General features: G+C 44.4%; 47 protein-coding genes and 2 long non-coding RNA genes across 82 annotated transcripts; 27 read left to right on the top strand and 22 right to left on the bottom strand.

The window, feature by feature from the left end:
- The first annotated feature begins 87624 nt into the window (after positions 1-87624).
- Positions 87625-95603, top strand: lhx1a (LIM homeobox 1a). The gene is made up of 5 exons (XM_084674427.1): positions 87625-87794; positions 89127-89350; positions 89849-90126; positions 92187-92352; positions 93781-95603. Exons 1-5 carry the CDS (start codon positions 87625-87627, stop codon positions 94158-94160), a joined length of 1218 nt encoding a protein of 405 aa, XP_084530553.1. The 3' UTR covers positions 94161-95603.
- A 79420-nt stretch (positions 95604-175023) lies between these two features.
- Positions 175024-236632, top strand: brip1 (BRCA1 interacting helicase 1). 12 transcript variants are annotated; one of them, XM_084673662.1, is made up of 28 exons: positions 175030-175174; positions 175534-175658; positions 175942-176053; positions 176339-176539; positions 176778-176902; positions 177034-177177; positions 180385-180681; positions 182577-182798; positions 183018-183217; positions 183442-183574; positions 183823-183977; positions 184195-184375; positions 184799-184939; positions 185339-185500; positions 191779-191941; positions 192113-192234; positions 196156-196268; positions 196629-196711; positions 196926-197258; positions 198286-199140; positions 200862-201314; positions 201464-201531; positions 201656-201734; positions 201992-202201; positions 202704-202846; positions 224271-224325; positions 224455-224567; positions 235665-235796. In XM_084673662.1, the coding sequence occupies exons 2-27, from the start codon at positions 175566-175568 to the stop codon at positions 224514-224516; spliced, it is 4905 nt and encodes a 1634-aa protein (XP_084529788.1). In that variant the 5' UTR covers positions 175030-175174; positions 175534-175565; the 3' UTR covers positions 224517-224567; positions 235665-235796. The 12 variants fall into 12 exon arrangements, with proteins under 12 accessions (XP_084529786.1, XP_084529788.1, XP_084529791.1 ...); XM_084673665.1 differs by lacking the exon at positions 235665-235796 and adding an exon at positions 221449-224126 and having other exon boundaries at positions 224455-224538; XM_084673668.1 differs by lacking the exons at positions 224271-224325; positions 224455-224567; positions 235665-235796 and adding exons at positions 210867-210963; positions 211093-211195.
- On the bottom strand, positions 224733-245019 carry tbx4 (T-box transcription factor 4). Of its 2 annotated transcripts, none has more exons than XM_084673673.1 (9): positions 243965-245019; positions 238533-238678; positions 238268-238362; positions 233178-233297; positions 231237-231384; positions 227533-227685; positions 227171-227259; positions 226689-226924; positions 224733-226488 (listed from the first exon to the last, which is right to left on the bottom strand). In XM_084673673.1, the coding sequence occupies exons 2-9, from the start codon at positions 238674-238676 to the stop codon at positions 225830-225832; spliced, it is 1644 nt and encodes a 547-aa protein (XP_084529799.1). In that variant the 5' UTR covers positions 238677-238678; positions 243965-245019; the 3' UTR covers positions 224733-225829. The 2 variants fall into 2 exon arrangements, with proteins under 2 accessions (XP_084529799.1, XP_084529798.1); XM_084673672.1 differs by lacking the exon at positions 243965-245019 and adding an exon at positions 241833-242038 and having other exon boundaries at positions 224734-226488.
- Positions 245020-253857: 8838 nt separating this feature from the next.
- On the bottom strand, positions 253858-262204 carry tbx2b (T-box transcription factor 2b). The gene is given in 8 exon segments (XM_084673588.1): positions 253858-255060; positions 255062-255468; positions 255710-256311; positions 257051-257220; positions 257436-257512; positions 258863-259009; positions 260169-260436; positions 261320-262204. Coding segments are annotated over 8 exon segments (2061 nt in total). The 5' UTR covers positions 261682-262204; the 3' UTR covers positions 253858-255032.
- Positions 262205-262344: 140 nt separating this feature from the next.
- LOC146257446 (uncharacterized) lies at positions 262345-269727 on the top strand. 2 transcript variants are annotated; one of them, XR_014729883.1, is made up of 4 exons: positions 262364-262408; positions 262593-263030; positions 266832-266962; positions 269201-269727. It is a non-coding gene; the product is annotated as an uncharacterized LOC146257446 (long non-coding RNA). The 2 variants fall into 2 exon arrangements; XR_014729882.1 differs by having other exon boundaries at positions 262345-263030.
- Positions 269728-270224: 497 nt separating this feature from the next.
- bcas3 (BCAS3 microtubule associated cell migration factor) lies at positions 270225-466494 on the bottom strand. Of its 4 annotated transcripts, none has more exons than XM_084673585.1 (24): positions 466346-466493; positions 465227-465312; positions 464796-464850; positions 464527-464602; positions 463731-463837; positions 459110-459191; positions 455723-455795; positions 445297-445404; positions 444943-445019; positions 442559-442635; positions 441867-441950; positions 439669-439839; positions 437160-437253; positions 425157-425290; positions 419107-419407; positions 406316-406466; positions 394117-394241; positions 393597-393762; positions 392933-393033; positions 387444-387544; positions 384037-384233; positions 383780-383877; positions 283480-283647; positions 270225-271337 (listed from the first exon to the last, which is right to left on the bottom strand). In XM_084673585.1, the coding sequence occupies exons 2-24, from the start codon at positions 465295-465297 to the stop codon at positions 271189-271191; spliced, it is 2766 nt and encodes a 921-aa protein (XP_084529711.1). In that variant the 5' UTR covers positions 465298-465312; positions 466346-466493; the 3' UTR covers positions 270225-271188. The 4 variants fall into 4 exon arrangements, with proteins under 4 accessions (XP_084529711.1, XP_084529710.1, XP_084529713.1 ...); XM_084673584.1 differs by having other exon boundaries at positions 465227-465309; positions 466346-466492; XM_084673587.1 differs by lacking the exons at positions 270225-271337; positions 283480-283647 and adding an exon at positions 348706-349866 and having other exon boundaries at positions 465227-465309; positions 466346-466494.
- A 1129-nt stretch (positions 466495-467623) lies between these two features.
- Positions 467624-472529, bottom strand: LOC146257444 (protein phosphatase 1D-like). Its single transcript, XM_084675076.1, has 6 exons — positions 471837-472529; positions 470850-471078; positions 470388-470512; positions 470022-470203; positions 469708-469932; positions 467624-469434 (listed from the first exon to the last, which is right to left on the bottom strand). Exons 1-6 carry the CDS (start codon positions 472378-472380, stop codon positions 469042-469044), a joined length of 1698 nt encoding a protein of 565 aa, XP_084531202.1. The 5' UTR covers positions 472381-472529; the 3' UTR covers positions 467624-469041.
- A 3228-nt stretch (positions 472530-475757) lies between these two features.
- Positions 475758-486270, top strand: appbp2 (amyloid beta precursor protein (cytoplasmic tail) binding protein 2). Its single transcript, XM_084674821.1, has 13 exons — positions 475758-476148; positions 477369-477457; positions 478466-478617; positions 478809-478932; positions 479214-479382; positions 479492-479581; positions 479854-479921; positions 480016-480121; positions 480235-480359; positions 480882-480967; positions 482826-483016; positions 483407-483572; positions 483864-486270. The coding sequence occupies exons 1-13, from the start codon at positions 476011-476013 to the stop codon at positions 484124-484126; spliced, it is 1767 nt and encodes a 588-aa protein (XP_084530947.1). The 5' UTR covers positions 475758-476010; the 3' UTR covers positions 484127-486270.
- A 608-nt stretch (positions 486271-486878) lies between these two features.
- LOC146257442 (uncharacterized) lies at positions 486879-489080 on the bottom strand. Of its 2 annotated transcripts, XM_084674562.1 has the most exons (6): positions 488845-489080; positions 488384-488479; positions 488143-488255; positions 487918-488041; positions 487634-487806; positions 486879-487485 (listed from the first exon to the last, which is right to left on the bottom strand). In XM_084674562.1, exons 1-6 carry the CDS (start codon positions 488882-488884, stop codon positions 487420-487422), a joined length of 612 nt encoding a protein of 203 aa, XP_084530688.1. In that variant the 5' UTR covers positions 488885-489080; the 3' UTR covers positions 486879-487419. The 2 variants fall into 2 exon arrangements, with proteins under 2 accessions (XP_084530688.1, XP_084530687.1); XM_084674561.1 differs by having other exon boundaries at positions 486879-487806.
- Positions 489081-489729: 649 nt separating this feature from the next.
- usp32 (ubiquitin specific peptidase 32) lies at positions 489730-527341 on the top strand. 3 transcript variants are annotated; one of them, XM_084674073.1, is made up of 34 exons: positions 489730-489928; positions 495469-495596; positions 502061-502166; positions 502593-502711; positions 503964-504123; positions 508060-508191; positions 508543-508650; positions 509019-509134; positions 509867-509929; positions 510075-510158; positions 510305-510366; positions 510466-510568; positions 510951-511143; positions 511351-511529; positions 512209-512349; positions 512454-512613; positions 514555-514712; positions 515414-515495; positions 515689-515763; positions 516416-516554; positions 516662-516767; positions 516957-517130; positions 517669-517843; positions 518033-518184; positions 518361-518472; positions 518695-518891; positions 519093-519277; positions 519565-519651; positions 519876-519996; positions 521920-522111; positions 522278-522503; positions 522950-523434; positions 523644-523736; positions 524014-527341. In XM_084674073.1, exons 1-34 carry the CDS (start codon positions 489871-489873, stop codon positions 524185-524187), a joined length of 4845 nt encoding a protein of 1614 aa, XP_084530199.1. In that variant the 5' UTR covers positions 489730-489870; the 3' UTR covers positions 524188-527341. The 3 variants fall into 3 exon arrangements, with proteins under 3 accessions (XP_084530199.1, XP_084530201.1, XP_084530200.1); XM_084674075.1 differs by having other exon boundaries at positions 514525-514712; XM_084674074.1 differs by having other exon boundaries at positions 489731-489928; positions 512454-512571.
- Positions 527342-528506: 1165 nt separating this feature from the next.
- LOC146257440 (fibroblast growth factor receptor homolog 1) lies at positions 528507-532549 on the top strand. The gene is made up of 11 exons (XM_084674849.1): positions 528507-528543; positions 528640-528766; positions 529019-529229; positions 529875-530013; positions 530208-530306; positions 530476-530636; positions 530787-530924; positions 531099-531210; positions 531313-531412; positions 531648-531747; positions 531899-532549. Exons 1-11 carry the CDS (start codon positions 528507-528509, stop codon positions 531992-531994), a joined length of 1320 nt encoding a protein of 439 aa, XP_084530975.1. The 3' UTR covers positions 531995-532549.
- An 84-nt stretch (positions 532550-532633) lies between these two features.
- tmem97 (transmembrane protein 97) lies at positions 532634-534133 on the top strand. The gene is made up of 3 exons (XM_084674587.1): positions 532634-532793; positions 532976-533120; positions 533623-534133. Exons 1-3 carry the CDS (start codon positions 532680-532682, stop codon positions 533895-533897), a joined length of 534 nt encoding a protein of 177 aa, XP_084530713.1. The 5' UTR covers positions 532634-532679; the 3' UTR covers positions 533898-534133.
- Positions 534134-535139: 1006 nt separating this feature from the next.
- ulk2 (unc-51 like autophagy activating kinase 2) lies at positions 535140-567586 on the top strand. 3 transcript variants are annotated; one of them, XM_084673511.1, is made up of 28 exons: positions 535140-536087; positions 536197-536399; positions 539056-539148; positions 539345-539386; positions 548015-548047; positions 549493-549529; positions 551177-551350; positions 551654-551727; positions 551932-552033; positions 552132-552190; positions 552338-552420; positions 552530-552580; positions 552722-552918; positions 553515-553683; positions 554230-554290; positions 557330-557479; positions 558766-558911; positions 559050-559133; positions 560255-560526; positions 561089-561270; positions 561376-561485; positions 561868-562005; positions 562632-562861; positions 563007-563185; positions 563577-563695; positions 563787-563944; positions 564266-564401; positions 564938-567586. In XM_084673511.1, the coding sequence occupies exons 2-28, from the start codon at positions 536310-536312 to the stop codon at positions 565000-565002; spliced, it is 3234 nt and encodes a 1077-aa protein (XP_084529637.1). In that variant the 5' UTR covers positions 535140-536087; positions 536197-536309; the 3' UTR covers positions 565003-567586. The 3 variants fall into 3 exon arrangements, with proteins under 3 accessions (XP_084529637.1, XP_084529636.1, XP_084529638.1); XM_084673510.1 differs by having other exon boundaries at positions 535140-536399; XM_084673512.1 differs by lacking the exon at positions 561868-562005 and having other exon boundaries at positions 535140-536399.
- A 363-nt stretch (positions 567587-567949) lies between these two features.
- On the top strand, positions 567950-573217 carry LOC146257437 (aldehyde dehydrogenase family 3 member A2-like). The gene is given in 12 exon segments (XM_084674896.1): positions 567950-568045; positions 568245-568406; positions 568705-568936; positions 569096-569181; positions 569383-569530; positions 569533-569590; positions 569875-569992; positions 570104-570245; positions 570402-570568; positions 570836-570935; positions 571160-571398; positions 572885-573217. Coding segments are annotated over 11 exon segments (1473 nt in total). The 5' UTR covers positions 567950-568045; the 3' UTR covers positions 572906-573217.
- A 520-nt stretch (positions 573218-573737) lies between these two features.
- Positions 573738-579568, top strand: LOC146257436 (aldehyde dehydrogenase family 3 member A2-like). Its single transcript, XM_084674988.1, has 10 exons — positions 573738-573900; positions 574317-574498; positions 574681-574912; positions 575312-575397; positions 575745-575953; positions 576227-576344; positions 576558-576699; positions 577064-577230; positions 577325-577424; positions 577933-579568. The coding sequence occupies exons 2-10, from the start codon at positions 574343-574345 to the stop codon at positions 578259-578261; spliced, it is 1539 nt and encodes a 512-aa protein (XP_084531114.1). The 5' UTR covers positions 573738-573900; positions 574317-574342; the 3' UTR covers positions 578262-579568.
- A 14095-nt stretch (positions 579569-593663) lies between these two features.
- Positions 593664-624559, top strand: tpst1 (tyrosylprotein sulfotransferase 1). 4 transcript variants are annotated; one of them, XR_014729990.1, is made up of 7 exons: positions 593664-593882; positions 602391-603462; positions 611725-611923; positions 622329-622379; positions 623074-623143; positions 623723-623770; positions 623988-624559. XR_014729990.1 is itself a non-coding variant. In XM_084675072.1 (6 exons), exons 2-5 carry the CDS (start codon positions 602591-602593, stop codon positions 623107-623109), a joined length of 1158 nt encoding a protein of 385 aa, XP_084531198.1. In that variant the 5' UTR covers positions 593664-593882; positions 602391-602590; the 3' UTR covers positions 623110-623143; positions 623988-624559. The 4 variants fall into 4 exon arrangements, 2 of the variants coding, with proteins under 2 accessions (XP_084531198.1, XP_084531199.1); XR_014729991.1 differs by lacking the exon at positions 622329-622379; XM_084675072.1 differs by lacking the exon at positions 623723-623770.
- A 555-nt stretch (positions 624560-625114) lies between these two features.
- On the bottom strand, positions 625115-671008 carry sgsm2 (small G protein signaling modulator 2). Its single transcript, XM_084674868.1, is given in 25 exon segments — positions 625115-627821; positions 627931-628098; positions 628280-628376; positions 628643-628752; positions 629418-629500; positions 630090-630214; positions 630396-630415; positions 630418-630787; positions 631026-631208; positions 631417-631545; positions 632051-632196; positions 632537-632601; positions 632756-632915; positions 636144-636278; positions 636755-636887; positions 637305-637468; positions 637960-638027; positions 638143-638267; positions 640163-640297; positions 640398-640546; positions 640763-640830; positions 641264-641431; positions 644987-645155; positions 663284-663359; positions 670766-671008. Coding segments are annotated over 25 exon segments (3195 nt in total). The 5' UTR covers positions 670826-671008; the 3' UTR covers positions 625115-627732.
- Positions 671009-672589: 1581 nt separating this feature from the next.
- On the bottom strand, positions 672590-676804 carry tnfaip1 (tumor necrosis factor, alpha-induced protein 1 (endothelial)). The gene is made up of 7 exons (XM_084675065.1): positions 676387-676804; positions 675732-676090; positions 675248-675417; positions 674270-674353; positions 674078-674130; positions 673687-673882; positions 672590-673456 (listed from the first exon to the last, which is right to left on the bottom strand). Exons 2-7 carry the CDS (start codon positions 675976-675978, stop codon positions 673217-673219), a joined length of 990 nt encoding a protein of 329 aa, XP_084531191.1. The 5' UTR covers positions 675979-676090; positions 676387-676804; the 3' UTR covers positions 672590-673216.
- A 198-nt stretch (positions 676805-677002) lies between these two features.
- ift20 (intraflagellar transport 20 homolog (Chlamydomonas)) lies at positions 677003-679182 on the top strand. The gene is made up of 5 exons (XM_084673582.1): positions 677003-677106; positions 677647-677812; positions 678002-678087; positions 678170-678273; positions 678369-679182. Exons 2-5 carry the CDS (start codon positions 677686-677688, stop codon positions 678448-678450), a joined length of 399 nt encoding a protein of 132 aa, XP_084529708.1. The 5' UTR covers positions 677003-677106; positions 677647-677685; the 3' UTR covers positions 678451-679182.
- Positions 679183-680065: 883 nt separating this feature from the next.
- On the bottom strand, positions 680066-682982 carry LOC146257431 (arsenite methyltransferase). The gene is given in 11 exon segments (XM_084673581.1): positions 680066-680267; positions 680269-680331; positions 680577-680699; positions 680901-681043; positions 681145-681276; positions 681693-681776; positions 681887-681954; positions 682064-682200; positions 682280-682430; positions 682615-682745; positions 682827-682982. Coding segments are annotated over 11 exon segments (1128 nt in total). The 5' UTR covers positions 682857-682982; the 3' UTR covers positions 680066-680201.
- Positions 682983-683110: 128 nt separating this feature from the next.
- prpf8 (pre-mRNA processing factor 8) lies at positions 683111-698021 on the top strand. The gene is made up of 43 exons (XM_084673580.1): positions 683111-683261; positions 683756-683876; positions 683972-684140; positions 684246-684410; positions 684560-684778; positions 684896-685108; positions 685245-685370; positions 685468-685573; positions 685914-686104; positions 686282-686401; positions 686512-686701; positions 686838-686957; positions 687074-687208; positions 687400-687529; positions 687680-687876; positions 688016-688222; positions 688304-688467; positions 688558-688684; positions 688865-689057; positions 689256-689443; positions 689677-689915; positions 690069-690215; positions 690339-690549; positions 690668-690784; positions 690879-691126; positions 691345-691524; positions 691647-691782; positions 691939-692108; positions 692312-692441; positions 692603-692749; positions 692861-693021; positions 693255-693446; positions 693799-694036; positions 694265-694393; positions 694531-694644; positions 694767-694940; positions 695151-695344; positions 695585-695824; positions 695938-696079; positions 696189-696329; positions 696450-696589; positions 696867-697069; positions 697342-698021. The coding sequence occupies exons 2-43, from the start codon at positions 683768-683770 to the stop codon at positions 697494-697496; spliced, it is 7017 nt and encodes a 2338-aa protein (XP_084529706.1). The 5' UTR covers positions 683111-683261; positions 683756-683767; the 3' UTR covers positions 697497-698021.
- Positions 698022-698398: 377 nt separating this feature from the next.
- On the top strand, positions 698399-706360 carry rilp (Rab interacting lysosomal protein). Its single transcript, XM_084674984.1, has 8 exons — positions 698399-699138; positions 700140-700263; positions 701655-701776; positions 702614-702808; positions 703546-703715; positions 703824-703946; positions 704087-704185; positions 704878-706360. The coding sequence occupies exons 1-8, from the start codon at positions 698794-698796 to the stop codon at positions 704996-704998; spliced, it is 1299 nt and encodes a 432-aa protein (XP_084531110.1). The 5' UTR covers positions 698399-698793; the 3' UTR covers positions 704999-706360.
- A 292-nt stretch (positions 706361-706652) lies between these two features.
- On the top strand, positions 706653-712272 carry scarf1 (scavenger receptor class F, member 1). Its single transcript, XM_084674440.1, has 12 exons — positions 706653-706674; positions 706809-706962; positions 707105-707166; positions 707316-707417; positions 707720-708257; positions 708482-708700; positions 708867-708995; positions 709269-709375; positions 709578-709689; positions 709774-709898; positions 710117-710254; positions 710522-712272. Exons 2-12 carry the CDS (start codon positions 706865-706867, stop codon positions 711634-711636), a joined length of 2745 nt encoding a protein of 914 aa, XP_084530566.1. The 5' UTR covers positions 706653-706674; positions 706809-706864; the 3' UTR covers positions 711637-712272.
- On the bottom strand, positions 712093-715900 carry vtna (vitronectin a). The gene is made up of 8 exons (XM_084674441.1): positions 715802-715900; positions 715407-715526; positions 714767-715294; positions 714405-714544; positions 713963-714119; positions 713549-713701; positions 712767-713405; positions 712093-712391 (listed from the first exon to the last, which is right to left on the bottom strand). Exons 1-8 carry the CDS (start codon positions 715857-715859, stop codon positions 712270-712272), a joined length of 1917 nt encoding a protein of 638 aa, XP_084530567.1. The 5' UTR covers positions 715860-715900; the 3' UTR covers positions 712093-712269.
- Positions 715901-716874: 974 nt separating this feature from the next.
- sarm1 (sterile alpha and TIR motif containing 1) lies at positions 716875-720986 on the top strand. Its single transcript, XM_084673954.1, has 8 exons — positions 716875-718017; positions 718232-718850; positions 719008-719220; positions 719448-719539; positions 719711-720037; positions 720200-720389; positions 720505-720626; positions 720861-720986. Exons 1-8 carry the CDS (start codon positions 717560-717562, stop codon positions 720976-720978), a joined length of 2139 nt encoding a protein of 712 aa, XP_084530080.1. The 5' UTR covers positions 716875-717559; the 3' UTR covers positions 720979-720986.
- A 723-nt stretch (positions 720987-721709) lies between these two features.
- Positions 721710-726858, bottom strand: slc46a1 (solute carrier family 46 member 1). 2 transcript variants are annotated; one of them, XR_014729921.1, is made up of 6 exons: positions 726179-726858; positions 725562-725953; positions 724950-725355; positions 724467-724550; positions 724002-724158; positions 721710-723841 (listed from the first exon to the last, which is right to left on the bottom strand). XR_014729921.1 is itself a non-coding variant. In XM_084673956.1 (6 exons), exons 1-6 carry the CDS (start codon positions 726485-726487, stop codon positions 723784-723786), a joined length of 1479 nt encoding a protein of 492 aa, XP_084530082.1. In that variant the 5' UTR covers positions 726488-726803; the 3' UTR covers positions 721710-723783. The 2 variants fall into 2 exon arrangements, 1 of the variants encoding a protein (XP_084530082.1); XM_084673956.1 differs by having other exon boundaries at positions 724877-725355; positions 726179-726803.
- A 1318-nt stretch (positions 726859-728176) lies between these two features.
- On the top strand, positions 728177-734035 carry LOC146257424 (solute carrier family 13 member 2-like). The gene is made up of 12 exons (XM_084674739.1): positions 728177-728284; positions 728674-728802; positions 728888-729024; positions 729235-729500; positions 729896-730067; positions 730310-730432; positions 730632-730853; positions 731235-731332; positions 732327-732442; positions 732814-732975; positions 733103-733240; positions 733526-734035. The coding sequence occupies exons 1-12, from the start codon at positions 728183-728185 to the stop codon at positions 733652-733654; spliced, it is 1794 nt and encodes a 597-aa protein (XP_084530865.1). The 5' UTR covers positions 728177-728182; the 3' UTR covers positions 733655-734035.
- Positions 734036-738936: 4901 nt separating this feature from the next.
- Positions 738937-745220, top strand: foxn1 (forkhead box N1). The gene is made up of 8 exons (XM_084673955.1): positions 738937-739059; positions 739927-740262; positions 740743-740847; positions 741689-741819; positions 742437-742533; positions 743455-743662; positions 743952-744413; positions 744553-745220. Exons 1-8 carry the CDS (start codon positions 738937-738939, stop codon positions 744855-744857), a joined length of 1767 nt encoding a protein of 588 aa, XP_084530081.1. The 3' UTR covers positions 744858-745220.
- A 1392-nt stretch (positions 745221-746612) lies between these two features.
- unc119a1 (unc-119 lipid binding chaperone a1) lies at positions 746613-761187 on the bottom strand. The gene is made up of 5 exons (XM_084674190.1): positions 760592-761187; positions 749193-749306; positions 748179-748272; positions 747371-747543; positions 746613-746942 (listed from the first exon to the last, which is right to left on the bottom strand). Exons 1-5 carry the CDS (start codon positions 760878-760880, stop codon positions 746830-746832), a joined length of 783 nt encoding a protein of 260 aa, XP_084530316.1. The 5' UTR covers positions 760881-761187; the 3' UTR covers positions 746613-746829.
- Positions 761188-762454: 1267 nt separating this feature from the next.
- On the bottom strand, positions 762455-763984 carry crybb1l3 (crystallin, beta B1, like 3). The gene is made up of 5 exons (XM_084673559.1): positions 763919-763984; positions 763689-763807; positions 763233-763365; positions 762893-763035; positions 762455-762671 (listed from the first exon to the last, which is right to left on the bottom strand). The coding sequence occupies exons 1-5, from the start codon at positions 763982-763984 to the stop codon at positions 762503-762505; spliced, it is 630 nt and encodes a 209-aa protein (XP_084529685.1). The 3' UTR covers positions 762455-762502.
- Positions 763985-767623: 3639 nt separating this feature from the next.
- cryba1a (crystallin, beta A1a) lies at positions 767624-769400 on the top strand. The gene is made up of 5 exons (XM_084673560.1): positions 767624-767662; positions 768081-768199; positions 768504-768645; positions 768915-769057; positions 769253-769400. Exons 1-5 carry the CDS (start codon positions 767624-767626, stop codon positions 769398-769400), a joined length of 591 nt encoding a protein of 196 aa, XP_084529686.1.
- Positions 769401-771187: 1787 nt separating this feature from the next.
- cpda (carboxypeptidase D, a) lies at positions 771188-791503 on the top strand. The gene is made up of 21 exons (XM_084674014.1): positions 771188-771977; positions 772524-772771; positions 777123-777265; positions 777489-777658; positions 779067-779497; positions 779768-779959; positions 780226-780393; positions 780734-780843; positions 781001-781103; positions 781245-781387; positions 781511-781680; positions 781869-782171; positions 782724-782919; positions 786902-787037; positions 787210-787356; positions 787628-787726; positions 787861-787925; positions 788089-788220; positions 788387-788572; positions 788733-788835; positions 788998-791503. The coding sequence occupies exons 1-21, from the start codon at positions 771310-771312 to the stop codon at positions 789222-789224; spliced, it is 4140 nt and encodes a 1379-aa protein (XP_084530140.1). The 5' UTR covers positions 771188-771309; the 3' UTR covers positions 789225-791503.
- A 402-nt stretch (positions 791504-791905) lies between these two features.
- Positions 791906-812950, top strand: gosr1 (golgi SNAP receptor complex member 1). The gene is given in 10 exon segments (XM_084674192.1): positions 791906-792003; positions 792648-792759; positions 793002-793092; positions 793259-793366; positions 793581-793621; positions 793623-793670; positions 797051-797125; positions 808254-808283; positions 811533-811615; positions 812213-812950. Coding segments are annotated over 10 exon segments (744 nt in total). The 5' UTR covers positions 791906-791972; the 3' UTR covers positions 812338-812950.
- A 3077-nt stretch (positions 812951-816027) lies between these two features.
- trarg1a (trafficking regulator of GLUT4 (SLC2A4) 1a) lies at positions 816028-825672 on the bottom strand. Its single transcript, XM_084674671.1, has 3 exons — positions 824679-825672; positions 817515-817641; positions 816028-817055 (listed from the first exon to the last, which is right to left on the bottom strand). The coding sequence occupies exons 1-3, from the start codon at positions 825084-825086 to the stop codon at positions 817042-817044; spliced, it is 549 nt and encodes a 182-aa protein (XP_084530797.1). The 5' UTR covers positions 825087-825672; the 3' UTR covers positions 816028-817041.
- Positions 825673-826561: 889 nt separating this feature from the next.
- aipl1 (aryl hydrocarbon receptor interacting protein-like 1) lies at positions 826562-831227 on the bottom strand. The gene is made up of 6 exons (XM_084674910.1): positions 831129-831227; positions 830442-830621; positions 827966-828154; positions 827534-827710; positions 827299-827440; positions 826562-827193 (listed from the first exon to the last, which is right to left on the bottom strand). Exons 1-6 carry the CDS (start codon positions 831210-831212, stop codon positions 826994-826996), a joined length of 972 nt encoding a protein of 323 aa, XP_084531036.1. The 5' UTR covers positions 831213-831227; the 3' UTR covers positions 826562-826993.
- A 10863-nt stretch (positions 831228-842090) lies between these two features.
- LOC146257415 (uncharacterized) lies at positions 842091-859972 on the bottom strand. The gene is made up of 3 exons (XR_014729851.1): positions 858370-859972; positions 853776-853826; positions 842091-842717 (listed from the first exon to the last, which is right to left on the bottom strand). It is a non-coding gene; the product is annotated as an uncharacterized LOC146257415 (long non-coding RNA).
- Positions 859973-873808: 13836 nt separating this feature from the next.
- abhd15a (abhydrolase domain containing 15a) lies at positions 873809-880512 on the bottom strand. Its single transcript, XM_084675175.1, has 3 exons — positions 879364-880512; positions 875747-876099; positions 873809-875420 (listed from the first exon to the last, which is right to left on the bottom strand). The coding sequence occupies exons 1-3, from the start codon at positions 879916-879918 to the stop codon at positions 874778-874780; spliced, it is 1551 nt and encodes a 516-aa protein (XP_084531301.1). The 5' UTR covers positions 879919-880512; the 3' UTR covers positions 873809-874777.
- A 14543-nt stretch (positions 880513-895055) lies between these two features.
- exo5 (exonuclease 5) lies at positions 895056-898035 on the bottom strand. Its single transcript, XM_084674786.1, has 6 exons — positions 897812-898035; positions 897082-897163; positions 896732-896958; positions 896402-896509; positions 896146-896318; positions 895056-896020 (listed from the first exon to the last, which is right to left on the bottom strand). Exons 1-6 carry the CDS (start codon positions 897906-897908, stop codon positions 895523-895525), a joined length of 1185 nt encoding a protein of 394 aa, XP_084530912.1. The 5' UTR covers positions 897909-898035; the 3' UTR covers positions 895056-895522.
- A 1454-nt stretch (positions 898036-899489) lies between these two features.
- On the bottom strand, positions 899490-902363 carry rflnb (refilin B). 2 transcript variants are annotated; one of them, XM_084673808.1, is made up of 4 exons: positions 902000-902363; positions 901474-901673; positions 901051-901145; positions 899490-900744 (listed from the first exon to the last, which is right to left on the bottom strand). In XM_084673808.1, the coding sequence occupies exons 2-4, from the start codon at positions 901669-901671 to the stop codon at positions 900426-900428; spliced, it is 612 nt and encodes a 203-aa protein (XP_084529934.1). In that variant the 5' UTR covers positions 901672-901673; positions 902000-902363; the 3' UTR covers positions 899490-900425. The 2 variants fall into 2 exon arrangements, with proteins under 2 accessions (XP_084529934.1, XP_084529933.1); XM_084673807.1 differs by lacking the exon at positions 902000-902363 and having other exon boundaries at positions 901474-901992.
- Positions 902364-902453: 90 nt separating this feature from the next.
- Positions 902454-923582, bottom strand: vps53 (VPS53 subunit of GARP complex). Of its 2 annotated transcripts, none has more exons than XM_084673803.1 (22): positions 923361-923582; positions 922826-922906; positions 922506-922555; positions 922339-922405; positions 917183-917269; positions 916416-916531; positions 916138-916257; positions 914517-914595; positions 912821-912964; positions 912538-912680; positions 912120-912261; positions 911752-911850; positions 911505-911599; positions 910346-910588; positions 909323-909470; positions 908657-908739; positions 908483-908561; positions 908105-908253; positions 907944-908013; positions 907650-907787; positions 904413-904517; positions 902454-904076 (listed from the first exon to the last, which is right to left on the bottom strand). In XM_084673803.1, the coding sequence occupies exons 1-22, from the start codon at positions 923445-923447 to the stop codon at positions 903906-903908; spliced, it is 2496 nt and encodes an 831-aa protein (XP_084529929.1). In that variant the 5' UTR covers positions 923448-923582; the 3' UTR covers positions 902454-903905. The 2 variants fall into 2 exon arrangements, with proteins under 2 accessions (XP_084529929.1, XP_084529930.1); XM_084673804.1 differs by having other exon boundaries at positions 911752-911847.
- Positions 923583-923713: 131 nt separating this feature from the next.
- On the bottom strand, positions 923714-929738 carry aifm4 (apoptosis inducing factor mitochondria associated 4). 2 transcript variants are annotated; one of them, XM_084673806.1, is made up of 20 exons: positions 929470-929738; positions 929165-929342; positions 928733-928829; positions 928511-928620; positions 928103-928212; positions 927944-927988; positions 927739-927820; positions 927463-927575; positions 927129-927215; positions 926904-926995; positions 926611-926741; positions 926355-926470; positions 926147-926218; positions 925950-926013; positions 925720-925796; positions 925442-925559; positions 925215-925313; positions 925050-925125; positions 924799-924903; positions 923714-924653 (listed from the first exon to the last, which is right to left on the bottom strand). In XM_084673806.1, the coding sequence occupies exons 2-20, from the start codon at positions 929268-929270 to the stop codon at positions 924623-924625; spliced, it is 1731 nt and encodes a 576-aa protein (XP_084529932.1). In that variant the 5' UTR covers positions 929271-929342; positions 929470-929738; the 3' UTR covers positions 923714-924622. The 2 variants fall into 2 exon arrangements, with proteins under 2 accessions (XP_084529932.1, XP_084529931.1); XM_084673805.1 differs by having other exon boundaries at positions 923715-924653; positions 929165-929738.
- Positions 929739-930225: 487 nt separating this feature from the next.
- tlcd2 (TLC domain containing 2) lies at positions 930226-947778 on the top strand. The gene is made up of 4 exons (XM_084674878.1): positions 930226-930794; positions 931118-931200; positions 933148-933230; positions 944389-947778. Exons 1-4 carry the CDS (start codon positions 930616-930618, stop codon positions 944767-944769), a joined length of 726 nt encoding a protein of 241 aa, XP_084531004.1. The 5' UTR covers positions 930226-930615; the 3' UTR covers positions 944770-947778.
- A 1719-nt stretch (positions 947779-949497) lies between these two features.
- ccdc92ba (coiled-coil domain containing 92Ba) lies at positions 949498-953774 on the top strand. Its single transcript, XM_084675081.1, has 3 exons — positions 949498-949651; positions 950731-950778; positions 953039-953774. The coding sequence occupies exons 1-3, from the start codon at positions 949522-949524 to the stop codon at positions 953761-953763; spliced, it is 903 nt and encodes a 300-aa protein (XP_084531207.1). The 5' UTR covers positions 949498-949521; the 3' UTR covers positions 953764-953774.
- A 3800-nt stretch (positions 953775-957574) lies between these two features.
- Positions 957575-976223, top strand: cluha (CLUH binding protein of NUMT mRNA a). 4 transcript variants are annotated; one of them, XM_084674275.1, is made up of 27 exons: positions 957575-957870; positions 962882-963069; positions 963163-963334; positions 963844-963987; positions 964219-964346; positions 964684-964838; positions 965167-965292; positions 965431-965578; positions 965700-965792; positions 965968-966402; positions 966573-966832; positions 966947-967311; positions 968029-968130; positions 968528-968628; positions 968749-968901; positions 969030-969092; positions 969219-969463; positions 969748-969832; positions 969940-970093; positions 970185-970324; positions 970550-970630; positions 971393-971518; positions 971718-971839; positions 971956-972049; positions 972168-972302; positions 972489-972562; positions 972805-976223. In XM_084674275.1, the coding sequence occupies exons 1-27, from the start codon at positions 957741-957743 to the stop codon at positions 972932-972934; spliced, it is 4149 nt and encodes a 1382-aa protein (XP_084530401.1). In that variant the 5' UTR covers positions 957575-957740; the 3' UTR covers positions 972935-976223. The 4 variants fall into 4 exon arrangements, 3 of the variants coding, with proteins under 3 accessions (XP_084530401.1, XP_084530399.1, XP_084530400.1); XM_084674273.1 differs by having other exon boundaries at positions 966947-967398; XM_084674274.1 differs by lacking the exon at positions 957575-957870 and adding an exon at positions 958822-958959 and having other exon boundaries at positions 966947-967398.
- Positions 976224-976697: 474 nt separating this feature from the next.
- pafah1b1a (platelet-activating factor acetylhydrolase 1b, regulatory subunit 1a) lies at positions 976698-1009091 on the top strand. The gene is made up of 11 exons (XM_084674238.1): positions 976698-976861; positions 982999-983347; positions 993284-993368; positions 995815-995889; positions 996186-996392; positions 999244-999412; positions 1001302-1001404; positions 1001593-1001821; positions 1003483-1003584; positions 1003701-1003857; positions 1005383-1009091. The coding sequence occupies exons 2-11, from the start codon at positions 983316-983318 to the stop codon at positions 1005454-1005456; spliced, it is 1233 nt and encodes a 410-aa protein (XP_084530364.1). The 5' UTR covers positions 976698-976861; positions 982999-983315; the 3' UTR covers positions 1005457-1009091.
- A 418-nt stretch (positions 1009092-1009509) lies between these two features.
- Positions 1009510-1027626, top strand: mettl16 (methyltransferase 16, N6-methyladenosine). Its single transcript, XM_084674494.1, is given in 11 exon segments — positions 1009510-1009658; positions 1010147-1010279; positions 1016690-1016877; positions 1018215-1018355; positions 1018482-1018597; positions 1018832-1018865; positions 1018868-1018973; positions 1021332-1021401; positions 1022649-1022738; positions 1026387-1026560; positions 1026739-1027626. Coding segments are annotated over 10 exon segments (1746 nt in total). The 5' UTR covers positions 1009510-1009658; positions 1010147-1010151; the 3' UTR covers positions 1027438-1027626.
- A 2014-nt stretch (positions 1027627-1029640) lies between these two features.
- mnta (MAX network transcriptional repressor a) lies at positions 1029641-1043613 on the top strand. 2 transcript variants are annotated; one of them, XM_084673451.1, is made up of 6 exons: positions 1029641-1029884; positions 1033233-1033827; positions 1034212-1034253; positions 1034660-1034771; positions 1040684-1040876; positions 1040999-1043613. In XM_084673451.1, exons 1-6 carry the CDS (start codon positions 1029812-1029814, stop codon positions 1041745-1041747), a joined length of 1764 nt encoding a protein of 587 aa, XP_084529577.1. In that variant the 5' UTR covers positions 1029641-1029811; the 3' UTR covers positions 1041748-1043613. The 2 variants fall into 2 exon arrangements, with proteins under 2 accessions (XP_084529577.1, XP_084529578.1); XM_084673452.1 differs by lacking the exon at positions 1034212-1034253.
- A 245-nt stretch (positions 1043614-1043858) lies between these two features.
- On the bottom strand, positions 1043859-1049370 carry LOC146257403 (solute carrier family 13 member 2-like). The gene is given in 13 exon segments (XM_084674736.1): positions 1043859-1044081; positions 1044355-1044492; positions 1044622-1044783; positions 1045030-1045145; positions 1045399-1045490; positions 1045887-1046093; positions 1046213-1046335; positions 1046549-1046666; positions 1046669-1046713; positions 1047315-1047580; positions 1047790-1047926; positions 1048175-1048303; positions 1049269-1049370. Coding segments are annotated over 13 exon segments (1785 nt in total). The 3' UTR covers positions 1043859-1043931.
- Positions 1049371-1049557: 187 nt separating this feature from the next.
- Positions 1049558-1065011, bottom strand: septin4b (septin 4b). Of its 2 annotated transcripts, none has more exons than XM_084673454.1 (12): positions 1059270-1059389; positions 1057679-1057987; positions 1056950-1057046; positions 1056772-1056858; positions 1056556-1056679; positions 1056113-1056247; positions 1055280-1055397; positions 1054213-1054314; positions 1053490-1053586; positions 1053137-1053299; positions 1052879-1052978; positions 1049558-1051505 (listed from the first exon to the last, which is right to left on the bottom strand). In XM_084673454.1, the coding sequence occupies exons 1-12, from the start codon at positions 1059363-1059365 to the stop codon at positions 1051437-1051439; spliced, it is 1497 nt and encodes a 498-aa protein (XP_084529580.1). In that variant the 5' UTR covers positions 1059366-1059389; the 3' UTR covers positions 1049558-1051436. The 2 variants fall into 2 exon arrangements, with proteins under 2 accessions (XP_084529580.1, XP_084529579.1); XM_084673453.1 differs by lacking the exon at positions 1049558-1051505 and adding an exon at positions 1064857-1065011 and having other exon boundaries at positions 1052153-1052978; positions 1059270-1059395.
- Between the last annotated feature and the right edge of the window lie 25327 nt (positions 1065012-1090338).

Raw genomic sequence — 1090338 nt, 5'->3', positions numbered from 1 at the left:
TCTCTCTTCCTTTCTGTCAGATTCATCTCCACACCAACACACTCACACGCATGCCACACACACAAACACAAACACACACAAACACACACACAAGGCACCTGTCAGCCTTTAAACCTTTGATACTTGACACAACACCGTCCTTGGACTATGGCTTATTACTTTCACATAAAGCAGTGGTAGGTGCTAAATATACATTTCATCTCTAATCATGAAGCGTATCTCAAGCGGTCTAATTGTGTGTAACAGAGGGTCTTATTGGAATAGACTGTATACTGCAGTTTAGCAGGAAACATGTTGTCTTGCTATGCATTTATTGGAAGTCTGAAGGATTGCTTCAAGTCACAGCACGAGGAACATGGGTCCACTATATACAGCACTTGTGCTATTCCATTGACCAGACAGGTATGAGGTGGTCAAGGTGAGTGTGTGTATGAATGTGTGTTTGTGTGCAGCTCTTGTGGATGGCAGGCTATGAATTTTATTACATCTCTAAAATGGGCCCCGGTCTCAAAGCTGAATTCACTGCACATCTTCAATTTCAAGGCAGTTGAGAGCAGAGAGAGAGAGAGAGAAAGAAAGGGAGAGAGAGGAAAAGGAGGACTAAGAAAGAGAGCCAGCATGGCCTAGAAGTACGGTGGGAGTGGGTGGATGGTGAAGGAGGGTTGGGGGGTGAGAAAGAAAAGCGATTCAATCTTCAAGCACCTTACAAATGTTTGCGTCAGGTTTCTTTTTTAAAAAGGAGAAGTTACTGCAAAAGAGAAGGGAGGGGGGGGGCGAGAACTAATGTCCATTGCTGTCCTCTTCTCTCTCTCTCTCTCTCTCTCTCTCTCTCTCTCTCTCTCTCTCTCTCTCTCTCTCTCTCTCTCTCTCTCTCTCTCCCTCCCCCAAACGTTTTTTTTTCTTTCATTTTTTTCAGAACTGTAGTGAAAAGATTAAATTGTTTACGAGCACCGAGCGCGGCTGGCTGGAGCGGATGAGCCGAAAGCGACAGAGATAGACATTCTAATTCGCAGCTGTACTTAGCGCCCTGGTCCCTCTGTGCAACCACTAATTCTTTTATCTGGCTGCAACACTCCGGGCTTCAGCCACATTCATAAGGAAAAAGAAGGAAGGGGAGAGAAGAAGAGAGAAAAAAACGAAGTGAAAGAGGCAAAAATGACTGTTTTATACGCTGTACAACTGATAAAAAATATCTCAACTTGAATACTTGATTTCTTTTTTTTTTTTTTTACCCCCCTCTTTCCTCCTTTTTCTCTCCCTCTCCTTTTCTCCCTCCGTCTTACAAAGAAGGGCTGTCCGACTGTAGACTTAACCCTTTATCTTGACTGAGCAGAAAGATGTTTCCAGCATCTCCTGCACTAAGGATTCTATGGGGTATGTGTATGCTAAAGGGGCCAGGCAGGGAGGGGGGTGTAGGGGCATAGGATGTTTATGTGTGTGTTTGTGCGTTTATGTGTGTATTTGTGCATATGTGTGCACACATTTTAAGACTGGAGCATGGGAAGGCTGTGGTGTGTGTGTGTGTGTGAGTGGATGTGTGCGGGGTGGGGGGGGGATACAGCATGGAGAAGAATTACTGTTATCTCCCTGGCAGAAGAGGGGGGAGATAAGAAACGGCAGTAGTCTGGGCAGGAGAAAGAGGGAGGGAGAGAGAGGGGGAGTGAGGGAGAGTGGGAGAGAGGATCAGGCGTGCGAGAAGTCATGTTTTGAGGGGGCCGCGCTTGTAAATTCTCTGGATATTCAGAGCAAGTCGGGACTGCTTGTCTCCCTCCCTCCCTCCTTCCCTTTCTGCCTCCCTCCCTCCATCTCTCTGCCTCTGTCTCTTTCTCCCTCATCCTATCTCTCTAACTCACTCTATCTCTCTATCTTTCTTGCTTATGGTCACACACACTCTCTATTTTTTACGTTCTCTCTCTCTCTCTCTCTCTCTCTCTCTCTCTCTCTCTCTCTCTCTCTCTCTCTCTCTCTCTCTCTCTCTCCCTCTCTCTCTCTCTCTCCCTCTCCCTCTCCCTCTCTCTCTCTCTCTCTCTCTCTCCCTCTCCCTCTCCCTTTTTCTAGAGGTCTGTTAGCCTGATAGGGGCATTGTGCGAGCTGCACACTATATGGAAAGCTCATCAGTACTGGTTGCCCATTGGGTGTTATCGGCGGTCGGTGAGGTAACTGCCCGCTTATAGACTGTGCGCAGATAATGGGGAGGGGGGGTGGGGGGGCAGAAGAAAAGAGATAAAGGGGGGGGGACCTCTTCTCATTAACAGCTATCTACAGCACTGCAGACACTGTCTGTATTGAGTGGTTAGTATGGTGGGCATAAATTAAAAAGCACCCACGGAGAGAGGGGGTGGGAGGGTATGACAGGAGGGGTGTGTGTGTTGGGGGGGTCAAATGAAAAAGGGATGGATTGGTGAATGATGGCATGAAGGGGGATAAAGTGCCGTCATACACACACTTATTGCAGGTAGACACACACTCTTTTTTTACCACTATCTATCTCTTATTCACTATCTCTCTTTTCGTCTTCTGTATTGTTGACTGTACAATAGAGATCAATTTATTATTTGGCAAATGATCTTTCTGTTTAATAGGAAAACAAACAGGGTGTAGGTTGTAAAGCAGATATGACTTCTGTGAATTGGAACTAGACATGTATTTTTACGGGAATGCTGTCAGAAGGTTTTTTTCAGCAGATAGCTTTATTGTCCCCAGACTTTACAAGCCCAAACAGGTTTTGATGAGGTTGCCAAAGTTGACTGCAAAAGATTGTGGGTGTAGAAGTCTTGGAATATCTTGTTTTTTTAATATTACATAACACACTGTATGTGTGGTGTACGTTGTAAAAATGGCACTATATATTTTTTTTTACACTGAAATACAACAAAAGGACCAAAGTTATCACTTTATAAAATGTTTTTAAATTTTGAAGCTCATCAATAGACTGTCCTTTGGTTGTGCTCATGGCTTGACTCCCTCTCAGACAGGTCAGCTGAAGGGGGAGGCAGTTCAATCTCCCTCAAGGACTGGATTGTGTTGAGCCTAACAGCCTCTGTCTGCATACAGAATGCTGCTGCAGCACTTTTAGAGTCATTTTACAGCTACACTGATTCTGTCAACCTCCCTTGCTCTCTCTCTCTCTCTCTCTCTCTCTCTCTCTCTCTCTCTGTCTTTCCCCCTTTTCTGTCATTCTCTCTCTCTTTCCCCCTTTCTTTCTCTACTTTCTCTCCCTCTCTTTCTGACACACACCATTCAACAGCATCGTCAACAGAGGGAAAAAACCCACCCAACCTTGAAAAGAGCTAAACAAAACACCCCTCCCTCCCTCCTTCTCTCCCTTCTTTTCTCTCTCTCCTCTCCAGCCATCCATCCATCCATTCTTTCCCACAACAGCAACCGCACAAGCACACGCACATACAATAAAGATGCAAAAGTCACAGCAGCAATCTTCTTGTGTGACAGTTGTTTGGCTGTTTAGCTATTTGTGTGTCTGGATATGTGCATGTACAAATGTATGTGTGCAAGTGTGTGTTTGCAAGGTGGTGTGTCTCCCTGTGCACGCGTCAGTATGGTGGGTCACTATTAAGCAACAGTGAACCACTGAAGATCAAGTGTCATGTGGTTGTTGCCTTCTTCAATGTCTTCATCCCCGCCCATCCCTCCTTCTGCCTGTGTGCGTGTATGTGTGTGTGCGGCTGTGTGTGAGTAATTGTGTGTGTGGGGCTGTGTGTGCATGTGCGGGCAAGACAATCCTCAGCTGCACTCAGACATCCTCCTGATAAACCACTGCCCCCCCCTTCATGCCTCCCTCTGTCCTTCTCTCTCTCTCTCTCTCTCTCTCTCTCTCTCTCTCTCTCTCTCTCTCTCTCTCTCTCCCTCACTCTATCACCTTTTTCCCTCTCTCCCCTCCCTCCCTCCCTCCCTCTCTCCCCTCCCTGCCCTCTCCCCCCCCCCTCGCCCCCCTCACAGTAGAGCCATGGCCGCCCGCCTGCCTTCATTTGCATGACACAATTGGCTCTCCGCTGCTGCTGATGTGTTGTGGCTAGACAAGTGTAGCATTACGAGGGGGAACAAGTTACCACGGGGAAGGTTAATATAGACAATAAGAGAGCCAGATAATGGGAATTGGGTTCCTGTTTTTCAGGCCCCTTATCGGGAGTCCAGACGAGAGAAAGCGGGCCCCTGCTTTGAATAAAAGGGGAGGACGGCCTTTAAAGGGCCGGCGCTGACAGGGGGGCTGTCATGTTGGTACATACGCGGGTACACGTTCAGATACATATTCATGGGCGGTTGTGTGTGGAGATATGCGTGTGGACGCTTCTGCTCTCTTACACACACACGCACACACGCACACACCAACCCAAACAAAGACATGCATGTGCGTAGCGACAGCCACGGCGTGCTAGACATCGTGAGTTAAGTCATTCCTTTCGTACCATCATTGTTTTGGTTTGTTGACTGTCCTGGAGAGCTATAGATATTCAGGGTGGAATTGGAATGTCTTGTGTGTATCTTCCTACCAGTGCAGCGTTCGAAGGTCTGGGTTTGTCCATCAGCTTTGGTGGAGTGGGGGGGGGCGAACACCACCCCCCCAAAATCCCCCCCCAAGCTAAACCAGCCAATTAACATCCTTGTAACCCCGATGGGCGTAGCTCCTTACCCTCTGAATACTTTGGGGGGCGGAGAGAGGAGGAAGGGGGAGAGGGGGGAGAGGGGGGGCTCCTGTCGAGAACAAGAAGGGGCAGAGCCCCGGGCGGAAGGGAGACGTGGAGGGGGGCGGGGGGTGAGTGTGTCAGGGGGTAGTGGGGGTCTAGGGGGGTGGTGGGGGTGTAGGGGGGTGGTGGGGTTGTAGGGGGGTGGTGGGGGTGTAGGGAGGTGGTGGGGGTGTAGGGGGGTGGTGGGGTTGTAGGGGGGTGGTGGGGGTGTAGGGGGGTGGTGGGGGTGTAGGGGGGTGGTGGGGGTGTAGGGGGGTCGTGGGGGTGTAGGGGTGTGGTGGGGGTGTAGGGGGGTGGTGGGGGTGTAGGTGGGGGTTGTGGGGGTGTAGGGGGGTGGTGGGGGTGTAGAGGGGTGGTGAGGGTGTCGTGAAGATGGGGGAGGACACGGAACTCCTGCGGGGGGGGTCTCCCACCGTGTCCCCAGATGGGAGCGGCGGGTGGAGCGGGTGGAGGAGGCAGTTAAAGAGGGGACGATGGAGTGCCTTACGCTCTGAGGGAAGTTTGAACCCCGGGGTGTCTGGGCTCCTCCGAGAAGGTGGGGGTGGAGAGGGGGGAGGAAGGAGTGAGAGGGAGTGATAGAGAGAAAGAGAGAGGTAAAAATGAGAGAGAGACAGAAAGAAAGAAAGAAAGAAAGAAAGAAAGAAAGAAGAGAGAGAGAGAAAGAGAATCTAAATCACCCAAGCTGTGGGCTTTGGTCCTTTGTCAAGTGGCTCCCATCATCATGACATTTAAACCATTCATTAATTACCCGACCGCGTGATGAGTTTTCTCTGCCGCTTACACCCCCCCCCCCTCACTCGCTGTAGAAATAAATAAATAATAGAGACGATAGATGTCACCCCCCTGCTTCACCCCCCCCCCCCCCACACACACACACACACACACACATCCCACCCTGTCTCTCATCATTTTGAGGAAGCAGCCATTATAACCTTTATGGCACATGGAAGGGATTGTTGGCATAATGCAGGCTTTCTTGTGGAATTATGGCAGGCGCAATCGTAAATGTGATCCGCACTGTGTGTCCCGCTCCACCCATACCCCTGTCACTCTCTCCTTCCGTCTCCTTCCGCCGCCATCCTGACTTCGTCAGACACCTTGTCGACACTTCATGGCACTCTGTCTAGACCTCCATCTTTGAGAAATGACTTTTGGGAGGTTACACCAGGGTAAGCTGAGTCAGGAAGTCATGTCACTCTTCTCACTGCAACACTATGGGACAACTCATTTGAAAGCTCTGTACTCCAAAAACACATAATGTTTTTATGCAAGTTACTCATTTGTATTTAGCAAATTTTGATTTTTTTTTTGTCAAGGAAGACTTTTAATACTGACACCGTAAAGTGCCCTATATTGTTTTGCTTCACAAATTACAGAAAGCTGTAACTGTGTGTTTACTTCCGTGTGTGCAACACAAACACATGCGTGCGCATGCACACAGACACACAGACACACGTGCACGTAAACACACACGTCCACCCAGCACCTGGAATTGATGACTAAAAATAGAAAGGGGATGGATTTCCTCCTGGGGGGATGACACCCCATTTGTTTTCATTTTGCAGATGGTCCCCCCCCCAAACAACACACCAACACCCCCCCCCCCCCCCCCAACCACTGAGATGACATGCTCACCCCTCCAACTCTAACCCCCCCCCCCCCCTCTCAACCACTGAGATGACATGCTCACCCCTCCATCCCCCACCTCGCACCCCTCGGGTTGGTGTCTCATCTGCAAAAAACGTATCCCCCCCCACCCCTTCCATCTACTAATGCATCACCTATTATTCCCTAATGGATGTGTGTGGGTGGGTGGGGGGCATGGGGGCGACAAAAACAATGACCTACTAAAGAGGAGACAGAGAATATACCTGTGATTTATCTATTCACTTCCCCTCACAAACCACCATGGTTGCCTTGTCCCTTTGAACAGGGCCGGTCAGAAGAGGTGCTTCCTCTTTCTCCATTTCTCTCTTTCTCTTTCCTTTCTCCCTATGTCTAATGTAAAAGGGAAGACTTGATTGTGTTATATTGATATGGGTCAAATATGTATTCGAACAATCCTTTCACTGCACTGATGGTTCAAATATTTTGATATTTTTTTTGTGCATCTTCAGTATTGGCAAATTGCAATAATGTTACTTGCCAAATGCTTTCTGAACATTTCGTACATTTCGATTATTGCTTCGGACAGAAAAGACACAATGTTCTGCGCAATAATCGTCTTTTTGTCAGACACATTCCCTTTTCCAACCTCTTTTGAGCTTCTAATCACTGTAAGAGTTTGGCCATCCAGTTTATTCTTTTCCAGTAAGCTCCTGGCGCTCTGCACCCCGTCATCTCTCCACCCCCCAATTCTCTTAGCTCCTGTCTCTTTCCCGTGTCCTCTGAGCGTGGCGGAAGGGAGTACGTTATGATTAGAAAAGTTCAACGCCTTTGCATCACCTTTAAGGTCAGCACCATTGTGATCCAGGGAGAATCGGGACGCCGCCCATGTCAAGTGGCTGGCGCTTTCACACGGGGTCAGAATTCCCTGAGATGCTGTTTAGTACTGGCGACGATGGCAAGACAGAAAGAGAGAGAGAGAGCGAGAGAGAGAGAGAGAGAGAGAGAGAGAGAGAGAGAGAGAGAGAGAGAGAGAGAGAGAGAGAGAGAGAGAGAGAGAGAGAGAGAGAGAGAGAGAGAGAGAGAGAAAGAGAGAGAGTCCCCCCTAACCGTCCTTTAAGAAAACGCTGATGTCTATTAAGGATAACGTGTGAAGACTCTTTAAAATTGGAAGCAATTTAATTAAAAATGGCTGGAAAGTGCAGGAGGGAAGGGTGAGATATGAAAGTGCGAGCAAATGGATTCCTCAAACTCACTTGGAAGGGGAAAGCCCACCGGTCAACCAATAAGTAAAGCTAAAACAATTCTGGCCCCAGACATTGCGCTCAAATGTATTATTTATCCCGAGGTCCTTTATTAATTTTTGCTCATGCTTGTTTTGCTCCACCCTGTGTGGCATTAGAAGAAATTGCCTGGTTAAAGATTGATAAGAGTCGGGCCTTGCGAAAGCACACTTTCCTGAGTGTGTGTGTGTGTGAGCAAATGTGTGTGTCAGCAAACCGGTGTGCCTTTCTGTGTTCGGGGCCCAGCGTTTGTGTGTATGCATCTGCACTCACGTGTGAGTGCCCATGTGCGCGCGTGTATGCATGTGTGTGTGGGTGTGTGTGTGGTTGTGATTTTGACTGATTGTGTAGCGGTGGCGAGCGGCTTGGATCCGGTGTGCTCAGTGACACGGCTCTCCTAGAGGCCCAGGCCTGGTATCGATCGTCTGGGCCGGTGCAGGTGTCTGCCCTGGGAGCGAGGATGGAGGCAGCCATGCGGAGCCAAAGAGTGAGAGAGGGAGGAAGGGGAAAGAGGACGCGGAGGAGGGGAGGGGAAGGTAGAGAGGAGAGGAGGAGGATACGGCCAGCGAGCTTGACCCCGGAGAAGAAGCAACGTGGAGAAGCTGGGAACTAAAGGAGAGAGGATCCAAGGAGAGAGAGGATGAGAGGAGAGAGAGGATGAGAGGAGAGAGAGGATGAGAGGAGAGAGAGGATGAGAGGAGAGAGAGGATGAGAGGAGAGAGAGGATGAGAAGAGAGAGAAAACGGAGCCTGAGAAAAATAGGAGGGGTAGAGAACGAATGAGATTGTCTTGAGAGTCAAATATAGAGCAACTGTTTTTGTGGTTTGAGGAACGGTGTTCATATGATGATTATATATGTTTTTACACTTTCTTCCGACTCTCCCATGTAAGCCCCTTCCATAGAAGTCTGCCATGTATCTATTACTGCGGTGCTGGGTCGGTTTTATACCAGAGCTATTCTTGGAAAGCTAGTGTGCTGTAGGTGTTCGCTGCGACCGCATTCACATCTAACTGGATTCAGCTTATCACCCAGCTAATTATTAGAACCAGGTGTGCTAAATTATGGTAGGATTTGAGCCATGACCTACCAAAAAGTGGTGCTGCATGGTGTGTCAGTGTACTGATGAAAACATTGAAAGTAGATGGCATAAATAGTAGTAGATTAGTAGCCTAGTCCGCTGCCTCAAATATAGTTTGCCCAAAAATGGACTAACCTAGATTACCTATATGTTAATGGATCAGGTGTTTTATGGAATGGGACATGCTAAGACGTCCAACCAGTTATCACTTGAAGTCACTAAGGAGTTGGCAGCGGACTTAGGTAAGTTATATATTGCTTTATCTACATAGGGTTCATAGTGTTAACGTAACGATGTATGTCCCGTTTATGATGATCTGTCTTTCAATCTGTTTACCAAACTCATCCCATTTTGATGCCTGTAGAGTCCCAGACAGGCTGGTAACAGTGTGCATGTGATGTCTATCCTTTAGGGTCGTACACAAACTGTCCTTCATCAAATCCCCCCCCCCCCTCCCACCAAAATGGCAATTATTGACCCTTAAGCAGTCAATTAAAGTGTTTCCCACTCAAGGAGTGTCCCGCCCCCCATTACATGATGATAGGGCCAAGCTTGGATTTATGTCATGTGCTCATTTTCCTGTGTTTTTTATGTGCGCTGTAAACCTTTAAGAGGCTAATGCATTACCAATATCCACTTTTATAAAATTCCAGTCACCCATAAACAAGTACTGCCCCCCCGACCCAACATCCTTCCCTTAAAAGTAATTGAGACCCCCCCCACCCCCCCCACTACCATCACACACACTCAGTCCCTTTCTTGTGTCTCAGTCCTATTTATATAACCCCTCCCACCTTCGTGTGGCATTTAAGGCCCATGGTTTAAGGACTGCTTTATCTATAACTCATCAGGCTTGTGTTGGTCTCGGTGTTTTGCAACAGCAATAGCCCCTTTTGTATGGGGACTCGTAACGTAGTGGAGAGTGTGCGTGTGGTGAGGGAGATGTTCTAGGTGGCTGTCCTGCTGCTGTGTGGGGCGGAGGGGGGGGGGGGGGTAAATGGTGGAGTGTATGTGGGGTGGACCTCACTTTGTATCACTCCACTTGTTTGAATGTACTGTTGGGGGAATGGGGTTTGTACACACTTTGAAACACTGTGGCATCATCACTCGACAGAATGAAAAGGCATCGTTTCAGAGTCCCAAGACCCCCTCTCTCCTGAATACAGCTTATAGATTGCACTATCTTTCTCTCTCTCTCTCACTCGCGCACACACACACACACACACACACACACACACTGGTGATGGCGGGTTGTACTTGCAGTAGGAGGCCAAACGTCCCTGCCACCCCCAGGGCTGATCCTCTGTTTTACAAACCGCGACCTGGTTTACACACCCCAACCCCCCCACCCCCACCCCACCGGCAACATTTCCTGCAATTAGATTTGTAAATCAAAACCCAATATATAACATGCAAGAATTAATCTGTTCTTACATTCCTTGGTTACATTTTTTGGGGAGAACACATTTGTAAGATTTAGAAGGTATTTGCGCCTGCTGCTTGCAGCCATTATACGCATCACTTCATACATCTATTTGCGCAGCTATAAAACAGGCATTGACTACCCATGTAAATTGTGTTCCCCACAATAAATTATATGCATACTTGCAAAAAAAAGACATAACTGCTGTCGCTCTCTCCCGCCATGTTGCCAGGAATGCTAATATCAGCGCGACGGGAGGCCGGTGATGCTGCTTCCATTATATTCCCATTTAGCTGTAATTTGGGAAGAAGTTAGGGTTTGCGGAATTGCTTCCCCTCTCCCCTATACCCATGATTCTGCCCTGCCAACCCCCACTCCCACTACCTGTCTCTCTGTTTCTCTATCTATAGCTATTAAGGAGGGGTTGGGTTCTTGCACATGTGGCTGCTCTGGTGTCCTCCCGCTGTGATGTGGAGCTTCTGGACACATGATGCCAGTCATGTTCCTGTCCACTGCCAAATGATACCCCATAGTCATCACAGTGCTGAAATACTTTTTAACGGTTCTGTAACTGTCGTTCATGTGTGCATGTGGTGATTGTGGTTAATCTGAGTCAAGGCTTGGTCCTTACTGCGGGTCAGTGTGACTTGTGCTGATGTTTAAATGGTTGGCTGGTAAGTCAGAAAGGGGAAAAGATTCACGAGCCCTCTCATTACACACACACACACACACACACACATGCACAGAAATGCACAAACCCACTACCTCCAACCCGCCAACCCACAGGCACACATCCACCTTAGCCGGAAACCAATAAAATTGCAAATTTCTCTGTATTTTCACAACATCCTAAATAAACAGGAGCCTAGCACACATCATCCTCTATCCTCAGCCCCCCTCTCTCTCTCTCTCTCTCTCTCTACCACACACCCCAGCTTTAAATATTAATCTGTACGTGGTCCGGGTAACTCTGCACGGAGACATGTCGGCATTGGGAAGCGATGCCCCCCTCCCCCTTTTTAGGTAAACAGTAGAAAGATTGCTATTCGCCATTTCTCTCTGCCTCCCCTTCCCTCCCCATCGCTGCCTCCCACTGTAATACACCCAGGAAGGCAGGCAGGCAGGCTGGAGAGCATGACTAATTCTCCTCCTAATTATGAGAATCCGCTCTGTGTGTGCTCTCTCCCTCCAGCGGTGTGGACTCCAACCCTGTGCCCACTCCAGCTAACATACCCCCCTCTACCTCTCAGGATTAGGCCTACCCTGAATAGTCTAACACCCCTATGGGCCGGCTCATTATGTGAGAATGGGGGTTGGTGGTGGTGGTGGGGGGGACTTGTAAAGTGGGATGTCTCAAGGACGAAAGTGGGGAGGAAATGGTGGGATCGGTTGGGGTCTTGTCCATGGGAGTGTTGGTCATGGGGGTGACCCTTATTAACGGGTTAGTTCACCAACTTATAAATGATCCCTACTGTAGTGATGCTTTTCAAATGAATTCCAGGTCAATAGAATCTACATTTGAGGTGTGGAGGATTCTGAGTTTGTGTTTGGCGCGTGCAACAGACTGAGACGGTGAGAAAACAGGGTTATGGATGAAATCTCATAGAAATAGTGGACATCACAAAGACTTCCTCTCTTCCAGTCCCCCTGCTTTACATGTTCACTCTCCTTCCTGTGCACCGGGCAGCAACACTGTGTCTTCCAGCTCTCCAGTGAGGATCACACATCCTCTGGGTTCCCTCTTTCATAGAGGAATTCCCCCACTCTCTGTCTGCGTTTTCAAAAAAATATATTTGGAAGACTGTCTCTGCTTTTGTACCTGCTACAAAACATATAACTTAAAACACAATATCACTTTGCTGTCTAAATGGACACAAATCTGCTTGTCACTCTTGAAAGCTACCATAGGGGGCAGTAGAGTTCACATAATTGTTGCAGATACAAACAGGTGGGTTCAGCTCTCTTTTTAAAATGGGGTCTCATGAAATTGGACTGAAATAAGGGGTAAACAATAATATAGTGTAGTGTTCAGGACTGGGGTTCTGCTGTACTGTAGTGCGTTTGATCCCCTCAGGCCCTCTTCCTTCTCCTCCTCTATGTTGGAAGCTCATCTAAAGTGGTTCTAGCAGATGTTTACAAGATGCTCAGATGTTCATGTTTACACATGTCTAATGTACAGTCTCACATGTCTACTGCACATGTATCTTACACATGTCTACTGCACACTACTGTCTCTTACGTTCTGTGGCTTTACAGGATCCTGTGGGTTGTAAGTCCAGTTGAGTTGGTCTCTTGGCATTCCATCCTGTGTCGTTGGACTGGCAACCCACATTCTCAATGAGCTCTTGCTGCAACATGTGTCCACGCATGCATACATGCATGTCAACATGCATACAAAGACGCGCAGACACCTGTGGTCTCCCTGCACTGTGCCCCCTCCTGCGACAGTACACACCTCCCAGCAAGCAAACAGACTGTGCACACCTGTCACATCCACTCTGAGCATGCCTGCTCTGAGGAGTGTCACAGCAGCTCAGCACCGGATCAGGATTAATCTGCCATATTACAAAACAACAGTCAGTCATTAGTCATTAGCATTAGGTGTGTGTGTGTGTGTGTGTGTGAGAGTGTGTGGCATTAAAGTGTGTGTGTGTGCACGTTACTGTGTGGCTTTGAACTGTGTGTGCGTGTGGCAAAGTGTGTGTGTGTGTACAGTACAGTGATACAGTTGCTCACGCCCACACGAGTGAGTTGGTGTTTTGGGAGTGCAATTAGAAATGAAGAGACCTACTGGAACCATGGGAAGCATAAGAGCCTCTTCATGGAAGCTCTCCAAGTACAGTCAGTGTAAAGTGCAAAGTCACCCTCATGACAAGTAGCTAATGTCCCTCTCTTGTAAATTATCATTTTATAGGTGTGGAGCATGCATGTCATATGGACAATTGTAGACTTTGCAGCGAGTATAGAGTGGGCCCTGCAAAGATACTGTACTGGTGTGTATGAATCCCATTATTCATGGGTCAAGTGTAGTTCTAAGTAGGTTGATTTGATGCAGTATGTGGATGGTTTACAAGATAGTTTGTCGACTAACATGTATCTGTGAGCCAGGAAGTGAATTAATGGTTGGAGCTAGTCATTATTTTGTAGCATCAATTAAGACGGGGTAGCTTTCGACCTGGATGCCTGACTCGTATTTGTTTTGTTGGCTAAATTAGTACTACTTAAAAGTGGTTTATATGCAAGTAATTCACACATGTTGGGTAAGCGGTAATTGCTTAAAATAAAGTGACACCGAAATTGCATGTGAAGTGCTGAGCTTCACAAATAATAAACTAATATCTATCCGACTTTATTAAATTAAAACTAGTTGATGAAAATATATTGTGAGTTTTCTGACAGTTAAATTACTTCCTCCCTCATCTCCTTTACTTCCTTTCAGTGTGTCGCTTGACACAATGTCATTTCCCTTCCTCTCCATTTGCTTCCCTCCATCCCTTCCTCACCCTCCAAAAACCCTAGCTACCTTGGTCACCTTTCTCCTTTCTCTCGCTCTGTGTGGTTGTCAAACAGGCACACCACATGACACCCCATGGGGGCCTCACCCCCCCCCCCTTACCCCCCACCCCGAGGCCTGCTCCTCTCCTCCTCCCACCACTGATTTACTGGGATTGGCTGCCTCTGTCACAGTGTGTGATTGCGACCTCCGTTTGACCCGCCTGGGATATATATCGTCCCCGCGTTATCTACATAATACACAGAGAGAGGTTGAGAAACCCATCAGAGAGAGAGTGAGAGAGACAGAAGAGAGGGGACGATTGAGGGGCAGAAGTGAAAAGAAAGCGAACGGGAGAGCAAGGAAGAAAGGAAGGGAGACATGGAGGGAGGGAAGGCGAAAAGGATGGAGCCCCATTAGGTAGACAATAGTGTTGGCTAAATGACTGCAGCAGAGGCCTGTTGTTTATTGGGGGCCAGAGAAAGGCCATTGCTGGTGATGTGCCTGCATGAGTGTTCTGTGTGTGTGGTACAGTAAATATTGTATTGGTTTCTCTTTCTATATATGTCAGTCACTAGTGTGGGTGGAAGTATCCTTTAGCCTGTATGTGTGTATGGGGGAGGGGGGGTAGTGTGGGTGTGTGTATGGGGGTGTGGGTGGGTATTGGTCAGCTTGTCTCTTCCTGTGTCTACATACGTTTTTGGTTACGATTTGGTCTGTATGAACGCAGACTTTCAGTACTAGACACAAAATCAAATGATCATCAGAACACAGTATGTATATCTAACAATTATATTTAAAAAAATACAAGAAAGTTGACAAGTGTGCATCAGTCTGTCTCTGATGCGATCTTCAAGAGTGTTATGCACCTGTTCAGCTTTGATGGTGAATGCAGCCCTGAGCACCAGCTAACAGCCCCTGTCCCACTGATCACCTTCCATTGCACAATGATATGGAATCTCTCTATCCCCCCCTTCATAGCCATCATGACGGCTAGCAGCCAGGCCGGCAAATCAAAGCAGGCGAAAGGGAGCGGTAAACAGATGAACGCCACACGCATCCCTCGTTTTTAAGAAGTGGCCCATTATGACCCATTCTCCCTCGCACCCTCTTTTTTACGATAGTGAACGATCAATTATCCAGATGGCGAGGAGAAATGTTGGTGTTTTAGGCAGGCACGTACACACGCACGCACGGACGCACACACACGGACACAAACATCCGTGTGCACACTTATGCACACATTTACAAATATATTCTCTTCCTCTCCGACACACTTATACATGTATCCACACAGCACACACACACACACGTACACATCCTTTCCAAACGCAACAATAAACAGCTGTTGTCTTGGTTTGTGTTAGTGTGTGCATCCTGTCCACAGATGAGGACTACAGCTGTTTGACGGGAGCCGGTGAGAGGCTACTGCATTGTGATAGATAGACTGAGACTCTTCCAATTGACAGTTGGTGGGAAAACAGACTGTTTATTTCTTGGTGTGTCACATTCATTTAATTTGTTCAACTCCAAACAGGATTTTTTTTTTTTTTGCGTAAGCTTTCTTCGGTTAGAGTGATACCCAGAGAGTTGTATGTGTTTGTTGTTTATTGTGGAACATAACTAAGACAGTGTCTCTCTTTGTTGAAGAGCTTTCATCTCTATTGCGCTGACCTGTCATGATAAGAGTTGAGTGAAATATAAAACAATTGGAAGATTCAAGGGATGGTCTAACTTTGAGGCAAGGCTAGCTAGAGATGTATCAGTACTTTGAGAACGGATTGTACAATAGTCAAGTGTATATCTTTATAACTTCTTTTACCTGTCAACAATGTGTCAAAGTTTACATAACTTGAGTAGTGGCAGAGCATACAAAGTGAATTATTTGGGTGTTAAAGCCAGGTTAAGGTAGATGAGTTTTGACATGAATCCTGACAACCGTGCCACACCTGAAGAGAGCCACCAATGGTGTGATATCTATGTTTTGATCCCACAAAACATTAGTATAAAAAAAAAAAAAAATTCCCAGCAAGGGCAAAGTAAACAGTTCCAAAATGGCTATTCTAACTTTTATTAACTGAGCAATTATGCTTCGAGCAAAAAAGAGGATCGTTCCGTCCGTTGATTCACTGGGGACTAGGCTACTTATTTTAAAAGAGGAAATATGGTTTGATTTTCCGTCTGTTCATTGCAGTTTAAACCTGGATGTGGAGGAAACACTTTGCCTTGCGAGAGGGGGTTTGCTGCTAACGCATCATGCGTGTGTCGTTTGAGGGAAAAGAGTGCATTTGGAAGAAGCAGGTTGTGAAAATGGCACCTGATATGACCTCCATTTTAGAGAATGGTTACAGGGATAATGGAACGCCCTAGGAGGTAAAGAGGCCTGCAGGCGAACCCTTTCCTACACACACAAACACAAACACACAGGCGCGCACACACACAAACACACACACACACAGTGTAGTGCACACATATGTATGCGCATGAGTGACATGACTAGAAGTTCGATTTTCCACACATACTTTTGTGAAGGGTGAATTCTAATGTTCCCCCAAACCAAAAAACGACTCGGCGCTCGTCAGCTACATCCGCAAAAGCCACCGTCTAATTTTTTGTTTTGCTCTTGACTACCTCTTCATATCTGAATCTAAGTAGGCTCCATCCTCCTCCACCTCTTGTGGTGCTGCCTCCCTTCCCCATCCCTGTGGGAGCGGGCCCACATGGAGTCATCTCAGGGCCCCAGGGCCCTCCAGTGTCACATCATTCTGTGGCCCCCTGCTTGGCGAGCAGACATGGGCTTTATATTATTGACTGTCTGGGGTCTGTCGTCCTCAACAGAACTGTGGCACACAGCACAGATCACTCGTGCCGGCTACACCGTTCTGCAATGATTCCAGTGTTTTTTCTTCTTCTTTGTGTTTCTCTATCTGTGCCTGTCTGTGTGCTCTGTCTCTCTCTCCTCCTCTCTCTCTCCTTCTCTCTCTTTCTCTTTCCGTCTTCTCTTGTCCTTAAGGGTTTTATTGTCGTGTGTATTAAAAAGGCCCCAGCTTAAGAACCCTCTTACGGCTGCAGTCCTTTGTGCTGGCACTCTTAGGCCAGCTGCCTATTCACACAGTCCAGCCAATTAGGACCCCATTCAGAGGAAGCCAGAGAGGACACAACACCAAGGGCTGTGAGGAGATCTGTTGCTCTATAGGACCTTGTCTTGCTTCCTAGTGTGCACTCATCGCCCCGAGCCTTGCTTCTCTATCTTCTTCTTTCCCTCATCTTCAGCATTTCTCTTTTTTTTTTGGGGGGGGGGGGGGGCGACGACGACGACTTCCCTCTGCTGTATATGCCTCCTGGGAATCGTGACCCTATATCTCATTTTCACTTTGCTCATCTCTTTCTTGCACTTCTCTGCCATCCACAGTGAGTCCTACTATCCTGGCCCCCACTAACTAAGCCTGGACTGACTCTTTTGCCCACCACATAGTTTCCCCGCCCGTATAGATATTCTGAAAGTTAAATTTACTTTACAATTGAATTTGAGATACATTAGCCTATTACCTGCCCATTTACTATTTCTGTAAGAAAGACCTTTTCCTTATTGTTCCCATTACTGTTCTCCCGTAAGCACCTGTTGAAGGTGCTGTGTGTCCACAGGGAGGAGAAAGGGAATGAGACCCTGTGAGCAGTACTTCATATTAGCCCATCTCTCGCACGCACGCACACACACACACACACACACACACACACACACACACACACACACACACACACATCCACGCTCGCACACGTTCCTCAACTCATGCACAGTCCCAAGACATTCATCCTCTAATCTAGTGCCGGCCAACACAGTAGTCATTACAGCGCTGGCTCCATTGTGGCCAGGAAGGCCCGGGATGGAGTGAAAGAGGGAGGGGTGGAGGGGAGGAAAGGAGTGAATAGTAATGGATACTGTGACCAGTAATTAGGCTCCAATGCTCTGGTAAAATGTCGCGACTTTGGGTGAGCCGTTTAGGACGACTAATGAGTCTCCCAACAGTTTATTGATGGCTCCCCCCCCCTCCCCCCTCTACTTCTCTCACACATCCCCACCCTCAGGGAGTAGCTGCACAGCCATCGTTGCTAATTAATTGAAATTAGGGCAAATCAAATGCATTTCAACTTCAACTATTTTCCCTCATATGAGAAAGAGGGAGAGAGAGCTACCTGAGGGAATTACATTTCCAATTTAAGAAAGTTTAGGGATTTCTGCTCCGGCCTTTTTTTAAACAGTGTTAAATTAGTGCTCTTAATACTACTAAAGCCTGGTGCTAATGTGGAGGGGTAATGGACTCTAATCTAAGGACCATCATGGTCTATTGTCATTGTTGATTCATTCAAGTTTTCTCTAGCATTCGCCAGACCTGGCTCTGAGCTTCAGGCCTGATTGGTTGGCCTGAGGTTAGTTTTTTAGCATCCTTTGCTAATTGGGTTCTGTCTATCAAAGTGGGGAGTTAAAACTTCTGATTGTGTTTTTATGGAAGCACTCTCTAGTCTTTCTCTCTCGCTGCACTTTTCAGGAAACTGCAACTGAGGATGGGGCCTACTGTTTTCATTTGGATTGGAGCTCTGACCTTCACAATCTTCCTCTCTCTTCTCTTGCCACCTATATAGATGTCAGTTACTCTATGCTTTCTCGTTCTTTCTCTACCTCTCTCTTTTTGCTTCCTAGGTACTGCTATTCTATCCCTTGCCCCCCCCCCCCCAAACCCACCCCCACCTCCTTCCTATCCGGGAGACCATGCAAACTTGTCATGAGATGCACAGCTTTTTACAATGTGCCCACATCAGGTCATGTACAGAAACTGCAGGAGCTGTATTGGTGGGCATCTTACCAACAGGGCCACAGTCTGCATAGGGAGAGCAGGGGACACTGAGGCAAGAAAACGAACTGGCCCATCGTGGGGGAGGAACACCAGGGTTGTACATCTTCTTTAAAAGTCAATCGCTCCCTCTTGTGTCCTGATTAAGAGGCCTTATTGGCATCTACATCTGTATTAACACACTGGCCTGTGACCCAGCATGTGTCCAGTGGGGGGGGGGGGGTTAGGGGGAAACTACGAGGAGGCCGCGGGAGATTGATTTACAAAAGGAGGGGAGCGCTTCACGCTTGTCACATCAGGGACCCTGAGGGAAGGGGGCCACAGAGGAAAGGGGTGGGGGGCAAGCCTTAGGGGAGGGACCCTGAGGGAAGGGGGCCACAGAGGAAAGGGGTGGGGGGCAAGCCTTAGGGGAGGGACCCTGAGGGAAGTTGTAGCGTGGAGCCTGACATGCACACACCAGAGACCAGCCCCAATAATCAGACTAAGCAGAGCTGCAGTCTCCAACCTTCTTGTGTGCCCACACACACACACACACACACACACACACACACACACCACAGGGACAGGGATTAACCCCTGAGAGTTCCACAATAGGCACACATGTCCCTTTGGCCGGGCTGTGTCCATTCAGGTCTCCAGTTATACTTACACCCTAATAAGGATTAAGCTTAATGAAGTGGAAGCAGTTAACAATAACCGAATCAAGCCTTTTAGACTGGGCCCTGATTCCATTTTGTGTCCTGATGCCGTCTCCCCCAACCCTGCCACTCCTTTCTGTGCGGCCTCTATTTGAACACAAGGTGTAATCCACTTGACTATCAAAGGTGGGGGAGAGCATATGAATTTAGACTCGCTCCCCCCCCCCTCCATCCACCACTCCTCCTGCGCTGGGGAAGGATCAGTTCAACTCCCCCAAATGAGGGGTGACTGAGGATGATGCAGCCCACTGATACCATCTGCTCCTGGGCTGCTCCCTATCAATACTGAGTCAATACCAATAGGAGTCACTGTGTATGGAGACCCATCAACAGAAAAACATACTCCCCCCCTATTTACACACACTCATTTACATGGAAACGTGATTATGGCGTTGCACATGTTTCATTAGTAGGCCCGTCATTAGGCCTCGATGTACGTTCGCGCAATCACTTGCGTTTCGTGTGTGCTCCCGTTCACATGAACACACTTTCAAGGTAAGACACACTGACGTACAACAATTATATCTCATTTATTTCACCTATTTTCCTCCCTGTGCTAATTACGCCATTTCAGTGCACTGCATTCAGAGACGCTCTTAAAGTACTGCATTTTGAATTACATTTTTTATGAAAAAATACAGTATACATTAAGCGCCTTAGCCTTCAGGCTGAAATGTAATATGTTTGTTGTTCATTTAATTTCTCAACAGTGCATTTCAAAGATATACATGCTTCATTTTCTTTGTAATTACTGTCAGCAGTTCAACTGCTGTCTCAATTTACTTTTAGTATTATTTGAAAAAAATAAGTATTTTGTTTTGATTGTAATTTGTTCAGGTCGTCCAAAATGGGGTGTGTGTTTTTGTTTGTGTGCTTTCCTGCTGGTGTGTGTCATCAATTGTTTGTATTGACTTGTCTCTCCGAGGAATATCTGCACTTCCCTCTTCCCTGCCCATGTTTTTTTAATTGGAGAGGCAGGGGTAAGACGCACTGCTTAGAGAAGCACACACACACACGCGGAGAGAGTGGAAAAGAAAGGAGAGGATGAGAAGAAACAGGGATGAGAACAAGGATGACCGTGAGAGCTGACCAGTAACATGTCATTGCACGTGCTGTAACCAGAACATTCAGTACGTCCATGTAGTCAAGATGCCTCACCTGTAAGCTAAGGCATGATTCTGTTTCCTGGGGCTGTAGAAGCACTTGAACAGCTGCCGCTCTTGTCTCTTCCTCTCTCTGTACTGTTCTTTGTGTCAGGCCAGAGATTGGTCATTAGTGGAAAAGCTGGAATGAGGAGCAGGATGACAGTGTACAGAACAACTTGAGCATGCGTACAGGCTTCATGTTAACTGTGCTGAAATGAAGAGGGCTAGGTTGAAGGCACTGGACAGATGTGATTTGATGAGAGGTTGCAGCCCACTCAGTGTGTAGACTTGTCATTGGCAGATTGGATGTTGACCTGTGAGAACGGTATGAGCGCGTGCACACTAGCGAGCCTAGTTCTGCCAGTGATTTTAGATGTCTGTCAGGTTGCAGTCAGTCAGACCAGAGCACATTTTCTTTACCTTCCCAGGCTCTCTACTCTTAGCAGGGGTTAGCCTCGTAAGTGTCGGCAATTCCAGAAGCAATCGTGTCTAAACTAACACGTGTGTCTCGGGAAGCGGGCAGGCAGGGCCACGCTGGGTTCAGCCCCTGTCTCTCACCTCCTCTGACATCCAGAGTGACCCCCCCACCCAAACCCCTCGCTGCGGGGTCAGCCATAATCACTCTGCGTGCTGACCAGGCCTGACTCTGACAGCTCTCACCTCCATGGAATCTACTGCTGCAGAGTGCGTACTGACACACACACACACACACACGTACAGAGACTGAATACACACAGCCCTCACACACACACACACACACACACAAACATCTACTGGAACAACACACACACACTCTCTATGGAAGAGGTAATGCCTTTTGGATTGCTCATTGCTTCCTCTCCTCAGATTCAGTTTGAAAGTGTCCAGTTTTTGGAACTACAGATGCTGTAGTTATCACAGTTGATTTCTTAAATGTACCCAGTCTGAACATACAGTACACAGAAGGAGTGGCACAGATGTGTTTTAGGGAAACTCTGGATTTGAGATTCATCTGAAGTGAATTTTTAGGCCATCATTGAGGCTTCTGATTCACTGATTTATTTTTTCACCTGGCCAAGAGTGGCAAAAATCAGTTTGATTATACTGTATGCAGTCACGACAGACATGTAATGAGAAACACACACACTTACAACAACTACCTTCCAGTATCATGTTTTTTAAAGATACATTTCTAAAATACATTGACTGGAAATGTCAAATTGTGAATCAAGTCTACGTTTAGAAAAATCCTCCCTTGCGCGCCTACCGTGGACAAAACATCAATTTCTGTTTAATCAATACAGGAGCGTGTTACACCAATGACTCTGCTCAATTCCAAATCAATCACCCCTCAGAGACTACAGATTGACAGTGGGATCACTTCTTGAATCAGCTGAGGCCCATCATTTGACTTGTCGCTCTGATGGGAACCTTTCTGACTGAAAACAGGCACTGGAATATGAATGAAGGAAAAACATAGGATGGCCAAAGTTTTTCAGAGGCTTTCTGCAAGTTTCCTGACAGTATGTTTTTGTGTGTATGTCTGTCAAATGTGCAGATTGCGTCCCTGCCGTCGCCGTGGCGATGCCGACATCCTCTGACGGGTCCTTGATGTCAGAGGTGGTCCAGACACTTATTTGGCGGGCGTCTCCGAGGACGGCGTGCGGTCAAATCAATCCGGAGCTGTCATCGCCCTTGACAAGGCAGGTGCGAGGGAGGCGTGGGGGAGAGGAGGGGCCACATTTACATTTATATGTGTATGTAGATGCACGCTGTGCGCTCGCTGGCGACATGTAAAGACGTTGACGCGCTAATCACAGGGCTAGAGGGATGCCACCTGTCCAGGGAGGTGACAGAAAGAGGCAAGCCTGGACATGGTAGACACACATACACACAGTGTCCCCCCCCCCCCCAGATAACTACCTGCGCCAGCCGTCACACAACTGCCAACACACACAATATTATGTTAATGGAAGTCTGTGTGATGGCTGCACTGCTCTTCGCGTCACAAACACACAGGCTAACTGACTGCCGATCCGCACGCAAACATTCCCCGCACATCTCTTCCCATCAGTCGCTCTTTCACTGGCTGTCCTGCTCTCTAGCCGTCTGTGTCCGTCACTCTCTCTTTCCTTCTCTGCTCTGCCTCTTGTTTTTTTAGTTTTCGCTCCCAGTATTCTCCAAAGAAATCCCTTTTGTCTCTATATAATCCAATTATTTGTGTGTATATATACATATAACCCATTCATCCTTGTATATTTGCTGCACAGTAATGAATTTGCTGTATGAATCTTAATAACTAAACCACATGCTGGTGTCTCCGGGCAGACACTGTCTCTGCTCCTTATCTCAGCTTCTCCTGTTTGTTCACTGGCGACTCTTTGACCCTCTCCTCTAACCATGCCCGAAGCTCCAGCCTGGCTAAGCTGTCGGCCAGTCGGCCCAACCCGACACCTGGCCCTGGCTGACACACTGCCTGTGCACCAGACTGATAAGAAATGCCCTCGTTCTCACCTTTGACCTTTTGGACTCTCGGATGACCTCCACACACCAGCAGCCAGTCAAAACAATCACATCAATTAGCCCTTCCATGGCCCACAAATGTCTAATTTTGATAACACCGTGGAATGAGATTGGATCGAGCAAGTGGGTGCAGGAATGGGAGTCAGACAGTGTGTTAAGATTACAGTTTAAGGTTGTGTGTGTGTGTGTGTGCGCTGCAATACTGTCTGTGCTGCAGAACAACAACCTCAGTGCTGCAGAACTCCACGTCCCCCTGCTGAACCATGCCCACAGACAGACAAGCCAAGTACGCTGCCGCGATTTACATCTGTCCCCCAAGCAGGCCCCGGAAAGAAAGTCAAGTCAATTTCATTCATTTCTATTTCCACATTTGCCCTTCCTCATCCTCCCTGGCCCGGCGAAAAGAGCATTTAAGGCTCACTTATTAAACATAATCTAGTGAAGTTATTAAAACAAGCCAGCTTACCGAGGGCCCTGGCGCAATTCAATTACCTGTGTAGCTGGAGGGGGGAACCGGGCTAAAGAGAGCGACAAGTCTTTCTGCTTTTAAAGAGTAGGAGGGATGGGGGGGGGGTCGTTAGTGTGGCTTCAATTAACACAATGGGGCTTGGCCGGTAATTAGCTCGTCAGGAACTGGCAAAAGAGGGTTGGCTGCAACCCGCTGTCGGCACTGAGGTCACATGCCGCTGAATTCAGGGCAGAGGACTGTCGCTTTGTAAATGTCAGCTACAGTACGTAGATCTGTAAGGAACATGTGCTCTCTCCGAATGGGTTTGTATGTATAGTTTGTCAATACAGAAATATAGAACAGAAACTCATCACAACGTGGGATGTGGGACAAAACGTGCATCTTTTTCTGACTGCGTGCCTTTAACCTTTTGTCAGCGTGCACGTGTCATCTCTGTGCATGCGTGTGTCCGTGTGCATGTGCGTGACCTGTGCTTGGCAGGGTACGTCATGAACGGGCATGTGTTGGCGCCTGTGTCTCCGCTTGGTTTGCGTGTACATGTTTACCTCAACTCGTCCCGGCTCAGTGTGTCTCCTCCAGCACGCCGGGGTCTGTTGGGTTATCAGTGTAATTGGATCACCTCCCTGTCGTCTTGTCCCTGTGTTTGTTGATAGCCTCTGTTTTAATTTGGCCTTTGTTTCTAATCTGCGGTAGCCTGGCCCCCACTGCAGTAATCCCTCAGATAAGTGGCAGACGGATTTGGTATCCGAGGAGCTGCAGCCAAACGCCTCGGCCTTGTTTGTAAGCCTTTGTAAATATGAAGGGAGGTGGGGGAGTGGTATTTAATAGGCAAAGCAGACAGGGAATGAAATGGAGGGGGAGGGAGCCCAAAAAGGAAGGAAGAGAGGGGTCTGTGTTTTCGTGTGTGTGTGTTTGTGTAATTGGATGAGCCTGTGTCCGAATGTGGGACTTTGTGTGGCACACCTCCAGACCAGAGGTCAAAGTGAGGTCAAGAGCAGGTCAGGCTAGGTATCAGCCTGGGTGTTTGAGGTCAGTTCTTGTGAGGTTTTCTCCCTGGGGGTTGAACTGTGAAACTCATGACCACAGTGACTACATCTCTGGCCAAAACCAAGACAAATCCATTTTATTTTAACAATGTCAGGTCATTTAAGATGTGTGATGCTTCAATGTTCTCTTCATTAAACAAATATAGCAATTTGTATTCAAATAAAACTATTGATATACAGTTAGTCAGTCTTATGCACAGTATTGTTTGTTCCTTGAGGGTTTAGGTTGGTTGAGGGGCAGTTCTATGGGCGTATGTGAAGCCCTCTGTGACATGCTTGCGTGTAAAAAGGGCTATACAAATAAATTTGATTTGATTTGATTTGATTATTGTTCTAAATGCCCTACTCTCTGGTATAGCTGCCAGAAACCAGACTAAACTGTAATAATCATCTCAGAATTGTTGCATGCCCTTGCATGTCCCCCCTCCCCCAAAACACCATCCCGCAAGCCTCAGACATGACATCATCCCCATCACTATAACAGACCTGGGGACAGCTGCCTCTGATTGGCCAATAATTCCCCTTGTTCTTTGTCGTTCCCTATGAAGTCATTCAGTCCTGATGCTTATCCGTGTCTTAGCGTGCAGAGTGGTGTTGGGGTGGGTGTGTGTATGGGACAGAGAGAAAAGGGTTTCAACTTTCCACACCTTGGGTACAGCGCCCCATACTCATCCGCCTCTTCATGGATGTAAAAGAAGAAGCACCAAAAAAAATTCCTGGTCCCAGGGTGCTCTGGGAAAAAGCCTAATTGAATTAGAGGGGAATGAGACCATCGAGAGTGATTTCACATGCTCGGCGAATGCCTTGAGATCCCATACTTAATCTTGGCAGGATACCGTGCTGTTTTAAGCCAAGACATTAAAACCATTGAGTGCACTGAGAATTGACAGCCCTCGGACGTGGGACTGCCCTCGTCTCCCTCCTTTTTCGGCCGGGCAGCCATGGTCCCTTTTGTGTTCAGATCTCTGGGATTTATTTGCTGTAGAAGGACACCCTATTTTGTGTAAACAGCTTGTTTTGTCTGTGAATTTCATTTCCAACTTTGACCCTCTTTCTTTTTTGTCTTTTTTTTTTGTCTGTGTTTTTCTTGTAGAATATTGCTGTTTTTGTCAGCAAGTACGTTTTTCTTGCACCATGATGCTACCCACAGCAGACACTCAGTCTTCTGGCGTTAGTTGCGTCTGAAACTGACTTTGACCCTGAGTAACTGCTGATATCCTTTCACACTCTCTAGCACAGACCTCATTGTCGGACTCGCCTCTCTGTTCATGACTCGGCGACTCAGCAAAGCGTTTCAGCGCTTTCTCCCTGACCCTCTGTGTGACTTAGAGCCTTCGCTGGGCTCTCGGTCGTGACTCGACGCCGCCGTGCTGTGCAGAGTACAGTCTGGTGCTGCGGCTGTCTGGAGGCCTCCCACTGCGTCTGGCCTGTTGGCCCTATCCTCCTCGACAGCGGGACTCACTCCCCTGTTTGTTTTAATCAGTGAGCTGTTTGCCAAAGAGCTTACCTCAGGAGATGGGAGTCCTTGTGTGTTCTAATGGGACGCCGAGAGGAAAAAGAGAGGGCATGGTGAAAGGGTGTGGGTGCTGAACCAAGACTACCTCAGAATATGAGTTTCATGTTTTGCCTTCTGTGAATTAAAACAAAATGGTGGCAAGCTGGTGGGTAAAGTTCCAATCTGTTCTCATTCTTGTGTCATTGCATGCAGTGGTCCCAAGTACTATGATGTATCTCAGCACAAATTTCCATTTGCAGTTGCGTTGCTCTTCTGAAGAATGCCACGTTGCCTTTACACGGTACACACCTTCTCCCGTTCTCTGACATTCACATCCACCCTTCCTCCCCTCCCTCCATCTCTCTCGGTTTGTTTGCTCTCCATTGCCCCCCCCCCCCCCCGTCTGCCAGTCAGATTATCACCATCCCTTCTTCCCCTTGTCCTCTGGCAGAGACCCATCCAACACGATGGCTTTGTCCCCTCCGTCGGGCGCTTGTGAATGGTGTCGGCTCAAGCCCTGCGCCCATCTCACGCCCCTCCTTTGTCAACTCCACAAAGTTTATCTATTTACCCGCCACCCGCCTGATCTTTTTCACAAACAACAAGACGAAAGGGGAAAAGCTGAAGATGTGATCCCGGCCAAGCAGCCAGACAACATTTTTTTTTTCTCCTTCTCGTCCATCTGCTGCTAAGCAGCATTAGATGTAATATCTAATTCAATCCCTTCCTCAACCTTCCAGAAAGCTTTTAGCCACATTTTAGCACACAAAAGCTATGGCTCCTGCCTTTGTACCCATCAGCTTCTATTTAAGAAGGAGGATGGGGGGAAATCAATATGGTGTCCTGCTCTCAATCTTCCTGGCCTGCTCTGAAGGTGCAAGTCTTTTTTTTTCAGGGGGGGGGGTGGGTTTTTTTGGAAGGTAGGTAGGAGGAGGGTGGGGGTGTTTTTGTCATTCATAAGCTTCACTGAAAAATCCTTGACATCATTTGGCGGATTGTATCGATAACTCCTTCCAATGGCCTGAAGAGGACAAATAGAAATAATGTATCTGTCTGTGTCAGGGGTGGGGGGGGGGGGTGCAGGATGGGTCACACATAGCAAGCAAAAAGGGGGGAGAGGTTCGAAGACAAAGATCCCACTGCCAACCGGGCCGTGACATTGGCAGCTGAAGATATTAGTACAGCGGTTGAGGTTAGGGGTCGGGGGGGGGGGGGGGCACATTCAGGTTGTGGGGGGAGACTCTCACACTAGACAGAGGCCAGACAGCTGTTGTTCCTTCAGGCTGGACATTGAACCGGCTGACGGCTGGGATCAGGTGCCCAAGTTGTCTAAAGCCGGGTTTAGACACCACAGCCCCAAGACAGTTTTATCCAGCAGATTTGCAGAATCATTTCCTGGTTCAAAACTACCTTCATTGAATGTAAAAATTTAAGGATTATGTGATATCATATGGGAGTGATGTTGTCATATAATCACATGCATAAACAAAATATGCAAGCAGAAATAACCACAAACTGACCTACAATATGTCGGTGCACACTACTAAGTTCTCATAAAACAGGAGGGGTGTTCTGCCAAGTAAGTCTGAGGAGGAGGAAGGTGGAGGAGGAAGGTGGAGGAGGAAGGTGGAAGAGAAAGGTGGAGGAAGGGGAAAGAGAGAGCCGGGATATGAAAAGAAAAAGCGTAGCTTTTCCCGACTGCTGTTATGACAGTTGTGGGTCTGAGAGGGGGGACGCCAAATCTCCTAATCTGCCCTTATTAAGAAGAAAAACACAGGATCTTCTGTTTCTTTCTCACAAACTTCCCTCAGTCGTCCACCTCTGTCGTGCATCTGAACTGGAGCAAAGGAGAAGTTCCGCAGACAGACAGACAGAGAGGGGGAGAGACACTAACACAGTCAGAGGGTGATAGATGCTTGACAGGCAGATGCCGTTCCCGTCTAGCCATGCCGCCAAAGCCTGGTGTTTTTGTTGGTGCAGGGCCTAAGTGTGTTTCTGTATTGGGAGTGTGGATGAGACAGTGTTAATCGCATGTGTGTCTGTCTGTGGATGGACAGGGAGTTATTATTAAAGTCCTGGAGCTCTGTTGGGTGTTAGAACGGTGATAGACAGACTAGTCTAATTATTTTGATCCGCTGTGAAACTGTCTCAAAAGGTCAAAAGTTGTGGGTGCCTAGGGGGATGTCTCCTGACCTCTGTCTATCTCTCATTCGTTTTGTAACATTGCCACCCATCTCTTCTCTGTATCCTTTTTATCTGCCTCTATTTGGAATATTTTCTTACTTGAGCAACTGTGTTATTGTCACACACTCTGGAATGGTCATCTGTTGTTGCTGTACAGTTGTACAATATGATTTCTTAATAGCCCTACTTTCCTAAGCGTTAGTACTACTGACATGTAAGAAATTGGATATCTCTGCTCAAAGCCTACAAATAAACATCCCAAAAACAGCATCTTTTCTACATCACAGGTTTTTTTGTTTTCCTTCATGTTCTTAATTTTCCACTCTTAATCCTTGCGAGGAAGCTTAAAAAATGGAAAATGGTTTGGGAGGGGAGGTGGGACGCACAGATTTCTTCAAGCCCGCCTTTAGCCCCCACCTGCCGGTTTCCGTTACAAGCCCGCAGCACAGACTTACCTGTCAACAACTGCTGCCACCACCGGCGCCACCTCCTTGATTACACGTGCACAGAGCCCTCTCGCTCGCTCCGAGCTAGCACGCTAAAGCGCTCCGGGCGGAGCCGGGGCCCCATCAGTGCGCCTGCCGTCTAACTCGAGGGAGGAGGGGAGTCGGCAGGGAGAGGAAGATCTGTCAACATGGCTGTCAGAGAACAGAGCCAGATCCTGTCCCTAATTAGACGTGATTAACAATGGGAGCTGTCTGCACCTCGGCTGTGGATGGGATATCTCTTTGTTTCCTCTACAGTGTAATTCACACCAACTACTCTGTTTGACACCCTGCCAGTACATTATTCATATTGACCCGTGCCTCAGTTCACATCTTACCAAATTCAGTAGTCGGAACAAGATTAGGATTCTGGCGAACAGAAAGACAAGATAGCTGCTTTAAGGCCCATTTGTATGTTGTATTTTCAATCAAAATGATGTCCAACAGTTGCTTCCTGGGTCCAAACTGTTGAGTCTGTGTGGCACACAATTTGTATTCCTCCTGCATAAATGTGTTTAGATGATGTCATAGTTCTCAAGTGGTGGGTTTGATGATAGGAAGCTCCTGAAACTTTCAAGGAACACACTTGGTTAGCGTTGTTTGGATGCGGAGGAGAGGGGGAAGTGAGGGAAGGACAGACAGCCCAAGGTTAGTCCTGTGCTCACAGAGAAGGCATAGAGCACCGGGGTACAGCCCTTTTATTCCCCCGTGAACGTTGTTGTGGCCCTATCCTCTCGTGCATCCTGCATTTCCACTTCAATTTTTGTCAACCTTCTGCTCGGCTCTCAAGGAGATAGGATTCAAGCCTTGACACGAATTAGCCCCCAGATTGACTTGATACTGCTGCGCCCAAGGGAGTCTGTGTTTCCCCAAAGTTTTTTTTAAATGTCTTCCTATTTTGCCTTTCTCCTGTCCTCTCAGTCCTTCCTCCAACTTTTCACTCTCTCCGTCTCCCCCACCTTTGCATCATCCTCTCCCTTTCTCTTTCTCTTTTTTTCCTCGACCCCCTCTCCTCTCCTCCTCATCTTGTTTTCCCCCTAGTGTGCCTCCTTGTCATTCACCTGTCTCTGCGACATCCTCCTCCCCTTCAGCTTGATGGACAGGCGCCGCCGGGTTCTGACGGAGTAATTTGCTCCGAATTTACAAAAACCGAGCCAGCATCAAAGATGGCAGCCGCTGCCGTGGCCAAGTGATTGCATTAAGAGAGGAGAGGAGAGCTGGTCCATTTCCATTCATCACTGTGGACTGACAGACGGTCCACAAGATAGCCCCCCCCCCCCCCCTCCCTGTAATTTTTTCTAACTTTTTGGTGAAGTGTCTTTTTTTGACACGAGGAGAGTCATCTCTGGAGCCCAGGCCAGAGGATACACATAGAATATACCTAAAGGTGCCCCCCCCCCCCCCCCCACACACACACACACACATAATAAAAAGACTTCAAGGTTTACTGTGAGTTTAGCTCTCCTGTGTGCTCTCTGCTTCATCTCAAGTAAGAGGAGGTCTCTGTGCAAAAGGATGATATAGAACCTCTACCCTAACCCCCCCCCCCACACACACACACGCACACAACTGAAATGCCTCTTTGCCAGAATCCAAAAACACCTTTAAATTCCATGCAGAAGGTTAGTTTCAAACAGGTGCTTCAGTTCTTATTCAAGGGCAGGGTATGTCACTGGCTTTGTGTGTGGTGCACACACATTTTTTACCATCCAGATTCTAGACCACCAAAAGGCTTTGGGGACAGCAACCCACAAGTGCTGACCCAATAATGAAACACCCAGCAGAGCAGGGGCATCAGGGGTTGGGGCAGAGGGGGTTGGGGCAGAGGGGGGATGGATCCATAGTGGATCTGGATCGATGGAGAAGCTCCCTGCTCATCTTTCGCTGTCTGCCGTTTGGCGATTCCTCACCGATATTATTGATCTCCGGCACGTATCTCATTCATTACAGGCTGACCAGCAGCAGATGAGCTGTACCATTATTGCTGAGCAGTGACATCCCCCCCCACCAGCCCCCACACCCCCCCGTAATACCACATGGGTCAATCCTGGTACCTTTGCATACATAAACTCCAGGAAGTACAGCTTACTCAGCGTTCTTACGTAATGACAACTTGGTAGACATGAATGCAGGTTGGTGCTGTTAGTCATGGCACAATTGAAAATGTGCTGTTAAGTGAAATGTGGAAAAGATTTATGGGATTAGCAAAACATTGCCCACATTTTGTGATGTTTAACATACTTCTTATTTACTTACTTATTTTTCCATAAACTACAGATATATCACTGGAATGTCATGATGATAACCTGATGCTTACCTTTCATCCATACTGGACCAGGTGTTTCAGCTGGTACACATTACTACCTTATTCTTTATATGAATATGTTTTTATATTTTTCAGTGCCTCAGTGTAGGAGATCCTGTTGTGTGTTGTCTATTTCTCCAGGCTGCTACTTAGAATCTTTTCCCGGTAGTGCACTTAAATCTAAATGCTGATAAATGTACATGAGTGTGTGCAGGGATGTGTGTGTGTGTGTGTGGCCTCAGGTTGTCTATACTGTACATAATACATTCCTCGTGATTGCAGGGTGTACAAATCTCCTTGATGCTTGTCCATGGACCCCAATCCCCCTGCCCAAGCCCCCAACCCCCTTCCCTTCCAGTGTGACCCCTGTAGGGACCCCTCCCCCCCCCCCCACACTCACACACTCAGGTGTATTTCCCCAGAGACTCTGTCACATTCCACCCAGCACAGTGCACACGCTGCCATTTCTGAAGGGGTCCCCAGAGTACCTCCCACCCCTCTGTTGGCCCTGTAACAACCCAACTCATCACACACACAAGCTCACACACACACACACACACACAGGCACAACATAATTATATCTGCAACCAAACACACACAAGTGGGTGCTTACCACCTGGTCAAAAGCTCCAGAGCTTCTACTGCCACCACCAACACCATAAACCAATCTAGCCCTTCAGAAGGTTCATTTCCTCCTTCCTTCTTTTCTTTCTTTCTGTCTCTCTTCCATAGCTGCCTGGGTAAGAAAGAATGACTCCTGCTTAACGATAAAATAATGAATGTCATTTTTTGAAGCGGGAGTGAGGGGGTAGTGGGGTGTGTGGGGCGAGGGAGGAGGGGAGAGATGAAGAGTGGGTGGGGGGGGGGGTTGGGGGGGGGTCAGGGGTAGCGAGTGCATTACCGTGCCGGCGGGGGAAAAATTTGCCCTCGTGCCAGGGAGTAAATTTGAGTGAAGCCGTGCGATGTGACATCATTTACTCAGAAATCCCTAATTTGTCAGCATTAATATTTCAACCCGAGCATTGCCTGTCATAGTGTGCCAGAGATGACTGATCAATCTATAAAGCGGCCGGGGCTAATTTATTGAATATTTATGTGCAATGTCATGTGCGGAGTGCAGGCGAAAATTTATTTCGGTGGGCCCCGCTCAGCTCTCTGGGTGGAGAACTTTCCCGGCTAATCTTTTTTAGCTTTTCAGAGGGGAAATGTGATATGTTAGTGATGGTGCTGTTTAACACACACGCGTGCACACACACACACACACACACACACACACACACACACACACACACTGTAGACTGAAACACCTGTTTGTAATCATTATGCATATCAATGCACTTACAACTGTTGTCTAAATGTGCAAGCACAGACACACACACACACACACACACCATTATATGTTAACAACTAGTGGTTGTCAACAGCTTTGCAGATTTCCACACGTGTCAGCATCATCACTATAGCTTGTGTGTAACGGTGATCGGGCCTACTGCAATTGACTTTCAGTGATTCACTCAGCCACAATGTGTGCACCCTGCCTCTCACAGTTCCACAGTACTCTGCTTTTTATGTGCGTATGTTCTGTGATTTGACGTGTGTGTGTGTGTGTGTGTAACCTCAAATCTGTGTAATTATTTACTGCAGCGTCGTGGAAAACGTGTCCGTTTTGCGGCTTTTGTAAGCAGCAGCCACATTCACACAATGGGGATCTAGCCTGGACAGCATAATTATGACAGCCTAGCCGAGGGGAAAGTGCAAGGACAGCACGGAAGCAACAAGACCTCAAACGCCCGTCCTTTGAATGCAGCCCATGAAGATTGTAGTGAATGAGAATGGGTGCGACGCTAACAAGAGAGCATTTGTCTACCGTCTCCTGTGTGTAGCGTGTTGTCGGGACCAGGGGAAAGGTCGGAGTTTCAATGTTTTAACCGGGACTTTCGTGTGAGTTGTAGGCTCCATGAACTTGCAGCGTTACCGGTAATATCCGGTGTTTTCCGATGGCGGGTCGACGTCTTTTCCCGCCAGCTTGCTGACCGGTCCCTGCCGTTTTACAGTACAATGAGCAAATCTATTCCTCCACCACAGTCCGTATTAGCCCCTCCGATACCCTCATTATACCAGCGCTAATTACAAATTCTTAAGTCAGTGCCAGGCATTAGAATAAGACAGTGAGGCAGTGAGCATATGGCATAATATCCTATTAATGAACACTCTAAATTCAAACTCAGGTCAGCTGCCTCGCACAGAGCGTACGTGTCACCCATCCAACCAGGGGAAGAAGAGAAAGAAAAAAAAGGAGTATGACCTTCTTTTAAAATGCACAGAGTGATTTTGGTTGGTGGTGGGATAGGGGCTTGGAGTGAGACTGCCCCCGGCAAACTCATTGTTTTACTTGTTTAATTTGTCCAGCAATTATTGATATAATATTGTGCCGGCGTTAGCGGAACGGGGAAGTAAAGGCGGATAATTTCTTTCTTCTTCCTTTGCCTTTTCCTTTAGCCTGGCCGAGTCTTCTCATCCTGAGTGTTCTTTTTTTGTGCATCTTCTCTGTCTGTCTCCTTTACTCGCTTCCCCTCTCTAGGGGAAAGTCAGGCTATTTGCATTTGCTGTCACAACAATGTTGGAAACACGTTGCGCCTGTCCTGGATCCCTTGCGCACACTCTCTCTCTCTCTCTCTCTCTCTCTCTCTCTCTCTCTCTCTCTCTCTCTCTCTCTCTCTCTCTCTCTCTCTCTCTCTCTCTCTCTCTCTCTCTCTCTCTCTCTCTCTCTCTCTCTCTCTCTCTCTCTCTCTCTCTCTCTCTCTCTCTCTCTCTCTCTCTCTCTCTCTCTCTCTCTCTCTCTCTCTCTCTCTCTCTCTCTCTCTCTCTCTCTCTCTCTCTCTCTCTCTCTCTCTCTCTCTCTCTCTCTCTCTCTCTCTCTCTCTCTCTCTCTCTCTCTCTCTCTCTCTCTCTCTCTCTCTCTCTCTCTCTCTCTCTCTCTCTCTCTCTCTCTCTCTCTCTCTCTCTCTCTCCACGCTTGGCGTTTTAATGTGGACTGTCAAACATGAGAGAGATGGATTCTCTGGTTTTTTCGCTGTCCCTCTTTAAAAGGTGGGGGGGATGCAAATAGACCCATTTAGCGTGATTGTGTCTGCGAGTGATAGATGCTCCCTGTGGCACATTCGTTTGGATCTTGTTCGCTGAGTTAATCTGTAGAGATGACCCCCGTCCAGAGTGATGGAGACGGACGGACAGACGAAGGAAGGAAGGAGGGGTTAGGATTAAGAAATGCGGGGATTTCCTTCACCTTTTCTCATCAGTGATGTAGTCTGTTTTTCGGCCTTCTGTTTTCAAGTTGAATTAGTTTATTTCTCTTGGAGTCTGGGTCAGTTAAATAGAGTTCAAGGTTAAGAACACAGCACTTTCTCTCAGCCAGAAGCCTATGATTTTCCGAACTAAAGTGCCAAACATTATATCATCTTACAAGTGAAATGAAGGTAATTTGACATTTTCCTGTTTTGGTCATTTTTTCTTACTTTAGCCAAGAAGTCCAGAATCCTTTAAACGGCAATGATCACAGTGCAGTAAACAGATGATTTAAACATCTTGCAAATATATTTTGTCAAATAAAATTAAACAAACTATGAATCACCAAAAGCCTCTTTCTCCCCTTCCCCCCTGGGTCGCATCCCTGAGCCTCTGGGAACCCTGGCTTGTGAGGAGCTCTATGGGGTCTGGGGGTGGGAGGCCGGGGACTGAGTTTGTTTTATCAGGCGTAATCCCCCCCAGAACAGCTGTGTGATATCAGCTCTCAGATCAGCGCTGAGGGAGCCGGGGCGGGGGTGGGTGGGGACCAAGGGGGTTGGAGGAGGGAGAGGGAGGGAGGGGTAGGGGGTGCAGGTGCAGACTCGAGTGCAGATGGGGAGGTGTCTCTTTCGCATAAGCAGCAGGGCCAAGTCTACATTCGGAAGGTCTTACAATCAATGTCAGGTATCCTGGGAGCAGTTTGTTGAGGTTGGAGTCCATACACACCCACACACGTACAGGTTTTATTTGGGAGAGTCCATTTGTGAGTGTGTAATCGTGTGTGGCGGGGATAGGGTGTTAACGCTCCTCATAGCGAGTGCTTTTTAAGTGGTGTAATTATAGATTTTTTATTTATTTATAAAACCTATAAGCAAAGTGAAGTAAGATGGTGGTGTTTGTGCCTGACCGTGAGCATGTTTCCCTGTATAGAAACCCTACCTTGTATTTACTCTTACTTTGACAACAGCGGAGGAATGGAAGCAAAACATCTGAGGCGGAGAAGAGGGCTGGAGTGGATACAACGTGGAACAGCTTGATTAGAGAATAAAAGGTCATCCTTGTCCCGGAGTAAGCGGAATTTATGGTCGCCCAGGCGACCACGGAGCACAGATAAAAACGACCTCCATAAAACAGCACTGGCTATGCAATATGCAAATGATTCCATAAAGGATGGATGGATGGATGGGTGGGTGGAGGGGGAGAGGGTGAGTAGCTGGGGGCCGGAGGGGGGGGATAGTGGGGAGGGGAAATAGGCAGGGGGAAACGCAGCGCTCCCCCCCCCCAGACCATCACTCTTCATGCCAGCGCTCTTTTATGTACCTGCCCGACACCCCTCCAATGCCCCGGCCTGTCTTTGATGCCCTCTCTGCCATCCTGATTAGAGGAAGGGCAGTGCTACCTGTGTGTGTGTTATGGTGGATGGGAGTGGGAGGGGTGACGTGCCTGAGGGTCACCCTGTTGGAAACCCCCACCACCTTAACAACCTTCACGGCTCTTGGAAAATTGTCTGGGTTGGGGGTGGGGCATGCTATCTTGTAATGCCTACAACCTATTGTTCCCACTGCACCTTGTATTTTAATGTGCTCTGGTGTTTTAACATGGCATTCACTACACTCTTAAACTTGGTACGAAATTGGAGGATAAACCCGCTCTTGTGTCATACTAAATAGAGCTGCTGTTTAAGCCTCTACAATAACTTGGTCTGAAACTCAACGAAATGAGTTTCCAGGTGCAGATCATTCCTAAAACTAAAAACCATTCAAAGACTTCCCATTATCGTGTTTTCCTGCTTCCTCAACCCATCTATGACATGTTTTGCCTCATGGGAATTCTATTGAAAAGGGGACTCTAGACCGCTGAAAGAAACAGTTGTAAAGACTGAAGCCTGAACGACAGAGAAAAGCAGCGGAAAAACGTTGAGCCATGCTGGCAGACACCGGCATCCTCGGTTGGCAAGCGGGCATGCCAAGTTGTAGGATTTTACCTCAGAGCCCCTCCGGGCCCTAGCCGTGAAAAGACTATATCGACTGGAGTGGCCCCGTGGCTGTCCGCAGCTTGGGCCCCATTGTCCTCCTCTGTGGAGAGGGGCACATACTGGATGAATGGGGAAGACAGAGGGAGTGGAAGAGAGGAGGCGTGGAGGAGGGAAAGAGGGAGATGAGCGAGCCAAGCTGAGTAGGGAGAGAGGAGGATGGAAGAGGGATAGACAGAGGAGGATGTGATGTGGCTGTGGGCCTGAAGAAGTGTTCTGCTTCTTGCTCCTAACAACAGTATGTTAGTCAGTTTTGCTGTTACGTTAAGTATTATTAATATAGTATTTCCTAGATAATGGTGAATATCGCAAAACATATCCATAGCCGTATTTTGTGTGCGTGTGTTTGCTCTCTGCGTCTGTGTGTGCGGTCACAAGTGCGAGTGTGTATATGCATGTGTGTTTGCATCTGCGTCTGAGCTTCCTCCTTCCCTCTCTGTGTGTTTGTGTGCGTGAGGAACGTAGCCTTGTCACCTGTTTATTTTTTTTGCTTAGTGTTTGTGTTTTGCGCTTCAATGTGTGTGTGACCGTACTCTGGCGCAGTAGGCGTGCTACAGCGGCTTGATAGTTGATCATAGCGGGACCTGCAGGTGTCTACAGGGCTTGTGGTCGGCCATGAATGAGAGAACATCCTCTAGGGCATGGTGGCACATGATCAAGAGGTCAACAAATGAAAATGGAAAGTTGCTGTCGTTTATTCAGCCTATTGTAGGAGATGTTGGCGGTCAAGGTGGCCAGTTCAGTAGGTGCCCCACATCCTTGTTGGTATTACCAAAACATTAATAAATACCACGGCAAAAACAACCCACGTTCTCCTGTTCTTTTCCATAACCGAATGAACGGACCGAGCACTCACTGGGGGGAGGAAGAAAAAAAAAGAACAAGAAAATTGCAGCTGTACAAAATTGCCTTTGTAGCAAGGATTTTTGTTTACCCGTTTTGCAATCGAGTTTAATCATGTTTGGAAGTGGAGTGGCATTTTTGAATGCAAAATGAAATGTGAGGTGAAAAGAGCTGTCTGCTGATAAATAGACTATGAGGAAGAGAAGGGTAGGGCCGAATTTAACACGGGTGCTAATTCTGTATAATCTATTTGAAAGCGTCAATCCTTAAGATCCAAAGAGCACATTGGTTCAAATCTTGTACAAATTTCAAATGAGAAAACGCCTTTGAAAGCTGAATTATTTTGGTCCAAGATTACAGTAGTCTTAGAACTATATCATTCAGGTAAACCAGTAAATCTAAAACTGGGGCAATTTTTAAGAACATCTAGCCCATAATAGCTCTTCCTTATTGTGCAGTATGAACTTGTGGTTTTACATCTCTATAGATTGCATCTATTAAAGCACGTTGCATCATTTGCTGCAAATACTGTGAAATGTGTGAATACATAAGCAAATATGGTCCAATGTAAATTTAATGAAAACAAATCACTTATGTGGAAATCTAGATATACTTGTGTGTTCAGTGCAAACACAAACACACACATAGAAGATAAGAGGATTCAGTGCCTAATAACATACATTTGCCACCTCATTTCCAAGCCTTGTCAGCTGTGGCCATGCAGGAACCTCTGACACATTTAATACATTTATATTGTATATTCAAATGTACTGTATATAATGGCTGTACACACTGTAGAAGCGAACCGTCTGCTTACATTCAACTCGGTACAGCACACAACATGGAAGTTGTAAAATACATTTAATAATTATCAGTAATCGTCTTTGACTTGACTGTGATCTAAACCAGAAACGCAAAGTACTTGTAATACTATATCATCACAACAACACATTCATTAACAGGAAGGTATGATTCAAATTTGGTCCTCAGCTATTTATTATATATTTATATAAACAATTATAATATTAGTTTTACAATCAGACAGGCTTAGTCTAATGGTGTTGATTTAGATGTTCTGAATTCCATCATTGTTTGTGTTCGTGCCTTGGTAGTAATGTGGTGCCTGAGCAGAATCATGTCTTCAATATTGATTCTAATTTCAAATGATTTTCAGAAGAGTCGTAGGCATTGTGTTTCTGTTCCAACTCAAATGCTCCAAATGGTGCTGTCAGCAGTGTATGTCACCACAGAGCTTCAATTAGTTTTTGGCTTCCGAAAATCTCACTCTAAACGTTGAAAACTGTTATTTATTTTTTTACAGCCGCAGAGGTAGGGCAGAATGAAAGAAGATATTTTTAAGGACATGGTTCTGTCAATCATCCAGCCCTTTAGTCAGCATTTTTGCTTTGCCGGCCAGACCCCAACATGAATTTAGGGATCATGCTATGCTGTGCTCTTTACCTGTAGGTGAGGAGGGAGGGCACGGGGAGTTATGTTTGCCCCTTCTGTCAGCATTACTGTGACCTCATGTACTCCATGCCCATCAACCCTATTCCTACCCCCCCCCCCTCCCATTGGGTATTTGAAAACAAACAAGCTCAACACCTCTGAGCATGCATCTGAAAAACAAACAACCTTATTTAATGTTTATTTCAGGCGCAATGGCCCATACACGAATACAGCGTCTTAGTACAAGTACATCTTTAGTTGTTTACGGAAACAGATTTTTTTCCTTATCTAGTTTTTTAGAACTTCTATCCTACAGAGGGGCTTCCCCTTCTCCACTTTTGTGTAATCCATTCCCTCATTTTCTTTCATTCTCGCATACTTTTTTTTCCCCTCTCCCTCCTCTGAATACCTGCCATAAATAAGAGTGAATTAGCGATGAATTGTGCGGTGGCATTACCGAGGCATCAATCCTTCCACATGGACTCTGCCATCGGCTGCTCTACCAAAGATTGTCACAGTTAAAGGAAATTGTGTGGAACATGTGTTGAATTGTACAAGATAAAGGATTGGTAACCTAAAGCATGACAAAGAATTGTGACTTTATCCTCATGTGTATACACAGAGAAATGTATCGTGCTCCTAACTTATCCCTGTTTTAAGGGATACTCCTCACTTATCCCTGGCAATTATTTTTGGTGGAGGACAAACAACTTTTACTGACAGTAGGTCATTTAACTATGTCATGTTATTGCGGCTACTAAGCAGGTCTTGGTAATGATTCAGTTGTGTCCTTTTCTCACCCTGAGCTTCCAGTCAGGACAGGATAGGAAGTATTCCCTTGACCCAGCCTCCATTTTGTCACACAATCCAATTCTCAACCATCCCCTTCCCTTACATGTGATACATAAGACCTCGAAATAGCCAAATATCAAATTATTTGAAAGATGGAAACCCGACAATACTTGATTACCTGGGGTCCATGGAGTTCTTAAAACTTGATTACCAGGGTCTTTTCAAGGCGGCTGAAGCAGGCTGAGCTGTGTCACCCAGGGCAGGGGCAGGGCAGCCCTCTCCAACAGCTCACGATGGGAGCCTCTTTAGGGGGGAATATTGATGATGGTTAGGGAGGAAAGGCCTTGCTAAATGAGCCTCAGCGATGAGCAGCAAAATGACTAATGTTCCCGGGTGAAGCCAGAGTGGCCTGTGCAGCTCAGGTGGGACTCGTTCTCCTCTGCTCTCTAACATTGCTGGAGACTGGCAGAGGGGTGGTATGTTTTGTTTGTGTGTTTGCGTATGTGGAAGAGTCCTATCTCAAGGGTACTGAAAATATGCATACTCCCTGAAATAATAAGCTGTATCTATACTATATAGTTCATTTCTAAAACTAGTTCAGTTTTGGACTTTCTTCTACATCTAACCATACTTAAATATTTGTGTTTTTTGTGTTTGGGTTATTTGTAGTTGAAATTTCCATCTTGTGTCACCTCTTGCACCTATACGTTTTAGCATCATGTATTTAATTAAATACTTGTTGTATTTGCATGTGCATGTTTTCCTCTATATTCGGCTGAAAAAGAGACAGTAATTCGCCTGGAGAAACCTGAGGATAAAAATACACAAGACAGTTGATTTCACACTCCAAGAGACAGTAGAAGAAAACTTTTGTCAAATCTATCATGTCACTTCACGAAGGAAACCTGGTAGACTTCTTTTTTTTTCTCTCTTTTGGTGGGAAAGACGTCCTACTCCATTGTCCATGCCATGGGGTGAAGAAGTTCATGCTCTCCCACTGAAGTTCCATCCCACCACTCCTCCTCCGTCTTTTTCTCCTTCTCTCTTCCTCCTCTCAGCCACTATTAGAGCCTTAATACTCCAGAGGGCAAACAAACTTTCGAAAAATTCTCCATAACCCGTCGAGCGGAACCTATTTTCCTCTCCATGCAATTAACTCCACCAACATTTACAATAATATGATTACAGACACTTTGGCGAAGTCGTGGGGGGAAAGCGGGGCATATTAGGTATCAGCAAGGGGTTGATCGTAATGGCTGCATTTTCCCAGTGACTCGCATTTTCTTTCCAGCAAATAGCAAGAGCCACTAAATTCTCCTTAGGCTGTAAAACCCAATGTAGTGGAACCATAATAACAAACACAAGCACAACCGCTTTTCTCTCTTGTCTTTCCTCCCTCTTGTTTTTTTTCCCCTCCCAATCTATTTATCTTTTTTCCACTTTTTTATTTATTTACTACTTTTTTTTCCTCTCTCCTACCACTTCTTCTTTCATTGGCCCCCCAATTAATTAAGTATTTTACGGGCATGTAATTAGTAACATTAGCAAGTCATAAACTTGCCACAAGTCTTTAAATTATGTGCAGGCCCTCAGCAATTTGTTTGTAATTTTCTATTTCGGGTAGACAACGACTCTGTAGGGTACTATAGATCTTTCTTGGTGCCCATTGTGTGTGTGTTTGACTGTGTGTGTGCACTAGGCTGTCTGGGTAGGAGGGGCCATTGTTGAATGCTGTTGGCCCCATAATGCCCAACTCCATTAACCCAGGAGTAGTGGTGCCGGAGTGTTCAAGTTAAGATTGGGGTGGGATCGACAAGATTGTGGGTGGAAGTATAATATAAGTCCAATGATTCTTTTATCAATTATATAAATGTTGTCCCGTGCCAAATGTCTTAAGAAACAAAAAGGAGAAGGCCCTGAAGGAGAAACTGTCATGCCAGATGTCTCCATCGTGTGAATTAAATAGATCAGTGTTTAATGAATCAAGTAGTTACCCATGCAGTTGTGTATAGAAATACTGTGATGAAGGTTGGGAAACCCTCAGTTTGATGTGTTATCTTTGTCCTACTAAGGATGTGTGAGACTGGTCTGGGTGATCAAACCCTTTCCCCCTGCTCCATTTCTCCTACACGTCCTCTCTTGTCATGCATGTACAAAATCTTGAGGAAAAAAGTTTATATTTCTCTTTTCAGGTACTTATGTATTCATCTCTGTTTGAGTGTCTGTACTCATACAGTTTGCATCATGGCCTCCAGTTTTCCACTCCCGAACAGAAAGGGTTAAAAAGCATTGAACAATGCAAAACCTCTGCCTTCCAGGGCCGAATCCTACCTGAGCAGTCCGTCATCAAACCTCTATTCTCTCCTTTCCCTTGACCCTAACCTCCAAATAACCATACACCATTGTTTTCTGTTTACTGTTTGCCAGAGATGGAAAGAGTGTGAGAAAAAAGGAAAGACTATCGATCGGCTTTCCCATGTATTGAAACCAGATATTGATTTCCTTTCTTTTTTTTCCAAATGGGAAAAAGTGCATTGTCCGAGCGAAGGAGATTTCTATGGGGATTTGGGGGGAAAGAGGAGTCGAAATGAGCATCCGGTCCAGTCTTGTCTCCAGTGGGATTCTCAATAGAACTGTGGTAATTGAATTTAGCGAATAGGGCTTCACCAATACGCCCCTTTTCAGGGGTTCTATTGGAGTAAGAAAAGGTTCTCCTGCAGATCTGATCAAACGTTCTTGTATTTGACCTGGATTAGGGTCAACAGTCTGAAAATAGTGTCCAGTGCAATTAAGTTTGTGATGGAGCACTTGAACTTTTTGAACCGATTGGAAAATATTCACACTTTATACTTTGTACGGTTATGTGAAAACCTTTGGTATGTAACTTTTACGAAGGAATATTACTGAAGATTCATGTTTGAAGATCATCGTTATGATGATGTGGACATTTGATGCAGAGATACAGACCTTTAGATTCCTGACGGTACAATCGACTGTTTTTCTGAACGTGTTTATCAATCATGGGCTAAGCGCACACACACCAAAGCTTGCAGTGTAAGGGCTTGGGGTGTATTTGTTGACTATGGTTGTCACTTGAACTCTGCTCCACTAGTCTCGGCACAATTCCTCACCCTCTCCTCTCCTCCTCTCATCCTTCTCTCCTCTCCTCCTCCTCTCCCTGTCACTGTCATTGCATCTGAATGAGTCCCTGTCACATCCAGCAGCCTGGCCCGACTCCCTGTTTCTCATTCAGGGGGCGTCTGTGTGGCTCTCCCACTCAATTTGCAATTAAGACCAAATTTAGACCACTGAAGCCTGAAGGCAGGTGGGTGTCCGCGCAAAGAACCCGTTGCCTAGCAACAAGGGGGACAGAGGGGAGGCCACGCCTGCACCTGAGCGGCAGGGGGCAGTGTGGGGAGACATGGTGTGTGTGTGTGCGTACTTGGTTGTTGTTTGTATTTGTTAACAGGTTAAGGTTGAAATGTATTTAGTGATTTGTGTGTTTGTTTGTGTACTCATGCGTGTGCAATGGAACATATAGCTGGTATTATAGTGCAGGAGACCTGTGAAAAGAGGTCCAGACAGGGCTTCTGTTCAAATCCGAATCTCCCCCACCGGATTTGACACCACTCTCAGTCTGGCCTTGATCTGTACAAAGGCCCCCTTCCTGCACTTTACTCCAAGAGGCGTATCACATATAGAGGGTATGATATGTATTGTGTCTTGCCCTCTGTCAGTTGTTCATTCTTTTGTGCTTTGGCGTGTGTGTCTACGCATCCACGCACATCCACGGGGTGAATGATATGATCTGGAGTCGAGGTGTGATTCAGAGTTGGAGGGGGGACTCCCAGTGGGATAGCCTGAGCTTATCACAAAACCCTCCCCAGATCCCCAGAGAGACAGGAAGGGGCCACAGACTCTGACCCCCCCCTTATCTAGGGATTCTAGGGCTGCAGGGTTGATGGTTGATGACTTGGGAGTGATTCTCTGAATTGGCTCCCAGTTTGACCCATTGTGTTGGCTGGCATTGTGTTCAACCTATGTCTACCACAACACCTGAACAGAATACTTAATGTCAGATATTATCAGATGGATTTGAGATCGCACTCGTGGAATATGGTAGACGAGTGTAGTCATACACAATCAACATTTGAGCAAACAAAGGTCAAGATTAGCAAGACTGGACTAGGTTTGAGGACATTGCTCTGCCGTGACATTAGAAAGCATTTCACACTTTCATAGAGTTCACTTAGAGCTATGACTAGTTCTCCCCTTGAACTATTGGCAACAATATTTTTATATAATACTTTTCTTCTTGACCAGAGTGCCCAAGTGATTCACAGCATCCTTTTCAGAGAGGAACCCAGCAGTAATCTTATCGGTTATTGGGACATAACTTTCCTTCAACATGTCTGTATTTCATTTGGCTTTCCCATGTGGATGTATTTCTACACCCCCCAGCAGGAGGTCAGGTAACAGGCCACTGCATCCTCATTTCCTGTCCATCCTGGAGTGTTGGCTCCTCTAAGGACATCTCCTTTACGGACCAACGCAGACACACTTATTTGAGCTCTCTGTAACACCTTGTTATTGTGCAGTGTCTGTACCGTTTGTCTGTAGCTTATCTGTAAATTGGAGTATGCCAGACATTTCCAGTATGACAATTTCTCATTTCCCTATAAAATAATGAAACTAGTTTGACAAGTTTCAATCAGGCATGGTTGTAACCGGCAAAACCCTATTTTTTTAGCCGGCTCACATGCACACCAATATTAACTTGGGTATGATTTTACCAACCAGCAAAACACCATGAGCGTTTCAAACTGGAAAAACAGCTGGCTTCCTGTTAGATTGGTGCCACAATTCTCGCAAGTGGCGTCGTCCACGATATCTGCATGTGTTTGGGATGCTGAGAGTAGCAAATTGACTGAGCAAATAGCCATATTACTGCACAGTGGGAGAAGAGACAAGTTGCACATGGCAAACAAAGCGAAATATCAACGATGGCTCCCACACTGAGCAAATTGTCTGCTCTCAGACTAGGAACCCGGCTCATGAGATGTAAGCAGACGAACACCATCAGACACAGAGAATAACACAACGTGCAGGGGCTACAGCAGCCTTTGTAGAATGGCGGAGGGGCAGGTATGTGTGTGTGTTGGGGGGTGGGTGGGGGTGAGTGGAGGGGAGCTTGTTCTGCTGTTGGGGTTGTAGTCCAGAAAGTGCAAGGAATCACTTCCTGTTTCAACAGCCCCCCCCCCCCCCCCCCAACACACACACACACAAAACCCCCACCTAAACAAACTAACAGACTCTCACTCGATGGGTCAAAGTCTTTACAGACATCGTCCAGACCTTCCTTTAACCTCCCCATCTCACTAGCATGAGAACCATCCCCCTCCTCCTGTGTGCCCACTCATCCGCCCCTAAGCACATGTGGTCAATGCGTAAATCTAAAAAGTGCCGAGGGAGGAAGATATTTTCAGCTGGACTAAGGACAATGACAGAGCAGAAGTCATCGTTGATTATGATACAATTCCTCTTAGAATGCACCTCGGCAGACTCCCGTGTCTATCTCTCTTTCTGTCTTTCTCTGTCCCTCACCACAGGGGCCAGCCGGGGCCACAGCCTGTGTATTAGAAAGTCCTCAATTTCACACATGCTTACTCTTGAGTGAGTTTGGCATAAAGGGATTAGGGAGCAGGGGGTGTGGGGGCAGGGGGGCTAGAGGGGGAGCAGTACAGAGGAGGACGTGGTTGGGGGGGCAGGGGTGCTGAGGGGGAGCAGTACAGGGCAGGACGTGGTTGGGGGGGTAGGAATGGGATGTTCGACACCCTGTTTAATGGCGTGACAGTACGGGCCCCGGTCCAGTGTCCGCTCTATTTCCTCCCTCGTCTCTCTCTCTCTCGCTCTCTCTCTGTTCTAGGCCAGCCTTGCTCCGGTGAACCCACCAACATCTAATCCTGCAGGCTGCTCACTCACCTGTGGTGGACATCCTGGTTGGGGAAGAGGGAGCTAGTGTGTGTGTGTGTGTGTGTGTGTGTGTGTGTGTGTGTGTGTGTGTTTGGGTAAGCTTGGCTAAAGTAACACTTAACTCATTTCACCTCTCTTTTACAGTCACACCCCAAAATTAACCAAGATAAGATAGATGAGAATTTCTGAGACAGGATTGTTTTGAGTGGAAACTGACAGGGTTCAGAAATGTATTTAGTTTGACAGCAAAGCTTTTAATCCATTTTGTTTAAGAGCAAGAAATGAAAATGAAAATGAGGAAAGGATGAGGGTGAGCGATGGTGGCAGGAAGGAGGGAAGGAGGGAGGGAAGGAGGGAGGGACAGACGTGGTGAGGAAGTGAGGGAGGAAGCATTGAGGTGAATCAGTGAGGGATCTGATGGATGGCTCTCTATCCACTGAGCACTGTGAGCTGTGGGAACTTCCCAGTGCATCATGGGATAGGGAGGTGTGGAGGCCCAGACCATACGACCCCTCCTTAAACCTAACCCCCCCCAAACCACCACCCTGCCGGAACTTGTCTCCTCCCTGGCATGGAGGAAGGGCTGCCTCAGGGGCTGTTGTCCCTGGGAAAGGTTCCACTTGAGGGGTCAAGATGTGGAGGGAAAGATGGAGGAGTTGGGAGGGGGGCTGCGAAGTGACCTGCAAAAAAGTGCAGACATGGCAATGTGTTTGACACTGGATTAGTTGTCCATAGCGGTGCAAATCAGCTGGTTACGTTTTGTGATTTGGGGAGGAAATGTTTGTGTTTGTATACCTGCCTGGCAGGTTTGGGTGTTAAGCAGTGACTAGTGTATCCCTGTACTGTCTCCACTAAGCTACCTCATGCACAGATAAGCCACAATCTGAATGTGTGGTCCTTTATCTCTACCTGCTCGCTATCTGTACACATCAGCAAGAGAGCGCCGCCCAATTTCACACCCCTTAACAGCCTGCCACACACGAGCACATGCAAACCTACATCCAATCACATACACACATTTTTGCATATATTGACTGCACTAATTGACTGCACTGTCACAAAAGTTCATGCTACAATGCTGTGAAAGGAGCCTGTTCCTTGTGGCAATCTCAAACCTGTTTTGTGCGTGCCCTCTGTGAGGTTAGATAGACATAGATTGGGATATTTGATCTCAGATATGTACCGGCAATTTTTCCACTATTCTTACCATCACTCCTGACTCTAGGATTAGCACTCTGATGGCCCAGAAATAGATTCAATTAACAAACAATCATCCATATTTAATTAAGGTTCTAATAATTGTCAATGAGCACTTGTTAACTTTTAATAAGTACTGTCCGTAGCAAGATAATTTACTTGTTGGGTAATTATCTTTTTCTATTAGATCACTTTGTATGGGTTTGGAACAGTCATTTTTAAGCAATTTGCTCTATATTTTATGTAAGTATCTTGCAATGTGGTAATTAACATAATTTGTAATCTGATAATTGGTCTTAATTAAAAATCTGTTAACTTGATAAATGCCAATTAACATTGACGGAAGGTTCCTTTAAAAGTTTGCAAAGAGTGGATGGATCCTGTGACATCTTGTGAAAAGGGCAGCAAAAACACAGAGAACGTCCTCAAACACGATGCCTTGTCACAACGCATCCTCCTGTTAAGAATGCAAGATGCCTAGATAAGATAGGGCCCTGAGATAAGATAAGGCCAGTCTTTCAAAGGGATTTTTCACGCGTTTTACGCACTGTATTCAATTTAGATGGCAAGATATGCATGATAATAAATTGGATCTGGAAGGGGTGAATATAATACGTTGTCTATAAACCTATGCTATTTTGAGAGCAATTTGCATGCATCAGATTGGAAAGTATGTTTATTGTAGCATTGCTGAACACACCACCATTATGGTAGCCTGTGCAAATTGCTAAATTAGTCACTGGTATATTGGAGTTTATTCAGATGGTCAAGTGGAAATTACCTATACCAAAGGTTCCTTAGATGAACTTGTCCACATTATGTGATTAGGAACAAATGTGTATAACAGTCTTTGACTAGGAGTATGTAACACATCCAGTACTCTCACACCCAGACCTGATGAAGAACTCCAGCTGGCAGGATAGACGGACTTCTCTCGGACAGTGGGGATTTTTCATCCAGTAATGTGGGCATGGGTCATTAATTGCGTCTTGCCATGGGACCAGTGGGCTTGTCATTTGAGTATAGCACATCTATACATCTCTCTCTCTCCCTTTCTTTCTCCCTCCCTCTTGTCTGTCCTTCCCTTCCTCCCCCCTTTTTCCTGGGGGCATGTCGGGGTGTGAGGAGGGGCTGGGTGGTCTGTTTCATTACTAAAGACCACCGCCAGAATGGTCTGACCCTCGTCCAGTTGCAATGTAATCATTGGAGGTATCAGGCAAATAAGTAGTTCTTGGTTGGACTAAATCCTGGCAATACCAGGTCATCCTTGGCATAAGGAATTCAAGTCCTTCCAGTCCAGGTGTGTGTATCCAGGTGTATGTATTGGGAATACGTTTGTGTATGTGTGTGCATGCATGGGTGGGTGGTTGTCAACACTAGAGTACTGTAGGTGGTCCAGCTCTGCTCTATAGTGAGAGACAGAAGAGGTGGAGGAAAGGACACAGCCTTTTGCTCTCTCCTCTCCTCTTCTCTCCCTTCTCTCTCTCCTCTCTCCATCTCTCCTCCAGGGAGTGATGTGTTTTGTCAGAAGCATCTGCTTGGTCGCAGGGCGTGAGGTAATCCTCGACCTTGAGCGTGTGGGTGGGGACTGAACGCCGTGCTCAGCTGCGGGCCCTGCGTGGGGCCTATTAACACCTCTCACACTCTGACCAGCAGCCACCTCCACCAACGCCACAGTCAGCGTGCTGACTGGCTGACGCACCGGTGAGACAGCATTTTCACACCCTGCAGAGACTTGCTTTCTCTCTTCTCTTTTCCAACTCTCTCTCTTTCTCTGTCTGTCTCTCTCTTTGATTGTGCACTAATCGGTCTCTATTTCATTGGATCTCTGTTTTCTGTTTCACTTTCTCCTTAGTTGATCTGTTTGTCGTAGCTCTCCCTCATTGGTCTCTGCTCCAGCTCTGCTCCTTTGTGCTCTTCTAGGGCCCATGTAGGGACCCAAGCACGAACTACTGTACAGTATATTCCTAACACTTGGCATCTCCACTAAACATGTACAAAAATGGATGAATTGTATTTTTTTTCTTTTCTCTCTGTCTCTCTCTCTGTCTCTCTCTCTGTCTCTCTACAGTAGTGGACAGTGATCGTCAACTATAGTTTATCTTTTTCTTTCGCCTTTCCTCATATGTGGAGCAACTATCCAGCCACACTGGTGACACCTCTCACATGCTGTTTTAAACACTTGGCATCTATACTGACAGCTTATCACAACTTCCCAGCACAACCCAAAACCACTTTTTTTTTTGCAAGCTGAAAGAACAAAGAGATAAAGGAGGTTCTTGGTTCCCGGGCCTTAGGGAAGGAGACAAAAAGATTGAGGAGAAACTGCAGAGGGAGACCTCAGTGAACAGTTTCAGCCTTATTTATTGGTTGTGTTAGATTTCCATGGTTAATTTGTTGTGAACGTGCAGAGATAATTTCCCCCAACAAAACCTCCAGTAATTAGTGTGTGGCAAAGTCCCCCAGCCTTTCCCAACACACACCCTCCGCTGGAGTCCTCTGGCCGTTAAACGGATCTGTCACCCAATCAGAAGCCTGCTTCTACCACGTCTCTGCGTCCGCCTTGCATCCAGATGTCCCGGACGTCTCTCTGTTCTGTCTACTGTCTTCTCTTTCATCGTTTTATCGTCGTCCTGACTTGCGCCACTCATTTAGTTTTTATTTTTGGTACCTATTTTATTTTCTTTTTTTCTCTTTTACCTCAACCAACTGTATCCGGCTGGAAAAAAAAAGGTCAGGCAGCATGTATTAGGTCAGTTCAGGGGATATAAAAGGGTGGCGGGTGGCAGAAGGATGCCAGTAGCAGTGGAGGGGAGTCTTGGTGAAGGTCTGCATGCCTCCTTGGCACGGACGTCCTTCTTCTCCTGATGCCATGAGTCGTCCATCCCTACTGCGGCCAATTAAGCAAATCACAGTGAAAATAAGAGCATTTTATCTGTATTTGCCCGTGGCCATGACAGCACATTGCTATCAATTCTTTCTTCAGGCCTGCTGGAAAACAAATTGGCGCATTAACCGTTGAATGGCTAAAGAGGCACTCAGGCTGGGCCCTCCAGGGCTGGCCTGGGGGACTGAAGAGCCTGCCGGTTGGGAGCCAATCTGTCTGCTTTATCATTCAGCGAGACGGCGTTGGGGCTGGAGAGCAGGGCTCAGACGAGTGAGGGCCAGGAGCCAACCGTCAACCGTCGGCTACTTTCTCTCTATCTCTTTTTCCTTCCTTCTTTCCTTCTTTCTTTCTTTATTTCTTACTATCTTTTTTCTTTCTTAACATCTTTCTTTCTTGATATGTTTCTTTCTTTCTTACTATCTTACTATCCTGACCAACTGATTTATCTTGCTCTCTTTCGCAAACATACATCTCATAGCAGTTACGCACGCACACATACACACACACACACTACACACACATTCTCTCTCTCTCTATCTCTCTCTCTCTCTCTCTCTCTCTCTCTCTCTCTCTCTCTCTCTCTCTCTCTCTCTCTCTCCCCTTTGGCAGGCCCAAGCTGTTTGCCTTTGTGGCCTGATGGCTCCTCTCTATTTATCTGTTATTACACTGGAATTGGCAGATCCAGAAAGCAGGAGGGGTCCCCCCGATCTGTGCCAGCGACGTTGGCTGTGTTACCTAGTCTCTATTCCCTCTCTTCTCCTCCTCCCATCCCCCCATTTTGCCGCCTATTTTTTCTCCCTCAAAACGTTTGTCTTCGACTCAGCTCTTCTCAAGACGTCTCAAAACGTTTTTAACCATGCTCTGTTTTATGGCAATGTTAGTCTTTTTTCCTCTCTCTTGGTCTTTGGTTGGCCCCCCGTTCTCTCCCCACCTCCTCCCATCTTATCTCGATCACTCTCGGTCATCAGGCAGTACAACGTCACTCACATGGTGTGCATGTGTGCGTATGTCTGCATGTGTGCACGGACAGTGTGTGTTTGTGGGTGTGCTTTCTCCCCTTGACTCTGGCCCATCAGCTCAAGTGATTGCTGACTGTCTAGCTCCTGCCTGTGTGGCTGCTCAACCCCCACCAGCAGACCTCCCCTGCCACCCCTAAACCACCACCACCACTACCACCACATCAGAGGAGCTTTCAATGCTGCCTAATGAGGATTAGCGTGTTTGTGTTGTTTGTATGTGTCTCGCCGTAATCCCTTTTCAGTAATAAGCCATTTGCGGGAAGTGGCAGTAATGGCAGTAATTTATGCATGCCTCTGGTTTGCGTCGGATTGTACCGTCTAAATGGGTGGAGCGGTTGGAATGGCCATTCCGATAGAGGGATGTATTTCTTGTGTGGCCTTTCGTGTTAGCATTGAAAATTACACCAAGCTGCAATGGTGTCTCCCTATGGTATGAATAACTAACTGTAGCCATTCAGCCTGTTTCTGTTCCTCAGGGAATGTATGTGGAATCAAGTCGACCTCTCTGGAGGGTCTGCTAAGTGTGTGAACAGAAAAAAGAAGAATCCCATTGGGAGATGGATTCTGGAATGGCTGGCCCCTGTATCGAGTCCCTGCGCTTCAGCTGTTGGGATTCCAAAAAAAAAGGATCAAGTGTGAAAATGGGTTCTATAGAAGTGGACAGGAGCCCGAGGGATTGTATCCCAGGCTGAGTTGGTTGGGCCTCAAGGCCTCAGGCTAATTCTGGCCTGGGGCTGGGTGGCCGGAGGTTTTCTGCTGGCTGTTGGCGGGAGCTTAGAGGGAGGGGCTCCAGGCCTAGGCTCACAGCCCTGCCAGTGTCAGGCCCTGTCACTCAACATGCTGCTGCTACCACTGCTCTCTTCTTCTGCTCTACTCTCCAGCCACGCCAGCAATGAAGGGGATTTTCCACACCGGCGTGCCAGCCTGGGAGGCTTGCAGCCAGGGACAGGTGGGAGGTCGGAGTGGGAGGTGGTTGGGTGTGTGTGTGGGGGGGGGGGGGGGATTGGTCATAGGGGAAGGACTGGGGATAGTGAAAATATTCCTGCCCTTATACACAGGTGTGTGTGCGTGTGTGTGTGTGTGTGTGTGTGTGTGTGTGTGTGTACGTAGGGCATCGTCCAGCCTAGTCCTATTAATAAATAGGTGACATACGGATTGGTAGTGAATGTACACACATAGGCTAGCTGGAGATGTCAGCAACATATCAATAGCAGGCTGCCAAATATGGAAGGGCAGTCTGGTCGTTAGGGTTTTATATGATCTTTTCATTTATTTTCTGGCACTCTAATATCAATACGACATAAAAACAACATGGAGGCAATGTACTTCATGAATCAGTTTAACAACATGCTATTTCAGCCACCACAGTGTACACGATTGCCATATAAAATCCATAAGTGTTAGTCCATAGTTGTTCAATAGAATTCAAAGCAATTCCATGTCTGTCTGGAGCATCTGGTTGGTGCATAGACAGTTGAACAGTGTCACACTGTGGTATCACCCCACTGCTGCCCATTCTCTTTGCAGTCCGGTATCTTCACAGTCTGTCAGGCCCCTTCTTTTTATTTTATTTTAAACTTCCCCCGTCGGCTCCGTTTTACGGGGGTGCAAATGAGTTCCCAACAAAATCTATAGTGCATCTTTAAAAAGAGATAACTCTCCTGGTAGGGCCATGACATTGACCCCCATAGCGGGGCAGTTCTGGTTCAATACCCAGGCCTCTCTCTTTCTCTCTCTCTCCCTCACACACAGACACTCTCTCACACGCGCACACACACACACACACGGACGGACCCCAGGTGCACAGAGGCGAGCAGTTAAATTTCATCATTACCCCTTCTTCTCTGTGTTGGGCCTTTTTATAGGGCCTTTTTATGGCCCGGCTCCAAAGGTGCCACTCAGGTCCCAATGGTGCACAGGAGAGAGATAGATAGATAGATAGATAGAGAGCACGATGGAGAAGAAGGGGAGGTGGGGATGGATGGAAAAGGTGGGGGCGTTGGCGTGGAGAATAAGGGATGGTGTGCCGGAGAGAGAGAGAGACAGAGAGAAAGACAGGGAGGGAGAGCAAGACGGGTTGGAGGATGGCGAGAGCAGGAGAAGGACACGGCAATCTGGGGAAAGGGAGCGGGGGGGGGGGGGAAGAATGGAAGAGGGTGGAAGGGAGCAGGAGAGAAAGGCAAAGGGAGAAGAAAGACTGGAAGAGAACAAGAGACGGCTGAACAGCAGTGCGAGTGGACAGAAACAGACCAACATATCGAAATGTGTGACGGGGGTGGGGGGGGCGGTTAGAGGGACTAGTAAATATAGAGAGGGAAACAGGAGGGAGGGAGGAGGGGAGAGGGAGACGGGGCCATCACTTGTCAGGTTGACTGCTGGCTGATATAAAAACAGTGGCGAGGGCGGAGGATAAGGCAGATGATGAATGGGCCGGCGACGTTCATCCATCCCACTGAAGGATTTGCAGCGGAGGAATTGTGTACAGACACATCTGAGAGAGGAAAAGGACAGTGGGGGTGGGGGGGGAGGGGGATGTGTATGTTTCAGGGCGGGAGTGATGACTGAGAGATGGGGTGATCAGACGAGGGAGAAAATAAGAGGCTTTCAACTTGCGTGCGTGTGTGTGTGGACGGGCGCTAGTGTGTCGGTGTCTCCTCAAGGTGTGTGTCTGTGTACGTTCCTCTGTGTGTGTGTGTGTGTGTGTGTGTGTGTGTGTGTGTGTGTACAGTATAGGAGTCCGTATCTGGATGCTCACTCCTCACACCCCGGTGACAGCTCAACAGTGCCTCTCCCCGTGGAGATCAATGACACTGTTTCAGTGTGTGCCTTTTACAGACCCATCCATACACCTCTCTACTATCTGTACAGCCCCAACATTGCTATATAGCCCCACCGTCTCCGACACTGACAGCATGGGACACAGCTCGCTGGAGCAGATGGATGAGTGGACACACACATCTGGACGCTTGCACGTCATTACCCTGAAAAGTGTTGACTACTGATGTTGAATTCATTACATTTTGGCCCAAAATGGCACGGTACTAGGACCTGAAGTCACTTTATTGTACCACATCAATCAAAACATTTGAATTTAAAATCTCCAATCAGTCTAATAAGATGTTTATAATTGTACTGCACTGAGAACACGATCAACTCACATTCCAATTGGGCATTTCCATTGAGCATTCCCATTGAGGGATCCAATCAGATGAGCAAATAATGCCTCTGTGAATGTTGGATTACAAGACAATGAAGTTCAGTGTCAGACATTACTGTACACTCAGTCAGAATAAAGAACCTTTTCAAACTATTTCCTACAATATCACTATGTCAAACATAAAACACCTAATATCACTTTGCGGATGTTGATCTAAGAATTTGCGTATTTTTTCTTTTGCATTGCTTTATAACTGTGTAATGCAACCTTTATACATTTGTCATACAATCCGTATGTAGGTAGCCTTCAAATCTATTGCTATCCCGGAGTTGAAAATGTTTGCTTCAGTATATCGACAACAATGAACCAGATTCAACAGTCCAACAAATACACTTGTCAGAGAGAAATCCAACATGTCTCAAATACTTTGAAAGCATCTAATGTCCAGCCTGTTTGGTACAGGTCTGTATTTCACACGAACATCTGCTGAGCACAACTCAGATCCCACGTGGGGTGTCCCGTACGCTGACAAGAAGCCAAAAGACACCTCAAAACGCGGCATGCCAAGGACTTTCTAATGTTTCTGGGTGATATCGAGTTGTTCTACAATAATAGTTTAGCGCATTTGAAGCGTTTCTCCTAAAGTGACAGAGTAGGAGGTGTCCGATCCCCTTTAGAGTGTGTCCTGTGGCTTGTCACAGCGCTGAGGGTTTGAGGAGGGACGGCCACACTTGTACCCTTGCCGTCCGTGCCAACGCTGTCCGCCTGTGCCAGTCTCGCCGGGCGCCAGTCCTCGGCTCGCGCCCCATGCCCCGAGTCTTCGCAAACTCCCCTCCCGTGCACATGCTCCGTATGGTCCGGCTGACTCCGCCAATTTTCCACCATCTGCCCACAGGCCGGCACTTGCGTGCGTCCGCGATGCCGCCTTTAGACCCTGACTGCAGCCGCTCACCTTGTAGGAGAGGAGACATTTCAAAAATGCTACCGTTAAAAGAGTCCAGAGCGAGGCATTCGCGCCAGGGAAACCGCCACCACGTTGGACGCCAAATCTCCTCGCTTTGAGGGGCTGGTGTGAATACGCCTCTCCATACGCCTTTCTCTCTCATTCTCTCATTCCCCCTCTCTCACACACACACACACACACACACATGCTCTCTCTCCCTCTCTCTCACTCTCTTTCTCTCTCGCTCTCTGCTGGCTCTCGTCTGCTCCCTCTCTCTGTCTTGCAAATGGCTGCCCGCCAACGGTTTGTCTGAGGAGAAAAGGGACTGGAGCAAAGAATGGAGACAAAAGGGAGAACAAAGCAGCAGTAAAAGGCGCTAAACACAAAGAGACGCCTGGTGGAGAGGCTGTGTGCGTGTGTGTGTGCGTGTGCGTGTGTGTGTGTGTCTGTCCGTGCGTGTGTGTGTGTGTGTCTGTCCGTGTGTGTGTGTGTGTGTTCAGAGGCCTACTGTACAATGGGCGGCAGTCCAAGACGGAGGGTAATCCTTTACCAAAGCTTTACTGGTGGGAGTCGTAGAAACAAGTCAATCATGATGAGGCATGCATTATGCTGACAACACACGCGTTATGGAGAGAATATCAGGAGCCTGCAGATGTGCCAGACCCCTGCTTTGGCACTATCAGGGTGCCATTTTGTGATGATTGGCGATGCACACACACACACACACACACCATGTGAGCTATAGAGGCAATGCCAGATAAGCAGATTATTTGAAGGAGGCATTATTCTTTATGTGAATGCAATAATTGGTTTCATTATTTGGTGGGAAATTTTGAAACACTAAACAGGGCATTAGATAGTGTTTTGTTCCTAAGCGTGCTGGAGTTTTGTGTTTTGCTCTCCCATGCTGATTTGTTTGTGTGTGTCCGTGTTTTGTTTTTTGTTGCTTTCTCTGTATTAGGCCCTTATCTCAAATCACAGGGAATTAGGCTGTTTCATTTTGTGTTTCAGAGAAGACTTTCCTATAAAGATGATGCAGTGTTTTAACACCTTTGGTTCCTGTGTGTGTTTTGTGTCTGTGAAGACACAAACGCGCGTGGTGGGCGGACCGGAGGGAGGGTTGGGCTGTTTTAACGGTCTTTTGAAAGAGATAAATGGCTTACAGATGGCCCAATCAATATATTCAAATGAGACATGGGCAACAGCAGAGTGACCGGAGAGACTCAGGCAAGGACTGAGACATGTTAAACCTGTCTGACTCAGGGCGCCCCTTAAACTATCATCACATGAGCAGAAATCAACCTCTCCGCAACCAAGCTGTAGCCAAAACGCATCCTCAGATCTATTGGTAAAGACACCTGAGACTCTGATGGTATCTGATCCCCGTAAACACAAGACATTTACGCAAATGTCACCATTGACCATTAACCACACATCCCACATCGGTGTTTAAAAATGATCACTGTTAGGTTAACGTTAAAAACACAATGTACCCTTGCATATGATGAAATATAAGTTGGGAAGTTATTACCAATACAAGTTCCAGAACTGTTCAGTTTTACTGAAAAACAAGGATTTCATTTACTTACGCGAGCCAACTTTTGTCATTTTTACACCTGTGATGTTTATCAACATTTGATCTATTTACCAGACTCTCAGAGAATCATGGTCTTGTAGTAGGTGATACGCATCACTATTCCCAGTAGAATGGTCCCACCCAAAGATGGTAAAATATGATATAGAGTAGTGCAATAGAAATACCCCAAACTCAATAGATAAATTTGTTTTTTTTAGGATAGCGAATGGTTGAAAAATAGTTGAAAAATGGTCCAGGGTCGGACCGGGGATGAACAGAACGTATGTGGGGGGGGGGGGGGGGGTCATGGGCCTAGTATAGCCTGAGAGTCCTGGGGGAAAAACATGGCTTCCCAGACAGGAGATAACATCCCAACCTCCTTGGAGAAACGTATGAAATCCACCAAGACATTACCAAGGTATTTTATCATCGCCTATCAGATCCCATTCTCCTCTTATCGCTCTTTACACACACTTAAACACGGATCCTCGTTTCTCTGTGCATTTCTCACATTCAAATACATGAGGAAGAAGGAGGGGGAAAAGCTCATTTTCTCATGACAAACGATGGTCTCCATTTTGATTCATTTTGTATTTTTCCCTCAGCCAGTGCAGAGCTCACAGTTTTACTACAGAGGAGAAGTAGCGACGCCGTTGTAGCTATTTAGAGTAATGCTTCATCCCAGGAGGCAAGGCAAAACCTCTTCCCAGGGCATGTTGTTCTTCTTCTCCATTTCAGGTTATGTCCTCTTTTGAGGGTGGACATGAAATGAAATTGAATTAAAATGACAACTCAAGGTATTTTCACATTCCTTATTGTGTTCATCCCGAATGGAAAGACTGCCCTTGTCAACACAGGAAGAACAGAGTTGATTTTGTGAGCGGAGCGTGCGTGTCTGTGTTTGGATGTGGGAGTTTATGTTCACTCTCCTTGTAACCCAGTAACAGGGTCCTTGGCCTATTAATTGCCCTGACAGTGACAAAGGAAAGAGAAGGGGATGCTATTTATCTTTAATACAGCCAAGCGCATATTACCCCAAAGACAAATGGAAACTGTTTCACCAAATGAGCTGCTCCAATTTTTTAAAACCCCTTTCAGGGTTTGTGTTTGTGTGTGTGTGTGTGTGTGTGTGATAAACGGTAAGCTATACGGTAAGCTTGAGTAGTGACTGAAGGCAGTGAAAAGGTTTCGGGAAAGGGCAGGTGTTGAATAAGCCTTGTCACTCGTGCCTTCACCTCAGTCGGCACCTGTTTGTACCTGGGGTGAAAGATCAAGAAGAGGTCAGGCGTGGTTGAGGGGAGCTGGGGTGAGATGGGGGGGGGGGGACAGGAAGGTTAGGGCCAAGGGCCAAGAGAGGCCTCTTTTTCCCGCAGAATGACTATTGTTAATCCTGCCTACGACACGTGGCACAGTGACACACACATACACACAACCCTCTCCACGCCACACAAGCCGCTCTATACCCCCACCGCACACACACACACAAAGAGTCCTATTCAGCTGCTGACCTTGGCTCCCTCCTGCAACACAAAAGATCTAGAGATGGATGCCTCTTCAGTGGGCTCTAGATGTCATTATGGGAACCTACGCTTACACACACACACACACACACACTCACACACACACTTTCTCCACTGACCTCGGGGACCACAGAGCTCCTTTCTTATGTTTTAATTTCCCTCTTTTCCACACCTCCCCGTTCATCCTTCTAACCCTTTTCACGGTTGTAGAAATAACAGATCCAACAAGGTCGGATGGACTGAAGCAAGGCACAATGGCTTCATCCTCTTCCATCACATCACATACAAATCAACAATGAGCTCAGTGATGAAGAATACACCCCCGACTCCCATTGAAGAGGCAGGACTGGGGCTAAGAAGTAGCCCATTTGCCCCCAACCCCCCACCTCCCTTACACAAACACACACACACACACGCAGGTGAATGTCACAGGAGGATGATCTGAAGGGCATCTATAACGCGGGGTGGGGATGTGGATGTTCTGACCCTTGACCCATGCAAACCCACACGAAAAAAAGACATGCTCCAACACACAGCTTCACCCACATTCACTGTTAAATAGATGCACATACAGTAGTCAACACTAAATGTAAGAATCTAAAGCGATTTCACCGTGATACAATCATTTTGTGTAGATATTATGACTCTCCTTGAGTGCTCTGTGGATGGTTCATCTTGCATTCTATACAGGAAGAATTAGTCGTTGAAATTGTAAACTGAAATGGAGATGGGAAACAAAATATATGTCCTTAGTTGCATGAAGTATGCCTAGTTTAGGAGTCCGTTTCTGATATCTCTTGTATCTTCTCTTGCAGGTACTGGATACCGTGCTTATGTTTAATGAGAACCGACACAAAGGTATGTCTACAATCTTTTTGACTTTGTGCTTGAACATCGTCCCTCCTTGTATCAGTGTATGTGTGTGTGTGTCTGTGTGTGTGTCTGTGTGTGTGTCTGTGTGTGTGTGTCTGCAGCTTTCTAGCAAGTAAGACAGACTCTTTGGGGTAAACATAAAGGGCGTGTTTTGTTGTATGATAAAGTCATGTATCCTGTACTGTCCCATATACAGAACTCCTCTCTTTATCTCTCTCTGTCCCACTCCCTCTTCCTCTGACACACACATGTGCACCCACACACCTTTGTTAACACATTCAAATGAGTCCGATATTCAATCAATGAAGATTAACTTGCCCAAGGTAAGGCCTGCACTTTCAATACTCACTCTTCCCTCACACATTCTAGAGGAGGAAGCCAAATACGATTATGCATACGAGGAAATTATGTGGAGATGAGTAGAGTTTAATATATGGTAATTATTTGACAGGATATACTTACACAGCGATTAGCATATCTTGAAGACCAGACAGAGATAGAGATAGAGAGCGATGGTGAACGAGAGAGAGATCGAGCGAGAGAGAGAGAGAGCGAAATAGGGACAGAAAGGAAGACAGAAAGAAAGGAGGTGGGTAGACAGACGGTGAAGGACAGAGAGCGAGAGAGGGAGAGAGGGAGAGAGGGAGAGAGGGAGAGAGGGAGAGAGGGAGAAGGAGCTATGGACGAAGGGAGCAGTATGATAAGGTTTCTTTCTCTAGCTTTCCTCCACATAGAAGGGTGGAGAAGGTTGGTGTGAGACTTTGTGAGCATGCTGATGGTTGACTGGAAAGATAAACCATTGCTACCTTTAACTGGGAAAGCTTGTGCTAAACAAGGCTAAAAAGTGTGACGTACCTATTTACAATATTGAGGCTTAGCTTAGAGATAGACTTGACAGTAGATGACCAGCTTCCCATAAAACACATAAATCGTATGAGCAAGCACACGCACTGTAGATGTGCAACCCATAGGTGTGCCTTTGCAAATGAGCATACATCCGTTTTTTGTATAGATCTTGAAACACACACACACACTTCCTGCCAGAGGACATGGATGGAGCATGTTTGATGAACACTGGTGTGATAGGTAGAGCTGAGTGTGTGTGACAGGGCTGGCTTGTGTTGATGAGTTTGGTGTGCGGCATGTGCTCTCACAGAGAAACATAAGATTTGCAAAACTCCCACTCACCCCATCTCAGACTCTCCCTGGCCCACACTTTCACAGTCCAAAGCACAGATGGATATTCGCTGAGGCATCTGATAAAGAGACACACATTGAGGCATTAGTGTGTGTTTTTTTCTTCTCGAGACGCTTCCTTCTTGTATCCTCCACTATGTAGTCCATACATCTTCCTGTCTGAGGTTCATGTCCTGTGGGCCTTCTCTGTCGATATTCCCACTGCGGAGTGTTCCTCGCTAATGCATACAGCCTGGGTGCTTATACTACTGCTGCTGCTGTTGTCTTATTGATTTGGAGAATCTACGATCATTACATTGCATCACTGAAGCACACTGAACTGGCTCAAGCGTTTTTGTTTTTTACTCGTTCTTTGCTATGCAAGTGTGCATGGACCTGTGATATGTCCAGGCATATACTTGTTTTGTTGCTGTGTGTGTGTTTGTGTGTGTGTGTGCGTGCGCGTGTGCGTGTGTGTGTGCGTGTGTGTGTGTGTGTGTGCATGTCTTAAACTCTTGAGGATTCCAGTTTTCCTTTGGAACCAAAGTTCTCATATCTGTCCTTGCATCCCAAGATGGGTGTGTTGGATTGTCTTCATCCTAACTGGGTACTGTTGCCTTCATAAGACCACTTTAGCCCAGCTTGCAGGCCAACTGTGATCAGGAAATCATAAAATAGATGTGTTGCCAGACAGTAATGGACCATAGAGATATTGTAGAGTATATTATAGTGTATGGTGATCATTTACATGTGACATGCACACATCCGTTGTTTGTTTATTATCTTGACAGTGCAGGGTACCAAGTCAAGTTTTTTTTTTTGTCATCTTCCTACTCAGCTACTCTGTGTGTGAGCCTCACTACTGAAGAACAGCCATCCCTTATAAATTAATCACGTCTCTCCTTTGTCATGATTGAAGTATTTATTGGCTTATTTATTCTTAATCACAGACAGCCTCTTGTCTGTCTCCACTCACGCACATGCACACACACACTTGCACACACACACACGTACACATGCTCACTCATTGTACCCTCCCAGCTGAACCCGTACCCCCCCCCCCACACACACACACACACACAACAACAACCCCCATTGTCTTGGCATTCTCTCACTCAGTAACCCCCCCACACACACACACACACAGACACACACACACACACCACACACTGACCCAAGCCCATCCCCACGGTTGCCCGGCAGTGCTCAAATCCATCAAGTCTCCATGATTTCCCTGACTGGGACAACGATTGAGGGGGGGAGCTTACGTAGCTAGCTAGCTACCTCCAATATGGCCCCAGAGGGCCACTAAGCAACAACACATGAGCCTATCATTCTCTTAGCCCTCCGCGTGCGCACATCCCATAATGATCCGGGAGAAATTACTTTCTAACTACCCTCTCCTGTCGCTCTCTCTCATTTATTGGCGCTTTCTCTCTCCCTTTTTTCTTCTCATGCCCGCTGAACTAATTGAATCACCATAGAGTCAGTGTTTCTATCAATTCTAACTTTGGTATTCAGGATTTAATCAGGCATGCAGGAGACCAGCTTGCTGAGGTGAGGGGTCCTTTTGTGAGGAGCCCATCTGTTGGTGACACAAGGCCCCCAGTCTGGGGTTGGCTCTGGTGGGCCAGGCCAAAAACGAACACACACCCACACACACAAAACCGAGGGGGGAGCTGGTGGGTGGGTTTTTCACTGCTGCCCTCAGTCGAGAATGTCTGTCTGGGTCTTCGTTAGTCACACACACACACACCACTGTAGACTGAGCAAATAACCCCTCTTCAGCACACAGTCCATGAAGAGAAACCTTTAGCTTGGGTGTCTCATATCATTTAGTTTTAATCAGCTACTGGCTTCATGTCGTCTGCTGTAGTGTAGTATGTCAAGCTGACAAGCTTTGTGTACTGTGATGTGGATATATCTGACAGCAAATTACAGAAAAGAACACAAGGTGCTTCAGAGAATGGATTTTGAAGCCCAACCAACCCTCCGCCCCCCAGGACCTGGCTGTGATAGTCCACAAGTGCGACATACATAAGGCTTCATATTTCGTTATCATGCATCACACCAGCACATACATAGTTTGGAGGGAGGGGGGACTTGATGGTTATGTTTTAAGGGTGATAAGCTCCAACACACACAAACACACTTATACACACACCCATATATATATATATATATATATATATATATATATATATATATATATATATATACACACACATACATGCACACATACACATGATGGTAACAGGGAATGAAAGTGGGGTTGATGGCATCGTTGAGAGGCTCGAACACACACACAGACAGACACACACACACACACACACACACGGCTCAGGTGGAGTGAGGGGGGAGTTGATGGGCTCAAGCTCAGCATTCACATCGCTCAGTCAGGGTCATGACCTCTCTGTAAACGGACTGATGACAGGGAGCAGGGTGTGGGGGTGTGTGTGTGTGTGTTTGATAGGGGATATTGCTTGACATGTGTGTGTGTGTGTGCGTCTGTGTTGATGGGAAAGTGTGTGTATTGGTTAGTGTGTGTGTGTGTGCAGGTAGGGGGAGGGTTGATGTCATTTCACCTTAGCGATTGTTGCTCCCTGAATCTAAAAGAACAGCAGGGTGCAGCTGTGTGGAATGGAATCTCCGAGCCAATGACGTGACAGAGCAGTCATTGACATGGGGTTGATGATGATGATGCCATTTGTTTAACCTTGATATTCACATCACAGGCTAGTTGGGATAGCACTAATTAGCTTTATATAGTCATCAATTCATCCATTGTTCTATTCATCCATCCATCCATCCACTCATTCACCAATGTACCTATCCACCCATCCATCCATGCATCTTTCTATATAAGCTACCAGAATACTCTTCCCAGCATGCATTCTCCTTCCCATCCATCTTCCACTCTCTCTTTCTATCCACCCCCCCCACTCCACTCCCTTTTTTGTGAGCATCTTTCATCTTTCCCTTCGTCACTGAATGCACAAATTAGCACAATGCACGAGCAGAGTGTCTCAGCTGGCCTCCACACCCCACTTGACACGGGCGTGACCTCTGGGGTGTGTGCGTGCATGTGTGCGTGTGTCTGCCTCCTCCGGCTGGCTGGGCGGAGTTGGGGGGGGGGGCTGTCACTCCCGTCAGTCCTCGCTGCCAACAACCCACCAGCCAGGAGGGAGGGATGGAGGGAAGAAGGGAGAGGAAGAAGGGAAGAGAGTGACTCGGGACAGAGAGGGTGTGTGGAGGAGAACGGATAAAGGGAGCGTGTGAGGAGAAGATTCGACGTGAGTGACGGTGGAGGCGAGGGAGAGAAGGCAAAAGACTCAGAAGGGAGAGGGACAGAGACAAAATAGAAATGGATTAGAAGTGGGATGACGGAGGCGGGAGAAAGGGAGTAAACGGAGGAGAAACTGTCATAGATGATGAGGGGAGAGGAGGGTGGAGGTCGAGGGGGTGACACCGGGAGGGGGATAGGGGGGATGGGGGGGTTTACTAGGGTCGCCTGGTCAATTATATTCACATTGAGGATAAATGATTTGCAAATGATATACAAACAAGGAAATGTCAGGAACTTGAGAAGCTATCAAAGGCTACTTGCTCATGGCCTGCTGAGGCACTGCGTCCTCGGGGGCCACAGTCGTATGTCTAATGAGTTGGATCCACAACCAGTCTGACTGATAACATTGAGCTGATTTTTCACTGTTTATCTGTCGTTGATAATGGTTTGGTCTTAGTGCACTCTATAATTAGCAAGTGACTAGAGGCCAGGTGCTGAGGTACCAAAACAATTGTACATTTTCTACATGGTCTTTTTCATTATAGTAGTCGGTGTGATGCAGCCGTTCATTTTAGCCACTTGCAAAAGGCTGAATGCGTCCCTCTCGACAATAGGGCGTACACTTTGGTGTGCGTGCATGTGGGTGGGTGTGTGAGTGAGTGAAAGGCGTGTAACAGGCCCCCTCTGCCCCTCCCCTCAGGGGATGATGATACTAAAGACACTAAGCAGGGCCCCGGCTGTGACCAGGACTGGGGGGAGGTGGTGCCCCCCCCCGCTCCCCCTGCCCCCCTCTCACCTCCTTCAACCATTCTGTTCTCTTTACAACTTTACAAAATAGGCTTTTAATTTTGCCGGGCGGCTGGGGCGTGTGGGCCCTGCCTGCATCAATCATCATCATGATGCTGCAGGCTGGGACCACTCCCTGGGGTCCTTTCGCCCGTCAGGATGTCCTCAAACACACTCACTCAGACACACTCACTCACACACACACACACACACACACACTCACTCACATGACTGGGTAAAGCAGGCAGATGCACACGTAGACAGAAGGCTGGAGGCAGACACACATTAAAGCGTTCATACACATCACAGACACACATGTGTTAGCCTATTACTATCACACAGTCCCCAGCCCATGGCCTCAAGGCTCTGGGGGATGACACCAGGCTGGGGCAGACTCGAAGGGAGGGGGGGGGGCGGGGGAGTCGGAAGGATGAAGGTGGCCCAGCTATAGTGCCTCTCCTGGATTATATGTGGAACTGGTGTGGCACCGACAGTGAATTGCAAACTCAATTGAAGTTCTGATGTGACTCAATTCTGACCTCATCGGTCTTTCTACACTTTACTCTTCTTGTTTTTTTTTGTTTGTTTTTTTTTAAACTTTTTTAGGAATAACTTTTATCATGTTTAAATGTTCCCTTGTGGTTTCCAATTTTTGGAATGAGAGGATATACATGACAAATGGCTAAAAGTACTAATAGTCATTGTGATTGCAACCATGAACTATACAACCTTTCAACTGTCCAATCCTCCATGTTTAGAAAGTCCTCGGAAAGTGATGAAGTGCCTCTACCTCTTTATCATCTAAATAATAACACAGTCGTTTTTGAATGTCCAGTAATATAGACGCATCATTGTAAAACAGAATGTGCTTGTTGTGGGCCGGTATGGCAACTTGACTTTGTGAGCAGGGAGAGGATGTTGCCAAAGAGGGTCTATCCCACCTTGCCTATCCTTCTTCCTTGTCTTTGTCACCCTCCCGGCTTCTCCACCACCCTCCATCTCTCTCTCCCTCTACCTCCCGTCTGTTTCCCTCCCCTTTCTCTCTCTTTCTTCCTCTCCTCACTTCCTCCATCTTCATCTCTCTCACCGTGTTGGGCGGTCCTGTAATCTGATAAACCCAAGCAGAAAAGAGAGAGAAGCCGAGAGAGAGAGAGAGAGAGAGAGAGAGAGAGAGAGAGAGAGATAGGTGTATGTGTGATAAGGAATAGGCCCCCTGGAGCGCTGTGTCGCTTCCCTCCTTTCCCACTCCTCCCTTCAGTGCCCCCCCCCCACACACACACACCCCCTCCGATCTCGCCGGCGGGCCCCGGTGGTGGTGTGTGTTTAGTATGCATAGAGCTTGGCTATCTGCTCTGCTGCACCCTGACTCCCCCTCCTCTCAAGCCCCTCGTCAACCCCCCCCCCCCTCCCCCCGAAGGTTGTGCGCCATGAAGTACTGTAAGGTAAAGTGGCCTGCCCCAGTCAAACACAATGGCAGGGGCCTTTTTCACGTGTCAAAACACTGAACGTCTCCTCTTTCACCACGCATTGTAGATGTGCACCCTCGGCAACACAATAAGCACTGCTGCCCCTCACTACTTTGGCTGTCTCTTCCTCCTCCTCCTCCCCTCCACTGCCCTGTCCTCCTCTGTTGGATTTGTGTGTTTATCTCTTTCTTTCTCTTTTCTCCCCTACTGTCTCTCTGTCGTCGTCGTCGTACCCCCCCCCCCCAGACACACACACACACACACACACTCTCACTCTTTCTGATAATGGAGCAGGGAGAGCTGGAGGCTGCTATCTACTGGCCGTGCCGTTTAAATGGGATTTGGCCTGTGTGTGTGTGTGTGTGTGTGTGTGTGTAGGTGTGTATGTGTGTGTAAGACTCAATATCCCTGTGGCAGTATACTCTATCTGTGTGTGCATACACACAGACGTGTGTGTGTGTGTATATTCAACTACATATGCCAGGCATTACTGTATCTGTGTGTGTGTTCTTACATACCAGGGAGGAAACAGGACTGGATTAGGAGGGCTGACGTAGAAAGAGAGAGAGGGAAGGAGGTGACGAGAGACAGCAGAGAGACAGCCACTGGGAGCGTGTGTGTTAGCGTTCCCTGCTAACAATGGGAGATAAGACAAAGCAGGGGTGTTTGCTGTCCCTCTCCGCATGGTCGGCCATTAAAGCTGCTCTGCTATCTGATGGGAGGTGAGGATGCTGGCTGGAATCACCTGCTCCCAGACGGCCAGCGTCTCGGCCCCTGCGGCCCTTCTCGTCCCCTTTTGATGACCTCATCCGTGCCTCCTGTAGTCAGGCCGTGTATCTGCCTATCCATCTGTTGGTGTTTGGTCTGACCGACTTGAGTGTATTTGGTAATATCTCGTGTGTGTGTGTGTGCGCGTGCGTCGATGTGGAGAGGCGGCTCGTCCCCTGTCAGATTGCCTTGTTTAGCGCCTGGTGAGTCTGTAGCTGTTCTGGGCTCGTGGTCCCGTTGGAGTGCTCTTCTCTTCCCTATTTCCCTTCCTTCTAAAGGTTCCATCTGGTTTCCAGTCATACATTGATCAACATTCTGGGGCTAGGCCTTCTCATCCTCCTCCTCCTCCTCCCCTTGTGTTATCAGTTCACATAGGATGAGAGCACCAGCCAGAGAGATGGAGAGGTGGGGGGGGGTGTTAACTCAGACTTGCAGGGAATGTGTGAGCCTGTGTTTGTGCGCATGTGAGACTGAGAGAGAACAATGCAAAGAATGGGATGCATGCATGTGTTTTGTTGTTTTTCCCTGGTGTGTGTATGTGAGAGAGTCTGTGTCTGTGTGTGTGTGTGTGTGTGTGTGTGTGTGTGTGTGTGTGACAGAAAGAGGATTTGATGTTTTTTCCCTGATGTGTGTGTGTGTGTGTGAGAGACAGAGAGTCTGTGTGTGTGACAGAGAGAGAGAGAGAATGAGATGCATGCGTGTTTGTTGTTTTTCCTGTTGTGTGTTTAAGTATGTACCCTATTCTGTCCCATGGCTGCAGTCTAATTAGATGTTTCAACCATAAGTCTTAGACTGTGCGTAGACCTTTTATTTAGTCTCTCTGAACTTTACCCCTCATCCCTGCAGTAAACTGTCCACCACATTCATACACATGGCATCTTGACATATTTCTTTTACAGTTTTGGGACCTTTTTGTTTGGTACCAGATACTCTCACTGATCCTGGTTATTAGAGAGTACCTGGAAATGGTGAACCCTTGGAGAGCTAGATCCTGGTATTTGGTTTTTGGCAGACCCGAATAGTCGCACCAGAGAAAGGGAGCAGACAGCAGGAATGGGAACAGCTGCGTTGTGGCCTCTGTCTCGGGCTGCGACTCGCTGGTCTGAGAAAGAGCTGCTTACAGGGCAGGGCTGAGCTCAGTGACAGCAAGACTATCTGTGTTTTTGTGTGTGTGTGTGTGTGAGAGAGAGAGAGTTAGGCTACATTGAGACAGGTGGGGGTGCACACACACACACACACACACACACACACACACACACAGGTGTAGGACAACCCTATTTACTGTACAGGACAAAAGAGTACACAGACACACACAACATATCCTCCATTATGCGCACACACATGGACACACATGAATCCGATGTACAATACACACTGGCACACACACTCGTGACCCAACACAACTCCTGAGCCTACCTTTTTTCTTGCTGGTGTGGCCGGTACACAAGTGTGCCGTAGTCCGCCTCATCTCAGCACACGGCGCCCCCTCTCCCACCGTGAACGCCTCCATCCAAAACGCAATGTTTCATTTCACACTTGCTTTGCGCAGACCAGTGCCTGTTGATTTGACAGCCGCACGCCAACAGATTGAATTAACTCTATTGACGTCGCGGTTTCACAACGCCTCTTTAAATGTGTTTGTTTGTTGGTTTTTAATGCGCCCCCACACACACACACAGACACACACACACACACACACACACACACTGACACACACACTTTTTTGAGTTGTCTCGGTCCGAACATTGGGAATAATTAGCATGGTATTGAAAAGTAATAATGGTATGGATTAATGTGGGAGTGGTGGAGTGAAGCACATCATTGAGTGAGACAAATCCATGCTTGGAATTGGCAGACAAAGCAAGAGGCAGTCAATACGGATTATGGCTAAGCTGCCCCACTTTGGCAGGGGAGGCTCTTTGGACTGGCATCGATAGGCCTCTCGCAGGTCCCCTTGCCATCTCTTGTAAACTCCCCACCGACACACGCACACACACAAGCCGGCAAAGACAAATGTACAAGCAAGCCGAGGGCAGTATTACCTGAGAAGACACGCTTTGAATAAAAGCACACACACACACACCCACAACAGACACGCAGACGATGACAGACGCACAGACAGACAAACCGGTGGAGGAGAAGGAGAGAGGAGCAGACATGGCAGGAGTAAGGGAGAGGTGGGGGAGGGGGTGAGGCAGCAGAGGGAAGCTGGGCATCATGCCACGGCTATCCCTCCTTCCTACCTCCCTGACACCCCCACCCCTCCAGGCCCTCGATCCCCCCTGCTCCCCCGGGGTGGCTCCTTGGCACTGCCATGCCGAGTCCGCTGCCAGCTGGGCAAACACTCAAGTCGTTGACAGAATAAACAGCAAATAGAGGCAGAGACGAGACCAAAGCCCGACACTAGACTGCATACAACCAGATCAGTAGATTCCTCCCTGTGTCTCACGCACACGCAACAGGGATGGACAGAGCAGAAGGAGCCTTCGTCGGTGCCTTGAAGGAGTCCCATCTGAGGTTTTTCATTTTTGTTTAGGGTCTTTGTGTGGTGTGTTGTCTCCTGTTGCTAGGCCACTTTAGACACCCAAGGTGGTCTTCACGTGTGTTAATCTTCTGTTTGTTTCAGCAAAGACAAGAGGCAGGGTTTTTTATAGATTGTTTATCAGTTTTTTTTTATTTAAGTTGAACTAATGTGAGTGTTGGTTGTTGTATAACCGTGTGTGTGTGTGTGTGTGGGGGGGGGGGGGGGTGAATACATTGAACACATTAGATGAGCGTTTGGTGTTTGATTTTATGTTTATCTATGTTTAGTTCCCTGCTTATGATATTGTGTTTTCACCTCCGTGTGTGTGTGTTTGTGTGTGTGTGTGTGTGTGTGTGTGTGTGTGTGTGTGTGTGTAGGAGCACAGTAGTGTTCCTGTGCTCCCCAAGCTCCTGATAAACTGGTTAATAAATCTTGTCACGCCCTCCTTCTCTAACAGCCATCTTCAACATAGCCCCAATACCCTCAGCCCAGACACACACATACACAGACACACTGACCAGACGCACACACTTTATCAGTAAGACCTCAGCCAGTTGCCTGTAAAATCCAACCCCCTTTCCCCCCAAAAAACAGTTTTTATCTCCGAGCACGCACTGCTAAAGCAGGAAAGCATACAAACAGCCCCCCCCCCATCGCCTAAGTCAGCAGTAAACATATGTTTAGGCCCGAATCTAAACAAATAATCCTATAAGCAAAGAATCGTCCAATCCCATCCGTACTTTTAAATATAGAGAGAGAAATAGAGTGGGGGTGGGAGGGTTTTCTGTATTTGATTTCATTCACTCATTTTCATTTTCTTTTTTTTTTCTCTTTTCAATTCAAGCGCTCATTTTCTCCCCAAATAATTCTTTAATTTTTATGTTAATGGCAGCGCAGGGGCCTGAGCTCCAGTGAGCGACCGCCACTGACTGTTTTTTTTGATGACATATCTCCAGTGGAGATCCTCGGACGGCTTAGGCGGCCCGTCCAAAAATAGCGTCGAAATCCGGCGGGAATAATAGGCAGAGAGAAAAGAGGGTGGGTGGGAGGTTGGTGGGGGTGGGTGGGATGGGGGAGTGAAGGGGGTGGTAGGGATTTGGTGCAGCTGAGGTTTAGCATTCAAATGGGAGTGGGGAGGGGGGGGGGGCAGCAGAGGAGGGAGTCGGGGTGGGGGGTGGGGGGGGGGCGTCTCGACAGAGGGCCCCGGCACACAGAGCTTTATCGTGTCCCTACAGCCAGGCCTGCTTGTTTATGAATACCAAACGTGGCACAGGACCAGATGAGTGAGTTGTCTTTGTTTTGTCAAGTGTGTCGCTACAGAATGTCTCTCCCCTGCTTCGGGGCGGGGGTGGTGGGGTGCTTGGGTTGCTCTGGGGAGTGTAGAGGGCAAGCTAAGAACCCATGTCGACCCTCATACCTGATGCACTGTTGCCATGGGAATGGTTGTCCCCCCTGATGATCGTGAACTCGTTACATGCAAGCGCACACAAACCCCTATGACACAATCACAGGACCAGAGACTGGGTGCACACACACTCACACAGACCCTGACACACAGTCCTTAGAGCAGAGACCGGGCACACAACCATGCACACACACACACACGCACAAATACCATTCCTTTATCTCCTTCTCACTCCAACAAGTTCTGTTGAATATTCATGAGGTGTGTCTACAGGAAGGTCCCTCTCGCGCGCGCTCTCTCTCTCTCTCTCTTCCTCTCTTGTTCGCTCTCTCTCTTTTTCTAACTATTTCTCTCAGTTTAATTCTCTCTCCCTCTCTCTCTCTTTTCTTCCCCTATATCCCTCTCTCTCTTCCACTCTCTCCATAGGTCTTTGATGGCCTTTGTCTTGACTCCTGTCTTGCCTTTAAAGCAGTGGCTGGTCTGTGAAGTCAGTCAGCCTTTGAAGGATTTATTCAAGCCCTACTGGTTGTCTTCTATGGACAGACCCTGTAGTGGGCTTGTCATCTCTGCCGTGTGTAACCCTCTCCCTGCTGGACACACACACTCAAACACACACAGATACACACCCCCTTTTGATTATTCTCACTCAAACGCACACATAAATGTACAACTCCTACTAATGCACACACACACACAAACACACAAGTCACATTTTGCCAGAGGGGAGAGAGATCACACACTCTGTCGCACTGTTAGTGGCCCAGCAGGACTTAACTCATTCTGCTGCTAGGCCTACAGACTGATAGGACAATAATTCACACACCATCCACTAAGGCCATACTTTATTCAAGGACTTAACAGCCTTATCCACTGCTGGTATTCTGTAGGTACTTTAATGCTGTTTGTTGATGAGAACCGAAATGTTTACACTTTAGACCAGTATGTAGTGAAGTGTTTGGAAATGTATTCACTCCTCAGACTACTGTGGTGCAATGGAGCATCACCAGAGCTTCAGTCTTCTCAGCAGTTGTTTCAGCATGTCCACAGGCCATGTGCTCACCCAGCGATATGTGTGTGTGTGTGTCTTCATGCTAAGATTATTAGCAGGCTGACTGAGCAAGAGCTGTCTGCTGTGTGTGTGTGTGTGTGTGTGTGTGTGTACGTGCGCGCATGTGTATGTGCGAGAGAGATACCATGCTGAGAGGTGAGCGGTGGAGGTAGAGGTGGGCTACCATCAGTGTCGGCCCAGGAGGGACCTTGTGGCATTCTCCATCTCTCAATCTCTCTCTCTCGCTCTCTCGCTCTCGCTCTCTCGCTCTCTCTCTCTCTTTGGGTGGGGACATGGGCACAGGCTGCCCACCATGCCACTCTGCCCGCTGCCAGCCTGCCCACTGAACCATCTGACACACATTCACACCTCGCCCTGGCAGGCACCGCCAGCCTCTGCCACCATGCTTAGCTGCATGTGAAGTGCAGCACCCACCCACACTGCAGTGCCAGGCTTTTATGTGTTTCTGGTTAAGGATGTACACACATATTCACTATGCATAAGTACCAGTGCAGTACCCCTTATGCATATCATTGTTATTAAATGTTGTGTGTTTATGCAACAAAATCAGTTCTGGTGGTTGGATGTGAAGAGACAAACTGAAAAATGACAATCACCTCTGGTTTTTCTCCTGATCGTCTTTTTTACCTCCTTTTTTTCCATCCCTCTCTCCCTTCTTCTATCTCTTTCTTTCCAGCGCTCGTTCTCTCGCTCGACTGAGAATTACTGTTGTCGCTGACGTTGTCCTCCCCTCTCCAACAGTCTGTTTGTCCATATGCCCAAAGCCTGACACCAGAATATGGCTCGCCGTATGTGTGTCTTTGTTAGCTATTTGCTAGCTGTTTAAATGTGCCTAATGACATGCAGCAACAGAGCTGGGTCAGCTGCTCCCTCCCTGTCTCTATTCGCTCGCAGTCTCTCACTCTCTCAATGCCCTTTTTCAGCCTTTTCTTTCCGTTTGCTGGGTGGCGTGTGTGAGGTTTAACTTTTCCTCTTTCTTTCTCTCTCTTTGTATTATCTAGTCTTTCCTCTTGTTCTCGTCACGTCTTTCTCTCTTTTCTTTGTAACTTTGAGCCTTCTTTCCCCTCTCTCTTTCTCTGCTCTCCACCTCAAGCGTTTCTCTCCCGTTCTCTTTTTGCTGTCCATCTTCTCTTTCGTCCTCTCTACCTCCTTCCCTTCATTTATTCATTCATCTCTATCTCTAAACCCCTCCTTTATCCCTCCTCCTCCATGGATCTTTCCTTTCTCATACTCCCCTCTGCCGTTCTCTTGCTCCCCCCCTTCCCTTTATCCCTCCATCCCTCCCTATCTCCCTTCCTTGCTCTGGCTCCCCTACTCCCTCCCTCCCTCCCTCCCCCGTCCCTCTGCCCTCTCTCTCAGTGGTAAGCCATCTAATCTCTTCTGCTCAGACTGCGTGGCACACAGCGGCCTTTTGCGGCACACAGATGCCCTCTGTCCGGGGGCACTTCCTGCGCGCAGGTGTGCCATGGGGTGGGCCAGCGCAGGGATCAGTCGACGCCGGCGGGCACGGATCAGGAGGTCCGGCAGGCAACGGCTCTCGCACCCAATCGTTTCCCGGGCGGACATCGGCAGCCAGGCAGATGTCGCTTGATATTACCAACTCCCTCCCACCTCTTCCCCAACATTCTCCACAACACGTGTCATCCTGCTGACTTGTCAGGTTTTTTTTTTTTTCTTAGATAGTTTGTTCTTTTTCGCCGTCACTGGCATCTCTTAATCATTGTTAATTGGCTTCTAATTAGCATATGTTAATTAATGATATTTACTACAAATTAAAGGTATGAATGGTCCCAGAGGGTTTCCTGTTCATCTAATTAGAACCAATTAGCTGCAATTAACACGTGTAAATGAGACGCTACTGAGTCCAAAACAAACAGTGTGCAGGCTGCTGCCCACTTTCCCATGCAGTTTAACCTAGACTGGCTGTGTGTGTGTGTGTGCGTGTGGGTGTGTGTGTGTGTGTGTGTGTGTGTGCGTGTGGGTGTGATTGTGATTGTTTGTGTTTGGAAGACACTTCAAAAACAATAAGCTCACACATCTCCTCATGACTCAAAACACCTGCATTAAAAGCCACTTCAATTCACTTATGGCTTGACTGATTCATAGAATCATTGTCAATGTGTTTCAATATTGTTTACTATGCATAACATCTTTGTATTATTATTACAACTACATTGGTTAGTATTCATGGATTTGTAAAGCGACTGTTATAACATGTCTTAGTATGGCATGGCCTGGAGTATGGGGATGCTTAAAAAATCACTGAGGTTTATTAATTGAAATTCAGTCATCAATATGTCTTGTTGTGGGCGACGGACCCACCAGCCGTGTGGAGTATGGAGAATAATCCCACGAAGAGAAAATTGCCAAGGACTGAGATGATGTAAACAAAGAAAAAGGAACAATAAACAAATAAACACAACCCGATAAATCATCTATTGCACAACCATACAATTTTAAAATGGTCTGCTTGGTTTGGTTTGAAGGCAATTATTTCAGGAGAGATGTGAAGGAGGCTTTGAGTGAATGTCCTCACACTACTTTACTGATGCTGTGGAAGGCACCTGATACCCAGAACCCTGATGGAAGTTGCATGACAACCCCCTCAACTCTCCTACAAACATTCACACTTGAAAGACACAAACATGTGGACAGATGCATGTCCTCAGAGCATGTCACAGATACGTCTACAGGTACCAATCTATATAGAGCATAAAAACTCCCCAAAAACCTCAAATGTCCTCAAAGCCTTTCTCTGAGGTATCATTAGGCACGCAAACTTGACAATAACTTTCCACTCCATGCTGATATGGATGCAAGACTATTATTCATTTCGGTATTTACTATTTTCCTCCATAAAATTGTTATAAATAAAAATATCACCCACTCATAAGGTTGATTGAAGCCTCGAGGATGAGAGGAGGAGGGTGAGTCTTTCTTAGAAATTCAGAGTGAGGCCTTATCTGAGTTTGGGGTATTGTGCCCAGAGAACATTTGACAGGTATCTGTCTAGGTGTAGCGTTACTGAGACTGTAGCCTTAGTCCTCAGGTTTAACAGCTGCAACCGCAGGAACGCCTGGCGTACTTACCTCTGTAACAATCGGAGGGTTTGCGGGAGCTTTGCAGCTGAGAAGCCTTTGCCGTCGTCTTTGTTGGCAGATAAGAGGGAGGTTGGGGTGGTGAAGGGGGGGTAAAACACACGCACATAAGGAGAGCTCCTTGGTGCTGAACAAATCTGAGAGCTGCATTATGGGATGGTAAACACGGTTGCCGTAAGAGCCTCCGGATTTGCTGTTTTTTGGGAGGGATCGTGTGTGTGTTTTGTGTTTGTGGTGGGGGGTTGGCATGGCCTGCAGTTGGAGTGGAACACAGTGGGGAGATGCAAGAGGTGTGTGTATGCCGGTGGGGTGGGGGGGGGGTTGTAAAACGAAGGGTTGCCCAGGAATGAAACTGGAAAAGAGAGGTTTGAAAGACAAAGGAATATTATAAGAGCACAAGACTATTAGATTTAAAGGAAGTTTTGCTTTTTCATAAACCTTCAAATGTTCCTTCTGAACTCTAAACACTCCACACACCTTCCAAGTTGCTTTTCCCCTTCTGGAAATAACATGCAGCATACAGGCATTTTAACTCATATTTCCAGGCTTGTAGTTGATTGTGACAGGGTGAAATAAACCCCTGTGGTACTTCTAAAACTTGGTGAATTCCTTTTTTCTTGCTACACCTCCCTCTAAAATATGTTACACAGTAATACGTGGAATGTCTTGACTTGAGAGACTTCACAAACAGGAGAGTCAGGTTGGCTGTCACTTGGACTGTCTCCCCTCTCTCTGTTTGCTCTCCGGGTCTGACGGATTAGCCCCCGACTAAGGGTCCGGGGCAGGGCCACCGTCGCTACGCAAAGCCGCCTTCCTTTCGGATGTTCTCCGCACCTACCCAGTTTATGGGAGAAGCAAACCGTCAGCCCTTCCCTCCGCTGCCTGGTCGAGATAAAAGTTTCCAGGCGTTTCTTTCCTCCCGCCCCCCCCCCCTCCCTTCCCTTTTCGTTTCTCCCACCCCCGCTTCCCCCTCCATCTCCCCCCTCCCTCCCCTCCCCTCCCCACACCCCACACCCATTCCTACCACCGTATCTGAGAATTACACGGGGGACTCTGTCGATAACGGAGCCCCAATCAGGCTCTCCACAGTGAATAACGTGTTCTCCTTTCAGGGCTGTCACGGTGGAAAGACAATGGAGCGCACCTGTAGTGTCCACCGAAGGGGCGCCCTTCCATCTCTTTGTCGACATGCCTCTGTGGGATAGAGGCATCTAGCTGCAGATGCCTCCCACATGGTACTGCAGAAAGGAATGCAGTCTGCAGACGTTTGTCTATCGACAGGTATAGGCTCATGAACATGGTGTAGTCAGTTAGGGAATATGTTGGGAACTGTATCATTTTACCAGAGTATCTTGCAAAGCTTGACTAAGAACAAAGACGGCTTCAGTAGTGTGAGACGAGTCAAAGGCCATGTAAAGGAAATCATAACATGCAAATATCCACAGAACTTCAGTTTGTAATAAGGCACATCGGTCAGCCAAAGTGGTTGGGCTTAAATGCCTCAGGTGGGATGGACTGTTGAGAAGCAGCTCCAACATCAGGTCATTATGCTGGTCAAGGCCTTTACAGTTTGTTCAAAAGTTAGTTTGTTTACAATAATTATCCAGAGAATTTCTTAATGATCACGATTTTGAGTCGATCCTGCTGTTTTGTCGGACAGTGCTGTGAAGAGTAACCTGCGCCGTTAAGTGGGCCTCAGAAGTTCTGTTGGGAAGTTGTTTGTCATGTTTGCAAATGACTGATAAGTCTCTGTCTATGGCATTACATTTGGCTCCTCAGGGATAACCTTGAACAGACTTAAGAAACGTTGATATATTTAGATATTATTTACTTCAGAGTAACAAGTACCATATCATTTACCACCATGTTTATTTTTACTGGTGGTGGGGCATTATCTTTGACGGTTTTCCAGTTTAAAACTGTTCAGTAAAAATTACACCCGCAAACACAATATACTTTGTGCGCTTTTATGGCATCAATGTTTTGGTCAAAGGCCTTTTTATAGAGACCTATTTTTCATTCCTGGTGTGTTCACTGTATGGTGCTCTCATCTCATTTTTCTTTCGTCTTTTCTTTTATCTTGCTCTAAATGGATTTCATCTTTTCTTTCCGCCTTATAATCATTCCCAGAAATTCTGCAAGTTGTGAACTTGAAGAATTCATCGCACCACCCAACCACCCCCTCAACCCAAAAAAGCGTAGGGATTCTACACATTCACAGACTGATGATTCCGATAATCCAAGTTCAAATACAACTCCTGGAAGATGGGATTTGAAACATATTATGTGGAATTTAAGTTCACATCTAGAGCAACTACACCCCCCCTCCCATCTCATTCTAATTATGCCCCCCCTTTCCTCAGAGAAATTCTGCCACACTTTATTCAGCTCCCCTTTGTTAATTATCTTCGAATACTAACTCGCATATTCTTTACGAATACAATGCATGTATTACAATACAAAGTAACCCAGAAACTGCTATGTATTCCCATTGATGGTACCCTAGTGGATTGCCTACTGTTTGATTCATAGTGGTCCACAGCATCCATGCAAGAATAGAGAAACTACAGTATATCTTCCCAGCCAGCTACTTACCTGTACCCAATGCATAATAACGTGTGTGTGTGTGTGTGTGTGTATGCATGGAAGGAAACGACAAATACACAAACCCGGCTATAAAGATGTGGTTATGGGCAACAAATGGCCTGTTCCCATGGTTTCCCAACTAATAACGGTCAATTGGTATTTCTGAAGACTCCTTTACTGTGGGTTTGTCTGTGTGATCACCCACCAATGGCTCTGATAAGAGGATCCCTAATGCTGATTAGATCTAGCCCCATGTTTGTCTTCCAGTATAAGAGATTACATGATTTATTAGTGAACAAGGGGGGCTTGTCGACTGTGAGTGTTAACTCCCCGCCCACACCCAAAGGAAAAAACATTCCAGCAAACTCCATGCATACTAAGCTGGGATATCTTTGTACTTAGGAAACTGTTAATTGGCCCCAGTGGCTACAGAACATATCCTACACAACACATATCTGATTGTCTATTACCTCAGCAGAAAGACCATAGGATGTCTAAAACATCTACTGATGTTGTTGAGCCTAATTACAGCATGTCATCAATGAAGAGACTTGTTATTCTGGATGAGATTTAATAAAATACACAGAAATAGTGAAATGGGGGTTTAAAGAGTTCTACCGGTAGCCTTTTCTTCAGAGGGTTCGTCTATCTTGTATTGTAATGGTTCTGCATAGCATAAGAATAGTAAATACTATTGGCTTTCACTGATGTCTTAAATCAAGCTCAACTACGCTGTATATGCAGACAAACCTGGGCTGGGTGTTTAGGCTGGACAGCACTAAGGCAGATCCCTCTTTCTCCCAGTTGGGCTCAGCTGGGGATGTAAGCGGGTTCAAGGTGGGTTGCCGTTCCCAGAGAGCACCCTGACCGCCAGCATGCCAAGTCTGCTAATTTACAGCTATCCCTCTCCCCTGCTCCTCCTTTCTCCTTCAATACACTGCTCCACTCCTCTCCGCCCTGCCCCCTGCAACTCAAGGGTGTGAACATGCCAGCGGCACGCTCCAGCGATGACAAATCAGCCCTGTCCTTTCGGTCGTAAAACACCCCCGGAAGGTCGCGACCTCCTCACCTTTTCAACTCATCGGTAGGCAGAGCAGGCTCCCACCCATGTTGAGCTCAGTGCACTGGAATATCACCAACATCTGCACCCAACAATGGTCCCAAACCCATAGAAAAATACTAAGTCAGGAAGGGTTGTTTGTTTATCACCAAAACTCTATCACACCTCACCTTATTTCCACTAGATGACCATATAAGGACAGTCTTTCAAGGTCCATAACTTAATTTATACCGAACAAATTAACTAATACCACTCACACTAATAAATAAAAAAATCACCCCAACTTACCGCAAAAAAAAATCTTGTTCCTAAAAAAATCAGCCATTCAGCGACCTCCTTAGACCCCCATCCTAAATCTCTCTGGACTCCCCAAGCTTTTTCCAATCAATTCCCTTTTACCTCTTCAAATTACCCTGCATATGTACCTCTTTGATGGACTTCCCCAAATGATCTCCTGACAACCCAAACCTCCCAAACCAGCCACTCACTCCCTTTTCCTGTCCTCCAGCAGCTCAAGATGTCAGTTTCTTCCTGAAGCCCCCCTGACCCCTCCAACCTCACTTCCCCACCCCACTCTCTATCCTTGCTCCCTTTCCCATTACTCCATAACTCCACCCTATTAAGCCCCCATCTCTCTCCCCAAACTTCTTAAATCTACCCCTGCAGCCCTCCCACACATCCACATACATACACACACCAATTGCAATGTCTCGTTGTTCTCATCATCCAGGAACCACACAGTGAACAAATCTGCTCTCCAAAGGGACAGGTTCTTGGTCTCATCCCTGGAGACCTCGGAGCAGAAAGAAACAATTTAGTCTCCCTCCTACTGTCTTCACTCTGGGGACTCAGCAGGGGAGAGGCAGTGGGGCTTTTGTAAGAAAGGGAACTTTCAGTCAATGAATAAGAAGGTCCATATACTATATTCATGCAGTCATTATTGTGTCATGCCTGTCCAAATATATTCCCAGAAAGCAGAGAGAATTATCAGAATGGGTCCATTCTGAATGGAGCCTGATTGTGGTCTATGAATGTCAACTGTCTTGCTTCAAGTGAATGGATTTTTCTCCCTGTTTTGTTTTTTTCTTTATGTTGTGTATCTTTTCATCACTATCTCTCCATTTCCCTGCCTTCCACTGCAGACAGTGTTGATGCTTCCATCGTGGTTTACCTTGTCTAATGTTTTGAATATGACTGCGGACAAACCCCATAGCCGTTGAGACTTCTGACACAGGGGGATGGGATAAGACAAAGGCAATCGGGGTCATGTCGCGAAATGGTTAATGTGAATCTTAACAGAGGCTGCAATGTCATTATCTCCAAATCCGCCTGAGCCCTCTCGACCGGGGGTCGCGCCTCTGACGGCCACTTTACATCCCTAGCCCGGCAGGCCCAGGGAGACCTGTGCATGACTGCCAATCCCATCCCAGGGATTTGTGTCCTCCTTGACGAAATTCGGTAAGCGCATGCAGACGGGGGAAAGGTGCTTTAGAATTGAAGAATTTGTCTGGAAGTCATTGCCAAAGTCAATGTCGCTGTCTGAGATGAGGTGGGTGCTGGAGGCCTTGGCAACATACCACCATGTGCACCAAAAGCTTTCTGCTTCACGCGTGCGTGTGTGAACGTGGTCGTCGGAATAAACAAGGTTGTATCGTCTTAAATTACGTGGATGTTGAAGAATTACTGACTGGTGTAGTTTCAACCACCGCCGATAATCCTTTCCCGGAAATAAATTGTCCCATTAAGATGAAATGTGGCCCATATAGGTTTAATAAATTGAAAACGCTTGTTTGAATCCTTCGTAATTTGGACAGAATCCCAAGCACGTCGCAAGCCTTGTGCAAAATAAGATTATTTGCCACGTATTATAATGTATGCACCAGTTTTATACAACCAAACAGTCTCAGTGAACCCCCCAATGAAATGTGTGCTTATTTATATGCAGTTATTCAGGTATGCAGTAAATTCCAATTACTTCTTTAGATTTCTATTTAACATGGGTAAAATATGACAGGGAGGCTCTGTTTTGGAGCAGCAATGTAAATCTCGTTAACTCTTTATCTGCCGCACAGCCTACTAGCAAAATAAACTGAATTCATACGATGAAGTAGACTACTAAAGCAATCTCCTATTTTAAAGAGTGTAACATGTAGCCTAGGCCTACGGGGAAAGTACGAAGTCTCTCTTCCTGTCTGTCTATATTTGAATGTGTAGCTTTTGTGTGTGTGGTTTGCGCGTGTACACGTGAATGTGAGGGGACCAAATACATTTATATTCCCAGCACTCAATCCCATGCTCGGCTCCCACCGGCCCTAAATCCCGGCGCTCTCCCCCTGCGAGGACCCGCTGACGTGCAGCATGCCGAGCCGAGCGCGTTTTGCCTATGCATTAGCCATCCATTTCCTGTGGCTGACACCTCTCCAACATAAAACCGTAAGGCAGAGGTAAAATATCTCTCTCCTGGCGAAAATAAAGCTTTGTCTCCCTCCTGATCTATAGGATATAAAATAAGCCACGCGGCTTTGATGCTGGCTTTACCTTATGCACGGGTTGCTTTTTCTGCACACAAAAGGCAATGAAGATGAATAGTGCAGGGTTGCCTGCTGTGCATCTCCTGCGGTCCAGCAAGACCCCCCCTCCCCCCTCAAGTTTGGAAGGGAGGCTTTATTATTGATCAGTGAATATTGATAGTGATGCTGTACTTCCACAATGTCATCAGATTTAGGAATGCTGAGTAAAAAAAATATTGATGGTCAGTCCTTCTAAGTTATTTTCCTATCTAGCCTTTGTTTGATAGAAGAATGTGACTGTTCAAAACTACCATCTTGCAAATGTTAAGATGTCTAGGCTACAGGACTTATGTTGGCATTGGTCTATGTTTTTAATAAAGACTTTTGTGCTATAGTGGAGATGCAGGCTGTTCGTCAGTGCAAATGGAGAAAAGGCCTTCTTGTTCAATTTTGGCTATACGGCCATGTACAGTTATGCTGGGCTTATGCACGATCTCTATTTCTTCTAAAAGACGCCATTGTGTCCTAAAAATCACCTTAAACTCATAGGATGTGTAAAAAAAAAATGTTTGATGTTTAAAACAGACGATGTGCCTATATAGCCTAATACAAGTCCATATACAGGACTATGGGCTGTATCCTTTGTGTGCCATTTTTTTTTCCTTCAGAAAAAAGGAAGGACAAAAATAAATCACGGACAGCGCAAAATAAATCTCCCGGCTATCGTACATTCGTCCCTGTATATTAATTCAACCCGGGGCACTTGATATCAGAGCCGGTCAGGGCTGCGCATGCTTGCGGGGTTATAGCGCCAAAATCTGCTGCCATGCTATCTGCCTGTTTTCAGCCTCGCAGGCCGTCCCTAGAGCATTCCCTACTGCGAGATAATATCGCAAAGGGAGTGGTTATCACCACACATTATATTATAATCATTAGTGATCCTGGCCCTTTCACCCGTATTGCAGAATAAGCGTGAGGAACCATTAATCTGAACTACAACAATACAGGCCCTCAAAAGACTAGACCCCATTTCACTGTCCTCGGAGGCGTAAATACTTTTTCCTTTGGTTTCTGATTGGTTGTCGCCACTTTTTCATTGGGCTAAGAGTCTTTCCGTTTTAATAGTTTTCATCAAGTGGATAGGCATTCACACCTACATTCCCGTTGTTATTTTGATAGTTATGTTATTAAATAGGTTTGTTAGATATGCCCTATTTCTACTGCTAAGACTGGAAGTTCAATTTCAAGCACAGGGCTATTCTTTGAATAACAAATGCTGATGCGACAGGAAACAAACACGAGTATAGAGAGAACTCCCGTCATAAGTGCATCAGCCCACAACAATAAACCAACCCATAAGTTGTGCTCTATCTGGATGGAATTCGCCCCCTAGTGTTAAAGTCAATGACTGTAATGTGAGAATGTAAGTGAGGTGGGGATTTCTGCTCCAGTGCAGGCCTACAACTGAGCAAAACTGGATATCATAATCAATTAACCATTCAAGGCTAAGAATAATATTATCGCTCATTCTTAAGTATAGGTGAAGTTGCAGACATTTAATGGTGAGGCGGTAAGGGCAATTTGCATGGGAGAAGCTCTGTCGTGTCAGCGTTTGATTATCGAGTTAGGGGAGAGGCAACAGCTGTTCCAGAGATGGGACGGGAGCAGGGATCTATAGGTTTCATCGAATTTCTCTCTCCATGCTGCGTTGGAGTTGGAAAGTCAGGAAAATGTTTATATAGTTTCTGGTCAGTGCTCCGGGAGGTCAAAATTGGCATATGTTTGAGGAGCTTCCAAGAACTCCAAGTTTTATAGATAGCATGGGCCATATGTTGTCGACTTGTAGGCTATTTTGTAGCCTATGCCTATTTATAAATGTCGTTGGGCTCTTCGTTTTATGTGCATTCTTAAACGTAGCTCGCATGAACATGAAAGTATGGTCATGCATGGTCCAGATTTTTTATACGGAGAAAAGGTGGGTGTTTTTTTTGCTGTATTGTATCACTGTGGTCTCTCAAGCGGCCTCTTCCTTCAGCGTAATACGTTTTGGCACGCTGACCGCGGCTGTGCACAGCCTCTCACCCCAACTCAAGCACCGTGGCACACGCTCGCAATGTTTGGATCGTGGTTAGTGACAGCGCACTCTCCCGTGCTTTGTGCCCGCCTTCCTCACTTGTACGTTGATAAAATAAAGTCATTTTATGAATAAGATCAAATCACATGCTTGATGGTGAACCTTGCGCCCTATTCCAATCATCCCGCCCTGCTCTTTAGAGTAAATCAGGGGTCCTCAACCTTTCCTGCTGCACACGTCCACAACAACAGTATTTGTGATAGGCACAAAGGAAGTTTGAAACATAAGATATCATCGTATGACTTTCCCTCATAAAAAGCATATGCTGCCGTATTTCGTCAATAGTTTAGAGAAGAATTTCCAAACCTTTGATTATTATTTTCTTTCCCTCTATAGTCATTTTGCAGTGTGTGGTTTTTGCATAGTTTGAAACGAAGAGTTATATTTTAAGATAGCCTTAATTATTATTATATATCATTAAAATGCAAGATTAACGTGGTTGGTTAGGAGCCTATACTTAAGGTTATTCTGACTAACATTTTCTAAAGCGCGTAGCTTCATCTTCATGAAGTTCACATTAATTGTCTACTAGCCTATAACCTACAATCCATATTGTACCATTGAATTAGACTGTATTTAAGCTTTGTGTTTTTAAACGTTGACGACTAAAGATGAACTCTCTCTGGGTCTTTCTTATTATGGAGCCCTTCAAATGATGATCCAAACGAATTACACAGGTGTAAAACAAACACATGAATAGGCTATCTGGGAAATCAATATTGTGTTCATGACGTGTATGAGTCCACCTGTGAAATTAGAACTAAGGCTTCACACCCCAGTAAACAGGGGTGCACTGGCTGCGGCGCGCGGTGGGGTGGGGAGAGGCCCGTGGTTCCTAACTCCCCCCACCGACAGTGCTCTCGGCGGTCCCGGTGCGCTCAGCTGATCAAAGCCCCAGTCAGAGGTAATATTTCTCACTTTATTACTGGAGTCACGGCGTGTCTGCACGGCCAACGATCACAGAGTCCACTGCCCACACTCTCCACTTTTCCTCGCTTGGGTTAAGGTCATATATAGCAACACACACACAGTGTGAAAGCTATATGCAAAGAGAAACTCAAAATAGATAAATCTTTTATTTGAGAGATTAATATTTACATTATGTAATATTTATAGAGATGGCAACGTTTTTATCCATATCTTAGTATGGATACGTATTTCATAACTTCTAGGGTCAATAAAGGGCGTTGCGTAATTATTTTGACTGCTTTTTAAATGAAGTGTTAACGTCACTAAAATGTTCTGAAGCATGTGCACATCATGTTATAATAATACTCTGTCTGTTATAAATATAGGCAGTAGGCCTACCTTTAGGGTGCACACAATTATCTTTCAATTTGAGCTCTGCGATAGGCTTACCTGCAGGACGCAAACCAACTTAATGATTATAATTAATGATGGCATGCATCTTCACAGACTCATTCATTATCTCAGATGTCAGATTAATTATCTAATGATCTACCTGTTCACTTGAGTCTTCAGTCTTTGAACACAAATTCTCCTGAGCGTTTTGCAAAAACACACAAAAAAACAAAAATTGCTAAGCGAAGGCGAGATGAATGTATGCCACAGTTCTTGTTTGTTCCATGCAGATATGTATTTCACCAGAAACTATTTATGGTCTCTCACACTTATGTTACAGGCCTACCCACTTACTTAAGGACTAATCTATCCCACTGACAAGACAAAACATCGAAATGTTTGAAACAGCCCAAATAAATAAGAGCTATAATTTTTGCGTGTATAGAAATCGGCTTTAAGATTACAACTGCTAAATTTATCAAAACATGAACTAAACCAAAATAGGCCTGTGTCTTTGATCTACGAATATATATTCCACGCCCATACATGAGACATAGTATAACACTTAGTGTATATGCCGACAATGCCCATTACAGGCTCAGTCTTTTTGATTAGAGAAGAAAAGGTGGCAAGGGACGCATCTGAAGCTCAGTGATTCCACCTATAGCCCCCTCTAGCCTCACCAAATACAGTCTACTCCTCGTGCAGCAGGAAAGCTAGCAGTCACCATGAAGTGTAAAACTGAATCGAGATATTACACAACGGGGAACACTGTCAGGTTAATGCAAGGAGATAAATTACAAGGACCTGTCTTTTCAGTCGATGTGGGCCTAGTGGGTATTTGAATATGTTAAAGTTTTGGAAAGTGAGAGCTTTACAACTGCGCATCAAAATGTAGCCCACAGTAGCCTACATTTTCGTTATGTAAATAAAATGGTAAATTATCTATCACTTTTGGTTAAGAAACGAAAATAAGTGGATCTGGAGGTAAAAATATAGCACGTAACAGATTACGTAGTGGTGAGGTTAAACTCCTTCGTATTTAATCACGTCCTTGCCTCGCAGAACATAGCCTAATATGTATTTGAATTTTTCACGGATTAATTCCTTTTTACAGGTTATGGTTCAAGATTTTTTTTTTTTTTTGGTAAAAGATTATCCCCAGTGACATATCGAATTATCTTTTATTGTCAAACTGGAAATACCATTTGGTTGTAACCGATGTAGGAGCCTGGTGTTTGTGTATTCCTAGTCTCTTTCAAGGCCTGATGTTGTAACACTTCTTTGGGGTTACAGCTATAGGCCTAGGCTATAGAGTATCCCAAATAATATAATTTGCATGAATTACCTATGTTACCTTATCTTTTGCCGTGTTGAAAGTTGCAAAAGTAAAAAAGAGGACCTAACTGTCAAAACACTGCATCTCCAGGCCCATCTTTGTCTTTCTTTCTTTCTCTTTCTTTCACAGTGATGATGGAAATAGGCTACAGCCAGATGCTCAGCAAATGAATTAAAGGCTCTCACGAGCACACTTCACAAACAGAGCCACGCGGGCTCTTGCAGGGGAGGGGTGCGATGTGGAAACCTGGTCGGACAAAAACATTGTGTGTGTGTCTGTGTTTCTCTGTGTGTGTTCATCTCTTATCTGTTATTCTCCCCATAACAACGCGTGTCATCGAAAGGGTGCTGCAGTGAAAAGAAGCACTCCCCCGACGCTCAGAGGCAGCTGTCATATTGCGTTGTGTAGGGCCGATCGCGGCCTTGTCCAGCCCGGCCTCCGTTTTGCATGAGAAGTAGCCCATATGCATGAGGAGGGGGCATGCTATTGATTCTAGATATCAGACTGGAACGTTTACACAAAAATACGTCGGACGAATATAATTAGCGGTCCGCAGTGGCATGTGCCAATCGGAGGTGCGCGCGCATTGTTTGATGTAGTTAAGGAGAAGTGGTGGGTGATGTGAAATCAGATTCCCTGTTGAGGTGCGACTCCATGATAAGTGCGGACTTCCACCTTTGGATGTGATTGTATTTTGTTTAACTTTTCATATCACCCCCCCCCCCCCCCTTCCTCAAGATATACAGTTACACCATGTCATCACTCCTTGGCGTTTTCCAACAAAGCAAACTACAACTTCTTCATTGTTTAAATTACATTTATTATGCTGTCATACATTTTACAGTTGATTGCCCTGTGAGAGCCATTGCTTGCTTCCCAGTACCGTGTAAAATTAGGCGTACAGTCGCTATTGCTGAATTTGAAATGATTTCCATAGATATAACTGCTGTCTCTTTATTAGCATATAAAACATTAACATGTAAGCTACATATAGTCCTACAATAATCACCTCTGTGCTTTATCAAGCTTCAATAATGTTCATAACTTGGTAAGTGAATGTGCCGGTCCTATCCTGAGGTGTTTGAGCGATCAACAATCGTCAGAATAATCTAACAATTTATCAACTTTGGAGCCTTTTCGTCTCATACGTCCACTTTTGATCCACCCAAGACCAAAGAGAACACTCAAGACTTGCTGCTGACATTGGAATGGTACTACAATTACATTATTAGAAGACTACTAGGCCATAGGTGACATGTTTTGTCACATTATAGGTGGCAGGAGTATCCAATAGTAAAATTACAACAAAATAGCCTAGTCAGCGGCAAATTATTCCTATATATAAGTATTGGCTATATAAAAACAAGTTACTACTACCATGCCACTAACCTGCATTATGTTTAGGAAACGTTCACACAGTTCTCCTTATTCGGCACTATCAAGTTGAACCTCGCCATGTGCTAAAGCAGGTTTGGAAGATGCAGCGTCTTTAGTTTAAGCTTAGCCAAAACTCATATCAAGCTCAGATTCGTTTCTGATGAAAATACGTTATTCTGTTGACGGGTATTCTTGGTAATAGCATAGAAAAACAAAATAGCTGAAGTCTCTAGATGAGATTAATATTAAATGAACAAATAAACATGGAAAAACAGCCTATAACATCTACAGTCAGGTAATACTTTGCCAATGCCTATCACCATGACAAGCTTCATCTTCGACAAGATGCGCATATCTACCTTGGAAAACGATTCATGCTGTCCATTTTCCAGAAGACGGTGGATCAACGGACGAAACACTCTTTACCCAAACGGTCGCCGTGATTCTGCTCACCATCCACATTCACAACCATATGACAGTTTCAGGCAAATTTTGACAATTGGTATCTTCAGTTCCCAATAAGCAGTAGAGTGCACCGGCGCAGCTTTGTAGGGATAGCTAATGGTTACTTGCATGGAGAGGTGCTGATTGGTTTCGCCTCAGCCTGACGTCACGAGTCCGTGAATAAGGCTGGCTCGTGTGCTTTCAGAAACATGCAGAGTACTGGAGACTGAACGAAGAGAGTCAATCCTGCAAAGAGACTTATGCTTCCATCACTAGAATCTTTGACCAAAAAAAAGAAAACAGGACCAACGGAGCCGGAGGAGAGACACTTTTTCTTGAGATATTTGGGGTTTATCGTTTTGTTTCTTGCCGGGCGCTCGTCGGTGGATAAGCGGCCATGTCAAAGTACATTGAATTATTTATAGGCACGCGTGTCTTGCTGTGTGACAGTATTGCTCTGAAACCAGTTTATTAGATGCGTCTTCGAGTCCTGAGTGGCACACGTCTCTTTTTTCGTCCAATGCTTCACTTTGAACACCACGGAGACTTGCAGACAGGCTATGGTTCTCGCCATTTAGTTAATATTTAGAAGGGGGCTGATATTTTGTCATTTGATTGGCTCAACACAGGTGTGTGTTCTGTGTGTGGAAGTGGATTCAAAGGACTGAATCTCGAGGAGCCAAAGGTATTGGTTCTACCTCACACCTAAGAGGACGTCTTGGCAACGGTCGCCATCCTGCGTTTGGACCCCATACCTCCGTGCTGGCCTCTTAAGCATACAGGGAGAAACGCCTAAGGCGACCGATCGACTGTTCCTTAAAACACATTGACCCGGGACCTCCGACCGACTAAGGAACAAAACACCCAACGAAAGCAGTCGATGTTCGGTCTGGGGTGTTGATTTGTTTATCTAGTCGAGTTAAAGGACCTGAAGCTCGGGCTGTAAAGACCACGGTATCATTGTGGGTGCACATCCAAAGACGATGGTACACTGTGCAGGGTGCGAGAGACCTATTTTGGACAGGTTTCTCCTAAATGTTTTGGACAGAGCATGGCACGTGAAGTGCGTTCAGTGCTGCGAGTGTAAATGCAATTTAACAGAGAAATGTTTTTCGCGAGAGGGGAAACTATACTGCAAAAACGACTTCTTCAGGTGAGATGTGCTTTAAAACCTCACATTTATCATTGTTTCATGTTGTACAAGGGTTGAGCGTATTACTGTTGATTCTGTATGCAGCGTCATATGTTAGTCTTAGATGTAGATAGAAAGAAAAACATAGGTCTAATTCTAATCCAAAACAAAGGTGCACTTTGCAATAGTACATTTTTATTAATGTAACCTATACTCTTACATTATGACCGTGTTGGGAAAGGAAGATTATGTTAGGGTATACAAACTAGACATCAAACCCTTTTGCTAGTCTTTCTGAGGATAGTTTTAATTTGTTGCGCAAAAAGTTGCTTAGGATATAATTAATTAATTAAAGGTTACAACAAGGCTACGCTTAAAAACCGGCAGTTGGGCCTACTTGGTGTTTACATAATGGAGTGTAGGCCTAGTATTTCCACAAAACTAGGCTACCAAATACATTTCGTTCGGTGCCAAAGGTGTGAATTAGGTCCGTGTGGTGAGTGATCAGAAGCTTTGATTAGGGCACAGTAATTAACGGCTTGTTAATTTGTATTTCAATGCTAAGCGAAGGACAGCGGCATTAACTGTGTGTACTCGTTCCCGGTAGGGGTTCGAAGGAAATCACACTTTGTTTACAAGATATAGACGGCCAGAAAAGCCGCTAGAATCAACTTCACTGGGATTCCGTGTTGGAAGTGCAGCTCACATGGTGGTAAAGCTGTCTGGACAGATCCATGTGTTTGCACAGCTCGAGTGAAGGATACGTGATAAATTGATTTAAATAATAAACCAGTGTAAAAGATCAAACCCGCAGACAGTGGAATCACAGACTGGCAATCAACAATTAGTGTACAGAATCTCAATACACATTAGGCCAATGACTTAAAAGAAATAAAACTTGGATAATCTCTCGTATTATCAATCATTGTGTATTGCTGTGAATGTAGCCTATATGTGCCTCATATGAGTCTGTCAAATAAGAGAAGCAAATCAATTAGGAAAATTACTTTCAAAGCATGCTATATTTTCTTTATATAAATATAGGATCTATCCAAAAATATGCTACATGTATATTGGCCTATTTTACAATTTTCTCAACGATACTAAAATAGACTCGCTCTTTATGACACACAATTCGGTCGGATAATTCAACAGTTAAGATAAGCCTAAATAAAAGTAAGTAGTTTTAATAAGCTTTCATTCATGCTATTTGTTATTACAAAATATTTAGGCTATTTCCAAAATATTGTCTGCAGTCGTAACTTTTTGCATTTGACCTTGCGGCCTATAGTAAACAAAAGTCTTAATATCCTAATGCTTTTTAATAACAGACTTCCTATTTTCTCCTAACAGGCGGTTCGGTACGAAGTGTGCAGGTTGTTCACAAGGCATCTCTCCGAATGACTTGGTACGGAGGGCGAGGAGTAAAGTGTTTCACCTCAACTGCTTCACGTGCATGATGTGCAATAAGCAGCTTTCAACCGGAGAGGAGCTATACATCATTGACGAAAACAAATTCGTCTGCAAAGAAGATTACCTAAACAACAGCAATGCAAAAGACACAAACCTTCTCTCAGGTACGACGAACGGCTTCATAATATGGCGGGTTTCACCTAAATTGTGATGAATGTGATGCTTTCAGCCAACGCTTTGAAGTCGAATGATCATGCATCATTTCAGTGACTGGAGGTATATCAGATGTGGCCTAATAGCCCATTCACAGATGCCTATTTATAATATCATATAGCTAAATGGTTTCGATAACAAAAAACGTTGCTCAAAATAGCAATTTGATGTTTTATAACATTTCAAACATTTTCTTGAAATAGCCCATCCGTGTCATCTAAGTTAAAATATGCTAAACGTTGATTTGGGACTTGAAGGCCTATGTTATTCCATTGATAATAACAATAATAATAATAAAGGCATGTTTTAATGGATACAATTGCCCTTCATTGAAAATGATTACCCTTAAGTTGAAAGCCAATTGCAATATAGCACAATAATGTATTATGCACTGTTCAATTTAATTGTGTACGCCTTCTAATATTCGCTCCTTTTTCTCTCTCTCACAGTAACAGCATGTAGTGATCCGAGTTTATCACCGGATTCTCAAGACCAGTTACAGGACGACGTAAAGGATTCTGAAATAGCCAATTTATCGGACAAAGAGACTGGTAACAACGAGAATGACGACCAGAACCTCGGTGGTAAACGACGTGGACCTCGAACCACCATCAAAGCAAAGCAGCTGGAGACTTTGAAAGCAGCGTTTGCAGCGACCCCAAAACCCACAAGACACATCAGAGAGCAGCTCGCACAGGAAACGGGGCTGAACATGCGAGTTATTCAGGTAGCCACATTATATTACGGCAGATAATACTGAATTCACACGTTTGCAATTCTTTTTTCTTAAAGCCACTGGAATATTTTTTATTTTAGCTCTTCGAAAGAAGCAGCTAGGTGAGTCTCGAAGAACGGGTGGTGGGGGAACTCACCTTGTTCGTTTTCAGGGTTACGCGCTCATTAAAATGTGTGAGAAAGCAGTTTATATTTTATGGAGAGTATCTCCCTAAGCGCCTGAGCTAAAACGGGGGAGGGGTACTCGGAATGGGGTCTTTGTTGGCACTTGCATCATTGCTGGGCGCGATGTCAATAGTTCGCCACAAACAGAGGCCTCATCAGATTCACGCCGATCCTTTCTCATTTTCCTTCCCTTAAAGAGATGGGCTTTTCTCGAAATTGCCCATGTCACATTGGGATTCAGTGAGCAAAACATTGGCTGTCATCGAGGATTATTTGGAAAGGGTAATTTATATGGGTATTTTTGATACTTGGCTACCAAGACAAGTAAATACGCCAACTGGCTCAAGACTGGTGAGAGCGATTGGGAGTCTTGGCAGCACTGTGTCATCACGTTTTGCGACCACATTTAGCCATGCTGTGACCATTTTCAGTCAAGTGTAAACGCAGAAATCAGTTTTACGAGACTTCCGAATGCCCCTTTATCCCTTTAATCTAATATGGAGTTTTTCATTAGGTATTACATTTTGTTCTCAAGCAGCCTAGAATTGTTATACTGAAACACAAGATTATTCAGAATATTATTTTTCAACTTGCTGCCAATTGCAGTATTACCAAATTATTATAAAAATAATGTTAATTCATAATAAAATATTACAGAAAATAATCGAGATAGGCTATGTATCAAGTTTAATTTGAGCCAACTTATCATATGCCTATATATCATACTGTCGGTAAACGTATTATTCTATTTGTGTTCTATTCATTTAACTTGTAAGTAGGCAACTTATTCATCCTTAAACCGAAATATAAGGCATTTTAGTCCAGCTTTTATAATATTAAACTGAAAAGGCTTTCACGATTTAAGCGTGCATGTTTGAGCTTGGCCTTGTAGAACCAAGGATAATGTCAAAAAACATTTTCCAACGCCTCAATTGTTGGTCAGCAGGAGTAGGTTGTTTTTTCGTGTCGAACATAGGGGCCGGCAAATCTACATCCACAATAAATGAATAATAACATCCACTTAAATCACTGTCTAACATTAATGTGCTGCGGGGTTGTGCTTTCATACCTATTAATTCGAAATTGGACGACAAATCTAGAAAGAAAAAAATGGTTTACAAGATTAATAAAGAGGCGAAGTTGGATATTTAAGAGCACCAAGGAAGAGGTGTAATTAGCAGTAAGAATTCAAGGGTGGGTACATAGATTACGAAATAATAACCCAGGCAGAGCATGTTAATATATCTGTAACAACCCTCCTATTAAGTATTAATTTGAGATTTTAAGGCCCTGCTGCTGCCCCCCTCGGTTGGGGTAAATGGGGGGTTAAAAGATCATTAAAAGAGGTTTGATTCCAGACTCTTCAAGAGACGATAATTAGGAATAATCGTGTCACTGCAATACAAATTTGCTCCATCACGTCACCATCACGTAATCTTGACCGTCAGGCAGGAAAAGCACAAAATTCATGCCTATGTGCTATACCTTGACTTCGCTTAATAACAAAACAATAAACGTATTCGTTAAAAAATGGTTTGTTTTATGCATGATTACTCAGACGAAAGAGACGTGTTTCATGCCAAACATGTAGCCTATTTTAAATGAAGTGTGGGAAATTATAAAAGTTATGCTTAGTAAGCTTAGGTTTAAAAGCATTCCCAGGTATTAGGTAAGACTAGGGTAATTTTTGCCTTTTGTTGTCAATAATGTGTTCCCTACAGTTAATATTTACATTATAGGATTATAGGCTGCTATTTTGATCACAAGCATTGCTGTGTTTGAGCTTTTTAAATGAAATATTTAATTACAGAAATGCGTTTTTGTCACGTAGGCCTATATATCACATTGTATTAACCATAGCCTATACTTGCCCGTTGTGCTTCCTAGGTATGGTTTCAGAACCGGCGGTCCAAAGAGCGTCGTATGAAGCAATTGAGCGCTCTGGGCGCAAGAAGGCACGCGTTTTTCCGCAGCCCGAGGAGAATGAGAACGCTAGTGGACCGGCTCGAACCTGGGGAATTAATTCCAAACGGCCCTTTTTCTTACTATGGAGGTAAGAACGATGATGAAAGGCTTACGTGTCTCAGAGGGGTTTATCTATTTTCACGTTTGTTTGAAATGTGGAAGAATTTTACATGTGTCTGCCAAGCGCTGTTTCCATTTGTCGCGCTACCCTAGGACGCCTTTGATGACTATCGTGGCTTATCTGATGGGCGTACAGATGTTGAAATAGTCTAGAAGCTACAATAAGAGTGCTGTTTTAAAATGCTTGTAGAAGAACATTACCAAGCAAGGTTTTAGTCAGATTTTTCTTAAAACGATCCTACCACCTGTCGGCTTTACATGAGTAATGTCACATTTACAGAAATTAAATAGGCCTATGTGTTTTTGTTTGTTTTTTGTTGTTGTTTTTTTTTACCGTACATGATAGCTTTAGGGACTAGGCGATATTATGTTGACACTGATAATATTTTGAAGGAAGCCAAAAGCGAAAAAATAGGGAGGAAATTAAGATATACATTTGATAAAAATTACAGTTGTATAATGTGCAATAATAATAAATACATTTGGCCTCAATTGCACATTTACTATGAATCTGAATAGTATGAAACTTCTTAAATATTTTGTTCTTCTCTGTGAGATATTTACTATATCAGTACCTCATTACCAAATTCCTGCTGTCTTTGGTCTTTGTGTTCAGAGCAGTTTTGTTAATATGTAACTTATACATATCATTATGAGGTCAATAGGTGAATGTGGGCTTCAAGTAACCATACTCTCACTGGCTAATCTCATGAACCCCTCTCTAATGTAGGCGTACTTTTGAAATGTTTTCCAACAAAATTCATCTTTCAATTGGAGAAACTTGATTTTTATAGGAGGGATACTGTAATAATACACTTTTCCCAAGTGTGCAGGTGTTATGTTATTTAGACATTTTAGCAAACAAAGGAACTGACATTTGCGTTTAATGCAGGTCCATAGTTTTAAGTTGTTTGGTTGATTGAAATTCTCATTTTAATTGATGAAACTTATTTATTATTATGTGTATCTTAAAATATGTTACAATGCCGATGCCATTAGTAATGTATTCTCAGAAATAGTAGCGTTTCTGTGACTGTAAAAAAATCCTCATAGTCTTACATTTTTTTGTTGTGATGTGAGGATTTCAAAAGTGCTTGGGCTTTTGTCCTTTGTGGTAGGCTTCCCATGTCTAATAATATTCTGCCTAAATAAGAAATAGGTCTCTGTGTATAAAATTGCTGATGAAATGACCCATATAAAAAACAAATTCTCCCCACCAATTGAAGCTTTGATTTAAGTGTAATGTGTTCTCTGACTAATGTGGCACAACGAGGGTTTCTCTGTCACACAACTACAGGCGACGTATATTCAATGGATTTCCCACAACATCTCTGACAATTAGTTTCTCGCACTCATTCCTCACACGTCTGATCTTGATTTTCTTGTCAATCCGCAGATTATCAAAGCGAGTACTATGGCCCAGGAGGGAACTATGACTTCTTTCCTCAGGGGCCTCCCTCATCGCAGGCGCAGACCCCTGTAGACCTCCCCTTCGTGCCCTCTTCAGGCCCTACGGGCACCCCGCTTGGCGGCATGGATCATCCTATGCCAGGGCACCACCCCTCCAGTGAGGTGCAGCGTTTCTCTGACATCATGTCCCACCACCCAGGGGACTCGCCCAGCCCAGAGCCCGGGATCCCAGGACCCCTGCACAGCATGTCCTCGGAGGTGTTCGGCCCCAGTCCGCCCTTTACCTCACTGTCCCTCAATGGCAGCGGATATAACAACCACCTGTCCCACCAACCCTCGGAAATGAACGAGGGCACTGTATGGTAGCTCCAATGAGCATACTGTACAATAGGGGAATGGTAGGGCCAAGGTTAGAGACACCTGTTGAATCTTTTTTTTGGTCTGTTACATTTATATATTTTCCCCATATGATTTGTTTTGCAAGAAAGATATATGGTGAAAAAAACACGGCGTGGACAATGTAGTTGTAAACATTTACCTTGGTATTGTGTTGATGTTTTGATTGCTTCTTTTTCCAAAACCGAACAAGGACTTTGGGCGCACAAAAGACTGTGTGTGTGTGAGACTGTTGAACCGAAGGCCTCGGGCCCCTGCCCTCCATGACTGTGACCCCTTCTGACTCCTGTCAGTGGCCTAGCACAGTGACAAACCTCCAAACATACATCACTGGGAAAAAACACAATTTCCAAAACAAGTAATATATCCCCAACAAAAGAAATATCATTAGCTACTGTCAAAGACTCAACAGCTTTACAGAGGAAAAAGGAAAGGCCGGTTAGTCGAACGGTAACCCGAGCCACTGGCACCAAGAAGGCTGAATGACGTTGGACTCTATTTATGACACTCGATATGTCTCTTGTATTTATTCAAAAGCTCCTCAGACCTCTTTGCCTCTCAAGGCTCTGCCATATTGACACTTAAACAACCTTTTCAACACTAAATATGTTTCTCAAGGCCAGGGGAAATACCTTTTTTCTTCCATCTGGACTAGTTACTTTTCTTGGTTCGAGAATTCCACCAAATCTGAAAGTTGGCCTTCAAAAGGCAGTCACTAAAACAATATATGGATTGTAAAACCCTTTATTTGAATGGAAGAGAACTTGAAATGATAATGAATTCTACCTTCTAAGAATCTTTTAATGGGGGCCTGAAAGGGACTTAGAACAGTCAACTGTTTACGTAATATATTTAATTCAGGAGTTAAAAAGTATCAAACCATGTTTTAGAACCTCTTGATCCATATAAAAATGTTCCAAGCAACCAACCAAACTTTTGTATTGATTTTATTTATATTGTATGAAGACAAACACGTTTGCTGGGGTTGTGTTTCACTGTGCTAGTTTGTACAAGATGTTGTTTACAAAAAATTTAAAAAGATTTACAAAAAAACACAAGTAGACAGTTGCCAAATAAAAAATAGCACAATACTGTAAAAGTGCTTTGCACCATCATCTGCAGAACGTGTTGAGACAAAGTGTAAGTGTTAAAAAACATGCTGAGAAGTAATTTACTTCTTAATTTTTTAGTCTGCTGAACAGCATTCATAAAATTGTTAATATGACATACTTAGACAGGTTTTATTTTTGTGTCTTTAAAGGAAAATCCAAACTATTAAAATTGATGGTCAAATATGCAGCAACCAGCTGCTACTTTCTTTGAATATCAAACCCTCATGGTATGTCTTTTATTGTTCCAATAAACCTAAGCTTATGTGACCTCCAGTGCATATTAGACCATTCACTGTATAAATACGACATGTTGGAAAAAAATGTGTTTCTAATAAAACTAGAAAATATACAATTTGAATGAAAATATATTTGTATTAATTGATGGTCTAATAGCAACTTTATAATATTTGACCCTATGCGTTTAGTTTTGGGGTATGAACCCTTTCCCGATCTTACCTATTTATCCTCTTAGGTTGAGTATTGTTTGCTTGCATTGTGAGGGGACAATGGTATTCGGTATACTCCTTATCTAAGAATAGTAGTGATTAAATGGAATCAGTGAGGTTCCATTGACAGATCTCAACATAAAATCATAAAATTCTTGGTGAAGACTGGAATTCTGGCATTATACACAATTATTACATTCAATAGGTTTTTGCATCGGTCAGAACCCACTACAAAATGTATTAAATTCCAAAAAGTTTACAGTCAAACATATACAGCGGTGCCTTGAAATGTAAATATTTTCGTCCTCCTTGAGTAACGTTAGTTTCACTCCATTGTCGCACAATAGAGCATGAAATACTTTGGCTGCAATTTCAACTGTATATCTGTGAACAAGTCATATGGCGTACTGCTGGGATATGAATAACAAGGAAATCTTGCTGACTTGCTGGCCGAGTGACTGCAGCCAAACACAAGAGGGAGTCCCTCTTTAATTCTCGAAACTGAATTCATAACTAATGCTGATATCGTTTTTTTCCCCACAGTCCTGACAGATTCTTTTTATTTATTAAAATATGTCATTTATTACATTGCTTGAGGTTGTGGAGGATTTATTTCAAGCAGTTGTTACAGTGTTCTCGGTCAGGACTGAATTGTTTTTTGTTGTTGTTTTTTTACCTTTAGTTCTAAAGTTTTGAGTTGTTGCTATGGGGCAGTCATTCTTGTGGGAGGAGATGAACCATTCCTTGTGTGTTTTTGTACACAGCAAAGTGACAGGAATTAATCCACTTAGTACCACCACACACACACATAATTAGAATAACAGTATATATCTAGTACTCAGATATTAGTAGCTCACAGAAACCAGAGCACAGAAATTCCTAGCTCAAAATTCTTACACACATTGTGTCAGTCAGAAAGGATTGAAATAGGCCAAATAGTGTTTATTCAAATTAATAAATGACCAGGTGTTTATTGGCAGGGTAATGTAAAATTATTCATAGGTTCCAGTTGGAGCAGTGTGGGCATGGGATTGTGGCCTGTATCTGGGGAAAGTAGCCCTTATCTCTCACTAACCTTCATGCTGCTAGACCCCCTCCACCCCTACCCCCCAGTCCGTAATCCACCATGAATTAATCATGGCCCTGAGAGGTAACCGGGCCTGAGGAGTGCAGGCGAGATGGTGGGAGGGTGGGGTTGCTGGGGGCTAACGGGGGGGGGGGGGGGTATAAGACTCCGCTGAACCCCTCGGCTTAGCCAAGACGTTAACGCAACACGCCACCACCCAAGGCCTGCAGTGGGGGAGGGGGTTAAGACCATGGCTCTTTAAATTCAAATCTCCTATTGATTGGGCATCGGCTATTGGTTCTAAACCGACCTTGTCGTAGCAGTTGAAAAAAAATTAACACACTTTAACTGTATCGAGTGATTTTAAATGACGGTTTAAATTCTTGAGCGTAGTCATGTGACTAGCCTACGTCCTCTGTGGATAGGTTGGACGGGAAGAGGGAAAGGAGGGGGGGCTTTTACAGGACTATCATACCATCATACCTGTTGGCTCTGCAGCCCAACATAGTTTGAGAACCCCTCTCCACTATGTCGAGTTCTGCAGCTGTAAATACACAAAAACAGGGCACGCATCTTCATTGCTTTGCAATCAAATGAAACACGTCTGGGAACAATCTTGACCAAACATGAGAAAGCCAATCAATTTCATAGGCTGGCTGAGAAAGCCTTTTTTCTAGTTTGTCTTTCTTTGAGTCGGTGATGGTGTGTCTAGACATGCAGTTCACTCACTAACTGTAAAGCTATATTATTTTTGTGCTGACTTGCAGATAAACGGGTATGGGGGAGCCACCTGTCTCACTGGCCAATTTGGTGTGAGCTGTACTTGTCTGAGAGACAGGTGAACCTGTCACAGCATTTCCAAAAGGCAGGGATAAACGGTCCTCATAACTCATACTATTTCCTTATGGCTGTTTACAATGTACGATACAGTGCAGGAACCAATATTTGAGTCATTAACTTCATGTGAATATACAGGAACACCGGTGACCTTGGACAGTGTAATACAAGGCGGCCATTTGGTTTCACATTGGCATCTGCACAGGAAGATGTCCTTGGAGGGAGAATCTACTTGGAGAATTTCTCAGAGGGCAGAAATCTGTGTGATGGCATCTGCGAGCCCAGCTCATTCACAGTCGACCAGACTTCAATAACATTTAAAAAAGAATAGGTGTTCGGTAGCAATGTTGGAGGCTTTACAAATGCGTTGTTAAACATAGTTCTCTATCTGCTGAAATTAAGTAATGTTTAAGGTTAGAGATGCAATTTGGTTTGCGGCTATTGTTACGTTATAACTCCAAGATATAGGATATAACTCAAATTAGAGTTTTAGGGTTATGGTTAGGTCTAAGGATTTAGAGGTATAAGAAGTTAGATTGAATTGAAACAAAAGTTTTAGAGAAAGTTTTTTGGTTTTTAATGTGAGATTCATGGATTGTCAGTCAAGTGTTGTTCCCCTGTTCCATCTCTGAGCCTTCTTAATGTGATTTCTATGAGGTCCCCTGACCTGTCCTCTAAAGCGTAACATCCATAATGGGGCCTCCTAGTGGTGGGACGAACACCAACAATATTAGCAGACTGAATTTATTATGGGGAAAAAAAACAGTTGTCGAGTTTGTAAGCAAATATTAGAACAAGTAAGCCCCTTTACCTAACCTCATTTAATTATTGTGCAGAGTTCATAAAAAAAATAATTGGTAAGTAAATAGACTGTCAGGTTTTGGGTCGAGGCAGGGAGGGGCTGGAAGGGGAGCGGGGGGTTAAGCCTTTTTCACTAAAGAGTGGAATCCAGTGCAGCATCACACTAAGTGCATTTGTACAACCAGCTAACAGCACAGCTGCAAGGCGGCCCTTATCACCCTGCCATGTTGTAACAGAAGCTCCAGGTGTCTGTTGGCGTGTTACTGTACGTCGGCACACACTGCCGTTGTTAATTAACGCAATCCCCTGCTTATCCAAAGAGGGAAATACCTGGATTAGGGAGAGATTTGTGACTAAAACCTGAGACATTGCTAATCAATTTAAAGCCATTAGACAATTAATTTACTTTGGTAAGGGTGGATGTTGCGCGTACTAATACCGTATTCTGATGAGTATTGAATATATCCTGTTGACAGGATTGAGTTAGCAACCTGAATGTACTGGAGAGGCGTAAACAAGGCCAATAATGTGTCATTGTGTAAGTGTCCACAGCATCCCTGCAAGAATAGAGACACTACAGTGTATCTTCCCAGTTGGCTACTTACCTGTAACCAATGCAAAATAACCTGTGTGTGTGTGTGTGTGTGTGTGTGTGTGTGTGTGTTTGTGTGTGTGTGTGTGTGCATGTGAATAGAGAGGGACATACTATACTGAAAAGATGGTTGAAGGTATAAGCACGGGTTGTGTAGGCCTGTAGAGTGCTACATTGCTGATGTTGACTGAACCATTGTGGAATGTGAAAACTGTTATTCTGTTTCGTAAGTCACATTTGAGGATGAGGGCGCAGAACATAAAAAAGCACCCCAGATAGTTTTCAATGTTTGGTTATAGCATCTTGATCAGTTAAGAAAACCAAACTTTCTGAAGACTTCCTATATCCAAGAATAAACATGAGCTACCTGGTATCCAACAATAGTCATGACAGCTATAAGTACACGTCCATCGTCTAAGGGTAATGTCTTGGCCCACAACATATCGAGGGCCAAATACTGTCCTTTAGCCTAGAAAAATCCGGCTGGAATATTTTTCCCTTTAAAAAAAACATTCATTCCAATTAAAGAAGGCCCGTGTGAATGCAGCCAAGCAGCTCTGTTATTCAATTCCATTAGAATGAACGAGGCAGCCGCATGCAACCATGCAGTTAACAGGAATTAAAACCATAGGCAAGATGACGGATTACATCGGAAATTGAGGTGTGTGTGTATGTGTTTGTGTGTGTGAGTGTATGTGTGTGTGCTACCAGTTGTGGGTTTTTACTGTATGAGTTTCTTATAGCATTTTGTGTTTTGCTTTTATGTGCATACTTTGCATTGACACAAAGTTCAGTGTATACATTTTGTAGTCTAGGCATGGTTTTGGGTGCACTTGTCATTTCGGCGTTTGCCAGATGTGGTTGTGTGTGATATATGATTTCACTTGTGATGCATACATGACAGTTGGCACCATTAATCATAGTTAGAACATACGTAGTCTGTGAAGTGACCCTTATTGTGCTTTTTGTAAAGTCAAAATAAGTTTAGCATATTATTTACTTGCAGACAGGCTGAAACGTCATGTGGACGGGTATTGTAGTGGAGGAAAGCATGGGGTGGCATGTTTCCTGGAAGAGGTGTGTCAGTTATGGGCTCAGTGGGTGTGTCTAAATTGGTAAGACCATATAATTCCGACACACCCCTTTGCAGCTTGAGCAACACCTTTGCATAGTAGCTTAGCCATGCAGTTAATTAGAAACAAAAGCTGGAAAATAATTAATTAGGACTGCAATTCCTTTTCTTTCTTTTTTTTTTACCCCTGCCAAACTTTATAATGGAGTAGACTGGCTTATAGAATTACATGGAAGTGTAATTCATTAAAGCTGGAAGACAGGGGAGACCAGAAAGATGAATGGTTATGTTTCCACCTCAGTTTTCCCAACCTTCACTGGAGGTGTTCTGAACATGATGAGTTTTGTGTTGGTCGTCTTTTTTTGTTTAGTTTTTCCATCTTTTTTCGATATTGAGTGAATAAGCGGCAATTTAAATTAGTTGATTTCGGTAAGTCACCTAAACATGTTGCTTTGAGACACACTTTGCCCATGTGCTTTCCTTTTGGAAACAGAACAAAACACTCCGATCTCATGCAAGCAAAAGAAAAATAGACAGGATCTCGTGCTGTAGTACCTCCCATTCACCACAACTACTCTGTGGCGCCATCTACTATGGAGCCTTCATCACAGGGATATTTATGAGCTTTTTCCAGAGGGTAAGGACAAGGTCCTCTCCAGTGTTATTTCACAATGGCCATACAGAGAAAAAAAACCTGGTGATTGTGAAGCCTGCACGCCAGCACTAACATGGACAGCACGCTCTTGAGCTGAGATATGCATGATTTGCAGGGGCCAGCGTGTTATTTTGAATCAGCCCTTGTTTGTTTATTTCAATTACATGCATTATATGTGGGCCGAACCACTCAAGCCTGTGATCACATCTAGATGCAGATGCTTTTTCTACCCCCCCCCTCTCTGATTAGAGTGGAGTGGTCCAGGAGTGGTTCCCTCACATGCACTTGGAGCCTCTGTGGGATCAGCCTGGATAACACACGACACCAGGGGCTGTTCTCTTACTCTACCCAGGATGGGAGTCATCATATTGGGCATGGTTTATGAGGAGGTTTGGGGGTCAGGGGTTTTGAGGTATGGGGAAGCCATCATGTAGAATTAGTGTTAGTCCTCTTTACTGTGACCCTAGGATGAGTTCCCCAGGCACTCAAATGTACCATTTATCATAGTACTGACACCCTTAAGGGCCATGCTGTTGAAGATGTGAAGAGAAAACATAGTAGTGGTGTAATTTCTGTGAATATGTATTTGAATCAACAATTACGTGTGTGTCTGTTTGTTGATAATGGCTTGAAATGGATTGCAGGTAAAAAAAGAGGTAATCATGTAGCCGACAAGGCTGTGTAATCTCTCTTTGTCAATACAACTGGAAAGAAAACATCTTTCAACAAAAAAAGAGCACCTTTGTATGACACAATTAGTATTGCAAGTCCCTACCCTGGACAAAACGCTGTAAACACCGATTTAATGTACTTAATGAGTTGTTGAGCCATGGCTTTGAATGGGCCCACTCAGTCACTGTCTTGTCCACTGAGTGCTTCAGTCACATTCAAATTGCCCCGAGTCCAGCAACATTGATGAAGGAGCCTCTGTGCACGGCATGGGGAAGGCAGTTGAGTCACTGTCAATCTTTGTCCCCTGTATTTGCATTGGCCTCAGCGCCCAATCAATGCTGGACCAAAGTGAGCTTTCTACCCCTGTTAGAAACTGCCCTCCATCATTCACTGTAGCCACCGATAATGCCCTGTTTAAACTGTGTGTGTGTGTTCCTGCAGACCCTGTTTGCGTTATCGCGATGTTTGAGGGAAGTCATTAGAGCGGTGTTTCCACTGCAGGAACCAGGTCTAAATTGAGTCCCAGGGAACAAAAATCAGGAACCAATAAGTCCCTGTTCTGGTGGTACTACCTTTACAAAACACAGGACCTTTGGGGGAGGGGCTTGCACTGCTGAACCTTTCTGATTGGTCAAGTACTTGCTGCAGCATACAAGTATTTCAAAAGTTATTTTAACCACTATTTGTTTTATTCTGCGGCCACAATAACGCATCAACATGGAGAATAAAAGAACACACGATAGATGGCCCAACGGTGAAGTCCTCCTTCAGCATTTATGTTATCTAGCGGCAATTGGAATTGGCAACCCTCAATGACTTTGTGTATTCTAAAGTCGTTGGCATGTTAAGCAAGCTGAACATTTTTCACACAACAGTGTCGGAGAAGCTTGTTTTTTTTGTTTGTTGCAAGATTATAAGAAAATTAACGATCACAATAACAGAAGTGGCTCTGGCCATTGGACCAGCAAGAGGTTTGAAGTACGGTGTATATGTCAGGGTGCTAATTTGGATAATACTCTGGGGAAAGTTCCTGTGGTGGAAACGTGGCTAACAATGGGCTGAAGGAACCTTCAAGTTCCTTGAAATGTAGTTATGGGGAATACAAGTTCCAGGAAACGGCTTTGTGTGATCAGGATCTTTTGTCACATGTTCCCAGGCCTTGGTTCCTATTCTTTCAACATGAGACATTGCTTTCAAACTGCATTCTCCCTTCCTTGAGAAAATATGTGGTCTAAATCAACTGGATGGGTGAAAGACAGCTCCTCCAAACAGCACACGTCAATCCAGTCATGTGACATTAGTGATTTCCTGACAAAGAAGATGAAGTCAGAAAAAAGGACTCTCTTTTTGAGTTGGTGAACTGTAGCAATATTTTTGTTAACAGATTTTAGAAACAGGCGCTATTTTTGGGAATTGACCCTTAAACAGAAATAACTGTTCTTTTTCTGGAAGTACCTGCTTATAGGTTGTGAGGTCAGCAGAAGCCTGAATACAAATCCCAAAAGCATATATTAATCATGGATATCTGCTGGACTCTATATTAAAGAAAGGAACAGTCTTATGCAGTCAAACCCATTTTTGTATTCATCATGCATTTTTAGACCCATTATTTTTGGCTCCATCCACCCACAACAGCTCACGTGCGTGCATTTAGCATGAGAAGCTTTACCAACTAGTTCTGGTTAATGATTTACTGCAAAATTGCTTATAAATTGAGGACAAAAATGTTTTGCAGACCTGGCAGCTTTCAATTCCTGCTCCCATTTGTCACCCGGCATTCCCTTTTGTGTACTGCACAGGAATTAATTAGCCCACACGGTGGGAAATGTTTATGGCCATAATTTATGGGAGATGGACAGTGGCCATCTTGGACAGTTTTTTTCTTTATTTTTCCTCAGGAAAATACACTATATACAGTATTCATATATAACATGACTGTCCAATAAGTGATAAGGTATGCTGTTGTATCTGAGGAGATGGTGATGAGCTGGAACTTATGGGCATTCCTGTGGTCCTCCACTCTCACTCTGGGATAGGTTCATTCTCATGTTTTTGTGTATTGGTTCCCTACTGTACACAAAACACCTAAAGACTGATACTTAAAGCACAATAAGCTTATTGCTTGTCTGATTGTTTACACTGTTGTCATTGGCCTATTGGCAGTCTTGAGTGCTTGGCAAGCCCCAACTGAAATGTCTGCCTGCAGACAAAGCAAATTAGGATTAATTACTCATGCAGAGTACTGTGGTTTACTGGCATTGAATATTTGTCAGGTTGGGTTTTGGGTGTGTGCGTGTGCATGAGAGAGATAGACAGGGGAAGTAGATTCTACAGCTTCTACAAGGACAAATTAGATGTCATGTAGCACACACTCACTAGCTTTTGAATACACACACACACACACAAACCCACTCACACACATACACACTCTCCTCATGTGACCCAGCAGAAAGGGTTCACCTTAACCTTGAGACAGTCATCCATCCCTGGTGAATTAGCATGTGGATGCGCCCAAGTGGGTCGACGGTGCCTCTCCCTGCTCATTGGTGTTCCCTGAGCCATAGTGGGAGGTGTTTGGGATCAATGCTGGATAATTGGGTCTCCACGCGACATAATCTCACATTAGCAGAGCCAGCTGTGTAGCGAGCTTGAACCGCCACCATATTTATGATGGGATTGTGTGTGTGTACACTTTTCAGGTATAGGACATAAACACACATAAACACACTTCTCATTTACATTCACATTGTGTGTGTGTGTATGGGAAGTCAACCTGGACAGTTGGCACTAACACACACACATCTCACCTGGAGAAGTTCACATAATGTAGCCAGAAGGATGTTTCATGATTCCCCATTCCTTAGGCAACCTCCATTTCCCAATCGGCCAACCCTACCCCCAAACATACACACGCACACACACACACACGTACCCCTCACACCAACACTCACAACGCTTTTGTAATCAATGCCCAGAGAAATGGGATTTCTCCGGCCGCGGCCGCTGGCAATTAATACATTTGTGTCCTTTTTTAACACTAGTGAGCCGAGCTTGAAATTACCAGTGACTGGCTTTTGTCTCATTTGCATATTTATTGCAGCGGTGGGGGGGGGGCGCTAGATGGTGGCGGGGGGGGGGGGGGGGTGAGGGGGGGGGTAGGCGACTGGGGCGAATGATTGATGTGAAGCTCGCCTCCTGCATTCCAAACAGCCCATTATTACAGAAGGAGCAAGAGAGAGAGACAGAGAGACAGAGAGACAAAGGGGGAGGGATGGGGAGTAAAGGAAGGGGGGGCGTGCGGCCTTGCGTACAGTTGATTAAAGTTGAAGACAGTGGGATCGGCCTGCATACCGGAGGTTTTTGTTTCCTCTTTTCTCTCCCTTCCACCCGCTCTTCCTTCCTTCATCCCTTCATTCTTCCTCCTCTCTCATTCTCTGTCCATATTTTGTTAAGATGGACCAGACAGGAGAATTAAAGGGCTGTATTAATGGATGTTGACAAGGAGTGAACCAACAAAAAGCCTAAGCGGTGGATTTGCTTGAAAAGATTCAATCAGACATGTTTTGCTGGGATTAATTGCGAGACGAGGGGCGGAGGAGAGAGAGGCGAAGGGGTGCAGGGATGGAGGGATGCGTCGGTGTAGAGGTGTGAATGAGTGTGATTGTTTCGGGGGGTCACCCCCAGTGCTTCCCTCTGTCAATTTGAGCGATAGTTTGGAAATGTCCTTTGAATGATGCAAAATAGCAAGGCCCCCCCATGCCCCGTCCTTCCCCCTCCCCTCAAATTATGAGTATTATTTCTAGTAAGGGTGCTGGGGGGGAGTGGTGGCAGGCAGGCAATAGGACAAGTCTACACTGGTTTGATTGGATGTGATCCCCCCCCCTCTCTCCCTCCTTTGCACCCCCTGTCCCTCCTGGCACATACAGGATGGGAATAGACACTGATGACACGTGTGTGTGTGTGTCATATATGGCTCATGCACGTCAGAGTTCTGAACCTCCTTGGTACCCCCCTCCGCCCCCCCCCCTCCCACACACACACACCTATTCACCAACCCTCCCCAGCCGTACCAACTGTATTTCAAATATGATTAGGACTGACACGTTTGGGGAAATTCCATTTGGAAGGCAGTGCCTTTAGGAATCTTCCCTTGCAATGTACTGTGTTGTCTCACTTGTGTCTTCACCCGTAAGCCATTTGAGGTGGTCGATGCCAACAGTATTGGGTAGGAAGAGGGGGAGAGCGGCTGTGTGTCTACAAGTGGAGAAGGGGGTGGAGGGGGGTCTGTGATGTCGTCCGCGACATCGACTCCTCCCTTGTACGCGACAAGTCCACCTCCACTCTCTTCCTCCCTTCGATCCAAACTTCAACTTCCCCACACCCAGAAGTAAGACGCAAAGTCGGCTTTCGCTGCAGAATTGGGTTGGAGGTGAATGGAGGGGAGGGAGTGCATATGCAGCAAATTGGCAGCTCTAGTCAAATTATGCCGGCATTAGGGGAGGTCGGTGTGGCATAATCCGCCCGCCAAAGCCCGCCCCTCCCCCCTGCCCCTTGCCTCCCCCCCGCCCCTTGCCTCCCCCCCCATCTTACATCGTGTAACTTTTTGTCAATGCAAACGGCACATTTCATGCTTTGCCATTAATCTGTCGGATTACAGGACGATGGCAGTCTGGGAGATGAAGGGAGGGAGGGAAGGAAGGAAAGAAATAAGGAAGGACGGGGTTGAGATTTTATGAATATTTCGCTCTAACTTGGCTTAGCTCTCGTGGGCTGCAGGAAGGGGGAGGAAGAAGAAGGCTTTGGGGTCTAAGTGCAGGCTAAGACCTGTGTTTGTGCTATCCTAAACTAGTGCTGTACCTTAGTGCTGTACTATCTCTTAGAATAAAGCCCTGTGGTCAGAGGGAGCGAGGGTCCTGAGGGTCTTACTCTGCTGGGGAGGGAAGGGGGGTCACTCTCTCACTGTCTCTGTCATTCCATCTGTATCTTCATCTCTCTCTGTTGGGGGCCTTTAGGTGGTTCAGTTCAGACATGAGGGTTCTCTCTCTCTCTCTCTCTCTGTCTAGGGGGATTGGGGGGACTATCACAGGGGGACATTGGTCTCCCTCCAGGGGGGGTTGAGAGGCTGTCACACCAGGGGACCAGGCTCCATCTCAGGGGCTTGGAGAGGCTTTCACAGAGGGGGGGGGGGGGCTGGTCCCTCTCTCCCTCACTGGGATGAGATGGGCGGCTGTGAGACGCTGTCATGCTGGGAGAGCAGTCTCACTCCCCCCAGGGCCTGGAGAGGCTGGCATGAAGGAGAGCAGCTTGTCTTGGAAGGCAGGTCCTTTGGAAGAGTCTGCACAGGAGAAACAAGAGAGAACAGTTGTGTGTGTGTGTGTGTTTCTTTCACTCTCTCTCTCTCTCTCTCTCTCTCTCTCTCTCTCTCTCTCTCTCTCTCTCTCTCTCTCTCTCTCTCTCTCTCTCTCTCTCTCTCTCTCTCTCTCTCTCTCTCTCTCTCTCTCTCTCTCTCTCTCTCTCTCTCACACCCACACACATACAGGCTCACACCTAGGGAGGGACTTGTCTTTCTCCCGTGAGCTTTGTATTTTTCTGTGGTGCCTCTTGAGGGGAGCTGTCACACAGGGGGAGCGGCGTCTCTCCCCGTGAGGCTGACGTCTCTTCATATCCCCGCGTCCCCGACGCTGCCACCCTCGCAGCCTCGCTGGCTCTCGCTCTCATGGATAAATTGAATTTCTCTGAGACGACTGTTTGTAAAACAAGACAAATAATGAATTATTGTCTCCCTCGACTCCCTCCCCTGTTCCTGTTCTCTCTGCGTCTCTCACATGTCTTGCTTTCTTACCAATCTGTGTTTGTCTGATATTCCTTTTCCCCCCGTCGCCTCGATCATTCTCTCTCCTTCGGTCTCAATCTCTCCTGTTGCTCTTTCTCTCCTGGTTTCTTACTATGTGCTTTTGTGGGGGTGTGGGTAAGTGAGTGTGCAAGACGGTGTGGGCAGGGCTGTGTGTCTGTTTTCTGGTGATTCTGTACTTCTGCTGGATGTTGTGTCCATAGAGTAACTGTATATATTCTCTGTCTAGCAGGATCCTAAAGCTTGTAAAGCTTGTTGTACTCAACAGTGTGTGAACTAAAATCCTTTTTTTTCTTTCAACTATGGTTTGGATCATGTTTGACAAAGGCCCTGCTACTTAATATCAAATAGAAATGTCCTTTTTTTGCAAACTCTGTGCAAGAGTTAAACCATGGGAAGAAAGATGCCATACCTCCTCGTCTTTTGGTTTTCAATCTATCACACACAACTGATTCTGATGAAATTGTACTGTCCTTGGCCTTTCATCTTCTCATTACAGCACTAATAGCTACGTATACACACTCACTGTACCGACAGAGACCGATCGATGCCTCTTTCATTTGAACACAATCATCAAAATTGTCCTTCAATATTTTGCTCAACTTTGTTGCTGTGGCCAACCACTGCTAAGCCCAACTGCTTTCACGACTTGGTCTTCTAGGAGTTCCAGGCTGGCTGTGATTGGTGCCCACGTGAGCCCAGCGACTCTCCCCCGAAGCCCCTTTGCCCTTCACACAGATATCAACACGGAGAGGAAAGTAGCACTGGGGGGAGGCTGCTAGTTGGATTTGCATGGAACAAGTCTTGACGACTTAAATCCCCTTTGATCTTCTGTTTCCTGGAGAGGGGATTGTCTGCCGCGTCCTGTGGTAGCACACTTTCGTATGAGTCAGTGCTCCCCGCGTCACTCCCGCTCCCCCCACCTCCCAACATCCGTGAAGGAAGTCTTGATTTGCCTTTTTCACATCTCCTGTTTATCTTTCTCTCTCTCGTGGCCCTCCTTCTATCTCTCTCTCTCTCTCTCTCTCTCTCTCTCTCTCTCTCTCTCTCTCTCTCTCTCTCTCTCTCTCTCTCTCTCTCTCTCTCTCTCTCTCTCTCTCTCGCACGCTCTCTCTCTCTCGCGTGCTCTCTCTCTTTTCCCTAACACTGCCTCTCACTCTTTTTTCTCTTTCTCTTCATCTGTCCTTTCTCTCTATCTTTCCCTCACCCTTCTTCCTCCCTTCATCTCCCCTTTTCTCCCCTCCCCTACCCCATCTCACCTGACACCTCATCCTCTGTTTTCTCTCACCCTCTCGCCTCATCACCCTCTCTTCATCTCTCTGTCCCTCTCTTCCCTGTTTTCCCTTTGACTTCTCCAGCCTCTAATTCCCTTTCTTCAAGGACAAGCATCTCGCAGCATATCATCAGACTAAGACTTTGAGTCTCATCTTCCCTCCCTGGGTTTTACTCCTCAGAGTCCCTCTCCAGATCCCCTTTAATGTTCTAAGACCAACCCGGAGCTGTCAGTAAATATTAACGTCCAAGGGAGAGACAGAGACTCTGGTCCCTGTGTCTGTTCTCATCTGCTCACCCTGCACGGGTCTGGGGGGGTGAGATGGGGGGGGGGGGAGCTTTGAATCGAGATTACTGCAGTATCGGTGACCTCTGAATAACAAAGCCTGCCTGGTGGTGGTGGAGCAGTTTGTTTTCAAACCCTGACCCGAAGAAGCATTAGGGTATTGGGGTACTGAAAACAGGTTGGTGTTACAGAGGAAGGAATGAACAAATAGAGCTTTAGAACAGTCTGAGGCATGTGTCTGTGTGGTTTCCGTGTGAGCACTGGGACTTCCCATCTTGCTTGCTCGCTTGGTTGTATGTGTACCGGCCACACTCGCAGTCCTCAGCTCTCCTCCAAGCCCAGCCTCAGCAATATCACTGAACTGGATTGCCAGGCTCTGTCCCTGTCCCTGACTCCCAGCTCCTGCCCTGAGCCCAGATTCATTACAGCCCAGTCGCCGGGGTATTAAGATACGACCGCATTAACAAAGTTGTCCCGGTATCTTAATTGAATCTACCCCCCGCCAGAGCACAATCTGGATTATGTTTACCTGAAATATAAGCGGCTCGGGCTGGCGGTACATGGCCCGGCTGATAAAACACAGGGTTATTCCCCATGCCCAGTCCTAATCCCCGCTGTAATTTGTTCCCCCCGATGGATGTGGCCCTGCGATGGAAGCCTCTGATTGGGATTCCAGGGAACTGTGGGAAGGCTTTTGCAGGTATAACTTATACTGTATAAAAAAAGTGGAGGTGTGGATGTGTGGGTGGATGGAGGGTGAGTAGAAGGGAGGTGTTTGTGTGTTGGGTGGTGGAGTGTTGGGGTGTGTTGGTGTGGATTGAGTGTGTCTATCATCAGGGTGTTCTGGCAGTCAATGATAATGTGGTCCTTAGCGAGACAAGCTCGGATTTAAATCGGTTGCGATATCGCTCTTCAGATCAAGCCAAAAGTGGTTGGCTCTTGCACACATTTTCCTTCCTGTCCTTGTCTTACGCCGTTCCTTCAATGATGCAATGTTAATGGCGTCCACCGTAGTGACCATTTGTTTGAAAACACAATCTCATCCACTGCCATCATTATTTTAGTTGGATTCCACTGGTAAAAGCCAAAGACCCTCTTTAAAACGAGGGCTCTTGAAGGGCAGAAAAACCTATGGTAGGACATAGTTTAGCCAAGGCACCTTGTTCAAGGGCAAAGCCCACTACGGCCATGCCCACCCCTAAACCCCCGAACACACACACACACATGCAGACACACAGCAGCCCCACACCTCTGGTCCTGTCCCCAGTCAGACCCAGTGTGGACAGGTCCATGGTGGGGGGGGGGGGCAAACACTGGAGGTTGGGCGGTCCAACATGAGGGATGGCTTTGTGTGGGGGACTACGCAAGGGGTGGTTGGGGGGGCGGTGACAAAGGGCCCCTTTGCCCTTCATAGGACCCAGTGTTGGGGCCTCCCTTAATGTTGGCGCTGATGCAACGCTTTTGTTATTTAGCATGCTTGGCACACGCATACACACGCCATGGCAGTTGATGCTCATAAGGAAGGAGGGGGTTGTGGGGGATGGTGTTCATTTTTTCCTTTGCTTTGCATCCTTGGGAAGGTTTCAGTCAGCAAGTCGTCTACACGCGTGTCATAAATCACGCCTCGGTGCTGGGGGGCCGACCCTGAGGTGTTTCGACAGTACACACGTGTGTTCCTACAGTACACACTTCCCTCCACTCTAATCCCACACACGTCACCATAGACACACAATCCACAATTTAAGCCCAGGTTCACACTCATTTAAATTAAAATGTCTATGCACAATCTATATTAAATCTTTGTATGGCCATCTCCATAGCATCTTGTATTAGTTTGTATTATCCCGCACATCTTAATTGCCTCAGGGATGGTTCAAGCCGTCTTATGCTATAGTACATACTGTATATACAGACCCATTGTTAATTGACTGACCCGGATAAGTAAAGGTTACCAAAGCAAAACCTATCCTCGAAAGAGTAAAGCCTTATCCTTCACACCTCAGCATCAAACCACTAAGACACAAATGCAAACAAACCCCAAACATCCAGACAGGCTAAACACAAACACCTCACCATCTGTAACAGACTAATAGCTAAAACACTTTGCGGGGGGAGGTGAGGGCTGGGGGGGCTACGTTGACAGCTTTCTTAGCAAATCCCCCCTAGGCTCGGAAACAGGTGCTGCAGAGGGGGCCACACACACACATACACACACACTTATCTTAAGTAGGATGGCTTAAGATATAAACCACTGTATAATTATTTGCTTCCTCTCCTTCTCCTCCGCCCGTCCTCTTCCCTCCCTCCTGTCTTGCCATAGCGAACAGCCGCCCGGAGAGCCCAGCACAGTCAGTATGGACTCAGTGTGATGCTGCCGCCTGTACACCTTCAGAGAAAACACAGTCATCTCCTCTCTCTCTCTCTCTCTGTCCCTCTGTCTCCCTCATCTCTCTCTCTCTCTCTCTCTCTCTCTCTCTCTCTCTCTCTCTCTCTCTCTCTCTCTCTCTCTCTCTCTCTCTCTCTCTCTCTCTGTCTCTCTCTCTCTCCCCCCCCATGTACCTTGTATTTTCTTCCTTTTCCCCACCACTCTTCTCATCCAGGAACAGATACCAGGAGTGCATCGGGGGCGCTCGGCAAGGGGGGTGGGGGTTAATTGGGGTAGTAGTGGGGGTTAATTTAAATTAAAATTTCAACTAATGGAGGTCAGGGAAGCGTCTGCAAATACCTGATTAAAACAAATGGTCCTGCCCGTCAAAACTTCATCTTGGTCAACCCCCCCAGTGTCCTGGAACGAAGGGAACGCCAGGGAGAGGGGAGAGAGGAGAGAAGAGGAGAGAGGGAGGAAGAGGGGGACGGGCAATAATGGGGGACACTTGTTAGCGTGGCATCTGGGGGGGGTGGGGGGCGGGGTCAAAGAGTAGGGGGAGGTGGGGGTGCAGGCAGGTGGGGGAAAGAGAAAGAGGGGAGTGGGGAGTGGGGGAAAGAGGGGGGTAGGGATGAGGAGGGAGAGGAGAGGAGGATAGAGGAGATGTTATCCACACAGTGCTTAGTCTCGCTGTGCCACCCTGCTGCCACCCTGCTCCTCCAGGCGTGCCACGGCGGCTCAGCAACATCTGGCGCCGGCCCTCCGGGAGGGAGCCCAGGGCCCGGCGCCCCGCCGACGCTAAATATGGCGCAGGGTTACGCCGCCGCGTCCCTAATCACTTAGCCGCTGTCTGGCAAGCAGCAGCGGCAGCCTCCAACCATGCCGCCACCACTGCCGCCGCCACCACGGCCTCGTACATCACCGCTAGACATCTGCCGGCCTGCCAGGCATGGCTCCGTTCCTGCTCCCTCCCTCTCTCTCTCTCTCTCTCTCTCCCTCCCTCTCTCTCTCTCTCTCTCTCTCTCTCTCTCTCTCTCTCTCTCTCTCTCTCTCTCTCTCTCTCTCTCTCTCTCTCTCTCTCCCCCTCCCCCTCCCCCTCTCCCTCTCCCTCTCCCTCCCTCCCTCCCTCCCTCCCTCCCTCTCCCCCTCCCCTTCTCCCTCTCGCTCGCTCGCTCATCCTCTCCCTCTCTATCGCTCTCGATCGGTGTCTTTCTCGGTCTCACTCTACCAACCTTCCCTCCGTCGCTCTTTCTCCATCTCTCTTTCTATCTCTGCCCTGTGTTTTCTCCCGCCATTCTGTCCTCCTTGCTCAGTGCTGCTTGTCCTGGGTTTGTCTGCCACCCTTCCTCCTCCCCGCTTAACTACAATCCCTCCACTCTGCTTTGGCATATGCACACCTCTCCTTCTTTTCCCTCATCCATCTCTCCTTTTTTCTTCTGCTTCTTTTCCTCAGTCTGCTGCCTGCTTTCTCCGATCTATCTCTCTGCTCTTCATCTCATCTCTCCCCCCTCCCTTTTCATCAGCGTATCCTCTGAGAGAGGGAATTGGAGTGTTCGGTACACCAGAAATGGTTTTATGTCAGCTTCTGAGGTACTGAACCCAAGTGCAGCTGTGGACTGGTCGTTGTTTACAAATCTGAAAGGAACCGCAGTGACGGTTCAGTGATGGCCCGTCCATCTTAAACATTACACATGGTCAAGCCCTTGTGCTCTAATGCATTATGTGAGAGAGGGCTCCATATTGACATGCGACAGTATGTAAGCACTGATCCATATATCAAGTGTCAGGGTGTGGAAGTGGATGTGAGCCTGACAGCCCACGTGTCGCCGCATGCTCCCTGTAATGTACATGAGCTTCTCAGTGGGAAGCAGCAGCTTACTGGCGCTTGGCCTCAGGCGTTCCTGTTTACCCAACACTCACACCTCCTCATCACGGCTTTCGCATCCGTGCAGACGTATTTTGTGTGTGTGTGTTTCTGACTGTGTGTGTGTGTGCATATACTGTAAGGGTTTGTAAGAGTCGATGCATGTGTGTGTGTTTGCGCGTCTGTGTGTGTGTGTGTGTGTGTTTGTGCATGCAGTGGTAGGATTTGGGGGAAGGCTTGTAGTTAGCTGCCAAGAGTGACTGTGATGAAGTAGCCGTGATAAACTGACAGATTGGCTGCCAGGGCTATTTTAGAAGGAGCGGGAGGGGGGGGGAGGAGGGGGGTGTTGTCGGACAAACATGGCAGTGGGAAAAGGTGCGCTGTGTTCTGGTGATAATAAACTTGTCGTTCTTCGACGGGCACATTTGGGAGGGGGGGGGGGTAGAGAAGGCGGGGGAGAGAGAGATGTGAGAGAGAACAGGAATTAAACCTACAAAGGTAAGGAGAAAGATAGGGAGTGTTAAAAGAGAGAGAGAGAGAGAGAGAGAGAGAGAGAGAGAGAGAGAGAGAGAGAGAGAGAGAGAGAGAGAGAGAGAGAGAGAGAGAGAGAGAGAGAGAGAGAGAGAGAGAGAGAGAGAGAGAGAGAGAGAGAGAGAGAGAGACTGCAAGACCCGCGCCAAGACTGATGTTATTTCAGATCGCTGGCCCACCAACCATTAGCCAGTGTCATAGCTGTAAAGTTGATATGAGGAGTAGGCTCGCACTACCACACACCCCCACAGGAGAGAGAAGGAGAGGAAAAGAGGGAAAGAGAAAGAAAGAGATGAGGGAGAGGCAGACTGCAAAATACGATGTTCTCCACTTACTGTAATTTTAGCATTTACTACTTTTGAATCCCAATTGAAGCACGCATACCAATTAAATCACTTCTAAATTAAGTGGTTTGATGAGCTTCTCATTCATCCTGTTTTGGCTGATATGCACCACCAGGACAACATACCAACACCCGCACCTGGCACTCCAAGCATGCCATGAACTCCCCATGCATCCCCCCAGCCTGGCTCGCCCTCATCCCCTAACCCTGGGCACCATCCTGGGTCTCTCCTGCCTCCACCCCTTCAGCCCCCTTCACCAGATTCCAAGCCCAGAGAGTGGTGGAGCTAATCCTGGCCTAGATTGCTCCTGTGCATCCACGCACACTTCACACATCCACACGGACAGAATGGAGATGATGAGCCTCAAATCTGCTCTCTGTGGAGAAAGGATTTCATGCTGTGTGTGTGTGTGTGTGCACGCGTGCGGGGATTTGTGTCTGTGTGCATGCATGTGTGTAGGTGTCATAGTTTTTGCACATGCTAGTAAAATGTTCATGGATTGCTGTATGTGCATATCTACAATACGTGTGTGTGCATGTGTGTGGTGTTTGGTAGGGGGGGTAGCTAGGAGCATGTGTTAACAAGCCTATCTGCCTATCGGAGTGTTAATCTCCGAGATGTCAGCTGATAGGGTGGGTAAGAGGGGGCAACACGGTCTCCATGCCTACCTGCTCGCTTGTGCCAGTCTGTCTTTGCCCCTCGGTGTCTCCATGCGGTGGCACAGGTGGCGCTGGCTGTGTGTGTGTGTGACTGTGCGCAGACATCTCTGCTCCTACTGACACTGAGACTGTGTGTGGTTCTGTGTGTGTGTGTGTTGTCACCCTCAACTCCTCATGGTGAGGCACAGATAATCTCTCTCCATCCTGGCAGGTGACTGTGTGTGTGTGTGTGTGTGTGTCTGTCCTCACAGGTGGTGATCTGTCCATTGGATGGCCATGTCTGATTGGCTGAGACTGAAGTAGAGAGAGGCTCAAGGTGCGCATAAGAAAGTGATGTTTGTGTGAGAGAGTGTGATTCTGTGCATGCTGTGTGTGTTTATGTCAGTGACAGTTTATGTGTTTGTGAGTCCATGTGCAACGTGCATGTGTGTGTATTAATGCACTCATTAGCCAATGTGTACGTTGTGTGGATGTATGGGTGACATTAGTGTGTGTGTGTGTGTGTGCTAGCTGTTCTGTGTCAGGTGGCTCCCATCCACATACACTCTCACACACTCTCACACACTCTCTCACACACACACACACCAGTGTGCCGTGTTCAGTGCAGCCCAGCCTGGCCATCTGCCACTGTGGGCCCCAGACTGAGAGGAGGGGGGCCCCATGCAGGGAGGGGGGCCCCATGCAGGGAGGGGGGCTGTGAGCAAGCGGGAGGGGGGCCTTGGACCCCCTGGCAGTCTGGTGACTCTCAACACACAGTTGGTGTTAACCCCTGCTGGGCCGTATGTGGAACAGTGTATAGATTCCGGTAACATGCATGACAACAAACACTGGAATACAAACACTACTTCACTGTTGCACAAGAACAAGCACAGGCGTGAAGGCAGACAGGGTGAGTATGCACTCCTTGAGAGTTACTCTACTGCACACCATCTCACTGGATGGTGTGAACGAATTAATACAAATTTACATTCCCACGCAGCTAAAAACCATTCAGTGGAAATCTTTGGATGTTAAAGTACTGTGGCTGAACAAGCAGCACACGCAGACACAATCAACACCTAAATGTCACTTTCCCACAAACTGTGTGTGTGTGTGCACGAGTGAGGAAATATTCACGTCCATTTTAGAGGCGAAAGTGTCCAAGGAGAAACTCCTTCTTCGCAAAGTAGCTTTCCCCATGAGCAAGAGCTGCTCTTTGAATGTCCCTTATTGAAAGGTCACAGTCAATGTTCATGCTCTTTTTGTTAATTGATTCTTTAAATGCAGGTGGGTCTGCAGGGCTGCATGCTTGTTTCATGTCATTCTCACCATTCTTTCACTCTACTGTTCCAATGTTGCAGCACTGAAACCTATCTCTCTCTCTCTCTCTCTCTCTCTCTCTCTCTCTCTCTCTCTCTCTCTCTCTCTCTCTCTCTCTCTGATGATCTACCGAGCAGTTTTGAGGGAAAGCTCCCTTTCCCTTTGTAGTACTGCAAACAGCCTCTGTCCCCATCTGCTTGCAGTCTACCAAATGTCTGTGGATGGTAATGGCAATTCATTTAGCTTTTTACTGCGTCTCTGAGTATGAGGGAAGCATCTGGAACATTCAGTCACACCAATAAAACTGGAGGTAGACAATCCGGACCTCAAATATCGCCATAAAGCTGTTTACTCTTAACAGGCATCCAGCTAGTGGTGGAATTCCATACAGACAAATTGAGAGGAGTTAGCAGTGAAACAACTGTCTGTGGCCGTCTGTCAAGCATTACGGATTCACTTTTTTGGGACAATCTTTTATGAAAACATGGCCATTTGTTTGTCCAGGACAGAAAAGTTGGACTGTTGGCAGGGAGGACGGCATTGTACTTCCCTACTGGCACACTCTCTCGTCCCTGCTCTTTATCTCCCTTTATCCACTCTAAACCTTCCTTTCTTCCTCTTTACTCACCTTCTCCACCTTGGTTTTCGTCCTATGGTGGAGTGTGTGTGGTGAGTTCCAGCAGACCTATTGACCAAGGCTCTCTTTTGAATGATGACGCATGCCTCCCGCTAGATTAATAACCTTCATCAAATGCTCTCTGCCTCCACTCGCACACACACACACATACACACACACACACACACACACATACACACACATGCGCGCAGTGGTATTGACCCGTTCTTCAACCCTCCCCTTGCCCCCGCCCCCTTGCCCCCGCCCCCCCTCCATCTCCTCTTATCAGATCACCATTTGTCACTGTGTCGCGCAAACTGCCACGCTCCCCTCACATTGCACCTCCTGATCTGGTGCAACCTCACTATATCCACACACACACACACACACACACACACACACACACACACACACACACACACACACACACACACTGTGTGAGTGTAATTACTGTCCTTTAGATGGGCTCTCTCCAGACACACGCACAATACATTCTCTGGCACGTGCACACGCACACACACATATGCACACGCACACATATGCACACACACACCTGAACCCACCATCCACTTCTCTCCTTATCCCACATCCACCTGACCCACAACCTCTCTCCCTCTGCAACGGCTGATTACTATCAAGTGACACTCTGTGGGGGTGGGGGGGGGGTACTCTGTCTGCATCCCTCAGATGTGTGCTGCCTCACATCCTGCATTAGTGTGCATCTATGTGTGTGTTTATTCCAGAGTAAATGCTAAATTGAATGTTTAACAGGCCCAACATACAGCCCCACTCATTGTCTATCTTCTATCTCATTGTCTCTCTTTTGTTTCCACTATTTTTCAAATTGTAAACTTTTGATTGCAAACTTTGATCACAGCAACATAGAAAATTAGAAATCATTTTTCTTTAGAATTGACAGAAGTAATGAATTAGAACAAAACATAACAACCCCCATATTGCTCCTCCAATATCTCTAGTCTTCGTTTCACCAGCACACAGTGTATGTAAACTTCCATTAGTCTCTGTGATTGTGCTCTTAGAGTCTCTTGCTACAACAAGCCCTATTACGCCCTTTTTGCTTTGATATCCCTCCCCAGCGCGACGGCAGTTCGTCTGGCTCTATCTTTCTCTGAAGCGGTTCCACTATCTTCCCCCCTGCAACAGTATCCGTCCTTCGAGACGGCCAATAGACTCCACGGGGGAAGTCTCCTCAACAAATATGATCTATTGCATACAAATGAAGCCTGTAATATATTCATAAATCATGCCGGCGGATAGCAGCAAGGGCCCCCGTTTTTTAATTGTCTTTGATTAACAGTGACATGTGCTGGAGATAGGCTTGGCTTTTTGAGGTCTCCCTTTGTCTTGAATGGCACAGAGAGAGAGAGGGTTTCCAGGGAAATCTAAGTATGAGGTATGTTGGTGTGGGTTCAGGGGTAGAGGCTGTCGTAAATATTGCATACTGTACGTGAGATGCACTCTCTTTTCCAATACACACAGTGAAGACTGAATACAAACACAAACATACACACACACAGACACGTGTGAACGCAATCGCGCACACACCACTCTGAACATGCGCCCTGAACGTGCACTTTTCTGTGCACAAACACCCCAATACGGAGGTACACACACAGGCTGCAACTGCAACCACGCCTCTGAGAACACCTGAAGCTCTCCACAACACTACAAGAGAAGAGTGCACTTAACCATTAACGGTACATATACCAACTCTTGGGCACGGCCAGGCACATTCATGTCCCCACTCAGAAATAAGATCACATAACAATACTATGAAAATCCACATCCCGGCTCCACACTCAAACAAATAAGCTGTTGTGCAAACCAACGACCGGACTCTCAAGTGCACCTTTGTCTCTGGAGCACCACTCATTACTCTTTCAGCTCCATTCAGAGTGGGAGTGCATTGTGTCTGTGTGTCTGTGTGTGTGTGTGCGTACATTCATAAGTCCATCACATCAAAGCCGATGAAGGCCATGAAGGGGGGCAGATGCAATACGCATCTATTGATTGAGTTGTGTATTTCTGTGTCTGTGTGTGTCTGTGTGTGTGTTTGTTTGTGTGTGTGTGTGTTCGGTCACACGTCTCTGCGTTGGTGGCACAACACCATTTCCACTCGAAATATGATGCTGAATAGGATGTAAGTAGAGGTGCATTAAGTACTTATGCAGTGTAGCTTGGTAAAATGGGATTATTGTCATTTGGCTAAACCTTCACCCATAAGCAGACTGCAGTTGTATGTGCTTCAACATCCATACTTCCTCCAGCTTCCAGGAGACTCAAGATAGACTTTCTTCAGTCAAGCCCATAAAAGCACGTAGAATGTGACTTTTCCACGTTAGAATCTTAAGGGGATTGAAAATTCCTGTCTGTATCGGGAGGTCAGATGGCTGAGTGGTTAGGGAACCGGGCTATACTCATAAGGTTGCTGGTTCGATGCCCCGCTGTGCCAAATGATGCTGTGTCCTTGGGCAAGGCACTTCACACTACTTGCCTAAGGGTTAATGTCCCTGTACTTACTGTCAGTCGCTTTGGATAAGAGCGTCTGCTAAATGTAAATGTGTATCATAACCAGGAACTTCAAAAACGTTATTTATCTTTCAAAGTCCAAAAAACACCAGACGTTCATCACATAGTATTATCGACTTTTTGTTTTGCATACACAGATTTTTTACGTGAGAGAGATATACTGTAATATTTTTATTTGAACTAGCTAAGAAAAATATCTGTGAATGACTACTGAGTAGTGTGTTTCTACCACTGGCTGTTCAAGTTCAGGATGTCTTATATGCTGAGCTGAGCAGAACTTTAAACCTAACCATCCATAGGTTAAGCCCTGATTAAGTGAGAAACTTCCACCTTTATCGTATCGTGATAATATTTTAGTTGGTGGCTTAGTTTAACTGCCTTGTTAAGACTTTTATTGGAGGGCGGTTCAGTTTATACTGGATTTCCTCTGGTTGGCCTTGTGACTGTGTGGCTAAAGAAACAGACAGACACACGCACACACTCACACACACACTCACACACTCACACTCACACTCACACTCACACTCACACACACACACACACACACACACATGCAGACACAATCCCCGTCATGCCAATCTCAGGAAATGGTGTCACTGAGTAAGGGACAGGCATACATCATCATTAGAAAGCCACTTTCTCTTCCCATCTCTCATTCTCTCTCTCATTCTCTCTCTCTCTCTCTCTTTCTCTCTCTCTCTCTCTCTCTCTCTCTCTCTCTCTCTCTCTCTCTCTCTCTCTCTCTCTCTCTCTCTCTCTATCTCTGTCTCTCTCTCTCTCTCTATTGCTGTCTCTTTTTCTCTTTGACTCAGTATGTCGCTATCTCTCTAATTGGTATAAAGGACAAACGATGGTCGTCCAGGTAAAAAGCTGTCCTCTTTAAATGTCTGCCCAAGTCACCTCTGGGTCAAAAATAGTGGATGATTTTGAGGTTTGACTTTGGTTCAACCGCTTGGCATGGAAATGTCTAAAGATGGCATATTAGTACAGGTGGCGAAGGTTGGCATCTCAGAGTGTGGGTGATTGATGTGGGCACACAGGCGTGTGGTGACACGTCTAACACCGTGCCCCTCTCGGACTGTAGCCACGGCAACCGGCAAGAACAGGAAGTGAGTTGACCCCAGAGTCATGGTGACAAAATGCTCGACAACGGCCGCAAAGCTCTCCGGGTCATGGGTCAGGGTCATCAGTGTGAGCACAGCTGAGAGGCTCCGTCCAACGCTTTCTTTTTCGTACGGCCAAGTTCCGTTTTCATGCTCCCTTTGAAGGACAAGTTCAAAAAGTTTTAAATGGAACGTTTCAATTGACTTTGTAGAGATAACCACCAGACACTAAAAAGAGGGGGAAAAACAAGTGATCCTCAAGGGTCAGCTGTCTGTCAGACCTTTATGTATTTGCATGTAAACGTGCATGCTTCTCTGTGTTGGTGTGTGCCAGTGTACATATTCTTCTGATCAGGGTTCAGCATGCCAAACAGCAGCCCATATCTGACTTGAAGGGGGGGACCTAACCCTGAGCCTAACCCCAGCCCCAGTCAACCATGCTCTGGACCCAGGGCCTCATCTCCATAGGGATCAATAGACTACAGTAATAACGGTGATGTATGGCTCCCACATCAAAGAAGCCAGTGACCTTTTGGGGAGGGAAGAGCCGTGACCACTGACCTTTGGGTGTGTGTGTTCAGAATAAATGTTTTGCCTGAGGACAATCACCATGCACACACTCACCCACAAATTGACACGTAAACGCACACAAACACATATGTCACACACGGAGCTTCCCCACACACGTGCAAATACACACAGTTAGACACACAAATGCCAACACACACACACACACACAAACACATACATATTCTCCCATTACATTTAGCCGCTAGGCCCTTCAGCTTCCACCACCCCTCCCCCAGTGTCCCCACAGCTCTGCCCCAGAGTAGGCCTCTCTCTCTGGGGTCTTTATGGGCTCTGACATGCCCCGCTGGCTCCATGAATGTTAATGCCCAACGGAGAGAGCCAGGGGACTGGAGGAGCCTATGGCACACCACACATGCACACACATGAGCACACACACACATAGGTGCACATTAAAACACACAAATGATGCGTCCACACACACTCATGCAATTACATACGCACGCTCCTTTTTTTATGGAGTGTCTCCCAGTAGCGTCCCCTACTACCCACATATACTCATCCACAAATACACGTAGTCTCTCTCTTACACACACACACACGCACACACACAGTTGTATCACATCCAAAATCTTCCTGATGGGGGTGTGAGATAGCCCTGTCCATGTTCCTTGCCCAGAAAGCACTGCACCCTAGGGCTCTGGACAGATGCACAGTCAGATAGTAGGATGGAATGAAGGAGGAGGAGAGCAGGGAAGAGACTGAGACGGAGGATATCAAGAAGTCTCCCTCCATCCCTAACCTGTGAATGCAGTCTTCTGGCCCTTCTAGCTCCCATTCTCCGGCTTCTCATCCTGCTTTCTCCAGTCCCTGTTTCTTGGGAGTGTTTTCATCCATCTCTTTTGTTTTCCTTGTTTCATATTCCTCACCGACTCATCACTTCCTCTGCTGTGTCTTCTCCTCTTCCTTCAGACTGTCACACTACGACAACAAGCCAGCCCATCCTTTGGTACACTTCCTCTTCCCCTTTTCATATTGTATTGTTTTAATTTGAGGATGTCGCATTAAAGAGCCTCAAAAGTCAATGTTTCCCATTTCTATACTCTCTCCCCCCCATCTCTGTCTGTCTCCTTCACTTTCCCCCTCTCTCTCTCTCTCTCTCTCTCTCTCTCTCTCTCTCTCTCTCTCTCTCTCTCTCTCTCTCTCTCTCTCTCTCTCTCTCTCTCTCTCTCTCTCTCTCTTTCTCTCTCTCTCGCTCTCTCTCTATCTCGCTCTTTTTCTCTCACTCTCCCCCTCCTCTTTCTGGTTGGGTATTCTGGAGTGTGGGTGGCAAGCCATGGTGCTGCATTGGAATAAGAATACATGCATTATTTGATAATCAGAATTTATTGTAATCCTTGACCCTGGCCCTGCATTTCAAACGGGGATTGAGGATTAGGCTGGTTAGTGTGTGTGTGTGTGTGCGTGTGTCTATGTGTGCGTGTGTATGTGTGCCGGTTCTGATGACACAACATCCACTGAAATGTAATAGGGGAAAGGCTATCCAGTGCGCATGTTGGGATGGTAGATGGAGATGATCATGTGTGTGTGTGTGTGTGTGAGTGTAGTTGTGTGTAAAATTCTGGCCCACAGCTGACCCTTGATGATGCAGTGAGTGTGTGTGTGAGAGAATAAAACAAAAGACAGAACAATGGACAAAAAGAAAGAAAGCTTGAGGAAAACAGTGACAAACCCCTGAGTACCCATTATGTCCATAGAGCACCCAGTAAAATGAACATGTAGATTCAGTCATGCGAAAGACAACCTACCTCTCGCCATAAAACACCCTATTGACGGCTATAACAACTAATCCAAGCCCATTTTTATCAGTCTCTAGACCAATCTAGCTTTCCCAATATCTTTGACAGCTTTCCATTGAAGTGTGCAGAGAACGAGAAAAAAGACAGGAGAGAGGGAGCTAGGGTTGCTATTACCAACAACACCTCGCTTTGTCACACCAAAAAGTGCAACAACAAACCAATTGAGGGAAAGAAAAATCACGTCTACACGCTTATTGGCAGGCAACGGAAATCTCTGCCCCCCCACCCCCCCACCCCCACCGCCCCTTTGTGGACTCCCAAACCCACTGACTGGCTTTTAATAAATGACTGAAGTGCTTAACGAGGGCAGTATTCTCTAGAGGCAACCCTTCCTCTTCTTTTCCTGTCTCTAATATTCTTCTCCTTTTTTCATCCTTGCATATATATTAGTGTGGTGTCAAATGGGGAGTATTTATTTCACGTTGTATTTCTTTGTATGTAAAACATGAAGTCCAAGTGGAGGATGTTGTTGCTGCTCTTCAAACTGTACAGCTGACAGTGAGAGGTGTGTCATTCCATCAGTATCAATCAGGGAAGTAAAAGGGGCTTTAGGTCAGTTGAACACAAATTATGGTTTGTGAAAAGGAAAGAAAGTAAATGACTACCACAACCTAACTCAACTGGTGCACAAATAAAGCTGCATGTTGGCAGGCTGACTGGCCGGCAGCATCCTCCCATTCAACAAGGCCCCAACTGATGAAAACACGTTTCTTCTGGAAAATAGGTAACCTGGTTAAAAACAAATCAGGCAGGCAGCGAATATCATTCTGCAGTAGCTGTCTATTGATGTTAGCTAGCGAGTTGGTGGAGTATTGACATCTATGAGTTCATTAGAGTTGGCTTGTCATTCTGAGATGCTGTTGTAGTAGTGGCAGCTAGCTAACCTAGTCAAGGCAGCTTCACTATTCCATTAGTTGTAACAGTCATTAAAATCCCAATCCCATTCATTAAGATTATTCTAGCATGGTTAGCAAATTACTTCACCACTTTAATTTTGGGACATTTGGAGTTATGTGGAAAAAAATAACAATTAAAACATTGAGTTACTTCTAAACTAGCTGCTGCACTGGTACCCAATATTACCCACAGCTAATCCTTTGATGTGATAGCAGTCCATGTTACTGAATTAGCTGCAGTCATGTGAAAAATAGAGCAAGAAGCTAAATATTTTAAGGAATGTTTACCTCGAAAGTTGTCATTTCAGCCAGTTGTGGATATTCTCAATGTGAGCTGAACGATGTGGCAGACATTTGGGGGGGTATTTAGAATATAAGTGTCGGACAAACCATAACTATCGACAAGGCGGTAGTTTTGTCAAGAAGCAAGATAGGTCACATCAGTGCTTATGCATTCATACAGTGTGTGGATCTTATAATGTACCATATGTGATGTCTACATACTAGGCTATGTGCCTGTGCGGAATATGCACTGCAGTTCTCTCACTATCTGGACACCTGCACCTGCTCTGGTGAGCAGTACCGTTGCTTCACACTTGCTATTGTAGGCAATGGAGGACTTCCTATCATTCACACATATCTAAGACTGCCATCTAGTGGTACATTTGATGGCTGGACTTGCCTGACCAAAATGAGGACTGACTGAGTAAACAGGACTGAATTGTGAACACAGACACACATTTTCATTTAAGAATTCAAGTCAATTTACCGTGTGTTTACATTTGCTATAGAATGCAAGGCTGGTCTGCTCACTGGACTGTGTTTTAAGGACCTGGATCCAACATGTCAATCAAACCGTTCGTAGTCTTTTGTTGCTGTTGCAGTTTTTAAATCAAGTATCCATGGCAGTTTGAGCTAGGTCATGCAGGAGTCCATCTGTAAAACAGTCAGTCACTATGTGGGAGTACACTGAGGTGGGATATGGTGGGGTGTGGTGGGGTGTGGTGGGGTGTGGTGGGGTGTGGTGTGGTGTGGTGTGGTGGGATGTGAGGAGATGTGGTGGGGTGTGGTGGGGTGTGGTGGGATGTGGTGTGGTGTGGTGTGGTGGGATGTGAGGAGATGTGGTGGGGTGTGGTGGGATGTGAGAAGATGTGTGGTGTGGTGGGATGTGGTGGGGTGTGGTGGGGTGTGGTGGGATGTGGTGGGGTGTGATGTGATGGGGTGTGGTGGGGTGAGGTGGGGTGAGGTGGGGTGTGGTGGGATGTGGCGGGATGTGAGGAGATGTGGTGGGGTGTGGTGGGGTGTGATGTGTTGGGGTGTGATGTGGTGGGGTGTGGTGGGATGTGGTGGGATGTGATGAGATGTGGTGGGGTGTGGTGGGGTGTGGTGGGGTGTGGTGTGGTGTGGTGTGGTGGGATATGGTGTCGGAGTGGGAGTCTGGAAGGGCTGATGAGGCTCACTGGCTAGAAAGAGTGGGAGAAGGAAAAGAGAGAGAAAACATAAAGGAAAGATGAAGGGATGGGACTGTGTCCAAATGCCATTGGCAGCAGATGCCATTTAAACACGGCCAGATTGATGAACTGTCTGTTGAACAAGGGGTTGGCGCTCTGTTGCACTTTGCCAATATAGTTTATATTTCCATCCATTCACTTTGTCCATAAGTTTCATAGGGTGCTGCCTTTTCACAAACATAATATTGTTATGTGAGTGTATCACTGTCCTGTGAGCAATTTGGGGGTTTTCAAAAAATGTGTTATGTTTTTTGTTTAATTCATTTGAACAGTTTACAGCTATTGGATTGATAGTTTTTTTTCAATACTGCTGTTGACATGAATAGGGACTTACCATTTAACCCTGCTTCTCTCTTACATTCTGTCTCTCTTTCTCCCTCTGTCTTTCTGTCTGTCTTTCTGGCTCTCTAATACTCTCTCTTTCTCTTTATGTCTCTCCCTCTCTTTATCTCTCTCTCCCTCACTCTCTCTCCCTCTCTCTCTCTCTTTCTCTCTCTCTCCTCTCTCTCTCTCTCTCTCTTTCTCTCTCTCTCTCACACACAGTCGTGGTATTTGGTATTTCCCTCATATTTAAAGGGCACAGAAGATCAAGCTTTGGAGAGACACTTTAATTTACTTCCTGGCCTTTCCAAAGCACCTCCGATTTGATTTGGTCGTTGTAATACAGTTAATGGTGTATATCTGTTAAATGGCAAGCGTACACTGGCGTATCGATCATCTCCAACAGAGACCCTGACAGCACTTAAAGGACATTATCCTTTTTGTCAGAGGGAGCTTGACACTCCTAAAGTAAGTTTGGCGTTGTCTAAAGGCATGTTTCAGGATTATTTGATATGTTATGCGATACTGTGGTGACATGGAGGGGCCTTCATTATGACACATGTAAAACCAGACAGAAATATGGAGGAGGAAATCCTTTAGAGTCCCAGTTTGTCACTGTCCCAACGAGAAAAGGAAGCATTTGTATAATGTTTAAAGAGTGATCGATTAGACTAAATGGCAGCTTTGTAAGGGCCGTAGGTAAGACTTGAGTGGTGACAAGACAAACAAGAACATGGATATCAACCTTTAGCTGCAATTTAAATGTCTACAAACCATACAGAGCACAGACCAGGATTTCTAGTGTGGAAGCAAATCTAAATGAATATTCATCATGATAATCATCATCCATGTACTGTGGTATCAGTAATCTGTAGTGTAAAGTGTGTCCCAATGACACAAGCCCAGCATTGATTACACTAGTATTGATTTCTAGGTTGAAATACAAGCCATCTCTAACTGAGTACACCAAAAATAGAGGCTCAGAGAATGTTTGGTTGAATGTTTCTATCTGGTTCATAGTGAAAACTGGAAGAGTGCAAGGTACAGTAGCCTACATGCCCTTAAATATTAGGAAAGGGGGGGTTAAGATAATGTCTGTGTAATTAATAAATAGCCCCTCTGCAGACCGACAGACGCTAAACAGAACGACTGACGCTCTAGATATGTTGCTGCGATCCCTGCAATGTCTTATCTGCCTCCCCTATTCACCCTGCCGATCCACCAGGCATACACACACACGCATATACACACACACACACACATATATACACACACACATATATACCCACACACACTTTCGTCTTTATCACAGCCCGACACTTGTGCTCTGCTGGTAATCAGAGAAGCTCTGGCCCAGTCCGCGGAGGCAGCCGCATTCTAATCTCAACTGTTGCATATCTAATACTAATTGGAATCCTGCAACTGGGTCACTGTCATTGTTTTTCAAGTACTGTCAAGTCGGGGGAAACATATGAAACTGAAATTATACCCCTCCCTACCCCCCTCGCCAGCAGAGTCGTCTTGATTGGATCCTCTCTCTCTTGTGTCTGTGAGTGTGTGTGAGTGTGTGTCAGTGTGTGTGCGCCTTTTCTCTCTCTAGTGTGCACATACTGATATGTTCTCTCCCTCTGCCTGTCACCCTCTCCTTCCATCTTCCCCTTTCTCTGTCTCTCCCCACTGACAAATAGAGATATTCAATCTGCCTTCTGATGGATTGAAAAACCCAAGATGGGAAAGGACAGATGCGCCCAAAAAACCTGTATACTGTGTGTGTGCCTTGTCTGCAGCTGTGCTGCTACCCTTGATTCCCCATATACAGGACAAGCCATTACTTATTACAGTTGTCCATCTGAGCGGAAATAGACAGTTTTGGGTTGCAATATCATTTACATACTTTTTTAAGTACGGGACCATCCCTGCGACTTCCCAAGTCTTTCTGAAAGCAATCAGATTACGCTATATTTCCAGATTCCGCCAGAATGCCAACGCCACGGCACAACACGGCAGATCCATATGTTCAAATGGGAGTGTCACCGACCCCGTCTGTTTGACATCGCTAAGCTAATGCTAATGCGGTAGCGGAACGGCGTCTCAAAGGAGGGGAGGACCGGAGATGCCGTCCACTGTTAATGTGCACCCGCTCCCCGATGAGATGCTGAGAGGATAAATAGAGATAGGGAAGTGGGGATTAGTTGGCGCCGAGGACGGGATTCCAAATTGGGGCTCGCTCAATCACGCAGACGCCAAAATCTCTCCTTGCTCATTTGTTTAACTGATGGGCGCTTTCTGCGCATCTTCAATGTACGAGGTTTTCTTGATTGGCAGGGAAATTTCTGATGTGGCGGCCTGGTCAATTCGGACACTAATTCTTGCTTCAACACTTAGACCAGCACTGATGTCCTCCCTCTCTCCCTCTGTCAGATTATTCAGGAATACTTCATTTAAATATTTATATAAAATGCAATCATTTTCATCAATGTATTCATTTGGACTCCACGAAGTGTTTAAGTGTGGGGCGTTTGTGAAGTTTAATGTAAATATAAATTTGTAATTTGCTATCTTTGTGTCCTTGAATGTGCAAGAATGATTATTGTATGTTACATTGTACATCTTTCATATTCACAAAATGTATTAACCAGAAGATTTGTGTGAGTATTTGAACAGCAATCTATTGTATGTAGTTTGATTGTATATTGTGTATACTGTATACTTACATGCAAGAAGGTTGAAGATTATTTTATGTAATTCAAAGCAAGTTAATCATACAAAGATGGGGACAAACTGCTGAATGACAAGTTAAGCAACAGTCATTTGAAAGTAGTTAATTTTGTGTGTGTTAAAGTTGATATTGTAAATATCAATTCACAAATAAATAGCTTGATTGATGATTGATTTGATTGTGATTTCAAAACTCATACCTGACTTCAAGATGACCATTCTAAAGACACTAAGGACCTGATCTATTATTACGAAAGGGGGACTGTAACCACAAATGTATCAGTTCTGTTGTTTGACTCCTATATGTAGAGCTTTGCAATATGTATATATGTTTATCAAAAGATGGTAATGACTGATAATGTCCCATGTTTTGCAAATAATTATACCTAGAGGGGTCTGAGACAACAGTCCCAGCAAGAGTATATTACATGTAGATGTAGTTCAGGGGAAGTTTGTGTTTTCATAAAATGTTTATGGTCCAATCCCTCTGTAAATTCCTTGAAATACACTTCTGCTCATCCAAATGGACCACCACAAGTCTACACTGTGTCACTCTCCACCAAGTCTACACTGTGTCACTCTCCACCAAGTCTACACTGTCACTCTCCACCAAGTCTTAATTGTGTCACTCTCTACCAAGTCTACACTGTGTCACTCTCCACCAAGTCTTAACTGTGTCACTCTCCACCAAGTCTTAACTGTGTCAATCTCCACCAAGTCTTAACTGTGTCACTCTCCACCAAGTCTACACTGTGTCACTCTCCACCAAGTCTTAACTGTGTCACTCTCCACCAAGTCTTAACTGTGTCACTCTCCACCAAGTCTACACTGTCACTCTCCACCAAGTCTACACTGTGTCACTCTCCACCAAGTCTACACTGTCACTCTCCACCAAGTCTTAACTGTGTCACTCTCCACCAAGTCTACACTGTCACTCTCCACCAAGTCTACACTGTGTCACTCTCCACCAAGTCTACACTGTCACTCTCCACCAAGTCTTAACTGTGTCACTCTCCACCAAGTCTTAACTGTGTCACTCTCCACCAAGTCTTAACTGTGTCACTCTCCACCAAGTCTACACTGTCACTCTCCACCAAGTCTTAACTGTGTCACTCTCCACCAAGTCTACACTGTCACTCTCCACCAAGTCTTAACTGTGTCACTCTCCACCAAGTCTTAACTGTGTCACTCTCCACCAAGTCTTAACTGTGTCACTCTCCACCAAGTCTACACTGTCACTCTCCACCAAGTCTTAACTGTGTCACTCTCCACCAAGTCTACACTGTCACTCTCCACCAAGTCTACACTGTGTCACTCTCCACCAAGTCTACACTGTCACTCTCCACCAAGTCTTAACTGTGTCAATCTCCACCAAGTCTTAACTGTGTCACTCTCCACCAAGTCTTAACTGTGTCACTCTCCACCAAGTCTACACTGTGTCACTCTCCACCAAGTCTTAACTGTGTCACTCTCCACCAAGTCTACACTGTCACTCTCCACCAAGTCTTAACTGTGTCACTCTCCACCAAGTCTTAACTGTGTCACTCTCCACCAAGTCTTAACTGTGTCACTCTCCACCAAGTCTACACTGTGTCAATCTCCACCAAGTCTACACTGTCACTCTCCACCAAGTCTACACTGTGTCACTCTCCACCAAGTCTACACTGTCACTCTCCACCAAGTCTACACTGTGTCACTCTCCACCAAGTCTACACTGTGTCACTCTCCACCAAGTCTTAACTGTGTCAATCTCCACCAAGTCTACACTGTCACTCTCCACCAAGTCTACACTGTGTCACTCTCCACCAAGTCTTAACTGTGTCACTCTCCACCAAGTCTACACTGTCACTCTCCACCAAGTCTTAACTGTGTCACTCTCCACCAAGTCAACACTGTGTCACTCCACCAAGTCTTAACTGTCTTACGCCACTGGATTTTCCTGTGTTGGTTCAGCCCTTTTGAAATTGAACCCCCTAACAGATATTATGAAAAAAATCTTTTGAAATAAAAAAATCACAACAACAGACATTGGAAAATAAAATGACCACATACTTTCAACAGAATTTATAGCTTTTCTCTTTTTATCCATCTCAGCTCAATTCTCTGTTATTCTTCTAACCCGCAACCAAAAATGGTATTTGGGAGACAAACAACTTCATTCTGCTGTGCGTCAGTAATTAGCTGTGGAATTAGCGGGCTTGACGTGCCTCCACAGATCAGCCGGGCCCTCCAGGGAGGCCTGCAGGTCCAGGCGAGCCGCATTTCCAATTATTGTGTTGAATTGCTAATTTAGTTATTGTGCCTGGCGTAATTGTGATGGGTATTGGGTGTGCGATTCAATTTGTTTTAAATATTTGTGGACCGGCGGATCGGTAATAGAGCTGACCTATCTAGCGGCCTAGCTCGAGGAGTGGAGGAGACGACAAAAACAAAGGGAAGAGACTACAAAGATGTTGATGCTTCTTTCTTCTTTTATTTTACCCCTCCTCACTGTCATTCCGTCTCTGTCTGTTTCTCTCTTTCTGCTTTCTGTCTCTCCCTCTGTCTCTCTCATCGTCTTAGTTTGATCTGCCTCATCCCTCTTAAGACTGTTGAAGTTAAAAAGCTTGTAATTTAGAAAAATAGTACTTTGATCATCTTCAGGGTGCAAGGCACAGTGTATTAGATGGGGTGGAACATTGAGGACTTTTAATTATACATGATAAGCAGGGGAAATGTTGTTCTCTTTCACCCCCAAAAATAAATGTAGGAGGGGTACTGTGTAAAAGTTGAAGGTGTCCATTTTCATTCTCATTCCAACCATTCTCCGATGTCATTCATGTGAAAAAATGTTTTTTTACATGTTTGTGTTCAGGAAGAACCATACCTACAATAATTGACAGTAAAAGGTTACTGTACTGTAACAACCATAAAGTTTGAACTTTTGAAAAAAGAGAAAAAAACTTTTGTGCACTTGTTTTTTTTTATAGACCTGTGTTTTTTATAAATATACAAATGAATAGAGACAGATTTGGAAAACACTATTTCCTTTTTGTTTTGAGTTGTGTTGAAGTCCCAGTGTGATACCTTCCCAGTGATGTAATTGACAGCATGAATACAAGGGGCCATGTCAATCTGATGGACACGTCTTCACTTTCCCATAATAAGGAACACGTCGTGTTGTCATGTTACGTACATTAGAATGGGCATGCTGTGGCCCTTGTCTGTCTGGCTGCTTCTACAAGAAGTCATCCTAATGTGACATCTGAATTCATTGTGTTTTAGACAGATGGTTCATGTTTTATATGTATATACTGCATTATAATTTTTAAGTCCCCTAAAGACAGACAAAATTGTAAACTGCAGTGAACATTTATTTCCAAAAATATACATTTTAGTTTTGAATGGTACATATCTTTGAAACGATCCTACGATGCACCTGAAGCACTCAGTTATTACTGGAACACGTTCAGGGTGTGTGTTGATAATGTTGTCTCAGTCAGTTATCAAATGAATACATTGGATGAGTTTGAGGGTCTTGTTGTCAGATGAAGGGGGTGTTTATGAGTGTGTGGTGGTTGGATGTGAATTGTGGGCCAGTTTGGAGAGCACATTGTGATTCGGTGCGGTGTGTCCATGTGAGTGCATCTGTTGTCTCAGCTTTCATCTAGGATTGTGTGTGTGGTCAACATGAAAGCCTCCGTTTTGAATAGGACCTCTTGAGCTCTTTGAAATCCTCCTCTTTTCTCACTCTAGCCTGGCCCGTGTGCATCACACACACGTACACGCACACACATACAAGCAATTGGCAAACAAACTCATGCATCTAGATACACAAACTAGTACATACAACCATACCATGAATGGATGCCTCATAAATATTCCTCACATGCACAAGCATGCATGCAGAGAAAAGTTGTGAAATTGCACGCACCCATCTAAGATTTTAAACACCCATCTAGGCTCACACACAGACACCAAAACAAACACACACACAGCAAAAACATCTATTTACACCTGCCGGGCGTTTGATCATCAATTAAGTGCTTCTTTTCTGGGTGTTTAATCTCTCACATGTTTGGTACTGCCCCCTCCATCAGGCCGCCTCACTACCTCACAGCCAGACTTCTGTCACATCTTGAACTGACATCAGCGCCTTCAAAACGGACACAAAGTACACACACTCCTTTATGATGGATAGATATACACAGTCTATTTATGAGTCAAAGACACATTGTTCTGATAAAATGTATCTGATATAAAGTCAACTTCTCTTGCAATTCAGATCATTTAGATATGGAAAAGTAAAGTTTTAAACATGGGAAATCATTTTAATATACAGTTTACTGTGACACCCCCCCCACACACACACACACACACACACACAAAATGCCCCATTGAAAGCATAACTTGTCTCTTAGCAATAATACTTGTCAATTTGCACCTACAACGAAATGGCTCCACAACTGGCAGGACAAGGGTACACATCACATCTCTACGTCACCATCCCATTGGTCCCTATGCTCAGTCGAGTGCGTGCATCGACCAACCATCAGATGACACACGCCCACTGCAGGAAAGAGGGCTATCTGAGAGCCGCCAACTAAGCAAACAAAACCAGTAAACAAACAAACTCTCTCAAATAAACAAAAAACGCACAAACATCAACCTCTTATCTTCCCAAGGCTGCCAACGACTCTGTGATTTCAACCTGGGGCTTCATTCGTTCCTAAGACAAACTGGGATAGATAGGGATCTAGCCATTAGAGGCAGAAGCCTTGTGGGCTGAAATGAGAGAGGTGGAGTGAAAATGAGAGAACATGAAAGAGAGAGTGAGGGATAGAAAAGGGAGTGAGAGAGTAAAAGAGAGGAGAGAGATATAGAAAGAGAGTGAGAAATTGTGAAGGCCAAAGACGAAGAGAGAAAAAAGAGGCAAGAGAGAGATGAAAAAAAAAGGTGAGGTGAGAACTGACAGAAAATTAAAGAGAGCAGTGAGAGAGAGAACGATAGAAAAGTGGGGAGAGGATGGCGAGGGGAGGGGCAGGTGTAGTCAGCAAGCAGAGGCAAATGAAATCAATTTGAAGAGCATCGTGGGTAATTGGTTTCCAAACAGTATTCTGTCCTGGCCGCCTGGTACCTGTTTCCATGCCCTGCAACACCGCACCCCCCAGTAGCAAAGAATAAGTCAATTTCTCACACTGACAACGACATCACCTTCATCCTTTAGCACAGCGGGTGTGGGTCTGTGAATGTGTGTGTTAGCATATCTGCATACCTTCTTCATATGTTTTGAACAAAGTGTTTGAGTATGGTGGGAGTGGTGGTGTGTGTGTGTGTGTGTGTGTGTTGGTGTGTGTGTGTGCGACAGGGGAGGGGTGGTAGGTGTGTTTACAACCCTGTAATTCTGTTCTGACATGATATTCAGTCACCATCATACTCAATAAACTGTAGCTCAATCTCAGACATTCCCAAACAGCTCTTAAACATACAAAGACCACAACAACAGAATAGCCCTCTTTACATTACAATGGAGCCAACAGCTGTTGTAGAAAACCAATGTGGTTTCCAAATTGTGATTCTGCCAAATGTACTGTATCTAATCTTACAGTTAAAATACAGTAATCGGGTTGATAATTGGCGTTTTTAAAATAGCAGTTATTAAATTAGCCGAAAAAAAGGCTCATATGGTCAATTACAACACACTTGGACTTGGCACACAGAGCTTTGGAGAGAAGCCATAAGGGTTTAAATTACATAGAACTGGAAGGCCCAATTATAGTTCTACTAAATGCAGGAGCAGTGTGGTAATTGTAGCGGCCATGTTTCTTTAGAGTCCCTTGTTGTTATATTTCTATAGCACTTGGCTAGGATTCAGAAGTTGACACTTGTGTGTTATGTTCCAAGAGATCACTGGTGTCTATTTTGTTAACACACACATGCACCGAAATCACACCCAAATGATTAAAAAACAATCTCCAAGAATATTAAATGCGTACAGACTTAAAAGGACATGTCCTACACACATACACACAAACATTCACCTCTCATCACCCAACACCCACTGGCACCTGGGAAGGAACAGGTTAACACACTGACCGCTGTAACAAAGCCATGAAATGTCGCTAATAAAAAAAGAGAAAAAAAGTCAACAAGTTTCACAGCAACCCCCCCCCCCCCCCATACACACACACATACACTCACCACCACCACACCACCGTGATTCGCCTTTTGGTCTCGCCTCGATAGCGGCGAAATGAATATTCATGAAGTAAGCAACTTCTGATCCCAAACAAAGTAAAGCTCTGGCTTAGGGAGATTGGGCCGAGTGTTAATGGCTTCTTCGTTTTAAGCCCGCATAAGAAAGCCCCCCCGATTTCCCTGCGCTTGTAGTCCATGAGAATATTTAATACCGTTATTAATCATTTTTAATCCGTTTGCTTTTAATTAAGAAACAGCATGTTGCTGTCCTATCAGCCAGTGCCAGTGAGCAGATTAATTGTAGCTTAAGATAGCTTGCCGTGATTGGTGTAATGTATTAGCTAACAAGACGCCCGGCTTCTAAAGATACTTGTACACTACCTTGGGAACTTGGCACCACTCCAGGGTTCCCCTTTCTCTCTCTCTCTCTCTCTCTCTCTCTCTCTCTCTCTCTCTCTCTCTCTCTCTCTCTCTCTCTCTCTCTCTCTCTCTATCTCTCTCTTTCTCTCTCTCTCTCTCTCTCTCTTTCTCTCTCTCTCTCTCTCTCGCTCTCTCTCTCTCTCTCTCTCTCTCTCTCTCTCTCTCTCTCTCTCTCTCTCTCTCTCTCTCTCTCTCTCTCTCTCTCTCTCTCTCTCTCTCTCTCTCTCTCTCCTGCTCTCTCCTCCCATGTGTGTCTGTCACTCCTGTTTGAAGCTGCTGTCCTGGAGTCTTTGGGACACCTCCTCTCTCATCTCAGCTCAGCGGTGTGGGACACCTCCTCTCTCATCTCAGCTCAGCGGTGTGGGACACCTCCTCTCTCATCTCAGCCCAGCGGTGTGTGTTTGGAGCGATGTTTTGATGCCAGCGGTGTGCTGTTCTAGATGAGGGACGAAGGAGGACTCAGCTTCTACCCTGACAGGCCCAAGGTGCTGCGTTGTAACTCAGACCAGCAGCAGCCCTGGCATGGCATGGCGTGGCATGGAACAGCACGCTTTTTGCACAGTTTGGCATGGTTCAGCTCAGCACCAGTTGGCCTTTCGCTTAAGGGTGTTAGGGATAGGGACATTTTTTGGGCACACGAGAGTCTGGTCGGAACCTGGTTCATCTTGAGCTCGCCTGGTCATATGTATTCAGTGCCAACTGTATTCAGTACTTCAGTATTAAGTTACACTATGGGGGGGGGGGGGGGGAGATGTATGGCAGAAAGTATGCCACAAACAGAGGAGATGAGCACAGCGGCATAGGGAGGACAAGTGGGATCGAGTGAAGAGGTATATGGTTGTAGCCAGCAACCACATGGTGACACTGGGGCCGGCATTGATGACGTCATCATTGGCATTGCAGGCAGTGTCTCTGAGAACAGCTTCTGTGGGGCTGGTAAAGAGGTGGGAGCCCTCGGGAAGACAGGACTGAGGAAGGAGGCATGCAGGCCCTCTCTGACGGTGGTGTCCCTCAGGAAAGCCACACTCTGAGTCCTGGAGCAGGCATGTGGAGAGACGGGCGAGCCCAGTGAAGAGCAAACAACAGGGGGTGCTCAGGCCTGATGGCATGCTGTGTTGAAGGGCTTCAATGGCTTCACATGGGAGCATGACTGCAATTAGAGCTCATTGTCTGTGAAAAGATGTTTAACTGGGACTAATTGCGGCATTTTACTGTACATATACATTCTGTCTGATGGCTATATGTTTGTCTTTTGCCCGCTGCAATGTATAGTAGTTTAGGGTACCTGGATTTCAATCATGTCAAATTACGAAATGGCTGTGTGTGCATGTATGCAAATGAATATATGTTTATTTGCTCATCCTTTTCTGTGCATAATGTTTTCTTGTCTACATGAGTTGTCCAAAGTTTGGCCCATAACAGCAACAGCACTCAGTGTCGTAATGGAGTGTGTCACTGTATTGCTGTGTGTGTGGTGAGTCGTTGGTAATTTAGTGTATGAATGAATAAATAGATAGCTGTTTCCAGCGTTAATCTCGGCATCTGCCTCAAAGGGGTTTCTCTCTCTTTCTCTCTCGCGCTCTCTTGCTCATGCTCTCCCCTATTCTTCTTCCTTCTCTCTTTCCCCTCTCTTTCTCTTTCTCTCGCTCTCGCTTTCACTTTCTCTCTCTCTCATTCTCGCCCTCGTTTTCCCTTTCTCACCCATATTCTCTCTCGGTCTCATTCTCTCTCTATCCTCCCTCGTTCTCCCTCTCTCTGCTGTGAAGAGGTGCCTATTGTGTGTGATGAGACTTAGATTGGATAGCTCCCCAGGGGCTGCTCTCCATTAGCTAAGGTGATCTAACAGGTAATCAGGAGATAATTAAAAGGCTTCACTTTCTGCCAGGTTCTCTGCTGGGAGGGGCGAGAGGGGAAGGAGGTGTGTGTGTGTGTGTGCGCGCGCGCATGCGTGTGTGTGTGCGTGTGCGTACGCTTGCATGTGCGTGTGTCTGTGTGTGTGAGAGTACGCATGCGTGTGTGTGCTCGCGTGCATGTCTGTGAGACAGTTTGTGTGCTGGATGTGTACATTCATATGTGTGGTGTGACATGTGTGGGGTTGGTGTGGAGCGTGTGTGGTGTAGTGTGATGGTAAGTCTGACACGTGTGCCTATTGTGCTTATTGTGTATAGGCACATCAATCAAATGATGTAGAGACCACAGCCAATGGGTTTGCCTACAAATCTGTGACACTGTATTGTAATGTAAAAAGCACAGTATGCATTACTATTTTGTATGAAACATTTTGAGGTATATTATCAAGCTGAATCCATTTTGACAGACACAGACACAAACACACACACACACATACATATAGGTGCACTTAAATGAAAAAGGTGAGTTCCATAAGTATTCTGCTGAGGGCGTCCTTGATCTGAACACCCAGCCTGCCTGATGGGCCGTCCAGCGATTAGGCTGATATTAACAAATAGGTCAATGTCTATTTTCTGCTCAATTTAAAGCTTGACTGCGATAAAGATTGCCCAGTCTTCCCCCAGAGTACTCACAATACAAACACAGAAAAATGGAAGATGGGAGAAAGAGAGAAGATGTGTGTGTGTGTGTGTGTGTGTGAGAGAGAGAGAGAGAGAGAGAGAGAGAGAGAGAGAGAGAGAGAGAGAGAGAGAGAGAGAGAGAGAGAGAGAGAGAGAGAGAGAGAGAGAGAGAGAGAGAGAGAGAGAGAGAGAGAGAGAGAGAGAGAGAGAGAGAGAGAGAGAGAGAGAGAGAGAGAGAGAAGGCAGCAGCACTTGTGAAAAGGCAGCAGAGAAAAAGAAAGAGATATGGGGGTTCACGTGCACACTTTTGTCCAAATGTGTTTCTGTGTGTGTGCGTGTGTGTGTGTGTGTGTATGAGCATGTGTATGTGTGTTTCTGATGGAGGTTGGGGTGGATCGATTCTTATCTGTGATGGGCTGATTGGAGGTAAGGGTCTGGATGGATACACATGCAACTGAGCCCCCCCCCCCACACACACACACACACACACAAACACACAAGGTATATTTCTCTCACTTTCTTCTTCCTTTCCACTTCCCCAAACATCCAGGTACACGAGGCCAGGAAGCCATGTGAAAGATTTGAGACGCACCCTAAACCCAACAGCACACTGCCTTTGTTCCAACCTAGTTTGGGCCGAGCTCTAAACCCTTCCTTCCCTTCGGGCTTTGCTGGCACACTTTCTGATCCTAAATGCCCTTTAAGCGTTTAATAGGCTCAGTAATTACCGTGACGACCTCAGGACGCGGGATCACTCGGCGTAATTATGAATCGGCAGAAAAAGAGAGAGGAGTGTATCAGTTTGAGGACGGGGGAAATCAGGCTGGAGAGTCTCTCTTGTAGACCAGAAGGGGTGGGGGGGAAGCTGCGGTGTGGGTTTCAAAGATATGTATGCTAGTGTGTCTGCGAGCGAGTGTGCGCATGCCTGTGTGTTAGTGTGTGTGTTTGTGTGTGTGAGTTGCCCCCCCTCCCCACAAGCCAGAGCTGCCTCTCCTTCTCCCCAGACCCCCACGCTCATCAGCCAGGAGATTGATCCCTGTCAAAACCAATCTGTCAGACAGGGCTGACACCAGCCGTGCCTATAACCGCACCCCCAGGCGTAATTCCAGCCCCAGCCCCAGCACTGCCAAGCCCCCGCCCCCCACCTCCAACCCACCCACAAGTAGCTGCAACCTCCCTCCATCCATCCCACCCCCAGCTCCATCCTCCCTCCATCCTACCCAGCCCTCTCTTAACCCTCAGACCCATCCACCCTCTGCCCTAACCCTGTCCTCACCTTCTCACAGCCCCATCACCCGGGCCCTCATATCCATTCCCCATAGCACAGACGCAATCAGAGCCCTAAAACACAGAGCTCCAGTCCCAGGCATATTGCCAACAGATGCCTATTTTCAGATGCGCATCAAATCAATTGGTGGTGAAGTGAAAGGCATCATCAGACTGGGATTGATCTGTGGGTGCTGCGATTGACACACATCCCCAGGGGATGGAACTGAAAGGGTTACCCCACACAGCATGGAGATATGCAATCATGCAGGCATAGGCACACACACACACACACACTCTAATGCTGACATGCGCACGCTTACCTATACACGGCGTGGTAGGTCCCGCACACAGACACACGCACTTGCAGTTCCATGCTGAGAGACGGTAGGATTCAACCTCCTGCTGCATTTAAGCTGTGTGTGCTATGGCAACCTTGTCTACTCCACTAAGACCTCAGTGAAAACAGTGTCTGATAACTATTCATAGCCTGGTGATGGGGCATCCACAGTGTTTGCAGGCTATGCTGTAATGTAACATTCTGTAAAGCTACAGAGCGGCACAATTGACTTTGGGATTGCAGGAAGCATATTCTATGGCCAAATGTAAAGCTTTTACCTCCATGGGGGAGATGTGAAGAATTCTTCCGCTTTTTTGCGTGTGTGTGGAGTTTGTGTGTGTGTGTGTGTGTGGTGTTTGAGCGAGAGATTGAGAGTATGTCTGAGAAAAAGAGAGGGCGTGAAATTGTGTCTGTGTTTGTGTGTTCCTCTGTGTAGACAGGACGTACTGTTGAGTTAATGATGGCTGGGAAAAACCTGTTTCTGGTACTTGTGCATGTTGATGTGCAAGCATGCTATGGATGATTGGTTTGCGTGTGCACACCGCGCACACATGCATGGCTACCATACGTGTGTTTCCAGAGTATGTTTGTACAGCATGTGTGTGTGTCTGTGTGTGGGTTTGCCTGCGTGTGTGTTTATGTTCGCGCTGCGGCCGGAGACGCGGGGGTTAACCTGGCACGGGCCCCTGTAATGAGTAAGCATTCAGTTCGGCGGGGCAAGATAAATGGCGAGGGCCCGGCACTAGTGCAACAGTCAGCAGGAAGCAGGGCCCGCAGGCTTGTTTGTGCCAAATGGAGCTCGCAAAATATCAAAGGCCAGCCATCCAGAAGACGCAGGCGTTTGACAAATTTTAAATTAGCCAGAAAGCGAGGGAGAGAGGGGGAGGGATGGCAGGATGGGGTGGGGGGTGGGGGGGGGCGAGGGAAGTAGGGAGATAAGGAAGAGAGGGAGGGATGGGGAGAGATGGAGAAGGGGAACATGTAAGAGAGAAGGGTGGATGAGGGAAAGGGGAGAAGAGAAGAGAGGGAGGAAGATGGGTAGAGAGATGACAGAGACACAGGAGGGAGAAGTGAGAGAGGGGTGGGGGGGGGGCGCAAGAGCAAAGTGAACAAGGGAGAGAAGAAAGAGGGAAAAGATGGGCTAAATTATGCAATCCTTTGTCATCCAGCACAGTGAAATCCATACTTGCTCCATTCCTCTATCGCTTTCTCTTTTTTCAGCTCTCGTAATCGTGGTGCCATTATCGTCATTAGCTAGCGAAGCTGTTATTATTCCGAATGCATAGTTCCAGGAATTGCTTGGGAGGGGAAAAAAAGGGGAGTCACTGTCTGGTTTAACCCATTCCCTTTGGTGTGTGTGTGTGTGTGTGTGTGTCTGGCCTAATTGGAGTTGTAACTGGAAACACTGGTGGTAATGGAGTCAAAAAGGGAATGTGTTGTATCACACATACACACACACTCTCACAAACACAACCTGTCCAGTGTCCAGTAATAATGGAGCCTGTCTAAAACGAATAAAGAATCCATGCTAAACAGTCTTGATGCTGATAATGTTGGAGCATACATACACCAGTGATGCATGATACACATGATTTCTCTCCCAGTGAACAGAGGCCACATCCACACCAGGCCTTTTAACCCCCGCCGTGCCACAGCACCGACCTGAACAGTTCATTAGCTTGAGGTAGGAAATAAAACGCTGCCCCTGTAGAGAGCCACAAGTAGTTTTTACAGCTAGGTCATTTGGGTCATTAAAATCTACTCATTCCCAGTAACACACTCAGGTGAAAAGAGGTATGTAATTCAGCTGTCAATATAAGGGTTCACTTTAATGAATTTGTTTTTTACATTTTCAATTCTAAATGTATGATAGAGTATAGAGTATAATATATAAGTATGATATAATCTTTGTTTTTATTGATGACATTTTTAACTATACATACATATGTACATTTGAGAAATGATTTGCTGCAAAGTGCATGCACCACTACTCTGCTGACTGGACTTTGCCAGGCATGAAGAGAAGAGATCCTAGCTCCACTGGGCAAAGAAAAATGGGAAACATTTTTCACAGTCACTCACTCACGGATACCTTAACTTTTCCTCTAAACTCAATCCCCCACCCCTTTAAAATCAATTGTACATTATTCAGTGCAACTTTGTGCTTAGGTAAAACTTACCTCACTCAACCCCCTCAGAGATGCAACTCCAGAAAACCAAACCTGATCTATTTCTCCCCTGTATAAGAGTGCTGGGCCCCGCTTGTAAAATAGTTTTCTTTTACTAATGTCAATTTACGGCCTAGCAAGAGCTCCCTCTAATCGTTTCCTACTCATTACACACAATTTCCAAGTCGTTTGGCCGTGTTGCCGATTGGCTCCTTGCGGTGTGTGCACTGAGGGGTGCCCTGATTGTTTATTATTTATTTATTTATTTACACCGCAGAGGTCCCCTCCTTCTGCCTCCCACCCACCCACGCCCCCACCCCACAATTCTGTTTATCCCCTTCTTCCTTTCTCCCCGAATCCCTCGTCTGCATTTTCAATGAATAATCAAAGTGGTACTAAGGCGGCCGGATCTACTTTCTTTCTAACACATGCTGACACACAAACAAGCAGACCCACATTTACGAAACAAATGCACACATGGAGCATCGTTTTACATGTGCCCATCACAGCACAAAGCGTTGTAATATCACGTACAGTATGTGCTCTGAGTTTCTGGGGAACATTTCATGAAATGATCCCGTGGTGTAGGCTCAACATGTAGATGGTCATTTTTCAATCCAACATCCATGTTCAATGTGATTTTGAATGATGTAATGTCTGTTCATCAACTGGAATGTGAATCCACCTTGGTGCTGCTGCTACACATTGTTGACATTGTTGGGAAACTGCCAACACATACATGCATATACACCATGTGTGTGGAGAGATGTACAGACCAATCGAGCCCTTGTGCCACAAACACAGAGAGGCGGTGAGGTTAAGATAAGCTTGCTCTCCACTGATCGTATCCTCATCTACAACAGAGATATCACTGAACTCATCTGGGGCCAGTCCCTTCAAAGATCGTTCATCTTCACACCTGTAAAGGGATGGGAGGGAGGGAGGGAGGGAGGGAGGGAGGGAGGGAGGGAGGGAGGGAGGGAGGGAGGGAGGGAGGGAGGGAGGGAGGGAGGGAGGGAGGGAGGGAGGGAGGGAGGGAGGAGGGAGGGAGGGAGGGAGGGAGGGAGGGAGGGAGGGAGGGAGGGAGGGAGGGAGGGAGGGAGGGAGGGAGGGAGGGAGGGAGGGAGGGAGGGAGGGAGGGAGGGAGGGAGGGAGGGAGGGAGGGAGGGAGGGAGGGAGGGAGGGAGGGAGGGAGGGAGGGAGGGAGGGGGAGTTCATGGCCCATCTGACGCACACGGGGGGATGTGGGGGAGTTTGGGGCAATCCCAGGGTGCATCGCTCCACCCCCATTGCCCCACCCCGTTTTTGTCTCCCCAGACAACGGGGATGTGGATGCCCAGTGGCCCATGACTATCAAAAGCGGCGAGCAGGATAAACAAAATTAATTAAAACGCTGGATGTGTTTGACACCTAGCTGTCTCCCATTTTAAAAAGCTATTAAGGCAGGAGCCACAACGCCATCAACCTGACACTCTCACACACACTCTCACACACACACACACCGCTGCACATCCATGATGACATGCACACACACACCTGCATTTGAATTGGAAAATGAATGCACACACATATTAATTGTTCACTCTATACATGCACACACACAACACACACACACAATTATCATTTGCAAATCCAACTGATGTACAAGGAGCAAGGAATGATGAGAACATAAGAATACTACATTTAATCTCAAATCTAACTTCTAATCTCAACCCAGACTTCTAATCTTATCATTTAGCAGACCTCAAGTTTTGAGATAATCTGTCTGTAGCTCCCATTTTCATTGTTGGTTTGCAGACATGATTGTTCAAATGCATACTTAACCACATTTTTTTTTGCCTTCCTAATATATAACCATGTATAAGCTAATATAACCTAATATATTACCATCATAATAACCATGATTTCAAAGGTTATTTTGAAATGACAGACTGGACTTTTCAATCCACAGATTTGTGGAGACATTTCGGGTGAGGGAAAGGCTGCTGAATTGGTTTGTTAAATTGTGTGAATTCTTGAGGCCGTTGGTCAGGGAAGGGAATCGAAGCAGATACAATGCACTGAAAACGTTTTTTTGTAACCAAAATATAATATTGGAATGTTGGAAGAGATGCTGAGGGAGGGAACGCTCAATATGTGCTTTGTGAGATGAGAGGGTTAAGGTTTTTGGGAAGGTGGGGGGCGGATGTTTTGAGTTTAAAATAGCCCTGTTAACGTGAGAGAATCGCATTTCTCTACTAAAGAGATAAAGGATAAGTGAATGGACAGCGGGAGGGTTAAGGCCACAGGGTCACTTTAAGGGCAGTGTATTTGTCTATTGGCTACATTTAGAAAGTGTGTGTGGACAATGCAGTGGATCCTATCACAGAGAAAGACAGCTCTTTAAGTATTGAACAGATTTTGAATCATCACTGTCACTAGTACTTCACACACACACACACATACTCTCATACACACATCCTCTCACACACACACACACACACACACATCTCAGTTTTCTCCCTGGACAGGTGCACTCACATAAACTATCACCCACGCATTTGCACACCCTTACTTCCCTGTTGATGACTCTTTCAGCCAACAAAGATCTCCAGTGAGATTTGCAGAACTACAATGCTTTATTACAGTCTGTTCATTACCCTCAGTGGGGCCTTTGTCGATTCTCTCACTGCCCCATGTCCATAATGACATATCTCCAATTCCAATAGCATTCTCCACGGCCATTACGACCTCACAGCACCCATCAGTGTCATTGAGCTTTCATAATGCCAGGGGCCTTTTTGAACCGTGAGACAGACAGAGAGATACAGACGGACAGACAGGCAGGCAGGCAGGGGGTGGACAGAACGACCGACTGACGTTCTGACTTCATATTCGTGCAGAGATTACTGTGGTGAGGGACAGGCAAAGAGTTGCGGGTAATTGTGGTGTTTTTTCATTAGCTTCTAAATGAGGATCCGGAGATGAGAGAGGAAATGGCCTCATCATCAGTGTGGGTGTGCGCATATGTGTATGTGTGTGTGTGTGTGTGCAAAGGAGCCCAGAACGAAGACTATCCCGTTCACACAACGGGAACAAATTGTCCCGTCTCATCAAACTGCATGCTCACTCTGTTCAGCCATTACCTCTGAATGTAGGACCAAAAAACCTTCCCAAACAACAAGCCCAAAGATTACAAAGAAAGAGAGATGGATAAAAAGGAGGGAGGGAGAGGAAGAGAAAGAGAGGGAGAGATAGAGAGGAAGAGGAGGACAAAAGTAAGACAAGAAATGATGAGAAATGAAAATGAAAAGAAACTAGCTGCCAAATTGCAATGAAACTCCAATACTCCAGCCCGCATGTGAGTGGAAAATTTGAGTGAGGCACAATATGAATAGACTGAGAGGAAGGGAGGGGGAGAGTGAGTGAGGGAGAGGGAGAGGGAGAGGGAGAGGGAGAGGGAGAGGGAGAGGGAGAGGGAGAGGGAGAGGGAGAGGGAGAGAGGGAGAGGGAGAGGGAGAGGGAGGGCGAGGGCGAGGGCGAGGGCGAGGGCGAGGGCGGGAGAGGGAGAGGGAGAGGGAGAGGGAGAGGGAGAGGGAGAGAGAGAGAGAGAGAGAGAGAGAGAGAGAGAGAGAGAGAGAGAGAGAGAGAGAGAGAGGGAGAGGGAGAGGGGGAGGGGGAGGGGGAGGGGGAGGGGGAGGGGGAGGGGGAGGGGGAGCGGGAGCGGGAGCGGGAGCGAGAGCGAGAGAGAGATGGACAGAGAATGTGCCCAGTATTGAATGCTATTGAATGGTGTTTGTCATAGGCCGGGCCCGGGGGTCTGACTGAAGCTGACCAGTGAAGCGGAAAGGTGACAGGTCACAGGAGTCTCAGGCAGTGTGTGTGTGTGTGTACTGGCTTCATACAGACAAATGTGTTTTGTGTGTGTGTTGTTTTGTGCCTTCAGAGGGTGTACTGCATGCACATGGGTGCATTTGTTCATGTTGTGTGTGTGTGGGGGGGGGGGGGTATACGTGTGCCTTTAGACACTTAAAACGGTGTGATTTCTCCCACTTGGGCTCTGCCTATCCAGATTCTGAGTGTAGGAGACCCTGATGTTCTCATGTAGATAAAGAAGATTCAGTCAATAAGACAGTCTGAACCATGTAGATTCAGTTAGTAAGACAGTCTGAACCACGTAGATTCAGTCCGTAAGACAGTCTGAACCACGTAGATTCAGTCAGTAAGACACAGTCTGAACCATGTAGATTCAGTCAGTAAGACAGTCTGAACCACGTAGATTCAGTCAGTAAGACACAGTCTGAACCACATAGATTCAGTCAGTAAGACACAGTCTGAACCACGTAGATTCAGTCAGTAAGACACAGTCTGAACCATGTAGATTCAGTCAGTAAGACACAGTCTGAACCATGTAGATTCAATCAGTAAGACACAGTCTGAACCATGTAGATTCAATCAGTAAGACAGTCTGAACCAAGTAGATTTAGGAGAAGCAGTTTCAGGTGGTAGTCTGTTAAAGCAGAGGACGGACTGTGTCACTAGAGCACAACACTAGAGTTTGCAAGTTTGTACACTGATGAGAAAAAAGGCTTTTGGGGCAAAAATATCTTATTTTTTAGTTTTACTAATAGTATATTCCCTTTTGTTATACTTTTAGTACATTTTAAGCATTGGTGGTTGTGTGTGTGCGTGTGTGTGTGTGTGTGTCTGTGTGAGGGAGGGAGGGAGGGAGGGAGGCTTTATCTCATACAGGGGTCAGGGCGGATGAGACAGCAACTGACGAGCGCACAAAAGGCCCCCTCAGCAGTTTTCTTCTCTCCTCCTCACTGCCCATCTCCCTCCCTCCCTCTCTCCATCTCTCCCTCCTTCCATCCCCCCATCTCTCCATCCTCCATCTCTCCATCTCTCTGCAGTGTTAGCACAACAGTTCCAGAGGTTACCATTCAATTAAGCCTGGATGTTCATCTCTGGGCTAGACAAAGGCTCTTCACCTCCCTCCCTCCCTCTCTCCCCTTTATCAACCCCCCCATCCCCCATCCCTCCCCCTTTTTTCTCTTGCTCTCTCTCTCTTTCTTTCCTTCCCCAAACTTGTAATTACAATGTTGGACACAGTGCACTGGTGTGACCCACTGTAAAATATGACCATCAATTTGGCCCTTATCCCTTCATCAGGGCTTTCTCGCCCGATGGTCTGGCGATCCCCCCCCCCCCCCCCCCTTTCCTCGGCGAAGCGCCGGGCGTCAAGATGAGGAACATCGCAGCACCCTATCTCCCCGTAATGAATTACTTTCACATTTAACCTCCCCCGATATCCGCTTGAACTTATCATCGCAAATCATTCGGGATTTTCCCCTCCCTCCTCTCTCCTCCTTTCCAACCTACCTCTGCTCTTAACTGCATACACTAAATTAAAATATGAAGTCACTCTATTTCCAAGTTGCTGCTGCAAGCATTTGTGTGCTGGGAGGGGCGATAAACCCTTGGGGTTAAAGTGGGAGGGGGCGGGGTGGGTGTTGGGGGGAGGTGGTGAAAAAATGACCTGGATTCAAGAAAAAAACTAGAGAAGGATGATTAAAAAAGACAAATATATATATCCTTTTAAAAACACTAAAAACTGTATGGGCAGTTAATATGGCTGGACTGTCTGTGACCAAAGAGAATATAAATCACAAGCTCTGTGTGTGTACGTACGTGTGTGTGTGTGTGTGTGTGTGTGTATGTGTGTATGTGTTTATATGCTGGTGTATGGCAGTGCATTCTGTTGTTTTCGCAGAAGTACATGTTTGTTCTATTTAAATTAATATTAGTTTTTGACTCGAATGCTTAACTGCCTTTGTTACATTAGCCAGGAGATCTTGCCAGAGTTTAAAACCTCTCTCCATGCAGGGTCTCTCTCCATGCTGGGTCTCTCTCCATGCTGGGTCTCTCTCCATGCTGGGTCTCTCTCCGTGCTGGGTCTCTCTCCGTGCTGGGTCTCTCTCTGTGCTGGGTCTCTCTCCGTGCTGGGTCTCTCTCCATGCTGGGTCTCTCTCCATGCTGGGTCTCTCTCCGTGCTGGGTCTCTCTCCGTGCTGGGTCTCTCTCCGTGCTGGGTCTCTCTCCGTGCTGGGTCTCTCTCTGTGCTGGGTCTCTCTCTGTGCTGGGTCTCTCTCCGTGCTGGGTCTCTCTCCGTGCTGGGTCTCTCTCCGTGCTGGGTCTCTCTCTGTGCTGGGTCTCTCTCCGTGCTGGGTCTCTCTCTGTGCTGGGTCTCTCTCTGTGCTGGGTCTCTCTCCGTGCTGGGTCTCTCTCCGTGCTGGGTCTCTCTCTGTGCTGGGTCTCTCTCTGTGCTGGGTCTCTCTCCGTGCTGGGTCTCTCTCCGTGCTGGGTCTCTCTCCATGTTGGGTCTCTCTCCGTGCTGGGTCTCTCTCCGTGCTGGGTCTCTCTCCGTGCTGGGTCTCTCTCTGTGCTGGGTCTCTCTCCGTGCTGGGTCTCTCTCCGTGCTGGGTCTCTCTCCATGCTGGGTCTCTCTCTGTGCTGGGTCTCTCTCTGTGCTGGATCTCTCTCCGTGCTGGATCTCTCTCCATGCTGGGTCTCTCTCCATGCAGGGTCTCTCTCCATGCTGGGTCTCTCTCTGTGCTGGGTCTCTCTCTGTGCTGGATCTCTCTCCATGCTGGATCTCTCTCCATGCTGGATCTCTCTCCATGCAGGGTCTCTCTCCATGCTGGGTCTCTCTCCATGCTGGGTCTCTCTCCAGTACTATTCTGCTACCCAAGAACGTAGTTCATGTCTTTATGAACTGGTTTGTGAGTAAAATAAATCCCAAAACACAGATGCCTTGAATGTATGCCAGTTTTATTTACGTGTGTGTCTGTGGTGTGTGTGTTTGTGCATATGTGAGAAATAACAGAGTGTGTGTGTGGGGGGAGATATAGTCCTGAATACCCAATTTTCTGGCATTGGTTTCATAGGAGCTCTTTGGTAGGCATACTTTACTGCAGAGCATCCAATCAATAGGGGTGCTTTGGATTGGTGCTGGTATACAAGGACACACACACACACACAAACACTCAAAGTCCGAGTCTATCATCTCTGTTCAGCTGTACACTGTACCCCCTGTCTGATTACAACTCTGCCAGTCTGATGATACCAATTCACTTTGGCTTGTTGACATTTACTGTGTACAGCAGTTGTATGATAGCTGGCTGGCTCCATCTGGAGCCCTCACAGACGGTGTGTGTGGTATCACATGAAAATATAGAACTTGTGAAAGACGGAGCCACACAACGGGACAACATCCTCGACAGGATACTCCACAGCGTACACACACACACACACACAAACACAGTCCGGCCACTGTGCCGACGCAGCTGTCTCGGACGTGCAGGCTCCATATGTCCCGGACAGTAGGGAAGCGATAGTCCTCCAAGGCCAGCTAATCAATCACAGAGCCCCCTGTCCTGCAGGGGTCAGCCCAGCACCACAGGCCACAGTGCAGAGCCCAGAGCAACGCGCCAAACACTGCCACCATTTCAGCTGAGGCCGGGAGAATTCTCCCACATCACAACTTCATAGGTCAAAGTAGAAGGATTGTGCTTGGCACTGGCTTTAGTTAATCAACTTTGCCTTTAAATCCTACTGGACTTGTGATGTATCAAGTGTCATGTTGAATTGGTCTTTCTTGTAGAGGGGCTGTCTTTATGGTGTTTATCGTGTTCTCCGGACTTGAAGCATCCCAGATGTTTTCACCTTAGATTACACACACACACACAGTTATTTGCTGAGAATCCACCACTGACATTGATCAGTACACTGTCCGCTCCCTGGCCTGGGTGGCGTAATAGGATCCTAATGTCCTCATTATGGGTCAAAGATGAGGGACGTGTCACCAGAGGGAGTCGTTGTCCCAAGACACCCCCCCCCCCTCCACCCACCCAGATCAATACCGCTCTGCTCCTCTGGGGACCTGCGCACCCTGGGGGAGGGGACGTCAATACTGTCGATTGGGTTTTAAAGAGCAGTCCGTCAGGCTCGCTGTCACTATCTGGGGTCCAGGGTGGTCTGAAGAGTCTGGATATGTGTGTGGGTGTGGGAGCTGAAGGGGGCTTTGTTGCTGGGGTTCCAGGGGGACTTTGTAACCCCCAGTGTGTATTAACCCCCCCCACCCCCGAACCTCGGGGAGGTGTTCAGGGTGACAGGCCATCTCTCCCGATTATCGACAGGTCAGGTGACAAAGAGCCCTTCGCCGCACCTCCGTGGCGTCTGCAAGTGGGGAAGACGAGAGCGATGCTGGAGCCTCGCGGCCGCAGACTGGCTGCTTTACTCTCTCGCCCTCCGTCTGCGTCTTGCTCTCCCTCCCTTTCCGCTCTTCTTTTCTCCCCGCCTGTCCTCTCTCACGCTCTGTTTCATTTTCCTCTCTCTATCTTTTATAATCCTCTGGCTCTCAGCACACATCAGTGGACAGTATTGTATTGTCTCAGACATGACACACAGTTCAATATTCTACTTTGTATCTTGTACAGTTAACATACATACTTGTGTTTAGAGGGTGAATGTTTATGCTTTAGTTTTTTTGGGACTGATTTAGTATCCAAATTGATGTAAAAAAGGTCCCTTCTTCAGCCCTTTGTCTGTTCTCACCCCCCCCCCCCCCCCCAAGGCTAAGCCATGCCCGCTGCTTGGGATGCCCGCTGCCACTATGCCTGTACACCCCCTGCATGGACACCACCATCTGTTCCCTGGCACTGCCCTCTGCTCTCCTGTAGGGCACTGCCCATAGTGCTGACACCCTTGCACTATCATGCCCCCAAGCCGGGCAGGAAGCATGTACTGTAAACACACACACACACAAACACGCACACACACACACCACTCTCCAGTATCATGAGAGTAGTGGCATATTCAACTTATGCAACTAGAAAGAAAACGCATACCAACAATATCCAAATGATATACCAAAAGATTGTGTGTTTTTAGAGAAGTGAGGATCCCGACATTGTATGTGTATGTGTGTATTAGTTACAATTCCTGTCACAGAGAACACTGTGCAGCCAAGCATACAAAGGTTGTCAAGTGTATGTGTGTGTTCGTGTATGTCTCGGTGTGTGTACACGCGCAAGGACGTGTCCATGTGCATGTAAGTGCATCTGTGTCCAGAGGCGAGAGTGGCCACATGAAGGATAGAGCCGGGGCCAGTGAACTCATTTTCCCTTCTCCCACTCTTCCCCTGAACTCTGACCCCTAGGTCTCATTTAACCCCTCCTTCTCTCTCCCCCCTTCCCATCATGCCTGGTGGGGGGAGGCAGGAAGAGGATGGGGGGAGGGTGGACAGGAGGCTCTTTGGCTGAGGCCAAGGCTAGCTTGCCTCGGCTTGCTGCCGTCATTCACCTTGCTTTTGTTTTAACCTTTTTACCCATCATCTCTGAGTTTTATGGGGGTTTGTGGGTTAGAGGCGCTGGGGATACAAATCTCAGGCACACCCCTAAAGCTGTCATCCCTGCCTTGGGACTGGGACAGCCTACGCAGTCACCTTGGATTGGGAGCAGCACAGCACGGGGACAATATGTATGCACACACAGACTCGTGCTCAGGGACACATTCATGCTGGCAAAAATGTAAAAAAATATATATAATAAATGACTAACTACAGTTTCTGTCTGAACATGATTCCCTAGGCACCAGTTATGGCAACATAAGGTCCAGGGATATCTTTTGTTAGGCTGGAAAAAAGATGTGAGGAGGAATGGTTATGTTTTTTTTTCCCCCTTTCTGTTTATTTGCTAACATTGGATCAAGATGTCTGCCTTGCCACTAATGAACTCGATGTTTCCGTGGTGTGTTAATGGTTGCCCGCTCACTGTGAGTAGCCCTGTGAGGTGTCTTTAGTGCAGGGCTGAGCTGGAGGGTGCAGGTTGGGGCGAGTGGACACAGGGAGGGGGGGCCACTTCTCTGTTTGGGTCGACCCCCTGCTCGCTGGCAGCTGTTTGTTGGTGATGCCCCCTTCATGGGCCGAGCAGTGTGTGTGTGTGTGTGTGTGTGTGTGTGATCAAGGCAGCACTGAGTGCCGTTGGCAAATTATTACAGTGAAGGGCACTGTATCTCATATACAAGAGAAGGTGAACGTTTTTTCTTCACGTTAAAATAACAGACAGAGAAGAGTTGAAGTCAATATATGAAGTCTCAAATCCAGGCTGAGTGGTCATGCTCACACATGCTACTTCATGGCCAGCTCTTTGTCATCCACAATGCATTGCACTAAAGTCGCTGATGGAATATTGATTTGGTTCCCATTGTTGGCAACTTTGCTTCTCTTGACCTTGGAAGGAAATGTGTCTCTGCACACGCACAGTTGTTATTGTGTTGCTTTCAAGGGAGTTCCTGAGTGTAACTGTATCAGTCTGGTGGAGAGCTGAGGCCGAGAGTGGGTTTGTCTGGGAGGAATTCTCACCTTGTCCTTTCTCCCTCTTCCGCTCTGACCTCACTGCCTCTCTCTCTCTCTCTCTCTCGCGCGTGCGCTCTCACTCACTCTCTCTACAATCTCTGTCTCCCACTGTCTCTCTCTCCCTCTCCCACTCTCCTCCCCCTCATTGTTTTTCTGGTATCTCCCTCTGCCCTTTCTCTCCCCCATGCTGTGCTGGTCGGCAGGGGGGGCATGGGCTAGATGGCAACAGTGGGCACTGTCTGTGCCAGCAGGTCAGAGGTAGAGCTGGCACACTCCCTGGTGCCACGCTGCACGCCCTGTCCAACCACATCACCGGAGCGGGCGCTCAAAGCACCAGCCTCGAGCCTGTGCCAGCCTGGCGCCAAGCGAATGCCACGTCGCTGCATCGTGCCACGCAGTGCCACGCCAAGCAACCACAGCGGCAAAAGTCACACCCACTCAGCCAAGGGCAGTGGAGGAGGGAAGAGGGGGAGTTAAAGGGGGGAGGAGGACAGGAGAGGGAGAGAATGAGGGAGTGAGGGAGGGAGAGGGAGGGTGGGAGAGGGAGGGTGGGGGAGTGAGGGAGGGAGGTAGTGCTGCAATGCGTTTCTGCATACTTGTGAATACGCATGCACACATGGAGGTTCACATCCCAGCAGACACACACACACATACACACACATATACAAATACACACACACTCTAGTATGCAGATCACTCAGGCATCAGCAAATAGAGATTGGCATACAGCGGCACACACGCAGACTGTTACTCTGTCACACATTCATACACCGACAGACACCCACCCACAAATACATGTCTCCTCACGTCTTCCCTTTTTGGAAAACTTGGTGAGAATGTGACAGGACAGTACTAGGACTGTCACACAGCGTGTTTGGAAATGTGCATGTGTGTGCCCATGCATTTGTGCAATCATTGACGTCACAAAGCACTGTTGGATATATGTCTTTCAGATGAATGATCATACACTATTCCTGTTCATGGTGTTTAAGCAGGCTTCCCAACAGAACAGCAACCGCCATTCATCCTTTGAAACAAGTGGTATTTAGCGAATATGAAGGATGGAGCATATTCATTTTATGAAACAGACTATGCCTATGACCCTATCTACAGGACTTGTTTCTATATACTATACTATCATTCAAAGGCCTGTTTGATTCTGCGGATTCTTTTTTTTCTTCTTATTGACATGTCGACGCATAGAGCACCACAGTCACAATTTGCGGCATGTCATCTAATTTCCAAATGCCTTGCACTAATCCACAGAGAGAGAGAGAGAGAGAGAGAGAGAGAGAGAGAAAGGGAGAGAGAGAAAGGGAGAGAGAAAGGGAGAGAGAAAGGGAAAGAGAAATCAGAGAAAAATAGAATGAGTCGTGGGTGAAGAGAGGAAGCAGGGTAAGGGGGGGTGGGGGGGGGGGTGGTAAGAAGAAGGCAGGGGGTGGAAGGGGGGGGGGGTGACGGGGTTCGAAATCTCTGTCTCAGCAAAAGTTTTCATTAAAATTTTGAGACAAATGATCTCTGTGTCCTTCTCCCATGTTGCCTGGGGCGTCGTGCTATTTCTATGCAAATAACAAACCTCACGCCTTCCTCTCTGTTATTTCTACTGGAGCTACTGCGACATGACCCGGGAGAGAGGAAGGGAAGGAGGGAGAGAGGAGGAGAAGGAGGCAGGGAGAGACAGATGAGGGGAGAGAAAAAGGGGAGTGACAGACATGAGAGTGAAATAGAGAGAGAGAGAGAGAGAGTGAGATAGAGAGAGAGAGAGAGAGACAGAGAGAGAGAGAGAGAGAGAGAGACAGAGAGAGAGAGAGAGAGAGAGAGAGGGGGAGAGAGAGAGAGAGAGAGAGAGAGAGAGAGAGAGAGAGAGAGAGAGAGAGAGAGAGAGAGAGAGAGAGAGAGAGAGAGAGAGAGAGAGAGAGAGAGAGAGAGATGACAAGAGAGTGTGTGTGGTGTGGGATGTGCTCAGTGAGGTGTGAAAATATATAACGTGGAGTGTGTGTGAGACAGAGAGAGACGGAGGGATAGAGAGAGAGAGAGAGAGAGAGAGAGAGAGAGAGAGAGAGAGAGAGAGAGAGAGAAAGAGAGAGAGAGAGAGAGAGAGAGAGAGAGAGAGAGAGAGGCAAGAACAACACAAAGACACCACCATAATTTGTTTCTAGGCTGCCTCCCAGTTAATATATGACACCTCCTCCAGTCGTGTGCTGGTTCACGGGCTGCTGCTGTTCAAGTCTGTAGCACTTACAACCCCATCAAAGCCACAGCATCTCTTTCTGTTTCTCCCTCTCTTTTCCCTCTTTCTCTCACACACACACACACATACACACCTTGAACAGTGTGTGTATTACAGGCGTGCAGGCCACTAGATTACTTTTCTGGAGTCTATCTGTATGTTCTGTATATTCCCCCTAAACAAGTGACATTTGTTGTGGGTTGTCAGCTACCCAGCAGCACCATATACAGACTGCAAATATATATTTGAATATTCGTATTTGTATGCAAAATCTAGAGTAAACATTTAACCAAAACTCAAACACGCCACTATTTACCTAATATGTGTCATCAAACACAGTCATACACTGAATATTAATAAATGGCACCACAGCAGTAAAACATAAAACTGACAAATAAAACCCCCTGGTTCTAAATGTGATGGGGAGGGGGGCTGCTTTGTGAAAATACATACCTCAACCTTTTCAAAGTAAACAGTTTCAATGTACATGTAAATGTAAGGTGTGGGGTTGACCAGTAGAGAAGGTGTGTGTGTCGTGGCATTTAGAAGCACAGGGAGTTTATGGTTTGGAGTGGAAAGCATTTCTCTGTTCCCTGCAGAGAGATACTGAGCTGCTAGATGACTCCTCTAGCCCATAAACCATACAGAATTAATGCAACCGAGTACAACGCTGAAGAGATTCGCTTTTTATGGCTTTTCCCTCTCTTTCTCTCTCTCCCTATCCCTGTCTCTTTCACTCGCTCTATTTTTCTTTCTACAGTGCATCTGTCGTTCCCTTTGCTGTCTGCATTTCTCTCCCTCTTTCATTCCTTCTCTCTATCTTCTCTTTCTTCTCTCCCTTCCCATCCCTATCTCTCTCTCTCTTCCTCTCTCTGTCTCTCTCTTTCTCTCTCTCTCTGTCTCTCTCTCTTTTAGTATTCACCCACAGCAGCAGAGCTCTGAATGACAGCCACATATCCACTCAGTCAGCTGAACCGATCGATTTGCTCCTGTGTCGTTATCGGGCGAGCGAGGGGACAGGAAGCAGACTGTGTGTGCGCGTGTGCATGTGTGTGCTTGCATGTGAGTGTCTGGGTCTATCAGTGCGTGTGTGTGTGCATGTGCGTGTCAGGGTCTGTTAGTGTGTGTGTGTGTGTGTGTGTGTGTGTGTGGAGCCTTTACCTCTCCACCTTCACAGAGCCCTGTGGACAGAACTCACCTGCAGCACTGAGGGAAAGGGAAGGAGGGAGGAGGAAAGGGAGGGGGATAGCTTGAGGCAGCGGTGGCGCTTACCCAAACAAGTAGTGAACTGTACAACAACTGCAGTCAAAACACAGAGCCGATTGGTCGCTAATTGCATCTAGCACCATATGGTGGAGCCTGACCCTGAAATGCCAAAATATCTGTGTGTGTCTGTGGGCAGTGTGTGACTTTGGTGGTTGACTTGTCTATGTGTGTGTCGCTGTGTGTGTGCACCTGTGTGTGTGTGACAGTGAGTCCAGAGTTGGCAAAACAAATCTGAGCCATACATGAGCGAAGATAAATCTCAGCCATTATTAACAGTGAAACGGGGGTCCACTGAGACAACCTGCGAATTACTCTTGGCGCCTCTTCTGCCCTCCCAGCCTCTCTCCCTCCATCTCCACCTCCCAAAGCACCAAACCCACAGCCTACCTCGCTCAGCGCACCGCAGTTGTACAGCTGCAGTTGCCTACCCCCCACCCCCTCATCTCATCAGCCCAAACATTGATTGCCCCTTCTGCCCCTTTTGCCCTAATACACACAAGCGCACACACACACACACACATACACACACCCTTTAAGATTCAGCCGGTGTGTGAGGGGAAGGAGAGGGACCAGGGAAGGCTCTCAATCCATCTGCTCCACATTGTCGTTTGCATTTCATGCCTCCCGGCTTTTTTTTGAAGTGGCAATACTTTGATGCAGTCAGTGGGACACATTATCATTATTTCAATTTCCATGCTAAGGTGTTGTGGAAGGAAAAGGGAGAGACGAGAAAGAAAGAGAGGTAGAACGAGGGGGAAGAGAGAGAGAGAGAGAGAGAGAGAGAGAGAGAGACAGAGAGAGAGAGAGAGAGAGAGAGAGAGAGAGAGAGAGAGAGAGAGAGAGAGAGAGAGAGAAAGAGAGAAAGAGAGAAAAAGAGAACAAAATTGAGAAAAAAAACGAGAAAAAATAGAGGAACAGAGACTATAGGTTTTGCCAGTTGGATATTCTGTGTGTTGCAGCCTGCTGTATTTGGAGGCAGAAACAGAAAAGAATGGAGTAGAAAAGAAAGTTGAATTCAGAGAGTAGGGACGTAGAGGAGTAGGCCAGAGTGCAGATAAGAGAAAAACTGGTTGAGGAAAGAGGAGAAGAAAGATGAAAATTCTGAATTCCGAGACAGCCGTCTATAAGCCTCTCCTACAGCTATATGCTTTGTGCTCCTTTAGAACCTTTCCTCCTTTCTGTCGCTCTCCCTTTCTCCCTTTCTCTCTTTCTCTCTCTCTCTCTCTCTCTCTCTCTCTCTCTCTCTGTCTCTCTCTCTCTCACCCTTTCTCTCAATTCCTGAACAGTACCTCTGCCAAGCTAACACTGCAGTGACACGCCTCCAGCACAACATCCTATCCTACATCTCTATTTTTCTCGCTATCTCTCTCTTTTGCTCTCTCTCTCTCTTCCCCCTCCCCAGGACTAAAAACCTTGTTAAACAGAGATATTCAACTCCTTGCTTTTAACACACAGGAATCATGATCCGGTTTCATCCTCAGAGGCCGCCAGCCACAGGACTCCCAAAGCAGTGCAGAGAGACAGACAGCATTTCCTATTTTCATAGACGATCATAATACATGTAGAACTCCCAGATACAGTCCGAAGAGTTTGTTGCATTGGTTGATGTCTTGATTAGTTGGTGGGCTGGCTGGCTGGCTGGCTGGCTGGCTGGTTGGTTGGATTGTTGATTGGTTTCATTTATACGGTTGAATAGATGGTTGTTGTAATGTAAATGTTGGTTTATTTATTGGCTGCAGGATAAGAACACTTATCCAGTAAATGTCTACTATATTAAAATAATACGTTAGTAATAATGTTTGTCAATGAATGACAATAGGTAACTAAAAGAACAAGAAAACGTATACGTTCAAACCCCTTTCAATCCCATTTCAAACCCATTCCAAAAGACAGAGAGGAGAGCCGGAGAATGAAGAAGCAATAGAAAGACAGGAAAAGACTAGTAAAGCAGTCCAGCAAATACTGCAAAAGAAGCAGATCTGTGTTCAGCACAGACTCTCTATCTCTCTCACACACACACACACACACTAGGATTCATTATGGGGAGATGTGATCACCCCTGTTCTTCCCCAACCCTGGTCACCTCCTTTCAGACAAGACGACGATTGGTTGGCACACGTGCACACGTGCACACAGGTACTTGAACTCACACATAATCACAATGTCACCATGTAATGTCACCATGTGCTAGCGCGCGTACTGTACACAGAAGTGTATAGCCACACACACACACACACACACACACACACAGACAAACACACACAGACATACAGCACCCTGCTGGCCTCGTCTCTCAGCCTAATTTTAAATCTACCCAGTAGGGAGCCAGTGGAGTGAGGAGTAGCTGAGGAAAGCTTCTCTTTCTTTCTTTCTTTCTTTCTTTCTTTCTTTCTTTCTTTCTTTCTTTCTTTCTCTCTCTCTCTCTCTCTCTCTCTCTCTCTCTCTCTCTCTCTCTCTCTCTCTCTCTCTCTCTCTCTCTCTCTCTCTCTCTCTCTCTCTCTCTCTCTCTCTCTCTCTCTCTCACACACACACATACACACACACACACACGCACCCACATACCTTCACTATCTCTTTCTCCCTCTTTTTCTTTCGGTCTCTTTCAAACACATACGCACTGCCCACCACTGAGTGAGGATGCCCTTCCTCATGTCCCAGTCTTTAATATAGACCCAGGAGGGAGTCGATCGAGCGAGAGAGAGAGAGAGATACAGACAGAGAGACGGAGAGAGAACTCTTATCTGGATGGAGGAGTGGAGAAAAGAAGGAGGAGTTGGAGAGTCAGTGAGATGAGTTGGCCCATGTGTGGGGTCTTTTTAGTCAGGTCAGTGTGCACCAGGGCCACACTAATGATGGAGTCACCATCCCCTTGATCCTGTGGACATGGCTTGGGCTATCTTAAAATCTGAATTGGTGAATAGGCTGCAGTATTGTGAATAGGGTTTTACTCACTATGTGTATGATGAAGTGGATTCTGAAGAGGCCTTGGTTGAAGCAGCAGCACATTTGCTGTCTCTGAAATTTCAGTGTGCACATTTTCGATGATGCAGAGATGAAAATACCTTTTTCATTTTTTGAGGGCTGAGCCGTAGCTTGAACATGCAATATCTCCAGTAGGATCTACACCACAGCTTATCTTCATAGGAGATGGTCTGAGCATTGCTCTCTCTCTCTCTCTCTCTCTCTCTCTCTCTCTCTCTCTCTCTCTCTTGCTCTCGCTCTCTCTTTCTCTCTTTCTCTCTTTCTCTCGTTTTCCTTTTGGGTCAGTGTTTAAAGTAAAGCAATAGTGTTACCTGTTGGTTTATATTCCATGCATTGACATGTTGCCAGGTTTTTGTAGCCTATTAATAACATGCAAAACTCTCTTTCCTAAACAAATACCTGCAATCACAAGGTCACAAAGTCACAAGGACTCACACACTGTGAATGTTTTATCACATAGTTAAGGTTTAGGACCAGTCTCACAACACACTTGACATTCAAATAGAACATCTAACCGACAGACGCATTCAAGGTGGAGTATTGTACAGATGAATTTAGCAGACACTTTTATCTAAAGCAACGTACTGTACAAGGAAGATTTGAACTTGCAACCTCTTGATCTGTAGTCAAATGCTCTGCAACTGAACTATACCTATCCTACCATGTTTTAGTCAAAACTGTATTACAACCGGACCCCCCGTTATATCTTAGAACATTGGTACGTCCCGGAGGAGCTGGCAGACGACAGCGTTGTTATTTACTGAAGGGTCCGATCCATTAAAGTGCTGGGATTAACCCGACCCCGCCTTCAACTCTCGCTTTCTGGGGGTTAATGTTAATGGCGGCCATAAAGCGCCACCACGCTCAATTTTACATTACTTCTCCATGGGTCAGAGCCATCCATACGGAATACATTAGAATAACTATGTGTGTTGGCGCTCTGGGTGGACAGACAGAGGCCGGACAAGAGCAATCACCATCAGAGAGCGAAGGAGTGATCGTGTTTGTGTGTGTGTGTGGGGGGGGGGGGGGAGATTAAGAACCCCTCTCTTGTCGCTCAGCAACATACAGCTCAAGCACCTTGCCTAAAAATATCAGCATTATACACCAACACTATAATACACCTGTGCAAGGAAACATTGGCAGCGGCAGCAATTTGCTGGGGAAATGAAAGGGACCCCCGCATCAGTGGGTAGATTGAAAGAAAAGCACCAGAGATTGGCCTCAAGCAAAGAGGTAGCTGCTGGCATGTTGTTGTTTGTGTGCAGATCAAACCCCCATCAAATCCTGCCTTCTGAAGAGCTATGGGATGGCGAGCTGTGGGCTACAGGGGCTTGCTTCAAGTTCAGAGGTAGCCACAAGGCCAGACTCAGGTCTACAACCACGCAAGTTGTCAACATGCACATAGACATTCATACGCACTCACACACAGACTTCACTTGGGCATTCTCACCATGGCTCAAGTGAAGAGTTTCATTTCAAGGCAGCGGATCAGCCACCAGCGTCCGTCAAGGGATTCCTGAAGAAAAAGAGGGACACCTATTGGTGAGAGTAAAGTACTACAGTGATAAATCATTTCTGTCAGGAAATGTTTTATAATCGCCTCAGTTGAGCTGTGCTCATTGTCACAATAGGCCCGTTGGTACTGAACAGAGCCAAACATCAGAATGCAGGGATAAAACTGTACTGCGCAGGGATTGACACAAAACTAAAACGTATGTTTCAAAATGCTTACACTTTTCCTTATAGTGGCTAAACTGAAGTCAATTTCAACTGCTAACCTGCGCTTAGTTCATGATTTCCTATGATTTCATTCATAGGTTAGCCGTGAGGGATCATGTAGGTCTAAGCCTTAGCAATGTTAGACGTTTTTCATTCAGGCCCCCAATCACGACACAGACACACACATACGCACACACACCATGTGTTACACCCTGGAACACACACCTAAACAAGAATAAATGACAGTGTCTTTTCAAGCCCAAGATACGAGGGTTGCGTTTGTCCATTCAGCATGTCAAACTTGCCTCTGACGCCGGTAACAAAAGCTTGCCTGTCCATGTGTTCGTGTATGATAGCGTAGAGGACATCCTGCTCTAGCACAAGGGCCACACACACACACACACACACACACACACACACACACACATGAATGCACATACAGGCCAGACCAACACACACACACAATTCACATGCATGAACAGAAGGTGACATGGACAACAATGATACTCTTCAGCTGTTTTGCCCCCAAACCTGACCCATCCATAACCTCTTCTCATAAGACAACAATGCCTAACCCATCCATAACCTCTTCTCATAAGACAACAATGCCTAACCCATCCATAACCTCTTCTCATAAGACAACAATGCCTAACCCATTCATAATCTCTTCTCATAAGACAACAATGCCAGCAAAAATCATTCAACCTCTTCCAAAAAATCTTTAGCTCATAATGTCATCTTTAATGTCAACTAATGAGATGGTTCTCCTACCTCAGTAAGATAAGAATGAGTGAATATAAGGCATTTACAACTCATGTACAGTAGATCCTAATTGAGGGCTGTCTGGAAACTTCATACAAAAAATAATCATTATTACTCTGCAAGGCATGCGGTCAAATATGAAAATGAGAAATTGTAAAAATTAATTAAAAGTTTTTTGTATTTAATACAGCAATTCTTTTTTGTACTTATCGTATGAGCACTTTTCAGTTGATCCCAATCTTTCAAAACTTGGATTGCATCGCTTCATTAAGAAAGAGTACAGAAAAACAAATGCTAAATGTTTATTTCATAAACCAAGCAAGGATTGTATTTTATTGTATTAATTCAACATTATTTTAGAGCAATTACAACAACAATGCTTAATACAGTACAAACAAGCCTAACCATATTTCTATGTAATTACGTTCAAACATTGCAGCAATTTAACTGAGCAATATAATCAAACCCTTATGCTCTCATTTCATTAAAAATTGAATCAACAAACCCCTGAGAGATTATAATGAACAGATGGAAAATAACTCTAAAAAAGATTTAACAGCTTGACAGCTTTTGTAGTTTCCTTTAGTCAGTTGCAGATATTAGCTCTCTCACTTTGAAGGGTGTACCATGCTTAGTGCCCTATTGAGGTGGGCTAAACCAACTGTGATTACTGCGATACACTATTGTGTGCATACAGTGTTAACATTACTACTGGTTGTACATATTTCAAATATAAAGTTCACACTAGTTTCACAGTCAGTAGTGGTGTATTGGCACGTATTAATTACACACAATGAGTCAACCTGTTGTCCTGCCATGTTAAATGAAATACCTCTCACACGGAAGTACTCTTGGTGAAGAATGGACAAGAACTACAAGAACAAGCAACTGGCTTAGTGGAAAAGTAGTCAAGATCCTTTTTGGCACTCTGACGCATAGGACAGCTTCAGTGTAATTAATTTTTGCATATGGTACATTTTTATGTTAGCTGAGGAGAGTCAGAGTAGCTAGAGCAAAGCCCGACCTAGCGCTTTTAAAGTAGCTCTTTTCCTCTCAATTGTGCTCCCAGACCAAATGTTTTCCACTAACCTCTCTTTAGCCATGTCTGTATGACAAAAAGAGAAGGCTATCAACTACTTGAGGGATAGGCAAGTTTATTGAGATAGAAAATGGCCGCCAGTTAGCGGCCTGTGCTAAGTAAATGATATAAAAGGCAATCACAGCCCCTAAATGGGTGCCATTCCTCTCTGAGAGGGTGAAAGTAATTATAAAGTTCATTACAGTAATGAGCCGGGCAGTCCTCACTGGGCAGGCTAAAACACAGTGCCACCGTAGATCATGGCATCAGGACAGCCGAGGAGTGGAGACATGGTGCTCAAACTACAGTTAGTTAGTTGAATATATCACAAATTCATGCTATTGGCTAAACAGGCAACCATGGTAAGGTAACGTGATGTCATGGCAGACGAGATGCCCCACTTCCTTTAAAAGTATTTTAAACTTCAGAATCAAAAACGTAACTCCGTAACGACTTTACTCATTTACAACTTTTGAATCATTCTGTCTGTATTCTCAAAAAAGAATTTAATGATATTCCACAATAGCACAGTGTAAAAATCTGGATTTTCCCCCAAGCTCTGACACATTGCTGTGCCCACACTTTAACAATGTTTTCAGTCTCAGACCTAGCCATATGCTATCTCTTTGTCTGAAAAACCTGACGTGAGGTTTTATTTTCTGCTCCTCAGGAATACCAACTGCCATTCACTGCTCTGGAGTGGCCTTCTTCACGTCTCTTTCACTTGCGAGGCCGCAGCAAATGATGGTTCTGCATCGAGTTTCTTGAGTACTCTGGCCGTGGTGAGAGACCGGTCTATACAAACACGCCGCTCGCCTGTTATTCCAACCAGACGCCTCCAGCGCGAGGAAGAGGGCAGGAGAATCGATCCACTGCCGTCTGACATGCAAAGCAGCCGTCTGAAGGAGACAGTAGATAGACAGTAGAGAGAACAAGAGAGGGGAGAAATGAGCGACTGAGTGCATAAGAAAGAAAGATTGAGGGAAGGAGGGAACTCGAGTTTAAAGAACACATTCAAGATGCCAGGGAACACAAAAGCAGCACTGATATTAAAAAAATCCGTTATTCTATTCATTAAGTTCCCTTAAACATTCTAATACAGATGCTAATTAGGTCAAACACGCTAGACCCTTTTTTTTTCTTTCTGCATTGCATCAAATCAGATGGGGAGAATATGAAATAAGGCCCGGGGACTTTCAGTCTTGTGTGCCCATGCAGTAGGCTCCTACTGAGCCATAATCTGAGCAGCATTTTGAAAACAATCCCCCATAATGCCCTTGAATTAGCCTGACGAGGACTCCCGCTGGCCACAAGATTGTTGTGTGATCGTACCGAGGCCCTGGCCTAATGACTCAGCTAACTACCAGGCAAGGCTAGGAAATTGGGTGTCTAAAGGCTTACTTTGAGTAGAGTGGTAATGGTAAATGTGAGGTAATTATACAAATTGTACAGTACAGACTGTTAGTTGTCAAACACAGAACTGCATTCAACTTGCTGCTGAACTTGTCTGCTGAACATGTCTGTGGAAGAGGTTGTGAAATTGCGAGAAAGTTATGTGACAAGGCTCTTGATTTGGTTTTTCCTAAACACAGGCCTGGACCTGTATATTTTGAATACTTTTCATGTCTGAGATGGAACACATCAAGGTTGATGCAAAGGAGTACTCAAAATGCTCTCAAAAGTCTTAAGTGTGCCCTCCTGGTGCACAAATCATGGCCAAGTGCTTAGTTGATGACAGCATTCTAAATGTAATTCCTACATACTTTGAAAGTGCAGTGCAGGACCCAGTCAGTCCTCAATGTTCCAGTTCATATACATGGAATAGATACCTTTCACAATGCACTGTGTGTGAACTATTATTATCATAACATTGTATATGCTTACATCTGAACATACAATTGTCCAGAGGGAACTTCTGGACGTGTTTATAACTTAAGACAACAGTTAGCAATCACAAATCCATCATGGGCCACCTGTTGGATGAATAAAACATTCGCAGTTGATGGCGTAATCAAAATCGAGACTTTGAGATCCTCACAACGTCAAAGGTCACTGTGGAATGGAAGACCTTTGACTGGATTCTGACCATGTTGGCGCCCAATCAGCACACCGAAACAATAGTCATTTAGATTGATAGAACTACAAATTGCTACTAGGGCTAAAATCATGTCGCTTATTACTGCAATGCCGCAATTGAGAAGACATATAAACACAATTCAATGACTATCCAGGCACTTTTGGCACTGCAGCTAAAACGCTGTGATTTGGCAGAGCCCATAGTCACCGGTAGCAACACTGTAATTTTCATTACTTGAGGGCCGGCTGTAGTTTTTACACCATTGCACCCAGCAATTTGTTTTTGTTTCATCCAAGTGTGTGCTTGTGTGTTTGTTTGTGTGTCTATGTGAAAAGGAATGAGTCTTTTTTTTTTTTTGCTTAACCATTTCACACAGCAATGTAGACAACATAGATGTTTCAGCCAGTTAATTGTATGTGTGCTTATGTGTATGACGAATAGGAATTTAACAATTTATGTGTGCACATACACTACTATACTTTTTACAAATTTGTCTGTATTTCAGGCTCATTTGAACCTGCACAGGTGTGCTATGTGCCACATAAACACACATGCAAACACACACATCCTTTCTCAGTTTGTCTGGAAAAGACACACATGGCTCAAGTGACTCTCAATCCACTTTTCCCTTTTTGGTAGAAGCATAAGGGTGGCAGATTCATTAAGACACAAAAAATACAAACTATAATGCTGGGGAAAGCAAGGTGTGATTTAATAGGATTTCGTTCATTTAGGGCGGAAGGGCGGAAGGCTGTACAGGCATGCAATTCACCTACAGGATGTGTGTGTCTTTAGAGGTTTAGATTACCACCTAGAGCCAGACAGCTAATATGATTGTGTACAATAAAGGGCCTGCCTTGTCTAATCCAGTGACAGCTGTTGGCACTAATACTGGCATTTGAGCATGAGGCATGGTGCTTCATGCTCATAGAGAGTAGATTCACTACTGGCTGGCTGATGGCGGTTCAAATCATATAGATAGAAATCACACATATACACGTCTTCTATCAAAAAAGGAAAGACACAGATGCAACATAAGGCCAAAATATCAAATACATAATTTTTTGACAAATGCTACAGATTATATAGTGTCATTCCATTGTAGTGCCTAATGCCCAAATGTTTTTGTAAGGATGCTTACCTGCATGTTTTTATTTGATGTGTGTTTTGCCACACGGTGAAGGGCCTGTGCTTACTGTAACTTGTGTCTGACAGAGAGAAATAGGGACAGGAATGGAGAATGAGAGGAGCTAGCAGGAGAGGATGAGTGAAAGCAAGGCCCTGATGCCCCTCTCCACTTCTCCATTCATAGTTCACAGTCAGACGGGGCCAATCAGCCTCTGAGTGTCAGATAATGAGGGTCGCTAGGGCGCCATCACTCCCACTGTTATCATCCAGCCGCCGAATCAGCCTGTGTGAAGCAGGGTTATTATGGTCTGGATTAGGTCATCCGTTACCTGCCCTACCTACCTACCAACCTCCACTATACCCCACCGCTGACAACCTATTCAGCCATTCAGGCACTGAGAAAGATATGATCCTAATTTCCACACAGGAACGCCAACAGAACGTTGGGGGACACCTCATGAGACCTGGCGTCTGAGCCCGCTCTCCTTCATGCCACGCGCTCCTCTCCTCGGCCCATCAGGCGTAGCAACGAGGACTTCAGCCCGGCGACATGTCGTTTTCTTCATTATCATATTTTACTTCCACCTTCCACTCCCCCTGAGTGGCCTACTTTCTCAAGCCAAGTACACTTGAAGAGGAGTTTACAAGCTGAATCAGCGCTGGACACAGACATCAAATACAGCCTGGATGTCTGGTGTCGGCCCAGACAATGCTCCCTGGACTAGTGAGGGGGGAAGTAAATCTTCTTTACTCGGCCTATAAATATACAACAGCGCAGACATAATCGCAATCAAAGTGCTCTACAGACAGATACAGTTCCTGGTGTATCGTAAACTCCAACACAGGCTCTTACAAGCGAAGGGGATTCAGAGTCAGTCAGAAGGCAGTTTTCTCTGAGATCACAGCATTTGAATAATGCGAGTTGAAGGCACCTTTCTCACCAGCGGAGGAGATTAAAAATTGTGAAACGTGTAAACGTCTTTAAGAAGCTGAGGCTGGGCGATAGTGTGATGTGTGCCTCAGGGGAGGGAGGGAGGCGGGCGAGGCGAGCACGAGGAAACACATGGACTTGGGCAAATGTGGTCTCTACAGGATGTTCAGGGCTGGGTTATACCTTCACTTTGACTGCTCGCCTTTTTTCGTCGGCTGGTAAGCCTTCAATTAAATGACGGCTACCTTTTTCATGTCGATAATCCTCTTAGCTAAAAGCCCTACCCTTTGCCATGAGTAAAAACCAACGTCTGGCAAAGAAGAAAAATTCCCAGAACTGAGTGATTCCTCTCTTCTCCCTCCTTTTTACATTGTGGTACCTTCAAAAGTTCATCATAGGGCTTCAAGTCACAGGCCAAGATGAAGCTGGGCTGTAAAATTTCCTTTCCAATGAGTATGTGCTCCAACTTGAGTGTGGCTAAGCAAAGAGCACTCCTGTCGTGGGAAATGCATCAGAGTCATACGGCACCAAGGACCATCTTAGCAGCTTAACACAATCAAGTGATACACAGGAGACCCAGGTGCAGAAAGTTAACATGCAAACCATGTCATAACAGGGTTCTGCTAAGAAAATGGGGGGATAATGTTCTTCAGTCAAATGTAACTGCATTCAGCGTTTCCTCACAGTCCTCCCACCAGTCTGATGTTCAGTACCATGAATCATAGTGTTTCACAAGATAGAGATGGTAAAGATCAAAGATATAGGGTCAGGTTCAACTCTTCTATTTCTGCTGCCCTCTTCCTACCCAACACATCTTGGTTTTTGGTTCTGTCCTTTCACCTAAAAAGCATTTCCAAAGAACATTGTAGTTTATATTTAACAATGCTGAGCAATTTATGTTATTTTTTTGTCCGCAAAGTGTAATGAATTTGCAAGTAGGAAATGGGCTCGGAAGACACCCCCCAAAAAAAGAAAGCAAGATGGAACATTTAACAATGGTAATTTCCCAGTTTCCAAATTGGTTAAATTGCAGAGGGGTTGAAATTGTGGGCAGGCAATTTTAGGAGGAGGACAGAGTGCAGTGTAGAGCAGGTCTCAACCTCTCATCATGCAGACTAGCGCTTCTCTTATTATGCATGCTAGAGTGTGGGGTAGGAAGACTGGGGGTCTTAGTGGACCAGAAATGGTGTGAGAGGGTGTGAGACACCTATCAGTCACTTTGGTTCGACCTGAGATCAATAAATTCAATGATGTCCACCTGAAACTCTTTAAAATGACATGCAAAATGTCTTCTTTTCTTACAATGCATGGTCATTTTTGGATTAGGTTTTCTGTTTGGTTAGATTCCACTGCACCTTAACTGAATTTCACCAAATCCATAATCTATGCAGTTGGACATAAAAAAGGACACCCACCACAGCATTAATACGTTCCAGACATGGACATGTTTACATTTTGAACTCCTAACCTACTTACATGCTGACTCATTGACTAGCCATATAGAGCTGCCTCTCAGAGTCAGTATTGATTGGTGCACAAAGCTCTTTAAGAGCCAGGGTGTCCCCTATATAATCAGACAACATTCAGTATTGATTGGCTTGTGGCAGGCAAGCAAATAGGGGAGGACACAGTCACAGAGTCATGGGCAATTAATGATAGTGGCTTTATAATACTGGCACGGTCTGTCTTTTCTCTTTTGCACATACATATACACACAGTTGCATAGACACACACACACACAGACAAACACATTCCTTTCTCTCAGGCAATTAAACCCTATTCAATCTGGCTTATTGACATGGTAAATATGTATCTACACTTCCAAAGCATGGAGGACCATGCATATTAGCAAACGGACAATGCGAAGGACTGTTAGGAGGAGCAAAGCAGTCCTAAACAAGCGTACCATAAACAGTAATGCATTCCCTGTTGTTGCTACCAGTTGACAAAATGAGACACACACACAGGCGTGCTGTGTGGTGACTTAGACACACCTGACCACACACACACACACACACACACAGTATACACTGCGTAAAATAAGATAACCCAAAGAAATCATGTCTGGCGGTTCCAAACAAGACAATGCAAATAGGACGATAATGACCAATCATAGCAAATAGAAAAACCATTATCTGTCAGTATTGCGGCACCCGTCTCAAAATGGCAAGCTTGGCTAGAACACAATGATTTGCTGTCCAATTTTCATCGGCTTCTGTATCCGTTTCAATCAAATCTCCAATATTAACACCAGGCAATCATTTATTCTTCTGCTTTATATCCAATGCAACCCCTCCTATTCGACAAATCAAGCCAAAAAAGCTAAAATAATTCACAGTGGAAATCAAGCATATTTTATACCGTCAGAATTACAATCGGAATGAGTCATTACTTTAGGTTTATGTTCCTTCGTGCAAATCAACAGAAAGAGAGAGAGAGAGAGAGAGAGAGAGAGAGAGAGAGAGAGAGAGAGAGAGTGAGAGTGAGAGTGAGAGTGAGAGTGAGAGTGAGAGAGAGAGAGAGAGAGAGAGAGAGAGAGAGTTGTAAAGAGAGTGAAATTTCACTATGAGCCATCACTGTGCTCATAGAAGTTCAATTTTGGTGTTCAGAAGTTAATCCACCAACTACATAACTGCATAAAAGTTAGGCTAATAAACAGTGCAGGACACAGTTACAGTGATATACCTTTATTTTTGTTCTTACAATAATTAGGAAGATACAACCTAGCTTAGTTGTATCCAAAACACTATATTGGTGTTTCCATTTTAATACTTGATAAATGAGTACAATATTGATGATCACTTATTTAATCAAGGGCAACCCTTAATTGAAAATATTTGTGTATTCTGAATGGCTTTTGTATGGCCTACATTAAGGTTCTAGCCCTCTGTAAAGTAGACTGTATTTTGCACTTCAATTTATCCACCTCCTCCTCTCATTAAAACAGAGAAACTGCGTACACTCCAAAGCGCTGCTGTAACAATTAACAGCAATTAACACTGGCCCACAGTGCACCTGCGCATTGTGTTCAGCGCTAGCATCTGGGGCGTATTAGCGAGAGTGTGTGGCGCAACACCGAGTGGCCCCAGTGGGCCATCGCTAAGGTCCCAGGTGGTCCTCGTTTCAGTCTGTCTCTCTCTTGGGTTGGTGCCAAAAGAGAGTTAGGCCAATCCAAGCTTTGCTGAGAACTACTGTACTGAGGTTTTGAGACTTGAAGAGGGAAAACATTTCCAACACAAGTCCAGCTGTCCATGGCTCAAACCGACGATTGCTTTCATAGTCTTTTCCCACCTGCTGTACACAAAGTCATTCTCTTCTCTCCATCTTTCAGCAAGCCACAGTCAGTCAGACGGCATTTCTTCAGACAGGGAGAAGCACAGGACCAAGGAAAAGGGCAGATGAAGGGTCTAGGAGGGAGGGAGAGCAGGAGGCGGGGAGTGGTGGGAAGAGGGGGAGGGCTGGCACGACTCGATGAAAGAAACAGCTGTATACAAATGACAGACATCCCCCCCGTCCCTGTCAACCCCCCCCCCCCCCCCCCGTCCCCACCAACACCACCCACCTCCCCTGTCGTGAAGTGCCCCTGTGCGGTCATCGAGCAGCTTCAAAGAGGCAGGCGAGGCGAACGCCACCGAATCCTCAAAGAGCCAGGCACACTCCCCCCCCCCCCCCCGCCCCCCACACACTTCCCCCCACCACACACTCTCACTGCTGCATCCTCCACTGCTGCTCACTGCCCCGAACACGCGGTCGCAATCTCCCCCGCACACTCACACACACTCACACACACTCACACACACTCACACACACTCACACACACTCACACCCCTGCTGCATGTGGAGGGCTGGGGAAACGAGATGGAGGGAAAGAAGGAGAGAGATGGTGTGACTCCTGAAACTACTGTTGCCGTATAAGAAGGCCATATTCAAAGTCAAGGCCAGAAAAATGAACCGGATAGACTGACTAGTGTGTGTGTGAGTATGTGTGTTCAGCTAGCTGGCTACTCATACATCATCTTTCTGCCATTCTACCCACACTCGGACTTGCACTCACATAACCCCCCACACACTAACTCTGGCCAGATTGATCATGACTGGCAAGGTGAGAGCAAAGGCCTAATGTCTCGAGACAAGACCTGTCATCAATATTACTTTTCTTCTTCCAAAATATCAAGTGGACAAAAAACAAGGCCAGTCCGAAGCCAAACCAACCCTATTTTGGGAAACATTCTATCTACCCCCCAGCTCTCTCTCACTCCCCAAGCCACCTGCACCTCTTCTCTCTGGGTGCAAGCGGTGATATTTTGATTTGGGCAGTCATAATTGAGAAGTGAAGTTGGCTGAATATGGCCTGCCCCTCTCCCTCTCCCCCTATCACTTCTCCCCCTCCCCCCCCCCCTCACCCGTCTGGGCTGGTAAATAAGGTCGGGTGTGTGAGAATCTCATTACCGCGACACAAAGCAGCATTTCCTCCGAGGATTGGCCAATGTGTGTGTGTGTGTCTGTGAGTGTGTGAGCGAGTTGTGGGTGTGTAGGTGCATATGTGTGTGTGCGACAATGTGAGCACATGAGGCTGAGTGTGTGTTAGAGTGTGTAAATGTATGTGTCTATATGAGCCCAGTAAGTGAGTAAGAGTGTCTGTGTATGTGGGAAAAGAGTGTATGTGTGTGTGTGTGTGTTAGCCAGGTTCAATCACCAGTGCGCTGATGGGGAGGGAGAGGGAGGCAGCTGGGGCCTCCTGCCCAGCGCTTCAATTTCCCTCCCAGTCCAGCCACTCGAGTGTGTAATTACTATGGGTCTGGGTCTGAGGCTGGAGGTGTGATGCCTGAGCCTGGTAACACTTATCCCCCCCAACCCCCCTCCCTTAAGCCCCCTACCTTCTACTGCCCTCCTCCATTCTACACACACCCCACCAACACCACTGCCCCTACAGCCTACACCCTCCCACACACACACGCACGCACACACACACACAGTCATCAGTCCCCGAAAGCACCCATCGTCCCTTCCCACCCGACACACACACAGCCTGTCATCACTCCTCCTCCCACCCCCTCAGTTCATCCTCTGGACCCCGTGTGCCCTAGGGGTGGGTGAGCATCCATGATCCACAACCGGGACTCCTGCTGTGAGGCTTCCGTCAGTCCTCAACTCATGCACACACGGCATCACAAGCCTTCCCCTCTCCCCCCTCTCCCCCCTCCCCCCTCTCCCCCCTCTCCCCCCTCTCCCCCCCCTCCCCCCTCTCCCCCCTCTCCCCCTCTCCCTGTGTTGGGTGTTCACAGTGCTCCATTGATACACTCCAGGCTGACTATGTCAGATGGTGCTTCTTGCTTCCACATTGGGCCTTGCCGGAATAGCAATTCCAGGATTTCATTGGCACGGCTGTGACATCGTGTTGGTGGGTCATCATTTGTGTTAAATGTTTCATTGGTTGCACACATGTTTTTGTGTCTCTCCTTCATGCTAATTCAGGATGGTCAGAATGGGTCGCACATGTTTTTCTTTCTTCTGGTCTGAATGATTCTAAAGCTAGCAGGAGGCCTTTCATGTGGCTGCTTGATGTGATTGGGATTGTATGCATGTGAGTGCATGTTAGTTTGAGACCACTGACTGTGTATTGTGTTTATGTGTAAGAAGGTGTGACAAAAAACCTGTGTGTGTGTGTACGCGTGCTCGTACGACTGAGCATGTCCTGGCACAATCTCTGCTCAGCATGGTGCGACAACTTCCTCTCAGTGACCAGTGTGTGTATGTGTCCGTGTGTGTGTGTCCGTGTGTGTGTGCAGGAGAGAGGAACACGATGTAGCCAAGCACAACGGTCCTGAGTCGCCCTTGTCCTCCTCAGCACAGCTTGAACACACACTCGCCGCTGAGCCCCAGGACAGCCACACAATTAAACACGTCAGCGTGGGGTAACCTCGCCAGACCTGCAGGGGGCGACAGCCGCACAGCTGGTGACATGAGGACAGGCGAGAAGAGAAACACCTCCAACGGAAACACACCTTTTATGTCAAGCAACTCTATACACACAGGTACACGCCACATACACCTTTTCTGTCTCACGCAAACGTTTACAGTATATGCAGGCACACACACACACAATTGGGCATGATGATTGTTAAAGAGTTCTGCAATTCTATATATAAGTGTTCTTTTCTCTCATTTCAAGAACAAAAGCAGTCCATTGACATTCTTGCATAAAAACTGGTAAAACTGTGACAATGTCTCATACTGTTAAATAGGTGGGAAACATTTGAGAATCCTTCCATTTCTCTTTTACATTCTGAGGTACAGGTCAGTTGTAGCAGTATTGTACAAAATACTAAAGAAAACCAGTTTCTTGACAGCGGCTGAACTAAAGCAGCAGCTTGTCAGTGGGACTTGACTGAAGTCTGTCTGTGTTTGCGTGGCAACCAATCACCCAGGGAATGCTATTCTTGTTTGCTTTTGCAGCAGAGGCAGAATTACCTTGATTATGTACAAAAAAGTCAATTAAATTAACTGTGAAAGGCTATTTATTTTAACCTGAGGACATGTTATTTTTTTGTCTTCTTTCAGAGACATTAGAGAGAAAAAACCCCGGTACAAAAATTGGCAAGAGAACAAAGGAGGTGGCTGCAGTGGGGGTCAGAGTTGAGTCATACTGCCATCATGTGGTCAAATTAAAGAACTGCATGATCGCATGCACTAGTTCAGAATGCAGATCCTACACTCAATCTATTATTTTCTTGAAATACAATGCTATGTATTCCATGTTTAGTGTTGCATGAGGGGCTGATTAGCCTCATTGCTTGGACACAAATTACAGAGTAGAAAATAGGCTTTTTCAGTCTAAAGCTGCACTCACCTCAGTTACTGTTTCACTGAAAATATACTCTACATATTTAGCAAAACAATGGATCCATTGGTGAAATGTAAATACACATCGAAAACATAACATACTTACACACTAATGATTTAAATCGACAAACAAATGCTCACACACGTACTGTATGCAAAACATACTCATAGACAAACAAAAATCACACAAACTAGGATCACTTATGTAAAACAGTGGTGTGTGTGTGCGTGTGTGACAACAGGAAAATGAATGAGTGTGACAGTGATACGACAAACGATGAATGAGATGGAAATAAACTGCAACGTTATTCTCTTTTATAGACCGTGGGACTCTTTCCGGCTCATTGGGTTTGAATAATTTTCTCACATCAAATGAAAAGTAATTACCACCCAGCACCTTATGTAGAATGGTTGTTTCCTGCAGGGATGATAATACATGTTCACTGAATATGCAGACACAAACAAGAATTTAGGGTACGGTACATTAGAACGTAATGACATGGATTGCCAGTATCAGTTTTGAGACCACAGAAAATTCAATCTTGCAGATTTTGACTTTGATAACTGAATTGCTATTTTCATAAAGTTTACCTATAACTTTTAAAGTAATTCTGTATCCAACAATTGCTAAAACGCCCCATCTGATGACTGAAAACTCTCTGTCTCCATTGATAGGTATGTGCAATCTCCAACACAGGTGATTCAAACGAGAGGAAGCCAGGAATACTGGCATTCAATTGGTCCCTGGGCCAAGATCTTGTCTTGTACTGATCCAGGGAGTGATGACAGGGCTGTGGGAATTGTAGTTTATTTTACATGTTTGAGACAAGCAGCCATGTTTTTTTAAATGAGTGACACAGTGACACAAATGGTAAAACTACATCATGCCTCGTATTTGAAGCAAGGATGTTGTTAAACAATTACATAAGTTAATAATTTCAATTAGCAATAGAGATATTCGTTATGATTAACAGCACCTGAAGAAAATCAACATGTTGACAACAAAGTATTAGTATTCATATCAATAAAAAAAAATCCAACTGAGATATCAATATAATCAATATTCATTGTCTCCAAGAGACAGACAGTGTGGCAACATGTACACAAAGTATGTGAGAGCGCATCAAGGAAAATAACAACAGTCTTTGTATTGCCAAGTACATCACATATTTACTAAATGAACTAAGACTTGGGCAAAATGCCACACTCTATAATGGTCTTCGTCAGGGCTATGGAAATGAGGTTTACTCCACTTCAAGCATGTTAATGCCACTAATCCCCAGATTACGGGCCCATTTTCAAGGTGCAATTACATCACAGAGTGTGGGGATCTCCATAATAATGGCGCCTCGGTGGCATTTCCGGCTAATCCTGTCGCATTCATTATCAAACCAGGTGGGATGCGGCCCTCGCAGCTGATCTGAAATGATGCGAGCATTAGGTGCTTTTGTCCTTGGTACAAAAGGGTTGATCAAAGACTCTACAGGAAGAGGGGTGCTTTTCCACAGCCCCATCTACCTTAAAGGGGCACACAAGATGCTGACATGGAATAAAAAAGTAATATTATAATGATAAAAAACATGATATGGAGCGATAAACATCGTATCATGACCTGCCTTTGACATCGGTAGTTGGGTCTGATTCATACGGTGGGCAGGGTATTCAGAAGTATGTAGACCCCTGCTCATTATATGGACACCTGCTTGTTGAACGTCTCATTCTGAAATGATGAACATTCGTATGGAGTTGATCCCCACTTTGCTGCTCTAACTGCCTACCTTTCTGGGAAGGCTTTTCTACAGATCTTGGAACCTTGATGCTGCATACATTTTAACAATATTTTCATTCAGCAAGTGCATTAGTGAGGTCAGGCCCTGATGTTGGGCAATTAGGGCAGGCTTGCAGGTGGCTTTTGAGTTAATTCAAAAAGGTGTATGACAGGGTTGAGGTCAGGGCTTTTCAGACCAATTCAGTTATTTGACCAAACATGGGACATGGAATTTGTTATTTGATATATTATATTCACATCATAAATATGATTCTAACATTTTGATAAGTTAAAATATTGTATCTGGTGTTGTTATTTATGGACTTTTAAAGTAATTTGGCATTTGCTACTGTTGTTTTGTGGAGCCTCCACTTAATATATTCAATTTAGCATTGAACTGAATAGAAGACTAAAGTATTCTAAATAAGATAAATCAATTATTTTTAGATTTTATGAATCAAGTGCCACATTAAGCTATACTGAATTCTTATTTTATACAATGCCACAATATTGTTAGGGTACCATATTTAATTTCATAATACATAATTCTATTTTCCAAATTATGTATTTCTTCTAGCACATTTTTTTTTGTGACTTCATGTGATTTCTGTCCATTTCTTTACCGTATTGTCATAATTATTTGCATATTAACACGATCGATATGTGAATCACTGGAAGGTACCACTGCAAGGTAGGTCATTGTTTAAAAACATTTAAAGGCTTAATGAGCCTCAGCGGAAGGTCTTTTCATAGTCCAGAAGAAGACTGTTCGGTTCTTTAACTCTTCTTTTTCCATTTAATTTCATTTTCAATGGCTCTGGTTTTAGTCTTGAGGGGTTGCTGGGCTGCGACTGGTTCTCTCCTCCCTACTCCTATTGTACATAATAGTGATTGGATACGTACACGTCACGTGATTGTGTGACACACCCCTGACATGGCGGGAATTTCAGACGTTAGCTAGCTAACACAATACCCAGCTCTCTGTTTACATATACGACCTAGGTCAATTGTCAGAAAGTGGAACAGGACAGCTACAAGGTGTGCTCAACTTTCAAGTTTATGAGGGTACCTAAGGTAATATTATTTAATCGCCCTTACGTGACATTAGTAGTCGAGTGTCCATGACACAATCTAGCTAACTAGCTTGTGAGAATAGCTTATTTGCGAGCTTGTTTTCACGCCGGCAAGCTGACTAGCTACATCCTCCATTTAGATTCTACATTGTCTGGTCCACGACTAGAAGAATATGCATTCACCGACATCGTTTATGAAAGTGTATGGCACATGTGATCATCAGGCCAGCCATCGTTAGAACCATAGTAATTTATCAGCGTGTTACCCAGGTTACAGAAACAACCAACCAAAAGGTGCCCAACGTCGACAAGCGTGTACAGTAGCCAACAAGCTACTTTACAACTCTCTCTTGTCCTCAGTTGCTTCTTGACCGACAAGTTATTCAGCCAATATGCCTCCACCCACCGTGGAATACACCATAGGAGGGGTGAAGATACAATTTCCCTGCAAGGCTTATCCATCCCAACTGGCTATGATGAATTCAGTAAGTTATTTTGCATACAGTCCCATATAGCAACGTTTACTAAAACATACAGTGGACAGCATAACATCAAACAGTGAGGTATTGATTGTAATAAAGCATAATGTTAGGTAGTGTTAACAGTCAAATATTGATTTTAAAAAGTTTACATCAAGTTTAATGCTTAACAATCATCCATTGGTGATGTATTATTTCTTAGAAAAGAGCTTCCCTTGACTACACCTATAGAGCTTTATTGGTCTTTCAGTGGTGGCAGTGTCTGACCGCTGTTTGGTTGTTTCCACAGATCGTTCGAGGGTTGAACCACAGTCAGCACTGTCTTCTGGAGAGCCCTACTGGCAGTGGGAAGAGCCTTGCCCTGCTGTGTTCGGCTCTGGCCTGGCAGCAGGCACACCTTGGTAGGACTGCTGAGTGGCATTTGTTGGCGACTCTAAGATATGCATTTGTTTTTCCTTTCTTGTGAATCAAGCTGTGCAACTGCACTGTAAATGTGTTTCATTGGGAGTGAAGCACTTCATTTGATGGATGGTATTTCAACAAGGGATACATGCGTGGTTATCAATGATCAGAGTTGCCAGACCGCTTGAACATCCACAATAATAGTCCTACTGTAGTAATGACTGTCTGACAAGTCATTAACATTGAGGATGAGGTAACATCAACATGTCATCTGTTTTGAGCAGCTAAGCTTGAAGAAGGAGCCAACACACAGGAGGGGAAAAGCCAAACTGAGGCCAAACAAACAGACGTTAACACACCCTGCCAGTGTACATGCCACAGCAAGGCCACCTGTGTCCCCACGACGCCCAAGCCAGCCATGGTGGACCTGACTGTCCTACACACAAATATGGGGGCACAGAACACATCTCCTTCTGCAGACAAGGGTAAGACTTCTCATTAGAAACCATCAATTAGATACTCATGTGTATTGTTATTCAAATCTGGCAAAGATACAACCAAATAAGCTGACAGCGTTACTGCTTGACAGTGAGGTACCCTTTGTCATCTTAAATGTTAACACTAGCAGTGAGACCACTTTTCTGGAAACGGCTTGGTTGATTTGCACTTGTATTCATTTCACTGCCAGTTGTTTTACCTGGTGTATATCCGTGTCTCTGCCAGAGTTCAAACCCAAGAGTCAGTCATTGGCCTCTCGTCTGTCTGAAAAGATGCAAAGCTCCTCAGACAAGGACGACGACTTTCAGCCTGACAGAAAACGCCTTCGCACCCCATTGGTCGACCAGAAGGTAGGCCTGCTAACCCCACTTTCACTTCACTGTCCGTTGTATCCTTTTTGTGACCTGGTCCCTGCTGTGTACGTTTTATCTACGCAAGATCCTCCCCGATCAGATCGATTCCAACTCTGTTGTCCTGTCAGGGTCGTAAGAGGAGATGTCTTGAGAAAGGGGTGGTGTTCATAGACGACGAACCAGAGGAGGAGAGGCCAAGCGTGTCTGTGAAGACCTGGTCCATGGAGCTGAGTGGCCAGGCCCAGGGCATGGAGCTGCCCTCCGCCTGCTGTGTGAGTATGCTGCCTTGACACGCGTCATCAGCCATGGTGGCTCCAAGGTCAAATGTGCTTGGTCAAGGAGGCCTATTTTTAGGGTCAATGCTCATTCTCCTGCATCAGAACAACCACAATACCTGCAGCTATCTATCAAGATTCTCAGCTGTTTTGGAAAGGCACCTGACTACTTTTCTGTCAATGCTACATTGTTGCCATTAGGTGGCAGCATAGCCCACCTAATGACGACAGCAGGTGTGATGGCCCATCGTATCGTTTCACCAAAGGGCTCTTCATGAGGTGTGGTGTGCTAAATGAAACACAATGAAACTGAAATATGACACTTTTTGACAGTTTAAATATGACCATTGCATTGACTGCTAGTCTGAGTTTTGTTTAATTGCTGAGTAACCATTGACGTGAACCTCGGCATTGCACCAGTAGAGAGAGATTTATTTGGGTTTGGATTAGACAGGATAGATTAAGGTGTATGGTTTTATATTCAAGGGCTTGCTTTGTGAGGACTCCAGAGATGTTTGTGCCTAACTTGTGCTCCTCATTGACTGCTAACCAACTGGGGACTCAAACACTAAGCGTGTTAGGGAGCCACTGTGTTAGGGAGCGCCCCCTCACAAGCAGCCATCGCCGCCCGCAGGTCACTGGTACCCAAATGAGGAAAGCTCTCACACTACCGCTCTGGAGCTCTGGTGAACTCTCACAACCGTGTCCAACGTCAGCACACAGGTGTGCGGGTCGCTTCTGAGGGCTCATCGGATGGCTGGAGGTGGAAAAAAGGATGGATGCAGGGTGAAAAAAACCGCAGAGGAGAGTAAGTCTGGTCTCGGGTTTCCCCTGCGGCCACCCGACCCCGGAGCTCCTGTCGGTGGAGCGCTGACTGACGTCCTGAATGGGGCCCTTTGAAGCGAGCTCCAGTTTTAATTAAGAGGTTTGGCCTCGCCTGGGCCACTGATCTGTGAAAGCCACTGGGATAAATATTGAATGGGGTTCACCCGCTGGTTACTGCGCCCTAGGGATAAACAGGTGCTTTTTGGAGGGCGGATATTTGGGAGGCCCCGGTCTACCGATGCAGCAGCCTGCCGCAGTGGCGAGGAGGAGGGGGTTGAGGGGGGGAGGTGTCCCGTGTCTCCAGAGGTATTGGGTATTGGAGCCCACCCTTATTGGAATGCATTCCAAGACCGTGAGGAATGAGGACTGAGGAATGAGGAGCAAATTGGCCTTCAGGTAGCGGCGCCAGACACGGCCGATCACTGCCTTCTCAACACGGCCTGTCAAGGGTGTGACGTTCTCAGGCCTCGGGGGGGTTAGCAGAGCAGTGGTGACATGGCGTGGTGGGCCAGGTTGGGGGACACTGAGGAAATAAACCCTGAGCACAGAATGTGTCAAAAGAAGCACAGCTCCTTTTGTGGTGGGCAGTGAGTTTTAACAGGAAACGGTCCAAGATTGGTGTGCTGCTGAAGCAGTGACAAACGCGATGAACAAATCCATCAGTGTAGAATAAAGCACTGGGTGTCTGAGGGGCAGCCTCTGTGGGGCTTATCCCTCACACCTTGTTCCACCCAGGACGCCACAGCAACACTGGAATAGTCCCGCGTTGAGCTGAATGAGCCAGTGTGTGAGTGTGCGGTCCAACAGTGTGCCCCTGGCCCTCCCCTGGCCTCCCCTGTTATCTGCATTCCATTCCAGGGGGTGTCTGCCCACGGCTACGGGGCCAAACCAAGCCTGAAACCGTGTCGGCCCCAGCATCTCAGGAGGCAGGCGCGTAAACAGATACCCTTGTCAGCTGTTTCCTGCTGCTGCCTCCTAACAAGGGCCCCCATTCACCGGTGGGTGCCTGCAAGGCCCCCCCTCTCCACCTCCCCGGGCCCTCTGTCCCCCAACCTGCCGATGAATAAGTCCGTTTTGGCCATCTCCGGGCAGGATATTTGGATGGGCCTATTGAATGTGGCAGCAGCAGGTAAGACGATCGGGCCCTGAGAATCAGAGAGCCGAGCCGCCAAGCGGAGCCGTCCCAACGAAGAGGCGTAATCGGAGACGGTTTCAAGAGGAGGAGGAGGGGGTGTGCCTCTGAGTGTTTCTCACATGGCCTCTCAGACTCCCATGTCCCTCTTAACGCTGAGGGACAGCTCACCCAGGCCGCTGGCGCCCTGCGCTCCGTCACCAGCCACATCAGAAGAGCAGGGGGTCACACCACATGCATGGCACCAGAGCACAGGTGCTGATTTAGACAGTGGTGATGAGGAGGAGATGCAGGTGAATCGTACGCACGGCCAATCCATGTCTCAAATAGAACATGTATTGGGGTGGGGGGGATCATGTATAGGGGGGGTCAAATGGCTGAGTGGTTAGGGAGACGGGCTATTAATCAGAAGGTTGCCGGTTCGATTCCTGCCCCGCAAAATGACTTTTTGTCCTTGGGGAAGGCACTTAACCCTACTTGCCTCGGAGGGAATGTCCCTGTACTTACTGTAAGTCGCTCTGGATAAGAGCGTCTGCTAAATGACTAAAATGTAAATGTAATGTATCCTCCATCCTGGTTTAAGATTCCTGGGAATGCTTACGTTGTGCCCAGCAAAGCATTAGTACACACGATTGAATCGCTACAGAACCAGGTGATTGTTGATGCAGTGGTCTTCAGCCAAAAATCATATTTGGCCGTAAGTTCCTGCCTGATGGAGCTGGGCTCGACGTCAATCAGTGTTGGTGAATGGGTGTATTGTGTGGCACTTTAAACAGCTCATCTCCTAATAGAGATCTATTACATTGTTGCTGCCAGCTACACTTCACCTGTGTACAATAGAGTATGGGATGCCATATGTCTATGGCGGCGTGCCATTGACAGTCAGGTCCATTTTCTGGACTTCAACATCATTGGCCTATCGGCTTTCAGAGAGGTCATCTCAAGTTGACAGGCAGCTGCCTTTCTGTATGGAGAGAACTCGACCCCTTTGGGAATCTATATGTTTACCAGAGCGGAGAGGCCCAATGGAAATCAAACCTGGACTAACTTACAGTACGTCAGTTGTGACATAAAAACAGCAAGTCTCGATACAGATGTTTTTGTTTGTTGATCTTTCAAGGACGACCGTCTCGTAATGTACTGTGTGCCGTACCGACCTTTAGCAGTAGGTGCTGTGCCAAGTTTGATCCAGCCTCCTGATCTAGTAAACCTTTCTCTTTCTGTCTGTTCTCTGTGTGTGACCTCAGTCTCCAGTGGCCTGCTCCCTCTGCCCGTGTGCCTCGCCCAAAGGAGGGCTCACGGGCCCAGGCGGCAAGTCGTCAAAGGACAAAGAGAAAGATGGCAAAAAGAAGGTCCCCAAAATCTTCTTTGGCACGCGCACCCACAAGCAGATCACACAGATCTCCCACGAGCTCAAGCGCACCCTCTACTCCAGCGTGCCCATGACCATCCTGTCCAGCCGAGACCACACCTGCGTCCACCCAGAGGTGGTGCCGCACTCGAACCGCAACGAGCGCTGCAAGGAGCTGCTCGAGGCCAAGAATGTGAGTAGACTCAGTCACTCGCTCAGTAATGCTCACACGCACGGCTACACACTCATTCTATCCTAGCTCCTATACAGTGGCCCGAGCCTGCTGTTTCCTCACTGACTATTTACATTTACATTAAGTTATTTAGTTATTTAGCACAGCTCTTATCCAGAGCGACTTACAGTAAGTACAGGGACATTCCCCCCAAGACAAATAGGGTCAAGTGCCTTGCCCAAGGACACAACCTCATTTGGTGTGGCAGGGAATCGAACTGGCGATTACTAGCCTGATTCCCTAACCGCTCAGCCACCTGACTTCCTATATGGAATGAAGGACAGGACCTTTTGAACGTGTTCCACTTCTGGACCAGTTCAACTGCTCTAGTCGGTACACCTGCTTACCTCTCCATAACACGTGATGCCTTTTCTGGGTGGGGTGAATTGGTGTTTACTGAACTGGGATTGACCCCAGTGTAGCTGTGAAAACCAACACCTATTCTGAGGCATACACACACACCTCCAGTCAGTTTACAGGATAAGGGGCGTCACTAATCCCCTGATCCGCACCCATGACATTGTAAAAAGTGTAAAGACTCTGGACTTTGTGGGAAGCCCGTAACACAAACCCCACAGTTGAAGACCCGGGCCAGACGGGCCCTTTGGCGCCAATTACTGTCCATACTATCCCCGATCTCTCTGACACGCTTGTCAAGACGCGTCAAAGATCCCAGTGGGACGGCCTCTGCCGCAGCCCACGAGGTGCCCTCAGCCTTGTACTGTCCCCAGCCCCTATTCACTGGGGAGGTGAGACGCCTTGTGTCATGACGACCCCCAATTACGCTGTCATCGGAGGTGGCCGCCTCAGAGGCCTCCCTGTCACGCCGCGGCCCCCCGCCTGAATGGGCGGCCCTGCCGCGACCTCCGCCGGGAGAATGGGCGTCCATCACGACGCGCCCAGCGTCACTTCAGGCCTGCTACAGTCAGGGTCCCATTACAATACTTACAATACCCCCCCCCCCCCCTACCTTTTCTCCCAGCACTCACAAACACACAACAGAGGCTTTACCTTACAGTAGCTCAATAGGTTAAGACTTCACTGCTTTCCCACCCCCCTTCCTCAGCTTGACTCAGGGGCTAAGCTGTCATTGCCCCACCAAAGAGTGTCTGAGTGGAGGCTAATCCTCCCTCCCTCCCTCACACCAAACAGCTAGGGTGTCCTCTAAGTGTGGGCTTAGTGCTGATACGTCACAGAAAGACGGGACACCGGCCGATGCCACCGCCTGCGCTTTGATCCCCCCGCTCGCCTCCCGTCCCTGTCACCGAGGGCCAGCGCAGAGGCACCTCTGTGTGTCTGTGGGCGTGCGTGCTCGCCGGGCACCCATTCACGCGGGGTGTGGTGGGTGACAGTGGCGACCGGAGAAGGCACCTCTGCTGACAGGGTAATTGGGCCCTGTTCCAGGGGGGTCTCCCCCCCGGAGCTGTGTGTACAGTAGGCTGTCGGGAGACGGGGAGGATTACTGTGGCGTCGACCAGCAGATGGAATTCACCTCCTGAAGGAAGGATCCCGAGACGGCATGGGAACACACTGGAAGGCCCCCCCCCCCTCCCTCCACTAATACATACATGTGTGTTGTGCATGGTATTCAGAGGTCAAAGATAACATGTTTCTTTATTAGAGTTGGTATGTTTGGACATAACTGTGGGGATTGATGTCAGGTTTTTTTGCGTTTTGTGCGTGTGTGTAGCACATATCTCAACCACTTAAACCAACCGAGTCCCTCCCTCCCTCCCTCCCTCCCTCCCTCCCTCCCTCCCTCCCTCCCTCCCTCCCTCCCTCCCTCCCTCCCTCCCTCCCTCCCTCCCTCCCTCCCTCCCTCCCTCCCTCCCTCCCTCCCTCCCTCCCTCCCTCAGGGCTACTCGTGCCGCTACTACCACGGTGTGCACAAGATGCGTGAGCAGAGCACTCTGCAGTGGGTCCACGGGCTGCACCAGGCGTGGGACATCGAGGACCTGGTCCGACTGGGCGGTCGCCTGCGCTCCTGCTCCTACTACGCGGCCCGCGAGCTCATGCAGGACGCCCTCATCATCTTCTGCCCCTACAACTACCTGCTGGACCCCCTCATCAGAGAGAGTGTGAGTGGGGGGGTGGCCTTGGTGTCATGAGATGCAGGCACACTGTGTTTACGTCTGGCCACATTACTGAACGAGTGGGCATGGTGGTTTAGCACAAAGAATTGTACACAAAGTGACTATGGCCTAATTCACAAGCATACCCATGAGCTAGAGGTCAATGACAGGCCCTAAAGATTCCTGTTACCACCCTTCACCCTCTCTCCCCTTCCCTCCATGCAGTTGGAGATCAACCTGAAGGGGCAGATCGTGGTGCTGGACGAGGCCCACAACATGGAGGACTGCGCCCGCGAGAGCGCCAGCTACACGCTGAGCGAGGCCCAGCTGCTGGGGGTGCGGGAGGAGCTGGACGGCATGGTCAACCACAATATCCGGCGCTCCCACCATGAGCCCCTGCGAGCGTTCTGCTGCAGCCTCCTCAAGTGAGAGCCCCCCTGGGCAGTGATGCGGCCTGACCTCCACCTGGAGGGAAGCCCCCAGCACCTGACACCGCCAGCTCCAATGTCTCACACATCCTTTATATTCAAGATCATTATCATGGCTTTTATTTCCAAGACGTGTTTACGTGACCAGACCTATTTTTGCCTGTCTATGGTATTTGACAAAAAGCTCTTTGGAATAGTGCTGGTGTCTCTCCCCTGTGTAGCTGGATCAAGGAGAGCTGCAGTCTGCTGGCAGAGAGGGAGTATGAGGTGTCATGCAAGGTGTGGCCTGGGAAGGAGGTCCTGGGGCTGCTGCATGTCATGGGCATCACCCCTGACACCTTTGCCTTGCTGCAGGTAGACCTTATTCAGTTCTCTTTTTTTTCACCTCCAATTCCCATTAGCTCCGTCTTCGGTTCTTCCCGATTGCACCCAAGTATACCTGATTGTATCGATTCTCCTGTTCGTCCCCGTTTATCAACTCCAACCAAAAAGGGCTAACGTGTCAACGTGTACGTAAGGGCTATGTTACTCCCCTAACATGCGCACGCAGTCCTCCTCACTCAGCCCTCACGTCCCGTCCCCCCCCTTCCCCCCCTGTGTAGAAGCACCTGGTGTCAGCGCTGGAGAAGGAGGAGCGGGCGGGGGTGGTGAACGGGAAGGAGGACGTGGTGGAGATCCCCACCATCAGCTCCGTGTCCTCCTCCGTCCTCAAGAGCCTGTTCATGGTGCTGGACTACCTGTACAGGGGCAACAGCAGGTCAGAGCCTTGTCCCCCTCCACAATGCACCCCCCTCTCTCTTGACGAGTCCAGGCCGGCATAGGAGGTTCTCAGACACTTATGATCCGTGACCTAGAGGGAGCGATGTGACAAGTCACGAACGCTGCGTCCGCACTGAACCTTCTTCGAATGGCTTCCCACCCCCTCCGGCAGCGATCCCCGTCTTCATCCAGACGTCCCTCTGTGTCCCCTCCAGGTTTGCGGAGGACTACCGCGTGGCCCTGCAGCAGACCTATGTGTGGAGTGCCCCGCCAGACGTCCCGGACGCCCAGGGCTTCTTCGCCCGGCCCCAGCGCAGGGGCCGACGCCAGGGCGGGGCCCAGCGCACCAAGACCCTGGTCCACACGCTCAGCTTCTGGTGCCTCAACCCCGCCGTGGTGAGGGGGGGCGGGGGGGGGGCTTCTTCATGCCCCAGGAGAAGGGTTGGTTCGAGATTTGGACCCAAGTCATATCAGGATGATCCGGTTTCTCTGACTTGATCACACGTTTAGCAGCTTTAATGTTCCAGGAGGTGAAGGGTCAACCATTTTTGGAGAAGTATTCATGCAGCATTTGTATATTTTGTAGCCTTGCTGTAGACAATTCCTCAGCTTCATTTTTAACACATTCCGTAGTCAGTCTCTGTGTCGGTATTCAGTCTGTCTGTGTGTGTCCCAGGGTTGAGCCATCCTGTGTGTGTGTGTGTGTGTGTGTGTGTGTGTGTGTGTGTGTGTGTGTGTGTGTGTGTGTGTGTGTGTGTGTGTGTGTGTGTGTGTGTGTGTGTGTGTGTGTGTGTGTGTGTGTGTGTGTGTGTGTGATAGGCCTTCTCAGACCTGAGTGACTGTGTGCGCACCATCGTCCTGACCTCCGGCACGCTGTCGCCCATGAGCTCCTTCTCCTCCGAGCTGGGAGTTAAGTTCTCCATCCAGCTGGAGGCCAGCCACGTCATCAGCCAGTCCCAGGTCTGTAACAGGCAGCTCTCAGCTGGGCTCGTCACAGCAGGTCTGTAACAGGCAGCTCTCAGCTGGGCTCGTCACAGCAGGTCTGTAACAGGCAGCTCTCAGCTGGGCTCGTCACAGCAGGTCTGTAACAGGCAGCTCTCAGCTGGGCTTGTCACAGCAGGTCTGTAACAGGCAGCTCTCAGCTGGGCTCCTCACAGCTGGTCTGTAACAGGCAGCTCTCAGCTGGGCTCGTCACAGCAGGTCTGTAACAGGCAGCTCTCAGCTGGGCTTGTCACAGCAGGTCTGTAACAGGCAGCTCTCAGCTGGACCCGTAGGAGAAGGAAGCAAGAAAATAAAGACATTTACTTGTTTGCAGTATTTTTGGCCCACTATGCCTCATTCCCCCCCCTTCTCTTCCAGGTGTGGGTGGGCACGATTGGCTCAGGGCCGCAGGGGCGCAAGCTGTGCGCCACCTTCCAACACGCGGAGACCTACGCCTTCCAGGACGAGGTGGGCGCCCTGCTGCTGCGTGTGTGCCAGGCCGTGGGCAGGGGCGTGCTCTGCTTCCTGCCCTCCTACAAGGTACGCTCAGCGCTCTGCGCACGCCCCCTCACTGACAAATGAATACATGTCAATGTGCTCAGCGCACACCCCGCGCACACCCTGAGGGAGCTTGGGACAGTAGCTTGTTCTCTATTGACAGTTGCCACTTTTGGCCACCAGGAGGTACTGTAGACCGTGAGTTGACGAGGGCTGGTGTTTTTCGCAAATGATTTTACCGAGCCACTTGACGCCAGCTGTGTCACCGCAGCGAAGCAATACGTGGTGCAGTTTGACAGCTGTGATCTATTGGTGTTTAGGAAGTGCTCGACGTCTTGGGAATAATGGCTTACTTTGAGCCTTGTGTCGGCTTTCATGGAATGGGACTACTTTTAAGGGCCCGTTGATAAATACATTGTCCGCCTTTGTTTGTTCAGAGTTTTTTGGCGATGAATAATTGATTTCCATTCCAGCTCTGTTGTCACACCAGCTCACTCGGGGACCAGCTGGCATTCTCAAATGTCCCTGGGTGTAAACGCCTGCGTGCCACGTTCCTTCACTTGCGCATGATGGTGTTGGTCTACCTGCAGAAGCGGGTAGGCTTTGACTGTAGAGTGTGTGTGTGTGTGTGTGTGTGTGTGTGAGAGAGAGAGAGAGAGAGAGAGAGAGAGAGAGAGAGAGAGAGAGAGAGAGAGAGAAAGAGAGAGATTAAGAGAGTGTCTGGGTAAGCACATATTGGCAGACAGACACTTCATTTCAGGGGGAAAAAAAGAAAGAAATGGGTGCAAATTGATTCGGGATCTTTGGTTGCAACATAAATCAGAGTGACCTTTCCCCAAAGGCACATCAAACTTTGGAGGAAAGCTAAAACTCCTCTGTTGAGAGGCCCTCCTCTCGTCTTCCCCCTTCCTCTGTCAGCCGGCGACGCCAGCCATAGCATAATCCATGTACCACGGGATATTTTTCATTATTGATGGCCGTGTTGGAGCTCTCTATGCTGATGCATTAATATTTAATCTTTCAGTCAGCTCTTAAAGATGAGGAGATGAGGGGATACGAGGGGTTGGGGTATTAATTGGAGCCTGTGGAGGCCTGTTGGTGCCAGACTGTCCCGTCTTTTCCCTCAATGCGCACGTGTGTGTGTGTGTGTGTGTGTGTAAGCGCCCTTCAAGTGTGTGTGTGTGCCTGACAAGAGGATGGGTCGTCTCCAGACGCCCTTCTTCGCTGTGTCTGGGCGATGCCTATCAGCCCCCCCCCCCCCGGCCTGAGAGAGATGCAGCACTGAGAGCAGGCGGCTGGGCCAGCAGGGTCGGAGAGAGAGAGGCGTCCCCCCCAGGCCCTGTCTGCCGCCCCTCTGACAGCTACGCACACACACTCCTGTTACACACACACACCTGTCACACACACAGCCGTGCCATACAGGCCGCAACAGTCCAAGGGCACAGATGAGAAGACCCCGAAAAAATCAAGCGGACAGACTCGTTGAAGGTACATGTTCACCTGACGCTGGCGAGCCTGAAACGCGCAGGCGGGACTAGCGTTTGGAGGGTTTGCGAGCGCATGTTTTCTCAAACACACACACACACGGGACGCGCAATGTCCCAGAGAAACCCACCGTCGCTGTGGTTTTGTAGCACTTTGGCCTCAACAGCCCCCCAGTTAAAGCCCATAAAAGCCCACGGCGGCCCTCGCCGTCTGGTCCCACCGCAAGAGGACGGGACAAACCACCCCGCGGGGGGGGGGGGGGGACAGGGGAATGTTCTACAGAGAGAGAGAGAGAGAGAGAGAGAGAGAGAGAGAGAGAGAGAGAGAGAGAGAGAGAGAGAGAGAGAGAGAGAGAGAGAGAGAGAGAGAGAGAGAGAGAGAGAGAGAGAGAGAGAGAGAGAGAGAGAGAGAGAGAGAGAGAGAGAGAGAGAGAGAGAGAGAGAGAGAGAGAGAGAGAGAGAGAGAGAGAGAGAGAGAGAGAGAGAGAGAGAGAGAGAGAGAGAGAGAGAGAGAGAGAGAGAGAGAGAGAGAGAGAGAGAGAGAGAGAGAGAGAGAGAGAGAGAGAGAGAGAGAGAGAGAGAGAGAGAGAGAGAGAGAGAGAGAGAGAGAGAGAGAGAGAGAGAGAGAGAGAGAGAGAGAGAGAGAGAGAGAGAGAGAGAGAGAGAGAGAGAGAGAGAGAGAGAGAGAGAGAGAGAGAGAAGGGGAAAAAATAAAAAAGAGTGAAGGGTTATTGCCGAGGTGAAAAGATCTCAGGGAAAGGCAAGATGCTTTTAAAGCAGATGAAGATAAGGGCCATTAGGGGTGATGTCGCCTTGCTGTCTGTTTGAAGACGCGTCCTCTCCGGCGCCTGGGGCTGTGGGGAGGGAAGGGGAGGCAGGGGGGGAGCTGAGGTACCCTTGCAGCGCGGGTCATATCCAAGTCTGAGTGGTCTGTGTATACGTGATGTTGGGGGTAGGGGGGTGTAAATACACACGTCCTCAAGCCCCTGTCATGGATAGGACCACGTTTGTCATCTCTGGTGAGTGTGTGTGTGTGTGGGTCACTTGCTTAGACAGGCGCATAACTGGCTTTGTTGGTGGCCCCGTGTCGCACTGTGGTGTTCCACTGCTAAACCTGAGCTTTGAGGCGTCGATGACACACTGTTCCCAAACTCACTGTTTTACAGGAGCTCTCAAGACCGTCTTAGACTTCACCCCAATCCGTTGAGATGCCAACGACTTGATGCCGTTGGTGTGCTCTGTGCTGCGTTATGTTACTCACTACTGCTCTGAAAACAACAATAGTGAGTAACACTTGCCACCAGTCTGCCTGTGAGGCTCCAGGCCCCCAGGCCACCTGGCGTGTGCCTTGCTGTGACACGGTCAGCCTCCCTCAGAGGCCGGGCCCCGGGGAGCGAGGGGCACGCCCAGCCGGGCTGAGTGAAGGTGCCGCCCGCCCGCCACAGCCCTTGGCGTGATGCGCGCTGTGATATTCGCCCACTGAATAATGGAAGGAAGTGCGACACGTCTCCCCTTGCTGCGGCCAATCGGGGGACGCCGGAATGTTTCATTAATGGCACCACCACGAGACCCCCCCTCCATAATTCAAGAAGCACGACGTGTCGCCTCGCAACCCGACAACACCAGGAACAGGAACAGCGAGATAAAGAACGGGTGGAAGAGGGGGGGGGGGGGGGGAATGGGTTGAAAGATGATTGGGGAAGAGGGGGGGGGGGATAAAGGGATGAAAGGAGGAAAGGCTACAAGAAAAGAGGTCACAGTTCAGTGCTTCCGAATGGCGTAGGAGCCAGCTCGCCCCAGTGACTGAGAGATCCTGTCTCTCTCCTAACCCAGGGACAGGCTGAACAACACAGCTGCCCAGAAAGGGACATTTATTATTTATCGTTTTGTTGTGCCCTTTTGCAAGTGTGCTAAACAGTTTTGTAATCTATTACGTGGCGCTAACAACTTTCGTGTGTCACTTGAGTCCGTTTTAAAACACCCCCCAAAATGTGGGCTTTGCGTGAGGTTTATGGTTGTAGAATGTCACTGGTAAGTACCTGTTCCTGGGGGGGGGAAAACCTTTTGTTTGAATACATTATTGAATGGGGAGGGAGTTTATTTCAAATAGGAGAAATAAAATACAAGGAGGCCTAGCTGTTCTGTGGTTGTGATAACTGTGGGGGTTAGGGTTTTTTAGGGCTTGTGGGGCTTTGAGTTTTCCGGACGCCTTTCATCTCACCTGGGACAGTCTTAGGCCGTTGCTTTTGTTTTGACCTTCACAACACCGTAACGTAATGTCTGCTTAGACCCAAGTAACTTGTGAGCTTTTGGCTCTGCCTGAACTGAAAACAAGTAAAAGCTCTCTGAATAAGTCATGAGGCTGGGCTCCACGCTCTCTCAAGGTGTGTGTTCCTGCATGCTCACACTATCAAATCTGACACATGCATGCATTGTGTAGGACTGTAGCTTTCATGGGAACTGTTTCTTGAATTTAATTAGATAATGTATGCCAGCACATAAGTGTGTGGGTGGGTGGGGGTGGTGTTGGTGGGTGGTGCTGCAGTGCCGCGCCGCTAGGTCGCTCCTGTCATGTTTGTGCACCTGAGCACCACTGGAGTGTGCAGATTGACATTTTCCACTGCGCTCCAGTGTGCTCGCGTGGGCCCTGTGGAAACACCAGCGCCCGTCACATAATGCCCCTAAATTAGTCATGAAGGCTGTGTGCTCATCCTACCCCCTCTACACACACACACACACATTAAATCATGGGCACACACTCCCCTTAGTGCATAGACAAGTGCATATATAGTACGTTTAGCTTGTAAGGACAGCACGTGTTCCGTTGTTTTATCTCCGAGCAAAAGTTTTCTTTCCTTAATATGGTCAAAGTAAGAAAACCGATCATTACTGAATGTCTTTGTGCGTGTTTAGACTGTATGGTCAGATGAGAGGTCAGCGTGAGCTGCCTGACTGAGGAAGGAAGGGCTTGATGAGCGTTTGGGAGGCGGGCCGGGCAGGGGGGGCGGGGGGGGGGGGGCGGTTCTGTCGCCTCGCCGGCCCGTCTCTCTCCATCTTCCAGGCAGGCGGTTGAACAGGCCCGTCTCTCCGCCCGACTCGCAGCTTTGAACCGCGCTCCACTGTCAAGATGAAGGATACGGAAAATGTGCACGTAATGAAATGGCTGCGCTGGGGGGCAGACGCGGGCCAATGTTTACTCCCAGCGTCTGAGAGATAAAAGCATTAGGGACCATTACCCCGCTGCAAGCTGAGGGCGCTCCTGGTGTGGCACAGGATCGGGTTCCCACCCCCCCATCACCACCACTACTGCTTTTATAAGGCTTTACAAATGACAGCTCAGGTAATATAAACAACAAGCTTGGGCAAGGATTCTTTGTGCTTGCATGCATCCTGGTCTTATAAGGGCCTTGGTGTTTTATGAGTGGATTACGCTCCGGTTCTCATGGGGTTACCCGCCGTTCTCAGGCTGACATGAAGAACGTCTGGCCTCTTGAGGAGCGTCCAAGTTGCTGACTAAAGGGACATCCATTTCTCGAGGCAGGCTGAAGTTCTTCAGCAGTGTGTCCGCAACGATTTATTAATTACCCTTTCTCTCTCCCTCTTGCTTCCCCGCTCACCCTTAAAGAATTGCCTTCTTCCCAAGTGCAGTCTGGCAGATAATGGCTATTTTGTTTAGCAGCAGATCTGCCGTATGTATATAACATGAATAATTCACCCATCCAGTCAGTCGGATTGGAAAGCAATCGTGGGGACAAACAGTTTGTTGGGTCATTGGCGAGCGTGGGGGTGGGGGGTGGGGGTGGCGGTGGGGGGTGGGGGGTGGGCGTCGATGTAACACTGCGCCTTTTGTAAAAGTGTCATGTTTTATTGATGGAAACTTCCCCAGCCTGGTATTTCCAGGAGGCGCCAACCTGCTAAAATCCGTCTTTTGCTTCAGTTCACAATCAGGGGCAGTTACCTCGGTGTGTCTGGAACCACCCACTCTTTTGTAGTGTTTCATTTCCCTATTGTTTTCCTGTGGGCTGCAACTACCCCTATCTGAGGTCATTTGTTTATAGGGGAATATACACACTCCCAAACTCATTTTTGTAAAAAAAAAAAAAAAATACAGTATTTGGAGTTCAGGCAAGTACGGTTGAATCTTGACCAACGACAGGGTTCTTCAAAGTTCACAGTCTGGGTTTTTGGCAGACCAAACTCCTAGCCCAGGCTTTCCAGGCTGACACACACTTCCCTGTTTTGAGAAGTTTCTTGCTGTCTACAAGAACTTCTACTTGACCCCTACAACACATTTCCGTGCCAGTGAAGATGCTCTTTGATTGTGAAGCCATGCCAAGTCAAGGGGATAATCTCCACGGTAGAGACATGAGTGGAGCTCCGCGAGGGAGTGGGCTTTTAGATCAATGTTCCTCCCCAGAGAGTTGCTGACTTTTGGCACTAACAATGGCACAGCAACAGTTTATTTTATATATATATATATATATATATATATATATATATATATATATATATAATTTTTTTTTTTTTTTTTTTTATTATTGGGGTCAGTAGTTTTAAATTATTTGATCTTTTCAACCAAGTGACCAAAAAAATGAATGACCGCAGAAGGCGAAGGAGCGTCCATGTTTGCATCTTTATCCGGGCACTGCCATCTGAGCCTTATTAAGACTGTTGCTTTTGACTGTCCGTAGAACAGTATTAGCACTACATAGCCAAAAGAATCAACCGTCACTACAAAGGATTGATCATTGATACCCGAGCCACATGGATAATTCCTTTATTTTTCTTACTGTAATTCTTCTTGCCCTCTTGTGATGTGCTGGTTTGTGTTCCTAGATGCTGGACAAGCTGCGTGACCGTTGGACCAACACAGGCCTCTGGGACAAGCTGCAGGAGAGGAAGACTGTGATCACAGAGCCTCGGGGGGGGGCCAAGGGAGACTTTGAGCAGCTGCTGCAGACCTACTATGACGCCATCAAGTGCTGCGGGGGGGAGAGAGGTGGGAGTGGCCCTCAGACCTGGACCTCCTGGTTCTAGCTCACCTGCAGGGCCCAAACAACGCATGGCGACAGACCCACAGCTGTTTGAACATGTGAAATGAATGAGAGTGGTGGTGTTGGAGATGACGTTGGTGCAGGTGCTGTACGTGATTGGCTTTTGCTTCCCCCAGATGGAGCACTGCTCATGGCCGTGTGCAGGGGCAAGGTGAGTGAAGGGCTTGACTTCACGGACGACAACGCCAGGGCTGTGGTCACCATTGGGATCCCCTTCCCAAACATCAAAGACCTGCAGGTAGGATTGTGTCTCTCTCTCCCTTTCCCTCTCGCTCTGTGTGTCTGTCTGTCGAACAGCTTGGTTTGGAACAACCCCCTTTTTTTGTGGAAAACAAAACAACAACAAAAAGCAATCCCAAAGTGATTGTGTTTGTTCTGTCCTTAGCAGGTCAATGTGACCTTTAAGTCTCCCCCACCATACTTGCCTTTCAGGACACGTTCAAACCTCAAAACTGCCTCTGTCACCGTAGGGATACGTGCCGATGACTGACTCTTTCCGGACCCCTTCAGTTTAGTGGCTGTGTGGGTGGGTGTAGCGTTTGATTTAGATTTCATTTAGCATGTCAGCTCCGCGGGTGACTCCTTGGCTCCCATGTGTTCTGAAGGCATGTCTCCGTGCCACAGCGTCAAGTCCACTCTCCCTCCCTCCCTCCCGTAGAAGAAGACTAGGTTGGCTGCTGGGTAAACTTGTTCTAGGATGGATCGATGGATGGATTCCATGTCAGACTGTCAATGTCCCAAATCTCAAACTTTTTTGCTCATCTGTTCACGTTTACCCCAGTCTTCTCCCTCACCAACGCCTGTCTTCATATCACATCTTTATCTGTCTTTTCTGGAGAGAGAGAGGCAGTAAGGTCAGGTGTTTGCTGCCCTCAGCCCTTGGAGGAGCCCTGGGGGTGTGGCAGTGAGCGGACCCCATTAGCCCTCCAGAGGGACAGGGACACTGATGACTGAGGTGACTTGTCCTAGGGTGTCCTCAGGTACAGCAGGGTCACACCTGACTGTCACAAACCTTTCTAGTCTCTTACCAGCATAGACATCCAGGCTTCACGCAGGTCGTGTCCAGGCTTCATGTAGGTCGTGTCCAGGCTTCACGCAGGTCGTGTCCAGGCTTCATGTAGGTCGTGTCCAGGCTTCACGCAGGTCGTGTCCAGGCTTCACGCAGGTCGTGTCCATGCTTCACGCAGGTTGTGTCCAGGCTTCACGCAGGTCGTGTCCAGGGCTCCAAATCAGCGGCGTCCCGTCCTCTCGGCATGATGACAGATATGTCGTTTTTGGACCTCTGTATTTTTTCAAACCCTGCATACACCCATGACCACAGCCACTGCCAACATGACAAGACCTGTAGACATTCACGTAAATTCATACATCAAGGTAATGACAAATACCGAGCTAGCTTGCTGACTTAATGACTGATTCACATTTGAGCCCCACAACTGATGGATTGCTTAAATAGAATATAATATATAGTTGCAAAAACCCCTAGACCAATGTCAAAATGCAAAAACACACAATTTACATTTTGGCACAAGTCACTTCAGTTTGGGACGTTTAATTTTGCAATTCAGTGCAGTTTTGTCTTGATTGCACATCTCCACGCAGGGCTAAATCCTTCCATCCAGCTTCACTACCTTCTCTCACGCGCCAGCTCTCATCGCACTCAACTCTTTAGATCATGACACATGTTCTAAAGATTGACCCCCCCCACACATGACCCGTGCTTCTGATGATGCGGCGCTGGCATATCGTCCTCTCCCTGCTTGGATCAGGGGGCCATTAGTGTGGACGCCTGGCCGGCCCTCCTCTCCCAGACAGGCCAACCTCTTAAAACCTTCAACCCCCCCCCCCCCCCAAAGCACAGAGCCCGTCGGTTACTGGCCTGTAATCGTGACTCGAGATCAAAGGTTGAGCTTTACACAGTCCTCCACAGCGAAAAGCATCGCTAAGCTGGCATCGCACAACCATGTCGACTTCTCTCCGAAAGGCATGTTTGACGGTAAGCAGCAGTGTGGTGCGTGAGGGAGGCTTTAACGGGCAGTAAAAGGACACTTACAGCTGATACTGCATCTCTGTTGGCTTAATTAGGGCCACAGCAGACCTTTTAAGACACCGAATAGACCCTTTTATAGTGAGCGTGTGTCTGTGCAGGGCTGCTTTATGGAGGTGTACAAGAGGGTTTATTTCTCGTGTTGTAGCCTGCGTGGAAGGCCGATGCTTGGGCTATGTGATTCCATGTCTGGAACCTGATTATGAGATGCAGTAGCTTGGAGAAGCTGTTTGTTTTACTGTACTTTAAAACGTCCTGGACCTCCTCCTACACACTGAACTGCTGTTGCACTGTTCAGTGAGACAGCTGATCTATCTAGGTGTACCCATCTTCGCATATGTTTACTCAGGAGACAAGAAAATAAATAGTGCAGTAAAAGCACAGCTTTTAATACTGTACATTATAGACGGTAGACTCAAGTCTCCACTTGCTTTGGGATAAGCTGGTGTCCTGGGTCGCGACAGTATTTGGAATGTGCTAGTTATGTCCTCACGTGAGATTGTGTGTGTGTGTACACACATATGGACACACACTAAGAAGGCGCTCAGCTGTCAGCAACATGAGGCAGACAAGCTGCTCTGCAATCTTAGTGACAGGCACAAGATGGCCAGGACTGCCAGGGGCTCCCACAAACACACACCGTCTCATACACTGTCATGCACACACAAACATACACACACACACACACACACACCTCAAACAGAGGCGCTCAGCCACAAAGCATGCCTGGTGGTCAAATGTAGCTCAAATGTTTTTAAGGATGAACAGGTAGTGGTAGATGCCCAGGCCAGAGCGAGCGATCTCTTGACATTTGAACTAATCCCTTCTAGCTTGTGGTTTTCTTGCACATTTACAAGATTCGCTAGCAGCGAGAATTGGCTTTTTCACATATGCAACCTGTCATGTCGGATTGAGTGTTGACCTCGCACGATGACGCAAAGGGTGGGATGCTGAAACAGACTCTGATGGGATTCAGATGACAACGCTGGCTCGGGGCTACTGGCCTTTCCGTCTCATCAGCAGATACTTTAACCCCTCTGGTGTCTCATAGGCAGGGACGGTAACCCTCCACCCAGCCCCACAGTTCTCCTGAAAGGAATATATGTTTATTTGGCCTCCAAACTAAATGTCAATGCCTCTTGTCAATTTTTGACAGTTTTTTTTTTTGTTGCCATTTTGGCAAAAATAATCAACTCATGTTCTTTCAAAGAAAGATTTGAAACGGTCTTGTGAAGCTCAGCAGGTCCTGGGGATTTGTATGTGTTCAGACATGACGACTGTGTGTGTGTGTGTGTGTGTGTGTGTGTACTGTTGTGGCAATACGTGACACTGAACGACTCTCATACGACAGAAAGCGGAAGGGGACAGTCTGTACCTGGCCCTCCCCATGGGTTAGGGCGCTCTGGGCAAACACATGGTACCTGTCAGAAGAAGTTACAGGCCAACTCACCAACCTGTCCTGCATGGCAGGCCATCAGACGCCAGCTGAACTTTTCACTTGTCAATTCCAAAAGGTTAGCGCTAAAATCAGCAGCGATGGAAGCAAATGGTTGGTTGCCTTCATGCCATCTTTGTGTGTGTGTGTGTGTGTGAGTGTGTGTGGTGCTATGGCTCGTGTTGACTAGACCACCCTCGCTCCCTGTGCTTTAACCCTCCCCCACACTAACCTGCTGCCTTTTTGGAACAGGTTTGTCATCGAGGGCAAGCAATGACAAACCACTTCAGGCCTTAGGTGTTTTTGACTGGAGTTTGGCTTTGCTCCCCTCCGCACGCCTCCGCACGCCCCCGGACGCCTCCGGAAGCCTCCGCACCTTCTCACCTCAGAGCCCCTGATTTAATCCAATTAGTTCTTTCTCGATAGTCATGCGTGAGCACTCCCAACCCCATCTGGGCTAAATTTGATATTTTATAATGTCAGGTACTTTAAGTGATGTGGTTGATTTCAAGTTGGCAACATAACTACCACGTCCTTGAGACGAGAACTATTGTTAACCGTTCATGGAGTGTAAACGGTGCGTCTAAAAATGCTGTTCTGTTTTTTTCTTTTTTTCTTCCTCGTTGCAATTGTCAACTGTCAGAACTTTTCATTTTTCTGTTCCATTATTGATCCAGGTGGAGCTGAAAATGAAGTATAATGATCAGCACTGCAAAGCCAGGGGGCTTCTACCTGGCAGTCGCTGGTATGAGATCCAGGCTTACCGAGCCCTGAACCAGGCTCTGGGGAGGTGAGCCTACTGCTGACTCTGAGAGAAACACACTATCTTCACCATAATAAGCTGGCATGTACCTTACATTTACATTTAGTCATTTGGCAGAGGCTCTTATCCAGAGCGACTTACAGTAAGTACAGGGACATTCCCCCTGGGGCAAGTAGGGTGAAGTGCCTTGGACTGGAAGTGCCTTGGATGTTGTGCCAAGGACACAACATCATTTGGCTTGGCCGGGAATCAAACTGGCAACCTTCAGATTACTAGCCCGATTCCCTAACCACTCAGCCACCTGACCCCTCCTTGCGTGGTGCCATGTTGTCTGGACTTACATTTTAGATGGGAAGCTCCTATACTTTAGCCATTGTTCCTTCACAGGTGTATCCGGCACAAGAATGACTGGGGCGCCCTGATTTTGGTGGATGACCGTTTCCGGAACAACCCTAACAAGTACATTACAGGTATTTACGCATGTAAAAGACACTGGATGAGACCTAATCAAGTTTTGTGTCTATTTTTGTCACTAGATGGCGATGCTAGTCCATCACAAAAAGGGATTGAAGGGTCTGTGTCCCTTTGTATAAGATAGTGTAATTGTACAAAGTGCGTTATATTTGAGGTACAAAAAGCACTTACTCGACAGTTGCAATGACAAAGCTTTTCTACGTATTGCAGGTCTGTCCAAGTGGGTGCGTCAGCTGGTGAAGCACCACGACACCTTTAACGGGGCCATGCAGTCTCTCACCAACTTCTCCCAGTGCCAGCAGGAGGCAGTGGAGGGCCACGCCGGAAGCCCAAGCCTGAATGGCCCAGTCTCATCACATGCTAGCCCATCTTTAATGACTCTGGAACAGCCGCAATCTGACAGCATGGTGGGCTCTCTCCCCGGAGCCCCAGTACTTCAGGCATGCCCAGAGGGGCCTAAAGTGTGCCATCAGACCAACAGCTCCAGGGTTCTCTCAGGAGTTTCCGAGCCCCCGGTTGTCCCCGGGTGTAGTGATAACGCAGGTGAGGCCCATCTTTGGGACACTTAAAGAAGAACATTTAAACAAGTTACAATTCAAAGCTCTCCATATTACGTTTTTACTATTTTTATTAAAAAAAACGATATATGTTTTTTTGAAGGTAGTAGAGCAGGCCTCTCAGTCCATCCCAACATGTGTTCCTTCATTTTATTTGATTAATTTAGGGATGATATTTCGACAGTCTTGGCCTAGTAAATGGACAAGGCCCCAGGGAGCGGCAAAAGGCCAATCTGTGGCATTTCATTTATTCATCAGAGATCTGTCCCAAAAAGCATTGCAAAGCTGTGTGGCTTGTCCCAGAGGAGACCTGCTGTCTCCGCCCTGCAGGGGCTCCTCCTCTGGGTGCCCTGCTTTTCACCATCTGATTCTCCAGCATTGATAGTAGGCTATCTGCTGAATATCACCACGATCAGGTGTCATCAAACTGGCCCATTGAGTCCGACCCCACTCCTCTTAGCTGTCAGTCTGTACCTGGTGACAAGGCTAAGCTGTTTGCTCAATTGAGTTTTTGTGGGGTGGATGGGAGTGGGCAGTGGATGGAGCTGTGTTGGGGGAAATGTGCGTGCAGGGGTGAGGGGATGTGGAGGTGGGGGCCGATGGGGGCGCAGTGCGAGCCAAGCGGGCTGTCTCATTATAACAGGGCGCTCAGCTCGCTTGAGTGGTGCTCGAGCGAGCCGATGAACAGATGTCGGACTGTTGCTTTTAATTATATCCCCTTGACCATTGTTTGTGTTTTATTGAGCGTGATTTTGTCGTCTCGCTATGTCTACTTTGAATAGTGAATGAAAATTGATATTGGACCTTTTAATTAACTTGCCTAGTAGTAAAAGCTAAACTGAGGTATTCTTTAAAAATAAATAAATACCAATGACACAAACTAGGAAGTGACATCCGTATGCACTCAAAATATAATCTGTGCATGCAAGATTTGATGGGAAACTATCAAATGGGAAACTGCAAAATATAATTTTGGCATTATTGTAATGTCTCATTCAATTGTTTTGGTCCAGATGGCAGAGCAGCAGAGCTGAGTCCAGCGATGCCCTTCACCCCTCAGAGCAGTTATGCCAAAACACCAAGTCGACCCTTGTATGACCTCTTCACGTCCACCCCAACTAGAAACCGCTTCAAGAAACCAATCTTTCTGGCAAGAGACTCTGGCAGGTGTACTAATCACTTTGCAAAATCAACCTTAACAGAAAACAAGGAGAACCAGCAGGATGTTACCTGTCAGATCGAAGAAAGGCAACAACTTTCCCAGGGACAAGGTGTTTGCAAAGAGACTAATAGCGCAGAGGCCGTGCAATCTTGTCAAGGGTTGGACCTCTCCCCTCTGCAAGTTCCTCTGAGCTGTGAACCAAGACGGACTGCTGTGGATGATGACCCCTTCCTGCAAGAGGGGGAGGAAGAGGAGGAAGATGAGACTATCTTTTTCACTCCAGAGCTTTTTGAGGATAATGAGGATGAAAGTAGCCCTCAGAAAGAGAGAGGGCCCATGTCTCCTCCCAAGACAGGTTGTGGGGCAGGTCTGGAAGGCATGGTTGTGGACAACCATCGGACAGACCAGGAGTCTGAAAACATGTTAGCACTAGGACAAGGACAAAACTTGAAAACCCTCATTGAATGTGATACTCAGAGTGGCAGGTGTCCCTCAGACAGTACACGGTTGGAACCTGCTATGTGGCAGGACAGATGTAGAGCAAGAAGTGACGATCAAGCTAAACTGCAAGTACAGGAACAAATTCAAGGGTCAGTGAAAGTTCAGGGACAAGAGCAGAAGAATCAGGGGCAGAACAGGCAGGGAAACAGCAGGACACGCAGACTGTCCAGGTCCAGACAAAAAGATCCCTCCACCTTATCCTCAGGTAAACTAACTGATTATATCATTGTTGCCCCCAAGGCAAGTATTAACCCCCAGGTTATAATCATTGACGATTAGGCCGTAGAATATCTCTACGCAAAGGTTGGTGTCAGAAGTGTCTGTTATGTAGTCTGACAGTGTGGCTGCACTTGCCTTGTTTGGTTGTCGTCATGGGCTGTAAAGGGTGTAAATAATGAATGTTGCTCAAATTGCAACAGTGATCTAATTTATTTTATTTTCTCCAAATCATTGAAATGCAAGAAACAAATGGGTCTATAGCTTTCCTCAAAATGCGACGATGCGTCGTTCGTTACTGAGATTTAATGAGCTCTGTGAGAATCGGGACTACTTTGGCCATGCATGGGTTCACTCGACAAAAATATATCTGACATTTTTCACCACTACTACATATCCTTTTTAAAATGTTAACTATATAGTGCTATATAAATAAAAATTCATTTTTCATTTTTCGTGCCCGGATGCAAGTTTAACCTTGCCATTGTACAGACACAACTAGCACCATTAATTTAGGTTTAACCAGGAGCTTTCTTTTAAGTGCAGTTTGAAACTAAATACTATAATTATGCAATTTTATCTAGGATATCATTGCAATTGTATGTAAAACTAACCCGAGTTAGTGTGTAGTGGTGTGTGTAAAGCTGATTATATGGGAAGGAGAGCTGACTTTATTGAAGCTCAAAAATTCTCATGGTGTGAAGAAACTCCCGTGATGTGAAGGGTATCCCCTTTCATGTGTATCGCACTGCAGAGGGGGATGTGAATGATGTCTACTGGACTAGGTGTCATTCGTTTTTGTTCCACGAACTCAGAAGGGATTTCGGCTATATAGTGTAAAAAAAATTGCTTCAATTTCAAGCATTGTGGGGAAAATATATTCTGAACTGATGGAATGAAAATGGAATTGACCCTGACCCCAGTGGCATCTGTACTTTTCATGCTAATAATGGAGGTCAGAATCTTTTTCTACTGTAATATACAAGTGCCTACTTTATTTAAAAAAAAAGTTGTGTAAAAATGCACTATTGAGTTTTGCACCAGTAAACATTGGAATAAGAAATGTTCATTGCTTTTGTGTTTTACCTCTCATTATTGGAGTCTATATTCTGTTCTCGGTCTACTCCATTAATTAAAAAGACACATGTCAATTTCAGCTCCTGAAGCGAGGAAAGCAGCTTAGCATAGAATGTGTGATTATATTTTTGGGGGTCCTATCATGTATAGGGAGTCCCCAGTTACCCAACCATGCTGAACCATGATGGGGGACAGGGAAATTAACCAACATTAGCTTGACAGGATTTTTCTCATTAGGTCAGAAAGCTCACTGTTGGTAATTGTGCAGAGAAGCCAAATGGACTTTTCAATTATAGCATGACCCTGCTCGACCCTGCATGGCTTAATGTGGTCTTTTAATATCAGTAACAATGAGCATGGATTAGTATGAGGCAAATCAATGTGTCCTAAATGCATAGTAGTGAAAAGTAATGCACTGTTTCTAGAATGTCCACTAGCTGTGAGTGTCCTCTTATCTTATTAGCCCCTGCTTTTGTCCCTTCAAATATAGTAGCAAAACAATTGCGTGCTTAAGTGACTCAAGTTGCAATCATTTGTATTTTGTTGTTTGCCTTAGCTAGTTAGCTATTCTACATATTGTAGTATGAATATTTAAGTATTGGAGAACTTACTTTATTCCTTTGCTTAAATCAGTAGAAAATGGTGCCAAATCTTGTGAGGATGGACAGTTTCAATCTGGGAAACATCCTCTAACAAAGACTCAGGCCCAGGCCAGGTGCCGCCAGCGTGGAAAAGCCAGGGTCAGAATAGGGCTGCTCACCTCTCCCTCTCGGCTTGCTCCAGCTCAGACCACAAATAAGGTGACCGATGTCGGAACAACCAAGGAGCGGTCTGCTAATGTGACCTGTCTGCAGACTGAGGAGGCAGGAGGAGAGAAGACTGTGTCATCAGCAAACAACCTGATATCTCCATTGCTAGGTGGTATGGGTCAGGACAGTAGCTGCAAGACTGGAGTATTCTGTAGACAGTACCAGCTAGCTCTCAGACCTACGTGGAGACGTACAGGAAAGAAAGAACAGAAGGATTTGGGCACTTCTGAGACCATTAACAAAGTGCAGTTTGACATTGTCACACCGGAGCAGGAAGGTAGTGTACACCTATTCTCAGAGTCCTGATTTGACATATTAGAGAGTATGCTAATAGTTTGTTCTGAAAGACACTCAAACTTGAAATATACTCTTTAATCAACTAATTTCAGAAGTAATTTTGTCTTCTCTTGTCAACTCTTTGGTAAGGTATAAATATACAGAGGTCATGTAAGCGGAAGCGGAAAAGAGCTAATATGGCATCTGAAAGAAGAAAGGTGAGTTTGTTTTGTGTGCATTGGCCAAACTTCCACTTAACCCTAAAAGTTGATTGCATTGTTGTAGATTTTACTAGTTCAAATTGACAGAATGGTGATTAATGTCCTGTTTTTGCCACTTCAGAGAGCTTCTGACCAGACACCTTGTACTACAGGACTCTACTGTACGAAGTGTGGCCTGGAACTACTGCCAGTGGCAGAGGGTAATAACTAAAGGACTGACCTCAACCTACTGAGTATAGCACCTTATCCTTGTACGGCACCTTTTATTGCAACATGGTTTTTCAGATTACCGTTGCTAAATCTTAGATAATTTACATTTACATTTATTCATTTAGATGATGGGAATAAAGATGTTTCCATATTACTTTACAATGGAAGACACTTTTCCATGACTTTTCCATGTTTAAAAAAGGGTTCAGTTTGGTGTTAATTTGTTTTGATTCACGTTGCTCTTCAGGTGTGCTGCGCAGTGCCAAATGTGAGCCTGAACGTTTGCCCATTTTTGGGGACCACATATCCTGCGACGTCAATTCCAAAGTTCGGTGTCGGTGCACACCACCCAGCCCCACACAACCGTGCGACTCTGCTGCCCTGCTTATGGTTCAGAACCTCCAAGCCTTGCAGAGCTTAAGGAAATCTCTCCAGCCCTATTGTGAAAACTCAACAGGTGAGCTTAAGTGACATTGTGTTATCGCAGGGAGATGCAACAGTCAGCAGTCACGTTGTATACAGGAAGGTGTGCACATCGAATTTGAGGGTGAACGGACTACCATGTGTGTCAATTTCAAAGGCACTCTGGCCTATCTCCAAGTCAAAGACGCCCAAGTTTAGTGTGAGTAAAAGGAGGAATGACCTATTACTTTCTCCTTTGATCCCCTTGTTAAATTGTGCACTGCAAACCCTTGTCATTCTGAATTCACATTGAATGCATTTACCAGATAAATGATACATGTTGTCACTGTCTAGTTGTGAAGGCAGTTCATAGGTCAAGGTGTTTTTCCTCGTTTATTTGGTGAGGGGCTCAATATGGGAGAAAAGCTTTTTTTTCTTTTTTTCTTCACTATCTTGTGATTACTATGTGTATGGGTAAACGTAGGTTTACTTATTCAGTGTTGTCTTCCCCACTGCATTCCCTGACTTGCATATCAAATGTTCTCTTCCTTATAAAGCATACAACGCCATCTGGGACCCTGCTGAATGCTCAGTTACCAGGCTCCTGCACTGCACAGGCTGTGCGTCTCAAGACCCCTCCTCACCTGCAAGTGTTATGGCATTTGAAATCCATCACCCACGGGATTCTGCACTGGACCAGGTAAGCTGCCACCTCTTAGAGAGACACTGTAGCTGGATGTACAGTTCTGCATTTAGTCCATTTTATTGATGAAGGATGGCTAGATAAAGGCCTAAAGCAGGGGTGGGAAACCTTTTTTCTGCCAAGGGCCATTTGGATATTTATAAAATCATTCGGGGGTCTTACAGAATTATCAACGTAAAAATGTGCCTGTTATATTTGGTCAAACATTTAATTAAATCACGCCTAATGTGATGGCTGGAATTGCTTCTCTTTGGTGAGGTTTGTGATGTTAGCTGCCACGGATGCAGCCTGTTTTGACTAGGGGTGCATTGAACATTTCATGATTACGGAAAGGGATTGTATTATTTTTTATACTGCTACCATTTTTTAGACTGCTTATCGATCTGAGTGTTAATCAGGCGCGGAGCCATACGTTGTAAACATCCGAGGCTTAGCCTAAACCAACAACGTATTCTGGGTTTGATTTGCTAGAAAGGAATTTCACACTTAATGCGAGCACGCACCGCGCCCGAGATAATTTTTTTGGTACGCAGCGCTGTGCGCCTCCACTGTCCTTTTCCACATATTAAAATTGTGCTGCTGCCAACCAATGATGCACCTAATAATATGGTTCCTGCAATGCCATGGCGGGCCGGACCAAATGATTACGGCCCGCGGGGCGGACGTTCCCCACCCCTGGCCTAAAGTTAGTAGTGTGGCAGTTTTGGGATTCAGTTTCCCAAAAATCTTAATAAACCAGAGACAATGTGTCTCACCGCAAGAAATTTCCTGTGCAAACCCATCCTATTACAAGCATCCTTCTACAAGCACTCAAAAACCCAAATCTTTGGGTGACTTTGTCTGACTGGTATACTATACCATTTCCCAGATTTGTATCTAACTCGGTGTCCCCAGTGAAGGTGAGTGGAGGTTTAGCTGTCGATCCACAAGCTCCCAGCAGAGGCACTATAGGCAGCATTTTACAAGATTACATTTAGTAATCGATAATACAATTTATTGTGGTCTTTAACTTTACACGATTGAACTTGTTTGTTAAAGTTGTTATAAACATATCAGTTTGATTAATATGTGTACACAATTAAAAAGGTTTTTTATTCATCAAACTAGCGTTTTGTAAATGTTTTGAATGGAAGTAATGCAATATTGCATTATGATACATTCATTATGCCATAATGAATCATAATAAGTCAAGATATATTATAAAGATAAATAGGAAAGACTAATAGATTCATTTTCAACATATGTGGAAATGTTCCTCTGGCAATTGTAATATTTCACACACAGAAATGGAGAGAATATAATGAAACGCAACAGCAAAAACGTGTTATTATTTTATTTCTTTAAGAGACAAATATTTAGCCAATATTAAAGTTATGTGGCATAGACATATGTACCCAAACGTTAAGATGTATTTTATACAACAAAGCAAATGTTCAATATTTTTTTATACAATAGATATTCTTTTGGTTTTCAGTTGATGGTTATAACACATAACCCCCCCCCCCTCCCCCGTCCTGCAGTGTCCTTATGCTGTGGCTGTGGCCGGGGGCCAAGCGTAGGTAGTGGCGAGACACTTTGGGAAATTAATCAATAAAAGGGTACGTTAAAGGTTAATATTTATTAATCTGTCTGACAGAAGTGATTGGGTCCAATTTACACAATGTAAGTCTATTGATTTCTAAGTCCTAAGCTGCTTGTTCATCTTGACTACTACTTGCTGGAAGAAGTAGTCTTCAAAAACAATATGTAAATTTTTTTTTTTTAAACCTTGACGTAAGGGGAATTGTGTCTTAAATAGCAACGGCACCTCAGTCTTTAGTAGTTTTGAATGGTTACACGTTTTTTCTTCAGTTTTCTCAAAAAGCTTAACCTGAGTCGACCATTTAATCAGTTCATCAAGATAATCTTTTGCATAGAATGTAAGTGACTAATGTAGGTTGAGAGGATTGATTGTCCTTAAACAGTGGAAAGTTGAAAATGCATAACTAAAGATCTCATTGTTTTGAATGAAATATATGGTCTATTTGCTGTCTTGGTGTGAATTAATCTTCATTTATTACACTACTGCAACTATGTAATGCAATTCTCATTGCAAGTTATTTTAGTAAGAATTGGGTTATGCTGGTGAGTCAAAGACATCAGGAATACTTAATTAAGCAGTGTTCAGTAGTGTGCATACTAACCAAGGAAAACTATAGTTTTGTCTTTTTTATGTTCATGAATGTGAGGACGAAACTATTCAATCAGTTTTGAATTAAGGTATAATTCATTACTATATTTTAGCATTATATCATTTTATAAATTTAGCTTGTAAATGCAACGTTTGCATAAAGAATCTTGTAGATTATGTATAGGCGCAACAATTGATTTTGCATGATTTTACATGATATATTTTGTTTTACTTTAAAATAATGGATGGTAGCCAGGTATAACTGTAATGTGACACCGTACTGCACTCACATCCTTGTAGTTTCATTGGGTAGGATAACTAACTCAAGAGTTTCCCATTATGTCTGAAATCCAATTAATTGACTTCAATCATTGGCCAGAGCTATGCAACAGTGATGTAGGTTCTCCATGTATTAGAAACCACTGCCAATTGCCAACGTACATCTTTTGGCTGTGTTTCTTCGGTTTCTCTGATCCATTGTTATCATCTTCAGTTGATACACGTTTTCAAGCCTCCTTAAACCTACCTCCCTCATACCCCAGCCACACCCTTACATCCAAAAGGGCAGCGTTAGGGGATAGCTGTTGTGGCGTAAATGACTCATGTCCAGATAATGACAAGCGGGCAGACGCCATGTGTGTTTTTAATGGGCTTTGTTACAGCAGAGAGGAGAGATTTGCAGCCTGCAAATTCCAATTCAGGATAATGTTGAATATAAAAGGTCTCCCTCATGCACTAGTGGATATTAAATTTGATCATTTTCATCTGAATGCTTTCTTGTGTTGTACAATAGAATATGTCCATCTGAATGCCTTTATATGGGGTGACAAACTTTGGGACTGTATGTGATGATTAGGTATTTAAGTTTTGTATGTAATGGTACCATTATATTACTTCATGACTTAATACACTTGATTATTCACTAAGGTGAAATCATTTTGCTTTGCCCATCATAAGGCTTGTTATTAGATTAGAGTAAAATAACTATGTAATATTTGCTGTTATAACCTTATACAATACATTATACAATCATAAATGTGAATTCACAAACAAATCAGTGACAATTTGTATTGTAACTTGTATTCACCCACTGCAGTTAGTCAGTGCATGATGATGATGATTGTACCATGCATAAGCATTCATAAACATTTGGTTTGCTTGTAACCATGTCAGATGTCTGTGTTGGGGTTTAGAGACTCAGTCTGGCTTCCCTTTAGAGACCTTTACACTCCTGCACCAACCAGGGTTAAAGGGTGAACATGCAATCATGGAGGTACCTGCTGTTGCTATAGATAGCTGTTTTATGTTGATTTAGTAGTTGTAGTGTAGCAGATATGGAATAATCTCTTAGGGTTACATTTTTAACAGTACAAAGTACCAAAGGATTGGATAAAATACTTAAGGGAATTACAATAGAAGTTTGCTTGTAGCAAGTATCCGAAGCAACGGTACAAGTACATTTTCATGTATGTTACTCATTGTTTATTTGAACGGAAGAAAAAAAACAATGAAAAATAATGCAATTATTACATCTTTTCTCTATTAGAACAGTTTCTTAATTTAAGCATGTGTTGCCTAATCAGGATGGCATTATGTGATTATCTGTAAATTGTAGAGGGCCTTTTTCATTCTGTCTGCTTAGACAGCTGCTAGATCTTGGCTTGAGTCATAGATTTGGAGCTCCATGGCCAATAAAACCAGATTTCTTTCGGAGGTTAAATGGAATTAGACACCTAATCTGCCTATGTGATTTCATAAGTAGACTGATCTTGCTATAGACATCCTCTATTTGGGCTCATCATTTAGTGTTTGTGCTCTTAGCTGGCTAATACGATATGGCGATTATGTTGACCATTTGTCACGGGAGAGGGGAGCTAAAGCCTGGATAGGACTTTGGGTGTTTTAACCAAGACTGGGTCTCAGCAGGATAGCAGTAAGCACTGGCAGGTTGCCACTTCTACCACCTCCCACTGTATGTTAGGGGCACTCAGACAAGACTGTGATCCAATAAACAGCTTAACTGCAAGACTTTGTTTGTTTTACTAAGAGATTCTATGTAGGATTTTATGTACCCTCACTTAGTAGGTTCTACTATTGTTCTAATTCTATATTCTATTATGTCTATTTATTCAAATTGCTAAGATGTTACAATTTTGGGAAACACATGACACACAATTAGATTTCATTAAAATTGTTAATGTAACACCTATATAAATATGGTCACCTCGAGTTAGAATTTGGGGAATGACTGAATGAATAATATATTTATAGTCAAATGGAAAAATATGAATAAACTAGTGCTGTCAAACGATTAAAATATTTAATTGCGATTAATCGCATTGTCATAGTTAACTTGCGATTATTCGCAATTAATCGCACATTTTTATCTATTCTAAATGTCCCTTTTTTGAATGAACGACAAAACACACAGATCACTTTGGTCTTGTCAATGGAACCATTTGGCAACTTTTTTAAAGCAAACTTTCCATTCAGAATCTTATTGGCATCCATTTTGGCGTCTCACGCTCGCCATCCACTCAAAACGTAACGTTAGCCTACTACTCTTTAGCCTACTCGCAAGCCCAAACAAGTGTGTGCGGCGTGCCTGTTGTTCTGTTTCCGTTCTAGCTAGATCTGGTGTGGTTATAGTTTTTCTAATAGCATGTGAAAAAAAACTACAAAGTTAGCTATGCCAGAAAGAACGTTAACCTTGCAATAAAAACATTTACGCAGTAGTCTTTCAATGCAAATAAACTGCTCCTAGTTGTGAAAGTTATTTGATTTAGCTCAATTCACTCAAGCGGTAAATCTTTCTTGAAAGGTTTTGAATTTTAGATATGTTAAGTATATACAGTACATAACATCACCTGCACTATATTACTTGCATCCTTCCCAATTCTGTGAGAAGTCTTAATATCCCATGTAATTTAAGGTTTTAAGGCGTTTGCTTTTCTTTAAATAGATCAGAGTTTTCTTAAGTGAGCAGTCTGGACATTTATGTCCTTCATAGCTACTCTGGTTTCATCCTAGTACCAGGTAAATTGGGCAGGGCCCACTTTAACATCAGAATGGAGTGTCCGTTTCTAGGATCCACAGAAATCAGCAGCAATCCCAGACTAAGCCTCAACTGACTGCTGTTAGAGGGAGGACGGAGAGGGGGGGGGATCAAGCATGTTACTTTGATGGCTTCCCCTCCCTGCTCTGAGGTGGTAAATGATTGGGAGCCAGATGGTCTGGCTCTGTGTGAATATGGCAAGAGTCCCGGCAGGTATCACAGGAGAATGTATGTTCTCGGTTCCAGGAGATCCCAGGACTGAGCATGTCTGTAAATCAGACCATTACATACCAGGCTCTTGGGACAGTGAAACGTTTCAGTTGATTTGCTGATACCTAACTGCTGTGGACAGTTAAGCAGGAGCTGTGTTTCAGTGCTCTGGCACCCACCATAACATCACTTGCAGTTCATGCACTGTTTAACTCCCTTCCACCCTGTGCACACTTTATATCCTCTTTCCTTACTTATTCCTAAATGTTTAAAATGTTAAACTCATCACAACTGGGGCTGGGATCTTAATGTATCATTGGTTGAAAATGCTGAGGAGATTGTTGCAATGAATATACCTTTCTTGAGCCAAACCTAATTAGTGTCTGTTCTGCAATAAATACATATGTCCTTCGTGGTATATGGGGTTTGGACTTACTGGATTATCTAATCTATACCTAATGTGAAGCACCCATGTAGGTAATGCCGAGCTGTCAATAGGCACTTAAAGGTCTTAGGTTCAAATTGGCTTTGGATGAAAGCTTCTGCTAAATGAATATATTATTATTATTATATTATTAAATCAGTCATGTGTCACCATTTTTGTGGAATCAGTTATGGATGTCATAATCATGCTCATCATTAAATCTCAGCAATAATTTAAAACTTAGCTAATATGTAAGGCGACCTGGAAGTGGGATGAGGGAAGGCACTGTTGGTGGTCTTGGATGTGTAAATATTGGAAGTGCCAAATTGCAGTGTGTCAAAACACTCCACAGCTTCAAGAGGTCAGTGAATAATGTCCACATGTGAAGTGCCCACAGGTGTTTGTTTAAAGGGGAAATGAAGTTGAGAAATACGATGGAGTCTGTGGGGTTTTATAAGTTATATTTTAATGTACAATAATACTCAATGATAACCACAGCTAAATAATGTTACTTTGCAAAATAGTCATGAGGATAGAAAACAAAATTATAGCAATTTTCCACTCACTCATGGGTCTAGGCTAAGTTGGCCTTTATAAAATAAGAGCTATTTAGACTTGACTCATTATGGTCAACATTTTTAGTTTAGAAGTTAGAGATTACTGACACACAGTGGAGCCTGCACACAAACAGTGCAAACCCTCTCATAAGAGGTGGTGTACTGTATGTGTTAGGGTTAGAACAGTATAAGAACTCACATCTCCTACATTCTTCTCACACTCCCACAAAGCCCTTGTTCTGTGAATCTCTCTCAAGCACACATTTCATAGCTCAGGGGGGAAACTGGGCAGAGTGATGATTAGGGGGAAACTCTTTTGTTCCAGCCTCTTAGAACGAGCCCTGAGCGCTGACAGACAGACCGTAGTTAAGACCTGATGATGAGAAAATTAAACATTGACGCTCACACACACAGACCTACACCATAGTATATATGGAGAGTCGGCCCTGACTCATCACAGCCTCAAAGTGGGTGGACACGCCTCGTCATGAAGAAGACCGTTCACCCATGACTGTTTGAACAGGTTGATTCTGCTGGGGTTGTGTCTCCCATTGTATAGTAAGCAGCTTTCTCTTTTGATAATGAATATTGGCATCACTCGCTGGCCCAAACTTCAAAGAGGGATTCTAAGTCATACGATACTATACAGTATAATTATTTAACAAATGTCTATGCCATAACACTCGACTTAATGTGTGAGAATTGAAATATGTGATGTGATTTTACTTACAGTATTAGCTGCATGTAGGCGTGTCAGCAAATAAGCACTCAGATGAGTTGTCCTAGGCTTTCGGGCGCTACACAAGCTCACAGTAGATGTGGATGGACAGGCCTGTCAGGTTCTTTGTCGCTGTGTGGAACTCTCTTATTATTTTTGAATGTGTTGACTCAAAGATGATAAAACACACGTCTCATCCTACCATTGGCTTGTGGATAATATCAGTGTCTAGAAGGGAGAGTATTGGGTAATGTGGGGAAATCTACCTGTATAGAACATGAGCCATTTACAGAAATCAGACGTAGAGAGGAATCTGTGCAGTCTCCTCCTGTTGTGATTCTCGTATTCTCCACCCGCATCCTGTGATACATCTTGTAAATCCTCAGATATAACGTGCCTGTAGATGTAGGTGATTTGTAGGCTAAGGACAGTTGATGGCATGCATGAAAAGTGATGCAAAAATGTCTCTGTGAAACCCTTTTTATTTAGTAAATGTATTTGACAATGCAGGGACAATGCAGTTCAACATAGCTACAGAGCAAAGTTCGCAGCTGATGTGATGCACATAGAGTTTACAGCAAGTGCGCATTTTCAACTCCCGCCCCTGGATGGGCCTTTCTACAATAACACATAATAAAAAATAAAAAAATACAATTTTAAAAATACAAAATAAGAAAAACACACAGTGCTATTTACATATTCAGAAAACACTCATTCAAAAAACTAATCTGAAAAGTACACAATGCTATTGTACTGATTTAAAACTCACTCATTCACGCTCAGACATTTACAAATGGGTACAGTTTTGGTTTGTTTTCAGCCATGCCTTAAGCTTAGAGGTGAACATTTTAAACGCTTAAATGTTCCTCATCTCTGTGGGCAGTGAGTTCCACAGTTTACAAGCCCTGTAAGAAGAGGCTGATGAGCTTGTTTCCGATGCCACACAAGGGAACCTTAGAACGGCCGCAGTTGGATGCTTGGTAGGTGTGTGTATTGACAGTGCTGGTGTCATTCTTAAGAAAACCTCACCCCATGGCAACTGCCCAACAGAGATTTCTACTCACGCATCGGTGCCCTCCCTCCCTCCCTCCCCCGTTTTGTGTCAGCAGACAATAACCCTGGGCGTCCCTACCATGTACAGCCGCTGTTGCAACCGGGAGAACACCTCCAAAGCAAACATTGCCACCCGCTCTTGACAAAAGCAGCAAAAGGATTTGCCTTTGTCCTTCCACTTCCCTCCATTCCTTGTCTTGTCCTGCACTCAGGGGCTGCACAAAGACTTGTGCTCTGCGGCAGGTGTCACATCAAGGTGCTCGTCAGATCCATTGTTGGCCTCAGTTCCGTGCCCAGCTTCGTATTTGCATTCTCTGCAGCCGTTGTGTTGTTAATGTGACCAGAGAAACGGGGCCCTTGGACTTTGTGTGACACCTTGAACGCAAGGCCCACAATCGCGTGTGTTGGTGTATGCCTGTTTTACGTACTATAGTGGCAACTGTCGAGAATTTTGATTGTGTATGAAAACACTTGCAAACGGATTTGTGATTTGAATATATCCCTGTCAAGTGAAATTGTTTTACATTCTCAAACAATTTCATTTGTCAAGTACAGAATGTTGATTCCAGTTAGATTAAACAATAATATGAAGATAAAAAAAAATATATATATATATATATATATATATATATATTAAATTGGCAACACACCTCAGTTTGGTTTGTTTTTTTGATATCAAGTTTGTGAAGTTGCTTTAGATGTTGGCCAGCAGAGGTCAGTCTCTCCCTGTAGTTGCAGTTCCATTTTACGACGATGTTTTCTGACAATAAATACAAATGTTATATTGCACTCTTTTATTATATATATTTTTTGTTTTCCGCTGATTTTTATTGCTTGCTTAACAACTCTGTGTCAATGTGTATTGCATACCCAATCCCCAGTTAAGTCTCTCCTTCTGGATTTGTATCCCTGTCTTTGTTGGCCTGCTTAGTTGCTACTAAAGAACTGAATGTTATTTTATAGGGTGAGGAGAAAAGGACTATGGGCTATGAGTTTTGCCATTTGCTGGATATAGAGAGCTTAGGCCTAGGCTTCATTTGGGAGCATGATAGAGACCCTTGTGTTCTCACACCTTCTTTCTCCTCGTCACACACAATCACATCTGGCCTGTCAGTTTCTCTGCCTGCTCATCCATCTTGTGATGTAAATGCGTGCGAATAAAGCTCTCTGTCCTTTAGACATTTATTGGCTCTCCATCCGCTCAATTTGTCCTCAGTACGCATCAGATTAAACTGTTATGCTTTTTATATGCGCCAAAGTGTCAGAATGCATTCTAAGCAGAGAAACTGTCATGAAACTGTAACCTCCCCCACCCCATGACATCCAAAGTGTGAGGGGTAGTGCAGATGATGGTGTTCTTTAGTCTTAGAAGTGAGGTGGTGGGGGCAAGGGGCAATGGCCAAAATGGGCAGTGCAGACTTGGGCCTGTAGCATATCTAGCCCTCCATCCCCCATTCCACACACTTTCTGTTTTCTCTCTGCTTCTTTATGTCAATGTTTGCTTTAGTGCAGTTAAACTTTGAAAAAAAGAAAAAAAAGAGGGCAGAGGAGAAGTGTCCACAAGAACAGAAAACATGTCTGTAACTGCTGTGGCACTGATCCCTGAGCGGCAGTGGAGTCATTCATCAGCTGCTAGTGTGAGCCGTGGCAGTGGACTAGCACAGAGCAGCAGTTAAAGCCTGGGGCTAATGACAAGGTAAACATGATTATTGACAGCAACACAAAGACGGGTTTAAGGGAGTCTTGCACGGCATATATATTGTGCAGGAGTATAAAACACACTCAGAACAGTGGGGACTGGCGATGCTTCCCAGCAGTGCTTTTAGAAGGGTCTCTATCTTCACTCTGCACACAAACTGGGAACCTGTTGTCACTTGGACTGCGCACGCCTCAACCCTACCAGGTCTTTTTGCTGTGAAACACCCAATGTGAAACTGCCTTCCAGTGCCTCAGTATCATAAATGATTATTTAAAACATTTCTCTCAAACAAACGGATGGCTCAAAATTGCAATATATCTAACTGCTTTGGGGTCATGTGCGCCTACTGTTTTCACTTGTTTTGACTTGAATAAAGTACAATACAATTACACTATCCGTGTTTACTGGACAGTTTTAGGGTCATTGTTTTCTTGTCCCATTGGCTTTCAGTCGTGACCTAGATTTTGGGCTGCCAAAGCCCCACAAAGCCCTGCTGTGCTCCTAACAGTTATTTGTCCAATTAGCAGCTCAGACCAGAGGGTCGTGGCTGCGTGTTTTTGTGCAAGTGTGTGCAAGTGTATATGGGCCTATGCATGCGCTGATTAGGAGTCAGCCTAATTATTGTCCTTCTACAAGGCTACGGTGTCACAGACACATCCTTAGCACCACGGTGCGCTTCGCTGCGTCTCATTAACCTAGTTCGGCAGTTTGATACCACACCCGACGTTGTCCCTCCCCTTCACAGACAGTGTAGGGCGCTCTTGCCTCACATTCTCCACCTCCGTCCTCGTACTGTGATACTCTCCAGTCTCTCTAGACCCACGATGTCTCACAATGTGATCGTTTGAACAGGGCTTTCTTCCTCCACGACAATGAAGAGACAGCTGTTTCTTTTCTAACTTCACTTCAACAAAGCTGCTCAAATTGAAGAGCCGCTTATGCTTTCACAGAGATTTGAGAGGCAAACATGGACTGAACCATTCTTCTTTTTATTAAATGTTGTGTTTTACTAACTTATTTGCCCTGCACCCTCTGAATCTGAATGGGGATGAATTTTGCTAGTGTTGAAGTGGTTGGAGACTGTTGAAACAGGCTAATAAGATGGCCAGAGCGGAGTCTCTAAGCGTACACAGCTAACATGGACATAGGGGGGCACTGGAGTCTCGAGGAGGTCCAGAAACAACTCTTCCGGGGGAAGGAAAAAACATCACCATGGGAACACATACTCCTCCTCAAAGTGTGCTGATTCATGGGCAAACGCAGCTCTGGCTAAGTCTAATGTTGCCCCTCACGAGTAACTATCGAAGCTGTAAAGTTTTCCCATCAGGAAAACTTTGCTGTTCTAAGGGATGTAGCCCAGATTAGCCAGGTTTGCTCAGGGTGCCACCCGAGTGACAAGCAGCCATGAGAGTTTATTTTGATAAGTGCCAGTGGTGACATCGGTAGCGCTGTGTCTCCTTCACACTCTAAGTGGTGTTTGCTCGGCTTTGATTTCTATCATCTGGTCCTCGTTCCTGTTTGCTTAAGTGACAAAAGAGAATTCCTAATGATAGTTTGTCACGCTAGGAGTGAGTCATAAAGGCACTTCCTCCTTGGTGTGTCAGTACTGCTGGTTGGTCTAACTTTGACAAAACCAAACAAGGAACCACATTTTGTATTGGTCCTCAAAGGTGTTTTAATTTTACTAAATTTATTATAGTTTGTTTTTTTATTATTCATACCCCGGTATCACATACCAGCGGTTACAGACATGGCACACAAGGGTGTTATTTGCCGTAGTGCTTTAACTGAAATGACATGTTTTTTATGTCTAACTTTCCAATTCTATTATGGGTCTCAACCCCTGAAGCATGCATAGAGAGAAAGGACAGGGATTCCCTCAGAATACACAGACTGTCACTCCAACAAAGGAGAGCTGCACTCTTACACCCATTTGGCATACATTCTCACACAAATAGTGGTGAAACAAACATGGACTGGGGCAGAGAATAATCTGCAGAGCAAACATGGGAGGGGAGAGGCAGGTTGTTCAGGCTGCAGCCTCTGTACACGCAGCTCATGGAGAGCTTTCTCTCCCTCTCCAGAGATCTGCCCACCCACCGTCCCTCCGGCCCCGTGTGTCAAGCTGGGCTCTGCGGCTTGTGTTTGTGATGGATACATGGTTAATGTGTGCTCTGTCGACCTGCTCGTCAGGTGCCTTTCATCTAACCCCATCCCAGGTTCTTTTGACAACCACTTGGCCCCCGCCGTAAATGGGAAAGTAAGCATGGTAAGGTGTGGCTGTTGCTTTACGCGTTACAAAAACACATTCATTAAGGACTAGCCCTTCAGTAATAAGAAATGTATGGTCATGCTTCACTGTCCCAATTCATTCTGTCAGTTTGATTTAGGTGCAACACACATTTGTGTACCCATTGTAAAATAGTGATACATTTTTTGCTGGCTGGAAATTGGATTCCTTTAAATGTGCACCATAGGAGCTGTGTTTCACTTGGAGATTTTGGACCATACAGACACACGTTTCAGCAAACACATTTTTGCCTTTGTTTAGATTTGTATGTTCCGTATGTGTCCTGTGTGACTCCTTTGGTTATCCGCTGTGTCGTCTCCTCCCCCAGGCAGACAGCTATCAGTGCACTTGAAGAGGCGGCTCAGAGGCTGGCACCTCCGGGAACCCCCATGAAATTGGTCTGTCCGCCCCCAATCTCATCTGGTCAACTCACACACAAAAACGTACAAAAACACAACATGCAGTATACATCATGAGCACCAGTCCACCTACTTGTCCGCCCACTTACTGCAACAGGCATGCTGTCTTAATTTCCCAAATCCATAATGATATCAGGAAGTTGTTTGTGCCATCAGAGATTTGCAGTCATTGTCTGGTTCGTGTGAGATGAGTGGTTGTGATATGGACATCTGGCTGCGTAGGAGCGCTATCTCGGCAATCAAAGATTAGAGCCTTGCTACTGTATCCTCACAGACACACACACAAAGATGTACACCCTTAGATGTGCATGCACTCCAAAGAAGATCCTCAGTGTCTCACACAAACATTTATATTTGTTAACAAGACATATTTTTTGCCATACAGCCATTCCTTTTTACAGTTTTACATAAAGCTGTTGTTAACCTGAGCTTTGAAGTAAGATAAGGGTTTTTAGTGCCATGGTCATGTAAATCTTATGGTTGTTGCTGCTAGTCTGTAAGCGTGATGCTATTGCTGGCAACCGGATGTTTTCCTAAAGTTAGAAGGAAGCTTGAGATGCTATCCCACCCATTAGCTGTAATTGTGCAAATTAGAGGCAATATTTTGGGAGGAGTGGGGCCTGTAGGGAATAGGTAGAGGAAGGGGAGGTGTCATCTTTTTCACATCAGACACGAGTGTATCGTGGCAAGGGCAGAATGCGGGGGCAGGATTCACATTATTGATATGCCAACTGCCCACCCTTCTAGGGCTTGGTTAATTGTAATCACCCATTTTATTTTGCTTTTGCTCAAGAAGCCCATGGTTAAATGATGCCATGAACTTCAGCTGGAGGATCAGACACCGGGGGCTGTTTATCATGTTCTCAAGAGGTCACTCGGGTTTAGGACAGACCATCAGCACATATTGAGATCTGAACGAACCCACCTGTCCACTTATTACTTGCACTAGTAATACGTGTACTTACACTGGTAATGCGTGACAGACATGCATACTCAATCATTCACATGGACACTAGCACACGTGCACTGGGCTTCTAGCCTGTTCGCATTCAGCACATTCCTCACGACGCCTGGTAGTGGAGATAAGACGTCTGATCACTTGATCGCCACTGCACAAGGTGCCGCTCTGGTCCATGTGAGCACCATGTGAATGCTCTTCAAAGTGTCATCTGTACCACTCCTTCCCGAGGCATGAAGCAGGGACTCTTATCTGCAACTACGCTCCATCTTTCAACACATACCACGTGTAGGTGGCAAGTATAACACATACACACATGGATAGCATCTTATCTGCTTGTTTTAGACCCAAGGCAAAGATAAGGTTGCCTGGTAACTCATGAAATGTTAGATCCGTCTGTTTTTGACAGATACAAGTAACTATTAGCACCTCTGCATGCTGTCCCTTGAGATGGCCTGGCCAGGCAAAGTTAAACACACAACCTGATTTTACGTGAGGGGTGATCAGGGGGTCATTGCAGGACTTCTCAGCCTGAGCCACAAAGGGATGAGCTGCAAATCACCTGATAAGACTCTTTGAAGCCTGAGCTGACGACCTAAATCCGCAAGTTTGCCTTCCTACCTGGACTTAGAGCACTCATTGTGAGGTAGCTTGGCAGAGTTACTCACATACTCAGTTCTTGGAAAAGCCACCCACTCATTCTTGTCACATCTGGTTCAAGGACACACATTTTTATTAATTGCGACTTGACTGTTATAACAACTTTGTGGTTCATCTAATGGTCTGGAGAATGTTCCACTGTGTGGTGCAAGCGACTTCTAGACCAATGTGCATTCAGGTTTTAATTTCACAAGTTATGTTAGTAACAACATTGTGGTTTCAAACTGTATAGGCAGCAGTTCCTATGTAGTTGTATGTCATTATAGTTTAGCTGTGTGTGTTGCACACCAATGGAATAAAGGACAAGGGAGAGGTGGCTGTCCAGGGGTTAGGGATTTTTAGAATAAATATTGGAGCAGTATATTCATATTAACCACCTATTTCTGGAGATGTTGCCAGAGGTACGACCCACAGTTTATTTGCTACGTTGAAAATGTATTTTAGCGATGACCTGAAAAAGATTTGTTCGAGTCTGACCTCACTATCCCTTTAGTCAGTAACGCAATTCTTCCAGAACATAAGCTGTTGTTGCGTGAGTAGGTTCAAAGATCTTGTGAGTTACCACGCACCCTAACAAGTAGACGTGGTTGTTGCAAAGCTTATCCTCTCTGTCTTTGTCTTACTTCTATTTGTTCTAATTGGCATTATGGGCCGTGTGCGACTTACGCGTGCATTATGACAAACTCTGCTGCAATGTGAGCTTCTCCTTGCCTTTCTTTAGGCACATAATCACCTCTGGGAGGATTGTGTCTCCTTGGCTAACCTGTCAATCACAGGTAGACGATCCCCCTGCTTAAGCCGTATTTGTCGAACTAAACACTTGATCTGGACGGGGGGCACCGCACCGGCCGGAGGTGAAGCTCTAAGGAGCCAGCTCAGGAGGCTCATTCAGACTTAAAAGAGGACAAACATCTTAGCAGGAGATTTGCAAACGCTTCCCTGGAGGTAATCCGATAGATATTTCCTTAAGTCCAAGATGTCCCGCTCGGCCGAAGACTTGGGCATACTGTACTGTAGTCAATATGGCTTTAGGGGTGTCCTTGCTTCTGACATGACTAGTCAGTTACTGGACCTGCTGGGGCCTAACCCAGAGCTGGATGTGAAGGGCAACGCTAAAAGGATCACTTCATTTCTTGAATTTCGTTTCCATGTTCCAAGCTGTGGAAATGCCGTCTTTTACATTCAAGTAATACTGAAGGGCTTTGATATAAATAATCCAAATCAGAAAAGTGTTCTGCAAACCAGGTCCTTGTCAGCAAAGGGGATGGGAAAGGTGATTGGTGTTTAAACAAGACACAGTTGTTGAGTAATCTGACCTCAAGAATTGTCCCTCATTATGTTTAGCAATTTTTTCTCTCTTATGACTGTTATCATCTCCCTATTATTTCTGGGCATGTTTTACTGTAAATGTGATGGTGGCAAGGTTTGTGAGGTTTGTAATTGTAATACATCAGAAGCATGGAATGTGACGAGACATGAACAAACTGCTTTCAGCCTGCAATTGCATTCTCTCTCCAGAAGATGGAACGAGCACTCCAGACTGTCTATGCAGCTCATGAGGCTTATTGGCTCAGTCACTGTGCTGTCCATATACCTAACATGCATGTGTTCGCTGATGTCACCCCTCATCACAACACAGCCGCGAGCGCCAATGTAGGCCATTTTGAGCTGTCCCTCTTCCCTCCCCCCGAGCCCAGTGCATCAGCTGGTGCCCGTTCATTTGTCACTGCATTAAATAAACAGAGCCCGGGCACGTTTGTGATGGATCTATCTCCTGCACACAGGTCAGCATCAACACAGGACCTACAGAACCCAACGCATAATCCCTTTAAAGGGATGGTGGTATTGTTCCACAGAACAAGAAGGCTGTCTCAGGAATTTCACTGTTGCCTCTAAAAAGTGTCTCACACAGCACGTAAAGGGAATCTTGTCACTGGGCTGCAGTGAACCTGAAGAAGTAGTGACGAGGGGGTGGGAGGAGAAGGGGGGCTGGGGTTAGGGTTGTGGAGGGAGGGGCTATCTGTTAAAGGCACTCTGTGCTGTGCAAGATTTTGTAACCATCTGTATATACTATTTCCACCTCTGTCGTTGTTACTTTGCGGTCTTCCAAGCCAAATTAAGTGCACCCGATTTGACAGCCTTAAGTTTCTTATGTTGCCGCCAGCTTGTTTGTTTTGTCAAAGGGGTATGTGTATGTCAGTGGGTTTGTCTGTGTCTTGTCTTTTTCAGTGTCTGTGCGTGAGAGAGAGACATACCAGCTCTGACACTGAATGAGTCATTTTCGTAGCGTTCCTTGTCGGCATGAACACTGTTGTTATCACGGCTCGAGCTAAGAGAAGGAAGGGGTTGGCCGCTGGAGACGGCAACAGTCGCTGATTGGATGAGTGGCCAGGAGTTTGAGAGGCAGAGGAAAAGGACACTTGAAACGCCTCTGCAAAATAATGAATGTTTTCACCACACCCTTTCAGTGCTGTGTATATATATATATTCATATATATATATATATATATATATATATATATATATATATATATATATATATATATATATATATATATATATATATATATATATATATACTTTTTTTTTAATGTAACTAACATACAGTAAATATTTTTAGTATACTTATACTGTATATATTCACAAAGAAAATACAGTTAACTCCATTCTGGCTTTAATCAGAGTTACGAATACTAACATGAAGTCATTTGCAGACCATGCATCTGGAGTCATCAAAAGATCCAGCATTTCTACCACAACAGCCTCTGTAATGAGACCCTGTTTTCCCCGAAAACATGTGCATATTTCACTGAGGTATGGATTTGGATGGGAAGTCCCTTCTTTCACGTTACATTTGCTGTGCTCTGATTGGTTTGAAGGCCAATTTAAGGCACAATGCTGGAGCATTATGGGTTTTTTGTTCTTTTTGTGCTTGTTTGTTGGCTTGTGTTCCGTTGCCTTCAGTGTACGTTATTCATCAATCCCTTAGACCCGACTTAATCTGACAGATAAAATGTTTTAATCCATCCAGAAATGTCTTCCAAATGGGATTTACTAAGGAGTTCTTGTAATATAATTATTAATTTTTACAGATGCTTTTATCCAAAGCCATTTAATGTGGGAGCCCAGTTTTATAACAGGGTTTACATTTTTTTTTTTTTTTTTTAACTAGAGCCAACCAGATGTACCTTTGATCAAGGGACACCGCCACAGTTAAGTGTCCCACCACCAGAGAGTTGAACCCACAACCCCCCCCCCCCCCTGGCCTGACTCCTGAACCCCCTTCACAGCCTTTCTCTCACAGCCTGACCCACCTCTTTGGGGAGTCCAGAGTTCTCTTGCCTCCTTCCAATTCTGCTGCACTTCCTGTGGCCCCTGGCAGAGGTCAGTCAGCTGGGATTCTGTTGAATTTAAACAGTGGTTGGTGAAGAAGAAGAGGATATGGGATCCTACTCTGCCACTTCTCTGATCCACCTACCTAACTTGTGGTTCAGTATCACCCATCCATGGGGTGACAGATATGTAACACCCTAAAACACGCTAGCCCACCAACCAACCCTTCTTTGCACTTTTATCTCTTTTGCAACGGATCTTGCCGCATGTGGATCAAATCAGAATCATCCACTAATTGACTATTTACAGGGCTCCAGAAAAGCCCTAATGGACTTGATATTAAATCCCTCTTCAAGTATTTAAAGTGTGTTTTCTGAGTGCCTGGGTGAGGGAGAGGACCCAGCCACTTTTTTTTTTTTTTTTTTACAAGGCGGCCCAGTTAAGCCCGTCAAGAGGGGGCCGGAGTAGATCCGCCCACTCCGGGCGGCTCTCAGACGGGATTATGGGACGACTTCGGGACGGGCTGTGTAGTGCAGGGGAAAGAGGCACGGTCAGAGCTCTCTCCAATGAGTTCCAGATGGACCTGGGCCCCCAGTTCTCACAGATAGATACGGCCACAGATACACTGTACTCCGCAAGGGGCTCAGACCAGGATTCTCTATAAGGGAGATACACTGTGTTTTATGTGGAAAGTTAGATGGCATAAATTTGGATATGTCTGCTGGAGTTTTTTTATTAAGGCTAGCTAGAGCCAAAGGTAATCTGCATGAAAAAAAAAAAAAATGAAATAGGCAAATGAACTTTTGCCCCTCAAAGGTTAAGTTCTTTGGAATGTCTCTTTAGGGTGTATTTTATGAAACAATACATACATAGAACTTTAGTGTTCATAATTGTATTATATTTTAAATTGTTTTCTTACTTTACAAGAAAGTCGGTTAACCTCAATCACAATTGATTATTTGACTAAACTAAATCTGGTCATATGGTATACATAAGTCTGGTCTCATTGAATATTGAAATATGACACTTTTTTGTATCTTTTTTTGCTTATAGATCTGGTTGGCACCTGCTGCAGTTCAATTCTGCTCCCTTATCCAAACCCACAATTCTGCGTAGCTAAATCCAAAATATCAGACATACACCATGACTATATAGAGGGGCCTTTCAGACACCAGAGTTTTGGTCTGAGTACAACACTACACAAGCATTGCTTGCTGCTACTTTAATTTGCAGTACAAAGGCATGTATACAATGTTTTATAGCTAATGCTGGCTGGTTAATTAGGTAGTTTTTGTTAAGATGTTTCAGTGAAATGTTGTACCCATATGTATCCTATGTTGGTAATTTAAATAATGATTTAAATTAAATTAATATTACTAATTGTAATAATGTTGTACATGTGCAGTCTGTAGAATTTTTGTCACAACAGTGGAACTATATTTGGATGCCTTGCTTGCTCACCGGGTAAGTACGCATACTACATAGGGTAAGGCCTTACCACAGGGGCCTGGGTTTGATTCCGGCGGGGGCTGTTTCTGGAATGTCTTTCCATCTCTCTCTTCCTGCTTTTATGTCTGTCTCTATTGACAATGAAAATGACAATAACAATGGAACTGGACTGCATTTTTTTTTGTATAAGTTGCACATCCGATACTTCAGTAACATATTTGTATGTATTTAAGCTTTCTTTATCACTGTCAAAAATATATATATAATCCCCATGGTCATGATTTCAGTGCATGAAGTCTTCAGTCTACATAGTAACTTGGCATTTAATGCAGTTTTGAAGGTTCTAGATCCCTGACCATTGATTTGTTGCACTGGTAGCTCCCTGGACAGAGATGCCTTTCCCCCCCACAACAGACTAGAGAGGCAGAGAAGGAAAGAAGAAAAGGGAGAAAGGAGGTGCTGACAAGAGCCAGGGCCCGACCATCACCATAACTCAGGACCTAATGAGTGCTGTGTGAGAGAGAAAGCAGAGGGCCAGCTAGACCGTATGCTCTCACACCCTGCCATTCACAAACATACCGGACTGCAATTTGCACATATGTAATACTATGAAACAATCTATTTAAAATATATGACAGGAAAATAATTTTAGATTACTTCTTTAGATGCATTCCTTGTTTTGATTGATATATCAGTGTACAAATGTGTTCAAATTAGTTGGTACCACCTCCACAAAAAAAAGAATGCACAATTTCCTATGAAATAACTTGAACGTGACAAAAGTAATTGGCATTCACCTTTCATATTTAATAGAAATTAAACTTTACAATGTTATGTTGTAAAACAAAATTAAAAGTAATCAAGAGAGGGTACAATTTCTGTGGAATTTGTGAGGTGTGCAGCTGGGGCATTTTATCATCACCAAACCTACTGTTAACTAATATCAAATGTCCAGATATTTGGAGAAATACAAGAGTTTTCATGGTGTACTTACATGGTAGGCTACAATTATTATTTTTATATATTTTTAATATAGTTATTTTTGAAGATTGCATAGATTTAAATGCACACCAAAGTGAAAGTATAGAATGAAACTGGGTTCTCTTCCTGCGTGCAAGAGCTTTAGCTACACAGATGTGGCTCACATGGTTGAAACAGTTCCATCAAAACAACGAAACTGGGCAATCCTGTGTAAAAATGTTCACAAACTATATTATGATTTCAACTAACCAATTTGTAACTTTCTGGTGTTAAGCATTTGTCATATTGCATTTCATTCATAAAGAAACCCTTTAGAAACAAGCTGTTTCAAACAGCGTTAACGTGGCACTATCTTGGCATTGTGATTCAAACAGTAGGCTACCATATGCTAACTGGAAGTGTGTCCAGTGTTGCCAATCTAATCTAAGCGACCTTTCCCCTCTAGCGACAAGTCTGGCGACTTTTTGCAACATCGGAAATATCCGTTTTCGTTGTTGAGGAGTAACAAAATAGCAGGTACTTCCGTGATGTCATACCAAGTCGCCAGTCTCCCCCGAGCTGAGCGGGGTGTGGATGACGGGCCCAATTTGGCTAATATAGCTAAATTTGCTGAAAATGCGGGTTGAGTTTCCAATTTAATTGTTTAATAACAATTCGTAACAATTGTTTAATAACATCCAACTACATGTTCGCAGGTAGACTGCCTACTACAGTAGCGAAAAGTGGCCTAAACTTTCCTTTTAACTTTTTAACTTGGGTTACTAAGCAAGGCCAGGCTTGCGGTCTGTCGCTATTAGCTGGAATAAATCGTTTGGATACTATAACTTCCGTTATAAATAGACTACTTGTCAGCTAGATATTGAAGCTAGCTATGGTCGGATACACATGTTGCTGCTTCAACTGTAACTAACCAACAGCCACTGTGTGGCTTTGGAGAGGAGAGTTTAGGCCACTTTTCGCTAGGGTCCCACAACGTTTCTTAATCGGCCAAACGTCACAGTTAGCCTACTTTCCTCTTTTTAAATTGGCAGAATGACAGATTACAAGATTGGAGACATGTGATACCAATTAAAGAAACTAATTGGTTTGAAAAATCACTAGCTTTCGTAAGGGGTACCAGGAAACGTGCCCAGACCATTTAAGAAAATATTTGTAAAATGATCAATAATTAACCTCTTCACATCTTCTCTTTGTTCTATGACATACCAAAGGCATGCAAGTATATCATGTCATCACTTTTTAGGAGGGACGAAGCATTATTTCAATGAGCTGTAAGGTTGCCAACCAATTTTATCACGTCAGTAAGTCTGTGTTAGTGTACAGAATTAATTCATAACTTTCAAATGGGTGCATCTTTTTATATGCTTTTCGAATTAAGGGATTACGTTTTATTGACCTTCCATGCAGCAAATTACTATTGGTGTCATATATCTTTGTAAACTTAGGTCTTCCCTCAACTTCTGATCCTGCATCTCAACCCATTTTCCTGGTGTAACTCAGGTGAGTGCTCAAGTATATTAAACCCTTTGAGTTGTTTCACTAATATTGGTCTGTTTTTTATTAAATGTGCCTGTTGTTGGGTTTATTACTTGTCTTTCTCTTGTATCACATCCTCCTTCCTTTCTCCAGTCTTAAAAGACAGATTCACAGTGAGCGATAGAGATGCCGTCTTGGATAGTTCTGTAGAATGACAGACTTGACGTTTTATTGGGCCTCAGGATGAAGCAATCTCTAATGATGAGGTATGTGTTGTAGGAGTACACCACAAATCAACCATGTACAGACCTCTCAACTTGTCATCAGGCACTTATCATGTTTTGACTATAACATTTAATATCAAATCTAAATTACTCTCTGTACTTTACTAAGTATATGCACCCAGAAACAAACAAAAAAAGTAGAGTAAACATAACTGGAAACATCATTGGGAGGCATGAAAATATTTATTCATTAGGTGTGCAAAAAGTTTGAAATATGAAAAAAAGTTATATTAAGTTAAAAACATGAATGAAATGGATTTGTATGGGGTCAAATTAAAACGATCACACAGACCATCACCCAGTCCATTGTACCACATTGTATACTGCTTACGCTTGTATCCAGTGACATAAATTCCACAAGATAATGTGGTATTCACTTGTCAATACTTGGAGTTAGACAGTGCTGAATGTTACTCCGTAGACTACTTCAGCACAGTTTTCCATGTGGCTCCTTGCCCACTTGGGCTGTTTTACATTTGCAGTCTTGTAAGGATTTTTCCAACTCAGTCATTTGGGTCTGGGATTTGTGCAGCACTCTCTGTTCCTTTCCTTGCTTTGGCTTAACGACGGCTCCTTAAGCTCCCATCTGCTCAGTTTGGGACCTCTCTGATGTCCCACTTCACCAAGATCATCGTTTTGGACTCTGGTTAAAGGAGCCAAGTGCTAACCGCTGTTTTGTGGTTCAAAGACTTTGGCTTAATGCTAACGGTCTTTAGAAGATGGTTTCGTGCTAATCAAAGTCACGATATAGTGTGGCTTGCATCATTTTATGTGATGGGATGAAACCTGCACACTCTTGGCTGTACTGATGAGGACAGTATGGGTGGGCTTGTTGTCCACCTATAGTCTATTTGTTTTCAACAGTAAAACACATTTAATACTTTTAACACACTATTAAAAGTCTGCTAAGCACATCTCCTTTTGGCACTGCATAACATTTATAATTTCTTTCTGAATAATAACTCATGGCACTCTTCTGCATAAATACATGGAGGGGGGGCCCATCCTATGGAATTATAATCAAAGCATGTGGAAAGCACTGCGTTGGTTTGAAGCTGCAGTATTCTGGTAAATCTTTTACTCATGTTTGGCCACCCTGCTTTGTCTGTAGCTTAACTTCTATGGCTTCAGTGTGCAACATGGCTATGTTAATTACATGCTTCACAGCCAGCGTGGCTGCTTAGGGACCTTGGCTGGCTGGGTGGGCTGAGTGGACAACACCACTGTCTTTGGGGTGTGACTCATTAGCTCTCTGTCCAGTGGGCCCCAACAGTGCTCAGTCCCATCTGATACTGATAGGAGGGGTCACGGATGGATGGACCAGTCTGTGTCTGGAAAGTCGAGAAATCCCTGTGAGGCCGGAGAGGTGACCCTGGCTTTCTGTGGTAGAGAGGTGGATGGGCCACCCTGTCCCTGGAGCCTGCAACAAGTGGAGAGGAAGATGAAGAGGAGGACGAAGAGGGTATGGCGGTGAGGCCTCGCTGGGCTGAGGCTGGGCTGTAGAGCCCTAAGTCAGACTGAGGGCGTGGAGCCATAGAGGCGGAGTGGTGTGGCACCACAGAAGTGGCGGTGGCAGTGCTGGTGAAATGGGCGGTGAAAGGCTGGTATGGCACAGCGTCCACTGTTTGCATACTGTAGCGAGGATAAGGCTGCACTGATGCCCACATATTCAGTGGTGGGGGAGTCAGGTCTTCCGCTCCTCCTGCCCCAGCACCTGTTTCCCCTTCCATGCTGCCATACATGCAGGCCTCCCTAGTGCTTAATGTCTCACCGCAGTAGGGGTGAGATAGCAATGGTGGCTCATAGGAAGGAGGGGATCGGAAGTAGTGGTCTTCAGGGGCTGCGGGTGCTGCTGTCTCCAAGTATGGACGTTTACATCCCAGTTCCAAGTGCCTGGCATTATCTGTCAAATAAATACATAGGACTTATTCCATCAAGATCTACACACCTCTGCCCATGCCTGCTACCCTTTGCTTCTTATACTGTACCTAGCCTCAAGCAATGCCAGCACCCTAACTCATAAGTGAAGGCAAGCTAAACATTACACCTAAAAGCCCTTTTCTGCAACTGACAAGTTAAGATCGGTAGTGTTCCTGAACTCACCTCTGTGTTTAAAGCAATGATAGAGCAGCCCAGGTTCTCTGCTCGGAGGGAAGGGGTTGGAGAGGTGATCCTGGTGGTCTGAGTTGGACAGGGGGACTCCACTTTCATACTGATAATGGGACAGGACTTGGGGATGCCCTGTCAGAACGCCAGCTCCCAACTTTCCTGCCAGGTGACTGTGTGAAGATATGAGCCTCTGACGTACCATGTTCTTAGAAATCACTGGGTAGTCTTTCCTAAAAAGGCAATATAAGCACACCAATTAGCTAAGCATGTCAGAAACATTAAGCTTTCTTGAGAGGGACTTTTTGAGAGGCACACTTATTCCTTTCACAGTTGCTTGGCACAAAAAACAAGTATTGAAGCAATGGAGGAAAGAGAGTTGGTTCCAAAGAACAATTCACAGTGCCAAAACTATCGTTTCCGCCATCACTTCAGTATTTCATTGAGACATTACGAGTGACAGGTTCTCTGAAACATACCCCTGGAGTCTTGAGACACGCAGGTCCCCTTCATCACTGCCACGGAAACCCTTGGCAAATGGATTGTTCTCAATCTTCAACTGAGTGATCTAATCATAAATAAAATTACGTTTTATGACATGTCTGACAGTATGACATGAAATAATAACAAATATGACTACTGTAACTGTGGTTCAGGGGGACTGCTACTGGTACTATTCTGATTTTTCAGTTAATTGTTTCCATAATATAATAAATCAAATGTACATTGTCAGTGCAGAATCAAATCCTGTAAATGGTAGTCAGTGCTCTGTGCACCCAGATTGTTTCTCACATTATTTATGTCATGAGAACCCAGTACTCACTGAAGTACAGTGTGTTACCTTATGATTCTGGTAGGATGTGACTGAGATAAAGGCAGTCTCGTGAAAGACGTGAGTACAGTAGGCCGTGTTCTTTGAACCAAATGCGTTGTTCTCATCCGCCTTGACAATGTGCAGTCTGGGTTGGTACTTGTGCATAGAGTTGAGGATGATCTGTAAGAGAAAGAAAAAAAGTAAGACCATTTCAGGACATGATTTGACTAAAGCAGAAAGTCCAAAATGTACATTTCTGAAGTTTAATGTATTCTATAGGAAGTAGATACTGGCAACCCTGTAATGCAGAGTGATCATTTATATCATGATCATTTATATTGATTTGAATAGAGCCATAGTGTGAATGGATAGATTTAGTTGCTCAGGTTTTCCACACTCAGTGCTTTCGCAGGTACTTGCAGCTGTTTTAACAGTTATGGTGTATAGGCATCAATTATGGGCTCTCCTTTTCAACGGTCAGGGTGGGTTATGGATGGGTCATGAGATGGATATCAATTCACAGCAAAAAAAAAACACAAAAAAACACTGGTTTCTACCTGAATATATAGATATCTTAAGCTTATACTTTATGAGTATAGTATAGATAAATATTTCTTAGATTATTCTATGGAAAATATATTTAAGCAGGCACATGTAATAAGAATACATTACAATACAACCATTTAAAAAAAATAAATGATCTGATCAGGCATGCTGCCTCTTTTTAATAGCGTTGAAAAAGTTGCAGGCACATTTTCATTTCTCTTATTCCAATTCATGTTTAGCAGTAAACATGCTCTCTGAAGCACATCATTGTCACACTTGGGTTGACTGCAGTTCGATTGTTCAGTGCACCAGTCAGCACATGTGTTAACTATGATCAGTGTTTAGCTTTGTTTGGGCAGGTCAGCACACCGGCACCAGTCTGTTCAGAACAGACCTAGCTGTGTGTTCAACGAAGCGTTCATATTTGTGGGGCAGGGTCATCTCCAGCTCAGTTCTGTCGAAGGCGATGATCATCAAGCTCTCCATCCCCCCCCCACCACCACCTTCTAGACACACTGCCTACAAGCAGGGCTAAGCCTGAAGGAGTCTGCTCCACCATGGGGCTCCTACAGAGCAGTGAAGACCAGCGAGGCACAGGGGCTAGACGTAGGACCAACCCTCCACAGCCCAATACTCACATGCTCTTGTTTTGGGGGTAGGGTAGAGAGGAAGATAAGCTATTGATAGGTCGGCTGGAGAATCCCCCGTGATGTTTTTCTACTCTTTCTAGTTGGTGTCTGGAGGTAGTCTGGCTTACCGCTGTCTAATTGCATTGATCAAGGTAGGACCCTCAGAAAAATGTAGAATTCAAGCAAGCACCCTTTTAATAACCTTTTAACGTTTTGTATTCACCAGTACAGTACATTGAAATCCTTGGCATCCTTTACACTGGTTATATTGGTAATCAGCAGGGACTTAAATCTCAACCATTTGCAGTTTGAACATGACAATTAATTTCAAATGTAATGGTAATGTTCCACAAAAGTGGAAAATGATATAGGTCACTTAGATAACACACATTTAGTCATTGTTTCCTAAATGGACAGTATATTTAATATTGTTTGAGAAGGGGGGGGGGCGGGCAAGTATCATAACACTAAAAAAAGTCAAATCTGTATTTAAAATCACTATCAAGGGTCATCACTTGACCAACAGTAGCAGGGGAGCCCAGATCAGTGGGGGTTTTGCTTATTCTGCTGATGTTGAGCATCTCTGGGGTAGAGGGTGAGGTTACGGCAGTTTTGGGTTAGACTGTCAAGATCTAATATAGCAGGGTGACAGTCATACGGACGTTGAGTCCGATGATTTCTCCATATTAATCGAATTCATCTAATCGTCGTCTAAAACAGCAACAACAGATATTGTTGTCTACCTACAGGCTGTTTTAATTTCAGTTGTGAGATTTTAACAGGAGTGATTTCTCACTCTGCTCAAGTGTGAGTGAGCCTAGGGAAGGCTCCATTGGAACACAGTGAAATGGTGGTTCCCTTGTGCCCCTGCTGGTGTGGGCGTCAGCCGTACGTAGCCAGGCCTTCCTCTCTCTCAGTTTTCGTTACTCGCCCTTATCACTGGCCAGGCGCTCGACTCAACCTGACAGCAGGCCCCGGCGTTGACCCGAGAGGTTATGAACCTAATGAGCTCCTCTGCTGACAGGATGGTTTTGGACAAGCTATCCCAGAGTCCCTCTGGGCTGCACTGCCACGGTCACACTTTTCACCTCCCTCAGCGCCAAGACGCTCGATTCTTCTCTCTGTTTCTTGTGTCAGACTGCCTCCCTTTCTTTCTTGCGCCCGCTACCTCTTTCACACTGCATCTTTTCCCCTCCCCTCAATTCTGAAACCTTTGACCTTTTTTAGGTTTCCTTCAACCTACCAGCCAGTTGTCATTGAAACTCATTACCTTCCCAGATTGGCGATTGTCCCCTTCTTTTGAACCGTCCGTAACATTTCTAATTGAACAAGATCAAATTGACATCCCTTTTAGCCCTCAAGCTGTTTATCGCTCTGCTGATGACACTGATTTGACCGGTTATGGACTTTGTTGATTGGCAATGGACTGGAAGGACCAGTGTTGGGGTAGTTACTCAGAAAAAGTAACTAGTTACCTTACTAGTTCTGGCATTTGAAAAGTAACCTCGTCACTAGTTACTTTACTTTCAATTTTTTTAAGCATATGTCCAATTTTACCGCAAAGATACATGGACAAACATCATGGCCTTTTCATCACTTTATTTTTCAATTTTCAATAAAGTGCATCTCTTAGCCTTTCCACATAGTTTATTGTAATTATAAACATGTAAAACAATATGGCATATAAAACTCAGCCATTCACTTGAACGAATATTAAGCCTGTCCACACTATCAGACCAAAGAAATATGCTTCACTTTAAAATCTCATTGAGTTTACAGCAGTTGAAAGACACCTCTCGCCTGGACATAGAGTGCATTTTACTGTAATATTTTTGTCCTTTAGAGCAACAAACTTAAACTAATGAAAATATCGCCACTGGCTGAACCCTCCTGTCTCCATCTCTCCATTTCCCAGCTTCCCTCCTTCTACGCCAACCTAGTATCATGTGATACTGGGTTGTCAATAGGTGCGTTCAACTTCATGCAGCGGCCTGCAGCCGGCTGCGGCGGTGCATGAAGTCAGCCCGTGTCGAACGCGCCTAATGTCTACGCACCAGCAGCTCAAATCACTCAAATCGGTCTCTGTGGCAATGGTGCCCAGACAAGCAAACACACAGGCAAGCATGCAAGCGCCACTAAAAGAGAACTTTTTGGACCGGCAAAAATGGCATGGGTAACGCAGGAAAGCATGTTCCTGAGGACTATTAAAGTAGTGCAGTTACCAATATTTTGAGTGTAATGCTTACTTTACTTTGTTACCTATAAAAGTAATATCGTTACTGTAATCCGTTACTTTGTAACTCGTTACCCCCAACACTGGGAAGGACGTAGTATATGCCAACTGAAAACGGGACTATGGTGCTCTGATTGGTTAACCGAAGGTGTCCGGACCGGGGCTCAGAAGTGGACTTTTTCCCAACTTTTACCTGACCTGTCACTGGGTTGCCATTTTAAATATAAACGGAATCATGCATACATACTGATTTAAACACATCTGACAGTACTCTAGTCAAAAGTGTTAGGAATATACTTTAGGTAGACAATAAGGTGACTCACATGGCCAAAGGGGTCCAGGTGATTGTTGGTAAGCTTTAGCTTCTGGAATGACACCAGCTGTCTCATCCAGTGAGCTCCTGTAGCAGGGGAGTCTGGGTGAACGTATAGTCTACCTGGCATTGCAGGCTCTGCCTTACCAGCTACCATCCTGTGGAAGTAAAAACATTGGGAGTAGGAAAGGGAGAGAGAGGGTGATGGATTAGTCATTTCATATCATCTGCCTCTGGGAAATTCATAGCAAACTGCAAGAGTAAAAGATTCCTCAGTCTTTCCACCCTGATTCATCAACCCCTGCCACTGGATGACAGCTCTCACGCAACTGTTTTCTGGCTCAGTGATGAGCCAGAAATATAGTAATGATGCAAAATACTAGTGGTTTCAATGCCCACACCATGGGAACCTTTCATATATATATATATTTTTTTTTTGACTAGAGGGGCTTGCTTTAACCTAACATCACTGCTAATTATGCTCTTCCAAGGTGTCGCTGAGTAACTCCAGAACCCACACTGGCAAATACTAAAATTCCAGGCCATCCCACAAGATCTGGAAGAAATGCCTGTAAAAATGTCAGGGTTCTGAAGAAAGCTTGCATCTTTACAGCGGTTCTCTTGGCATAACCTTTGTTTTCGGTCCACCCTTGGATACAGTTGTTTTGGCAGTCGCGCATTGCCAGCCTTGATGTTGCTTTAGGGGGCGGAGTCAATGGCGGTGATATCGCCCCCAGGCGTAGGGTCAATCGGAGGACAGTGGGTACAGCCCAACTGTTTTTAGCCCGCTGGTTTTGACAGGCGGCTTGCCAGTGCCCTGCGGTAATAAACTGTGTGCTAATGACAATCCACAGCCACCGTGAGCATAGTGACAGCAGCCTGTTCTGCTGTAACACTGAAGTATTTGAAATCAACAAAGCACCACAAATGCTATTAAACATGGCCTTTTCAATCTCAGAGACACATTCACAGACTTATCACTTCACAAGAAGTTTGACATCTGACAGCTGGTTAGCTGTGAAGCATGTTATGCAAAATGGTGGCATTTTTTGTTGGATTAAAAAATTCATTCTCCATGAGCAGAAAGGATTATCCTTGTCCTTTTTAGAATACTGATTATGAAAATGACAGAAACCAGTTGTTTCCCCCCATTATTCCACCACATCAGCTAAATCGGTCCCATAGCTGGAGGCTTCAAGTGGGAGGACTCGCGCTCCATCTCTCCATCCCAAACAGATGAAGCGGGTTGGAGAAGAGCAGCACTTACTGTTCTCTTTGGTAGACAGCAAATGCCGGAAGTAATACACCAACAGCATGTCTGAAAGTAAGGGTGAGCAGCTGTATTCGAATGCAATACCTTGTATAGTGGTTGTAGGAATTCTGAAGATGCCAGCGTCCAGGAAGTGTGTACAGTTGGAATTTGTGGGAGGTATTATCTTGAGCATTTTAAACTGTCTCGGAATGATAATGTATCCCTCTTTTTTGCACTCCAATGATATACTCAGTAATGATTTTGCTTTGGTGAAGAGAAAACAGGTAGGGTAAAGGGGAACCAGAGATCCATATATATATTTTTTTAGGCTCATCCTCTCATTTGTCTATACCCTCCATCTCTTTCATTGTGTTTAAACTGGCTTGCCTTATGCAGACTTGTGTCCAAAGCAATAAAGCGTCAAATTAACCTACTGTGACAATGCAAATAAACCGTTACAGTAATAGATATGAGAAGCATATGAATGTGACTGTCGATTGACGTAACTCTACAGTCTGACGCTGGATTAAAACTGTTTTTCCATGCTGTCAAACTACAATTTTGTGAATCCAAGTGCTCTGGGCTTCACAGTAAGACACCAAGCTTGTCATACATGCCAGTGATGATGATTCACATGCAGAACTCTGGGAATGCACATGAACAAAAGATACCTGAAGAACCACTCGGCTAATGACTCACCATTTGTTGTCACAGAACTTGTAGCGATGGTCATCGGCTGGTACAATATCTGTCAGGAGGATGTACTTGGTCTTTGGGTTCATCCCTGTTACCTTGACCTTGTAGCTTGGGAACATTCTCCTGTAAGGAGCAAAATACAGAACGGATCGGATTTTTTTTTTTTTTCTCACTTATTTCACACTTTAACTGGATCTCCTGAGTTATACTTTAGCCCGGAGAGATGAAATTGGTGGTTTACCTGCTTTTAGCCTTTTCTTAATGTCAGTATGTGTGTCAGTGACACATGAATGTACATTTTCAGTAAGTGTCAAGAAACGATGACAGTGATGCCACTTCATCTCTGCTATCTAACAGCTTGTTAGGACTAGGATGAGGTTTGATGGATAATAAGGACCTATTAAAAGCATTAGGTAAAGCCTAACCCTTGTTTCTTCTACATTAAAGCTGTTCAAGAACAAAAGCGACAAGGAGCTTGTAGAATTGTTTTAAGCACTGTTAAGCACCTACCAGTAAAATTACCAACATAACTTCCAGCCTGAATATTAATTCACACAAAGGTGGCTATTTCTGGGCTCAGCATCCCGGATGAGAGTAGAACAGTAGCACTTTCTGAGGGCTTTAACCAGCCCTAATTATAATTGTGAAAGTGAAGACATTAGCCCACTGAGAGTAGCTAAACAAGGTCTTCAAAAGGGATCAACCAATATTAGTGTAGAATTGTTTTAAATTGTTGGAAATAATTTTCTCCATTGAAGTTTCTCAGTTTTCTCCATTCCTATGCATAATGAAAGACATTTTCCGATACAAGTGTGGTACCATACTGCATCTTTCATCCTCTAGAGTACTGCAGAACTGGAAGAGAGAGTATGCTAATATGGCTGAATAGGCCATAAAACACATGAATAGCGCTACCTTCTGTGACCTCTTCCCTGAAAACGGCTCTTTTTCATCTCCATCTGCGTCAAAGCAAAAGTTGCAAAGGGAGTCAGCGCCCCTTATAAACCCCTAAGTGCTTTTTAATGGCAGCTCGAGTCCGACAACAGTTTGGACAGCTGACTCGTCACTGCCCCCAGCGACTGCGGTCAAAGGGCCTTATCTGTTGCTGCTACCCCCAGCAACAGGTTGAAATAGTGGGACACACTTGTGAAAGTCTGACATATTCTCTGAATGGATTACTTTGGGGGCAGTTCTCCTTAGCCCAAGCGAATGGCTCTTTGCTGTAAACGCATAACTTCAAAGGCCCATAGCACCTGACACTGGAACCCGAAAGCTTGGCCTTGGGTCACATTACTGTAAATACTCCCACAGTAAGAGAGCAGGGATTGTAGGCAGGTAATCTCTACTCTCTCTCAGGCTCTGAATTAGTGGGGATCAGGGAGATCAGTCCTGGGCTGAAACAGTTTAATCATAGGGGAACATCCGAAACAGACACCCTCACATCCCTAAGTCATGGAATGTCATATACTTCTTTGGTCAACAGTGGTCTCAATTTATGAATCTCGATATGAAAACCTTCCAATACTATTGACAATTAACTTTAACTAAGAATTACTGAAAGCTATTGTGTTATCTTACTCTGAAAATATATTCAGTTCCCCAATATTCCCCCTAATAATAGTCCACTGAAAAACTGTGAAAAAGTGTTCATCTTGTTCCTGAATTAGAAGCATCCAGTTCTTGAATCAGGTTATGGAATTTGTGCGCAAAATAATTAACCTAAATACAGATATTTTTTGCAGACAATTGTGTACGACCTGATGAGGTATTAATGCACTGTTAGAATTATTGAATTATTGATTTATTTAAGTAGTCATTTATTTCCAGTTTCTCACTATAGTATAGTTCTACCAGTCAGTGTTTTATTCAACCCATCAGTTTACCCAAGTGTGTCATGAAAGGGGAGCAGATAAAGATGGGAAATGCCACGCTGAACCTAATTCATGGCGCTACAGTGGAATGCTATTCTTTCCCCGTGGGCCACCACTGACAGAGCTCCAACAAGGGGGCCACACTGGATCACATGGCATATCTAATGACTAATGCCTGGATATATCAGTTGTAATGGGGAGTGCCTGGATAGCCCAGCCATCTCAGTCCTGAGTTTCCTTGGTGACAGACAATGTTGTTTCCATGGCAAAGCATCCAGGTGTGATGGGGAAATGATAAATGTACAGGCTTTACAGTTCCTTTTTCTTTAAGTGAAGACCACTCTACAAGCACGCCTTTGTTTATAAATATATAAAAAGTGTTTGACAAAATGTATAAAATCAATGAAGAACAAGCTGATTATCAAGGGCTGCTTTTTACAGCACATGTGCGCTGGTGTGCAAGTGAGAACGCCTGAGAACGCCTGTTTGTGTGTCAAGAGGAGAGGATGAGAAATGGACGTAGAAAGTGTGTATGATATCAGTGTCAGGGTGTGTGTGTGTTTGTGTGGCCTGCCAGCTGTTTCTCTCAGCCATTCACTTGTATGCCTGGGCCCTCCAGTTAACCATCCCCTCTCTGGGAACCTACGGTGCCGGGGAGGAGATCAAAAGGAGCAGCGGAGGGATGATGGAGCGCCCAGCCCCAGCTAGACGCTGTCGATCGCGGGCGCCGGGCTCCTCTTATCACCCAGCCGTCGCTCCCCCTGACGGACTGTGTACAGAGAGAGAGAGAGCGAGGAGAGGGAGCACCAGGCGCTTTGAAGAGGGAGGATTAAGGCCGGGACTGTGACACTCACAATAACAAGCCGTCCATGTTCAAGTTAAGGTGCTGGCTGTGAGTTCACGGCACGGCTAGAGGCTGAAGGGTTGAGCTGGAAGAGTATTTCCACCCAGCACAGACAAAGGGGGTAGGCCGATGCCCAATCTTGGGGATAGCTACCCCTGGAGCTACTCCAACCAGGAAGTTGGACAGTTCAGCTAAAGACAAACTGACCTTTTTCTTACCCCTTGCTTATGAACATGTGCACCTGTTTGATATCTAACTTAACGTAGATAAAGTAAAGACGTTACCCTTTCATTCCATGGTCAACATTGGGCTTAAAAGCCTCCTAAGGGATGAGGGTCCCCATACAATGTACAAACATCACTTCCTGGCTGCTAAATATGCATCCCCTATAGTTTCAGACCTCTTCCTGAGCAGTACTCTTAAGGGAGTAGACCTCACACTGTTATATTCCAGATATCGTCAGAGTGTCCATCCCCTGACATCGCTATCCTTGAAAGAGCGCTGATCTTTTACTCTGCCCTCTCCCTGTGGATTAGATATCTATGTTTCCCATCTTTTATCCTAAGGATAGAAACCACTCACTGGCCACCCGTTAGAGATTGCCATTCTCTCATTTTCATCCCTCCTACATTTATTTGTCATTAAAACCTATTATAAGGTTGCATACTAATATTACATGTTGGCACATTGTATGAATATTGTGTAATATTTTATAGCTTGGAATTTACAAATGTGCAGGTCCATCCTGGTTTTTATATTTACTTTTTATCATGTTTTTAATAATAAAATTAAAAAAACATGATCTGCTCTTTTTAATTTCAAATAACTGAAACTCAAGAAACTTTGTACTTGACATATGCTCCATACACTTACTCAAATTAGAGTTAGGGTTATCCTCTTGTTTTTTTGACTGTGCACAATGAGCATGGTCTACTACAAAAATTTTGGTCAACTAATTTTAATGGCCAGTATGCCAACAGTGTGTTTATGTTTAGCACGCAGCTAAATTTATCACCTCCAAGCTTCATTCCTTAAAAATGTCGCTGCCATTAGCTTGGCATTCCCATTGCTTTAGCACACCCAACTACACAAAGCTTTGTCTGTTAAAACTTTTTGAGCAAGGTGTCTAGCTACAACTTTTGTACCAGAGTAACATTTAATATTTTGGATACAGATGAAAAAGGTAAAAACATCAAGATAAACCTTCAAACCCTTTGATAAACTGTGTTTTAAACGGTCATTTCACACAAATGATTTCCACCATTTTAGTTAAGGATTTAACATATTAACGTTATGAGCTTAACATACTGTTCACGACTTGGAACTATAAAGCCTTGTCGTTGTGTAGATTTTGGTATAGGATAACATACTTAATCTGATTTGTATTTTAACAAATATTATACATATTAGCTGCCACTTTTTCCCCATAGAGTTGACCAACACTAACTGTACTTTTAACATGTAGTAAGTGCCTACCAAGCATTATTCATCACTGTAATTTCTGTTGCTCTTAAGAGATTTTATTTTCAATGTTGTAACTTTGAATGATAGACACATAGCTTCTCCATGACTAAGCAACATAAACATACTCTTTTGCTGTAGAGCTGACTGAAAGTAAGCCTATTCAGGTTTTCCAGCACAGCTGTGTAGTTAAGCGCTGCCTAGGCCTTCAAAGGCTTTAAGGATTCTAAGCGCACTTTATCAGCTGGACAAGGGAAAGCCCATCTTTCACAGTGATGCGGCATTAAAGAAAAATGTGGCGACCTTTTCCATTTTGGACTACAAAAAAAAAAAGCCCCATGAGAAATGAGAGGTGGAGGTCGGTAGAGAGTGTCGACTCATCTTCTGGTTAATGTCTTAAGGTTACAATCTAATCCATGGGGCACATTAAATTTAACATACAGACCAGACAGTCGTTTGGGTCTTCAATTACATATTCACTGGTATATGAATTTTGCCCCTGCACTACCTCGGGGGCAGGGCCTTAATAGCTGTTACACAGTGTGTTGTGATTGGAACTTACCAGTTGGTCCTGGCAAATGCTAAAATTCAGGTAGCACAAATAATTAATTAGGTATGGAATTCAGCTTTCCATAAACTGGCAGTGGTAGTATTGGCAAAACCTTCAAACACTGTTGGTAAACAATATTGAGCACATTTTGAATTCAAAAATATTTTTCTAAATGCATTAGGCTGTAAATCAAACAAGGACACATTCATCCTTTAAGTTGGATAACTATCCTATAGGCTTTGCATGAACCGGTTGCTGCATGAAAGTCTTAACAGGAATACACACATAAAGACAATCCCATCTACAAGTACATTGAGTAATGTACCCCATGCATTCACTGTGGTGTATATTTACTGCTTGGACTCACCTGCCTGCTTTAGTTATGATCATTTCTGTACCAGCCTCATGAAACTTCTTCCATAACTCCCTCTCATGTAGAAGTACCTTGATACTCTCAATATTCTACAGGAATGTTCAAACAGAAAAGAAAACTGTTAGCAAATTGCTGCACGATACGTAATTGTTTAAGCTGAGACAATACATCTAAACAATTAAAAAATCTACTTAGGTCAAAAACCAGTTTGTGGACATTTACATTTAATCTAAAGCTAGCAGTCTGCTTTGACTTTTACCTGGTTAGGTTCATTTCCCTGAGGAATGCTGGGAGTTGTAGGCAGTGCCAGATGTGAAGGGTTGGGGACAAGTTCTTGGGGCCCTTCGGTCTGGGCCCCAGTCACACTGTCATCCGTCACAACTGAGGCCTTCTCCTGGAGCATCTCTATATCGGAGCAAAGAAGAGAATATTTTCAATAATTACCCACTCCCTCGTGTGAATCAATACATTACTTATAATTCAAGCAGTTACGCACAAGCTGACAGTTGTAATAGTACTGTACACATTTGTACTTTATTAACAAGTAAAATATTTTGTTTTGACTAATCTAATTGCAATCATTTAGTGTAAGGCTGTAATTAATCATTTGTTTTTAACAATAATATTACAATTATTGGACATCTGTGATGTCTGCCAAGTAATAAACCGTCCATGACATGTTTGGCCTTTATCAAACTTAGTAAACAGATCACACATACACAAGTATGAAGCCTATATTTTGTTCCACAAAAATACATAAAACATAAATAAATGTCAGCAAATTTGAAGTTTGATGGTTGCTAAGCGTGGACATTTTTGGTCTACTGGAAACAAGGGCATTGGTTTTGGTTGAACTGGGCCCTAAGCTAGTTATTGTTCAAAAACACCGCAGAAGTTAGTGACTTTAGAATTACATCGGTAGGCAAAGTTATTTCAAAGTTATTGCTGATTTCATCAGAAATTTACTAATTTTGTGTTATTAAAAGTCAGTTTGCAATTGGTTTTAAAAAGTTATTAACTCTTTAGTTTATTCAGGATTCTTTGCTTATTTTCATTGCCTTTAGATGGTGAAACAGTATTTCCATTTCCTTGTTGAGCACTGGATTGATTATAATTACCAATTTGCAAGGTAGTCTTGAGAAACGTGAGGCATCACCTCATTTCTCAACCCAGACTGCTGAGACCCCTTCCACAGGGTCAAGATCCATTTGTTCTTAAGAATTGTTTGATTAAATATTTACACTCCTAGCATTGCAGTGGCTCAGTTTTATGTAACAGGGCTAAACACTGTTCATTCCATTAGCCGAGGTCATCCAGCTGAGTTTCCCTCTCTCACGGCTCTCAGGGCCCTGAAACAAACATCACAAAAGAGCCAGCAGAAACTGAGTGGGAGCTCTACTCCACACAGTTTGCTGCTGGTTCCTGTGAAACAGTTTCCTGGTTTTCCCAGCTCACGCAGAACGACTTGTTCGTTCCTGCAGTTTGCACCCGACCCTTAATCTCAGGCGTGTAAACAATGTGAGTGCACACTCTTGAGGATAAAAGGCAAGAAGCGGCTCCAAGTGTAAACCTGCGTAGACATTTGCAAAACCTAATAAAGATAAGGTCTGACAGGCATGGCTAGGCCTTCCGCAAATTGGGCACTGGGTTGTTTTACAGTGTGAATCGGGGCCTTTCACTTACCCTGTTTAACTAAGCACGGTGAGCGGGCGCTCTGTTTATATCTGTGTCAATCTGTGACATATAATCCGCTAAACTTTTCATGGCATATACTCCTCTGTTTAGTCAGTTAGCTTTTCTCACTTCCCACCGTAGTCAATCTGATATGCTGATGGTTATCCATAAAGTAATGTCTTTCAGTCAAATCTGTGATTATGGATTATTATAAATTTTGATGAAAAGTGTTTAGGTATTTTTTTTTGTCTAGTATTTTGAAGAAGATTATACTTTCATTACAAATGATCTAGTATTGTGTCTTCATTGGCATCAGCATGTAGCATAACACGTGTGTACCCATACAACACGTGGTTTGACAATAGGTTTATCAGTTGTACAGTGTGTGCATGCAAGTGCGCTTTTGTATGTGCCTGTCTACACTGGTGCATGTGCATGTACATGTGACTGTATATGGGTGTTTTAGTTCCGCTTTAAATGTATAGATATGATGCATGTTAGAGACAGCTGCCATAAATTTCAGTGTGACCTGCCATTTTGTCGTAAAGTTTTGTTGTCAAGTCTGAATCCTATCGTGTATTGTACAGAGAGAATAAGGCCCGAACCTCAGCAAGTCCAAGCAGCAGCATTTTCATTACCCCTGTACACAGGACCTGTCTTGTTACTTGCAACTAAATCTTATAGCTTGTCATAAAAATGTGGTATTCTGGTACGTTTCATTGCGAAAACCATGAAGAATTCAATCTGTTTGACGCCAATCACTCTTAACACAATAATCAATTCTAAACTTAGGGTAGATCAAGCACCAACAATCAACCCTAGCTTTGTCTCAAAGATGTGTCCCTTCACAGACAAGTTAGTGCCACCAAAACCAATGGGATTTGACTCACTGGAAAAGCCTCAAACTTGCCTGGATTACAGGTACCCCATACATGTCTTCCACTTAATTTAAAACATTACATGTTCAGATTCTAAAAGACGTTTGTAGATGAACACTATAACTGATGATTTGTTAGAAACTTACAACAGACCAATGTTTATTTATGTATCATCGATTTTAGACATTGAATCAAGTGTTAGGGTTACGCATATGTTGGATTAACATATAGGTAACCATTACAGAACAATATATTAAAATGATTTAGAATATTGAATCATCGTAGGTTATTAATTATACGTGTTATTATATATTTTGTTTTGTTTATTATTAGTTGTAGCATAACTGTATCTGAGACTAATGGGGATTTAAAGATGGGGGATTTAAAATGGGGATCTAAAAAATATAGACAGATATTGCTATTTTTTATTATCTTATGTTTACGATTATATTTATTGGATCATATCATCTACTGAATTGTTTTCTTGTTCAAGCAATATATGGTATTTGATAGACTTCACTCACATAAAAAAAACAAAAACAATGTATCATCTCCTTTTGAAATGTTAATGCAGAAAATTAGGTTACTACCTACATTTGCAAGATAATTTACTGCTATTTGGCCATTGTATTTTCTATTAGTGAATGTGTTTACATTCTGAAAACATCAAATTACATTTATATGCTCCATAGCTAGTCCATACCATGAATATATGGTGGATATTCAGTCAGTATTCTGTTATCTTTGACCATAGGAAGCACTTTTTTCAATGATGCATCATAAACTGTTGCACATCCATTTAACGAAGTCGAATTTCATAACCTTCCATCCTTGTTTACATTTACCTAACCTAATCACTTTCTCCACTCACTTATTCAATAGGCAGATAATGCGTGAGAAAAAACGACCTAATCTAATCTCATTATTGCTCAGCCAAACGACTGCTACTTTGTTCTGGCTACACAAGCATGCTGATACTGAAGATAAGCAGCTGTAGTACACTTTACCTCATGAAATATTACGAGCTGAAATCCATCTCTTTCCAAAAGAAAATGTTCTGCACAAACGAAACTTCGAGGAGTTATGCTCCTTTGAGACGTAGACTACAATTGTTGCAGGTCCTCTGGCATCGCATGTTAATTGATCTGCTTATCTTTTCGATATAACGGTAAGTATAAACTCCTGGTCACGCGTGAACGCTCGTGTTAACCGTTCCGTTATATGCATCTGCGCTCGTGTACCCTCTGCGCGTGTGCAGTGCGATTTAAGCTTAGGCGGAATTTACTTGACTACGTGATGTTTTCTTAGAATCACACAAAACATTTTTTTTTTTTTATTGCTCGACCCCTTGCTTTGGTAAAACATTTGTTGGATCGAATTATTTGGCTCATTCATTAACCCACTCCCTCCCTCTCGCCGTTGCAGCCCTGACGTTGCTGAAAGTGCCATGCACCACTTGTGAGGACTCTACTCCACCAAAGAGGTCTATTGGAGAAATAATTACTGTTGAAGATATCAGAACAACCCCTCTCGTTTCGCAACACTTTCCAAGGTCTTCCTAGATTTTCAACAATGAAAATCCAATTATTCTGTTAAAATGCCAAGAACGTCCAAATCGTTTAGCCTTAAGTATTTTCATGTCACTGATGACATTTTCTTCCTTTTTGTTGTAGTCAATAGGTTCCATTTCAACTAACGATGCAGCCTATAACCAACCGTTTTGTCAGCAAATCCATCAATAGCTCATAGAACCACGAAGACGTGCCAATTGTGGTGGCACATTCAACAATTTGAGTAGAGTAGATGCGGCCCTACCTGTGAGGTGAGCCGTGGTCAAATCAAGTTTATCGTGTCAAGCAGTCCATTTTAAAGAACGCAGATGAGATTAGACGCTAGTGAAGACCATTGTTAAGTGGACTATTCTGTGAAGCTCTAGCCTAGAAGGTCTATTACCTAGAGCGTTCTCCGGCCATGCTTGTTTTCATCTAAAGCGACGCAGTCATGGCTGTATGACGCCAAAACTTTCTTACATTTTCTGGTGAAATATGGTTGTGGTTTTAGAGTAAATGGGTTGAAGCTAAGGCTGAAAGACTATAAATCACGTTAGAAGCTGGTGAGTCGGTGGGAGTTTGACTTATATTTGTTGGTGACATGACCAAATGAACGAGAACAGCCCAAAATCCTCCCGGTGACCGTTTGTCATTTTTCTTAAGATGTTTGCATAATATTTGTCACCCAGTATTGCTGACTTAACAATCATCCCACAGCAGTGTCTTCGATTAAGTTTTGATAGCCTTATCATTTTTGTTGCAGGTTTGTTTTCCTTTTTTATTTAGCCTACTTTTGTAATGGCAAATAGGCCTATATCCATACCGTTTGGTGTCTATGTTTGTTGAAAACGTAGGGTAGCCTAAATGGTAGGCTATTTCATACAGGCCTGGCTATCTCTGCATCGGATTTCAACCGTGCTTTTGAGAGTTTTGATGAGTCGAATAGGCTAGGCCTACTCGTTCATCTGACATTTGGTTTAAAATAGAATAGGGCCTACAATTTTACATGAGAGAAACTAATATGAAAATATAAATGTTAGGACTGTTAGTTGCGTGTAGTCACTCATAGCCTACTCAATAAGAATAATACGGATTTTTGTATTTAGCGTGTCTTATTCTAACGGTTAGTGGAATGAAATAATGCTTTATTTCTGTTGTTTGATCTTGCTATGTCAAATCTCTTGTTGAAGTAAAGCAGAAAGGGTAGACTACAAGTAGCCTAGTGTGGCGCGAAAAGGCCAAAGCCTTCACATGAAGGCCTGCTGATCATGCGGGACAACGTCAATAGCCTACCATAAAAAATAATAATTTAACGTTATTTTGCCTATACATTTACTGCATTGGCTGATTTTATTCAAATTAAGCCGTATATAGGCTGAAATGTTAATCAACTTGAATTAGCCTATCATGTTGAAGTCTATAATAAAACCTATGTTCAGTTACATGCCCGTTCATCATGTTAAAATAACAAACAGGAGTTAAAGCCTAGGTGAACATTTTGTTATTATTAGTCTAACATGGAAATCACATACGAAAATATGTCTCACTGTGGCATAATCTCCACAGATAAATATATATCAAGTTTTTACCTCGATGTGATCGCAGGGCCCGTCTGGCGAACTTGACCTCTGTAGCCTATAGTCCGTGAATGTCCTATTCTTGGGGGAATCTCAAGCCGTCTTACAAACCCCAGCCGTGGTATATAGGTTGCTGCTATAAAATGGTTGATTTTTTTATAGGGGCTGATTTGAGCTGCCTCTCTGAAAGGGAATTTAAACTTCATTCACTCCCACTGTCACGTGGTGTTAAAATTAGGAACAGCAGTAGACTGAAGGCTGGTTGTGGTAGACTTGGAGCTGTTTATGTTACCGGGAATGGTGTTGAACATAGTTCAAACATTTAATATCACGTTTACTCATCCATAGTTTGTAACGAGTCAAACCTTTTCGTTTTCTTCATTTGATATTTTTTAAATGTCTGTTCATGATATGGATATTGTCCATGGAGGGACATTTCTGTACCCAATAGGAAAGTTTCCTATTTTTTCGACTGTTTGTGGATTTCTTTGACAGAAGCGTTTTGAAATGGCCACCATTCAAACAAGATACAAACATTTCTTGTTCCTTTGAAATGTGTTTCATTAAGTTTACATGAAGAGAGGAACCTGCATGCCACGTTAATGATATAGACTAAATATCAAATGCATTGATAGAAGGGTTACGAAGTTTGAATTAAAAGTATTAAGCAAATTCAATCAACTACAACGATTTTAAACGAACTGACCTGACTTCCATTAATTATGCAATGGATATACACAACACTCTCCTTCAGAAATTCTACACAAATTCTGCCTTTCTACAATGTCCTAATTTTGTAAAAGACCAAGTTTGAGTCAACTTGTGACGAAATTGGTGGTATTTAGTTTGAACAATTTAGGTAATTTGTATGGATTTGTAGTGTACACACTGTACTGCAAATACTGCATGTCTTTGTTGTAATAGGTGACGGATTTCTTTTGGTTTTGATTTATTATCTAGCAAGCTACATGAACTGAATACTTTTCAACTCTGTTTTTCATTCAACTCTCTCGCTTTATCAAGTTGTTTACATTGAATTAGTTGCCTCTTTTCACCTCCAACTCTGGCACATGCATACAATTGTATTAAAATGACTGTGATTTCACAAAACTGTTATTAACTTTACATTTGTAATCTTTTGTTACCTTTCCTGCTTATATATTTATTTATGTATTGTCTTGTAGAGTAGACATTTGAGAAACAAGAACAGTGTCACTGGAGAATAAATTGTCCATCGACTGATTTACAGCAATGGGAGTCTAGGTTTTTCTTTCCTTGGGAAAACATTTTGCTATGTAATTGGCAGCGGGGGATGGTGGGGTCACTGCTAATACACAATAAAAGAGGGCTGATGTGGTTCCTCAGTGCCTTGCTGTTTCACCTCTTAGCTTTTTCTTTATTCTCTTGAAGTGGAACTGTCTCTAAGACCATGGTCATTTTTCCAGTCCAAATTTATTAAATTGTGGTTAAACACACCTCTAGTTCCTCTAGATGATTATTAGTTTAGCACACTTCTTTATGCACAGAAGCTATTTCTCCCCCAACCCACTTTGGTGTGAGGCCCACCATTGCATAAACTCAATGGCACTAAGTGGTTGTTTAATCTCATTTGGCCAATGGCTGCCTAGATTTGGCCACTGCTTGTCACAGATTGGTGGTGCAGTCTGTTTTTGTAGATTGCGCTGGTGCTCTGCTGTTGTCGGCTCCAGGCGGCCCTTTGTATCCGTAGAGCATCATGGGAAACTGCAAATCGTCCTCTATGCCGCCTGTTTATTATAACAGATTAACTGCGGCAGGGTAGTGCTACTATGTTAACAAATAATTATAGATGTAATTTATATTATTATGTTGGCTCTTACATATTTATTGGATTCAGTTGTGTGTAATTCGGTTTGCTTTATGCCTAAATTGTGTTGTAGGTTGTGTAAAATTAGATCTATTGCAGTGTTGTCTCTCAAAGGGAAAGTCTGCCAGGGTTTTTTTCATTAATTAGATTGAATTCAAGTTAGTGATTAAAGGTAAATAAATGTTTTCCAGGTGCAGACATCAGTCCCATATTTTTGACTGTAATTGCAGTAGGAACACCAAGAGACTGAACTTCATGCGATTGAGTGGTACTCTTGATTTAAGAAACAGTTTGCTGCTATGTCTATTGAACAGTGGCTTTTATCCAAATATCTCCAGATCTTGGCTGGTGATTTTGGCTAGAAATTTTGTTGGGCGACTATACAGTGAAACTCTTGGCACCATTGGAATTCAGAATCTTATCCCTCAAAAACTAAATGGGGGATTCAGTCACACCCAGGGGCGCCGTATAGGGGGGAAAAGTTAGGACGATTCTAAGAGCCCCTGACTGACAGGGGCCCCAAAAAATAGAAAAACCAATAGAAATGATAAAAAAATATAAATATATATTTTCTTTTTCATAGGGCCCAACATTCCTGGTGGCGCCCCTGGTCACACCACTGCTTACTGTATTTTCTGAAAGGGCTTGTTTCTATTTCCCCCCCTCATAACTCAATCTTTGTTGTTTATTTCAATTTTAAGTAACATTGTACTGTTGCGTTGTTTTGAAATATGTCAGAAAGTAAGTATGCTTAATTTGGAAAGCAAAAATATATAGACCAAGTTGCTGTGTGGTCGAATTGAATCTCCACCCTCTAATCATTTGGGGTCAATTACTTAAAAATGTGGTTTGTTGGGCAAATTTGGATGGGAAATGCATTTGAGTTGACTCAATGTTTGTCAAACAAATAATTTTCCAAAGTTCATCATTTTGAATCGGAATTCTATATTTCCATACATCCTGCAGTGTTCATAGGACAGTATAAATCCTAAGACATTAGTCCCATGTAAGTTACAACTTAGGTCTGACTAAACCTTTGTAAACGCCTAATTAGATGTTAACATATGCTCCACAATTTTTTTTGTTTATATGTACAAGCAAAATATTGTATTTGGTCAAGTCATGGATAATGTTTTTGCTAATGAATTTGTATTCATATTTTATAGTCTAGCAATCTGGTATACCAGTTACTGTGATATGAACTAATATGTCATTTTTCTTCTTTGCACTGTATGGTACAGATTAATATTAATAACATTGTTTAATCCTGGGTGGATTTTAATTTATTCCCATATTAAACATGCATGCAAATGCAGACATTGTCATCAGAAGACAAGCAAACCAAAATACATTTGTAACATTATTGTTTAATAAAAGTAGCCACAATAGTTATTTGTTGATTTCTGTTGACCTATAAAAGCAACAACAACAAAAATGACCTGGAGAATAAGTTCATGCTAGGCTAAATTTAAATGCTCAGTACAGAGTTTTGTGGCCTTCAATACAATGTACCTTTAGTTCTGCTGATGTAGATTGGCTATGCTAATAAACAAAACTAAATGCAAACAAACATAAACCATCAATGGCTGACCCCTAAGGTATGGGAAAACATTTTGACTATAGAGTCTCGCCCATACCATAATGTGGCCCTCTTGGGGGTAGAGCTAACTCAAGCTCCCTTGACATCGTCTGGCTTTTCATCAAGGCGAATAGACAGTTTATAGACATGATTCAGGATTGTCAAGAACAAATGCAACTTTGGACCCAGCCTGTCAAGTAGTTAAGGGTGTCTTGGTACAAATCTCAACAAAAAACCACATGGTTGTTTAGCCTCTGACTAGCCACAGGGGGAAAGACAGACTCACATTCCTTTCTGAGTGTGTAGGTACTGATGGGTTTGGTTCAAGTATCTCCACACGAAAGTTAGGGCTGAAGAGATACTGGATAATAAGACGTCTTATATGGCTTGTAAGGTTGTTACACTGTTTTTTTCTCTTTGTGTTCTCTATGTGCACTTGTTGGTCATGTGCAGGGCACCAGCTTTACAATAAATGTATTTGTGCATCATAAAACAAACTTGCATACTTGATAGCTAAGATAGCTCTAGACATAGTGACTAAGCATTATTGTTGGACAAGTGTCATGCTCTGGGCTGGATCTCTTGGCGATAATAAGCCCTCCAGATCTTTGAAGTTGAGCCGTGTTTGCATTGTTACCATTTAGTTCATAGCAGTGCTTGATGATATTAGTGTCAGGGTCAATTGTTGTACTTGGTCGACTTAGGTATCACTCTTGTTGAGGGATAAGTAGGCATCATGTGCTATGTGGTTTAGGATCCAGTCAAAGCTTTTCTCTGTGCACACACAAACAATCTTTCCTGGCTTACACTCATTTACCCACTCACACACACAAATACTCGCACACACACACACTGTAGTCTCACATACGCATACATACTCTTGTCTGCACACACACGTACACACTCATTATTATAGTTTTGTTATACTCACTCAGACACAGACACACCATAGACTTGTCTACACACACACACACACCTCTACTCCTGTTCACCGCATCTGATCCCTAATCATGTGACACGACAGACATGGGACACGGTTTAGCCGTCCAACATCACAGAGCTCTCCAGCCCAAGCCCAAGCCCTCACCATGGCGCTCAGACCTCCCAACGAGCGGCCAGGCTCCTTCTAAACCATATTTCCCTCTTCCTGTGTATCCTCTTTTTAACACCCATGCATCTTAACACACCTTATCATCTGCAAAAACACCAAACCACAGAGAGAGGAGGAGGGGAGGGGGTGTCACCAAATGAACAGGATGTGTTAGAACGTAGACTTTGATTTTCCTAATTCTGTTGTGACCTTTTATGTGGGTTTTCTTTTTGTGTTATGTCAAAAGGTCTAGTGGGGCTGCCTTTTCTTCACACAAGATTCCAAGGTCACAATGATAGAGGGCGTCATACACCAATGTGTGTATATACATGCATTAAAAAATGGCCTAGGATGCACAACCAAACTGGTTCTGAACCAGTGGGACATGTTGTCTTGAGTACAGTGGGTGGACATCTTTTGAGTGTTTTTGTTTCAAATTTGCTTAGAAACCTGGGCTGCATTTTATTCACATATTTTTTTTGGGTTCTTATTATGGAATTCTATCTCTAGTACTTGACAAGTTTCTCAGCCACTCCAATAGACCAGGGTCTCCAAAACTCCCCCTGTTGTCCAGCTATTGCCATTGTAGCACTATCCGACTGTAAAACGACTGTTTTGAAAACAAAGAGTTTGTGCCTGTGGGGGAAAAAATGTACTCGACTTTATTTACTGTTTTAGTAAGGTAAATGAAGGTTTTGTGGTTCTGATGGGACTTGTAGAACTCTTGTGGGATTGTAGAAATGCATTTCCAACTGATACTGCTTGCTTCTCCTGAGTTTTATCTTGCAAGCCTGCTTGTCTGTGTGTCAAAAGCAGGAAAGCTGTTTGTCATGTGACACTTCACTTTTTCCCCGTTTTTATTAAGTGCTATTGACTTGTCAGTGTTCATCTGACAATGCTTTTCAAACGACTTTCCAAAGGTATTTTGTTTTTAACAGAAGAGATACTTTTGTGTCATAGATGAATAGAAACGATTGGACTGAGAACTACTAGACAGTTATGTGGCACCGTGCATCACACAAACGGAGCACTGATTACCCAGGTATATGTTACTCATTGTGTTTTTTTCTTTCCATTTACATGTGACATTGTGGCAGTGTACAGTACTGACCATGTCTGTATGCGCTTTGCATGAATATGTGTACTGATAACCCTATATAGACGTGTGTGTGTGTACACACATTTGGAGTTTTAAAGTATGAGCCATATCCACCGGTCACAAGTGTGTGTCACTAACACTAAACTCCAGGATGTGTGAGAGGATTGTATGTTTTTAGAAGAGCCGGCTGGTTTAGTCTCTGGCCTGGCTAAGCCCAGCGCTTCGTTCATCATGACACAGACACTGTTAGTCTTTGTTAATCTCCTGTGTCAATCTCTGTCAAGCATGTGTGTGTGTCTAAGTATGTGCGTGTAAGTGCAGAGTCTGTCTGTATAAGGGTCTGCATGCTAGGAGCACAATTATTTCTCAAGGGTCAGCAATAGAAATCCTTCACTGATCCTCTGTGTTTTTTTTTCAGGTGGTCTTCAACACTTCCCCCTGTATTCTACAGATGAATAGAACCCCTCAGGTCTACACACCAGTTAAGATGCATGTACAACCCGTAAGTCAGTTTCATCAGCATGTCTTGTTCAGTCTTGAGTTTGATACTGGACAGGAGTGGGGGAACCACCATTCCATGCAATGTCACCATTTCTTTTGCTAGGAAGAATGAGAAGCTCTAGGCCTACTATGACAATCCTTCCAAACATGTCATATCTATTGTAGCATTGCCTTTTCTGTGATATACAGTTTTTCCATTTGAGGGTTTTTAGTTCATACATATTTAAGTCTTTGGAGATGTTGAAGAGGTCAATGTACATCCAAATGTCTCAAGTCTTTGAATTTGTCTATTTCATAGTGTATATTCAAAGTACTAATAGTTGCAAGCAAACTTATGACAACAAATGGGATGTTTGTCAGTTGAACTATTATGCTTCTTTTTCCCAATCAGACTAGTTGAATAAATAATGTACACTACAGCTTGTAACTTTCCCAACATGTGCATATCTTTAAAACATGGCATGGCCTACAAGTCAACTGCATTGTTGGGGAGTTTATTACTGTTGAAGAAAGCTAGAAACAAGCGATGATGAAATGTTTTCCCTCAAATTACAAGTTTATCCTGAAAAGCAAGTAGTTGGGACATCTAGTGGTTGGGTTTAGTTACTACAGCTGTGCAAGAAGATGGTTGGTATGGAGGGAATAGCAAGAATAGGTTGCAGCAGCACACTGTAAATACAACTTGTGTGTCAATTCAGTTAACCCCAAATTTACCCTGACGTCTTTACTCGACTATAGATTCAGGAGCATTTGATTTGTGCTAGAGGGAGATGTGCCAGTGGTCCGTAATTCATACAAATGTGTGGACAATGCATGCTTTTTATGGAAACCTTTGCAGTATGATGCAGGGCAGTATGACGCAGGACAGTATACCACTGTTTTAATTATCACTTACTTGATATCTTCATATTCATATATTTTTTTACATGCAATGTTAGAGTTTCACAGATGCCTATAGATCTAGCATCTATTTGGTCCATTTGGTTTACTCGCTGCACTACAATTTTACTATTCACAGTTCTTGTCCTGTATACTTGCTTTAAATGAAACCGTTTTAAATAGTCACGGAGGGGGCGGAATGTCCAGGAGGGGGCGATGGGTTGTATTCAGGGTGCCAAATTAGCTGAGAGTTTGATCTAGCCTAGCAGTAGAGCTGAAGAGCCAAGTCATGTTTGCCAACCTGGAAACGCACAGACAGCTGTCTGTAGCAAAACAGAGCCTGTCAAACATTGATCGATGATCAACAAACAACTCTGTCCTCGCTCCCTCGTTTTACCTGTGTGGCAGTCATGGACACATTCCAAAAAAATGGATCTAAATAGACTGTAAAATAATGGATTTAGGGATCAGTTGCGATAGGTCTGTGTTTTGAAATTTGGCACTTGTGTCTGAAGATTGTTTGTTAGAAGTTGTAACACCTTTTTGTGACTCAGAATCCACTTGTAATGTTGAAATAACACTCGGTTTCTTCAAGGCGCAAAAGTGAGACGTCCCAATGAAGCTATTTGGTCAACATGAGGCGCGCGCTCACAGAGGCCAGGCTTTTCGTAGTCTATTCCTGTCTGCATATCTGCTTCCTTGCTTGGTTATCTCGACGAGGAGATCTGTCTCCAGTCGAGTACTGACTTGTCCGTGTTCTCCGTTTTTTTTCTTCTCGAGATAGTCCTGTCGCTAAGATAATTACGAGCTGGAATACACACGAATTACTTGCAATGATTGGCACTACTGTAGACCCAATGTAGTTGAAGGTTGCTGTATCGCACGTAGACTAAATCAATCACTTGTCTGTACAGTCTCCCAATTTTCGTGTGTGTGTGTGTCAAAGAATTAGATACAGATAGGCTACTGAAAGGCTTTTTGCGTACTTTTCTATAATTACTACAGATTATTAAGACGCTGTGTTGCCATTATCCAAATATGCTAAACGCTATATATATTCATCGGGGATAGACAGGTTGTTATTCGATTTAGGTCTCTAGTGTCCCTGGTGTTGCCCATAGATAGGCTACGTTATATAACGTGTCTGCTTATTATCAGCCCATTCAACAGGTCACAAACATCTGCCAAAGGCGCAATATTAACACTTAATTTCGCAACATTATTACCAACCTATTCATATGTCCTTTTACGGTCAGACAGGTGAAGGGTTGAATCAGGTAAATGAATATATGCGCAAACTGAGATGTTATGGCTATATAGACCCTTATGTAGGGTTACGCACTTTGTTTATCTTATTCTTGTTTGACACTTTGAATGTACTTGATTTATGTTTGTCCTTCAGTAGCCGATGGTATGGATTTGCAGGCCTGTATTAGTTGTACTACAAAAGAAAATAGCGGCACACACTGATCATTTAACAAAGTTGTGAATAGTCTTGGCCTTTTTACCCCGGACCGTCACCTAACATTAGTTGCGAGCCGCGAGGCCGCCACAGGAGCCTATTGATCAGTCATTGACTGATTACTTTAGACAAATAGTTTTTTATCCGAGAGTGCGAGGTCGAGTAGCTCGCTCTGTTAATTGAAGATAACAGAGTGGTAACAATGGCCCAGTAATATAATGAAAGTTTTGTGATTATCGCTGCAGAAAGAAAGGAAAAGAAACAAGAAGGGGCTCTCTAATTAGGAACTACGGCTCTCGGGATCTCCCCCCTGCTTTTGTGTGCGGGTGTGGGTAGGCTGTGTGGCCGGCAGGCAGGCGACAGGCGCCGGTTGCTGGACAAAGGCCTGTCTGCTGCCAAAGTGGTTAGGCGTCCAAGCGCCCCATCCTCCAAAACTTCCCAGCCTCAGTGCTTTAACCCCTTCAACGTGATACGGGAAGGTTTCCTGCAAGCAACCCACTTGCACCCGGTACACCTTACATTTTGACATAGGTACCCTCGTCCAGGCTAGTGGATGTGTGGGTGCGTTGTAACGAGTCTGGCCTTCGATTTTACCTTATTGTTTCATTAAAACATTGCGTTTGTAATTTGTAGACATTGTTTTAATCAGCTTTTTTGTTCATACATTAAGCTAATGGGCAATGTGAAAATAAATACTGGACTTCATTTAAACTGGGTTATTTGGCAAGGTTTCCTTAATTTGTGTGAAAAGTTTGTCTATTTTTCTGACAGTGCCTACTCGAAAGGTTAACTGCAGGGCTGCTAATGTCACTGAAAGTTTAAAGGATGTGTGTCATTTGCCAAAGAAGGAGAATGAACTTCCGTCTCTTGCCTTCCTAAAAATACACTAGCATTACGATTCAATTTCTATAAATAGACAAATGCAGACAATACTACAGGAAAAGATGATTGAAGCAGTGTTTATAAAGGGGACGCCTATTGCCATTATGTTGCCAGGTGTGTCTATTTTAAGACTATACAGCAATATTAATGATAATGAATTACGCCTATTAGTCTGTTATATTTCATTTCATTTAGGGTATTCCCAATTCGCTGATCACATTTCAGTTTGTAGTAAATAAATGAACATCTCCTAATCTCAAATGTAAACTCATTGTGGATAAGCAATTGGACTGTTGAACACATGGAAACATATGTTTTTACCTTAATTATTTACCGACAGAGGGCGCACAAGACTGATGAGCTGAAGTACTTAGGTCGAATTTCTGTATGTGTGTGTTTGTGACCGAAGGAGGGAGAGAGAGATTAACCTATAGCCTACTGCACAAGTGGGAAACATTCTGAAATACATAGCATACTAATAATATCGAAGCTTAAGTTGGCTGTAACAGTTGAGCAGTGAGGCAAATTGCAAGGTCAACCTAGAGCAAAGAACACGAGGAATCATCATAATATTCACATAATAAACACATCGATTTTTATTGAAACTGTGAAAGAATTCAACAAAAAAGTTACCCGGACAACCAGCATAAACGAGATAGCCTACCTTTCAATTTTAAATATTATTTATATAGCAAGGTCGATATGCGTTGTGTCCATTTGAGGAGAAATGTTATCTTCCCCGATGTTGGAGTGAATACCTGAGGTTTTCTTATGTCTGTCTTTTGCAGATTATACAGTCAGGTAAATGGACAATTAGGAGCGCTTTCTATTAGGCTATTATTAGTGTTTGCAGCAACTAAACATGGCACACATGTTTCTTTCACGTGTCACAGGTAGGGCAAAATATCACAGATAGAAACATTCACTGTTTCAAACCAACAAGCGCTAAATAGCTTTCATTACAGTATAAGTTGATGTAAAAGGAAAAAAAGCAATGAGTTAAACTCTAAATATTATATACACGCCAATGTACAGCTGAATAAATTAATACCAATTGCATATTCTTGGATCCTTATAGCTTATGTACAGAATTTTCTTTTAATTACATAAATAATTCGGAAACAGTTGTCTGGCAGAAATGACAAGTTCTTATCAATTCATTAAACGGAACGTTCATTTCCCCTCCCTTTTGAAATATATATAGCCTAGTATTTATTTTTGGATGTAGCTTGTTTTCCTCTGTACACGTAGGCCTATCACCTTCAGCTGTCTATATGGGCTAAACTCACACCAATTGTCAATAGTAATGCAGTGCTCTTTAAAAAATAAAACAACAAAACAAAGTAGCCTAAGTCTATTGATTACATTAATAAAGATGTCTTTCTCAAGTTCTAAGACATTGCCACGATTTTGTAACTGGCGTTTTAATACGAACATGCTGTGTTACCGTTAGTAGGCATATGCTGTTGGTATTTTCCTTCGTTTGTCCAAGTTTTAGCCATTACGCTTGAAACTCCATCGCATTTTGGCTTCTTCTATTTTTGAATTTTGACAGTTGTCTGTCTGTTAAACAAAGGGTGGGCTACCCCAAAACATTTGACCTAGAAGTGAGGGTTACTCTCTCCTAAGGCCGGAAGCAAAACTAAAGAGGAATAAAAGCCATTTGGTGTAATGTCCTGGACCTACAAAACGAAAAGTGATATTTCAAGCAAAGTCTGGTGGAATTAAAATTCCAACTCAAATTACTTCGGAGAGTTTCTCGAAGGAGATCTCTCTCTGGCTCTCCAAGCCGCTTACTAGTCTCTGTATGTTCTGGAGTTCGTTGATGGAGTCCTTCAGGGCTGCTTTGGGGGAGCCGTTCCTCACACTCGATCCTGCTTTGTGGTTATGGTGTTCAGGCGCGGGACTTGTTTCCCTGCTGCCGGATTTCGATGACTCGGAGCCTGGGTTTAGGCCACCTGGCAAGCCAGTGGTGAGTAGGTTAGTACTCTGAGGAATGGACACGGGGATCTGGTACGGGTTGAATCGGAGACGAGGACGCGAGTTGCTCAGGAAAGGATTCCTTGAGAGTGAGCTAGCGGTGCTAGTGGCGGGAAGGGCAGATGCCGCGGCTGCTGCGGCCGCCATGTAGGTGTATGGATAAGGAAACAGGCCACCGAAAGTCGGCATTGGAATGCCCTAAAATCGGAAGAGATTGTAGTTAGTACATTGTCTGAAAAGCTTGCGAAACCTTTAAAACATGCAGATGTTTAGCTTGCTAGCAGAGATTTGATTCTGTTAGACGCACTTATTTTGTGAATTACGCACCTAGCTAAATCACATCGGCTATTCTACAGTAAGATCAGGCTGTTGCATGTTTAAGTATAACAGTACCCTTCTACGCCACTGTCATTCAGAAAATAATCTGATGGTCTCTTACCTGAGAGGCCAGCATATGCTGAGATAGATGGAAAGGAAATGGGTTCGGGGTACCCCCTGCACCGGCGGAGAGGTTGCCATTTTCCAAACCACTTGTTCCCGATACCGAGGCCAAAAGATGCCCCATGCCCATTGCAGAAAATGCTCCCGGGCCCATGGCAAACTGTCCGGGGTGAAACAACAGTGGTGATCCGGTGTTTAAAGGGTTAAAAAACTGCTGACTGTGCAAGCCAGACAGAGCGAGGCTTTGTAAATGGCTTGCAGTGAAGTGTGAAGGGCTCTCCGTTTGGACCATCAGTGGGGAGAACCCTTCTTTGCTCGCGCTTATGCCACCGATATCCGAGTCCTTTTTGGACAAATCAGTGGCGTCTTTCCTGTGCCTGCTCTCCGTTTTGTCTTTCTCGAGGTTCCTTATGCTGAATATAGAGTCATTGTGCTTCCTGGCGTCCGAATATTCGTCCTTCTTTTCATGATTAGGCCTATCCCTAATTCGGTCCTCGCATCTCGAGTTGAATGGGGATGGCGGCTCTGGTCCCGGGCTGTTCGATCCAGTACACCGCTCAGGGTCAAGTTCTTGCTCACTGTCAGTGCCCGTTTTTTCATCTGATGACATAATAATATAAACACAATAGAAAGTAAGGCAATAGATAATATATCAAAGATTGAGAAGTGGCAAATCTCACCGAGTTGTGAATATTACAAATAAAATAAGGATTTCTGGCCTATTGTCTTCATTGGCTGATTGGGAAAAAAGCACTTGAAAATATTGAAATGAGAACGCTATTCTCAAACGCACCATTTAAGTATAACAATGTTGTGTCATGATTTAGTGTTAACATGCCCTGTTGGACCATTTCCTTCCCACATGTCAACACGTCGTGTTTTATTTTTAGCAAAGGTTGTGGCAAAGAGTCATGTGTCAAATTATGAATACACAATTAAATTTGCAAACACTATTTTGAAGTCTATGGGAATTATTTTGCAGCTAAAATAGTTGTGTCCTACCTGGAGTGTTCTCATTCATAAACTTAGTGCAAACTTTAGGATTTTTTCTCCCTATGTTAGCCGTTAGCCTTGTCAGAGGTTGGATACCTAATTCCAGTTAGCCTGCAGGTTAATTTAACCTTTTCTTATTAATCTGAAAAGTTTTTGGGGTCGAAAACCAAAGCTTATGAAATATTATGGCGGAGTAATACATAACATTACCAATACAGTTTATATTAGGCTATTTGAGTGTGCTTAATTTACCCTTCACTATTTAAAAAAACACAAGGCTACACATTGCTTACAGTCCCATTTCTGGCCTACATAGGCCCACCTATTTGAGGATAAATGTTCTTACCTCGACTGGTTCGACTTAATCTTAGTGGGCTAGACACAGGTCCTGAGGGTGAGTGGACAGTGTCTCTGCCGGCTGTTGGCTCACTCGAGGAGGCGTCGGAATCACCTCCATCTCGGTCCGCTTTGCATTGATCGTCATACATGCGAAGTGATGGAAGGGTCAACTGCTTCCTATAATTGAGTTGAAGTTTTTAGTTAAAGTATTAAGAAAATCTTCAATAATCAAATTCAGGAGATCATGTGCAAGCCATGGCTAAAGTCGTTTGGCATTCTGCCTCATATTTTAATTGTCATAATTTCCTCAAAGTGGTGTTGAGACTAAATTAAATTACGAAATTGAAACTATTATCTAATTCTGGAAATATTGTAGTGTATATGTGCTATACCTTTTCTCTCTCCTTCCATTTCCAGTATCTCTGAATCCTTTGGCAAAAGGATTGTTGTCTATCTTCAGCTGTGTTATCTAGAGAGAGAGAGGGGAAGGGGGAGAAAGAAAGACAACAAAATGTTACAATAAAAAAAAAGACGTGATAAAAGTGAATATATGATGAATAAAGTAGCCAATTGACGTATAGGTAATGTCATAGGTTGGCAATCTTGGCCTATGGATCATGTGACTTAATTTATTCTGAAATTCTCTCACCAATGCGGTCCGTTAAACAACCCTAACCCTAACCCGAACATAGCCTACTCGTTGTAAATGAAGACACGGTATATTTTGAATTATTGATAAGCTTGATGGCGAGACATTATTCTCAGGAGCCCCATAAAAATCGGCGACTTAATATTTCTCCATAGAAAGCCTAACTTTCAGCCAGAAAGGGAAAGTGGATAACTTCAACAGATGACTGTTTTATCAATAATTAATAATGTGGTTTGGATCACTACTGCTAGAACAGTAGGCAGGTAGTATAGTAGGCAGCCAGTTACACTGTTGCAGCAATGTAGGCCCTACATCGCCTATACCCGAATTTTGCTTACCGAATTGGATAAACTCGAGAGACCCGTTTTTTCCTCTCTTCACCTTGTATGGAACTCTTGAGGAATTCGTGAATTGACCAATCACGGAGCCCACAGGTTTCTTGTCTTGCGTTTACCATCTGTCACGCTTTGATTGCACAGCCTCAGATACTGTGTAGCTCGCGGACAAACTGACGGGCCTAAGTGCCTTCTAATCGATTGTGACTCTTTGCCATAAATTTTACGATAGCAACAAGACCACCAATGCACCCCGAACACAATCACCAAGTGGCTTAACTAGAAAATCAGTCCAGTATAATAATATTGCCATCAAATATATTACTGTCACGATTTAGGAAACCCCAGAATCACACTTTTAATCAATTTATTACTATATTTGTTTTGAATAGCCTACACTATTGGTAAAGTATGGATGTACAATTGACATGGTGTTGCTATAGAGACAACGTAATGGATTTTGATAGTTTGCACATAAATTGTGTCAAAGTACAAGCTTGAACATTTTGACAAAGGCAAGTAAAATTTTAAGAATGGGAAGACCACAATTAAAGACAGATCGAGTGACATCTAAATCAAACACCGATTTGACTTTGCCTACTTGACCTGATGACTGCTCATGAGCATATGTATAGGACTAGACGTACTAAAAGTAAAGGTTTCTCAATTAATCTTACAAATTAGCTAAGCATACTGGAACAAAGCAAAAAAACAGCAAACAGAACAAAATGGCTCCTAATTTTAACCCCTTGTAGGGATAAATACAAAGATACTGTGCAAAGTAATGTTTGGTTTAGTTGGGACTCAAACGTTAACTGTTACTATGTGTGCTTACCTTGTCGTTTTGATAAGCTGTGACAGCAACAAAGTCAGTCTCAGGAAATACATATGTCCTGAAAGTGCTGTAAGGGAGTTTCAAGATGTCGTTGGCTCTCACGATGTGGAATCTTGGTTGGTATTTGTGCATGGAGTTCAAAATCGTCTGAGGAAAGCAAATACACATTTCAATGCAACGGACTTTACTAGGCCTATAGATTTATTTACTGTTCAACTACAATGCATTTTAAGTTTGGGCCTTTCATCACACCTGTTGTTATATGCATTGAGGAGTTAGGCCAATAAGTTTAGCTTGATATGTAGATTTGGTGGTTTTATTGTAGACTATGCTTATCAAGCAGTAAACGAAACAATGATCTGTAGCGTAGAGTATTTAGTTACAGAATGTTTTTTGTCGACTCTAATGTAGTTTACTTAGTTATCGTGCCCTATGTGAATTATAAGACTGGACATTGTCATTCTCGACAAATCAGGCCTAGGCTGAATATTTCTAAATAATGTCAGCAACATAGGCTATTGCATATGCTTCATCTGGCATGTACATGGTTAGATTTGTTTTAAATCGGTTTGTTTGCGCACAGGAGAGTTGAAGACGCACTTTAACGATGGCTTCTATGTATTTACTTTCTTAGCATTAATCATTTCCCTTCACGGACTAGCCTATTTTTATAGTCTGAAAATACAGCATATCAGGTTGGCGATACGGCGGCGAAACGTGCAGAGACCACCGAGTGCATCCACACATTGTTTTTGTTACACACTCAGTCAAGATAAGTTGAAATAAAGATATCAACCCAGACGTCAAAATGTGCTCTGTACGCAGGCTCGCTTATCCATGCCTGCTCCGTCTCCGTGACCCGATTTCTGATGCTTTATCCAACCATGCATTCATGACTCCTGATCGTCTCGAATAATGCTTGAATAGCGACTACATGGAGACTACGTAATGCATGAAACATATAAACAGTAGCCTATGTCAAGAATATGTCGCACTTCATGACCCGTCAGACTTATAATATTCTACAGGAGTATTTGAAAACATATATAGGCCTCAGTAAGCAGTTGCAATAAAAATGGAAGTGTCACATTGTCAGAATCTTCGGTAAATATCCAGTTAACCATATTAAGTGAAAATAGTATGCTTCCATATCATTATGCATAAATCATTAACATCACATTATCATAATCTAGCTTCTAATATTAACTCGTATTGCATATTACATAGCTAATATTTTAATTAGGTTACTCATGAATTGAGCAAACGAGATTCGTGCGTAAATGGACGTATAAAGTCGAGTACTTACAAATCCATGCTTGTCAGATATATTATTTGTCAGCTTCAGTTTATGAAAAGCAACAGGCTTGGCCATCCACTGTTCTCCCGTTGCTGGACTATCCGGGTGAATGTACATTCGCTTGGGCATCTCAGGGTCGGCTTTCCCAGCTACCATCCAGCGCGAGTTGTGGAACTTGTAGCGGCAGTCATCGGCAGCGACTATGTCCATCAAGAGAATATACTTCGCTTTTTTATCAAGACCATTGATTCTCACTTTAAAAGGGGGGAACATTCTCCTGAAAGAGAAATATGTCAGCGTGGAATTAGCTCAGTGGTTCATAAACAATGTGTTTCAAAGTAATATAGGCTACCTAGCCTACACAAAACATTGATGACAACAAATAAATCATGTTTTTGTAAATTCCATGTAGCCTACATTGCCAGAAGATAGAAAACATTTAATATCCTACATTAATTACATTTTCAGCAAATGATTAGCAATACCCCAAACAAAGTATGCCAGTTCTATATTAAATGTATGGTGTGCTTAACAATTTCAATGTGAATGTCATTAGGATACGTCTGATTTCAGCTAAATGTCATGCCACTATTAGCCCCACTTGATCAGAATCCCAATCCACTTTTTCAAGTGACAGTCTGTTTACAAATCCAGAAGCTCAACTGTCATGACAGATTATTTTATTTATTTATTTATTTAGCATATTTTCTTTAAATACATGTTTGCAATAGGCTATGTTATGCACCACTTACCAATTGCCTACACTTTTGATGATCGACCATTTCTTAAAAGGTGCAATTGATAGCCTATTTTACGGAGAATCAATAAGCTATTGTTTAACACACCGATAACAGACTACAAGCTACTTTTTTTACCGTAGCATATAGCCAAAACAAATATAGTAGCCTTTTAAAACAATATTCTTTGATTTAACACTATGTAGATGATTAATAAACTCGATTTTCATTGGTAAACGAGGTCACAAAAACATGCGTCGAGTTGGTGGGTTTAGGCCCTGAACTGAATTACGTTTCTTTTGTCAACCACTCATCTGTTAGATATTTTGTGAAACAAAATGCGAAGCTTTTACCAGGAATACTTGGGTACGTTATATGTACTACATGTACGTAATATGTCACATATTTGGGTCATACTCTTACCTTCCAGATTTGGTTATAACCATCTCTGTTCCTATTTTGTGAAACTGATCCCATAGATCCTTGGCTTCCAGTGTGACTTTTGGATCGTCATCTACCTCTTCATCGGGTTCTAGGCTCTTAAGACTGCGGAGGTGAGCCGCCTGATGGTGGTGGCTCAAAGCCGGATGGAGCCCTGCTTCCGCGGCTCCAGCAAGAGCGTGGTCCGAAATCGGCTTTGTGAGTGCCCCTGGAGGCAAAGTGAGCGCCGGGAAGAAGGAAGGCTGCGCGGCCGCTAGGAAAGCTGACATAGGGAAGTCGGTCGGCCGGTGAGCGTGGAAAGGGTGATAAGCCATGGCAGTCCCTGTAAAAACTGGATCTCTCATCGGTGCATCCAAAAATAATAGTGAAATAATATACAGTGGTACAAAACCCCAGCAAGAAATCTGTAGGTCCGTCTCCAGATAAATGTATTTTGCAATAAATAGCCTACAGAAGTAATTCTGAATTGTGAAGGCAATCAGGGCGTATTTAAGTAAAAACCGGAATGGTAGTCTTAAACTACTGCGTAAACTCCCCGTTGCTGGTACTTCCACAGAGTCCCGCAATATTATCAGTTAAAGTGAAAAGGCTATAACGAAGCTATGAGAGCGGAATCGGCTTCCCTGTCTCTCCACCGGTCGCTCTCTGAAAAATAAGATGTCTCTCTCGAAAAGCTAAAGCAATCATTCCACGCGGACGCGGAGTTGAAATGGTGAGATGTTGCCCCGTTCACTGTAGAACTGTGACTATCTCACATGTCCTTCCTGCCTCGATCCCAACACTAATGAACCAAGCCCCTTTGATTGCTGATTTTACGCTTTCTGGACCAATTGTGGGCCTCTATAGGCGTGGTTTTGACAGCTCAAGGCAGACTCGAGGAGAAGGGGGTGGACAAGAAGGTGTCGGAAGCATTAGCAGTAAGAAAACATGTCAACAGAATAAAATATTAACCAATGACAGGAAAGATCGGGAAATCCCACCCCCATCTCCAAGCCAAACACCGGGTCAGCCCTCAATTCTTGCCGGTGGAGACATCACCTCGGTCGGTTTGCGCTTTATAATCCCGATGAGGTACTCCTACCTTGTCCGCAGCAACTTACATTCCCGAAAGAGTACCCGAGTGGCATTTAACGTTTATAGCTTTACATTTGCTGTAATTATGTGGATAAATGTTATGTGTAGGCTACCGTGTATTTTATATTTTCATTGAGCCTGGGCTACAGCCTAGCTAAAACCTTTTTTTCTTTTTTTTCAGATTCGCTGCTTGATTGTGAAAAGTGTTTTGTTTTGTGTTAGTCAATCCTCCCATAGGCTATGCCATTTCGATTCTTTATCCAGCCTATTGTTGAAAAATTATAGCCTAGGCTTCTCGGTGTGTGTATATAGCCTATATTTAGCCTTAATTGTAGCTAAATCTTCACTCAGATGACTTGCCTTTATGCTGTTGCTAAGGTAAGGAATTCTATATTTCCCTGCTCCTAAAGGTTAGATATTGGAATTAAGTCATAACATTTCAGAATATTACATTTCCGCGACTCGCTGCCGTCATGAACAACTTCACGGGAGAGACAGACGCTAATAAACCGGACATTGCCTCTTTAAAGAAAGCCCCGGGTCATTCGAAAAGCGCACTTTCTGCGTCGAGGAAGAAAACGATGAATGAATTGCCAGACAAAAAGGGACAGTAAATGTGGTGAGTGCTTACTTAGATGCATTCAAAACGATGTATTTGCCCTTGAGCCTAGTTTGTGGGTGCAAAGTCTTCAAGGAATACAGACTATACATAGGCTACTATTCATATTTGTTTTGCAAATTTTTGCAAACATTTTATTATTAGTTTGAGCTTCAGAAGAATAACATCTATAAATGGTTAGTCATATTTCTTGCGTCTCGGTAAACTATTTATTGCATAGTCAGGAGGAGTCAGGAGTCATGTGCAAGGGCACATCAGCGTCCTGACTCGCATGGACAGATTGTTGGTCAAACCACATACAGCAAGCTACATAGCACACTAAAGACTGCTGCTCGACCCCCAAGAAGACCGGCTTGGTCTGAGCGCTGTTGTGTGCGCCTTTAAGAAATCCATTCTTGGGCCCCTTGATCAACTTCGGTTCAGTTTGTTAAAGAACCGCTTGGCGCCAGTCGGCTGACGTACCACAATAAGAGCAGTCTCTTGTCACTTCATATTTACTCTAAAATCCTTTAGCAGCGCTTTCCAATCCCCTCACCATTCACGCCAAAGCTGAGGCTTATGCTCGAGTTTTAGGCTGAGAATGCTCTCGCCGTGATTATTACTTCGCGTCAAAATGTGAGAATTTGGATAAACAGGGTTTCTGTCTAGATCTGATCCGGGGAGACATGCTTTGATCTCCGCCGTAGACTTTATAGTTTTGGCTCTACTCCCTCAATCCAAAACATCGTCACTTCGACATAAAAACTGAAACAAAAACTGATAATCCCTCCGAATGAATCTGTCAGAGACAAACGGCACATTTCCGATTAACCCCTTAAACGTCAGCATTTTGTATAGCCTGTGTCTGTTTTCCTTTTGTTTAAACAGAAAACATTCATCAAAGTTATAAACTATGCATAATTTATTATATATATATATATATATATATATATATATATATATATATATATATATATATATATATATATATATATGTGTGTGTATATATATATATATATATATATATATATATATATATATATATATATATATATCAGAAATGGTTAGACCTACATATCCCTGCGTATATAGCCTATATATATTTAGAGTGTGCACTCGTTGTGACTATAGGCTAATGCACATTGTACTTTATACTTACAAGTTGCATCGTGGTTATAAATGTGTTTCAAAATAGTTATTCACGAATGGAAAACTAACGTCTTCGGATGATCTAGCTAGGGTTTGTAAGGCACTTGTTGCTTTACTGATGGTGGTAGAGCTGGCACCATAATCATGTTGTGAGATGTTATTTAGGCTACAATAAAATAAATACACTTTATGTAAATGTAGCTATCCAAAATATATGTTTATGCCTTGTTCCCGCTTTTTGGAGCACAGATGAAATGATCACAGGTGCACAGAAAGTCATTTTCGTTGTAGGCTACCATTGTAAAAAAACAAAAAAACATAGTGAACACATTTCACTATGGTTCTGAACTTCTATGGGTCGTTTGCTATATTTGACACTCCTGAGTCAATCGATGAGAGCAGGTCCTTAATATAGTTCACAGTTTTCAAATCATTATTTTAATTTGACTTTTTATTTTCAAACCTATAGTTTTAGCCTATCTCATCCTGAAACTCAGAGGGTGTAGATATCTGTGAACACGTTCAAGTCACAGGTGCACACAAATGAAATAAACTTGCTTGGAATAAACAAGTATCCTAAAGCAGCACACTTCCTTATCCACGCACATTAAATAGCCTACATTTGAATAAGGAAATATCTTGCTGCATACTTGGCTTCAGGTCATTGAAGTGAGACATTCTCTATCCAAACAGATGCTTCTGTCAGACTTCGGAGCCACATTCTGAGTGGGAAAAAAGATTAGCAACACACAGAATGTTAATGGGTTTCGATGTATATACTTAAGGAATTGATTACATCAACAATGGTTTTGCAATTACGCTCCATTTGTTTGCTCTGTGTATCCTCAATGTACACATTTAAATAGACAATTATGCAATCAACCGACGCGAGGTTCTTCCAGATGACTAAAACCTCGTCCCTGCTCAGTTAAGTAAAATGTTGCTTATGTACCCAACACTGAACTCAATGGTTGCCTCGACACCTATAAGGCAATCTGACTAATACGAAGTTTTATGAAGAATATTTCAAATAATTCTGGAACCGGAATATAATGTAGTTGGTCTACAGCTTACAACCTTTGTCCTTAGCTCAATCGAATTGCCAACGTTAGGTAAAAATGCACGGAAAAGAATATGCGGCGCCACGGGATCATTCGGAGACCCGTGTTATTGATACGCTGCAGACTCTCTAATTAGGAAATAACGGGGCACTGTACGCCTTATTTGTCTATAACACGGTATTGTTCTTTTTTTCACCCTCTACATTGTTACTCTTCACTTTCATCTTTTCATTTTCTCTTCCCATCTCGCTGCATCATCTCTTCTGCTATATTTAGCCGGTAGACTGAGGCCTTGGCGCCAGACCGTTTAAGACCTGTCAAAGTCCCTCATATTTCCCCTTGTCACATGTATACCCAGCGCCTCCTCTAGCTACCACCAACCCCCTCTCCTCTTTCTTCCCCATCGCTCTTTCATTCTCTCATTCTCGCTTTACTCCCCTTCTCCGACTCTCTCTCTTCCTTTCACTCGTGCACCCTCTCCCTCCTTCTGTCTCTCTCTCTCTCTCTCTCTCTCTCTCTCTCTCTCTCTCTCTCTCTCTCTCACTCTCTCACATACACACACACACACACACACACACATATGCCTGTTTACGTTTTTCTCCATTTCTTTTTTTCTAATTAAAGCCGTGGATTTAATCACTTTCTCTCGGCCTCTGCGAACTCGTAATTTGCTAGTGTCCGTGCTGGCCTTGTCTCATTGACCCGTGTCAGCGGGACTGCCTGTCCGCTGTCCTGTTCGCTCGACCAAATTACGACAGATTGATGGAAAATGACAAGTCTCAGTAGCAGTATCCCCCCACAGCCCCTCAGCGCACGCCATTCCCCTGGTGTTATGCACCATTCGAAATAAAGCTCGCTACCTTCCACACCAGAAAATGCATAGACAGATTTTGCAGAGCTTTACACTTCTTGGTAAAATGATCCTTCAAAAAAGTTAGCTAATATCGGATAATCAGTGTCATTACGATGAATGCCTAACCGATTGGTGCCTGATCATCCAATACGACACCCCGATCAGCTCAATCCAGGAGTATATGACTATTGTAGTTCATTTTTTTCCGCCTACGATTGGTCTGTTTACCCGACGTGCTCATTAGTTGAAAAGCACTCGCCTTGAGAAAGAGCACCTATCTCAGGTAACAGGTGGGGGCGCTAAAATTACCCATGGGAATCCAGGAACACCTCTCTCCCATTAAGACTCACAGAAAACATTCAATTTCGGTAGCCTATCTACACTATACAGTACACCAAATTAGGTTGACACCCTTACAACCCCGAACCTCTTTAGCCATTGTTTAGAAGTTTATGAAGTGTAATCAATGCTTTTGGTTGAGAGAAGGTTGTTCCTGTCTTATGTAAACGTTTTAGTTTTTAACGTCACGCCCTTTTGTTGGCACAGACAAAGCCTATTGAAACCATTTAAAGTTCTTGTATTTTATTGTATTTTTTATAAATTCTTGGTCGAGGCTATCAGCTGGATTTCTAACTCGTGAAAATCACAATGGAAAACGAAATGTGACGGAGTAGCTAGTCCTGTTTCCCAATGGCTATGGTTTTGGTTAGGCTATATGAATTTTTAAAAGTTGATATGCTTTCATGTCTTTTTTGACAGGCAAGTCCTGGCAACACGTTGAAGGTGTGGAAATCTCCAAAACTTTAGGGACATTCCCAGCACTTCCTGCATGTGGCCATCCCTCTCCTCCCGGCTCCCACACTTCTGGTTGCGCCTCTTCTGTGCTGCCGGTGGGTTGCGTATTCAATTAGAGTCTGAGTCACGACACTGGTATAATTACCATAACTCCTCTTTGGTCAATTAAAGTGATAATAAAAGGAAAATATGGCAGAGTACAGAAAATGTTTTTCGAATGTGACCATAAAGCGTATAGCCTAAAAGCACCCGCTAGTATATATCTAGGCTATATATAATCTGTTATAAAATCAATTAGCCTATGACGCACTGGAGAGTTGAGTGACAAGTGCTAGGCCTACCTGTTTGATTCCGTTGATAAAGAGTTTCCCGTGCTTAGAATATAATGTGTGTGTTGGAATGCATATTCAAAATAGATCGGCAAAGGTTAATGACGAGCCATGTAAACACTAAACCGGCCAATAAATAAAACACCACTATTTGGTCTATAATTATGCAACATTTTGAGTGATAGTTCATGCAGACATGGCGTATGAGTAAAATCATGTCAAAATGTAGGAAACATATTAGTTTTAATTTGGAATGATTCTTACACCTGAAGCTTATTAGGTGTAGATAACCTGTAGTTTCATTATCTTATTGGTCTACCGTTAAACAAGTGTTTATCGCTGATTCATGGAATTTTGATGTCTGAGAAGAATTTCACACTTCAGCTGCAGCCTATCATGCCCTTTATCGTCGTCAAGATAAGGTGATCTAATCGAAGTCTTCAGTAACAGACGCATTACGGTCCTTTACTATTGAAACCTTTCTGACAATGATTTACGCTGTCTGTGCTGCAGAAGTAAATAGCCTGCAGACTTAGTTGTTGCGTTGATTTTCTTTCTCATTCCTTTCTTCCATCATCCTTGCCTTGGTGATCTGGATAAAGTTGGTAGTTTAACTTTAGTCCCTCGGCGTTACTAATTTGAATCTAGACAATTGTCTATTTACTTAGTAGTAGTGTAGCCTATTTAAAGGATAGCACAAATACTGGTGATCTGGATAAAGTTAGTAGTTTAACTTTAGTCCCTCGGCATTACTAATTTGAATCTAGACAATTGTCTAGTTACTCAGTAGTAGGCTAGTGTAGCCTAGTTTAAGGATAGCAACAATGCCAATGGAATACAGAAGCCAGTGCTATGTAAACCTTGAAGATGTGCTATGTGTATTTAAATAATCAGTTGGTTTTCCGAGATTTACGTAACATTACTCAAACGAAACGTAAAAGCCCATGCAACATTGATTTGAGGTTAACACGTTACTCGTTAAAATGGTGGATTGTTCAGAATTTGATTTCCAACTTGACGGCAACATTTAATCGTATTAAAGGCGATGCAAAATTACATGAGGTCCGGGGGAAATTATGTTATTCATATCATACTTCTATTTAATGAGAGAAAAAGCACGGCTGCGTGTTGGATTTAGAACTGCCTCTCACATGATATTCTATCATTGAATTAGAAATAAGTGTACACATAGCCTGAACATAATCTTGTTCAAAATAACGCGATTATAGCTGTCCATATGCGCCTATTTATGACAACGTTCTCAACTCAGCATTGGCAAATATTTTCACCTTATTTCAGCACTTTCACCTCAACACATTTCACCACTTACCTATTTTAAAGTAATCATTGTTAAATTAAGTTATGGAAAACGACGGTGTGTTCGTGTGAAACATGCTAGACAAGAATGCAAACACCCCGAAGACATTCTGTATACTGTTTAGGGTGTAACATTATAATTAAACAAAGCGCCAATATCCATCAAATGTCTGCTACAAGCATTACATTTATATAATTTTTTTCTGCATAATCCTTGCCCTCCAACGACAAAAATAATATGGTCCCTGATTGATTTCAAATGTCAAACGACTGCCACTAATGAAGTTACCAAAGTCATACATCAGTTCAAATATCCAGTTTTAGACTCAAATAACCAGTTGCATGGGAGTTTGCAGACTAATTTACACACCCGTAAAATGTGTTTCAGCCTATGTAAATTTATTTAGACGTGGGGAAAAAGTGTTAATGAACAGACATCAGTATCATTTTTGTTGTTTTGAGAAAGGTTGATGTTGTATTTTATTATCTAATTGCGAGCAAATAAGGCTTTATTGAGAATTTCAAAAAATCTCTAGATTTGCCAAAAACGGTGTAAGTCATTGTATTTCAGTAGCCTACTACGTTTGATAAAGCCATGCTGATTTCTTCAAAAAGTTATACATCTGTGGCACCACACTCCATCATAGCTTCCTCTTCATGTACCCTCTCTGGCCTCTTCATTCACAGGGTGGGCAGAGAATGGCCATCAGGGAGAGAGGGTGAGACCTGTTGGCGCTGCCAGCCTGGGCATTGGGCCTTCTGGGAGCCATTGGCATGCAGGGCAGCATGTTTCTGTGAAGTGCAACAGGGCTCCAGTGTCCACACAGGTCAGGGGAGAGTGCCAGGGCTCGCTGGCATGGCTCATTTTGCTAAAACCCATTCATACACACCCATAGTTTCAGAGTCATGGCTCATTTTGCTAAAACCCATTCATACACACCCATAGTTTCAGAGTCATGGCGGATTTGGCTCATCTCAAAGTAAGTGCCCACTGAAACACAGGAGGCTTGCTCGGATGCACAAACACATGTAGCAGCTTGCGGGGTGGACCACCTTCTCACTTGCTATTCCTGCTTATGCTATTACAGTATGTTGACATTCATTTTTCAGAGAAAAAGACACAACCTTAGCAAGCTCTGTGTATAAGTACATGCTGGTAAGTATGAAATGCATTGTACTCACTGGGATTGGTACACAATAAATGACTGTTTGGATAAGAGCACACTGGTGGTGTCAGCTTTTGTCACTGATAACGGCATATTTTCTTGGTACAGGTTGGGCTGTTCACTTGAATGTTGTGAATGCTGAAGGATGTAATTTAATCACAATTGGCTCGTTCATTTTAGGTTAAATAATACAGTATTTCCAATACCAAACTGAACATTGTCATAATATGTAAACACAATTATCCAGTAACAGTGGTGACAACACAATTGGTTTCATGTTTTAAGAACTATAAACACATTTCCCTAGTCTTATTTTACTTTAATTAATGTTAAGCAAATAATGACTTAGTATTTTACAAAGCATTACAGTCAATATCAAGCATGTTCTGCATTACCGTGAATAAAGTCATGCCCTTTTCTGTAACATGCATCATTATGACAACGGTGGCACATAGTTGTTCTGATGAGAGAAAGGGATATATAATTTAACTTTATACAATTCTCTTTAAATGAAAACAAACCAGCACAAAGAACATTTTCAGAACCCGTTTTTGTTAGCTAATGTGCCTTTTATTTTCAATAGTGCATCAGGCATTGATCAAGTCATATGTGGTATGCTCAAGTATAGCGCAAACTCATTTAGACTGTTAGAAAAGCAAGCTGGCAAATAGTGGGTTTAGGTTCAACGACAGATGACATTTTCTACAGCACATGCCTCCGGCTACATCGTAATCCAAAATGATGACATCAGAGGAAGATAGTGACACCAAAGGTTACCCACAGAAACCACGGTGACTTACAAAATACATTCTAATCATATTAATGAAAAAAAGGAATTGGTCACAATTTTCAAATATAGCAAGCAGCTACACTTTTCTCAGACGGTTAGCAACTACAGGTAACTGAGTCCAATTAATAATCTAAAGTGAGCTATGGGAAATATGTTAGATTATGTAAACTAAAATTAAAGCCCATCTAAATGCAAAAAGCAAAAATATTTTCACTGGTTTCATTCACACGTACACACAGATGGAAGGGGGCGTGGTCAGAAATAAAATAATTTGCTACACACAGGTACAACGTTAACAACAGATCATCAGACACGCTAACTCAAACACACACACTCAGATCAGCCGGCAGGCCAGAACACTGTCTAGCTGCCCTGCAGACTGTACACACACACACACCAGGCCAGGTAGGACCACGAGCCACTCTGCGGGGGGAGAAGAGAGAGAGAGGACCATGGCAACATCATTTACCAGGTCATCATCACAAACATGGAGTGGTCAGACACTCACAGAGGCTTATCATTTGAAATGAGGTCACTGTCTACAACACAAAGGGGCCTTTTAACGGAAGTGCGCAAGTTTGAAATGTTGCCAACAACACATTGCTATCTGAATATAACGAGGTGGTCTGTGTGCCCCCTGGATTGTCTTGTGTAGTCGTGGAGGGGCAGGCAGGGTTGCAGGGAGTAGGGCTGCTGTCTAGGGGAAGCAGGACTGCTGTCTAGGGGAAGCCGGTAGGGAACAGGCTGAGTGGCTGGTTCTCATTGGTGGGCAGGGGCGAGCGGTAGCCCTCAAAGTTCCGGGGGATGCTGCCGCTGGTGGAGCCGGAGCTGTTGCTGAGCGTCTCAATGCTGCCCTCCCTCTGGAGCTCTGTGGAGGGAGGGAGAGAAGAAGAGAGGGAGAGAGGGAGAGAGAGGAGAGGGGATAGAGAGGGAGGATGACATCAGGTAACAATTATGCGTTGTGAGCACATTAATAATGCCACACAAATTTATTATTTTCAGGGTTTGTAAGCCCACATTCGGAAAGAAAGACAAATGCTCGAGTGTGATTAGCTCATCAGCGCTTCTCCTTGAACACCATTTTCTCGTCTCCACTCTCTCCTTGTTTGGTTTGAGGAAGGCCATACAGTAAATCAGAGGTCCTTGCTCCCCTAAGAGAGAGGAGGCCTGCACATGTGCCCGACACAGCCCAGGACAACACGCTCTCCCGAACACCTATGAGTCATCTCCGCTGTCGAGCATCCCGGACATCCATCAGAAGATGTATCTGATCCCAGTGAACACACAACCCCCCCCCCCCCCCCCCCCCTCTGACCCACTATGCTGGGGGAGGAGGGGCTCTGACAGTGTATGCCAGCTCCCTCCACCACCATACCTCACCCCACCCCTTACTATTATTGGAAACGTCCGTGGCCATACGGAACATATTACAGATATTACATGCCGTAAAACATGTCTGTCGATATATGTATGCGTGGAATGGTATGTGCGGCAGTGGAGAATAGTTGGTGATGTATGTGGTGCATTTTGACATAGATCAGACATATACCTGTCATGTTGTCAGCGTCGTATTTTATCTGTTATTGCGGCTCTCCCACTAAACGATGGTGGGCAAACGGTATGGGTGCGTGCCGGTGAAACAACATACTGTACGCACCCACAAACAAGCTAAAAATACACACGTCGGCCAGTTTACACAGGGTGCGCGTCACATGGAGAGAGTCCAACAGTCCAACATAACACAAGTGGTTTGACACCTGTGCAAAATTTAGGGCCCATAGATCTGTACACGGACGGATGGAGGGATCCAGATACACACACAGTGTCAGTGTCTCTGTTCTCCTACAGGATGAATGGGAAGTCCTGGTAAAGGCTGCTGACCTCATATCCAAGCTGTCAGTGGGGTACAGGACGGATGTGTGTGTTGTAGGAGGGGTGCGGCTAACATACCCCTGCGACAGGAGCCTATAAATCCAAGCGTGGAGACTGGAGGGAGAGTAAAGCACACCAGACAACGATGGCCTCTGCTAGGGCTGGCACACAGCATAGGCCCAGAGACGGCCCACAATCCAACTCAACACTACCCAGTACTCCATATACACCCTCAGCTCATCACTGCAATGTGTCATTCAGAATCACTTTAATCCAACCAGTGTGATAAATGAAATATGTTCTCAGCTGAGGTAACGTTCAGGGTTGGTGGGAATATGAATGAACACACAGATCCTTCACAAAGGTCATCCAATCAGGTGCCCTCTTCTCCGTGATCAAGCAGGACATCTCCCTTATCAGTTCGACCCCAGAGTGTTAAACCAGCACGTAGTAAACCACAGCGATTAGGTCGGCCAGAACGCAAATCTGTCGACTTGGCATCCCGGCCTGGGGTTATCCAACCTGCTCTGGGCCGAGCGCTGCCCTTCCTAGCATGTCTTCCCACCTCCTGAGCACTTTCTAATTTGCCACAGTACATGCAGAGAAAAACACCAGCACAGCTGAAGCTGCCCAGAGTAATCCCAGGGGTTGGTGACTGCAGTTCCACACACACACACACACACACACACACACACACACACACACACACACACGCGCACACAGAGAGAGAGAGAAAGAGAGAGAGTGGTGGGGATTTATCAGTAAGCAGATCCCAGTCAACTGTAATGATATCACTTTCCTGGGTCTTGAGGCATGCAGAGGTGGTGGCGGCACCCAGACTGAGCCCAGCAAACACCTCTCCCCCTGCCTCCCTCCCTGGCTGCCTTCACCTCAGCCTCATTCCTGCCTCCAACATAGCCTCTGCACTGCCTTTGACAGCCTGGCTCCAACTCCGCCTGCCTGCCTCCAATACAGCCTCCTTCCTCCTCCAGCCTGCCTCAGACCCAGAATGCCTGACCTTAACCCCTAACCTTTATGCTAACTCCTAGCCTAGTGCAGACTATCTCCAGTGTAAGCAGTGTTATTGTAGACGTTGCAAGCTGCTGAACACCCTGTGTAAAGCCCCCGAGGTGTCACTAGTGCGGCCCTAATCCACCTCATTGGGAGACTGCTAGGAGCCATTCAGTGAGAGGCGTTGGTCTTAACCTTTCACGCCCCTCACACAATCCCACAGAGCTCTCATGTTGGCCATCTTTTGTTCAAGGGGGAGTGAAGTCACTGTGTAACACAATACGGTCATTAAGCTGGAACTTTCCTCCAATGGGACTTAAATGTCCATTAAATGCACATTCGGTACAGAGGCCCATGAGGGAATTGAACCTGTGATTATTCAGCTGCACCCCAGCACACTGAGCCACTGGACTATATGGTTCTGCAGAGAGTTGTATCTTCAATGTGGGCGAGCCTAATTCTTAGATAAGGATGTAGAAGCACTGAGAGAAAGCCTTTGATGATAAAAGATTGAGCTATTTCAGAGCTAGTGTCTCAATCCAGCAGGGATGGAGTTAAGCTCAATGGCAACTAGCAATAACACTGCGCCCCCGCCCTCACAGTAAATACCTCATTACCAAGTGGACTGTGGAAATGTCCAGAAATGGTCCAGCCTCAGCTGGGAATGGTCTTAATCCTCTTACATTCCCCTCTTCTCACTTCAGCCCGACACACACACAAGTACACGCACACGCACACACACACACACGATGTACACACACAAATACAATAAATGAAAAAGCCTTTTAAAGGGAAACATACTAAATATATACCCCCCGCCCACCACACACACACACACACACAAACAAACACACACACAAACAACATACACAAACACCATACACAAACACCCCCACCCCCATTGGGAGCCTGTTAGTGGCGTGCATGTCTGTTTGCGGTGGTGGGACTGTATTGAGTTGAGCGTTACGGGCAAGGGGGGGTGGTGGTGGAGGAGAGAGGCGGAGATCAAAGAGAAAACAAAGGGGCTCTTAATCAGTGGGTCTCTGCCAGTGTAGAAGGGAGAGAGGGCATAGAGAGCCAGGCTTGAGCAGGCCCAATGTGTGCCTCCCTCCCTCTCTCAGGGTCTGGGATGAGGGCAGTAACCCACACCGATACTATACTTATCCTGGCTGATTGTTTTTGTGTTTTAACTTTAATCTCACCGTTGGCCCCAGCTGGCACTGGTTAGAGCTCTCACGTCAGACTCCCACTTCCCCCTCCATGCGTGTGCACACACACACACACACACGATAGACACACAGACAAAGCAAAAGCAGACATGAGCACACACACTCTCTCTCTGTGCTTCATCTCTAATCAGGCCTCATTACACAGAATGTCTGCTACAGTACTACAATCACTTCTCTCAGACCCCCCCCCCCTTCTCTCCAATGTGCTTTATCTGTCACTGCCCTAATATAGCCATGTGTCAGATTAGAGGGGTATGATGTCACCGAGGTCCCCCTTTGCTGTCATCCATATATCCTGGTGTGTGTGGGCGTGTCACCACCCTCTGTCACCAGCTGTCGATGGCCCCGCCCAGCATCAACACATATACTGTCACTGCATACGTATGGGCACCTGGGGTGTAGCGGTACACATGAGACATGGTTGTGTACGTCCCCTGGTTTTGGGGTCATGGTCGATACGGATTAGGTACAACAGGAGAAAGCAACAAAGAGCAACAAAGAGATGTCATTGTAGGCTCCGTGATCCAGCTCACAGATGGAAAGCTGAACTTAACCAATCATTGTCTGGAAGGGATGATGAACATGTACATCACCTCAACCTTGAGCTCCATAATGTGGCGATTGTGATAGTAGGTCCACAGGTATGTAGGTTGAACTTAACCATAACCATGACCATTCCACATGTGGTTCACCCTCATTAGGGCACCAACAAAACACCAACAGGGCCACTTTGAATTAGCAGCTAATGAAGAGTAAGGGCAGACCAGCTTCAGACCTGCCTCCCCCCACATCTATGACCAGATCCTCACATACAACTGCTCAGGTGTTAAGGTGCTAAGGCCTTGCATTGGAGATTCAGACATTTAGCTAGCAGCGCTTTCACACAGCTCATGCTAACGAAGCTTACGGCAGTTTCAAGTCTCCTACCTGGAGGAGAAGTCTTTCTACTTGAAGGCAGGACTGCTGTATAGTCAGCCTACTCTGCTATATACTGCAACCCACATGCCTCAGGCAGAGACAGTGTTTTCCAAAGGGGCACAACCTTTCTGTTCCAAAGGGACAGCGTTTAGGCACTTCTACACATGGAAGTGCTCTGCAAAGCAAAGGCAGATGTGGGACAATGGAGACGGAGAGAAATGGGGACAGGTTCAGAGTAAATGTGCAGGGCAAACGCAAACCAACCGAGCTCCCCCGGCGATGGCGTGCGAGGTACGCCAACCGGGCACTAGACGCCATCAGCCATCGTTCCTATTGGCTGGCAGAGGATGACAGCGTTGGTGGGAGCCAGGGGTCTGGAGAGCAGATAGGGGTCAGGACAGCAGACAGACAGAGGTCAAGAGGAATGTGTGGAGCAACATGTTTTCTGTATGAAGACACAGAGAAAGCCCCGCAGAATAGCACTCTGTAGTACAGAAGAGAGTCCAGGGGCTGTATCCAGTCTCTTACAAGAGCATCCATTTCAATAAGATTGCCATTATATACACAATAATGGATTATATGTATGCAGCTGAATTTTGCTAACTTCTACAGTCAGAAGAGCTTATAGAAATAAGTTGTTGAATCAGTTCAAAAGGACAGCTTTTGACTGAGGATTTGACCCTGATAACAAAAGTTGATTTTTCCTTATTCTTCAATGCTTTGCCTGTTAGACTATGAATAGGTGAATCGTTTCACAAATCCAAAATAGCAACACGGAACTACCCTTGAGAGTAAGTTTCTTCACATGAGACAAAGCTCCGTGGTTCACAAATGTTCATCTAAACTCCAGCCTTCGGCTAACATTTTCAGACTGGAACTAACAAAGTACCGAATAGTAGATGGACATAAAGCAATGGTCCCCGTCACAACCCTCTTAGATACTTGAGATGTCTGTTTACGGATTGAGAAAGCTCTTAGGATCTCAGGTATAATTGGACAACAAGCTGCTTTCTCAGATGAAGGGAGGAGGATGGATACTGCTACTTATTACCTTGCCATTTACTAATTCACCAACTCATTTACTAATTATAAAATTAGTTTATTCCATAGTCCATTAGCCTGTTTGTTGTAACAGGTTATATCTAATTCCAGGAGGCTGACATACAGCCTGAGTGGTGGGGTAGAAGGACTTTGGGGAATGAGCATACTTGGTGGACAAAGAGGAGCGTGGAGTATGACAGGAAGGACACATGATGTAGGTTCATAAGATCGGTTCATCCCGAGGGAGTGTGTGTGTGTGTCTATGTGTGTGTGCTGGGGGGTCGGGAGTTGGGTGGATGAACATGAGCTCCAGAGCATAAACAATCACTGCAGGACAGAAAGGTATTTGATGCTGGCAAGTTATTGGATGTAGTTGTTTTCATGTAACCATTCATGCTAATTACTGTTGCGCTTTCATCTTGGAGATAGTAGGCTATGGGAGCATTCAAGGACCCTGTTATGAATGCCGATAATGATGGTTAATTATTCTTTGCATTCAGGCTGTATCAAATTGGTTCCCTTGTTAACTTCCCTCCTGTGTTTACACTCTATTCACTTCCTTTCTGACCCATCTCTCTTTCCCCGAGCCTCCTCCTCCCTCCATCTGATCCACTACTTCTCCTCCCTCCCTCCCTCCCTCCCTCCCTCCCTCCCTCCCTCCCTCCCTCCCTCCCTCCCTCCCTCCCTCCCTCCCTCCCTCCCTCCCTCCCTCCCTCCCTCCCTCCCTCCCTCCCTCCCTCCCTCCCTCCCTCCCTCCCTCCCTCCCTCCCTCCCTCCCTCCCTCCCTCCCTCCCTCCCTCCCTCCCCATTCTATTTCTACAGTACACTCCCCTCTTCCTCTCAGTCCCTCTGCTCCTCTCCTCCTCCTGTTTTAACCCCTCACCCCTTCCCACCACCCGTCCTCATTCCCCTCCCTCTTCTGTCTCTATCTCCCGTGTTCCTGGAAAGAGATGTGTCGAGGCGTGCGCACACACAGATCGGATCTCTGTAGAAGCGACCGGGCCAGCTGTGAGCACGGAGGGAACACTATTCCAACCGCACTGCCTCGCAATCTGTCCATTATGTTCTCCATCTCTTATTCATATCAACATATTTTATTGATACACACCCCTTATATACGTGTGTCTGTGTGCGTGTGTGAGAGTGAGACAGAAAGAGAGAGATAAATAATAATTGATCTATGTATGTTTGAGATAGAGAATATATAATTATTGAGAATAATACAAATATTTCCAGCGATAATATACGTGTTTGCATGTGGCAGTTTAAGTGTTGTGCTTCATATCCAACACGTGAAGATGTATTGAATGTAACTCCTGTATTATTCATTTAGTCCAGGGCAATGTAAACACACAAGGGCCAGGATTAAGGGCTGATGTTCCTGACTGGTATTGGGGCTGGCTGTGTAAAGAGAGGCGGAACACCAAGACGCTGGGCCACAACTTCATTTCAGGAGTGTTCATAGGCCTCCTGGTCCTTCTTAAAGGCTGCTTCCATCGTCTTGTCTAGACAACCCAAAACAGACCAGGAACATCGCACACACATTTTTCAAAAGTGCTTTTCCCACTCTACCCCAACCCCCATCCCAGCCTCCAGTCGCCCTACTTCCCCACTCTCTCTTTCTCTCTCCTATGCCCTCTTCTTCCATCTCTCGCCCTCCTTTTCTGCAAACTCTCACAAGCCTATGTGTCTCTCCCTTGAGCGAGCTGTTAAGTGCAGGCTCCAAAAAAAGTCCACAAAAAGCCCATTTGCGGTAGGCCGAGCCCGCCGTGCCCGCTCGCCTGCCTGTGCACACACACACACACACACACTTTCTTTCACACTCTCCTTCACGCTCCCCTCTGGGTGAGCGAGCGGGGCAGAGTGGCAGAGAGGGGCGAAGGCCGGGATAAATGATACAATGACATCCAGGCCTGACGTGTCAGGGGAGGAGAGGAGAGGGAGAAGAGACAGGGGAGAGATAGAGAGAGAGAGAGAGAGAGAGAGAGAGAGAGAGAGAGAGAGAGAGAGAGAGAGGAGGAGGGGAGGAGAGAGAGGCCGTGGCGGCTTTGAATACAGGAATTATTCCTCATAGTCTCACACTGTCGCGGCGCATTACACTCCAGCTCGAGGCTGGCTCGAGATGGAGGGAGAAAGAGAGAGCGAGAGACCGGCCAGTGAATGAAGGAGTGCTGGGGGGCAGATATAATGACTGTACTCTTCTTTCACACTCCTCCTCCATCTCTTCTCAAGGCACCATACTCTTCAGCCTCGAATACTGTCACATCCCCCCTGTCCTGTCTTTCACAGCTCTCCCTTCTTCTTTCTCTTCTCCTTGTCGGAGCTTTTACTGAGTGTCTCTCCGGCGGAGTGCACTCGTCTCTCTCTCTCTCTCTCTCTCTCTCTCTCTCTCTCTCTCTCTCTCTCTCTCTGTGTCTTTCTCTCTCTCTCTGTGTGTGTGTGTGTTAAAGTGGCGGAACAGGGGCCTAAGGGGATGTGACAAAGTGATCAACTAATATTTTTCAGCAAAGAATCCCAGTGATGTGATGGGGTGAGTTAAGGGGTGTGTGTGTGTGTGTGTCTCTGTGATAGGGAAGCCCCACACACTAACGCCATACAGTACACAGAGAGGACACACTGATGGAAAATGTCACACAATCCAGTCAGGCGTAAACTTGAGACGACTGATGTAAAAACACTTGACTAGCCCTCTCCGCACCCCCCCCCCCCCCCCCCCCATATAACCGACATCCCTTCTCACTGACGCACGTAGGCAAAACAAAAGCCAGGAAGAAAGATCCGGCAACATGGTGGGTATGTGTGTCTAAAGCTAGTTGTTGTTACATTTCTACCCTAGAGCATTACCTCTGTCCCCCCTCCAAATCCATCACTTACACTGCATAGACAAGCAGAATAACATGTTTCAGTCGTTCTCATAGGTTCTAATGTGTGTTTGTGTGTGTTCCTAGTTTGGGACAATCAGCTAGCGTTCACACCCTGTACTTCCCAGTGGACAGCCTGTGGAGCAACGTGGTTTGCTCAGGAGGAGAGGCCCTGTAAAGCACTTCTGGCTTCAGGTCTCATTCACATACATCGTGAGAGGTTTAGACAAATGTGTACATTTGTGTGTGTATCCCTGCACGGATGTGTTTATCCGCTGCTCTGTGTCTGTGTGTGTGTGTGTTTGTACGTGTGACCAACAGCGTGTGTATGTGCACGTACAGCAAAGAGCCAGAGGGAGGTCATGATTGATGGGGAAAGTGGGACCTCCGGACCCGACTCACCTCGTTGCCACGGTGCTCTCATGGTCTCATGGTCTATCGTACATGTTGTTGGTGTTCAGATGGATATCTGTGTGTCAAAACAAGCTCAAGTACAAAAGAGGGCAGTCAGTCAGATAATAGCTCTGGTCTGGCTGAACGGGGTCCTGGTCACATGGGCCAATTCAAACACTGAGTATAGGAGTGGTACGGGCCCAACCGGGAAAACAATCCAGGGTTCTATCCTGTGAATGGGGGGGCCGGGGCCCAAGCATCCACGCGCCTTGACGGCTCAATTCATATCATTAAGGTTGCATTACAGAGCGCTTTTATGAAATGATTCTCAACTGCTGCGGGCTTCGGCTCTAGTAACGGTACACCCCAATCACATTAGGCTAACATGCAATGCAGTCCTTACTGTTCGAGCGCTGTAAGAATGGCGTTGAGTTTAGATTGAAAAAAGCGACACATAAAGCAATGCTATGATAAGGTCAGGTGTGGTCCTCCTCCTGTGGTTAGCACAGTGCTGTATCTAGATACATTGATTGATACTAGATACATATACTACAAATATACTAGTATCTACTGTATGTAGTTAACTACTGAAGAGTTAAGCACAGTGGCTAGTGAGGAGAATGTAGAACCCAATGCCTTTGCAAGGGCACACACATGCAGAAGTACATATACACACACACACACACATGCGCACGCGCACATGCACACACACACACGCACACGCACACACAGCTCTCTGGCAGGGAGGAAATCCTCAATCCACACTAACAGATTACATCAACAGCGTGCCCTTTTTCTGTAACTACACACACGAAAACATACACACATATGCACTCGCACACACAGGCAAACACACAAAAGGCAGTGTTTTCAGTTGCACGATAACATCAGACATGCGGTGGAAGACTTCCAAAAATTACATCGACGGCCCTAGAATCAACCCACCAATAGCTATGCTTCGATGGCGAATGGCAGTTGGAGTAATTAAGTCAATCATAAGCCTATTTGGGCGGGCGTCTGACAAGTTCATAAATAATTGGGACTTCATAAGGACTTGATGTGTATACAGAGTCTACTGGTGAGTGACATACTTCCTGCTGTTTTAGAGGGTCACACACCCACACAGAAATCTAAGCACGCAGACTCACTAACATATCACATGTACACACACGTGTGTATACTAACAAACACACACACACACAAAATACACTGAAGAATGGCAGTACTTTCTGGACGCTGATAAGGGCACCTTAAATATTTGTGTTAAAACAGAGCCTACACATGTAAAGGGATGTTGAGTGAACCAGTTGAGTGCAATGGCGTTTTCAGGTCTTGGGCATATTGTTCCTCGTTTGCGTGAAAACATGCACCAGCATCAACAGACTGACTGGCTGTGTGTGGCCTCAGATCTCCCCCTAGTCTCTCTGCTCATTCATTAAAAAGCTGAAGAGCATTAGCAGTCAGAACAGGCCTCACCTAGGCCTGTGACCTGGTGGTATATCACTGCTTCCATGCGACAGACATTGAAAGAAAACAAAAGGGCAACAATGGGCGTGTGCGTAAGGGTCAGTGAGTCGGACATCAGCTGGCCTAGCTTGGCTTGTCTCAGCTCTGCAAGGTAACAGGGACCCAATCATCCCCATGGCTTCAATGGAATTTATGTTGGGTTGGCACCAATAAGACAAATTCAGTTTGCAACATTATGTTACATGGCCAAATCTAATTTCAGCAGGAGTGTGTTTTAGCAGTCAGCTCATGGGCCCCTTCTCTCCCTCCCCCTTCTCTCTCTGTCTGTCTCTCCTCCTCCCTCCCCCTTCTATCTTTGTCTGTCTCCCCTCCTCCCTCCCCCTTCTCTCTCTGTCTGTCTGTCGGTCTCTCCTCCTCCCTCCCCCTTCTCTCTGTCTGTCTCTCCTCCTGCTTCCCCCTTCTCTGTCTGTCTCTCCTCCTCCTTCCCCCTTGTCTGTCTGTCTGTCTGTCTGTCTGTCTGTCTGTCTGTCTGCCTGTCTCTCCTCCTCCCTTCCCCTTCTCTCTCTGTCTGTCTCCCCTCCTCCCTCCCCCTTCTCTCTCTGTCTGTCTGTCTGTCGGTCTCTCCTCCTCCCTCCCCCTTCTCTCTGTCTGTCTCCCCTCCTCCCTCCCCCTTCTCTCTCCATCTCTGGATCTCTGGATCTGTGTGTCACCTGCTCCTGGCCTTGGCGACAGTAGGTCTCAGGCTGTGCGTGAGAGCTCCATCTCACTGAGTAGGGGCTTTGTTTTCAGTGTGAATGTGTGTGTATACGAGCGGTGTGTGTGAGTGTGTGTATAAGTGACCGAGTGTGTTGGAGGAATGTCAGGGATGGTGATTTGTTATATCATAAGGCATTCCAACTCTGCCTCAGTGTGTGTGTGTGTGTGTCTTTCTGAACCTACTATTCCACCCTGGAGACATCACACTCTGAATGCCATCTGAAGCACAGGCACTCTCTTACAAACTCCAACACCAGCAGCCACACACACACGTGCACGCACACTCTTTCTTCACCCAACGTCCGGCACATTCACATAAACACACACATATTTCCAATGGATTACACTCTCCTGGTCCCAATTAGATTAGCCTCCATTACCTCCCTGTTACTCCCTTCTTAAGTCTGGTGCCAGAGGGACACAAAGCCACAGTCAGTCCAGGATGGATGAGCATGTCTGAGTCCAGGCTCCAGTCCCCCTTCCCCCCTCCCCCGGACACACACACACACAGTGACCGAGTGGCCCCTCTCCCTTGCTGTGGAAAGGGTTAAGCTACTGTCTTGTGTGGGACGGGAGAGCCAGAGGCGGAGAGACCTGGTGGTGGGGGGGGGGGGCTGAGTGTAATGTGATCAGTAATGAATTTTGCGTTGCATTAGGGGCCGTGGCGATGGAGGAACAAGCGCAGACTACAAGTGTCCGGGAGTCTGCTCTAATCTAATGACGGGCCGGGAGAGAGACAGGGCCAATTACTGAGACAGAGAGAAGGAGTTGGAAAGAGAGGGAGAGGCGGAGAGAAACAGGGGATTCTACAGCAGAGGGGACAGTAAATGAATAGGTTCAAATGTGGTTAGGCCCTAATAGCTGCGACGCAAGAGAGCCTGTGTGCTGGAGAGGACGGCGGGAGGGGAAGAGCGAGCCAGCCAGCCAGCGAGACATAAGGCTGGAGGGGCGGCTGTGGTGGAGATGGGCCAGGTCACAGAATGAGCATGGGGGGAGAAAGTCAATGCTAAACACATTTTGGCCTTGTGACCCTCGGGTCGTTCCCTTCTCACACATGCCCTCCATGTTGCCCCCCCCCCCCCCCCTTCATGTTCACTTAAGGACAAGATGAGAGGGTTGCCGCTTCCTAAATTAGTTTAACATTCGGACTGTCAGAAAGGATCGCACGCGCGCACACACTCTCGACCGGGCGTGCCAACACACAACGCATACACAATTGTGTATTCCACCAGTTCATGGACAAAAATTTGTGCATCTTCATGAGCAGTGTGCAAGAAATGCCCCTGGCTCTCTTTTATGGTGTGACTGACAGCCACACACAAGAAGGCGCTTCCGTTAGTGTGTACGTGTGTGTGTGTGTGTGGTTTTACACACAATCTCATCTGTTTTCTCATAACCACTTGGCCTATACGAATGAATGTGTTAATACATGGGTGTGTGTGTGTGTGTGCGTGTCACCCACCTGTAGCACAGCCCAGTATGTCTCTGGACGGCGACTCAGACATGGCGTCGGCGAGCCGTTCCCGAAGCCCCTCCTCCGTGGTGTCCACAGAGGTCATGTGACGCAGCCCAAAGCTCTCTGGCCAGCTGCCGCACACCTCCAGCAGGGTCACGCTGCGGTCAAATGTTCCTGGAACACACACACACACCCGTCCCCGTTAAGGATGAGGGGCTTCCAGTCCAAACCGAGTACAGAGTCGAAACAATGGATCCGCTCCGTAGCCAAAACCACGGTACGTTGAAATATTCGTCCCGTCAAAGTCAAAACGAGGTTTGGAAGTTGAGGACACTTAGTTCAGAATCTGCTCTGTGGCCCAAAACATGTCATTGACCTGACACATTCTCAGTACAGAGGAACAACACGACGAGGGGAACCAAGCACGGTCCAGTTGCGGCCTATTTTAACACGGAACCCATTTAGATACAGGCCCGCTCTTCAGACCTGACCACACGCTCAACAAGCTGGAGCGTACACAAGTTCCCACAGGCTAACTCCAGACATGAGCTCACAGACGACAGACGGTCAGGCCCGGCCTCCAGTCACACCTCCAGGTCTTGATCTGTTTACTGCTGGAGCAAACTGTTGTTAGGGAGCCTCACTGTCTCCCAAAGCTGTTTCTGTCTTCAGCGCTCGGGGGCTGGAGACAACTCACTGTCTGCCTCTATGGGAGGTGATCACTCTGAGAATCAGGCGACTAAGTGTCCAAGCACTGATGTACCCTTAGCTGAACGAATGATGGGCTCCTCTTCACTAGAAATGAGTGGCTGTAAATAACGCCTGGACTTTCTACAGCCTGCCGGCCCTCATGGTTCATTTACGTGGTCGCCGTGGTAGCAGTTATGTTGCATTCATTTGTTGTTACTACAAAAAAACGGTATTGTTGCGTACCAGTTTGGAAAATGATACAGTATTATACACCAAATTTCACTGCCCCAAAAATACACCTCAAAAGGTATACCTAGAATCACCCATCCTTATGTACTTAGATGGAAGTCCGTTGCCGAAGAGAAGAAATAGTGTGTTGCGTAGCAGTCAGAGGGGGACTGTGTTTAGCGGTCTGTGTTCACAGAACTGTCACTTAGTGCCGTTCATCTTGTCCACCACAGCAGAGCTCTTTGCACAAGGCTGTAGAACATACAAAATGGTACTCTGGATTCAGTCAGGTACCAACACACACACAGGCAGGCACGCACACACACACAGACAGGCACACACACACACACACACAGACAGGCACACACACACACAGAGACAAGCACGCACACACACACACACAGATAAACAGTATGAGTGTTTCTGTGGGCAGGCGAAGAGCCCGGTGCTTTTTAGGATACCACAGGGTATATACTCTATCAGCTGAACACACAGCCTCGCAGACAGAGTGGAGCACATCAAAGGAGAGCTCCTCTCTTCCCCCAAAGTTACACGCCAAACAGCAACTGGACTGATAAACAGAGCGGAAGGAGAAAGGAAGAGAGTGAGAGTGAGAGCCGCAGAGATAGAAAGGGTGAGGAAGGGAAGGAGGGAGAGAAAGAGAAGGAGAGGGACAGAGAAGGAGACGTAGAGATAAGGTGGTGGGATTGAGGGACAGGCGTCCTGTGCTGTACACATTGATGCGTGCCTCAGTTCTTTATCTAGACTCATAGTAGAACCTTCCTAGTTCCAAACGGGGTTATCAGCACAACCCTGGTACCCTTTGATCTGGAAGGTTCAGTGGCTATCTTGGCCCGTGTGTGTGTGTGTTCCAGGCCTGGGCTGCGTCAGGCACACTCTGACCCACTGACAGGTGCTAATGCAGAGGCCAGAGTGTGCACAGCCTGCCCCTGGTCTCCACCGTGATAGCATCACACACACACACACAAACACAAGAACGACTGATAACTTCTCAGCGTTTTATGGAGGGGGCTGTGTGCCCCCCCCTCCACCCCCCCCCCCCCCACACACACACACACCCCCCTTAAGCCAGCAGGCCCACCTTCAAAGGGCCAAGAGCCTGCAGGGTGTTTGAGCATGTGTGTGTGTGTGTGGGTGTGTGTGTGTGTGTGTGTCGGTGAGAGACACAGAATGCCCTGTGTGCTGTCAGGCCATGCTAAACCTCTCTGAGGTGACATGATGTTGGGATGTTATTATGTTATTTCCTAGGTTGTTGGATTGAGTGTAGAGAACAGTGTACACCACAACTGACTTGTCTGGATTAAATGTTTCAGGATTTATTGGGAGAGTTCTCATAGGAGCAGTGGTGTGTGCTGGTTTGTGTGTGAGGTTTTACAGTGAAGTACATTTGTTTACATGGAACCACTTGCCCTATATGTATTAATCTGTCGAATAAGGGTTGAATAGTTTGTTTGTTTGTTTGTTTGTGTCTATAATAATCCCAGCAGCAGGGTTTGTGTGATTATGAGTGTGTGCGTTAGGGTTATTTAGCAGTTGGTAGAGTTGTAACCTGGCAGGTCTGTGTGTGTGTGTGTGTGTGTGTGTGTGTGAGAGGGGGTGGTGGGGTGTTGTAACACGAGGCTTGACCTAGCGTGTTTCACTTCTAATCTGAAACCCTGTAGCAAAGCGCTGAGCAAAGAACATACCGACCAAAATCACACAACTCTTCAAAAACGCTCGCTCACAGTCTCATACAGGAGCATTGTCTATATAAGGGAAAACCACTGGCTTCAATGTCAAGCTGGGGTCATCTCCACCACAGCAAACAGCCTCATCTTCTCATCTCCCCGGCTCCAGGAGCGCCGGCGAGGTGAGAGGCAACATGGAGACCTCCTACTGGGGCTCTGCTCACACCTGTCATCTCCACTAACATCAACCCAGAAGAAGAGATGGAGTCGAGGAGGAGAAGGAAAAAAGAGGGAGGTGAGAAGAATGGCCCTACTTGACAGTTGAGGTGCGCCCAGGGAGTGGGGTGACACGGACAGTGTGGTTGTGTGTGTGTGTGTGTGTGTGTGTGTGTGGTTGTGTGCGTATGCCATACACGGATGTCAAGGTTGAGCTGCTTCCCGCTCTTTCTCCCATCCTGCCTAGTAATGCACCTCACCCTCCATGTCACCCGTCCTTCCACTACTCCACTCTGACGGCCCCTCTCCTTCTGCCTCCACCGTCACCGCAGCTGTCAGTGTGAGGACGGCCCAACCAAATCACACCCAGCCCTCTGTGAGGAAGACATGGGAAGATTACCTTAACCCACATAACTCTCTCTCTTCAAAAAATGTGACAAGCAGGCCAAAAAGAGTTTTAGCTCACGAGGGTGAGAGGGACAGCGAAATTAAATAAAAATCAAGAAACATGCTTTGGGTGTTTTTTTTTCATCATGGTAAAACCCTGATGGATTAGTTATTCCCCAGCTGTTGGCCTCCTACTTATCTCTCCCGCCAGTGCTAGTTTCCTTGAAGATTTAATCAATGTGTGTATGTGTGTGCATGCGTGCATGTGTGTGTTCACCTTTACAATGAGGGCTCAGGAGGGCACAGCTGGGCACACATGCACACACACACCAGCCAAACACACACGCACTGTACACCGGACAAGCACGCGAAGCTTGGGATAAATGCCATGGTCTCTGAGCTACCTGGTGGTTGACAACACTAACGATGGCGGCAAGCTTCGCTAGCGCTAATTCAATTAACCTTTACTGCGATGGGGGGCTAGGATTCAGGTTGAGCTAATGGTGGTTTACTGCACCTTAATGGAGGTCGGTGGTTTTGTGGCTGTGAGGTCATTTGGGTTGGGAAAACAGACACCTTCTGGTTTGGGATGCATTTCTGTGTAAATTAGCGATGCTACTCTAAAAACAACCCCTAAAGTTGTCACATCATTGCAGAAACAATCTTTTTCCACCAAAGCCAGTCTCATATTGGTTTACAGGACCGTTTAATAGTTAAACATTAAGAGTGTGGTCTGTGCCATTTCCACTGTGTCTCGTTGCGTATGAATAAGGTTCTGGCCCTGAATGGAACATTTGTCAGTCTTCCCGACTGGAGTGGTTAGGCAAGCTTCGCTAGGCAAGCTTGTGCATTTGTTGGTTTGAGGAATGGATTAGAAAAGAGTGTGCATTGCAGTCCAGGACAGGGGGGGCTGGGGTTGGAGGTGGCAGACTTGGCTGAAGGTTGGGACTCTCTCAGGGCACCGACGTGCACACACAGCTTTCATTTCCTCTCTTTAGGCCCCTCAGCACCTACATCTCAGTCGCTCATACATACACTAAAGATCAGTATAGTCTGTATGTGTACAGACACTAAAGATCAGTATAGTCTGTATGTGTACAGACACTAAAGATCAGTATAGTCTGTATGTGTACAGACACTAAAGATCAGTATAGTCTGTATGTGTACAGACACTAAAGATCAGTATAGTCTGTATGTGTACAGACACTAAAGATCAGTATAGTCTGTATGTGTACAGACACTAAAGATCAGTATAGTCTGTATGTGTACAGACACAAAAGGCGTTGGAACACTCTCCTCACACAAACAATCTCCCCGTATTGAGTTCACAAAACAATCTAGAATTACACAGACACACACCATTGGCCTGTGCTATGAACCCAGACTGCTATCCCCTGTGTGTGTGTGTGTGAGTGTGTTTGTGTGTGGCCACTGAAACACAGTGTGTGTGTGTTGTGTGTATGAGAGAGAGAGAGTGCTGCCGGTGTCGTTTGGAGCAGGCGGTGTGAGTGTTAATGGAGCTGTAAGCTCCCTGGATTAACGCCTGGTGATAGGTAGCTCAGGGGAAGTGTGTCAGCTCCTTCATGCTAAAACCCTTCCTTTCATTACATTAGACCTGCTTTTAAATCATTTACTCCCCTTCCCACCCTCTCCTGGGTCTGGCCCTGAGTGTTGGTAATCCCAGTCAATACCAGGGGCCTGCCCTGGGCGCTTTAGTCACCACCGACGTGTGTTCTGTCTCAGTCACACACACACACACAGAGACAGACACACACACTTTCAGAGAAAGACGCAGAAACACACTCGCACACCCAGAGAAAGACAGACACACGCACTCCACCTCACTTTTCACCCTGCACTTAAAATCTTGTTCCAGAAGCGTCGGGGAGGAAAACACTGAGACTGGTCTTAAAGCCTCCATAGCAGGAGTGAGGCTGTGTCTCTTTGGGCCTGTGAGTGGCACGCCTGCTCCACTTCATTGGCAAAGAGACACAGCCTAGAGAGACACACACTGACGCCAGCGCACACACACACACACACACTTTCAGACAAATACATGGGACACTATTTCACCTAAGCTAATAGAAGCTAACTTTAAAAAAAATCCCAAGGTAGCTAAACAGCCTGGGAAACATTTGCCACAGATTTGCAATCAATGCCATTTAATGTACAGAGAAGAACAGGTGAGCTGACGTAGAGAAAGCTGGTGAAAACACTGAGATTAAAGCAGGGATGGGAAACCAGTTTGCCCACAACACAGTCAATACAGGGGGGAGGGAACATGACAAGGCCATTGAGATCTAACAGATAATCAGGATGTGTGTGTGTGTGTGTTCAGAGTGATGACTCAACCTACTTCCTTTGTAATCAAGAGGCTGGAACCTTTATTACTACTAAGTGCAGAGATGCTTAGAGGGTTGAACAGATTGTGGCATGAAATAATTAACTATTGTGTGTGTGTGTGTGTGTGTGTGGCTGTGCTATATTGTCATGTGCTGACATATGGGTCATGTGCTGGCGTGCCACGACCCTGAGCCAGAGGACTACACATCCATGTTCTGTGTTTGGACAAGGACTGTTTCAACATACAGGGCACAGGCTGTGCTCTGAACGTGTGTGTGTGTGTGTGTGTGTGAGAGAGAGTTTGTGTGTGTGTGTCAGATGAGTCTGTGTATTCCTGAGTTTATATTATGCAGGCTTGCCAAATTGAGTGGTGTGTACACACACTCATACGAACACACACACAGTTATGCGGGCACCTGAGAGGAGCCAGACTGGTTATTGAGAGTCCTTGTGGGCAAACATGCGTACACACTCACACACGCACGCACAGATAAAACAGAGGAGCACAATCAAAGGAGGAAGTGGTCTGGGGTGGGGGGAGCAACATGAGACACAACAACATGATGGCAGACACAACCCTAGCCGCGCTGTCCCCCATGTAGCATGTGTATCATACAGGATCCTGGAGTGCATATTTGCAGTGGTACAAGGTGCCAGGATCAGTTAGCCGAGCCCAAATCTTAGGTAGGCAGGGAGGACGAAGAGGCGTCTGTAAGAGTCCACTTTCCAAGACAGAGAGTTGGGGTGGGACGCAAAAAGGAAATGAATGTGGCCTTGCGAGGGGACATTTCTCTTTCTCCCTCCCTTCTCATTTTCATGTTCCCTCTTTCTTTCCTGGGGGCCTAAGGGCAGTCATAAACGGGTGAAGGGGGCACCCTGGTCATGATTAGAGGGGAGCGCTACGTTTGACACGGAGCAGACCACGAAAGAGTGTGTTTGCTGACAAATGGCGAGTCCTCTGACAGCTAGGGCATGTGTGCGTGTGTGTGTATGCTCTAGTGCTCTGGGGGTCATGCACAGGGTAAAAGAACCACGCCTCAACGCACCCCCAAATACTGGGAAATAAGTGCCAAGTCTTTGAAGGGTTTCTCAAGTCATTTATAGAAACTTCTGTATATGTGTGTGTGTCTTTGTGTGTTGACCATACGAGCCAGGAATCACCACAGCTCATTTATTTCTCAGCCAACTCTAGTTTGGGGCCACTCGGTTTACCAGAGCTGCAAGGTGCACCAAAACAGAGTGTACCCAGGATAGATCAGAGCCCGGCCACAGGGCTGAACTTCAGCTTTCACACTTCACGGTAAGTGAAGTTGGGAGGACAGCTAAATTGATTGGAGGGTGGGTTGTGTCAATGTGTGGGTGTGGGTGGGGGGGGGGGGATAAGGTGATGATGATGCAGTGAAGGTCACCATGGCGATACGTTTCACAGTGACCTGTAGACAACATGTTTACAATAGACGTGTATGTGTGTGTGTGTGTGAGGTCCCAAGGTCCGGCCTGTTTCTCAGTAGTGTTTCTCACTCTTTAAGTTCTGAGAGCACGGTTACCCATCAGGTATTGAACCTTTACTTAATCCAAAACACTCAACATGGCAGGCCTCTGTAACAACACTCAACCTTGACCCATAGACTAGAATAACACATTTCACCTGCGGCACAAGAACTAGGAAGTCCTACAAACCATGTACCTCACAAAATACAAATACACAGTATTAGTGAATGCTCCATCCAAACTTCAGGCAACAAACAAAGCGAGACTTGTCCTTCCAAATCTCAATTGGAGAGAAAGAAAGAACACATGGGAAAGAAAGAGAGATTAGTTGTGGCTCGAAGGACCACGGAACAACCGGAGGACACCAACTGATAGGTTACTGACGGTAACATCCTTGGATCCACTTTCCTCTTTTTCAGGATCTTTTTTCTTTGAATCCATTTCTTGTACCCTCCAACCCCTAATCATAATCGTCTTTCCCCAATCTCTCTCTCTCTCTCTCTCTCTCTCTCTCTCTCTCTCTCTCTCTCTCTCTCTCTCTCTCTCTCTCTCTCTCTCTCTCTCTCTCTCTCTCTCCAGTCATCCTTCCTGCTCTCTCTCTGTCCTTGTCCAGTACTTAGTCCACATGGTACAAAGTCCGAACCCATGATTCTGTTGACAGTTGGTCTAACACACTGCTAATAAACACTGTGTGGACTATGTAGCCAGCCAAATCAACAGAAAAAAGTCACGGGATGTAGTCCCAGACCCAGAGGAGTGTTTGTGTGGGTGGGTTTAAGCTAACTGTGTTTAATCTGGTCTCATCTCTCCCACTGGCATGGAGAGAAAAATAGGGTGGTGGTGGTGGTGGTTGGGGAGGGGGGGTGGGTGGAGAAAGTAAGAGTGTAAGTGAGAGGGGGGAGAGAGAGTACCAGAGAGTGCCAAAAAGAGAGAGTGCCAGAGAGAGTGTGGGGGAGAGAGTGCGATAATGAGAGCGAGAGAGCAAGAGACAGACAGAGAGACAGAAGAGAGAGAGAGAGAGAGAGAGAGAGAGAGAGAGAGAGAGAGAGAGAGAGAGAGAGAGAGAGAGAGAGAGAGAGAGAGAGAGAGAGAGAGAGAGAGAGAGAAAGAGAGAGAGAGAAAGAGAGAGAACTGTGAAACCAGAGGCCTCAGCTGGCGGACAGGGTAGAGGAGGGGTGAGGTCCACACACACACACACACACACACACAGAGTGGTGCAGGGGTCCTGGCCCTGTCAGACAGAGTTATCCATCAGCTGGGTGATGGCTGCCATGGAGTAGCGCCACAGGAGAGAAACAGATCTGATGGATTGGAGCTGTGGCTCCACCTGACTACAGTCTGCTCTGCTCCTCACACACACACACACACACACACACACACTCATTCTGACACTTTAGTATCTACAGTTGTGAAGGTCTACCCTTTGCAAAAAAGCCTTGGAAACTGACGTGCATGCCATACATACATGCATACACAGCTATACTCCCAGAGCAACCTCTCTGATCCTAGCAGGACCACAATGTCCCCCCCCCCCCCCCCATCCTTCCACCCACTCCCCAGGGGTCACGGCAAAGGTCACGCAAGAGGATTCTGGGAGTCTACTTTGCGATAGAAATCTGCACCAATCCCATTTGGTAATGACTCCCCGTCGCCTGATGTGTCTCTAAGCTAAAGACCTGGGATTATTACAGCCATGGAAAGATAGAGGAAGTGAAAGGAGGAGGGAGTGAAAGAAGAGAGGGGGATGATTGTCAAAAGACAGGAGAAAGGTGAGAAGGGGTCAAGGGAAAGTGATGAGGAGGGAGGAGCAGAAAGGCAGATTCAGAGGGTCAGACACAGCAGGGAAAAGGACAGGAAGAGACAGTCTTGAGAGGTTACAGGAGGGCACAAAAAATAGAGAGATGGACAAACGACTGGCCGGAGCCTACGCTGCCCTTAATGCCAGTCATCTTCCTGAGGGAAACAAGTTCTCCGTTTGAAGCCCTGGTACAGGAGGAGGATTTAAAAGGGCTTTACTTTGCCGAAATGGGATGGAGCCCAAAGCCAAGGTCCACCTGGGAATAAGGCTCCTCCTCTAGCCTCATCCTTTCTCTCATCCACTCGTTTTCTCCTCTCCAAAGCTGCTTAGAAGGTTGCGAGCTGAACCCCTCTATCCAGGGACGGCTGTGGGTCCAGCCCCTCATCCTCCCTCCACCCACCCACCTCTGCCTGACACCAGCCTCCATCTAAGTGAACAGCATTAGCCTGACACAGAGTCATCTATAAAGGAGGTCAAATGGGGAGTTTTTAACTCCAACGACCATGTTATCAACTTATGCTGATAATGTGGCCGACATGGTTTCTCTTTTATTTTAATGAAATCAAAAAGAGAAAAATGTTTCCTTATTATTAGCGTGGTGTTTCACAGTCCTGCGGAGGGTCTGATGCGGGGACATTATGGAAAGCTCCTCGGTTGGGAATGTGTGTGTGTTAGTGTGTATGTACATGTGTGTGTGTGTGTGTGTGTGTGTGTATGTATATGTGTGCGTTAATGTGTGTGTACATGTGTGTGTGTGTTAGAGCGTGTGTGTGTCAGACGCTGGTCCAGTCAGACAGCCTCTGGCCTCCAAACAAGCCCCATAAATCCTCTCTCCATTTACCTGCAGTAAAAGTGTCAGGGGCTGCGCTTTTATTAGGCCACACACACACACGTTACAAACATCCCCAGCCATTTAGGCTTGTAGGACTCCATTGCTATTGACAGACAGTGACTGGCAGAGATGTAATGATATGATACTAATGACATTAGTTACATGGAGCCAGACTCTCCCTCACTAAGTCACTACTCTGAGTCTGCCTTGACAGCTGAAGAGGCTGAGAGAGAGGGCCCGAGGAGGAGAAGACAGGACACAAGGACACAAGGACAAACTACACAGGGCAGAATGAGAGCAAAGACACTCATACAAGGTCATGCTTCAATGATTCACACTAATCTAGAGCAATCAGTTTCAGGTGTCAATATTCAACTTTCCAAGCACAACTGTTTCAGTATTAGGCTAAACTGTGCTCCATTTAGGCTAGATTTGCACTCCTTGAGTGGTCTGCATGAGGATGCACCAAAAGTGTATTCATGAATTAATGTTACATCGATTAAACAAGGAAAGGTTCAAAGTCAAACACAAAGTAAAATAACCGATATGCGACAAAATACTGTTTTTCCAAGACTCAGTGTGTTTAAAGGAGGGGGGGGGGGGTTGCTGTCAAAGTATAAAGAGCCAAAAGACAGTAGGTATCCAGACCCCCGCCTCCTTTCAAACACACACACACACACACACACACACACTAAAGAGCAGGGCAGTGAGCGCTGATGTGTGTGTGTGACATCTGGGAGTGTAATCAGCAGGCCTCTTTCAAGACCTGCCAAAGCAAACGCGGCAATACCAAATCCACTTTACAGATCATCGATCTAGCCCGGCCGGGTCCAACACAAACACACACACACACTTGCACTACAAGGAAAGCAAAAAAGATCTTCCAAAACTGAACTTGGATGTCGTATCTGCTTTTGGAGTATTTTTGCTTACTGTAAACAAAAACAAAGCACCGGAAAGTTCACTTCTCTTAAAGTCTGTAAACAAACATGCACGCACGGAATCACATGTAAGAGCACTAGGATAGAGTCAACTGTCCCCAGGGTCCAAGGAGAAGGAAGGAGGAAGTGATGGAGAAAAAGCATCAGGTGACTGCTGCCATGACAGAAGCTGCAGAGGAGATGAAAGCTGACTGAGTACAGGACCTTCAGAATGGGCCAACCCCACGGGCCTCCCAGGGTGGAGGGAACTACACTTAGGCTGAGGGGGCCGCCAGGGCCCAGGTTTGAATCCAGCCCGGGCCTTTTCCTACATGTCATCCAGTTTCTCCCCCTGCCTATCCTGTCACGATTTCGCTGTCAAAGACATGAAATCGAAAAAGACCCACAAATGTAAAAACTAAAAACTATTGGGCCAAGAGAGACAGTAGTGTTTACTGGAGCATGTGGGTGCGCATGCACACATGCATACAATCATAACCATAATACATATTGTACAGAGCTAGCTGCAGACAATAGAACACACAGAAACACAAACAAATCATATCATGTTTCTGTAGCAATTTTCTGCAGGTAATTCGCAGCTAGCTGGCCTAACGTTTTCCTGGCCAGACAGAAAACAGAAAGAAACGAAACAAATAAACAAAGGAATATTGTTTTTGGTAGGAGCGCGGATTTTCAAAAGGCCTAGATCTGGACTTAAATGGATCCAGATGAATTTGGACAGTTGGTGTAAAAAAAAAAGAAAAAAAAAAAAAAGCGTCACGTCATCGATTTTCTTTGGGCAACAGAATTTTAAAACAATAAGAGCGAAGTGAAACGAACACACACACACCGACACATGCTCGTGGCCACGCACACAGCGAGTGTGTTTGTTCACGTGCACCGGATGAGATGAAGCAGAAAACGGAGATCGCTAAGGCTGATTTCAAACTGCATAGAGCAAGAGCCAAGACAGACTGAAACGCAGTTGTGTGAGCGATTGTGTGTGTCTGTGTGTTTGTTAGGTGTAAGTGTATAAACACACATCCATAGACAAGTTGCCAAGTGCAGGAGACAGCCTCCATTGAGAGGCCCAATGAGCTGTGCCTCTCTTGAGACATTCTCTCCACACACACACACACACACACACACTTCACAATGAAATTGCTCGTCCTATCTATCTCGGGGAGGGCCTGGGTCTTTTTATGTGATGTTAAGTAATACTTATCAAATGGAAGCATTTTTGCCAAAACTCTGAAGCATCAACTAAGTCCAGGCAAGTACTGTTTACTGGTCCCTATGGAGATTAATAGACGCTTGCTTGTGTAGTAGTTGTTGCTGCTATCTGGCTCCGTCTGATAAGAGTGTGAGTGTGTGTGTGTGTTACACTAGCATGCTACAGCATCAGTCTTTGGCTGCAGATCTACCAGTTTCCCAAATACAGTTCCCCCAGACCGACACACACACACGCACGCATCTGCACGCGACCAAACCTGAATATTTATAGTCTAAACATCGTTGAGTGCTTAAATGTGAGGATTAGACCTTCCTTCTGCTGGGGGAGTACAGGTCAACAAAGGACTGATGTCACATCCTCCCAGAGACAGGCAGAGAGAGAGTGATAGAGACAGAGAAGACAAAGGAAGGAGAGAGAGAGACAGCGAGAGAGAGAGAGAGAGAGAGATAGAGAGAGGGGACACAGAGAGGAGTAGGCCAGACAACCAGGATGAAGTAACCATCCCCAGATGAACAGGGTGTGTGTGTGTGTGTGTGTGTGGGTGTGTGTGTGTGTGTGTGTGTGTGTGTGTGTCCCAAGCAGCTGCAGGAAGGATCACACTGAGAGAGAGCAGGACGCCTTGTCATGCGCCGCAGCCACAGGAGGGGGCTGGAGCGAGGGGGCTGGAGCGAGGGGGCTGGAGCGAGGGGGCTGGAGCGAGGGGGCTTGAGCGAGGGGGCTGGAGCGAGGGGGCTGGAGCGAGGGGGCTGGAGCGAGGGGGACAGGGGGACAGACGGATGGAAAGAAGGAGTCTGCGGGAAGCACACACACACACACACACATCAAAGGATGTGTGGCCAGGACCAGTTCCAGAGCTGTGGCCGTGTGGGGAAAACAACAACAACATCACACACACACACACATAGGCACGCACATTCTCACACACACACACACACACACACACACACACACACACACACACATAAGCATGCACATTCACTCGCACACACACACAAAACATACAAAGCCCACATAATGGGCCGTTTCAGCACCAGGACCACAGCTAATACAGTAAATGACAGGGCAGGGCTGGGAGACAGCCCAAGCTAAATGTGACAGTGATTCTCTGTGGGGGTGTATGTCTTAGTATGTGTGTTTGCAAATGAGTGTGTGTCTTTTTGTGAGTATGTATGGAAATGACTGTGTGAGAAGAACACATGTGTCTCTGTGTGTGTGTGTGTGTGTTGTGCGTGTTTATAGCCCTGACACTAGAAGTCCCAAACTGGATCCCAGATGGCTGTGTGGTACAGGCTCAGGGTCCAGAAGTCCTGGACCACAAGTGCTTGATGAAACCGTTTGGGCCCAGACCTGCTCTTAAGGCTCTGCACACATCACACACTCTTTCAGACACACACACACACACACACACACAGCAGCACAATGTTTCAGATACATACACACTCTGGCCAAAACCCTGATTAAAGCAGGATCCAGGTCTAGCAACCCAATTCCATTGGGGTGATGTTGAAAAGGGCGTGTGCACACACACACCACACACAAATACCCACACGCTCCTCTCAAACCAAAGAAAGACAGCTTAATATGAAGCCAAATTTAAAAAAAACGATAAACACCACAACACTCTTTCAAACAAAAACACTTTGTTGTTCTTCCACTGTGCACGGTGCCTCACCCTGCAGCCCAGTGGTAGATATGCCTCCAGCAACAAGCATGTGATTTTCACCCAGCTCAGCATGTTTTCACATTTGAGGGATTGATCATATTTAATCTGGGATCCCGGATTTATGAGCAAGCATAAAACTGAGCGTATAATAGCCATCACATGGCCAAATCTCTCTTCGTGGCTGCACTGGGCAGCTATGGATTAGGAATGTGTGTATGTGTGTTATATGAGAATGCGTCACCTGAGAATAATGATGTCTGTGTGTGATGTTTGAGGAGTGTCCTCACAGCCGTGTGTATGACGAGTGAGTGTGTGTGTGTGTGTCTCAGAATGTGTGTCAGAGAAGCTGTGGTGTCCCTCCTCCTCCTTGTCACCAGACTCTGGGTCCATATATCAAATCTCCCGCCGTGAATGTGTCTCCTCCCCCGCTGTGCAAATTTGTCCAATTAGCCACGGCCCCACGGGGTGCTCGGAACGCACGCACACACGCGCACACACAAACACGCACACACGCACACACACACGCACACACAAACACGCACACACGCACACACACACACGCACACACACACGCACGCACGCACACAGGAGAAAGAGCCCCCACAGGGTCAGAATACAACGTGAAACAGGGGCTGCCACTGTGTGTGGATTAGGCAACAATAAAGTACATTTCACAGACATGCTCGTTTAGCGGGCCGGCTCTCTATCTCCCCCGGCCAAAACACAGTGGGGCCCCACCCCTAATCCCCCCCCAGCCCCCAACCACCTAATCCCCCCGCCCCCCTCCCCTCTCCCCAAGCCAGAGAGTTCAAACTGTGACCTCTTTGACACTCAGCATTCACACAGGGCTCACCTTCATCTCAGCACCAAAGTCCACCAGGCTTCACTGAGAATGAATGAAGAGTATGCGGCTCCACCAATGGACATTCTGTATAGACCCCAACCAGCCGGTAAACCAACCGTCTGACCAGTCTACCAGCCAAGCCCCTTATCCCCTCCAACCAATCCACTAACCCTGGAATCAATTAGAACATTAAATACCCCTAACCCCTGACACCCTCATCTAGTCTCCAATCTATACCCATCCCCTGGATGCTAAACCCCAGTGTGCCGCTTTACTGCAGTAAGCCCCCTACACATACAGTGTGCACATGCACTCTGTCCCCCCAGACACACACACACACATCCTACTCTACCCCCCTTTTGTCCTGATAGGCTCATAGTCGGCGGGGTGTCGTGATCCGGTCCTCTTCGCACCTCGCCCTGATCCTCCTCACACCCTCGGGCCTTGATGGAGCCCCCCCCCACCCGCGGCACGTTGCCACGGCGCACGATTATCCCACAGTAAGAGCCTTACCCCTGGGCTGCGGAGGGGGCCAGGTGCCAGTTTCAATGGAATTACAGTCTGCCAATCCTTCTACCCCCCCAACACTGGGCTCACACACAGACCAGGGACACACACAGACCAGGGACACACACAGACCAGTGACACACACACACAGACCAGTGACACACACAGACCAGTGACACACACAGACCAGTGACACACACAGACCAGTGACACACACACAGACCAGTGACACACACACAGACCAGTGACACACACAGACCAGTGACACACACAGACCAGGGACACACACAGACCAGGGACACACACAGACCAGTGACACACACAGACCAGTGACACACACAGACCAGGGACACACACAGACCAGGGACACACACAGACCAGTGACACACACAGACCAGGGACACACACTCACAATTTGTCCTCAGAGGAGGTGATCAACACACAGCATAGAGGGCATTTGTATTAAGCTGTGTTAATGAACACACGCACGCATCCGGATGGGATTGAAATAAAGCCCTGATCAGCCACATGTGTACTGATGCTACTGGCCTTTTGGAAAAGGTGACAGTGGATACACACCTACACACCTAAGATATACACAAAGTGTGCTTCGCTTTGGGTAAAAGCAACCTCTAAAACGCAGCAAACGTAAATGTTAGTGTAAATCGATTCAAACGGGTATACAAGCGGCATGTGTTGACATTGACGTTTGAGTCACAAAGCAAACGAGTGATCAAGCGCTGTTTCTGTTTCCTGAACGCGCCATGACGATGAACCAGACAGACAGACAGACAAACAGAAAGGACCATGTCTCGGGCAACGTGGCGTGTGAACATGTGTGCGTGTGTGTTTTGTTGATGTGTGTTTAGTGTACAGTGTGAGTGAGCGTGAGTGGGCGTGTGTTCTGGTGTGAGGTGACCAGATGCTCTAATCAGTTTGTCACGTAAACAAATCACTCTGTAGTCTACACAGTTTAGACTGCTACCTCGCACCAACCTCCAGGATCCCTCCCCCTGCTGTCACACACAACACATCTGTGTGTGTGTAAATGGGTGTGTGTGAGGGAGAGAGACGTCTACGGTATTGTCACGGCGTGTGGGTTATGTGGATGTGTGTTTAGTGTACAGTCTGGTCGTGTGTATATGTGTGTGTGTGTGTTATAACCGGACAATCAGTCTAAAGGAGGAGGGGAAACTGGGTCATTTGGTCTCATTAGACAACCAGCAAAACAACTTTGCCCAAATGTTGTCAGCATCAGAGATTACGTGGGGCGTGAGGATGGGGAATCCAGAAGATTCTCTACAATTCTGCGTAATCTTGACAACTGCTTGAATGGGCCTAACGGATAGGAGGAGGAGAAGTGAGGGAGGAGAGGAAGAGCGATAGGAGGATAGGAGGAGGAGAAGTGAGGGAGGAGAGGAAGAGCGATAGGAGGATAGGAGGAGGAGAAGTGAGGTAGGAGAGGAAGAGCGATAGGAGGATAGGAGGAGGAGGAGGAGAAGTGAGGGAGGAGAGGAAGAGCGATAGGAGGATAGGAGGAGGAGGAGGAGAAGTGAGGTAGGAGAGGAAGAGCGATAGGAGGATAGGAGGAGGAGGAGGAGAAGTGAGGGAGGAGAGGAAGAGCGATAGGAGGATAGGAGGAGGAGAAGTGAGGTAGGAGAGGAAGAGCGATAGGAGGATAGGAGGAGGAGGAGGAGAAGTGAGGGAGGAGAGGAAGAGCGATAGGAGGATAGGAGGAGGAGAAGTGAGGGAGGAGAGGAAGAGCGATAGGAGGATAGGAGGAGGAGGAGAAGTGAGGGAGGAGAGGAAGAGCGATAGGAGGATAGGAGGAGGAGAAGTGAGGGAGGAGAGGAAGAGCGATAGGAGGATAGGAGGAGGAGGAGGAGAAGTGAGGGAGGAGAGGAAGAGCGATAGGAGGATAGGAGGAGGAGGAGAAGTGAGGGAGGAGAGGAAGAGCGATAGGAGGATAGGAGGAGGAGAAGTGAGGGAGGAGAGGAAGAGCGACAGGAGGATAGGAGGAGGAGGAGGAGGAGAAGTGAGGGAGGAGAGGAAGAGCGATAGGAGGATAGGAGGAGGAGGAGGAGAAGTGAGGGAGGAGAGGAAGAGCGATAGGAGGATAGGAGGAGGAGGAGGAGAAGTGAGGGAGGAGAGGAAGAGCGATAGGAGGATAGGAGGAGGAGAAGTGAGGGAGGAGAGGAAGAGCGATAGGAGGATAGGAGAAGGAGGAGGAGGAGAAGTGAGGGAGGAGAGGAAGAACGATAGGAGGATAGGAGGAGGAGGAGGAGAAGTGAGGGAGGAGAGGAAGAGCGATAGGAGGATAGGAGGAGGAGGAGGAGAAGTAAGGGAGGAGAGGAAGAGCGATAGGAGGATAGGAGGAGGAGGAGGAGAAGTGAGGGAGGAGAGGAAGAGCGATAGGAGGATAGGAGGAGGAGAAGTGAGGGAGGAGAGGAAGAGCGATAGGAGGAGAGGAAGAGCGATAGGAGGAGGAGGAGGAGAAGTGAGGGAGGAGAGGAAGAGCGATAGGAGGATAGGAGGAGGAGAAGTGAGGGAGGAGAGGAAGAGCGATAGGAGGATAGGAGGAGGAGGAGGAGAAGTGAGGGAGGAGAGGAAGAGCGATAGGAGGATAGGAGGAGGAGAAGTGAGGTAGGAGAGGAAGAGCGATAGGAGGATAGGAGGAGGAGAAGTGAGGGAGGAGAGGAAGAGCGATAGGAGGATAGGAGGAGGAGGAGGAGAAGTGAGGGAGGGAGGAGAGGAAGAGCGATAGGAGGATAGGAGGAGGAGGAGGAGAAGTGAGGGAGGAGAGGAAGAGCGATAGGAGGATAGGAGGAGGAGACTCCCTCTCTGTATCTCTAACTCTGTTTTCTGGCTTTGGTGGGATGGCGTGTTTGAGTGAATGTGTGTGTGTGTATCGTATGACATGTACTGCATGTCAGAGAGCGGTGACATGGCTAGGCAGTGTGTGCGTGTGAGGAGAGGGTGTGTTTTGATGGATCTGGACGTGTTGTCAAGGGGGGTAAATCCGCCTAAACCTGGTGCTAATGTCTTGGTGGGGGCGTGGGGTGGGGGATGGGGGGTGGGAGAGGGTTGGGGGTGAGAGAGATTAATAAGAAATCACTCCAAAAAAGGCTTTAGCAAACGCTAAGAATCTTAACCCGTTGAATCTATTTTTGGGGGGCGGACGATAAATTGAAAATATCGTCTGGCTTCCTTACCAACACTTCCATCTCTGTTTTATTATTGTCGGTTTGGGCTTTTTGTCTGTTGGGTTAGGATGTTAGGACAGCGAGTTTAAATAAATATGATTAGACTAGAACTATATGACATGGTTTAGGTTGGATTTCTAGAAATATGTGATGCTTGATGTACAACCAATATAACTTAGAAGGATTGCATAGCAAGTAAACCACGGCAACTAGTGAACATTAATTAATAAACGGCTCTTTGAACTGATCAAATGTAAAATAGTATGCACAATAGTGTATACAGACCATGCTAATGTGTGGATTTATGTCCAAAAACTATTGAACAGTGGCTCATCAAGGAACCAAACTTGGTGACTGGTGCAGACAAAGTTTGATAATAATTTTTTCAAAACAAATAAAATATTCATTATATAAAACAAATATTTTTGTTTGCCACTCAGAGGGAGGGAGGGATGATGGGTAATCTCTCTCTCTCTCTCTCTCTCTCTCTCTCTCTCTCTCTCTCTCTCTCTCTCTCTCTCTCTCTCTCTCTCTCTCTCTCTCTCTCTCTCTCTCTCTCTCTCTCTCTCTCTCTCTCTCTCTCTCTCTCTCTCTCTCTCTCTCTCTCTCTCTCTCTCTCTCTCTCTCTCTCTCTCTCTCTCTCTCTCTCTCTCTCTCTCTCTCTCTCTCTCTCTCTCTCTCTCTCTCTCTCTCTCTCTCTCTCTCTCTCTCTCTCTCCCTCCCTCCCTTCTGTCTTTGTAGCCTTCTTCTCCAGGCTATTTCTCTCCCTCACCCCCCAGCCCTACACCCCTCTCTTTCTCCCCCTCTGTCTGTGGCAGTGGTGGTGTAGAAGTGTCTGAAGTGGCCTGTGTGTTTTAGTGTCCCCTAATGAGACATCAAAGAATGGCCCGACCCTTATGGAGGGGCCATGAGACACAAGGACACTTAAATCATGAAGCTGATGAGATGGACCACCTTCCCCCTGCGAGAGGGCTACAGGAGAGGACTACAGGAGAGGGCTACAGGAGAGGGTTACAGGAGAGAGTTACAGGAGAGGGTTACAGGAGAGGGTTACAGGAGAGGGCTACAGGAGAGGGCTACAGGAGAGGGTTACAGGAGAGGGTTACAGGAGAGAGTTACAGGAAAGGGTTACAGGAGAGGGCTATGGGAGAGGACTACAGGAGAGGGTTACAGGAGAGGGCTACAGGAGAGGGCTATGGGAGAGGGTTACAGGAGAGGGTTACAGGAGAGGGTTACAGGAGAGGGTTACAGGAGAGGGCTACGGGAGAGGGCTACAGGAGAGGGCTACAGGAGAGGGTTACAGGAGAGGGCTACAGGAGAGGGCTACAGGAGAGGGTTACAGGAGAGGGCTACAGGAGAGGGCTATGGGAGAGGGTTACAGGAGAGGGTTACAGGAGAGGGTTACAGGAGAGGGTTACAGGAGAGGGCTACGGGAGAGGGCTACAGGAGAGGGCTACAGGAGAGGGTTACAGGAGAGGGCTACAGGAGAGGGCTACAGGAGAGGGTTACAGGAGAGGGCTACAGGAGAGGGTTACAGGAGAGGGCTACAGGAGAGGGCTACAGGAGAGGGTTACAGGAGAGGGCTACAGGAGAGGGTTACAGGAGAGGGCTACAGGAGAGGGCTATGGGAGAGGGTTACAGGAGAGGGTTACAGGAGAGGGTTACAGGAGAGGGTTACAGGAGAGGGCTACGGGAGAGGGCTACAGGAGAGGGCTACAGGAGAGGGTTACAGGAGAGGGCTACAGGAGAGGGCTATGGGAGAGGGTTACAGGAGAGGGTTACAGGAGAGGGTTACAGGAGAGGGTTACAGGAGAGGGCTACGGGAGAGGGCTACAGGAGAGGGCTACAGGAGAGGGTTACAGGAGAGGGCTACAGGAGAGGGTTACAGGAGAGGGTTACAGGAGAGGGCTACAGGAGAGGGCTACAGGAGAGGGCTGCAGGAGAGGGCAGGGGTTATGAGAGACGTACGAGCAGACACACACACAGGCAACACATTCAGCAAACTCAGCATCCACTTTCAACAAGAACTCAAGAGAGACACACTCCAGTCACACACTCAACCGTAAAAAGCACTCGAACTCCCTCTGCCACACAGTTTGAGATCTGGACGTGTACTTCATAATCCAGGTTGATTGTGCCTTACGTCAAAGGTGACTACAATGTCTGTTCACAATGACCATCAATGCATGAAACGCGATGAACCAAACCGTTAAAGTAAAGGCAGAATGTGTCTTGCACAGATGCTAACTGGTATGGAGGAGCCCATAAAGAAGGCAGAGATATCAATTGCATGATATCATGCATACTGTATATCATCCCAACTATCACTTTCTCAATAAGAAATCAATACATCCCCCTGCACTTAGAGACAGGAGAGAGGCTCAGTATTGTGAAGGGGCTGTCCACAGTCTGACAACACCGGAGCTAAACACACAGAATTAGTCACAGCTACACACACACACACAAGGGCCACTGGAGCTTTTGCGATGTATCAAACACGCATGCACTAGTGACGCACACAAACAGTTCACTGTACACGCACACACACACACACACACACATTTGACATGTAAATGCATCAGCTCTCGTATGATCCTGGCTTGGTGAAGTGTAGTGTTTCCTTAATGTAATGGAGTTTGATGGAGGGTGTCGTGTGTCCAACAGGACTGCTGTTTTATTAGCACAAAGAGCACTCTGGGGGTCTCAGGTTCACGAGGGCTGGACCCTCTCTCTCAAAACGTACACACACACACACACACACACACACACACACACACACAGGAGATTCCGTCCTGTCAGTGGCTTCACAGACACACACACACACGTCCAGTTAACTCGTCTGTAACATCCAATAACCACAGTGGAATCTTCAGACACTCCTGCAAAATGATCCACCTTGTGTGTGTGTTTCTGAAGCCACTGATGGGACTGAATATCCTCATTGCCAGCACTGATGCCACAACTCAGCCCTCCACCCTGTCACACTCCATCCCACAAACCACCGCTCCGTCCAGCTTGGTATTCATTAAGTACCATCATCCTTAGCTTCTCTGCTGAAAAAAAACATAACCAAAGCTAACTTGGAATTAATTTTTTGGGGGAAAAACAGAATGTTTGGTTGAAGCATTACTTAACCATTAGCACTGCACCGTTTGTTAGCATTTGCCAAATTCCAATGTGAATAACAATTGCAAATATTAGTAAAGAAAACTGTGGATGAAGGTGAAACAGCATTGATTATTTAACAAGATATGCCATATGGTCTAAAATCATCGATACTGGATCTACTTCCACTGCCCGATGGGTAAGTTAGCTAGTCTAATTCCCTTGGATGCATCTAAGGGCAAAAAAAAAAAGTCAATGTGAAATTTGAACAACTTCATATGAGTATCCAGGCTTGTTTTCCCCCAATATCGATGTGGATGTCTAGAACGCTTCCTATGGAGTCTGTTGAGGAAAACACTGTCTAGGGAGCAACAGCACAACAAGGTCTCAGCAGGAAAAAAAAGGGGGGCTTGATAGTGCCTAGAAGAGCTTTGCCCATATCGTGTTCCCGGTTCTTGATGATGCAGTCTTCAACACGTATCATGTTCACACGATATGCTAGCATGTGGTGTGGGAATGGTCTGGTCAGCCAAGACATGGCAGATACATGCATCGCACACGCTTTCTTATATGCTATATAAATAAAGTCTTACTAACTTACTTTCTTTCCATTAACTGCATTCAAACTATGATAGTAGTAGCACCTTAACTTATACCTAACCATTTTTGTTGAAATCTGTTGAAATGTATTGAACACTTTTGTCATCTGTTCATCTTTTAGCTCAGCAACAACATATATACTTTAAAAGCAAAACAAATTCATCTAAACCCTGTTTTCGCCCACACGCATGAGTGACAGTTGGGAAATGTATGAGTGAGGACGTCATGTCAGAACGTTTTATGAAGAACAAAAGAAAGACTGAGTCATTTCTGTGTTGGGTACGGACACAGTAAGTTAGAGTCATCCCACTGACGTAGAGATATGAAGTCAGAGTTGGTGTGGAGGGCTGTGTTGATAGGCCGGCATCCCAGACAGAGTCTTCCCAGTGTGGGGGAAGGAGAGGTGACTCAGCAGCCTCTTCCTGGAACCTGAGCTCAGTGGAAAATATCAGGAGTGACCCGGGTACAACAGGAGCGCCCAGAGAGATGCCGCATCCATAAGGCTCCCCCCATACCCCCTCTGGGCACACAACGTTTCCCAGACACAACATACTCCACAACCCCTGGCCAAAAACAAAACACCCTCCCCTCTCCCCCACCGTGATGGATTAGCCCATGTCCATAGAGGTCAACCGGGGCTGGGATGGCTCAAATGCTACTGAAGGGGGAGTACAGCTCATCATGCCCCACCTCTAATGCCCTTTGGGCGGTCTGTGACTGAGAGGTTAATCATGAAGAGAGCAATCTAAGCCTTGGTGAAGGTAATGAATGTGTGTGTGTGTTTGTGCTGACATCGCCTGAGAAACATGTGTTCCGAATGAATCAGCTACGGCACCGTACCCGTCACCCTTCAGGGTTGGGGTGGGGGTGGTTGGGGTGGGGGTGGTTGGGGTGGGGGTGGTTGGGGTGGGGGTGGTTAGGGTGGGGGTGGTTGGGGTGGTTGGGGTGGGGGTGGTTGGGGTGGGGGTGGTTGGGGTGGGTTCTGGTAATCAACATACTTCACTACGAGGGATGGGGGGGTGGCATATAGCGGGCTACCTGAACCTGCCGCCACCTGCCCTTCACCCCCACACGTCCATCCTACCCAGCACCAGCCCCGCCCACCACAGGCTAGCTCTCCTCAACACTTCAGACTGATTGGGTCAGCAACTGCAACAGCTGGCTGGAGATTAAGCTGTCCGACAAGCAGGGTAGTGTGTGTGTGCATGTGAGAGAGTGAGTGTGTGTGTATGTGTGGCACCTGTCTGCCAAACCAATCCTCGCTCGCACCCAGTCTGTCTAAGCTGGGGAAGAGTGGGCAAATACTGGCCGAAATGTCCCCAATCTGCACCCTAAACACAGCCACAGCCTGTTTTGGAAAGGTTGTTGGGGGTGCACGCGAACACGCATACAACACGGACACGGTAACCTCTCATACACCCCCCCTCACACACACACACATTTTGTTCATGGTACCAGACGCTCTCCCGGATCAGTGTGCTATTAATGGTACTTATCAACACATGTGGGTGCAAAAGGTCTGACGATTTTACGCCCTGATCCGATGGCCATTCCGCCCCACCCCCTGCCCAGCCTTGTGGATATCTGACGCCTGCTAGCGAAGCAGGGTCCTGACAGTGCTCTCAGCACCCAGCCCTGCTCCACCCTGACAAGTAGATCAACCTGAATCCACACAGACTGGACTTAGCGTTAAGGCCTGCTATACCCTTTAAACCCGTTAAAGTAGTGAGATTCACTGGTGGTATTAAGTGATGATTTGTTGATATGCATTTTTAAGATAAGTTAATTTAATACTAAATCATGCTATAAAAAGAGTGCCATATTAAAACAATTATAATGTTTTTATACATGCTTAATTTTGCATTGCATTGTATCCTGCATTGATCTGCTTTTATAAGTAATTAATGCTGTGATTTTATATGATGTCCTTGTTTTGGGTTTATTTTAACCATGTACAACAACTTTGAAAAGCGCTACATAAATAAATCGATAACAATAATAATTATTATTATTATCCTATTACATTATACTGTATGCTATAAGCTGTGTTATGTTGCATGGAATCACTCTATCATGCTACTGTGTGGTAGTGCTACATACACAGCATCACGCTGGAGCGATATGGACTGTTAGTGAGGTGTGTTGATCTGGCTAGGCCTGTGAGGCTTGTCCCTGTGGGCTGCCTGAAGGCTCTGGGCCTGCCCAGCTCCCTGTGATGGAAAACAGCTCTGGGTTCTGGTTCTACTCACCCAGAGCTTACAGCATCCCAGAACCAGAGAAATCACACACACACACACACACACCCCAACAATCCTTACACACTACACACCTTCCTCCATACATACACACACACACACACACTCCAGACCTGTCAGGCTCTTTTACCAAGGTTAGATTACATTACACCTCAGGAAAAAAAAATCACTTTTAACACAGTGTCTGGCCGCCATGTCCAGAGGAATAGTCATTAAGTGAAAAAGGATAAGTCGGAAAAGATAAAACATTCCCACGTCTGGGAACACAACACACTCCCCTGGCATTCTCCCAGGAATTTCATAAGATCCGCAGGAGTGCTAGCCGAAGCCGTAAAACAAAAACAAGACTTTTCAAAGAGGGCTACTCTTTCTCTGTTTGACCACAGAAGAGTCAACCGGTACAATAATGTCAGGCTGAAGCTATAAATGTCACAAGTTACATTTTCAGCACAGCTCTCCAGAAGAACGTTAGCTTGCGGTAATATTAGCTGTAGTAAATTGCAGACGGGGCTGAAAAAACATGAAATGTCCATCCATGAATCATGTAAGTTGGATAAGGAAGTGTGTTTGGAAGCGTTTGGCTTTTTTCCATCCTTAGATATGCCCACGGCCATGATTATACCAATTACATATGGTAAAAACTGAAAACTCTAGTCAAAAAGAAAGGGGCTATTTTACATAACAATCCTAATAATTCACTTGTCAGACTTCAAAAGAAAAAGTTTTCTCCCATATTGTGGTGGAGGGGAATCACTCCCTTCTGGGCTTAGCGGTACTAAGATCAGCATTTTGATAAGAGTCTAAATTAAATCGGATTCAAAGCTGACTCCTTAACCTAAAAAAAAGTTTGCACTAAAGGCAAATGATTTATGATGCCAAGTCCTCCCGTAGATTTGATCTGGGGGGCCATTTTGTATTTTACAGACGCCATTACAGCTACTGCTGCCAAACAATGTGGAACTCTCAAAACTATCCTTTTGGATTGTAACATAGCTATGTACTGGTTCAGTTTTCTGTTTTCTTCTGCGTGGTTGCCTTTCAAAGCTTGGGAAGATGACGCAACAAAAAGACATTAAATGGGGTATTAATTTCAGCATGAGAAAAAAACAACAACCGTTGGAAGACACAGAAAGCAATAATTCAACAAAGAAGGCCCAGGGTTAGCTGTTGAGTGGTTTTCCCATAAGAGACTTGGAAAAAATCCTGAAATCCTGTCAGATTTCTCACTTTAAAAACTATTAGCCAGTTTGCACCTCATCTTTCAAGGAGAAACATCCCAGTGTCTCAGCTCCCTCCCACACAGAGAACACCTAATGGCTCCAGTGTGGCGGTATACACACACACACACAAGGAGGAAAAGTGCCCCAGACTTCAGACTCTTCTCCATCTCCTTCACTCAGGCAGACAAAGAGAGTGAGGGATGGAGAAAAGAGGAGGGAGGAATATTTGAAGAGGAGGAATCTCTCCTGACTCCTCTCTCACACTAAGTAAAGTGGATCAACGCCTCCAACGCTGAAGTCTTCTGAGTGCATCCTCGAGTGTGTGGGCGTCTGCACAGGGTCCACGCTGGCTAGCCTGAGTCAAAGGAGGGTTTTAGCACACACACGCACACACACACTCACTCACCCCCCCCCCCCCCCACCCACAGAGACACACACACTTAGGCCTTGCTGTACTCAGGAGGGGGGTTAACTAACTCCGGTAGCTAGCGTCAGCACTAAGCAAACAGAGGGAGTTGATGACGTGTCAGATATACGACTGTTATTCTAAAGCTGTGTGTGTGCATGCAAGCCTGTGTGTTTCCCGACGGGGGCTCGCTTGTCTAAACCCCCGACTCCTTCACCTTTGTTTCCTCAAACCTCAATCTCTCCCTCACTCTCTCCCTCACTGTCCCTCTCCTCTTCATCATGGAGTGACTCTCCTCCCTCTCCTCCTGACTGATCAATGAGCAGTGAGTCATGTCTTCCCTTCTTTGTCACTAAGCACAACTTGAGTGTTATTTCACACAGTAGATCAAAACATATATAAGCAGCAATGGCTCATTTTGCTGGCGAATTCCTATTACTATTATATATAGAAGTATGAAAATACATAAATGCAGCATACAGTATACTTTTAAGTACAGGGTCCAGTGTCCTGATTGAACCTCCAGGTAATCCCTCTGCAGTGCTAAGGCAGTGCTCAGACTGAAGTACTGTTCCATTACAGGACTGTGCTAGCTGTCCAGATGTAATGGGGAACTTGTGTATTGCTAGGTTTGTTTTCCTAGTGTTATGTCAGTAGTCTAGGTGACTGTTCTGTCTCGGTGTCAGTCATGCTGATGCCCCTTAGACACTCCTGGTTGGCAGTCTGCTGGAAGTCCACTGCTTGTTTTCAATCGCTTGGAAGAGAATGGGCCCCATACACACCTCACACTAACAATGTTGGCTCTACCTCTGGGTGGTCTTTCTCTCTCTCTCCACACGGACATGCACACACACACACACACACGCACACACAAATCACAGCCTAATTAGCCTTACACTCCACGTGGTGACAGTTTCACTCTGTAGGCGGTGAGGGACAGAGGTGCAGAGCGAGTGCACAGGTGAGGAGGTTAGTGCCTGTGTGTGTGTGTGTACGGCACTCAGGTGTCAAAGCTCTCGTAGCCACCTCATCACCCCTGGACCTGATGGGAGCTTACAGGGTGGGAATGAAAAGACATGTCTTAGGCTTGGGCGGGGGGTGGGAGGTGTTAGTTGTAAGTAGTGCTAGCAGGCTACATGTACTGTTCACGACGACATCTAACGATTTAAGATAACACATCTTTAAAGTTGTGAAGTTAACCATCTGCTGTTCATTCAACAACTTCCAAAAAGACTCCAATTCCCTGGAGAGCTCGAAACTACCAGGAAGTTTTGCTTCCGATTGCCAGACTAATGAGAAATGGGGCCTTGCCACCCTCTGTGGAACCAAGATGGCCGCGTTTCAGGGTGACAGAGTCCTACAAGACTAGCCAGACCACCTAGAACTAGGGAGCCACTGCTCGCTGGGAGCACTTTGATTATTATGCCTGTACTGCCTGCCAGGGCTAAATTTAAGCGTTCCCATAAAGTCCAGCAGAAATAAAGACTGGGAAAGGCCTGGCCTCTGTGTGTGTGAGAGAGGGGGTGCGTGTCTGTGGATGTTTGTGTGTGTGTGTGTGTGTGTTTATAAGTAGGAAGTGGTGTTTCGGAACCCAGACAGCTTAGAGTTTGTGTGAATATGGTTGTGTATGTGCGTCTGCGTGTGTGTGTGTTTAAGGTCTTCTCTGGTCAGAGCTGTCGCACAGTCCAGGGTTAATAATAGGACGGCGTTAGGCACAGTCAGGCTAAAGACAGACTTCCCACGTTTCCGTGCTGGTGACACTTGTATCATTTTTAAACTCCCTCCCCATCCTTCTCCTCCTCCTCCCATCCTTCTCTCCCTGGAGGACTCACAGGACTCGTAAGCAAAAATATAAATACAAATACAAAAACACAACCCTAAAAAACGATGACACGACTCGTAGTGCACCGATCTCCCAGGGAAACTGCACATTCCTAGTTTATCTCTGATTAAAAATAACTTTTGGGAAAATGGGGATCAATACTTTCCCTACCATGAAAAACGAGGGGAAAAGACCAAAAGAAAGATGAGGAGGAGGGGACAAAAAATAAAGAAAAAAAGAAAGCGTGAGAATTTTGATGACATTTGGCACAGCTGTTTGTCAGGACTCAGCGTGTCATTCCCATGGCCTCTCATTCAGAAGCCCACTTCTCAGGGCTGATGTTCTGCTGTTTTAACACTGACAGAGTCCGAGCCAGAGGTTGCACCACACACTTACAAAAGAACCTGGAACTGGGGAACTGGGGAACTCCAAAGGACAACAGTAAAGGTTACACAGAAAACCACCAGAAAAAGCTCCATACAGAACGGGAACGTCAGACTCGGGGGGGGTCAGACTCGGTGGGTCAGACTCGGGGGGTCAGACTCGATGGGTCAGACTCGGTGGGTCAGACTCGGTGGGTCAGACTCGTGGGTCAGACTCGGTGGTTCAGACTTGGGGGGTCAGACTCGTGGGTCAGACTCGTGGGTCAGACTCGTGGGTCAGACTCGTGGGTCAGACTCGGTGGGTCAGACTCGGGGGGTCAGACTCGTGGGTCAGACTCGTGGGTCAGACTCGTGGGTCAGACTCGTGGGTCAGACTCGGTGGGTCAGACTCGGGGGGTCAGACTCGTGGGTCAGACTCGTGGGTCAGACTCGTGGGTCAGACTCGGTGGGTCAGACTCGGTGGGTCAGACTCGGTGGGTCAGACTCGATGGGTCAGACTCGGTGGGTCAGACTCGATGGGTCAGACTCGGTGGGTCAGACTCGGGGGGGGTCAGACTCGGGGGGGGTCAGACTCGGGGGGGGGTCAGACTCGGGGGGTCAGACTCGGGGGGGGTCAGACTCGGGGGGGGTCAGACTCGGGGGGGGTCAGACTCGTGGGTCAGACTCGTGGGTCAGACTCGGTGGGTCAGACTCGGTGGGTCAGACTCGGTGGGTCAGACTCGGTGGGTCAGACTCGGTGGGTCAGACTCGATGGGTCAGACTCGGTGGGTCAGACTCGATGGGTCAGACTCGGTGGGTCAGACTCGGGGGGGGTCAGACTCGGGGGGGGTCAGACTCGGGGGGGGTCAGACTCGGGGGGTCAGACTCGGGGGGGTGAGACTTGGGGGGGTCACACGTGAATTTGAGGGACGGCTATCCAGCGCCTCAATCTCCCACAACCAAGGACCTGCTAACAGCAAGGGGAGAGTTAGGTCACCAATCCTTCTTGCTTGCTTTGGCTTCCTTCTCCCTTTTCAAAGGATTTCCTCATGGTTTGTGTCAAAGACGAACGGCTATTTTTCACCCCATTAAGAACTATCATTACAACCGAACAGAGAAGCTATGATTGGCCAGCAATGGAAAAAGTTGTCAAAACACAATTATGTTCAAAAATACGAACAGGGATAGGGAGAACGAAAGGCAGAGAGAGAAAGAGAGGAAATTGGAAAGCCATACCATAATATCACCATCTCTCTTTGGCCCAAAATAGAAAAGAATAACACGAAAACTATCACTTTGTGTCAGAGGACTTTGAGGGAAAATTATGCGAGTGGTTGACCCCTCTCTACGCAACTTGAGGGATACTGAAAACATAACAAATAAATCGCTCTACTCGTGGATGAAGAATGAGCATATCAAAAGTCTCAGACTCAGATTCTTGTGAGACTGAGTCTTGGTTTAGGAAATGCTTTGTGTGAAAACTAGAAGCAATTCATCATTGAACATATTGGAAGGAAATTATTTGGTATCACTGGTAGTTCAAGTGAAAATGAGCTTTTAGCCATCTAAATGCAATGCAATTTTGGTGAACTGGACTTTGCATTGTTTGCACAAATACCAAAATACTCCACATCTCTTGACTGTTCCGCTGTTGTTATGTTCTGTTAGGTCGTCCATGTTGTTAAAGCCCTTCACAATGCTGCTAATACTGAATATTGTTATTGTTACTGTTACATGTATTGTTTGTGTTAAGGTTTACACAAGGGTTATTTATGGGAAGTTTATTGGAGGGATATTTTTGTATTACACTTTTATGTCAAACTATGCAGTGTTTGAATGCTCTAAACAGAATTATGTTGTTTTCTATGACAATGACAAATAAATATTTAATTGAAATGAACTGACTCCCATTGCTGTGAACACATTGAGAAATGTGCTTCAGCCATGACAGTTGGTTTGGATTTGGTTAGTCATTGTGTGTGAGTGTGTGTGTGTACATGAGTGGGGTATAAGTATTCTATAAAAGGAGAAACATTCTTTCTACATAATACTAGATGCAGAGCTTGACGCTGTGACAACAGATACCCCATAAAAACGTGTCTGTCGGTCTTTACTCTGTTACTGGAAATATCATCACCACCCTCCCTCTCCCGTCTTTATTTAATGGCGTATCTAATAAAGAGGAGGGCTTGTACGAGGGGAAAAGGAGGCTGTTAAAACGATTGGTGTTACTGGGGGCCAGGGAATAGTGATGGGACAGGGGACTGGGAGTGTTTGCCTGTTGCAGAATACCTTCAGTAATTACAAGACTGGATCTGCACAAGGATTTGGAGTCGGGACTAGAGGACGACCTCTAGGGTACGGGGGGTGAGGCTGGGCCCCGGGCTGGTGTCTGAGGGCTGGTGTCTGAGGGCTGGTGTCTGAGGGCTGGTGCCAGGCCTGGTTAGAAAGGGCTTGGTGTGTATGGCTGGCCCGGGCCGGAACGGTGACACTAAGCAGAGGAGGCTGCCATGCAGTGGGCCCTTGCTCTCCCCCTCTCTAATCTGTTCTGATTTATAGTCCCCCTCTCTTCCTGCCTCCACCGCTGGCCAGGGCCTCTGAGACTGGAGACAGGCTGGCGTCCTCCTGCTACACGCACACAAACACACACACACACACACACCAACACTGTACATACAGACACACAAAAGCACACGCTAGTTGACGTGTAACTTGCAGCATGCAGCCCAGCAGTACAGTCCCGATGGTGCTCAGTATAAGACTACAAGCAGATGTCCGTTACAGGCAACAATGACACACACCCACCCACACTCGTACACCCCCACATGGAGGAAACCTTCATCCATCATTGCAATGTTGTGAAATAGAATAAACGTGAGCAGCCCGTCCCCCCCGCCCCCCTTATCTCCGCTGTGGGATTCATTGAGACACGGCCAGATAGGCGGACCCTATCAACGCGCTCAGGCCTTAGTCTATCAGTGAAGGAAAATGTGGTTCTTGTAGCCTTGTTCAGCACTGTTCAGTGTTAGCCCTGAGATAATCCCGACGCGATAAAGCCCAGCATGCACTGACACGTTCATTAATGAATGTACCTTGGTGCTGTACATCTCACACGCGCTGGTGACTGTGTCACATGGAGGCGATTAGGGTGTTATCACGTTAGATTGATCGTCTGAACAGGAATGAGTATTAGTGTTTACATGGACTAATGGGATGCCTGTGGGGCTGTAATAGGAATAGTAAGGACCAGGGCATTCTCACTCAGGGCTCAGCTCCTCTCTCACACGCAGACACGCATGCACACGCCGACACAAACACACACTAACAGAAGAACACTAACCCTCGGACACACACGAAAGGAGTCACTGTGGATGAGGGGCCAGAGTCTTGAGGCAGCGCCAGTTTGAAGACCAGTCTGTACTCTGAGGGTGTTTACAGTAGAGCCAGTTATCAGTCTCTCTTAGACTCAGCAGCCATTATGTACATGGACCTGGGTAAACACGCACATGTATAAACAGTCAGAAAAAGAGAGGGGGAGAAAGGGAGCCAGGGGGAACAGAGCAGACACACAGTCCACCTAGGGTCATCCCAGCCGGTGCAACGCAAGACAGCTACACCCACCACCACAGAGTAGGACATCCTCTACCAAAGGATGAGATCATGTGAGGTGGATCTGATGGAATGTTAGGATATTCTGATCACCCTGATCCTCCCTAATCTAATGGGTTACATAGACTCAAGATATAGCCAGACTCAACGCTGGGCCTCTGTTGGTGAGCAGGCCAGGCAGATGCTGGGCAGGACATTCAACGTTCCCTGATACCATGACTCAAGGACATCCTTCCCACGCGCAGGGGGCCAAGTTCAATCCAGTTTAGGAAAACACTAACTACCGGCCCAACCCCCCCTTCCCCTCCTTGGCTCTCTAGTGAAGACAGTAACTGATGTTGAAACACCTCCCCTTGCGGACCCTGAGCTGGGGTCAAGTTCAACATTTCCGGCCCAGTGTAGGAGGTGAGGGTTACGGGAACATGTGTGCTGATCCAGGGATCAGAGTTCGCTAAACTGTATTTAAGGCGAAACATATTGTACCTGCATGATAGTGTGCTGGGGGGGGGGGGGGGGGGAGGGAGGGAGGGGTAGAAGTAAAAGGAGTGGTAAGTGATGGAGGGCCTGATATTGTTGTTGTAACCTCCGGATGGGGTGTCTGGACCAGGGTTAGGGTTAGTGTATGATGCACCAGGGGCATTCACAAGGACAGACTCCCGCTGGCTTTTAATTGGCTGTCGGGGGGGGGGGGGGCGGGGGGGTAGAGTGAGGGGTATGATTCAGCCTCCTCAAATGAAATTTGGCAACATCATAAAAGCAGACATGGGAGGTTCAGGGAGAGTTCAGACCTTGGGCCAGACACTAATACACACACACATACGCACACGCACACACACCAACGCCCACATGGCCCTCATTGTAAGGCATTTACACACACATTCATACAAACATACACAAACACACATATAAACGCAGGCAGACAGGCAGACAGCACACCCCCTCAACTGTATTGTTTCTCTGCAAAGGAGTCAAATTGTAGGAACCTGGAACAGAGTGTCATCATCTTTAAGCACTCCAGACAGACAAAGCCTTTAAACAAGCCATCTCTCGTTCCCTCCCTCCAATTTCGATCCCCCCCCTTTCCAACTCTCCCACTCCCATTGTACCCAGTACGAGAGCCAAAATGGCTTCCTAGTATCTCTGGAAGGGAAGAGTTAGTGTGTGAACGTGAACTCTGCTCTGGGTCTATTTGCATTCACAGGAACACTGAGATGGAGGGATGGATGATGGGTTTGGGAGATCTGGGAGGGCGGCCGCCAGAGTTCAGACCGAGCCCTCATTTTAACATCCATCGCTTTCACTCTCTCACTCTCTCTCAGAGGAGCAGGGATCCTAATCGGTGGGAAGCTGTAGAAGCAGGGTTGACCTGAGGCAGGAAGAGTGTGTGTGTGTGTGTGTGTCCAGGGGGTCCCGGGAGAGGGCAGTACCCTGGCAGGACTTTGGGGATTGCGTTCCCACCCTTAGGCTCTCTTCTCCTCCTCCTCTCTCTCTGTCGCTCCCTCTCTTTTTATCGCCCCACTTGACCGGGAGGCTTTTCCCAGGGCTATGCCCCGCTTCCCACAATGCCCCTCTTTGGCTCAGTCTCGCGGCTCACTCAACCCTCGGCTGAAACCGTCACTGTTGACCGACTCAGTGTCCTCTCTCTCCACTCTTCACTCCATCTCTCTATCTTTCCAAACCTTTCCCTCTCACCGTCCAGTCAAACAGCTCCAGCCGTCACCTCCATATCCATGACCCATCCTTCCATCCAGCTGATCTGTATTGGTTGTCTGTGGTGCTGGGTAGACTGCACTCCGCCACACACTGGAAGAGTGGCACTCTTCCTCGCACGCACCTCCGACGCCAGGGTTGAAAGCCCACACGCGCGCACACACACTACAAACCCCCTGCGACTCCAATCAGTCTACTCCTATCAACACACATGCTTGCAAGTGTGTGGGCGGGGGGGGGGGGGGGGGGGGAGAGGAAACTGTGTGTCGTCAAAAGCATGAGCCTCGGTGGTAGCCTACATGAATGCTAGTCTTGATGTGTGTGCATTCTGTGTGTATATGAGTGTGTGTGTGTGTGTGTGGTTGGGTGGGCGAGTGTGCTAGTTAATTGTGATGTGTGCCAAGCTAGGTGTTGGGGGCTGTCCATGACAGTACCAGGGTAGTCAGTGTGTGTGTGTGTGTGTTGAGGTGTGAGAAGTGGAGGAGACAGCAAGGGCAGGCCTGCCACGCCACCCAAGTCCAGAAGTGTCACAAACACTGTCTGTCCTTTAATAAGGGAGCTGTGCTCACGCCGGAAAGAGGCTAGACTGCCTCGGAATCACACACACACACACACAATGGGAGGTGAATGTGTGTCAGTGTCTGCATGTGTGTGTTAGGTCCAGGCCATGGGGTTCCATGTGAAAAGGTGAGGATAAACAAGCACAATCGTGTGCATGTCTGTTTGTGCCATCAATGACTGTGTGAATACAGCAAGTAATTAAAGATTTAGCCTATTTAGTGGAAATCTATAACATGCACTATTTGTTTTATTTTCTTTACACCTGAATAGTCCTGTACGTATTTTCTCTCTCTCTTGGATTGCCTACATCAGAATGCGATGGGCTGGGTGGAGTGATTGGGGGCGGTGTGTGCTTTGAGATACCCCCTCCTTTCTCACTGTGAAAAATGGCCCCCGGTGGCCACCGTAGGCCATGGGGAGTGCTTTCACTGTGGCACAGTGACCAGCAATAATGTTTGGTTCCCATGCTAGCCGGTGTTTACCCAAGGCTATTTCTGGGGGCCATTTCTGTTGCCCCACGTCCCCCCACGGTTCTTGTCATGCCGCCCCCTCCCTACTTTGCAACTTCTCATCCTTCATCCCCTGTTTCCCCCCCACTCCTCTCTTCTTCTCATCCCCTCAGTCCCCCCAGAGCCCTCTGGGTTATGTGAACGGCCAGAGAGGGGGAGTGAGAAAAAGAGGAGGAGCAAGAGAAAGAGTGAGATAGAGAAGAGGAGTGTGTGAAAGAGGAAGCGAGGGCCGGCACCACATTTAGCCTTAGAGAAGGTCCCTCGGTTGGGGTCCAAGGTCCTCATATACTGTTAACAGGTATTATACTGTCCTGTGTGTGGGGTAAACTCATGGTGTGTAGATGTGGGACTGTGGTGTGAGTTTGCGTGTCCATGTGTGTGTCAAGTTGAGGGCCAAGGTTTACACTTGTGCTTCCTGGTCTGGCAGGCCTTCACAGAGAGCCTTCTAAGTGCTACTTCCTATGCACCCTCGGCTTCACATAACAATCTGACCACATCGCCTTCCTCCGCAATCTTCCAGGCGGTGATGCCTGCCTCCCGCTCCTCACTGCAGAGCCCACCTCCCCCACGGACATCCCCTCTGACATCCACTCTCTCTCCCTCCCCTCTCTGGTGCTATCTGTCTCTGTCCACCCTCCTCGGTTCAGCTCTTTGGGAATTTATCTCTCCATCCATCTTTCTTCCTCAGTTTTTTCTCCCTTCTTCTCCCCTCCTTCTCTACCACAGTGGTGGTAGGGTCACTTTATCCCACTCCTAGCACCTACCCTCCAAGATTCTCTCTCTGACTCTCTTCTGACTCTCTTCTGACTCTCTTCTCACCCACCCACCCACCCTCCCTCCCTCCCTCCCTCCCTAATCTGTGTGGCCTGTATGTGACTCTCATCAGTAACTGAAGCCATAAACAAACCCTGGCTAATGTGTTGTAATCTCAACCCCGAAGCCAAAACATGAAAGGGGCGACGTTTCATCGTAACAGTGCACTCAGGAATAAGAAAAAAAAACAACATCTTAAAAAGCCTCCCCTCCCAAATGGGACTTTTAGTACCGGTGTTCTAAAGTCGTCAGTCCTCAACTAGGGGCCAGATAGTGAAGACGCAGAGATATCTTGAGGAGTTCCATATTGCCCGGGTGTTCAAAGCGTTCCTGTCTTTGGGGCTAATTGTGAGATTATCTCAAGAGTGTTTTTTGAAGACATCTCAGCTTTATGGGGCTGCTGTTTAATGTGGGTGATGATCAAGCGGCTCCTCTGGTTTTGCGATGGTCAAAATCCCTCGGCAGAGATCAGGTTGCCTGTACCGGTCTCTTAGAACTGTCAAACTATCTTGGAATGTCCAGAAAGGCAGTGAAATGAAAATGTGTGTACATACACACAACCATACACACTTTGAAGAGGCAGATAGACAGCAGTGAGACAGGGGACAGCAGTGAGTCAGGGAGCCACAGTGAGACAGGGAACAGTAGTGAGACAGGGAGCCGCAGTGAGACAGGGAACAGTAGTGAGACAGGGAGCCGCAGTGAGACAGGGAACAGCTGTGAGACAGGGAGCCGCAGTGAGACAGGGAACAGCAGTGAGACAGGGAGCCGCAGTGAGACAGGCTGTGGGCCAAACAACTAGTCAGAGTCCCACAACACGTCCCCTCCTAAAGAAACTGCCTCATCTTGGTACTGCTCTGCTCCAAAGCCAATGGGATTTACACACACACACACAAACACACACAGACACACGCCCACATGTCCGACAACACACTTCTTCCTATGGGCAAACAGAGGGATTTCCACACATACTAACACAGAAACACGCATCTGTGGTCAACTAAGCGGGTCATGAGTAGTTCGGAAAACACTTTCTTGCACAAAGACAGACTTTCAGACAAGTCCTTGACTACACACATACACACACCCTCAGCTGATCCAGAGGATGTGGTTGGGTGAGAAGGAAAAAGGGGGGGGGGGGGGGGGGGGTGTATGGTCGGCGTCGGATCCAGGCAATTATTGAAGTGTCCAAACCAAATTCAGACAGCCATGCTGGAGCCAGTCAGAGCTGCACACAGACAGACAGAGAGAAACACACCCTTGCACACACACTTACACATTATTGCCACAATGCTATGACCACTGGGACTTGTCATGGTAATTCACCTATGCCATAGAGAAGGGCTTTAAATGGTGAAATCCTCATTCTGATCCTACGGTAACAACCAAACTACCAGCTGGCCCTTGGCCTCCGGTTGAAAAGTAAAAAGCTTGATTCTGGACCTGAATGGTCTCTCCAAGTCCATCTAATACCAACATAATAAGGCTAGCATAGGGACAATGTCGGTGGCTAATCTTCGCTCTTTACATGCTCTTTGTTAGGCACTTGTTCCGCCTGTGTGCAGGTAAGGCTTTTGTCAAAGGTTAAGCCCCGAGACTCAGACAGCCAGACAAGTTAATTAAAGTTTGTCTAGGGAGAGGGCGCTTCCTGAACAGAGGGCAGAGACAACTTTATAACATGGCCAAAGCTTTGTCAGAGAACGGAATGTGGAAGCTTCAAAAGTTCTGTGATCCGATTCTAACGAAGACTTGATTTGACGACTTGGTAGTAAGACTTGTGATTCCGGTTAAGAAAAAGTGTGAAATCAGCTTAGTAACCACTCGGGCTATCTTCCAGCTCAAATCCGCTTATTGGTATCAGGACAATGTTTTGACAGTAACGCAGTATCAAAAACAAAAGGTAAACCTGACTTCATAGGCATTATATATATAGAGGGCATATATCCCCTTGGGTATATATATATATATATATATATATATATATATATATATATATATATATATATATATATATATATATATACTTATAATGTGATTTGAGTAGCCACTAACTGGGAATTTTTGGGAATGTACATCTTTACGCTGTGATGTTATAGGTAAGACAAAATGCTAATTGTATGGTAGTTATTTCAAAAACAGGCATTATCCTATTTTAGCATTTTCCTCTTTCCTCAGTCAAACATGCTAGAGGTTGTTGAGCTCGATAAAGGCCAGACACGCTGAGCTCATGCTCCACTACATGAACTGGGTGGCGAGCGTGAGCGAGTGGGGGAGCTCAGTGGACACAGCGAGCCGTATGAGCTTTGAAAAGGTGGTAAAAAAACAAACGACTGAACGAAGGAGCAGATAGCAGACGTGTTCTGAAAAGGGGGACAATCCCCTCGGGTGGATGGATGGATGGACGAATGAGAGAGAAAAAGAAAGAGAGAGGAGGAAGAGGAAGGAACAGACAAGAGTAAGTCTTATGTGTTGGTCTCTCCCTCTCTCCCTGGGCTGTGGTAATGTTCTGCACAGACCCGTTCTCCAAGGTCATCCTACAGCACTGTGTCCAGCTGTTTTCATATTTAGTTTTACCCTGGTTTTTTTTCCCCTCTCTTCTCTTCTTTTTTTTTTTTTTTTTTTTAAATCTGTGACACTCGGGCAGATTATCACCAGGGGCAACAGATAAACCACAGAAAAAGACAGAAAAAAAATAATTGTGTGCAGTGTGCCAAGATTCTAATCCTGCACAGGCACACACATGTACACACACACACGTACACACACATGTACACACACACACATGTACACACACACACATGTACACACACACACACAGCCTACTATCACCTCATGGTCTCTCTCCCACCTCACAAATCCACTGGAACACACGCACACCATGTGTCAGTAGCTCATGTATTGGGCCGTGATACAATCAGGGATGGACAGGGATTCATGTTCCTCTCCAGGGTGTCACTGTGAGGCTGCAAGGGCTTCTTAGGGGTGGGGGGGGGGGGCTCAGCCCAGATCTTCCCCCAGCTTAGGGTGCACAGAGGTGGGCTAGCAGGTCGGGTTACTGGTCAGTTGGGCTCTGTTATGAAGAGTTAGCCTTTAGCCTCAGCCCCTGGCTTTGGACAGGCTTATCACAGACGGGTTAATGAGGATTCATGTAGCCTAGCAGGAGGTGCTAGTAGGGGGGTAGCAGGAGGGCTAGCCTGGCAGTCTGCCTTGTAGGAAGGTCCAGAGGAAGGCTTATTGGGTCTCACAGGAAAAGCTACTGCCACTACCTATTCTATGAGGGAGTATGAATGCTACAGTGCATGGCATATGTGGTACTATACATGTGCATGTCCTATGACTAGCTGGTATTTCCAGGAATGCTTTCAATTTCAATACAAGTTCAATGGCAGTGGGGTCTTCATGTAGTCTTGGTAAAAAACAGCAACCTAAAAAAACATGACGTTATTTGCTAAAGTTCAATCATAAAAATGTTACCCATGGAGTGTTGTCTATGACGCAGGGTTGACCATGCGCCTCGCCATCTGCTGTTGCCAGGCTACATACAACGGGGCTCGCCATTGACTCATTCCACATGCCGCAGCGAGACATATGCCCCCTCGACTCTGTCCATCGTTTCACCACCTTCCCCTGCGCTCCAGACACCATGTCCCATACCTCTCAATCATCCTCCTCTTCCCCCTCCTCTCATCCTCCTCTCATCCCCCTCTCTGCTCCCTCAGGAGGCATATGGTGTGTGATGATGGGGTAGATATCGCAACACACACACACACACACACACACACACACACAAACACGCCCAGACACACACACACAGGTGCATATGGTCATTGATGACAGGAGAGATAACAGCAAATTCTCTCACAAATTGCTCCAGAGGCTCTCCGAAAGAAAGAAATGTCACACACACACACACACACAGAGAGAAAGAAAGACACACACACACACACGCGCACACACACGGAGACACACAAAACGATGAGAGAGAAAACAGCCCACAGACACATGTCAGGAGAGGGCATGACACACACACACCCTTTCACACACACACACACACACACCCTTGCCCCATCCTTTGACCGGCGTCTGACCCTTGTAGGCCAGCAGCTGTTGGTCGTTTGAAGTCTCACTCTGAGGATCGCCTTTCACTTCCAGCCTCTTCAGCCAATATTATTTAAAGGAGAAAGAGACAGAGAGAGAGGGAGGGAAGGAAGGAGAGAAAGATAGAGAGACTCCAGCTGAATAACTCCCCTCTCCTTTCTCATCCTTCCCTCACGGCCTCTCCTTTGCCAAGGCACAGCATGACGCCGCCCGACCAAATCTCACCAGGAAACCCCCTGCTATATTTGTAAGAGTATGTCTCTTCAAGTACAGGTATTCACAAGGACTCCTTGCACTTTTGCACCTCCATGCATGACACACTCTTTAAATCAGACATGACACTAACAAGATTAAACATAGTTACACTTTCTCAGACTGGCACACTGACACTCTTCAAACACACACACACACCTAAACAACACACACTGTAATGGGTTTGGAAAGAGTAGGGATCTTGTTTGGAGGTGAAAAGGTGAGGTGTTGAGTGTGTGTGTGTGTGTGTGTGTGTGAGTGAGGCAGATGGAGGCAGACTGGTGAGCTTAAGGGGACACAGTAGAACTTCCACCCCTCAGTCTGATAAATGAAGCCATCACATGACAGGGGTGCTTGGCCACAGGCTGTCCTGAGGCGCTAAGTTACACACGTGCAAACACAAACTTGCAACACACACTTTGATTCTACGCACTCATACATACACACACACACACACACACCAAAAAACACTCAGCTCACCCTCTTGACTGAGTGACAGATAGACAGAAGGCATCTTGTCAACCCCCCCCACCTCTCTCCCCAGTCCTTTAGTGGTGCAGAGCTCTTAAAGCCACTGCCTCCAGTGTGTGTGGTCACTGAAGTGATAATAAGAGAGAGACAGAGAGACTGCCCTGGGCCAGCTTAGTCACTTAGAGAAGACACACATGCACGCACGTCCACACAATGGGCTGCAGAGAGTCCCAAACAAACCTCTTCTCTAGGAATAAAGGGGACAAGTCTTGCCCTGCTGTCACATGTGGCTGACCACCTATGACCCCCGGACCCCACAACACACAAACACTCTCCACGACTCACACATTGTTTCAGCCATGTCTGTGCAGCGCGTGCTTCCGTGTCGTGGGATGATCAGCTGTTTCTCTGGACATGGTGGAAGCAGGGTGGTGGACATGGCCACACTGCTCTCCAACAGACGTGAGTGGGACACACACAATACACACACACACACACACACGTTGAGCTCTCCCTGGGAGGTGTAGTGGCACACATGAACATCTCCAGTGACCCGCCAGGTCTGTTGTTGCTGAGGGGTTTTCATCCATAAGTTCAAGTGGAGTTGAAAGGTGAGGAGGGGTCGAGGGTGGCGGAGGCGATGTGGGGAGAGAGGGGGGCGGTGACTGGATGTGTGTGTGTGTGTGTGTGTGTGAGCGTACTAGGTTGTGTGACGAACTACAATGTGTCTGTCCTCTTGTGGATGATTGTGTTCGAAAACATGGAATGACAACGTTAGCCATTAGCATTTTTTGTTCTTCCATTTAGCAAACTCTTTGATCCAACGCGACATTCAAACTTTACAGGGGCAGGACGTGAGCATGTCCTGACACCAACACGCACACACACACTCTCTCTCTCTCTCTCTCTCTCTAGCAGTGTGCTCTGATGGTCTGGCTTCCTCCACTCAACACCCCTATAAAGATGACAAGGCCCTGGGATCAAAGTGCCCCCCCCCGCCCCCCCGCCCGGTTCTCCTGGGGTCACAGCCCGCCTGGGAGTGGGAGCCAGGGACTGACCCCCACAGCAGTCCTGGGCCTGTTAAAACCCACTCCAGCTACACATTCTTCCCCATCAAAGGTACAAAGAAAATCTGCTTTTAACAAACACAAGGTCACCTTTCAGGACCCTGTGCGCTATTCTAAACACGTGACCAACAATAACGCAAAACTAAACTTATAGGTGGCTGGTGGGCAAGGTTTAAAAAAAAGAAATACAAAGGGCGTCCGTATCCGTCACGTAAAATGATCTTGAAACTCTTTGGTTATACAACTTTTACAAGCTAACCGACGGTCTGTTGACACCAATGGTGGGGTTAACCTTGGTTCAGACAGGTTCATGAAGCTCTATGGGGATGTGACTTGGTGAGTCAAGATGGAGGATTGAAGACGGGGACAACAGCTTGGCTCTTTGGGAGCGGAAGGGTGAAAAACGATGAGAAGCGCAATGAGACTTTGGCACTTGAGGAGCGACATGGTCTAATGGAGAAGACATGCTACCTGAGTGGTATCCTCCTGCCAAAGCCATTAGCTCCCAACCACACTGCTCCCTGTCAAGCCATTTCCAGCTTTGCGTGCGAGAGTGTGTGACTGTGTGAGCGCTTTTACAGTTGTGGTATGAGAAAATCTCGTGTTTGTGCGTCCCTGAAGGGCAAGAGGGTGTGACTTTTCTGACACGGCCGACCCCTGAACTTGAACTTTTGAACCTTCAGTTTTGGAGCAGTTGTGAGGGACTATTTGTAGTGTTTTGATCTATGTACAGCATTTTTCTTTTTTTACTTTCTACAATTCAAGTCAAAAGTCAGACAACAACAAATCAATACAGATAGACCTTTTTTGAAGAAGAAGAATTTGTCTTGTGTTGCTTGGGAAATCTCATCAAAACAGTATAAATGTCATTTTGCAACTGTGCAAACTCTTATCTTACTCAAAAAATCAAAAGACCCATTGCTCAAAGTTGCATTCCTGGACACAACAATGATAAATTAGCCAATGGCGATGGGTGTGTAGTCGCCAGAGCATCACTCTGTAGTGACACAATCAAGTTGTGAAATCAAATTAGGGGCGAGAGAGTAATAAAAGAAATGTGTCTGAGGTGGTGTCAGGTCTGTCTGGGGGTGTGAGATGAGACCTCTCCTGTCCACACACACACACACACACACACACACACACACACACACACACACACACACACACACACACACACACACACACACACACAAACGCAGACATACACAAAGCCATGCGAGCATGAAACACAAAGATGAGTACACGCACACACGCGCGTACACACAGAGAGTCTGAGTCATGGCCACCCTGACAGGTTGCGGACAGGTCCAGGGGCACCTCAGAGGGTGCAAGTCTCCCAAACACCTTTACGTTCTGAGAGAGAGAGAGAGAGAGAGAGAGAGAGAGAGAGAGACGGAGAGACGGAGAGTGTGAGGGGGGAGGATGCCATGGAGCTAAGTGCCTAGGTGTTACCTCAGCGCCTGAGGACAGGCGCTAGCACTCTGAGCCCTGACGAGTGCAGCGCCGAGTGCTTCTGACACAAGATGGCCGCCTAGGCACAGACCTGCCACTGTAAATGTGGGGGCAGAAAACTGGTCAGTATTCTCATTCCCTCACACAGACCACCACTACTTTTAACGGCACTCAGTGGTCAACAGGACCTTCTGGTGAGCAGTTGGACTGGTTGCAAACTGTTTCTCAAATTGAAGGGGAAAAAGCAACAGATTTTGATACATGACATCTGGCTCTTAATGCTGGGGGGGGTTTAGGTCCAGCTAGCAATAAAGTAAAGTGGGTGGCAATACATTCTGTTTGTCATTCAGTTTGTCATGACACTTCCTCTGATAAAGCCATTTGTATGAATCTAGTATGCATCATGATAACTGTTTATGGGTCTTATCTTAGACTGCAGCTCTTCACTCTCCCAGTGATCTAATGCTCTGGCTACGTCCATTAGCTCACTGGCGCTAATGCTCCAGATTAGAGGGGGATCATAGTCACAGGGTGTTGAGTGGGTTAGGACCCACCGCACGCACACACACACAAACACACAAACACACTCTACCTCACCCACCTTTTACTCTAACACCAAGCATGTTTCTCTCTCTCTTTCTCTCTCTTTCACAAACAAACTAATTCCAATTCTCTCCCTCTCTCCCTCTCTCCCTCCCTGAATAACATGTACACTTTCCTTTCATAATCCAGTCAACAAGGTCTGTGTAATCTGCTCCTTTGCCTCAGAAGTGTTGGGTGGACCCTCCAATCCCATAAACGTGGCCACCAGGGAGCTAATGACCACCTCGTAAAACATGAAGGCAGGAGGTCAGGGGTCCTGGTGAGACGCGTGACGCACTCAATGAGAAGCATGTGAGACAGGGTTAGACACAGGGTTAGAGACAGGGTTAGACACAGGGTTAGAGACAGGGTTAGACACAGGGTTAGAAACAGGGTTAGAGACAGGGTTAGACACAGGGTTAGAGACAGGGTTAGAGAGAAGGTTAGAGACAGGGTGAGACACAGGGTTAGAGACAGGGTTAGAGAGAAAGTTAGAGACAGGGTTAGACACAGGGTTAAAGAGAAGGTTAGAGACAGGGTTAGACACAGGGTTAGACACAGGGTTAGACACAGGGTTAGACACAGGGTTAGAGACAGGGTTAGACACAGGGTTAGAGACAGGGTTAGACACAGGGTTAGACACAGGGTTAGAGACAGGGTTAGAGACAGGGTTAGACACAGGGTTAGAGACAGGGTTAGAGACAGGGTTAGAGACAGGGTTAGACACAGGGTTAGACACAGGGTTAGACACAGGGTTAGAGACAGGGTTAGAGACAGGGTTAGACACAGGGTTAGACACAGGGCTAGACACAGGGTTAGACACAGGGTTAGACACAGGGTTAGAGACAGGGTTAGAGACAGGGTTAGACACAGGGTTAGACACAGGGCTAGACACAGGGTTAGACACAGGGTTAGACACAGGGTTAGAGACAGGGTTAGAGACAGGGTTAGAGACAGGGTTAGACACAGGGTTAGAGAGAGGGTTAGAGAGAGGCTGAGAAAGAGAGGGTGAGAGAGAAGGGTGTGTATATGTGTGTGTGGGGGGGGGGGGCATAGAGATATAGATCTGAGAAAGAGAGACAAGTTGGGAGAGGCAGGCCGGGTGGGGGAATCCACACCAGGAGGGTTTGACTCAAACATGGAGGGAAAGATAGGAAGGGCAAAGGGGAGAGAGAAGGGGATGAGGAAGGAGGGAGGATAGAGGAAGGGGTTGGGAGGATTAAGAGCCTAGGAGAGAAAAAGGGACAAAGTGGACAGGAAGTGGGCAACTTCAATAGAAAAATAATTGTTGAGACCATAAACCATGCATTGAGCATATTGGGGAATATATACACTCTCCAATGTGAGCAGTTGTCTAATTGCACCAAGCGTCCTGTGGACTGACTCCCAGGTCACAGGTCACGGGGCCAGCGAGAGGGGGTCAGGGGTCTTTCGGGCAGAGTCACCCGTGCGTACGCACTCACAGACTTAAGCAGAGGAACAACATGTTCTAGTCGTGCTCGCTGAAACAAGGGCATGCAGGGAATTATGTAATTACCCAACACATCTCTGGACCGTGGTGCATTTGAGGGTGGAGAGCGGGAAAAGACGGTATGTGTGTGAGCGTGTTTGTGTGTTGATTGGGGATGACCTGGCCTCCAGACTGACGCCACTTAGGGAGGAGGTGAGGAGAGGGAGGGAGGGGAGAGGGAGGGGAGAGCAGAGGGAGGGAGGGAGGGAGGGAGGGAGGGAGGGAGGGAGGAGTAGGGGATGAGTGTAGAGAGCAGGACGAGAGGCCAGGAAGGGAAGGATGTGTAATTAACTCAATCAGCTTGATGAGGGGGAAAAAGAGATGACCCTAACCCGAGAGAAGATTGGGGTGTGTGGGGCTGCATCAAATACCCTCTTAGGTATGTTAAATTGCTGCACTAGTCCACACTTGACCGGTGGGGATCTCATTCTATTACGACTGTAACTGTTAGCTGCTCCTGGCATTCTCTAATCCCTGTTCTCCTCTCTGTCCCCCCCACACATCCCCTGTGGTGTGGGGGGTCTGAGCTGTCAGGACCTGCCTGGTCGTCGGTCTACCAACGCTGGACCAGGTCGTCAACCGGAAACCAGTCTCCATGACAAGTTTCCAGGTCCCATCCAATGTCTATAAAGCCGGACGAATGGATTTTGGTGTTTCAAAACCCATTGACATTGTATGACTATGTTTAGCTTGTGTTCTGCTCCCCTCTCTTACCAACCGTCTCTGGAGGAGGGAATCCCTCTCTGAATTGCTCCTCCCAAGGTTTCTTCCATTTTTTCTCCCGTTGGGAGTTTTTCGGGGAGTTTTTCCATGTCTTCCTTGGGGGTTTAGGTTGGTTGAGGGGCAGTTCTATGGGCGTATGTGAAGCCCTCTGTGACATGCTTGCGTGTAAAAAGGGCTATACAAATACATTTGATTTGATCCTCTATCTCACACACACACAAATATAAAACACACCCTCTATCCTTGCCCCTTGCACTTTCTGTAGACACCCATTTGACACAACAACCTTCACATAAAAACTTACATTTATGTCGGCTTACCAGCAGTTGGACACCCAACATGACCTACTAGTTATTTTCTCTCTCTGTGATATGGGCTTTCTAAAGACAACACCCCTAGGACCTTGCTTAGCCATACTGGGTCAGAAACAAGCCCAGCTCGCACACTGTGGCACACTCTGCTTCTAAACCAGCCGACATGACACAACACTACTCAGTTTAAAGAGGGCCTGCTTGGGACATGAAAGACACATCTGTAACACTCACCCAGGAGAGCACACACACACACGGAAACGGCATGCATTTACAAAGACACACGCACACACACACAAGATAAGTCATACAGACACACACAAACAAACATGATAACCCCCACACACCCCCCCCCACACACACACACTGAAAAGGCTGAGCACAGATACCGCTGGCGTTGATCAAAGGCAGGAATGTGATAGTGAGAGATAAGGAGAGATAGTGCGACGGGGGCCAACTTTCAAAGCTGCCTCACCTCCCATGGATCCCTCCCCTCAAGCTGCCCAAAACACCAACATGGGCAAACTGGGAGTGAGAGAGACACACACACATACTTTAAAACTGACATAGGAACTCGAATACAAATGTTCCTATTAAACCTTCCCTCGACAGCAACATTAAACAAACACACACACGCACACACGGGCCTGGATGACTTAAAACTCCTATCCCCTGGTGCCCTGGAAGCACACTGATTGCTTTCATTCCTAATCAGCGGATGATGAATTTTCTTAAAAGGCCCAAGCCGTGGACGGGGGCAAATTGGAGCTGATCAGTCCCATCCGGTCTGGGCCGGCCTCTGGAGGAGGCAGCCTGCCGCTGGGAGGATGCAGCACATGTGACAGTCATCAAACTGTGAAGGTGGTACGGCGACAGCAGGCGGAACCAGGAACGAGTCAGGGGCTTGATGTCAGAGCTTAGCTGTTGTCGGGTTCGCTGTCATGTTAGGAGATTTGTGGGTGTGTTTTTGTGTTTTTAACTTGTTTGCGTTTGTGTGAAGCTTTGTGAGCATGGGTGAGTGGGTCGGGGGCGAAACGCATGACCTCATTTGATGGGTAGTTTGGACAGTCTGGTGTGATCTTACACACACAGACAAACACACACACACACGCCTCTGAGGAAAGCAGTTGATTTGGCTGTTGGTGGGGAGAGAGGAGGGGGGTTTGGGGTGGAGGGAGGGTGGGAGGCGTCAGTGTGGAGCCAGACCTTGGGCCAACCTCAGGGGTCTATGGAAGGAGGGGAGGGGGGGCCAGACCTTGGGCCTACCTCAGGGGTCTATGGAAGGAGGGGAGGGGGGGGGCAGAGCCATTGTGTGGCAACAAGCTGACCCATTCATGGCGCCTGTGTGTGGCTAAACTCTGCTAATGAGTGTTCCCCTGACTGGTCCTGCTACTGCTGCTACCACATCACAGGACAGGCTCATTCACACTCACCCAACACAATGACAGAGACAGACAGAGAGAGAGCATGAGCATGAGAGAGAAAGAGAGAGAGAGTGGGAGAGAGAGAGAGAGAGAGAGAGAGAGAGAGAGAGAGAGAGAGAGAGAGAGAGAGAGAGAGAGAGAGAAAGAGAGAAAGAGAGAAAGAGAGAAAGAGAGAGAGAGAGAGAGAGAGAGAGAGAGAGAGAGAGAGAGAGAGAGAGAGAGAAAGAAGGCAGAAGGGAATATAGAGAGGGAGGGACAAGGATCTGTATCTCCCAAAGTTACTGACATCACACATGTCCACAACAACACACAAACTTGCGCAACTTAGAAAATATACATAGTGACACTCATAAACACACAATGCATTACGATGTTAATTTCCTCACTAAGAGAAAATAAGTGTGACAAAACTACACATGTCTGAGCATGTTTCTGTGTGTGTGTGTGTGTGTGTAGTGGGGGTACAGAGTGTGAAAGTCAGGTCACATGAGCAAGGGGGAACGTGTGTGTGTATGTGTGGAGGGGGGGGGGAGCATGTCATCGTCCATCAGGCCACATCTTTTTTCCCCTCCACCTCTCACACTCATGTCCTTTTCACAGGCCAGCTATTTCCAAGCGCTAGCTGAGGGAGAGCAGCCATGTGGGTGGGGGGAGGTGTCCATTAAAACCCTGTTAAAACATTTCTGATGTTGTCAGCCAATGTAGAGAGAAGAGAGAGAGGTGAGAGCGGAGAGGGGGGGGGGGAGGAGGAATGGGGCGCTATCTGGGCCTGCAGCAGTTCACTGCCCTGCTGTCGATACTATGAGCGGGAAGGTGCAAGATGAACAACAACCTAATTTCACCATTAAACTTTCATGGGGCTCCTCAGGCAAAAGAGAGAGGGAGAAGAAGAGATGTGGCAAGTAAGGAGAAGGGGAAGGGAGAGAGAGAGAGAGAGAGAGAGAGAGAGAGAGAGAGAGAGAGAGAGAGAGAGAGACAGAGAGAAAGAAAGAAAGAAAGAAAGAGAGAGAGGAAGGGAGAGAGAGAGAGAAAGATAGAGAGGGAGGGAGGGAGAGAAAGATAGAGGAAGAGGGAGGAAGGGGGAGAGAGAGAGAGACAGAGAGAGAGAGAGAGAGAGAGAGAGAGGGAGAGAGAGTAGGCCGCTGTTCACTCTCTCCGGTCCCACCACATGACCTTCACTCCCTCAAACCTTTTAAAACCCTTTAAAAACTCACCCACTTTTACACACTCTCACACATGCGCCACAAACGTAAAGTCGCACTTTGGATGTTCTGTCCTCAGGGTGGAATTACATTTGTGGCGTTTTTACCTCGGTATAATAGCGACCCTTTCAGCACGCGCCTCTCTCTCTCCGGCCCCCTGGAAGCTTTCTACTCCATCCGACGAGTTTTACTTATTTAATATGGCCTCGGAGCAGGAGTACATCACCAGCTTGAGGAACCGCTTCAAGAGACCACCTTTTAATGGTTTTTAACACGTCGGCCGGTGTGGGAGAGAAAACACCTAAGGAGTGGGGAATGGTGTAGTCCTGCATGTTGCAGAGAGGTGAGCTCAGTGTGTGTGTGCGCGTGCGTGTGTGTGTGTGTGTGTTTTTGTATGTGGACGTGTGTGTGTGTGTGTGTGTGAATTTTGTCTCCAGTGCATTAACAAGTAAACAGGGAACAAGTAAACCTGAAATTGTGGAGTGTTCAATTCCAACTCTCACTTTACTGCAAAGACAGGTGGTGTGGCTGAATCTAAGAAGTAACATTTAAGGAGTACTGACCAAAAACAGTGGGAAGGAAGAGGAGAGAGGGTGAAAAGAAAGTTTCAGAGCCAGGAATGACCGTGACACTCTGTGGTCTTGGTGACAGCTCTCTCGCCTGATGGTGACAGTGCTGTCACAGAGGGTGTGTGTGTGTGTGTGTGTGTGTCTGCTAGTTGGAGCAGGGTGAAGGGCCACTCTGCCCTGAGGGTCTGCGGGGGCCACCAGGGACTGACCATCAGCAGGTTGAACAGTGATAACACCAGTGAGTCGCCTGGCCCATTCACTGCCTAGCTGCAGGGGATGGCAACACTCGCACGCAGTGTGTGTGTGTGTGAGTGTGTGTGAGCGTGTGTAACAGAGAGAGAGGGAAAGAGTGAGAGGGTGGGTGGGTGCCACTGAGAGAGAAGGAGAAGTGAGAGTGGCACTGCCCCCTCTAGGTGACAATAGCAATGTATAACACACACACACACCCTGCCTGAAAATAAAATAATAATTCTATGTGAAGAGGTGCAACATTGGCCAGATTTTGCCAGAATCTTTGCGTCTTCACAGCCTTCTTCACGTTATTCTTACTTCTACTGAAAAGACAGAATACTAGAACAACTGAGGCAGTTTTGGGGGCCAGCAAACTCTTCCAACGGCATCGGTGGAGTTTGGTGGGAAGTGTGACAGGGAACGAGGACTGAGGCAAACTAACAGAGTAGAAGGTTTGGAAGATAGCCTCTCCCTCCTCTGGGAGCCGCAGCTGGAAGGCCTGACTGATCCCCGGACTGACTTTGAACAGCAAGAGTGTTTTCATGGTCATGAGGAGGGAGGGTTTAAGAGAGAGAAAGGTAAGAAGAGAGGGGGAAAGAGAAGGAAATAAAGAGAGAGGGAGAGATGGATATAAAGGCAGAGAGACAATGAGAAAGAGGAAGATAGAGAAATGAAGAGAGAGAGAGAGGGACAGCAACAGCCTGAATGGCATATTTTCACTGATGCGGGCAGATGAGCAGGTGAAGTGCTAACGACTGTGGTGATGACCCCAGTGAGCCTGAACACAGCATTCCAGTCCAGTACTCACTGGACAACAGTACAGTCCTGGGAAAGGAGGGAGAGAAAGGAACAGGGAGAGAGGCAGAGGCATGAATAAGTAAAAAAAGACGACCGTTGGGCCACAGAGTCCGTTGGTTGACGTTTCTGCTTCAGTGCGTTTTAACACATTAAGTGAAGCTCAGCCTCATCTCCAGTAATGAGGGTCGAGGGGGGGTAGAGGGAAATGAAACGTGTGTGTGTGTGTGGGGCTAGGGGTGTTGGTTGGGGGAGGGGGGGGGGGGTCCATGTTACCCTAAAGACAAAGGAGACTTTGCACTAATTAAACCGCCTCACTCTCCACATAACTCAAATTGAGTTGCTGTTTTCTAACAAATTGCCAACAATTAAAAGTGGGTCACAAAGTGAGTGTTCAAGAAAGACACCAAAATTAACTTGTCAGACGAGAAAACACCAAACAACTTATGTGTGAGTGAGCGCTTGAAGTTAAGGTAATTAAATGTCAAGGTCGTCTCAATTTTTTTTTCAACTCTTTGAAAAAGGGAGTGTGTGTGTGTGTGTGTTTTGCTCAAAGAATGTGCCCATGAAAGAAAGAATGTGTGTGTGTGTGTGTGTGTGTCTGTGGTGTACCAGTGTTCTCTCCCCAGTTATGACTGACTGTGCTCTCCCAGCCGGTCTCCACACACAAACACACACACACACACACACACACCCCACCCCCCCACTGTGTCAGAGTTTATTCACAGGAAATGCGAGGGGAGCCTCACGCCTCACTGGCTGATGCAAACTGACATGGCGTCTCCAGCGAGCGGGGAAGTTAGCATGTCGGGCAGGTCAGCACAGGGCAAGCAGACAGTCAATAAAATATTCAATACAGCACTCTGCGATCATGGATCTAATACCTGCAAAGAGAACTCCTCCCTGCCATAGCTCTATAAAACAACAAGATAACACCCCACCCAATTCACATGTGGTCTGAGCTGGTCTGTGAGGTGGAGGGGGCCAAAGGTGCTCGTCAATGAAGATCTAATTGACTCTAACGGCAGCGCCTAGCTGAGAGCCCTTTGCAGGGATCTTGGTATGGATTTTCCTCTCATCCAATCAGAAGGCAGGTCTCATCAGAATGAAAGTTCAAAAGTGCACGGTGACCTTTTCCAGCCCGGGAGTTGATGGTACCTCCACACAATAAAGGACGAGCTTTTGTCCTTTCCTTTTTCTCTCCATTTCACGATCTTTGTCATGTTTGCCCCCACTCACATCTCCTCCGGCTAGATCTTTCCTGTCTTCGTTTCTGTTGGTTTTCTTCCCTTTCCTCGTCTGTCCCAGAGTCCTCCCTGAACCCTTGAGGCAGGAGAAGAGCATACGGCTGAGTCTGACAGCCTGCAAGTCTCACAGGGGTGCCTGTGCGGCCCGCATCACTTTAGCGCGTCAGGCGCTAATCTCAATTAGCATCACTCACCCCGGCACTCTTTGCATCACATCCACTCTGCTCCCCCACCCGCCCAAGACAGGCACCCTCTATAGACTTGGTGGCGTCGGGGAGGAGGAGGAGAAGAACCAACACAAAAAAAAACACACCAGCTGCTAACGGGCCGTTTCTCTGATTAACCTCGACAGCAAGATGTCGACGCTGCCACTTTCTCTCTAGAACTCTCCGCCTGCTCCGCAGTAGCACCCGACCCCTCCCATCCAGTACGGTCCTTTACATTTTTAACAAGCTCCCCCGCTCGGCCTCCATCTCCTTTACTGTGTCGTCTGAGTGTGCAGGATTTTATTACTTACACCACATAGATTGGTTCAGTACAGTGGATCAGTGTTACACACGCAAATGGTTTTCCTTTCTCCCCTCTGAATAATTAATGCCGGTGGATGGTTAAGGACAAAGAGAGTGAAGGCTCCATTAGTAACATGATGTTTGGAGGTGCTGACTTCATCATCTGAGTTGTTAAGTGTCTGCGTGGTCGTCCTGTGCAGAGAACACAGCGTATCACAGGAAGATGGCTGGAGTGAACCTTCACAGAGAAGCGAGTGTATTATATAATAGCGAGGAAAGAGGGGAGAGTGTATGAGAGCAACTTCCGACTCCGAGTTGTGTGGTTTTGCCTTGTTCAGATCATGTACAACACAGGCTCTTGGCAGATACACTTTCACGAGACACCTGCCTTGAGTTTCTGGTTCCAAAAGCCCTAGGAACTCTGCTGGAAGCAGCACAGACACAAAGGACATTGCTTTTATGGTTAACAATGAGAAGCTAAAGAAAGTGGTAAAAATACTGGCATCTTGTTTTATTTTATTTTTTTCAGTTTTGTTCCGGACGGACCTCATAACCCATCCCACAGTCCTTGGGCTTTCAGATACCTATAAATAAATGATTTTCTCTCCTATGACTTGGCATCACTTCTCTCTCAACCACACATACTGGAGTCAAGTAAATGCTCCTGTGATAAAAAAAACACCAGTGACGCTGTGAAAAGAGGAGTAGCTCTTAGAATTACCTTTTTCTTGCGCCATTTCCACTCTAGGGCATGGGACAAGGAGCGGGGGCGAGCATCTAACCGAAGGGTGAGTTTGTTTTGTTTGAGATGGAGTCTCGCTAAGTCACGTGGGATGTTCGTGCATGCATGGGAGGGGCTTAGAAAATAAACAAGACAAACAGCCGCCCCCTCCTCCACTCCCCCCCTCCACTCCCCCCCCCTCCCTCCTTATTATCAGTGGCGGGTGGCACTACCGAGAAGGATGCTCAGGATGCCACATGGCACACAGAATACACTTACTACGGGTAGCTGTGAGGGACAGCAAAAAAAGATTATTGTGAACATAATTTTTTTTAAGGCAAATAAGCTGACAATTGGGAACAAATCCTAGGTAAGGTATTGCAAGGGGGTGTGGTCAAACTTCAGGAATGCTGCTGGTTCAGAGTAGTATATGAAGACAACCTTCTGGGACAATGGAGCGTATTTGACGTGATGCTGGGAGTTGTCAGCACGTGCGTCCACTGTGACAAAGGCCCACTTCTCCAAGCCCGTGAGAAAGGCATGTTAGTTCGGCTCTTTGACACAGGGCACTCAGTTTCTGTAACCGCCATTCATTAACATGGAACACAGCGGAATCTCAATGGCCGGGGAGATGTCCACATAGCCCGGCCTCCTACGCTCCCTCAGAGCGGGGCTTCACAAGCACCAACAATCAGGTTCTTTATCTCACCTTGCTCCAGGACCTCGTCATAGCTGGGGATGGGAAACCACTACAGATCCGGATCAAAACAACTGGGCTCAAGATTACTGAGCTAAACATTTACAGCATTTACAGAGCTGGGATTGGTTTTCAATGGTAAAGTGCATGGTTAGTAAAGTTCTGGCTGTTGCTTGGACAGAGATCAGGATTGAGACCGGTGGAAAGACTATCTAGGACTAGGTCAAGATCCAGACTAGAGGGTTAGAGTGTTTAGTGCTGGAGCAGAACCTCAAGCTGGGCCAGGGCTTTGGCTGAGCATCGAAAGGAAATCATGGGAAGACATCCACATTTGCTTCCACTTATGTTACGTGATCTTTAAGAGGCTAATTTGAACAAATCCCTCTCTTCGACCGCACACTGTACTTTCCAAGAGGTCTCTTACATGTGCGCCCTGGGTGCTAATGTTGTGTAAAAGTAAATAGTGGGACAGCAAAAGAAGGCAAATCTATTTTGGCCTCCAAGGTACCTCAACTCTCTTATTATAAAACCAAATGTAAGAAAGAGAGAGAAAAAGAACAACAAAGGTCGACCAGACCCTGTCATTTAAGGGTGCGCAACCTTTCGCTGGTTGAGCCTGTAAAACCGTATATTTTTTCTATCCTCACACGCATGTGCTCAGCACTCAAAAGGCGCACGTCATTAAAGGCAAAGTGCGAAGGATGGTGTGAGCGAGGGAAGAAAAGAGTGAGAGACGGCGTCTAAAAGTGGAGAAGTGCCCGGGGGCCGAGCAGGAGGCCCGAGGCTGCTCTCCCAAGTGGAGGCTGCCCTTTTCCTGCCGCCGTGATACCCTTGCTTCTTCCCTCCCTCCTTTCTCTCGCTCTCTCTTTCTGACTGCGATCTGTGAGGATGTGCCTCAGGCCGACTGCTCCTCCACCAGCACGTTGAGAGCTTACTCCGCCCCCTTGGGACGGCTGGGGCGAGAGAGAGCAAGAGAGAGAGAGAGAGAGAGAGAGGCGGAGAACGGAGAGAGCGAGGAGGCGCTGGTGAAATCTTAATGTCCTGCTCCACGTCTGTATGTCTTCAGCTCAGAGAGAACGATGAGGCCGTTTCCATGCCACTGTGCAAAAACGGAGCAGCGGGGAAACTTCCAGGCAGAGCACACAAACACACACACACACACACGTCCCTTCACACACACAAAACATAAACATTTCATGCTGTGTAAGATTCCACGCGAGAGGAATCCACATCGGCATGTCGTGTTTTCCTCGTCTACTTGTTTGTCTGTTTCAGCGTCCCCATTCATCCTCCTTGGATCCTAACCTCTCACCCTCCCACCCCCACCCCCCTTTATCCCCAGTTCCAATGCCCCTTCAGGCCACTCACAAGGTCCAGAAAGTCCTCTAAACTGGGATGGGGTGGGGGTGGGGGGTTTGGGAAGTGGGGTTAGGATGCACCATGTTGTTATTGTGCGCCTGGACTACAAAGGTCAGTGTAAGCTCCACAGGAAGGAACGATGGCCGGAGGAGAGAAGAGAAGTGGAGGAGGAGGAGGGTTAATGTCTGGCAGATGACAGATCCCCAAATTCCTTCCTCGCGCCTACGAGGCAGCGACGGCGGCGGCTTTAGTGGCGTCCAGACCTCAGAACACTTACAGCTTTATCCCAGTTCCCGTCCTCAGGCTGGCCCTGCTCATTACAATACTGGCAGAAAAGACAGAAAAGAAAGAAAGAATGAAGACGAAATAAGGCCGGCTATTCACGAGGACTGCCCCAGGGTCCTAATCTGAAATCATATTTCGCAGCCGTTGCACACGGACGAAACAAAGGGGGTCCCAGTTATCCAGGGTCGTCTTTTTGTCACCCTGACTCGCAACCCCCTCCCAGAACCCCCCTCCCTACCTCTCCCAGATTGACAACCATATGGATAATGGCGACCATAAACCATACTGAGACACATTTTAAAACACACTTCTCGCCACCGTCGTGACATGGCCACACAAACAGAGGACGCTCTCAACACTTTAATGACATTCCCTGGGGAGCCACAGTGCTGTGTGTGTTCCCAGTCTGACCGCCTACACTGGCCCACGCCTGGTGACCTGACTTTCTGACATTAAGTGTTGGGCGGGGTATTTGATGGCGTGGGGAGTGGGGTGGGGGGTGGGGGAATAGGAATGGGTAGGCAGGATAGGGGATGGGGTAGGGAGGGGAGGTGAGGGGGTGGTTAAGAGAAAAGGGCAGTTACAAAACTCAATTGTCCCCATAATGGTGGTAATTGTATTTTATTAAAATAATGACCGGTGTCTGGGTGGAATTAAATCCCTCCCATTAACAGGAGGTAGAGAGAGAGTGTGAGGGGTCTTGTGAGGCCTCTTACTGCCTGAGCTCATTAAGCGTACAGACACACACACACACACACACAGGCCAGGATAGGTCCACTCTGTCCAGTCCTGCTGACCCACGGCTAAGTCCTGAGCCAAGCCTGGGCCAGGCCTGGGCCAGGCCTGGACCAGAGTAAAGTGCTGTATGTGAACACAGGGCTCCATGCTGAGAGGATTCCACCCGGCTTTACTACCCGTGACCCATACAAACCCTCACAGCACAAAACAGCTTTTGCTTTTGAAGTGTGGTGGGGGGGGGGGGGGGGATGAGAAAACGAGAGAGATGAGAGGCTTTTAGGAGTGCCCGACGAGTACAAAGTGAGTCTAGCTCCCGTTTTTAAAAACCACTGCTTGGGGTGAGAGACATAGAGAGAGAGAAAGAGAAAGAAAAGTGTCATAAGCCCGCAGAATAGCATAGCTGGCGGGGATGGCAGTGGGGGCCACAAAACACGCCGGCTAAGCCCGGCTCAGACACTCATCTCCGCGCTTCGCTCTGTTCCCAGCGCCCCTCTTTATCCTTTACACCTCCACAGGAAGTTCAGACGAGCCCTGGAGGGCCTGCTGCCGCCCCCTCTTTCCTGACTCATCGCTCCAAAGGGCCACGGTTCACGCAAGAAGGCAACAGTCAGAGAAAGGGTGGGTGGAAGGACATGGGGGTATGGAGAGAGGTCAACAAGATGTCATTTAGTTTCTCCAAATGAAATTCTGTCCAGTAGACGTGTGTGTGTGTACACGTGTGTGTGTACATGTGTGTGTGTCCACATGTGTGTGTACATGTGTGTGTGTCCACGTGTGTGTGTGTGTACACGTGTGTGTGTGTCATGTATTCTTCCACAGGATACAGGCTTGTTTACGCCCCGCATGTCCATCCGATTGTCCATCCGTGTGTGTGTGTGTGTGTGGCTGCCGGCACAGTTTGTATCCACAACCTCTCTTCTCTCTTTCCCAACCAAGGACAGCCAGGAGTTGAAGGGCCTTCTAACTGCAAGCAGCGCCTCCCCTCAAGTATGCCTCTCCAAATATTTACTCTCCTCGGAGCCTGGAGGGTCGAGAGCGTCGTTACGAGCTCATTGTGTATCCGTTCAAATGCTCTGGGGGTTTGGTAATACATAACCCCGCTGCTCCAATTTTGTCTGGGGACAATGTATCTGAAAAACACTGAAAATTGACAACCTCAAGCCCTGATGCTGGGTTCACTGGTTCTTTAAGACTATGATTGAATGGATGCATCACTCACAGAAATAAGACATCAAAAATGTGACAGGTTCTTAAAGGCTATGCCTGCATGACTTACTTATTGAAATGCAATGCTTTTTATTGTTATTATATATAACATGCATCCTTCTTTTTATATTTATAATTGGATTAAGTAAATTATACTTGCTCATGTTAAGACCTTTGACATGCAAACAACCTTATATGCAAAGTTTGCTCTCCAAGCAACGAGGGAGGAATTAGGCTGGGTTATTGTCAATAATAATAAATACATAAAAAAAAAAAAAAAAAAAAACTAAATACAAATGTTTGTGTTTTCTTCAGCACAGCATTACATCAATAGTTCATGTACAGTTTAAACATCTACGAAGTGGCTGAGCAGACAACTGAGCAGTTGCTCATCTGGAGTGATGGATGATGGATCTATGTTCTTAAGTCAAAACTAAGCTTCCCGGGCCTGAATTCAGATGTAGCGAGCGAGGACAGCATGGGTGAGAGTCTCCTGTTTGGCCTGGAGACACATTGTGCTCCCCAGACAGGGCAGGCTGCCAGGACAAGCTCATCAAACTCCAACTTGCTCTGGAAACGTCCTCACTTTAATATAAGTCAGCTCAGTGGGCATTACACATTTTTCACATACCTCGTGATCAAGGAAAAGGGCCACTGTTTGTAGTCAACTGTAGTCTCTCTCTTTGTCTCCCTCACTGTACCATTCCCTCTCTCTCATTCATTCTATTCGAAGAACTTTTGCGGAGACCCAAAGTCACCTTAAATGGCAAAAAAACTTAGCAGTCCCCTAAACAAACTTGACAACAAAGACATACTCTGTCTGGAGATATGCTGTGGGGGGCCAACAGACCGTCTTAAAACCAAAACATGCACACCCGAAACAAGCCTTGGGAGTACATCAAACCGTCCCAAAGCAGATTCTTTTTTATGGCCAGACCCCTAATTTTAAGTACAGGGACTTGGGGGTGAGTGAAGCAGCGCGGGGCAGCAGAGGCAGGCTGTAATTTGCGCCGTGCTGGTGGCTTGTGAGGGCTCAGGGCCTGGGGAGCGTGTTGGCAGAGATGATAAAGACAGACTTGTTTAAGAGTGATGAGCTGATGAGGGGAGGGAAAGAGAGGGAGAGAGAGAGAGAGGGGGGGGGGAGAGAGAGGGGAGAGAGAGAGAGAGAGAGAGAGAGAGGAGGAGAGAGAGAGGGAGAGAGAGGGAGAGAGAGAGAGAGAGAGAGAGAGGGAGGAGGAGAGAGAGAGGGAGAGAGAGAGAGAGGGAGGAGGAGAGAGAGAGGAGAGAGAGAGAGAGAGGGGGGGAGAGAGAGAGGGGGAGAGAGAGAGAAAGAGAGAGAGGGGGGAGAGAGAGAACCACATGCAAGGCATTAACAGTTCCCCTCCATCAATAATTAGAGACGGAGGGACAGAGAGGACAGATCTGATTTATGCACTTAGGTCCAGCTGTTGCACTTCCTATGGCGTCTGGGGCAAGGGTGGTTGTGTACAGTATGTGTGTTTCTGTTTGTGTCTGTTTACAATCATCAATATGTGTTTGGATCTGCCAACGACATGTGCAACACAACGCGACGAGCATACCAACATTACATTACTTCAGTTCGACCCATAAAACACCTTTAAGGGACCGACCTATATTTTTGACTCGAATAAAAGAGTGTGAGACAAGTGAACTGGGCTTGAACCTGTGACCTGTACAGTACTTCCTCTTTAAGCGAGCTCTGTGGACAGAACACTCGAGCGATAAAGTTTTAGAGAGTTTGGAGTGATTTCCTGGCAAGTCCTCACGAGACGCCACAACCTCCTTTAGGAAGAAAACATTTGGAAGTGAGGAACTCACAGCTATCTCTATTTGTGTAATTTACTCTCCCCTCCTGTTTACATTCTCCCCAGGCATATTCGGACTGCCATTCTTTCGGAAATTCGCCCCCAGATTCTCGTTAGATTAGGGCTGCAATAAATCCTTGTAGCGTTGTTGTTCTGCACAAATAAACCGGCTCGAGTGTTGATGTAGAAATACCAAAAGAAAAAAAAAACACGGTTTGGAGGTGAAGAGAGGCACTCTCTCCTTCCTGCGAATGTTTCCGTAAAGCCAGTAAACATGGCAGTGTCTCGTGGGGGGAACTGGGGAGGACAGAGATAAAATGACAGAAGGAGAGAGAGTGTGTGTCTGTGTGTAGTCATGCAGATCTATGTTTATGGGTGTTTGCGTATGTGTGGTCTTGTACAGTAGATTAGCGTGCCTGATGGACTGTGTGTGTGTGTGCGTGTGTGTGTTTGTGTGGTGGGGTCAGTAGTTCTTGTAACCAAGTGCCCAGCTGCTGATAGGTGTCTGTTTACAGTGAGTCAGTGAGTTCTGAATACTAACACAAAACACACACAGTCCTCTCAATCTCACATAATCCACAAGAACAAATCCTGTTTTTATACTGTTATCAAAAACTTAACTGAGATAAATTGTTTAAAAAAATCAATTAAACAACTTTCGCTCACTGCACACACTAACTCTATTCACTTACACAAAAGCAGAGAGAATGTTTGTGTGTGCGAAGTAATTACATTTCTTGCTAGCCGGTTTTATGCTAAATGCTTTAAACAATTATTTAATCATGTCACTTCAAACAATTACAGAGGAGCTCCCTAGTTATTTCCTGGTAATTAGGAAACTCTTCAAATTAATTACCACAACATCCACCACTCAACTTTTGACCAATATCAGCACCCAGCCCCTCCAATAACCTCCATTACCCTCCCCCACCAATCAAGTTCCCATGGGAAACTTTTAACAAAAATCACTTGATATCCTTCTCCCATGAATCTACATCTGGACCTTTTGACTCCAGTTAACTTTTTTTTTGTACTTGAGTACAGGACTTTTTTCACTCACTTAGCCGCATAAAAAAAATTCTGACAGGAGTTTTGTCAAAATGAGGTATTCAACATGAGTTTGTAAACATGAGTTTGTAGAGCTAGACAACGTGTCAATAAGAAGGAGTTGAAAACAGGTACTTGGATGGGGCGTTGTCCCAAGGAGTTTGTTTTTGGCAGTTCACAACTAAGTTCATGAGTAAGTTCTCAAGAGCCTACTGAAGACTGTATACCCAGGGCCCTGTCAAATAATCAGGACTACGCAGCAAAAAGCATTAAAATGGTGGGTAAGTGAACAGCAGATTCACTGTCAGATCAGGGTGCATGAAAACCTCCAAGTCCGCCATTGTTTTCTAACTCAATAAGGCTGGGGCTAATGAACTGGCAAGGCCAGGGCTGTTTTCTTTCATTAAAGGTGAGACCTTGTCTTTTAGTTACACATGTAAATACGTAAGGGGATTGGGGAGAGACTGCTAGGCTTAAGGAGAGACTTCCTGGACCCTGAAAGGTAATGTTACATGCGTGGTGTGTGTGTGTGTGGAGCTCGGCCTGGGTTCACAAAGCCTGGTTAGACCTAATACGAAGTGATGGCCAAATTGCCACGTATGTTTCTGTGGAGAGCTCCGGTGTTGGGGGCAGGATTGTTGATTGCCCGGAGTTAGCTTAGGATGCCCGTAGCAGCTGGAGACTGGTAAATGAAACGCTTGTTTGGTAAGACGATGAATATTTACAAAAATGATGTCATACAAATGTATATATGATTCAGTATGAAGGATGTCATGATTTTAATACACCTTGTGACCTTTCCAATGTGTCTCACAAGGAGTCAAAGCCAAATGAAATGTCAGAGCCCCGCCTAACCCAAACACACGCTCCAGCCCTGTGAGTGTCCTGGGCTGGGTGGTGGGGGAGACACACACCTCCTCTCCTGCCCCAGCCTCACCCTTCACCCCTCACCCCCCTCAGGTCCATCTTAATTACTTCACAATTAGGACCTACAAATGGTGTCCCAGGGTGTGCATGTGTGTGTGTGTGTGTGTGTGTGTGCAGGGACCGTGTTTTCAATTTCCTCCCCTAATGGGCTTGTAATGTCTGTAGGAGGGGCAGTCGGAATCGTTCCGGGAGAAAAACAGAGCCCCAGGACAGTGACCTCACCAGGTCACAGGGCTTGTGACCTTTAACCTTTTGGGAGCAGTGAGCATTGAGCAGCAGGCCCAGAGGGGATGGTGGGTCATGGCTGCAGGTAGCGTTAGATTACCGCTGGGTGCTATCAGGAGACACAGGCACCACGCATGCACACACACACACACACACGTACAAGACAAACAATGCTAGCACAGACCGGGTGTGATGTCAGAGAGACAGACACACAGTGTTGGCTGGAAGGGGAAATCTAGCTGTATGTTCTCGATGACCACTCACAAAGGACCATTGAAAACAACAAGACAGGCAACAGCAGCACAAGCTTGTGAAAGAAGTGCTCCATTGTCATTCAAAGATCAGCTCTCATGCACTGCCTTTTATAACACCCCTAACCTATAAACGTCAATAGGAACATCCCTAACATAACATAACATGAAACACATGCCATTTCATCCACCTTAAATAAAACACTTTATAAAAGAATAATATGATGTCGACATTTGAACAAAATTGACATCCGATTTGGCAACAAAAACGTTCTCATTGTTGCATCGCTCCACTATTAAATGTGGGTTATGGTATCATTCCTACCCCAGACCACAACATCAATTCCTTTTCCCTTTTCAAAACAGCCACACATATGATTTCTACATTAGGATAAGCCAAGGAGTATTTATTCTTGGCCTTTCATATTCCTATTAAAAAGTTAAAAACTGCCCTAGTCTTCACTCATCCGCTTGTATAGGAAGTGAAGGAGGTTTTGGCTTCGAAATATTCATACCTCTCCCACACACTGTTTGTTATTTCAATACGGTCACATTGTAGAATCATAGCCGAGGTCCCATCCAAATAACAAGCATAAGGGCTGACACTAATATGTCCAACACACAGCCCGTATCACCCGTTAAAGGGCTCTCTCAACATGGATCAAGTAACGACTTTCGAGCATGGGTTGCCAGATTTCCCCTCCAAAAAAACCCTTATTACCAAATGCTATGGGGGACTTTCATTTCAAGTAGATCGAATAACTGTGTTAGGGCCAGGTTGCCAGGTTCAGCAACCCTGAGTCAATCTCTCTGTTCTGTGTTCGATGGGCTTCTCTTCTGGCACCATCCCGCATAAGATCTGCATTAGGGTTGCCTGTCAGTTCCCGGCATATTTCGCCTCCATTTTTCCACTTAAGGCCACTTCTGAACAGCCTCAGTGAGCTCCTTAAAGACGCAATTTCAACTTTTTTTTTTAAGACTAAAAGTAACTAGTGGTAATACAATACTCGCAGCAGGCCACAACGTGTGAGTGCTGTATGTGTGTGTGTGTGTACGTGTATGTGTGCATTTGATCAACGCTATGCGGAGAGAGAAGGTCATCAATTCTTGTTTAAGGCCCGTTCCGCACAGTCATATAATTTCACATGATGGCCCCTTATTACAATAAATTGACCTGTGTTTGCCATTCACTCACAAAACAGATGTAAGGTTTTCACTTAATTTCCCAGTGGCTCAATTTAAGAGAATATAACTATTACAGAAGGGGGGGATGGGGGCAATGTTTGGACACATCCAGTGACTGCAGACACATGTGTCCCTAAAAAAGGCTACTAAATTCCTCAGTATCGAAAAAAAAGAAAAAGTGTTTTGAAAATAAATAAGGAGGGGTGGAGATGGGAAAGGGGGGTCGGATGAGGAGGAGGGCGTAAATATCAATAAACACAACTCTCTGTCTCGGAAGCTTCCTGCTTTATTTGATTAAGGAGATGAGGAGTAGGAGAAGGAGAAGAGACTGGGGTAGGGTGTGTGTATTGTGTGTGTGTGTGTGGGGGGGGGGACAACGACGGGGGGACGACAGAGTAGTCATGCTCCTTTGCTTTTCTTCCTCTTCCCTCCTTCCTCCGCAATCTTTGGGTACCCTTAATGGGAATCGGAAGTGGAAGTGGAGCGGGGCCTAGCCCCAGCCTAACCTCCCCCATCTGGAGGGGAGCTGGCCTGCCAGCCTCAGGGCGACTCCCAACCCTTCCCAGCTGTTGAGTTTCGGGGGGCTTTTTTGTTTTCGTGGGCTTGAGAAAGCATATTTTTATAAATGATTGCCATATCCTCCGCCAGCTGCTGACCCCCGGCTCCCGTCCCTGAACCAAGCGAGGCATGGTTCTCATTTAGGTCTCCCCGGGCTGGGGCGATTCGCTAAAGGGTGGCTGACCCCACCACTGTTAGCACGCTAGCTCTTAGCCGGTTTGTTGCAATACTGTCTGGAAGAGCAACAGTTAGCCATTAGCACAAAGACATGTTGGTGTTCGATGATCATAGTTGAGTTAGCTATTTGAAAATACATCTTATATTTTTTGACATTTTACAATGTGTTTATATACTGTGTTTGTGTATATAAATACTTATTTATATGTTTCAGGCCTTGTTAAAATGTAATTGCAAAGATGCATTATAAATATATCGGCTTGAAAATGTGTTGGCAAACCAAAAATGTGTGTTTGACTTGACAGTAAGTCACTTTATATGGACTTGTGTTTAAAAGCACCTTTATTCATGTGCCATTTGGGAGACACAACTTTCAAAAGACACACAAAAAGCTAAGGCAAACAGAAAGAACCCACAAAACCGACACAGTCCCGTGTTTAAAGTTTTAAACCCCAAGACAACCTTCTGTCCTGAAATCTTCGTCCCCCTGCATGTGTGAAGCGGCTGGTGTTGATGAAAAATGGATCTGGGTGTTGTTAGTGCGGAGGCGGGCGCCAACGTGTGGCGCCATGTTTGTGCCCATGCAGTATGTATGAGGTCCTGGGTGTTGGATTATTCAGCAGACAAGAGGCTCCTCAGGTGAGGGCGACACAGCCTGCAGCCAAACACGCCTGTTCCGGTGAGTGTGTGTCTGTGTGTGTGTGTGTCATCACTGAGGAGCGACTGGCCTTTGTTTTACAGCTGGCTGGTGAACGCATACACACACGTGGAGCTCCAAGTCGCTCACGCTATCAGAGGTGCTTACCAGTAGACAGGATGAGAAACTCATATGCATTGTTGAACACGAAAATAAATAAAATACACATAAAATACACAAACCAGCGCTCACGTTCCCTGTGGTGGCATGGGCCTCACCACGTAAGAACCAGACTTGTCAACGTGCCCCAGTCACTTCCTTCACTCTAACAAGCAAAACACTGGCACCATGCTCAAATGGAGATGCTACACAGTTGGTAACGTAACGCACGCATGCACACAAACACAAAAACACACTTCTGCCAACGCGTTCTCTCCTACCTAACCTCTACAGAGAGCCAGTCTGAGTCCTGCACACTCCCTCAACCTCTACGTTTTACTGGTCGTCGCGGTAATTGCACGGTAATACTTCATTATGGCAGCACTGTAATTTAGGGAAACAGGCACTTCAAAGGGCAGCTGCAGCCGCTGAACAGGGTCCTACTTAGTTAAAGTAAGTCTGCTCTCAGCCAGGTTCTGCTCTCAGCCAGGTTCTGCTCGAACTGAGCTATTGTGTTTGGCTAACAGGAGCCCTCCAAAATACACACGTACGCAATCACAGAGCGTCTTTAGGAGTTATAATTGTTGGAGCTGATTACAAAGTAGAGGGATAATGGCTGAAATTGGGAAGGCCCGGAGAGCCAAAGAGAACAAGGGGGACATGTGAAGAAGAGGAACTGCTCCAAGCTAAACCAGGGAGTTGATAGTTGTGGGTCTCAGCGGGTCTGGGGTGCGTTCAAAAGGGGAAATGTTCATGCTCAGATACGACACTTTTGCATGATCAGGGATAATATCCTCAACAGTAGCGTCAAAAGGCACAGGTCCGAGTAATGTGTAGGAGAGGTTGACAGATAAGACAGGCAGATAAAGAGACAGGCAGGCAGGTAGATAAGACAAGCAGACTCCTCCAGCAGCCAATGGAGCAGCAGAGGACAGGAGTCACATGCTGATCATGGGAGGTGCTGGACTTCTCCTCACTTGTCCGGAACAGGAAACTATGTTCACCCATTCCCACTGACTGTGTCCTCCTGTTTGTAACGTGCATAGAAATGGGTTCAATTATTTGATTGCAAAATCTTCACAAAATATCCCGGACACTTTCCCAACCATAATTAGAATGATTTATTTCTTGAGTTAATGGAGTGGACCAAGTTAAACTGGGTGGCAAGGGGCTGTAAAAATGATATTGTACCTTTAAATGAGAAAGCAATTATTTAAAGTAAGTATTTAACGGTATGTTCCAGTATTTGTTTGTGTGTGTGAGGGTGAGAGTAGAGAAAGTACCGAACACACAAGTATTGACCTTAGAGCCGGTGACTCCATAGATAATTTAAGTGTTTAAACAAAGCAAGTCACCTTCTCTTCTTCCCCATGTATAATTAATAAAAACCCACACACTGCACTCATGGCTCTCGTTGTGATGCTGATTATAAACACATGGTCGCACACACAGAGCCAGGGGCCTACATGATGTGAGGATGTTGTCTCTCACCCATGAACACACACACACACACACACACACACACACAAGTACACATGCGTACATACACACACGTACAATATGGCGTTAGGGTGTAATGCTCTCAGCTCAAATGAGCTAGTATTCTGGTTGCTGGTCAACAACCTCAACATGAGTGGAGAATCTGAGTTTGTATTTGTGTATAACCAATGTATAAATATATGATAAATATGCATGCACATTGTATTTTAGAAGTGTGTAACCATGTGTGTGTAAATGGAGCAAAAATGTGACTATTACCAGATGTTGCCCATTTCAATTTAATGTTCTCAATATACTCAGAATTAGAAAGTGCATCAACAACATTTATGTCCATATATACTAGTGTACTTGTGTCACAATGCAACAATACAGATACAGGGTCAAGGTGCTAACAGCACAACACAGTATGGATCAGACAAAATACCACAGATCCACACAAACACATTGGATCTTAAAAATGACCCAAAATATCATGAATGTGTCAACATGAACCGTCTCTGGCATAAACACTCACACAGGTCTATCCTTTAACCCTACAAGTAAGACAGGAACAATGTGAGCAGATGAGGTATCCTTATGGCCACGTAGGGGAAGGGTCATGAAGGGGACTTTTATTTTGAAAGAGAGAACTACTCTCATAAACAAGTTCATATTCATAAAAGCTCTGCCCTCTGTATGCACTGGCCCACCCCATTGTCCAACCCTCACCCCAACCCCCTACGACACATATACTTTCCAGCCATAAGACACACTGTATATGTACAATATGTGCCTTGTGCTGTGGCTTGGGGCAAATGCTGTGTGTGTGTGTGTCTGCCATATAACACTTGAACACTTGGGCTACACAATAAGAGACAGCTGGGGCCACTTCAACTGTCTCCCTCTCGCTTTCTCTCTCTCTCAGCTTACAGCTGTGGCCTGGGGGGAACCCTGACACTGCTATGACGTGCTGGCGGCCATTTTGGGGCCATGTGTTGACATCAAGCCTGGTTTCTCCATGTAGTTGGCTTGTGTTTCACTGGCAATGTGAGTTTTGATTTAATTTTGGTTCACAAAGTGTTTGGTCGAGGTCGAATTATGAAGTTCCAAAAAAGAAAATGTCCAACCAACTTTTTTTCTGCTTCTAAATGTGTTGTTTGAATGACCTTATAATGACACTTAGACTTTGGTCACAAGTGGGAGCAGAGAACCGCAAATGTACAGAAAATAGTATTGGTCTGGTCCAGCCTGTGTGCTATGTTTGAGTTAGCATAGTAAGCATAACTTCACTCCTTTTTCCAGTTCAGGAGCACGTCTCTCCTAGCAGTCCTAACCTGGATGAGAGAAAGGCGGGGAGACTGAAGTCCTTCTTTCAACTAGGGCCCCCTGTGCTTGGCCTGTGGTGCTCCTTCATTCCACTCCTCCTCCTCGCCTGTCCTCTTCTCTCTCTTACACTGAAGGCAAACCAATGAGGGGGAGGTGGTGGGGTGGGAGTGAGGGAGGGAGGGAAGGAAGGAGGGAAATGGTGGAATGGTAATGCATGCTGTGCGAGAAACAAAGGAGGCGAAACAAAAACCAACTGAAATGATCAAATGGGCAGAGCTGGCCTTCCTTTAGGGTATACCTGCAGAAGAAAAAAACAAAAAACAAAAAAAAACAAAAAAAAAACAGTTGTGTTTTAAATTTTGGTGATGAGGCCTTGGTCTCCCTCAGCATGCAAAGCCTTTTCAATCAACCCTGGTGTAAACATGGTGGAGTGAGTGACCGCCGGACATGCAGCCTTTCTGAAGCATCAATCGGGGAATGGGGCCAGATGTTTATGTTACCAGAATTTTTAAAAATCCAAATGGGTGAAGCTACTTGAATGCAAATGTATTTACTTATTCATTTATATACACAAATATTGATATGTGTGTATGTGAAATAAATATAATAATACAAATAAAGTGTTTTCTTTTACAAAAGTATTTGTATATACGTGTGCATCTGTTGTGTGTGCACTGTACGTGTGCATCTGTTGTGTGTGCACTGTACGTGTGCGTGTGTGTGTGTGCGTGTACTCTGGCCTGTGTGGGTAATGAGTGCCGTGTGCTGCTCTGCTCTTATTTGCCCATCTTAACTCAATTAAAAGGAAATAAGGCAGCTCTGACCGCCACATGAACCAGCTCCCTCAGCTGAGAGCATGTCTGCACACAGGGGGGAGGGATTTGATCATGCTCCAAAACTGGCAACCCACCACCACCCCATGCACCGCAGCGTGAGAAAGAGTCTCTTTGAGAGTGTGTGGGTGTGTGTGTGTGTGTCTATGAGACATATTGTTGGTATGGCATGTCTGGCAAGGCTTCAAACACACACCGTTAATGGTCATATTATGCACCATCGCAGATACAAACACAAATACATGTGTGAGTGTGTCAGCGTGTGTCTAAGTGTGTTTGTGTACACATTCTGTCCACCAAGTTTACTAGTGTACACTATGTAAGCGCAGACGTTCCACAACACAATGTGCCGTTCTCAGCAGTTGCTTTTTTGACCCTAAATTTTGCTTAATAGCTGACAGCCACACATCTGCCCTGTGTGTGTGTGTGTGTGTGTGAGTGTGTGTGTGTGTGCTAGGTTGAAAGAGGAGACACACAGGAAGACAGGCGGTCACAACGTGCTCTGACCATTAAGACAGGAAGAGAAGGTGTGTACTGTACATGTGTGTGTGCTACAAACCCCTTAAACCGTGGTTATAAATATCCACTTGTTTAACATGCACCAGCATGTCACAGGAAAAGGGAGAGTTGAGCTGGGGTGACCACAGGAAACAAAGTCTGTCTGTGTGTGAGTCCGGAAAGTGTGAAATCTGGAGGCTCCTGCTGTGAGGAGAGACTTCAATTATGTGTGAGGCCCTTTCCTGTGCCCTTGCAAAGCTAGTTCACACATATGCTAGCACTGGACTGTGTAGAAAATGTCAGTGTGGTAACGGACAGAGAGCATTGGTAGATCACTGTCAGGCTGCATCTGTACTAAGTCCTGGTCAGCCTGTAGCCACAGGCCTTGTTCGGATTGTAGCCGAACCCACACAGCTGATCTTCAGTAAATAAATACAAATAAATTAATAGACATTTTAAATTAAGAGCTAGGAATAAAAGAGGAGCCACAGCCTAGGAGAGACTAACAACTGGGTTTAAGAGGGTGATAAATTAAACATAATTAATCTGTAGTCCTTATCCTATCACATAATAAACATAAAACAATCTATTTTACTGTGTATTGACGTTAGGGTTAAGTCCCCAGCATATTGTGTTTGCGTGTGTGTGCTTGTGTGCATGGGTGTGTGTGTGTCTAGACAAAGGGAGGATCTCATCCATTTAGAATACAACAGCTGTTTGTGGCGGCAAATTTTCCGCTAATTTGCCAAACCAGATTTTTTTTAAGGAGCACCACAGCTCATTTGCATAACATTTGAAAAAGTGGGGACCCACACACACAAACACAATGAGTTTACCCTTGCACACACAATTGTATGTTTTATTTAACCAGGCAGCTCAATTAAGAGCAAATCTGTATTTACAGTGGTGGCAGCCTGGAGGAAAATAGCCTCCACATAAATACAGAAAGACTGGTAGTCAATTCTTTACTTCCACACTATGCTCTGAATACAAATGAAAAGTGCTAGGCTACCTCCTGTTTCTTCCACCTCCTGCTCTTTAATTGAATCATAACTAGGGAGCAACTGGTAACAACCAAGGCCCTACATGTTAGGCGCTGAGCACCCTCGCAGAGTAGCAAACGCTAATGGACGTGACTGCCTATATTACGGCAGCAGACATTACCGACGCTCGCTAAGCTCATGTTTATGGAGACCGCGCTGGATCTGTAAGACCCATTAGTGTCAATATGCTCACTTCGCCCCAAGTAACGTTGGCCATTTGGCCTGAAAAAGCCAGAAGAATGCGATTAGCGCTAGCGTCTTCGAGAGGCTTCGGATAACATTCGGTGACTCTTAAATCGAGTCAGTGTCTCGGCCTCTTGTGGTTGTTTACAGATGAATGAGCGGGGACGAGTGGCTCTAAGGTTTCGAAGGGGGGAGGGAAGAACAACGCTGATGAATCATTTATTAACATTTCTACTGAGTCTCCTGGAAAGACAAAAGCTGCTATGTGTGCTCTGCTATGCTTCTTGTTCTAAAGAGGTCGGCGCTACCATGCATGTTAGAAAGAGCGGGAACCCAACAAACTCAAATATGCTACCGTGGAGAAGTTGGCTAACTCCCACCCGCTATGGACTCGAGTAAGCAATGAGGCCATCAGAGAATGGGTGGGAGATTAGCATTAGTAGGTTGGCAGGAAGAGAGCAGGTGGATAATGCACATAGAAATAAATAATATGCATAGCAAGAGATAAGCTATGCTACCACAATACAAGCATGAACAGGGAACTAACACCAACAGGGTAAATTAGGGACCTAACAGAATTAAATATGTCTTTGCTTTCACAAGTAGGCTACAGAAGAAGGGGTAGTAGGCTGCAACAAAGCAGAGGTTGAAAAGGCAACAATGGGCATCGTGGTGGTGTTGCTGTGTTTCTTTCTACCTTCAGTCACCTCCTCACCCCAGATCTGTCGCTCCCTGGCTCTCTGCATCATCACTCAGTCTGCACTGCTAATCCCAGCGGTGACGCTTTCACACCACACCCTACATTATCTATGAGGATGTGGTCTCACTCTACCACAACTTCATCATCATCACACCAAGGGGGAAAAGACAGAGCAATGTCAGAAGGGATGTGTGATGTGGAATTGCGCTTCAATTATCATAGTGACACAATCTGCTGCCGCAGACGAACACAGACTATAATGGAATCTGACAAGTGCAATGACATATGTCATTGGTCAGACTATATCAAATAGTCTCTGTGCATAATCTGTGCTTGATTTGAGTCCATACACACACTCACACAACTCCGCACATACACAAGATCATCTTGTCAAGAACACCAACAACCGCACATACACCCACACACACTTTCAGTGTTTCGAGCCTGACTTGCTGTCTTCAGCTCCTCCATGCCCAGCCCCCCTGGGCATGGCCAGATGCCCTGAGCTTGCCCCATTGCCCAATGCCACATTAGCCTTGCATGACAGCTAGCCATTCCTCTATCCTACTAGAAACACACAGACGGCCTGTGCACACACACACACACACACACACACACACACAGAACCAGACAGATGGGTGAAAAGGTGGGCCATGTCATGTGTGAGCTGAGCAGAGGGAAGGCGAGTGTTAACGATTAAAGCAAAGCAGACAGAGTGTATGCTGTGTGTGTGTATGTGTGTGTGTGTGTGTGTCTGGGTTACTTATAAGGGTGCACCTCTTGGCCAAATCTAATGAACCAAGAACAACCTTGATCAACAACAGAGTAAGGAACATGAGAGTGCCCCATCTCGTCTCCTCTCCCTCCCTCCCTCACCCTCACATTCATCAAGTGTTTGTGTTTGATCTCTCAGCCACATCACACATGTGCCCTCCAATCAAGCACCAGTGCCTCTAGGGGCCCTATTGGCCTGTGTGTACACACACACACACACACACACACATATACAAAAGAGGGAACCTCCCACACACATAACCATTAGGCTTTTGATTAAATTTGAGTGCTGAGGCCATGACCAGGACAGCTTCATTGGCAGAGAGAGAGAGAGAGAGAGAGAGAGAGAGAGAGAGAGAGAGAGAGAGAGAGAGAGAGAGAGAAGAGGGAGAAACAGAAAGACAAATGAAAATGAGAGAAAGAATGAACCTTTCCCCCTTTCCCTTAACCTTTCTAATATGGCTCCTAACCGCTGCCAAGGGAAGTAAAAACTAAAAAGGGTTCTCGTAACACTTCATAACTCCAGTTTAAATGAAACAACTAGGACTGGAGCCATTAGAAAGGCAGACAGAGTACGGCAGGGTTTGGTGTCCCGCCCCTCTGTTCTGTCTTCCACCGTTGGCATGGCGATGGGGGTCATTAGGTGCACTTACAGCACTTCGGTCAAAAAGTGATTTTGGCCACCAAGCGGGGAGGGGGGCAGATCTGCCTGGTGACATTCAGGTTAGTGGGAGACAAACAAGACTGGGATAGAATGCTTGCTAGATTACTGGACTACTTTCCCTGGTGCATCTGTTTTCACGTGTGGTTGTGTGTGTATAGTGTGTGTATTAATGTGTGTGTGTGTGTGTATAGTGTGTGTATTAATGTGCGTGTGTGTGCAAACATGAAAGTATGGATAATTGTTTTTTCGTGGTCTCCAGTGTGCAGCTAGACAATTTCTCTCACTCATTTATTTTAAAGCTCCTTCTCTGCCACTTTCTCTGTAAATCTCTCATTTCTAATCATATCTCCAACCCAGATCCAGTCCTCTGTCTGAGCTATACCCACTTTAAATCTCCTCAGCAAATCTGTTCTTGCTGTCTCAATACAACATGCTCTCTCCCTAGCTCTCTTCACCATCAGCCACACTTCTCCACCTCTTCTTCTCTAATTTCCTAAGACACTAACATGGCAGATTCAACTCTGAAACATCAGGCAGCACTTCAATCACAGTACTGTAGGACAATTTGTATAATATAACTTGATAATGTATCCTTTTACTTGATTAGTCTTTTATATGAACAAGCGTAGAAGCAGCTGTCTCCAAAAAAAGCTAAAGTCTCCTGAGAAAAATGAATGATGTTTTACCTTGTTTCATGTGGTTTGAAGTGTAATAACATAATTGTGTCTTTTTTGTTTTTTAATCGTCCGATAACAGGTGTGTGTGCGTATTTTTTGGAGTCTAGAAAGTATTTCTGCATTTTCTTTTCTTCTTTACTAGGGGTCAAAAAGGCAAGTTAATCAAAGTGTTGTTGAAAAGCTGGGTTATTAATGACTCAAAACGGAGAAAGATGGTGACTAGACTCGGTTTAGGAATGTGATCACTTTGTTTTGGCATCGTTTTCGGTTGGGTGAGGTGTGTACACACACAAATTCTGATCAGAATAGGGAGGTAACATTAAACAGATAATAATAGATCGGCACTAACGATCAACACTTAAATCAATGATTATGGGAATGCTGAAAAAAAGGTTTGAATGTATGTCAGAATCCAGCCACCTAGCAGCCTAACAGAGGTTAGCATGTCCAGAGTCTGAGATGAAGGGCGGGGGAGGGGGAAGGGGGGCCTTGCCAGAATGCATAAACAAAAGTGTCTTTCTCTCCGTCTCTAAAGTGTCTGCCAAGGCACAGGAGTGTCCTCCATCTGGCATCACTCTCAAACTGGAGATTTAGAGAGGGGAAATTGCAACTCTTGAAGAGGCCGGGGACATAGAAGACCCCCAAGGACAAGAGGAAGACGGAGCAGGAGGGCAGAAGCACATATCTGCAGAGAGACAGACGAGAGCTGAACCGGCCGGGCGTTTCCCAATCCCTCTGAACGGGACAATCTGCAAGTGTCCGCAGTGAAGGATCATATTAAAACAGGAAGACGAACAGAGGAACCGAGGGCCCAATTAAGTCTATCAAGGTCAAAGGGAAGGAGGTAGCCAGTGAAACACGGAATACAGCTGGGAGGGAAGGAGGGAGGGGGAAGGAGGGAGGAGTCAATGCCTGGTCCACAGAATGGGACAGATAAAGAAGAGAGAGAAAGAGAGCGAGAGGGAGACAGAGACAGGCCGCTGGAGCTGAGAGACAGGAATAGCAGCAGAGAATGAAAGGGAAGCCGGGGCTCTTCGCTGGAGCATCGAGGGAGTTGTCTGGGGGGGGGGGGGGGGGGGGGGGAACAGTGTCCGTTTGTGGTCCGGCGATAATACTTTCCATTCAGGCAGGGGGCTCATTGCCGGGGCCCGTTCCTCCCTGAGTCTGTGTGTGTGTGTGTGTGTGTGTGTGATTGCAGGCTGGCGCCCCGCTGGCGAGCCCCGCACGCTGAAATTAAATCCACTCTGTTCAGTTATAAATTATAATGCTCTACAAACAACACCCCCACTGGGCAGCAGGGAGAGAGAGAGGGGGAGGAGATAGAGAGAGGTGAAGGATGAGAATAAGGGAGGGATGTGGGGAGTGAGGGAGGAGAGAGCAGCCAGGAGAAGGAATGACAGGAGAAAAAAATCACAGGAGAGGGGTGGGGCCTAAGATGGGACTCAGAGAGGGAGGCGATTGGTGAAGTGAGAAAGGGGCTGCACAGTCATCTTCCACTGATGGAGTGGAGAGAGAGACAGAGAGAGAGCAGGAGAGTGAGAGTCTCGTCAGACTCTGACTGTCACTGTCAGTGAGGGGGAAAAAAAGGTAAATGAGGAGGTGAGAGGGAAAGGCTGACCTAGACAGACCAACCGATGAGAGAGAGAGAGAGAGAGAGAGAGAGAGAGAGAGAGAGAGAGAGAGAGCGAGAGAGATTAGTTCAGAGCCAGGGAGGGAAGGCAGTGTGAAGCTTCATGGTTGAGAGCCTGAGCTAAGTGGACCTGGTGCTGGTCGTAAAGGGACAGTGATGCTCTTCCCCTGGACCTCTTCCAGAGTCACTCCGTCCAGAGTCACTCCGTCCAGAGTCACTCCCCAGCACTGATCTCATGCGCCTGCCCGGTGCACACAGCCCATGCCCTCCCGGTGCAAATACACAGAATCCAAATGCTGGAGGGGCCTTCCCTTGCCTACTGGCCTATAGCTCTATCCAGCTGTGTGTATGTGAGTGTGGTCTGTCTGAATGTGTTTCTTGTGACCCAGATATCTAAATGTCTGTGTTCTACCCCCTGTGTGTGTGTGTGTTAATGTGTCTATGTCATGACCCAGACAAGCCCACCCTGCTGACGTGAAAGTTGTTTTAGGATCAACAGCGTATTCCTCTGGCCCACCAAGGGGCCCTGTCTCGCACCGCTGTGCTCTTTGTCCCTGACCGAATCAGGTCTGGGACTGACCCCACACACCACACACACACACACACACACGGCCGGGTGGAAGGGTTTTGACAGGGGCATCTCACCTCCGTTACCAACACACACAAACACCAGCGCTGCGGCTGTGAGGCCAACCGGTGACACGGAACGGAGCCATTGGCCGTCGTCAAGAGCGAGCTGTCAAGGGTTGGCTGAATGAGACCGGGGTAACGGGGGGGAGGGAAAACATCGCCACGCACATCTGCCGCCGTCAACGTCAACGAGCTAATTGGGATAGACGGGTGGAGAAGGTGTGGAGTTAAATTAAGGCACTTAAATTGCCAGGGAGGGACTGCTGAGGGAATGCTGCCCACTCCTAAATTATGTCATGGCTCAGTCTGTGCACGACAAAGACTATGGAAGTCAAAACGCAGATTATTTCAAGGTTGCGGTGGACGCCAAGACAATGTTCCATAGACCATGAGGCTTCTTCCTGAACTTGCTTACAGGTGGGGAAAAACTGTTTACCCTTGTGTGTCACACACAGTACAATTGGTCATCTGTTTGGCATTCGATTTGAGGAGCAAAAAAAATAAGCAGTGTTGCAAAAAAAACGGGCAGACACAGAATCCTCCACAGCAGGTGGAGGAGATGGAGCAGGAGTGACAGGTGGCCAGGTAAGAGCGTTCCAGAACCCGTGGATCTTGCAGCCTCAGCGCCTGGCATTCAGGCGCAGGATCCATGCCGGTGTTCATCGTGACAAGCTGACGATGTCGCTGGTCGACCCAGAGCGAAGATGACAACTGGGGTGGGGCATCTCTGGGGTCACATGACTGTTTGACCTGACGGAACACGGGGGTGGGGGGGTTGCCGAAAAAAAAAGACAAGACATGTGCAGCCCATGCCATGGATGCAGACTAAACAACGATGCTTCGGCGGGGGATGAAATCAATCCTGACAGTACCGTGTATGCTAGCAAGTTCTGGGGCTCTAGGGGAGGGGTGGAGAAGTGGAGTTGGGGGGGGGGGGGGAAATGCTAAGTTGAAAAGCGAAGGTTGGTGCAGAGAGTGGACACAAACACATGAATCCCCAGTCTGTGGAGCTACAGGTAGGTGCTGTTATCCCGTTTCCTACACTGCCTGTTCCTGTTGTCGAGGAGACAGTGGACTGTCATACGTTATTGTGCACCGTGGCAAGAGGGTGAAAAAAGACTTGTCATCTCTTTACCGGCGGAAAGACATAGAGAGGGGCAGAGAAAGAGAGAGAGAGAGGCCTTATTGTGAAGGTTTGTTGATGACTAGCCCGTGTTCAAAAATAGCAACGGTAGCCGGTCCAACTGTCCAATCGGAAGGCTTCTGTTCCCCTTCCCACCCAATTACGGTGCGATGGGAGCTGAGCAAACAAAGCTGGCTGGTTTAAGTATGGCTCTTATCTTGAGGAGTTTTCATTTGGTTTTCCCTAAGCACACACACGCACACACACACATCTGCAAACACCTGATAGGCTCACAGGCACACGGTTCCCCCTGCAGCAGTCACTGTTGATCGGGTTAAATTGTTACCACCTTTCCCTAAGTCCATGTCTGACAATTAACTCTGCAGGCCGCTCACTTCAAAGAGCCCCGAGGCCATAGGGGTTTAACCCCGCTGCTCTGGGAGATTTGTTTTAGATTTTCATGAGATCCCCCCCAATGGACACTTTCATCTCACACCTTTCCTTGTCCTTCTCTCAGGGTCCCACAGGGGCAAGGCGAGGGCAACGAAGTCACGGAAGATTTGGGCAAATTCAGTGTGATATTGCAGACAAATTTTACAATTTTCAACGCTTTCGTCCCACAATAACAATCCCCGAAAGTGAATGTCCTTTGCTGAGAAAAATAAGGTGCCGGGTGGAGAGGGAGGTAGGGATAATAAACCTCCATGATCGCACGACTGTTGTCCCACCGCGTCCATGCGCAATAAGACAAGACCAAGGCGGCAAGTGTTAGGAGTCGTTCTGCGTGTGTAAATATTTGATCATTCTGGTGCACTTCCGTTGATGTTTTTGTAAATGAGTGTGCTTGGTTTCAGCTCTGGAGAGCGCGTGTTTTCCCTGCAATTAGTTTTACAGCTCTGTGACTGCCTCCCGGTAGGGCAGGGCAGGGGGTCAGGGGAATCTTAGAAAAAAAGGAATGTGCAATTTAGCTGAAAAAGGAGGAAAAAGACAATTGGGGTAGGAAGAGAGAGAGAGAGAGAGAGAGAGAGAGAGAGAGAGAGAGAGAGAGAGAGAGAGAGAGAGAGAGAGAGAGAGAGAGAGAGAGAGAGAGAGAGAGAGAGAGAGAGAGAGAGAGAGAGAGAGAGAGAGAGAGAGAGAGAGAGAGAGAGAGAGAGAGAGAGAGAGAGAGAGAGAGAGAGAGAGAGAGAGAGAGAGAGAGAGAGAGAGAGAGAGAGAGAGAGAGAGAGAGAGAGGGGGATAGGTTCGGGGACAAGTGCTTTCTTCACCTCGCACACCTCACCTCCTGTGAAGCAATGAGCACGCTGATGCACCCTTCACCCAGACTGAGCCACCTCTTCTTCCCCCACATTCCTCAGCTCCTCTCCTGATATACCCAGAGTGTCTCTCCTGCTGTGGCCAGGGTGTGTCTCCTGCTGTGCCCAGGGTGTGTCTCCTGCTGTGTGCAGGGTGTGTCTCCTGCTGTGCCCAGGGTGTGTCTCCTGCTGTGTGCAGGGTGTGTCTCCTGCTGTGGCCAGGGTGTGTCTCTCCTGCTGTGCCCAGGGTGTCTCTCCTGCTGTGCCCTGGGTGTGTCTCCTGCTGTGCCCAGAGTGTGTCTCTCCTGCTGTGCCCAGGGTGTGTCTCTCCTGCTGTGCCCAGGGTGTGTCTCCTGCTGTGCCCAGGGTGTGTCTCCTGCTGTGCCCAGGGTGTCTCTCCTGCTGTGCCCAGGGTGTCTCTCCTGCTGTGCCCAGGGTGTGTCTCCTGCTGTGCCCAGGGTGTGTCTCTCCTGCTGTGCCCAGAGTGTGTCTCCTGCTGTGGCCAGGGTGTGTCTCTCCTGCTGTGCCCAGAGTGTGTCTCCTGCTGTGGCCAGGGTGTGTCTCTCCTGCTGTGCCCAGGGTGTGTCTCTCCTGCTGTGGCCAGGGTGTGTCTCTCCTGCTGTGCCCAGGGTGTGTCTCCTGCTGTGCCCAGAGTGTGTCTCCTGCTGTGCCCAGGGTGTGTCTCCTGCTGTGCCCAGGGTGTGTCTCCTGCTGTGCCCAGAGTGTGTCTCCTGCTGTGCCCAGGGTGTGTCTGCTGGCTCTCTTGGCAGAGCTGCACCTGGCTGTACCAGCCTGCTCTGTCCCTGTCCTTTGGCTAACTGAACCGTGGGGTCAGTTAGCCAAAGTTTGGCTGTCTCTCCGTGGGGCCGTCCTGTGCACACGTGTGTTGAGTGGGTCTTGTTCGAGTTTGTGTTGACCCCCTCACCCCCCCCCCCACACACACACACACACACCACCCAGACACACAGTCCCCCCTCCCCCAGCATCCTGCTGCCCTTCCCCACAGTCAGCCCCGCAGCAGCCCGGCAGGAACTGGAGCAAATGCGTTTAGGAATTAAGACAGGGGAATGGCCCGGGGTGTGTGTGTGTGCGTGTGTGTGCGTGTGTGTGCGTGTGTGTGCGTGTGTGCGTATGCCTGGACAATAGGTGTGCATGAGAGCATGTTTATGCCTGTGTGTGGGTGCTTGTTGGCGTTCGCGTCTGTGTGCCGTGTCACACTTGTGTGTGTGTGTGTTGCTCTTTTGCAGCAAGCCAGCCCCTGCTAGCCGCCCCAGGATGTGGCCTGTCACATCACATAGCTGGTGATGAGCCACAGGACCGTCAGGAAAGGTGAAGAAGGCAGAACACACAGGGGAGAGAGAGAGAGAGAGAGAGAGAGAGAGAGAGAGAGAAGGAGAGAAGGAGAGAGAGAGAGAGAGAGAGAGAGAGAGAGAGAGAGAAGGAGAAAAGGAGAAAAGGAGAATGACATCACACAAGGCGGAGAGCTCACTCCACACCCAGGCAACCAAGTGAGGGAGGCACACACACGCGTGAACACACAGACACACACAAACCCTTCAGGAATGCAGACAAAAAGCATCCCCTACCTCATACATTCTGAACCTAAATCTCAGCTCGAGCAGGAATCAAACTGCGGTTCCACTATTAAAGGCTTGATCCTCTGCTTGGTTGTGATCTTATATGGCAGAAAGTTCCCATGTGTAGCTTCTCTCACCAGCCGGGCTCAAACTCAACCTTCTGATCCTGGATTGACCTCAAGTCTCACTTCCAAGCTACCGTAGCCCTTCCAACAAAGGATGACCATGTACACGTCGCATTAAGCACATCACTACTTCTGACTGGATCACTAATTATATGTGTTTTCATAGTATGTCATTCATAGGCAGCAGAGAAAGGTAAACTCAAACTTTGGGCTATTCTGTTTGGTAGTGAACTATTTTCTGCAACTCTTTTAAGCCAACTGAATAGGAAAACCAACTAAAAACATCTTCATGTTACTGATGAAAGCTTTACACCGAAAGTAGAAACAGGCCGGGCACCCACCTGCATCTTATTTGCACCCCTAACTCACAGTCAACCCAATGCCCTTGACACACACTGATTGCTATTAAGAGAATTGACTGCACACAATCCCTTTTATCTGGACTTGATTTGACTCTGAAATCAAAGACGTGACTCGCGACAGGCCTCCCTTACATCATAGCTCGCTTCTCCTCCTTTCCTCTCATCCTCCTCCTCTCCCCTTCTCCCCTCACTCCTCCCCAGGATCCACTTCCGTCCCTCCTCCCCCCTGCTCCCCCTACTCCTCCTCTACCCCCTCCCTTCTAGCCCTCTCTCTCCTGCCCTCCTTGCCTCGCCGCTATTGAACAGGGTTACGTGTTAAGTGTGGTGGAGGACGCCGTGGCGGGGGAAGGGGGGTGGAGGGGCGGGGTGGAGGGGGGGGGGGTGGAGGGGGGAACAGCAGAGAGCCTTTGGCGCTGCACAGATCCATTCAATCTGGGGGTCAGGGAGTGGCGTCAGACTAGCGCTGGCTAGATAGGCTCCATATGCCAGCACTCACTACTGTGGAGACACACACACACACAGAGACACACACACACGTTCATACGTACACATAACCCCCATGCAAACAAACACACAGACATTTTCAGATGCACATACATACACTCACACACACACACCTCAGTTACACTGATGCAGATTTAGACTGCCATGGCTATATTTCAACCTTATGAGACCCGCCGTTCGAAAAGCAAAGAAAAAAAAGCCCAGAAAAAGGTCTTCTGTTTTCAATCACGGAACCCGCAATTGAAACATAGATCAGTCGCTGTCGTCGTGGGCAACAACCTTCACGCACGCACTCCCATCCACAGATCTGGATGCATGCTCACAGCACAGTTGCCGATGACACGTCAGCCCATCTCAGCCCCCTTCTGTTTGGAGATCGAGGGACGAGGTCATTTCCTGACAAGTCCCAGCAGCACACGCACACAGAACAGCTTGACCTTTGAAGTGATCTTGAAGTCTTGTGTAAGGAGAAACCAGGCAGCCCCCAAACCAACCGGGGTTGAAGAATCTCCCACACACTCACGCCTTCAAAGCCCTGTCTCTAATCGGAACCTTCCCTGCAATCTGAAAGACACAGGGACTCGTCTGACTCTGGCGCAGCGGCCATTTTTGAATTTGTTGGGTCCAGGGAGCGGCCTGGTGAATGGCCGCAGTGCTATCTGTTTTGATCTGGGGCTGAGAGATTAAGTCAGACTTCGACACACCCACTGACCGACACACACACAAACACACGTAATGTACGCGCATTGTGACAACGTCCCAGGCATGGATTAGGACATCTCTCTCTCGCTCTTTCCCATCCTCTCCTCTGCCTATCTCTCCCCACCCTCTCTCTCTTCCCCTCACAAACACACACACACACACACACCCTCAATTAAGCCCACAGTGAACTGGGACTGTCGGCATGCCTGCATCATCAGACGATTATCGGAAATGCTCTCGGCTTGCTAAGCTGTTTGGAAGACAATACTGTGAAGCGGCTTTGTAATCTGGGGGTGGGATTTGGCGAGAGAGCATAGCACTGGTAGGCCATCACCTCGGCCTATTATCACAGGGACTAAAAGCTGCCATCAATCTGAACAGGAGCAACGTTCAGATGTATCTCGGTTTGCGTTATCGTGCGCCACTTGCAAAAGCACCAGATAGGGAAGTGGATCGTGGGGGGTGGGAGGGATTTCTCCTCTGCTGACACACACAGGGGTTACCGTAACTACGACCAGGGTAACGTCATAAGCGCGGCGCAAAGTACATCTGGAGCACCAATGACTAATGATTAATGTGACATCAGTAAGACCTCAACGCAGGATGTGGTCTAATGGACAGACTTGAGTGTGAGACACGTGTATGCAAACAAGATCCATGGCACACATGCCTACGCTACACATGTAAGACTTAATCCTCTCACGCTTGTATGCTGTATCTTCATACAGGCTGTGTCTTTGGGCCGGTCGGGCTGTGCCGTTCATAGTCTGGGTCATTTGTTCAGGAAAGGCGTTGTGTCGCCAGCCTGTTCTGAGGCTGAAGCCCATCTTATTCTTCCTCCTGGTGTAGGTGTGTGTTGTTGTGGGGGAGGGGACATAACAAACATGACCGGAACATGAGGGGGAGGAGGAGACATATTGGGGTCAGCCTCACGTTACGACTACAGGTCAGAATATCAGCTCTACAGCAACAGGACTTCCAGCTGCTGCTACACGCAAATCAAAGACTGTCCCTTTAAGACGTGAGGTAGGTCAAATACATCCCGCTTCCCTCCATGCCCCTGGAACGACATAGGGCTGCGCTGGAACCCTGGGAAAGTCCCTCCCATGCAAACAAACAACAACTTCTGCCTTTTATTGAAACTCCAATTACCGAAGGCCAGGTACTTGGCACTGGAGTGGAACAATAAAACACACACACGCTCAAACTTTTCACCCCTGCGTACACTCATAGCACAACATTAAAATACTGACTCACTGTATTCCGAGGCGGGCATTTGGGGGGCTCCGTTTCAGAGTGAGTGAGGCTCAGACTAGAACGAGGGCAGGGCATGGGGGGTGTGGTGGAGGAGGACTCGGCATAGGTCTAAAACAACAGTCTGGCGTAGCGGGCTGAAGCGACATGTGGTTCAGGTTAGTCGCTACATCCTTGAGGAGAGCGGAGGGGCAGCGGGCCGGCGGGCAGGACGCGGGCCAGGGTGCCGGAGTCAGCTCCGGGTTAGAGCCAGAGGAGGGAGGGAGAGCACATAGAGGAAGACTGCCAGCTGTGAGGAGCGGGTACGGACGGGACTGTGTGGAGGGATCCAGGCGGAGAGGAGGAAAGGGAAGGAGAGAAAACCGAGAGGGATGGAAAGACGAAGCGAGAGGTAGATACAGGCAAAGCGAGAGAAGGGGAGAGTGTGGGGGAGTAAGAGAAAGCGAAGGAAGAGGGAGTCCTGTTCCTCTTTGCTAATGTTTAAATGAGCACTAAACTTCTGTCTGAGGGAAACCAAAGCAACACTGCACTCCATCTGAACCAATGTCTCTCAAATCTATATCTACACTGTTAACTATCCTATCTCGTACATCAAGAGAGAAGCACTTAGAAAAGACTGGAAGAGACAATGTGCCCATACTTCAATGCCTTGATACACTGTAATGTGTGCGTGATTAAGTCTAGCACATCCAGGGGGATGTGTATTGTACATTACTCCTGATACGATAATGCTAATGACACAGTCAGTGGTCCAGCAGAACACCAGTTTTATGCTGAGAGGAGTGAATCATTGATTAGCATTAGCAGCGTTAGCCAAAATAGGCCACACTATTTGATAAGTGGGTGGGAGAGATGCAGTTCTGAGCTAATGCATAAATGAGAGAGACACAGAGTGATTAGCATTAGCCCGAGGACTTCATCAGACGCTACGATAAGCTACCACTAGCCAAGTGTCACTACCTAGCAATGGCAATGAGGGGTGAGTCACTGATTAGTACTAGCAATGCGTCCGAATGAGGAAGTGGAAATAATGCTACGCCCCTGCCAGCATGCTAGCCAAGGAAATCAGTGGTTGAGTCACTGAGTAGCATTAGCGATGCGTATGAATAAGCAGGTGGGTGAGAAGCTCCTGTGGGCTTGACAAAGCTAAGCTAATGCTTCATTACCATGATCATCGGTTGGAAGTCATGCCAACCTGAACTGGTGGAATGGGGGTGAAAAGAGGGCCATAATACTAGGCATATTATGGCTCCTTGGGGTTCAGACACATGGACGGAGACATTCTTTTCCAGGAAAAGAGAGATGGAGACTAAGCGAGGGGAGAGAAAGAGTCTGAGACAATGGCGAGTGAAGGAGAAAGAGAGGAAGGTGAGGAGAATCAGACTGGAGCGAGGCGGAGAGACGTCATGTTGATGTACCCCCGGTTCTCATCTGCCAACAAGCCATTCAGACACTCTCCTTCTCTTTCTATTGCTCTCTCTCCCTCTCTTTCTGAATCACAGTGGCAGAGGTGTCACTGTAGTGTGAAGCATGAAATTCAACAGTACTGTAATTGACTCCCTCACCCAGACATAAGTGCAATGGATTTTGATCCTCAATAGCTACTGTCTATCTTCTGTAACTTACAGCTGTCTAGGAACTACCTGGTTCTGGTTGGATGAAAATCTATTTGAATGGGAGGGTGGGCAGAGCCATCTGACAGAGCAATATAAAAACTAAATATAAATGACCATCACAACCCAAAGGTTTATACTATACTTGCTTTGGTTGATGGACAATTCAATTCAATGCCGTAAATGACTCATAAGAGGAGACTGCATCTAGTCTGAATGAAGGGTGAAATGCACACACAGCCAATAACAGTGATATGCTAATAAACCGCTAACCAACCTGTCTGATTGTGTTAATTTGCTAGTGCGTGTGGGTGTGTGTGTGTCTGTGGGTATTTAGTGACATTTACCTAATGCAGCAGTAAATCTTTTCCTCATTAGCAGACCACTGACAGTGATGTGGCCAGACGAGAGCTCAAACTCCCGCTCCTGAGCTGGTGCTTACACACACACACACACAGTAACTTGGAGCTGCATGTGTCCTGGGCTTATATCCAAAGCGTCGGTGCTCTTAGGCCTTTGTGTGTGTGTGTGGTGTGTGTGTGTGTGTGGTGTGTGTCCATCTAGACACATGCTCCAGTAAGCTGTTCCACCATGGTAGTTCTGATGGCTTTGCGCCTCACTACACTGTCCTCTCCCACGCTAATGCCAACTCACACCATCCAGAGACTGTTCATCCCTCCCTCCCTCCCTCCCTCCCTCCCTCCCTCCCTCCCTCCCTCCCTCCCTCCCTCCCTCCCTCCCTCCCTCCCTCCCTCCCTCCCTCCCTCCCTCCCTCCCTCCCTCCCTCCCTCCCTCCCTCCCTCCCTCCCTCCCTCCCTCCCTCCCTCCCTCCCTCCCTCCCTCCCTCCCTCCCTCCCTCCCTCCCTCCCTCCCTCCCTCCCTCCCTCCCTCCCTCCCTCCCTCTCTCCCTCAGTCCGTCTGTCTTCTTTGTGCATCTCCCCATCTTGTTTCTCCTTCTCTTTCTCTCTGTCTGTCTCTGTTCATGTCCTGCAATGTGCGATGCATTAAACACGCTCCACATGTCTCTGTTGAAAGACTCCAGAGCACACGCTGTGCTGAGTGGAGCGCCCAGTGTCTTACATGTCAGTGTTGGCGTGGACGGGGAGGGCTGTATTGTCCATCTGACCCGACTGGGCGTCTTTTCATGCCCAACACGTGCGCACGCACACACACACACACAGACTCTATTGGGGCGTTGATTGTGACAGTGCTGGGAATGCCAGAAGGCCTTTAGCCAAAAGGTCAGAGAGCACGTACAAAAGGGAAAATAGAAATGTGTGTAAGTGTGTGTATTACATGTGTGTACGGGTGAGTGTGTGTGTTGTGACTGCATGTGTGTTTATGTATGGGCACGCATGTGTGTATCTGAGTATATGTATGTCTGTGTGAGTGTGTGAGTGTGTGTGTGTGTGTGTGTGCATGCTGTCCAACACTGGCCATCATCTACACCATGGATGTGGGTTCCTTCAGAACACATACAAGTTCTAAGTGAACGGACCAACTCAATTCAGTGGCTTGAAGAAAGCATCTCCCAGCGCCTCTGCACGTGTCTGGAACCCCAAAGCCTTACGTGTGTGGGTCTGTGTGTGTCTGTGTGTGTGTTTGTTACAGACTACCAAGGACCAAAGGTGTACTAATAAACCCTTGTAGCAGTATGTGTGACCAGAGAGGGTGTTAGGGGTTCATTGGTTTTCTGTGTTAACTGCTGTTAACGAGCTAGACCAGGGAACACACAGCATGGAAGGAGGCACAGTAACCTTCCACACACACACACACACACACACACAGTTAGTGTGTGCTAGCTAAGTGGCCCTGCCTGCCAACCTCCAGCCACACTGGTGGGCAGACGAGAAAAAAGAGGATGACAACAATGTAAGACAAAAAAAAAGATGGGTGGAGGGAGGGAGGGAGGGAGGGGTGGGGGGGAGACAGAAAGCAGAGCAGCCAAAAAGGCCCACTAATATTGGGGATCAGGGGTTGGGGGGGGGGGGGGGGACTATAGCCTGAGGGTGCTCTAGATGTTATAATGACCACTCTCTAATGGTCTCACCCCCCACGGCCATTGGTGTGTGTGTGTCACTCTCCCCAAAACAATGGCTGCCACCCAGACACCACTCCCCCTGAGGAAGTGTGACTGAGAGTGTGTGTGTGTGTGTGTGTGCACTAGTGTGTGGCTGCTGTATTTCTGTCCTGCCTCCATCACGTCATGCACATTGCGGGTCAGGCACTTTGGCATTTGCTCCGCAGACTAACTGGTGCTTTCTGACCCCAGTGGACAGGAGAGCCAGCTTGAAGGCAGGTTAGGCTTCTGGCCTGCTTCTAGTACCCCCTCACATAACTCCACACACACACCTTTTGCATTGGCTTTTATACACTGTTCCCATTCAGCTACAAACACAGACAATTTTGTGTAGAAAATGTGGCACAAGTGACAGGCGCGCCACACACACACAAACACACACACACATAAATGTGCAAGCGTGGAGGCTGTGGACAGGCTGTTGGAGCAGATTACCCAGCTCTCTCGGCTGTGCGTCTCTGTGAGCGACACGCCGTCACTTTGCCACGGGAACACACCCGCTGCAGAGCGCGAGGTGTTTCCTGCAAGTGACAAGGCTGGGTTCTCATTCATACACACACACACACACAGCTAAACATGCACCAAATCACATTTATGACACCACATACCAAAACATAAATACAAAGAATTAACAGTGTGTGACAAAGTGTTCCCACTTCAGAACACATGTCCCTTAAACACTGCTGTATCTGAGCTGATCATTAGTCCACTTTCAGTCCCCGAGGTGTGAACATGCTCGTTCAGTGAGCTAATGCCAGCACACTCTAGGACTGCACCTGTGTTACACACACAAACATACAGCTGACCCAGTTTCACCAGTGTGAAATTGTTGGCTGAGAAGAGATAACGTACCAGGCTAGCCCACCGGTGTCAGAGGGAGAGTTAGAGTTAGAGAGAGAGAGAGAGAGAGAGAGAGAGAGAGCGAGAGAGAGAGGGAAGAGAGAGAGAGAGAGAGAGAGAGAGAGGGAAGAGAGAGAGAGAGAGAGAGAGAGAGAGAGAGAGGGGAAGAGAGAGAGGGGTGGGTTAAATAGTGCAGAATAAAGAGCAAAGGGAGTATGGCTCCAAATAGGTATCAAAGCGTGATAAAACATGTAACAAAACACACACACGCACACAGGTGTGTGATCCATACATTGGTAGATCCGTGCATGGTGCTGGCGCCCAGAAGGAGAGTCCTGCATGTCCTCTACCACGACACGCCGCAGGCTGGCATGGCTGGGCCAACCTTGACATGCCAGGCTAAGCTGGGCACGAGATACGGAACATGCACTGGGGCTGTTAAAGGGATACTTCAACATTTTAGGACGTTCCTTTCAAAAGGTTTTTGAAAATGGGTTGAACGTCTTGAGCCTGGATGGTCTTTTCACCTCTTACTCCAACTGTCAATCTCCTCATCCTCTCAATCTCTCCATCTTTCATTCTCTTATCCCTCTCTCTCTTATTTCCTTCCTGGCCCTTTCCACCTCTGGCCACATATTTAGGAGCCTCCTTCCATCCTTACCCTCCTTCCCTCGCTCCGGTTCTCTCTCTTGCTGTGCTAAACTAAATGATCTTTTCATTTCCTGCCGGTCGGCCAAGCCCTAAGGTGTGTGTGTATGCGTGTGTGTAGGAGGGAGGGTCTGTGTTTGTGTGTCTATGGGTGTATGTCCGTCTAAGTGTGTGTGTGTGTGTGTGTGTAACTCTGAGGCCACAGTTGCATGCAAGGTTCACAGGTCTGCTGATCTTCTACCATAACAAAGCTCAGAGATGTGCATCCTGTCTCGGCTGGGATATTTGCAAGGATGTGTATGTGTGTGTGTGTTTCATCCTTGACTAGGTTGAAGCTGAGAACAGCAACTCAATTTACCACCACATTATCCCGTGAACATCATCTAAAAAGAATCCACACAAACACACCACTGGAACGTTGCACTTTTGTACTTTCTTGGCACACACATGCGTGCACACAAACACACACACACAGTCCTATCCGTGTTTGGAGATCCACTGAGACCTGACTCCGGAAAGCACTGAGGAAGTGGTCTACTGGTTGTCAAATGTTTCTGTGGGCCCCCTACTCTGCTGTAAACATGTGTTTAGAGCACACAGTATCAGCAATCACCACTTGACCCCTTGGAAGAGAGAGAGCCTGCATGCCTCCACACACACACACACACAAGTGCAACTGACACATGCACACACAAGCGTGCACACTTGCACACACACACAAATGCCTATACACACACACAACATAAACACACATGCATGTAGACACACACAAACACGCACGTATACTAAAGCTCCCACGCAGACACACATGCACACTTTTACCAGATAATATAATCAAGTCAAAGCACAGAGGCTTTCAACTACAAACATGCCTGTTTCCAGATGTTTGACAGAGTGTGAGGAGGAGTGGAGAGAGAGAGAGAGACAGAGAGAGAGAGAGACACAGAGAGAGACACAGAGAGAGAGAGAGAGAGAGAGAGAGAGAGAGAGAGAGAGAGAGAGAGAGAGAGAGAGAGAGAGAGAGAGAGAGACAGAGAGAGAGAGAGAGAGAGAGAGAGAGAGAGAGAGAGAGAGAGAGAGAGAGAGAGAGAGAGAGAGAGAGAGAGAGAGAGAGAGAGAGAGAGAGAGAGAGAGAGAGAAAGACAGAAAGAGAGAGATGGGAGAAAAAACCTTTAGAATAGGAGATAGGCTTTTCCAAGGTCTGGGTCCTGGAGAAAGAGTATACACAGTCACACAAACAGGCAGCATGACACAAACTAAGATACACACCTACACGCATATATTTACAAAGACGCACAGACACGGCAGGCACTCGTCGACATACGGTACACAAACACACAGCCTCACGCGACACGCCGGCTCAACCCAGCTGGCAAACGTTTCAAAGCCAGGAGGGCAGGAAAGGGAGAGAGGAGGAGGAAAAGAAAGGAAAAGAGAGAGAACAAATGACTTGTTTTGCCTGCGTCTGAAGACGTGATGTGCGAACGAGCTGTTAAAAGAAAACAAAAGCTGAGTCATCCCTCGCCCCATTCCCACGACCCCCCTCCCTCCCTCGCTCCAGCTCTCCGTTCCGTAGCTGCTACAGTAAGTGACCCAACACCTAGCGCTGCTTCTCCTGGGAGTAGTTACAACAGATGAATGAGAGGGAGAGAGAGAGCAGAGAGCCCTGGCCTGGCGCTCTGCACACAACAACACTTAGCCCTGCTCGAACCTTGTACAGTATAAAGTATCTCCAATAGTACTAGGAGGCAGTATGTCAGGATGAGGGGGCTGTGTGTCTACGACTGAGAGGGTGTACTCGATATGTAGGACTAGGAGGCTGTACTACTGCCAGGGCTGTACTACTGCCAGGGCTGTACTACTGCCAGGGCTGTACTACTGCCAGGGCTGTACTACTGCCAGGGCTACGAGGCCCGGGTGCTGATGTTTAAGACTAGGGGGTTGTGTATCTAGGACGAGACGGCTGCAAAAAAAGCAAAAGATTCCGTACTATAATTGATTATATTCTGCAATCAACATTACTTCCTAAGTTCCTATAATTTGGGAGGAACAGGAAAAAGTCACCAGACCAGACGAGTACAAAGTTGGTCCACTCTCAAATACTGACGTGGAACAAATCGCATCCAAATAATCGTTCCCGTTTCCCTGTTCCTTCTCTTCTTCTACATATCTCGGTACCTGGCAGGGGAACTTGTGGTCTGGAACCACAACTGCATTGGCTGGCAGTTTTGGGGAGATGACAATGGGGGGGCTCGGAGGAAAGGGGGCTCTCGTGTTACCTAGCCGGCCACATTAAAATACCAGAGGGCTGTGTGTGTATGTGTGTGTGGGGGGGGGGGGGGGGGCAAGGGGGAGTCAATTTGCCTAGGAGACGCCAATGTAAAAGAATTAGCAGGAGCTGTGTGTTTACATCAGCGGGTATGAGGTTGTGTGTATGTGTGTGTGTGTGTGTGTGTGTGTGTGTGTGTGTGTGTGAGTGATTGTGTGTGTGCATGAGAGTTCCATTACATGCTTACCACCCGACGTACCCCCTCTGCAGACTGCGTTTTACAACTAAAGCTCAACTTTTACAAGAAGTCTCCCTGAAAAAGACCCCAGAGCTGCCAAATAGGAAGCTGAGACTGATCAGTGCCAAACACTTCCTACCTACAGTTGAACTAATGATGGAAAAGAAGTACAATCTCCCCCTTCACTCCTCTTTCTATCTCTCTCCAACATTACAATAATCCCTCATTTGGAGGGGGGAGAAGGGGGGAAAACAGGGAGAGAGGGCGCTATGTAAACATTTTCCCGGACGCAATTTTCTTCCTAGGTCCCTTATGGTTTTCCCAGGGAGGACGGAGTGTGGTGGCAGAGAGGAAACAGTTTAGTCTCCATAAGTGCCAAATTGCATCCTGTTTTTTTCTCCCTCTTCCTGGTCTGCTCTGGCCAGGCCCAGAGGCTAAGGATGGGTGCTGGGGCTAGGACCAGGGGCTGGGGCTGGGAAGAGAGGCTGGGGCTGGGGCCCGGAGCAGGGGCCCGGCCTGGACCTGTTTCCTTGGGGAGGGCTGGTGTTGGCCGGGGGAACGATGAAGTGTCTGGGGCTGTGCGGCTGTGTAAACGCTGTCTAAACACCAGGCCGACAGAGGAGGATGTGAACCCCTGTGTGGGCTACACTTCAGACTTGACTTACAGCTGGGACTGGGACGGGGCGAGAGAGGAGGGGAGAGATGGTGAGAGAGGAGGCAGAGAAGGGGAGCGAGAGATAAAGAGAGGCAGAGATAAAGGGGAAATGGAGAGAACGAGGAAAGGAGAAGATGAAAGAAACGAGTAGAAGGCTTAATGGGGAGGTCTTGGATCTCAGGGTAAAAAATGACTCAGACTAAAAGTGGGAGAGGAGGGGAGTCAATAAAAGGATGGAGAGATAAGAATTAAAGAAAAAGAGAGAGAGAGATCTTGGCTCTCGTTACACAGTAAGAAACGTCCCTTCCTCTTTCAAGTATCTAATGAGGGGTCTGTGTCTATGTCCGGCCTTGTGTTGACTCTGAGTGTGCCTGGGACCTGGCGTGTGTGTATGCGTCTACGCACATGTTATCCAGTGTGTGTGTGCGTGTGTGCCCACATAAAGGAAGTATTTGAAAAATGTGTTCCAACGTTTGGAGAAGGGCTTGAAATGCTTGTTGCTGGGTTAGTATCAGTTTGCGCGTTGCAAGTTACTGTTGCTGGACACAGATGTGTTGGGGGTGGTTGCTGCAAGACGAGTGTTCCACCAAGCCCTGGCCACAGCAGGTTGGTACCCTGGCCCAGCCCTGGCCACAGCAGGTTGGTACCCTGGCCCAGCCCTGGCCACAGCAGGTTGGTACCCTGGCCCAGCCCTGGCCACAGCAGGTTGGTACCCTGGCCCAGCCCTGGCCACAGCAGGTTGGGGCGTGGCTCAGATCTCGGACCCAACAACAGAGGAACACCACCAGATTCACCCAATCCGAGATAGTCCTTTTGAGTTCTAAGGCTTCACACAGCAAATCTCAGCACTCGTATTCCATTGACGTTGTGATTTAATTCTTCAATTCTATGAACTGTTAATTAGCATAAATAACAGCTATGGGCACGCTCATTCTTCTTATACACACGCAGCGCGGATTCCCAGTTTGTGACACTTGCCCCCAACACCCCCCTCATTTACTGGATTATGTAGCTTTGACCAGTGGAGCTACAGTGGTCTGGACCCTACGTGGTTCAAGGCTACAGTGCCATGCTTAGTTAGCCACAGCGCTAGGCTAACCTCCTACTCCCAGGGGCTCTGGGGCACCTAAGGGTAAATGGCAAGTCCCTTAGGAGAGACTGGGTGCTTGTTAAGCGAGCCGAGGTGCTGCGATAAGCCCCTTGCGGGAGTCTTGGGGCTAGGGCACCCTCATTAAGATGGGAAGACCCAATTATAGCAAGGGGACAAGAGGGAAGGGGCTGGCATAGTTGAAGCCAGGCATGGAAATGCCAGAACTTGCTGCCAGTGACAATGGGCCCCTTCACACACACACACACACACACACACACACACGTACACACAGTTATGCTAGACAGATAATCAATCTCACACAAAGCCACATACTCACTTGGACTGTATGTTCTTATGAAACCAAAAACACACAAGCAAGCACACACAGACACACAAGCAAACACACAAGCACACACACAAGCACACACAGACACACAAGCATACACACACAGTCTGGCGCCTCTAGTCTCTGACACTCTGGATAATTGTATTCAGTTTGTGTTGCCCTGATGGTGGAGCACAGAACCTCACGCACACATGCAGGTAGATCAAAGGGTCAGGTTTTAATAGGAGAGAGCCTAGATAGAGCAGGGCTAGTGTTGACTGGAAACACCACTGAGGACCAGCACTGGGGCTGAGTGACACGAAGCACCACACCGTTACACACAACCTCAGGAACCTCCCACACACACACACACAACACACTAAGCCAGACACTAAATACAACTACACACACATGTATGTGCACATACACAAACTTAACATGCGGACACACACACACATCCCCACACCGCCTTCTTCTTCCTCCATCTTAGTGTTTTGGAATGAATATGACAAGTATGTGTAAGACTGTGTACATTACTTCATATGGCTGACTGGCTCTCCCATGCTTTACAGTGAAGGCTTCATTGAAAACATATGTTCTCAGGAGGGAGTGTGTGTGTGTGTGTGTGTGTGTGACTTGCCATGTAATGTGTGTGTATCCTGTGCCAGTTCCATAAAGCTCCCTGGTTTTATTTTGGGAATATTGCAGCGCTGTTTACCGGTGTACTTGGCCTGGGGAGACATGAACTTATGAATTCATTTAGACGGTGTTACGCATGGGTGTGTGTGTCTGTGTGTGTGTGTGTGTGTGCGTGTGTGAGTGTGCGTACACATCACCCTCGCTCATGCTTATGGAAAACACCCGCATCTAACCACTACTAAAGCACTTCCATATCCATGTATTCACACAAAAGCATGTTGAATCACAAAGGAGGAAAGTCAACTGCAAACATACACCACACACACGCACACACACAACTGCTATGTGAAGCAAAATGATGTTTTCCAGCCCCCTTAGTCCAGACAATAAGGCCTAAATTATAGTGATAAGAATCTGGGAAACGGGGTTCAAATCAGAAAGAGGGAGCTGGCGATGGGCGAGGAGAGAAGAGTTTCACATCTCATCCTGCGCTCCTGTCGTCAAACTAATGGATCTCACTTAAGCTGTTCGGCAGGAATGTGATAACTTGAGCTTCCTGTAACACTGATAAGGAGGGGGAGGGGCTAAAGAGAAAGATAGAAGGAGAGGGAGATAAACAGAGTGAAAAGAGGGTGAGAGAGTGAGACGAAGGATAGGAAGAAGAAGAAAAAAATGAAGGAGAACGACGACGGGTAAAAGCAACAAAGGACGTGCGCTTTGCTCGCTGACAAACACGTTGGCACAAGGCAGCACCGAGGCGTAGGCCGCGCCTCAGCCTGCATCCTCAGCAGACAGACAGAGAGAGAGAGAGAGAGGAGGGCGCGCTCACACGCACACACCTGACTCAAGGCTTTCTAGATACCCCCCCCCCCCCCCCCACGAAAAAAAAAAAAAAAAAAAAACGAAAAAGGCATCGGGGGAAAAAAGAGCAGAAAAAGAACGCAGAAAACAGCTCACTCGAAGAAAACTGTCGGTTTGGTTTTGGAAGCCTGTGAGGAAGCTGAGATCCACAGCTGAGCAGAGGAATAGCGTGCCAGCGCTGCCACAACCTGTGTGTGTCACACAGTGTCACACAGTGTCCGAGGTGTGGACATTATGCTGCTCACTCCATTTTTCTTTTCTTTCTTTTTTTTTGCGAGAGGTGATCTTGTGGAACATCTCTCTTTTATATGGATCAGACTATTTCTCTTTGTCTCTATTGTAAAAGGTAAGTCTGATAAAAAAAAATACATAAATACATCCAAATAAATAAGACACGATAGGTAGGATCAAGTGCTCACACACACACACACACACACAAACACACAAAGTTGGTTGGAATCCTGGGTTCCAGTCGAGCAGACATTTCTCGCGTTCCATCAGCGAATCGAAACACACTCCGGTAAAACGGCTGCAGGATGTAATTTTCAGGTGAGGAAAGAAAGGCAGTCACCTTTTTCCTCTCTCTTCTTCCATGTCTGCATCCCTTTCTCTCTCTCTTTCTTTCTCTCGCACACACTAGTTGGCTGTTGTCACCTGGGTCTGTTAGCAGGCAGCTAAGCAGGAAGGTGGCTGGGCTAGGCTGAGGGGGTCAGCCCTCACCCACTGCTGCTGCATGAATAAACAAAGACACTCTCTGTGGCTGGACTGGGCCAGGTGAGCAGATATCATCTATCCTCACACACACACACACCAACACACACACACACACACACCAACACACAGGAAATGACCTGCAGCACCTCCACACCTGGACAAGGGGACTGGGCCCTGAGGCTGGCCAAAGGACAGGAGAGGAGGAGAGAAGAAGGAAAGAGAGAAAGAAAAACAGAGACAGCAGAGATGAGAAAGCAGCGAGGGAGGGAGCGAGGGAGGGAGGGAGCGAAGGAGGGAGCGAGGGAGGGAGGGCTCTAAATAGGGGGATAAAACTGAATAGGAGAATGAAGGAGAAGAATGGGACCATGGGAGGAGGTGGTGAGGGGAAGATGGAGAAGGGGATAGGGAGAGGGGGATAGGGAGAGGGGGAGAGGGAGAGGGGGTAGGGAGAGGGGGATAGGGAGAGGGGGAGAGGGAGAGGGGGAGAGGGAGAGGGGGTAGGGAGAGGGGGATAGGGAGAGGGGGAGAGGGAGAGGGGGTAGGGAGAGGGGGATAGGGATAGGGGGATAGGGAGAGGGGGAGAGGGAGAGGGGGAGAGGGAGAGGGGGTAGGGAGAGGGGGATAGGGAGAGGGGGAGAGGGAGAGGGGGAGAGGGAGAGGGGGTAGGGAGAGGGGGATAGGGAGAGGGGGAGAGGGAGAGGGGGTAGGGAGAGGGGGATAGGGATAGGGGGATAGGGAGAGGGGGATAGGGAGAGGGGGATAGGGAGAGGGGGAGAGGGGGATAGGGAGAGGGGGATAGGGAGAGGGGGATAGGGAGAGGGGGATAGGGAGAGGGGGATAGGGAGAGGGGGAGAGGGAGGTAGGGAAAGGGGGGTAGGGAGAGGGGGATAGGGAGAGGCGGAGAGGGAGAGGTAGACAGGCTCCATGTGGACAGGGACTCCACTAGCTGCTAGACTGCACCTGAGCCTGTCTGCAACTCATGCCACCCTCACGCCATCGGAAACCGTGATGACCCCGCTCTATGTGGGCCGTCACTCAGCAGTTTGTCATTAGTAGCCAACCTTCACAGGGACGGAAGCTCCAACACACCGGGAGAGCGGCTTAGTCACCTAAACCAGCTCTGTAGTCCTTTACCTGAATCAACTTCGACCAAAAGAGCACCTGAGCTCAAATGATCACTTCCTAGCACTGCAAGCAGGCCTGGGGAGCTGGTCTGAATGAAACTCAGTTCCGCTGCTCGATTGGCTAGGACGGCGGGCGGTGATAGCCCAAGTGTCTCCGGCACACCTCGGCATCGCGCGGGAAGACTGGGATGAGTGAAGCAGAGTTCATTCCTCCCTCCCTCTCTCCTCAGCCCGTGAGTGCTTTCTCATTTTCCATCCCGTATTCATTTTTAACCACTCTTGTCAGCGACGCCCTTCCCACCCACCCCCCCCACTCCACGGTCGCTCTTATCTCCAACTCCCGTAATGACTGGGCGAGCCGAGGGGCGAGTGGAGAGGCGTGCATTAGGCGTTTCCTGCACCGAGGTGTAAAAAATACCATCACAGCAGACGGATCGATCCATTACCGGGGGCCGGGGGGACATGCTTTAACACCCCGCGGAGGTGGATTAGTCCGCGCCGCGTTGGAGACACTGTCAGCCGCTGTTAATGTCAAAAAGAGGAGGGGAGACGTGAGCGAGGGCAGAGCGAGAGAAACACAGGAGAGAGGAGACGGAGGGAGACAGGATAGAGAGCAGAGAACGTGCAGGAAGACAGGCGTTGGAGAGGGAAGGGTATGTCGCCAAGGGATGGAGGGAAGGATGATGGGAAAGAGGGACACCAAGTCACGACGCACTAAACACAAAAGAAGAGAATGAAGGAGAAAGGGAGGTACACGAGGGAGGTGTACATAGCAGAGAGAGAGAGAGAGAGAGAGAGAGAGAGAGACAGAGAGAGAGAGAGAGAGACAGGAGAAAAGACAGTTAGAGGGGAAAATGCAAGAGGGAGAAGGAGGGAGAGAGACAGGTTGCAAACCTTAGTGCTGGTTCGTGTCTCCCAGTTGATCTGTCAGTGCTGATGACGGTGATTCTCTTTTCCCGTCAGTCAGGTGGGACAGACGGTTGGAGGGGGAGAGGGCGAGGAGAGGGAGCCACTTAACTCCATGGATGAGAGGCGGGAGATTAAGTGAGAGAGGCAGAGGGAGGAGAAGAGGAGAGCCTTCTGGGATCCACTCTGGAACTGGGGCACACAATGGTTCTGGGATCATTCTGTCGTGCCTTTCAGCAACAACAGTAGGGTTGGGTGTGCGTGGTGTTGGTGTGCGTGTGGATGTGGTGTGTGTGTGGTGAGTGTGGTGCATGTGCTGTGTGAGCCCCCCCCCCCCGCCCCAATCTGGATCACAGCAGTGTCTTTGCTCCCCATTGTTTCAATAATACAATAAAGAGATGTGTAAGCACAGAAACCTGCGAGTGCGTGTGCGCAAGTGTCTGTGTGTGTCTGTGTGTTTGCAAGTGTGTGTGTGAGCGAGGGTGAGCCTGACCAGCTATTCTGTTCCATTAGTTCCTCTCGACAACCCAAACCGCTGGTGTGACTGGACCAGCTTACTGTCGCTCGAGGGTGGCGCAGTGCCAACGCTGGATTGAGGTCAGGTGAAGAAAGGGTTGGCAGTGCCCCCAAACTGACACCGCGTCCCCTACGTGACACCGTGCACCCCCCCCCACCCCCACGCCATTTTAAGCCTATCATGCCACCTCGTCAAACATCACACAAAGACCAGGGTGTTGGTCCCCACCTTCCCGCGCCCCACAAGTAGCAGCTGGACACAAAGCCCCAGTAGAAGGAGCGCTGTGGGGGGGGTGGGGGTGTCGTTAAATGACATGCTTGTGCCCATGGATGTGGCGAGCCCTGGTGAACCCACGACCCTCCCCAACACCCCCCCCCCCCAGCCTGGCTCTGGCGGGACGTGAGGCAGCGGAAGCACAGCCGGCGCTCCTACTCCAGCAGGCCTGGTGGAGGGTGGAGGAGGGGAGAGCCGGGCAGATGCCCCGCACATTGGTGTCCATTCAGTCGCTAAGAAGAGCAGCTGCTCTACCCCCTCTGCCCTCTGGCACTGCCCTGCGTGAGCCACGCTGCCCGAGTGCTGCTCACACACACACACACACACACACACACACACACACCCATACGACGCCTCATATGCTGGAGGGTGTTCCTTCTAACATGTACTCTGCACACATGTTCAGATCACCCAGCTTGGTTCTCGCACCGAAACCACAGACACATTTGAAACTGAAATATGTAACACACACACACACATACAGACACGAGCAGCAAAGCACAAACAGATCCTAATCCTCACTATCCAAGAAAAGTATTCCATCAATACACACACAAACTTTACATCACCATACAATCTCATCAATAAATACTAATCAATGTCTATCTCTCTTTCTCTCTTTCTCTCTCCCTCCCTCTCTCTCTCTCCCTCTCTCTCTCTCACACACACACACACACACTTCCATGGTGCGTGGCATCTCAGTCACGCACAGCCTCACCATAAATCCTTACATGTGGTCAAACCATTCTCACTCCATCTCCCCTAAGTCTTAAAAGAAGGACCATACACTACAAACACACACACCCCTTACGCACACACACACACACACATTCATCTCCCTAAAGTCTTAAAACAGCGTCCACAACAATAAATCCAGGCAGCTGCCAAAACGTGCTGAACGCATTTACTGTCATCTTCTCAGAAAAAGAGAGAGGGAGAGGGGAGATGAAACGAGAGGGAAGATAGAAACATTTAAACAGGGGGGTGGGGGAAGGATGGAGAAGATGATAGTGGCGGATATAGGAAAGACAGGCCTCTTTATTTCTCTTCCTTCTTCCCTTCCCTTGGTTCCTCAGGAGCACCGGTGTCGTGACAAGAAAGGCACATCTCTCACTGTCTGATTACGGTGGTGGGATGACATAAACAGACCCCCTTTCCCCCCCGCCCAATCCAGACCCCCAACCAGAAACCCCCACATACCTCCGCCCCAAGCAGACACCCCCAGACCCCCCTCCTCACATCCTTCACCACCCTCCAGTTAAAATGCCATGTCTACAATAGCACCTTGCCTCACTGTGCTTACCAATAGGGAGGGGGGGGGGGAGACAGGTTGCCAGATAGGAGACAGGTAGGTGAAAAGGGATCCATTGATGGGGGTATGGGCATGTGTGTGTGTGGGGGGGGGGGGGGGGTGTTGGTAGAGGAAGGAAGCAAAGAGGAGGGAGGGAAATGAAGGACAAAGATATTGGGCCTTCTTCTTTTAAGGAGGATATCGTGTGGCGTGGCGTAGCGGCCGACCCCCCCCCCCTTCCTCCCTGGCCCAGCCAAGTTGTGAATGTGACCACTATCTGAAGTCAGAGCAAAAACACTGGGGGTCTTTATCTTTATGAGCTGGCTCGGTAATTGTAGGGTTAGGGTCAGGGATCAGTTACTGTGTGTGTAGAATTTGTAGTGTGTGTGTGTGTGTGTCCCAGGGAAAACACCTGAGCACAGGTGGCCAGACCCTCTACTTTTGGGTTCACAGGGCCACTGAGGTATGAAGGGAGTGGAGAGAGAGGACGTCCACCCCCTTATCCTCCTCTTCATGGATCCATTCATCCTCTATTCCTACCCCCCCCCCCCCCTCCAAACCCCCACCTCACAATACAATGACAGGTAGCGGTAGTGGTGGGGGAATCCCCCTCTCGCCTCCGGGGCGACCCAACACAGAGACCGTACTGTTCAGGTGAGAGTCAATCACACACACACACACACACACACACACACTACACTGTAGGGTAGTGTGGCAAGGCTCCACAAGAGTGTGATCGATATCACTCAGATGAGCTGGGGCCATGACCTGTGATGAAGTGCAGGTGGCTAATGGTGGCTAGTTGCTGATCCAACACTGATTCACACCACAGCACAGGATGCCACAGCACCTGCTGTTGCCTTTTAATGGGCCTTCCCACACGCACAAACAAACACCTTACAGTAAGGAAGAAAAACACACACGCACACACATCTCTTTTACAAGCATTCACATGCACGCACACCTCACAGCGTCAGGGTGGTGTGCATTAAGAGGCTCCATTCCCCTGCGCTATCAGGAGCAGGTTTCTTTATCCCAGTGGCGGACGGCATGATAACAAACTCACAACATGCCTGCATCCACCGCCCCCCCGCCCCCCCACACTGTCTGTCGCCAGCTCCTCCGTGATATCTAGATCCCAGGTCCGTGATAAAATGCACACCGCAGCACCACAGGGAAGGCCACAACAACAACAACAAAAACACAATCAAAACGGCCACCTTGCCAAGCACGTGTGTGTGTGTGTGTTTTGGCCCGGTCCGGGAAAGAAACGGGAGGGTTGTGTTCTTTGCCGAGTCATAACAAAAGACAACTTTGGAAAAAGGACCTGGGGCGATGGAGGATCAGAGCACAGGTGAGATTAAGCACATTTTCCTACTGTCTCTCAACAGTATCTCTCTGTTCTTTATTTACTGACTTGATTTCGTCTCCCTTGGCCACCAAATGCCAGTGTGTTGTCTGGCACTGGTGTAATCTACACACATGCACGCACACACGCCAAGCCACACTCCCTGAGACACAGACACACACACACACACTGAGAGAGACACAGAGACACCGCGCCCCCCCAAGGCGACACTCAGGGACCAGATGTTCTGTATTGATAATGGTGGCTGGCTGGCTGCACGTCACATTGATTTTGTTTTTGTGAGGCCCGGAAGTGAGACAGGGACCCCCACATGGGTGTGCTGAGTCAACCAGACTGGAGCTGCTGGAGATCTGGACGCTGTGTGTGTGAGCGCGTCTTCTCCGGAGATGTGGAGCTGGCAGACTGTGTTTGTGTCTGTGTATCCGGCATAACCAGAGCTCTATGCAGACGCAGCACCCAGGGGGAGTGACGTCTAAACAGGGTGTTTAGGACACAGCACTCCAAGATAGCATCTCTTAGACCCTGTGGAGACCGGCTCAGTGTCTCACAAGAACTGCACTGGAAAGTCTTAGGTCTGAATGTCTGGTGGACGGTGGTCCTGCCACTGAATGTCTGCGGTCAACTTCGCTTGAGGACTTGATGTTCATTTCACACTGGTTCATTTTGTGGAACTTGTCTATTGTTGGAGTGATACATTTCACAAAAATGTAAAGAGAAATCTGTATATTAATTTAGGAATGTCTTCATAAGTATAGGAAAACGCATACACACAACACACACACACACTATGTCTTACACACAGTATGAGCACAAATGCATACACACACAAACACAGAAGTTACACAGAGAAGTGTTTTTTGATGAGAACTGGTCAAGGACTATGAATCTGTGACACACACACACACACACACACACAAAGGGCGAGCGTGCGTCCTTCTGAAGGCGAAGGAAGACAAAAGTGATGGGTGGATGATAAGAGGAGGCGCCACAGTGGTGGCAGGCCCCAGCGCTGAGCCGTCCCCACAGACTGATAAGCATCACACTCCTCCTCCCTCCCTCCTGTCTCTCTCTCTCTCTCTCTCTCTCTCTCTCTCTCTCTCTCTCGTCCACCAGACAGCAGGGCGAGAGAGGTGTGGGGGGGAAACTTCCTGGTTCAAATGAGGTCAGGATGTACAGTATTGATTGCCTTTGGTCAATCAAGATGTCAAGGGGGGGGTTTGTGCCCAAATAACCTTTAAAACCACAACTACTGGGCTCACACCCACACAAAAACCTTGTCTAAATGCACCAATGCTCCTAAACACTTTTTCCTCAAAAACTAAAGATCACACTAATTGATAACAACAACAATAAACAGACACAGTGCGTTTGCGCTTGCCACACGATTTGAGTGGGGATGATCTGATTTAAAACCATATGCGCACACCTGTGCCGATCTCGACTTGAATGGATTAGTCTAGCCTCGTGACAGGATGAACGGCTTGCGATGAAAACGGAGACACCAAATCACAATCTCTTTATAACCAGATCAATGCCCGGGTCGTTTCAGAGATCACGCTGGTGTTTCCTATCAATGATGAGACAAGCAATATGAGCAGAACTATTTTTAGGGATATAGTGAATAATGGTCTGAGCTGGTCAAGGTTGAGACGGTTGTGTTTGTCAGAGCTGGAGGAGAGCAGGGTACTGGATGGGAACAGAGGCCTGAGGCCTGAGGCCTGGCCTCTGATGCTCCCCACCAGGAGAACCTCTCCCCACGACACGCCTCGCTCCAAGTAGGAACCCTGTCTTGCAGTGTCACCCAGGTATCGCCAAGAGACTGATTTAACGACCCTCGTGGTGCACGGGAACACAGCGGCAGTTGTTCCGTCAGACCTCACTGGCTCTGACGACCACAGGAGGTTGAGGTTGAACCCAAACTGAACCACTGCTCGGAACCCAGATCTGGTCCATCCAGTCAAAGAGCCGACTTCCTTGTCATAAAGTACAGTAGATATACTAGAGTACATGTATCCTACCTGATCCCGTATCGATGGCGTTGGACTGTCCTCGACGCTCAGCAACGATCCTTGAGGCGCCGGGCATGCTCACTGGCTCAGAACGCACTGGCTGGATCCTACACACACACACGCACGCACACACACACACACACACACACACACGCTCTCAATTCTGCATCTCAATCTAATGTTGAAGGATCCGCGCGTGAGGTGGTCCTAATCACCTGGGAATCCCCAAGTCCTCCACCATGTAGGATGTGTCAGCGGGGGCTTACCTAAGGCTGTGCAGGTCCAGGTCGTCCGTGTCAAAGTCCAGCAGGGGCTGCTGGGTGTCAGTGGGGCCGTGGGACTGGAGGACGGAGGAGGAGGAGGAGATGACCGTGGTCTGGCCGGATGGGTGGATGGTCTTGAACTGGAACTGGGGACCCATCCAGAGGCGGCGGTGAGGCCCCGTGTGGGTCACGATCTCCACCTGAACAGGAGAGATGAGGGCGAGGTGGGATTAGCATTAGCATGCTGGCTCTTCTCAGGCGGTCATTGGAGCAGCATGCATTCCGATGTGAGGCATGCAGAGTTCCTTTTTAAAGATATTCTTTGATGTCTTTATCTTTAATGACCATAAAATAATTGGTCGCAGCAAAACTGCCTGTTTCACCGTGGGGCAGTAGCCTGGGAAAGCTAATTCACGTGAGCGCTTCAGTGCACGACTGTAGTGGCTAGCGTCCTCATAAGCTCCCGAGTCAATGTCAGGACACAGCCCCATGCTCTTTATCCCCGGAGGACGTAAGCAGGGGACACGAGAGGGGACACGCCGCCATGTTTGTGTTGACGGTATCAGTGTCAACGACCACCCTGGTTACACTACAGTCCAGGGATCAACCCAGGCTCGCGGGCCAGTCACTTGGTGCCAAGACAACGGATCGGAGGAAGAGGAGGAGAAGAGGAGGAGACGGGGGAAATACAAAGAAATGAAAAGAGGATTTCCTGTGACAAGAGGATTAATGGGTGAGCCAGAGTCAATGTGACATTAGCGCCATATTTCGCAGAAATGGCACCAACGCCATTAGAGTCTGTTTAAGCTCCAAGGGACTTGAGGGGTTGGGGGGGGGGGGGGGGGGGGGGGCAGTAATGTTGAATGACAGTAACAAAATTAATAAATAAATAAATCACCCAACAGTGGAGGGGGGTGGGTGGAGGAAGGCGGAGGGACAGGGCTGGAAAATGATCACGACGAGACTGCGTCCTTCCCACTGGATATCTCCAGTTCCTGCCTCATCTGTCTCACTACCACGACTAATCACTTCCACTCCGCCGCCCCTTCCCTCCTCTTCCTCCTCCCGTTCTCCCTTCCCAAACTCCCTCCTGCACTTAACACGGCTCTCGATGGCTCCCTGTTCACCTTGCCTTACATTATTTCACACACACTCACTGACGTCCCCTCCCCTCTCTCTCCCCTCGTCGCTTCTTCTCTGTGTCTCCTTCTCTTCCCCCCGCCCTTCCTCCCTAGCCTTTTTAGCTGTGAGGCATCAGCATCCAAGTCCAGGGTGACAGCTTATGGTCTCTTAATACAGTTGTGTGTGTGTGTGTGTGTGTGTGTGTGTGTGTGTGTGTGTGTGTCAGTGTTTGTGTGTGTGTGTGTGTGTGTGTGTGTGTGTCTGTGTGTGCGTGTGTCGTCCATCCCAGGACGTCTGGGTGAATTAGACCCAGATATTATTTTTTATTTTATACAGGCTTGTCACATGCTCGTGTGTATGTCTGCATGTACTCTAGCTTGAGGATGCATGTGATTGTGTGCATGTAAACATCCTGGGGTGTGTGTGAGTGTGTGTGTGTGTGTGTGTGTGTGTGTGTGCCCTTCGCCGGTTGACACCATCGGTGTGGCGCCCAGCCCCAGAGATGAACAGATGCCAGCGAGCTCTCTAGCGGCAGGGTCCAGGGGCCAGATGTTTGCCTCTCCTCTGCCCTCCTGTCGCGCTGGGCTCGGGACATACTGCGCTCTCTTCACACTGACAGCACTCATTACCCACGGTGCACGGCTCGCACAGGCGCTAGGGGGACGGGCTTTTCCCCGCGACGCATCGCCCCACAATGACACTGAAACTCGGGGCTATATCAGAGAGAGACAGTGGTCCCGCAAAAAAAAAGGCGCTTTCGGATGAGTCTGTGGCATGAAAGGGATTGGGGTCCAGACGTGGTAAGAGGAGCAGAGTCACATGCCCTCCGCAGACCGACCTGCAGTGACCTGTCTAAAGTGCAGGGCGTCAGGAGGCACAGTTGACAGGGCCAATGACAGATGCAGCGTACGGGGGGCTGGTGGGGGTACAGGGAGACGCGCTGTTAGGCACCAACATCGCCTCCGTAACGGTTCAGGGCCAAAAGGCCGCTTGGAAAACACGTCCTGAAGGTCACAAACATGAATGTGATTACGAGGCTGATCAATCCGGCTCGCCCCACAGCGAATAGCCCCCGATAATCTAATGAAGAGATAGCCCCAGTGACATGATATAATGACATCCACAAGGCTGTGCTGTCTGCTAATTCAATCTAGCCATTATCATCGTATACATATTTAGTATTTATCTAGCAGACTATTGTGCGGGAGACTGGAGGAACGGAGGGGATGACCTGGAACAAGGCGTGTATCTGTAATGGATTAAGAAACCGCTGCTCTATGTTTAGTGTCTGAGTCTGGTGTTTTTCATTCGAATGGCAACAGGATGGGCTGAGAACAGGGGGTCATGTCAATGTGAGGTGGAACTCCAATTAATCAAAGGCAGTCATTTTCTGACAAGTCGAAACAATCAACATTCCTCCAGCTTTCAGACTCTAGTACTGTACAATAACCGAGTGCTAGGGTAAACAGTTTAAGGACAGCATCATTCATAGCACATCTACATCACATGTTTTCTAGGAGACAGATGCACAAACAAGGTATTTCCAGAACACAGCTATTACAGCTGTTCCAACACTGTGGTTATGTTGGTCCTTGTTATATCGGTAGTTAAGGTTGCGGTGATCACTGGAACATACAGTTGATAGTATAAAGTCAAATGTGTTGCAATCAAAAGGGTACTTTCTAAAAGTACTTCCAGGCAAGCTTTACTAGTTTTGGTGAAATGGACAGTATTGCTCCCGGCTAAAGTATCATGGTGAGGACCAACCACAGCATTCTCCTCCTAAGTGGACCACATTTTGACCGATCAATTATGTATGCCAAGAAATTATTAATGGTTAAAAGTGTGACTGTTACTGGCAGACTTCAGACTTGAGAGACATGAAAGTTAACCCATATGAAGATGGAAGCTTCCAACATCTCTTTCTATATCAAATCTTGCCATTCAATCTAGAATTTGTATATTAGATCAATTGAAATGTAATTTCAAGTGGCCACCGTAGTGTTGCTGAAGACAGAGTCAAACAGTGAATAAGCACTTACGTAACACTATATAATACAATACAATATAAATCATGTAAATATAAAAAAATTGGGACCAACAAGGTTTCTTAGGATGAGAGAAAAAAGAGTAAAGTGATAACAAGAAATGTGTTGATCAGATAACGCTGGCTGAAGTCAGTGAAAGGTCCCAAATGAAACAGCGTGGGTGCAACTCTCCAGTTGCCCTGCCCCAGGGTGATGTCCCAGAGAGGGGGAGTGAGGCCAGTGGGGCAGTGCCAGCCTCACCTGAGAGAGCCACTCCTCATCCTCCTGCCCGCTGTGGTCTGACGACAGGCTGTCGTAGGACTCGTGGCGTGTGATTGGCCCAGGGCTTCCGGGGGGAACCACTGCGGACACAAACACAGAGCAGGGACAGTGAATGTACAGGTGGTGTTTGCCTCATTGAGGGTGAGGTCTTTTGGCAGGGTGGAGAAGGTTCAGAAAGAGAATGAGGGGGGGAGAGCAAAGGAGCTTGAATGTGTATCTTTTACTTTTGCACTCGCACGGCCGAGTGAGAGGGGGGAAAGCGAGGCAAAAGCCCATGTGGGCATATGCGTGCCTGGGTGTGTGTGAAAGAGCATGTGTAAGTGTGAGTGAGAGAGAACATGTGTGTGTGCGCCCGTGTGTGTGAGGCCCGTCAGCGGCACAGTCAGAGAGAAACAGAGAGAGAGAGAAAGAGAGAGAGAAAGACAGAGAGCAGCAACGTCCAGACAGATGGAGCACTTGCAGGCTTGAATAAGCAAGCGTGGAGAATGAGGCCTAATGTGCAGAATCAGTCCTTTTCTGCTGCCACCTCGGGGGCTTCTCGCCGTGCCTCTGCGGTGGATTAGTTTAACGCGGGAATGGCTAATAAAGTTGTCAAGTTCTCATCTGGAGCGCACAAGGCACTGCTGTCTGTTCCCCCCCCCCTCTCTCTCTCTCAATCTCTCTCTCTCTCTCTCTCTCTCTCTCTCTCTCTCTCTCTCACTCTATCGCTCTCTCTCTCTCTATCTCTCTCGCTTCCCCTCCTGCTCCATTTCCCCCTGGTGTTTACCTCCGGTGTTTTATCCATCTCTCCTCTTGATATCTTTAATGCTCTTTCTCTAGAGTGCAAACCAGGTGTTCAGACACTCTAAGAAGGCATGGTGTCAGTTGGGCAGGACACAAACACGTCTGACACTCCGCAACTGGAATTCACTTCCCACCTTCCTCCTCTTTTGGATATCCTAATCACAGTGTGCACACCTGCTCTAGTGTGTGAGAGTGTGTATGTGTGTGCGTATCTGTGTTCTATCGCGGACACAGTAAGAGAAGGTGGGGGCGGGGGATAGGTTCCTAGGCAGCCCCTTTGATACCCTCATGTTGCTCTCTAATGGGGAGAAGAACAAAGCAGGCTTGTGTTACTTATTAAACAAAATCACAACTCCACCCCCCGCCCCCCCCCTCCTTCCTCCTCCTCCTGTACTCCCTCTCTTCTCCACTCTTGCTCTCTGACCCTTGGGGCCAATAGCTGTTCCCTAATTAATTATTGATGCTTTCGAGCAGTTGCTGGCTCGCTGGATCGAGTTTCCGTAGGGCTGGGGAAGAGGATGGGAGGAGGAGGGCGGTGGGGGCGTGGGGTTGGGTGATAGTTCATTGGCCTGGGAGTGAGAGCTGGACTGGCCGAGGAGGAGGGGGGGAGGCAGTGGTCATCCCCAAGGGTCAAGCAGAGACAGGCCAGTGTGGGTAGTGTATGTGCGTGGTGGGGAGGAAGTTACAGTGTGTGTGTGTGTGTGTGTTTGTTTGTCTGTGTGTGTGTACACCTTTATATGTGTCCGGATGGACAGCCACTGTCTAGCCTGCTTTTACAGCGGTCATTACTGACTCTCTAAAAGGACATAAGTCAACTTCATGTGATCACAGGGGTCAGGGAATCTTAGAGGGGCTCATATATGAGTAAGCTAACGTTTCACTTTCTTTGAAAACAGAGCAAATATATAGCTCCAACATGAGTGAAAAACAGCACACTCAAATTATGAACATATTTTCTGTCTAGTGGCGACGCAAAAATAAACACTCCCTAATCAACCTGAGATGACTTAATTGCATAAGTGATGGTTGACGGCAAAGATTACCATCTACAATAAATCAGGCGTAATTCTCCTACTAGCCCCTTCTCATATACAACAACCCTCCTTGTTGACACGGGACACAAATCTGATTGGTGTTTGTCTTTTGAGTCCCACCCTGATCTGCTAACATGGCTTAAATCAACATTCAGGAAACAGTCGGTGGCACTGTCTGCATCAATGAGCATCTGTTCATGAGCTCCAATAGGAAGTGCTTGTTTTGTTTCTTTTTCCCTGTCAGTGGACCAGGACACCATGCAGGGCTCCGGGCCAGGGAGAGAACAGACTGCACTCCAGGTGCAGCAAGTGGAACAAGAACAAAGCATGGCCGGCCGGCCAGGTATTGATTGGGACTGACCTCACCCCCTGGTCAGGAGGATGATCTCCTGGGAGAGATAAGGGTTAACGATCTGAACGAGACCGGGAGGGGGGTGGGGGGGGCTGGGGGGGCTGGGGGGGGGTGGGGGGGGGCTGCCTTATTGTCTGGCCTGTCCCTTCCGTTCCACCTCCATCTCCCCCGCTCTCTTTTCATCTTCCTTGAGTGGCAGCAGACAGGTGTGCGGCGTACATCGCCATGGTAACTTGATTGACGGCTTCCCTCGTTCAGACAATGCTCCTCTTCTTCATCCTCGGCGCTCTCCTTAGGAGCAGACCTAGCCATGGCGCCAAGGTTTCTCTTCACCAAACACCCATTGGTCCGAGCCTCCTGGCCTCGGCCCCTCTCAGGCAATTAGAGCTATTGACGAGCCAATGGCGCGCCGTCAAGGGGCAGAAACCTCAAGAGACAGGCCAGTCAGCCTTCACAATTAGTACATTCTGAAGGGTAAGGGGAGAGACGAGGGCCAAAATGCACCTCTGTCACCGCCACGGCAGCTCAATGGAGCCAGCCAGAGAGCCGGGCGGTAAATTATTCACTGCTTGTTTACCTCGGCAAAATGTTGCGGCAGAGGAAGGAGGTGTCTGAATACATATTGCGGACGGCTTCGCAAACATTGCCACCAGGCTTTCAGAAGAAAATATGAAATGTGGAAAAACAAGCCGCATGTTTTAAGAATGAAATATGGAGCAAATTAGGTTAATAAAAAAACAACCTCACATTCCTCAAAAAGTTTACATGTGTTATTCTAAGGAACAAACTGCTGTTTGAAATTGAAGTCCAACACCTCCGGCTTTATGAAATGGCGCCATTCATTCTATTTTCGACTCCTGCGCAATTTCAGGAAGAAAAAAAGGAGTTCTTTCTCTTCACTGGCTGATCACCCCATGGTTAATAAGGATTCCCTGAGCACTCAAAGCTGGACTGAAACAGTGTTTATGAAGCCAGCTTCTCTCTTATCTCCTCTACATCTGTGTGTGTTTGTCCTTGTCCTTATGCTTCCTGTGTGTGTGTGTGTGTGTGTGTGTGTGTGTGTGTGTGTGTGTGTGTGTGTGTGTGTGTGTGTGTGTGTGTGTGTGTGTGTGTGAGTGTGTGTGTGTGTGTGTGTGTGTGTGTGTGTGTGTGTGTGTGTGTGTGTGAGTGTGTGTGTGGACCTCTGCATTTGTGTGTGTGCATGTCTACTCCAGTGTGTGCCTGTCCCTGTGTCTCTTCTTTGTGTGTATGTGTGTGTGGACCTCTTATCATCCTCAGCAGTGCTGGAGCAGTGGTGTGTTTTCCCCCGGTCTGAGCGGTGCCAGGGCCCAGGGCAGATGGACAGGTGGAGATAGTGACCATGAAGTGGCGCCACGGCTGCTTTTATCACCCGCCCTGAAGGCTCCGGCTGGCCTGACCCCACGCTCCCCGCATGCTGCATATTTAATCAGCCGGGTCATCAAATATAGAGCCGCGAGACTGGCCGCCCGTCAATCACCTCTCAACTCAGCCTCCCCTGCATATCCTTGGAGAAAGTTGTGCCACGGCGGAAGACGTAGGCAAAGGCCGAGAGAAGGGGCCTGGAAGGGTAGACGATGTGAACAGGATAATGATTGGTGTTGCGAGGCGCACCGATCCTCTCTGTGCGTCTCGTCCTCGCTCTGCTTTGGCGTTATCTGGAGGCACTTTCACCTTCTCCATTTCCCTCCTTGTCTTTCGGTTTTCCCTTTCTCCTTTTCCCATCCGTCACACTCTCCCTCCCTCGTTGTTGACGCCGGGGTCATATCAGCTATGTAAACGAGACCCTGATAACGTGGTGTGTTTTGTGGGTGCGGAGGGAGGGGGGGGGGGGGGGGGGGGGTGAGGGGGAGGAGGAACGAGGGGGAAGGGTCCGTCTTCTCATCCTCCATAGCGCCCTGCTCTTTATGCTTCATCGGAGCCCAAGAACATAGGTCCGTGTTGTGGCGTAAATCGTCCCTCGGGTGGAATAATTTCCCTGCCTGGATCGCCTCTCCCTCCTCTTCCTCCTCGGCTCAGCCCGCCCTGGAAACTGGATGACCTGTCCCCTGTTGTGAAACAGGATGTTGGAAATCGCCCGCTCGGGTGCAGAGATGGAAGGTGGCATGACTCGGCGAGCTGTGGTGTGCAGGAAGGAGCAGTGGGCCCGCGGGGGTGATGGCACGAGGACAAGTAGCGAGATGCGTGTTTACAGAGCCGGACAATTATGCGCATATCCTTGTGACCTCAAAATGGATTGGAGGGGTTGGTACCACTCGGGTGAGATAATAGGGACAATATTTCACTTATTGTTAATTGGATATAAATGTTAACGCAATGAATCTCTCATTACGCTCCCTCCTCTGCCCCTATCGCTGATACGAGTCACACAAAATCAAGTGCCCGTGCCCGTCACACCAACGTGCCTTCATCGCTCTGACACTAGAAAGGCTATTAGAACTCATTGGAGGGAAATCTCCTACCCGTTAGGCCGCGAGGGGTCGGGGAAGGGAGCGGATGTGAGTGGAAACACAACCAGGGGTCACCCCGGAGCCCGTCAGGAGCTCATTATTCTCTTAATGTTTGTGATTATCCAGCTAGCGCAACAACGCCGACTTATTTCAGGGGATGGGTGGCATGTGTGGCCATCCGTGTGCACTCTGTGTCATCGTCCGCCCCCCCCCCCCCCTCCCTCAGGAGTGGCCTTTTCGGATGTCAACCTGAAGTGCTTTCTGCTCTTTGTACTCTGTTATCTAATTAGAGCTTCCGCTAATTGGCGAGGCCTGAATGGCCGAGGCGGCGTCGCGTCGTGCTAAAGTGTCCAGGAGGGGGCACAGACATGGAGGCAGAGGGGCTCGGCGGGGGGAGGGGGGGGGGGGGCGTGCTGAACGGAAGAGCCGATAGTTGCGTCTGATAGGGGGGGGGGGGTCTGAGGGCCTCACTTCAAATGCACCGAGATGGCTTATCTTTCTCGGGGGACCTTAAAAGGGAGAAGGAAGTAGTGGCCGCTGACTGAAAGCATCCCTGCTCAGCATGTGGCACCAATAAGAGGGTGAAGACAATCTCCCACTGAGAGTAAACACCATAAATCAAACAGGGCATGCTCGAGCGCCCCTGGGCTGTAATGGTACACACACGTAAAGAGTACATGTATACACGCGCACGCTCGGAACACGCGCACAGCACAGGACCCGGCACGCACACACACACACGGGCAGGCACATACATCCATATCTATGGCGTCTCTCTCTCTTTCTTACGCACGCACACACACACATGCGCGAGTGTTGGTGAGCACTTACGTCCAGCCAGGAGGTACTGATAGTACTGCACCAGGTCTGAGGCCTGCACCAAGGGGTGGTTGGTATTGAACGGTGGCTGGAGCTCGTTCCACTGCGGCGTCCTGCCCCAAACAAACGCACAAGTCAATTTGTGGAGAAGCGAACATCAGACGCTCCAGATGTATGGAACATGTCCCCCTGCTGGGCTCAAATGGACCCCCCCCCTCCTCCTCCCCCCCCCCTCCCCCTACAGATAGGCCACAGCAGTTCATGTATGTAATGTGTCTCTGCAGTGCATACTGAGCACCATGTGTGCTGTCCTACAGTACATCACGTTTGATCACAGGGAAATATGTTGTGGCATCGCTTCATTGGATCTTTTCCTTTGGCTTCCGTGGAAATGTCCGGTATCCTAAATAATTACCATTGCATTGCTGCAAACTATTTAAGACATTATGTCAATGTCAGGGGAATATGCCGCACATAATAGTACTGCAGACAAACTCACCCTCATGCAATGTACAATGAGTAGTCGTATATGCTTTCTATAGATTTATTAACATTGAAGTAAATGTCAAATTGAACTTCCAGGAACTAGCGTATTGAAAAGTAAATACAGCGAGTTGGCTAGCACGTTGTAGACCTTTAGGGCGAACAGGAGGTGTGTGTGCAGTGAGCTCTGTACCTTGCTAACGTCCAGCAGGCGCGTGGACAGGTGTTGAGCTCCAGAGGTGTGTCGTCACTGATCTTCTGCGCCGTGCTGATTGGCCGGGGCTCCAGGACATGCTCCACCAGGTTGCCGTAACAACTAAGGATGTAGAGGGAGTCGACCACTGACTGCCTGGATTGGTCTGTTGACGGGGGTCAAAGGGTCAACGTTCACAGGTTTCAAGGTTAGTCCAATTCTTAAAAACAACACTTGATGTTGCAAAGGAAAACACGACCTCTGTTCTTTTCAGAGAAACATGGGGGATAATTCAGCAAGGAACAACAGAACTGCGGAAGGAATCCAGTGTGGCTCTTTATAAAGGCAGTAAAACATTAACAGAGGTCGTGTCCCCACCATTGAGCATGTCGTTATGACTTAACCCTGGTGTTTTGACTGGTTGAGAGCTTGGCTATCTTGTAATGACCTTTATGTTGCGTCTACTCAGGGGGCCTGAGACGGAGTAAACACACTGTTGCAACCCCAAACACACACACACCTTTCTCCCTTTTCATGTTGGGGTTGGTGATGAACCAGGAGCGAGAGGAGGCGAATATAGCGGCTACGCAGAACTCCCCTCCGCTGGACTTGCTAGGAGAGATCTGAGGTGGAGGCTTGGCTTTGCTTTAAAGAGAAACAGAAAAGAGGGGAAGAGAGTGGCTGAGTATAAAAGCCTAGAGAAGACAGACCAGAGGGCGGCTTGGTGAATAAGAACAAGCTGTGGCTGACAGTTGGCTGAGTTGAGGATGTATTTCACAAGACTGATGTCAATTATTTGGACCCAACTTTTTTTCAAAATGAACACCACGACATCTGTTTACAAAAAACGAGCAAACGTTCACACAATTACATCTCATGCAAATTAGCAACAGAAGCGGGGGAAAAAATAATATATATATATTTTAAAACAAATACAACTTGACAACCTCCAAAAATATCTCAAATCTCCCTATTTCTGGTTTAGACCCATGATTTATGTGTAATATTTAGCTGATAACCAAAACCAGACAGCTACAAACTTTAATCCTCTGAAAACGTCTCAGATTTAATTCGGAGCAATACACTTTATAACCTTCATCATCCTTTACCATGTAGGAATCTGAAAGAGATGATTTGGACTGTGTGCATATGGGTAAGTGATCATCATCCGTGATCACAGTCACACAGGCCTGGAGTGCAGTTGAAGAGGATGTCGATGTGGCATTGTAAAGCCTGTCTAGCATATGCCCCGAGTTGATTACATCCTTCCTTTTCTCATACACACAAAACCACAACGGGGTGGGATTTGATGTACTGTGCTGTATTAAGTGAGTGTGTATTATTTTCACGAGTGTCTGTGTGCATACATGTAATAAGTATGAAAAGACAAACCAAGAACACGAAACACGCCAAATTAAACCAATCCAAATGTCAGTGAATGAGGATGACATCATGATTATCACTTGCTCCAACATGTGCCTTTACTGCTAGCCCTGCAGCTGCTTTACCCAAGCCTCACTTTCAGTTAGCAGTTTGAGAGAATTTATTGGTAGTTATTGGATTATTCAGCATGTCAGGACCGTTTGAATGAAAGTGAACGCAGAAATGGCGCTCTGCTGTGATAGCAGGCTCCCATATGGAACTGATCAGAAAACAGTAGCTAAAATCTGGTATTATTGTCCAGCATCGTAACCGACCTGGACAGTAAAACGCAGGCCCAAGCGCTCAGCCAGCACAGAGGGTCTGAGTGAGGTAGTTCCACACGGTCCCAAAGGGCTGGTTAACCTTGACCCAGGGAAACCTCCCAAATATATAGGGCTGCACGCACTCACGCAAGCCCTTGTGCGCGTGTGCATGCATTTAGACAAAGAAAAGGCCTCTCATTCATAAGCAGACAAATGGAGAAAGAAACAGACATCGATGATGCGAGGATATGAAAAAACGAATCATACAAAAAGAAAGAGGATATTATATTTAGAGTATAGTCATTATGTCGGTGTTCTCTACAGCTTCTCTCTCGTGCCAAGGGGCTCTGTGGACTGTCCAGTAGTTGAACTGTGCCTAGCAGCCCCTGCCTGACACACTAATAGGTGTTGAATGACCTGGTGCCGGCATGAACTCTCACTCCTTCGCTTCCCTTCAAACTGTCAGCAGCTCGTAAATTACTCCCAGGACGCAGGAAGATGTTGATATCTTTGTTTAGCTGACACTATGCGAACAAGGGATGAGGTAGGGGAAAAGAAAGGCCCCAGACAAGGTCTGGGACGTGTATTTATTAGTGTTGGACGTGGGGTAGGGGTGAAGGGAAGGGGGGACTGAATGACCAAATATCTACAGTAAGCTGTGCCCGTGGAAGGAGATGGAGTGAGAGATAGGCAATGGTCAGGATATTGCCTTGGCCAACGCCAGGGCGCTTCTTTCTCCCACTCCTTCCCTCCTCCCCTTCTTCCTCGGGTCTGTTTGTCTGTCAGCGTCTCCAGGAGATACACTTCTAGACAAACACAGAGGATATCCAGAGGTCAGGCAGCGCGGAGGACCACTGCCGTTCTCACTCCTTTTCTTTCCTTTCAATCGTTCCCTTCTCTCCAGCTCCTTCCTGCATGTATCTCTCGTGTCCCAAATATAACATCCATTCTTCAGGGTATTACTGATGTGGTGAAGATAGAAAAGTAAAAAAAATATATACATAAAAAAGAAAAAGAAAAAAAAAAAGATCTAGTTTAAAGGTGGTGAATGGTGGGGGATTGGGGGACTGTGGTAACTGGGAGCCACAAGTCATCATGTAACCCCACTTCACTGCCCTTGAGAGTCTGTGGCTGTTTTGGGTGGGTGGAGGACTGAGCGAGGAGATGGAACCATATTCTCATTTGGGCCGAGGGGGAGTGCCACAAAGTCTGGGGTATTCTTTGGTGAGGTGTTTGATCCCTCTAAGTCTCCCGGTGTTCTCTCTCCGTTGCTAGAAAACATGTGAAATCCTCAAAGCTGTGTGGTCAAGCCGGTTTCAATAACCCAGGAAACACAAATCCTGTTCCAGAGTGAGCTGACGTCGGTTCTTCGTGGGGTAAAATCTCCGGCTGACAAATTTGCCACACGGCAATGTGTGCGGTGGAACGGAAGATATTTTATCCCTCTGCTACCCTGTGTTGTCTTTGGACAGAGTCTGGGCTCGAATAATAAATCTAGGAATAACAATGTTTAAAAAGGACATGTTTTCATATAACAGTAGTGAAGGTCCAATGACAAATTAGAATGTAAACGTCTCTTCTGGCAATTTGGCCAATGGGGAAAGGCATATATGAAGCCATGCAATAGGTCTGACCTTGTTACTAATGCTGTATATAGTACACACAAGTTCAAACTAACACCATTACACACACACACACACACACACACACACACCCTTGTGTGCACACCACACACACCATAGTGTGTGACAAGATCCTTTAATGGACTTCCCTCACTGTGGTCTCTGGGCTGATCAGCTTGGCCTGGAAATAGCTGAAGGGGCCTGGGTTACTGCTGTCTGCCAATAGGAGTCAGATCCCAGCTCGGATCTCTCCTTCTTCTGAGCAGAATGACCACAGAAGTTTATTCATCTGCGTTTTAAATCATTCTTTTCCTCTCAGTCTCACTTGAAGTGGACTGGAAGTGTTGAGGCTTTCTGCCCCTGCGACGGAGGCAAGACTGCAGCAGACGAGGCCCTAATTCTGGACACCATATGGAGAAGAGGAGCTTCCAGTGAGTGGGGGGAGAAAATAAATTGGCAACGGACAGTAACTTACAAAAAATGTAACCCAATATCAATAAATTATGAAACATAAATATACCGAATAGGATGAGAGAGGGGAGATGGATGTCACTAAACAGAAGCCAAATCTCTTTTTTTCCCCCTTGTCTCTTCTCCCACTGGATTTCCCTTTTGTACTATTGCCTCTTACAAGGGGTAGAGAGGTTTCTGTGTAACTTTAATTCACTGAAAAGACTACGCGCATGTCATTTCCACTTTTAATTTAACAAATGAGGACTCTTGACTGAGCTAATAGCTTTTCCTCAAGGGCATAATTCAATCTGCGACGTCCACCATCAAAGTCCCTTTGCATTACAGCGCAGGGGCCAAACATGAGGCGCCATCGGGGGGAGGGGGATCTGGTGAGGTGGGTGGGGTCGGGGGGTTGAGTCCAGCAGTGGCGGCGTCCATTTATTTTCAGGGCTCTTGCAGTAAACAAATACGATCAGGCTCACTTTAGTCAGTGAGTCTAGCAGCAAAGAGAAGTGGGATCCCAGCGTACTCTGAGCAGGGAAGGGGGATGGAGGGTGGGGGCGAGGGGGTAAGGGGACGAGGCGCGGACCAAGCCGGGCCATATGGTTAATATATATCAGGGAGGCGGCAGGAGCCTGCATCAAGACGGCTGATCAGAGAGAGAGAGAGAGAGAGCAAAAGAGAGAGAGAGAGAGAGAGAGAGAGAGCAAAAGAGAGAGAGAGAGAGAGAGAGAGAGAGAGAGAGAGAGAGAGAGAGAGAGAGAGCAAAAGAGAGAGAGAGAGAGAGAGAGAGGACTTTGGGCAGCCATGTGGAGGACACATCCTTCAACGTCACATTTATTATTTTACAGCAGCCCTTCCAAAACAGGGGCGGCCTTGGGGCTGGAAGCTAACAGACGGCACTAATGACGGCCATTTGGGACTTGACTTCTTTGGTAAACAATGTAGATGCAGCATCAAACAGAAATTGGGAACTTTTACCTCTTAATTTTTCATGTTCCACCTCATCACGCTACCACTAAGAAAAAGATTTGATTAGCTAATGATCCTAGGTTCGGACACACCCAGTGTAGCCTTAGATGGAGGTTCCATGTGGCGCGGCAGGGGCTATATTTAACAGCTAGCTTGGTGTGAGCTCATGTAATTGGACGACAGTGGTCTGGCCACACTGTTCCGTCCCGCTCTGTTCTAAAAGGATGCAGGAACAGGAACATTAGGGTTCACAGAGAACAGTTATTCAAGTAGACATGCTCCTGTACATGTCAGGATGTGAGGGGAAATAAAGAGCTTTTGTTTCTCTTGTGCTTGCCTCAAATGTATCCATTCCGCTGCATTTCAAAACACATTTATTAGTATAAAGAAGGGGGGGGAGGGAAAAAAAAGAATGACAAAAATTGACAAATTAACTGTCATGGCTTTCGTTCCGGGGGCATATACCATTACAAAGATGATGCAGCTTTAACTAGCTAGACTTCAAGCAGCAAGGCACTTATTGTGGGGGCCATGATTTCCAATGCTAATGATGTACCTTTGAAAAGCATACTCTCTGAAATCACTAAGGGCCTAAAGACTGCTAGGAAGAAAGGGTGGGGGGGGAGCGAAAAAAAAAGCTTCAATTAAAAAGTATGAGTGACTGCCCACAACAAAAGAGGAAACCCAAGACTCGGGGAAGGCACCACATGCTATTCATTTTCTAAAGTGAATCGAGTCGACAGGGAGGAACTCAAGAGGAGCGAGTCGGGGAGGGAAAAAGTTCACTGAGCTGAGCCACTCAATCATCTGTCCATAAGTGACTCTGTCATAAAGGGGCTTCTTTTAAAAGCTTGTAAGCATCTGATTTCACGAGATGGCGTTGACAAGAGACTCTGCTTCAGCCCCCGTGAGCACTGGGAGAGGGCCGCAGTTGAGCATCGCACCGCTTCCAGAAAACAGCGTGTCCAAGGAGGTCCGCTCCAGACACGGTCAACTGACTCACTTTTTGTGACACTCATAAACCCATAAACCCCTATTCTGGGATGTATTGCTGTGCAACGTATGTTGAGCAATGCTAGCCGTGGAACTGGGTAAAACGGTATTACAATATTCTAACATATTGTTGCTGTTAGGATATATTACTGTTCAATGTTTTGTTTTTAAACACCCAGTTCCTGTATCTAATGGCCTTTTCAGTTGAACAAAGCTTGAACCCACGAAGAATATTTCACCTATAAATCAACAGTCGTGTTTTCATGTTGACAACAATGATCTCCTCCAGTATATCCACACTGAAACATGAATGTGCTCATCAAGTTTTCCCAGAAAAAGGCAAATAACTCATTATAACATTAACCACTAACTAATGTCATTGGGTAATAAAGAGTAAAGCATCCAGCTTGCCATAGCCACATAAGACACTTCTCACAATGGCAAGGCTGTGTGCAAATGTGACTCCACTGCATGCATGCACACATCCGATTGTTCGACGAGGAAGAGGCAGTAAAAATTAAATTGGAAAAACATGAGCTAGACAAAAAGGCGTTATTCTTAGGTAAATATAATGCATGCCAGTTATGCTGTGAGAGAGAGAGAGAGAGAGAGAGACAGAGAGAGAGACAGAGAGAGAGAGACAGAGAGAGAGAGACAGAGAGAGAGAGAGAGAGAGAGAGAGAGAGAGAGAGAGAGAGAGAGAGAGAGAGACAGAGACAGAGACAGAGACAGAGACAGACAGAGACAGACAGAGAGAGAAAGAGAGAGAGAGAGAGAGAGAGAGAGAGAGAGATAGAGAGAGAGAGAGAGAGAGAGAGAGAGAGAGAGAGAGAGAGAGTAGAGTGGGACTGAGGGCACACTGAGGAAACAAGGCAGCCCAACAGGAATAGTTCAGAGTATTCTGAAGCTCTCGAAGACTTTACACCAACATCAACTGTATATTCCTTGATCCTACCTACAATATTGTTTTACACTGCATCATCATGTGATAGAAGATGTTCTCTAACACACAGCTGATATATTACCAAAATGTCCCTGTATGGATATACATTTAAGTGCTATCTTATCTCAAAAAAAGACCCAGGATGGTAAATTACATGACTGTATTTTAAAGAATCGTCACAGGCTGTTAATATCCCCAACAAAAGACAAGCATCAGGCTAAACAATGAGAATAAGAAGAATCAACGCGAAACAAAGAAAGAAAGAAGAAAGGAGTTAACTCCATTGGCTTTTCCTCTGGGATGACAGAACACACTGACCAAAAACTGTGTAAAAAAAAAAAAAGTACTCGCAGACAAATGAAAAAAGGTATGGAATGCTGTCTGGTGGATGCCGTAGCCTGGATACAGAAAAGCATGCTGGGTAGTTTTAGGAGGAAACTCACCATGGAGTTTTAATGGCAAAACATCCTGCCCCAAAGAGGTAGGGTCTTCATGGGTGGGGGGGAGGAAGGGGGAAAATACACAGACATAAGATGGAAAAACCATTATTAAAGCAGTCCTCTGCAGCAACCAGTTTTCAAATCACACTTTTGAAACCGTGTCGATAGAGAAAAGGTCAGGTAAGTGTTTGAATGGCAGTGACACCTAGGGGAAGACTCAACCATTAAACCCCAGAAACTATTCTGCACAGTGGGATTTGGCAGATGCATTAGATCTGAATTCCTTTTTCTTTAGCAGCCATCAATGTATTCATTATTTTTGATCCAAAGGAGGTGGTTGGTTACATGAGACAGAAATATGAACACAACAAAAAATACCAGTATACTCTCCAGAAATTAAAAAATGTAGGAAGAAGGAAACACTATTTTTTTTTGTATATTTTCATGTTTCTTTTTTTTTTTACATGAGGTGCGAAAGACAATGGGTTTATTGTTGACACAATGTTGTGTGCCTGCATGTGACGTGTACTGGTTGAGTGACTATTTCCGTTTATACATTGTCTTGTGACTATTTCGATGTGTTTACAAGCAAGTGAGGGTGTGGATAAGTGCGTGTAACATCTTTTTCACGAGTGTGTGTATACAGCCCATCTATCAGTGTGCTGTCTTTTTGAGTGAGCGACTTAGTCTGTGTATCTTTGTGTGTCGGTGCCTGTGTGTCCCCGATGTTTACGAACCATTAGGAGTGGGAGTGTGTTCCTGTGTTTATCCTGTGTGTTCAGAGATAGTGACAGAGCTCCATAAACAGTTTATAGTAAATAGGCCTTTTCCCAACAGCAATAATGGCCAGATGAGACTGAACTCTGTCCCTCCAAACTCACCATCAGTCATGAAAACAGGATCCGAAGCCAATCAAAGCACTGCACGCCACCCCTTTATTTGATCGGTTATTTGGCGCATTCGTCTGGATCCCTAAAGACCCAGCAATGATCTCAAGTTTGAGTCTGTACAATGATATGAGGACCAAGGTTACTCAAGAGAACCAAAATACTGAGCAGGACAAAATCCTATTAGCCTAGGTGGCCAAATCTACCCTCAGACTGTATATACTGTAGGCCTGACCTTGTTGTCCAATGTTGAACTTTGGACAAAATGTGTAAGGCCCAGCGTGATAAGGGCTTATTGTTGTTGCATTACCACTGGCCTCTTGGCTCCACTGGCTCTGGAGGTGGGGGCACAGCTTGTGTACTCTACCCTCCTGTGAGGCACTTAACCTGCAGGGCCTTCACTGGTGTCCAGCTGGGTAAATGGATGAATGCCAATGAGAGACAAATGGATCAAGTGTGCGTGTGTTGATGGAGAGGAGGAACAAGGCCCTGGTTTACAATGTGTCCTCATTTTACTGAGTTTGCCGGGTGTGGGTAGTCTACAGAGACATTTTAAATAGCTCAAGTCACACAGACAAACAGTTAAAGTACCAAATAATTGATGTTACTATTGATCTCTAATTATTACTTCAGTAAAATACAATTAAATAAAAAGGTCAACTTGGGTTCATATCCCTACAGAAAAAGATCAGATAAAAAACAACACAATGATCCCATGACGGTTTGCACCCTGAAACCATCACAAAGCTTTGCACTTTTACACATAATAAACATCTGCATTAAAACCAATTCCTCAATATTTTCCTCTAAACACTCCCACGTTGATACCACACAGTAGTGCTAAGAATCAAAGCCGGGAGTGGGCAGGCGGAAGAGGATCGAGAGCGCAAACGGAGTACAAGGGCACCGACCCCACTCCCGCCTAGTAATCGTTCACACATTCATCTCTTAACCCGTCGGCCCTAATAGCTGCTACGACAGGGCCATTAAAGAGGGGGGTTGGGGGGGTAGATGATTTGTGCAAATGGTTTAGCTAGCGCATAACATTTTCCATACAAGGAGATGGGGGGATTCGCGCAAGCTAACCCAAGGGCTCTTAAAGCGCATTTCCGTCCTTGTCTCATTAGAGCTCTATGAGACAATGGGCTGGCAGGCGGCTGGTTCCGACACAAAGTATTACAGTAATCTGCCGGCCCATCTGTAAGAGGTCAGGCCGGGTCTTTCTATCTCTCTCCCTGTTGCTATCTTGGCTGGCATTAAGCTTGGGGATACCGTCAGCAGGGATTCAGCTGAGGGTGAAATCCGGTCAAAATTATCTCACTTTCATCTGATGCCTTTTCTATTGTCGTTTTGGATTTGGACACGTGTCTGAGGGATCTGAGTGTGTGTCACAGCTTTAGCGACAGCTAGCAACACACACACACACACACACACACACACACATAGCCCACAGAGCAGCCATGTCAGGGTCCCAAGTCACATGTCATAGACATTCATGAAGTCAAAACCCGCTTCTGACAGGTTACACTGACCACATTTCCTCCTCATTTCCTCTCCAACTGCCAAGAATTGGCACTCAGGACCAGGCCTGGGCAAAAGATGGCTGACAGGAAACTGTAGGTCATCTCAAGGTCACTTCCTCCTCCACCCTTTCTGTCAGTGCTGTAGCGTCCATACACACCACTCCTCAGCAGGAGGGTGACGTTGAGGACTAGCAGTGCTTGGCTACAACCCTGCGTCTCCGCTCCCTTGGCTTGCCCTCGTTGGTGCAGGTTATCTAGCGGATGCTGTGGATCACAGGGCTACGTCCATCCCGCCGGAACCAACATGAAGATATTTTTGGTCCGAGTCAGTCTCATATCGCTTGTTCTGAAGCCAGAAGTGTGTGGAGACAGCCAACACTGTTGGCAAGTTGCGTCCGCTCGGAGTACAAGGGCCAGTGTGAATGAGGTGGAAGGATATGTTCAAACCCCACCCAGGATGGAACCGTAGAGTTGGGGGCTTCCTCGAGAAAAACCCAAGAGGATTAAGACATTGTGTGTGTGTGCGTATGTGTGTGTGTGTGTGTGAGTGTAGACAGACGGCCCAGGAGAGAATGTAGGTTAAGCAGCTGGTGTGCTCCTCTGTTGCCCTGCCAACAGGGATCTGCTCATACAGGTGTAAATACAGATGCTGGACGCTTCCCTCACACACACACACACACACACACACACTCCACCGGCTGCACAGACAGACAGATGGTGCCTGTGTGCTTCTGCGCAAAGGCGTATGATATCACCCCCCAGTCCGGGGGCCCAACCTGCAGTGTGTGTGGAAAGTGTGTATGTGTGTGTGTGTGTGTGTGTGTGTAGGGTGAGTGGTGCCTGTGCAGCTGTGTGCATGCAGGGGGTCTGGAGCATGGTAGGAGCCGGCCGCCCAGCTGCACGTCCTGATGCATTAGCTCTGATGCCAGTCTCTCCTGAGGCAGACACACGGACAGAGGTCCAGGGTGGGCTCAGACCATTCTCAGATCCCCCCCTCACCCCCTCCATAATCCCGGTTGACAATCAGGGTTTCCCATGAACCCGTCTTCAACATGAAACCACTGGAGCGGTGGGGGGTGGCATTGTACCTGGGCGCAAAACTTGATTGAACTGTATTGACAACATTTCTATCCTTAACCATGCAAATATATCAAGATTGACCACCTGTCTCACATCATGAACTGTCCGTAATCAAGTTCACCTGTCAGCCAACTGACACCTTTCAGCACCTTTCTACAGCTGATGATGGAGCTGTGCTTTCCCCCCATGGCACCCTGACACCATGTTTCATGGGAGAATTGTTTATCCTTCCACTTGTATCAAAGCAGGATGGTTGTACAGGCTCTTAACTCTTCCAGCACATTTGGGCAATAATGTACTAACAGGGAAAGAATGCAATTTGAGGGAGATTAGAAAATGTCTTAGAATTTTCTATTAGTTAATCCCAAACATTTGCATCAAACAACATGTTTGTACAGTACGTGCCCTGGGCAATAAAAATGAATTGATGGGGTAAAGTAAACAAGAGTGGCTGTCAAGATTTTGCTTGTCTGTTCTAAAGAGACTTTCTGAGACAAAGCTACTGTGTTTAACACATTGAAAAAGTGAGGACAAGCGTTTAAAGACATGTCTTTCAAAGTATTGTACAAACCTGTCAGCTCAGTAACCCTCACTGCTGGAGAGCTGGTTTTAATTACAAATGGATCAATATGCAAAACGACCTCATGTAAAATAGCCTGTAATGGTGACTCTAATGATGTTGAGTTTGGCTTGAATGTTGCATGCAAATATACAGTCTCCAGACACTATCATCCTCATTAGAAGATCAGTTATCATTGGAAAATCTCAGCAACTTGGTTATAATTACAGCATTTCCCATTCAAACTGGACAGGAAAATGACATTTAAATCGAAATATTAAAATCTGGCCATATTTCTGATGCCACCTGTATGTAAATGTGTTTTTTTGCAAGGAGCTCATCGTTGCTAGGGTGACTCACTGGACCTTAAAAATACACGGTTTCAGGGCGTCACGAACATTAGTGTGAAGAGACGAGAGGTGCGTCAGTTCATCAGGGGTTGGGTGACAGTGTCTGCTCCTTCGCACACGCGACAACCAACCACAATGTGCATGGCACACTGTGCTCTCCTTTCCCCATCACGCTCAGGACGCAGGCGGCCATGAGCGACATGTTTTGGTCTCATCGTTACAGCCTCATGACCAGCTCATTATTCAAAACAGATCCTCGTATAGGAGAGTCTGATGAGCCTGTGTCCCTCTGCAAACAAACAAGTCTGTGCTACATCACTGTCTGCCCCACATCACTGTCTGCCCCACATCACTGTCTGCCCCACATCACTGTCTGCCCCACATCACTGTCTGCCCCACATCACTGTCTGCCCCACATCACTGTCTGCCCCACATCACTGTCTGCCCCACATCACTGTCTGCCCCACATCACTGTCTGCCCCACATCACTGTCTGCCCCACATCACTGTCTGCCCCACATCACTGTCTGCCCCACATCACTGTCTGCCCCACATCACTGTCTGCCCCACATCACTGTCTGCCCCACATCACTGTCTGCCCCACATCACTGTCTGCCCCACATCACTGTCTGCCCCACATCACTGTCTGCCCCACATCACTGTCTGCCCCACATCACTGTCTGCCCCACATCACTGTCTGCCCCACATCACTGTCTGCCCCACATCACTGTCTGCCCCACATCACTGTCTGCCCCACATCACTGTCTGCCCCACATCACTGTCTGCCCCACATCACTGTCTGCCCCACATCACTGTCTGCCCCACATCACTGTCTGCCCCACATCACTGTCTGCCCCACATCACTGTCTGCCCCACATCACTGTCTGCCCCACATCACCATCTGCCCCACATCACCGTCTGCCCCACATCACCGTCTGCCCCATGCCAAGAATGAACATGGGGGGGAAAGAACTCATCATGTCAAAAACTAGGATTTGGTTTGAAACAGCAGGTGATTGAAGGAGACTTCCTTGTTCTGTGTAATCGTGTGTTCCCAGTTCATATGCCTATAAACAACATTGAACTTGACTGAAGGTAACACTGACTATCAGAGGGGAAGAAACATTGTTCTACGTCGTCCAGGTGGACTAAATGCCACAGTAGGACGTCACCAGCGTGGATATTGGGTCACTGTGGGTAGGAGGAGACTCACCCAGTCCGCTTGGTAATGGTGCCCAGGGTCATGGGCTGCTTGATCTGTGCCAAGGGGAGCACCATGGTGAGGCTGGGGAGAGGGGAGAGACGAGGGTTGCCCATGTTGTTGTTGGTGAAGTTGTTGAACGATTCCTGGCTGGTAAGTTTGACTGCAAAGATAGAGAGAGAGAGAGAGAGAGAGAGAGAGAGAGAGAGAGAGAGAGAGAGAGAGAAAGAGAGAGAGAGAGATAACCCAATATTTACATTAGAAATATGCATTTCAAAAAAATATATTGCTTTCATTTAGGCCTATGCCAAGTGTGATTGTGAAAACTTTCACTAGCCCTAACCCATTTCTCTCTCATTTGTTAAACATCAGATTTTTTTTTTTTTTTTTGTCAGGGAGTGAAGCCCAACCAAAACATAACCATCATACACTCCTCCATGTCACACAAACACACAAAAGGTCCGAGACCTTCCCTCCAGCCGTGGGCCTGATTGGAGGTAACTAGCTCAAGATGCTGTGTTATGAAGCCCACTACAGCCCAGCAGTCTGTTAATCAAGGCCAATCAACAGCCTCTTTCCACTACCTTTAGAGTAAACCCCCACTCCAAAACACACACACACACCTGATCATACCAAACACATCTCATGTCACATCCCCCAAGGGCCAGAGCCAAACACAATCAAGCCAAGTCAAAGGGCTCCTAGGAAGCCTAATGGCCTTAAAGAAGAGATCAGAGAAAGAGAAAGAAAGAGAGAGAGAGAGAGAGAGAGAGAGAAGCAGGGGGGGAGAGGAGAGAGAGAGCTAACAGTTGCAAATAATGAGTGCCAAAATTGTGTGGCCTAATGCCTAATATAACGAACCCATGCAGACTCTATGCTACAGGCATACATGACGTTGAGGCAGACGTTAATGCAGGCTGGGCTGTATCATAACAGGGTTGCGCTTTGAAAAACACAATACATTCTAATAGGCATCTCTGCTTACCCATTTGAGGACCTACAGAAGCTTTAAGGACCTAGAATAACAGAAGAGGTAATGCTCAACCTCTCTCATAAGCGGAGAGGAAACACTATTCGTACATAGAATCTATGGAACATTTGAAGTGCAGGGCCTTAAACATGTTTTCTGTATTAGTGAAGGCCCATCGTTGGCCAGGATGAGATCCATGCACTGTTTTAAACATCTGTCTGGTAACGAAAAACATTTTAGATTTTTACGGCCCATACGATAAGTAGACAGTTGTTAACCACAGAGCACTGTGGGTCACCTGAGGTAAAGACTGAAACACTATGTATTTTTCAACGTAATAAACTAGCCATTTAATAACATATGAAACAAGCCATTTACTCTCAAACAGTACACTTTAGGGCAAATAGGATTGGTAAAATAGCATTTTCCATAAGCATCTTTAATACAATAAGCACTACTACCTATATGCTCAAGATCATTGTCTACATCCTTGTACAAATCCAAGTGCAAAAACTTGTGAATGAAGTACAACACAACCTTCACGTCCAACCTCATCATGCAGACTTTGTTCATTTTCTTTTTGTTGGATTAAGACAGCCATTAAGCATGAACGTGAAGGAGATCGGGAGGTAAAAACAGTCTGAAAGTAAAGAAAAACCTCAAAAATGTACAATGAAAAGGAGATTGGGTTGTGATTATTGGGTGTGTGGTTGTGTGCGTGTCTGCGTAATCAAAGCGGAAGGCGGGCAGAGTTGGGAGGGGGGGCTGAGACTATGGAGATGGGGTTTTAGATCATTAACCCGTTTCTCAGTGTTTCATTAGCTCTGCCAAAACGTCCGCTTTGTGCCTTGCCGAAGAGCCGGCGTTCACAGCTCCCGACCCACAATGCCGCTTGGGGGCCCTTCGGAGACCGAATGTTACACAAACCACTCTGGCCTTCTCTTTCTCTCTGTCCAACAAACAAGAGTCTCCCGGGCAGCTCTTGAGGGCCCTTCACATTTCAAAAGAGCTACACCCCCCCAGTGCAGCCACCCTTTTGTTCAGAGGAGCAGGCAGCAAAGAAAAGGAATTTGAACAGGAAGCAGCCTGAAAAGCCATAATGGTGCTTCAACAGGGGCCTAAAACGCAAGGAGAGAGGAGGAAGAAAAATCTTAATGAATTTAGCATCCTTTTCCAAAAGGACACTTCACCTTCACTTGCTCCGTCCACGGAGCATGGCTTAACCCCCTCGCCACCCCCCGGCCCCCACCCTCCTACCAAGAGTGGCGTTGACCGAGCGGGAACAGGTGTTGTTGACGCCGGGACGGGAGCGATGACGGATGTTGACGTGGCCTTCATACCGGCCTGTCACTCGGGGAGCAGGGGTGCCATCCTTCAGAGCGCGGGCCAGTGAGAACAGGCATGACTGGAAAAGTGGCAAAGAACACGCGCGGAGAAGAAGATATCTAAACGTCTGGGATTCTGATGGATGGAGGGAGACGAACAGAATGCAGGAAAATAAATCGGGCAAGCTGGTGGGCGAGGCAGACAGAGAGAGGCAGACAGAGAGAGCCCCAGAAACAGAGAGAGCGAAGGAGAGAGAGGCAGAGAGAAAGACAGAGAATCCAAACAAAAGCGAGGGAGGAAAAGAGAGAGAGAGCGAAAGAAGAAGAGGAGCGTCTGGCCTACAGATAGCTCGCTAGCGTCGGGCCCTGATTTGATTAATGACTAGGGCGTGATGTGTCTGAGCACTGATACATGACAGCCCCATGGAAAGAAGATCCATCAATGCAAATCCGGCCCTGGTCCGTCGTCTAGGGCCTCAGGTCTCGCCAAGAGGTCACACCGTCACCTGACCCCCACTTTTACTCTCTCGATCCATCCCTCCCTCCTTCCCTCTCTCCCTCTGGCTCAGCAATATTTGCATCTTCTCCTCGCAGCATGTCTTTCTCTCTCACGCTTGTCTTTCTGTCTCTCACTATTGCCAGTCCCCGTCATGGATATCTTGCGTTTTTCTCGCTCCCGAGTCGTCCGATTTGCATTCAATACAAGAGCTCCACTGGAAGGAGGAGGAGGGGGGGGGGGGGCGGAGAACGTAAGAGATGTTGAATTTGCAGCTGTTGACAAACATTTTCATGTGGTATTTGATTAATGCGTGTGAGTGTTTTCTTGCTAGTGTGCTCTGTCTGCTTCTGTCTGTGAGAGGAGCGGGGAGGAGAGAGAGGCCTGCTGGCTGAGACAGGTTTAAAGGGTGAAACGCTGAGTGATGGCTGGGGAATTAGAGCAGACCTTGAGACGGTCAGACGGTGCTGCAGCTGCCAGAGACCAGCATACAGGAGGAGAGAGAGAGGAGGGGTGGGGGGGGGGGGGGGTCAAAGTCTCTGGTCAGCAGGGGAATACTTTGATATATACGGTTTCATCCATGTCTTTTTTTGCTTGTCCAAGTTTCCCAGACATGTTATAGTAAAGAGAAGAGGGAAGACAGGAGGGAAGAGGGAGGGGGGGGGGGCATGGGGATTAAGGTGAAGGAGAGAGAAGAGGAATGAGGAGTGTGAGGTGGATGAGAGAGAGGAGACAGAGGGAGAGAGACAGAGAGAGACAGAGAAAGAGAGAGAGACAGTGTTGGAGAGAGGATTACAACAATAGGTAATCTGCTGGGCAAAGGAGAAAGAGCACTGTCTTGTCAAGGCCCACAATTCCCCAAACTCTCATTGTTAAAACACTCACTTTAAGGAGAGAGAGAGAGAGAACGAGCAAAGGGGAGAAAGGGAGGTGCCTGCTGGAAGTGCCGGACGGAGGAGGAAGGCCCGGGGATTCCCGATGGACAAAGTGAAAACAAATTAAAGGAACCCTTATAAAACACAGATGCTGCACAGAAAATAAACTTCACAAGATTTACTGTTTTCCTAAGAAATCGGAAGACATTTGTGGAAAAGCCATCAGCCCGAGCGACTCCCAGGTAGCGTCACAATCCAGGTCAAGGCTTCTCCTGATGCCAGTTTTTCTTCCCTTTCTCCCCCTTTTGGGTTTTACAGTATCTGCTCTGCTATTTTCAGTCAGTGAGCCGGGGTCAAGCCAGCCTGTGTGAAAATGGCCGCTGGCCAATCCCTTTTCCCGAAACACAAGTGAATGGGAGTCTTTATTTTTTAAGAGACCCAGAATTGGGAAATACTTTCAAAGTTTGCAGTCAACGTTGTTGGCCGTGTGAGCCTTTGCAAAAAAAGCAGGCACTCATTTTTTGCAGAGTCAATCTGATCGACAATACAAAGTGCACAAGGCCCAACAACACAAGTGCATGCTCAAACATACCCACACTGAAATCAGATCCCAGAGTTTACAGCACGTCAGTATTTACAACGCCTCATCAGACAGAGTGAGCTGGCGACTGGGGGGGGGGGGGGACACACATCTTCAGTGGGTCGGATGACACGGATACACAAACCATATGTGAGACTGAGCTGTCTGTGAGGGGTGGGCTCTGGTCTGTGAGGGGTGGGCTCTGGTCTGTGAGGGGTGGGCTCTGGTCTGTGAGGGGTGGGCTCTGGTCTGTGAGGGGTGGGCAGCTAGCCGTGTGTGTGTGTGTGGGGGGGGGGGGGGGTGTATTTGAGGGGAAAACAGGCGAGGAAGAAAATGGCAGACAGAGAGAGTGATTGGCATAAGGTCCTGAACAGAGAGAAAGAGACAGCGAGAGAGATTGAGAGAGAGACAGAAACGAGTCCAGGGACAGAAACGGACTTAGACGGAAGGAGAGAGGCGGAGAGAAGCCCAGTGGAAGGGAGAGGGAGCGAGAGGGAGCCTCCAGTCTATCTGCAGGGCTGATCAATGGGGTTGCTCAGCATGTGGCTCTGATAAGGGGCCTGTAATCTGATCATGTCAATGTACTTAAGAGCTAAGTGGGGGCCAGGGTCCCCTGCTCCCCCCGTCTTTGGATCAGCAGCAACATCACAAAACATCTAGTATTCTCTTGACATCACTGGCCACGGGGGCTGAAGAGCCGCTAGCTCACATCTGAGCCTTTACAATCAAAGCCTGCCAAGCAGTGTTTTAATTAGGTGTGTTTTAGTAAGTACGCATTCAAGTGTAAGTGGCCTAGTACAGTGAAACATGAATGCTAGTGCTTCAGTTACAGATGTTAGTATGTACAACAGTATACGTTAGGTATTCAAGTAGTAAAGAAAGGGCACCGCATGCTCCGAGTTACTACGAGTTAGAGTACTCCACAGGAAATTTGTAACAGCATACAGTAACTATGTATGTGTTGGAGGACATTTAGCAAGCTGCCTCTCACGTCATGTCACTTCCTGCACATGGCTTCAAATTCAAATGTTCTCTGTGACCCAGTCATTTTACTAAACCAGAGTTGAGCAACAGTGTCGGGACAGACTGAGGAGTCTGTGAGGAATATTAAAAATGGTTACTGTATGTGTGTTTGCTTACAGGAGACAACAAGATAATCTTTCGTGTGTGTGTGTTTGTCCATGTGATTGTAAACAGAGCGGTCCACCCAACCCGGATGCCACTCCCACGCCAGATAGACGGAAGAGTCTTCTCCCCTCCCCGCCCCCCCCCCCGCCCCCCTCCCGGAAAGGAGTGGGAACGAGTGCATGGTCTGTGTCTGATGCTACAACATGACCCCGGAGCTAGACAGAAAGGAAGCAAGCAAGACTACACTCTGGGAGAGGGAAGGGGAGGTGTGTGTGTGTGTGTGTGTGTTTGTGTGTGGTGGTGGGGGGGTTAATGCATGTATTCTTTTTATGAGGCATTGGGGAGGGGGGGGGGGGGGGGCTATGTTTGGAATGTTGAATACGGAAGAGGAGTAGGAGCAAATTCGGTCTGAAATTAACCATGCAGTCATTTAGAACAACATATTTTACGCCTGGCATAAAACACTTCACACTAGGCTTTCATATTCACACACACATCACCATAATGCATATGTGCATCACTACTGACAATGTGACAAAACGAGTAAAAAGAGGAACTGACCACGCATAAGATATTTTTACATTACATGTTTTATTGCTTTAAAATGACAAGAGGCACTGAGTGCTAGTAAATCTCCAGGTATTATATAGTGTTCTGTGTGAAATAAAATAATAACACCTTACTTGCATTGTAGGAAACTTGCATTTTTTTTGGAAGAAGAAACTGGCTAGGAGTGTTTCCTTTAATCAGTTACCAGTGTTAAGAGCCACATGTCTGAAACATCTCGCAAATCTATCAAACATCAAAGTACTCGTTCCCCGTTACCCGTTTCAAACACACCACTTCTCAACAACAGACTCTCTGGCTCTGGGTTTTGTGCATTTTTTAAATAAAATATTTAGGATCAAAAGATGATATGGTAATCATTTTTGTGATTATAATTCAATTACAACAGTGGGAACATTTAAAGAACTGGTACAGACCACAAGCTCAATTTGATCTAAACTTCATTGACCCGATTTAGCAAGCTCCCAAATCAAAATAAACAACATGTCAAATATTCCTAAAAGACAATGTATTTAAATACTTGGAAATATCAACGCCACCTCAAAGGTCAACATGTAAATATCTATGTCGTGTTAATATAATGCCTTGACCACAGTCTGAGTATATAAATACACATTCAGCAGGACATGTAAATATATAGTACCTTTGTACATCCACGTTAAGTTCACACAAGGAAAGTACAAACTTCCACTCAACCTCAACTTTTATGAATAATCTACTGTAGGTACTGTGGTTGCAGGTAACAAAATAATGTCTTCTTTTTTTATTGAACATAAAATTAATATGAGCGTGTGTGGTGGTGTGGTGACTCCCTGGTCCTCCAGGGACTCGGGTCGTGAGAAGTGTCAAAAATGTGTTTCTTCATCATGGGGGGAAAAGGGGGGGAAAAGAAATGTTTGAGCAAAACCTACGCTGCCCAGTAAAGAAACGTCAGCTTAGTGTATGAGCTCCAAGGAGAAGGAGGAAGACTAAATACTAATTAAGAATTGCAGCTTCTATGTACGCACCAGAGCTGGTATGAAACGCAAAAAGCTTTGAATGTAATGGCCTAAATGATGTGCATTTACTGTACTCTCTGTACACTTACAAATACAAAGAGCAAGACAATAACTTACAAACAATGAAGGCACAAAGTAATGATGATATGTAGTAGTATGGGATTTTCCTTTGAGTTCCACACCAGTCAAGGTGAATGTACCTTCTGGAAGGCTAGAGTTTCGAGATGAACGTTTTTCAGTTTTATTGCCATATTCCAATTTTTACATTTCAATAACCATGACTGACTTTGTAAACTGCCAGTAACAAGGCGTTTAGTGGTTCTGGCAAAATATTAAGCAACTAATAAGAATGTTAAACAAATGTGGGTTGACAGTCTACCACTGCCACAGATTCATATTCCCCCTTACAAATGTGCATGAGGGTTTGCTGAAAAACCCAACAAGTACAGGGAAGGCTAATTCTTAGAGTAAACTGCTGGTTCTTTTGCTGTGTGGTTTTTCTACAACTTCCTTACTGACTCAAAAGGAGGCAATAATCTGACTACCACAAAGAAAAAATAAAATACTGCTCAGTCTGCCACACATGCAGTCATACGGTGGCTAAAGTGAAAAAATAAATCTAAAAAATTCGACAGGCTTCAAGAAAAAATCTGATTATACCAAAATACTGAAAGTACCAATTGAATACATTGAAATACAATATTTAATTTCCTGCACTTTTCTAAATAATCTTGATTTTGTTAATGTTGTCTCAACTCATCAATTTTGTGTACAGGAACATCTCAAAATAATAAATAATTTTCCATTAGTTAAAATTGTTATTATATTAGCATGTTTTATGCTAATAAAACCAAGTTTGGTCTGTTTGTTGAAATACACAATTTATTATTTTACATTTGTGGCAACAACCATCATGACGAAGAACTTCTTAGTTCAATAATGTAATGTTTTTATTTGTGTGTATTTCCAAGAGAACACCTGAGTAAATGCCACAGTGCAAGTCCTAAAATATTAGCTTGGGGTCAAATCCAAAGCACCATTTCAAAACATAAATACAGCCTCTTAAAAATACTAGTGAAGCGGGACCCGAGTTTTTTTGGTCCATTCATAAAAAGGGCAGGAGAAATTACCAAGCCCTCCCAGCCCCGCTCTCTGTTATGTTAGATTTGTATCGAGGCAAAACTTTGTAGCAGAAGTCAAGCTTTACAAGTCTTTTCCTCTCTCCCTCAATGGAGCGGAATAGGGCTTGACTGGCACTCTGGAACTGAGGCTTGCTTGCAGCCAAGAGAAATACTGGGAACACAGCGCCACACTGAGGCTGCCACTGAAATCTGGAGCATGTGGAGGTTTTCTATAGGAAACGGTGTTAAACAACGAAATACAACAAGAAAAGTGTGACAAGATCTACACTGTAGCATGATGAAGAGTGCAACACTTTTTATTTATTCATCTGCTCTCAATTAATATAAATCAAATTAAGATCCCACTCAGGGTCTAGCTGGCTTTGCTTTTTGCTTTCCAGTAAACCACAAACATATCTGCCAAGAGGGACAAGAAAACGACAGCACAGATGGCAGAAGACCAAAAAATCAATTTACAATATTGCCATCGGTGAGTCAATGAACCAGATTTTATGTCAAACATCTGAACACCGCTACGGGTCACGTGTGTGTGTGTGTGTGTGTGGATGTTTGCAAATGTACCATCACCAGTCTCAATCACTCAGTCTCACCAGAGTATGTCCAGGTATTTAGTGAGTCTGTATGCGTTTCAAGAACGCATGGAGGCCATCTGAGATGAGAGACAAGGAGCACGTGTGGCACTGCTCCACAACATCAGATCTGTCCCTGTTTTAGCACAACCAGGCCCCTCCTGGAGGTCCCACACTCCCACAGCCAGCCTCTCTCTGGCACAGTCGATGGGACAGACGTCTCACTGGATCCAACGGGAGAATTTCCAAAGGCTAATGCCACATGGCCTCAACAGAGAGCAAAAAGTCCTATTAATCCCCTAGATAGCAAATGACACAACTGAAATAAAACTACAGTTTTTGATAGGTAGTGGGATATACTGTAGGTTTGGATAAGGTTCTAACCTAAACTATTCAATGAACTAACTAAATCCTATGGATTTAGTTTAGTTAGCCCTTTTTGTAATACAATTTATGTTGATCTGATTGACCTGTATGGGGATTGATCAGTGATGCTTACTCTAGGTTCAAAGACACCCAATCAGAACTACACATCTATTTACGTCACAGCACACAAAATAAGTGAGCCTTTAAAAAGCGCTAATTTTAGGAGCGACTCGGACAAGCCCAGGGGTCGAGAGGTCAGGTCGTAAACACGTGTCACGGCTCGCTGCCGTGACGTTATGAGGTCATGGTAAAACCCTCGGCCACAAGACGGTGACGGACAGAAAGGGGCATGTGGGGGGGATTAAAAGAGGTTGAAAACCCAAACAAGCGTCTTGTTGGCTCTAATGGTACAGAGGAAGTATCTCTTTATCAACAGCGAATTAACAGTTTCCTGTCACACCTTGTTTCCCCCCCCCCCCTCAACCCCGGCCTGTGAACATGCGCCCGAATCCAGATGGCTTTGTACCGACCACCAAAGCTTTTGTACGCTGAGTAGAGAAATCTGTTCACTGACGAATAGCTGTGTTGATGTTGCTGGGTTGAATGTACGACCCCACTTGGACACAAGAACAAGCTGTTTCATACACGCACACATAGGAAAACAAGGTCACACACACACACAAGCAAAATGCTTTGATCTTTTTCTCTCCTCCTTTCTTCCATCATCTTCCTCCTGTCCTCCTACTAGAGGAGCATGCTGAAAGAGCAACAACAGGAATGTAGATCTAGCAGTCTAGACACATTTCGGACAGAATAGCATCCGACAGTGAGAGCAGACCAGTTGAGTCCAGTCCATACCAGTCCAGATGGCTAACCAGTCCAGTCCTTGAATCCAGTTCAGTTTCTGCCAGTCGAGTCAAGTCCTTTACCGTACAGACAGTCAGCTGTTGGCATCTGAAATCCTTGACTCAGTCTGTGATTTACCAACACCTCAGGCTATCTTTGTGTTCCGTACAATGTCCTGCAGTATCTACTGCATAGCAGGTGGACCTCAGAATGGCACCCATCCCATATTGAACAATGTACTTAAAGAGATATGAATGCCTGGAGGAACTTTTGGAAATACCGTATATTACATTTTGGGGTCATCAACTCTAATGATAATGCGCTGATCCAGAAACTCTGTAACCTAAATAGCAACATTCCATATTTAAACAGAGTGAGAAAAGAGTCCCAATTGTAGCTTCTATTTTTAACGCTCCGGACTGGCAGCTTTTGAAGGATGTGTACTTTTCCGAGTTCCTTCCCTAAAATCAACGTGTTGTCCTAGGCGACAATCACAGGGCAGCTGTTGTGGCTACGTCGCAGTGCCTGAGACGCCTCACCCCAATCCATCAGGAGAACAGGCCTTCGCTCACGGGCCAACATTCACAACCTCCTAGCAAAAACAGGCGGAAAGCAAACACAAAGCAAATTGTGATAATCTGAGTTCAGTCCACAAAAACGGGATAAATGATCTGTTTTCATCGTTTGTTGAGGGAGGGGAGGGGGGTCTACAATTATAGAAACTGTGTTGTGAAAGGAAGACAACAGGATGCTGTTGTGCCAACTTATTCCTAAATCAAGTCACTAATCTGACATGTTGTGTCAAGCTATAGCCATTTGTTAAGCGCTGTAGCACAGAAACCTCAACAACCACCTCCCCCCTCCTGTTTGATTGACTATAGGTATTGTTTGCAGTAATACACATGGCTCACATTAACACCAAGAAATACCTCGGTTCTCAGGGCACCAAACCTGTCAACAATTTATTTACATAGGGTAGATGTTGAACACTGTCATACAGAAATGAGATTCCTGAATAAGTAACAAACCAATTCAATTCAACACTGCAGGAACTCAGTAAGTCTGGTTTTCTGACAGTACGAGACTAAAAGGTGGATGTGTTTTAGATGGTACAATCAATCATATTGAGTGTGTGAAAGATGCTACAGCCAATTATGAGCCACCTGACTTATTCAGTTTGGGCAGTTTTAGCTAGTTTTGTTAATTTAGACGAAACAGTCTGAATTAAAACTTGAGATTGACTTTTGGACAAGGATAATAACCTTAAAACAGCAGGTTTAACACCCATTTAGCGGAAAGAAAACACAATGAGAAAACACAATTTCCCGATACCATGACTGCATCACCATAATTAAAACGCCTACTTCCTAATTCCCTAAAGGTAGACCCCCCCAATTATTGGTTTAAACTATCAAAGACCAGAAAGCCAAAGCCAATTGATATTCCAGAAATGTTCAAGTATTAAAAACAATTCAACTCACCCTAAAATCCTCACTTTTATTTTTTTTTACTGTAATAATTTCACTGTCAGTTTCCCTGTGGCCTACCCTGCTTCTGCACACACACATACACACATTCATAAACACACACACAGACTAATTGTTGACAGGTGGCCCTAAAGCCCTCCTTTGAAAAGAAAGTGTGATTTACGAGCTAGCCCCTTTTGACCGGGACTTTCATCGCTAATGCTACCAGAGCCCCTCTCTGTCTCTGTCTCTCTCTCTGTCTCTCTCTCTGTCTCTCTCTCTGTCTCTCTCTCTGTCTCTCTCTCTCTGTCTCTCTCTCTCTGTCTCTCTCTCTCTCTCTTTCTCTCTCTCTCTGTCTCTCTCTCTCTCTGTCTCTCTCTCTCGCTCTGTCTCTCTCTCTCTCGCTCTGTCTCTCTCTCTCTCGCTCTGTCTCTCTCTGTCTCTCTCTCTCTCTCTCTCTCTCTCTCTCTCTGTGTCTCTCTCTCTCTGTCCCTCTTTTCTGTCTCTCTCTCTCTCTGTCTCTCTCTCTCTCCACCACTTTCTTGAGCTCCCTGTCATTTTGTTTCCATATTTCTCTCTTTCTCTCTTTCCCTCCTCGGCTCCTTCTCCCCTTCCAGGAAGCAGCACAGAGCATTCCCGGGGCCTGATGTCAGCCTCTGGGTCTGACTGCATGGCTGATCCAGTGCTCGGGGACTGAACAGTAGTCATTAATAAACAGTGAGCAGGGAGGATGGGGGAAAGGCCACACAAACCGAGGGTGAGGGTGACAAGGGCCAGGGGAAGAGGTCTCGGCCTGGTGAGACACTGAAGGGCAGGAAGGGGAGGGAGGGGAAGAGAAGGCGCCGTGGCAGCAGAGCCAGAGAGAAGGGGACAGGGGAGATGGATGAGTGTGGGGGGATATGACAGTGAGGGGTGGGGGGGTTCTCTTAGACTAACTCAGAGGTTACGGTACATGAGCCGACTCACCCCTGACACTGGTAGCCGTCTGAACTCTTATCTGAAGTCATAGACTCAACACACACACAGTACACAAACAGAGACACACGTCGCAAAAACACACAAGAACACACACATACACACAACACACATTTGAGAGTCCATGTACACGCTTAACGCTGAGTGAGTTTGCTAATGCGTCGGTGGATGTGTTTGTGTAAATGGGGTCTACGTGCTGATGCATGGGGTGTGTTTGTGTGTGGTACCAGCCAGGCCAGGTGACTAGGACACACATCTCTTTGGCAGCCAAGGGTGGTGTTTGACAAACATGGGCCAAGGCTGTGACAGCCAGGCCGCTGTCCCCAGGCACAAGGTCTACTTGGGTGACTGAACTTTGTCACCCTGTAAGGGAACTGAAGCTGTGGCTGCTAGGCCTTATAGGTAAAGGGGGGAGATGTAGACGGTAAAAGAGGGCGGTGGGAGTGAATATTACAAATGTTTGTGCAGTGTGTGTGTGTGTGTGTGTGTGTGGTACTCACCGTGTAGCGGGGACCCCGAGGGGCTGCTGGAGAGCCCAGGGATGGGGCTGCAGCGGCCCCCGACCCCGCCTCCGCCTAGTCCTCCTCCCGCTCCCGCCTGCTTGCTGCTCAGCTCCTGCTCCATCTCCTCCAGGCCGGCGCTCTTCTGGAAGCGCGACATGCGGTTGACCACCCGCGGCGACATGTGTGTGCGGGCGCAGGGCCCCCCGCCGTAGGGGTTGATGGGGAAGACGTGAGAGGTGCCGCGCAGCGTGCTGATCACCACCCAACGGCTGTCCTGGCTGAAGCACATGTCCTGGACCTGGGAGGGGAGGGAGAGCAGGAACCAAAAAAAAATCAAGAAAACATTTAGCTTCACATTTACACATTTAGCCTCAAACGGGCAACCAAGCTTTGAATATGAGTAGCCAGGAACGCTGCTGTCGACAGGCTGAAGAAGGCCTGACTCATTCCTGGAACCGTGATTGTTAATCTCAGTAGCGGAAAAGGGTACACAGCGACACACTTTTGTGGTGTTTGTTTTGTCTGGGATTAGGAGGCCTTGGAGTTCAACAACCCCAAACACAACCAAGGTGGCAGCAGAACCTCGTATGTCATGTAAGGTCAGGTAGAAGTACCACATGGGAGGTGAACAGTGTCAAAGGTCAGCTAGAGATGAGCACACACATGCCACTTCCAAGATCCCTGGAAGATGCAAAGAAGCAACAGAGGGATTTCACACTGAGTCATCCGTGATTGGGCACACTTGGAGGGCAACAGGGTGCCTGGAAAGCCCAGAGGGACCCTCGAACCTCCACGGCAGCTTTGGTCATATTATTCTCAAAAAAGGTGGGATTGTGTAAGCGGGTCTTGAGGATAAAGTAAGGTATTCTAGAGTGTGTTCTTGTATTTGTAGTATGTTTGTAGGATAAGTCATCTGAAATATACTAGTTAAGTTGTCAAATGGATGGTGTGTGTGTGTGTTAGGGGGAGGGGGGAGGCGGTTAAGAGTAGGGGGAGGACAGAAGGAGCCACTGTGACAGCTGCCCTCATAGGTTGAACTGCAGGGAGAGGGGTCAGTTACAACATAAAGCATGGGTTATTATGGACTGTTTTTTGTCAATGAACAACTAACATGATGTTTTTTTTGACTCACAAGTGGTGTCAAAATGCTTGGAAACCGTGTTACTGCATAGGTACAGTTATGATGGGTTGTGGAACTCATTTGAATTCCCAAACTTAAAAGCTTAACTCGAGCCCAACGTAACCGTAACTCAGAATTGACGATCGAAAAGAAGGTAAGGAAATAGGTTTCGGGGGATGTGTCGAAGTCGAACAATCCCAGACACCACATCTTGAAGCGAGAGGTTCAAATTCCCCTCCCATTTCAGACTGAGACGGCCTTGCGGTGCGTCTGCAGCTCTGGCCCCACTTCAGGAGATAACATCACCCTGAGCATCTCAGACACGCAGCAGATACCAGCAGAGAAACCCAGGCCGAGAGACAGAGACAGAGAGAGACAGAGAGAGAGACAGAGAGAGAGAGAAACGGGGAAAGAGAGTGCAGCGCAATTCAAAGAGTGGTTGAGTGAGGAGAAGAGGTCGGCATAGAGAATGAATGGAGTCACTATCATCTTAATAGCCCTGTTTGATGGGGGTGCATATTATGAGATGTCTGCCTCCTCTTTAGCCAGTCAGCTATGTGTACCTGATGGCCTCCTTTATCTCCAGTGAGGTTGGGATGGGATGGGCCATAATTGTGCAGCACAATAACATTTAATGGGCGATCCTTTCGCATTCCAGTGGGCGGGTAACTTTACCTGACCTCTGTTTAAAGGTGGTTTAAAGCCTATTTGGAGTAGGATGGATAGATGGAGGGATGGATGGATGGAGAGATACCGAAAGTCTGAGAAGTCAGATACACAAACCAGAGGCATTTCGGTTTGAGTGGGCTGACTAACAATGTGGGCATCACGGCACCTATAAAGGTGTGTGTGAGTCTATTGTTGTGGAGTTGATGGTTTTTAGAGATTAGATATCTTAAAGGCAGCAGACTGCCTTTACTGGTTTATTGGGACAGTTTGCCACATAATTGCAAACAGACAACACACAGGTCTCAGAAGCAATCACTAACACAAAACAGGTACACACAAAAGGTGTCACGCACACGCACACACCAGACAACAACCCAGATGACCGCTCCCTTGCGTCTCCAGGTCAGACAGCAGACAAGGTGGAGGTGATGTCAGACACATCATGCTTCAGGTGTTCAAAGTGTCTCTCGTCTTTATCAGGAACGCTGATTAGGCTGATTACGGCGTCCGTTCACCGAGCAGGGACTACAACTGGAATGGCAGGAATGCTCTCGAAGGATGAGCGGAAGACGGAAAGAATGACAGCAAGTGATAAACCGATAACTCAAACGAGATGAATAGTGGAGAGAGTGAGAGACGAGGAAAGAGACTGAAATAGAGAGTGTAAGGAGACACTTATCCTCTGAAGAAAAGAAGAAAAGGAAAAAAAGAAAGGGAAAAAAGAGACAGGCAGAAACACCATGACCTTTACTGTCATCAAACTCCAGTTCACACTCTGGTTCCTAACGGCACCGCGTCCTCTACAGTACGAGGAAAACCACATCAGAGCTCTGTTTACCCCGGCCGGCCACGGGTCATCGGTAGCGAGCGATGTTCAGTGAGTCGGAGCGAGCCGGAGAGCTGAGGGGAGATAAGGGGCTGTGCCGGCCCACCTAGCCAGCGAACTTTATCACTCTCCAGTGTGTTTGTTCTGCTGTAAAGGTGATAACCCTGGGGGCCTCTGTGCGTCTGTACTCTGATGGTTGTGCTGTGTGTACACCCCCCCCCCCACACACACACACACACACACACACACACATACACAGAGACACACACACCCTCCCCGGATCAAAGCCTGAGAGGTTGGGCGGGCAGCAGGTCTTCTGTTAGGGGGGGTGACTTATTAACTACCAAGGGTAGGTGGTTGATCTGAAAGGATGATATGAAGGCTGTGTGTGTGTAGTCGATATCCTAGAAGCCTGGGGGGCGTTTTTGTTGACTAACCACTTCTCACCCATACCGCAATGCCTTCCGTGTGGTGCCAGGCTGCATGGGGCGCCAGGGGTGGAGCACAAAGTGCAGACTGGTCATGTGTGCTCGGCCCTCTACCATCGGTGACATGCAGACTGCGAATTATACAATGACAATCGGGGGGGTCAACTTCTTCTTCAGGGCGTGTATCGACCCCCCCAACCTGTTGTTTTTACCTCTTTTAGGGGGGTCCAAGAGAAAGTCAAGCACTCTGTGACATCAAAAAAAAGCTCCTTGCAAAATTGCGCAAAACCTGATGAGCTCAGCCTGATTTGACAAACTTGTGGAGTCCATGCCAGTTTGAGTACACACTGTCATTAAAGTACCAAGAAAATACCCAGAATACCCAATACTAAGAAAGTCATGTACATTTTTCAACTTTTCACTCAAATTGCTACACTGATTCAGATTTTTGGAGCATATGTATATCCTACATATGCGGTATGAGTATATTGCATTTCCTATTTATATGATACTGTATGTTGTAGCATACAGATACAAACACCTGCACACACAACATGTCCAGCCATTCATAACTTAATAGAGCACCTTAACTGCTCTCTAAGAAAGTGACCAGTCTCAGTCTCAGTGGTAATGCATATGTCTTGCCTGGCAGGAGAGAGCAGTTTTAATACCCACACTTCAAGTGACCGGAGAGGAAAGCTGAACTCTCCTGTGGCTCCAGTGCTTTTAAGGCCCCGGCAGCTGTTCCCCCTGGCGTGTCATGTGAGACTAGAGGATGCAGGCCGCATGCTCCAGCACTAAGTGGGGAGTTTGGCTTTCCCTGCTGTGACACGGCGGGGGATACGTTCTTTTGGACGGGCGCTCTCTGTTGGAATTTGACTTCCCATCTTTCTTCTCTCTCTCTCCTTTCCTGCCTCTCTTCATCTATCACTACTGGCTTTTACCCTCAACTCAAGCTCCTACTTCCTTGCATCTACAGTGCCGGTGACAGAACCAAGACCAGGACCAGGACCTGACAAAGACCAGGACCAGGACCTAACAAGGACCAGGACCAGGACCTGACCAGGACCAGGACCTGACAAAGACCAGGACCTGACAAGGACCAGGACCAGGACCTGACAAGGACCAGGACCTGGACCTGACAAGGACCAGGACCTGGACCTGACAAGGACCAGGACCTGACCAGGACCTGACAAGGACCAGGACCTGACAAGGACCAGGACCAGGACCTGACAAGGACCAGGACCAGGACCTGACCAGGACCAGGACCTGACAAGGACCAGGACCTGACAAGGACCAGGACCTGACAAGGACCAGGACCAGGACCTGACCAGGACCAGGACCTGACAAGGAACATGACCACCATGTGTAAAAGAATACTGATTAAAAAAGAGGAACATGATGAGCCCACAGCCATAAACCTGTGCCTTTTTCGTGAGCAGTAAATCCATACTACACAGACCAACCCCTGTCAATCAGCCTTTAGCGTATAGGAACTCTTTGCTATGGAAGTGAGTTGTAAGGCATTGTAGGGCAGATTAAGAGATACAGCTCAGCCATGTTTTTGCTTGTCCAGTTTGTGAGTTTGTCTCCTCAGGGGAGGAAGACAGGAAGAGTCTCGTCTAGGGTGCAACAAATCTCCTCTTGCTCCATGCATTGGGTGTGTGTATGTCAGACAAAGAGAAAAAAGGGTGTGCGTGTGTATGTGTGTGTAAGCATGTAAGTGAGATGCCTCCTGTGATAACAGAAACATTGGTCCACAACTTCAGAGAGAACCTGAATGGTGGACGTTGCTCAAAAGTAGGCTTGAGTTTACCTCAAAATGTACTTAATTTAATGAAACTAGAAAGAGAGAGAGAGAGAGAGAGAGAGAGAGAGAAGAGAGAGAATGAGGGGGCCATCCCTCCTTGTAACACTGTTAAGATCAGGTCTGTATTACAGATAGAAGCTGAGAGAGGGAGAGAAGCGGGTGAATGAGTCTGTAGAGTGGATATTTTCAGGGAAGGAGGGTGAGACACAGACAGAAAGAAAGCGAGAGAAAAAAAAAAAGAAGAGAGAGAGAGAGAGAGAGAGAGAGAGAGAGAGAGAGAGAGAGAGAGAGAGAGAGAGAGAGAGAGAGAGAGAGAGAGAGAGAGAGAGAGAGAGTGAGAGTGAGAAACTGCCTGTGCAACTACTGTGCGAGGAAAACACACAGGCCATTTAACTGAATGAGAGAGTGAATGTTGTTTGAAACTCGCCATGCCCTATTTCTCTTACAAATTGTCTCTGCTCTTTAAAAAGTGTTTTCTTTGGACCCCTATGAATCGATTTGGGGTGGGGGGTAGAGGGGAGGCTGCCATTGGACAGCTGTGAGGAATTGAGCTTTGCAGCTGAGTGAGAATGTAACGAGGCTGTCCGTGGCTGCTAAATCATCCTTCAGATCAATTAGAGAGTGTAAACCCAGGTCACACCCCATCCTGTTTGTGTTCTCGTCTCCCTAACATCAACTGTACTTACACCCAGTGGTATAAACACACACACACAGTAGAGGATCACACACCCTGGCACATTGTGTTTGATTGTATGCGTGTGTGTGTGCGCGTGTGTGTGTGTGTGCGTGCAGTCTAATCCACGGCCTCAGAGGAGCCATGCTCCTACGCCTCACACATAGTGGCACGCAGTAGTCTTCATGTTGAGCAGAGAAGCTCGGGATGGGATGAGCCACAGGGCTCCTCTGCTCTGTAAAGCATTACCCTATTGAAGCTCTCCAGGGTTGTCTCAATGACAAGGTTTAGAAACAAAACAGGCTGCAGCCATGATCAAAGAGCCGCTTAAGATGCATGTCTAGAGCTCTAATGATACACAGGCAATGCAGGCGCGGGTGGCCCGACTCCACATGCAGGATTTCAAATATAACAAACTCTAAGTTCCATCGGGAGAAATAAACAAAATACGGTTTCCTACGGGTGTGTGCTCAAAAGCCTGTAGCACTGGAGTGTGGAGGTGAACGTGTGCGAGTCTTTACCTTTGCCTCCGTCTCCCCACGGTGCAGAGTGTAGAGGTGATGCACGGCGCTCTGGGACGAGGCCCAGGGGTGCGTGAGGACCTGGAAGACGTGGAAGTCGTGGCCCAGCGTGTCGGCCGTCACCAGCAGCATGCCTGGGGAGAGAGGGAGCGCTGGTCAGCTGGGACACGCACTGTGCACCTGAACTGGGGCTCAGCAGGCTGACCTATCACAAGCCAGCCACAGACACTGGGATCTCCCAATTCATGCAAAAGATCCTTCCACAGGATACTAATGATTAATAATACTATCTTGAGGAGATTTTCTTGACCTAGCACTGTCACAGTGTCTGTTCTGGGCATGAATGGTAAAACATACACAACACAATATAGCCCAAAAGTTATGTTTTTTGCAATGGCATGGTTTATCTTTTGAATTATATGAAGGATCATTTCAGATACGCGCCTATGTCAACGCAGTGGTAACAAAACAATTTAATTCACCAATCCTACATTTACAGTATTTAGGCTAATGGATATAAATCTAAAACCTCGCCCACAACTGAAGCCATTTACTTGAGAAAAAGGGTCAATGGAATGCAGTTAATAATAAAACCACTGGACCATGCAAAAACAGACTAATCCAACAAAGTTGGACGTATCAGCGCCACCATGCCTTTAAACAAACAAACCACCCCTTTAAAATAGGCAAGCTATCGTTTGTTGTAGTCGTAAAACGCAACGTTATCCCTAACATCATAATTTGTTCCCCGGTTGAAAGTATAACCCATGCCGTCCTCTTCTTGGAAGGGCTGGGAGGTGTGTGTGTGTGTGTGTGTCCCTGTTTCATCACACGACCACAGTGCAGCTCAAGTGCAACCTCCGCTGACAGGACCATTCATTTCTGGCCAGTTTTATTTGAAGTTCGTCAAACTCCAGAAAGTATAGGCCTTTACTGTAAACAACACACTCAACAAACCACACCAGAACAAACCCAAAATCTAAACGGGCTGTCTATGCACTGCAGAGTTCGACAGAGCCCTAAAAACTCCAAAAGCTGAAACCTTTATACTCCGCCAGCAGCACAGCCCTCCAGGCCTCGGCCCACAGACTCACTCGACAGGAAAGTAATTAGTCATTTTCATATTTTTTTCCGTTGTATCTTTTAGATTGCAGCAGGTTTTCATTAGTGGGAAGACGTTATTCGATGGCATCTCGAATGCGGAGGAGGGTTGGAATTGCATGGGATTAGAGGACCTCAAAAGCACGTGCGTGCAGGATAGAACAGACTTCCCACCCCCCAGGGAGAAGAACATGGGACAAAACGATCAACACAATCCACTCCAACATTTCTAGGTGTATCCAAAAATGTTCACCAGCCGCTGTATTTTAGGTGTGGAGATGGCCTTAAGGTGGAGGAAGGAGGCATGAGTGGAGGACGGAGGGCACTCAGAAGAGGGAGTCACGCAGATATTGAACGGGCGACCAAGACGATGAAAGGAGAGGGGAAGAAGAAGAAAAAAGGCAGCGGGCCGAAGCATTAGACGGCGGTTAGCTATTCATGCTGTATCAGAACGACCAAAAACCCAAGCATAGGCCCTGGCCCATAAACTGGAGGGGGAAAAAAACCACGCCCCAAATGAGGTGCCAAGCCACAAGAAGCATTTGCGTCAACTGGGACTACATGGAAAAGACTGGGCCCTTCTAATTATAGAGGCTGGAAACGGAAGCGGGGTGATTAGGAGTTGAGGCGCTGCGGTCTGTTTATCTGGGAGCTTCCTCTCTCCCTCTCTCCCTCTCTCCCACCCACCCTTCTTTCTTTCTTCCTCCCTCTCTGGTCATCAGTCCATCCCGCCCACTGCGCCAACATGTGACTGGCTGGAGTCTTTGACAGATAAGGCTTGGGCCCAGGCTTCTGCTGATGGTATGCTCTTTGCTCCAAAAAAGCAATTCTGGGCCGAGCGCTATGAGCTACGAGTGCCCCGGGCTGGGGCTTTTGTGGCCTTGTTGAAATACAGAGGCCCTCATCGAGAGGCGTCAGTCGGTTAGCCCGCGGGAAGCCCAAATTAAAAAGGAGGCTTGCTGGTCGGCGGGCGAGCCATGGCCGCTGTAAAAGATCTTTTGGGGAAACGTGAAGCCGTAGACGCACCGGCTGACACATCCTATTTATAACACCTTGTCCCCGAGGGTGAAGTGTTATTTACAACGTTTTCGTATGAAAACGGGCTGGCACGCACACAAACACACGAGGCCGAAGCTAAGTGAGAACCTCTAATTTGCCATGTGTGTGAGACATGCGTCCACAAACGTGCAGGCCAGTGATATAATCATTTCCATGAATCCAAAGTCTCCTTCTCTCTCTTTCTGGACCACTAAAGGACTTCTTTCTTGTTTTGTTTTGCTACAGCCTTTCTGTCACGTCCCTAACCGTGCAAACACAAAACATCTGTTCAGTCCCATTAATAGTGAGAGGATGTTTCATTTCCATAGTAGCCGGGTCTGCATTTTTTCAGAGAAAGAGAGAGAGAAATTGTGTGGATATGTGACAGAAAGAGAGATAGAGAAATAGCGTGTGTGTGTGTGACAGAGAGAGAGATGGATAGAGCGAGCAGGAAAGAGAGAGAGATAAAAGAGGGAAAGGGGTCGAGAATTGAAGCGGGCGATGAGGTCTCCCACTTGGCAAAACAGAGGGCAGCAGCAAAACAAGTGCCCTTTCCAATTAACAACACTTCAGCTCCAGAAAGCTTTCAAAAAAAAGGGGAAATCTCAAATTATAACCATGTGTAAACCTTAAAGGGGAGGGCACTGGGGAATCAGAGAGCTCTGGTGTCAAGTGCTGCATAGACTTCTGAACAAATGAGAGCAACTCACTCGCAGTGGAGTATCCATCTCTGTGGCTGTTTCATCTGTAGGGTTAGCTGTTGGGAGTGCTTGTTTCTGTGTTGCCGATTCTGGAGAGAGAGTGCATACTGTGTGTGTATACGAGTGTGTGTGTGTGTATGCGAGTGGGTGTGTGTATGGCTGTCTCTGTTGACTGCGTCCGTGCTGGGCTTATCGAGGTGTTTATGACAGCGGGCGGAAAGCCCTCACACGGGTGTAGTAAAGTGGGCTCTGGCCTTACATCAAAGCTGCCCACTCGTCCCAGACCAAGCTAAGTTCACTGGGTCTCAAGGCCTCCCTCCCTCTCTCTCTCTCCCTCTCTCCCTCTCTCCCTCCCTCTCTCTCCCTCCCTCTCTCTCCCTCCCTCCCTCTCTCTCTCTCTCTCTCTCTCTCTCTCTCTCTCTCCCTCCCTCTCTCCCTCCCTCCCTCCCTCCCTCCCTCCCTCTCCGCCCCTGTTTTTACCTCACCACCCCAAAAATCCAGATAACCAGAAGAGAGGGAAGGGACCCCACAGGCAGGGACACACATGTACACACACGTTACGCAAATGGTCGATATGCTGTTGGTCTTTTACGAGGAAAGTCCTGAAGCTTCACCTGCTTTGTTTAGAAAGGGGATTGTTTGTTGTTGATCAGAATGCTTCTACAAACTCATCTTAAATGAGGTGGAAAAGAAGATTGGATGGAAGGATAGAGAAAAGGAGAGGGGATGAGGGATAGAGGAAGCAAGGGCGCATGGTCAAAAGGTTTTTTTTTATTTATTTTTTTTAAATCTCTCTCTTTTGGTCTTTTCTTGACTGTCGTGATGACCGCTACAGATTCCATGATGGTTGATGGTGGGTGTAGAGGCCGGGTACTGTGTGGGCACCTTGTCCTGACACTCACCACCACCTCTTCACAGCCATCATCCAGTGGAGAAGCTTTATTTGCACTTGGCACCAAGGGCCTGGCAAGAGCGGGCACAGCTGGCACGAGCGGGGCACAGCTGGCATGGAGCCTTTAGCATGGCACAGCAGCGCTAGACTGCGACCGCTCTGGCTTGGACTGGGACTTGCTCAAGCACTCTTAACTCCCCAAACCACATCCACAATTCACTCTGGGAGCGTTTGTAGGGAGAGAGAGAATGAACGAGGGAGGTTGGGGGTGAAGGAGGGAGGTAAGGAGTGAAGGAGGGAGGGAGGGGAAAAGGTGCTTACGGTTCATTTGATCTACAGTGGGGTGAAACCGAGGAGTGTGTTTTTCTAACTGCATCACAGCCAGACCACCAGTGAGCTGAGCTCATATATTAATAGATTTTGTGTATGTGTGTGTGTGTGTGTGTGTGTATATAAATATATAAGTGTGTGTGTGTGTGTGTGTGTGTGTGTGTGTGTGTGGTGTGTGACTGTGTATGCATGTGTGTGTGTACGTGGTGCTTTATCTGTGCGTGTGTATCTGTGTGTGTGTGTGGTGTGTGACTGTGTATGCGTGTGTGTATACGTGGTCTGTGCATCTGTGCGTGTGTATCTGTGCGTGTGTATCTGTGCGTGTGTATCTGTGCGTGTGTGTGTGCGTGTGTGTGTGTGTGGTGGTGCGACCTCGCCGAGGGGCTGCCATTAGTTGAATATTAAGATGTTGGTGAAAGCCACTAACAAGGCAAAACCTGTCTGCCCTTTCAAGTCACGCCTCCTTACTGGCCAAGCAGGGCCTGTGGGTGCCAGCCAAACTGATGGAGCGTGGCTGAAAGTGAGGCGCTCAGTACTAGATTATCTCGGTAGATTTTAAGTGGCGAGCTACACTTAAATCCGTCATCTGTGCATGGAACGCTTGTGTGTGTTTGCACTGCTCTGCGTTCCTTACCTCGCCACCACAAAATCGACTGGCCCCGCCCTCTTTGTTGTCGAGAATGAGAGTCCAAGAGGCACAATCCAAATCAGTCATCCTAACCCACACATCACTTTACACTTATTGTATACTGTGTGTTTGATGTGTGTAGTGTACATTCTGTGCATGTGTACACTGTGTATGTGTGCATGCTGTAATGTGGGTGTGTGTGTGCGTTTCTTTTCTCTTTTTTTTCTCTTTTTTTGGAAATCTGAACAAACACGTTCTCACAGTAGATTAGGCAAACCCCTTTTGTTTCCATGTTTAAAAGCTCCCGAAACTAATTTGTGGCGAACCACAATCTCCAGATAAAGAGCTGGGACTGCAGAGGCGAGCAGCGACCGATGATAAAAAGCTTTAATCCTTTTCTCTGCAAACAGACAGTCGCCCCTCCTGTAATCTCCTTCCCTTTAAATTTGCCTTTATTTCTGAGAGTGTTCTGTTAACTAATGAATCCTCTCAAATGTTCGCCTCCACGGATCCAATTTCACAGTGCCCTCCCTGCGGTGCCGTTGGATTCAGAAGAGGTGTGTGGGGGACAAGCTGTTTTGTAAAATTGTGTGTGTGTTGATAGGGTTGGTATTCATTTACACTACTGGGAAAGACACTGTCACAAACTAGCCAGCAAAACAAATGTTAGACACGCTCACACACACACACAGTCTCCCCCCCTTTCAAAAACAATCAGACATTGTGAGTTGTTCTGTGTGGGCTGTAAATGACGACGACAGTGCTGGAGTGTCTAGTGTGTGTGTAGTGTGTGTGTGTGTCAGGTGGAGGTCTGGAATTAAGGGAGTAGGTTGTGTGGGTGATTCAGGAGGTTTGGTATGGGTTGATGTTTCCACGAAGACCTTGAGCGTGGTCACTGGCCCAGTCTCACTATCCCTCCCTCCCTCCCTCCCCCCCCCCTCCATCCCTCCCTCTCTCTCTGATCTCCATGTGGTTTTACAGGCCTCAGGTCTGAGGCCCCTGACTCCCCAGCACGCTGCTGCACGCTGCTGCACCAGTTTAACCAGCTCGGCATGGAAACACCATCAAACTAGCCAGGGCCAGCAGCAGCTTTTACAGCCTCAGACAGTGGGAGAGTGTGTCTTCATACCAGCGCCACTCAGAGGGCTCAGTCCGTTAGATGGCTCAACAGGTCACCTCAGGGATGGTAGTCATGTAGTACGATTGATATGACCTCAAACTAAATACTAATAACTTTTACTGTTTGCGGGGAACCTGGCAAAAGAAACAACTGTTTGGTCAAAATATTAATAATCTTCTCATAACAGGAATAAACGGCAGAGATGTTACTTTCTTCTTCTTCAGTTCTACTTTCACTGTTTTAAGAGACAAAGGCACACACACACAAACAACAATAAATAGCAGTCACAAACAAGTTGAAGGCAATTGAGCTGTGGGCGGGCGGAAGGCCAAGAAAATTATTCTTTTGGCTTTGAGCACGAGAAAAAGAAAGAAAAAGAAGCAAAGACGACAGGCTGAAAGAGTGAGAACAGATCACATGAGCGGAAAGCTCCGGGCCAACTGGCTTTCTCCGGCTGGGGCTGACGCTGGGCAGACAGAGAGGCAGCCCCCGAGAGGCAGCCCCAGCCGCCCTCAGCATCACAACAGGAACCAAAACAATCATCACGGGAGATTTGAACAGCTCAGAAACTGCGGCCTATGCGTAGCGGGTGAAATAAAGAGAGAACAAATGAGAGTGAGTGAGAGAGTGAGAGTGAGAGTGAGAGTGAGAGTGAGAGAGAGAGTGAGAGAGAGAGAGAGAGAGAGAGAGAGAGAGCATTACATAGATTATGACAGACCTCTCTAGGGGGAACTATATAGATCATCAGCTTTGGTTAATGCCATTATGAAATGGAGCTTATGCGGAGCCAGAGGCGCTTCGCTAATGCCCGTGTTCGCCCCTTGGTGAGTCGTGGGCAGGAAGGGAAAGGGCACAGACTCCTGGCCCCCACCCTGGGACTGGGGGATGGGAGGGGGGGGGGGTGCTCGCTCCCTAATCCAGACTGATTGGGTCACAGTGGACAGCCCCACAGCTGGGCAGAACTGCACACACGCACACACACACACGCAACCACACCCTGGGTTAGGAGGGAAGGCAGTAAAAAGCGCCCAGACGGCATGTGCACCAACACAGAGCTGTCTGGACACTTGCAGGCACAAACACAAGCACACACAGAATAGAGAAGACACCAACATGGCGGCCTGATCATCGTCTGAGGCATGTTTTCAGGCGTAAATCACAGAGGCGGGGGAGCCGCGAGAGCTAATTACTAGCTCTGTGCGAAGACACAACTCGTTTCATGCCGAATGAGCGGGGCTGGTGTGCGTGTGTGCAGCCGCTGGTGAGCACGGGGTGTCTTCCCTCGTGTTCAGCATGTGTGTGTGGGATCTGGGGCTTTGGGCCGGGGGCCGCTCCCTCTCACACATCAGTGGGACGCAGGGACAGAGTTATGACACCGCAGAGAATCTTCGTCACGGCACAGCTGCTCCGCTGCTTTCCGCAGTCACGGCCCATTCCACAGGCTAGTCATTACAGCGCTGTGTTGCTAAACACGGGCCGGGGGTTTGGTGGGACGTGGCAGCGTGGCATGACATGTGCTCAGGCCTCATGTGACATCCTTTGAAGAGATTCCAAAACTTCCCGTCTTGAAGCTCAATTAGAAAGTCTTGGTTGGAGTGCTGTAGTAAGGTGTGGGGGATTCAATGTCAGATAGGTTTGAACAGTGCACTGTACAAGAGAGTGTGCACGAGAAGCTGTGTGTGTGTGTGTCTGTGTGTGTGAGAAAGGCAAAGAAAAGAGGGAAAAAAGGAGGGGGTTACATAAGACTGTATGGACGAGGAGGTTGCCTAGTGTACATGAGTGATATCAATCGATTCAACAGAAAGAGAGATGAATGAGAAAGACAGTAGGAGAGACAGCAGGAGACATGGAGAGTGAGAGAGAGAGATACATGTAGCCTCTCTAAGAGCGGTTCTATTCTCTGAGGTAAATGGAGGTGCAGCCTCGGGGGAGGGGGGGGAGGGGAGAGAGAGAGAGATGACAAGAGAGAGAGAGAGAGAGATGACAAGAGAGAGAGAGAGAGAGAGAGAGAGAGAGAGAGAGAGAGAGAGAGAGAGAGAGAGAGAGAGAGAGAGAGAGAGAGAGAGAGAGAGAGAGAGAGAGAGAGAAAAAGAAGCAAGGGAGGAGAGGTGAAGCGTGGAGGGACATTGTGTGTTGCTTCTTAATCATCGCCATACAGCAGTCTGATACTATTCTCTGATCAATTCCCTTTTCAGACACACAAGCATTCTCTTTCACACAGACACACACACACAGTGCTATCTGACCCGCGACTCGAGCCGATGACCAAAGTCAAGGAGCGTGGGCGTGAGGAGGTGAAAAACACTCACAGCTCACACACAACACACTGCAGCTGTTCAGAGGAACGCTCCACGACCGCCTTCAACGCCGTCCTCTAATTACACCACTAGGAATAGAAAGCAGAGACGCCACAGTGACAGAGCGCCAGCCGCCCCAAAACTGCACCGTCCGCGGCCTGGCTGCGCCACCTCCCCACCACCACCACCATCCCCCCCCCTCTCTGTTGTGAGTCCAACATACACAGGCCTTTGGGGTTTGTTACATAACAGCCCCAGAGCAGGCTCTGGACTTTCCAGACGCATCCAGTCATGGCATTGTTTCATGCTGGGGCTTTAGACGTTATAGGGGGGTGGTGTCCTCCACTTGACCACAGTGGAGGGAGCCACATACAGGCCCAGATCACAGAGGTAACACTCCCTTGCCCCCAGCACACACACACACACACACATTTACACAGACACGTAGGCACCCACATAAAAATACACTTTTTTTCTGAGCTTCTGGAATAGTTCATCTTGGGCCAGTCGGGGCAGCTTGAAGGCAACCAGGGTTTCAGGACAACTCCAGACTCCTTTTCTGGCCGTCCTGGAAACGAGCAGTACTTAAGACAACAATGCCAGAGACATTTTTGATCATGCGGACGGCTTAATGATTAAAGAGTCCCAAATGATAGCATGCTAGTAAGGACCTCTTGCGGCAAGCATTCGTCCTGATCTCATTAACGGACCAAAATGAGGGCCGCTTGTTTGTTTTCCAGGGGTGCTCCTCTGGTGCCTGACCGATGTAATCATTCAAAACACTTATGAGGGGTTCTGCAATTAAGCGGTAACGGGCACATTATTTGGGAGTTAGATCAAGACAGGTGCGGGTGTGTGTGTGTGTGTGTGTGCGTGGGGGGGTTGACAGCACCCCCTCAGCTATCTAAAAACACACAGCTGGGGCAGAGTAATGGAACGGGCGCTGGGGGGCTGTTGGCTTGTTGACTTGAGGGTTGTCTAGAGACGGGTGTGTGTGTGGGGGGGTCGTTTTCTTTGGTGAGACAGGGACTACAACGTTGGTTTCTTTGAACATTACGTTGTGGGTTCTTCTGGAACAGATACGTGTAACTTTAGGTCCCTTTTACTGAACGCCCACCCCATCTCCCACAGCCAGCAAAACGTTTTGACGGCATTCTTACCTAATTAAAAGTTGGCCCCCGAAGCTTTCCTGGAGTTAAAGACCCAATATGTTGTGAATGGAGGTGGGATAGTGTGTTGAGGTCCGTTTTACAGTGAAGGCTTTCTCTCTGAACCTTGGTCATAAAGATGAAAGCCGGTCACGGTTGACCGTAGCTGTGCGGTTGACCAGAGCGCTGGCACCATGATCTTTATCTCCTGTTCAATCCGGCTCCACACACAGTTATGGGGCAAAGGTTGACGCAAGGGAACCTCGGTGAACCATGTGCGCCCCCTTGAGGTGTTTGTGCCAGGTCACAAAGGGGCAGACAAGAAGCCCTTCACCATGCAGCTTCTCAACTTGTATTATGTATTATCTATGTATTCATGGTGGTTATTCAGTCTCTAGTTTTGTGAGGTTTGGTATCACAGATCTGGTATGATGTCTCAAACCAATTCCTCTGTTCAATTCAGTAGGCCTTGGACATTGGAGGCAAACCGTATATGGACTGCAGATCCAGATGAGCACTTCTCCAACCAGGAGAAAACCTCAAGCCCAGACATTGAGCACACGGGAGTATGCATGCGTTGTTTCTCCATTGTTTTACTGTTGCTGCTAAATCTCAAGAGTAGCATACTGAAATGCTGGTCTACATCAAGCAAGTCTAATTCCTGTATCCATCACCAGCAAGGTACGATCTAAAATCTTTGGCATTTTGAAATACCATAAATGTCAGGCCCGCTCATAAAACCCTGCGTTCAGAGCCTGATTCATCAACCTTGAGTCTGACAGAGTTTAAGCCCTGTCCTTCTAGTTTTAATCGGGTGTTTACCAGGGAACAGCGTGCTATGGATGTGTGGGTCATTGTCTGAGAAACTATGACTCATACGCCGAGAGCTCTTATTGATATCGGTAGTGTGGGTACTAGTACTTTGTGTGTTGTGTGCCTTTGTGTGTAAATGAGAATAAAGAAGGAGGGAGGGAGGGAGGGAGGGAGGGAGGGAGGGAGGGAGGGAGGGAGGGAGGGAGGGAGGGAGGGAGGGAGGGAGGGAGGGAGGGAGGGAGGGAGGGAGGGAGGGAGGGAGGGAGGGAGGGAGGGAGGGAGGGAGGGAGGGAGGGAGGGAGGGAGGGAGGGAGGGAGGGAGGGAGGGAGGGAGGGAGGGAGGGAGGGAGGGAGGGAGGGAGGGAGGGAGGGAGGGAGGGAGGGAGGGAGGGAGGGAGGGAGGGAGGGAGGGAGGGAGGGAGGGAGGGAGGGTAAAGAGATGGTGGGAGGGAGGGAAGGTGAAGAGAGTAGAAACATTTTGTCTCATCTTCACCTCCACATAGCACAGTCTGAAAACATTCTCTGATCAATTCTCACTTCACTCACACACACAATTTGGTGCTCCCCTGGGGAACAGCCTGCAATGGATGCCAGGGTCATTGTCTTGGATACTATGACTCATGAGCCAAGAGCTCATAGATAGAATATCAGTGTAAGTATGAGAACTTAGTAAGTGTGTGTAGTGTGTGCTGGAGTGTGTAAGTACAATGTTGTTTTGTATAAGTACAGTGCTAACGTGTGTGTGAGGACACTGGTGCCTCTGTCTTCAATATGAGCCTTTTCCTTGGAGGAGCACCATTCAGTCTGTAGCCTAAGCATGTGAAGAATTCCAGTGGAACTGGAGGTCACAGTGAGCGCCATCTTTCAGCAGCTTTTTTATTACATGCACTTCCAGCAGGCCCTCAGACAAACACACACACACACACACACACACAAAAGAAGCCAGGACACAGCATGGTGTAGAGTGAAGCAGGTTTAAGACACTCTGGCTCAAACTGAAGACCGACTGAAGGGAGGGGAACAATAAAGAGAAAGAAAATCAAAGAGCGAAAGAAAGGCAAAGAGGGAAAAGAGAGAAAAGAAGAGAGGACTAGGAAAGAGAGAGAGTGGCGGTGGAGAATGGCATGGATGGTTTACATTGTGTTTTAACCAGCTGAGACCGTGTTGTGACACAGACGACAGGATGTCAAATGAATTATGGGGGCTGACCCCAGACACAGACACTCCAGACTCAAGATAGCCCTCTTATGAGTGAGAAGATGAGCGGAACCCAATACTTCATACACCCAGGGCGGCTCTTAAGGGTGTCGGCTAGACATCAAGGCCAGTCAAAAAGTGTGTATGAGTAAGTGAAAGGGCTGTGTCCCTAGCCAGTGGTGTGTGTGTGTGTATGTGAGTAAATGAATGGTCTGTGTTCATAGTTGTTTCGTGTGTGTATGTGTGGCGAGAGAGAGAGAGAGAGAGAGAGAGAGAGAGAGAGAGAGAGAGAGAGAGAGAGAGAGAGAGAGAGAGAGACAGGTGCCTGGGGCTGGGCTCACCTGCAGCCTTTACACAATGGAGGCCACTCGGTCAACCAAGTCCTGCAGTAACAGTGACACTTCACTCCACAGTGGGAGAATGACAAACGTTCAACAAGTAACACACACATCAGACACACTTCTCCACATCACAGGCCCAGTCACACCCTACCCTGGAGTCCCGCAAGGGTTACCACGGGGACAGCAGCGCCACATAAGAGACACAGAACTTCACACACTCCCCAAAAATGTATTTTCAAGGCTCAATTCCTCTAAATCGTTCACTTGCCTTGGAACTGCCAAACGAGCCCTTAAACTTCCTGAAGTAACCTTCAGATTGGTACTCTCGGTCCAAAATAAACACTTGTGTTTTGACATGCACTTGTGTGTGTGTGTTGCAAGTGCTCTGTGTACTCACCACTGGGGTTGAACTGCATGCAGGATATGGGCTTATCGTGGGCTGGGAAGTGGGCCACAACTCCTTCTCCATCAGAATCATCACTCACCAGGACCTGAAAGGTGAACACCACACACATGGTCATGCACCACAGCCAAAACATTCCCACTATGGGACTTTCCAAGATCTCCAAAGTTCCATATTAATACTCTATCTAGCCACTAAACATATTCTGTTTCTTCCCCCCTAGACACACTGCTTACCAGAAGATGACAGACAAAAAGTCCAGTGTGATGACTTTGGTGCCTACAGCACCATCTACATACTATGCTGATTCATCCAAAGGTCTGTGTGCAGAAAAACTAACTACAAAATCACACTGATAATGAGTATTGCCCCCTTGTGGATAGACAATATCCTCTTATGAAAGAACAATTCACCCACTTGGTTTACACATTGGTTCACCAGAAAATGAATTTTCTCTGTACATCTTAGTAAAGGGACACCGCCTGAAACTCAAGTGTGTGTCTCCCAGTGTCTGTGTATGTGATATAAACTTAGGTCATGAAAAGAGATTAGAACTAAGCCCATACATGAGGCAAGGAGGAAAGGAGAGGGAGAAAGGAATACAGAGAAGGAACAAGCATGAAAGAGAAGGAAAATAGGAAAAAGAAAGCGGCGTAGAAAAAGAGATGGAGAGGGACAAGACAAAAAGAGACAGAAAGAGACAGAGAGAGACAGAAAGAAAGAGAGACAGAGATAGAGACAAAGAAAGACAGAGAATGAAAGAGAGACAGAAAGAAAAAGAGACAGAAAGCGGTGTCAAATCTGGCCCCAGTGCTGCAGGAAGGACTAGTGGGGTTGAAATGTTTTAATAAGAGCTGGTCCAAACAGAAAACAGCCAGCAGAAACGAAGGCCTTCATTTTACACCAGAGGGAAAGAGAGAAAAAAGAACAAGGGGAGGAGAAAAAGAAAGAAACGGCTGGGTGACATAAACCAGATCCCTTTTATTATGGCGCAGGCAGACAATGTTGTTCTGTGAGGGAATCCTGCTGGAGCCCTTTGAAAAGAGAATTAGTGTCGGACCAGGGCTGGCTCTGGTGGGTAAGCCTATTACACAGGAGTAAGGGGAGGTGTGTGTGTGTGTGTGTGTGTGAGAGAGAACAACAGTTAACAAGATGTTTCCCCCACACAAGAGGTGGACAAACAACAAGACTGAGGCTGCTCCAATGTTACAGCGACCGGGTTAAAAAAACAATCATATCATGACTTCATCCCGAGCCATTGGACACAACCATTTGCTGAAGTCACAATGAAATACAAATTTTTCCTCCTCCTCCTTCTCCTTGTGTGTTTGCTCTGTCTCTCCCCTGCTCCTGGTGAGTGTAGAGTTACTGCAAAACGTCTGGTGACACAGTGCAGGCGTGCCTCTGAGGGATTGTGGGTCCAGGCTTCCAGGAGCACCGTGCGTGCGTGTTTGTGCGTGTGTGTGTGTGTGTAGGGGGCACGATGAGCACCAGGGGTGGATAGGCTTGAACGGACAGCCCCATGTGCACAGTGGGACGGATGGTGGCAATAATATTCCCTCCTCCTTTCAAGTAAGTGCTAGTGGGATTTAAAATGTAGGCTAAATGCTGCAATTCTGATGAGGTTTCTGCTTCTCACACTTGGTTTTCTGGTTGTAGATCAGAATCAAGGAGTTCAAACTGTGACGCGTAGGTGTTAAAAGTACTAAGATTTAGTCCAGAAAATGTATCGTACTGTTTACTCTGTCCCTGTTCAGTTTCTTGGAGGAAGCTGAGAGACGGTGAGAAAAGGGCAGTGCTCTCATGACAGGAAGCTGACAAGTACAAGTACCTTTTAACGTCTTGTGAGGTTGCTGTTGGTGTGCTTCGCAAGTCATTCATTCATACAACCCCCCCCCCCTCACCACCACCACACACACACACACACACACACACACACACATACACAAACAGCAACGTATTTACCTAGTTTCCCTCCTTCCCCTAACCCACTGCTAAAAACAGACAGGACCATGGTAGCAAAAACCCAAAGCTGTGAAAACGTGTACGCAAGCAAATCCAATCACACCTTTGAATGTGTCTGTGAGGTGTGAGGTGGGCTGCCACATTTGCACACGGGTGGCAGAAAAAGGTTTGGCCTGGAAGGTTTTCTTCCCCTTTCCCAGCGATCCGCAGAATAACCCGGGAGGTGTGTTTATTGAGGTTGAACTTGACGAAGGTGGGAAAATATGAACTGCTAAAAAGTACACCGATTTAACCTTTGCTGTGTCTGTGTGTGTTTGTCTAAACCAAGGGATGGGGTTTGGCCACCTGGCAGCCGTTTCCGGGCAGCCACAGTGGTTTAGAAGCAAGGCTCTAACTGCAATTGAAAAGTTATTTTAGATTAAAGGTAAGGTGAAGGGAAAAATAGACGTTCATTAGTTGACCAAAAACAAATAGATTTAGTCAAGGGACAAACTGACAGTTATGCCATTGCCTAAAGCAGTCAAACACACTACCATACCTGTCCTTCTCCAACGGTGTGCGTGTCAATGACGGTGACGACTCCGGGGGCGTGAGGGCTGCGCCGTGTGGCGCTGTGCGGTGCCCCCTCCTCATCTGGGGTGCCCGCTGGCAGGGTGCCAGCCAGCTGAGTCACAACTTTGCCCACCATAGTTAGACCTGTCTTTAGAGTCTGTTGAAAGCGAGAAATGAGAGAGAGAAAAGAGAAAATATAATAAATAGGAGAGTGAAGAGACAGATCAGTACACTGTTGTTTTGTGTTTGACAGTAATGTTGGACAAAGTCCAGTTCAAACAAGTCCAGTTCAAACATGCATTGTCACTGACAGATAACATGAGGTTGAGGTCTGCATGGGAGACCTTTCCTGTAAAGGGGCCACCTCAGCCTGTGTTGTGCGATGGATTTTAGCATTGAGGGAGACAGTACTGGAGTGTTGGTCAATATAGACGGCTGGGTGAGAGCTACATTGATGGTCAATAGACAACTACCAGTCACTCCGTCTGGGTGCTTGTGTGTGTGACTATGTATGTGTGTGTGACTGTGTGTGTGTATGTGTGTGTGTGTCAAAGTGCCTGTTTGCTCAGTGCTATCCAGCCAGCTGATGATGACGGGGAGTGCTGAAACAGCAGGAGCCGTGTGTGTGTGTGTGTCTGTCTTTGTGTCTGCCACCAGTCCCCCACAACCCCACCCGGAATCTCTGCACAGATCAATGGCTCCTGTTTGGACTAGCACTAAGAACTCCACCTGCAGTGATTAGAAAACACATTAGTGTTGATCAATTAGGAGCCAAACGCCTCGCTTAATAATTGATGGGGCTCCCAGCAATTTACACACACGCGCGCAGGCAGACAGTCTGTTAGTGGGCATGGCGGAGTCGCAGAGCGAGAGGAGGGAGTGGTGTGTGTGATCCACAAATCCGACAAACACGAGGCGCCACGCCGTATTGACAGTGCTGCCTGGCCTGAATGCCTGATTAGGCTCTCTGGGGCCCTTTGCGCTGACACACACACATAGAGACACACAGAACCACAGCTGACTCCATTAGTTCAGTACAGTGTAGAGGGGGAGATAGACTCCACTTAAGTAGCATTATCCATTTCCTTCAGCGGGGCCACAGAGGTGTGTTTGAGTCAGACACCCTGGCTAGGACCTGAGAGGACACAGGAGTCTCCAGAAGAGCACACACACAAACACGCACACACACACAGACAGAAAAACAAATTCCTTTGTGCTTCGAGTGTTTAAAACTGAGGCCATGCAGAGCTTATCATATTTCCACCTAAAGGTGTATGAAATGAAAAGTTAAAACCAGTTAAAGTATAAAGTTACATCAATTCTGAAAAATAACAGTTGATACATGAGCAAGAATAAAGCAGCCTACAGTTGGATACAGTAGCAGGTTTAAAAAAGCTTATGTTCTGGTCCATATTTGACTTATTCTCTTCTCCCTGGTCTCCTTTTAGAAACCTTCCACAACCCCCGACCCAACTTGACGGTCTGGGTAGCAGCTATACCTTAAGTTGTAGCCAGAAGGTCGCTACACGGACCAGAGGAGAGGCCGTGACACGTGTATTGAGATATATGGTTGTAGGCCGTCCATGGTTACAGCAGACAAGATGTCTGGATTTCAGGACCCCTTAACCTTGTTTACCTCCGCTAGGCAATCCCTTTAGCAACGTAGCTCTTTTTGATGTATGCGACCATTAGCTCGCTAATGGGGCTTCTCTCACGCTAGCCGTTAGAGCTCATTAAGGAGAATGGAGGGCACGGAACAAGGGAATAAGTTGTTCAGTCTTCATAAATCAATTTGCTTCTCTTATGGGAGACGGGGTGGATATGAGAAGAGACTGAAACCATATGAGGAGTCGCTACGCTAGCGCAAAATAGCGACCGGCTACATAAATTTCGCTTGGTATCAAAGGGCTGTTAGCAGTTAGCGACTTAGCCCAAGCAGTGCTCTCCAGCAGAGAAGTAATGCAAACCTATTGAGGGATGGATTACTGTGTGAAAGCTCCTTTAGACAAGCAGGGTTGATGGAGTGCCTCATAACTGTGTCTCCCTCACCAGGAAAGCAAGGTGGATCTAATAACAGCTCGTATGAAAGCTTAGATGTTGGTAATCACATAACCATTCAAAAGAGACCACGATAGATGTTTTTCACCTAGGACCTATGTGTGTGCTGCTTGTACATCAACTCACTTTAGCAGCACTGATGACCGTGGCTGTGTAGGACTGGGCATTGTCACCGCAGGCGCCTCCTCGCGACTGGTGAGAGCGGATCAGCTATATGGAAACGAAGGATAGGAAGTGATCGATTGTGAGATGAAGAACCTGACGTGGGAAAAAGCTCCGGCAGAGGATCATTAACAACTTGAATTAAATAACTTCAGAATCAGGTGCGAAGCTGAAGGTGCACAGATTACAACTATCGTCAATAGTCCATATGAAATGTTATTCCCAGTAGGAATCCCCACGTCCCAGAGAGACATACAAAACAGTTTTCCTTTATAATCGGAAATATATTTGGTACATTTTCTAGAACGTTTTCCAGACCAAAAACAGGCGGTTACACAAACACTGACCCCATCTGTCAATTACTTTGAGTGGCCCAACGTTATCAGAAAACTACCAGACTCAATTATCCATGAAACATATTGCAGACTTGCTTTTTATATGGGCCACAACTGCAAAAATCCCATTAAATAACCCCAAAAAGAACTTTACATCTGTTGATTTTCAAATGCTATCATTTCTAGTGGACTCTTCCTGGAATGAATTGTGTATTTCAGCAGATTAGAGAAGGGGAAATTGGGGGGGGATTGTAAATATGCTCTTGTAGTGATAAGCACATCTGCATTCGGGTGCATAAAAGTGTGTGCAGTATCCCCTACCTTGTTCTCTGCATAGGCTAGCCAGCGGCCTCCGAGGGCAATCGGGTTTAGGTTGGGACCAGGACATGGGTAGCAGCCTGGAAATACAAAAGGTTGACTTTGTTCATTAATGAACTTGAATGAGAAACATTTTTATCTTCTGAAAATGTACTTTCTGAGGCATGCACTGGGAAAGACTAATAGATGTCCCTTGCTTTAAGTATGTCAGATTTAGTTATCAGTGATTTCTGCTAATGTGGTAGCCATTTTCTTTGGGGCCCCATGTCCCCTGAGTATATGACTGTCTGTCTGAGTCTCTCTTAAGCCATTAATGTGTTAGTAAGGAGTATCCTGCTTGAGAAGATTAATGACAGGGTAACGAGGGAATGACCCAGAAGGTTGTGTGTGTCTGTGTGTGGGTGTGTGTGTTTGCGTGGGTGTGTGTGCATGTGTCTTTTTCCTTTTCACTTGAGCCGCATGACCTAATGGAGTCTGTGGCACCCAATAAAGTGAGCATGGCTCCTGTACTGACTGACTGGCAGACACACTGATCCATGAGGGAGCAGTGAGCATACATATACAAACACACATACACACGCATGCACACACACGTGCACATACATGCATCTTTGCAGTTACACTAATGGCAACAAACAACACATATTTATTGATAAATACATACATTTCCTAACAGATGAACTATGAGGGGAAAAACTGCTGTCAATGTAAACTGTCATGCACAGCAGTCACAAGGAATAGTACTAGTTTAAATACAAGTAGAAGTGTAGGAAATAAATTAGCATAAATCAAACAGTCACCACAACATATAAACATGTGCAAGTAAACAGAGCTGTAGACATGATGGATATTGCCATAAATGCCTGCAGATAGAGACATGGACAAATCCTAACCCATTGAACATACTGTATATACACATCCAAACTGACACACGTACACACCATACATTAAAAAATAGACACATGACATACAATTAAGCACAACATACATACACACACACACACACACACACAAGACACACGTACACCCACAAGGTCATGTGAGTGCATGTGGCATAGAGTGTAGGGGGAAGAGAACAGCCTGACAGTAATTTAGTGCTCAGGGTGCAGATGAGATGGAGGCAGACAGTAATTTAGTGTGCCGAGCCTGGGCCTGGGCCTGGGCCGGGGCTGGGGCCGGGGAGGCGGGGAGTATGGGGCTTGAGGTAAGCCACAAGGCACAGTAGTAATGCTAAAGCCCTTTTGTGCCTCTCCAAGGCCAAAGGGAGCCCAGGCAGTGAGATAACATGTGTCTGACACATCCTGTGTGGGGAGAGGGGAGAGGAGGGAAGGAAGAGGGGAGGAGAGGTGAAGAGAGGAGGAACAGAGGATAAGAAAGAGGGGAGGGAGGGGAGGAGGAGAAACTGAGCAAAGGGGAATGAACAAAGTCTAAATGTCTGTGAAAGTTCCCAAAGAAATGTTTATGAAATTATTATAGAAAGCACTAGTAAATCCAAAGTGAAAATATTAGATGAAAGATAAACAATAGCTCAGGATCATGGAATACATTTGAAAACAAAAATGAAAAATCAGTGAAGCAAAGGAGGGTCCTCAAAATATTATTATCCTGCAAACAATTACATTTTAGGGGCATCTCCATGGTCTATATCATTCAAGAGAGTCTGGAGGAACGTTAAAACATCTGCCCTGAACACTCAAAAACATGTGCCCCCATCTCCTCCCTGAAGAACAACACTGTACAGAGACACGCCACCTCATCAAATCAGGACCCACATCACAGGATGCTATCGTGCTTGCCCCTCTTCCGCCCCAAAAGACGTGTCTCTATGTTACAATCCGGAAGCCTCATTCAATAGAACATTTAATAACTATTGAGTATGTTTGGTTTCCTGTGGCCCAGACCGACAGGGAAGGCAGGCAGACAAAGACAAGACACATTAAAGCCGGTTCTAATGGCAGTTTACTGCAGTCAATGAGTTAAGTGGACAGCAATGGTCTTCTGATGTGTTTTGGTCTTTGATTTGTTTTCCTATTATTATAGGGACAATAGCATCAGTAGAGGGGTTGGGAAGTAAAAATATATATTTTGAAATATCAATAAAAACAGTTTGAGAATGCCTTCATCTATATAAACGTATTGCATGTCTCTTTTTAGTAAGTGTAAATTGCTTTCAGCAATTTATAAAACTGCTTGGCTAAAATGTCTGTGTATTTGTGTTACAAGTGTGCTGCACGCTGATAAGAAGTACAATGTGTGAAGTTAATCAGAGGGGAATTCCTGCTTTTAGCTTGTTATGGATGAAAGTGACAAAGAAAATAAACTTGTTCTGGTGTTAAACGACACATAAAAAGTCCCTTGTAGATGTCGCAGAGTTCACAGTGGCTTACTTGTAACAAAGAATTTTTTGGTGAAGGTACAGCTATCAAATGCAGCTATCTTCTCCTGCAGGACAACAACCAGAATCCTGAAAGAATAAAAAAAGAAAATGTTTAGGATATCTGCAAAAATACACAAACAAAAGAAACACATGAAAACCAGTGCATTTCTTATCAAGCAACATGATCTAATACATATTCAAATCTTGCTGATGCCAGAATGGCATTAGTTCATGTTGGACTTGACGGTCTTTCTCCACACAGCTTTTAATACATAATTTTAATACACTACAATTCATTAAACTAGTCCTACCAATGAGCTCAGCATTGTGTAGTAAAAGTGGGAAACAGAAAGATTGCACATACTCTTTGTTGCAGTGTAGGTCGTAGATGGGTGTCTTGAACTGAATAGACTTGACCATCTCCCCTGTCCGTAGAGAGTACAGGTCCACACAGCAGTACGGGGGACTTGTTCTTTAAGCACAAACATTTTACACATCAAAGATCAATTTGGAACAATGATCTTCAGCGGGCAATATTATTTGATGCATGACTTCATGTTCTTTTGCCAAGCGTAAACTCTTGACACACACAGCCTTTGTGTGGCTGCAAGAAGCATCTCTTCCTTTCCTCTCCAAAGTCTCTAGAGGTTTCACACAGTATATGTTTCCATTCCAGAAGGCTCTTTCTGGACTGCTTGCACAAAAATACCAACAATGAAAGGGAGGAGAAACACAAGAAGGGAAACGCTTTGTCATGTAATGCACACATTTCCTGGACACTTCTCTATCAACAGATAGAGAGGGAATATTGGAGGGGCTATCTAACACCAGTGGCTGCTGGCAGAGGGAAATTCTAACATAAATTCTCATCAAGCCTCTTTCCCTTGTCTCTAACTTTCGATCCCCACTGGCAAAGCTTGTGGTGCCTCATTGGCCAGCACTCTCGAGAGATACGAGGCTGAGATGTAGAAATTGGTTTTGTTTCAAAAGACATGGGGCTATTGGCTTTCAGAAGCCTATTTACTCCTCTGGTTCATATTCAATCCAATTGTAATCCACATCAATCTCTGCCTGAGGCTCTGCCGAACATTTGAGATGCAAAAATAAATTGGCTCCGAAACGCTTGACTTTATAACATGCTGGTTTAGAAATTGCTTGATTTGAACTCTTTCCCATTGAATAGTAATAATGGTCTGTCATCACAGGCAATGTAAAACCTAATAAACTTTGAAGTGGTTGCATAAGGTACTATCCTAGACTCCCGACATATTGATTTGTGATGGTTACGAGATTAGTCAATAGGGAAGGAAGTCAATTGATGACTTGATCAATGTGGATCTTCTCTTACGGTCCAACAACCACATATGTCATCCCAACGAGCCTAAATAATGACAGGGGATTGACAATTTATGGACAGGTTCCCCTAAGGCATTTGCCATGAGTAACAAGTTATTAGGCTCCACCTCCTTCATGCGCAACAGCTGTGTAAGCTTAGGACAGAAGTCATAATACATATCACCATGCGAATTCAGTGACCAAATCGTCTCTTGTGGTCGCATTACAGATGTAGTGTCCGTCTGCCTTCTCAAGCACCACCACTCTTTGTCTTTTAATGGCGGAAGAGGATCTGCTAATCCCATTCAGACCTCTTGACAGACACAAACAGTGGATGAAATACTGCGGACGAGCCATTGAAAAAAAATCCCTTTTTTTAAATTTGCACATATCAGGGCATCACAAAGCAGCCAAGACATCTTAAAGTGGCCACAAATTGCCAGGAACATGGAAGCACTTAAGAGGAGTTCAATGTGAAAAAGCTGTGGGACGTCACTGCTACTCGATAGCCCCATGTCGTAGAAGTGATCGAGACCAGATAAAGAGTTTTAATTTGTCGTAATTCTCTCAATGAGAGCATCTTTGAACTTTGCCGGTAAAATAAAAGCCAGTCTATCCCATCTATCCTTCTCTCTCACTTTTTACTGGAATATTATTTTTCTGATTTTGTTTCCTCGTTTTTTCTCTGGTCAAGTAGACATGGTATTTATGTAAGTGGTGTTCATGTTCGACCCTCTGTACACTGTATTTATTTTTGCTTTTGCCATAGCAGCAAACGCCAAACAGTATTACTGTCTGTGGAGCTGGACAGGAGGCCCCAAAAGGGCAAACAGAGGCACAGTGGCAGGAAAAAGTCCCTGGCAAAGAAACACCAATAGAAACCAGATTGAAAGGAAATTAATCTTCCTTTGGCTGAATTTATGGAAGTTGAATATGCGTGCAACCAAACATGCTAGGCAATTTTAAGCTAGGCTAGCTTGGCAGTTTCTTGTTGGAAATCTTGTTCTTATTTATTAAATGGTAACGGACAGAAAGTAAAGCTTGTGAAGAGCTTTTGGGCCGTACAGGACACAAGACCTGTAAATGTTCTTTCAGGGGGGCACCATGTCAGGGTTCGCCAATCTTTGATCCTAGCCGATGGTTCCAGTGTGTGTTTAGAGTGAGACCATGACAGGATTAGTGTGAGTGTGTAAGCAGCACCACAACAGGGAGCTAGGCTGGACGCCCCAGACACGAACAATGCTCCACACTCCCAAAGACGGAGCCAAAAGAATCACCCAACACCCAGCTTGCTCTCCCCCCCCATTTCTCCCACCGTCTCACCCTTTCTGTCCTTCCCCATCCTACCCTCTCTCTCGCACGAACTTCAGACACCCAACTCGACACTCGACCCCTCACTGTCTCACAGCAACGGATATATTGAACCACACACAAGATCTCACACACAAACACTCATACAATATAAACCAATTCAGCCCTGCCACAACTTCCAAACCCTGACATACACACTCCCTGACATTGCGTATAACACACCCGCCCACGGGGCACACATGCATACTGCACACACGCTCTGGGTGCAGGAGAACGCTTCCCAAGCCAGCGTCTGGACAGTTTGCTGCAGCCACGGCGCCACAGGAGCCCTCAGATCTCGCAGTCAAGCCAGAGAAATAAAACACCGTCTCGGCGCTGTGTGAGCACACTGTGTGCGCATGTGTCTGTCGCTCTGTCCGACACTGTGTGCATGTCAGTGTGAGTGCATTCCACCCTTCACTCTCTGTAAGCAGTAAGAAAGAAGATAAAAGAGGTGTCCCATTAGGAGTGGGAGTCTGTATTCAGATCTCCAGAGCAGTACACCTCCCTGCTGCTAGTCAGAAGGGCTTTTTCTGGAGACTTTACAGTGAGACAACAGCACACCCGTCTATGTCCCGGCAAAGCTAGGATTACCGATTCAATGTAAAACCTTGCAATTAATATGTTGCACTTTTCAAAAACCTGTTTGCTGGCGGCTGCTTCATCGATTTCAGCATTATCAGGGTCAGATCAATCTAATTCAAAGCTTTTTGCAAGCAACAAACTCTGGAATTGATTCATGGGATGGTGATAGTCATCTATTATAGAATAAAAATGGCCCACAATTCCATTGTTTTGCTTTGGCAGTATTTTAATAAATGACCCAGTTCTAATGGAAGCAATGCAGGGTCAGTGGTAATATAATTTCCTGGTGCTGGGGACTTGGAGGCGTGGGTTGAAAGCAGGGCTAAATCACAATGATCATTATGGATCATGGCTGACTGTCAGTCCTTGCACATGTTAAGGTGACACTGAGCGCCATTCCCTGGCTCAGTAATAGGACTGTTATGATGGCTATTAGATCAACGTGTCAATTACTATTACTCAAGCTGGTCTTTGGGTCTGATGGATAGAAAAGGGTCAAAAACAGTTGCTGTGTGAGAGCAAGATAAACACGCACTGCAAAATATTCATATTCAGACCACTCAGGCCACTTCCATTGTACAAAGACTGTACATTAGATTTTCTTTGAGAAGGTGCAAAACAGGGAAAAGGAATTACAGGTTATGTCTGGAAAAAGATCACACACACACACACACACACACAGGCAGGCAGTTTGACCTCCATCTTAAAGACTAAGTGGTCTGAATTGAAAAATGGATGACCTTGGCCTTTTCCAACCTCACAATATATCAGACAGGAATTTGCCTAATCCTAAATTACTAGATAATTACAAAGTACTATGTTGTAAAGTAATAAAAAATAAATAAAAAATAAGCCAAGCATTTAGCAACCTGCTAAATCCATCTCCTGTCAAAAAAGGCTCACCAATAAAAAGAACCATGAATCAGGGTCATTTATTATCCAGTGCTGCTACTGTAGCTAGCAGACATAAAAAGAAAACTGTTGACACAGAACCCGTATGAGCCTTTTACAACCGGAGTGAGTCTGTATTTTAGCAACACAAAGGCTTACAATGGTCGTTATGGCCATTATGTCAAACACATACCATTTAATCATGTGCTTTTTTAAGAAACATTATGGCATCTGTTATTTTAGCTGTAACACGAGTATGCTGCGCTTGCGCTTCTCTGAAAGGGTGACTTCTTGTTGACGGAATTGGAAGGGTTTTAATCTGTATGATTTTTGTTTTATGAAAGTGAACCGTTGAATAAAAACCGCATCCACTTCTTGTGGCAGGGCGATCCGCAGGGGGAAACCTGGAAAGGGATTTAAAACGAGGCAAATAAATGTATTTACAAGGGAAGAACGTCATCACGTTTCCGAATGCAGCCCATTTTTTACGAGTTGCATGAATGTGAACGACAATCACACGGTGGAAATGCAAAACAAAAACAACCTTCCATCATGATGTTGATCGGGATGTCAGCAGGCTGGAAGTGTTGTGAGAGGGGATGAGAATGCCCACATCAGGGATTCCATTTCATACAAACTTGGGTATTCTTGTGCACATTTCAACCAATGGATTGAACTTTGTAGGATGCGTCTACCGTAAATATATATTTTAACACCAACCAAAATTTTGGAAGTCCCATCCAAATGCACCTATTTTAGACTAATTATGTTAGTATTGGATGTTAGGATGATCTGTTTATTTAAAATGTAATCACATCTGGTTTTGCTTGCTTCTTTGAGACACTTGGGTATGTCTCAAAGAATACTTCTTTTTTTTTTTTTTTTTTTACTAAGGACATAGAAATTTGCAGAACTAATCTTTGGACCAAGATCAAACTCTCTGTCCTTGATTTAAAACAGTCTTTTCTACTTGCAGACAACAACAAAAAAGGTACAGATGACAGCAATTACAATATTTACATAGGAATCAAGAGATGTGGGTGGCAAAAGAGACACAACATTCAGGAGGTTTGACTAGTTCTTTCAAACCCCCCCCCCCACTTCTTTCTCCACACATCCTTTCCCCTCCAAATGCCTTCTCCTCCCGTCCTCTTCCTCTTCTCGGACCCAACACACAACAAACGCTGGCCACATCAGAGGCTGCTGCTGGCCCAAGGGGGGCCACAGTGATTCCGGCACGCCGCGGGCATTAGCGGGAAAGTAATTAGGGTAAAAAGTTCAACCGCAACTTCATGTCTGCAGCCCTGCCAGAAAAAAAAATCCTCTACGTTCAGTACAGTACAACGGCATATTGAAAACACATTCCCCAGTGATGCAACTGTGTTCTTTTGCCACAGTGTTCAAAGACTAAACCACACAACAGTCACACAGGTGGCACTACACAGAAGCAACTCAAAAGCTATTCCTTGTAAAAAATAAAAAATAAAAGACTGTCTGATAAGACACTGGCCACGTAGACAATAACAGAATAGAGTCACATTGAGATATCCATCAATATAATTGAATGGCCTGGAACATTAAATTACATATAACATAAGGAAACAATACCACCGAATCAATATCTAACAGAGATTAATACATTAATGCATCATTAATCTCAGGAGTTAAAATGCTCTCATAAATCAGAGAATTATGAGTATTAATAACCTATAACTTGCAATATACCAACTTAATGTGTTGCTATTGATGAGGGTAAAAGTAGTACAAAATATTTTTTTAAATTCAAAAGCCCAATGACGTTTTGGTAATTAAGAAATAGATATAGCTATCAGTGACAGAATGAAAACATACGAATGGAAAATATGGCAGACTGCTTTAAACTCCTCCAAGAGAGGGTCTTCCTTTCCTTGGAGACCTTGAGTTATATGACTGTACAGTCTGCACGAAATGCACCGAGCCAAGATCTAAGGAGCAACCTGCACCTGCAGACTCTCAGAGCAACTTAAGAGGAAGAAGAATCCATGACTGAACGACTGAGTGCTAAATACCATTAGCATCCCTCTGGTCCATTCCACTCTCTTATCGACAGTAACAGCTTCCAAGTTGAAAATATGTCTAAGTAACGAGCTGAACCCTGGTTCAAATCCCATGTTAAAGTACAGTGTACTGGTTTCTTTCCAGGAGAGGTACTTAACCTAGGTTTCACTAAATTAGTTATATGTCATCCTTGCACAGACAAAATTATGAAAATGTATCAAATTAATTGTCATGGACAGCATTGTCAGAAATGTACCATTTTGAAAGAAATGTAGATTGTGTGAAACTGTTCAGAGAGTAAAAGGCTGTGGCAAGCACACTGAATAGGCTATTCTGTCAACTGAAAAGTAATTACACATCATTCCGACAGTCAAGGAAATGTTTATGTATACTACTTCCAGTACTACTGTGTTTAATCTGACTTCCTATTTGAGGAGGGAAAACTTGTGAGGCAGAACATATTTTCGGCAGACAGAAAACAGACGTGCAAGTCAAAATAAACTCTTCAAAACGAAGCCAGAGACTGGACAGTTTTACCAGTATGCCTGCGCCAAAAAATAGGAAGTTGGGATGAGATTACAGACATTCGCCATTCATGAAAACAAGACAAAAGCGCATGATTTCATCCAAATGTTTTTTTTAAGTGAACACGACATCCACACTGACAGATTTTTTTTATAAACAAAGATCAGTATCCATTTCTAAATGTACTTGAGTACTGCACACACTTTAATGTGTTTGAATCAACTAGGAAATATTGTAAGCACAAAGGGCACCAATATTAGAATAGAGGTCATACAATTGCTCAGACTCTTGATTCGTCTTGAATTATTAACAAACTTCATAGCCAATGGACCGCACACATTCGCTATAGTGTGTGTGTGTGTGTGTGTGTGCGTGCGTGCATGGAGTACAAGGATCATAGTGTGCCTGAGGAAAGAATCTACGGTCTCATGCTGGTTTTTAAAAGCGTCAGTTATCCAAATCCCTTTAATCTGGTGCTTCTTTTAATACAAACGCTTGCAGATTTCCATTTAATACACTTTAGAAAGGGGGAAACCTCGCATCTGTTTGGCTAAACCTGTCATGAAAATGCAATGAAAAGTGAGGCTTAGTATCACATAAGGCTTTCTTTTAAATGTTATGTGGAATGAGTGGGGTTTATCGCCCGCAATACTGTAATTAATAACGAGCCATTAGGTGACAACAGGACTTACTATAGAGAGGCTTTGGATAAAGACACTGGACAGGGGACATGACACGTATCCTTTAGGATCACTCTCGCTTTGTTTACAGGTGTCCATTTTGAATACAAATAGGGTTTTGATGCAGATAAAAGCACAGATCAAATGTGATGTTTATACTTACTTTAAACAAATACTATCCGCAGTTTTGATTAATGTTGTGTGAAAATCCTTGACTTAACCCTCAGATTTATTACACTGTAATCTGTTAGCGATGAACCATTATTTCTGTCATGGTTGAACTTGTTTGTATAGACAAGATACTATATATTTACTGTACTTACTGTAAGTCACTCTGGATAAGAGCGTCTGCTAAATGACTAAATATTTTGCTGCCTCAGAATTCCAACAACAGCCTAAGCATTTTGATATTTATGTTATTTCATAAGAAAAACTAGAAATGTATTGTATTAAGTAATATGACTCAATATTTTACAAAAATATACTCCGGAATTTGAATTACATAATTGTAAATCACCGGGATACCATTTAAAAGAGACTGAAAAGTCAGACAGTGGTAGCAGGTTACACTACAGCTGCTGCCCAGGGCCTTTTTTTTGGGGGGGGGGGGTGTCAACACAGGCTCAGATAGTCATGGTGACCACATGATATCACTGTTGTGTCAAGGGACCCCAAAAAACTAATGATGTAGTAATCTCCACGATGACAGAAGACTATATTGGTTAGAACAGAGAGAGAGAGATAGAGGCAGAGAGACAGAGAGAGAGAGAGAGAGAACTAAATGCACCCACATCCTCTGAAGCATCTGCAGGGGTGAATACGTCAGTGAATCTACTGACAGACTTCTCTGAGACTGCAACAGTCCAGTTCTCAGAGGCTGGAGGATAAAGGCATGCTTCGTGGCAATGAACATTTACCCTAGGAGAGTGTCCTCTGAGACACCCACAAATGGTTAAGCACCTCCGCATTACCCATACAATTTGCATTCGTTGTGAAACAGCAGCCTTAAATCTTTCAAAATTGTAATACCTGCAGACCTTATTAGAATGAAAGAAAAGAATAAGAATGACGGCAGGGGTTGGAAAACACAAATCCTTTCCAGATCTGTGAAGAGGCATACCAGGGCTTGCAATGGCACAGGCATTCTTGACTAATTCCCAAAGCCCACTGGCACCGATGCAGAGCATGAAGGGGACGCACATGTAACTTTGCTGTCAGGAAAATCACTAGATCCATACATTGTTGGGACTTAACGTATAATCCTTTCCATTGATACAATTATGTTGAGTGTGCCTGGCTGGGTTAGTCCACAAAAGAGGGATCGGCACACTTTTTTTTTTTTCCTTCTCTGGTTTTCCTTTAATTTGCAGATCTTGTAATCTAAGCCTAGAGCTGACTGAACCAACTCCTAAACCAGCGCTCCTGTAGCGGCCAAGACTCCAATCTGTTTTCCATTTAAGTGTCAAGACGGCATCCTTTTTGGTGGTTGACAAAAGCTGTTATTTCAAAATGATTATATGCTAAAAACTGTGTGAGGACCTTAGTAAGTGTATGACCCAGCCCAATGGAAAGTACTGTGCCCTTAGGGGGTTTTCCTGCCTATTAATGTAGTGTTCTTTACCAAACACTTCTCTACAAGACGCCACGGGCCTTGCCATTCAGCCAGAGGTCAGGGTTTCTGCCTTTCAACACAGTGCATGTTTTCAGCATTATCGCCAAGCGTCGCATGGGTGCTCAGCCAAACCGTCAAAACCCTCCCTGTGTCTGCGTCAATGACGACATGGCAAGGGCTGCAGCGGCGGCGGCCGCAGTCCCTGGAAAACATCGGGAAGGTGGTCCTCATCAAAGTCCAGCCGAAGACAGACTTCCTTATTTCATTTCCCGGGGAGGAAATATCGAGTTAAATTTTGTGCTGTTCTGGAAGAGGAGCAGGGAAAATGGGAGGAGCCTGGGGTAGGATGGTGGGAGGGAGAGCAGGGGCTGTGTATGTAGAGACGAAAGCAGCACGCCCGGAGTTCTCTCTGCATTTCACTCTTACACTTTCGTTCCCTCTCTCCCCCCTTTACCAGGTCAGGACATGGTGTGCCCACTCCCCACTCCCCAAGTGGCCACATGTCTGCTTGATCTTCTCTTCTTTCTGTCTCTCTCTTTCTCCCTCCATAAAGGGAGGTTCTGAAACTGCTTCAGTTGCTCCAATACCCAGCTTTAGTCAGCCTGACCAGCGATCCCAAAGGCTGTTTCCATCCCAGACGATCACACCCTGGGCCCCGACAGCGTACGCAAGGGTGGGGGTGGGGTCCTTTAATGCTTCTTATTACACACCGAAAACTACAGCCTTTCAAACTTACTTAAGATTTGTACCTCATAACATCTGAATGTCATGGAGAACAGTCAAAACACTCCCCCTTTCCACACTTTTTAAAAGGGAAAATGTCATAAAGACAACAGTGACAGGACACTCCATTAGTTCAAGGGAGTAAGTTTACCTCCTCCATGTTGTGTTTCAAAAGTCTCTGGTACTCTATGTACTCCAACTTCATTTTGTCAATCACGAATCAAGCCTACAATGATCAAATAGGGATAAACCTACCAATAGCATATCTTGTTCACAATGTTGTAATGCTATATGACCTGGGCCCTGTTCCATAAAGTGAGTTTACTAAATAAGCCAGCCTTATTTTGCTGTGCTGCCTTATTATTTTACTTTATTAACCACTATCAGTAATGTCAAAACAACATTCAAGCACATAATAGTTTGATAATTTGAATAGGTCAAAATATGCCAACCAAAATCTGTTACGAGCAGACCAGTACATAACATGTGACTCAGTCATGTTGCCGTGACATTCTCAGGATTTTCCCTGTGCCTGATTATGCAAAGGGTCTAAATGATCAAGCCGAAAACAGAGGCAGGCCAGAGAAGTAGAATGACTAGAGCAGACACGACTCTTCTCATCATGCAACAGACAAGTCAAAAAGGGGCACCCAATGAAAAGAGGCTGCTTAAACGCCAACTGACGTACATCACCACCGACCAATGGTCATGGTTAGCACATATGGAAACTGAATTACGAGTGAGTGAGTGAGCAGGATTAAACTTTGACCTCCTTCAAAATGCCACTTGGTTACAGCTAATGGACTGTAGCTCTGTTTAATTGACATCAGTAAAATCCACTTTCCTACAATGGAGGAAAGTCTTGTACTGTAAAGTTTTTGTGCCAGGTCACTAAAAGACTCATCCCTTAAAGTCCCTTTAAGGATTGGGCATGTTTGGACATTGTGAATTTAACAATACTTAAACTGGAATGGGAAAGTGCAAGACATAATCCACTTTGAGTTGACCTAGGAAGTGATGTCACAGGCATCAGGTTCAGGGTCAGAACTTACCCTGAGGACCCGGTACTCTTGCACACCCCCAGCAGCGGTCTCTTGTCTGCAAAACCGTCCACATTCAGAGGATCTAGAAAGCACAAGAGGAAGAGGATGAGGGACTGAAGAATTGTACAACTGAGTGACACAAAAATGAGAGACGTTCATTAAAGAGGCCACTGGGAGGTCTGCTACCACTCCAGGAAGTGTGCTGATTACATTATAACAACTGCCCACAAATAACAGTATGAGGGGAGTAAAAATATCCATAAAGAATATTATATATATTTGTGCGTGTGTGTACCACATATTTTCTTAATGGTTTTTGGATGTTTTTCCTCCGCTCCCCTCATCTTGTATCTGTTAACTTAGTAGGGACTCATCAACACTGACCATTAAATAATGCCCGGTTTGCATGAAGATTTATGGGGAATCAAATTGAATTATATTGACATTAAAAAGGAGACTTTGATACGCCACCCTTAGCAATGTGTTGAATTTACATCTTTCCACACTGAGGCACACTAGGGAAGAGAGAAAAGGGTAGAGTACAGAAAGCAAGAAGAGAAAGAGAAATGGGAGGCTTACCATTGGTCCCTCTGTTAAGGGTGGAGAAAACTTGTTACATTAACAATATAGATCACAGATTTTCCTTTGTTAATCTAGCTTTAAAAACTGAAAATGGTGGTATGGGGGCTTGAGGAAGATATTAGCCTTTAAAGGGCTGTAATTTGGGTTTGACAGTAATCAGTGTAAGTTCCTGTGGTGTGGCGTGGGAGCAGAGAATGTTGCTCCTCCAACCCTTCACACTCCAGAACCTTATGTCCTCATATTTCTGTCATCAGACATCACAAGCAGTTACAATACTGAGCTGTATTACAAATGTGATGGCTCATAAAGAAGAAATGGTTTCCATTTAGTAAATCAAGCGTTTAGTAAAAATAAAAATAACATTGTTTGTTTTGTTTTTAACAAAGGATTGTTTTGTTTTTTTAAATAGGCCTAGTATCTGATGACAAAAATCAGAGTGATTCTGCATTGATTGCAGGTATATCTGCTCAGTTTTGTTCAAATGTCCATACATCTATTCGTGAGCGATAGCTGGTTTTGATCTTATTTATAATAGAATTAGGTTTAGGACTGTAATTGCTGTCAAACTGACTTTCATTTTTCAGAAAATGAAACAGTTTAAATGATGGCTATGCAAGGTAGATATATACGTCAGAGACTTCTCTGTTCAACAAGCTAAAAGGACAGCTAACTACAGCATATTCCAAACATGGTCAATGATCATCTATTGTATTTGAGGACACTTGGAGGGTCAGTTGTCCGAAAGGACGGAGGATGCAAAACCCGGGAGAGTGGATAAACAGATTTGTTCCCCTTCGGAAAACCGCTGTTTCCTCTTCTATTCTGGGAAAAGGAACCTTGCCTTATTAGAATCAACACCTATTTTCGGGACTTTTCCAAAATCCGCCCACCCAGGCTCCACATCCCAAACAATTGGCCTTTTAACAGCCGGCCACAGTGCAACACTGTTTGCGCCCTGGCAGATTGCAATCAGTGTCCTCCCCTCCGCTAGTACAATCCATTTCTATATTCCACAGAGAGAATCGCTCCCCTCATGTGTCGGGTATCTGCTGCTTCCCATTACTGTAGTTAGCTTTCATCCCCTTCCAGAGCCCCCTTTCAATGCTGTCATTGTGCATTGTTGAAATCTGCCAAAGGACCGGAACATGGACCGAGAACAAAAAGCTGATTTTCTCACCAAGAAATGCCACATGCTAACAGTTCATGGTGCTTCTCACAGCGCTGAATGATACCTGCAGTGACAGCAGATTCAAACTTCATGGCTGGAGAAGAACAAATTGGCGGAACAAAGGAAATCCAATTGAATCTGGGCCTTAAATAGGTGAATGCTTTATATTAGATAGAATCAGGTGCATTGCCGGGGAATAGGTCAATTTATCACCACAGTAATAGTTAAAAATAAACTTTGATCCTGATATGTATTCTATGTGTGGATGGGAGTATGGGGACGAATAATCCAATGAAACATTTCCACAGGCTTGTTTTTTTACTTCACCGTACCAGTTACCTCGCTATTAGAAGAAAAAAAAGCACCAAAAAAAATCCTAAAAGCACTGCTGGCCCATGGCGTGCAGAGGTAATCTTTCACCTTTTCTTCCCTTTTATTTGTGGTCTGATTGAAAATGATTCAATAAAAACCCTGAGTATGTTCTTTGGGCTGTTTCTCTTCCTTGGCTAACCTTTAATAAATGCAATTACTCCCCATAATACAATATGGCTGATGAGACAGTTGTGATCAGAGATTCAAGGAGGTACAGGGGGGAGAGGAAATGGAAGGATGAATAAACAAAAGGGTAGAGGGAGAAAATAGGTAGAAGAAAAAAAAAAAAAAAAAGAGAGCATGAAAAAGGGAACTTGAGCAGCGGGACGGAGAGATTGTTAGATAAAGGTAGAGAAACGATCAATAGATAGATTGAGAGAGAGAGGTTCACTAGCAGTTTGCCGGCAAAGTCTCTCACTTCAGAGGCAGCCAGAGGCAGCTGAGGCCAGGCCAACACTAATCTTCAAGGACTGACTTTAATATTAAGATGAGAACATGGAAGAGAGAGAGGGAGGGCTTTGGCAAGAGCCTCTAGTAAGAAACAGAGGGCAGCAGTCTTTAATTTCACCATGATGTATCACTGTGAAAAAAACTTTGCAACCCCAAACTGCTGAATTATGACACACTTAACTTAATTTCAAGTATCGTCCTTGAACACTGACAACAGATTTCAAAATATCCAAGTGATTCCTTTTTTGGAGAAAGAAGATTCTTTGTAGCATTGCAAAACGCACAAAGGAGGAAAAAAAACAAGGCAAATGTGCTTTGAAGTACATAAATTCAGCTACAGCACATTTCCACCACTTCTGCATATTTGGTGGATAAATATTGCAGAGAAAGCGGCGGACAGAGGAGTGGTGAAGCAGTTCATGTGACATGACAAGGTGAAAACAGCTGAGCTCTCCTCTCAATTCCGGAACGACAGCGTCTTGGGACAGCGTCTCTTGAAAGCGCAGTCGTAAACTATGTGCATCACAGTCAAAGGATATGGGATATGACCTCAAATATAACTAACTCTAAGACGGAAAGCTGGTCTGCTTTTCCTCTAGGCTAGATTGAGTCCTCAACTTAAAAAGCGTTTGATTGAATCATGAGTCACAACTGACTCCAAGCTGTAACTAGGCTAAATTCCTAGTCTGTTTACCAGGCCAGCGTGGGCCTGTATTGACTGTGATGTATTGGCAGTGAAGTCTGAGTCTTGGGCACGTGACGGCAGGGAATAGAATTTGAATATTGTTATTGTACCATTATATCTCTCTCTCATAGATACTTACTGATGAGGGGAGTTGGCAGGATGCAGGCCGCTCGCACTGGACCATGGCGCACAGAGAACAGCTCCTGGGCCTCGCCACTCAACTGAGGAGAAACACAAACACATACTGGGGTAGAAAAAGCAGACTCACAGACACAAGTACATAGATTGTTGTAACACACTGCATAAACGCTCATGGTAATAACTAGCACATCCTATACACTGAGGCGTACACACACACACACTTCAGGCCTTTTATGTATTGCCAGACTGTACCCTTGTGACCCCATCATAATAAACCAATGATAAACCCAGATTCAACCACAAGACAATGTATAGCTTCCAAGCCACATCAATGACTCTAAACTCAGACATGGGCGGGGGAGACAAGGCTGTCTCAGTCTAAGAACCCAGCTCGTTTATTCTGATGGCTTTTGAATTGTGTGAAAGGGCTCTGAAAGATATGATCCTGAAAAGGAAGAAGAGATAACCGTTTCATAGTTCGCACCAGTGGATAAACTCTGGTTTAATTGCTGACCTGGCTTTGCAGGGCATTTAGATGCTTAGTTTCTAGGGATTGTCAGTCAAAATGTTGACCTTAATGGAAAAAGGCCATGTCTTTTCAAGGGCAAGAAAAAATTAACAAAAGGAACAAAAAGGGGTCATTTTGTATTCAGATACTCTGTGTACCAGTCCACCCATTGACAAATGAGGTGCAGCAAATCCATTAAGCGTAAGGCACTCCAACAATCATCCCACAACATACTACACATTTTAGATATCTGTCGAAGAAGAAACACAGCCCTATAATCTTATTATTATCATCATTAGCTGCATCTCCACCATAATAAACAAGTTAATCCTTGGTGGAGTCACCAGTTTAGCATGCTCTTAGGAACGCTCCTGCAGTCAACAGGCGCATCCTTCCAATCATTCTATTCCATCCTGAGGCCAGGGCCAGCCAACTCGGCGATACATCCTAATAGAATTATTGACCTCAGCATGGTGACCAAGCTGCACCGGTTGGAAGGATAAAAGTCAGGCCAGGGGGAAGGCAGTGGGATGGGAGGGGTGTGGGACAGTGTCAGGGACAAAGACGAGAGACAATGATGCAGGGGGGGCTGGGATACAAAGAGGGATTTGTTCACACTGTAAGAAAAATAATCTATTCCTACTGTGTGGAATGGGTTTCTCATGGTGGAGGCGGGGGGGCACAGAGAAGGGAAGTAGGGTGGCGGGGGGGGGGGGGGGGGGTCGGGGTCGGTGGTTAAAGTGCCAGCCAAACCGCAGAGTAAAAGCTACCAAGCTCAGAATAATGGTCCCCCGTAGCATTGCAATGCAAACGAGCGGCCTACTCTTCCTGTGGCAGGCCCAGAGGGGAGGGTGACTAGGGGGTTTCACGACAGACTGGTACCACTGGCAGTAGTAGGTACATTTAACCTCAACGGGTATTGACCTTCTGACTATTAAGAGCTATGGTACTGGAAATATGTTTTCCAGGACACAGACAAGAACTAGCAGGATGCTAGTTACCACATCTACTCTAACAGTTAAATGTAGATACACAAGGATTATGGTTGGTGGCAGATAAGAGTATGGCATCCTGTGTGTCAGGCTGACGTATGAATGCTTGGATACGCAGGGTCAAGACCCTTGATGGCTTGAATTGAGGCTTGACGCATGTAATGGCACATTGTTTTAAGAGCTAAAGCCCTACTTTTGTGATTCTTTTTTTTCTTTCTTCTTTGCGTTAAATTACAGTGAAACATGCATTATCACATTACCGGTGCCTTAATCCGCATGTTTTAAGACCATAAACCCATCTGAGGGGATGATCGCTCTTTTGCGCAATTAGTAGTCTTTTCAAAGTGGCGGATTTGGAGCCTGTGTTTTTATTAAAAGTGCTCAGGTCCAAGTGGTGGCCCAGAGATTACCCAGAGCATGGGACCCACTGGGCGGGTTAAAAGAAACACAGATACTAGGAAAATATCAAAAGGGAGGTGGTGGGGTTGGTGGGAAATGGAGAGTAATGGAATTTGCTGGATTGTGTGTGGAGGTTTTAGGATAATGCCACGAAGGCTATTGTGCATTACCCTTCCGCTCATCCTGGCCTTCCGAGGCTCTGTGGGACATAGACAGCCATCAACAACATAGGCGACATTACATTAGCAGCTCATAGCAGGCCACAAGCCAGGCAATGCGCCAAATTGCTCATTTTGTAAAATATATATATATATATATATATATATATATTCTATTTTTGTTTGACTTTTTCATTGCATTTGTGAGTCAGAGATATTGTGGAAACTGGTGTTTTAATCTCTGAGCTGAACAATCGTCCACTGTGACATATATTTTCTGTTTGGGTCACATTCAGTACTTAACTGAATTGACAGTTTGTTTTATTGAGTGTACTGAAAATGAATGATGCCAAATAAGCTCATACATGTGCGGACCATTCTCACTACTGGGACGCAAAGCAGACAGTGTTAACAACTCCTTTGCTTTGAAGCTGATGAAACTGTGTGTCCATGCGAGTGTGAATATCAGTCTGCTTCTATCAGGGACTGTAGCTGTGCAAGTTTTAATAATAACACTGCCGCCCCACACACCACTCTTCAAAGTGGGTCATTACCCTCCCAACACCTCTTCACTCCAACAATTAGCTCATGCTAGTCTGCATGTTATCAGCCCATGGCGGGCGACACCTCTCCAGTCAAAGATCCCAGTCTGAGGGGGCAGTAATGCGTGTGCACAGCAGCAGATGAAAGCAGATGAAACTGTGTGTGAGTATGTGTGTTTTCACTGTCTTGTTTCTCGTTTCTAGACCATTATAGAAGGTGTCAGTTTAGCAACTGTCAAAAACACTTCACAACCACTGAGGGCCAGAAACAAAAGCATTTTCATCTCGTCTTGGAACTCAAGGCAACACCAGATACCTCCTCACCATAACCTGCCAGATAAATAAAACTCAAGAGGGGAGATAGTGGGATAGAAGTGATAGCTGATGAAAGTTCAACTCAGTGAACCGAATAGCAATGGAACCAAAAACCCTGTTCACTGGGAACTATACGGCATAACACTGGTCATATGGCCTCCTCTTTAGTTCCTGCACTCGAGCAATGAACAGCACACAGGTTGTTCAATGCCACACCAAACTTAATAGACAGCCTCAGCCTTTGCCTGTCAGTGTGTGTGTGTGTGTGTGTGTGTGTGTGTGTGTGTGTGTGTTTTCGAGGGAAAAAGTGTGTGTTGTTTCCCTTGTGGCCAGTGGATGTTTATAAAAGGGACTGATTAAGGACTTTAGTCTGTTTAGATTTCACAGGATGTATGTGAAGTTTGCATGTTTTGGTGACAGGCTGTGCATGTAACTTGATAGCACTCAAGTGAGGCCTTTGCAAAAGTTGTGGGTTATTTGTTAATTCACCAAGCTGACAAAACCCTGTAATGATTTTCCAAAACTTTCCAAAAAGGAATTCTATAATTATACATTTCAAATATTTCCTGGAAGAGAATCTGACACTTTAAATGTCATTAGAAACAACTTTCCAACATTATAGGCTTTGCCCATCTCACAACTACACATACAAGAAACAAAATGGAAATATCGAATTAATTCAATAACATTGTCAGCAGTACTGGAGGTCTTTCTTATGATTCACCTTTAACACTTTCAGATTTCAATCCATCATTCTCCTGTCAAAATACAACCATTCAAACAACATCAGGTCTGCATGAATCTCCTCTTGAGTATGTCAGCCAGACACCATCTCCTTGCAGGGTCTATTTCCTCAGTGATATGGAGAGGAGCAAGGCAGGGACTGATGCAGTAGCCTGTCTGCCTATCAACCCGAGAAGCTCCATCTACCACGGAGGCCTGTGTGTGTGTCACTCGCACCATTTGGCTGCCGGTAATTGAGGTTCCTGAAGAGTTGTGTTGGCAAGTGAAGGTCTCTGGTTCTAAGTTCCAGTGTTACTGTAGTACTGTTGTTTTGTTTGAACCCACATCAGTCATAGATGCGTCTGGTCAATTCAGTCAAAACAATGCAAAATTGTACATTCAATTTTAAACTGTCATAGAATATCAACAAAACTAAAGCAAAACTAAAGCAATCCTCTGACTAAGAACTTTAGGTCATTAATATAGATACGTAAATGCATACAAGTAAAAAAAAAAAAACTATTACATTCGGAGTGAATAAAAAACAATGGTCTTGCACTAGTCAACACTGACACCTAGTGGTTATAAAGACATACGCACATTTGACACATAGATATTTGTTTTGGCAATAAAAAGTCTAAGGTTGAGAAAAAATCATCCCACCTAAAAAGACCAACAAAAGGGGCGCCCCAGTGGTTTACCGGACTAATGCACACACCATATAGGCTGAGGCCTTGTGGCCCAGGCCCAGGCCCTTTACCGCATGTCATCCCCTCTCTCTCCCCACATTTCCTGTCCTTCCAAACACACTGCCACTAAAATTATATCATTTAGAAAAAGACAAATTCAAAATGAAACCTATCCCCGCCAATCTATTGGTGCTTAAAGAGCAGAAATAGACCTGGAGGATTTAAAGAACAACTGTCTAAAGTTGTTGTTTTTTACTGAAAATTTTAAAAAAAGATTTCAAAGTGCTACTCACCGATATGCTCCAGACTTGCATTCCGTCAGAGTAGCCAATCATCAGGCAGAGAGGGGGTTCGCTGCTGCCGCTATGCATCTCCATGAACTCTGGAGAGCGAGCCGTGTCTGGACACAGGGAAATAGGGCAGGGGTCAGACATCTGACTGGGTGCTGCTTTGGCCAGAGCAATTATCAACAGAACTACATAGAGTTAGACTGATGTCAAACACTAACTCTTTTTATTTCACTTGTGAGAAATAAAAGTGTTGCTAGACCCTAATAAGACAAGACACCTCCTTGACACAGGTGTTCAAAATTATGAGTATTCAGAGATTCAGTATGACCTGTGACATAAGAATAGTTACCATAATAACATCCTCAAACATGCATATAACACACTGCATTGCAGTCACTTCTACATTTTATCTGAACACAATGGCTTCTCAATGTTTTACTCTGGTGACGGTCTCCCTTTTACTGGGTGTGATAAAAACCGAGCCTCCAGACCTGATGGCCCTCACAGACAACCAAACCCCGTCTGTGGGGACCATACAATACTTCAGGTCTGTTTAAAGAATCATTCAAAGTTTGTAGTAAATCATTTCAAAAGTTTCATAATTCAAAAATAGCTGAATGTTCTATAGACAGAGTATGCTAGCATGTCTGATCAACACAGCTGTCAGATTGAATGCAAGATCTGATTGGCTGGCACACACAATGTTACACACAATGTCCTAGTGTTACTAGGAGACTGACAGATCTGTCACAGAATTGAACCATCAACTGTTTGACAAATGTCTATAAACTTTACCAACCATTGATGTCAGCTTTTTCAAATCGAACCCAGATAATTTTCTCTTTCTCATCAGTAGGGGGCGCTCCAGTATATGCCTTAAAAGAGGAGCCATTAATAGGACATGACAACAACGGCAGAATGCATGCAGAATTTGTCACCATTCCGTTTTAATTTGATTTCTTAGCTGGACATGGCAATTGAGGTCTCTTATGTAAGTTATCCACTCTTTAAGAGGACAACAGAAAGCAATGTGATAATTGCCAGCAGTATGAAAACATGGGAACCTACCTGTGGGACAACATCCTGCAGGAATGTCACAACACTTTCCATATATGACTGCTCCCTGAAATGACAGATTACATTTAAAGAACCTATCTATATAGATAATCAACATGGAAAGACAGTTTGAGGCAGTTGCAAGAGTAGCTAAAACATAAACAAGTCATATTTGGGAGTCATAAACAAGTCATTTTAGGGAGTCATAAACAACTCAATTATTTCTCCACGTAATGTTTTATTCTTTGGGGTCTTTAAAATATGCAGAGACAGGAATTCTCTGGAGACAAAAATAATAACCAAATCTCAGAGTGACCAGATATAGGATTACCAACAACGGATAAAAAATGTGTCAACTACAAGAATCAATAACTAAAACCCATCACATGATGAACTCTGATTGATTCGGTGTAGTAAATGTGTATGTGTGTAGGATTCCTTACGTGGCAGCCTGTGCTCGTACCACAACCCCTCCAGCACAGCGACTTGGTCTGCGCGGAGAGTCTGAGGCCATTATGTCTTTATTCTGCTGAAAAAAGACAGGGATATGACTGTTACTTCAGACAAACACATTATTGAGGTCAATGGGATTGTATTAGTCAGGATTCCTGTTGTCATCCTTTGTGCAATGTGTCAAGAACGGACAGGGAGAAAAGACTACCATCCCATCCACTAGAGACCTAAGGTTCTCCAGCTCAGGATTTTGCGTTGTTGCTTAGCTATTCAATAAAATATTGAACATTACACGGTTAGCCCACGTTACCTTGGATGGAAACCCCATATTTTCAACTTGCCAATGTTGTGGTTTAAACATATTTAAACAAACTTCACCAATACATGACTGAGAGACTTTGTTGCACTTGCTAGCAATGGCTGTGGAACTTTGGGCAAGTAGCAATACATTATTTTTCTTAAACAACTTTGCACTTCAGTGCTGAGCAGACTAGGGAGATCTATAGATATGCAATTAAACACTATTCTGATTATTTCGTATAGCGGATTTGCTACATCAACCACACTTTATTAAATAGTCTGAAAGAGTTTACAACAATACTAGCAGTAACACAAACCTGCAAGCTGGTAACAACATAATGGATCATTGCTCGTAACTAACTTACGTCCTTTCTGGCTAATTAACAATAAAGACGCCGACAAACAACTGCAACTGAAATGGCTAACGACTAGCTATTCCCAAGGTTCAACATATTTAGACTAAGCACTTGTCCGAGTGCACAGTACACGATGGATACGCTGTCAGTTGAATTTGACTATTTAACTGCTGAAGAGTAACAGCGTTACCACTGTAAATGTCAAGATGTGCTATATAGATAGGCAGCAGTGATTGAAAAATAACCAGTCGACTGTAGCTTGCTTGTTACCTACAATCAATTACAAATTAGCTAGCCAGCTCGTGCTAGCATCTATGCTAGCTATGATAAATGCTAAACTCTTCTGACTTTAGCAACACCAAAATACAATTTTATGGAAAGAAGGTTGCGTGCCACCATAAAATAAATCATGAATCATAAATAAGCATAACAATTTAGAAATGTCATACTAACCCCAAGACGTTTTTGTTAGGAAGTTGGCTTGTTTGGCTAGTACTATGCTAGTTGAACGAAGCTCTTTATCCAACACCAAAACAGTGTAGCGGAACTGTAGAGCGACCCAATCAGAAAATAAGTATACTTTTATTCAGCGAATCGGCGAACAAAAAAGGCGGGTGCTTTAAATTTGTTGGCCAATCGGAAGCGTAAATTATAGAGAAAAAAATATCTCGTCTTCGCGATTTCACGATTCTTCGATACATTTATTTTGGATGTCAAATTAATGAACTGAGAATTATTTTGGTGCATTCTTTTACGATCGATTTTTCAGTCATTACGTCTGTCAACTCGAATAAGGCTGTCATTACCCGTGATATACAGTAAACTCAGTTGAACCTCGAAAAAGCTGTGTGTTTACATTGACTTGTCGCGAGATAACATATTGCCACGTGTTTTGGTGATGAAACTGATGTCAAGCTCTGGGGCAGTAAAATATGTATTACAATTAAAATATATAGAAGTATTAGAAAATATCAAATGTAACTTTGTCTAAGTAGATTTTAGCTATTTTTGCCAAGAAGTTAAGGGTAGGCTTGGAAGTTGCTTTGGATAAAAGCGACTGCTAAATGTAAATGTATGCTGTAGTTCAGAAAAACCAACAATTTTTCATCAAGCTTAAGCATTTATCCAAAGCGACATACAAACTTCAAACTGCATTAAGTAGGCTACTGCACAAAATCAAGGATCAGAAGTGTATGATTCTAACAGTTTTAAGTGGGTGGGGTGTCAAGGAACGGGCTGTATTGACAGTGTTAAGTAACCACATCTCATCTACGGTAGCGAAGGAAAGGTGCGTATTTGAACGGGTTCTCATGCTTGTGCATGTAAATGTGTTGTAATAGAATGTTGCAGTCAGATAGACTGGGTTACCATAACTCTAACCTGACACCCTGAATCCCCTTAACACAAGCAACAAAGTTTTGAAATTATTATTACTGTGCACATAATGTTGACAGACACACGTTCTGTATAAAATACTTTCTTTATAAACTTCTCATTGTTTTAGTAGCCTACTACTAAGCATTCCAGACACTTCGTTTTAACAATGTGTCCAACCCAATTGGACAAGATGCATTTTGCTTCAATTGATACAGAATAGCTCAGTATAGTGTGTGTGTTTGTGTGTGCATTTATGCACATAAACATTAATGTAGGCTAATGCAACTTAAACATGATGGGCCCTGTACAATATTTTGTACAGGGCCCAAATAATATATAATAATTGCATTCAAGTAAATTCAGTAAAGCCTTTATTGAGAAAACATATCTTTATTTCATATAGTTTCCAAGTGTTTTTTCTTCACATTTACACTGTACAAATGACATGCACTAGATGCTGTAAGCACAATCTTATTCACACAAAGCAAAAAAGAATGCCATGATTAATCAAGGTGAATCACTTCCCTTGAATAACACTGTGTAGGAATCATCTACACAACAAACCAAACCAAAACATGTTTTAGCCAAATACGTCCAAGTTAAGAGTAAGGTGATTTAGTAAAACTTGGAAATGTAGTAATAAAAATGCTACAATTTGTCCAGTTGAAATTGCACTTTGGCCATCAAACAAATTTATGACCTCAACTAATCAAAATGTTTACCATAGCATGTACCTGGGAAAACTAGCACACAAATACCACAATCCCAAATGTCACAAACCCAGCAGTCTTACTGGTGATAAGGGTTGCTTTTTACTTACTGCCAACTTTATTGGGCTACACATAAATCATCTTATCAAGCTCAAAATGCGAACAGACCAGTTCAACATAACATAAGGCATGAAGTGAATAGGAATGACAAATCACAACCTGTAATTTAGGTTCAGTTGGAGAATGGAACCTCAACAAGGAAAGAACATTTCCTAAAACTCCACCTGTGGCAATGTCACAACAAACAAGGAGTGGTACTGATCTAACTCAGTCCCAATAGTTAGAGGCTAGTAAATGACTCATGTAGATGTGGAGGACAAATCCCTCCAAAAAGGTTACAAAATGGTGTAGTTTCAGAGAACATCCACCGGGTGGCATCTTTTGTAACATTGGTAACTTTCTCAACTGTGTATGTACAGGTAACCATCAATAACAAATTAACATTTAGGTTGCTTGTTAATTTACTGGAATTTACTGTTGCAGCACCATCAGTTTCAAATGACTATGCAAACAAACTCATCCAATGATTACATTAAAAAAGAATCAGAAAAACATGTAAATGACAGTGAAAATCTAAAAATGGTATGATTCGTTTTTCTCATAGTAAAATAAAACAATGTATAAAAAATATATTGCTTTACATGAAGTAAAACATGTCCTCACTTGCACAACTACCAATTACTAAGAATATTTACACAAGTTAATATTTAATTGTTTGCATCACAAAGTAAAACATTTTACAAGTTCAAATAACATACTGCTTAAAATTAATTTCCCATCATTCTGGATGAGAAAAAAGTAGTAAATAATGTGAAACTGAGCTCTTGTCAATCTCAGGGAAGTAAACTGTACGTCAACGTTTGACTGGACATCAGTGGATTTCATGTTATACTAATTTATGGAAGGACCCACAACACTTGTAATGGTCTTTTAAAAAGGGGTGTAGAGGAGGCAGCATGTGTGTGTGTCTGTGCCCACACGTTTATAGTTTGTAAGTGTGTCTCAACACACACACACAGTGGTCTTGCTGTGTGGCTGAAGGAGTGCTGGAACGTTGGATGACTGTTTCTGGTCTTTTCCACTGTTGCGGCTCAAAGATATTTTCTCGCCGTTGTTCCTGCGCCGAGCTCTCTTGGCCGCTGATGTTGCTGACGGCGAGGACTCCCCGTGAGTCCGTTTGCTGCCGGGCGCTCTGGTGGCATCTCCCTCCCCCATGTCAGCGGTGTCCATAAGGAGAGTCCCGGGGAGATCTTCATCTGAGTCTGAGTGAAGAGGTGGAGGGGCAAAGGGGTCTACCAGGGACAGAGCATACAGGCTGCTGCCTGACAGGCCACTCCGACGCTCTAGGGTGGGGAGGAGCTCACACACAGCTGAGGGCATGTCCACTTCAGGGACCTGCAGAAAATGAAGCAGTAGCAGTCAGGAAGGGGATGGACAACAGCAAATCATGTAATCTCAGGAATTATACCAATGCTAATATGTGCTGCAACGGCAAAACCTTTGCTACACTGTGAAAAAGTCCCACTCAATCACACACGACATCAGCCACAAATAAACCTGCTAGTGATTTTGACAGCATTGATGTCCCGCTGTCCTTGAGTTTTTATTGTAGATTCACTAGATTGTGTAAAAGTGTTTGCGTGGGGATGAGGAGACTGTTCTACTCACCTTGATGATGGGTGTGTTGGAGCGGGAGTCCATGGTTGGTCCACACTGAGACACCTTGGCTAAGTTAAGCAGCACCTCCTCGTGGTGAAGGGACTCCTGGGGTGCCCCAGGCTCCTGCAGGGCGATGACGATGGCACTTGTGTTGTCTGCACGAAGCATGCGCTGGCGCCATCTCAACAAGGCATGGCTCACAAGCTGACGGGCGCTGGAGACTCCGCACGGAGCCTGCGGGAACGAAAAAAAAAAACATGTTTCAGATATACTGTCATAGAATGGCAGAGATGATAAAAAGCCCCCGGCTGTGCCACACTCACCATAGCCTCGTCATTGTCCTGGCACATCGATACGGCGTCCTGAGGCGGCACCATGTTCCACAAGCCGTCGCTGCCTAGGATGACGTAACGGTGTTTGCTAGGGTCAAGGGTTACCACACAAGTGTCTGGCTCGGGGGAAACCACAAACTCCCCACTGTAGAAGTCATAGCTCCACAGGTCTCCTGTGGACAGAGACACAAAGGGAATACTCCCGAGTGGATACTCAGGTGGTACTGGTATTTTAAGATGCATTAACGGTTTTATGCTTGAGGTGAAAATGACAAAAAAATTCAAGCAGTTTAGCAATGTTTTCTTGTTAACATTTAAGCCATGGAGGTATGTGGTAAAGCAGTGGTGTGCCGTTACCTAGAGCTCTGGCCACAGCCAGGAATGGGATCTGGTCAATCACAGTACTTCTACGGACCGGGCCATTATGGGTAAGTCTGGGTCTTTTCCATACCACCCGGTTCACCCCTGACTTCTTGATCACACTTTGGAAGGAGGGGGCCAGGGCCAGGGCAGGGAGGGGGATTAATCACAGAATCAGAGAAGGGTTCAGACCATTTGTGTATCAAATCCAACCAATTATTCAAGTAATCAGTATAGATTAAACAAAAGACAACCCTGTAAAGGAAAACACAGCCTACTGGCATTGTTACAGCAATGTTGCATCAGAGGTCTTGTTGAGGGACAATGTTGTTATCGCCCATGACATAGATAAGACTTCAATGTTTTCTTGCTTGCTTGTCATAGGGGTTGTCTAGACATGCATGGGCACATAAGGGCATGATTCTATTGTGTTGAGGTCTGGGTTGTTATAAATCTTACCTGCCTCCCAACCCCTCGATGCGTTCTCTCTCCTTGGGCAGCTCAGGCTTGTGGTCTTGTGTGACCTCCACAGCTCTGATGAACTGATCTGAAGGATCATCCTGGACCCCCAGGACCACTGCAGAGTCCCCTACATGGGCGACATACATGCGGTTCCCCCGGATGACCACAACACTGGCTGTAGTGCCTGATGTACTGGGCAGACCAGTTAGTGTCTTCGGCCATTCCGCTGAAAAGTGAAGAAAATAAAATGTGAACATGTTGTAATGGCCTAAGCTTTAGTCACAAATGTCAAGAAATTATCTGAGTGTGTAACATTATTACAGTGAATTGTCTTATCTTGACAGATTTAATAAAGATACACCTGCAGTCACACAATTAAGACAGATGCTTCTGGAGATTACAAATATATTCTTGATACCCCAAGGACTAGACTGACCTTCTACCAGTCCCTTAGAAAAGTAATTTTCTGAAGAAAAAAATGCTGACATGCCTTTTCAAAGTTGGATGTATGTATGTGACAACACAGCCAAGACCAAAGCCAGAAGACCAAAACACGTAATATCCTATTTTTAGTAAATGTCCTGTTTCACAGAATACATTCTTAAAGATTAATATGATAGAGTATGAATATAATAGCCTTAATGAGCACAATTATTTTTTGCTGAATGTGCTACACTGAGAGAAGAACATGGCCAAAGAGAATCGACATGAGTACAATGTCGAGCCCACAGCCTGAGCAATTTAGCAATGGTAGATGCAATCTATTTTAAGTGGATTGTGTATTTAAGGTAACCTAATAAATCAGCCAGGTAAACCGTAGATGTGAAAATGACGTCAAAACAACTTTGCAAAAACAACAGTGTTATGTTACAAGGGGTAGTTGTATTGCTGCACATTGGTCATGTCAATCGCTTGTCAAGTGCTTGAAAATGCGCTAGCAAGCTAAGCTAACATTAGCTAACCCTAGCTTTGTTATCAACTTACGCAGCTTTTTCCACATAGCATGGTGGCAAGCAACGAACCCCTTCCGAATGGCTGAACACACTTCATCGTCATCCTTGGACCAAAAACCTCGTTGTTTCTTGATAAATTCCCACAAATAGTCTCGTGCGAATTGCGCCGCTTCGCGGCCTCCATGGCCATCGAACACAGCAAAGAACGCCACAGAGCGATGGGGGAGGTTCTTCTCGGTCTCGCTCTCTGCCGGCGAGTTTTTTTCAGTCGATGGTGTTGCAGTGGAAGTACAACTTCGGTTATCATTTTGTACAAATTGTGTGCATGCTACTGTAGTGGGTGCAGACGCAGACAGAACGTCGTTCAATGCATTCTTAATAGTCCACTGTGGATGCACACCGTCTTGTACCGAGCTGACCGCCGAGCAATCCCCTTTGGTTTCGCATTTTTCGTCCGCGTTCAGCTCGTCCTCCCCCGGCTCCGGCTCTACTACAACCTCGGTAACATCCTCCATGTATTTTCTGCCTCCCTGATCGGAAAATACACTCACTCGCATCAATAATGAGTTGTCCATGTTTGAAGACACGTCCTGTATAAGCCGTGGTGTATAAATATGACATTAAATTGCTCAAAAAGTATTTAAAATTAAGTTTATGGCAGGTTGTGATCAATTGTCCCCTTTTCGGTCTTTGTTTATTTTCGAGCCTTGTAGGCATGCTCAGGAACGCACTGACGTCAGAGCGATAGCAACTGGAGAAGGTGGAAAGGTACTCCAGCGCGTCCCCTGCTGGATATTTATCTTTCCACGTTTCACTTGTAAAAAATAAAATAAACATTAAATAAATGTATACTGTATACATTCTGAGCAAATATCTTAGGCTTCTGACTCCCGACATCATCATAATTGTGTTTCAAGCTGTGTGAGAACAAAATCTTAAGAGAGATATGGCAAACCCTGCAATAATTTACAAAACGGCACTGTCTTCCAAAGCAATTAATGCAATTTTACTTTCAAAGGAAGCCACACTAAATAGGCTATTGTCTTATATGTTTATTTATTTGAGGAATATCCTTCAGATAACTTGTGATGGCTTATGTCATTTTTATAATGCGCTATATATAATCAAATTAAAAAATTAAATTACAAATGTAGCCTATGTTAGTTGGCAAACTAACATCGCTACATTTTAATCAATTTCAATTTGATAATGTTGGAATTATCCGTGTTTCTTTGCAGACATTGATGTTGATAACTGCAACTTATCAACATCAGGGGGGTGTTCCATCAACGTCGATTAAGGGAAAGCGAGACTTATTTCGCCAAGTCTCACATACTTTAGCGAGAGTTCCGTTCCATTAAAGTGGATTATTCTAGTTCTAGCTACGTAAACAAGGTTCGGGAGTACCCTGACCAGTATCTGTGGAAGAAGTAGGGCCTATAGGTTCAGAAGGCCCATCATAGTTTATCTAGTTAGATTTAATTTTCATTATTAAAAAATATATAAATAATATATATATTTATATATACTTTAGAATCCGAATCCGAAAGGGATTTATTTGCCATGAAAGTTTGCACAAACAAGGAATTGACTTTGGCAGGAAGGTGCATACAATAAATATATAGGACCCTAAAATTAAAATATGTGGACTATCTATACTAAGGGTACATAAACTTGCAGTACTAAGTGGAATTAGAATTGAATAAAATGTACAATACAATCAAATTTAAGTTGCCATAAAATATAAGTTGCCAATTACAATATGAGAACACAAAAAATTCAAATATTACAAAAGATACAAATGTACAAGATAGAATTGTGTAAATGCAATGTGTTTTAAACAGGAAGTCATTTAGAGTCAGTGTGGACCCTTGGCCTTGTTGAAGAGGCCAACAGCGAAAGGGAAAAAACATGGCGCGAAGTATTGGTCCTGATGGACTGCAGCCTTCTGCCGGAGGGGAGTGACTGAAACAGGGAACATCCAGGGTGGGAGGAGTTGGCCACAATCTTCTTCGCTCGCCTAAGGGTCCTTGAGGTGTTCAGGTCCTTGAGGGAAGGCAGATTGCAGCCAATCACCTCAGCAGTGCGGATGATACGCTGCAGCCTGCTCTTGTCCTTGGCAGTGGCAGCAGCGTACCAGACGGTAATGGAAGAAGTGAGGATGGACTCAATGATGGCTGAGTAGAGGTGCACCACATTGTCTTTGGCAGGTTGAATTTCTTCAGCTGCCGAAGGAAGTACATCCTCTTTTGTGCTTTCTTGATGAGGGAGCCAATGTTCAGTTCCCACTTGAGGTCCTGGGAGAGGATAGTGCCCAGGAAGCGGAAGGACTCCACAGTGATGATTAGCCGAGCCTTGACACTGTTCAGTCTGTCTGCATCTGTCTATGTCTCTGCATGTGGGACGATCTAGAACTATGCCAGGAAATATGAAGGGTATACTTTGCCCAAGCAGTACCTGAATATTATCATCAGTTTTTCAGGTAATTTTGAAACACAAAGAATCAAGGAGACTTTTTATTCAATTGTATAAAGTATTTTCATTGTTTAAAGTAGCCTATATGTTGACAAGCCTCTATATTACCTCTCCTCTGGCTTCCACAATATTATAGGTGCACGATACTGTCCCCATGGGTGTATCCAGGCCCAGTGGAAGACTCAGGGGGTGACTGCCTGGTGCCCCCATGGTTGAAAGTGTTTCTAAAATGCCTTTGAGTGGCAAAAATGAGACAAAGTGCCATACTGTCTGCCATTCACATTGTGAAATATGCTTGAGTGCCCAGGATGCCCCACGCAATAAATGACAGTGTGCCCTCTATAAATGTAAAAACATGTCTTAATGAGTTCCTTTATAGCACATGTGTCAAACTCCGGTCCTCGAGGGCCGCTGTCCTGCATGTTTTAGATGTTTCCCTGCTCAAACACACCTGATTCAATTAAATGGGTTGTTGTAACAACCATTCATAAGAATCAGGTGAGCTGGATAAGGGAAACATCTAAAACATACAGGACAGCGGCCCTCGAGGACCGGAGTTTGACACCCCTGCTTTATAGTATAGAAAATGTGATGCAGTACCCTATAAGGTGCCCTTATAATGGCCTAAATTGGACTGTTCCCATGCCCTTACTTCCAATGGAAAAGGTTACTGTTATGAAGTGCCCTTTATGCTGCCCCAACATGACAGTGTCCCAAATGTTGCCCTTTCCAAAGAAGACAATTAGATGCTGTCCTCAACAGTCTCCCCTAATGTTCCCAGTAGGGCATGTTTTCCCAAAGTAAGTCTGTCACTGTCCAAGCCCCCTCTGGATCTGTGGAGGCAGTGTATGTTCATTGGAAATACTTGTGATATAATAATGATAGTCATGCTGAGCAATTTTAAATGACTGTTCTTCCAAACAAAGTGTGCAGTTTGGGTCACCTTCTGATCTAAAAAGTCAGTGCTGGATCTGTGCAAAACTAGTCATTTCATTGAATCCCTATTTTAGTCATGGTTATCTTTCCATTTTCTCCTTAAGCTCAGCATTTAGCTTATCAGTTAATATATGCGTGTGGCAAAGCCAAGTACTGAAGCAAAATCCAAATTGAGCGGAAGTACGTAGAAGGGCAGAGTCAGGCTAGATCTGGGCTGCACAGTCTAAGTTTATTGAGGTCTAGCTTGAATTTGCGTTGCCTGTCTGTGGAACGGAACGTTAGTGGAATGGCTATGGCTTAAGTCTAAGTTGACGTTTACCCAAGTGAGACTTATAGGTGTTACGCGACTTGCGTTAGGGACGTTGATGGAACACCCCCCAGTAGTAGGGTAAACTTCTAGAATTGTTGATGATACCAGAGAATGTCTAATATGTATAATATAATAGCCTTAAACAGTCTCTGGTGATACCCTGGGAGCACGCAATCTGAGCATTTGCGTCATTGCGTCATTGCATTAACCCCCCACCCCCACGCCCCCATCCCCAGATGATTGTTTGGGGTCGGGAACAGAAGACAGGGGACATGCTGATGGAGATGAGACATAAATATGGAAATATGACAGTTAGCTAGAGTTTTTACTGTAGCACTGTGGATGCGCTGTTTTTTTGTAAGGTTGAAGCGTGGTGTTCATGAGGACTTAAAGTTAAAGTCTTTTTTCCCTCAATTAGGTAGCAAGGAAGGTTAGTGTGTGAGTTGGAGGGGGTCTGTTGCTGGATTTGGAGAAGGAAAACAACATGGCCGCGGTGGAGCTAGAATGGATCCCTGAGACACTGTACAACACTGCAATATCAGCAGTGGTGGATAATTACAGTCGATCGCGAAGGGACATTCGCTCCCTTCCTGAAAATATACAGTTTGATGTGTACTATAAGGTAAGTATCGTCACTCTCTGAATCAAAGTTGCCACAACTTGCCTTATTGAATAATGTGTTTACTATTGAAGCACTATCGAGCTAAAGTTATAGCTCATAGGTTCCAGTTACAGCATAGAGGCTGGCTGCTTGTTGACTGTTACTCTCCTCAACCAGTTCCTTAACATTAGTATTGTCAAGGCTGTTTATTATAGACAAAAGGCCAAACAATATACGTGTTTTATGTTGCATTTACGGTATGATTGGCCACCTAACCAGCAAGCTAGCTAATTTGGTAAAATAATAGGGGGGGGGGGACTTTGCTAACTCTGCTCAAGCAAGATATAAAACTTTGTTTTAACGGCGTTATTAACCATTTAACTATTGTATTATTTTACTGAAGTCAGCAGCTTTAGCTAACTAAGTTCATATTTATAGTACATTGTAGCACATTGTTAGCTCAAGCTATAGCTCAAGCTATAAGTTTGTATAGCCTACCTAACCAGGGTTTTGCCAAGCCATTTTCCTAGGGGGTGTAGTTGAATTTCACCACACCCTGGCCTTTCACACACTTTCATGGTCTATGTGGGAGATGTGTTATTTTCGAATTTGGCAGTATATAGTTTGACTGTCTGCCAATGACGTAGGAATAACATATTTCACCATTTATGTTTCTGTCATGAGTCTGTGCACAGCAAGAGTCATCATATTTACAGTCCATGTGGCACCTGTAACCATTTTAGGATGGCTAGCTGTGTGTACTGTACAATATAAATTAGTGATGTTAGTCAGTGATTGATTATGCTTACCAATCAACAATAATCAGATTGATAATTACCGTGAAATGTGACCTATATAGGCCTCTATTCCAAATCAATAGCATCTGATTCATATTTTAGCTCCAGCATACATATGTTTTAACTTTCTATTCAACATGACATTGTTTCAGTTACCAATGTTCTGTCATAGATAAAAGGAAAATCTGACTGAATGTTTTATAAATACCTTTAGTGACTAATGATTATTTTGCCTCAGCAATGTTGCCTGTCAACAGCTTTGTCTGTTCAATGCACAACAGTGGGCATTGTATACAGATGCCTCAATATACCCCAAATGATAGCTAGATAAAAGCCCTAGCTGAAGCTATAATAATCTTTTTCTCATCCAAGCTTTGATCAGTTCTCTATTGATCTCTGATCTGATGATCAATTAAATCTAAGATCTCTATCTCTCGCTTTCAGCTTTACCAGCAAGGCAGGCTCTGTCAGCTGGGAGGGGAGTTCTGCGAGCTGGAGGTCTTTGCCAAAGTCCTGCGTGCCTCAGACAAAAGGTAGGACATCATGGGTCAGGGCCAAGGGAGTCAGCTCACACCACACCGAGCAACAGAATCTCACCCCATGTTTCCTCCCAAGTGGTTACTACCACAAAGCAATTCAGTGCCACTGTGAGCACAAACATGTACATGAGCAGTTTGGGAGGGATGCCTGTTCTGTTTTTGATGGAACTACTGACATCATATAAAGTACTGAACAATTAGTTATTTATTGACATTCTGTTTTCCCTTTAATCACACACACACTGTTCTCTGTCCTCTTGTGACATCATGTGAGCAAAGGTGAACGTAGACACGCTGTACTGAGTGGGATGTGGCTCAACAAGTGCTGTGTGAATGTGAGTGGGAGATAGTAAGTGTGCTTTGAATGGATATGAATGAGCATGTGTCTTTGGTGAAGAGATCACATGATCACATCTTAAGATCACCTACTAGGCGTCCCTTTTTAGTCTAATCTTTTGTCAAAAAAGGTTTTGGTAAGTATTCACAAAACTTGCGGGTGATGTGACACTCAAGTGTTTTGGGGAAATTGACCGTCTTGGCCTTGTTATCCCTTCACTGCTTGTACCTCTACCACAGTATAAGTACCCCTTTTTGTTTCCTTGCTTTGGCTTTCACACTTCCTACCATGTAAATTGACAGTTTGCTTGATTGACTTGATCAATAGTCTTAGTCTTGTGATAGTTTGCAGCACTAAGCACCACTGGTAGTACATCTTGTCAGTGTTTTAAAACAAATGTAAGAATACTTGATTAAGGAATGGGCTCTGTGGGACCTTCTATGTTCCCAATAAATCTGATAACACTATCTTGTTGAACAAGTTGCAAAACTAGGACAATAGGTAAGATATTTTTACCGGAAACGTCTTACCTATTGTATGTTTACGGTTCAGTTGATTGGAAATTTGACAGACTTCTTGGGGAATTCTTTTTAGCAGTGATTGTGAACCAGACAAACAGACTGACTCTGTCCATCTTTGTGTGCTTCTCTCGATCTTGTCGGCAGACATCTCTTGCACCATTGCTTCCAGGCTCTGATGGACCACGGCGTGAAGGTGGCCTCTGTGCTGGCCAACTCCTTCAGCAGACGCTGCTCCTACATCACAGAGTCCGATGACCATGTCAAGGAGAAGGCTATCCAGTTTGGCTTTGTTTTGGGTAAGTCGAGAAATGGGAAAGGGCGTCTTTGACATCACGCTTGTTTTTGGAACATTGAGCAGTTATGCAATTTGGGTGAACGGTCAGGCAGGGAAGGCCATGTCAGTTTGATTTGACTTTGTATTTTGTATTTTCTTGGGGGGGGGGGTACTGAGGTGTTTCTAGAAGCAAATGTCCTGCTTGTTCTTCAGGTGGCTTCTTGTCGGATGCAGGCTGGTATGGTGAAGCAGAGAAGGTGTTCCTGTCATGCCTGCAGCTGTGTATGTTCCATGATAAGGTCCTTCACTGGTACCGTGCCGTTGAGTGTTGTGTCAGGTCAGTCAAGGTGTTCACAATCCTATAGTGGTGGTATAGCACAATGTAAGCTTTATTTAAGTGCCCCAATTTTTCCTTTGTGTTGGTATAATATATCATACAAGGCTTGAACTATTCCTTCCTTACTGCAAATTCATGATGACTTGATTTTTAAGGTGATTTCTGCAACACTGTAGTTTAATTAAAAACGAATTGTAGTTAGAAGGCTTATGCCCACTCTTTGCCAGAGTTCTCATGCCAAACCCCTTCCCATGTTCTCTGTGACTTCCTGGTTTTCTCAGGTTACTCCATGTCCGCAACGGCAACTGCAAATACTACCTGGGAGAGGAGACTTTCAAGCTGGCTCAGTCGTACATGGATAAACTGTCCAAACACGGCCACCGGGCCAACAAGGCAGCACTGTATGGAGAGCTGTGTGCCTTACTCTTTGCCAAGAGCCACTATGACGAGGTAGAACATTGCTGCGGGTGACTCGGCCCTGCTCTGAAATGCAGTTTATCAGAATGTCTTCTTGAGATATTCATTTGAAATAACGTGGCCATCCTCTCTTATGTTTCAGGCCTACCGGTGGTGTATAGAGGCCATGAAGGAGATCACTCCAGGCCTGCCTGTTAAAGTAGTGGTAGATGTCCTCAGACAAGCCTCAAAGGTAGGTTGAATGAGATCGAGATGTTATTCCGGTGTTGTGAAATATGACAATAGATGTTGCTAGGCACTTTTTGCTCAAGTACGTTTGTACTGCTCATGCTGGGAGAAGATCCCTTGACTAGGAGAAACGGTTACAGCTGTGTGACAGGTGTCTGACTAAGGATACAACAGAGTCAGCCCATACAGTGTGATTGTTCAGTCCGGTCATTGTTTCTGGGGGCATACAAACAAAGAGACTGGTGACTCATGGTGTTCGCTTATCTGTCTCTAAAGGCGTGTGTGGTGAAGAGGGAGTTCAGGAAAGCAGAACAGCTGATCAAACATGCTGTATTTCTGGCGAGGTAGGAGAGATGGCTTGTTCCTGGTTTCATTTTAACATTAATCAAACTATTGTAACTTAGATGTCTTCATATTTTGAACTGTTGTCTGTTTCAGGGAAAATTTCGGACACAAGCATCCTAAATACTCCGACACTCTTCTAGACTATGGATTTTACTTATTAAATGTTGATAATATCTGTCAATCGGTTGCCATTTACCAGGTGGGTTTATCAACAGCATTATATTTGTGTTATTTTGTGATTTGTCATATTTAAGGACCTTTGGAAGTAATCCTAACAGATATATAAAATAAATATATTTTCCCCCACCTCAGACGGCCTTGGATATTCGGCAGTCCGTTTTCGGGGGAAAGAACATCCACGTAGCGACGGCGCACGAGGACCTAGCCTACTCCTCCTACGTACACCAGTACAGCTCTGGGAAATTCGACAATGCGCTGTGAGTACCTTGCCGCTGCTATTCCTGGCCTGACCCGCTAATTACATTACTGTGATGGGTTCCCTGTCAGACATCGCAGAAGATGATGAATCGTGGTCTTTGCTATGTTCATACTTTAGCTTTTACTCTAATAGCATTTGGCGTTTGGGGTTATGCTTTGGGTGGGTGCCATTTTATTTTGAAGGATAGCAGTGAAGTGCATGGAATACTGAGGGGTTTTCTGAGTATTGGTCAAAAACACATCAGTACTTGAGTAAATAGTAGAGTAATAGAGGTGAAAGGACATAAACAATATCATTGAGGCAATAGTGTACTGTACAACCGTCCTCTACCAGTCTGTGAAATTTATTTATTTCTAGTTGGCAAAGCTTTCAAATGTCAAAGTCCTAGACTAGTCACACCATCTACCTAACCTTTTTAGGCCATAAATATTCTTGGAATTTGTTATTCTTGCTTTGTGGTTTTCAGAGGTAATAGTGCCTTACTCAAGCATGTGTGTCTTCTCTGTGGGTCTGTCTATAGCTTCCATGCTGAACGTGCCATAGACATCATAACTCACATCCTCCCAGAGGACCATCTTCTGCTTGCCTCCTCCAAGAGGGTCAAAGGTAACCTGCTACTGGTGCAATGTTACACACGGTCACAACTCTGTTTGTCTGTCTGGCACAGGAATAAATGAAGCAAGAAGCGATATTTTTGGTGCAGCTGTGTGTTTGTATGTGTGTGTAATGAGGGATTAAGGTGTGTCATGTTATGCCAGGTTGCTTTCCCTTGTCTTGTCCAAAGAAATTCAGTGCCCAGTCTGACCCTGTGTTGTTCTGTGTATCTGACAATAAAAGACTTGAATTTGAACTTGATCAAAAGGAACAAAGAAATTCTACTTAATCCATTTTAGGAAAATACAAGTTTTATTGTATTTTTTTAATTATTTGCTCAGAGAATGAGCACTGTCTTAGATCTGTCTGGCAGAGAAATGTTAGTTCAGAGAGCTTTTCCCCTCTTCTCAGACCGTGTGGAACGCTTTCTACGTGTCCCCAGTTTCCTGCGATTTTCCATTCGGCTTTCTGCACAATTTTTGACCTGGTTAAAGGTCATGTAATATATCAGTACAAAGTTAGCAAGCTACAACCATAATTATTGTTCCACCTCCTCCCTCTGTCTTATGTGACCCGGCGGTGGCCCAGCCTACCTGGCAGACTGCTCTGGCAGTCAGTACAAAGAGTAGGCCTGTTCCTGCTGCGAGGCAGGAGAATGCTTGCAGGAGCTTTTCTTCTGGCACTGAAGAGGATTCAGTCATGGTGTTTTCATCCTTTTCCGCGGTCTGTTGATGTCGCTCGTTGTTGGTGACAAGACTTTCTCCTGTCTTTTGGTGGGATTTGTCTGTGGTCATGGGGCGTACCAAAGTCGTGTTCAGGAAGCGGAGGAAGTCATATAGGTCAGGATCCATATCGATAGTTTCCATTTTGATGGGGACTTTGGCAGCCCTGTCCACTATGGAAGGCTTCAGCTCGTTTGTTAGGATGTAGATATCAGAAGTGTTTTGGGTCAGTGAACGATTGAAGGTTGAGACCAGGGCTGATCTGGTCCTCTGAGGAATCTTTGTTTCAGTAAGAAGGCTTGTCTGAGAGTGAAAGTGGTCAAAGTCAAAGGTCAGGTGATTTGCTCTTGATGGTGTGGCAGCCAAGTGTATGGTCCCCACAGACGGGGTTTGGTTGTCTGTGAGGGCCATCAGGTCTGGAGGCTCGGTTTTTATCACACCCAGTAAAAGGGCGACCGTCACCAGAGTAAAACATTGAGAAGCCATTGTGTGAAATCTTCAGATAAAATTAAAGTGACTGCAATGCAGTGTGTTATATACATGTTTGAGGATGTTATCATGGAAACTATCCTTATGTCACAGTCACATCCGGAATCTCTGAAAACTCAGTATTCTATTTTCTCAACTCATTTTTGACGAGTGTTCCACATGGAGTAGGTTACACAGTTAATGGAGAGGGAATTTGAAACGAATGCTATTATTTTACTGCATAGCTTTTATTTATTTTAATGGTTGCTTGTGTCCATTTTAATAAAACAATGTAATTTAATCACTGAAAAACACTTCAAATTTTGAACCTAACACGTCACTCAATGTCTTTACTGCCCTAACTTTGATCATCTTGTACTAGAGCACATTTTACCTCCAGATTAATTATTCTGCCATTCCTCTTTACCTTACAGTATTACGAAAGTCACAGCTTATTGTCACTATTAAATAACACTCTAAACATATTACTTGGAATACACATCCAGTGTGTGTGTGAATATGCATGACTACTCTTGTCCCAGAACGAGAAATAAATAACTATACAATCTGTGGTGTGTCTGTATCTGTGTTTTAATATGCTGACAAGCGCATACAGATGTGTGGGCGTGTATAAGAGAGAGATGTGTAACTTGTATTGTTATTTCTTCTTTATCCCCCAGCTCTGATCCTGGAGGAGATAGCCATTGACTGCCACAACAAGGAGACGGAGGAGCGTCTGCTGCAGGAGGCCCACGACCTTCACCTCTCCTCCCTGCAGCTGGCCAAGAAGGCCTTTGGAGAGTTCAACGTCCAGACCGCCAAGCACTACGGCAACCTGGGGCGTCTCTACCAGTCAATGAGGAAGTTCAAGGTCAGACTACAGCCAGACGCCCCTTTTTAGGTCATAGACAAGGCCGTAGTTTCCTTGCTGCTTGATCGTTAATCTGACCAGACGTGTAAATGAGTTACCACTGTGTGGAGAGAACCGCAGCTATGTTTTAACCTTTAACCTGTTTTAACCTTTCCAAAGATACAAATGTTTATAGATGGGATTCGACACATAAAAAATGGTTTGATAAAAATCTAAATTAAGAAATAAAGTTGAGTCATACCATAAAGCAGAATGCATGCACCAATATACAGTAGCCTATCTGCAATTACGAATACATATTGAAATAAAGCCATGGACTAAGCTTGTTTAAAGAACTATATATATATATATATATATATATATAAAATGTATTTATTTATTTTAAAAAAGGAGGCTGAGGAGATGCACATAAAGGCTATCCAGATCAAGGAGCAGCTGCTGGGCCAGGAGGACTACGAGGTAGCTCTGTCTGTGGGACACCTGGCCTCCCTCTACAACTACGACATGAACCAGTACGAGGATGCAGAGAGGCTCTACCTGCGCTCCATCGCTATTGGTAAGAGATGTGCATGAAAACACAGACCATGAGCGTGTTAGGTGTTTGTTTTGTGCCATACGGGTAGGCTAAGGCCTAACGCGGTATTGTCTTGACCAAGAAATGCAGTCTGGTTCAATTGAGCCATTTTTCAGTCCTCTTGATCAGTCCTCTTGATCTTTACATCACTAACTTTGAGACGTTTATTGTTAGTGTATTTTGATTACGTTTTCATTTGTTTTTGCACTTTTGACTGAGCACATATAGTGTGTTTTTATGTTTTGCTTACATTCACCTTTTGGTCTCGTTCAGGCAAGAAGCTGTTTGGGGAGGGCTACAGTGGCCTGGAGTATGACTACCGTGGACTGATCAAGCTTTACAACTCAGTGGCGAACTATGAGAAAGTGTTTGAGTACCACAATGTGCTGTCCAATTGGAACCGACTGAGGGACAGGCAGTTTGCTGTGGCCGATGCCCTCGAGGATGTCAACACCTCCCCTCAACAGACCCAGGAAGTGGTGCAGGCTTTCTTATTGGCCCAGAGCCTTGGACCAACTCGCCCATGTCTTGGCTGAAGGACATGGACATGCACATAAACTAAACACACATACATATATAAATGCTACAACACACACTAACACAGAATCTACAGCCTCACATGCCACCTCTCCTGGCATTACCAATTCTATTTTGGCATCTTGTTTTGGACAAACCTACATATACAAAACAAAGTTAAATACACACCTAGTCAGGTACATGCATACATGTGGCAGCGTGCAACGTTGATGGGACCTTCAATCCGCCTGCTTTTACCAGTCCGGAGAGCCTGCTATTTATTTGACTATTTTCAACCGAAGGAGTAAGAGAGCTCTTGGGAAGACAAAAAGACGATGGCATTCTTCACAGGCCTCTTTTTATTCTTGGTTAGGACATTTTTGGTTTCTGAAACAAGTGCAGCTGACCAGACTGTCAGGTCCTACACCCTCTGAGACAAGACATGCCATGAAATACCCAATGTGCTTTTTTGCCATGGCCTGTCATATATACTCTGTGACCTCTGGACCACACACACAACACTACTAGCTATATTTTAACCACTGTGGGAGACATGGGATGACAACAGAAGTTCCACATGCTTTTGGTTACTTGTACAGTAAAACTATGTTGGTTTCATCTGAGCAGTTCATAGCGTTAAAAAAAACTTTCCAGTCCTTCAAAAAGTATTTGTGGTCGTTAAATATGGCCTCTTATGACGTCCTGGAAAATAAAGAATTACTTTTTACACAATTCAGCACAGTAATTGTAATCAGTGAATTGATTTGGACCAGTGGAATTATTGTGACAAGATACATACCGGCTTTGGAGTTTTTTTCTTCGATTTGATAATGCCTTTAAGCTTAGTACTGACAGTTTAATTTAAATGCCAATAATTTATATGCAAAGTCTGTGAAATGTAGCCCTGTTTAAACTTTGAAGAGGTATGCGCCAAATGATTTGGGACTAAAATTGGTCGTTAGGGCATGGATGGAACCATGGGGGGAGGAGTGGGCGGGTGTAGTGTCCTGAAGAGCCAGCAGTTTTTAATTCACCACTTGTCTATAAGTGTGCTGTTCTTGCACGCTGGTGTGTGCATTTGTGCTGGCCATCAGTATACATTGAGCTTTGTGTGATCCAGGGCTATGTTGATGGATACCAGCCTTACACAAGTCTATCTGTGTGTGTCAGATATTCACTCAGCGGACCCGTGCAAAAGTGCTGTACTACATCATTATTCTGAAAAAAACACTGAAATTGGGGACTGAGGATGTATGTATCTCTGACTGATACGTGTGACTTCTCTGTGCACTTGACCCTAAATCAATATTTTTCTTTTACAATCTGTCACTGAAATTAGTTTTTTCTTTTCTGAATCCTTTTCTCAGCATCTCTGTATTTGTGCAACTTTATATTAAGTTCTGCCTCAATCAAATGTTGCAAAAAAAGGTTATTTAGAAAATGGTCTTGTTCAAGCATGGAGTTTTTGTCACAGTGCTCTTACATTTACGTTACATTATGTCACAACTTTCTTCACACTGTGAAGTTAGCATTGTGCTTTTTTGTGTTAACCAGAGGGAAAAAAAGTCTGCCTTGCTCTCGCCTCAGTGCTACAATGGACTGCTCTGTGCTTTGTCGCTCGACAGCAGTTGGACATCCCCTCTGCGGTGTGTTTGTCTCTGCAGCGCTAGATTGCTGACTCCTCCACCTAGTCCCAGCTGATGTCCAAGCCTTAGCCCTTAAAGGACGCTCAGCTCCACCATAACGCTCTTCTCCCTGGCACCCTTGCATACTCCTGATATGCCCCAGCTCTAACTGCAACCACTGGCTGACTGTTAAAGAACATAACATAGATTCTGGGAAAAACACAACTGCCAAGGATGTTTTACTGTAGTTGGCTGAAAATGCTACTTCTAGGCCATTCTCCTTAAAAGCGACTGACTGACCCCACCATCTGTCTAGAACTGTGTTGGAACTGGCTTCCAAATGGCTTGCAGATACGAATGTTACCTTTCGAATGTAGCAAGGCAACTCAATGGGGACGTTTGAATGTGACAATAAAATGGCGATCAGCTTTGAGACCGATGTGAGAAAGGGAATAGGGACTACTATGTCACAGGGGACCACCTTGCAAACAAATATGGATAAGCGGATGATGCTAAATAAAGCTGTGATCTCTCCAACACTGGATGTGTATTCCTCTTTTTGAGTTATGTTATGCATTGTGGTATTTCTGATGAAAAGAACTGATGAAACAGAGTGGAAAGAGCATGGCAAACATATCCAGCAAGGTATCACAAGGACTTGGAGTAGCAGTGGGTGACACTGTCAAGATCAGGGTGTGGAAGAAGAGAATATTGTTTTGACAGTAATGCTTTCAAAATATTTTGGAGTGATCTCATTACAGGTAGCAGTCATATGACTGCTAGTAAAAAGTACTATGACATTCCTCTAATGTGTCATCCCACAGGTAGATTTTCAGATCATGTCAAACTGCTCCTATTTTCTTATTATAAGGAAGGATGACAGCAGATATTGAACATGGAATCATATACGGTGGTATGGTGATTAATTTCTGACACATTAAGGCACAAATGTATCCACCCACATGCATCTTTCATCCTGGTCTATTATTTATGCACACACATGTTAAGCATTGATAATTATGTATTAATTATAATATATTCATAAATATGTAATTTACTGTCATAAAGAAATACATATATTAAACATTCTTAATCCCATACTGAAAAACTAAAGGCCAGAAAGGACTGGTCCTCAACACAAACTAAATCACTCAGTACTTCATAACTTTATTGGTCCAATATAATTTAATAAATACAATTAAATGATCAGCACATTGAAAACATTGCTTAACCAAAGTCCTTCCCCTAGATGAAATAATTTGCGGTTACATTGAAGTAACTCTTGCTTTTAGGTTCCTACACTAGTCCACTTAGGTCATTGTAAGGTATTAGACTCGCATCACGTTCAAACGTTTTTTTTTAATATCCAACCAACAGCAGTAGTTATATACTATAAGCATTGTGTTTTCTCTTTGTGTTTTCCTACACATAAATAATAATTTATAACACTGGATACCAGCATGAGTACATTTTATCATAAGTATTCCCAAGAAGAAATCCATAGGAGCAAAACACCATGTGTCTCGCAGTTAAATATCGACTAACCCTTTGCATTCACAAGAAAGGCCAGACTAATTTAACTTATGAGTGAATATATAGCGTAATGTCCACTAGGAACCTGAAGGTAGAATAGTGCCTGTGTAGTTGACCTGTAGGGTCAGTCTTAGGGTTGACAGCCTCAATCCCTTTCACTCCTTTTTCTCCTCCGCCTCATCTTTGGTAAGGTACATTATGTGAGACCATATACTCCACATCTAAGAAAGATAGAAAGATTACAAAGTTGCCATACGACCAAACACGACCAGCAAGATGATCCTTAGTGCCTACAGGGATCACAGAATGCATCAGTGTTTTTTTTCCAGACAAGCATCTTTCTAATTCCAGCATGCAGCAGTCTGGTACCTCCACGGACAGACCCAAGAGCCTCCCCAGAGTCAGGAACACTGTCCCAAAAGCCTGGAGCCAGGGAGGAAAACAGAGGGAGTAGGAAAGGACCCCCCACTGAAGACCATAGAGCCACAGGGGTAGGCCATGAACACCTCCAATCACCCACATTCCAAGGGGTGTCCAAAAGCCTAGGAACAAAGTATTTAGTTTCTTAGTGTACGTCACCATATCTTTCTTTAGAACTACTAGCAATGCAATCTATTGTTGCTTTTAATAACAATGTTAGGGAAATAAAACACAATTTGCCATGATGGCCTGTATCCAACTTGGGCTGTCTGCGAAGCTGCTCTTCCAATGGGCACCTCTGGAGTTGTGGTTACATACAAGCACACACCACTCGACTGTAGACACCAGCCAACCACACTACAACAATGAAAAGAGATATACTAATAGAATATAAAAGGAGAAAGATATACTAAATATTGGACAGGCATTGAAAGTATGTTCATCACCATTGTTATTACCTTAAAAACCATAGTCCACAACATCCCCCTGCCAAGATTATCTACAACTACGTCCAACCAGGCTCCAAACCTGGAGATCTGTCCAAGCCTCCTAGCAACCCAACCATCAAAACCTGAAACATAATAAATAAATAAAAATGACTCTTATGTTCAAGCAAATAGTGAATGTTAACATTTGTTGTTTTATTTTATGAAAACGACAATTTAAAAGAACTACGGAAATATGCGTATTGTTACTTACCATCCAGAATGACAGAGGTTGAGTAGAGGAAGAGGAAAACAGATGGTTGGTCGGGGACGGTTGCAGCAGCAAATATAAGGGCAACTCGAACATAACCTGTATGATCAAAATATATTAGTCTATATATATTAGAGTTCAAATATTTTATAATTAATATATATATAAATTATAATTATATATATATTCCAAAATGTCTGCCTTATGTCTCAATTATTAAAGATCTAGAGTTTTTGTAATAGTTTGTGTTCATCTCGATTATAAGCAACACCGGTAATTACCATTAATGTTAACATTAATGTAGTTCTAGGCTAGTTGGGATACCCTCTGACCCTCACTTCCTCCATGTGCGATACTAATCCATTTGGGACAATCATGTTAGCTGTGATAAAGCAAAAAAAATTGAGCGACAGAGGATCTGTGCTACTTAAAGACAATACTTTGCACAAATTAATTTATCTCACCGATAATGTTAGGCCAATATAGCAAAACCTCTAGTCCCATTCCAGTTATTTATAACCTGTCCTTGCTGTTGTAAATGACCTACCTAAAATGTTATAAATTCGATAACAACTTAATCATTCAGCAAATATTAGACGCAACACTGTCCCAACCGTATTATGTCTATGGTCCCAATAGCTCCAACCCAACGCGCACTTCACTCAAGTTCCCGATGTTCCGGAGAATTCAGTTCCCCTATTCCCCCTTACGCGTGCGCAAAATCATGACGTTTCTCACACCGGAACTAAGATGATGCAACGTGACAGCGACCTCTAGGCAACAATGGTGAAAATAGCTGTGCACTACACTACACCAGAGCATGTTTAATATAGATATATATATCCAGAGCCATAGAAAAAGATTTTACTTTTCTATGGCTCTGGATATATCCAATATATCCTTATACAGGATCTGACTACACAATGAAATCGAATGAATCGAAATCCGAATCTTACGTATATTTTCTGAAGTCATATTTAAAAACTGTAATTAAATCGAGACGTGTTTCTTGTTATGATCGTCTCTTCATACAGCAGAGGGAGCTACGTCCACAGAAAACGTTTAACAAGGCGACAAATCACTATCTCCCAGTTTAAATTGTGTTTCTACAATGCAATGCGGAGTGCAATTCACAATCTATTAAATGTGGAAAGTTAACCTTTTGTCTAAATGTGTCTAACCATTATGTCACTGATCCAACGTGTTAGTAATTTTCTGTTGTGGAACCATAGAGTTAATATAACGGTGTGGAACGGTCTGTGTTTCGGGATTCACAAACAAGTTGATCAGGTGACTTGTGGTACTCTAGTCACGTGACTAGCATGGAGGCGTCGGCGACAAGAAGCGTCATTCGTTGAAAACACAGCAACAAGACTCATAGAAACTAGCTGCTGCATACGGAACGGATTTCACAAGAAACGAACTGGGCAACAGGCTTCCCTTCGTCACTGAACATTTAATTTCTCTCATCGCCATGAAATGAGGGCAACATGGGGGCCAAAGAGTCAAGGATAGGTTTCCTGTCGTATGAAGAGGCCGTCAAGAGAGGTAAAAGCGTGGGTTCGCTTTAATCCATCATGTTAGCTACTGTACCTAACCTAGATGAACAGTATACTGTAGTCTAGTTTTCAGGACAGCTGAAGCTAACGGTAGCTAGCTTGGCTACCCACATGACTAACGCAGGTTGTATAGCCAGCCACAGTATAGTAGTGGCTAACTGACAAGGTTATTCGGCAAATTGTTATTTGATTATAAATAGGGAAATGTAAGAGAGAAAGCACATCCTGTTGAACCAGAACATCTAGCAACTAGTCATAGTCTGAAATATATATCATTTTGAATTAATAACCTGACAATTGGCTATCTACTGTACTTAATAGCTGAATGACAACCTAGTGCTAAGTACAGTAAGAGGCTTGCATTAAAATATAATTGCTAGAATTGTTAGAGATACATTGTTAACATTCCATCTTGTGGTTGAAATAACACAAAACGGTCTTATGTTTTAGTTACATGGCTAGCGTTACCCCTTTAATTGAGTTCGCCGAATCCGCTATTTGATCTAAAACTGGGTACTATACTATAGACTTCTATTAGCTAGTTGTTGGCGAACCAGTTAAGTGACTGTCAACCTATTTATCTAAGACATCAACACCACCACCTGTCTGCCAAAGTCCATTTCCTCTGTCTCTTAACTTGGAAGGTATAAACGGAGGGTGCAATACCAGCTGGTGACATGTATTTGTTTCTGGTGCTTTAGTCTGAATCCGCTCTGTCAGTGACCCAAGACTTCGAAGGCTAACATATTTGTGCCGTTTTGCAAGCAGTCTTTTAACCTGGCATTGTGAACATACAGTATAAAGGCAGTGTCAGTAATGTTGTTGAGACGTCCTTTGTCATATTTGCTGAAATGAACTTCACATCCTGATAGCAACCAATACATCTAAAGGTTTGATAGTAAAATGTATACATTCAGATATCTGTGGGCATAACATGTCGTAATATACACAACCAATCATTAAGGTCTGACCGGCACTTAATGATTAGACAGTATTCAGACCGAATGCAATAATTGGACGGGTTACTTGTCTGTGTTCAGGTTCATGTGTTTTGGAGGGGGTGGGATATAATTGCTAGTTTTGAAAAACGTACAAACCCTGCCTTTAAGCTAACAGGAAGCACTATTTCATATAGCCATGGTACTTTGGTTCCTGCAGTTTCAACTGGACTTTGGCTACTTAGATGCCGATGTTTTACACTGAGTTGTGTGTCATCTTTTTAGTTTTGGTATTTCCAATTTCTGTTTTTTTTTTTAATGTCCGAATATATTTTAATCAAGACGGTTCTGGTATCTTAGATCACTGGGTTTATATTGCAGAAAGTGAATTATGCAATCAATGAAGGCAATCAAAGAGGTTTTTTGTAATGCTTTGGACATCTCCATCTGAAAAAGTAATAGTGAAATCTCTTCCATGTTTTTTTAGTTAGCTTAAGAAAAGCTGGACTTAAATAGCCGATCTTAGACTGGACCATCCTGATTTCAGAATAATCAGGTTTTCTATATTGTTAGTGAGCATTTTGTTTATAATTTTGTGTCTTCTATCACACTATCACTCTATCACTCTCACTGACTGTAAGCATTCTACTTCTGAATACAGTTCCCTCTCTCGTTCTCATTACCACATGTGACCAAGCACACCGGGCCCACGGAATTAACAAACCAAATATCTTGCTGATCACATGATTGTGTTCCATGTCACAGCTGAAATGAGCAGAGAGATGTCAACAGAGATTACATGGCAGTTCTTAGAAAGATTAGGACCGTGTGGCACACGGTGTATGTCAACAAACAGCACATCCTTAATATTGTAGCCCAGGAGTCATTGTCATTCTCTGCCTTAGGATGTCTCCATTGCTTTACACCTAAATTAATCAACCATCTCAAAAAACCTGTAGTCCATGGTAGTTGGCCAGTAATGATGTACAGTAAAACATTACATATTTTAGGTTGTTGGTGTAGGCTGTAACCTATTTCTTGTTGCTAGGAAGGTGGTGAGGGGAGTTCCACTTTGTCTTCCCACATGAGTAACACTGTCATTGTGGTAATCATGACACCCTGCATATTGCAATTTGCACTATTGTATCCTTCTCTTTGCATCTGATTCTGATTATCTCAGTAGGTTTGGAACATGGCAAAGAAGAACACTCCAGTGCCCCCTGCCTCAGCCATGTGGCTAGGCTAGTGCAGATCAGTCCTTTTAAATCAGTTATGACTGGCATATTAAAGATTTACAGACACAGATTAGAACAGTTTGTTAGCTCTGGTGATTGTTGTTGACTATCTTTTCTCTGTGGTGGTACTCTGTTGTCCCATTTAAGTTACTCCGAAGGGTTAGGCTATAATTATGTGTCTGAGCACTTGAGTGGTTTGACGTTTGAACTGAGAACATTTAGACCTCGAGTTTTGTGTGGTCCCACATGAAAATCTTTCAGTGTCACTCCATTAACGAACCACCTTCAGTCATGTTTGGGCACTGACCATGTTCCCTCACCTGACATGCAGCCACTACCTGGAACTGGCACCTGTTAGTCGCAGTGTCTGCAGGGCTTATCTCTTTCCTTGTTCCTCAATAAATAAGCACACTCGCCCAATGCTTTGCGTGAAGCAACACCTTCCTGTACCTGCCCTTCCAGTCTGTGGTGGCTTAGGACATATTTGCCTACTGCTGTCGCCAAGGCTTTCATATAATACTGGCATTTGGATTTTGTGTAGATTGTGTGTCTGGTGGTGGTGGGGTTGGGGGGGGCAGGTACAGTTTAGCTCGGTGGTAGAGTATTTGACAAGAGACCAAGAGATTGCAGGATTGAATCTCTAAAAGTGATAGCTAAATGACACAATGTTAAGTGAACTTTGCATAGGCTATTTGGTAAGAGAGTCATTCACAGTAGGTGGACTGATATCATTGTCCTTCAGCAGGAGTCATGTAGCCTTCAAGTAATGTTAAGGCACAGTCCTTGCTGTGTCCTTGCGATGAGTCATTGGCAATGCACAGGCTCTTTTATCTGGTCTGAAAAGATACGGTCTGACACACAGATCATGGTTCACCTGCTCACTTGCCTGGACAGAGTGTAGGCTGGAAAGGAAGCATAATGACAGGGTATGGCACTTGAACTTATGTGACCTATCAAAGCTAGACTACATGCAGGCATAGACACTGCTCTCCAGTGTTTTATTTCAGCCTAGCCTCGCTGTCCATTTCAGTCTACCAGGCCTGTGTTATTTCAGGGTAACATGGCAAGCTGCATTGATAGAGTTGCCGTGGGAGAGCGTGCCTGGTGTCTGCCTCTGTCGCTTTCATTATGGAGCGTGTGGACTGTTGTGTAGACGGACGTGTGCTTACACACACTTCTTGTGTGACTGCGCGGATGTGGTAAACACTGTGTTGCAGCTGAGTGACTTTGTGTTTGTGTGTGTGCGCGCATGTGCCCATGTAAAGAAGTCCTTTGGTCAATTGTGAAGAATCAGATCCATTGTTTATCCAGTGCTGAATGGTAGCTTTTGCAAAAAACTAGCCCAATGTCTCAGAATTACGACCATTACGTCACATCATCACAATACAATCAGTGTCCTATATTCTGAATTGGCTTTGTTTTTGTTGGTTCTTTCACTTAATTGCAAACATGTTTCTATTATCTTGTGAAGACATAAATCATAGGTCTGTTCTTAAACTGTCACTCATTCCTAGGTCTATATAAAGGAGTAGGAATTACATGTTATTTGCCAGATATAGAATTGCAAAAGCCTTAATAAAATCATGATTGTAGCTCAATCCAAAATCATTTTCTAAGTAGCAACCTTATTCTCAGTAGGCCTTTACAGTTTGCAGTTATTCTGCTCAGAATAGCCTAGTAGATACAATATGGTGTAAAAGCCAAAGCAACACCATAACGTCTTGTTGAACTTTGTACTTGACAAGTTCAGTGCATCAGAAACTGAGAACAAAGCAAATGGACATTAAACTTAACCTACATATGACACACCATGCCCTTCCCCCAACACTAGCATGTGGACTATGGTCCAATGATTGAAGGTTGTGTTATGGATCAGCTGTCAGTTGCAGTGCTGATGGAGGCACCAGCAGAAGCTATTTATTTAGTGCAGTGTCACTGTTGAGATTGAGTGAGACCGGGTTCACCAGGGTGACGTGCATGGAACACAGTCAAGATGATGACCTCTCAAATGCTACAGCAAGATCAATTGCCATTATTTATATTGCTTACAATTACATTAGAAACCTTGTAGTACCCAATCTTGAAATGTTTTTGCATTGTCAGGCAGTATATCATTAATTGATCGATTTCACCACTTCAAGCGTTTACACTATTTGACGATGACACAGAAGTTGAAACCAAGAATACTCTCCCCATTTAGCAAAAGGGAAGGCTGGGTTCAGTTTCTAGTTGACCAGCACTGCCCTTTCCTTTTGTAATGGACCTAAATACTTTCGAAAGAGAAAAGTGAAAGAAAGCAAGCTTATGTACATTTATTATATTTATTATTATACTATTTATTCATTTTTGTATACCCCCACTCCCCTTTCCCCGGGAGTGTATGGTCTAGTTGTGAGTGGTAAATGTTAATGGGAGAGAGAGATTGACTGTCTACCCTACCATGTCGGAGCACTATGGTCAATTCTTGGAAGGAGAGATGGGTAGTGTGTGCACATGTATGAGTATTGAGTATTATGAGTAGCATTGATCTGTGCTCTTGAGTGTGGCAAATAAGTAGTTATGATTTTTCTTCCTAGGTTAGGTGGAGGTATGTCGCTAGGACTATACACTGACTGTGTATAGTATATTTATAAGTAAGGTTGTAGGTGTATAATTCTGGACTTCTTAGCTGTTAGAACTTGTGAGCTTGAGAGCTTTTGGGTTTTAATTCCAGTCACACGCACAGACTATTACATCCTGATATATGACACCAGAGTTGACCCAGTGTAATAACTTGGGTTTAACCCAAGTTGAATTAGTATGAGAACGAATGTGTTTGATGTAGACTACTGCTGCCGCTATCCTCTAAGTCTTGACAAATGTCTGCTGATGGAGACTCCATAGGGTCGGGAGAGATTGAAGCAAAAAGCACTGTGTGTGTAAGGGGAGGGAGGGAATCACAGTTCAATGACTTCTTGTGTGTGTGTGTGTGTAAACTGGCAAGAGTACTAAGCACTGTGTGTGCGCACACTGAGTCCAGCGTCCTGCCTGCAGTCGTAAGTCACCTGCCTTAACTGGAGCAGGGACAAGTATGGAGGTGTGGATGACCTTTCTAGCAGCCCTGCAATGGTACCTCCCTCAACACAGGCCCTATAGTGGTGGATGTTACTGCCTACACTGGCCTCTCATCGACATCTCTTTATGTTTAGCCTCTAATTTGACCCTCTCTGTCTTCCTCTTCTTTTTTCATACCCTTCTATTTTCTTCTTTCATCTTTTTATTATTCCCCCCCCCCCCCTCTCTCTCTCTCTCTCTCTCTCTCTCTCTCTCTCTCTCTCTCTCTCACCCTTCCCTCTTTCCCTTCTGTCTCTCTCAAGTTACTGATGTGGAACTCAAACGATTGAAGGATGCCTTCAAGAGGACCAGTGGCCTGTCCTGCTACATGACCCAGCAATGCTTCTACCGAGAAGTTCTTGGAGATGGGGTCCCACCTAAGGTTACAGAGGTAAGGTGTGCCCACATTCACACACCCTCAGCAACACTTTGAAGGCTCATACCAGCCTCCCCTTTATTAGCTCTCACTCTCTCAAGTACCCTCGTTCTGCAGCTAGGAACCCCATTGCACTTTGAGTCTGTCTGACTTTGTCTGCTTGTCTGTCTTTCCGTCTTTGTTTGTGGCCTAGGGCAACCCTCTACAATGCGAGTAAATCACTCACATTTGTGACCAAACTTCACGCTGGGCGACTAAAAATTATCTTTAATTAGCCAATGAATAGTAAATTGTTCCATTTCACTCGCCTGTGACTGAGTTAGAGGCAAATAATACGTTTAGCGCAGATTTCAATGACGCATCGTCTCACAAAAAGATCGACTTGTATTTACGGCACTGGTCACGCACAAAGAGATGGATGGAAACAAGCTATCCTACAATTCCAGTCTGAGCAGAAAACGCTTAATACTTTTTTTTTTTTATCAACAATTAAACAATTTAAGATTAAGCCTACTGTCCCTTGTTTAGTTTATTATTGCTCTGCTAATCAGCTCTGCCAACAGCAAAAGAGCCTTCAGTGCACAAAAGAGAATACAATCAGATGTCCGCAGCGGCCTCACATCCTCACGCTTTTCAGACCTGATTCTTGTTTCAACAGAAGGCCCAGAGCTTCAGCAGTAGGCCTATAAACCATTGTCAGCACTAGAGAGGTGGCTGAAGTCAAGTAGCAAGAGAGAGACATTTGCTAAAAAAATTGTAGATTAAATCCATATGCAACATAAAGAATAATTCAGACAGATAATGTACTTGCATTGTTCATGCATTTCATGTTAAAAGTCTGACGAGTAAAATAGAAAATGTACTAGCCAATGGCGACTCAAGCTTCATTGTGTCCGTAAAGGGTTGACCTAGGGTCAAACAACAGGCTGTCATTCAGATCAAAAGGCTGACTATCAGTTCCCATGAATCAGAACTCCAAAACCTGATACACCAGAGTACACAGAAGACTTAAACACTACAATGGCACTGTGCAAGCTGTGGGATGAGTCAAACAGTATAGGCTAGAGGCTGGATTCTAGATCCACATTCAGCCAGACAATGTTAAGAAATAGAGCTTCTAATCCCGGCCTCAGAGATCTGTGTTGCATGGTTTCTCTTCTTCACCAAAGTTTGTACATTACATTGATGTTTTATTTTGCTTTTATCTCAAGCAACATACAAATATAAAAAGTATAGCAGAAGGTCACTATTCAGAAGGGCACAAGTTCTAACAGTATTTTCTGTGATCATAGTCAAGGCACGGCCTGTATAACTAGTTATATCACTAAATTTGTCTTTGAATATATTTTTGTTTTTTCTGACTAGAGGTTTTGCTCACAAGCTATCATACAGACAATATATGCCTTAATAAAGAACAACGCTTAAAAGTGTACTTGATTGATCTCAGCGATCATTTAAAGGCCCACAATACCAATACCAATTTCCACAAAGTTGACAACCTCCATCTGCTAAACTGCATAAACACTGTTTACTAATCCCTGCAGTCTCATTCTTCCTTTCTTCATCTTGTCTCTCATTCTGTCCCTTAATGCCCTTCTCTGTCTGTTTTGACTTTCCTTCTTTTTCTCATCCCTCATCCTCTCTCTGTCTCTCTCCCTTTACTTCCTTCTGAGCCGGTTGCCATGGGAGCAGTTAGCCAAGACGATGATTCTAAAACGGCAAACGGCAAGAGCCAGAGAGTTCAAAGGAGTCTAGAGTCTCAATTAGTCCAAGATGTGAACCTGGCTATACTGATGGCAAAATTGGCATTGTAATCTCTGTCCATACAAAACCCTATCTAATCGTGTCGGATTTTAAATGTTTCGTTTTTTCCTCAAGAACTGATGTAAAGATGAAAGGGAGGGTGGAATGGTGGCGTTGAGATAATGATTTCCCTCATTAGAACATCAGATATGGGGCCTTCTGTTTTAAAATGGGACTGGCTTTATAAACGGCCTCAAAACTTTTGAGCTGCACAAAAAATGCCTGTCTTGACTATCCTTCTTTAATGAAATGAGGAAGAGATTAGTATTTTCTTTGTTCAATTTCAAGACCTTCAATTTCTATTTATTTTCTCTTAGATTGTTCTCTGTGGAAAAAGTACTCTAAAATACTTAGTTCTATCTAGAACCTGAATAGGCATCAGGTTCTAGAATCAATAAACGTTCCATTTGGACCAACAATAGACATAAATAAAAATTACTTTGACCTTGAAATAGTTTTTTTTAACAATATAAGTGAATTCAAAGTGGAAGTGAGAAGTCATTGAAAAGTAGAGCTATTAGCATAGAATTCCCATGACTTGCAAGAGGAATCTTGATGGGGTCATGTAACACACTATTGTTCCTTATGTTTGTCAAAGCTTTATTTAGCGGTTTGATGTTCAGCATTTCTAGTTCCACTTTACCCTGCCCTTGCTTTCTGCTCTTGGTTCTGCCCAGTTATTCAAACACATTTTTTTCTGTGGTCAACAATTGTGTTTAATGGGCTGCTCTAAATCATTTGTCACATTATTAGTGGTGTTCTATTGTGTTTTCTTGTTGACTGTTGTTCATCAGGCAACATTACTAGTTGAGTTCCTCAGAGCTATAAGTTTACTCTGCAATACTCACACAAGCAATATAAAAACTCAACTCTAGGATAGCTAAAGAAAGCATAACATAACTTGGGCAATATAGTGCAATCCAGAACTATTAAAAACATATTTTAATTATAAAGGATGCAGTTGTCTGTGGGGTGATGCTAACTCAAGTTCAAGCAAGGTTTATGAAATGAAGGGGAACTGCACAGGGTGGAATTGGCAAACTTTCCCTTTACATCAATCAAATTTTATTAATGGGCCCTGACTAAACGAGTTATGAGTTTAGTAGTCAAACAACATTACTAGTTCCTCATAAATATTTTTTTTTTAACAAGACTCTGTAGACAACTTAATTGCAAACAGCAGTTTCCCAGGAGTCTAGAGAGCGTTCAGATGTTCAGGTATTATTTTTTACTTTTAGCAGCATGGCAGCAAGTCAAATTCACTCAGTGAAATTGAAAGTGCCACTCAAACAGTTATAATGCTGTTAAATTCTATGGGCTATCAGCCATTCCTCTCAGCTCCGGCAGGTTTATTTTTAGATGCTCCTTTCTTCAATAAAGAATGGTATTTTAGAGAGAAACATACATGCGCACAGACTGTGTGTAGCCTATGCTAATGAATATTTGTATGTTTCAGTGTGGTGGAACTGAGAGAGATATATTCCTTTTGATGTTGATTTGGATGTGTGAGAGAGAAGGAGCTCCATGTGCTGTGCATGACAGATCAGAAGAATAGTCAGATTTTCTAGAAGTGTGTGTGTGCATGTGTGTGTGTGTGTGTGTGTGTGTGTGTGTGTTTGAGCTCTGCTTCTATATACAGTGTGTGGGTGCAGTGAGTGTGTCAGTTTATCTTGTGGTACTAGGCATAGGGTTGTGCATAGTGAATAATTCTTAAAGATGCTGTAAAGCAGAACTGTAAATGAGTCGTAAGTTCATCACACCACAGAAGAACGTGTTGTTAACCACCCATCCAAATTCAAATGAAAAAAAACATAACATTTAACAAGTATGTTAAATTAGGCTTTGAGATAGTGAGAAAATCAGCAGTCTTCTCTGCTTGAGACTGGGGGGGGGGTGTTGCCTGAAGGAGCTGAAGCTCGAATTTAGCAACAACTAGCTAAATCAATTGCAGATATCAGAACAGACTTACCTACCTGCAGTCTCTGAGAGTTTGATGTGTTAATTAGTTTGTCTTTTTACCAGCCGAGTAACAGAATGCATTCTGTGATCTGACGTAGATAGGTGGCTGTGACGTAGATAGGTTCGGTTTTGACCCAGAGCACACACACTCACATACATAACCACGGAGGGGGGTAAAATACCGGACCTAGACTGTGTCCATCATCAGACTTTGACAGCTAGGAGGAGCCCTCTCCACCCCTGGGACCACACTATACCGCACCATAATGGTCATTAGTAGGGGTGTAACAATATATCGTGGAACAATATATCACAATACAACATTTTATAATATGTATCGTAGAGTTATGGCAATATTTTTACAATACGACGTCTGTTTGATCCTATTGGTTGACTTACCATTACGCAACCTACTCTGCGCCTGCGTCCTGCGTGCATTCATTGCATTCGCATAAATCGCTTGAACTGAGTTAACTAAATTGTATGTACAACAAAGAAATTATTGAAATGTTTTGGAAATAAATCTGTTAAGTGAATTTCAGTTTAATTTAAAATGTTGTTCAAAATATCATTATACGTATTGGATTGTACACACAATATCGTGATACGTATCAAATCATGAGCTGAGTGTATCGTTACACCCCTAGTGATTAGTGGGACCTATGGGCCAGGCTGGTGCACACCTGCAGGATGGACGTAGAGGTAGTGTTGCTTAACTATTCATCAGTGCAGGTAGGCTAGTGCAAAGCAACCTCACGGGACACGTCCTCCCATAGACCTGTTATGGACTGTTGGAGACTCTTAAGGTTCAAGGTAGGGGTGTAACAATACACTCAGCTCACGATTCGATACGTATCACAATACTGGGTGTACGATACAATACGTATCACAATATTTTTTACAAAATTTGTTATGAAACAAATTCAATTAAAATATTTTCTCCAAAACATTAAACATTTCCAATAATTGTCTTTGTTGTACATACAATTTAGTTCTCGCAGTTCAAGAGATTTCTGTAAATGCACGCATGACGCGGGTGCAGAGTAGGTTGCGGGCTGGTAGCTCAACCAATAGGATCAAACAGACGTCATATTGTAAAAATATTGCCATAACTCTATGATACATATTGTTAACATTTTGTATTGCAATATATTGTTACACCCCTAGTTCAAGGTCATGGGAACTGATTGTCAACCTTTTGATCAGAATGACAGCCTGTTGTTTAGTCCATTGATTATTTAAACTAGGCTTGGCTGTCCTGCATGTCTACCGCAAAAGCAGTTTGTCTGTAGACAGTGAATGGATCCATACATATTGCATGAATTTGTGTCATGTCAAGCGCTGGAGTGACCTCATCCAAATAGCAATCCATTTATTACCAGTTTGCTTTATGTAGGGTAGCAGTGTCCCCTAAATAAGTGGGAAAAGCTGTATTAAAAATGACACATTTCAGCAGTCTGTATAATTTTTTTGTTTGTTAGTTTTTTGTTGAGCCATTTCCAGAAGTAATGTATTTCGAAAGTTCTGGCTGTCAAGTTCAGGTGAAATGTGTCCGGCAGCAAAACGATTAAGCGGCTAGGATAACACTCTGACATCCTCCACTTCTCCTTCTGCCGCTCGCTCTTTTTAGATTCCTGTCTCTGCCCAGCTCCTCTGACTTCCTTTCACATTTGCTTCCATTCATCTTGATCATTTGCTTTCTCTCTCTCCGTCTTGTGCTCCAGTTCTGTCTCTGGATTTCTCCCCCCCCCCCCCCCTTAACCCCCCCAAGTTTGTCTGTCAATATCTCAACGTAAACACATACTTTATGGACCATATTGACATCGTATGTACTCACCTTGATTGAGGCATGAAGGTGGAAGAATGTATTTAGGATTTCACAGCTTTAACTGATCCCAAAATAAACATTGTGCTTGTGTACATGCTCCACACACTGTAAGAGCGAACACATGCTCATCACATCAGTTTCTCATCTTCACACGCTAGCCTAGAGTGAAGCACACTGTCTAGCCCTGCAGTTGGTCGACGGATACCTTGTGGCTTTAGCAAATACTAGAATTTCCAGTATTCTTAGTTCCTGGAAAGGAGCATGCGGTGTTGGAAGGCCAGGAGGAAGGTCATAACTGGAGCTTGGCAAATGTTGTCACACTGCTTCTCACTCACGCTGTCATATGTCAGACATCTTCCATCCTTTTACACAACCGTCTTGTCTCCTCTGTGCTCTTCTCTGGCTTTTCTGCTCAAAGAGCGGTGAGTTGGCCCGTGTCTGGTAGCAGTCGAGTATAGCATGGACTTGTCGACAAAGCACCACTCCGTACGACTTCACCTCACAATTGTAATGCAATGGATGTAGCCTCAATGGTGGAAATGTAGCTTGCTAGCGACACTGCACCACCATGGTTGTAACCTCCAGTTAGAACATGCTATGCTAAGATAGCGTTAGTTCATTTTCTGGGTTAAATGCTTTTCACTGTAAAACTGCAAACAGTCGTACAAAGGGATTGCATACAAAGGTTACACAGTCTGTAAAAATATGCAGTAATGTGAACCAGATATATATCGTTCCATTGGTTCTACGTTTATTAAATACCATTAAATCCCATTTGTTGTCATTTTGATTGGTTGATCAAGTGCTGACCAAACCATAACCATAATATACATAGATGGAATCAAGAATTGAACCTTGTCTGTTGTCCGTCTCTCACTTGTCCCTCCAGGTAATCTACAACTCTTTTGGAGGCACCTCCAAGGGTCTGCACTTTAACAACCTCATCGTAGGTCTGGTTCTACTGACACGAGGACGAGATGAAGAGAAGGCCAAGTGTAAGTCTATACCCTCCCAATTTCTTTGCCTGCTATTTTTCCCCTCTATCTCTTCCTCCCCCCTCGATTTATACATATTTGCTTTAACGTGTCAATTAACTTGATTAAATGTTTAAATTGAATGATTGACGTGAACTCACTGCTCTCAGCTCCAGTGAACCACTTATTCCAGGGCTGAACGGCCCTCATTCTCCCCTTATTGGCTTTACACAACGCCACAAACACTGACAGATGTCTAGTGACAATCTCTTCCACTCCTTCCTGTCCTCCCTACATCTCCTCGTCTGAGTGATGGTTTGTGATGCTGCAGTGGAGAGACAAGGCCATGACTAGAACAGACCTGCCTCTGTTACTGCCACTCAGTCTGCCTGCCTCTGATAAGACAGGCCCTGCCAGAATTAACTGTGTGTGTGTTGATCCCCTCAGACCTCTTCAGCCTCTTCGCCAGCGAGTCAGGCGGCTACGCGGCACGTGACGACATGGAGACCATGCTACGGGCCGTGGACGGGGAAGTCCCTCCCTCCCTCAGGAAGTGCTTCAGCGAGGTCAGCCCCGCCCCTCACAGAGCAGCCAGTCAGTCACCCATCAGACGCTCTGATGGACGTTTGCTGTCCTATTAGATCCTCTGATATACTCAGTCTAGACGTTAGCTGCACTGGGTCTTCCTTATTGGCTTTCCACAACCTTTATTTGGATATACACAGACACACACACACTTACATACATTCACACACACTCACATCCACACAAACCTTAAAAACACACACTCAAAGCCACAACCATACCTACGCACACAAACAGACAATTGAGTGTTTAATAGTTATTAACAATGTGGAGACAATAATCTATTTACCCTGAAACACCCCATGCCCCCCCACACACACAGACACACAGACACACACCGTCTACAAAGAGAGAAAAAAAACTTGTTTTTCCTCCCTGTACAAAATAAAAAAACATACGGGTGGGGAGAGCTGCTGGGTCCTGGGTTGTCCCTTAACTGGATTACCTGGGGCTTTTCAGCTTTTAAATAAGATATCTGCCTTCAGTGGAATACACACACACAGAGAGAGAGAGAGAAAAACACCCTGCTCAGCTTAATGTTGCTCTGACACACTTGAAGTCATCCCCGTTGAGTCACATTTGGCACTAATCTTTTGGGGCCTTTCCCTTGTTTTTTTTTCTTTTCGAAAGTAAACCAGATAGTAACAAAATGAATAGATAAGTCATAATTTGCATAAGGGAGTGTATGATTATGGAAATGCAACAACATCAGTTTCTTTTTAAACAAAAATTGTGTGCATTTTAAAGTTGTTTAAGAAAACAGTTAGTCCTGGGGTAATTATGACTACGCTCTGAAATTTTTGTTTGATATCTTGTCAATCTGTTATTTCATGTGCCTTTGCCAATGCACTGATTGTCAAGTACAGTCAATGGAAATGTAGACAAATGCATTTTTCAATATCTTCCCATCTTAATCTTTGTTGGTAACGAATGTTGGTGGTGGTCGGAGGGGCCGTAGGCGCTGATTGGCAGCCACACTTCCGTACCACCACCGGTTTGACTGTGTCTGAATGAATGCTGGACTCTGTAAAGTGACTTTGAGTACCTTGAAAAGCGCTATATAAATAAAATTTATTATTATTATTAACTATCAGGCCCTCTCACATTAAATGCACAACACACTATTAACACCGAGTTACCATCCCTGACTACCCAGAATTATGATCTCCTTGTTACCCTTTCCCGCTTACTGATGTGCTCATATGAAATGGTTTGTTGTGGTTGTTTTGACAGGGAGAGAAGGTGAACTATGAGCGTTTCAGGAACTGGCTTCTACAGAACAAAGAGGCCTTCACCTTTTCCCGTTGGCTGCTCTCCGGGGGCGTGTGTGTCACCCTCACGGATGACAGCGACACGCCCACCTTCTACCAGACCCTTGCTGGGGTCACACACTGTGAGTGACTGTGCCTATGTACCAAGTCTATCACTATACATGCTTCTATGAAATATACTTTTGATATCAATGCAGATTGAAGTGTGCAGGTTAGTGTGTTTGACCACCTGGTCTATATGACTGATTTGACTGTGGATTTGTACATGTTAACCATTTGTGTCTAAACGAAGAGGTAGTTATTCAATTCAGTCACCAATTCCAAAGGACATTTCAGGCAACTCAGTATGCACAGTTACAGAATAAGCCAAACAGAGGGACAGTAATACACAGTTATTTGTGTGCATGAGACTTTAGCCTTAGATTCTCTCACCAAATACTAAATGGGAGGCTTACCGGACTAATGAGCACACACTATAGGCTGAGGTCTCACGGTAGCCTGGTTTCGAATTCACACACTATGCCTATCATAAAAAATAATAAAGGCAGAAATTCAATAAAAAATATATCTAAGAAAAAATACATTATTATAGAAATAAAAAATGGGTTTTAATAATAAACAAACCTAAATAAATACTCCTCTACCCTTTTGGGTTTTAGGGAAATCTGTTTCCTCCTTCCCCTCCTTCTGTCCATCGGTAAAGCCACATCTCTCTTGTCTTTGTGACATGAAGCAGATAATTGCGTCCTGTTCTTCCATCTCTCCTCCTCCCTTATTCACTTTGTTGCCCTCCTTCCCTCCTTACTGCACAGTAGTGCAGATGTCTGCACAAGTCCGACATCACCATCATCACCACAACTTGTGTTAAAAGCTGGCAAAAAAAAGAAATCCCCTCAATAATTTCGAGTGACTCGCTTCACTTATTCCTTTGGCACACTTCTCTTTTTTTTACTCTGGTGAGGCCTCACTCTTTCTCTTGCATTTGAATCTCTCCCCCCCTTTATTTTTATTTCCCACTTCTTTACACGGCCCTCCCTTGTCATAGGATCTTTTACTTCACTCAGTCTGACCTCCCCAGCCCTCCAGCGTTTTCCTCTTCTTACCCCTTGAAGGAGTTTTTTTTCTAGCGACCCTGGTGTGGTGAAGGAGATGGAGGGGAGAGGGGTTGCCACAGCTCCATAGCTGTCATCCTAGCCACCAATCCTTTAACACGACAGAGTGAGGAGCACAGCCGATCACTCTCACCCCTCACTTCTGTTTACCACTAGGTTGTTTAGTTGCTGGCTGATTGTGAGAATGATCTCAGAATGGCTGATTGTGAGAATGATTCACTTGTTACAGTCCAGTTCCAGACTCAAATCACCAAATCACCCTACCTTGCCTCTGATTAAAAGTCACCATATCACCATGAGTCACCCCCACCCCTGTAAATTTAGCCAAGCTTTGTTTTGTCAGTTGAGGACAAAGAGCTGGAAAGATCTTAGCTGTTGCCTGTCCCAAGACCAATCAGGGAGAGGACCTGGAGACTGCTTGTAATCTGCTGCCTGCTCCTGGATTATCCTCTCAGCTCTGCAAGCAGTGTGGGTGTGGAAGAGAGATGTGAGCTTTGTTCATGTCTCTTCCTAGGACATAGTCTTGACTCCTGTTTAAGACGTGCATGAATTGGCTTAACACTACAAACATGGCTAACTAACCAGCAAACCTTTGGGATAACATTGGAGTATAATCTAAGTACAACTGGGACAAATTGGGAATTACCTAAGGAAGAAATGAGAATTACAACTGGCAAGGGGGACGGCATGAGTTAGTTGGTGTTTAACAGTTAACATAAGCGATTTTCCTGTGTGTGTTTGGAGTGTGTATGGTACACACCATACCCTGGCGCTGCATCCCCTGGCACATGCGGTAGAATATGGTATGGTACCTCTGCTGCCACTCTGACAGAGTCGCTCCTCTAGGTGGGTACCAGGCAGCGGACACACACACACACCTGTGGGCCGTTTCTGTCTTGCATTTCACAGTGTGAAATCTTTTCAATGAACAGAATGCTGTGTGTTGTTTATCTTACCCTCTCCAGCTCTAGTGTTAGTCGTTACAGTTCCAAGTGAAATTGTGAAGTGGTCAGTTCTCTTCAAATAAAGTAATGTCTTCTAGTTTTGAGGTCTTTCATGAACTCGTTTGGCCTTCCATTGCCCATCATCTATGTGTTACATTTCTTGATTATTATTCACTGCTATACCACGTCTTTATCATCTGTAGTTGTTTAAAGTTTATTCTGCAGTGTGCAGTCCAAAGCAATGCATGTTGCTACTAGACCAGGTATCACCTATCTATGGCTCTTTGGCTTGTGTTCTAAAAAGCTGTTTGACAAGGCAGTGGAACCAATTTTTATTGTCTTTATTTAGGATTACATTTGTTAAATATGATATTTTAGCCCTTGTCTCTTCCAAGCACAAATGTCATGCTGGGCATTGAAAACCAACCTAGACACCAAGATCCAGATGAAATAGACAGGTAGCTATTTAGCCTAGCGTGCTAAGCTAAGGTGTTAAATAGTGAATCACAACTCTTAGCTAGATGAAAGATGGCTGAGACGATCCATACGGCAGGTAATGAGTTTTATAGATTAGCAGTCAGAGGCTAGCGCTGCAGCCATGAGTAATAGCCAACCAAATGAGCAAGTATCCCCCAACCCCTAACCCGAACCCCCCTCCTGCCGAAATAGTCAGCTAGCTACCAGCGCTAATCACCGTTAGCCCACCCTGTACTCAATACGTATAACTATCATTCACGTTTGGCATTTGGGTTTGATACACACTCCCATTTGTATTGCCGTATAGTTGGTATAAGACCAAGGGGACTATTGATTTAGGTTGTTATATGGATATTGCTGAGACAAAAGTGCCTGTATTTTGTTTTGTTGGATTCTGCTTTTTGTTCACTTTTAAGCGGGGATGTAGTCAACCATCCTATCCCACATAAACACACATACACATTCTCCATGCTCTTAAGTATTTGATTTGCCTTTTCTCACTTCAGCCATTCCATCTTCCTGCATCATTCTTGAACTAACATTTTATATAATTGATTACCTGCACTGGTCTGCAAGTGCTTCAGACTCTTATTCCATCCTCTTAGCTAGTTCTATTTGTTATAGCTATCATCCTGACATTTCAGAGCATCTCTGCCATGCGAGAATTGAACCTGTAATGGTTCATCAGACCTCGTCAGGAATTACTTCTATCCACTGTCTGTTTTTAAATTGATCTCAGAGGTCAGGTAGACTCAACAGTCAAGAGTTTGAGGGGGAAAAGATCCAGGACCTGGTATAAAGGAAAGCCTTTCTTGATCTACAGACCCAATCTGCTTTCACTGCTAGCTTACCCGCTACATAGCCCCGCAGTTGTCTTTGTTAGTTTTTTTACTAGTACCGTTGTTTAGATGGAAAACTATCTAAACAAGACAAAAACTATAAAGCACCCGGAAAACCAGTGCCTGTTCTCTGCCCTAAGAGGACAGTTTTTGTATTTGTCTGCAGAAAGTATATGTGTTTAGACACGTCATACAGAATGACTGGTTGGGTATAGCAGAGCTTGCCAGCGTTTAAATCCTATTACCCTAAGCAGCGAATTAGCGTGATGAGCGGGTGTGTGCTCTGTTGACCCGGACCTTTGGGCCTGGCAGGGCCCTGGGAGCTATATTAGGGAGCACCTCGGAAACACTTTTTTAGGTTGAGTCATGGTCTCCTGTTAAATGGAGCTTTCATGTCAATTACATAACTGTTTAAAGGGCAGGTCATGGAATCCAGAATAGAAAACATGTTGTGAACATAGTTCATATTGCCTGTTAAGTTCATGTTGTTGTTGATGTTGTTGTTGTTAAAAATCAGCATATACAGATATATTTTTGACTATATAAAACAAAAAAAACAAAAAATCTTTTTCTTTTCCATAAGAAAATGTCTCAGACAGTCATGAGATCAGGTTGTCATTTAATGAACACCTTCCTCCCGTAGTATTCTGATATATCTTTCCTGTTTCTTGTCCTCCATCCTGCAGTAGAAGAATCAGATATCATTGACTTGGAGAAGCGCTACTGGCTGTTGAAAGCTCAATCCAGAACAGGACGCTTTGACTTGGAAACCTTTGTCCCTCTGGTCTCACCTCCTATCCACACATCACTTAGTGAAGGTAATACAATATTATGACAACAGACATTGGGGCATTTTATATAATTCCCGTTACCAGATAGCCACCCATAAAACATTAAAAACAGTGATGGACACATCCTTACAGGAACATATAAAGTAAGCAACCGTGCATTTCTTCTATATGCATTACTTAGATGGTGACTTATGTAAGCACAACCTTTTAGAAACATATCAGATACTAGCATGAGCACAAATTAACGAAGGCCATCCTATTAAGAATCGACAACTTTTCTCAGATCATGGCTCTTTACTAATCTCTCAGACACTCACACAGACAGTCTGTCTCAAAGACCCACGCAGCTTGTAAAGGTGTATTGATCTCGTTCTGCAGGCTTGTTCCATGCCTTTGATGAGAATCGGGACAATCACATCGACTTCAAGGAGATCTCCTGTGGTCTGTCTGCATGTTGCCGGGGCCCTGAGGCAGAAAGACAAAAGTGTAAGCAGTGTCATCCATTCTAATTAATAGAAAGAAATTGTATCCAAAGGGTTCTACTAATTGTCAAAGTTTATCTTTAACCATCAAAACAACACTGTTTTATTTCCCTTCTGCTCTTGTCTTTTGAGTGGGCCAACTAACATCCCTACTGTGGAAGTACAATTTCACACTCAGAATTGATGAAACATTGTAACTTAAGACTTTATAGACTTGATTGTCTAAACCATGTACTGCAGGAACCTGCAGATAAATGCACATTAGAAGCAGAATGTGTTTTGGGAAGCACACACCTCGTTGTGGGATTGATTCCATGTAGCTTGGGACATTTGTATTTGTTGTAGCAAATCTTGTATTTTTTGCCCTCACAGTTTGTTTTAAAGTATTCGATGTGGATCGGGATGGAGTTCTTTCTCGAGATGAACTCCATGAAATGGTCGTCGCACTCTTGGAAGTGTGGAAGGACAATCGCACAGACACACTAACTGTAAGCTCTTGAGCTAGATGCTAGGATTACTTTTTTATTACTTAGAGATGAGGAAGTAATCTGTAAACATGTAATACCTGTATAATCTATTACATATCATTTTCCACATGGATTTGTCTTCAGTCCAAGTTTGATATTCCCACGTATTTGTATTTGATCCTTTGTAGGGATCCTAACTCCAGTGGGAGTAATGACCTTTACCTGCATGACAGTCATTGTTGGATTGTTGTTTCAGATTTCCTGACCTTTCTGAATGACCTCTCTAACTAATTTAGCATTACTCACATAATAAGTTTAAGGAAGAGAATTATGGCTCTGAAATAGATACTCGCTAGCCTGGCTGCCAGCCCAACTTAGCCCCGCCCACCCAAAAATTTGGTCGGGAAGTTGGGTCTGGGATTGCTTGGTTGGGGAAAAAGTATGTCCGAACAGGAGCTGTTTGGACCAATCAAATTGTCAGGGTTGGTTGTCGGTATATCCAATTGAGTGAAGAGGCATTTTTTTTACGAGTTCGGTTGAATCCAACCCCATACTCACAGCCCAACGGAGCGGTTTCAGACAATGTCAGGCTAGATAGTCTGTTGGATAGAGTTGGTTTAAACTGGTCAGAATGACAAATTAATAGTATTTCTACTCTGCACACTGTAACAAAGATGCAAAGTAACAAGTGGTTTAAGCTATGGCTTTGCTGAGTCTCCATTGCAGCTGTATATAATGTTCTCATCATTTCAGGAGTTGCATATGAACGTGCAGGATATTGTGGAGGGCATTCTGAAGACGCATGATACAACCAAGGTGATAGGAACCTTCTCGGAGATCTGCTGTGTATCAATTTGTGACAGACAGTTGAATGTGTTGTTTTAGTCTCAAACCACAATACATGAAGAGAACTGAATGTTAGTGACTACCAAAATACTTAATTTGTATCTGTCTCCCGCAGATGGGTCATTTGACCCTGGAGGACTACCAGATATGGAGTGTAAAGAGCGCTCTCGCCAATGAGTTCCTTAACCTGCTCTTCCAGGTCAGAGGACACACACACACATCCACATACATACTCTTCAAAAAGTTTTCTGAGGGATGACTGCATGTTTGTGTGTGTGTGTGTGTTAGTTGCGGTGTTAAAAGGTGTTCATGATGTTTCCCTTTGCTGCTCTTTCTCCTCTGCAGGTGTGCCACATAGTCTTGGGACTGAGACCCGCCACCCCGGAAGAGGAGGGCCAAATCATTAGGTATGCATGCTTGTCTGTGGAGATTAAGAATGTGACCACCACCGTATAATGTCAGGTTTATGATCAGCATACCAAACCAAGCACGCCGTGTCTCTCCAGGGGGTGGCTGGAGAGGGAGAGCAGACATGGGCTCCAGCCAGGACAGAATTGGTTCCTCATCTCCATGCAATGGTGGCAGCTGTGGAAGGACTACGTCAAATATGTGAGCGGGGCCTGGTGCTCTTTGAATAGTCTTTCTCTGTGAAGTGCATGACACGCTGGTACTATGCAGTGTAGATGTTTTTGGCTTCGGTTGCAATTCAAAAGTCCTTGGTGCATGTTTTTGGCAAGACTGCAGCTTTGTCTATACAAAAAGCTTTGAATGTATTCAATGCTCTCAACAGAACGAATAGATACAAATATTCTGGGGAAATATACAAACTTCAAGATTAGGAAGTTAAGTCTGTGGTTGTGGGAGTGAAGAGGTTTGTGCTAAGTCATGCTGTATGTGTGTGTGACTGTTACTGCATTCGTAGTTCAAAATCCGCCTCAGTTCTCATCTTTCTAGAACATGGGACTGAGGTTCTACTCTCTGTTCCATGCAGGAGCAGAAGGCCATAGTAGTGGAGCAGCCCTCCATCTTCAGCTCTCTGAGGAGCCCCCGGGCCACTGCCACCGTGGAGCCAGGCGAAGGGGTCGGTGGGGCTCCTCGGGTCCACAGCCCCATCAGCCCCCCAGAGGAGAGGTCCCCTGATGCGATCTCCAGTGCTTCGGAGGCCACGGAGAACCCCAGCACTGGTGAGTAAAGGACCGCAGTGATGAGCGGGTTTGGACAACGTCACTGAATGCCAGCAGACATTTTACTGTGCAACAAAATGTTGGTTAGTGTTTGCGGAACCAAAGTCACACAAACACTTTAAAACTTGTGTTTTAGAAGGCTTCATCTTTATCTTGGAGATAACAGATGAGGAAATTCATTTAATCTTTCTCAATGTCTCTTCCTAGTTTTAACTCCTCACGCTACTCCCTCGGCCACCGAGGGCTGTTTCGCCCGGCAACACCACGTGTCAGACAACAACAACCAGTGCTTCTCTGGCGCCAATGGCCACATCCCCTGTCTCCTGGCAGCTCAGAGACCCGGGGCTATCGACAACCAGTCTCTGGTCTCAACAGACCCCATGAAGGTAGTTTGTGTGTATGTGTGAGATGTATTAGACAACCAGCATTTGTCTCTATGTGAGTTTGCTATTTTTATGTGCAAATACCATATAATGTAGTACGTGCTGCCTTTTTCAGGTGTGTTTCGTTTAGAAATGGGAGTGTGGAAATGGTAGAACTGGGAGACTGCCTATTTATTACAGCCAGGCTGATTATGTACAAACTGTTTATCGAATTAAACTATTCACAGTATATTATTTAGCTTGAAAATCGACTGTGTACAGAAACACTCAACTGTAACTTAGAAACAGTTTGTTCAAGTAGTCCAACTGACATTTATGTTGAAAAGTTCCAATTCTATCTGAGCACTTCCACCCACTGCTCTGGCAAGGCTCTTAGTGCACAGATGGTGGTTGCCACTGCCCCTCCTGTGTGTCCATTGTCTAATCTCTCCAACACTGGCATGCGTGGGCTTGGCAGAGCACAGCATTGGGACACGCTCTGTATCTCTGTCATCAGTAATGTGAGACAGCAGTCAAGAGGGTGGGTGTGTCTGTGTGAGTGTTTGTGTGCGCACAAATAGATTTGTGTCTGTGGATTTGCAGTCCAACAAGCCTGTGTTTGGTTGGTTCCATGAACGTCCATGGGGCCATGCGTGTGCCCCTCTCACCACCCCTCTTGCCCCTCTCTCTGCCTCCCCTCCAGGCCCCCACGTTGACCATGGAGGGTGGCAGACTGAAGCAGACACTACACCTGATGGCGGGCAGAGATTTCGAGACGGTACCAGAGCCTGTGTGGAGGGCGCTGTACCACTGGTACGGTGCCAACCTCAGCCTGCCACGACCGGTACGGACTGCCACCAGCTGGTCTTCACACATTGTGTTTAAAAAAAAAACATTGTAAAAATTCATAAAATCAATAAATGAAGAATGGAGTCCGTCCTCCCCCAGGTGATCCAGCAGACCAAGACAGGCCGGGCTGAGCTGGAACTCTTCCCCCGATACCTCCTCTTCCTCCGGCAGCAGCCGGCCTCGCGCACCCCCCAGTCCAACATCTGGGTCAATATGGGTATGACCAGCCTGCGAATGTTCCCCCAGCACTTGCCCCGAGGTAACGTAAGCCTGCAGCAAGAGAGAGAGGCTAGCACAGCCAGAACTAAGCTAATGGAAAGCTCAAAGGCCCAGCTCAACACCTCCCATCTAATTCTACCACAATAATGATTCACCCTTAATAATGTGGGGGATTGTCAGTGGGACTATACCAACAATAACATTCCAACACTCCTTTTCTGTTTTCACAGTCCTGATCCGTCACAACCGCTATAACTGAGTTCAGTATGACAAGTTGTGTGCATACGTCACACAGCCTACTGGAATGATGTCGTAATGACTTTAGATTGTGATTGTTGACAACTAACTCAGTCATTGGCCAAGAATAGTACAGTACCTCACCTAAACAGTGGCTCTGTTGTGTCTGGTTTGGGCATATGCCAGTGATTGGCATTTAAAGCTTAAATAGGCCTTTAGCTGCAGGTGCCAAGTAAGGTGGCACCTGATTTAGTATAGCGTAAACAGATCTATTTCTAGTTTGTCACTTCTATGATTTGGGACAAGCAGACCGCTGTACGTGACAAAAGAGTAATGCAGGACTATGTTGCTGTATGATGATCCGACTGGTAACGAGCTGAAAGGCACAGTGTGGCTCTTAGAGTGCTGATCTAATCTGAGGCAGCTATTAGTCTGGCAGTATCAGATCCTCTCCCCACAGTAAACGTAAGGTCCTGTGCCCAGCTTCAATACCCTCACAATGCACCATCATCACCTCTTGAAATGAAAGATACTATACAACTGGATAGGCTGAAGATGTAATTAAGCAACATTTGATCTGCACCTATATAATCCTAGGGCTCAGTGCTAACCTCATAAAGATTTGGAAGTCAAGGTGAATTTAAGAATATTTGAGGGTAAACATGGTCCTTAGTCGTAACCAAAGGTGACCTGTACTTATTGTTCCGACACAAATCGAAACCCCCCAAAACAAACACTTTAACCATATTTGAAAGCTGTGTTGACGGAAAAGAAGTATTGGATGTTAAGGGATTGATTTTTATGGCACCTAGCAGTCGCAGTAAAATCACGTTAATAATCAATAACCCAAATAAAGAAATCTTTCCTTAATTGCTCTCTTTAACTAGACTAATATGAATTGATTTAGCATTGTATTGAATCAGTATCTGATTTCAATTCTGTGCACTAATGAGTTGATTGATCAATCATGGTGAATCACTTTGAATGGCCTTTCTTGCTGCTTCCTTACAACTAATCCTCAACAAGCAAATTGTGTTGTGTCGCTATCAATTCGGTTTGATTCTGTTAACTCCATGTGTGATGGATGCTTGTATTTGTCTCAGTATGGGTGCGTTTCGGTCTGCTTGTCTGTCTTTCGGTTCAGCGCTTTGGTTGTGGGTGTGCATCAGGCACTAATGTAAAGGTATTATCTAACACTTTTGTATGACAGAATGTTGTGCACACCTGTTTTGCTAATGCAATGAACTGGTCAGGATGAATGGCATTAGTCGTACAGTTTCACAAAGCACTGATCCCAACCACGTGCTAGCAATGCTGTATACAGTGACCTCACAGGTCTTTCTCCCACCAACCAGAAACTGCTCGATAAGCCACATCCATTGTGCCCTGAGAGAGAACAGTAGATCTGTAATCAGACACCACTTCCTCTCAGACAGTGTAGTTTAAGTGTAGTTGCAATCTGTTCACAAAAAAAGCCACACTTAAGATTGCTTTCCAAAGTTTGATTGAGTTTGAATCTATATGATTGATATAATGTTTGTTGTTTGGTAGATTAGGTGTTAGATTAACTGTGCTGTCACTGACTGTTGGATTTCATTCGTGGTGTGTTTCTGTGTGTGTCTGATACAAGGCCTATGGCATGACACTGTTGTGTAGAATCCAGAACTGTCTAAATGAGTTTGAAGGCCTTTTGAGAATTGACAGTCCACTCAAGACCAGAGCCCCTCTCCCTGCCCCACCTCAGGCAACGTCCCATCATCCCCCAGCGCCCCCCTGAAGCGGGTGCTGGCCTACACTGGATGCTTCAGCCGCATGGGCACCATCAAGGACATCCACCTGTACCTGTCCCAGAGGCTCCGCATCAAGGAGGAGGACATGAGGCTCTGGCTCTACAACAGTGAGGTAGGCCTGCCCCCACCTCTGTGCTCCCACCTCTGTGCCCCCACCTCTGTGCTCCTCTGTGCCCCCACCTCTGTGCTCCTCTGTGCTCCCACCTCTGTGCCCCCACCTCTGTGCTCCCACCTCTGTGCTCCCACCTCTGTGCTCCTCTGTGCCCCCACCTCTGTGCTCCTCTGTGCCCCCACCTCTGTGCCCCCACCTCTGTGCTCCCACCTCTGTGCCCCCACCTCTGTGCTCCCACCTCTGTGCCCCCACCTCTGTGCTCCCACCTCTGTGCTCCCACCTCTGTGCCCCCACCTCTGTGCCCCCACCTCTGTGCCCCCACCTCTGTGCTCCCACCTCTGTGCCCCCACCTCTGTGCTCCCACCTCTGTGCCCCCACCTCTGTGCCCCCACCTCTGTGCCCCCACCTCTGTGCTCCCACCTCTGTGCCCCCACCTCTGTGCTCCCACCTCTGTGCCCCCACCTCTGTGCCCCCACCTCTGTGCTCCCACCTCTGTGCTCCTCTGTGCCCCCACCTCTGTGCTCCCACCTCTGTGCTCCTCTGTGCCCCCACCTCTGTGCTCCCACCTCTGTGCTCCCACCTCTCTACCACACCTGATCAGGTGGAGCACAACTCGAGACCTGCTTCTGACTAGTGACATTTACCGCACGCTTGTAGCCTAACTTGCCTGCAACATGGTAAACCACAAATCCTCCCCCTAGAACTACCTCACCCTTCTGGACGACGAGGACCACACGCTGGAGAGTCTGAAGATAAACGATGAGCAGCACTTGGTTATCGAGGGTACGTCACTAGAAAGGACTGTTGGCTCGCCAGAATTAATTACAACGTTATCCCACTTCATCTTTGTTGAGTCGGTGGAAATATTATGAAAATCAGCAGACTTGTACAAAGAAAAAGAACAAAAAAATATATAATTGGAATGAATCACGAAAACCTCGGTCAGAAAATCTAAGTTTTTCTTCTCTTTGTGCAGTCCGAAACAAAGACATGAGTTGGCCAGAAGAGATGTCCTTTATTGCAAACAGCAGTAAAATGGATAGACACAAAGGTATGGTATTGTCTCAATAAACTGTACCTTTACAAACGTTGTCTTAAATTAGCTCACAGAAATGTTGCATCCTTAAAGCCCCTGTTTTCTCCATTGCAAGTGGTTGAATCAGGTGTTGGTGAGTGTTAGGCCACTGAAGTATAAAACAAGCATTGTGAGACACAATCTGACGCAGCACTGTATAACAAGCACCACAATTTTAGTGTGTTTGTGTCAGATACACCTTCAGGGTGTATATCTGCCATTTATAGCTTCCATGGTAATTCCCACAGGCACTAAATTATTGTTTGAAGAGCCCATTACGACGAGTCTCATTTTGTTAACTGCATCCTAGTTCCTCTATTGATTTAGCATGATTAGGGCACAGACCACAGAAGGGGGCCCAGGTCCAGATTCCATTCATGTCATCTGACCACATGCCAGTGTTTTTCTGCAATATTATGGAGGAAAAACTCCTGTCCTTAGTTATGACTAGATGGGATCCATATTCAAGTTCAAGTTTATTATCATATACTCATAAGCAGCATTAATCAGTAATGAAATTCTTTGTGCTCAATGTCCGTTCAACTTAGAGAATAAATAATTTTAAATACATATTTACATGATACTAATGATATAATGTCTTTGCTGCCATCCCCCTACACCTTTCCAGTCCCAACAGAGAAAGGGGCCACAGGCCTCAGTAACCTAGGCAACACATGCTTCATGAACTCCAGTATCCAGTGTGTGAGCAACACCCAGCCTCTCACAGAGTATTTCATATCAGGAAGACACCTCTACGAGCTCAACAGGTAGGTGTGTGGGGCCGTGCGTGTGCTTCCTAATGTGTTTCCATCTCAGCTGGGCAGGGTTTGGAGACGACGTATCTCGAAACTTCAAGTTCCTCATATCTTTTTAGAACCAATCCCATTGGGATGCGCGGTCACATGGCCAAGTGCTATGGCGACCTGGTGATGGAGCTGTGGAGTGGGACGCAGAAGAATGTTGCTCCTCTCAAACTCAGGGTGGGTACAGAGGCTTTCCATTTTTACTTTTGACTTAGTCTCTCTGACATTTTAGTCGATACAGTAGATGGATATAAAAATGTTTGACCTTCACATTAACCTAAATTGAAATGTAACCCTAATAATGACGACTGGGGTCTGTGTCCGGTTCATGAACGTGTTTTTGCCTCGTCGTTCCCCTCCCATTAGTGGACGATAGCGAAGTACGCCCCCAGGTTCAACGGCTTCCAGCAGCAGGACTCCCAGGAGCTGCTGGCCTTCCTGCTGGATGGCCTTCATGAAGACCTGAACCGCGTCCACGAGAAGCCCTACGTGGAGCTGAAGGACAGTGACCTGCGGCCTGACTGGGAGGTGGCCTCTGAGGTCAGAGTTTACTCCACCGCCATGTTAATGTCTGTCACATTTAAGCTGGACCGCTGATATGTTCAACACATAGTCTGGCATTAACAGTTGGTTGACCCCCCTAAAGTAACGGTGAATGTCAAGTAAAGTTAATATTCATTTGTTCAGTATTTAATCAGGGATTTAGAATATAGATTTTTTTTTATGGTTTTCCTTTTCTGAATCAGGTCTAGTTATATTAGCAACATTACAGCCGACTTGTGTCTGTTCTCCTCTACCCATTGAAAGTGTTTGCTGTAATGGATTAGAAGCTCCCATCCTCTTGTGGCCTTTTCAAAAGTCAAAGGACAAGTAGGGAGGTGAACGAGTCGATGAAGCTCTAATCAGCGAGGCACTTCATAAGACTATTGATTGGGAAGGTGCATTAAAAGCCCTTTAATGGCCAGGTGGACACAGTTGTGCATGTGTGCTCTGTAGGTGAGTGTATCCATGTGAGTCAGAGAGATGAGCGCTCCTCGTGTTTATTGTGCGTGCGTGCGTGTGTGTGTGCCTGCTACAGGCATGGGAGAACCACTTGCGCCGGAACAAGTCCATCGTCGTGGACCTCTTCCACGGCCAGCTGAAGTCGCAGGTCAAGTGCAAGACGTGCGGCCACATCAGCGCCCGCTTCGACCCCTTCAACTTCCTGTCCCTGCCGCTGCCCATGGACAGCTCCATGCACCTGGAGATCACAGGTGAGGGCCGCACGCATTCCATCACCTCCGACTGCACCTTTGTGTACCAGTGTGCTTTCACTCCTAAGAATAGGACTCAGTCCATTCTCAGATATTAGATATCAGGATTCATTCTGAAACAGGGGATGTGTTAGTGTTGTACACACGAATGTATGGATTCTTATTGTGTGTGTGCGTGTGTGTTGATAGTCATCAAGCTGGATGGTTCCACTCCGGTGCGGTTCGGCCTGCGGCTCAACATGGATGAGAAGTACACGGGTTTGAAGAAGCAGTTGAGTGAGCTGTGCAGCCTGAAGCCTGAGCAGATCCTTCTGGCTGAGGTGCACACCTCCAACATCAAGGTACAGCACAGGGACTGGCAGCACACTGTGGAAATCAACATCATCCTATCCGCTTCTACTTGGTGACTTTTTGGCAAACAACCAAAGCCGCTGTGTATGATCCGATGTATAGGTGTGTTTTATCCGCCAATGCCAAATATGTACTCAGTTTTCCATTTCTGTGTGTGTGCGCGCAGAATTTCCCTCAAGACAACCAGAAGGTGCGTCTGTCAGTGAACGGCTTCCTGTGCGCGTTTGAAATCCCTGTGCCTGGCGCGCCCACCTCCCTCACCTCACCCACTCCGACAGGTAGAACATCTGTCAGATGCTCCCTCTTTCATCTAACATTAAAGATGAATTCATAGAAGTAGAACACTCAAAACACTCTGCACACGCAGAGCAAGCAGCTGCATAGGAGAACAGCGCCTCACCTAGGGCCTTCTGAAAATTGAAGAAAAAAAGAAAAGAAAAAACGACTATTTACCAAATTTGCCTCTTTTTAAAACACATTGTATTTATTCACATTTACAGACATCACCCCCATGGCGAATGGGTCTGCAGTGAATGGGCACCCTGGCAGGCCAGGACTCATCCCCAACGGCATGCCCAGCACGGTGGTGCCCTGCACCATGGAGAAGCCCCTGGCCAACGGGGTGCCCAACTGCCACGTCACACCAGTCCAGGACAGCCCCTTCACCGGCTACATCATCGCCATGCACAGGAAGATGGTGGGTAGTGTAAAAAGTGTTTGATTAGCAGACACTGTGTTGGACAATGTTGATTGGTAGGCTTTACAAAGCAAGATGACCTGGGGACAAATATTGTGATGTCAAATGGCAAAGTATGAGAGAGCAATTTCTTTACAAGCTATTGTGTTCACGTTTGTGTCGGTGTGCATGTTTGTGTGTGTGTGTTATTCTCTTGTTTAGATGCGCTCGGAGCTGTACTTCCTCTCATCCCAGAAGAATCGTCCCAGCCTGTTTGGCATGCCTCTGATCGTGCCCTGCACGGTCCACACCAGTAAGAAGGACCTGTACGACGCTGTCTGGATCCAGGTGTCCCGTCTGGCCAGCCCCCTGCCCCCACAGGAGGCCAGCAACCACGCACAGGACTGGTCAGTACACACATTGACACATGTAAGAAGACGCATTGTGCCTCTGTCTTTCTCTCTCTGTCTGTGTCACCTCCTCTTTGTCGCGCTCTCCTTCACTCACTCACTTACAGGAAACCGTAAACCCTGAGCTCTTAACCTGAATATTGTCTACAAAACTGCTACATTCTTTTGCTTGGTGTATCATAACTGTTGACATTTCAGTAAAGAAAATACAATTAGTCGTGCCAATCTGAAGGTCACATTGTTGGAATGCTAAATGCTGAGTGGTGTTCTGCCTGACCTTACAGTGATGACAGTATGGGCTACCAGTACCCCTTCACGCTGCGGGTGGTGGGCAAGGATGGCAACTCATGTGCCTGGTGCCCCTGGTACAGGTAAAACATCCATTATCTTGTCTCACACACTGTTAACTACGCCCTTTATCACACACACACACACAGCTGGGCCCAGGTCCAGGAATCCCTGAGAGGGTGGGAGTTGGGAGAACATGATCAGGTGTGTGTGAGCGTGTGTGTATGAATGTCACTTCACACACAGGTTTATAAGCTCAAGGACTGATGCCATATCTGCCTGTGTATGTGTGCGTGTGTGTTTCCAGGTTCTGCAGGGGCTGTGCAGTGGAGTGCACAGAGGACCGGGCATCTGTGGGGAACGCCTACATCGCAGTCGACTGGGACCCGACAGCGCTGCACCTCCGCTACCAGACCTCCCAGGAGAGGGTGAGCCACCTCGTCTCTCATTGGCCGTGTTGCTGAAGGCGAATCGTTTTACATACCGTTTGGTGGATCTACTGCCTCTGTCACCTCTGTGAATTAGGACCGCAGTTGGCTCTTGATGATCCAAATGGAACTGTGTTCAAGTTTGTGCCTCCTTGGCAATTTGATCTCCACCCAACACCACCTGCCTTTTCTCTGCTCTGCCTTTTCTCTGTTCTTCAGGCTTTATAGGTTACAAGCCCTGACGCTGGCACTCAGGCCCAATAACAATTAGCTGCATGTTCATGTGTAGGTACCACAGTGGGTTTCTGGACTGGAACATGGCCAGTGGCTTTTTATCAGGGTCCCTGCGATATTCATGTCAGATAAGAGTGTTTCCCTCCCTGACCCTGGGTGTTATGTCATCACCAAAGAACAAGACGCCGACAGCCGTGTTAATGATCAAACCGCTGCTCTGTTGACCTCCAACAGAGGAAAAAGGGTTTGAACAGTAAACCATGGATGAGCAGTCAGTTTGCATTGGAGTTGACAAGCAGGGCTCTACGCAAACCTTTTTTTGGCAGTAGCACATGTGCCCCCAAGTGAAAAAGTTTAGTGGCACAGTCAGTTTCTGTTTTTAACATTGCATCTTTATTAGACTATTGAATGAATTACAAAAAATGACCGGAAACAGGATTGGTTACTTATTAATTAATTACATATTCATGTATTACTTTTTTGTATTAATTGTAAAGGGATTTCAAACTGACTTGCTTGGCCAAGCTTTGTAGCATGGGCACCATGATCTTTTTCCATCTTGATTTTTTCAGCACATTTAGAGGCATCAAACATTTCCAGGGAGGGCCCCACTGTACTGATCCGACTGAGGTCCTCAGTGGTGGATGGGTTCAAACCTTGTTTTTACAGTCAATGGTTTAAACTACTCGTTAATGGGAAATGTATGTCAGTTGGGGGGTTAATTATGTTCACGGAAGCATTGTTTCTATTTCTTCTTCTTTCTGTTTCTTCTTCTATTCAAGTTTCTATTCTTGAACTCGTGTTTATTTTGATATGTGTAGTGTTGGATGTTAGTTTGCTTAGTTTGATTGTTCACACTGAGGGTGAAGGTTAGCTAGCTAGGTCGCTAGCCAGGCTGTTACAGCGCAGGACAGATGCAGTAGGCTATCGCAGGACACAGCCTATGAGTTTTATTGAGGTCGCGATTATAGTTGCAATCTCAGAAAAAAGGTGACATAATGGTTCAAGCAACCTTACTACTTTTCAACATTGTTTTATCTCATGACGACTATATCTTTATTTGAAAGGAAGTCTTAATATTATTTATGCTTGGCAGCATATTAAATATGAGGTACTAATGGTTTAGTATTTTCGGGTTCCACCATCTCTTTTCAGGTAACTGACAGCTTCAGTAGGTTGAAACCATACTGTATGTCCATGGTTAAATACCTTTCCACGCTCGCACACATATTTTTGTACTCACATATGGGTGAAGGTCATTTATTTTTTAGAACTGCTGTGACTACATTTAAGTGTTACTCAATTTATGTATATCTTAACATTGCACATTGTGACTGTTGAATGTTAACTTAGCTGTGATAAGAAACACCTGATAATCAGTGTGTGAAAGGCAGAAAAGCATAGAGCATGTGTCACTGCAGATGATGTTAGCATTACACACATCCACATCCATTCTGATTCCCAGGTCCTGTCCAAAATTAAGGATATAATAACAAATCATCGAAATTATATCCACAGTACGTTTTATTTCTATTATTGTTATGGTGGTGGTGACAATACTGTGATTCAAGATGGCACTGTTCAAATTGGGGAGGTAACAACAAAAAATCCTTTATTTACTGCTATGTGTGATAGTGGTCTGTCTCTGTGTAGTTGTCCCGTCTGACGTGTCCACTTCTCCCTCCGTAGATAGTGGAGGAGCACAGCAGTGTGGAGCAGAGCCGGAGGGCCCAGGCGGAGCCCATCAGCCTGGACAGCTGTCTGAAGGCCTTCACCAGTGAGGAGGAGCTGGGCGAGGACGAGCTCTACTTCTGCTCCAAGTGTCAGACCCACAGCCTGGCCACCAAGAAGCTGGACCTGTGGAGACTGCCACCCGTCCTGGTAAGACTCCCAGGGAACGGGACACCATCAAGTGCCGACAATCTTCTTCTCATAGACGCGTGCTTTAATACGCCAGTGCTATGTTTTGGGGAAGATGATTAGTCCATTTTGGGATTGAAAAAAGGTATTCAAGTAGCCTTCCGTATCTTGGACTTTTGCCTCACAGATTGTCCACCTGAAGCGCTTCCAGTTTGTAAACGGGCGTTGGATCAAGTCCCAGAAGATTGTTAAGTTCCCCCGGGAGAATTTCGACCCCAGTGCCTTCCTGGCCCCCAGGGAGGTGGAGCACAGTCTGCACTCCCACAGCGAGGGGGAGGGCTTTCTGAGGACGGGGGGTGGAGACAACATCTCTTCTATCTCTGCCCCTGCTGGACTCTCCAGCGCTTTCAAAGGTCCGCACCGCAGTGACATAATGGTTCAAGCAACCTTACTTCGTTTCAACATTGTTTTATCTCATGAAGACTATATCTTTATTTGGACGGAAGTCTTAATATTATTTATGCTTGGCAGCATATTAAACATGAGGTACTAATGATGATTGCACATTTAGGTGTTAAACTATAAAGTTCTTGTGTGAAGTGTGAACATGTCGCTGTGGGTTTCCTATTGTCAAAGTAAAGTTGAGTTCAGCTGTCTGTGAGAGAGTACATCACAGTACATAGCTTCCCCAAAGGTGGAATGGTAATGTACCATTAGTGACCGGGGTTAGGGTTTGGGTTAGGAGTCTAACAGTTGTACACACAGCACTCCACATGGCCCAGTTTTAACAGGAAGTGTGTTTGACTCATGGTTCCCTTTTTTAAGAGAGTTGCTCTACTTTTGTGGTTGATCTCTGTAGCCTCCCCAGCCTCTGGCAGGAAGTCTGCCCCCCCACTCAGCCGAAACAGCAGCCCCGCCAGCAGTCCCAAAAGTGGCGGTGGAGGAGGGGGGCGGAGACAGGCCCGTCTCCGCCTTCCCCAGCTGGGAAGCCGCCTCCGCCTCTCTAACAGCAAGGAGAACCTGGAGGGAAGCACAAAGGACGGGGGCGCCAACCCCGACGCCGAGCCCAAGGAAGGGCCGCTGCAGCCCAACACGGAGGCCCCGGGGGCAGAGGCCTCAGGCACAGGCATCAGCGCAAGCGAAGTGGCCCCTAACCCCACGGAGTCGTCCATGGCAAGCGAGGCGTCCAGCAGCCACTGTGATGTCATTTTAATGAATGGCGAGAGCGTCCAAAGCAACGGTACAGAGGGCAGCACGGACCCTGGCTCGGACCTCGACACCTCTCAGCTGCACCAAAGAGAGAACATCTGTCTGGAGCCCATGTACAATTTATATGCAATCTCAGTAAGTGAATTACTCAGTATACAAGTGCCTGAAAGTTTCTGCAGATGTGTGTTTCATTAAACATTTTGTGATTTCTAGAGCTGGCACTCAAACTGTATTATTTTTCTGTGCCCATTTGAGGTGTATGAAAATGTATGGAAAATGTGGCATCTTGTATTAGTGTATTTATGTACCTTCTCTCTCTTTAAAATAATGTTTCTTTCTCTCAGTGTCATTCAGGAATCATGGGAGGAGGCCACTATGTGACTTATGCCAAAAACCCCAATGAGAAATGGTACTGTTACAATGACAGCAGCTGTAAGGTAAGAAAGCCATTTCCCTTCCCTTGTCCCTGCACAGTTGAACCTTCAATGTACATAAGCAGTTTGGTCAGTCAGATTTGGCTCAAATTCTTAATTGACAATCAATATAGTGGGCTGAAAGAGTTAATGTTTACAAAGGGTGTTATTTCAGCTCAGGCAGACAATCAACTGCACTGTATCCTTTCAGAAAAGGCTCACTTAACTAACCCTAATCCTTAGCACTTATTCTTATATGTAGAAGCTTTTATTCTTTCAATTATGTTTTCTGTGTTTTTAGGAAGTGCATTCTGAGGAGATTGACACCGACTCAGCGTACATTCTATTCTATGAGCAGCAAGGAGTGGACTACTCACAGTTCCTTCCAAAAACTGACGGTAAAAAGATGGCCGACACCAGTAGCATGGACGAAGACTTTGAGTCTGACTACAAGAAATACTGCGTCCTCCAGTGATCGTACTGTCTTCCATCACTAGACTCAACCTACACTTGTCCTTCGGGACTAACAGATGCAGCTGGGTAGGGACAAAGACTAGTTTTCAGCTAGTGGATGCCAGGAAGCACAAAATGGCGGCATTTTGTTGAGTCACCACAAACTGACCCATAAGGATGTCTTATGACGACATATTGAATAATGGTACCCTATTTGTGATGGGGTGCGTTCCAGCACTTTCTCCATATAGAGACATTGAACAAGAAAACCATCGGGCAAGTGTCAGTGTTGCCAAGGGATCAAAATAGCCCCAATTAAAAAGCACTAAATTGGCACACTGCAGTGCACATCAAGCCCAGTGAAAGGACTCCCCTTCACATCACACAAGAGTGTAGCCCATGCCATTGAACAACTGTATCAAAAAAAAAACACAACATTTGTATGTGTATTGGAAGTTTGCACATGAACTGAAACTGCTTCCCCTGTTGTGCGTTTATCGCAAGCCAAAGTCCCAGTGAGGTGAACTGAAACTCTTCTTGCAGCTGTAAGTGTCTACTCTCCATAGTCATCTTTCAGACAATTTATTTCAGTATTTGAGAATGTGTTGAACACCTGTTTTGGACTATTGACAGTCATTGACAAATTAAATTCAAATATTTAGCACCCCCCTCTCTCCACAGCTCTCAAGTGGTGTCAGTAGATAAAAACCTTCATGCTACCTCACCATTGTTTGCATTTGTGACAGTATTAAAAGTTCCTCTGAGGTACATTCACACTTACTTATAAGTTTTCCTTTGATGAACAACTCAATATTTGGAGGACATTGGCTTTCAATTTGGCTTTTTCCTCCACCAAAATTAACTACCACCAAGCCAAAATAAAATGAAAGAAAGAACCACGTTGATGTTGATTAACTTAGTTTATGGGTCTTGTTTCTGGGTTTGGGTTGAATTCAGTTTTAGTGGAGTGATTGACAGGATGACATATTCATTGATAAGGCACTGAAGTCTATTGTTGAATAAACAATTCTCGTTCTGAATGAATACATAATCAAACCCCACCCATTTCATTTTAGGCTTTTTCATCTTTGTTGATTTTAGCTTAGAACTCTTAAGCTTGAGTTTAAATCTGGGTTATGTTCAGGACAGGTGCCATAGATCATGATTCTAAGAGATGCTATAAGTATACAGTATTTGCATATATATTTGTATTTATTTATTTTTATTTGTATCCAAATACTTATTTTATAGTAATTGAATTTGTATTGTTGGTGTTTTAAGCACACTTGCTTTATTAGGGGTATTCCAATCACTACTGTTTCTATGGAGATACAGTTTGATACTGTAATTAATAGGGCTGCCTTCAAAGTCTTTATGCTATTGCTAAGCACAGTGCCCAAAGGCTGTCATGTTACTATCATTTGCATGATGTATTTGCTGCTAGTTTAAAAAAAAATCTGTGTCTCCTTCAAACCAGTGTCACATGAATGACCTTTCTGCATCTCTACTGTAGTCTCCTGCCACCACCAGCTAGAGGAGGTAAACCACTGGGTGCATCATGACACGGCATGTCACTTAGGTTTCATCAGATGTTTCATCATGATGTGTCTATGACGGTTCAATCGAGACAAATATTACAAGTATAGCTACTTGTTGATGACTGTAGCCAAGCCAACAGCCAAATGCATTTAAAATATGTCTGCGTCTCTGATGTCATGTTGTATTCCATGTTGAATTGGAAGAGACTTCCATGGTCAAGCCAAAGTCCTTCGCAGATTGTACTAGCCAACACAAGGCCCCACAAGCAGATGGCATGTGAGACTTGGGGGGACAGTCAGATTAAACATTAGAAATTGGTAGAAATGTCTTCCGTTGAGGCAACATGAGTTCCTATTTCACATGACTGCAAATCATACGTATTCTGAATAATGTAATTGTATATGAATGTTGTTAATGGAAAACTTGTCAACTCACGCTGCTTGTTCATTTGACAGGTCTCAGAGGAGACTGTGAATTGGAAATGCACGTAAATTGATTTTTTTCATTTTCGCAGTTCCATGTCGCAGATTTGTACGTCTGGTTTGTAGGAGCATTTGCAAAAAGCTCTTCTGTGGGGCTGCATCTTAAATCACCACTGTGAACTGATTTTGTTTATTTGAAAAATGATGAACCGTTAACAGTTCTCAGTATTTATTGTTGCTGTTCAACAAATCTCATTGCTTTGCTTGCCTTTAGCTGTCAAAATCATTGAGAGAATTTTAAGCAAATACACCTTCTAACCTCCTTTTTGAGATGTTTAGTTTTTTTAGCTGCTGAATCTTGGGGTGCTGTCATCATGGATGTATAAGATAGATTTCTGTAATTTAAGTACATTTTAATTTTTCTTTGTCAGAAAATGATGTCCGTAAAACAAATGTAAGCGTATTGAGCCGTGTGTGTGGTCACCCTAGTCAAATGTTTGTCCCACAAATGTTTGTTGATCAATGATGTCAAATGAATGTTATAGAGAGAGTGTCAAGGCCTGGCTTATTTTGTGCAAACTGATGAGTACTATAAAACTCTTCTCCAATTAAATCAACACTTTTTTAAATATTCTTTTCACTTCTTTGTTTTTAACATTCAATAACTGGTAACTGGCTTGTGTTGTAGATGAGGTTTTTCACTTATTTTGTGTGACAAGATCAAGATGGCATCTTCTGCTTTTTTTGTTCCATCTTCTACAAAGCTTAGACTTTTTAATAAAAGTGGCTACAGTCAGCTGCCAGTGTTGGAATTGGAGTCATTAAATGTCCAATTCAAGTGATTGGGATTTAAATTGAACAGACCCCTTTCTCTTTTTTGGAGACCCCCCTCCCTCCAGATTGCCATGTATAGCTTTGGCATGTAGTGCAATCTACTACTGAACTTGTTCTTATCCTCATCCTTTGTCTAATATTTGTTTCAGTGGATCGTCAAGAGAGATGTTAATTTAATGAACTTTATTTTGTTGAGAGTAAATATGACATTGCACTGACATTGAAAATGTACATACATGTTTTGTAAATAAGCCAGTAATACTGTATGTATTTGAATATGAACTGTAAAAAATGACTGTACTTGTAGTTGTATATGGAGTGATAATGTTGATCTGTAACAAATATTCAAGCAACAAATTAAATTCTGCAGATGCAATTCAATTGTTTGCTGTGTATATTTTGTTTTTCATTCCTATGCATGTTGCGGGCATGCACGTGTGTTTGCATCTTTAGTAGAGTCACAGACCAGACCAGGCCTGTGACTGTGAGAGGAAACCACAGCTCTGTCTACAGCGGGGGTCTCTGCAGACCAGCCTGCTTCTGCAGTGGAACTGGAACTGCAGCTTGTCACGCCAACCTCTTCCATGAAACAATTGACATTTACTGCACATCTACCCTGGTTACAAGAGGGGGCTTTTCTATGAATTTACTCCAGCTCTGATTTCACTATCAAGTCAGATTATGGAAATTTCTGTCTTATCCACACACTCTCACTCAATGTTGTTTTCATCTAAACAGTATTCATAGGTATAAGAAATAATAGCTACAGCCTTTAAAAGTAGTAAATTAAAGTGAATGTAAGAACCTTAACCATAGAGTCAATCTTATTGGCTAGTTAAGTATGGAAGACAACACAGCACTCCGGTAGTGTCTATTTGCCAACTTGAGCAGTTCTGTCAGTGAGAACCACTAGACGCTACTGTTCATTTCCCCCACTCCGTGTGGTTGAAAGCGCCTCCTACGACAACAATAGGACTGTTCATCTTTCTTTTTTCTTCTTCCTCTCACAATTGCTTTCTCATAAATAAGTTCTATTTTCTTATGCTACCGCAGGGTTCGAGTGCAGGAGCCTATATTCAATAGTACAAACTGGTTCATTATATTTAGGTTTAAAGGCTGTGACTATCGTGGATTGTAGATTACTCTTTTGAATTGTTGCTGTTCTATGCATGAGGACAGGTGGTGGCCCTACAAAAGTAAGGCGTTTTGTCTAAATGTTGTTTTTTCTTGTCTTAGACTCCCTTGAGATTGTTACATGATGTGAGACTTACTTTCACGTAAACCGTTTTCCAGGCGGTTGTCAATTTGTCGTTAGACAAATAGAGGAATTGAACAGAAATATTAACTGATGTTAAAGGTTTTTGATGGATTTTGATTGTGATGTGTACTGATGACCATACATTTTGTTTATATTATTTTTTGTTTGTTTTGTTTCACAGACAGACAAGAGTTCACAGACCCTAAACTTTGTCCACAGACCCTTAACTTTGTTGCAGTGCAGATCACACATGATTAACACACCTGGATGAGTCAGGACAATGCCTGAATGACCCATTCTAACAACTGCACGAGCCCGACTTCAAGTGAGTTACTTTCACTGAGTCAGTGACCATTACTCTACCCTTGATATAGTTTGACTTTATTAAGACCGTTATAATGTTTTTTTGCTAATTTCATATGAACACTGACAGCTGTGTCCGTTCCTTCAGATATGGAGACCTTGGGCATCACACACTACATCCTCATCGGTGTCTCCACCATTACCATCCTTGCTCTCATAGTACTGGGGATTCTGTGGTTTAGAAAGTAAGATAGACATAGATAGAACTTTCGATTCCTAAGGGGAAATTGTAAAAGATTAATACAACTCTGAAGGTGTTTATTGTGTGTGGTCATTTATGGTTAATATTTTCATAGATTCAAGTATTTAAGTTGGAGATGGTACAGTCTTTTTGGAAATTTCCTATTCAAACTTATTTTAAAGGCCTTTTTTCTTGATACACTAAAGACCTACTGTACATAGTAGCCAAATTACTTGGTCCATATCTCCATTGTCAGGTATCGCTCCTTGGTTCAGATCATTCGGGACTTACGGGGTGCCAAGTCAGTGGTAAACATCCCCCACCACGACTCTCCTGTCCTCTCACCCAGCACTCTGTCGCCCACGTCCTTTGAGGAGAGCCAGGGAAAAGGAAACCCAGAGCAGACACCACTGCAGAGAAACAAGAATAGGTCTGTCTCAAGACTGCCATGGAGGCAAGTGCAACAGGTATGGCTGCAACACTAAACATTTGAACATGCCACTGGACAACAAAATGTGTGGTTTTACCTCACCTTTATTCTTGTCGGGACTGGGAAATCCTTTCTGTGGTTGAAAATGTAGGAATACTTTATTGGGACCGTTTATTCAGTGTTCACCTGGATACACTGAAATATTTGTATTTCCAGTCCACTGTACTGTTACAAATCATATCAACAAAGAGAAAGCAGAGAGAATCTCAGAATAAGAGTGAAGATAATATCAAAATATATGTTAGAGCTTGTGTGTTAACAGAACAAAGAATAATTATTGTAATTAGGACTTTAGGATTTTGCTCATTCTTTTAAAGGGGAAATAAAGTAGTATATTACAGTGAAGTATATCAAAAACGTTTAACTCTTTATGGGTCAGAAAGCAGCCTAAGATCTTGGTCGGAAGCCATTTTGTGTCTGGAATGAGAACAGAGAGAGATTAGGTCTAAATTCTGAAATGACCTACCTGTGGTAGGTGTGGATTTGTGATGGATTTTCAGTTAATGCAAAGCACTTTAGTGATTCTGTTCAATTGTGCAATATAAATAAATGTATTTACAGTATTATGTTCGACACACCTTAAGTATCTGCTTTGACCCAGATCTGGTTCTAACTATTCCAGAGTCCGAGGTTTATCAAGTCAGACTTGAGCTTGCTGCAGCTTATAAAGGCAGGCAAGGAGGGCGTTTTCTACAAGGCCAAGATGAACCGTGGAACCTGCAAAGGGCACGCCATGTTTACCTGCAAGATCGCCAAAGAGGGTATATGACCAATTTAGAACTTACACACAAACAATAATACATGATAATAATGATAATAATATGTACAACTGTAGATTACTGAAACAGCTTAAAAATAACTTGAATTGCTCATTCTGATGTCAAAGCCTCAAGTCTGGTTTAGGGCTAACGTTGGTTGGTCTGGTTTGACACATAGTACCCATTGTGCTCACAAGGTGTAACCCCTAAGCGTGTGGAAATGGAAGTGACGATCATGAGGAAACTGGTGCACCACAAGAATGTCCTCCAACTGCTGGACTGGAACTCTACCGAGGGTGAGAAAGAAGGGAAATCTTTTACTTTGCATGTCAGAGTTCAATCTGCATTCATGAAGATGTCTGACACTACATCAAAGAATGTCTTCTATTCTATAAAACCATCTCAATCTTGATTGTTTATGTACTCAGAATGTGTGTGTGTCATGGTTTTGTCATGTTATTCCAGAGCCCTATGTGTTGATCATGGAGTACGTGAGCTATGGGACCCTGCGTAGCTTCTTGCAGACCCACAAAGAGAGACTGAACTCTGACCCCGAGCTGCAGAGCCTACTCACCATCACCTCCTATCACATTGCGTTAGCCATGGAGCACCTACGCTCCAAAATGGTGCCCCAGTTATACCCTCCACACTCACACGCACACACTTATTTCTCATAATACCTATCTGCCATCTAGGACAAGCACTCACAAAGGGAGGCCCATGCAGTCATACAGTTCCACAGATATAAGGAAAGACAGATTAAGTATGTGTTCCAGGTGGTGCACTGCGACCTGGCCCTGAGAAACATCATGGTGGGCAAGTTCCCCTGGGAGGTGAAGGTGGCTGAGTTCGGCCTGGCCAGAGACCTGACCCGTATGAGGAGCCGACATAGCAGCCACGGGAAAATGTCACGGGTCAGAGAATGTGTCACATATCCAGATAGTACTCTATGCTGTATGACGATCTCTGTTTATTCAATCTGTTAACATTTCATCCAGTTTAACAATTGTTCTATATTTATGGTTCTGACTCCAGAACTGTTTCCATAGGATATCTATTGTGCTGACTGATTTACCATATCTGTGTAGGAGCGTGTACCCTTGCGCTGGTACCCCCCTGAGTACTTTCGAAACCACTACTATAGCTTCAAGGGAGACGTGTGGGCATTTGGCATCGTGATGTGGGAGATGCAGACATTTGGTGAGTTTATAACATTGGCTGCAAAATGGCCACCCCCATTTTTGAACAAATGACAAACTAAGATGAAGTAATTATATTTTCCTCATGTCCTATGATCTTTAGGCACCTTGCCCTACCCAAATCTGGAGACTTCAGAGTCGGTGGTGTATTACATATGTGCAGGACACAAGAACACACAGCCTGATGGCTGTAGGCCAGAAATGTGAGTGCCATGAACAAGCTGGAGAAGCAGCAACCACTAAACAAACAGTAAACCATGCTAAGGTTGGTTTTCTGTTCAGTAATAAAATGTGCTATAAAGTAGACACACAGCTAATTATCAGGTGATATACTTCATACAGTTTATTTCCTAGTATATACATTTGTTAATAAGGGGATGTCTAGGCTGATTTCTCCCACATGGTTATCCTGGTATTGTAACCCTGGAAATACTCCAGGCTCCAGATAATGCATGACTGTTGGTTGGAACCCTACACATCCAGACCATCCTTCACAGACATTGTTAGAATCTTGGAGGACATTATGGACAATGATTCAGTAAGTGTCCATCCATCTCTCTGTACTGCACAAATTACATACTGGTATACTATAGGCAAATAACAAAATATTGACGAGGAATAATCTCTGTTTTATGACACCCTGTCCCACCCTGGTGTAGGCACCGTTTAAATGTCCCTCTTCATTGCAGGATTACGTGGATGTAGAAAACCCAACACTTTCGTCGACGACAGAGACTGACAACCACCGATGTGTGTTGCTGGAATTGAATGAAGCAATTGTTTAACTGATGGAAACCTTTTCAGAGAGCATTCAGTAGGCTAAATGATCATTTATATGTCTGTCAAAGGCTGTTAGAGAAAATGCTATTTGGATGTAAATGCTGATTGCCTCCAACTAGAAATGGTGCCATTGTCTCTTATATTTGAGGAATTACGGTTGGTCTAATAGGAAGAAAATCGAAATGACAATAACAGCAGTGTAAAGTAATAATAACATTATTATTGAGAAACATCCTATCTGAAAATAAATCCAGGAAATATTTCAAGACGGAAAGCTTATATATAAAGTGTACAAAAAGGTTGGCTAGTTTATTTAATTAAATAAATGTACTTAATTAATTCATTTATCAATCATCAATATATTTAAATGTATTGTTCACGATCTTATCAATAGTTTTGTGTAGCAGGTAGTATTTAGGTCGTAAAATAAAATATTAAAATGAGTCTACTTTAGTAATTGTATCTGCAGATCTGTCAAGTTCAAATTCCAAGTTTATTTGCCAAGACGGAAAGCCTTCTGCGTACATGGCCTACCGCCCTTTTCCTGGATCAACCGAGAATAGGACCAATACAATCACACCATATGACATGTGGTACAACGACACAGCCAATAGCGTTGCTTCGTATTTCATTCCTGTCAGATTTCCATTTTCCATTCTAAATACAAGTTTGTAAATCACGAAAGACAATATGGGTATTCGCATATTAGAGATGATATATTTCTTTTATTTCGCTTCTCACATTCCTATCACAATCTTCATAGATTTCCAAGCATTGCTGCCGACCCATGTGTATCCTCAAGCGGTAGGTGTTTGACGTCTCTTGTAATCGCGATGTGATTAGGCTAGTTGTAGTGCAACGTGGGTCTACAGCTGGCCTCAAATATATATATATATATATATAAAGAAAGAAAACACAACAGTTATCTCACTGGGGTCATATTGTTTAAAGTTTAGAATGTATTATTATATATTTTTCTTTTACAGTTGAAAGATCTGCTGACATGGTATGCAAATGATTTTAAAGACCCCATGATGTTGGATCCCCCAGTCTGGTTTAAATCTTTCATCTTCTGCGAGGCGTTGGTGCAAACACCCTTCTTTCCCGTTGCTGCCTATGCTTTCTGGAAAGGTCGGTTCATGACTTCAATACAATACCCAGTGTTTATCATATAGAGAAAGAAGAAAGAAATCCTGAAACATAGAAGGAAATTGTGTTGTAACTAGATCTTTACTTTTGAACATGTTTTGTAGGAAAGCCTTACTCTTCCCTCTAGTGGATGTTAGTCTCAGGTGCATTATGTGTACACTATTTACCCATTAAATAACATGTGTTTTATAGGTACAAATACAATTTTATTTGAGAATGACCAGTTTCATTAGGCCTATATTAGTTTTTTCTTCCAATTACATAACATGGTGGTACAAATGCAAAAACAAGGGTTATTCCAGTATACAGCTATTACACCTAGATTGTTGGTCGACTGTTTTTCATACCACATAATCACAAAACATCGGTTCAGTTAGGGTTGTGGTCATTTGCATTTTTTGTGTAGTTGCAAAGGTAAAGACGATTGCTATTTTTATTTCTGTTGATCAATAGCATAGATGTTAACACATCGATATTTTTCCAGGGGGCTGCACGTGGATCAGGACACCAGCCATTGTATACTCCACTCATGTGGCTACCACGCTGGTCCCCATCCTAGCACACATTCTTTTCTTTCCTTTCCCCACCAAACCTCACCCTGGACCACAGACCATGCAGGAACGCTTTACCCTCGTGTCTATCTATGCCCCTTACCTCCTGGTTCCTCTAATGATACTGTTGACAATGCTCTTCAGTTCCACCTACAATTCAAATGGACAGAAAGGAAAGAGCACCCCTAAAACCAAGAAGATCAAATGAGACATTCTGAAAGGACTGTCCTCTCAGTGTGGACCTTAGCAGTATCAGACCAGTCAATCTTACCTCAAAGGATGGCTATAAATGGTTAAAGTATAAAAAGTGATTTTACTGAAGCACTGATAATTCGATATAATATTGAACTTACTGTTTACTACACTATTTGTTCTCTATAATTATGACATATAGCCTAACTAAAACCCAGGGATGTATAAATAAAAATATTTCTATTGAATCAACCCACTCACTGATGTTTTCAAATGCCCTTTCTCATTTACAATTTGTATGTTATCTGGCTGATTTTGTACAACCTTTGCCTAAAATAAACTGAAACTAATGTATTTTCAGAATGAAAGTACAGTCATAAATACTAAATAGTTAACGTAGGTTATTATCGTTTTTGTCTGTTGCTATGTACAGGTAGGCTACAGCCTATGTATGGCATAATTGTCTCCTGCCTATGGTCACTCTGCACATCTCTAGATCAGCAACTGTGTAAGAGAAAATCTTCACTGAATTGGTCCATTCTTCAATTTTTCTGTCTGATTTTGGGGGAGTTGTCCTTGTCTTTGAGGCTTTAGTCAGGTTTTGGACTGTGTTGATTTGTGGGCATGGGAGTAGATCGATATATGCACGGAAAACGACAACATCGAAATACATCCGTTGGTCATTGTCATGTGGAAAATTGATTCTCAAATATATGTTTAACTCAAGTGTCCCATATTAGAATGATGGATTTATAAAACTTACTAATATCAGGAGTAGGCTACAGTAGAACAAGGTGACGGTTGGACAGACGCTAGATGGGGCTAAATCAGAACGAACCAAAGTCCTCAAACAGCCCGTAAAACAAGCCACCACTTTGCATGCAGGTGTCCCAAGACAAAGTGCCTGCCAATAATTTAAACTTTAACACGTAAAACAATTCTTACATTGCAATGTATGGCAGTTCAATCAACTTATCATAGGATTAGCATGAAATAAATGTGTTATGTCTTATTATGTCAATAACATAGGCTATATTTTATTAATTTTATTCAGAGTAGGCCTACACAATTTGGTTATAAATATATCACATAAAATTGCAGTTTAAAGGGGGTTATACACTTTGAAATGGCTGTGTTGAGAACGAGAGCCGAATAACCAAGGACCTAACCTTACTGGCGGAAGGTAATCAAGACTACGCGGATGGATTTCATATAAATTCTCAGCACGGCACTACATAGGACATTCAAGATAGCTACACAGATTGTGACGAGAATGCTATCACTTTAATCCGAGTTAGCTATCATGTAATTAAGAGCGAACTGGACAATATAGTTAGCTAGATAGTAAATAGACAATTTAATAAGTAAAGCGAGAAACGTCCGAATGTGAATTGGAGACACTTCTACAGACAATTCTCTCTAATTGTCTATCTAACGAGGATGGAGATGCAAGGCGACTTTTTAAAGATGTCTTACGGATTAAATAGTTGATTTTTGTTCAAACGTCATTGTTTTCGAAGAGGAGAACGATACTGTATCAGAAAGAACCTCTTGCTTGACACGGCGGACGTGAAGTAATTGTTATTGTGACTTAGAATTCTATTCACATCGGAAGATCTTGCGTATATAGAAAATAATTGTTTGTACATTATTATGCTCTTCGAAACTGACGCGTTGGTTGATAATTACTTCAAGATATTTAATATAGTGCTTTCTTTCTACCCAGCTAGCAGTCTGTCTGCATACAGTAGTGATAGCTAGCTCGCTAGCATGTTTGCAAGCAACAAAGGACAATATGACGCCTGTCAAAGATGCAGCATGTCACTCTCGGACTAGATAGCTAGGTGTCTGTATGTCTGTCGGTTGCAAGCTAATTATCAAAATTATTGGCATCATGTAGACTGTCAATCAAAAACGCTTTGAGCTGAACCATTGATGGCTACTAAGTTGAAGGTTTCTATCTTTGCGGTGCAAGTAAACTAGGTAACAGAGTTACAATGACACTGACAGCTGACAACGGTGAACTGTCATTGTGTATCTTCGGATTGTGACTTTCTTTTAAGACTGCTATTTCGGATTTTGAATGCTACAGCGTGAAGCACCTGGCACCAAAAGCGTTGGTAACCCACCGAATAATTTGAGGCTTCCTGCCTCCTTGAACGTGATCAGTTGCATCATATCCTGGCTTGTATTTATTACTCAATCAGTAAGTCATATCAGAGCAGGTGAAATGGAATGCAAGGATGACTGCCAGTCACTATGGAACTGACCTGTCTTGTGTGAACATCACAATAACTGGTATTGCTGTTTGACAGCAAAACAAGCAACGTTTAGAGGTGGATGCTTGCACCAGGATTCGTAAGAGCATCATTTACCTACGCGCATCGCTAAAAAGGATCCTTGAAGGAAAAGTGTACCTCCTTTGACAATGGAGTCTGTGGGGGACTTCGAGTACAGCAGGAAGGACCTGGTGGGACATGGAGCATTTGCTGTGGTTTTCAAAGGAAGGCACAGAAAGGTAAATAGCAGTTCTATTTAAAGGTATCTTGCGAATGTCGCCCCTTCCCTTACCCTACAAGCATAGGAAAAGGAAAAAACAACAACAATGTTTGTCAACTTGAATTCAACAATGTGTCATCATCATCAGTTCACCAAAAATGCCAACCTTTATGCTACCTTGATATCTAAGAGATTGCATTTCAATGCATGCTGTTTTGTTCCGTTAGCCTCCAATGATGAGGCGTGCAATGGGCGCACAGAAACGCGAGCCATCCATTCATGAAACCGATGACTCAATCGGCAGTAAATAACTCGCTGACGATGGTGGAGAGGATCAAGTCTGCATGTTTTTTCCCTCAACCTTTTAAGGAAGGACAGCCGTCATATGCCCATTTTAGACTTGATAAAATATTCACCCCTTATAATCGATGTAATTGACATTCGTGGGGCTATCTATAGGGTAATCTTACATTATGTTTGCACCTCCCTAGAGAGATAAATAACCATATCGACTGGCATGACTGATGTCTTAATATGTTAATTCATGCACAGGGAAATTAACATGAACGAGAAGTGGGGCGTTCTCTAAAAGCTCAGCTAAAGGACACAGTGGGGGAGAGTGTTACATATGAGACTGCTCCACATTCAATATGATGCAGGAGATGAGGTCATCATTGCTCCCTATAGCCACAATAAGTGTAGCACACTGAATCCATCAATGAAATCCATCATTTAAGAGCAGCAAGAGTGGAGGTGTGGTCCTTTTGAGGGATTTTATGATAGGTTATTGTCACATGGTGACAAAATGCATCTCTACATATTGACAAATAGGCTACACCATGTTAGATATGAATTCGAATTATGCATCTCATTATTGTCTGTTTGTAGAGATTTATTTTAAACTATACTGACCTACATGCTTATTTTGTTTTATATCTATGTAGTCTTTCAATTTTGTTTCTGTATAGTCTTTTGAAATTACTACAGTTATACAGAGAAAATATGTAAGGTACCTGTACCTTTTCTAACTGTGCAGTACGTTGGTGAGGTGTGTCCATCCACCGGTAGGGAGGTGCACAAGTTTGTTTAGAAGGACTTGGCATGTGACGTCTGTATTTAGCATATGTCCCTGCATCTGCATGCCACTTATTTATAGGAGTCTTTCCACCTAAGATGCAAAGACGACAGCAATGGAAGTGATGGATGGCCTCATCCTTTAAGCAGGTGACTGTCTTAGGCCTGCTGTGTCAGAGACTACCTCTGAGCTCATTAAAATGGTCACATACATCCTCAGCTTATTATAGGCCCGTTGAACATGCTAGGCCCAACTTTGAAGGGCACAACAAAAGAACAGTGGAGTTTGCCCAATATTGTGTTTTGTGCAGACTCTTTATGCTCTGTTCGTGGGTATGGTTAGTGAACTTCATTGACTACTATGTGCAGCTCCCACATAAGATAACAATACGATGTGTGCTACTAATAGAACAGTCTAGACTTGTTGAATTGAAATTACTGTTGAAGAATACAACAAGAAAACAACCTATCTTTGGTTTTACTATAGTAAAAAAGCAATACTATACTAATCTGTATTTTTGACAAGCACTTCTGTTAGTATCTTCATGCTAAAATTGGTGACGCTATTCCATAATCATATCATCAAGTGATCCATGAATCATCATTAGATTGTCTGGTAAAAGTGCTTACTCTGCATTCTCTGTGTCATTATGTGTCAGTGGCATGCCACCTGGTCATTAGCTTGATTTGGTTGGTTGCAATCAATACCCCGCCCCTTATCTGCTCATCGCAATCACATGATAGGCCAGTTGTTCTTTTGTATGAGGCATTTCGTTTGCTGCACTGCCTCTGTCCATGCTTGGGTGAGCATGCTGTCACTGGATTGGGGATGGATACTGATGGACCCACACACACACTCACTCCCCTACAGCTCGCGTGCAGCCTTCTGTGCTAGGTCAGCGAGGCCAGCGGCGCTGTGAATTTGGAGTGCATCCACAGAACATCTCCTATTAACCTAGATTCATTTGAAAAGCCTCAATTTTTTTGTAGACATAGAATATCACTCTGCCACTTTCCTGCATGCTCTATGGAGGAGTGGGGGGCATACACACAGTATCTTTATGCTGATTCTCAACAACTGACTCTTTCAGTTGTCGTTACACTACACAAGGAGGTGTTTGGCTCAATGGCAAAGGATTAATTTAGTACTGATATGTGTAGGCGTATAGCCCTAGCTGGAGCTGCATGACTGATGTATTTCATGCACCCCCCCACCCCACCCCACCCTCCCACCCCACCCCCCCACCCCACCCCACCCTCCCTAGGAAATTCCATCTCTTCATTAGGGCAGAACTCGTGACAAGTAGAATTCTAGATGTCATTTGAGTGTTTTGTCATTCAGGGTCATGTCATAGCTTGGGTGTACATTGTTCAATTGTTCATCGTCTTAAGATTTCCTCTTTACCCCCTGATCCAGTTCTTAGTGATCCAGACAATGTTGTTATTGATATTTTTTTATTATTGTCTGAGCTTGATGGTAACGCGCGCACACACACACACACACACACACACACACACACACACACACACACACACACACACAGGGCTTGTTTAACAAATTGTAAATATTTTTGTCTCCCTCCCCACTCACTCCTATACAGAAGACTGATTGGGAGGTTGCCATCAAGAGCATTAATAAGAAGAACCTCTCCAAGTCCCAAATCCTGCTTGGCAAGGAAATAAAAATCTTGAAGGTGAGTTCTCCACATTGCTTAGGCCTAATTGCTTTATACTTATCTAGGAAACGTAGTTAAAGACTGATTTGACATCGACCTTGCATTCATCAACGTGATTGACGTCAAGGTCCTTGACTAAAGTCGATAAAAGTCATCATGTCAATGTTGTTAATGGCATCACTAAGACTTTTGTTTTCCTTCCTATTTTCCTCAGGAACTTCAACATGAAAATATTGTGGCGCTTTATGATGTCCAGGTGAGTTCTTATCTGCTTTCCATTGTAACAAGGTAGATTAAGTGTGTTGACAGGTTAACTTGACTGTTTCCACAACAATCTGTTCTTTGACAATATGTCCTTAGCTTAGTGCCAGACATGCAGGAGGGTTACAGCTTTGTTTTGGACTTGAACTGGAATATATGGAGCTTCTCCAGTAAGGAAAACCTGGTAACTGGAAACTGAATCCATAAATACTTAAAGCAGGTCAAAATGATCATTGCCTGTGTTATGCCTTCCAAGCTTAACACCACACACAAAATCTACATTATGTGAAATTCCACCTACTTTGAGTCCTTAGTACACTGACAGGATGTGGATCAGCACATCTAGCAAATGTGTTTTGGCCTTTGTGAATGAAGCCCTTTATGAATGATATGGTATGAAAATCAGTATTCACAGTCTCAATATCTGTGTTAGTCTGCTTGTACGCTAATCAGTTGGTAGGACCGCCTAGCATATAGTGCTGTAGACCAGACATTGCTACATACAGAGTGTAACCTGACTGCTTAACGTGGATGTGTTTGCCAGACCCACCATAGCTCTTTGCAAGAACCTCATAAGTACTTGTTTGTGGAAGAAATCCCTCTCATATACCCATAGCGAGCTCCACACGTGTGTGAGCTGTGGACACTGTGTAAACCATTAACTCAAAGCCCTGTTGGAGCTTGTGGACTTCCCAGTACATTACATAAGACATAAATGGCCAGTGACTGACACCAACCAACCTGCATGGTTCAGTCCACGATCTGTCCAGTGCTTCAAGGTGGATGAACAAAAAGGTCACCACTCAGCTATTTTGAGAGTGCATCTTAATATCCTTTTGTGGCGTCATTGGCTTGTGTCTTGTGAAATGAAAGGACATTGCAGGCTGTTCTCGCCTGGGGTCAGCGGCTCTAAGTAAACATCAATGTGTCACTCCCTCACAAACACCCAACTATTATGTCATCTCCACTCATTGGGGTCCAGGAAGCAACCAGCCTGTGAATAGCTGACCTCAGGCAGGGCCCCCTCTCTGTCCACTGTGTGTGAGGGGCTGTGCTTCCTCCTTTGGTAGCACCATGGGCGGCTCCCTGCCTATTAAAAGCCACACACTAGGGTTCCCACCCTACAGGAAAAGATAAGCGAGGTGGAGAGAGGAGAGGGAGAGGAAGAGAGCCCTTGAACTGATGATCAAGCACCACCTACACAGTGGACTTCCTGTATTTACGTAAACGTTCCATCGCAACACTGCTGCTTGGTCCATCCCGCCCTCCACCCTCTCTTTGTCCGTCCAGCCCTTCATCCATCCTTCTACTCATCCCTCCATTTACTCAACTGATGTAATCACAATTTTTAGGGCAGACAGTGTCCTTGAGTCGTGAAGATGTAGTGCTGAATTAATAATATACCTCCTAAATGTTCCCTACCGCAGTATTTGTCGTAACATAACATCCTCACATAACACTAGTTCATTCATTTGCGCTGGAACCAGTCAAATCCGACTTTGCTCTACTGTGCTGTTTTTCTTTGGCGCCTCATTTAAAAAAATATCACCAACCATAGCCTTGCTGAAATAATGAATTGACCTGTGGCAAATCCTTTTTGCATATCCTGACGGAAATCGGACAGAATTCCTAGTACAGTTTTTTTTTTTTTGTGCTGCACCAGCTGAAGAAGACATGTGATCTTTGTATGTTTTTTTGCTAGTCTGCGAGGCTGCCTCTCACTCTTCCCAGAGCAGTGTGCTCCCCCTGGGCCTCTTTGTTCTGGGCCATCTCGCCTCGTTGCAGCTGTCGCGCTTGGCATCGAGGTAGTCAGAGGCTTAGGGACTCTCCAAAAGGACACAACGTGGAGGGGGACTCTGGCTGAGACCTAGTGTTGCAGTGTGTATTTCACATGATGGTGTGAGTGGGAGTCAGATGGCTGAGTGGTGAGGGAGTCGGGCTAGTAATCAGAAGGTTGCCGGATTGATTCCCCGCCGGGCCAAAAAAATGACGTTGTGTCCTTGGGCAAGGCACTTCAGCCTCGGGGGGAATGTCCCTGTACTTACTGTAAGTCGCTCTGGATAAGATTGTCTGCTAAATGACTAAATGTAAATATAAATGATGGCAGTAAGTCTCTTCAGAGCTCTCACTCTTCCTCTATTTTTCAAGGGTTTCATTCAGTCTGTTCCTCTCCTCTTTGAGCCAATTCTTTGTCAGTTAAATGCTGACTTGCCCTTTTTTGATGGGCAGTCTTCTTTCTCGCTGTACGTTCCCCCACTCTGTCCTTCCATCCTCTCCCTCCTCCTTCCTTTCTTCTCTGTTCAAACAAACTTGGTTGTGTTTTTCAGTCCCCTCTCAGTGACAGTGCGTGGTGTGTTGTGATCTGTTGGTTAATGGAAAAGAGTGGGCGGCTGTTGGAATCCTGCCTCTCTCTGTCTCTCCTCCTTTCTCTGTATCTATGTCCCATGCTGTAATTACTTATTTTCCCCCTACTTCCCCCCCCCCTCTCGGTCTCCCTTTTTAATAATTTTTCTTAGGTGTCTGCCCTGTCCCATCAGCTGTTCTGGCTAGTTTCACTTGGTTCACAGGTTGCCCAGAGCGCCCATAAACACAACCGTCCTTGTGTAATCCGCAAGGCTGAGGGTTCCAGAAGTGTCCTGGCAGTGTTTAACAGACGCTCTGCACTCTTCTCCTTAGGGAAGGACGGACAAACATTGGCTGTATTGAAAGCTACATTACAAGGTTGCTGTTGGGAAAATCGATAAATTCACAGTGACCCAGACAAGTTTGGGAAAGACTTTGGTCTCTGCCTCCTGTGTCTCGCCACCATTGAACTCACTTTTGCAATAGCCTCAAAGTATACTGTCTGCTGCTGTCTGCCCTTTCCACCCGATGTCCCTAGGTGTCTGTTCCAAGTATTGAGCACTGTACCTCTGATTTCTTTGCTGATTGCATTAAGCCAAAGACCCAGCAATCTGTGTTAGATTAATAAATTGAAAGAACTAAGCATAAGCATAGGTTTCTACGACTAACCCAGTGGCTGCTGTCCCTGCCATGGCACGCATCTGTGCCAGGAGGAGGACAGCTGGCGGACAGAGACCTTTGTCCTCCATCCTGTGCAGGTTTATTGGGTCTAAGTTAGGTTCCAGACCCTTGTTGGTTTTGTCAGCTCAACTGCTGAAATTTGACCTTTGACCTTTACCACCTTGCCCCACTTCTCACCGCTAGCACTCCTCCCCAGGATGTGTCTAGGATAAGAAAGCTCCTGTTTATCCCTTATGCACACTTTGTCATTGGAAATCTCAGATGCCTTTTTGTTATGGAATCATTATTTACCTACCATCATACTAATCTCAAACTTCCATTGGCAAAGTGTATAACTAGAACTATTTCATTTTATATGATGGAAAACCACAGTATCTGTGGTGGACTTTTCTATTGAAAGCGTTTTTACCTGCCTATACTAACCACTGACAATTATCTCGTTGTCGTGCAATTGAAGTGGCAGTTATTGATGCCAACATCATCAGAGGCCCATTAAGGCTATGTCACATATACTCAATGGCCATTAGTGATTGGTGAAAGAGTGGCCTTTGTCAGAGTGTGAGGGCCCTCTTTAGCACGGACCGGATTGCCCTTTCCAATAGAGGGCGAGAGAGAACACTCAGATCTCCATATGGGGTAAACTCGCAGGTAGGGGTGCCCACACTCATTAAACACCATATGTGATCAATCATTCACAACTAGCACCCGCACACACACACACACACACACACACAAATATCACATGGTCAGAATCTATATCTAGCTCACTCTTAAATCGCTCACAATGTGTTTTAACATGCACAGATACATGAGATATGGAGGTAAGCAATTTTTTTTACCCATGATTCACGTCTGACACACACAGAATCACAACCCACACTATTGCTATTTTTGGGCTTGGGCTTTTGCCTCACACTACTGTGAGCTAATACCACTGTACAGTGGCTGTCAAAGCCACAGCATGGCTGCTCACAGTAACACATTGGTGTGATTAAAGTCACTGTGCAGGCACTGAGTGGTTTGACTCATGGTCTTTTGTCTGGGTGATTTAGGCTCACAAAAGAGGTGAGAGAGCAGTTATCACATCTATGCATAATGTAGTATCCCTAACAAACTCCCTCTTGACAAACAAGAATGGACCAAGACAAGCTCAATGGTTTTGAATGGAGCTTTGCCATGGAGGTGTAAGCCTACTTTCAACATGTCGCTGCCCACCTCAATCCTGTGCTTTGGATACATAGACCTGACTACTTGAATAACCATAATTTTTGACAGTTCAAAATCAGTCTTCTCTCTTGTGATATCAACAACTCTCTGTTTTTCACGGGGCATTATACCCTACTTATTCACATTAGTGAATGTTCCTGTCCTTACTGTAAGTCGCTCTGGATAAGAGCGCCTGCTAAATAACTAAATGTAAATGTAATTCAGCCGACCTATTCCAAGTTACTGTGGGTTGGCTTATCTTTTGTTTCACTGGGCCCTCACATGTCATTGTATAGTTGTTGGGGGGCTGCGGTGTAGAAGCATTGTTAAGTCTGAGTACGGGAGCATTGGCAGCAATGCAAGGATGAGAGGGCTTCTATAGAGCCTACGGTGCTCTGCTCTTGTCTTCTTTAATAACAGGCCTGCGCTAAACGCTGAGCTAGGCTATGTAACGCCCTGCAGTTCTTCATGGACCTGATCTTTCTTCATGGACCTGATCTGTCTTTATGGTTTAGAAGAAAGCAGCTGTGTGAGACAGAGTTCTAATAACAGGGTTTGGAAAGTCTCTGTCTAGGCCGTACAGCAGAGCCCAGCTCAGCGGCTCTCTCCCTGTTTTAGTTGTGTAGCAGAGAAGGGGAAAGGCTGGGAATTGTGAAGAAGAGTTTTTAATGCATATATGAAGGACTTAAGACACACAAACACACACCCACAGGCACTCAGATTCAATATACAAAAAGCAGGAGAGGGAAAAATTTGACCGATATGAGCCAGAAGGAAACAGCAGGAGGGAGGGAGCTTGGAGGTGGGTTTGTTTATGAAGTTAGAAAGTCACATGGTCAGGAGGCTGTTACGCAGCAAAAGCGTCCAAAACAAAACCTGAACTTCCTGTAGTGGAACACTATGTCCTAATCCAGAGAGGGGCCTCTCGTGTGTGTGTGTGTGTGTGTGTGTGTGTGAGTGTGCGTGTGTGCATAAGACATACAGTCAGTCAGTTAGGATTGACTGACCTCATGAAAAGAGGGGTGGGGATAAGAAGAAAAATATTGCAGTTTTAGTACTTGTTCTGGCACACCCAATTAAATCCAGAGGATTCCCCCTGCATGTAACTGTTACACTCCTAGACACGAAGACAAACACATACAAACAAGGTAGCAGAAAGGTGCTACTTATGTTTGTTCTATTTCATCCCTGAAGAGGGGAAATGGGAATGATATGTCTTGTTTCCTTTGATGTTTGTATACACACGCACTAACGCCTCAACTGAATAAGAGTGAACATAAAACCCACAGCTTACTATTCGACCTTCGCTGCGTATTCTTAGATCCAAGCCCTGAAGACACATTGTCTCATTGTAGCTTTTTAGTATGAAACCAAAGCCAAGGAACTAAAAGTAGGCTGTCTTTGTTTACTGTACAACATTGGCTTTTCATGGAGATTATGCCTCCACTTTGTAGTCATTGGCTTAAGGCTGGGGTCGGGACTGGGGCCAGGTGTTCCTCGTTAGTTGGTCTAATTTCTAATCGGCACTCTGGCCATGTGCCCTTTGACCTCACCCTGAGGGGCAGCTCATCAGGACAGACAGTTCCTCCGTTGGGACATCCCATGTCTTTGTGAGGGGATTACCTCAGAGCGTGTGTGTGTGACAGCCAGAGTGTGTGTGTGTGTGTGTCTAGTGCTTTGCCACTTATATATTCACCCAATAATTCTTCTGAATGAGCACACACCTTAACAAAGCACCGCTTGCTCATCAACCCACATTAACCACTATTATGTCATATCACCATTCAGATCCTGAGTCACACAAACCACTGCAGCTTCCGTCCATCTTTGCGTGTGTATCCAGAACCTGTGGTTCCTCAGATGGCTTCTCACTCTGAACTATCAGGATTACACTCAACTTGCGTGACAGATGCCCGCTGGCTTCCTGCAAATAGAGAGGGCTTTTCCTAAGACTTCCACCATTTTCTTTACTAAACACCCTTAACCCCCCCCCCCCCCCCCCCCTTCCCAATGTTTTTATGTAACTCTGCTCACTGTGTGGACAGATGATGCAAACAACACAAGACACCCAACACTACTGAGAACAACTTTGGCATTCTGAACATTCTTTGGGAGAGTGTGTGTGTGTGTGTGTTAGGGTGGTAATGTTTTTTATCTTTTCTCTTCAACAACAGCATTTCTCTGTTCTATATCTTCTGTGTTCCAGTACGTTTGTCTCCACCCTTGATCAAACTTTGTTATTGTCACATCTTTGGCGTCAGCTCAGAGAGCTGGGTGACTAACCAGTAGACCGGTCAGCAAGTGGATTGCGATTGTGCAACGCGTTATTTCTTAACATGACTGCATTCATTAGAAGTGTATATGACGTTAACAGAAGTGTTTTATGATGTTTGTTGTTTTGGAATAGAGAGGATTCAATGTCCCCACATCCAAAGGCTATGAGAATAACATTGTCATACCCTGTACATTCCAACATGTTATATGGGAGTAGCCTTTTACTTTATTGAAGATAAAAATAAACCGTGCAATGTATTCTTGTGATCATAACAAGCTCCACTAGCAAACTACTAGCCCTCTCATAATCCTTAATGCAAACCAGTAAATTCCTAATCCAGTCACTGTTTATTACTTTTCTGCTGCATCCATGCAGCAACAGCTAGCCTATACTTTATGCCTATAAACATAACAAACTGTCTCTTGTGCTCTTTAACAACCAGAAGCCTCCTGAGGTTCCTTGTAATCACAAGCAGTTAGCCAGAACCAGAGCCAGAGTGATGAGCATGGCCAGGAACAACATCCGTCCAACTCCAGACTTGAATCTTGTAACACTATAGCTATTTCCTCAGCAACAATTTGGGTATTCTCTCTTTTCCTAGTAGTGGTACTTTCAAATGGCAGCTTGGGACAAAGTCTGCAATGTGACGTATCCGGTAACACTAGAACCCATATTCTTTTAATGAAGATTGTTCCGTGTTTGCATTGGTGAGCCCTCGGTGACCGCAACTTGTTAAACCAATCACGTTCTTCTGCTCTGGGTCAGGGGAGGGGTGTGTCAGATACCCACTGACGTATCCTCCACCCTCCCCCATCCTCGCCAGGCTGCGGTCCAGCCAGGCCTGCTCCCGCCTTCCACCTTCTGTGCTCTGTCCCCCCATGAGCTGAAAACCACCTTGTTATGTAATTCCCTCAGCTGACACACACACACACACACACGTATATACACACACACACACACATGCACACACACACAGCTGATTGTGGCATGGTAAAACTTCTCCCAGCTTGCCCATCCCCCCACACTCTACAGTCAAACCACCCAGCAGCATCAATCCCAGATCCCATTAGTCTGCAATCTGCTACAAGTCAGCTGGATTGGACAGAGAGGAAAAGGTTACTTAAGCCTATCTACTAATCAGACAGTCCCAAAACAAGGATGACTGGTCATGTAACAGAAAGGAGCTGAGGTGGAAATAAATTAGCGTTAATAAATGTTTTTTAGTCTCTGGTGGTTGTTCTATTTCACTGTTCAGTATAAAGATTAAAATGACCATTCAAAGAAAGTCCCATTTTGTGGTGAAATGCTTCAGGGTGTGTTCACTCATGAAGTTGACCTCTTGAGATTTAGCTCATCGTTTAAAGTCAGCCTCATATTCCTTAACCCCTAAAAGCAGTACTAGAAACTGTCTGTAGAATGGGGAGGGTTATATGATGCTCGAAGAGGGGCTAGGAGCTAGTTGTGTATGTTGTTGTTTCTAGGGAGAACATGAGCTTAACCCAGAGGAGTGCTTGTATTACTTGGCCCAGGTCCAGAGTCTTAGCTCCCTTACGTTGACACGGTGACGCTTATTGTTGTCACATTGCCCAGATCCTCTTGAACCCCATTACCCCAAATGTGTCCGCACACAAACACCCAACCTCTGCTTGGCCCTGAAAGAGGATCCACCTAGCCTCTTCCCAGTGCTGTCAGATTCCAGGCTATGTCTCCACACAACTGTTTTGGGTTCAGCAAGGGTGCCATGGTTTTGTAGTGGGGAGTAACGTGTTTCTAAAATGTCAACCCCATGTCAGTGAGTAGGTGTGTGGTGATGCACGGGTGAAGGGGGGCCTTCATGTGTACTCTTTGCTTACATTTCAACAATCCTAATATTTCTATCCTGTCAAATATCATAGCCCAGTTATTGAATCAGTGATGTCATAGGCATCAGTCTACAATGTCAGCCATACCCATGTGTTATTCTTGAATGTTGTAATGCTGAACCATCTAACTTAAAGGCTCTTTCTATTTCAGGGTTTAGAACGGTAAAGCTTTATTTTGAAGCCTTGGGGAATTTAGAAAGTGTTAAGAGAAATGATGGCCTTAACCTATGTATTGTTTTTCTTTCCTCTCTCTCAGGAAACACCCAACTCTGTCTTCTTGGTCATGGAGGTATGTTCTCTGTCATCTTGTCAGCAGACATTTGTTTCTTTGTCCTGCCTCTCTGTTGTCTTCTGTTCCTGTGGTGGTGTTTTCAGTGTGTCTCACAGCCTTTTTAAGTCAGGTTTTTGTGCCCTAAATGTCCCAACACAGTTGATATAAGTGGTGTGGAGAATTGCATCTTTATCACCTATCTCTGTTGCTCTCCTTTCCTCTCTCTCTCTCTCTCTCTCTCTCTCCTTCACACTGTTCCTGTTGCTCAACCCTACAACGTGCCTACAGGAAGAAAAACAAGCCCTCAAGTAGCCCACTAAAAATACACACACTCTGTTCCAAGAGACTGTGTTCTCCAAAAGCAATACAAAACCTTGTTTTCCTCTCCTATATTTAGAGTGCAATATTTTACATCCTTCTTCTCAAATGCATCCTGATGATAGATGTGTGTGTGCAAGTATGTGATGTTATGCTAAAATGCCAGATGGTTCTCATCTTGCTAGTGGTTAGGGGGTTTGTACGCCTTTGGAAATCTTCTACAACCATTGAACTTGCCAGCCATCTTAATCCTACAATGCTCATGGGCTTTGATAGCATCAATGCTAGCATGCTAATCTTGAAGGTGGCCCCTCAGGTTTTGCTTAGTAGGAAAAGGCTTGTCTTACCTGAAGGTTAGAGGTGGTGTAAAGTGAGCCTCTTTTGTATAAGGGCTTGTCTGATGTTGACAAGCACATTTTGCCATACTAGAAAACACATTGAAATTCAGCATTCTTTTTTTAGGCCACACTGACCCAGATCCTGGTGGCAAGATTTTTTTGTCTAATTTTAAATTAAACAGACTATGTATTTAAACATGCAGTTAACCTCTTAAAATGTAAAGATAAAATGTATTTTATGGAAGTTGATGCTTTTGGTTTGGTGAGCTACCAGTACATGACCTGAAGACTTGCTTGCTTCTCAGAAAACCCTAACTAAACCTCAGTAGACTAACACTGTATAGACCAAAGCCAAAAGCCCTACCATCCCTCTGTTCATATGACTCTGTGCTGCAAATCTAGGTTCCAACTGTAGACAGAGCATTCTTTTTGTAATGTCACCACACATCCTATACCCAGGTCATGTTTAGGGCAAAGCTAATGCTATTGCTAATTGATTCCTCTGAAAATGGCATGAGCTCCTCTCAGACCCCTCACTCACTGCGATCCGTCACTTTGGTAGCAGAGCCCCTCTCAGGTCAAACTGAACCCACTATTTTTAACCAATATCTATGACAAGGAATCAACAAGGATTGAAGGTGGATGCGAGATCCATCATTATCATCTCATAAAAGATGTCTGTCTCTCGCTCTTTTGCCCTTTGTTCTCACATAAATGCTTGTTGTTGCTAATCCAGAATTTACTCTCATTCATCTAAAACCTCCTGATGAAGTGATTATGTTTGTCTTTTCCCCTCTCTCCCCACAGTATTGCAACGGTGGTGATCTGGCAGACTATTTGCAAGGTAAGCATCAAGCTAATCTCTCAGCCACGACCCCCCCCCCCTTCTCCACACACTCCCTCACCCACTCACAGAGAGTATTATTCATCAAAACAACCAGTGCAGTAGAAAATGAGCGAAGGAGTGTGTGTGCTTCCTTGTGTGCCTGTGTTTGTGGTTGTGCGTTTATGCTGGAAGAGAATGTTGTGTGTAGGAGTAGTAGCCTCACACAATGAGCCCCTTCTCTCTAACTCTAGATGGATATGTCTGTAACCATCCCTGTGCTACTGATGCCATTTTGACAGACCTCCTGTTCTAAAGGTCATTCTTCTCCCAAGAAGCTTCCCATTTCCACAAAGCGTCCACATTTACAGTGTATCATTTCCTGCTTTGTGAAAATTCATCCATGAAAATTGAGGTTTTAGGATGGCATCTCGGTTTGACAAACAAAGATTCCTCTAAGGCATAGACCTATTCAGCTTGTTGTCTGCCCTTACACACACATTTATGTAAGTGTGTCACTGTAAATGACTCATGTAAGACAGAGGAGGTGGGTTGGGGGATGGTAGTACTGTACTATAAGCTGGTCTCGTGCAAAAGGTCAAAGGTCAGTCTGAGCCAGGAACTGAATGTCCAATTGCTTCTGGTGTTGTGTTCCTGGTGTACTGGGAAACACTGTGGACTTTGCACTGATGGTGTGCTCTGATTGAGTTGTCGTTAAAGAAACCTTAAAAAAAAAAAAAGATACAGAACAGGTATACCTTTACCTTGGGGTATGTCACGACATGTCAGAACAGCTATTTGAAAACGCGCACACAGATGCTCCCAGTCAAAGCTGATTATGTAATGATGGCACACAACAATATTATTCCTCTAGTTAAAGTTTTTCTGTGTTAGAAGTTGCCATTGTTGCAGAGAGATGGTTTGCTCCAAATCCCAGATTAATGTGTATAAGCCTGGTTGGATCCAAACAAGATCGATTGTAATCACAATGTGTTTACACTACTCTTTACTTCAATGACAATCCTCTTAATGGATTACCGCTTGTTTCACTACCATTGGTGACCAGGAACGACACCAGCACATCTACTTTTCTGCCAAGCTCACTGTTGCAAACACTTGAATGCTATTAGTTGTCCTCTAATCAGTTGTGGTCCCATGAAAAAGGCTTTTGCAGACTTTTCTTTGAGTCGCCTTTCCCCATGGTTCAGTTCTTCACAAACACAGCATTTTGGTGTTGTGTTTGGTCATGTGTTTTTGTTATTTCACTGTCAGCATATTACAATGCATTAGTCATTCATTTGTAAATCAAGGCATTTTAATTGAAGTCTGTCCATTAGGCAGACTTGAGTGCATCCAACCGGCACAATGATATGACAATTAATCCAAGGGTGTTTCATGTCTGGTGTTTAATGACGTTTGGCACAAGATGATGCATGTTAAGGAACAGAGTTATTAGCAACAGGAAATAAATCTAGTTATAAGCAGTTTTAGAGGTAACTCATCATACCTTCATCAAATGTACTGCAAGAAACCAGTATTATTAGGCCTGACTTGAAAGAATGGAAATTGTTTCACATTGTAAAATATACAACTATCTTGGACATCGTAAAGCTAGATGGCAATGCATCTTGGGTAATGTAGTTGTTTCCCCCCCCCCCCACCCACCAGCCAAGGGGACCCTGCGAGAAGACACCCTGCGGGTCTTCCTGCAGCAGATTGCAGCCGCCATGCGCATCCTGAACAGCAAGGGGATCATCCACCGCGACCTCAAGCCCCAGAACATTCTGCTGTCCTACGTGGGCCGCAGGAAGTCCAGCATTAGCGGCATCCGCATCAAAATAGGTGACCGCCTTTCCACCGTATGGACTCGTTTTCTATTTGAGACCAAATCACATGTTGACATATAAGGCTTCTGGTGGGAAGCACAAGGGTTACATTTTGAGTTATTGTTAATAATCTCATACACTGGTTTGTGTGTGTGGGTGTGGGTGGGGGGTTAGGGTAATATATGAGAGTTCCATTGTTTCTAGACTTTCTCTCCAAGCACTGAGAACCACAGCAGTCGTAACACTCCCACAATAGTGGTTTATGTTACTATTAATACAAAGACGAGCTGACTGGGTTGTTTGGTGTCTCTCTCTGCAGCTGACTTTGGCTTTGCACGATACCTCCAGAGCAACATGATGGCTGCCACACTGTGTGGGTCCCCCATGTACATGGTGAGTGGGACGTGAAGACGCCGTGTGCCAGGCTGTTTAAATGTCTGCCTTTGCGTAGATTTGTCTGTGTGTCTACAGGCAACACTCTGGAACCCAAGGACAGCTCTGCTTTTAGTACTTCCAGGATTTTCTAACCTGCAGATGCTCCCCGATCCTAACCTTTGCCCCCCCCCCCTCTCCCTAACCCCACACCCCCCTCCTCAGGCCCCAGAGGTCATCATGTCCCAGAACTACGACGCCAAAGCAGACCTGTGGAGCATCGGGACGGTCATCTACCAGTGTCTTGTAGGGAAGCCCCCTTTCCAGGTAGGCACCGTAGGCCTGGCCAGGTGGGAAACGGTGGCCATGTTGTTGCATGGGTTTGTGTCAGATGTGTGTTGAATACATGTGTTATCTGCCTGTAGGCCAACAGTCCCCAAGATCTAAGGATGTTTTATGAGAAGAACAAGACTCTGCAGCCCATGTAGGTTATAGTACCACAACATATGGGTTAAGACGGGGACCTTGAGGCAAAAATACAGCTGTCAGCATCAACTGTTACATAGATGCTATAATAGCCTTCATTAGCCTATATAAAGTAACATGACCAATCATTGTGTCCATTTCCCAGCCTCCCAAGGGAGACATCTCCTCCCCTTGGTGACCTGTTGCTAGGCCTGCTGCAGAGGAACCAGAAGGACCGGATGGACTTTGGTAAGTCCCTGACATCATTTCCTCCATAGGCAGGAAGGAATTTATGGGGTAGATTATAATTGGTGTCCACTTCTACAGTATGTAACATGGTATTCCTCCTTTGTCACAGACATGTTTTTCAGCCATCCTTTCCTAGATCCGTCATCCACCATAAAAAAATGTAAGTTGGAGGAGAAATACAGAATACCTAAAGAAAAATGATATTCCAACAACAATAACAAAAAACTTGATTAGGAGAACAAGCTGTGGTATTCTCACAGGGTTTGCCCTTCACGTGTGTTTTCTTCTCTTCCCGTGGCAGCGTGTCCGGTTCCGGTCCCCAGCCACCCTGGTGCTGTGATGGCCCCCAGCCACCCTGGTGCTGTGATGGCCCCCAGCCACCCTGGTGCTGTGATGGCCCCCAGCCACCCTGGTGCTGTGATGGCCCCCAGCCACCCTGGTGCTGTGATGGACAGCTCCTGTGGCAGCTCGCCCTCTGTCCGTTACAACTCCCCACCCGTGAGTGGCCCTCAACACTTACCTCGCTATGGCTATTATTCCTATTCCTCAATATTTAGCAATACCATTTCGAATTGATACTTAATAGCACATTTTTTTTTTCATGTAGCATCTTGTATAGGCCATAACTATGCATTTTTCTGTCCAGTGAAAAGCGGTTGCCATGTCGACAGATTTTTCGCTGAGTTGAAGTGAGAAAGTTTTGAAACTGAATTTCCCAGGATGTAATTTTTCCTCATAATGCTCCGATTACATTAGTCTGACAGCCAGCACAGCCCAGTCTGGCTCCATTATTGTATTGTCCAGGTCCTTGAGCCCTCTCAATCACTCAGAACTTAATCCTCTTCTCTTCCTTCACTCCCCTCCCCTCCCCTCAAATATGTAGGCACACTGAATCTCACACACACTTACTCACACATACTTCACACACAATCACAACCCTACAACCTTCATTCCTTTATGTGCACACCATTCACACAAATCCAACTCTAATTTGCACTACAACAAACACACTCAACACACACACACAAAATCAAACACACACACACACACACTTAAGAACCCCATCTCAGACTAACTCTCTTTCGCTTGTCCAGTCTCTCCCGGACATGCAGACGTTGCCTGAGGACGGCCTGTCGTCGCCCCCCCTGGGCCCCCCCAGCTACCTGCAGCTGTCTAAGGAGTCTGGAGGCAGCACCAGCAGCAAGAACTCCTCCAGCGACACAGATGACTTTGTCCTCGTACCACACCTCTCTACAGAGAACTGTAAGTAGGAGCAGCACAAGCAAACACACTCGGGTACATGAACACAGTCACACATGCAGACATAAATTGACACACACACACACACACACACAGCTACATACTCTGCAGCCCATATGGCTGATCACATGCAAACCCCACTCATACACTTTTATGTTTTCAGCAACTTGCCAATAGGCACTCCCTACACACACACCTCCCCCACACACACATGCCGCACAACTAACAAAGTAGATGTTCATACTGAACACCTGCTCACCCTCAGACAGTCATTACTGACAACACTCAAAATGCATCTGCTTCAACTCATACGAAGCACCTGCTGAAGCATATACACTCACACACTTTCGATTTGGTCTCTTCTTCTCACTCTCTCTCTTTCTCTCCTATGGCATCTGCTTGACAGTTGAGCAACTCACAACATCTACCCTTCTGCCTGTTTGAGTGGCTAAACATTGATTAAATAGTTGATGATGATTATTACTGTAGCGTCATGGTGTCTCCTCTGATGTATTTGGTTTGGCTCACTACTCTCCTCCTATACCTCAGACGACCAGCCAATGGGAGCAGTAGGACGCCGGCCATCCAGCGAGTTCCTTATGTGTGGAGGGTGAGTTCACAAACACACACACACACTAAGCCTAGTCCATCACCTGTTTTTCAGTTTGTTTGTGTGTGCACCTGTTTGTTCCGGGGTACACACACACACACACACACACACACTATATCACTTTAAAGGGACCTTGTTTCTCTGCTCTCACATCAAAATCACATGAGATAAGACCCCCCCCCCACACACACACACACACACACAGACAGACACACGTACACTAGGCCAGAGAACAGCAGAACACATGAACCCAGCTCCAGTCACACAGTCACAGACCTGGTCACCCCTGTGTTGACTCTGTGCAATCCGACCTCACAGGCCTGCACTCAATGTCCTATTTTTTATCCGCATACGGACGTCATGGAAACATTCTATGAAATCACTTTTAAAAACAGCCTTGTGTACTGAATCTCTAGATACATTAGGGAACTTGAACTTAAACCTGAACTCGAGTGGTTGTTGGTGTTTTTTTATTATGACACTGATGATGACTGACTGATGAAATACAGTTGCATACCAGTAAACAGTATACTGGGAAGGTTTGAGGTAGATCAAAGCTAAATACAGACAGAATAACTGGTGGTAATCAGAACCAGTGTTGGAGTGGCTGCTGCTATTTTTGTGGGGATGTGTGTGTTCACATAACTGTGAATGAGCCCCCTGCATGAGTAAGTGCATTTGATCTACTCAACATGGACACACCTATTTATAAACTGGCTGGTGTTTCACTCTCTCTTTTCACACTACGAGATTATGAAGAAGATTCTATTTATATCAGCTAAATCTGTTTATCCATTTAGTGAGCCATATTGTTTAGTGTCAAAATTGTGTGTATTTGTCTTCTAAATCTGCACTGAATCAGAAATGTAGATGGCTGAAGATTTCGCAATATCAAGCTAACAACTGAACAATCCTCTAAGACCAAGAATAGAATGTGCATGTGCACGCTTGGGTGTAGGTCCCATTTCGCTTTTGAAAATAGGAAGTAGCAGTCAGTAAACGTGACTGCTAACATTATGGAAACTTGAGCCGAGTTTGTATGCCCCTCAGACAGACACACGCACAACAAACAAAGCTTTTTGCCCCATCTACTGAGCTGCTTCCTCCACTCCAATGTGCCCCCACCTGCTCTGAAAATAGTTTGACCTCCGTTTTGGACTCACCCAAAGCCAGACAAACAATGGTGTCCACCCCTCCAAACTCTCCTGTTTTTTTGTTTTTCAATGTGCTGTTGTTTGTCCACTGTTGAAATTAGCCCTGGGAAAGTGTCCCATAACTGTTTCTCTTCACTGAAAATACAAAGAAGTGAGTCATGTTTTCTCTATACTGTATGTATCTTTAGCAACTGCTCTCTCTGTTGATCTCTCCTCTTCATTCATGTTGTGCCTTTCACCTGCTTCCCCCATCTCGCCCCCATCTCTGCCCCATCATGTCATGGTATAGTAAACGTTTATGATATAGGTGATATGCGTGGGGTAGGCAAACAATATCTGTGCCAGAGAACCCATCTTCCACCCCTTAAGGATCCCCCTTAACCACACACACACGTACATCACACTGTTCCTCTGAATCACAGGACTGTTTTGTTCCATGTCCACCCCAGGGGCATGTTTACTTCTTTTCTCGCCCCTTTCTTTCATCGATTACCGAGAAGGAGCAGACGAGGAGAAGGCATGAGAGAGAGGAGAATACAATGTAGGATAGAGATGGATGGAGGAAGCGGAATATGAAGGAAAGGGAATCAGGGCGAGCCTGTGGATAGAAAAGATAGATGTCTGATTATAGACGAGAGAATGATGCAGAGATGGCTGAGGAAAGAGAGAGGGTGGGGGGTGAGCTGCTGCCCAAGATGACTGAGAGGAGGAGGGGGGATGGCAGAGATTCAAATGTGCAGGATTGCTGTGCTGCCATCCCCCTCTAGGCAGCCAGGAAACCAGGTCAACAGTGAAGCTAGCTGGCTTGCACACTCACTCTTCCTCCACTCTCCCTCACTCCTTTCAAAGAAGTATGTCTCATGACCTACAGTGTGTCTTTTGTTATGTATGGTGACACCTCACTTAACACCTCTACCCCTCAGAAGCTGTATATTGCTAGACTGGCTTCTGCTTTTAACACAAGCAGATGTCTCAGCCTGGTGAAGGATGCATGCTCCTCTTAGTTTGTTTACCGCATACAATCTCTGTCTTTTATACAACAATCACTGGTTAACTTCTCGGATTTTGCTAGTACTTGGAGGTGGAGATAAACAAAATATAATTTGTGTTAGGATTTCTTTCTCAGAATCCTGAACCACACAGAGTGTACTCCTTTGTCTGAGTGTCAGCCTGCACTGCACATCTGCACACACTCGCGTGCCTCACGTGTATCCGTCACCCGTCTGCCTTGCTGAGACCCTCCCCTGCTCACCACCTCCTTACACAATACAGGCTCCCATTCCACTGTGCTTGTTCTGTATACCATACACTTCTCCCTTTTTCTGTCCCCCCATGTCATTCTACAGTAAGCTGTCCTCCCCTATGGGTGACCCACTCATGGCTGTCTCGTCCGGGAACATTTTGTACCCGTTGGAATAACAAAGGGAATGCTAATGAGCTTTTTTTCTGCTCTGGGCCTGGTGTCTGTTTTATAATGACGGGCCGATGTAGAGCTTTCGATTGGCTGAGCTCACAGAGCACATTTCATGTAGGCCTGCCCCTAGTCCCTCCCCTGCTCACAGTTGATTTGCTGGTGCCCAGTGTGTTGACATAGAAGCCTGGCCCATTTTGCTCTGTGACAGCCCCTTTTCCTACAGGGCTGAACTTTATAGTTACTCAGTCGGCTTCAGTAGAAAATGTTGGCTCAGTAACGGAAACAAAGAACTCTTAGGGACACAGATATGCTAGTCCCTCTACTTTAGCACGATAACAACAACAACATACAAAGACTAAACGGTGGGAATTATTATGGAGCTTGTTGACAGACCTGAAGATATGGTACAACTTTGGCAGCTACAGCAACCCCACTTTCTAACGGCCCTCCTCTCTCCCTTTCTCCCCCCAGGCAGCCACAGTCCGCCACTGGACAGACCCCCATGGTGTCTCCGCGGGCTGAGACCACCCCCATCCCCGTGCCCACCCAGGTGCGCAACTACCAGCGCATCAAACAGAACCTCTCCAGCAGCCCTACCACCACACTCTATGGCTCCCCCAGGTGAGAAACACTTCAGCTGGGTGAAAGGATTGAAAAGAGGCCCTTCCCTGGGTGGTTCTTCAGAGGCTTCTTGTGAATGTTTTGTTCTGTGTTTTTATGGATGATTCAGCTAATGATGCATGTTTAGTACCTGGCGGGTCCTCTCACTATTGTCTTTGTTGACTCACCGGGTTGGAACGTTGTGGTAAGTGTTGTGGGTTATTGCAACAGCCTTAAAGCATTTCACACGTTTTTAGTTTACTGGCTTTTTGTGTGATACCAAATGTCTGTTTTCTGCAAGGTGGGGGGAATGTTTATAAGACAAAATAAGTGGGGAGGGAAGAGAAAGAAAGGGTCTTGTCTTGTGTATCCTCTTATCGGAGGATAAGCTCCCTTGACTTCTCATCTCAACACAAGATAAACAGTGCCACACAGGGAGCGTGTTGTGTGTTTATCCTCCGTTTTTTGGTTGCTGTGCTGATCACTCCTGTGGCCAGTCTTAGCTTTGGGGATTAGCATCAGCACATCGTTCCTGGAGTAACTCCACAGTACCCCCACCCCCATTCCCCCAAGGCCCCAAAGCTTGATCGGCTACTGACTCCCAGCCAGCCGGCCCCACCTGCTGCTGTCCCACTCTACTGGGCACCTGTCCCTTTCTGTCTGTCTGAGATTTTCACGGAGGATTACAAGTTCTTGTTGCAGACACCCTGTATCTGTTTGACCCAGGTAGGACTCAGGTAGCGAGTTAGCACTTAGAGAGAACTCGGCACCAATTCACATGGATGAATGTGAAAGTGCCAACAACTAGCATGGTAAGCTAACTCCATAGACGGAAAAGTGGCTTCCACATGGGAACCACAAAGACTGAGAGAAAGCGTGAGAGAGACTGGAAAAAAGAGAAGCGTACTGGCAGTCTGTGCCGCAAAAGTTGAGACATGCTTGTTATTCACAGGCTAACGGCTGTGTCTGAGGTCTTGCAGTATGACGAGGTTGTGTTGGCAGTTGAATGATGTCAGTTGAAAAGCTCTGAGATGAAACTTGAGCCAATCAAAACAAAAATTGAGGGTGAAAGAGTTCAGGGGGCTGAGCTTAGAGACATTTGAATCTACTCTGTCGTCAATATGTCTAATGGCTTTTAATGTCAGTCTGGTCTATGTTGATGTGTTATTTCATGTTAAGTGTGACTGCTTGAGGAAATAGGAGTGGTTTTAATGTTTACATGACATTTGTGTTGTCATTTGTGTCATGTATGACTTTTCCTGTCAGCTTAAAAACTTGACCCAGTTTCTATGTTGTGATCTCTCCAGGTCTGGCACCGTGAGACGCTCCAACACTAGCCCCATGGGCTTCCCAAAGGTGGGCTCTGGGTCCCCCAGCTCGGCTGACACCGCCCAAACAGTGGGACGACGTCTCTCCACAGGCAGCTCCCGCCCTTACTCGCCCTCTCCTCTAGGTAGGAACATGCCCAGACATGTCTCGTTGTCCTCCTAATGCCCACATCCAAAATCCCTTCACAGCTATCAAAGCCTTTCACAGCCCTGTGGGAGTATGTCGACTTGCCCTCAAAGGTCTGTGTTTGTGTCTTTTGCAGTGGGCACCATCCCTGAACAGCTGGGCCACTGTTGCTGTGGACATCCTCAGGGCCACGAGTCCCGCAGTCGCAGCTCCTCTGGAGGTTAGTTAGGTTAACAGTCAGTGGCAATGCTAGGCTAACAGTGTCAATGCTAGGCTAACAGTCAGTGGCAATTTTAGTCTAACATTCTGAAGCAATGCTAGGCTATCTGTCAGTGGCAATGCTAGGCTAACTGTCAGTAGCAATGCTAAGCTGTCAGTAGCAATGCTAGGATAACTGTCACTAGCATTGCTAGGCTAACTGTCAGGCTTCCCCTACCCTTTAGCCTGTAACTAACTAACCAAAAGTAACCAGTGTTACTTGTACATTGGAACTACGGCCAAACTACAGTGCTAACAGTCACCCTGACATGTATACAGAACCAATATGTTTTTAAATCTATTCAATGTCAAAAGGAACATAACTAAGGTTTTTACAGTCTCAGTAGTACCTTTCCTGCGTTACACACTGTTTTTGACAACAGACCTTTCGTCAGATCCTTTTATTTATTTTATTACCTAACTGGTGTTCTATTAACATTCTGGGTTATAACCAGCTGGAACCCCCCACCCCCTCCCTCCAAAACACCACTGCACATCTCAGAAGCATGTCAGTTGTTTGTATCCAGGGCCCTGTTGCTATTGTTACCACCATGATAAGCACCATAAAGGTTGAATCCGCTATATAATAACGTCTCACTGCCAAAACATTACAGTCTAGGTATTTACTGTACTTTAGCCTTTGCTGTTGATAGAAAACCCCCAGACTTTATGACCCAGAAAGAAAGCCGGACAGAATATTCCAGGCTTTTAAATGTTTCTGCATCTTAGCAGTAGCAATCCCTGGATGAGCAAGTAGCTAATAAAAACATGAACTCAGCTGACTCAGCTGCTATTGTGGACTGAGTGTACAGGAGGGGGGGAAATACTGTACTGTACATTCATTTGTGGACTGTAGTGCCATCTAGTGGTGCATTGGTAGCTGGTATATCAAAGTGACTGACACAAACAAAATCATTTTAATATCTACCCTCCTATACTACTAAATTGTATCACTCTGGCTGTATTTGTACTCATGAGAAAACAATAATGTGGCAGTAGTCAGTAAAGTTTGTTTACAATACAATAGTTTGTAAAGGTTTGTCTATCCCAAAATGTCTAATCGTTGCTGCCTGTGTATCCCAGGCTCCCCAGTGCCGTCCTCCCAGTTGCTGGGGGCTCGACTCCAGAGCTCCCCCACCCTAACGGACGTCTGCCCGAGCAGGCAGAAGCTCCACAAGCAGCTGTCAGACCCCATCCAGCCCACTGCCTCCAACTACCCACCCAGCCACTCGCCCCAGTTCGGACGTCCTGCAAACCTCGGCACTTCCCCCACCAAGCACCTGGGCTCCTCCCCGCGCTCCTCTGATTGGCTGCAGAAGTCCCCACTGCCCACCATCATTGGCTCCCCCACCAAGGTGGGTTAAGTTCATAGGAGACAGGGGTTGTGTATTCTTTTGGGTTGGCATATCCAACCTATAAAAAGAACATAGAATGCCACGTGTCTATTGGTTGGTTGTTTCATAATAATAATGATAATAATAAAACATTTGGGTTGTAATGCACCTTTCATGCACTCAAAGCACAACAGCACAGTCAAAATCTGTCAATAAAAATATCAAAACCAAATTAAAAAGGTAAGTTTTAAGTAAATCCTTAAATTTGCCAAGCAAAGGAGCCTTTCTGATGGAAACAGGTAGTGAGTTTCACAGTGTAAGAGCAGTCCATGAGAAAGCCCTTCCACACATGGTTTTTAATTTGCAGAGAGGCTGGTACAGAGTGGTAGAATCAGAGAAGAGATCAGGAGTATGAAGTGTTGCTGTTCTCTTTGTTCAGCTGAGTCTATCACTGTACCCGCTTCTCTGCAAATTAAAAACCATGGGTGGACACTTAGGAATACAGTAGAGCCTCAATTTCCCCCTCAGGCCAAAGGTATTGTATTATTACATCCTGACCATCTTCTCTCATCTCCCATTGTAGACTATCTCGGCTCCATTCAAAATCCCTAAAACCCAGGCGTCCTGTAATCTAATGGCCCTGGCAGACAGCCCCACGCCCACCAAGACCCTGGCAGACGCCCGGGACATCTGTGCCCACCATTGCACCCCCTACCCCAGTGGGCGCCAGTCTGCCCCCGAGGCCAGCAGAACCACCTTCGGAAGGTGAGGGGAGGCTATGGATCTCCATCCCTGAAGCTCTCTCGCTCTCTTTCTCTGTTATACATGTACATCTTCCTCTTTTTCATATTGTGGTGTTTTCGTTTCCAGGTCTGTAAGCACTGGGCGGCTTTCTGAGCATCCAGTTAGGATCACGCTGGGCGGACAGGCATATCAGGGCAGCACAGACAGCCTCAACACAGAACGACCCATGGATACAGGTACACACACACTCAACCTGCCATATTATTTTGGTTACCCCCATTGTGATTCCGAAATCCGCAATATTTGTCATGAATCACGAGGGGCGTTCCGTATGGGTGTAATACTTCTTTCTAGAGAAGTTCAATAGAGAAGTAGTTGCTATCTATGAGTGGAAAATTGCTCATGAACTAACCATTAGCAGCCTAGTTAGGAGTAAACATATCTGTTGTTTAACCTTTAAACAACGTTAATGGGAAGGACACCCACCAGCCTTTATGCTTTTAGCTTCACACCCTGCATGACTCGCACGTGATTTGCCGTTCTGGGCAGGCAGTTCCTGTATAACAGAAAGCTTGATTGGCTGTGAGTGTGAATGACACCACACCCTCCCTCCCCCAGCCCCAGCAGGACCTTGTGGGCTGGCTCAGGGCGGGGCGGCGAGTCCCCGAACCGTCCTCTTCACCGTGGGCTCGCCCCCCAACAGCAGCACCCCCCCTACCTGCAGCCACCTGGGCACCCGGCCACGCACCACATCAGGTGAGACCGCTCACTGGGCTAGCGGACAACTCTTATGCCAGGCTCCCTCTAACTACACCCCCCAGTCCAGAACTAATCTGCATTGAATGCTAACCGCTAGTGGCTACATAGCATTGCACTGCAAGCTTAATATTAGAGCAGTACTAATCTAACCATTCCACCCATCTGTGAAAGGGAAGACGGGCAGCCATTCCACAGCCCTCAGCTATCCAGCTGCTGCTAAGTGTCCTGTGTTGTATGTTGTGATCCTCCCCCTTGTATAGCTGTACCATCAGAAGAATACCAGCCCATTTTCTCCCATTTTCTCCCCTGTTTCTATGAACAGATCTTTAAAACACATTTCTTTCTCTTTATTTTAATCATCAACAACAACTTGACAACAACCTTTTAAAAAGATAGTACCAAAGATATCTATATATCAATATCTACCATTTTATTGTTAACACTCCCTATTTCCCCCTCTCTCTCTCTCTCTCTGTCTCTGTCTCTGTGTCTGTCTCTGTCTCTGTGTCTGTCTCTGTCTCTGTCTCTGTCTGTCTCTGTCTCTCTCTCTCTCTCTCTCTCTCTCTCTCTGTCTCTGTCTCTGTCTCTCTCTCTCTCTCTCTGTCTCTCCCCCCTCCCTCTAGTGGGCTCCAACAGCTCTGCAGGCTCCCTGTGTTCCACCAGCGGACGTGTGTACGTGGGCTCTCCCCCCGGCATGGCCATCGGCACCTCCCCGCCAGGTGTCTCCGGGGGTTCGGGGGCCGAGGCCGGCCCCAGCAGTCTGCGCTACGTCCCCTACGGCACCTCCCCGCCCAGCCTGGATGGCTTCATCACCTTCGAGGCCCCGGAGCTCCCAGAGGAGACCCTCATGGAGGTGAGGCAGGGATCAAGATGGTGGCAATTGTTGACTCGGAGATCTTTAATTAAAACAGAATCCTTTTTAGCAGCAGAAATATGACATGGGTCTATTGAAGCTGGTCGTTGTGATCAGTGATGTGACCATGTATGTGCATGCACAGCGGGAGCACACAGATACCCTGATGCACCTGCGGATGATGCTGTCCTTCACGGACTGTGTGCTGGAGATTGCTGCTGTCCGAACCGGCGGGGCCGACCTCGGGGTGTCTGCCGCCTCCCTCTACCCCCCTCAGGAGAGCGTGGTTGTGGACCAGATCAGCCAGCTCAGCAAGGAGTGGGGGTAAGGGAGGAGTCGTTACTTACCAACATGAAACTCAAACATTACATAATGGTTAAATCATATTTGTATATTATAATAACCATATCATTTAATGAAAACCACAAAGATTATGATATGAATTGAATGGTTGTTAAAGCACAGCTCTAAATTTACTTTACTCAAGTTAGTTTAGTGTTCAATAATAGCCTGGGAAGCAGACCAGCATGCGGGCTTGTGGTTTATTTATTCTGGCTGATAAACGCCTCTTGGAAAACCAAAAATGAACTGAGATGTTCCAGACTAATACAAATTTGCAAATTGATCTGCCAATGTCAGACTACTTCCATAATGGAACGTGATACAAAGATGATAACATGAATAACAATGTGTTGTTGTGGTTCCCCCCTTCCAGGCAGGTGGAGCAGCTGGTGCTGTATATGAAGGCTGCTCAGCTCCTGGCCTCCTCCCTCCACCTGGCCAAGGCTCAGATCAAATCTGCCAAGCTCAACCCCTCCACCGCTGTCAAGCAAGGTCAGACACACTGCTACACCATCCCTGCCAAAGACAACCACAATTTCATTTAGGCACATATGAGTGAAACCCATTTTTTCCCTTCTTCCAGTGGTGAAAAGTCTGAATGAGCGCTACAAGAGCTGCATCTCTCTATGTCGACGCCTCACCGACAAACTCAACCACTTCTTCTCCGACAAGCAGCGCTTTGTGGACGAGATCAACAGTGTGACAGCGGAGAAGCTCATCTACAACCATGCCGTGGAGATGGTAAGGCAGGAAGACAGTCGGCTTCGAAAAATACTTCATGTGAAAACATCATTCATATGTTTTTGAACATTTGTTTTAAACCTTTTCATAATATACAAATCTCTCTCTCCGCCTCTCTCTTTCTCTCTCTCCACCTCTCTGTGTCTCTCTCTCTGTCTGTCTCTCTCTCTCTCTGTCTGTCTCTCTCTCTCTCTCTCTCTCTCTGTATGTCTCTCTCTCTGTATGTCTCTCCACCTCTCTCTCTGTGTCTGTCTCTCTCTCTCTCCACTTCTCTCTCTGTCTGTCTCTCTCTCTCTGTCTCTCCACCTGTCTGTCTCTCAGGTGCAGTCTGCAGCGCTGGATGAGATGTTCCAGCAGACGGAGGACATAGCCTACCGCTACAACAAAGCTGCCATGTTGCTGGAGGGCCTGTCCAAGATCCTCCAGGACCCAGCAGACATCGATAATGTGGCCAAATGTGAGTATCGACAAACACAATAACACAAACACATACATGTTGTGTCGTTTTTTGTCTCCATAATCTTATGTAAGGTCTTACAATTATCTAATGAAAACAGTCTCTGTTTGCACAAACAGCCTGGATTGCAAGTTGTTTTGACTACAATTGACTAATTGTAGAGTGTCTAGCTCAAGTGTGAGCTGAATAACAGTGGGAATGGCTTTTCTCAGAGGTGTTTGCCTGAAGTGTAGCACAGATGCCTATTTTTATAACTAGTGAAATACATGTCTCGTTTTCCATTGTCATTGAGATAACAAGGTAATGGGTGTTCTGATTGGTCAGCTCTTGAGTCAACTTCAGCCCATTTATTTTATTTCTGAGTGGCTGCAAAGGTTTAAGCAATGAAATTGGACGGTTTGGGAGGTTTGTGTTACATGTTGAAAGGTTGTTTATGGGTATATGGAAACAAGGTGCTATGGTAACTTTCTACTCCGCTACGATGTGGCCCTTTGTAGTCTTACTGTCCTTTCTGTGTGTGTGTGTGTTCTCCACAGACAAGGCCAGTGTGGACCGACGGATTTCAGCCCTCTGCTACTGCACCGTCACGCTGTATGAATAGCAGACCACACACACACACACCCACCGATGGGCACCTGTCACAAGCCCAGAGGGACCACTGTTTCCCCAGTTATCCCCCCTCTCCACACACACAGACATAGACACACGCATACAGTACACACCCACATTATCTTTCTTTGTAGCAGACCAAGCACTTTCTTTTTATCCTGTTCATTATCAAGGAAACCCACTCAGCATATAGTATTACTCCTGTGTTTGCATCATGGACTCAAAGCCAAGAGCGAGAAAGATGCACAAAACTCATTACCAAAGATGAAAACGGATCCTGAAACTCATTGAGGCTTAAACCAGATATGGACAGGGTGTAAACGCATGGATCCTTCTGTTGCTTGACCTTAAACACGATGTCTGTCAACGTCAACATTCAGAGGAAAGACCACCAGATCAAACGTGACATTTGTCCTACTCTCTGGATTTAGTTCCTTTTTTTCTTCTTCTTTTTTTTTTACCATGAAAAAAATCTGACTTTTTGTGGTCCTGGTGACTTAACCAGTCTAGGAAAACAGACCCTTTTAACACAATTTGCTATTCTTATTATAAGGATTGTTTTTACTCTGGACCTTTCTTGTGATTATTTATTGGTTCAAATAGAACAATGTTATCCTGCCTGTTGGACATCCTATAGTATGAAAGAGAAGAGATTTGGAAAGCAAAAGACATGCAAACTATCAAACACTGTATCAAAAAAACACAGGTTGCACAAACACTTGTATGGACGAGAAGACGTACAGTTCTTACAGACAGATGTGAGCATGGTAGAAGCCTGAAGAGCAAAGAAACCTGTAGATTTGTAATTAGTCCTTTTAGTTGTTGTTGTTTTAGCTGAAGCACTTTATCGTCAAAAGTGGGGGACACTTATTCTGAAATGATTTCGGTGAGATAAATGTGAAGGCTGCGAGCTGTAGCTCAGGTGGGCTCCTTGAAAAAGGATGGGGGAGATGGTCTCTCTCCCTCCCTCTATGCCTGCCTGCACAGAATCAGCTCTCCCTCTCATTGCTTGGTGTGGAAAAGGGTTGGTTATCCTAAAGAAGAAACGTCCATTCTGTACACATCCACACATTACTGGTGGCCTCTTGGAGAACTATGCCATGTCAAAACATAAATGACACAGAAAACCTGAGGCATCAGTGAAAATGGCATGACTTTCTTTCCCTCCCGGAAAACATTTCAGGGGGAGACCAGCATAAACCCTCTATCTTATAGACGGGGTCATGAGCAGGTGGTTCATAAATGGGATGGTCAATTTACTTGAGTAGTTACCTTGAGTTTCATTTTACTGAATAATACAGAAACAAACTTTTTTATGTTCATACATTAATAACTGTAGCTGACTTTCAAGGAAATTGATGTTTCAGAACATGTACATATTTGTATGTTGTGCATGTGATTTTATTTAGTTTTCTCAGAGTGAGTGAATGCGTGTATGAGCACAGTGAGAGATCGGGGAGGGGGGGGAGTGAAGTGAGGACGTAATTGGATGCCCTGCCTATCAATCAAAGAGCACAATACTTTTTTGTACATCAAATGTAATACACATTGCCCACTTCTGCCAAGGGGTTAAAGACCTAGTCTGGCACAAGACTGCCAGTGACACTGGCAGCTCCTAAACTATACATTTAATAAGGACTGTTCATTTATTGTACATATTGGTATTCTGCATGGAGATCGAATCTGATATCTATTTGAAGTCAAGAGGCACTGCCTAGCATCCATCCATGTTTCCTCAGCGTCCTGTCCCTTCCACCCCCCCTCAGTCATTCCACTGGGCTCGCAGCACTGTTTTGCTGTTTGTATGCGTGTGTGCACATTAGCTGTGCTTAAGGCCAGTGGTACACATTCAATAATGGAAAAAGAGTTGCATCATAAGCCTGTTTTAAAGTATGGTATGAAGAGGGCAGCCTCTTTAGTTTTCTTATGTACAAGTGTGAATAAACTCTTGTGTGTATAAATGCATAAACTGGCAAAACGTGGCCACTAGGCTTATTTGATGATGTTCTTTTTTTAAATAAGCATATCAGAGTGTCTGTGATTGTTTTTGCGTTTATTTTCCTGTACCCTTTTTCTCCTGCTAGTGAGCACTCCGCACCACACAAAGCCTTTACAATACAAAGTGAAGACAGAACAAAAAAAAGAACAGGAAGTAAACCCTGTCTGGATCTTACCAAATCCCGTGCATCTATCTATAGCCATGCAGTAGTTAGGAACACACTCCCTCAGTATCAATGGTTAATGGAGAGTAGAGTACTTAAGATGGACTGTTAAAGCAAAACATTGGTACTAAGCACATGTCATACCTGTAGAGATGTAGAATGAATGTATGCACCCAGTTATTTGCGCCTCTCCAGCTCGAGCTACATGTATATTAATATCAAACCCTTGTGATGGTCAAGCCACCCCCTGAACCGACCATGAAAATGCAACTAATTTCCACGCTCCTATTTTTTAATGAGAATTGTTGTTGTTTTACTTGATATTTGTGTTACACCAGGGGCATTTCTATTTGTTCTTTATGGAACTCTACAAATGCAGCCTTCGTTTATTAAAAAGAACATTTTAAATTACAATTTGTGTCTTTCTTGTTATTTATCATTTAAATGAGTAAAACAACTTTTTCCTTGAACTATTCCCACCTTTGTTTAAATCTTCCCCAATCAGATAGCAGATATTTTGCTAAGACAAAAACGGTAACATAGACTCTGAAGAAGCCAATGATTCATAAACATGGTTATTAAGAAGAAAATGTGACTCACAAAAATACATCAATTTTGCAACAAGACACTGGCATTCTTCTCAAAATCATTTATGTAAAAAAAATAATTTCAAAGCTGATTGCGTTGTATTGGATTGACATATCGGGTAACCAACCATCTTGCTGTGTACTAGTCAGTGATTGGTTCATGACTTTCCAGCGTGATTACGTAGTTTCTCTGTTACGAATAGACCCGTATGTTGTCAAAGTGTTGGCAAAAACATTTGAGAAACAATATTTCGTCATTTTTATAGGTGTGCAGCTGCCTCTTACGGTAAGAATGAACCTTATTAGTTGTAAAGCGGTAGCCTATAGTAAAGCTTCAACCATTGAAACGATTACTGATAGCTTCCGAGCTAATTCTGACTTGGTGGTAGCTGTTGTTGCCATTAGACAATACATTGTTCAAGACCACACAACATCATATCATAAAACGGCAATCCCGTGATCTTTCATGACCAATCTTGCCGTAGATGTCTCGAGAGCAGCTGGTAGTTGAGCGTGCAAGGCGAGCTTTCCAGACTGGAAAGTCCAAACCTCTTGAATACAGACTTCACCAGTTGAAGTCTCTCCTTCGCTTCATCTCGGAGAGGCGTACAGACATAGCTCAAGCAGTCAACAAGGACCTCAACAAGGTGAGACGCTGCACTGGTTTATTATTACGGGAGTGCGCTTGCTTTCAAGATATGTTTAAATATTGTCAAAAGATAGGTAAGCCCTGACTACTTGATTACATGGGCATATTTAGACTGTACCAGTAGTAATGAAGTGTCCATGTCCTCTAAGTTTTAAACTAGGACACCTGCCAAAAGAACTGGAACTGAGGTCACTTGTTTTAAGGTGCTTGCTTAACAGCTGAGTGTCAACACACAATGCTGCATGCTGCATAATACTTAACATAAATATATATCCATTCTTCTTTATCGGACACAGAGTAAAAATGCCACAGAGCTCTTTGAGACTTTGGGCCTGGAGGGGGAGATCCACTTAGCCGTGGACAAACTGGCTCAGTGGGCTGCCCCTCGCCCTGTGGAGAAGAACCTCCTCACCATCTCTGACGAGGTGTACATCCAGCCAGAGCCACTAGGAGTGGTGCTCATCATTGGGGCCTGGAACTACCCCTGGGCTGTCACCCTTCAGCCTCTGGTGGGAGCTATTGCTGCAGGTATTGTAGTAGCATGGTAATTGTTGTATATATTGCAACAATCGAAAGAGCTGCTCATGTCATAACATATCACTCTTCTTGGTTTATAGGATAACAGTCTTAAAAATTTAAGTGATATCTGAAAGCAATGTATTGACAAGCAGATAATCCTTTTTACAGGTAATGCGGCTGTTATTAAGCCGTCAGAAGTCAGCTCTCACTCAGCCAAAGTAATGGAGGAACTGCTCCCAATCTACCTGGATAAGGTAAGGCCCAAATACATCTTTTATTCTTTATACTCTTTGATTTATTTTTTAATTGTTTTACTTCCATTTTAAAGGAAGACTCAACAATTTGATATGCCTCTGAATACAATGTTATTGTCAGGGCAAAAATAAGTATATGGTGTTGCAAAACAAAAGTACAGTAATGTTTTTATGTATATAAAATATATATTTTCTGTTTAGGAACTCTACCCTGTAGTAACAGGTGGAGTTTCAGAGACACAGGAGCTGCTGAAGCAACGTTTCGATCACATCTTCTACACGGGGAACAGCACTGTGGGTAAACTGGTGATGCAGGCCGCTGCACACCACCTCACACCTGTCACTCTGGAGCTGGGGGGAAGAGCCCCTGTTTCATTGACAAGGACTGTGACCTCAGAGTGGCGTGCCGGTGAGTAGCCTGAGGTTTCCAATTCAAATTTCCAAGTTTGTCAAGTTTCCACCACACTATAAGAAAACAGAAAAAAACTATTGTCAAGTTTCTCAATGGGGAAAATTGCGAATGAGTACTGTTCGCTGAAGGGATTGCACACTCAGTCAACTGTTGATGTGGTTCTGATTCTGATTCTGTCAGCATGGGCATTGCTAAGGATTCTTGTGTCAGTTGAAAATTTGATGGCCAATTTTATTTGGTACTCAAAACAAAATAATGAATTGTTCATTCTTGGTCCCTAGACGTGTCACGTGGGGAAAGTTTGTGAACTGTGGTCAGACGTGCATCGCTCCAGACTACATCCTGTGTGAACCCAGCATACAGAACAGAGTGGTGGAGGAAATCAGGAAAAATATTAAGGTCAGTGCTCAATAGTCTGTACGTTTGGACCATCCGATTTACAACCCTCTCTGTTTACAATTTAGGTTGATTTAGCAGACATTTGTGCATGCCTTTCTGTACTTTTGGTAGGAATTTTATACGGAAGACCCCAAGAAGTTTGAGGATTATGGACGCATAATCAACCAGCGCCACTTTAAGAGGGTGATGAGTCTGATGGAGGGGAGCACGGTGGCTGTCGGAGGAGATAGTGACCAATCAGAATGCTACATTGGTTGGTGTTTATTGGGGTGTTGTGTGTGTGTGTGTGGTCAGAGCCTACTGAAATATGCACACGCACACACATCTACATAATCACTCTCATACACACACACACAAACATACTGGCAGTACATACACACACTCAGTCACACCGTCTGTCTCCAACCAGCCCCTACTGTGTTAAGGGATGTAACCGGGGAGTCCAAAGTAATGCAGGAGGAGATCTTTGGGCCGTTGTTGCCCATCATCACAGTGAGCGGAGTGGATGAGGCCATCCAGTTCATCAATGAGAGAGAGAAGCCATTGGCTCTCTATGTCTTCTCGCCAGACAACAAGGTGAAATCCATCAACCATTTTCTCGCAAAAGATAACCTGGTGAAAAATCCCCAAATGTGTCAAGTGTTTAATTTGTAGATTTAAGTATATCTGATTATGCATCACATGTCAACATTAAGGGTCTAGAAAATCCCCTAAGTCCGTCTCCATTTGTGTCTGATTAGTTTTATATATACGTTTTTTATAATGCGTTTTTTTATAATGCATTTGCAGCCTTGATTTTACCCACGTCTAATCTTATCTTTTGATCTACCCACTGTCCTGTAGCTGATCAGAAGGGTGATTGCAGAGACATCCAGTGGGGCCCTTCTTGCCAACGACTGTCTGGTGCACTTCACCATCAGCGCACTGCCCTTCGGAGGAGTCGGTGAGCAGGCACTACTGTTTGATAAAAAGACTATATGGCACACGCTTTCTAAACCCTTATGCCACTCTGTATCTCTCTGACCTCCTCCAGCTCATTTCACCCATCAGAAACACACACATGCATCATCAAATTGTCTTGGCATCATCTATTGGTGGACCAAGGTTCTAATACCATAGCACCCTTACACCTCCGTGACCCTATTCTGATCCCCACCCCCCACGCAGGTAACAGCGGCATGGGCCGATACCACGGCCAGCACGGCTTTGACCAGCTCAGTCACCTGCGCAGCTGCCTCATCAAGAAGCTCAACATGGAGGGCACCAACGACATGCGCTACCCACCACATACAGCCAAGAAGCTGAGCTGGGCACGCTTCTTCCTGCTCAAACCTGTCAACCTGAGAAGGCTTAGACGCATGGCACTGCTGGCCATGTTTTCCGTTCTGGCAGCATTCATAGTACAGGTATGACACCCTTGATGAGTTAAGTACAGATTTCGCATAATTTCCTGTTCCCTCTATTGTTCCTATTTGGCAAAATCTTCTTCTAGTCGTTTTAGAGTAGAATCTGTGAGAACAATTGAAACAAAGGTGTTTGGTGTATAAGATATTCAAACTTGTAATTTTCTGATGTAAAAAAGGTTACTCAAGGGCTGAGTTGGCATAACTGAAGAACCTTTGTGCACTCTTCTACCTTAAACTTCTACTATGATAGAAAACATTCAGTTTTTCTCCTGGTTGTATCTTGAAAGTGAAATTAAAAGGTGTAAAGAAAACGTACACAACACTACTTACCTTCATTAGCACCCGTTGAGAGATACAAATGTATTTAAAATCCATGGATAACTTTTTATTTTTTGAAAAGTGAGGTATTAGTGAACGACTGCTCGTGTTCATTAGTTACTGGAAACTGTGATATAGTCATAAGATATGTTATTATATGTTTACTGTATGCACCCGCCCGCCAAAGTAAACTACTTTGCGGTTAAAAATGATTCGGATTCGGATAATAGTTACATACCAAAGACCCTTTTTACTACATGGTGTAATGCACTTGTGGTCCACAGAGCAACAACATTTCAACCTTTGTCCATTTTATCTCATACATTCATCCCAACAAACCAAAGCACACAGTCATGGAAAAAGTGTTTCAGACACAGCAGTGAATGTGATGTCCTACATCTGACGAAAAAACCCTGTCAAACAGGTACGTGACCTACCGTGGCTCACATGGCATTTCCAACGAGTTGGATTTAATCAAACTTCCTTTGAAAATAATTATGTAGTACTTCTAATGAAAAAGTCACTTGTACTTTGTAGCTGTTTAACAATGGACAGACCAGTTAATTATTGGTTTAAAGCAGGAACTGGTAAGGCATCAATTATCGAAAGATAGGGTGGATGGAGGGAGAGATAAAGAAGACAGACATAATAATAGACTGACATATGAATTACATCCTTGAGGTGTTTTTTATAATTACAATCACTCAACTTTCATAAAGTACATACTTAAACCTATTTGTGTGAATAACCAATGCAATTTTTCTTCTGCAATCATGAATTGTACATGTTCCCAAAGATAAGCCAGACATGAGAATGCTCCCCCTCAAACTCCCACTGAACCAAAGACTTCGGGTCTAAAACAAGAATGGCTTTGTGTGTTCGAAACAATGCACCGTGTTGTCCTTGAAATCTTACCACATAACGCTCTGCCATCAACCCCCCTTTTAATTACCCATCATGCCTCATTCTCCGAGTTTAAAAGAACTTTTGTTTGGCCCCCACTTGTACCTTTGTTTGTTGACATTCACACCCTTGTCCTCACATGATAACTTCCATTGTATCTGCCATTCAGCCCTCTTATCCATGCTATACCAACTCTGTGATGATTTGTATCCTGATTGTATGAGAATGATTTTAGAAGCCATTTTGTATCTTGTGATTTTTGCAGAGGTTCCTGCGGTCTGGCTAAAGAGGAAGACACTAGGGATGCCACCTTTCTTTCTGAACTTGATTTTACCTTCTGTGGTATCACTGCTGGTGCAACTGTAGTTCAACATTAACACAACTGCATCTTCTAAATAATCTGTGAAAATCCTTTAAAAGTTTTTTGATCATTTATATCTAATTGGATATGTATGGTAAGCTTTAACATGTTCTGTGTTCACATGTCCTAAATATTTCATGTGTCCTAAACATAACTTTTGAAAGCCTGGGTGTCCAGCACTTGTATTAAGACATCTTTGCCTAGTGAAGGAACATTAAAATGTGTTATGTGGCTCTACTATATGAAAGGTTTGTGAATTGATTATATCCACATTTCATGAGTAGGAAATAAACATGTTTACACACTGTACTGAAACGCCTTAATCATTTTAAGTTCTCTTTTCACAATTGTAGAAGCTAAAAAGCATTTCTAAGCATTTATGTCTTATAAAAGTGTTAGTTCAGTATCCTTCCAACCCAGTGTAATTTCCATTTTGTATAACAGACAACATTACAATAAAATCGCTAATTTGTCAAATATATTACATATTTATGATGGTAGCCTACTTATTTGTATCATAACTTTTTGGGAAATGTACTACTACCACACACACAAATACACATTTAGTCATTTAGCAGACATTATACGAATATACGCTCTTATACGAAATACACCTCTGTTTTGTATTTTGTCACACGTTCAAAGGTTAGTAATAAAACTGGCATTGACGAGCAATGCTGTATCACAGCAACACAACATTAATTGTCCACCGAAACGCCCACAGCCACGTCAGTCAGCCAGAAACGGGACAGTTCTCTAGAATAATGCAGCGCACGCACCAGTCGGTTATGCTTTTAAGCGGACGGTGAGGAACTAATTATGCATAGCTATGATACATGACAGAGGGGTTTGTGGAATGAAAATTTGACGGCGTCACGCCATACAATACAACGTTTAACCGGACATTATTTCAATCACTCGTAAGTACAATATTACTCAATTATTCAGAAAGTTGCTGTCATAGAGAGTAAAAAATAAATAGTTTATTTAGGCTTTTATGTTGTGGGGTATTTCGTGTAACTAGTACTAGCAACAGTTAAAGGCAACGCGTGTATTTTTAAAATTCAATTCTATCAAATTAATGGTCGGATATAGGTCGACTTTAATTACATTTGATCAAATTATAACCCTTAACATTGTACATAACTGCACGTTGAGTTCTAAATGATATTATAACACGCATGAGCAACTACTTTGCAGAGATCACTAATTTACATAAACTCCAATATTAGTATGCAAGGTCACTCATTGGAGCATGTTCGTGTGGTTAGAAAGTGATCATAGTTGATACTGTAAATACTTCTAGACTGTTATTGAGTGTATGGTGTGCACACAGGTGCTGTCTGCTGCTGATAGACGAACATGGAGAGGCAGGCTCTGGAGTGTGCCAGGGAGGCATTTATCACTGGGAGGTCACGACCCCACAAGTTTAGAGTTGAGCAGCTGAAATCCCTTCTGAGGATGATTACAGACAGACAAGGGGAGATCGCCACTGCCCTCAAACAAGACATTAACCGGGTAAGAATGAAGTGGTTGGGGAATTTACAGTAGCATTATTCCTGGTAATAAAAAATATATGATAATAATTAAAAATATGTTCCTAAAAAGAATGACTTAAAACCAGCAATTTTTCTGTTACGCAATAGACACCTTAATGATTTCTCATTCTCTGTCAAATTATGTTTCTTGTGTCCCCTCAGAGCCAGTACGATACACCCCTCTTTGAGCTGATAGGCTTAGAGAATGAGATCATCCTGGCAATGGGAAAACTCTCTGAGTGGGCGGCCCCACGGCCAATGGAGAAGAGTATCCTGACTCTCACTGACAAGGTGTACATCCAGCCAGAGCCCCTGGGAGTGGTGCTCATCATTGGGGCCTGGAACTACCCCTGGGCTCTCACTCTGCAGCCCCTAATCGGGGCCATTGCTGCTGGTAGGGCTTCCTGTGGCTTCCCATAAATCCGTATCTCCAATTTCTCTTACTATGTTTTCATGTTATTTCTGAAATCAAGTTGCACGGTGGCCCTGTACATAGCATAGGCAACCCCTTCTAAGTATTATGGCTTTTTCTTCCTTCTTAGTTTATTCTATGCATATGCAGTTATTTCTACTACAGCATTTTGACAACACCTTAACTTAAAATGTAAAGCTCAACAGAGCTCTACTGTGTGTAACTAATGATGACAAAGACTACTGTCTTCCCAACTGAGCTCTTTTTTCCAACAGGGAAACTGAACCCTGAACCCTTCTTTCCCAGACCCTTAGCTAACTGTATTTGCTCCATACTGTGATGTCATCCCATTCACACAAATGCCTCATTCTCTCCCTGCAGGCAACGCAGCTGTGGTGAAACCGTCTGAGCTGAGTGAGCATTCCTCAGCTCTTCTCAGAGACCTGCTCCCCCAGTATCTAGACCAGGTCTGTACTATAGACTCTCTTATGTGACATTTCTATCTGCCTGTTCTATAAACTGTGGGCACAGAGCCATTGACTTGCAAAGGATTGATAATGAAATGACTAACCTTTATAGATAGTTAGTTTGATTGGTCATCCACTATTTCATGTATAATGTGAACAAAGGTATTAACAAAACACCCTTTTATTACATAAACACAGATAGATAGATCTCACAAAATAGTGAATGCTATTTCTAAATACTAATAAATACTAATATTTAGTTTGAAAAATCTTTTTACTTTAATTAAATCTATATTTTTGCCCTTTTTTTTACATTTTAACATTGGACGGATGTTTTTTTCTGTAAGGAACTCTACCCTGTAGTGACAGGTGGAGTTTCAGAGACACAGGAGCTGCTTAAGCAACGTTTCGATCACATCTTCTACACGGGGAACAGCACTGTGGGTAAACTGGTGATGCAGGCCGCTGCACGCTACCTCACACCCGTCACTCTGGAGCTGGGGGGGAAGAGCCCCTGTTTCATTGACAAGGACTGTGACCTCAGAGTTGCCTGCCGGTGAGATTCAAATTGATTAATAGTTGGTTTCTAGATGATTCATGATCACTTAAAATAAACACACTGCAAAAATAAGGTATGCACAAATATGCTAGTTAATCTAGAGTTGGTTTCAGAAACATTTGCCAGAATGATTGTTTGCTTATGGCTATAAAGGTGTTAGTACTGTGGGCTATACAGGATTGTATACAGTTTCGCCCAATGTCAGTTTCCAGCAGCATTGTGGATGAAGGACTCATCAGCATGAATTGACTTTCATTACATTGTCCCCAGCCGTGTCACGTGGGGAAAGTTTATGAACTGTGGTCAGACGTGCATCGCTCCAGACTACATCCTGTGTGAACCCAGCATACAGAACAGAGTGGTGGAGGGCATACGTCAAACATTACTGGTCAGTCCCCAACGCAATCTCAACACAACCTCAATGTATTATAACCTAAATTGAATCAATCACATTCGGCATTAGATGCACAAAATGTAGAATATAAAGTACAGTGAAACCAATTCAAAGGGCATCATGAGATTGTCTAGTATTTATTTCAAGTACTTTATTTCAGCTGTTCCATGTAATACCATCTAATCCTTGATTTTTAACCAATCCCAGGAATTCTACGGTCCGGACCCCAAATCCTCACCAGACTATGGCCGCATCATCAACAGGCGCCACTTTAACAGAGTGATGGGTCTGCTGGAGGGATACACAGCCGCGGTGGGTGGGCAGAGTGACTCATCACAGTGCTACATCGGTACGTACATTTATTCAGTTAGCACTCTTATTCAAGAGATGTACAGTAGGAACCTGTTGTGCTTGTGGGACTTCACCCTCAGTGCAGTGTGCACAGCGTTACAGGAAGGAACTTGTGAACTGAATTGTTTGGACCAATGGGTATAGAGTTAGAATGGTGCATAGGGCACGTGTGGTAGGCTGAAGGCTCTATCTTATAGTGTTCTTTTTCTGTACAAATTTTTTTTCTCCCACAAATCAAGTCGTGGCTGTAACCATGACTCAATCCATCAATATTACTTAATATTATTATCAAGTTTCTCTGACAATACCCCACTAGTTTATCAACAGCATTGATGTTGGAGCTGTGTGTGCGTCCTCCCCAGCCCCCACTGTGGTGAAGGACGTCCCCCCTCATGCCCGGATCATGCAGGAAGAGATCTTTGGGCCCCTGCTGCCCATCGTGCCTGTCAGCGACCTGGACGACGCCATTCGCTTCATCAACGAACGAGAGAAGCCTCTGGCACTCTATGTCTTCTCTTGCGATAAAAACGTAAGCTGAACCTAACCAGGGGAGCTGGTGACTCATTGTTGTTAAAACTAGATACACTGATGTATCTTTCTGTTCCTCTCCATCTGTCAAATAGACAATTAAGAGGATGCTAGCTGAGACGACCAGTGGAGGTGTGACAGTCAACGATGTCATGATGCACTATACTCTCAACTCTCTGCCCTTTGGGGGTGTGGGTAAGAAGCGTACTTTATGATGAGGCTTATACAGACCTTAATCTCGGGGCTGGGTTGGTAGAAAAAGGCCATGCTGTAAAGTAAATACAAGAGGGGGAAAATGTGGACATTGGCAGGGCTTTGGACTTACCTTACAATATAGACAGAAGCATTATTTCATTTAGCTGATATTCTCTTTACTCTCGCTTTACGTTAAAGCTCTCACATTGTCTTTTTAACAGCTTTTTTAATGAATAATAATAATTTTACTGCCACCATTACAAGGATACAAAGACGTGTTGTTCTGCTGAGGTTTTTGAGCTGTGTTGCCTTTCAGTTCAACTGATCCCCAATTTTTGGATAAGGCAAACTATAGATTTGACATTCACATTTTGTATACAGTTGGAAGTGGAATATCATTAGACCATAGATCTCAAACTGTATCTATTTGCCAGACAGTCAGAAATAAATATCACAGGAATTTACTTTCAATTGTATGACCTCACCTATATGACCTCTAATCTAACAGGTAACAGTGGCATGGGCCGTTACCATGGCAAGCACTCGTTCGATCAGCTCAGTCACCACCGGGCATGCCTAGTCAGATCCCTGGGCATGGAGGGCGTCAACGAGGCCCGGTACCCTCCTCAGAGCCGCGAGAGGGCGCGGAAGGTACGGTTCGCCTTGCGCAGCCCACTAATCGACTTCTCCAAGCGTACCTTCGTGTGGGCTGTCACTGTGACCATCATAGCGGTTGGCCTCTTAATTGCCCTGGCGGTCATCCTGTTTATAGCTTCTGGTCTCAGCTGTACCTGTTGGTATTGGCAGGGGTGGTCTCTGGGGAAATCTCCTTGGTAAATTCACTACTGTCAAATCACATAGTAGACAGTACACACTCAAGAACAGATTCGCTTTTTCAATGTATTCTATGTTAAACAGTTAACAAATTAACTATTGTGCAGATGACCATGCATTTTACATAATCTCTCTAATGTTTTTGAACAATGACATTACTTTCAAGACCCTTTTCAACCTTGAAATGTTATTCACAATATCACTTTTAGATGTCAGAATTTAACAAAGCTCTGAAATTTATCATAACTGAATTCATTCCATTTTAAAGTGTACAATATATTAGAATGCCATTTTTATTTAATTTCTACATTTCAGCTCGATATGTTGCTTTCTACATACATATTTGTTTTCGAATACAGCATGCCTCTTCAGAGTCTGCTATTGACTTGCAATATAAGAATGCAACAAAGGTATTGTTTTCATGGAAATGTATGGTAAAGTAGGCTTGTTAGCTAGAGGCAAAACATATGTGTTGAAAATGCGCCCCTCAGCATTGCTTTTATGCTCTCTCTCTCCCTCTGTCCTTCTCTTTGTGTCTCTTTCACTCACTCAAATTCAAATTCAAAATGCTTTATTGGCATGAATGTTCAGGTTAAACAATATTGCCAAAGCAGACAACAATGAAGGGACAACATAAACATTCTCTCTACATAAAACATCCAGTATGATGATCCTTTGACCTTGAAATACCAGGTGACTTCAGCATCTGACAATGCACTAGCACACAATGACCAACAACCATTCATTCCTCAACAAGCCAACAGGCTGTTGGGCATCACACAAGGGAATTGTTGAAGGCACCTACTTCTGAGGGTCCTTAAGGGATTACAGGTTTAAACCAATACCAAGTAGGGATTGTTACTTTTAGTTGGTGGGATGTAGGGATTAGTTTCAGGGGTATCCACTATATATGTTTGAATGGTTGTGACTTTGAAGTAACATTTTGAGGGTTTTATTATATTTAGGATATTCTTTTCCACTTATGCATGTGACACTGTATTGAACGTACACACATACACTACAAACTAAACATAGTATTGATTTCTTTGTCAATTATTATGGTTTCTTTGTATTAAACTTGTAAACCAATGCTTGTCCAGCTGACAGTGGGCAGTGGGACTAGCAGCACTAGATGGCAGTGTAGAGCTACGTATAGTCCTGGGTAAAGATGATAACCGTATCATGTTGTCATTTTTAATAGTGTGACCAAATGATGCTAAAGTGTTTTATAAACAATTTTGGATGTCCTAATTTCTTCAAATATTCACTTTTCAGTGTCAATAAAGATGTCAGTTGTTTTGTAAATCAAACTGCATTGCAGTTAAATGTTGTCTTTGGTTTTGTTGGAACTGAACACAAACTGCAGTGGGATTACAGTGTACTTTATTCAGAGGGCAGCCTGTGGAAAAACACAGTATAACACAGTCTATAGATGTAATATATGATGTGGAAATGCAGCTTGAAATTCAATCATTTAAGAAAATGTTAGCTGATCAGATAGCTTTTAAGATTTATCGCTACACTGGTAAAAAGGAAGTATTGAATAACTGTGTTTATCCACCAAGAATGTATCCCCATATCCTGATCGTGTTCCATTTCAAGATCGAGATGGGTTCTTTGAAGTAAGCTTCTGAGGATGAATGTTTAGTGTCCTTTTTGTTGTGTGTGTGTTCACAGGCAATCACAGTTTACTGTTTGTCCTTTCAGCAAAATACAGCCACAGCCAAAGGACTTGTAACCTTCCAGCTGCATTGCTGCATACACCAAGTTAAACACAGACAAGTCCACAATTTACCTCCGGTGGAGGGCTGAAGGGCCAACTGTTTCAAACATTCCACTGAGTTAGCTTCAGGGCACAACATGTGTTTGACGGATGTAAAAAACAACAGAAATCCATCTTTTTATAGGAAGCTGTAACTGACACTCACCGTGTCTCTTTTGCTCATGTGTGATATGAGCATTTTTACAGTATGTGGATGCCAATGTGTGTATATTTTGTAAGAGTTTAGGTATGTTTCTCTACATGTTTATGTTACTGTCAGCCCTCATCACAGCCTTGATGTCCTTGGACTGGCGCCAGGTAATTATCATGGGCGCAAAACCACTGCAGGGCAGCCCTTTTGAACTAAGAGATAGGAAGCAGGGTACATGCTTTGTAATGTATATGGACAAATGTACCACATTTGATTCAGGGTAACCATTTTGGGATTCACACACCAAATATGACATAAATTATGTCAAAACCATTATTTAAAACCATCTATACTTGCACACTGTTCATTTAGAAGCAAGATTTTCCCCTGGAAGGTAACACACAGCAGCATTGTGGTCAGCCAAACTCCTGGGGCTCACAATCAGGAGCCACCTCCTGCTGTGAACTTCATCCGCCTGTAGAGACAATGCATGAATATCAGAGGTTAGAGCAATTTTATGTTACAGGAGAAACTATACAGTGCATCCAATGATGACATTAAACTGAAGGATTTATTTGTCAATTGATAATTGAACTTTATGTAAAATATTTTATCAATTTAACCTAGTGCAAAAATTGTACAGAAATAATTAATTACACAAACTATATAAATAATAATTATTGACGTTTCTTGTTTAAAAATCGTTTATTTTCCCAGGATGCACTTCACCATATATTCAGTTTGTGAGTGACAGCAATTTTTTTTATTTCTGACTGTTGCTATAGCAACTCGTTAACCCTTCACTGACCTTGGCATGTAAGGTGTTGATAATCAGGATTTGACATGCGCACATATAGGCATCGCAATCTGCCTGAAAACTAAGAAAGGATCAGTATCTTCCCTCAAAACTATAATCTAATCTTTCATCTTATTGTTCCTTATTGTCAGTGGTTGGCCCTTCATCCCTTTTCTCATCTGTTCCTACCGTGTTCTCTCTTTCATATGTTCTCTCTATGTCTCTCCCTTTCTTTCCTAACCAGTGAGTCATTTGTGATTGATGCTAACACAAAGCCAGAATTAGCGTGATCATACATAGGGAATTCATTATTTTCTTTTCATCTTTATGTTCTCAGAATTTATTTGACATTCCCCTCATTCAAACACGCCAGACATTTAGCCCCGAGGCTGATTAATCTTTTTTTCTCTGTAATTTCACCATGTTGTATAACAGCACTCTGTTTTGTTGGGGGTTACCTAGGGTGCGGTTCCCTCTCACTCACAGTCTAGGATTGCATCTCTGTAGTCCTAAATGGTCTTTTAGCATTATCATTGTAATGACCAAAACCAAAGGGGAAATGGCAACTGATTTAAAGATAAAAACTAGACAAATTACAACATTACTAAAAAACCTAGCTCTGCAATAGTTTTGTGCTGTACTCTCATAGAGGAAGAAGAATGCTATGTAATTTAAGAACCAGATGTCTGACCCAATATGTCCTGTGTTCCCCAAGGCTCAATCACCAGTAGCAGCCTTAGCCTTCTTCACAGGGCAGTTGAGGCAATGCTGGTGCCTTTTCTCAAGTTTCTGCCTTAGGTACATGTTTTAGAACCTGGCTCAGTCTGTCCCCAGGTCTCCATACCATAATGATCGTTACGTGAGATCATTATGTACAAGAACTAGATAGTTGTTAGCTTTGATAATAGAACTTGAGGATCTTCTGCACTTGTCAAAGGTCTGTCAAACCTTTTGGTATGGAAACCAAAAGTGCACTGTAATGCTTTTGATTGTTGGTCAAGAGGATGGGGAACCACATTTTACCACCCACTGCAAGGCTTCATGGCTTTAAGGTCAATTTGGTGAGCTGTCTGGTGTTTCTGATCACGTTGCACCACTAAATGATTTTCCAGACCTCAAACTAATCTTAAGCAACTGGCAGCTGTTTAGAAACTGAATGAACATAAAACAGTGTAGATTGATTATGAAGTTTAATCACAATCCTCAACATTGATGTTGTTTTTTAAAAACAGGTTAAGCTGTGATTATTGGGTGTTGCGGTAATTGAAGGCACCTACTTCTGAGGGTCCTTAACGGATTACAGGTTTAAACCAATACCAAGTAGGGATTGGTACTTTCAATTGGTGGGATGTGGGGATTAGTTTCAGGGGGTATCCCCTATATATTTTTGAATGGTTGCGACTTTGAAGTAACATTTTGAAGGTTTTATTAGGTTCTCCACATATGCATGTGACATTGTGTATTGAACGCTACCTTGAAAGGAACATCAAACACGTTTCGATAAACGTGGGGGGTTACTTAAAGTACTTTTGCGTCACCTTAATCTGTTAATTTTTTTATGATTAATCCTTATTCCTACCCCTCTCCTTGGTATTCCCACCAGTAGGAAAGTATCTTTTATCATCCGCAGAGCTGCATCTAATTCCAAAAACCCAGCAAGCACGTCATTTATGTACTTACATTAGTAGTGTTTCTAAGTGTTCACAGCTGGGCCCCTTTAAAAGTACCCCAGAGAAGAAGAGAAAAGGAAGGGCTGAGTTTGTCATACAATACAAGTCTGAATAGCATGTCTCTATGTACAGTATGTGCCTGTGTCATGGAATAAATTAGCCACCACACTTGTTGATATGATCTTTGTCCTCTCTGTAATGGGAGATTTTCATTTCTCTGTCTGGCACCTTGTATAATATTTGTCTTGCCAGGAAGCCGTGAGGAGAATTAAGTGAGAGAACTAGTTTTTAATAATAACCATTTAATACAATTAAACCAACAAGTGATTCTGCACTCAATGGCTCCAGTGTGAGTACTGATAACGTGTTAGGAAAATGCATAATTGGTATTTAAACTTTGACTGCCTACTAAGGTTTGTTTTTAGTTCGTCACAAGGATTGTTTTCATATTAAAATACCCAATCACATTTTCACTTGGTCATGTTGTATTTATTGTCTGTCTTTTCACTTTTCACATGGCCTTTCTTTACAATTGACAGACACAATGACAGACACAGGGTAGGATTCAATACACAGGCGCCCTGGTTCCTTTCTGTGTGCATCAAGACCAGGGAGTATTGATTTACATATCAGTTAGAGATTGTTTACCATATGTCAAAACTGCAGGCAAAGTCGTCCCTATCTCGATTAATTGCGTCATTTGAGGTCATCAATACTCATTAATTGATTGTTCCTGTGACATTTGCCGGTCAGACAAACATGTATTGATGCTCAAGGATTTCCTCTGTAAAACATGTTTGTCCATTTATTTGCAGGTGATATTACTTATGTGTATTTGTCATATGGGCTCAACAAGATTAAACCTCGGTCTAAATCAGGGTTGTTTTTTCCTGACAGACCTCCGCTCATTTGGAGTCTTCTCAGAAACAAGGCTTCTATCACCATGACTACAGACAAACAACTTCTGCCTCTGTGAAGAAAGATGCCGCAGTAACATGTCTGTTGGAACACTGTGGCTTTGGCTTTTTTTAAGGTAGGTTACCGGATCAAATAATCTCAGCAGGAAATCAGAGCTAGACTCCAGAGCTTTAGTAAAAAAGAAACACCCACTAAATTCAAACTGTTCCAGAGTCTGCACAGCAATGAGGTGGGGTATTTTTATACCTCAAGCTGTTCGTCATCTGCTATTGCTGCAAACTTGGAGGCAATGACTCATGGCCCAACATCTAAGCAGGCAAACTCAAAATAGATTCACTCACTTTTAAATGTATTTTTGTTGTGTTGTTCACTGCAACTATTGGTCTATTCTGGTCTGAGACCAAAGCCTTAGCCTCCCTCACAAGTCTCACTCCCTTCATCCCTGGTGTTGTGTCCCGTTGGTGTCATATTCCCAACCTCTCTGGATTCTTTACTTGCTCTATGTGAGGATATTGAGACAATCTTTTGGACAACAGTGTGGAATGCCAAATGTCTCTCCATTCCATTGCAGATGAGTGAGCCTGCATCTGTCCCAATAGGGGTTCAGTCAAAGTTCACACATTTAAATCCTTCATGCCAAATCTGTCTCTGCTCTCTCCGTCTCACACACACAAACATTGGTGGGTAAAACTGCTGTCTGTCTGGCCTCCTGAGAGGAGAAATATTGAAAATGATACTGTGTGCATGTTTGTGGAAAGATTCACCGTTGTTTTATAGTTGACACAAGGTCAACAGACTTTGGCATGTTTGGTCAACTGTATACCATAAAGACCAATGTTAAGGATGCAGCAAACCTTCTTGGAGTTGGATGTAGGGCAAGATAACTGATAAATGTGTACAGTAGGCCTACAGTCTGTCACAGCATGATGCAGTGGGAGAGCATGCTTGGGATTGTGTCCTGCTGTAGCTGGAGCCATGTTGCTGGCTGGAGGGGAACTATGGAAACTTTCATTTTTAGGGAAACATTGGCTCATCAAAATCTGGCTACAATCACCCTGGCTGCCTGTACTCAGTTGAGCTCACTGACGTTTTTGTACTTTACTTTGTTTCCAGGGGCTTCTGTCAAATGAAGCGCATGCAGACAAGTCAGAATGCTCGACTGAGCAATGTATGAGGTTTGTCATACCCAATTGGTAAAAGCTTTTGAGCTATGTCTGCTTGTATCATGCTGGGTTGTGAGGAATTTGGACGACAGAGAAGGCCAACAGTGGATGACTGGATGGATGGAAGGGGGGTGGAATGGGGGGCTGGAGGTTGGGAGGGTTAAAGGCATCTGGGTGAAGATATGAGGCATGGAACCACATGCTGTGGGTGTCAGAACTGTAACCTGCCCATCTCCAATGCCTTCTAATTACCTACAAAGCCTAGCTGAGAGGCCTCTTACCAGCCACACACCCTGGAGCAGAGACGGTTTAGAAGTACCGTATTTCACAAATGAATGTGATTTTCAATCTGCAGATAGATAGAAACAATGAAACAATCACCAATTATGTGTATTTTTGCAGTGCGGAGCAGACTTATCCTCACCCGTATGCTACTGCATGTCCTGTGGTTTTCACTCCTGCTGTTTCACATGGGTGGGCCTACCTACAAAGACACTTTCATACTTGTGTGTGTTCAAGATTATCAACAAAGAAGTGTACCCCTCAACTGGAAGATCTGCTCTAAAGAAAAACACAATCAAAGCTGCTTTAACAAACATCTCTTTCAGCACTTTTTTGCATCCAGCAAACATTAATGGAGGACATGATTACTGAGCATTTTGGTTAAAATTTAACAACCATGTCGGAACCTTCTCCCCGAGTATCAGAAGCTATCTTGTTCTCTCAGATAGTGGGGTGTGTAAAGGCAGAACCTCTGACACTGCACAATTAGTGGGTCCTTATTGGACTAGTCTATTGCCTTGATTAGGCTCAAGTTTCGCTACATAGGCACCAGTTACAGCCCAAGCTCCCTGGGGAATTAACAAAGTGGGGAGGAAATACAATAAAGTGTCAAGCCCAATTAAACAGTAAATGTAGGAAAGCCTGACCAGGAAAGACTCACCCCTGTCATGTTTGCAACAAAAACTTCAGGGCCAAATAGTAGGCATTTTGTAATTGCAGGCACTTGCAGGCAAAAATGTATACGATGCACACACACTTTTTAAATGAAATTACTGAATTGCTTTGTAATGGGAGGTATGAGTTTGGTTTTAAGGTAAGCTAATGCATGAGAACTGTGAAGTAAAAGCCACGAACAGCCAGGATATTATTTTGCTAATGCTGATGGGTCAACATGGTATGTCTTCCAAGGCATTGCTTACATTATGCTACATCAAACCAATGCTGCATCAAGTATCTAGCAGCACCTAATTTGATATTGATTAATGTCACTGCTATGGCTAATGCTGATTAGCATGCTTTTCAGCCCTGTGGCTAATTCTTGTCCACTCAATGTTTTTTTTAAGTATAGCTTCATAGTGGCTAATTTTAATGTCTTCCTTTTCCCAAATGTCATTACAAGGATAATATCATTCATGTAATCAATTACCATGGCAACCAGTGCAAGAGCCACAACTTTAGTGTTATTGAGCTTATGTTGATGGTTACTAAGTAAATTATCTCTTGAATGTGGAACAGCAATGGAGGGAATAGCCTGATACTAGTCTTCTGTGTCTAGTCTAACAGAACACCATGCAGTCACACTGACTCTTCAGGAATGAAATTGCTTTGAAATTGTGTCTAATGTTTGAATGAGTTTGGATAGTTGGAAGCACACACACATATATCTAGCTATGATAAATGGCAGAGATGAAGTTAGTGGGGAAAATAAGAAGAGGTTTTGTCACAGTTTCAGCCCCACATACATGACCATGGTCTCTAACCAGTGTTTATGAGTCCTACATTGACAGGGTTCTGGGTTTGTGTGAGATTTGTGTGTGCTGACATTTGACGTTCTGTGACTGTGTTTTTGAGAGCAAAACCACTTTCACTTGAGTGAAACTCCAACCAAAATTATTAGTAGCTGACAATTATACACTGAAAAGCTGTAATCCTTTTGAGATTCCTGGTTTAAACATTCATTTTGGGGGGTTTGGAGGAAATATACAGAAGATGCATTTTAGGAAACACACTGCTGTTTCTGTAAGTCACAGATGGCCCTGAGAGAGGGTTCTGAAACTTATTACACATTTGTTGTACCATTAACACAAAATTGGTATAGTTCCTGTACACCATTGTTTATCTGTGATTAAAAGCACAATCATAATGATTGCAGTCAGGTATAAAAGAACAATTTTTAAAACATAAACCTAATACTTGAACTAATAATAAGTCTGGTGCTGAGAGTTTCTCCGTTCCTTTCCACTACAACCCTTAAAACAATTATTAGGAAATAGGCAAATAGCTGTGTGTAGGTCTGGATCCTGAATATGAGTGAATGGATCTAAAGATATGTTTGATCTACACGTCTGTGTACGTGCGTCCTATCTAAACCTGAGGGGCCTCAAAATATTCCAGCTGTCTGAAAGGACTTGTGAGTCATCCAGCAGGCCATAGCAAACAGCAGCTCCGCTCCCCCTCTCATTTTAAAGGGATTTCCTCTCTGAAGTGGTCTCAGTTGTAGATGTGAGCCTCTGGTAAGTTATGAAATGTCTGGAGGGTGGTCTTATTGGCAGGATAAATACAATCAGACCACTTCGGTCTTTGTTCTGTGAATTTGCCCCAGACCTACGATACAGTATACAAAATATTGTATGTCCCCCAACCCCAACCCCCTCACCCTGTTCTACTTCTTATTCAAATTGTACTTATATTTACCTTCATGATCAGTACTATCGTCATCCTGCTTGGAATCCTTATTTCTCACAATTATGAAATTCCTCTCATAATTTCTCCTGAGCCTTTTCATCCTTATAAGTGCTTCCACCAATTATTTTCCAAAATGTTTCCTCAGATCCATACTCCGTACCATCATCCAGCCAGAAACCAAGATAATTGCATAAGGATGATGTATCAACCTAGCCTGGCTGCCTGCCCAACTTAACACTCACAAATACATTTGGCCGGGAAGTTGGGTCTGGGATCGCTAGTTTTGGGAAAAAGTATGTCCGAACAGGAGCTGTTCGGACCAATCAAATTGTAAGGGCGGGCTTTATACGATGATGGACAGATGATTAACAGTAACGTAATCAATCATGTAATCAAAGAGCGCTTGGGTTGAATTCGTTTTCAACAAACAACATATTGCGTTGCTCTGATTGGTTGCAGGCCTATCCAATTAAGCGAAGAGGCATTTTTTTCCGGGTTCGGTTGAAACATGCCCCATACTCACAGCCCAACGGAGCGGTTTCAGACTCATATTTTGACAAGAATTATGAGAATGACAACGTCAGGCTAATATAAACCATCAAAAATGTAAAATACAACAATACTGCTTTCATCCCAAAAACTCCCTCTTCAGCTTCAAATATACCCTCTCTGCTTTGTGTGCATTGTGCCAGTTTTATCAACATCTTATGAACCAATGCTTAAATAGCGTCCACCAGAGGTCTGCACTCCCACCCACCCCTCTGGTTTCCTTCCCAAAGTACAGTATATCCCCTACTACTCTCACCCCCTCCTGTGTAACATATCTCCCCCCTGGCACCATCTGCTGCAGACCCAAACCCAGACAGTGGACTTCTGACAATCAGCTTAGTCTGAAACCCTGCCGGACTGCTGCCGAGCTCAGTTCACCGCAGTTAAACTGGTGGGACAGCTTGTTAATTCAAAAGTCTGTGTGAATACAGCGTGTTTACAGTACTTGTGTACACGCGCTGTAAATGCAAGTTATGGTTACCAGTCACAGAGGGAGTTTTTCATGAACAAAGGCGTCCTTCTAATGGCACGTGCCATGCAGAGGTCATGGTGATGGCTGGGGCCTAGGGCAGCGTACCAGACCTGCTCATTACTGGAATCTTTTATAGAGGAGATTAGTAGAGCTACAACAATGGAGCAATTGTGCATGTGGACACAGATTGCATGGGACAACTCATAACAAGTACACTTTTATCTTGTTCTTTGTGTAAAGAAATTAGTGGGTCATAGTTTGCTTGGATGGTGGAGGGGGGGCACATGACATTAAGATCAGACCTTTGTGAGTTGAATTTGGAATAGCATGGGAGCATGGGACTGTCATTAATTTAAAAAATATGGCGCTTGTGTCACCCTGTTAATAACTAATCAGCTATTTTTTTTGCAGCTTAAAAAATGCTTATAGATCCTGTAAAGTGGAATTGAAAATTAGTTTTAATTACATTACACCACAGGATAATGTGTTGTTAACTACCCATCCAAATTCGAATGAAAAAAAACACCGACAAGTATGTGTATCTGCTTGAGACTGGGGGGGTGTGTAGCCTGAAGGAGCTGAATCTCCGCCCCCTTTATTGAATTTAGCGACAACAGCAACACAACAGTAGCTAAATCAATTGCAGATATCAGAACAGACCTACCTGCAGTCTATGAGTGTTGTATGTATCAATTACTTTGTCGTTGCATCATACCAGCTGAGTAACAGAATGCAACCGTCTGTGATCTGATGTAGATAGGTTGCTGTGACGTAGATAGGTCGCTGTGACGTAGATCGGTCGGAAACGGAAGAGAAAACGGAAGAGAAACTGTTGAACGGTCTAACTCCAGATTTCAGTGCAACAAAGTTTTTGTGCTTTGCACATGCTTTCAGGAACTAATTTCACACGTATGTAATGTACTGAGAAGCAAATCATGGAATTTGCTGTACAGGATCTTTAAAAAAAGAAAACTCAACAAATTATTTCCTAAAACTCTTCACCTTATCCTTGGCACTCTGGCGTAGGACACATAGTTCCCATTGTGCTGCCTGTGTATTTCTGCATGTTACCTTACCCTCTTGGGCTTTGAGTAGTTAAGTATCTGGGCCAAGGGATCCTTATTTTTTGCTTCTTTTGAGTTGCTGTTGATTCATCAACCCAGATGCTCGGCTGCTAATTGGGAACCAGAGAAAAGGCAGGCAGAGATGCCTGAGAGTCTGGGACACAGAAGTATTGCTGGAGTTTGAATGCAATGGATGCATACTGGCTTTGTCCTTATCCACAAAAAGTTTGTCTTGAATTATTTCTAATCAATGAAGGGGTCTTCAACATGTGAAGTTTGACCAAATTCTGAAAGAAAATAAGAAAAAAAGTGACTTTTGTGCTTACATTTAGGGTGGAAATTAATTATAAATTACCTTTTGGTTTAGTAATAGAAATGACATGGGGCATCGTCAGACCCTTTTTACTGGGGCACGTGTCCCAGTATAAATCTGCTATGCCCCAGTAAAATAGATAAAACAAAGTTTGAGTTTTAACAATTTACTTTATTAGACAGTGCATTAATTAAGATTGATATTCCTGGAAAATTTACACAGTATCCCAATCAAGGCTTGTAAAAGTATTTAACCCAAAACCCAAACCTACATGCATTCAGAATTCCATATATTAAACTTGCGTCCCTGAACTGTTTTATAGTGGGTTAAGCAAGGGGAGTTTCTATGGCCTAGTAGTGCATTGTGCGCAGCAAGCTTGAAAAAAAAAGGGATATGAATTAGGGGCCTGTGACCCAGTAGAGTTTGATGTCTAACAACGCCTCTGGAAATGGCCCATCTTGTAGAAGAGTTAACTCATTGGAATTGTTACAGCTATTATTCATAATCAACACAGAAATGCCCTCACATCTTGGAACTCTCCTGTTACTTTGGTTTTATTGCCAAACCGTGGATGGTATTGTGAACTGCCAGCTCCAACCTGACTTCTCAGAGCAGCAGAGCAAGCCTTTATTCAATTATCTTTGCAATATCTGTGTGGAATTTTAAGTGTTTGTTGTACTTGTTGTTGTTGATGTTGTAGAGTCTAGAACAGCAGTGATATCACTAATGATGGCTGATCATAGGCTGCGTCTCAGGATCAGGGGAAATGTAGAATGTTGAGTTTGCCAGGAAAGCAAACAGGGACAGACGATGCTAGGCAAATCGTGGGAATAAGGACTTACTGTGTGTGTGAAGACCTGTCTTTAGTAAGCCACCAGTTGTTTTTGCTTCCCTATTTCCCTCTAACACACATACATGTCATGCTGATAGTGATGGTCCTGAGAGGAGGATCTATTTCAGATATTGACAGAGAGGCAAAGTTAGCAAACAAGAGAATAATTAATTATTTCACAAGGAAAATCTGCAGGGGTGTTATCACATTGTGCCAAAGCACCCAAGTGAAAAAAATGAAATTGTGTATAGCACAAGCCAGTAATCTGATTAATTCAAACCACCTGTAACACCTGTCCTGATCTGGAACTTTTGCCTGGAGCACGATATTGCTCTCTACACATTTTTCTGGTTCTTTTAAAAATCACAAATGAAACGGTAGGCCTAATGATTTGTGGTACAGAGGAAAGTTAACAATGACAGTGTGTTAGTGTGGAACTCTTTTGCCAATTCCCAACCAGTTTAGTTGAAGAAATAAAACAAAATCCACATTGTCTTTCGTTGGTAGGGAAATCACTAGGAGGATTCTAGACAGGCAAAATGTAAACACTTACAAATACACTTTGGTAGACACAATATAATAAAAATGATAAAGACAACTGTGTCATTCAAAGCCACATTAGGGTGGAAAACACAGCAAGCTGTTTCATTGAGAGGTTAAGGGAAGTTTGCAGAGAAACTTGCTTTTTTATGCTCAATGATGAGCCATTCCACACAATGACAGTACATTTGTAATGACCCTGGATCTTCTGTGTTTACAGGATGTGATGAGGGGGACAGCGTTCATCAGCAGTCTTTTTGTCAGAACAGACAGCCAAACTAACTGTGAAACTGAGTCATGGAAGGCCAATCTAATTCAATTTGTTTGCTTGACATGCTTGTCAACATTCATACCAGAGCAAGTGCAGCATAATTCTGAAAAGGTTTAACAAGATCTTTTGTATCTTTTCTCATTTCATAATTGGGTTGCGAAAAAGAAGATATACTCAGAACTCTAAGAACCTTTAACTGTGGAAAACTACAAACAACACAGTATATTTAGTTTGTCGATGTTGATAGAGGATGATAACCTTCACACTTATTTAATTGCGTTGTGTCTTTTCGCTCTGCATCCCAAGGCCCCCAACCCTATATCTAACCTATATCACAGTTCTTTTTTTAAACCCCTGAAGTGTGGGGCATTGTGAGATATGGTGCAGATTTGTAATTTCCTTCAATTCTCCTGTGATTCCCATCCGTTCTCACACTCCATTAGAGCTCTGAATTTGTCTCTCAAACGGTTCTCAGGGGGATCCATTGAGTTGGCAGCATTTTTGACCTCCATCTTCCTTTTCAGAACTGCTGAATTCATTTTCGAGTTATGTGCCTTTGCAGATGAATGGTCTATGGTTTGCAGTGGAATCGGTATGCTGAGGTGTACATTGAGAGCTCTGTGGTCTCAAGGCCTCAAGGGACTTGGAAATGTGATTTCCAGGCTGCTTTGTCACAACTCTAGTGTTAACGAGTTTCACAAAATTGCTGTTGAGCTGTGAACAAAAAATGAGAAAGTAACAACATGTGACAAGTGGACCTTGTCTAATTAACAGTCTGGACTATACAGCATATCAATGTACCTTCACACAGAGCAATTCACTGTACGGCTGTGTACATTCGGTCTCAAATTCTCAGTACCACTTGGATCAGTTAACGTGCACTTTGAACTCTGCCAGAGATGAGTGCTGGTCTGTGCTGACCATTCAGTCTCACTGAAACAAGAGATTCTGCCATAATAGCATCATTGATCACCTGGCATCTCTATTTCGCCCCTCTGCCTCTAGGTTCAAAGGATTTTTACCATGAGAAAGGTCCTTGGGACAGAAAGTGATATTTTCTGTGAGAGACTCGATCTGTCAACTTAGTCAGGAGGAGGCAAATGCACCAAGGTCTCTATCTCTTGGTCTCTCGCTATTCGTGTCCTTCAGATAAGGACATTTATGATGATTGCTGGAAGGATGTCTTTGCTACAAGGCAATGAATTGGCTGGAGGCAATTGAAAGCTATGTGCTTCACCTGATCCATTCCAACTTTTTTATTGAGCTCTCTTCAATTTTGTCTAAAATAAATCATGCTAAGTCCTTCAGGCATGCAGATATTGAATGAAAATGTTTTGCAATTACAAAGATATAATGGAATATATCTAATAACTTGCAAATTGAATGGTACTCGACAAATAATTTTTCTGTATGGGCAGGACTTATGAAGGGGTGTTATGAGACATCACGTTTAGTCATAGTCATGTATTTAGAAGCTACCCCATAACATCTGAAACAATCAGACTTCAATTAGAATTTTTGATACAAGCATTAGTAGTGTCTGACCTACCAAGTATTTGTATTTTCTGATGTAAAATGATTTTTATTGGAAATAAGACAAAAGTTTAGCTTTTGCTTGAACGTATTCAATGTTGACAATAATAACACCACAAACCACCTATTTCTTTTCTCTCAGCCAGCACATTTGTTCCTCAAAGGGTTTTAAAGAGTGGTTTTGTAGGTAGCAGGCAGTGCACTGATTCAATAAGCCTGTGAACACCATGCCAACCCCATCTTTGCAAGGCCACCCCTCAGACAAGTAGTGCTGAGCGGGTGAGTCGGTGTAAACAGACTAAACCACTCAAGGACATTAAGGGAGAGATCAACAGCTTTAAATTGTGTCCCACAATGCTTCACAGATTAAAAACTACACAGTGATGGCGGATTGTTGAGTATGCCAGCTCGTGATATTATCAAGAGCAGAACAACATGATTCTCAGGACCAGGTATGTTGGCCTAAAAAAAAATGGATATGACCTTAATTGATATATTGTAGCCTCGCAAAGCCTATTGAACAACACTGCATCAGGCCTCACCTTAGTTCACTGTCTCTTTAAAAAGCTTGCCACATTGTATTCCCGCCCCTCATGCATTTGGCCAATCCTCAGCTCTGAGACAGGCACGTCTTTCGGTAACAACCCAAAGGTGGCCCAATAACAAAGTGTCTTTCAAGGCTGTGGCACCAGTCTAGTAAGTAGTGGTGACGGTTTTGCACATATAGCTACAAATGTAGAGAGAGCAGTAATAAGTATTTTTGTGTGTAATATAACGAGAATGCCGTTTTGAGCAGACAATACGAACGGAATGTATTGTCAACGATTGTCAACACTTTGGAACAGTTAGCTAGCTAATCAACTAGACAACTCTCTCCTGCAACGGATCCGTAACATTATTTGGTGGGTACCAAGAGAAAATTTAATAGTCAATGCCTCTTTTGCTGCCTTTTCCATCAGTTACCACGACAATGTAGAACTAGTCTTTTTAGGCATACCGATAGCCTTCTGTGAATTTATTATTCTCATTCTAACTCAGCCTTCAGTTATTTAAGTTTCAAATATGCGAATGGGGTTAAATACTTTAATGGTGTTATTCACGTGCGCTATACCTCTTAACATTTATCTCGCGACATAAATCATCTGAAGGCTATGCCAATAACAAAACAAAACGAGTGTCAGTTTTGTTTTGGTCTTGTCATGCACAAGGTTTTAGACGGATTTTCTGGATTTGCTACTGTTTCCTGCCTTGGATGTGAAAACCACACATGACCAGCTACCTGTTTTATGTGTAGCAAAATAGAATATCTTTAGAGACCGTTTTTGTAACCCTACTTAACGGACCTATTGGATCCGAAGTAATTCTTAGATATGTCCACACAAATAAGCCCTGTATGTAACTTGGAAAATTATGTAAATTTGTTAACGGGGTGCCATTTTAGGAATATGTAGGCTGTAGTCTGAACTGGCGTACTTTATCTTCATTTAGGCAACACCTTAAAACAATTAAATGCAGTGTTTTTTCATATATTTTTGCTGAATAAAATTAATCCCTGTGACTACATTTAAGGGATTACCACAATTGTGAACTAAATCCCGTCATGTTTGCCATCCTCCCATCAGCAATTTTGACAGAAAATATTCAATAAAGCTCACAATAAGCAGGTGCTAGGAGACGTGATCTTGCATGATTTTAGTTTAACAAATCCATTTTGTAACCCATAGATTTGTTCAGGTTTTATTATTTTGTAGCCAAGCTTTATAATACCCCATTCCAGGGTAACTTGGTACCGTTTTATATTCTTGGTAGTTGTTGCTCCCACATCTGCTTTTGCAGGTGGTCTGAATGAAGACAAAGTCCAGTTAGGTTCAAGTCTTTTCCTGAACTTCTGCCCCCCTCAGCGGCAGGATGTGTCTGCTGTTTGGTCTTTGGCACGTTCCCCCTCATTTCCTGGTTTGAAAATGATACTCATACTGCCTTGCAATTATGATGACTCAAACCAGCATTTTTTACAATAGAAAACAAATATCCTTCCTACCTGCCCACGAATATGTGTGTGACATTATTTGATGACTAATATCATTAATTTGCCCACAGTGTATTTCACGGTGCCTGCTAAGTAATTATCCCAAGCTGACACTGTCTTGATTCATTGGCTGATTTATCCCATTCTGCTGTCTCTTTTGCCAATCCTGAGTCGTTTTACTGATTAGTGATTCCTTATTTATTATCCTCTGTTCCTTCATTGGGGTAAGTGATGCTGCAGTGGTGTTGTCAGTTGCTTGCCTTACACTAACCGGGAGGAAACGTGCTGCTGGTAGCTTGCAGAGTCCGCACTAAACATTCATCAGGTATGTACAAAGGGGGCATATGTTTTTTTACAGTTAGGCTACACCTCTCAGATTCGACCACAACATTGCTGTGAGCTCTAATAATCCTTCATTGCTTCTAGCACCACTAGAGTCTTTAAGGAGATGAATATCTCTGGTGAAACTCAGGATTTGTTGTGCTTTTCTAGATGGACGATGTGGTCTGTGTGTAACCAGTGTGAATCTGTGAAACTCACTCCTCAGGTATGTAATGGGCCACCCGCGTCGAAGAATAGCTAGCTTGTCTTTGGCGTAGCTGGTAGTGGTTGCGCTTAGAAGTCGAGAGGTGGCAGGTTCGACTCCCTGTAGGGGTTAACATTGGCCAGATACCTCTGACAGAACTTGCAAGACCATGTCCGTTACATACCCGTTACATGTGCATGTCTTTTCTTCTCGCTGAGACGGTAACATTTGTAACATGGATCCTTATAGATGCTGTGCTGGTTTAGGCCGCAGTGTTCAGATATGGCCCACTTTCCTGTGCACCGTCTTAATGGATAAATGATAACCTTGGAAATAAGGGTATTTTTCAGTGGAAATGGATGGCCCCGTTGCTGTGCTAAATGGATCTCGCTTGGTGTGGAAGTGACAATACAGTATTGATTCTTCTCCTCATTCTGGTGCTCTCACTGTTTGAGTAAGTGAAATGTAAAAAAATAATAATTCTGGGACCTAACCCATTTTTTTTGAGTACTGGAAGTTTTAAGTAGAATATGCATCAAGTTTCTTGAGACCCACTTAGGAATCTGTCTGTAAACAGATACCTATTTGGATTTAACTTGAATCGGCTCATGCACTCTCAGTTCAGACTACTGCTTTATGTCCTTGTGCCCGCAAGAACATTACCCTTATCTCATCCTTAAAATGAAACGATGCAATGATGATTAATATTGTTTGGTGTGCGTGAGCTGCTGCATGGTTGCTGTGAAGAGAAGGCAAGGAGCAGACCAACCATTTATCAGGAGATGCTAATGAAGTGGTGCCAGGGTTCTTGCCACTGTGCCCGGTGGCTCTGGAGCTCTGGAGTGGCTGATTGAAATGCCTACTATGATTAATATCACTCGATTTCTGTTTTGTCTGCTTGCTGCCCATACTGGTTAATCATTTTATGCTAAATGCTAGATAACAAGTGTGTCCACTAATAATATACGGTTTGGTATGCGTTCAGTACATGCACATGGAGAATAGTCTGAGAATACAGACTTTGTAAATGTGATCGTGCATTTTGTCATTAGTAGGGAAAAGTATGCCATATGGCATACTGTATGGCACAGTCTAGCTCCTCTATTGAGCGTTCTGGATTCAGTAGACGTTGTTATGCATAGCTCAGTCACAACGGAGAGAGAAGTTCCTTCCTGCAGCACTTCTGAAGTCAAGGGGGACTAATGGTTTTCTGGAGTGCTGACCTTTCACTTGAGCTGGCACCCCCCAATGCTATTGCCTCCATTTCAAATGGAAATTATTGTAACCTGATCCCAGAATGCACTGTAGGCTAGGGTCTCATGAGGAAAATGTCTAATGTGACATTTATTTATTTATTTCTCTCAGAACTGTGGATCATATGCAGCATTCCAACATTATACTGGGATGCTAACATTGGTTAACATACTGTTGTTCAAAATATTTCAAATGTACTGAGAAATGTCATAACAAGAATACATTTGTCTAGATAAATGCCAGTCACACTAAATTACCTCTGTCATCACATGGAACTAGAAAAAAATTAAATGTTAAAACTTCTTTACATTAGTAAGAATGTTAGCTTGACCAATATTTAATCAGTAAGAAAGCCTTTGTGTCAGGCCCTCAATGAAATAGCAGGTGCATAAGCCCCAGGGGAGGAGTGACATCAGGTTTATTGTCCAAATAATTGGGGGAGAACTCTGTTTACCTTTCCTGTGTGCTACTTTTCTAAATACCTCGTGATAAACCCTCAGGGCAGGCTAACTGCAGGTTAGTGATTTCTGTTCCCCTCCTTTGAAACCTGGACATGTAGTGAAGACACGGAAGATTGTAACAAAACATCTAGGCCTTATCATATGCTGATACCCTATTTTACCACATGGTTAAGGTGAGACAATCCACCTTTCTCAGGAAGGTCAAAATCCATGTCCAGGTTAAGTGCCACTGTTTCGATTGATTCAGCTGTCATGTGAGAGTAGAGGCATACCAAATGTCCAGTTGGAAAACACTTGGGGAAGAGCTTGTGTTGTGTGTGACATCTGATCCTTGCAAATGGTTACATTTTAGTATAGTTGCAATTCATTTTTGTATTCTAGTATTTCTTGACTTTCAAAGTGTATTTTATTGGTTGTTTCAAAAAAGTAGAATATATAGTTGTAACATTTGAAACAGAACAGGGGTCTTATGCCCTATACAGTTATTGTCATATTTGATCTATCAATAATTACCCTATCAGTGTGGAAAACTACTGAATTAACATAATTCAAAAGCATGCTTGTTGTTAGACTGCAATGTAAAGGGAATAGCATTGGGGAGGAAGCCCCCAAAACAGGGGCAACGTTCGACCCTTTTTACTGGGGCACGTGCCCCAGTATGAATTTGCTGTGCCCCAGTAAAATCAAAAGTTAGAGTTTTAACAATTTACTTTATTAGGCAGTCCATTAATTTAGATTGATAATCCCAGAAAAAAATTAACGCAGTATCCCAATCAACGCTTGTAAAAGTGTTGATTGGGAAAACACAAACCTATATGCATGCAGAATTCCATGTCAGCGCTTTTTGGGCTTGCCAAATAGTCACTGCTGCATGGACACAGAAGTCCAGGGGGGTAATTCCAGAAAGCAGGTAATGCAACAGTCAGAATCGAGGTAGGCTATTAAAAGATTACAAAAAAAATTTATAGGCCTACCAATCATCATATTTTGACAAAAACAACATTACATGAAGCTCAAAGAAAATTTGCGCTCAAATGAATGCGAAAATTTTTTGCATGCTCGCATTAACTATTAATGTTCCTGCCAGCTGATATCAAACTTGCGTCCCTGAACTGTTGTATATTGGGTTAAGCAAGGGGAGTTTCTATAACCTAGAAGTGCATTGTGCGCAGCAAGCTTTAACGAAAAAAAGGGATATGAATTAGGGGCCTGTGCCCCAGTAGAGTTTGATGTCCAACAACGCCTCTGCCCTAAAACAATCCTTCTTTTCATTTGAGATGAAATGTCTGTTTTCCCTCTCTCTGAACCCTTCCCCCATTCCCAAGGCCAGAACAGACTCTGCGGATGTCTTGCCCATCAGGGCCCGTGAAGACAACCTCCTCTGTTATTAAGTGACAGCGTGGTCTGGTTTCAACATAGCTCCACGGAGAGTCCTCCTCTCTCTCCCTCACTCTCCCGCTTCCCTAACAGATCAATGAGGAAAATCAGACGTGGATTTAATATCTGTAACAGGAGCAAAGAGCGCCAATTAATTGAACGCAAACACCTTCTTTATTTTCAACTGCACAAAGGTGAAACATGAGACTGCACTGAAGCTTTAACCGCAGTTGTAACTCAGGCCGGTAGCTTTTGAGTGTGGAATGTTTTACCTCCTGAAATGTCTCCCTCAGACTCTGGAAAGCAGGACCATTGTTTACTTTTCCATATTCTTCACTTACTTTTAAGACAGGGCCCCGAGACGTTCCAGATCTGGATTTGGTCGGGTGGTTTTAGAAAAACAGTATGCTGATGCCTTTTAGATAGCAAATGTCTGCTGCTATGCAAACTCAGAACTGAAATAACCTTGAGAAGGAGGAGGCCTCATTTACACTCTCTATAATAGTCTAAAGGTGTTGGCAGGCATTTTTCTCACTTTCTTTTCCCTTCAGCCTTGAGTCACCAACGAGAAGAGACACAGAGGTGTGATTTTGTGTAGGTGGGCTGAAAGAAAAGACAGAGCCCAATGTGAGAAAGGTGGAGAGATAAGCACCACTGGTACAGCGAAAATGTGACAGTGAGTCTGTGACTACATTTGTCTTTCACACAGTAGTGCTGGGAAATGTTTCAAGTTTTTTGTAAAAGATGGCCAACATTATTAAAACCACCAATACGTCCATAAGGATCTATGGAAGATGTAATACTGTTACAGGGAAACACACACTCTTAACTGTCTAGACTGGCACATATTACACTATTGAGGGACCTGGATAGCCATGTGTAAAATGCAGTTTTCTTTATCCTAGTATCTTTTCCCCCTCTCTTATCTGTCTATTTGTATTTTCAGGAGGTTAGAGGCTGTTAAAAGATAAAAGAATAGCAGTATATTCAATTTACACCACTGTCTGTCAGCTTATTCTGCTTGAGGTCTACTGCTGGATGTGGTTTAATAGGAATGGGTACATTTATTTGTTGCTATTCACCCTAGTCAGTAGTGACTGAAAATGGTATTGTGTAACTAAAGAGCAGGGGCGTCGTTTGACCCTTTTTATTGGGGCACATGCCCCAGTATAAATATGCTGTACCCCAGTAAAATCTCAAATTTGAGTTTTAACAATTTACTTTACTAGTCAGTGCATTAATTTAGATTGATAATCCTGGAAAATTAATGCAGTATCCCAATCAACGCTTGTAAAAGTATTAAACCGAAAACCCAAACTTATACGCATTCAGAATTCCATGTCAGCTCGTTCTTTTGAGCTTGCCAAATAGCCACTGCAGCACAGACACAGGTCCAGGGGGGGTAATCCAGAAAGCAGGTTATGCAACATAACCAGGTAAATTAACCCACCAGCTGATTCACAAAGTTGCAGCAACCTGGCAATGTTGCTTCAATGCTGGGTGTCAGCTGGGGAGTTAACTTACCTGGGTATGTCATAACCTGCTTTCTGGAATACCCCCCAGGTCGGACTCGGCACGCAAGTCAGAATTGAGGTACGCTAAGAAACATTACAAAACTAAAGATGGTTTCTAAATGATAGGCCTACCAATCATCTTATTTTGACTAAAACATAAAAACAATAACGTGAAGCTAAAAAAAAAAACAGAATTTGCGCTCAAATAAATGCAAAAAAAATGTTTGCGCTCGTGTTAACTATTGATGTCCCTGCCAAAGCTGATATCAAACTTGCATCCCTGAACAGTTGTATATTGGGTTAAGCAAGGGGAGTTTCTATAGCCTAGTAGTGCATTTGGCGCTGCAAGCTTGAAAAAAAAAAGGGATATGAATTAGGGGCCTGTGCCCAGTAGTGTTATGTCTAACAACGCCTAAACGCGCTAAAAAGTCTTGCTAGGATATCTAGGTAAAAAAATTAACTGTGTTTTTTAAATACAGCAGAAAACCATGTTCAATAGAAACGTTTTTAGAGTTTCAACTCTGTAATAACGGAACTCTGTAATAGGAAGCAGGGCTTGTAATTATAGCTTTTAAGCAGTTCACAATCCTAATTGTTACGGACATGTATCCTCTCATAATGTTTCTTGCCTGTCTTGTCGCTGTACTGTGTGTGTGTGTCTGAGCGCTTTTGGATGATGTAGTCTTATCTTGTCATGCCCTCACCTGTCACATTCATGTTTGTTAAGTGTATGGGCTATGAAATGCTGTTAAATTTGTTAGTTTGGTATTGTGAATGTGTAGCTGCAGCCATGGAGCAGGTCTCAGTTCTTCTGACAAACTTGCAATAAAGTGACGGCTCCAGTAACTAGAGAGGTTTGAAAGCAAGGAGGTGTGGTAGCAGTCCTGAAGGTCTCATCAACGTAGATGTGTGAAGGTGTTGTCTTCCTGATGTCAAATTCACTCGGCATTGAATATAGTTTATGCAAGACACCCCCCACCACCATCACCAACCAGCTGTGTTGCTTGTGGAATTGTGTCCTGCGGCCTCATCCGCTAATCTAAGATCAGTTTCATCTCTCGCCTCCTCATGATACAGAGAAGGGAATCTAATCCTCCATGTTTACCTAAAGGCATGTGTTTCCAGGAATAACATTGACCCATACTCAAAAACTAACCCAAGATTTGTCAAGAACAAATCGTTATCGAGTGTATCCTAAGTAAACAGAACCAGAGCTGTGCTGTCATATGTCTGGGTTGCTGGTCTTATCCAGCCCTCCACACTAGTCAGTGGGAACCCATATGTCTTCTCTGGGAACTCACAGCTTCGCCAAGTCTTTTTTTTCCCTGTGCTTAGCTGTTGTTTGACTGTTAGATGCAGAGGGCTCCAACCAACTGTGAGGTGACCTGCTGTGCCCCCCCCCCACACACACACACACATACACAGTTTTTCACCCCCTCTACACACTCCTTATAAGTGGCGTAATTATGCCTGGGAATGACAACGGTAGAGCGAACCTTCAGACAACCTTTCCACAACCATCGTTGTTGCCAGTGAGTTACTTCGGCAGCAGGAAAGCCGCTTGCCAGAGCAATGCGGTGTGCAGGCTTTATGTGCGATGTGTGTTCCTCAATAAAAAACACCACCCACTCTTTCAAGGAGGAAAAGTCTCTGGTGTTCTTGCTCACAGCTAAATGAGAAACGGAAGGTTGAATGTCTTGTTCCTGCAGTACGTTTCCACAGAAATGTACAATGTAAAACAAACAGAACATTCTGATCAGGACTCTTCCTGGTGCAAGTGAAGCTACTAACTCATACATTTAGAAACTTTGTTTGAGCTGTTTGACTGTGTGTAGTCATGCTCATCTTGTACTTGAAATTGCTGCTGTGATGCTCTTTGGCTTCAGCTATTCATTTCCTGGTTCAGTGTCAACTGTGGGCTTCAGTTGTGGCTTTATGTTGTGGCGTGTCTCTCTAAAAAAGAGTTGTAGAGTGGTGTTGGCTTGAAATGAAGGTTGGAATGTTGTGATTACTGGGTCTCCCACTTCTCTACAAGTTTCTTCCCTCTAGTGTTCTCAGTTTTATTTCATGTGTGCAGTGACTGCACAGCAGTTGCTTGATATCCGTCACGTGAAATGGTTCTCGCGGAATATAATAAAAGGGTCTATAGAATCTTGGGTTTCTCACACAATACTAAAAAGGTTGACTTGAGTTGATATTGTTGTGGGGAAATGAGAAATTAATCTGTCTAGTGTTTCTTTACCGTTTCTCAGGCCTGATGGAGCTGGGGACTCAACGAGCGCTGCACACCCAGGAACACAGTCCGAGCTCGGCCCCTGCCGGCCAGCCTTGAAGAGCCACTCCCCCTTACCACTCCCCCTTTCCCTTCTCCCCTCTCCCGACTATTCCTCCCCCCAAATTACCCTCAGTGACCCTTCTCGACCTCTTCCCCAGCCCCTATTCATCCACCATCATGATAATCGGCAAACTAAAGCAAAACCTGCTGGTGGCCTGTCTGGTCATCAGCTCCGTCACAGTGTTCTACTTGGGACGTCACGCCATGGAGTGCCACCACCGCATCGAAGAGCGCAGTCAGCCTGGCTCTGGTCCTGGCAGGGTCCTGGCCCTGTCCTCGCTGGGCGGCAGCATGCGGACTACCCTGCGGACGGGCCAGAATCTCAGCAGCCCCTTTGTCTACAACAAGGACATGCCTCTTATCTTCATTGGCGGCGTCCCCCGCAGTGGCACCACGTTGATGCGCGCCATGCTCGACGCCCACCCAGAGGTGCGCTGTGGCGAGGAGACGCGCGTCATCCCCCGCATCCTGGCCATGAAGCAGATGTGGAGCCGCTCGGGCCGGGAGAAGATGCGTCTGGACGAGGCGGGCGTGACTGATGAGGTGCTGGATGCTGCCATGCAGGCCTTCCTGCTGGAGATCATCGTCAAGCACGGCGAACCAGCCAACTTCTTGTGCAACAAGGACCCTTTTGCACTTAAGTCACTGTCCTACCTGGCCAAGATCTTCCCTCGGGCTAAGTTTATATTGATGATCCGGGATGGCCGTGCTTCGGTCCACTCCATGATCTCGCGGAAGGTGACCATCGCCGGCTTTGACCTGGGCAGCTACAGGGACTGCCTCACCAAGTGGAACCGGGCCATAGAGACCATGTACACTCAGTGCCTGGAGGCGGCAGACAAGTGCCTGCCTGTGCACTATGAACAGCTGGTCCTCCACCCAGAGAAGTGGATGAGGACGCTGCTGAAATTCCTCGACATTCCCTGGAATGAAGCGGTGCTCCACCATGAGGAGCTTATCGGGAAGGCCGGAGGAGTGTCCCTTTCCAAGTAAGTCACACTCCAAATCCCATAGCCCCGTTAGCCCAAATCCCTTCTGGAGACTTTGGCCGATCTGAGAGGATTGGATAGGTTAAATAGATCTACAACTCCTTCTATGATAGGTTAGGTTGAGTTTTTATGCCACATTTGTTGTCCAATCCTCTCAGATTTGCACAGGATTCTAAAGGGATGGAGGGTTGGAATTGTGATTAAGATATAATCTCCGTCTTCCCAACTGTTGTATTTACTGTTTCTCTGCATACATTCTCCACATTGCCCCTTCTCAACTCAATAGATTAGATCACAAACCATGTAATCACACCAGTCTTAGTCTAATAATAAATCAAATCTATGTTGAGGAATTGAACTAATGCAAGCTTCAGAAGTGGCAAGTAGTGTCAAGAAGTGAGAACTACTCATAGACGCGCGGTCAGTGACCTCATGTCTCGGACTGGAGAAATACGCTTTTTTTGCTGTTCCATTACTAATCTGGGACAAGGTTTGTGGAGGGGTGGGGGAGTGTAAATTAGGAACCAGAGAACCCCATGCATCATCTAACTTTCTGGGTCATGTCTTTTGTTTGCAGCTGAATTTGAGGTAGGGTCACTTTTCTTCCATTTTAGATACAGAAGTGCTCCTTTGCAATGCAGGTTCTCTCTTTCACTACTTCGGGCAGTTCTCTCGCCTATGTATTGATGACATCTACATTTTTGTACTCCCTTAACGAGAACATGCAGCTGCGACCACAGGGGCAAGGTTTCTGTTTACAAGATGCTGCCTGTCCAACTGTGTTGCTTATTTGTTCAGTGTTACTTCATTGCTGAAGTAACGTCAGTTGAATAAACACATGACTTTATTGGGTAGATAGCTGCTTGCATTAACATTGAGCCGAGAAGGAACGCATGTTGAACAAGCAGACTCAACGACATTCCCACTGCAGCAGGGTTTTGCAATAAAACTAGTTTGGGCCTGCTCATGTCTTGGTTGGCTCAGAACTGTAACTCTCACAGGGGAGTAAGAGAGGAATGCCTTCTGGCACTGTTGTTTATCAGCATGTAGTCAGACGTTAGCAAGTGAGTTAGCAACAAACTTAACTAAATTGTGATTGGCCTGAGGCAGGCCCTTTACGGGGCCAGAAACGTGAAACATTTCCATACCGTGTGTTCATCAAGCCTCTAAACTTTTCAATACACTTGCACATTATTATCTGGGGATTAATGGTCCTGGCCCTGTTCAGGGTGAGAACCCCACAAGCCATTTCTCTCCAAATGCCTGACTACTGTAGGAAGGTCGGTTAGCTTTTCCTAATGGCCCCTGACTCATGTCAGAATTGTTATGGTTACAGTACTATGGGGGAGTTTGTCTCTGGATGTAACCCCCCCCCCCCCCCCCCATCCTGCCACGTAGCACCACTTCAAATCCCCTGCAGACATTTTTGTTATTGTCTGCAGATGAGGGAAGACTCATGGTTTTTAATAAAAAGCGTACGGTCAACTGGGCACATTCCCCTTCTGTCTTTAGTCTCTGCAGCCCCCTCTCTTCCACATCCTCAGCTTACACCCCTCCCCATTTCCTTTTCTCACTCTCCCCTTCAAGCCTTTCTTCTACTGTCCTCATTAATGGTGTCATACTGTGATTGGTTAAGTTTGACACAAAACATTACCCGGCACCTACTTTTGTGATTGATTTGTTTGATTGAGTTTGTTTTGGTGAAAACCAAATGCTGTATGACTAAATGTCACTTTAAACTCATGTCTCCTTTGGCTCTCTCCAATGCTCTATATGTGGTCCTATTAGAGTGAAGCTGAGCAGATCTTACTGCTCCTTATGGAAAAGGGAGGGAGAGAGGGATGGATGGATAGTGATGGAGAGGTAAAGAGAACAAGGAGAGAGATGTTTTTAGAGGGACAGGGAAGCCTTTAAACTAGATCTCTTTTATGCACTTTTAAGTTAAGTTAATTTGTTTCTTCTTTGTAATTTTCCCAAGCACATTTGACATTCTACAGGCTTTAAGTTATAGTTGAGGTTAGATAGTGCTAGAAATATTTATGTGCGTGTTATGCAAGCTTATTACACGGCTGTTCTTAATGCTGTAGAATGCTCCATTGACTTAAAAGAATACTGTTCAGAAAGAGGAAATAGTTGCAACCGCAAGCTTAATATAACATGCTGACCCGTTACCTTTACACGGCATGTAAATATTTTTTACTTAGCAAGTAAGCTAAACAGATGTCAAACTCCATATTGTGTTGGAACCAGGGTCAAACTCCATATTGTTGATGCACGCACACACACATGCGTGCAAACTAGGATAAAAGGAGACTGACAGTTCCTCAGACTTCAACACAACTTTATCACTATATCCTTGTCTCCTTGCTGCATGCCGCAAGTAATAAACTGCCTTGACTCCAGCGACTCTGTGCACTATTTGATAAAATAATTTCCTGACAGTCGTAATATGTCAATATTTGATGGGCAACAAGGCTAACATACTACTCTCAGAAATAAAACTCTGAAAAGCCTTTATATAATCCACTACAGGAGATGACATCTAAAGAACTCACACAAAATATGACCTCTTCCTAAAGTCCAGTTGTAGAGAGAGACACATTTTCTAGCTATGTGTCCAAAAACAAAAGTTAGCCAAGGTGGAAGCTGAAAGTGTTTCAGGGCCTGGGACAGTGTGTTCTACTTGCAGGGCAAACTAGGTCATGGGAATGGCAGAAAACCAGAGAGAGAACATGCTGTCAGCCTCAAACAACTGCTGTCCCTGGGTGCTGTAAAAGCATGTAGTATAACTACAACTAGTGCATACACCCCCATAGATGAGTTTTGAATGTACTTACTGACTTCCTTGTAGTTTGCGTGTTTAAGGAAGTCTACCTTTAGATATTTTCATCTTTTACGTTGGGCCTAATTGGGACGGGGTGAAGAAGAGATGGGGACAGGAAGGTGATTATTAATTTGCAGGGCTTGATGTTGTCTTGGTACTGTATTAAATACATGGTCAAAGATCATTACCATATTACACACACAACACTGTCATCTTGATGAGCATCATCTCTGTCATGCCATTTTGTGTCATTAGTTACTATTGATTGGTCCATCACATTGAAATTGAAAACACAGGAGGACCTCCATCCAGAGTGACCAGTCAGCATCCTCCAAGGAATCAACTGCACCGGGATGAGGAAACTCGCTCCCTCATTAATTAGCAACGATTTCTTTTACACACTGGGGAGAAAGGAAGAGAAGGATGAATAGTCTGTGTGAGAGAATGAGAGAGAATTGCTCTGTGGTACATTGATTTTTTCCTCTCTAGCCCCAGCTTTCGTTCAGATCTCCCCCCCATTGTTTACAGCATCTGTCTATGTGACTTCCTCGCTCGTTTCGTATCGACTGCATACATGTGGCAGCACTGAAGTGATCATGCTAATAAGGCTCAGACTTGCCAAATGACCTTTATGGATTGTGTAGAGACCTACTTTTGCTAATGGCAATACCTTGTATTTGTACTGCGATCCAGTCCATGCTATTGAAAACTGTATGTTAAACTATTATTGGTGTGTTGATGCTTTCAGAAATGGGATCTAAAATGGGTCCAAAGGGGGGGGGGGGGATTAGTCAATTTACCATGCATAGAAATAGATCATCTTACTTTCATCTGTCTCATGCATATCCATAATCCATGACTTTGGCATGATTTAAACCTCATATATATATAAGTATTATTGAGATATATTATGCAAACAGCTTGGTGACTGAAATTGTCCGATTTCAGTCTACAAATAACCCAAAGGACAGTTGTACACTTTGTTTGGGTCTCAAAGGACTAACTCAAGATTTAGTGACGGGGTTGTTCTGTAAGCCAGCACACTAGTACAACAGGTCAAGTCATGGTATCTGACCACTGGGAGTCCTTTGGCAAGGACTCCTAAGTTTTCAGGGGGTGTAAAATGTCCTTGCTCTGCCCTCTTGAAGCCCACTGAGCACTTGAGTGATGTGCTGGCATCACGCACATACACACTTGTTTTCCTGTTTTGCAGCTCTGTGTGGGTTAGTAGACTTGACCTCTCACCTGGTAGAACACGAGAGCCCTAGACAATCAGTGATTCAGACAGTAAGAGGGGAGATGGAGAGATGAGACCGGAGAGGGAGAACAACAAAAATGGAGACAGAAGAGCACTTCAGCCTCCTACCTCCCCTCTCCAGACACAGGGCTCCCCCCTGCCCAGCCATCCCACACACATCTCACCCCTCTCCACATTGATTCACATCAAGTATTAATAGACAGGGACCTTAACTCGGGCACTAGCGACATGGACTTGTCAATTGGTCATACTGCTGCACAGACAGTTTCCATTAAAGCATTGAAGGGGATTTTGAAAGAACAAGGCAGAAACTAAAACAAAATTGAGGGGCTGCAATATATCTGTACCTAGCTAGTCACAATTACTGGTTACTTATGCAGAATCACTTGAGAGAGATTTTCTGGAGGTATAAAACAGTTTAAACCCTTTCTTTTAATCTTTGTCTACAATGGCATTAGATTTGACGAAAGTGAGGGGTTTGACAATGGTACCTAATAACATTTAGTCATTTAGCAGACGCTCTTATCCAGAGCGACTTAGTTAGTACAGGGACATTCCCCCCGAAGCAGGGAGGGTGAAGTGCCTTGCCCAAGGACACAACATCATTTTGCGCGGCTGGGAATCGAACTTTGATTGCTGCAAGTACAAACCTTTTGAACTCAGCAAACAGGAAATGGGTTTTAAGCTATCCTGATCAGTTAACACAAGTGAGAACAAACGTACATGCTCTTGCTACAAACTACCTCCCTCCCAGTCAGTCTTGTCTACGGGCCTACTAGTTAAGGCAACAGATTGCCAGCATACCTTTCTCAAAATGGCCACTGATATGATTATAGGAGGCTGGGCAGCCATCCCAGCCCTTAGGGTATCATGACTGCCTCTTACCATTGTAAACATCACAGCAACTCCACCCATCTAGAAGTCAATCACCCACAATGCATTACATTTAAGCCCCAAGACACCTGGCAGAGTGCCTTCTCCTGCCCATGTAAACCGCACTCCCCCCCCTCCAAACCTCGCAGGTCCCTATCTGTGTGGTCGTCTCCCATCAGCAGACCGCCAGACCCCCCCGGCGCGAGACCTCCTCCTGACCATTAGCATCAATTACACTGCCATGATTTAGAGGAGAGCGAGGCTAGAGGACTGGCAAAGAGACCTGGCCCCATTACTTAGTCCTTAGGCAAGGTGCTCTCTACCCCCCCCCCCCTCTCTCTCTTACTTTTCTACTCCCGCTCCTCAACCTCCCCTTTATCATCCATGATCTCTCTATCAGCCCTCGGTGATACAGTGCACCACCCAAGGTAGAGGAGCTTCAGGTCCATCTATGAATAATTGACAAGCCAGAAGCCATTAGGAGTGCCGAGCCTGGAGGGAGTGGTCATGTGACCTGAGGGATTTTTTTCTTTCTTTTCTTTCATTCAAGGCCACAGAGCACCAGAGAATCTAATGCTACATTGACAGTATTATACAGCTTTCAATCGTGCGTGGATATTGCATAAAGTGATAATTAGAAATACAATGATTGAAAATACCATAATGGCTCTGGCTTAGAATGTTGAATGTGAGCAGCAGTTATTTTAGGGCATTGTGTAGTTAGACGGCATTCCTTTTGGTCCTTGTCTCCTGCCCACTCCTTGTCAGTGTTGTTGTTCTTGTGCATAGGGTTGTAGGTGGGGAGGAAAGAGGGCTGTTGATGACTCACTAAGAAATAGAAAAAGTCTTACTGGAGGATACATTGTGTGTCCATGCAAATAAAGTTTAATTTGATAACAGCAATACACGCTCAATGCATGCTTCTCCTTGCTCATGTTTGAGGTTGTTGTGATTGTTAGCTTGTTCTTTCTTTAATCTTTTTGGCACATTCGCAAATACCACCGTAATGCACGCTTAAATATTCATGCCGTTTAGCATCCGCTCTTTAAGCACAGTCTGCCTTCCCATTTGGTGGCCGTGGCAACAGCGACAAAGCACAGGCGCGTGGTCATAGCTTTCATAAGGTATGACAAGGAATGACAATGCCAAGGAGAAAATGAGTCATCCGTTCTTTCTTTCTTTTTTCTCATTTGTTTATTTGTGGATATTGAGCGCAGGCAAGGATTCCGTTTTTTTCTTCTTCTGGCCGAGGCCTTTTTTCGATCTCTCAACACTTACCAACCTCTTTACTGACTGTCTCTTCCCTCTCTTTCCATTTGCCTGTGAGTGAGCGTTTGGACTGCGGCCCACTCTTTTCAGAAACAATTTCCAGCATTCTCCTGAGATGACAAAACCAGTTCCCTATTAATCATGCAGGAGACTACGCTGGTACAGTGTAAAGATTCAATTGCAAAGTAAATGGATTAGTGAAAGTGAATTGCCGTATTGAGGTACTACACAGCCGGCAGTGTTGGAATGGCAGAGTAGAGTGCAGCTGCAAATGGACTGAGAAACAGACTGAGCGAGCCCATCCTTGACGGTAAAGAGAAATAAGAGATGGCGTCCCATGGAAACGAATAAAGCTGTGCCTTTCGTTCCCACATAAAGAAATTCAAGAATTCAAAGACCGACAGTACTTCCACATTTATGTACTATTTGAAAATATATTTGCTATAGGCTGGAAGGCACATCAACAAAACAGCCCAGTTCTTAATACGAGATCATCAACCTAAGTTTACATTTTAAATGCCTAAAATGACTCATCAGTTATAAAAAAAAAAAACATCCAGAGTTCATGAAGACTTGGGTAAAAAAGCTGACTTCAACAACATCATCATGCTATAAAGCAACATCCCTTTTGCTCCAGCTATTGAATGGATGATTCTGAGCTGTTAGCAAGTGTCTCTTGCTGAGTCATATGACTCATACAGAAGCTGTGCTGCACTCTGTAGCTACACAGGAATTGCTGTAGATCAATTCCTCAGCCCCCATCTCAAAGCCCCTGTGCACCGGGTTGTCTGAACGCTCAAGCTGGTTTGTGGTGTGATCTGTTTGCCATATGGACCCTGTCTTGTGTAAGAGGGAGCAGTGGGGAGGCTCTGTGGAGGATGTTGTTTCCAGAACTGAGCCTGGCTCCAACAACACAGGTCTTACCAGCGTGTGTGTGGAAGCTATAGTGCATGTTTCTTGCATGTGCTTGTAGCCTATGTGTATATGCAATCTAAGAGCTCCTGGAGTTTCACACATCAGTCTAATGACTTCCACAGGTTCGAGCTCGCCATCGAATCTGTTCAATCATTCACACTCCCAAACAAAGACTCTTTCATTAGCTAACAGCTAGGCTTATGATGTAACATTGTTACAAGAATGTAGCTAAATAAGGATCTAACAAAGCTGCAGTCCAGCAGTTTATCCCCTGCTTTTTGAATATTTAATTTCAAACTCAATGAATAATGTACTCGGGGTGTGACAGTGGTAAATTTATTTTTTATAAACCCAACCAAACCTCTTGTTGCATGAAGAAGAGAATTGATGGATGCCAGCCAAACATGTTTCCATTAACCGTCCCATCTCCCCTCACAAGCCTCTGCCAATAGCCAGGCTCTCATTTATGTTAGATAATGTATCACAGCCCTTGTTTATCTTTCAGAGAATCTCTTTTCATACAGTAAATTGGGAGTGTGTGTTTGAAGAGGGAGTTGACAACCAGTGTCCTCATGTTTTATCTCTTCACTGAGGTGAAAATGGTCTGAAATTTGATTCACTGTGGCAGGTGAATAGTCTGAAACAGTAAGAGGTCATTAATTCAGCTATCTATTGGTTGGCTGTTCGGGGAGGTAGATCGAAAGACATCTTTAATTGTGTCCCATAATGTGATTACAACCTATTAGATGCCAGTGGCGAGGACGGGAGTGCTAAGGAGAGGTCTTGTAGGGTCACTGTGAGCTATTCAGGCTAACAATGGGAAGCAGTTTATTGGTAACACTATGCTGTTTGTAGTTCAGTAAACAGTGGTAACGATTGTTTGCTAATAGTCCACTAGCAAGACTAACACTGAGCAAGTACTGCAAATTCTCAGCTACAAATGTTAACTGTCAACAAACAATGCTTGGGGTTGACTAACGAGACTAGTGTGTAAATAGGTGGCAATGTAAATGCGTTTTACAAACAATGCTAACCTGGTACAGTACCAGTAAGGTGTCCATGCGGTAATTACAGCTCCGGAGTGCAGATAGGACAGGGCTGACTGTTGTTTTTGTCTTTGCAGGGTTGAACGGTCCACTGATCAGGTGATCAAGCCAGTCAATGTGGAGGCCTTATCCAAGTGGGTGGGCAAGATCCCAGCGGACGTGTTGAGGGACATGCCCGTCATCGCCCCCATGCTGTCTCGACTGGGTTACGACCCCCATGCCAACCCCCCAAACTATGGCAAGCCAGACCCAAAGGTCATGGACAACACCAGGAGGGTGAGTGCTGCCCAGAAGCAACCCCCCCCGCCCCACACACACACACACACACTCACTCACACACACACTCACACACACACACACGCACACATGCGTCAGAAATGTTAACACATAATGCACATTTGTGTAAGGCTTCTGCAAGTAGCGGAACATAAAAATAGTTATAGACAGTCACATGATGTAAAAGTTACCAAAATGATCCCAATTAAATAAATAAATAATTGTTTTGACTGTGATTCACAACCTTGATCATTTTGCAATCATCACCTGTTGTTACTATCCAATCACTGCCTCTCAGTTATCACCTCTGTATAATAACATCCAATCCCTACTTCTCATTTAAATGACCACCAGATTTATATCTTTTTAGCTAAACAAAAAATGTTGCATCTGAAAGATCGTATCATGAGCACCATTACCTTCAGATGGACTTCCACTTCCAACAATTCACTTTTGTGTTTAACAGAATGCGTGTCTGCGTACAACTAACTCAGCTGGGTATGGTTATGTTATGTCCTTGCCACACATCTGCAGTGCTGTACAGAGAGCAACTATTTTTGGAACGGCAAATGTTTTATTAAATCCTTTCAGAAAGCCTGGCTATCAGGTGACGTGCTCTCAGGCTCCAGTCTTTAGATTCAATATCTCAGAGCTATTGAACATTACGTAGATTATGTATGTCCCCTGAGCTTTGTTTTACAATGTATAGAACTTCCTTCTGCAGCCCCCAGAAGACCCATCACCAATGTGTTGAAGTGAGATTTATTTATGTTATGGGTTTGTTTGTGTCAGCTTAAGCTGGCTTTACAGGGGCTAACTTTTGTTGGAGGACGGTTTGTTCTTTGACATGTTTGCATGTGATCCCTCACCCTAGCCTGGCCTCTGCTGCAGTGCCAGCCACATGTCAGTGCCTCACTCAAGTATGAGTGCTTTAATGCAGCTGGGCATGCTTTCATGGGTTTATTTGACACTGTTCTTTTTAATACATCTTTATTGTTTGCTGCTTCTCACGAGAGGCGTGCATGAGCAAAGGTGGGCTGAATCAAGTTTTTTTTTTTTTTTTTTTTTTTTTGCAAAATCTGCGTTGGTGTACTGTATCAAGCATGTCAACCTTGACGGCAAAAGTGATCACAGAAGCGCATATAAAGAAGGTTGCACGTTGAACTGCAGCCTGAGTGCTCCTGAATTGTTGATTGTGTGCCTTGATTTATGCATTAGAGCTTCCATTTATGTTTGATGTCAGATTATTTGTCTCACTCCAGAGACCAGGTTGTCAAATTATGACTTGCCATAAAAGTATTAGTACTGTAAGAATCGGCTGGAGTTTTCCCACACTCAATTTGTTTTCCATTTATCTTGATCAATTATTGATTGTTCTGGTAACGTGTGCATCCCAAAGGAAGGAATACACACATACACAAGGTCACATGCCCTTTAGCATCATCCTCTTGCCAGAGAGTTTGGACCAACCAAAGCCAGAAATCGGCTTAGTTACAAATGGCAAATAAAACTTGAAACTGTTGTAAATAGTCCGGACGGGTGGTTGATGGACCACAACTCGTAAATTTTGTGCGGATTGCACCAGTTGTGTATAACGTTTAACAGTGTGTGTGTGAGTGTCACATACTGGCATCCTCCAGTGAAGTGTGAGAGTGAATGATCAGGCTGTTGAGGCGTTGCAGTGAGCCACGTCTCTTCCTGTAGAGGGTTTCAGAGGGCCACATAAAGGAACAGCCTATACATCAGCACTGCCACACTGCACCCACGGCATCGCTCAGCACTGCCACACTGCACCCACGGCATCGCTCAGCACTGCCACACTGCACCCACGGCATCGCTCAGCACTGCCACACTGCACCCACGGCATCGCTCAGCACTGCCACACTGCACCCACGGCATCGCTCAGCACTGCCACACTGCACCCACGGCATCGCTCAGCACTGCCACACTGCACCCACGGCATCGCTCAGCACTGCCACACTGCACCCACGGCATCGCTCAGCACTGCCACACTGCACCCACGGCATCGCTCAGCACTGCCACACTGCACCCACGGCATCGCTCAGCACTGCCACACTGCACCCACGGCATCGCTCAGCACTGCCACACTGCACCCACGGCATCGCTCAGCACTGCCACACTGCACCCACGGCATCGCTCAGCACTGCCACACTGCACCCACGGCATCGCTCAGCACTATCCTTGGAAACTTGAATGGCCAAATCAAACACTGAATGTGGAGGACAGCATATCAAAGGCATTTTAAGGCCCTGTAGAATACAAAGATGTATGAAATTGATTGATTGGATAGATGGAAAGTGTCTGTTACCCAATTGCAGCCGATGTTTTGAGTGAATGTGTTGGAAAGGCGGATTGTCTGAGTTTTGTAATTAGCTATTAGTTAGGTAATGGATATTGTCTCAGTCACACTGTGGAAGTGGATGTGATTTTCTTTCCCTCCTGTATCAGACAGAAACCTCCCCCCATCAGAGACCATCATTGGTTGTCTCCTCTTATGTCATCTCTTCTTGTACCTAGTGTGAAGTTTCCAATATTTATCTGAAACATTATGGGATTGTTTTCTGTAAAGAGAGTAGCCAACGAGCAGGGAATGGTGATAAAAGAAATTCACTAGTCAGAGTCAGCCCAGTCCTCGATTGCGACACCTATGATTACAGTGGAAAGCATTCTGTAGAGCTGGTGGTTGGAGTTGAGAGGGGGATGGGGAAAGCGTGTCCAACCACAAACAGAGATGGAAACTTGCATGTTTCGCAGATGATGTGTCTGGGCTGTGCTAATCAGTGGAGAGGAGGATGGAAGAAACATTTCAGGATTAATAGAATAAAGGCGGGTGCGGTGTACTTTTACAAGGCATTGTGGGTAATAAGGATGCTATTATGATGTCATTATGTATGGAAAGCCAATGAGGGATACTGAATTGATAATGAGTTCCAAGGGCATCAGCTTGGCATTAGGCACAAAAAACTTTTCTGGAGTCCCACAGGATTCTGTTGTTAGTCCACATTCAGTTTCCTCAAGTCAATAAGGACCATGAGACCCAAGTTGCATTCATCCATCTGCTAGTCTTTCTCAGATGATAAGCAACGTTTCCTCCTGTTCTAACATTCTCCCAGCGTTCCCCAGCATTTGTTTTGGTTTGATAGTAATTGATAGAAAGGCTTCTGTGTGTCTCCAGTGTATTTGATCATCTGCCTAAATAACGGTGGCAGTAGGCGGTGCGGGATCAGGAAGCTCAGCAGACCATTATCTATCAAAATGACTCATTTGAAGTTATACAGGGCCAAGATGGCCCCTGGAACCTTATACTGGGCCAAACTGACCTTTTTAATCATGGCTGATGTGTCTAAATGCTACATCTTTGACCCTCACTATCAGCGTAAGGCTATTTTTGGGGACCCATCCTGTACTTTTGCTTTTGGGGTGGTGAGGGGAATTGGTGAGAGTCAGTCATATTTAACGTTTTTTTGAATAGAACTGGGAGGGACTTTGATTGATTGTTTCCAGGACTGGCCTTATATTGGGCTGTCTACCCTGCAAGGTCAGTTTGTGTCCGTTTTGAATGTGTGTGTGTGTATGCCTATGTACGTGTCAGTCTGCATCAGTTTGGATGCCTGTGGGCTTGTGTTACCAACTTTATTTGTGTTGGTGGCATTACTCATGTCTCTGTGTATACACGTTCCCCAGCGTCGATCCTCCATCTCTGGTTTCTGGAAGATGGTTGATGTTAACATCTATCCACACCATAACCAGACCATGCATGTCTTACTGACGTGTGTGTGTGAACGCACATCTGCGAGTTATTAGTGTATTTCCCCTGGATCCAACACGGCTGCATATCTTCTTGTCCTTCCTGCTCCATGTTGGGTCTCCTCTCTGAGGAAGGCATCCCAAGTCCACTGATCTGTTGACAAGGCATTTGTCATGTAAACAACTGGTCATTCTAAGGGTTTGGTGTCATGTGTGTGTTATCGTGTGTATGCTCACTTGCTGCATACATGCATGTTTGCATGTGTCCAGAGCGCCTGGCATACATGTTCAGTTTTTGCGAGCAGTGTGTGTGCACATTTTCCCCCCCCCCCCGAGTCCTTTGGGAAGCTGCTCAGTAACTGTACGGGGAGGATCGAGGCCACTCTCTTCCAAAGTCTCTGTCTCCCTGTCTCTCCCTGTCTCTCTTTGTCTCTCCCTGTCTCTCTTTGTCTCTCTCTCTCTCTCTTTGTGTCTCTCTCTCTCTCTCTCTCTCTCTCTCTCTCTCTCTCTCTCTCTCTCTCTCTCTCTCTCTCTCTCTCTCTCTCTCTCTCTCTCTCTCTCTCTCTCTCTCTCTCTCTCTCTCTCTCTCTCTCTCTCTCTCTCTCTCTCTCTCTCTCTCTCTCTCTCTCTCTCTCTCTCTCTCTCGACTGTTGCTGTGGCAACGGAATAGAACTAAGGGTTCTCAGCTTCGTAACAGGCGAGGTGCCGACCCTCTGTGGTGGCGTCGGGGTCTGCTTAAGTGAGTCCTAGCTGGCTCCAGCACTCAGACGGAGCTCTTAACATTGCAGACAGGCTGGGGGTAGTTTTGCTGTTTGGCTTTTGGAAGTCAGATTTTTTCACCATTCTCACCATTTTTATTTTGCTGCTACAAGCACTGCACCTTTTGCACGATTTGTTACCTTTCATTTGTCTCCAGCAGAGGAATATTAACAGTCATTGCTTAGTTTAATTAGAAGCTGTGTTCAAAAGTCTGAGTTGCCTCTTTCTTTTTGTGAGAAAGACAAGTCAATTGTTCTGTGTAGAAAAAGAGACTGTGAATACACTATAGCTCAGTAGTGGTCTCTCAAACCATTAGAGGAATATACCTTTGACACTTCTGGTGAGGAGCCAGTAGGCTCTGGCTGTCTGCCCTCAGTCACTGTTAGATTGATGCGCATGTGGAAATGCTCTCTTAGCCCTTTGACATTTTTTTCCTGCCTAGGCCCCATCCAAATATTTACCCTAGGTTTCGTTGACTTTTTTACTGGGACTCACTGCATGTGCTGTAGGTAACTGTACAGAATGAACCAATAAGCTGTGAGGAGCTTCTTTTAACTGTGTGTCTGGTCCTGCAGAAGGACAGAGGGTCTGTGTGACCAGTCACATGTGTTTGCTATCTCATTTGTGCTTTGATGTTAGACTGGACATGAAGACCCCTCTGAATTAAAGATGATACACTAAAGACATCGTTTTTTTCAGTGGTTAAAAGAGACACTGCATTTAGGCCTCCTAAAATCTGTCTGGACTGGCTGACTAAAGCTAGCAAGGTTCTATGGATTTGACCATGGCAAGATGCGTGTGTGTGTTTGTGCAGAGAGCAGTAATGTCCTTGTCAGACGCTGTATGTGTGTGTGTGTGTGTGTGGTTGTAGTGTCTGATGGTGCTTTCCATGCAACTTGTCACAGTTGAGTTTGGTCATAAATTATGGGAAGGCGGACAGTGTTTGGGAGACAGTGGTCTATTGCTTTAAATGAAAGCAGAGGCATTGTTAGACATCAGCCGTCAGCTGAGCGGTTAGGGAGTCGGGCTATTAATCAGAAGATTGTTGGTTCGATTCCCGACCGTGACAAAATGATGTTGGGCAAGGCACTTCACCCTACTTGTCTCGGGAGAATGTCCCTGTACTTACTGCAAGTCCCTCTGGATAAGAGCGTCTGCTAAATTACTAAATGTAAATGTAAAAGAAAGACTCCCTCAGTTAATCTTGAGTTTAGTTAGTGTACAATCTATCAGTTGACAGTTACATTCCTCATCATGCAGCAATGACAGGGCTCAGGTCATTATTATTGCTTAGCGACGGAGCGTTATTCACACTGAACAGTAAAATACAACAGGGCTTGTTCTAGCATGCTGTAAATGAGGGACTTCTGGATGGGTTCCAAAGCCGCAATCGATCGCTTTTAAGTGGCGTTGCCAAGTCCTTTGATCCCTAGTGAGAAATGGATATTAGGATCAATATGTTTCTCGGTCTCTCCGCCGTAACGCGGATAAGATGGGAGAGTCGGAAATGATTGGAGAAGAAATGAGAAGTGTGTGAGGGCGGTGTCCAGTGTGTGATGGTGATGGCGAGGCTTGAGCAGCGCGGTGGTGTTGACGCAGGGAAGCGGATCCCCATCGATCAAGAAATATTGCTCTGTGTCACCACAATTAGGACCGGTGTTTACGGCCATTACGCTCAGCCACCTCAAGGTTGATGACGTGAGGGAATGAATGATTTACATGGAACTGCCTATGTAAATAGTCGTGGATCGAACCGGGTGGGTCAGTCTGCTCGAGTCCTACGCCCCGAGCAATTTTTCCATGCTGTTATCTTGACTAGGATAATGTACGATAACTCGGACGAGTGGCCATGGATTTTATGACCATAGCTGCGTTTATACCGCCTGCCACCCAGCTAAACACACAGCGAGGCAGCACATCTATAAATACCTTTTTGAGCGACCTGCCATTTGAACTCGACCCCTCTCCAGATGAAACTGAGCCTCCAGATGCTGTGAGAGCCTGGCTCCACCGCTGGCTGGATCTCCCTTTTTACTCCCACTGCAGCTGATACACTAATACAGTAATCCTTTAATACAGCGTGCTTAAGGACGCTGTGTTTACCGTAACTCGCCAAACTCCACCCGTTTTCATAACATGCCGTTGAGGACCCTGGTGAGTGCGTGTGTTGGCCTGGGGTCTGTGCCAGTGTTTTATGTTGGACTGGTTTTGGAGGATTGGTTCTAGGGTCAGTTCAGGTGAGGCTGGGAGGCTCCCTGCAGCTGAAACCTGCCATAAGGGGATTAGAGGCTGTGTCAGGGATCATTACTGAGGCCCCGCAAGCTGAGGCACAATCAGGACTTATCTGGCAACATGCTCCTGGGTAATCTTCTCCTACCCCTTCTTACCCCCTATGGTACTGCACTTACACACACAGACATGCACGCACATGCACACTGTTTTAAAGCCACATGGCGGGGGAGCACGTAAGTACAGTAAATACGACTCCATGGTGTGACCGTGGCATCCCCTCATAGATTATCCTTTCTGAGGTGTATTGCATTCTACAGTGTTTGCCTACAAGTCACCAGAGCCAGAGGGAAAAGCTTAACCCACATTTTAAGACATAGTAACTCCTTTATTCTTAAGTAAAAATTACATATTTTTGGTTAAAATGCTCCCAGAGTTTCACATCTGGTCTCGAGTGTGTGGGTGTGGAGGAAGAGTGTTTGAGGAGGCTTGGTTCGTTGCCATATGAAATGAGGATGGAAGTGGACAAGCCTTGAAGCTGAAACAATCTCCCCTGCCGAACAGGGCTCCACGCGCCGTCAGCTTTTTCCGAGTGTGTTGCTGTATTGAACGCACCCCTGTGGTCCGGCCATCCAGCGAGGTGTGACTGCAGCTCGGCAAAGAAAGAGTTCAAATTCAAGTCAGAGCACCACATCTCTTCTCAGAGCACCACAAGGGCTTTGCCTTGGCAGGGCCCCCCTTTCCGGACTGACTCTGCAACCGCGCCGCAAGCTGCTTGGCCTTGGGGAAACTGCTGCTGGTGCCAGGGCACACCCTGTGTGAGGACTGGTCCTTGGGGTGAAGCCATGCCCGCTGCCCAGCCCTGCCTGTAGCCTCTCTTTACTGCCCCCTGCTGTGTGACATGGGAAGCTACTCCCTTCAGAGTTTTTAAATAACAACAGAAAAGGGTATTTTGTGGGTGCTACTTTGACTTGTGCTCCTCATGGCCACTGTTCCTGCTGGGTCTAGCTGAGTGCTTCCACATTTGGTAGGCACAGCACTCAACAGTCGAACCAAAACAGGTTGCAGGGAGAGAACATTTAGGTAATAAACAGAGACTAGTCAGTCGTGCGTGGGTTAATTGGGGTCATGAGCAGCCTTGGCAGTGCATCCTTCCTTTTGAAAATAGGGATGAGTTATTTTCCAGCTCTTTCCCCTCAGCTGGGGTACAGGACCCCCGCACCCCACCCAAGATCCTCCCAGCCTTTGTTAGATTCCCTTTTAACAAGCTGCATTATTGATTTTATTTAGCATTTAACAACGCAAGCTTTTGGATGGGAAAGAACCGATGGCCTGTAGATCATCATGCTGAGGCAGAGGGGCTATGCTCTGATGTGCTTGTGTTTATGTACATTTGCTCATTGTCTTGGCTGTGAGCCCTCCTGCCGACACAGCCTTGTGCTTCCATGGACTCCCCGCTTCACCAGATACTGAGAAAGTGTGTGAGAGAACCAGGAGGAGGAGGAGAAGGAGAAGGAGGAGGGCAGGCACAGGAATTTTTGGCTCCCTCCCTGCGCTGCGGCTCTTTTCGAAGGAGGGAAAGATTGATCCGTAACATGCAAAGCCGTCAAGGCTGGCCGCGGCCCCAGATATTCCCTGATAGGGTTCCCTTGTGGGGATTTATAACTCTCAGCATGTGACTGGCGTGGTTACAGATACAAGGCTATACCCCTGCATTCTTTCCTCTTCAATCCCCCTTTCCTTTTCCCTAACCTTGCTGCCTGAAACCATGATGACTATTTGGGCCAAGCCCTTGTTTGAGGAGCTAGATTGTAAAATGGCACCCAGGGGGAAATCAGAAACATGCGTGCTAGCTTCTCCCTCCCTTGTGTTGGAACTCATTACAGAACATTTTTGGTTTCTGGCACCAAGGCAACCGGAGGCACGACTGGCCAATACCAAACACACACACATTGGTGTGCGTGCAAAGCTAATTCATGTCTATCCTCTGGAACTTTCTTTTATAAAACAATATCTGAAGTCGGTATTGAGAAATATGATCATAAAAACAGAGGAGGAGGAAGATCTTTTCCCCCAGTGAGGGTCTGTATCATACGTAAGCGTTGGAGCTCCCCATCTGACAGTTATGGGATTTGAGGGAGTCCGTGTGTTATCACATCGAGGATTAGGTTGTGTGGAGGCCGGGTTTCATCTGCGCTTCTCCCCCAGGAACTAGGGTCTCCACCCCCCCATCCTAAACCCATACTGGAAACCACATCTCCTGGCTCCAGATGGTGTTGTTCTCAAGGTCTCTAGTCTCTCCTATTCAGTATTCTGTCTGTTTCAGTTTTACCTCACTTGACAAGGCTTCCAGAGCTTCCCTGCTTCAATTTCTGCGTCAATATCCCTCTGTGTCTGTCTTTCATTACTGTTGGTGTACATTGCCTTTTTATAAATCTCAAACTTTAGCTTTCTCTTGTCACTCCTGTTCCCTTTCGCTCTAATCTTCTTATCTCTCCTCCATTTCCTTCACTTCCCCTCGTTGCCTTCTTAGATACAGAGTTGATGTTATCTTGGGACACTGCATCTACTGAACAGAGCGATCAGTCCCATGAGGTCCTAGAGTACCGCTCTAGTGCATCTCTGACCATGGAAGCAGAAAAGGGAGAAAAAGCAAGTCATCAATTAGTGTTAGATTTCTGTCTAGTCAAGGTCAGCAGGCGACAGAGGAACCATGGCAGGGGAGCGCCTTAGCTTGCTAAGTTCTGAAGAGCTCCTTTTTTTCTCCCGACGGCACACACACAACATGCACACATGCAACCCGCACACACGTAGATAACCACACACACAATTCCTGGTGTCTGTGTCATGGAAGCCAGGATATGAGGTAACTGACCCTCCCTTCCTCTCTTTTACTCTGATGTTGTTCCCTTCAGAGCTCTGGGAACTTCCTGTCCACATGTTGACTGGTTCTCACTGTATGTCAACAGTCTGCGACAATATCCTTCCCTTCTAGTATATTTCTCTCCTGTCCACATCACCCTCTCTCTAAGGTAATCATCTATTCATTTAGCATACGCTTTAATCCAAAGGGACGGAACTTGTGACCTCTTCAACTGCAGTCAAATCACTCCCCCTCTGGCTCTCTATCCTCCCTCTTTCTCTCCCTCTTCCTCTCCCTGTCACAGCATTGTGATACAGGACCTTGTCCCCAAGTCAGGAAACAGCGTAGCTGTAGCACCGGTGCATTGGGCATGAGCAGGGAATACAAGTGTATGCCCAGAGTGCCACACTGCTGAGTCTCTAACACCCCATTCAGCTAACATGCCTGGCCAGTCACAAAAGGCTGTCAGTGTTTCCCCCTAGCAATGACACAACACAATCAGCCTCGGGCTGAGCGGAGGTCATGCTGCTCAGATCTCATGCCTTATAGGAGAGACGTTCTCAGGTTCTACCGTGTAAAGATTTCCACATAGTTTTGATGTGCTTCAAATAAAGGTGGACCAAACAAAACACCATAATTGATAGCCAAAAGACAAAGAGTAATGATTATGAATCTCCCAACTTGGTTTCTTTTGGACCTCAGTGTTACTGAAATGCTCTGAAGTTGTGAGACTTCGCACGTATCTTGGAGTAACTGGTCTCTAAACCCAGTCCTTTGTTTTTTCAGGTTTTTAAAGGTGAATTTCAGCTACCTGAATTTCTAAGAGAACAATCACAGGTACAGTAACTATTCTGCCTGTTGTTCTGCACCTTATTTTCAAATAGATCTGCTTTTGTTTGTCCATTTTCAAATTTGATTTTGTCATGTTGCAATCTATAGCAAAATGGTGGTCATTGGGAATCTGGTATCAGTTTCTGTCTGCTTTTAGTCATGTCACTGTTTTTTTTTGGTTTTGATGCCAAGCTTTCCTTGCCATCTGCTCTAGCCTGTTGTTGTTCTCTGGTTTCATCTCTCGTCTTATGTTCATGTTTTTGGAACGTGTACTCTCTCATTAGTGGTCAGTGTGCTATCCTTTCTGTCTTGTCACTCTTTGATTTAGATTAGAAACCCAACCAACAATTTATTTTGTCAGTTTTGCAAAGGGACTCTACTGCCACCTTGTGTTTTCCAGTGATACATAGCATCAGGCAAAAGGGGGGGGGGGGGGGGCACAAGTCCTGAGAGAGAAGGATGTATGAGCAAATAATCTTTGTCTTTCAAAACAGCGAGTTGTACAAAACATACTACTGAGCAAGGGAACTTGCAGCTGTTTTTCTAATAGTAAAAAAAAAAAGTTGATCGACACACACACACATTTACAGTTTCCACTGAGGTTTGGGTCTTAATGTCAAATTGACCACTTTCATGTCAGGTGTCTAAAGTTACTCTTGTCTTCTTCTCTCCTTCCCCTTTCCCCCTCCCCCCTATGCAGCTTCAGAAGACTCCAGAGAGGCCCAACCCCAGTTAGGAGGCCAAGGGGGGCAGCAACCAAAACCACACAGGTGAGCGACACTCGCTTCTCCCATGGTGTCTCTACCACCGTCTAGCTACACAATTGACCAAATGCTGACCATGGGCTGTACTCATTATTAAAAGATAGTTCTTAAAGTATAGTTTTAATCCAGTGAAGTAATAGTTAATATGGTTATTACGATAATTAACTGGTGTAATGATGGAAACACTGATCTAACATTTGACTCGAAAATAATCTGGAAACATGCATTACATACACACAATACCATTCACTTGAATTTGATCTATTCATAATATATAATAGGGTGCCACAAATGAATCCAATTAACCTGAAGTCAACTGAAGTCAATTATGTGCTATTATTCTGTTAATTGTTCTGCTTTATTTGAAATAGTTTGGTTTTCAAGTAAGCTAGGTTTGACCCAGATGCACCCATGTAGTGGAGAGGTCCGATAAAGTTCAATATTGATTGTTTACCAGCAGATGTCAGGCACATGGTGGTGTTGCTCACAGTGAATGCTAAGCATGGAAAAAAGGATGGGCTATATGAAGGAATATTCTGGATCGTATGCTTTCCATTTGAGTAGCTTTTTATGTTTTCCTTTCAGATTTGTCTTGAAGATGACTAGAACTCCAGTGAGGTTTACTCTCTGGAAGTAAGAGTACTTGAATGAGAGTTTATATTTTCATTGTTGCCATCTGAGTATTTTCACCGAAATTGTATGTTAACATTTTGTTGTACTGGACCTATTTTGCTTCCATTATTTTGAATCTTCATCAATCCATATTTTAGTCCATTATGTCAACATAGTTATGTTCCATTCCTTAATCTTCACGTCTGCCTGGTCTTATGCTCAGTTTGGTCTGTTTCAGAGCCAGACAGGGTACAGAGGGGCAGGAGGAGACATCAACACATCCATCTTGCCACATTTAGGAGACCTCAAGTGCTGTTCCATGGACATACACACAGTACAACACCACAACCCCACTAAAGGGTCATTTTAACTGGATGGGAACTGTTAATACAGTGACCACCATATTCACCAATTACAAAGCCCCATGCTGGGGTCTGGACCACTCTTGCTCTTCAGAGAACTCTTGGCCTTTGATGTTGTACTGTAATAAATTCAATTTGTCACAAAAAAAGTGACCAGAGAATGTTGTTGCTGTTTGTTTAGTTTCTTTGTCACATCATGCTCATCTGGTAAAAAAAAAAAAAAAAGTTTTCTAGCTATATGAGAAAATCTGTGATTCTGTTGTAAGAAACTGCAGTGAACTTAAATTGCAAAAGAAAGTATTTATGGGTGAAAGTTAGCTTTTTGAAAATGCAATATCTATTTTAATGTTTAATTTTTTCATGCCTTTGTATTGTGCAATTCCATGGGTACTGATGTTCAAGATCACAGTTTTGAGTATTGACAGTGATAAAAACAGGCATTTTTTTATCTGTGTTCATTGTGTCATTTTTGCTGGCATTGGGTCTTAAAAAGTCTAAAATTCAGAAATTTTCAAAATGTAAAGCCCTAAAACGTCTTAAAAACTGACAGATTTTCATCCGAGGTCTTAAATTTAATTTAGTCGGGTCTAAAAAAGGTTTTACCCTCTTTCATTTCTAGAAACGCTGGCTGCAGAAAGTTATTACAAAGTAGCAAAAAAGTAATGAGTCGTAGCCTACAAAGCGGAGCTCTTGAGGGTCCAGGGTTTGAATGGGGGGGGCTTGGGGGGGTTTGACCCTTGACCTTTCCTGGTGGAACAGTTGGGTACCTGGAAAGACAGTTGGGAGAGGGGATCTGGACAGTCGAGGAGTGCGATGCTGTTACAGGGATCTGGGCCCACGGATGTTTGGCACTACGCTCTGTGCTGGTTTTGAACCCAGGTTGCTGTGGTGTAGACCCTTGTTCTCGACCCACTACACTTGGAAATAACATATATATTACTTAACTTATTTATCAATTGGTTTGAGCGAGATTTGAACCAGAGATTTAGCAGTAGACTTGATGGTACACATGCTTACCCACTGAGCCACAGAGGTTACTTTCTACAAAATGGTGTAATTGCCTTTATGACACTACTAAATGCCAAAGGACAACTTATGTTTTGATTCTGCTAATGCCAAGTTATAAAACAGAATACTCTGCCTTCTAATCATACTTACAAAACAAGTGAAAGTTTGCTGAAGGATTTCTAAGAACTCGTTCACAAAATACAGTGATAAGAAAAATGTTCTTGAATAGACTTATTTATTTTTGTCTTAAAAAGACACCTGAAACCCTGAAAATGTATAAGTTGGAAGTCAAAATTTGACTACATTTAGTGTGAAACGGTTGGTGTGCATGCTAAACAACCAGGGGCCTATAAAGCACACATTTTAAATGATTTGATAAGGAACAACCTTTTTTATTAATACATTACATTCAAGGCAAATAATACATCCTTTTACAATACATACTCTGTGATTCAAATGTTGGCTCTTGAATAAAATGAACAATTTTGAAATGAACCTTTAAATTCAGTGCACAACATTGAGAAAGAACACTTAACAGTCAACGTGTAACAAAGGTTTCCACACATTCATTTGTACACATTTCCATCTATACAGTGGGCATTCACAAGCTCACCTCTAAAACCAACGTAAAAAATTTACTTCAAAATAAGTTATATGCTTACGGTCCTCATAGAAATATTGGTCTTTTCAGTTCCTATTTACAGCAATATAGACATACAGATATTTCAAACAGAAATTGCACAGTAGTTAATATAATTAGAGTGCTATTTTCAAAAATATTGTTGACACCTAGTAAACAGTCTTCGAGATACAGTATGAAATTGCACATTGCAATCATGCCACAGAGGGGGCTCTTGAGGCTTTGGTACGCAAGGTCCTCACTGGAAGAAAATTAAAATCCTTAGGGCTTACATGTTCCCATTTTGCACTTGTTTACGTTTCATCCTCAGAAACGTGATTGAGGGGGGGGGGGCAAGACGTGTAGTGAGGGCCTAAACACCTCAACACAACCTCCCCTGCAAGAACCTACCAGTTCTTCAGAACCTTCTCAATTCAGAAAACAGATGTCTACAGTACACTTCAAGATTGGGGAAGACACTGGGCAGTTAAATCACAGATAAAGGTCTATCCCAATGGGACTCTGGGCAGCCATTTTGGAAAGTAAGTTTTGTAATAATGTTTAAGGGATATAAGACATTGAGTTTAAAATCTCAATTATTTTACGTAGATACAAATGTTTGGGAGGAAATCATTGTTGTGCTGTTACTTTGATGCTATTATGTTGTTCATAATCCACTAAGCTGATTGGAAGAGGAATCCCAACAGTTCTGATAAGGTAGGACAGTGGTGTTTTAACAGTAGCCCTCATGTCTTTCAGCCTACAGATACTGAAGATAGCAAATCTCAATTCTCCATTATTATTACTTATAGAATGCATCACTCCTTCTGATGACCAGATGGCTGAAAACAGTAGAGAAGCAAATGTTTCCACCCATCCAATTGTGTTGGAATACTTGCGTGGAGGAATGGCCTGATGGATTGAATCTGGGTTGTTAGTCCCTGTCTGAGCTTAAAGGAGGAAGTTGATGGGAGTGTGTGTGTGTGGGGGGGATGCTCTCTCCTCTATTATGTCTGCACACACACACACAATTCAGAATGCTCTTTGGGAAGAAAGGAAAAGTGTTTAGCTCCAATACACAGACTCTGCATAATGTTCCAATTCTGAAGACAGTTGGGTCAGACATATAGTCGCACCTCCACGAGCAAGAGCATCACAAGTGCCATGAAGAGAACCTTTCAGAAAGTGCAACTACGTTTATAAGGACTATGACTGATAAAGGCAGCATCTGTGTCAAATAATAACATGTCTTAAAAAGGCAAGAAAACTTCCAACTGGCGTGTGTTATAAATACCTTTGAAAATGTTGGAAAGTTGGCACAGTCCATTTGGTCACAAACAAAAGCTTTGTGGTATTTTCTCATGCTCATCTGTGTGAAATGCATTACACCCTCTGGTGGCCTCCACTGATATAGCAAGGAGCCACAGGTATTGTTCAGTCTCTGTGCTCTTGCCTGCTCGTTCACTCATAGACACCTCATGAAATGCTATCCTAAAGTAACACGCTTGTGCATGTGCAAGTCCCATCTTTTTGTGACTGACTGACATTTTAATACTTGTGACTTGTCGCAGGGAAAGAGAAAAGGTATCATTGTTAGGGCAGTTTTGTAGGTGCATGTGAGTGTGTGTGGGTATAAAAGAACACACATGCTCAGTGGAGGAAAAAAAATAGAATGTGGTCACAGTGTGATAAACACACGAGCATGCACACAAATCTGCACGTCTCAAACCATAGCATTCTGTGACAGGGTCCTTGTAAACAAATCACAACCTGGGACACAAACTAAGGTGGACATTAGATCCAGACCCTCCATTCCTTACTCTAGCCACCCAGCCACTCTCCCCTTGCTGCCTCCCGGCCTCGGGGCAGGTTGATGGGTCAGTCTCGTACTTTACCCAGGGGGATTGGAGGGGGAGAGGTGAAGTTGGGTGGAGCAGTGTAGGAACACGGAGTTAACGCTAGTCTCTCTGGCCCGGCGCTTTCCCGTTCAATGTTCACTTGTTCTCGATGAGAGCCTGGACCTTGTGCACCAGCTCTCTGGCGATCTGGAGGATGTGCTGCACATCGTGACGCTCAGCCATCTCTGTGGGACACGCACACATACTTATGGTGATACAATACATCTTAGTATACAATGGATCTTTCAACTTGTGGACACAAAGTGAGCCTGTCAGTCAACCTAGCCATCTCACCATTGAAGAATTTGATGATGTCTGTAAAGTCCATGTTGTTGTCTCTGATGATCTCCCTGTAGACCTCCACCAGGGCCAGGGCCAGGAACAAAACAAAGTCCTGCGAAGAGATCCTAGGGGCCACCCAGATCACCTCCCACACCGCAAACACATCCTCGTACAGCAGCTCTGCATCCAATCACACACAAACACACACACACACACACTGTTTCAAGTATGTTTTCTAAGTTACACAAACTGTCTGTTCTTAACCTATTAAAGATCTGGCGAAGTGACTCTACGTTCCACTACAAACATCAGAAAAAGATACAAATGGAACCCAAATGATGACTCAGTGTAGCACACACACCTCTTTTGAAGTCCAACAGGAACCAGCGGTAGCAGAAGTAGAAATGAGTGTAGTCTCCATTCTGGTGCATCAGCTCAAAGAGCTCGGAGTCCAGGATCTGACATCATCAAACAGAGAAAGGAACAGGAAAAGGAAATAAAATGTCAAGATAACTCATTAGGAAGGACAGGGTATGAGGAATGTTCTGGAAAAAGAACAGTTCAGAGGGCTTAAGGTAACACAGAAAAGGGAGTGCTGGGAGGAGTTACAAAGAAAGGAGACAGAGCCTAAGATTCAGAGAGATGGAGAAAGCGGGAGCCATGTGAAGATATAAAAAGCAGCAGATTAAGAGAGGCAGATCCACACAGAGACATCAGCTGTCACCTGGATGAGGGACCTCATGTTGGCAAAGTGTGTGTCCATGGCTCCGCCATTGGGGAAGTTCTGACTCATCCTTTTCATCAGCTGGGTGAAGCAGCTGTACGCAAGACACTCTGCCACACGTAACACACACACACACACAGAACAGAGACACTCAACACCATCAAGAGCACCGTGACGTTCAGCACAGTTACAACATTGACGCACACCTCTCAAGACCTCTCAGTCATGGTGAATGAGACGCTGCCACGTAGGAGCTACGCTCCAATCTGACAGAGCCAGTGATACGGAACAAAGGAAATCAGCTTAATTCAAGTGGCTGTGTGTCATCGAAATAAAGTGGAAATTTGGTTTCCATCCATATTTGGCTGAACAAATGGGAACATGAATACATTTAACACCACTAGAAGGAGCCAAAAGTACAAACTTAGATCTTTATTTAATCAAAGCACAATCATATAAATTGACCATCCTGTGGATAGTTTCTTCCTGAAAGAAAGATGGTAGTAAGGTGTGCAATTGGAATGCACTCCTCGGATCCAGTTTAGTATCTAAACAGACAGTTACAAAAATGCATTTAGCTAATGACTATAGCTATAGCCAGACGGATGGATAATGACTTTATGCCAGGCTAATTGGTAATGGCTGAAAGCTAATATTGAGTTGTTAATTGATAATGGGAAATAAGTAAAGACTACTGTTGAAGCTAATTGGGTCTCGCTGAAGGCTACAGCAGTTTTGACTATTGGTGTGGGCATGTGGTTGAGGAGGTTCCTACCATCGTCCAGAATGACCATAAGGGGAGCGAGCAGGTCACACATGCCCTGGACATAACCAATCTCCAAATGCTCCCATACATAACTGAAACACAGCAGTAGACACATTTAGAATATCATTTAGGAAGAGAGAGACAGAATTGAAGGTATGAGATATATAACAAGAGGAAGGGAACATCCTCAAATTGTGCATATATTATCTTGCATATATATATGTATTTTACCTGTGCTTCACAAACATTGTATGTATCTTTTATACCTTCACATCACATTAGCTGTATTACCTGCACGTTATGTGATGTATATATAGCTGTTAGAAATGTATGCTACTTGCACATTATGTACTGTTTGTTATTTGATTCATGAACAGGGTTCTCAAGCCTCACGCATTGACCGTGAGACACACATTTCAGCCCCTTCACACGCTCTCACGGCACACCTAACATTTCTCACGCTAAGAACGCAACGGCAGCCAAGTTCTCCTGCTAATGTTTGTATTCATTAGCTCTAATGGTTGCCAAGTGAACTTTTTCGGGGTGACCGTACGTTCGTTACCAAGCAACATGATGCAAACACACGTGAAAGGTCGTCGGACCGGGAATCTCACTCCAAGCTTTTGATAAAACTTGACAACCCTGTTCATGATGTATGTTAATGTCCCTATGTTAATGTACCTGCACATGATGTTGCGTAGCCTATCCAAGTTGGCAGTGGTGAAGTAGTAGTAGTTCCGGTCGCAGCGCTGCACATCTTTGTCGATCCTGTGCAGGTTCAGAGCTATTGTGTCCAACAGCTCAATCTGTGGAGACAGAATAAGGTGTGGAGTTGGTGAGGTATAATGCACATAGCCAGCATTTAGTTTGAGACAAATTAGACAAATTAAACAAATGAACAGATTATGGTCTCGACTCAATCTACTGCGCATGTTGCCTTGTGTGTGGGTAAAAGGGTTTTTCAGTGTGACATTATCATCCACCTACTGTATAGGAGGACAGGGAGGGGGGATCCCTTCTGCCCCCCCGCCATTGGTCACCAGCTTATCCAGCTGACTACACAGCCTGTCTTCACTCAGTGAGTCCTGGCGGCCAGATTCTCCCAGAAGGCTGTGCTTGCGTGTGCCTGCCTCATCAGCGGCACCCTCCTCCTCCATGCTCTGCCCGTCATCGATGCTGGACAGGATCTGGGAGTGTCCCGAGGCTACAGAGTAGTTTCTGGAGGACGGGAGGCCAGAGTCTGGGGAGTCAAACTCCACCAGGGGGCGCTCATCCGGGGCCAGGACGGCAGGAACCACCGTGGTCATGGTGGGGGTGTTGTCCTCTCCCCCGGGGGTGTCCTGGCCCCCTGCGTCGGGTTCGTCCACCGACATGAACACCTGGGAGGGAGGGAGGGAGCAATGACACGTTGGAGGGAGGGAAGGATGATAGGAGGGAGGGAAGGGAGAAGAAAGGGAGAACGGGAGGGAAGGAAGGAAGGGGAGAGGGAAAGAGAGAGGGAAAGGAGAGAGTAGGACAGGAACATAGTTATTTGACGACATAAGAGTATGACTACCGTAACAGTGTTTTTCTAAAATACTAGATATATAAGAACTGAATGTACTGTGGGTGTCAGACCTCATTACTGATGGTGGAGTCTCGGTGGATGAGTCGCAGGACGTGGCTGTCTATGCTGCTGCCTGACGACAGCTTGGCAAAGATGGCCGACTGCATCTCCTTCTCCCTCTGCTTGACGATCACCTCGCAGGCCTTCCACTCCTTCATCACCTGCTGGTACCGTGTGCTGATCTTCTCATCAATCTGCACAAGAGGACAACCAGGAGTAAAGCAACTGTACATGCTAAACAAAGTATTAATGCAAAATTATAAATAGCACACATGCAAACTTACGTACAGTAAGTTTCTGTACAGTATGTACAAACACTGTACAAGTGGCCTCTCAGAAACACTCAAACACACACTAACACCACAGCAGCACATGTGTACAGAAGAAGTGTGTGTGTGTTACCTGGCTCATGTCTTTCTTGTTCATGCCAAACTTGTAGTGCCCGAGTAGGAAAGGCCAAACCTCCTTCCTGATCTCATGCTGAACACCTCCATAATACACCAGCCTCAGTAACTCCAGCTCCTTGTAGTTCTACAGAGAAAGTGACGCAAAAAAGAGTGTTTGTTTGCGTGTGTGTACGCAAGGGTGAATGAAAAGAATACAGAATCTGGAGAAAAAAAAGAAAGACTTATGGACAAAGATGGAGATGGATAGGGACAGTGGACAGATGGAGACAAAGATAGAAATGGAGAGAAATAGAGTGTAAATTAGTAATGAGTATAATGTTGAAGTTGAATGATTACATTTGCTCATCAAGCCCCTGCTGTGTGGCAATATCATTTTATCAGTTCTATTATTCAAGTTCAACTCAATCCAACCGTTACGAGTTAATTAGCGTCAAGATGGATACTGAAGATGGATACTGAAGATGGATGGACGAGGCAGTGAATATATATAAAAAGTGTCAAACTCAACTGCTAAATTAGAAAACCCATATCGGGTTCCATTTCCCAATACTTCTCTCTCACACTCATGCACAGGCACAGACACAAACACAAACAGACACAAACACACAAAGACACACACAGACACACACCTTACAGTCTTTCTGGTACTTGCTCCACACGTCTTTACTGAGACCCCCTGAAGCCTCGCAGGGTTTGTCAGGGGGGACAATGTTGTGGTTGACCAATGCTGACAGGTGTGTCCGTACGGTGGACAGGTGCCGACAGTAGGCCAGCCCTGGGGGGGGGGGGGGGGAGCACAAGTGGGAGATATAGGACTGTGACACTTGCCCCAGCCATGCCAGGTGAATATGGCCTTGAGAAAGGAGTGAATTAAGACTTCACAACTGGGACCACAATGACTAGACACTAAATGTAATTGGTCCTTTGTCTAGTTAATCATTCAGTAGCCTGTACACATTAATCGCTACATCAGAGATTAATCTACATAATTCCATTGAAGACCCATTTTTAACCATTTGATTATGATTATTATTACTTAGCTGTCTGCTAAGTGTTGTGTTAAATAACAAATTCAAATGGGATGGCTTAGAGTGGGACTGGGCATGCAGACTTACATCCGTAGAAAGCTCTGGAGACTATCTGCCTCTTCATGTTCTGACACAGCATCTTGAGAGGAATACTGGAGAGAGAACAGAGGGAGACTATCATCACATACTGTTGTCTGTGTGTTTGTGCACTCATGCTTGTGTATGTTTATATGCACTCATGCAAGTGTGAGCGCATATAAACATACACAGACTGTGTGTGTGTGTGTGTGTGCGTGTGTGTCTCACCGGTCGTGGATGCAGGTGCAGCCCGGAGGATTGTCGCAGGACATTGTGCTACCCCCGGTGGAGCAAGAGAGACATGAAGACAAGTGACTGGTGCACTCCGCCTGCTGCCATGACGACGGGCTTCCTCCGAAAGCTTGCAGATCCATCATCTCTCCGTGGTCTAAGAAGAAGGGGAGAGAGGGATGGGTGGAGAGAAAATAGGGAGAAGGAAAAGGATAAGGATAAAGGGGTGCTCATAAGGTCCGTAGAGACCATACCTTAAGTGCAGCTGAAATGCAACCTCAATAACAGGAGGTTTAAAAAAAATTGGCTCAACTTAAGAGTTCCTGTCTCGAGGCCTCTTGGCTGACTATAACCAGTCTGGAGACCTCTTTAACTTCTCTTGAAAGTGTTCTAGTTTATATTTTATCCTTTTGTCAAATCTTATCCTTCAGTTGGATGTCAGCAATGCAATACAGACCTATGAAGATCAGATTACGTAGCAGTATTGGAGAAGGGAATGGTCTAGAGTAAATTGTGAATTTATGTGATTAAGGCCTTCAGCTCAACCGAGAGATAAACTAAGGAAGAGAATTTCTCCTTTCCTCTCTTTACTTTCATATTCGATGAAAAAATGGCTGATAAATATAACAATGTTTTTGTTTATCATACATTGTTCACGTCGATGTATGATGGTACACATTTAAACACCGTAAAAGGTCGACGTTAAGGAAGAGAACAACTTTAATCAAAGAAGAGAAATTGGCAAAGCATTCTGGGAGATAAGGACAGGTGGAGAATTGCAGGGCAGCCATGCTTGCATAGCGCAGTCAGAAGCAACAAGATAGAGAGCGGTGGCAGCTTCCACAGAGAATGATGGAGAGACAATATAGGAGAGGGGAGGAAAGCAGAGAAGGGTTAGAGAAAGAGGAGCAAGAGAGGGGAAAAATAGGGCAACAGCTCAGCATGCAATATGCAGAAAGCCAATACCAGACAAGAGAAAACAATTATTTTTACAAAAAGATATGAAAGAAACATAAAACGTCAACATCAAATAAATGCTCTTCACCTTAATTCTTCAGGTTGGAGCTGATGACCTGTTATAAATAAGTGGTAGCTGCACTTTGGTTGTTCAAAAGAAAAACCAAAAATAAATAAAAACAAAAGCATAAACATAAAACTGCTGGAAGGGAAACCGCTTTCGGGGCTCCCTTTTGGGTGATTATAGTACTTTTGGACTATGCGAGTTTGCCTGGTGACTTTTCGACTAAGTAACGCACCCCGTTCCCAGAACGCTCCACGCTACAATTGCAGAACCCCACAGCACCTAACAGTCGTTATGGAAGGGGGACGGGGTACGGGGGTTAGTGAAGAATTACAGTGAACAGCATTGCAGAAAAAACTGCACGAAACAGAAGAGGTAGGACGAAACAAATCAGAGCGGAGAAAGAAAGAAAATGACAAGATTGAGTTTAAGAGAGAGGAGAAGAGAGAGAGGAGAAGAGAGAGAGGAGAAGAGAGAGAGGAGAAGAGAGAAAGGAGAAAAAGGAGAGGATGAGGAGAGAGAGGAGAGGACATCCCATCACAAATGAGCTGAAACACACACATTCTGTAAAAGGAAAAAAAGGAAACAAATTTAACTGGCGCATATCTTCCATGCAGAATTTGTCAAGCACGTTGCAGTGAAATCAAGAGAAAAGCGCAAAACCCAAAGACCAAAACAGTAAAGGGTAAGGACAACTGAAAAAAGGAGTGCAAAACGGAGCAAAGGATCAAAGCATTTTTCGGTCACCAGAACCCAGCCCCAACAATGCTGAGACGTTAGGAGACGAAAGACCACTCCACTTCATCTCTCTACTCAACTTACTAACTATTAACAGAATGAATGAGTCTTTCAAACTACAGATACCAGACTGCAATTGTGTGAAAATACAGGAAGACAACAAACGGTCCCTCCTGAGGGAGAGGGAGCGAGAGTGTGTGTTCACCCAGAAGCCTGACGATCGGCCAAAGGCGTGTCTGTTTTGTTGAGAGTGCGGGAGTGGGTGTTGCACTATGCACAATGTTGCATCAGGTTAGAAGCCCAGTAAGTGAATCACCCCCTTAACTTGCTCTGTAATTGTGTGGATGCTCGAGCAGCAGAGAGAGAGAGAGAGAGAGAGAGAGAGAGAGAGAGAGAGAGAGAGAGAGAGAGAGAGAGAGAGAGAGAGAGAGAGAGAGAGAGAGAGAGAGAGGTGCAGAGAGGAGGTGCAGTGGAGTGGTAAGAAAAGAGTGACATCATGACAGAGAGGTAATAACGTGATGTGGCACTTAAGTTGTATCTCCAACAGAATCACTGACAGGGCCAGGCACTAATGACAGAGGGCACCACTGAGGGCCCCCAATTACCACTAAAGGGAACAGTCCACCAAAGAAGTCCATCTATGGTGACAACACAAAGACACCAGAATAGATTGTACACTTTAGCAGACTGTGTTACGTTTCTGAATTTCAGGATAAAGTACATTGTAGATTCATACCTGTTCCCATTGATTTAGATCATTATGGCTGATGTGTATGTGTGGGTGGGTCTTTGCTGCCTGTTGGTTCCAAGTGTGATTACACTAGGGTTGAAATAGGGTTATAATCAATAAATGGGTCAATGGGAGATGAGAAGACCCAGATATATTTCTAGATCCTAGTTGCACCACAGTTCTGTTTGTTAGCCCCTCCGCCTTCCTTTTGTCTTTCTCTCTTTCTCCATCTCTCGCACAGGAACCTGCAACTTGACCTATCTTTTGCTCTCACCATGGCAACGCGCAAGAATGTAGCCAAGAAGTATTCTTACCAAACTACGAGATACTAAATGCTTTTCATATCAGCAAAGCATTGTCTTTAACTTGAACCAATAACTTGCAAGTTCACACCCACAGGGCTAAGTAGAGCTATGTATACAGCAGGTATAACATTCAGTGATTGGGTGATGTGAAGCCCTCTGTGACATTGCTTGTAAAAAGGGCTATACAAATACATTTAGAATTAGACTTTGATTTGATTGGGGGAAAAGCTAACTAAGGGAGTTAACTGTGATCAGCAGCTAGTCGGTTAACCATCTCATTTGGTAATGGTAAAATAGCATTATCTTTCACTTGCATGTGTATCAGTTCCACTAAAGTACATAGAGCGTGCCTCACCCTCTCTCCCTCAAACTCCAAACCCATACACACTCTACAGTATGCCTGCATTGTTGGGCTAGGCTTTGGGGTGGAAGAGAGAGGAGTGAGGGATGGGGTGGTTGCCACTCGGGTAGAAGATGTGGGGGGAAAAGGTGTTGGGGAAAGGAGGTGGGGGGCAGAAAATGACAAACAGAAAGTTGAGGAAGGGGATATGGGAAGTGGAGTTTTTTTTAAGGGTGTCAGGTGATAAAAACCTTTCATAACATTAGGGTCTGTGAGGTTCCGCGAGCAGATCATTGAGATCATAGCGTGGAGCCTATCCTCCTCTTCCTCGTCGTCGTCCAGCGAGGGCGCGCGGCTGCCCGTGGTGTGGTGGTAGTTTATAGTGACTGCTCCCCCCATAGTGACATACAAGAGAAGAGGGTTATACAGCGCCACCTATAGGCCTGGGAGGACTTGCAACACCTAAGTGTTGACATTTTTAAATAGATGAATGGCACACACAAAATTTCCCCAGGTGTACAGTCTGAAGTGTAAGCACAGATACCAACAGGTTCACACTATTGCACACTGCACAAACAAAAAGCACATACAGTAAATCCGACATACAGCTTGCTGCTCTCTCTCTTTCTCAATGCAAATACATACCAACAACAATGAGACTTGTTTTACAGTAACTGCAGTGTACAGACAAACAAGAAGAGAGCGCTGCAAGCCTGGGTGGCTTCTAAGTTACTGTATTACCTCGTAAAAAAAAGAACTGACCTCAAATCAATGTTATCCACTGACATATGTTACACAGAGCATTCACTCTAACAGGGACTGAAGTGAAATCTGTGTGTGTGTGTGTGTGCAGATCACTCACTGGAGTCATGCCGGTGCCCAGGGTAAACAATGCGGAATACATAGTCAGCAGCAATCTGATCCTCTCCATTCCCTTCCTGGTCAACCAGTCTGGCTGTGCTGGTCCTCTTCCTTAGCTTGGGGAAGACCTTACCCTGCACCCCCCACACACGTACGCACACGCACACATACACACAGAAAACAATGCCTATGCCATTAGCCTTTCTGTTCCTTTGGAGTACCATAATTGATTTCTGTACACTATGTTCATTATCTGAGGAATATCAATACAATGACTCAAGAAAAAAAAAAAGAAAAAAAGTGAAAAGGGAATTATTGACATCTTCAGCCATTATTTGGTTACACTATCTCAGCCTAGGAGGACGGCAGAGGCAGCGCTGCACCAGAGGGGGAAGAGGAGAACCCGGGGGCTTCTACTGGAACTATATGGCAGTTCTGATCCAAAAGAGATGACGTTTTTGATTGCTAGGCCTCAATGTTCCTCGACGCACAGCACTTTCCTGGGTCGACATGCCACGTATAGAGCAGCGGAGTCTGGCAACGACACCCACCTTGCCTCTCTGGGACCAGAGAGGGGGCTCCAGCTGTCCCCGGGGCAGCAGGCCGGTCTCCAGGCAGGACAGGAAGGCAAGGAGGTGGCCCCCGGGGGGGAACTGGAGCGGAGGTCGCTGGATGCCATCCTGGCTGACCAGCACCAATGTTCCACCACAGTCAGCTGTGGAGTGACGGAAGAAAGAGAGAAGAGGGTCAAATGAAAAAGGAGGGTGAGAAATAATGAAGCGGAGGTATGGGAGGAGAACAGGAAATAGGGAGAGATAGACAAAGGGAAGAGTAAAAGAGAGGGGATGGGGGAAGGAAGGGGGAGTGGAAATAAAGGAGGTGGGGGGGGGGCGGACACAAAGATAAATGACTAACATGGTCGTCTCAGATTACTGCTCTGACCCACGCCCACAGATCTCAAACCCAGAGCTAGAATTACGAACTGGAACCAGATAATTAGCACTTCATCAAATCTGCTAATCAATACTGTAAAGTGACATTGGTTTCAAAGCATTGTGTGATGATGTGCTATGACAGAATGTGTACATTCTGTATTATTGGCAAAACAGGAGGGTATCTAGTTTGTCTGTCACACTGAACTAATGGCTAAAGGAGGAATGTTGAAAAACATGCTACGCGAGGAGGCTGAACAACTCCAGGACTCACGTCGTTGGTGACAGTGAATGCAGACGATTTGCCGCAAAGGCACGGTCAATGCGTAATCCCAATAGATACTAGGACGGAAGAAAGAGAGAGAGAGAGAATAAGAGAGAGAGAGATTGAATAGCCACCATTTTGTCCAAAATATAAATCAAGGTGAGTGTGTGGATCAGGGGCAGCAGTCTGTACCTCTTCTCCAGGTCACAGTCTCCCAGAGTGCCGTTGATCAGCTGGTTTGGGGTCCACTTGAGGGTCAGGCTGTCCCCTGCCTGATGAAGAGACAAGTAACCCCGCAACACCTCCATATCCTTCTTCTACAGGGAGAGAGGTGGAGGGAGATATGGGGAGAGAAAATAGATTGAAGAGTGTGAAGGAGGAGGTTGGGAGGGAGACAGAGAGGGATAGCGTGCGTGAGTAGGATTAATTGACTCTGTAATTTTTATGTGAGCGCAGAGCAGATGAGACAATAGAATGCAATAAAGATTGGAGAGGAAGAAATAAAAAAAAGATGGGAAGAGGATAGGATGATCCAGAACGAATGGAGAGATCAGGAAATGGAGGGACTGGCAGCATCAGGACAGGGATGGTCTGAGAGGATGGGCAAGAATAATTGTGGGGGCGTCGGGAAACGAAAAAAGGCAGTGCAGGCTGAAAGATGACCCTCCTCCACTGAGCTGGCAGTGTGTTTGCTGGCACAGTACTTGGCGATCCGGTTTTCCACCCAAATCTAATTAAAGCTAAATCTTCACCATGTCTCCAAGTTGGTTGGGTTCCTTTCCCCTATCGATTGCCTGGACTAAGGCTGGACCAAAGGAGCTATGATACAGCACAGCAGCCCACAGCTGCCCTAATTCTCTCTTCACCATCATTCTGCGACCTGGAACGGCTTCAGGGGAGTGCTGCACAGCAGATTTTTTACAGCAGTGTTTTGTATGGAATAAAAAGAAGACTGTGTTACACAATGTAGTACATAGTAGCAACAGTTGTTGCATGAATATGTAATCCTGGTATAAATGTCCAAGCTTCCTGTTTTGCGCTAGGGATACGGTAGTGTGTGGTGCGTTGATCATTTAAATAGTATCATTTGTGTTGATACTGCAGTGGGTGTGGACCTGCTTCATATACACTATGGGTGTGTACCTGCCCGCGGGTGTGTGTGTGTGTGCGCTTGTGGGAGGGATAGATAAATAGAATGTGTGTGTGTGTGCATCTTCCTGCCACCCCCCGTATCCTAGCCTGCACCTTGTGCGAGGGTCAGCGCTGTGGGTCGGTACTAGAGGAGTGGGAGATCAGTGATCATTAAAGATTCCCAAGACCATACATGTCATTTACTGAACCAGAAGCTTGGCTAAAAGCTGAGAATTGGTAGGAAAGCAAAGGCTGGATGTGAGAGGACATGAGAACACAAGCATACTTGCGTGTATGTGTGTACTGTACCAATGAACAAGAGATATATAAATATTGTAGATTACTTGATAGGAAATTATTTGGCTTACCAAGTACCCTGAACGGTGTCTTTTTACATTTACATTTAGTCATTTAGCAGACGCTCTTATTCAAAGCGACTTACAGTAAGTACAGGGACATTCCCCCCGAGGCAAGTAGGGCCTTGCCCAAGGACACAACGTCATTTTGCGCGGCGGGGAATCGATCCGGCAACCTTCTGATTACTAACCCGACTCCCCCATCGCTCAGCCATCTGACCCCGACTTTTTATGTGCTTTATAATGTGGGTATATGCGTGAGATAGATTCTCCTACTACATCATTATGGCCAGATGTACTGTAGGTATGGTGGCTTGTTTAGTTGAGGAGAGCCAGCATGGTTTTGGTCTATACCTTCCTTTAGGCCACAAGAAACATGGTCTTGAAGGCTTTTAAATACTAAATAACAGATACTAGCAGATAATCGATGAATAGATAGTCTCTTTGTAACCACAAACATGTCTTGTTTTGCCATTTCTTGTTTACTTTTGTCTGCTCTAGTACATAAGCTTGTGCATGACTGCCATTTTATAGAGAACTGACTCCTATATTGACTGACATCATTGCTGTGGGCTTTCTCTCCATGCACGAATACATTTGACATGATCTTACTTTTGCATGACTGTAAGTCTCGTTCATTATTGAACCACGACGTGTGTGTGTTTGTTTTCTAGTTGACATCCAACGTCCACCTGCCCTTTTGGCAGTTGTCCAATCAGCCTTACCGGTTGCACCATGACATTATTCTTGCCGTAGAGGAGGTGGGTACGGGAGTTCTGATGGAGGGATTCCACGTACTCCCTCGCCGACGCTGCAAACTTATCGTCCGACATGCTGCCGCTGGACTGTCTCTTACGAATCTGGGATACGGAGAGAACCAATGAATGATCCAGAATGATCAAGTATTAAAAGAGTAGTGTTTACCTGTGTGTGTACCCCCTGTCCCCTGGTCCCTCTCACCCCTAGAGCGGGTCGGCGGCTGGGGGAGGCGTCCTGGCCTCGGTGGGCGCCGTGGATACGGTGGCGCTGGACCAGCTCGTTGGCAGAGGGGTCCGTCCAGAAGTGGTCTGACGTCTTCAGCTTGGTGTACTCCAGGGCACAGGGCCCCACTTAGACAACACAGGGAAAGGAGGAAAGAAGGAGGGAGAGGGAAAGAGAGAGAAATAGAGAGGAGGAAGATGAAATAAAATATGAATTCAATTCTTCTCAAAAAAGCAACTCTTACAATAGCATACTCATACAACATCACTGATCAGAATAACAAAAAAGTAGGTCTCTGTTTCCCCTATGTAGCATATTAGTTACTGTGTCCTGAGGCTACTCACCCAGTAGTGCAGCCAGGATGGGGCCAAACACTGAGTCATGCATCAGAGCCTCCTTCTCATAGTACTTACTGCCGAGACAACAGACAGACAGAAAGAAAGAGAGACAGGCACCTAAAATGTAGTGAACCACAAAAGAGTATTCTCTCGAATACATTAAAGAACTATTCAACAGACCATTATGCCTAATAAAAGAACATTTTGCCTTTCATCTTTAAAAGGAGGGCCTTATTGATACTGGAGTGGCACAGTGCCATGTAGCACAGAGAACATAGAGGACAAATATGGAAAAGTTGTAAAAAAACCTACAACTACATTATTACCAGGACAATGGTTCAAAGAAGATATGCGTGTTTGATGTAAGATAGCATATGAAGCTGAATCATCAGCGAAAGGTCACTGAACAACAATGGTTTTATCTCAAAGACACGACAGTGGTTGGCCTTTGCAGCGCAGCTTGCTGGAGTGGTGTTGGTAGTGTTGATTACAGAAGCCTATTCTCACCTGGAGTTGTCGACAATATACTGGACGATCTTGTCCAGGACCTTCTCAAAGAGTGCCGTGCGTACCCAGATGTGCTTGAGCGCCTGTGCTGAGAGAGGCTGTGGGGCTCGACCTGCCGACGATGAGCCCTGCCGCTTCAGGGGTTCGTGAACCACACTCTGTGCTTTCCTAGAGGTCAGAGGTCGAGATTAGGAAACCAGTACCAAAACAAGACACAATGCTCTGTTTTCAACAAATAGATGGTCTGAGATCAGAGGATATGAACTCATTAATCTGGATGTAAAAGGAAAAACTGATCCGAGATCAGATCAAGTCCCCCTAGGACAGTGTTGACACCCATTTAGCCAGAGAGCCAGTTCCATTGACCATCAGGGGGCGATGCACATTTACAATGAAGCTGTCCATCGCAACTCACACCAATCACCAAATTTAAGAGAGTTGATCTGATCAGATTCTTGATACAACTCTCTTGGACAAATTCCATGGACAATCCATGACAATTCTTTAAGAAAATTACTTCAATCAACAGAAAGAGTAAAAGGTGTTAGTTCATTTGACATGGATTGTCTTCAGTGGTCAATTCAAAATACCAGGAAAAAATGCTCCAAAACAGTTTGTAACGATAAAACAATGCTTGAAGTATCTCTGTTCTATTATGAAAGAATATTTGTCACTCTCACACAGTAATCATATGAAACACCCCCTGGTCACTCCGGCCACCCACACCTCTCACTCTCTCTCTCCATCCCACCTCCCACTCAGACCCTCACTCCACTCTAACCATCAGACGTGTGTGGTTGGGGATGCGGGGGGGGGGGGGGGGGGGGGATGAAGCCGCAGTCACGAAGCAGCACTTTTACCACAGGGAGGTGGGGGTGACATCGGCACAAAGGCAGCAACAGGTCGAGACAGAGATGGATGAGGGAATGAGAGTTACTGAATAAATCAAACTGGCAGACACATCTAAACAGTTTGGATCGCGGAGGATGAGAAGTGGTTCAGAAAGTGGGAGGAGCTGGTCGAGACAGAGAGTCTGTGGTGGACAAGCAGATTGAGATGTAAAAGACAAAGGGAAACTTTATAGGAACTCTTTTACCTAAGATGGGCTGTGTTTCCAATGCAGGAACCAGGGTCTAAATTGAGTTCCGGGGAGCAAGAAGTAGGAACCAATGAGTCCCTGCTCCGGGGGTAGAACTATCCAAAACAAAGGAATTTTGGGGGTGGGGATTGCAACACTGAACATTTCTGATTAGTACTTGCAGCCGCAACCTTCTAGTTCCTTGGAAAGTAGTTCTGGTGGAAACGCAGCAATACAGTATATAAATACTATATATCATAAACCCATTAAGGTGTTACTATACACCAGGGTGACCGTGTCCTGAGAGCAATGTGTAAGCATGTATAACATGGCTGAGTTGTCCATGAAAATGTCTGCCTGGGGATCCTATTGGTGCAGCGAGGTGGAACACCAGCCCACTCAGATAATTGGTGAAAGTGTAACAACCAGATCAATCACCAGCGGTTGTTTCCTGTAACTGCCCCCCCCCCTCCCCCCTTCCGCCTCCCCCCTCCCCTGACTCACACACACTTGAAGCAGACCAAAAGTTGGATGTCAGCGCAAGATCTTAACACATTTAAAATGTCAACAAATGTCAACATGATGGAGAAGATGGCATATTACTGTGTGAGTAGTATGATTGTATTCCACGCCACCGAATGAACGATACCATGACGACACAATTTCCCTCCCATATGTGCGTGATCGGAATGAGATTTCCCACAAATGCTGGAAGGCCTGCAGTGTCAAATCTCATGGGATCAAATGTCGCCTGACAAGACGGAGGAGAAAGATGTGGTTGAGGTTGTAACACGAGCAGGGGGAAGGGGGGGGGGGGGTGGGGGGGCACCAAGGACGTAGTACCGAGATGCACCCGAGAGACAGGACATCTGGCACTTGTCCCAGAATGCATAAGGGGATGGCAGAGGGATATTGGGTTGGCAGGGCAGTGTGTGTGTGTGTATGTATCTGGGGTTGTTGTGAGTGGATGGGGAGATAGAGGTTCCCTGATTCATACAGGCTTAGTGTGACACCCCTGTATGCCTGTGTGAGCTGGGTGGTTTATGCTGCTTGGCCGAAAATCCTTCTCACAGTCCAGCTACAGCCTGGTTTAGATGTGAGGAGGCACTAGCCTCACAGAGATAAGCAGGAGTATTTAACCACACCTCAGCATTAGCATTGATCAATGTGGGCCTTCAGGACAACTGTGTGTGGGTGTGTGTTTGTGGGTCTGCATTTGAATATGATCGAATCCAGCATAATCAGTCAAATCAATCTGGCCTAAACAGGACTATGAGGATACAGTGGGTGGACAATAGTGCGTCCATGAATGACTGCTTACGTGATTAGATGACTGAATGTGCGGATGAAACAAAGGGAAGTGAGAAGGTAAGTGAGAGAGAGCGATAACAAAAAAGAGATGGGGAGGAGATCGAGGGACCTCTGGCCCCGAGTGACATTCAGATAACCCAATTTAATCCTCAACTGAATTTGGAAATCAGATCTGCCCCTGACTCTGTGGAGCGCAGGCTGCTGGAGAGTATACACAGATGATCATAAGGGCCTAATTGTGTTCCAGCCATTTACCATGCACTTTCTCACCCACTAACAATGAGAGCGCAAATCTGGTCCCAATCAGTCAGGATGTGCAAGATCATGCACAAGAGCCTATTTATATTTATTATTTTTAGTCAGCATTTTAGGAATTAATTGGAGCCCCTTCATCATTCAACCTATTGACTGCACTGATGAACTCAGTGTGGTCAGTAGTTTCAATGATGGAATTACAATTATTTTTTAAATGCTGATTAAAAATAATAGACTTTGTTTTTCTAGTTTCTCTCTCTCTCGCGCTCGCATTCTGCACGGCTCACTCGTGCTCTTGTGATGGTGGCGCAAATATGTCGCCATGGCAACGGGAGTAACCGAGCGATGGAGCCCTGAGGTGGGGTGACAGGAAGAGTTGTGTGTATGTCTGCGTGTGAGAGTGTGTCGGTGCTGTGTGTGTGTGGTGCGCGTGGGGGGAGGGAATAAACAGGAGAATGAGACTACAGTGATAGCTTTTAATTCAGTGCCTTGTCTTTCCAGGGAAATAAAAAACAAATGTAATCGAAAAACAGCTTCAACAAAAGTAATAAATCTAGCGCTTGTGTTCTATGTTTCATGGACGTGTTCCAATATTATCTACAGATTACTGCATGTAACTGGAAGTGTACACAGTGACGTGTGTGTGTTCCACTTCCCCCTCAGTTAAAAGCATTTCCCTCAAACCCTAGAGTGGCATGCAGTAGCCATGTGGTTTGGCTAATGGACAATTAATGGGCGAACAAACAGCTTGCCCTGCGCCTCAGTGCCTGCTGACAAAGCAGTTTATCATCCTGTGTACACACACACACACACACACACACACATATGTTTACGCACAGACACACTCTTCCCTGGGTTATTGTTCAACACACACACGGATGTCATCGAGGCGTTTGTACACGAACGCTTGACTTTGGTAAACACTAGCCTGGCCAAAGGCCATGAGTGATGATACTTCTGATGTATGTGGACCTACTGTGTTTCAGATCAGATCAGTTTTCTTCAGTGTGACTGGTTTTATTACATTGGGTTTTGGTGTGCTCTGGAACTGGAAAACGCCACAGTAAGGGAACAGGTACCTGGTGACCTCGGCCTGTTGTTGGAGCTGCTCCTGCACCTTGCGGCACACCTCACCAGTCGTGGCATTGACCTTGCCGATCTTGGTGAAGAGGGCGGCGATTTTGTCACTGCGCAGGAAGCCGGCAGCTCTCCGCTTCAGCTTGTGGCCCATGCAAGCCTCGATGGTGCCTGGAGAGACAGGAAGTAGGACGGAGAGAGGGAGGGGGAGAGTGGTGGAGGGGGAGACACAAAAAGGGTGGTTAGGATAGATAGGAATAGGAGAAAAGTGAGGGGTGGGATAAAGAAGTGAAAGAATAGGAAAGGTTTAATGAGTTTGGGGTAAAAGAGGGAGAACGATTGAAAGAGGAAGACAGGAAGTGACAAGATGAAATGAAGTGAAGGAGTGAGAACAAGCAGGCCAACACAGTCTCCCACAGGAAGCGTCTCATTGGAATCACCTATTGGAGGAATTCATTAATTATAGACACACTGCGCCCTCCTACGCAGCCTTCTCTTCCCAACGTCTCTCAAGGAGTTAGGCTAACTAACTTCAGAAGCAGTGTGTCAGATAGTCTACTTGTAAACTGCACACAAGCGCAGACACTTAGTATGACATGAAACTGCACTGTGTTCAGAGTCAATTGTTGATTCAGGATAAGAGGAGTAAGAAAAGCAAAGCTGTAGAACATTTTGCACAACAAAACTAGCTTCTGAGAGAAAATTGTCCTGCAGCAAAGTGATTTGTTGTGTGTCAGATCGTGGTAATGACCCTAAAGAACTAAGACTGTGAGACATAACCAAAACAGGGAAGGGAAGATTTTGTCTGTAGAGACTAATTTAGATTAGCTGACCATCTAAGGGTTGTAGTGCAAATGAAATTGTATAACAAATTTGTATTCACATTACTGGGAATAGGGAAATGGCAATCTATCTCAGTGATTTACATTGCTGCTGATACCAGGTTGAAGTCTCTCTCAGTCTGCTTGTCTCCCACCATGTGATGAATGCTATTGATGCCTACCTGGAACTAGAACACCAGTGACAACAACATTAGTGTTTTATGGTTGTAATAGCTGGGTTTTTATTGCTGTGCTTGCTAAACTGGAACCAATGGTGGGATATTGTTTTTTGGCTAGGGGAGAACAGTCTATGAGCAAGAAGCTGTAGGAAATATCTAGGGTGTAGACTCAGCATCCTAGGACTATCCAGGGTGAAATAAATTAAGAGTATGCTAACCTATTAATTTACAGCACTGACTTTCCTCCTGTAAAACATTCAACAAGTGACTAGTTCAATTATGTTTCCAAAATAACAGTATTCCCTCAAGTGAAAAATGTGCTGTAACCAACAGCAGTATACTTTGTTGCTCCATAAACAGATTTCAATTTCAAAAGTATTGAGCACAAGGAGGAGTTTGCCTACTGTTGATGAAAGGTATTCACAAGGCAATGACTTCCAGCTGCTGTTGTCCCCAGCCTTCACTCTGCTCTCCTCCCTCTCTTCGCTCCCTAGGAGATGTGTGTTCAGCTCACGACCAGTGATGAGGTTTGTGGTTTTGGTGTGTGGCTGCGATGATTCATCTAAGTGGAGCCTAAGTGCTTTCTATTGAGAAAGCAGCAGGAGTCAGACAAGCTAGCTAACTTTCTTAAAAAGAGTAAAAGAGCCGCAAGTGGAAGGCTAATCTACTACGGATAGTGTTTCACACTGTAGGGTCATGCATGAAGTTTCTCTTCCTGTAACATCATGCTACAAGAGCTGTCTCAAATCGGTGTGAGGGGGTGTGAGTGTGTGTGAGTGTGTGTTTGGGTCTGTCTATGTGTGGTAAACACATATTGTATCATTGTGTGTGTGTGTGTGAGAGAGAAAGAGAGCGAGGGCGAGGGCGAGGGCGAGGGCGAGAGAGAGAGAGAGAGAGAGAGAGAGAGAGAGAGAGAGAGTGTCAGGGGTTGCCATACGGTACACTGTTCATGAAGCCACTTCAACATGTACAGTTGATACTGTATTGCTTCCCTTGAATTCCCAAAGCATTTGAAAGGTGGTGAAAAAAATACTTTTGTAACAATATGCAACACAAAAGTCTACAGGACAGATACAGTAGTCCCAGTTGCAACATAGATTAAAAAAAAACTTGTGCATGGTCAAAAAAGAAAATTATTGTTTTTATATCGGTGGTCAAAAACCTTTCACGTCTAGAGATAATTGAAACTCCAAGGACAGTGTAGTGAACCTAGGCTTGTGGATGGATGAGAGCATAACTGAGATAGAGAGTGCTGTCCTGTACATAGAGAGAGAGAGAGAGACAGAGAGAGAGACAGAGAGAGACAGAGAGAGAGAGAGAGAGAGAGAGAGAGAGAGAGAGAGAGAGACAGAGACAGAGAGAGAGAGATTAAATGGGAAGCAGAGAGACGTGCAAAGGTCTATGATTTCTGCTTGTGTTTGGGTTTTGCCATGTCTCCGTTGAGCTCATTAGAAGATCTAATTAAGACAGCACTAATTAGCCAGTTCTTACTGTCATGAAGGAACCATACTGGTTATCTGGACCAGTACAGCCAGCATGTCCATCTGTCTGCATGTTTCTGTCACACCCAAATACATGATGGTAAAGCTTAAAAGGTAATTGTGTGTGTGTGTGTGTGTGTGCGTGAGAGAGGCACCACCTGTGACTGTGCAGTAGAGTCGTGAGTCACAGTAATTGACAGTAATGAACTGCATAACGGAGGTAACTGGGCAGCTGTGGATGGTGTGGGCAGGAGAAAAAGAAAGGGATGAGGATGAGGAGAGAAAGAACAAGGGAAGAAGAGTCAACAGTACATTTACATTTATTCATTTAGCAGACGCTTTTATCCAAAGCGACTTCCAAGAGAGAGCTTTATAAAAGTGCATAGGTCACTGTAGAGGAAGTATGAAAGATCACAAGTCAAGAGTAGGACAGGAACCCTGTTGGTGCAGGGGGAGAATGCAGGGATAGCAAGCCAGTGAAGGAAAAACGAGTTCAGGTCAAAATAGAATAGAATATCTTTATTGTCATTGTACACTGTACAACGAAATTGGAGGCAAACCTCCTCAGGTGCACTGAATAAATACACAAGTTTATAAAATAAGATACAAATGTAAAAATATTAAGACTATGGGCTCTATCTTGCACCCAGTGCAATTGACTTTGACAACGACGCAAGTGTCAGTTTGCACTCGACGCTCCGTGCGCACTGCTGGCGAAGCCAGGGTCTTCTTTCTGCGAAGCTACGTTACATTGTTTTGATATATGGCGTGTTACATTTCTTCAATGATAATAAAAATATTTTCATAAGAAATGTCTATGTATGTGAACTTTATTTGTAACAACTGTGGCAATTTCCTCCCATGACTGTTTAACTGAAGCTAATTTGGTTCCTTCTCCCATGCCCATCAGAATCTGAATTCGGTTTATTCGCCATGAAGCTTATGTTACACAAATGCGATTTACTGTGGCAGTAAGGTGCAAACAATACATGGGTATAAATTAAGTACAAAAGTACATTAGTTAAACTAATTCTAAGAACTAAACAATTTAAAAATATAACAATTAAAAACAAAAATATATATGTAAAAATAAGATTAATTATTTGAATGAACAGCATGAGCGGCAATTTAGTGCAATGAGAAAACTGCTCTGTCTTTCCCATACTATGTCATTTCTATATCTTTAACGGCTCTGACGAGAACGTCGGTCTCCTCCTGTGAACACCTCCTGGTGTGCGCCTGGCAAATCCGCCGTTATAATAGCAATTCGCCATGGAACAAGCGCTGGTCTTAAAGGGAATGTGAGATGATGCTCTGATTGGTTGATTGCACGTAACGCCCAAACCACACCCATTAGTAATGTAGCTACTTCAGACCAACCCTTTTTAGATTGCACCAGGAGCAAAGTCATTTATCCCACCGGCAAAATAACAACCAAGCTGAAGTCACGCCCACAAAGTTACTTGCGCTTTGCCTTTTGACACTTGCGTTTCAGATTGTCAAAATAGGGGGGTATAAGTTAAAAAACACACACACACATCCATCACATTCCACTATTGCACAGCTCCCTAAAATGTGCACATAAAAAGTTAGAATATTGCACTTAAAAGCTTGTATATACAGCAGCATTTAAGGTGACTACGGCTCACAAAAACTGTTTTTTAATCTGTTTGTTCGTGTTTTTATTGTTCTGTATCGAGAGCCCGAAGGCAGCAGTTCAGAGTATGTCCCGGGTGTGATGAGTCGAGTAAAATGTTTTTTTGCTTTTTTTAAGGGAGATGGAAAACAGATGGAAAGAGATAATAAGGAGAAAGAGACATGAATAGGTCTGTCTATAGAGGCAATAGACTGAGTGTGTGAAAGAGAGACATCCGGCGAGAGTACAAGAAATAAAGGAGGGAAACTGAGGAGGAGCAGGGTCTGCTTTCTGACTCATCCCACTCCTCCTTACCCATTTCCCCTCTACTCTGCTCCCCTCAGCCCTCTCTTTGGAAAAAAAGGAAAGAGAGGATGAAGGAAGCAAGTGAGGAAAAAAAGAGAAACAGAGACACAGAGAGAGAGTGAAATAGCAAGTGAGAGAGAAGCAATGGGGAAGAGAAAATAATGAAAAGGAGGGAGAGTGGTAGCTTTGTATTGCTTTACATTCTGATCGACTTCTTCATCTCTTCGCCTTCACCCCCCTTGTTCCTCCTCAAATGGCACTCGCAAAGATGAGCTGCATCTCTCACACCAGGGATTTGGACATGTGTACCCCTAGAAGGCCCCCTGAATACCGTTGACAGGAAGTGTGAAAATGAAAATCTTCAACACTTTTCATTCCCAAGCCAGGAATTCATGAAAGTTAAGTGAGGTGATGGAGAGAGAGAAAGAGAGACAGAGAGGGGATAGCAGGAAGATAAATACACTGAATGAAAGAGAGAGAGGGACACGGCGTGAGAGAACAAAAGAGAGAATGATGAGACAAGCTTTCAACTTCAATAACCTACTTTATAATCTTCAGTCTCACTCAAGAAGACAAAAAAAGGGATTACGTCTTGACTTTCACATTTAAACCCATGGATCAGAGCAAGACGCTAATCAAAGTAGGAATGAGGCTAACCTTTACACAATCCTTCCCACAGATCTGTTTCCTCTTCCCCTGCCTAGTGGAAGCTAACTGCCGATGCTAACACTGCGGAGCAATGTGCAATGGTCCATTGACCTTGAGTGATCGCTGCTGTACACTTTAATACGGCCTAATGAAGTGAGTAGGTGGGTGACGCTAGAACGCACTGGACCTAAAATTACATTTGAATGTATTAGAATATAATACACTACACCACATTATCCTGTTGAACTGTGTTACAATGAACCTTACATTAGAGCCAGGGCTAGTTATTTGTAGTAGGAACTCAGACTTAATTTGGCAAATCCCGTTTAAAATGTGGACTTTAATGGAAACCGACAATTAAGGACTTGCAATTTCCAGTTCATGCCATTTAAAAAGTGAAAACACTTAAGTGGGGAGGAGAGATTCCGGAAGCTTGTATTATGTTGCGTGAGAGAAAAGATGGAAGGTCTGGCTGACAGATTTAAGAAGAAAATGGCCTTCGGAGACTGATGCCTTTTGCATCATGCTCCTGTTGTCACCATCCAATGTAAAGTCGTGTCAACAGCCTCTCCCCCCCCTCCCTCTCCCCCTCCCTCTCCCCTCCCCCTCCCTCTCCCCCCCCCCTCCCCCCCCCCCTCCCCCTCCCCCCCCCCCCCCCCTCCCCTCTCCCCCTCTCTCTCTCTCTCTCTCTCTCTCTCTCTCTCTCTCTCTCTCTCTCTCTCTCTCTCTCTCTCTCTCTCTCTCTCTCTCTCTCTCTCTCTCTCTCTCTCTCTCTCTCTCTCTCTCTCTCTCTCTCTCTCTCTCTCTCTCTCTCTCTCTCTCTCTCTCTCTCTCTCTCTCTCTCTCTCTCTCTCTCTCTCTCTCTCTCTCTCTCTCTCTCTCTCTCTCTCTCTCTCTCTCTCTCTCTCTCTCTCTCTCTCTCTCTCGTCTGGTCAATCCCAATCACGCATCATTGGCCGGTAACAGAGCCATCAATGGCTGTCTGTTCAACAGTCCATCTTTACATCGTTAAACAGCACACACACACATGCTTTAAAGCACATGCTTTAGAGCACTAAAGATTGGGGGTTTTGGAGACAACATGGTACCTGTGTAATTGGGAAACAAACAATCACACAAGCAAAACATGAATCCTTGAAGAAGACTACCAAACACTAAAGCTTACACGCATGCACACACAGTCAGTGAATGATGTGTGTACATAAGCTTTTAGCTCGCAACACTGGATTGTGTGCTTAACTGTTTGGATAACATCACCTCGTGGATTCTCGTCCTATCTTGACATCTGTCACAACCAACTCCCACCTTTGTTAAAAAATAAATACAAAATACATTCAGCCTCACTTTTTCCTATATTTTCTGTTAATTCTCATTATTTTCCATCCGGTTTTCTCTCTTTTATACAACACACCTTTTATTCAAAGTCTTGCTTTCGCAGAATCAAAATGAGATTGATTTAATCTCCTGTACAATTCCCAACCAGCCTTACAGTTCAAACGTTCTCAAAATGACACACAGGGCAGAAATGTTTACGACAAAGTACATTGGTAATAGTTATTTATCTACATACGTAATTAGTTGTGCGCAGCACTAGTTGTGTTTTACATTACCCTTTTAATGAGGAACATTATGAATGTAGTCTCAATACGCCAGCGTTTGCCTCCGTTTATTGATCTGTGGTCTTTGAAGTGGATTGAATCATGTTTGTTTTATTCACCAGCGTGCTCCAGTCTAGACACTAACTATCCTGATCGCACAATTACAGCACCAAGCATAAAGATGTTTGGCTGAAACAAGGCAGTTGGTGTGTTACATTCTTTTGCCTTGGATATGATTCTACATACTAGATTATGATGGATTTAAAGAGTATTTTACAGATGCTCTTCCTTGTAGGATTTTAAAGTTTCTTTAGAATGTGTGCATTTAAGCATAGAAATGCTAAATATGTGGCTGATCCATGTGTGCATTTAAGCATAGAAATGCAAAATATGTGGCTGATCCATGTATCTCATTAAGGACAGTACCTAGCAAGTAAAAGTGGCCCATCCAATCTCCTTATACTCTCCATCCTCCATTCTCTGTCCCTCTCCCTGGTCTTCCCTCACCGTTTTACCCCTCACCTTGTCTTTCTCTCTTTTCATCCATCTCTCAATGTCTCTCTCACCAAGTCTTGTTCCTTGCCATCCTTCTCAGTAGGTTAATTGTCCCCTCCCTCCCTCCCTCCCTCCCTCCCTCCCTCCCTCCCTCCCTCCCTCCCTCCCTCCCTCCCTCCCTCCCTCCCTCCCTCCCTCCCTCCCTCCCTCCCTCCCTCCCTCCCTCCCTCCCTCCCTCCCTCCCTCCCTCCCTCCCTCCCTCCCTCCCTCCCTCCCTCCCTCCCTCCCTCCCTCCTTCGTTCCCTCCCTCCCTCCTTTGTTCCCTCCCTCCCTCCTTCGTTCCCTCCCTCCTTCGTTCCCTCCCTCCCTCCTTTGTTCCCTCCCTCCCTCCCTCCTTCGTTCCCTCCCTCCTTCGTTCCCTCCCTCCCTCCTTCGTTCCCTCCCTCCCTCCTTCTCTCCCTCTCTCATCCCCTCCCTTCTCTCTCCTTCATTCCCATGGCCTCTGAGGGCAGGTGTTCACACAAGGTGATTAAATATTGATTCACCTGACCTGCCCATCAGTTACCCAATCACATGGGGAAAGAAGAGGTGAAGGGGAAGGAGAAAACAGAGGAGCAAAGAGCTGGCAGATTTTGATCTCATCTCCTGATGTGGCTCTTCAGGGGGCCAGAAACAGACAGTTTCAACGGAAATCAATGGCAAGGCCTCCCTGTGTCCACTCAGTGAGGAGTTTATCTAACACACAAACATACACCTGTGGATTGGTTTCTAAGCCAGAGTCAGAAATGTCATTGGTGATTCATTCATTTCTATCATTCAGGTAAAAGCACCTTTATGCATGGCATGGCCATGTTTACTCTCCCTGTCGTAGCTTTTTCAGATTTTCCACCAAATGTCTTTTTTAAATGCAGTCTAGCCTAAAGCAATTGAGTGTTACAGTGCAAACACTTAACCTTAACATTAAAAAGGCTATGCTTATTTACATAATCCAATCGCAGAGATATTAACTCCTGATTTTGCTCAGTTAGAATGATTGACTATGGCCCTTAATCATAATGCTGTGAGTGGTCCATGGTGGATTCCCTCACTTCAGTGACAGGTTTAAAGGCATTAGAGTATGAAATATGCTGCAAGAAATCCCAAAGCTGCAACATGTAGTGTGTGTGTGTGGGTCAGTGTTCGTGAGAGAGACAAACGGTACGTATGAGCGTGGGCGGATTTTTGTGATAGTGTGTACAAGTTTGTGTTCCCCCTCTAGGGACTCAAAGAGTGTCTATTGCAGAGTAAATGCTAATGAGAGCTGAAAGGTGGGCAGAATCCTTGGGATTGACCCGTCATGATTCTTCTCTGGCTGTCCTCTCCTCACCTCTCTTCTTTTTGCTCCACCCTCCAATCTTTCCCCACACATACCTTGCTGTCTCTCAGTCAAAGCTCCAACTGAAGACAACTAAAACAGATTTCAGGGAACTATCTTAACTCCTTATCCTATTGATTTTGTCTGAATCTCTTGCAGGGCGGTCAGAGGAAATCCAGTCATACTTCTGTGGGGTTGTCAGTGCCTCAGCTTCAGGTGTCACACACAATAATCAAAGAAGTGAAGATTCGAGTAAACCGTTGTGTGGAGCTCACCATGGTTACACTTAGTGGTTGTGCAGCTCACCATAGTTATACTTATTGTTTGTACAGCTCACCATGGTTACAATTAGTGGTTGTGCAGCTCACCATAGTTATACTTATTGGTTGTACAGCTCACCATGGTTACACTTATTGGTTGTGCAGCTCACCATGGTTACACTCAGTGGTTGTGCAGCTCACCATAGTATACTTATTGGTTGTACAGCTCACCATGGTTACACTTAGTGGTTGTGCAGCTCACCATGGTTACACTCAGTGGTTGTGCAGATCACCATGGTTACACTTAGTGGTTGTGCAGCTCACCATGGTTACACTCAGTGGTTGTGCAGCTCACCATGGTTACACTGCTCACCATGGTTACACTCAGTGCTTGCCACAGTGTATATAAAAAGTATTTTGTTTCTGACTATTTATGCTCGAATGACATTCTTTCAGTTTTTATAATTATAGACATTAATTATAGAATCAACAGATGGCACAGACATTTAAGAGTGTGCACTACAGTTTGCTATGGCGTTTGGGTAGTTGTAGTTTGTATTTATTGGCTTATTGTGTAATGACTGTTTGAAACACCTTGTCCTCAACTTGTAGAGATGAGACAGGTAGTTGTGAAGACACCAAGGGGCCATGAAGAAGAGGGGCCCTGAAAACCGAAGCCCACCTTCATCTCTCTTTCACAACTCTGTCTACATTTAGAAATCCTTCCCAACACTCTCTTTTCCGACCACTGGAAATTCTCTCTCACACACACGTACATACACACACACACACACACACACACACACAGACGCCTCCCCGCAGCTCAAAGCTCAATCAGCGTAAACTCTGTGTGACAATCACCATGATTAGTGCTCCACTCCAAATATAATGAGCACATCTGCCGTCTCCCAAGCAAACCATCCATTTTCTGTAACGCGAGATGAAGTCAGGGTTGCACTGTCTCTGCAAACACTGGCATACAGAGCCATTTAGAGTCTCTACAGGGCCCTCGCTGCATGGTTCTGCTGGCAACAAAGGGCACTTTCATTGCTGCCTACCTACTGCAGCATCGGAACCAGAAGTACTAACGATTCTACCAGATTTCGATTTCCATGCCGAGAATGTATTTTTCTTTAGTGCAGTACACCCTACTAGGTGCTTGTGTAGCTCAACACAGTTGACATTCAGCCGACTGCTCGGTGAGAAAAAAAAGAGTGTCATAGAGACAAGAATACTGACACTGACTGACAGACAGATGAGAAAGGGTGATATGAGTTGGAGAGGTGGATGGAACATGGCAGCATAATAAAGGGGGGCAGGCATAACTGATTGACTGTGAATTAAAAAAGATATGACAGACAACATGGGTGGTCAAGCCACACCAGGTATGCAAGAAGTTTGAAAATGTCACCTGCCATCATCCACTAAGCAGCCTAAGAGCTACAAGCTAGCTCAAATACACGCCAACTGGAGGTTTTCTATCTTCCAGCAAGAGCATAAATATTAAAGTTAATGTTTGCATGACAGCACATGTGAAACCCTGCTAAGTGCTAGTTGTCAAAGCAAGACTTCAGAATGTGAAATCAATATGAAACATGAAATCTCTTAGGACCTCCTCGAAAATTAGATGATTCATCTCAAGGGTCTTATCCTAATAAATACATTTAAACAACTCACAAAACAAGCAGGGCAACACTTATGAGCAGCTTGTTCTTATCCTACAACAAGCTACTCAATATGTGGTCAGTGGTGGCCATTGTACCTATAATATTCTGCTGCATGGCCCATGCTGACCAATGCTAGCATATATATAAAATATTATTATTTATGTATAGAATTGCCCTATAATCCTGAAACCATAATAGTATTGCAGTAGCATAGCTAACCCTGCCCGAGGGCGTGTCGCCCAGGCACAACAGAAACAAACGCCCCCCCTTCTCGCCTGCTCTCTCCCCCATCCCCCCCTCCCATCCCCCCCTCCCATCCCCCCCTCCCCTCCCTCCCCTCCCTCCCTCCCTCCCTCCCTCCCTCTCTCTCTCTCTCTCTCTCTCTCTCTCTCTCTCCCTCTCACACACACACACACACACACAAACATCCAAACACGCTGCCAGCTGAGGCCAGGGATGCAACAACATGTCTAATAAAATAAATATCAAATGAGACCACCTACATAGACGAGTTTGCAGTTATGTAAGGATAGAGTGTGTGTGTGCGCATTTCTGCATGCAATGTGTCTGATACACATTGTAGTCTGATACACATCATATGCAGAAACACACATGCTTTGCCCATACAGGGGATCTGAATGTGTGTGTGTGTGTAATGCACAGTTTTGTGTCTGAACAAACCCCTGGCTTGTTTTTAGTGCGAGTGTGTGCTACAGCACATACACATGTGGAAAGTGTGTGTGTATGTGTTCACTGCAGAGTATGTTATTGTCTTCCACCAAGTGAACACATCCATGTGAGGAAAGCCAGGTTGTCATGGAGACCAGATATAATCAGTGGAATACCTGAAGCTTTTTATCTCCGGTGACTTCCAGCTCTCGGCACTCACAATTAGCTCCACTAGTGCTACTAGTGTGTTTGTGTGGCGTGCAGATCCAGATAAAAAATAGATGTACCTGGTCTCTAGTGATGTCAAGATCTCGTCACTAAATGATCTGTCCCCGTCTCCACGAGCATGAACACATGCACACAGCTTTAGAAAAGGGTCTGGGACTTCCAATCCAACTGTGGACAGGTGTATCCAGGTGGATGACATCACAACAAGGTTGGATTTTTCCAGTCTTGTGAACTGTTAAATAATGTGACAAAACAGACTTTAATACCCCCATACCTTTAATTCACACTAATCCACAATCCAAAATCTTTCTCCATGTTTTACAATGGGATTACACTACCTTGCATGGCGGCTCCCATTATAATTCTTGGTGCAAAATCTTCCCATTAAAATGCAGTGCATGTAGCGGATCGATTAGTCTGCATTATAGAAAGGTTTGTCCTCCTAAACCATTCTTAGAAATAATTCCCAACAGCTGCCTCACTGTTCTAAAATGATAACCCACACGTGTCTGCATACAGAAACACAAGACAAACACATTTCATCTACTGAAATATACATTTGTGAACTTTTTTCATGCAATGTCATGAAAGGGATTCACAGACGCTTACAGAGACTATTTGAAATAACTGAAAGGGAGAGAAAGGAAGGAAGGAAACTTGATGAATCTTGTTCATCCAACATAATTGCTGTTGTCAATATGTAAAACACCTCAACAAACACGTACACAATCACATATGTACTGTAGGCAAGCACACAGCGAACTAGGCTGTATGTACACGCATATGCACTAGTTCGGAATCCAGCTCGTCATATACTGTATCAAACTGGTTTATGACTAAACACTCACTAGGACCTGACTGGCTGCAGAGTATTCTGTAAATAGACACTGTTTATTGCACACATGCATGCAATCAAGCACACACGCCAGCACATGCATTCACACTGAAGCCACATCCATTTGTGAGTAGTAGCTAATTGCACAAGATCCTAGCAGAGAAACAGGCAGAAGATAGTTGGTTTGCAGACATAAGTGTAAGGTCTGGCTATACTAATGGCCTCATTAGGAAACTCATGACCATGTAATGACAGTCACCCAATGGAAGGAGCACAGGCACCTAAACCTCAGTTGGCTGTATCCTTTGATAATACAGACTTAAAGGTTTGCCAATTAGAAACAACAGCTCCTTTAAATGGCAAGAAAATTAACTTTAAAGCTATCTCTGAACTTGAAGCATGAGTTAAAGGTAACAGTATGATGAAATAGCATGAGTTTCAAATAATTGGGCTTGTTAAGGACAAGATGAAGGATATTATGCAATTACAACTGAAAATCCCTATGAGGAGACAAAACCATTAAGGTGTTACGTTTACTGCTTCGGTAACTGGCGTGACCTCAAACTATGCTCTCAATGCCACAAATATGTACCAATTATCACTTCACAATCTAAATAGAGTTGCTCTTTTTACTTTAGGACAGCTCTGGAGAATGGGCATGGAAGCCACATGGAAGAGTCCATGAAGGGCAGTTGGTAGAGTTGATTAATCAATATAGCAGGTGAAAGGCTACAGGTGGTGATGCAGTTACAACTAAGAAGAGAGTCACTAGTTAGTGAGACTGGGTCAGCTCTTACCATTATACCTGATTCTAAATCCTGACCATTAGACTTATGGTCTAATATCATAATATACAACTCTTAAACCAATACTGCAGAGGGAACCACATGAGTAACCCTGACATCAATTAGAAGACTTGAGGAAACTAAAAGAGGAAGCAGAATGTGATGTAGGCCTAATGGAACAATATGATGTGGACAACTACCGGATCTTTGAATCCTACATTCACATTTAGTCATTTAGCAGACGCTCTTATCCAAAGAGACTTACAGTAAGTACAGGAACACTCTCCCCGAGGCAAGTAGGGTGAAGTGCCTTGCCCAAGGACACAACATCATTTGGCACAATCGAACTGGCAACCTTCAGATTACTAGCCCGATTCTCTAACCGCTCAGCTACCTGACTCTTGGACAGGCTGACTGTAGTTCACTATAGTTGTCCATACAGATACGTACTGCAACAGGTAGACAACAATGTATTAGAGATCCTAACAAAAGAGAACCCTGCAACCCATCAAGAGGCTCACACTGCATCAGAGTTCTACTCCAGTCATTTTTGATGAAACAAACATATAGGCTATTAACCAAACATACACAGCACCCATGAGATTTTGCTTAATTATTTATATTAGTCATTCAAATGAGAGAACAAATTAAACAAGTACAGCCTCAAACTCCCATTGCAGTTCAGTTTTTTTTTTTTCATTTTATTTATCTCTTCCCAGTGCTGTATAATATTTCTGAGATGGTAATTGCACCCACCACCCCCTCTCACACACACACCCTCCGCCACCCCCCCTCCCCCCCCCAAAAAAAAACACCCACACATGCGGCGGTAGGCGCCTCACTTTGGAATAATGCGGTAATGAGTCACGAGGATGCAATTTTAACACTGATGCATTTGTGGGCCTGGGAAGCCCAATGTTGGCCGACCCCAAAGAGATCTCCCACGGTGCGGAGTGTTTTGGAAATGCTGTTGATATCGCACGTCGACAGATTTCTCATGACACAAATGTAATACAGAGTATTGCGAACATTTCAGGAGATGAGGTACTGCACTGTAACACTCTGGTAAAGTGTCACTAGAATGGCCTCATTTAAATCAGATGCTTTTGTTTGTTATTTAACTAGGACTCAAATGCTACTATGGCTAAGAGGTAAGTTCACAAACAGCTTTTAAAATGGTTTCAGGAAATACTGCTGCTTCTTGTGCATCACATTATAGATGTACAAAGGAACCCCTTGCATTAGCTGCTTGATTTTCATAATCTTGCAAGAGAAGGGAAGCTATGGGTCACCTGACCTTCAACAATGACTGATACACAATGCTGCACAAACTACACAAAGACATATTACACACAGATGTCACTCAGCTGCAAAATTATCAAATAAACTGCCTCAGTGCCTCCAGTGAGTGTGTCTCTGTGTGTGAGTGTGTGTGTGTGTGTGTGTGTGTGTGTGTGTGTGTGTGTGGTGTTTGTGTGTGTGTCTCTGTGTGTGTGGGTGGGTGTGTGTGTGTGTGTACACACCAGTGGTCATTATTCTGCTCTACTCTGACTAATGTGCCAACGTCAGAGAGGAGCTAGTACAGTGTGTTCCTGGACCGGCTAGACCAGGGGAGGGGGTCAAGGACACACGCCTCCCCCGACCTTCCCCCCACACACACACACACACAATTCCAAACTGTGATGTTGCCCAGGATAAACAAAACTAGTGCATTAAAGATTAAACTCATCTGTCATTATTTCCATTCCAGAAACCAAATCAATAAATGTAGGTAAGACGTGTATTGTTTCAATGTTCCTTTTTAGGTACTGGTGATGATTGGTATTTAACAGTAAGACATCAAACACTATGATGCACTCTTGTGTACGCTCATGTACACCCAGCATGAAACACACACACACACACACACACACACACACACAGCTCCTTTCCCACCTAATCCGCCATGGCTTCCTGAGAGCCCCCTGTGCATTCCCTTCAGATCACACCATGCCTCCGCCTCACTCGTCCACACCCTTTCTCCCACACACAAATACTGATTTTCCCACCCTACAGTCACACATAGAAACTCTCCTAACAAACTGGCACATTCAGTCGACCATGTACGTAAGAAGGCACTCATCTATTTCTGCACATAGCTGAACACAGTCTATACACAAGTAAACCCTTGTCACTTGTAACTTGATCAAAGACAGTGTGACAGGGTCAGTTACAGCCCTGACTTGGCCAGTGTTGTTCATGCTGAAACTTGTTATGTACTCTTTGGTGGACTGCATCCACTCACTGTGCCTGTGCTCCTACACCAATCTGCATACAGGACATAATGATTACACCACAACAGCCTACTGTATCTCCACCCACAGACACAAGATGAAATCTGTACTGTACACATCTAAACAGACAAACCCATCTCTACTGTGCATAGCTCAGTATAGAAAAATTGAGCTTCTGTCTGTTCCCACACCAAGATTTCTAGCCATGTATCTTTGTTCTTTTTCTCTCTCCGTACTAACTCGCCTTCATCCCTCTGCCTCTCTCTTCTTTCTCCCACTCGCCATGTTCATCACCCCCTGCCTCTCTTTTCCCTCAGTCTCATCCTCTTTTTCATCCATCTCTCTCCATCTCTCCGTCTCTGTCTCTGCCTGAGGAAGGGGGATGAATGCATAAGTGTTAATTAAGCAGTCCCGATCGTAATCCAAAATAAGACACGCCCCACCCTCCCTGTTTGCCTCCCACCATCTCTCTGCCAGCCCTCCGCTAACGCAACAAGAGAATTAATTCAGCATTCGGTAGTGGATGTTCCACAATTAGCAGAACATTAGGGGAGATGCCTGCAGGGGAGTGAGTGGCCACTGGGCACACTATGACTCACTGTCACCTTTACGTCACTGCAATCGTTAGCATCTGAACTTTCACCTTTCCCAGCAGCCCAGCAAAGCAGCCATTAAAGCTGGTGGAGAACTGCAGGAGGGGAGTGAGGTATGACACGTGCAGAACAGCCCTTAATCCCAAAGCATGGTGTGTCTCCTACAGACCTGCATCTTAGCCCATCAATGGTGTAACCAGAATTAAATGGTTTATATCAGCTCTGGTAGCATTTTAGCTTTGACAGTATTTTAAGAGTACCCACTCTACACAACAGATTAAATGTTTCAGCACATTACACATGGTAAGTCATGTGGGAACAGCAATCTTGCATGATATACTGCATGCTTATCAAACCAAAAGCTTTTCAATTGGCATTATGGAGTCAAGCTTGTCATTGTGCTAGGAACATGTCTTTGATGGCCAGACTCTGACACGGGTGTTTTGGGCGCACACACACACACACACACACCATATTGAGTGTAAGCATACACACCCCAAGCTGTAAGAGACAACAAACCTCAGTGGAAGTGCTGGCAGGGCAGCAGGGGATGTGTGAAGTGTGAGAAAGGCACTGAGCTGAGGAGGCAGGAGGAAAACACACACACACACACTCACACACTCACACACAGTTTGAATCTACACGGTCAATTTTATTCCTGGGGTGATCACGTGAAATCCAACTTCCTGCTGCCGTGCCTTGTTCAATGACTCATCAGCCCTGGCTGATGTGAACCAGTTAGAATCCTCAAAGGAGATGACTTTCAACAGATTTATAAATTCATCCACTGACATATTTACAGGGTCCGTATTTGGCCCCGGCCTGAATTGTTCGTAGTTTCTTCCATATAGGTAGGAAAATCCATTCTAGAACTTCAACAGTAATTTCTTATTGGGCCTCTCAAAGCAACACCAACCGAGATGGAGCCTAACAAGCATAAGCATGATTAGGATTAGCAGAACTAGCAGAACCATTATTCAAATCTCACTGGGCCTTCTCCACTCTTCCTTCTTAGGGCTGGAGTCTACTACCTCACTTCCTTAGACAAACACATTGGAAGAGAAGAAATGGACCTGCTGAAATGAAGCAGTGTTTAACTGGTGCACATGAGGTGAGGGAGAGCGACCTATGAATTAGCTTTCAGAGCATCAGACAGCAAGACCAAAGGACAATGTGGGTGGAAAAACCCACTCGAGAAACCCACCTGAGCTGGAGTGAGATGCAAGGCCAAGGCAGCCTGGGAGTGGAATAGCTGTGTTTCTTCTCCAGCCGGTCCCACTGGTTTGAGTGAGTAAGTCAGTGAGTGAGTGTATGTTAGAGGGCCAGCACTAAAAGGTTAAAGGCTTCAGAGGCCCTGGTATTGAGTGACTATAATTACAGTTCAGACAGACAGTTTAATTTCCAGAAGGGATTGTTCCAAGATCAGTGATGTACGCTTGACTGATGAGATTGATGCAGACCGGGCTACACTAGAGTTAGACACCTATTGCGTAGACTTTGATGGACGGGATGGCTGGGAGGTCTGTGCCCTTACTACAGTCTCTTCTGGACGTCAGTCTCCTGTGATGTCCAGGTTTGTTCTGTTGGTATGGAAGGTTACGCGGCATTTTCACCTGTCCATTGCAATGCCATACCAGTAATGAAAAAACGGTGCTAATATGCACTGTCCTCATATCTTTCCCCACAATCCCTGTCCCCACAATCCCTGTCCCCACAATCCCTGTCCCCACAATCCCTATCCCCACAATCCCTGTCCCCACAATCCCTGTCCCCACAATCCCTGTCCCCACAATCCCTGTCCCCACAATCCCTGTCCCCACAATCCCTGTCCCCACATTCCCTGTCCCCACATTCCCAGTCCCCACATTCCCTGTAATGTGTTATTTGACCCTATATTCACTGTCCTTTTCCTTCGTCCTCACAACATCCAATCAGTTTAATAGGCCACTGAGTTGCCTTCCAGGGCCAAACGTTGGATTCTGTTATTATTGGTCAGTCCTCAGACCAGGGACATACTTAGTGTGGCCTTCTCTGGTACTACATCAGTGAGGCAGGAGCATGCAGTAGTCAAGGTGTGAGTCACACACACTGCCAACTCACCGCTCGACCGCTAACGCACCCCTATTCTGGACGGAAATGTCATCCCCCTCTTCCCTGGCAGCCTTCCAGAAGACACAGCACAGTGGGGGTTGGCCTCTCACACGCACACGCACGTCCAAAAGAGTGTGTTCTAGGGCTAAGCTTTAGAGAAACTGGATTTGTAAAGGGAGCCTCTAGAATTGGTATCCATTGACTCTATTGTGATTATTAACTTTCCATTGATTCGCTGGCACAGTCAGCAGCACCATGACGTCAAGTGGTGTCCTTCAGTCAGGCTGAGTCTTAAATCACCTGCTGAGGAGTGTGTGTGTGTGTGTGTGTGTGTGTGTTCAGTAGCACAAGGAATGGACAACACAGGACTGTGTACTCACTGCACAAGGCGATGATGTGGCTGCTGTCCTCATGTACAAACTTCTTGGTCACAGCTTCCTCCATCATTTGTTTCACCTGCACAGGAAAGACACTGAGGGGTTAGGATCATCCTCTATCTATCTATACCATCGATAATTAGAATCATCATTATCATTATCCTAATTACATAATCACAGGTTGCCTCTACCATCACATCCAGCCTCAACCATCATCCCACTGTCAACCATCTTATTAAAAAGCAGCAATACCCAGCTTCAACTGTTCAGTGATTATCAATGTCGTAAAAATTGCACAACAGACACAAATTAGTCCCTTCTCACAATCTGACAATGTTCCTAGTTGTGTGCTCTGTCGCACGTTGAAATTATCAGTAACTCTTTAATTAATCCCAGCACTGGCTGACATTGGCAAATAAGAAGAATTGCTCTCTGGAGTGAAACACTGGAGAACCAAAGCAGCTCCCAACAATTATGTGAGGAGAATTAAAGACTACGAAACAACAAACAGGAACCGATTGGATGTGTGGTCCGTTGGGGGTACTTGCTTCAACCTCTATGTCTTCAGCTAGGTATAGAGAAGTTATGGTTTCAAAATTAACATTGCTATACGGCTTGAATTCATCACCAGATAGGACACTGGCTCCGACTGGTAACTAACCATTGTTAAGACCACCTTGAAATTTCTTGATTACAACATTATCACCAGGCAGAATTTTTCACCAAAGTGACCGGAGGCAAACATGCAAGTGATAAAAAAGGGTTTTGTGGTGCAAGCATTTGTTTTTCCCAGGCCACAGAAGAAAGGTTTTAGGAAGGTCTGTTTTAGATTTTTACTAATCTAATCGTCATAGATTAGTAATTCAATCAAGTAATGGTGGCAGCTGTTCACTTGTCATTTTATAGATGCTTCTAGAAATGCATCAGCTGCCATTTCCTTTAAAAGGGCCCAAAGTAAGGCTTCAACCATAATTGCCCCTGCAGATCAGGTATTGGATGAAGGTGAGCATCATCAGGCTAGATAGCACTATAACAACATTGCGCAAACCACAAGCATCCTCAGTTTTCTTAAAAGTGATTTGGATTGGGTAGTGTGCCTTCATGCACTAGAAATCTGCAGACCAAAGCAATGCAGATAGTGTCTTCCACTGTGGGTTGTAGCTCAGGAAGCAGAGAGCAAAGTCTTCTTACTTTGTTGAGGATTCAATGTCGACAAACTTTTCCAAAAGGTCCTTACAGATGACAGCCACATCTCAAATATAAATATTGAACCTGTGGTTCATCAATGTCCCCTGATCTAATACGCTCACATACCTCATACAAGGAGAGACCAGCCGAGGTGGGTACAGTCTGTGAATCATTCATATGGTCATCATATGAACACAAGATTGGATTGATGCTGTCTGGGTACATTGACCCTGTTACAGTTTGTTTAATGATGTCTTATTTTCTTTTTGTTGGTTAAGAAATCCTATTTGTGTTTGATAAGTAATAATCAAATTCAGTTTGTGTTTGAAAAGGGCAGTGTTAGAGGCAGAGACAGACTTTAACATTCGGGGCTTTGCCCCAACCTACGACCGAGTCAAGGTTTGATGTGAGCTTAGATCGGAACATTCACAGTTTATGCGAGCGCGCGTAACATTCATTTGAGTGCAAACTAGGTTTTTTTAGCTTTATGTAATAGAAACATTACGTTGAACGTACGATATTTGCCGAAAATTACAACCCAAATGTTAACCTAAAAGATTCTGGGATTTTGAACATTCGGATGCCCCCAGATGCCCCCCGCCCCCCCCCCACTCTGCAGTATATCTTATCCTGTCAATGTCTTTAATGGTCCTAATGACTTCCTAATGCCTATGCCTACTAATGTCTTAGACACTGGGGTAACATATCACAAGTGACATAGGCATAGTAGCATTGGATGACACTGACTGTCAATATCTTAGGCTTCGCCATGTTTGATGTTCGCAATGCTTTCAACAGTTTGCATCCCTCTATAGCGTACAGTGACAAGGTGTTAAGTCCCAGGTGTGTTTGTGAGGGTCAGTGAGCTGTGAATATCTGTGCTGCTGATTGTTTTAATTGGCAAAAAATAACCCCAAACAAATGCCATCGATGATTCCCTGAACAAAACAGACATGAGCTAAGCAAATCCTGCAGACCTAGTTCCCCCATTCATTTGCTGGTACAGACATATTACATATTACACTTTAAATCTTTCCCCTTCCATTTGTCGTGAGGCTTCTCTGTAGTGTCTCCAGAGTCACACTCTGCCTCTCCGAGTTTCCCTGTCTCTGTCAACTACCCATCCATCTATTCAGGCCCTGGGCTGGGGAGTTTAGCTGTACATAATAGGGTTACAACCCATTCTGCCCATCGTCAGACTACAGCAAGGGGACCAAGGGATTAATGAGGTGATTATTCATGCCTTATTAAGGCAGGAAGATAAGGACTGGAGGGGTTGTCTGTGGCCTGTCTGTGACAGCATTGGTAGTGGGGGACTGTGACCGATCGGTGAAATCAATCTGCACCTCTGTTTGCCTAACAGCAGCATGCACGCACATGGCAAGTTAACTTTTGCATAGAACAGTGTTAGAGACAGTTTGGCAAACAGTTTTTCGACCAACTTCAAATGAATGGATTTATTACTAAGACCAAAGCTCCATATGAGAAATGAAACAAACCGGCATTCCAACCAATTTCATAAGGTTAGGTGGCTTGCTACATATCATATACTCTTTAAGAGAGGGCAGGGGTCTTTCAGACTCACAAAGAAATCATAAGATGAGCCATGCTGATGGGAAATAGATTCTGTTTCGAAAGTAGTCAGAGCCAGGCAGACTAAACCTGGCCAATATTGCAGGATAATCAGATAATCACAGAATATTTCTTTTGGGAAGCAGCCGGCTAATGTGGTTTAGCACCTCTGTTCGATATGGCAATGAAAGTAGCTCATACATTCATACACAAAGCAAATGTCACAGGAAGACTGCAGGGATTGGGCAAAGCTTGTGATGCTGATGCAAGGACATACGATGAACTGAGTAAGACGTAAGATATGCAATCTAATCTCATTCCTTCATACAATATCAAAGCATCTTTCGTTATCTTGGCAAAGAATCCCAAGGACTCTTTATCTCAGTGGTACTGTCTGATAAAAAGAGAGGTCAAACTGGGGTGGAAAAATACAGGGAAATCAAGCTGTCTAAGGCTCAACACTAACACTGTAATACTGTGAACAGAGAACTCAATGTCTTACATTGAGTGAACATAGTTTAATACACAGTACTTATTGAGCTCCAATGGCTGACTTGACCGAACGTTGGAGCTGTCTTTACCTAGAATCTGAATCAAGAGGATTCTCCAATCCATTTAACACCATCTTATCTGGCTTCAAAATGAGGGGAACCACCTCAACCCAACTCTATTCTCTTGACCCCCTTCAACCACTGTGAGCAAATGCGCCCTTAGTGGGGTACACGAAACCTGACATCTCCATTTACTACTTCAACTCCCCTGGAAAGTGGTGGATGCCAACACCTTGGGTCAGGCACTTCACATGAGCCGTGGCGCTATGACTGTGGAAGACCATAGAGTGGTCACCACGACCGCTGAATCTAGGCTTGCCACCCGTCCCAATTGAACAATTGGACAAATTGAACAATACAATATACCTTCCCAAACTGAGTCAATACGGGACGCAATATGTCCCGTATTTTGGTGCTAAACCTACTCTCATGCTTTCGTTACGTTTTCACATGCTCCTAGATGAGAAATAATATAATAAAACCAAGAGTTTCACGAGACATGATAACAATGATGTTGAGTGACAGTGACTGTCATTCTGATGACAATCAAAATAAGATAGTCCCACGTGTAGCACGGTCAATGATGATTGTGATGACTTGGCATTCTAATAATCAAGTTCCTGCCTCGACCTCTTAAAGGAGTCCTGCTCTTAAAACAGTTGTTCTGATCAGCTTGACAGCAAAAAATATTCTGAACTTAATGCATTTATCTTCACAACTAATTGTATTGTTAATTTAATATCACAAATAAATTAAATATCCATCATAGTGGTTTTTGGTGGTCTACCAGGTAATTTGCCATTTCTGAGTTTATCAATGGTTTCTTGCTTCTTCCAAACTAAATAGTTATTTTGACAGACCAAACATGTTGCACATGTCCAGAATCTGGACTTTTCATCCTGAAAGCCCCCACAAAAAATCTAAAAAATACTTTACTGTGATTTATATTTTGTTCAACAGTAGACTTCCAGTATAGGATTCAGAATAGGATTGTGAAAGAAAACTCAAAACAAATTGCACAGATATGTTCAGTCAAAACTTAACTGGGGGTCAGATAGCTGAGCAGTTAGGGCGTTGGGCTATTAATCAGAGGGTCGTTGTTTCGATTCCAGGCCGTGCAAATTGACGTTGTGTCCTTAGGCAAAGCAATTCACCCTACTTACTCAGGGAGAATTTCCCTGTACTTACTGTAAGTTGCTCTGGATAAGATCGTCTGCTAAATGACTAAATGTAAATGTAGTCAAGATCAAATATTTTAAGGTTCATACATGTAAGAAAAACAACATTTTCCATTTAGGGCATCTTTAATATAATAGATGCAGCTCTGCATTAATTTTATGTTTAGAGTGGCAGAGGAATTTAAGTTGATGCATAAAAAGCACAATTTGGTTTAAAAAACAATCACCAGAATGCAGGGAATGAAGTATTTAACACCCCAAATCTCCTGGGGGACAAACCCCAGACCCCCGCTTAAATATTTCCCCCAAGACATTGGCCACAGACAAGGTGTCCCTTATTTGACCACATTGGAGGTGGCAACCCTGGCTGAATCATCCGTCATTATGGCATCTGTGGGGACTGCCTTGGTCATGCCCAATTTAATACACCACACAAAAGCAAACTGGCATTTTTTCAGGTAGGTGCCTCCCCTTAGAGAAAAGCAATGGGAATGGGAGGATTCGAATAACACGACAGTAAAATGGATCAGTGTCTGTGGAGAAAAGGAAAGGTATGAATTACAGATCTCATGTCCAGAAAAGGAAAGATATTGGATGTTTCTAATTGTTGGAAAATGGTGGTTTGAAAACAGAACAGTCCTTCTCTGTTGTTGTGATAGACCACTCCTGACAAGCTAGCTCTGACAACACTGGCTAGCTGCAGTAGTTTTAATGTTCAATTGATGCAATTTAACTTTCTTAGGCAGCCGCTGATGCTTTCAGTTGCCAGGCAACCCCAAGGCGGCTGACTGCAGCTTAAAGAGACAGGAATCTTTAAAACCAGAACCGGTGAACATACCTTTCTAACTAAGTCTTAAACTCAGATTTGCTGTTTGTGCTTAAATGTCAACCTCATTCATCTCAGCTTCTGATGTGTTTCAAGTAAATCCTAATGACACATTGCTTGGCTGCATTGTATTACAATGTGCTATGGATATAGCAAATGGGAAATATAGGTCATATAAGAATGGAATTCACACCGATTCTAATATTTCTGGACCCTGCTTGAATTATTTAGTACCAATAAGTACCCAAAATAAATGCAAAACATTTGCTAATCAGTTGTGTGAGAGACAAATAGTTTTTGGGTGTAATCTAGGTGTAGTAAGTACAGTAGGTCAGTCAGACACAAAATCTAAGCTTCTGATCTCACCAGACTGCAGCAGTACACTGTGACATTTAAGAGTCTCCCAAATTGGCCAATAGATCTTAACCTGTCTGGCCAGACCAAGACTATACAGAAACAGATATCTAGAAGGTTGTTTGGGTGTAAGAAATTGAACTACGGAATCTTTGATGTGTCACACTTACAACAGGACTACATACATATTATTGGTCACTGATTTTCCACACTGCACAGAAAAAAAAATATTAAAACTGTTGTTTTAATTCAATCTTTGCTGAGAGGAAACATGAATAAATCATCTGTTTTAACAAAAACAAAATTAGGAGGGATATTCAAAGATGACTGAGCAAACAATCCTGCTTCAATGGCCCAGTACCCTACAAGCATAACTTCCCCTCCTCTCCCCAACGTCCGTGTTCGGAAGTGGTGATGACACAGATATCGGCTGCAGACATCCCGTGGCTCTATTTTGAGCTCAGCAGACGTAATTTTTCAATTATTTATAGATTCAAAGATGGGAGATATTTTGGAAAGGGAGGGCTGAGAAACAGTAAAGTATAAGAAACACACAGGGATTCACAATTGGGTCTAAAGGTATTGAACTGGCGTTGATGAGCTCCAATGTTAAGGTATCGAGGAAGATTTAAAAAGGTACTGTTAAATTCAGCTCTTATACCTGTCTGACATTAGGTGATTACATTCAGTAAACCACCTACATCGTAAATAGTATTGTTTCTAAAAGTAGTATGTCGATGCAACAAATTAGATCATTGTTTAACTTTAGGTTACAACACAAGGCAATTTATTGGGTTTATTTGCCTTTTTGTCAACAGCAACTTCTGAAACAACTAAAGCTCTAAAGATGTCATTTCAAATGCCAAATGTATTTTTCAAATGGTTTAGACTTGCCAATTTTATCCAATCATTAAGGATAATTACCATTTAAAAACAATAAAAAGTCACCCTTCCTGTCTATTTAAATACCTGTATCCCCACTATAAGCTTTAAACTAATATAAATACATGCCTAACATTTCTGGACGGATAAGGTTTGGATTTAATCTTGTTCTCCCCAAAGCCTATACACAATTGAGCTTTGATGTTTCTGAAATATTGTCCATTCACCAAGGGTATACATAAGACAATGAGAATGGGACGATGTTGACAATGTATACTATGACAAGTTGTCATGTTTTATCACCTGTGGTTCAGAATTACGTTGAAATTGGTGAAGTTCTTCGAAAAGTTAGACACGATGAAGTAAAGGCTAAATGACAATAGCCTCACCCATCAATGGTCTACGAATATGGTGTTTTAGAAGGCCTACAGTATAGGCAACACCTGGTTGTCTTTTCCTGTATTGTTAACAAATGCACCTGAAATAATCAAATGGATAGGCTACAATCCAGAGATGAATTTCGTGTGGCTATGTGTTGTTTACTATTTATCTGGAGTAACTCAAGGAACAAACATGGATTAATCTATTGTAATAGTAAATAAAAACAAATACATTAAAATGGCATGTCAATACACTTGAGAAAAAACGTTAAAACAAGAAAAACAGTGGATAGCAAGTAACTAGCCTATAAAGTATGCAAATAGGATTTAGCCATCAAAGCATGATCGGAGAACAGTGCCGTAAAGCCAATGTGCAACGATATTGTGCATCAGATACCTGTGGTTCTGCGCGCAAGCATACAGGCAATGATATCAATTTAGCATTTAACAAGGAAATACTGTCAAGAAAAAGGGTGACTTACACATTTCGTTGAAATCCCTGTATTCAGAGCTTATAATAGACGATGTTTAACAGGGATATGAAGCACACTCACCTCTCGTTTCACATTCCATAATAATTTCTCTTTAAATTCTTCATCTGTGGTCGAACCCATGGCTCCCCGTTTAGTTTGACAGAGTTAAAGTGACTGTCCGCGATAAGGTATTAGTGCTTTCCGCCCTTTAAATCTTCTATTTACTTTCACCTCCCTTATTTCTTCTCACAGCAATGTGCTCCCTGACAGCTGGACGTTGACGCATCTGTGTGCCACCGCGGTGCATTGGGAGCCATCTTCAGTTCCCTCCGAATGACGCCAGTTGGGTAGGACCCGCCTCTTTCCCATTGTTGATCAATGGGGTAAATCACTTCACGCACCTCACGCTCCGAAGGCAGCTCCCGGCACCATTGACAGGGAGTTATTTTTAGCAATCCTCCCTCTGTGTGAGACTCGAGTTATTGAGGTGTTCTGAGCATTTAGGTAGACTCGATGTACTTGTACTAGACAGTCCTGCTCACAATGTCAAGAGATGTCTACTCTATGGCTCTGCTCACAACCATACACAATCTCTTACACATGGACACTATCACACCCTACACCTCGCCTGTTATGGATAAATGTACACAGCCAAATATTTGCCCCTACTCATACAACTATAACTGGGTTTTTACAACACACTCGCATCACTTAGGCCTATAGAATACATAGCCTATTGTGCAATATTACTTATTCTATATCTAAACATTATTTTGTTATTTTACTGACTACATTTTCATCTTTCCCCAAATTATAATGACGACCAAACACGGATGTTTATTTTCTACAAGATAGCTAATTACACTGTTCCCAGATATAGAAATTATGTAATGTTTGAATGCAGTAAAAATAAGTCTGTGTCGTCACACCATCATGATATACTGAATAACCTGCAACATTTGGAACATATTCGAGGCTTCTTGCTTATGCCCCCGTGTGGTCGAAAATCGCATGTTGTTTTTCCGGAAAGTATCTATTTACGATAGTATGTTAAAGGGGTGATTGACTGTTTTTTGGGGGGGTATTTCACACTGTTTCTTAAGGTCTCCGAATAGGGTATGTAACATTGGTTGGGCTGAAAATGGCCCGGGTACTGTTCTATACCCCCTCATACATCCAGTGAAATCAAAACCTACCATTTTACAGCTACATTTTTTAATTATGAGATTTTCATAAGAAAGAGGTGTCAATGGACTTTGAGGTTCACTGTATGGGCTATTAATCAGAAGGTTGTTGGTTCAATTCCCGGCCGTGCAAAATGACATTGTGTCCTTGGGCAAGGCACTTCACCCTACTTGCCTCGAAGGGAATATCCTTGTACTTACTGTAAATCGCTCTGGATAAGAGCGTCAAATAAATGATTACATGTAAATGTCCATTTTACCCACTGAACTGTCGTTATTCAACTGTGACAAGGTAAATTTGGTTCTGCAATCAATGACCCCTTTAATATATTTAATGTTTCTTCCTGACAAAATAAATAGATCGAAAGTGTCTTCTCCCTTATATTATGAAAAAGTGATTCCATTGCAAATGAAAAACAACCTTATATAGGCCTATTGAATTTATTGAAAACCATTTTTACGTCAAAATCTGCAATACATGAAAAGCACGCATTTTGATTATAGTCTTACTCATAGCTGTCCAACTCGCCTACTGACATTGATTAACAACTATTTCAGCATAACATTTGCTGTATGTTGTCTAATGTGTCTGTAGCCAAGTTTCCCTTACCCCCGGCCCCTTGTTGAACAAGAGGGAAGGGTCAGCCAGCTCGCATTTACCAGTGCCATTGAAAAACATCTATTTGTCATTCATCATTTGAATCAAATGACCACCACAATCTTTTCTTTACCCAAGCACAAAAAAGCTTTATTCCAGTACATAGCTATTGCACCTGTTAAAGCACACTGTAGGTCTACGTCACCTTGTTTGTGCATCGGCTGAGTTAGGGCTGTGGTGGTAGTTAATTGATTATGCTTTCTTTTGAGGATTTTCACAAACTATTTTGGCACAAAGCTGTTTTTTTTTTTTTATGATAAATGTGTATATCCTTTTCAGTGGGTATTGCTGCCTGAAGTCATACTGTAAGTTTTCACTAACTGCATTTGAGGTCTGTTTCTTATAATTGGTTGTTGTTGTCCATATAAATAGAATCCAATGTAGCTCATGTTGACAGTGTCACAATTTACCCAGTACAGAATAATATGTAAGTTTCATTTTAATTAAATGTGTTAGGACAAAAAGAAAGAAAAACAGATGTGGTAAAAGTAACTCATCATTTCCTAAGAACAGTTCAAATATTATTGTAGATAAATACAGAAAAAAAGACTGTGTTGAAAGGATTCAATGTGAAAAGTCAAGTCACACACCAGGCAAATGCAAGAGAGTCACCATTTTTTGCCAGAGATCACTAGTGCTTTGATAGGTGCAGTGACGAGAGAATAAGTTGTCCCCCATGTTGATGAGGTTTTAGTGTCCCAGCGGCCTGTCATCGTAGGTGCTGTACCTCTTGACATGGATGTGCCGTACCCGCTCTCTAACTTCCGCCGCGGGGCCGGGTCCTGGCCCTTCATCTTCCTCACTGTGCGAACCACAGTGGGCGTGGTGGCGACGGGTGGCCTCCAGAAGTGTGTTGTCTGGAACAGGGAGTGTCTCGTACAGCAGAGCGTTCAGGGTCTCCTCGTAGACGCGTGCCTCTGGGAACTCTACCTGATGCAGTCAAAGTGGCCAGTGTGTGAATGTAAAGTTAAAGTAGGCCTTCTTAGCTACAAAGCTTGCATGCTAAAAAGCTTGTTTAGTTTTGTTTGTGTGTTTTGGATAAAGTTTTCTGTAGGGCACCAAATATGTTATGACCAGCACTGACAGTAGCAAGTGATACCTGGAGGAGATGGGAACATTGCATAATTTGATTGGTTTGTTTATTGTTGTGTTGAGCTCACCTTGGTCTGCTTCTTTTCTGTGGCGTAGACAATGGAGGTGCAGCACACTTCGGCCAGCTTGCGGCCCTGTCCGTAGAATGACCAGCAGCAGATCTCGTCACCAATCACATCTTTGATGAAGAGCACGCGCCCATTGTGGCTCAGTGACAGCCGGTCGAACAGCTCGATGTTTTTAAGCAGGTTATCATCTGAGTTACTGCAAGAAATAGGTGAGTCAAGCATTTAATTTGAATCACTCAGTGGGGTGTAATGAGAGCTTGAGGATATCACAACGTATATTGGTCACCTACTAAATTAGTTCATGTGAATTAAAATGATCTAACAGTCAGTAAAGGTCACTGTCCACAAAATGGGAGCCTTGAGCCTGCAGGAAATACTTATACGTGCTTACCTGGTGTATGAATACTTGTTGTTGCTTCTGTTGTACACAAGCTTCACCACAGGCTAGAAAAGGAGTGTTTCTTAATGAATTATGTTCAATTTTTAATGCTTAACAACATGAAGAAATGTCTTAGTGAAGTCCTCCCCAATACACCATTACACCAATGGCTTCCGAGAAAATAGCAAGTCTACTAGCGCTCACCTTTGCACAAGCCTGAATGAGCCTTTCTTCCTCCTTGACAGAGGTGACCACAGGGATGACACACAACGCTTGCTCCTTATCGTCCTGTCATTCAAAGAGCAGGCTGGAGTTAAACCACAGAGAGATCAGTAACGGAAGAGTTGACAGTTACTGGTATAAGTTAAGAAGACACAAATATTGGAAGCTTGAGTGTGATGTGATACCTATGGTGGGGGTCAGGTTAAATGTAGTCGGTCAAATATAATGGTGGATCCACTGGCCTCAAAATATTATTCAAAAAACACATTGAGAAAATATATTATTTTCAAAACAGCAGTGGCCAACAATCCAGTCATATAATTGGTAGTCTCCATGGAAACAACAAATATCCTCACTGAAAATGTTAGTGGTAGTTCACGTTGAGTGCCAGTGGGGATTCCCAGGAATATCTGTCACTTAGACACATACCCACTGCCACAGATGGCAAATAAGAGCTATTGTTTTCCATCAGACACAAACACAAACACACACACCAGTCCAAAGCAAATAACGTTTGGACATCCGGGGAGCCTTGAGCTTTACAAAACACCTGAGTAATGTTCAACTCAACTTCGAAGACAAAGAAACTTGACCTGGACAAAGAAGTAGCGAGGACAGCTAATGACTGGAAATGGCTGGATTGCTGTTCACAGATGTCATACAAACATACGTTACATTAAAGCAAAAAAACAGCAATTATGTATTGTTGCATTATGTCCAATATAGAATGAGAAGTATTTGCAACACTACAGAGTTCTTTCTGTCATAGTAAAAAAAAAGAATGACGTGAAAGTAGCATGTAGCCTACGTTTCCAGAGTAACTTTTCTATTTTAACCCTTAGTATTCCTGTTAGCTTGCTGACATCAAGGTATTACCTTGGGTGCCCTTGTAACTGTAGTTGGGGGACAATACACATGCACACACATACAAACACGCAATGTTGTTTCTGAGACAATGACCTGCAAGTTGTTCTGGCACAGCTCCACCAGCCCCTGAATGAGGTAATACTTGGCCTCTGCCAGTAGCTCCAAGACCGCCTGCTTGCCCTTTACCAAGGTGACCGTGCCCTCTCGTAAGTAAGAGAGAATGGTGCCAAAGTGTGTCCCACTGCGGTCTATCAGGATCCAGCCTGTTCAGGTAGAGATAGAAAGCAGGTAAAGAAAGCACATACAACATTAGAGGCATCCTTTAAAGTCAATTCGAAAAACCACAATTAAATGATTTACTTTGCTTTGGATGATTATTATTCTATCTTGGCGAACATAATGAGCCTTTGTGTGTCACACACATTTCTAATAATTATGATCATTAGCTAGGCAAAGGTTCTTTCCACATACATATATTGCACTTAATGTTTTGCCCTTGTAGACTTGGGAAGAAAGACTATGGTTTTATGCATCCTGCTTTTGTTTGCTATTGACCATGCGTTTTAACCATTCTCACCTTCCCTGTCGGTGAATACCTCTTTCTTGCCACTGAACATGGCCTTCAGCATAGAGTCTTGCTTCGTCAGCACCTGCAGTGTGGTGTAAAACAGGGTCCCTCCCACGTTCAGCCGAACATACTTGTTCCCCAGACCCACCACACCTCTGTTACTGAAAGCATTGATCTTGGAACATGCCAAAAGCGAGGGTGGTGGGTGGGAGACAGCCTTGGTGTGAAGTTGATGAATGCAGCTGTCGCCAGACATGTCCCTCTGAAGGTATATGACCACCCTGCAGACGGAGGGCCGGATGTCCCCCGCCGTGGTGACAGCTACTGGGGATGCCGCCACAACCTCTTACTGGTCGTCCAGCTCATACCTGCCAAATTATCCATGCGAGTCACTAGTCAATCAATCAATAGTTTAAAAACAGCTCGCGTTATCCATCTAGATTCATGCCATATACTGACCAGCTAGCCAGCTACTGTACTTAACTCAAATGGATTTCACACTAAGTAGCTGGAACATCGTAGTAGCACTCGATGCTAACATATTTCATGATAGTCTTCTCTCCGAGCGATTTAACTATCATGTTGATAATGTGGGTGAGCTTGCCACCACCAGCTAGCTTTCTGCAACACCCTGGTACAGTAGCTAATCGTTAAGACTACTTACCAATAACGTCCTTTTATCAACTTTTCGCTTCTACACGTTTATTTAAGTGTGCTTCTTCTTTGTTGACGTTATGGCAGATTGCTACCAACGTTTATGAGGTACAAGTGTGCTACTGTAGCTACTAAAGTTTGCTACACTACCAGTGCTACTAGTATACTAATACTAAGAACGTTACAACTAGTACTACTGTACTAGTAGTAGTAGTACAGTGAGAGTAGAATGATTTGCTCGCTGTTCTTAGATCAAATAACCTTTGACATACACAAAAGTAAGGTAATATTTCAGTAGATAAGCTTGTTAGCTATAATACAATTAGCTTACTCCACGTCTGTCAATAGTTAGCAACTAAAAAGTTTGGACAGAGTTGCTAGCTTAGCTGGCTACTAGGTCAAATAGAGTGGAGGAGGGCCCCGTTACTACAAGTCCCACAAAGCATTGCAAATCTACACGATTGTAGTTAATGTCATGTCAACCAAAACAACTGTTTTATATCTAAGATATTTGGGAAAAGGGGAACATTCATAATGAATTCAATTTGAGTAATTTTTGTCAATTAAAGTAATTTAGTTTTTGTAAAATATATTTTCCGGAAGTAAACTAAACATTTACCGGAAGTGTCTAATAACAAAGCTGTTTCCCTGGCAGCAGGTAGTGTGCAAGAGTTTACTGGCTATGCCACATAACAATCGCAACCCCTGTTGTCAATTTGACGTAAAAGAGGTGTGTATATTAAAATATGTGTGACATTTTTTGTAGATTAGTTCCTGTCTCACTGTGCACGCTTCATAACGTGTAAGCCATGTCGCGCATTATTGAGTAGTATGTCTGACGACGTGGCTAGTTTATCTCGACTACTGTAGCTAGTTAGCTACAGTACAGTACGGTACTCAATAGCGGAAATTAAATGCAAACCTGCAAACTAGTACTCGTGTTAATAGCGACCAACAAGCGTAGCGATGCCTGTACATAGTCCAAATACATAAATGTCCGTTTCTGATATTCTGTTAGTTGTGTACTGTGCACCAATGACTTTTTTAAAGTATGTGTGTGACTGCGCCTTTTTACTGTAACACTTATCTGTAGCAACTCATTTATTTGATAAATGTACCATTGGCATTGCCCCTAAGCTATATTTGTTAATCAAGGCTCAGGAGATTAGGTGAGAGCAGACAGAGAACGGAGGACCAGAAACCATTATAGAGGATTGCTATAGCATCCTTTTCATTGTTTTCTTAAATACAACCTTCTGTCTTTCTTCAGCCGCATCTGTAACCACCCCCCTGGATAGGCCTGGTGGCCATGGCGAAAGATCCGTTGGCAGAAGCTGGCCTTCATTTCGATGAACTTAATAAGCTAAGGGTCCTTGAGCCGGAGGTGGCCCAGGAGACCACTGAGCTTAAAGAGGAGTGCAAAGAGTTTGTTGATAGTATGAACCATCAATTACTCTTATTTACTCTGAAGGACCATATATTTTCATTGATGTCTAGTGTGTTTCTAGGAAATAGGATTGCAGACAAAACTTAGCCTCATCATGCTTGTTAAAGAATGTGTGAATCAACTTTTTAAGGCACCTGTTATGTTACAAATGGTACAAATTCATGTTAATTCTCTTTAGAAATCGGCCAGTTTCAGAAGATAGTGGGAGGCCTTATTGAACTGGTAGATGAATTGGCAAAAGAGGCAGAAACAGAAAAAATGAAAGTAAGTGTTAAGACTTTGACCTTTAAACTGCTAAGTAAGCCCTTATCGGAGTGAACATGTTGTACAATTTCTCCATACACAGGCCATTGGAGCCAGGAACCTGTTAAAATCAGTGGCAAAGCAGAGGGAAGCTCAGCAACAGCAACTGCAGGCCCTGATAGCAGAGAAGAAGATGCAACTTGAGAGGTACAAGTGGGGTCTCTTTTCAAACATTGAAGTAATTTACATTTATTTTTTGAGGTCCAAGAGACTTGATTAGATATGTTTCTAATCTATTTCAGGTACCGAATCGAGTATGAAGCGCTTTCCAAAGTTGAAGCGGAACAGACAGAGTTTATCGACCAGTTTATTCTGCAGAAATGACGCTTTAAGGAAGACCTAGAATCTGTGTATGGTTGCATTTCTGACCGTGTTTCCAGGGTGCCTGTCCAATGTTTTCTTTGAGTTTAATCTGCTACGGGGGAATGGCTCAAATTAGGATAATGACTTATCTGTCCTCAAAGCAATTACAATGGCTCCACTAAAACCACAAAAGTTTACCCAGACACTTAATAGCATAGATAATAATAAATGATATCCTCAAGCTAATTCCATTTCACACAGGCACACAGTGACAACCTACCACCTCATTTTGGTGATGACAAGTAAATGGGGAAAAATATTTGTATACAAAGCAATTTATTTATACTATTTATACTGAATAATTAGTCTGTATAGCTAGTTTTATTACATTTTCTACCAATAGAAAAAGTACAGTATTTGCATTATAATAATAATTTCAAGATTACTTTAAATGTCAAATATTGTCATAACGTGCTTGTCCTTTTTACATTTGCAGATGTGTGTTCAATTAATGTTTTATTCCATTTTGTTAAAATGTCGGTGGGACTACATCAAAACCTATCCCTTTTCAAGTGGCTTAATTGTTTTGGAGGTCAATAATTAACCAAACCATACACATGCATTTATATCGATCATCTTTTGTTCTGTTGACAGTACATATGTTCAATTATCAAACCACCAAATGCTTTTATCATAACATAATTCTTTCTCATGTTATAGATGGTAACAAGGTTAGAAGACAAACTTTGTCAAAGATGAAGTATACTTGAATAAAAAGGATTTGCACATACAGTTTTGTTTTGACGTAATTTTCATTCATTTCTACAATTGAACATGTAATTGTAATAATCTGTAAATTATACATACTGGTACATACATTATAGCCTATCAAACCAAATGTTTACACATTTCATAAATTGTAAACATGGTAGGCCTACCACAAATTAAGTAGGTGGTTTGAATAGCTATAAGATAATGGCAAGTGTTCAATTCTGGATACATGCTGCAGCCAAGTCAAACTAATTAGGTGATGCATTGTGGTCCTACATGTTTCATCAAGAGATGTCAAATGCATGCAGCAGTGTAGCTGTTCACTTGCTCTTTACCTCACACAGTTCTAAATAAACAAAATGTGTGTCCTGGTTATGCATGAGGACCAACTGCAGCCACAAACCCTGCTAACCCTATTTTAATCTCTCACACATGCTAAGGTTAATTCCAGACTGGCATCCTTTTGAACCGTAAACTTGCATTCAGTCCAATGTTATGTGTTGGTGTAGCCATTTACAGTTCAAAGCTATACATTACAAATATCCCAACATGATGACTCAATTGTATATATATTTTGTAAAAATCTATTTTTGAAAAGTCATTACTTTTTTGTTTGTTGTTGTATTAGTTACACAATATTTAAATGTAAAAGAGCCTATACAGCATTTAAGACAATGACATGGAAAATAAGTTTCTGTAACTAACATTAAAGGATTATAAAGAAGGGTCCTTTCAAAAAACAACAAAAAAAAACATTAGTGTACACCAGATTATTTGAATCATGCTGTTAACAAAATTGACTGTTTACCAAACTATGTTAATTACAGTAGTATGATGATAAATAAAAACATGTACAACATGAAGGTAATGTCGTATACATCATGTTTTATTCAAGGCAATTACTTTTATTTGTCTCAGACTAAAATGGTCCAGCACTGAGATGCTGGATAACAATGGCTGTTTTCTCCGTGCCCTACACTTAAAAAAATGTCTTCCTAGTTTTACAAAAGGCAGATATGCAGCAGGTCCTGGTAGTCAGGCCTAACAGCCTTCTGACTGGCCCGTTTTGGAGCACTGTTTTACTGTAGAGCCCAAGTTGTCAGCCAGACGGAAAGGATTAAGGTGGCAGTACTGAGAGAAAAATAAAATTATGCCAAAAGCTACACTTTATGAATTTAACCCTATTAACCTTTTTGTCACTCATTTAGTTATTTGCTTTCACTTCAGTGAGATATTTTCTGTACTACCCTTATTTTGATTTGAACACTTTTAGTTTAGAGTTAATTTATACCTAAAAAGTGTAGAAGTAGTCCATAGACTGAATTGAAAAGTGTTTTTTATACTAGACTTAGCACATGGAAGAAGTTTGCAGTTACCTGAGATGTTGAATTGTGGCTTTCATCAAGACAATCCAACACTTGGATACTGAAGTCAGGGGTAAAGCGAGAGCACTCAAGAACCAAAGCCATCTCTGAATCAACCTGGATTGCCTCGTCTTTCTGCACAGCAAAGTAACAGATATACATTTTAGTATTTAGCTTTCAAAGTAAAAATACATCTTTCCTATCAATTGAATCACACTACCATGTTCTCTTTATGCATATGGTTTTAGGCTGAAGAGTAAGGTATGGAAACTTGAACCAAATGCAAATTTCATCCCTTGTGTAGTATGAGACTCGTAAATTGTGAATACTGTATACCTTAAAACAGTGTGAGGAATCAAAGTCAAGTTGGTTAGGGTAGTCTGGCACAGTCCCTTTGTAGGTCACCATTGCATTGGCCTTACTGGTGTTTTGGGGTAACTTGAAGAGTCGGTAAGTGCCAGATGCATAATTAATATCACCTGTACAAAAAATGTATAAGACAAAGTCAAGCTTGCTTTAATGATTATGTTCATGCTTTAATAATAAAATATTTTATACGAAAATACTTAAGTGATAATACCTGCTTTTTTCTTAAGTTCACAATTGTGGACCACGATGTGACTAGCTGAGACCAGATATGGAGTGCTGAAGCCCACCTGTTGCGCCAATGAGATGAAGTCTTGCCAAAACAGAGAACCGCCCATTCCTTCTCCTGTTTTATTATAGCATGTCAGGTGGTTTGTCATGTTCAGAATCAGAATTCGGTTTATTTGCCATGTACGTTATACAGACACAGAATTTACTGTGGCAGAGGTGCAAACACTAAACATATATGAATCTTAAATTAAGTAAAGGTACAAAAGTTTAACTATTCCTAAGAACTAAACAATCTAAGAATAAAACAATTTAAATATTAAATAAAATATTAAATAAGAATAAGAATGAGCAACGTGAGTGGTCAACATAGTGCAATTAGATACAGGGTTAAATAATGAATGAATGTCAGTGGGAGTCCTTGGCCTTGTTGAAGAGGCCAGTAGATGTGCAAATAGTTTAAATTGATATTAATCAGCGTCTCAAAATAATAAGAATAAATTTCTTATTTGAAAATGGAATGTGCCCTTTTACCCCATAGAACTGGATCTTTCTTCAAGAGGTCAGGTACAACTTTGCTGGCATACATGTCACTGAAGTACATTTCTCCGCCATCCTACAAGACATACAGAAAGAGAGGGAGACATAAAATTGTGTTTCCCTACTGGTTGTACAGTAGTACACTTACAGCACCATGAGAAAGATTTTTGACAAAACAACTCTCCCCTTGAGGACATTGTAGGCTTCTTGGAGGACGGTTTTCTTGTCAGGGCACAAACAGATCACACAGTTGGACCTATATGAATGAGTAGAAATAGAAATCAAGAGGATATCTAATTTAGTTTAGGCTACATTGTATTGGGAAATCTGAGAATGTGTTTTAGGATAAATAAATAAAAACATACACTATAATATCTATTGTGTCCTTCTGTATTCCTGCTTCACCAAGCTTCTCCATATATCCCTTCACAAATGAGGTATTCGGATTTGCATATCCAAACTTCTCCTGGTGGTGTTGGATATATTTCTGTGACACAAGAATCTATAGAGAACGAAATCATCAAGGCAAAATACGCATTCGAAAGATTATAATGATGGATGCATATTTGTGTAGGCAGTACCAGATTCTCAGTCATATCAATGCCTGTGACATGGCCACTTTCTCCAACCAGTTTACTGAGAGCATAGCAGTCTCTGCCAGAACCACTGCCGAGATCCAGGATTGTACAGCCTTCCAGCTTCTCTGGAACTGGAAGACCACAGCCAAAAAACCTGAAGAAGTTTGGTGCAAGAGCATTCATAGCCATCACCAGCAATTATAAAACCAAAGATGCCCTTTCAAGTGGTCAGTTCCACACTGACCCCTCAGGCTAAGCAGACTATGTAGTTGCTTATGACATTTACAGACATTGTTAAACTTAATTGATTGCATCTACCAATTGATTGATTGCAATACCTTTTAGTAACTTCTGGGTGAACCAGAGCAAGCGCATTTACCGCACTTTTGGGTACTGGTCGACAGAGTAAAGTGCAGGCAGCATTGGTTTGTAGATCACAAGATGAATCCAGCCGAGTACCATAGTATTTCTGCCAGGGGCAAAAAAAACACTGGCATATAATGCGTGAAGCAGTTATGTAGGCCAACAATAGTTATATGATCCTACCAACCTGAACATTTTCGTGCACTTCAGTAGTCATGTTTTACTTGTCGCGTTTTTATAACTTTGATAACTTGTGTGTGCGTGTGTTCAACCACTTAACTGAACTTTGAACTCTAAACGACGACCTACGGTATTTACATCCGGGGTTTGAAAATTGAGCACGTATATGCTTTACGTTTGCAGATCTTTTGGCGTAAACCCCCTTGTTTGTAGAGCGCCAGATCGTGGAAAAGGCGTAAACGTTACGTGATTGTGAATGGTCTGCGTAAAACGTGCGGTGTCGTTTAGACTGCGTGCTCTGGCTAAGACGAAGGCAAATTAACAGCTACAAACGTGAAAAGCGGTGAAACGTTATTTCAATTTATCAAGAGAAATGCTGTTTTAATTAAAGGTGCACTAAGAGTATTTTCAACACAAAGCAGTTGCCTTGGAAGGGAAGGAGGTGGGTTCTTCGCAACTAACGTTAAACGATTGCTAGCATTCATTGTTTGTTGTGTAATTTTGCTGGTCGGTTAGCTTACTATGCTAGGCTAATACTAGCAGTAGGAAGTATCTTCTATAGCTGTTGTCGGCTAGGTAGCCTAGCTAAACTCCGTTTTTTTTGTTTTTGTAAATTAACTTAAAAAAAATATCGTGCTAATTATAGTCTGCACAATTGTGTAATCAGAAAGTTCTACTGGAATGCGATCTTTGTTCTCAAACTCGTACATTACGGGCACATTTCATGATGTGCGCGCGTGCCACATGAGTTAGCTAGTTAGATAGCAGCACCACCTCTGAAAGTAAAGCATTTTGGAGATCTAGATGTTATGAAAGACGTATAAATACATTTTGCAAGCTAGTGATTTTCATTGCAATTTCCCAACTTGTTATGCTGTAGTCGGTATAGATACACCTTTGTCTTCTCTGGTCACGTATTCCTTTGTAACATTATAGATTTGAGGCGCCATGGCAGCTGCCTTCCCCTACAGAGGTGTTCCCGGAGGAATGCCACCAGGGATACCCCCTCCAGTTCAGGTCCCAGACTACATGTCAGAGGAAAAACTGCAAGAGAAAGGTGTGTTAAATAACTGGGAAAGAGTTATTTCTACTAATTGTTTTGCTGTATTAAACTAGGTCTAACAACACGCTTACTTTTTTCTAATTCTTTAGCAAGAAAATGGCAGCAACTCCAGGCAAAGCGCTACTCTGAGAAGAGAAAGTTTGGGTTTGTGGATGCCCAGAAGGAGGACATGCCACCTGAACATGTCCGCAAAATCATCCGGGACCATGGTGACATGACCAATAGGAAGTTCCGCCACGATAAGAGGGTCTACCTTGGGTAGGATATTTTGTTGCATCTTCAAGTTCATATTTGCATACATTCAGACTAGCAAGACCATATGGCATTGTCAAAACTCCCCTAACCTTTTTTATATGATTCCAGAGCCCTGAAGTACATGCCCCATGCTGTTCTGAAGCTTCTTGAGAACATGCCCATGCCCTGGGAGCAGATCAGAGACGTGCCTGTGCTCTACCACATCACAGGAGCCATTTCCTTCGTCAATGAAATCCCATGGGTCATAGAGCCAGTCTACATTGCCCAGTGGGGGTAGGTCATGGTCATTCAGCTGTTACTGACTTATTGTTTTACACATTTCTATGTCAAATGTAAAAAAAAGATTTTCACGAAGATTATCCGTTAAAATGATTTCCTGACAACTCAACTTTTTCTGTATACATTTCCCCATTTGATGACAGTGCCATGTGGATTATGATGCGTCGCGAGAAGAGAGACCGTCGGCACTTCAAGCGCATGCGCTTCCCGCCCTTCGATGATGAGGAGCCTCCTCTGGATTACGCCGACAACATCTTGGATGTGGAGCCCCTGGAGGCCATCCAGATGGAGCTGGATGCTGACGAGGACTCCCCGGTGGCAGAGTGGCTGTATGAGCACCAGCCGCTCAAGGACAGCACCAAGTGAGTGAGGCCGGAAACAAGACCTTTCATTGCACATGGCTGGGTATAATATGTGCCAAGTGCATGTCCTTGATGTAAATCCTAAAATGCTAAACTTCATTCTTCCCCCTACTCTAGGTATGTGAATGGCACCACATACCGGCGCTGGCAGTTCACCCTACCCATGATGTCAACTCTGTACCGTCTAGCTAACCAGCTACTGACAGACCTGGTTGACTGCAACTACTTCTACCTGTTTGACCTCAAGGCCTTCTTCACGTCTAAGGCCCTGAACATGGCCATCCCCGGAGGACCCAAGTTTGAACCCCTTGTCAGGGATATCAATCTCCAGTAAGAACTCAAATCCATTATTTAAATGACATAATTGAACCTAAAACTATTTTAAGGACCTATATATTTGTACTAAATATGGAGAAGCTTGAGATAATTGTCCCATAGCTAACCCTTTACCTCTACCATGACTCAGGGATGAGGACTGGAACGAGTTCAATGATATCAACAAGATCATTATCCGGCAGCCAATCAGGACCGAGTACAAGATCGCTTTCCCCTACCTGTACAACAACCTGCCGCACCATGTTCATCTCACCTGGTGAGCAGAAGGAGACCCAAGCATTATTCATGTTCATAGCTATAATGTCATTTTCTGTTTTGGTGTATTCTTCATGACTAATCTTGCTGCTCTGCAGGTACCATACCCCAAATGTGGTGTTCATTAAGACAGAGGATCCAGACTTGCCAGCATTCTACTTTGATCCCCTGATCAACCCCATCTCCCACAGACACTCTGTCAAAGTAAGCTTGCTTTATAAGCAACCTCCTCTCCATGTTTATTTTAATGTATGATTTCCTAAATGGACCTCCTACAAAGGCGCACTTGCATTGGTTTGCTTGCTCGTGCGTAAGAAATGGAGTAACATCAATATGAATGATGATTTGTATTACCGGCTGCATCTGCATTTGGTTTCTCGTCATTCAGACACCCCCCCACACACACACACACACACACACACACACACACACACACACTTCTCAATTATGTCTCAACAGACATTGTGAAGAAAAACCAAATTCTAGTTTCGTTCCCAGTGTTCTAAAGTTAGGGTGTACTCATAACCAACCTCTCAATTCTCAGAGTCAAGAGCCTCTGCCTGAAGACGACGAGGAGTTTGAGCTGCCTGAGTATGTGGAGCCCCTGCTGAAGGAAACGCCCCTCTACACAGACAACACAGCCAATGGGATTGCTCTGCTCTGGGCGCCCCGCCCCTTCAACTTGCGCTCTGGGAGAACCAGGCGCGCCATTGACATCCCTCTCATCAAGAATTGGTAGGCGATGTTTTGGACATTGGTTTGACATGAATGCAGTAATTAAATCAGTGTTCTAGTATATGCAGGCTTTATGTCACAGACTGGATGTCTGTATCTTGTTTTTTTGATTTTGGAAATCGAAGATGCCAGATATTCCACCATAATCCTAACTAAAGAGTGCACTTTCTGTCGTAGGTATCGTGAACACTGCCCCGCCGGCCAGCCAGTGAAGGTGCGTGTGTCCTACCAGAAGTTGCTGAAGTACTACGTGCTCAACGCTCTCAAGCACAGACCACCCAAGGCCCAGAAGAAGAGGTGAGCATCAATACAGCTTTTATAAATTATGGAATTTGAAATATCAGATGGATTGTAGAGTGATTGACAAGACGTCTGAATAATAATCCCCCCCCCCCCACGTTTTCCAGGTACCTCTTCCGCTCGTTCAAGGCCACCAAGTTCTTCCAGTCAACCAAGCTGGATTGGGTGGAGGTGGGCCTGCAGGTCTGCAGACAGGGCTACAACATGCTCAACCTGCTCATCCACCGTAAGAACCTCAACTACCTGCATCTGGACTACAACTTCAACCTGAAGCCCGTCAAGACGCTCACCACCAAGGTATGGGGCGATCCAAATTCTTTTTTTAAGCCCTTATTTGTAGCCTGCAGTCAGTGCTCTCTGTATTGTTGTCATGTATGTGTTTGGATTACTAGCCTGGTATAATGTAGGGCTGTGTGGTTTCTTTCTCCTTCAGGAGCGTAAGAAGTCCAGATTCGGAAATGCTTTCCATCTGTGCAGAGAGGTGCTGCGTCTCAGCAAGCTAGTGGTGGACAGCCACGTGCAGTACAGACTGGGCAACGTTGACGCCTTCCAGGTGAGGGTCACTTATTTACATACTGAACTGCTGTTTTAACAAAGAAACCTTCACTGTGGTATTGAGGAAACAAATGGTACACTCCACCCCCCCCCCCCCCCCCATCCGTGTTGTAGCTTTCAGATGGGATTCAGTACATCTTTGCTCACGTGGGCCAGCTGACAGGCATGTACCGCTACAAGTACAAGCTGATGAGACAGATCCGCATGTGCAAGGATCTCAAGCATCTCATCTACTACCGCTTCAACACTGTGAGTACGCACACACACACACACACACTCCATTTCTGTTCATGTAAAAAATCGAGTGTATTCACAAGACATTGTAGCCATGGTACACAAGTACTACTTGTGTGAAACTAGGTATTTTTACCCTAACCTCCACCATAACCATGGCAATTACTACGCCCACTTTCATGTTAGGTGTCATTGTATGTTCCCAGGGCCCTGTGGGCAAGGGTCCAGGCTGTGGCTTCTGGGCACCAGGCTGGAGGGTGTGGCTCTTCTTCATGAGGGGCATCACCCCTTTGCTGGAAAGATGGTTGGGCAACTTGCTGGCCAGGCAGTTTGAAGGTATGACCCTTTTTTTCACCTGACTTGAGTAAGATACTTGAGAATAGGAACTTTAATCTATAACAGAATTAGTTTGATGACATCTGAACTCCTAAGCAGTCATATGATCGGTCCAATGACTACAACCCACATATTCCTGCCTGTGAACAGGCCGTCACTCCAAGGGTGTGGCCAAGACTGTGACTAAGCAGCGAGTGGAGTCCCACTTCGACCTGGAGCTGCGTGCTGCTGTCATGCACGACATCCTGGATATGATGCCTGAGGGCATCAAGCAGAACAAGGCCAGGACCATCCTGCAGCACCTCAGTGAGTCCTGGAGATGCTGGAAGGCCAACATTCCCTGGAAGGTAAGATTTTGAATGGTCAGCCTATTGTTCCAAACGTTTTATATACAGCAATTTTTTTCTTTTTTTTCTTCCGGCCATTGAGTATAAACTGATCACTAACACGGACCCTGTTTTTGACCATTCTCCCATGCTACTCTAGGTGCCAGGCCTGCCCACCCCCATTGAGAACATGATCCTGCGCTACGTGAAGGCCAAAGCGGATTGGTGGACCAACACAGCCCACTACAACCGTGAGCGAATCAGGCGCGGCGCCACAGTGGACAAGACGGTGTGCAAGAAGAACCTGGGCAGGCTGACCCGTCTGTACCTGAAGGCGGAGCAAGAGCGACAGCACAACTACCTCAAGGTACAAACGCATGTCCTTGTACACATGCGGGAGCCGTAGGTGGGTTTTCCGTGTTTTAAAGGGGCCAATGTCTCCCTCCAGGATGGGCCGTACATTACAGCTGAGGAGGCTGTGGCCATCTACACCACCACGGTGCATTGGCTGGAGAGCAGACGCTTCTCCCCCATTCCTTTCCCGCCGCTCTCCTACAAACACGACACAAAGCTGCTCATCCTAGCCCTGGAGAGGCTCAAAGAGGCTTACAGGTAATACCATCTATTGTGTTCATTATTCTTTATTAAACGAGAAATATACCCTCTCAAAATGGTCTCTAATCGGGTGTTTGTGTTCGTCAGTGTGAAGTCCAGGCTGAACCAGTCCCAGCGAGAGGAGCTGGGTCTGATCGAGCAGGCTTATGACAACCCCCACGAGGCCCTTTCCAGGATCAAGCGTCACCTGCTCACTCAGAGAGCCTTCAAAGAGGTTGGTGCCCTTTCTCACTGTTATTGTGCTCAGGGGTATGCCACAGTTTACCTTCTATTGAGTTTTAGCTAAACTAAAAGGGGGAGAGAGAGAAATCTCCCATTTTGATCACAGCATTCACCCATGTCACTCCCACCTGTCTCAGCCAGTCCCTGCTGTGCTCTGTTCCCTGTGCCCTAGGTGGGTATTGAGTTCATGGATCTGTACAGCCACCTCGTGCCCGTGTACGACGTGGAGCCCCTGGAGAAGATCACAGACGCCTACCTGGACCAGTACCTGTGGTATGAGGCCGACAAGCGCCGCCTCTTCCCGCCTTGGATCAAACCAGCAGACACAGAGCCCCCACCACTGCTGGTTTACAAGTGGTGCCAAGGTAAGGACTGGGAGGGAACATCTTTATGGTGACTATGCATATGTGAGCTTTGGTTTCAGTGGTATTTTATTTGGTTGTCATTAATCAACCCACTGCTACCACAATTCAGCTGCCTCAAAACAGGTTGTGATGGGTACAAAAGGCAGAGGACTGCTTGGAGCTTCAGTTAAATGCATTCAACTTGTGTTTTTGTCTCAGGTGTCAACAACCTGCAGGACGTGTGGGAGACCACAGAGGGCGAGTGTAACGTGATGCTGGAGTCGCGCTACGAGAAGATGTATGAGAAGATCGATTTGACGCTGCTCAACAGACTGCTGCGTCTCATCGTGGACCACAACATTGCTGACTACATGACAGCCAAGAACAACGTGGTCATCAACTACAAGGTGAGTAGAAGCAGGAAGACCACCCTAACTGGTGTGGCACAAAATCACTGTTGGATAATTGTATTGGACGAAACTACAAGTGTTCTATTTGTCTTAAAAAAATACAATTTTTCAGTTTCAGTTTTATTATTACTTTATAAAGATATATTGCCTACCAGACAAGATATATTAGGATGACACAATTACCTTCACCATTTGTTTGAAGTAGAACCATATTCCTCCTTTCCCCCCAGGACATGAACCACACCAACTCGTACGGCATCATCCGTGGGCTGCAGTTTGCCTCCTTCATAGTGCAGTACTACGGCCTGGTCATGGACCTCCTGGTGCTTGGCCTGCACCGCGCCAGCGAGATGGCTGGCCCCCCACAGATGCCCAACGACTTCCTCAGCTTCCAGGACACGGCTACTGAGAGCGCCCACCCCATCCGCCTGTACTGCCGATACATCGACCGCATCCACATCTTCTTCAGGTAACGTCAAATAATCCCTAAAAAGTGCTGGTTCTGCATGTGGAATCAGGCTGGTGCTCAAGGAGAATAGGTTGGGAAACAATTGTAACCTGTATAAGATGTCCTCCTTCCCCCCCCCTTGAATAAATCTTTATCTCCCCTCCACCATCCCAGGTTCACCGCAGACGAGGCCAGAGATCTGATCCAGAGATACTTGACAGAACACCCTGACCCCAACAACGAGAACATCGTGGGCTACAACAACAAGAAATGCTGGCCCCGTGACGCCCGCATGAGATTGATGAAGCATGACGTCAACCTGTGAGTCCCTGACGGAATTTTTTTCTAGAACCTTCCCTCTTTGTCCATTTATTATCAATAAATTAATGCTCTAACATTTCCAGTTAGTCAAAGGCATTTCTCCAATCTGTTTAAACCTTTCAGTGGCCGTGCCGTGTTCTGGGACATCAAGAACCGCCTGCCTCGCTCCGTGACCACGGTGCAGTGGGAGAACAGCTTTGTGTCGGTCTACAGCAAAGACAACCCCAACCTGCTGTTCAACATGTGCGGCTTCGAGTGCCGCATCTTGCCCAAGTGCCGCACCAGCTATGAGGAGTTCACCCACAAGGACGGAGTTTGGAACCTGCAGAACGAGGTGGGGTTTGTGATCAAAGGGGTGGAATGTTGGGAAATTCAAGGAATGGGAATTCTTTACCTGCCCAGTAGTTTGTTGCCACTTGACGACCGTTTGGTGTGTGTGTGTGTGTTTCTAGGTAACCAAAGAGAGGACAGCGCAGTGTTTCCTGCGTGTGGACGATGAGTCCATGCAGCGCTTCCACAACAGAGTGCGTCAGATCCTCATGGCCTCAGGATCCACCACCTTCACCAAGGTTTGCCCATCTTCCATAGCACTACTTTAGGTTGTGGCACATTTTGGTAAACACTGAGGTATATATAAATTGCTTCCCTCATCTCCCTCTCCAGATTGTGAACAAGTGGAACACAGCACTGATCGGCCTGATGACATACTTCCGTGAGGCGGTTGTCAATACCCAGGAGCTGCTGGACCTGCTGGTCAAGTGCGAGAACAAAATCCAGACCCGTATCAAGATTGGCCTCAACTCCAAGATGCCCAGTCGCTTCCCCCCTGTGGTGTTCTACACACCAAAGGAGCTGGGAGGTCTGGGCATGCTGTCCATGGGCCACGTGCTCATCCCCCAGTCTGACCTCAGGTAAGCTACAGAGACCAGACGTTTACTCTCATCATCGAGAGATTGTGTAGGCTTTATACCGTCTGCTGTACCCTGCATTGGATAACTATCAAAACTTTATGAAATGGCAGGAATTTAAATAATTTCTACGTTTTGAAATGAGATGTTTGTTCATTATGATGATGATCTGGGATCTAAAACACGCCATGACACACTTGTGTGAATGCGCTCCTCCCTAGGTGGTCCAAGCAGACAGACGTGGGCATCACTCATTTCCGTTCAGGTATGAGCCACGAGGAGGACCAGCTGATCCCTAACTTGTACCGCTACATCCAGCCCTGGGAGAGCGAGTTCATCGACTCCCAGAGAGTGTGGGCTGAGTACGCCCTCAAGAGGCAGGAAGCTATCGCCCAGAACAGGTACTACACAACTCAATTCATCAAACTTTGTAAGGTTATATTTCAGAAACCTGTCTTGTTATGGTTTGGTTCCATAAGAGTTGTTAACTGTAAAAGCTAATAACTATCTTTGAATGCTTCAGGCGTTTGACTCTAGAGGACTTGGAGGACTCGTGGGATAGAGGCATCCCTCGTATCAACACTCTCTTCCAGAAGGACAGACACACCCTGGCCTACGATAAGGGCTGGAGAGTCAGGACTGACTTCAAACAGTACCAGGTAACAGGCCGCATTCAAATTCCATAATACATGGGATATAGATAACCCTCAATTTACCACAGGGATAACCTAAACCTTGATATGTATGCAATTTTAATTTTTTGTTAAACTGCTGGATTACAAAGCCTAATGTCTTGTCTTTATTTTTGACTCAAGGTTCTGAAGCAGAATCCGTTCTGGTGGACCCACCAAAGACATGACGGCAAGCTGTGGAATTTGAACAACTACCGAACAGACATGATCCAGGCCTTGGGTGGTGTGGAGGGGATTCTGGAGCACACCCTCTTCAAGGGCACCTACTTCCCCACCTGGGAGGGTCTCTTCTGGTGGGTCAACTTAATACTGCATGTCTAGTGTAGAGCACCAAAACTGGAGGCAGCCTTTCAGAGTCTTCTGTTTCTAACATATTCAGTAGTCACTCTGAATCTCAACGTTACACGTACTTTTACAATGATTGAAATGTACTAATATTCCAGTATTTAGAAAAGTTGTTCATTTCAACCTATTTCCATCCCTCACTTCTCCACAGGGAGAAAGCCAGTGGCTTTGAGGAGTCTATGAAGTGGAAGAAGCTGACCAATGCCCAGAGGTCTGGTCTGAACCAGATCCCTAACCGTCGCTTCACCCTGTGGTGGTCCCCAACCATCAACAGAGCCAACGTAAGGGGATAAAGGCTCTGTCAGAATGGATTTGAACATAGATGTTTGTCTGACCTTCCTGTTTATAAATGGAAGGATTTGGCTCCTTTTGATTGTCTGCCATCTCTTTGGTGTTAATATTTAATGGTTGGTTCTACCTATTGGTTCTCTCGCTCTTGTAGGTGTACGTGGGTTTCCAGGTGCAGCTGGATTTGACTGGCATCTTCATGCACGGCAAGATCCCCACTCTGAAGATCTCCCTCATCCAGATCTTCAGGGCTCACTTGTGGCAGAAGATCCACGAGAGCGTTGTGATGGATCTCTGTCAGGTAAATCTTCATAAGGAGTTGCACCAGTCCAAAGATTTGAGTGTTTCAGTGTCGTCACACACAAATCCACCTCCATGCCGGTCTTTAGTTTCTTCCATGTGTGTTGTTCAGGTGTTTGACCAGGAGCTGGATGCCCTGGAGATCGAGACCGTCCAGAAGGAGACCATCCACCCCAGGAAGTCTTACAAGATGAACTCCTCCTGCGCAGACATCCTCCTCTTTGCCTCCTACAAGTGGAACGTTTCTCGTCCTTCCCTGCTGGCAGACTCCAAGTGCGTACAAGACTCGATGCTTATCACTTAGTTGCCATGTAGATGCCATGTAGGGATTGTTGGAGAATGTGATGTATTTATCATGTGGTAACGTTGAACGTTATCACCTTAAAGATATGACTAATTTACATTTTTGTGATTTTAAAGGAAGTGAAAAATGCTTCCCATGTTACCAGCAGTGTATTTTGTCATGTCTGTTTGTGTATGAGAGCACTGTCCTCTCTCCTCCTCAGGGATGTTATGGACAGCACCACCACCCAGAAATACTGGATTGACATCCAGCTCCGCTGGGGCGACTACGACTCTCACGACATCGAGCGCTATGCTCGCGCCAAGTTCCTGGACTACACCACCGACAACATGAGCATCTACCCGTCTCCCACTGGAGTGCTCATTGCCATCGACCTGGCCTACAACCTTCACAGGTTAGCAATTAGCATGTTAGCAATGACCATGTTGGCATCACTAGCTGCCTGGCCTACAACTTTTACAGGTTAGTAATTAGGATGTTAGTTGGGGTAGCACTACAACCTCAATAGGATTGCTCTGATGTCCAGCTTCAGATGTGATTGTGTGCCATGGATTATTATTTTGTCTTGCTTCAGAATCAACTTCAAATACATCAGTACAGAGCATGAGTAACCTACCTTAGCTATTGGCACTAGACAAGTTGAACAAATAGTAGTGACCATTACAAATACAGAATGCATGGGTATCATTAGGATTTATTTCTTTCTAATTCTGAATGTCTAATAAAACAGTGTTGTCTCTCCCCAGCGGCTATGGTAACTGGTTCCCTGGAGGCAAGCCCCTGATCCAACAGGCCATGGCTAAGATCATGAAGGCCAACCCTGCCCTGTACGTACTGAGGGAGCGCATCCGTAAGGGTCTGCAGCTGTACTCCTCCGAGCCCACTGAGCCTTACCTGTCCTCCCAGAACTACGGAGAGCTCTTCTCAAACCAGATCATCTGGTTTGTGGACGACACCAATGTCTACAGAGTCACCATTCACAAGGTGAGGAGAAGGAGGCATTATCTGTCATAGGGTTTTAGACTTGTCACTATTGGTAGTATGTTTCATTAAACGCCTATAAGGTTTTCACATTTATTTGGTTATTGGTCCAAGACTAGGTTATGACCTGGTTTTGGGAAAACATTTCAATGCCACAAGAAATGTATGGGTCTCGATACTGCCTCAGACACAGACATAAATATTTAGTAATCTTACGTTGTCTCTTTCTAGACCTTTGAGGGTAACTTGACCACTAAGCCCATCAACGGAGCCATCTTCATCTTCAACCCCAGGACTGGTCAGCTCTTCCTCAAGATCATCCACACCTCTGTGTGGGCGGGACAGAAACGTCTGGGACAGGTATACTCTTAAAGTCCAAAAGCTAAATTAATTGGTTATTTATCCTCTATTTGCGTATTAATCTATCATCCATCTATGTGTAATAATCTAACCAAGTACTATATTAATCTTTTTTTGTTTCTCCTGTGTCTCTGTAGTTGGCCAAGTGGAAGACTGCTGAGGAGGTGGCAGCTCTGATTCGCTCCCTCCCTGTGGAGGAGCAGCCTAAACAGATCATCGTGACCAGGAAGGGCATGTTGGACCCCCTTGAGGTGAGACCTGACTGGAAGAACATAACTTGAGAGAACCCATAAAATCATATTGTGCATCTGTCTGTGCATTCTTACATCTGCGGTATTCTAACCCATGCTCCCCCTCTATGCCACCTCTTTAGGTCCACTTGCTGGACTTCCCCAACATTGTGATCAAGGGCTCGGAGCTCCAGCTGCCCTTCCAAGCCTGTCTGAAGGTGGAGAAGTTCGGAGACCTGATCCTCAAGGCAACTGAGCCGCAGATGGTCCTTTTCAATCTCTACGACGACTGGCTCAAGACCATCTCCTCCTATACGGTGAGGGATGCATCATTAGGGATGACAGCTTTTTCCAATGACACATTATTACAAGCAGGGTTTGTTCAAATTAGTACAGACAGGGAGAGAAATTGTATTTTAAAGAAGTTGCTTGTTGGTCCACAACCTAATCCTGCTATATCCCATCTCAAATGCTTTTAAGAACCATACTAACCCTGGCTTTTTCTTCATACTTGTTTGACCCTCTAGGCATTCTCCCGTCTCATCTTGATTCTGAGAGCGCTCCATGTGAACAATGACCGTGCCAAGGTGATTCTGAAGCCTGACAAGACCACCATCACAGAGCCCCATCACATCTGGCCCACGCTGACCGACGAGGAATGGATTAAGGTTGAGGTGCAGCTGAAAGACCTCATCCTTGCCGACTATGGCAAGAAGAACAAGTGAGTTATTCCTTAGGGATGTTCATAAAGTATGCATATGGTTACATAAACCTGTCTTAAGCATTTGAGGGATGTCTCGTTTTTTACCACTAAGGTTATGAACTTGAAAAACGTGCATTTTCCATTTCCTATAAAAAGTCAGATTTTATATGAATTATTTTAACGGTGCATTGATCATGTATCTGTAATGTAAACGTATCAGCGGTCCCTGACATCCACTCTTCTCTTTCCTCCCCTCAGTGTGAATGTGGCGTCCCTGACCCAGTCTGAGATCCGTGACATAATCCTGGGCATGGAGATCTCAGCCCCGTCTCAGCAGCGGCAGCAGATTGCCGAGATCGAGAAACAGACGAAGGAGCAGTCTCAGCTGACGGCCACGCAGACGCGCACCGTCAACAAGCACGGAGACGAGATCATCACTTCCACTACCTCCAACTACGAGACCCAGACCTTCTCCTCCAAGACCGAATGGAGGGTCAGGTACGGAGGGGATTTTGGAGAAGGCACAAGACTTGGTGTATTTTTAGTTTGTTACATTATTCCCTTTTTTTCTTTTAACACACTAAAATTGATTGATTGGCCTCCTCCCACAGGGCCATCTCTGCAGCCAACCTGCACCTAAGGACCAATCACATCTACGTGTCGTCTGACGACATCAAAGAGACCGGCTACACCTACATTCTGCCCAAGAATGTGCTCAAGAAGTTTATCTGTATCTCTGACCTGCGTGCCCAGGTCCATACACCACCCTATATAACTACTTTTACTAAGTTAACCTCAGCCGAGACAAGGCATCTGTTACTTTGATCCATTGTTAAATGTTAATGTTTGTGTGTTTCTCTAGATTGCAGGCTACCTGTATGGCACCAGTCCCCCTGACAACCCCCAGGTGAAGGAGATTCGCTGCATTGTCATGGTGCCTCAATGGGGAACGCATCAGACTGTCCACCTGCCCAATCAGCTGCCTGGACACGAGTACCTCAAGGTCAGATGCGCGCGCACACTCACATGCACACACACAACTAAACAATAAACAAACTTGCCCTATCACTGGATCCTTATGTTACACCTCATATCTCTCTCTCCTCTTCCTCCCCCTCTGCAGGAGATGGAGCCCCTGGGCTGGATCCACACTCAGCCCAACGAGTCCCCACAACTGTCCCCACAGGATGTGACCTCACACGCCAAGATCATGGCCGACAACCCCGCCTGGGACGGAGAGAAGACCATTATAATCACCTGCAGGTAATACTCCCTCAGTTGGTCCAATTCATGTCGTATGTCTTGTCTGCATTTAAGTTGACAGGCATCATCCAGATCAGTGTGCTCTAGAGCCGTTTTAGTATTTCACAGAATTTCTGTCCATAATCAAATCAATACTGTTTATATTTTCCCTAGTTCAGAACACAACAACTCAGCAGCTCCACTTTTAAACTCACACACACACGTGTCACTATAATTCAGTCCTCAAAATGCTTAACCTGTGCTAACCTACGTATGCAAAAAAACATCCTCCTTTCAGCTTCACCCCAGGCTCCTGCACACTCACCGCCTACAAGCTGACGCCTAGCGGCTACGAGTGGGGAAGACAGAACACAGACAAGGGCAACAACCCCAAGGGCTACCTGCCCTCCCACTATGAGAGGGTTCAGATGCTGCTGTCTGACCGCTTCCTGGGCTTCTTTATGGTGCCTGGCCAGGTGTCCTGGAACTACAACTTTATGGGTGAGTAAAGGCATTTTAGATGACATTGTGAACCTCCACTTCAACAGCAGTGGGTAGCTTTTAGTTTGTTGCACAGATCTTTTCTACTTTGCCAGCTTAAAAACATGCACTTGTGTAATCTGTGGAAATATGTAGTGATTTATAAACTCATGAATGGAAACCCAATTAACATGCATGCAAAACCTTGAAATTCAACCCTTGAAAACCTTTAACATACAATTGGACTGTGCCATGACGTGAGCCATCCTTATGACACATCGTTTCCCTTTCAGGTGTTCGCCATGACCCCAACATGAAGTATGACCTTCAACTGTCCAACCCAAAGGAGTTCTACCATGAGGTCCACCGACCTTCGCACTTCCTCAACTTTGCTTCACTGCAGGAAGGCGAGGTCTACAATGCAGACCGTGAGGACATGTATTGCTAAGGGAGACCACACACCCCCTGACTGCCAGGCTACCATCTTTGTATACAAGATATTTGTATGGGGACCTTCTGAAAATTGGTCCCTTTGTGATATAAGCATTTGAGCATTTCTACTAATGTTATGAGACAATTGGAAGTCAGCTTATCAGTTTAGGGACACTTAAGTTGGCCTTCCTAATTTTTACATGTATTTTGTTATTTCCAAATGCCCTCTTTTCCCTCACAATTGGTTTTCGGCAAGGCGTTCATATGAGATCTCTACAGCTTTTGTTTCATGCAGCTTATCTTGGACACAAGTGAACAGGTGTTTGTGCAGCTTTACTGCTGTATATCTCGTAGTTTATATAGATGTGGAATTTCTTTTCATAGGGGATAGAAAACGTATTTTCCCAGGTAGAAACAAATGTAATTGAAAGTGACGTTTGTCCGTTTTTTTTTACGCTAGCAATCATTACCCGTATGCTATGTTGTGCATTAATTGTGGACACTGTAGTTTCAAGGGTCAAAATAAAGAACTTTTATAATACCATTGCCTCAAGATTTGTGTCTTGGTGATTGTAGTTTCAAAGTCATTTTGTTTTGGCAAATAACATCAAAATTACTTGATTGTTTTATTTCCAGTATAGGCTTGAGGCTGCGTGTTTTGGCCGCAGTTTATTTAAATTGTATCGTGAATAGGAACGTGTAGCTACACTCTTTAAAACACATGATCGACTTTCATAATGTTCGTGGATATCAATCGCATTTTCTTCTTTACTCTATGATCAACTGTGGAACAGTATAATATCCTCATTTGCCTTGCCATAAGAGGAAATACAATTTGCATGCGCCGTCACATCCATTAAAGCACGGTTGACCTGGTAAGCCAAGCCTCTGTTTATAGAACGGTCGTGCTCGGTTGTGGTGTACGGAGCGCACTCGTATTACATTGGTCAGAGAAGTAGGAGGGTTTTGTATTGAAAAACAAGTGAGGGAGTCGAGAGTGGAGTACCAAAACAGAACTCAATGTTCCTGTTATTCCTTTCTGGATAGACATTTTCTTGCACATAAATTCGTGTGACGTAATATCGGAAGACTGCAGTTGTAACGTGCAACCTGTAAGGTAGAGGCATTCTATGTAGCGGACAAGATGTCTGCACTTCCAATATAAATGCACTTGAAACAACGCGCTTATGTATTTCCAGTAGAGATGCAATTTCGCTTTCGTTGTGTCACAGATGATATGCCATATGTCACGGTGACTCTTTGATTTCTCGTAGAGTTTCTGTTCTGTACACTGTTTACAGGCTACGAGCAGCATGGAGAGCAACTGCGAGAGGAATGAACAGACGGATGATAAAAATACAGAGGGTTGTTTTGAAAGGACTTGTTTAACTCTAACTGTGGACGATGTTTACGAAATAGCCAAACTGATTGGTTCCGAAGTGGAAAAACTTATTGACGGTTACGGTAAAGAGAGCGCTCTCGGACTCGTGCCTAAAATAGTTAAAGTTCTCGAGCTGTTAGAGAGCTATGCCTCACGAAATAATGCCCTCAAATCAAAGGAAGAGGAATTATATAAAGCATTCGAAACATTACAGGTGCAGCAACAGAAAAAACGAGTTTTTAAAGAAAACGAAGATTGCAACAAGAATGAAATACGGGTGAGTAAATGCGGCAATGGTAAAAGCATCAAATGGTTATTCATTTGAACTTAAGGCGTTTCGTTTGCGCATATCAATTGTGTGACGAATGAACTAATGTCATGTTTTTCCTGTCTTAAATATATAGGCCAATCATGTTATATAACCTGTTCAAGTTCAGAAAACGTGGCGTTCTAATAATGTGCCAATCTGTAGCCATTTGGTCAGTTGGCAAAAACCCCAGTGTGCTTGTTTGACAGATCGCACATGCGGAAGGTATCTCGGCTAAAGCTACGTATCATGAAGACAGATGAATTCATGTTCGTATCAGGATCACGTGTTGAATATGAGTAAAGGGATTGTCCATGCTGTTTACATTTAGCCCCAGTGACCAAAACAATTCTGTCCAGTTGTGCTCTTTTAGTGCACTAATTTGGGTGGAGAAGAATGCAAGGTTGAATCTCAGAACAAGTTCTTTGTAGTTTCTTGATAAGAAATTCATAAGGCCATTCAAGGGGGGAGGGAGGGGGTCTGGTGATGTCCAGATGCAAAGGGATACATTCTCCACCTCTAATGAAACTTCTTTCAAGAGTTGTGAGCTCCATTGTACACTCCAGTATAGCCCTCCCGCCTCCCCTCCAGTATGCTGACTATTGCATTCCTCTCCTCAATAAAAGATACACTCTCCTGAGCAAGGCCTATTTCTCACTTTCACAGACACAGTCACATCTTGGTGCATAATCGTACATTTGGAATACAAGTTCATCATTATCATTACTTATTATATCTGGAGCATTGATTATATTGGGAATATATGTTCAGCATTGTCATTACACATGTTGTATATCTGAGATATTGATGATCTTTTTATTCAACAGAGACAGAACATAAGAATTAGCAGTATAGATTTCATTCCTCCACAATAGACCATTATAAACTATAGACTGCATGACAATCTGTTTTCCTAGTTGACCTTGTACTTCTCAGCAGCCAAATGTGTGTTTTCCCCTGTCCCCTTGCAGGAGGTGCGACAGGAGGAGGAGCAGTGGAGGAGGAGGTGTGAGGAGCTGCAGGCCCAGGTGCTCCAGCTACAGGGAGACAACCAGGAGCTGCAGAGCCGTCTGAAGGGCAACCATGCGCAGGAAGGTTGGTTTGAGTGTAGAGGCTCTTAGAGACTCATGACCATAAACACACAGACACCGAGCTGAACACACTCCCACTGCATGAAAACACCATATTGTAGTGCAAGTCACATGAGTAGTGATTGTGCTGAACAGTGGTTGTGCTGACACATTGTTGTATACTTGCGGTCATGGGAGAAAACACTGGCAGACCATGGAATCCCTTTGTACTTCCCTTTTGTCACCTTTTGGAAGTGTGTGTGTGACTATCATGCTAAGTATTATTACAGAAATAATACACCTCTGCTCCAACAAGAATTTCAAAAGTTGAATCTCTTTGTCTCCTGTGCGATGGTTTACTATAGCAGTGCCCTAACCAATACTTAGTCAGAAGCTCTTAGAAGCAATTTGAGTTTGATTTGACTTTTTCATTGGATGTATGATATACAGTATGTTCTTGAGAAAGTGATGGATTTAATTTTATACACATTGTCAGTATTATTGATTTATAAGATCTTAATTAACTCTACGAATTGGAATTTAACAAGATTTGTTGTAATACAAAGTTATGTGGCATTATTTACAGGAATGTAAGGGTTCCCAACCTGATAGGCACACATTTCCTGAAGGAGAAGAAGTCTATATGTGTGCTGGGAAATAACATGATAATTCAATTCAGTTTCACTTCAGCAAAAGCATCTGCCCATGTTCATTTTCCCAGAGGCTGCAAAGACAATCTAATAAGGTTTATAATTAAATTTAAGACATTTAAGAAGTTATATCACAGGCCAGTATCAGAATCAACCAACCTATATTACGCTGTTAAAACCAGTAATATCTAGATTGCAATTACCAGCTTTGATAAACTTGCCATGTCCATCCCTGGCACATGGCCCCACAAATGTTGGTGTCATTAACCAAGCCATGGAGCCAGAATTAACTCACAGTATAGAATGAGGTCTTAAATACAGCCATGTCCAGGTGGGTAATCCCATATTTAAGCCGTGACCTTAAGCGAGTCTAGACTGAGGGTGTTTTGCTGTGGTACTTAGTCTCAGGTGACCGTTGATGGTCAATAGAATGCAGGCCATGAATATGTTATTGTGCCAACCATAAACAATGCAACTTCTTTAACTCTCTGATCATTTTTTTTACTATTGATTGATGGATGATGTACACATACTGAGTACCTGTCAATCATGTTTGTATAATACAGATGATTTAAATGGACACATAAACCTTTGGTATAATTCTTTAATTTAGTTAATCATCATTGATAGTGCTGTTTCATGTTGACCATTAATGAACCACACTGTCCAACCTGACAGTGAAGAAATCACAAATGATTCGGTTGTCTTCATGTTGACCCATGAAGGACCACAGTGGTGATGTTGTATCACGTTTCCTGTGTTGTAGACCGCGTTCAGCGGCAGGAACGGGAGGTGATGCTGAAACTGAAGGAGGTGGTGGACAAGCAGAGAGATGAGCTGAGGGCCAAACAACAGGAAATCACCAGTGTGTCCAAAGAGGTAGAAGCGGTAAGAATAGACACACATACACAGACTTTCTAATAACGTGTCAAAGGTTATTGTAAAGTCACCATCTGTGTGTGCCATCAACGTGTTATGCAGAGGTTATTACTGAATTTGTTGGGTATCTTGGAATTGTAAAATGTTTTATTACCTCTAGGTAGTTTAAAAAACAATGGACATTGTTCTTTTTCATAAATTCCCATGCACACAGACACACACACACACAAAGCCCAATGTACTGTATCAGCTGCCACATAGGGAATGTGTGTTACACAGAGTACACAGTATGGACAAACACACAAGACGAAACATCCACAAGATTAGTGTCATATACTTCTTTCAGTCAATGAGAAAAGAGTCTCTTAACAAATCCGGGAAGGGCACTGACATAAAAATACTTATGGTTATGACTTCAGTCAACTGAACCACACCTTAGAGACAAGAACAAGTTTGGGCAACTGCTCCACTCCTCTCTTTCATTCTGATATAATGGCTTTGCATACAGTCTGAACCAGCTGTGTTTGTTTTTGCTTTTACTCAGCTAAGCCAAGAGTCTCGATTAGTGTAGGAAAGGAAAGCTTCTTTTTCGGTGCTGTGCCTGTGGTCTAACATATGCCCTCTGTTGCTGCATCAGTTTAATTTGCATGTAGGTGTGTGTACTATCATTCATTTGTGTGTGTGTGTCCGCGCGTACAATTGCAGTTCCATTGACCTCAACACGTGTATGAATCAATTCACTCTCCCGTGTGTCTGTGTGTGTCCACGTGTGACTGTGTCCCTGTTTGTGGATCTATACGTGCTTGTCTGTAAACTATCCTATGGACCTGTGCGTGTATCGTCCAGCTCCAGGAGCAGTTGGAGCGCTTCATGAAGATGAACGGCGAGCTGAGACACAAGCAGACCATAGTGCAGACACAGGTGAAGAGCGCCGTGGAAAGGAAGGCCGACATGGAGGCAGACCTGAGGGAGAAACAGAAAGAGATAGAACGCCTCAGTTCCCAACTGGAGAAGGCCCACTCACTCAGCGCTGCTGGCACAGTAAGGAGTGGTGTGTAAGGAGTGGTGTGTTAGGAGTGGTGTGTTAGGAGTGGTGTGTTAGGAGTGGTGTGTTAGGAGTGGTGTGTTAGGAGTGGTGTGTTAGGAGTGGTGTGTGTTAGGAGTGGTGTGTTAGGAGTGGTGTGTGTTAGGAGTGGTGTGTTAGGAGTGGTGTGTGTTAGGAGTGGTGTGTGTTAGGAGTGGTGTGTTAGGAGTGGTGTGTTAGGAGTGGTGTGTGAGTGAGTTGAATTAATGAGCCATGATGTTTATTTAAGTGTTCACATTGCATAAATTGCAAATAGGCATTCAGCATCGTACATTCACTTAATCAGAATCAGAATCAGAATCAAAAAGGGGTTTGTACATGAAAGTTTGCACAGACAAGGAATTTACTTTGGAAGGAAGGTGCATACATTCAACATATAGGGGTGACAAGTCTTGAATAGTGGTGTACAAGCCTAACTAGACTAACTACTAACTATACTAACTTAACCATGTATTCTAAACAGTGTTCACTGCCTCGCTTTGCTGGTTTGTGACACCATACTGTGTTGTCATTCTTGGGAACATGACACAACCATCCCTCCCATACAATAACTGTCAGCCGAACTTTGATCTTTATAATTCGCCAGTGTTGTCCGCAAGTCTATAAGTATAGCATTTGACCCACCTTGCACTCTCTACATTGTAGCAGTTAAAATCAATAGTTTCAAGTTTGGTAAATGGTGTGTTTTAAACAGGGCAGTCCATCTACGACACAGCTGGATCTGACGGACAAGATGGTCATTGACATGAAGGATCCAAACAGACCCTGTTTCACCAAGCAGGAGGTCAGGGAGATTCTGTCTGAGAGGAATGAACTCAAGGCCAACCTCTTCCTGGTCCAGGAAGAACTCGCTTACTACCAGAGGTGGGTTGAATGTTTGTGGTCGCATGTGGGGGATGGCATCGAAAAGTTTTTGTTACTTTTGTTGTTCGTTTTTCTTCATCTATGTGTGTGTGTGTGTGTGTCTTGAAGGGAGATTTTAAATGATGAAAGGTGCCCAGGCTTCTTGTTGGATGCAATGCGGTCTGCCATTAAGAAGCAGAGAACAGTTATTAAGGCCAAGATGCTGGGTGTTCCAGTGGACGCCTGCAGCAGGTGAGACATGCATACACACTCACACAAATTGAGAATAATGACCCATGCCATAGTAATTTTTATGAATTACACAGTCAGACATGCAGTAGAAATGTAAACACACACTTACATTGTCTCCCTGTAATGATTGGTTTCCACAGCGATGAGGAGGATAAGGGCCCACTGTTTGAGAGGGGAGAAGCCCGGACAGAGACAGATGGCGCTGAGGACAAACCTGCAGAGTCTCGCATCAGAAACCTGTGAGTGCTACTACTCTAGAAGTCACTGTACATTCATGTGTTAACAGCATGTACAGTATGGGTTTGTTGTTTTGGTGGAAACAGTTCCAGAGTATAATCTAAGGGTCACTTTCAAGCAATACTAAGCACCTGTGTTAGTTGCACGTGACATGAACATGTTAAGACCTTATCAGACTTAAACAGGCATGTGTTTAGACTGGAATGCCTGCTATATTCTGTAAATCTTAAAAACAATGAGCTTCAGCTATGTGTCAGCTATAGTTTTAATGCCAAGGCCTCTTATTGGTCAAAGGTAAATAAGAATCAATGGGTTGGTTGGTTGGTTGGTTGTTTGGTTGGTTTGGCAGGTTTTTCGACTTCTGCTGAATACCTCAGCATAACTCACGTCAGCAAACATCAGCATGAACCCACACTTTACCCTTACATAGAGGCATATCACTTTTCAATGTTCAAGAAATGTGTATAATAAGAAAGGGGTTCCACCCAGCTTTATTCTGAACAAATATTTTGTGCAAGGATAACCACAGGAACCTTAATGAAGGGTAGACAAACAACACCATTTATTACATTCCAATGACAGTGTCTAACACATTATCTGGGTCACCTGCCGTCATCCTGTATTTTATCCGTGGCTGGTGACAGACGGTCCTGACCCCTGACCTTTGTGTGTCGCCTCCTCCATTGTTTCTCAGCTTTGGCTTCCTGACCCGCTCAGGCAGCAGCCACAGCCCCTCCCACCAGAGCGCCACAAGCTCCTCCTGGGAAATCATTGTTCCCGAGGATGCGGAGACAGAGCCCAGACAATCGCCCTGACCCCCCCCGCCCTCCTCAACATACCCTTCTTGATGTACATTTGTCTTCCTAACCATTTTATCTTTACCTTCTAGTGTACCCACAGTGCTATTTGTCAGCTGTAGTACATTACCATGTGTGGTACATTTTTTTGTTGCAAAACCAAACCAGTATACATCATGAATTGCGGGTCTAGCAAAATTGAATGCCCGTAGTGAACACCTAATGGTGTTCCCACTTTCTAGTTGTACCCTTTTTGTTTTTTTTTCTGTTCCCTTTCTCTTCAGATATGTTTGTTTTCTCTGTCTTCCTCTCTTCCTTGGGTTTTCTCTGGAATGTTAAAAAAAAGTTATACTCTGCATACATTTCTTGCATTGATGTCAACTGTGTTGTACAGGATTGATAGGGATCTTCCGACATAGAAAAGTATGGTACATGCCATATAAATCCACAAAGAAATGTGGAAGTATTATATTTTATAATGGTATTTATAGGTGCTTTAACAATGATCATTAACCAAAGTTGATACCATTATGTATTTTTTTTCCCAACAGAAATGATTATAAACTGTAGGTATACTCTTCTGCCACAAGAGGGCATTTATCAGCTCAAACAGTTAATAACCATGCATTTACCTTATGATAAGGTAATTTCCTTTGAAATATCAACTCAATTGTGTTCAGCATGACTTGGTTTCAGCAAGACTACTTTGTCGCAAACAATACACAATCATCCAATCAGTCAGTTTGTGGTACACACCGCCAGTCTGTTCTTTATTTGTGATTACACTGCAGTCCTTGACCCTGAATGTATGACATCATATTTGTTTTAATCTATTCCCAAACTTAATTAATCTTATTGTATTTTTTTTACCTTTCAACAATTTTTTCAATAATTTCTCCCTGCTGACAAAGAATGAATTTGGTGGTATCTCAGGTGGTTGTCATGGGTATATATGCATTTGCTGCTTGTGTGTGTGTGTTCGTAAGACTAAGACACTAGCCCCTGTAGATTGGTCACTGCACTTAAAGAGGAATTATTTTTCCTCAAAAGGGGGTGGGTGGAAAAGGTTTATATATGTTCTCACTGTCCAACCCCTGATTTGCGAAAACATGCAGTAAGTACCTACAAAGTATTTTCATTTCACAGCTGTATTTTTCGACCCCCTGTGCCCGTCCACCTGTATTGTAAAGATACTTGGAGCTCATGTCTAAATTGTCTGACTTTTTTTGACATTCAAACTTTTGCTTCTGATGTAGCGTAAGGACCCCACTCAGATTTCCTACAACACTTATTGTACATTTTATTTTTGTAAGCATGCATTTTTAAACAACAAGCTGTTGTACTATGAAAACCAAATAAAGTTGTGAAACTCCTGAGAAAGGCGTACTGTCTTTGTATGTTGGCAAAGTAGGGTTTCTGATCTGTCTGAAATTATAAAATCAAATAATATCAGAAAAACACAAGTTGATCGATGACTATTGCTGCTTACCTTTTCCCTGAATCTTAGATTGTGGTGCGGTATTTCAAAAGCCAGAGTGTCTGATTGAATAGGAGGAAATGACCCTCACATCCCCAGGAAGCTGGTGGAGGAAATCCAGGGGTTTGGACCACACTGGACTCACCAGACCACTGACCAACTACAGCATGCCAGAGAAAACCAAGGAGCAGGAAGACGAGGAAGAGAGGAGTTGAAGGTAAAGCAGAGAGAGATTGGTGGTGGTAGGAAAATAGAAGTACAACCTGTCCTAAACTTGGACTTGGTGATTGAGGAACTAAAAAGAACAAACACGTCTTGGTTTGGATATTGTGAACACTAACAACTTGTTAGTCTTGCACTGGTCTGAGACCTGTGAGGACTGATTCAGATCTGGTTCTGGTGTGGAAATGGACCGTCTTCTGACAAGTTTTGGAATATTGCTCTGCTGCAACCTCTCTGCACAAAATCTGGACCCTTCTGGAAAAAATGTTTGCCAGGATCTCAGGTGTGGCAGCTCTAATTTCATCCAATCTCTCTCATAGCACCTCATAAAGAATTCTCTCTCTTTTCACTTAATGAGTTTCTTGTCTTGAGGTCAAGATATGGTGTATTTTACAGTAGTGTATCTTTTCCTTCTCTACAAACAGAGACCCTTCCACCCTTGTATGTTGTAATGGGTGGAGACAAGAAGGAGAGGAGTGCACGATACGTGAGTATCGGTGGCCTAAAAATAATGTACTCTTCTGCATTTTCTCAAATGTATATTGTTGCCCCTTAATGTGTCTGACAGTGTGTTGGTCTGACCAGATTTATGAACTCTGAACCATGAATTCTGTATTGTATCTGTATTGTGTTCAGCTATCTGTGAGGGCGAGCAAACCTGTCAAAAAGATGAGATCTGCGTGTACCCGGGAGTGTGTCGCTGTCCGCCAGGCTTCTACGGGGCCAACTGCAAGACACGTGAGTTTACACTGAAAACATCTCACCAAGATAGCTACGAACCAAACACCCTGAGCTGTAAAGTAAGAAATGGCTAAGCATTTCTTTTCAGTTTATGGTAAGTAGAGGCAGCTTTACCACACTTCACTACAGGACAGGACAGGACATTATTCATCAACATTTCTTGTGCCTCTTGTTGAGAGAAAAAATATATTATTTTGGTGTAGAGAGTACATCAATTTGTCAAATATTGATTTGCTCTTTGCTTTCGTTTCAATGTTTTTGTGTTGCTGTGCCCTAAACAATCTTATCTCTTCCTGTAGGCTGCCCACCAGAATTCTGGGCACCAGACTGTCGCAAGGTATGCCAATGTTACCCACATGGGCACTGTGACTCTGTCACTGGGGAGTGCACGTGCCTCCCCAACCGGTGGGGCCCATTGTGCCAGTACGCTTGTAAGTGTGCCCGCCACGGACAGTGTAACCCAGTCTATGGCAACTGCACCTGTAATGAGGGCTGGTGGACACCCACATGTGCCAAGATGTGTCAGTGTTCGCAGAATGCCCTGGGTGCCACCTGTGACCAGCTGACAGGTGGGTGTCAGTGTGCCCCTCGGTACTGGGGACAAAAATGCGCCCTGCGCTGCAACTGCTATCTTTCACCATGCCAACAGAGGATGGGCACCTGTGAGTGTGAGTCTGGCTGGTGGGGGCCAGCATGTGACCGGCACTGCAACTGCGATATGGAACACAGCAACTGTGACCCCAACAGCGGGGACTGTGTGTGCCTGCCTGGGTATAAGGGCGAGTACTGTAACATGCCCTGTGATGCTGGGGAGTATGGTAGCAGGTGTAATCTCAGGTAAGGTAAATCAGTAAGCGCATGTGTTTTGGATTATATAATCAGTGCACTTTACACAGATCCTTTGTTACTAAAGTGCGTTTTGTCACTCAGATTAGAGACAGCTGTGTGTTGTTGGTTGTTTCGATCCGACTGTGGTGTCCTGACTTATTTGGGGTTTGGGTTTTCCTTCCCCAATATGAATGATTATTTGTAATCTCTTTTTCTTTCTCTCTCATTTGTAGTTGTGGTCATTGTAAAGGTGGCCAGCCGTGCTCTGTTGTTGATGGGACATGTGTTGCCTGTGAGTCGGGATGGAATGGCACACGGTGCGACATCAAGTGCCCCTACGGTTACTATGGTGACCAGTGTCAGGAGAAGTGCCCTCACTGTAGGAACAGTGAACCATGTGACCCCACAACAGGGAAGTGTTGGCGTTGCGACCCAGGTTGGACTGGACCTAAGTGAGTGTGTGAATGTAGCATTAAAGGAAGCAACTTTGATTCTTCTGACTTTAAATACCACAATTATTATTTAATTTTTTTTATTAGATAATGGAATGGAAATCGTATTTTGGCCTAAAAAGACATAATTGCTATTTTGTTCATTTCATTGTGTGCCTGCCTGCAGCTGTGACCAGCCCTGTACTGACAGGACGTTTGGGGATGCCTGCCGCTTCCTGTGCAGCCCCTGTTTCCATGGCCACTGTGATCATGTGACAGGAAGATGTGTCTGTAAGCCTGGCTTCCAGGGAGAGAGGTGAAAATTCAGTTTCTGCAAACAGAAATCACGCATTACATTTTCACCAGAACGTGTTATCAAAAGAACACACACACACAAAGATCATTCAAATTAAAAAACATGCATTACTCTATCTGCAAGCCTCTTGTTTTATGTTTTATTTTTCCACTGTTTGTACAGTGTGTTTGTAAGTGTGTACCTGTATTTGAAATGGAGGACACGTACATATACAAAAGCCATTTTAAAAGAAGAGGTCATGATTGTACTTTTCTCTCTTTGTTATGGGGCCAGCTGTAACAGCACATGTCCTGATCACCGGTATGGCCTCAACTGCTCTTCGGAGTGTGACTGTGGAGAAGATGTGACCTGTCACCCAGCCACAGGCGCCTGTCCACACAGTATGCTCCTGGGTGCTTGTGCATCCATGCTTTTCTTTATGAAGTGTATTGTGTGTGTTTGTGTGTGTGTGTGTGCCTCTGTTTGTTTGCACTGATTGGTTCATTCATGTGTATGCACTTGTCGGTACCCTTCTGTTGATGAGTGTTTGTGCACATCAGGTTTCTAATCGTGTTTCTGTTTGTGCCTGTGTGTGTGTGTCAGGTGGCCGTGGGGCTCTCGTTGCAGGCCTGCTGGTCCCCCTGCTGCTGGTGATACTGGCCCTGGTCTTCTGTTGTTGCTGCTGTGGTAGAGGGCCCGCAGATGGCAAAGAGAGGTCTACATCCAATTTGAATGAATCTGTGCCCACACAAACAAACACACTGTTTCCTGACTCCCCAATCTCACTATGGTTGTTCAGGGTAAACGTAGCTGATGGAGTTACTTCTTCTCGTATGAAACACCATGTGTACAATGTCCTGGCCAATGTGAGCTCAGCTGTGCCCTGCATGTCTGTCTGGTCTTCAGGCCTGCCCAGAGTCACAGGTGAGACTCCCAGCTATAGCTTAATGTCATATTCCCTCATGGAACTTTATAACATCTTACGAATGGTTTACAGAGACAACATTAGAATTATGGATAACATAGAATTATGAGGATGTTATACAAATGTTCTGCATAGAAATGATGTTTTGCCTTAATGGTGTACTGGATATAGTTCAGAGATGACATGCGAGCTTTCAGAGCATTTTATCGCTCTCCAGTTTCTCACCATGATCCGGAGTTGAACTTCAACCACAGCTTTATTGAGCCTCCGTCCTCGGGCTGGGTCACAGAAGGCTCGTCGTTCGAAAGCGACGAGGAAGAAGGGGAGGCTCTCTACTGTGTCCCACCCAGGGAAGGTAATGAAGACTTTCCTGAATGACGGGAATTCAACCTGAAATGCATCAACTCCTTTTGCATACATCACCGTGTCTGTGAGTCATTCATATGGACCGCAGTACATGAGAAGTGTAATCCCCTTCTGCCCTCTATTGGTAGATGTTTTCTTTTTCAAAACAGCATTAAACAGCTATCTGGCTTTTAGCTCTTTTTTTCCTCCATCTCTTAAAACTTCTCATAACCTGCCTCTCTTTCTTTATTTCTTTCTTTCTCTCTCTTTCTGACAGACATCCCATCGATGGTGGGAGGTGAGTTCCAGGAGATGAGCTCCAAGTGCAACATGTTCCTTGATCCATCTGGCTTTAGCAGTGAAGACATGTCCCTGCCCTTTGCCATCCCTCGCACCTCCAGCATCGCCAAGTCAAAGAGGCCCTCAGTCTCTTTCGCAGAGGGCACACGCTTCAGCCCCAAGGAGCGTCGTGGTTCCACCCAGGACCTGGCATGCCCCGGGGCCCCCCGCACCAAGCCCAAGACGGCCTGGGGCGTCCTGGTTCTCTCTGCTCTCCAAGCGCAGGGAGGAGGAGGGAAACCAGGGGAAGACAGCTTAGCTGATGGGGGGCAGATGGGTGAGGACAAAAGTGGCATGTTGGACAACCAAGGCTCCAACAGCGATGGAGGGGAAGACTCTGACACAGAAAGGTACAGCTCCACCCCTTCGTGCTCCACCCTTCAAGTCCCTGGGGCGGTCGGGCGAAGACGCACCATGTCGAATGCTGCTGCCTGCAAGGCTCAAACACCAACGCCAGCATCTGATGCTCACGAGGCAGACACATGCGCAGATAAGATCACCACTGTGTATGTAACTGTGGGTAAGACTGGCAGGCCCACATCTAAAGTGGAGCCCACCTCTGAAGGTCCCGTTCAGGCCATGCTACGACGGCTAGGTAGCCTCCAAAGACAGAAAGACCAGGAGGCTGGGAGGCCCAAGACCAAAGGGGTGGAGAGTATCACCAAGCCTCCCAGGAGGAAACTGGGCACCCGGGCTAGCGTTTGGGAGCAGGGGACCCCAGTGGTAGCAGAGGTGACCATGAGAAAGCCCAGTAGGAGAAAGCTGACACAACCCAGCTCCTCTGGAACAACTGACAATCCGCCACCTGATGGCGCCACTCCTAAAAGGCCGCTTTCCTCCATTTTAAAGCGTGTGCCGGTGGCTGGGCCGGATGCAAGAGGTGAAGAGGTCAAGCTGGAGGGCGCTGATGCTGGGACGGAACAGAGTGAGAGTGGGTACCTGACGGTGGGACCTGTTACGGACGCTGTTAGTTTTAGTGAGGTCATTGCTAACCAAGGCCTGGTGGTCAATGAGGAGCCCAGTTATGAGAATGTTCTGATAAACAATTCATAACGACGCTACTGCATTTACGGTATTTTAGTCAGAAACTGTTTTAAAGACTTGAAAAACAAAAGAAAAGGCTGATCATTTGTGTCTTACATCATCAAATATTTCAGTCATTTTACTCCAATGCTTGTTACTTATTTGGCTTATAGAAAAAAACACTTGAGATTGTGTCTCATTTTCATGTTTCAACAGATATATGATAGGATGTATATTTTCTTTCTGTTATCATACAGGTTGTTTTGATTGTTGTATAAAATTCCATATAAATAGAAAGGTTGACGTGTACTTTAAAACAACATGGGCAAATCCAAACATGGTTTCAAATGGATGATGTAGAGTAGAACAAGACCCCACGGAATGGATGACCGCCATCTGGATTTTGTATGCTTCATGATTAACGATTGGGTTCTTAGCTGTGAGGTTGATGGGTTTGTGTAGGTGAGCTGTAAAGTCTGCATAGCCTCAGATACAAGCATGTTTATTGACATTGCGTTAAAAAGAAATCCTATATATATACAGTTGTAAATGTTTCAATCAAATTGTAAAGACAACATAGCATTGTTACAGTACCTAATGGGTTAGGTCACCTGAGTCTTCTGTAGACTAAATGAACACACAATAAAATCCCCCCCTTAGAAACTATTTCTTTTCTGCCTTTGTGTTGTCAGGGCAGCTGAGCCAGTACTTAGCGATGGATCTGGGATATGGGGGGTTTGCAAAGTCGACTTTTTTGGTCTTCAAATCCACTCTGTAGTATTTATCTGGGAAACACAGACACAAAGCAGTTGTAACAACAGGGGTTTCAGGTTATTTCCAATGTGTTTGTTGCCTGGTGATTGCACATTAGCGATTTACGTCATGTACTCTACTGATTCTTATTGTCAGTAGAACCTACTTACTTAACCAAATAGAACATTTTATTTTATAACTTTTAAATGTTTTTACTCCATTCCCGGCCACATGGACAAGAGCTGAGTTTACCTACTGAAACCCCCTCTGTAATAGAAAATAATCAATCCTAAAGACTAAATAGCCCAGAGACTAAAAAACACATAAAATGGCTCGAAGCCTTAACCCATCCACAAATACATTTGCATATATATATATTCAAAGTGGTTTTTTTTGCATTTCATTACCTGCTTTAAAGAAGTAGACGCTCTGCAGAGGCTGGCCCTTGCGTACGAGCTCCCAGTAGTGTCTTTCTGCAGTGGGATATCTGGAGTAATAGCTGTCGCTCTCATAGTGTCTGCGATAATCGTAATCTCTCCGTCGATCCTGATCTTGGTCCCAGTCTTGCTCCTGACGCAACCCCAAGTTGCTCCCCAACCTCTCCCTCATCGCTATCTCCGGCTCTGTCAGCCTCATGTCCATACCTCTCTCAGCGAAGCCCTGGCCCATGTTCATACCTCTCTCAGCGAAGCCCTGGCCCATGTCCATACCTCTCTCAGCGAAGCCCTGGCCCATGTCCATACCTCTCTCAGCGAAGCCCTGGCCCATGTCCATACCTCTTTCAGCCATAGACTCCCAGAAAGGGGATCGGTTTTGTCTGCGGCGACCCCACTGTTGCCCCCGTTGTTGCCCCCACTGTTGCCCCCATTGTTGCCCCCATTGCTGGGTGGGGCGGTAGTTGCCCTCTGGGCGTCGGTCATTATTGCGACGAGGGGGAGAGACCCATGGGGCAACATAGATCCTGCCCCCCATGACAGCATCCACAGGTGACTTGATGCCGACCCAGTCCTTGTTGATGAAGTGGTGCCCATCATGACGGATGGGCTCTGAGGGTACGAGAAGAGATGGAGAAGAATGTACACTACAAGCCTACAGCTGAAAAGTAAGACGTTAAGCTGCTGGTATGAATAAAAACGCATATTCACACATAACCATGTACACAGAAGGATAGACACAAACAATTACTCACTGCCTCCAAAGAGCTCATGGTAAAAGGGTTCCCAGTTGTTGTAGTAGACATCGGTGTAGCGTCGGAAGAGGGTAGAGGGGGACCTCTCTGACATGCTGATACACTCCTCGTGAGATGGCTGGTGGAGGAACTCATACTGGTAGTACTGGTCACCTGATAAAACACAGATACACAGGATGTAATTACATATTTACTATCATTGTACATCTTTTTTATACAATTCTGGTTGTATATGAAAAACCTTTTTTATAATACTTTGACTGTACAGTTTATGGAGAAATAAATAAATGTAAACCTCATTGTCAGTTAAGGTTAGAAATGATGTGTGATATAGCTGTTTTTCAATAGTCGCATTTTTAATATAAATTGTCTTTTTTTCCTCTAGGCTTACAAAAAAATTCTGATGTGGCAGACCTTTGAAGAAGTACACCTTCTCTTTGCCATGGTGACTGTGGGCTGGCATGGCAAAGGCGGCATCTATGTTGTCTGGAATCTTAGTAAAGCCCACAGTAATGTCTCTGGGATAGTCCTCATCCAATACGCCATCATCAAACCTCCAGTATTGATTTCTCTGTGATGAAAACATTACCTTTGATCAGCATTGATTGTTTTTTGTCTGTGTTAAGCTGATAATTTCACGATTAACACTTGTACTCTGCTCTTGTAAACATTAAGCACAATCAGAAGCACAAAACTGGCAACACAGTGTCCCTCTGATAGGCAGTTTCTTATAAGCACCTTATCCATTCTGAGTCAAGGTAATAACATTCACAACAAAACACATACACGTAAATGTTTATACCAATGAAATGTCCCACATGTTAGAGTTGAATTATACATATAGAGTGTGTCCCACCTTGAACATGTAGGTTTTGCCCTGGCAGTTGATTCGAGTGAAGGCAGCGTCAATTGGCCCTTTGATTCCCCAGACATCCTTGATGAGTTTGGGGTAGCCAGGAAGCACAGACTTTTCATCCAGCACAAAGAAGTATTCCCCTGTATGGGACACACAGCTGTAAGCAATGCTGTCTTCTCGCAACCTACTGTATTTATCCATCCATTTTAAGTACAATAATATACTGACAAAACAAAATCTATTTGAGTTATTAATAATGAATTAACCAATGTTTTGTTGGACCTAGATACAAACATCTAATTTAACTGATCACTTGTGAATGACTAGTCACTGATTGTTAAAAGAGTTGTCCCCAGCCTCACCTCTGAAGGCATAGATTGAGCCATTTTTCATCTGCATGAAAGAGTCAAAGGGCCGGCCGCTACAAGCCTCCGCATCTGGGTCTGGAGCTTTGGTGGTGGTCACTCTTTCTGTGGTTGTGACAGGGCCTGTTGTTGGTTCTCGGGTTGCCAGATTTGGTCTCAATAAAATTTCCCTCCTGGGATCTTTCTCAGTTGTCGGGACATTTACTTTGATATGTGACTTCACAGTTGTGGGGACGTTCGGTCGGACGTGGGACTCTGCAGTTGGACCTTGGGGTGACCGAGATTCCTCCTGTGTATCAGGGACTTTGATAGCTGATGGAGCTGTGGTTGTCTTTGTTACTGGGGAGGCCTGTGTGGCAGGAGTAGTAGAGAAAGCAACCACACTGTCATGGCGTCTTGGCCCACGTTGATGGCCTGAATAGCCAGAGTCAACGGTTGGGGTATGGTTGATGGTGGCAATTGAAGTGGGGGTGCTGTCGACAGACTCCTCGTCGTCTTCAGCAAAGACAAATGTGTCTCCTCGAGCTGAATTGACAAAATATTATATCAGTAACACTTAAATAGAAAACTCTACATTCTTTTCAGATCAACGTGACCAAGAGTGGATCTTTGTAAAGGTACAAGGCAAGGTTCTTACTTCTCATACGACATGCCGTCTCAAAGTCCAGGCAGCAGCTCTTGTAATACCGACACATGGAGTCACACTGGCAGCTCTTCTGAGCGTCAAAGCCATTCTCACAGCGGCCCATGCAAGACTCTTAAGATAGTGCAGACATGAATGAGTTCGCTGACAAAAGTTGGATTGAGAAAGGGACCTGTACAACATCACTTGTGATTCCAGTGTATCATCCAATGAGCATAAGGGAATAAGGATGTGATATACTGTACTCTCATCAAAGAATTCACCAAGTAATTCTTGTAAAAAACAATTTAATAAACAGCTTTTTTCTTCATTTCCGCCTTCATTTGGATCCTGTCAATGTAAAGACAACAACACAATTTTCTTTTTAAACTAAAAATGAATTAACTTACCCTCTGCAGCAAATGCAATGGCCAATGTGGCTAGCAGCAGAATCAGCCCCAACTTCATGCTGTTTCACTTGAGAATAAGAGTGTAGTGAGAGGTGGACATGCAGGGCTCCTGGACTGTGCACACCTAATCATTGGCCACTGGTCATTGAACCTTTCTGTATGTTGACTTAAACTTTGTTTTGAACAGGTCTGCTTAAGCAATTACTTCGTGGAATGAGAGGGGCACAGTGAAAAGTGAAATCTTTGTGGGTTTGAATTTTCCCTTTCCTTGAGGAAGTAGTTGGTCTCTTTGATTGAAGTAATTTGTTAGTAAAGAGAATTAAACATAAAATGGTCACCCTATATATACTCTGGCAACAAAGTAGGTCAGTGCAGTTCCATGTGTTTTGCTATGGGGGTAAAGTGGTGTATAGGTATTGCGTAAAACTATGACAGGCTCCAGATACAGAATTTAAAAATAACCATGGTAATGAGAAAAGACTGACTTTGCAGAGTAAAACTGTAACAGAGGTCCTTTCAGTTAAAGCTGGACTGTAGTTGTAAACAAAACAAAAACACAATATAACAATTAAAATCACCCTTAAAGCTCCTTCTTTTCCAACACATGACTCACTCTTAGAGTTTGAACTTATTTTCTCCATTTGTGCTTCAATAATCAATGCGTGGTTTTGGTGCTGATAAGCAGGGCGGGTCATTGGGTTTTGGGGTCCCTAAACAGAAATTGTGTAGGGGGCCCTTTGATTGGCAAAACATTTTTTTTTGGGGGGGGGGGGGGAACAAATATTTATGAACTATAGCTTGTTTATTGCTTCGGGCTGGCCCTGCTGATCAGTTACGCTATAGTGTAGAACAAAGCAAACCATTGCATGCAACTATTTAAAAAAACACACATCTTGAACAATTCCAAAGCGTTTTTGTGTGTATTCGTACTCGTGAGTCGTGCATTGTACAGTGAATTTCGACAATATTGTCGTTTGTTCCTGTTGGTCCACATGCAACCACGAGAGGGCAGGGTGAGGGCTCTTGATGCTGAGGGAGACATAAAGTCTACTATACGTAAAGGCGATGGGCGGAGGATGCTCGAAGATGCTGTTGAGGGAATGAGAAAACGCTGTGGTTATTTTAAGAAAACTGTTATGAATATTAGTGTACATTAAGAACGTGAGACTATTCAGCAAAAAAGGGAATGTGAGGGAGGAATGTTATGATGAACAGTGCTTCTTTGTTTTGGTAGCCTCAATTTACGCGGACGAGGGACACAACAATCGAGCTGTGTATAATAATAACCAACTCCTCCGGAAAACGTCATCCGGTGCGAATAGTCTTTCAAAGACGAGACGACTGTTTATTTTAAGCAAATCACTGGCTTAAAGCAATCTAATTTCGGATGTAGGATTTGTGTTGTTGTTCGTCTTGAGGTTTTTGACGGTTTGATCCAAATAGGTTCTGAGACTGAAGAGGAGAGGGCATTTAGAGTTAAGTGCTAAAGTGTGTCAATATTGCAAGATGTGTAAGTCTTTCTCCTTTGTTTTCAAGGACCACATCCGTGATGATGCAATTTGGTGCAGGCTGTCATTGTAATGAATGCTACGGTTTAGAGGACAACTCTGTCTTGGTGGATTTGGTTTGAGTGTAGGCCTTAAAACAGTTCACTGCTTAACAGTACCTTTCTCTTAGGAACTGATTATTTGCATCAGTTACAGAGTATTGATTGGGTTCTGCGAATAGCCCTCATACCCTGACAGACATATTCAGTAGATGCTCATATCCCTAACCGTTTTCCTTTGGAGGCTCTATCGACATTTCTTCATGTTCAGCTCCGAAAGACTCTCAGTTCCGGAGTATGTCAGCCGTCTGCAGACCCGGAGGTCTGGCACCACAGACCCAAAAGCGGTCTCGCCAGGTATCCACGCAGACGTCCAGGCGGTATTGGATTCTTCTCTCCCATCGCTGCGCTCCGCTATTAAAACATTAAAATCTGCCAAAGATACCTCGGATTTGGACGAGACCCGCAGGGCAATAGCAGAGATATATCAATTAGTGGAGGAGGCCTGGGTTTTACCTACAGTGGGCCGTCAGGTGGCTGAGGACATGTGCAACCGAATAAGGCTAGATGGAGGACTGGAGTTGCTCTTGCAGCTTCTCCTGACACCTGCTGTGGAAATCACCTACGAGTCTGCCAAGCTACTGGAGCAGATCCTGGTGTCCGAGAACAGGTGTCTAAATAGATTTGCTATCTGACCTGGAGACAAAAATACCTGTGTTAGTACTTCCTCCTCAAATAATGTGTATAGTATGCTTACTAAAACCTCAGCTGCTGCATGTTTTAATATGATCCTTATGAAATATGATCCCTATGACAAAATCCTGAGTTGCTCATGTTAAAAAAGGTTTAATGGTGTCACCGTATGTGTTTCCTTTTGTTTCTAGAGATTATGTGGCACGAATGGGCCTGGGAGTCATTCTCAACCTGACACGAGAACAGGAGGATGCGCAGCTCGCTCGCAGTGTCTCCGGCATCCTTGAGCACATGTTCAAACACACGGAGGAGACGTCAGTTCAGCTCATCGCCAACGGTGGTCTGGACGCACTTCTGTTCTGGTGCCGAGGCACCGACCCCACTGTGCTTCGCCACTGCGCCGTGGCCCTCGCCAACTGTGCCATGTACGGCGGCCACCGCTGCCAGCGGTTGATGATAGAGAAACAGGCTGCGGAGTGGCTTTTCCCTTTAGCCTTTTCCAAAGAGGATGAGCTTATTCGTTTCCATTCGTGCTTGGCCGTTGCCGTGCTAGCAGCTAACCGGGAAATCGAGAAAGAGGTGGTTAAGTCCGGGACTTTGGAGTTGGTGGAGCCGTTTATCGCATCGTTGGACCCGGATGAATTTGCCCGCAGCTTGCTGGACAGCGAGCACAGCATGCAGGGACGCACCGCGGCAGACCTGCAGCAGCTCCTGCCCCTGCTGGATGGGACCAGGCTGGAGGGGAAGTGCATAGCTGCCTTCTATCTGTGTGTTGAGACCAGCATCAAGTCACGCCAGCGCAACACCAAGGTAGACCATGTCACAAATGAACAAGTTGGAAAAGACTGATACTGATAAGGTTATTTACCCGTTACATAACAAGTTGTTTGTGACTGGCTCTGTGGGGAAATTACATGAGAATACAATGAAATCAAACTATTTCTACTCTGTTTCCCCTCTCCACCAGATATTCCAGGAGATTGGTGCGGTCCAGAGCCTGAAGAGGATTGTCATGTATTCTAGTAATGGGACAGCCTGTGCCCTGGCCAAGCGGGCCCTGTCTGCGATGGGTGAGGATGTGCCGAGGCGTATCCTGTCATCCGTTCCTAACTGGAAGAGTGGGGAGGTGCAAACCTGGCTCCAGCAAGTTGGCTTTAGTGCCTATAGTGACCGCTTCCAGGTGTGTGTTTGTGTTGAGCGGGTGTTCATGTGAATGCTACCTATAGGCTATGTAAGGACATAAAGCATAGAGGAAACATTCAAACCGTGATATCCAGTCTTCCTAACAGGCCCCAGAAAATAAAGCCAATGCTTGATTTCCATCTAGTGGAAATATCAAAAACTCTTTCTTTAAATGTGATAAATGTGATCATCTAACACCACTCCACTATGTCTCTGCATATGTAGGAGCTACAAGTGGATGGAGATCTATTGTTGAATATCACAGACCAGGATCTGAGTGCTGACTTGGGCATGACAACAGGACTCACACGCAAGAGGTCAATCTCTGATATAATCTGGAGGCTAGCCTGGGCTGCAGTAAAGGACTGATGGGGGAGAATTCAGTTACCCGTCTGTGATCCTATATGTCAGTGTGGAAGATTGACTTTGTGTAGTTCAGTTGTGTTTCCAATTTACCATCTCCCCTACCACTCTGTCATGTCCATCAGGTTCCTCAGAGACCTGCGCGTGCTGAAGACCTACGCCAACTACTCCACATGTGACCCCAACAACATGGCCGACTGGCTTGCGGAAGTGGACCCACGCTTCCGCCAATACACCTATGGCCTGGTGCAGTCGGGCGTTGACCGCAACAGCCTCCTCCACCTCACCGACCAGCAGCTCTCTTCTGACTGTCACATAGAGAACGGTGTCCACCGTGCCCGGATCTTGGCAACCATGCGTCAGCCTTTCAAACCCTGCCTGACTGATGCCCAACCACCTGGACCAGACGTTTTTATCAGTTACAGAAGGACTACTGGCTCTCAACTGGCCAGGTTAGGACTGAGGACTGAGGGGGAGGACGGGGAGCAGGGACACATGGAAGGTTTCTGGGGAGAGGCCTAGTATGTAGCGATGAGATGAAAGAGAAGGGTTATCTTGAAGTTTCTGGAATGCCCTGCTACATTATCTGATCTCTCTTTCTCTCTCTCCCTCAGCCTGTTGAAGGTGCACCTTCAGGTGAGAGGATTCAGCGTCTTTATCGACGTTGAGAAACTGGAGGCAGGCAAATTTGAGGACAAGCTTATTCAGAGTGTGCAGCGGGCACGTAACTTCATCTTGGTGCTATCCGCCAACGCCCTTGACAAATGCATCGGTGACACAGGCATGAAGGACTGGGTGCACAAGGTCAAATGCATGTCTTGACATTTCATGTCTACATGTAGGCAGTTCATGTGTTTGTGTCTGTGTAGACATTCCATGTTCACTGAGTTGACTTATTGCTATTTGATCAAATCCGCAGGAGATTGTCACTGCCCTGGGAGGAAAAAAGAACATAGTTCCTGTCACAGATAACTTTGTGTGGCCTGACCCCAACTGTCTGCCTGAGGACATGAGAACCATTCTCAACTTTAATGGCATCAAGTAAGTCACAGAGAGATTACAAAAGGCTGAGTTGGAATTCAATCTTTCCTTTTGTGCTCAACAAATCATAAAATAAAGTATTACTGGAATGTTTATTACTAGAGAAAAGTAATTTTAAAAGAAATTATTATGTTTATAAAAGTTATGTAAAACACCACTTTCCCTCAGCTCCAATAGGTTCAATATCAGGTCAAACTGTCAATCACTTCTCTCCTGTCTCACCTGTCCACCCAGGTGGTCCCACGAGTACCAGGAAGCCACCATTGAAAAGATCCTGCGCTTTCTTAAAGGCAACACCAATCAAAACCAGATCGACTGCCCTGAGAGCTCAAAGGGGTCCAAGCAAAAGTAGACGTAGAGTTACAAAACTCTGTCTAAGAGATGGCATAAAACAATTGTCTGTCAATGATTCCAAAAAGAGAATTGTCTTGGTTACCTCTACACCTAGCCCCACCCTGTGCATGTCACAACAAGGCTGTTATATGCTAATGATATTGCAGTATATGCTAATGACGAAAAGCTATTCACTCTCAGCCACAGACCCAATATAAATGTTACTCTAGTCCAATTAAAGAAATGAATAGGTATTCAGATGTTGTTATATCTATCTTGTCGGCCCAGAGCTTTTAGACACCATGCTTGGCCGTGTGGTTTAACTGGAGTCTTCCTGGGGTCCTTCTATTCACATAAAACATTATGAAAATTGTACAATTATGAAAATTGTACAATTAACTATGATTTTGAGAACAAGTCTATGAAAAAGTCTGAACTATGGTAATGAAATATGTGTGATCAGGTCAACTGTTTTTCTCAGGAAATAAACAGTCTAATATTATGTTTGCTAACTCTGACAGCCAGCATTATCCATTTTGACTCTCCATTCCTGACTGCTATGTCATTCTATGTAACATTGCAGCTATAAGTGTTAACAACAAACTTATATTGCGTTTCTTTATCAGTTTTTATTTGCCTTAAAGGTACAAGTCTCTTGTGTTCCAATTACAAAAAATGCTGTGTGTGCACAGTTTCATTTCATTTGTTTCCTGTCATAGTGCTGAAATGAAAGCCAGCATGCTTCTTGGCTCATTTCTGGGATATGATGGAAAGCAAGTGGAGTCATCTTATGCAGTGACTGGACATGGCTATTGGGGCCTCAAGGGTGGTTGCAGTTAGTTTAATCCAGCAAAGTATACAGAATCTATACGGAACATCATAGATTCCTTATAAACAATCATGATACAGACCATGCAGTGAGCCTAAGGCAATATCAACAGTTTTATAGCTTCTTTCTCCTAGACTCTCACTGTTCCAAGAACATCTGGCTTCAGAACACCTAAAGATACCTTGAGGTGTTGCTTTTCAGGATTAGTCCATCAGTCTCGTAAAAGAAAGCCGTAATATGTTGTAAAACATTGTTTCAGTTAACCACATAATATTTACTGTACTTGTGGTTCCCTTGTTCAAGGTATAATTATGAGTCCTTGATAGTTGTTAACCTGCCTGAGTTGGTCAATATTTGTATTGGAGCCGCCAACTACAGAAGTACCAGCCAGCACTATCCCACTACAATGATTTATCTTATCAATGCAGCAGCCAAACACCTATCTAAATAATGTCTGTGAAATATCTGTAAAAACATAACATTCTACTCCTTCTATGATAAGAAGCAGTCTCTGATTAGTAGTAAATCTGATTAAAGTGTGCAAAGATTTATGGTAAATTTATAAGTCAGTAGGCTATCAGTTATTGTTCAATCAAAAGATGTGTGGTGACAGGTTGATGTCAATCCGGTCAAAAGCTGCAGAAAACGGCTCACCATTTGTTATGCCTTATGTGTGTATGTTGCTCAATACAGGTGTGCAAATATAATAAAATACATACATTTTTTTTACCAAATAATGATTGTATTGTTTGCTATCATTTGAAGACACGTGAGAAACAAAATTAACCCTGAGTATTCTATTTGTAGTGCAATAAATTACATTAAGGACCGTAAATCACATTCTCAATCAGCAAAAATACTTTAAAGTCAATCGTTGAAAATATATAAACAATTTAAATACTTCATCAGGTAACTATAAATTAATTGCACTTGATGAAAAAATTACAAAATGTATACTACACAGGAAAATCCAGGCCAGGAGGTGGGATCCTGATAAATCATGTATGTAAAAAAATACTGTGTGACAGTGTTGCTGCCATTGTTAACCTATCCTCTCCCCTTGAGCCCTTTAAACCAGTTATGGAAGATCACGTTTCTTCTGATACTGTGGCCTGACCTGGTGTGTGTGAAAGAGTGTGTGTTTGCTGTGGCCTTGTGCTCCTGGGTTGTCATGTAGTTCGATAAGGGTACATCAGGGAGTTTCAGAGGGACCATCAGTGTTGTCAATGGTACGGGCAGCATTGAAATTTAGTAATCCCAGACTGCAGCAGAAAGCCAATGAAAGGCCATATGCCCAGTAATATTAATGGTTGAGTCTGGACATGTTTGACAGAGTTTGATCTATTCACTAACCTTGCAATATCATGACTGCATTATTAAATTTCACATTTGTTGGAGTTTTTTTAACGCTTGTTTTTGGATATTGAGTATTTTTTACAAGATAAAAGCCTGAGCAAGATTTTTTTGTCAATGGGAAGTGTGGTCATCACCTGTAAGTGATTCCCTGTGCTGTAAATGCTACCACAATTTAGAAATATCAGTTTCATTACTTGACATTTAATCAGTCATCCCTAACAAATGACTTTTTTCTTTATCCCTCGGTTTCTATATCAGTTCACTGTTAGAGCTCAGTCAGCACTTTCTGATTTTAAACAAGTAAAACAGGATGTGAGTAAAAATTGCATTATGATTGATTAGAAAGTATTGCCTCTGCATTTGCCTCAGTTCACGTTACATTGGGATTTGAGATAAAATAAATGTATTAAAAAAGGCACACAATCTCTGTCTCATATTACAAGATATACAGTACTGATTCAGTCAATGTATGTAATGTCAGTCGAGGGGTTTGGGGTCTTTGGTTTTCGCTGCTACAGAATCCCCCCTTTGTGCAATCCAATAACTCTCTGCTGACTTTCCAAGAGCTACTTTAGTGAAAAGACAAAAAAGATTTTTCTTTTCTCTTTGATGTGTCCTTGATTCCTTGATTTTTCACTGTCAGGATGTTGTTAAATCATCTCTTGTGTCTCTTCTTTGACTCTGGAACTCCAGCATCCTGGATATACGACATATATTAAATTGTATTTGTTCACAAACTACATGAAAAGTAAACATTTTTAAAATGTATAATGAAATTTAATAAAATGTGAATTGACATGACAAAAATAATCAGAGATAATCTTTCTTGTTCTGTTATAACCACTGCTGACACTCACCCCATGATCCCTGCTGGGATGAGGAGGAGGATGGCAGCAAAGAGGAAGGGGAAGCCCTTCATGAGGTGCAGGGTGGCTGGGTAGAGAGAGTTGAAGACACCACTGGCCACAAGAGAACACAGCCCCTCCACACAGGCCACAGAGGCAAACAGGGCCCCTAGCAGACAGAAACACAGCATAGAAAGGTGTTTTTAGCTTTTCCATTGATCATATATATATATATATATATATATATATATATATATATATATATATATATATATATATATATATATATATATATATATATATATATATATATATAACTACGTACTCAAATGGCAGTATCCATAAGTCACAAAAATAACTATCCATGAAATACCAATCTAGACATAACGAGACACATGCATTCGATAATATCAGATTAGTCTAGAATCTCTCATTTTCAGACCCAAAAGCAAACAGTTTATCAAGGCACTGACTTACCTTGTTCTGAAGGGCCCACCAACTTTGACAACTTTGACCTGAGGACTGGAGTGGATGCCATGGCAAAAAAACATACCCCATATCCTAATCAAATGAGAAACACAATACTCAGCACTCTGGTGTTCCACCAATACAGCAAAAGCGATTGTGGCTAATTACTATTACCCTTTGGCTACAACCCAGTCTCATTGGTCAGTAATTATTCAAATCCAATATCTTTGTTATGGGGAGGGAGTTGATTATTAGCACATACTATATATCACACACTCATCTCCACCTTCGAGAGCATGTGAGCTCACAGGCCTAAAGTCCAAGGTGGTGAACCATTACCAGCTGAGCTAGCAATAGAATATCATTGTGTGTACAAAATGTGGAGCTAAAGTTCAGCCACCTTTCTAACACCATATTACCTGTGAACATGAGAACTGTAGTGTTTGCCACTGAGATGACCACCAGGCCAGCTATATTGGATGCCAGACCCACCAGGGCTATCCATGAGTCCTCCAGGCAGTGTTGCATGACCTTTAACCCCAGAAGGCTGCTCAGGTAGGTCAGGTGCTGGGCTGCAGATCCGTATCCTATCAGACCAGAGCCCCAGCACAGAGGAGCACTGAGCTCATACAGCACAAACAGCTCCCTGCTGCCAAAGTGCACAGTCACTACTATGAAGAAACATAGAGTGTAGAGCCACAACTTGTAGCGATGGAACTTTCCATCAACCTGGTTTGTGCATCCCCCAATGGAGTAGAGGCGGTACACTGCCCGGTGGTGACGTGGGGTGAAGAGTTTAGCACTGGAGTCAGGGGTCACAGACTCTGGGACAAACAGGTAAGCGTACAGAGCAGAAGCCAGGTTGGTGGCCAGGACTAGCCAGAAAGGGTTTATGTACCTGAAATAAAAAAAGAGAGCATAGCTGCTTTTTTCTCTCCATAAGAAGGCATTTGAGTGTCATTTTAAGACATCCTTAATGAACATCAGAGAACAAGGAGTTGCCGCAATATCTGACATGAGACAATGCCAAAACAAGTCCCCTTATTTACAAATGGTACCAAATACAGTATATTACACTGTAACTAAAGTCTGTTGTAGTCTTACCCTTGTGCCTTCCGCCACTGCCCTCCGATGATGCTGGCTAGCATGCCTGCTAAGCCCAGGCACGCCTCCAACACTGCCACTCTAAAAGTGCGGGAGCCTCGGTCACTGGTGTCAGCTACATAAGCAAAGCAGCCAGCCAGGAGGGTGTTGAAGTCCCCTGAGAGGCCACTGAGCAGTCTGCCCAAGAGGAACCAGGCCACAGGTAGCTTTAAGTACATCACCAGCAAATAAATGGAGGCCTGGAGTGCCATTCCCAAGCTGGGTAGGATGAGGACCGGCCTGCGCCCTCTGAGGTCACTCCAGGAGCCCAGTAATGTCACCACAAACAGCCCCACAGCAAACCCCCCCAGGTTGATGTAGAGGTTCCAGTGAGCAGTCATGGTCTCCACTTCCTGATACAAGAGAGTAAAGTCTAATGAGCAACAATGGGAGACATAAGTGTGCAGAGCAATTATTGGGAAATGTAACCTTCTGGTTTAAGGAGGGCTGAAAATTAACAAAGGCTAACAGATAAGTCTTCATTGGTGTTGACAAAGCCACATACTGCAAATTTCCAATTCTCAAGTCTCTTTAACTATTTAATATATGACTTTACCTATTCATAGTAGGCTATATACCTTTTCAAGTGGATCAGGGATTCCAGACGTGTTGCCACATCCCCCTGCCTTGGAGCCATTGTAACCAAGGTCTTCACTTATCCGGTCCCACAAGTACTGCGTAGATAGTGGCATCTGCAGCGCCAGCGAAAACATGGAGAGAAATAACACTGGCTCTACGGAAACTGAAAGGGGGCAAGCGTACGGCGGACTATTCTTTTCTTCTTTAGCCTCGTCGTGGTGGTTAAATGAGTCCTTGTCCGAGGTTTCACCGTTCCGATATGATAGAGTATCATCTGGCAGAATTGCTGTGGTGTCTGAATCATCCATAGTTTACAGTTTCTAATTATTTTGAAAGATTAGTCGATTTCTGAGAAATTCGTTTGTCTTTCCGACATAATCTTAAATACCTTAAACTTCCATAAACTGCAGCCTGTTTCTATACACTTTAGAATAGTAGGGTTTTTCTGGTCAAAATCCCTTTGTTAACCGTCTTCAAATTACAGCCCAAATTACAGTCGAACATAAACCCGCAACTGTGAACCATAAATCAACACGTGATCCCAATACAAGGAATGGCCTCAACCGGACAAACCTTGAACTACAATTCTTCTTGTTAATCTCATGTAAAGACAATTTTGTTGTGGTATTTTAAACTGTAATCCAGGAGTCCACTTTAATATTTGTATGGATTTTTATAGGGTCATCTCTGAAACAACGCGGAGAAATTTTCCTTTTGGACCAACCAACAAATCTCATATCAGAAAATGTTCTCATATTATAGATACTTTTTTTAAAATCCTGCATTTGTAGCCTACTTTAAAGGATTGCTTGTTCTAAGAATAAACTGACATCCATAGGAATTTTGTTTTTGTAAACACAATTCAGTACAGTTTTATAGGAATATGTCCAAATTGAGCAAATGGGGTGGTCTAAGTGTAGTTTCCATTCTGATTTAACCTCAGAATACCTGACAGTGGGATGGGCAAATAAAATACGCAGGTGATAGATTAATTGGTTTCTCTGCATTTAGCCTCCGGCAGTGTCATAAATTAACAAGGTATGATAAATGAGATCCTTATGGCTGAGGTCTCAAATATGTTATCTCGCTTATCTGGCGGCCCTTTGTACTATTTAAAAACCTAACACATGACCCCACCACTACCTTCCGGACGTTAAGACTGTATGAAGACACCAACGCTATTGATGTTGCATGGAAATTAAGGCTATGCATGTGATGACATTCCTGCAAAGCTAATGGCAGATTGAGTTCAGGGGTTTCATTTGGCTCCAAAAAGGTCAGATGTTTTTCAACATTTTCAATTTGTGGGAGAAAAATTGTCAATTTCCTGGCCAATAACGTTTGAGTTAATCCAGAGATGGCCTTTTTCTCTGCCATGAAATGTATTGAATAGAGGGAGGAGGGGATAAATGCAGGGCCGTTCCTAGGAAGCCTGGGCACCTGGACAAAATATATGCCCAGGCCCAGTCAATGCTACAGACATATGAAACCCCACAAAGTAATGGGCCCCCTCCAAGCCATGGGCCCCATGAATCATATCCATGTGATGGCCCGGGGTATATGTAATACTGGACAGGTATGTTATTTCATGAACAAGGTCACACCCTATTTTGTGACGGATCCTCAGATGCATCCTCAGATTCATTTAGAAAATGACAGGAGATCCAATGTAGCTCTGTGTGTGTGTGAACCAGTATGAGTGCATGAGTGCATGTTCAGACAAAATATCAAAATGACAATCCCCTAAAGTAACTTCACCTTTGTACTATTCTAAGCACTCATAATTTTCTTTTTCAACCCTTGTCTGCTCCCTTAGTTAAAAAGTCAAAGTCTCTGTATAAAACAGTTTATGCTGCTCCTGTATCTACTGGCCTCTCTCTTAAACAGTGCAGTAGTGTCCCCAATTAGCTCGTAAAACGATTCTCCCCACTTCAATTACATTTTCTCCTCGATATCTTCGCCTCTCTTTCCAATACCAGGGATTTCCGTAGAAGACTGTGATCATGGCTTTCTTCCTCAGATGGCTCTGGAAATATCTGAATTATCTGATAATATTTTTCACACCCTTGCTTATTCTACCTCTACCCCTGATCATTCCAAGCTTGGTAAGATTTGTAATTTGTGTGCCTGTTTTGTATGTGTGTCTGTGTGATTTTAATATATATCATATCTTCATACTCTGGCATACTTTCTCCTCCCGGAAATGTAAGAATTGTCTTTAAATCAACACATATCTGAGAATGTATCACATTTATAGCATCATCCTGTTTAGGTCAAACCATAACTGCCAACTAAAATATCCATTTACTCCTAAATTATGTACTGCATTGTCTGTGGTTGTTTTTCTTTTTTATGCAATACTTCAGGATTTATCTGTGATTAACAGGAATCAAGTATTGTTTCAATGTGAAACACTACACATAAGCAGCATTGACAAGTATGTAGATGAAAGACTGCAGCAAATACTGCAGTACTACACTTTCTTTCATTTCAGGAATCTCGCTGTGGCTATGTGATCATCTTGATGGCTGTGTTCTGGTGCACAGAGTGCATCCCCCTGGCAATCACCGCCCTGCTGCCTGTCATCCTCTTCCCCATGATGGGCATCATGGAGTCAAGTGAGGTGTGCCTCATCTAAGCAAATCTTAGCGTTTAACATTTCTGGTGTTCTTCTCAAATCTTATACTCAACTGATATTTGCTCTGAAGGTGTGTATTCAGTACCTAAAGGACTCCAACATGCTTTTTATCGGTGGGCTGCTGGTGGCCATCGCTGTGGAGCACTGGAACCTACACAAAAGGATTGCTCTTCGTGTGTTGCTTTTAGTTGGGGTGAAACCGGCTCTGTGAGACCCTCTCTTAATCGATAGTCCTTTTGAACATTGAATTACTTCTTTGTCATGGTTACTGAACAGATTATTTATAAAATACTTGTCTTCTCTTCTTCATCTTACCATTTTTTTTCCTCTCCAACCCTTCCCTCGTACCTTTCATTCTGCATTGTTGCTCCCCTCTCCTTCTGCCTTTACCTTCCCCCTCTACTGTCCATTCCCCAGTCTGATGATGGGCTTCATGGTTACCACTGCATTCCTCTCCATGTGGATCAGTAACACAGCCTCCACGGCCATGATGCTGCCCATTACCAGCGCTGTGCTGCAGCAGCTATCTGACACAGAGGCCCAGGCGGAGGAGAGGGAGATGGACCTGGTGACTTCCAAATCTGGGCCTGAAGGCCTTGAGAACCAGGCCTTCGAGATGGACAACACCACGGAAGACCAAGCCAGCAAGGAGTTCCAGCCTAAAGACAGCAACATCATTATACGTATGAGTGGGGAGGAGGGGGTTGAATGTTTGTCAGGGGAGGGGCATGTGTAGAAAGTGTGTCCGTGTGCCTTTATCATTGTGTGTGGTGTGCGTATTGGGCATTATTACGTATTATTCCAAAAAGACCATTTTATGTTTTTACAAGCAGATAATAGAGATGATACCGACATTGCAAAGGATATTGTCCAGTCTAAGCCTGTGAAGAATTGTGTCAATTTTGGTAAATTAAGTTAGTTCCTTGGAATAACACCATCAATCATGTATGCCTGCCTAATATTTATAGTGAAGGACACTCAGATAACTCAGATATTTAGAGGATGTGCTTTTGAGTTCATTACATTTTGTACTGTTCTGTGTCGTTGGATGCACGTGAGACTGGTTCTCTCTCCACAGTGAGCACTAAGGAGAGCCCAGAGGCAGAGCAGAGAAGGCTGAAGAGAGAGCAAAAGTATCTGAGTTTGTCCAAAGGCCTGAGTCTGAGTGTGTGTTATGCTTCCAGTATTGGAGGGACCGCCACCCTCACTGGAACCACACCCAACCTCATCCTCAAAGGGCAGGTTGATGAGTAAGTTCTCACTTCTAACAATGCCTGCAATGTCAAATCCTAACCATTTGACCACAAGTAATGTCTTTAAAGGCAACAAGATAGGTCTGTACTCTTATCTAGCAAAACATAAAACAGCAGTAGTGTAACTTGCATGATTTGCATATTGTTCTGCATGTGAATTATGTTATAAATGCTGTTTGTGTCACAACATGCCACATTTGAGAAACTAACATGAAGGAGGCACCCTTCTTCCGTTATAGACTCTTCCCAGGTAATGGAGACATAATCAACTTTGCTAGCTGGTTTGGCTTCTCCTTCCCCAACATGGTACTGATGTTGGCGACTTCCTGGTTGTGGCTGCAGTTCATGTACCTGGGCTTCAAGTAAGTCAAATATCACCAATGAAAGGGCTTAACAATAATATAATTAATTATTGCTAGAGGGTCATTTAAAATTACAGTTGTTACCAATATTACAATTAGTATTCTTAAAACAAAAGACCAAATGGTATTGATCACATTATGGAAACCGTAATGAAATATAACAAATAAATGTAAATGTCATTATCACCAATGTGGACAGAACAGAGAGATACTCTGAGGAGTCTTCTGGCTGTGGTGCAAATACAAATGGTGACACAGAGGCCTATCAGGTAATGAAGGATGAGTACAAGAAGCTGGGCAGCATGAGCTTCGCTGAGGTGTCTGTGCTGGTGCTGTTTGTGCTGTTGGTTCTCCTCTGGTTCACCAGGGAACCTGGGTTCATGCCTGGCTGGGGTTCTGCCCTCTTCAACAAAGACAAACCGTGAGTGAACTTTTTCCGATTAGTATTTCCAAAGTGTATATTGTGTATAAAAATCTGTCTATTGATTCATATAATTAGTTTTTGACTCATGCCTTTTTTTCAACTTGCTTCCTCAAAGCTGTGCTGACTAACGTAATCTGTTACGTGTGTTACAGCCTTGAAAACACAATTGGCTATGGTAATTAACATAACCTTATGTAAAGGGATGCCAGAATATTTAGGACTAGTCTAAAATGAACGTGATCATTCAATGGAGATTTAAATCTCCACTGCCATATTATCCCAGAATCAATGTTTAAAAGGTAACATATAGTACAGGTAGTACAGGTTTGTCGCACCTTATGTAAAACATGTGAATTTCCTTCTCTGTTGCTTCTCAAGGTATGTCACGGATGGAACCGTGGCCATTTTTATGTCAACGCTGTTCTTCATCATTCCCTCTCAGATGCCAATATGTGGGAAAGCCTCTATGATTGATGGTAAGTGTCAATTATTGTGTGTGCGTATGGGAATAATTACAGGAGTATTTGCCAAATAAACTTTTCTCTGTCTTGTAGAAGGAGACACAATTATTTAGAATGTCCTGTTGGAGAGGTAGAATCAGAAACAGTTTAAGGCTTTGTTGGTTATTGGTCTGCAGTTGGCCAGAACCTCAATGTTGAGAGTGGGCTTCATGAGAAGGCAACTGATAACTGCAGTCTAGAGAGAGTGAGGGAACTGAGCCAGAGAAGAGGAACTGGTAAACAGTCACTTGGGATAGGGTCAACTGCACATGTGGAGGGCTTCACTTCTCTGGTAATGCCCTCAACCTTCTCCTGAGATGATTTGATGTTGGTGACCTTGGTTGAGAAGAAGTCAATGAAGAGGTAAAAGAGATCAGATTACTGCCACAACCTCAGTGTACAACACAATACTGCTTCATATACTTTCCCTTTAACAAATGATGATCTATTCAATATGAATGAGTCTTCTGTCCTTTGTAACCCAAGTTGAGCATAGCTATGTTAAGTTACACAACTAATAAGCGTAAAGGTCAAAACTATTGCTCAAAATGTGGCACACTAAAGTGTTTTGTAAATAGCGGAGTGTCACAATGATTAAAGGCACTTTTAAAGTGTTAAAGCAGACTTTGAGGTGCCATGTTATTGCTACTCAGAATACATGTTTTCTTCAGGAACAGAGTGGTTTTAAAGACAGTGAAGGATTCATGAGAACAGAACCCTGTAAAGAAGATTTAACCTCTCACCTTTAAAAAACGACATCGTGAAAGGAACGGCTTAGATAAATTATTTAAGGTCATCTGAGAATAAACTGGCACTTTATGCTAGTGAAGAATTGTAAAAGGCATTAAAAGCAATAAACAATAACACAAAATGTAAATTGAGTTTCCTTAGCCTTTCCTTTTATATAAAATGCAAATCTTGCCATTGTAAAACATCAGTTTACTTAAATGTATTTTTTTGAATCTTACAGGGTGTCCCATTAAGCCACCCCCTGCCCTGCTAAACTGGGATGTTGTCCATGAGAAGATGCCGTGGAACATTATCCTACTCCTGGGAGGAGGATTTGCACTGGCCAGGGGCAGTGAGGTACTGCACATCTAACCTGCTGTTATTGCCAACAAACAGTCTCAATGTCTTCATTATGTTTTGTCTGCTATTATTATTACTACTACTATACGCACTACTGACGATGTTGTGTCTGCTTGTTGTTGACTACACTAAATGTCCTTTCTGCATGTCAAAATTGTTTTTTTAAGTATCAAAATAGTTTTACAGATAGCTTAAATTAACAATTTAACCAGTGAAATTACATGTCATTTCCACCAGTGAAAGCAGACCACTACTAGTCAGCCCTACTGATTACTTAAACCGGCATGCCATTGCTCAGACTACAGTCACTTAGTTTAAACCTTTTATCCATTTATATTTACTGTGTTGGACATTTTGTCTGTGTCTAGACATCGGGCTTGTCTCTGTGGCTTGGGCAGAGTCTAGCCCCTCTCCAGTCTATCCCTCCCTTTGCCATCACCAGCCTCTTGTGTATGCTGGTGGCAGCCTTCACTGAGTGTTTCAGTAATACTGCCACAACAACACTCTTCCTCCCTGTACTGGCCTCAATGGTGAGACCCTACACATGCAGTACAGTACAGTGCACACATACACACACTCCATACAAGTTTATGAGAACTTAAGTTGTCCACACATTTTTCAACCATTGACCCTTGAGTGACTTTGTCCATTCCACAGGCCACTGCAATGAAGTTGCACCCTCTGTACGTCATGCTGCCTTGTACCATCTGTGCCTCCCTGGCCTTCATGCTGCCAGTGGCCACACCCCCTAATGCCATCGCCTTCTCCCATGGCAACCTTAAAGTCATAGACATGGTATGACCATTTATTTCTTGATTTTATTTGTAGAGCTCATTGGCAAGAGCATGGGCAATCTTTTGTTGTATGTTCATACTTTAATTAAAGCTCTGCCTTAAAATGTAAAGCCTTAGGATGTATTGTTTAAATTAGAGGGTGTTTGACAATTCAAAGGAACTGTTACTATGAGTTGGCTTAATTTTGATTTCCTTTAGATGCTTTTTCACATTTTGTTTGATCTTCTCATAAAGGTTAGTCTCTTTGAGATAAATTATACATATTTCTTTGTTCTTTCTAAAACAGGCCAAGGCTGGATTTATTTTAAACATAGTCGGGGTACTGACCATCAACATTGCCCTACACACTTGGGGCATGGCTATGTTTGACCTGAACACGTTTCCTGATTGGGCCAACGTCACAACCCCCACTTGAACAGGAGTCAAGAAGCTGTACAGAAGAGGCCATAGAGAGGGACGATACATTAAGCTGGCCCCCCAAATATTACAAAAGTATTTATTTTCACAACTATCAAACTTTTATCTCTATGATCAGTTTGACAGTGTTATCTTTGGGAATATTAACAATAATTGATTCAAGGACAAGACTGCTTGTGTAGACTAGTTTTTATTTATTTGAATTCACTTAATATTGGGGAGTAATCTATAATAGCTAAAATAAGGAGGTTGCATTTGGTCCTTTTCTAGAATTTCCTTATCTGTTTAGGCTGAGGAGAGACAAAAAGAGACACGTTGGAAAATATGGACAATATGATGGTGTATTTATAATTACAATATTTTCCTCTCATTTTATGATGTAAGGTTGTGTAAATAAAATGCCAGCAAATATGTAATATGTTACAGATAGCATTTTTTTGTCTGAGAAAAGTCAGTAGCATATTATGATTAAAACAATGTACTGTATTATTAGTTCTGTAGTAAAACAGACCACAAATAGAACAGCCATCTTGCTTCTGAAGGAACATTAACCCTGTACTTCCTTTTTTAAGATGGGATATGCTAGGTAGCATGTGCACTGTGGCAAAGCATTTGGTGCTAACACAGTTGTATAGTAGGTGTCAGTAGAGTTCAGTAATAGCAGGAAATGCCGTAAGCATTATCAAATGTGAGAGGAACATGGACTTCCTGGGTGGGATCAATTTATTTTTGGTGGTTGCTCTCTGTCCATACATACAATATTTCTTGTAAAGATGGCTTAATTTACAATGGGAACAAATCCTATTGCTATCGATAGGATTTGGACAAGGGTCCCCAATTGGTTTGAACAGAGCCAAGGGAACAGAAGGCAAATCCGATCAAACCAGTAGATGGGGGGAAATGTGATTGAAGGCAAAGTAAATTAATGAAAGGAAACCAATAGAATTAGTTCAGAGGAACCTTGGCAGGGGGCTTTAAGCAACAGGGGGTTGCTGTAAGTGGTACAGAAGGGATTGGAAATGGTGACCTCGAGGTGACCCTAGCATGCTAAGGGTCATGCAAACACACAATGATGAAATCAAATATTTCTGTTTAATCAGGCCACAACTCTACCAGTGATCACAACAGTATATGGGAACCTCACTCAAAGGACAAGAACATTTCTTGTGGAATCATAAATGGGTTGCTTTTATTTTTCAATAGTGGACAGTTTATAAGTTTGTCATCATCTGGGTCAAATAGGTGCATCAAGTAGGTGAGTTTGCATTTTGGCCTTACTGTACCAGGTAAACTACCTCAAGACAACTGTGTTTGAACCTGATCTGTTTCAATTGTAATAGACTTTGTAATAGACTTTGAAGTAAAGGCTTATTCCAGTTCCAAAGTGAAATGTTTTGTCTCAAGATGGCTAATAAACATTTAGTTGTAGCAGTCATTTGTAGCATTTCATTGTAGAATAGACCCCAGCATGCTAACGCCCCAGTTTAACTTCTCCTTCTAGTGCAAACCCCCCCCCCCCAAAAGTGTATAAAGTTTCTTGATCCCAAAGTGAATTATATCGTTATGAATTAAAGTGCCCTGAGGAAAGTTTTTTCCCTATTTTCTCAAAAGAACTCATAAATCATTATTTAATAGACCCAAGATGTGGAATTTGATTTTAGGATAACATATTGTCAGCCTATTTATGTGACCATGCTAATTGCCAGTGACTCTTACACTGTGTATCAACAACATTATGATGTAGAAATAAACAAATGTATTTAAAACATCTCTCATTTTCACTAACATGTCTGAACATTTGACCATGTATCTGTGTAAAACTAAAACCACAATCCAGCTAGTAAAAAAAAGCATTTTTTTAAAAGGCTGTTGTTGTCAGTCCAGCCTGTGTTAAGTGCGTAGTTGTAGGTGTTTAGACACAGCAGGAATTGGAGTGTGTGTCGAGCTGTGGGGTGCAAATTTGTACATTTGTTAAGACTGAAGGCCCAGAACGGCAGCTGTTTACTCAAGGTTTACTCAAGTTGGCAGGTGTGCCACTGCGCCACATTACAGCGCAAGCATCACATGCACTAAAGATGGGCAGAGGTAAATCCAGGTAACTTAATTCCATTCCCACAATCAACTGAACATGTGTATGTACTTTTTTTTACTGAATCCAAAATCCTGCCAAAATAATTATCGTCAATCAGTTCAGGCCGTGATTTAACCCTGAACCCTTTTATTTAACCCTGTATATTTAAGGATAGCACACACACTTTAAGATTTCAGTATTCAATATGTTTATTATGTTTACTTCATGCATCTGCCCACCAAAGTACATTCCTTGTTTGTGAACACTTACGTGGCGATTAAACACAATTCTGATTCTGATCATACTGTCATCTGTATTATGTTTTTGAAATGCCTGTCAGTCGGTAAAGAGGTGAGGTGTTGAAAAGATGCCAAACTATGCATGGTTACTGTTTGGAGAATAGTTTGGAAAAAGGAAAATAATTGTCTAAGGCAGAAATATAATAGTTCACAGTTTATACGTACTGTTCATTTTAAAACTCCTTTTATTTGGCTCAAAGTATGATCATGACTGGCAGGCTTACTGTCATGATGTAAGTGTAGTGACGCAATGTTTTCCTAATGTTTATCTTTTAATGCACTTCACACTGATGACGAATACTGCGTGTTCAGAACATGTTTTTTTCTCTGTGGATAAAGAGAACATTCAAGTATTGTTCTGTACAATATGATATGGCAAAAGAGGACAACCCACAGCTCCAGGCTTAATTACCCAGAAGGCAGCTGGGTTTGGTGTCATTTCAATAAAATGCCCTTCTGACTATTTTGCCGCATTCCAGCCTGTAGAAACCCCTATTTCTAAGAGAAAGGACATCCAGGGATAATTCACCAGATCTTTAGACCTTCTACTGTAACATTAGAGTTGATTCAATCTGTAATTCATCCCCCAAGTCTATCTATCACTTTGCCTCGCCCTCTCAGTCAGGACATGGTTTATAAAACATAACAGTGAATGGGTATTGCTTTCCTGGTTCACTTAGAGTGTAGGATAGGAATTTACCTGCAGTGACACAATTCTTTTATCTCTCCCTCTCTCTCTTTCTCCAGTCATTCATCCTGTCAATCTGACTCTATAAAAGATTGGAGGAGGGCCTCACCTGTTTAGAGTGCACCTCCTTCTCTCAAGGACAGCTCTATCTAAAAAGGGGTGTGTGGCTAAGGTTTGAAAACGTTCTCATGCTTTCTGAGAGCTGAAAACAACCAAAGGAGCACCTTAGCATGGGATCCACCTGACTGTGAGTGGCACACCTGACACTGACCCAAACCCACACCATAAAACCAGCACCTGACTGCCTGCCACTGGATCACATCTGGGTATGGATTTACAGAATGTTTATTAAACGAGATAATATTCTTTGTTGTGGTTAGGACTAAAAAGAAAGTAATTTAGTAACTTACTAAATGTAGTAATGTAGTCACTTTAATTTAGCAAACTTGTTTAGATCAATCACTTGACACTTGTTCTCATTGGTACCAACAATTAACAATATTTCCTAATCAGTGCAAGTGGTGAGTGGCCTATGATTTGTGTCTGTGTATGTGTGTTTGTGTGTGTGTGAAAAGTATGCCACCTGAACCAGATGTAAGAAGTAATTGGTTTTCTTGTCTTGTGAGAAATCATCGCATTTTTGACCTCCAGTGTCTAACTGTAGCTACTGTTAGTGTCTAACAGTTGCTGACTAATCTTGTATCTGGAGATTCACTCTAGCTGTGCTGGAGGTTTTATCATCAAACATCCAAAAGTATGGTTAAGCAGCCTTGCAATGGGCGTTTTGAACATGTTGCAGCAAGCCTCCTCCATATGGCATACTGCTCATTTGTGTATTAACGTCTTGCCCTTTAGCTCCTTTAATCACAATTGCATAATTGACATAAATCCTTCTCAAAAAGGTATGGACTTTTTGCTTGAAGCCATATTCCACAGTCACATGTCTAGCAGACAAATACAAAAACATGAAAATCATCCGGGTCTGGTCTCAAGGTTTGGATTGATACAATGTGTGAATGTAACCAGAATTATAGAAGAGTACTTGAGTGAGTCACTTTTATTACAGAACCCTCATTCAACAACTGTAAAGCCGGTCTCTAACTGTGACCCTAATACAAGAAACAGTGTCTTGACAGTTCATACATGCTTTTTCAGCCCTAGTTCAGGATTTAAGTGTGGTTTATCATTTAGAAAAAAAAACGTTTTATTGAAACCGGACAGTAAACAATCATCCCAACAGTGATATACAGTATATATTTTCGGTTACTTAGTTGTACATGGTATCAGTGGTAAACAACTGATGTTCAGAGAAGGTAAAAATCTGAGATCATTTTCATTTTATTTTTGCCCATCTGGAAGAACCCTGATGACAAGGGTTCTCAGTGTTTCGTTAAACAACAGTTGACCCAACAGAATGAAGAAGAGAAATTAGATCTCACTAATTACATGATGGATGAAAGTGAAAATGTAGCTGTTCATAGTCCATTACTTGTGTCAGTCAAACTCTCTAAGTGCAAGGCAGTTTCCTTGGGCTGTGACAACTGAGCCACATTCAGAAACAAGACAACAGTTCAGTTTAAGATAAATGGGGGTAATACTGTTTATAAAATAAGACATTGAAACTTAGGAGAAAGACCAGCAGCCTTAAACAATAGAAGACTAATTATTCATTGGCTTATCCAGAGAATAACCCTTAGGATAAACCCTGGATTTCTTTTATTTTAATCTCAGATGATTTTCACTATTTACAATTTTCCCATGGTGAGATGGTGGAGTTAGCAGAAAAAAGTAACCTTCCACCACTTTGCACAAATAATTTTTTTACTTACATCGCAGAAAACCAAAATTGTGAGTGTGGTAAGTGTTAGCGGGTAAAACAAATAGGAGAATATACAAGGAAAGATAAAATGATCAAATATGACAGTTAGTGGTGATATAGGGGTCTACATTCAATCCCTCACCTAGTAAAAATCTTACTTAGGGATACCTGTTGGCTGTGTGTGAGATAACCGTCATGGTTTGTTGCCCTTTTTAATGAGTTTGGTTGAAGGTGTTGGGATGTGGTTTCCCTTACTGGAACCTCAGCCACGTGCCTCTCACCTTCACCACGATCAGATAACAGCACGGTAAACTGAGGAGGAAGGGGGCCTTCTCCACAGACATCATTGGAGTGAACCTCTTACCAAAGTTTTGACCTTTACAGAAGCTGACTTGGGTGCGACATGTCCAAGGACTCGACTACAAGCTTTCCCCATAGCTGCAACCAGACCCCAGCCACATCCCAGGCTAACCCACACACCAGCGAACGTGTGGGAGCTTCCTGCCAGCAGATGGCACAGTCAGAGGTATTTGACTTCCTCTTCATTTGTTATACTTGCATAGTTATACACAAAATGACTCCAGCTGTTCCCCTTGGGCAAAGGACTGCATCCTCTTGTTTTAATTCAGACCTGGGGCCCTATGCTAGCTCCATCTATTCCTTCACTACGCACCTGGTCTACGCCAAATACTGTGTGCTCTAGAGTTTACCAGAAGCTGACAGCTGTTTGGTTGCCAAGAGAGATATTACAAGCAGATCACAAGGTCGTGACTGTTTTTCAAAGAACCTTTTCATGGACAAGATGTCCTGAGGGAAATGTGTTTTATCTCACCATTAATCACATTTCCATCACCAGGTCTAATTAATTACAGCTCTCAGGGATGTGATATATGACTGCAAATACTTGAGTTTGATCAGATTCTGCAGGGGCTGTACATAATGCAGACATGCTCACTCCAAAACAGGCCTGAGAAATAAATCAGGAAATGAATTTATGGTTATGAATATTAATGAAATGTTTAATGTTTTTGCAGTCTTCAGTTCAAAGTTCAAATAGGTTTGTTTTTGACTCAATGTTCATACTTTTTCACAGACTATTGGTTGACATCTCATACTGTATCTATATCCAAAGAAAAAAGAGTATGGAGCAAAAGGTCATGATACATGCTGAAACTGTACTACTGTCTCTGTCCCACTATACAAACACATGCATGATTTAGACTGTAACTTCCAAGTACAGTACATTGATGTAAATATGAGTTGCATGCATAAAACTGTCACACCTTTGTCTTATTTTAAGTGTTCATTTTCCATGAGGCCTAATCTAATCTAATCTTATCCCCCTGCTTGTGTGTGTGGATGTGCTGTGCATCTTGTCCTCCATACGTCACAGTGTGAAGAGAGCAGAGCGGCCTACTTCCCCAAACGAGAGAACACCCCCTTCAGTGGAAGGAACACAGCAGTGGACACCTGCAGGAGACACAGAGTAGACGGAGCCACCACTGGATCTGGATCGTATCAAAGGTCAGGGCTGAGGTCAGACCAGCCTGGCCGTTTCCACCCCTACCGCCGACAGTACAGCGATGGAGGGTCTGCTGGATGCGTGGCCCCCAGCTCCCATCCCTTCATTTGCCTTAATGGTTTCTCCGAAACACACACGGGCAGCAGCCACCAAGGGGAACAGCCACCCTGGGAGACGTACAGTGGCCTCCAGGTGAACAGACCAATGGTATGCTACCTTCGCCAAGACATCTTATTTTTTACCACAGAGTAAATAGATAAAACATTCTCATAGGTATGCCTATCGGCTGAGTGTCTTTAGATGTGACATGAATGATAGGTAGCTAAAGCTTGCCAATTGCTAAAAGAAAACAGAGTTGAATAGTTCTGTTGTATGAAAGAGAACTACTGTAGCAGGCAATTGAAACACAAGTTGGTAGAAAGAAAAAGACTTGCCAAGACATGAGCACAATATCCCTCCATCTAGACACTGTGTATCTGTGATGCAAATTCTGTGGCATGGCCGGAGGCGAGACCATGCATAGACAAAGCCACACACACACACACACACACACACACACACACACATTCACATACACTTACACACACACCCACAGTAACACACACAAAAATTCCAAGCCAATGGAATTGGCTCCTTTGGTTTCCTACCCAGTGTTACAGCATGCTTGTGTCATCCCTCCCTGCATAGGACTCCCAGCACACATTCCCAGAACCACCAGGTGCACCAGAGGAGCCTTCATGCTTCCTGTCTTCCAGCCATGCCACCTACAATCCGCTAGCTCCCCTCCAGCAGGTGAGTGTACCATGACAAACAGGCTGGATGGAGCTTAGTTTGATTGATTTGTGTAATGTTAGCTTGTGAGATGTTTCCCTTCACACACTGGAAGGTTGGCATGCACTAGGTATCCCTTAGCCAAACCACCTAATTCCAAAGCAAGCATCTCTTTGCTTCACAAATGGCATATGCCAGGGCACAACTATGTTTTGTAGGGTGAGTTTAGGCTTGTGATAAGCTTTAAAAAAGTTAATTCAAATTACTCCCACAACTTTACCTTTACCAACATGTTCCTCAGGATTCAAACTGTATAATTCATTCTCTTCAAAGTAGAAGTGGCTGTACAGGATGCAGGTGTCTGTAAGTGTTATTGGTTCTAGGTTTCTCAGATGATGTAATTGAATTTTACTTTTGTATAAGTGATATTCAAAAGTCAACCCCAACTTGAAAGCTATACAGGATACAGGAGTGATACTGTACTTTCTGGAATACGCTGACAGTCTTGGCTCACTGTACTATGGATTAATTGAACTTTATTTGCAGTGCTAGCCCCTTATATTAAGTATTAGAAGTCTACCATTCACACATATTAATTGCCTGTGTATGTATGTATGTATGTATGTATGTATGTATGTATGTATGTATGTATGTATGTATGTATGTATGTATGTATGTATGTATGTATGTATGTATGTATGTATGTATGTATGTATGTATGTATGTATGTATGTGTGTATGTGTGTATGTATGTATGTATGTATGTATGTATGTATGTATGTATGTATGTATGTATGTATGTATGTATGTATGTGTGTGTGTGTGTTCATGTGTTTGTCTGTATCTGTATTTGTGTTTACAGTTTTCACCAGGTACATACTCCGCAAGTAGACAATCAAACAATTCACCATACTCTCTCCAGTGCCTGTCCACACCACCTTTCCAAGACAGTCCTGTGACACCCCTGTTCCCAAAACCTGTGTACTCCTACAGGTAACTAACCCTCTTAACCATACAGGTGTTTCATTACTCCTACCATGACACCTCCACACCACCAAACATTTAGTTTTCATCTCATAATTTAGTTATCATAAGTGACATAATTTTGAAGTGAACCAACCATATGACTGTGACAAGTGAATACTTTTAACATCCAATCAATACATTTTGTATGCAGAACACATAGTCTCAACATTCAATTTGATACCCTTTTTGCCCAAACTCCAAAAGTGTTATCGATATACATGATCAAATCTGAATCTTTATAGAGTATGTTTTCTCACATTGTCCCTTGAGGCTTGCAGGTGTGGATGGACTCTTGTCCTCTACACAACAAACTGCAACATTTACATTTCCTACTGAACTAATGTACTTATAGTAGTATAGCTATTATTGGCATGCATATGTTCACTTCCTACGAAAGCTTCAGCTGCTTGTGTGTAGGCTAACTTGGGAAGGGTAAACGTCACCTTGGAAACGTCACCTTTGCTCTTATGAAGTGACATTTTTCTTGTATGGTATACGCTAGTGTAAGTCAAAATGTATGTCTTAATTTATTTATGAATTCACTATTCATTTAACATGTATTTTTGCTCTCTGTCTCTCTCTAGCATTCTCATCTTTATGGCCTTGAGAAACAGCAAGACTGGAAGTCTGCCTGTAAGTGAGATCTACAGCTTCATGACCGAAAACTTCCCCTATTTTAAGGTACTTTGTTATTGATCTGAACCACACAGTGCCAAGAAAAACGGTAGCATTTACATCATCAAATCATGTTTTTTTATTATCTAGAAGCAAATGCAAACATATCGAAATATATATCGAATATAGTAAAAATGTTGACAATATCGAGATATCAAATTTTTGTATATATCGCCAAGCCCTACTTCCCACACATACACACAAACACACACACACACCAACACACACACACACACACACATACACACGCACACACACCCCTGACTGTCTCTGCCTTTGAACAAAACTGAACTGTTGATTCAAAATGTCATCATTCCAAAATGCAAAGCAGCAGCAGCAACAGGTGTGAGCTAGTTATGTCATTGAAGCTTAAGCATGAGTTTTTTGCTTGGGTAACAAGTTCAGAAAGCAGGTCTGAGGCAGTAACCCTCCATCAAGGTGTGGTTTTATGTACTACCAGTTCCACAAAAAACAGTCCTTCACAGAGGGAAGAATTACATTTGATGTATTTCCTGCATATTCCTGCACGGTTTGTCAAATAATGATTTGAATACAACAGTCTTAAGGGTTGTGAATATTTACTGATCTGTTCAGTTGCTGAATCTGCTCTGCTGGATCACAAAGTTTTGCATATTGTAATCACTCTTTAATTGAACTAAGATAATTACCATAATAATACTCATCATAGTAATATTTAATTGGAGCACATTCTTTATGCTACGATACTGATGTGTACAACATTAATACATTTGTACTGTGTACCACACCCTCACTGTGATGATCTCATTCAACTGCAATTACTGTGCCATTTCTGTAACATACCATTTCATAATTAACATGTATTGTGTGTGCAAAAAAAGATGCCCTCTTCCAGCTCTCATGTTTCCTTCTGTCTCCCTTTCTCTCTCGCTTTATTCCTTCCACCAGACGGCCCCTGACGGATGGAAGAACTCCGTTCGTCATAACCTGTCTCTGAACAAGTGCTTTGAGAAAGTGGAGAACAAGAGTGGGAACTCCTCCCGAAAGGGCTGCCTCTGGGCGCTGAACCCAGCCAAGGTGGAGAAGATGCAGGAGGAACTGCACAAGTGGCGCCGCAAAGATCCGTTGACAGTCCGCAAGAGCATGGCCCGTCCAGGTGAGCACTCAAACACGTCATCTGAGTGAAACCATGAAAACTGGTGACATAGGTCATTATCTGAGTAAATTGTTCCTCTACTGACAGTCATTGCTTGGCGTATTATTGTTTTATACTACAGACAGTTGTATTACGGGTCCTTTAGTGATACTAACATTATAACCTGCAGTACCTGTACTGGTTCTGGTTCATTGAGTACACTGAATTGCCATTCAGACCACAAGCTGGAATCGACCATGTTCATATGCATGTCAATTTACCCAGACACTTCCTGTCTTCTTCCTTACAGAAGATCTGGACCGTCTACTAGGAGAGAAACCAAATAAACTCAAGTCCATATCCATCTTCCACAGCCAAAACTCAACATCCCGACCCTTATCTCATTTCACCCATTCTCCATCATCTTTCCCCCTGCCCCAGCCCTGCCTGCCTCCCCCATGCCCCTTACACTCTCAAGTCCCCTCTCCCTCCCTGACGACCGGGCAGCATCCCCAAGGCTACCTGCCAGCCTCTGCCCCACACCCCTTCCCCTTCTATGCTTCCTGTGGGCAGCAGCCATCCTCAGGAGTCCCCTCAACCACAGGTAGCCTGGACTCCCCACTGGTGGGACAGATGCATCAGGGCTACAGCACCACCCTGCAGGTGGACTGTGGCATGGGCCCCAAAAGCATGCAGGAACTGCTGATGGATGGGGACACCAGTAATGACATTGACATGCTCAACCCTAGTCTGACAGACCTGCACATTCATGGTAAGTCAGAAATGTGTAGAGTGAGAGAAAGCGAGAGAGGGAAAAACAGAAAGAGAGGTTTATGAGGGTGACAGACAGAAATAAAAAGAAGACTTGAGACATTTTTGGAAGTATTAACTTCTGTTTTCTCTTCTCTCAGGTAACTTGTGGGAGCATCTGAGAGAGGACAGTCTGGCCCCTGATTCGCTGGTGGTCATTACTTCTAACTCCCCCATCTCAACCTTTCCTTCCTACCTTCTTCATGGCTCCAGCCTTCCGTCTGCTAATCATTCATCTGAGGTCATAGCCATTGGTCGAGTTAATCCACACGAGGAAAAGAACATGGGTCTTGAAGGTGACCCAGACCACCAAATGAATGGATTGTACACCACTGCTTTCCCAGTTGTGGAAAACCTGGCTTTGTATTGCACTTCCACAGGGACCACCCCTATACCCCTACTCTGAACCCAGGAAATGGTGCTTCTTCTAGGAGCTTACTCACCATGACCTTTCCCTCAACCTCCACAGTGTAAACACTACTGAGGTTTGCGGTCTGTAAAGATTTAAAGTCCCCATGTAATTGTGGTAGCTAATGAAGAGACACCACTTTGTACATTTTTTTACATTAGTTATACACTGAGGATTTGTGTATTGTATCTTATAGCGCTATCATTTGGTTAGTAAAAACCAAGACCCTGTGGGGGGCGGCAGTGAGCTAAACAACCATTTAAGCTGCTAGTTAACAGATTTGAAGATACAAATGGATTTGCAATTGTATTAATTACGATGTAGCTGTTGTAAAATAAAGTATGTTTATATGAGTATTAACTCCATGTACTGTTGTAATTATGTTGTTAGTCCATTTTCCCATAAATGTCTACATTTTTAAATCTTAATATCTTCACCCTGTTGAATAAGGAACTTGGACATGCTCCATTACAAAACCATTGGCTGCTTTGCTGAGTGTTACTTAATTCGATCTGCTGTTCTTGCTCTTGATGAACGTACCAGCATCAATTCACCCATCAATTCACCTAACTTGCTAAACAACATTTGGTTTGACGTCATGAAAAACTGAAAATATATTTCTGTCTGCAGGTCCCAAGTTTTGATACTGTGTAGACTAAATAGCCATAGGATACAAGGTAGCCTACTTTACCAGCTGTCTTTATTTATTTATTTACTTAATGAATTATTGAACATACCATTTTATCCCTGTATAGATCAGTTTTTTGGGGTAATTTGTCTGGAATTCTGTAGATTTGTGTCCTTAACTTTTCATCGCAACCTGTACAGTATGAGACAAAAAATCTACGTTTCAATATTTCCCCCCAAAAATCACATATATTTATTCCCAGAGTGGCATTCAACAGTCCAAACTTTACATCTCTTTTTTTGTACATTTCATTTGACATTAACCACATACACTATAAATAAAGTATATCTCTTGACACTAAACAGTGTGGGCTGGATATCAAAATGAGTCAGTTATTTTTGAGTTTCTATGCACTTAACACTTCGGTCTGACATTTTGGATGTGGCTATTTAAAAAAATACTTCTGACTGAGCTACTGTATGAGTATGTGGATATACAAACAACACATTCACACGATAAGTAACTATCCCACTCTAGGGGCCATAACGTCATTGAACTGGCTGACTATAATAATGACCAATACCATCATAACTCTGTATTCCTACAGTCCGAGGGACAAATAATTCAGATCCATGGCTAGAAGAAATTCAAATGACAAAGAACATTGACTTTCTTTACAAGTAAAAAAAGTTGCCAAAATCCTAGTAGAAATATAAGTCTTGTTCAGCTAGAATCCTTGATTACATCAATGCATTGTTCTCTCCGTCTCTCAGTAATTGGTCCCTTGATGGCTGCTGTGTGTCAGTCTCCGCCTTATTGAACAGCTAAATACCAATGAGAAAGAGTGAGGATAAGCAGACACTCTGTGTGACTTGTCTCTATTTTCATGGTATTACTATCATTCTTGTTTCTGTTTTTTTGCAGATTCATGTTTCCATAACACTCACGAGGCGCGTCTAATCTCACTCACAGCAGCTGGTCCCTTCAAATGGTAACAGTTGTGCTTTTTATCTGAAATGATCAGCCATGTTAATGTCTTATTAGGAACGTTAGAGAAAAGAGACAGCTTCTGTATGTTCACCTGTGTGAAGTGTATCACATTGACTGATAAACACACACACAGCTTCAGGGGTTGTGTGAATTGTAATGTACTGTAACAGAGGAAATACAGGAAAATACATTTGTCAGTAGGGAGAGTTTTGGGGAGAGACGCTCTTGTCTGTTGAGTGATAGAGAGTCCACCCGTCCTGTGCTTGTGATCTGTCTGTCAGTCCATCAATCTCTGGTCCTGAGGGGCTGAGATGGGGGGGTGGGAAGTGCCTAAGATGGGGGGTTGTATTCCTATGGACCCCCACTGTAGGAGTAGTCTGCCTTGTTGTGCATCACCAGCTTGTTGTCCACAAAGTAGAAACTGTCAGACTGCGTCTCATAGGGGTGCTGAATCATTTCACGCACTGAGGGAGTAAAGACAGGAAGTAGATGTTAAGATTCTGTGATCTAATTTCCGGGTGGCCCATTTCAACAGTTTCAGAGGCTATCAAAATGTCATGAACTTCCCAACTGTGGACGTGAATCGCCTGCATTCAGAACTTACAGCATCTACAGCATAACTGATGGGAATCAGTATATGTGTGGGGGGGGGGCAGATGGCTTAGGGAATCGGGCTATTAATCAAATGGTTGCTGGTTCGATTCCCGGGTCGTGCCAAATGACGTTGTGTCCTTGAGTCCACTACACCCTAGTTGCCTCGGGGGAATGTCCTTGTACTTACTGTAAGTTTCTCTGGATAAGAGCGTCTGCTAAATGACTAAATGTAAATGTAACGTGTGTTTGTTTGTGAGTCTATCAGCATCAGTGAGTGTGTGTGTATTAATTTACTCACTGATCTCCTCTGAGAGTGCGGGAAACTCATAAATGTGCTCGCAAGTGTTCTTGCTGCTGGGCATGCAGAAGCCAAACTCAAAGTCGAAGCTCTTGAGGAGTTGCTCGCGGAAGTAATGCCTCTCGATCATCCGGAAGTTATTGATAGGCGTGTCTCCCACGGTGAACTCCACTCTGCATACAGACGCAGAAGGGGAGATTTAGAAAGAGTACACGCTTAAAAAAAAACCTTAAGAGATAAGAAGATAACTTAAATAGGAACAAAAATGTTTGGGTTACTTGGCCTCTGATTATATTCACTCAAAGACACAACTGTGTACTTATCTCATGGGAGAGCACACTCTCTTCCTGATAACTGGACTGTCCTTCTACCATCTCTCTTTTTCTGTGCGTTCACATTCTCTATCACCTATACTGGCTCTATCCACTACCTACTGTTTTTCTCCCTCCTTGGGTGATGTCAATGGCACAGACACATGCACACTTCTAACTCTCCGAGAATAGCCCCCACACCCCCTCCCCATCTGTCTCCTCTCCGATAAGCAGGACTCTAAATCACCCACACATCCTTACTCAGTGCTTAAGGATGCAATGTCTAATGATTTCTCGGCCTTGCCCGTCTCTGTAAAAGTCCACATACCAGTCATTCTTTTAAAGAAAAGAGTGAATAGTGTATTGTAGTAAAGCAATATCCTCTATCAATACAACCCCATTGCTACATCTTGCATTACTATCATGAGTATAATTGGGGTCGCTGGGGTCATAAACCTGATGCCCCTTTGCTGGCTGCCCTTTTAGATGTGACTTACGTAGCTCCAACCTGACGCAGCTGCAAGAAGGCAGGAGTGAATTGGTAACGAACAAAACGTCCGGCGTTCGGGTCGAAGTCCTTCTTGTTGCCTGCTGTGGATCAGAAAGGATACCACGTCTACAGATCTTTTGACTGTAAAGAGTTATTTAGTTTCCCCCTAATTGGCTGAGGTAGAATATGTCCAACAACCTGCTGGTTGTGGAAGATGGAAAGATCAGGGGAACACATCAATAGATTCAGGGTCCCCTTCTTCTATAAATCTATCTTGACACGTTGGTAGTATTTCATTCAAAATATAGCACAGGTCTTAGTTGCGTGAGTGGCCCATACAAACAAGCAAAAATATTATAGCACTTCAGCAAAGGACTATGGCTGTTTATCAATCCGAAGAACGCTGAGAACGCAAGTACATTCTTTTGAAGAACGTTCTTGCAAGTGTCCTTGCGAGAATGATCTTGCAAGTCCGCAAGGACTTCTGGGAAATCAGAAGCGTTCTCGCTGGTCAAGTCATCATCCGATGCATCCTTGATAAAAGGGGTGGATCAGGAACATTTCCGGGTATTTTTGGCGTTTTTGGTGACTTGTGTTCTTTGGATTGGAACCGTACTTGGGCAATGAAAGATGACGTCAAACAAATTTGCAAGAACACAAGAACGGAAAAAAACGTGGATTGATAAACAGCCTATATTTCCAGAGATGGTGGAAGCAGAAAATAATGAAGTGCTGCTTGGAAGGTGAAGGAATCTGACCAAACAGCCACAATATTGCGTATCTGTCTTAACAGCAGAGAAGCTATACATATCATAATATACTAGTGCACAGTGCCTGTGATGCAGTTCCTGGTGTTTGTGAATAATACACACACAGACTCCTGGAACTATAGATTGAAATCCTGTAATTATAGATAGTGCAGACACACACACAGAGTTTCCTTTCATTATGGTATAGATACTGCACGTATAATTAACCACAGTACTGTGCCTATTGGCCATTCCTTGGATTTAACACTCACGCAATGCTGGCGGTTTAGTGATCTCAAACAACACAGTCCCCGTCTCCATGTCCCGGATCTTGAACCTTGTGAAGTCAATCATGTGCACATTCTTGTCTGGAGAACATAGGTAGTCTGAAACAAGAAAGAACATTTTTGTGACGGTTTAGAATAGGTCAACTTTAAAGGTACAATAGGTAAATAGGTATCCCTTATGACGCAGTGGGCCTTCCTCCTTGACTTATTTCATGAAACTACTGTCAGTGAAACTCAAAACAAGAATTAAAAGCACTGTTTCTCGTATTTGAATTTACTTTTCAAATGTTATGTTTTGCAGCTGTAAGTCTATACATTTGGCTAATAAGAAATCAAACTTCCTGACTGATGGAAAAATGCAATATGACAGACAGGCTTTTTACACAAACATAGGTATCATTGAGAGCCCCCCCCACCCCGTCCCTATGTGGTTGCGAAGGTTATTTTATTTATCACGATGCTAACATGACGCTAGCGAGCGGTAGCTTCTTAAACTGCAGGCTCTTAGACTAAGAGACTAACGTACCATCTGATCAGATTGTACAGAATCAATTTGACAGTCACACTAACAAAAGAAGCAGTTCCAAATGCTTAGGAATAGAACAATTAAACAATGTAGACACTGCATCATTGTATAATTGCCTATTGCTATCCTTGATATGCTACAAATCAGCCTGGATGTATAGCGTCCTCACACAGTGACTAGGTGCAAATGGGTGATTACAAATGTTCCACTTTGTGGGACAATAAAGGGAATCTTAATCATAAAATATAAATGCAAAAAATGATTCACTTATGAATGTAAATAGTCTTCATAAGAACCTTTAAAATAATATGAAGTATCCTATCAAAGCAAGGCATACAAGTACGGTATACTGTTAGGAGATGTTGGATGTTTTCACCAGTATGGCAGCAGTGTCAGCAATGTTGGCAGTGTGTGAAATTCTGGGCAGGGCCAGTGAGACTCACCTCCCTACAGGGCTGGATTAGGCTTAAGAGGCTTATATTGTTTCACTGTCACATGGACAGATTGAGAGACGAGACAGTGAGGGGATTGGAGGATACTATGTATGATACTATATATTTTGTTGTATAGTACCCCCCCCCCCCCCATACAGAGCTGCAGAGCATTTCAGCACACTGTGTCTTGTGTTGCACACACAAAAACATGCAAGCACACAGACACTACGTTGGTACACAAAACACACACACTTTCTTTATCATCCTTAAGGTTAGGAAACAGATGGGCCAAACTGGCCTTAGTCAATCGCTAGGGGATATTTTTAGTCCTCCAGCTACCTGGCTGTGTCACATGGTGTGGGGGAGTGTGAACATGTGTGTCTGTGCAGAGGGAGGGGGGGCTCAGAAGGCATTCCCACATCTGCTGTAGTCCTACAGCAGTATCCTGACTGTGGGAGCATTAGGTTAATTCATATAATTGGCATTCTGTGAACTTTCTTGGGATAGTCTCACACAACACTATATCGTCAGTAATCAGGACCAATAGTATAATAGATAACATACTGCTATGATATACACTTCTATGATAATACTGCACACTTTCTTATATTTTACCTATGCAGGAAACATAATATTACTGCTATGATTCTCTTAACACATTTTTACATTGTGTCAATATGAATGGCATTGCCATTTTTGTTATATGATTTGAGTTCTTCATTCGTTGTTGTAATCCACACTGCAACCCCAAGGTAGTGTTGAGACACACATTACACAATGGGAATATAACAGTGAAAGCAATTACCAACAACCTCCCTCATCTTGTGGAGAGGAGACATATGTCAGAAGATAATAATGGCTCATCAGTACTAACTGTAAAATGGTAGTTATCTGCCTAAATGCCAGGTGAGAATGAGATGTGTTTATACAGTTCATGGACTGTCACTAAATATAATCATACAGTATCTATCACAACATTATATGAAGGGATGGGTAATCTAGGTTTAAACATACAGCAGTTGTATGTGTGTGAGTGCATGCTGACGCGCTCGTGTGTATGAACATTCACTAAGGATTACGAGTCAGTTTTGTTTTGAGCAGGATCGGCCCGAGTGAGAGGTAGAGTGGAGACCACTAGAACACAGTGACATCTTAGGCAGTAAGATGCTCTTATTTCTGAATTATTTCTTAATTCTGAATATGAGTTTGGCACACTGCCTTCAATGTGTGATGAGTGTAGTTTATCTGCCACAATTTGACACAATTTGTGACTCCAAGTAAAGCAGAAACAGAACAGTCTACACAAACACCTGGATGTGGAGCAACTCAAGAATTATCATAGGAAAACAGATGATGCATTGTGTACTTTTCACCACAAGCTATGAATGATTCATATTTTAGTACTTCTTAAGACTGACCTTATAATAAATCTGTCTGTCTGTCTGCCTATCCAGGCATATCTAGACCCTTGACAACCACCATAGGGACAAAAGCCACTGTTACCCAGGCAACTCTGGCACTCACAGTCCATGGCACCAACAGCATGACTTCCTGTGTTGCCCGATAAGAGCTTTGCTATCTGAACATGAGATGGGAACCCATCAGTTATGCAAGAAAAACAATAAACAGAATGCTCTGTGTACCCAGTACAAAGGGTTTATCTCAATTGTCCAAAGTAGCTTCTTCATCTTGTACAGACACTTTCATCTTCACTGACCAGAAAATAGAGAGCATACCAATAAGTAACAGGCTTTGACTTTGTTCCACCTCATGGTAGAACCCTGAACAGGACAGGAGGCGGGGCTCCTGCACAGCACTGAATGCACTGCCCTTCTTACAGCAAATGACACAACCAGAACCTGGTTTGACCTTTTGTCCAGTAAGTTAAATAATTAAATTCTTGTTATCAAATCTGAGAGTTTTTACGCATTATGTGATCAAATGACAGCACATCAACTCAGTGTGGGAGAAGTTATATTAACTTCTGTGGTAGGGCATTTACCAGGAGAAACCATGTTTCTTAATTGTCCTCTGTATAATATTCTAATGTGTACTGGTTGCGTGTGTCCTACAATCTGAACACCTGTGTTGGTATCTACTCAATAGGATATCCTGGTATTTACAGTTGGAAATCTGCTGTTATCCCTAGCACCACTCAAACAATAAAGAAGTCAGATAGGGAGCCTGAACACGGCTGGTGTTAGAATTGAATCTGTGCTTCAGCGAGTGATGTGATTGTCAATCAGCTCTGTGTCTGGGCAGACAGATAACCCACAGATGGACTGGGCAGACTGGAACAGGCTTGGCGCTGTGGCACGTTTGCCCCAATCCAAGTTGCACAGATGTACAGGTGGAAAAAAGCCTGAATAGCTGTACACATTTACTATAATTTAAATGCAGAACAATAATATGTGTTACCCTCAGCAGGTTACTCATTATCACCAAATATACATCCAGTAGCCAAAAAGAACTGGAGCCGACTATAGACTGATGCTCTATAATTACAGTGTAATTTTTTTCTAGCTTTGTCAAGTTCCTTCCAAATGTAATTAATCAAATTTAAGATCATAGATGTTACACTTCAGTTTAGTATTTTTTTTCAGCTACCTTTTTGAGAAAGATCAACGTTAGATTGATTTTTTTCAAGCAACACATTGTACTATCAATATTCCAGAATTATACAAACACATATTGAAATAGGGCTGTTTTTCTCTTACAAAAACAAGTTGGATGTTCAGCAGGGGGCTATCTATCACATATTGTACATTTTAGAGTGTTAGGTCTGCAACCAATAGCTTAGGTTGGCAGCCGAGAGTGAATTCCATGGGTTATTATGTGAGAACATCAGTGAAGAAAGTGTATCACAAAACAATTTGGTCAGTGTATTGTTCTGTTGTGTCAGTGTGATGGAAGCTGCTATAATTTAGTTCTACCAGAGGCAAGGTTGTTTTTGCTGTGGGTTTGAATTCAGGGTTCTCTTTGTGTACATAGGGCTTGATGTGCTCGGTTGATAAATGTAAATGGATTATGGGTAAATTGCTGTTGGGACTGTGGGTGAACCTGGGTGACACATTTTGATGGTTTCTTAGACCCGAGTGTGTGTGTGTGTCATTTTGACAAGCAGCAGATAGTTCTGGTGAGGGGAAGGGGGAGTGGAAGAGGGGGGGCATCTACTAAGCTCCTCTCCCTCACGGCGTGAGAGCACCACTTCACTTCCTTTAACACTGTCACCTAGCAACGCAGCCTTCTGATAGTGTGCCAACTGTATCTGGTTTCCTTTTTTCTCGCTTTCCTTTCCACCTGGCCGTTTTACATAAACAAGGCATAGGATCAAATCAAAGAAGGGCATCGCAGCTAGGATTAGACTTCAGTCAAATGCTAATGACACTACATTATAGGTAGCCTACTGCAACGGATGAAGTGGTGTAGGCTAAATGGCCAGCAAATCTTGTGCCAGGCAACATTCTATTTCTGGTTTTACACTGGTAATCAAAATACATCAGCTTTATTTTGAAGCTGATCGCATTTAGATGCATTGCATCCATTTGTGATGTTTTTTTTGCCCACTTTAACATGTATGCACCGAACAATTTAATTGAAATTTAGCTTCCATAGATAGATAATTCAAAAAAGCTACTGAGTAAAATAACAAACGATTAAGTGGTTCTTTTAACGTAGTCCGTTAGACACAAAATGGCTGTCTGTGGCATTCATAAACAGCAAGTGAGTGCCATTTATAGCCGCTAAACCTCAAGATTAGCCGGGAATTAGTGTTTTTTGTTTTATTTTTTGCATCAAGGCTTTACGCACTACTATTCTTTTGATTCAGCTTAAGCTGTCAATCCATAAGTAAATTACTGTTATATCAGACATAAGAACATGGCTTGTAAACCTCATGGGAACACCTGCTTATGGCACGCCCAATCAAATCAGGTTTCAGTGCTACGCCCACAGGGCACAGATGCAATAGCATAGCATTTTGCATATTTGAAAGGAATGAGGATACCCTGGTGGATAGGGATAGGCCTGCTGTGTTTCTTAAACACGTCTCATAATGATGGAGCCTGCAGGCGATTGGCTGGCTAAGAGGTTCACTGAGAGGTTGAGTCTTTGAACAGCTGAATGCAGATGAGAATCCCTGTTCTGTCTATCTACACAGTCAAAAAGCTGGTTCTTGTGAAATTGGGGATATGATCGAGGAGGTTGTGGAGATAAAATGTGTGCTTTTTTGAGTGTGTGTTAGTGTGTTTTTTTTATTCACTTCAATGAAATCCTTGAGAATTGTGAGCATTGGGTTTTCCCTCTTACTGGAATGGCTAATATTCAATGAAAACCAGCCCAACCATGGTCCATGGTAGACTGTGGGGAAGCCATGACAGATTGTTAAGTACATATTTTGATAATCTACAATGATATTTGAAAAACTACCAATGTACACCTATTTTCAAACCTTTCATCATTATTTAGTTGGGAACCCATGAATACGTCTTTCGGCCTTGGATCTCATTTGTGTCTGGGATCTTTCTGTGGCTAACACTCCTTGAGACAGCACTCAACATTTCTGCGCTAGACACTGCATAGGTTAACCACAACAGGGTCACCATCATTTCACATGTGAACACTTTTGATGTGTAGGGCTCTGCATAAGGCTAACCACACCAGGGTCACAATCACTCCTTGTGACAATCTTAGAAAGTGACATCACTTCCTGTCCAGACTGTACACTCCTCACATAAGCCAATAAAAAGATGGAATCCACCCTGTCAGATGCCTTCTGATACACACTAAAAACCACAATTTGATCTAATCGACCCACTGTGATCTATGTGCTTGACTCTTTAAGGAGTAATGAATGATGGCCACATCCTCCAATGCTGTACAGATTTTTTAACCTTTATTTTAAACCTTTATTTAACCAGGCAGAATCATTAAAAACAAATTCTTATTTTCAGTGATGGCCTGGCAAGATGGCTGCCAATGGTTCAACCCAAGTGTTTCTCACAGTGGCACAGGAAATTATTTAAGCTTGTCCAGTGCACCAACAGGGGATTTGCTAGAACGGCATGGGGGGGGCTGTGCTGTTGAATGGGTTAAATGGATTACCCCAAAAGAAATGTATGTGCAAGAGGCCCATTGACTTTGACCCAGTCCACCAAGGACTACAGGACCAGAAATATAGCCCTTACATTATTTACAGATAAGCACTAACAGCTAGGTGCATAAAGCTGCAACAGGTAACATTATACAATAAATGCAACTATAATAAACAGGGCACCCAATTTTTGTCTAAACATCCATACTTTCCTCCAGCTCAAGTTTGATTTGACAGTGGTTTCACAATATAAGCCAAGGAGAAAGGCAATTGGATGGAAAAGGATTGCTTGAACGTAATTGGTTTGAAAGTAGTGGTTTCTTCAAAATTTGAAATTGACATTCTATTGGCACTGAACTGTCTCGTGCTTAACAACTCTCAGAGGAACTCCTTCACTTATCTGTGTATAGGGCACAAAACCTTTCTCTTTTACAGATTTTTTTATTTTTAAATTATTGTACTTTTAAGTGTATGGCAAGACAGAGTTATGTTCATTCATGAGAATGAAGAACTTTGGGAAGCATTTGTCCGGTGTCCCCAACCATGTACAATAACTGTGTATAGTAGCTACTACAGCAGGGTCTTGTAGTAAATATTTTACCTCTGACCATGATGACAAAAGGGGGACGAAAGGGAAAATATATATTATCCTGTCCAGACTCATTTTCTATTAATCTACTTTTTTTTTTACTACTAATCTAACTTTATGCAGATACATTTCATGGATGTTATGTTATTTCATTTTGGAGTTACGAGAGCTTCAGCCAAAGTGAACTGTAAAGACTCTGCAGCTTATGAGGCATAGCATCAAACAGAGCCAAAGGACTAAGATACAGTGTTTGTGTACACAGTTTTAGTACATCACTCTGACAGCTTTCCATTGGCTAGCAGGGAAATCCACCATTTCACTGGGGCCTTCGGGGTCTAACTGTTACCAGTTCAAAGCGGAAGCTGGGGGCCATCTTGAATACTTCTGTTGGCTGATAGGATTTTGTGCCAGAGTTGGAAAGAATGGAGCTACATTAAATCATTGGGATATGAAGCTGTCACATAGACTACTCGTTATCTTCTTTGTTATTTCCTCTTTTTTTTGCCACAGTGCGAATCATCTTGGTAGTCCCTCAGTGTCTTCCAATTCAAAGGCTGAACTCACGAGCGTGCACAGCAGCATGACTCAACTCAAGCTTTAAGGCTCTGCTTAGTCTGTTCCAAATGAAACTAGCAGCTATCACCAACAACAAAGCTGACCTTAGAACACTGTTTGAAGTACTGAAACATGATTTGATATTTAATGGAGCGTTTCAACCAAACCCTGTAATCATAAGAGGCCAACTCTATGATTGTACATGGATGGTTCAGTGCAACAATAACCCTGACATTTGTATTTGGAAAGATATACTTGTATTTATTTCAGTAAATTAGGCGAATTATAAGAGATAATTTTTCAGGTTCATGCTACCTTAAGTGTTGGCAAGTCATTTTCAAGAATTGATGACGATACAATTTCATCAGAGTTGAATCAAAGGTATTTTCCAAAAACATTCACCCACTCACACACACACAGACATTGATGAGTCAATATCCTGCTCTGACCGAGCAATACCGGAACATTCTCAATTACTCAAAGGAGAAAATGTGTACCATAATGTCTTTGTGGTGAAGACTAACAGCAAATTTATCATTAAGTAATAAATTACAAGCATACAACTTAGATATTTACCATTGTCTACAGCTACCAGAACTCCCTTGCCACTGCTTTCATTAGATATAGGCTAGATGTGATATCGGTCATCCCAATAAGGGACAAAACTCCCTCTTCAAGGACTCACTGTCACAACAACAGCTGGATCCTAGAAAACAGCATCGTCCCTTAAAGTGATTGACCCTCATACATCACGGACCTTGTGACAGCTTGTATAGAGCAGATTTAAAGAGTGCCACAGCGATCAATTTTTAATTAAAGCTGTGGCCATTGTGGTGAGAGGCCAAAAAGACTGGAAATACAGTCAGGGGATTGTTTCCTTGCTCATAAGCAGGCGGGTGGTGCAATGTTTCCTGATAGACAGATCTGGAGAGGCTGTGGGGCGAGCGAGGCTGCTCTGGATGAAGGGGTGAGGTCACCCAGCAGAAAGCTCTGGATGAAGGGATGAGGTCACCCAGCAGAAAAATAATTTAAGCACTTTGCAGGTTTTGCCCCACAGAAGGTGTTGGTAAACACATGCTCTGTATAGGTTTCAACATTTTAAATGGATGACAGAATGGTATGGCCTAAATTAAATCAATGGAGCGTTGTCAAGCAAGGATGAAGACTTGTGTACTGTAGTCTGAGAGGGGGGCATTTCATCACACCTCCACAGCCCACAGGGAAATATAGCAGAAATAAGATGACGGTAATCTCATAGAACAGGTATGCAAAAGAGGTGTAGAAAACATCACATAGAATAATTCAGCAAATATTACTGTAAGAAGTGGCTAACCCTGTGTTTTTTTTAAATTAAAACCTACACAATAATACGACAGTTACTGTCTCTGGACCATATTACAGGATGAAGGATCTGTTCTCGTGAAATTCACCAAAACATTTTTACATAATAATCTATCCAGACATAAAGATAAATACGTATGTATTGTATTAATTACATCAATGTAATTAAAGGCAGGGTTGGTGATGTTGTTGAGATACATTTTTTGTCATATTTGCTAAAATATAATTGACTGTAACATTTTATAAATTCGATATCTGTAGGCTTTGCAGGACTGTAATAAACACAACCAATCATTTAGGTTCAGAGGGTTCTTTTGAGGTTGATTGCAATATGATAGAGATTTGTAGAAAATCAATAATAGATATGTGAAGTTGTAAGTGATGAGATCAGCGCAAATGTAACTGGTATTATCTTACTGTGTTTAATGTGTGAAGTCATTCACTTGAATGGGATGAGTCAACCATAGAGACCGTTTTGAAATGCCTGTGGCACTTTGTATTCATCTGATAGCACCAAGGACAGATCACAGATACACATGGAGGCGGAATGAGTAATTGCACATGCATGCTACTTGTTCATAAACTATATAATTTTATGGACTCCTTATCTACAAGTGTATTTGGATACACATTTATACGGATAATAGTTATTCAGCTTGACCTCTGAAGTAAGAGAGTATTTACTATCAACAGTCGGAAATACAGGCTAGTCTGCAGGCTCACACTGCGTCTAAAACATGACCCATATGCTGAATGAATCCTTGCAGATAGCCTGCAATATTTGATTTCCCCTGTTTCGGTGCATATGATTTCCTCCTCCGTACATCACAGGCACATGGGCTTCTGATGAGCTACCATTTCTCATTTCACCAAGCACCGTTTCTCCACTAGCCAGATTACATTTTTCTTCCATCCGCTCTTATGTCAGGAAAACACTAGCTCCCTTATCAGTACTGAGCCACTGTGTCAGCACGCCACCCCCAAAATGGATGCTTTTACCTCCGCCAAAGCACCACCATGGAAGTTATCTGCAGCAGATGGAATGGCTGTTTGCCCCTCCTGTCTATTTTTACACAATCTTTCCATATACAGACAGTTTCAGAGTGAAAGGTATGATTGCTACTATCTGTATGGTATGATGATGATTACCCTCTGAATACATAACCTCTGTGTGCAGAGATGTTATCTATTGAATATCTTGCTTTCCCCCTATTTGAAATTATAGTGTCTGAGATGTTTGAAAATGATGACAGCCCATGTGCAAATTGCATATATATATATACAGTATATATACTACTACGGCAAGACATGTTTAATTAACATACATCATTACCATGCATGGAATCAGTTTGATACATGATAGCCACCATTGACAGTTGCCTCTGAGAACAAAATGCTGTTTTGGATCAATTTCAGTCGTTGATTCCTAATTACCCTTTTTAGCTGGGGGACCACAAACACCATAGTAAACCTGAAAACATTGACGTTCAGAATAACCTATCTATTTGAATCATAAATGTGTAAATTTCTAATTTTTGGGTTGCATTCCGGGGGCATTAATTAACTGAAGAGTATCAGGTCATTGCAGATCACCACATTCCTCCCTTGTGACTTAATCCAGATTACATGTCAGAGGAGAGTACAGATTATGTGCCATGAGTGATTTATGTTTTATCTTGCCCCCGCAACCCTGATTCCTCTCTTTTGCTGTGGTTTACCCAGTAGATACATACTGTATGCCACAGACACAAAGAGGATGACTGTAGACAAGAGTGTTGTTTGGGGTCAATGCAATGCCCTTTTGGATGAGGTTAGCCTTTTGCTAGACTCTTATGATAGGCTACCAATTGAAATGTATCTATAGAACGTAAATGTCTCTATTTCTTGTTACTCTGAGTCTGTTTATATAACTCTACTGATATTCTGGGTTAATTGACTTGGTAGAAGTGTATCAATCAGGGGACAGGTCAAACCATTTTTTAAGTGGAAGCCATTTTTGATGGCAATTTTCATACTTTACAATTGATGATTTAATGTTATGCTTGTCCATCACATACTGAAAATCATTTTAAAAAGTGACACAATGACAGAACATTATGTGACTGTAGAAACTAAGATGACAAAGAATAATAATAGATCAAATACAAAGAATAATAATTGTGAATTATAACCATTTGAAGTGTTGAAACAAAGTTGAGAAAGAATAAGTTAAAAGTGAATACATGCTGTACATGTAAGGTATGTAACAATCTAATGCAGATCTTTAATTAGGATCTGTGTCAATCTCAGGGAAGACCTCTGACCACCTGTTACCTCAGAGTGCACTGGAAAAGGATTTAGATTTTTTGTTTTCATTGATATGGACAGGGGAAGCATAAGACAGAACAAGCTATCCGTACGCACGTACTTACACGCACGCACACACACACAGAGAGAAAGAGAGAGAGATCTGCCTGGCTAAGAGGCCAGTCAGTTTTTCTTGCATAATGATATTATTGTTTACCAGATTATGTTGACAATGCAGAGACATAAACATTTGAAATGTGGTTGGCCAATATAGTGTAACTAGCACATTTCTTTCAAGCAGCAATTATTAGGCTCTGTTTCTCTGTAGCGTTAAGTCGCTGTCCAAGGTACGGTGAACTGAAACCAGTTGTTCGGCTAAAAAGAAGAGTCCTATGTACTAGTGCTGTGCTAATGACAGAAGAAGACAGACGACTACGCAAGTGAGGAATTATTGCCCTGCTGGAACAACAGGACACTCCTATGCGAGAATAAGCAGGTAGCCTATTTTACCTGCAACGGTTGTCACGTCCTGTTTAAGTCCTTAGCTAATAGTGCACTTACTTTGGGTGATCTTCTGTAACCCAAGTACATCCTCGGCCGTTATTACGGGATTTCTCAACAATTCTTCTTCCGTAGTTACTGGAACTCCCGCGTCTGTAGAGTTGCAGCCTTTCTTCACTTTCATGGCCACAAGCGGTTTGTGATACGGCTGGCGGGAACTGGTGCTACTGGCACTCTCTTTACCTCCGTTGCCACCGTTCGTATTATTAGTGGCAGGTTCCTTAGTACTGCAGTTTGTTGCGTCCTGTCTATTACATACAGCTTCTGTGCTAGTACAAGAATAGCTCATTCTCTGTGCCTCCTCCCCCTCCCGATCTGATACAAATCAGGCTCTCTCCCTGTCTCACTAAGACTCAACGGCTCTCTCAGTCACTCGGTATTTAATCTAAATCCTTAGTTCTTTAAACCTTCGGTCCGTGGCTGCTTGTGTTCGTTGGTTAAAGCCTACTGGTGACGCGCTCGTATTTGGTGGAGATTGCAGGTTCAGAATTGACGTCAAGTCAAGTAGTCTGGCTAAGAAACAAAAATCGTCTCATTGGAACGCTCGTGTTACACGACAGACCAGACCATTGCAAAGTAGAGGTCTCAAAATATTTGTCATCAACGATTCTGTCGCTAACTGATTCAACCGGCAGATGTCATGCGCTCCCTCATTGAACAGCGATGACTCACCCAACTTCAATTTACAAAACATGCAGCCGCTTAAAATGAAATCGAACTGTGGTCCAAACCATATGTTGCCTGGTCTGCACGTAATAATCCAGATTATATAATAATCAAATTTCAATTTGAGAGTGTAATTGTAACATCAACATGCCAAATGCTCGCAGGATTTAAAAAATTGGTAGGAAAGTGTAACTGGAAAAGGCAATTCCATTCATTTGTGTCACATGAGCAGAGCTCTTTAAATGAAGTTATGAGGAAAAAGAAAGGCACTGGCATTTTTCAGATCTGAGGTTTTGAATCTTTATTGATTTTTAATTATTATTTTTTCATCTGAAAGTTGCTCTTCAGATGCCAGCATCCCTGAGAAAGATATAGGTTCATAACACAAGCCTACTGAACAACCCCATCATTGTGATAAAGAGGGGTCAACCAACAGGTGGGCTAGTCTCTATAACCCCAGGTACAGCTGCCTTTTCTCCATCCATACCCTTTTCCCCAGTTATTGAACCCACTGTCTGTGTCTTAGTGCCATGAGCCTTTCTTTGAAGATAGAAGTCAGCAAAAAAAACCTTCAGGTGAAGTGGAGATGGAAAGTCTTGTGAATTTATGAGGAAACAGTGACTTCCTTTGGATAGTTCAGGTCACTGCAGTATATGGACTGTCCAAAAGAGCTGACCATGGTTTACTTGAGACAGCAAATGGAGTGTGTGTATGTACTTTCTAAAATCAGCCATGTGTCACAGGAGTAGAGAGCATTGTGAAAAGGCTTATTGGCATCAATGTATATATAGCTAAGAAACACATGAGCAAATGTATGTATAAAATCAAGGGATTGCAGATATGGAAACAAACCATTGAACACAAACTACTTGTTATTATAAAAAAACTTCTTACCCAGTCTGCTGAAAACCCCTCTATCATGAATACCATATTGCAACTGTACCGTAGGTTTACCAGGTTTCAGGACAGCATGGCTATCACTTTGACAGGTATCATTCAGGCATTGAGGAAGGCAGCCCATACAATACGCAGTGTAGTGTATTCAATGTTGGTGGATGAAGGCCCATAAGCGCGACTTAATTTTACCAGTAAAAGTTATAGAGATGGAGCAAGAGATTTCATTATCCATTAGCATCGTCTGGCTAAGTGGCTACTGATGAAGCTGGGAAAGGTGGTAAGCTCCAGGACCAGCCCCACCCAACATACACCAGCTATAGCTGGCAGTTGCCTGCCTGGTGCCCCTCTCTAGGCGGTCATCTCAAAGCAACCCCTGCGATGTGTCTGCATGTCCCTGACCCTGCGGATTGACTGGATCTGGGGATGGTGGGCGCCCCACTCATTCCAGTGCTTGAAGGGTCCCATCTCAAACACGTACTGGAAACCTCTGTAACCGGGGTATTGGTAACCCACCCACCTTTAATAGGGAGAAAGGAGAAGGAGAGAGAAAGAGAGAAATAGAGAGATGACTTCAGCTGGAACCGATTGTTTTTCCACAGTGAGAAGCTTGAAGTTTCTTTGTATTATAATGTTTTTTCTGACTGCAACTACACAATCACACCAAACCCTTTACATAGTCTCAGTCTCTGTCTCAGGAGATGTAATTACCCCCTCTCACTAATCCAATAAGGGACTTACGTTCCACCAGTGACCTGGATGCTGCCCACACGGTCCTGGAAGCCATAGGACCACAGGCTAGGAATATCCTCGTCACACACCTCCATCTTGCGGCCCTCAAAGTTCATGCACTCAAAGAGGCAGATCTTGTGGTCCTGGGGGTCCTATAGGTACGTAGGACAAAATAGAAGAAGAAGATCAGGTAACATTCTAAAAAAGGAGATGCATGGATGGATGAACGGAAGGGTGGGTGGAATCAGATGTTCAAAGAGTAAAAAAGACTAAAAAGACAAGAAGATTAATAAAACCATTCCATCCTTCGATAGATAAATCCATTCATACACGGTTGACATTTACTTACCATGCGGACGGGCCTGACCGACATGAAACGGTCACACCTGTAGCTGTTGGACCATGTGTCCCAGCGAGGGTACTCTCCCTTCTCCATCATGAACATCTCCCCAGACATATTCTGCTGCTCATAGCCCACCCAACTGTGTACAGGGCAATTCACAGCAGGGAACATGTTTTAACACATTTATAAAACAAAACTGGATTCACAGAATGTGATTTAGTCAAATATAATTGATGTTATGTAACAGCAATGTACACACAGTACAAACACAGTACAACACTGTGATTGTAGCACATATATCAAATGAAAGATACATATTGTGTTTTCGGAATGAAAGAAAAATGGAAAAATTATATTTCCACAAACACAGCATCTTGTCACAAATAATGTTTCATGGTGTTAATATAGTGTACAAATTTCTCTACAACTTTTCGTAATTAGTTTTCGGTTTCAGCGACTTACGGTCCACACTCCACCCTGATGGAGCCAATCCTTTCGAAACCCTTCTCACACAGGTTACGACACTCTCCGTTCAGCTCCATTCTACGGCCCTGGAAGTTCTCAAACTCAAAGAGGTACATCTGGAAATTCAGACCAGACAAAGTAATCAATAAATCAGTTTTGTACTGCCTACTGCTAGCAATTTATTTAAGGTTGATATGAATGGTCATTAATGAAGACGGAGGACATACTTTGTGCCTGTTCATTCCCATGCCTGGGTGGCTGCCAATGCTGCCCTGGACTCCAGTGTGAGACATGATAGAGTCTATAGAGAGAGAGAGAGAGAGAGAGAGAGAGAGAGAGAGAGAGAGAGAAAGCAGAGGGAGAAAAGAGCAATAATAAGCTGCAGGGTTAGAATATTTTCATTCACTTCTGCACATGCTGTACACACATTAGGAAAAACGTATACAGCGCAATTCCACAGTTCGAGAGTGTTTAGATCCAAAATAAAATAATGCCATGAGAACAGGCATGCAACTGTTCCCTTATGGTCGATTAATAAGTAGATAATGATTTAAAATCTCTTAAATGTGCTGTCACTAAAATATACACTAGTATACATGTCATGTACATTTCCCCGTCATGAACACTACTCAACACCCTCCCTTTAACGTTAAAGCTTTCCAACACAATGAACCCGTTCATTATTGAATGATAGTTTTTCTGTACTTCTTATCTCTAAACATCTGTAAAGTAATCTCTTTTGAAAGAGTTACACAGTGATGCAACATGGGAGATTTTTCATAGGCGGAGAACAGTCTTGTCAAGCTTTATTACCAAGCTGACAGGAGATCAGAATCAATTGTGGCCATAATTCGCAGATTTTTGCCATTCTTTTGAAATTTACCACAGAATGTCTAAGAACTACTTTCTTCTTGTAACAACTCAGGAGGATACTCAAGAGTAATGAAGTCAGTATCTTGTTTGACAGATCTAACACACTTAGGTAGAAAAAATCACAGTCCAATTGACACTCCTTGGTTTAGATGGTCAGAGCATACCCACCCTTTGCCCCCATATTCAAAGTCCTTAGTTCAAGCAGAGGAAAGCCCACCTATGCCGCAAGCTCTAGATAAGTATAATTCTCACCTAAAAGCTGTAGTCAGGTTATGAAGGGAGGAATGGACAGGAAAGCGCAGCTTAGGCCTTTGGGTAAAGTGTTGGAATAGGGCCCCATGAGTAGGGATATATATATACATTCCCATCCCACTATGGTCTGTTGCATCAGAATTCGCCCAGGCCATTGGACAAAAGGGATCCTTTTTTTGAGGGAGGCTTTGGGCGGGGTTAAGGGTCATGCTTATCTCTCAGTGTGCCATGCTGACTAGGCGGCCTGTTTTGTTGTCTAGCGCTACTGTGGGGACTAGGGACAGCCACCATCATCAGCAGAAAGCCCCTACTGCTGAGCTCTGGTTCTAAAACACAGTCACATGCAGGCAGGCAGGCACTCACACACTAACCTTAACCACAGAAGACACAATTGCAAGCACACTTCTCAGCATATACAGTATTTAATTACCTCAGGAATTTTTTTTTCATCACTCATCATCCATCCTTTTTCCCTTTATACCTTTTTCTTTCTAGCTTTCTCTTTTTTTCTCTCTCTCTCTCTCTCTCTCTCTCTCTCTCTCTCTCTCTCTCACTCTCATTCCCTCTGCCTCTCCACAATCCTGGCCTTTGAGCACCAAGCAGAGCAATGTGCTGACCTCAGGAGCACCTCATTGTGTGGACAGGCGTGTGGGTGCCATTGGTCTATTGTTTTGATGGACCAGTAGCCTTGACTGCCACACACGTGTACACACCACACACACACAAACACACTCACACAGCATTCCTCTGTATCAAACAGAACCTGCTGGATCCATGATAACATGTGACAGTTTGATAATAGTTTGACCCAGTCACATACACCTATTCTCACACGTGTTCACACTGATTTGGCAGCCGTGCTAATTGAGATATGAACACACACATACACACACACAAACTCACAAAGAGATACACACAGCAACACACAAATACACATACACAATCTAGCTACATCTAGGTCTAGGAATCAATTGTATCAGAGATTTGCAGATACATTTTGTTACAGTTTCTCAGTACAAGAATGTCAGTTAATTGAGTGGGACAACAAGGGGGCAGAGCATAGGTGCACAAAGGGTCTTAATGTGTACAAGTGTGGTATGTGAGTGCGTGCGCATGTGTGTGCATGCCTGTGTCCATGTCAGGCTTTGAATGGGTGGCATGTGTGTCTCCCATGTATGTATGCACGAGCGACCGTGTATGTGTGTGTGTGTGTGTGTGTGTGTGTGTGTGTGTGTGTATGCGTGAGCTGGTAGATAGATGTGTGTGTAAATGTGGCAGGGTAAGGGAAGAGAAGTCAGTTGGGGTTTGCATAGGTTGTCACTCAGGTGGGAAGCCCTGCAAGTGCCTCTGGAGAGCTCAGTGAGTAAGTACTGAATCCCTACCTTCATCACTACAATAGTACACTTGATTTACCAGACAATATTGTAACCATTTAGGCATCTAAAAATATATATTTTTTATACAAAAAATATATTCCTAGTTTTTTTTTAATCAAACTTCCTAGTCACCACATTATTTTCATCTTTCATGGTGTGTACTTTTTTATTCCATCTGTGCATCTCGTTCAAATATGAATATTTTCCCCCCAGGTACAGGAAGTGCACTATGAAGAGTGTGCAAGGCTATAAACGTATGGGCTGGGCCAGGGTGGGGTGCAGCCCTTGTATGTATAGTAATGATGAGTATGCTGTGCTTCGTGAGAGGTGGTCATGGGCTGGCGCTGGCTGGAGCTCGTGTTAATCGGCACTGGGCACCGTGCCCTCGGCCCGGTCCAATGCTGGGGGCCAAACCCCAATGGCTCAATCTCAAACAATAAGCAGCCCAGCAATGTGCTGACTCCTACCCTGGACCGCTGGTCAGGACGCCATTCCCCACTGTGGCGTATAAATAGGCCTGTTTACTAAGGGGGGTCAGGACATCGTTTTTGTGGAGCCCCCCGTGAGTGCTGCACAGCTATTTTTTGGGGTAGGTCAGGTAAGCCCTCCATAGCAGCCTTTAGCCTATAGCCTTTTACTGTCCATTGTCCATTTACATTTTGTGTCGGTTTTCTTTTGTTGTTTCTGCTGAGCCTCAAAATGTATAGAAAGGAGGTGTCACTCACACACACATACACACATACACACACACATCTAACAGAGATGGACTCATGGTTTTGTTCCTATAGTGTATGGTCTAACTACGCTCAGTTGGCCAGCACAGTTGACGTCACATTAGTATGAAATGCAGATATGATACACACTGAAGATTAACCAATTACAATGCCACATACGATAGACACACCCTATACACAAACAAAGAAAACTAGGATTAAAACCTCATAAACAATCTGATCACATGCTATAATTTATTTGCAGAAATGTAGTAGTGTGCTCCAAGTCTCCAAAACAAACTATCAATCTATTAGACAAAAGTGGATTATTTGTACTATGTTATGATACAGTCTCTTGTTTTCCCTTCCGTAATGTTTTTGGAATTTGGCACTCCACAACCTACTCCACATACTGTGCTAAAAACAAAGTCAATGTTTTTATCTTTTCAGACCTAGCATGGGTACATTGTCATGTTAAGGATAGAGCACCACTTAGTTTGGGTTTGTCCAACAGACTCAAGCATTCTGGCATAACTAGGCCATCTATATAATTTGGGTTAGAGTTAGAGCATCTCAGTATGGACAGAAGCATGCCAGCATGCAACACAGGTCTAGGACAATTCAGTATTATCTGTTTTTATTAGCATATAGACTCTAGCAGAAATGTGACTGTCTGGTCTCTGTCAGTAGGTAAACCAATACTGAGATATCCAACAGAATGGCTTTGACTAATCCCAATCCTATGGGACCATGGAAGGTGAGTCAGCAGCAACAATTTTGTTGTTACAAATATAAGAACATCTGTTACTGCAGGGATTACACTTCTTTTGCTATAAGGTGTAAACTTGAGCAAATTGAGCAGCCCAATGCTAGACACTACTTGGAATACATAAGGAGCATTTGATTTAATCTCCTTCACGTTAAATCTGGTCTTTTGAAACTGTCCCATTGACTGCATCTAACATGACACTTTAAAACAAGTACACCTTATGTGTGACCCATCTATTTCTGAAAAACTGCATCATCCCTCCTTGAACAGGACAGTGGTGTGAGAGTGAGATGGGACTTCCAGATAGATGGAATCGATTCTAAGATCATTAAAATTTCAAGAGCCAGCCGGTTCTGTTTCAGGTGGAGTGAACTGCAACTCTCCCCCATTGTTTCTGCGTTTATAGATCACAGTCTATGACCAGGAGAACTTCCAGGGAAAGCGTATGGAGTTCACTGCATCCTGCCAGAACATCATGGAATGTGGCATGGATAATGTTCGCTCCCTGAAGGTGGAGTGTGGAGCGTAAGTTAGCATACAAAAACCCAAGTAGTGCAAAGTGACTCTAATGTAAAAAAGAAAGTGCCCCAGATACCTTCAATTTTTTTTTAAATAATTATGCTATTGTTATAATGACCACAAATGTATTCATCCCCATTTATATAATCCATCGGCCCCTTTAATTTCGAAATTTTCCCATGTGAGGATCAATAAAGTATTATGTCTCTAATGAAAAACTGTAAAACAGAGCTCCTTATATTTTGGAATTGAGCTGTGTCAATCTTTATGTTTGTGCCATGTGTGTTTGCATGTGTGTCTGTGTACGCAGCTGGGCAGGGTATGAGCACTCCAGCTTCTGTGGACAGCAGTTTGTGTTGGAGAAGGGGGAGTACCCTCGCTGGGAGTCCTGGAGCGGCAGCAATGCCTACCACATCGAGAGGATGATGTCCTTCCGCCCCGTCTGCTCTGCTGTGAGGCCATCCCCCCGTCAGGACTTAGTAGATTCAGTACATATTAAATTGCCATCACATATCACAATGGAACATGTGACAGACTCACTTTAAAATGTCTATTCTAATATATTAAAGGGATATGTCCAGGTCACAAATTAACATTGTTCAAGAATCAATCCTACTTCCAGTTACATGCATTGCAAATGGCCGCTGCATTTGACTTCAAGAGATTGCATAATGACTGAGACTGACCATTCCCCCCCCCCCCCACAACTCTTATTCGACAGAACCACAAGGAGTCTAAGATTGTTGTCTTTGAGAGGGAGAATTTCATTGGACGGCAGTGGGAGATGAATGATGACTACCCATCTCTGCAGGCCATGGGCTGGGGCAACAACGAGATCGGATCCATGCAGGTCCAAAGTGGAGCGTGAGTCACATCCTGACCCTCTGTTTGCTATGTTTCTGTTTGCTAGAATTGCTTGATTCTAATTAGCTACATGGTGAAACCAAATTGAGTAAATTACATACTGGAAGGGGGGGGGGGTTATATTTAATTAAAAGTAAAAACAGCTGCGGTGTGGTGACTTTAAATGGTTCTTGGTCACTCTCTATTTCTCCCCAGCTGGGTGTGCTACCAGTTTCCAGGTTACCGTGGCTACCAATACATCATGGAGTGTGACCGTCATGGAGGGGAGTACAAACACTACAGAGAGTGGGGATCCCATGCTCAGACCTTCCAGGTGCAGTCGCTGCGCAGAATCCAGCAGTGAGACGAGAGGCCACCTCCTCCTCCCACTCCTCCCCTTTCTCCCCCTCTCCCTCTTCCACCCCATCATTCCAAGCTTGGCCAGTCCTGTCAGACCTCAGAGACCCATGGCTGAGACCTCTCGCCTCCCCCACCCAGAGCTGATGTTACCAGCACTTTTGTTTTATTCCAACGCTCAAAGAAAACAAAGACAGCGAGAGAAAGAAAGATCACCAATATGCCCACCACGTAGTGGAGAGTCTTGGGTGGCTGTGTGGTGGTGATCTCCCTCCAGCTTATTTCTCCCCGAGTTTATACAGGGACACTCTGTACTCAAGTGGTCAATAAATAAGAGAATGAGAAACATCAACAAATAAACAGCATTACAAGTGTCTTTTATTAGTGTGATTTGGGGGTAAAAATCTGTCACCAACATCTTATCAACTGCATCCCGGGCACTGTGCCCTATCCATAATTCCAGGAATATTTTTGTTTGTGTGTGTGTGTGTGTGTGTGTGTACCACCGATTCATCACAGGCACTGCACTCTATAGTTCCAAGAATCTGTCTCATCGACATCTTGGTGCTTTCACACCTATTAGTCCGTTTGCTTGGTCCGAATCAGTGGATGAGTTGCTACTTTGTTGCATTTTTCATTAGGTCCGGTTAGTGTTCACACGGTCCTGTTATAAGCGAACCAAGGTTTGAAAAAAAAAACAATGAAAAAAAAAAAAAAACAATGACGCGGTCATACAGGTTGTTCTTTTGGGCAGAAAATGTGTTAGGGAAAATCACTTCCTTGTCACGAACAACAATGGAGCAACAGCAGCGTATTGCGATTGCAATACTATCTTTAATTGTTATGATTTTGTGTTGCACGACCACGTTTTTTGGGTTGCTCGTTGGTCTTTTACTCACGATTATATCTAGGTTATCGAACCATGGGAATTATGTTTTCGTCTGACGAGCTACCACTTTTCCATAGAACATCACGCACTTAGTTGTCTAAGTTTTTAACTTTCAACCAACATTGGTCCACTGTGCAATAATGACGCTTTATTTCAGTATATCACTAAATAATTTAAATACCTCGCTACTCTAATGTGTCTCCACAAGTATCTCTGCAGTATGATCATCAGCCCATTTGCCGTTCCTTCACTTCATCATTCCCCCACGTTTTCCCTCAACTAATTTCGCTGCTAATGGGTGGCACACGGCTGTCTACGCCAAGTGTAAATTCCCTTTTCAACCCACAATGCACTACATTTTGGTTTGCTTTCTGGAATAGGTCAATATTAAATCCAATTACGTTCAGACCTAAAGCGAACCGAACCATGGTTCACTTGGAACCAGACCGAGTCCCATCCTTTTTAGGGGGACCATGGTTCGGTTGTTTGATCCGCACTAGAGTTCGAATGCGTGTTCTCACCTCTCCAAACGAACAGTACTTTCAGAGAAAACGGACCATGGTCCGATTGAAACGGACCAAACGTGTCAGGTGTGAAAGCACCCTTAATCACGACTGCATCATGGGCACTGTGCACCAGTCTCAATAAATTAGGATACACGGGACAATTTGCGCAAATGTTTAGTCCGTGGCAGATCAATATATTTATTGGGAAAATAGCTGAACACATTCAATTCAACTATCAAAAATATTCAAATTAGAACTACGCAAGATTTTTTTTAGCATTTCAAACAGCTTATATTATTTAACGTGTTTATTATCACTGTGCTTCCTTAATAATGCCCCGCCCCGATTGTGGCGACATCAGAATGAAGCCCCGCCCTATTGAAAATTACAGGAAGTTGATGGAGAAAAGCAGGCTACCTGGCTGGAGAGACACGAAAGGCTAGCAATTTAGTGCTGCCATTGACTATTAAATTCATATTTTTAAAATTATAAATTAAAATGAATGGTGATTAAGTAAAATTATGGAAAACATGGCGACTCTGAGAAGGGTGCATCTGTTTGCAACGCTCAAACTGAACGTCTCACTTTTCGGCTGTCTCCTTTTTGTTGTTGTTCCAATGTTCTCATGTCTGAACGTTGGAGAGGCGAGGCTGGTTAGGACAAGAAAGGCGACAGAGGAGGTGGAATCGTACAATAAGTACTACAATTATGAGGACTTAACACAACTTCTCACGAATATGGCTTCGAAATACGCTCACATTGCCAACTTGTCAAGCATAGGCCAGTCTGTAGAGGGCAGGGAGCTGTGGGTGATGCGTATTACAAAGGACCCGAACATTGACCTACCGGGTAAACCTAAATTCAAGTATGTGGGGAACATGCATGGGGACGAAACTATCTCAAGGCAAGTTCTCGTCTACCTTGTGGAACACCTCTTGACAAGGTATGGGGAAGACCAACGCATCACGGAGTTGGTGACAAGCACGGATATCTACATTATGCCCAGCATGAACCCTGACGGATTTGAAAGGTCCAAAGAAGGGGACTGTAGTGGAGATGCCGGTGGTCGTACAAATTCGATGAACCATGACCTTAACCGAAAGTTTCCTGATCAGTTTCTGAAAATACTTGTAAAACCAGAGGAAATACCTGAAGTTACTGCAGTCATAAAGTGGATACTCGAGAAAAAGTAAGTGAGACAGACTGCTTAATGGTCGAATGTCAGTTTAGACACTAAACTGTACACCCCTACTTGTTTCTAATGTTATGCGGTATGCTAAAAGTCTGTCTAAAATAGTTAACTCACAGTCAAATAAATCTAAAGGATTTAGGGAACACTGAACAGCATACAAATGAATCTCAATTTACTTTCCAAAGAGGACTTGTTGCCAGACAATAGTTTGGATTGTCTCCTACCAACATCAGCTGCCTGAAAGCAATTCTTGAAATTATTTCTGCATCTCACAATTGCTTCTTCGGCAGAAAACAAACAATCCTGTTTCTTTCCCGGCTTCAGTAAACATTCGGGGCTTAGTCATTGTCCAACTGATTCTCCCGTAAACCATCCTTTGACTCTGTTGACTAAGATACAGGTACTAAGCATTAGCCTATGTATGAGTGAGAGTCTGATTAGAACCTAATCAATGTGCCTGGCTCATATTTCTGATTTAAACAGAATGAATGGTGTTTTTCCCTGTGAATCATGTGACAATATGCATTTGTAACATTCCTGCAGGTTTGTCTTGTCTGGGAATCTGCACGGGGGCACTGTGGTGGCAAGCTACCCGTTCGATGACTCAGCCTCCCACATGAGCGACGGCCAGTATAGTCGATCTGACGACGACAACCTCTTTAGGTACCTGGCACGGGTCTACGCCGAAAACAACCCAGTCATGAGTACGGGTGTGCCAAAATGCCCCGATAACCCGGGCGAGATGTTCATGGATGGCATCACCAACGGGGCTGAGTGGTATGACGTGCCAGGTAGGGAAACCTGATAATCACTCAGTTTGTTTCCTCCTGTGATTCTTAGGAAGTCTTCTGGGTTTCTTTTGAATTGCAGAAACTCTTTATTCTGCATTACCTCTTCCACAACAATCACACAAATAGGGGAAAGGTAGATCAAGTTCTGGGTTGTCAATACAATTTAACCTTTTTTTTTTTTTTCAACAAAAAAACAAGAAGATTGTAGTGGGTGGCTGCAAGTTACCATAGAAACAGGCTAATTAGCGTGACACCGATTTCTTCCTTGTGTTTGCCTACTTCACATGATTATGGCCTACATTCACACATTTTCAACACTTTGGGTTTTTTCTGAGGTGACCTATTGGAATTAGAAACATCCTTTACAGTACATAATGTCTGCACAGTGAAGTCTGGTATAGAGGCATGTATTTGTCTATTTTAGGCCTCGGTGTCAAGTATGTAGTAAAATTACATACAAGTGTTTAATTCCACAAACTTAATAACCACCACTTTCTTCTTGGTATATTGGTTGACAGTCTGAACCGAATGTATATTTCCCCCCATAAGACCATTCTCTCTTCGACGGTTAGACACACACCCTCGGGTCTCAGGTTACTCTTTTCCGTGTGTTCCGAGGCCAGGCTACACCACCTCGGTCTCTTCTGTGTCTCTTCTCTTCTCCCACCCCCCCTGGCACAGTTGTACAGAGTATCACACAGTAACCTGACTCACACACACAATATTATGCATGTAGTGGGCTAGGGTACAGTACACTGTACTGTACTGTGCAGTTGTTGGCAAATCAGTGGGGGGGGGGGGGGTGGAAAGGAGGGTCAAATCAACAAGTAACGCCGTGTTGAACAATTCACAGCCCATTTGTGACGATGCTAGGATTTGGAGGAAAAGCTGTTAGCAAATGTACTACCCTACCAAGAACATTCAACCTGAATGTACCTGCAACCTGCAGATGACACGGCATAGTCAGCTTGCTGAAGGGAGGAGATATGGATCATGGGCTGGTTGTCAATGTCATGGTGTAAGGAGTTTTACCTTGAACTGAATTTGTCAAAGACCAAGGATATGATTATCGACTTCAGGAGGTCGGTGCCCATCCCCCAATTTACAACTATTGAGGGGATTGAGATTGATTTGGTTGAGAGTTATAAATATCTGGGTACGGTGTTTGATAACAGGCTGTGCTTTCAGAACAACACAGATGCCATTTCAAAAAAGGTACAGCAACGCCTCTATTTCTTGAGAAAAGTGATGACGCTGTTTTATAGAACTTTTATTGAATCAGTTTTGACATTTTGTGTGGTGGTATGGTTTGGTAATCTGAATCTGGCTAATAAGAACAGGCTTGATCGGCTTGTCAGAGTAGCCAGTAAAGTCATTGGGGTAAACCAGGTCCAGCTCTCTGAACTTAATGTTCGGCAGGTCGCAAGGAAGACCCAGTCTATATTGGCTTCTACTGACCATCCCCTGAGGGGGAGTTTGAGCTCTTGCCTTCAGGAAGAAGGTATAGAGCTCCCACACACAGAACAAAAAGATTTGGGGACTCTTTTGTTTGTTTTGCTATTGGGAAGCTAAATGTGCATAAATGAATGGCATGAAGTTTTTTATGGACGGAATCTATTCTGGGTTTTCAATATTAAGTGATCCTTGTACTTTATTGTAATGTATTGTGTGTTGTCTTGTGTGGTGTCAGGTATGCTGTTTATGTAGTATTTTATTATGGATGGAATGTGTTTTAATACCTGTCTACAAGCAAATTTCCCCTAGTGGGATCAATAAAATTGACTTGACTTGAATGTTCAGCCTGTCACTTAATGTGAAGAAAAGAAACAGGCTTTCACATAGGCTTAGCTAGCTGACCGCATCTTTAATTAAAGACTCAGGAGGGTCAAAAATAATTGGAAGAACTTAATAGCATTTTGCTACCACTGTGGATGTCATCATATGTTTAGGATCTACTTCCTGATAAAGTGAGCTGCATTGCACTTTTGAATAAGGTTCATAGTCTACTATGATCCACCATATTATGATTAATTAAATGATTAACTATTGTCAGTTAGTTTAGTGGAAGCTTTTTTTGATTTGTTATATTAAACTGTACAGTTAAAGCTTTAGGCTAATTGCGGAAACTGTAACATTCGCAGATGTTTTAGCATTCTTGCCTCACATCCAGAGTGCTAAGAAAGGTTCTCTCACTAATTCCCTTCTTTTTTCTACACTCTTTTCTCTCTCTTTCTCAATGTGTTTCTAACCCTCTAATGGTTAGGCAAATGTGGTGTGTGTTTACGTGGCTGCCATTTTGTGTTTGTTGTGAAACCCTAGCTTCTTTTCTTCTTAAGGAACTGTACCTCAAGATTGAGTTTTTCACCTATGCGAGCGTTGCGTGGGCCTAGAGAGGACAGGATATGTGTATCTGTATCCTGCCTGGAAAGAGGGTGTGGAGGGGTGTGACTGCTTAGACCCAGGACTCCTGTATCTGGAGTATATTTGCTCAAAGCCATAGATCTGTGTGTGTCATTTACATTATTAACGTTCCATCACTTAAATAAACAGTAACCCTAACCCTTTATGTAAAATGTAGTAAAAGTTTGACAGCAACAAAAGCACTATGCAAAGTAGACATGTCTTTGGGAGATCATACATATGACCGCTGGCCACTGTGTTTGCCAGATTCCACGTTGGCATCAGCACAGGGTTTGTAAATGGCAATGCTTAGTAAAACACAGTCAGGCCTATATAATCTGTTTTCAGAGTAGTACATTGTTTTTGTTTTTTTAATACTGGTCCTCCCAGCTGCTTTGCATGTTCAGACACAGACAGTTTTGTGAAATTATAGTACGCTTTATTTACCTAGTGAGATCCTATGAGCACATAGAGCTACGTCACACACACGTACACAGATGCCCACTAATAGAGACACTTACACAAACCAAGGCTTAGAGGGCACTACCCTGTTAATCGGTTCTGCCTGCAGCTTTGCACAAAAAGACTAACATTCACACAATTTGCTAACAGCATGGAGCCAGACAAGTTTTCAGCAACCATCGAAACATTTCCTGTCAAGCACTAAAGAATAAGTCTGATATTTCTAGCCTTTTAATAGAAAGTATTTGTGTTTCAGTCCCTATTTGAGGACACAAGTTTATTACTACCTCAGTTTTCAGCAGACATTCTGCTACGTTTGTGTGGGCTTGACTATCCACAATCTAATAGCTCTTTTCCCTCTGTGTGTGTGCTGCCTAAATATATTAAACCCCCTGGATTAAAGTAATCTTAATGAAGATTACTTTTTAGTTAGTGCCTGGTGAGTAATTACAGTGGATGAAGCTCTGAACGCACCGCCACCACTGTAGCAAAATTTCTTAGATCGGGATCTTTGCATTTGGGTGATGCATCGTTTTGCCAATGTTTTCAGATGTTAGACATATTGGCAGTCTTTGCGCCCAATGATTTTGTGACTCAACTGCTTATCATCTTGCCATGGTGCCAGTTAATACCAGCCAATGTACGTTTGCATTTTGGCAAGGATTTTTTTAGTTGTAGCTCAAGCCCTTGCACACAATGTGTGTATGCAAGAAGGAGAGTGTGAGTTAGTGCCATTGATTTGTGGAAAAACGTCCGACTGACTTGGCTCAAATGGTGTGTGTGTGTGTGTGTATGAGAAAGAGAGAGAGCTATGTGTAGTCTTTGTGGGTGGGTTGGAGGTTCCAGTGTCCACCCCACGGCCCAACCATGGCAACCCTCCAGGGGCAGCTGGCTGGGGGTGGGTGTTGAAGGAGCCCAGAGAGCAGGCAGCAGGTGGCTCTCTGCCACAACAAACACATTCTTCCGGAAGGCCTTGGTGCAAGGCTGACCACAGCCTGCTCTGATACATCTGGTCTCTGCACTTCTCCACTCCTCTTTAGCACTGGACGGAAGGGCAGTTTTCATGACAAGGGAAGGGAGGGGACATTAAAAAAAGCCTCCTTTCGACGTAAATACTTAATGTATTTTGTTACATTACATTTTATTCATTTAGAATATGCCTTTTATCCGAAGCAGCATACAAATAGTGCATGTGGATAGCACAGTAATTGATCAAGGGTCAGTAGTGCGCCTAGTTCTACAGTATTTGAGGTTAGAATCAAGGAACAGTCTTGCCAGTAGCCACAACATAAAACAAAAAATGATATAAAATGCAATAATAACTGTTGTTTCTCAACTACAGTCTCACTAAAGTGCCTAGAAACAACATATAACTCATGTTATCCGCCTCCGCCAATCTAAAGCTGGCTCTGCCTCCTGGTATATTACAAAAGCATTGTCACACTGAAACATTTAGCTGATTATAAAATACTGTAATGCACCTTTTCAGGGGGGATGCAGGACTTTAACTACTTACATGGGAACTGTCTGGAGATCACCATGGAGCTGAGCTGCTGTAAATACCCCATGGCCTCTGAGCTGAGGAAGGAATGGGACAACAACAGAGAGGCTCTCCTGGCCTACATGGAGAAGGTAGGACCTTGTCATGTGTGTGAACTGGTCTACATCATCAGGGCCTGTTCCACAGGCAGATATTATGTTCAGTTCCCAAACTATAAAACGTCCCGTTACTCTCATACTGTTGAGCTTTGACCCTAAACTTCAATGATTGTGTACATTTTGTTCTCTTTATTGATGATTGAGACATTTATTTAATCAACCAAATTGCTGATTAGGACTTGCTGATTGTTCGTAGGTTCACATTGGAGTAAAGGGGTTTGTGAGGGAAGCCACCAATGGTACAGCTCTATCTGGTGTCAGTATCATGGTGGCAGGCATCAACCACAACTTGACAACGGGCCAGTTTGGTGACTACTACCGCCTCGTTCTCCCCGGTACCTACAACATCTCTGCTATTGCCCCAGGGTAAGGGAAGTCTGTACATTTCCTGTTACTGCTGCGCCAGACCACTTTTGTGAGAGAAAAAAATAATAAGGAAGAACATTTATTTAATTTAAAGGTCCCATGAGATGAAAACTTTATTTAGGAGGTTATAATATTAATATGAGTTCCCCTAGTCTGCCTTTGGTCCCCCAGTGGCTAGAAATTTTAATCGGTGTAAACCAACCCTGGGTATTCTTCTCCGCCTTTGTGAAAATGAAAGCTGAAACGCTTGGGTTTTAAAATCCTCTCCTTGTGACGTCACAAGGAGGAAGGTTACCTCCCCTTTCTCTGGCCTGCCCATGACAATCTGAGCTAAGACCATGCAAGTGCGATATTGCTTTTTCCTCGAGAGACATCATGGCTTGCAAACGAACAAAGCATAACAGTTGCTCAGTGTTTGGATGTACAAATAAAAACAAGTCTTTTTACAGTTTCTTCATCTGAGCCTCAGAAGAACCAGTGTCTTAATTTTATTTTCTCTGGAAATGCGCCAACACAACTTCCCCAAAGTTTTGTGTCTGCGCCAAACATTTCAGCCATGACTGTTTCCTCAACTTGGGCCAATACAAAGCTGGCCTTGCAGACCGTCTAAAATTAAATTCTGGATCAGTACCAACCCTCCTTGGTCTGGCTACAAACCTCGGATAAGTAAGTCAACTAACGCTCATTTTGTTGCTTTACTGTAGATGGTTTCCTAGCTTGCTACCCTTCAATATGTCAGAATGTCACCTTCAGAATGTGGCTGTAAAATTAGCTCTGCAGCTAACACCTAACAGCTCAGTTACTGTCGCTAATGTAAAGGTAGATAGCATCAAGTATGTGTGAGAATACACACACTGTAACGCGAGGGTTGTACACACTGGATAACTGTTCTGCTGTTGGTGTTATGGCGCGCGTGATATCCGCCTTCCCCCTTGAAATGACTATGAGTGTGCACCTCTGCAAACCGGGGTGATCAGATGAGAATGGGCAAATTTGAGGCATCATACAGCAACGGGGCTACGAGCCATTGCGATACATCCACTGTAAACATTGGCGTATGGTGCCGCCTCTCTCCTCCTCATTAGCATTTAAAGCAACAGATACCGAAACAGCTTGTTCTGAAGAAAACTCATTGTTGGACTGCTCGTAGTGGCTGTAATTCTGCACCAAGGCTGAATTTCGGGAAAGACACTTCAGATACAGTATTGCGGGACCACTAAGGCCTATATAAAAGCATCCAAAATCAGCATGTCATGGGACCTTAAAATTCTTTCAATGGACTCAGTATTGTATATCTTATTAATATATTTATTTTGTCTGTTTTTTACACTGTCCTAAGATTTCCTTGTGAAATACAAAGGGTTTAAAATGATGAATTAGGAGTTCAATTTGCGGACTTTGCCAACAGGTATACACGCATGACTGTGTTGGGTATCCAAGTAGTTGAGGGCAAGGCCACGGAGCTCAACTTCACCCTGGCACCATTGGTGAAGGCGCCCATAGGTGGAATAATTGTGCCTTCTACGCCCGCCATGACCACCCCTATTTCAACTCCTTCTCCCGACACGACCGCCACCCTCAAGACCTCTAATGACACCACCCAGTCCAGGGAGGGCTCCGGGGGAAGTGAGACCACAGGCGCCACAGCCCAGACGGAACACCAGCCAATCCAGCCCCAGGATTTCCGCCACCATGGCTACAGCGACATGGAGCTTTTCCTGAGGAAGTACAGCAACGAGTTCCCCTCCATCGCCCGCCTGTACACCATTGGCAAGTCTGTGGAGGGCCGTGAACTTTTTGTCATGGAGATATCAAACAACCCAGGCGTCCACATGCAAGGTATGGATTTTATCTTTACTGATAAATAGCTGCCAGCTAAAATTGTCCTTAAAGTCACTGGTTCTTAAGGGATTTTTTGGCTTTGGTTTCTGTAGTTCAATAATCCTGCCTCTTAACATTGTATTTTGCCTGCTTATCTTCTAGCAAGTTAGCTCAAAGCCCTTTTGGTCTGAAACTATTCACTGCAATTAAATAATAAGGACTGAATAGTTAATGGAGCTTAACTGCTCCAAATCGCCTTTCACCCCCCCCCCCCCCTCCGTCCATCAGGTAAACCAGAGTTCAAGTACATCGGCAACATGCATGGCAACGAAGTGGTGGGCCGTGAGCTGCTCCTCAACCTCATTGAGTATCTGTGCCGTAACTATGGCAGTGACCCCGAGGTCACAGAACTGGTCAAGAACACACACATCCACATCATGCCTTCGATGAACCCGGACGGTTATGAAGTGGCTAGGGAAGGTAGGAGAGGACACTCACTGACGCTATTTTCCTGTGTGCTTTTATAGTGCTTTCTCTACATGCAGTTGTAGGTGGCGTCGAAAGATGGTCAAATCATCATCTGAGGGATTCAAAACGGACATCAAATCTGTAGTCTCTCTGGCATTTTCTGTACAGACAGTTCAAACTGCTCTTTGCATAAATTCATTGTTAAAGAACTAGCATATTGTTAAAGAGAGACCTTATTTTCCGAGCACTGTCACAGCATTCTTCTAATCCTCTCGCAGGGGATGACAGAGGGTACAGAGGACGCAACAACAGCAACAATTTTGACCTGAACCGCAACTTTCCAGACCAGTTTGTCACCATCACCGAGCCCAGACAACCAGAGACCATCGCTGTGATGAACTGGCTGAGGAGCATCCCGTTTGTCCTCTCAGCCAACCTTCATGGAGGTTAGCCTTTAGCTCAACCATCCTTTACATCGTATGCAGTGTAGCTTTTGTGGCAAGATGAGCTGGCCTGGCTTAGCAGTTTAGCACCATATTAGCTGGTAACCACTTTAAACAGAAATATATTATATATACAGTACCAGTCAAACGTTTGGACACATTTTCCCAAACTTTTGACTGGTACTGTGTATATTCCTCGAATTAAGACCTACTTGAAGGTAGTTGAAAGTTTTTGTACAATAATATTTTTTGATGTGCTGTGTTAGATCACAGTGGACACAATGGACACTCATCCCAGCACAGTTGACAACACTTGAGTGTCCTTTCCTTGTTCCTGTCACAGGGTCTTTGGTGGTCAACTACCCGTATGATGATGACAAGAAGGGCCTCACAGAGTACAGCAAGAGTCCGGATGACATGGTCTTCAGACAGGTGTCCAAGGCATACTCTCAGGTCAGTGGATTTCACAGCTTGTTCAAATGATTCAAAACGCTGTCACATCGCAGGTGGGATTTATGCATGCCTTTCAGCCCGAAACGTTAGCCGGTATCCCAGAGCACTAGAAGGTGCAGTCTGCAGTTCTAAAATGTGTGTGTCTGTGTGTGTGTAGGAGAACCCTCTTATGATCAAAGGGCACCCTTGCACAGACCTGTATCCAGATGAGTTCTTTCAGGATGGCATCACCAATGGCGCCCACTGGTACAATGTCCCTGGTATGTTCTCCAATATAATCAGATAATATTGGTTTACAGATAAATATCTGATGCCCTAGAGACGGTGTACCATCTATGCTTTGGGTAATGTAGGCAGATGTTATCGACTAGTGTGTGTATCTCTCTCTATGACCTCTTCAGGTGGTATGCAGGACTGGAACTACCTGAACACCAACTGCTTTGAAGTGACAATTGAACTGGGTTGTATCAAGTACCCTTGGGCCAAGGACCTGCCCTCCTACTGGGATCAGAACCGCAGGGCCTTAATCCAGTTCATCCACGAGGTCTGCTTTCAAACACTCATTCACACATACCGTCATTCAATGACCTACCATAGATTCAAATGAATGTGATGTACTCATTTGAAGTGTTTGTGTGTGTATGTGTGTGTGTGTGCACGCGTGCAGGTCCACAGGGGAGTGAAGGGCATGGTGATAGACATCAAAGATGGAACTGGGATCCCCAATGCTACCGTTACAGTAGAGGAGATCAACCACGACATCACCACCACACAGTCTGGAGAGTACTGGAGGCTGCTGGTCCCTGGAACGTACCATCTGACTGCATCTGCACGAGGGTGAGAGAAATAGATAAGAATGTATTTCTGCCGTGAGTACTGATGACTAGTGCATGCAAATTTGATTTCCTAGTGACTTGACGAATAGTTACAACATTTAATAGCAACAAGCTTAAGAACAACACTACAAGTGTGAGAAACAGAATATTGGGAAAGACCTTAGTGACCTCCCCCTCATCCCATCCTAGATACACACCAGTAAGGATCTATGCCACAGTGCCAGAGCAGAGTGTGGAAAAAGTGGAGTTCCGTCTGACACGCGTGCACTCTGAGACCAAAGGCCTGGTCCCTAAGGGCCCGCCGCCCACCCAGAACCCGTTGGAGGAGCAGTTCCAGAGCTTCATCAAGGACCTGTCGCTAGGCCAGGGCCTGGAGCAGCTGGTCAAGAGCACGTCCACCGAGAGCAGCTTCCGCTACAGACATTACAAGGAGATTTCCGAGTTCCTGCGAGGGCTCAAGCTCAACTTCCCCAACATCACCTCCCTGCGCAGGTACAGTGAGCCCTGACTCTTGACCTTTAACCTCCCACCTCCCTGAAGGCCACTATTCATAAGAACTGAACACAACCCTGACCTGTAACACTTAAACCCTTTCATTTGTTGTGTATCTGCACCTCAACCTCCAACCCCTATCACTGTCAAATGTTGAACCTTCAGCCCACTTTACAGCAATGTACTGTATGTAATTAAAGAAACCACAAAGCACACATGCTGCACTGTACTGTGCTGAGTGCTGTTACTTTCAGACTGAAGGTCAATGACCAGCTTAGACCATTTGTGTTTGCCTTAAGCAGGATGTTGCACCATGGCAGGGCAAACATTCATTGATTTTATATTTACTTTTGCATTTAACTGTGGATACTTGACTTTCACTTAAATCTTTGTTTATACAAAATGTATGTCTAAAAAGTGTGTGAAAGTATTTTATTTTAGGGTGGACCTAAATATACCCTATTTGAAATATTGACCACTTGAATATAACTTTGATTAAAAGGTAATAAGAAATGTAAACAAACGGATAGCTAATTAACATCTCCTGTCTAGTTTGGGCCAGAGCGTGGAGTATAGAACCATCTGGGCCCTGGAGATCTCCAACAAGCCCGATGAGCCAGAACCAGCCAAGCCCAAGATCCGCTTTGTTGGTGGTATCCATGGCAATGCTCCAGTAGGCACAGAGCTGCTGCTTGAGTTTGCTGCCTTCCTCTGCATCAACTATGGCAAGAACCCAGCTATCACCAGGGTAAGACAGACACACCAGCATCTGTTTTCACCTGTGTTTACAGCCGTTGTTTTGTCAATTTGTCCTACCGTGTCAGATTTCTCAACTGTATTGCAAGATGAAAGGGCTAACCTCAACTGTGCTGTGCGCATGAACAGTTAACCCTGTTGGGACAATCTGATGGGTAGGATGAAATGTTAGGATACCAGCTTCACACTGACTGACATGTAGTGAGTATGCTGATTACCCACCAAACGCCGATGCAAAGGAACCATAGAATTGGGGGGAGGACCTCCCCAATCTCAGCCCTCCTGCTAGCTTGCAAGCTTCAAAGGGCGTGCTTGAGACGACAAGTCTCCAGCAACCATTTGCATCCGTTTTGGCGGCATTTGAACAAAGAACATACCTTAATCAGAACTTTTGAGGAAAGTTCTTCAGACTTCACCTTTACCACGAGAGTACAAGGTGGAGAATTACGAGAGGGATATTTGTGTCATGTTTGTTACTTTGTTTTAATGTTGTGTTCACTGAAATCTTGATTCTAGTAACTACTCCTTCTTCCTGAAAGATAACCATGTCATTCTTGGTATCGACACAAAGCTCTCTTAATAAAACAATCATTCAACTATATTTTGTAACTGTACCAAGATGTCCAGAACAATATTTGAATGATCTTTTGAACCAGCCAGAGACCAGATCACACCTTTGGTAGGTGTGAAGGAAGGAGGGGGGAGTTGACAACCCAGCTTCCCCCAATCAACGTCTGACCCCAGACAGGTCCTCCCTCAAACTCTGAACTGTATAAATATCTGAGATGACCATCAATCAAGGACTCCAGCGAAACCAACCATGGCATGAACGCCATTGGGATTGGCGTTCCAAAGGACGTCTCCAAGCTTCTCCTGAGATTCAACTTTATAGTGATCGCGACACTATCTGGACGTTTCCACAGAAGAACCAAAAACGCAATTATCATTGCGACTTGACTGAGATCCCCCAGACTCAGCCACATGACCCGGCAGCGCAGCCGCGCTTTCACCTCCGATTCTTCAAATGAACCTTTGGCGCAAACCGCCCTCAACCTCATTGATCAACCCCTGATCAAACGTAACTATGGCTAACGCTCTTTCCTCCCAGACATGACATTGGCGTGAGCTCTGTTTATGATTTGTAAGGATGTAATCATTGACTTACCATTTCTGTATTTCTTTAAGTTAGTCCATTTCATTCTGTTCATTGAAACCAATAACTCATATCAAATCCATAATCTAACTTGTTCATAAGATCCGTTTACCTTACTTGAATAAATTCATTGTAAAGATATTCTGACGTGCGTGTTCACTGATGTTACGATTGGCTCTACACTTAGAACGAATTCATTCCTAAAGATGAGACTGAATATTACATGTTAAATATAGGATTCCCTAATGTCCTAAACCAATATTAGGGTGGTGCCCCGAACTTTATGATAAATTAAGTATTTCTATTTTAACACGACGAGACCCCGCTACATAATGGTGCCCCGTGTGAGGCTAAGATAGATTGAAATGAGCAATCGTAACTTTTGTGAAACGAACTGTTAAAATAGAGCTAGCTCTAACTATATGTAACATCATGTTTTTAATACCACTGTGCCTGGGCTACAGTGGCTGTGTGCGTATTCAATTGTTTTGTAAAATAGGGCCAAGCTTTTAATGTGTATGTGCGTGGGACCAGCTAGCTCAAAGGAAGCAGCTAGGTTTGACCGGAGGTAGGCGCGTGCTCAGAAACACCGCTGCCCCGACATTTACGTTGTAATCTGCCTCGGCCAGCTCTTCAAGGAAAGTAGCATAGGAGCCTTTATTATAGCCTCTATTTTAATAGTGTAGCTATTTGGTTAAGTGAATTAACCAACCAACTAATACGTTGGTGCACATGTCTAGTTCAGGGAAACAGACAGTGATTAGTCCCGAAGGACTTTTTGTTTAGAAGCAACTAAACAACGCAGATTCTACACGTAACCTATTATGCCGCCACGATAGCTTTTCGGAAAAAGCATTGACTATTCCCGCAGCTAACTGTGTCTTAAACAGTGGTTGCCAAACTAAAGTTACATTGATAAATGCAGTTCGTCAATGTGGTTTAGTTAAGTTGACTTCAAGAAGCTACTTAGTAACTATAATTGTGTTAAAGTATGTACTATAATTACCTTGCACCTTTATTTGCCTATTTGTGTACGTCTTTGGCAGTCAAATGTAACCATAACCTAAATGAGTTTATTGAAACTAGTTTGATTTAAAAAGATTGAAAAGCCGACAACTTTTCCTTCATCTAGACCCCTAGTCACAAAGCTTCAATTGCCACGGCCATTGTAAGCCACTTCAAGTGCCTCCTTTTATTTCAATTGTTTTCTTTCAACCTTTTCCCTATGTCATGTCATAGCTTAATCACTCATAGCCATGCCAATGTCTGGGGAGGGGGGGTGACATGCCGTTACACTGCTGTGGTCTTTCTTCTCTTGTCTTCATGTCAACAGTTTCATCGACGACGGTCTATGAAAGTTGACATCCGGGGGGATGTAGTGAGTATGCTGATTACCCACCAAACGCCGATGCAAAGGAACCATAGAATTGGGGGGGAGGACCTCCCCAATCTCAGCCCTCCTGCTAGCTTGCAAGCTTCAAAGGGCGTGCTTGAGACGACAAGTCTCCAGCAACCATTTGCATCCGTTTTGGCGGCATTTGAACAAAGAACATACCTTAATCAGAACTTTTGGGGAAAGTTCTTCAGACTTCACCTTTACCACGAGAGTACAAGGTGGAGAATTACGAGAGGGATATTTGTGTCATGTTTGTTACTTTGTTTTAATGTTGTGTTCACTGAAATCTTGATTCTAGTAACTACTCCTTCTTCCTGAAAGATAACCATGTCATTCTTGGTATCGACACAAAGCTCTCTTAATAAAACAATCATTCAACTATATTTTGTAACTGTACCAAGATGTCCAGAACAATATTTGAATGATCTTTTGAACCAGCCAGAGACCAGATCACACCTTTGGTAGGTGTGAAGGAAGGAGGGGGGAGTTGACAACCCAGCTTCCCCCAATCAACGTCTGACCCCAGACAGGTCCTCCCTCAAACTCTGAACTGTATAAATATCTGAGATGACCATCAATCAAGGACTCCAGCGAAACCAACCATGGCATGAACGCCATTGGGATTGGCGTTCCAAAGGACGTCTCCAAGCTTCTCCTGAGATTCAACTTTATAGTGATCGCGACACTATCTGGACGTTTCCACAGAAGAACCAAAAACGCAATTATCATTGCGACTTGACTGAGATCCCCCAGACTCAGCCACATGACCCGGCAGCGCAGCCGCGCTTTCACCTCCGATTCTTCAAATGAACCTTTGGCGCAAACCGCCCTCAACCTCATTGATCAACCCCTGATCAAACGTAACTATGGCTAACGCTCTTTCCTCCCAGACATGACATTGGCGTGAGCTCTGTTTATGATTTGTAAGGATGTAATCATTGACTTACCATTTCTGTATTTCTTTAAGTTAGTCCATTTCATTCTGTTCATTGAAACCAATAACTCATATCAAATCCATAATCTAACTTGTTCATAAGATCCGTTTACCTTACTTGAATAAATTCATTGTAAAGATATTCTGACGTGCGTGTTCACTGATGTTACGATTGGCTCTACACTTAGAACGAATTCATTCCTAAAGATGAGACTGAATATTACATGTTAAATATAGGATTCCCTAATGTCCTAAACCAATATTAGGGTGGTGCCCCGAACTTTATGATAAATTAAGTATTTCTATTTTAACACGACGAGACCCCGCTACAGACAACAAGAGTAGTCAGAATCCAAAAACATCTTGACATTTTGCAGTATCCTCATTGGTCCACATTGAGTTATTTAAAACGTTATTTAAACGTTTATTGGGGGGAAAAAATTAAATATAACCGTGTTTTGCTACTTAATATTCTTTGTGCCTCTTTTCAGTTGGTAAACGAGACTCGCATTGTCATCCTTCCCTCCATCAACCCCGACGGGCGAGAGTTGGCCAAGGAGAGAGAGTGCACATCCACCAAGGGCATGACCAATGCTCATGGAAAAGACCTGGACACAGACTTCTTTGGTATGTGTATACTTGCACATGTCTGTGTGTTTGCATGTTAATGTGCTCCCCCGTGTGTGTGTGTGTGTGTGTGTGTGTGTGTGTGTGTGTGTGAGCCTGTATCCACCTCGGTTCTCACTCCAAGGGTGTAGTTGACTTCACCCTAAGGCCTGTATGTGTGTTGCTGCTGCAGGTAATGCCTCCCAGCGCATGGTGGAGGCCCAGCCTGAGAGCCGGGCTGTGATGGACCTGATCCAAGAGCGAGGCTACTCTCTGTCTGTAGCCCTGGACGGAGGCTCCCTGCTGGTCACATATCCCTACGACAAGCCCGTACAGCCAGGTATGAACACTGAACTGGAGTGGAGATAAAACATCTGTAAATGGCACAATAATTGCTTGAATGGTGAACATTATTGTGTAAGTCTGTAAAATCCTTTTTGTCCACAAACTAGAATGAAATGAATAAATTGTCATGCATTGCTCTCTAAATATGATGTAGCCTATTAATTATATTATTAAATGCTGTCTTAGTACAGTGGTATGATGTACTCTGGGTTACTCTTCTTACTATGTACTGGATTTGTTTAAATTTCTTATCCTTTACATTGCAGTGGAAAATGAAGACACTTTGAAGTACTTGGCTAATGTCTATGCCAGCAACCATCCTAGAATGCACCTAGGGGACTCAAGATGTCCAAGCAACAGCCAGAGTATGTAGCAATGGTACAATACTATTTCCCAAAAGTAAATCACATCACCTCCATGGCCCCACTGATCATTCTAATTCTCTCCTTCTCTGTGTCTCTCTCTCCCCCTTCATATGATTCTCGCCCCCTTTCTCCAGTGGGGAATATCCCAGACGGAGTTCTCAGGGCAGCAGAGAGGCAAAGCCACATGGGCAGTATGAAGGTATTTATGTCACTTGACTTGAGTTCTTCATTATGCCATCTGCTGTTTGATTTAAGGAACAGCACAAGACCTCACTTGACTAGACTCCTGCTTGTGTCATATGGGCGTTGGTGTACGGTTTATATTTATTGTTCTCCATTGTGCGTGCCGTCTTCTTTTCAAGGACTTCAGTGTGGACTTTGGCCACTGTCCAGAGATCACTGTATATACAGGCTGCTGCCTGTTCCCTCCAGCAGAGCAGCTGCCCACACTCTGGGCAGAGAACAAGAAGGCTCTGCTCAGCATGCTGGTGGAGGTTAGTACACCAACCCCATGACTTCTGACCTCTGTGGGGTATAAATCAGCTTAGGTGCACACTTAATGATACATATTCAACCTACTTCTTTCTAATGTCCTTCTGATCTGGCAAAAATAGAAGATTGATGATGTCATTATCTGATACAATCCACTCCCTCCTGTAGGTCCATAAAGGGGTGCGTGGCGTAGTGAGGGATAAAAGCGGAAAGTACATCGAAGGAGCCATGATTGTGCTGAATGGGGGGGTCAGGGTCTTCACTTTAGCGGGGGGCTTCTTTCATGCCCTGCTGGCCCCTGGAAACCACAACATAGAGGCTGTGGCGGACGGCTACCAACAGCAACGGCAAGAGGTAGGGTGTGAGAGAGTGTGTGCATTTGTGTCTAGTTTTACTTGTATCATAAATATTGCACAATTAGGAACCAATAGATTCATTTTCATTTTGAAAATGGCTTTATATCATGTCATGTCTTGTTGTTTGAAAGGTCATGTAAGAAGCCTTGTTGTTGCAGGTGGTGGTCTCGTCATATGAAGCCGCCGTTTCTATCAACATTGAGTTTGACATGGACAACCACATCTTTGGCCTGCCCAGGGAGTTTGTGGTGGCCACTGCTGGTGAGCTTGGGAGGGGGTTGAAATTTCTTATGCTGAGTCTATGTTATTGTGACTGACCACTTTTTTTCCTGTGTCTCTGTCTCTCCGTGTGTTTTCACCTCTGGTTTGACCATCACCTTCTTGCCCGTCTCCCTTCCTTCTATCCTTCTCCTTTCCTCTCAGCGGCCTCCATGACCGCCCTGGTGGTGACGGCCTGCATCATCTGGTGCGTCTGCTCGGCCAAGTCTAACAGGCAGAAGGACGGCTTCCACCGCCTGCGTCAGCACCGTGACGACTACGAGGACGAGATCCACCTCACCTCCATGGGCTCCAAGAAGTCCCTCCTCTCCCACGAGTTCCAGGACGAAAGCGAGAGTGATGAGGACACACTTTATGCCAACAAACTCTGAGAGCGCTAGCGCTTGACCCCCCCCCCCCCCCCCCACACACACACAGCTTTCAGTACAGTGCTGTAGCCCTGCCCCCCTCTCTCTTACCAACCGGCTGGTCGGTTTTGTGCCCTGTGGTGCTGCCCTAGTGGACAAGAGGAAGGAGAGAGGGAAGCTGGGTGGGTGGGTTGTTTGGGCCAATGTGGCCTTGGTCTGTCCTCCTCCGAGATATCCCCTTGGTCTCCGAGGATCTTTTGTAGACTATAACCGTCCTCTCTGGATGATGTCCAAGATGAATCATCCAAATGAACTACTGCTTAGCTCTGTCCATGGTACTGGTCATCTGATAGAGCCGCACAACTCTCTTGAGCACTCAGATATGAATTCTACTTATATTAACATACACCAACACACACTTAAACACACTGCTACTTATCCAGCTCAATCCTGTCCATGTATTTATTAGGTACTACTTCTAACTAGTACAAATGAACCAACTGTGGAAATGTCAAATGGTAATCAACAGAATCAGTGTTGCCACAGTCTTGTTCCTTTCCAGAGGAAGAATCAAACCCTGTGCCTTGACAGAGTTAGACACACCCCTCTCCGTTTGGAGTCCATGGGTGGTGTGTAGGAAACTAGAAATGTAGTGGATTCTAGATTTTCTATTCTAGATTTAAATCGATCCATCCAGATACTCAGGTGGCATAAAAAGACATCAGTAGCGGTAGAACAGGATTCTCTGGTAGTTGGGTTAGGAGATCTTTATTTAAATAATGCACTATTTTCTGATCAGAGGACAAATGGATGATAACCTCAGGCACTCACCCTTTTGGCTAAAATCATGTGTAGACTAACCGTGGGGTTGGGGTTCTGGGGTCAATTAAGCGCCTACACTGATTCATAAAGTCTGAAAACATCCATTGTTGAGTTTCTTAAATGTGTCATTGCACTAAGAGCCTCTTTTGTCTGTGGACATAAAAGGTAGCCTCACTACTGGGACATCTTACCTGGGGATAGGGGCACTTAGACATAAGATATGTTGTTTCCTTGTTTCATTACCAGTGGGCATATTGCTAATGTGTCCTGCTTTGAGTTACACCTGATGAAACTGACTGTAGGTTAAGCAGCTTGTTGTTGACTCACTGAGTGCCATTTTTTGTAATGACATATTGCTGAGTCTACCTTTTCAAAATGGCCTGAAGATAATCATCAGGATCTTTTTGTGAAGCTTAACCTGTAGCATGCAGTCTAAGGCCCTCTATGCATAGTGCTAACTGTACATTAACTATTTCAGTGGTGAGGGCAAGCACCCAAAGATGCAAGGATGATTCTCTAGGCATGACTCCTCTGTCTGAGAGGGTATCAATGTGTTATACCCATCTCTGCTTCATTGGAATGAATTCATATCTCAAAATAGATACGGTTTGTTACTTTTCATTTATGTTTGGATACCCACATACTTTTCAGTTACATATGTAGTTTGAGATTTTTTCAGTTCTTTCTTTTTATCATGCTCATTTGTTTTGTGTGTCTGTTTGAATTGAATACTTTTCACACTGATTCAAAGGTGTGTTTAACCCTTCGGTGGTCAATGTCTATTCAGATTATTCTTGATACAGCCATACAATAATCTGTCAAAATATACATTAATCCATATTGTACACCTAAGGAGCCTTTTTAATGGAGCCTCTCTATCGGTGAGTTTGTAGAGTAGGACAAGTCTGAATAAATACCTGCTCAGAAGAAAAAAAACTGGTTTCACTCTCCTGCTATCATTTTTTTTTTTTTACAGAATAGGTAAACCAAGTTTCCATCAAAACTGGCCAATTAGGGGGGAAACCTCTTAAGCCTGCCTCACAGCTCCATAACCACACACACAAACACAACCCAGTATCAGCAATTTGGCAAAGCCATAATCTAAAAGGTTATGGGAGAGGTGTAATTGTTCACCTTAGTTTGGATTTTTGAGATCCTGTATGTTTGTCAGTGTCTGGACTGTACATAGGAAATTAGAGAGTGTGTTATCTGAATGAATGTCAGTGATCTGTATTGAGAATGTATGTATAAGTTTTCTTTTATATGGAATTGAATTTATTGTAGATAATGAAATGTTGCCAATTGTATGTGAATGAAAAGAAAATGATACACCAGTAAGTGCAATTCAAGTTAATTAAGTTGAATCTACACTCACAACACACATTTCAAAAACAAACCTTGTACTTGGGATGTTCCAGTAATGAGATACAAACATCAACAGACTTCAAAACATTGATGAAATAAAAACTACATTAAAAATACATTAAGACTGTTTTTATATTGTTTCGAAGTTGCAATTTTCATTGACACATTTTGTTATCAATGCCACATTGACAAAACTCAAAACGCCTGGTGAAAACTAGTCAATTTGTTATCTCACCTGTCTTATCTCCCAAACCTTAAGCCGCGTGATTCCACGGGGATGCGCTGTTGACCAGAACGCGCATAAATCTGTTCAGTTCGTGTTGACGAACTTTCCTTCAAAATAAGAGCAAAGCTTGAAACATACCATCTCCAGTAGAACCCAAACAAACTCATCATTGGAAAACTGTATTCATTTTTATAATGATGTAAGAATTTAGCTGACACTTTTTTCCTAAGTGACCTACTGAGGAAGCTTCTATTTGTGTCACGTTTTTATTTTGAAAATGTTGGAAGAACTCAACCGGAAATTAGATTCATTATTGAGGCTGGCTTTTCATTCGAGCGTGGTGACGTTCGACAACAAAGATGGCAGGAGGAAGCAGCAACTACTGGGAAGGTGAGGTGGCACACTCGCGTAAACATGGCATAATCGCTGGTACTGGATATACTTTTATAAGTTATTTATCATTTGTTAGGTCTCTAGAGTTTCCTGTTCAACTACTGTCATTTTCCAGATCGACGGGGCCCGTGTCGTAGGGGAATTCGACTACTTAGCTAGTAGACCTAGCTTCTAGATAGCTACTGTAGGAATGGAACCATACATGTCGGCGATATCAGAGCCTGTTTAAGGCTCTATATTAGACATTCTCTGCCGATATATTCTCGGTCGAGTCTTTTCATCTTGGTTTCCTAGATTAAAAATGATCAGCTGCTCACATCACAGTTGTAAATGGCTAAACAATTAACAATTGAAGACGATCGTGATATGCTTAACTTAAGTTTTTGCCTATCGGGGAACGAGGGTTCCTCAAAATGTTCGATGCCCATTATTCAGCAAGCACCAGCCTTTTAGGAAACCTACCCAACTGAGAAATTGTGTGCATTACTTCTAAAGCTTCCAATTTAACAAGCCTCCCCGTTGACATGTAACAACTCACTGACATCACGATTTAGCTCCCCCTCCCCTCCAAACCACCCAGTAGCGTGCAGTAGCTTAAGCTGGTTTGGTATTTTTATTTATTTGTCAATTTTCCATCACAGATCTGCGAAAGCAGGCTAGGCAGCTGGAGAATGAGCTTGACCTGAAGCTGGTCTCCTTCAGCAAGCTGTGCACCAGCTACAGTACTTCCAGAGATGGTCGTAGAGGAGACAGGTATGTTCATGGCTCAGTTTTATTTTGTGACCTAGCACCCTCAAATAACAAAATGACTCAGTGCGGTCACATATTTGGAAAGTTGAAATTAAAGAAAAACGTACTGAAGTGATTCTGGCCTAAATGTAAAAGCATAAAATATACAGAGAAATACCTCTCCTATTTTTCTTCTCACTGATTTGCTTACATTTCTTACTACTTTTCTGTTCTTTTGTCAATCTCTCTCCCTTTCTGACCTTCAGCAGCTCAGACACAACACCTCTCCTAAACAACTCAACACAAGACAGGATGTTTGACACCATGTCTGTGGAAATGGAACAGCTGTTGGCTAAGGTAACATTTTCCAGTCACACAAATAACAATAAAAGGATGTAATTAGTGACCGTTTTAGAGGGATGCAGACAAATATAGCCAGGTGTAGGAATGTGAGGACTTTGTTTGTGTTGTGAGAGCACTCTGTGTGATGTGTAGATCTTACCTATTTATCTTTGTTTGGCAGCTTACAGGGGTGAATGACAAGATGGCAGAGTACACCAGCACACCAGGAGTGTCCTCCTTGAATGCTGCTCTCATGCACACCCTACAGAGACATAGAGATATCCTGCAGGTGTACCCCTCTCCCTCCCACGTGCGCACACCTACACACCATGAACTTAACGTCATACATATCTCCTGCTGTTGACTTGAAATGCAACGTACTGCCTTCAGACTTCTTCAAAATAGTCCTAAAATTGTCACCTAGCAACATTATTCTGACCTTACTGCTGGTTGAAAACCAATTTACCAAGTTACATGTTATGGAATATCTTTTGTTGTCGCAGGACTACACTCATGAATTCCACAAAACTAAAGCCAATTTCCTGGCTATCCGAGAGAGAAGACTTGCTGGGGTCTGTCCGAAAAGACATTGAGTGAGTATCTATCTGTCTCTCAGTCTCCAAATATGTCATTGGAAAATTGAACCATGAGCCTTTATTGATGTTTTCTTCAACACAAACTAGCTTTGTAACCCTGTTCCTGCAATGCGAAAGCATGAGCCTCAACATATTGGCTCAATAGTGAATGAAGGCCATGTTAATAAGGGTAGGGTCCCAGATCATGACTCTTGTCTCCCTTATAATGGCTTATTGATCTTCCGAAAAAAAATCAGAGGACCATTGCAGCTTCTGTCGTTGATCAGTCACCCACCCCTAGTCATGTCTGCAGATGGCGTGCCTCTTGTGTGTGTGTGTGGTACGTATGTGCTCTGTCACCCTAAATCATGGAGCCTTCCCATGAACCTTTTGCCGTGGTGGATTTAATTGAAAATGTTCTTATGAGGAGAAGTAGTGTCGGTAGGATAAATAATGTGGTTGAAATGTGAGGCAAGGATTTTTTTTTATTGCAGCCAGGAGGGCTGTTTGTGTGTGTCATGCTGGCTGAACTCCAATAGTGTTTTTACACCGATTTCAAACGTAAATCTGTGATTTAAAGATTGAGGCCAGGTAGTCAATCTACATGTGGATAGCTGTTAAAGGGTTTTAAGCAGTCATGCAGTGTAAACATGCAGCCTAAAAAGAAGCGTTTAGATGTTTTATGAAAGTTAGATTCAGATGTTTTATGAAAGTCATTTATGAATTCCCCCTTCTCTCGTCTGCAAGTGTGCATTGTGTTTTCCTTTTCACCTACCTCTCCATCTCATGATGCTTGTGACTAGCATTGTAATGTAGTTATGCTACCGATAGCGTTCTAAGCAATTCATTCAGAGGAACTGTTTTTTGGGGGGGAACCCATGCAGAACAGACAGTACTAAGTCATAAGAAATGCCTCTGGGTTTCTGGGCTGTGATCTCCATGCTGTCATGGTTGAACACTGGTTAGACATCTTTTGCTGTGGTATCCAACTATTACATACACAAACATACTGAAAGACTATTTACATTTTAATATTTTTGCAGACGCTTTTATCCAAATGTCGCTCTTTCAGCAACATGCCAGGGAAGTAAAGGGTTTGGGGTACACAAGCACCACGCCAAAATACATTTTCAGCATACTACCTGTAGTAGTAGTAAAACGTTTGATTTATTTTTACTCAAATAGAAAATATTGTAAGTTGCCTGTTTAATTATTAATTTAATTATTAGTTTCCTGTTTAATTATTATAGATAATATTCACATTTGGATTCAATTGAGATTGATCCCTATTAACAAATGTCTTTTAAAGCAATGTGGTGTTAGCAGCCTTTTTACCAATTAGCCATGCTGCCCCCTAACCTCCTGAAATCTTCCCCAATAATCAACAATGCTAGATGATGCATTGTTGATCCAATGCATATCAATGATTTGGTGATGTTGTTTTGCTAATGCTGACTAATGAGCTTGTTGTGAGGAAATAGAAGGGCTTGTCACAGTTGAGTAAATTACAAAACGCTACTTGTGTATAGCATTGAAAATAAAGGCTGACTATCTCTTCTGTCCAGAGCAGTGGTGGAGAAGGAGGACATCAATAATGTGCTTATGGGCTTACTGGAACAGCTTACCTAATATCACTGCTAGGGGGCTATGGTAGGACTAACATTCTTTCAACACAGAGTTCGCACGGTACTTTGCTGTTGTTATTTTGGGTCAGAATGTGAAATGTAAATTTGTGTTCCCTCCCCCAGCCAAAACTAAAAAATAAAAAACAGTAATTGGGATATTTATTTTTTGTATCATATTTATTTACTTAACACATAGTTACCGTTACACTTCAAACAGAATCAAATGGATTTGACACAACTGGTATATTGCCCACTCCTTGATCTCAGAATGTGGTTAAAAATATATATGTATTTACTGCATGCTGTAGTTATGCAAGCCTGAGGGTTTCAAATGGTGCATTGGTGACAAAGGTACACCCACCCACAGGGTCTGTTTAACTTTAGGACACTAGGGGGCAGTATGACCCTCTGTTATTCTGCAGGCTGCACAGGGATCTGTCACCCTATCACTGAAAGTTTACCTTAGTCTTTCCACCACACACGCACACAGGTCTTTATTAGTGTTGCATATCACTCAAAGCACCATTCAAACCCATCAATGTATCGATAATAAATTGCCCCGAACACACCTACAAACGCCATACACACAACTCATACATCACTCACCTCCTTTTAGTTACATTTTGTCCTTTCCATCTGTGTTCAGTCTGCTCCAGAGCCCTGCACAGAGCCCTGAGCGGAGCACTGAGGAGAGATGCTACTGCCCGTCCCCAATGTGACTTCTAAATGTCAGCAGCACAAACGACAGCCACTGATTTGCAGCCCTATCCTTTTAAAAAGGCTTGTTGGAATGATTAAACTGGTTGTCACTTTGCCAACGACACTTGAGCTTCAGCGACAGACTGGCCAACCTTAGTGCCCAAGGCAACCAGCTGCCAATTCCGTGTGTGTTGTATGGGTAATGATGACCGTTTATGTGATAGTGTTTGGTGATGGGTGGTAGGATAGTTATGTGTGTGTGTGTGTATGTATGTATACACATTTTACCACACCAACCTTTTGCTTAAAACAAGATTGCAGATTAGAGCAAGCGTACAGGCTGCTTTGAAAGTCAGTATTGACCTCATGAAGAAATAGCCTACACAGCTTGAACTGCACAATTATCTACATAAGCCTGCACAAAACCATCAATATTTGGCTGAAATCGAAGCATTGTCACTAATACATGGAACACAATACAGGAAATTGCACGGCAAGTACTGTTGAGGAATTGATTAAACATTACAGACACCATTCTGCGTTTTGTAGCCATTTTGGACATATTAGAACAATTAAGTACCTGGGTTGGTGCTTGTGATTATTATTGAGTCCTTTTGAGACAAGTGGAGGCAGAAGGAAAGGTAGTCTACTCCTCCGCCACCACCACCTTCCTCTTTCCATGCCTGCTTTTGCAGCATCCCTCATTTTGTGAGGGAATGATAGAAGGACTGTGGAATGGAGTGATGGAAAGAGAAGGACTTGGGTCTATGGAGAAGCAGTGAAGGTAGATCATTGGAGAAAGACTGTCGTAGTGTAATGTGTCAGTGTGAGGACCAGTGCTATGCAGCCCTGGCAATGAGCTGATGTCATCAGAAGAAGGCCTCAGGTTTACACCCCTGTAGCTTTGGTCTACACATGCCAGTCCTTTCACTCAGCAGACTTCCATTTGACCTTCCATATAACTGAGTGTAAGGGATGGCTCCACACTTTCCAGTTTGAAATGGGTGTGGCTCATTTAAATAGACTAACTTCTCTCTCTCTCTGTCTCTCTGTCTCTCTGTCTCTCTCTCACAGAACGTACAAGAGTGGTTCAGGAGTAAACAACAGAAGAACCGAGCTGTTTCTGAAGGAGCACGAACACCTGAGAAAGTAAGATCCCTGTGTGTGTTTACACACACACACACAGATGTAGGACCTTTCTCTGCAGTTTTGGTCTTGATATAAACACAAGACGAGATTCCAAAGGATTTCATAGCATGCCCGCTTGTCAGTTGGAAGCTATCAGTAGAGATCTTTCATGGAAAGCAGAATGTTTCACGTCTGGCTCTTTTTTCCAGTACTGTTGCTTTTCTCCCCGCAAAGCTTCTACCACTTCCCTGTAATCAGGCTAACAGTCTGAAATTCAGCGTCTGAAATCCCAGGATAACTCATCTTGATGGGGCCAGTCGGCCATTTTGAATAACTCTAAAATCATTGCCTCTGTGTTTGCTTGCTAAGCACTGGCAGCTAGAGTAACAGATGGGGCAGCAGTTCTCTCCCTCTTACACTCAGTTAAAAAAACAAATGGTGGTATAATTGTGGTTACGCTGCAATATCAGAAGTTTTTGTAACATAAGCCTAATAAGAGTGAATTTATGACTTGTTTCTTTTATGTGGGGTGGTTGGGTTGAATCTGATTTGAGGTCAAGGGTATGCTTAAGAAGTCTCCTGTCATCTAAATCCAATTAACACTAATTCATAAATCTTCAGAATTTCTTGGTATTCATTAGGCTACCAATTAAAATAGCGACATAATAAATCCTAAAGGTCAACGTCTCTATCGAGTACTGTTTAACCATGCATTTTCTTCCCTCACATACACTGCTGTATGTTTTGCACTACTGCTATATACTTAATGTAGTATATTTAGGTTCAGGACTTCAGCCATTTAACAATGTGGAGGTTGTAGGTAAAGCACCACTAAGCTGTTTGTAGTTTTATGTTTGTAGTTTTAGAGTTTATTTTGGTGTTCGTGGAACATTCTAGCATGTTAAGATTTTGAAGATCCGTTCTTTGTGGGTTCACTATGTATGTGTGAGAGGAGAGATGTCGCCACAATCACACACACATGCATGTACACGCACACACCCCAACCATAAACACTGCAATACACCGGAATCACGTTTATCATGGCTACTGTCTCTTGGAGAATCTCACAAATTAGGCGTAACGAGGTCTATAAAGCACTGTGATTGGCCTGCTCTGTGCCTTGAACCGTTTGTGTTCTGGCTGCCTTCTCTCTGAGGAACTGGCCTCAATTACCCAAGATACCTAGGAACACCCAAGACTTCCAATTCACTTGATGTAACAAAAGGAACTGGCAGACCTTCATCTGACACAAACAAAATCCATGTGTGAAAAAAGATAGATTTCCACAAAATATATATTTTTAGTTTTTTTTATAAGTATCAAAAGGGATATGAAATAGGATATAAAGCCTTCCGTCTTTGAAGTAAACAATGCGATTGCATTCATGAGGTATTAGCTTACTAAAAGCTTGATCAATATAAATACAGTATAAACCCAATGGGATGCCTCTGTGACTTAATTCTATAAATGGTCTTTTGGTTTAGATACAGGCCAAAAATTTAGATACAGCTTTTGCAAATGATTTGTCCAACTTCAGTTGTTGTAGTGTCTTGATTCAATATTGTTCCAGCAGTCGCTACCGTTGTGTGGCATTATTGTCAAGACGCCGTCTGCCGCCTCTTGTTGTATGAGAACAGCAGCTCGTCTCCAGCTCCTGCCAGCCAGCTGATAACAGATCCTTTTTCTTATGGTTGATTGAGGACAAAACCCCACCGTCCAATTAGCCCTGGAGATGAGAATGCGCTGTGTGTGTCTGCTGTGTGTAACTGTGTGTATGTGCCACAACCATCCCACGTTCAAGGGCTTTTGGCTCATGCTACAATAATAGGCTCTTCGGGGATGGGTGTGGCTTCGTAGGGAGGGTGGAATAGAGTTTTAGTTATATCTACACTGGTTCCTCCACCAGTTCAGAACTTGACTCAAGATGTGTGTTACCCAGGGCATCTGAGTAAAATAATTGTATCACTGCCTTGTATTTAGTCAGATGCTGATGTAGTGTCTAGAGTGTATGATTTCTCTATCAAAGGAGGATAGTGGCCCTGAAGAGACCTAGCAGTGCAGAAAATGCAAATCACCTTACAAACAAATTGCACACTAGCACACAATACGTGTATGTTTCACTATGTCTGCGTGTGATGGAAAGTAGAGGGATACTGTTTGCGAGAGGAGGACTCAGCTAAGATCTGCCCTTTTCCCTCCCATCACTTTTATTTTCCTTTATCCCTATTTCTTACTCAGACTTGCATGACCTTTGTCACTGTCAAAATTGCATCTTGGATAAACACTCTGCCAATCTCACTTTCTTAGTCTGTGTATGCCTCTGAAATCTTGTGTCCTTATCGTCAAGCAAGAGAAGAACATTTCATGTTAGCCCGATATGATTACTTTAAACCACAGATGATTGTTAGAGGCTTCCCTAGCCAATGACATAGACAGTGGAGATGAGTGCTTTGGCGGGTGAGATTATGTTACCCATGATTTGTTCTATTGGAAAGTGAGAGAGCAGGAAAAAGGGTGTTTCAGACTGCAGTAATGGCATTAAGAGGTTTCCACAATCAAAGAACTGAAGGATACTTCCTCTTTCTCTACTTAATGGATCATAAACATCGTTAGTGTTTTGTGACCTATTCTGAGCACTGTGTATGTTTTGGGAGGGTATGAGAGGGATCATTTGGATAAATGTAGTTAAAACATGTCCCAAAAAAGGAGGTTATACAGGATATAGACACATACAACCTGCCCCCACTCTCTCTCATACATGCACACTCAAGGAACCCCAGGGCCTAAAAACCCTGAACTAGCAGTTCTTAGCACTGAAGAGCACAGCATCCTTATCGTTTATTCCTGCATCTATTCATTTTATAACTGCCACTTTAATTCAGTTTTTGAGTTCATACAGGTCATTTGAATATTGGATATCCGTTATCGAATGAATACATGAAATGGAAACTTTGACTACTCCAAAGCACAGTATCTTGTATCTTGTAAAAAGTGTGAGACTTCTTCAGTCATGTTTTTGTGAATGGCGACTATTTATTTTCCATATGAAGACGCCCGTTTTTTGGTTTCATTTTTGATACCTATAATCACATCTTCTAAATTTAGAGAATAACCACCAATTGCCACAAGGCTGAAACAAACCTGTTCAGTTACACCTGAGGTATGCAACAGTTTATTGTATTGACTTGAAATTTAAGTTAGGTCAATTGTGTTCTGATTTTGCATAAGGAATCCCAGTACAAAAAGTATTGACCACTGACCTAGGGTTAAAGGTCTGGACATGGGTCAGATGGTTGTTTTGGAAGGATAAGGAAATCTTCTGTGGCTGCCTTTGACATGTATTGTCCTACTCCCTCCTCCTCGTGTTCTCTGTGAGGTGGAGAACATGTGTATTAGTATTCTCCACAGAGCCCAGCTGTCTGATCAGGTATTACTGTGGTCTTGATGGGGGCTGCTTTTTTCTGTCAACACACACACGGACACACACAGCCTTTTTTGTTGTTGTTAATCTCTTTCTTCTCTTTCTCTCTTAGACTCTTGACTCAGAGGATATTGGATTTTTTCAGGTGGTCTTTTCTGTCTGCCTTAACTGTAGTGCAGTCTAATTGTTTCGGTCCATTTCGGTTTCCACAGTAGATTCTTTACCCTGTCCCTGCGTTGGTTTGTGGCCAATGGTTGGCAGTGTCGCCACACTGGTAAGCTCTTGGAAGGTATCCACTGTGAGAATGTGAAAAGTGATTCTTTCTCTCTTCTACTCCCCCTCTTGCTCATAGATACTGTAGTAAATGACTGTCTGCAGTGTGTATCGACTGCAGGGCTACACGGACATATGGCTTTGATGTTCCTGTAGACTACGAGCACGCAGTCTCTACACACACACCCTCTCTTTCTCTTCCCTCCCTTCTCCCTCTTTCCCTCTTTTCTTTCTTTGCTGTTTCCTCTCCCTCACTCTTGCACCATTTTTCTTAGTCGCTCTCTCATTTCTCTCTGCGTGTTTCCCATGTCCCTCCACCATCCCATGGTCCCTCCATTTCCATCCTTTACCCCCCCCCCCCCCCTCCTTCATTTCCATTTTTTTTTTTGTTCCTCCACCTAACATAATTATATTATTATCTGCAGTAATCTCTTTCTATCCTTTTCTTTCTTTGCAATTTTCTCCCATTGGCTTTCTCCCCTTTCCTCCCCGTTTCTCCCTCTCAGACCACCACATCCGTGGCTGGACACTTTCCCTGCACACCATGCTAGCTCTTGATATATGCTAATGTAATCTCTAGGAGTGAGGGGAGCCCAGTGGGAACCAGATGTATGGAAGAAGCGGTGGAGCTACTCCTCTGCCCCATAACAGGAGCTAGTGAGCAGGGTGCGACAGCCAAACGCCACTCCACTGTGGTGATGTGTAGTCTGGTGCTGCTGCTATATTTGCAGCATTAGTATTCTAACGTCCACATTTCTTGGCCTCCCAAAATCCTCAAATTGAAAGTTGTGAAGGTGAATGACGTATTTTGGGTTGCATAGGTTATTTGAGTAATACACAAGGTATTGCTGGAGACATCCAGCTGTGAGGCCGCCGTGTGGAAACGTTTGGCTCAGTGGTGTTGCATCTCTAGTGTAGTTCTGCGTCAGTCCTCAACACTGCGCTGGTTCTCCAAGGCTCACTGTCCATCTTTGTTGCTGTCTTTATCACTGTCACTTGCTCTGTCTCTCAAACTTTTTTTTGTATCAACAAATGCTTATTGTTTTCCTCTTCCCCTAAGTTGTTCCAGATAGTCTTATTTAGTGTCTGAGTTTTGGTGTTGGTGTGGTTTTGTGCATGCACAAAAGGAAAATTAGAATTTTTGTGAAACTAGACTGGGCTGAATCCCATTCAGAAAAGACCGAACAATCTTTCCTCATCTTTTGCACCCCCCCCCCCTCTCTCTCACCTGATTGCATCACTCTTTTTCTTATGCAGTTCCCTTCTTTCTCAGTTTGGTTCCCCCCCCCCCCTTGTGTCCCTCCTTCATTTTCCTCTGGTAGTTCTTGTCACTTCTTAGAAGCTTGTACATAAATCTCTCGCACGCGCCAAGACTCTGACCAATCAGAGCAAAGCAGGGTTTGATCGTCAGCTCTCCTCACTGGAGCAGAGCTGGGGATTGGAGGCAGATATTGGGTTGAGCATGTGTGTATGTGTGGGGGGTGTTATCTAAATGTGATATTTGCATGGGACAGGAGGAAGACTGACCAAGATCTAGTACATTCATCGTCAGACCAAACCCAGTCCATTAACCTTAAGCTCTCTGAGGTGATGCCTCCAGGAAGCTACCGTATAACTAGATTCAATTTCCTCCCTAAAGATGATGTAAAAATCAGTTCATGTTTTCACGAGTTAGGCTGAACTGGTTCAGTCGTAAAGATACAAGATAAAGAAAGCCCTGCTAGCTGAGATGCGTGGATTGCTTTGACGATGAGCCTGCACTGCAAAGGTTATGACTGTTTGTCACGGGAGCAGCAAGGAAGTGTGATTATGTCCAGCTGGGTCTGCGTACGGGGGACTCATTTGTATGTGTGTGTGTGTGTGTGTGTGTTTTCTGTGTCCGAATGTGTGCGCTTGAGCTTGCACCCAAGTATAAATCACAAGACGAGGGAATTAGCTTTGTGCTAATGACTGGTTTTTAATGACTGCAGCAGGACACCACTGGGAGGGAAACACACACACTGGACACCCAGGTTTTGGAAACACATAAAATAAGACCATTCACACTTTAGCACAAATATATACATTGTACACACAAACAAGCACACATCCTCCACCTTCTCTCTGTACGACTGAGGCCTCATACCCGAAGGAAAGTGCGCAACAAATAAATCCTTTCCTTGCCGTCTCATCTGTGCGTATAAAAACCCAATAAATCAGGCTACACCGCAGCCCTCAGCATTCCCCTCCCTCCCTCCTCTGCAACCAATGATTTACAGGCCAACTGCCATCGGCAGACGGATGTGACGGTTCACTTATTTCCCCCCCTCCCCCTTCTCCCCCAACCTTGCCTTTGTTAGCCCTACTGCGCCCCCCACTAACAGCTGTGTTAGATGGCTGTTGAGTTACACCCCCCCCCCCTTTTTTTTTTTTTTGACTTGGGTAACAGCTGGTATTTCCTAGTATATTTCACCATGTCTCAGGACACAGCAGGTGTTCTGTCTCTTCATCAGCCAGCTGTGATGCCCACTCCCTGCCATGCTACTACAGGTAATTGGCTTCATAGGATCCACCTAGAACAATTTGATTATCTTCTGTTGTTGTTGCTAAATATGTTAGGTTAACCAATGTGTTTCATTTTCCAACTCACTTTAAATCACTTCCTAAATCTTTGACTTGCCACCCTCTTTGGCAACGAGGTAATTGAAACACTACTTTTCGCCTCATTTTGTGTTTTTTTGACTGGTTCATCTATAAAATGAAATCACTCACTTGGCTACTGGGCTTGGATGCTAGGTGTTTCCCTTCTGGCATACAGAGCTACCTAAACTGTAGGAATGGGTTCACCAGGTATTGTGTGCACTCATTCATAAAAAATACAGAAACATCTCCATTAAAATGAACACCCTTTTAAAAGTTAAACTGAGTACAGGTAGAACATTTCTTCAAGGCCACTTAACCATTCTTCATCATTAACATCAGGACATGAATAAAAACGAGACAATATTACTAGATGTCCTCACTTCATACGTATAGATCTGCTTTAGAAGTGAAAATAAGTTCAGGGACCCCAGCCGGGAAAGACATGCATGCCCGAATGGATTTTTGACGTGTGGATGTACCTTAACCATTAGAACTGACTGGGGTCAACTGCAGTACGTTAACCATCAAACAGAATACAGAAGACCATGAAAGTCAATTACCAGGACAACGAAACACTCACATAGAACTGGTATCTTAAGGGACCATGGACCATTCCCGATTACTCCCCCTCCTTGTCCAATAGGCTGACTAAATCAACACTCCCATGTCCCAGTGGAATTGGATTAGAACCTTTCGATTGGCTCATTCATTTGGAAAGGGCAGCTGAAACAGCTTGCACAAGGAAGCTGAATTAAACTGTAATCAACTTTGACTTCCCTCCCTTGTCATTTTTGTGATGTTTTGTCCTAATCAGCCAGCACTTTTATGGGAGTAGTTCATTACTGTTCCCACACAATGGTTCAGTAAGCTCATCCTAATTAGGGTTTGGTTACAATTACACACAACAAATATGGTTATCAATATTATTTGTATTTTTATGGTTATCTTCTATTGATAGCCTACCTACGCTATCTGTTGTGATTATTAATCCCCCCCTGTAATTCATAAGTGATGACCTCAACCTTTCTCCCCACCTTGGAGAAGAGCCCAACTTCTGTTGGATAAAGAACTGCCAGCACAGCTCTATACCTTGACACACACATGCACACACACACAAAATTACATAGACACTGTCTCCTTGAATCGTGACGCTCCCCCTCAGCATAATAGATGTTGGGCCCATGCAGGGGTCAGCTTATGAGACACAAGGAGACCTTGCCCGTCGTAGATCTGTCTCCCTGAGTAAGCCAGGTGGCACACGATGGCAGAACCCATGTCCCCTGCTGCCCCAGGGAGGACATCCATCACTGAGGTTGGGAGAAGGGTTGTGGAGAGGGGGGCACTGGTGAACAAGGTCTCTGGTGAACAGCAGTGCTGATTGCAACAACATCATAACAAGGCAAGACCTCAACCCTGAGTCATTAGGCAAAGTAATTAATGTTGTAGTGTAATATGCAATGTTCCAATTGGCCAAACTCAAGATTTTCAATTATAAGCCGTTTCTAAAAAAAATTCAAATTGCCTTTCGGCTATTCCGTGATGTCTTGTTTTACAAGACCAAAGAAACTAATGACTCCTGCTTTGTTTGTTTATCTTTCTGCTCCTTTCTACTGAAACGTTATCAGTATTGATCCTAATTGGGGAATAAACTGCTGAGGGCATTGTATTTGACAAGCAACCTGAGTCTCACAGAAGAAGGTTGTGTGTTTGTGGGAGTGAGTGAGAGGGACAGCCACTCTGTAGGACAATGTGTGTGTGATGAGACAGTGTGTGTGAGAATGAGGCTGTGTGTGTGTGTTATTTTATTAATCACTCTGGGCCAGACGGTCAACCGACCACGCCCTCTGGGTTATCAGCATCAAGCGACTCACCTGGGATCTCTCTCGCTTCATCTTTGAGTCCACACAAATAAGTGATTTAGCCCTACTGCGGCAAAACCTCATTATCTCCTCCATTTTATCAACATCCCAATAAAACGACTCTCAGCCATTGCTGCCACCTCACTGGCCTGTCAAAAATCACTACAGCGTAAATACATTGCTCCACTAAACGTTCCCTTCAATACCTGTGAGTTGACTCAGCCCAACAGCATCTATTACGTCAAAATCTGCAGTGTGACTGGTTCTGATTTATCAAAGTAATTGGTCTTTAAATATGACGAGCATTCATAGTGTATGTTAGCATTAGCATTGTCATATTGTCTTGGTTCCTTCTCAAGTCTAAGAAAGATGGCATTGAAGAGCCATTCAGACTTCAGGCAGAGATTGCCCATCTGCAGTTACAGCTATCCCACCCACATTCCAGACCATTAGCTCTGCTATAATTGGGTTGTGTTAAAACCACTGCATACAAGAAGTGAGGAATCTGCCAGCTGCTTTATTGTGATACAGTGCTGTCTTTATTTACAGCCGATGTCTGTATTTAACTGTTTGTTGACCTAACATTCTGGTATTTTCTTTTCGCTCTCTCTCACCACCTGTTGGCAATTTAAGTTACTAGTTTTTATTACGGAAAGCAAGCTACAAACCTGACTGATGATTCATTCATACAGTCTGCTCTAACTTGGCGTCCATCTTGGAAATGACCTTTTGGTCTTGAGCAAAAGCTGCAGCGTTAACCATTATGGTAATATGCTGCTGCTGGCTCGATATGACCAAGACTATTACAGAGGAGGTTCAGAGAAGCCCTTTCTGGCAGTTGCAGGTGTGAGCATTTATAATGGCTGTTTGATGTTCATGTATGATACTGCACACAAACATTCCTTTAGAATTGAATTGATGTCATAAGAGTACTTCCAGGCCTTCAGTCACAGTGTGCAGCTAACGCATGGCATGCTAGTTATTTTTTTCCGGTCATGTTGGCTTGTGAAAGGTATGTGACATATAGTGTAAAAGTTGATACCTTGCCCTGTCATAAAATGGCAGCTGGATACCAATGCGTCTCGTAATGGAGGACTGACAGTGTTGAGGTAGAGAGAAAGAGCCTTGTCAGCACAGATGAGGGGACATTCATAATGGTTAGCCGCACAGTGCTAATCTCACTGGCATAATATGTCTTCATCAACTGTTTGTGCTTCAGTCTGACTGAATGAAGGACCGCCTGCCCCTGCCAAGATGCAATATAGAGTGAAACATGATATAAACAGCGAGCTTTTGATTTAGTGAGGGAGTTTCTTGGAGAATGTGACCAGCTTTGAGGTTACTGCAGCTATTTCGGAGGTAAAGGATGATGGGTAGCCTATTTGTTGGCTCCATATTGGCTTTTGTGGCTGGTAGGTGCGAATGATGGTTACATTTTCTTTCACACCTTTGAAAGGTTTTCTGTAAGACTTTGCATAAAACAATTTTTTTGTAAATCCTTCAGGGTACATCTTTACCTTTACTCAAAACACATGTGCTTCGCAAGGGAGACAGACTGCAAGTAGCAGAGATGATCAAAATTAGTTCAATGTTCTACAAACGTACTCAACACCGTGTCAAAAATGGTGGCATTCCTTCCCTCTGCGCTGTTGACTGGGCTGCACAACTCTTTAATTTTCAAGCTTTATGTTTTGTGTACATTAACTAGGTTTAAGATATGGGTATCAGATGAGTCTTCTTGCTATTGTCCCACTTTCTGCACCTCAGAGGGATCGGAAATGGTCTATCAGGCGCATGTAAGAGTAACATTCCTACCTTCCTGTCTGACCAGCATTAGCATGCAGAGTGGATACTATCTGCTTAGCGCTAGCCAATAGGGGGAGGAGTGGCACTCCCCTTAGGGTTAGCTCAGAGCAGCTCTAAGCAGCAGAACATCTTGCACCCTTTTCAATCTTCTGTCAGATTCCATGAGAAAGTTGACATATTGATTGACAGGCCAGACACGCCTACGTTACTCATTTTGTTGGCGGCACCAGCTCCAGTGGACTCACCTTACTGTTTCACATTTCAATGGGTTTAGGTACCAAGAATTTAGATTATGGACGTCAAAGTGAAAAGGTTATTTAAGGAACATGGCTAGGGTGACATTTCCAACCCAATGGGAATTGTGTTGTTCTTTTTACAGAGAAGCTCGGTTTTCAAAACCTGTTTTCATGGCAGTATTTCATATTATGTAGAGGTAACTGTGTATCTTAGACTCTTTTTAGACTCTTGCATGTTCTTTCACGCTGACTAATTCAAGACATGACATGTAATGTATGTTTTAATAGGTTCATTTGCCTGAGTGAGTGCCGTGTCATACAACTGTCATAGGAGTTAGGCCTGCATAATGGATGTCTTAAGTAGTCATGTCAGAGTTGCTTGTCGGTTGATGAATAAAACCTCCATCCATGTTGCAAGTTTTAACTTTTGTTATACAGTGGTTGACTGAAGAAATCATTCAATATGAATGAAACGGACATTCCCCTACTATTTAGCAGAATTCTGCTATGTTGTCTTATTTTATATGAGCCAGGCACTAGACGGTCTACATTTAGGGCCTTCTCTCTTCACCAGAAGTGAAATACAGATGCCAAATAACTTGATGCGATTCAACCAGCCCAGTCCTTCCTAAATAAGAAATGAGTGTCAATAGTAAATTCATATTACCCATGGTTAACAATTAGTTTCTCTTCACTCAAGTACTGCTGCAAAGGATTTCTGGAACCAGATATAGGGAGAAAAGAGGGGAGGTGTGTAGTCCTAGTCCAAACTATCTTGACCAGCCTGCTTCAGATTGTGGACAGCTCTGAATCGAACATGACCTCTCCAGAAAGGTGTGGAGGAGCTGAAGTTATTAAACTGCTCCGTTTGACCACAATACCTTTCCTCAGTTACAGTCTCTCTCTTTGTGTCCTCCCTCTCTTTTCTACAGTTCCGACCGACTGATGGACGACACAATAAGGTAAGCACATATACATCCGCACTCATGTACAGCATACACACATTTTAAATTGAACATCCATTTATGCATGCCTCCAAATGGACCTGTCTGTCTGCATTGCTAAATGAAATAAGTCCATCAGACATCCCCTGATATTGCATATTGCAAATGGCATCATCACCACCCGATCCCAGAGGAAGGAAGACCTCACATAAGTCGAGTGGTTTTCCTCATTGCCAGTACATCCCCCCTTCTCTGACGCCACTCAATTGGGAGATTAGCACAGAGATTGGTCTAAAAGCTGATCCTATCTTTTTTAATGGTGCGATCTGACAAGACTCTTTGGGGTGACTTTTCCTTTCAATGTCCCCTGATGACAGGCTGTAGCTGCAGCTCATTTCCTGTAGAGTAGCTAATTGCAAGTTTGTTATGGTTCTTCAAACTCTTCTTGAAACTTTAATGACTTCAAGCATGGCTCTCTGTGTCAGCGGGACACTTGTTCTAAACTTCGACTACGGAAACAGATGGGAGCTTTCAGAAGTTGAGCTCAGTTGTGCTTCCCCTGTGCGGGCTTTCTTGAGGATCTGCATATCCTCTCCTCTTTTTCACCTGACAACAAGTGAGCCCTTCGTCCCTCCGCTCCCCCTCCCTCCCCAGCTCCCTGCAGCGCTCCGTCTCGGGCGTTGTTCCCAACCGCTGAGTGTGCTGCCTGCCTCCCCCAGCAGTGTGCCGTCACCTCGTCTGCTCCCCTCTCTCCTTGTCGCCTTCTCTCCATCCTAGCCTGCCTCTGTTCTCTCCGCTCCCACCAGCTGGTTCAGTCTCGCGGCCACACGGATGACCCTCCTCCCTGCCTGCCTCCTTCCCCTTCCGCCCCCCTCTTCCGCTCCCATCCCTCCATTCCTGTGTTGCAGGGATGTCACTTTGCAGGAAGCCCGTGGGACCAGCTGGCGCCAGGATCTTAATTAAGTGGACTTGTGAGCCGTGCAATCCCTCCCTCATTCCCTCCGTCCCTCACCCTTCTCTCCACGAGAATGTCACTCTCTCTCTGTCTCGTTGTAGTCAAGCAGAAAGTGTGAGGATGACACAGGCCTTTTGTAATTACTGGTTTTCTCTAGCCTCAACACACTTAACAAGAAAGCCAAATGAGAACCAAGTTTTCCTGCTTGCTGTTCTGGTGTGTTCCATCTGGTCAAAGGAGTGGAATATAACCCAGTGAAATCAAGTCAAAATAGGATTTGGTTTTTAATTTGAAGAAAAAAAGAAGGATGATGATGAACAAAGCCAGTTAATGCAAATCATTAAAACAAATGTTTTTGCCTAAGCAGCAGATGCATCTGAAGCCCCAAACAGGTTCTCTGACAGGGTAACAATGAGGCTACAGCATCAGCTGGACAGCAGCCAGTGTGAGGAAGCTTGTACCTAACACACCGGCTGCTCCGATTACCATTAGCACTGAGCTGAATGCTGGCCTCGCCTGCTTCCCCAGTCAGCAAGGTTGAAAATTGGTAAGACAGCCAATACATGTTTCTATCTGACCTTGGAGAACATGATACATAAGCCAAACCCCTGGATGGTTGTACGTCATGGCCGTCCCATCTGCTGTGGGGAGATGGTGAAGTTAGTAAGGCTGATGCAGCATACATAAACCAAAACACACAGGGCTAGCACTCACAAAACACACAGGGCTGGCACTCACAAAACACACAGGGCTGGCACTCACAAAACACACAGGGCTGGCACTCACAAAACACACAGGGCTAGCACTCACAAAACACACAGGGCTAGCACTCACAAAACACACAGGGCTAGCACTCACAAACCACACAGGGCTAGCACTCACAAAACACACAGGGCTAGCACTCACAAAACACACAGGGCTAGCACTCACAAAACACACAAGTTAAACATTCTCTGAATCACCCATGAGCTTACTAAACTCTCTAACCCCTACAAACACATGCAAAACACACGCACATTGCAAGGGAGTCCAGCAGTATTTGAATACAGTTCAGTTACAGGGTTTAGTTGTTTGTCAGTGAGGCACTCTGGGGAATGAGCCCTTAGGGGACCTCCTTCCTAGGGAACCTGGGAGACCAGAGCACACTGATGCAGAGCCCTAAGTGCCACAGGGCAATGATCCATACGTTTTCATCCACCATATTAATTTGAGAGAAATTACTTTTCCTACGTAGTTTTTTTTCTAGGCCATTTATGTACTTATTTTTTTATGTAAAAATTGTATTGTACTAATATTCAGTAAAGTTTGTTTTCTTGCTATCTGTGGGTGTGAGCCCCGATTGCATCATGTGTCCCGAGAGTGTAATCACACTAGTCATTGGGGAAGTGTCTTTCTACCTCGAATTGAGCTAAAATCTCAGGCCACAATGTTCTGGTCTTATGGTCTGACTAATGGGAACCACACCTTCACCCCCATCAAAACACAGTGGAGTCTGCTGTCTTATACTATTTCCAATTGAAAGTTTGCAACGCCACCTAATTCGAGGGAGAAACAATAAGTACTTTTTGAGATCAGTGCCAATTTCTCTGTAGCAGATGCACTAATTTTGGCAAGAGGCGCCTGGTTTCAGGCTATAGTTTACATTACTCTCCCTAAAGCTGCTGACATCCCAAGTTTTGGGTCAGGCTACGGTATCACAGAAACTCAATATCCTCTCTCGTTCGGCAAGCAGCCACTCTGGAGAAGATCGGAGTGCAACAGTAGCTGTCTGCAGAGTCAAGCTGCATCCACAGGGGCTGAAACTTACTTGCTCAGACTTTTTCTTTTTTTAAGGGTTTTTACTTTGGGAGAAAATACCCAAATGAGACTACTTTGTTAAAAGATGCATTAGGCAGAGTGAAGTACATGTCGTCATCGTGTAAAAAGCCTCTCTTTTCACTAATGAGAGAACTGCTGTCTGGAGGAATTAACCTCTGTGGATTTGTTGCCACAGAGGAATTTTTGCTGGGAGAGGTGTGGTGACAATGGGAGAGAGTAGGCCTTATTTGTCAGTGTAGTGAATGTGTGGGTACGAGAGAGCATGAGTGTCCGTGGGTAGTGTTGGCTGAGGTCTCCTTTGACTCATCCTTCTGTTTTACCTGAATGGGAAATCGCCTTCCCCCCACTCTAAAAGGTATTTTCTCCCTGTCACGGTTGCAGCGGTTAAAAACCCATTAGGATGGACCAAAAGTGTTTTGCAGCCTGGTGATAGACACGCCGGCCTGATGACGTAACAGTGCACTTCACTGTTTTCTCTGCCTTTTTCTCTCTAGTATCGCCATGGCGACCAAGGAAAACATGACTTCTCAGAGAGGCTTGCTGAAGTCTATACAGAGCAGGGTCAACACCCTGGCTAGTATCCTTTCAACATGAATGAAACATCTTGAACATGTTTATGGAAAATTGCCATGCATTCAGACTGTTGGATAGTCCAACTGGGAATTTGCACAGATAGAATGTGTATGTGCCGGATAACCTGTGTAAAAAAATATTGTATACTATCCTGTACAGTCAGCTGTAAATTGTAATTGTCAATTATCCGTTTTGAGGGATCCAGAATTGAGTTGGCATAATTTTCAAATGCAACTTTATTACAGATCAGTTTTATCTCTCTTTCAATGATATGTCGTTAAAAACAATAGGGCACACAAGTCAGCCTCCCATAGCTGGTCAAAAATGGAATTGGTAGAAAAATGAAGCAATTCTGGTCTGCTCGACTGAAGGCATAAATGGTCCCATTTTTCATTCCAGGCAGTTGTTTTTATGAGAGATAGATTGCAGCCTGGTTGTGTTATAGCCTGAAATGTTATCAAATAAGCAGGCCCCTTTATCCAGTGTGTGACAAGTAGTAAAGCTCTATCATATCTCTCTCTTTTATTTATAAAGTTTATATAAAAAATATCTGTTTAGTCCACATTGTTTCTGTATGCTTCCTTAGTCTCTCCCCCTCAAGATCGCTTTCCAACAATAAACAATCTCATCCAGCGAATCAACTTGCGGAAGAGACGGGACTCCCTCATCTTGGGCGGAGTCATTGGGATCTGCACCATCCTCCTACTCCTTTATGCTTTCCACTGACGGACAAGCCTAAACCACAGAAGGCTGAAAACAGGAAGATCAGCTGATGCTGGCAGGCTGCTCTGCATCCATAGCATCAGAAACTCTACAAGACCAGGTTTTGTTATTGGAGGACCCTCTTGGCGCCCACATGGCCCAATCATATAACGGGATTAACCGTGGCCAACATGGACTACCAAGATACCTATTTAGCGCAGAACAGGGGAAGGGGTGGTGGATGGATGGGAGACAGGAATGGCACTTTTACTTTTATGTTATGTTTTCCTATCACAGCGATAACATCCTGGTCAGATACGGATAAGGGAACAGAGACCAAATGTACTAATAGTACTAGATTTTAAAAGTTATATAACACTCGCTTTGGCAAAGAATCAGGCTGAAGACGGCCCAAAGAGACTATTTTCAGCGAATGTCATTTATTTCTGGGCTTGAAGGATTTTTAGTTGGATGGTTTTATGTGGTGGGAGGTGCGTTATCATGGGCGGCTGTAAAATGTGCATTAATAAATTATTCATATACAGTATGTATGTAAAACAAATTGTGTGGAATTTGACACATTTAAAAACATTTTATTTTTCAAAATATAAAATTTCCACTCAATGTGATATCCTAATTGTGTTTGTCAAAATCAATAACACATTCATTTGTAAGGGGAAAGAGGTGCCATATTTAAAGTTCTGCATGGATGCTTAGTTACCATACCACTGTACTGTAAAATCACTATCAGGGTTATCAGATTGACCTGGTCAGAATGTTAATCTAGAAAATCTAACCACTGAGACTCTTTCTGGTCCTAACCTGCCTGCAGCACATGTGAGTGTAGTGAAGTGTAAGGAGAAGAAGGGAAACTCGGAACACTTCATGAATATGTAAATTGCAGGGTACATCCTTGATATCAGAGCAATTTGAGAAGTTGAACACTGAATCCCAGGGCTACGAATAACTGGGAGAGTTTTCAGAAGGTTGTGTGTTTTGTCTCTGAGTGGTCGCTCAACTGGCATGAGATTTAAGATCTGATGATTTGATCTTTTATTTATTCAAACTAGTTTGTCCACAAAGATCTTAAATCCAGAAACTAAAAAGTCATTCTGTTTAAAATATCACTGTTCAGGTCACTATGCTTTTTGCCCCTGTTGTATGAGATGTGCAGTCTGGCTGGATGAGAAGGGTGGATGTAGTGACACCGCTACATCGCTACATCGCTACACCGCTACACCGCTACACAGACAGTGAGTCTTTTAGGGTCCCTGTTGTGTGAAAACCTCTGGATAAGGTGTGTGTGAGAGAGGAAATTGACTGCAGGGATAGATTTCTCTGTGAGAAGGAGCCTGTGTGTGAAAGCATTGGGAGTGAGAGATGAATCAGCAGGAAACCCCTCAGGACCACACAGGAAGCTGTCAGCAGTCTCTTTGCATAGAACCAGAGTGCAGGTCACTTTGTCTGCTTTGATACAGAATACGGACATGTTGACCTGTGTAGCCAAATGACTAAGTACAAACAGGGCCACTCTGTTGTTTTTATCACACACTGTTAAATTACTTAACTGTCTTGGTTTAAGTTTTGGGTGGAAAACAGAACATCTAAAGTGCACATATTACACAGTAGGCACAACTATGGAGGTGATGTAGTCCAGAGCTCCTGAATATTTCAGACCTTTTTGTCTGGAGGTAGGACCACCCATGTGGAACTAACTCTTTCTTTCTGTGACTCATTCTCCCTCAGTGGCCGCTCCAGTCTGGGTTTAGAAAGACTGTGCCCTCTCAGGTAAAGACCAGAATTCATACTCACTCCCTGGAATGTTATTTTTTTCTATTTGTTGGACTGGATACAGGGCCATTGCTTTGCCGTCGTGGCCAGGGGTCTCTGGTCTGAAGGCCAAAATCAGCAGACCTTCCAGTAGCGCCATTTCCTGGTAGATGCATTATTTACCACACTGGCTGCCAGCAGCCTGAAAAATGGTGGCGTGTGTGCAAAAACAGCATTTGCGGGCTAGTATGAGATTGGTTGACAAGCGTGTTTTTCAGGATTAAAATAAATTGTGAGAGAGGAGTATTTGTCAAGGTGTGTGTGTGTGAGCACTATTGCCCTTATTCCATAGTTTCAGAGAGGCGTTGTCTGTGTTAGAGGCTCAGTGTTACTGTCTCCTAACAGATGTTACACTAAGAGGAAGGTCGTCCAACCTCCCAGCACTCCACTCAGCAGTTAACCCCTGAAACACTCCCCTCTGCCACACTAGCCATTAGTAACAGTCCTCCACAAATGCACATATATATCAATCTCTCAACAAGGTTGCGTTGACCATGCATGGTAACGTTTATTCCAGACATGCAAAATGTACACAAGAAAGAGATGTAAACCTGTTGTGTAGACATAAAAAGGAAAATGAATGTACAAGTAAAAAAAAAAGACTAATTTGGAGAATTTTGTGACAGTAGAATGTATGTGTCTCACGCAAGACATTGTTTTAGGATCGCCCCAACTTATCATGCTTTTCAGCTAACCTCTTGCAATAACCTGCTTTGAAATAGCATAAGTCATCCCTTCAAATTAATCTTAGAACTACTGTATAGTCTGGAATTGACACATGCCCAGAGAGACAGTGAAGTACTGTACTTTCAGACAGCGAATGATGAGTAAAGGTTTTAAAGGCATATGCCCAGTGTAGTAAACATCTGTAGCTCTATCCAGACAGGTAAACACATCTGCTTTTTACTCCATAAGGTAAAGAGTGGGAAGAGATATTGAGAACAATCTAGAGTTTATTCGATTATGTGTAAGACAACGGTCAAATGGGAGCTTTACAAATGCAGACAGTGGGAGAGGATTCTTTGGATTACAGCTTTTGTTGCTTATTTCGAGAAGGTTTTTGTCAATATACCCCAAAGGCTGTTTTCAACTACCATAGATACTTTTATGGGCAAAAAAACAGACTAACTTTGACTAAAGTTGGAAGTATTATTCTTGAATACCCAATCAAATTCTTAATCATGTCTAGTTATCTCGTCTCTAAGCCCTTAACAAGTTAGTTAAATGATAGACAATTTTAAACAGTGATATGAAAATGGTCGGACTTGTGCAACCAAGTGTGTTAAATAAGCAAGGTAACAAGGTAAAACGGTAAATGTATTACCTATACATAAGCTATAAGGCTTTATGACTCAGTGATATTACTGCCCTACAATAAAGTTCTGTTGTGTGTTACCATAGTTACTGTAAACCTGTACAATGGGACTTCTACCAGATGGGGGAAATGCAGACAGACTGGCGTGCTACAGAACACAGACATACTACAACTGCTATCAATTAAAGCAATGTACCTTTAGCACAGGAAGGCTAACACAGAAACATTACCAAAAAAATGGTGTACTGTTTGTCCCACAGCATGCCTATATATTGCATATATATTCTCATATGAATTCATACAGTATCATAATATGGTTACAGAGGGTAAAGAGTAGGTAGGGATGACTGTAGAGGAGATAGTGGCGGTGTTTGTGTATAGTATAAAAGACATTCAGTGAAACAATTTACATTAACAGTCAAGGTATTACAGGTAATGTGCAGAGATGGTCAAAGAGGTTCGAAGGAGGAAGTGGAAATCGGAAGTGATAAGCTGGCCAATTGAATGACTTATGGTTTGGGAGGGGGGGGGGGTGTGGCTGGGGGTAGGGAGGGTTGGCATGCGTGTCAATATAATCAGGCTCCTCCCAGAGCAAGGCAAGGGGTTGTGGGGGGCACACAATGGGAGGGGCAAGAGGGGAGGTTGGAAGTGATTGTAGCAGTAGGATGTAAGTATGGTTTACATGAATGTACAACTTTCTGTATTCTTTCAGCTAGTTTCTTTATATTTCCAGTCAAAACAACACAGACAGGTAAAGAGTGTTTACATCCCAATTGAACACAGATATACATACTACCTTCAAGACAAGGCATGCAGGTGATCTCTGTTTTGTCAAAAGGTCTACAAAATAATGAAAAACAAATGTAAAAATCTGCCAAATTGTGTTTCTTTCCCCAACATTTTGCCATTCAAGGCAACAACCACTCATGCGTAACAGTCTCAATCAACCACGCTCAACTCCACATACAAACCTTTTATAAAATGCACATTTAGATCAATTTGTAAACTACAATTGCAAACTTTAGCAGTATAGTTATACAGACTGTGTATGTTTTAATGCAACAAGGTAAACCAGGAATATATTAAGGTCACCATATAACCATCTGAGGTTTGTGGTCCCAAAGCTTTGAAGTGCCTGTTTGAAGAGTTCCCACCATTCTTCATACAGAATACATAATTTTTTTGCTCCATCCCTCTTTCCTTTAGTCATCATCTCCCTGTCGTTTTCAGACTCCATTAGTCCAGAGAGAGGTGCAGTGAGTCTTTCCAACCTGAGTGTAAACCATCACTTTCATTCTTTAAACATTATATCAAGTATTTTTTTTCGTTATCAAGCTAAAGTTACAGAAGTCTAAAGCATGCATTTCTTAGATCTTTTATGTTTTTGCTTATTGGTTTGCTTTGCTACGGCACCTACTCTTCATAGAACTTGTTTATTTTTTGCTGTGTTTCTCAGAAGGCCTAATTACAGGGAGGCATTGATGAAGATAGCTTCTTTTTTGATTTTTGGAATGGTCAGAATCGGTAGATTTTCACATGATGCATCTTGGGATTGGTCTGCAGCATGCATGGTGTCCTCAGAGCTATTTACTGGTCACTGTTAGGTACAGGATAGGAAAGGAGAATAGAAAGAGAATTTTGGAAACAAGAGGAAGAGGGGAACAAAAGAAAGGAAGTGAACAAAGGTGGAGAGAGAGGTGGTCATTTCAACAGAATGATGACAAACAAACTGTGCAAAATTGCCAGGAAACCAGGGTGTCCTGTGACTGCCAGCTTTAATAGCTGCAATGCTAATCAGACCATGCACACAGCTCAGATATCATATCACTTAGTAAAAACACACACGCACAACCTGGCACATGTATGAGTGTGTGTGTTGGTGTCATAAATCATATCTGAATGTGAGAGAAAGAAAAAAATATATATATAACAATTATTTTACAATATATTCATATCTTAAATGTTTCACATAGTTGTGGTCTGTGTGTGTGTGTGAGAGAGAGAGAGAGAGAGAGGGAGAGAGAGAGAGAGGGGGAGAGAGAGAGGGAGTCCGTACCAGCGATCACCACGTAGACCACGATGATGAGCAGACCCAGGATGATGGACACGATGCTAAGCAGGCGAGCCAGACGACCCAGTCTCTTGGCCCCGTCCATGTCACCTGACTGGAGACTGTTTCTGGACTGGAGACAACACACACACACAGTTTGATAAGACAAACGACAGAGAGCACACATCACCCTAGTCATGGTGAGATGTGATTATGTTCCAGTTTATCTTCAACCATTACAACAGTTCAACTTCAAACCTGAACACAAAGATAGAGGAAAGTGTGATACAGCATAAAACCAAACCAGCGCTTCTAGAGACGCCGGCAGTCTCGACAAACATAGTTCAACCACAGATTACCTCCTGGAACACTGAAGTACACATGAGTCTCATTCAATCTGCCAGGCTGAGTGTTTTACTGTGAAATATTTATTAGGGGGAATTCCATTAATCAGCCATAGCAGAAAAGATTCTTGTATTTTTTTTACACAAAATATTGGTTATTCTCAACAATAGCATGTTGCTGTTTTCAGGAGCTGTCAGTTGCCACATGATGGATGGATGCAGTATGCTAAAGCCTATTGGCCTATTGACGAATGCTGCAATGACACAGTACACTGTATCTGCTTCCGACATACAGACAGGTTGATGGACCAAAAGGAGGGCTATGTGTGCATGTGTATGCGTGCACGTGAGCGTTGTGGGGAAGTGGGCAGTGATCACAGAAGATCTCATGGGGAGACCTCCGGTTGCTCTCTAGTCTGAGAGAGCAACCGGATCACGCCAGAATGATGTCATTCTCTTCCTATTATCCAGGGTTCCCCGGCATGCCACATTTTCCCATTAACCCCCAACCCCCCCTAGTGTTCCCCAGGGTGACACACACACCCATACTCACTCACACACATTACATTAAAAAGATCAATAGCAGCATCCGATCTCAACAGTCAACAAACATCTCTCTAGATGACATGTGACCGAGCCACACACTCCCTTACTCTGTGGCCAACCTCAGGTTCCTAAAGTCTGCTTTCTCAGCTTTTTATCTGTTTTGATCGTAGCTCTCCATAAAAAAAGGGTCTCACTGACCAAACTGTTAGAAAGACCTGAAAGCTTTTATAGATTGTTAAATTTACTGAATCTTATGCCCAGCGGGTGCTGTCCATGGTGTTGAGCAGGAAAGTGCTGTCCATGGTGCTGAACTTTTCCTTGTAATATGCAGGCCACAGTAGAACACTACCCTAACAATAAAACATAGATCTCAATGACTGGGATGGTGAAAAAAAAGTGCTCCATCACATTGCTCATACCAATTAAATCAAATCCAATTAGTGAACAAGAAAAAGGAAGGAGGTCATCTAAAAACATTATTTGATCATACAATATATTACAGTGCAATTTACCTTTATTACATTAAGTTGCTTGATCAGCACTATAGCACTAGCACCATAACATAATAGAAAAACCTCAGTTGATACATCAAGTTGCTATTTTCTACTGCACTGATTTCTGTAGTTTTTCTTGAGGAAACAAATCTGCAGTTGCAAGGGAGGGACATTTGATTGTGACTCAGAAGTTGGACTTACAGATATGTGTTATGTATGATATAATAAGCGCTTGTCTGTCTCATTAACAGTAAAATACTGGGATGGGATGGTTACGTTTACAAATAACTTGGCAGAAAACTCATGTTACAAAATCACAGACTTTATATAATCTCATTACCTGACCTACGCGTGCTCTAATATCTAGGCTCTTGAATAGGTGACAACAGTGAGTGTGTGATTGTATTTGACTCATGTGCGGGTTTGTCTGCCTCAGGGCTGGGTTAGCCTCACCAAGGGATTGTATTACACTCTTTGTACTGCAGGTAAAGAAACACTCCGTCCTCTGCTCACCATCACTTTTCTTCTTTCCTTTGCGCTCAGTTTATACTTCTACCATCCATCCCTATGTTTGTCCTTTTCTCTATTCTCCTGTCCTCTGAGGTCCTCTAGGACAGCCAGGGTCAGACTGATTGAACCATACACTGTACAAGTGTTGTTTTTAAACATGTTTCATCATGAAGTGTAGAGTGGAACACGTGAGATCAAATTTCTGTGACTCCCTCTCTTCCTCTCTCTCGCACACACGCACTCCACCACCCCATGTGCTCATTTCCAGTACAGCAGGGAGAGAGTGATATCTTAGTGGGCCTGGGCATCAGAGTTTATATTGATCAGAACTCCAATCACAGAGTAAAAGCACCGCATCAGCACTTTTAATCAATAGGAGCCCCTCGGAAACACAGCCTGGTTAGATGGCATTTGCATCTCTTTTGCTTTGTCACCAAACTGGCCTTCCTAACACTGTACCATACTTGGAGTATACAGTACACAAGTACATATTTGTAAAAAAATAAAATATCTTCGCCTGCCATTGAAAGGTTTCATGGTGTGTATTTCTTATAGCAATTGAGCTTGTGTTGCAGTGAGGGTTATCAGATTACCATAGCTTGTGTGTGTGTGTGTGTGTGTGTGTGTGGACCTGAGGCTTGGTGACTTGCGGTGGGAGGGAGCCTTCCCTCTGGGTGATAAATGGTCGTATTGATGTGCTAGAAGAGGAAGGCCTGGTTGGTATTTTCTTATGACTGTAAAATTTCACTGGTGCGGCAAAATCCTGTAGACTCACATTGTGCCTGTCACTGTTAATTCCGCCCCAAAAAACCCTCACGTGCACCAATCCAAACACACACCCACACACACTCTCTCTAGCCTGCCTCCCCCACCCCCCTCCCTGTGGTTGCTCTGCAGTTGAAGAAGGAGAGGGGGAGACTCTAAGTCTCTAAGTGTTCTCCCTTCTCCAGCCTCCAGTCATTAATAATGGACAACATGGCCCGGGTGGTTGAAGCAGCCTGGGGGGAAGGCACTGCATGGCGAGAGACTGTGTGCAGGTGTCTGTACTAGCTCATGTGTGCCTACTGTATGGGTGTGAGTGTGTCTTAGGCTACAACAGGCTTAGGAGGGCCCTAGTTCTGACCAGTCAGATAACGTTCAAGCTTTGTCCAGTCACATTTAATAATTGGGTGTGCTTGCCTTTGCTGATCACATAATGCAGGTATTTCAATGCACTGCAATACAGTGAGACATCACAGGGGTTGTGGAAAGTATATTAGAAGATATGTGGGTTTGTGGGGTTAATCTACAGTATTGGGTGAACCAGGTCTGGGTGTATACTACAGTACAACACGGTACACAGATGGTGAGGTTTGAGAACACTAGTTTGGAATTTTAGTAAACATGAGGCAATAGATGTCTTGATATAAAGACTGATGGTTTTAAGGTTGTGAAAATGACTTTGGTTGTCTTTGGAAACACCAAGAAGTAGTATGTATCATAAAATGCTATGCACACGAAGACTTCTTGTATTAATGACTCAATTCATCTTCTCTAGATTGAGCTTTCCATAATTATCGAGATGACATTTGTCAATGTGTTTTGCCACTGTGTTGTCAGATCTGTTCCTTTAATATAAATTCTACTCTACTATCTTCTATTTTGAGAGCAGATGGGTGCTTATTATGAGGAACTGTATGTCAACTTAACTGCAATACTTGCTAATTCAATTTCTTGACAATGCTAACTAAGGTTAGAGATGGCATTGTGATTGAAACACTAAGATGTCAATTGTCAAACGGGCCATATTTATAACTCACAGACTTACATAGAACCATGCAAACAACAGTACTTTACCATTTGAAATGTACAATTGTATAGCATCCATACCAAACTATACTGTACCGTAATGTAGCCAGCTAGCACATTTGTACATTTAGGCCAAATTCAAGCTTTCAGAGCTGTGAAATATATCAAACATGCCATATTGCAACACAAATTGCTTAGATTGCTAATAAGAAACCATTTACCACCCCTCATCTCACACAAACATCCACAGAAAGCAAAAAGCCATCCATTCGGCTACAAGCCACTAGGCCATATTTCACAGGCAAATCTGCCAAGCGAGCAGTAACGGCCCTGCAGTTTTGGCCTCCCTATTACCCAGAGAGGCCGCGCTGGCCAATAAAAGCCTATTACCCCCAGCCTCCCCACTCCCGGTAATTGACTCCCCTTCTGTGTTGACTTCTCTTCTGCATTTCCATGCCGCAAAAACCTCAGAAGTAGCATTGGTCTCAGAGCTGTTGCCTCACCTCACACACAGCCACACTGGATGCATGGGCTGCAGTACTGGGAAGGTGTCACTTACTGGACTGGATGTGAGGCTGAATGTGAGGTTGTGGAGGTATCAGTAGGCCTACTGTTCTCCACTCAAACAACACTAACTATAGTCTGATTGCTCTTCTCTACTAATATCAATGTAGGTTGGGTTTTAAGGCTGTTAGAGAGTGTGGGGTATTTGTTAGGACTCAAGATATCAGGCATATAGAGATACAATGCATTAGCTGTGTTTCCTGCGTCGATTTGAGTGTTCATTCTTATCCAGGTACTTCATGGAAGGAAATGAGCGGATGTCCATCCTGTCTCTACTAGCCATCTATGTCTCCCATACAACCTTATAGGACAGATCTTGTGTTTATCTGGGTAGCGGAGCTGGCTAACAGCTTCAGCTTGCCCTCTGTAGGAAAGCTAAATTGACTTTTCTCGCTTTCTATTGAGTTAGTGTGCAGCTCTGGTTTCCTTTCCTTTGCTCTTCCTCTTCCACACCTGTCTCCTTCTCTTGTCACCTTTGTTATTCTCTGCTCCTCTCTTTCTCTCTCATTGGTGAGAGTCAGCATGATGTGATGTAAGGATGAATTATCTTGGTCTTGTAATAAGTGGCATGGGGTCTGGATTTAATTGAAACATCACAATTGCTTAAGTATACATTTCTGCTTGGATAAGCAACTCAGTTAATATCCTGTGCTTCAATCTAGATAATGCTGAACTGCTTGAGGCCTGAAGCACTGTAACACTTTCCAAGAGGTTTTGAGACATGAGTGCCACTATTGGAACAGGGCAGCTTTGACATTGATTGGTTAAGTTCTCACTCAAGTTGTCACTCAAGTTTTGTTGAGTGACAACACCTGAATAAAAATCCCTTCAAGCCAGATACAGCTGTGGAGACTGCAAACCACTGAGCTGTGGGCTCACTGCAGGAGAGAGAGAGAGTATGTGTGTGTGTGTGTGTGTGTGTGTGTGTGTGTGTGTGTGTGTGTGTGTGTGTGTGTGTGTGTGTGTGTGTGTGTGTGTGTGCGTGCGTGCGTGCGTGTGTTTGTGTGTGTGTGTGTGTGAGGGACGGATGGATGGATGGATGGATGGAAGGAGGGAGGCAGAGGGAGTGAGGCAGAGGGAGGGAGGCAGAGGGAGGGAGGGAGGCAGAGGGAAACAGAGAGCCTACAGGCTTTATCATTACCCACCTGTAATGGAAAAAAGATTCAGTAAAGCCCTTTAAAAAAGACTCCCAGTGATTCATTGCTACATATGTGTATGTTCTTGGACAGTATTAACCTCAGAAATGTACAAAGACCAGACCATAACTTGGAATGCAGGCTTGTCTGATGCAGTTCAGTAGAGAGGAGAAGCACAAATAAATACAGTTCCTAATGATTGCTACTTTATGCCTACACTGCTTCTTTAATCAGTTGTAGAGATCTCAGGATTGCTTGATGATCCAGGTTAAGTATTTATTGGATTGCATTTTGCTCAGCTCAGGATGGCATACCGCTGCTGCTACCATGAATGATTGTAGACACACTGCAACCCTTTGTATTCAAAACTCTGAACATGGTCTTGTAACAATGATTAAAGTATACATGTTGCTGCTGTTTCCTGTGGTCACATGCCATTACAAATGTGTGTGGCCTGACCCACCTACAACGCACACATACACACAAACGCAGATTTGTTTGTACAGACAGATTTTCAGTTTCTAACTATTTGAGTTATTGCTGTTCTGTCGCAATATGTTTCCTTGGAAAAAAACATCTACTAAATGAATAGAATTTAAATGAAATGTAAATGTGTAAATTACAGAACCACATTTTCGGTCTCTTGGTTATTGATACTCTGCTGGTATGGCATCAAGTAGGAAAGATTAATGAAGCCAAAACTGAAAGCCAAAATGTCAGTTTTTCTACCCTCCAGAACAACTGTAGAATCAACCTATAAGCCTAATATAGGTTCTCTCAAAGAAAACCAAATTTAGATTCAGCGCGCCCATTTCCGTTCTCAAACCTCATGTCAACAAAATCGATATAAATTTGAAGTGCTATGAAGTTAGCCAATAGTACACCACAAACTAAACTAATTTAGACAGACAGAAATTACGTTAAATCACCACATCCAAACAGAAAGAAGCACTCTCCAGTTTTTGATAGAATAATTTGAACAACAATTAATAATGAATGAGGAAAATTGCAGCAAACATGTTATGGAAGTGTGGAAGCGTCACGAGGTTATGTTTGTGCCCTAAACAGCAGTGGATCAATCTTAATTTGTGGGTGAAATACGCCAAACTCTAAAATGAAAATGTTATATATTATATGTTCTATAATTACATAAACCTAAATGTTACAATACGAAACCAAAAATTAGCTTCGACTATGATGTTAGTTATGTTAATTAATGTTATTTGTAAGCAATGTGGCCGTTTCCATCGCTCTATTAGCCTATTTGTCACATTTGCAGTATAAGGGTTTGAAATCGATGCCACTTGCTCACAGCTTCTGGTAACTTATTGTTGTCGCTTGTTTAAATTGCACGATAAAATCCAAACCATCAGATTGAATAAATTACCAGGGAAATTACCAATAATTTGTTTTAGGGAAAAGAGCGTCGCATGTCCTATGCAGGCGCTAGAGGAAGTGCAGGTGTGATGCAGATCTTTTTCTATCAATGAAGCAGCTAGACCTTGTGAATGGCAGGTCCAAAATGACAATAATTAGACCGACATTGTAATAACAGGACATGAGAAAGTTGCTTTTCAGATTTTGATGACTGCCCTGGTGCTACATTTTTACACATCAAACTGCACTTGGTCTGGTTTGTCATATTAATGAGGGGTAACCGATAACCCCACAAGGCTTGTGTAAGCAGAACAAGCATTTCAGGAAAAAACTGAATGGGAAAAATGACCGTTGACATTTGAAATGTACAAGTGCTTATTCCACTGTGGGCTACAGACTGTATCTACTTACCATAATTGAATATACCAATGCTACGATGCTGACGGGCCAGACAGGACAGAAGCAGGAGATGATCACGAGTATGAGATAGTCTTTGGGGTTTTGTGCCTCTTGAACGCCAGCATTACCGGTGGACGAGGTGCGGCTCAAACTGACCCGGGACGGGGAGAGCGGGGGAGCGCCCAGGTGTCCCGCCGAACCCGACCTGAGGGGTACACTGTGGCCATTCTGATCTGGATCGAGGTTCTTTTCGCCCCCAACGTTGACTGTGAAGGAGCTGGACATTTTCATTCCGTTGCCACCGGGCTCTGTAGTCACGGCGCTGAGAAGTTTTTCTGTCTCTTGGGACTCGTTGGGTTGCGCTGCAACACTTTCACCAAGTGTAGATTTTTCAAATGCTGTGTCAGTGTTGACAGCCATTCTTCAATTCCAAAGTCCAGGATTCAAAAATAATTTTATTTAGCTGTATTATTCTTTTATGCCCTAAGATCCCCTAAACGGACATAATTAGGCTTTATAAGGTATGTTAGACTGTAGTTTACGAAGCTCACCTTGCCTGGCTCTCACAATTTTTTATTTAGGCTAACAAATGAACACAAGGGAAAAAAATCCCAACAATCTAAAGATATTTGGGCAATAAAACAATTTCCCGGTAATATTTGCGCATCATTCTTCGCCTAGGACCAAAAAGAACGCCTTCGCCTCAAATCCGCAGTTTCATTCAATCCACACGCGCTAGCAGAAAGCGATTTCCTTAGAATTGTGCACGCGCTCTCTCCATCTAGAGCGCAAAGGAGGAACAAATCACTCAATGAACCGCCTGTCGCCTGCCTCTCCCACCACGTTGCACCATTATCCACAGGTTCTGTTATAGCAAGCAGGTTAACGCGTTGTTTTGCGTTAAATAACCAAAAACGATGAAACACTTGCGATTTCACATAAATATGACCTAATGACTTTAAACCCCTTCCGTTTGTTTGATCCGCACTAGGCCGTGTCTCAAGGCTCTTTCTGACGCTGCAGCAACAAAGCAACTGGGCAGAACTTGTAGCAGAGCAGTGCGGCTCCCCCTCCCCATCTCTTCATGCCTCCCTCCCTCCCCCCCTCCCTCCTTCTACTCTTCCCAACATCAGCACCAATGGAACTGAGCCAGCAGCGGGATATGCAAGGCGGATTTCCAAACGCTGCATCCTGTACACGGAGTAGCAAGACTTGACCGAGGTCAATAATATTAATAAGCAAAGAAAATTCGCAGTCGACATAATATCAGACTTCTTTGGGATTTACGATGCTTTATTGAAAACAACGTTTTGGCTCATCGGGTCAATGGTATAAACTATTAATCCCAAAATGTATGCACCACATCTAACCAAAGAATCCAAGATAACTCACGTTATAATATTTTGTGAAAAGTACATATCTTTAGTGGTGTATCCCTGAGTTGAATAACATTTTCAGATTTAGAATAATCTGTGCATTTAGCTGTTAATTTAGCTGTTAATAACACTAGAGCCTGTAAACTGTATGTTTCGTTTCTTATAAGTTTGTGTGTAGGACTAGATGGTGATGAGAAGGAATTCCCTGAATGAAGGTGAGCTACTTATATGATGTAATGCAATCGACCTGATACACTACACACACACACACACACACACACGCACACAGATTGAGATAGTTTGCTACCATTGTCAGCTTCATCCTAAAACACAGAGGCATTACTCATTCTGCTCTCTCTTTATCTCAGACACACAAGTTGCAACATTGCATACACATTTAGAAGAGTCAATCTAAATTCAGCTATGACACACATTCACCATTACTAATATTCTACAATTGTGTCATTATTTCGTTTCTATTTGTGTAGATAGGCTTCATAAATGAACTTAAGTGCAGTTTATTGTACAGTGGTTTATTTTACAGAAAGAGCGCCACCTAAAGGACATTTAATGTACCCATAAGATAAAACGTCAGACTTGTTTATGCAAAACAGTCAGCAACAGCCTCACTTCCATGGTGGTTCCAGTCTAAGTTCCCAGTGGTTGCTAAGCAGATTTTCTGTTTGGACTTTAGTGTCTCAATCATGTCAATAGATACCATTGCTCCCTCTGACAGTTTTACAACGATACAGGTACCACACAGGCAAAGTTTACTGAGCAGAAATGGCTAACAGTCACAAGTACAGTACCTTAGTTGCTCTGTTTTCCTCTGCCCTCTCACACACACTCACACTCCATCCTCCACCCATATGTGAGAACGTATACGGTGTAGTCGACATCAACCCTCTCTGGTCGTTGCCTCTCCATTCAACCATTGTTTGTGTTCCATGGTCAGAACATGCCCTTGTACTTCAGCTTGTCCTCTTCGTTCTTCTCCTCTAGGCGCATGTTGAGCAGCGCCAGCTCCCTCTTCACTGCCCTCTCCATGCCAGGGTCCAGGTCCAGGACCCTGCTGAAGTCCTCCCTGGCCTCAGCCTCGTTCCATACCTCCATGTGGGCTTTACCACGCAGGTAGAAAGCCTTCTTCACTCCTAGGACATGCACATAAAAGGTTAGAGTGGCTTTAAAGAGTGTTCTTTTTTTCTTCTTTTTATGATTTTGTGTTAATGCAAGGGCACTTGGGGCTGCAGACATGCCTGGGTGCTGGTTGACGATGTCAGTGGTGTGCTCGATGACCTCATAATATTCTTCCATGCGCAGCAGACACTGGCAGTAGTTGAGGGTCAGAGTGTTGCCCATCTTTTCCAACTTCAACCATGGAGCCTCCCATGCCTTCTCCTGGGGACACATGCTGTTATACAAAACCATATGCACACAAACAGTCACACAACGTTTTAGTTGCAGATCAGAAGATCAAAGTCAAGGTGATACCTTCATTTGTATGTTCTTGAGGCAGACAATGGCTTCTTTGTATTTTTGTGTGGCATCCTCGTAGCGTCCCTGTTTATACAGCTTGTTGCCCTGACCATGCAGCACTGGCACACATTTCAGCCTCTCCTCGTCGTTCAAGGCCCATGACTCCCTGTTGTACTCACTGGGCTGCTCTACCTAACAGTCCATGAACAAACAAACAACCACACACACACACACACACACACACACACACACACACACACACGGGAGGACAACCCCAAGAAGAGAAACAAAATATGTTGTAAAAAATATCTGATCTTGTAAGACTATTTGTTGAAACAAAACAGTATAACGGTTGCCAAATCCTAACATATGAACTATAAGATACAGTATGATACACCACAATGTTGTGTTACTTAACTCATCATAGACTGGTTTCGTGCCTCTCACCTTGACCAGCTCCAAGACAAAGAACAGAGGCTGCGGCTCCTTCTGCAGCTCGTCCAGGTCATCATAGCCCAGGCTGTGGTAGGCAAACATGTTGGCCATGCCACAGGTGTGGATGTGCCAGTCCACGGGGTCCTTGCCCTCCGCAATGCGCCGCAGACTCTTGGCCACAATGGGATAGAGGCCAGTGTGCTGATGGTGGTGGTTGTGGTGGTGGTGTGTTAGTAAAGTCTTTTGTCAAACAACCTGCTAAGTCATTTCATTTAAGTATTACAAGTTCCAGTTAGCTGAACTGCAGAATAAGAAGAAGATTGCCTACATTAAGTATACAGTCAATGAATCACACTTCTCCAGTAAAATAAGGTAGAAAAGGGGACCAAAAATGTACATGTTAAAGTAGCCCACCATACTAAATAATATGAGAAAATACATTGTTTCATACAAGATAGTGTGTTTATTGAATTTGAGGAGGGACAACCTACCTACACAGAGTAAAGTATCCCAATATCTGCACTGTTCTCCAATGTTCCACATTGACACAGTATGAGTCAAACATTACAACAGTACCCTCTTCTGGTTCAAAATGGTAAACACAAGTGTCGCACAGAACCTTGCGGGGCTTATTCAATAGTACGGAGGACACCTGGCTTTGTGTGTTAGGTAATGAATGACTGAGTGGATGTGTGGGCCCCAGTTTAAAGCTCCTTCTGAACTAATCTGTGTGGGGCCTTTGGCAGTCATCATGATGAGTCAGCAGTAATCCCATTCGATTAGGGAAAGGTGAGGCAGTTGCAGATTAATGAACCTACTGCAAACACTCCATCTGTTCCTGTTATAACACTAAGATTAGATGCAAACGTAACACATACACACCCATGCACACACAGAGATATGGACGTACACAAAGCGACTAGACAAAACACTGTGCAAATTAAGGGTTAAGACAACCCTATTGTTTTGAAATCTACATTAAACCTACAATAAGGGAAAGGTAAATTAACATTTTGTCTTGTGTTTATAAAGACAGTGACAGACAGTAGCTTTGTGAGGCTAAATGGATACTAATTAAGCATTAGCAGTACAAAAAGGCTAATCCATTTTATACAATGACACCCTGCACAATGCAATTTGCACTATTGTATCGTTCTCTTGCACTGTATCGTTCTCTGTTTTTTTAGGTTAGACTATATATTATGACTACTTATATTTTATATTTTATTTTATTCCCCTTAGTATTAGCTAGACCCCCCTTAGTATTAGCTAGACTTTGCTCCTTTTGTATAGTTAGTTCACATATTTAAGTTTATATTCCTATATATATTCCTATATGTTTAATGTATGCACCTCCCTGCCAAAGTAAATTCCTTGTTTGTGCAAACATTCATGGCGAATAAAATCCCTTCTGATTCTGATTCTAATACAAGTTCACGTGTATTAGATGACATGTGAACTGACGTGTTCAATGACAACACACAGGATTGCCATTGTCCAGAATACACATGTAAAGCAACATCAAGTGAAACGAGTGGTTCTGGGTGTACATGCGTGTCTTGTGTCCATAGCAATCAAATTCATGGGGGGATTGAAGTGTTTAGTAAGAACAGCTTCTGTGTCTTTGGATAATAACATTATTAGCATGTGGTGTTGCGTGTCCAGGAGGCCTAACACATTCAGCCTTTACTAGGGAATGTTGTTTTCCCGGCATTGCGCCATGTGTGGAACAGAAGAACGTTGTATTCGCTGAAAGCTGGGAATAAGCAATAGACTGATCGGTTGCCATGAGACACACACAAAACACAATGTGTATTTCAGTTGGAAGAATCAATATATTATGAGACATTTGTTTATAATACAATCACAATTGTTTGCCAGCCAAGTAATCATTTATCTATAATGCCAGGAATCTCTGTGTGTGTGTGTCTGTGCCTTCATGATTTTGACAAACAGGTGTTGTATGAAGTTGAAATGCGGCAGGTGTATGATTTGTGAGAAATAAATATAAAAGTGTAAACCAGTTTGCAGCCTAAATGTTCAGTCCACAGGCACAGCTTTAGTGTTTGTTTAAAAGACAGCAAAATGACCCGGAAAGCAGCTACTGCATACAGAACGGACTTCACAGAAAGAAACTGGCACAGACTCCACTTCGTCAATTAAGATTGCCATGAAATGAGGGCAACATCTAGGACAAAGATGGAGTCAAGGACAGGTCTTCTGCTGTATGAAGAGGCCATCAAGAGGTAAAAGTGTGGATAAGCTTTAAATGCATCACCACATAGTGTTAGCTAGCTTCAATATAGTCAGGCTATCAGCAGGTAACATTAGCGAGCTAACTGAACTACTCTGCCTTTAATATGACCTCCCCAAATTGCCCAATACAATGTATTTTTTCCTATAGTATAGGGCAAAAGCAAACAACTCACATGCTCAGGAAGCATGTCTCATACTTGGTGATGCATTGTGGGGGATTAAGTCTACTCACCGTGCTATCGCACCAGAATTCAGCCACCTCTCCAAGTCTCATGGAGGTGAGCAGTGTCTCCCAGATTTCCAACTTGAACATGTTCCCAATCACCACCTCCATGGGCACGCCAACCTTCTTGCTGTCATCCAATACCGTGCGCTCATCGTTGCACAGCTGGGTGCGGAAGTGAAAGACCACCTAAGAGGAGAGGAAAAAGAAGGGGAAAAGATGCAGAAGATCTCTCTAGAAATTAACCAAAGAGATAAAGTACTTGTCAACCCTTTTTCTATTTAAAATAAATGAATCTGTCAGTTTTAGAGTTAAAGTTATAACTGTCTGTTGTCATGTAAAATGGACTATAACATGACTTGTTCTCTATTAGCATAGTGTGTGGAATTGAAATGCAATTTTTCAATGTCAAAGCAAATTAAATGACTAGTGTCATGTGTCCCTGATAAGAGAGATGCAGCTTTTAAATTGTACTTTAAACTACAAGTACAGCCATTACCCATTACATAGAGACTATCGTTCAATTTCAATGGAGGCAGCATTTAAGATATGTCCCCAGTGAAGAGAAGAGGTAGCCACATCTGCATAACAAAACCACCTAACAGAATATTGCAGAAAGACGTTCTGACTGAAAACAAGTTTGGCTAGGTAACACAGGACTCATGTTTGGAGGGCGATGGAGAGATTGCAGCCTACCTTAGTTCCCGTGATGAATCTGGGTAGCTGATCTCCTCTTCCTCCATGTAAGATGGTCTTCTTGATCCCCTCCACCCCTAGCATCAAGGTTTCCCCTACATCTGTAGCCATCTTCCTCTACTATGGGTTTGTTTATGTGTGTCTATGGCGGCCAGCCAGCCAGAGATGTGCGATCTTGTGTGTATATGGACTGCTGGGTTTGTTGTCTAGTGGTGGAGAAGTTGGGAGGTGTGTGGAGGTAATGCATGTATAAATGTTGCTGCTCGAATAGAATAGATTAGGACTGGGATAAGGAGATTAGGAACTTGCCTCCCCCTCCTCCTTTCATCATCATCCTCATAACCCATCCACCCCTCCCAGGCCAGCACCTGTCAGCACTTTCTCTGATGAATTTTGCTTGCCAGAAAAGTCTAGAATAAAGCTGGATGGTGTACCATTATACTACTGTATGATAGCTGTAGCTGAGTACTGGGGAACAACAGCGTCAGCAACCAATTTCTCTGGACTTGTTGACCCTGGCTAAAAACACACATCTGATACCCATCTCCGTGTTTGTGTGTAATTAATTTCAGGCTTCTGTAGAAGTACTCAAATATCAGTTGAGTCAGTATATGTTTCTTCAGAAAATGTTGGATTACTTCGTGAGCAGTGCAACTCATCAAATGTTTATTGCGAATGGAAACCTTAATCTGATGATTTTATTACTTTCAGTAACTATGTTGGTGCATTATTTCAGAATTATGTCACAATGGTGACATGCGTTACTCATCGAATCATGCTCTAATCAGTTTGGTATGTGCTTTGAAGCGTCCAGCTCTGCGGTTGTTTTCTGCCCTCTTGTGGAGAAATAACAAACAGGCAAACATCTGTGGAATGGATGAATAACAGATGTGGTCTCTTTTCATTAGTCATGTCAGAGCAGAGATTACCTCAAAGGAAGCAGGAGAAAAACTGAGTGTTGAAGAATATTCAATCAGAGCTATAGTACAGATCTCTACTAGTTATTTGCAGGAGCAGATGCTTTGTGTGGGGCAAAGTCCTCGTACATTGTAACTCAGTGATCTCATGAATTCCATCTGATAAAAGGAAATTGGATAATGCTTTAGGTCATTATAAAAATAATCTAAATTAAATCGAACATAATCTTAAATCAAACTTTATAACTAAACAGTACATTATACAGTAAATCTCATGACTTGATATGTACTGTATGCCAGTTTAGTATCCTTTAATATGATAGGTTTTTAACTTAACATTCTTTTTTTAAGTATTTGTGGATGGAGAATGAAAAGGGAAAAAAGAGAGTTAGGGAGAAGAGAGACCAGTAAAAGGAGGGAGACAGAGACCAGTATTCTTCCACACCTGTTGGAGACAGGAGTAATCAGGGTTTGCTGTAACTCAGTCTGTGTATCACAGTGACTCATGGAGCCTGCGTCACACCACCCACACCTTTCTGTCTCATTGTGTGTGTGTGTGTGTGTGTATTTGTGTACTGTATGTTAGCCTGTATTTGTGTCTCTGTACACCTTGTGTCTATGTAATACTGTATGTGTTTGTATATGCTGTATATATAAACATTTATTTAATATACATAGATATACAGTATATGTGTGTGCAAGTGGAAAATGTCTTGTTTAAACATGCATGGAGTAAACCCTGTGCGTAGTCGTAATTAGCCTGCATGGAAACATGGTGCTGATGCATAAGTTCCCTTTTGGAAGTCAGAGACATATGAAAAGGACATGCATATATGTATTCCGCAGGGGATGTCTACTGCCTGACAGAAATGAACACAGGTTAAAGTGTGAAGTTTTGTTCTGTTGAATTACTCTGGGAACACAGAGAGAAAGAAGGTGTGTGTGTGGTATTTGTAAGTATATATGTGTGTGTATGTGTGTGTGACCCAGCAAAATAACATAATAGACCGGAAAGGACACATTCAGTGGGAGGTATAAGGGAAGCACTGTGGGGTGCAGTGCCACACACACACACACTCAGACATTAGAACATCCTGCCCCATGCCCTCCAGCCTCCCAGTGTGTGTGTTGAGGTCGGAAGGGGTGCAGATATGTCACTGAGGTTCAGCAGATATGACAGAACGGTGTAAGGCCCTAGTGAATCACAGGCACCCTGGCCAGTCATCTATTATTATCTCTATACTACGTGTAACAGAAATGGACACACACACACAAGTCCCTCCTTCTTACCACCAAGACAAGAACTTGCTGTCTTTGCATTTAATAACGATCTCTTTCATGCATACGAATATTTCACTGCCCAGGGCCTGTACTCTCATTTACACAAATGCTACAAAGCACACACAGTTTATATGAACTACTTGGAAGTGTGGTTAATATCGTACAAAGCACACACTCAAATACACAATGACAACAGCATCCCACTTTGGATAAATATTTGGGCCAGAGGCATAATCTGTTTTGGCTTTTAAAGAAAGTATGCTTTATGTATTATCTCTCCACTCCAGTCCTATAACCCTCCATTCGTATCACACACAGCACGCGACTAGATGGAATGCTAGAGAATTTGTAAAATGATGATGACTGATAATGATGACAGTGATGCCAGTGATGCCAATGATGAGGAGAATGAGGATGAAGAGGATGAAGATGACAATGACGAGGCCGAGTATACCTGCTCGTCACGCTGCAAGCCAGGTGCTGTGAGAAACGTGAGCAGGCACATTATCCCAAGCTGGATATGTTTAAAGGCCAAATGAGTGAATCACCAGCTCGAGATATGCCAGCGTGGCCTTGACCTTCTGACTTGGAGTTGCCATCCACATATCTGCGTTTTTTGTCATCACTCTGACATGCTTCTCTATGGCACCATAAACCCTATACATTTTGATGGTACCATAAACCCTATGGCTGTAGTCAGTTAGAACAAATTGTAAAGCTATGTAACACAGTTAGGAATATGATGTAACATCGAACACAGCGACCTGGTCAGACATTTTTTTGTCCCTTCTCACTTTCTCTCTCATTGTTAAAATGTTTGGAAGTTTGGATTAGATCTGCAGTACCTCTGCTATCCAGTGGGAGGACTGAAAGACAGGAATGTGTGTGTGTGTGTGTGTGTGTGTGTGTGTCTGTGGATGTGCATGTATGTGTGTGTGTGCATGTATGTGTGTGTGTATGAGCTGCAGGGCAGGGCAGATGTAGCTGTTTGGGCCTGCAAACACACCTCTTTGTAATAGTCTGCCCTGGTACAGACATCTAATGAACTATCACAACAGGGAAACTGGTGTAATCTAGAACTATGCCCCAGCTCCTACCCTGTCCTTCTGCAAGGCTGGCCTCTCTGGCTCCTTGCCCCTATGACAGTCCAGGCCACAGCTCTCCCTGACAGGGCCCCATCCCTCCCTCCTTTCCTCTCTCCCTGCCTGCCTGCCTGTCCCCGACCTTTAGCTGCATACCTCTGTACATAGCAGCAAGTACAAAGGCCACACACATACACAAACTGGGAGATACACACACACACACACACACACACACACACGGTTGCTCACACTGTTGGCCTCAGGAACACACAGGTCAGGGGCTATTCTATACATTTAAATACTAATGGAGGTCAGATGACCTGAGCTTGTGATATCCTGGGATGGTGGTTGGAAGGCACAGTTTTCTATACATTTTACTCCTTCACCCTCTGGGTACTGCAAATGGTAGCTTTAGCATTAGCATCGGAAGCTTGAGTTCTGTTAGACATGGTGTCAGTTAATACTTGTGTAACTCCCACTGTGTCCATGCGAGGAGCTAATAGAGCTAATCCTAGTGTTGACTTTAAACAACAGCTTGGACTACAAAAGCCCCCAGTGCACTTATACAACATGCTTTACAAATAGCGACATGAAACCCAATCAAACTAAAATGATGCTCATATAAAACACACACACACAAAAACAGTTGTGAATGTTTGCATCATTGTTCATCAATAAACGAATCAAGTTGGTATTTCCCAACAATAATTCAAAAACATTTTTTTTTTACAGATTCCAACGCTTTAACACTGTCAAACCGAGTATAGATGCAATATTGACCTTCACAGCAGAGCCAGTAGGAGTTGAGGAGGAAAGGGGGGGAATTGGAATATTGAGTGCAACTGAAGTGCAGTCAACAGAAAGAAACAAAATCGAACTGATCATTCCCCTATGTGCTAGCCTAATCTATGGGTCGTATCAGGCCGTAGGATTAGACCAGAGGGGTGGTGGTGTTGGTGGGTTGGGGGAGGGGGTGGAGGGGTCTGCCTTACTCGTCTGACCTCAATACACTTTTAAACCAAAAGGCCTCGTAAAGCCAGACACCATTTACCTTAGCCGTTCTAGGAACCGATAGGTCGTAACATTTTTGAAACAGGAAACAGACCTGAGTTTTATAATTGGTTAGGTTTTGGTATGGCTCCTCCTCTTGCTCCAGTTGAAAAAGTCTTTTGTTTGTGCCCAGGATAGGCAGGTGGATGCTTTAATCTGGACACCATTCATATCATGTCATGTCTTATGATCGCCATCTGTATTTCCTATGGTTTAGTTTAGCAGGATTTATCCTCTCACATCTTTTCAATAAAATTCACCAAACTTAAAATTGTAGCGGAACAATTGTTTTTACACTGCCTGAAATGGTAAGATTTTAAACACATAATTTGTGTGTAAGAATCGACAACCTGGAGGCATGTTCTAATGTCAACCATCTGGCCTCCAGGGAACCAATGAGGTTGCTGACCTCGCCATGCGTTTTCTAGGCAAGCAGCTATTGACAATTTCCTCAAGTATGCATGAGACACACACACGCACACACACACGCACACACACACGCGCGCACACACACACCCTGCTCTCCATGGCAATGAGGTCCTAGCAGCCGACTTGAATCAAAAACAGCCTGTTCTCACTTTGATACTGCATGTGGCATGTGCACATACTCACAAACACACACTCACACTGAAATGTACAATAGACATCCACAAACACAACCATGCATAACACACAAGTGCACAAGCATGTGCGCGACACCAGGAAGTCTTGCATCATGGGAAAGCCTGGGTCCATTCCTTGTGATCTCTGATCTTTGAATCTAACTTCGGACATAACAGATGTCACACATCCATGGTATCACAAGTACAATAACTGACCATATGCTACAGGAAATCAAAGCTGACTGAAGATTCTCTAAATCATTCTATTTTACGTTCTGAATCTCAGTTTTGCTGTAAGCCACCTCATTTCATGCTGTACAATCAGTCATTGGGCTGCAGACAGCACATTATATCATCCCCATACAGGATATATTTCATTGCGTGTCTGTATGTGTGTGTGTGTCTGTCCTTATATTTCCGTTTGTCTATGTGGGTTTGGGGGTTTTAAGTTGCTTTTGGCCAGCAAACTATTTTAGTTTGCCTTTACTCCTATGGTACAGGAAATGTCTTCTTACATATGTGTGTGTGTGTGTGTATGTGTGTGTTTTGGCAGCGTGACAGTCTTACGCTTTTCCCCCCCCCAAGTCTTAATAGGAAACAGTAGCAAAGTCATCCTAGACGCTGTGTCTCGCTCGCCGGCCTTCACCTCTCTCTTACAAGAGATTAAGTTGTCAGGTTACATTGAACTCTGAGCACCCTTCCACAAGACAAAAGCATCTTAAGGTACAGTGAGAGTTATTTATAACTGTTGAGTAATCTGCAGCACAGCCTTTTTCTACTGGACGATTCACCCCCATAAGGTACATGCGTGGGTTGTTCCTGTCAGTCATGGATGGTTACATGGGCATGGGCAGAACTGGGGAGAGAAGACACATGTGTACATGAGGGGTGGTCAGTCTCCAGTATGTGTGGACTGTATCCTGATGCTGTACATGAAGGGTGGTCAGTCTCCAGTATGTGTGGACTGTATCCTGATGCTGTACATGAGGGGTGGTCAGTCTCCAGTATGTGTGGACTGTATCCTGATGCTGTACATGAGGGGTGGTCAGTCTCCAGTATGTGTGGACTGTATCCTGATGCTGTACATGAGGGTGGTCAGTCTCCAGTATGTGTGGACTGTATCCTGATGCTGTACATGAGGGTGGTCAGTCTCCAGTATGTGTGGACTGTATCCTGATGCTGTACATGAGGGGTGGTCAGTCTCCAGTATGTGTGGACTGTATCCTGATGCTGTACATGAGGGGTGGTCAGTCTCCAGTATGTGTGGACTGTATCCTGATGCTGTACATGAGGGTGGTCAGTCTCCAGTATGTGTGGACTGTATCCTGATGCTGTACATGAAGGGTGGTCAGTCTCCAGTATGTGTGGACTGTATCCTGATGCTGTACATGAGGGGTGGTCAGTCTCCAGTATGTGTGGACTGTATCCTGATGCTGTACATGAAGGGTGGTCAGTCTCCAGTATGTGTGGACTGTATCCTGATGCTGTACATGAGGGGTGGTCAGTCTCCAGTATGTGTGGACTGTATCCTGATGCTGTACATGAGGGGTGGTCAGTCTCCAGTATGTGTGGACTGTATCCTGATGCTGTACATGAGGGTGGTCAGTCTCCAGTATGTGTGGACTGTATCCTGATGCTGTACATGAAGGGTGGTCAGTCTCCAGTATGTGTGGACTGTATCCTGATGCTGTACATGAGGGGTGGTCAGTCTCCAGTATGTGTGGACTGTATCCTGATGCTGTACATGAGGGGTGGTCAGTCTCCAGTATGTGTGGACTGTATCCTGATGCTGTACATGAAGGGTGGTCAGTCTCCAGTATGTGTGGACTGTATCCTGATGCTGTACATGAGGGGTGGTCAGTCTCCAGTATGTGTGGACTGTATCCTGATGCTGTGTATTGAGGTTCTCCATTGTTTGTTGATGCTGTTGTTGACATTTTTTTGTTGGTATTGTAGTCGTAATTGTTTGGTGTCTGTCTGACAATCGCTATAGGGTACACAATACATTTCTGAAAGGACTACATTACAGTATATCTATTAAATGACTGCCAAATACTAGATGTAAATCTATTGTTTGAAAACTGACCATTGTCAGTAGTTTGTGGGTGTGATTGCCTTTTTGTCAATATATATATATATAATGTATGTGTAACATAGGCAGTATAATTTGGGGGGGGATAAAAATGAAATATTTATAACAAATATGAATATAAGTCCAGTATGTACTATGTCCATACAGTGTATATATATAATAATGTTTTTGCATTTGTGTGAAAAGATGTATTATGTCTGACTATTCGTGTGGGTTTGCTTGTGTGTGTGTGTCTAGCCAACACTCACTCCCCCTTTAACAAGATTGTCTGGTCTGTACATGTGTGTCGCTCTTGGTCAGACTTTCCAAAGAATTATGTAACGAGCCCTTAGTGGAAAGGAAAAGGAATGAGTCTGCGTGATGGGGGCACCTATTCTGATGTCATGCGCCTCTGGATTGAGTAAGCAAGCATTAGATCCGTGAAATACAATACCTCCCTTTCTCCATTGGTTTCCTCTAACCACCTTGTTCTCTGGCTCTATTCCACTCTCTCTTTCTCCCTAACCTTTTCCAGCTCAATTACTCAAACATCCTCTCCCTCCTCCGACAATCTGTCTCGGAAAGTGTCTTTGTAAACCAGTACTAGCTACAGGCTTGGGTGTGATGTGAAACAAATTGGGGAAGTGGGGTTTGGGGATAACTGGGTCTGGAGGGTGGCAACTGTCACTGTCTCCAGTATGTGTGTGCACTCTGTAAGACGTCCTACAGAGGGTTGCCCTCTGTCCGTGTTGCCCCACTTCTTTTTAAAGTTCAACCAGGCTGTCTTCACCTGTATATAGCACAAATTAGTTTCCTTTTTATAAAGTATCACCCCCACAACCCACCTCCCTTTTAACCACACACAACCTTTTTTCCAGGGAGCACCTGATGAGGTCATCGGACCTCTCAGCAACAGTGGCCGGGGCTGTCCAAACATGGCAACAGAGACCGATCTATACCATTCTAGGTCCACTTTCTCTTAAATCACAGATGTGTAAACAGCCTGATAAGTCTGCGCTTATCATTCAGTGAGACAGCACAGAACACAGTGGTCTGGGAGCATGTTTTGAGTAGAGCTGGTATTGAAGGTACTCAACATGAAGCCCTTTAATAGTAATGAATATTTCAGGTTGCAAAACTAGCTCAGAAGAAAGGAGTCAATGTGTAAGTGTGTGTGCCGGGGGGGGGGGGGGGGCACTACACAAACAGAGGTGTAGTCATAGTTGTAGTCATATATTTGTTCAAATCATAATATCTGTCCTCTCCCCTGGCCAGTACATTGACCGATCCTGTTGAGGTTCACAGGTTGCAGCTAGGCTCCCAGGGTAAAGGTCCTGTGTGGGATTGTGGAAACTCACTGCTGGGGTTGTTGGACATTTCATCAGGTGAACTCCCAATGATCCCTCCATCAGCTGTCATCAGGGCGGGGGTAATCTGCCTAAGCTGCTTTCAAACGATTTTACCCAGCCAGGAATTTAGGAAAGGTTTGAAAACCTCTTTGGGGCTGGCCCTGCCCCAATTGATTGACGGTTCTCTGATCAGCGTTAATCTCCGAATGACAGGTATGAGGTGATAAATTAATGCATAGAAACGCTTTTCCCCTATAACTAAATAATGTCATCATAACAGTACGGCCATTTAACCAGAGAAATTGAGTTGAGACTGTTCGTCAGGATAGCTAGCAAAGAGTGTTGACACTTGAGTGGGTCATGGCCTTTGGCTAGTGCAATGGGACCTATGACATCATCTTCTGAACATGATCTGGAGTCACCCTCCTCGCATAAGGTTGTTCATGGACATTGCTAATTGCACACTACATAAGCCAAAGGGTATATATATATAATGTCGGGGAAAACAGGATACGATCACCCTCTACCTACAATAAGCTTGACCTTTTGGGTTATTGCTGTTCACAGAACAGCTCAACCTACATAAGCTCCTATCATGACCTATGATAAGCTACTTGTGTATTTGAGGTTTGGCTGAAACAGGAAGAAACCCATTAGCTCATTCTATGGATGACCACTCTTACAATTCCAAAGCCTATTTACAGTAGGAGACAATGTCAGCTTATCAACTCTACTCATCTGAAAGCATTAAGGGGAAAAAATACACAAGAACATGTATTATTTTAGTGCAACTTCATTTATTTAGCATAAATAAAATGACAAGTCTTGTATTGTATCTTTTTTCTTTTTCTTTTGAAGCACTATGGTGCTAGAGCTTCTCACACTATAGTGAAATAACACTCACCTGACAGTGGCATAAGGATGGTTTGCAGGTGGGAGAAGGTTTGCATTCTCTCTTTCTCCAGGCTGCCCACCTTGGGCCGCCTAACGCATTACCCCCCCCCGCTCCATCTCTTTGTCCACCTCTGTCTCCTTCTCATTATTCATCTGCCAGACCGCGCGTCTGCATTATGGTTGAGTGAACCCAGGGATACAATGCCTTCTCTGCTGGCGTAGACATGCTCAAAATCTGGATACTATTTTGTTTATTTTTTTGTACTTTTCATTTAGGTAAAGGTTCAATGTCCATTTGTGATTTAGCATCCTAGCCTACTGCGTGATAGTGGTGAATAGTTGGTGTAAATCACCAATGACATATACATGTCTGTGCAATTGAAGTACTTTACTTTCGCAAGTGTTAAGCCTCGAGTTAAATCACTTTATTTCCCACCATAAAGGTTACTGTAACTGTGAATTTGGAGTGGTTACATCAAATAACAATAGCCTTTAACATAGGCCTATTGTCATGGTCAGGTTATTGGCAGTTACATTGAATGAAGATTGAATGAGCCACCTGAAGACTCCAGCAGACACATGCTGTACATAGTCCAGTCAGGTAAAGTACGTGGAGGCTTAAGTGTATGTCTTTAAGTCGAGGCGCGACGCTGCCCTGCAATCTCTTAATGCACTTGCAGGCAGATCGCCTCAGAACGGATCACAGAGGCAACCTTGGCCAATGACCTGATAAAACAGAGGCAGACACACACACCTCTGAGATCACTGCTGGATTACAATATCACAGGGTAAACGGCAGTGCTTGCCAAAGTGGATCTTTTTAAGAAAGTGACATAATCCAATATGAAGGGGTCACTGTGTGTGTGTGTGTGTGTGTGTGTCTGTGTGTGTGTGAGTGTGTGCATGTACAAGTGTGTCAAGAAGGGGGTAAGAAAGTTCTGACTGAGTGACGAGGAGACTGAGGCAAAGACGGTCACAAATAGAAATGACAGGATCAGACCAATCAGACAGATCAGAAGACACCTAAAAGGAAAGATGGGCAGGTTAGACAAGGGAGATAGACAAGAAGAAAAAAAAGAAAAGATTTTAGGGCTTACTGCCTAGCCCTTGGTTACACAAGCCGTGTGTGTGGGGGCATCTGGTTCTGCTAACCGGCAAGAACATTCTCTACCTTTGTTCTCATCTGGCCGGGAGGTTTTAGAGGGAAGCGCTCTCATATCCTGTTCTAGGCGCCGCCCCCACCCTTGAAGTGAGATTTATGGTGAGCTAAGGGTTAGCCATTGGTGGATCTGCGGTGATCTGTCTAGCGTTATCTCTCCATCAAAGTGGGCGAGCGAAAGTTTACAGTAGTACTCATGTAAAATTACAAAATGTTAAACCAGAGCGATTGAGTGAAACAGGGCTGCGAGGTGTCTGGATGCCCTCATCACTCATTATCTGGCAGTGCCTCCTAGGCTCATCAATAAACAGAAACACATGTCAGAAGTGCCGGGCCCCACTCCAGAGAACACAGGCCTGTCTAGAACAGTGTACCACATCTCCCATGTAGAGATATTTGTTTTACAGATAAACACCATTGACATGATGCCAAAACGTCTACTCAAATACGGGCTTTATTCATTAGAGCTTAATTTATAGTAAATGTAATGTTGCTAGGTGCATAGCGTGTTGTGTTCTGTGTTGCATTTTTTAAATGACACTGCCACAACTGAAAGGTTTGCTTAGTGATTTATTTTTTATTATGCAAAGAGACCCAGAATACACAATGTATCAGCCCTTACACAGCCACAGATCTCAGGTACCTCACTACCAGACGAGAGGACAATCCAAATGTAGTGTCTGGCCAATGCCTATCATGTGCTGCTTGCACACATTCCGTGCAATACAGAACAAAATAAAATATAGTAAACTTTTATGCAACACAATTCAGACCAAATCAAAACGTGTCAGCCCTTATGCAGCCACAGCTCTCAGGCACCTGTGTGAGCAGGTATGTACCGACATTACATTTCAGCTCCAGTTGGTTGTGGTTCTATTTCACATGTTCAACGCGAACAGGAAGGCACCTGCATAGGGAAGTGACCGTCCCCTTGGTATGGACTCCATCACATAAGCACAGGACCACAGATGCCAACATGCATGCCTCCTTTCGGTGGGAGGAGAGTTCTTCAGTGTAGGGTGCAAGAGCAGGAAAGAGCCAACCACAACAGTTCTTCAGCTGGCAGCTTTAGTTGGTACACAAGGACATAAAGCTTGCCAGTGAAGAACTCCTGCGGGTCAGCCAGTGAGCACAGCGTGGGCGCACGCACACAAGCCCTCTTCTTCTTTGGTCAGAGGCAGGATCTATAGATGGAGAGATAAAGGAGGGATAGAAAAATACTTCAGTCCAACTGCATGACACATTGGATCTTGCAGTATGCCAAAAATGACAGAGGTGTGCTGGATCCTAACTGGATGAAACAGGAACAAACAAATGTGTTCTTTCTTTTGGTTTAAATTACTTTGTTTCCTTTTTGTTAATCAAAAGGTGGTTTTCTGGCAAAGACCATGACTGGATCTTTGAGTGGACATTTTTCTACCGGTACAGAATTGTTGTCTCGTACCTCCATTTTTGAGTGTGCAGTTTCAGATGTTGCAATACAGTAAACGCATGTCTGGGGTCATGTCTTTCCTCACTTGAGCTGCCTAACACCAGCCATGCCAGCTACTGCTTTCACATTCTCTACGTTCCTTCTATAATTGAATACAGATACTGTAGCTAGCTGGGTACGAGTGTTGATACAGCACAGTCTTGCTCTTTAGTTAGAAAGTTTTGCTCTTGGAGGTTTCCAAACACATTATAGAAGCCTATAAAAAAGGTATAAATAACACAGGTTCCTTTAAATAATAATGTAATTTTGCATCCTCTTGAAGTCCAATAAGGACAAATGAGAAAGGACTGAAATAAACAGAGTCCATGCTAAAATGAACTATTGTCAAAGGGGCTTTGCCAAGCCTATCAAAAAGTACATCTTGACTTGGTATTGTCTAGTTTAGTTTGTGAACAAGTAAATAAGTTTGAAAGCATATTTTCAGAAGAACAGAATTTACACAGAAACGGGTTCCACATTGTTCAAGGACAGTGCGGACTTTGGTAAGCCAGCTTTCAGCAGCCCAGTCAACTCAATGACCCCACCAACTCAGTGAACCCCGGGCAGCTCTGAGCTCCAGTGGAAAGCCCCAGTCCGCAGTCCTCCGCAGAGCCAGACAAGGTCTGTGTACACACGCACGCAAGCCTGCCAAGGCCCTTTTCAATGGAACCAATCTTTACTCATCCTCCTGGGGCTGGTTCAGAAAAGCAGATTCCTGAACGAAGTGGATGTAGTAGTAGTGGATCTAGGACTGGATGTTGTAGTAGTGGATTTAGCAGTTGTGTATCCAGAAAGAGAGACAGAGAGTAGGATAAAATATTCCAAGTGAAAGAATTCAAGCACAAATTTGCAATAACTGGGACTACGTATGCACTTGTCATTTTTGTGGACCAACTGACCAACCCACGAGCGAGCTATAGAGCTGCAGAATTGCAGTAAGGGTGGTAGGTTGTTGAAATTAATACCATGGATTTGTCTAAAGGGGAGTTACGAGTCCATCTCCAAATAATATAATAAAATGCATGGGGCTAGTTTAGCTGATGTGTTTCCTTTCAGCGTCTTCATTTATAACCTGGATGTGTGGTTGTTGTCAGATGCACCAGTTCTAACGGAGAGGTGTGGAAGCACAGCTGGCTAACCTACAGTGGTGTATGTAAGTGCAGCATGCTCTGCACCTGCAGCCTTTCTTACCGGCTCCTGACAGACCAGAGGACAAGTCTGGTCACCACACACCTGCCCCTGCGGCCCACAGCCCAGCTCCCAGCATTTGTATGTCTAAGGTATTTGATACAAGATACGAGCGAGAGACAGACAACGAGAGAGGGAGACAGAGAGGAGTTGAGGGTTGGAGGTTGCGGTGGAAAGGGGTCAGCAGGCAAGTAACAGAAAGACATGGTGATATTTACTTTCCCTTACACCCCCACCCAACCCTGCATCCTTTATTCCAAATGTAAACAAACAGGCAGAGGTAGGTCTTCTCCATTCTACCACAGTGTTGCCTCAACAATGGACAAACGTCATGGCGTACAGCTCAAGTCTAAAGATCAACACAGAGACGCCCCTCCAGGATCAGATTGTCACCTGTGCCACGTTTACACTCGTACAGTACCGTGCTCACTGGCTCAACCTCCCAGAGCATGGAACACTGTGTACCCAAAGACTGATTTATTGCACAATGCAGTGGCTTTCCCGGACAAATAGTCAGCCAAAGCAACAGGCTGGAAATGTCTATCTCCCACTCTCGCTCTGTCCGTATGTATATATGTAAGTATGTGTGCATTACAGAGCACAGTCTTTGGTCTCCAAATGAAGTCATTACTCACTTACGCTGTGTAGGAGGGGAAAACACACACACACACACACACTACGTACACACTCATATTTCAACCCCTGCAGCTTTCCCTGGGTCGCAAAAGCCGTTGCTTAGGAGACCCAGCGACTCAGTGACCACTCATCAGAACAACGGCCCCTTGACGTCAAACTCTGGCACTTAGAAACGCTTTGACCACCGGCCGAAAAGGCCAAGCCGTCAGAAGGTTTGTGTGTGTGTGTGTGTGTGTGTGTGTGTGTATAAGAGAGTAAGAGAAAGCGAGAGCGTGGAGGCGGAAGTACACGCAACTCCTGTGGTGTGCCACATTCAAATTACAATCACAGCAGTGGAATACACCCAATCTGCCATCCCACCATAAATAATAGCCCTGCCCCTCCGCCATAACTTTCTTTCAACAGCAGATCGATACACAAGTCACTCCCTTCCCCCAGCCAACAGTAGAATGATATTACCAGGCGGAGGAGAGGGGCTGTTTGCACTGAGCCGTGTGTGTCTGACTGAAGATGAACTCTTAAATCTAACTAAGAGACCTAAGCCCACTGGTGGCCCTGTCATAATAGGTTTATAACCGTTGCTGTGTGTCTATGAAAGAGATGCTGGGTACCAGTCAGAATGAATGTTACTGAGGGGCCGATGCAGGGAGAGACGTGTGTGAATCAGCATGTGTGTCTGTGTGTGGGTGTGCTTGTGTACGTGTCTGCGAGTGGTGTCAGTGCATGTATGTGTGCGCAAGTGTGTGAAAGAAAAAGAAGATGGTGTACAGTATGTGAGACTGAGATCCAGACCGTAAAGTGTGTGTAGGCAAAGATGTAGTGGTGTGTAGAAGCGTGAGCATGCTGGCGTGAGAAGGAGAAAGCCAGTATGCATGCATAAGCAGGAGAATGAGTATGCATGCGTTAAATGGGTAGAAAGGCAGCCCCACCCAGTAATATGAAGGCATCTGCTGCTCTCTCCTTTCCTCTTATTTTCCTTCTCTTTTCATCTTCTCTCCCCTCCCATTTGTGAATTACAGTCAGTGTTGTTTGAATCATGAACCAAAAAAAATCATAAACCAGCTGACTGAAGTACAACAGGCTTATGGGAATAGACCCACAATGCATTCCTGTTATGAAATGCCAACTGACACTACCGACATTGGACAAGGAAGGAGGGGTGGTGCAGATCTATGAATCATGACATGGCGGAAATATTCTGTATTCTGTTTGTCACAGCTACCGGATGGACTGGATGATTTCCATATAGCGTTTTACCTATGTCCAAGTATTTTTTTGTCAATGCATTTCAATATCATAGATAGATTTTTCATGTTAATGTTTATGTACATTTGGCAAAACAAAAGGTAGATAAGGGTGGTATGGCTTATTAGAGACTCAAGATAAATATTTGTTCCATAACAACAATGGTGTACTGTAGCAACAAGAGGTTTCCAACTAATGAGGCAGAATGCCTGAAATAAGTGACAGATTCAGAGGGGGAAAAGTGAAAAGGAGCAAGAAAGAGCGAGGGGGAGCAACAAGGAGAGACGGATGGATAAAGAAACAGGTCAGGTTTCCAAATAAGATGGAAGAACCAAAAGAGAGTGAGGCAAGAAAAAAAGATAAGTGAAATTTGCTCAGCTTCCTGATAGTTATAAGGGGTTGTGTTCATCTGGCTTTGTAAGGTGTTGGAGACAGCTACCAAGTACGCATGCACACACGCATGCACGGCAAACACACACATTACCCATTGACTGCACTGTCACACAGGACCACAGTGAATTATTCAGTGCACTCAGTCATGCATATGCATGGTTTCAGGGTCTGCGTCCACTCAAGGCTAAAGGAAGAGTGTTAGCATCGGAAAACAACCAAGCCTAACCATCCTACCAAACCACCTAAGACAACAGCAATCTGGTGGCATTTACACCATAGCGAGTAATCTCCTACACACATACGACAACCTGCACAGGTTACTGGTTGCCACATACACAAGTAAGCTCAAAGCATGCTTTGATCCGGGCTGTGTGGTTGTTGAATAATAGATTTCATATGGAACAGACAGTCTTAACTGCAAATGAAGTTATGTCGACGTTATAGGATGGAGAAGGAAACAGGAAATGGCATGTCATCATAATTACTGTTAACAACAAGCCACCTGTGGCATAAATACTGGAAGTTTGCTATTGTGCGGTGGCTGCTAGGTAGAGTATTTGAGGATAGTTACGCATGTATGTAGGCTTGTATGTGTTGTATCAAGTGTGTAAACAGGACGTATATATATCAAGGGTCATCCTGTTTTTTAGACAGTAGAGACATCCTGCAGAAAAGGTTCCCACAACAGACACAACCAAACACTGGCTATATGTGTGTGTGTGTGTGAGCATAATAATAATAATAAATATAACTGCAAGCAGTAATGGCGGATTCCTCCAAACACTGCGAACCATTGAAAAATGTTTATTCTTGACAAATTGTAACTGTATAGAAAAATGTATGCTGCAGAATTACCAATGGCATACCAAATCTGAAATGCAATACCATCAAGTTCCACAAGGGCCTTTATTTCAAGCCAGTAAGTGAAGGAAGGGGGCTTGGTGAGCTTATCCATTCCAGAAAGCCTTGTATCTTTATGCATTAAGGCGTGGCCTGTAGCGCCACCTATGGCTAATGGTGGGCCATTTGTGGTGTGGTAGTTACTCTTGGCCTATACTATTAATGTTTCAGGATTTTAAAAACTTTTTACCATGGCATATAAAATCGAAAATGCAATACCAACAGGATCCACATGGGCTTTGGGTAAAGTGTGGTAGTTACTCTTGGCCTGTACTGTCAATGTGTCAGGATTTTGAGACCTTTTTACTATTGCATACAAAGTAGGAAATGCAATGACACCAAGGTCCTCAAGGGCCTATGCTGATATTCAAGGAATGAGTGGGGGCTTGGTCAGCCCACACAGTCCTGATATGTTGCGTGTATGTCTTGCCAAGCCCGCGCGTGTCAAGGGAAGAATGCGTGTGTGAGAAATTGGAGCATGCGCGGGGAGGAGCAGGGGACACATTTTATTATAAATTTCCCTAGAAATTAGCCAAGCATGCATGTTTCAAAGATTCACCAAAAATCGACCTTTCATCTTAGAGTCAACTTTTTCTCAGATTTGTGTACTAAACATTCTCAAGAGTCTTCATATGAACTTGTTTGACTGGCTTACATGTAAAGCATTGCGAACCATTGAAAAATGTATATTCTTGACAAATTGTAACTGTATAGAAAAATCAATGCTGCAGAATTTCCAATGGGATACCAAATCTGAAATGCAATAACATCAAGATCCACAAGGGCCTTTATTTCAAGCCAAGAACTGAAGTGCTTTAATCTTCACAAGAAGTGAAGTGCTTTGTGCTTTAGGGCGTGGCCTGTAGCGACACCTATTGGTAATGGTGGGCCATTTGTGGTTTGGTAGTTACTCTTGGCCTATACTATCAATGTTTCAGGATGTTTTTAACTTTTTACCATTGCATACAAAATCGGAAATGCAATACCAACAAGATCCACATGGGCTTTTGTTAAAGTGTTGTTGTTACTGTTGGCCTTTACTATCAATGTTTCAGGATTTGGAGAACTTTTTACCATGGCAAACAAAATCTGAAATGCAATACCATCAAGATCCACAAGGCCTTTGCAAAAGACCAAGGAATGAGTGGGGGCTTGGTAAGCCCACACTGTCCTGAAATGTTGCGTGTGCGTCTTGCCAAGCCCGCGCGTGTGTCAAGGGAAGACCTATGGGTAATAGTGGGCCATTTGTGGTGTGGTAGTTAGGCCGAATCCCAATACTCCCCCTTACCCCTTCCCCTTACCCCTTACCCTTAATTTACCCCTAGCCCTTGGCCCTCGAAACTAAGGGGTAAGGGCTACATAGCCCTAAGAAATGGGACAGCACTTGGTTACAGGTACGTCATCTAGCACGTATCGATACCTCCAAAGCAAGTAGTGTTATGCACTGATTTAAACAAAATTCGCTGCTAATGGAGTTTACTTTAAACTGTAGACATGCTAGTCAAAGAAATGCGGGACTGTTGTGCAATTCAGCACTGTAATATTAGCGTACCAAACTAGCGATTTTTAGAAACGTTTCAATTAGGAAAATGGTTGCAAATATAAATGTTCATGACTGTAAATAACACAAAACATGACTGTCATAATTTTTTTATCAATTAATTAAGCCGAAAATATTATATTTAGCGGACTCTCTGGATGATCTGGCCGCCTTTGTTGCCGGTCGCGCAGTTTTTACATAGCCCTCGGTTTCAAGTAAGCTCCCGACCTCACTTGGTTTTAAGGGGTGTATACCCCTTAGTCTTAGCCCTTCCCCTAGCTCAAAAAGAGTATTGGGACACCACTAGCTCTCACGGGAACGCGCAAAACGAAGGGGAAGGGGTAAGGGGGAGTATTGGGATTCGGCCTAACTCTTGGTCTATACTATCAATGTTTCAGGATTGTTATAACTTTTTACCATTGTATACAAAATCGGAAAAGCAATACCAACAAGATCCACATGGGCTTTTTGTTAAAGTGTTTCTTTGCCTATACTATCTATGTTTCAGGATTTTGAGACCTTTTTACCATTGCATACAAAATCGGAAATGCAATACCATCAAGATCCACATGGGCCTTTTTTTCAAGCCAATAAGTGAAGGGAGGGGGCTTGTTGAGCCTATCCATTCCAGAAAGCCTTGTATCTTTGTGCTTTTGGGCGTGGCCTGTAGCGCCACCTATGGGTAATGGTGGGCCATTTGTGGTGTGGTAGTTACTCTTGGTCTATACTATCAATGTTTCAGGATTTTTATAACTTTTTACCATTGCATACAAAATCGGAAATGCAATACCAACAAGATCCACATGGGCTTTTGTTAAAGTGTTTCTCGGCCTACACTATCAATGTTTCAGGATTTGAGACCTTTTTACCATTGCATACAAAATCGGAAATGCAATACCATCAAGAGCCACATGGGCCTTTGCTAAAGACCAAGGAATGAGTGGGGGCTTGGTCAGCCCACACTCTCCTGAAATGTTGCGTGTGCGTCTTGGCCGCGCGTGTGTCAAGGGAAGGCTGAGTGTGTGTGAGATTTTGGAGCACGCGCGGGGAGGAGCAAGGGAGACATTCATTGGAAATTTGCCTAGAAATTAGCCAAGCAAGCATGTTTCAAATATTCACCAAAAATCGACCTTTCATCTTACAGTCAACTTTTTCACAGATTTGTGTTATGAACATTCTCAAGAGTTTTCATATGAACTTGTGATTGAATCAGAGTATCAGTTTTTGAATGGCTGATGTGTAAAGCATAATTTTAGCGTTAGCGATAAGTTCAATTTGCTTTATATCAATCATTTTTTGAGATATGAATTTGCCTTTGCACATGGTAACATGTTGTAGTGTCTTCCTCCGATCTACCAAGTTTAGTGTTGATATCTCAAAGATTTGCTGAGACATGACTTCACATCCTGTTTGGCGGCTTTTCTGATGAATTTGATTGGCTGTACCGGACAGACGGTTATGAGGATCAAAATTCCTTTGATAACTTTTGTGAGGCTTGGTCTGAAGATCATCTCTGGTGATTTTGAAGAAGATATGACAAAAATTGTAGGAGGAGTAGGCTTTCAAAGGTTTTTGATAAAACCGGAAATGGCGGGAAATCTATATAACCGGAAATTAACGCCATGGTGTGCGTTGAACTCGGCTTGATCCAGGGAATCCAATGGTACCTCATTTTTGAAAATGAGTCATACGGTTCAAAAGTTGCGTGTGTAAACACAAGTCCAACTTTGACCCATTGGTGGCGCTAGAGTGGTCTAATGGGAGACATGAAACTTGGTGTAGGTATAGAAGAAACTGTCCTTAATGAGTGTGCCAAATTTCACAAAAAGTTGTCGATGGGGTCTAGGGGCTGCCATTGACTCCCATGGTACAAGAATTACAAATAATAAAACCACCAATAACAATAGGTTTCCTCCTTACGGAGGAATCCTAATAATAATACTGATAATAATAATACACTAATAGTCTATTGTCCTCAGAGAAATAAAGCCAAACTTAATGAAGAATAGAATGAGATAGATTTTGAAAAGAGACAACAGGCAGCATTGGATAGTTTTGGAGATGAGACGGGGTGTGAGAAGGGTGAACTTGGGTAAGAAGCAAATGAATAATTCAGTTTAATTACTTTCATTTACATTTGCCAAACACCACCATCCCCCTTTCCTAGGACTGGGACTGTGTGTGAATACATACATTGTTCCAGAGTGTGGGTTTGTGTGCTGTACGTGTGTCTGGATGCGTGTGTAAGTGTCTATGTCTGACTGCCCAGCTCCGAGCACTTCCTTGCAGCGCCATCCATGTGAACTTTGACTTTGATTCAAGAAAACAGATTAATCTGGTTGCCATCTCACCTGCAAACACAACAGTAAGCAAACTGAACAGCTAGACAGTTATGGAGAGAGAGAAATAGACAGAAACACTGTGGGGCAACACTGAAGCTGCTAAAGAACCATCGGAATACCCCTAAACTGTCTCAGCTCTAATGTCTGCCTTCTGGCGCGCCATACCCTGGGAGAACAGTTGTATGAAGTGAGGGATGAGAAGAGACGGAAGGGAGGGGGTTCATGGGGAAGAGGAAGTAGAAGAGGGGGGAGAGGACGGAAAAGAGTGAAGAAAAAGGGAGGGAGGGAAAAGAGGTGTGTGTTAATGGAAAGGGAGGAGAGGGAAATGGAGGCAGATGGTGGAGATGAGGCAGGGGCGAGCTGTGCTTCTTCAATGCATGATGCATGAGGACACACCCAGTCCTCCGGTATAGGGCCGAGGGAGGACGCTGGTCACTCACTGCTCTACATTACTCAAACTGTGCAACGGCTCAATTCAAGGCACAGACCGATGAATCAGAAAATGCATATATACACTAGTGCTGTCAGTTTAACGCGTTATTAACGGCGTTAACGCAAACCCAAATTAACGGCGTCAATTATTTTATCGCGCGATTAACGCTCTTTTTGGCCTAGCAAACTTTGTAGTTTTTTTCACATGCTGTTGCAACAACTACCGACGTTAGAAAAACTACAACACCACACCGGATCTAGCTAGACCGGAAACAAAACAGGCACGCCAAACACTCGTTTGGCTTGCGAGCTGGCTAAAGAGTAGTAGCAGAGCCCGTTTACGGATATTAGACATTCTCTGGTAGTAGGCTAACGTTAGGTTTTGAGTGGATGACGAGCGCGAGATGCCGAAATGGATGCCAATAAGATTCTGAATGGAAAGTTTGCTTTTAAAAAGTTGCCAAATGGTTCTATTGACAAGACCAGTGATCTGTGTGTTTTGTCCTTGTAAACTGAGCTATCATCGCAGCACGTCCAGTCTGAAATACCACTTGATGGCCAAGCACACAGCTGATGCGAATTCTCTGCCCCCTCGTCAAAGCCAGGCGATTGCAATGTTGTTTTCAATAAAAAAAATATTTGCACAAAGCAATCCGAACCACTTTTCTATGTTGATAAGAGCATTAAAATTTGAAAAAAAGATCAGGGACATTAAGAATAGATAAAAATGTGCGATTAATTGTGATTAATCGCGAGTTAACTATGACATTAATGCGATTAATCGCGATTAAATATTTTAATCGTTTGACAGCACTAATACACACACGTCCATCTAACCATCTTTTTCCTATCCAACCATCTATATCATATGTATCCACACACTGTTCTTGCTGCAGGGGACTGGGACACATCTGGCCCACATTAGACAACCTCCTTACTTGGTACGACAGGCACAGACACACTGGATACTGTATGAGTGGAGTTCAGATATCCACGTCTGTCTATTGTAACTTTCAATCTGTACGTCACTACGAGTCAAGGACTGAACCATATGCATGTGCACTATGGTTTATAAGACTACAAACTGAAAATAGTTGGAAGAAATTGCTGACTGCCTTTAGGGTTAGACTGGTGTAGTCTCTGTTTGCAATCTTGTCAAGTGAGTCATGATGAGAATGAACATTTAAAAATAGCTAAATTCTTTTTTTTTTTTTTTTTTTTCAGCAATGTACGAGTAGAGATGCATCTTTAAACTGTGTATTTTGGGTACACAGAGGTTCAGAACTAATGAGAGGTGTTGACTTAAAATGTTGACCACATCTTCAGGCACACCGTACACTACGTGATCGGGGGGAAGGGGGCCACTTGTGTGGCTTGTTTGAGAGAGCAAGAACGCGCAAGACAGTTTGTTTGCATGTGACAGTAAGAGAGAAGTTGTGTGTGCAATGCAATGTCTATGAATCTGAAGAAAACCAAATTAGGGGGCAAGAGTGAAAAATGTTGTGTGAGCGCGCGTGTCCACCATTTTGTGTGCTACAGCACAGGCTGCTTCCACACTCACAGATGTACACAGATGGCCTGCAAGCACATTCCACTGAAGGAACATTCTAGAAGAACACAGACTCACAAGACAGAAAGATAACACCATGTGCAAACCAGCTAAGAATGTAATGAATACCTACACACACATACACACAATGTCCAACCTCACATCACTTTGACATTACTACCCTGGCAATTGAAGTCATCGTGATGACAAAGCTTTCCTTCTCTCGCAAGTAAGGAAGTTAGTCTGATCACAGTCAGACTGTGTGATTAAATTCTTCATAATTTGTATGATACAATATGATCAGAACTCCTTAGTTACTAAGTGAAGCTATCTTTAAATAGCACTGGTTGCCACATGAATGCATTAAGTGAATCAATTCCGTATTTGCTCATTACATACTTTAAATCCAAACTAAGCTGTGCAAACATCCACTGACATGTGACTCCATCCTTTCACACATGTATTGATGCTATATCATCACACATTATAGAGTTGAGTAAGTTGTGCAGTCAATGTAGTGATGACTGACTGCTGAACTAAACTTACCACAACACCAGGCCTCCAGTCTCCATGTGACATGACCACCTTGGCTAATATCTGAAAGAAAGAACAAGAAAAAAAGTTACAATTTCCAGAAATTTAGTAATCATCATCACACTAATAACACACAGTTTGCTCAAAGATACTCCACCAAATGTTATGAAAATGCCCTATACTGTCGGCAAACTCCATACAAAAAGGACTGATTTAAGATCATTTATGTTATGTTTTTCAGATGTGGCAAGAGTAGCCCTTTTCCAGAAATACATATTCCTCTGATGCAAAGAACTGCACTCAACAGGTTTCTCCCGGCAGAAAAGTCATTTTCCCCCGCCCCCCCCCCCATCTCCATCTTTTAGTCTTCCTTAGCTACTGTCCTCTTTGCACAATTTCTCCATGCTTCTTTTGTCTTGCTTCAAGTTTAGTTTCCTTCAATTGCCCTTCTATTATCTCTCATACCATTCCATCTCCTCCCTCCCTCCGTTCACCTTCGTCCTCCCCTGTCCCTCCATCCTGTCTTGCCTTCCACATTTTTCATCCTTCTCCACCCTTCTCTCCCTACACTTTTCTTTTTCTTAACCTTTACCCCAACCATCCCCATCTCCTTCCATGTCTTTCCACACACACACACACACACACACACACACACACACACACACACACACACACACACACACACACACACACACACACACACACACACACACACACACACACACACACACACACACACACACACACACACACACACACACACACACACACACACACACACACACACACACACACACACACACACACACACACACACACACACACACACACACTTCTCTCTGTGTCTTTCCGTTGGTCAGCTCTGCTAGGCCTGGGTGCATTCCTGGGATGCCTAGTACATATGGTTGAAATTCCTCTCCCGTCTGCAGAGGCCCCTGGACCTCCACGCTGTCTGAGCGCGGCAGCTTCTACAGCACCCCAGCCTCACACGAGCCCTGGCCCGAGCACTCACTCTGTCCCTCAATGTATCCCTACTCTCTATCTCCCTGTACTACTTCTAGTTCTCAACCTCCAACATTCTGCACCTCCATCTAAGAATTGTCACTTCCTCAACCTCCACCTCAACCAACCTTAGCCATCCTTCTTAAGATTCATTTCCCTTTATTTTCACCTCCCCCCCACCTCTCTCTTCCTCTCTGCAGCCTGCTCTGTTACCCTGCCCCACCCCAGATTCTCAACTTTAAACTTGATACACGGCTCCTTTAACAAACCCAGAACGATCTAGGACAGGCCGGGTTTATAAACGGTATTATGCTACTGGGCCAGAGTGGGATGCTTTTCACCATGAAAAGGGTTCCGAGTCCCACCCCCCTACCCCACGCCACACACGCAAACGTTTCCTACGTGTATGTACATGCAAAGTACCACCGATACGTGTCTGTACCTGCACTTTCTCTTGTTATTGGGTGTGTATGCGAGCCTGAGAGAGCCAGGAGCGTCGATCCAACCACCGCAAGGCACAATAGGTACCGGTGCTTTAACTAGGTCACTCACACAGCTATGTGAAAAAAGGAAACCTGACGGCCATTCAATCACAGGAGGGATCCCACACACTGACACACTGTCCCTCGGCAGCTCACCAGAGCACAGCGTTCACGTAGCAGACAAGTCCAAATGTCAGGCTGACACAGTCAAGGTGAGGAGGAACATGGAGGCACAAGGACGGAACGGAAGCCCAAGGCGTAGCTCTTCCGCTTTCATGCGGACGTAGAGTTCTTCCCACAACCAGACCACAGTATGGAGGATAAAACCCACTTCCCCGCTAGGCCTAGTTCCTTTTTTCTACCATATGTTCTACAGGGTTGTGCATACTGTGAGACCTCCATCTATGGGGAGTCAAACCGCACAGTACAGAAGGCCACTCAGTCTGAATACACACACACACAGTTGGCCATGGATGCTTAAAAGTGTGTGTGCGTGAGAGAGAGAGCATGCACAGACAGGGAGTGAGCCTGCCTATCCTTGAGACAGCAGACAGCCTCACAGAGCTGTGTCCCTTATACAACACAACTGGTTGATGCAGACGACCACCACACTTTCAAAGGAGGGCGGGTGTGCTCATACACACGTGACATAGAAATGACTCTGCATGTCTGAATGAATCAACATCACAGGCATACACTAAGACTACCCAAACTCACACATGCACACATTTTACCACGCCAAGTTCACACATTTTCTAGCAAGTCCGGCCGCTCAGCCCACTCAGTTTCCACAGCCCACTCATCTAAGTTGGCTAGTATATTTTATAGTAAAACTCATTTTCTTCAAGCTGTGGTTTATCTCAACCACCATAGTGAGACGGGCATCCATCTTATATTTTACACTGATGCAAGCATGCAGTGCCTACACAGCAGAGGCCCAGGGTGTGGCCACTTCCAGACACGCAACCTCGTTCTTCCGCACCTCCACTGCAGTTCCTCACCCCAAAGGGGAATTCTCTTATAGCCCATCAATAACTGTCAATGGACCAGCCTCACACAATCACTGTATGCAGCTCAATAGGAAATTCATTACAATGCTAATGTTAATGCTAACATAATAACTTGTGGTGCGTTTAATACAAAATAGGATCAGAGTGAGCTGTCCATTGTAGAGTTTTACATCTTTCATGCAAGGTTGAGGATGATTTTTGGAAAATGGAAATAGCAGGTTAGCATCTTTTAGCTCTTGCCCCCTCTTGCACTTACTTGTAAATGGCCCAGCATACCTGCAAACACACGTGCACACACACAACTTCTGCTATGACCACAAACATTAGAGCAGGAAAGAGGGAGGGCAGTAACACCTAGGAAGATCTTACATTGCAAACATGCTCCCTGCTTCTCCCATGGTAGGAAATGCTAGTCAGTGTGTGCGTGTCTGGGGAGTGGTGCTATGGACATCACAAATGTCATTTGGACATTTCAATGAATCTCATCCAGCTATGAGGAGATGCAGACAGAGATTGCTACAACACACACACGAACGGACAATCACCACAATATTTACCACATTATGACCAGACAATCAGGATACTGAGGGGGGTTAACACAGAAGAGTGAGAATATGTTTCTCTGTAATAGTTAATTAGGTCAAACACAGACAGCACACTGCGTGAATAAGTGACTTCTCAAAAGTTGTTTTGGAAAATAATCAGATGGTGGGGTTGAGGTCAATTTGGTGTTTACTTCAAATAGCCTTTACTACAGTTTAAGTAATTTCTTGAATTGACCTTATTCATTTTGTTGCAACACCAAGGTACTAGGTTTGATTAGCGCGAGACTAAGAAATGTAAGCCGTCAAAAACTGTCAGTCATTTGTAACATTCAAAATCAAAGTTCACCATCTTTTTTCCAGAAGAGACAGTCTTTTCATATATACTCTTCTCACTGTAAATGTAGGCTACACTAACAATATGTCATTGTATCCACAGACAATGGATTCCTTTAAATACAACGAACGAACACGTAGCCTTGTGAGAAAACCGGTCTTAAATTTCACCCCAATTTCCACTAAGGGATGAGTAGGGAGGTTCTCTCCTGACATCATTCTAAAAGTAATTGTCCAACAAGAGGGTAGGAAGGGACCGAGCATTCAATAGTGCCACCTTGATCATTTGAATATGATTGTAACATGTGGTATTCAGTAATTACATATCACAATTCCAACAGAGATAGCTGTTCTCGAATTATTTGGGTAGAAAAGAACAGAATTGAGACTGTGGCAAGAACTTGTAGGATAGCCTGCATCGCTTGAGTCATAGCTTCATCCAGAGGTATCAAACATATATACATATATATATATATATATATATATATATATACATATACATATATATATTTAAATAAGGTGCCTTGTCTGCCATGGCCACACATCCAAGTTAGCTTGTGTGAACACAGTAGGAAGCAGGAAGCCAACCAACTAGGCAACCTTTTGAATTTCCTCCCCCGTGAATAGGGATGAAGCATCAATGTCACCCTCTGGGAAAAAAGACAAGTCATTGGAGAAAAGAAATGGCCATTGTTTGCACAAAGACAAGTCAACGTTTTGGAGCTGTTTGCCTAGTGGGGGTCAGGGAAGTTGCTGTAATTTAGACTAAATTGATTGCTGGTGGTGGAATACTGCCGTGGATGCTAAGTAGGCAGCATCAATGCTGAATTGATTTGAGGAATATCAGGTTTGGACCATGATTATCTGTATCGCTGTTATAACTTACACAAGTGAACACATGCAGGGTTGAGTAATAACTAAGTTTCATAGTTCAGAGGATCTTTCATGATCTGACATTTTTTAACTCATTCTTTCTTGGGTGTTGAAATATCTTGCTGAGATTAGACAAACAGGGTTAAAAGTCTCAAACACTTGTTCAACAGTTGAGAAAAAGGGATCAAAAACTCATGCAAACAGTCCACCCAAACCACCCCCTTCCAGACATCCTTAAACTTTTCCCTGTATGAAAAAACAATCCCTTGATTTTTGCTCATGCACTTGGATTCTACAGGTTAAGGAGGACAACTCTACCAGATAAAACACTCAAGACAAAGGAAACTAGATTAAATCTTACCTTTATCAGAGGCGACATCGATGAAACATTGGAGCTTGCTTCGATCTTGCTAATGACCTGTTGCCAACTTGACACCTTGGTTGTGCAATTGTTTAGGCCGACTTTAAACATGTAAACTTCAAGACGCGAAAAGACTGGAAGCATTTAGGCCCTACAGGAAAACCATGCATCCATGTTGCGATTTATGGGTGCGGCTTCATGGAATTTGCGTTAAGTTCTTTCATTTTTGACAAACATTTGGTCAAACTAGGATATATAAACAAGAGTTTGCAACAATTTTAGTGTTGCAAAATGAGTAAGATATAGCGAGTCCTAAGCTAGAAATGATAAAAGCCTAATGTTTCGCCTTCGCTTTTAATAGACGTTTATATTAGGCCTACATTGCCTTTAGATTTAGGCTACAAGCCTAATGTTTAACATTGGCGATAGGACTACACAAAACCTCGATTGTTCAGATGATTGTTAGCTAGGCTACATGTGAAATCATAGTTAACGTCGACAAGGTGGCAACGGTTTCACGAGGAATAGTTCCTAAAACAAATCTAAATGAACAACCTAAGAATGAAAAACTTACAGACAAGATTGGCCCTAAACTATGGACAAGCTTAAAAGTCTAAAATAGTCAGCGAAAGCCCGACACTCTAATTTAACTATTTAATTGCCTAGACTAAGAATATTTCATTTCAATAAAGTAACCAGTCGGTCGAAAGTCCCATCCCTACATCCACTGTTGAATGAGGTAGCCTAATTATGTAGATTTTGATATCAGTGAAGTTTGTCCTTAAATTGAGTAATGCTTCGTTTTCTAAATTAGTCTATATGCCTATGAACTTACTTTGTTGTAAAGACAATCTTCTTCCTCGTTTTAACTTAGAATGTATCATCAGGTTGATCAATTAGTCATAATTTTGTTTGCTTATTGATCAAGCGATAAATGCTCGACTATAGCACTATCGTCTCAACGGTACCGAACATTACCGACCAGCCTCCGTCTCCACGCCCATGGCCCCGTTGACTTTCTATTCATCTGGTTTTCCTACTATAAAGTTGCAACCACCATTTCATGAAATACCCTACGCTAACATACGTTTTAAATGAAATAATTGTCAAAACAAACGTTTGGGTGTTTATAATTAAGTGGGCACTACGCATTTCGAAGTGGTATTGACAGACTATGATTTATGTCATCTTAACGAAAAGGTCAGGTTAAAAAACGACATGCATTATCACACGCCCCTTTGAAATCGAGAATTTCGTAAGGTTTTAAGATCCTTACAATGTTGACAAAGCGAAAGGATAGTAATAAAAAAAACATTTCAAAGACAGCCACACCTTAACTATCCTTCAAGTATGACAGTTCCGATGCCTCGCGACGAAACGAGTCTATATTAGGCTATTCTATGCAGGAATATGCGCTACTTAAACAGTGAACTATCTCTCCTTTATAACCTATTACGCACTAGAATGTAACTTCTCGAATAAAAATATGACGCCGCCCCAGTTTCACTTTCCAGTTTCCTAGTTTCCCAGTCTCTCGCGTCCTCTCTGGTTCTCAATTGCCTAGTCTTGTCCAACTCCCTTCAAACCGGCTTCTCACTCCGATCAGCTGGCAGAGCAATGACGTCAGCAGCAACAGCTGGCCAATCAAACTCTAACTGAAACACTCCCCAATGACGCCCACCATTTATGCACTTTGAGTGTCAAATGTGCTCACCAATGACGTTCTTCATTGTTGCTGAACGTAAGGCGGGAACAACAAAGATTAACCTATGACAGTACCCACAAATGAGAGGCGTTTTATTCCAGACAAATGATAACTTTTTTAGACCACTAAGCGTGCAAGATAGCCTACTGTATAACAGGTTTTATTAAGTAGTTTAAATACTCTAAACCAGGATTCTTTTGTCACCTCTATTTCGTGACCGACTGTAAGCTACACAGTCTGAGAAATAGGGCAGGTGAGAGCACCACAATCCACAACAATTAACAATCCACACCGTATATTGCAGTCCTATTTAAATACTTCTTACTGTGACGATAAGAATAGTTGTCTTTTGTTCAAATCTTAATGTAAAACTAATGCTGACAGAACGAAGGAACGTTAAGGAAGTGTCACTGAATTAGATTAACACAGATCCATCATTAAAAAGACAACAGTTGTAAAACAACACACAAACAAAACATTTTGTGTAAAATGTACACTCACTTACTTCAAATCTTCAAATCTTTGAATTCCTTCAGAATTAATCAAATTAATTTAATTGAATCCTATCCCGAACAACTAACACATGTTTACAGTCAGAGAAAAGGAACCTCTAAAGCCAATTACCAAAATCTGCATTTAAATTGTTTTCAATTGAGCAAACAACGCATTCCTGAGGTTTGGATTGAAGTATTTGCCTGTCTTGTGGACGGAAACCTCAATTGGTGGCTTGCTGAAGTCACTGGAATTTTGCTTTTGGATGAAGACTCGAGGGATGTCCAAATCTGAACCTTTTCCTTTGCAGAAAAAAAACATTGCATTCACATGCCAATAACTTGGTGGAAACTATTTAAGAGGCACAAACTCAGAAATACAGAAAAAATGCTTGAATAACATTGGTAAAACTACTTATCATCCTCACCACTCTTATAATTAAGTAGAGAATAATGAAAACATCCAAAAATATGACACAATTTAATGCCCTGGTCAAAATTGTGGTATTACTCTTTGACCAAAAGATACTGAAGCAATCACATTCTGTCATGGTTTTTAATGCTGCATACGCCTATGTGTGCGTGATTGTGTGCACCTTGTGGGAGAGCGCATGTGCATAGGCCTACATGTGAATGTCAGTGTGTGTTGAATGAGGATTAGATGAAGTCAGTTTAACAATGTTATATAAAATGTTATATCGTCCCACTGTCATTGACTAAGACACAGAGCTGCCTCGCAAATCTCAGCCTTTGTTGTTTCAGACACGCAGTAATGCGAGATGCACTCAGCACAGTGACACAGCTTTTATTCTTCTCCTCAGTTCTCTCGAAGCATTTGCAAAGCAGGGCAGGAATGTGCTACAGGCACATATCCTTCAGGAAACAAATCCTTCCTTCACACTGTGGTCCCCGATGGCCCTGATGCAAAGCACAGGCACAGTGTTTCCTCTTGGTGTTGCATTTGCGTGCTGTGAAATTCATTCGTTTTCCTCTCTCAACCAACACTGGCAGGGCAGGGCAGGGTGTCCAATCCCATTCCTTTCCCCAGCATCTTGCACTCCCACGCCCATTTTCTTTTGCCAAAGCGGATAAAGCCGGCTTCTGGAATCCATACCGTCTAGGAATATCCTGGAAGCTAACCGCCAGAGCTAGTTGTTGCAGACTCGGCCTACAATGAAATTCAACAGTGCCCGAGTGCAAAATGCAAAGCTGTCATTTTCTTGTTCTTTTATTAAAATCTCCTGTTTTAACCACAGGCATGCCGGATACGTGCTTCAATGACAAGCCCTTGAGACAACAGATGTAGTTTCAAACACTTCAGGTTCTACTGGAAGCCTGTCATTGTTAAAAAGAACACTGTTGTACTGTATATTGTCATAGTGTATGAAATGTCCTGTTCAATGATATCTGCTCTACTCCAAATCTTGCTTGATCTATTCTGTTGGATATGTTTTGACTAGACTGTATGATCTGTAAAGTTCATAACTACTAGTTATTCAATCAAAGTATTTCCTACCTGGATGAGTCATCATATTGACAAAATAACTAAAAGTTCCTAACCCTCTCATAGTTCAGAGATTATATTAGGTGCATAATGCATTTTTTTGGGCCATGTAATGATGTAAGAAGTTATTGAGTAGATGGAAGATTCACATTAGGACTATGTCCAACAACAGCATTCAAAAAAAACTGGTACATTGCGGCCTTATCACAATGACTCAAGTGATAAACAGTTGGAGGACAGACCTGTGGGGCCGTTCTATATCCATGAATGAGGGCAATGTTATTGTGGTAACTAAATTTCTACAGCAACCAGAGAGATCTATAGTTTACTTCTGTCTATTGGTTAGTGACAGGAAGATATTTGGGTGAAGTTCAGAACTAAAGCCGTGTGTTTGGGGGATGGGTTGCAGAACTGACAGACATCAGAGACAGTAATGTCATTGTGGTCACTTGTAGTGTAGAGATTGGTGTGGATGAGGCAGTTGTGGAAACTGTTAACTTGAGCAACATTACCATTGAATGCTGTTTCCTTCAGTGGTAACTTTACTAGGATAGCACCTGAAGGGCATTTTGAGTGTATTTGTATGCATACATTTTCATTATATTTGCTACCATAACCTTCCATTTGCATGCAAACCTTGTACTGGCAGGTGACTATTACAGGGTAGGTTATTGGAGGCAAGTCATGAGGAAGGTATTACGCTCAATCTCATTGCACAAGTTCTTCAGGCCTGGTTATTTTCCATATTCCTATCCCTGATCTCTCTTGATCTGTATTATAGTGAGAGGGTACAGGACATACCACAATGGTGAGGTTGGGAGAGTGTGTCTCCTTGATTGGGGATCCCTCCATATTGCAGATGAACTCAAATCTCCAAACGTCTTCTCTTATCGTCAGTCCCTGTCTTAAAGTCTTATACAACCCACCACCCTGCCATACCCTTTTTTCTCCTGTACTCTGTTCATTCTAATTTCCTCTTTCTTTTAATTTCATTCAAAGCACTCTCTCTCACTGTTCTCTTTTTCATTTGTCAGACGGTAGTGTGACTCCACCCCTGCATTCTACAGGGCCCTAGTACAACCCTGTAGCCTGTCAGACTGTCACACAGGGAGTTAGCAGGAAGTTGGTGCACTACTGTCGCTTTAAGAGCTGCCTCTGGCAAAAAGGAACTGATTAGTAGTGCTGGCAGCCAACCACGCAGATCCCTGCGTGGAGATCTGAGCCAATGAGGGGCCCTGCTGGGCGGAGGTTACAAAAGCAGCCTGAACCCAATGACTCAGCAGAGTTGGGTGCGTGCGAGATGACACTTAACAGCAATTTAAAGGGCCAGCGCACGCCGGCTGGCAGACTCTTAAGGAAGCAGAAAAATGCACTTTAAAAATCCGGCCAACTGGCCCCCCTAAATACACTCCACCTTACCTTTGCTGCGTTGGTTCATGGCTTGAATGCTGTACTAGACAGGGTTTTAGGTAAGGGCGGTGCCGGGTCCATTACATTTTTACTGGGGGGGGGGGGGGGGGGGCACACCTCGCTTTCATCCTCAAGGGAAGTACCATGAATCAGCACAGCCACACACGTCTGGTTAACTATTCATCCCACTGGCAACCTGTACAGCTAATGCAAATTGTATAACTGCCTCAATGGCACTCGAGCTGCCTTATTTGTTAAATACTTTTTTTGCCGCATTCACTGACAACTTAATACTATCAGCACAACTACAAACAAGTTCTATGTTTCATTACAGCATTCTGGCATGGACATGTGACCGTCTGACAGCGTGTTTTGTTAATCATGTTTGCCATAGGGTCAAAGGACAGACTTTGCTATGCTCCATTAGACACACAAGATTACTGCATTTGTATTAACAGATGTCCCATACTGCACTGACATTCTGTTTCATTGGATTTGATGCTCATCCTGTAGTACAACTGTATTATTTCTTAAATACAACCTGTGACCAACAGTGAACACTCAAATGAGACTTGGGCAGGGCGGCAACTATAGCTATATGTATGCAGTTTACAGTGGCCAGCTGCAGTGTGCCATCTTCAGGGTTCTCACTATGCTCTGAAGAAACGACTTCTTAAGTGGACAGGTTTAATAAGTAATAATAGACTTGAGATGGACATACATGTCTACTTTAAGACCATTCAGTGCACTTCAGGAGGATGTTTTGAGGAGACATTTTAAGATGGCGTCAATGCCCCCTCCTGTTTGTTACCACAAACTTGTCAAACAATTGGACTGTGGAAATATGAGCAATAATTTTGTAGGACTTTGAACAGACGTGCCAACCAACCCATGGACACGGCAATAAACTAAGTTTAAATATAATATCTGGGATCAGTCACTTTAAAATGTTATCTACTTGAGTCATAGTCACTTTTCTGTGGTACAGTTGATTTCAAAAGGGATTTTAGAAGCTCAAAATCAATGCTCAGAGAGAGGAGAGGTAGGTGATAATAACCTACTGTCAAATGGCCATGTGGCTCAACCGAACAGTAATTGCAATGTACTAAGAAGTCAGATTTAAGTGTATTATATTGTACAATCATGTCATGGGATGGCAGGAGATAATGCGTCATCATGCCACGTTATCCTCACCAACCAACAAGTCCCGAAGTCTTTGGTTCTGGTGATGCTGAGGGGAACTTTGGTTTTAGTAATTTGACTAAATCTCTCTCACCTCACATCTCACTGTGCGCTATGCCCCTTGGCTGAGCAAATTAGCTGTAACCATATGTGTGTGGCCCACGGCCACCAGAGAGATCATAAAACAGGCCACGTGTTCTCAGACAGATCAGACAGAATAAAACAAAATGGGTCAGAACAAAAAAGTGTTATTCTCATAACTAGCAATACTTGAATAAAGACACTGAAGGGTCGAATGAACAGACCCCATGCCCATCAACAAGTTGACATTGAAGTTTGAAACTGAGGTAATTGGTTTTATGTTGGTTTTGTTGGTTTTTGAAACATTTAATGTTTAAGACCATTAAACGTTATCCTTTTAATTCAATTAAGAGTATAAATATTAAATAGGTTTATAATTGTGTTGGCTTGTGCTGTTCTTTTTCAGTCAGACAGACAAAAATAAATGGAATCGCAAACATTCATATGCTACTTTTTATTTACTTATTGGTAGGATATCTACGTATAGCTATGTTAAATCTTCTACTTACAATCACTGTTACCCTACTTCATGTTTCCTCACTTTGCACTGTGTGCAGAGGACTCTGACCCTGTGCATGTGAACAACAGAAGGCCTCAATGCACTGGCCGGGACCAGAGATGAAAGTTACTGAGGTGTTTATCTAGGTTGCCACATACAGGGCCACGGCCTACTTACAGATATGATTAGCCTTGCTCATGTAAGGGAACACACTACCCTTGGACAGTCTGATCTGACTTCCCTGCTTTCAAAATGCCCTTATTTGTCTCTCGTAGCTTGCAACAACAGGACAAACCAAACTGAACTCTCTCCCTAGTCTTGAAAAAAAAGAGACAGTTGATGGTAATCAATGGAGGCAGGCCAACAGAAATGAGGTTGTTGTAAACGATGACATCATACATTGTAGGAGACTTGGAGAGTAGAGGTGTCGGTGACACGTATTAAGCTATTTGACTTGACAGATTACTCTCAGGAAATCAGAGTAACTTAATGTCAAGGCAGTCTCCACTTTTACACTGAGTTCAGTTGAAGTCTAATCTATTGATTGATCCTCCAAAAAATATCGGTTGATCCTTCCTTAAATTATAGCTGCTAACTCGAAAGAGTACATTTGTGTTCAGCAGTATTTCCGTAAAGCTTTTTATAAAAATGGCATTTTCTATAATCAAAATTACAAACTCAACTATTGTACTCTGCTCGCACAGTACACGTTTTGTATTCTGGTTGTCAAGTTGCACATTGTGACACTGGCTCAACAGCCAAATCAGTGAACCTATGCCCTTGTTTAAAACATTTCCGTGATGGTCCACACGTGGATCAATAACCCGTTGCATAATGTGCCAGTTCTGCCTGGAGGTGTGAATCCAGCTGACTGGGACGTATGACAAGGCTTTGGGTGTGGGCGACCCACATTCCCATCCTCTCCCTCCCTCCAGGCAGCTGAGTAGGTCAGGCCCCTACACGACTGACATGCCTGCTCATGCAGAGAGCTAGCTTTAGCTGTGTAGCATTATTTAACTCTCTTACACGTCATAACAACCAGGGAGTTTCATAGAAAGTGTCTGGCTGTGTCTTTTGCTGGACTTAACCAGATACGCTCAGATACGCACAGATACGCTCCAGCAATGAATTAAATACTGTGATGGTTTTACTATTTTACCGATCTATGAAATACAACTAAAGTACACAAAAAGTCAAAAGGTAAAATTGTATTTGGTTGCTAACTGTTAGGTATATAAAATGTATATAAATAATGGTATATAAAAAACAACAACATGCCTGTACCTATTATCTGCTTATAAAAAAGTGTGATATTTGGAAGGTATCAGCCAGCTGTGATGGTTATGGCAAAACAGTATGTATGCTAATGTTGCTAAGTTAAGTTTTGTTTTTATCAACATTATCCTGTGTGTTAACACGTTTTAGTGTTGTTTGAGAGGGAGATAAGTTGTTTGGACAACATTGAACACCCCTACATAGAGCAAACTTTGACATCAGTCAAATTAATAGTAAAAGGTGTTGATTCAGCTCATCGCAACTACTTTACCATGGTAAAAAAAATTGAATTGACTTTGAATAAGAGTATCTGCTAACTGAATAAAAAACTAATACCACAACCATTCCAGATTCAAACATGTATGCAATGCACATGGGTAGGTTCCGTAAGGTGAAGCTTAGATGTTGGGTTTCTGCCAGTTTTAATTGTCTGACTCCCAATTACTTTAAGCTGATTTTAGTTAGTGCCACTAATAGCCTAAGAACCAAGGTGCCTCGTTGAAGCCATCATTGAACTTAGGTTAAGAACAGCCTATCAAGGAACACCAGCCAGCCAGCAGACTTTATGGACAGCTTTTTTCTTTTCAAAGAACATTTTTCTACAGCCAAGATCATGCCAAACCCGAAAAGTAACTAAACAATCCAGACTGAATGAGTTGTTGAGTAATTATGACTCAACTTGAGAAAAATCCTGTCTTTGTGTGATTCGCAGAAAACGTAGACAAGAATAGCTTTAAAATGTGAATTTTTTGTATTTTTTATGTTGGTGGTGTTTAGTGGTATATTTAGTGGTATATTTTTTTTCCAATTTGACTTTGCCACAAAAATATTGCTATTTGTCGCACATACACACAGAACACACACACACACTGTCCACTCTCCTGTTCCTGACAGTTTAAGGGTGAGGCAGAGCATTCAGTCTGCGTCACATGGCGTCTATAGCATATGAAGTACTGATGACTCATCAGAAGCTTGTTTCCTGCAGCTATAAATAGCCAACCATTCACTCAGGAACATAGGGTACTAGTCAGCTGACTGTATATCCAATCTGGCTGTATCACTTCTCTTCTGAAACCTGATGCTTTGTTCATTCTGCAGATGAGATAAGTGTGTGTGTGTGTTGCATGTGAGTGTTGGCATAGGCAAACTCAGGGATATGAACCAAGAACTGTTGTTCTAGGGATGGACAGTGAACCAGAACCCTGACCATGCATGTCAAAGCCCCCTCTGACAACTACATCATAAGACAAACTGTGACCACCAGGAGAATGACACATTATGCTGACTGCGTAAGGCTTTGATACGATTAAGGGGCCGATAAGAGATTTGATTTTGAATCCCAGTTTTTGCAATCTCTGTTGCTGTCTGTGTACCTGCACCTTTATCAAATCTGAACCAAGAGCAAAGAAAACTAATTGAAAATGAACAATCTTCTTCAATAAAGGTGTTTCTTTGAGTTTGGTTGACTCATGCCTGTTGCTAGCACGTTAAGGCTTTATGGTCTCCATCATTGTCTTTATTGTCTTTAATGCCCACAGCTGGCATCTGTAGCCTGGAGGAGAGGACAAAATCAGGATGAGGCGAGGATAACAAGTGAGAGGGGAGCAGGGGAGGAGGGTAGAGTACCACTGAATGGGAGATGGAGAGAGAGAGGAAGACAAGAAGGAGAGATGTGGACAAGCGGTCCAATTGGATGGCAATGAGACACAACATCTTTCTGCCAGGGAGATAAACATGGTACTTTGGTATGGGACAGAGATATGCCATGTTGACACACACACCCATACACACACACCCATACACACATACGCATGGCATCTGTCCATCCAGCTCTGCTTTTTCCAAGGCTTTATTTGGGGGAAGACGAACAGAAATGTGAAGGCCCAAGGACAAATAAAGAGGCAGTATATGTCTGTCTAGGTTCAAGGCATCCTTCTCTCTTGCCTCTTCCTCCCCCCTCTGTCTCTTAATACCCCCTCCCCCTTCCCTCTCACAGACTCCAGCTGGGGCTGCAGTCAGATTCCAGACAGACACCAAGGGCATGACACTGTACCCTCTGTAGATACACCAGGATCCCACTGATATGGCAGTCAAACACTGTGTGTGTGTGTCTGTCTGTCTGTCTGTTTGGTAATATGTTATATTATAAAATGTGTGAATGTGTGTGTTTGAAAAAGAAAGGAAGAAGAGGAAGAGAGAGAGAGAGAGAGAGAGAGAGAGAGAGAGAGAGAGAGAGAGAAAGAGACAGAGAAAGAGAGAGCTGTACTCGTAAGAGAATGTGTGCTGCAATACATTTTGAAACCAGCTGGTCATGTGCTGTTTTTTTCTTATGTAACTCAGTGAAACACCAGCACAAGAACAAACAAGGCACAACCCTTACAGCTCCCAAGCCATGTGACGTCTTTGAGGTTAGGATATGTGTGAATGTGTGTGTTTGGTAACTCTTTCGTAAAAGATTTATGTTATTAATGGAGAATGAAGAATAATGAAATAGTATAATATATGTACTGTATAAGTGTGTTTAATGTGATCATACACTTAGAGCAACAGTATACACCTGGTGGTTGGTGTCATTCCTGTTGAGAGGGTGCTAACTTGACAGGACTGCTCCAGTTTGGTGGAAATGGGGGGGCCTTGTTCTCCCAGGGGCCAACCACCTCGACACCTCTGAAGTATCCTCAGTCAGCAGCCAAGGACTCACAAATCATTATTGCACAAGACCTGGTGAATCGCACAACTAGAAAGAGAGAGACCCACAGAAAAACTATAATGTGACAGCTGCCACTAACTGGAAAAGTGCTATTGTGTAACAAGCTCTTCCTTTCTTTCTTTCTCTCTCTCTTTATCTCAAAACCTTCTCCCCTCTCACTTGAATAATTGAGTTATTTCAATGAAATATAGTTTCATTTGCTCTCCACGAGGTACATTCTTTAACAATAATTGGACAAATCACTAACATTCCATAAACAGGCCAGAAGACGCCAGCTTGCTAGGCCCTGATGTCGTCATCCTAAGGACAGATTTGCTTGGCTGAAGCGTCAAACACTGTTCAGCCTTGTCCAGACAGTGGTATGGGCAAAGCTACTGTCACATGGTATTAGATCTCCTTGTCTCCTGTCCTCTCTTTTAGCTTAGTGGAGAGGTGAGTATTTAAAACCAAATCTCAGACACACACACACACACACATTCTTTGGGATACACACATGTACAGCACAAACAAGAGGTCGATGTTAAGGGAAATGTGAATGTAAATTAAATGTGTTATTAAATGTTAGTGGATGTAAATGTCATTCACACACACACACACACAGTCCTGTGCTTGTCTCAAAAATGTTTTGAGATTTCTTTAGTCTTTCACAAACAGGCGCTTTGCAAACTTCTTGCACTAGTGCAGATAGGCACATCAGTGGGCACAACATCATGTGTCTGCTGAGGAATTTGCTGAAGGCTACCTCAAATATTTGCAGCTTGACACAGAGATACTAACACAACCCCCTGCCCAATGGGGGTTGGGGGCATGCATCAGGGATGGGGTAAGGAGAGCGGGCTGCCTTGGGTAGGTGAAACTACTTTGAGAAAAATTGTTGAGACACCACAGTTTTTCTGTGTTTGCATTTGTTGTTACATTGCTATTGTATTGTTGACAGGGGCATCCCTTTGGTTTAGCTTGAATAAATCATGTTAAAATCATGTTTTTCTTTATAATAGCCGTCAAAGGGGTGACACTTCCTATTGACACTATCTGAATGCTTCCAAGAAGGCTAATTGATAATGATTCTTGTAATGCCTAAAAAAGCAGCTACATAGCCCGAACATTATGAGCATGAGGGTTAAATAAACTCATACCCTTAAGTCCATGGAGTGTGTCAACCAAATGTCATCTAAAACGATCTCTTTGACACTGACGCTTAATGGGATACTTAGAAAATGTGCTGAGTAAGAGCCCCCCCCCCCTCCCCAGGGTGTCAAGTTCATAGAATCATGTCAAATATATAACCAACATGTTGTGAGGGTAATCCAATCCCTTACTAGATTTAAATCAATTATCCGATGCGCTATACTCTTTAATTGAAATGTTACATTTGACATGGCTTGCAGTTATATTTTGCCTGTCCTCTTTAGAAGAATATGTTTCCCTGTGACTCATCAAGAAAAATAAATCTATTTAAACTGGAGCTAAATTTGGGCTCCTTGGCTGTGCTCTAACTTCAAATGAGCTGCCTGCTAAATATAAGGGTACTTTCCAAGCCAGAAGCAGACATAGCTGCATCACTGTATCAGTCAGTCTACTGTGGAGGTGTCACACTGATGTCACAGCAGTACAGACAGACATTGTGTCAGTGCTGCCATCTACTGGTTGATGGGAACCAAAAGACGTGGTTTCTGTGGCAACCTCCAATGACGTGATAGAATCAAATAGATTCAGTGATATGACCAAGATACACGCATCATTATACAAGTGGGTCACAAAGGTAGAAGGAACATTCCATAGGCTGGGACTAATGTACTACAGCTGACATCACTATGTACGTAGGTGCACATGCCCAGATTAGTAGCAAATATGTTTAATGTCCCGCAACACCACAGAGTAGGGTGCATGTAAATTATAGTTTTATTCAATTGATTTTACCTCTTTTCTGAATGTTAAGGTTTGTGCTCTTAAAACATATTTTGTTTGGTTGGCTGGGGAGGCTAGGGGTAAGACAACAGCACAGAAATGACCATGCTGGGATTAAAACTAGTCAGCATAAGCAGGTGTGTAGAATTTCAGAGAGTAGAGACAGATGTTAAAAACATTAGTCAGCAGAGACAGGGTTCTCAGTCTAACTATGGTGATCCAAACACCTGAGCCACGGTCTCACACACAAACCATTTAGGATGAATACAAAAGTGTTTTGCTCGATTACTTGTAGCATGGAGGACTGCTTATTCTTATCCTCATCCATACATGATGTCTTTAACTGCAGAACTCTGGTAGTCCATAGACAGTCTATGTGGGCTTGGGGGGGATTCATTTTCAAGATTTTTCTACTTCAAGGTTCCCTTGCATACAGCATCCACCAGATGGTGCCCATTACCTGATAATCATACCAACGATTTTGTACCTTGTAAGGGCACATGTTGGAGCTTCATTCCTTTGGTGATTATTCATTTAGCAATATTGCCTCAGGTCCTGTGGTGGGATAAAATCTTCCACAGTCTGTACAAACATCAATATGAAAACAGTATTTCCCTAATCTGTCTGGTCAGCTTGAACAAGATCTACAAACTAATTTCAAACAAATTAGATATACAATTCAATGTCTCTTTTACTTCAACACAGCTCCACAAATTCTGTGTGGCTTTTAAATTTAATTTAGGTACCAGGTGATCTATAAATGCATTTTAATTAGAGATTATGAGGTTATGAGCACAAGTTAATTAAATATCAATCAAGTTCAAATTAAATTGGACAACGATTGCTGAGAGAAGACATTGAATCTTGAATTAAACAAGTATGCGTAAAAGGTCAAATCCAATCTTAACAACTTAATTGGGCTGGAGCTTTCAAAGGTTAGACATTTATTGTGTGGAAGCTCTGCCTCTTCTTGTAAATGACATTTATTTAAACCAAACCAAAACCCAATAGCCAGGCTGCATATGGCCTCAGCATTGTATAATGCCACTTTGAGGCAAGAATTGTAGCCAACAAAGGTTATGGCCAGTAACCTACAGTATTAGACAGTAGCTGAATATTTACATTGTCCATATATGGTCCAGAGGGGACAAACCATCCCCTAACTCCAACATACTGTTGACAGGGGCATTCATTTTTTCTATAGCTTTAATCTTATGTGTATTATGGGTATCTGTGTACATACTGAATGTATCGACTATAATGAGCCATGTACTGTTTAAAATGGTCTTGATATAATGGGGAGATATTATTATTGAGTTAATGAATGTTAAAGTCTGTTTTCTTTAGCTCTGAATGTCAAATGGGTAATAATTTATGTTTATGCTTTGAATGCTTTCAATAAGGCTTCTGATCACTGCCTGATAAAGATTCCTGCCTAAAATGTTCAGCTACATAGCTCAACATTGTGAGCATGAGGGTTCAGTTAAGCCCTACCCCTTCAGACAATGCAATGAGACATTGGCACCCAAATACCTACTATCCCCAAAATCTAACCATGATTAGTTGCTTCCTGTATTTCCATAATTTTAAGTGGCTGCTAAAATAAAGTGGTCAAATATTATTCTATAGAGATTTGTCATAAGATTGTACACATTGAAGGTAGTCATGATAGACTGGTATCTGATGTCAGCATTGCCGATGGGAGTGCTAACTATTAATATTTCCTTCCGTGATCTCTGTGCCTAAGGGTCTGACATACATTAGGCTGCTGAGGGAACAACCATGTGACGTGTTGAGGGCCTGCCGAGTCTGAGACTCCATATGAATTCTCTAAATAATAATTTCTTGCAAATGTATTGCAAAGTAAGGGCATTTCTAGTGACTGAAATCTTTCAAATATAACAATAACATGGTACTACAGCACAGTAAAGTAAGGTTCTACTGAATCCTTGTTTCCAAGCTAAAGGCCATGGATGAATTTAGTGGTTTTAGGTTTCAACTGAAACTGGCCCCACACCACTAAGAGGTCTGGCATGAAGTCTAAGAGCCGTATTCACCCTGAATATTAGTTTTTCTCCACTACAGGTTCCACATTTGACAAAAATGTTGATAGGTGAGTTTTGGCCACTTGAAATATTACCCCCAAAAAGTCTACTGATCTCTTCTTGTGTCCTCTCCTTCAAGTTTAATTTAGAAACGTATATGCTCGAATCCAAAATATTATTTTCATTAATAAATTACTTAGCATAGCTTTGACAGTCCCCAAATTATTACTGTATGTTGCAGTCGCTGTATCAAAATGTTTCTGTGGAGTAAAATGTGACTAAACAAGTATTCAAAATGGAGAAGCAAGAAGTAATTCTTACTGCAGTACAGAGTTGTCTGAATGGATTAGAATCTGTGGGGATTTATGGTGGATGCTTCGTTACGTCACCATACACCCACATACACACATACACACACAAACATACAAAAACTCACATGCGACACACGTATAGACACATACAAACGCACACAGACGCAGTATGTCATTGCCCTGGGCCAAGAGCTATTTTAGGGTCTTTGGAAACAGTCACCCTGTCTTTTACTACAGTGTAACATCACTGTGGTAGACAAAATTCATATTTATATTCTTCATAATTTCAAGAGTGATAAGTTATTCCTTGTAAACAAGTAATGATTTATCCTTTTTAATGCATTGATACATGAACCAATTACATACATCAACACATTTAAGAAGCATATGTCAAGAAAATATTATGAAATAACCTTTTCAAAATGGTCCCTAGTGAAACACCCTTTTCCCACTCCCTGCTCCAGTTTCAATTACAAGATAGGGAAAGTTGAAGACAGTTTAGTGGGACATTGTACATTTTTACACACATTGTCTTATGATGATGATGATTGCTCACTTGTGGTACAATATTCCAACATCACATTGTAGACATGCTGAATTTCTCATTAGGGATGTTCATTAAGTATTAACACTGTACCACTGCAACACTACATTTACTTTTCAACCAGACTTGACGTTTTGAATTCTTCAAGGTTTTCAACCATACAGGCTTGATGTTAAGGAATTGGGATATTAAGAATCAAATTAAACATGCTTCTCAAATAAGAATCCAGCTTCCAGCTCCTTTACTTCATGTTTCAGAAATTCAGTTCTGCTCAGCATTCGGTCATGTGTATTGTAGATGAAAGTGACTGGTTTGTAGGTAAAGGTAAAGATTCAAGAAGGCTTTGTGTTGGTCTCTGAGCCTGCTTCCTACAATAAAGGAAGGTGCAGGAGAATGTTCTGGATCACTGAGCATCACTTGCGTCTACTGCCAAGCTATCCAGAAACATGGCTCACCATTGAAGAGCTAGTTATTCTAGGAGACAGGTTTACGCAAAGTCCCTTTCATCACCCCGGCTGTTGCCAGGTGTCCTTTTCACCCATGTCTTTACTGCAGCCATTACCCATCAAAAATAGCCTAGCCGCTGCCTTGGTGAATTGTTACACTTTTGAATCGAGTATCCCTTCACAATACAAAACACTTTAAAAGCAGTACACGTACACAGTCTATAATCACAACGTTCTTGTTCTTTTAATTGTTTGTTTTTATTAGTTTGTCGTCCACTTGTCACCCCAAAGCGGTGCTCACCGTGTGTAGGACCTCTGCCAGTTATAGATGGCATGGATGTTATGTGAGCAGGCAGGAAGTCGTTTACAGGTGCTGACGCTGCGATGACGGAAGGCCCTCCCAGCACCCACACCCCCCAGGCCTCTCCTCCTTGCCGCTTGCTGTTTGGCCCGCTCCTCTGCCGCGAAGAAGTCTGTGGTCGCTCGGAAAAACTCTAGGAGACCCCGGTGGCTCCAGCTGGTCCCAGGGGTCCCAATCCCACCACCCAGTCCACAGGCTCCACTTCCTTGCTGGGTAGAGAAGCCGCAGTGGCCCCCTTGGCCAGTCAGGAGCAGGAAGAAGTGAGGGTTGCTCTCGAAAAGTTCCACAGGTATGGTGGACTGAGGGTCTCCCCTGATGGGATCATCCTGGGCACAGATACTCAGAACTGGGATGGCTACTTCGTCTACATCCCTTAATGGTTCGTTGTGCTCCCAGTATACCTCCCACACTGTGTTAGTGTTATTGGTGCTGCCACCTGTAGGTGTGGAGGATGATACTGCAGATGCTGGTGCAACTTTGGGACTAGACTGGCAGAAGAGAACCTCTTCAAGAACACGTAGAGAACAGCTGGAGAATAGGGTATCTGTGTGTATGGTCTCACCCAGTATTGTCCGGTACCTAGGTATGTAATCAGAGGAATCATAAGAAAAACAAAAATCAGTTACTCAAGAGTTACATGGCTCTCATATTCTTTGTTAGTATTGATTTGAAAAACCTGTTTCAGGTCACGATGGACCCAATGATCAATATGACTACTGTGTACAGACCACCGGTAGCCATGGATACATGATTGTATTTTAATCGGTTTGTACTCTTAAAATGTGACAGCGGTAGACATGTCATTTCTTTATCTCGTTATTTTTTCAATCACACTCTAAATCGGCTTATATTAACCCCAGCTTGCTTTATTTGTTCTGTCACAATATTTCTTCAATTTCCCTCACCTGCTGAGACACATCTTCTGGTATAGCACGACGGCCCACTGCAGTGGCCACCACGGCCCGTTCTCAAACCAGGCCTGGCACCGGAACACAGGAGAGAGGCAGGCAGCAGCCGTCACGTAGCTCGATGAACCACACTCTCCTAAATAAGACAGCAGCAGGCCAGACCCAGTGCTCTCACTCACAGCATACAGACGCCCGGCTGGCTGGCGGTGGCGGATGTAACGCACCGCCTCACGGAGGTCAGCGGGGTCACCAAATTGCTGCAGCTTGAGGGTGGTGAGCGGAGTGCTGTTGTGGCTTCGGCGGTTGAAGACTACAGGGAGGTAGCCATGGGAAAGAGCCGCCTCACACAACTACAGAGGGATGGAGCACAAAAGTGACTAAAATGACTCAATGTAAATGTAAAAGCAAAAGAATCACGTCAGGTAAGGTCAACAACAAACAATCAAGCTTCTGACCTGTTCCAGCAGACATTTTTTTTAGGAAATGTGTTTTCCAGTCAGGTGCATTTGTGAGAGCAAGTGGTACCCATCTGAGTTGGCACAGTAGGGCATAGACATGGCCTGCCAATATATACTGTACACAGTACATTTAGTCACTAATCCCAAGTCTTTCCAAGGGCATCAAAAGTGCCCTGCTGAGTCTGATTACACTTAATAACTTATCACTTTTGGTTGGCACTGAGGTAAACAGTGCCTTGTTCTGCCCAAGCTCTCCTGAAAGGCGCAATCTGCTGTTGAATCCCAGGGAGGACGGTGTTTCACAGCATTAAAAATTTACAAGGATGAGAAATCTGCAGTTGGACTGAAAGATGCAGACAAGAGAACCAGTGCTATGTAAAAATAATCTCCTGGAAGTTTTAAGAAAGGCCAGGGAAATGCTGTACTATAAGGTGCTTTGATAGTTTTATATTCATTTTTTTTTTTTATCATTTATTCACTCAATTTTTGTGTAATAATAATTGTTTGTGTTTATAAACATGCAGCTCAACAGGGACGGTGTGTTATTTGGGTACTGAATATTGGAAGGGGCTGATTAGAACACTCCCGTAGTTTTCCCTGAGGTTGTGTCGAGGCTATGAGGAATTCCTTTCACTGGGAGGAGAGATGCGGAAGAACACATTGACACACACACAGTCACATTCCGCACACACACGCACGTCAGACCCCAACAAATCTTCCCCAGCCACCATACACAAAGACTGTGACCATAGCCAGAAATCTGAGCCTGAACAGACATCGATACATCATAGAAATGTAACAAGTACATGCCTCATCACATTTATATTACTTTGTATTGTCATTGTGCATCATCACACAAGATGAGCCACATTGGTGTGGAATACTGTTTATTATTAATAAACTACCCTCTGGGATATTGCTTATCACTAGTATCTGACAAGGATAAGACCAAGCTAGAGTGTTAGCTTGGGGTTTTAGCAGTTTATATTTTTGGCAACAACGGTCACTTCTTTATTTGAGCAGCATATTATAGCTGACAATGGTAAATATGTATTCTGCAACACAAACTGTAGCCCAGGTTATTTTTCCAAATACATTTCTTCACATTTTGTGAAGACAATTTGCTTTATCTGAAGTGAAGACGTTTGTTCAGAATACCTAGTCCAATACAAAACTGTTCCTACTGTCAGGGTTTTTTTTTTCCACAAAAGACTTGCACTGTTTAATAGTTGTAATGCTGGTGGCCGGACATCATCATACTGTAAAATTCACACTCACAGATCACCTTTGCCACCGTGGATTACCCTGAAGAGACTACATGGTTTTCGACTGCATCTCATTTTAAAATGTTTCCTGTGTCCTTGCATCTGCCCTCAGTCGTTGTATTAATCTTTTTTAATGAAAATAAAAACTGTTGTCTGGTTTAATACAGTTTTAGAGATACATCATGTAAAAGAGGGATACAAGTGAAAGGTAATTTCTTTATGAAATGCAGCCTAAAGTCTGAGTCAGGTCAGACCAGTTAGGTCAGAGACTTACCACTAGCTACCAAGAAAAATGCCAAACCATGGAAATTACACGGGGGTTAAAAAAACACAGCACCACATCCATCACACAGGGATAGATAAGACCGGACGTCAGCACAAAACTACTATTCAAGTTTCCAGACACTTTTATGGCCGTTACTGTCCTTCATACACTATGTTCTAAGGGGGATGACATATTACAATGTCGTAGACTGTGATATTACCTACCAGGGCTATACATAGTACCGTCCACTAGTTTAATGTGTGTGTGTGGGGGGATAATAGAATTTACAGCAGAATATACTGGAGGTCGGTCACCTGTAAGTGCGATCCATTAGGTTTGGTGACATTTTGTCTGACCTGTATTTGTAATGTTCGGGTACAAGCTCGGTCACATTCCCACCTAAAGCGGATAATCACAATAGTTTACTTGGTAATGCATTATGTTAATTAATGACTGGATAAGGCTGTACTGCCAGTGTGATATGAATATGTTCCATTTCCTTTTACTGCACACATTGTTCTTAGATCTAATGGTTTTGTATGTGTATATAATGGCAAAATGTTTGACATGTATGGTAATTATGATGCAATACTGGAAAAATGTTGGTTCATATCAGTGAAGCAGTTATTGACTCCAAAAGCTCCTTAAAGACAAGGGTTCAAAAGTGTTTTAACATTACAAACCAATGTGTCAAATGAAGGAAGTCTAAATATAAGGTGAAGTAAAAACCTCCATTCACAACATATGATAAGGCAACATTTACAAGTGTTGCAAAGTCTGCCTTTTGCACCAGGAAAATCTGTTTTTATGCTTGATAGAGCAACGCTTCTAGAAAAATACCTTCTGGTATGCTTGATTTTTTTTGCACTGTGTGCACATCCATAATTTCTGAGATACTGACTAGGAGCAAAAGAAGGAGGAGGAGGAGGAGGAGCAGGCAAGGATCATGAAGAGGGGGTGCTTACTGACTGCTTCCTCACTTTGAAAAGACATGAATGGAGTCTTTTTGCTCTCTCACCGTCTCTCATTTACATCCACAAAGGACAAAAAGACTCACACTGGCACAGCTGGTGAGTATAACTTCACAGTAACAGACTCTCAATTGTTGAACCACCTCATAGTACCAAGCACACAGAAGCACAGCAAACAAACAATCATCACGCATGCATACACTCTTGGATGTGACTGAGAAACCACAACAAGACACATCTGACAGAATATCCAGCCATCTTCCTTGGTCTCATTTCTCCTTGCATACAGACAAGTCAGATCTGAACACAAGTCATGTCTGAAAATAAATGTTAGGTAGCCTACTGTTACTGTACCTTACCTGTCATTATTTTAGCAAGAGTCTTGTCAAGTCATATAGGTTGTTGAATCTACACGTCCAGTCAGCATATCATCACAAAAAAAAACATTAATTGCATTTTCTTAACTTCCAAGTAGCAAACTAAGCGCATAAACCCAAGTCTACAAACCCATGTTTGTACCCCACATCTTGCAGAAGTTTCTCAAAACTGAGATGTTTTGAGAAAGTGAAAAAGGCTTGTGGTGGAGATGCAATCAAAAAAGCTGTTGATGTTTGTCATAACGTGCTCCAAGTCAAACGTGTTTTCAATTATTTACCTTTAAAACATTTAGAGTGATTTTTCCAAATGAATTGGGGATGATGAGCAGAATAGGACTCGTGGAATTGGTGGAGGTTCTCCTTCGTTTGTGGTACGACGCACCGGCCACCGACACTGCCCAGTCCAACGCTACCAGTCCATCGTCGCTGAGCTGCAAGTGGTCCCGCACGAAGTGGACTAGGTTTGCATAAGGCCAGCACGCGCCATAAATGCTCTGGAGAAATGCATTTGCTTGCCAAGTCCATCCTGTGCATGGCGTGAAATTGCTGAAAGTCCTGCAATGTTTGAGGAGATAGTTGGCGAGCGCGGAGGGCTTGCAAATGAGCGCGACTGTGGGGACTTTCTCACCTGCCCCGGCAGCGTCACATTGGGCACCGTCGTTCACACGATCGGAGACAAGTCTCTCCGACACCTTGTCCTTTGTTTGCCGCCGTGAAATTCCGAGCCCTCGAAGTAGTGCATCAGGTTGGCTTTCGGTTCCAAAGTATTTCAAGCCTGGCCAAATAGTGGCAACCAGGACCACGATGCAAAGAGCCACAAGCCATTCCAGCATTTGCACGCCTTGAAGGACAAGAAACTGTGAAAGTGGACCACCAAATCCTTTATCCACAAATACCTTACACAATTCCTTAAAAAAGGTCTAAAAGAAAGTCTCCATACAAAGGTAACTGAGAAACATCTTCGGCGACAGTCCACTCAAAATAGCTTGCGCGTAACCATATGCTTGATTTCCGTAGGTAACGGGAATACGCACCCCTTTCTCAAGTTTTGGTGACAAAAGGCTACATCGAGCTTCTACTGATCCGAGATAATCCCCATAAGATTTACGGACACCTTATTGATTACAAAAAATTGAGCCAACTGTGCTTGTCATATATATTTTTAACCGGTAAGAAAAAGAATGCCCTCACCAGAGTTACATCGTTGATTAATGTGAGACAGCGAGACAAGTCGTCAAATCGACCAGAATCCGGATACAAGCAGGGTATCCTGCTAGTTGCACGCCTTTGATTTTACAAACAATATTCGTCAACGTCAATTAGTAATTGATCCTGTGCAGCTCTGTCCGTGCTGAATCCCAACAGTTGTGGGCTTGAGGGAGGTCAGATTGCGTTCTTCTATTTGTCTTCCAAAGCGCAAGGAACACGGGCGCCTCCCATACCCCCAACACCTAAGAGTCAATGCGTTATACCCGCGATGTCGTCTCCTCCCTTATCGTCTTACATCAAGAATGTATTTTTGTTTCTTTGTGAAATGCGATAGCTAGCTTGTCCCTACATTCTTGAGCAATATACAGTTCAGACTAGCAGTAAAATATAACGACGCCTAATTGTACAACGCTGATTCCAAAATATTCCAATATAGGCCTATTTAGAAACCAGTGAAAGGACGCAGCAGCTAGTGATCCTGATTGTAGCCCAACACTTACATGCAGATGAGATACAACTACTAAAAACTTACCAATACAGTATTTGAGGCAATGTATTGTTAATTTTCTGAAGTCAACCAGGGGCATAAGAGCAATACTTTGTGGTGTAATTGTATTCATAAGTGTTCTAAATTGCCCTGAAGGCAGTCTCTGATTGATATCCTTTAAATATATGATTGCAAGTAAATTGCTGTGGGCCATAAAATTGGACATTAGGAAGAAAGGTATAATAAAGTGGTCAATCTTGCACAGAAAAGAAAACCAGCTGCATTTCTGCCATCACAGTAACATGGCAAATATAGCAGACCTATATCTATGATGTTGTCCTAATGTACAGCTGTGGCCAAAAGTATTGGCAGTGACACATTTTGTGTTTTGCAAAGTTAGCTGGTTCAGTATTTGTGGTTTATTGTTTCACGTGTTTCTATGGAATACTGGAAAACAAAAATACACATTTAATAGGTTTTGAAAGCTTTTATATTCAAAATCCTTCAATATATGCAAATAGTTCCCTCTTTTTACAGCAATCAATCTGCTCTTAAAATCCAATCAGAATGATTGTGATTTCATTGAAGCTTTTATTTAAAATCCCTCTGATCACTCTGCACAATAATTGAGTAACAATGGGAATCAACGCCACAACAGCTGAAGCAGCAAACTTTGCAAACACAAAATGTTTGTCACTGCCAATACTTTTGACCACAACTGTACACTAGTGGAAAGGCAACAGATATTGTCACTGTGCAAGACTACCCCTTTGGACTCATCAGTTCATCCAAGCATTTTTACATTGAGACAAAAAATAATAATAATTAGTTTTCTCAAGTAGGATCCAACCCTGAAATAATGGTAGTGAGGGACCAGTGCTGGGTGAGTCATTGAAAACCAAGCCCAAATGGAAACAGACAAGAGGAGCAGAACATTGTGTTTGTCCCCTTCACAGGAACCCGCCCCTTCCTGTGGGTAAGCGAGAGGAAGATAAATGTCACAATTCTAAATGCCTTGATGATTAGAAGGGAATAAAAAAGACAGATTGGCTGGATCAATCATGCCTTGACATCTCTGATGTCATGCACACAACAGGATACTTTATGAGTGTGTTTGAGAGCTGGGTAAGAGAATGGACATATTCAGCATCGACTCTTTGAAAAGAAAGCTGTTTGTTTGTGGGTGGTAACAGTGCGCAACAGTTTCTGCGACTCCCTTAAGAACTATAGTCATTGACGTCTATAGAACTCCTCCACCTTGTCCCACCAAGTCCCCTGATGTTTCTCTAGGGTGCTCAAAGTGTTGTTTGTGTTAGATAATAACATCAGTACATGACTTGAATCCAAAATAGTGTGTATATGCATGTGTGTGTGTGTGCTTTTCCATGCGTGTAGACCTTCAGTTGAGATCATATGACAGGATTGTGGCTATTGTTCTATGAGTATTATTAACAAGATGTGAACAGACTATGTCCTACTGTTTATTATCTACCAACTAAGGAATGGACATGTGTACCTTCACATATTCTTGATAAGCATAGCTTAACAGTTTATTAATCGATGCTTGCAAACAAACCTTGATTTTGTTTATTCTATAGTCCCTTGGGGTACAAGTAATGTTTCTCAATGTTTTATTTTCTGAATGTAATAGGGAATCAAAAGTGATTTATTTAGTATATTCCCGTATATTATTAGGTGCAAGGGTGAAGTCGTCAGTCAACCAAAGAAATAAATACATTGGATCTATGTAACTTGGGCTTTCACAGAAGCCCATGAGATCCTTGAGAGATTTTGGCCAGTGCCAACATAAATATCTCAATACATTCTTAAGGGAAAAGTACTGTAGGGACATGCCTTGTTGCAAAAACTATTTACAGTGCCTTTACACTTTCAAAACAATATGTTAAACAGTGTTTAACATAAATGGTTAAACTTGTCATAGTTTCAAGGCATCTTTCAAAAGTATTCCCTAGTAGTAGTCCCTAGTCTACATCCCTCACTCCTATCTCACTACTCTGGGGGTTATTTCTCTTTGGTCACTGAATGAAGCGGGTTGGAGTAAACCTGCATACTGAGTGTTTTGAATGCACTGCAGATAGAGGATCAACAGTACATCATGTACTTTGCTCCCACAGAAAGGTTTTAGTGTTGGTGGTCTTTTTCCATAAAACGAACAAATTATTTATTTGTTCACCATGGGGTGCTTGGTTACAGAGATTGCAGAACGGGATGTTCTTTATACAAGAAACCTTTCCTGACAAAAGAAAAAGCATGCTGTATGTTTCTGTAGATGCAGCAGATTATGAATTCATACAACTAGAGCTCACCTTAAAAAAACACATATCAGCCATAGTTTGCCATACAATCAACTTAAGAAATAAGACTTAAAACATCCCACATAGAGACAGACACATACACACACCTCATCCATTATTAAACAGTGTACCAGGATTGAGCTAAATCTGGAATCATTTCCCAGGAGTGCTGAGTAAATAAAATAAAACAACTGTGGCTTAAAACTCAGACTGCTGCGGGATAGTTTAATTTTGGAACATGGATCGCTATGTATTATAAGACTATATCTCATAGCTGCAGTGTTGATAGACCAGCAGAGTTAGTCAAACTGAAAACAAAAATACCAGATAATGTTCCCAGTAGACATCTCAAATCGGAATAATTGGTATCTATCTCCAAGATTAGATAGATAAATAAATACATAAATAAAGTAATTACGGGATGAGGATGTAATAGTGAAAGCAGCAGGAGAGGAGAGGGAAAACTCAGGGAGGCTTCATATCTCATATGTACAGAACCAATTTGTGAGCCCAGGATTAACAGTGTCTTTCTCTCTCTCCCTCACTCTAAATCTCATTGCCTCCCTGATGGAAATGGAAACCAGCTGTGGAAGAGGGCTGCCATGATTGCCAGTTGGTTTCCAGCACAGGCCTGAGTATCCCCCCCCCTCCCGCATCTGGGTTCTATCTAATGCTAACGTAATGCTGCCCGCATGTAGCCAACCCCCCCCCCCCCCCCCTTCAGCCCAGCCACACCCTTATCCTCAACCACCCACCAACATCTTGGCACTGCTCCCACTTAACAGTGTGCGTGCGCATGTGTGTAAGTGTGTATGCATGAATGTGTTTTGCCTACCACATTGAGGTGTAAAAACAATTTAATGCAATTTGGGCACTTCAAATCAAATTGACCCCAATTGCTTTCAAACACTTGCATGATTTCTCAAACAAACAAACCAAATTCAGATTTGACATTTATGTGCATGTGTGTTTGCAGTTCTGTGCATGCAAGTGTGGTGAGAAGCACATCCACTGAACCACAGCCCAGAGCTTCAAAACAAACCAAATGCTACTAACTCAACAAACTCAAGGAACATCTGGGGCAGTATCAATTTAATTTCAAAAGATTGATTCTGGGGCAGAATTGTTTTGGCTTTTCTAAAGATTTATATTTACAGGGTGAAGACAATTCTGTCTCTATAGATCTGTGTTCCAAAACAATACCTCAAACTAAGACAACTCTCCAATGGAAGCTCTGCTTTCAGAGTGAGGTCATGTCCACTCATGTCAACACAGATCTACCCCCCCCCCCATCACCAACACACACCGCTGAGGCTGTGAGAGAGCTAACACGCTGTACAACTTGTCTTAGGGTTGGGGAATCCTCTCGAGACCAATTAAATTTACAGTTTTACATTTAGCTTATTCCCAACATCTTTCCTCTTGTGACACCTCATGCGTCACCTGCAGTTGACCCATGCTGTCTATGACGCCATCCTCGTCGAGGCTGAGTGACTTTTGTTTCTGGAAAACACACTTGAGTCTTCAATACTGTCCTCAAAGAAATAAAATATGCCCAAAAAAGTGTAGATACTTTGACACTCTTGTTTTTATGATATCAATAAATTCAATTATGTATTTTGTAATCAAGCCTACATGCATCATGAACTATGTCCTCTTCTCACAGTGTCTGTCTGTTGGGACAAACAATGATACAACAATCTAGGTCAACAGTGAGAGGCTACAGCAGTTTATGCCTGTCTGAGACTGACTTGGTGGTGTGACGCTGGCTGTCAGTTTGCTGTCATGCGTCAGTACATGCAACCACATCCGCGCTGGCTTATTTATTTCCTCTTTATACTTCGTGTTTAGAGGTTAGGGTGTGTGTGTGTGAGTGTGTGTGTGTGTGTGTGTGTGTGTGTGTGTGTGTGTGATGGGTGTAACATCAAACTCCAATGATATTCAAAACAACCACCATTAGTTTTAACAAATTTCACTGTACTTCCCCTTTATGTCCCTTCCTGAACATGTAGCACCAAGATTTGTCTTTGCCTACTGTAGCTACAGTAGCTCAATGGCAATGACCTGAGTGACGATGAGTGCTATTGCTATTCGGTTATTACTTTCTATATAGAGACTGAGCTGTCTGTCAGAATACACTAACTGTAGTTCTTTATTCAATGACATAGATCAGGCTGAACAGGGGAAATGACAGAATGCAATACACTTTTGTTGTGGTACTTTATCTAAACGTTTGATGGGGAGTCTTCAGCCTTTTTTTACATTCAATAATAACCTGAAGAAATATATATACAGTATTTGTGGTGGATACAGAGTAATAGCGTCTATAAAAGAAATAACAAACTAATTAACTTAAAGGGACATAATCTTAGCCACAATCTTGGTTTCTCACGCACTTTCCTTGTTATCCGAAGTATCTTTATACAAATGTTTGCCATTCTGCAATAAAAGGACTGACAACCAGGCCCAGAATCCTTATCCCCCTCAGGAGAGTGAAATCTAATCTGAGGGCACAATATCACTTGGTCCTGGGAGGGTTGGGATGTGACATCAAACGAGAGAAGGATCAGAAGAAGAAAGATAAATATGATGGTTGAAAAGAATTCGATTGTAAGAGAGAGAATGAAAGGTTTATAATAGAGGGAAGGAAGAACATGTGAAATCCTGAATAATGGGTTAGATGGGTGTAATATAGAAAGGAGGGTGGGGGGTGGTAGTGCAGATGTTCAAGATGCCAAACCCCCGCTCTGCTCCTGGATGCTCTGAATAGAGATTAAGAGTGTCCCTATGAACTAAATTAGATAGAGATTAAGGGATCTTGGCCGATGATTAAGCGAGTCTCACAAGACAGGCCTTCCGTCATATTCCCACACTTAATCCCACTCTTGGGATCTCCAGATTATACTGCATTCCTTTAAAGTCAACTGTGATATCAGTTCAATAAGATGAACTGGTTACAATGACAGGGCATTACATTGTCATAAACTGTAAACTATAAAACAACTTTATGTAAGACAACTGTCAAACAAAGTTTTCAGAGTTTGGATGAATTTGTTTATGCAAACGTTTAAAAGTGTTTAAATCAGCAGGCCTTAATGCAAACATGTATGCCTTGCTGTAACAAGCCTAACAAATAGGCTAATATAAAGAAAGTGCAATATAGTTACCTGCAGCCTTCGCTGTTGTGACATTTAGCCTACAACACTGTCATTCAAAGATCAAAGACAGCCTTACCCCGCATCAACGGAGACCCATGTCAGCAGATAGCTTGTGACGTTAGTTAAATCTCTTTCCGCTATATAAAAAAAAACAGGGCCTACACAAGAAGAAAGCGAGTCTGTTTAGACTGGACCTTGTCCAATTACGCAGAAACTCACAAGCACACGCATTGTTTGTCTTTCTCTTTCGGTTGGCCACTCTCTTTGAGCTGTATGATGCTAAGTGAGTAGCCATTGAGGGCACAATGTTCTGTTTACATTGATGTGTGTACCGAACCTGCTGGGGTGCTGTGCGGATGGATGCAGGGTAAACAGAACGGGACCTCCCGGCCAATGTGAATTTACAACATAGTCTGATCTATACCTGAGGTTAGTGGCGATCATGCTGTTTATGGGGCAAAATTGCTGCCGGGTTATGATTGAGAATGACAAACAAACCTGGATGTAAGAAACTGCAGGAGACTGTTATGACTTATCCGCTTATTTATCACTGATTTTTCCTTCAAATTGCCTCATAGAAGTAAATTAGGATTTTAGACAATGGAACAATTTCGTCAAAGCATCTTGGCTGGCAAACACTTGATGTTTTTTTATCTTAATAAGGGAGATCACATCTGATAATGAACATCTTTAAGTTCTGATGCTACAAGGGAATGAGGAGGGTTGTACAGGAGACAAAAGGTTCAAGAGCTGTTCATTGTGGTCCCCATTCCCACAATGGTCTCTGATTCTTGGCAAGCTCACATGCTAGCACACACACACGTCAAAGGCTGACAGTCAATTATAGAGCCTTCCACTTTCCTTCTTCAACATAGATTTATAGAGCCATGTTGTGCACTGTGTATCATCGTAGGACGTTGCAGGGGAGTGAGTAATTGTGCATAGCGTCTGTGTGAAATAGTGTATTAGCAGGAAAGTTTGAAATTCCAGGAGTCACATACATACAAACAGGAAGACCCCAAACTCCTTCTCTCCATCCCTACTCAGTTTTTTTGGGGTCACAGGCTAAATAACGCTGTTTTTTAACTATCTTTTTTTCTGCCCTCTAATCAAACACAGAGCATTTTCACAGTAAGGTTCCTTCATAGAAAGCTTGGAATCCAGTCCTCTGATTGGAAGTCAAGCTGTTCCTCCTGTCAGTGCATAAAAGGGGCTTGTTAAAACGAGCTGGTACTGTTCATACACCCTGCTACTTTACAACAGACACAGCTACATACAATTTCAGCAAAGATGTTTGAGTATACAAAGATCCTGAGAGAAGAGCATCCTGAACAACAATATCTACAGTAGTCCCCGGTAACCACAAATACATTTTATGTGACAATCTGTTGAACAATACATACATTTCACATATGACAGATATTTGCAGCACCCTTGACTCCCTTGACTGGTGCACTGGTGTCTGGCTTCACAGGCAGGGCATTCTAAGACTGCGCAGTCCACCCAAACACAAAACACCCTTGAATCCTCTTTAGTAGTTTACTGAAATCTTTTCAGGTATAAAACAGAGCATCATGAAATACATGTATTACTGTCATCATAGCTTCAGCATTCTAAACAGCAGCAGCTCTTGAAGGGCATAAAGTCTGACAAAAAAATTCAGTATTAAAGAAGATTCATTGGAAGCTGTGAAAGCAGAAGACAAATGTGTTTTCAACCACAATGTTTTAACATTCCACAAGTACATCTAAAGATGCCAAATGCAGGCTACATATGAAAACAGTTGTGGTGTAATTTGCAGCTTTAAGACCTAAGGTTATATGAATGTGGCCTCTGTTTTCCACCATCATTTTAACATAAACAAACACTCCCTCTTTCCTCCCTCAACCTCCGTCACTGTCTCTGTGTTGGTATCTCCACCCAGCCTCACCCAGTCCCACAATAATGACAAATCGTCATGAGTTTTCATCCAGCTTCTCAAAATAAAACGTAAGGCAACATGAGTGAATGACAGGAAGGAAGCTGTTGCACTGAAGGGATGAATGGTCATCAAGAGAGCCTTCTACTTCCAAAAGAATAGGCTGACGCACATTCAATGGATAACATATTCACATACAGTGCAGTACAATGAAAGAGAATGATTGGGCTAACTTTAGTTTCTTCATTCCAGAAATCCTTTTTGAACTTAACTCCTTCTATGAGAAAAACCTTGACAAAAAAAAAAGTATCTGGCATTGTTCAGAGAGCCAGTCCAAATGCGTTGGTAGGCCATAGTCGGCCCGCGGGCCATAGTTTGGGGACCCCTGGTGTAATGTGATTGACCTTTATGCTTGACCTTTATGTCAGACGTCCAGGAATACGCAGTGGCTGAATGAAGTAACAGACTGGCTTAGACGTCCTCAATGTACCGGCACTCTAATCGATATCTGATAAACACCAATGTATGCATTCAGGATCTACATAACTGAAAACAAAGGTAATTCAATCATGATTGCATTTGTTTTGGGGACTTTGCCATTGGTCAAGTCGGTTATTTCCCTTCCGTCTGTTGATCTAAAACCTAAATGTAGGCTTTGACCGCTGAAGTGCATGATTCGTTGGTGGCTCAAGCTGACCCTTATTAGGCAATGTGCCTCTGTAAACACCAGTTCCAGGGACGTTTACTGATGGGTTCACTTCACATATACAGTGCTCCTGTCCTTCAATAAATACTGATGTTCTGTTTAAATTATATGGCACCAGATTGTTGTAAATTCTCACTATGGTGGACAATATTAATACCGATACATAAATCCAGGAATTTGGGTTTGTTTTACTGCAGCAGTAAGGGTGACCACCAGAAGTTCCTGTATTCACACATGATCAGATACTTCTAAAGGCATTTTAGTTTGACCTAATTTATACAGCATGGTAAAAAAAGAACTCTTCAGCAACCCTTCTTGGAAAGAGCTCATGGCTTCCAACTGGAAACCTAATCTCAACCATTGCCTGACCTTTTTGCTGGAGCCCTACCACCCCCACTCCATACACACAAAAACACACATGGAGACCCCCTATCACCTGACCAAAGGAAGAAGGGCTATATAAAGATAGGTCAATACAAGAGATTCAAGAGAAACTGGACTGTATGCATCGTTGCGCCATACTCCTAGCACTGATACTGCCCCGTAGGTGACCAACCTCCCCCCTACCTACCACATGTCCCCTGTCACCTCAACTATCAGGTATGCCAGAGCAGCACTCCTGCATCCGCCATCTGCGCCCCCTTCCCCCCTTCCATGCCATGCTCCTCCCCCACACGTTTGTATACATGTGTAAATGTCGGCAGACATCTACTGCTTCTCCCTGGTGTCAGGGATAAACTTTGCTGGTAGGTGTGAGGTTGGCATGGGCACCACAGGCTGACAAACAGCTGGTAATCTCACCTGTAGCACACACTCTTTACATAAACAGCTTAAATCTGATGCACGGGTACATAGAGAGTTTCAAAGGGAACAAAAGGGTTGTGGTTTTAGGAGAGAACATTGAGATTAATTGGTGTGGTGTGTGTACCAGCCAACATATTTTTTGAGAAATTACACGAAGATGAGGGACTCACCTTTGTACCTGACTCAGAGCAGAGGGGACCTGTGGCAGAACAGGATGTGATAGGAACATTGAGAGACCACAGTGGGAGAGAACATCTTTTCAGGAGATGTAGGAATGTGAAAATGAGAATGAAGAAAAAGCAAAGGCATAATATGGAATATATATGTATATATATTTTCATACTGTATATGGAATATATAAAAAGATAGACAAGATCAACAGAGTTAAAGAGAGGGACAGAAACACTTGAGATACAAATGTGTCTGGGAGTCATTGTTAATAATATCAGACCCAAAAATGTTCCCATCTCTTGTCCTGTTTACATCCAGTGAAGCCAGTCAAGTCTGTGAAAAATGACACTGTGCAGACATGCTACAAGTGTCACATTTTTGTCACAATGTTTAATGAAAATGGACTAGAATTCACAATAACCCCTACCAGAGACATCACTCAACACATGCCAAGTCAAAATGGCAACATAAATGAATACATCCAAAACAATTTGTCAGCTAGTAAAAGATTGCATGCTATTCTTTTGGTTGTCTGCATGTCAGACATACTGTAATTCTGGAGTCCAGAGATAGTCTTGACAGTGTTTCACTTCTTATGAAAACATGCGGCACTGTGATAAGATAGGAGTTAAATATGTGGTGTATGGCCTTGTGTTTTAATGGTTTTAATGTTGCAATTGTGGAAGTTAAAATTCTGGATGAAAAGGAACGTAATTGTTCATCTGAGCCCAGTTATTTTTTTAGAAGGTAGGGGACAAGCTACAATAGATTACCTGAATCAAACAAAGGAGGAGGAGGAGGGGGGGGGGTTAATAGAAAAGGCACAAAAAAGACAGAAGGACAAGTGGCATAAAGATTTTATGACAAATGAGAAAAGCGACTAATAAAAGGAAAGGGCTAGAAGGGACTGCTTTCTCATAGAAGAGCTTTCCATTCATCACCCAGTGTCACGTCTGGGCTCTTACCACAACTTGGTGCTCTAATGTCTAGGTCTAGGACAGAGAGTGGGCTGGAGGACTAGGCTTTTCAAAAACAGCAACTACATTTAGCCTCCAGTTTCTCAAATTGTACTAAAATGCAGAGCTACAGGATTGTGTGTTTGAGGGTACATTAGGCATTACATTTAAGTGACACAAATGGTTTGAATAATAAAGCACAAAACACTCTTTTTACAACGTCCATACATGTACCATCAATGATTATGTGTACCATCAATTGTGCAAAAAGGTATTGTGCTAATTGAAAGAGGCACAAGTAATGCAGTTAATTTCAAAGCAATATCTTTCGATTTACTGTTTATTTTCTAGCTCAGAAACACATAGAGCTGCTGATGAAACCAAATGATCTGTGCTGTACAGACATGTTTCCAGAGGGTCATGGTGTTGTTGATGTGTGTCAGTTGGCAGATCACTGGCTGACAAATATTCCAAACGCTTTGCTATTGACAACAGCCCTTCTATTAGCCCCCATATGGACATCAACTAGCCAGTCAGCCACAAATCCTGCCTTGTCATGCATGACAGAATACGCATGTCTACCTACTGTGATCCAATACATTAAATCACTAAAATATGCACACTTCCATAGTCTTCTTTTCAGTCCCTTACATATCACACATGCATGCTGTATATACACATGCTTTATCCCCCCCTAACCCTCAAAGGCACACACACCAGTTACCATACTTACTTACACTTTCACACATTACAAAGACAACACTCCATAGTTTTTCAAGCATGTACAGTTGTGCTCTCTTTATCTACTTTTCTTTGTCAAACACACACACATAATATACACCACACACACATAAATATACACCACACACACGTGCACTCTCCTTGCATCCTGTCTTTTATGGTTTTGTTCAGCCCCTCCTCTTCAGACCGACCAGCAGCACCAGGCTCAGTGTCCATAGAATGTCCATCCCTACGTCAGAACCCCTCGTCAGTCACCAGGCCTGCATGCCGTGTGACCATGCAGTGTGACCACTGCCTCTTACTGAATAACAGAGCTGATCTGAGGTCAAAACCTTTGTGGTACTCAGGCATGGAAAAAGACTAAGTGCAACAAAACAACATGGACCAGACGGCCGTGGACGTGCTTGCTATGTAAACAATGAAAAGGTCTCATTTCGTTTTTACAACAAGCTCTCACTACTTTTTTTTCGGTAGGGAGAAGGTGTGTGTTATGGATTCACACCTACCTGATGGATGTACATGATGGTCCACATCATTCTCATTGGCTAAAATATATTTTTATTAATGTCAAGATTAGATTCATGTTGTTTTTACCTTTAGTGGTTCTTTTCCAGGTAATTCAAAGCCCATTTCTTTTAGTAAAAGTTGTGCACCAGAGAGACCTAAGCTTATTTTAATGCCAATGTAGCACTGTAAAAGCCTCGATTAGTTATGGGCATTGGTCCAGAAGTCCTATCTGTATTCCCAGTAAAATGTGATAAGTGCATCCTCATTAGCAAAATGAATAGACACACAGGGGATGTTCTCAATGGATTTCATGGGAGTAGGACTGACGATTAGATTTTTTTACAGTATGATGTAGCCCCACGTACCCCTTACCCCCATGACCATAAAGATGAGCTTAAAAGATTTCTACCAATGTTGCAAAATATCTGCTTTGTTTTGAGCCGTCTGGGAATTTAAAAGAAAATATATACTACAAGTGAGGCCAACCGCCTCATAAGAATCACAACAACAATCAGAAGAACATTCATATAACTTTAGTCTTCAGGTTGCACCAACAGCTAGTGAGCCAACTAAGAGACAAGTATGGATTTATGTCGGGGCATGTAGTCAGAGGTATAATGTTTCAGGCAACGCCTTACAAATTCTATTTAACACTACGCTGAAGTAAAACTATGATTCCATGCCTTGAGTGGAAAGCAATACCTTGCAGAGTAAGATATCTAATTTTCTTGCATGAGAATTATCAAGTTGGGTATACATTTTTTTAATCAGTCTGGTATGGATATACCCACTTCCTTGAAATGATACAGTGCTTGCATTGTTAATTGTACCATATTACCCCTTAGGTTCCAGTTAAGGGCTTTGCCTTGTAAAATGTAATTAGGGCAACAGGGACATGAAAGGATGAGTGAAGTTTATAAAAGCTTTGCGACGCAGAGTTGATGGATATCAATTTTTGAGGTGGAGTGTAAGTAGCTCATGATTCTTTAAGTGTTGTGTTAGTGAAAAATGAGAAAAGAAAAATAAAGTATTGTGCCTTACAAAACAAATATCTTGTTACTTGAATGACTCACTTTCTGTATTCAGTCAGCAGACCGGCCAAGAAAAAAAAAATACGCCTAAAAGCAAACATTCTTTGAGTCATCCGAGAGCAATTCCTATTGTATTCTTAACTGCTGAGTTTCTCAAATTCCTTCACCCAAATTCATTGGAAAGGCCAGCAAGAGACTGAAATGAAAAACCTGCTAAAGCAAGTGGACAAAAAGGGAGCTGAAAAGCACTTGGAGATGGTGAAAGGCCAAAGAGACAGAGAGGGGAGCAGGTAGAAAGAAAGAGACATTAAGAGACAGCGGAGACATATAGAGACTAGATGTACACAGAGACTACCAGGATCTGTTAGAGCACATTAGTCAAAAGGGTCTCTGCAGGTGTTTGTGAAACGAGGGAGGTTAAGGATGAACTGAATAGGAAGCACTTTACTCCAGCAGGAACAGCAGCACAGGGCTTTTAAGGGCCTGAATGAGTGTCGTTTTAGGGCTGGAGTAACTTCATTAGTGTCTGGGAGAGCAGATGGAGGAGGGTATGGGTACATAGGGGGAGTTGAATCATCCTATTTATAGCAGAACAGAACAAACACTCTCTGCAGACATCATTCCCCATACCAGGTTATAGTCCAGTTGATAGCAGGCTCTGATTCGTCAGTCTGCCTTACAGTTGAATGCATTGCTAATCAATTTGTATATGTGTGTGTGTGTGTGTGTGGGGGGTTAGCTGAGATGGCATCACATTCATTCAGATGGCTGATAATTTGTGTAAAAGGTGTGTGTCTTGTGTGCATGTGCATTGTTCCTTTTCTTTAAAAAAATCTATAAGTGCCACACGCTTTAAAATGCTCACTCAGTTTAGCTGGAAGATCTTTACATAACTATTGATCTGCACATGTGAACTGGGGTCCATCTGAAGAATAAGCACGCCTTGTCTGATTGTTTCGACAATGATTACCTTGGTAAAAATACATTTTGCAACTCAAATTTCCCAGAGACCTTAATAAGTCACAGGAGTTGCAACCACACCACTTGTGAAACATTCAATACCCCCTTTGAGCAAAATAGTTAGAATATAAATATATATATATATATATATATATATATATAAAATAATAGTAGAGCAACACCTTTTACAGCTTTTAACTGAATGCACACTTTATTTTACTGTGTCTCGTAGGGGCTCAGTGTAAACTCTGTACCAAGGTTTAGGTCTAAATACTGAGTCATGATGTTCCTCAGTATAGCACAAGGTGAGTAGTACAATGTTGTTACACTGCAGTTAAAAGTATACTACGATAAGAAGCCATTTTGGCCTTTCTCAGTCAGATCATGGCAGAATTCACTCAAAAAAACTGTAAAACACTTCAAATTGTTACTAACAGTGATGTTTTCTAAAACGCACTTTTGCATGTCCTTGCTCCCCTTCAGCTCTACTGTAAACCATTTGAGGGCACAATGTAGTGAGTCTCTGCTTTGGCTGGTCCAGTGGCCAGATGTGTGCTTTCAGAACGCTAACAGTGTGTTATAGGTGATAATGAGGACACAAACCAGATGGTCGTGTCCTTACAACAACAAAGTCTCCCTTACTAAACATAATATCCCTGTCAACTGTATGCTTCAAACACTGATTCAATGAGCTATGGAATAATTCAGATAACATCCAACTCTGCTCACTGGTTTGCCAAAATAAAGAGAATTCAGAAACGAGAGCAACAGAGCAAGGACTGGTAGACAATATGGTGAATATTCAAAAGTACAGGATAATAGAATCAAGCATTCAGTCTAGGGAGAATTCTGCCTGGAGGGAAAGGACATCTAGGAAAATCAGTTATGTTTAGATGTCTAGCCCCATCTAGGGGTTCTACCTGACACAGCAAAAAAGGTAAGAGTACAAAATGAATGTGTGTTTTGTTACTTTTAGACCAAACATAAAAGAAGAGAAAGAACAATGGTTAACATGATCTTATCCCATATTTATTAGCACACAAGCATACAGGACAACTAATACAAGAGGTAAACCCATGGTATGTAAAAACACTGACACATTAAATGACATTAACTACAAAGAGAGATGTACTAAACCCCCCCTGCAACTTAAATGTTTAGAACATGAAAAGATGGCCAGAGTAGTCCAAGCCTACAACAGGAATGCTCATTTTACAACTTGTTTTGATTACATATATGCTTTTGAACCATCAGAGTTGTGTTACTGATACTTGATAAGAGAAAGAATTATGATTTCCTTTTTTGTTTATTGGGTACTCAACGGAGTTCTCCAATGTAGTACTTCCGTCCCGGGAAAAACCCAACTTGGGACCATCCAACACATCAGTATCCACCATAAAGTAAAAGTATCTAACACAGGATCCAATCTAGAACCCTCCAGTTTGGGACTATAAATGGCATTACTAGCAGGGATTTACGTAACAGAGAGAGAGCTATTCGGATTATCTAACTTGGCTCTTTTGTTGCTGTAGTCTGTAGTCCGACCCTTCCTCCAATCACAAATCTCCTCATGAGGGCATATTCTACACTTCCAGGCATCCTCAATGTCCACCCCTTGTGGCTCCCTCTCCCCTCTCCAGTAGGCCAAGTACCCCCTGAGCTCAGTTTTGAGTTGGGTTTCCTGAAACTCTACCTTCCTGGTCCCAATGTGGCTTCCAGTGCTCTGGTGATGATATTCAACATGTAGCTTGTTGACTTCTTGTATGTTGCTGGAGGCTAGGACAGCCAGAAGTACATCCAGGAGCTCCTCCAGTGTGGCTGCAGAGTAGCCCATGGTCTTGACCTGCTCCTGGACTCTGTCACCCAGGGCCTGTTGGAGCTTTAGCCATCGAGCCTGGAGGTACAGGATTATGCGGCCCCTATCTAACTGACCACTAACCATGGAGTCAAACAGAAGCTTGTACAGCCCAACCTAAAATAAAGAACAAGAGAGGGACTATGAAAAAATTACAAATAACAAAAAAAATATGATATTTATAACTGTGATATTTAAATAAAACAACTCAGTATGAGCTTATTCTGTGACATATAAGCTACCTGTAAGAAATGACCCCTGGCCTGTGAGGGGCAGGGGAAAGAGTTGTGCCTCCGTGTCTTCAGGTCACTTAAAGCCAGCTCACCGGAGTCACTACGCCGCAGGTCATCAACGATGCCTGAAAGAAACATCCCTTCCAACACTCCAAAGACTGGGAACTCTCTCACATGCTGTCCTGGGAAACACAAAAAAAACGACACTTCAAACATTCTTTTCATTCCATTATTATTTCAACGTTAGTCTTAATTAGAACCATACCTGCATGAATTGCTTTTATTTTCTGCAGCATGCTGAGGTAAAGTACAGCCTCTTTGTCTTCTCTGGTGATGACCGGCACTTTCACAACATTAGGGTGTGCCTCCCGTTCTAATCACAGTAGGGTACAGGGTTATCATGTGAACTCCTACACCTATAGCTAAACATTCATGTCTGTAGCAACATTCATTAAGGAGAAACCACATACATTTTCAGTAAAAAGAAAAAAAAACAGTGCTTTTTAAATAATATACTGTCAATACATTCTCAAAATCTACATTTATTTATTTTCTAACATAAAAAATCATGTGTTTTCCATATACATATGCTTACCCCTAGATAGATGAATGCTAGCCCCAGTTGTCACTTCTTTTCTCTGCATCTCTTTCCGTCTCACCTGAGGCTTCAAGAGGCCATAAATCATATGTATCTCACACCACGAATGGGCACACAACTGAGTCACAGAGAAGTGAGATTTGTTGAATCTATCCATTGGTCTAACGTTGGGGATAGATACATCTTGATTCCATCTTGCTTTAACCTTCAAAAAGAAGTCAGCTCTGACAGAGACACAAAGACATACAATCAAGAGGAGCAAGCACCAACAAAATGTATGGAATCGCAAACTGTCATCCCTATGGATATCAAACAGTCGGATTATGCATGCAGACGGGTTGACTTACTTCAGTTTGGGGATCTTATGTTTCTGGTTGAAATGGGTCTCTGCGTCTGCTTCACTCGTGGCACTACATCGCACAGAGGGAGCTAAAGGGAGTCAAAAACACATTTTAGTAATGTACACTTGAGACACTTATCAATCGATAAGGACAACAGAATGAAATACACATTATACTATAGACTTCTGATAAGTAGACCATGAAAACAAACTTTGCATACAAGGTCTGTACTCATTTAGTTATAGTTGCACCCAACTATAAAGGGTAAACATGAAACAGTCATAAACACTCCACTGTCTGTTCTCCCTCTGGGAGCCGCCATGGGAGCCACCAAGCCTACACCACACACAGAAACTTCTTCCCCCAGGTTGTCACCCATCTGAACCTGGCCATCTGAACTCAGTCACTCACCCCCTCACACCCCTAGCTGAGCCCCCTGAGCCCCTACACGCATACACTCTCCATGTTCTTTCACCTACAAACACTCACACCCTGATCTCTACCCTCTGCCCCCTCCTAGCCATGGCTGCACTGCATAACTGGCACTCCTGTCATGTTACAATAGTTTATTTTATTACTTACATATTCACTATATTGTGTCTAGCTCAGTGGATACGCCTCCTGTGTTTATGTACACAGTACCCTACATGAACCCTCCTTTCGTAGCAAATAGTACCTGCACATTATGGTAGTAACACAGTGACAGTAACATTTTATTAAATTAAATATAACTCACCGAGGTGCTCTGACTGTAAATTCAGTAACTCGGCATCACTTATGTCTCCCCAATCGTCTGGATGTTCCTCCGGCAGTTTGGTATTATTTAGACTCATTGTGAAAAATAAATGTAGGCCTACTCTTTGTGGACAAATTGTGTCCGGCGAACGCAATTCGGTACCACATCAAGTTCACAAATGATCGACAGAACATAATAGGATTGTAATGCCCGGACATGTTCGACTCAAATAACTCCCCCTTGTTGACGTCAGATCCATTTGATTTAACATTTACCAATAGATGGCATCATTGTGCCATCGTAAACCCAAATTTTTAGAGTGCAACAGGCTCAAAATGACCAAAAACAAATAACTTCCTTTTGACCGAAAATTCTTGTTTTGAGAAATCAAGTCTATTCCATGTGAGTATTGACAATATCCGGAAGATCTTGCTATATTTTATTTCACACTCAAATCATGTTTTTATGGAAAACAAGGACATCCTGCCAGGTTCAGAAATGTTGAGATATGTAGGCCAACCTTTAAGTGTGTTATTTTCCTTTACAGTTACTAGATGTTAAGAGAGCTTGCCTAAAATTAAGGATAGCATAACAAGGGCAAGTTATGAATTCAACGCATCAAACCCTGTAAAACTGGGAGTAGGCTTATAGTGAAACCACATTTTTTGAACAAATCTATCTATACCAAGGCTTGGACCTCCTAGACACAAACAATGGGGTTGCCTACGCCTAAACTCATGAGGTATGCCTAACCTCAAGCAACTTGAAAAAAGACAGATTTGAGGAAAATAGATTAAGTTTAGGCAAGGCTATGTTTTGGAATGGGATAATACAATGGTTGACTGTTTTGAGGTTTCAAATAATTGGTTAAACCCTGACTGACACTGTAATTCCAACGTCACTTTGCAGCAGATAAGCTCCTGCTGAGCAGTCCGTCAAAAGTTCCTCCTTTTTGTCTAAAACAACATTGAACAAAAAGACCAAGGCTAAGAGTCAAACCATCATTCAAATTGAGAAAGGACAGAGAGAAGCGAGAGGGAGGCACAAGGAAGTACACAAGTGTCCGGGAGAGTGCAAGTCCACCAAGGAACACCTTGCAGGGGACCAGCTTGTGCCCTGCAACCCAGCCAGGGAGACCCTGAGGTGGGACAGTATCTTGGGAGATCCTGTGGCTGAGGCAGAGAGGATAGAGGTGTACATAGCCAACCAAAGACTTGGATTCGTCACATGGGGTGCTTGGAAACATGAAAGCAAGTTTCCTCAACCGGGAAAGCAATGGTGTCACTACTCAGCATCGCCTACAGGTGTCAGACTTGTCACAAGAATATGTGCGGCAATTTAGCTGAAGAAAAAAATCCTTATGAATAAACTGAATTTCATCTTAAAGATTGTCAAGAATGCAGCATCTGTCATTCATCAGGTTTGAACAGACCCCTGCACGCTAAGCCCTATGGATGAAAAAGTTTAAAAATCAAGAATGATGTAGGCTGTAATTTTTAAGAAACATCTTGAGCAGTCTTACCCTGTAGAGGGCATAGATGTTGAAACAATGAGAAAAGATCAGTTCATTGTCCATTCCAATAGCCTTTTTACTTGATTCAATCGTTTTCCAAATGTCTTGTCATAATGCACCCAATTATTATTATTATTTTTTCATGGCACTACATTCATTATGAAATAATATGACAACACTTATATTTTATTTTAAACACATTTAAAAACATACAGCTTTAAATCCAGGTACATCATTTAACTTTGATGAGGCAAACGGGTGTCACAAACACTGTTAAGTCTTCAAAGTATGTCCCTGTAGGACAAGGAGCGTGGATACCCTTGAATCACTACAAATATTGAGGTGATACATAAAATTGAGACATATCAGACTTCTTGGCCAAACAGGAGAGTATAATTCACTAATTGAATAGTGTGTGATAACATGTTAGTAAAAAGCCAGTCAATCTCAGCAGATATTAAACCTTCAAATAACCATCTGAGTAATTATGATCCATTATGGCTTCACTCCATTAAAAACTTAATTTAAAAGCACTTCCCACTCTCCAAGAATACAGATTAAAAGGAAACTAGCTGCATTACATTATCTATAATGAACATTTTCTAAATTAAGAACAATATGTACAGTGAAGTGTTAGGATAACATGAATACTTATCTTTTTCTATCCATGCCTAGAGAATCCATTGAGCCAACTCTGTGCAAAATTCCCATCCACATACCCTGTGACCTGAAAGCCATGTTGTGGCCCAATTGTGTACAGTAACTTTACAACACCCTTTGCTTCTACAAATCCAAAGTCACTATCCTTAAAAACTGCAAATCCTGCATGGAAACGCAGCTGTTATATTTGAGTCTTGAATTGGAAAATAGTATTTTCATCAGCCCCAACTGCAGGTTTTGGACTGGTCTCAAACAACTATGTTAAAGATGACACTTTCCAAACAGCCTTCTACTTTTTGATAAAAATGCTTTTGTTGACATCATCTATTAAGTTCATAGTCCCAAGTTCGATGTCTAGTTTAAAAACAAATCGTTCACACTAGTCCATTGCAACAAATAAAGGAGCCCTCCAACAGGTTGTTACCCAGCTTCCTTCTACTCTCACTGGGGTATCCTGCTGCGATCAACAGCCTTTAGCTCCACACTGGAGAGGAAGCGTTTGGATAGCCGGCGGCTGTCGAAGCTTAGCTCTGTGGTGTAGACTGCACGGGCATGTTTGGGGTACACAATAGTGGTGCTCTGAAAGCGCTGGGCTCGTTGGCGAGGCTGGAACTCCAGTTGGGTCTTGTAGTGTCTCCAGGTGCTGTGGGGCAGGGTGACAACAGTCTGGCTGCAGTGCTCCAGACCCAGGCCTCGTGGCTGGAGGGCTATATCATGGATGAAGTGGCGCTCAGAGTCGTAGCGCACAGATGAGGTGTATCTGGGAATGTCAAAGATCAGGGCATTTACTTTCCTAAACACATTCTGAATTTGGTTGCAGAGTGTAGGCCTTCTTTTTGTACAACCATATTGTGAAACCATTCTACATACCCCTGTGTCCATAACAGATACAGCGACCCAATACTATCTTACTCCAAAATGTATCCCATTAGGCCTATCTACAACAGTTTTTTAGTCGAAGATGTAAGTAGCTTACATTTTTGGATTTGCAGACAGCCTATTTAACCACAAATAAAAACGCCTTCGTCAAAAGCTTATTTTTCATGCAGTTATTCAGAACATTTACCGTATTTCCTTGGGCGGTAGTGGATCCAGTTCTATTCCCTCTCCGTAAGACAACGGGTGCAGCTGGGGAACAGATCCAATTGGTAAAACTGGAACCTGCAAAGCAAAGTCAGCCGACCGTCAACACACATAAGGAGAAAGGATTTAGTGGAGGTGGTAACGTTACTGACCCAATTTAGTATTTACGTGACCCAGTTTCCCAAGCCCAAGATAACCAAACAGAGATGCTAAAAACTATTATCGATATTTTTCATTGACATGAATGGCTCTGGCATGTATAACTACATTAAACAATTGCAAATGCAACTTGCAAAAGTCCGAAAAACGTTTAGCAAGTTTGATCGAAATGTAGCCTATCCATTTGTTTGGTAACAAGTTAGGAATAATACGACATTTGTATACAGTTGTTAAAAGTTATACGTACCAACCCTGAACCTTTGCCCTCGTCTTCAGAAACGGGACTTATTGCTCCTTTATCGCCACACGGGGACAATAGCCAAGCGCTAGGACTGGGGCTTGGAGGTAGTCCGGAGTCCGGGCTGTCAAGTGCCCGTTCAGCTTTGCAGCTCATATCCAGTGGATCGTCGTCACACACATTCGGCAAATTTAGTCTGCCCACCATTTCTTTCAGTTCAACAGACAAATGGTCGCACTTTTCAGGTAGGTCAGCTTAACATGAGCTATAACAACGATCAATTCAAACCAGGTATCAAGTGTGTCGAAACCGATTGAGTAGCGAGAGTGAGAGTAGCCCCTGTAAGCAGACTAGTGCTCAATCGATCTAACTAGCCTGCGTATATTATAGGACTCCTAGTGACCACGCAACTACAAATGCCTGACGGCAATTACTCGCATCAACCTCCGCTGCTTGGCAATACAGTTTACGACTGTCGGTAATCCAGTGTTTCCCAAAAATATATATTAACCTTTACGAAAAAGAAAAAAATTACCTTTCCGATTTTTGTATTGCACGTGCAGCTACATTCCTTCCAAATGAGTTACGTGCAATTTTTCGTCATAACAACAAAGAAAAATAAATACATTTTGACAGCGTTAAATGATGCTATTTTTTATGAGTGGGCATTCAGTTGTCCCGCCTGCATGTCTTCAAATTTCTCTTCTATCAAAAGGGTTCATTGTTTTTCAAGTAAATACAGGGATGGAAACGCCTTTCAAAACGGTCTCTTGCTGCTGGTTGGAGAGGAAAGATTAGAGGCGACAAAACGAAACATGGGAACTCTTTCATCCCCTCCCCTTGGCAAACACTGGCAAGACAGAACTTTGTCTATCCATCAACCCCGATTAAGTTGTAATATTGCTGAATGTTTTGTTTCTTCTTATGATACAAGGAGCTACAGTTGTTTGCAAAGGCAGTTGCCTAATACGAAACAGTAAAACAAGACATAGGTTATGGCAAACTTTTACTCCAGTAGTTTCCAGATAGCTAGTATTACTCTGAAAATACACATTATTGATAATCAACCGAAGGCAGAAATGTAGGCCTACATCAAGAACATCATAGCATTTATATATTAATCCTTACTTTTCAAGGGGACAGAGGTCCACACTACGAACCACATCTTACACAATCAAAACCATTCAAACCCCAACCTCTACACTATGATGCTTGACCTTAATTTAAAATAAAATAAATCATTTCAATTATCTTGCAGGACAAAAACAATATACAGATGGACTGAGCAGAATGGGTAAATAAGTCACTACATTGCCAGCAGAGGATAACAACTTTTCAACTTTAACAATCCAGTTAAAATGTTGGTTTGAGGGTGGCTCTATGATGTTCCATTCAAACTCAATTTACAAGAGCTTACTGTCACCAGCCATTGATAATCTAAGTCTGGCCAGAAATCATTCACCACCTTCGTTTTCTCTTTCAATTTTGCTAAATCAGCTGACATGACAACACACATAGGGCTCAGTGTCTGGGAGGTACTTCAGGGAAAGGTTAAAGAAATGAAAACACTTCACATCATGCACACGCATACACAACTCTCTTGGCCAAGGGCTGCTTTTTAAGGCATGGACTGGTTTTAATTTCCCAACATTGGGGGAGTTTAAAAGCCCCAAAGAAACTGGCCGGTGTCTGATTGAAGAGACAGGAAATCTCAAGATCCTCCCAGTTCCAGAACTGAGGGCTTAATCACTAAACCTGGAGACCAGGCAGCGATGCATGATGGGACACCATTGTAACACCAAAACCCAATAAATGTCTCTACCCAAACTGAAGCACTAAACATCTGAAATAGACTCACCCTCAAAACTGCCCCCATTACTTCATAGAGCAAACTGATAGCAATGTATCAATCTACACAGACAATACGCTTCAACATTCAAAGATTTCAACTTTTTTCGGTTTTCAGTCTGGTATAGATAGTTGCCAAAGTGGCAGCATGTTGCCTCAAGCATTTTGAGTTAGTTGGTAGCTCCTGATTTAGTCTAAGTGCAAACACATTTTCAGCTTTGTATAGTGTATGATATACTGTACATTTAATGACAACACAAAGCTTAGGTATTAGTGTCGTTAAAGGAGAAAACAACAAACCAAAAAACTTAACCAAAAGTACATTTCTTATATGTGCCAACAGCATATTGCAGTTGAGGAAATGTCTTCATAATCTGACAGACTTTGAAATTGTACAGGTCATATTCATGCTAATAAAAAAAGGTATATATTAGTCTCTGCTTTACCCACAATGTTCCATAATCACTAAACAGGGCAGGAGCCTATGTCATGAGAAACTGTTTGTATGTATGTGTGATCAGAGGATTTGTAGAAGAAAGTGAGAAGCCCAGTTCTTCTCCTTTTGAGATTGACTGCGTGTGTATGTGTGTGTTTCACAGTCTCTTCTTGATGAGCTTCTCCAGCCTGCGGATGCGGGAGGACTCCTGCTCAGGGGTAGGGGCGCTGAAGGAAAGAGAGGGACCCCCATCAGCTCCAGATGGAGGGGTTGGCAGCCTCTGTCTGAACAGCTCCAGCATGCTGCTCTGCTCACTGCGTTTCAGACCCTGCATGACACACAACGAAAGGAAGATATTGGGAAATGCAGTACAGAACTGTCTCACCACAAACAATAATCTACTATAATCTGCCCTTGTACATCTATCCATTATTCATATTGCCTGTCCTCCTCCAAAAAACTAAGCGTTAGAGAAATGATGCGATGAACAAGAGGAGATGGGGGTGAAAACTGTAACAAACAGGAAGCAACAAGATGCAAGAAAATCATTTCACAACACCATAAAAAAGCCACTGGACAGCAAGACAACAAGGCTGAATGAGCAGGAAGAGGATAAACAAGTGAAAGACAGTGTCTTTGGCAAAAAAAGGGGAACTAAACCCACCTTCATGTCCAGGATTTTCTGGAAGGTTTCAGGGTTGCCATCAGCCAACAGCTTGATGTAGTTATCCACAAACACCACTGGGGGTTCATGTGGCGCCATTACCACCTGAAAAGATGGGGGGGGGAGACAGCATCAATATGACTGATACATTCACACATCTTCATAATCTAGTTTAACATGAGCTTTCACATGGACACCGATCACGGGACAACAGACAAGATCTTTAAGTGATTCCACATGGGCACATGGTACTGTACCATACAGCAAACTGAGATTGGGGGGTGGGGCGGAGTACATTAAGACAGTATGCAAGTGGTTGAAGCTGAAAACAATGAGCCCACACGGCAGAGCTATATTTAGGGCCGCCCCCTCCGTTTTCGTCTTTTTACAGACCAATTACTCCATGCATGAGCGGACGTGAATTAGCCTCCCTAATGGTCACGGTAATTATCTTTTGAGGTATAATGAGGGATTTTTGGCAAAAATGGTTATTAGTAGACAGACGAGAAAAAGGTTAACTTTAAGGGCTTTAGCCAAGTCTGTGTACCAGACTCTCTATTTTTCATTCTTAAGGGTAGTGATAAAAAAAAAACGTGGATCAGATAGTGTTCTTAGCCGCTACAGACGAACACATGGTTGACAGATACTGATGGAGAAAGAAAAAAAAAAAGGTAGTTGAAATTGCACCCTTCCCTTCTCCTTCCATCCACTCCCCAAAACATTTCACCTTAGCCCAATACCAACACCCAACCGAGCCCTGCTCCTGTTCCAAAGTTTCCCTGGAGAAAGATAGAGACAGAGTAGGAGGCAGCTGTAGGGACAGAAAGTGTGTGTTATAGAAGAAGACAGAGATAGAGTGAACGAGAGGGCCGTAGAGCGAGAGAGTGAGGGGGACATTCAAAGCTGTGGATTGTCTGGAATTCTCTGGCTTCCTTCCCCTGTGGACTGAGTGATTTACTAAGCAACTGTCCTGGAGCGGGGCCAAGGGAAAGCCTTGAGGGACCTTGTTGTAGTTAGCTCGCCCCGTAAAAAAAGAAAGAGAAGAAAGGGGGAGGAAAGAAGAGGAAAAAACATTCAGGCTGAAAGGAGATGGTGGTGTGTGTGGAGGAGGAGGGGGTAGCCTTTCCACTCCCACCCCTGAAAAGAGCATTGGTGGTAGGGAGAGGGCTGGGGTGGGGTGGGCTGGAAGTGTGGAAAACAGCCACGTCTCACGGGCCTCATGCTGGCCAAAGCTGCCTCAGAGAGACAGAAACAAATCTACATAGATTCTAGGATAAGGGCTCTGTATGATCTGACAAAAGGCTGGGTGATGTAGAGAAAATCCCTCCAAATATCTTTAGGAATTTCTCATGATCTAGTCCAATACTTCAAAGCAACTCAAATTCAGATCTTACCAACTCTCTTTAAAAACCTGTGTGAAAGAACATACTGTATCTGAAACTCACAATCATTCTGTAACCTGTATCAAACTTCACTTAAACTTTGCACCTGTAAATGTGATTGTGTATGCTTTTGTTCTGAGTCTCGCGAATAGGGTTGAAGAGGGAAATCATGCCTTAGCTTTATTTCTACGCGTTTCTGTTTTAGTGCCTGTATGTCAATGTGGGATCAATTACTTGTGTGTGTGTGTGTCATGGGGGGGGGGGGGTACCTATGGGTACCAGTCAGACAGAAACATTGGACAGATTAGGGCAAGCCTCTCTGCACTTGTACGGCTTTTCAAACTTCAAGGCTGAGTCTTAGGGCTACAGTGAGCAGACCAGGGGGAATGTATGTAAACACATTCAAGGCATTCCCCCCAAGGACTAAAGGCTTTGTGGTCCACATGTGGAGCCATCCATACACAACCAGGGTGTTGGCAGCCTGGAGGTGATGACATGGAGAGAGTCGGCTAAACAATGCATGAAGCGGTTTCAAAGCAGCGAAGTGGCGTATTACAAGCATGTCAAGGAAGATGTTGCACAAGGTTATGTAGTGTAAGAAATTCAGTGATAACTTTCATAACTTGCTGTAAGGATCTAGAAATGTCGGAGCCTTTGTTAAATGTCCCAGCATTTACATTTTAGTTTTTGTACGAATATGGCTTACTCTAATGCTTACTGTATCTGAGACTTAAACTGTCAGAGTATTTACACACACAAGAAGTGTTGAGCGTTACATAAAAGTCAGAGCGATATTTGGTTTTCCTTGCTAAATGCCTGCCAGAGAGACACACAGGAACAGCAGAGAAGAGCTGTATTTTAGTCCGGATGACAGAGACTGTAGGATGTTGTGTATTTAGAGCAGGTCCCAGACTGGCCGTTAGGCAGATCAAGGATGCATTCCTGCCCGAGGACAACAGGAAACACTTCCCCAACCGAGTGCAGATGAGATAGGATGGGCGGGGTTTAAAAGGTATCCTATAAGACAAGGGGGTCCAGACAAAAGATGTGTCTGTTTCCCCCTGACTCTAGCTTGGCCAAAAGCTAGTTGTGTGTGTTGTGTAGTGTGGGGTGTGTTTGCGTAAATCCTGCCTTCCTCTGTCTCACTCATGAAGTCAGAGGGAGCACAGCTTGGCTCATATTCCCATACCTAACATGAGGTGGGCTAGTTTATAGGAACACGGTCATAAAAATGTTTTCCTGAGTAAGAGCTGAAGACACAATTAAAAGGTTACTCAAGCTAGGCAGACTAAAATTAAATTTAAATTGATAATCTGCTCACTTGAGTCAGACACATTTTCGAGAATGTCTCTGTGGTCAAAGCACTAATTATTTAGTAAACCTATTGTTTGCTAGTAACGTACAAATCAGTGGAAAGTGAAAGTACTTATGATAATGTTCAACTAATCCTATTTTAGCCCGTTTAATGGTTCAGGTTACTGACTTTATAGTTATGATAAACATATGTGAAATTTAGAATAGGATGTTGGTGTTTGGATTCGTTTTTTTAGGTTAATGGATGTGGTAAAAGTTTAACAGCTACACAAGTTGTGTATAATGTGGCATCAAGGATAAGTTTCCGTCTTAAGTCATGAGAAACTGTTTGTATGTATGTGTGATCAGAGGATAAGTAGCTAAGGTTAAGTCTAGGACCCATGTTTAAGCATTTGCTGCGATTGAGTGAATACATAAAACACATTATTTGAGGATGTTTCATTTCTGTGCGTGTGCTGAAGGTTGTGAAGACACACACTGCTCCACACTGGTGCGTGGAGGAGAGGTTGTCAGCAGGTTGTGTCAGCGTTGCTGCTCTGACCTTGAGGATCATCTCGGCCCGGGTCATCCCCTTCACCACGATCTTGGTGTAGCTGGCGGGAGCTTTGCGGAGCACCTGTGAGCCGATGGATGGCAGGTCCAACAGAACTGTCTTCAGAGAGTGGGTGTCTAACAGGAGCTGCAAAAAGTCAGAAGAAAAGCACAATAATGCATTTGAATTCTTCAAAAATGTAATCACTACTCCACACATACTGTATATGTAAAAGACACATCTATGCCAATTAATAATACTTTTAATAATAGTTTTCGCACTTGTTTTTGACAGTTAACATACCTGTTCAGCCCCCACCATGCTTATAGGCTTGCACCGGAACAGGTGGTTGATGAATTTGGGGATGAATGAACTAAAAGAGAGATCAAATGTGGACTTACTGACTTCAAAGACTTACTAGTTCATAGAACACCACTCATGATTAAGTTGAATTGTTTTCTCACTTGGTGAATTTGATGCAGAACTGGGTGAAGTATTTTCGCGTTGAGGCTAGGTTGTCCCTAACAATGGGCACGTTCTGCTTGATGTGCATGATGACCGAGGTCACGTAAGGGCTCTGGTCGCCCACGTGCTCGACACTCTGCCACGGCATCTGGGAGGGGAGAGGATGTTAAGTAAAAAGAAGGAAAAAAGAACGAGAATGAAGGAAGCGATAGTGAGGTTGAAGGTGAAGAACAGCGTGATGGAACAGAAAGAGGCGGTCGGAGATGAGCAGCATGTGTAGAATTAGCTTGGACTGAAGTGAACAATTATTCTAAAGTTTGTCAGTGAGTTAGCACACTGACTGGCTGGCTGGAACAGGATGTTCCTATCTGACCCACCTTACTCATGGCGGTGAGAGCAGGGTCACACGCTGCATCCAGGTCCTGAACCAGCAACTGGATACTGTTGGATATCACACTGGAAGACAAAGAAAATACAATTGGAAATATATATTCAAATTCTCTTCATTGCTGGAAAAGTTATTTGTGTTTGTGTGTGTGTGTGGTACATACGTGCTGAAGGTATCCATCTCTCCAGTCAGGTTGATCCTCTCCACCAGGGTTTTATCCACCTTCTCCTTGAGCTTCTCCTCCAACTTACACGCACACACACGCACACACACACACGCACACACACACACACTTCAACTTTACAATTCCATCTTTAGTTACAAGGAAGCATGTTTATTTACGTAAATCTTGGCTACCTTTTTTTTTCTTCTCTAAAACCAGACCTATTGGTAAATCTATTCCAGTACTCAAGTGTAGCAATCAAATGATTGTCAAAGCAAGTTACACAACAGGATATAACACAGCATGTGTTTGGAGCTTTGGATCAAGATCAACTGTTTCCTGATTCAGGGTGAGCAACTGTTTATTCATGAAGATATGAGGGATTGATATGAATGCCTATGTATTATGCATCTGTTTGTTTGCGTGTGTGCATGTGTTTGTGTGTGTGCTGAGAGCTGTTGCATGGTTGCCAGGCAGTACTCAGCAGTGTGTGTGCATGTGTGTGCGTGTGTGTGTGTGTGCTGAGACCTGTTGCATGGTTGCCAGGCAGTACTCAGCAGTGTGTGTGCATGTGTGTGTGTGTGTGTGTGTGTGTGCTGAGACCTGTTGCGTGGTTGCCAGGCAGTACTCAGCAGTGTGTGTGTGTGTGTGTGTGTGTGCTGAGACCTGTTGCGTGGTTGCCAGGCAGTACTCAGCAGTGCTGAGGATGCTGCAGATGAGACACAGCTCCTCCACAGTGAACTTTGCAGCTTCTGAACCCTCCTTCTCCTTCAGCAGGCTGCTGATGGTCAGCCCCACACTGCTACTGTTAGTCCTGTGGTGGAACGTGGAGAGCAGAGAGAGAGAGCATGTCAGAGAAAAAGCACTGGTTCGAAACCGAAGCAGTTTCAAGACAGTTCTGATGACAGGAGGAAAACAACAAAATGGAGAATTATTTTAGATGTTATCGAAGCAACCACAGACCGACAGGGGGCAAGATTGCCAGGGCAACGTGGCCCGAAAACGATGGCCCTCTATTTAATAAATCACAACAGCCGAGACTTTTGGGAAAACCGCAACATCTAAACCCAGAAGGTCCCCCTTTAAACGACATATCATGCCACACAAGAGGAGTGCGGTCTGTCTGTTTGTGTGTGTGCGCCACAGTGAATAGAGGCTTTTAATGTGGCCAGTGAGTCAAAAAGCTGCTTTGGCTCATGGTGTATTAGGCAGCACCGCAGCGTAAACAACTCCAGAACCACATGACATGCTGAGCCCACAGATCAAACACTGCAACAACTGAAGACATTAACTATCAAACTCCCCCTTCAAAAAGACCAATCACGCTTCTGAGGGGATGAAGAAATCCAAACCTGACAGGCTCGTTCATCAAAATGACTTGTACTCTGTACTGCATGGCATTTTCTAAGACGTAAGAACGTTTTAGACAGATGCAGAACACGGAAAGAAAGCTTAGATTTTTTTCACATTGGTCCTTGGGTTCTGGTATTAAACATTTTTTAATGCGGGTCCATTCGTGGAAAATTATTGGTTTTACCCTGAACGAGAGATCAGGATTTAGTACATCATGGTCTTCCTAAACCAGGCCTAGTGAGACATGCAATACATCACGGTTTTGACATTGTGGTCCAAAACCTTTAGCTCAAAGTGAGGGGCAGTGTGGATTATCAGACCCAGTTGAATGCTCACTTGGGCAGGTTGCCAGAGAGGATCTTCCAGGCATATTCCCGGAGGTACTTCTGGAAGATGGTGGTGAGGGCGATCATGGGCTCCCCGGTGCTGAGCTGGGAACACTGCACCATGCACTTCTTGTAGTAGACAAAGAGGTCGGCACAGCTGGGCAGCACTGCCCCGCCCTCCTCTGTGCCCGCCTTGGGGGGACCCTGCGCCCGGAAGTCTGACACGAAGCGGTCAATCAGCTCACCCAAGTTCCTGAGGGTGGGGACAAATGCACGCACACAAATACAAATAGTGTCAACAATCATAAAAAAGTGAATTGATTGTCCCACATTCCCACCAAAGGCATTCAAGAAGGACGATTTTCCAGCATCCTCCAGACAACTCCAGGTGCCAGGCCTCTTGTGGAGCCTGTCTGTTCTTTAATGCTTTAAAAGGCTCACTTTTCCTGTCTCGCTTCCCCTGTCAGCACAATGTTCCTATGAAACGATGCCAAGGAACAACACACTTTCTGATAACAATCAAACTATTCAGTCCAGTTCTAGTCCAATGGGGATGAACGTTGAAAAGCCTGTCTAAAGCCTGTTGTCGTCTGGGCTGGTGCTGAAAGGAGGCCACTGCCGGACACTATAGGTCACGTTGCTCTACCCCGCCAGACTAATGCTCAACGCTCCAGAGATCCAAGATCTAAGAGGGTCACAGGGAGAGAGGCCAAGCCCAGAATGGTGCTCTGTTTCTGGGAAGAGACCACTGTCTGAGACAGGGACGATTAGAACAAATGATGGAAAGGTGAGAGGAGTAAAAAGTGGAAAAAGTGACAAAAGAAGTGGAACGTAACAGACTAGGAGGTAAATGAGTAGACGAGGACAAGCTCGGAAAGTGTGAGGGTGTGAGTGTGTGTGAGAGAAAGAGAGATCTGCTGTGGCGGCATTTTTCGATCCCCCTCTCTCAGCGTCTGTGGTCATGCAGCTAATGGGAAACATTTCTGCCACAGTAGAGAGAGACACAGGGAGACAGAAACAAGACAGATAGAGAAAGGGAGGAAGTTTGATGAAAAGGCAATTAAAAAAAAGCATTTGATGTTTGAGCCAACTTCCCACATGTTGACACACCCACTTTGGGGTCTACATGCCACCACGTGACTTGACTAGTGTGTGGGGTTGTGACTTACTTGTCTTGAGATTCGATGTAGACGTAGAGATGAGGTTCGAAGCACTTCGACACGATGCCATGGAAAGGGTTCTCTGGTGCTTTGGGCTTCTTAGGCTAGAGCGAGAACAAGAGGGATCACATGTGGGGCTGAGATCTACTCACTGACACTAAATGAAAGGCTTACCTTCATCAACACAGTCAAAGCCTGTTAATAAGGGACAGGAAATGACCATAGGGAGCTGTGTTCCAAAGGTAAAAAGTCTCACCCTGTCCAGATCGTCCTCCTTCTCCAAGCCCCCATCCTCTCCCGCCTCGTCCTCCAGGAAGGGGTTGGTTGACTCCAGAGGGGTCTCCGGCTTCTTCTGCTGAAGAAACACGCACGTGCCCACAAACACACTAAATTGGGTAATCTTCTCTGGGCTGCTTGCGTCCTTGCTAGGGTCCCTACCATGTCAGACCACTCTGTAGCAATGATTAACTCAAGGAGAGCAGGAAACCAGCACAGTGTGTGAACCAGGGAGTCGACCAGCCTCTTATGCCCAAGTAAACAAAGACCACATGACCTCGGGACCGAACCACACAGTCGGACCACACTAAGAGCATGTGTGTGTGTGTGTGTGTGTGTGTGTCTTACCCCAGGTCCATCTGTCAGCGTACAGCCGGGGAAGCGTTTGGCTAGCAGGCCCTCAAAGTTTGTTGTCCTCTGGATGGCAAACAAAAGCAGCTTGACCTCAATCTCCTTGGCCCGCGTTCGCATCACTTTGGCCAGCTCTATCCTGGACGACACACAAGCAGGGAGGCACAGAATCATCACAATGTCATCTGTAATGTGTTAATACAAGGTCACTGCTCATGTGGGCTAACGAGGACCAAACTGAAATTTGGCCGTGGCGGTTTAGTTGAGTCGGCAAGTTAAAGCTTCAGATCATCCCACTCCCTCCCACAATTCTGTGCGTGTCTGTCAGTTGTGTCAGGCTTTGTTGAGGTACTTGTGTGTGTATCTGTTGTTCGGAGCTAGTGAGTGCAAATGTGGTGTGTGTGTGTGTGTGTACCTTGTGATGTGGCAGAACTCCACAGCGATCCGCTCTGTCATATACCACTCCTCTGGGAACATGCGTCCGTACTTCTCCTCGTAGTCCACCAGCTGACGCTTGATCCAGGCGTAGCGCCGGTCTATCTTATCCAGCCATGCCACCTGACGGAGAGACAGGGAGAGAGGACAGGGAGAGAAGGGAAAGGAAACGTTGAGACACACTCTATTGACAACATCTTCTTTGACAGTTTTGTCCTCCATGACATAGATGGCTGTGGATTTGTCCTCTGGTCAGCACTCACGTCCTGGTTCTCCTGGAACAGCACCAGGTACTCAGAGAGGTGCTGTCTGATGAACTTCTTGATGATCTCCTGTTTAATTCGAGGGTCTAGGACGTTGGCCACCAGGCAGGCATCCCTGAGGACATTACTAGGCCCCCCCGCCCTCTGTGGGAGGACAGACACAACACACACACACACACACAGGTTAACAGACACAACACACACACACACACACAGGTTAACAGACACAACACACACACACACACAGGTTAACAGACACAACACACACACACACACACAGGTTAACAGACACAACACACACACACACACAGGTTAACAGACACAACACACACACACACACACAGGTTAACAGACACAACACACACACACACACACAGGTTAACAGACACAACACACACACACACACACAGGTTAACAGACACAACACACACACACACACACAGGTTAACAGACACAACACACACACACACACAGGTTAACAGACACAACACACACACACACACAGGTTAACAGACACAACACACACACACACACAGGTTAACAGACACAACACACACACACACACACAGGTTAACAGACACAACACACACACACACACAGGTTAACAGACACAACACACACACACACACAGGTTAACAGACACAACACACACACACACACAGGTTAACAGACACAACACACACACACACACACACAGGTTAACAGACACACAGTGCTGGATTGACATTTGCACAATGACTTGACGTAATGTATGCCCTGTTCACACGTGCTCTCACTAACACACAATGACTTGACGTAATGTATGCCCTGTTCACACGTGCTCTCACTAACACACAATGACTTGACGTAATGTATGCCCTGTTCACACGTGCTCTCACTAACACACAATGACTTGACGTAATGTATGCCCTGTTCACACGTGCTCTCACTAACACACAATGACTTGACGTAATGTATGCCCTGTTCACACGTGCTCTCACTAACACACAATGACTTGACGTAATGTATGCCCTGTTCACACGTGCTCTCACTAACACACAATGACTTGACGTAATGTATGCCCTGTTCACACGTGCTCTCACTAACACACAATGACTTGACGTAATGTATGCCCTGTTCACACGTGCTCTCACTAACACACAATGACTTGACGTAATGTATGCCCTGTTCACACGTGCTCTCACTAACACACAATGACTTGACGTAATGTATGCCCTGTTCACACGTGCTCTCACTAACACACAATGACTTGACGTAATGTATGCCCTGTTCACACGTGCTCTCACTAACACACAATGACTTGACGTAATGTATGCCCTGTTCACACGTGCTCTCACTAACACACAATGACTTGACGTAATGTATGCCCTGTTCACACGTGCTCTCACTAACACACAATGACTTGACGTAATGTATGCCCTGTTCACACGTGCTCTCACTAACACACAATGACTTGACGTAATGTATGCCCTGTTCACACGTGCTCTCACTAACACACAATGACTTGACGTAATGTATGCCCTGTTCACACGTGCTCTCACTAACACACAATGACTTGACGTAATGTATGCCCTGTTCACACGTGCTCTCACTAACACACAATGAAACGGTAAGGTGTTGACAGCTGAATAACAAACAAAACAAAGGACGAACAAACGAAACATTTCACAAGCGGATCATGACGTGGGTGTGTTACCTTGGACCCCTGAACGGGGAAGGCCTCTTCAAAATCTGCCAGGATCTGAGTCCCCAGTTCACTCTGGGCTGCCTTCACTCTGAGGAAGACAATGGAATGTTCATCGATTGTTAAGGAAACGCAGAATAAAAATGCACAAAATAAACAGTAAACATTTTGAAAATGTCACCGTGGACAATTTGAAATTTGACCTGTGGACAATAGGGCCCAGTGTTGGATAAAATGTGTAGGATGAATTCTTCTTTTACCGACTGTCTAATATGACATTGAAAAACTCACTGCCGAGGCCAAGGTGGGAACTGCAGTATGCGAGTTTTGCTAGACCCTTGTGTCGTGATGGAAGGTAGACTATTCTGAGCCCAACCCCAGAACAAACAAATGAGGGTGGAGAGACACACAGATACACAGACAGACAGTCATGCCAGGGCATCTGCTGGTCAATCTACTCTCATTGTTCTCTCCAATGTCTATCCCTCCTTCCATCCATCCCTCTCTACCTTTCTGTTTGTCTCTCCAGAACACTCAGTCTTTCCATACAGCTGTTACACCTATACAAAAAATCATAGTCCACATACCATCAAAAGGATAGTTTGAATCAATACATGGAGCCAGCCTGTATGGTATCGACCAGTGTCAACCATCATACAGTATTAGCTGTCACAGAGGAATACACAAGATGGCCAACCCAAACGAGGTTTTCAGATATGTAACAAGTGAGTGCGTGTGTTTGGACTCATCGTTCCAGTTTAACTACTTTTCTGTTTCACCAGAATCATCTACAAGATTGCTTTTCCTGTCACTTGGGAAGCATTATGCACACGTATACACACACACACACACACACACACAATCCCAAGATAAACACTAGGGAACAAATCATGAAACCACCCTCAATTTCCTTGACACGCCCTCCTCATCCCAGGTCTTTATCAAATAATCCAAGCAAAACAGATATCCACGCAAACACAGCTGTACGAAGAGGTTGAGACAGGGAGTGTGTGGGCTGAAACTGAGGCCTTGCTCTGTGGCCCACTATGGGGTCTGGCATAGTGCTTAATGTGCACACACACACGCGCACGCACGCATGCACGCACACACACACACACACACACAACTGTTTCTGTTGTAGAGAAATACAGAAAGGACAAAAGACCTGCTCTCTCAATCACACATGCACAGGCAGAAACACACACCTTTACACACTCAGCATCACACGTCCACAGGCTAGGAAAAACACATGTACAAAGACAAACACACAAAATTCTCTTTATCTAACATGTGCACACACAAACAAACACAATGTTGGAGGAGGAATGCACATTCTCAGGGCTCCTTCAGTGGAAATATGCAGGGATAAAGAACCTCTATTCAGTGTTTCCTTCCTCTGTATGTGTGTGTGTGTGTGTGTGTGTGTGTGGGGGGGGGGGGGGTGGGTGTATTGTGTGTGTGTATGCACTGCCTCCACCATAATTATAAAAATAATCTGATCTGCAGAATATTTCTGACCTGGCTTGGCCAACACCCTCAATCAATCCGACAAACTTAACAGATGTCCAGTTAGCAACATTTGAATGGCATGCACTAAGATATACAAGTTACAAAATGTGTATGTGCACTTTACCTCTCCGAGAGCTGTCTGATCTGTGGAATTCCCATGTATTTCTGGAAGTGTTCTAAAACATTGACCACTCCTTGTAGCAGGTTAGCAACCTCTCCATACTGCCTCTTCCTCGTCATGGCCCTGACGCACACAGTCAGTAATGAGTACCACACAAAAGCATCGTATGTGAACAGGAAATCATTTATCTGCAAAACTGTGGGGCCCTGTCTAATCTTAATGACAAGGTAATGTAAGTATAGGTCTTGGCCAGGGATTGGCTCTAGAGACAGGATACCCACTCTAGAGAGTCCACGCCTCCGGCTAGCATGTGTAAGTGGTTGAGTGTGGTAATGGAGGTGGTCAGGTGACGCTTCGCATGGTCCAGCTGCTTGATGTCCCTCGTTATCTCCTTCACCTGAGGTGGAGAAATGAGGAGGGGGAGGAGGGGGGATGGATGAACGGGGAATTAAAAAAAAGACAGACAGACACAGAGTGCGTGAGAGAGAGCCAGAGACACAGAGACAGAGACATAGAGAGAGAGACAGAGAGACATAGAGAGACATAGAGAGACATAGAGAGACATAGAGAGACAGAGAGAGACAGAGAGAGAGAGAGAGAGAGAGACACACCCGTCGGTCTGAAGCTCAAACATACCCGCTGAGGGAGGGGTCCCCCGCTCTATTGTTACCCTCTCCCTCTTTGCTGTACCCACCCAGCCCACTGGCCTTCCTGTAACCCCCTTCCACACATACACCATATGGCAGGAGCATTACCTTAACTTAAAATAACACTCCCTACCTACAGGATATGTGAGTCCTCACATGGTTGTGTTGCAGAAGGTGCTAGCAGGACCGTTCAGTCATTTTGACTCAGCAGACAAGATAGTTACTCTTCTTTCCATGCTGCTTCTCTTATGGAGTTTGTTGGGATAACTCCGACTTAGAAACCTTACCAGAACCCGAATCTTGACCTAACCTGATAGGAAACCTAACCATCATTGTGCCCCATGGTAGGGAAGTTACAGACAACAGCATTGGGTGGCTGGTTGGGCAGATTGTTTACTCACCATTTGCTCAGACTTCTCCGCCTTGTCCTTGATGTCTTTGATTTTACCAAATAACTGTTGTATGGCAACCTGGGCTTCCTCCAGTGCCTGGAAGGAAGGCAGAGAGCAGGAGGAGAGGCAGAGAGCAGGAGGAGAGGCAGAGAGCAGGAGGAGAGGCAGAGAGCAGGAGGAGAGGCAGAGAGCAGGAGGAGAGGCAGAGAGCAGGAGGAGAGGCAGAGAGCAGGAGGAGAGGCAGAGAGCAGGAAGAGAGGCAGAGAGCAGGAGGAGAGGCAGAGAGCAGTAGGAGAGGCAGAGAACAGGAGGAGAGGCAGAGAGCAGGAAGAGAGGCAGAGAGCAGGAGGAGAGGCAGAGAGCAGGAGGAGAGGCAGAGAGCAGGAAGAGAGGCAGAGAGCAGGATGAGAGGCAGAAAGAAAAACAAAACAGGATGATAGTTAGAGCAGTGTTCCTATTGGTTTGAATTTCAACATATTCCGAATATTTCTCAAATGAAGATGCGGATTAAAACGCGGCCTGTAACATTCCTGTTGTCATCCATTAAGGCTATTTCATAAACAAATGAAACCATTTTCAAATCGTATAAACGGTCTTTCTATGTGCCTCCGCTGGGAAATGGAAAACCAAACTGAATGGCGTGATAAAAAAAGAAAACGGAAAGGTGCAAAAGAACGAAAACCGTCTCCCACAGTTTGTTCTCACATTCCACCCAGGAGGACCTATTCTAGCCATGTCTCAGTCTGTGCCAGGGGAGGCTGAGAGTGGGCTGCAGCCTGAACAAACACAAAAACACTCATGGATTGACAAACTAACTGGTGGTCGAAGAGCAGGCGATAGTGACACTTTCATACTGCTGACATTCACTCAGCATCATGCTCCTGGAAGACAACTGACAATCATCACCGGAAATATCAGCACCTGACAGATGGACCAGAACAGTAGTGTGAATACTTCTAACGCATCATAAAGACATGTATCTCAAGTTTGGTATTGTGTCCTGTGTATCTGCTTTATAGCAGTCAACCACCACAGCTAGAACAGCAGGAAGGGCCATATTACAAACTTCAACAAAGTATTTTCAACATGTCAGGAGTGAAGTGTGGTGCTTTACATTTTGTAGTATTGTTTAATTGCTATCTAATGTTTCCCTTTAGTGCCGGGCAGCTGGGCTTTGATGGTCTGAGCTGGGCTTTGCCGCTGCCATCTGATGCCAGTCGTAATTGGGGGAGAGGTTTTGGGACGGGCTTGAATGCTGCTGCAGTGCAGAGACAACGTTGGCTACCCTCTCGCTCTCCTTCACACACACACACACACATGGAATGCTAACAGCCGGCACCAGCTGCCCAAGGAATTTACCACTTTTACAAGCCTCTTCAGAGACACAAGTGGACGGGCCTGGCAAACACACACACACACACACACACACATCCACACACACATCCCAATTCCTCAGTTAAAGATTAGCCTAGCGAACACACACCATGTTGACAGCAGTGGATTCCTTTTTCCTCTCAGAAAGACTTGCATCTTGAGAGGCCTCACAAGGCGATGGGGTCATATACCACTCCTCAAGGTCAAAAGAAGACCTCTATGGGGAAAAAGGTGGACTAGTCAACTACCCAGTCAAAAAGAGCGGTCTTTTTTACTCTGTAACAAACACTGGCCAAATCCAGAGAGGTCAAGATGACTAAGAGAAGAGAAAGAGACAGGGCTTGGTGTTGTTCCTCTATTTTTTCAGTGCATTGTTTCATGCAGCCCTCGAGGCTTATTAGGGAACTGAGACCACAGGCTTGGTAAACCCTCTACTGCTTTAAAGTCTTCACCCCCCACAGAGTTAGCTGCATTGCATTTAAGTGGCTGACTTGGGGGAAGGGAAACCTTGGAACCATGTTTGTCAGAACCAGTTGAGGGTGTCCAGGATGAAGCCAAATGCCCAGCACTCCTGCCCTGTCTGAATAAGATGCGTAGGCTATCCTTTTCTAGCTTCATTGGTGGAATCACTTGATGGTAGGTGAACAAGTAGGCTAATCAAAGCTACGGCTTTAATTATACTTAGCCCCTGCTGCTTCCACTAACCCTTTCATCATTGTCAGAGGCGGGAGAAAGGAAGGATTCACTTTCCAAGCACTCACAGGGTCCCAATAGAAAAACACGCTGCTGACAAATTCCTTTTAGGACTAATTACTAAGTCCACTAAACTTCAGAACAACCAAATTGCTAAGTTCACTAAACTACTTTCGAGAGTAATCACTAAGTCCCTCTGGGCTGAACCAACATTAGACCCCTGAGGATCCTGAATGAACTTGTACAGTTGGCTGACTCTGGCCCCTCTGCTAGCCCTCGTTTCCTGCATTTAGCCTGCTAGCGTCTGAGCGTCCAGGAACAGAGGACACAACTGAGATGGCTATCTCTCTCTGTAGACACACAAAACAATACATACACACACACTGCGTACATGACCCCCCCCACCCCCATCTCCTGTTCCCAGAGCCAGACGAGGGGGAGGATGAACGTCTCCCCAGCAGAAATAGAGCAGCGCTGCACATGTGGACTCTATTTGGGGAGTTTTGGAAGGACGTCTCGGGGACGGCGGTTCCATTAAGGGACCAACATGCAAAAGCTGGGATGGCGCCCATGATGACAGCGTGGTTGTCTTTCTTCTGTCCGAAGGTGAAAGATCCCATCTGGTCATGACACAAAATGGACAGTGCTGAGGGCAGTTCAAGGTGCTCCTCTGTATCCCTCATCCCTCTATGTCACACACTAATCACAGATGATGAGAATGATGACAAGCAATTATTTGAAGACCAGATACTTGAACTGTTGTCCAATATTACTATAGGCTTTGTGGACTAACTTTTTATGAGTGTCTTACAAGAAATAACCATTTTGACCAAGCATTTCTCTATTATTTTTTTTATGTTTCATACGGCTGTGCTCTCCTACTTATATTGAAAGGACAAACACAATCAGCAGAGAAGCTGGACTGCAAACTGAGTACCAGAACAGCCAAGGTGCAAGAAAATGGGAGAAAGAGGGTGAAAATGAGAGGGAAAAGACATGTAGTAGTTCATGAAAGGACAGGGGGGGGGGGCACAATAAATTGCCCTTCCAGATTTCGTATGAAATGTTTACGCTGACTTCCTAAGGAAGTTACTATCTTAGTCTGTACAATAAGTAGATCCATATGCCAAATGTAACAATGAGACATCTATCCAAAACCAATCAGCATGAAGAGCCAGAAGACCCCGTCTGCCACACACACACACACACACTGACCTCACAATGTTGGGACACTGTATTGCCAAATGAGTACACCCAGCTGTGTGAGAATGTGTATGTGTATATTAGTGTACTGTGCAATTTGGCAGTGGTTGAACTACGTGAACCAGTATAACGCAAAGAAAATGACCTGGAATGACCGGCTGAGTGTAATTGATCGGAAATGTTTGGTTAGTTAATGAGCCTCTCTCCTAATAACACTGACTGCCCACCCGACCCTCCTTCCCACCACCTCACTCTACATCTTCTAAGGTCACCTGATGCTTCCTATAGCAAAGCTTTCCTCCAAGGCTTGGAAGAATACCTTGTGGGCCTAAAAAAATATTATGAATGCCTGCTAGAGATTGATCTTTTAATGTCTTTTACTGACGATAATATACATCTATTTTGGAAAAACACACAGTAAATATCACTTGGCATTTGGAATTCTGCTCCCAGAGGTCTGGGCATCTGAGGCAGACATCTCATCTCCACCCAGTCCAGCTGATAGCTGCCTCCCTTCAGACTAAACACCCACTGGGCCAGACTTTTCCAGCCCTCCTACACTTCCTCTCCTACTTGCTTTCCTTTCCAGGCTCTCTTCACCGATCCATCACATCACTTGTCTTTTCTTTGTCTACACATAAGCCTGCTGTTGAAACCTTTTAATCAGGCCAGAGAAGTTTATTCAACTCTTTTCTTCCTTCCTTTCACCTAGCTCTCTCCCTCTCCCTCTCCCTCTCCCTCTCCATTCCTCCATCCATCCTTCTATCGTTCCATAATAAGCACCTTTTCGTCTGCAGAAAAGATTTTCCTTCTGTGTGACAGGAATGGCTGAGTGAGCCTCAGTGATGAGACCAGAAACCAAACGATGCAGTGTCGACCTCGTAGGTTGGCAGAAATCAGTACGGAATGCTTAGGATGTTCCAGTGGTAGCCAAGTGGGACTAGACCAAGAGAACACACACACCTAATCTCTGAGATTTGTTCACTACACACACACACACACACACACACACACACACACACACACACACACACACACACACACACACACACACACACACACACACACACACACACACACACACACACACACACACACCTTCAACATCAGGTGTCCCCTTCTCTTAAAACCACCATTCCCTGTTAGAGTTGAGTTCCGCATAAATCACGGCTTTTTCCGACACGTTCCGGCAAAAACAGCGGGACACAAAACCACAGGTCAAAATGGAATCCCAGCGTTATGGAGGGGAATCTTTCCCCCCTTTTTTCCGAATAGATGCCAATTTAGACAGTGGGGTTGGGTCTGACTCATCCAGTCCTTTTCCATACCATTTGTGTGGATGGAGAAAGAAAGAAGAGAACGCAGGGAAAGAATGAGAAGGGCAAGGACGTCTTGGTCAAGAGGAGGGACAGTCTCACCGGTAATGAGAAGAAGATGCCAAAGCAGAATGCTCTAGTTAGACAGACCCAGCTCATGTCATAAACTCACTGTGGTGATATGCGAGAGAGGGGCAGCATGTTTGTGTGAGAGTGTGTGCCGGTCTTTGAATGATTGCAAGCGGAGAACTGGCAGGTATGCACCTGCGAGTGTGTGACAGAGGCAGCAGTAATATGCCATAGACATCCTTCATCTTGCTGGTGGCTAAAAGCACCACATCCATCACTAGCAGGAGAGGCCCACCTAACCCCAGTTACCACCCTCTGTGGGGCCTCATCCAATGAGGCCTGACTCTCAGAGTCAGTTGCTCACTGCTATTCAACTATCAAAGCCCCCTCTGTCCAGACCCAAGAGTGATACCAAGAACACACTCAGATAAAGAAAGACATAACTAACAAGCAAGCAACATGTGCTCAAAAACTGCAAGCAGCAGTCACATATAGAAAAAACGTCCTTACGTGTCTGCCATCTTGTCCCACATTGGTCTGGCCTCTCACCACAGTCCTAATGCTATCATCCAGACGCCTGAGAACATAGAATACACAGCAGAAATAGACATACACCTTAACAAATGTCACTAATCTGCCCTGAACACTTGGTCGTGATCAATATAGTATCTACTTACCGAATCTTCAGGCGGATCTTGTTCACCACATCGTCAATATTAGCGAGCGACTATGAAGGAACAAGAAATCATAAATCAAAATGAATAACATTGCCATTTTGTGATAAAATAAACCCTATCGTATCTAAATAGTCACTCCCTCAACCGTTGAACTACGGTACAAAATTCCTTGTGCTAGACAGCATGGGCAGACAGCGTTCTCTAGTGGACATATGTCTACGTTACAACAATTGGTCTCCAAATACTAACTTTACTATTGTAAAGAAATTGAAAACAAAAACGAGGTGCGTTTCAGAAATATTGCAAGAAAGTAATCGTACCTGTTCAGTGGGGAACAATGTGTTGATGTACTCCACAGCATTGAAATCTGCCCTGTCCAGTGGATCTTGACTGGGAAACACCTTCAGAAACAGCAGGAAAATACTCCAAAGTAAATAAGCAAACCGGTAGGAAGAATAGTATTATGTAGCCTATTAGGTAGTCAGACTGTGTGGAGAGTAGCAAGGCTAACGTTACTGTACAATACTAAACTAGACTACTCTGTAGCGTGTTTACTGTCTGTAGCTAGCTAGCCCTAGTCTATGTTGTCTTCAAACAAATAAGCGCCTGTCACCGATTTCTGTCAATCCCAAGACGACATACAACACTAAAGTAGATAGCAAACTGATCTGCATTTTGGTTCGCATGTTGTCTTCTAGCAGCCTAACAACTCAGATCACAGCTACTACTGTACTAGCTAGCCAGCTCGCTAACGATGGCTGACTAACGCGTTAGAATAGACCAGCTATATCGACAATGACTTCAGCTACCTACACAAATAAGTGTCCCTTAAAGTGCATTAACATTCTTATTTACCTGTTCAATAGCCAATTGCACCTCTGGTGTGAGGTGCAAAATAGCATCCAAATCCTCAGCAAATTCCAATTCTTCCTCCTCCATCATTTTAGAAAAACCCTACCCAACCTTTTTGCCTTAAACTGAAGACCACTTCCTGGTTGACGGGCTTCTGGGATATCTATTGCCAATGCCGACGCCACGCACACTGTCCATAGACACTGTCACGTTACTAAACAAGACTGTCAGATTCTCAAAAGATACAGTGCATGATATGCCTCTACTGTTCTGGAGGACACACGCTGCACCTGGTTGGCATGGTAAATGATCCTTAACCAAAATATTGCAATGTTGTAGCCATTTTTAATTCAAAAGCCACGTCACGAAATAACTTTATTTTGTACAGATTCAGGCGTGCAAATTAACCGTTTTGATTGCAATCAGCCATTGAAAAATACAGTTTGATAATTTGACATGGTAAATTGTATCAGAGGGAAAAAATACACAGCGTATCTGACATTTAATCTATTTTACGAATACAACCTGAGCACAAAGATTCAAGTAGGCTGGTTATTTAACTGAGTGCAATGACATTAACAGTATATAAATAAGTAGAAAGTTGTAATGCATGAAATAAAGAAGAGTATAAAAGAGAAAATGGACGTATCGCTTTAAAATACCCTTTGAGAAATACAATGTACCATACCACCATGTTTAAAGAACAGCAGTATACTGTTAATAGCCAAGACTATTATTTTGAACTTTTTTTCCTGCTGGAGGTGTGGGTATGAATCCAAATGGTTCAAACATTGACAGTGAAATAGCATTGTCTTCATGGAAGGTGGAACCATAGAGACATAATATAGAGTAAACACAAAACGAATTTAGAGTAGCCAAAAAGTAATATAAATGAAACAAGTCCACCTTTTGAAACAGAGTAATGACCATACATGTAGTCACCATCCATCATCATTTAGTCAAGGCTAAATTGACATTTAGGTTAATCTAATAACACATTTTTTCCTCAGTGTCTGCAGAAGACAACTGACTTCCAATTTCTCATGCCACAGGGCAGAGAAAGCAGATAATCAAATAAAATGTCAGTTAACATGGTTACCGTTCCAGAAAGAAAAAAACAAATCCCTACAACCTTTGGTTTTCACAAGATAAAATTGGCAGAAGATATAAATACACGTAGGCACTGGTGAAAAAAGAGTGAGAAAAGGAAGTGTCAGGACATCCTCTTGGTCATAAAGATTTGGAATTGATCCATGCTGGACATGTTACATTTGTAACCAACCCAGGTTGTCAGATCTGAAACAGACAACTATATTGTGTCAAAGTATATACAATTATTTGCCACAGGAGTAAGACATGTATTTAATGCACACTGTTAACATCCAGGTAAATGTTACGGTTAACTTCATTTAATTTATCATGTAATCATGCTGAAACTCACTGAGCATGTGCCTTGGTGATGATCTGTCCGCGGGACATCATTTCTGCAATTCGAGCCACAGCTGGGTCAAAGGTCATGCTGGCTGCTGCCACCACCATGTCATCTCTGATGACCAAACACAATGAAAAGGTGAAGTAGTCTTGGGATTGACTGAAATGTTTTGAGAACAAGAGGCATGGATGTACAGGGTACAGTAGATGTACCACACTGGGCAGATGGATGGACTTTATCCTCAAAGAGAAACCACTTACTTGATATAGAACGCTAGGAACTTCCTATCCTCCACTTTGCCTTTGAATATGATTTCTGTGTATCCCTCCCCGTAACCTTGGTTTATGAGAAGTTATATTGTAAGTCGATTAAACAAAGACGTGATTTAACTTCATACTGAATATATTTTTGTTGCAGATGATCACCTGCGTAGCGAACACTCTTCCCAAGTAACATTGTCCAGAAGAATGGAACTGAGTCGATCATCGTCTGGTTCTGTAACATATTCAAGGCTGCTACTCTTCCTGGGGAGAACACAGAGGAGAAACCAAGTGTGGGTGCCAGTTATTCCTGGAGATCCAATGTGTGTATGCTGACTTGATCCCAGTGTTCGACCAACAGGTTTAAGAACTGAAGTGCTTTAGGTGTTTACCATGGGCATGTGCCAGCTGCCAGTGGCCGATGTTAACCCTCTGGTCTCCTCGTATGGTCAGAGGAAAGGCAGTTACATCCCCTGCTCCGAACACATCTGGAATGTTGGTTCTCATGAACTGAGTAGGAGAAGCAACGCATATTGGATGGTCTTAGTTAAATTACTAACTATTAACATATTAGGTATATACAATGTCATGATTCCCTTATAATGCTTTTAAATTACATACAGGCAGGTCCGACAATATATATACACTGTCCAGTGCACTGGTCTTTTACCTTGTCAATGACGACAGCATTTCTGGAATTCACATCCACCTGGCTACCCTTTAAGAACTCAGTGTTGGGGATGACCCCTTGGGAGAAATGAGGGCAACAATTCATATTCTGCATAGCACTGATTATTGTAATAACATTATATAATTAAACAAATAATTTGATAATATTGACTATATAGATTGAATATGTTTTAAGGTATCAAACCACTTGATTCTAAGTGTAATACTTACCAATTCCAGCCACAACAACATCAGCTTCTAGGACAGCACCACTCTTCAGCACCACCTCTTTCACCTTCATAAGAAAACGTTTTTTTTCCTATTCATGCATTTCAAAGGACTAACATCCAACATAGAAAATGTCTACAGCTATTAATTACAAAGAGATTTGAGTAAGATCAATTTGACATGTTTGACTGTAAATCTACCTTGCCGTTCTCTCCTCTGATTTCTTCAATTTCGTCATTCATGTAGAACTTGATATTGCTTTCCTTCATCATCTTCAGTAGAAGAAAAATACAATTCAGAGAGCAAGTTTTCACATTGCATGTGATATGACATGGACTCCTTTCAAGGACCACAACAATAACAGTTACACCATTAAAAGGTGCCAACATTTACACATCAATCCAAGACCTGCATCGTCATTTTCCCAATTTCCGGGCCCAGGGACCTCTGAAAAGGGTATGCTGTGTTGCCAACCAAGGCAACACTGGTAGCTTTGTCAGACAAGTATGCTGCCACCTCCATACCTGTGAAGAAACAGAAAAACAACAAAAAACATGATGAGAGTATTCAAAGACTGAAGTGAACAATATTCGAATTAACGATAATTGGAAGCCGTGCATTCATGTTTTTTTCAAGACAAATTTTTGAAGATGTAGAACTCAACCTATAAAGGAGGCTCCACTGATTACAGCTTTGTGGCCCACACAGGACTGGTGGATCTCCTTGGCGTCCTCATAGCTCTGCAGTACTTTAACACCATCCAGATGAGAACCTGTGCAGCTCAGTGGCCTTGCCCTACAGGTGGCAAATTAAAAAAATAAGAACGCCTGTTTTCAAAAGTCCTACACATATATGAATCCATGATCATCATTGACTTGACAAGATCATCTTTAAACACAGACCTAAATGGAGGTTTGTAGATAATATGGAACTTCATCAGCGGTAGTTGTGACTAACCTGCATCCAGTTGATATGAGAAGCTTGTCATAATGTTGCAATGTGCCATCACTGAACTTCACTGTATTTTCCTCAGTGTTAACAAAAACTGCCTGAAACACACACACTTCAGATGCTTTGTTTGACATAATCGGGTCCTAAAATAAAAATCACTGTAATCTACTTCCTGAAATACATTCAGATTATATTTATTCATGAAAGTGTAGTTATTCCTTCAAAACGTACCTCCTTTTGCGTCCAAAGTTCTATGTCATGCTGTTGGAAGAACTCTGTCTGACGAAGGAGAATGTCATTGCTCTCTAAATTCATGGCCTAAGAACATCAGGAGTCGAAAAGAATGGTGGCATATAAATCACATGTAACACAAAAAGAGGGCTTTGATCAAATACTCAATAAAACATCCTTTTCTATCGGGTACTTTAATACAATCTTTCCTTCTTTTTACAAGAAAAGAAGGAAAGATAGGGCTACGCATAGCTTTACCAAATCAGCCATGTCTGATGTGAGATTAGAAGGGGCCCAGCAGAGGGCCTATAATGACAACCAGAACCTGCAGTACCTTGCTGATTTTAGGCTTATCGTATGGAGGCAGAGTGTCCTTGGTTGCCATTATGACTCTTCCTTCATAATGGTTTTGTCTCAGAGTCTCAGCACACACAAGAGAAGCAGGCCCTATGTAGACAGAACATAACTCAAAATGTGCATACAACTGAAATACATCATGATGGAAGATGGCGTCATTGTTGTCAGGAGCAACATGTCTTTGTGGAGGGGTTTGGTCACCTCTCTTGAATGAAGCCTCCAAATGTTCTGGTGTTTCAGGCCCAGTTCTTACCTCCTCCAATCAGAAGAGTGGTGTGGCTAACCCCTGGAATCCTGCCGCTCATCTCCCTCACCCTCTTGGTCAGCGACATAGACTTAACATGTAGAAATTGTATGTTTGACCAAAAGCAAAACATTTAAAACATACATTTTGTATAATTAAAAACAAAGAAAACATTCTAAAGAATTCACCATTAAAAATGAAAAAAAAAAAATACCTTTTTGTTAATAGTTACATAAACCTTGCCATCTTCAACCTTGACCTGTCAAAATACAAATATTTTACTAATACGAATTTCCTTTTAAAACAAGCAAGATTACCCTGTACATTATAGACTAGACTGTGCTCCTGCACTATGAGAAGTCACAAAGGTCACCTTATAATTGGGCAAACAGTCCAGGCCTGGATAATCCTCGATATCTCCAGTCTTGACATTAAAGCAAGCACCATGAAAGGGGCATCTTACTCTGTCCCCAATCAGTGCCCCTGTCAGATAGCATGACATTCGCATTATTCACTACTAAGCAACATTTACACACATATTAACCACACCTCTCCTAAATATGACAAATGATGACAACAATGACTTGCAGTTTTCACACATCGGACTGTAACTCGAGACTGTTTGACCTAACAGGCAACTAAATATTTGAATGAACACTTTCCAATAAACATATTTGAATACAACATCTACCTTTTGTACAAGCAATTGTAGTTTATGAATTCAATACAATAAACAATGATGACATCTTGGTGTGTGTACCAGTTGAGTTGCGTTGCTTACCTTTGATGAGAGGAGCACCATAGTGAGAACACTTGGTCCCAACAGCACTGTACTGGCCCTGGGTTCGGACTAACAAAACCTTCTGGCCCTCCACCTCCACCTCCTTCATTCTATCAAATATATAAGAAAGTAATCATTATGGGATCGAGTGCAACTTTATCATATTTGTACTGGATGATAATTAGAAAATACTGGTTTAGAAACGTGCACAAGTAATCTTACTGTCCATCCTGTAGGTCTAACTCTTGGCACACAATCCCTGTGACAACATCCTCATCCATGTCCTGACCTGAAGAATGACCCTGGCGCAGACTCATATCTGTTTACAAAAAGACAAATTTAATCGACTGGTGAAGGTTACAAATGAACTTGGACATAGGCTACGTACAGGAGGAATGCAGTAGATTGCTTAACAACAATCCAAGCTTCAACAGGGATCACCACATTTGCAGATACCCTACAAGCAACACGGAATATACACTTTAGACTACATTGCACGCATTACGTTATCGAACATATACACACCTAATACACCATCTACAACACTGTTTTACACATTATTTAACACAGGAAACATTTTATAAATCTTTTTATGAATGAATATATAGCCTGTAGCCCAATTTGCATTGCGGCATAGCCTAAAAGAAAACCTACCTGACAGCAAAGACGTCTTTGATAGAAATAATCGCTGTATGTATTTCTGGGTAAAAACGAAGCTTGTCGCCGTATTTTTCAACCAAATAATTGTTCGCGTTTGCATGTTACACTATAGCATAGCCTCAATCAGTGATGTTGAACTGAAGTCAGCGGTTCAGGCTGCAAGGTCGACTACCTAGAAAGGATCCACAGTCATTGCACACTCTCATCATTGTGTGCAAGCAACATGTGTAACAGTGACTAAGCAGAAAAAGTGTACAGTACTAGCTAGCCAGCCAGCCTTTGAAAACACTTCCCCTTACAGAGGATCGAGCTCAACGCTAGTGCCTCTGGGCTGACAGGAATCAATCGCCTATTACAGCGATTTTCTTTTCGGCATCTCGAGCACTTATCCAAACGATGTCAAACGACCCGGCACGTCATTGAGTCATGAAACGGACATCTGGAAAATTACAACTTTACACGTTGCCCGGTTCTCGAGCTAATAGCTAAACAATCGTTGCCCTAAAATCCCACTATATAATTTGTTTGTAGTAGGCTAACATGCATTCGGTCACTAGGGGGTACTGTAGCATCCTGCAGATTGTGATCTGTCATACTTGAACTGACCAGCAGATGTCCCTATGGAAAAGATTTATCAGACGCTTCGAAAAAGCGATACTTTGTTTCAAATAGCTCGTTGCTTTGAAAAGCTTCGTTTACCCCATTACTAGTTTGAGCCAGCAGCTTTTAAAATGAAATGTTCCATGATGCATGCAATAAGAAATATGTGGTTAATTTATTTAGCCTGCTATATTGGCTGTATATTGTCTCTAAACTTAGTTCTTTGAAAAAATATAAATTGCTGTCTGATTCATCCTTACAGCAATTTCCCTTTCAGATGTAGAACTATACCATAGTTTTATACCTGCGTAAAACTAATCTTCCCATAAATCTTTAGTAATTATTTGAATGAACGAGGATGGGCACGTATAAAACGACAGCTTTTCTTAACCGCGCCCCCTTGTAGTAGGGCGGAGACTGTTGTTCCCTTGCGTTGAGGACGAAAAGTTACACAAGCGCTGTCAGGATTTTATAATACAAGCGTTTCACAACTCCTGTGCTTCATTACGCTTGTATCCTCCAAATAAATTCTGTCGTCTGCTGTGGAACTGCATTTGTATCTGGCGAACGCAATTAGCTCTTGTGGACACGCATTAATCTTCGGGAAAAAAACATTGAAAAATATTTTTTTTTCGAATTATTGTCGGTCTGCCATGAACACATGACATTGTTTTGAATCTGTATATCACCACTTTATGTGAAAGGTCATTATGTACCGTTTGACGTTGTGATCATCTAAATCGAGCGCAAATTGTTGCTGAAGGTATCATTCCAGTGGAGCGCGCGAGTTTACAGACATCAGACAAGTCTTTCAAAAAAGCTGAAAACAAGGGCTTGGGTCAGGCATGGAGTTGAATTCAGTTATTTTGACGGCGGGAGGCTCTGTATGTTTTTTTAAAATCGTCAACTCAGGATTTGGCAAACTCCCCATGCCAGATTCTGCTTGCAGAAACGCATGGAAATGGAGGAATATATCGACATCTTTCGTTCACAGTCTAATAACTGGGATATGGTCTGTGCTATGGTGAGTCTTGTCAAAGCATTCAACAGTACTGGATAACAAAGCGGGCACGTTTGAACCCTTGGGGGGGAGATTATCGGTTTATTAGATTATATTTTCATTTCAATAAACATTGTATATTTATATTTTGGGGAAATCAGTAGCCTGTGATAATTGGCTGGTCGAATTGATTAGCCGCATCTGGACTACTGTCATCAGTACAATTACGTATTTGGTACGCTTCAACAATTTGGACTACATTTCAAAAGTGCTGTATTTTGTTTTGAACACGCCCACTCTCTGTAAGTTATATGAATTGTTTACGTTTGTTTTCTTTTTCTTTATAGCTTTGTACTTCACCCACAGATGGCAGAGGATTTGATAGGGACCCATTCTGCGTTTTCGCACGCGCTAGTAACGGTATCAATAGGTAAGTCCGCGTGGATTGTAAGAGAAGGGTGACAGGTGGGGTGAGCAGTGTGTTTGATACTTGGAGTACTGAGGCGGGAAGGCCATGGAGACTAGTCTATGCTCGGTGTAATGTAACACACTGGTTGAAGGGAAATGTGAAAAAAAAATAATCAAGGATAAATAGCCAAGACTATTTTACTCATCATTATTGCCAGCTGGTTCGAGATGTTAAGTCAGGGGGGACATGAGGATAGGGATGTGAAATGTCCACACCTTTACACTTAGACAGTAGGCCTGTTGTTTGTTGGTGATGTATTCATAAAGTAAGTTCAGGGTAACTAAGTTTGTGTAGGTTTCCATAGTGAGGTGACTTTGGATAGTAACAATGTTTGTGTGTGTGAGTTTGCTTATATATGTAAGTGACATATGTAATGCTACATATAATGCTACATATGTCATTGAGCACTTCCAAATTCTGGAAAATTGACATTAATTTGCCAACAACATCAAATTGTATTTGGCAACATGGTAAACAGATAACTAGACGTAGTTCAATGAAAACCTAATATTTCTCTATAGGACTTGAAATACATTCACAGTTCTTACTTTCAGTTTGTCACAATCTTAGTTACTGTAAGTGATGGCATGCAGTACAACATTGGAAGTCCTGGAATTTCTGGGATTTTTAAATGACATTAGAAGAATCTCTCCCCCAGAAGCTGGGAGAGTGGGAAGCCACTCTCCCAGTAAGAATCAATGGGGGGCATTATGATTCGTCCCAGGCACTAAACCTACCCCTATAGGCCATGTGACTTCAGATATTAGCTGTAACAGCAAAAAAAAGCCAGTACATTTATGTGGGTTGTCCAGAGAGAAGAGTCACAACAAGTGTAGTGTCTTTGGCCCTCCCACCAACAATGTGGCGTGATACAGAGGCCACAGTGTGTTTGGTGGCCATCTTGGAAATGTATGTTTTGTGGGACAATTAAATGTTTCATTCCCAATCATTGATTCCATATTTTGTAAACTGACTGATGTATACTTTTCAAATTGGATTAAAAAATTACATGTAACATTTGTTTTTGACCATCTCAGTCACAGAATTGTTATAAGCAAATTATTTACCACAATAAATCATGGAATTAAATTGGCTTTGGTATCCGTGTAAGGGTGTATATCAAATTTTTTCTTTTGTTTTAATGCTCTACATTTTCTGTTACCATCCCAACATAAGTATATAGAGAAAGGCAAGCTTTGTTTTATGGGTGTGCCATGGATGGATCACCTTTTAAGTGCTCAGGGTTCACATGACATCAAAGACATCATCAAGGTCAATGCTGGTGTATTTAAATAGTGCTTGTTACAACACACACTCTCTCCAAACTCAGTACAGATACACAAAGGTGAAAAGAGAGCAGTTAATGAATGTAATGAGACCCAGCCATGAGATAAGAGGCCTTTATTCAAGTCCAGGCAACAGGCACTACTAGTCACGTTACAGAAAGTTTATTTCACAACAAGTGATTTGAAAAACAATGGCATAAATCAAGCACTTTTCCTGAACATGCTAAATGAATTGGGTAAAATTCCTTGTGACACCTGAATGTTACAAGTACCTCAATGTTAGTACTTCACATTGACCAGTGGCAAAATGTCTGTAAAATTCAGAACATGGGAGCATGTATTAGGGGTTAAGTTGAGTATATCCGGGGTCCCCTGCCTCCCACTACCCTTCATCTTAATGCTTTATTATCTTTCCGCCATTCTGAAAACCTGTCTCCATGGAGACACTCTTAGCGGGGAAACAGATATAAATAGCTCTCTCCAACCGACATCTTGGTTGCCATACTTGGTGTTGTCATGGAAGCGGGGTACCACCAACATTTTATATGCCCAAGGTTCCATTTTTAGAAAAAAGCCTGATCAATTTGTAGTTTTTCTGAGTGTGATTCTCTTATGTTGACAGGTTACTTCATATATGACTTCTTGGACATGGTTCTGAACCAGAAAATAGGCCAATCATGGGAGCTTCTGTTCCATCACGTGGTGGTAAGTGGTTTCAGCTGCACCTCTACAAGTCTGAGGTAGACCTTCTTTCCATCTTTCTACATTCATCTGCTGTCATTTGTTATATCATATGGATTTGACCCATAAAATATTTAACCCTTGTAGAGGTTGAGGGAGTCTTTCTTTGAACTTTCTCTAAGCCTAGCAGCTGGTTTACACACTCAGAGGTGTGTATTTCTAAGCACAATTTAGCCAACATTCATACCATTCAATACTATCCACCTCATAGGTCCTGATAAACAGCAGACAGCATCCTCCCAGTGTACTGGAGTGGTTTTTCTTGTCAAGCCACCCTACCTTGTCTAAACCTCCCAAGAGTTTATCAAACCCCCTCAGGAAACTCACAATTGCTCATAAGTATCTTCACCATTCCCGTCAGAACTAAGCCACCTGGTCTGAAGATTGACACTGTCATTCATGTCAGAAATTGTTTATTGTTTTTTAAGGACAATGGGTTAGCCTTTGTCTTGTATATAACAGTAGGTGTCTTGTGGTAATACAAGTGTGATATACACGGTAAGGTAAAATATGTCTAGGTGGAAGTCAAGGGTCATCTCTCCCTCCGCCATTCTCGATTATGAACAGGTGTTCAAACCGGTAGGGTGGAGAGGCTGAGGTAGGAGTGGTGAGTCTGAGGCCATCTGACTTCCTTTTATCAGGTTTTTGTCAGCAGCATCAGGTCAAAGGTTTCTCCAGGAAGATTTGACCACTTATCTGAGTGTTGACCCATGACTCCATGTGCTTTCTTCACAGACAACTATTTGGGGAGCTGGTGTACGAGTACTTTGTTAGGGTGTGTCTTTTAAATGTGTCCATATTTCTGTGTGCTGATGACAAGTACAACACACATCCCTGTGGGTGTATGACTCACCATATGGGCCTTCCCCATTCAGTGATTCACTGTCTACTATCTGTAGCAACAGTGCTGTGTGTATCTAAACCCACCAACCCAGTTCGCCAGCTCTACACCCTATGGTCACATATTAGAATTAAAGTGACAGTGCTTTGGCATAGTCCTTATGAGTTACATCACCCTTTGAGATCGGCCCGTCCCGGGGAAAATAGCCAGCTAGCCAGACCACATTAGTAGGCTTTGTTTTCTTTACTTTTTCTCACTTCTTACTTTACTGGGATGGTGAACCTCATTCAGGATGAGGTCTTATCTGGAAAGCTGCCCAAACAGATTGTCAATGGCTTTGAGAGAAAACGGGGGACTTTTTTTTCTTCATTCACTTGCATTACTTTCTGGACTCTCTCTGTTTCTATCACTGTCTTTTTCTTTCTTTCCGTTTCTGCTTTTTAGTCCTGGCGTAAATGATGAAGGAGAATTATGGATGTTGTGTGATTTAGAGGAAACGTAGATCTCTTTGTTTACTCTCACTTTCCCAAGTGACAAGGACATTCCTTTTGTTGCTTATACTTTGGTGGCCATGTATTCACCTAACAAATACAAGAAGTCCTTTTTGTTACATTTACTCATTTTGTAATCCTTTATCTGGTATGTGGGGTGATGCTAAAAGTTAGCATAACAAGGCAAGCTGTGTTGATCCCAGTTCTAGTGAACGAAGGAAGTTAAACTAAGCAGTCAACTGTTCCATGCAAATCTTTTTGTGTGAGTGTGCTCTTGAGCAGAATGGACATGTAGTTATGGCAAAGTAGAGGAGGACACTCCTCTACTAAGGCATGGGCTGTGAGACAGCAGTACACAGAAACCTGTATCCCCCCCTAACCTTTGACCCTTCCCCTTCCTTTGGGAAAAAGGAAGTCCTTATGCTTGTGCCAAAATGGTACACCAGTGTTTACATCACTGAGTCAGTCTTAGATGGGAGGAGATTAAACATATAGGGGCGGTTTTGCAGACATATTATGTTTATTCTAGGACCCCTTGTCCTAGACTAGGCGTCTGTCTGCAAAACCAGCCCATAGTGTATATAACCTTTATGTTCTACTATAACTCTTGCATAAGGGCCTAAAAGGTCTGGGAACACAGATGCAAACATCCAATTTGTTAGAGTTTGGAAAGCAGCATGGTAGTAGCATGGCTGTTTGCTGCTAGGGTGGGGGGCCTGAGAAGGGAGGCATGAGACAATCATGAACTTAAGTTCAAAAACTGGTCCATCAGGTGAAACAAGATTGAGTGTGAAGCAAAAGTATCCAGAAAACCTTTTAAGGGAATGACAAAGAATAGGGCCTATGTAGTCATGAGAAACAACTGCTGAAGCAGACTATATTATCCTACTAGATGTAGTAGTAAACCTCATGGCAGACCCTAGATTAGATAGTGAGTCTTGTGGTCTAAGGTTGTGAATAACATGGTGAAATAGGTCAGCTGATGTGTAGGAATGCGTCTGTCCATTACAGTGTAGCTTGTGACCACAGCATTCTCCTTCAGACAGGCACATGGGCCTTTTTAATGACAGACTCCATTTCTGCTTAACAAGAAAGGGATGAGAGCAATTGGTGTTGGGGAAACAGCAAACCCACGGTGGAAGTTTTCAAAAACATCTCAGATAGCTGTGCTTGCATTGGGAGAAATGCATTTTGAAAAGTCGATTCAAGTAACCCAATGCCTCTAGAATGTGAAGCAGGGAGCAAATTGAGAAATAATCCCACCTGATGTAACATACAGACAACACAAGAGAGATGGGGATAGGGGAGGGTGGCAGCTTCACAATATCCAACCGGGAGTGAGTGTAGGAGTATCCATTTATAATGCCGCCTTATCGGACATGGTCCAATGGGCTTGAAGCAGGCTAACACAGGTGTAGTTAATGAGCGTAATGAGGCACGCTGCCCGAGTGCCATGCCTGAACTGGGCTTCGCTCATCTGGGGCAACTTAAACAAGTGATGGAGTGCTTTTCACAAGGCTAATGGTATATTATGCCTTGCTTTTTCCATTCACACAGTAGTAAGAAGATCCAAAAAGCAGGATTACTGCGACTCCAACAATTCCCTGTTTATAAACAGCGTTATTGGAGTGGGAAGCAGCATGCTCCCCCAAAGAACGTCTCAGAACCTGACACCAAGGCTCTCACCACTACATTAGGAGGATGTGACCATATTTGGGTGTCACAGGTGGTGTCACCGAGGTGTGGTTGCTCTCCATGCTACTGGATGCCTCCAGTTTCCCCACCTCTCCATTCCTCTCCTCCCCCATTCCCCCCTGTAGAACTTGATCTTGTTTTGTTTAAACCTGTGTTTCAATATATTGGTAATTTTCAGTCAGTTTCCTTTCCTGGGTGCCTTTTTCCACAGCTTAATATGGGTTCAGTTCATCCACCAAGGCTGAGTGCCTGCCATACCTTATTTTTAACTGTTCTCCCCTTTGCATTCACATCCTTCCTGCTCCAACTTAATGTGTAATATAGACTATGTTTAATGTGGAGTTCTCTTTGGAATGAAGCCTAAAAAAAAGGATGTCAAAAATATTTGAGATGGAACCTACTGTACATCTTTAGGCCTCCTTTACATCCATTGACAGGTTTTTCTTAAATTTTGTAAATTTTACCCACATTGTTTTAAACCAAGTCCCAGTGTGCTATGGCATTCCCGATAACTAGCCATACCAGGAATTGAGCTGGCATAGTACACAGTGTGCTAAAGAAGGATTCCAGAGATCGTCAGGCTTTCCATAGTGAGACTCCCCTTTTGGCCAGAGTCATGCTGCTGTGGGTTGAGGGACCAGAAAAATAACTGCTTTTTTTGTTGTTTCCTCAAGCAAGAGCTTTCTTGCTTTAGCACCCATTGTGCGAACATGAATGTTATTGAAACCAATGCAACAAAAGTAAGAACTTTTTATTAGACTGACAAGTTTTCTCCCGCCTACTGTGAATTACATTAGTCAAATTACAATAAGATTTGAAGAGAGCTGGTGTGTTAGTAAGGGAAGAAGAGCGGGAGAGAGGGAATGTATTTGGTGGGAGAAGAGTGAAGCGTCTGTGGGAATCTCTTTAGAGGGAGAGACCCGTCTCAGTGTTTTTTTCCAGACAGAAGCAAGGACATCTGGTCTCCACATGAACCAAAGCCCCACACATCCACACACACACACACGCACATTATCTCTCTTTCTCAGAGGGATAGTGGTACCTCTTAGACAACAGACATCATGTCCCTTTTCACATACCTTCTCCGCCATTCACACACATTCAAATCTACTCCACCCCCATATCCCTGCCCACACAATCAAAACATCTCCACCATCCCCCCCTGAATCAACCCACTCAGAACAGCCTCCGCCCCCTCACATGACAACACTCCATGAGGGGGACCTTTTGTTGCATGTTGTTTTGTAATAAAGCTCCAAAACCCTGAGTGCTGTTTACATATAAGATACAATATATTACTACTTACAATATATTTTGTGTAATTGAGAAAAAAATGTATAAATACAATTCATGGTTCTAAAGAGACTACCCACATAAACCTTGAGTCTTAATATGCTCCTTGGAAGTCCTCCAAGATCCTCACATTATTAAGTCAGCATTTTAAACCTGAATCTAGCGCAACCACAAACATTTTGGACATCTGCGGGGAAGTTCTAGATGTGGAAGCTGCCTGTTTGAGACTTGGAAGATTATTAAAAGCTGAAAAAACACATTTAAAGACAAAAACATGTTTAGGAACCCAGTATTTAAATAAAAAGGAAAGACAGTTCTCTTTTACCGCAAATGTTACTGTGCTCTTCCATGTAGAAAAATTGTATGATATAATATTATATACAATATTTTCATGTGTTTCCTGCCCAATAATATAAGCAGGAATGTGTTTCAAGAAGGTGGCATTGAAGACATTACTTTGAAAACAGGAATGTAGTTCTTCCAGGAAGCTAATTGAGTTTTGAAAATTTCAGACGGTAACTATTGTAGACCAAACCATGTTTGTTTTTGTGTTTCGTAAGGGGATGGTTCCACCCAGAACATCAGGGCGAGATGAGTGAGAGCAGGCAGGGCGGGGGGAGGAAATGTGAAACTTGTCTGAAAGACAGCTGAATACCTCAGTGGATTCCAAAGGTATGTGTATGGTTCCAACAGTAACAGTCTGTTTATGTACAGTCGTGTGTACTGTTTGTAATGGGGATGGGCTGTCAAACAACGAGACACTCCTAGTTCACTCTCGAAGACGAGACACTCCTAAACGACTTTTGAGTCCAACAGAGAAGACATTTCTTATCTGTAGCTTAATACAATACCAATTCTAACCAGCCTAACTTATTTTATGTCCCATTTTAATAATGTAATCATTTAGCAGACACTTCTGTTATGTCTTATTAGAAAATCAAATCTCTTGTTAGTTGACACACGTATATTTGTATGTGCGGTAAACATTTCATGTGTGTTTGCTTGTCTCTGCGCCCACATGAATCATTGATGAAGCATGTTCATGTGTTATTTCATTCACATGTAGACTTTGACCCCCTCGCATATCCCAGTGTTCATGGCTACAGCCACCTCCGATCCTTATTCAATACAGGAAGTTGCCCATAGGCTCCCCCATTATCATCATCATCATCAATCATTAGCTTCCCCCAGCCCATTTCCTTTTGCCATAACCCTCTATGTATTTATGTACAGGGACCAAGTATTGACCAATTGCAATCAAGAACTCCACAATAGTGCTTCCTGGTAAATAGTTTTTAAATTGTATTTAATTTGTTGGTTTAGATTAAGTAATTTTCAGTTATTTATCAATAACTGTCTTACGGTACAGGGTGATCAGAGCTGGGGGTGTGTAGGTTGAGAAGAAGTCTGCCTATGGTTTTTTAAAGAACCTAAACTGTATATGATGAGAATAGACACTAAAGAACATATACTGTATATGATGAGAATCGACACTCAATATTTGCGATGTCAAAGTTTAAGGCAGGATCCAGTAAGGTTTGCGAACCTTGCAATTTTAGCTTGAGTTTGAAAAGATTCAATTCCAAATATCCCTCCCTTCATAGTCAATACCCTGAAACACTTGAACGCGCTGCCTGACTAATGCCGTGAGGGAGGTAGACGCACATGCAAATAGCCCGTCCAATCATCGCACTTGATCCAAATAGCGACCAATCATTAAGGTTGGTCTTAACCTAACGATTGTTCATGTTTTTTACAGTCCTGTGACACCCACTGATATCGGATTTAATTTGACTGTTAAACCATTTATACGTTTATAACGTTTATAACGTTTATTTCAGTGAATATGACAAAAAGTGTATCTCTACAACATTACCAACCCTGTCTTTAAACCACAATGCATGGAGCAATAATTACTTTCAAATGCAGGATTGGCAATCACGCTGGATTTTTTCTGTTGGTTTAAGCTATGCCTTGTTGCAATGGAATTTATGTTGTTGCTATGGTATTTGCAATCAAAGCCTGACCTCGAGTGAGTGAATCCCTATCAAGACCTGATCATTAGCCTGACTCACACACACACACACAAAAGAGAACTCCCTCTGCCACCTTGCATTGGCATGTCTTGATGTGTGTGTCCGTTTGTATATCAGATCCATGCAGTATTGCAGCGGTGATGATGAGCAAAGGGAGCGGGGTGACTGGGTGCTGTTTACGTGTTCCTGGTTATATTTAGGTCCTGTGGAATGCAGGAGATGGCCAGCCTCATTCCTCTTTCTGACTGCGGCCCTGTGTTTACATTAACGTTGGAGTGTCTCAAAATATGCTTTTTGATTACCTTTGACCAGCAGTGGTCAGGCACATTCTACTGCCAAGTGTACACGATTGCCCTGACCCCAGATATGGGATCATCTTCTCTTCACTTTGTTACTGTCGAAGGTATTAACAAAACATCCAACCTGAATCACTGGTTAGGTAAGCTACAAAGGCTACTTTCCTGACCCTTGCATTTCTCGTGAGTAATTGAGGGATGAAAGAGAGTACAGGGTTGAGGGATGACAGAGGGGTGTCTCGAGAAGGAAGATGGGTGTGTGTGTGTGGCAAGACTGTTGGGGAGAGGGGGTACGTTTACCTGTCAGTAGCTGTCAGGGCAAGCTGCCTGGTACCTCAAGAGTTAATAACTCCATTGACCTCATCTTTGTTTGCTACTATTCTTGTTGCATCGCTCTGTGTTTGTTGCTGAACAGGCTGTACCGACTGCCATGCCGGTACAAGCGGCACAACCAGTTTCAGGTGTGAGTCTTAACTCTGTAGAACCGGTGTTTGTTCCCTCTCTTGACAAAGCCATTTTTTGTTTCTCATGGCATCCACATTTGCCTGGCAGTTTAAATGGTAGATGTTTGCCCTCCAATGGTAGTGAGCAGAGAAGATTTGAGTTAAGGAACAACTTTGAAGAGTTAACCAGTGAAATTGAATCAGGGTCAAGCGTGAGCCACAGAACTTCCTGTTCAGAGCTCTTGCCACACCTGCCGTGCCCTTTTCTCAACCCCATGTCAACTCTGAAGCTTCATCCCCTGTGCATGCGTGTCTGGATATGTCCTATCCTGGCCACTTTTAACAGGATTATATCAGCTCCTGTGACATCTGAAAGCTAAGCCTTACCCTCGGCTTAGCAAGGTAAAGCCTACTAATGCTGAATCATTCTAATGGTCCACGGGGGCTCTCTGGTGGGTCCGGGGGCTAGGAGGGGGATTACAGAGGCTTCAGCCCCAGCCAGGACAGCTCACTGTTTGGAATGGGGTGAGGATTCATTCCCCCATCATGGTTGGTTGATGTGGGCTTCAGGTCTACAAGTCCATGGAGAAATTGTGCATCACAGTGATGGCTCAGCTCCCCAGAAGTTATATAGGTCCTGATGATTTGGTTAAACCTCCAATTCGTTTATTTTAGCTGCTGTCAATTTGGTTAATCAGCCACACACTTGCATTGCTGAGTTTCAATTGGTTGCGTTTTCAGTTTAAGATAAAAGGCTCAACTTGCTCAAAGGTTTCTCTGTGTGTGAGGATGAGCAAGGTAACACAATAATTTACTGTTATCATAAACTTTGCAGTTATGAATGACTGTCGTGGATCGGCAAGTTCACCAGATTTTAGAATTCAGGTTTTTTGGTAAATAATTCAGTGAGTTAAGCAACCAAGACCTGGTCTCAGATATCTCATGTGTTGGTGTGTAGGTTGTAAAAGCTGTTATTAAAGGGTATTCTTACCCACCCCTATCTCTCTGAGTAAAGGTCAGTCCAGGAAATTGCTGTCCCTGTGACAACTTTATTGACACAACGTTTACCAGCGATGCTCTTCATACATCATCAAAGAGAAGTTAGTGCCATAAAAGTAGACTCTCGGGGTTGTGTGCGTGTGCGTGTGCGTGTGCGTGTGTGTATTTAACAGCTCAAACCTTAAGGTAAATCCAGTGCACGGATGGGACTGTATGCCATTATGTATTTTTGGGGGTGTGAAAAGTTGAACTGGTGCCTGTTATCAGCATGAAGAACAACTCACACAATTACACTGTAGGACAAGTCTGGGTCAACGGGATTGTACTTATCTCATAAGATGTTTTATGACTTTTTGTCCATTGCTTGGTTGTGTTTTGTGTTCTTTTTTCCTTCATGAAGATGTGTAACTTTGTGGAACAAAAAGCCAGGTAGAAGATAAGCAGTGATTGTTATGGAAGTCCTACTCTTATCTAGGTGTGTGTGTGTGTGTGTGTGAAAGGGGGATAGAGAGTGCACAGTGCAGGTGATAGGCACACAGGAAGCTGGAGTAAGGAGCTTTGGTGACCCAGACTGTGGTTGTTTACCTGAGGCTTTTCTCTGGTGGGAAGTCCCTCACAGGGGTAACAACCCCAGGCCCTACACGGCTCATTAGTTACAGCAGCAAGAGATTAGGCCCCCTGACCCCTGTTCTCACAAACACACACACACACACACACACGTTCAGCCTTGATAACATAGAAAACAATACACATTTGGAGAAGTTGTCAAGGGAAAGGTCGAAGAGTTAAAAGGGGGAGAACAGTTATATGTACGCTGTTTCTCTCAAGATGTATTAAATACCTGATTGAGCCTTGAACACATTTTACCTCCTTGTTTCAATTGGGTTTGAGCCCAGGTAATGGATTTGCCACTCTTGGCCATAATGTCAGTCACAGTAGGGATAATGTATGGTAGAGTCTGGCTGACTAGCTGTGGTGTGTAGTCTGCATTAAGTGTTATTATTTTTGGGCACGCCTGGGCATGAGATTTGATTGTAGTCTCAAATTGTGTGTGTGTGGTGGACGGTGTGACTGGTCTGTAGAGGAGGTGACAATCTCTAATTAGTATTCTCATGAGGAGTAGCTTGCGACCTTTAGACCAGGCCAGTGTTTACCCGAGTGTGTGTCAGTGTAGGTCAGTTGTGAGCGTATGCTGTCACCAGTGGAACACAAATACCTTTTCTTTCAATGCAGAATGTCACGCCAAAGTGGGATTGTGGGTAATTAGGTTTTGTATTGTGGCTAAAACCGATAGCTACCTCTTCTGTTGTGGAATATTTCAGACTTGTTTTTGGCATTGTTTTCTCATATTTAAACAGTGGAACTTTAGTTTTGCGTTTCTTATCGAGGGGGTACCTGTTTTTTTCTCACTTGTTAATGTGAAGGTATGTGAGAGATCAGAAAATCCTGTTTAATGACCCTGGTTATGACCATACGCTCATGCAAAAGGTCTTCCTAAATATGTGTTTCAGCTGTTAAGCTCATTCACACTCCAACAGCAGAACCATGGAAACTCTAAAAGAGTCCTAAACTGGAAACAGGATGCCTTTAAAATGCTGTACAGTTCTCACTCCATAATCAGCCACAATTGGCATGTGACACTATTTGCTCGCCTTTTCTTGCAATCCTTTCCCACCATTAGAAGTGACAAACACATCAATGAGCAGGTCTGCTCTGTGAAATGAAGTCATTTAATATGAAAAACATGCTCTTTTGCTACTTTCAAGGGTTGTATTATCAAGTTTTGGCTATTCAACAATATTCCATTGATTTAGTGTGTGTGTGTGCTATAGAGGAATATTATATAGTCCTGCTGTTATTGGACAGTTCAATGGAGATTGTTGACAGATGATTGTGGAGAGGGTTGCTGTGGACTGTTTTGGGACCAACAGGAATTTGTGTGACATAAAAAAATTAACACACATATATACAATACACACACACACACACACACACACTTAAAAGAAAGATTCTGAGAGTTGAAATATGGTTTCAGTTTGACTATCAGTTTGGCTGTGGTTCAACGCCATGCCTTCATTGTAGAAAGCTATATACCGTAGGTAGCTGCTGCCCTCTAAAGTTTATAGTATGCTACTACATGTTATCTCACATACTTTCATAAGCATGAACTTGCATATATGATTAAACAAAGGACCACAAACTACAATGACCTTCCCTACCATATAGTTATGTGATCATCATTCATTGGTGCTGTGGCTGTTAAAGCTATGAAGAGTGTTATGAAAACAGCTGCAGGAAGAAAACTTTGAGCGTGACAAGGTTACACAAGATCTCAGGGACTCTGACCTTTACTGAGCACCATAGTTAATTTCCTGGACATGACTGGAGTCATGGGATCCTACTGTCTGGTTAGATTGTGATCCATTGCATTGTCTTGATTAGACCATGACAGTCTAAGCTGCTTCTTTGGTAATATAGAATTACATTACATTTACATTTATTCATTTAGCAGACGCTGTTATCCAAAGTGACTTCCAAGAGAGAACTTTACAAAGTGCATAGGTCAGTGATAATAACAACAAGATAGCCCGAAAGAATTGCGCGTAGCCAAAACAAGAAGCACACATTGTGAACAACCAAACAATAAGTGCCAAAGGGAAGAACCATAAGAGCATGTAGTTAAGCAAGTTACAATTAAACAACATGAATCTCTAGGTGCAAGTGTACCTGTAGAAAAAGCAGCAACAGTAAAAATTAAAATAAGATTAACTAAAATAGAATATTTGTGATCCTTGAGGAAACTAGCATTGGGTTCAGCAAACCATTCCTAAGTACCGTTGTACTCCCGGAACAAGTGCAGAACATTAAGTGGAGTACATACACTATATATATACAGTGACACATAGATGTGAGAACTGAAGCCTAATGACTTAATGTATAAAATAACACCAGTAGTATTCTGAGCTGCATCCTCACAAAAACGTTTTCCTCAATCTTCTCCACCTCTTCCTCCCATCCTCTCTTCCAGGTCATCACCTGTTTCGGCATCTCCGTCATCACCTGCCGCTACGTGGGCTTTGCCGTGGTGGCGCTGTTGGTGGAGATCAATTCCGTGTTCCTGCACCTGCGCCAGGTCCTGCTCATGGCCAACATGGCAGCAGGCACCCTGTACCGCGTCAACAGCATGATCAACCTGGGCACTTACGTGGTGTTCCGCATCAACACCCTGGCATGGATGACCCGCTGGCTGGTCCTGAACCGTGACAACGTGCCGCTCTTCGCCTACACGATGGGCAGCGTGGGCATGGCAATTATGACGGCCATGAACATAGTGCTGTTCTATCGCCTGCTGCGGAGCGACTTCCTGAAGGGCAGCACCCGTGACGCCAAGAAGGAGAAGGAGACGTAGGAAGATGGGAAGGGATAGGGGCACATGCATACTTAAATGTGGTGATGCATGGTTAGATACACACGCACACGCAAACAAACATACACAAACACTATTTTGTTCACCCATCACCTGAGACCCATGTACCCTGTAAAGACTAACCAAATGTGCTGCCTTATGCCATTTAAACACCTTATTTCCATGGTATTAGTTTTACACGTGATTTTAAACATGTAAAAGTACAGAGGAAGCCATTAAATGTACAAAGGAAGCTAGCATTCCTCTAGACTAACAAAAAGACTTTTCTGGCACCAATTGGAGCAACTAGATTTGAATTACACCAAGAGTCCAGTACAATGCTAAGATAATTTGTTTTGCCATTTAATATATTGCAAGAGTAAAACATATACACAGTAAAAAAAAAAATGTCACAGATTGTGGTGCAAAGTCCTGTTGCACTGACTAGTATATACTATAGGAAGTCATTGGAATCCAAAACCTGTCTTGTTTAATATGTGAACATGTTCAGTAACAGTAGTACTAAAGAAGTGATGATGTTGCTTCACTAAGCCTTTTGTAAAAAACTAAACACCTGCTACCTCAAGAAAAACCTGTAGCAGTTTTATCTGTTTCTAACTTGATCAATGTTGTTAAATGGTTTAATCTTCTTCCTTGTTTTGTTGTGTTTTTTGTTTGTTTTTTGCAACTTGCAAAGTATCACTTATTTTTGTGTAAAGGCTAAAAGAAACCCATCTGGATAAACAAACCAACCGATGAAAATAGATAAGTCTGCTCAGAACCTTCTCTTGTAAAGGTGATGTCGATGCTGCCAACTACACTAGCAAGGTTGAGGTCTAACTGAGGTCAGGCAGCACAACAAAGACAAGCTTGCCTCAACAGAATACAGATGGTTTTGTACACACACACATTCTTGACACCTGTACAGCCCGAAGCTTTGTAATTACTTGTGCCTCCCTTAGCCACTAACTGTTAGCATTCAGCCTCATTCAACCTGAAAGCCCAATGAGCTAGTCCAGGGCTGTACAGTGGCCTTTTAGCTGTCCTTACTGTCCTTGTACAGGTCAGCAAGTTCACACAGCAACATGGTACAGTGACTTCCACCTTTCTAATGGGTAAGTTAAAGGGTTGTGTGTAAGATCTGATTCTAGGTAAGATTCTTTTATAATTCCTTCACAATTCAAAGGATAGAATTGGAGAAATGGCAATGTATCCGATGATCTGTTATTACAGGCAAGTTGGGGTGGCCTTAGAAACCTGCCAAGCTTGCTAAAACAGAGCCATCATAGGATTTTTGTCTAATGCCCTGAACATTTATAATGTGATTTTCTTTTGCAATGTTTTGTTCTAGATTGTGTTCTATGTTTGCATATTTTGTATATTTGTAATTTATTTGTATTGATTGTCAATGATGAACCGTTGGCAACCACATTGTTTATCCCTTTAGAAAAATTGTACCCTTCTATCCCCTATTTGAAGAATTGTTGGTATGTGGTGGTTCTGATTGATGGTGGAGTTATTCTATACTGTGGTGGTGTTGTGGTTGTATGACCATTAAGAGTTCTTACTTAAAAGGGAGTTTCATTTAATTTTGGACGCTTTACTTTTTCAGCTACCTGACCAAATGCAGCCATTATATCCAACAGTGTGAGAAGAACCATGCCTATTTATTTATCCATTAAAAACCCTTTTTGGATGGTGCATGCAAATCTTGGGGGAACTGGGGTGAAGTCTTGGAGTTGCATTGCAGTTGACCCCATAGAATAGAGAAATTAGGACTCCAACCTTCAACAATTAAAGATCATTTTACCTATTAAATCCATACCCTATTGTAGCTTGGTAACATGAAACTCTCAATACATTTACAATGAAGCCAATTTGAATTTGATAAGCCAGCTTACTATGCTATTACAGCGAGAAAGATGGTCTCTGCTATTTGTTAATTTTGAGTTGACTGCACAGAATGAAGCCGACGATTATCTAGTCTGGTTGTAATTTTTTTGTGTGATGAAACTAGTGTTTGAATGATGTTGAAATTCGCCAAATGTAGGCTACGTACTGTATGTACATGTATTTCTTTTCAAGTTAACTTCTAAGGCAGCTTCGCTTGTGTGGTTGTTGGGTGCTGTGTGCCATCATAATTGTAAAAAGAGAAAGAAAAAAGAACCAACGTGGCCTAGTTGTGAAGCCTCGTTTATTGATGTAGTACTCTTTTCCAACCACACGAGGGCCTCGGTTTATGGAGGATGCTGCTATCCTGATAACTGTTGCTATGTTAAATCCATGGCTGTGTCTTGAAGTGCTTGTATTGCTCTAGCTCCTTGCCTTATTTCCTCGTCTCGTTCCGTTTGTTTGTACAGATAGGTATACCTGTCCATCATGTTTCCCCAATGCACAACCCCTATGGTCAATCATCAACGGTCAGGACGAAGAGAGGAGGGCATGCGCGACAAACGCTATAGCTGAACCTGTTTAATAAGCTTCGATTAATGTGTTGTTATACGTCAATGACAGTCCTTGTTGAGAAATTGAAAATAATTTGAAAAATAATATTTACAGGAAAAGTAAGTCAGCCTTGCAAAGTATTTCCGACACTAAAGTAGAAAAGTACGAGACTAACATTTTGATAATGTATTTTCACCTACCACCACTGGTTCTACAATTGTTTCTACATGTGGGCCTACATTGGATGACAATTTTATTTCGGGGGAAATAAATATGGTTTTGTAAATTAATAAGATTCCAATCTGTTTGTTTACTGTATCTGTAACTATTGATTAATGTACAAATAAATAACAGTAAATAGTAGTAGATTCCTTTTACGTTAGGTTTGACGAGCTGTTATCAGGCAACGAATGACATTCGCTGATAAATATAATCCCAAAACCCACCACAATTCAACGACACCACACAAAATTATATAGGCTACTTGGAGTGGCAGCTCTTGGCCTATGAAAATGGGGCGTGCATTGTCGTGAGTTATCCATGGTGCTGAATAAATCTGTAAATGTATTACATTGTACGTTTTATTCATTTAGTAGGAGCTCTTATCCAAAGCGCCAAATAGTGCATAAAGTATGCTAATTGTTGCTTTTAAAGTGAATTAATAGCCTAACACGTATTCCTTGGCCTGGGCGATTAATAGAAGAACATAATAGGATAGCATACAGGATACAAAATTAGGACGCTTAGTTCGAACATTAACTCATCTATTCTTTTGACTAACTCGAATATCAGATAGATGCACTTGCCATGGCAAGTGCAGCTCTAAATGAAGATGCTCATGTTATGTTTATGGCGTATTACAAATCAATACGGATTTTGATTGTTCCTAATCGGCCTGTATTCAGATTTGCCAGCAGTAGACTTTAGGTCTCCATCTCTTCTGACTGAATCGCTATTGATCCTGCCCATAGAAGGTGAGTCAATTTACGGTTTGGCCAATTCTTTAGCTGCATTGCCGAGTCTTGTCATACCATCATCTCACGTGTTCCGGTCACAATGTCTTGTTTTCATCAGACCACAGTAACCTTCTGTATCAGCTCAGTCGCGAGGGACATAGGGGATGCGTCCATGGCTGCGCCTGTCGAGATACGCTCTGTTTCTATCAGCTCTATGAGAGAACCATCATTTTTTTTATTGACCTTCCTCTAAATGCAGGCTCTCTGGGTTATGATACTGATTGACGCAGCGAAGTGGCACGGATGAAAAAAAAGAAAGGTTTCCTTCTCCCTTGAAAAACTGAAGTGAAAAATATTACGTCGCTGATTTAATCTCTCTTAAAACATAAGAAGATACAATTCATTTGGTTTAATTTAGTTCTCAGTAACGTAATCCTTTGCAGATTATTGGAGCGACCGATATGCCTAAATGAGAATCGCAACCAATTATTGACAATGCATGGGTCGAGGGGCTTGTTTTTAAAGCTTGTGAATCATAAATCTTAATTTTTGGTTGACTCCGTAGCACGATCATCTTTACAGCACGGTAAGAGTAAAGTGTTTTCACAACAGTGGTGTCTCAATTGAATGATATTTTATTGTAATGGAAGCCGAAATACTAAGTAAAGTGATGCTACAGTGTTATCAACATCAGGAAGTCTATTGCTTTGCTTCCATCTCAGCTGGTCTCTCTCTATTGGATGATCAATACTGCATGACCCTAACGAGTATCTCACAATTTGAAATGTTTTTTAAATTGAGCCTTTTTTAATCTAAAACAACGTTATTGTTGTCTGGGTTTCTTGTTCTAAATGAACATTGTTACTGGGGTATCGTTCAGAATCAATGTACTCAAATTCTTAATATAATTAATGCAGTAACGTATCCGTTTTGAAAAATGTTCTCATGCTCTTCCATTCTATAGAGTACACACATACAAACGTGCACACGCATTCCACACCCAGCTGCCTTGGGTATCTTTGAAACCTTTGAATGTCTATCGCACTCAACAATGGATCAATAAAAAATTGTATGTTATACAAACGTACAATGTTGTACAAATAGGTATGGCAATGGTAGCATTGAAAGCATAAGGGTTATATGTAGCTTTGATGCTGCCGTCAGTTTTTATTCATTTGTACTTGACAGTTATCAGTTATCCTTTATTAGCTTAAATACTCAGAGTACCTGGTATGTTATTACATGGCTATTGGAAACAGGAAGCAGGAAGTTCTTCACACATTTTTAAGCATAGAACCCATGATGTATTAACATGCTGTGTGACCCCATTTTGTGAGCAGGCGCGTGGGTTGTCATGGATACAGACTCCCTGCCCATGCAAGTGGAGAGGGTGGAGAGGAGCATCGTCTTCCTGAGACAAGAACACATGACCTTGCTGCATGGACTACACCTGGAGATCCTGTCCCTGCAGAAACGATGTACTGGTGAGTGACCAGCGTGTTTACAGTAGGATCCATGTGATCAGGCTTGTGGCATATGATGGAGTCTGTTATGATACAAAGTGAACACAAGTACAGGCCTGATGCAGTGGTGTTGGCTCAAACACACACATTTTACTCTTCAAATGAATGTCCGGTTGAGAAAGGGGGAAAGAGAGAACAAGAGAGAGATACTGAAACAGAAAGAGATTGAGGGAGAGAGATCAACCGCAGCAGTCCAGTTATGGGGGATGGTCAAATCAAATTAGGCTGGTAGAGCTGTAGACTGTGACCTCTCTACTCTACCAACAAGCAGAGCCTGCTACTCTATATCAAGATGAAGTTAATAAGACCATGCAAACAGACATATTCAGATGCACAAAGGCACACACAGATGCGTATATACAGACACAGATTTGGTGCTGTGCGGACAGACACAGTTTCCTCTGCCTTTCTTTTCCTCTGTCGCTCTTCTCCCCTCCCCTTCTCTTCTCTTTTTCCACCTCTTCTCTCACTCCCTCCCCACTCTGCCATCTGTGGGGGTGGATTGGATGTGCTGAGCTAGAGAGAAAGAGAAGGGGGTTGACGGTCAAAGAGATGGAGAATAGATAGGGGAAAGAGCCAATGCTATATGGATATAGGTTTGTCGTGTGTTTTTCTTTTCAGGATGGATTCTGTCTCGTGACTAGGGGAAGTGTCAGCAGTTGTATGGGAAGTGTCAAACATTTAACCGTTCTTCATAAAGTCAACATGTCTACATACCAAACATATATTTGTCTGCTGGCTAAATATCTGCCAACAAAGTAGATGTGTGTCGGTAGTTTAAGTCAACTTGATCATGTCTACACAAATCTACATTCACCACCATCTGAATTGCAATCCAGATAATTGACAGAAGAGACACAAACTACTTGGGCTATGTTGCAAATAGAGTCTTTAAAGCCCTGACCGAAGCTCAGATCATCTGTCACCTCCTTACCTCATCCATTTTCAGTCTCTGTTCTTGCTTCTTTGTGTCTCTCTGCTCGCCCCGGGTGTCTGGGTGTTCTGTGGTCCTCTCTCTCATGGGTTTCTTGTCTCTGCAGAGCTGACATGCGAGGTGAATGTGAAGCCTCCAGGCAGGTCTCAAGTGGGTGAGTTCCTTTCCTGAGTCAACCCTCTCCTGTTTGTCTGTCTTTTTCAATTTCTCTCCCCTCCATAGACTTAGCATGCAGGTTCACACACACACACATGCACATTCACTCACAGACACACAGAGTTTGTGGATTGAGAGGAGGGCTGTGTATGCTTGCCTACCCTTTGTGGCAGTCAACCTCAACACCCTGTCCACTTTGTCCTAAGTATTTATCCCTCAGTCCACCCATCCCTCAGGCAAGGGTCCCTATATAGCCCTTCCTCTCTCCCCCTTTCTTCTTCCTGAAACATCCCTCTCTTAAATCACACAAAGAGGACTTTATTGTCCATGTTGTTGTTACTTATTTATTTTGTTCACCTAATTCTGAGAATTTTTCGTCAGATAAATAAATTCATGGTATGCATAAGGGTTAGGGTTAGGAATTGAGGTGGATGGTTCAGATGGGACAATGTCTACATTTTAAATAGACAGCAGAAACACATGAATGTGTGTTCTTTAGGTACAAGACGAACACCATTGTACTTGCTCGACAGAATACAGAGAAAGTGGGAGGGAAAGAAGGATTGGAGATTAGGAAAAAATGAAAGATGGGGACTTACGCATTACTGCATCAGGAAAGCAGCTGGGGGGTCTTTCTACCTGTGTCTCATTAGAAGCCATGACCCCCTCCTTCTATCAGGGTATTCTTTTGGCCTATTGGTTTTCCACAGCTGTTTCTTGTCCACCCTGGCAAATTGATCCATTCCTTTACCTTCCTCTCTCTTTTTTCCTTACAGCCCCAGTGGGGAGATCCAATTACAGTGTATGCTGAGACAGAAGGAGGGAGGGAGGAGGGGGGATGGTACAGTAAGAAAGGTGGGCATCAAAGGGTATGAGTAATCAAGAGAGGGAGAGGAGAGGAGGGAATGGAGAGTGAAAAGAAAGGGAGAGGAGAGAATATGATCAGATTACACTGCACTGTTTTCTATATATAGTGTATGACTTCACCCTGAGTCTGGTCGAGGGGTGACATGTAGACTGAGACAGGAGAGAATGAGACCCTGAGGTGAAGGGGTTACCCTGAGAGAAAGGGAGAGAGAGAGAACAGGGGGTTGGATATGGACACGGTTTCACAGAATTCAGACAGATCATTTGCTGAACAGTAGCGGACTTACTGGAAACCAACTATTTAAACTTGATGCTTCAATGCCAGTCCGATTTTTACTTCAAAGCAATTTCAACTCCTCCTTGAGGGATTCTCCTGTCGTGCTTCATTGACCTAGTTCTCAGGTCAACGTACCCGAGGCCGAGGCTCAATGTAATCCTTCTCTTGCCAGCTCTGTCTAGTCAGCCAAGGGGCACTACACTGACGAAGAGTTTTTTATCCTTCAATCCCTATGGCCATTTCTACTCCACTGTACCCGGATTGACTAAGACGGACAGACTGGCATCATGTACTTCCATGCAGTCTGAATACTGAGTGGATGTTTCAAGCTCTTTGGATGACTGGGCTTCTTTCCTCTTGTTGTACTAATTTAATGTTCCACCTTCAGACCAGGAACCTGGATGAATTATTCACACACTGAGAAAAAACACATCACCTTTCTCCCCTCATCCCGCAGTGTATCAATGCAGAATGTGAGCAGTCTACCAACCAGCTCTCCATTTCTCCGGTAGCCCAGCGGGTGACTGGCAGCAGATGGCAGGTCCTGCCAGTCACTGATGCAGAGATTGGGGGTGGCATGAATTTGCTCCATGCCGGCTAATCCCCCACCTCCCCCATCCCCATATGTGCTCAGTTCTTTGCCTTTGTCTGGACAAAACCTGATCCCCCTGCCCCCCATCATACCATTTCCTATCCTGGAGATTATCTCCAATAGGCTTTGTGAGGGGAAATGTGTGATTTAAGAGCTGCCAGTAGTTGGTCACATTACCTAAGTCCATATCTGTTGGACAGGCTGGAATCAATCCCCAAGATATCATATGGATGTGCTTCCTCCTCTGGATGTGTGCCCATATGTCCTTGGGGGGATTGGGTTCATGAGTGCTGCACACAGGTCACTCACTGTGTTGGGGCATAGATTGGATGACAGGGGCACAATGCATCTAATACCTAAGGATTGTGTGTGTGTTATCTTTACAATCCAACATTCAATTGCGTGCTATACATTTGTAGTTTGATACTGTTGGGAGTGTTGGAGTGTAAGCATGTCTCTGCCTATGTCTACGCGTGTCTGTGCGTGTGTGTGTGTGATGTTGTTCTTCCTCTGGGGTTTCAGAGCTGCAGGAGGAGGAGGAGCTCCTGGAGGCCCGCTGTAAGGAGGTGGAGGGTCGTCTGGCCGAGCGCCAATGCACTCTAGGAGAGTTGCGGAAGGAGCTGAGCCACAAAGCCGGGCTGGTGGGCGCGCTGCGCTCTAACCTCAAAGACAAGGAGCGCCACTTCCTGGAGGAGCTCAAACGCCGCAGCCACCAATCAACGGTCCTCAACACAGACCTCCGGAAGCAGACGGAGGCGGCGGCCTATCTGTCCTTCCAGCTCCATGCCGCCAGGCAGAAGTTACACCACCAGAGGCTGCAGCAGAGGCAGAACCTCATCCGCGCCAACATTCAGGGGTCGCACCACACACCTGAGCGGAACACCTTGACCCCTCAGTTGCCCTCTGCAGCCCCCGCTGGCTCCCCGGTGGTGAAGCCCAAGCGCCGGAGTGCACGGTCCTTGTCGGGCCACGTTTGCGTGGAACGCTCTAGGGAGTGCGTCCCTCAAGAGCGGGTGATGGGCCCTGCGGAGCCTACAGCTATGCCTGACCCAGCCCTATTCCTCCATCCTCGCAAGCATAGAGCCAAGGCACGCCACCACTCAGTGGCTCATAGACAGCCCTTACTGGACATAGGGATGGAGGAAGAGGAAGGGAAAGGGAGTGGGGAAGGGCGCATTGAGCCACAGGAAGACGCACAGATACTGGTAGCCACAGCGCCCCCTGCTGCTGAGACCAAGGCTAAATAGCCCCACTGTGACCTGGCCTTTAAAATGCAACATTATAATCTTGAAACAAATTATTTTATTTAGTTTAATGCTATTAACGATTGTCTTGCACATTGATTGAATTAATACTGAGATGGGTAATTAAATCCTTGATTATAATCCTTTTGCGGCACTACATATTGCTATGTTGGACATTTGTCAAGACTTCTCAATTTTGAATTAATCCAGTCAAAGAAGTACCTTTATGACTAAATTAAATATAACCACTTGTCATTGCTGAACATAATCTGATGACACTAACATTACTCTATATACTATTTTTGAGGTTGTTTTGACCTCTGACCTGTATAGCAGTGATGGACTTCCTGCATGGCTCCTGACCATGTATTTTTAGGAACAACTATAAATCACCTCTGTTAGTTATGTTTGTATGTTTTTTTGTTATGTGATTTCTAGTTTGATGACCAGCGGCTGAGAAACACTTTGTGTATACTCGTTGTGATCAGTAGAGATTTCTAAAATCTCTCTCCCCTTCTCTTGTGTCAGATGTCAGATGGCTGAGTGGTGAGGGAGTCGGGCTAGTAATCAGAAGGTTGCCGGATCGATTCCCTGCCGTGCAAAATGATGTTGTGTCCTTGGGCAAGGCACTTCACCCTACTTGCCTCGGGGGGAATGTCCCTGTACTTACTGTAGGTCGCTCTGGATAAGAGCGTCTGCTAACTGTAAATGTATGACTGTAAATGCCCTTGAAGTTCAGTCATGCCCTCACAACCCATCATGAATCCTATGTTGTTTACTTTGTCACAGTACAAGTATCCCACTACAAGCACTCTCTTACAATGGTTTTAAATATGGCCTCACATGTAAGTACTTATGGGTATTTATGTAATGTGCCTCTGTGCTGTAGTATTTTATATATCCTTTGATAACCAAACTTAACTTCTCTTTTGATGAGCCACAATTAGTATCTCATATCTGCGCCACAGAAAATGTTTTCAGACACAAACCGGCTATCCATTCTGGGTTCAAGGTTTTGTCGTCAAAGTATATGTCTACATGGTACTGCATTTAGACCAGCTGAATACATGTTTCTCAGGCATTCTTTGTGGACTGCACAAGGAGAAGATTTGTTTGTATTCTTTAATAACTGATGGTGTGTTGAGGATTTTTCACCTCAGGGAAAAGAGACATAGAGGAAAATCGTTTCTTTGGGTTTTCAAGGACTGTAAGTGTGTTTTTTTAAAGTGAGTTAATGACAGCGATAGGGAGGGAGAGAAAGGAAAATCATCCTAGGTATCCCCTGGTTTGATCTTATCATAATTCAAAATGTACATTTTTTATGAATGTGGGTTTTGTTGGGCATATAATCTGTGAATATGTATCCTAGAAGATAGTTTGTAGGGAGCTAAGTTTACAGTGTTTCAGATTTGCCATCTCGTGGCATTGATTTGCACATGTTGACCCCTAGTGGTGAGAGAAGGTAATAGCAATTAGCATTCCACAATGTATGCTCTGAGATTGCATTTTGTGTTGATGTCGTTTGATTCTCAGAGTATAGGAGTTTTCTTTTGTTACACAGTTAAAAGTTTTGCCTGCTTAGAGCCATTCATAGTAAAGAAACTTCTTTAGTAGAACCATCAAAAACTCAAAATGCACATGTCCATTGTTTGGCCATACAGGTCCATACTAATAACATAATCACCACATTACACTGAGTAATTTATTTGTATTTATTTTTTACAATTGTTCACATTCAATCTTGAATTGGAAATTATTTTTAAGAACTGGCTTAACTTGAGTACCAAATGAGTCAGTATGATGTTCTTATGTTTTTGTGTTGTTTGAACCGTAGCCTATATCTTTGGTGAGCAATATATACATTAAACCTTATATCAATGTACTTGCAAAGTATAATAGCTCAATGTATCTGGGCAATTAATTGAAAACATTTCAAATTAGCATATTTGAAGGACATTTTTTAGGATTGTTAACTTTAATATTTTTTACAACTGCTTAGCATAATATTTTTATGGATTGTTTAAGAAAACTGGATATATTATGTTTAATGCCAGAAAATGTCTTTTTCTTCAAGGTAATCATAATGTTTTGAGCAGCATCAAGTTGGAAGGACCTTCTAATTATAACCATGTCCTTGTATCCAAGTCAATTTAAGGAGGTGATGCCAATATCTAAGCCTCTGTAGTGGCATTTAACTTTTACCCAGCAAGCCAATAATTCCTCAGCTTTTGATAACATGATTCTCATTCACTCTTCTGGCTGGTGGGACCTGCGACTGTTAATCTTTTTTTTTCTTTAGACATTATAATGTATCTGCTGGGTATTTGGGGTTGTAGTGATGTGTACCGTATTTTGCCACAACCTGCCACATCCAAAAAGGACATTCTCTTTGAACTTCCTTTTCTCACTGGAAGTTAATCTACTTATATTTAAACAGATGTTGGTCTGTGTGGATCTGGTCTGAGGGAGGACTTCAGATAATGAGCCAAAGAGGCTAACCACAAACTGAGTTGAATGGTTTTATGCCTTAGAGATGATTGATGAGATTTTCCTGTGCATATTAATATATAGAAGTGTTCTCTGTCTCACATGCTTTGCAATTCCACATTTCCAAAAGACATTCTCTTGATCTACCTGCATGATTGAAATAACCAGGGAGGTCCATTGTTTTACTTCATCATCATGAAGAGTACATATATTTTGTTTTGCTGCAAAGTTTAGCCTTTTGTATCCTTAAACAATCTTGGTTGAGCTCAATGAGATGGGTGTAATTGTGCACGATGTGATGCAACTCAGATCTTTTGTCTTTGGCAGCATATTGCATTGCATCTTGTTTGACTTGATCTGTTTTTCAGTTGTTTCTAGTAATAATGCAGTATGGCACAGCATTGCTTCCTCCAACACTCTAGGAACCTATTCAAGTTCACAAACTCACTTCTACTCTTCCTTGAGGACACACGTTGTCTGTCACGATTGGATAGGTGAAAATGTGTGCACCCATGCACGGTCATCCACCAATAGACTTATCAGATAAAAGTTATCTCAGATAAACAGAACGTTATAATGGATGCATGGGGCCCTGACTGGGACACACTGTCATAGGGGAGAACAGGACATTTAGTTGTCTGGTTAGACAAACTCTATTAGTCTGTCTTTATTTACCGCATATACTGTGTTATCTTACGACAGTAGAGCTTAAAGCTGTACATTTTATTCCAATAAAATTGAGCAATGGCTACAGTCTGATGTGTGCCGCTGTTTACTTGCTTTGTCTGTGATCTAAGCAATAATGAAATATTGCCTTTTAGCTTTTGTTCATAGTAAATAATACTATTACTAATACTAATAAACTGTTAATACAACCTTATCTGGGCAAGATGCACACGGTCACCTAAGAGAAATGCTAAATGGTTTATACCAGTTGTTAAAACACAATTACCCAGTAGAATAGGAATATTACTTTGGCACAAATCTGGATCTTGTCTTTCTTAATACTAGTTAACAGCTCTTATACCACATAATAATGTTCGATATGGGTTAATGTCAGATTTATAGTCTCTCAAAAGCAATGCCATTTGGTTGTGTGCCATATCTATGAAATGGTTCGTCTACGGTTTCTACGTTTATTGAACATTTTATAGAAATGTGTTGTTATAACATGAGCAAAAGTACTGATTCCAGAACCTGATACAAATATTTTTGCGCAAATGTCATGGTACGCTTTCCGTAGACAGACGTTTTGGAGGTGGACGAGACGCAAAGGCAAAGGGGTCAGGGGGAGGAGGAAAACCACGTGTGATTGCTATGTCAAGCACTGTCCTTCCTTGGCAGACTTGTTTTTGTAAGATCGTACCCTTTGCATGTAGCTACCTAGCCTAATAGCTGTAGGAGGCACATTTTTGGGTTTACTTCACACGTTTGAGCAACGGAATTCTGTTGCCACCTTTGATAGATAGCTGTCACACTCTCACTGTCACATAATGGTGAGCAAAACGGATGACATCCCGGCGTCAGTACCCAATTGTAACGCGGTTGATCTTGCAGAAGAAGGTGGGGAGACGCCGGACAGCAAAGAGACCACCACATCAGTGAAGGACCCCTGTGCTTGCGGTAAATGTCAAAGCTAGACAATGTGATTGCTAGCAACTGTAGATCAATCTGTCTACCTGCATGGGTCGGCACATTGCATTTCAGATAAGCTATCTTGCTAAAAGTCATTGTGTGATAGCATGTATGATTGGTCTTAAATTACTTCTAATATCCCAACCAGTTACGATTCATAGCTGCAGGCAATTAGCACTTCAAACAGTCTTATGATCTGAGTTACTTTTCTGGTCTAAACTAATGAGAACAGTGACCCATACAATGGGCCATAGTCCTAACTATGTAGCGGTGAACTGAGTTAGGAACTGTCTTCGAGGCGCTTGATGGGAAGCAGCTAGCTAATGAGCTTGCAATGTAATACTCGAGTTAGTTGTTAGCTAAATTTTAGCTAGCCAACCGAGGAGCATTAAGAGGTCGATGATTCACATTAGCTAAACCACACGGAAGAGGTAGCGTGATGTTAAACCGACCGCCCAATCAAGCGACGCTACAAAGCTGAACCTTTACCAGGCTAGTATTTCAATGAATGAATCCGTTTTCGGATAGCAAACTATGTAGCTTATAGCAAGCTACATATCTGCTGGCCTCACAATGAGGATGTTGGCTAGTTTGACATTTCAGTGACTTGGTGGTGCAGTGGTAAAATAATAAATTGAAATCAGAACGAAGGTGGAAGTTAACAAAAGTGACTGACAAATAGAAGACACTTATTGACTCCTTACGCACATGTTCCGTAAGAGCAGACCAACGAATGAACTGAAGGTCACCTTCAGTGGAACTACACATCAAGTAAGAACGGAGGGGGTTTGGTTGTCATGCGGGCGGCTCCTTAGTGTTTTCTTATCAGATAAACGCGGTTTAAGAAATGTGGCGTATGAGTTAATTTCATTACAATGTGATGTGGCTGTAACTATCTAGTGCACTAAATTCCCTCGTCAGTTGGTAAATTACCTCGGAACCCCCCCCCCTTGCAGAATTGTAGAGGTTGGCTGTTCCTCGACCGGGAAGCGGAAGCGGTTGCTTTTGAGAAAAAGTCATCGTGCATGCACGGGGAGAGAAGGTTATACTTTACACATAAAGACAGTCGTATAGCCGGTAAGTGAAATTATAGCAAAGGTGTTTTATGTCACACAATCAATCGATTGAAGGATCGTTGATTATTGCAGCCAGGTAGATTCGGGTTCCTGATTGTTAGGCCATTTTAGTTACACAACTTAAGCTAGCAAGCCTTCTCTAAAAACCTTCGTTCTTCTATGTCACATTTGATAGGACCTTGAGTTGGGTATTGCCATTATGCCCCCTGTTTTGCCACATGGAAAATTATTCAACACGATCAGATTTAATATGTGCATGGACTGTCATTTGAATGATTTTGCTACATACACTAGATATAGCCTACCTATAGCCAACATATAGCCTACCTTAAACTGATATCAGTTCAAGTTTAACATGGATATTCATGTTATAATTCATTTAAAAAAGTGTAGACAGTCATAACCTGATGGCTGTTGTGCACTTTTTTGTGCTAATCTCTTACAAGATTACATTTTTTACATGACATACTGTCATGCACTAGAAATAATTATAATTTATTGAGTTTGGCTACTTAGAGATTGCTTTGTTTTCCATGTGTAGAACAGAGGCCTTTTTGAATCAGTCACTATTGTTGTACATGCTTGATTTGTGTCTGAAGTTAATTGCAGATCCTCATTAAACAGTGCAGCATTGGTTCCAGTTATCTATGAATGCCTTTGTGCCTGTTAAATACAGGGGTGTGCACATGTTGTTCTGACCTTATGATCTCATGCTAAAATGTATACAAAACCATTAATATATGTTGTTTCTGATGTAGAACTTGAGTTCTTGGAATGGTTACTGAAATCAACATATTTCAGATGGTCATTATGTTAACGTTTACCTACACGTTCAAGTATTTTGACCAGTTTCTCTAAAAGGAAGATCCTTTTCTGCGAAATTACTTTTCTCAAAGTTCATGCAATGAACTCATCAGAACCTGTTGAACGAACGACTATAGGACTGCTGGACCAACACCAAGACAATGCTAGCATTAAGGCCTGCCAGCATTTGTTTTGACAGGCTGCGCAAGTTGGTTCGACAGATTGGGGTAAGGGGGTCCATTAGTGGTTTTATGAGGCTTAAGGCTCCTGTTGGGCAAAGAGACAACCTGTTTAATCCTTAGGGTCAATGACCAACCACCATTTGTCCTTCATAGCATGCCTGGATCTTTTATGGAGTTTGGGAATTTTTTCCTGAACAGAAAAATAAGACTTTTAGTTAAGCCCAGGTTACGCTGTGTTGTCTGTCAGTAGAGACCTCTGTACTATTTCTCATTCACCCTGGGTCATTCCACTACCTTGGAGCACAATCTGAGGTTGAGTCCTGTCAACAAGCTTTTTTCATACATGTCATTTCTATTGGATTCTGAAACTTGAATGCAGAAGCATGACTCTGCAGACAGCTTTTCCATTGCCAGGTTGCCATCTTGTGGTATAATGAATCAAGCAAAGTAAATCCTCACTCTGTTCTTTTCCTTTGACATGCTTGTCTGTGTCCTGTTGCCATGCCAGCAGCCGTGGTCGGTAGACCCATGTCAAGGTCCATAAAGTGGACGGGTGAATTAATTCATCTGTAGTCAAAGCAAGACGTGTGCTCAAACCTTGAGAGATAAAATGGCTTAGAACAAGGTAACAGGAAAGAGATGGCTAGCCTGTTGGATTAGCCACTTCACTCCTAAACTTGATTTTCTTCAAGGGAGAGAGCAAGTGGCCAAAGTCCATGATGGAATGTTCATAACAATAGATTTTCAGATTTTACTACTTATATATTGCCTTATTTCATCGTTGACCCTCTGCACTGTCAGGTAGAGCTTTTGTATAACTGTAACTTCAAGGAAAAGTAACAAACCAAATTAAATGAAGAGGCTACTCGCACAGTGGAGTATGCTCGCTTGTAATGAAATGATTGTGCTCTTGTACTTCTTAATTTGCTGAGTTACCAAGGGCCCAAAGTCTTGCGCAGTATTATACCAAATACAATTTAATTAGCACTAAAAAGGGTTAGTGTGGCTCCACATACTAGCCTGTTGTGTGTGATCGGCTAATTGTGTAGTAGGTTGTGTAATATTGGCCTTTCTGATTCGTCCCCCAATCCTCTTTTCACACCCCTCCTCGGTTCCATTGCCGAGTGGCCAATTGTGGTGGTTTAGCAATAATTAGGTTGCTGGATTACCCCAAACAAAACGCTCCCTCCCCAATTTAATCCATGCATGGATCGAGAGATGAAAGATGTAACGGAATAAGGTGGCATGAAAAGTAGCCAGCCATCACTCTTCTCCCTCACATTTTAAAGGATGTTTTCAGCTCATGGAGACAAGCATGATGAGGTCACCTCACTAGTTTCTAAAACCTAGTTGATTACCCTCCTTTTGAGACTCACATCCTACCTCCACCCAGGGACACTGCAGCCCTATCCGAAGCGCTGGTTACTATCCTGTACTCGTCATTGTCAACCATTGAGCCTTGGCCTTGTGTTTGGCATTCAGAGCGTGCACTCTTTCTCTCTCCTCTCTAGTCGTCTCTCTTTCTCACACTTTTTCTTAGTAGATTTCCCCTTAGTGGAATTAGGGGAGGGCCAGCTGTTGGACCCCCCTCCCTTCTTTGTCGTGGTAACCCTGACATAGCTTTACCCTTGACTATGAACAAGGACGCACGGCAGTTGTTGGCTAGAGGAGCAAACAAATCATACACCACTCACAGGCCCAACTCTGCTGCTCTCACGTCCATGCATGGAAACCACCCTGGTTCCATTTGTTGCATCCTGGCCTTACTGTTGTAATGAGGTTGAAGTGACATATACAGCTCTCTGAGCAATGCTGTTTGAATGATCTGTTTGGTGGAACAGTTGCTTGGCCAAGCTGCTACAGTAACGTGCTTGTCACTCATGCCAAGCCACCAGTGATGTGGGACTAAAGACCTTTGGTATGGTGCAAACCCTCAGCATTGCAACATCACCCCAAACATCCTCCCAGTTGCCACATCACTGGCTTTAGCAGGTCCTGTTATACATTTGAGGGAAAGTTAGGATAACATTTCCAGCCTAGTTTGAGTTTGGATGCTCTCCATATTGTTTTTGATGTTTACTCTAAATTGTGAATGGTGGCATGGCTGGAATTCTTCAAAACGTTTTAATTGTTATGGTCTTATTATATAGTATTATAGTATTTCTCCTCTGTCCTTCCATTTCATACTGCTACATGAATACTGGCCTCAGGCTCAGAGGAACACACCATTGCATCCTCCACCACCAGCAGAGGTGTGCTCGCTGCTATCCATCAATATTTCATGAAGTACCTAGTTAGGTCATCCAGGATCTGTGTGTGTGACCCAGCTAGCTGCTTGCCATGGTCTGCCTTACTTGGCTGCCAGCTTCTATGGCTTAATGTCAAGGCCTCTTTCATGAGTGTGTTTAGGTTTTGTGCTAGTGTTATGGTGATCTGGGCGTGGTGCGCCACAGTGCATGTGATGCAGTGAGTGAGTAAGATATCGGTGTGATACACAAACAACTTGTGTGCTGGTGAGTTTTCTCAGTGGTTTTGGTAGCTACTTTCTCAGATCACAATTGAAAATCTCAAATGTGCTTCCTCTACATCATTTAGTCACTTATGCACATCATATTTTGGACAAATTTTCAATGCTCTGGTACCTTTTTGCAAATTATTATGTAGCTTGTGACTGCCGCATTTCAACTTCAGACAATGCCTGGTTCTTGAGATAATCGAATCACGGATGTGCTCACACAGATTACACACACTTTATAGTTATATTAGATGCAAAAGATTAGACCTATTAATTCAATGATAGGATTATGGTTTCATCTGAGTGGCTTATTGGAGTTATTTGCCCGCTGAAGGTTGAGTTGAGAGTGAGACTACTCGTCATGGTCACATATGACCTCCAAATAAAACTGATGTGACTTCTCCCCAACTGTCCAATCACAGGACACAGTGCGGACACCGCGGTGATGAATGGCAACGGGGCACAAGAGGACGAGGCGGAGTCGAAGCAAGACGGGGGAGGTGACACAGATGGCGGGGATGACTCTAATGAACAAGAAGTCATCGTGATACAGGATACAGGGTTCACTGTGAAGATACAAGCACCTGGGACAGAACCCTTTGACCTCCAGGTACATGTGTTATCCAATCAGATTAATGCTAAAGTGATGGCCAGGAAATGAGTTGGGTGAGCAGTCAACAAGTCTTCTCTCCCCAACCACCAGGTGTCTCCTCAGGAGATGGTGCAGGAGATTCACCAGGTGCTGATGGACCGGGAGGACACCTGCCACCGCACCTGTTTCTCCCTGCAGCTGGATGGCAACGTTCTGGACAACTTTGCAGAGTTAAAGTCCATTGAGGGCCTGCAGGAGGGCTCCCTGCTCAAAGTCGTGGAAGGTACGACGGAATCGAGACCTAGCCAGGCTTTCTGACCCCCCACACACACACACACAGATAAGATCGAGATTAAAACCCAAAGACATGTCGTAGGTCTGAAGATATTTTACCAGTGTGATTAGTATGACTGTAAAACCTACCCTGAGTTTACCAAAGGTCAAGGTGGAGCTAAAAGTCAGGGTGGAGCTAATACTATGTTTATGCACCCATACACTTATGTAAGGTTGTTGAGATCCTATGAAGTGCAGGATGGAGGTCTCAAACTCATCACATCTTTCTATATCAGCAATTGAATAGTTTTGTGACCATAGGTACTTTCCGGTTGTCCAAGCCTCCTTTCTTGTAAATACATTTCAAACTAAAGGTCGACAGGGAGAATACCTGCAACCTCAAGTTGACCTTCCCCGTCTGTTGCTCCACCCTCATTGCTCATAAAAAGTCACAACAAACACAAGCTCCAGAGACAAAAGACCAATGCTGTGTTCCTCTCTCCATCACCTGCTCCTCAGAGCCGTACACGGTGCGTGAGGCTCGTATCCACGTGCGCCACATCAGAGACCTGCTGAAGAGCCTCGACCCGTCAGACTCTTACAACGGAGTGGACTGCAACTCTCTCTCCTTCCTCAGCTTGTTCACCGACGGGGACCTGGGAGGTGCGTCTGTGTCTGTCTGAATGCCTGCTGGTGCGGGCGTGTGTTGTTGACGAATCATCCATGTGTCTCTGTGTATTTGAGTTTGTGTAATGGCCAAAAATAGTTGACTGGAAAGAGATGGTTAGTATTCCGTGCAGGAAAGTCCTCCATCTGGCGCATGTATATTCATGTCTGTGTGTAACCTAGCCTTTGTAGCAGGAAAGCTTGACCTTCTTGTTGCCTTTGCTGCAGATAGCGGAAAGCGGAAGAAGAAAGGTAGTGAGCTTGAGCAGATTGATTGTACCCCCCCTGAACACATCCTGCCCGGCAGCAAAGATCGCCCCCTGGTGCCCCTCCAGCCACAGAACAAGGACTGGAAGGTATGTATTGAAAGATGTTAACAAGCCATAGATGATAAGTATAGCAATAACATATTGACGCTGGAAATTGCACAAACTTGCCATAGTAATGGGCTTAACAGTTGTCACTGGCTTATATTAATGACACTGCTCACTTAATTCCTCAAGTCTTTTCTTTTAAATTTATCATTTATTGCTTGTTGGGGGAAAATATAAAAACGATATGCTTGAACTAAAAAAGTATCTGCAGGTTAACATATAATACAGACACCACCACAACCTACTACACTCACTACTTCTCATTTTCCCTTTTCCACTCGCATATGATGATGATGGTGATGATTGTCGTCCCTCCCAGCCCACGCTGTGCCTGAAAGTCCTGACCATGAGTGGCTGGAACCCCCCTCCGGGGAACAGGAAGATGCACGGTGACCTCATGTACCTGTACATGGTGACGGTGGAGGAGCGGCACATCAGCATCACCGCCTCCACCCGGGGATTCTACCTCAACCAGTAAGACTGGCCGCCTCAGCCATGCCTTGTAGGGGAAGCTAGGGTTAGACACACCACCAACGTACATGGTTGGATGTGTGTGCATTGACGCCTGGATTGCAACCAGTGTGTGATTACATTTGAAGGAGGTCACCTGTTGTCACATTGTTGATCTGAAATAGCATTAGAAGGTCTGAAGATATGGCCTTCAGTCCTAAATGTTAGGCGCAAGCTCAATGGGTTTGTTTGAGAGGTTTTTGTAAGCATGTGTTATTATGTTTTATTTGACTGTACTTGTTTTTGGACTGCACTGGTTTTGACCAAATGTGCTTGGATGTGCGTTTCCTAGGTCCACCACCTACACCTTCAACCCCAAGCCAGCAAACCCCAGCTTCCTGAGCCACTCCCTGGTGGAGCTGTTGAGCCAGATCAGCCCAGCCTTCAAGAAGAACTTCACCGCCCTACAGAAGAAGAGGTAACTCTTCTAACTGCCCCTCTTCCTGTCATCATGTGACAATGCTGCTTCCAGGAAGCCTTGTCCATGTCAGCGATGTGTCTCATGAAAGAGCTTAAGTCACGAGTCATCTGCTTATATACATGTCGTTGGCTGCAGGGTGCAGAGACATCCCTTTGAGAGGATAGCCACACCATTCCAGGTGTATAGCTGGACAGCGCCACAGATGGACCACGCCATGGACTGTGTGAGGGCCGAGGACGCTTACACCTCCCGTCTGGGCTATGAGGAACACATACCTGGACAGGTGAGAAGGGCTTAAATGCCAATGTTGGCTGAACAGTGGTATGTGGTAATCATAACAGTTGTGAAGTGTTGGAGCAATGGAAGTAAAAGTTATTTAACTTTCTGGGTCTGTTTGTTTGCAGACAAGAGATTGGAACGAGGAGCTTCAGACCACAAGAGAACTGGCCCGTAAGAACCTTCCAGAACGCCTACTGAGAGAGAGGGCTATCTTCAAGGTATGTTCCTCAGCTGCTCTCTGGTTTTAGGTTGCAGGTACCATGACTCGGCCTCCTGCTAATCTTGCTCTTTGCTGTACTGTTGATAATCTAAACCATTGTTCTTCACTTGTTCTATTCAGTAATTTTTTCCAGATTTTGTAAGCTCCCCATGTCCTCTTCCGTCTCCTCTCAGGTACACAGTGACTTTGCCGCGGCTGCCACGCGTGGCGCCATGGCGGTGATTGATGGCAACGTCATGGCCATCAACCCCGGAGAGGAGACCCGCATGCAGATGTTCATCTGGAACAACATCTTCTTCAGCCTGGGCTTTGACGTGCGCGATCATTACCGGGAGCTGGGCGGGGATGCCGCCGCACACGCTGCCCCCACCAACGACCTCAACGGCGTCCGAGCGTACGGGGCGGTGGACGTCGAAGGCTTGTACACCCTAGGGACCGTCGTCGTCGACTACCGCGGTTACCGTGTGACGGCCCAGTCCATCATTCCTGGTATCCTGGAACGGGAGCAGGAACAGAGCGTCATCTATGGTTCCATCGACTTTGGAAAGACTGTAGTGTCACACACCAAGTACCTGGAGCTGCTGGAGAAGACCAGCCGTCCACTCAAGGTGAGGGAGATTCCACACATTCTTTGCCTAAAGGAATCGACTTCCTCTTGACAACAATGAGGTCTTGACGACTCCTTTTTACTTTCTTTAATAACAAGAATGGAAATGCAGAGGCTTGCTTTGGGATTGTCTCACATGGTCTCCTCAACCAAACGTGTTTCCCCATCCAGGTCCAGAAACACAGTGTCCTCAATGAGAAGGAGGAGTCTGTGGAGCTGTGCTCCTCTGTCGAGTGTAAGGGGATCATCGGCAACGACGGACGCCACTACATTCTGGACCTGCTGCGCACCTTCCCCCCTGACCTGAACTTCCTCCCTGTGGAGGGTGAGGACGTACCCCCAGAGTGCGTCAGACAAGGCTTCCCACGTCAGCACCGCCACCGCCTGGCCTGCCTGCGACAGGACCTCATCGAGGCCTTTGTGGAGCACAGGTAAAGGAGCGAGGCAGAATGTGTGTCGGTGGGGGCTGGGAGACCTAAAAGTAGACAAGCAAGAATGTTCAGTGTTCCTCAGTACACTTGACACCACATGTTGTTCTTTTTCAGATACCTCCTTTTTATGAAGATGGCAGCTCTTCAGCTAATGCAGCAGAAAGCCAACAAAGAAAACAAGGTAGCGGCCCTTACAGAGACCAGCAGCCCTGCCCTCGAGGCACCGCCGGCTCCGCTCCTGACAGACAACCCCGAATCCTCCACGGACTCCTCTGAGACCTCCACGGAAACCCTCACAGAGAGCAACGCTGATGCCGCCGCCGCCCCTCCTACAGAAGCTGCCCCTAAGGCGGCTCAGCCCGACGGCGCCCATACCACACCCACACAGGAGGCCGCTACACCCACGGCCACCACCAACGGGCCTTCGGAACCTGTTGCCACCGCCACCCTGAACGGAGAGTGTGAGAGCCCCTTGGAGGGTAAGGAGCCAGAGGACAGTATCCCGGGGTTAGCCCAGGCTAAAGAGCTGGCCGAGTCCTTAGTGGCGGAAGATGGATCCGGTATTGGTACGTTACCGAACACGTCAGGGAGCAAACATGGAGAAGGCAAGGAAGAGCCTGGGAGAGCCTGGTGGAGAAGGGCAACAGTAACCTTAGTGTGTTTGCGTGGGTACTTGGGAGAGTGTGTAGTATACCTGTGCTCGGGAGTTGAGCATACTCAGTAAGAGTATGCTCAAGTTAGTTTGTTAATAATCAGACACTACAATGCTATTACCTTAGCTGTGTCTCTCCACCGGGCAGGGTATCCCTGTCCAGTCCTCGCCTTGTATGGGGAAAGCATGGACCCCTGCGCCTCCAGTTATCCCTTATCAAATAAAATCACTTATGGTGTGGAAACACTATTAACTTGACCCCTGATCTCTTGACAATGTTTCCCATTGGTGGGTGTGAATAATACCTATAGGGAGAAAAGACGATTTGCATGTCTGGCCACATAGCTTTGTCTAAACTTCTTCTGCATGCTTGATCAGAATGGGAATGTGGTTAGTAGTTTCTTGTGAATTTGAAGTGAGAGCAGTCTTCTCTTCATTATTACAGCATGATACATTTTGTCTGTTTACTTTTTGTGTGTGTAATCATTCAACATGATTTGCTCCTACCCTTCTGGTCTTTCTTCTAATCACATCATCCCTCCAGACCCTAAAAGCAGAGAAGTAGTCCTCAATGCCTGCAAAGCCGTTGGCTCCATCAGCAACACTTCCTTCGACATCCGCTTCAACCCAGATATCTTCTCGCCAGGTAAGGCTGCAATGGTTCTTCCCTCTGTACAATTTAAGTTATTTTTCATTATTACAATGCTTTAACCCTTGTGCTGCCTTCGGGTCACATGACCCAAAGGTTCATAATGAACCATCGTTGTGATTACCCAATTTTACCCAATACAAAAACAACTACAAATAATTTTCTTAACCTTTCGCAAAGTGGGGTGTCTGACAGCCCAACGGTTGAAAGAAAATGCTTCATTTTGTTTTTGTATGCGGTAAAGTTGTCGCATTACAAAGGTGGGTCAAAATGACTGAGGGTTGGAATGACCTGAAGAGAACACAAGGGTTAAGGATACATCTGTATAAATGTATGAAATATCCGTGTGATGGGAGACTTGTGATAATGAAGGTGCTACCTGATTGTCTTCTAGGCGTGCGTTTCCCTGACGACAGCGTGGAGGACATTCAGAAACAGAAGCAGCTACTGAAGGATGCTGCTGCCTTCCTGGTGTCCTGCCAGATCCCTTCACTGGTCAGCAACACAGGACAACATCAGATATATAACTTATACCAGCTTAACTGGAATATGTTTCAGAGTGTTGGTGTGGCTGTGGATATAGCTGGTGAATGAATTGCGTGTTATCATGTTCAGGTGAAGGACTGCCTGGACCACAGCGCTCTGCCCATGGATGGAGCCACACTGACAGAGGCTCTGCACCAGAGAGGCATCAACATCCGTTACCTAGGCAATGTGCTGGAGTTTGTTGACAAGACCCCTGCCAAGGCACAGCTGGAGCACTTCTATGTAAGCCTGAACCTGACTCCTGTGTGACACCTTGACAGCGGAGGAGAATTAGAATGAAAAGCTATGTGTTGGCATACACATACATACATACATTTGACTAAACCCTGGTATTTTCTGTTCTATTGTAGAGAATAGGAATCAGTGAGTTGATCACCAGATGTGCAAAACATTTCTTCAAGACATACCTCCAGGTGAGTTCCCCAGTAGTTGGCAGGTACCACTCAGTTCCAGCAAGAACCAAGTACTGTATTCATTAAAAAAACCACAGCCTTACAACAGCCAGATCCATCTCTGACTCCTTCCTCCTCCTCTCCCAGGGTGTGGAGTTGTCCGCACTCTCTGCTGCAGTTAGCCACTTCCTCAACTGCTTCCTGAGCTCCTTCGCTGATGCAGTAGCACACCTGCCCACTGACGAGCTGGTCTCACGCCGCAAGAACCGCAAACGCAAAAACAGGGTTCCTGGAGGCGGGGACAACACGGCCTGGGCCAGCCTGACGCCCAGCGAACTGTGGAAGAGCATAGTCTCCGAGGCTCAGAGCTACTACCACTTCACCTTGTACTGGTGAGTTGGCTCTGGCCAGAATGCAAGCATGATAAGCTAAAAGCTTGATGCCCACTGTGTAAAGATGAAGCAAAAAAAGCAATCATTGCTTCCAGTCTTGTTTTCAGAATGCCATATCTTAACATTTGTGTTTTGTGTTAGTTGGCATTAGTCAATGCTTTGGAAGAGTGTTATAGGTACCTATAGAGCTATAGGTAATGTTAACATAATCTTTGAACATTACTATGCCAACCAAATTGATCTAAAACAATGCTATTCATGGAATGGTTTATGTGGTAATGCAGCGATAGTGTGGACCTGGCAGTGGAGAAATACGGCCTTCAGAAGATCACCCTGCTTAGAGAAATCTCCATTAAAGCCGGCATCCAGGTAACATGCCTCAATCCTAAATGCCACACACTGAGGATGTCTAGATGCTGTCATGTCTTTTATTGACAAGCCTGCCGTCTCTTCCCCCCCCCCCCCTCCCCCCGTAGATATTAATAAAGGAGTACAACTTCGACAGCCGCCACAAGCCTGCCTTCACCGAGGAGGACATCTTGAACATCTTCCCTGTGGTGAAGCACGTGAACCCCAAAGCCTCTGATGCCTTCCACTTCTTCCAGAGTGGCCAGGCCAAAGTGCAGCAAGGTCAGAATACTGGTCATGCTGAGTGGGATCTCACACACACACACACACACACACACAGTCTCGGGGTATGATTTTACGGATTTGTCTGTAGGTTTCCTGAAAGAGGGTTGTGAGCTGATCAACGAGGCCCTGAACCTCTTCAACAACGTCTACGGGGCAATGCATGTGGAGATCTGTGCCTGCCTGCGCCTGTTGGCGCGCCTCAACTACATCATGGGAGACCACGCTGAGGTAAGATCCAGATCAGATCTGATCGACAGCAGGATCACACATACACTGATCTTTAAGTTCCCATTTCACTATTTCTGTAGTCCATAAGTACAAATAGATATAGCTGTTCCAGTTCAATCTAATTGGTAGAAAAATACACCTACTCACACTTAAAACATGCTGCCTGTCGATTGCAGAAGATTGTGTTATATTATGGTTATGACGTATTAATCTTTTTGCACTTAGGCTCTCAGTAACCAGCAGAAAGCTGTATTGATGAGTGAACGAGTGCTTGGTATTGAGCACCCTAATACCATCCAAGAATATGTAAGTTCATTTCCTGCATTTCCTTTCTCTGCTCTCCCTCCGTCTCTGTAACTCACGCGTCTCTCTCACATACACACACAGTCACGACGTAGATCCGCCATTCTAGTAAGACAGACAGCGATAACAGTGAGCCTTCAGCATTAGTACCGTAGCTAAAAGTCTAGGAAAGCTGAGGCTACTCTTTGCTAGGTACCTACGAACATGTCTTTATCTGCTAGACAAGTGGGTCCCCCTTTGTTCTTTTGGTGAGCAGTCTCACGAGCCCTACTTGCGTGGTGTCTTGGAGCCGACCAGCTAAATAGTTATTTACCACTAGCGTTGCTACCTTCATATATGCAGAAATTGTTTACAATATTTTCAGGCTTTAACCATTGCTGCTCAAGCAGAAAGACATGGTCAGGGAGAGAGAGAGATTCGTTAGGCATTGAAGAAAGATTAGGAGAGAAGGACAGCATCCCAACATGCTGCTATGAGAGAGGTGAGGTGGACAAACAGATGTAGAAACAGGCCGGTAAGAAAGCAGGTCTCAGGACAAGGGAACTAATTTCTATTCTTTGGTTTCTGGCAATAGGACTTGAATGGGGTGTGAATTTTGTATAGGGGGGTTAAATGTGTGGATTTTGGGTGTGGGGCGTAGGGATTTTGTGAAGGTGTGAATCCGTTTTGATTAATATTTAATATAATATAAGTTCTGTGTAACAAATTATTAACAACGGAATTTGTTAATCAGTCATCTTTAAATTGCCCTCACTCTCTATGCAGATGCACTTGGCACTGTACTGTTTCGCCAACGGCCAACTGTCCACTGCACTGAAGCTGCTGTACCGCGCCCGCTACCTCATGCTAATGGTCAGTGGGGAGGACCACCCTGAGATGGCGCTGCTAGACGTGAGTTTTAAACGAATCTTTGTCCAATGTCGCATTCAAAACAGTGTTGTGTATATTGCTGCCTCCCTCTTTCAACCTTGCTTGTCATGTACCTGCTCACTCAGGTTATTATGGGATGTGTTATTACCCGTCTACAGTTTATTTGATATTATTTTAATTGGTACCTGTTCTCCATCTTGTCCCTGGTCACCTTCTGTAGAGTAACATTGGCCTGGTGCTGCATGGAGTGATGGAGTACGATCTGTCTCTGAGGTTCCTGGAGAATGCCTTGGCCATCAACTCCAAATACCATGGGCCCCGGTCCCTTAAAGTTGCCCTCAGGTACAGTAAGGGGGCGAGACTACAGCATTATTTGCTGAGGGAGACAAATTAAAAAGGCACCATCATCTTACTTTGTTTACGGGTAATGTTTATGAGCCAACATGTTTGTCGTGCAGTCACCATCTGGTTGCAAGGGTCTATGAAAGCAAGGCAGAGTTTCGCTCTGCACTACAGCATGAAAAGGAGGGCTACACTATCTACAAAAACCAGGTATACAACTGATTCTGATCATTCTGAAACCATTTTGTGGTAAAAGACTATAATGTATATATTCGCAATTTCTCGTGCATTTCTTACATTTTTTCTTTCCCTCTGTTTCCCCATGAAGGTGGGTGAGGCCCATGAGAAGACGAAGGAGAGCTCTGAGTACCTGAAGTACCTCACGCAGCAGGCTGTGGCTCTGCAGAGAACAATGAATGAGATTTACAAAAATGGCTCAAACGCCAGCATCATGCCCCTCAAGGTAAGTGTCTTTGTGCATGTCTTTAAAGAGCCACTTTGAAATACAATTAAGTGAAATATTTTGGATTGCCTCCTACTTATTTTGCCTAAATTGCTTATTTGTGTTACTGATCGTGATCAGTCTATTTGCTTAAAGAAGGATGAGTGAGGTGACAGTGTGGTTGTGTCTGACATTGTTGTTTCCCAGTTCACAGCTCCCAGTATGGCCAGTGTGCTGGAGCAGCTCAACATCATAAACGGCATCATTTTCATACCTCTCAGGTGAAAAAATTACTTCATAAATCAAATAAAAAAAAAATACCCCATGACCATACATTGACATATTGTATTTGCACATCAGCCACAGAATGTGTGAATTGCTGATTTCTCAATGTTCATTGTAAAAGCAGTCGTAAACCAAGCTGTGGCTCTTGCCATTTCCAGTCATTAGCCGTCTGGTAAGTCAAACATTACCTGTCGACTAGACAGAATGGTGACCCCTGTTGTTACATACCCTTCTGCAGCCAAAAGGACTTGGAGAACCTGAAGGCAGAGGTGCAGAGGCGACAGCAGCTCCAGGAAGCAGGGAGGAGTGACGAGCTCGCCGAGAACAGTCCACTGGAGCTGGAGGACAAAATTCCCATTGATGATTAATGCCAGCCACCCCCCAACACTTACTACTCTGCAAGGGGGGGGGGCTGTGATGCAACGGCCATCTGTTTTGAGCCTGCGGACCTGAGAACTGAGCTGTCTAAAATCAACAAATGAAACAAAGGGGGGAGGGAGTGGGTCACTGCAAACCAGAAAACATGAATACAGTCGGTAGATTATACAAGGTGCAAAGTGGAAAAGTTTCATATGGGGCGGGAGAGTATAAAAAAATAAATAAATGAAAAAGATAAAAAATATATAGAATCAAAGAAATCATGTGCAATCTGAAAGTCACTTGGTCCTAGTTCTTGGCAGAAAGGTGCATTGCCGGATAGCACTCCTGAAATTGAAGGTGTGTGTGCATGCATATTCAGTGTGTGAATGGTTCTAGGGAAGGAGATCAAGGATGACCATGACATTGTATACCAGAGCCTTATCCACTATTCACTCCCCCATCCCAGCCCCCCCTCTCCACTCAGAGCACAGGATCCCTCTACTTCCCCCAGTAAAGCCACTGAAACATCAGGGCATCTCATAAGAGAAGGCACTGATAAGGTACCTCTAATGACAACACGCACCCTGTCCTGAAACTCAGGGGACTTTTTACTGTGCACTAGGAGAAGCTAGAAAAAAGAAAAAAACTGAAATAAGAGATTCTAATGTTGGGCTGGAGAATGTATTGACTACCGTTTATATTCTTTCTTCAGTTATTCTCCTTCCACCAATCACCTATCAACTTGACTGCCCTATGGTTCATGGCAATTTAGTGGTTTTATCCCATGTGGTTGGTTGCTTTGTCTATGGGTTAAAATGTCGCGTTCATTAGGTCTCAACCAATCGTTAAGATGGATTGTTGCGTTTTTCAGTAAAAATATAAATAAGGAAAATCTTTTTGTAAATGGAAGGGGAAGAAGAAGCCATTTAGGTCTTGATTTATCCATTAATTTAAGCCATGTCCTTTTTATAGAAAATATATGAGGAAAAGATGTATAAATCTATGTCTCTGGGGTTTAGACATGTACTGGATCAATTTTGATGGAACTTGGCAGATTTGAAAACGTCCAGCATAGGTTTGAACAGTAAATAATCTATATTAGCTGTGTTCAATCTTCTATTTTTCCAATATGTGCATGTTTGTTTGTTTTGTTTGTGTGTGTGTGTTTTATGTAGTCCAAGGGAACCAGACAGCCAGGAATTTGGTACAATGCTGCTGCTGTGTTGTTATAACGACTGGGTTATTAAGCAGGATTTTCCAACTGCTTTATTTTTTATACACATAGAGAAACCATGGGACAACTAATGCAACTTGTATTCTCTTGTTACATTGTTGGTCACCTGTGTTGTAAATTTGCTGAGGGATTTATACTATGAACTTCTCCCCACCATTAGACTGGTCTGAAATGACATAACTTGGCCAAATTATGTTTTGGTGTACCACCTACTACCAGATGCTGTCAGCTGTATTGAGTGCACTTTTGAGTGCTGTCTGGATAAATACACACTGCACCACCTAATGTGGTTTGAGAAGGGCTGCTTCATTGTAATTAAACCAAAAAAGAGACTGGTGTGTTTGTGTGTGCTTGTATACATGCGATGTGTCCCTTCCTTGCAAATATCTTTCTAAATTGTTGCTGTGGCTAAATGTATGTGATTAAGGCAATAGAGATAATGCTGAAACTGATTTGTTTTTGAAAGTGCAACTTTTTCCTGCACTTTTTGCAAGAACTGTTGCTATTCTGGTTCCATTGTACTTGCATTGCAAGCTTTGTAAAGAAAAAGCCTACTACCAAGCATAAGAAACAAACTGTAGCTAAAGCCCCCCTCCCCCCAATTATTATGTTATACTGGGGGGAAAAAACAGATTGAGACAATAAGAAACAAGAAACTTGGTGTGTGATTTGTGCCTATTTATTCATAAAATGGGTAGTATTCCTTTGCAACTAAATGTGTGTTGCCCTGTTAAAGGTTAAATGGGGGTGGTCTTTCCATGGATCCTTGTTTTTCTTGTCATAGGGTTACACAGGAGTTGTGTATCTGCATTTCCTCCCCTCTAATTTGACCACCTTCTCCATGAATGTTTGTCTCAGTACCACTAGTGGCCATGGGGTGGTACACAAGAGATTGTACTTCCCAAAAGCAAGGAAAAATGCTTTTGTAATGTGAAACAATGTGAGCATATCACAGTGTTGGTGTTAACTGTTCAATATGCTTTTGTTCATGAGTACAATGAATGAAAATGTAAACAGTTTGTGGTCAATTGAACCTATAAAACACTACATTGCAAATGCTGTTCAAATCACTTCAGTCTCGTTGGTGGCTTTGACAGCTTCTGATAGAATAAACTCTGCTAGAGTGATCAGTACACTTTTGTCTGCATAGAAAAATACTTTTTTTTTTTATGGATCAAAGAATTATGGTGCTCTTATTCAATAACAAAGGCACAAATTATTCTTTGGTGAAATTCCACTGTTGGTTTTATTCTTTAGCAATATACTTCCATATATCTTCATGTAAATGCATGATAAACCGATTTGAATTTTTGTAGACTGGTTCAGTTTCTGTAGAGTGGAAGCAATAACGTTTCAGTAATTGTGTTACTTGGTTTTGCCTCTGGTTCTAAAACCAGTTTTATCATGAATGTCCACAGAAGCTAAACAAATTGTGAATGCTATTGATGGAAATGTTAGCAAATGGAAACTAATGCATTGGACCTTTTAGATTTCTAATTAAACAAATGATAAGGTGTTGATCTTGAGAACTGTTGAATACTAACATAAAAATAGTTTTCAGACAATTAACCCATAGAGTATGTGAGATTAGCCAGTTTGTCCTCATTCTGTGTTCTTTAGAATTGTTACTTCTTTATTTTTCTTTGCATTTCAGTCCTTCAGTAGCCACAAGAAACCATCAGCAGCCTTTTAAAGTTTTACTGAGGTTGAGCAAGCATGAATGTCTTTCCTCTCCTTCCTTACGGCTCTTGGAGGAAAACATTTTCAGGCAAATTCCCCCCATGATCTGTTCACATCAGGGGTTTTGTCTAACCCACACTGTTCAGCTAGCATTGTCTGTGAAACTCAACTGAGGGTTGTCTGAGGGTTTAGTTCTGCTATGTTCTTGAACCAACACGGTTCCTTTTTTGTTATCCTCCTGCACATAGTGTTTAAGTGTGCTTTCTTTGCTGTGTGGTACCTGTCTGTTGCTCTTTACAAAATAACAATCTAATTATTTTTGGTCTGAGTATGCTTTTGTATTAAAACGAATAAAGAACTAGTAAATAACATTTGGTTGAAAATTGGATGTCTAGCTAACTACTCTTTGCCAATTTGCATGTTGCAAGCCTTGATGAAAAGCATTAAATATTTTTATATTAATTTCCTATTTTTGGCAATGCACAAGCACATGATTTCGAGTATGAAATAACCTACGTATGCGACAAGGGGTTTTCTCTAAATTTTGGACATTTTAATAGTTAGCAAACATACGAATAGTAGCCTAGTGCAGAGGTAATTAAAATATTTTAATGGAATTTAAAAGCCGTCAAAATTCAATTATTTGATGGATTGTTGTACAGTGTTTCGTAGCGAATGAAGAATAATTGTATACCTCCAGAGACGCAGGTTGAATTATTAGTTCATAAAAATGTATTTTTAAATATATATATTTTATATATATTCCACAAAAAATATGGCTGTGCTCAAGGGCGTGCGCGCCGCTGTCAGTTGACTAACGCAAGCTCGTGCGCATGCCCGTTTTCAGAGTCCGGACTCAGAAGGCGAATGCGGTACGGAAAAAAACAAGGATTGCTAGAGAGACAAGACGTTACACTTCACCTCGAGAACATTAGTCCTTTATTTTGGAACATCATTACGAAACCCTCTTGGGTTGCATGATTGCCCCAACTGGCTAAAGATCTCCAGTAAAAACAATAGGGTAAGTTAAAGTAGTTTTCGCATCCTAAAGGCAGTCAGTATCGAAGAAATCTAGCTAGGTAGGGAAAATGACGATGTGGCTGTAATTTTTGCGCCTCCTTTCGATGTCTCAAAATGGCGGATAGGCCGCTTGGAGCAGCAGGTAGCTGGTCAAGAGAGTTGAATGTAATATCTAAACTGTCTGACTTTACAGATTGCTCCTAATCAACAATATAATTAGGCAATTGTTGTAAGTTAATTAGCATTATTTGGTTCTCTACTGGGTTGTTTTGACAAATGTATGTGGTTGCCGATTTGATTCCAATGTCAACTTTCTGAATGCAAAACTTGCACTGGCAGCTGCCAGCTGGCTACCGCCGGTAAGCATCTTGACCATCGGATTGACACTAGCACTGGGTGGTATTATTTCAGAAACGAGCCGACAATTAACAATTTACATAATTTTGCAGTCAGGTTACACCAAGCACATCCCGAAAACAAAGTATCACAGTTGCTATCTAGCTAATTAGACTGCTGCATGATTTTTCAAGTTATAGCAGATCAGAGAGCTAGCTAACGTCACTACAATAATTTCAATTTGACAATCTATGTTGAATTTGATATTTCCTATGCTCAAATCGATCTCATGAATTCCTTCGAATCGTGACGCTTGCTAGCTACTACTAGCATGCCCGTGTCGCCCTGACTAGTCAACTGCATGTTTGACGATTCAATGCTATGTAGGTCATGCTCAGTTAAATTGTCCGTTTTTGTTTTAAAACAACTTGCAGTTACCATGTCGGTATATAAGAGGTTTATATATTACATCGTTTATCAACTCTGTACGCAATGTCAGTGAGAACATAAGTTCTGCGCTAACGCGACCAGCTACAGTACGTCTCTACAGTAGCAAGCCTCCTATTTTGGAAAAGGGCGTAGCTAGAGCTAGCCTACCACTGCCAGTTAATCAGACAGTTAGCTAACATTACCAGATTTATATTATTTGGTTGTCCCTATAAATTGGACATAGTCATGATCAAATCTGAAAGAAACCTCTCTTTCTGAACATGGCACTAGAAGTATATATATATATATATATATATATATATATATATATATATATATATATATATATATATATATATATACATATATATATATATATATATATATATATATATATATATATATAAAAATCTTATCGTTTGTGTCATAAGCTAGGTACTGTAGCTGGGTTGTTTTGACTTTAGTCCGAATCAACAATGATATCTTGAAATGGAGTTGCTTTGATTTACTTTGTTTACTTGGATAACATAACTTACGTTAAGTGTTATGAATGGCCAGCGTGTATTATGTCGTGACAGCAACAGACAAGGGTGGAGCACACCAGAGAAAATATAGGTAGCCTTGTTCTAGCTAATTGGCTAACGATGACGGTGCCGGGTTGAAGCATTCTACCAGCCTCGAGTCGATATTTATTCGACATTGTTTAATGAACCTATTGCCATGGGTGAGCGACTGGTAGATGGCACAAATTAAAAGTTTGCCAGTCCATCCCCTAATGCAAGATGGTTATGATAGGTCTAATACTCTATGTGCCCTGAAATGCTTTCCGCTGAAACTGACAAGTCACTTTCTCCCTCGTCCGCCTTGTTGACGGGTTCCGCTTCTTGTTTGTAATTATCTTGCCAGTTGATAGAAAGAGCCTGGTTCCTACATGTGTAGCTCCGGATATGTTGGGACGGTGTCTATGAGTGGAGACTCGATGTGTACCCAAAGTCTGTAGTCCAGCTTTGTTTTTGTCTGTTTGGTGAGCGTGGCAATAATTCTGGGACTGTTGTTCAACTTTGTCTAAACTGACTGGTCATCTGAGTGCAGTCTTGTACCGAAGCCCTGTAGTGATGCAAAGGTTTATTTCTTGCCATGTTTTTTTTTTTCTTTTTTTGCTAGCAGTCATGTCAGCAAACCCTTTATCGGCTGCTGTGTGAATTACAATAATATGAATGTAAGCATGAGTGACTATTTACTCTTATGCTGGGTATTGTGATTTTTACTTGATATATTTAAACATATTTTGTTCTATAACTTTAAGCATTATATTCAGTATCAAATATAAGATCCATATATTATTATCAGCTTATAAAGAAACAAAACCATTCTCCTAAAAGGATTTCTTGTTTTTGTTGTTGTGATAGTCTTATTTTTTCCTCTCTGATTTATGAGGTCCTCATCTTATTATTAATGCCAGCCACACAGGCAGCAGATGCCCCATGCCCAACCCCAGCCCCAAGGTTACAGTAGGACGATGCCTGACCTTCAGGATGACAGTAGCTGGCTATGCCATGGTAACAATGACCTGCCAACAGCTCCTTTGGCATATGACTTGTCTCTGGGTCACGTTCTGTTAACAGCTTAGTTCCATTGCTCATTAATGTGACATAGTAGTCTACTTCCTCTTTTCATGCCAACGTAGTTTTTTTTTCTTTTCACACGTGAATGTCAAGAATTGGGAAACTGACGTGTTTTGTAATTTACATAGCTTCCAAATAGGGAAGCAGGGGGGAAACAAATTGTAAAAGACATCTCGTGTTTATTTGTATTTTTATGGTGTATGAAGAGGCTTAAAATGAACACGATAAATAATTTGATTGGCTTCTGTTAGTGGTTTGGCAGGTCAATGAAAAATGTTACCCTGTCCTCCTCTGTTGACTCTCCCATCTCTGTCACTCTGCCACTCAGTCAGCACTCCCTCAGCGGATGTGCACTCTGATCTGATAATCACGGCAATCCTATCCAGGGAAGGCCTCTGGTAGGGGTGACGATGACGGGCCCTGCGCTTTTATTGGCTTTTCGCAGTGGCGGTGATCTTATACACACACACTGCACGCACCACGGAGAGGTGGAATATGTCTTGCTGCCATCTGTCTTCACCGCGCTGCTAGAATATGCATGGATGAAGAGATGAGATTCATCAGTCTTTAACCTTGCCTCAGAAGATGGGGGGGGCTTATATGTTCGTGATTGGCTCGGTTCGGTGTGCATCGATTCTACCGTTGCTGCTTTGTGTGAGAAGCTACTATGATTAAATGCACAATGGAAGTACAACAGGCACAAGTCATAATCATGGTAGCTGTAGGCACTGACGACCACAGTCCTGAAATGTTCACAATTCAACCCCTTTCAATTTAAATTAAATCTGTTAATTCCTAAGCTATATTTGTATAGAATACCATACTTGAGCTTGTTTTGACATTGATATGCATACTTTATGCCATTCCCTAAGGTTTTGTTTCTTGTCGGGCTCATGTTTCACATTGTCTATATGTAGCGGGTAAGAATTATCAATCACATTTTCCTTGCAGTCAGGTGACAAGAGGTACAGTCAATGCTGAGAAAATGAATGCACTCTATATTCAAAGCTCTTTCACTCAATACAGCTGGGGTCGATGACTTGTAGTAGCCAGCAAACCCAAGGCTATTGTAGAATGTGGGTGGGAATGCAGTCATGTCGAGTAGCCCAGGGCTGTTTGATCCCATTTAATTATTGCTTGTGCTAACTGCTGTCAGTATGTTTGTTCAATTCCATTGTTTTAATAGCACTCGATGAGAGTTTTGCCACTTCTTTGTTTGTGGTCTCAGAAGCATCAAACATATGCCATCTTCCAGACCTTGATAGATGTTAGGATGAGCATGTCCTTATCTGCTAATAATGAGACAAGACAATGGATTAGCCTTAATTGTTTGATTACATTTTTATTTATTTTTACTCATTGGGTACTAGTATACTGTAGTCCAAGACAACCTGCTGTTTTACTTCATTGTACATGTTTTTTCTGTGTTACATTGTTTCATTTGAACGTAAATACCATATTCATTTAGCCATAAAGATCTAGTAACTTCTAGATTGTTTCCTTTCTTGTTCATGAATAAACTACGAAAAGAAGAAAAGCAGGCATATGCACCCTACATCTCCTCTCCTTGGGCTTCTCTCATGAGGTTTGTTGGCATGGCTTTCTGCTGCCAGTTTAACCATCTCATAAAAAGAGACAGCAAGTATGAATTCATCTCTTGTGGAAAAAAGTGCTTTCATAACTACTGATGCTCCAATTGAAGGGAGCCAGGCTGCCAGCCTCAAGAGACCATGCCAACCCTCATGATTCTCTAGTCCAACTGTGGATGGCAGGACAATCGATGAAGGATGTCACACATCAGATTTATGGATGTTTCATGCACTGGCAAAGCTTCTGCAGCACAATCACTTCCTCCCAGGGGGGGGGGGGGGGGGGGCACATTTTCTGCTGAGCCAATTACCTTGATTGTGGCATTGTAGAAACATAGTGCCCGCCCTGATGGAACACAAATATGTTTTGCTTAATGTCATGTCTAACACATGAGTGGCTGCACACTGAGAAGCCAGCTGTTAACAACGAAGGAAGTGCTAGCCTGGCAAATATAGCCTAGGCTCATTACTGGTCTACACACTAGTGTACAGAGCATCACCTCTGCCTTGATGGTACCAGCACTGTTCCTAGTGGGAATGTAGCACATGGTTCATTTACATATTTCAAAGAAGTCAAACTACTAGTCCAGAATCAGACATATTTTACTGTTTCACTTTCATGTTAAGTTAGCGGTTTATAACTGCCAATAATTGGTTGGATATGGACGGGACAGTTGACATTGACCTTGACCAATGTTCTGAAACTGGTAGCCTACAGATGGTTTCCCTTTCTCCACAGGGTTCCATAAACCTTTGATAACGGCTGCCTATGCCCCAGCTGTGGCAACGCTAGCATGCTGATGTCATGAGCGCCCCATTGGTCAATGCTGTTCACAGGGAGACTCACTGCACTCTCTTTATTGGCTGTTGACAAGTTCTGCTGCATGAAAGTCCATCACTGATAAGAATGTCAGGATGGGTGTTTGTACTCATAGTCTCAGGCACTGAGATCAATCACCCCTGTGTTGCACATGTATGTTGACAAACAAGAGGATAGATATTTAAATTCTTCCGTCCATAGTTCCATCATCTGAGGTGTTTCCTGTACCTAAAGCAGGGGCTTCAGATCAGGCTGTTCCTGGTCCTCTGGACCATGTAGGGTTACTGTAGTGCACTAATGGCCGGATGGCCACTCTTCTCCTGGTTCATTCGGGGATCTCTCTGCCTATTCTTAGCCAGCTAGCTTTTTAAGAAGTAGTCCTGTTTGTTGGAGGTAAGCTCAAGTGACTTGGCGCGCTGCAGCTTTATTTACTGGTGCGTCTGAGGTCTGAGATTTAGCTCTTTGGGTCCCTGTAGACATAAAAGGCTCACCAGGAGTGCAGTCCACAGGACTGTGTTATGATTGTAGGCTAGGCTATTCAACTGGTTTGGTTTCATAGAACAGAACATTGGTGTTTCTAACAGGTACTTACCGCTGTATTATATGGTTTGGTCATCTCAATGCATTCTGCCTGTGTTGTTTGTCTTACCACACCTGCTGGTGTATAGCATTTACAATATTATTAGGTGAACAACCTCAACTGCAAATAAGTAAATAGAAAAAACCAGCCAGTAGTGAAAGTTGTGGGTAGCCTGGCCGTTACACTATGCCACTGTGTCTTGATTTCTGCCGTTTAGTTTGGTTGAAGGGGGAAATGAAGTAGGCTGCTTCTGGAATCTAGGTCATCTGTTCCTCCTCTTCATGTCAGGAACTCCCCACAGGGGCAGGCGATGTCCTCAGACAAAACTAGCAACATGCCAGTCCACAACATTGGTGGTGTTGGAGGAGATGGCTGGGTGAGGGGGGGATGGTATAGATCGATTGATGCTGAAATACCTCACCTTCAGGATGTTTGTTTCAGTGCTGTTACCTACCTCATATCACATTCTCATGAAAGTTGTTGACTGGATCTGGACAGGCTACTCCTGAGTGGCTGATTGGCTTATTTATTTTGCCATTAATGATTGTCTCTTTACCATTTTACCGAAAAGGAAGATGGGTCACGATCTCTCTGCTTAAACTGTTATCTCTGGCTGAGACTCCATGCCTTCTCGTATCCCTTCATCATCCCTTCCCCCTCCCTTCATGTAAGTCGTAGAGGTTCTTGTCATGCATACCTAATACTGACCTTCTTCCTACTCCCCTCTGTCTCTCTCTCTGTCTCTCTCTCTCCATACAGATGCAGTGTAGTCTTGGCTGGTGACTGTCTGCAGGCTCTCATCTTCTTCCTGGAGTCTGCGTGTTCGGGGGCACCTGCGTAAGCGGCGGAGCCTCCCCCAGCGAGCCAGAGTGTTTTGACCCTGCGCGTACCTGAACCAGGTGACCTGACCGCGGCCGTAGTCACACGTGTCGGTCAGCGTTCGTCCACCTCGGATTGGCACCGCTCACCTCCTACCCGGGAGACCGCTGCCACTGCAGGCCACCGTCCTCTCTGCCTGACCCCCTGACCCGCCCCCATCCCCTCATCCCCGGCTCTGCCCGTACCGCCCTGTCACCATGGTGCTGTCACAACGGCAACGAGACGAACTGTAAGTGACCCTTTCCTTTCACCATGTGCATCAGGACACACACCCCACAACATAGTAGAGCGCTGACACGGCGTCCTCCTCTACTGCTGCTTCCATCCTTCTTCAACCATCATGCAGTTTCTTAAATGGCAGTCCATGTATAGTATCAGCTGCTGTGTGTATTGTACTCTGTGTACAGTGTACTGTTGTCGTTTTCTTTTGTTGCCTTTTTCGTCTCACGATTGCTGCAACCTTGGCCACGTCAACCCCATTATGTTGTCGTGACTCAAACCTCTAATCCAATATGAGCGCTAAAAAGCAGAGCTGCGGTTCTTGTGATCTGAACCAACTCGCTCATAATTGAGGCCCTTCCAGGTCTAGTGATATTGATACTTGACTTTGACCAGTAAGGCTGGCAAGTCTTCATCTTGCCCAGGACTAGACCCTTAAGTTCTAGAGTATTCATGCACCTGTATGGTTACCAGTAAGTTGATGGGAGAAGCTGGGGTCCTCTGGCAAACCCCCCATGCTCTGTCACCCACTTGGGTCCAGACACAAACACCACTCGCTACTGTTGTTCTGTTCAGTCAGAGGTGTAGCGAACAAAGACACTCCCTCGCAGAAGGAGATGTATTTTATGTTGGGGTTTTTTACCTCGAGGCTCAGCTTAAAGAATCGATTGTTAATTTACCATGACTGCAGACATCAATTCAAGGTTTGTCCTTTAACTGTGACATAAAGTCCAGAGGCAAGTCAGTGTCTTCATCAAGGCTCTACAACTTGTTTTTATGGCAACATGTTATGAAAGTTAAGAGGACATGATGAATGACCTAATGTATGTGGTCTTTAAACATATTTTGGATACATGGAGACCCCAACCCCTACCCTCCACTCCAATAATATACTTTGTGGGAAGCCGATTGCTGTGTCAATCAGTGCGATATCTACAGATCCTCACCCAGAGGGATTGGTATGTGTGGAATATATAGACACGGTGTGTGTGTGCTGTGCAGTGGACCATTAAGTGAAGGGGAAGATGTTGGAGGCCAGGGAGAAGATAACAGTGCAGCTAGCTGTAACTTAGCCCCGTAGTCTGTGACCTTGGTAATTAACCCCTGAGGTAGGAGATAAGAGGGTTAACCCAATGTCGGAGACATGAGGGGAGGTGTCTGTGTGGATATATCTGACTACCAGTCCTATAGATCTTTAATCCCCCCACTACCCCAAGCTGAGGACGAAGAGGCGTCAAAGGTGTTTTTTTTATTAACCTGTCGAAAGACATAATAGATGTTTAATCAAATCTTGTTGATTTTTGTTAATGGTGCATCAGTAAAGTCATATTTTTTTGCATATTGATCAAGCTATATTTGTTTTTCCGATTAAGTTGAAAATCTTTTTATTGGAAGTTTTGCTCAGTTATGAGCAACACTGCAGTCTTCACATGACAAACCAACAATGTGTTGCTCTGTTTCTGTAGGCTTGCTTCACAGACACTGGCCTGTTGGGATCAAGTGTGCTATTGGAATGCTAATCCTCCATGCGTTCCCTATTGAGAAGACTGGACTCCTCACACTTTTTGTCCTCTCCGTTATATAAGAGCTAGGCTGGCCCGTCGCTGACAGGAAACCAAATTGGGCCTGTTGCACCCTGAGAGCTGTGCTATCGCTTCAGTGGCATTCCATCCCACTGAAGTGTCTGTTGGCCCCAATAGTCAGCTCATTGAGAGGCTGTTGACAGTAAACCACCACCCCACACATCTCATTTACCAACCGCTTGCCTCGGCCCTGCGAGCGGGAAACCTGGCGGCCATTTTGATTAATTACTGCAATAACAATGGGTTGGAGAGGAAGGTGGTGGGGTGGGATGGTGACAGTGATCAGCTGACCCTTCCCTGTGTAGTCAGTCTTGGGGCCTCTGCTCTCTTTTGACATGGTTTGTTTTGTGTTTTTTTCTGTCAAGCCTCACACAAATGGAACTTGTTCCCATTCTATTCATGCTTCTTTTACCGCCTCCAGTGTTTTTGTGCCCCAACGACTTGGATACTGGCAAAGGGACTTTTCAGACCATGTGAGGGCTTCTATAAATTGCCTTCTCTTTAGAGAGAATGTCCACAGTAAGACAACGTTGGTTGGCTTGTGATGTAACACGTTCCTTAGAGAGGTTTATGTGAAGGGAAAGACGAGCAAAGCCTACAAGATGCTGTTACTGCGGGCTCCTTGAGTAGCTATTGTTTTTTACTGATTCGCAGCAAAGTAGGGCGAGTTTATATTCTGAGACCAGGTGCAAGTGTCAGATGTTATGACGGCATCATATCTTTGCAGCCATATTGTTCTTATTTGCATAGACTATGAAAAGCACAATTGTGTTGTTTTTGTTCCTGGGTCAGAGGATTCATACCTGGAGGCCTTTGGTAAAAATAGATGCAGAACACAACCTACCCACCTCCCCACTCCACTAAAGACCTGCAGGCAGACTTCTGCAGATGGGCCATGTTAATGGCCTCTTTTTTTCCTTCTGCTCCACAAAGAAATTCCATTCAGTGTTTTCCAAGCCCTTAGTGTAAGATGTTTCATGTGACCCAGCCCCTCTCTCCATAGGCCCCTGTTTGTACATGTTATGATGTAACACGGTGAACGTTCAAGATTACGGTAAGAAAGTACATGGGAGTGACTGCTTGTGGTACAGGGTAGCACTGAAGCACCAGACAGGCACATACAGCCCTTTGATCCCTGTGCATGTGGCAGACGGATTTACAACCTACCTAATTACCCCAATGTTCTTTTCACTGTTGATCGTTAATGTAATAATTTGATTGGTTGGCTATTAATTCTTGGCCATGTCAGTTTCTGTAGTCTTTGGGTAATGTTTGTTGTTGCCCACACATGTTGTGTACACACACATGTTGTGTACACACACACACACACACACACACACACACACACAGCTCCCCCTGAGGGTGTTCCTAGGCCTGGCTCCTGGTGTGCTGGGATATTGAGCTCATCTGGGTGCGACTGCAGGGGGTCCACCAGCTATATGAATCCATTCCCTGGCCCTCAGACACAGACAAAAAAACTGATGCATGGATTTCATTACAACCCCTCCGATGTGCCCTATCGTCTCTGATGGAGCTCAGTCATTCACAGTCCCTGCACAGAAGAAAACAAACAAAAGCCAACCTGCAACAACTAGAGGTGTCGGTTGTAGGTAGAATATGAAAACTGGATATTACTGTTTCATGATGGCACATGTAGTCCAAACCCGTTTGTGCCTAGTTTCATTCTGTAGAAAAGAAGCTCTGGTTGTGGTCAGTTGAATAAAGGCTTGCTGGCATGGCATATCAAACTGCTATGGTAACATAAAAGGCAGTATTTTTCATCACATGATAATCTTAACAGCAACCTGTTGTTCTTGGGCTGCCATGCATAGACCCAAACAAAGAGAGATCACCATTCAGGGTCTGAATGCAGAGCAAATAGTATTTTATGCAGTACATGAGCTTGCATTTCAGCAAGCAGATTTTCTATAATCGCACCATTTTCCCCACCCCCCATATGCTCACAGCAACCTCTCTGACAGCTACTCCTAACCCCGCTGCATCCGTGTGTGCACACACTCACCAGTCTCTTTGGTAGAGGCCATAACCAGACAGAATAATATAACAGATTGACGTTGACGCCCTCCACTCCTCAGAGGTGTGGTGTCTGCTGAGCCAACCAAATCCCTTTAGGGCTGCAGTGGAGGAAGGAGGAGGCTGGGCAAGTCATTTTTGTGTCTATGTTTGAGATCGATTCGTTTTCAAAAGATGAATCCTGAAATGCAGCAGAAAGGCATGAAACTATTGAGCTGTCAATACACACCTCTGTGTGGCCGAGCGCCCTAACCTTCATCCTCCTCTCCCCTTCATGACCTCAGCCACCATGGCATCAGCCCTGCCTGCATGGGAGAGGGAAAACCATCATGTTCCTGTGAGTTCCACACAGCAGTACAGATTTCAGTCCCGAGTGCTCTCTGCTACCCTGGAGGATCCAGCATACTGAGATCCTCTAATCTGATCTCTAACCAGTCAGATTCATTTAAACTGGCGCCTGTGCAGTCTGGGCGGGGGGGTATTAGCTGGCTGGCTTAAGATAGGTGGGTCTATCTTAGAGGTAAGTTAACTACTCTATGGCAAGGAATTAATGTGAAGGGGATCAGAGAAGGCTATAAACTCAAGACACAGACCAATTCACCCTCTATTTTGTTCGCCTTTTTATTCATTTGGTAAAGAGTTGGCTAACTGATCAATAGCTGCAGGTGCGCCTATGAATTGTCCAAGTGTAATGACCTGGACCTGGAGTTTTCCACCAACCAGATAAATTCCAGCTGACTAGGGCTCAGAGGATTGGCCTCCATCTTCTCCAAGCTACAAACGGGAAATATTTCTTTCCCTGTCACAAATCTGTGATATATCTTTTAAAATGTCCCCTGCTCTCGTTTCTTTCCCCTCCCCCATCTGTTAGCGGGCATACATCTTATCCACAGCTACCTTCCACTCCAATGATCATGCCTTCATGCCCCCACAACCAGACAGCCATCTAACCAACGTGAATCCCAGCAGCAGAGCGAGAAGCAAAGTCCCTTGCATGGGTTAGAAGCCCAGTATGCTTCTATGGCTGAGCACACAGGAAGTTAACTTTAATGAAGCAGACCATTACAGCCCTCTGCCTAGTATTACCTTAGTCTACCTACAAAATCTATATTAGACAGCATTCCTGCCACTAATGAATGGCTTTGCCAGTGGCCTTGGCTCATCCCTCTTGTGTGTACTAAGAGGGATGTAGAGGCTTTACGTCACCCCCCACTGCTGTTGACACAAAGGGTATCACTTCACAGGCTAGTGAGAAAAAACTCATAACAGTGACAGTGTCAGTGATGTCATGTCTCTAAAATAAAACAGTAAAGCAGAAAAACATGCAGCCCATTGAGAATGAGTGGGAGTACGTACATGGGCTTCATGCTCAACCAGTTCCCCCTCATTTTTGTAAATATACTGTTGGTATATTTTCCCTCTCAAACACTTGTATTTGATATTCTTGTGAAAAAGTTTGTGTGCACACACACTTGAACAGCCAGACTTCAATATCTATAGGAGTGAGACAACAGATAAGTACCACAAAGTACAGCGAGCTAAATCCTATAGATGGAGCGAATTTTATCTGTGACAAGGGACGTCTTCCAAAGCTTCCCCCATAAAACATTTAACGGGAGCGCTGAAAGGTCTGTCGATCCACGGGCTGCTCTTGTGTGATATATACAACGTGACATTGGACAGGTTGCATTGTTGAATGCATTAGCCCAGCAGGAAAAGCAAGGATTTCTCCTTATTGGGAAGTCAATGAAAAGATAAGTAGCCAACTTTCAAGCCAAATGTGAGTTGCGAGTTGGGAATCAGCTAGGTTTGACTGAAATATCTATGAAGTGTCTCTTTAGGCATTTCAGTGAATATTGAGGGGTGCGGCCAGGGGTGGGGTATGGTAGCTGAGCAGTCGCCGCTCGATGTGGTTATGTGGAAGCGGATGTGCGAGCTGCAAACTCTCAGGAGGAAGTGATGTCAGTTCCAGGCGGGCGAGCGCTCCCTCGCTTCTCTTTCTGGGATGAGGTCATGCTGCCTCTACCGTCACACAGAAAGAAACGCCTCTGTAATTTATCGTCCGTGAAACAGTCTCGTCTCTGTGCTGTCGGATGCCAGCCAATGACTTGAATGCCGTCTCTGCAGACTATTATGGGATAGTATGATAGGTTGCTGTGACACAATTGTGGAATAAGGTTTCTTTAAGTTGTGCAGTACCTTGTTTCAGTTTTTGATTGGATACATTCAGATCAATAATGTTACCATGTTTTATTATGGTATAGTCATACTCTCTTCTCAGTACACAATTAGTGTGTGAACAGAGTGATGTATGACATGTTGACAGACCAGTCTGTTCTAGTGGCGCTCTCATTAGCTGCATAACCAGATGGGGATCCAGAGCACCACATGCCAGAATCAAACTAGTAAACAAAAAGCACCCCACTGTACTTTGAGCGAGAACATCTTTTGTTACTTCTGAGCTGACTGTCTCCGCCCACTCATGATGACACTACTCACTGCTCTCTATTTCTCTCTCACGCTGTGGGCTGCTCGTTGTCATGGAAACCGGCCGGTCTTCTCCAGCCATCTAGTGTTGGTCCCTCTCTCCCTCTCTTCCTCCCTCAGGCTTTCTCTCCCTCCTATTTTCTCTTCTTACCTATCCTCTTCCCCCCTGCTCTGCCCTTCTTCTCCCTCCCTCCTGTTTTCACCTCAGTGCCTGCCTCATAGTGAGAGTGTGGAATGTGTATATTTCCAGCGGCCCCAGAGGTCGAGGCAGGGTGAGGTGGGAGAGCTGGACCTCCACTGCAGTGCTGCAGCATTTTGACGGCTGTCAACACACCAGCACACTGATCCTATTGTGTCTCTGGCTGTCAGTCACCACACATTCCAACTTCACGTGAAGCAAGAATTGCAAAATTCACAGAGGCTCTCTGGCTATTACCAATGATATGATATTCACCCAAGGAACTGAGTTGGAACAAACACTGTATAGCTCAATTGGGAACTGGAATCTGAATAGTCAGCACAATCCCAGTAATTGCATAGTGACCTGTGTGACAATGGATAGTGATGGGAAGATGGGTCTGTGACAGTAATATCTCTTCTGGGCTCAATGCAGGGGCTTGTGTAGCAGAAACGAGGTCCATGTCCTCCATCAGTTTGACTTGGTTGTGGAGTTTATACACATTTATAAGTCAACTGAGTGGAGAGAGAAAAACACCAGACCAGATATGAGATATTGTCTTCTAGGTTTCCTCTAAGGCATGAAGGTCAGACAAAACTCCAGTTTAAAACTGCTCCCTTCCCAGTCTGAGCATAGGACATACTAAATACATGCTGGGTAAAAATAAATGGTCCATACCTATTACCTACATGACTGCAATACCAGAATCAATATCAATCAATATAGTAAAATCAATAAACAATCATTATTATAATGTAAGACATAGGGCTGTCCCCGACTAAGATTTTCTTTGGTCGACCAAGACTCGACTAAAACTTCTGAAAAGTCAACGTTTTTCGAGTCACCCGGTACTTTGTAAATGTACTTTAATGAAATGCTGCCATACCACAGGTTTCTTTGCCATTTTGACTAATAACAACGACAAAGTAGGCTATGGCAGAGTTTGCAGTTCTGCAGCCAATTGTACTCGTGCCGTGTTCAAAATACCAAAACAAAACAAAGCACAGATTAACAAAAGGGAACACCTTTTCTTTTAAATTATATCTTTTTAGAGGTGCTTTATTTGTCTTAAATAATATAATCTTTAATTTCTGTACAACATTTTGTTAATTCAGCAATGATGACACAAGCGGGAATCAGATCTCACACTGCCATACAGCAGCTCGACTAAAAGTCTTAGTCGACCAAGAGCATATCGACCGGAAAATCGACTAGTCGACTAAGTGGGGACAGCCATAGTAAGACATTTTTGCTCTAATGATCAGGATTAACATGCCAATGCTCAATCCTTCCATTTCTCCCAGATGTATGCTTAGGGAGAGTGAGAACAGGATTTGGTGTGGCTGTGTGTAGGACACTGGGCAGCTTTTGTTTGGCCACTTTAGCTGAGAGGTCCACAAAGAAACATTGTGTATGGAGCGGCCGCAGCATCAAGCCATCACACTGACGAGTATGGAGGAGGTGACAGGCACTAGCCGGGGTGGAGTTATGATGTATACAGACACTGCTCACCTGCTTCTACACAGGCTCAGACCATCATGCACACAGACATGCACTCCCATGCACCCTCTGTCCCCACAACACACACACACACTCCCTTGTCCTTCAGTTGTCGTGCAGAAGTCTGTCCATTGCGCGCTAACTTCCTGCTAACCTTCAGCTTAGCAAAGGGGTGCTACACCCAGAGGAAGGACTACAGGGAGTGCTGTAACACCCAAAGTAGGGGCTACAGGGAGTGCTGTAACACCCAGAGGAGGGGGTACAGGGGTGCTGTAACACCCAGAGGAGGGGGTACAGGGGTACTGTAACACCCAGAGGAGGGGGTACAGGGGTGCTGTAACACCCAGAGGAGGGGGTACAGGGGTGCTGTAACACCCAGAGGAGGGGGTACAGGGGTGCTGTAACACCCAGAGGAGGGGGTACAGGGGTACTGTAACACCCAGAGGAGGGGGTACAGGGGTGCTGTAACACCCAGAGGAGGGGGTACAGGGGTACTGTAACACCCAGAGGAGGGGGTACAGGGGTGCTGTAACACCCAGAGGAGGGGGTACAGGGGTGCTGTAACACCCAGAGGAGGGGGTACAGGGGTGCTGTAACACCCAGAGGAGGGGGTACAGGGAGTGCTGTAACACCCAGAGGAGGGGGTACAGGGGTGCTGTAACACCCAGAGGAGGGGGTACAGGGGTGCTGTAACACCCAGAGGAGGGGGTACAGGGGTGCTGTAACACCCAGAGGAGGGGGTACAGGGAGTGCTGTAACACCCAGAGGAGGGGGTACAGGGAGTGCTGTAACACCCAGAGGAGGGGGTACAGGGGTACTGTAACCCTCAGAGGAGGGGGTACAGGGGTACTGTAACCCTCAGAGGAGGGGGTACAGGGGTACTGTAACCCTCAGAGGAGGGGGAAAACAGACAATGCTGTCCTCTGCAATGTCCTGACAGACTCACTCTCACGCACTCACCCTGGCCGGTCAAATCTCAGAGCTTACCTGACAAGCCGTTGTTGGCTTCTGTTCACGGCGTCACTTCCAGAGCATAACGAGTCACTCTGAATCCGTTAACGGGACAATACTGGCCCTGTGTTGACTACTGGTTTCAAGTGCAGAGCAGCACATTCATGGTGACACTGCAGGGCTGTAGGCGTCACCTCCTGAGGCCCTCAGGCCTCTTTGAACCACCAGTGAGCTCCAACTCTCATTACAGCTCCCACTGCAAATCCATTCACCTTAATACTGTTTTGACGGAATGGGTTGTGAACACGGAAATAAACCGCTCTGGGTAAATTTAGCTCGCCTTTAAGGCTACAGCGGTAGAATAAGCACGTATTATGGTTTTGTGTTTGTGTGAGTGAATGCTGGCATGTAATAGGTAACACTACACACACATACACACTAGTGTGGCGTGCATGAGGACGGGTGTCAGACTGGGTGTCTGGTCTGTCTGTCTGGTCCTTTGTGCTCCTTATCTCAGCATCTCACCGCATCTCAACCCGCCTGCTGCCGTTACTCCCTCCTTATCACTGGATCACCTCCTCATGGAAAGTCTGCTGCTTTGAATAGCCTCTGGATGCTGTCTGCTTGTTCTGGTCCGGGTGTATGCAGTGTGTGTGCTCGTGTCTGTAGTGTGTGTCTTGCCCAGCAGCTGATTCAGCCCGCAGAAATGTATTTGTGCACTCTCTCTCTCTGTGTGTGTGTGTGTGTGTGTGTGTGTGTGTGTGTGTGTGTGTGTGTGTGTGTGTGTGTGTGTGTGTGTGTGTGTGTGTGTGTGTGTGTGTGTGTGTGTGTGTGTGTGTGTGTGTGTGTGTGTGTGTGTGTGTGTGTGTGTGTGTGTGTGTGTGTGCAAACGTGTGTTTTCTCTGCTGTACAGTATTTCTCATTTTTCCATCAGCTCTGTGGGGGTCAGTCCTCATATTATTTGCCCACAGCAACAAGAGCTCATTATAAAGAAAAGACAGATGTCTATCTGGTGTGTGTGTGATTTTCTCTCTTACCTGATTTTCTTGTCCCTAAAAGGGGCGTGTAATTTTAAGTCTTTTGTTTGACATTCCACGTCTTTTGTTTGGTTTTTATTAAGCAGAATCCCTGACTCAAGCTTTTTCTCCTCAGTTTAAAACTACCCTGTGGTCACCTCAAGAAAGCTGATGGGCGTTTCTTTTGTCCGTTTCAGAAATCGAGCGATAGCCGATTACCTGCGTTCCAATGGATATGAAGAGGCCTATTCAGTTTTCAAGAAAGAGGCGGAAATAGACATGGTAAGACATGCACAATCAATCAGGTCAATTTACCCAAACAATATGCCTTAATTCCCACTTTATTCCATGTTGTAATTGAGTTCACGCTTGTGTGACTTAAAACGTATGCGGCCAATTAAGCTGATCCAGTCTTTATTAGGCTGTCCGACACACAGGCATGCACACCTACACATGCACACAACATTCATATACACACACACATACAGGAGGATAAATGTGAGCTGAAATTGCAGATGTCCTTAGCCTGGTTAGCAGTACCAAGAGCAGGTAGAGATACAGCCTGGAACAACAGAGCCGGCGGAGTGTGTGAAGCCTATACAAACATGCTTCACAGGGAGGCGGGCAGCACTTCATGGAAATGTTGCCTCCCCTCCCCCCTCCCTTCTCACACCCTGGACTTTGTTTCATATGTCACCTGTTTCTCTCTTCTCCCCCCCCCCCTCTTCCTTTTTGCCCTTCATTCCATCACTCTTTTCCTCCACTGCCCATCTCTCCCTGTCTTTTCTCCGTATTCCAACCCTGCTTGTGGGGGCGACAGACGGGGACAGCATTTAAGAGGCAGCCAGCTCTCTCTTTCTTGCTCTCTCTCTCTTTTGCTATATCTCTAATGCTCGCTCTCTCTGTTTTCTCTCCTCTCTTCCTCCATCCCCTCTCCTTGTCCCTCCCTCCATCCCTCCCTCCATCCCAGCCCAGTGGAAACAGCATGAATAAAAGATCAGTCCTACAGAGCTAGATGTCTCCTGACGGTGTCGGTCGCTAAGCAGGCGCACCTTGGTGAGGCCCTGCTGAAACGCGCCTTTAACGATGCTCCCCGTTTAACAGTACCTCCATTCAACCTTATAGGCTCGTTACTCACTGAAGTGGTGCCCCATGCCATTATTATGAATAGGTAGCCTAAAATGTTTTTTTTAAACATTTTTTAATGCTGTAGGTGGTAGGGATGTTGTTTGTGTGGTGGTGTGTTACTTTAGGAGTGTGGGCAGAGGGCATCTCTACCATAGCTGTAGCCTGGCATGGGCACACACACATGCACCCTGCTGACTGACTGGCAGACAGCAGCGATTAAAGACTGGCGCATGCTTGTCTTTGTGTGTGTATGTGCAGTGCCTAGCCAGCTGGGTGTGTTTAGCTAAGCCATCGGCAGAGGGTCCAGGCAGATGGCAGATCAGACCACCACCATCCCCCCTCTCCTCCTCCTCCTCCCTCCCTTTATCTCTCCTCTCGGACACAGTACCACGACCCCTCTCAACCCGCCCCTTGTCTTAGCGCCCTCAGCGCCAGGGAGTGGCGGCGACTGTTATCTCAGACACCTCCGATTTTCCGTCAGAGTGCTCACTGTCAAGGGGTAGCAGCAATGCATCACCCCCCCCCCCCCCCACACACACACACACACACTCTCACACACATACACACACACACACTCACACACCGCAAAGCTTGCAACTCTTCACACCTCCATGATGGTCCCTTTTGTTTCCATGAGAGGATGAACGTAATGGGTGTGAAATCAGAAAACGAAGCCAATAGTGTGAGCCCTCCCCCCACTGAAATAGAGACCTGGTTGTCTGTCTGGATTTGTTCTGCTCTAATGGAGGTTTTCGCCCTCAAACTGGGTTAAAAATCCTTCCAAAAATTCATGTTCATCTACTTTCCTTTTTGTCTGTCTAATATTGAAGGTGTGGGTGTATGTGCGCGCCTTCACATTCTGATTGTGGTGCATCTTGAGGTGTCCCCCCCGCTCTCCTCTCTGTCTGTTGTTCTGTGTGGGAGGAGGGAGAGGGCAGCATTGTGATGAAGGCTTTGATGAGCGTAGTAGAGACTCCCCAGGCAGGTGTGGGGCCAGGCAGGACCACTGCAGCTCTGCCTGGCTGCCATGTGGGGGTGGGCACCATGTGGGCACCATATGCCTCCTGTCTCCATGACACACAGGCAGGCAGGCTCACACACACCTTGTTTGTAAAATGGAGTTGAGTTGTTTGTCCTTCATCACACAATGTTGCACGTACCCCGTGTAGGTTGAGATTAGCATGAGCGCCCAACACCTAGTGTCTGTCATGGGCCCAGCCCAGTGGAGCGGAGCAGCCTCTGCCCTGTGCTGTAGCTCAGACGGCAGTCACCATAAGGCTGCCCTCAAGTTAACTTCCCTTCACTGACTCCGGTCGACTGTTTGTGTGCCTGTAAACTGCGTAAGCCTTCCTTGTCTGCAGGAGATTAGCCTATGTGAGGGAGGGATTATGACTGTAGGGACTCTGGGATGACCAGCCGCTCTCTGTGGTGACAGCCATTGGTCGTCGAGGAGTAAATTACAGGGCCTCAAGACTCTGCAGGCAGGCCCATCTGGGCCCCAGGGCGACTCCTAGCCACCCTGATTAAACTAAGCCTGGGATATTGTTTTGCCCGTCTTTCTTTCTTTTCATCTGCCCGTTTGTGTTGTTTTGCCCTCCAGAATGAAGAATTGGATAAGAAGTATGCCGGCCTTTTGGAAAAGAAATGGACCTCAGTCATCAGATTACAAAAGAAGGTTTGTCATTTTATTTTTTGTATTACGAGGACTGATTTTCTGCGGATCTTGTGATTGGCCCGTGACTACATGAACGCGTCATCAGGCATCCACCAATCTTGTGCTTGCTTTAGTTTTTGACCTTTAAACTTGAGATGTGTTGTCCTCAAGATTTGTATTACATGTAAACAACTTTACCATTTGAACCAGCAACTCAAACACATTTGTTATCAACATATTGCACCTCTCAGATCAGTAATGTCATTCTGAAGTCTCTGCATTGGCGGTTTTTCATCATTCCCTCCTGATGTTGACAGGTCATGGAGCTGGAGTCGAAGCTGAACGAGGCGAAGGAGGAGATCACCCTGGGTGGGCCCGTCACCCAGAAGCGGGACCCCAAAGAGTGGATCCCACGCCCGCCCGAGAAATATGCGCTGAGCGGCCACCGCAGCCCGGTCACCCGCGTCATCTTCCATCCCGTGTTCAGCGTCATGGTCTCGGCCTCAGAGGACGCCACCATCAAGGTCAGCCTGCAGGGAGGGTAGAACCACCCTACCTATGGGAGGTTGGAAGTGACAGTGGATAAAGTACGCTCTAAGCAACCCCAAAGAGGATATGTCACCCACAGGTGTAGGATAATAGCACTTTGTTGGGACTGGAATGTCACATTCCATGTTGTATCACAAGCCGTGTTTTGATTGTCGTTTTTAAGGTTAACCACATAACCGTCTGGCCTATTGAATTGCACTGTTGTACCACTGAGCTTTGTTCCCCGCTAGTGTATTTGGGTGACTTTGAACTTCTAGTAGCACAACCCCCCCCCCCCCCTCCGTTTTATCTTGTGACAGTCGTCAGCGCTGTCCACGAGAGAGGGTGGGGAGTGCCGGGGGCTGAAAGAGGAGGGGTGCTCTGTTAAAAGACGCAGTGTTTTTGAGCTTCCTGCGTTCCCCAGGCGATGAGCATCCTGGCCTTGTTCTCCATTCAGCCTGTGTACCAGCCTGGCATCAGCACTACCACACTCTGCTCTCCCTCCAGCCTCTTTCTGCCCATGTCTGTCCCTCCCTCCCTACCTCTCTCTCTCTCTCTCTCTCTCTCTCTCTTATCTCTTTCTCTCTCTCTCCCTCCTGCTGTCTGAAGCTCTCTGTTCAGCATTCTCTGCCCTTTTCAGGACACGCCCTGTCCTACAGCCACCTCCACTGCCATCCGCCACCCATACTGTCATTTCTATATATAAATCCCAAATGGGAAGTCTACAATCATTCTGCTATATTTACAGCCTGGTCTGTTTGGCCCAGTGCTACTGCTACCCCCCCCGCCACCCCCTCCCCACGCTTTCAGTATAAATATTTGTGCACTATGATTTATTCATAAGGAATCAGAGATGCATGTAACTCCTCCATTTGTCTCCACTCTTACATTGGGCTCTTCTCTTCCCAAACCCACCTTCCTCCCAGCTAGACACCCCATTCCCTGTTCTGCTCCCACCGCCCCACAAATTCATCCTCTGCTTGAGTGCTGCCCGCCAGCCCGCCAGCCGACCATCCCCAGGAAACAGGCCCAGCATGCCTGAATCTCCACATTTCCCCCTCCCTCCCCTCCCTCATCTTCTCCCTTGCCTTGCCGTTGTTCCTGGCCCGGTCTCCCCCCTATGCCCTAGTTCTCTTCCGAAACATTGCAGTTAAATCTTTAACCAGGGGAGTTGAACCCGAGCAACCTGCCTCTCGCTTTTCTCTCCCCCTCTCCCCCCCCCTTCCTCTCCCTCTCCCTCTCTCTCTCTCTCTCCCCCCCCCCTCTCTCTCTCTCTGACATTCCAGTGAGGCCGTCTACGTTTGCCTGCAGTCACAAACTATTCTTTTTTTTTTTTTTTCTCCTTCTCTCATTAGTATGCTAGGGTGGTAATCGTCATGGGGCCTTGGTGCTGCGCAGCCAAACCTCGGTAGCTCTCACTCTCCTTCCTGCTCCTTGTGCTTTGGTTCTCACCTTAGTTCTTTGTTCTCCTCACTCTGTATATCTTTCTCTCTCTCCTTCCCTCCGTCCACCATCCTCTTCAAACGTGGCAGATCGGCGCACAACAACTCTGTACACACTACCCTGGGTCAAGGCCCTTCACCATGGTAGTATGCAAATGAGCAGGTTTGACAAGTCCAAGCTGTCCCCCTTTATCTGCAGGGTGTTATGACAGCCTTCCTAAAGGCAGCTCACTCTAATCAGGCCAGACAGCCACAGCCCAGCGTGACATGCTCTCACTCTGGGACTTTTGATGCCTCCCCATGCAAAACATTTCTCACCCCGGACATAGGCAATTAAGTCCATCTTTTTTCTTTGAGCAGAGTGTTACTAATGGTTGGTATCTCCTCGTTATGGTTTTGTTGACCATGGTATTCATAGAGACTCATGAGGTTGCAAGCACAGGCACAAAGGTCACTTTTAGGTTCACCCCCTCCTGATGGTCTGGCTACATTGTCATCTTACTGAGCTATCACCTGGAGCTCCTGTGAAGAGACTTCGGCCGCTGTCATAACTGGTGAAGCAAATATGGCGCGAGTCTGGGCAGGTCGATTTTGTGGTAGACTTCACCAATTTGTGAAGCCGGGAGCTGGGGGGGCTACCTTGGCAGTAGGGGAAGCCCATATGAGGCAGAAGGAGGGGATGTCCTCTGACAGCCAGATCCCCCCCCCCCCCCCTCCCAACGGAGGACAGCTTATCCCTCCTCGTCCGTCTGGCTGCCTGGAAGCAGGAAGATTTGGATAACAGTCTGACTGAGAAGCAACCACACTGTTTCCACTTTCTGTACAGACTCCACTGTCAATGTTGCATGTTCACCAAAGACCGGACACCCTGAGTTTATCCCACCATACATACAGATTTTCGAAACATACATTCTGAGGAAACGCAGTATAAGCAGAGAAAGGTTTTGTCACTGAAAATGTAGTGGGACAGAACCAGCACGTTGAATTTGAAACTACTGAATGTACCTGAGATGAATCTCCGTCTCGGTGACATCTACATGTCTGATACCTTTTCAAGTGTTCCAGAACCCCCCCCCCCCCCCCTCTCAATGCTTCATTATCATGATTTGCAACAGCAGATTACATGATTGACTCTCTCTGCCAGTCTCAACCTGCCTCTGTCTGAGCTTGTTTTGGGTGTGTTGATACCGAGGCAGGCGACAGAATGACATGGAGTGTTGATGATGCGGCATGTGCCGTCTCTCCTGGTCATGGCATGGGGAGGGGGGGTGGGATATTTGAGGGAGCAGCTGTGGCCTGTTTTTTGTTGTTGTTGTTGTTGTGTTTGTTCATTTTTTTCCCGTGTATGTTTTTGGTTCATTTCTCGGATGTGCGCCCGTGTTCATTGGTGTCGTTCCACCCCCAGGTGTGGGACTACGAGACGGGAGACTTTGAGCGCACGCTGAAGGGCCACACAGACTCTGTGCAGGACATCTCCTTTGACCAGACTGGCAAGCTGCTGGCCTCCTGCTCCGCAGATATGACCATCAAGCTGTGGGACTTCCAAGGCTTTGAGTGCATCAGGACCATGCATGGTAAGGTGGCGGGAGAGGCTGGGCTTTGTCCACCACGCTGTTTACCATGATGTCATATGGGGAGGGTGTGTGGCTGTGTGAATATGGGTCACGGTGCAGGTCAGGAACACGTCCCAAACCCTTATGAAATCACGATTGTTCAGTGAGAGAGCTGGTTTAATTAGCCACTGTTTTACAGAGCACATTTTAAACAACAGGTGTTTATCAACGTGCTTTACATCGAAATGAAGAATAAACACATAGAGCATACATGGAGCATGATGCACACAAAGACAAACTGTCAACACAACCTTTATGTGATGTCACTTTTAAAACGACCTTTAGGTATGCTTGGTTAGAGGCTGCAGTGAAGGAGAAGAGCCTTTGTTTGGGGACGCAGGTGCCATAGCTGCCATTCACGAACCAATAACAGAACATACTAATCCTGCCCACCACTCGTCTCTAATGGGGGCCACTCTGAGCTTCTCAATCTACCCACCTACAGGCACATGGGTCCAAATCTCTCTGGAATTCATTCATTTTCAGCATCTGATATTAAGAGTGTAATGGCATATTCTCAGAAGCCTGTCCCCCCCCAACCTGGAGTGCATGTTGTGCACACTCTAAATGGACCAGTCCTTAGGCAGCCCCTTCCCCCCTCCTTTTAAAATCCTAATTGCTCAGTAAATTGCCAAGGCGTATCTCTCCTTGTGCCTGCAGGCTTGAACTGATACAGGGACCACCGTCAGAGTGGATTTCCAGTCCTGCTGGAACTGTTTGGAATCCCAAAACATATCAAGGCTATGTTTGACCCCCTCCCCCCTCCCTTAAAATCCCCCCCAAATGTCTCACCAAATTGGCTCTTAAGAAGCCTGTACATTAATGAATTTGAAAGAATAACATAATCCACTCCCTGCCACTCAATCATTTTTTATCCCCATTGAAGTTGTTAACCCAGACGTTTGTGTAACTAAAACTAACGTTTTCAGTCGTTTCAAATCCCTTTTTTGGGTGTAATTTCCACTGTGTCAGTCGGAGCGGGCGTGTTGCCCTCAGAGAGACAGGCTGTGTTCACACTGGGAAGCAGCGCCGGGAGCCCTCGCTTCTCTCAGCCTGACACTCTCTCTCCGACACATTTACGTTCATCTTTTATTTCTCATCTCTTTAAGAAACTCTTTCTCTCGTATCTCTTGCAGTCTTCCTTCCTGCCTCTACCTCCCCCTTTTTAAAGTACTCTTGGTCTTTCTCACAGTTTCTCCGCTCATCCCCCTCTTTCCTTTTCCCCTTACCCCTCCAACCTACTTTGTCATTTCCACCTTTTTTCCCCCTCTCAATATTCCCCTCCCCTTTTCACTATGCTGGCTGGTTTGGCAGTGGAGATTAGTGCAGATTTGGACAGCAGTTTAATTATCCTCTTCAACACCAGATAATGTTTCTGTGAAGCTGCCACCCATTATTACTGCCAGTAGTGTTCTGTGTGTGTGTGTGTGTGGGGTGGGGGGGGGGGCATGCCCCCATATTTAAGCTGGCCTTTTAGAACCCACGGCGTACTTACCATTTCCTCATCTGTTTAGCAGCTCAATATGGCTGGGCATGTAGGTAATTAGCTAGCTCTTACTTCCCGAGAACAAAGCAACGCTTGGCAAATTGGCCGTCTCGCCCATCACCTAATTGACTAATTTGGCCCAAACCCCTCTTTAACGACATGTTTGGTTCAGATGACTAGTTAACTATAGGCTTTCAAGTCAATCTGAATTGAAGTCACACGTTAGGTAAGGGTTAAGGGAGTCTAGACTTGAGTCTAATAGCTATGCTTCAAATAGCAGTGTACCATTTTTGGGATCATCACTCATCCGTCATCCTAACCCGAAAGAAGACATTCTCATGATTATTCCTTCCCCCCCCCCCAGGACATGACCACAATGTTTCATCTGTAGCCATCATGCCCAACGGAGATCACATAGTGTCAGCATCGAGGGACAAAACCATCAAGATGTGGGAGGTGGCCACTGGGTAAGGACTCTGATCTTGACGGTTCTGGTACATTTTTACTGGTGTCAATAGCCAACTTTGTGATCATAGAAAATGTCATTCTCTGTCATACTTCCGATTCAAAGGTTTTTCAGTTCAGCTATGTTACACATGCTGCATGTTTAACCTCCCCCGACCCTGTCTTCTACCTCCCCCTCTCTCTCCACCAGCTACTGCGTGAAGACCTTCACAGGCCACAGGGAGTGGGTGCGCATGGTGCGGCCCAACCAGGACGGCACCCTGATCGCCAGCTGCTCCAACGACCAGACGGTGCGCGTGTGGGTGGTGGCCTCCAAGGAGTGCAAGGCGGAGCTGCGGGAGCACGAGCACGTGGTGGAGTGCATCTCCTGGGCCCCAGAGAGCGCCCACCCCACCATCCTGGAGGCCACGGGGTCAGAGGTGAGTGCCCACCCGCAACACACACACAAAGATCGCATCTTCCATTCAAAGCGTAGTTGTGAGTGGGAGAGAAATCGGGGGCCTCTGTTTACACTACCAGGGGATTTTCTGTAGACGATGATGATCTGTGATGCTTGGCTGCATTACCCACCTCTCTCAGACGGGTTACTTGGGAAGTGCCTGGGCCAAACAGATGTAATTGAATCCAACCATGAAATAATGTGTACGCAGCAAGAAGCCATATCATGGCCCAGGGTCAACTCTGAGCCCTTGTGAGTGGATGGGAGGTTGTCTGTTACTAGCGCACACACACACACACACACACACACACTGCCCAGAGAGGAGACAGCAGGGTAGGATACACACACACACACACCAGCAGTCTTGTGATCAAGCATGTCCAATTTCAGACTCATCTGATTAAAACAACATTTGCCCTCACAGCATGAGCCCTGTCAAAGCCCTTCACCCCCAACACAATGAAGTGCAATGTTCCCTTCACGGAAGAAGTTTTGAGTGGTTCTGTTCATTCTTCGGTTGAATTCTCTGTTCAAACCTGCACATAATAAAACAGTAAGAAATGCCAAATCAATGCTGCGATTGAAGTGTTGAACTTGGACTCTCTCTCAAGACAGAACTGAAGACAGACGGTGGCTAACTCAATGTACAAACTGAAAAGTGGACATTAACATTTCCATTAAACATTTCCAAGCAAGTTTTGGGCGACTTTGAAGACGATAACTTGTTGTTTATCTAGCCATGCCTGTTCGGGATGAATGATTACGGGTTCTCCTGACATCAATTATACTGTCACAGTTTATTGAACTAAGGCAGCCACATGTAACTCTGACATTTAGGGCCGTTCTGTTCTCAATGCTTTGGATGGGACTGCCCAAGGGAACAAGTACTATTTGAAAATGCTCTCCCCGGTTGCTGTCAGAATTATTAAGCATGTAATGGCTTCGCCTCAGTGTGCCTGAAACACAGTCACACTGTAGGCACAGTAGGACGCTGTGTTTGTGTTTGGCTACAGACAAATTGTGAGCAAGTGCTGAAAGACAAACACATGCACACGTGTCTCTATCATCCCCTGGCAAAGGAGAGATTACATTCAGTTACATTTATGCAAAGTGTAAACGGGAGAAAGTATCCAGTCAAATATTGGTCTTGGTGAATTCCCTCTTAGACGTCCATGGATGTCCCGCTCTGTTGAATATGACATACGTGACTTGGAAAGCCTGTTGATTGGCCCTGAACCTGAGCAGAATAGCTCCCACTTCAAAGCTGCCGGTGTAATTGAATATCTGAAGTGGGTGCTCTGCCATGGAGATGTCTCCTCTAAGCATTCTTTTTGTAGTCTAATTCTCATATGCTAATGTTCAATGTATCAAAGGCTGCGTGGGTGTCAGAACAGACTGAATTCAGTGGACGGGGTTTATGTAGCTTTTGTGATATGCAATATTGTGCTTTGCATCCCTACATTGACCTGACAATCTATTAAATTAATTCAAGCAAACATTTCTAATCTACTTATTCATGCTTTGAGAATCAATAATAGGCAGATTGTCCCAGTGGTAAAGACTCCTGAAGTCCTGTCTTTGCATGTCCTTGTGTTGATTGGAGGTCATCAATATGGTATTTGCTTATCTTTGTTCTGCCAGACTAAGAAGAGTGGCAAGCCTGGGCCCTTCCTGCTATCTGGCTCTAGAGACAAGACCATCAAGATGTGGGACGTCAGCATCGGCATGTGCCTTATGACACTGGTGAGCACGCCCAGAAATCACTTGTCAACATGCATCGTTGTGTTGAAAATCCATCCCAGTTCACACCAACTCTGTGCATTTCACACAATGTTTAACACCAGATCCTCTGTCTTCAGGTTGGTCATGACAACTGGGTGCGTGGGATGCTGGTCCACCCCGGAGGCAAGTTCATCGTGAGCTGTGCTGACGACAAAACCTTAAGGATCTGGGACTACAAGAACAAGCGCTGCATGAAGACTCTGAGTGCTCACGAACACTTTGTTACCTCTCTGGGTGAGTGTAGTGTCCCCCACTGTCACCTCTCTGGGTGAGTGTAGTGTCCCCCACTGTCACCTCTCTGGGTGAGTGTAGTGTCCCCCTCTGTTACCTCTGGGTGAGTGTAGTGTCCCCCACTGTTACCTCTCTGGGTGAGTGTAGTGTCCCCCACTGTTACCTCTCTGGGTGAGTGTAGTGTCCCCCTCTGTTACCTCTGGGTGAGTGTAGTGTCCCCCACTGTCACCTCTCTGGGTGAGTGTAGTGTCCCCCTCTGTTACCTCTGGGTGAGTGTAGTGTCCCCCACTGTTACCTCTGGGTGAGTGTTGTGTCCCCCTCTGTTACCTCTGGGTGAGTGTAGTGTCCCCCTCTGTTACCTCTGGGTGAGTGTAGTGTCCCCCACTGTCACCTCTCTGGGTGAGTGTAGTGTCCCCCTCTGTTACCTCTGGGTGAGTGTAGTGTCCCCCACTGTTACCTCTGGGTGAGTGTTGTGTCCCCCACTGTTACCTCTCTGGGTGAGTGTAGTGTCCCCCACTGTTACCTCTCTGGGTGAGTGTTGTGTCCCCCACTGTTACCTCTCTGGGTGAGTGTAGTGTCCCTCACTGTTAACTCTCTGGGTGAGTGTAGTGTCCCCCACTGTTACCTCTCTGGGTGAGTGTAGTGTCCCTCACTGTTAACTCTCTGGGTGAGTGTAGTGTCCCCCACTGTTACCTCTCTGGGTGAGTGTAGTGTCCCTCACTGTTAACTCTCTGGGTGAGTGTAGTGTCCCCCACTGTTACCTCTCTGGGTGAGTGTAGTGTCCCTCACTGTTAACTCTCTGGGTGACTGTAGTGTCCCCCCTCCCAACCCGCACAGTCTCTGCCACTGGTTATAGCTGGAGCTGTTGAAATGTCTTTGTAGGGATTCAACTTGGGTAAGTCAGGAAGCGCATTATTCTATCCCTTAGGTGTGTAATGCTAGAAGTTCCTATCGTGGAGCAGAGGTTTACACAAAGCTGTTTTGGTTGGAGGGAGTTCAGGCAGGGTTTTTTGAAAAGGAAGGGGTTAAGTTCATCTTCCTGAGGGCACCTGACAGCTGGGGTCTTACGAGGTAAGCAAACGCTCCAGGATTTTCCCCTTTTTACCAAATCTAAGGGTTTTGAATAGATCAAGGCTGGGGAACTCTCCGGAGATGGCTTTCTGGCACTCCAGCCTGCGTTCTCTGGCAGGGCGTTTGAAGCCCAGCTTATGAATCGCTGCATCTTGCACACACAGAAAACATTGCTGTAAGCCAGTGATTGACACACGAATGCTAGAGTTTTTTGTGTGTGTGTGAATACAAAACACCTTTTTGTTGTTTGTCTGAAGTTGTGGGGATGCATGTACCAAGCGCAAACTGTTTATCATGTTTGTTTGTTTTTATTACTCCTGTTAATAAACTGTTGATTAGACTGTCAAGATATTCAAACCTCAAAATTAGATGTTGATTACCAGTATATATGAAATGACTCCCTCTCTCTCCTGGCTTCCTCTTGCTGTCGCCCTGACACCCTTTCTCTGTTCCACAGATTTCCACAAGGCTGCTCCGTATGTTGTAACCGGAAGTGTAGATCAAACAGTTAAAGTTTGGGAGTGCCGCTGATTGGACCCTAGAAGATTGGAACACCATCCCAACCGCCCTGTCCCTCTAGCCAATACCACCCAGCCCTCTCCTCATTCCACCCCAACCATATCCCATCAACCATTTCCGGCTCCTTTGACTGCACTCAAACCATGGTTATTTCCCATCGCCCTCTGGTCCAATAACTATTGTCCTTTTATGTAAATTATTCTGGATGTAGATTGAGCTATTAAATGTTACACAAAAAAGTATTCTTGCATGGTGAATCCAAAATTGTATACTGTAAATTTACATAACGTTGTCTAGAAGTACCATAGGTTTAACATGAGGCTGGCCGTCTGTCAACGCAGCCTTACCTATTGAAGGCAGATGTTTTTTGACTGGGTGTTTAAAAAAAAAAAAAAAAAAAAGAGAAAAAAAAGAGAAAAATAGTAGGGCACTAAAAACTGGTAATTTAAAAATGACAGTGTCGTTCTTTGTGTCAGATTTATTTTTGTCAATTTTTTTTAAATTTAGGATTTTGTTTGTTTTTCTCTTATTTCTCTCCTTTCACTGTCGTAGTCTGTCGGTGCCTAGCTTGGTAACCTTTTGAGGGGAAACGACGACAAAAGGAAAAGTGTAATCCCTTAATGGAGATATGATTGTCTGTGGGGCTTTGTTATTGGAATAATCTGTAGCTTTGTAACATCACTTCTGAAGTGTAATTACCATTTCTCTTCATGTGGAACTAGATAATATATTAATGGCTGCATATACGAATGTTTCAAACTGTTGTCTTTGGACCTCTGGGGTGAAAAAGCTTTGTACCCTTGTCATGGCGATGCGTCCTAACTGAGAAGCTAACTACTCTGATAGACTTAAAATGGAATATCCTCCTAAATTAATTATGCTTCGGGTTCACGAATAAATTGATGACATTTCTTCTCTGGCTTTCTGAATAGCCTGGCTAATGTGCAGTTGGGACTCACTTTTAACAATTCAGGTTAACGGTTGGCATAAAGTGAGGTTATGCAACCTGAAACGCTGCCCCCTATCTGTTTAGCCTGGTATTAAGCGTCACTGCAGCCGCTGGTGAGCAATCAGCCTTTCACTAGCAACTGGTCCTGTACAGACATCAGGGTTACACCTCTTTTAATCTTTAGGACCTAAGGTGTCTCCCACAGTAAGATGTCTAGCTGTGACGTCTCAAGTCTTACTGATTTAAATTTGACTTAACCCTGTCTCTGTCCTTTTTATGGACCAGATCTCAACAGGGTTTTACAGTCTATTAAATCATGCAAGCAATTTGACGTTTAGTTGTCTTGAATGCTGAGTCTCTAGGTTGTATGTTAGAGAGGTCGAGCTTTAGCCTTTGATATGTTGATATGTGAATTCTGAGTGACTATCTCAGATGTCAAAGCCTGACAAGGAGTCAAAGTTGCCCTGTTGGTTATTTGGGGATGTGCAAAGATGTCTCCTGGGGAGGGGGGAAAGAGTTTTGCATTCTTAGGGAGGACAAACATGAAAATAAGAAATATGGTTTTTGCTTTTTATGTGGCGGGGAAAAAGAAGAAATGTTAACCAAGCATGTTACTGAGGGAAGCGCCAAATCTGTGTTTTGACCAAACTGGTGAACTGTAGGGAGATGAATCAAAAGTAAAGAAATGCCATCAGCTGACATGCTAGCATGTTTGTGCATTTTTTGGAGGCGGTCTGGTTTAGGTGATTAAGACATCTTTATCCCTAAGGTGCTGTGCAGTTCCCTCATCACAGCTTGACCTTGTTCTTAGTCTAGGGCTAGACTAGGCTGAGCACAGGAGAATGCTCAATGCTTTAGCAGAATGGATCTCTGGGCAAAGTCTGCCGACCTACTGAAACATTTACAATGTTTCTCCTGAGTGGCACCTCGTTCTCCTGTTCTGTTCATATTCTGATATTGGATGCTACATGTACAAAAGAGGAAACCAGAGACGATTCCAATTCCTATCAACAATAGAGACCAACCATTCCATTCCCCTTAAAAAAAAAAAGACTAAAAAAAGAAAAGACTAAAAAAAATCTTGCTTCATATTCTAACTGCAGCAGGTGAAAAAAATGTAAGTAACTTGTAACTTGCACATCCCTGCTTTAATTTGATCTTTGGTCTTGTCCAGAGATCAAAGATGTACGAAAAATCTAAACATATTAATAAATGCATAAATGGATATCATTTTTAATTAGCCTTTTCATTACGATGCAATTCTATGATAATAAAAAAGAATCCACAGCTTAACCGATCTTATCTAGCTTCTTTGCAGAGTTTTCCTGTTCCTGTGTGTTTTGGATGTAGCTACCTGCTGCTGAACCTCTGATAGTGGCTTGTGTGAGCCCTGTGACCTGTCTACAATAGCACTGCTGCATGTAAACCTGTACCAGAGGCTGAACTGTCTGGTGGGGCTTGCTGGTGGAGGCTAGTGTCTTAGCATTGCATAATGTGAGACTGAGCTCAACTGCAGGACACCACAGTGGGGTGTCAGAGGAGAATTGCTAATCAATCCAGTATCACAAATTGTACTGTTGGAGAGAAACTCTTATCTCTCGGCAGTAAGTCGGTGTCCCTGTGTATGTGTACTGTGTATTTTGCGTATTGACGTATCAAAGACACCAGATGGACTCCTTACCAGACAGGTCGGCTGGCATGATGACTGCAGACAACTCTATATGTGGTTGTAGAAAGATTGTTTGTGTCTGTTGCTGTATGATGGAGGACAGATCTATCTGATCTTCCTACCACACTATGTGCGAAGGGATTGCGGCAGACTAGATCTTTTCCAAAGGAGACCCCCCCCCCCCCCCTTTAGAGAAAACCACGTATGCCTCCTCTAGTGCCCCATGCTTTAGTCAGACAGACATGTTTATTACTACAAGCTGCTTTCACTTTGTCTCAGAGAGACATTGGGTAGAGAGTTGGCCTTCATTCAGTTGCTACATACTCTGGCCTTCTATAGTACAACTGGACATGGTTATGGAAATGTTCCATGCTGTTAAACATGTTTTAGCTAAAGCCAAATAAAATGGAGTGGTCTTAGTACAATCTGGTTTAGCATATGATGTCAGACTTCCTGGTCTGTGTTCGCTCTTTGGTGTCCAGTTATTTTTTTCTGGACTAAGCCAGTCGTCATTTACAAAGCCGCTCATTCCTTGCGATTTGCTGACTTTAGATGGGTTTCGAAGTCCTGTTCAAATTCTGAGCCTGAAATGGAGATTAGTCCTGACTTTTTGAATAAACTCGGCTTTCCCTTTCTTGATTAGACAAGGAAGGATGTAAGATGTGTGCATCTCTCCTTTTAAAGAGTTCTCATTGAATGAATGCTCACAAAACAACCCTTAGTGTTGTGCCCTGTGAAAGAAATCACTTTTGCCATTCGCAGGTCCCAAGCAATCCCTATGCTGCATTGGCTTGGTGGTTGAGTGGACTGACAGACAAGTGCTGCACTGTCTAAGTCCTTCCTGCCAGCCTCAAACCCATACGTCTGCTATAACCTTGTTAATAGATTGAGGGCTTCAGACTAAACGGCTTGAACGGGATTTTTTGTTTTTCGCTTTTATGGTCTCACTCTTCACACACTGCAAATTGTTAACAATATACTGGATGTCATTATTGTTTGCAACATAATAAAAGAAAAAAAAATCTGTAAGGATGTTGAATGTCTTCATTGGGTTGGGGTTAAGGGATTCGCCTGTTTTTGTGGATAGATTATTATATCTCTGTACAGATATGATAAAGGCATTTGGCCTTGGGCAATTTACATTACTCATTTAAATGTTCCTAATTATATTTGGCCCCAAAGATGTGTGAACTATTAATGTAATAGGCCTAGTTATAAATAAATAATCACACCCTTGAGTTAGGCTTTGAGATAGTGGAAATTTAATTTGGACAGCATGTAATGCTATTTCAGATTATTCGACACAGTCCGACAATTCCAAAGCATTGAAAAATTGCCCATTACTGTGTTGCCTACTTATTTTTTAAGGAAGTTGCAGAATTTCCACGATGCATTGTTTTTAAAAGGTTACAGGACACTGCGCTCCATGTTGACGTCACTAGTTTGGCGCAGAGTAGTGATCAATCCGGAAGCTTTTGCAACGTCGAAACAACGTGCGATAAACAGAAGACGAACTCGATTGTGGTCATTGAAGTGTAATATCTCGCAAGTACTACCAGACTTAGTGTGACTACAACTCTTACAACTGCCATAAAGGTATGCAAACATGATTATTCAACAGTGCCTCAGACAAAACATTAAACATTCGTAGCAGCATGTACAGTAAGCTATGCTGAACTGTTAAGTTATGCTTGTTCTGATTGCATTCATGTCTAGATAAATGTTACCCGTCATCTGTAAGGTTTTTTTTAATCGCACAATTCTACCTCTGTCCGGGCATTTGTAATTGCACAACGTTAGCTTGCCAACTATGTAGCTTTAGACACATGCACAGCGCACACACATGCTCGAAGGGCACGAGTTACAACCCTGAAAGTTATTCTTTTTAGGGTAGTCATACAATTTAAATTGTGAATAATGTGCAACTGGACATCTAACACAACTACTCACATCCTTTATGTCAGTATCTGTTTATTGTTATGCACCATCAGACCAAAACAAATTACTTGCATGTAAAAACGTACTTGGCAATAAACCTTTAACCTTCGGATTCTTACACACTGACCTGTTTCCTGACTGTGCAGCAGAGATGGCACTAAATAAGTCCATGCACCCACGAAACCGCTACAAAGATAAACCCCCGGATTTTGCATACCTGGCCTCCAAGTATCCAGACTTTCAGAAATATGTGCACACCAGTCTCGCTGGCCGAGCTATGTGAGTACAGACAGATTTGTGTTTTGTAAATGAACAATATAATTCAGGCATAATGTTTTATCATATAGCTGCCTAGCCACAACATGTTCAGCCTACTGTCCAGATGTACTTATCATATTACTTACATTATTAGTTTTTCTTTTTATGTAGTTGAGTGTCACTTTGTTTGTTGTGCACACTCTTTTACTTTGTCACTTGTCATCTGAGCACACAGCAGGAGGGTCTCCAAGAGGCATCAAATATTCTGTTTGATTACCTTCTTTGAGCCTGTGTGGTCTGTCTCAATTTCTATCTGGGAAGAGGGCGATCTATTCAGTATCTGGGGGATCTATGCCTCAACACCTCTACCAGTATGTATGTATATATCAATGGTTGATTGTAGAGTTGTGTAATTCAGTATGCTTGTGGATAGTTCACTTTATGTCTTGTAAATCTTTGGACTATGCCCAATTTATTAACATTTCTCAAATTAAGCTCCACATAGCTGCAGTTGGACATTTGAGCTCATATACTTTGGTGCATGTGGTGGGAGTGATAAAGCTGTCAGTGCATCAGTTGTAATGCATTTGTTTGCTGTTGTCCTCTATACTTTCATGCTGAGAACCCTTCGGTGATGGTCTTCAAGCCTGTAGCTTCAGGCTTTACCCTGTCATTTATGTGCCATTTGTCATCAAGGTCAAATGAGTTCTTTCCATACGTCTTCAAAGTGTTCTTTGAGAAGCCACATGCTGAACTATACCATGACATATGACTTGGAATGGAGCTATCGATTCATTTGAGATGAGCCATGAGGAGTGTGTTTTCCATGCAGCATGATTAATATTCTGTCGGAGGGTGTATCTCTCCATCACATTGTGTTCTTGTTTTCTTCCTTGTGAGCGTGTGTATACGTCAACAAGACACAAAGGCTTTATTGTACAACCTATATCAAAGCAACCCCTTTTCCAAATCACAACAATAGAATGTAGACTGGGTGCACATCAAATACTAATACCCGCAAGCATGCACGGCAATCCAAAACAAACAAACCCTCTCAGGCAAAAATACACTCCCATAAAACATCTTACTCTAGTATCTTGTCATAAGTCTGGGGACTGCTCATTATGCATATAATAAACAACAGAGGCAAGAAGTCTCGTCCATGCTGTCACACTCTCTCTCTTCCTTTGCCCTTATATCTCCTTCTTTCTATATTTTCTCAGTTCCCTCCTTCTCTCTGTCTATCTCTACTTCTCGCTCTCTGGCAGATCCACCTCCGACCTGTATGTGATGGGTAGAGTGAGAATCTAAGGGAGCAGCACAATGTCATCTTGGGGGGTGTGGGGGTGGTTTTCCCTTAGCCACTGGACAGGCTCTGTTGGTAATTGGGACACACAGAGGTATGAAATATGCAGTGAGAAGTAGGGGGCAAGGGGAGGGTAGACCGAGAGGGAGCTATGTCTTTTTAGATCACATCTCTGCTGTCAATATATCTCTCCACAAGAAAGGGTTGCAATCGGTTTATTTCACAGTGAACTGAAAAGCGAGATCATGTGATTGTAACTCCAGTCATATACATTGTTAGCTTTAGCTATTATTTTTGCTGTTTTGGAGATGTTGATCGATACACAATATGAAGTATGAGCATTTTTACTTAATGCTTTTGTGAATGATTTTGACTGACGTTAAATAATACGTTCAGGAACACTCTAATATTTGACTTCCTTTTATTTCTATTTAGTCTTGCTGGTTGAAGTCAAACATGTGTAATAATCTGGTAGAGTGATGAGGGAGCCCAGGCAGGAGGACAAGAGGGAGGCCGGGGGGGGAGGGGGATTGCACAGTCATCACTACACCTGGTGCTGAGGTAGGAGAGCTGACAAGATGCGTTGAGGCAGCTCTCTCTCACTCATTGCATATTTCACCCCCACCCCATCATTTTCCCTTCTGTGCCTTTTTTAATTTGTTGTCCGTTTCCCTCTCTCTCTCGCACTCTCTCTCTCTCTCTCTCTCTTTCTCTCTTTCTCTCTTTCTCTCTTTCTCTCTCTCTCTCTGTCTCTCTCTCTCTCTTTCTCTCTTTCTCTCTCTCTTTCTCTTCACTCTCTTGCATGCACGCTCGCTTTCTTTCTCTTCACTCTCTTCCTTTGTCCTTCTGGCTGTTTGGACTCTGTTTGAAGGTGCAGGATGAAACGTGTCCTGTAGCTGGACTCTCCCTTTGATTCCTGCTAATGATGGGCTCAAGACAGTGCTGATACAGATCAGCTCTTCTGACCAATTAGGAGCCTTCCTTCAGCTAATTGAAAATAGCTGCTGTATTTTCTGTGTGTGTACCTGTCAGTCTGAAACTAATATTGGCAAACAAACATCAAGGCCTATGAATTCAGCATATTTATGCTATTTATCAGCTGAGGTATGTGTATGTGAAAATGTAATGAACCCCTACTGAGTGAGATTGTGTTGACACCTCATGGTTGGTTTTCTACTTGTGGATGTGTTCATGTCAGAATTGGGTGTCTAGCGAACGCTTGAGTGATGAGACGGAACTAGGTGCATGAACACTTGTTGTCAATCTGTAGCAGGTGTCCATTACAGAGCCTCAATTACAAAAGGGCCCTGAGACTCACCGACGACCAAAACAGACGGGGAAGTGATGAACAGGCCTCAGTTGTTGAGCTGCTAAGGCAGGTTTACCAATGCGGACGTTCCGTCTGACAAGTGTGACAAGATGAAACTTTGATACCTGGATCTGAAACGGTAACATTACATCTGGATATGTGAAGAAAGCATACATACTTTTTTTTCACCACCATTTTATAATAATGATATGCTCCAATTACAAACCAACCATTCATATTTAATGCCTGAAGTTCAGTAGTCTGTTTGAATCCCAAGACTCCATTTGCAGCTTTCAAACTGTGGACAGTATTCATCTTAAAATGTCAATAGAACTACAAGATTAGCCTCCCACTTAGAAATGTGGTGTCTACCAGCTCTGGTTTACTGTCGTCTGTGAAGACTTGGTGCTCACTTCCCCCCCCAGTGAGACAGACCTCTATGCCTAACAGGAAGCAGATGTAGATTAACAGTTTTATATTTCTGGTAAATTAATCTGGCAAATGTGGAATTTAAGCAGACATTTGGTGGATCAAAGTCTTGGGGAGAGACTCAATCCTCGGGAGATAAATCATACTCATTTGCTGTCTGTGGATGAGACGGATGGAGTTTTTGAGGGTGCTGAGTGAGAACGTAATGGAGAGGGAATTCTTGAATTGACAGTATAGATATAAACTGGATTATTAAAAGGAATGGAGTTGGAACCATACTTTAAGGAAGTATACTTGTGGGGCTCAGATGTCACACAGAGAGAGAAAGACATGGAATTAGGAAGCATGATAGGATGGCTCCTTCGCTCCATCATGGCTGTCTGGCGATCTGTGCCACAGTGGTGGGGGGCATTAACAATTCAACGTTCTGGAGGACATTTCATTTGGTTGTCATTTTTTGGTGCAGTCCAGGGAGGGTTCCTCCCTTTAATTAATAGGTTGTTCATTTCCCACTGTGGAATACCGGTGTGATGTATTATTAACACATAGATATTAGATGATGGGTGTGAGAAGAGGACACATCTTGAGTCGTGTGAAGGCCACCTATTGTCCACAATTTTCTAGCGTTGACTTTCAAATGTAAATCAAGTGTGTGGATAGCAGGTGGAACAGCTCTAAGCTTCAGGCTGGAAGACCAGGCCGGGCAGTCAAGCCTCTTTCCTGTCAGGCATATTGGATTTCCATCTGTTTTTATAGGTTAGCAAGTCAGTTGCTGAGTTGCAATGCTTACAGTTGCCCAAGCTTTTATCCCTGCCACTTAACCTAGAACTATGCAGTGGAACTAGACGACTGCCTGTGTAATCTCCTCGCCAGGTAGAAGTACCTGCTTTGTTTAAAGGAGAGCTCTTGTGGTTACACTGAACAATCAGGACTTACTTTGTTCAGTGTGTGGAAGGACCCAACGTGGGAGAAGAGTTGGAGCCAATCAGCACAATTTTTATTCCTACGCATTCAGAATAAAATGAGTTTGCCCTGAAGGTCACCTCTCCAGACCTGCTGTGTAGCGTGTCTGCTGATGAGCGACTTTGCTAAGGTGGGTGCGAGTGGGGAACAGAATGTGTGGTAAGGTGGGTGCGAGTGGGGAACAGAATGTGTGTTCTGCTGTCGTCTCCCATCTCTTTCAGCAGGCAGACCCCTCGGTTCTGCAGACCCCTCATGCCTGCAGACCCCTCATGCCTGCAGCCTCCTCGTGTGTGGGCGGTGGCGTTCATCTAACTGTGACTGAGCTGGTAGTAGTGCTCCTCCGGTGCTCAGCAAATTGACCGCTGCAGTAAACCCCACACCTCTTCATCTCTCACAGAGTCTTCAGAACCATGTCACCTCTCTGGCGCTTTCCTTCCCCGTGCTGATAGGCACCCTCCCCCCATTCTTGCATTTTTTAATGTATTTTTTTTTACGCTCGCTCTCTTTCCTGCAGCATAGAGAAATTGCTGAGTGTGCCCCTCTGCCTAGTTTGGGGTCTGTAGAGAGACGGGGCTCCCTGTGTATTAGGTGATAGTCCTACTCACAGCCCACCTCCTCCTTCCAACTTGGCTCTGCTGTAGGGAGATTAACTGTCAGCATGTCTCCACCATCGCACTGCCTGGTACCTCTTCCTTGTCCCCCATACCTCCAACCATCACCTCCCTCTTATTTTTACAGAGGATCTGGATATTAGCCGACGTCATTAGTGACCTCAATACATCTGTAATTGTCTTGGTTATGTCTTGATTCGCACTACTGGTGTGTTGTTTAATCCCCCACTGTTGGCCACTGTGTGACGCCCTAACTGCGACGCACACACGCCACCCAACGTGCCGCTTCGGGCACGCTCACGCATTCTGCGTCTGCAGGATCGGCCATTGCTCCAGCGTGGCTGGATTTGCGTGCTCTGCTCGTCTGTTCAGTAGGTGTAGTTGCCATGGAGACCTGACGCAGCTCTGCTTATGGGAAGGGAATAAGCGCTCTGCGTTACGCACACAAAGACACACACACGCATGCACACACACAGACACACTCTCACTCATCAGGCTAAAAATAGAGGCCTGGGCTAAGGCCTCACTCTGCATATTGATCATCAGACTAATGGAGACTATGAGGTGAAGAGCGTTAATACAAGAAAGGTTTCAGATAGGCGAGAGGAACATGAAGGAGTCACTCTGCCATGTAGGTCAAGTCATCGACTGCCCTCCTATGTTGACACTAATCAGCATGTGCCTCTTTGCCCCTCGTTAGCTTGTTACCAAGCAGTTTCAGTTCAGGCTACATCCACTTTAGTTTGTTCTTTCTTTGAAACCAGCAAGCTGGTCGCAGCTACACTGAAGGTCCCACTCCAGTGTCAGACTCAGTAGTAGATCTAGCTGGAAAATGAACCTGATTTAGTCATCCATTGTAGATACCTTTGGTAGGTTGATGCAATAGGCTGCACAAGTAAAAACACATATTATTCTATTCACACCTGGCCAAAGGAATATCATCATCTCAGTAGAATTGTTACTTTTGGACCAGAGCTTTTGGGCAGCGATGGTGATTGTCTCAATAAGCCATTCTAAAGGCAATCTTTTCCTAGTGAACCTGACCTGTCAAAAGAAAACTGTAGCTGAGATTTGGTTGCTTTGCAGCATGGCTAGTATACAGACCGTTCCTTAACTCTCACCAGAAAAATACTGTCAGTACTATGCTTTTCTGATCATTGATCTTTGGCTGTAGTTTCTAAATGCACAATTTGACGATTTGGATCAAAACTATTACATTAATAAATAAAATGTACATTTACAGAGTCACGCTCTTTATCTACAAGTCTTTGTCATAACAGATCGGGCATGCACCAAACCCTGCATTGGAGGTGCCAGACGCGCCCATCACCAGGAAGTGTCTAATTACATCTGGGGAGGTGTGAATGTGTGTGGAGACGGTTTAATTATACCTATCTCGCCTACACTCTTTGTCTCTCCAATCCAAACGTATGTTCCAGACAGTTGAAATGATGCAAGATGTAAAGAGTGGGTGGGGGTGGGGATATGGGGCTTTTACCACGAATGAGGGGGCGGGGCTATTGTTCTAAAGAATATGTGGACTTCTGTGTCATTAGCATGAAAGTGTAAAACGATGGCCTGCTTATTTTGAATCTGAGAGTAACTACTGCATTTGTGGAAGACAAACAGGACAATGCTGTTGGAGTCCTCCTTTTCTGGTAGAAATGATTTGAGTTCCATGTGTATGGTGGTACTTGTCTGCAAGGCCATTCTACAGTTCCTCAATATGTAGCATTGTACTTTATTTGAAAACCAATTTTGTTGGATAAGATGCAAGTCGCCTTCAACCTTGTCTGTTGTTCCTTGTCTGCAGGCTGAACTTCAAGGAGCCAGAAGCAGTGCGGGCACTGACCTGTACCCTGCTGAAAGAGGACTTTGGTCTGACCATTGAGATCCCACTAGAGCGTCTCATTCCCACTGTGCCCCTGCGCCTCAACTACATCCACTGGGTGGAGGACCTGATTGGGGGCCAGGGTGAACCCCGCAAGGGCATCGACATAGGTAAACTATGAAGCTGCCTCCTTCCCTGTCCTCGTTCACAGACCTTGTGATTTCTCATCTACATTATAGATAGAGCATCTGTAGCGCTTTAATTACAACCATCCTTTTTGATCAATGTACCACAACAAAAAACACAAGTTCAAACGTCAATGATGAGTGTAAGAGGCAACTAATGCCTGATCATGTTTGTTTGCTCAAAGGGGATTCCTCCCAACGTAATCCTGAGTTAATCTTATTTCCCCCGATTGCCTGCCAGGGAGGTTTAGCCTGCAGCCTCAGAGCGGCTGGCTGCCAGTGAGCCTACACTGGCTCAGAGCGGCTGGTTGCCAGTGAGCCTACACTGGCTCAGAGCGGCTGGCTGCCAGTGAGCCTACACTGGCTCAGAGCGGCTGGCTGCCAGTGAACCTACACTGGCTCAGAGTGGCTGGCTGCCAGTGAGCCTACACTGGCTCAGAGTGGCTGGCTGCCAGTGAGCCTACACTGGCTCAGAGTGGCTGGCTGCCAGTGAGCCTACACTGGCTCAGAGTGGCTGGCTGCCAGTGAGCCTACACTGGCTCAGAGTGGCTGGCTGCCAGTGAGCCTACACTGGCTCAGAGTGGCTGGCTGCCAGTGAGCCTACACTGGCTCAGAGTGGCTGGCTGCCAGTGAGCCTACACTGGCTCAGAGTGGCTGGCTGCCAGTGAGTCTACACTGGCTCAGAGTGGCTGGCTGCCAGTGAGCCTACACTGGCTCAGAGTGGCTTGCTTTTGGCACCTGCAGGTCCCCAAACGTGTGCTCACCCATTTCCTCAGGATCTCGAGCTCACTAAATCCCCCACCTACATGCCACAACTGGTTTTCTGGTCTATCCATCAGAGGAGAGCACTACTTTTTTGCATGCCTTTGTGTCTCTTTGGTGCATTTCCTCAGAGGCACAGGTCACTGATTGGTGACCCTGGGCCATTATGTAAGCATATTGGAGCTGTCACTTAACTAATGGATGTCCTTTGGGGGTCTTCTTGACCCGACGGATGCCATCTCACCCCCCCAGGGACGCACAGAGGCTGTCTACTGAGAGCCCTGGTCTCTGGGAGGGTTGGATCATTTGATAATGGCAGCTGGAATTGTTTCTTATTAATCCATCATTGGTAATAAGAGAGCACAGTCAGAGTGCATTAAATATTTGCTTACGCACACACACACACACACACACACAGACCCATATACTTTAGTCACCCTTCAATATTGTTCCATAAAGATGCCCATTAGGGTGTCTCACTATCAAACTTCCGTGTGTCTCTCTGTCTCTCTCTTTCACTCTCTCTATTAAGGGAATGTCATGCTTTCTTATTTCCCCAGGCACTGGTGCTTCCTGTATCTACCCCCTACTGGGAGCCTCTATGAATGGCTGGTTCTTCCTGGCGACAGAGGTGGACGACATCTGCTTTGACTTTGCCACCAAGAACGTAGAGCAGAACAACCTGTCTGACCTCATCAAAGGTGTGGCCCCTCAGCGACCCTAACCCAGATGGGTTCCCTGAAGCGTTCGCTTCTTACAACTTCTTACCTGTAGTACTTCTACTCAGTCTTGTCAGACACTGACCCGTCTCCTGTCTGCTGTGCCAGTTGTCAAGGTTCCCCAGAAGACTTTGCTAATGGATGCCCTGAAGGAGGAAACCGCCATTGTGTACGACTTCTGTATGTGCAACCCTCCCTTCTTCGCCAACCAGCTAGAAGCCAAGGTAAAGCTCTCTCCAGCTCATTATAGACTGACTGGCTGGTACTCTCTGGCACACATTTACACCTGAAAATGTCTAGAATCGAAAAGGTACATTGCTCTTATTTTTATATATTTTATGTTAAATGCGAGCAAGCCAGACACAACAAAATCAGATGGATGTTTTAGGAATGGTAATAAGTAGTCTGTCTGCTCATTTTCCCGCCCACCACCTCCTCCTCCCTCCCCCGCTCTCCAGGGGGAGAACTCGAGGAACTCCCGGCGGCCTCCCCCAGCTCCATAAACACTGGCGGGGTGACAGAGATCATGGCAGAGGGCGGGGAGCTAGAGTTTGTGAAGAGGATCATCCATGACAGTCTGCAGCTCAAGACACGCCTGCGGTGAGAGGCCCAAAATGGTATTTTGCTTGCTCGCTTGCTCTCTTTCTCTCTCTCTCTCTCTCTCTCTCTCTCTCTCTCTCTCTCTCTCTCTCTCTCTCTCTCTCTCTCTCTCTCTCTCTCTCTCTCTCTCTCTCTCTCTCTCTCTCTCTCTCTCTCTCTCTCGCTCGCTCGCTCGACTACCCCATCAGTCAAACGGATATTATCAGACTGACGGTTGGATATATCTTGTTGAAAATATTGTTTAAAATGTTGGCATGTGTAAGGAGCAAATGTCAAATGCTGGGCGTGTGCACTAACGAGGGGATGAGAGAACCAGTTAGGGGAGCTGGAGAAGGGGCGACACAAGGGCAGATGGAGGTTCAAGGATGGAGCTGTTGCCTAGAGTTTGTTTAATGAATTGGCATAGGGAGTAAACAGGCACCCCAGGCATTATCTGGACGCCCGCAGGGAGCAGCTGTGTGGTCGGGGGGGCACAGATCTCTTCAGCACACCCCCACCACAAATCATGTCACTGGTGCAGGAATCAGATATGGGGAAGGAGAGAGGCACTATTAGAGCTAATTACACACTTCACACCTGGGCCCCACCACTGGGTCTGTGTGTGTGTCTGTTTGAATGTTATGTAGCTGAAGAGACAAAGTGCTGTACTTGAAAGCATGTCTCTGTCTCTGCATTTGCTTTTTATACATGAAGCGATGATACACAGGAGAGTGAGTGTGTGTGTGTGTGTGTGTGTGTGTGTGTGCGCACTGGTGTGTGTGCACTGGTGTGTGCATGCTTCTGTGGAAAGACAAACATATCCCTCTGAGGGATCTACTTTTGTCTGTGTGTTCACACCTTAGTGCTCTTGTGTTGAGTGGATGCTGTACCTGTGTGGATGATGAGCGGCTGGCCCTGGGGAAGGCATGCTTGGCTCTTCCTCTCCTCGTATTTCTCCTTTGTGGTGTTTGGGCCAAGGAAGCAGCAGCAGGCTGTCTCTCCACTGCATGCTGAGAGACCAGAGCCGCCAGGTGTCCGTGGAAACACAGCCTGCACATCTGATTGGCCCACAGAGGACCCCCCCCCCCACACTCTCATCCTCTCCAACAACACTGAGCTGTAATTAACTGCCAGACTGGGGTGGGCTGCCTTGTTACTGATCAATACACACACACACACACAAAATTGCAGCCAGGAAAAAGATATGATTCCCCCTATTCAGTATACCCTATTAAGAATTCCCCCATCATTGATATGATAATTCTTATCTCTAGAAATAAGGTTGTAATTATCGTTTTTTGTGCTTTTGGGGGGTATTTGGATTTTATTGAAAAGAAATGCATGAATTCAGCAGGAGCTGGGGTGCATCTGACCTTAGGGGACATTTGCGAAAGACCTTTTTAGGAAGAAAGATGTAAATCTGCCATGTGTGTTAACATGGTGTTTTCAGCCCCCCTCCCCCTATGCTTGACAAAGTGGAGAACATCTGTGGATATTAGAGCTGTTTAATATTTTACGGTCCCACACGAGGCAAGCCCTTCCCTCTCCCACCCCTAACCTTGGAGGCGTTTCTCCAGGTGTGCTTCTCTCTTGCTCTCATGCACACCCACTCAACCCCTTCTACCTTTGTCTCTCAGTGCCTCCTGCATTTAAGGACTCAAGCACATTTCTGACAGTGAAATAGAAGTTAATTTGCATAAAGTCACACTTTGTGTTGTTTAGGTTGCAGAAACTGCTATATTTGTCAGGTTCTTACCCACCAAATTATTTTAATTGGCATTGTGGGTTGTTAATGCCAGGAAAACATATCAAGACATTTTTTGTATCTAAATTGGGGATTTACATCACTGGGCTTGTCTCATGCACGCATCCTCGTTGCAAAAGTATATTAAAAAAATAATGGATATTTTACAACTGAACTGACAGTGAAGTACTTGACAAGAAGGTAACACAGCCAGACAAAGATTAAACTAAATTGGTCAATTTTACTCCCAAATGGTCTCTCTGCTGTGTTTGTCTCAGACTTCCCTGTCTGAGGCTCTATGGGTTATTTATTGATTAAGGAAGGATTGCCTCTTCATTGCAGAGGAAAGATATTGATCTGGTCTGCACTGGGCAACTTCAAAGAATCTCCTTCACCACAGAGACCCATACACGCACAGTTATTCTTTCCCTCTCATGTTCTAATTAAAAGCTCAAACTGTTTTCTTTCAGAACTATAAAATCAGCCCCCTTCTCCTACAGTCGTGGATCCTGCTAGACGAAGACCCCTGGTTTTGGGACTCTGTACCTTCCACGGTGTGTTTGATCTCTGCCAGGAGGTCTGCACCCAGGCCTCTGGCCTCTCTCTCCTTGTCTAATAGATTATTTTTGTTGCAGGTGGTACAGCTGCATGCTGGGGAAAAAGTGCAGCTTGACACCTTTGAAGGAGGAGCTGAGAAAACAAGGCGTGAGTGCACACTAAAGCCTTCAACGAAACACACACATTTGTATAATATTTGTTAACGCCTTAAATCAATATACTGTACAATACGTACAAATGTAGGGATCCAAGCTCAGACATGTCTGCATGCCCCATGCCCTGTGGGCAAGGAAAGATAATGGAGTTTCCGAAACCCAGCACCTCCCCCCATCTCTTTTCTGCCCCTCCAGAGACCCTTTTTACATCATGAGGGGTGGGGGGAAGAGTGGAAATCCCATGAACCATAATGGATCAATCCTCTTGTCATAATACGTTGGCTAAGCAATGTCACAGACTGCCCTTGATTGAGCTGATTTCCGTTAGTGGAGCATGACAAACGCACGGTAGTGTGTCACTAATGTTCATCAACTCTTATTAGTCTAGCATTAGCCTAGCACATGAGTGCTAACTGACTGTTACAGGCCTCCAGCCCTATGCCAGTCACTTTTCTCAGTAGACAAGCGACTCAATGGGCTTGAATGTCAGCAGACTTTCATTTGAGCAGTTCCCAGGGGGCTCATCCCTGTCAATCACCCCGAGTCCCCTGCCTGCAGTCCCCTGCCTGCCACCCGACTAGGCCTCGCTCCTCCAGAGGTGTCACAAGCCTGTCTCTGCTCATCAGAGTTAGTGCAGCCATGGCAAACATCCAGGGGAGGGGGTGTTACCTTTTGTGTGTGTGTGTGTGTGTGTGTGTGTGTGTGTGTAATAAGAGACCCTAATTAACATGCAAATTCAGCTCACACACACCATCCTTCTGTTTTCCCCCGGTCTCTCTCATCGCTTGTTTCATTTGGTGAGTGTTTTTAGGGGCCAAGGTCAGCTATCTGTAAAAGGCCATATCTCATTGACTCTGATCCAGTGAACCTAACCTCTGACTTTTCTCTCATTGGTGTAAATCCTTCTCGTGAGGATTCTGTAAAAAAAGAAAAGAAAAAAGGTTTGACTGTGTGAGTGACAGGAGAAGTGGATCCTGTCATAGACTGATCTTCTTGACCAGCTCTTCATGTCTGTTAACGCCTGTTCTCTCTGGAGCACCAGCACCACGTGTGTGAATGTGCTTTTCCTCCCCTGTGGGACACTGCATCTTGTCACCTGCAAATGGGAAATGCAGCACGGGTTGCAGAATCCCTTTCAGCAGTCACTGCAGACCAGCATAAACATCAGACTCTTTTGTCTTTATGTTGTTGGTGTGTTTTGTCTGACTGTCTTTGTTGTGTCTGTTGTCATATTCCCAGGTGCCCAAGGTGACCCAGACCGAGTTCTGCCAGGGGAGAACCATGCGCTGGGCACTGGCCTGGAGTTTCTATGATGACGTAACTGTTCCGGTAAGGTGGCGCACACTGGCTGGGTGGAATAGATAGAAATATTACCAAAGTGCCACTTGGCATTTTTAAAGTGTGGAGAGGAGTACAGTACAAGAAAATAATTGCGGATCCCCGCCTTTGGTCTCCTCAGCTGACGGTTCTCCCTTACTCTTCTCCCTTTTCTCTCCTTTCCACTTTTCTAACACCCCCACCCTGAGTCTACCAGGGCTGTGGTACTAGATCCACCTGCTGCATAATGTTCCTAAACTCTGACACTTTCTCAATAATGCATGTGAAGGTCCACCCCCTCCTCCTCTTTTCCAGCCCATTCCATTAGACGCACTTAACACGCCCTCTTGGGAGATGTTTGCGTCCCTTTAATTCGCTGTATCTAGGCAACAGTTGCCGTGGCAGGAGGGTGCGCTCAAGCCATGCCGTCAAGAGTCCTGGGACGGAGAAAGAGGTTAGACAAACAGGCAGAATGAGGAAGAGGTGGCAGACGGGACAATAAAGCTTGAAATTATATTAGTAAAACTGGAAAACAAGAATAAAAGGATGGCGTGAGTGCCGCTGTATAGAACAGGGAGGGTTACTTGATTTTCCTGGTCTCTGCAGAGTTCCTGTAGTCTATCTTGCCCTTTCAACATAAAGCCAGCTGAGCAGAAAGATCGGCCTACATTTCTGCAGCATCCCCCTCCCCACCCTCCTCCACCTTCTTTTCTCCTCCCTTCCCATAGCCTGGCTCTACATCATTGCAAGGCAAAGGACTCGTTCACCTGTGTGTGTGCGTGTGTGAGCGAGCTCCCACGTTTAAGTCTGCATGCATGTGTTTGTAAGCATGACTGACTGCACATTTGTGCTTGCACGACAGTATGTGTTTGTGTCCATATGGACATGTACTGTCGTGGGTGCATCATGCATGAATGGCTGGCGGTCCACACATGGGTATATTTGACCTATTAACCCCTTGAAGGATTTCTTGAGCAGACATCTATGTGACACTACATACAGTAGCTTTTTGACATTTCCTTTGACCCTCCCCTTCATCAGCAGTACACTGCACCAAGATGACCCACCTGATCAATACCAATGACATCACACTGCTGTTGACTGATGTCTTATCCAGGAAGTGAGACTCAATGTAGGATTTTACCAGAGACCAGGTCAGAGTAATTGGGCCCTTGGCCTTGTTGTGGTTGGTCTCTGTGGACGTTGTGTGACTTGAGAAGGCCCATAGCAGAAGGCGTGTCAGGCACCCAGTTTGCCAGGGTGGATTCAGAGCAAGCGGTCATGGGTCAACCTCCAGTGTCTGAGGCTTGGGGGCCCAGAAGGTGGGGAACAGAAGGACTGGGGTGGAGTGGATGGTCAGGAGAGGTCCACACTTCAGCCACGGAGGTTAAATTGCCATCACGTGTGTGTCTCTGTGTGTGTGCACTCATGAACGCATGTGCTTGTCAGAGAGAGACAGAGAGATGGGTAATTGAATAATGGCACTTTACCTGGAGAGCCAGTCTGTCTGATGGTTAAGCACAGACTCAAAAATGAGGGCAGGCTTCTGGAGAGGGGTTCTCATAAGACAGACCAGAAAAGTGAGGTGTGGTCATGAAAGGCTTTCACCAAAGCCTGCCGTGTGTGTGTGTGTGTGTGTGTGTGTGTGTGTGTGTGTGTGTGTGTGTGTGTGTGTGTGTGTGTGTGTGTGTGTGTGTGTGTGTGTGTGTGTGTGTGTGTGTGTGTGTGTGTGTGTGTGTGTGTGTGTGTGTGTGTGTGTGTGTGTGTGTGTGTGTGTGTGTGTGTGTGTGTGTGTGTGTCAGTGAGTCAGATAAATAATGGAAAGAGAGGGAAAGAGGAGTAGAGATGATTCTCGGGGGAGGAGTGGACTTAAAGCGGTAGACACATCAGACTGGAGTGTGTATGTGTGTGTGCACAAGTGTAGAAGAGTAACATACATTGTGTTTTGTTTTTTGCATTAGTGAGAGTTCAGGATAAGGTTCTCTCTTTGTTTGTGAATGTGTCTCCTTCAATGCTATTGTAACTGTGTGTATCCATGTAAGGGTGTGCTTTCAAACAAAGACAGGTTTGCCTTGATGGATTTTATTGATTTCCCTCCATCTCCTTTGAGCTGGGGGGCTTACAGAGCAGAGAGGGAAGCATTTGGAAACAATAAGAAATACGTGAAGCAGCTCTAACAAGGCCTCCCAGACTAGATGTTGTCTACACTCTCATTCACTACTCTAATAAACACCCTCTCGCTGTGGGAACAGGCCATGAATTAAACATGACAGGCTTCATTAATGGTTTACATCCACCATATAATGACGTTGTCACAGTGGAAAAGCCAGAGCTGATCGTAGGTCCGTCTGAAGGTCACAGACTAGAGTCCTTCATTGTTTAATTTGTTGGTCAGTTACCCATATTGTCTGCTGTGTTTGACTACCAGTCCCCACCACAATCCAAGTATTTTTCAACTGACTCTGGAGCAAGGAAAGGCCTGTCGCTGCCTTGTGACTTTTGGGCAGAGGATTCAGGGGGGGTATGGTATGGGGACATGCTGAGATGAAGAATACCTCCGCCATAGCAGCATGACACCAGTGTCAGCATTAAGGCAGCCAGCCTCAATGTCATAGCAGGGGAGGTTAAAAGATATGGATGGGGTTCTCTCTTGTGGTGTGTTTCAGTACTGCAATAGGCATTTTCTTATGTCTTTGCTGTGTTTTATACCCTTTAATTTCTGATAATAAACAAAATGATATCCTCATAATTATTCATCTGAACATGTCTGGAGAAGGGATGTGGATGGAGGGAGAGGAGAGAGAAATATGGAAGGATAGAAGCCATAACAGGAGAAAGGGGAGGTAAGAGGCCTAAAGGGGACAGATTCATCATCAGGAATCCTTAAACTCCATATATCATTTTCTCTCTGGATGACTCGCTCTCATCCATCTGTTGTTCACGCCCTCTCTCTTGCTCACTCCATCACCTTCAAACCATGGCCACCCAAAGGGCTTTCCATGGACACTCGGGTTGACACATCCCATCTAATTGTCCACTCAGTCAAGCATTGAGTTAGCATGGCTGTGTTACTTTTGGTCTGAAAATGTATGAAAGGTTTTTGTACATAAATGTTTGTTTTTTTATTTGTCATGATTCTTGATATGCCTGTGCTGTAGTCCCTTCATTGTGTACTTATGTGGCAGCGGGAGTGTATCCAATGTGTGTACTGGTGTGCATGTGACCCTACATGTGTGTCGCCTAGAAGCTGAAAGTGTCTGTTATTTTTGATATGTGAAGTATGTTGGAATGGTGTTCGTTTGTCAAGACAATAATTTTAGTCAGAATCAAGAGTCCGTTAGTACCTATGACTAAATGTATAGTACCTGTACAAAACTGTAGCTGAGGGAGTCAAAGAAGTAGTGTACTTTTGACTGATCCAGCAGTCCTGCTTGGGAGTCATGGGTGTGGTCACTGTACCTTCCTCAGTATTAATGTCAACATCAACAGGAGTAGCCTCAAATTTCGCTGATTAGGTCATCTTCATATATAGAAGTAGATTATTTGTGGCAAGATTATTATTTGACAGTATGATTGAGCTAAACATATGGACACTGGTTAAAGACTAGCACATTGGCCACAGTAGTCTGAAGATGTCCTTCTGTCTTTCCTCCTGGTCAGTCTCCCCCGAGTAAGAAGCGTAGGTTGGATAAAGCTCGTAAGCCCCTGTCCTTCCTGGTGCTTCATCCCACACTCAAGGAGTTCCAGGCTCAGGCGTCCTCCATAGGCTGCACCTCCAGCAGCGCAGTAGAGACCATCACTGCCTGGGTGGAGAAGATCCTTACTGACCTACGGGTAAGTGCATATGCATGTACGCTCTAAGGAACATACAAAGCGGGACAAACACAGATGATGAAGTGATTTTGAACTGCTGAGAGGTCGAAGTCAGTCAAATGTAATATTTGCCCCAAAAAGTGACCTGCTGGATGCAAATACACAAACACGACATGTTTTGTCTCATGCGTCCCTGCAGATCCAACACAAGAGGGTTCCATGTGTGAAGAATGAACAGAGCCTGGTTTTGACCGCTGTGGAGAACACCTGGATCCACGGGCGCCAGAAACGTCGTGACCAGAACCGCCAACTCCGAGAAATCCCCCGAGCGCTCCCTGGAGCCGCAGCGAGACCTGCACTCAGCATACCTCAGAACTCACAAACCCAGCAGCCCTCCACACACAGCAGGGACAGCCAGGAAGATCCAGACAAACCTGCAGGTGCTACAACTGACAAACAACAGTCTGTACATCTGGGGGCGAATGGGTGTGACTCGAAGGGGAAAAGTGAAAAGGAACCTCAGATAAAGGAAGCCAGTAGTGTCCCTAAAGATGAAAATTGCCAGGATGTCGACATGGAGTCCCCTATATCAACAGCACTGTCAAAACACACAGTGTCAGCACTGCTTCCAGAAAAAGAAGTCCACTTTACCCCACCACTAGAAGAGCTTACCAGTGCACCGGAAGGGGAAGCTGCCATACAAGATGTAGTGCCCTCAGGGCGGCCCATTAGCCCCGCACTACAACACTTTCTATTCAAGAGCCTGGTAAATATTAAGACAGAGGAAAATGATGTTGCTGTAGAGATGCACTGGATGGAGGGGCAAACTAAGGATCTGATGAACCAGCTATGTACTTACATGAAGAACACTCTCTATAGAATTGTGGCCAAGCCCTAGTGGACTTTTTTGGTAGGAGAGAGTGGACAATTTCTGAACCAAATTTTGTTCTGTTCCTGGGCAATTTTTGCATATCATTTCATTGTAATTTTACAGAAACTTTGCCGAAGCAACACATTATGTTATGAGGCATAAAAGTTAACTGTTTTGATCATCAGTTATTTGTAATAAATGTATTTAGTACATACATTAGTCTGTACACATTATTGAGTTTTCCAAAAGGCAGTTTTTACTATCAGCCACTGGAGGGCGTCACATGCTTTCAGAACTTGTAGAATTGCACCACCTCATTTCATGGAAGTGAGCCTCACATTTGTGAATGGCCTCTCGTAGTGCTAAAATTAGAGACCAATGCAAATTAACTGAACTATTCCATGATTGATGCTGGTTAATGAGTAATGAGCTATTTCCTTCTCAAATAATACTAAATATACGCAGGATGCCCCACAATTTCCTCTCGTGTCAATTTAGTTGTGTCCCATTATGGGGTTGCAGCCAACATACTTCCTGCACAGAGGGGTGAAAAACAGGAAAAGTTAACCCAGGGCACCAACTATTTGTTGAGCTTTTGCTTGTGGTGAGTCAGCACACAAGCTTATATTACGCAAAACGGAGGTCTCACATGCTTCCCCTGGGTCTCACCAGGACTTTGACTTGTGTGCTAGGGTCATGTGGCAAGTGAAAACTATTACAGTATGCGAGTTTCAGCAAATGATACTGTCTCTGGCAGTTGGCCACATCATAGGTCTGTCTCAAGGGAACTGGTGACAAACATGTCCCATGGGGTTCAAGAATCCTTAAATGATCCCAACACTGAAGGAAGTTTTCATCGCAGTAGTGGGATCTGTGTCTGAACTTTCGAGCCAGTATCCACAGGATGCTGTACAGCAGACGTTAGTGTCAGCAAAAACGGCTTGCAGAACGGCCACCAGTAGGAAATGTTTACACATCAAGTCAGTATCTGATGCTCTTTTACCACATCCCTGTCCACTCAAAGTTATATGTTTCCAGTGAAGTACCTTACTGTATGAGAAACACACACATTGAATACATTATGATATAAACGCCAGAGAGTGTCTGTTGCACTACTGGAGTATACTGTATGTGCAATTATAGACATAGTATGGCATATGCTGTGTGTAGATAACACATGTAGAATGTTATGTTGCCTAAACGTTACACAAAGAGTTAAAGAGCTTAGACTGTGATGTATGTGCTTTGTAAATAGCTAAGTGCCATAAAAGATGGTAGGCTTAGAGAACTGCATATCTCACAACTCAAACTGGTTAACTGTAAAGGCTTTCATGCAATGCTTTGTCCTAATATTTTCTTTATAACTTCTCAGTATTGCACAATATTTGCTGACAGCTGTCTATTTTTCACTCAATTGGTGAGAGAGATTTATGGGTTTTTCCTCAACGTTTCCTCGGGGCTTTGTAATTTTCGTGGTGTCAGACGAAAGGAAGATCAAGAAGAGTTTACTTTGTGACACTGGCAGAATCAATGTGTTACACAGTGGAATATACATTTGAGAAACGGGACACATTTTCAGTTTGTAACCGGCGGTCCTCTGTGAAAAGCAGCATTTCTTAAAAACAGTAATTGACATTTTTGGTCTAGCCTGCTAATAGTTTTGATATATTTAATTACAGGTGCACGTTAGGCTACTTCATGCAACCCATATATTGGTCTTGCATGCATGTAATTGTGCAACTGAGTGAATTTAATTGTAGGCTACATAATGTTATAGCCCACAAGGTACCATAAAGGATGTAAATGTTAAGGCGGGAGTCTGTCATTTTTATGCAAACGTAAAAAACAGGTCTCTGCCCATGTGTGCAAGCGCCTACCTTGTTGTCTCCGTGGCGATTGGTTGTGAATTCTCTATGTTAATGAAATGTAAATTTACTGCAGTGAGTGGTGACAAGCAAATTGTGGTTTAAAAGTCCATGACAGCATATTAAGACTGTGTTATAAAGTACGATCATTTTTTTAAATTGGGTGGGGAGTAAATATTAAATATATTTGTTTATACCAATAAGCTGAAATATAAGTCTTAATTTGGACCGACATTTGACAGTTCGTTCCATATTCCCTCTCGCTGTTTTCTATTTTTCTCTGTAGCGTATAGGGAGGGAATATAAATTGTGGGCGGCCACCAATGGAGTGGTTTTGGCCCTGATTTGTTTCCTCGTACTCTCAGCGCCATCTTGTTGCAACTCCTCTACGTATGTTGAAGAGTTTCTACGAGGGGGTATCCTATTACCCTTTTCTTCAGTGTACCAGACTGGGATATAATCACGCTCAAACAGAAAGTACATACATTCAAATACTAAAGTTTCTGTAGAAAAAAAAGATTTACAACTGGATAGAAATGAGCATCGAAACGCTTTTAGAAGCAGCCAAGTTTTTGGAATTGCAAGCCCAGCAACAACAGAAAGCACGTGGTAAGTAAGGTTTGTTTTAAAATTCGTGGTTATCATAAGTATATTTTTTGTATGTTGGGAACTGAAGTACTACATGCAACGTAACGTATCAGATGTCTGGGTAAAATAATAAGGTGCTTGTCTCAATGGGATGTTCCTTTGCTCTATGTAGGCTAGATCTACTGTCATCTTTGATATGGATACTATTATTAGACAACATTTATATGCACATTCAGATGGTACACACACCTTTTAGTGTCTTTGTTTGCGTTGGAAGTCGTCACTCAGATACTATATTAGCTTACTATTCGTCTTTGCGTCACCCTTTTTTCATGAACTGAATGGGAATATATTATTATCACTTTGTTCACATTGTTGACAACACTGCAAATTGTTTGCCGCATAGTTTGTTACTCGTTACCAGAAAGTAGATTATTGGCTTGACACGACATTACCCAGCCTGTGAATACTGCAATCGCTGCGCCGAACCATGTTTATTTGCAACATTGACTCAACCTTGATATCCTGGATAAATAGGAGATTTCATTATCAACATAAAGCTAATATGTGCCTTTCGAAGTCTTAGTGTGTATCTTTCACACAAAATAACATAAATGTGTTGTAAAGGGCGGTGGCGACGGGAGTGCCTGAACCATTTTACATAATGACCTGACATAGCCGGGGTATCATATGACGCTGGTTTTCAGGTTTCCCTCTGAGCGCTTGGTTGTCGAATTGAATTCCAAATTCCTCCTATAACTTCCCAAATTCTTACTAAGATTAAACATATTTTGCGCACATATTTTGTATACCTAAATGTATTTGTGGGATGGGTACACATTGGTCTTAATTTGTTCGTGCTCGTGACGTGTAAAACCAGCCACGCCCCATGTCTGCAACAGACTGGAAAGGGACCTCCCATGTCACCACGTGCATGCTAGACACTCCTGCTTCTCGTAGAGTTCCCCCGCCTCCCCTCCTTGTTCTCTAGTACAGGTCATGTGTGGAAGAAAGTAGGGCAGTGTCTCTCGCCTACTCCTCTGTTATGGGCTTCAGTTATATAATGTATGACTACGCTTATTTTTTTTGAAGAACATTTGAAGAAATAACAAGTGCATAATTGTCAATGAAAAATATCTTTTTTTTTTCTTTTTTTTTTTACAGTTCTCATGTATTGGGAGTCCATGTGAAACTTAAACTAATGAATGAAAAGTGCATCAAAATACAGGGCATTCCATATGACTCTAAAACATGAATGAAAAGTAATATAAGGAGGCAAGTAGGCTACACATTTAGAAGTCTGGTTGTAGTACTCTCACTTTTCTTGAGGGAACAAAAATACCTGTTCAGCTGAGCTACGAACAACATTACCTCAGGTTAGTCAGTTAGCTTCCCATTTGGACATTTGTTTTCATATGAATGGGAGAATTACAGCCTGTATGATTTTGTTACTTTCAGATGATTTGTTCATTAACACTGGGTTCACTTGGATATCTGTTTTTTGTGGCTCAACAGAGACTTGTGGTTTGAGACTTGCACAGATGTATAGGTCCTGCATTGTGATTCGCCTGTGATAAACATTGCCATGTGCATAATGCTAGGCACTTGTCTGGCAAGAACCCTAATGAATCAGGCCATGACAGGGAAGGAACATTGTGTAGCATGCTGAAATCTCTCTGCTCCGCCCCTTATGAATGTAGAAGACTGCACCTTGTGTCTGATCGTTCTAACATCACTGCTGCCATAGCAACTGGTCACCCCTTTCCCCCAGCATCTACACATTGAGCAGGAAGCGACTTATGGGGGGGGGGGGGGGTTGCTGGATTGCTGGGATTTCAACCCCCTCTTTTTACTGCAAAGAAAGGCACATTATTGAAGCCCTTAGTCTATGACTTCCAGGCTGTTATCTTTTTCACTTCATTTATTTTTTAAATGATCCTGAAGCCAGATTCTTTGTCAAAAGTCTGTGATATGGACAGGTAGTTTTCTCCTTGTTCTTTAATCCACAAGCATATTATTTGATGGGTTGTTTTTGATAATGAGCAAGCCCCCAGTGGACTGTCATGTAGTCAAGAGACCAAAGCCAATGAAGTTTTAATTTTTAATTTTTTATAAGATGAATGAGAAGCCACATAAGGTACTTAGGGTGTGGAATTACAGAGACAAACTTGCAACACCAAGTACCTTTCTACAAATGAATTCTCATAGTGAACTGTGACTGGGTGTACGAGCAACCGATTACCTGCTTTTGCTGAGCATGCTCAGACCTTGTCTACTTACCTCTCGACGGCTAGTTGATTTTTCATTAACGACTCAGTGAATGCCGTACCCCATCTGGTCTGATGTCGATCGGTTGTTATGACTCTTTATTTTTTATTTTTTATAATTTGCAGTATTTGACTTTTGACATTTGTGATTTTTTTTCTTCTTCTAGTTCCACCAAATTTGAAGTTATTAGTAGAAATATAGGTACTTGTTGGTATTGAAATGTAGATTTTTAGGTGAGCTCTATTGAATGATAAATTGTCCATGTTGAGTGGATGGGAGCTATATTATTTATGGTCTCCTATATCTGGCTTACATCCAAAGACAGAATAAGGTCTCTGACCACAGGCCTGACTTCTTTACGTCAAAGCTGGAAAAGCCCTATAGAGAGAGAACAGAGAAGTGGGAATGACTGGCATCAAATTTCCATTTGTTTACAACAGTAACTTGATCCCTGAACATGTGCTTGTTGAGAGGGCCAAGCTGATCTTGATGTAGTTGACCACAAGTACATTATGTACCATCTGTGGATGTGTCCTAAAAAATCAGGTTTCCATGCTTTCATAATGATTCCACAGGGTCATGGAGAGATCATGGGTCATGGAGAGATCATGGGTCATGGAGAGATCATGGGTCATGGAGAGATCATGGGTCATGGAGAGATCATGGGTCATGAAGAGATCATGGGTCATGGAGAGATCATGGGTCATGCAGAGATCATGGGTCATGCAGAGATCATGGGTCATGGAGAGATCATGGGTCATGAAGAGATCATGGGTCATGGAGAGATCATGGGTCATGCAGAGATCATGGGTCATGGAGAGATCATGGGTCATGGAGGGGTCATGGAGAGATCATGGGTCATGGAGAGATCATGGGTCATGCAGAGATCATGGGTCATGCAGAGGTCATAGGTCATTCTTCACCCTCTAGTTGGGAGCCAGTTCTAAGGGCTAAGTCATGTAGTCACTATAATGTTTCTTTTCATACACTGTTGCAGTAAAACATTTATATGTACATGTCAACTTTATTTTGTAAACATTAAAGTTCAATGGTGCCCTTGTAGTTCAATTGCTCTGTTTTCTATATTGGTTTGCCCCACAGAGGAGAATGAGTTGAGGGAGAAACTACGCCTCGAACAGCTGGCAAATCACAAGCGTGCTGATGTCACCTATACGTCACCTATTCGGATGAACCATGTGACCAGAGTGGAAGAGCCACACAAGGAGCATCATCCTGTACCGGTTCCCCCACTGCCTCCACCCTTGATGCCCAGAAACATCATCCCTGCGGTGACCTCCAACCAAACAGGCCTGCCCACTCCTCCTGTTAAAACATTATCTCCCCCAGCCGGCCACCACCTTGCCTCCCCCAGGAAGGACCCCAATTCCCCACAGGGACAATGTGCCCCCCTGCCCCTCTCTCTTCAGTTGAAAACCGATTGTTTGCCGTCAGCACTTCAGTCTGTCAACCACAAGCAGCATCTTCACCCACAACTGGTCTCTCCATCGGGCAACCCAAAACTACAGCAGTCACCCCATCCAGTGGCGTACCCAGGCTCCATTGTTGCAGCCCCACAACATGCCTTACTTCCCCAGCCTGGGCCTCCAGCTCCACAGGCTTCAATGCAAACCAGCCCAATCAGTCGGGGCAGCCCTCCCGACGATGGCCGCCTCCTGGAAAAGAAACGGCCTGGAGGGTAAGTCTCATCTGCATCAACGGTCAAAAGAGATGGGTTGGTAGACCCTTTCACTGGTGCTATTTGCATCCAGATGGCCTTCACACTTGGTCACCTCCTTTTTTATTTGTAAATAGCACTGACTGTGAACGTATGTTGGGTGGTAAGGCACCACAGGTAAACTGAAGTCATATGAAAAAGTATTTTAAGAGGTATTAAAGGACTATGAATGAGTCGCTTAGTAATGGCTAGGCTATTTCGCAGCCCGTGTTGTCTTGAGTAACAAAGTAACAGAGATGATGGAGTACTTTTTTGTCGGTTGATTTGATTCTTGTACAATGAGCCTAGTCCTTTTGCAGCTCAGGACACCAACTCTTTAATGTGCTCCGATCTGTGCTTTTACAGGGCAGGTACAAGAGAAGTACATAACAAGCTTGAGAAAAACAGGTGGGTGCATCTCTCTCCCATGGTTGCCTTTTAGATGGAAGATATTTGAGCTATATGTACAGGTCAGTTAAGGTTATGGTGAGATTAGGTGTACAAACGGGTTGCTTGCTTTGTCCGTATTTGAAATCACTTTTACAAATTTAGCTTGACCTCAAATCTTGCTTTATCGATGACGTAGCTTTAGATGTCCTCAATAGTATGTGCTTCCGCATGGTCGGGTTCTACTCAACAGGTGACAAATCAGTAGTGCCTTACCTCTACCAGCTTTGTCAAAAAAAACATTTAGTCACAACACCAAGTATCCAATAATAAATATCACAATCACAAAAGGAATCCAGCTGCTGTCTGGTTCTTGGAATTTCCTCTCACTAGTGTGGCTTCTCTTTGCCCCCTCGCTCCTCCTCAGACGGGCTCACTTGAAGGAGTGCTTTGAGACACTGAAGAAGAACATCCCTAATGTGGACGAGAAAAAGACCTCCAACCTGAGTGTCCTGAGGAGTGCTCTGAGATATATCCAGGTAAGCTACCGCAGCCCACTTACCCGCACCAACAAAAAGCCCAGCTGTTCATTATCGTTATATATATGACTTCTGGTTCTGACATGGATAGGCACTGTATGATAAGCAGAGAGGGCAGGCAGTCAGTCGGGCAAAGGTGGGTTCATCTAACTCCACTGCGTAGTAATGGAGGTCTTGTTGCCACGCCTATGTATTTTAATATTTACATTCAAACACGTTGTTTTGTCTTGCTGAGGATTTATCTTTTGTTGGTGGTAGGGATGTAGTTACACGGCTATCAGCATGGAAGCTTAGGAAACTAGGGCAGTATGGGCGCATAACCCATGTTACCCAATCCCTCCCCTCTGCGTGATAAAACAACATGGAGTTAGTATCGCAGACTACTTGAAGACTTGCCCAACTCCACCTTGATCCGCCCCTCCCTCCCCAAACAGCTGAGCAAGACTTGGGCAGGGTGTATTTAAAGCACATGTACAAGGAAACAAACCAATGGCCTCCTGCAGCATTTTCCACTAATGTAGACTGATTTAATCCTCCATTTCAGCAAATGGGATGTCAACATTTGTGAACCGGACATGTCTGTAATGGAAACATGGAACTGTGATACAAACATTTCTATTTTGTATAATCAATATAAAGTCAGTTTTGAATTGGGCTATGCCTGGACATGTAAACAAACATATTTTTTACTATAAATAACTGCTAAATTGAGAAATGCAGTATAATTGTGTGAAATTAGTATTTACTGATTAATCAGGGTATACACATTCCCTGTTAAAGTCAAGTACAGAACATAGTACTAAACTGTTACTAAGGAAACAGGAGCACTATGTCCTGCCGTGTCATGTGGTATTCTTGCTGATTTGTTATTGGTTCTCATGTTCTGGCACATTGGAGGCGGAAGACGGGAGGATTGGAGAGAAGGTGGTGGTGGTGGTGGTGGTGGTGTGGGGGGGGGGGGGGGTAGAAAAGCACAACGTGTGCTCTGTCGTCCCGACATGGGTGGTGTAGGGACGCGTGTCTTGGCTGCATGCGCCTCTCCCTGTATGGCTCCTCCTGTTACCCTCCTCTTAGTTTGGGTGGGAGGGGACAGTCTGCAGATATGACCAATGGTTTAGGAGAGGATTGAATAAAGGGATTAAGGGAGATGATTACTTATTTGATTCATCTTTCCTGACTTCAGATATCCCTCAGCGAATGTGTAAAACCTGTAGTCCTAGCACCGAAACACAGACCTTCAGACTGGACTGCAGAGCCAGCACTTATTGACGTGTTTTTTTCTTTCTTTCAGTATGCCTGGGTGAGCCAACCAGCTCTTCAAGGAGCTACACTTCCTTGTTTCCTTTCTTACAAATTGCTTTAAAATGGTCAGAGTTTTAATGAAACAAGGAGCTTGAGCGTTTTAGGCAAGGAGATTTTCAGGAGGGGTGTAAAGTCTTGATTGTTCCTGCATATAGTTGTGATTACTTTGACTAGTCCTTTCTTGAAAAAATACATCCTCTCTCAAACCAAAGAAGCTTTCTAATTTTCCCTTGGAAATTATTGAACATTAGCTGACCTAGTTACTGTCATCTTAAGGCCCGTTAAAATGGCGGTGTTTGTGAGCCTGAATACACATTGTGTTAGTGCTACTGACTCTTTTGCTCCAGCTTGGGAAACCGTAGAGATCTAGGCTCCTCCCTCCTACTCTTTCTCTCTCTCAGTTCTCCTTGTCTCCCTCCCTCCATCCTGTCTCACTTTGAACTCCTGAGCCACATGAGCACTGAGCACATGGCTAGCCTGAGCCTCGTGACGTCACTCCCCCCTCTCCCCGCCCAGCCCTAGAAAAACCCTGGCTAAGCCACAGCTCTCAGAGCACCTACTGAAGGGAAGAGAGAACACACAGCCATGAACACAAAGCTTGGTTTACTCAACTCCTTTCGAGTTTAAGCCTAACAAATCTGACAAAACCAGTTTGCTCTGGGTGGTTATAAATAAAGTGTGTGGTAATGTAGTACTGTTGGCTAATACTGCTCTTAATGGGGTGCTACAGGGCGCTCATTCCACAGCATTTTGAGCATAATGGTGGTCTGGACTAGCCTGATGTTGTCATACTCATAATTCTAGTCAGAATACGAGTCTGATAACTCTCCGTTGGGCTGTGACTATGGGGCTTGTTTCAACCGAACTCGTAAAACAAATGTCTCTTCGCTCAATTGGATAGACCTACAACCAATCAGAGCAATGTAATATGTTGTTTGTTGAAAACGAATTCAACCCAAGGGCTCTTTTGTGACGATTGTTGATTACGTTACTGTTGATCATCTGTCCATCATTGTATAAAGCCCGCCCTGGCAATTTAATTGGTCCGCCCAGATTCTGTTTTTCTGTAGTTGTTCCCAAAACGAGACCTTCCAGACCCAACTTCCTGACCGAATTTTTTTGTGGGCGGGGAGAAGTTGGGCTGGCAGCCAGGCTACTCCAGACCCAACTTCCCGACCAAATCTTTTTGTGGGCTGGGATAAGTTGGGCTGGCAGCCAGGCTAGGTCTGGACAGCTCCCTCTTGTCACATTAAATTTGGGTTTCGTAATAAATGACCAAATACAATAATATGTTTATGCCCCTGTCAACCTGTTTGAAAAGATTCATTTTGCAGATTGCTTTGAATTCGCTTAGGCAAGGGACAACATCTCTGCTCATTGTCCTCCATTGTGCACAGAAATCATAGGATTTGGAGGCTTTCCTTTCTCTTTTTGAAACTGAAGTCCTCTGTCTGGACTTTTCAAAAGGTTGTACATCTTCATAAGTGGTTGCTGTGAAGTAGGTTACTGATTTACCCCAGCAAGGAGTGGTCTTCAACAACATACGGCCTCATTTGAAACAGGTTTTGATTTGTTCCAAGACCCCACAGAGGTTCAGTAACATAATACAATTTTATTGAATCTCCATGGCTAGTAGTTCAGCCTACAGTGTGACTACTAGTTGTTTTCCCCCAAAGGTTGCCTTATCAAAGTCAGTCACAGGACACGGGTCGTAAGTACCACTTTTTTAGAAACATATGGATTTGAGTGCAAATGAGTGCTTTTTCATCTACCGTTTCCTTTAATGTGAGGTGCTTACACTGTCACTGTACCCAGACAGTGAGCACGGTGACCACTTAGGTCTCAGATACTTTTAACTGTTCAAAGTACTTTAGCTACTTGACAAAGTTTAGCTTCTTGACAGAGTTGTCAGCACACTTTTGACTAAAGTCTGGGTCAAGATAACCATGTAGGATAAATAACGAAAATAATATATTAAAGGACCGTTAGCCTTCATCTAGTGGAAGCTAACAAACACATCTCATAGAAAATGGCTCTCAGTCTGATTCTTCTTGAGTCTGCCTATTATTGTCATGGCTGGATAATCTAAAGTTCCTATTACAGCCACTGGCACAGCAAGGAAACAAGGGTTTACGGTTACAAAGCAGCACAAATGGCAGTCATAAGATCTCTGTCCTTCAGGCCAATTGGCTCCACAGAATAGCATGTCTGCAACGTGGCCGCTTCTTAACATTAGCCTAGCACAGTCTGCTCTGTGCTGTACAGAGTGAGTCAGTGGGTGAGTGCAGCCTGCTTTCCTCCCCTGCTTGGTTCCCTCGCTCTGCAGGGCCATGTGCTCAGCACTCACATTGCGTGTGACATGCCTGCGTCTTGTTTACCTACTTCACACGTTGCCATGCTCTACTTTTCACACGTTGCCATGCTCTACTTTTCACACGTTGCCATTTTCTTCACTATAGCCAGGCGTCTATAGTGCAGTTGAAGCGTTGCCGGTTTTTCAATATCGGTCCTTTAATGAAATGTTCATGGTTGACTTCTGCCCTTGACTAGTTTCAGCTTTAACTACTTGCTCAGTATCTAAGTAGCCTAGGTGTGTGAATGTGTGTGTGTGTGTGTATATATACCAAAAACATTACACTGCTTCCTTAAAAGAGTATTTGCCAGCCATGGTAGCGCGCTCGTTGTAGAAGAGTTCAGTGGGTCTCAGTGTTTGTGGAGCATGGCTCCCTCCCTCAGACTATGACTCATAGTCCCAGGCATGCACAGCTGTGGCAGGAGCGCCGGATGCTGCAGCATGTGGGCAAGGATAGAGCAGTCAGCAACGTGTGGAGCACAGAGAGGACTTGCTCTCCTTGTGTTCTGTTGCACCAGATAATCGAGAAGGAATCCAAACCGACTCCTGTCAAACATGTCTGTTCCACCACCATTACAGCTGGTGTGTTGGGACAACATGCGTGTCACCATATAAGGTTGCCAAGGAAACAATGATGGTTTTCAGCTGTTGCCTTGACAACAAAAGGAGGACTCCGATATTTCATTTGATTAGACAGACGCTGCTGTAAAAAACCTGAAAGTAAAATGGTGTGCCTCAAGTGGATCTGATTGGCGCAGAGCTCTACAGGCAATCTTTAGAGGTTTATGTAGTTTAACTTCACACACAAAGGGCTAAACCTGTCACACCACCATCATGGTTGTATTTCTTACAGACGTTGTTGTGCACTGTTGTTGTTTGGTGAATGAGGATTGTGTAATCACCTATGGTTTTGTCAGCTAATCCAACCTATACAGTGAATGTATTGTAGCCTGTTGGAAGTTGTTTCTTTACATTCAAGAAAACTGGTTGAGGATATCAGGCATGCAGATTAGCCATGGTTGGCCCAGCCATCTGATGCAGGGAAGATGGCTGTGTGTGTGACTGGAATCACACCAGGGACCGTTTAGCTTAGGGTTTGTGTGATTGACGGAATAGCAGAGCAGGTTGTAATCCTGGATAAAGGTTGGAGTCAGGCGCAGAATTAAACAGACCGCCTTTTATCACCTATTTATACTTCTACACAATGTAGCAAATTCAGGCATATGGTATTCAGACTGGTACTTGTGTAAAGGGCCACATTAGACATGGCTGCATAAACAAAAACAGGAAGTCCAGCCTTTGAGCATGCAGCTTTATTGCTCATTGTGCTACTCTGTGTCTAGATACTGTGTTGGATTGGGCAATGATGTCTCTACACAGTAAAAAAAAAAAAAAAGTAGTTCTTGAATTTACTAATTTGATCGTTTCAGATTCAGCCCTTTTTATAGACTATCATTTGGCTTGCATTGGTGACTGTGCAAGATGTATGTGAATCTCCTCAATGGCAAAGTATGTTTGAACACTTTAATTGTGTTAATGCTGGCCTGCCTACACCTGCCTGTTTGGTGCTCCTGGGTCAGCTGACTAGTGAGGGGAAACTGGGTCAGAGCTCCTGCCTGGCAACACCTCCCTCTTCCCCTGCTTTACTCCTTCCTGCCCCAACCCTGGCCCTGGGTTGTGCAATCTCTCTGATTTTAATTCAACTTTAAAACATGATTAGCAAGACATTAATACTTAATTTGTAAAAGTGTATATACAAATGTAATTCATTTTATCTTGCTGCTATTTGCCCTTGTTTGAGGACTGTGCAGATAGTGTTATTTAATGTTGAGAAATGGGTTGTGTGGAGGTGTGATATTTTGAAATAAAACACACTAGTGTGGCATTCTACAGTGAGAAATCCACCTCCTCAGATTACGGATGTTATGAGGGCATTTTCTCTCCAGTTCTTTGGAACGTCTTGGTTGTCATCCAAGGAGGTGTGGGTCCTCCGTCATGGAAATTAGCTTATTTTTGTGTTATCGGACTGATGTACTTTTTTTTTTTTTTTTTTTTTGTACTCTTAAGACCCAAGAAGTCTTAAAATGCCTAATGCCGTAATTGGTTAAAACAGTTGATGTTGGTGTTTTTTTCTTGAGTTGTTTCGGGACCAGCTTTTGTTTTTGCACCAAACTCCAAAGAGGAAAGATGAAACAGTCTGAGATTTACCATGTCTGTTTGGCAGGTTACTGACCCCACTTCTTTCCTCCATAAACAGACTTTGAAGAGGAAAGAGAAGGAGTACGAGCATGAAATGGAAAGGCTGGCACGGGAGAAGATCGCCACCCAACAGCGGCTCGCTGAGCTGAAGAACGAGCTGAGCCAATGGATGGACGTGATGGAGATCGACCGAGTTCTCAGACAGACTGTACAACCAGAGGACGACCAGGCTTCAACCTCGACTGCCTCAGGTACACAGCATGGCCCTACATGAGTTCATGGTCGAGCAGTAAGAAATGTCTTAACTCACTCCATGATAATTCATGGCAAATGTATTCCTGAAGGTAACTAACGTCACTTCTTTACATGGCAGAGGGTGAAGAAGAAATCATGGAAGACGACTTGGAAGATGAGCTTATGACAGAAGCTTCCACTGCCTTATCCACAGTGCCTCAAGCCATGCATTCAGAGCTGTGCAAGATTGTCACTCCAAACCCCACTACCTCCTCCATCATCAATACACACATTTCCATCCAGCACAAGGCGACCATACCCCAGCCTCAACTTCAGCCTCTGACCCTTCCCCAGTCACTCTCAGCCCACGCTACGCTGTCTGTCACAACTTCAGGTGTCCCTACCACCCCTATACAGGCCCTTCTGCCTGCTCAAACACACATGGTCACCACACCCAGCCTCCAGCCCACCGTCATAGCCCACGCTGCGGCCTCCCACGCGTCTGTCATCCAGGCAGTCAGTCACGTCATCCAGGCAAGCGGTCACAAGCACTTTGCACACCTTGCCCCTTCGTCAAACTCCATGCCAATTAGTCACATCACAGTACACCCGGTGACCCACCTTGGCCAGCACATGCCCACCATCTACCCCCAACCTGTGGCTGTCACGCAGCCTGCCATGGTGAGCCACATTGCCCACACCCTTACCCATGCCCAGGTCAACGGCACAGCACCCAGCCAGCCTACTGCAGCCATGTTGGGCAAGCAGACAACAGTTGGCACACAGGTCGTGACCCACCACCAACAGCTGGTGGGCCAGACTGTTCTAAACCCTGTGACTATGGTGACCATGCCCTCGTTCCCAGTCAGCACCCTTAAGCTAGCGTGAGCTGGTGGAGAAATGGGCCCGAAATGGCCTGAGATGGAGACAGATCTCCAGTCATGTTCAGTGGAGACAGACACCAAACCACACTGATGGAAATTAGCTTTGAGCTTGGAACTGGGGCGGGCTGGCAGGTGGCCAAAAACAAGTCATCGTACTTGTTCTACATCATAACCTACTGGCATTACATCGTGTGACTCGGAACATTCCAAAAAGATAAGGAAAGTGTATTTGGTCTATATTTTTTTATCATGTGAGGAGTTTAAAGAAAGTCTTCAGGTGTCAGGATGTGTTGAACTTTGATGTCCAGGGGTCATCATGTTCATGCAAATTTGAATACAGGGCAGTGGGGAGAATTTAATTGAGGTTCACATTCACTCAGTACTGTCATTACGTCTAAAATGTAGGCCTTGCATATCTACTCAGTAAGGACAAGGATAAGGTGTCTTTGGGTATACCACTATTGGCATCTTTTGCCGCGTTACAGTGATGGACTCAAGGGAGGGGGAGAAGCAGAGACGCGTGTCAGGATCAGTAGGCGCTCACACTGCCATGAAGGAGCACAGTGTGAACATGATTTACAGTGACCTCCCCTTTTCAAGAAAGGCACATGGCTGTAAAGAGGAAGGTAAAACATGACCTGAACTACTCTTATGGCCCTGCAGTGCCATGTGCCATTGCGGCGAACCACACAGATGCCCTCTGCTGTTAGAATTGCATATGTTCACCTAGCAGGGATCAAAGCTACCATGATAGTCTTGCTTGAACTTAATGAGCAATCTAAACGGAGGCTGTATTTAAGTCTAAATGAAATGTAGGAGCCAAAGCATCCTTTCAACCAGTTTTCTGATATTTCAGATATGTGAGCAAAAATGTGACTCAAAACCAGGATTCATTTGGCCAGATAGTCACAGAAAATTATTGTGTGTGTGTGTCTAAAAGTAGATGTCTTGTTTTTCTGCATGTTTAATTATTGAGTTGGTTTCTTGGTTGTCTTGTTGAAAGATGTCCCAGTTAGGAGTTGATTGTGTAGAGATGTCATGAATGTTATAGCTAATAATTGGGATATATGGATATAGCGAACAAGTAATCTTGGTTTACTATGGTATGCTTTGAATACTACACGTTGGTGTGTGGCTGATGACTGTCTAGGGTCAGACAACCACATGCAGGGACATACCTTTCTGTTACTGGAAATGATCTACCCAGAGGTTTTGCTCTAACCTGATTCAGCTTAACCTGCTAATATTTCGGTGCATTAAATAGGGCCTAACATGCGGGTGCCCTGTGGTAGGTCCTAACACGCGGGTGCCCTGTGGTAGGGCCTAACACGCGGGTGCCCTGTGGTAGGGCCTAACACGCGGGTGCCCTGTGGTAGGGCCTAACACGCGGGTGCCCTGTGGTAGGGCCTAACACGCGGGTGCCCTGTGGTAGGGCCTAACACACTCTTGTCTCATTCCCTTGAATCGAGTCATCCAGTACTACAGGTTGTAATGCTCATCCTACAATCAGGACACAACCTTTGTGTTAGATCCGACTTGTAACTTTTAAAGCACTGTGATCTGCAACACAATGCTCCCTATTAAAAGCTTAGCTAGTTTACAACTCAACAGTAAAAACAAGCAAGAATATGACCTTGAACTTGCCCAGAATATGTAATGTAAGCAGAAGTGTGCATCACAGGGGAAGACACAATGGAGCTGGCATTCTCATGTCTGTGATTTTAAGTATTTGATTTATATAATTTTGTCTGATTAATTTGATGTGTATGGAAACAGTGTATGTACAGATGTTTGTATTTTAAGATTTGAATGTTTACTGTTTTTGCATGTAGCTTGGTAATTTCTATACCATTACCTTTTTCTTTTTTGGGAGAGGGGGGGGGGGGACCCATGTACAGTACTGCATACTGGCCACTTCACAGACCTCTACTCATATCGATTATTATATATATATAAATATATATTTATATAAAGTTGTTTTCCCTATGGAGAAAGTTGAACTTGTATATTGCCTGTATATTTTGGGCTGCATTTAAATATGTCCATTATGTATAAACAAAGAGTAAAAAACATTGAATACATGCTTAAGATACTTAATAAATCTTATTACATTTACAAAGCCAAGTCATTTTCTTCACATAGAATCCAGGTTAATGTGAGCGTATTTTCGCACTCTGCTGCCTCTTCTCTACAGCTTCTTGACTCCTGTTGAAGTGGGGGTTGTGACGTTGGCCCAATCAGGAAACGTGTTCAGGTCAAACATCGCCGTACCCCAAGTGTTGAGGGCAATGTTGGCGGTCAGTACCCCGAATATGTTCAGAACAAACCCAGCCTTGGCCTGTTTTTTGTGAGAAAAACACTTGTAACTGCAGTAGCACTGCATGTTAACTGGGAGTTTCACAATTGTAAATATTTTGCATAAATGTTAGATAATATTTAGTGAAATGATTTGATTTTAAAAAGGGTAGAAGGTCAGAACCTTGTTTTTAGAGATATTATCAAGAGGAAAAAACTAAAAAATCTGACTAAGTATGTGATGCTTTAAGTTTAAGGATAAAACATGGGAGAAGCAAATGAACATTGCCTATTCCAATACGCAAATTGGTCCTACCATGTCTATGACTTTAAGGTTGCCATGGGAGAAGGCGATGGCATTAGGGGGTGTGGCCACGGGCAGCATGAAGGCCAGAGAGGCACAGATGGTGCAAGGCAGCATGACGTACAGAGGGTGCAACTTGAGTGCAGTGGCCTGTGGAATGAACAAGGTCACTCAAGGGTCCTAAATGTTGAAATATGTATTGATGACATGCCATCTTAAACATGCGTGTTGTTTCCATGGGCACATTTTGTAAGTGTGTGCATACGTGTGCCGTCTAACCATGGAAGCAAGTACAGGAAGGATGAGGGATGTCGCAGCAACGTTACTGGTGCATTCAGTGAAGATGGCCATCAGCAGACTTACAACAAGGGCAATGGAAAAGGGAGGGAGGGCCTGCAAGGGCACCAGACTCTGCCCAAGAAACCTAGACAAGCCAGATGTCTAGACCCACAAAATATCCAACAAAGTTAGAATCAAAGGTTTACACAGACCTCAGCATAGGTATAGCAGGCATAAAAGCTATATAGCCACATAACAGCTATATAGCTACTTAACAGCAAGGCAAAATATGGTTATCATTGCATATGTTACAGAGTAAGACTAAAACAAGGTAAAGAGACAGTACTTCAGAAATGTTCTTGAATGGTTATTGATATTTGGCAGCAGGTTAGATACAGGTGAATTTACCTCACTACCCTTGGCCAGTGCAAATCCTCCTCCCAATAGCAAGATAAGGTTCCATGGCATCTTCTTTTGGACTATGTCCCAGGTTATCAGGGTAGATGGGGCTTTGAGAGAACTGCCTATGGGAATCAATGAAATGAAAGTAATGGGAGGCACTGATGTTTTATTATAGCGCTTGATGTTTTTGATCAAAGGAAAATGAGGTAACAAAGTAAAGTTCAATCTTTTTTACACGGTCAGGGTTATATATGTTCTTTTGATACATACGGCCATTAAAAACACACTGGGGCTGTAACACTAAATAGATTCATGACATGGCAAATGCAAGGAAATATTTGGATAGTAACCCCTCCCCCCACACACAGTACACACCAACAGAGAAATCCCCACATCTAGGCATCTGAGAGGGGATGATGAAGAACAGCACTGTTATGAATACGGACACTGTCGCATCAGTGACAAACCTGGAGATGGATCAAAAGACAGTGTTGTTCTGGGAAAAAAACAGGACTTATTTTGGAACTCTGATCAAGCAGTAATGTAACATTCCAGTAGCAGGGTTCCCGCAGGAAGTCTACAATTCAGAATTTTTAATTTAAGTCCTTAAAAAAAATTTTTTAGATCGAAATGTCCATTAAAAGGCTTCAATTGTGTTAGTAACTTCAGTAGCTTTTGCAGCATTTTCAATGTTCACTCACAACAATTATTTTAATAGCTGTAGCCTTGAGAATTAAAGCATCAAAGAGTCATTAATAGACAGATAATGTACAAAAATAATAACATTAAAACAATGATTTTATAGATTGACTAGTTATTAGACAATCAAAAATTATAATGTGTAAAAAGGATTGATCCCTCACGTTCTGTGTTTGTTGAAGAGGGCAGAACCCCAGCCAGGCATGAACCCAGGTTCCCTGGTGACCCAGAGGAGAACCAACAGCACAAACAGCACCAGCACAGAGACCTCAGCGAAGCTCATGCTGCCCAGCTTCTTGGACTCATCCTTCACCAGCTTCATTGCCTCTTTGTCACAATCTTGGTTTGTGCCACAGCCAAAAGACTTTATGCTGCCATATAACAAAACAAACGTTGTTGTTTTGACCGCATTGGTAAAATTCTGGTTGCTATTATGTGATGTGAATTTAATGTAATTGTTTTCTATCTAGTTTGGTAGGCTTTGACTTACTTTATACCCAGGTATAGGGATTTCAGCCACAACCATGACATCATTAGCATCAGTACCATGTTAGGGAAGGCAAATCCAAACCAGCTAGTAAAGTTGATTATGTCTCCATTATCTGGGAAGAGTCTGTAGGTGAAGGAGCATTATCTTCAGTGAACTTAACATTACATTATACTATAGTTGTATCCAACATGGTGAAACTACAAACTGTTGGAGTCTTACCAGAAAAAAATATATCTGATAAACTTTTATGCTATTCATATTTCAACAAATATGGAGAAGGAGAAGCAGAAGTTGGAGGGTCAAGGTGAACCTCGGGAATGGTTGGAAGTTACTTACTCATCAACCTGGCTCTTGAAGATGATGTTGGTGGGAGCTCCAGTGAGGGTGGCGGCCCCTCCAATACTGGAAGCATAACACACACTCAGACTCAGGCCTTCGGACAAACTCAGATACTTTGCTCTCTCTTCAGCCTTCTCTGCTCTGCTCTCTCCATAGTGCTCACTGTGGAGAGAGAACCAGTAGTTTAGGAGTAATTTGGAGGACTAGAGCAGGGGTGGCCAACCCTGGACTAGAGCATTGGATGTCCTTCACCATAACCGTGTTTCTGACAACTTCACATGTTTTAAACATGACAAAGTTTCATGAGCATGCATAGTAACACAAAAAGTATAACAAGTAATGATGTGCAAAGCAGAGGTCCTAAGACTACTCCTCCAACTTTGACACATCAACATCTCTCAAATGTTTTGGACTATGCCCTTGTTTTTATTTACAGCAGAGAGAAAATGATGGAAACGCTACCTGTTAGAATGAATTACAATTTGTAATTGGATATGTTATTTTGGTTATATTTAAAGAAAGAACACAGATTAATTTATGACTGAAGTAATTAATTGATTCAGGCAGAAGATTCTGGTTACTATGAGTCCTAAAGTCTCGCCTGGGGTTTTTGAAACTCAGCAAATCTGCAACAGATCAAGACTCACCCCATGGTTGCTGTATGGATCTGTATTTTAGCTTGCACTCGCAAAGGCCTGGATGTAGGAATGTGAGCGATGGCCCAGTGATTGTATGATGTAAATTGTAGTGAAGCTATTCCTACCCATATCGACGAAGCTGTCTTTAGGCTGGAACTCCTTGCTGTCTAGGTCTTCTGTGGTGTTATCCATCTCGAAGGCTCGGTTCTCAAGGCCTTCAGGCCCAGATTTGGAAGTCACCAGGTCCATGTCCCTCTCCTCCGCCTGGGCCTCTGTGTCAGATAGCTGCTGCAGCACAGCGCTGGTAATGGGCAGCATCATGGCCGTGGAGGCTGTGTTACTGATCCACATGGAGAGGAATGCAGTGGTAACCATGAAGCCCATCATCAGACTGGGGAATGGACAGTAGAGGGGGAAGGTAAGACAAAAGGTGGAAAGATGGAGAGCAAAGTAGGACACAAAGAGATAGGAGAGGACAAAAGTCAAAAACGATTTTGCAATCAATTGATCAGTACAAATCAGTTTGGTACAACAAGCGTATTCATTAATATGTTGCAGTTCAATATGCAAAAGGAGAAACAGATCAAGAGAAGGTCTCACAGAGCTGGTTTCACCCCCACCCCCAACAGCACCCGGAAAGCAATCCTTTTGTGTAGATTTGTGTGCTCCACAGCGATAGCCACCATCAACCCACCAATGCCCAGTACAGTGGAGTCCTTCATGTACTGGTTACACACCTACCCAGCAGGATAGAGTACAGGGTGGTGTGAATTATTTTTCTATTTAATTCAGAATCAATATAAATTGATCAAAAGCTCAAAAATCTAATTTGAATCAGACTTCCTGAATTTACTCTGATGTGAATCTGACAGATATAGGCACAATATTTTTACAAGGATAAACCATAAAACTTAAAATATGTATGAATTGAGTGTTTCTCAAGAAGAGGATCAGAAATTAAAAGATTTGCTTAGATGAGGCACACCTCACTTGACTCCATGATGCCCATCATGGGGAAGAGGATGACAGGCAGCAGGGCGGTGATTGCCAGGGGGATGCACTCTGTGCACCAGAACACAGCCATCAAGATGATCACATAGCCACAGCGAGATTCCTGGAATGAAAGAAAGTGGCTAATGTTGGACTACAGTATTTGTTCTTTCCATGTCCTTCCCAAGGCTGGTTACATGTTTATTTTACACAGTATCTTGATTTAGATATTAGAAGAAATTCTAAATAATTTTTGTTTTCGGGCTGTTACTCGCACACAAGTTCTATGCTGACACTTCCTGGGAAATAATCATTATTTTTACAATTGCTATCTGTTAATTGACAATATTTATGAATATAGCTGGCCCTGGTCTTAATACTCTCTCTGCTGATCTGTCACTTGTCTAACTTGTGTTAACAGTATGATCCAATATGGTAGAGTGCCAACTTGTAACCCAATCAGCAAAATGTCCTTGTTATTTTATAGTGAGTGATAAAATATATTGGCATTAAATCATATCACTTCAGAGACATAAAACCAAATTACTTTTATGTAGTATCTTAGAGCATGGCTGTGTAGTTTTATTGCAATGGAGGGCAAAGTATATCGTAAAATTATTATCTTGATCCAAAAGTGTTTCTTTTACTAAGAATCAACATTCTATGAAAATTTTTCAAATGTAGCAGTCAACTGCTAAATGTCACAATTCATGGACATTACAGAATGCATGTGAAGTTTTACAGGATTTAACAAATTGCAGGTAAGTAAGTTGTAATTCTTAAATATATATATAATATATATATATATATATAATTGTTTATATTATGTATTAATATAAACATATAGTATTCATAATTATTGTATGTTTCATGTTTTGGTTACCCAGTGTTTTTGGATGCAATTGTTTATAATCATTGACCTATGCACTTTTGTAAAGCTCTCTCTTTCGCTTAGTCTATCCATTAGTCGCTTTGGATAAAAACATCTGCTAAATATATAAATGTAAATGTTTTCTTCTAAGAGGAGAAATCAGGCAAACCTCTATACAGCTGACGAGCAGACTCCTGCACGCGCACACACACACTTACCATTCCAGGATTGACCAGTGGCAAAGGTAGAATAACCAAGGGTGACAATAATATTATCAAATAATTCCGATACCTCCAGAGCCATCTGAGGAAGCCAGCCATGATCCCAGTCTTCTACTGATACTCCTGCACTTGGATTGTTTTACAAGATAAATGGCCACACTTTCACATTGTTCAAGTGAGAGACCAATAGATAAAGAGACTGAATTAAACATTAACTTTTTAGCTGGCAACATAACATGTATTACCATTAGATTGTTTTCACAAAATATATTGATTGAGACAAATATTCTATACATATTCAATTTTTTATTATTGTATCACAACTCATCCAACTCAATAGATCTCTCCTATGAATTTATAAAGTTATTTATTACATAAATATATTCAAAAGTAGTTTGTCAACAAAAAGAAGTATTTTTTATAAAATAAAACACAAAAACACCCCCTTTCATTCAGAATTGGACAGTCCCTTTGAGACTCAAAAAAGATCAAATGAGTACTCAAAGCAGACTGCAAATTTGGCAAACGCTTTGAGGGAAACATCAAGCATGCAAATAATAAACAGAAGACAGTGCTCTGTGGAGAGAACATTTATGCATTCAAAATGGGAAACAATATTTAAAATATCCTTTCAAGAAATGTAAACTTATTGTAGTGGTTTTAAGTGATTTTGAAAAATTGTACTTGTAGCTCAACCTTTTAAATTATTATCTTAACATCAATATACCCTTTTACTTCAAAATAGTTTGTATTAATAGGAAATTCTACACCACAAAAAGCTGATACAAGCTTAAGTTAAAGGGTGAACTTTAACTTAAAATTGAGGGAAAATGAAAATGACGTTTGCTTTCAGCACATCAGCCTCTTTTCTTCCCTTAGATGAATGCATATTATGCAAAATATGAGGATATAAGCTTCTCACAGGTTCATGTTTTTGAGGGTATATCTTTGTGTCCACTAATGTCATCACAACCATCAAGAAGCAAGAAGGTATTCAAGAACTTACTTTCACAACAATAGGCAAGCTTATTAAAACTGCCCGGTTCTCATCTACCAACTGGCCACAGGCAAAATTAGGGTCTCATCATAGTTGCAGTCTACCATCGGGATATATAACTTCTGTTATATTTTTATATGTATACTGATACATATATACAAATAAGATTTTTTACCTCCTTCTCTTGAGATTCTTCTCAGAAGAGTACGTAGCTTCAGGTAAATACATGAATAACCTGTTGAGAAAATTCTTAAACAGATCTGGGTAATTTTTCCAAAAACAACTCTCATATCAAGCAGTTTATGATGGTATAATCAAAGAGCATACTGACATGTTAATTTGGTATCTTATTCTTTTTCTTACCTTTTAACAACAACAAAAAAAGATCCCATCATACAAAAACGATTCTTGAGAGAGTAAAACCTTGCATACGTTCAACTAACTATGATGAGGAATTTTTCAGTTTTCTGTGCGATAATACAAATAAGAGCAATTACGTGATCCTGTAACAAAAATGTTTAAAAACCTAACATAATAGTAAAGAGAAAAAAATAATTACATTTTATCTGTAAATTCATCAATAGTATCAACGTTCAAAAATAAAACTCGAAAGCAGAAACTGTGCTTCAGACACCAAACTGAAAACGTGTCTACTGTCAATCGACAACACGTCATTTCTTGCCTAAAGTGTACCCCACATGATACTGTAAAAGAAATATGAAGTCAAAAAGTATCTGACACACAGATAAAAAATGTCCATTCTAAAACACGATGACATGGAGGCACGTGTCAACGCAGTGTTATCAAAAGGTTCAAAACACAAAATTACATAAATTGCAAACATTTCTTCTTTTGTAGCTTCAGGAAGTTGTTAGTTAACGGTGTTGTGCTCTCCTGCCTTGGCAGTAGTTTTGTTGAACAAGTGAAGAGACAGTAGAATTACTATGTTTTGGAAGCAGCACATTTTCATTTTATACTAGCCTCTTGTGATAGTTTGTGCCTCTAACATCTAATAGTAAAGATTAATGACAACTGTGAAGTGGAGGTCTATGGCAGGCAGGCAATACATTGTTTCTGAATTGGAATTGAGGGGGACTATGGGATTGTTCTTCCCAGTTATTGGAAAAAGGAGACATTTACATAGGGATGGGGGTTCTAGTGACCTGGGTTAATAGGCCTCTTTCTGAGTGTGCATCTGTTCCTGGATCTTCTGAAGCATCTCTTGCATTCGCCGTAACTGTGAAGGGAATAAGAAATGGGATTAGAAAACTAGTACAAACTCCTGTTAAATATAACAATACAATACCTTTACACAGGCTGATGAGAATAATTATAGTTTAAAAATCAAATAAAAAACAGAATCTGCCAGGTGGAGTATGTCAACAGTGCAATGGGGCGGTCCAATCAATATATAGATGCAAATTAATTACTGTTACATGACCACACCTGCAACTCAACCGTATCCAATCACACCAAAGTATGGACAGCTCGGATCAATAGGTTTGTTTTGTCTGAAACATGTGTCATGATACAGATGCTTTTGTGTCTGTTTCATGACATTTTCAGTCCTATCCTGTTACTACTGACCAGTTCTCCAGTTATTTAGCTACGACTGGATATTATTATAATATATGTACAGTAACTGTCAGTGAGCCTCATCACAATGTGAGGGGATTTATTATGAATCGGCCATAGAGATTAATTTAACCCAAAATATTTAACAAAATGCATTGAGAATGGCCATGTACAGTAGGCTACTGTTTGTGTGTATAGAAATAGACATGTACAGTGCTGTTTATGTCAAACTGACTTACCTACCACACCTTCAAAATCCAAAATAACATTTGTGACAAACTTGTGTTTGCAAAGTTTTAATGATGGTTTAATACAGAAAATAAAAAGACAGAAAGCAACACTTTCTGTTATTTAGAAAAAATGCTTTTGGGGGGAGGAAGGAGAAAATCAGTTGGATTGTGCTTGTATACTGTGGTTCGTTGTATGCCTTTAATCCATTGATGAAACTCATGTCAAGGTTTCTTATGACTGGGACAGGGTATTTTTGGGGGCTTGTAAAATCAGTAAACTAGCAGAACTGTTTACAATTTGCAGACAGCTTAAATAAATAAATAAATAAATAAATAATGCCACGGTTGATTCCATCAAGAAAGACTATCCTTGCTAATGTGACCTTGTATATTCAGGTCCACTCCTACAAGGGTTTGAGGCGTACCTTGACACTGGTCCCAAACTGAACATTTGACCTGTAAGATTGTGCTGTAAGCTGGTTGAAGCATTGCCTATCCAAACCTTTCAGATCTAACTAAACGTCTGGGGAGTGGGAGCTCGGAGGGAGGTGTTCAGACAAGCGCTTCAATCACATTTTTGGACTTGATGACCAACCATTACAATGAACACAGAAAGCCCAAGAGTAAAAGTATACATGTGAGTGATTGACAGCCTAGAAAGAGTCCCGTGTCTAAGCCAGGGTCAGAGTTCTGTGTCTAAGCCAGGGTCAGAGTGGGTGTCTGAGTGCTCATGTGGGTCGAGATGCTCTTGCTTGTGAGTGTTTTTGTGGTTGTGGTCCAAGTGACCGTGGTCCAGGTGTTGTACCTCTTCATCTTTCTCTCGGATCAGCTTCTCTGTGTCCGTGTCCGCCACACCCGGTACCACAGGGATGGGGAAGTCTGTTCCACTCTCCCTGGTTAGCTTACTGCAGAGGCAGACACATGGTGTACAGGACATTCAAGTAGTTTAACAGGTGTGTAGAGAGTCGCTGTGGTGCATGTTTGCATTATTTAAGCGTTAGTCGGAATTCTAGGAGTGTGTGGGTGAGCGTGTGTGTGTGTTGGGGGTGGATGAGGGGCGTACTTGCGGTTGCGCTCCTTCACCACCATCCGGGTCATGCTCTGAATACACTGGGCTCTGTAGTTCTCATAGTGGGTCTCCCGTGTCACATCCTTCAGGTCCTGCATGTGTGTCCTCACCAGCATATTCCTCAGCTTGACAAAGTCACAGTGTGCAGAGTTTTCCACTGTTGAATGGGAGCGGGAATTTTTTTAGGAAATGTGACAAAGGCAGGTATACCCCTGATATGAAAATATAACGGACATGTTGGCTTTCATTAAAGCCAAACCATACACTACACTCGATTGCTCACATAATTCCAATGACATATTATCACTTAATATTATTCTTCAAAAGAATATCCAGACAGTGGTTACCTTCCACTATGCCCCATGGGTAGAGACGCCCCCTCACTCTCTTCCCCTTGGCCTCCACCACGGTGTTGCTGCCAATCACAGCAAATGGGATGCTGTCCTGGAGGAGAGAGACGCATACGCAGAGATGGACGTAAGTGGATTTAGGGAAACAAATGTGTCATGCAGTGATTAAGAGCATGTCTGTTACCATTTCTCATGACCCAATGCCCTCCTTCCCCTTGGTCTCTTTGCTTCCTTCTCTCACATCCTGTACACTCTCCATCCACCCCAGACAGCACCCCTAATGTACCACCATTTTAAAACATAAGATTGATAGAAGTAGGAAGTAGGTGACTCTTCAAGGCTACGTAATCGTTAACATTGATGCAGTGGACATGTTATATTACCCCCTGACAAACGAATCTCTTAAATAAGGAGTTATACCTCCATTTTAAAAGGGTTGTCAATAAGGTTTATGAGTAAGTTAGTGAGTGGGTAGTGTGAGGTAACATCGAGAGAAAGGATTACGTTTTGATTGTCTTTTCCATGAACGTAACTTACTTTGTTTTCACAGGTCATTGAGCTTTTCTATGAGCGACCAAGGGTTTAAATGAATGTGGCATTATGTTCTGTTTTAGCTAAGTCATACATGATGAGATCATACATGGAACCTTGTACTGCTCTTAGAATCTAGATTGAAGGAAATGACTTTGGATGATTCCGGTCGGGGTGAATCTGGTTTACCTTCAGTTCCTGATCCTGCTGCTTGAAGTCCTCATCCTCATCTGAGTCACAGTCGGGGAACTGGTAGATCTTGATCCCATACTGCTCTATCTCTTCTCGGATCTACACGTCCGGTCAATGGAGGTGTAGAAAAGAGAGAGCAAAAGGGAGCAAGGTTGCATTATAATGTTGAGGGGCAGTTCTATGGGCGTAGGTGAACCCCTTTTGACATGCTTGTATGTGAAAAGGGTTATACAAATACATTTTAATTTGATTTGCAATGAAGTGTGATTTTCTTCAGGTATGGTATTTCAATAAAACACTGAGGGCCTCATTTACTTACAGGAATAGTGGCCATTTTAGGCGTAAAATAGCGGGTAAAGACAAAGTCAGATGGCTGAGCGGTAATGGAGTCGGGCTAGTAATCAGAAGGTTGCTGGATCGATTCCACCGTGCCAAATGATGTTGTGTCCTTGGGCAAGCCACTTCACCCTACTTGCCTCGGGGGGAATGTCCCTGTACTTACTGTAAGTCGCTCTGGATAAGAGCGTCTGCTAAATGATTAAATGTAATGTAAATGTATAAAACCGTATTTACAAAGCCAGCGCACTTGAGTAAAAATGCAGATTACTGCTGTTGGGAGGCTATAAGGGAAAGTTGGTGTGTGTCGCAAAGAGATGGGAGGAGAAGTATATTTCTTCCTTGTAACATGTTAATGTTAGCTGTAACTTTGTGAACCAATATTTCTATCTCCTGTTTGCCAAACCTTTTTCTTTTCCTCAAATCACCCATGGTGGCAGTAACATGCAGGCGATTTCTCCTGTCTTTACACTAAAGGGCGGAGTAAGGCGCTGATTGCCCGACGAGGATCTGGTTTGATAAATACCACGCAAAATGCGGAAATACACCGTGCGCTATTTGTGGTTGGGCAAAGGCCAGATTAAGCTGCGGTCGAAATTTTTGTGAATGAGACCCTGACATTCTTGAATTGAGGATTGTGAGCCCATACAATCAAAAAGTCCAAGAAGTCACGGAGGGAATCACGTTTTCCCATAAACAGGATAACTTGTAGAGTGGTTATAACATACCTTCATTTTCTTTTTCTTGACCTCAGTAGGGGTGAGTGTGTCTGCCTTTGCCAGTATAGGCACAATGTTGACTTTCTCATGCAGGGCTTTCATGAACTCCACATCCAGAGGTCTGAGACTGGAAGAGATGAACAAAAAACACTAAAACACTCGCAGGGGTTTCCTAAATTGGAAAATGCCAAGACCGAAATAGCTATAGAAACATTGTGATAGTCCACACAATTTAATGATGACATAACAAAATGCATTTATAATTCGTCCTTCCTTGGTTAGCCTCACAGTGGCCAACAGAGGGAGCTCTGTCCATGTCTATCTGGCTTTGCAGCGTCATAACTGTCCTAAAGATTTCCTTCCTCAATAAACAGTGGTGTGAAATGGAGCATTAATGTAGACAAAAGTACTGCATTACCAATCACCATGGTGATTGGAGGGAAAGTTTGCATTGCACAAGATATAAATCTATCTTTTGGTGAGTGAGGGTGGATTCATGCAATGCCTGCTACATTAGGAACATATAGGGCCTCATGCAACCTTTAAAGTATGTACTTGTATTCCTGTACTTTTTTGCACATTCGTATTCAAGTTAAGATGTGCAAGAAGGACACAATTATTATGGGTCAGTTTGTATGTGAATATGGGAATGGTTAGGAAGCAAGTGGTCTATTTATCCTATTATATCCTTCTAGTTAGGATAGATTGACTAGTTATCCTAAATATGTTCCATTGCCTTGATCAAACCACCATTAGAGGCAATACCTGCCAGTGAAAGTTAAACAGAGACTACAAGAAAAGGGGTTAGCTTCACAGAATTAGCCTCTCAATCTGTGCTGTACCCATGGCCGAACGGGGAGATAAAGTAGAGGCAGCAGTGCACACGGTTGTCCTGGATATTCTTGCGGTTGAGGCCGCTCTCGTCCCTGAAGTACTGCTCAAACTGCTGGTCGATGTAGTCCGCCACCGACTTCCAGCTAGGGCGGGGGATACACAGAGACACACCAGCACTGAGGCAATGCAGGCACACAGGCACCCTGCTAGTTTTAGTTCAATCATAGAGCTCTGGCTGAAACACTGTAGAAATGACACAAGTCATGTGACTGCAGAAATGGTCTAGTCCATGTGTATAGACATTTTGCTTCTAGGACTGTGAATGACAACCAATCATTTCACCATGATGAGTCAGTATCGGGAATTATGCAAAGTGCAATAACCAGGTTTTTGATTGTAAAGCTTCACAATGACAGACACATCATTCAGAGTAAGGATTTTTGACATGTACCATTCAGTGTTGTTGACAGCATCTCCAAAACCTGGGGTGTCCACAATCGTAAGCTTGAGCTTGACACCTTTCTCCTCAATGTCCACTGTGTGCTTGGTGATCTCAACAGTCTGAGTGATCCGTTCTGGTCAAAACACACACACAGCATGATGGCTTCCAAAATACTAGATCATCTTGGTAGCCAAGTTTGGACAAACGTCCAAAAGATTGTCTCACCTTCAGCATTGAGAAGCTTCCTGTCCTTGTAGAGGTCTGTGAGGAAGAGGCTATTGACGAGGGTGGACTTTCCCAGACCAGACTCTCCTTATACCAGAGTATGGAAAGGGAGAAAAGGAATCAATGTGGGAATTAGCAGAATATCAAACTTGTTTCCCCTCCTTTCCTTCCTACTCACCTGCAACCATGAGGGTGAAGTCAAAGCCCTTTTTGACAGATTTGCGGTGCACCTGATTTGGAAGTGTGGCAAATCCTACATACTCCTTGTCTTGGTCCTGAAAAACAAAGACATACCCTATTGATATCTCAGTGATTTCTGAAGGGAGACTGTACACTGAAGTTAAGTCACAAGTGAGTAGAAACTTGCACCCAACCATATTCAATTATATAAATTGTACAGAGTTCGAACAATGCAATGTTCCTTCAACATATTCACAACCCCAAACCAATTTCAATTTTTAGAGCCAAATCCAAGTCAAAAGAAAAGCAAGCAAACAGTCTTGCTTGAATGAAACCATTTAGCAAACCAACAACTTTATAATATGTAAACAAAGAAAAAATTGGAAAATCCATTTCATGAACCCATAGCCTTTCAACCTCCATGGTCAGATGTATGCAGTCATGCCAAACCAATAAAGTCTCTCCTTATGTCATGATATTACGCTAATGAAGGTCCTACAGCAGCAGCAGCCATACTAAAAGTCTCTTTCATCATTATCAAAGAAAAAATGCCAAAGAACAAGAAAAACACTGTTCAGTGTTCAGTTTATACTGCCTTCAAATTGACACTCAGTGGTTTCATTTATGAAATAGATGCCGGGGCCTGAGATTACTTGGGGCGAGGGAGCTGCCGACTTATTGGAGGGTTTTCCCTTTCCTTGTCTTTTCAAAATGCCCCTGCAGTTACCTCGGACGTGTCGTACGGGTCAAAGCGGCCCCAGGGGCTCTTAGGCCTTGTAGGGCTGAGAGGGGAAGACAGGTCATAGTCCAGACCGCCCAGCTGCAGTCTGGACTCTACACCTGGTTCTGGCTGTGCCCTGCCAGCCGTGGGTGGCCGCAAGAAGGTGGGTGTCCCCGGCGTATGGGGGTGGTCTTCCCCTTCCGCCTCCCGGTCCACTTGGTGCTCGTGGCCGGGATGGGGGTGGCCATGCCCCCCGTTCTGGTGGGGGTCTTGGAGGATGTTCTCCAGCTCTGAGTCTTCGGAGTGGCTTGAGTGCTGGGGGTGGACCAAGTGATGGTGCACAGGGATTGGGAAGGCAGTATAGAAAGATGGTGGTCAGGCAGGAAGGGATATTGAGATGGATGGAGGACAGGAGAAGGTGGAACAGAAGAAACGGTAACAGGGGAGTTCAAGGATGAAAAGAAAGAAGGAAATATATATTGTTTTGAGTGGTTAGAGACACTATTAACGTTGTAAAGGTAAGCTTTGAGGTTAAACAAGTAAGAGAGATCATTAGTAGTATGAGTACATTTATGGGTGGGCCTAGGTACAGCATCAAGGGGGCGGAAGAGATCCAAAGAAACAGAAAGGAAAGAAGATACCGATTGACTCAACTTTAACATAACCCACAGAAACTGAAAATCTTTTCTGATGGGTTGATTTACGAGGTTCAAATGCAGAAGGAAGTAGATCCACGACTGGCAACTTGCATCAAGCCAAACCTCCACTTCCAGCGGAGATACTCACCCTGACCAACACAGATGAACCTAAACGAACCCGGACGCTTCAACTGCATTCTCATCATTTAGATTACCTTTCTGACTTTGTTGGCAAAATAAGGATATGTCTGGTTGCACGTGTATGGCTGGATAAAGGATTCTCTCTGCTAAGCAGTTTGAGCCATGACAGATGCTGGAGACAATTCAATAAAAAAGTAGCCAAGTCATAGAAAGAGGCATCTAATGGGCTGCACTATAAGGTCAAGAGGCATTGCCTGCATATTCACATTATAAATGTAACGTTAGAACAAAATCTAGAAAACATTTTTTCTGAATTTTGCAGAATTGTACCATGACCATTACCGTTTTTCTCTTCCTCTTCCCAAGCCACAAGAGGAAACCAACTGAATAACAAAAGACAATACACACTATTCATGTGTTTAACAGCGTCGGTACACGTGAACGTACTTGTGTGTGCATGTTCTAGGTGGATGCTCAAGTTACCAAAGGTCTACTGGTTCAAAAATGTCTACAGGTTTCCCAGCTTGCTCCATGCTAAATAATGCAGTGGCATTGAGAGGGCTAGAAGGCGATTCTGACTCAAGAGGACAAAAAAAAGTCATTCAGGACAGCAAAGTATATAGGGCTCATATCTCTGTTCAATAATTAAGTTACCCTTTGTTGAGGAATTAAAGTGAGGCTACAAATGCACAAAGATAATTTTCTATTCCTTCCAAACCCAATTTTACCAGACAAACCCATTTGTCTTTTCTTCAGTGAGCTGATAGCGACCTGTAAGAGGTTTGGAGGAGTGGGGTTCTGGGGCATATTCTGGTTACCTGCTCGGCTTCATGGTCCCTGGTGTGGTCAGGGGACGGTGGGGCGGAGTCCTGCTCGTCTGAAGATGAGTTAACCTCATGGTCACTGTCCTCCATTGCCACTGGTGCTACAGTGCACTCTGCAATCTCCATCCAGAACGGAACATGCATTTGGAGTGGAGGTGGAGGTGGGCAAGGACAGGGTGATAAGGGCAGCGAGGTGAGGGTTGGGGGCAAAGACCAATCCAAGAAGTGGCAAAAGTGTGAGTGGAAATGGTAGAACAAGTGGAGGGGGGTGGGACAGAAAACCAAAAAAAATAAAATAAATAAACCTGAAACAATGAATGACACAGACATCTGGATCCCTGGATTCTGCCATAGAAAATGTTTTGGTTTCGGAAGCCAGGATAAGGAAAAGGGCTGTCCACTTGAATAACACGTAGAGGGGCTGAGCACTTCATAGTGGAAAGTGCTGAAAGAATTGTGGGGACCGGCCATCTGCCACTCCAGCCAAGCATAGTGTTTTGCATTTGTGCCGTCACACTTAGTGTAGGTTAAATTATTTAATTCTTCCTTTTGGATGCTTGAAACACAGCGTTGTATGAGACATACGGATTCAGCTGCAGGTGTGTAACACACTGAATATTTAGTCGTCATTCAAGTGAATTCAGTTTACTTTCAACCTTCTCTATTCATTTGATGCACTATTCTTCCTTAAATTTATTATGCAAGGTTTCCCATGTAATCCGAACAAAGCTTTTCATGTTATCCGAACAAGATTTTTAGAGTCATCCTCACAGCTTTAATTGCAAAAGGATTTTGTGCTTAGGGGCTGGAGGAAATTAATAGGTTGAAAGATTAGAGGGCCAATGACCTGTTTTTCTCGGCCATGACCAAACTACGTGATCAATGTTCAATCTATTCTGTAGTGCTGGACAGCCATGTGTCCCACTTCCGGAGGTAGTCAATAGAAGCCTTTGCCTACGCTGGTCCAAAGATGGAGTGTTTGTCATCCAGAACAGACATTTACACATAATCCTGTACTTAAAAACAGTTATATAGCTAATAATACACAGTTTTGACCAATCATGTATTAAATTCAAGCTTGAGGGAAAACTTGGTCCCAATAAATACTGTCCCACTAGGTAGAATCCATCTTATCAGTAAAGAGAGAATAGCTACAGGATCAAATTAATACAAATTATAATTCTAATTCACAAAAATATTAGAAATATATTTTTAACTATTCTGATCCAGTATTTACAACACATTAGGCCTAACTCTAATTTAATATATCAACTATACATTTTTCCTAAATGGCAATGGAAAAAACAAATTTTCCACATGGTACCTGAATAAATTTTCCACAGGAATAAACTATACCTCCACCAAAAGATAACCTCACCTGCTTTCTTGTAGTACCTTGCCTGTGGTAACCTTTACAGACAGCCTGGAATTCTACCTCTGTGGAACCAATGTTTCAAGCCCTTCCCACGAGCCGGTGCAGGAGATGGCCAGAACCTTGTGCTTTTATATGGCCACCGACAACCCCCCCCACCCACCCCAACACCAGGACACAACGTCCTTCAGCCCCATCGAGCTGTCCCACTGCCCCGGGGAAAACCATCATGAGCATTGACACACCAATATAGTATCACACCACCATGCTTCGTTACTAAACCAATGCTGTGGCAGTACCACCTACACGTCATGGGGAGTGGTGCGTATAATGGTACATTACCACTGAGTTTCAAGTTATCCATGAGGAAGCCAAAAGCACTAACTGGGTCATGTCATTTTGTATTACACTATACTGGAGTGGACTCATCTGATCATCTCCCTAACGTTACAAAGCTAATAAATAAATAAATTAGGCCTAACTCAACAAAACCATAGTGACGATTACCTCAAAGTCCCGGCAATATTATGCATGACTGTGGTCAGGTAGGATTCTCATTTTACACTTAGTAAACCCAAGTTTGTCGACTAAGCAACAATAGAGCCGTTTCCCTTCACGCATAGCACTATTTCAGCTGTCAGTTTGCTAGAGTGTGTGATTATCTGTGGTATAAAAGTCTAAGGAGCATTCAAGCCACAACTGAGAGGGATTTAAGATGAGTTTAAGGGATTTCGCTGCAGACAGATCTCCCATTCCCTCGCCTGTGCTGGTTGCCAAATACAAAACATAGCCTCTCGAGTTCTTCATCCGACACTATGACACAGTCAAAAGGGAACATTTGAGACAGCATTAAACCACTTGTATGTCTAGAGAAATGAGTGATTCTCACAGAATGCAACCCATCCCAGCACCAGATCTCATAGTATCCTACAGCTCACCATCCAGACCAAAACAGAGGCACCAGATTCTTGAATATGTGGGTTTATTTAGGCTCAATCACTCTGTCATGCACCACCAAGGTCTGCCTAGAAGAATTATGTTCTAAATGTGAACCATGGCAACATCCAAAGAAAACTTAATTATATAGGCTACTCAGAATAAACTCAGATATTAATCTTTATAGGCATCTATTATTGGAGAAAATAAGTGGGAACATTCTCATATGACTTTTTGTTAAAACACTTTTGGGCTTTGTGTTTACTATGACTTACATATAATTTGATAGTCACATCAATCACATCACTACTTTCACAAACATGCGAGGTAGCAACCTCAAACTACATTTTGTAATTGAGAATCGCTCAATTTATAAATCAAAAATACACTGTCATGAGCCACCCAACAACACTACCCATTTGTCAATAAGCTTACAGTGACTAGCTTAAGCTAACCATTGGAGGTAACTACGTTTGCTGCTTGGAGAATACACACTACAATCCCATTCAGACTGGAGGTCAACACATGAGGAAAGACACTTGGATCAGACCACTCAGATCATTTACTGCTTTAGAAACTTGACAGAGAGCAGTGCAGAGCCCCAATCCATCCTCTGCCTCTGCTTTGGACAATCCTCCTCTAGACAATTACATAACATGTATGACCTACCTCTGAAATATCAATGTAGTTGCTTCTTAATATCACACATTGATTTGTGCAGCTAAAACACAGGAGTTAAGTAGGCTAAATGACTTTCTCTAGAGTGCACAGTAGAGGGCCTTCTGGGGCCTGAACCAGTTCATTAGGTAGGCCTAATTGCTGCTTCTTTCACTGCCATTTATTCAGGGAAAAACCATTTCATTTCAAAAACCATTTCTAACATTAATACAGGCATGCAAACAGTGTGTGCATGCCTGGGTTAGGCCAAGGCCAACACAGCATTTTGGTTTGAAAAAGGTGAGTCTCACCTAAAGGTGAGGAGTTTACATGTCTGATTAATAGGGTATTGCCTCTATAAAACTAAAGATGAACAGATCATGGTGCTTGCGCTTTCAACTGAAACAAGCACACAGGGAGATAAAACAGTTGTAATGTAGTGGTGTTCAGACTATATAAACCTACTGGTTCAAGTCCAAGGTGGCAGACTGCTGTCAAAGCCCTTGAGCAGAGCACTTAACTGGAACTGCATCTTGGTGTAGAAAAAAGCACAGATCTAATTCAACTTGACAGCAGAATACTGCAAATGAAAAGCCAGCATTAGCCATGTCATTAAAAACCTGACCATCTAAGACATTATCTCATAACTACAGGAGTTGTGGAGATGGAATGCCCTGTTTTTCATGTGTAAGTAGCTGGCAAGGTGAAAGCAACAACTTGCATATTACAAGAAGTTTGGAGGAATCAAATTATCTTTAATTCATTCTAATAACCTCTTTGAAGGGCATGTTGTGGGCCATTTCACATACGTATTGAAGAGTGTTTACCTCCAGGGTAGCTTCTATCATCTCAAAGAGCCCATTGTAGACTTAACATCAACTCGGCAGAAATGGGAAGCCATTATGGGAAGTGGGAAATGAGAGAGGAACTTTCTGAGGTACTTAAAGGTTGATGGTTTGCCAGAATTGGTCTCCGAGAAACAATTAAAGTAGGCTACATGAAACCAAATTCTATGTAAACAGCCATGCGGCTGGCAACAATACTCTGCTTTGTTAATGTTGGAACACAGTTGCAAGTTATGAGTGCCACATTGCTGAGAGATGATGTGTAGCATGTATTGTATGCGGCCCTTAAAGAACATCCACTTAGCCCTCTATGACATGGGAAATGCACAGAGACAGCTGAAAAAAGTAACAGTGCAGTATTTTGCTATTGACACTTTGATGAAAGCTGATTACAATCTTAAGGAAGTCCTAAATGACAGAATTCTTTGTACCCTGTATACAATGATGATGGTACATGGCTGTGCTTCTAGAGGGATCTGAACCACACTACACTGTGGATGAACAGTAAAGAATGTAAAGTACTTCACAACATCTGTATAAAACTTGAGTTGTTTTCTACTGAGAAGACAACACTGGGCCAACTCTTACCCATACCTATGGAGTTTTTAATCATGCACTTTTATTGAAGCGATGCTGACCATTCATCAACCCGCATTCAGCTTTCATGGTCAGAATCTGATTCCCAAGCTAGTTCTGTGTAGAATGTCAATGCGGTGGAATGCTAGGCTAGTGAGGGTTCCTAGTTGCTCACTGAATGGCAGGTGGTGAAGTGAGCATGTGTGCTCTGTGTGAATGCTGTAGTTGTTTAGATCAGTACAGCAGGGCCCTGTGTGAGGCTGCACACACAGAGAGAGAGAAAGAGACAGAGAGACAGAGACAGACAGAGAGAGACACAGAGAGAGGGAGAAAGAGGAGAGAAGAGGCAGACATGCACATAGTGGTGCTATCATAGCACTACATAAACATACAGGGGAAGAAAGCTCCACAAATACCATGTTGTGCTTCACTCAAACCCCGAGCAAAGCACCAACACTGTGAACCCAGACACCTTCCCTCGAGATGACACGATGAAGAAGAGAAAAAGAAAGATGACTCTTCCCATACACTCACTGCTCCATTCAAGTACGATTCACTGAGAAGAATTAGAAGCATATTCTTTAACTGTAAAACCACTGTGTCTCTCTGCCCAATAATGTACTGCAGGCCTTGTGGTGCTGTCAATTACAGTTAAATGGTAACATGCAGACAGCCGCACTCTCCAAGTCTGTGCACTCTCCCCACAGCATTAAACTCCTCCACCTGATCAATAGAAACATCTTAGAGAACCCAGACAGAATACAAACAATATTCATCAGACCACAGGCACACAGCTGGGGTGCCAAAGGCAATAAAACATGGCAACAACAAGCACCATGTGTTTGGAGTCATGGGAAACTGGCCATTCCTAGCACATCTCATTAAAGCCCAGTTGAGAGATATGTTGGCTGATGCAAAATAATGTTTGACCAGGAGAGTGTAAGCAGCCTGGTATGTGTCCAGATGAATGGCTGACACTGTGTATTATCATGGCGCTGCATCACTGAAAGTCATTCACAGACTTGTGTTCAGGGAAAACCTTGCATTGAAAAAGCTCGATTAACTTGCCTGTAGGTTGGAGTAGAGAAGTAAACACCCACAGACCATTACTTCAGACAAAACACACAGTCGCTGTCACACTGCCTCAGACAAACACACACACACAAGGGACAAACAGCTAAACACACAGGCCTACCTCCGAATCGCTGTTTGTTTCAGAGTTTGCTGCCATATTCTCCATTCAGGCCCCAACGGTATGCAAATAGATGCTGCCAATAAGACCAGCCAAATAAAGAGGTGGACTAAATACTAATAAAAAGGCCTTGAGAGCTTCTCAGTCCTGCTGTTGCTTCCACACTCCCAACAAGAGCTCATTATGGACTCCCTTGCTCCAGCCTCTCCTATCAAATGTCTTCAAATCTGCATAACCACATCCCTTCCTCTTGGGATGATGCTGAAATAGACACACCCCTTGTCTGGATGCCATCATTTCTTGTGTGGCACATATTTGCATAACCCCACCCCTTCCCCAGTTCTGTCCATAGTAAGGCGAGTATGTAGATAAGATGCATCTGCAGCAGAGGCTTCTGCCAGCATTGTCTGTCTTTCCTCCAGGAGTCAGGAGGCGTCTGCTCAAATTTATTACAACATCTGCCTGTTGCCCTCTGTCCTCGTTTTGCAAAGCCACATCTGTGATCCCCAAAGCACATCCACTGCTGCTACCACCCCGTTCCAAAACAAAAGCATGTGAGAAATCATCAACGGTGAGCCTACAGCTCTGTGGTTCCACTGCTATGATCACGCTCTGGTGTCTCAGAGCACATCCTCTGCAGCCTGCAGCCTGCATGTGCTCAACACTCTGGCACTGTTCCCACACTACCAACCCTCTGCCACCCCCCCCCCCTCCCCAGCTCCATCCCCAGGCCTGTCAGCTGGTGGTACCAGGGCCAGAATGGCACTGCGACACAGCACTGGACCAGTTCTGCCAGTGTGTATGTGTGTGTGTGTGTACACATTACATGCATTTGTGAGGGAGACAGACTGTACGATGGAGAAAAAAACCACAGATGTAGACAAATGCACTAAAGCTGCAAATCACCATGAACATAGAAACATATATACACAATCTAAACTGGCTTAGTTTATGTCACTGAAATGGGCCAGAGTACAATGGTTTCCCATAATCTGGCAGGGAGGCCACGCATGGCTTGTCCACTAATAATCCTCATTCTTGGGGAATGAGGATTTTGAGATTATGCTATCCCCTTGTGGCTCGTGTAGAGCGATGGCTTTAGGTTTAATGAATAGACACTATGGAAAGACGTGGTATTTCGTCAAAGTTCCTATCCAGCCTTTCCCCCTGTCCTTTGTTAAAGGCAGACCAGGAGTGAACAGGAAGAAATAAGATCCTCAGTAACAGTCTCATACGGTTGGTTAACAAGTTCACTTAAACGTCCCTGGACTAAAACTGGCAAAGTAGGCTAAGTGGCACAGCTCCGCTTCTAATTTGATGGTGAGGAGCAAACAATTAAAAAATCGTTAATAACTATATCAGAAATTAGAAAACACTGAGAGTGATATACTTTTAGGGAGTTTTCTAATTACTTTCCAGACGAGTCACAGGACAGGAAAAGCCTTCACCCTTCTCAGACACACTGTGGGGTGTTTATTGTCAGACTACGAATGGATCACTGTAAATCACAACCAGATCCAAATCTAGAACCCTTAGGCTTATTCCATTGCACAAAGCACTTTATCTATGTAGAAAACCTGAATATCTCTATGTATGGGCTGAAGGCAGAAAAGGATTCCATTCTATGTAGATACCAGTTTACACACAGACTTGAGTAGAGTGCCCGGTTTCCTGTGGCGTGGTTGAGTACTTCCTGTTTGAAAAGATAGTGTCTGGTCAGAGGGTTCAAGGACCTCCTTAATAACCTGCTCTGCTGTTCCCTCATAAGGAACAGGTCATCAAGATTTTCTGAGCGGTCTGAAAGAGCCCAAGGGATGGATTTGAAACACACACACACACACGGAAAACTAGACAAGACAAATGCAGTCTTTACAGCTCTGCGGAGGATATTCACGAACATAATTAAAAAGCCTGCCGTATCCTTGTTTACATTGTACAACAATCTGGCAAAGGGCCAGAGGTGTCGTAATGGTCTCCCTAATAAACTTAACATTGAGATCTGAGCCAATGCTGGAATTCCCAAAGCCCCAAAATGGCTTCTGTCAGTGGCAGGCTCTCAGGAGTCTGGCCTCCTAACTGGAATCCAAATAAAGATCAGCTATGCAGCAATGAGGGGCCAGTTTGGTGAGGTCCTAGCGAGTGTCCCTGGCAGCCCTAGGGACTGCACGGTGCATTGAGACATTTTCCATGATGACACACGCATTATCATCATCAACGCCGTGCCCCATGGGGACCAGGAGCTATCTGGGGAGAGAGGGTGGCGCCATCTGGTGCCCTTGACAACAAACAGCTTTTCTCGCCAGTGTCAGAGTACTCATCACATTCAACTATACTTACACTTGCACACTTGTGTGCTCTCCAGAAAAACACAGAATCTCATTCAACAAAATCCGGAATCAAAGCCATGGGCCTGCTATAGAGTACAACACACTGAGATAAAACATAGCTGGACAAACTTTACCCACACATGATCACATTCACTGGCAAACAATTGCAATGCACATGTAGTAGCTTGCACTGCAAGCTCACAAAAACACATGAAGCACCTAGTACACAAGCGCAACTGATCCCTCAAGCATGGGTCAGTCATGTGATGTGCGTGTCAGACTAAAGCGGAACAAGAGAGGAATTCCAGATGCTTTGAGAGACCAAATTCATGAATTGCTAACAATTCACACACAGAATACACCCTTCAACGTACACTTGTGGTGTTTTCAACTCGCATCCTTCAATGCACTGCCCACTTTTCCTAGCGTCAAAGTTGCTTCTCACTCAACCCCCTCATAAGCAGTAACCTACCGGCTACTTCTGTGTGAAAGAATAACACAGAGGCTCACAAAAGCGCTTAGTGGCGAGCCTACACTTCCTACACTTCCTCCTCCATTCACTTAAGGCCCTTTATCTGACCCAGCTAAGCGCTTCTGTTGGAACGAAGTGAAGAATTCCCTCTCTGCTTTGTTTTTTCCCCCCTCGAAGTGGCGGAGTGGTGAAACAATTGCCTTGTGAGGTTCTGGTGAGGAGGTGTTTCCGTGGCCAGTGGGCTTCAAGAGAGGAAGAGGCCATTGAAGATGTGGAGAGGTGGAGGGGAATATTCCTTATCTTAACTCCAAGCTCCAACACTCACATTCCAGTGGAAAAACAAAGTGGTCAAGTGAGATGGATTTAACACTGGTGAACTACACATGGTTCATACGAAACGTTAATCGTATTTGTCATTTGTGTTTGCTGAGGGTATAAATACAGTAGTTATGTGTGTCATCTACACAGAAATGTTGCATGAGGCTGATCACTAAACCACCAAAATCCAGAAACTCCACCACAGTCAAGGTTGTCTAGTACCCCACCAGGCCTCCGCTGTGTAGCAGCCTTGGCAGGTATCCCCGTTACTGGGCAGAGAAGGACGGTACACACCCTGTCATCCATGGCTCCTCCAACCTCCGTAACATGTCACTACCCAGCTTGGGCTCTCTCCTGCCGGAACTCAGCCCACTGTGCTGGTGACCAAACGCAGAGCCAAATTATACCTCTACGCACAAGAGCTGTGATTTCCAGCTATGCTAAAGGCTGTCTGGGACTTATTTTAGCTACTTAACATTTGCTGATGTCTCCTGTGGGAGCTACAAAGAAATGAACAAAGAATTTGCACATACACAACCATTGAAAACCATATGGCAAATCTGACTCAATAATTTAATTGTTTGGTGTTGCTGCACAATTTATGTTTCCCATCCCTTTTCCATGGTGACGGGTTAAGAAAATAACACCAGAGCAATCATTACTGCCCCATTAGCAAAGCCATATGAATGCTGGGCTGCTACTCTGTAGGTCCGCACAGCTAAGCAGGTTTAAACCCTTTATCAAAAAGCATGATCTTTTTCAAGCAAATTCACACTCACGCTCCAGTCAAATTCCACTATGGCTTCATAAGTCAGGTAAAACATTCTTCAACTTAATTACAGACGTCACAACAAAAGGTCTGGGCTTCCTTTTTATCTTAAATAATTGCCCTTCAATTATACTTAAACCTTTCACAGACCAGCTTTTCAGACTACTGGTTTTACCATTGGCCCCGTGCAATTACTCAAAGCGATTATCCCATCTATTGGATTTCAGTGACTCACAGATTGCTGTAAAATTGAGTTAGGTAATTGCTTTCTGATCCCCTCCAAAAAAGGCACCTATGTTTGAACCTGCAAGAAAAAGTCAGGGGTCTGCTGGGCCAAACCACTTGGGAATGGAGAACCGTTTTGCAGATGATACCTGAGAAATGAAAAAGCACACCAGACAAAACATGTTGAACATCTGTTGGGTAGTGAACTACGTCTGCCCCTGTGAGACGCAGGTCAGTCTGCTGAGGTTTTCCCTCTGTTACACAGAACTCCAACCTGCCTGTCCATCTCTCTCATTATGTGAACATGAAACCACCTTGTGTGATTTCATGGTCCCTGAGGCCTTTTCAAAACGTTAAACGAGAGGACAGAGTCAATTAGGAGTGAATGATCACAGGAACAGTGTTGCCGTTGTACGGTGAACATGTTCAATAAGATAAACGAGTACAGCGGTTGGACTGGACTTCCTGTCTTGGTCAGAAGCCGTTCTCATCTACAGTAATAAAACTGAAAAAATAAGGTGATTAGACCCTGACATAAAGTAGCCTACTTTCTTAAACTACCAATGTTAGAAACTGTAGATGATGTTCTTAATACACAAAAAGCCACCAAGGCACGTTATTCAGAAAGCTTTATAGATCTTGAGAAGTCGTCATTTTGGAGGGAAATTGTATACTTATACATACACAGATCATCTGGCAAGCTGCTTCATGTCAAAAGCCAACGTTTTCCCCAGCAACACATTATTGACACACAAGAACACACAATTCCCCCTAAATACGGCATAATGGGCCACTGGGCCAGCCAAACTGTGCAGCCAGCACTATAAAAAGGCTTTTCAGGATCAGTATCTGTCTGCGGCAAAGTACCTCTGCAGGCAAGCACTACCGCCATTAAAAACAATTCCATTGCTGCTAAGGTGTGCTAAAAACTGCCCACTCATGAAAACAGCCGACTAGCTCAGCAGCACGTGCACACAAGCACGCTCACAAGCACACACACACACACACACACACAGAGATAAGCCTAAAATTGTACGAGTCTACAAAGGAAATCCATCCTTATTTTTCCCATTCTGGATTTAGTGTTGTCCTCCTATGTCATGGGTGTTCCATCCCTACTGTGTATCGACTCATCTATCATGTCATTATGTCATTAGAGAGAGCTGAGAGATGAAGCCAGGTCAGACGGCTGAGGGCCCAGGCAGGGCAGCAGAGGAACACAACACACTGCACCGGACAAGCTGAGGCATTAGGGAAAACATTTACAATACTTATTTTCCCAAATCCATTTTCTTTCCATGGTATTACATGGGCTAGTCTATAATTTTATTACATTGCACTATTAAAACAAGCAAAAACAATGTAACATAGCACCATTTGCAAGGTAAATACACTCTTAGGTAAATACACTCTTATTACCATTTAAGTGCTTACCATTTAAGTGCTTACTTAAATGGTAACTTACTTAAAAACTGAAATTTGACTTTAACGTCTGGTTGTGTTTTTGCATGGCACAGGACCTGGTACAGAACAATAAAGTACAAGGTGAATTGTCACTCTCGGATCCTGGCTGTGTGGTCCAGTTTAGGTACAGATTCAGCTAAGGATCAGTCTCTCCATCATCCACTAGCACGATTAAGGGCCACTATTGCCTTGACAATATTTGTCTTATCCAGCTCCTTGTCTGCGCTAATTGGATCTGGAGTAAATAGCATAACGAATATGTAAACAATATATGCAAGCCATATTCCCATATACAGCCTAGATCATGTAAAGGGTCCTTAATTCCTACATAGTATGAGAACGAACAGGTCTCAACAGTAAACAATGATGAAACAGCCAAGGACTAGGTCTAGGTTGACCGTTGCAGGCAGTCGTAGAGTTAAATAAACCCTTATGAAGTGGGAGCCCATCTTAAAGAGGACTATAGAGTTCCAAATCAGTGGGGAACACCTTCAAGTTGAAATCCAGGCAAAATCAATTACATTAACAATGCCAAGTTAAAATAAGCAGGCTTCGTATAAGTCAAAGTACCACCAAGTGTCCACCCTCTAAGTTTACTCTTGTTAAAAAGCAGTTTTTCATCCTGTCTGATATCTGACCCCTTGCTTCCTGTTTCTTCTCTCGGAGCGTCTGGGGTCATGTCCCTAGCGGCCTGCCTGTTCCAGGAGTCATCTCCCTGGTGGACGAAGGTCATGTTCATAATGAGGCAACTGAGTGACATGCTGCACTATTCAACTTGGCTTTGGGCTCCTGTGATTGACAGTCTAGACACCACAATTAGAACCACCCCTCCGCTTCTATTGCCTTTATATTCGACAACAGCATCAGCAGGGCGATGCAAGATTTGACTTATTTGGCATCCAAGCCTTTGTCAGGGGTCAATATATGTACATCTGGGCTTCACCTGTGACTGGGGCATAATTAAAAACATGTGGCCCTGGCTGTCAATGCATTGTTTCTGATGGATGTGAGACTTTCGTTTTTGCATGCACATTCTCAAGATTGCCATGCGTTTACATACTTACAGCAGCCTAATTATAAACCTACTGCCTGATCCAATATAGGTTGAATATATAACTCTGAGAGATGCTGAGCTGCACACCACCAATGTGCAGCTTGTAACCAGAGAAATACGCATTAATTACAGTAAGTGCCTCACTTCCGAACTGTCCAGGTAATTATACTGCATGGATCTATGGACTAATCCCACATCTGTACCAGCAGGCAATGAATACCTACTGTGGGCGCTCCTCTGGGAAAGAGCATTGCTGACCTAGCCTCTAATGTCTACTGGAGTGAATTGTCCACTTCCTCCTAATCTCTTGGCCCGTCTTCCCCATCATCTCAGCTTCCTGCTGTAAACACTCTGATCTCAGCCACTCCTCTAATCTTGGTCCACAAAGTACACACACCAGAAAAAGGCCATATGGAAGCAACAAACTAACACGTGCCCCATAACACATGCATGCTGTTATACATTGACGACATCTGAACTTTCGACAGCATCTGATTCTCATCTATGCCCCTATTTTTTTTTAAAGCTGATCTCGAAAAGACTTCAAACACACAACCTCCCACAGTATGTACCAACCATAGTTTGTAGACCAGCAACCAGCTACCCTTCTAAGGGGGTATAGTTTAACACACACTCTAAACGCTCCCCGTGTCTGTTACAGCAAAGGCCCATATAACTAAACGACCAACAAAATGTTTAGTCTGTCGTGTTGACCTTAGCCTATGACCATAACCATAAAGTCTATACTAAATTATACACTGTCAATGCCACATTAGAAAGCGTTTATTGTTTATTCCTACTGATACACAGAACATCCACAAAGATAGAAACAGAGACAGAAACCCAGACAGACAGGGCAGGGAGGAAACCACAGAGATATCGTCTGGCTGAAATGTCACAGCATTGTGTTGTGCCCTCCAATGAGCAAAGGAGGCTGGTTAAACTGTCCTTTACAGCTAGACTGTCCTCCAACACAACAACGCACCGTCCAAATCCTTCCCTCTGTCCATTGCAACACAAACGACATGCTTCATGCACTTACCATGCTGCACTGCAGACACAACACACACTCGTCTAAGTCACAAACAGGGACGGTGAGCCAGGCGCTCCAGGAATGTACCGATGAATGATTTGATCTCTACAGCCTTTTTACAACTACATGCACTGTGCTACACAAGAGGGAGATACGGAAGATTACAAACATTGAGGGAGACACAGAAAGGAGAGGAAGGAGAGAGAGCGAGCTCTGGTTAATGGGATCAAGCTTACCCCAGTACAATAGACTTCAGGTAATACCAGCAGGAGCTGAGAATAAAGTGGACACACAGCAAAATTGACACACACACACACACACAGATTCAACCCTTTGAGTATAAAGTTTAAGATCAAATGCCTCCCAGGTTCAGTCTTTATCCTGTAGAATCTATAGTGTCAAGAACTGGTGCCTTTGGTCAAGCTATTTTACAGCAGTGCAATTATATTAGTAGCTGCCATAGTACAAAGTTAGGTCATGTTTAACGAAGAAACCATTCTTCTAAAGAAAAACATATGAAAAAAATACATTTTCATTGTGTCTCATAAGATGAACCTAATCTTTAAAGGGCAGTTTGACCAACTGATGGAACACACTGACTGGGCCAGACTTGTGTCACTGGACCCCTCTGATGCATTGACCTCAACGTGGGCTACTGTGGCCTTGAATCTGGGCGAAGAGCTGTCACCTTTAGTTTGTTTAGCTAACTAGAACCCTAGAGAGACTGTGTTTGGGTACATTCAGTGGGGCATGATGATATTTACTCAGCCTGGGCATTGCCTTGGTCCGTTACTGACACTCTGAGCAGAGCTGCAGCCTTGGGTCAGCGCGACAACCCTGGCTTCCCATTCAGCAAATGTTGCCGAGACTCTTATCGTTTTTGAGGTTGTAGCAGTTCGGTACTTTGTTGTATTACACATTTTATTGACGTATTCTGTAGTGGTTGTATATATACTGTAAGACTGAATTAGATCAGTGAATGGCTCATGGAAAGAGATAACATGAGTGAGACAGTTTTGTGGCAATGAGCACCGAGTTAATAAAGTTACCTAATGCACACCCGAAAGGGTGCCACATGATTCTTTAATAACATTCACTCATATCTCATTCATAGCCCCCACACATGCAGTACCAGCGCGATAATGAGAGGTGTTGAAGGGCATCAGCATGAAGGGAGGGGTGGGTGAGGATCCAGCCCTGATATCCAGCAGTTCATATACAGTACAATGTGACCTTTACACACCATGTGAAGTGAATGTACATGATTAAAAAACTGGGGGGCTACCACAATATGACAAGACAATCCACATGAAGTCCTCATGGTTAATTCATAAGAATGATGAGTGATTAATGCTCTGTGTGGTGCCTGAGCATCACTGTGGTACATTCCATCAAGATTTTTCCTTTTTGGTTTTCAGATATAGCATCTGATTCCACACATTTGATAGATAGGATGACCATTGCAAATGATGTTCAAATGATGTTATTTTGGAAAAAACATTTTGTTCCATTTCTATCAACAGAACACAAACAAACCCTCTGATACATTGTGCAACAATATGAGATATAAAGTAGGACAAGAATGGACTCAGGCATTCAGCTCATTCAATGAAACTCTGTTTAGGAAAACAGTGATCCTTCATTCTTGGAATAAAGCTTATTTTCCATAGTCAAGTCAGCATTGGAGCAAAGAAGTGTATTCCACAACTTTTATCATTTAAATTAGTGAGACACACAGTTAAACACAAAAAAAAGAAACATAGTTAATACCGATACCTTTTTTCTAGAGGCCACTCTGCTGCCAAGTGGACAGTGGCAGTGTCTGCCATGGAAGCTTTCATGGAAACTGACAATTCGACAGCGTGGAAAGATTTCAGAATGACCCGAGCTGCAAATTTGGGTCAGTGTGGCACCAAAGTGTGTATGCGTTTGGAAGAATATGAGAGAACAAATGCAGGGTCCATAAGTATGAGAGGCTGGAGATGTCCGGGAGTAACAGTCGGCAAATTTGATCAGGAAAATGTCTAAACCCTAAAATACACAAACTGCTGCAGAAATGATTTCGGGAGAAGGAACATCCTCTGGGGTACCATGGTATGTTTCACTGTAGAGAACTCAGTCTCCTTTGCAATATCTCAGTCTCAGTTCAAATCTCTGGAATCTTCTGCCTCATTCTCTCTGAGAAAGAAAGAAAGAAAGAAAGAAAGAAAGAAAGAGCGAAAGCAAGAGGGTGGAATGAGGATGTTAGCATCCTCATGGTGGACTGGAACTCAATGAAAGATGCACTCGGGTGTCACAAAAATTCAGGCGCTGGCCCTTCCTGCCTACAGGGAATAGCTGTCACAGAGCAACAGTGTACAGTGAGACAGAAGAGAGGGGCAAGAGAGAATGTACATACAGGAGAGAGTGAGACTGGGAGAAAAAGGAAGAAAAGAAAAGTGACAAAGACACTTGCAGAGGGACATTAGGAGACAAAAAGTGTATTATAACTGTGCTTGTAGGCAGTTGTTTGGTTCAGCTTCTCAACCAACCCCTCCATGGGTGAGAAAGAGCACACAAGATTATAGGCACTATCAGCCTGGGCATGAAAAGAGAGTAATAATCATAAGCAGAGAGACAAAGGGATGGAGGAAGTAGGAGTATTGAGCGACCCTGCACAGCTCAGAATCAGCCATAATGTATACAGCATTCCCATATGAAGCCAAAAGAAAGTGCAGGTTGCACATCTTACAATGTATTAATATGCTTCCATTGAATATGTTAGAGTAATATTGTATTCATACTAACCATTATGTGTACAGTATGGAGTTTAAATGGCAGACAGACAGATGTTGACTGTACTTAAATCCCTTGTGATCCAAATGGCAGATTTGCTAAACAATGTAGGCCTAACGTGTGTCAACATAAAGGATTACAGTTTATGCGGGGGTATAATTTCATCCCAAGCAACAAATCAACACATATTTACACCACACTGAGTAACATGCCCTTTTCATGTTCCATGTTCGTTTATAAATGGGAAGCCAAAACGGCAACATGCCTGTTGTAAAGTATAATTACCAACCCTCTGTGAATCAACCACCTAAAGGATACAGATTTGGAAGGTCAAAATGGAATCTCCCTCCCATCTGATACAGACAGATGATCATCAGTGAGCCTACACATTATCGGGCTTGGAGGGGGGGAATGTGGAGAATAAACTGGGCTGAAACTGGGAGTCTGAGCTACAGTCAACTGTTAACAGACAGACAGTTCGTGATTTGCCCTAATCTGGTTTTTAGGGTTCAGAGCAGGCCATCTGTGACAGAGGGGACGACACAGCCCTCAGAGACAGATAAAACATGGTTTGATAAGGAGAGGTCTGGATCAGCCTTGCTCAATGGTAGAAAGAATGGTTGTATATGTGCGCTCACTCGCCTGTGTATGCATTCATAAAAGTACCCGTCTGAACCAATTTCAAAATCAGGGGCCAAGTTCTCATATACAAACTGCCTAGTTGTGTGCTTGTCTCTCTGTCTGCATAGGAAAACTCCAAGTTATTCTAAGTACAGGAGACTGCTGACAAAGCAGAGTTTGTCTTATTAGTGCAACACTGTTCGGGGCCAGAGACGTGAAGCAATATTCCAGTCTCAGCCATCAGGGAAGCATATCAACTGAACCACAACTATTTTAGGGGATAAATGAAATACCATCTTACCTTTAGCTTTAACTTCATGGCCCATGAGCATAGGCCAGTGAAAATGAGTGCCTTAAGATCTGATGGTGTCTAGGTCTGTTTTTTTCCATTATTAAAATGAAATGGATTTTAACAAGCTTTTTTTGGCCATTTTTGGGATTAAGTTGGCCAACAATTTATGATTTTCAAGTCCAGATCTCTGTTAGATTTCCTTGCCACCAGACAGTGGAAACTGCCGCAGGGCATACACTGATCAAACACTAAACATGGTTACTGGACAAAGAATAATTGGGGATAGTTTGGCAGCAAAAGCATTGAGAAGAATATTCCAGCCTGGGTCTCTCCTGTTCATGTGACCTTACAACATATGGGTCCGTCTGTAGCAAGAGGTCAGATGACACTAGCTTGTGAGGATTGGTGCTGGACTTGGAATTGACATTCTTAACGTGTGACGGAAAAACCTAAGAAAGTCTTAAGCAAAGGGACTACTTGGAACATCTAAGCATATTTTGTGAGTTCCAAGCCTACTAAGGCTACTCCACTTGCTAATAAATGCACTCACAAGGGACATCTCAATCACTAGGAAATCTTTCCATGTTTTAAGGCCTCTCTACAGGCATCAGTGAGACACACTTCCACACACTTTTAAAGCTCCACTCGTGTGAAAGTATTATTTCATTTTAGTCCTTTGATAATCACATGGGGTAGTAGGCTGAAGTCTTTTCCGCTAACTTTAAAACTGAAAGTACAAAAAGATGGAGTTATGGAGTTGGCTACCGACTGGTAGCTACCTCTTCTGTGGGATTTCAGTTTAAACCATTTGAATTCCTTTTGTATTCCTTCCACAGAGCTACAGTAGAGGAAAAAACAAACAAAAATGTCAATTCATCATAAGAGGGACTTTTCCTTCTTACTCCCTTCTGGAATTGGAGCAGGAATCTGATTGCTGACCTCCGTCTGGATTCTCAGGCTAACTCTATTAATAGCCCAGACGCTAGCTAGTGCAAGACTCCCAAGCAAGCAACCAAGCAAGGGCCCACTGCACCCAGCCCAGCCCTGGCTCCAGCAGGCTAAAAACCAATTGCATCTGACTCCCAATGCGCTCCATATGCTTCTTTACCATCAGACTTGCTTAGCCGTAATGCTGTTGCTGAAACACATAGGTTTGATGGAAGTTTACTACACCAAAATCAATATATTGTGAAATATAAAATCACAAATGTAGTTTGGGTGACGTGTCTGTGGGGATGGACAGCCCGCACTCTTCCATCTCTCCATTTTAAACTCTGCAGAATCACAATGTTTTTCTCAACAAAATTGTATATTGGGAGCGTGACAGAGTACAAGAATCCTTCAATCTCCTCTCATGGTAATACTGGAGAGGGGCACCCCTACTGGCATGAAGCCCAGGGAAAACTGGGCAGCACTGGGAGACAGAGATGCTGTTCTCGCTGATCAGACTGTCCATTCAGAGTGGAAGACGTGAGCTATTGTCCTGCAAAAGCTGAACAGCTTCACAACAACAAAACCCTGAAACCTCTTTTGGGAACATTCATGGAAGCTGGTTCCAATGCTAACAGAAGCCACTGTAAATCACTAAAACTTGGCCATCATGTAGTATAACATCAACAATAACTATAGCCAGACTCACAAAGGATGTTTTTGAACCAGTGAAACTCCCAAACCACTATAAAACATACATCTCCCGCACGTTATTATAAATGAAAAGGATGTTTCAGCTTCCTGGTACCACACAGGAATCTTGGAGATCAGTTGGTAGGGAGCTTGCTTTGCATAGTTGTGTGTGTGTGGTTAAACACCCTTAGTGTTTGTGTGCATGTTATGTTATGCAATGTCAGCCATTTGTTTTCTCCAGGCCCAGTTATGCTGGAACCATTCCAAGAAAGAACAATGCTATAATGAAATGGGTTTGTTTTAAACTGTCTGCCATTTCCAATAAACATGTCACCAAAACGTCTTCAGGGAAATCCTAAATCAGTGTCATACTCCAATAAAGTACTCTTAAACACATTCTTACACATTTTGGGCTTCTGACATTAGGTCCAATTTTCCATTCTCCAATGGGATTTGTAATCAGATCCAATATCTGTGGTTTGGGCCACCGTCTACTACCTCTAGGGTACTCTCTAAACTGGTTGCAATCCAAGGTTACATACATATGGTGTGTAGACGTGCTGCACAAGAGGGCAGGTGCCAGGCTGATGCTACTGTGGCAGTAATAGACCAGGTGGAGCGGAGTCTGCATTCCTAAATAGGGTAGGGAGTGAGTGAAGGGAGGAGAAGAGGGCCAGCACTACAGTGAGATGCTTAGGGCATTACCTTTACTGGTTCCCTCAAGGAAAACCCCTCATTCCCATTTTGTAGTGGAAGAATATGCCTGGGGGCATTCCATTTTCTTAAAAATACATAATGAAAATACATTTACAAGGCTGAAGCTGGGTATTAATCTAAAGGAGTTGTACTAAGTCTTAGCAAGTGTGCATGCATTTGTTAATTTACCAAATTAATATTGTAAGCATCAGAAACAGTTTGAGCATTACTTAAAAGCCAGGTCAAAAGCGTGACTGACAGATGAGACCTGAACTAATTGTGCTGTTGGGACTGACCCTGAGTCTTCTCCTCTGGCTTCTCAGGATGTAGACAAGTTCAGGTCAACTGATCCCACAGACAGAGAACCTACTTTCCAACACTCGCACAGGCAGACACACGAAACCTTCAACAGCAGGGCTGCCCGAGGGGAACTTGGAGTTTTGTGACGTAAACCAGTCTACTTATCCAACTGTTCATCTCCACTCCATTGCTTCTCTGCAAAGAGTATGTGTTTGTGTGTGTGTGTGTCATACAAAGAAAATTCAAGAGAGGCATTAAAGTTTTGCAATTATTTTCTTCATCTGTTAACTTGAATTTGTGAAGGGAAGGGTATGGTTTGCATAAAGTCTTCTTGGAATTAATTTCTTCACTGTCTAGGATTTAAAGGGCTTACAAGTAGGGGGTGTGTTTGAAAAGCTCCCTCACTGATCGACCTTCACTACTTGCTTATAGCATCCTAGGCATGGACGAATACTCTTTTTCCCCAGACAGTATACCCTGCAACACATGAAAAGCTCTAGTAATGTTGGATGCAGTTTATAGTGAGTGGCAGACATTCCTTGAATCAATACAGGAATTTAACTTGGGCCCCAAAGTTCATTGAAATGCAATTTGGACTCATGCTGAAGTGACATTGAGGGCAGAGGATGATCCGTATACCAAAATACTGGATGGACTGAACACAATTTTTTGTATGTCACGTAAGAATTGCCCATGGCAAAGCGTCTTCAACGCTAACGGATGTTTTTCTTGCTCCCCTAAAATGACCAGAAGTCTAAAAAGAGATGGGAAGAGGTTTACCTACAGTAAAAATAAGGAAGTCATTAGATAATTATAGTAGGTAAATGGTAGGGTAGGTCTTAAAAAAAAAAAAAAAAAAACATAATGGGCATCCTCTAACTTTCGAAACTTTTTTGGGTGTGTATGTGTGTGAGAGAGAGAGAGAGAGAGAGAGAGAGAGAGAGAGAGAGAGAGAGAGAGAGAGAGAGAGAGAGAGAGAGAGAGAGAGAGAGAGAGAGAGAGAGAGAGAGAGAGAGAGAGAGTGTGAGTATGAGACAGAGAGCGAGAGAGGAGACGAGTTTCTCAGATCATCAGTGATGAAGGTGGGTACCCTACCAAGGAATAAAAAAAAAAAAAAAAAAAAAAAAAAACATATTCCAAACCAGGAGCCACACACACCATTTGTGGTCAAGGGTTGTGCTACCGGATAAAAGTAAAGGTCAAAACACCACAGGCATTGGTGTTTGTGAGGGAAGAAAATGAAAGGAATTGAGGAAGGAGAGGGAGAAGAAGAAGGAAAGGGAGAAGGAAGAGAAGGAGACAGGTTCATGGTTTGGGGTCCCAGGAAGAAAGAACCACGTGTTTTCTCTTTGAACCTTCAATAAGACACAGATGTTGGTGTTCACCCCGCTCCTCCATCCTCTGCTCTAAATCACACATTTTCCCAAATGGCCTTCAGACTAACACTCTCGTCCACACAGAGAGATCAAACAAATCAAAGATTCATTGATGTAGAGTCCCACTGTCAATTCAACAGTTAAACATCTCACTAATAAAACCAAAGGTCACTTATGTTTTCAGAAAAATCTAATAAACGTATTTCTCAAAACAGATTAGTCTACATATATACAGAGTGTCTATGAATTGTTGTGTGATACACGCAGCCATCATGACTACCTGAACACCAGTCAAGTACAAACAACAATAGAATGAAATAGCCACTAAATTTAACTAACAACCACCAGATTGATCCTGGGGACCTCTCGCACCCAAAGCTAGAATCATACCACTCGATTATATACAGTACACATATATATATACACACACACACACACATATATACACACACACACACACACACACACACATATATACACACACAGTACTGTAGATAGCTCACACAGTGACAACATTCTCACAGTGACAACATATATTAAACAGTCATTTCAATAAAATATGATCAGAGTTCCAAATGATGCATTCTCATTTCAATAAAACTCTACATACTTGCTACTGGACTTGTATAAACATTAAACAGCACAAACAGTGACAGGGTATTTTTCTAAATGAGTGATCTAGGTCATTACACCAAAATAACAGTAAACGTTGTGTGTGATAAACCAACTGTTGAAAGAGGAAGGACTTAGCTGGGACTATGCCAATGCTGTTTGACTTACAATCTACGGTAACTTAACCTAATGGATTCATATTCATGATGGTATTTACAAATAATGGCGAGACTAGCTTGTGGTTTGGGTGTCTGATGTCAGGCCTCGATTTTAAAGTAGATTGAGTGTGCATGTGTGTGTGTGTGTGTGTGTGTGTGTGTGTGGGGGGGGGGATACAGTATCACATTATCTCACACAAGTGGGAAGGGTGTGCATGGGAATAGGGCACGTTCTGTGTACAGTCTGTAAACTGTGGGGTAGATCCATCACTAGTGTGCAGTGACCAGGTGCAGTTTTATGAGCCGTCTGTGTGTGAAAAAGTGAATGTGTCTGAGTTTGAGACACTAGTTAAACATGCAATAAGGCACAAGAGTGTACCATTCAGTTCCAGTGGCCCGACCCCAGCTAGTAAGTTCACACTTCTCACTGTATCCAACTGAGGATGTGTCATGAATGTCATGTTTATCACCTGTGTGTTTCCAGTGTGTGTGTGTGTGTGTCTGTGTGAGCGTGTATAAACCTCACAATGGGGTGCTGGTGCTGAATTTGGCAGCAAGGCCCTGGAGTGTCTGTGTCTAAAGGACAGGGAGTGGAGGATGGCGACATGAAGGAAATTAAGTTTCAAAGGGCCGTTGTTCAAAGGGCAGGAAATATTCAGGGAACAGATCACATGCACAGGCTGCTTTGACCACCATTGCATGTCAAAAGGGCGGAGTCGGCACGATGGGATACACCCGCCCGTCTGCAGCTGAGCTCAAAGGACATATCCGGTCACTCGTGTCAACAACAAATGTGCACACATGCAACCTGCAAATCATCCCTGCACTGTTGTAACTGTGTGTTGCACCCACACAATCAAGTTCACGATCACAACAGTACACCCATTGAGCAATATCATACTGTAACACCCATGTGGGTGAACTACCACTAAGTGCAAGTGGCACAATGCCTCTTACTTCTCCCTCAGTCACATTCCTACACACGCAGAGTGACGCCTGCACACTTGGTGCTCCTGCGCTGTCTCCATCTGTCATCGTGTCGCAGCACGCTACCGCATTCCACACTTCAGAACCACCAGTTCAGTAACACCAGTTGTTGTTTGGGTCCATTAGTGATCAGGTGGAACACTGTGTGTGCCGTTTTGGACATAGCATTCCTTATGATCTTGGTAGTCTTGTGTTTGTGGACTATGTGCTTCCAGGCCATAATCAAGTGTGTTCTGGTTCATTTTTCCTCGCATTTCTGATAAACTCATGCTGCCTTGACCTCTGGCTCTATGGTGATTTTCTCCTTCTCCACCTCTACTCCAACTGCTCTGTGATATTCCAGTGCTCAACCCTCCTCACTCCTTAACTCCTGACCATCTTCTCATCCTCACAATCCACCTATCAGCCTTCTCCTCATCCCATACTCCGCCCTTCACTTCAGACCCTTCTTTTCTTCTCCGCGCCTTCTTATCCATCGCTCTCTCTTCTCCTCTTGGCGCGTCTGGCATTTCCTCCCGCTGGCTTGGTACTTCATGGGAGCATCTGGAAGTGTTTAAGGGCGCATCTGCAGCTGGGGAGTGTTAGCCCTTGTTGTGCTGGTTCTGGACGTAGTCTGTCACCTCATCTCAGGTCCGGTTCAGCGGTATCACACTTGGGTCTACCTTTCAGTTCAAGGTTTTGAGGACTATGACAACCAAGTATGAGGACAAAAACTGTTACAGGCTAATGTTGGATCAATAAAACAATCCCAGATCCAGAGACTCGTTAGACTCAGGATGTACAGCACCATGACTCAGGTTAGGTTCGCTACACTGACAGATGCATCTGTTCAAAACAGCCCCTGTCTGAGCCCAGTCACTGGCCCATCCATCCTCATATCCGTCCATATCACAGACAGGCAAGGTGGGAATGTATTACTAAAGCCTGTGGTGACAGGAGAATGAGTTTATCTATTATAGGGAATGTTACTGGATTCCAAACTGACAGGCTGAGTATTGACTACAGCTCTACCTCTCATACCATTCAATATTTTAATTTGCTACTCTGTTTGCCCAATAAGGTTGTATGATTTTGTGCTAAAGGAGTAGTAGCTCATGGTTAGATTTGATATTCAATGTAAAAATCTATCTCAGCCTTGTCTAATGTGATGAGTGTCTGGCACACAAACATCGCCACCACATCCCAAAACCAGTCAACATATGTCACCGGGATAATCTCTGCAGAGGGAAGCAGACATGTCTTAAGACACATGGGGACAAGATTGACCACTCGACACATTTTGGTTTAAAGGGGATTGGATCTTTTAATCCTCTTGACCTTGATTGATAAACCATCACCAGCTCTTAGAGCTGTCACCGTTTTGGGGGTTGGTGGCACAAAACAAGAGCCCTCTGTGGTTCAGCCCTGTTGGTACCCTGCTGGCTGGATGCTAGAACTGCAGTGGGGGCCATGGGAACCAGGCCTGTGGGTATTTATAGCCAGGGCCCCTCTGATGGTGGAGTGGTGGGGGGCTTGGCAAGGGGCCACTTCTTTGGGGGTTCAGAAGAATGTCCGGGTAACCCTCTGACCAAAAGCCTAGGGAATGTGGGGATGGAGGTTGGGAGACTAGCACAGGGCTGACGTGGAACATCTGTGAAGCTAGAGACCGAACCCATGGGCTCAGAGGGTCTAGTGAGCAGGCCCAGTCAGAACAGGAAGGAAGTGCTGAATGCAGGAAGGGAGGCCATAGAAACTCTTGGCTTAAGCCTTTAAAAGAACATTCCTAAAAAAGTTATAGCCTACAGTTGGACTAATGTTTCCTAAGAAGGGTTACACACATCTTAGAAGACAAGGGAGACATATCTGATTGAAATAAGAAAGATTATATTTAAATGCACTCAGCATCAACATCAACCCTCAGGTGATCATTAGTGTCACCTCTCATTACCAAGGGTTACTGCCATGACTTTATTGGCCTTGTTAATCCACCCCAGCTTCCCACACAGGGGAGGGAGGAGGAAAAAGGGGGGGGGGGGTGGAAGGGAAGAAGAGCATATCTGCTCTATGGGATCATGTCAGGTCAGAGCATCAAGTAAAAGAGTATCGGGGTAAAGGTGGCCTCAAAGAACACCAAGCAGAGATGACAGGATGTTTGTCTGATGCTACTCTCCAGTTATAATCTCCTCATTTTCACGATAACTATTGCAAGATAGTAAGATAAGGACAGGGTATTTATTTGATGCTTTATTTATTTAAACACTTACTGTATATTCCGTCCAGTCATTCTTTCCTTCTTCCCCATACACACAAGTGTCCATAAAGACAACCATGGCTGTCACAGCTGATCGTTGCATTTCTCTCATCTCCCTAACTCAATTGTTTCCCCCTCACATCAAACCGGGAAAGCACCAAGGGGGACTGTCACCAATCCAGCCACCAGCACCTCCATGTCTGACACTATCCACAACACTGGGTCATAGTCACACGCTGCATTTCCCCAGAGTTAAGAGAATTAAGCCCGGGTACATCTTCGCCAGAGATTAACACAAAACGACAGGTTGTGTTTCTCTGACAGCCCTGATACACCACCCACTTACAACCCCCAAAGCCTAGTACAGAAGAATTACTCCATTGTTTGTATTTGATAGCCTGATTTAGAGTGAGATTGAATAAGATAATGTAATGGATGCTAGAATTACAGTTTTGGACATGAACTGTGATGCTTATTATGTTAACTTGAGATGCAGTGTAGTGGTTTCCACTTAAATCTCTATTATAGCTACCTAGAAACACACTGGAAATGTGTTTTGAAAAGCAAAGCATCAAAATATATAACAAGTGGGATCCTATTCAGCAGCTTGCATGGCTGTGACATTTTCACACTTCTATTCATGGTGGCCATGACACAGGTTTGCAGCTGCCAATCAAAAGAAATGCCAGGGCGTGTCTGCAGGGTGTTTACACACACACACACACACACACACACACACACACACACACACACACACACACACACACACACACACACACACACACACACACACACACACACACACACACACACACACACACACACACACACACACACACACACACACACACACACACACACACACGAGAGAAACAAACATCCACTAAAGAGAAAAGGCAAAAAGACTAGCAGGACACAATACAGTTGCTAGCCTGCTAGCTAATAGGCTAATAAAGTCCAACTATAGCCTCCCTGCACCCTGGCCACAGTGGCAGGCACCAATTGAAGGCGAGGGAGCTAATGGCTAGTTGAGCAAAAGCCACAGAGGAATGCACAAACGTGGGGGGGACAGCAACCTGGGATTCTCATAGGTCTATACCAGGAGACAGCCTTTATCCCTGCTCCTTCAGAGACAGTGAGGAGATCTGTGGTTGGTCTCCCTCTGCTTCTTTGCCCGGAGCTGGCACAGCCCTCGGCCCAGTGCAACATCCCTCGATGTGTGCATGTATGTGAGTGTGTGTTTGTGTCTTTTTTTAAACTAAAGAGAGGAAACCACTGCCACCCTCTTACTAAACCACACCCCAGAGTCCGGCATGCGCTATAGCCACGGATGAGTGTTTACACAGAAGAGTACGCAAGCTGCTGACTTGGTACCCAGATTGAGATACCAGGACAAATCTTTAAGGCCTAGTCATGGGTGTGTTCAACCGCATTCACAAGACTGGAGACAATAGTCAAAACCTCAATGATAACATGTCATCTCACTTTGTCATAAGAAGACTGCGCAACTCAGTAACTAACTCCCTGGCATGGAGTCTATGACGGGATCCCTTTGAGAATTCCTCATGAGGCGTTCCCCCCTCCTTATACACCCCAGCTTTGTCACGGAGTTAGGAATTCTGCTGCTGAGGAAGGAACAGAGCTGTCACACCCATACGGATCCCTCCCCTGGCCCCTCCCCAACGGTTAAGACTGCTTTGGATTGTGTTAGAAAACAACTAGACAACACCCCCACCTCCCCCTTCATCCCTCCAAGTCCCCAGACCAAACACAGCTGTGGAGCCACTGGACCTCGATGACAACATCCAGAAGGGGAGCGAGGGAGGGGGGAAAGACGGATGGCTTTGACACTGAGGTGAGAAGGTGGCTACTGGTTCGACTGGTGTGTGTGCATTTTTGAGAGAAAGGGAGTGAGTGTGTGTGTGATTGGCAAGCATCAATAATTCATTAGATGTCGCCGCGGGTAAGACTTAGTGTGACAAAAGGTTCAGGATTGTGAGAAGGTTATTAAAACCATCTCTACACGCACACTGTTGACAGACAACAAGCCTTGTATATATGTACACACACACACACACACCCTCTGTCACCTTGTAAGTGCAGAGGAGTCCAAATTAGACCTGCTACACCTGCAGCAGGCTGTTCTCAGATGTCACTGAGCGTGGGACATAAAACAAGAAGATCTGGATCAAGCATAAAGACCACACCCATTGTCACACAGGTATTTGTAGACTCCCCTAGGCCTCACAAAAAACATCAGTTTTCTGCCTTACCACTTTCACTGACAAGCACAACTCTGTTCAGTACCACAATATTTGAGGTCCTCTTGCATCCAGTGACCTACGGTAGGGACTATACCCAGACCAGACTAGACCCACTCAGAGACCCCTATCATCAGCCATGATTAAACCAAGACCACCGATTGCAGCCCACATTGTCTGCTGTACATTCAGTAGGAGGCTGAGGAAAAGAATGTTGCATTACCTCGTCATCTGGTCAGAGGAACAATGGATGGCAGAGAGGAGCGGAAGATGGTTCCAGTGTGTCAACGGAGGTCAACGGAGACAAAGGAAGAAAACAGTTCTAATTATTTACAACATTCAGTAGACACACACAAGCTGACATTCCATCAAATTCAGAGATGACCTACGGTAATAACATATGGATGGCATCACACACGGCTCAGTAAATACTAGTGAGGTTTCACACCTGTGAGCTTTGGCCCTATCTGAGAGAAAAACTATAATAATCTGTGGTGGATTCATGGGATATTAATCTGTGTTTAATCTGGCACTGGATTTAACAAACCCTGTTAGAATGTGGTCACAGTGGGAAAAAGAGAAAAAGTTTATTTAGAACAGTTGAAGATGAATACCAGGTTATGGCAGCAACATGTTATCATTCATAATACTGATGTAGTCCAGGTTCTTGTACAGCCTGGTTGATAGCCAACCCAAGCGAGACAAAATCATCTTTTTTAAGCTTATCAACTGAACAGAGTCTCAATGTCTGAGAAAGCAGCTGTTTTGTGTCTATAAAAAGCAACTGGTTGTTGAATGATGACAACATGTGTGTGTGTGTGTGTGTGTACGCTTTCTCTTGAGAATGTGTCAGAGGTTTACAACACATCTTTAAATTGTACATGTGTGTATTTGCAACATGTTGCATGCATGTCTGTGTGTGTTTGTGAGTGTAAAAGTAAGTCTTTACATGCTTGCATGTGTTCTGTTCTTGTGCATGCTTGTGAACGGTATGTAAAAAGGGGCAGTGGCTCTTGACATATTTCTAGATTTAGGCTGCGTGCCAGTGACATCAACCCATACGATTCTGAGCACTTCTCAGAAAATGTGGCCTGACTGTAAACGGGGCAGAGGGCTCCTCATGTCAGCTTACCTGTCAGCGTTTGCAGTAGAGAGGGAGGGGGGAGGGGGGCAATTTGGGACTGGAATGAGGAGATTCCAAATCCCATGATCATTTAGTCCTATCTGAAATGCAGCATAGTTGACCTCCTGCCCAATCCAGTTTTTCCTCAATTATCCTCATAGCGGATGTAGCTATACACTGCATAGTTTGAAAGGCACCCAAAAGTCACTCAAAGGGCTTCAATACCATTTATATTCATCCCTTAAATGCTGAATATGTAAGACCCTTAAAACTCTCAAAGGACAGAGAGAAAACCTTTCATTAAAAGACAGGATACACACAGTCCACACTGCTTTACTGCACTGTAATGGCTAGCCTTCTTAATTTTTTGTGTGGTTCTTCTCTTGACCTACATGCAGTGTTTTTTACCCAGGCTGCTGTTAGGGAAGCCACAGCGGTCTGGGAAGGCTATGCCTCTCCCCCACGGTGTGTCCGCTGAAGAATGTCCACCGCTAGCCACTGCAACAGGGCGGACGGTCAACACTGCTTACGTCTCCCACAACTGGTTGTTTTCCCAGCTGGACTTCAGAGAGAAGTCGCATCCTCGACTTTAGCCTCCTACTGTTGGCGTTGGCGTGTTGGGTTAGGGCCGTGGTTTATTTCTCTTGTGTGACAGACAAACATGTCGCTTGATTACTATATGGGTTGAGAAAGCCTCATTAGACAGGCCTAGATTCCAATTGAGACAATGACAGCAGTTAAAAAATTGATAGAATGGACCCAAATTAGAACTTTGTTCCAAGTAGTAGAATTTTGAGATGTAATGGTTTATTTGCAAAAATAACTAAATAGCAAAGAGGTGCATGGCTACACGTCAAGGGACTCCAAGTTTACAGGAGGATTAGGCCTGACTGATTTAACTTGCTGCACTGGAGCAAATCAGTACTATCAGCTGACTGTGCTTGATTTAAAGCACATCTAAAACTACTAAAGGCATAGATTCCACACACACACACACACTTAATCTTGGGTTGCAAGTCTGTAACCGTACCTCTGAACACCATGTGTCTAAATTAGAAGTTGTGTGTACAGTTTGTGTGTGCGTGTGTGTGTGGCCAGTGATGTCACAGGCCTTGGCTTCTGTTAAAGGTTCAGCCCCTGTATGTGTTAGGAAGCATCACAAGAAAGATGCAGAGAACAGTAGACAGGTATGCAGTACGAGTTCAGTCTAAATCCCAGTCTCTCATCTACATCCATCTAAAATTCTCCACTCCCCTTCCCATGACAACAGTCTGGAGCTGCCAGATGTTTCCCAGCCATGGCATCAGGAGTTTACAGATCAAACTAAAACAGATCAAGTTAAGGGCATATAGGGACACTGTCGAGCTGATGCATCACAGAAAACTCCTGTGATGAGTTACTGTCCAGATGATTGGACAGGACAGTCAATAGCAAGCAAGCCTGTCAATCACTCAAAAGAAATGCTATTCCTCAGACAGAAGAAGTAAATTTCTGGAATCAAGCTAAACAGTTTAACAGACAATACAACGGAGTGGATGTAGAAAGGGTGTGTGTCTAGATGTCAGGGAGGGCTGTTGTCTGGAGACTGGGAGTGTTAGACATGAGCTGCCTGTTGGTGGATAGATTAGTCCTATAGCTGCAGACAAGCATAGTACTACACCTATGGTAAGGTCAGCAGGGAGAAAATGTAAGCCTGTCATAGATGATGTGTCTTTGGCCATCTTGGGGAAGCAGTGGACCTAATTGGCGACGGTTAAGTAGGCCTACAAGACGATGTTGTATAGGCTATTGCCAGTTCTTCCACTAAATAATTTCTGCTACTTTGGCTATTTGAATATGATGGTCAATTTAGTACCTTCAGTAGGCAACAATGCAAAGAATGCTCCGTTTTAAGTTACTTTACAAAGCAATATTAACTTAGTGAACATCAGTTCGAGATCGAATTACATCAATTACAGTGGTTTGTTATTGCCAACATACAACTGCCTAACATTATAGCATGACAAACGAGCGGTAATGTAAACTTTGTTTTATGCATTTTTTTATGCATTTAATTTTAAATGATATACTCCGATCAAATAGATTTGACGTAATACCCAGTGAAAGTATTCCCCTTCTAGTCAATACCTCGATTTTTAAGATGAGAATTCGGTTTGTCATCCATCGCTTCCATTTCAAAATAGTCATACAGTGTGATTCTTCAACGTAATTCTTGCATAACTACAGAATTGCACTGCAATTGAAGATAAACCCTACGCTGCCCCCGTGGCTGTCCCGTTGCTTTTGGTGCTACTCTAGAGCTCTCCGTTCATCCACAGTCGTCTGCATCCATTTCAACTCGGCGCAGTCTGTAGTCAATCAATACAATCAAAGTGGTCCTTCTTTGGTTAATTTGTTAAACTGTAGCCTAATGTGCATGTTTTATTTAGGCTATTGGCACGACGCTGTCCTTTGAAAGAATCAAATGTCCAGGTGTATTATTGATAAATAATGCCGCCCCTTCACCACCAATGAGATAACAAGCACGAGACGCAGAAAAGCTGAAGGCCGGTGATTCAGTTCTAATTAACGCCATCACCTGCATTTTGAATTAACGGAATTAAGGATTGCCAACTCACCGTGGTTGAACATTGCAGACCTAAACCGGTTGTTGGTTAAAGAATTTTCCATTTCGTAAAGTTTCTTCTGAACTCGTAGTCTTAAAACGCTACCGGGACTCCTATTCAAGTATAATTCAGTGTATTCCCGTGTCAGTAATATTCACGACAA

The sequence above is a fragment of the Hypomesus nipponensis genome, chromosome 15 (assembly GCF_054491055.1).
Source record: "Hypomesus nipponensis isolate SF chromosome 15, ASM5449105v1, whole genome shotgun sequence".
Lineage (NCBI taxonomy): Eukaryota > Metazoa > Chordata > Actinopteri > Osmeriformes > Osmeridae > Hypomesus > Hypomesus nipponensis.
This window is presented reverse-complemented; position numbering and strand designations above follow the sequence as displayed.

Coding starts and splice junctions, on each gene's coding strand:
- lhx1a (XM_084674427.1), top strand. CDS start 87,625: ATGGTACACTGTGCAGGGTGCGAGAGACCTATTTTGGACAGGTTTCTC. Junction 87,795..89,126: donor TGCAAAAACGACTTCTTCAG/GTGAGATGTGCT, acceptor TTCTCCTAACAG/GCGGTTCGGTACGAAGTGTG. Junction 89,351..89,848: donor AGACACAAACCTTCTCTCAG/GTACGACGAACG, acceptor TCTCTCTCACAG/TAACAGCATGTAGTGATCCG.
- brip1 (XM_084673660.1), top strand. CDS start 175,566: ATGCCTCCACCCACCGTGGAATACACCATAGGAGGGGTGAAGATACAA. Junction 183,575..183,822: donor ACACCTTTGCCTTGCTGCAG/GTAGACCTTATT, acceptor CCCCCTGTGTAG/AAGCACCTGGTGTCAGCGCT. Junction 191,942..192,112: donor GTGCTGCGGGGGGGAGAGAG/GTGGGAGTGGCC, acceptor TGCTTCCCCCAG/ATGGAGCACTGCTCATGGCC.
- tbx4 (XM_084673673.1), bottom strand. CDS start 238,676: ATGCTCCAGGAGAAGGCCTCAGTTGTGACGGATGACAGTGTGACTGGG. Junction 227,686..231,236: donor ACCTGGACCCCTTTGGCCAT/GTGAGTCACCTT, acceptor TTTCTCTTACAG/ATCATCCTCAACTCTATGCA. Junction 226,489..226,688: donor TCATTGCTTTAAACACAGAG/GTGAGTTCAGGA, acceptor TTTATTTGACAG/ATAATGCCAGGCACTTGGAA.
- bcas3 (XM_084673585.1), bottom strand. CDS start 465,297: ATGGCCTCAGACTCTCCGCGCAGACCAAGTCGCTGTGCTGGAGGGGTT. Junction 459,192..463,730: donor TGCAAGTCTGGAGCATATCG/GTGAGTAGCACT, acceptor GTTTCTCCTCAG/TTGAGTGGCGAGGCCCAGGA. Junction 437,254..439,668: donor ACACCGTTGGAGAAGGACAG/GTATGGTAGTGT, acceptor TTCACCTTTCAG/GTCCTGGTGAGTGATGATTC.
- LOC146257444 (XM_084675076.1), bottom strand. CDS start 472,380: ATGGACAACTCATTATTGATGCGAGTGAGTGTATTTTCCGATCAGGGA. Junction 471,079..471,836: donor TGCTATGTGGAAAAAGCTGC/GTAAGTTGATAA, acceptor TTCACTTTTCAG/CGGAATGGCCGAAGACACTA. Junction 470,513..470,849: donor ATCGAGGGGTTGGGAGGCAG/GTAAGATTTATA, acceptor CTCCTTCCAAAG/TGTGATCAAGAAGTCAGGGG.
- appbp2 (XM_084674821.1), top strand. CDS start 476,011: ATGGCCGCGGTGGAGCTAGAATGGATCCCTGAGACACTGTACAACACT. Junction 479,922..480,015: donor CATGCTGTATTTCTGGCGAG/GTAGGAGAGATG, acceptor TGTCTGTTTCAG/GGAAAATTTCGGACACAAGC. Junction 480,360..480,881: donor GGGAAATTCGACAATGCGCT/GTGAGTACCTTG, acceptor GTCTGTCTATAG/CTTCCATGCTGAACGTGCCA.
- LOC146257442 (XM_084674561.1), bottom strand. CDS start 488,884: ATGGGACTAGAGGTTTTGCTATATTGGCCTAACATTATCG. Junction 488,480..488,844: donor ATATTGGCCTAACATTATCG/GTGAGATAAATT, acceptor TTGATCATACAG/GTTATGTTCGAGTTGCCCTT. Junction 488,256..488,383: donor AACCTCTGTCATTCTGGATG/GTAAGTAACAAT, acceptor ATTATGTTTCAG/GTTTTGATGGTTGGGTTGCT.
- usp32 (XM_084674075.1), top strand. CDS start 489,871: ATGGGGGCCAAAGAGTCAAGGATAGGTTTCCTGTCGTATGAAGAGGCC. Junction 502,712..503,963: donor TCAGGAAGTGCTTCAGCGAG/GTCAGCCCCGCC, acceptor TTGTTTTGACAG/GGAGAGAAGGTGAACTATGA. Junction 517,131..517,668: donor ACTGGGAGGTGGCCTCTGAG/GTCAGAGTTTAC, acceptor TGCCTGCTACAG/GCATGGGAGAACCACTTGCG.
- LOC146257440 (XM_084674849.1), top strand. CDS start 528,507: ATGACCCATTCTAACAACTGCACGAGCCCGACTTCAA. Junction 530,637..530,786: donor AGCACCTACGCTCCAAAATG/GTGCCCCAGTTA, acceptor TATGTGTTCCAG/GTGGTGCACTGCGACCTGGC. Junction 531,211..531,312: donor GTGGGAGATGCAGACATTTG/GTGAGTTTATAA, acceptor TATGATCTTTAG/GCACCTTGCCCTACCCAAAT.
- tmem97 (XM_084674587.1), top strand. CDS start 532,680: ATGGGTATTCGCATATTAGAGATGATATATTTCTTTTATTTCGCTTCT. Junction 532,794..532,975: donor CCCATGTGTATCCTCAAGCG/GTAGGTGTTTGA, acceptor TTTCTTTTACAG/TTGAAAGATCTGCTGACATG. Junction 533,121..533,622: donor TGCCTATGCTTTCTGGAAAG/GTCGGTTCATGA, acceptor ATATTTTTCCAG/GGGGCTGCACGTGGATCAGG.
- ulk2 (XM_084673511.1), top strand. CDS start 536,310: ATGGAGTCTGTGGGGGACTTCGAGTACAGCAGGAAGGACCTGGTGGGA. Junction 536,400..539,055: donor TCAAAGGAAGGCACAGAAAG/GTAAATAGCAGT, acceptor ACTCCTATACAG/AAGACTGATTGGGAGGTTGC. Junction 563,945..564,265: donor ACAACCATGCCGTGGAGATG/GTAAGGCAGGAA, acceptor TCTGTCTCTCAG/GTGCAGTCTGCAGCGCTGGA.
- LOC146257436 (XM_084674988.1), top strand. CDS start 574,343: ATGGAGAGGCAGGCTCTGGAGTGTGCCAGGGAGGCATTTATCACTGGG. Junction 574,499..574,680: donor TCAAACAAGACATTAACCGG/GTAAGAATGAAG, acceptor GTGTCCCCTCAG/AGCCAGTACGATACACCCCT. Junction 576,700..577,063: donor CTCATCACAGTGCTACATCG/GTACGTACATTT, acceptor CGTCCTCCCCAG/CCCCCACTGTGGTGAAGGAC.
- tpst1 (XM_084675072.1), top strand. CDS start 602,591: ATGATAATCGGCAAACTAAAGCAAAACCTGCTGGTGGCCTGTCTGGTC. Junction 611,924..622,328: donor TCATGGACAACACCAGGAGG/GTGAGTGCTGCC, acceptor TTGTTTTTTCAG/GTTTTTAAAGGTGAATTTCA. Junction 622,380..623,073: donor TTCTAAGAGAACAATCACAG/GTACAGTAACTA, acceptor CCCCCTATGCAG/CTTCAGAAGACTCCAGAGAG.
- tnfaip1 (XM_084675065.1), bottom strand. CDS start 675,978: ATGTCTGGCGACAGCTGCATTCATCAACTTCACACCAAGGCTGTCTCC. Junction 675,418..675,731: donor GGTATTCACCGACAGGGAAG/GTGAGAATGGTT, acceptor CTACCTGAACAG/GCTGGATCCTGATAGACCGC. Junction 673,457..673,686: donor CAGAAAAGAAGCAGACCAAG/GTGAGCTCAACA, acceptor TGACTGCATCAG/GTAGAGTTCCCAGAGGCACG.
- ift20 (XM_084673582.1), top strand. CDS start 677,686: ATGGCGAAAGATCCGTTGGCAGAAGCTGGCCTTCATTTCGATGAACTT. Junction 677,813..678,001: donor GTGCAAAGAGTTTGTTGATA/GTATGAACCATC, acceptor AATTCTCTTTAG/AAATCGGCCAGTTTCAGAAG. Junction 678,088..678,169: donor CAGAAACAGAAAAAATGAAA/GTAAGTGTTAAG, acceptor CTCCATACACAG/GCCATTGGAGCCAGGAACCT.
- prpf8 (XM_084673580.1), top strand. CDS start 683,768: ATGGCAGCTGCCTTCCCCTACAGAGGTGTTCCCGGAGGAATGCCACCA. Junction 684,411..684,559: donor GTCTACATTGCCCAGTGGGG/GTAGGTCATGGT, acceptor ATTTGATGACAG/TGCCATGTGGATTATGATGC. Junction 690,216..690,338: donor ATGAAGCATGACGTCAACCT/GTGAGTCCCTGA, acceptor TAAACCTTTCAG/TGGCCGTGCCGTGTTCTGGG.
- rilp (XM_084674984.1), top strand. CDS start 698,794: ATGGAGAGCAACTGCGAGAGGAATGAACAGACGGATGATAAAAATACA. Junction 701,777..702,613: donor TGTCCAAAGAGGTAGAAGCG/GTAAGAATAGAC, acceptor TGTATCGTCCAG/CTCCAGGAGCAGTTGGAGCG. Junction 703,716..703,823: donor GAACTCGCTTACTACCAGAG/GTGGGTTGAATG, acceptor TGTGTCTTGAAG/GGAGATTTTAAATGATGAAA.
- scarf1 (XM_084674440.1), top strand. CDS start 706,865: ATGGACCGTCTTCTGACAAGTTTTGGAATATTGCTCTGCTGCAACCTC. Junction 708,258..708,481: donor GGTAGCAGGTGTAATCTCAG/GTAAGGTAAATC, acceptor TCTCATTTGTAG/TTGTGGTCATTGTAAAGGTG. Junction 708,701..708,866: donor CCAGGTTGGACTGGACCTAA/GTGAGTGTGTGA, acceptor GCCTGCCTGCAG/CTGTGACCAGCCCTGTACTG.
- vtna (XM_084674441.1), bottom strand. CDS start 715,859: ATGAAGTTGGGGCTGATTCTGCTGCTAGCCACATTGGCCATTGCATTT. Junction 714,545..714,766: donor CTCAATCTATGCCTTCAGAG/GTGAGGCTGGGG, acceptor TGTCCCATACAG/GGGAATACTTCTTTGTGCTG. Junction 712,392..712,766: donor CGTCTACTTCTTTAAAGCAG/GTAATGAAATGC, acceptor TGTGTTTCCCAG/ATAAATACTACAGAGTGGAT.
- sarm1 (XM_084673954.1), top strand. CDS start 717,560: ATGCTCATATCCCTAACCGTTTTCCTTTGGAGGCTCTATCGACATTTC. Junction 718,018..718,231: donor ATCCTGGTGTCCGAGAACAG/GTGTCTAAATAG, acceptor TTTTGTTTCTAG/AGATTATGTGGCACGAATGG. Junction 719,221..719,447: donor CCTATAGTGACCGCTTCCAG/GTGTGTGTTTGT, acceptor CTGCATATGTAG/GAGCTACAAGTGGATGGAGA.
- slc46a1 (XM_084673956.1), bottom strand. CDS start 726,487: ATGGATGATTCAGACACCACAGCAATTCTGCCAGATGATACTCTATCA. Junction 724,159..724,466: donor GGTGGGCCCTTCAGAACAAG/GTAAGTCAGTGC, acceptor TCTGTCTGCTAG/GGGCCCTGTTTGCCTCTGTG. Junction 723,842..724,001: donor ATCCCAGCAGGGATCATGGG/GTGAGTGTCAGC, acceptor TCGTATATCCAG/GATGCTGGAGTTCCAGAGTC.
- LOC146257424 (XM_084674739.1), top strand. CDS start 728,183: ATGGCTTTCTTCCTCAGATGGCTCTGGAAATATCTGAATTATCTGATA. Junction 729,025..729,234: donor GTTGGGGTGAAACCGGCTCT/GTGAGACCCTCT, acceptor TCCATTCCCCAG/TCTGATGATGGGCTTCATGG. Junction 731,333..732,326: donor GAAAGCCTCTATGATTGATG/GTAAGTGTCAAT, acceptor TGAATCTTACAG/GGTGTCCCATTAAGCCACCC.
- foxn1 (XM_084673955.1), top strand. CDS start 738,937: ATGTCCAAGGACTCGACTACAAGCTTTCCCCATAGCTGCAACCAGACC. Junction 739,060..739,926: donor AGCAGATGGCACAGTCAGAG/GTATTTGACTTC, acceptor CATACGTCACAG/TGTGAAGAGAGCAGAGCGGC. Junction 741,820..742,436: donor AAACCTGTGTACTCCTACAG/GTAACTAACCCT, acceptor GTCTCTCTCTAG/CATTCTCATCTTTATGGCCT.
- unc119a1 (XM_084674190.1), bottom strand. CDS start 760,880: ATGAGCTATTCTTGTACTAGCACAGAAGCTGTATGTAATAGACAGGAC. Junction 748,273..749,192: donor CACTAAACCGCCAGCATTGC/GTGAGTGTTAAA, acceptor TCTGATCCACAG/CAGGCAACAAGAAGGACTTC. Junction 746,943..747,370: donor CGCACTCTCAGAGGAGATCA/GTGAGTAAATTA, acceptor TTACTCCCTCAG/TGCGTGAAATGATTCAGCAC.
- crybb1l3 (XM_084673559.1), bottom strand. CDS start 763,984: ATGTCTCACACTGGAGTCCAGGGCAGCATTGGCAGCCACCCAGGCATG. Junction 763,036..763,232: donor CGGTCAGGCCCGTCCGCATG/GTAAGTAAATGT, acceptor ACGTACCTATAG/GACCCCCAGGACCACAAGAT. Junction 762,672..762,892: donor ATCCAGGTCACTGGTGGAAC/GTAAGTCCCTTA, acceptor TCCCTATTAAAG/GTGGGTGGGTTACCAATACC.
- cryba1a (XM_084673560.1), top strand. CDS start 767,624: ATGGCTTTGACTAATCCCAATCCTATGGGACCATGGAAG. Junction 768,646..768,914: donor TCCGCCCCGTCTGCTCTGCT/GTGAGGCCATCC, acceptor CTTATTCGACAG/AACCACAAGGAGTCTAAGAT. Junction 769,058..769,252: donor ATGCAGGTCCAAAGTGGAGC/GTGAGTCACATC, acceptor ATTTCTCCCCAG/CTGGGTGTGCTACCAGTTTC.
- cpda (XM_084674014.1), top strand. CDS start 771,310: ATGGAAAACATGGCGACTCTGAGAAGGGTGCATCTGTTTGCAACGCTC. Junction 777,659..779,066: donor ATCTCTGCTATTGCCCCAGG/GTAAGGGAAGTC, acceptor CTTTGCCAACAG/GTATACACGCATGACTGTGT. Junction 787,038..787,209: donor CCTGGACACAGACTTCTTTG/GTATGTGTATAC, acceptor TTGCTGCTGCAG/GTAATGCCTCCCAGCGCATG.
- trarg1a (XM_084674671.1), bottom strand. CDS start 825,086: ATGGCTGTCAACACTGACACAGCATTTGAAAAATCTACACTTGGTGAA. Junction 817,642..824,678: donor CATTGGTATATTCAATTATG/GTAAGTAGATAC, acceptor TGTTGTCTCCAG/TCCAGAAACAGTCTCCAGTC.
- aipl1 (XM_084674910.1), bottom strand. CDS start 831,212: ATGCTAGGGGTGGAGGGGATCAAGAAGACCATCTTACATGGAGGAAGA. Junction 828,155..830,441: donor AATTCTGGTGCGATAGCACG/GTGAGTAGACTT, acceptor CACCACCATCAG/CACACTGGCCTCTATCCCAT. Junction 827,194..827,298: donor CATCGTCAACCAGCACCCAG/GCATGTCTGCAG, acceptor TGCATGTCCTAG/GAGTGAAGAAGGCTTTCTAC.
- abhd15a (XM_084675175.1), bottom strand. CDS start 879,918: ATGCTGGAATGGCTTGTGGCTCTTTGCATCGTGGTCCTGGTTGCCACT. Junction 876,100..879,363: donor TCACTCTAAATGTTTTAAAG/GTAAATAATTGA, acceptor ATCCCTCTGTAG/TTGTGTGAGGCGGCTCTTTC. Junction 875,421..875,746: donor CAGAAGATGTGTCTCAGCAG/GTGAGGGAAATT, acceptor TTACATACCTAG/GTACCGGACAATACTGGGTG.
- exo5 (XM_084674786.1), bottom strand. CDS start 897,908: ATGAGTCTAAATAATACCAAACTGCCGGAGGAACATCCAGACGATTGG. Junction 897,164..897,811: donor TTTACAGTCAGAGCACCTCG/GTGAGTTATATT, acceptor GACTCCCTTTAG/CTCCCTCTGTGCGATGTAGT. Junction 896,021..896,145: donor CCAGGGGTCATTTCTTACAG/GTAGCTTATATG, acceptor TCTTTATTTTAG/GTTGGGCTGTACAAGCTTCT.
- rflnb (XM_084673808.1), bottom strand. CDS start 901,671: ATGGTGGGCAGACTAAATTTGCCGAATGTGTGTGACGACGATCCACTG. Junction 901,146..901,473: donor AGGGCAAAGGTTCAGGGTTG/GTACGTATAACT, acceptor TTTGCTTTGCAG/GTTCCAGTTTTACCAATTGG. Junction 900,745..901,050: donor CTACCGCCCAAGGAAATACG/GTAAATGTTCTG, acceptor TGACATTCCCAG/ATACACCTCATCTGTGCGCT.
- vps53 (XM_084673803.1), bottom strand. CDS start 923,447: ATGATGGAGGAGGAAGAATTGGAATTTGCTGAGGATTTGGATGCTATT. Junction 922,556..922,825: donor CATTGTTCCCCACTGAACAG/GTACGATTACTT, acceptor GTTCCTTCATAG/TCGCTCGCTAATATTGACGA. Junction 908,740..909,322: donor GCCTGGCAACCACGCAACAG/GTCTCAGCACAC, acceptor TGTGCGTGTAAG/TTGGAGGAGAAGCTCAAGGA.
- aifm4 (XM_084673806.1), bottom strand. CDS start 929,270: ATGCAAACGCGAACAATTATTTGGTTGAAAAATACGGCGACAAGCTTC. Junction 928,830..929,164: donor AAAGACGTCTTTGCTGTCAG/GTAGGTTTTCTT, acceptor TTTTGTAAACAG/ATATGAGTCTGCGCCAGGGT. Junction 924,654..924,798: donor ATCACCAAGGCACATGCTCA/GTGAGTTTCAGC, acceptor TGTCTGTTTCAG/ATCTGACAACCTGGGTTGGT.
- tlcd2 (XM_084674878.1), top strand. CDS start 930,616: ATGGAGTTGAATTCAGTTATTTTGACGGCGGGAGGCTCTGTATGTTTT. Junction 930,795..931,117: donor GGGATATGGTCTGTGCTATG/GTGAGTCTTGTC, acceptor TTTTCTTTATAG/CTTTGTACTTCACCCACAGA. Junction 931,201..933,147: donor GCTAGTAACGGTATCAATAG/GTAAGTCCGCGT, acceptor TTATGTTGACAG/GTTACTTCATATATGACTTC.
- ccdc92ba (XM_084675081.1), top strand. CDS start 949,522: ATGGATACAGACTCCCTGCCCATGCAAGTGGAGAGGGTGGAGAGGAGC. Junction 949,652..950,730: donor CCTGCAGAAACGATGTACTG/GTGAGTGACCAG, acceptor TTGTCTCTGCAG/AGCTGACATGCGAGGTGAAT. Junction 950,779..953,038: donor TCCAGGCAGGTCTCAAGTGG/GTGAGTTCCTTT, acceptor CTGGGGTTTCAG/AGCTGCAGGAGGAGGAGGAG.
- cluha (XM_084674273.1), top strand. CDS start 957,741: ATGGTGAGCAAAACGGATGACATCCCGGCGTCAGTACCCAATTGTAAC. Junction 963,070..963,162: donor CAGAACCCTTTGACCTCCAG/GTACATGTGTTA, acceptor CCCAACCACCAG/GTGTCTCCTCAGGAGATGGT. Junction 969,833..969,939: donor CCATTAAAGCCGGCATCCAG/GTAACATGCCTC, acceptor CTCCCCCCGTAG/ATATTAATAAAGGAGTACAA.
- pafah1b1a (XM_084674238.1), top strand. CDS start 983,316: ATGGTGCTGTCACAACGGCAACGAGACGAACT. Junction 996,393..999,243: donor CAGAGGACGCCACCATCAAG/GTCAGCCTGCAG, acceptor TTCCACCCCCAG/GTGTGGGACTACGAGACGGG. Junction 1,001,405..1,001,592: donor ATGTGGGAGGTGGCCACTGG/GTAAGGACTCTG, acceptor TCTCTCCACCAG/CTACTGCGTGAAGACCTTCA.
- mnta (XM_084673451.1), top strand. CDS start 1,029,812: ATGAGCATCGAAACGCTTTTAGAAGCAGCCAAGTTTTTGGAATTGCAA. Junction 1,029,885..1,033,232: donor GCAACAACAGAAAGCACGTG/GTAAGTAAGGTT, acceptor TTTGCCCCACAG/AGGAGAATGAGTTGAGGGAG. Junction 1,040,877..1,040,998: donor TTCAACCTCGACTGCCTCAG/GTACACAGCATG, acceptor TTTACATGGCAG/AGGGTGAAGAAGAAATCATG.
- septin4b (XM_084673453.1), bottom strand. CDS start 1,064,901: ATGGAGAATATGGCAGCAAACTCTGAAACAAACAGCGATTCGGAG. Junction 1,057,047..1,057,678: donor ACCCGTACGACACGTCCGAG/GTAACTGCAGGG, acceptor TTTGTTTTTCAG/GACCAAGACAAGGAGTATGT. Junction 1,054,315..1,055,279: donor TCAAGAAAAAGAAAATGAAG/GTATGTTATAAC, acceptor CCGGACGTGTAG/ATCCGAGAAGAGATAGAGCA.